The sequence below is a fragment of the Delphinapterus leucas genome, chromosome 5 (genome assembly GCF_059928025.1).
Source record: "Delphinapterus leucas isolate spDelLeu-1000000601 "Yukka" chromosome 5, BTC_Dleu_Yukka2, whole genome shotgun sequence".
NCBI classification, from domain to species: Eukaryota; Metazoa; Chordata; class Mammalia; order Artiodactyla; family Monodontidae; genus Delphinapterus; species Delphinapterus leucas.
The window spans coordinates 66,201,135-67,354,567 of record NC_143133.1 but is presented as its reverse complement, the minus strand read 5'-3'; the positions used below and the strand labels follow the sequence as shown (position 1 = coordinate 67,354,567).

At 38.8% G+C, this 1,153,433-nt stretch overlaps 6 protein-coding genes across 29 annotated transcripts; 2 read left to right on the top strand and 4 right to left on the bottom strand.

Moving 5' to 3' along the window:
- Nucleotides 1-356,246: 356,246 nt before the first annotated feature.
- On the bottom strand, nucleotides 356,247-529,293 carry GRXCR1 (glutaredoxin and cysteine rich domain containing 1). The gene is made up of 4 exons (XM_089911863.1): nucleotides 479,758-529,293; nucleotides 423,411-423,653; nucleotides 374,524-374,589; nucleotides 356,247-363,367 (listed from the first exon to the last, which is right to left on the bottom strand). Exons 1-4 carry the CDS (start codon nucleotides 480,139-480,141, stop codon nucleotides 363,188-363,190), a joined length of 873 nt encoding a protein of 290 aa, XP_089767989.1. The 5' UTR covers nucleotides 480,142-529,293; the 3' UTR covers nucleotides 356,247-363,187.
- Nucleotides 529,294-529,363: 70 nt separating this feature from the next.
- On the bottom strand, nucleotides 529,364-693,786 carry LOC149749144 (uncharacterized). 6 transcript variants are annotated; one of them, XM_089911861.1, is made up of 6 exons: nucleotides 692,617-693,457; nucleotides 690,971-691,041; nucleotides 668,258-690,736; nucleotides 665,608-665,694; nucleotides 596,532-596,685; nucleotides 529,364-529,472 (listed from the first exon to the last, which is right to left on the bottom strand). In XM_089911861.1, exons 1-3 carry the CDS (start codon nucleotides 692,993-692,995, stop codon nucleotides 690,692-690,694), a joined length of 495 nt encoding a protein of 164 aa, XP_089767987.1. In that variant the 5' UTR covers nucleotides 692,996-693,457; the 3' UTR covers nucleotides 529,364-529,472; nucleotides 596,532-596,685; nucleotides 665,608-665,694; nucleotides 668,258-690,691. The 6 variants fall into 6 exon arrangements, with proteins under 6 accessions (XP_089767987.1, XP_089767982.1, XP_089767985.1 ...); XM_089911856.1 differs by having other exon boundaries at nucleotides 668,258-690,177; nucleotides 692,617-693,446; XM_089911859.1 differs by lacking the exon at nucleotides 668,258-690,736 and adding an exon at nucleotides 624,373-624,640 and having other exon boundaries at nucleotides 692,617-693,443.
- ATP8A1 (ATPase phospholipid transporting 8A1) lies at nucleotides 692,524-933,611 on the top strand. Of its 15 annotated transcripts, XR_016393271.1 has the most exons (39): nucleotides 692,524-692,843; nucleotides 729,311-729,425; nucleotides 730,943-731,042; nucleotides 732,040-732,138; nucleotides 739,124-739,169; nucleotides 754,570-754,610; nucleotides 763,737-763,810; nucleotides 766,393-766,462; nucleotides 768,385-768,512; nucleotides 772,354-772,465; nucleotides 773,813-773,978; nucleotides 775,463-775,590; nucleotides 777,799-777,876; nucleotides 778,826-778,914; nucleotides 783,975-784,019; nucleotides 792,019-792,091; nucleotides 794,254-794,359; nucleotides 795,958-796,040; nucleotides 800,316-800,365; nucleotides 804,322-804,391; nucleotides 809,956-810,040; nucleotides 814,846-814,985; nucleotides 829,666-829,804; nucleotides 833,083-833,147; nucleotides 851,242-851,414; nucleotides 875,436-875,619; nucleotides 875,713-875,823; nucleotides 882,089-882,163; nucleotides 882,268-882,390; nucleotides 886,026-886,104; nucleotides 887,026-887,121; nucleotides 891,201-891,262; nucleotides 893,459-893,515; nucleotides 894,447-894,554; nucleotides 915,889-915,977; nucleotides 917,026-917,118; nucleotides 924,475-924,566; nucleotides 932,326-932,442; nucleotides 933,024-933,611. XR_016393271.1 is itself a non-coding variant. In XM_089911849.1 (38 exons), the coding sequence occupies exons 1-38, from the start codon at nucleotides 692,795-692,797 to the stop codon at nucleotides 932,334-932,336; spliced, it is 3,504 nt and encodes a 1,167-aa protein (XP_089767975.1). In that variant the 5' UTR covers nucleotides 692,524-692,794; the 3' UTR covers nucleotides 932,337-932,527. The 15 variants fall into 15 exon arrangements, 14 of the variants coding, with proteins under 14 accessions (XP_089767975.1, XP_089767970.1, XP_089767971.1 ...); XM_089911849.1 differs by lacking the exon at nucleotides 933,024-933,611 and having other exon boundaries at nucleotides 932,326-932,527; XM_089911844.1 differs by lacking the exons at nucleotides 932,326-932,442; nucleotides 933,024-933,611 and adding an exon at nucleotides 925,778-930,372.
- Nucleotides 933,612-933,729: 118 nt separating this feature from the next.
- SHISA3 (shisa family member 3) lies at nucleotides 933,730-938,865 on the bottom strand. The gene is made up of 2 exons (XM_089911862.1): nucleotides 938,459-938,865; nucleotides 933,730-935,886 (listed from the first exon to the last, which is right to left on the bottom strand). Exons 1-2 carry the CDS (start codon nucleotides 938,783-938,785, stop codon nucleotides 935,449-935,451), a joined length of 765 nt encoding a protein of 254 aa, XP_089767988.1. The 5' UTR covers nucleotides 938,786-938,865; the 3' UTR covers nucleotides 933,730-935,448.
- A 79,699-nt stretch (nucleotides 938,866-1,018,564) lies between these two features.
- LOC111170272 (uncharacterized) lies at nucleotides 1,018,565-1,037,607 on the bottom strand. Of its 4 annotated transcripts, XM_089911843.1 has the most exons (5): nucleotides 1,036,701-1,037,607; nucleotides 1,025,948-1,033,033; nucleotides 1,025,279-1,025,526; nucleotides 1,023,827-1,024,002; nucleotides 1,018,570-1,023,354 (listed from the first exon to the last, which is right to left on the bottom strand). In XM_089911843.1, exons 2-5 carry the CDS (start codon nucleotides 1,026,002-1,026,004, stop codon nucleotides 1,023,323-1,023,325), a joined length of 513 nt encoding a protein of 170 aa, XP_089767969.1. In that variant the 5' UTR covers nucleotides 1,026,005-1,033,033; nucleotides 1,036,701-1,037,607; the 3' UTR covers nucleotides 1,018,570-1,023,322. The 4 variants fall into 4 exon arrangements, 1 of the variants encoding a protein (XP_089767969.1); XR_016393268.1 differs by having other exon boundaries at nucleotides 1,018,565-1,021,205; nucleotides 1,023,219-1,033,033; XR_016393269.1 differs by having other exon boundaries at nucleotides 1,018,565-1,026,093; nucleotides 1,027,039-1,033,033.
- A 73,872-nt stretch (nucleotides 1,037,608-1,111,479) lies between these two features.
- BEND4 (BEN domain containing 4) lies at nucleotides 1,111,480-1,144,681 on the top strand. 2 transcript variants are annotated; one of them, XM_022565233.3, is made up of 5 exons: nucleotides 1,111,480-1,112,071; nucleotides 1,119,259-1,119,825; nucleotides 1,129,858-1,129,949; nucleotides 1,134,383-1,134,623; nucleotides 1,138,212-1,144,681. In XM_022565233.3, the coding sequence occupies exons 1-5, from the start codon at nucleotides 1,111,588-1,111,590 to the stop codon at nucleotides 1,138,427-1,138,429; spliced, it is 1,602 nt and encodes a 533-aa protein (XP_022420941.1). In that variant the 5' UTR covers nucleotides 1,111,480-1,111,587; the 3' UTR covers nucleotides 1,138,430-1,144,681. The 2 variants fall into 2 exon arrangements, with proteins under 2 accessions (XP_022420941.1, XP_022420946.1); XM_022565238.3 differs by having other exon boundaries at nucleotides 1,134,383-1,134,552; nucleotides 1,138,212-1,138,315.
- The last annotated feature ends 8,752 nt before the right edge of the window (nucleotides 1,144,682-1,153,433 follow it).

Below are 1,153,433 nucleotides of genomic sequence, written 5' to 3'. Positions count from 1 at the left end.
CCTTGTCAGTTGCTTCATCTGTAAATATTTTCTCCCATTCTGAGGGTGGTCTTTTCATCTTGTTTATGGTTTCCTTTGCTGTGCAAATCTTTTGAGTTTAATTAGGTCCTATTTGTTTATTTTTGTTTTTATTTTTATTACTCTAGGAGGTGGGTCAAAAAAGATCTTGCTGCAATTTATGTCAAAGAGTGTTCTGCCTATGTTTTCCTCTAAGAGTTTTATAGTGTTCAGCCTTACATTTAGGTCTTTAATCCATTTTGAGTTTATTTTTGTGTATGGTTTAGGGAGTGTTCTAGTAAATCTCTTGCATTCCTATATGCTAACAATGAAAGATCAGAAAGAGAAATTAAGGAAACAATCCCATTTACTATTGCAGCGAAAAGAATAAAGTACCTAGGAATAAACCTACCTAAGGTGGCAAAGGATCTGTACTCAGAAAACTATAACATACTGATTAAAGAAATCAAAGACGACACAAACAGATGGAAAGATATAGCATGTTCTCAGATGGGAAGAATCAATATTGTGAAAATGACTATACTGCCCAAAGCAATATACAGATTCAATGCAATCCCTATAAAATTACCAATGGCATTTTTCACAGAATTAGAGCAAAAAATTTTACAATTTGTATGGAAACACAAAAGAACCTGAATAGCCAAAGCAATCTTGAGGAAGAAAAATGGAGCTGGAGGAATCAGGCTCCCTGACTTCAAACTATACTACAAAGCTACAGTAATCAAGGTAGCATGGTACTGGTACAAAGGCAGAATAGATCGATGGAACAAGATAGAAAGCCCAGAGATAAACCCACGCTCCTATGGTCACCTAATCTATGACAAAGAGGCAAGACTATACAATGGAGAAAAGACAGGCTCTTCAATAAGTGGTGCTGGGAAAACGGGATAGCTACAGGCACACTGTTCTTAAGACTTACCCATGTGTCCATGTGTAAACCTAATACCTTGCTCATAATTGCTGCAGACTGTGCCATAGTCTGCTTCCATCATGCTTAATATACCCATTTTCCAGAGGTGACCTGCATTCACTACCTCAATAAAACACCAAATAATTACTCAAGTCCACAATTGCTCTTTTACTTTTTTCTCAGGCTCTGTCTATTATTTTGTATTCTTTATCACCCAAGCCACTTTCTTCAAGCCCAAATTACATCTTTTCTTACCTCTCCTTGGTCCCAGACCCCCTTTTGAAAAGGCTTTGTGGAAAAAATAAAACTCTCAGATAAATTCATCCTTATTTATTATATTCTAGGCCATCCACAGCATGCCTTGGCACTTTGCCTCTAATACTAAAGGAATCAATTAATGTAAAAGTTAGACTTCTCCTAAAATATAAGTTCAGGCAATTGTGGTTTAAAATGGCATTTTTCCCTCTGTATATTTATATAACAAAATTAAAAATAACAAAATTTAACAATATTAGTTCTTCCAATCCAAGAATACAAGATTTCTTCCTATATCATTTTCAAATCCCTTCACCAGTGTTTTATAGTTTTCAGTGTATAGGTCTTTCACCTCTTAGGTTAAGTTTATTTCTGGGTATTTTATTCTTTTTGATGTTAGTGTAAATGGCATTGTGTCCTTAATTTCTCTTTCTGATAGTTCATTATTAGTGTATAGAAAAGCAACAGATTTCTGTATATTATTCTTGCATCCTGTAACTTTACTAAAATCATTTATTAGTTCTAATGGATTTTTGGTGGACTCTTTAGAGTTTTCTATATATAGAATCATGTCATCTGCAAATAGTGATAGAATTTTACTTCTCTTCCAGTTTGGATGAATGAAATTCTGCCTTTTGCAACAACATGGATGGATCTAGAGAGCATTATGCTTAGTGAAATAAGTCAGAGAGAGACTATGTTATCACTTATATGTGGAGTCTAAAAAATAAAACAAACAAATGTATATAACAAAACAGAAACAGACTCACAGATATAGAGAACAAACTAGTGGTTATCAGTGGGAAGAGGGGAGTGGGGAGGGTGAGATAGGGATACGGGATTAAGAGACACAAACCACTATGTATAAAATATAGAAGCAACAAGGATACAGCATAGGTACAGCACAGGGAAACACAGGGAAATATAGCTATTATTTTGTAATAACTTTAAATGGAGTGTAACCTATAAAAATGCTGAATCACTATGCTGTACACCTGAAACTAATTCAATATGGTAAGTTAACTAAATTTCAATAAAAAATTTTAAATCACTGCAAAAATAATAATAAAATTTAATTTAAAAACAAAAATGTTTACAGGCTATACAGCATGATTAAGAATATGCTCTATTTTTATATTTTACGCATTTGTGTTCCACACCCCCACCCCACATGGCTTCTTCCATGAATTCAACTTTAGCTGAATCCCACTGTGAAAAAAAATAGGCAATTTTTGATTCCAGTTTGATGTTTCAATCAAATAAGACAGTGTGATTTTAAGTGGGCATTGCGAATTCCAGGCTTCACCTTCAATTAAAAGAATTCAAGAAGAGGCTCTTTACACTTAACAGTCCAAAGCAGAGGACGCAGGCATTAGGATTTCCTCCTATCCATCACTTGCTATTGCACATTATCTCCCGGCAACAGCTGGTGACACACACACGGTGCCTCTAGGAAAGCTCTCTTTTCCCCCTTCCATCTGTTTTAGTCAATTTACATCAGAAATAAAACACTGTTTTACTGGTCTGCTTACAACATCTTATCCACAATGTAATTTAAATCCCTTTGGCTATGGGAGGCAGATTTTGCATTTTGAGGGTAGTTTTACTTTAAAAACTAGCTGAACTAGGAGGTCTTCACAACCTGTTGGTCAGATAGAAAATTTTTATAGGTAGCATAGAAAAAATATGATGCTTATTCTATCAAAAGAAAGTAAGGATAATATGTAAATATGTTGGAAAATAAAATATACTGATTGTATTTCTGAGTTTGAATTTAAACTTGTGACCAATATTTTATTTTCACTAGAGAACAGCAAGGGTTTGCAATTTTTATAAGGGCTGCAAGATCTATTTCTCCATGCTCCACTGCTCTTGGTTGGGAAATAGCAGTGGACACCAATGAGTGTGGAAGTAGTCATACCTTCCTTTGCTACTTCTTCACACCTTCACACCTGGTCTGAATCTCCAGCCATGAAGATAATAAGATTTTTTTCTTCCTTTTCTTTTCTTCTCTTTTTTAAAAAAAATTTGCAACCTATTCTCTCATGTTTGATGAAAATGCAAGCTCTGGAGTCAAACTGCTGAACTCCAAAGCATGATTACCATTTTATGTGTGACCTTGAGCTAATTATTCAATGTGTCTAAATATCAGTTTCTTCATCTAAAATATGACACACCTAACTCATAGAGTTGTTATAAAGATTAACTGTTCCTACTCCATTGTAAGGATCCAGAGTAAGCTAATATAAGTGTTACAGAAATAATGAGATGTTCTTTTTTCTGGATTATTGTGATTCTCATCTTCAAGAAAGGAGACTTTCCTTTATCCATCTTTTGAATTAATCTCTTTGTTTTTCATTTTAGGAAATGAAAAGAATAAAATCTTATCCTTAACATTGATGTTTTTAGAATTACAGTATTTCCTCCTAAATTCATTATTGCAACAAAGCTAATTTTGTCCAGCAGAGCATAAAATCAATGTTTATATTGATACTTTCTAATGCACTATTGTTTTGTTGTTTTGGATTTAATGGAAATTTTTATTTTTAAACAGTTGTTTTTTCATTTTGTAGTGCATATATTTTCTTGCTTATTCTCAAGTGAACACTTTATGCCTTTGGTGTGGGAAATTAGAAAATGCATGTTAAATTCATTCTATTTTCTGGTTGTTTCTATATTCAGGTATTAATTTTTTCATAAGGCAATTAAACACATGAATAATAAGCTATTTAATACGTATTTATTAATTTTCTACTTTCTAGCAGTAAAGGGATTTTACCCATTGTTTGTCACAGACTGTTACGAGAATTGTTATTCTGCTCGGCTCTGAACTCCAGACTGTCTACTCAAACCACCATGTGGAAGTCTAATATGGATCTCAATATTAATTGCCAAAACGAAACTATTGATTCCACTTCTCCCCACAAAAGCCCCCAATTTCTTCATCCCCAACTCTCAATAATGGCACTGTCAGTCAGTCAGTCGCTTAGGCAAAACAAAAAAAAATACTTTACCTGTTTTCTTCAGACTTCACATCCAATCTGTAAGTAAGTCTTGTAGGGAGTATATTAAAAATATATTAAAATTCAAATTACTTGTCACTATTTCCATCTCCATAAGCCATAATCATCTTTTGAATGGTCTGCTACAGCAGCGTTTTATATTAGTAAGAATTGGCCTGTTTTGTTTTATGTATTTTGGAGGGCAGGAAGTTAATTGACTTTGATTCTCTTAAAAGAAACATAGTACATGAGTTCATTATAATTTTTAGGTTGCTCAGGCAGTACAAAAGTATATTGAGACAATATGGAAGTCACCTTCTCTCACCCTGCCTACCCTTTACCTCTCCAGAGGAACCACAGTTAAATTTTTAACATATATCTTTTAAGACTTTTTGCTTTTTCCTATACAATTATATCTGTGGTTCTAAACTAGGGTGATTCTGTCTCCCAGGGGACTTTTAACAACATCTGAGGACATTTCTGTTTTGTCATAACTACAGACGGTTGTTATCGGCATCTAGTGGGTAGAGGTCAGGGACGCTGCTAAACTACAATGCACAAGACAAACCTCACCACAAATAATTATTTGGAACAAAATGTCAATAGTTAACATTTTGAAAGGCTGTTTTGTGTTGTGGTTGTTGAATTCAATGTTTATATTCACAAAATTGTTCAACCAATCAATTTTAGAGCATTTTTATCTACCCCAAAAGAAATCCCACATCCATTGGCAGTCACTCCCCATCTCCCCTAATCCTCCCTACCCTAGGCAACCACTATAGATTTGATTATTCTGGATATTTCATATAAATGGAATTACACACTTTTGTGACTGGCTTCTATCACTTAGCATAGTGTTTTCAAGATTTATCAATGGTATAGAATGTATATCTAGATTTTATTTCTTTTCATTGCCAAATAATATTTCACTGCACTGATATGCCACATTTTATTTAATCATAAATTGTTTCTATTCTTTGGCTTACTATTAATAATGCTGCTTTGAACATTATGTACAAGTTTTTATGTTGACATAAGTTTTCATTTCTCTTGGATATATACCTAGGAGTGTAATTGCTGAGTCATACAGAAAATTTGTGCTTCACTTTTTGAGAAACTGCCAGCCTCTTTTCCAAAGTGACTAGCACCATTCTTACTAGCAATGTATAGGTTCCATTTTCTCGACAACCTCACCAACACTTGTTATTTCATTATTATACTATATTAATTATAGTCATCAAAGTGGGTGTAAAGTACTATATCATTGTGGTTTTGGTTTTTATTTCCCTAATGACTTTGATCAACTTTTTATGTGTTTATTTGTCATTTGTAAGTTTTGGTTTTTTTTTTTTGAGAAATGTCTATTTAGGTCCTTCATGCATTTTAAAAAATTTGGGTTATCTATCTTTTATTATTGGATTGAAGAGTTTATATATTCTAGATATGATTACTTTATAAGGTATAAAATTGGCACAAATATTTTCCATTCCTTTTTTTTAAATTTTCTTGATGGTGTCTTTTGAAGCACAAAAGTTTTGAATTTTGATGAAGTCCAATTTTCTATTTTAACTTTTGTGACCTAACTCAAGCTCCTGAAGACTTAGAACTTTATAAGTTTTTTAAAGAATATTATAATTTTAGCTATCACATTTAGATCTAGATTTTATTTGAGTTAGTTTTTCTGTATAGTGTGAGGAAGTTTTCCAACTTCATTCTTTTCGTGTATATACCCAATGTCAAGCACCATTTGTTAAAAAGACTATTCTTTCCCCCACTGATTTGTCTTGGCATCCTTGTCAAAAATCAAGTGAATGTGAGAGTTTATTTTTTGTCTCTCAATTCTATTAATTGATCTGCATTTCTAACCTGATGCCAATATCACACTCTCTCAATTAATGTAGATTTATGGTAAATTGTGAAATTTGGATGTGCAAGTTCTCCAAAATTGTTCTTCTTTTGTATGATTGTTTTCTCTACTCTATTATTGAAAATAGGATATTAAAATACCCTTCTACTCATTGAATTGTCTATTTTCCCCTTCAATTCTCTCAGTTTTTGTTTTGTGTATTTTGGGGGTCTATTGTTATGTTCGTATGCGTTTATAACTTTTATCTCTTCCTAATGGATTGAGACTTATTACTATGAAATGTCCCTGTATATCTCTATTTTTTAATTTTTGTTTTAAAGTCTATTTATCTGATATTGATAAAACCACAACAATTTTCTTATGATTGCTGTTTTCCAACCTCTACTTTTAACCTATTTGGATGTTTGATTCCAAAGCGTGTCACGTCTAAATCGTATATAGTTAGATTTTTTTTATCCAGTCTCACAAACTTTGCCTTTTGATCACATTATTTAATCCATCCTCAGTGTTATTATTAATATAGTTGTATTTACATCTTCCATTTTACTTTTTGTTTTTTATATGTCTCATGTGATTTTTATTCCTATATTTCTCATGTATGGCTCTTTTTTGCATTAACGGAATATTTTTTAGTGTAATATTTTAACTCCCTTAATTTTTTTCACTATATATTGTTTTAGTTATTTTCTTAGTAATTGTTCTAGAGCTTACCATATATATATCTCAACTCATCAGAATCTAATTCAGATTTATACTTAGTTAACTTCAATAAGATATAGAAATTTTGCTCCTATATAGCTTTCTTTCCTTGTCCTTTGTGTGCTATTACAGTTATACATATATGTTACTCACCCAACAGTACATTGTTATAATTATTACTTTAATTTTTTGTCTCTTAAAGAAGTGGAGAGAAGAAAGGAGAGTAGGTATGCATTGAGTTTATTTCATCCCCACTTACCTCCTTGATGATATTTTTGTCAAATATATTGCATTTCTTTCTTTTATAGCTCCAACAACACAATTTATAGGTATATAAATATAGACATAGATATATATGCAATTGTTTTTTAAATCAATTAAGAATAGAAAGAAGATGTAATATGTATTTGTAATGGTTTCTATAATTACATAATTATCTTTACCAGTATACTTTGTCTTTTGTTGTATTGCTATTGTTTTTTAGTTACTGTGTAAGATCACTAGATTTCAAACAGAAGAGAATTTAACTGCTAATTTATTGGGGTTCCTTTGTACATGACAAGTCATTTTTCTCTTGCTGCTTTTAAGATTTTCTTTTTCTGGTTTTAACATTTTCACTATGATACATCTGTGTGTAGATTTCTTTGCTTTTGTCCTACTTGCACCTTATTAAGCAACTAGAATGTATAAAACAATCATTGTTTTCTCAAATTTGGGAAGGTTTCAGCCATTATTTCTTTATTTTTCTTCTCCTTTCTTTCACTATGTCTATAACAAATTAAAATTATAAAGGTCAAACAGAAAATATGACAATAAAGGATAATTCATGACTAAACTAAAAACAGAAGCAAAAGCGATTTCATAATTTCTTAAAGGACAAAAAATGGTGAGCAAAGGAGTAACATGCTAACACATTTATACAATAAGCTAGCATGCTAGTAGCAAAGTAAAATAAACCAGTTACTGAATTAATGTAATTTTTAAAGCAAAGAGCATAAGAAATTTATCACAATGCTAATGGTTTTTTGTATGCTAAAGAGATAGCAAAATTGATTATTTTAAATCTATAAGCTGAAAATGGAATACATATCCAGCTACTAGGTTACTACATTACATCCTCCACTAAACCAGCAAAAATTTTCAGAAGATGCAAAATAAAAAGAGAATTGAGAAAAATTCATCAAAATTTAATTGGCAAGAATATGAAAACTGGAAATGTATCAATTTCAAAATGATTGAAGGTACTAAGAAGGCAGACTTCTCATTTTTCCAAGTTTTTAGTATATAATTATAATGAGATGAAGATGATTTATTCTCAATTTCCTGAACAGTGAAATTATAAAGATGAAAAGGTTATATTTAAATATAATGATATGATAGTTCTTTAGTATTTAATATTAGCTTTTTATGTAATTCAGTTGAATAAGCAACTATTGAACTTTTAATGTTTCATTCACTACTGAAGGAATTGAGACAAAGAGAAAGATGATACAGTCCCCTCACTCAGAAAGCTCACAGTTCAAGAATGGATGCAGATAAAAGCATAATTCTGTCACAATAAAATGTTATAAATGTAAAAAAACATCATTCACAAAGTACAATAACATGAGTGTGTTTATTGTTATCATTGAGATTTGGAGACGCTTTGTGAAGGAGTAAGATGTGAGCTATGTTAATAAGAAGAGATACAATTTTTCGAAGGCATAAAGAAAGAAAGACCTTCCCAATGATGTGAAGAAATATGTTCAAACAAACAAAATCATGAAAAAGTTTAATGAAAGCAAAGATTATGGTGTGGCTGAGAAGAGAAAACAAGGCAGGGGATAATATCAGGTCAAATTGAAGATCAGAAGATAGATTATGAATAATCTTCAGTAAGATGTCAATAATATATTAAAATAGGTTTTAATACTGAGGAAAACAAAGAAATATTTATATATACTTCATAGCAAGCTGACATGGTATGAATATCATTTTTTAAAACTTGCTCTGGAAGCAACATGTAGAATTTTAAAGGGTGAAACTGAAAACAGGGATCCAGTTAGAAGGCTAGTACCATAACTGGGAGAATTATTAATGATGATATAGGATAAAGCTTTAGAATTTTTGATCGGGAAAAGTCACAGAATGGAATGGACAAAATTCCCATCAGTAGTAAGTTTCCAGTAAAAATTTCTAACAATACATATATGATTCAATGATACTTAGGAGCATATTTGTGTGATTTCCTCAAGATGAGCTCAGTAGCTCAGTTATAGAAACTAAGAGTTATACAGGTGAGTTTTCCAGATGAACACAAAAGAAGGACAAAGAAGCAATGGAATACTCTCTCTTGTCATACATGTTTTTACTCCCAAGGGATTTACAATTTAGGAGAAAGAATTCAAATCATTGACTTCAACCTGGTATGAAGTAATTTCTACCTAGAAAGCATAGGATTAGGAGTCTTTGGAAAAGAGCAGCAGTGATCTGGGCCCTTAAGAGACAGAGTTTCAAGTATTTGATAAATGGTGAAAGGTAGAATCCCCTGGTGTTGACCAAGTGTGCCTTTAGCTGAGGTCCTTAGTTGATTTGTAGCAGAATGCAGCATCATCAAAATCCTTTAGTACAATAGACATGAAAGGCAAATGAAAGAAGGAAGGTTAGCTTATTTTGAATAATTATTAAGACATGTACCTCGGTTAAGTGGAGATGAGGAAAAGAAAGTTCCCTATACTACAGGTACTCTAGCAGGAATAGGAGGAAGCATCATTGTATCCTCCTGGCCTATTTCGAGTTAGTTGTTCTTTCACCTGTGCTGTGCATTGTTCTGTCAATGGGATTTCATCTTGCCTTAAAACACATACACACACACACACACTCACACACACACACACACACACACTCACACACACACACATACACTTTTGCAAAAATGAATCCCACCTTTTTATTTGCTTTTCCCCTAGCATGTAAAACGTTGTAAATTTTTTTAGCCACACTTTTAACTTCAACTCTTACCAATACACTCAGGACTCGCAAAGCTATAATTCCAGTCCTGAGTTTAAGAATGTTTCTTTATTCTACCTGAGTATCCCTTGTATTTATTCAGAATGTCTCAACTGAATATATATTCTCACATGTGTGACCCTCCTCCTGGTTTCTTCTCTCACTGTCCATTAAAAGACACCACTATCCATTTAGTCCAAACTCAAAGCTAGAAAGTCCTTCTGAATCTCCTCTTTTCTCTCTCAATTTCCAGTTAAGTACTATCCATCTCTTATTTCCATCACAACTTTTATAGCCTCCTTGCCACTGCCTAGAGGCGACAATAATCCTTTCCCAGAGACTCCCATTTCTCCTCCCTTTCATTTATCCCTCATACTTTCACAGAGTGAAATGATTATTCTAAAGTGCAAAACAGATTATGCTATGTGCTCAGAGCTCACAATGCTCAGTTGGGTAAATGTGAAATTCCTTAACATGGTCTTTCATCACCTGCTCCTTGATCAATTTTCAAGATTTTCTACTACATCATGGAACCATTACTAGTGGTTTTGCCTAAAGTGAGAATAAAATAAGGAACAAAATGAAGAAAAATCTCTGCACCCACAGAGTTTACATTCAAATGGGAGGGAAAGAAATATTAATAATAATAACAAAAACAGCAACAACAATAATAATAATTGCTACGGAGAACATAGAGCAAGTTTAGGGGAATTACAGTTGGGTTTTGGAAGAAATTACTATTTTATATATTGTGGTCAGGAGAAGTGTCATTGAGGTGATATTTGTGCAAGGACTTGAAGTACATGTAAATTGTAACTTGCAGAATTCCTCTTACCTTACACTGCTTTTCCACAGTACTTCACACTTTCTTACACACACACACGAATTATTTATTATGACTATCTCACCCACAACTAAATGCTTCATAAAATATACATTTTTGCCTTGTTCACTGACTCCTAGTTCCAGAAATAATACTCAGCACATAGTAGTTGCTCAATAAATATTTGATGACTATATGTATCACTTTGAACTGGACTTCTACCACACTTGGAGAAAGCACCAAGTTAAAACAAATCTAGTTAATATCCAGGCTCATATATCACAAAATAAAAGCTGGACATGGGGCTTCCCTGGTGAAGCAGTGGTTGAGAGTCTGTCTGCCGATGCAGGGGACACGGGTTCGTGCCCCGGTCCGGGAAGATCCCACATGCCGTGGAGCGGCTGGGCCCGTGAGCCATGGCCGCTGAGCCTGCGCGTCCGGAGCCTGTGCTCCGCAACGGGAGAGGACACAACGGTGAGAGGCCCGCGTACCACAAAAAAAAAAAAGTTGGTCATGTAATCCCATTATGAAAAAACTCAAACAGATTCTTGGCTCCATAGATCAGAGTCTCACAAGTTAATGCCAACGTGTAGAGCCTGAAGCAACAGCAGTTGGAACAACATATGTGACTTTACTCCCTGCCATTTCAGGAGAGAAACAATATAGAAACAGAAATGAGAGCAACAAAGATTATACAAATATCCTGGGAGCATAATTCACTTTATTTTATAATGAACACTGTAACGTGGCTATCGTTCTAAATATCAGTGGTCTGAACATTTAATTTTCTAACGTGAAAGTAATTTGTTCTAATGTTACAACAGAATTTCAAGACAGAATATCTGAGCTCCATTTCAGTCCGCTCAGACATATTTCTGAGATGTCTTTCCCTCTTTGAGTAATATTTCAAGCTATTAGTTATTTATTGCTAATTATATGCTGGACATATTTTCACATGCAATCTTCATGACATTTCTACAACATAGATTTTATTGTCTCTATTTTATGGTTGAGAAAAGAAGGAGAAAAGTTAGATAAGTTGCCTCAAAACCACATAGCAAATGGTGTAGTGAAGGTGGGAAGCTGCATCTGCCAGCATTCAAAGCTCAGGCTTTTAACCATTATTTTACCCTGCCTTGATTTGTACCTATGGGGGGACGTGAGCTCAGGGTCTTCCTACTCTGCCATCTTGGCCACGCCTCTCTTCTGCCTTGTAAAAGGAACAGTATCATATCAATATATATACTGTGCAGAATTGTTTCCGACTTAGTTGCTTTTTTTAAAAAAAAAAAGAAAGAAATGTTACTGCAGTTAAAAGAGAAAAATTGACATCTTGCTTTAAATTATATATTTTCAGGAAATTAGGAGCAACCTAACTTCTTCATACTGAATTTGAAGAAACTATAAGCTTAAATGTTTGAGTCTTTAAAATTTCTATTAATTCTTGATTTATTTTCATTTAAAATAAAATGATGCACACTAATTATAAGAACTTTAAATGATAAATTTTTAAATAAAAAAGAAGAACGTAAGATCATCAAGCATGGCCTCACCCAGAGACAACTACTTGTCACTATTTTGTGGGAAATGCCCCCAGTATCTTTATTGTGCATGTATGCAAATATATTAATATAGACGCAGTCATATAAACATCTGTATTTCTGGATTTTGTGAAAGAAAAATTTATTTATTTAATTTCTCTTTCTTTGTTATATACATACAAGTCCACTAGCTAAAAAGGAAAAAATTTAGAAACTAATCTGGAAACTTATCTTGAATCAATTTTCCCTCAAGTTTTTGTTTTCCTCTTGATGAGTGCCAGTCACTCTTCCAAACTTGTTTCTTTTTATATGAAGTAAAATTAGCAAAAAGGCTCATCAGAGAGGGCAGGAATCCCCAGCCTTGGCTAATACTGAACGTAATGAATGCTTGACTCCAACTTGGCATTCTAGAAGCTTGCTCAGGTCATGGATAACATGTTACGTATTTCCTAATATGGTGGTTAATGTAGGGGTCAAAATAGAAAACACAGATTTGATATTTTTAAGGCTGAGAAAAAGCTGAACATTTATGAATATCACTAATCCATATATAGATACTATCCTTGTCTGCCCTCTATTTAGAGACAATTACATCTTGATTGATCTACCATAGCAAGGCTTCTTAAAGGAAAATTCTTACTGCCCTTTCAAGCGAGATGTTTGCTTCTGTGTTTTTACCTAATTTAGAAGACCTATTTTAATGAGTAAATCTGCATGAACATGTCACATGTTTTCACCTTATAATATTTTGGGCCAAGTTCTCTCTTTCCAGCCCTTGTCTAGTTTTCATGGTCATCCTACAAATAGAAAAAAAAATTTTTTTGGTAAAGATTGATATGCTAGTAAATGTTTAACAATTGGTCCTATAGGAGAAAATAGCTCTGGTTTATAGCATTTGCTAGTTGCTTTGGTGGAAATACTTCCCCAGTGGCATATTTCATGCTATAAAATGACATCACTGAATGCAGAAATAGGAAGAGATGTGAAGTAATATGCTTCATATAGTATTTCCTTGAGTAATATACTTACTTGAGTAATTTTAAGTTCATACAAATTAATTTTAAGCTCATACAAATTAACTGTATTCAATAAGTTCTCACACCTTTACTGAAAATTTAACAATTCACTGTTTGAACTGGTTGGGGCTAGTTTCAGTGGACCATTGTATTACAGTTATTTGAAACATCACATGAGATCTTTGTTATGCAACAAATCAATTCAAACCTATTTACTGGATTACTATTGAGGAAAGAAAGACAGGCCAGGCCCAGGGACAGCCTCCTCATATGCAGGCATTAGGCAGAAAGCAAAGTCATCTCCTTGTTTTGCAGCTAATGAGGCCATGACACATGGAGGAATGGCATCTAAAACAGAAACTTAATGTAGCATCTGAACAAGAAACTCTGACCATGAAAACCAACCAACCATGGAGCATGCACAATAAAAAAATGCACGTTACTGATGACCACTGTGTGACCTTCCATGTGTGGTGCTCCACTAGTAGGGGAAAATTCAAGGGAAAACAGCTCTTAGAGCGCATGTACAGTGGCCTCTGGAGACAAATGCACAGGACCGAGAGCTGATGCAATCTGTTGCAAGTCAGGCCACACATCAACCTTTCCGTCAATGAATATCCCACCCCTAATCAAAAAGACCCCCATTCGTTCAAAGTGCTAAAAATAAGATTCAAAGGGGGATCAAAAAACCCTGCAAGGCGCTCCTCATTCACAAGGATGCCGGTACTTTTCTCTGTGTGTCCTTTCCCTTTTACCTCAATAAACTGCTTCTTTGTTCTCTTTACTCTTCGGTCTGTGTGTCTTTTTCTTTTTTTTTTTTTTAGCTTTGTGTTCCTTGCCCAAATTCTTTTTGGGCAAGTTGAACAAGAGCCTGGATTTTTGATAAAGCTTTTCCAGTATCACTATGATATGCTAAAAACTGTGAAATATTGCAACAATTAGGCTGAATGGGAATTTAGGAAAATCAGGAGATGTAAAAGAACAGCTCAGCTGTTTTCTGTTATCCACTGTTCATTGATAACAGCAGTACAGAGTTGTTTAGAAATTTTCTACTAACTACTTCATTTTCTTTATGATCAATTTCCTGATTCCTAGTTTTGAAGAAATAAGAAGTCATCTAAACTCAGCCTTGTCTGTGAAATAAGATTATTAAATACTTTTGTCTTTGTACTGATTTATTATTGCAGAAATCACACATTTTACTAGTGTCCATAATATGTGATATTGTCTTTAAATGGTATTTTCTTATCACATACTTCCTATACATTTATGAAAAAGGGGGGAACGTTTCATGGTTTGTACTGACTTTTCCCTAAAACCCAAAGAATTAATATCAAAATCATGATGAGTAATTAATGAGTAATTAAATTAATAACTAGAAATCATCATGGAAAGGAAAGGAAATGATATTTAGTACTAAACCGTTAGTCATCATAAGTACCAATTATTCAGGAGTCGTTTCATAAAAACTATGTGATACTTTATAAATGTAAATAAAATACAACTTGAATGATCTTCTTTGCTCTCTCTCAACCATAGTTATTTATTTAATTAGTTAGGTAATAAACAACTGCTAGATGTTAGACTCTGGGCTGCCTCTGGGAATCAAAGATGTCCTTTTTCAGAGAAACCATGAGATCCTCACTTGTAGGTTCAACTTAAGGTATATTCTGAAGCCAATGCTGCTCAGTCAACAGAAACAAGGGTTTGTAAGCCAGCAGATCAGGGACTCAGTATGACTCTCCTTTGTTCTCATGTTCGAACTGCAGTACTAGGACTTTTTTTAACCTGATCCAATCCCTGCCATGTATCTCTGTTCCAAAAGTAGTCCCTGTCTTCTCCCCTGAGTCTGAATCTTGTCCTGATTTTCTTTGTGGTACTTTTATTGCTTCAGGCCTGATTTTCTCTCCACCACTAAGGCTTCACTGATATCAACAGTTTGATTACCATAATTTCTTTCTGTCCATTTATTTAATATTTATTTAGTATCTTCATTGCCAGACACTCCACTAAACACTAATTATACAGTGGTGAGTAAAATAAACCATAATATATTCACCCATCTCAAGTCAGGCATATTCCTTTTGCAACCAAGATTGGTTATACCAATAATTATTATTGTAGGTTAACTAACAATTGTAATAGTTCCATGATATAACCACACACGTACACACACACACACACATGCACACATGCACAGATGTACAACAAGCACATATACAATAATTAGGAAACCCCTGCACCACCACTTCCATATTCAGTTAGATATTGCATTACAGTAACCTTGATCAGGTGAGGTTCACCTATACAAGCATGCCAATAGGTTGAAAAATATTAATTACATATTTCCTAAAATTGAATTCAGGCTTTCATTTTATTCAGACCTAATATAGTAATAGAATCATTAGTTTGGTGGTCATTTTGGCAATGGGATTAGCAATAGTATGCATACCAGATTTTTGCCACTGAATGTATTTGGTTACATTAGGACAATAAATTCCTTAAGCAAAAATTTAAGAACCTCTACTAGCCCATGTAAAGAAATTATGTCTATTATAAATCTTCTGTGATAGATGATAGATAGATAGATAGATAGATAGATAGGTAGATAGATAGATCCGTAGACCAGGAATCAGTAGACAGGTCAAACCTGTAGGCCAAATATTACCCTTGGTGTGCTTTAGTATGGCCCTTGAGCTAAAAATCATTTCTATAGTTTTATAAGGTTATAAAAGAATTCAAAAAAGGAAGTGACTATGACCATACCTGGTCTGCAAAACCTAAAATATTTACTATCTGACTCTTTAAAGAAGAAGTGTGCCAACTCCTGATAAGGACTTTGAATCAAGATTCTTACTCAACAATGTAGGTATCTTGTATATCCAAATGCTAATAGGATGTTGTCAAAATCTAAATTAGAAATCTCAGTTTGCATATAGAAGTTTACAAATGCAAATTTATTAGAAATAGTAAAGTGGACAATAATTCCCTTGTCTTCCTTACTGATATTTTTAGTATATAAAAATGCTCACTCTGACATCTGTGCATTTTTTGTATCTAGCCAAACTGAATATGTACTTTATTCACTTTAAGAAAATAATACATCTTCTAAGTTATTGAAGGATTTCAGAACTGTCAGTTTTTCTTGGAAAATTTTAACATAACTCAGTCCAATGAGAGTCTATTTATACTATGTCATTCCTTTCATTTTTGTTCATACAATATTGATAGTTTAAATGTTTTAAGGAATATTTCATCTATTTATTTCTATGGCTCACAGAATGTGGTTAAGGGCCTAGAGAATCATTAATAATAGAAGGAACTCCCTTGCTTTTGTTGAGTGTCCTACCTCAACCTGGCAAAAGCATAATGCAACATATGGGTGTCACCACAGACATTTAAATTCAACATACTCAGTTTTCTGACACAGCCAGAAGTAGTAGGGAACTCCAACACTGTAGAGACCTTGATGGAAAACATATCCTCTTAAGATTACTAAACCAGTAATCTTTACATTTGTTACAAACAGGCCTAATCAAAATCAATTACTGTTCAGCATTCTGAGAGCTGAAAAAAAACAGTGTAGTAAATATTTAAAAATCATTCTTAACTAAAGTTAATAGAAACTGTAGAAATCTCTGGCTCCCAGTATTGGGGCCAAATGTCAATGTATGTGTTTCCTTTATTTCTAAAAAGTAGCCTAACAGTAACTGTCCAATCTGGGTTTATTGTGAAAAACATGTGAGATTTACTTCACTCTGTATGACAGACTCTAGGTCCATCCACGTCTCTATAAATGACCCAATTTTGTTCCTTCTTATGGCTGAGTAACATTCCATTGTATATATGTACCCCATCTTCTTTATCCATTCATCTATCGATGGATATTTAGGTTGCTTCCATGTCCTGGCTATTGTAAATAGTGCTGCAATGAACATTGGGGTATATGTGTCTTTTTGAATTATGGTTTTCTAAGGGTAACGTGCTGTATAGCACAGGGAGCTCAGCTCAGTGCTCTGTGGTGACCTAGGTGGGTGGGATGTGGGGGGAGGGAGAATCAAGAGGGAAGGGATATATGTATACATATAGCTGATTCACTTCATTGTACAGCAGAAACTAACACAACATTGTAAAGCAACTATACCCCAATTAAAAAAAAAGAGATTAACCTCCCAATTTTAATAATTAGACTATGGTTAAATAATGGAAGAAAATTTGTATATGAGAATGTATATAAGAAAGGATATTGTTTTTATGAGTATATAATGAAATGTTTAGAGGTAAGGAGGTATTATGTCTGCAGCTTACTTTCAAGCATTTCAGAAAAAAATATAATTATGCATACATTCACATACACAGGTACATGTGTATACGTATTTGTGTGTGTGTGTATTCACCCACTATTTTGAACCTTAGATGCCATAGTTTCCACCAATTGTCGTGACCCATATACACACATTGACTAACATAGCTTTACAATTCCCCTCACCTTTAGGTAGGTTTCTTCCCAGCTATAGGCTCCTGGCTTCAACTTTCTTAGGGGTTTTACTTTTGAAAACTTGCAATAAAATTCTTATTTGTCCTTTAGAAATGTAAATCTTCTCATGGCCTTTTGCCAATTTTACAACCCATTACTGTCTTAATCAGGACCTAGGAGTCATCCTTTTAAAATATAATCATCAAGAAAGATAATCTCCCTATGCCCCCCATCTCTGTGGAAGGCAGGAGCCTAACTCAGATAAGCACGAATTAGCAAAAATAAATGACCTAATCTCATTGACCAGCTTCCTCTGTAAGGGTCCTCCAGTACTTATCTATTAGACCACCCCAGTGTTTAAAAATACTCCCACCTTTCGTTTCAGAGGAATTGAGTTCAATCTCTCTCCTCTATTCCAATAGTCTTAAATAAGGTCCTCTTTGCCTGTTTAACTCCATCAGTACGATTTTTCATTGACAACACAGACACAGACATGGACACACACATTCCTACTCGCACAAAGTGAAAAGGATGATTAAGCAAATATAATGACATTAACTTTGGGAGAAACTGAGCAAAGGGCAAACAAGAGTTCTTTGTACTATTTTGCAACTTCTCTATACTTTTGGAATTACTTCAAAATAAAAAGTTAAATTATCATGCAAAAATGTACATGACATGTTCTATAATATCTAACAAACAATTTAAATGAAAATCTACATACTCAATTCCAAAAGCACACAGGGTACATGATTTTAATACCCATATCTAAAACAATCCAACAGCCACACCAAGTTGAGGTGTGTCTGTCAACACCATAAATTGCTAAGAAAAGCACTGAGAGATAATTAGAGTGTAGTATTACACATAATAACGCTCAAGAGGCCGGAGGCAAATTTTGTTCTTTTGTACAAATGGAAAATTTCTTTCTACTTGAAGACCAATTAGCAATGTAAACTTATAAAATATTTTGCATGAAATTCAAAGGTAGAGATCAAAGAACTGTGGAGACTTAAAAGTAGAGTTATTCTAATTTTACCAGTTGTGTAGCCCATTCTCATAATCAAACAGTAATTTGTTCCATGATATCCCTAAGGAGTGACCATCTTGTTCTTTCATAATTACTCCTAGGAGCAGGGATCTTGCCCATTCCAATTTTGGGCTTTCATATTAAAAAGAAATCTTGTCTTCTCACAATCTGTACTCATTAGTCTTTGCCTCATCCTCTGAAAAACTTGAAAGTAGTCCATATGTACGTCTTTTAAATATTAAAACAGCTTTCATCCATCTTTTCAAGCTAAATATTCCAACCAGATCTCCTTTAACCACCCGGGCCTCTACCTTTGTGCTATTTTTTTTTAATATAGAATACAGTATTCAAATTAAATGGAAAAGTTGAGAAATGGTCAGACAAGCACCTAATACTGGAGGTGGCCAAATGATGGCCGTCACATCCAGCTTCTAGGGACAATGCTGACAGCAAAGCTAGAGGCATAGTAAGGTGTCCAACATGGGTCATGATAATGGGGCAAGCTATGGTATCTGTGATTCAGAATAGTGATTGTGTTGTTTTCACCAAACTCATTCTCTGGAGAAATCCTCACTTCCACTTAGCTTCCTGTGCTCCTACCCACTTTATAAGTCTCATGTCTTAACATCTTCAGCAAATCTTTCAATCTATCCCTTTGCTGTTTGAATCATCCAGAGACAATTTCATTTGCTTAGTTCTAAGAACCCTGACTGATGCCGATATTTCTTTTTAACTAATCACCTGATTATTGAACATTTTTTTCTATGAATACTATATGATTAGTCAAATGCTTCTGACTTAAAGAAAGAAACTGAACTTCTCTGGACTTTGAAGAGCTTTAATTCTTACCTGTTAAGTGAAATTATTTATGCCACCTCATAGTGGAGTTGAAGATAGTGGATACAATGATGAAAGAATCAATCCTAACACAGAAACTGGAACAGAGTAGGAAGGTAGAAAATAAAGTTATTTACCTTTTGTACCACCCCTCCCCTGCCTTTCTCGCATGTTTTTGCCTCTTGTTCATTTCAAACCCCACCTGCTCTTTTCAGATGTAATTCAGACTTGTTATGGGTCAGGGAGTGAGCGCAGAAGTCATGGTGCTATTTAAAGAATTTCAAGAGAGTTGATATATTTAATCATTTTTGTGAAATAGCAACAAATTTACTAACAAAGTACATGGGTACATATAAGCAAGTTCCTACAACCAAAACTAATACATATAAGATTTTCTCATAATCATATTTCTGACATTTCCATCAATATTATTTGGCTTTTGGTTTTTGTTATTTATTTTACTTCCTGCTAGGTGTGAAAAGTTGAAAAATATTGAGCCTGAAAGCTAAAAATTGAAAAATTTTATTATTAGTTGTTTTCATTTTTTATGTACTGTGAATTGGGAAAACTTGACATTGTTTGACTTTTGCGTAAGTATGCTACTCAATACTCCACAGATACTTAAGATCCAATGGTATGATTCTATAACACCTTGATTTGTCACGAAGTCCTCCTACATTGAAATATTTTCCAATTTCTGAAACATGACTGTGGACTCTAGACCCCACTTTTCAAATTGCAATCCATTTAATGAACAATATACTAGCTAAATGTTAGAAATATTGTTTGACATCCTAGGTTTTTATTTTTTTTCTTCTGTGGCATTTAACTTTCTCATTCCTGAGCAGAAACCCCTGACAGTGTGTAAGCTGGGCTCGACCAGTACCCTGATCCCAAATGCAGCACCTCCAGAGAGATCTGCCATCTTTCTAATTTGCTTTACTATCTCAATACTAAGCAGATCTTCATCTCAAAGGAGAAATACAAAGTTTTTCTTTGTTCTATGAATCTTTTTACAATCATTATCCTTACTTCCAACTGATAATCAAAGGATCTCAATTCTATCTCAATAGGGACTCTTGAATCCAACTGTACTTTTCCCATCCCTATGACCTTAGTTTGAGCTTTACAAACTTTCATATTGACTACTGCAATATCTTCCTATTTCATTTCTTTCCTCAAGATTCCAAATCCAAAAGCGGGGCGGGGGATGGTGGTGGTGGTGGTGGGATGAATTGGGAGATTGGGATCGACATATATACACTAATATGTATGAAATAGATAACTAATAAGAACCTGCTGTATTAAAAAAATAATAAAATTAAAAAAAAAAGATTCCCAATCCACACTCCTTTCTTCAGTGAGTAGACAAAGTAGAAAGTCAAGGATTAGTTCATGGAAGACCTTGTATGGTTCTCTAGACATTATTATTTAAGCAATGGAGAATATTAAAAGAAGCCAGATTATCTATGTCATGTTGTTGTTCCCAGCATAGGTAATATTTCCTTGAGCGTTATTGATTCTATCAACTTTTCTACTATGAAACTGAGAGTGGCTGGACTATTTCCAGGACACTTCATAACATGTCAGTCATATGTGTAAATACATTTGCAAACATACGAAACTTAATAAGCTAAAGGAAAACTGGAAGAAAGAAAATGATATTACTAATCTTTACAGCTAATTTTAAACCTACATCCTTATCTATATCTATTTTGCATAACAACCTTATCAAAGTTCCTCTATACAGTGTCACAGTGAGCATTTTATAGACTTAGCATATATAGTACTATGTATGTTGCTTTTTATTTTAAAAAAGAAATATGCCTAAATCTGTGAATGCTTCAAAAATGTCAAACAACAAATATAACTTAAGGAATTACCCAAAGAAGGATGTCATGAATTCTGAAGAAATGGTTACAAAAATCAGAATTATTCTTAGAAGCCCAAATGAAGTAATTTTACATAAAATATTGTGATAATATGTGTGATGGATAATAAACTGAACTAACTTTTAAAGGTGTCTGAATCAAGGGGGTAAGTGTAGAGAGATGTATAAAATTTAAAAATTATACTGTATTTAGATACACAATTAGAAAAAGACAACGGATGGCATCTAAGAACATAAAAGTCAGTGGTTAATACATGAGCAATAAAACTGGAAAGAAATAGACAAAGTCGCTAGATGCACAGGTGTACATCAGGACAGTATTCAGGACAGGGAGAAATAGAAGGATCAATAAGAAAAGTTTGGTTAATGGCAACCCCAGCTTCATGACTATTAGTTAGCTGTCTTGACATGTAACAGATGATTTAGCTAAAGTTTACTTCATTCAGCAAATCTTGCACAAATGATAACAATCAACAAATAATTAGAATTGATTTTTATGAATCAGTATGAAGATTTTTCATGTAAACATAAAAAAAACTCTGATGGAGAAGTTAAAATTATCCTTCAAAGCAAATTAATTTAAATAAATATTTTTAAAATAATATTAAAATAATGCACAATAAAATAATTTATACACAATATCCGCTAGTGGTCATGATTAGGTAGTATTTTAAAAATGATAACTTAGAAGTGCACATATGAAATATTGAAATCTATTGTGGCATAAAACCAGCAATTCCACTTCTGGGTATATATCTGAAGGAAATGAAACTACAATCTCAAAGAGATATCTGCCCACCCTCCTTTCCCATGTTCATTGCAGCATTATTTACAATATCCAAGACCAAGACATGGAAATAATCTTAAGTGTCCATGACAGCTAAATGGATAAAGAAAATGTATTATATACAATGGACTATTATTCAATGATAATAAAGAAGAAAATCCTGACATTTGTGACAACACGGATGAAGTTTGAGGGCATTATGCTAAGTGAAATAAGTCAAACAGAGAAAGGTAAATTATGATCTCACTTATATGTGGAATTAAAAAAAAAAAACAGGAAACAGATTGGTGGTTATCAGAGGCTGGAGACAGTGGGTGGGGGAAATGAATGAAGGTGGTCAAACGGTACAACTTCCAGTTATAAAATAAATAAGTTCTGGGGATATAATGTGCAGCATGGTGACTATAGTTAACAGTACTGTATTTTGTATTTGAAAGTTGCTGAGAGAAGATCTTAAAAGTTTTCATTGCAAGAAACAAAAAGCATGACTATGTGAAATGATGGATGTTAACGAAACTTATTTGCGGTAATAATTTCACAATACATACATACAAAACAAGGGGGTTAGGGGCACTGACCTCCCATGCAGTCAAAAATCTGCAGACTGCTCGTCTCAAAACAAAAGAATTGATAAACGACTCACCCAAGGACAGGAAGCTGAAGCAGTTTGGTTAGAATTGGGATTCAAACCCTAGTAATTTTCATTCCACGTATCGTGATCTCTAACCAAACATAAACTTTTCCCCACAGTTAGTTCATTTAAAGATCTGTAAAATGAAAATACAGCTACTATATTTATTGAATAAAATTTGCATATAAGTGGACCCATGCAGTTCAAATCTGTGCTGTTCAAGGGTCAAATGTATATCAAATCACTATGTTGTCTACCTTAAGCATATATAATGTTATATGTCAGTGATATCTCAATAAAACTGAACAAAGTAAAGAATAATACCCTCTCCAATAATCAAGATTTAGTCTTTGTTCATATACAAGCTTTTGAGTTAGTTCATTGCACCTGTAAACCACATATGGGAGGACATTCTGCTTTACCTTAATTGAAGCTTGTAGCCAAAATGAAAAACATATTCTAATTTTTTCAAAGCTGGCAACAGAGATGTGTATAATAAAATACATTTAAAACCTTTTCACCTACAATGTTTTCTACACTGTTATGTTTATCTTTTTTTATAGACACTGTTAACAGCTATCCCCCTCTATTTTCTAGCTTAAAATATTTCAGATAGCTTGAGAAATGTGTATTTGTCTAAACTGTTTTTTTTCTAAACAAGAATCTCTCTGCTCTTGTTGGTTTGCAAGTTTCTAAGGGATCATTTTATGTGACAGTGGGAAACACTGTTTACTTATTAAAAAAAAAAAGTTGGCCACGTTTTTAATGCATTGTACTTGTAAGCCAAGAGACATTAGAGCTCTTTATGGACAAAATGTGTTAACACATAGAGTGAAACCTACTTACAGGGAAAATAGAAGGGCCTTGATCTCTGTCCAGTTTTTAGTATCTAGTGTTGACATGCCTACATCTACTGTTGGCTGAAATTGCCTCCGGCTGGCAATTACCATGCCTGCTCTGAAAGTATAAAAAGATCAAATTAGGAATAAAATGAACTTCTGACCCCCAAAAGTTAACAGTAATAGCTGAAGTGCTGTATAAGATTTTGCTAGTCTAAATAATGAGAGTTACCGTTTTATACTTAAATGTACACAAAAATATTTACTTGAGTTGGATTTCTTTCATGTAAAAAGGTGGGTTAACATGTTTTTCTCTATTTAGAAAATAGGAATGATTATCCTCTGGTATCATGCAATAAAGTAGACATTACAGGTTTTGCTGATCTTTTTGTACCAGTGATCTTTTCATAGTTACCTAAGATTCCATCTCAGTTGTCATTTTGTTAACTATTTCCCTTTTGACAGACTATTTTTGCTATCACACACAATGCTACTAATTATATTTTCAACTTACACATTTTTCACATTGAAATTTCGGTAAGGCAGAAATCTAGAAGAGGAATTTTAGGGGGGCAAAGGCTAAGTATATTTCAAAAGAATCACGGTAAACACTGCCTTTGTGCTCCAAGAATCTACATAAATTTATACTTCCACTAAAAGTCGATGGGAGTGCATATTTCTCCATTCTCTTACAGAATACATTAATAATTTATCTATTAGTACCTATGAGATATATGTATTGGTTATTGTTTCAAATTGTATGTATTATTTAGGATGAACATTCTTCTATACACTTATTGAACTTCTCTATGATTTTTTCTGAGATTCTCATGGCATGTGTTTTATCTTTGGCTTCTATTAATATGTTTGCTTTAAAAACATTTCAGAAGCTAATTTTGGTGTTATACTTATCAGTAAATTTTAAAGGATAGAAAATAAGTAATGTCTTCACTGTCATGTTTAAATAGAAATTTCTATAATCATTCATTGCAATTCTAACTGTTTTTGCTTACTAAATATTCAAGCTATTTTCTTAGGTTGCCACTACCAAATGTAAAACCGATGGCTAGTGGAAAGGAGCCACGTAGCACAGGGAGATCAGCTCTTGCTTTGTGACCACCTAGAGGGGTGGGATAGGGAGGGTGGGAGGGAAGGAGCCGCAAGAGGGAAGAGATATGGGGATATATGTATATGCATAGCTGATTCACTTTGTTATAAAGCAAAAACTAACGGACCATTGTAAAGCAATTACACTCCAATAAAGATGTTAAAAATAAAAAAAAAGAATGTTTGACCTTCTTGGTGGAATGTAGCTTTTACATTAGCTGTAACTAAATTTTAAAATAGAATACTTACCTCTCACCACTCCTTTTCATTTTACTGGAAGTAATAACTAATGCAATTACATAAGACAGTACAAGATACGAAGAGAAAAGAAGAGAAGAGAAGGGAAGAGAAGAGAAAAAGAAAAGGTATATAGACTGGAAAGGAAAAAATAAAACTGTCTTTGTTTGTAGATGACATGATTATCTAATGTAGAATATCCAAAAGAATTGACAAATAAACTCCCAGAACTAAGAAGCCATATAGCAAAGTTGCAGGATACAAAGTCAATATATAAAAGTCAATCACTTTCTTATATACCAATTATAAATAGGTGGAATTTCAAATTAAAAACACAGTACCATTTACATAGCACCCAAAAGTGATATACATAGGTATAAATCTAACAAAATCTGTATAAGATCTAAATGAAGAAAACAATAAAATTCTGATGAATGAAATCAAAGAAGTAAATAAATGGAGGGATGGTCCAGGTTAATGGATGGGAAGATTATATTGTCAAGATGTTAGTTCTGTCCAACTATATTGACAGATTCAAAGATATCATGATTGAAATCCCAGAAAGTTATTTTGTGGGCTAGACAAACTGATTCTAAAATGTATATGAAGAAGAAGATCCAGAATAACCAATACAGTATTGAAAAAGAAGAACAATATTGGAGAATTGAACTATCTGACAACTTTACCATATTGAGCAGTAGTTTGGCTTCAGGAAATCCAAGATACATTCAGTGAGCATCTACTATGCATGTAACTAGCACTTCACTTGGCATCATGGTGGTTATAATGAGGCTAAAAAATAAAATAGCTGATATTTCTGTGCATTTCACTTATGCCTGGAATAGCTCTCAGAATTTTATATGTATCATATAAATTATTCCTCCTGACAACACCACTAAAGGGTAAATATTATTATTATGTATATCTTAGAGATGAGAAAATTAAGACTCAGAAAGTTAAGTAACTTGTCTAAACTAACAAAGTGAAAATGGAGCTATATTCAATAGGTTCCTACGGCCTAGGTAGGGTCACACAAATTACAAATGTGAAATATTTCTTAAAAAATTATATTTTGAAGACCTATGAAAACTATAAATCCTATAGCAGTTCAGTGGGCACAAAGTCAGTAGAACTGTGGTGATTAAGAGAGATTTTATAAATGTTTTAAATTTAGGCCTGGAAGCATAAGTAAATTCAGCAGGTTATAAGAAAAGATGAGGATTTTCTAGTACAGAGGTATATGAGCAAAGTGATGGAAGTGGGAATAATAATAAAGGGCTTTTGCAACTGGTGTGGGCTGACCTGGAACGGCAAAGTTCACGTACTGTCCGAGAAAAGGCATTTGCTGGGTTTACTTGACCAGCATCCGTTTCCTCTTCCACAGATAGGAGCACCTCAATTTTCATTCAAGTGTCCACACTTAGTTTCCCAGTTCATACATTTCATAATTTGATTCCACTATGGGAGCTAGGTGTAAGAACTGTGATTCAAGCTTAAATCAGTACTGTCTGCATTGCTTTATTAGATGCTGGACATCTGACCTCTTTTGGTCCTATCATAATTCTTTCAAACACAGTCATTCATATATACATGTAAATAAATAAGTCCAGAACCCATCATGGGTCCATAAGTAGAGTATTCTCCCAAGAATGGAGTCAACAATGAAGAAGGGAAGCTCTGTAATGGACAATAAGAAATGAGAGCCTGGACATCCTGAGTCTTGATACCAGTACAGCTTAGAGACTATACTTTTGTTACAAAGAATACATTTCTTTATTTTTTAAATCCAGTTTGATTAGAGTTTTTCATTATAACTGAAAGTATAATGATGAATACAGATAATAACATGTGAAGCAGGTAGCAGGAAAAGCATAAATGAAAAACAAACACATTGTGTGTCAAATTATGGTTCCCCCATTCTCTAGATGAGTGACAGTTTCAAGATATTTAACTACTCCCTGAGTTTCAGTTGACTCATTGCAAAATAGAAATGACCAAGTTATAGATCATTTAGCACAGGCAGAATTAACAGGGTGGGATTAGATGTTGGTAAGAATGAATGTGCACTTGAGGAACTCAGATTTGATTAAGTCTGTTCCAATGGACTTAAAACTGTTGGTTCAAAAGAATGACTTTGCTAGAGGTTGACGACTGTACAGCTAGTATATTTATTTGAACACCATTTTGCTTAAATAACTTCAGGATAAGAAGCTTCAGGATAAGAAGCTAGAAGCCCTAATAGTAATTAAGTGTGGAGATTAGGGTCTGTGTTAGGGTGTTGAGCACAGAAACAGGAATTAAAAAACTGGCTTTAGAAATATTTCAAAGACCAGAAAAAAATAATTGATTCTCTACTTCAATAGAATGACAAAATATATCACCTTAGTTCTACTTGAAACTGACATTCTAAATTTTATAATAATAGCAGTCCAGTTCATTGTTCAGCAAAAAATTACTACCTGAGTTATACTTAGTTTTGGAGTTTTGTAAATCTGTGCCTTTCCACTTGGTTTGTAGTTCACAGTTCAGTAAAGATCCTGCTTAAACAGATGATGCTTTCCTGTACACCTGAGAGCTACAGAATAGAATAATATATTAACGGGAAATGTTAGACTTGTATTTGGTAGAACTGTACAATAGAAATGTAGGGAAGTTGAGATCAGGCTGAGAGTAAAATAAATTAGCATGCATTTGAAAGAAACACTAACCTAAAAACAGTCATAGGTTTTGCCATATTTATTTGCTGGAAGAAAAAGTAATACATCAGATTGTATAAATTTTTCTCCAGCTAGGAACTATATGTACAAAGCTAAAACTAAAGAGCTGGAAAATAATTAATATATATCATAGAGTGAAACCATGAGTTTCTGGGAAAAATGAGTAGAGAAAATGACTGTATTATCTAGAATGATAATTTCTCTATAATACTGAGTTGGTTATTTTCAGTGGATTCTTGTTCAACTTTCCACTGCTCTAAAAATAGCTCAAATTTGGGGTAGAATGTGGATGGAACATTAAGTGCATCCCTGTTTCAAAGAAATAAAAATTTCTGTCCCTGATATTCCTGCCATGATTGCAAACTGCTTGGTTTCCATGTTGCTTTATTCCCTCTACAAACAAGGGAATAAAAGATAATATTCCTAATGTGACTTACAGATTTGTTTTTTAGCAGCAACTAATAAAACATAGGTTGTAAAGCATTTGGAAGATATAAAAGTTGGGGCTAATGCATAATCATATGAGCCGAAGATACCACACTACAAAGGACAACTTGAATGTTCCAGGTGTTCAAAACTGAAAAAGGATAATGACACCAGAGCAGCTATAATTCACGAAAAAGACAAAGATCTAAGTTTTGCAAAAGCCAGAGAAGAATGCAGTAAACATTGTAGGACTTTATTCATTATTAAAATATGCAAAATTAAATAGCGAGGGCCTCAAGCTAAGAACACTATGGCACTATAAAATGGATTGAAATTTAGTTATTTAGCCTTTGCTAGACTATCAGAAGAATATAGCTATAATTTACACTAAAGGATTTTTTCATTTTAATTTTTCACTAGGACCTGTGAGAGTTAAATACGTAATCCAAGAAGAAACAAGATAACTGTCAGTCTAAATGTGTTCTACCATTTCTGGTCCTTCTGTTTTTAGCTTTTTACACTTGCTTTATTGATACAACTCCCTCAGTGCCTTGTACTGACCCAGTTCTTGAGCCAATTCTGATTATGCCAAGAAATACAGCAGTGCAACCATCACGGAGCCTATAAAATCAAGTCAGTTTCTCCCTTCACGGTCTTATGTCATTGCCATGTTTAATATCTCACACAGTCCCTCCCTTGATGGAGACACCACTTTAGAAAATCTATCTTTACTGAGCACTTATTTCATGTTAAACTCTGTCCTATAACCTTTCTAAACTTCAAATATTAAAAAAAAATTGATTTAATCATATGACTTAGTTCACGGTACTTAATAATCACTGGTCACTGTAAGACTCCTTGTTAATTTATTACTTTTTCCTTCATCCACCATCTCCTTTCTCTACATCATCCCCAACTATTAAAGGGAAAATGGCTACACAATGAAAGTAGGGAGGAGTATATGAAATGCAGGAGTCTTGCTGAGGCACCTCTTTGTATTGTGATGACGATTAATGTTAAACTACGACTCAAATAGGCAGAATTTTTAATGGTACAGATCCTGAAGGAATAAAGTTTGGGATCACCATACCAGTCAAGAAACCATAGTCATCTGAGGTGCTTTCTGAGGCCAAAGGAAATATGAAATTGGTAGTGGAAAATGGAATTTATCTGTACAAGCTACAACAACATGATCATTTGCAGCAGGGAGGACTAGTAGTTATAGCTATTTCTTTCTTGTTTATATCTGTGTATGTATGTATACGAATGAAAGCATTTATACATATGTATATATGCCAATTGTCATTCTTTTCATTTTTCCACTCCTATTCCTGTGTCATTAAGGAGAAGTTGTACTGATGTATTAATAGTGGTTAACTGTATATTTCAATATTTAACTTCGAGGATATCAAAGGGAAAGTGTGACTCAGAAGAATGAACATCACCTCAAGATGACTAGAGTAAGACTCTGAGTATCTTAGGGGAGTGGGCTAGCACGTTTGGGCATTTTATGAGGGACCATTAACTGCATCTTGTTAGACTGAAACTTATTGTGTTTATTTGGAAGTTTAAGATAGCTAAAATGATATGTCTGGATAGCAAATTGACAAAGTGTAGATTGTGGTGGACTTTTTTCTGTGACTTGGTTATGCTGAAAACTAAATTTTTAAGAACCCCCTTTCCTGTATGATTCCAAATTCAAAATGGCCAAAGGTGAAATTCATGGAAGGTTTGGAATGCATAATAGCAGCAGCAGCCATAAGCCTTTGAAGATATTTGTCAAATCCAGATGTGATGACTAACAGATTCAGAGATATGTCACTGAATCACTATGCTCTCACCTTCATGCCTGCCCTTCTTCCTAAATGCTGGCCCTGCTGATCATGACCCTAGGCTCCCCACCACATACTTGGCTGTGAAGCCACAGAGACAGTGTTACACAGAGGCAAAGATTTCTGTGTAACTCTCCATGAAGTCCCCACTTGTTGTCTTGCTTCAGCAGCTAGGTGGGTTGGACTTCTCACATTGACTCGTTGGTGACATTCCGCCAAGACTTCTCTCCATGAACTCCATATTCTTTCTTATATCCAACTGCATGCTAGAGACTTTTGCTTGACATCTGCTATACATCACAAGCTCAAAATGGACAATGTTCAATAAATGCTCAATGATTGACTGTATCACGTAATACATGCCCTCCCCAAATCTTCACTATCTCTCTAAGTGGTAACTTCAGTCCTTCTAATGTATTGGTGTGATCCTTCATTCCCTCCTCTCACAGTCCTAAATTAATTCATCACCACATTTTATTGGTTATCCCCTCAAAATATCTATAGAATTAGACCATATCCACTGAACTCCCTGATTTAAACTAACATCATCTTTCACCTAAATTATTACCAACAACTTCCTAACTAGTCTTTTTACTTCTGCCGTGACACCTAGTGTCTATTTTTAACCCTGTATTAAGAGTAAACATTTTCAAACACATGTCACCTTATAAGACTACTTTGCTTAAAATCTAATAGGTCCCTGTTTCAGAGTAAAAGATAATATCCTTATTTCCTGCAATACGTTACATTAGTGGCTTCCAATGAGAAAGATTCCATACCCTAGACAGCATTAAAAAATATTTAAGAATATTTTGTATTTCACAATGATTCGATGGGCAATTACTGGGAAGGATCCAGTGATACTTGATATCTTGAAATTCATTGGACTGTCTTGTGCCATAAAGTATTGCCCATTATCTGTGAAACTTGAATTCCTATTCAACATTACTCTGGGTTTAAAAATCTGTTTATGATTATCCAAAGCTAGAATCCATTTCAGATGCCATCACAAAGACTTTTGTGTGATTTTAAATATTCCAGTGTTACAGGATGAAACCACCATGTTAGTCAACAGAAGATTATATGCAAGTTTTGCAAAAGATACTTACCTTATTCTGAAAATCACATCATCATTGGCAACAGGGCTTGCAATATTTAAATCATATATGCAGCACAGTTGTGTAATATGCTATTATAGCACTCCATGGTGATCCATAGTAATTCTATTTATAGATCCAAGCATTTAACTTCATCATTATATCTTCATGCATAATTATGTCCAAGCAATTTAATATCAAAATACACATTGTTTTATTATAAATAAATTATATTTTGATTCTCCTTTATATTAAAATTAGTCACTTTATTGATTTTTAAAATTGTATAATATATTAAGTTCATTACTATTTAATAAAAGTAGTAGTATAAAATTGTCGTTACGAGGGGTTATTGAGCCTAATAGAGTTTCCTGATCTACATTAACTGGATTCTATGAAATATCCCTGTGTCCATTTAGTAAATTTTACCTCCTCAGTCTGTCTCAGCTACATTTTTCTTTTTCTTATAGTGTCTTGAATTGGCTTCGGTTACTTGCAACCATAAACCACTAACAAAGGATGTTCATTGCATTTAAAATGCTATTCAATTCAAGAATATCTCAATTTAATTCAAGAGAGTATCTAATGAACAAAATAATGCTATTATTGCCTTCATATTCCCTCTTTGACTGATTTATTCATTTCCACATTCTTATTTTTCCTACTGTCCTGTGATTCTGGAACTTTTAACTGACCTTCCCTCTCCTTCTCCTATCTCTCTAACTGATAAGAAGATGAGAGAAATAAAATCTGAAACTCAAACCATGTGGGTTTAGACTTGCTAAAAGTGCCAGTAAATGAGAGACAATTACATTTAATGACAAAAATGATGCCTAACAAGGCTTCAAGGTAACCTTTTCCTAAGTCTGTGGGGCAAGTAAAGCACAACTTATTTCTTAGCAACATAATCAAAGCTACACTACAGAGAGACTGCACTGGATTTCACATCAAATGACAGATCGCCAACTTCTCTTCAGCAAGGTAATTGGCTCTTTGTTATTCAAACCCTTTTATTCTACAATGATTTCTGAGTGCCTGCCTTGTGCAGATTTCTCATCATTGGAGATAGAAAAGTGAACAAAATAGACAAAAGTCCTTGTATTAACAGAGCCTATTTCTCATGAATGAAGACAGACAGAAAGTAAACAAGCAAGTAAAATGTGCTGTATCTGAGAAGATAACAAACTTAAGAGGTTTAAAAAAAAAGCAAGGAAAGGGCATAGAGTATGGTAGGGTTTTGTTTTAAATAAATTCCAGGAAATATCTCACTTGACTGGGTCTTGTTCAATGATGTAAGGTGATAAAGAGATTAACCATCCACATATATTGGTAAAGATCTTTCTAGGATGAAGGAAAAGCATGTGTGAAGGTTATGAGGGAAAACAAAAGGATGACAGTGTTAAGAAACAGGGAGATTATTGTGGTTGGAATAGAGAAAGTAAGAAGAAAGGAAAATTAATAAGAGATGAGGTAACAGAAGAGGCAGAAGAGAGAAAACTGGTTAAAGACAAAAATTTTAAATGATGGTAAATCATCCCAATGGATTATCACAAAATTGGGGAGGAAAAAAAAAGGGAAGAAAATTGCTATATACCACAATGAGTGATCTTGTTTATAGTACAGCATTAAGTAAATTAATCAGGTTACAAAAAACTATCTATAGAATCGTGCTTTTGATTTAAAAAAAAGAAGTACATATCTGTGTGTATGCATACAATTATATTTTAGAAAATAAAAAACTGTCATACAAATTTAAAAGTTATGAAAGAAGGTTCCTGTTGCGAGAGGAAAGAAGAGACAGAAGACAGAGGTGGAAGTTAGTCTCCTCTGAAAGTACCTTGTTTTGTCAATTTCATCTTAAAGTTATGTAAATATTTATGAAATTATAAAAGATGATTAATTGAAAATATAAAAAGCAATCCCTAAAAATCAAAAGCAACATGAATGTAATGCATTATCTTTCCTTAGTATTCAGTGTTAAAATTATTTAATACATTTATCTCAATTTTATAAATCTTGGGGGAATTAGATGGAATAGAAGATAGAAGAGCATTAGTTTCTTTCATGGAAAAAAAATACCTACATCACCTATGCATGGCAGTCATTATCTGGGAATAATGAGATAAAAGACAGTGTCTTTTTGTCAAAAAACCTGCATTTCAATGGCAAAAATGGACAAAAACACTACAACATGACATACAAATTAAAACAGAAAGAAATGATAAATAGTATTTGTCACCTCTCTGCCCCAAAATACATGTTGCATTTTTCCTACTTCCATTAATTTTCTGTGCTTAATTCTTTATTTCTTTTTATCACCATCCCAATAATTCCCTAGGTGGTTTCCCATCATCTGTATTCTCTACTATATTTTCCAATATCTACTCTGAGGAAGCTAAGGTGAGTAGGGTGGAATAAACTACCTACTGTTGTGCAGAATTTTGGGGTATTTTTGCATAAGAATCCTTAACATATGCAATCAGAATGTGCTTCAAATGTATTCATCAGAGAAAAGAATGATTCCAACACTAGAAATTTCTATTTAGGTAGGAAAAAGCTCTGTTCCAGTCATCTGTTACTCTGTAATAAATCTAAACGTCATCAAGCGCTCTCCTCTGCTGTACAGAGCACCAGTTTTAACTCAAACTAGGCAAGAGGATCCATTTCCAAAATGGTTTACCCAGTGGCTGGCAAATTGCTAGAACTCTCCATGGGACTGCTTAAGCTTCCTCATCGCAGACTGGCTGAATTTCAAGACTGAGTATTCCAAGAGACACAAAGTGAAAGCTGTTAGTTCCTTAAGGACTTGGCCTAGAAACTGGCACATCACTTTCACTATATCCTATTGGTCACGCAGACACAGATCTGACCAAATTCAAAGGGAAGGAACAGAAACTTCACCTCTTTATGGAAGAACTATAGAAGTATTTGCAGTTATTTTTAATCACCACAAACTTACCCAGACATGTGGGAAGATCTTTTACTTGTAAAAATACATAAATAAGTAAACAAATACACACACACACACACACACACACCAAAAAAACAGAAACAAATCTCAGCGTGTTAGCGCACTAAAGTTTATTTCTTGCACATGTCACAGTACAATGCCATTAGTGAGAGTCAGGGGAAGGGCTTTGCTTCAGAATATCAAACATAAACACAGGTTCCTTCTGCCATGTAATTATGACATATTCTTGGGCTTTATCCTCTTCTGCCATCATCCAGTATATGGGGAAAGAGAGAGACTAAGCATGCAGGATGGTGAGAGAAGTTATAAAAAATGCCAGTCTAAAAGTTGACATAAATCACATCTCATTGGCTAAAACTCATGGCTAACTGAAAGGGAGAGTAGGGAGTCTGAACTACCTATACGCTCAAGAAGAAATAAAAATAGGTTCAGTGAGCATCTAGCCAATCCCTGACACACCTTTCAAATTACAATTGCATATTAGATGCCTATATAAACCTGTGAATCTCATGAACCACAAACTCTTTCCTATTAAATAAATACAACAGGAGAGGTAACTTTAAATTCTGCTACTGCAATGGTCTGATTTCTAATTAAGATGTTTCATGAAAAGCCTATGGTTCTAGCCAAATTAAGCATCTAACTCAATTTCTAAACTGGGCTGACACTCTCTGAGAGTTCTGAACCTCTACTTTGTTCAACATCCCAAATCCTGGAAAATTTTGCCTTACTTCATATTTAGTCCTGTTCCTTTAGCTGTTCCTTATCTGCTGGCTTCTGACCTTATTGTCTCTCTCTCATCACACACTGAATATAGTGATGATGATCCTGTGTTAATATTAGCTCATGCCCAGTTGACCTTCTCTCTTTAACTAGACTTGCAGATCTACAAGTGTGGTCCCCAGATAGGCAGCAACAGCATCACCTGGGAATTTGTTAGAAAGGCAATTGCAGGTATCCCATCCCAGACCTACTAAATGAGAAACTCTGGGGATGGAGCCCAGCAACCTGAACTGTAACAACCCCTCCAGGTTACTGATACCATTAGGTTTTAGAACCACTGAATGACATTTCCTCTCCTTCTGTGTTCATAACCAGCCCATCTACCTAGTTCCTAACCTGTGTTCCTATTAGCCTATGTTCCTGCTGTTTGTCCAGAAAGCAGTCACTGTATAAGTATTAATCTATTTGCTTAATTAACATTAGTTTTTTCAAGAAATAAATTTGGAATTTGCTGCAGCCTATTTAATACCCAAAATAGCTAGAATAAATTCTGAGATTAGCCCTTGCTTACATCCTTAATTATATTGTCATGATGACAAAAGCTGTCCAGTTGTTTTTCACATTTTTCCCTGTGGGCCTTAATATCTTGTTCTTTATTACGTGACTAAATAACTAATTTCTTCTCCTCTTAGAAACTTTTCTTGGATGGTTACATAGAGATTTTGCATGCTCTTGATTTGTACGCTTCTTCAGTTATATGTTGGTGAGCATAATATGATAATCAATCATTTGTTTATAAAGATATTTAACATTGTTTATGTCAAAAATCACAGGTATAAGAGGTGAAAGTACAAATAAAAATGTTTTGCCTAGCACTAGTGCGTTCTCAAATTGCTCTTGTAATTTGAGTGTTTTTTCACTTAAAATGTATTTCTTAAAGTAAGTAAATATCGGGATACCAGCACAATATTTGCCATGTAGTGATTAAACACATTGCTCTAACATTTCTCTCACATTTCTTTTTTAATATAAATAAATAAATTTATTTATTTATTTATTTTTGGCTGCATTGGGTCTTCATTGCTGGGCACGGCCTTTCTCTAGTTGTGAACAGGGGTTACTCTTCCTTGGGGTACAAGGGCTTCTCATTGCGGTAGCTTCTCTTGTTGCAGAGCACGGGCTCTAGGCGCACAGGCTCAGTAGTTGCGGCACACGGGCTTAGTTGCTCCGTGGCACGTGGGATCTTCCCGGACCAGGGCTCGAACCTGTGTCCCCTGCATTGGCAGCCGGATTCTTAACCACGGCAACACCAGGGAAGTCCCTCTTACACTTCTTAGAGGGAAATTTAGCAGTGTTATGGAAGATGTATAATGCGCTTTTGCGGCTGCACAATGTTGGTTCCATTTTAAGCTTGAGACCAAGCAGAAAATGGCTCCCTTCATCAAAGAGACACACATAGATATCTTAGAATGGAACAATGGCAACAATGGCAAATGGACAATGGCAAATGATTTAGAAGAGGATCCTGGCTCTACCTGAATAGATCCAGTCTAGTTGTTTAGGGGTTCTCATTAGTGCCTAAGAAAAAGTGTATCTTTAAGTTTTTTAACAGGAAACTTGGTACATTCTTTAATTTGTTATATATAGTATATAAAATCAATATCTACATAATGTTTTATTATCAGAAAATGTGAGTCACTTTTTAGCACAATATTTTGTGGGCTCCTTAAGGATCCAAGGTGTATAACCTCACCAGAAGTTTTTATATGAATTGGGTGGGCTCTATTTTGCTGTTAATGGTTTAATAATTAGCAAGAAGAAACTCTCAGGAATTCTATTTTAGCAAGAATTTTATTTTCATTCAGAAAATACAAAGTAATTGCCTCCTCCCTCCTAGATCAGCTAGATCAGGAGGTAGTCATGTGAACAGAGAGATATAGTTTTGCCCTCATGTATTTTGCACTCTAGTGGGAGAAACACTCAAAAACACTGTACGGCGTATATGTGTGTGTGTGTGTATATATAAATTATAGTAATTAAGGAAAAATAGGAGTCTGAAATAGATCATTATAAGGTTGGAGGAAGAAGGGTCTAAATTTAAAGGCTAATGTTGGAAAGAATTTTTATAAAGAAAAAATTGAGCTAAAATCTGTAATAAATTAAGGATTCAGTTATTGGGAGGTAAAGAATTATTTTAAAAAATAAGATTCTTTTTACAGCGTCATATATTAAGAAATATTATGTTTTAGATGTGAGAGGATTGGAATGATCCTGTAGGAAGACCAGTGTGTCTGATATGTAAGTGAAGATAAAGTGAAAGAGATGAGCTTGAGTAGAGAGGTGACCCTGAGTAGAGACGAATTCGATCCTACAGGCCCTTTTGGGTGGGGTAAGAGTTTGGCTTTTAAGTGGAATAAGAACCCAATAAGGAGTTTTAGACAGGGAAGTTACATGATTCTATTTACATTTCAGCAGATAATTTGGATGATATGTCATTTTGAAAAAGGATGAAACTGGATTATGAATACTGTACCAGTTACAAAGGTTGGGGCAACAATTCAGACAAGAATAGTTTAAACATCAAGTTGTACACCTTAAATATACAAAATTTTTATATATCAAAGATATCTCAATTTAAAAAAAAAAGGTAAAGTCCAAGCATGAACAGTGACAGTGGAAATGAAACTAAGTAGACATTTGAGATTGAACTGACAAGACTTGTTGATGAATTGTGTCTGAAGGATGTGTGAAAATGAGAAAACAAAGACAATTCAAAGATGGGTAACAATGTTAATGACTGTAACAGGGAGAGAGGATAGCTCTAAAATAAGATTGAGTAATAATGAAGACTTACCTTTTTATTTGTTAAGTTGTGATATCTGTGAGACATCTGCTTGAAACTATCTGTTGGGTAGCTCAAAATTTAAATCTGGTGCAAAGGTGAGAGTCTTTGCTTCTCCCTAATGTGGGCAAAGAGTCCACATTAGGAGGTCACTGCTGTATATTACTTAAAGACACGCAATAGGTAAATTTGCCTAGTAAGAGAAATGAAGTGGATCGAAAATGGAATCCTGATGGATATACACCCTCAGTTAGAGATTGAACATGGAAGAGTGTGGAGTAAAGAGGTTTAGAAAAGAGTGATTATTAAGGTAGGATAACAATCAGAAGAGAATGGCATCATGAAAACCAACAAAAGAGAAAATGTCATGAAGAGGGATTATTCAACAATATCACCTTCTATAGAGAATTTTAGTAAGATGAGTACAGAAAAATTACCCTGTGAACTTAGTAACATGCAGAGACTTATTTACTGTGATAGCAATAGTGTTAGTGGGTGAATACAGAAGCCAGAGAGAGGGTTGAATAGGAAATAGGAGTGAAAAAGTGGAGGCAGCATGTATAGATTTCTCAAGGAAGTGAGAAAGAGAAACAATAGACTTGCCTGATAGTATTAAGTACCAGTTTGTGGTCTACTTTGATAAGTATTATTGATATTAACTGAAATTATTTAATTTGGTCATATGACTTTCTTCATCAATGTCTTGCTGGTTTTACATAGACATTGAAAATGCAGCTATTAGGCTCTATTTGTGCTGGAGTTTTGAAAGCAAGTTCAACAAAGGAAGAGAGAGAGAGGCAGAGGAAAGGAAGATATTCAAGGTAAAGGAAATTATTATAATAATGCATCATTAAATCTAGTAAAGGGAAACTAGGTGAGAAAGTGGTGGGATTGAATGTTTGAGGGTTTGGATAAAATCAAAGAAGTGTAGTAAGGGCAGTAATTCAGGAATCAAGCTGGAAGTAAGGAGTCAGTGTTTGAAAAGTGGAATTTTACAGGGCTGATTTTCAGGAATGGTGAAGTTGCTGGAAGTGACAAGGTCCTTCATTGTCATGGATCAGAATGAGGAAAGGAAAAAAAAAAAGCACTGGAGATGAGGAAGTCAATGAACTAGGGATCAAGGTGTAACACGGATCATCGGTTCAAATGATAAGTTACCGAGAATGCTGCTAGAGTGCAGAACGCTGGGGAAGATGATAAGCCAGGAGGAATGACCAGATAGTTCTGAGAATAAAACCATAGGATAGATGTTTATGTTTCATTTTGTTTGTTTTTTGTGTTAAGATTTTATTTTTTAGAGCAGTTTTAGGTTCACAGAAAAATTGAGGGGATGGTACGGAGATTTCTCGTACACTCCCTGCCCACCACATGCCCAGCCTCCCCACCATCAACAACCCCTACCCGTGTGGTGCATTTGCTACAACTGATGAACATTCATTGACACATCATAATCACCCAAAAGCCACAGTATAAATTAGGGTTCCCTCCTGATGTTGTGAATTCTGTGGGTTTGGACAATCGTATAATGACATACCCATCATTATGGTATCATACAGAGTATTTTCACTGTCCTGAAAATGTCTGCCTATTCATCTTTCCTCCTACCCCAACCCCTGACAACCATTGATCTTTTTACTGTCTCTACGGTTTTGTCTTTTCCAGAATGTCATATAGTTGGAATCATACAGTACGTAGTCTTTTCAGATTGGCTTCTTTCACTTACTAATATGCAACTAAGGTTCCTTCATGTCTTTTCATTGTTTGATAGTTCACTTCTTTTTAGCGCTGAATAATATTTCATTGCATAGAAATACCACAGTTTATCCATTCATGGACTGAAAGATATCTTGTTTGCTTCTAAGTTTTGGCAGTTATGAGTAAAGCTGCTATACACATCTATGCAGGTTTTTGTGTGGATATGTTTTCAACTCCTTTGGGTAAATACCAAGGAATGCCTGGATCAAATGATGAGCATATTTAGTTTTACAAGAAAGTGATAAACTGTCTTCCAAAGTGGCAGAGCCATTTTACATTTCCACGAGCAATGAATGAGGGTTCATTGATGTTGCTCAACATCCTACCAGCATTTTGTTATTATCAGTGTTCCAGATTTTGGCCAGTCTAATAGGTATTTAGTGGCTTCATTTTTGATTCCAGCTTAAAAATGTCAGAGGGCACAGTAGAAGGGTTTGTGGGGAAGGAGAAAAGTGAATTTTACAGAGTAGTTTGGAGATGTCCACCTATCCTAGATATCGTGCTAGTGTACACATTTTCCCACCATATCTCATGGTTCAGTTTTGTCCATAAATGGAACCTATTTGATGAGAAGTTTAGTAAATTGTTTATGTTATAATCAATACACTAATTAAAATATACATTCTGAAATATGAGGTTCTTATTACTATAAGGAGAGAGGAAGAATGAATTTGGCGGGGGGATGAGAGTAGCAATTGGTGATCCTTGCTTTAAAGAACCTGCAAAATCTAGGAAATCAAAATAAAGTCAGCATGTTCAATTTAAAGGGTTTTTGCCTTGTTTGTTTTTAGCTGAGGAAAGTGCATGACCATTCTATCACAGATACAGGAAATAATATTCTTCACACATTCTCATGTAACACATGCCTGTGACAGGTAATAGAACTGTTCTTAATCATTACCACATTGATTTTATACCACAAGCTTGTAATGTCCTTCAATAAAAATGAACTGAATAATCCAGTAAAAAAACAATTACTCTGTTAAAAGAATGAAGGGGATAAGGTTTTTAAGTGTTTTCAATGAATGAGTAAATGCAGTATCCCCCCAATACAAAGGTAGAATTGTCCCTGAGCACACAATAGTGATTATGCTGTTCAGTAATGGCCATGGAAGTTTGCAAGAAATAATCTACATTCTATTAAATCACCTTGAAGTTTAATGGAACAGTAGCTTCCCCTTATTGAGAATTTCTTTAATCTCTTTAAGTTTGTAAGACACGTATGCATTTATTCCTATTATAGTTTTATTATGCTCTATAATTGCTACATATGATTCTTAGCATATTTTCAGTTAATGATAATTATTAAACAGTTAATATTTATTATATCATTTCTTGATAAATAGTAATCTATTTAACAATCATTTTAATGCATATGCTTCTGCTCATCCTCTGATAAACCACCTCTAGTTTAATTTAGGATATAAATTGTCTCATTTAAATTTCAATAGCTGGCATATTACATGTGCTCAATAGCTGTTTGTTGATTTTGTAAGCAATTATACAGCACTGTGGTAAAAACTTATGTTATTTGTATTAATTTAGATAATGGTAGTTGGCATAAAAAATACACACCAACTTTCCAGTGGTTTACCAAACTAGAAATGTATTTTTTGGATAGAAATATCCCAAACCACAAGACATCTAACACAGATGTCCTGGGTTGGTTATGAACATCTTTCATCTACGTGGTGATTCAAGGGCCCACATCATTTCCATCTGTGTCTTCACACCTTTCAGCCTTTCACATTGGGAAAGGGGATTCTCCAGACAACTAAGCCCTAATGTCCTAAAGCATCCATTTTATACAATATGTTGACTTCTCTCCTACTCATCTAACATGGAAATAGTTATGTGACTTCTTGGGAGATCTTTGTTTAGTCAATCAAATAAGGAAGCACATACCTGCGTGTGTGTGTGTGTGTGTGTGTGTGTGTGTGTCGTAAGTGTGCAATTATAAAAAATGGAGTAAACCCATGCATATTATTATGGAACTTTCTTATCTCACAAAACAGCATATATTAAACTTTACCATGTCATGACATATATAATTCTATAATGTAGGTATATAAAAGTAAATGTAATAATTTTATTATTAATGGGCATTAAGTAGCTTCTATTTTTCTGTTATGGCAGTGTATGAATTTGTATCCAACAATATATTCTTAAATGTATGCATGCTCCGCATATAATTCTGTATTATGCATATAAGAAAGTTTATGAAATAATTCCCCACTGATGGATAATTAGGTTGTTTCTATTTTTCTATAATGACAATGCTGTAATGAGTATACTTGTAAATATATTTGTGAAATGCACATGCATTTGTGTTTGATTGGATTTTACAAGTGGATTTTCTGAGTCAAGGTACAAGCACAACTTAAACCTGTAGATTTGGTCACATTACCATCTGAAAATTACCCTATCAATCTCTTGCCACCAGCACTTATTCCAGCTCCATGGAATGGAGAGATGCCTCTACTCTGTATATTTTTTATCTTAATTTTAACTAATCTAGTTGGGAAAAATATATATACATTTTAAAATTTGCATTGATTTCATTACTTGTGAGGTTAAATACATATGCATTGGTTATTTAAAATCTATTTTGAAAATTGACTTCATACATTTTGACAATTTTCCATTGGATTGCAGCATACTTATTTTCAGTGTTTGTATAAGTGAATAAATAAATATTTGCCATTTTCAATATGTTGTTAATATTTTTTGTTATCCACACATTCCTTCACTTACTTTATTTTGTAAAATTTAATTTTTTTGTGTTCGTATCTGTCAGTATTTTCTTCTCATGTGTTCTGGGTTCTGTTAAGCTTAAGAAAGCTTTCCACACTTCAAGATTATAAAAAGTGGTGTTCCATATGTCTTCTAGTTCATTTTTTGTTTTAATTCTTGTAACTAGTTCTTAATTTATCTAAAAATTAATTTCTGTATAAGATATAATTTCTGCATATAAAAGATATATCTTTATTTTTATTCAAATGGGCTTTGCTTATCCTAAGTCTATCCCTTCCCTCCTCATTTGAAATGCCATATTCTTAATTATATTTTGTTCATGTATCTATTTGTCTATATCTCTGTCAGGACGATGCTGATATAAAAGGTCTTATGTTATGTTGTCATTAGGCAAGATGTATCCAAGATGTAGTATTATTGGCATTCTTTTTTTAAAAATGACTTAGACATATTCATGCATACATTCATCAAGTACATTTTACAATCAATTTGTGAAATTGTAAAGTGGGGTTTTGCTTGTCATTGCGAGGAGTTTTTAGACTATCTTGATGAGAGTTATCATGTGACTAACATGATATACATCTTTTATTCAGGCTTATTCAAGTTTTCTTTTGTAGCCTGTGGAAAAGTTGCAAAGTTTTATTCATATATGTTTCAAACTTTTCTTATTAAGTAAACGTGTTACAATTTTGTACTACATTTCTCATAGAATAATAATGGTATATAATAAAATAATAAACTTTGGACCATTGATCACATATGTATTTTGTGAATATATGAATTTACATTTACTGAGCTCCTATTATCTATCATATACCATGTCATGTACTTTGCTTGCATTCTCTTATTTCATTCTTAAAAAGAAACCTGTAATGTTATTATTCCTATTTTAGAGAATGGCAAACTGAAGATGAAGTGATTATTGTCTGACAATGAATAGTGAAGGAAGATACAAATGAAACTCAAGTTTCCATAGTCTTAACTCTTAACACTAGGCTGTCATCTAAATTCTAGTAATTTTTCATTTGAGGTTCATAATTTGTAAGTAGACAATTATTTCTTCTGCAAATATTCGTGATTTTGATTTATATTTCTAACACTTCTATTTTTTCTCTTTTCTTTCTGCGTAGGCTGGTATTTGTGGGTTTCTTTTCTACTAGAAGTTTCAATCAACTTTTTCCAATATTCCAATAGTTCAGAAAGGGTGTATTTGTTTGTGAACACTCTCTGAGTTTGTTACAAATAGGGAAGTACTTAGAAATCATCTCAAAATTTCAAGTGTTATGAGAAAAAAATAAAGTTTATTAATAGCATCAGGTTTCAAAGTTTGCAATTTGATTTTGAAACTTTATCTCAAAGAACAAATCCACAATTCCCATTAGAATCTTATTTTTTTTGGCTGACTCCACAAACTTTGACCTAATCCACAAAGGAATAATTATCCTCTTACGAATAATTAAGGTAACAAAGAAAGATTTACCTGCCCTTTAAACTCCCCATTTTTCTTTTATTGGGGGCCGAAGTCCAAGTTGGTATCTTTTAGGCTACTCTTAATGATCTGTCTTTTTCAGCTTTGCCTACACTGAGAAACCTTTGCTAGGAAGAAACTGATATTTTTAATGAGTAGTTTGTATCAGGAATACTGATATGCACTTTATTTTACCTCAGTTACTCTCATTTAACCCTCACAAAAACCTGATGAGGTTGGCATTAGGTATTAGTCAATTATCCTTACATTCCTTGGTAATTTAATTCTCCCCTTTTAAACATTAGAGCTGCTACCTGTTTACTTCTTTCTTTGTTTTCAGGTAGCAAATGTGATTTCATGTATAGAACACAGATTTATTTGTTTGCAAGTATATTTAGATAACGTTGCTGAGTGAGCTTAGGTTGCAGGTTAGCCAAATCTTGTTTCACATACTGACGCTAATGCTTACTAAATACATTAGTGTAAATTGCCTAACTTCACTGTGCCAGAGTCTCTTCAATGGTAAAAAGGAAATAATAATATTTATATCATAGCAGTGTTGGAATGATTACATAAGAGCAGCTGTGATAAGTGCCAGGTTACAATATCTGGAAGAGTACATGTAACTAAGATAATATGTTTTCAATACATCTAGTCATAAAATGAATAGAATTATTTACTGGTGTGTTAGATCTTTTTTTTTTTTTTTTTTTTGGAAATATGTCTCTATTAAAAAGCTGAAAACATTCTGAGGAAAACAATATTTTGCTATGACTATTATTTTACCAGTTCCAGCTTAAAGCAATAGCCAAAATTATAAAACAAGAAGAAAGAGAATTAAAAATCAAGAGTATTCCAAAATCAGAGTTGTGGAATAAAGCAATGGCAAATTATGGGACTTGTGGGGATTTCTACTCAACAATATATTGAAGTTTTATTTTTTATTACCTAGATGTCTAATGCATTTACTATTGCTTAGAAATATCCCAAACCACAAAACTCTAGCAAATGAAATACACAAGCCATCCTTTTTCTTTCAAGGCTTAATGGCTCAGTGTTATTGCATACATATATAGTCCAAATTTCATTTAGTTTTAAATACTTGTCTCAAAAAACCCTCTCTGTCACAGCTATTCATTCATTTGTGCATTCTCTCTACACATATTTCGTGTCATCTAACTAGAAAATTGAGATACATTTTTAGTAAGTTATTCAGATATAATTTGCTGCTGCATCTGAAGCATAAAATGTGATTGATCAGATGCTGACAGAATGTTACATGGGGTATAAAAATTAAATAAATAGAATTTGTAATTAGTGAATCTCATAAAAATTAATTGTGTAGGTAAATTAAATATATTAGATTCTAAAAAATTACCATCTGAAATCAATGTAATTAAATAATTTATTGTCTTATATGTTTGTCAAACTCACAAAATTTTCTAGTCAATATTTTATAAGTGGACTGTATTAAAAAATCCCTTGATGTTTTTTTTTAAAGCTTCAAGATTAATATTTATCAAACTTTCTCATATATGCACTGCATTCCGACATCTGTGTTGGAATAAAGTAGCCATGGAAACATAAATCAGAAAAAAAAAAAAGTAGAAATGTGAAAGACACAGATATGAGCCACTTGATTCCCTTCAAAAATGAAGACTTGCTGTCTAGCTGCAAAGAATGTGGGTCATCTGGAAACATGCAGCTGTCAGTTCTTCAGAGTCCACCTCAGCTTTCAAGGTCACGCTGCTCTTGAGGCAATCCCCAAAGACTGAACACGGTAGTGGTTGAAGGGTCTCATGGTATCCACAGAAGGTGGGGGCTTTTCTACTGAGCAGTCTTTGCTCTATAACTTGGTTGTGCTGAAATCCACTTGTCTGGTTGCATCTTGGTCTGACGGCTCCCTCTGCCCAACCATATCTTTTCTCCTTTTCCATGACAGATAGCACTGCCCTGTAGATCTTCTGCATTGCTAACTAATTCTTAGCTTCTACCTCCCAGAGAATGCAATCAGCTTAGGAAGTGAACCAAAATGTTTTGCCAGCTACCCTACCATATTTGATAAGTGAAGTAATATTTCCTAAAACAATATGCTTACCATAGCACCTAACCTAAAAACTACTTGAGTACCACTTCAATTTTGTCCCCTCAACACCAGTGGAACTTCACCAGCTTTGGTCATTTGCATGCTTAATTTATATCTTCATGTATTACTGATCACCAATCATTTCCCACTACTGATCTTGCATTACTTACATGCTGAACACAGTAATACTGGGGTCTCCAGAATATACATCTGATCCAACTTGAACAATCAGAGTGACCTGTCAAATTTTCACATTAACATTCCTGTGCAGTGAAAGTCATGGCTTGTTCCTCAGCTGTTCATCACTCTTCTCAACATTCTTTGTGTTTTCTGTCTCCTCAGTTCCCTCAGTAGGGTGTACACTGGAGGAAAGAGAGCCAATTCCTTTTATTTGATGGGTTTTGGTTCTCCCAGTTTGGAGAGCATCCTCATTCTACAGATAGCCACCTCCTTTCTTTCTTTGCAATAGAAGCTTGGTATTTGCACAGGAAAAACCTGATATTTGCATTCAGAGTAGTTGGAATATAAATCTTGGTAACAGTCACAAAAACAGAAAGGTTTCAGGAACAGAATGTGGTGGTCAGGAGGACATGCATTTCATTGCACATCCCTTGAGATGGAGGGAACCTCTGTCTACCACTTGAGTTACAGTAAAACTAAATACTCCAGACTAGGTCTGGTTCAGTAATGGTTCCATAATGGTGACATGGTCCTGACAAAGACCTGGGTGTCATTGAAAATGAAATTGATATAAACCTGAAAGCATGTCTTCTTTTACTTTTCCTGAATATAGGCATGCATTTATCTATATATAAAGTATTTCTGTATGCTTATTATATGGAGCAGTTATTGTTGACCGCGAACCCTTCTAGAAGGTTTTAAAAATACAACTCAGTGTAAATCAAGTTGGAGTTCGAGGCAAACAGCCGTATAGTAATAAAAGAAACACAGTTTAAACACAGTTCCTTCCTTCACGGTATGGTGGAGATTTCAAGCAAGTAAAAGGATAAGTACCTATAGTGAGGTCAGTGCTGTTGAACAGAAAGCACAGGATGCTGGGGGAACATATATGACATATGCCCTAATGCAGCTAAGGGGAATCTGAGCCATGGATGGTTTGTTATAGGAAATAACCATCAAATTGAGAACTGAAGGATATGAATGCAGGAGAGGCATAGGTGTATTGTGTAGGGAAAGGAGTAAACCACCCCAAGCAGAGAAGTAGCATATATGAAAGCCTATTGGTCAGAAAGAATTTGTTCCTCTCCCCTCTTTTTCCTGTATTGGAGATTTCTCTAAACGTCTTGTGGGATAAAAGGAAAGAAAAGTTATGCACAGATAGTAAACAGTCCATCCCTTTGCTGAACTGGCCCTTATTGTGCATTGCTCTGTAGAATGATCACGTAGTCTTCTGCACCTCCTTTGCGGGAAAATGCTTCCTCAGCCTTGAAGCTGTGACTCCCGTCACCTCCTCTATGAAGACTTTCCTGAAGTCCCCCCTCAAGTTTAATCATTTCCTCCACTGTATTTGGAAGGATAACATTGCAGCATGAAATGACTAAACAGTTACATCCATGACCTCTTGCTAAAGTGCAGTTCTTAATGCTGATGCATTGGGTTACACAAAGGGTAGATCCAGTGTCATCTCAGGCTCTCAGCAGAAAGTGATTCTTTCATCAAAGGGGGCTTAAAACCAACACTGGAGTGAGTGAAAGACCACTGGTCCCTCAGAACCAGACAGAGAATGCTCAAGTTGGAGAGGCAGAAGCTGCAGCAGCAGCTAAATGCAATTTACATGAGCCAATTAAAGCAGCTGGCAACATCAAGCAGCACTTACTGAAGGAAAATATATCCATTCTTAAAAGTTATTACACGAGGATTATTGTTTGCATAAACAAGAACAAAGTTTTTCTGTGATTTGTCAAATTGGTTCCAGAAACAGAAGGTAGTATCAATGCATGCATCTTGATATCCATAAACAAAAGCATGCAAAACCTTGGTATTACAAATGAAATATATTTTGGGTGAGGACATTTTTTATCCACACTTGTTAAGAATTCATAACTGTTCAACAAATGGGCAACTAGTGATTTCATAGCATGTTATTTATTATTTGTTCTATGTAAAATAATTTGTATATACATATATATTTTTTCTAATTAGAGAGTGTGCATCTAGCACAAGTGTATTCAGAGCAAATGTTCTCCTTTTCTCTTTCCTCAAAAGTCCTTAGCCAGAGAATACAAATTAGCATTGTTCATGTCATTCTATAGTATCCTTTCAGACCCAAAATTCTGTTCCTTAATTTGGGTAAAATCTAATAAATAGTCCCTGTATAAAATTCTAAGTTAAGTAGGCCTAATTCTGTCTCAGTTTCCTCAATATATATACATAATATTGTTTTTTGTTCATAGTGTCATCCCAGCATTTTTTGTTATGTGTCTATATACATACACCTATACACACATAAACATTCACACATACATATGTGTATATATGTGTGTGTATATATTGTGTACATACACAATGAAAGTACTATATATATATGTATCTTTTATCCCTCATTGGACTGTGAGATTGTGAGATTCTCAATACAAGGGACCTCATTTTACATGATTTCATAGATCTAGTATAGTGTCTCTTATACTATACTTGTAGGCGAATGAATAATTGAATGGATGGACTCATGGCCAGAAATTATATAACATAGTAATGCAGTTGGGTTTTAAAATACAGTCTTAAAATAGTATCATGAAATTGTATTTGGAGATATTTAAGTTGAATTAAAGGAAGCTAAATTTTCAGAGGTAATCAGTGAGAAATCAAGCTTTGCAGATGAACCCAGGGGAATCCCTGACAGTTATGCAGAATGGCAGCTGACAGAGTGTATCGTGTCAGTAGCCCTCTCACATGAGAGTGTATAAAAGTCTGCTTTGCCTTGCCATAATTCTATCCCTGAAGTGTGTTATATGGTGTTTTTTTGGCAGTAAAAACAGGAAGCAGAGACTAAAGCAGTCCTATAAAGAAGATTTTAGTAAAGGTCCCAGAGTAATTCAAAAATACATTCTTTATCCAATAACTATATCTCTGAAATATTTGTAAATATGTTTTTCAACGGAATATTTTCATAATTGGATAATTTAATAAAGTTATTAAGGAACTTGTAAGATGATTAACTTCCTTCTGTGAATTCCTTGGAAAGTGAATAATCAACTCAATTTACTACATGTGTATTGAGTTTTCTTAAGAGAAGAAAATCATGTACATCCAAATGTCTTCCATGGCACATATTACACATATCTACAGAGAGAAAATATATACCAAAATTAAAATATTGGGTGAAAGCCAGTCTCAGATTGTTTGACAGTGAGGAAATAATTCTGCCTGTATTAAAAAAAAATCTCATAAAAGCATGTTAAATGGAGTGGTTATATGCATAAACAACAAAAAAGTAATAATTTGTATAACTTTCCTCTAAAGAGATCAAACTGGTCTCTAGTGCATTATCTCATTTAACCATAACTTCCTCCCTACTCAGAAAGCAACTGAATTTATTGCCCATAAAATATTATGAATTCCCAGTTCCCTCTATACATCCTGACATAGAAAAGCTTAAATTAGACAAAAACTTTACAAGCTTGCTTAAAAGTTGAATTTAGGGTACGGACGTTATTATCATCACAAGGTCTAAAATCACTTATTTTAAGACAAAAGCTCCTACAACCTAAGTGTAGTCTATTTAGGATTACACACAGTTGAAGGAAACCATGAATATGTTAATTAAGACAGCACAGCTTTTAACCAGGCTACAAGAAAGAAGTTAAAACCAGTGGTGGTGATTCAACAGGCTACACATTAATAGAGGTTTACAAGATAATGGATCTTTTGTTGCTAATCTCTTAGTGCAAGGCATTAGTCTTATTCTCCTGAATTATTGCCCTTCCCTCCTAGTGGTCCACCAATTTCTGTTTTGATTTCCACAGCCTCCACCCAGCAGCCAGTCATCCAGGTCCACCAGGGCAGGGATTGCATTTTGATATTTGTTTTTCCAAATTGCTCCATAAATATTTTTTTCAGTCTTTGACATTCTACTTATTTATATTCCATTAAGGCCTTTTAAAATTTTATCCATACAGAACATCATCATATATGCCAAATAAATGTTTTCCAAAAATATTACATCTGCTCTGCAATACTTAATTAAATGAGTCATTTGACAAATACATGATGCTACACTATTTTGCTCAGCTTGTTTGTTGGAGCACATGTATATGCATGTCTTCTAATTTTAAAAAATCTTTACATAAGATTTTTAAAAATTTTCAGATATTGTATTTGCATTTCTAAAATTTGTTTGTGTATTAATCTATTTATTTATTATTTTGTATTTGCATCCATTATTCTTCACTAAGCCTAAAGAAAAGGGGACTTTTCCTGTCCATGTTTTTCTGGTTGTTAGCACACTAGCAAAGGCCTTTCATATACTTCTGTATCTCAGCTAGAAGTGTTAGTATGCAACTAATTATGCCTGAGAAATCATAATGAGGGCTAACTGCGTCCAGAAAATTCCAAATAAATAAATGAACTAAATAAATTAAATTCAGTAATTTTCTTAATGGTACAGTAAATAGTAAAATAACTGAACTTGAACAAAATCCATATTTTGAAGTAGTTTTTCTAAATTTTAGCCTAAGTGTATATAAAGCTTTTCTGACTAGATTTTAAAAACTTCATGAGCAACTTCTTAAATGATTATACATACATATATATTTGATAAATGTTTATTATTTCACTGACCTTCTAATGTCAATTCCATTATTATTCAGAAATATTATCTCAGTGCTTGCCAACATTAAAATTAAACTAGTTTCCATAAAATTTTAAATATATATATTAAGCACATTATTTTAAAATAATGATAAACAAATACAAATGATGTACTTCCAATGACCCTTGTCACTCATAGCACACTCAGTGCTTTTGACCGGGAAACATCATGTAGTCTCTAACTTGGATCCTGTAGAAAGAAAAACTCCTCTTAGCTGATATGCTACTATCTGGCTTACAGGGCCCACAGTCCTGTGCTGACCATTCTTCTTATTATAAAAAGCCCTACTCTCCTAGTCACACAAGTGGTAAATGTTCCAAACTAGGCCAATCAGCTTCCCTTTCACCTCTGATTACTGGGCTGGAAGTATTTGAGCAGAAGGCATTGAGACAGTCCGTTTGTATTAGTAGAGAATGAAGCCAACACAGAGAGAAACAGAAACACACGCAATCCTAATAACATTTAGCTTCTTTTTTTCTTAGTCTTCCCTAAAACCAGCAGCTATATATCTGTCCTGACCAAGATCTGTAAATACGAGCAATAAATGTCCCATTTGATTATACCAGGATAGAGAACTTAAGCTTCTCTGAATAACACAAGAATGAAGTCCAACAGCACCTCCTATTATGACTCTCCAGCCCATTCCTAAGATTGCTCCCCAATTCCCTGACCCCCCATCTCAGCTCTTTCCTCCTAGTGGACAGAATAACGATTTCAAATCCCTATTGATTCTAAATCAGGTCTCTTTTAGTGATGATTTATGACCATTCACCCATCTCTCTCCTTCAATGACAAATTCCTTTAGGTGCAAGAGATATATAGAAACGTATTTATAGAATTTTGTGTAGTTCAAAAACCCCAACTTTTTCTTATATTCTCATAAAAAATAAAATCCCTGCAAGGTAAATTTTTGGATATGTGCCAGTGTTAGTCTTTGGTCATTAACAGAACAATAATCTCTCAGATTGTTCATTTCTTCTTGTTCTTACCTAAAACTTGTCATACAACAATTTGGATCATTTTCGTTAAGTCGCATAAATCAATAAACACTTTATATCTCTTTGCTAGAGGAAGAGGTCAAAAATTACCACCCTAGGGCTTCCCTGGTGGTGCAGTGGTTGAGAGTCCGCCTGCCGATGCAGGGGACACGGGGTCGTGCCCTGGTCCGGGAGGATCCCACATGCCGAGGAGAGGCTGGGCCCGTGAGCCACGGCCGCAACAGTGAGAGGGCCGCGTACCGCAAAAAAAAAAAAAAATTACCACCCTACTTTTTATTAACTGAAAAAGGAAGACCCAGTAGAACAACAACAAAAGAGGTCCCTCATAAGAAAGAGTGGAGAAAGTACTTTTCTGTGCTTTTAAAAGAATGGTTTACTATGCATTAACCTTTTAAGTAAGTGGGGTTTTACAAATGATTTGTTTTCATGCATGATCTTAATTTTTGCTTATTCTTAAAGATAATGCTCCTAATAATATATAAGGATAGTTTCTTCCTTTTAAATTGTCAAACTATTCAAAACAGCTCACGTGTCCCTCTCTTCCATGGCAGGATTAAAGCCATGAAGCTTTCTCCATAGTGGCATCAAAACCCACTGGTATATTAAGATTAGTTAAAACTAGTTTGTGATACATCAAAACATAAACATTTCACCATAATTAATTTATTTTGAATGAGTTAGAGGAATTTGATATTATCCCCATAATGACTATCTGTCATTTGCATTGCTATTTCTTTATTCCTGTGTGAGTGAAAAGGATGTGGAACAATGGACAGTGTCCTTGGAAATGAACACACTCTGTATCTGTTCAGCCTCAGCCCACACAGAGGAACTCTTTTCAGGACTTGATGGTTGTGCTGAATATAAATTATGGAGGAGCTTTACTTCCTTAAAAAATAATTTTGGTTTCATCAAAATATAAATGCTTCCAGAGTACTGTCATGCATATAAATGTTATCCACTATGGGTGACTTTTCCTTAAGGAAAAAGGAGGTAGAGAATCAACTGACTAGAATGTCACTTTTATTTACTCAATAAATCTTTACTGGGTTCCTGATAGATGAAACTCACTAAAAATCTGTTAACTCTATTTCTGATTTCTTCTAATTAGTAGAAGAAATATTAATCATAAATGATACATTTATTACCAACATCAGAATAGGAATTATTGTTGAGTTTATTTCCTAGTACTTAGATCTATTTCATTACTAGACAAATAGTTTTAAAAGACTGCCAGATCGCTTGCTTCCAAAGATAGGTGTCCAAGCACTTGCATTAAGGAGAAAAATATGATCTTAACAAAAATAGTAATATATGTAAAGCAACTATACTCCAATAAAAATTTTTTAAAAAGGAAAAAAAATAGTAATATAATGACATTTTGAGAGACACCACATGATTTGGGAGTATACCATCAATTTTGAGCCTATGAGATTAAACAAGGTTTATTTTAGCTTCATTTATTTAGGCTCTTTATGCCAGTCAGTTGTAAAATTCAATCTGATTAATGTTAAGCCCACATATGCCCAAAAGCAAAGAGAAGTGACTGTGGACCTTCTATTAGGGATTTTTAAAGCACAATGGCTCAGAAAAAATTATATCCCTAATTTCAAAGTCTATAATACTATTTTGCTTTTAGTTACTATACATATATGCATACATGTGCATGTATGCATATATGTATATATTCTTTAATATATATATTAATGATATAGATATTACATATATTCTTTAAGAGCAAATTTGCATTTTCTTTATCTCTTCATATGAATTCATTTCAAAGGCAATCTTATAAGAATCTTTGGTTAAAAAATGTCAATAGGTTAAAATGATTGTCAGTTTGTTTATCTCATAGGCAAAATCTTTTTGAAAATACACCTCTGATTTTTCATGGTAAAATTTCCCATCTGGGGATGTAGAGCAATATTAAATATCTTTCTTTAAATGAGTTTTTAATATTTTAATGAAAATCTATCCTAATTATTAAAGAGGCCTTCTCAACTACCAAAATTGAAAATAGATATTCTTATATAATGGAAAAACAATATACAAATATTGCTAGCATATGAAACTATACAGTAATTTAAAAAGAGACTCTTTTTTCAGAATGAAATAAAACTTTTTGTTTCCCTAGGAACAGAATGACTACAGGAAAGTTAAAAATGTCAAACAGCTACAATTTGTATAATCAACGAAATTCAAAAAGTCATTATATTCTAACACAGGAAGAATCTAAGGTCTCAAATATTGCTTTCAAATGGAAAACTTAGTTGCCAAAATGTGTACTTCAATTAATACAACAAAAAAGTTTAGATACGCCAAAAATTGATCAATTATCTTTTAAAACACCTTAAATTACTTTCCCTGATCTAGGACAAAAAAATATTGCTTAACAAAAAAGAAAAGAGGTAAAAAAAGAAAAAATCTAGAAGTTGGAAAATTTTCTCGATTTTTATGGATAAGTTAAAGCTCTGGAGTGTGTGTGTGTGTGTGTGTGTGTGTGTGTGTATGAAGACTATATACAGAGATTTATGTAGAAAAATAAAATCAAATTTTCATTAAACATTTCTGAACCACAAAATGTAAGAGAATAATGAAATATGTGTGCTGAATTCCAAACACAAATACTTTGGACCTCAAATTTTATGGCAAAATAAGATTTGTTATGAATTAGAAAAAATTAAAAAACAAATTCTCTGATGTTCAATAACTCAGAAAGTATATACAATTCTCAAAAATAGGATGCTCAGAGAATTATTTCAAAATACCAGGCAAGATTACTTGTTTCATTAGTTATTACTAGTTTCACTATTCCAATAAAAGAAAAAAAAAATCTTTATTTCCTCAAATTTTTCCTATCATGGTAGAATCTATTTTCCCTGGAGAAATATCTCAAATGATTAAAAAAAAAGGGAGGGGAAGGGAAGATAATTAAACACACATACACTGCTATAGAAAGCTATTCTACCTAATAGTGCCTGTACCACCTGCCTGTTGCTTTTCTGAACCCAGCAACAAATGAATGGTCCTCTCAAGTGGGGCTCTACCAATGGGAAGAAAAGCAGTCTTTCGAATCCCAGGTCACTGAGGAAAGCCCTCACCCCCGCACCCCAGACCTGCCTCAGCACGTCCCAAATCAAGATTCACTCCCTAACATTTCAGTTTGAAGCCTTGGACATGCTGAGTAATGTTACTCACCCCAGCCCTGATTTTTCCCATATTGCTTTTTGCCTCAGAAGGCCTGGCACGACCATGACAGGAATTGTTGAAGACTCCAAAGTGTGAAGCAAGATTTTACCCTTGGAGTGAAAGGAAAGAATAATCTAAAATATATCTTTGAGTATCAAAGGAATGGGAGAAATTAACCATCTTTGTCCACACTGGCAATGCGCTCATACGGAGCTGGTCAGGCTGCCTACATCACAGCTAGGGTAGTTGCCTTGGTCCAAAATCTACTGGGGATAAAAGAAAACAGAGAGGAAATAGCACCTTGGGGCAAAAAGACACTGGTATTCTTACCATCCAGCTGCATGAATTCAAAGAGAAGGAAAAAAGGTTAATAGACAAGTCCGGTATCTTCTTACCACACAACAGCAAGAAGCTCAAAAGAGGGCCCAGGGCATGACATCTCAACTTTAGCATAAAGGATTTCACCTTGTGTGGCCTACTTAATCCTGGTATGACTCCCTGAATGTCAGGGCCCCAGTTGATTCAGATGCCTCGAGTTAAATTTTGTAAGACAATTTTGAAACTAAAACATACTCTCTTCTAAATAAATTTTAATTGAAAAGGAAATAAGAATTTCCTTCACAGACTATTTAAAGAATAAGTGTAAGTAATAAGAACTTTATATTTTTAAAGGGATGTGACCAATTTATAGGAAAATTAAAGGGACTGCTTACATTAAACAAAAAAAGAATAAAGTAAATGTGCTATGTCTACAAGACATTTAGCACTGCAGAGACCAACTTTCCAATAAATAATGGTCATTAACGTTATTTTAAAGCAGTCATAATGACTTCTAAATAGTAATAATGAGCCTAGGAGAAAGAAATCAGCAAAAAGGAATGTATAAAGACAGGAATAAAAAACAAGAAAAATGTAAAAAAGATATAACATATAAAAGATTTTTTTTCTTTGAAAACCCCGAGAAAATAAATAAAGCTCAGGAAACTCTAACCAAGAAAAAAGGCAAGAAAGCCAAAGCAAATATAAAAAAAAAAATTTTAATGTAACCAGAGATATGATGTTGTAAAGTACAACTTTCTACACTTTAGCAAAAGATCAATGAAATATAGAGTTTTTAATTAAAATACATCTTTGGATATTTTCATTGTGAGTTTCTGCAGCACTCCATAGAGCAAGCCAGGATCTATTCTCAGTCTTCCCCCCAGCTCTCCTGTAACAGCTCAGGTACCGGAAGATGAAACTGACCACAGTGGGTGCACATGCAATAGCTGGTCCAACCTCCAATTCCTGCTTCACCCTCACATGTACCTCAATACCTGAGCTTCACTTCCTTTCATGTCCTGAATGGTTAGAAGATGACTTTCAATAAATTGAGAAGAAATCAGAATCCTTTTTTTTTTTAATGTTACAGACTTTTTTGTTAAAATTATTCGAAAATAATCTGATTCTTCAACTTTATTTTGTATGTATTTTTTAAAGTGAAAATTGCTGTAGTTTAGAATTTTACTATGTTAAGAATTAATCAAAATGTACAGATATTGATATAGTTATATAATATTTACATAGTAATTTATATTCTTCAAACTGTTTTCAAAAGTGTTATCCTTATGGTAATTGACGGAGGTGTGATAACTACTGTCACTATTTACATAGCGCTGTGGACACTGAGCCGCCCAAGTTATCCCTTTAAGGAAGGACTTGTTGCCCCAGCTAGTAGGCGTGCTGTTGGCAGATGCCTATTAGAGCTCAGCCCCCTTCGGGAGTTGCCTCAACTGCAGAGAACCACTCTCACCAAGGGCAAGATCTTTTCTTGTTTAGCCCACATCTAGTTTTGGCCCAATGCCAGACAGCTCTGACCGGCCATTTTAGCTCCAAAGCTCCCTGTAGGGTTGGCTAAGACTTGTCAGGCCTGTATCACAGTTCAAGATCTACCTCTGCCCTATCCTGCTTCCTTCCTCTGCTCTCCACAGATGTCGACCTCATAACCTGCTTGTGGAAGAATCTCACCAACAACATCCAGTAAAAGAGAGTAGGATTTAGAGATTACATAAATTTGTCAACATTGCAACACAAGTCCACGTTTGAGCCAGACATCAAATTAGGTCTTTTGACTAGTTTTCATAGAATGATGTCTGAATAATCTCAGAAAAAAAAATAAAAAACTTGAGAACTGACTGTGACACAACTCAAAGCTAAATGTAATTTCTCAAGAAAATTAATCCATTTCTAGAAACCGAGTAGCCTGTAGTGAATACTTAAACATTTTAGATTAATAAAAATGAGAAGCAGTGTATTTATGTATCAGACTTTCACTTAAAAAGAGAAAAACAATGGCTTTATTTATAAACATGATTTCACTTTTGGTTAATTTGAAATCACTTTATAAAACTTCCAGTTGATCTTAATACATCTGTGTCTTCAGTCCCTGCTACAAGATACAAAGATGCAAGAATCTGCATCCTTTACATCACCATTCCATAACTACAAAACACACACACACACACACACACACAACGCAACTTTCAAGAGGAGTTGAGTGACTTTTAAAAAATCTAGTCAGCTAAGGACAAATGCTAAAAGAAGAGGAATTATATGATGTTGAAAAAAAATGACAGGATAAGAAGTTTGTTAAGGAAAAGAAAGAACTAGTGACAATTCCGTGTCAGAATGGACTAATTATTTTGATTATGTTGCTATTTTAAGTTATATGGCTCTGTAGCTAGATATCAGTTTTAACTCACAAATAACATTATCTACTCTAGCCAATTTGAGCATAAAATAACTTCCCAGTGGATCACATAGTTAAGCTCGTACATAAAATAGCCAAAACAAAGCCCAATCCATACCTTCAGGTTGCTCTAGTGAGACTTAACTCCTATGCCTGGGCACAGACGCTGCAACTTCCAACCCTGAGGCAGGACACATGCCAGAGCCTCACTTCTCCTTCTCCAGAAAGACAGACACTTCTGTGAGAAAATAGATGCCATGTAGTTCTTGTATTTTCAGTTTGGTAGTTGAAGGCTAAATCACATGACGAGGAAGGACTGGGATAGTGAGTTTCTGGCTTCTAAGTTGAGAAGGCAAAGTTCACACTATAGGAAATTCCATGGGCATTGGATGTTTATTCCAAAATTGGCCATCATGGCAAATATCCATACTGACTACCCCAATTTTTCCTTCCGGTTGATGTCTGGGGGAAAAAAAAAAAAAGCCTGCTTAAATAAGATTAAACTATTTGCTTAAACCTACTAGGTCCTTAACATGTACTTAATCATACAGTGTGAAGCGTGTGGGAGGATTGGCTTTTCACACCAGAGGTGGTGTGCTCGGGTTTTGGGACGGTCAGCCACGCTTCACTAAGGAGGTGCAATACGGACTAAGTTGGAAAATGGGTAGGTTTGGGGCAAATTGGAAAAGTAGCATGGTGTGTGTGTGTTCTTATATGTATGACATGAGGTTGTTGAGAAATGGGAACAAAGAGCAGAAAAAGAATCTGTTGAGAGTAAAAAGTAGTGCTTGGTAATGGGAAGTTAGTGTGTGTGAAAACGGGAAATATGATCCAATCAGATGGAGAAAGCCTGAGTTTCTGATCAAAAGTTAAAGCAGTTATTGTAACAGATTGTTTCTCCAGGGTGTAACTCTTTCCATCTGAGGTTTTCAGGATTAATGAAAATTATACTGACTTTTATACTAACTTGATATACTATAGTAAAAGCTTTGATTTTCCTTTACAGAAAGTCAGGTCTGACTACTTAGCTTCATAATCACTTTACCACTTAGCTATGCCCCAATGTCATTTACTCCCAAGGATGGTTATACAGGAGTCTCAGGAAGAGTCTAAAGAGAGCAGAGAATGCCAACTGGTAAGGACAATTCCTCTCTGTTGAGGTAAGTAGTAAGGGAGGGGGCATGGAAACTTTGAAGAATGAAAAGATTGTGACAGAGAGAGCAGTAAATAAGAAACTGCTGTTTGAAGAGAAGGACTACATAGAAACTTTGAGGAAGAGAATGAGGCACAATCATTGGTGAGCAATTCAGACTCTAAATTGAGTGAAACTACTAGGTTAATAACTTCTGCATGCTCTGGGTATTTACAGTTAGTTTCAGAGACTTTCAGGAAAATGGATTTCTTTTTCTCCCAGAGTTGGAATAAAAGTCCCTACTTCCAAGAACTAAGACATTGTCCTAAGATTAGACACAAGTTAGTGACCAAAATCATCAAATTCTAGGAGAAATAGTAACAATGGAAAAAAATAGTTTAACCTTTAAGAAGAAATGGACACCTTTGGAAGTGAATATAAAGATATCTTGTAAGAAAGAAGAGCCAGGTTAGAGATTTGAGGGTTCCACATACAAAATCGGAAAACAGGATAGAAAAAGCAGGGCATAATGAAAGTTATTTCTGTCCAAGTTAAACAGAGCACTCAAGATGACAATATTATAGGAATAGTGCTAATAATATTAAAAAATTAAATATACAAGAAACACTTCAGATTTGAAGATAATAGACTGAGACTCCAAATTCTATTTATAAGCTTCCAAATGCAAATATACTTCATTCTTGTTATCTAGTATTTAGAACAGAAAGTACTATTATTGAAATTGCACTATAATTTTAGGATCTTTGCCACTTTTTTGTCCTTATAGAACCACGTTCTAAAGTGTGTAGTCAGAATGATAATTTTATCTGACCTACATATAACTGTCAATGGTAAAAACCTTAAAAGAAGTTCCAGGACAAACTCTCCTTATATGGAATTTTATATGATGATGAGTCTCAATACTTAACAATATAACTTGTTTTGGGATTTAATCAGTCCCAAACTGTCCTAAGGTGATTATTTTAAGTTTCTATGAGAATAAGTTTAATTTCCTTATTGCCAGATGTTTATATTTTAATTTGAACTAATAATGAAACATCTATTATTTGGTACAATAGTAATTTATAGGGCAGGATAAGGTAGTGTGTCCTTCAAGCTCTTTATCCCTCTCTGCAGTACATGGGAGCAGAGAGAGCCATCATTCAACACTTGTACATGAACTATTTATTGAATACTTATTATGTGTCAGATGCTGTGTTAAATGCTGGGTAATAGTACTTTAAAGTTTATGCTGTGAAATGTGATCAGTATTTACAAGAGAGACACTTGTTTGCCTTATACCTTCTTTCATGGCTAGGGGAAAAAAATGTGAAAATCCAGGACAAATAGGACTTGGTAAAAAGAAATGAGAGAGCAGAAATGATAAATAGAAGCATAGCCAACCAGACCCTGGGGGAAGGATAACAAAGGAAAGACAAGAAGAGAAAGGAAACTTTCAAGTAATTATGAAAAGGAGATTCGGCACAAACTAAAACTGTAGAAAATTTAAATGTGTACATGTGCCTGTGCATATGTGTGGATAGAAAATACTGATGTTTCTTCTTTCTCTTGGGTTCTCATTGGTTATAACATAGATGGTATATTTCCTGGTGATGGCCTTAGCTTATATACATCCACAGCAATTGAGCACATAAACACACAAAAAGATACTACTCATTGAGAAGCAGAAACTGGAAAAGTACGGAAAGAATGATGTAAAATCTTTAGCACCTAAAATCTTTATGATTCCTTTCTCTTAGCACTTACCCATGTCCTAAGCCAATCTTAGCTCCTCTCCTTAAAAACCTAGGAATGTATAGCTGTTTTGCTTCTCTTTCTGAGAGTAACCAACAACCTCAGTCCTTAGAAATATCAGGGCATAGAACATACCCTCCTTGCTCCAGGTCTGAGAAGGCAATGACAGGCACGTTGGCAACTGACTTAGACAAACCCTTCTCCAAGAAGCAGGCACACAACTTCCTTGGCTGCACTCTCTAGGGAGGGGGGGTGTTAAACACCTGGATTGTGCCAGCTTTTTCCAGGGCACCTACAAGCACCTACAGAGAGCAGGGAGGTTCTTTGGATTCCTTCACCACCTGGCTGGAACCTGGGGTGTAGGTAAAATCAGGCCATTTTCTCTCATCCTATTTTCCTCTAGTGCTTATTTAGTAGCATGTAAATTTGGGCAAGTCTTTTACTCTCTCTTTGCTTTAGTTTGTTCCTACAAAAATAGGGATAGTATTTGCTCACAGGGGTTTTAAAGAAGTAAATAGATAATAGAAGTAAACCATTCAAAAATGTGCCTGGTACTATTAAGCACTCAATAAATGTTAGATATCACCACCATCACCATCATTATCATCTTGTTTACTGATTTATTATTGCCCCAAAGACTTCTGAGTCCACTCCTTAGCGCTACCGCTAGAGCAGCAATCTCACCTTATACCCCTGCAGGTTCTAACGTTACTCCCCAATGCATAAAGTGACCTGAATATCCTAGGACTCTTTTGCAAAACACGATCTTAATTTATTCATTCTTTCCTTCACTTAGCTATTCAACAGCACCTAGTAAACAGCATACTGTGAGTTCAACACTAAGGTTAAAGCTGAATGTGGAAGACAGAAAGAAAAACTCTGTTCCCACATTCCTGAATAGCTGCTAACTTTCTATTAACTCCTTTTTTAGTGTGCAGCTTTACTTACCAAAGGCTATTTTGCTACAGGATGGTCACTCTATCCAAATCAGTTTTCCACGTGCTATGACCTCTAAATCAATTATAAGAACTGAGGGCAGCTGCGGGCGCAAGGCGGTCCTCAGGCTGAAGGTGTGGTGTACCTGAGCTTGATTAACCCATGGAAGAGAAGCTGGAAGAGACGCTTCTCCCTGACTGCACTGCTCTGGTAACTCGCCTAGTAACACCTAGTAACGCAGAAGGACGCTCTGGTAACCCGCGCCTTTTGGGCCTCCCGCCTTTCTCCTCAGGTGACGTCAGACACCCCACCACGCGGCCATTGGCTGAAAGGGCCGCCCGGCTGGTGCCACTACTTCCGGTTCCGCCCCCAGCCCCTCTGCCTACCACCTTTTAATCCGCGGCGCTGGTTTAGCTCCCGCGCGACTCACCCCTGAGCGTGGCGGCCTCTTCTCACTCTGTCCCGGCTCCCATTTGCCTGCTTACCGGGCTGCTGGCATTATGTGAGGTGCCCTGACCCAGCTGATGTCCTGCTGGAACCCAGGCCTGGAACCAGGTTGGGCTCAGTAAATTTTGAAAACAAACAAATAAATGTACCTAGGCCCTGAAAAAAACTCAATTATAAGAGGTTCCTATAATTCAAAATAAATGTTAAAATGCCAAGTGGTTTTAGTACTTAATGGATTAATTGCAACCTTTTATTGAAACTTACTCTGTCCCAGTTACTTTTTTTCCCTAAAATCTTCATGTATGTTACCTCATTAAAGCTTTATCATAACTTTGTGAAGTAGATTGTCATCTCTGTTTATAGATAAAGTTTAGGGAAGTTCATTAATTTGCCCAAGCTTACACAGATGCTAAGTAGCAAAGTTTGAAACTCATCTGATTCTAAAGCCCAGGGTTGTGATCTGCCTCTCATGGCCTCAATAATATATATGAGTCAAATTCACTTTACCATAATAATTTATTCATGCATCATCTTATATTCTTAATACCCTCATCTAGACTTTCTAATTTTCCCTCACAATAAATCTCTAAAGTATAATAAACAAGATATTCCTTTACAGAAAAAGAAATTCAGACTATGGGATTTAGATGAGATGGTGCCAAGTCTTCTAGTTAGCAAGGGGCAGAGCCAAGACACAAGCTTCTGACCCTGAATCTCATTCAGGAATTAAGAGCCTGTAGATGTAAGGCTGTAAGCGGTGATAAAACATGGTCTACCAGAAATGAGAAGTTGTGTAAGGGTAGTTTTTTTCTGTTTTAAAGTAAGCTCCCTAATAGGGGCATAAATTGAGGCTAAAACATCTACTCTTGGGAAAAAGTAAAAAGCTCAAGTCTACTACAGAATGAGTCCACCCAGAGCACAAAACAAAATTATCATCTAAGCTTATGATCAGTCAAATGAGAAGAGAGTTAGCTTTCATCTTCCAGGTTATAAGAGAAACATGCTTAGGCTACCTCAGTCAATCAACGTTTAATGTAATAATCTAGAGAAGAAGAAAAATGTAAGTCTGATCCCTGGTTTTATATCTGTCAAGGATTCCAATAAAGACCAGAATCCTTAATGTAGTTTAGAAACCTCCCAGTATATAAGCTATGACTTTATAACCTCATTTCTAGCCATTCCTGCTGTGCATCTAAACTTATTTCAGCTCTTTAGAGGGGCCATGATCTCTTGTCTCTAAGCCCTTAAAACATGTTGCATGTTTTGAATTCAAAGAGAAAGTGGGAGGATCTGATGGTCTAGCTGTCACCAGCCAATACTGTGCAGAAGCTCTGCTCATAGACACTAAGAAAGCAGGTGGACTTTCATCCAGGTGCCCTTCTTTTCACTGTGACCCCAGGTGATCAGTGTTTCCAGAAGTACCTGCAGTCAGTCACTTCCTTCAAAATGAGTTCATGGGAGTGGAATGCCCAGCCCAAGATGAAAAATCACAGCAGAAGATCTGGCCAGAATGTAGAATAGACAAGCAAACTCATTAGTTAGCACCTCAAGGATACAGTCACTCTTCATCATGTAATGCCTTAAGACTGAGTCAATGAATTGCTAATTATTTTATATAGGTTAGTAGGTATGAAGATGCTAAACAATGAACTTGGCTTAATGCCCTAAACAAGCACACCATTAGCAAAGTCATTAATTAGGGTTATCATCAACTCTAATTATCTGTTTGAACTAAGATGTTGTTATCACCAGGCAACATGGCAGGCAGTAAAGGAAAATATGCTTACATCTCTCAAGTATGGATTGCAGAATTTTGCCAAGCTGAGCTCTAGTCTGACCTACTATTTTAATAACAAGGTTGCTAAGAAAAGGTTTTTTCTTTACAGCAGAAGTGGGAACCTCATTAGTGACTTTGCTAATTAGTCTGCCTTTAATAGATAGACACACTGAAGTGGGAAGACAGACTAATCAGTTTTGCTAAAGGAGCCTGGTTACTTTCCATTTCAAAAACCCTTGGGCTTTTAATGAGATATATTATTTTTAGTGAATAATCTTTGGAAAGTGAATAATAATATTACTGCTACATTTTAAATTTTCACATTACTGTAACCACACTAAAACCTGACCACTGGATTGATGATCACAACAGATATTACTATAGTCTCTTTCAAAATTATGGATGTATATTGAAAGCTACATTTGCAAATAGTAATATTTTAATCGTCCTAAATACAACTGACAACTATCACTAAACCAGTTTGTGTTATGGCTTAGGACACTCCAAATAGACCATAAAATATTTCACAGTTTGGGGTGAACAAATCAGACTTGTCAATTCCGCAACTAATTAAAATAGTTGTATACACTTTTTAATTTTTTTACATTGCATAAACTGATATATTTAATAGATTTTACCACTTGTACTATTGTATTATTTTGCTTTCTCATTTCATAAATGCATAAGCCAAGGTACCATCAGGAAACACAAATATTTCAATGAGCAGACGTATAAAGAACTCCACTTACAGAGGAATGAGCAGGGTAAGGAAGTAAGTAAGGAATGGTGAGACACCAATAGCATCAATGCAAAGCCATTAACATTCCTAGGGTTGAAAAGACAAGAAGTGCATTATCAGAGCTCACTGAGAAGCAGGGCTTTGGAGGAGTGGTCAGATGGCATACAGGTACTGCCAGAAACCCTATAAAGAAGAAAGAAAGGAGCATGGAAGAAACACTGTGGTCTTTTATTCCATTCCAGTACAATCTGACAGTGACTCCCGTTGGCTTGACCCAACCAGAAGACAGTCATCAAAGGAAATTTAAAGCCTTGGCCTCCTAGGGCAGAATATGGCAGAGAAGGGCAGAAAGTGGATTGGAATGAGGCAAACACAAAACTTACACAATTAGTAATATAAAGGTATATAAATGGCACTGTGTGAAAATAAGTTTTTCTAAGAAAGCTTTTTATTATAAAAATTTTATTTTGTATTATAAAATAATTCAAGTACACGTAATAATTCAAGTCTAGAGAATGTTCTACTAAGTACCACTGTGTAACAACCTGTTTTTTTCTACTCTTAAAAATTGGCCATATTTGCTTCATTTATTAAAATGTGTGTATATATATATATATATATATATATATACACACACACATATATATTATATATATAATATATATATAGTTGAAGCCCTCTATATAATTCTAAACCTGTTCTCCTCTGTTCATTTCTAGGGAATTTTATAATTGATAATTCCACAAGTGTATTTAGAATTTTACTTCATGTATATAAATAACATATAAATATATATAATTATATAAAATATATACATATATAATAAATGTGTACAGTGTTGTTTAATATGGCTTAGTCTTCAAATAAGTTGTGTTAAACAGTATATATTTTTACGGACTCACTTGTCTCATAACTTTTTAATTTAAAGCATTCAGGTAGATACAAAAAATTCTAGTTCATGCATTTAAGCTTTATCATATTCCATTGTCTTCAATAAGAAAATTTCCTTATATAAGAAGTTGTCGATTTTTAACAATTGGAAACTATGCTATAATTGACATAATTGTGACACTGTCTTTGTGGCTTCAGGATCTACTCAGCATGGCCAAGTATATACAATTTCACTTGATGAAACTGTGCTGCTAGCCTCCTTGACCTATGACTCAGTGCCTCAGGTCACATCATCACCTAGTTTTCCATAATCCAGCATTGAGATTCTATCAGGGTGCTGGCAGTGTGAGAACTATATCTTAAGAGAAATATTTTTATTTTCTAAAGAGCATGTGATCTAGAAACAAAATCCAGTCACTCAGTTCTGGCTATTGGTAATGGCTGACTAAAAATGAGGAGAATAACTGGAGAGAATATAATGTATATTTATTAGAAAGCATCAGAAAATTGCCAAAGTAGTAAAGAATTATAAGAGAAAGATTTAGAAGAAAATTAAGAGAGGTGAGGCTAGTGTCTGTAGTTGCTTTTCATCTTTTGAATTCATCAAAATTCTGGAGAAGACTCAGAGGCTGGGTAACTGAGCAGTGCTTTTCACAGACAGATGGGAAAGACAAAGACTGGAGTTTAAACTCACAAGTAGAGGACGCCTGGCAAATACCCTGAGAATCTTCAAGAGGTCTGAGGCCCAGATTACCATGGTCTCAATCCTTTATTTGACTAAATTAATTCAGGTTGGCTAGTGATTTTCTCTAGCCACCAGCCAGTAGCAAATGCACATCTTCTCTGAAGGAATAAAATAGAATAGAAAGATAGCACTTCAGTTTATCTCTATAGATCTCGTGTGCACTGTTTGGTACTCAATCAAAAATAACCAGGCATGCTAGTTGGTAAAAACAGAAGTGATCACAAACCCAAAATAATTAAACAATAAGAAAGCCAGATCATGCAGTGCTTTACTTTATTCATCAAACATTCTTATAGCACTTCATATGTGCTAACCCATACCCTGAAGTGCTAAAAATAATACAAAAAATAAAAAACTAAACTCATTTAATCCTTATATCAACCCTAGGAAGTAGATATCATACGCCCTCATTTTACAGACAAGGGGCTGTTGTAGACATAATGCCCCAGAAGATGTTTACATTTTAATGCCTGAAATCTGTAAATATATTGCCTCACATGGCAAAAGGGACTTTACAGTTCTGATTAAGTTAAGGATCTTGAGATGGGGAGATTATCCTGAATGATGCAGGTGTGACTGACCACAAGGGTCCTTGAAAGAGGAAAGCAGGAGGGTAAAAGACTCAGAAAAATAGATGTGATGAACAAAGCAGAGGTTGGAGCGATAAGAAGGGGTCGTATGCAAGAAATGCAGGAGGCTTCTGAAAGCTGGAAACAAGCAAGGAAATGGATTACACCTTAGCCTCCAGAAGGGACACAGCCCTGTCAACACAGTGATTTTAGGACTTCTGACCTCCAGAACTGTACAGCAATATATGTGTGCTGTTTTATGCCACTTCGTTTGTGATGATTTGTTGCAGCCCCTCTCCTCCTCTCTCTCTCTCTCTCCAAAGACCCAAATGGTGAAAAACTGAAGCCTCCTGCCAAAAGAATGGTGAATGAGCTTACTGCACAGTCAGTTCTTCAGAGACTGCAGTCCCGGCCAACAGGCCAACAGTTTGCAGACTTGTAAGGGGCCCTGAGGGAGACAAACAAGCTAATAATTGTTGTTTTAAGTTGCTATATTTGGGGATAATTTGTGATGTAGTATGTATGATCAGGCCACCCAAGATGGCTATTCTCTTGCACTCTGTATATCCCCTGCTGGACCAGTGCCTGCTTCACCTGCACCCTACCCACCTGACCGACCTTCCTACATAGTTGCCCCCACCCCAGCTAGTGATTGTTCTTATCGAAGGGGTGGTGAGGGGTGTGCCCCTCTGCTGGATTCCCTCACAGCCAATGAGCCAACCTGATGTCAATTCCCCCTATAACTGCTAACCTCCCCCTATCCCCAGGAGCAAAGACTGCCGCCATGTCCTGCCCACCATCTGTCACACACGATGGGGTGTCATTCCAAGACCTTGCTTCAGATGTGTAAGCTCCCCCTGTCCATTAAACCATTGATGTCTCTGTTGCTGACTTTGGGCTCTTTCTTCGGTCTTGAAGCTGGGCAAGTACAGGCCTTGCAGGCCTGCAGGGTTCGGCCCAACACAGTAATAAATATCTAATGCAATCTTCTATTGGAATAATGATTTTAGACGTGTGTTATATTTTTTTCAATGTACCCTACATGTCACTTTTCATTTTTTGTATTTTTCATCTCCTCATCTGTTTGGTTAATTTCTTCAGATTTGTTTTCCTGTTTACTCTTCAACTTTGTCTACCCACCCATTAAGTCTTTTTTTTTTATTTCAAAAAGGATGTATTTTAAAATATTAATATTTGATATATTTTCTAATTATTTTTGTCTTTTAAAAATAATTGTATTATCTAAATTTCAGATTTTTTTCATGTCATATACATATATACATACATATTTAATTAATGTCTTGTATTTGATTTTAAAATATATGAAATAAGTGGGCATTGTATCTAGTGGTTATTACTGTTGTCTCTCAAACATGTCTATTTATTTCCTTGCATGTTAGGGATCTTTGCCTGCCATCTCATATTTTCTTTACCATAGTCTCAGGAATTTTAAAAGCCTGAGTTGAGGATCTTTTACTCCAGGAAAGGTTTTTGCTTGTGATGGAAATCAATGGTAGTTCCTATCTGGGATCAGTTTAGCCTCCTTTGAAAACTGTAGACCTAATGTTAAGATTTACTTCTGCCAAGTGGCAGATGGTCCTGCTGCCTTTTGAGATGCTGCCATATAGTTTATGTTTAGGTGTGAATGAGGATGGGTGATTTTTATAGATTTCCCATACTTCTTTGAAGTTCATAAATCAATGAAAAGGAATGGTTCATTGAAAATCTAGTTGTTTTATAGTGGAAGGACCTCACAGTATACAGCCCACCAAATTGCTGAAAGCAGATGTTTTCGTGTGTACCTATTTCATATTATTCCATCATGTAATTTTGCTTATTTAATTTATAGAACAATACCCCATAGCTCAACACAAGTTGTTTCTTTTCTTTTTCGCTTGTATGATAACACTGTGATACACATTTTTCTTTTTTGCATAACTTAAAATTGATCTCTGATTATTTCCTTGGGATAGAGCTCTACAAAATGTAATTACTGGATCAAAATTTACATAATATTTAAAGGTTTGAAAATATATTGCCAGATATATATATTCCAGAAAGTATCTACCAATTTGTACCATCACCAGCAGTGTATAACAGTTCGTGTATTTAATTTCAGTGTGATTAATTTATCCAAATTATTTTCTTTTGGCATGTGAGCACTGCTACACATATTAATTAATTAATTACATTGGTGAATATGGCAGAGAGAAGTTAGGAGGCGGTCCTGAACTACTTTACGCCCTTCAAGGATGCCCTTTGATTGACAGCTGGAGAGGATTGCGGAGGGCCTGACAAAAAGTTTATAAAAGAATTTGAGGAAATAGGAACCATACCTATTTTGAAGATTTGCTGAGAACTCATCCAGTTTATAGGATAAGAAGTCTTAATTACTTAAACATCCTCTAAATCACACACTTCCTTCTTAAAAAAGTAATTTCCCCAAGGGGGAATAAAAAAAACCTCTGAACAGGAGTTTATTTCTAATAACTAAGGTAAAAGGGAGAAAAAATGGAGGTATTAAGAAAACCACTTTTACTTGCATTGCTGCTGACAAGGTCAAAACCAGCAAAACAAATATGCTAGATTTCAGCTGGCTAAATGATTAACCTGGCAAAAGTACAAGTTGCTGACACACTAATAAGAAAAGATTTATTTGCAAAAGATCTGTCATTGCCTCTGCAGAAGATTATGTAACTGCATGCTATTTTTTTTTCTAAAAAATAACTGTTAACTCTGAAATATCTCCAGAAGATTGGAAACTCTTAAAAAAACTGAGGGTTATGCAAGGCAAATATGTAAGACAATATTTTTAACTTCTTTCCAATTGCTTTTCTATAAAATACTAAAATGAGATGGTATTCACTTGAAAATGTTTATGAATGTAAAAATGGTGTGCTCTTCATTTCAAATTGGTTTTGACCCATGGGTAGGTATAAAATGTGGTAAACAAATACTCAGTATTCTAGAGTGTGTTTCTGATTCCCCTAACTTGTTCATGTGATGAGAGCCTTCCATATTTTTATGCTTTTACAATCTTCGAATTTCAAAGAACTATACTATCACGAAACGTCATAAAGTCATGGGTGCCTAGTCTAGAATTCTGAAGTTTGCTTTATCCTCTTCCTTTATGATTGTATCCTAGGATTAAGTGCCTCTGGAAGCAAAGTAAGGTAGATAAAAGGTTGATCCATACTTGTGAAAATGTCACATATTCCGGCCTTGAAGAAGAATTTTGTGTCCTAGAGACTCATATTTCCCCAACTGCTTCAGCCACTAAAATTGGTCCTCCTCAATTGTTATTTGAACACATGGCCAAGACACATTTTAATTTTCTCTCCTTTGTAGCATTTATAAAGTACTTTAAAAATATTTTATTATTTTGAAATAATGAAACTAAGAAAGTTGAGGGATCTTAAGCAACAAAAACAATTCTTACGTTACAAATTATGTGAATTATATATGACATTATATTAAAAATATGAATCTTTATTAATCTGGGATATTAAAGGTGACTAAAGGCATTCTACATTAAGGGAAGAAGAAGAAAAAACACAGTAAAATATAGTTGTAAACCTATTGTGCTGACAAATAAAGCACTTGTTCACAATGCTCCTACTACTTATTTATTTTAAAATATGGAAAACTCATTGATTTCCTCTAAAGAATATCCTTTGTCACTAACTGGAGTTTTAAATTAAATCACAGTGTGTTGAAATTAGTTTTAAATTGAAAGCTAGAGTACAAGCCATAATGGAAAGAATCTTATATATATTTTAAACATACAGTGGCTTGAAAGATTTTATTAGTACTGTTTAAAAATATTTGTCCCTCGAATGAAGAAAAGGATCTTTAAATATAAATTAATTTTGATATTTTAAATAATACACTCATTTTAGAATGGTCTAACCAAGAGTTCCTTTAGTCATATAATTGACTACCAGTGTTTGGAAAAATCAGTTTTTATTGTATCTCAGTATGGGATAGATAAAACAACAGAAGCATTTGTGATTAAAACATCACAGAAGTAGTAGTATCTCTTCATTATGCCTCTTGGATATATTCCCAGTCTCTCTTCAGGCTTGAAAATGTAGCTTCATATCTCTACCATGGGTCTTAATTGAAATGCCTCATTTTGGTGTGTTTATTAACCAAGAATCATAAAGAACTATTTTCCATGAGATTCCATCATTGACATCAGGTCCTAACTTGTGCACTTTTTTTTTCAATGGATCATCTTGTCCAACTACATTAGAACAAATATCCTGAGAGTTTACCCCAACAATGATGGTATATTGCACAGTTTTTTAAAAAATACTTAAACCCTAACAAAGACTTTTTTTAACTTAAGCACTACTGTATAAATACACAGGGTCTATCAGAGATATGAGTCACTGTTCAATTATTAGATATATGGAATGAAGAGAAACATTTGGGTTTTTTCTTCACAATTGCTGTATTTTCTACAAAGGTCAAACAATTATTGGGAAATAATATAACTACTGATACACTATGACATTAAATTAGATGTAATTAGTCTAACTTTAGCAAGAAAAAAAGTTCATATTTACCATATAAAAAAGAAATTTCTCTTTGAAGTTCTTTAAGTAAGTGTTATTATGTGATTAAAATTTTTCAAGCTTCACGGAATATCCATTATATCTATTGGATGTGATCTTATGAACAAGTCTACTCTCCACCTTCTACCCTTAATAACAATGTAGATTCTAATCATTTTCTTTCTCTTTACCTTCGAAGATTGATAGGTACCAATCCTTTATATTATGCTCATAATGCAGTCTTCCTGTTTCCAAATTACTTTGATTACTTTAGTTACCCTTATCCGTGGTTTCTCAAGCTCCTCAAATCATCCTTTGAATTATGTAAAATTTTCTGTTTGTAAACATACAATGATCTTGTGCAAAAATCACATGATGATTACTTTTTTCCCCTGAACTGCACTTTTCCTTTGATAACCCAAATTATTCTTTCTGCACAGAAGCACAAAGCATTAACAGCCTAAGAGAGTGGTCAAAAATTCTCTTCCATGTATTTCTTTGAATATTAATCATGTAGATTCCAGCATCCTCTAAGTGTATTTTGGATTATTTTCTCCTAAGTATTAATCTTCACTTTTACATATTGAAGCCTTCTGCTGTCTCATGATCATAAACAAAATAATATATTTCTTATTTTTGTTCACGGTGGCACACAGACCTAGCCTACCTCTCCTGATACAAGGCACCCCCCCACACACATTCCTAGGTAACTATTGTCTTACATGGGGAAAGACAGTGAAAATTGTGAAGTTGACTGAGAAAGACTAGAGGACAGGATTTTGCAACGTTTCTTTAAGAGCAGCTTTACATGTCACTTTGCACATTTTCCCCATGGTACTTTGACTTCAGAAGATGCAAGTTCCACATTACCAAAAGTCTGACTGTATTAGTCAACTAGAGCTGCCACAACAAAATATCACAGATTGGGTGGTGTAAACGATGGAAGTTTATATTCTCACAGTTCTGGAGGCTGGAAGTCCAAAATCAGGGTGTGGGCAGGTTTGGTTACTCTTGAGGCCTTTCTCTTTGCCTTGAAAATGGACACCTTCTTGCTGTGTCCTCACATGGCCTTTTCTCTATGCTCATGCATCCAAGTTCTGTTAGATTGGTAATATTAGATTATTAATATTAGATTATCTATTAGGTAATCTATTAATTACCTCCTTAAAGGCCTTATCTCCAAATACAGTTGCATTAGGGGTTAGGGCCTCAACGTATGAATCTGAGAGGTACACTATTCAGTCGATAACAATAGGCTTTATCTTCATTTTGAAAAAGAAAAAGAAAATAATCCCAAAGGTCATGTTTCTGAAAAATTTTTGACATCAACAGCAAGGGTGAGACTGCCTCATGCTCCTAAGGTATATCATTATGTATACAACAGATTTATTTCTGTTACATCCCTTTAGAGGACAATTTCCTCATTTTAAATACACCAGAAATTAATGTAGAAGAGAAGGAAACACTTGGTATTAGTCTTCTGGAACAACTTATTTTTGTCTTTACTATTTCATACTTTATTAGAGCCAGACTGCAGAAGAGGTGTCTGCACATTTACCAGGGCATGCATTACACAATTGCTTTGCTAAGTCACCCATGTTAATGGATACCAAAAAACAGAAACAAACAAACAGAAAGACAATATTATATCCATAAACCCAGGGTTAATATTTCTCCTTAAATACCTTATATGTTTCCGTCTTAAGCGTCACTCAATATACAGTTTCCATCAGTACCCATGGGGACTGGTTCCAGGACCCCCAACAGATACCAAAATCTGCTGATACTCAAGTTCCTTAAATAAAATGGCATAGTGTTTGCACATAACATATGCACACCTTTATGTATACTTTAAACCATCTCTGGGTTACTTACAATACCTAATACAGTGTAAATGCTATGTAAATAGTTGTCAGCATGGCAAATTTTGCTTTCTAGAACGCTATGGAATTTTTAAAAAAATAACCAAATATCCACATTTGTTTGACTCTGCAGATGTGGAACCCACAGACTCAGAGGGCTGACTGTGTAAGGAAAAGAAACCCATCCTAAAACTTATTGCAATTGATATTGGCCTATCTAAGGAAAAGGTCACTGAATCTCAATTTAAAATACATTTTTTAAAATATTTATATCTGGATTTGGTGTAGTAAGGCCCTATATCTTCAGGAACAGGCAAAGCAGATGAATCACAGCATAGCTTTATAACATGATTTTCTCAGGTACCTGGCCTCCTATAGCATTTCATATTTCATACACAGTATAGCAATATGCGAAGCTTCACAGGGAAATGCAAGTATATGCAGAAGAAATGTGTCATTCCAAGTTTACTATGGGTTATCAGGGATATAAAGAGAACAGGCAGATTCTGTGTGTGTGTGGTTGACTTATACTGGTTTCAGGTTTTGTTAGTCAATAAATGATTGGGGGAGGAATAAACGAGGCTCTTCCTGTAATATAAACTCATTTTTCCAATCATTCATTGTTTCAGAGCAGCAAAAACTCTCTTCCAGCCTACCAAATTGTTCCCCTCTCATCCTCCTTCTCCTCTTCCTCTTCTCTCTCCTCTTTCATCTGGCCTTGTTTTTATGTGTATATATTAGCTGTTAGCAACATAACTAAAATGATCAGTTGGAGAGAAAACAAAGTGAACAAATTTTCACCACGGAAAAGAAGTTTGCTGTGTCAGCAAAGCATAAGGGATGGGCTTCCCTGGTGGCGCAGTGGTTGAGAGTCCGCCTGCCGATGCAGGAGACACGGGTTCGTGCCCCGGTCCGGGAAGATCCCACATGTCGCGGAGCGGCTAGGCCCATGAGTCACGGCCGCTGAGCCTGAGCGTCCGGAGCCGGTGCTCCGCAATGGGAGAGGCCACAACAGTGAGAAGCCCGTGTACTGAAAAAAAAAAAGCATAAGGGACATGTCTGCACTATGTGAATTAGAAAAGAGTGAACAGTTCATCTTCAAAATGAAAAAGAAAATAAGAAATGTGGGGCTCCAAATGATTTTCTTAAAGGAAGTTAATTCAAGACCCTAACATATGAGCTTTTAATAATAAGGGGAAAAAAATTCTTCTTAATAAAAGTGTTGTCTGTTAGACTATAAATAATCAAGTAATCAATATTTGCTGTGCAGTGGCAAATAATATAGTTGAATCAGGGATAAAAGAAAAAGTATTATATTCAAAACATATTTTAAATATTTCAACAGGAGAAAGTTCAAATTCCTTTCAGAAATACCTTCAGTAAGAAAGATTTAAAGCTGATGATGAAAGCAAGCAGGGAAAAAAGTGAAACAGGGCTCTGTAGCCTCCTTTTAATAGTGATACATTAGTGTTTTTCCTTAGAGTGAAGATGGTTCTTCTGTTGAGTCATGGGAAGAAAACAAAGCAAGAAGCCATTCACCCTTGAGAAAGATGAGATAGAAATAAAGCATCTACATGCCATCACAGAAGCTAAAAAGATTCATGTTTCACTAAGTCTGGATTCTTGACAGGTATTTAAAATGGGAATGGCTTAGTTAATTCTGTGAAAGGGAAGTGACTAGGAAGAATCCACAGGCTCACTTTGAAAAGACAAGCAACTTCTTGGCTGTCTCAGGGTTTTCTAAGGATTAGTGGTTTTCTTGAGGAGTTGATAAAAAAAAGTAGAAGTGAGTTAAAAGAGGTGAATTCCAGTCAGTATGAACAAAATATCACACAATTTCTGGTGCTGAACTGAGTTTAGATCATGCATATAATGGCACATTTATGCCTATAATTTTCTCATGAAGTAAAAGTAATCCACATTACTCTACATTTTGTTAATTGTATAATTTTTAAGTACTTATTAAATGGTTGATCACAACCAAAAATATCTGGGAGGAAAATACTCTTTTCACAATTCACCAGATCAAAGATGCTAATGCCTCAGTTGTATATATAGTATGGAGTCATTCTCCATAACATGGCATTCCAGTATTTCTATCACATATCCTTAATCTTGTTCTTAAAATATTATTTCCTGGGATTATATTCTCAGTCCTTGAGTGTTATGGGCTCAATTGTGTCCCCCAAATTGATATGCTGAAGTCTTTAAAGAGGTGATTAAGTTAAAATGGAGTCCTTAAGGTGCATCCTAATCCAATACGATTAGTGTCCTTAAAAGAGCAGGAAATTAGGACACAAAAAACATAGACAAAAGGAAGACCATGTGAGGACACAGTGGGAAGTCTGCCATCCACAAGCAAAGGAGAGAAGCCTCAGAAGAAACCATCCCTGCAGACACCTTGATCTTGGAACTCTAGCCTCCAGAATTGTGAAAAAATAAATAAATTTCTGTTGTTTAAACCACCCGGTCTATGACATTTTGTTATGGAAGCCCTAGCAAGTAATATACCCAATCTTAGTTAAAGTTGATAAAAAATTTTCCCCCAAAATCTATTCTTTATTGAATATTTATTGAACATTTCCTAAGTGTCAAACATATGTATTATTTTAGTTAGAAAAAACCCTGAAAGTGTTTTTCACACATAAAAACAAAACCAGATAAAAGAGGAGAGAGAGGAGGAAGGGAGAAGGAGGATGAGAAGGTAACAATTCGGCAGCCTGGAAGAGAGATTTTGCTGCTCTGAAACAATGAATGATTGGAAAAATGAATTTATATTAAAGGAAGAGGCTCATTAAAGGAAGAGGCTCTTTTTTAATATCTCATTTTAAAGATGTTATGACTTTGCCCCAAATTATGTTGTTTGTTAACACTAGTTGCACCGTTTGAATTTTGCTCTTACACATCATAATATTCTATCTTCCCAGTATGAATTCTTTATAACCCTACCCACTCTAGCTTAACTTCTTTTCTTTCCTGGAGCCCTCATTGTTGGACTTCTGATTCAGGATTTTGTTCACTATACCAAATAGTCTATATCTAACATCCCCAATGTTAAAATTGCATTAAATTTAACAGCAAGTTTACTATAGTGGAAAGAGAACAGACTTGGATATGAATCTTGAAACTAACAGTCAATCCTTGTATGACATGAAACTCCCTAACCTCTGTGGACCTTAGGCCTTCATCTGAGGAATGGAGTTACATCTAATATAAGGGCTCTTCTGTAGTTTGATGTAAAGTCTGTACACAGTGCCTCGTTTACAACAGATCCTTATGCATTAATCATAAATAGCCTTTAACATAAAATTTTTAGCCCTAAGACTTCACATTTGTGTGATTCTGTCTAACTAGAATTTCAAGGCCCTTTAAAAAAAATCTAATATTACTAAATCTTGACAATTAAAAACTTGTTATTTGCATAACATCAACTACAGCAAAACAAATATTCTTTGAATCAGTATTCTCAGCTAAGAATTGCTTTTTCATTAGGTGCTGCTAAACAGATAATCAACTGTGAAATTACTGACAACAAGAGTAGTTGCTAACTTGAGTTGACAAGCAACATAAGCCAAACTAAAGAATTATTAAGAAAAAAATTACTCTTCATTATTATTTCACTTGTTGATTCATTCACTCAATAAATAGCTAATGAATGCCTAATGCTTGCAAAGCACTGAAATGATGCAGAATTTACAAGGATAAATCAAGAAGGACAGTGTTAATAAAAATACATAAATATGATGAACACAGGATAAAATGTGAAAAATTTCATACTATCAATAGAATTGCATAGAAAAATCTCAATAGAGTCTCTAGGTTGAAGAGATTTTTTTGTAAACGACTTGATTAAGGCCAACAATATAGAAGGCATACTATTTAAACTGTATTGTGAAAGATGAGAAATATTTAGTCCTTAAAAAAACAGGAGTGTGGATGGAACAAAATATGTTTTTAATGGAGGTGAGGAAGTGCTACACATATATACAATAACTCAGTAGTTCCATTTAGCTATAATGTAGATTTTCTGCTAGAAAACAGTCGAAAATAAGCTTAGAAATCATGAGTGTCTTGAATGCCAAAATTAAGGAGTTTGATTTATTCTGACTAAAATAGAAATTAATTGCAAGGGGGCATTACTCAATGAAAGCAGCGACATTATTATTATTATTTTTTTTTTTTTTTTTTTTTTTTTTTGCGGTACGCGGGCCTCTCACTGTTGTGGCCTCTCCCGTTGCGGAGCACAGACTCCGGACGCGCAGGCTCAGCGGCCATGGCTTACGGGCCCAGCCACTCCGGGACATGTGGGATCCTCCCGGACCAGGGCACGAACCCGCGTCTCCTGCATCGGCAGGCGGACTCTCAACCACTGTGCCACCAGGGAAGCCCCGCAGTGACATTTCTTTAAGTACCCCTCACTCTCCAGTCCAGGCCAACGAGGTGCAGGACTAGCCTCACATCTGAGTTACAAATCATATCTCTGATCTTGTACCCAATTTTGGTAAAAGTAGACTCTTTAAAATTCCTCTGGATCAAGAGCTTTAATCTTTTATCTATGAATGGTGATTAGGAATTCCCTGAACAGGGCATAGCCCAGAAAACACATCACATACAATCACACACGCATGCGTGCACACACACACACACACACACACACACACCCCAATTTCTTTGATTTATCTTTCTGTCATGTTGAGAAATGAAGAAAATGTTACATCAATGTTTTTATGTCCTTGCTTTAAATGGCCTAAAATGCCACTGTGCATACATATGTGACTATAGTCATTACTCACAACATATTTCATTTAGAATAGTTTCTGGTTGATGTAAATTAATTAAAACACATCTTTTTGCCATTGTTTATATTGGGTATAACTTAAGTTGGAAACCATCAAAGTAAAGAAGGTTAAATAAAATTGAAATTACTTTTGATTTTCATTTCACTGAAGAACGTGATTGGCCATAAAACCACAGTATTTAAAAAAAAAATTTTTTTTGCCAATGGTCACCTAAAGTGCTTAAGGCTGCAAAAGCTGCTCAGCTGTGTAGAACCTGAGAATATGTCGCAGTATTTGTATTTCTCGTGAGAAGATGGCTTCGTTTAAAGAGCATGGGAATTCAAGCTATCCTAATCAAACCCTTCCTACAAAGCATCCTACAATATCATATACTCTATTTCCAATTGTCAAACAGAGCCGCTCACAGTTGGAGAGACCTTGATACAACCATATTTCCTGGCAATGAGTAAGCTGGTTTGTAGCTTATTCAGGAAAAAAAGTGAAGCAGTATCTGTGATAAACGATACCACCCACTCTAGAAACGCTTGTTTTCTAATGTTAGAGAAGGTCATGAAGCATTAGGGATGCCGTCTTTTCTCATTAGCATGCAGCTATATGAAACTACTAAAATCTCTTTGTGCAGTCAACTCCTAGATTTCAGCTTATATGTACTTGGATGACATCAAAAAAGAATTCCTATTTGGAGAGCACCATTTAGAATCTTCAAAATCCCCCGAATTTTCTCTGCTATTAAAATCTTTAACTGAAAATAAACGCTTGATCCTCTCTTCAGAAATGTAATATCTGCAATTGTTGGTAATACTGTTTTTGCTGTTTGGGCAAAGAAAAATATGTAAACAAATCATGATTCATAAAAGTCGTCAAATTGCAGCCAAAGGTTCTGGAAGAAAGCTTGTATTTTTACTGTGAGACATTAACTTCAATGGAGCTACTGATCTCCACTCTTAAATGTTTTGGACAAGAATTGAAAGCAGAAGATCGAGGTTGCATTTTTTTTTTAACATCTTTATTGGAGTATAATTGCTTTACAATGGTGTGTTAGTTTCTGCTTTATAACAAAGTGAATCAGTTATACATATACATATGTCCCCATATCTCTTCCCTCTTGCGTCTCCCTCTCTCCCAACCTCCCAATCCCACCCCTCTAGGTGGTCACAAAGTACTGAGCTGATCTCCCTGTGCTATGTGGCTGCTTCCCACTAGCTATCTATTTTACGTTTGGTAGTGTATATATGTCCATGACACTCTCTCACTTTGTCACAGCTAACCCTTCCCCCTCCCCATATCCTTAAGTCCCTTCTCTAGTAGGTCTGTGTCTTTATTCCCATCTTGCCCCTAGGTTCTTCATAACCTTTTTTTTTTTTCTTAGATTCCATATATATGTGTTACCATACGGTATTTGTTTTTCTCTTTCTGACTTACTTCACTGTGTATGACAGACTCTAGGTCCATCCACCTCAATACAAATAACTCAATTTCGTTTCTTTTTGGGGCTGAGTAATATTCCATTGTATATTTGTGCCACATCTTCTTTATCCATTCATCTGTTGATGGACACTTAGGTTGCTTCCATGTCCTGGCTATTGTAAATAGACCTGCAATGAACATTTTGGTACATGACTATTTTTGAATTATGGTTTTCTCAGGGTATATGCCCAGGAGTGGGATTGCTGGGTCATATGGTAGTTCTATTTGTAGGTTTTTAAAGAACCTACATACTGTTCTCCATAGTGGCTGTATCAATTTACATTCCCACCAACAGTGCAAGAGCGTTCCCTTTTCTCCACATCCTCTCCAGCATATATTGTTTCTAGGTTATTTGATGATGGCCATTCTGACTGGTGTAAGATGATATCTCATTGTAGTTTTGATTTGCATTTCTCTAATGATTAAAGATGTTGAACATTCTTTCATGTGTTTGTTGGCAATCTGTATATCTTCTTTGGAGAAATGTCTATTTAGATCTTCTGCCCATTTTTGGATTGGGTTGTTCGTTTTTTTGATATTGAGCTTCATGAGCTGCTTGTAAATTTTAGAGATTAATCCTTTGTCAGTTGCTTCATTTGCAAATATTTTCTCCCATTCTAAGGGTTGTCTTTTTGTCTTGTTTATGGTTTCCTTTGCTGTTCAAAAGCTTTGAAGTTTCATTAGGTCCCATTTGTTTATTTTTGTTTTTATTGCCATTTCTCTAGGAGGTGGGTCAAAAAGGATCTTACTGTGACTTATGTCATAGAGTGTTCTGTCTATATTTTCCTCTAAGAGTTTGATAGTGTCTGGCCTTACATTTAGGTCTTTAATCCATTTTGAGTTTATTTTTGTTTATGGTATTAGGGAGTGTTCTAATTTCATACTTATACATGTACCTGTCCAGTTTTCCCAGCACCACTTATTGAAGAGGCTGTCCTTTCTCCACTGTACATTCCTGCCTCCTTTATCAAAGATAAGGTGACCATATGTGCGTGGGTTTATCTCTGGGCTTTCTATCCTGTTCCATTGATCTATATTTCTGTTTTTGTGCCAGTACCATACTGTCTTGATTACTGTAGCTTGGTAGTAGTGTCTGAAGTCAGGGAGCCTGATTCCTCCAGCTCCATTTTTCTCAAGATTGCTTTGGCTATTCGGGGTCTTTTGTGTTTCCATACAAATTGTGAAATTTTTGTTCTAGTTCTGTGGAAAATGCCAAAGGTAGTTTGATGGGGATTGCATTAAATCTGTAGATTGCTTTGGGTAGTATAGTCATTTTCACAATGTTGATTCTTCCAATCCAAGAACATGATATATCTCTCCATCTATTTGTATCATCTTTAATTTCTTTCATCAGTGTCTTATAACTTTCTGGACACAGGTCTTTTGTCTCTTTAGGTAGGTTTATTCCTAGATATTTTATTCTTTATGTTGCAATGGTAAATGGGAGTGTTAATTTCACTTTCAGATTTTTCATCATTAGTGTATAGGAATGCAAGGGATTTCTGCACATTAATTTTGTATCCTGCTACTTTACCAAATTCAATGATTAGCTCTAATAGTTGTCTGGTAGCATCTTTAGGATTCTCTACATATAGTATCATGTCATCTGTGAACAGTGACAGCTTTACTTCTTCTTTTCCAGTTTGGATTCCTTTTATTTCTTTCTCCTCTCTGATTGCTATGGCTAAAACTTTCAAAACTATGTTGAATAATAGTGGTGAGAGTGGGCAACCTTGTCTTTTTCCTGATCTTAGTGGAAATGGTTTCAGTTTTTCACCATTGAGGACAATGTTGGCTGTGGATTTGTCATATGTAGCCTTTATTATGTTGGGGAAAGTTCCCTCTATGCCTACTTTCTGGAGGGTTTTTATCATAAATGGATGTTGAATATTGTCCAAAGCTTTTTCTTCATCTATTGAGATTATCACATGGATTTTATCCTTCAATCTGTTAATATGGCATATCACATTGATTGATTTGCCTATATTCAAGAATCCTTGCATTCCTGGGATAAACCCCACTTGATCATGGTGTATGATCCTTTTAATGTGCTCTTGGATCCTTTTTCCTAGTATTTTGTTGAGAATTTTGCATCTATGTTTATCAGTGATATTGGCCTGTAGTTTTCTTTTTTGTGTGAAACCTTTGTCTGGTTTTGGTATCAGAGTGATGGTGGCCTTGTAGAATGAGTTTGGAAGTGTTCCTCTCTCTGCTATAGCTTGGAAGAGTTTGAGAAGGATAGGTGTTAGCTCTTCTCTAAATGTTTGATAGAATTAGCCTGTGAAGCCATCTGGACCTGGGCTTTTGTTTGTTGGAAGAATTTTAATCACAGTTTCAATTTCAGTGCTTGTGATTGGTCTGTTCATATTTTCTATTTCTTCCTGGTTCAGTCTCGGCAGGTTGTGCATTTCTAAGAATTTGTCCGTTTCTTCCAGGTTGTCCATTTTTTTGGCATATACTTGCTTGTAGTAATCTCTCATGATCCTTTATATTTCTGCAGTGTCAATTGTTACTTCTCCTTTTTCATTTCTAATTCTATTGATTTAAGTCTTCTCCCTTTTTTTCTTGATGAGTCTGTCTAATGGTTTATCAATTTTGTTTATCTTCTCAAAGAACCAGCTTTTAGTTTTATTGATCTTTGCTATCGTCTCCTTCATTTCTTTTTCATTTATTTCTGATCTGATCTTTATGATTTCTATCCTTCTGCTAACTTCGGGGGTTTTTTGTCCTTCTTTCTCTAATTGCTTTTGCTGCAAGGTTAGGTTGTTTATTTGAGATGTTTCCTATTTCTTAAGGTAGGATTGTATTGCTATAAACTTCCCTCTTAGAACTGCTGTTGCTGCAACCCATAGGTTTTGAGTCATCGTGTCTCCATTGTCACTTGTTTCTAGGTATTTTTTTTATTTCCTCTTTGATTTCTTCAGTGATCATTTGGTAATTAAGTGGTGTATTGTTTAGCCTGTGTTTGTATTTTTTACAGATCTTTTCCTGTAATTGATATCTAGTCTCATAGCGTTGTGGCCAGAAAAGATACTTGATACGATTTAAATTTTCTTAAATTTGCCAAGGTTTGATTTATGACCCAAGATATGATCTATCCTGGAGAATGTTCCATGAGCACTTGAGAAAAATGTGTATTCTGTTGTTTTTGGATGGAATGCCCTATAAATATCAATTAAGTCCATCTTGTTTAATGTATCATTTAAAGCTTGTGTTTCCTTAATTATTTTCATTTTGGATGATCTGTCCATTGGTGAAAGTGGGGTGTTAATGTTCCCTACTATGATTGTGTTACTGTTGATTTCCCCTTTTATGGCTGTTAGTACTTGCCTTATGTATTGCGGTGCTCCTGTGTTCGGTGCATAAATATTTAAAATTGTTATATCTTCTGGGATCGATCCCTTGATCATTATGTAGTGTCCTTCTTTGTCTGTTCTAATAGTCTTTATTTTAAAGTCTATTTTGTCTGATATGAGAATTGCTACTTCAGCTTTCTTTTGATTTCCATTTGCATGGAATATCTTTTTCCATCCCCTCACTTTCAGTCTGTATATGTCCCTAGGTCTGAAGTGGGTCTCTTGTAGACAGCATATACATGGGTCTTGTTTTTGTATCCATTCAGCCAGTCTGTGTCTTTTGGTGGGAGCATTTAATCCATTTACATTTAAGGTAATTATCGATATGTTCCTATTCCCATTTTCTTAATTGTTTTGGGTTTGTTTATTGTAGGTCTTTTTCTTCTCTTGTGTTTCCTGCCTAGAGAAGTTCCTTTAGCATTTGTTGTAAAGCTGGTTTGGTGGCATTGAACTCTCTCAGCTTTTGCTTGCCTGTAAAGGTTTTAATTTCTTCATGAAATCGGAATGAGATCCTTGCTGGGTAGAGTAACCTTGGTTGTAGGTTTTTTCCTTCATCACTTTAAATATGTTCTGCCACTCCCTTCTGGCTTGCAGAGTTTCTGCTGAAAGATCAGCTGTTAACCTTATGGGGATTCCCTTGTGTGTTATTTGTTGTTTTTCCCTTGCTGCTTTTAATATGTTTTCTTTGTATTTAATTTTTGATAGTTTGATTAATATGTGTCTTGCTGTGTTTCTCCTTGGATTTATCCTGTATGGCACTCTCTGCACTTCCTGGACTTGATTAACTATTTCCTTTCCCATATTAGGGAAGTTTTCAACTATAATCTCTTCAAATATTTTCTCAGTCCCATTCTTTTTCTCTTCTTCTTCTGGGACCCCTATAGTTCTGAGACTGTCCTCAGTTCTTTTCATTCTTTTTTCTTTATTCTGCTCTGCAGTAGTAATTTCCACTATTTTATCTTCCAGGTCACTTATCTATTCTTCTGCCTCAGTTATTCTGCTATTGATCCCTTCTAGAGAATTTTTAATTTCATTTATTGTGTTGTTCATCATTGTTTGCTTGCTCTTTAGTTCTTCTAGGTCCTTGTTAAACGTTTCTTGTATTTTCTCTATTCTATTTCCAAGATTTTGGCTCATCTTTACTATCATTATTCTGAATTCTTTTTCAGGTAGACTGCCTATTTCTTCTTCATTTGTTAGGTCTCATGGGTTTTTAACTTGCTCCTTCATCTGCTGTGTGTTTTTGTGTCTTCTCGTTTTGCTTATCTTATTGTGTTTGGGGTCTCCTTTTCACAGGCTGCAGGTTCATAGTTCCCCTTGTTTTTGGTGTCTGTCCCCAGTGGCTAAGGTTGGTTCAGTGGGTTGTGTAGGCTTCCTGGTGGAGGGGACTAGTGCCTGTGTTCTGGTGGATGAGGCTGGATCTTGTCTTTCTGGTGGGAAGGTCTACGTCTGGTGGTGTGTTTTGGGATGTCTGTGGCCTTGTTATGATTTTAGGCAGCCTCTCTGTGTTCCTGTCTTGCTAGTTGTTTGGCATAGGGTATCCAGCACTGTAGCTTGCTGGTCATTGAGTGTAGCTGGGTCTTGGTGCTGAGATGGAGATCTCTGGGAGATTTTCGCCGTTTGATATTACGTGGTGCTGGGAGGTCTCTGGTGGACTAGTGTCCTGAAGTTGGCTCTCCCACCTCAGAGGCACAGCACTGACTCCTGGCTGGAGCACCAAAAGCCTTTCATCCACACAGCTCAGAATAAGAAAGAAAGAAAGAGGATAAAATAAAATAAAATAAAATAAAGTAAAATTAAATTAAAAGTTATTAAAATAAAAAATAATTATTAAGAAGAAAAATTTTTAAAGTAAGAAAAACAAACAACAGACAGAGAGAACCCTAGGACAAATGGTGAAAGCAAAGCTATACAGACAAAATCACACACAGACACATACACATATACACTCAGAAAAAGAGAAAAAGGGGAAAAAATAATATATCTTTGCTCCCAAAGTCCACCCCCTCAATTTGGGATGATTCGTCGTCTATTCATTTATTCCACAGATGCAGGGTACATCCAGTTGATTGTGGAGCTTTAATCTGCTGCTCCTGAGGCTGCTGGGAGAAATTCCCCTTTCTCTTCTTTGTTGGCACAGCTCCCGGTGTTCAGCTTTGGATTTGGACCCGTCTCTGCGTGTAGGTCGCCAGAGGGCGTCTGTTCTTCACTCAGACAGGACGGGGTTAAAGAAGCAGCTGCTGCAGGGGCTCTGGCTCACTCAGGCCGGGGTGAGGGAGGGGTATGGAGTGCAGGGCAAGCCTGCGGCAGCAGAGGCCAGCATGACGTTGCACAAGCCTGAAGCGCACCGTGCGTTCTCCCGGCGAAGTTGTCCCTGGATCACAGGACCCTGGCAGTGGCGGGCTGCACAGGCTCCTGGGAGGGGAGGTGTGGAGAGTGACCTGTGCTCGCCCACAGGCTTCTTGGTGGCGGCAGCAGCAGCCTTAGTGTCTCATGCCCGTCTCTGGGGTCTGTGCTGATAGCCGCGGCTCGCGCCCGTTTCTGGAGCTCCTTTAAGCGGCGCCCTTAATCCCCTCTCCTCACGCACCAGGAAACAAAGAGGCAAGAAAAAGTCTCTTGCCTCTTCGGCAGCTCCAGACTTTTTCCCCCCGGCTAGCCGTGGTGCACTAACCGCTTAAGGCTGTGTTCACACTGCCAACCCGTCCTCTCTGACGGAAGCCTGAGCCTCCTCCCAGCCCCACCCGCCCCAGTGGGTGAGCAGACAATCCTCTCGGGCTGGTGAGTGCCGGTCGGCGGCGATCCTCCGTGTGGGATCTCTCCACTTTGCCCTCCACACACCTGTTGCTGCGCTCTCCTCCACGGCTCCGAAGCTTCCCCCCCTCCGCCACCCCCAGTCTCCACCAGTGAAGGGGCTTCCTAGTGTGTGGAAACCTTTCCTCCTTCACAGCTCCCTCCCACTGGTGCAGGTCATGTCCCTATTCTTTGTCTCTGTTTTTTTCTTTTGCCCTACCCAGGTACGTGGGGAGTTTCTTGCCTTTTGGGAGGTCTGAGATCTTCTGCCAGCATTCAGTAGGTGTTCTGTAGGAGTTGTTCAATGTGTAGATGTAGTTCTGATGTATCTGTGGGGAGGAAGGTGATCTCCACGTCTTACCCTTCCGCCATCTTGAAGCTCCTCCAAGGTTGCATTCTTGTGGCAGAATTTTTCACCTTTCAATAAATGATTCCTAAATATTTGAATGAACTTCAGGCAGATGTTTAACTATTTTTTGAAGAAACAAGAGAGCCTACCACAAAATAATTAGACAGGAAGCTAATTCAAGGCTTCCTTTATTTGTTGAAAGTTTTTAATATTCAATCAAGTCTATTTTTGACTGCTTTATCACAATGTTTCTGAGAGAAGTATGTTAAAATTTCCAGTTACAATTCCTGATTTACATTTACCCTGTGGTTCCGTCAAAAGTTATTAATATATACTTGAAGTAGTCTATACTTCATGTTTATGATGAATATAACTTCTTCATCTATTGTACCTTTTATAAGATCTCTTTTCTTTGACCCATTTTCTTTTTCACATTAAATTCTATTTTGACAATTATTAAGGTTATTACCTCCATTTTTATGATGATTCCTATTTGCGTGGTATCCTTTTTTAACACTTTTATTTTTAACCTTTAGTATACTTTTAAGAAAAAGATCTTGAAAAAAATTGCTGGGCCTTATTTTTAATTCAATCTAAAAGTCTCTTTCTAATTGATAAATTAAGCCAATAAACACTTCTTTGAAAGTACTGTTATGTTAGAACTCATGTGTGCTTTTCATTAATTATACTTTCTGCTCATTATTTTTTCTCCATTTATGAGTCCATTGGGTGGATTGACTTGTCTTCTGGTTGTTTCAAAGTTATACATGTGTCCCACACTTTTCAGAAACACTGTTTATTGTCCTTCATTCTTTTTTCTTTCTGCCCTTTAAATTAAATAATCTATTCACCTCTTTACCGCCTTTGTTGATTTTCCTTTTGAGAGCAGCTAAAATTTACTGTTGAGTGCCTCTAGTGAATCTTTAATTATCAGTTGTTCTTTTCAACTCCAGAATTTCTATTTTTAATGGTCTCTGTCCCTTTACTGATATTATTTATTTGATGACACATTTTCATCATATCTTCCTTGGATTCTTTAAGCTTGATTTCTCAGCCCTAGACTGGGATCTAGTGGGAAAAGCAGCCCAGTATTCTTGACTGCACTTGCCCAGAGAAGAGCACTGGGTTAAAGTTCCCATAACAGGGAGCTGTAGGAAAGGATGTAAGGGAACAATTCACAGTTTGAATGTCAAAGACTCATGTTCTTACCAAGATTTAGCAGCTGTTCTTGAATTAATATTTTTCTATTTCCTGTGTTTCCTATATCTTGTATTTCTATATCATGTATCCATTCCGGCCATTAGGACAATTTCCAGAGGCTTTAAATAATTTATTTTTATAATTTTCACCAGTTAAATTGTTATTTTGCTAGGAAAATGTTCCATCCAGCTTTTTACTCTGCCATTCTGCTTTTGAATAAATATTTGAATTTGCATAACATGCTCAGGAGACAGGACAATGTTGAGCATTTTGCGGTGGCTTGTATGTAGGCAGCACTAGGAGATGAAGCTAAAAGATATGTTAGTGCTACATACCAAGGATTTGGACTTAGTCTCATGAATAAGAGAAAGCCATCCAAAAAGTTTAAATAAAATAGTGACATAATCAAATGTGTGTGATGTTGGGGAAATACAATTAAAAACAAAATCCCCTGTCAACCCCAAACCTCTCCAAAAAAGAAAGAAAATATTTTTATTATTGAATAAACATTAAAGCAAAATGTGATGGGTTTCTTAGGCAATCTGCCAAAGGGATTCCAAAGACCGAAAAAACAATAACCTCACCCTTTTATATAGCCAAGCAGATACAGCCTGCTAGATTGATATTCTTGAGATAAACAATAACTAGTCCTCAATAAAAGGACTTGACAGCACTGTTTGTCCACACAGTTCATCCTAACACCTGGTCATTGGGGTGGCCTTCTAAAGCTAATTGACTTTATCCAAAGGAAAAATAAATTTCTCATACCTTTTTGACAAGGGGTTTGTATCATGTAGCCAAGCACTAGCTAAATTTATGCTCCTACCTCCCCACAGAAACTGGGAAATAGGGGGCTACGAGGCTATCTTCCTTGATGATTATATTTCAGAGATGACTCCCAGATCTTTGAGAAAGGCTTTAAAACTGGCAAAAAGTCTTATTTAGCTTTTAAAAACATTTACGTACATCTCAAAGAGAAATAAATGACAAGTTTTCTAAAGAAAAATGCTCTAAGAAAAGGGAGGGGAAAAAAAGATCTCTTTCCCTATTTATACCAGGGAAAATTCTCTTTAAAAATCTTTTCCGTGTGTATTTGCTTTCACAGTTACAACATCATTTAGTTCAAAATGTAAAGGTTTGTGACATTTGCTTACGATTCATTGATCTTGGAAAAATCAACTATACGAATCTTTCTGCATAAAGAATAACTGAAACAAAATGATACTGCACTTGTCTAACAGCTTGTTGTATTTGCGTTATTGCTGACCTAATCTTACCAAAGGCTCAGCAGGACATATGGGAGAATTGAATATGTGAAGCAAATCTGTTTCTTCCATATTTTATGGAAGAACAGTCACTATCTCCCACAAAACTGTGTCTTTTATTCATATTGAAGGGGAGCAGAATTTTCCATTCCCAGATATGTCTCTTTGGCATAAGGATTATTTTAAGCTGGTTATTTTTAAGACATTGCAGACCCAGGAGAAGCTCTGAAAATCTAGTAAAAGTTACCCTTCTGTAAGAAACATTTACATTTTTAAGGAAGAAATTTGTAAGGGTGCCTTCCTCTCTATACCAGGAAGTGGAGGATGAGAAAAAATCTCTAGAAACTTATCAATGGTGAAGGCAACAATTTAAATCTATATAATTACCATAACTTTATATACTGTGCTTTTTCCTGGTAACCTTTATACTGACCTTTCCTACCCAACATTTTTTTTTTTCTTTAGCTGGAGATAGTATTTAAGGTGGTGCCTTGAGCCATTTTGGGGAGTCATTCACTTTTTCTGGGTCTCTTCCTTGTATACAGAAAGAATACATGTATTTAAAATTCTGTTTCTTTTTCTCCTAATTAATCTGTCCTTTAATACGAGGTGGAGTGAGGGTCTCAGCCAAGAACTTAAAATGATGATTTATGAACTCTCTTTTTTTTTTTTCCATAAGCCAAGATTAACACCTTGTTTTCTCTCTTTTCTTTAGGGCATGCTACCTCACTGAATCTATGGTAGTTATCACTTAACCAAGAATGAAGACATCTCTTCTCTCAACATGAAGTCACGAGCCTAAGCAATGAGTCTGAACTTGAAAGGTATTTAGAAGACTTAAAAAGTCCCACGTGCCCCAAAAGTTTACTCACGTAAAGGTGTCATGTCCCTCTTCCCCGTTCCTATGTTAATGGAACACTCCCATCCAACCCAGATACACACCACCACTTCTGTAAGAGAATGGCTCCTAAATTCAGTGACAGTAGGTACTTTTAAACTTCAATGTTCCCCAGCCATTTTGAACCGACTGTCATTTTGACATTATCACTTTAACCCCACTTTTGGTCTTTGCCCCATCAAAGTTGACTAGAGTTAAATAGATTGTGTCAACAATGTAAATAATCACAGAAAAGACCATTCTGAACTGATAAAAAATAGCTTACAGATTAGGTAACAAAATAAATCAAAGTCTTTTATCCAGTTACTAATGAATTAATAAACTCAAATTTGAGTGGTCCCGTTTTTCACATGTAGTAGGTATTCAGTAAATCTTAGTTATTTTTCTTCTTAATGAAGGTACCACTTAAATTGCTAATGTCAACATTATAAAATTAGGACTTTATTAAAAGAAATAGGCATTCCTGTCAAGGTTGTAAGAGTATCAGACACAGGGTAGAGAAAATCAAAAATTCCCTCCAAAGAGGTAGTAGACGATTGAGGAATTGCCCAATAAAACAAGTAAGAAGAAGTTAAATACCAGAGTAAGTCAATTATAGACCAGAGGCTACAAGTAGAAAACACTTAGATCCTAATAAAATATTTTCTCCTATTTATTACAAAGGTTTTCTTCAATTTTTATATTACAATTTGTGTGGAAACTTAAGAAGATAATAGAGCCCAAAATTATATTGGAGGCTCCATTCTATCACCTAAATTTATTTAACAAACAAAGAAACTCCATTAGAAAAACTATCATGGAGAGAAAAATTCCACTAGGAGCAAACTTGTTTCAATGAGTTATTATCCTTATCCAAATAAGATTCATCTGAAAGTTAGGGAATCAAGAATGCTGATGAGTTGATGATGAATATATGATATAGAATATCAATAAGATGATAATATGATAGAATCCACCTAATTGGCACACCCTGGTAGAAACAAAAATATGCTAATTTAACAAGCATTCCTATCTTCAGAGGCTCTTAGGAATACCTTGTGTTGCAAAATATGCCCTTTTAAGTAATATTGTTTGCAAAAATATCTGGAGATATAATTTTTAAAATGCAAAAGTTAAGATTTCCCAAGCATGTACAGCACATATTATAAAGAAATTGTCTACTAAGTAACTGATATACATTCTTTCTAGGAGTATGCCTCAATAACTTTCTTGCAAGGAACATATTTATAAAAATAAATTCATGAGTAAAATCATGTCCTGCAATGTAATGTTGCCTGTTGTGTGCAGCTGATACAAGCCAAACTATTCAAAAACCAATCAAAAACCAATCAGTTCATATCTAGATAATGTATTAATACAACTAGACACTGATAATCTTAAATTCAACCTGAATTGGACATTATATCACCACTCAACTAACAGGTTAACTACTAAAGAATATGTGACATGGAGTTTTACTCTCTTTTCTGTCCTATTTCTGTGCCATTTTTGTTGCCAAAATAATTCGATTCAGTGTCCAGCTCTCTCTACCCACTCTGCAATTAGGGTTTCTCAGATGCTGATTAAAATATGATTGAAGACAACTCAAGTAGACACCTCTCATAGCAGTTGATTGATTCTACAGTATAATTTTCATTCTTTTACATGTATATTCTATAAGATACAGAAAGGACTTGATGAAGAACAGATATAAACTTATTTCAGGGCTTAAATAATGTCAGCTTGGGGGAGGAAAATACTTAGTGAATATAGTAAATAGAAAATCTTGTGAATACCAATGATTGGGCTTACCAGCCAATGGATGGTTTTAATAGCTCCATTTAATAGCTCAATGGATGAGCTATGTCAGTACACTGTGGAATCTGACTACACCCAACCACATTGTCTTGTATAAAGTTATTAACAGCTCTAAGTTTAAATTTTCTTATCCATAAAATAGAGATAATAATATTTTCAATCTCATATGACAAGTGGGAATTAGCAATGAAATCATCTATGTAAAGTACTTGGTGGGAGTATTATTCAATAATGTTAGTAATTCCTGGCTTTTGATTTATCTATATTCTTTTACTAATAGTGTGAAGAATGGATATGGTAAAAAGTATGAAGGGATTATTTCCTTCTTCAGCTCCTTTCAGGAGTCAGCTTTGTTTTCTGTCTTGTTACCTCAGTTAGAGCAATTGTTATTCTCCCAACACAGTTTACAATTAATGAATACTGGAAAGGAAGACATTCGACCTACTTAACCAAAAATATTAGTTTAACAAAGGACTTCCAGTGGTAAAAACAGCATCCATAAAATATTTTTCATAAAAATTTTATTTTATTGAGATAGAACTGACATATGACATGGTGTAACTTTCAGGTGTACAATGTATTGATTTATATATTTATGTAGTGCAATAGGATTGCCACCGTAGCATTAGATAACACCTCTATCACATCACATAATTATCATTTCTTTTTTGTGAAGAAATTTCATTTCTTAAGCAGTTTTGAAGTTATAATACAGTGTTGTCTGTAATTACTACATTGTGCATTAGATCTCCAGAACTTATTTATCTACTAGTTACAAGTTTGTACCCTTAAACAACATCTTCACAGTTCCCCCCACACCCCAGCCTCTGGTAACCATCATTCTACTCTGTTTTTATGAGTTTGGCTTTTTAAGATCCACATATAAATGAGAGCATACAGTGCTTGTCTTTCTCTGTCTGATTTATCTTACTTAGCATAATGCCCTCAAAGTTCATCCATATTGTCTCGAATTTCCTTCTTTCTCATAGATATAACATATGAGAAATAATATATATACCACATCTTCTTTATCCAGTCATTCGCTGACAGACACTTAGGTTATTTCTATATCTTGGCTATTGTGAATAATGTTGCAGTAAACATGGGAGTGCAGCTATCTTTTCAAGATCCTGTTTTCATATCCTTTGGGTATATATATCCAGAAGTGGAATTTCTGGATCATATGGTAGCTCTATTTTTAATTTTTTGAGGAACTTCTACACTGTTTTCCATAGTGGCTGAATCAATTTATATTCCCAGGAAGAGTGTACAAGAGTTCATTTTTCCCCACGTCAGTATTTCAATGGAAATATTTTTGTTCCCCAAGGATTTTTTAGAATATTGCCAGGCTTAACAAGACTTTCCTGGTTATTTCTGGAAGAGTACATTGTAAAGTATGAAATAAAATGAGGCACAGAACCACTGACACTTAACATTGAAAGACACATCCAGAATCCTTTGTCAATGTTTCTAATTCAAATACTAACAGTGGGCAGGCAGGTTATGCAAATGAGTACATCAGGTAACAGGGAAGATGAAAGCTAAGGCAAATGAGAAAAATCACAACCACTCTAAAAGAGGCAGCTTTTATCAGCTTCATCCAATTATTGCCATGCGATAAATTAGACCCAGTGTTGTCATATGTTCGTATTTTTCAAGGTAAATGGTTATATATTTATGTATATTTATATATTTATGTATAGTCTCATATTTTTAATAATGTCAACTCATATAGAAAGTTTTGGAGTATATCTTTGACTAGTAATATACTACAGATAGCTAGTGTGTAAATTCCGAGCTATGCAGCTAGCCTTTCTCTTCACAGATGAGAAAGCTGATTCTAAGAGTAGTCACTGCACAAAAAATTTCAATATGTATACCCAAAAATGTACGTGTAGTGATAAGTTTAATTTAATAGTTGAGAGAGAGGTAAAGTTTTTATTCTATATTAAAATAGGAACATGATTTTCTTATACTCTTCCTCTACAAAAATCAACCTTACATCAAACCTACCTTTGCCAGCCTTCTTTATTCACCTTATCAGACATTCTGATCTACAATGCCCTTTTTCATACTGTTCCCTTTGGTTCACCTGGAATCTGCTACTCGTATCTCTGCATTTTACAATACTAGTTGTTCTTCATGGTCACACACAATGTAAGTTTTCTGAGGGCAAAGACCAAAGATCTCTTATTCACCTCTTTATCCTTGCATTTTTCACAGTGCCTGAGGCATTAAATGTGTTCAATAAATATTTATGGAATGAATGAGTATATGAGTAAATGAATGAATGAGTGAATGATCACCCCAGTAAGAACAGATGGTTCCATTCTCTACAATCCCATAGAATTTCCTACATTTGTAATGGCGCTTGTTATAACCTGCCTGGTTACACTCCCTTTTAGTACATTCTGGAAAAGATGTCATGGTTCCAAATGTTGTCAGCTTTAAAGAAAGCAAGTCTCTTTTAAATGTAGGGTACTTAGGGCCACTCTCCTTAGAAGTTTGGGCCTCAGGAGTGAATTGTGAGGCATCAGGAAAAATATCAGTGAAACATATATATGTGTTTCTTCCTTTGCAAGTGGCCACTATGTTTTACCTTGTCTTCTCACTCTCAAATGTAAGCCAATGACGTCCACATAGTAATCCCTGCATAAAGTGAAGTGAATCAAACTTGAATAGGACACGTTTTACTTTAAATTCACATTTCCCATGATTTTTCAGTGGCATTGTTAATTTTCATCCCATTCTTCATCTATATCCAAAAAATCAAGAGGAAGTAGAGTATCCTTGCAAAATTTTAAATGTCTAATTTTTAGTTCAATTAAATTTAGATCTGAGTTGTTGTCTGACCTAGCCGCTGAGGGTACAAAGACAAATGCATACAAATAAACAAAAGGAAGCACAGCTCAGCAATGCACTCAATAGCAGGAGGATGTTCCAGGGACAGTGGGAGGGAAGAAAAGTGATTCATCTATCTGACATGATGCATGAAGTTCTATTTTACTAAAGAGTTTTGTTGTTATGTATCCCCTACACTAAAAATAAAATAATATACAATAAAATAATAAAACAGAATATAATTAAATTAAATTAAAAATTTAAGTAAAATAATATATAAATTAAAATAAAATCTCTCCTGACCTGTTGAGCATCTTCATTGTCTCCTTACCTGGGACACAGATATTAATAGAGATATGTATGACAAACCTTTTCTTTTGTTTTTTAGAATCTTTATTGGAGTATAATTGCTTTACATAGGGGTGTTAGTTTCTGCTGTATAACAAAGTGAATCAGCTATACGTACACATATATCCCCATATCCCCTCCCTCTTGCATTTCCCTCCCACCCTCCCTATCCCACCCTTTTAGGTGGTCACAAAGCACCAAGCTAATCTCCCTGTGCTATGTGGCTGTTTCCCACTAGCTATCTATTTTACATTTGGTAGTTTATATATGTCCATGCCACTGTCTCACTTCATCCCAGCTTACATTTCCCTGTACCCGTGTCTTCAAGTCCATTCTCTACATCTGCATCTTTCTTCCTGTCCTACTCCTAGGTTCATCAGTACCATTTTTTTTTTTAGATTCCACATATATGTGTTAACATATGGCATTTGTTTTTCTCTTTCTGACTTACTTCACTCTGTATGACAGACTCTAGGTCCAAACCTCACTACAACTAACTCAATTTCATTTCTTTTTATGGCTGACTAATATTCCATTGTATATATGTGCCACATCTTCTTTATCCATTCATCTGTCAATGGGCACTTAGGTTGCTTCCATGTCCTGGCTATTGTAAATAGTGCTACAATGAACATTGTGGTACATGACTCTTTTTGAATTATGGTTTTCTCAGGGTATATGCCCAGTAATGGGATTACTGGGTCATATGGTAGTTCTAGTTTCAGTTTTTAAGGAACCTCCATACTGTTCTCCATAGTGACTCTATCAATTTACATTCCCACCAACAGTGCAAGAGAGTTCCCTTTTCTCCACACCCTTCTCCAGCATTTCTTGTTTATAGATATTTTGATGATGGCCATTCTGACCTATGTGAGGTGTACCTCATTGTAGTTTTGATTTGCATTTCTCTAATGATTAGTGATGTTGAGCATCCTTTCATGTGTTTGTTGGCAATCTGTATATCTTCTTCTTTTTCTTTTTTTTGCGGTACGCGGGCCTCTCACTGTTGTGGCCTCTCCCGTTGCGGAGCACAGACTCTGGACGCGCAGGCTTAGTGGCCATGGCTCACGGGCCTAGCCGCTCTGCAGCATGTGGGATATTCCTGGACTGCGGCACAAACCCGTGTCCCCTGCATCGGCAGGTGGACTCTCAACCACTGCGCCACCAGGGAAGCCCTGTATATCTTCTTTGGAGAAATGTCTATTTAGGTCTTCTGCCCATTTTTGGATTGGGTTGTTTGTTTCATTGATAATGAGTTGCATGAGCTGCTTGTAAATTTTGGAAGTTAATCCTTTGTCAGTTGCTTCTTTTGCAAATATTTTCTCCCATTCTGAGGGTTGTCTTTTCGTCTTGTTTATGGTTCCTTTGCTGTGCAAAAGCTTTTAAGTTTCATTAGGTCTCATTTGTTTATTTTTCTTTTTATTTCCATTTCTCTAGGAGGTGGGTCAAAAAGGATCTTGCTGTGATTTATGTCGTAGAGCATTCTGCCTATGTTTTCCTCTAAGGGTTTGATAGTGTCTCACCTTACATTTAGGTCTTTAATCCATTTTGAAATTATTTTTGTGTATGGTGTTAGGTTGTTCTAATTTCATTCTTTAACATACAGCTGTCCAGTTTGCACAGCACCACTTATTGAAGAAGCTATCTTTTCTCCATTGTATATTCTTGCCTCCTTTATCAATCATAAGGTGACCATATATGTGTGGGTTTATCTCTGGGCTTTCTATCCTGTTCCATTGATCTATATTTCTGTTTTTGTGCCAGTACCATACTGTCTTGATTACTGTAGCTTTGTAGTATAGCCTGAAGTCAGGGAGCCTGAATCTCCAGCTCCATTTTTCTTTCTCAAGACTGCTTTTGCTGTTTAGGGTCTTTTGTGTTTCCATACAAATTGTGAAATTTTTTGTTCTAGTTCTGTGAAGAATGCCATTGGTAGTTTGATAGGGATTGAATTGAATCTGTAGATTGCTTTGTGTAGCATAGTCATTTTCACAATGTTGATTCTTCCAATCCAAGAACAGGGTATATATCTCCATCTGTTTGTATCATTTTAATTTCTTTCATCAGCATATTATAGTTTTCTGCATACAGGTCTTTTGTCTCTTTAGGTAGGTTTATTCCTAGGTATTTTATTCTTTTTGTTGCAATGGTGAGTGGGAGTGTTTCCTTAATTTCCCTTTCAGATTTTTCATCATTAGTGTATAGGAATGCAAGAGATTTCTGTGCATTAATTTTGTATCCTGCTACTTTACCAAATTCATTGATTAGCTCTAGTAGTTTTCTGGTAGCATCTTTAGGATTCTTTATATATAGTATCATGTCATCAGCAAACAATGACAGCTTTACTTCTTTTCCAGTTTGGATTCCATTTATTTCTTTCTCCTCTCTGATTGCTGTGGCTAAAATTTCCAAAACTATGTTGAATAATAGTGGTGAGAGTGGGTATTCTTTTCTTGTTCCTGATCTTAGAGGAAATGTTTCAGTTTTTCAAAATTAAGAATGATGCTGGCTGTGGGTTTGTCATATATGGTCTAGATAATGTTGAGTTAAGTTCCCCCTATGCCTACTTACTGGATATTTTTTTATTATAAATCGGTGTTGAATTTTGTCAAAAGCTTTTTCTGCATCCATTGAGATGATCATATGATTTTTATTCTTCAATTTGTTAATGTGGTATATCACATTGATTGATTTGCATATATTGAAGAATCCTTGCATTCCTGGGGTAAACTGCATTTGACCATGGTGAATGATCCTTTTAATGTGCTGTTGGATTCTGTTTGCTAGTGCTTTGTTGAGGATTTTTGCATCTGTGTTCATCAGTGATATTGGCTTGTAGTTTTCTTTTTTTGTGACATCTTTGTCTGATTTTGGTATCAGGTGATGGTAGCCTCATAGAATGAGTTTGGGAGTGTTTCTTCCTCTGCTATATTTTGGAAGAGTTTGAGAAGGATAGGTGTTAACTCTCCTCTAAATGTTTGATAGAATTTGCCTGTGAAGCCATCTGGTCCTGGGCTTTTGTTTGTTGGAAGGTTTCTAATCACAGTTTCAATCTTACTGCTTGTGATTGGTCAGTTTATATTTTCTATTTCTTCCTGGTTCAGAAGCTTGTGTTTTTCTAAGATTTTGTCCTTTTCTTCCAGGTTGTCCATTTTATTGGCATATAGTTCCTTGTAGTAATCTCTCATGATCCCATGTATTTCTTCAGTGTCAGTTGTGATTTCTCCTTTTTCATTTCTAATTCTGTGGATTTGAGTCTTCTCCCTTTTTTTCTTGATGAGTCTGGCTAATGGTTTATCAATTCTATTTATCTTACCAAAGAACCAGCTTTTAGTTTTATCGATTTTCGCTACTGTTTTCTTCATTTCTTTTTCATTTATTTGTCAGCTGATCTTTATGATTTTTTTCCATCTGCTAAATTTGGGGTATTTTTGTTATTTCTCTAATTGCTTTAGGGGTAAGATTAGGTTGTTTATTTGAGATGTTTCTTGTTCCTTGAGGTAGGATTGTACTGCTATAAACTTCCCTCTTAGAACTGCTTTTGCTGCATCCCATAGGTTTTGGGTCATCGTGTTTTCATTGTCATTTGTTTCTAGGTATTTTTTAATTACCTCTTTGATTTCTTCAGTGATCTCTTGGTTATTTAGTAGCACATTAATTAGCCTCCATGTGTTTGTATTTTTTCCTGTAATTGATATCTAGTCTCATAGCATTGTGGTCAGAAAAGATACTTGATATGATTTCAATTTTTTTTAATTTACCAAGGCTTGATCTGTGACCCAAGATATGATCTATCCTGGAGACTGTTCCATGAACACTTGAGAAGAAAGGGTATTCTGTTGTTTTGAATGGAATGTCCTATAAATATCAATTAAGTCCATCTTGTCTAATGTGTCATTTAAAGGTTGTGTTTTCTTATTTATTTTCATTTTGGATGATCTGTCCATTGGTGAAAATGGGGTGTTAATGTCCCCTACTATGATTGTGTTACTGTTGATTTCCCGTTTTTGGCTGTTAGCATTTGCCTTATGTATTGAGATGCTCCTATGTTGGGTGCATAAATATTTACAATTGTTATATTTTCTTCTTGGATCGATCCCTTGATTGTTATGTAGTGTCCTTCTTTGTCTTTTGTAACAGTCTTTATTTTAAAGTCTATTTTGTCTGATATGAGAATTGCTACTCCAGCTTTCTTTTGATTTCCATTTGCATGGAATATCTTTTTCCATTTCCTCACTTTCAGTCTGTATGTGTCCCTAGGTCTGAAGTGGGTCTCTTGTAGACAGCATATTTACAGGTCTTGTTTTTCTATCCATTCAGCCAGTCTATGTCTTTTGGATGGAGCGTTTAATCCATTTACATTTAAGGTAATTATCGATATGTGTGTTCCTATTACCATTTTCTTAATTGTTTTGTGTTTGTTATAGTAGGTCTTTTCCTTCTCTCGTGTTTCCTGCCTAGAGAAGTTCCTTTAGCATTTGTTGTAAAGCTGGTTTTGTGGTGTTGAATTCTTAGCTTTTGATTGTCTGTGTAGGTTGTAATTTCTCTGTTGAATCTGAATGAGGTCCTTGCTTGGTAGAATAATCTTTGTTGTAGGTTTTCCCCTTTCATCACTTTTGATATGTCTTGCCACTCCCTTCTGGCTTGCAGAGTTTCTGCTGAAAGTTCAACTGTTAACCTTATGGGGATTCCCTTGTATGTTACTTGTTGCTTTTCCCTTGCTGCTTTTAATATTTTTTCTTTTTATTTGATTTTTGATAGTTTGATTAATATGTGTCTTGGTGTGTTTCTCCTTGCATTTATCCTGTATGAGACTCTCTGCACTTCCTGGACTTGATTGACTATTTCCTTTCCCATATTAGGGAAGTTTTCAACTATAATCTCTTCAATATTTTCTCAGTCCCTTTCTTTTTCTCTTCTTATTCTGAGACCCATATAATGCAAATGTTGGTGTGTTTAATGTTGTCCCAGAGGTCTCTGAGACTGTCCTCAATTCTTTTCATAATTTTTTCTTTATTCTGCTCTGCAGTAGTTATTTCCACTATTTTGTCTTCCAGGTCACTTATCCGTTCTTCTGCCTCAGTTACTCTGCTATTGATTCCTTCTAGAGAACTTTTAATTTCATTTATTGTGTTTCTCATCATTGTTTGTTTGCTCTTTAATTCTTCTAGGTCCTTGTTAAACGTTTCTTATATTTTCTCCATTCTATTTCCAAGATTTTGGATCATCTTTACTATGATTACTCTGAATTATTTTTCAGGTAGGCTGCATATTTCCTCTTCATTTGTTTGGTCTGGTGGGTTTTTATCTTGCTCCTTCATCTGCTGTGTATTTCTCTGTCTTCTCATTTTTTTTTTAACTTACTGTGTTTGTGGTCTCCATATCGTAGGCTGCAGGTTCGTAGTTCCCATTAATTTTGGTGTCTGCCCCCAGTGGGTAAGGTTGGTTCAGTGGGTTGTGTAGGCATCCTGGTGGAGGGGACTGGTGCCTGTGTTCTGCTGGATGAGTCTGGGTCTTTTCTTTTGGTGAGCAGGACCTCATCCAGTGGTGTGTTTTAGGGGTCTGTGAGCTTAGTATGAGTTTAAGCAAACTCTCTGCTAATGGGTGGGGTTGTGTTCCTGTCTTGCTAGTTTTTTGGCATGTGGTGTCCAGCACTGGAGCTTGCTGGTCATTGAGTGGAGCTGGGTCTTAGCATTGAGATGGAGATCTCTGGGAGAGCTCTTGCCGATTGATATTACATGGGGCTGGGAGGTCTCTCGTGGTCTAATGTCCTGAACTCAGCTCTCCCACCTCAAAGGCTCAGGCCTGACACCCAGCCAGAGCACCAAAACCCTGTCAGCCACACGGCTCAGAAGAAAAGGGAGAAAAAAAAGAAAAAAAAAGATAAAGTTATTAAAATAAGAAATTTAAGAAAAAGTTATTAAAATATAAAAAGTATTTTTAAAAAAAGAAGAGAGCAACAAAACCAGTAAACAAATCCACCAATGATAACAAGCGTTAAAAACTGAACTAGGATAAACATATAAATCAGGAACTATTCAGTCACATAAAGCAAACCCCAAGTCTACAGTTGCTCCCAAATTCCACTACCTCAATTTTGGATGATTCGTTGTGTATTCAAGTATTCCACCGTTGCAGCGTACATCAAGTTGATTGTGGAGATTTAATCTTCTGCTCCTGAGGCTGCACGGAGAAATTTCCCTTTCTCTTCTTTGTTTGCACATATCCTGGGGTTCAGCTTTGGATTTGGCCCCGCCTCTGTGTGTCGGTCTCCCGCTGCCATCTGTTCTTTGCCCAGAGAGGAGGGGGTTAAAGGAGCGGCTGATTATGGGGTTCTGGCTCACTCAGGCTGGGGGAAGGAAGGGGTATGGAATGCGGGGCCAGCCTGTGGCAGCAGAGGCCAGCATGACATTGCAACAGCCTGAGGCATGCCCTGTGTTCTCCCGAGGAAATTGTCCCTGGATCACGGGAACTTGGCAGGGGCGGGCTGCACAGGATCCCAGGAGGGGTAGTGTGAATAGTGACCTGTGCTTGCATACAGGATTCTTGGTGGCTGCAACAGCAACATTAGCATTTCATGCCCGTCTCTGCTGTCTGCGCTAATAGCAGCAGCTCACTCCTGTCTCTGAAGCTCATTTAGGCGGTGCGCTGAATCCCCTCTCTTCGTGTACCCTGAAACAATGGTCCCTTGACTCTTATGCAATTCCAGGCTTTCAACCCAACTCCCTCCTGGGTAGCTGTGTCACACTAGTCCCCTTCAGGCTCTGTTCACGCAGCCAACTCCAGTCCTCTCCCTGGGATCTGACCTCCGAAGCCGGAGCCTTAGCTCCCAGCCCCCACCCACCCTTGTGGGTGAGCAGACAAGCCTCTCAGCCTGGTGAGTGCTGGTCGGCACCGATCCTCTGTGCGGGAATCTCTCCGCTTTGCCCTCTGCACCCCTGTTGCTGCGCTCTCCTCCGTGGCTCCGAAGCTCCCCCACCCCCACCCCCATTTTCCACCAGTGAAGGAGCTTCCTAGTGTGTGGAAGCTTTTCCTCCTTCACAGCTCCCTCCCAGAGGTGCAGGTCCTGTCCCTATTCTTTTGTCTCTGTTTGTTCTTTTTTCTTTTGCCCTACCCAGGTACGTGGGGATATTCTTGCCTTTTGGGAGGGCTGAGGTCTTCTGCCAGCGTTCAGTAGGTGTTGTGTAGGAGCTGTTCCACATGTAGATGTAGTTTTGATGTATTTGTGGGGAGGAAGGTGATCTCCACATCTTACTCCTCTGTCATCCTGAAGCTCCCTCTGTATGACAAACTTTTAAAAGTCAGTTCCTTCCAGATTTTCACTGTTGAATTCCCTATATTTGTTCACATTCATTGGGAAGGCAGGTCAATATTAATCATCAGATTCTAAACTTTGATTTCATACTTAGATATAAAGTAAGAGTGACAGGAGATTACTGGTCACTCTTCCTATCACATGCGCTTTCTTGCTTTCTGGGGTGTCTGCACTCCAGGTAGGAGGGTCCTTGTATTAGTTATTTATTGCTCTGTAACAAATCTCCTCATATTTGGCGGCTTAAGACAACGAACAGTCAGGAATCTTGGAGTGGCTTTGCCCTATGGTTCTGACTTGGTCTCTGATCAGCTGGTCGGGCTGTTGGTTGGTTTCACTGGAGCTGACAAACCTGCTTCCAAGCTCATTTGTGTGGCTGTTGACAGGTTTTTACTCCTTGCTGGCCACTTGCTTGAGGCTTCAGTCCCTCATTGTTTGGACTTTCCCACTGGGCACTTCACAACATGGCAGCTTCCTTCCTCCAAGGCAAAAGGTCCAAAAGAGGGCTTCCCTGGTGGCACAGTGGTTGAGGGTCCACCTGCCAATGCATGGGACGCGGGTTCGTGCCCCGGTCCGGGAAGATCCCACATGCCGCGGAGCGGCTGGGCCCGTGAGCCATGGCCACTGAGCCTGTGCGTCTGGAGCCTGTGCTCCGCAACGGGAGAGGCCACAACAGTGAGAGGCCTGCGTACCGCAAAAAGAAAAAAAAGCTCCAAAAGAAAGGCAAGCAACATGGGCACTGGAAATGAGTTCAAAGTTTTTGAGGCTGATCAAGGAAAAATCAAGATCACGAGATGGTGATATTTCACAACAAGCTTCATAGTGTGGCACCTGGATGGATTGCATGGGATGGGACGTCCCTCACAGCAGGAGACTTTCTGGAAATAGCAGAAGGCCACCACTCAGAAGAAGAAGAAAGCAAGGGAACTCTTGGGAGAGAGTTTGTGGGGGGTGGCGCGGTTTACCTATCTGGGTGGTGTCATTCAGCCAACGTGGGAGTCTCTGGATCAGTGAACTCTAAAATGCAGCAGCAATTTGAGGTTTCTTATAGCTATAGGGTTTGCCTTATCTATGTCTAGTTGAGTACATTTTCATGGGGTATGCAAGGCAGACAGTCTCAAAACAGCTAAAAATATTCTTTTTTTATATATATTTAAAGCAATTGCATGTGCAAGAATTTGAGCTTGGCATCAGTGGGGTTTGAGCTAATGATCTTGTCCTGCTGTGAAGAAAAAAAATAACATAGGGGGCAACATGCAGGGACACCTTTGGCCCATTATATGACAGCATCCAAGATGGAAGTTATGATCTTTTATAACCTAATCTCATAATTGATATTTCACTGCTTCTGCAATAAAAAAATGGTTATATACAGACAAACCCTGGTACAAAGAAAAAGAAGACTTCACAAAAATGAGAAATCCAGGAGGTAGAAATCACTGAAACCATTCTTGGAGACTGGCTTCTACATCTATAAGGAATCATAGCCTAAGAAGAGAGGTGCGAGCTGCGTTTAATACCAACTTTCCTTCTTGCTTCTGGTTCCAGAGCCTTGCCATGAGTTAATCTCAGACTGTCCAAATATTTAATTCCTGATATTTGGCTCCCTAATCTCTTAACCTAGATTTCTTATCTTTGTCTTAGCTAATTTCCTAGATTCAACTCTTTGCTTCTCTGAACCTAAAGTAACTCCTGGCTCTTGTTTTCTTTAGCTAATCTTCTGGATTTCAACTGTATAAGCCCTGACTCACTGTACCTTTCCATCTCTAATGTAAAACTCAACTTCTTTCTTAGTTCCCACAAACTTTCATTGGTCTGTTATCACAAAACTCCAACATGGGGCCAAACCCTTGAACACGGGTTACTACAAAAACCCTCCACCAACTTCATATGAAGACAATTAATTAATGCCATATTGCCATATACAATAACAGCAAACACAATCTTCTCTTAGGGATTAGTATTCAGTGACTTCTATCCTGCCCCCTCCAGAAAACCTCTGCAATAAATGAACGGGTATCTGGTAAACCATCTATAATTCCTACTTTAGTAAACCAGAGTCCTGACTGCGGGCAAGGTATATTTGTCACTCCCTCACCTGTATGGACCTGCTGCCCTTGACTTTATTCATAACAGAAACTCACATTCGGATGGTTCTCTGGAGAGAAAGGAAAGCATGTGACATCCAACTCTTAGTATTCACATTGTTCTAGAAAAGTTATGATTTGGCTGACCTTGAGCAATGGAGAATCTAAGACAAGAATTCTATTTGAATATGAGTTTAAAAAGTAAGTTTTGATACTTACATCCCACGATGTTATAAAATGCCTCATATTTCCTCCTCTTTTTCTGTGACCTCTCACCCTTTTTTAAAGAGTAAATTCCTTCTTTATGCCTGTCAAATGAGTCAGTTAGTTATGAAAGTAAATTTATTTGAGGAGGTGTGTGTCATGAAAGTAATTTATATAAAAAGTAAATTTGGAAAATAAGAAATTAGTGTTTCAAATAAAACAGAAATACCTAAACCCAGATTTCCTGAAAGGATTTGCTTCCCCCCTCTTTTTTGCATATGTCACAAATATATGGACCATATTGTGTCCTGTTTTACATTGATACAGAAAGTTTATTTAAGTTGTACTTAGTGGTTTCCTTATCTGATATCCAGATATATTGTAATTTTTAATGTTACTAAACATACAGTGTATGAATTGCACAAGTAATATGTCCTTGAGAAATATATTCTTGCACCCTCGAATATTTGGAACAATGAGAATCAGACAAATTCTTCTAATGATGAAAGGTGTGTGGGTGTGTGGGTGTGTTTGTGACAATACTGGAGAACTGAGGGAATATTCCTGTCAGTAGGCGTATCACAAATTCTCCTTATTTATTTATACCATAACCTTAAGAAAATGAAGTTTCCTGAGATAGTAGCATTGCTGGGAAACTAGACATTCAGGTGCTTGTTCCCAGGAGGATCACCCACATGGCATCTGTTAGTAGCTGTATCTGTCCTTAACGAGATCACTGCAACTGGGAAACTATCACTCCTTGGAACTACAGGAGGCAATTTGGTGATTGGGTAATTGTCACTCTTTCTTTCTTTGTTGATAACATATTTTTAAGCACCTGATATTAAAAGAAAACCTCACTTTTATCAGTCTACTTGGTTAAGTTAGGGAAGATTGGAGTAAATTATTCCATCCTGTCCTTCATTCCTCTTATTCTGTGATCAGACATGCAGAACAATCCTTGTCTAGACAGAGCTGATGCTTTTTATTATCATTCAAGGGTGATCTTTGAGTCATAGCTTCCTGGAGGTGAAAGAGATAAACAAATGTTTTGATTGAGATTAAAGATGCCTCTTTATTGGTTACCTCAGTGTCACACTTAACAGGGTTAGTTATGGTTCAGATCCGTTTCTGCATAAGAAAAATACATTTGTATTTATTCAGTGCTTATAATTAAGTATCAGTCCTCATGATAAAATGGAGAGTAAACAAACAAACCAAAATATATGGCCTACCAGGTAGCTTAAGTCCAACTGAAGAAAAAGGCACAACAAAATAAACATGCAATAGTATAATTGTGATAGGTCCTGTGATAAATACAGAACTCTGTGGAAGCATATGGCAGATTCTGACCTTGTCTGGAGGGTCAGGAGCAGTTTTGTTTGTTCATTTGTCTTTTTTAATTTAGGAACTCACTTTTGAGCTTAGTAAAGGGCTTAACTTTTTAGTTAAGAGGAAAGATGATGAGAAAGGGATATGAAGAAAGATAGCTAGTAATAGAGGGATTATGTCATAGTCATAAAATGAAAGGTAAATAAAAAGTAAGTGTATAGAGAATGGACTTGAGGATATGGGGAGGGGGAAGGGTAAGCTGGGACAAAGTGAGAGAGTAGCATGGACATATATACACTACCAAATGTAAAATAGATAGCTAGTGGGAAGCAGCCGCATAGCACAGGGAGATTAGCTCAGCGCTTTGTGACCACCTAGAGGGGTGGGATAGGGAGGGTTGAGAGGGAGATGCAAGAGGGAGGGGATATGGGGATACATGTATAGCTGATTCACTTTGTTATGCAGCAGAAAGTAACACACCATTGTAAAGCAATTATACTCCAATAAAGATGTTTAAAAAAAAAAAGTAAGTGTAGATGAAGCACAGAGAGAGGGGGAGAGGGTAGCATAAGATGAGAATGGAGATGTGGTTACACACCACATAATTCAGTTCCCTATGAATATGGTGATCATAAAACTATTACACTTCTGAGATTAAAGTGTGGCGCTATTATTTTTCCAGGACACCAGGCACAAATCTGGACTTTCCAAGGCAAACAAAATGTAATATTTCTGCATGTAGGCCATGTTAAGGATTTTGGTCTTTATCATAAGAGCAATGGGAACTAATTGTAAAGTAATAAGCACAGAAGAGATGTCATCATATTGGTTCTTTAGAAAATCTCTCCCAAGTTGACATAAAAATGGAAGATGAGCGGACTGTTAAAGGGCTATAGAGTTGTTTAAGTAAGAGATACTATTAACTTAGAAAAAGATGGTTGCAGTGAAAATAAAATGATTCAGTCATAGATTAGAAATGAAAGAACCGGGTTGAAGGTAAATTATATAGACTTCTAACATGCTCAAACTAAATAAATGGCAGTAGGTCAGGTCTGGGGTTGATCATGCTGAGGGCATTTTTTTTTTTTTTTTATCATCTATACCTTGCAGCCATAGATCACCAAGAGCACACTTGTAGTTGAATAAAGTTGGGTTTGTTGACTTATTGCAGTGAGGGGGAGAATACGTACCGTGGAGAACTATACCCCATCTCAGTAAGAGCATGTGAGAAAGGACCTATTAAAAAATTTGGGGGGCTTCCCTGGTGGCGCAGTGGTTGGGAGTCCACCTGCCGATGCAGGGGTTGTTGCCCTGGTCCGGGAAGATCCCATATGCCGCGGAGCGGCTGGGCCCGTGAGCCATGGCCCCTGAGCCTGCACGTCCAGAGCCTGTGCTCCACAACGGGAGAGGCCACAGCAGTGAGAGGCCCGCGTACCGAAAAAAAAAAAAAAAAAAAATTGGACATGTGTTAAGCGATTTGGGGACGATGAAAGGAAGCAGAGATTTGCTCTGAGTTGGATGCTGTTCATCAGAAGGAGCAGTTCTATGAAGAAAACTGAGGCATTGGGAGCCTGAGAAACATTCCCAAGGTCACAAAGTGACAAGGCTGATATTTTCACAAAAGCAGCTTGACTCCAGATTCACTCTTAATTGCGACTCCATGGTATGACTTTTATATGTGACATAAATTATATACTTATGATATATATATATGACATTTGTCATTAAAAAAAAGAGCTTCAAGATAAAAAAGAAGTGAGTCCTATCTCTTACACTTACCATTTACATAAACCTGAAGATATCACCTAACTTATACGGATTTCATTTATTTCCCCTACAACATAGGACAACATAACTTAAAAGACTGTGGGTATTAAAATGCCAACTGTATGGAAGCATTGTCAATCTAGCATTATCTAATATCTAATAGGTACACTGTATATGGTAATCAAATTTAGATTAAAATTTTTGGCACGTTTTGGTGCAAGATTTGTCCTAAAGTTAAAATTACATCAATTTTTTAAGTTAAAAATGGAATACACAAGGCTAAAAGAAATATGTCTGAAAAGAGTTCCATTTTCAATGTCTTATAAAGGCTACATAATCTGTTTGAGACAAAAATGTCAAGGGCTTGAGAACAATACAGGTAAATAAATATTGGGTCATTATAAAACAATGATCACAGCTATGAAAAGTTAGTAGAACTAACATTTAATCCATCTTCTAAAATAACTCTGAAGAAAGCAAAGACAAATGGGATACTGATATGTACTTATATGACCACAATTTCTACACGTCTTCTGAGTTTGTTGGATGAATAAAGTTATCTTTTCAAAATATTGTGAACTGCCAAAACATAAAATTCATGTGGTTGTTATGGCATTTTTTTCTTTTGTCTTTTATGGCAAGTACACTTTAAAACGTGACTAAGTTCCCATGTTTCAGGAGATTCATGGTGGCTTGTGATTTGGCATTTATAAAATAAATATCTGCCTGGGCACTTAATAAAATAACATGTTGGGGAGAAATATGTGGGTAGAATAAGATATTTGTTGGATCTTATTTTCTATTTGGAATCTGCTATCAGTTAAGGTAGTGGCTTTCAGTGATGTCTTCAGCTAACTGACAGAGAAATAGACAACTTTCAAGAGCTGATAAATGTGTCTTTCATTGGTTGTCAGGACCATTCCCACAAGTATCATCAGCTAAATTGCTTCGAAGGGATTGTCCAGAACCTATCATGCTAATGTTTCAGCAAACTCACTCAACACTCAGAAAATATTATACCTTGAAGCCATTAAAATATTTAAATCATTGAATTATCAAGATGAAATTGAAAAAGGTAAGGCTGTTTTGTAAAAGACCATATCTTTTATTTAACCCAGACCTGTTTGAAAAACTCGAGGCAATGTCCTATAACCCTACTTGATGTGTGATGGAGTGTGTATCAATTCTTTGCATTCAAGTCATTTTTTATGTCACCTTTTCATTAATATGGAGAAAGCCAAGCACATCTCTGCTCATCTCCAGGAACCATAATGTTGTCAGCCATTTTTCTGAGGTTATTCTTCCTTATGAAAAAAATAAAGAAGCAAAGGATGTATCTAAAAGTTGTATAGGAAGATACCAAGTTGACCTAGTTGTTTACATACAAACCACATTATCTCTAATATTCTAGAAATTATGTTTAAATGTAAAAATCATTATGAAGATATCTGTTAGAAATTTCCTGTTGGGTTTGAGGTAAATAAGTTCAGATTGCTTGGACAAATTAGCCTGTGATTAACCATGTAGCATTTATAATATCTGATTTATAACATCTCTTGTAATTTTATGTTTTGCAACTTATCCTCAATGTATACTGTAAGTTTTTTGAGCACAAAAAATTGTTTTATACTTGAAAAATTTCCACAGAGATCCAGAATAGGTTTTTGCAGTATGCTATGTAGGAAAGAATAGAAACACAGTGATAAAAACAGTCTTAGTTTGTAATCCCAGTTTTGCTACTATATGGTCTTGGGTAGTTGGGTTGGGTTGGGTATGTAGCTCATTTAAACTAACCGAACTTAGTTTTCTCACTTGCAAAATAGATACCTGCCTTTCAGGGCTGCTGTGAGAATCACCATGGGTGCTCAAAAAAGTATAACCACTTTCACAATTTGCTTCATATGTATCAGTTGCTCTTATTGGACATTGTCTTAGAATATAATACCTCTCTAAAGTATCCAGATTTTAGAAAAAGCTTTCTAAGGCAGAAACAGACTCTAACTTTTTTTTAATGATTGCTTTGATTTTCTGCTTGAATTCCAAGGCTCAGAATATATATCATTCTCATATAGCATTTTTAAAGAAGACTCCACAATTCTAATCTCTTTGTAATGATATATTTTCTTTTTTTCATATTTTGGGGTAAACAAAACTCCAACATCAATGTTCAGAAATTGAGTCCTCACTGCCAACAGTAAATGAGAATTCTTCAAAAATACAGGCAAATCCCCTCCTGCCCCCCAAGGATCGGCTGACTCACTTGTGTTTTGTAAAAGGGGCGAATTCAACATGTTTTTACCTGTATTGGTGAATCAAGTACCATAAAGGATTGGTCCCTGACTTCTGGGTAAAAGCAGCTACTGTGTAAAGCATGCAGCTGGATAAAGTCTTCCAATCAGTGGAAGGTACCATTCAGATACCAAGACTTTATCTTTCTCTCATGTAGAGAAACTTTAAAGATAAGCAAACCCACTCTCCAGTGTCACATTCAGTGAAGAGGCCTCTTTTTCAAATTGACTGAGGTGGAGATATCTTGAAGCTAGTGAAACTTATGCTTTTGTGCTTTGCTTGGAATAAGTCTATTCAAAGACCATGGGAGAGCTCCCAGACATGTATTCACATGGGCAGGTGCTTTATTAATATGCAAAGTAAGACATTTTAACCACACACAGTTTAGACTGCTGTCTCTTTCCTCTGCTGTCCCGTGAGCTGCATTTCCCCTCATGTCATGTGGCATTGGAATGAATTATCATTTCAGCTGGGGATTCTGGTGAGGAGAAGTTGAATTAGGAATACAATTGGCTGGATTATATTTCCTTGGTTTGTTGTTAGTTCTGAGTATAGTTAAGTTGGTGCTAGCTTCCAGGAGTATCCCTCTTAACTACACGTTACCATGACATGAAGATGCAAAGCCAGAAGTTCTTGAACATAAGAATATGCCCTAGAGGGTCTAGCAAGGAAAGTAGATGAAGAAAAGAAACAGGTTCTGGAGACCAAAGCTGGTCTGCAGGAAGTGTGTCCAATCATCATATATAAAATTTTAAGCAGAAGATTTGGTTCTAATCAATGCCCAGTCAAAATGGAAATTTTTTCCAATCATAAATATACCTAATAAAATAGCACGTGTAATCATAAATGTGCCATAATTTTTTCCCTTTTTGATGAAATCATGCTAAATAGAATTTATAGGGAGCAAATTTGGAGCCAGGGCTACACATACTAATCACTCCTAAGTCTCATGTTTAATTCATTCCAGCATATAGAGTCATTTGAGCACATCTAATGTAGCTGGTCCTGATGAAGTGGGACAAATGCAGAGGAAACTATATGCTGCTCACAATAAAAGCAGTAAGGGAACGAGAGGACTATTAAACCAAAGTAATAAATAGTATCCTAGATTATTTGATAATCCAGTTAATGAAGATGACTGTATCATATGAACACTTCTGGAAAATATCAAATTGGTTGCTGACTTGACAAGAAACACTAAAATCAATAAAGAAAATAAAATTAATATGTTCCTGTGGCAGGCACAATAACGGCCACCAGAGATGTCTACATCCTAATCCCCAGAACCTGTTGATATGTTACCTTACTTGACAAAAGGAACTTTGCAGATGCTATTAAGTTAAAGAACTAGAGGTGGTGAGGCTATTCTAGATTATCCTGTATTTTCCCTTTGGGCCCAATTTAATTCCATGTTTCCATAAAAGTAGGTAAATTTTCCCAGTCCTGTTCAGAGGGAGATGTGACTAAGGAAGAAGGGTCAGAGAGATGCAACACTGCTGACTTTGAAGATGGAAGGAAGGAGTCATGAGCTGTGGTATGTGGGTGGCTTCTAGAAGCTAATAAAGATGAGGAATTAGATTCTTCTCTAGAGCTTCCAGAAAGGAATGCAGCCTTGCTGACACTCCTTAATTTAGCTCAGTGAGATCTGTGTCAGGCTTGTGACATACAGAACTGCAAGATAATAAATTTGTGATTTTTGCCACCGAGTTTGTGGTAATTTGCTATAGCAGCAATAGAAACTAATGCAGTGCCACTACAATCATATTAATGAGTACGGTGAATTAGAAGAATATTTGATTAGCTAGAAAATTTAGGTCCGTAGATTCTAGAAGTCAGATACCAAAGTAATTTAATGTGGCCATATGTCAAAGCTGTTCAAGCTATTCCTGTCTACACCTGTAGTTTCAATTTAATTAGCAGTAACACTCTTTTTATTCTCAAAGGTTTGGTTAATAAACTATATTGTCAGGCTTTCCAAATTTAACAGTTTTCAAACTTACATGAATATTACAAATAAGGAGTTCTGAAGCTAAAAGAAAATTTTCTAAACCAGGAGTCAGCCAACTATATCCATGGATCAAATCTGGCCCACCGCCTTTGTTTGTATTACTGTCCATGAGCTAAGAATGTGTTTTACATTTTACACAGATACATTTTAAATGATTATACAAGCACCTACACAATATTGTCAATTTTTCCTATTGGCACACAAAGGCTAAAATCTCTAGTACTTGGCCTTTTAAGAGAAAGTTTGCCTACCACTGTTCTAAACTGTCAATAATAAAAACACATTTTGAGTAATCATCTTAGAGGAAGAATGGAATTCTTTATTCTCTCTATAGAAAATGATTATACAAAAATTGTTTCCTGTGTGGAGATGATTAAAGAATATACAATCACCCCCATGATACTAGCAGCATTATTTACAATAGCCAATACATGGAAACAACCCAAGTGTCCACTGATGGATGAATGGATAAAAAGTTGTAGTATATATATATATATATATATATATATATATATATATATATATACAATGGAATATTATTCAGCCATAAAAAGAGTGCAAAGAAATCCTACCACTTGTGATAACATGGATGAACCTTAAAGGCATTATGTTAAGGGAAATAAGTCAGAGAAAGACGAACACCATGATCTCATTTATATGTGGAATCTAAAAAACCAAAAGCCCAAACCCAAAAAACACTAAACTAATTGAAAAAGAGATCAGATTTGTGGTTATCAGAGGAGGGGGCTAGGGGAGGGAGAATAAAGAAAGAAAAAAAGGAAAAGAAAAAGTGTATACAACCAGAAAATGTAGGGGGAAAGTATTACAAATGTGTAAAGAAATCACTTCATTTTAAAAAATGTTATTTGTTTCAAATGTCATAATGTTCATGTATCTGTAAGCATTCATAATTCATTGTGTTTTATTTTCTCACTTAAAGTAAACATTCACTTTCAAACTTAATTTCAAGTCTGTAATTGTTTATTCCTTTTCTTATGGAAGACCCTCTTAACCTAGATATGCCTCTGCAAATTCATCAAGCAGCTCAAAGCCAATGTCTCTGCCATGGGTCCTGAGGCACCCCAGGTAGTCGGGTCAGTGTAGGCTCTTATGTGCACTGCCTTCATAGGCAGGGAAACTTCTGGCCTCGGAGAAAACGTCCTCTGGGACTAAACTACTTCATGTGTGCAGCACAGCTCAGGGACCCAGTTGCTGCTGAGCTACCCCTGGTGGTAAGCTGAGCCTACAAGGTGGAGCCGACAGCCTGTGAGACCAAGCTGCTCAGAGGTGATATCAGGGAGTCTAAGCTGTCTTTGAAGGTAAAGTTGCCTTTTTCTGCAGTTCCCCAACTGACCCCAGAGAACCTCTTCCAAATGCATTTATATTGAAAGAGGGAAAACACTCCAGCTTCCGTGGAGCTGAAAGAATCCAAGCAGGTTGGAGACCCACATCTGCACATTCTAGTTCCCAGGCTGAGATCTTTGAGGGGGGTCGGGTCTGAATCACCCACTTCTCAACACGGTGTCCCAACAAGCTCAATGCCCTGTTTCACTGTACTCCCATGTAAAATTATTTCAGGGACCCTCACAAAGACCCCTTCACAGCAAGGTGTTCTGCTGTTCTCCCAACATACAGTGCACTCCCTGCTGCTCTCCCAACATGCCATATTCTCCCTGCTGCTCTCCCAACATGTCATGTGCTCCCTGCTGCTCTCCCAGCATAGTATGAGCTCCCTGCTCCACATGATACTTGCTTTCTCTCCTTCTCTCCTCCTGAGGCTCCCTTTGCCTTGCCCAAGTGCCACCTCCTCAGAGAGGCTTTTCCTGACAACCCCGTCTAAAAGAGTAGCCACCATCACTCTTTACAACCTTAATCCAGTGCATTATTCTTCATGGCACTTCACACAACCTGATATTTTCATCAAATATCTAGATGATTTTTTTCTCTTTCTCCTTTGTAAATTATACCATTGTAATGACTTTGTCTATTGTGACCCCTGTTGTATTCCCAATGCCTGAAACAGTGTCTGTCACATGGAATGACTCAAAAATTACTTACTAAATGAATGATTGAATGATCTACACTTTTTTCTGCTGGTTAGGGAGCCAGCATCTAACACATTTATATAATTTGAGATACCCTCCTAAAAATTGCTTCAAGGTGATCTTGAGTCTGTACAAGAGAGCATTTGACAGTTTCTTTCACTGGAGAAGAAAACATCAATAATACAACTGACTTTGACAGGCTACTCAACCAACTTTTATCTTGAATAGAGTTATTCACTTTATGTGTTTTCCTAAAGAAAGCAGAATATTGGAAGATGTATATTTGGATATTATATTTGTATGACATTAATGATGCTTATTAAATGAAGAGAAAAATTACTATATCTTTTGCCTAAAATTGGAATGATAATACCAAAGTAAAAAAAAAATAAGGTGGTTTTTGGTTTGTTTTCTTGCTTGCTTCTTTTGTGTTTTATTGTGTAGTCCAATGATTAAATTCTCAACCAATAATGTATTCATGGAAATAAAAAAGGAAAGTACAAAGTTTTGACGGATATGGAAATTTTATGAATGCTGCAAAAGAAATGCAGCCCATGATTTATTTTTCCCATCATTTTCAGGAGTCTCCAATCTTTTGGCAACTAAAATTGGATAGTGGAATAGAAGTGATGATAAGAGATGGAATTATTTGTCATTTTGACTGTTTCTATGCAGGTACAAAAAGCTGTTACTTTACAGAAACTCAGCTGAGTAACATCTACAACAAAGGTCAGTGGGTCAATATGGTACTTGATAGCACCAGCATTCTTGATAAAATGTAATAACATTTAACAACCCCTCATCACAAATGCCGTGTGACATCAGGTAAAGGGCAGCTAGATTCACATTCCAGGAAGATACAGGACTTACCAGTCAAATGCATCGGAAGCTCTACATAGACTCTGAGTTTCTAGATAAATAAAGTAGACCTAAGAGATCTGGGTACAGCCTCACTATTTTCACTGTTCATAACCCCTCATGTGATCCTCATATACCCTGTTTTGAAAAGCCCTGAGATGTACATTAAAGACAAATGAATCAATCAACAAATATTCTTCAGTACTTATTATTTATAAAGAGTCTGCTGGGCACGATAGGGGAGATGAAGGAGTCTAAGAGAGAGTTCCTACCTCTTCATCTTCAAGAAGCTGAAAATTGACTTAGAAGACACAGACAAAAAACATATACACAGCATGATTTAAGTGATGAATGCATGGTGCTGAAGATTAAAGATATAGATTCCCCACTATAAGTCAGGGCAATCAGGAAAGATTGGCTTTGAAGAATAGTGAGTCTTTTGATAAAGAGGAAAGAGGAAGAGGAGGCGTTGCTGGCAGGACTAAAGATCACTCAGTGAAGAGGAACTCAACCAATTTGGCAGAAGCAGAGGATGCATGTTGAGAAGCTGTAGAGTGTAAGACAGAAGAGGAAATTTTGGAGGGCCTGAGAAGACAAGTAAAAAATTTGTCTCTATTTATTTGAGCAGATTCTCACCAGTGTTAGATAGAGAACTCTATTTTTACGGTAAATATTTTGTGATGACAAATTTATTAATATCCTGAAATAAATTAGAAACTTTTAAAAAATATAAATACAATGTCTTAACTGTAATATAAAGGAAAATATATATTGAAAGTAATTTATAATGAAATAATATATATTTTTGGTCTGCAGATGCTTTGACATGACTACAGTAGAACACATAACAAATTTCAATGGCATCTATATTCAGAATCACCATGAATGAATGTTTTAAGAGAGTAACAAAGTTAGTGTTGATTATTTGTGTCTGAAAAACCACAAATACAATGGGTGTTAGCGATGTAATTTTCAGAAATAACAAGTAACTTTTTATCAAGTTATAAAAATGTCTTCTTTCAATACAAATGATAGTGGCATCTTGGAAAATTCATTTTATATTAAAATGTACAAAATATTTTATATTTTTATAAAAATAGGGTTAGTTTCTAGATTCATTTAATTTTAAGTAGATTTTTGACCACATGATAGAAATCATGCAAGATGCCAGGGAACTCTTTTTGTATGAAGTTACCCCACATTTGCAATCTAGCAAGCCTGCGTCCAGCACCCTCGTTTATGCTGTAGGATCCCCTCAGTTACGGTGAAAAAACCAATCCTTGCCTATGAAATTCCAAAACTCTCCCTAAGGTTCAGTATCACCCCCCAATGAAAAACATTGGCATAGAAAATAAAGAATTGTGAAAACGTTAGAAAAGGAAAGAAGCTACTAAACCTGGTGGTGCTGAATTAAAAGCACGTGTTCCTGGTAGTAGGAAAAGAAGATATCAGTTTATTGCAATAGTCATGTTGAAATAGAGCATAGATTTGAACTATGAAAATGACGGTAGGAACATGAAAGAGAAGACAAAAGTACAAGAAAACATAAAGGGAAATTGATGGTTGATTGGATGTGAAGAATGAAGAAGAGAGAAAGAGAAGTTTTATATATTTTTGTTTCATTTTGTCTCTCTTTATTTTTATTTTTTGGAAGTAACAAATCACCATTGCCTTATTTTGATGGCTGCCAATTTTAGAGTAACAACTACATTTTTAGGTATTTTTTTCATTTATTATTGGGTTTCTCACCTTTGAATATTGGGCCTTTAATTAAAGTAATGGAGTGAACATAGGAGATGGAGGGGATTAGCTAATGTCATGTTGGGTGATACTTAATAAAAGCTAATGGATACTGACTCCCCACACTCCTGCCACCCTAATAGTCAAACCGTGCCATTTTAGTGATGGACAGCCATTGCATACCATCTGCTACACCTGAGATACCACAGCATGGTGTATGAATAAATGTGCCCTAAAGGCATCCCGCAGACCAGAGCAATTTTCTGCTTAAGCATGACCACAACCAATTCCTTTCCTTTATGATTAGCATTCAGCATTTGCGGTGGGTATCATGCTGAAGAGTAAGTAATCAAAACACAGCAAAAAATGTCATGTAACTTTTGGGAAATAATCAAATTATTGATTGAAACAGAAAAGTTATAGTGGGATGGGTAACTGGTATTGGGTGTTAAAGGGAGTGATTGATATCATAAATATTGGTTTTAAGGTGATGATTTATTTTAAAACAACTTTATAAATAAAAGCATAAACTCTTCTTTCAAACTTTGTGTCTCAGGGAACTGATGAAACCCTATGTACATAGAAGGGATTTTTTGTTACGTTAACTGAAAAAAATTTTTCTATATTTAGTAAATACATTAGTTTGTGGTATTTCTATAGAAAGGCATGCTGCCCCTGGGAGAGAGGAGCCACATCGTATGATACTTTTGTAATTCAATGTAATATATGTAGTTAGTAACTTGGATGGAGTCTGTAGTTATCACTAATACTCTTTGTCCATTATTTTTGGTTCTTATCTCTTCCGAGCATCTAGTAGAATTACATTAGGCTGCCGTCTAATTGACTCAGGACACGTAAACTAGTTCTAGCCAATAAACCGTAAATGAAAGTGGCAGATAGCTCTTCTAGACTGAACCTAAACTGTCAGTGTGAAACATCCCAAAGCTCGTATTTCATGACTCACGTATCAATCCAGAAATATTTGATATCAAGGCTGCTCCTTCAGCCTGAAATCCTAAATGAAGATAATAAGCAGAACCTCTTTCCAGTGCATTGTGGACAAATTGAGTGTGTAGGAATACGAGTTGGTTGTTTTAGGTCAACGCAACTAGATGGTGGTTTATTACTACAGTATAATCTGGCCTGGTTTGCCTCATATAAAGTTGATGGGTGGACATTCAGGAAGTTCTTGGTATTATATGTAAAAATTGTGCATGAAATGGTATACCCATCATCTTCAAAGGCTTTGGACATAAGCTATTTTTATTTGTATCCTAACCTCAAAACTTAATAGCTGCATGGCCTCAGACAATTCACATAAGATCTCTGTGTTTTCTTTTTCTGTATAATATGGACAAAATAATAGACCCTTTATGTAGTATCATTAACGCTGGTGCTCTCTTCTTCCTGGCAGGTTCGGATTCCACCTCCCACTTGAAGTGGGGAGAGCCCATGTGACATGATCTGGCTGAAGAAAGGTGAGTAGAAGCAACATGTATCATTCTTGGGCAGAAGTTATAAGTGCCACTGCTTGCTTCACCTCTTTCTTTCTATCTACCATGATAATGAGTAATTTTAAATAATTGTCTGCTCCCTTATCCCAGACCTTGGATTGAAAATGAAGTAGTACAGAACCCCCAGTCAACTCTGAATGGACATGTAGTAAAATATTATGCCTGGAGTGCTTACGTCAGCATAGCCTAATCAACACTGACTTAGGCTATCAGAATAAAGGGTGGGTTCTTTCTGGAGGCTCTGAGAGAGTATCTCTTCCATGCCTGTCCCCCAGCCTTTGGTGGTTGCCAGAAATTCTTGGTATTCTTGCAATTGTATCTGCATCACTTCAATCTCTGTTTCCATCTTCACATGTGCTTCCCCACTGTGTGTGTCTCTGTGTGTTCTCTCCTCTCATAAGGACATCAGTCATTGGACTTAGGGCTCATTCTAATTCCATATTATCTCATCTTTACTTGATTACATCTGAAAAGACCCTAATTCCAAATAAAGTCACATTCACAGGTACTGGAGGTTAGAACTCAATCATATCTTTTGGGGAAACAAAATCCAATCCACTATATTTCATGTAACGCTAATACTGTTTGATGAAAATTATATGAATGGAAATTAGAAAAAAACGACTATCTCATATTCTCAATCATCTAAAAAAGATTTGATTACATTTATTTTTCTTCATTTAAAAATAAGAGAAAAGCAGATTACTGCCTTTAGCACTGCATATCAAAACAATTAGGTTCTAGTTCCAGTATTGGCTTACTAGGTGAGTTTCAGTAAGTAATTAGGATACTGCAGAAGTAGAAATTATAGAGAATACATATCTCAGACAATATGCAATAGTAACTGAAAATATTTTTAAAATGAGTTTGTGATAAAGCTTACCTTCAGAGGAAAGTAGTCTGAGTATTAGAAACGGAAAATGCAGAACCTCAGTCTCCACTCCAGAGCTATTAATTCAGAACCTGCATTGTAATAAGATCTCTAGGTGGCTTATATGCCATACACCCCTTAAAGGTGAAAAGCACTGATCCAAAATAAAACATCATTATTTAGGGCAATATAGTACCCTTACTGTACTGCAAAAATAGAAGGAAAGCCAGCAGAGCTTTCTATAGGCCTCTCAACATTGATTTAGTAAGGTTTTATGCCATCTAAAATTGTAATGTTAATGATTGACTGTTTGATTATAATGTAATAGTTCAGTTATTATTGTATAAGCTTTAATATAAGAAATTGCATTACTCCATTTTAACACTATATTGAGTACAAATTCCTAAAAAAAATCCCTTTGTGGACTTTTCTCTTTGAAATAAAATTTGAAATTAACATCACTGGATAAGTTTAACTCTCCCTTTAGAAATTTCATATTCCTGTAATTAAATATTAGAAAATAGATTCTTCAAAGCTGAGAAACAGAGTTAGTGAGTTAACCTGTGAAACATTTGGTGAATGAGGATCTAGTCTACTGTATCATACAATATTTAATTTGTACAAGCTTAGTCTAAGAAATTTGTTAGAGCAGTGCGTTAATTCTCCTGACTCAGCCCTACAAGATTCTGCAATTTTAAAAAATGAAAAATGACTCCTGATAAAAATAGTTTGAGAACTGTATCAGTTATGTTCTGCTGGGTAACAAACAATATCAAAATCTCAGTGGCTTACAGCAAACATATTCTCATGCTCCCAGGCATGCAGTGCGGCTGCAGGGCCACTGATCTAAGCTGGGCATGGCTGGGTCAGGCAAGACTTCAGCCTTCTTCTCGGGGCCAGGTCTCCTCGTCTATCTTCATTCTGGAACCCAGGCTGAAACAGCTATTGCTGAATGCTCTTCTATTCATGGATCGCAGGAGCACAGGAGTTTATATGGAAGCTCGGGATACTGCCTTCTTAAGACTTCTGAGGGCAACTTGCATGCTATCTCCATCCACATCCCATTGACCAAAGCAAGTCATTTCACCCATCCCAAAATCAAAGGAGCAGGAATATATGCCCCACCCATAGTAAAAGGCACTGTGAAATTACATGGCAGATAGTGTGGATGCCTAATTCCAACACACAGAAGAAGAGTATTATCCAATCAATAGTAGAATAATTAGTTTCAAATTTTATTATTTTTGATATGGCTTATGTGTCCTATGTCTACTCTAAACTTTTGAAATCAAGATCATCGTAAGCATTCAGTTCCAACCTTCTCTAACCCTCTCAAAAAGTAGGGGTTAAACCTGTTTTGTTGAATGCATCTGAGAAACAAATTTAAAAGAAAACTAAATGGATTGGTGAATTCTTAAAACAACCGAGAATGGAACATTAGGTTAAAGCTTCCAAGTTTAATCTTCAGGCTAAGTAATTATCTACTGAACAAAGTGGTCCCAGGTTTTGGTTGTTTGTTTTTTCTCATTTCAATGTTCTCCAATAACCGTTTCTATGCCTGTAAAGTGTTTTTTCCTTAATTATATTTGTTATTATTTTGAGAATGTGTATCAGTTTACCCACTTATATAAAATGGGCAAATTGAAACTACAACCTCTTTACATCCCATAGAGATGTTGGTAGAATTAAACAAGATTATGTAAGTAAAGAATTTGGTAGAGTGCCAGTACATAAGGAGCACTCAAAAACTGGCAATCTCCCCCCTTTTCCAAAGTTTACATTTTGTTTTTATTTAACAATAGCTTCCGTTTGAACTTAATGTTTTCCAATTGAATTTAACAACATTTTCCATTGGAAACAATATTGCCAATATTTGTTCACTAGAATTCTGGTACCATTTCTGCCTACTTTGTATATTGCCTTTATATTTTCAAACTGGAGGAGATTTACCTAATTTAAATATCTCATTTTACAGATTAAGAAATTTATACCAGAAAATGTCAGGGTATTGTTTAAAATCATTCAGAAGATAAACATCAACATTTGAAGCAAAGCTTCAGCACTCTGCCAGTTCAGTGTTTGTTTGTTTTACTAGGCTGTGTGGGCAGTAAATATATGTTGCCACCACCTCTCCCCAAGCTCATACCCAAATTGCCAAAGGAATGCACCTAATTATCTGTTGTTTTCATTTCCTATCTCCCAAATGTACACCCAATACAAACGTAACCACTTAAGACCCTATAGTTTGGGAGTCCACTCTTTATAGCTCTACTCTAGATTTCTTAGAGGTCAGTGAGTGAATCTGAATTTTTACTAAGGTCTGGATGTGTGCTAATGGCCACTCCTTATCAATCCACAAGTACAGGCTAATGAGAGGAATTGTAGAACCAAGCTGTTTCCTCTGTGAATGTGATGTGTCAGGCCCCAGCAGAACATGGACGTGCCGGACAGTGCACCGCCTAGCTTATCCTATTTTGCTTAATCATTGAGACAAACTGTGGAAAATTTTACTTGTTGGCAGCACTACGAGGAATCGGAATTTTTTGGTAAATCCCCCTTTATCTTTGTTTAAATAAGTGGAAATAAATAGACTTTAGTGCTATCTAAAACATCTGTTTGGCATATCTTCTCAAAGCCATTTCTCTTAAGTATTAATTCAACTTAAGCATTCATTTGCCCCCAAGGGTTTTATAAGTATAAAATATCCATCTACAACTTAATACTTTAAAATTACAGGCACTACCTAATTTTCCTGAAGTTCATTTCATTTCTTCTTTTAGCTCATCCATACTACTGAACACTTGTTCATTTCCAAAGAATGACTATTTAGAAATGGAACATTGCATACATGACAGTGATTTAACTCAAAGAAATATCAGGGTAAAATCCGTTTAATCTTATATTGGTGTTGGTTAATGAAAATAGATTTTTAAATACTTAAAATTTTAAATCCTTAGGAGATTGCCTGTAGTTATTTGCAGGAATCAGTGCATTGAGGCAAATTCAATAACAGAATGTTGTCTTTATATAGAGTTTGTAAAATCACAACCTTTTGTACAGCATAAGTTACAACAGTGTTTTTTTTAACATGACAGAAACATTCAAAAGCTCCCCTAACAGACGGTCTAAACTGAAGATGTTCTGTACTTCACCATCTCACTGCTTTGGCAATGATTTTAATAAAGCAGTTGGTACAGAAAAGTTAGGAAGTCTGAGTTTTGCAGTAGATATTTTTACTTTATTTTATGAATTATATAGTTTAGGAAGAAGCCTTGCTTTCACCTTTTCTCTGTAAGCTATAGTTAATGCTTAATCAAATCTATAATAAAGGTGGCCCATTGTTTTCTTGTGCAGAGATTTTATGGGGCGAGATGATACATTTATCAGCTCTATCTTGATTTTAATTTTAACTTCCTACCTGAGATGGAATGTGACATTCACCACTACTTTGGACTTGCCACATACAAAGAGAATCGCTATTGTGTCACAAAGGGCAATGCACTGTACTATTGATGGGACTCAAAAGTGGTAGCCCTGCATGCATGTATAACATCTCGCTTTGCTATCAAGGAGGGAGTGTGCAAAGAGATGGATTAACTAAAGCAGAGCACAAGACATGAGCGTGTGAGCGTGTGTGCATGTAAGTGTCTGTGCATGTGCGTGTGGGTGTGTGCGTGGTGTGGTAGACAAGAAAATTTTTTTTAACTACCAAAAGAAAAAGGGATACAAAGCAACAGAGTTATGTAAATGATGTTGCTGGCTACATGCTTTCCTGTGGGAAAGAGAAGAAATCAAGAATGAAGAAACATTTTGATATGCTTGCCTGTACTGACTTAGGCCATCAGAATAAAGCTAAACTTCCTTCCTTCCAAGACTCAAAAATACACTTAACTCTCTGTTCCTACCCAGCTCTAATTTCCATGACCCATGGTGCCTCTGGCTTCCCTTTTTGGATGTTAGCACATTTTAATCTCTGCAGGTAAAATGAATGTTGGGTGTGATAACCACGTAAGTCTGTTTTTGTGGGATTAATCTTTTAATACCATGCAGGCTGCCTTGATTCTACCCCCGATGAGTCCTGGGTCTCAATATACCACCCATTCTCTTTGTCTCACAAGAGACCAAATCACACTCAGAAAATTTGCAAGATTAGCTACAGTGTACACACACACACACACACACACACACATACACACACACACACACACATACACACACACACACGCACAGGGATCGCATTCCCACACAGCCCTCCACCTATTTTTTGGGCTCCATCTCACATGACCACTAGTTTCTCTGGCTCAGTGCTATAAGCTCTGTTTTCTCCTAAGCCATGCACTAGTCACAGGAAAACCTCCATATTCCTTGGGAAGTCACCTAGTCACCTTTCCAGTTTGCCTTCCCCAGCTATCCTAGAATTTTATGCATAACGTTCTTTTTCTCATATTACAGCTTCTCCCAGCATAAAGTTCTGCCTTTCTTTACCCAAGAATCCCATCAGATGTGTGTCTTATGAGCCCTAAGCAAGTTGTGTTCTCTCGCTTTCCTCTGTTCCAGTTATATTTCTTCTGAAGGAAGAAAAGAAGAAATCTCTGGCTTCTCACCTCAGGACACAGACACAGACACAGAAACACACACACACACACACACACACACACACCTGCTGTTCTCTATCAGGCAAAATCCTATTCAAGCTACAAAACATGGTACAAATTTTGCCTTCTAATTGAATCATCCACTCCTGTGCTACCCCAGCACATCCCATGAGAATTTTCCTTCTTTCCCTATGTTTTTCCAGTGTTATGTCCCTGCTATTAATATGATGCTTATTAAATACTTATCCATCTCTGTATTTATAGATACTGTATTATAAAGAATTTGATAAACACTGTTAAAATGATCGATTTACCTTCTCCATAACCTGTAGTTCAGCAGATTTTGAACTTCAACCCCTATTTCTACGTGTAAATAGTTTTTACATTTTTAATGTAGGATTTAGACCAAATTTTAAAGTTAAGAAAGCCTGAATTGTGATTCTATAGTCTAATTAATATTAGCTCCTATTACTCTGAGTCTTTCTCTTCTTTAGAACTTCAAAGAAAAAAGTACATGGACTCTTATCTACTTGCTTTCTAATAGTTTTGAAATCCTAGCAGCTGTATGTGTCTCTCCAGAGTTCCAGGTAAAGTCCTAACGGTAATGACTTACCTTCCCTTACCTAAGTGGCATAACGACTATTTCACTCTTTTTCTCTCTCTTGGCTATCAATAAGAATACTGGGGCAATCGAGGGAAGAGAAAGATAAATAATTTTTTAATTTTCTTTTATTAATTATTATATTTTTAACCCTGGATTTTCCATTATGTATTGTCATTTTTGTGTCTGCTTGTTTTATTCTGAATTAATCCAGTATGAGCCATCCCTTTCCTGCAGGAATTTTTGCTCAATTTTTACCACCTTAGATCTAAAACTTTACAGTTCAATTATTCTTGATATTCTTTTCTATCCACTGTACATTCTCCAATTTGGGGACACATTTTGCTGTTTTGAAATGCATATATGTCCTTACCTATCTATCTATCATCTATCTATCTATTATACCAGCTACCTGTTTGATATCTTGATATTAATTAACCCTTTTACCATAGTTCAATGTATTGTAAATTGCCTAAGTCTGCTTTGGCTCCATGGGGTATCTTCCTTTGACAGTGTTCTTCCATGAGCAATATTCTTATCCAATTCCTAATCTCCCAGTTCATCAGAATAAGTTACTTCTCTAAGATTTCTTCTGCATGAACAAAACAAAACAAAAAAAATAAGCAAATTATGCTATAGTGCTCCACTCATCAAAGAGAGTTTGGAACGTCTCCTTTCTCCATTTTCCTTGCATGACACAAATCAAAAGGGGATCGCTTTCCAACTGACTTTAATTTTTACCTCACTTTCCTAACTTGAAGCTACTTATCTCCAATTATAAATCCATGAACCCCTGATCTAGAGCACATTACTTCTGCTTTTGCATAAAATATTTATCTTACAAAATTTTTGTGACCAACAGGAAGATATAAATTGGACAGAGCCTTTACAAAGAACTAACTTTGGGACAAAATTCAGCTCAAAATTTAGCAGGTTTTATCAGAAGGTCACAGATTTTTAAAAATTCCATGTACCTATAACTCCAAACTCTGACTTCTATGTGAAAACATCAACACATTCTGAATGCATTTCAATTGATTTAGGAAGCTATTACGAAGGGCAGCTTTAAAATGAATATAAGGACTTCCTTTGTGGCGCAGTGGTTAAGAATCCTCCTACCAATGCAGCCGACACGGGTTCGAGCCCTGGTCCGGGGAAGATCCCACATGCTGCGGAGCAACTAAGCCTGTGCGCCACAACTACTGAAGCCCGTGCGCCTAGAGCCTGTGCTCCACAACAAGAGAAGCCACCGGAATGAGAAGCCCATGCACCGCAACGAGGGGTGGCCCCTGCTCGCTGCAACTAGAGAAAGCCCACATGCAGCAATGAAGACCCAACATGGCCCAAAATTTAATTAATTAATTAATTTTAAAAATGAATATACAAATCACATCTAAGAAATCCTCTTCTAACAGGAAAGATGACACCAAGCTGACATCATTCCCTGGGGTGCTCTTAGGATGTCAATTACAGCACAGTGGGCCAGGTGTCAGCTGAGGTGCTTTTGCCATCCAGTGAAGTACTGCCTCTATGCCACTCCCATGCACAGCTTCCCCAGGGTACTGTATCTATCAGAAAATGCTTTTCTCTTTTCTTACGTGAATTCCTCCTCTGACACTCAAACTCAAACATAATGCAATGTTGCTGCAATGTTGTCTCAGTAACATGAGCATGTTCTGAACTTGACAAGTTTGTTCCTCTGAGATCCGTGGCCATTATGACATTGCAATGTGGCCTGAACGTACTGAACTAGTTTCCCTGAAGTCTTAGAAATGACATACAACAACAGGAACAATGGGTGGTGAACTAATCTTGTAGGTTTTTTTCTGACACTGGTCCAGATTTTTCCTCTGCCTCATTTACCAGACACACATATTTCTGAGCCTGCAGTTATTAGGGCACCTTGCCGTTTGGAGGACATTTAGCTTCTGTGTTTTAATACCTGAGCAAATGTTCAATGTGAACCAACACTTTTATTTCCCTTAGGGAAGTTCTATCCTTTAAAGTGTTTCCAGTTTCCATTTTAGAATATTAAAACAATTTTCATTATATGATTCTGCTTGAAAATGAACAAAATAATGTATGTATGGTAAAGTTTAAACCTAGATTTACCCTTGAAGTTCCATAAAAGCAATAAATTACATTTCTACTATGACAAAGAAGGAAATAATAACTTCCTTTCACCAGGATAGAGGGAAACTACATACTTATTTTCTGCTGTATTAGTGTAAAGTGATGTTTTTAGAAATATACCTGTTCTTCTTGGACAAAATTATTCTAGGTCAATTCTGGGAAGAGTATTCTAGAGCCAAGTTTACAATTCATATAAAACCTAACAAAAATTAAAATGGTTCAGGTCTGCATTAACTTTTATAATTTTGCGTATCTAACCAATGTTAAATACACATTCCAAGAACACAACAGAGCACAATTTTGGAAGCAAATAGATAACAGGTTTGATATTTACTCAAATTTTAATTAAGTCAAAGTTCTTTAATGAATTTGTAGAGTTCTCCATTTTTGTTTTATTTAGCTTGCAGACAGATTCAATGAATAATTCTTTTCTTAGAGTCAGTCTGTGATTAGCCAACTTCTCTTTTCACACTAAAATCTCACCTTGCTAACAAAATGATTTATTAAAGAGGTTTGCATAAGAATACATTGTTTACTATCCTTATTCTAAAATTCACTTCACATATCCTACTTAATTTTGCCTCAGAATAACAGAGCTTGAGGTTAAAGATAATTTTTTTGTGTATTGGTAGTGTACAATCAATCACCATATTCTAGCCCATCTCATTCAAAAGAGATAAAGAAGCATCATGTGAGTTCTTTTAGAATTAAAGTGTATGAGATAACACACAATTAAGCTTTTTCATCACTGTTATATGGAGACATAGATCACAAGAGACAAAATGGTGTAATTTTTAAAAACATATGTGAGAGAGTAACGTGGACTTATATATACTACAAAATGTAAAATAGATAGCTAGTGGGAAGCAGCCGCATAGCACAGGGAGACGAGCTCGATGCTTTGTGACCACTTAGAGGGGTGGGATAGGGAGGGTGGGAGGAAGATGCAAGAGGGAGGAGATATGGGGATAAATGTATACGTATAGCTGATTCACTTTGTTATAAAGCAGAAACTAACACACCATTGTAAAGCAATTATACTCCAATAAAGATGTTAAAGATTTTTTCAATAAATTAAAAAAATAAAAACATATGTGCATTGGAGCCAGAATCTCTAAACTATAATAATCCCAGCTCCATAGTTTATAGCTTTGTAATCTTAGCTAAATCACTTAACCATTCTGTATCACCATTCTCTTATCTGTAAAATGGGAATGTTAATAAGGCTACCTGGCCCATAGTAAGTACTCAACAATGTTGCTATCCTTTATTATCATCAATATCATAATTCAAGCAATGTTTTCACAACCAAGGTAGAAAAAATGCTTTATGAGTCAGAAGAAAAGATGCAAACGTAATTTGAAATGTTTATTGAGAATAAAGCTATGTGAAAAATGTAATTACATGGAACGTTTGAGAGTATAATTTGGGCAAAATAGGTTATTGTAAAAAATAAAATGATTTATCACCCAGAGAATGTCCTTGAGCTCTCTTAGTAAAATATAATAACTCAAAAGGTAAATAAAGATTAATTAAAGTCTAAGGTAAATTCTACTCTATTGTATTTCATTGAACCGGGTCTGGTGGATATCGCCAATCATGTAAGCATCTTCATAAGACAGAGAATACAGATATTTCAAATTTTTCAGGGAAAAACTCAAGGCTCTTAGTATGTTTGGTATATCAAATATTACAGTTTTGGGGGGAAAGGTAGGAGATTCTAAGGTGTTTATAAGTCAAGCCAATATGTTTTCTTTATATTACTTTTTAACTAATCACTGAAGCAAAATAGTTGGCTTTTAGTACATATTCCCACTACCATTAGCAATGAAATGCTTCAAAATTTGAAATTATGCTAGGAGAGCAGCATTTGGAAAAGTAATGTTATTTGCAAACGATATATGCACTAAGGCACATGCAACGACTGGTTTACAGATATTAAATTTCAGACTGACCTATGGTAACAGTAACCAACATGGTTACTGAAGTTTATTGAATGCACTGTAACTGAATTACTTTATTTAATACCGATACAGTCCTACAAGGTGGATGTTGGGATCTCTGAAAAGGCCCAATAACTTACATCCAGTTTCCCACATTCTGAACATACTGAGACATAAAAAGAAGGAATGAAAGTTGAAAAACTAAAGTATCACCTTGAAAAGAAATCAGCCTGGACTATGTGGATTGAGGCCTGATAAGCCAGTGTGCTTATGGAACACTGGCATCAACTGGAAATATCCTCATAGCTCCAAGCAGGGCTGAACTTGGGCAGGACCTTCTCCACATCAGGACCAGTGTTTCCAAGAGGAAGAAGGGAAGAGTGATGTTCACCATGACATTTTATTTTCCCCAACTCTTATCAATCTAATAATTCACTTTTGTTCTCACTGGAGACAATGACTATAGGAAAGAAAGCCCATGTGTTTTGCAATAATGAGTTCAAACCACAGAAAGGGAATCTTAAAGGTAAGGAGTAAGCATTCCCCCCAGAAGTAAACCATATATTATTATCCCCATCTAAAAATGAAGAAATCCTGTCTTAAAGATATTTAGCAGTATGTTTGGGTCATGAAATGGAGAGATAAGACTCAAATCAAGGTTTTTGTTTGCTTGTTTTTTTTTGTTTTCTGACCCAAGTAAAAACATTGTTAAGTGCTATGCTATATTGCCCTCCTAGACACAATTTTTAAAGGCCATCTATTAGCAATAAAATTTGCTGGATAACGTGAATGCTGTAAGATGCATCAATTATGGGTTGTTTTTTTTTTCCCTGCGGTATGCGGGCCGCTCACTGTTGTGGCCTCTCCCACTGCGGAGCACAGGCTCCGGACGCGCAGGCTCAGCGGCCATGGCTCACGGGCCCAGCCGCTCTGCGGCATGTGGGATCTTCCCAGACCGGGGCACGAACCCGTGTCCCCTGCATCAGCAGGCGGACTCTCAACCACTGCGCCACCAGGGAAGCCCCAGCTATAGATTTTTGATCCAGAAACTTGCAGCCACATAAAAGTTGAAGGACTAGAAAAAGTACATTGGGTTTTTGCAGCTATGAATTTGTAAAGAATAATAGTTAGATGGTAGAATTGCCTATGCTCCAAACCTCCATTAGATTTCTACCCCTCAGCTTCCTAACTAGGAACCCCAACCTTAGTGTTAACTTCCTTTTGACTCGAATAAGGCTCAGATAATAGGTGCTGGTTTCTGTTTTGTTTTGGTTTTTTGTAGAGACATTTTTCATGGTCCTTTAGTTCATTTTGGTATAGTTGGAATAGTGATACATAGCAGGTGGTTTATTCCTGAAATAAGAACAGCATATATAAATTTGATTCAAACACAAAAACGATAACAGAAACAAAAAATGAAAAAAAATATTTTATGAGTATCCACCTGTGCAGGAGTGCTTGTCAACTTGGCATTATCACCACCTGTCTCTTCTAAGATCAGGAACTTTGTTTCCCGGCATCTCCTTCCTTGTTTATGTTTGAGGTAGAGTTTGTCACTGCAAAGAACTTTCATGAGAATAGGAAGCTCAGCAAAGCAGAAGCCATTATCATCAAGCTCAGCAAAGCAGGGACCAAGGTGAACAGACTCAGCAAGCTTCCAGATGCCTCACTAGCTCCCACTCTGCAGTCAAAGTGGTTCACAGAGTTTTACAGCATCATGATGGTACAGGCATTTCTTACAATCCTCAGCTTTCCCATTCTGCTTCAGAGCTGCTTATGGGCGAGTGTCAGGGGGACTCTTTCTCCAATTGTACAGGCAGATTTTCAGGTATTAACTCCTGTAGCTCTTCCCTTTGGTAAAAATATAGCACTGAAATTCCTATATTAAGCATCATATTCACTGACGACTTGGAGACACCCTATTTTCCTGACCAGAGACTATATACAATCCAAATAAATTAACTGTGGAATGAACAAAATAAATCTTGAGACAAAAAGAAAAAGTCACTAAGACTGCAGCATGGTACTCATCCAATATACCAATTGATAGCATATATTTCAATGTATTTATTTTGTAAGTCTATATGGCTTAATCAGTGTATATACATTAATGTGTATTTCATATATTCTCAGCAATAAATTAAATTCACTGTTTTCAACTGTCGAAATGATACATGCGTGATAATAACTTTTGTTAGTATCCATTTTTACATGTGAAATAATTCCCTTTTTATGTAAGCATATGAGAAACTTCAATTTAGACACACTAGTAACACTCCTTAAATGATGTAGATATTTTCCAAGGGAAAACAACCATTTACTTCAAGTAAATGTTAACTTAATATGTAAAAAAGCCTATCCATAAAGCAATCAATTTTCTCCTGAATTGATCATGATTTTAAAGCACAAAACTTAGTTTTAAGACACCATTCTTTGCCTGTGGATGTACCCAGTATGCATTAAGTGACTGCGTTTTCATGAACAGAGATTATTATACTTTTATTCATAAGTTTATAAAATTAATTATTTTTATTTTCTTTTACAGTTTCATCATACCCTTTCAAACATGAGTACAAATATCCTTTAGACTACTCTACAATATTCATGGTCCAACTCAGAACTCTATTCCACTACCTAAACTTCCTCCGGTCCAATTAATATACAGTTTCAGTTCTTGCTTAAATCCCAATGTTTACAAGTTATTATTAGGCATCACAACTATATATTTATTTATTTGGAAGCCAAAAGGTACTTACTGATTTTTATGACCACTTATTCCATCATAAATTACTCATAAATGCCACCTGTTAGTAAGCACGTGAACTTTTCAGAACACAGGTGTTAACAGGTGGGTAATCTGTCTCACTTTATTCTGAAGATCTAAATGGCTAATAAGTCTCTTTACTTTGTTTTACTTAACGTTAACGAACAGACGTCGTATCTAACAGTTGTTAGGCTTTTTTCTCAAGTGCTCTTTTGGAAGTGATAATTTGAGTAACTGTGATAGAACCCAGCATGCAGAGGTGCACATAAAACAGTGAACTCACGGCTTTAATTTATGAAGTTGATGCCTGTTTTGCTTCAGTTACCCTTAGATACTTCGTTTGATTATCTTTAGCGGTGCCGCCAAAACCATACTGATACATCAAGAAATGTACTTAGAAGCAAACTTTGTCTGTTCAGTGAGTCCAAGAAAGCCAAGCCAAAAAGCCCTCAAATACATAACTGGCTGTCCACACACTTCATTTTCGATCAAATTCTATTTAGCATGAAAGCAATTTCAAGCACATCCCGGCAAAACTCACTTATTAAAATATACCCTTTTTAACAACGTCCAGCTTGATGGAGTTTTCTTTCTGTTACTTCCAATAAAGCTTGGTCCCTCTTTTTCACCCCGATTTGTTTATACTGGGACATGATAAACAGATTGATCCTGACCAAAAAGTCAGGGCAGGAAATTGTATCCAGTAGTCTCTCTGAGTTTTCTTAGGACTGACAGCTATAATATGAGTAGAGGAGACAGAAAGATGTTTAAATTACATTTATAAACATTATTAAAAATTCAATTGAAGGTTTTCTTTAGAGACCTAAATAAATATTATATTTCTTAGTTTTCATTTCATTAAATGTATTTACAAAAATGGTACATTATATAAGAACGTGGAATAGGTGTGCCTAGCTTTCATCTACTTTCATCTGTAAGCCAATGGACTTAATAGCTCTGAACTTTGATGTGTATAGAGCTGCATTTTAAAGCTGTGACTAGATAAAAAGGTCAGTCTCTCCATTAGATCTTTCTATTTCATGGGAAGGAGTTAGTAGACATATACAGTGGGGAAAGATTTTAAAATCAGAATTTAAGCAAATTTGTAGTATAAAAAGGCTAATTATCACTTTTTGAACAAGAATTTCGATATCATATTCTAAAAATCCTATGTATTTTTGTAGTTTACAAAATGCTTTAACATATTTTGCCTCATGTCAACCTCATAACAACTCTATGACAAAAGTAATAGAGCACTGTTAAGCCACATTCTGTGGATAAGAAAAATGTCTATGAAATTAGCAAGTCACTCAAGATCACTCCCGTCAATTTGCAAACTGAGTTACCATACTGTTCTGCAAAAGTACAGACAAATGCACATGTACTGATGGATTCTGCTATGCACATAATTATATAAGTTGCAAGGAACATCAAAAACCTTTTTATAAATAAAGAAATCTTTTTAATTGCACACAAGGAAGTCATTACATGAGTTTAAAGTAAATTTCAATTAGAGCTTTATTATAAAGTGAGAATTTTCATTTGCTTCTTCTCTTGCATATATAATTACTGGTGTATGGAAATCATGATCTACAATATAAAATGAACTTCTCATCTTGCCTCTATTACCATGAAGCCTTTCTTAAACTGAAGCCTCCACTGGTTCTAAAAAGAGCTCCAAATCTAAAAAAAAAGATACAAATTACTTATATACAAAACAGAAATAGACCCACAGACATAGAAAACAAATTTATGGTGACCAAAGGGAAAAAGAGGGGTGGGAGGGATAAATTAGGAATTTGGGATTAATATATACACACTACTGTGTATAAAATAGATAACCAACAAGGACTTTCTGTATAGCACAGCAAACTATACTCAATATTTTGTAATAACCTATAAGGGAAAAGAATCTGAAAAAGAATGAATGTATGTATATGTATAACTGAATGACTTTGCTGTACACCTGAAACTAACACAACATTGTAAATCAACTATACTTCATAAAAAATTTTTTTACTATAATAGAAAAGAACTCCAAGTATGAGGGTTTAAATCAACTTCAGAAGCTTCAGAATACATGGAGTTCTGGTTCTTCAGGTTTAAAAATCCAATATAGAGTTGTTTTAATGCATTTCATTTGGATTTAAATACTCAGGTAATGATCTTTCTTTTCTTTTCTTTTTTTTTTTTTTTTTAACATCACAGAGGTAACAACTAAGATCTACAGGCATTTGTTTTTTCCTGGAATCTGAGTGAGTAAATGTGTTGAATGTATGTATATATAAAATGTTTACCCAAAATAAGGCAACTTGCTCAAGAAGTTTATAAATCACCCTAAGTGTGCTTTTACAAACATCACTTAATGCTTTATGTCCAGTCAGTGTCTGCTTTCATAAACAGGAGAGAAACATGAAAGAAAAAAAAACTCCTCTCTTCTTCACCTTGAAAAGCACACAAAGGAAAATGTCAGGATGATGCTTTTTCTGTCATCATTGACTAATTCAACATGGAAACACAAATTCCAATTCTAACTAACTTTCTAATAAAATCCTCAGAGAGAACCTAATTAGCTACCTTTTTAAAATGCAAAGGAAACCAGCACTGAGTGAGTGAAGAATGTTATTTGGTCTATCTGTACATAAAATTATCATGCTAAAACTAGTTGCTCCAATTGGTCCTGGAGGCTTACCAAAGCTGTGATTTTATGTTATCTTCTGCACAATCCCCTTCTTCTGAACTCAAGAAATAAATATATATGCACACATGTGTGCACTTGCACACACACATCATAAATATTTTAGCACATCCTAGAATCTCTTCACCACATAAAGAGCTAAGTTATGTCACCTTTCTTTTCCTGAGGTCTCTCCAGGTGTCTCTAACAAGGTCATAGCAACCATTATTCATAGCAACCATTACTCGTTACTCATTGGTAATGCTTAGTTATTACCAAAAGCTAAACAAATGACAACAATCCTTTGTTAAGATGACAACAGATAATCCTGTATGTTCCATGGGAGTATCCTTCCATATGTACCTTCTCAGAGAATGTCTGTGTCCACTTGAACTTTACTTGTGTGGCTTACCTGTCAATTGATCTAGATCATACATGTTGCCTGCATTAGTTCAACCCCTCTTACATGTCATACAAAGGGCTTCACAGATTATCTCCAAGTGATTCTACCAGCTTCATCTTCATCTCTGGCTACCACCCAAATATGTTCTTTACATCCATGGAGAGCACCTCCTATTTTCCAACCACACCAGACTCTTCTCTTGTCTGTGTTTTTACAGAGTCTGGTCCTCTATTCACAATGCTGAATCTGGGTATTTCTACATTCCACCTCCTGGGTAAAACTTATTCCAACTCTGAAAGCCTCTGTGCTTGTTTTCTATGCTGCTCCCATAAAGTCTGGAACAAATCTCTGTTATAGTATGAATCACATTGAATTGGAACAAACTGCTAGTTTGTCTCTTTCATTGGACCAAAGGATTTTGAGAGTAAAGATCACTTGGGTTTATATGCCTAGTGTCCAGCATACTGCTTGGCACATAGTAGGCCCTCATTAATGCCTATAGAACCAAGAAATAAATGGATTGAGAAGGAAACGCCATGTGTTTATAATTGAAATCTGGAAAGCTTCCTCAACTTCACTGTGCTGACTTGGTTAATGCTAAAATCCTACCTGTTGGTTTCTGGGTGTCTGCCCTGTGCCAGCCAGTACTGTGCACAAGGCCAAGTCAACCTCAATATAAACTTCCCTTTAACTCAAAAGGCATGAATCACACCCTTCCTTCACTGCAGTCAGAAAGTTTGGTTGGAGTTAAAATAGCTTCATCCATTCATTCATGTATTCATTTATTCAACACGCACTTCACTTCCTACTAAGCTCATTTAAGACAGGAGCAGCTGTCTCAGTGGCACTTTCTATTCCAGTTGCACTTTGTTGCTCCACACACATAGCTTTAGAAAGCCACTGACTGGGCAATTCCAGACAAGCCAGTTTGAATCTTGATCATTTTTTTCAATAGTTGTTTCTTTGCACATTTAGTAGTGTCGTGTAACAACAACCTAAAAAGAGATTGCATTTTTTCCTATGCACTACATTTACTCAACTATCCCAAGTTCATCGCTTAGATTTATTTTTGATAACATCAGAGGAACAAATTACTAAACGGTAGAGTGTTAACTAAATAGGTAACAGCTTGCAAGGTTACGATAAACAAGAGTAAATATTTGCTAATTCTTATTTTAAGATAAAATCATTAATCAAGTTCCCTTGAGGATTCTGATGGAATTACAGGATTTTCTATTCCAGGGAGCACATCTCCATGCATTTTTAAATAACCAGGTATGTTGCAGATACGGTGTTTTTCTTTCTAATATGTCACTGGAACTGAATAGAGAAAATCCAGGTCATAATTCCCTCATTCCAGGGAACTGAAAAAGTTCAAAGGAAATAGTAGAACAAGCCAGAAAGGATTCATAACATGAAGAAATTAACAGCCAGAGTCAATTTTCTGGCAGAAACTAGAATTAAAAAAAAGAAAATCAGTGGACATATGGCTTGGAGACATATGGCACATCATTTTGACTAGACAACCTAGATAAGGGGAAGAATAATTGTTTCAACTCTCAGGTATCAGGACAGCGTCCCTTTAATTTCAGTGAAATATACACATATGGGAGTAAGAGAACTAAATTATTTATCTTTTTAACTGCTTATGGTGAAAATAGTTTTGCATGACAGATTTTGATCAGTCTTTCCTCAAACTCTATTTCAGAATTTTATACTGAACCTAGCAAATAAAAGAGTAATCTGGACTTTCTCCTTGAGTAACAGACTACAAGCCACCTGCTTCTTTGAGACCCAGTTTCAAGGTCTTCTGATAAGTAGGGGAGATCCATCTTTACAGGTTATTAATCGTTCTGCCTTACCATCTAAAATTATCCAAAAATAATGTATTTTATCAGGTGTAAAGTAGCAATTTTTCCTTTTGATAAGAAATCTCAGAGTATATTCAGACTTGAGTCTAGCTTAGAAATGAATTTAATCACATTCTCATTGTAGAAACTGCTTCCCAAAGATCCACATGTAATAAATAAGGTAAACCAAACTATCTTCACCATGGTAGCAGGAATTATCACCAAACAAAAATAGCTCTGATCCTCTGATCAGACTCTCCAAACTGTTAGGACTCTTTGTCTTTTTGTATCCAGAAATTCAGCCTGGTAGAGTCACTGAGAAGAAACTCATAATGAGCTTGTTGAGAGTAGAAATTTTATCGCAGTCAACCCCTCAAGGAATTGAAATAGAATTTTCTCTCATTGTCGCTCTCCCAAAAAATCACATTGGATACACCCTTGATTTTCTACCTTCCCTCCTCCAGAATGCCTTCTTCTCACCAATGTCCACCTGGACTTCAAAGCATAAGAACAGTTCCATCCTTGCAGTGAAACTATAACCTTTCTGAGAGATGGTTCTATTTCCAAACACTTAGGGACACTTATTCTCCCTTAAATTATTCGTGGTTTTTACAGACCTCTTCTTTCCCTAAATATATATTAAACTCAATCTTATTCTACTTCATATGCACAGTACTCAGAACAGAGTCCTACACACAGTAGATGATTATGAACAATATTTTTTCAACAATTCCACTTTGAGACAGTGTTGTATGATGGTTAACAGCAGAGCTCTGAAATTCTATTGCTTAATTTTGAAATCTGGCACCACTATTAACTCACTGTATGACTTTGGATAAATTACTTAATTGCCATGCAACTAGATTTCCTCATCTATAAAAGGGATGTGATAATCATAGAGTCCTCTGAAGGTTGTTATGGGAATAAAATGAGTTGATATATACATGGTGTCTAGCACAAAGTAAATGTTCTATAAGTGTTAGAAATTACTAAACAAAGTAACAGTTTCTATATGAAGCTCTGATATGTGCCAGACACTGTACTGTTTTACAAGTGTTACTTGATATAATTTCCAGAAAAGTATGATGACATATAATTACAAATATTCTAAAGATAAAGAAGTTGATAATCAGAAGACACATAAAATAAGGGAGTATGTAGTAGAATTAGGATTGAGTCCAGATGTTTGATCACAAAACAGATCCCTTTGTTTATATACACTGATGCCTAAGAATGTATATTGGGAACTCAGAACTTTTACATATATTATTTCATGTGATCTTTATAATGATCCTTTTGTAGTCAGAGGTATTATTATTCTTGTTTTACTGATGAGAATATTACTGCTTATAAGAACTAGTTTATGTAAGTTCAAAAGTCATGTTACATTTATTAGAGACAAAACTGTGAACCACGTCTCTCAACTCCCAAGCCAGTGCTCTTTCTGCCACATGAATGCTACTCTACTGCTTATTTAGTGAGAGTGGGTGCCTTACGTTCCCTTGAGAACCTGAACGTATCTTATCTGAACAGTGCAGTGTTCCCAGTGATGACTGATTTTCTCCCCTTAGATCACACGGAGCCAAACAATCACCACTGCATTTTGTTTTGCATGTTCCAGAGTTCCTTACTTAACTCCCCTGGCAGCCATACTGTGACTGGCCTCAGCAGTCCCCAGCTGAAAATCTTGTCACAGGCTTTCCTGAATCACAGAAGACCGTTTCAGGTTTCAATTCGTGCAAGAATGATCATCTATTTCTTTGTACTTGCTCACACTGCTGGGTTTGTGTCCAGACCGCATTGTCAGAAGCTAACTGTATCAAGCATGCTTATGCCCTATTTATATGAGTTTTAGATAAGAAACAAGCAGAATTAAATCTTTAAAATCTGTAAGCTATAAACAAAAGGCATATGAAGAAATTCTTGTATTATTTAGAAATTTTTAACAGCAGAAAAAGAAAAAAAATTTCTATTGATAACTGAAAATTATTTTAAGTAATAATTGATAATGGTTGTTAGGAATAAAGTAATTTACAGAAATAATCCTGTAATATTACATTCATGCATTTTTCTTCTGACAAAAATTACTCTGAGAAAGTACTATTTGTTTAGGTTATTAACAGTATCTCTCTTGTTCTTATTATCTTGACTACTAATAATCTTCATTATACAGGTAGTTATTCATATTTCTGCCATATTTTACATGGTAATTCACCCAAACTCATTTTAATCAGCTGACTAGTGGTCAGTAACTCATAGAAATGATACCAAATATTACCTTATTACCCATAGAGATATCGCACAAATATACATATATATATACTTCATATATACAATATAAAAATAATTGCTTGGGTAATGCAAAAAAACTATATTTTCTCTTATTACTATTATAATAGTTATATTTGGTGGCATGAAAAAGAATAACACAAACTGGAAACATGCTGTGAATGTTGATCAATATGTTAATGACTGAATTTTTTTCGCTTAAATAACTCTTCGTTTTGAAGTCCTTTCAGAAATATTTACCAGCCAGTGTAACAATTCCATTAGCATTTGTTGCATCTTTAATTTTTGTATAATCCCTGTTTATGATTTTTCATTGCTTCTCTTTTTACATGTACCCAAACCAAAATAATATATAGTGAACTAATTTAAGTAGAAGGTCTCCAGGTACAGTAATAATTCTTCACATTTATATGCAGCTATAATGCCCTTCAAAAATATCCCCTTGATACTGCAGGTATTATTTATTAAGAGATCTTGAACTTTCTAATATTTCTCATCCCAGACCATTGTCACTCAATTTACTGTCTCATCACTCATGAAAGTATGAATACTTTTGAGTTAAAATAATGAAAGAGAATAAATACCAAACTCTGCTTATACAATGTATGTGGCATTTCAAATTGGGCTAAAAATACTTTCTGTAGTCTATACCAGTAGAGTTAGCTAATCGAACACCAAATATTTAAAAATCTATCTACCTGAGACTTGGCTAGGATTCCAGTATGTCTAGCTCTCCTCTTTCACAGCTGGGATCATGGAAACCACATGATTTGCTTGGCACTGCTTTTATGCCTGGGATTACTCTGAACCAAAGGCAGAAAATTTGAAGTAGCTCTAGCCCCATGAGTCTGTTGATCTGGAATCTGCCAATTGTAACTACTGTCAAAGAAAACGGCCTTATATTAGTGATAAGAAAACTTTGCTTTGGTAATTTTAGTTCCCCTTTGAGGGAGTGCTATCCTATCATGAAACCTCAGGGATCATGTTACTTATTAACAAAAATTTGTTCCATATGTCTCCATAGATTGGTTCCCCCAGAGGTAGGCCTCAAGATAAGATGTGAGTAAAAGTGGTTTATTGAGCCTGTGATCCTGGAAACACCAGTAGGGCAGTGGGGAAGTGGAGGGAAGGGAAGAAAAAGAGTGAAGAGTGCTTTATCAAACAGGATGCCATGTGGGTGCTGGAGCTCAGTCCTAACGGGGACAAGGAGGTTTACCCACTAACTCTGATAAGTCATTGGTTGAGGACTGTTCTAGTGGATGGTTAGTTCTTCCATGTCCGTGAATATAATGGGCTGCAGTAGTCAAAGAAAACCTTGAGACTAAGACTCACTTCTGCTCTGAGTAGGAAGCCATCAGTTTTAGGAAAATATTGAGTGCCCAGGGTTATATGATGGGGCACTGACAGAGTCTATATTTATGAAACTTTGCTTTCCTTTTATATACTTCGCCCTGAGATCCACTTGTTTATAGTGGGAACTCAGTATTTTCTCGTGGGCATTTAATGGCAACTGTCAACCTTGTCTTTAATAGCCTATTTTGGCTCTACATTTGTATTAAGATAAGTTTATCGAGATATATTTTATACACAGAAAAATTCACTTTTATTTTAATACATGCAATTACTACAAATTTTGGCAACCCTAAATAATCATGTAACCACTATGAAATTAAGATTAGAATATTTCCATCATTCCAAAATGCATGATTCTTTATACTCGATTTCCTACTCTCACATCTAGGCCCTAGAAACCATTGATCTGATTTCTGTTTTTTCCAGAATTTAATATAAAGGGATCATACAGTATGCAGTCTTTTGAGTCTTTCTTCTTGCACATAACATAATGCTTTCAAGATTCATTTGTGTTTTTGCAAGTACCAGTAGTCTGATTCTTTTTATTGCTGAAAATTATTCCATCATTTGATGTACTACAATGTGTTTAGCCATTCAGCAGTTGATGGATATATGGGGTTGTTTACATTTTATAGGAGACTACTATTGCTTCTAATTAATGGAGTATGGAAAGGGAAGAATATTAACTTTATAGATGCCACTTTAAATGAGTGATCAAAGCTAACATCTTTAATAACGTTATAGTGTTATCACACACACCCCCCAATACTATGTGATGGAAAGGGCATTTCACATCTGTGGTCTTCTTCACAAAAGTTCATACCCCTAGGCTAATCATGAAAAAATACCAGACAAACCCAAATTTAGGGACATTCTACAAAATATCTGACCAGTACCTTTCAAAACTTTCAGAGTCATGAAACATAAGGAAAGATTCAAAAGTTGTTACAGACTGAGAAGATTAAGCAAACATGATGATTAAATGCTATGTGTTAGATCCTGAAGTAGAAAAAGGACACATTGGGAAAATTGGTGAGATGAAGTTTGTATTTTAGTTAATTGAATTGTACTAATGTTAATTTCTTAGTTTGATTAATGTTGCATGATTATGTAAAATATTAACATTAAGGCAAGTTGGAAAGGATAGATCAGAGCTCTCTATACTTTCTTTGCAACACTTTTGTAAATCTAAAATTCTTTTAAAATAAAATGTTTTTGTAATGAAAATAAAATCATATCCTTAATTGTTTTTACTTTTAAAGCAATCTCTCAAAAAAATTAAAAATAAAAGAGCAATAATTAAAACTAAGACAATCAGAAGAAAGAAGTGAATAAAACAAAAAGCAGAAATGGATGAATTAGAAGAGAATGGCATAACTTATCAAGCTAGCTTTATCCCTTTGGAAAAAAATAAAACAAATACACCTCTGGAATATTTAATCCTCTATAAACAGAAACTATTGGTTCTGTTTCTCTGGAGAACCCTTACTAGTACAGATTTTGGTAGTGAGAGTGGTTATAAAGGGACAGAATTTTATATATGTAAAGAGATTTATTATGAGAACTTGGCTTATGTGATTATGGAGTCTGAGAAGTCCCACGATCTGCCATCTGCAAGATGGAGACCTAGAAAAGCCAGTGGTGTAATTCAGTTCAAGACTGAAGGCTTGGGCTTCCCTGGTGGCGCAGTGGTTGAGAGTCTGCCTGCCGATGCAGGAGACACGGGTTCGTGCCCCAGTCTGGGAAGATCCCACATGCCGCGGAGCGGCTGGGCCCGTGAGCTATGGCCGCTGAGCCTGCGCGTCCGGAGCCTGTGCTCCGCAATGGGATGAGGCCACAACAGTGAGAGGCCCGCGTACCGCAAAAAACAAACAAACAAACAAAAAGACTGAAGGCCTGAGAACCAGGAGAATTGATGGTGTAAATCCCAATCCAAGGTCCACAAAAGATAAGATGAAATGTCCCAGTTCAACTATGAGGCAGGAAAAAGAGAACAAGTTCCTCCCTCTGCTTTTTGCTCTCTTCAAGCCCTCAAAGGATTGGATGTCCACCCACATTGGGAAGGGCAATCTACTTTACTGAGTCCATCATTTCAAGTGCTAATCTCATCCAGAAACACCCTCACAGACATACTCAGAAATAATGTTTAATCTGGGCACATTATGATCTGTCAATTTGACACATGAGATTAACCATCACACATCCAAAGACCCCAAATGCATAGAGATTTCCAGAAATTCTCAAGAAAAAAACTTCAATAAAAACATGTGTAATCTAGGGATTTCACTGCCCCTTCAGAGCAACTTTAAATTGATCCAACCCTTGTTATTTGCCACAAAGAAGAAAAAAAATCATCTATCAAAATTTCCCTAACTTCACAGGGAGCCAGAATTTATGACCTCTGATTTATCTTTGTAATGTCTTTGATTCTACCAGATACGGAATTAGCTCCCATTTTTAAACATTAATTTATATTTGATCAGCCACTTACTTATAAATTCCATATGTGCATGTGGAAGACTTTGGTATTAAAAGTGATGAAAAATTGTAGAAATTTACATTGCAACAACTCAGGCAATTACAAATCCTGTGGCAGTGATTCCAGTTACTAAAAGCCCCTATGACATCCTCAATTCAATTCCCTGTGTCAACGAAAAATCAATCAGTTGATCTAAGAAAGAAACGGAAAATTTTATTTGAGCAGAATTTGAGGATTTTAATCGAGGAACAGCATCTCAGAAAACTCTGAGAACTGTCCTGCCCATTAAGAAGACAAAGCACGGTTTTATAAGTTTTTTTAGACAGAGGGCTGTACATCAAATGATGTATTATTGACAGTTTACACAATCCAGAATGACCATGTGCCATTTGCCATGTGACCCCTTATGATATAAGAAAGAATGTTATCTTTTAAGGAGTTGTCTTGCTGATGCTAGGAGAATGTTGCTCTTTATGGTGGAGCAGGTATTTCTCCCAATGGGGGAGGTTTAGTGGATGCATAATGCAGATACACAATGCACGGTAGGGGGAGAGAGGCGGCCAAAGGGCAGAGAAGAATTTTTATGTTTAAATTTTTCTTGTATTATCATAAGATATGAATTTTATTTCACCCCTGCCTCCTGTCTTGTCTGACAATAGGCCATCCTTCTCCTCTCTCCCATCCTCTCATTTCTGTTTCCCTCACCCCTACTGGCACCCCAGATTTCCCTCAGATTTCCATTCATGCCTGAGGGATGAGCTTAGCCACTTCTCTCATTTTCCCAGGTCCCTGATGACTCCGTGATCCCATGACCTTATCTTCCTTCCCATAGTGGCTACCTTCCTCTTGGCAGATGATCAAAGACAGGTCCCTTGCTAAGGGAAATGATTAATGTCAATAAATACTTTTATTGATAGATGTCAATAAATACTTTCTTCCCCACTAACAATGAGTCTGGAAGCCAAATATCAAAAAATGGCATGCATTTTGGAGCATTAAAGACATCAGGAATAAAAGTTGGTGAGGGGTTGGAAGATAAACTGAAACGAACAAAAAAAGTAGGAAAGATTCAATATCAAGTGAAATGGCTAAACTGTTGGTTTTGGTTTGATTGTAAAAGTACAGGAAAATTTAAGCAGAAAGAAAGAAAAACAAAGGAAGGAAGAAAGAAGGAAACGGGGGAGGGAGGGAGGGAGGGAGGAAGGAAGGAAGAAAGAAGAGGAGAGAATGCATGGTAAGAATTCATTGTGACAGCAATATTGTTATAAAGAAATAAGGGTACAGCAGACACATAACGTGTGTGTCCACGCTGGGACCCGAGGTCCAGAGAATTCTTAGCTTTCTCTTTGTTACAGAAGCCTAATCTGTTTGACCTTTGTCTTAGAAACAACTTGACTTCTGGACAGTCCTTCAGATAGGAACATTTCAAGTTCCTGGAGCTGGACTAGACTTGTTCCAGTGACTGATGTCCTCTGCACCTGTAACTCACACTGTGTGTTATGGTAGTCACTCCAACTAGTTAAACAGCACCTTAACCAAGAATAAGTACATTGAAATTATTGTGACATGTAACCTTTGATCACCAAAATAAAAATTTAACACTGTCCAATATTCACTGAAGTAACAGGAATTTTAACTCATGATAACAATTCATTTGAATTAATTTGGGTGTCTTTCTTAAACCAGCTTGAAAGTTACATTTTGTTTCACTTGTCTCTGTGAGAATTCTTTTCAAAACTAATAGAAAAAGAAATATTTTGAAATCTTATTTTTTTGTCTTCTAAAAAGTTAAAATATTATGTTAACTTGCAATGTCTATTCCATCTTAAGCCTTCTGTCAACAGCATACACAAGTCTGTCTCATGAAATAACATGTTAAATATTTATTAGATTTTTCCTTGAAGCATGAGATTTACATTTGTCTCCAAGAATTTTTTAAATTACTTGGCTTGTTTTGATGAAAAAGCTTCACTCTGTTTACCCCCCCCCTTTTTTTTTTGCAATACACTTGAATTTCCAACACATGCATTTTAGAAAAAGTCAATTTATTTCATCTCAGTCAGTTGGACACAACATGTCATCAGTTCTCCTAGAGTGGGATTTTTTTGGTCACCAGGTTAATCCTTTGAGACCTGAAGTGCCAGGCTGAACATGAGGCTCTCATCTCAACACTATATTCAACCAAAACAGTAAAAGCAAAATGTTTCAATAAGCAGGTATTGAAACTCACCACATCCATAAATGTCCATCTAAAATACAATTTATTGCTGAATGCATAGTCTCCCACCCACTATTTCTGATTCAACACATAGTCTCATTCATGTGCAATCTCAGAAGTCATGTCTTAATATAAAGAATTGTGCTTATCTATAACATTCCTACTTGTAAACATACATATGTTTTAGCTATCAAGTCATTTGGATGGATTTATAATATCTTTAGAAATCATTCATTATGAATTAAGCTACCACTCATATTTTAAAATACATAGTAGGCACACTTTTTGAACATATGAAACATACTTTCATGGTAACACTGTTCATCTTAAAAGACTTTCAACTAAACTGAATGACTTGAGATTGGGTTCAAATTCCTTATTTAACTTTCAACACTTTTTACACTCTGTCTCCAACATAACTTTTCAGGCTTATTTCCTATAATTCTCATTAATTTACAATCAATTCTATTTAAACTGCTTATGTTCCCCTGAAATATCTTGCCGTTGCCCGTCACCTGCTTTTTATCCAGGCTCTCCTTCCATCTGAGTAATTTACTTTCCTCCTTTCTGTTTTACACATATTTCAAGACCAAAGTCTATTTCCACAGTTTTGGGTTGTCCTTTTTTTATTATCCAAAGTGAGGTTATCTCAACTTTTTCTGAAACCATCTAAATATTATATAAATAAATAAAACATTGTATTTGTTTGTTACTATGTTATTCAAAATGAAATGGAAAGATTGTCACCAAATTTAGGTGTTTTGTCTATGATGGGCCGCTTGTAATAAGGCTACATATCCTACACAAAGTTTAGGACTTCATGGAAACCTTCCCAAAGAAATAGGCTGTCATGCTCCAGAGCAGCTGAAACTGGAGTATTGATTTGCACCAGTACTGGAGAGTATGTGAAATTTGGTCTAGTTTCCAGGCTATGTGACATACACAAGTTAACTATGGGGAAAAGAAAAAGGTAGGGGTGAAACAGAGCAGCACTCTATGGTCCTTCCCCCCCATTTCCTCTGCCTGCCTCTTGTCTGTAGAAAAACTCTGGCCAAAGTATAGGTTTAATTAGAGAAGCGAGAAAATGCAGAAACAAAGATAAGTGCTCAAACAAGACAAAATAATGAGTTTAGTCATTAAGCAAAGTCAAGGACCTTTAGTTCCTCCTCAAAGGCTATAGATGATATTCTGAGCCGTATCCTGTGAGCTGGCCTGTAGATACTGAAACTCCCACCAGGTGGAAGAAGTTAACTGCATGATGACCAGACTGTAGCCATGACATAAGCTGCCACAATTCCGAGAACTGACCTCAAAGAAATGGGAACAAACCGACCCTGGAAGTGAAGATTAACTGTACTTACAACAATCAAGATGATGCTGATCAGACCACCGCAGGACCAATCTCAAGAAGACTGCCAGAGCTGACTGTGCTGTCTCTGCCTGTAGCCCCTCCCTCTGCCTATAAAAGCTCTTGCCCACCTTTGGACGTGAGCCCCACCACCACTCCCCACCCTGCCCCCCGCCAGTTGCCGGCCTCTGAAATAAAGCAAACTTTTCTTTCCACCAACCTTGCCTCTTTATTGGCTTTAGAGCAGTGAACAGCTGGACCCCACTTTTGGTAACAGGGGTACTTTAAAGAGCTATGCAGATGTGCAGTCACTCCCCTGGACAGTTAGAATGGAAGTATAAAACGTTCTTATCTATAGGGATGTCATTGCTGTTAAGATACCATGGACAGAGAAAATATATAATGGTTGCAAAAATGGTTGAAAATTTTCAGATCATAAGTCACAAATATAGATGTTCTGAATTACAGGAAGAGAGTAGTAATTGAGCTGTTCCTCACATAGAAAGCACTATCTGGCACTCTCCAGTGTGAGAAACAGAGGGAATTATTTACTTGATTTTGGTTGAAACTGAGGAGGTCAATAGCAATTTATATATTTTCCAATTACACAGGTACTATAGTAAAATATTGCTTCTATTTTATTGAATAATTAATGTATACTCATTGAATTTCTGATGGCTCTCTATTTTGCTTTTCAAATATATTATACTTTATTGAGGAGTTAAATCTGGTATTCCCTCAGAAAGCAGTGATATGAACAGAATAGGTGTGTAGAATCACTGACTAGTTAAAATATTTCCATTAGGAAAAACCCTAGTTCAAGAAAGAATTCAATATGTATTGGTTTGGGAAGAAAACATTAAAAAATCCATTTATTCATTTATTTATTCATTCATTCTGCAAACACATTAAAGGCTTATCATATGCCAGGCACTACTAAGAACTGAGATAAAAATTAGTGTTTAACGGTGTATCCCAACTCGGTCTCCTCATTTATAAAATGCAGATGGTTTTTACCTCTCCATTAGTTTTCTATTGTGGCCTTAACAAATCACCACAAATTTAACAGCTTAAAAAAACACACATTTATCTTATAGTTCCACAGGTCAGAAGTTTAACATGGGTCTCTCCACAGACTACAACCAAGGTGTCAGCTAGAATGTATTCCTTTCTGGAGGCTCTGGGGAGAATCTGCTTCCTTGTTCTCTCAGGTTTCCTGGAAGAATTCAGTTCCTTGCAATATAGGACTGAGGTCTCAGTTTCCTAGGTGACTGCCAGCTAAGGGTTATTCCCAGCTTCTAAAAGTAGTTGCATTCCTTGCAGCTCATGGCCTTCTTCCTCCATCTTCAAAGTCAGCAATGCAGGTTGAGTCTCTCCTGCTTCTTCTCCTGTAGTCACATCTCTGTGATCCACTTTTCCACTTCTAAAACCCATCCAGATAATCCAGGCTAACTGCCTATTGTAAGATCCTTTTCCCTACCTCCACCTGCAAAGTCCCTTCTGCCATTTAGTGTCATAGTTCACTGGTTGCAGTGATTAAGGGATGTAGACACCTTTGGGAATCCATCATTTAGCCTTCTTCATCCTCCTATGTTTATTATAAGTGTGATGTGTGATTATTCATATCAAGCACTAAGAGTGCTGTGTGGCAGACATGGAGAGTACAACAGCTCTTAGTTCTCTACTGCAGTTGTTGCTACCATTACTATGGTAACTTCCTCCAGGAGTTCAAATACGGGCATGAAAAAAATATAATGAAATAGCAAAAGGAATCAACATCTATGAAAAATAATCCAACTATGTATTTCAGGGCTAGATGTATTTTAAACTAATCTATTCTACAATTACCCACTTAAGATACCCAGCCAAATGTTTTATTAGTGTTTAACCATAATATGTGAACTGGTTTTTCTCTCTGCTCCCCCTTGCCCCCTCCCTGCCAGTCTTTAGGAGGAAACATACCACAGGCGGGAATTGAGAATGGGTATTTCCTGATAAAAAGTTATAACCTTACTCTTCTTATTAGATTGTTAATGTGAGCAAGAAAAGTAACAGGTCAGCAAGCATGATAAAATCCCTCATATAGCCACTAGACATTCTCAGTATCAGACTCTGAATACAAACAAGGAGCACGAATCTGACTTAAGGTTGATAATCACTCTTAGTGTAAAGATGACATGGTTTTCCCCAAAACCAAACGCTATCCATAAAAATGCAATGGAAGTTAAATAAAAATATTTTACCCTTAGTTTTGTGGAAAATATAGGGTCACTCATAAAGTTATAAATTTTAACACATAGATTAGCTTTTGTGGAACCTGGGATATGGTCATGACTACTTTTAGCCCCATTTTACAGAAAAAAAAAATAAATGAATAAAACACTAGAAGTTTCTAAGATTAACACTAAATCAAGGCTACCACAAAGAATGAGTGGAACAATAGATATTTCTATCTCTTACCAGCTGCCTAACTTGGACAATCACATCCACTCATCCACTCAGCAAGAGGCCATTAGCCTCCGCCCAAACTTGCCCATATTTATAGATTGACTGAAAAGACAAGGTGGCAATTCAGTCAATAACCTTTGACACAAATTCAGACAAACCGTGTGCTGACAAATTACTCTAGAAAATTAACTGTCGAAAGTGCAGCAGTATGATGAAGATTGATTATTTTATTCTTGCAAGTCTGCTTTGAGTTAGAGTAGCAGCCTCCTTGGGACACAGATGATGCCTACAGGGAAGGACAGAGTGAGTCTCCACCTCAGCTGAAAAGAAGAAGATGAATTTTCACAGGATACAAGGGTGATGATTCTTTTTCCCAGAGAAGGAGCTTACGTTTTGTGAGTGCCTCTTTAAAATTATCTTTTACAGTCTCAGCAAAGAGGAAGATCATATTTTTAAACATTCTGCCACCACTTATGAATAACTACCTAAAGGCCATTTTAGCTCCTTGCTACAACTTTTCTAAAAAGTGGAGTTTGAGAAACTTTCCTTCAACTTTTATATCTCTTATGATGCAATAATTATGTTTTAAAATTACACATAGCATATTCATAAAAGACATAAAAAGGTAGATTTTAGACTTTTTCCTTCAGAGATTATAAATAATAGCCTATAGGCTAAATCCTATGAGGAACTTAAATCTCTGCTTGAAATTCAGGTACGTATATTGGAAGGGATATTAACCATTTCAAGCAAAGAGATCTGTAAAACTGCTCTTTTAGAGTTTTCACAGTCTATTATTTATTTGATTTCACATCAGTACCTCCCACTGCCAAGCACCTTATAATAAGATATTCTTTTATGGAGGAAATATTTAAAATTATATTGCATCTTCCCAAAAATTAACTGGAAGCACATTAAAGCGTCACAAAATAAAGCAGGTTTAAAGTTTTTCCTCTAAGGGAATAGTTCCCAAAGTGTATTTGCCCCATTATAAGACCTACAGAAAATAGGAGAATAGAAAAAAAATGGACCCATATTATCACAGAGATGAGAAGTCTAAAAAAAAGTCTTGTATAATGGGGGATTGGCTGTAAGGAAGATCTGAAGTTGGGAAAAGGGCAGGGGGACATGGGTAAACAACAGCTCCAGCATATACCTGCAGGAACACTGCAGAACCGGATATGATGGGGAAGAGCTGTCAAGAATGTGAGGCAGGGACTTCCCTGGTGGTGCAGTGCTTGAGAGTCCGCCTGCCGATGCAGGAGACACGGGTTCGTGCCCCGGTCCGGGAGGATCCCACATGCCGTGGAGCGGCTGGGCCCGTGAGCCATGGCCGCTGAGCCTGCGCGTCCGGAGCCTGTGCTCTGCAACGGGAGAGGTCACAACAGTGAGAGGCCCGGGTACCGCAAAAAAAAAAAAAAAAAAAAAAGAATGTGAGACAGGATGTGTGCCCCAATTAACAAGAAGCAAACCCTTCAAATAAACAGAACACTGTTGCCCTGTGCATCTTAACTAATTAATCAAAGGAGTTAGGTCTCCTCAATTTCAATCTTCCAAAGAGAAGAAGAAATGAGGCAGTCATCATCAGGATGCATGACCATGTAGTTAAAGTATCTGGATGCCTGACTACCTTTGACGGAGCTGTTTTGGCGAAATGTGGTATTGGCAGATGCTATGGATATTACAACGTGCAGCTATTAGAGAACTAATATGATGTGATGACTGCTAACTATACTAGAAGTAATCATGAAAGACTCAGCAATTTCTCCATAACTTTATATGATCATTTCTTACCACATCAAGTGAGGCAATAGAGTAGTACAATATTTCCCCAAGCTAGAGTGGTCGAATAAAAACATCTGCTAGTTTTACAAATGAGGATCTCAGGCTTATTCCCTGGAGATGCTGATTCAGTAAGATTGAATCAGGGGTCCAGTGTTTTCAATAGATGACTAAGTAAGTCTTATAATTTGGCATGTCTGGTAATCACTGGAATAGAGCATGGGTTCAAGAGTCAGACAGATGTGTTGCTTTTAAATAACAGTTTCACTACCTGGGGAAAAATAATTGCCTCTAATTTGTACCTCAATTACCTGATTTAAAAATGGACATAACCATAGTGCTTGTCTACGTGTCTTAAAGTCGGTAATTCATGGAAGGTGCTTGGCCCATTACTTGGAATAGCGTAACCTCTTAATAAGATGCCGAGACTGTTATCATCATCATTTAGTTCTGTTGTTACACTGCTCATATTATTGGTGACCTGGCATTATGCCTTTGAATTTCTCTGTAGAGGCATTCAATCTACCATCTTCAAGGCAAAAGCACAATGAGAGATTGGAGGATTTTAATGCTCTCTTCTTTCTTTCACCATTCTAATTTACCCCTTCATGGTGAATATTTTAGAAGAGAGTTAGTGATATAACACATCAATACAAATATGTTCAATACGAATACCGAAAATCTCAATATACACTACTGGTAAATTTGAATGTCATTAGAGCTGTAACAAATAATCATTTGCTTTACAAAATAATTCATCAACAGAGTCCTTTGAGTAACAACTACCTCAAGCTTTTAAAAAGTGTGTTGCTTTACAAAAAGTAGATTTATATAGATCTTTTCTGGAACACGGATATTGTGTAAATTGTCAGTCCAGAAGGTAATTGAGACAGAGAATTCATCATGACCAACTTAGCTGGTGGCCCATATTATCTACTTTTGATAAAATTCTCATTATCATAGTTAACTGCAAGGTCAGGCAAAATTTGTACAGCAACCCATCCAGAAAACAGAGTGGTAGACACTTATAATATTTGAAGGCATGCTACATTTGCTCTGGAGTTAACAAACTTGAGTTTCAGTCCCAAGCCTTGTTACTTTCTAGTTGAGTGACTTTGGTAAATTTACATAACTTCTTTAGCTTCAGTTTCCTCATCTGTAAAACAGAGTTAATAGTAGTATATCAAAGGATTATCAATACTAAACAAGATACAGATATTAAATGAGATTATAATCAGATAATAAGTATAAAATAGATAGCACAGACCCCAACACATACTAAACATGCAGTGGTTCCTCAATAAATGTTTGTTGGTAAATAAGAGATATTTTGTAAAAGAAAGAGCAGAGACGTCCAATTAAAGTGGCAGATTGAGAATACATATTTAGCTATTCTTTCCCTCTTAGCCTCACTTAAATGAAAATTAATAGTAAGTCTTTCTTAGAAAAGAAAAAAAAATAGAGGTACAAATTTCCAAAGGCAAAAAAGTAGAATAGAAAATAATTTAGAATTTTTATTTACATATTTATATATTTTAGAAGATGGAAAGGAAATGGATGTATGATAACTGACTTAGCAGATCAAAGAAGGCTGAATCATTAGCTGGCAGTGATAAATCCAAGAAACATTCAAATCTGCATCACAGAACCACAAAGGCTTTTGAATTATACATCTGAAAAGGGGCATTAAGTTGGTCTAAAAACAGGAAGGTTTGTTGAAAAAAACCTTAAAGGTACAATTAGAACTTATGATGTTTCTATAATATAGGCAAAAATTCTTTGAAAATCGTCCATCAGGAGGTGAGCTGTGTGAGTCCTCCCCTTGAATTGGGGCAGGCTTGGGACTGCTTCCACCAATAGAGTTCAGCAAGGGCAACACCATGTAAATTCTGGAATTAGGTTATAGAAAGCCCTGCAGCTTCAGCCTTGTTCATCAGAACATATATTCTTAGAGCCATGTAAGAGGGTCAACAACCCTGAGACTGCCGTGGTGGAAAGACCACAGTAGGCATTGTCAATGACAGTTTCAGCTAAGCCACACTTCAGGTAATCCACTGGGGCCTTGATTGAAGAAAGTAGTTTGGATGTGGATTGTCCAGCCACAGCTCTTCTGTCTTCCAATCACTTGTCATTTATGTCATCCCAACTGAAGGTCTAAGTATCATGGAGGAAGAAGAGCCATCCATGTTGTGCCCTTTCTTAATTTCCACAAAATCTGTGAGCATAGTAAAGTAGTTATATATTGCTAAGCTTTGAGGAAAGAATGGGATAGTTAGGCAACAATAGATAACTGGGATACAGTTCCACATTAGGCAGAGATTTCTTTTTTGTGCTGATGCCTGGGGAGCTTCCTTTCCCAAACCCCAGCAGTTTACTGGAAGGTAAAACAGAGTTTCCTGAATATCAGAGATGATATCAGATATAGTTGCACACAAAAATATTACACTAAAAATAGAGAATGCATGAAAATGTACATCATAAATCTTAAGATTTCCAACATTCTAACTTCACTCGACACACTCACATATCTGACAGCTAAGGTGCACCTTCCAAGGCTCTATCTTAGAAGTGTCTCATCTTGGAAATCTGATTAAACCAAGAGAAAAGACTTAAACATACTAACATCAGGTGGTTCCAGAGGATATGGTACAATGAAGACTCAATCAACAAAACTTACTGACAAGCACAAAGTCTCCAAACATTTTTTGTTACATCTCTGTTACATGAGAAGTTAGCCAGTGATTATCTGAGCAAAGCAAAACAAATAATCAGGGGGAAAATAAGTTAACAAAATAGTAACTATCTAGGGAGATAAAACTTAGTAAATAAATAAAAACCTCATAACCATTAATATCCAGAAATAAGAGAAGATGATGCATTCATGAAATAGACAGAATGCTGTAAAAATAACATTATGAAAATGTTTAAACTCGGAAATATGATAGCAGAAATAAACAATTCAATAGAAGGGTTTGAAAATAAGGTTTAGGAAATCTCTCACAAGAATAGGCAAAAGAATATCAGTGGAAAGTTAGAGGGAGAAAAAAACATTTTTTAATAATATTGTTGGTCCACAATAAAAAGATTATAAAGTTCTAGAAATGAATGAGAAAAAATTAAAACAGAATCAATCCAAGAAAACTACCCAAACTGAATACATGTTATAAAAAAGAACATTGCAAAGAATAGTCAGCCCAATAGACACAAACAGATCCATCTAAGGCTCGTCACTATGAAAATTAAGATCACTGGAAATAAAAAAATGATTTTTTTTAAATTTTGGGACCAAGATAGAGAAATACAGAGCAAGATAAACAAAACACAGATTTATATAAAAGATTCAGATCAAAATAGCAGTGAACTTCTCAATGGGAACACTGTGTATTAGCTAGCTATTGCTGCATAACAAATCATACTCAAGTTAACAGCTTAAAATGACAAACATTTATTATGTCACAATTTCTATGAGTCAGGAGTCTGGGAGTGAATTAGCTGGGTGCTTCTGGCGCAATCAAATTGTGGCTGGGGCTGGAGTCATCTCAAGACTCAATTAGAGGAGGATCTGCTTCCACATTCACTCATATGATTGTTGGCTGGCCTCAGGTTCTTGTTGGCTGTTGACTACACACACTAGTTCCTTGCCAAGTGGGCCTCACCATAGAGCCATTTAAAACATGGAAGCTTGCTTCCCTCTGCAAGAGAGCAAAAAAGTGAGAGAATGAAAGAATGAATGCTCCAAGCAGAAGCCAGTCTTTTTATTCAGTGTCAATGACACCCACAACTTCTGCCATACTCTATTCATTATAAGTGAATCTATAGTCAAGAGAACTACCTACACTCAAAAGGAGTGGACTACAAAATTATGTAAATACCAGGAGGCAGGGACCACTTGGTGCCATTTTAGAGGCTGCCTGACACCCACTGGGAGTTAGAATATAATTGAACTAAGCTTTAAAATTCAGAGGAGATAAATTCCTTCAAGCTAGCAGTCTATGCCCAAACTAATAATTATGCATGAACATAGACTAAAGGCATTTTCGGACTTTGAAGGTCTCAAATTTTACCTTGCACACATCTTTTCCCTGGGTAGTGGATGGTGTGGAATCCCACTGACATCCTCCACACAGATGGAGGCACTGACTTCCTAACTGCTGGGAATACTGACTGCTAACCATTCACAGCTAAGTCCTTCTTCTGGAATTGCTCTTGACTGAAGGATGCATTCTTACCTAAAGTTATATCTGTTTTACCACAACAGACTGCATCCAATGACAGGCCAGTGGGGGGAGGGTATAAATGCTAAGCCATTTATCCTCAGTCTGCAATAACTCTGAAGAGCTATCTCAGCTCCAGAGCTCCCTTTTGGATCTTTTGAGAACTATGTTGTGTCTTGTAGTTCAACTTTAATTCTGCCCAACTCTCTCACTCCTTCACAAGTGTTCTTGAGATCATCCCTGAATAAACATCTTGAATACAAATTTCCTTCTTGAGACTATTTCCTGAGGAACCCAACTAAAACAATTCTTATCAGAAGTGGTTGAGGAAGCAGAGTCTAAAAATGAGAGTTTGGAGTTAGATCATCACCAGCTGGCTGGCAATAAGAAGGGCATCATGGGTGGTAATTGGAGTGATGATAGCAACTGGCATATTATAGCAGTGAAATTTTTAAAATGTACGTTGATTGTGAAGTGGGATGGGAAACAATTAAAGAAAATGTAACAGCAGGTGCACTATCTCAGGCACTTGATAGGTTCTGAAGAGGTTGTTATTATAAGGACAATGGGCTAGGATAGAAGTTTCTCATGCTATTGATGCATTGATGAAAGAAAATGAGGTTTACATCTGCTGATGCCAGAAGCCAAAAAAGCTAAATATCATATCTAGGACTTAATTATAAGCAAAGTAGGGTTCCAAAGAAGGTCGATTTGTCAACTCTAGCAATTGTGCTATGCAAAAATCCGCGCTCCGATGAGGAAGGGGTGGGACTGCAAAACTGCTGAAGACACCTGTATGAAGCAGTCAAGAACCCTGAGAGCTGAGCTTACCCAAATCTCTAGGCCTTCAAAAGTGGCCCACTCCTCCCCATTAAAGACCAGAACCCTCCCATTTTTTAAGATGATGCAGAGGCCTTTGCCCTTTAGGACAACACACATGACTCAGAATCTAGAACACTGATCCTCCTAGTAAACAGGCAAAAAATTAGGGCCAAATCACAATATAATCCAGAGATATGCTGACCCATTAAAAAAGGGAAAGTACTTGAAAAAATTAGCTGTAGAATAGAGCCAACATATATTAGTAAGACCCACAATAATATGTATGGTTGTAGAACCTGAAGAGCTGGATCAAGGTGGATAAAGTATAACATGGATACAGAGAACTTACTGATATAGGGACACTCTCCCCCTTATGAAAAACTGTGTTAGGAGGAGAAAGACCAAGCTTGGTTTATAAATGGGTCACTTCATTACACATATACAAGCGGAACTATATATTGCTGATACAGAACAGTCCCACTCAGGATGGCCCTGAAAACTGCAGTGAGGGAAATCATTCTAGTGGGAAAAGCTTTTGGCACTGCATCTGCTGTTCCATGTCATTTAGAAAGAGACGTTGTCCAAGGCAAAATATACATGAATTCATGATACCAATTACTTGATTTCTTGTTCAGAGGCCTGAAAAGATAAAGATTGGTAGATAAGAGACAAGAAGTTCTAGGAGAAGCATATGAGTGGACCTATCTGAGTGGTTGTGAAGTGTAAGGGTCTTTGCATCACATGCCAATGGCTATCAGAGATAACCCACTATGGGAGAGGCACTAAACAACCAAGTAGACAGAATGCCTTAGCCAGTTGACGTAAGCCAGCCTCTGTCTTTGGACATTCCTATCTTGTAACAATGGATTCTTGACCAAAGTACTCAAGATGGCAGCACTGAAGCCTATTCATGAGCCTAATAGCACAAGGTCTCACCCGCCAACACTGATTTACCTACTGCTGAAACAAAGACCAATTCTGAGTCACAGTATGGAAACATCTCTTCAACCATATACTCGGTGGCAACCATATACTCGGTGGCAAGTTGATTCTTAGGACCTTCCACTCTGAAAGGGGCAGCTATTCATCTCGACTGGAATCAACACATACTCTAGATATGTATATGCTCTTCTTTCTTTTGGAGCATCAGCCAGCCTCCAGGGAACCTGAACTAGGACACTCATGACGTTGTTAAATGTGTTCCACAAAACAAAAAATTAAACCAAGAAAGAGAAACTGATAGGGTTGAGTGATCACAGGTTCCAACAAAAGAGATAAAAGAAGTGAATCCCCAGAACTGATAGTTAAGAAAAACCCAAAATGACCATTGTGCACCCATCCTAAAGAGATGTCATTCCAGAATCTTCCAGAAGAAGCTTCTTACTAAAACATTATGGGAAAAATCTATTGTGTGTGCCGGGGTGGGGGGGTATGTATGTATTACATATACTATAAAAATGAATGGAACCACGTCTATTAGGAAAATCTTGGCAAGAAATATATCAAAACAATTCTCTACATGTTTTTTCTAATTATTTTGTGAATTTATGCTTTGTATTGTCCTTAAGAGAATTTGGTAAACTCAACTCACTATAAAATCTTTTATGTATAATTTCCAATTTTTACTCCAACTCAGCAAGATAGGAATTAATTTTATTTTTGCTTGTTTCAGAGTATAATCAGTATCTCTGGGAGGTTAAATAACTTGTTCAAAATAACACAAGAGTATTAGCCATACTCCAAACCAGAAAAGTAGTTTGATTTTTTTTTACCTCTATTTTACAAACTTTCTGAACTATGGTTATGCTGATGTTATAGTGAAAATAAGTTCGTAAATAAGAAAAAAAAATGAACTCAGTAGTTGTTCAATACATTTTCACTGAGTTTTCAAGTGAAACAGCAATACAGAACAATTGTCATTCAAGATCCTCTGTTTCCACTTTAAAGAGACTTGGTTAAATTTCATGCCAGGAAATGGTGTTCTCTGCCTAAATCGTCCATACAATTTCAAGCAAGTATGTCATTTTCACTCCTTAATCTAATAACTCTGAATCATTGTGTTTAACAACTTAGCTATCCACATTTTAGAGCTGACTGAAGAGATTTTTATTTAAATAGTATTATAGATTTTACGTAACAGAGTTTTCGATAATAGTTGAAACAATCTTTTCAAGTAAGAGAGGGAGATAGTATCATAATAAAAAATGTCATATTTATCAGTTCCATTGCTAACTTTTGAGTCTTCTCTTTTCACTTTTTATAATGTGTCTAAGTATACTTTATATACAAAAAAGGAAAATAAAATGGGTGGTTTTGCAGTCTCTGGATAGAGGGCCTCCTTCATAAAAATAACTCATTATGTTCACTGAGGAGATGAAAAATACAAGAGCTAGGATGAATTTAGAAAATATACTGAGCTATAAGCCTGAGTAATACTTCGCCTGTCATCATCTCCCCTTCAAAATTATACATGGATTTGACGAAAAAGAGGTATTTTTCTAAAGAATCTTCTATGTATCACAATCGGACTACCTTGAGAAGTTAAACTGTACCTGCTTGAAGTTTAATGAAATAACTTTCCTCATTTTAGCCACTCTGGATAAGGACAACAGATATATACTCAACAACCTAAATTAAACTTGTTTTTGTCACCATAAATTATTTTGGAAATCATTATTTTAGAGAGTGAGTAGGTCAAATATCTCTTAGATAACTTCATGTACAAAGAAGTGTGTTGGGGTGTAAGTGGACCTAATAATTATTACCCTTTTTCTCCAAGTCAAGTTCAGAACTAAGAGAGAGGTGTGGGCTAGGCATATGAAGGGGAAAATATAACTTTTATTACTGATAATACCAGTACTGGAAAATATGAGTCAGAGTAAGTGCTAACAAAGCAAATTAGTGCTTTCTCCCTAATTAGAGGAGTGAGTAAGGGGGAAGAGAAAAACTATGCGTTGCTCAAATGGAAGACTGAGTCACATGGAAACATGAAGAAAGGCAAAAATGGTCCCTTTCAAACATATTGTCCTGGGCCCTTATGCATGATCAAAAACCTATAAGATTTAACCACTCTATGAGATCTAGGTAGTGATTCAAGTGAAGAAGATCAAATCATACTCCATTGATTGACTAGAATGCTTGTTTCCTCCCCACACTGAAGATTCTTTCATGGCAGAGATTGACATATACATCCTCAAATTCTAAGCATATTTTAGAAAATAATGAGTAAAATAAAATGAGAAGGCAAGGACAACAAACGGTTTGGAGAAGTTAGAGGTCACTGCTTGGTTGATGTTCAGGGCCAGTGTCCCAGAGGATGGAGGGCTTATTCGGAGTTTGAAAAAAGAGTGGTATGTGAAGAGTGAAGAAAGAAGGATTAAGGTTTTTCACATAGGGAAAGTGGTATGAGTAAAACCACAGGGTGTATTAAAAATAATCAGTGTATTTTGAGAAAATGGGTAGACCTTACAGGCTGGAGGGAAAAGGTCTCATTGGGATGAAAATGCAATAGACAGAATGAAAGTCTAGAACTGGACTATTGAAGAAATTAATGGTTTGGGGTTAGGGGGAGGAGTTAATTTGCTTTATATCATTGTACAGACAGAGAGAGCTATTGAAAGTTTTTAAGGAAAGTTGTAATATAAAAATAGTATTTTAGAAGAAAAAATAAACTGGCAGCAAACTACCAAATGAATCAGAAGAATATCAAGCTTGGGATAGATAGTGAGAGAGGAAAGAACAATGGTTCTCTTAGTCCTTCTTCTCACTTGTTTTTCCCAGTCTTAGACATCTAGACCCACCATGATAATCAGAGTAAAGGTACATACGTGTGTGTGTGTGTGTGTGTGTGTGTGTGTGTGTGTGTGTATACTGCAGTTAAATTATTTTCAGTTTTAAAACTTTACATCAAAAATTATTTTCCGGGGCTTCCCTGGTGGTGCAGTGGTTGAGAGTCCGCCTGCCGATGCAGGAGACACGGGTTCATGCCCCGGTCCGGGAAGATCCCACATGCCGTGGAGTGGCTGGGCCCGTGAGCCATGGCCGCTGAGCCTGTGCGTCTGGAGTCTGTGCTCCGCAACGGGAGAGGCCACAACCGTGAGAGGCCCGCGTACCGCCAAAAAAAAAAAAAAATTATTTTCCTTTATCACGTAAGCTTGTTTTAGTTGACATAGTTATGGTCAGCCTCTAAAATTAACTCTAAAACGTATAGAAAGGCCAAAGAAATTCAGATGAAAAGGCCCTTCTTTGACTACTTTGCTTTTTCATTTTGCTCCTCTTCTCATTCAATTTATTTTTTAAAGTTTTTGAAAACTCATTTATTGGAAAATGTGTAGAAAATTGGATTTCATATGTGTGACTTGGCCTTGTTCTCTACCATATTGAGAGAGTCCATCCTCTTCCATATTCCCTCATCCAGTTAATCAACATCTTTCCCTTCTTATATTCTACACATTTACCTTATGTGTTGTGATCACCCTACAGAAGCGGGCTGGACCCCTACTGCTTGGTTCAGATGTCAAAACTAGTGACTCCACACATATACCAAGAGGGCATGAAAAGTATTATTACTTACATAATAAAGTTTTCTGGGGATTTAAGGACAGGCTTTTCAAGAAAATGGCTTGAGACAGAAAGGAAAGAAGACTGGTTGGGGTTTTCTATTGTGGTTAGGATCTAAGGCCAGAATGAGGATTCCAGTGTGTGTTCAGGGGCTTGTGTGGTATGCATTAGCCACCGGAGCTAAAAAAGACAGTACCAGACTTTCTTAACAGCTTTCCCAAACAGGAGGCATTAGGGAGAAGTAAGGTTTAAAAGTTATCATCAATCAAACACAAAAACTGGAGTCAAACTCCTTATTCCATTATGAAATACAATCATCATCTCTCATTTACACTGTTGTCATAGCCTTCCAAATAGACCCCCTACCTCTAATCTATACCATCTGCCAATCCATCTTTCACCATCATGCCAACCTTGTACACTTGCAAATCTGGTGATGCCATGATGCTGTTCAAAATTCCTCGATGGTTCTGCATCTCTAAGCAGTAATTCTTAAATGTTTTCATTAAGAATTAGGGGATGGAATGCTGGGGACAGAAGAATATTCAAAGTGGTTCACTAGAAGACAAATATTTTTGAAAGCTACTGTTTTATTTTAAATATCATATAGATTTTTTCTTCTACTACAAATAGGTGAGTTTTAATACATAAAAATAATCTCCCACATACCACTTTAAAATAGACTAAAAATTTTTAGTACCCTTACAACTTCCTGGAGGAGTCACCACATTGATCCTACACCTTTTAGAGCTTAACCAAGCATACCCTTAGGGCATGTATACTTGAGTTTGAGAAGCATAACCTTACACAGTAGAATATAAAGGCTCCTATTTAATGTAAGAGACCCTTCAGTATCTTGAATCAAATCCACCCTTAGGTCCTGTCATCTCAGTCTGCCTCCCCAAACCATACACAACGATCACTCCATGTTTTTGTGACACATGACCCTTATGTTGCACTCCTCTATGGCTTTGCATGGTGTCTCTGTCTGAAGTGCCCTGCTCCCACCCCTCCCTAGATACAACTGCTCTTGTTGGCCTTGGTATACTTGTTTCTTCAAATTAAGAAGTTTTAAGTCCCTAGTCCCCTAGGTTTTCTCTGAACATTATACATTACAGCAAGGATCATTTTGTTTTGTAATTTTGGCGTATCTAACTTCCCCCAATTTTTGTGGACAGGGACAGCATCTTTTCAACTACATGGGTTGGCATGAGCCTGCTGCACAGTGGGTACTCAATACACCTTCGCTGAGTGAATGAAGAAACAGTTTTAAAGGGACATTTATGATAATAATTGTTGCAGCCCTTCCATTTAAATACTGTGAAAGAAACATCTCTAGTAATAATATGGTTGAAATTCTTAATTTACCTCATATGAAGGGTGATTTAAATATAGTTAAAATTATAAGTTACCTTCATTTTAAAGAGTATTATAAGAATGACCTAAAGAGAAAAAAAGAAAGAAAAAGAACCAACAAGAGCACAGCCAAAAAAGAAGTAAAATAAAGAAGCCTAGAGAAAAAGAAAAGTGTGAGCCTGAAAATAAATAAATAAATAAGTAAATAAGTAAATAAGATAAAACTTCTCTGTGAAAGCTCCCAAGAGTGAAAGGCAGGGACAAGGAAATTCACACAATCTCTCAAGGCTGAGTGGTGTGAGAGGCAAAAGAGAATTTACACAAATCATGAGGGAATGCACTGGGGCAAGAGAGAGGCAACAAAAATGTAAATGTGAAGCAAGCCCATGAAAATATAATTATATTTGCTGATAAGGGAACAGTGGGCTTCAGGTGGGCAGTGAGATAAGCTGAATGCATTATTATGTGTGTGTGTGATGGGAATATGTAAGTGAAAGATGAACTTTTTACACTGGTTATAAGTTATGAGTAGCTAAATTTTTATCGAAGTTGATTTGTGCAATGTGCTTCTATCCTCAGACCATTGGAATTGTGGATCTTGGGATATTTTTTTTCTATAAGTCCTTTCACTCACAGAGTGACAGTAACAAGAACAAGGATAATGAAAATAAAATGGTAATCACAATAATAACATAACACATGTTATAGTCCACAAACTCATTTGTGTTAAAAATATTTTTTTCTCTGCCATAAGGTAATTTCTGTTTTGAGCCCCATAACACTCAGCTGGAAGAAAATAATCTTAGTCCTCTTTAGATCTCCTTTCCAATCCAACTCCCCAGGATCCAGGATCTAATTGGAGTAAAAAGAGAGAAAGAGAAAGATCTAGACCTCAGTAATCAGTTCCCAAGTTGGCCTTTGAGATATCCACCACCTTGCACTTAAGGCAGTTCCCCGTCTGGCAGCTCTCAGGAACTTCTGCTCTTAGACATACATCTCTTTGCTCTTATCTTTCCTTCCTAGAGCTCACAGTAATTTACTTCTAGATTCAGAGGAAATCCCTCTCACTTCAAATTATAGGTCAAGATATATTGCCTCTACTCCAAATCCTCCCTTCTCTCTGGAAGAAAACAAACAAAAAGCCAAGAGAATTGATGACTTCTTCTGTCAGCCCTTAAGTAAATAGCATTGTGTTAGATGGAGAGGGATCAATAAACCATAAGGAAGAGAAAGATTATCTTCTCATAAACATTATCCTGCCTTGGAGGTTACTATTTATTGCATGTTTACTACATGCCAGGCATTGAGATAATCACTTCATGCTGGTTAGTGTGTTGGGTGACACTGCTCATAAAAGGCATCTCTTGTATTGAAGAAAATTCTCAGAAGTAGTTACTAGAGATAGGGAGTTAAATTCATTGAATTCAGAAGCAAGGACACAGAGGTCAGTGACACACTGGGGAGAGGCAGAGAGAGCAAGAAAAAAGAGGCAGAAAGTCTGCAGGAGTGTAGTAAGTTAAGGGCTTCGATGGAGTTTTACCAAGTAGAGCTGAGGGCTCAGCAAAGATTGAACTAAGAATGAATCGTACTCAGTCAGTAGTCCTTGGCAACAGACCTCTCTCCTACCACAAATGATGTTATAGTGGGAAAAGTCATATGTTAATTAAATCAAGAGTAACTAGCAAGAGAGTACGTATTTCACAAAAAGATGCTGCTCAGATAGTTTTAATGTGGGAGAGAGTCTGGGAAGAATTTTTTAAAGAATTTTGTGAATCCATCCAAGAATGATATAAGGAAGGAAAGAATCTGAGTTATATACAAAGAAATTAAATTGGATCTGTGCACTGGGGGACATCTTCCATTCCAGAGACCTATTTTGCCTGCTGATGGCCCTTTTCATAGGTCACGTAAATAAACTAGGTATATCCTAGGTCCATATCTCTTCAATTGTCCTTTATGATATTATTACTGCGTAGAAGAAAGCCCTTAAGGGCAAAGGGAGTTAGCTTAACACTTGAAAGGTAGCAGAATATGCCACCCCTAAATATGCCACTTTGGCACAAGGATTATTTTGAACTAAAGTTACTTGAAAAACTGCAGGTGCCAAAATGATCTCTCTGACCATTCCATTTTCTTGCTGAATACAGGAGATAAAACCCCCATATGGAAGATGCTCTCTCTATACCAGAAGGAAGGTTGCATTCATATCATCAGAGACAGGGAATCTCACACCCGTTAGAACGACTATCATTAAAAAATACAAGAGATAACAAATGATGGTGAATATATGAAGAAAAAGGAACCCTTGAACATTGTTGGTATGGAATTCAAATTGGTGTAGCCACCATAGAAAATAATATGGAGATCCCTCAAAAAATTAAAAATAGAACTACCATATGATCCAGCTAACCCACTGATGGTTATATATCCAAATAAAATGAAAACAGAGTCTTGAAAAGATATTTGCACCCTCATGCTCATTTTAACATAATTCATAATAGCCAAAATATGGAAAAAACCTGAGTATCCATCAATGGATGAATAAATAAAGAAAATGTGGCATAAATATACAATAGAATATTATTCAGCCAGTAGAGAGAAGGAAATTCTGCCATTTGCAACAACGCGGATGAATGTTGAGGGCATTATGCTAAGTGAAATAAGCCAGACAAAGAAGGACAAATACTGTGTGATCCCACTTATATGTGGAATCTTTAAAAAAAAAACAAAAAAAGTAAATCTCATAGACTTAGAGAGCAGAGTGGTGTTCACCACAGGCTGGGAGGTAAGGGAAATGGAGAGATATTGGTCAAAGTGTATAAAATTCCAGCTAAGTTGTATGATGAATAAGTTCTGGGACTCTAATGTACAGCATGGTGATTATAATAAATAATACTGTATTTTATACTTGAAAGTTGTTAAGAAAGAAGATCTTAAATGTTCTTATCATGAAAAAAGAAATGGTATACATGTGATAGGGTGGAGGTGTTAACTACTACTATGGTGGTAATCATTTCACAATAAGTGTATGAAATCAACCTGCTGTATACCTTAAATTGCACAATGTTTCACGTCAACTATATCTAAATAAAGCTGGGGGTAAAAGGAAGCAGAGAAGAAAAAAGCATGGAAGGAAAAAAAGAAGATTAAGTTAGTTCATAAATGAAAACAAACATGTCAATCAAAATGTGAAGGATATTTTGATAGAAATATCAAAAGGATAGAAAACAACTAATAAAAACATGTTTCTAAAAGAGCATAGTCTATAAGAAAATAGAGTTTTTGAAGTAAGAAAACAAAAAAATGAAAAAATAATGTAAACACCAGTGTTGTTTCAATTGGAAAGTTTTATATTAGTTACCATGAACATGGTTTCAGAGGGAACCCATATATTTTAGAAGGTCACAGAATGATGGCAATTATTTTTTGAATCCACACATGAAATGTTTAAAGCACGTAAAGTAGAAGTCAATATTGAAGGGCTGCTTCAATATTGAAATTTTAAAATCAGATATTTAAAGTTTTAAGATCAGATGTTTACTATATATATATATATTTTGTATATTATAACATTTTGGCAAAAATCCATTTTATTGAAGTAGTAAATAGTAGCTTGCATTATAGATGCAATAGTTAATCTTAAAATTCTTTATATTTTTTAATAAAAATTCAGATGAAACACAAAGAACCAGAAGCTAAAAACCTTGATTCAATTTTGTTGTCTCTATCTCCTAACTGGTAGTGGTGAGTGAGGGGTATGAACTGTGTTTGTGGTGAAATGACATTTTAAGATACCAGAAAAGAGTGAACTGCAGGATGCAAAGTGAAAATGAAGCTGAAAAATGTCAAAAAGACAAAGATACTAAACCTTGCTTGCTTCAGCTCGTCAAACTCAATTTCATCCACTACATGTAAAAAATCTTTTGGAAAATAATTAAGTTCAAGAGACTGCAAGGTCTAAAATGATTCCCGAGGTTACTAGAATTCTCAATAAAAATTTCAAGGAGTGTAGATGTATCTGGATGTGTCACAAAGCTCATGTTTTATATGTGGATTAAGAAAGAACTCTAGACATAGCCAGAGGGGCCTCTAATAACATCCACTAACAGTGCCAAAAGGCTATCGAAACTCTGAACGTTTTCGGACGGGGAGAGGGCAAGGATTGGTCAGAAGTAAGATTTAAAGCCAACATTTCTCTACTTGTAATTTTACTAAGAAATCAATTCTAAGAAACATGTCATTCAAGAAAGAAGACTACTTTGTTTTCTTTTTTTTGTTTTAATTTCAGCTTTATTCAGGTATAATTGATATATAAAATAGTAAGATATTTAAAGTGTACATCATAGTGATTTGATATACATATGCATTGTGAAAGATTCCCCTCATTTAGATAATCAACACATCAATCATCTCAAACATTTATCTTGTCTTTTCTTTCTTTTTTCGGTTTTTTGGTGAGAACATTCAAGTTCTACCCTCTTAGCAAATTTCAATTACACAATACAGTGTTCTTAACTGTAGTCACCATGTTTTACATTTGATCCTCTGAACTTATTCATGTTATAGCTGAAGTTTGTACCCTTTCACCACTCTCTCCCTATTTCTCCTACTCCTTAACCCCTGGAAAACACTTATCTATTCTCTGTTTCTGTTTTTTCATAATCTGCAAAACAACCCAAGTTGATGGTGATTTTGATGAAGATTTTAGGAATCATTTTTATAAAACAAAGTTTCTGCTGCAAAACACATGGTGATAAAGGAAAAGATTACAGAAAGAAAAAGTCGCTTACATCATCAAAATATCTATGAACAATAAACGCTGGGGAGGGCGTGGAGAAAAGGGAACCCTCTTGCACTGTTGGGGGGAATATAAATTGATACAGCCTCTATGGAGAACAGTATGGGGGTTCCTTAAAAAACTACAAATAGAACCACCATATGACCCAGCAGTCCCACTACTGGGCATATACCTGAGAAAACCATAATTCAAACAGTCACATGTACCCCATGTTCATTGCAGCACTATTCACAATAGCCAGGACATGGAAACAACCTAAATGTCCATCAACAGATGAATGGATAAAGAAGGTGTGGTACATATATATAATGGAATATTACTCAGCCATAAAAAGGGACAAAATTGGGTCATTTGTAAAGATGTGGATGAACCTAGAGTCTGTCATACAGAGTGAAGTAAGTCAGAAAGAGAAAAACAAATATAGTATATTAACGCATGTATGTGGAATCTAGAAAAATGGTACAGATGAACCTATTTGCAGGGCAGGAATAGAGATGCAGATATAGAGAATGGACATGTGGACACAGAGGGGGAAGGGGAGGGTGGGATGAACTGGGAGATTAGGTTTGACCTAAATAACACTATCATGTGTAAAATAGCTAGTGGGAACCTGCTGTAGAACACAGGGAACTCAGCTCGGTGATCTGTGATGACCTAGATGGGTGGGATGGGGGGGGAGGTCCAAAAGGGAGGGGGTATATGTACACATAGAGCTGATCCACTTAATTGTACAGCAGAAACTAACACAATATTGTAAAGAAGTTATACTCCAATTAAAAAAAAAATTTTAATTAAAAAAAAGGGAACCTGTAAGGAATGATGAAGTACACTGGACTGGAAGGAACAAGGAGCTGCTACCACACCTAAACCCAGGAGGGTAAGTGAGGGGACAGTGTTACCAAAAGCGAGGAAAATCCAGAGCCAACAATCAAACTCAGACTGTGGCTGGCACAGAGGGATCAGGAGAATAAATACCTACAACTGAATTTTCCCAGCTCCTCAATCTTCAATCAGTTCTAAACACAAATGGAAGCCAAAAGGCAAAAAGACAAGTGATATAGTCCATGGGGGTCATTTTTCAGGGCCCCATACTTGGGCAGAAAAGAGCAGAGAATGAATTTGTAGGGGAAAACAGAGCGGTGTGCTTATTATTTATTTGTCTGTTTGCCCTCGGACCCATGACTTGTCCTTTCCTTGACCTGACATTGGCACAGGGAACTGCATTTCCCAGACTGTCTCGTTTCTAACCATATCTGGTCATTGGAAGGTGGTGGGAAGAGATTGGAGGAATGAAAGAAATCAAAAGTCACACTATCTTTCCCCATCTCTCTCTACCTTAGACATTATCTCCAAAGTGTTTGTGTATCCTTTATGATCCAGCTACCATTGGAGAGCCATTGTCACCATAGTCCCAACTCTTACAGGGTAAGACAAGTCCAGGCTTTTGGACTGAGGTAATACTACCTCCTATGTCCTTTCAGCCAGGGGATGGTTGCCTCTTTGTGCTGCTTATACTGTTTCATGTTTCTCTGTATAAATTCTCAGGTCTTCCATCACCCACATATCCAATTACCAGTTTTAAATTTCCTCTATGTTCAATACGAAGAGTCATTTCTGTTTCTGACAGAACTCAGATAAAATCCTGGGTTAATTTGTAATTGAAAGACATTTTCACAGACTTAGACTTTTACTTCCAAAGTTATTTAATAAATTGAAAGTGTGATTTGACATCAAAAAAAAGAATATGGCAAATAACAGTATTGTATTACTTTATCTCAAGCTAATGAGAAAAGAATAGAAACAGAATTTAATAAATGAGTCAAACATTTATGTCACATACAAATGAAGTCATAGCATATTATATGAAGAAAACTTTAACAGGCTTGTATAGATAAAATGGTGGGGAAATTGAGTCATTCCTTGGCATGAATGATAGTCGAGGCATAAAGTACAGTGAAAGAATCTGTGATTTAGCAGTCAGTTTCACATTTGAACAGATATATTATTTAGAGCTCACTTTTGTCATGCAAGATGTCCATTGTTTATTAAAAGTAAGGATAGTGATAAAAGATCAGTGATGGAAAACTCTGGGCAGCAAAGAGAACTGATGACACATTACTAGGTTAATAATGCAGTTTTATTGTCCTTCAGTTTCTCATACTGGAATTTTTTTTTTTTTTTGCGGTACGGGGGCCTCTCACTGTCGTGGCCTCCCCCACTGCTGAGTGCAGGCTCCGGACGCGCAGGCCCAGCGGCCATGGCCCACGGGCCCAGTCGCTCCGTGGCACGTGGGATCCTCCTGGACCGGGGCACGAACCCGCGTCCCCCGCATCGGCAGGCGGACTCTCAACCACCGCGCCACCAGGGAAGCCCCTCATACTGGTATTTTTAAAAACAAATTCCAATATTGAATTTTACTGATCTATAAAATGCAGAGAAACCGGAATGGGAGTTAGAAATCTAGATAGAAAGATAAATGGATAGATAGATAGATAGACAGATTGATACTATCCAATATCTATTCATGAAAAGATCCACTATATTTTAGGGTACAACTATGCCTATCAAAAATAAATCTACATTCCCAAATACACTTGAAGACAAGGGTGCCTGCTGATATATAAACAGAAATCATTGGATGGGACTTCAAATAAAGTTTTTATGGGGGCTTACTCACTAGGCTTTCCCCTCTCCTTCTCATTCTTTCCTGAATTGTAGATGTGACGCTGGTTTTGTAGATAACGATGGCTACTTTTGCAGCCACAATTTTTCAAGCATGAGGCAATTTTAAGAGGGAAGGTGCTTCCTAAGAATAGCAATGCAAATGGAAAGTAGAAGCCTGGAACATTGATTATGCCATAAAGCCCAATGGTAGTGCTGGACAACCAAAACCCAGACTTATTTACAAGTAATAAAACAAACCTCTATCTTATTTAAACTAATGATATTCAGGCTCTTATTACATGTCAAACAAATATAATTACTAACTGATAATAGCCACTTTTATCTGAAGATATTCATCACAAAAATATGATTTGAAACTATTATGTTTGATGTGAAAATTATGTCTGAAACTATTCAGAAAGGCAGAAAATAATTAAATAAATAAGAAAATATGCTATTTTTCTTAATGAAAGTGAACTGATGACTGTAAAACTTTCCATTATTCCCCCAAATAATTTATAAATGAAGCAAAATCTCAGTCAAAATAGAAAATATCTTTAACTTGAGAAATTATTTCTAAACTTAATCTAAAACATTAGTAAAATGAAATAGCTAAAAAAATTAAGAAGGAAATTTTCCTTCCAGTTTTATTGAGATATGATTGACATACAGAACTGTGTAAGTTTAAGGTGCACAGCATAGGATTTGACTTTCATTTATCATGAAATAATTACCACAATAAGTTTAGTGAACATCCATCATCTCATATGGATACAAAAGAAAAGAAAAAGATATTTTTTCTTTGTTATGAGAACTCTTAGGATTTCATCTCTTACCAACTTTCATATATGACATACAGCAGTGTTCATTATCTTTATCATGTTACATCCCTAGTACTTATTTATCTTATAACCGGAAGTTTGTACATTTCAATTACCTTCATCCAGTTCCCTGTCCCCCTCATGCCCTGCCTCTGGTAACGACAAATCTGATCTCTTTTTCTATGAGTTTGCTTGTTTGTTTTTGTTTTCACAAACATTTTATTTTTTAAAGTTAAAAAAAATTAAAGTCTAGAAGAGTCAAACTCTTGTTGGTATCCACACTGAGAACTCAGAAATCTAAAAAAGAGTGGATATATGTACATGTATAACTGTTTCACTTTGCTATACAGCAGAAACTAACACGACATTTTAAAGCAACCAAAATCAATTAATAATAAATAAATTAAAATATATGAAAAAATAATAATAACAGGAAAGTGAGACTAGATCAGCACTAATTCATTGTCTTCATCAGAAAATGTTCTAAAACTCCCACCCAAGTCGGTTGAGTCAAGAGTATTGCATTAGGAGAAGACATAATGGATACTAAGTTGATACTGTCTTCAGCATGCCTTGTTTCTCAGGTCTTGGGAAAGAAAAATATTGGCCAGTAAGAGACAGCATTTTATTTAACAGTATCTTGCTTTTATCATCAGACCCACGGCCTTCAGGGGTAGAACACAGGCTCAAAATTTGAGGTGAATTTAGGTTAAAGTCATAAAATCTCAGTAAGTTCATGTTTGTTTGTTTGTGAAGTATAATTGACCTACATCACTGTGTTAATTCCTGGCACACAACATAGTGATTCTTTATTTCTATACATTTCAAAATGCTCACCATGATAATTCTAGTTATCATTTGTTACCATGTAAATATATGACATTATTATTGGCTATATTCCCCACACTGTACATTTCACACTCCTGACTCATTTATTTTGTAACTGAAAGTTTTTACCTCTTAATCTCCCTTACCTATTTCTCTCATCTCCCCAACCCCCTCCCCAATGGCAACCACGTGTTCTCTGTATCTATTACTTTGTTTCTGCTTTGTTATGTTTGTTTGTTTTGTTTTTTAGCTTCCACATATAAGCAAATTCACAGTATTTGTCTTTCTTTGTCTGACTTATTTCACTTAGCATCATATCTGGTAGATCCAACTATGTTGTCACAAATGGCAAGATTTCATTCTTTTTATGGCTGAATAATATTCCTGTGTGTGTGTGTGTGTGTGTGTGTGTGTGTGTGTGTGTGCATATGTATGTGTGTGTGTGTGTATGTACCACATCTTATTTATTGATGGGCACTTAAGTTGCTTCCATATCTTGGCTATTGTAAATAATGCTGCAATGAACATAGGGGTACATATATCTTTTCGAATTAATGTTTTCATTTTCTTTGGATAAATACCCAGGAGTGGAAGTGCTGGATCATACGGTAGTTCTATTTTTAGCTTTTTGAGGAACCTTCATACTGTTTTGGTTCTTATCCTATTTTAAATTATATAGTAACTGACATGTAATACAAAATAATAATAATTCAAACAGGGTAATACTGGTAAATAGACATATCATTGGAAAAGATAGTCTTAAAACAGACTCAAGGATATTGACTTTAATTGATCAAAAGCATCTTGTCCATGGAAATAGAGTAAAAATAAAAAATTTTTAATCTCTTCTTATGTCCTTAAAATTTTCCATAACTATTTTCCTGAGTTTGTTTCCCCAAGAGAGACCATTTAAAAGGAAATAGGGATGGTTTAGCTTGGTTGGTCTTGCCAGCACTCATTCTACTCATTCCAAGCAAAATGCCAGTAATCTACCCTTGGTGCTTCCATATTTTTTAATTAAAAACATTGACAGAGATGTTGAAACCAAGTCACAGTCCTAGAGAATAAAGTCTGTTCCTGTTGACTTCCTATGGATATGGAACATCTCTTTGAACAAGTACTCCTAGGAAATCTCTTTACTCAAAACTGGGTCAAGGAGAACTGCTTTCATTAGAGGCTGTTTGGAATATCACTTTCCAAGGAGACATAATTTGGTTTTTTTGTTTTTTGGGCCATACCACATGGCATGCAGGATCTTAGTTTCCCAACCAGGGATCGAACCCGAGCCCCCTGCAGTGGAAGTGCAGAGTCTTAACCCCTGGACCACCAGGGAAGTCCCAAGGAAACATAATTTGAAACATCAACCATGTTAGGTACTAAACTGCCATGATACAAATCCATTACAAAATCTACAACTTTGAGGCCAATCCATCAGCTGTGGGTTAAGAATGCGCTGCATGCACCCAGAAAAGTTCAATGCTAAGGGTCATCCCTTGCCTGAGTAAATTCTCACAATTATCAACAAGAATGAACATATCAGCCTTGACTTACAGCAGAGTGCTACACTTTGTGAATGAAAAACTTCAGTTAAACTATTTTTGCAGAAACTATAAAGTCCAAATATCAGGGAAAATGTTCAAAACTGCAATCTCACTGTGAAAAAAAGAACAAGGACTGTGAATAGAATTAAACAGAGGCAATTACTGATGATATTATTTGTACAGATTCAAATGCTTCACAAAGGGACACAAAAGACCTCCTAATTGTTTCTCCTCTGCAAAACAAGTATATGTAAGCAAAGGTAATTTATTTTATACAATTAATTTTCAGAAATTAGTATTGCTCTTTATAAGTGAATTATTTAGAATTTATACTGCCTTAAAAGAAAAGGCTTGCCTTTATCTCTAGAGCAATTTTTACAAGCTAAAATGCCTGTTACAGGCACACAGATGAGTATCTAAATACCTGAGTGTCGATGCAATGGATGTCTTTACAAAACTCCATTGGTCTAGAACTCTCATTATTCTACTATTTTGTCACTATAAGTTTATTGGTGCTGATTTGTGGAAACTTTCCTCTTGAGATTTTTGTGGTTATAAACTGAGGAAAATGAATTATACTAGCATGAAATTCAGAGGAAGGAAAAGAACACCATTTAAATGCTTGCATACAAATTGTATTAGTTTATTAGTACCATAATCAAGTACCATAATAATAAATACCCAAATAATAAAAAACCCAAAACTGGGTGGCTTAAAAAATAGAAATTTATTGTCCCACAGTCTGGAAGCTAGTAGTGAGAAATCAGGTTATCATCAGGGCCATGGTCTCTGATGGCTCTAGAAGAGAATCCCTCATTAACTCTTGCAGGGTCTGGTGTTTGCTGGCAATCTTTGGAATTTGTTGGCTTATAGGTACATCACTCCAGTCACATGGCCATCTTCTCCCTGTGTCTTCATTTTCCCCTGTGCCTGTCTGTCTCTGTGTCCAAATTTTCCCTTTTTATAAAGACACCAGTCATTTTGGACGACGGTCTTCCCTAATGACCTCATTTTAATTGAATTATCTCTGTAAAGACCCTATTTTCAAGCAAGATAGCATTCTGAGATACTGGGAGTTAGGACTTCAATGTATCATTTTTGGAGGGACAAAATTCAACACAACACAAATTGCCTACAAAGAGCATATTTATTTTTAACTGAAAGCAAAAGATAATAAAAGAATGATAAATACTCCATACATTTGAATGTGCCAAATGGAAATGCTTGATTCTTTTAGCGAATTAATAGGTATGTCTTCAGTGTTAGTATATAGGGTGTTTACCTCACCTCTGTGAGCCTTATTCCGAAATTAGCACTTTAAATCTTGGAAAATGAGTTAAAATCAACAAAGCGAATTTAACAGAATTAAGTGAAAATTACACATGCATAAAGCAAAAATTAACTACAGAAAGGTGTGAGCTGAGTCACACAACTCAGTAGTAGTTCATTTGAAAAGAACTAAGAATTTAAGCAGTAAGTTCAAGGTAAGACAAAAAGGTCTGCTAAATATAATGTATTTAACCTAATTAATTACCATTGGGGTATTAATGCTGGAGTTGAGTTTTGAGATCTACATATTACATTTAAAAAATGAGTATCACCTCTATGGCAAAATCTTTGCTACATACTACAGAGAATGCAAAGCAAGGAAAAACTTATATTCCCTTGAGGAAATAATAATCATTGTGGTGGGGTATAGGGAAGTTGAGTGAAGTGTCAAGTACACTAATAGTAAAAATATGAAGTAGATTTAGAAGTGAGAAAAAACAAAATGTCATATTCATTTAAAGGAAAGTGTAGATAAGCCAACTTGAAATATATCAACAAATTATATGTAGGAAATATGATACATAGAGAGACTTTGCTTAGAACTCACTTCTTGTTTGAATAGATAGCAGAAGGAAGGCTAGATAGCAAAACAATATTTAAAAAAGGAAAACAAAAGGGAACGGATAGATTGGAAGAAAATGAATAAAATTACTGAATATTTTGACTCCTGGAATATTAGGAAAACAGAAGGGTCAAGGAGATTTTCCAAAAGAAAAATATATTGGTAGATAAAGTTAAGGGAGAGAACTACACACTCGTGCACACGCACACACACACACAAAATCCAGCCAAGGGCATACTCTTAGGTAATGACCACATATAGGGGAAGAAGGAATAGAATAAAAGGAACACACAGAGGAGAATTTATAGAGATGAGAAGGGAACCAAAATAATTCAGTATTACAAAAGGAGAGCACAAGAAGGTGTATTTTTAGGGGTGGAGTTAACTGTGGAAGTTATTTGGGCTTTTCACAAATGTTTGGTTCTCTCCTGGTCACATAAGACTGTTCTTCTTGCCCATGCCTCACTCCTCCCCACTTAATTCAGGGATGGTCAAGTGACTTACTTGGCCAATAAAATATGAACAGAAGTAACCTGTGTCACTTCCAGGTGGAACCTTTAAATGACAGAGCACCTATAGTCACCAGCAACATTCCAGAAAGTTCTGCTCTACCACTTAGGACTCCAGGAGTGAAGATAACACAGATCAGATCTTCCAGCTGACCTCACTGGACATGTAGTGTGACAATCATCTCTTTGTTTTTGTAAGCAAGTGAGAATTTGTGTTGTTTATTATGCAACATAAGCTAACCTATCCTAGTTGTAAAAAAATGAAAAATGCAAGCAAGGGATCAAGGAGGATAGGAGCAAAAATAAAGAACCCGAGAATTTGAAATCTATGCCAACATTTTTTTTTTTTTTTCAGTACGCGGGCCTCTCACTGCTGTGGCCTCTCCCGTTGCGGAGCACAGGCTCCGGACGCACAGGCTCAGCGGCCATGGCTCACGGGCCCAGCCGCTCCGCGGCATGTGGGATCTTCCCGGACCGGGGCATGAACCCGCGTCCCCTGCATCGGCAGGTGGACTCTCAACCACTGCGCCACCAGGGAAGCCCATATGCCAACATTTTTTAATGGCTTCCCATAGTTATCAAAATTAGGACAAAGATTTATATCAAGGTCCATGTGGTTCTTAGCTTTCTTTGGGATTTATAACCTTCATTGCATTATATTACTTCTTTAAGGTTGGGTAGGCTCAGATTAGATTGTAAAACACTTTCAATTATTGCTGAAAGATTTCATCTTTTTAACTCCTTAACATATTGTGGTTGCTGCAGTTTATCGTGGATGAAAATGAAGTATGTGAAGACACAAGAAAGAACTTTCTCAATTTGTAAACTGCCCTATAAATGGAAGTATATTACAAAAGAATGAGTAGCATAGTGCTAAATCTGTTCAAGCTGAAGTTTGATGACCTTTTATGAGGAGAAATACTATCATTGGTTGAACACCAATTATGTGCTAGGTAATATACTGGGTGTTTTACTGGTGCCATTTTATTGATGTTCACTGCAATTTTCATGAGCAGATATAATTAATTCCACTGCTATGAAAGGTTATATAAATTGTCCAATCTCAAATAACTAGTAAGGGGCTAAGCCTGGATTCAACCCCAATATGGATGACACCAGAACATGTGCTCTCATTTCAGAAAGAGGAAGTTTGGGTTGAATGTCTATTTTAGTCATTAACATCAATATGACTCCCTGTTTCTTTGACCACATTCATGTTACTGTACAAGACCATTCTTTGTTCTTATGGTTAGGCATCCTATATTGCATCTAAAACAAAAGACCAAGACCCAAAATTTCCTACATAAATAAGATTTATTTTGTGTGGTTTGTATTTTAAAGACTTTTCTTAGGAAAAAAAAAAAAGGAAATTAACAAGACTTTTTATATTTGTACAAGGTACAATAATAATTTTCTTTTATAACCTGAATGAGAAAACAGGTAACAAAAATTCTACTGCTCCCTGTGAATTTGAGTGATTTGAAATTTCATCACCAGTGTCTCTAGAATGAGATTAACTACTTGCAGATAATAATGAAGGCACTGTTGAAATCATTTAAATGATTGAATGAAGTATTTGAAAGAGGAAGTCATTGTGAGGCATACAATTTTCTTTTTCTCTCCTATGGTGCATGGATTTAATTCTTTAAATACATGGAGAGAAAAAAGTGTAGTACCTTGAAATATCCCATGTGAAATCTAGTGCCGTTGCAATGACAAAGACACTTAGCCTGCAGCAAATATTTTCCTTACATAGCATCCTTCTTGTCATGTTATTTTTGTTGAAAAATGACTTATTAGAAAGTCTCTACATTTGATTATGATAGGTCCTAATATCCAACCTGAATAAATCATGTTGGCTGGATATTAAGGACCTATAATAATCAAAATATAGAGGTAAATTTATTAACGTTTCAGTCTGTGTTAAGTCATCATCTGAACTTCAGCTGAACTCACTGGTTCTGCGCTAACATCAGCAGCAATTGGGAATCTGCTAGAAATGCAAAAATCTTGGGCACCCATCCACACCAGCAGAAACCCTTGGGAACAGGGCCCTACAATCTGTGTTTTAACAAGACCTCCAGCAAATGCTGGCACTACTCAAGTTTGACAAACAATGGCCTAATCCATGGTTAGTGTTAAATAAATATATATTCTATCCCCAGCCTTTATCTTTAAAAGTGGCTCTTAATCTGGCTGAATATTAGAATAATTTGCCAGTCCTTTTAAACAATACTGATGCTCAGACCTGTGCCAGACATAGTGAGCCAACATCTCCCAGGTGGATGTGATAACCAGAGAGAATTGAGAACCACTCATCAACAGCAGCATAATTTGTGGTGGGAAGAATTTTGAGTGTAATGTCGGCAAATCTGGATGAGAGTCCTGATCTGAATTTTTATTCACAGTGTAAGGGCAAATCATAAAAGTTGCAGATTACTCTACCACAAAAGTTTACAAGTATCCAATGAGTTGAATTATTATGGTAATGACTGTAAATTCTAAAGTCTTGCCACACATGAGTCATCCAAGACAGGCAGCATCATGTCTTGTTTAGAACTATAAAGGCATCTGCATTTTAATAAAGTGATCTGTCATTCTTATACACATTCATGTTTGAGAAACACTGTTCTAAACCATGAGGCTAACATCAAGCATCTTCATAACGTGTGAAAAAGAAAACACATTTGTGTACATTTTTTTACGTAGGATTTCCCACAACTCAAATTATGCTTAGCTTTAAATGAGTGTGGGGTGAAAAGGGGGGGAGAAATTGAGAATAAGCATTTCAGCTTCACATTTTCACTGTGAGCTTGTACTTTGAAACTGAAAATGAAGACTTCATGAGTCTGTTTGTCCAGCAAGATATAAATGAATACAGGTCCCCTCAGGGCTTGCTGGGTTACTAAGAACTTAGGAGCAACTGAAGTTTGAACAATAATTCTCTTTTGTGGCTGTTGTTCAAAGGTTGGCAAAGAGCAGTGTAATGGAAGGGTAAGCTGATGAGCAACTGGGAAAAGCAAAAGTCTGCAGGAAAATACTTGTCAATAAATACACATTATTATTATTATTACTATTATTACTATGGACTGTCATAAATAAACAAGTTTAAACAACATGTTATAGGTAAATGTCATAATAACATATCAAAAAAAAGTTAAGAGAAAGTACCAGAAAACAGTGCCTCACAGGGTGGTTGAACATATTGAATTTGATTTCATTCAGCAGGTACACCTTGCTGTTTATACAAGTACAGTTATTAAGACATCAGACATGATTTTCCTTGTAATAAAGTTTCTATATTCCTCTGCTCTTTGGAGAAAGTGATAAACTGCTGGGTGAACAGCAAGTCCAATAAATACCCCCATACACTTCAGCTCATCACTTGTGTAAATTTTATCGATTTACCAGGATCATGTTACCTGGATTTATTGTCTGTAAGGATGAAACACTGTAATAAAGGTGGATAAATGGATCCCACTGGCCCATAAATAACCGTTCCACCAAAAGAGCTGTGGAAGAGCAACTTTGTTTTCCACCATCTGGTGCATCGGGGAATCTTATCAAAGCAGCAGTAGGTGGTGGTGGGAAAACATCCGTTTCATTTCCATCCTTGAGAAAACAGTAGCATTTGGAAAACACATGCATCCTCTTTCCTGGGCCAACTACCTAAATACCATACAGTATAAAAGGATATACTTTTCTAATATTTTTCCGCTTTAGCGAGTCCCATCATGTTACAGATGGGAGATGTGTTAGACTGTGAGAACTGACACCTAAAATGTCCTATTTTCCTGCATAACAGAAAGAGCACCATCATGAATAATGCAGAACTCTAAAGCTAGGGAAAACTGGTAGAAAGTTTCTGCGTAAAGCATGAGTAGGAGCCATCAAATTCTCAGAAGATGGAGAGAGGTCACACCTCAAAGCTTAAACTACGTTACCCTCCACATTAGTTAAAACAACGTACATGAAGTCCTAAATATTAAGCATTAATCCACTCTTTTTTTCTTTCATAATCTAGTCACCCCAAACATTTAAATTTAGCACTTCTAAGCCTCAGGCATTTTGAAATCTCATCTTATTTATGATAACTTTTTTCCTTGCCAGATAAATCCATCTCCTTCATCAGATTCTGTTCTCTATAAACGTTGTCCCTTGTATTTTCACAGGCATACAGAATCAGGTATGCAAAAAGTTGCAATTTAATTTTTTAAGTAGTTCTACTTTATGTACATTTAGGCTCCATTCTAATGGAGGTAAAAACTTAGCAAAGTCATTTTTAGATCAAAGCCTAAATGGAAGTCAAGATGGAGAAGAAAAGAATATACTAGTTCATATTCACATTAATATCTTGCCACACTTACATTTAGAAAGTGTCACATTTAATTCTTCCAAATCTTTCTTACATTCCTCTATCAATGCTTATGGTTACCAGCATCTTAGATAACAGAGATTTCTTTGAATGAAAAATTGGTCTAAAGACAGAGGTTCTAGTACAAGATCTGGTGTTAACTACATAATCTTGGGTAAAATTTGTCACTTTGCTAAGTTTCAGTTTCCAAATATACAAAATATTTGATTAGATCTGATAAAACATATAACTTTTTCAAGCTCTAAAGCTCTATGATTATATAATTTCCAAATCTTCTAAAAGTTCATGTGCATGTTCATTAATTAAAATTACCTCTAGGAAAGAGAAGAAAAACATACTGCTGAAAGCCTTATATGTGGCTATACTACTAACAACTTACATTAATTGAGAATTTACTAGGAGTCAAGCACTGTTCTGAGCACTTTTTATGTTTTACTTTGCTTTATAATCATAAAACTCTACCTCTATTTTACATATGGGAAAATTGAGGTTCAAAGAAGTTAATTAACTTGTCTATTGTCTCACAGTTGATGAAAGGTGATGCCGGGTTTGAACCCATACAATAGAGCTTGCACTATTATTAACATTTTATTATGTTATTAGTATGTCATCTAAAAGTTTTTTTACTTCCATATATTTGTCTGTGTTATAATATTTTTGATGTATATTTCCATCATTTTTATTGTATAATCTAGAGAGCAATGTAAGGGCCTACAAAAAAAATATGATTGCTCCAATAGGCTAGTTTATAAAGGAACATTTCAAATACTAGCTAACCTAGAGTCCAACAGTATGTGATATTTTCAGAGAGTAGCTTTTCATCTTAGAAAATAATCCATATGATCAGTTAACACAAGTATAGTAATTCAAAATGTAGTCGCCTTGAGGCCCACAATTTATTTTGTGTCCTACATCGGAGCACATTTCAATTCTATTTCATAAGCGTATAGCTAAGAAATATATACTGGTATGTATTATTTATGGATTATATCTCTTTATGGATATCTACTCCCACTGTTCTGTGGTAATCATCTATTGTCTGAGAAGGGGAGTCAACCAGTTTCCAGTGAAGAATGTGGGATCAGTGGCAATCCTCATACATCATTTACTGACAGAATCCAAGCGAGCCTAGAGTACCTCATTTGAAGACTAGAATAAAGTAAAGAGAATATTTTGAAGATGCAGAGGAAGAGCAAACTGAAATTTAGCTAATATCTTCATAGGAAAATGACCCTGCAGCAAAAATAACAAAAAGTGCTCTGAGGAGTTCAGTTCCTAAAATGAATTGAATAAACTATACTAGAAGAAGCAAAATTACGTGAACAGATAAATCAAGAAATTAGAGCAAATATAATGAATAGCTTCAAAGGAGTAAGAGAGACTATTTTTGATACAAAGAAATAAACAGGTTTTTTTTTATAACTTTCAAGTATGCTCTTTTTTAATTGAAGTATAGTTTATTTACAATGTTGTATTAGTTTCAGGTGTATAGCACAGTGATTCGTGTACACTCTTTTCTCAGATTCTTTTCCCTTATAAGTTATTATAAAATATTGAATGTCGTTCCCTGTGCTATACAGTAGGTCCTTGTTGGTTAACTATTTTATACATAGTAGTGTGTATATGTTAATCCCAACCTCCTAGTTATTCCTTCCCCCCAGCACTTTCCGCTTTGGTAACCATAAGAGAATAAAGAGTTTGAAAGAAGAACTAGGTAGAAATATTAAATGTGAAAAAATATTGTTGTTGAATTAAGAATTCAGTGTGTGTGATAAGCAACCAAATAGATTCAGAGAACAAATTAGTGACCCGAAGATCTCTCCAGAAAGAATCAGAAATGAATATAGAGAGGAAAAACACAGAATAAAGATAAAAGAAGGTGAAGGTCTGAAATAGAAATGTCATCATCCATATATTTGAAATCCAGCTAAAGAGAATATTACAAAGCTGGAAAAGATATTTGGAATTATCAGAAAGAAAAGACATATGACCTTAAAAGGAATAAAATTTAGCCTGACAATGATTTCTCAATAATAATAATGAAAGCCAGAATTCAATAGAATCATATTATCTAAATAGCGAAAACAACTGCTATTTTGGAATTTTATATATGACTGGATTAGCATTCAAAAACTAGGTTGAAGCAATTGTGTTTGTTAACAAAAGCAATAAAAACTAAGAGAATTTACTACCAACAGACCTCACCGTAAGATTTCTAAAGGATGAACTTCAGAATGAAAGCAGGAGATCAGGTGCTCTAATGCCTCAAAATTTTTTTTAATTTAAAATTTAAATTTAAGGTCTTCCCTGGTGGCGCAGTGGTTGAGAGTCTGCCTGCCAATGCAGGGGACGCGGGTTCGTGCCCCGGTCTGGGAAGATCCCACATGCCGCGGAGCGGCTGGGCCCGTGAGCCATGGCCGCTGAGCCTGTGCGTCCGGAGCCTGTGCTCCTCAACGGGAGAGGCCACAACAGTGAGAGGCCCGCGTACCGAAAAATAAATAAATAAATAAAAATAAATTTATAAACCTTTTTCTATCCATTGATCCTTCCAAGAACTTTACACTTGCCATATTGACACACTACGAAATGCTATTTCATATGTACCGTTTTTGCAAATTCCATCTTTTCCCCCTGTTCTCATATATCACATACCTGGTACACTCCTAACAAATGTTACAGCCTCAGTCAAAGTTTTTCCCCTATTGGCTGAGTTTCCAAACAATCCTGAGAATAAACCTTGTGCGTGCCTCTGTTACAGCCTGTGTTGCATCCATTGTTTATTTAATAAATAATTACTAAGCAACTATTTTGTTTCTGGCATTCTTTAGGCACTAAGAATACAATCACAAACATATGGAGTCTCTGCTCTCATTAAGTTTTTGTTAGTAAACAATCACAAATTGTGTTGCTGCCATGGATAGTTACAGAATCTTTTCTATTAGTTGTGTGATCAAAAGATTTGAAAGGTGGGCTAGGGCCAAAGATGAGTAGAGCACGGGGGTGACTGGTTTGAGGTTAGTGACAAGACGAAGGGCCTCCTGCAGAGAGCTCTTTTCTGCCAAAAGCTGCTTACAAATCCCCACTTGTCAGAACATCATTTCATTTCTATGGGATCATGGGCAAAGGTCCATCTTCTTCAGGCTGACATGGGGCACTGTGTTCGTAGAGTGGAAGATGTCGACACGGGTCTGTAGCATCTCTGCTGACAGTTGTAGTTGCCCATTTACATAAACAAGCAGAACAAGCTACAATTATTTTGATGCCCACAAAGATATAGATTATTATGGACAATAGTGTTAATCCCATTCTCTTAAGGCCAGATCTTGGAATTGTGCTAGCCACAGATTCAGTACTGCTCAAGATAGAGCAGTTTATGTCATGGCTGTGGTCTGGTCTTCACGCAGTCAGACTTTTCCCTCTGGTGGCAGTTACAGCATCTGTAACACAACTCAGGAATGCGCATCAGACACTAAGTCTGTGACTCTATTGTCCTAACCTTTAGCTGCTTGAGCCTGCTCTTTTGTGACTCAGGGAGGCCTGGGAGACTGCAGCTTTTCTACACACAGGAGGCAGCAGACATGGATGAGCCTTCGTTCTTGAGACGGGGGAGGGGGAGGGGTGCAGGGTTCTGCTCAGTTCCATCATGTTTTCCAATCGATACTCAGTCCACCACGATCTGCTACATTCAGATGGACACATGTGGCGTCTGAAGTGCCTAGGAAGAGCCACTTAATTATGTTTATTAGTAGAATAAATCATGGTCATTATTAGACAAGAATCACTATCTTATATCTAAGGGCAGTAGCTCATCATTTATTTATTTGAGGTATAGCCATTTCTGAGCTACAGCCCACACTTAACACTATATAAGTAGAAGAATCATTCACTAGATATCTGCTTCCAAGTATCACATTCTATTTTCAACATGCAAATAAAAGCACTGCATACTAAGACTTTAAGGCAAAAAGAAAAAGATTGTATCGCTCAGAATTAGTTTATTATTTAGTGTTATTTAAGGTTAGGGAAAAATACTGTGTTGTCTGCCATGTGTGTGCTTTGGGGGAATTCACTTAGGCTTTGTTCTCATAATTTGTAAAAACTGTTACCAATAATTCCTGCCCAATTATCCTTTAAGGAAATTTAAATAGATGGAAAGAAACAGTGGGAAAGCTTTTCAAATCTCAAAAGGACAAGGCAAACAAGAGATTCTACTGAAAAGTATGCTCCAAAAAGGCAAAGATTGTTATCTGTTTTGCTCATTTCTAAATCTACAGTATCAGACCAGACTTGGCACTGAATAAATATTTATGGAATATCTTAATCATATATTACCGGTGTCAATATACCTATGACAGAGGTAAAGTTAAAAGAAAAATTAAAACCCAATAATTTCTTCTTCCCAATTGCAGATCTCCAAACTAAATTAACCCTAAAATGTGTGAAGTTTGAAGACTTTCTTAATTTGAAATCTGTAAGAGATTTATTTTGCCAGAATAATCAATGAGTAATTGTACTACTGCATCTATAGAGTCAAAATGAAAGTTTCCCTCTATAATGTTGAAAATGAGTTGCAGTAGAGATTAATTAAGAAAAAAAAAGGCAGTGTTTTGATGGTGTCTAATCATTGTGTGTGGGAGTTGGGGAGCTTTGGAGAACATCCCTGTATCTGTTTAATTTAGTAGCTCAAAGTAGGTTCTCTTAAATATCATCTTAATGCAGTCTATTATATCTAATACAATTATCAGATATTCAAAACAGTGCAGTGCAATCTAGGTCACTAAATTCCTTTGGCCTCTGTTCTGTTTCTACAAATACTCATTTAGTCTACTCCTTCCAAAATGTGTCAGGTCACCCTGTAAGCCTATGCCCTAATTCTAGGGATAGAATCACCTCCCTCTCTGATTTCCTAAAACGACTGTTATCATAAGAAAATCCTGAACTACCATGTCAGTTCTCACTGTGGGTTTCCAGGTATTTGTACCACTATTAAAAATTTTTCATGGTATAATGTTTTAAGCAAGAAATTCATAACAGAATACTTCTTAAATGACTTAACTGTAGCTATCTATCTAAATTGGGGGAAAAAATAATTTTTACAGAAATATTCAGCCTGGTTGTGTTGATCCAAGTGTATTAAGAGCAACAATTATTAAGATTTCAGTGAATGGAATAGTGTCAGTGTCTCATAGAAAAACCCTGAATAATATGACACATCATGTGAATTATTTATCATTCACAAGGTAATATATGTTAGCATCTACTGCCAAGAATAAGTGGTCAGGTAGAAAATGTTACTCAAGAAATAGCACATTTATTCCTTCAACAACCATAGCCCGGGAAGTGTCCTTATTACAAGTCAACTATTGAACCAAGGGGGGAGGCTGGAAGCTTGGGTCCCAAAAGTTGAGTATTTTATATTCTAATTTGTTCTCTTCATCTGTCCAGAGAAAGCAGTGCTGCTCCCACTGGAACAGATCATGGTCTGAACTCTATAAGCATCTGACCACGTAGAATGGATTTCAGGGAACAGCCTGTCTTACTGCTTTAAATAACAACACTCATCGCCCCTACTGCCACCTTCTGGCTGCTAATAGCTTCAGCCAATAACTAAGAAGTACCTTTCCTGGGGATTTGCCTTTACTGAAACTAACTTGTTAGTTATGGTATGCTGGGAGACCCTCTACTAGACTGCCTTTAAATACTTATTAACTCTTTTTTCTTCGTTAACATCTTTTATTGGAGTATAATTGCTTTACAATTGTGTGTTAGTTTCTGCCATATAACAAAGTGAATCAGCTGTATGTATACATGTATCCCCATATCCCCTCCCTCTTGCACCTCCCTCTCAACCCTCCCTATCCCACCCCTCTAGGTGGTCACAAAGCACCGAGCTGATCTCCCTGTGCTATGCAGCTGCTTCCCACTAGCTATCTATTTTACATTTGGTAGTGTATATATGTCCATGCCACTCTCTCACTTCGTCCCACCTTACCCTTCCCCCTCCCCGTGTCCTCAAGTCCATTCTCTACGTCTGCCATCATCAAAAAATCTTGTTAAATCTTTGTGACCCTTACCAATAAAACCCTCAAACATTCACTGACTTGGTGTATAGATAAGCATACTTACCTAAGTGAAGAGATTCCCTACTACAGCAGTCCAATGGTAGTTCATGAAATAAATAACTAGACTTATATAATGAAAACAGGGCAGAAAAAAATAGAACTGGAATTTAATTCTGATATAGTCACTAAGGTACTTGATTTTGGGTAACGTCACTTCTTTGTGTTTATTTCCTACTTTAGGGAATAAAAGAAGACTGAATAAATAGACAGTTTTAAAAAAAAACAAACTAAAGATCCAACAGACTGGAGTTATTTGTGGAAGGTATAAGCAACTTCTATACTTTGCCTCTTAAGCACTCACACAGTGCTTAACACCATGTGCACTGGGCGGTGTGGGTAAAGATGACCCTGAATAGGTCAGATATGACTAAGTTATATTCAGGATGTACTCAGTGAGAAGTAATGCCTTTAAGAAACAGATCTCCTTAAAATGATTTTCTTTTGTTTGTGTTAATTTGATCCCCTGTAGAGCAGATTTCACTTCTCTGCAAAATGCCCTGGTATGGAATTCCTCATATCCTGATATTCTTGAAGCTGAGCGTTCTTCCAGAGTAGAGCCTGGGACTTAGGCTTCTTTGTGTCTCATAGCACCCAGCAAGTTACTCGTAAGCAGAAGATAGGTAGTGTTTGCATGCATGGATTAAAACCCTGGGTTTATAATTAATTGTTATAATTAATCAACTATTATTATATAACTTTATATAAATTATATATAAGTATATATTATATAAAAGTAAACACATTGTATACAAATTTATATCATCCATAATATATAAATACATTATTACAATTATATTATATTATATTATTAATTCTTGGAATGCAAAGTTATGTTATTCTGGACCAATGGAGGGGTGTGGGAAATGAGTTCTGTTTTTAGTTTGAACTCACATGATATATAGTCTGTATAAGGACAAAGAATTCTATACTACCATCAGGGTAAATGGTCATTAAGTGAATCTGCTGCTTTAAAATTAATGTGCTAACGGGTCCAAAAAGTAAACTTTTCTATAAATTGCTTGCCTGAATAGAGGTAAGCATGGATTAGCAGACATTTGTATAAAATGATTAAATAATAATAATAATAAAGTACAAATATTAATCTGTATTCTTTCTTCAAAGATCTCAACAGCCTTTCTTTTTTTCCTGTGAAATTATTTTTTTCTTTTCTCCCCCATTTCACTATTATCTGTGAATTCAGGGACTGTTTTTCTTTCCTCACCAATAAATCTCAGTGCCTAGCAGGGTAAGTGGATGTTATTTTCTTATGTTTCATTTGTAACCAAAATAAGGAAATAACTTAAATGATATCCTGATAAGAAATACTAAACCTCTAAGTTCTAAGCAATTGTTTCGAATTCCAATAATATTCAGACTTGCACAGTGAAAACACAACATAAAAGAAAAGACAGAATGAGAATTCTTTTCCTAGCTTTGTCACTACCTAGCTTTACAATTTTGGCGAGATGGTCAATTTCTCGGTGCTGATTTCTCACTCGTTAAATAAGTAAACACTGCCTGACATCATCCATAATGGGGAAAGAAGTAGCGGAACTCAGATGACAGAATCTGGGAAAGACATCCAACCTCTCTAGTTTAAAGCTTTGTCTGTGAGACTAATTATGTCCTTTTAGCTCTCAGCCCTTTAATGAAACTGCTTTCTCAAGGATACTTGTATAATATTTCCAGAGGAACTAAAACTGTATCAACCTTGTTTCTTGCTGTATCTACGGATGTCTGTCACAAGGTCTGAAACAAAACAGATGCTCAAAAATATTTGTTAATGGAATTAGGATAAATAATTGCTGAGTTCAGTGTGCCCTTATTCATCTTCCTCATTCTCTTTGATATCCTTGTAACCTTGCTGCTTCTGCTGATTCATCCTGCTTGAAGTGCTCCTCGTTAATAGCACCTGTGATACTACACCACATTTGTTTTATTCTCACCTCTTCATCCTTTCCTTCTTGGTGTCCTCTTTTTTCTATGTCCTCACATATAGGTGTTACCCAAGTTCAGCTCATGATTTTCTCCTCTGTATTCTCCAAAGGCTCTTTTAGGCAACTGACACCAATGGTTTCCATTATATGCACTCTTCATATAATTTCTGGATGTATGTTTCTGGTGCTGATTTCTCTACCTGCCAATGCCCAGTCTCACATTTCCGATAGATTTCTAGATATTTTCAAATTGAGGCCTTCAAGTTCCTTCAAGTCAAATGGCCAAAAGTGAGCTCATCATTTTCCTTCGCTACCAAACCAGTCTTCCTGCATTCTCTGCATCCTTAACATCGTTATTGTTCCCACTACCTTTTCCCTAAACCATCATAGAGAATCCACTATAAAATCCCGTCAAGGGGACTTCCCTAGCAGTCCAGTGGTTAAGACTTCCTGCTCCCAATGCAGGAGGGATGAGTTCGATCCCTGGTCGGGGAACTAAGATCCCGCATACCGCAAGGCGCAGCAAAAAAATAAAATAATAAAAAATCCTGTCAAATCAATTCTGTTTTATCTTTCTTACCTATTGCTTTTCCTGTCTCCATTGTCACATCCTAGTTCAGCCTTAATTTTTGTCACTTGATCTACTGTGGTAGCATCTTCATTGGTGTTCATCTGGAGGTTCTCATTCTGGGTACTATTACCATGGAGGCAAGGGAAAAGGAAACTAGCATAATGTGTATTAGCAATTGTAATAGTTGATGAGAATAGAAATATGAATGTCTGTCTTTAAGAATTTTAGCCTTTAGTAGGAAACACACATAAGCAAAAGAATGCAATAAAATGTGGTGAGTCTAAGACCAAATGTGCATAATGTGCTATGAGGGAATCACCTACAATAAAGACAGACTCCTTTCTCTACATGGAGCCAGGCTGTTTTCTCCCCAAGTCATATTTTCTGCTACCAGGTAGACAGAATAGCACTGGGATGGGTCAGACCAAGGAAATAATTCAGCCACAGTGTTTTTGGCCAGAACAGTCATAAGGAGGGCATTGGTGACCTTTGCTAGAGCTGTTTGGCGGAGTGAGGGTTAGGAAAGTCCGAGAGCCGTGGGGTGATTTCTGAGCTAGAATGAAAGTAGTGGAGACAGTGACGGTGGTGCATGCCATGATACGAATCCCATCAGAAATAACATCAGAGGTATTGTCCTCCCAGGTGCTAGGATTCCTGCCAGGAGATGTGTCTTAGCTGTCAGCCCTCTTTCAGAATTGCCTCAGCTGAAGAAAATTATTTTTCCCAAGGTTTTGTTTCCTTCCTGGGGCTGTGCTTATTTAATGATTGATCAATGCAGGGGTAAAAAGGCCTAGTTCCATCACCCCAACATGGGCCTTCCCAGCTTGAGAGCTCGGGAGTTTCCCATAAGATCACCGGAAGCCTCTGTTGGGGATACATCACAACTCAGCTTCTCTTTCTGTCTAGTCTTGCTTCCCACCTTTTAGCCCCCAGCTCAGAGAGTGCCCCCAAGAACCTAACCTGTGACAGCTGGAAGCAGGGGCGGTCCAAGAAATAAAATGGGATTTTGGAGCTGAGTACCTTATAAATGGTGGTAGGTAGAGCATAAAATGCCCTTGGAGCATGGTAGCAGGACAATTGTTAAAACCTTCTTTGGTGATGAACTGAGATGATACAACAGTGGAAGATAACACGTTAACTGATACAGTGTATTAGGTAGGCATTTGAGGACTATTGGGGGAAATAGTAACTCTAAAGAAAATGGAATCCCGGGGCTATCACTAAGCTAGATTCATGCTCTGGAAAGAAGATAATTTAAAAGCTGATTGTTATTGCTGGGCTATTAACCTAAAGTGTGAAAGTCAACAAGATTCTTATCTCCTGCAGAGGGTTGTCAGAGAATGTTGATGAAATGCAGAAATTAATGGTAAGAGTAGGCATGCAGTAGGGAAAACTGAAATTCCAACCAAGGCAGGTCTGTTATATCAAAGTCAAGGTGATAACTGGGAAAGAATGGAGCCCTGACACATGGGATAGGGACATCTGGGTTTTTTCAGCTAAAAATGTTGAAACTTTAGATTCCTATGAACCCCACATGAGCTTGCAAAAGCAGCCCACTCCTCCTTATTAAGGGCTACCACATTCCTTTCCTCTCTCTCTCCCTCCATTGACTGAAGACAATTCAGGGACCTCTTCCCTACAAGACAAAATGTATCACCCCCTACTCAGGATCTGCTCCCCTCCACCTCTGCTCTTGGCCACTAAGCCAGTCATTTATGTTAAGTCAAAAGATAACCCAGCTGGAGAAACTGGGCCTGCAAATAAAGGAAAGAGACTACATCCAGAGGGAACTATAGAGTTATCCAACATGTTTCATAAAAGATACAAAAATACACATGGACTGGATTCTCAGGGTGCTGGACCAAGGAATATTGGGAATAAAAGTACACTGATTTGGGAGCACTGTCTCATGATATAAGTTAAAAACCCTGTAAAGTATTTTGGAGATGGTATAGGCGTGCTGAAAGATGGTTCTTGGAAGTGTGGAAAAAGCCCTGGGCCACACTAAGTGAAGCAGTAATCTAAATTGTCATGGCTAATAGTGGAATAAAGAAATAAAAGGCTCAGAAATGTGGGATGTTAAAGTGGGTAAGCATCTAAGACCAGAGGACGATATTTAATGGTAGGGCCCAGAGGATATATAATTTGCAAAAGCAGTAAGGGATGTGCTGGTGAGAGGGTCACTGTTTCTAAGTTCAATGATATCACCCCTGTAGGCCAGGTCTCATGGTAAACGATGCCATTACTTAACCAGACTACTAGGAACAATGGATATAAAAGGACCCCCAAACAGTACAGGGCAGGTAGCAGTGCTTACTTGTCAGAAGTAAGATGAGCTCAATTATCAAAATGAGTAGCAAGATGGTAAAAATCATCAAGGGGGCTTGACCCACTGAGAATTATGGAGATAGTTCACAGAGCAAAATTTTCATCAGAGTGAAATAAACAGGGAGCCATTATTGGAACTGCTGAATCTATGCAAATTATAAGCAATCAAGGAGGAAATATTAGGAGTCAGGGAGAAGTTGCCCCCAAAGAATGTCATAATATTTTCTCTGGTTCCAGACCTGAGCCAGATTTTGGTCCTAATACACAAATACTGAACTCACCAGGCCTCAGGGAGGAAGGACACTGCAATCATACAGCAAAAGAATATTGTAATAATTTCCTCAGTCTTTTCTTAAAAGATTTGTAATGGTAATTACACATTTGGAAATGCAGAATAATACCCAGATAATTCAAGGACTTATTGGACATGGGGTCTGAATTGACATCGATATCCATTCAAGTTGTACTACTCTGATGCATGATCTTAGCTCCAGACATCCAGTGAAATTAGCTGAGACCTTGGTTGTGATATCATTGAGTTCTTCTCTTTCTCCTGCCCAATTTTATTTCCCACTAATCACACAGATTTTGGTCCCAAGAGCCTCCCCAAGATACTTCCTGCCTGCATATATCTATCTCGAATCTTTTTCCAAGAGATCCTTACTCATTGCTGACGACTGTCGCCCTTCAGTTTGGGCTCCAGAACAAACACAAATGGAGTGGAGCTGAATCCAGCCAGCAACCAAAGTAGAGCTGCTTCATGAAGCCCACGCTGGATCAGATGATATACAGTCCATTTACATATTGTGAGCATGAGAACAAATACTCATGATTGTAAGCTACCAGGTTTGGGGTGGTTTGTTACTTAGCATTATTGTGGCAAGGGGTGACTAATACAAGGCATTTTATTCTACATTTTACAGATGAGGAAACCAAGACTGACCCAAAAACACTGAGTAATTGGATCAGTATTGTACAACTGTTAGGTGTTAGAGAAAGGCTTCAAACCAATTCTGACCAGGTTAAACTACAACTTCTTGTCAACTTTCTGTGCCTTTGCATTGCTTACTGAAAAAGACTTAAAACTCTTGCCATGGCATCAAAGACCCCTGGAGTATGATCTCAACTTATCTATCCAGAATAGTTTTGTAATATACTTTTTCACAGTAGGAACACTTTTGTCAGATTGTACTCGGAGCTTCTTAAATATGTTCTCTGCTTTCAAACCCCTGATAATTGACTCATGCCATCCCCTCTCATGGAGTGTCATTTGCCCACTAGCTTGCAGTCAGAAAAAAAAAGCCATCTCTTCCATGAAAACCACTGGTGATTTAAGAACATAGAGCAATTATTTGAATCACCTTTGAATTATTGTATCACTTATACCTCTCCTATGACATATTGCCATACTTCCATGAGTATCAATACCATATGGTAAGCTCCCAGGAGCAGAAGGTCGTTTTCTATCCTCTGCACATAGTATAGAGGCTACCAGTAGTAAATTCCAAAAAAAATATGTTTTAAATAAATGACTGGTGGGTAATACAGAATTGTGGGAAAATATAAAAAGTATATACCAATGTAATTATTATTTCCTATGTCTTAAATTCTAAAGATTTTATTAAATAAATAAAATGAACTCTCAACTGAGACAGACTTGAATTTAAACAATGTTTTATTAGTTTGGCAAGATTTTTAATCCCTCAGAACAATAATTCTATCATTTATTAATTGAGAAAAATATCTACCCTATAGAATTATCATGAGTCCTGAATAAAATGCACATATAAAATTATTGGTCCAGAAGTTGCTGAAATAAATGCTAACTGCCTTCTTGTATTCTTCCTCTATTTTTTTTTTTTTTTTTGCGGTATGCGGGCCTCTCACTGTTGTGGCCTCTCCCGTTGCGGAGCACAGGCTCCGGACGCGCAGGCCCAGCGACCATGGCTCACGGGCCCAGACGCTCCGCGGCATGTGGGATCCTCCCTGACCGGGGCACGAAGCCGTGTCCCCTGCATCGGCAGGCGGACTCTCAACCACTGCGCCACCAGGGAAGCCCTCTTCCTCTATTTTAATCCTTTAACTTCTTTTTCCCCATAAGAACCATTATAATTGGAAATATTTGTTTGATGATTTTTTATTAATAAAAAAGAAAACTCATACATCACAATCTGGTATACTGACTGGTATACATTTAAATACACAAATGATCATGATTTATCCATAACTGCTCAAATCATCTAATTTCTTTAACATCTTTTTTTTAAGTTTGTGTGGTGAACAGTCTACACTAGATAATGTCTAAGGTCCCTTAATAAATTCTATAATTCAATCACAAAGCCAAGGTGGGTGGGACATGTATGTGTGTGTGTGTTTGGTTATATGTGGGATTGCAGATCATCACCTATATTTCTGGTATTAACATTTTCATATTGATTCATGAAGAGTCATATCAAAGATATGAGTAGAGGGCTTCCCTGGTGGCGCAGTGGTTGAGAGTCCGCCTGCCGATGCGGGGGACGCGGGTTTGTGCCCCGGTCCTGGAGGGTCCCACGTGCTGCGGAGCGGCTGGGCCCGTGAGCCGTGGCCGCTGAGCCTGTGCATCCGGAGCCTGTGCTCCGCAACGGGAGAGGCCACAACAGTGAGAGGCCCGCGTACCGCAAAAAAAAAAGATGAGTAGAAATACACAGAAATGCAAAAAGAAAAAACATCATGTTATCAGCTAAAATAGAGTATCTCTAGGCCAGAAATGAGCAAATAACCATAATAATGTCAGCAACTTATCCATTTCCCTTTGAACTTATCTGTTCGAGATGAAAACTCCAAATCATCACACTATAAGTGTTCTGCTCTAGCATGCCATGGAGTTCTACACAGCCAATGTTCATATTGCTACCAGGCTGGACAAGATGAAAAAACGTTCACTATTCCATGAGCCAGAGACTCTATCCTTAGAATGTTTCATCTTCCACTGTTATTCCTTCCTTCCTCCCTCCCTTCCTTCCTACCTTTTTTTTTCTCTCTCATTCCTCATTAATAACCAACATGATTTCTTTGAAGTGCCTTCATATTTCATTGCTTGGGAATGAACAGCTGAAAAAAACTGATGTTATATCTCTCATTAGATAGTTATCACTTTGATAACCTCTGGATTTGAAGAATGACTACTCGAAGATGAGGTGGCAGAATTAGATACCAGTCCTAAGTGAAATTAATATCAAAAGGTAATAATAAGAAAAAGAAAAATAGTGAATATCCTCCTATCTTAATGGATTGATTAGGTCAGATCCAATAAACATTTAAGAATAGGCATTATAAATGGATCTCCTAAAATAAGAGGAACAAAGACTCTGTCTAGTCATTTGAAATAATTCATTACCTGAAAAAAAGTCACCTTTAAAAATACAATGAGAAATTACACTCTGAAGTTTTATGCTTATCCATTAATACTCTAATCTGTGAAAATATGAAAGAGGCAAAACAGGTTTTACGAGAAATGAGGGCTTAATAAAATCGAATATGAATTTTATTTTAAAACTTTTCAGTTCATAAAAACCAAACAGCAGGAAGGAACAAACACTGAACAAGCAAACTTTAAACTAACGATTCTTCTTGGCAGTGAGTGACAGCCAAACCGGGGAGGTGAAGTGGAAAGGTTGAAATTATACATGAAAACATCACAGAACATTAACAATTTATGTGAAAGCACAACTCTTTCTAAGGAAAATGGACTCTTTTGATTCATGTTAGTTCTCCTTAGTACTATCTTTGAAACTGGGGTTTAAATGGTTTCGTCATGTTTCATAGTTAGGAAATATAAAGACTATGATAAGTAGCACCCTGAACGCTTCCCTTCTATCTCATGCCCATTCCCTGCTCCCTCATCAACTGTGTCACAAATTGTAAAATATTCAGAATGTGGAAAGTGAGCTGGTCATGTGCTCAGACGAGATTAATGTCTCCATCTGCAAAAGTGAATAAAGGCAGCAAGATTCCCAAAGGCTCTGGTTATACAAAATGCTAGAATACAGTGAAAACACGGCATGGTGTTTCCTTTTTGGACCTTGGACTCAAGACGAAAAATGGGCGGCAGTTTGTAGTTCAAAGTTAACTTTAGGCAAATTAGATCTAATTGTTGCCCTATTTCCAACTCAAATGTTACCATAAAGTTCTCAGTGAATTTATAATGCAGCGAACAAAACAAATACAAATAATACTCACAGGAACATAAACATAAAAATGTATATTATTCAAAATTTACCATTTCGTGTGAGCCTACAACAAAAGTTCAAAGGATTAAACAAGTTAATGTATGAAATATGCATCACGGAGAGAGAGACACATGTGAAGTACACAAATGTTAATCATTCCAAAATATATGGGCCAAACTCATAGAATAAAAATGTTTAACCTATCTGTTAATTTAAAAATTAGAATTAAAATAAGTATAGGTCTTATTTCTCAAACTTACAATAGCCAAAAATTAAACCATAATAGTTTTTGAGGAGCGCTTGAAGGCAGGCCTGAGGCGGAGGGGTCAGCGGTCAGTAGAAGTAGCTCTAGTGACAGGGAAAAAGCAGGATAAAGGAGCTTGTGCACAAGAGAAGCAAAGATGGCTGCACGCAGAAAACTGCACCAGATACCAAAAGTGAGATCGCATTGCCAAATAAATGGAAGAGAGAAGAGGCCTTTCAGATGCATTCCTTTAAAAAATATCAAGTATCCTAACAACTTTTCCTAAATCAATTTGAGATTTTAATCTATAAATCTGTAACAAAATTGAAATCTATAAGGAAGGGAGTGTACTGGAGAAATATGCCATTGCTGAAGACATTCTATGTGACCCAACAGTTTTGTGAGGTGCTTTCTTGTGGGGAAGACAGTCGGCTATCATCCTGAACCATTAGAGGCAATAACTATGAAAGAAGGGGGGCACAATATGACCTATACCTCTTCTTAGAAGAAAACAAAAACAAAAATAAAAACTGTTGATTTCTAGTGGAAAATACTTAAAATTGAAAATCTAATATTTAGTCTTGACAAATCACATTACATTTCAGTAACATTCGTGAGAACATGATATGAATCATGGTATTTTCTTGTTACATATGAACTTATGTGTTATATCAATCAGTAACTGAAAGTATATATTATTTAAACATAAAGCTTCAAATCTACTTTCTTTGGGAATCCCAAAAGGCTAATCCATATTTTAAGTAACTGAAAATCAGGAATCTTTGGTAATAACTTTGACTTTATCATAGTTTGATATTTTCTTTAATACATGTGTTCGCTCATTCATTAAAGTTCGTCTGTTGAGTGGATTACTTATCAAGCCATTGTTAAAGCCAGGGCCATCACTGATGTCCAGTCCGTACATATATTTTGAGTAATTCTTATGATGTCATTAGCAACTGTGACTAATTTGGAAATATCCCAGGCTCTGTGGGAGAGATTTGGAATCTTTAAATCTAGTCTTCAATAATCTTCCATTTCCATAGGTAAACACAAGGAGAGAGGGGTTACCATCGATGTCAAACTCTGAGATCATGTCTTTGAAGAGAATCAGGAGCTCTTGGAACTCACGAAGAATAAGAACACTTTGCTTGCCTTTAGCTAAAAAGAAACAGAGTTTAGGGGGTGAGTAAAAAATGTGTCTTAGTGTCACACCAATCATCCTCCCCAGGAATTTGTGAGAATCTAGACACATTTGACAGAGACAGCTGTAGAACTTTATAGCTCACAATTAAGAAGTGCTGAGGCACACTGGTGTGAAACTACAGCATTTAGGATCTGAAGCTGCAAAAGCAGCTGTCTCAATCCCACAGCTCAGCACTTTCCCTCCCAGACACTCCCAAGCCATGAGCATAAGCCCAGGGCAGGAGCTGGCAAGGGTGAAGCAGCGGATCTGGCTTTCATTCAAAAGACAAAGGCCATAACAAAAAAACAAACAACCCAATCCAAAAATGGGCAGAAGACCTAAATAGACATTTCTCCAAAGAAGATATACAGACTGGCAACAAACACATGAAAGAATGCTCAACATCATTAATCATTAGAGAAATGCAAATCAAAACTACAATGAGATATCATCTCACACCAGTCAGAATGGCCATCATCAAAAAATCTAGAAACAATAAATGCTGGAGAGGGTGTGGAGAAAAGGGAACACTCTTGCACTGCTGGTGGGAATGTGAATTGGTACAGCCACTATGGAGAACAGTACGGAGGTTCCTTAAAAAGCTACAAATAGAACTACCATATGACCCAGCAATCCCACTACTGGGCATATACCCTGAGAAAACCATAATTCAAAAAGAGTCATGTACCAAAATGTTCATTGCAGCTCTATTTACAATAGCCTGGAGATGGAAACAACCTAAGTGCCCATGATTGGATGAATGGATAAAGAAGATGTGGCACATATATACAATGGAATATTACTCAGCCATAAAAAGAAATGAAATTGAGCTATTTGTAATGAGGTGGATAGACCTAGAGTCTGTCATACAGAGTGAAGTAAGTCAGAAAGAGAAAGACAAATACCATATGCTAACACATATATATGGAATTTAAGAAAAAAAAAATGTCATGAAGAACCTAGGGGTAAGACAGGAATAAAGACACAGACCTACTAGAGAACGGACTTGAGGATATGGGGAGGGGGAAGGGTAAGCTGTGACAAAGCGAGAGAGAGGCATGGACATATATACACTACCAAACGTAAGGTAGATAGCTAGTGGGAAGCAGCCGCATAGCACAGGGAGATCAGCTCTGTGCTTTGTGACCGCCTGGAGGGGTGGGGTGGGGGGGGTGTGAGGGAGGGAGATGCAAGAGGGAAGAGACATGGGAACATATGTATATGTATAACTGATTCACTTTGTTATAAAGCAGAAACTAACACACCATTGTAAAGCAATTATACCCCAATAAAGATGTTAAAGAAAAAAAAAGTTATCAAGGAAAAGACTGACAGATTTAACCATTTAAAAATTTAAAACTCCTCTTTTCATTTATATATTTATTCTCTCAGCAGATTTTTATTGAGCATTACCACGTGCAGGTATTGTTCTAGTTTCTGAATATAGTGTGAACAAAATGCATATGGTTCCTATTGTCATGCATATTATAGTCTAGTGGCAAATATAGAAAATAAGTAAACAAATTAAAAATATAAGTACTAAAAAAAAAAAAAAAAAGACAAAGGCCACCAAAAAATGGCATCAACTCCTTTGGAGAAAGTCTTTGCACATACATGGGGAGACCAGTGACCATGTTTTCTCGATAGATTATGCATTATTATGTATGAGGACAATAAAAAAACTATCCCTCCTAGTGAGTACTGAAGTTAAAAGAATTTCGAATCACTTAACTTGAATTAAAATTCTGGTCCAGCCAGAATTTTACATACTAACTGCATCAGTGTGGGCCACTGACTTTGCCTCTTTCAGAATGTCAATCATGTAGCATAGGAGTCAGTAAACTTTTTCTCTCAAGAGCTAGTAGTAAATGTTTTAGGGTTTGTGGACCAAGAGGAAAACCTGAGGATATTATGTAAACAATTATTGCAAAAAAGAGAGAGAGAAAAAAATCACAAGTATTTTATTCATAAAACTCAAACTAATTATGGATACCAAAATCTAAATATTAGTCACAAAATATTATTGTTCTTTAGATTTTTTTTTCAGCAATTTGAAAACCATTCTTATCTCATGGGATGTACAAACACAGCTGGTGGGCTGGATTTGGCACCTGTGCTATAGTTGGCCAACTTTTCACTTAGAGCATATCCTGACTCATGAAAAATTACCAGCAAATGTTACTAATTATCACTATTTAATAATTCATTATTTTAAACTGGTTAATAAAAGATTGTTATTACACTTGTATATTCTCCTGATCTGTCAAGTCATGGGGAACAGCACACATATTCATTTGGACACTATCACCAAAACTCTGAACCAAACATACAAAACGCGTAAGGAATGATGCATTTTAGTATAAGTATTTAAAACAACTTGACACTTATTTCTTCTACAATCACTCATTAAATCCAAGTATGCGTTAAGCATCATATACTGGGGATAACATTAATAAGTTCATGTCTTTGGTCTTGAAATTGATTACAGACCAGGAGTGGAGTTGATATATAAAGACACAGGATAACTAGATGTGACAGTGACAACTGCCCAACTGGAGGTTTAAAAAGGAGCATTGTGGACACGTAAGCCACAAAGAATTTCTTCTCCTAGACAAATATATGAATTTTCAGATCAAAACCTGAAATTAGGACCAATCAAACTCCATTAATAGGATTTTAGGGAATTCCCTGGTGGTTTAGTGGTTAGGACTCCGTGCTTTCACTGCCGAGGGCCCAGGTTCAATCCCTGGTCAGAGAACTAAGATCCCACAAGCTGTGCAGCCAAAAAAAAAAAAAAAAAATAGAATTTTTGATTTGAGACAGATATTTGAAAAGCAGGATTTAAAAAACATTTCTTCTAATTCTCAAATCACATTAGAGCAATAAGAGAGTCCAGGCCGAGGATTAGCCATGGAGACGAGGATGGACAATCTTCCTCACTCACAAAAAGGAAAGAGAGAAGATAGGTAAAGAAAGAGAACTACTTTTAAGGCTGCAAATTGGGAAGTCAAGGTTATTGTGGTTGGACCATTCTCAGGAGAGAGAAATAGGTGAGATAAAAATGGTTAGGTTAGACCCCTGTGGTGTATATGCTAGCCAAGAAAGACACATCTCATCACTGACAGCAATGCATTGGCTAGAGATACACAAGTCATTGAAACAATGTTAAGAATTGAGTAACTTTATCCATAGAAGATGATAGAGATGGGGTACTGGCAAGTGAGAAGAGCACCAGAGAACATCAAAGAAAGAAGGGGCTCAAGGTCTGAAGGACTGTTGATGTCAACATGGCTAATAAGGTTCTCCTATCTGTGTAGGGAGGCAAGTGAAAGCAAGACACACCGATGAACTGGAACAGGGATAAAGACTTGAATGCCTTCTGGGTCGGAGAGATGAAATAAATGAGCAGTTAGGAATGAATATGGAACAGGAGCAGACAGGGCCAATGACAACTAGAGGGAGTAGGCTCTGGCTAAATGAGGAAGGCAAGGAAGAAAGGAGGAAAGAAATAAAGAAGGGAGAGAGGGAGGGATTGAGGGAGGGAGGAAGGAAGGAAGGAAGGAAGGGAGGAAGGATGGAAGGGAGGAAGGAAGGGAGGGAGGGAGGGAGGGACGGAAGAAAAATAGAGCTTGTCTACTAAACAAAACACCTAGATTTGGTCTGACTTAGAATTTTTGATCTATGGACTGGAAAAATAGGCAGACATTGAGGGATTGGATGTTATCCAGAAAGTAAGCAGTATGTTTATTCAAAAGATGTAGACTGAAAGCTTGGAAGGACAAGGTATATTCAGAAAAGTAAATAAACAAATACATAAATACATGTATACATGTATTTTATATATATATACACATATTTTGTTGTTTATCTGAAATGCAGATTTCACTGGGTGTTCTGTATTTTATCTGGCAACTCTAGTTATATAGCAAAGCTAAAAGGAATTTGCAAATATAATTAAGGTTTCTAATCAGCTGACTTTGAGTTAATCAAAGGGAGATTACCCTGAGTGAGCCTCACTTAATCAGGAGGGACCTATAAAGAAGGTGCAGTAGAAGATTCTCCAGGGAGAAGCAAACACCCGTGCTGTCAACATCGTATGGTAGGGCCAGCCTCTAGTACCTGAGGAGTTCAGTCATACTTTGGCAAGGAACTGATTTCTACCAACAACCACATGAACTTGAAAGAGAACTTAAGCTTCACATGAGACTATAGGCCTGACCGACATCTTGATTTTAGCCTTGTGAGACCTGGAGCGGAGGAATCAACTAAGTGGTACCCAGACTCCTAACCCCTGGAAATTGTGAGATATTAAATATATATTGTTTTAAGCCACTAAGCTGGTAGTGATTTGTGCTGTGACAATAGAAAACTAATAGAGTGTTAGCTCAGATTTCTTAGTGAATTTAGAAATCAAGAACTTGGGTTTTGAATCTGAGATTGACTCTGCCATTTTCTAGGTTAATAGGGTTAAAAGGACACTCTTATTCTACAAGATTGGGATAGGTCTAACCTCAGTCCAAGTTCTTCTGTTTCTTGAGGGTGAGAACCTCATGCCACAAATCCTAAAGATAGTGTAGAATAAAGCAAATACCACCATTCTTTAGCTGCTCTGACGACTGGCTGCACCGGAAATTCCTCCTTGCCCCTGTACCTTCCCGGTTTCCTTTAGAGAAGGAAGATTATTCCTGTCAACAAAACTTGACTACACAAGAAGTAAGAAGCTTACTAAATTCTTAGCAAGTCCTCAGAACAACTCTGCAAGGCTGGGATTATCATCCACATTTTACTAATTAGAAAACAGGACTCGGAGGGATTAAATGACTTGCTTAAGATCACAGGATAGGTCCCATTTGTTTATTTTTGTTTTTATTTCCATTACTCTAGGAGGTGGGTCAGAAATGGGACCTAATGAAACTTCAAAGCTTTTGCACAGCAAAGGAAACCATAATCAAGACCAAAACACAACCCTCAGAATGGGAGAAAATATTTGCAAATGAAGCAACTGACAAAGGATTAATCTCCAAAATTTACAAGCAGCTCATGCAGCTCAATAACAAAAAAACAAACAACCCAATCCAAAAATGGGCAGAAGACCTAAATAGACATTTCTCTGAAGAAGATATACAGACTGCCAACAAACACATGAAAGAATGCTCAACATCATTAATCATTAGAGAAATGCAAATCAAAACTACAATGAGATATCATCTCACACCAGTCAGAATGGCCATCATCAAAAAATCTAGAAACAATAAATGCTGGAGAGGGTGTGGAGAAAAGGGAACACTCTTGCACTGCTGGTGGGAATGTGAATTGGTTCAGCCACTATGGAGAACAGTATGCAGGTTCCTTAAAAAACTACATATAGAATTACCATATGACCCAGCAATCCCACTACTGGGCATATACCCTGAGAAAACCAAAATTCATAAAGAGTCATGTACCAAAATGTTCATTGCAGCTCTATTTACAATAGCCCAGAGATGGAAACAACCTAAGCGCCCATCATCGGATGAATGGATAAAGAAGATGTGGCACATATATACAATGGAATATTACTCAGCCTTAAAAAGAAATGAAATTGAGCTATTTGTAATGAGATGGATAGAGCTAGAGTCTGTCATACAGAGTGAGGTAAGTCAGAAAGAAAAAGACAAATACCATATGCTAACACATATATATGGAATTTAAGGGAAAAAAAATGTCATGAAGAACCTAGGGATAAGACAGGAATAAAGACGCAGACCTACTGGAGAACGGACTTGAGGATATGGGGAGGGGGAAGGGTGAGCTTTGACAGGGCGAGAGAGAGTCATGGACATATACACACTAACAAACGTAGTAAGGTAGATAGCTAGGGGGAAGCAGCCGCAAGGCACAGGGATATTAGCTCGGTGCTTTGTGACAGCCTGGAGGGGTGGGATAGGGAGGGTGGGAGGGAGGGAGACGCAAGAGGGAAGACATATGGGAACATATGTATATGTATAAGTGATTCACTTTGTTATAAAGCAGAAACTAACACACCATTGTAAAGCAATTATACTCCAATAAAGATGTTAAAAAAAAAAGAAAAAAAAAAGATCACAGGATAGTAAATCGTAGAGTTGGGATGAGAAGCTAGTATGGTCTTTCAACAAAATCTATGTTCGCACTACTGGGAAACAAGCCTTCTCCTTAAAACATAGTCCTCTCCATCTCAAGCCCCCATCTGTGATCCACCCACACACCATTCAGTGATTTATAACTGGACCCAGTATTAACATTAATCCTGTAATCTAGGCTACCAATGAATTTTACCCATGAAATAGATTTTTTGCAAGTAGCCTGTGTATCCACCACAGGTACTTGATACAATAAACATGTGGAAGGCCAGAGAGTGGCAAATTTCTCTACCTAAAAATAGGTTTCTGCTGAGTATCTCAGTGCTCACCTAATTCCATGAAGCTTTAACTTTCCGGATATAAAGACAAATTGTATGGGCTTTGCAAAAAAAAATTACAAACGGCTTCTGCAGCCAAGGATAACTGCTAACACATGCCCAGGGCTTAATTACCCTCAGCATATAATGACTGTATTCATAATTCTAAAAAAAAGATTCTTTTTTAATATCCTATATTTTCTATTTCTAGATTTATAATTCTCTGGGAAAAATGAACAGTGTTTCACAACATTTGCTCTGGTAGGCAAAGAGCTTACAACAATTTATGAGAAAACAGGATTTGAATGTGTAAATCATTGAGAAAGATTGCATTACACTTTATCAGATGCCAGAAGCAGGGATGGTATTGATTTTTTCAATCTTTCACTAAGTACATCACAGCTCTTAAATAAATATTAACTAGCAACAGAAACATGTTTAATAGGGTGTAAATATTCTAATAATACTTTTTATTCTACAGGGTGCTTTTTATTATAAAATAGGTATTTTTCAAGGGTTTATATAATGATTAAAAGGCTACTGTAGCCTTAAAGTGAATAATAAGCATATAGACATACATATATGATAATTAATGTACTCACATCTTTACATACACACATTTGTGTGTGTTATGTGCGTATGTGTGTGGGGGTGTGTGTGTGCTGTTAAATTCCCATGATTTCCCCAAATACTGACTGGACTGGTGTGACTGTCAAGTGCCCTTTTGCTCATCTAAAGGGCATTTGATGACGGGTAAAAGTTTGCCTTGTCTTATTCTCCATCTTGGTCCGATTTAAGACAAAGCAAAAGAATGCAAGCTCCATTGGAAAAAGATTTTTGTCTATTTTATCTGATCAGAAGTGTTGGAGTAATGCCTGGGACACAGTAAACATATGCAGAATAAATGTAATAAAGAAATGGCCTAAATTTTGACTGTTTCTCCATATATGCAAACTGAGAATAGGAAGAAAATATGTTAGGTGTTAGCAACACATCTTGCTTTGAAATGAAAAAGCATTTAAATTTGTGATCTTTTTCCTCCTTCTAGATAAAGGTTTAACCGGCTTATTTTATTTCATCTGGAAAGATTATGAGGTAGGTTGATAGCAGAGTGCATCTCTCTTAATGGTGAAATGGAGTCATTTTCAGTATCATTAGAATCATTTTAATAAGAGCAGCTTGAGAATGGATGAGTAATTGACATCCTTTTTCATTTTTCTCATTATGCTTTAAATTTTGTTTTAAAAATCAAGGCTGCCATTCCATATGAGTTTTTCTGCATATAATATATACTTACAGCATCATATAATAAAACCTTACATTTTTAAAATGAGGGCAATTACATCCTTGTAAGCATGTACAACACTAGTTTCTATCTTAAAGTGGAAGCCACATTGGTATAATTAAGCAAGCATAGCACTTAACTAAAAAAGATTGAAAAAATAAGAAGATATTCATCTTCCCTTAAGGGACACACTTCCTTCTCTCTAACTCCAGAAAAATATTGACAACAATTCCATTATGAATCTTTTATTAATGTATCAAATGTGGTGCTAAAACCTACTTAGCTCGTATGTGCTACTGCAGAAACAATAGCATTTAATTATACCTTTAAACTTAAAATCAGAAGTATCACACCAAAAGTTTCCATAATGCCTTACTATTCAGTGTTGCAGATTATTTTGTAGAATTCTTTTCAAATATATTTGTGGTGAATTCGTTAAAGCAGAGTAGTTCATTGGTGAGATCACAAGAGACTCATTTCAAAAATCAGAAATTTCATCTAGCACTAATTGGAAAGTTAACCCCATAAAATTGTTTCAGTGGTCAATATCCTGCTATTCTGCCGAACTTACCCAAAGGGAACATTGTGGGGCTGATGAGACAGAGGAATGAGTCAGACCCGTGAGGCTGTATGTGGCGATAGAATCCTGCAAACAATTATTTCATTTCTAGACACCACTTAGATAAATAATGCATAACATTGTAACCCAGCATGAGACTCAATATTTTGACTGAGGAACAGCTTTGTCCTTTCTCACAGGACAATTAATATCTGGTTAGATGCCACTGTGAATGATAACTTGCTTCTTAAAATGTTGTATGATTTCTTTTCACATTTTCACTTTGGTGCTTTGTTGCACAGAATTTTTTTATGAGCACTTGAGTGCCTGGATAGCAGTACGAGTGCATTCAAGCGCCGTGGAAATGGCCTTGAGACATAAGCTTAACATCAGACATTTTCTGCATCACAGAATCAAATCAGATCTCTTGCAAAAGAGGAGAAATCAAAAGAGCCAGCTTTCCAGGTTAACACTAAGATTCACCGGGAGGTATTTTATTGAGGACATTCCTTGAATATGGGAAAATTTTCTTCACCCAGTTTCTACTGACTTTCCTGTAGTTTGTGTGGCGCTTTTACATATGCCCTTACTGTTGCTGAGGCTTCAAGTTCATGTGTCTACAGACCCATATGAAAAATGTATTATCTGCCAATGCATGAGCTGGGGGGAAAATGTGCTGGCAAAACTATCTTATGCTATAAAAAGAAACACAGTGGCTTGAGCTCCTAGGCAGTTCCCCGTAAATCATAGACACTTAGCTCAGACCTCCACAAACTTCTTTCTACTGATAAGGCAGGTTGAACTCTCACTCTCTATTGTCACTCTCCAGTTGCTCAGATGAAGACTATACAAACTCCAACAAGTGGCATTTGCCTTGAGCAGTTCAACATAAAGGGCCAGCAAAATCCACAGGTGTGACAATCCCAGGATCAGCAGTAAATATCCACAGAATTTGTTAATTAAAGGGAAGAGATTACAGATTTTTATAAAGAACTCTTTACCAATGGGCTGCTTAAACACATAAACAAAAAGTTATTCAGTATTTAGCCTTCTGAATAACTTGCTGTGAATAACATACATCTCAAATAAACACAAAATCTGATTTCTACTGTTTGGCTTTTTCCAAAAGTGTTAGTTCAGTTATTAACATTAAAACAAGATAGTTTGATCTCTTTGGGTAACTTCCTTAGCATTGGCCCCAGTGTTGAAATCCTAAAACCAAAAGGCAATTCAGGAAAACAGGAAATAAGCTATTTACGGTTGACTGAAAGTGAATCGAAAAGGCATCATGGATCACAGGGCAATGCCACACACTTCACAAGACAAAGCCTTGGGAGTGGGATTGGGTTCAGCAGTAAAAGGAATCACTTTTTCTTATGTTTTCCTTCATTTCCTTTTGTCTTCATTTGTTCAGGCTGCTATAACGGAATACCATAGGCTGGGTGGCTTATAAATAACATTTATTTCTCACACTTTTAGTCCGGGGAAGTCCAAAATCAAAGAGCCAGCAAATTCAATATCTTCTGAGGACCTTTCTCCATGGTTCTTGCTGTGTCCTCATAAGGCAGAAGACACAGCGGAGCTCTGTGGGGTCTCTTTCATAAAGAGCACTAATCCCATTCATGAGGACTCCACCTTTATGACCTAATAACCTCTGAGAGCCCCAACCTCCAAATAATATTACATTAAGAGTTAGAATTTCAACATATGAACTGGGGGGAGGGGCACGGTGTGCACATTTAATCCCATGCACCATTGAAAAACAGAGAGCAGCTAGAGACCAAAGGAAGAAAAACCTTATGTAAGGAGAAATCAAGAGAAAGAATCCAAGTAGAGTTGTCAGGAAACCATAAGTTCTTGACTTTTAGTCCATGATTTTTTTCACTGTTTTATTTCAGGTCTAAATATTGTATCAGGAACAAACTATTGTTCAGTCATTCATATGCTCACTTACTCTTCCTCTCTCTCTTTATATTGAATTTGAAAGTCTTTTAAAGATTTGAAAATAAGATTTTAAAGATTTGAAAATAATTCTTCAAAATGATTTTATATAAACATGTGTTTTTCCAGAGAGATAAGTAAATAGGTAAATACGAAGCACACACACAGATATTGCTTATTTTCCTGAAGAAGAACTGGTCCTGTAGTTTCCTGCCCCCAAACAGACAGATATCAATACGTACATCTATCCGTTTACTAAAGCACTGGCAAGAACATTAATTCCAGAAAGAATCCTTACTGAAAATGGATGTGCTACTGCAAAGAAAGGGAAGCCATAGCCTATTCCAGAAACACTCTTACTTGAGAAATAATTTATTCTGAAAGTTGCTGAATCTTTCCTGCTGGCATAACTTATTACTGCACTTAATGGCTTTCCTGCAGTTGCTGTTTTATCCTATATGTGAACCTGTAATGAAAAGGTTAATCAGAACTCACCAGGGTCTATTATAGTTGGAGGCTATTATTGGTTTGAATGGAGTACAGGTACTTCAAACCCTCCAGCATAATGAGGAAACCAGTTTTTAAATGGGGTCATGCCCTACATCCTAAGGAGTGCATGACGATTTCCACTCTAAGCAAATCTGGATTTAAAAGCACATGGGAAAGTTAATGGGCTCTTCTAACACCTCCTTACTGCTCGTCGCATGTCAAACTTAACATTGTATAAACTAGCTGTTTTCTTTAATTGACCTGACAATTTCCAGTTAAGTATTAAGAGTACCAGTTCTGGAGTCAGAATGCCTGAATAAGAAACTAGGTTTTACAAATTTTTACCTGTATGATCCTGGGCCAATTATTTCACCTTAACATACCTCAGTTCAGTTTCTTTATCCATGAAATGAGGATAATCAAAGTTCTTAATCTTTAGGGTTGCTGTTAACCTGAACTATAGGAGTCCATGGAAAGGGCTAAGCGTGGTGCCTACCATATAGTAAACATTCAGAGAGTGTCAACAACTATCATTATGCTAATATTATCATTATTTCTGTTACTCTCCCAGTAGGATGAAAATAAAATGGAATAACTTAAAAGGAATCTGAAACCAAACAGAAATTTTTAAAAATAATGACACATGTACCAAACTCCATTTATGAATTTCTCAGTACTGAAATACACCAACATCCTCATTCATCTCAAGAATTCTAAAGAAAATGTGCTGTCCCTTGTCTATAAATTTTACACTGCTGGTTCAATTGTCCTCCAGTCTGACTAAGCTTTCTGTCATGGTTATGGTCATTCACTGAGATGTGTACAACTTTTATCATGGTAACTAATGGTGTGCATTTTTCCAAATAGTGACCGTGTACATGATAGGTCATAATAGTTGAATGGCAAACATAATAGTAAACTTCTCAATAAAACCATGATACTGTAGCTTCCTTATAATATACGTTTTCACATGTTTTTATTAGAATGGAGCCAGTACATTTTGCATGCTGATATCATCATAAAATATTAACTATCATTAGCAAGGCACTTTCAAAGCAAGAGTATTTAACTTTTTGTGGTCTGAATTTTTGTCTTCTCAATTATACATAAGTACAGTCTTACTGCAAAACTAGACCATACATGCTGTGTAATTTTCTTCAATGCTAGGGAATCCTGTCATTTAATGGTGCTCCTTCCTGTGTTGCTTAGGCCAGCAGCTTAAGATAACAGATGAGGGCATTTGCCACCAGAGAACTGACAGCATCAATTGTCCATAAATAGGCCAGTGACAGTTCTTGTCTGGGACATAATATTTGTTTTTCCTCAGTGCAGGTCACTAAGTGAAAACCCCAAATTTATTTTATATGCTTGTGATGGGAACTGCTGTAAACTTTTACTTTAGTTATTTGCAGGGGGTATATTAAAGATAGTCAATCTGGGCTTCCCTAGTGGTGCAGTGGTTGAGAGTCCACCTGCCGATGCAGTGGACACAGGTTCGTGCCCCGGTCCGGGAAGATCCCACATGCTGCGGAGCAGCTGGGCCCATGAGCCATGGCCGCTGAGCCTGCGCGTCCGGAGCCTGTGCTCCGCAGCGGGAGAGGCCACAACAGTGAGAGGCCCGCGTACCGCAAAAAAAAAAAAAAAAAAAAAAAAAGATAGTCAATCCACTAATACTCTTGTAGACAGCACTTTCTAGGGCCAGACCTTGATGAACAGATTCCCCCTTCCCTTCTCTCATTTGCAGATTGAAAGCTTATCATCTCCTCCCCTAACCCATCTCAAAACAGTGCTCTCTAAAATTAACACTAGGTGAAAATGAATGGTAGACCATTCTACCTGAGGCACAGAAGGAAAGGTGAGGCAGCTCCTTGCAGGGAGGTGCAGAGGGAAAGGTGATGAGGGAAAGGAGAGGAGATTGCAAAGGGCTAGGGAATTGCTGAAGTGGAGTGGAAATATGAAAAGCTAGAATGTAGGACAGACCTGAAGAAAGTATCAATATGGGGTAGTCTGGGCTGGAATGAACACCTCCCAACCAAGGATGAGCTAAATAGAGAGAGGACAATCCACTAAAATATTATCACTTTCACTCTATCTAATGTATAATTAGGACTCAGTCCAAAGTAAAAGATCATTTTGTACATTTTTTGTGTCCCTCCAAAATTTAAATGTTGAAGCCCTAGCCTCCAGTACCTCCAAATGTAACTGTATTTGAAGATAAGTCTTTAAAGGGGTAATTAAGTTAAATGAGGTCTCTAGGGTGGGCCCTAATTCAATGACTGGAGATTTGGACACAGGCACACGCGCACACAGAGGAAAGGCCATATGAAGACAGAGGAGAGGAGGGAGAGCCATCTACAAGCCAAGGGGAGAGCCTTCAGAGGAAAACTACTCTGCCGACATCTTGATCTTGGACTTCTTGCCTCCAGAACTCTGAGAAAACAAATTTGTTTAAGCCATCCAGATGCTGGTACTCTGTTACAGCCAACCTAGGAAAGAAATATATTTGGTCTCTGTATGTTTTTGTCTAAGTTAATACCATTTATTGATGAATGTTACCACCCAATTGTTCAGCTTTTAATTCCTGAGCCTGGAATTTAACAAATATAAAGCAATTCAAAGTTTCAGGCATTGTGACAGGTGCAAAGTTTGCAAGGATGTCGGTGATGTTGCCTGTGCTCTCATGCTGTCTACATTCTCACTGGGGAGACATAGATGTAAAACATAAATTTAGGTGGAAACTGGTCAGGGCTCTATGAACAGAGTGTGTGGGAGAACCAAAGAGGGATGACTGCCCAGCCTTTGTAGCTGGGGAAAACCATATGACACAGCCTGATAGAGAAACTCTCTGGTTAAAGTGTCCTCAAAAGGTAGATTGAAAAGCATGGATTAAAACATCATTTTTCAGGTGTCATATGTAAAGATTTTATATACAATAAAATTGTTAAAGCCTAGGGATTTTAAAGCTCTAATATTACTCAAGCTGGATACCCCTTAACGAAGCAATTCTTTAATGTTTAGAATATCAATAACATGCTATTTGCACATCTCTTATGGCAATTATTAACTCCTGTGTATTAAGAAAGATTCTTGTTAGCAAACAGAAGACACACAACTCACACTTTTTTAAGAAATATGAGAACATATTGACCCATGCACGTTAAAAATCCCAGACACATGCTTACTGAAAACACAGCTGCGTCCAGGAACATAACTGATTTCATGAGGACTCTCTCTCTCTCTTTCTCTCTCTCTCTTTCTCTCTCTCTCTCTCTCTCTCTCTCTCTCTCTCTCTCTCTTTTTCCATACCTTGGCACTATTTTCTTCTGGTTTACTTCCTTCTCTTTTAAACTCTGTCTCTATCGTCGTTCCTGGCACCTCTAGACTTACATCATAATTAAAAGTAGGGTTACCTACAGACTTAGAGCTTCTCCAGTAAAATAGATCAGCAACATTTTTAGTGTTTTATCTCATTAGAAATACATTATTTCACATGTTCCTCCTGAATGAAATGCAATGGCTAGTGGAATAGAATATACTTACCAGTCATAACTGGAGAAGTGCTCACCTTAGGAACTGAGGGTATAGATTGGGCAAAAGACTAAACTCTACTTGGGCCACGTGGACTGTGCTAAAATTGAGGTGGTGTTTAGATAAAGGGTAATAGATGAAGCACAGAAGAAGACCAGTAGTTATATACATCCTATTTAATACAGAATTATTTCTATTTCACATTTGTACATGTGTTAACTCTCCTACTTTGACTGCTAAATAAACATTTCTTCAATTTGTTCTATATTAAAAAGAGCAAAGATGCATATAGTATGTAATGTGTGTCAAGCACTGTTCTTTACACATATTAACTCATTTAATAAATAAAGTAAATGTATAAGGTACCTTTATTATCCCTATTTTACAGCTAAGGAACCTAAGCCATCCAGGGGTTAAGTGACTTTCTCAAGGCCACACAGCAATAGGGGCAGAGCCAGAATTCAAACACAGTTGGGCTCCAGAGTTCATCATCTTTTCTATTGTGTTATTGCTTCCAGTAGGTGCTGTTCAGTTAGAGTGTACTGAATGATTAAATGTGTACAGGTATGATAGATACAGCTTCAGCATCAGAGCAAGGAACTGAATCCAGAATTCTTGATTACTATTATAAGAGTTTATTCATAAGATTGTATTGTTTTAGGAATTATTCACTTTGGTGTTCTTCTGACTTAATTTTGAATCAACTTTGGTTTTATCTACAGAATAATTTATTATAGACTGAAACTGATTCATTTTAGTCTTAGAACTATGCATTAATGGATGTTGATTCTGTACACACACACACACGCGCGTGCACACACACACACACACACACACACACACACTTAACTTCTACCCTATAGCCACCCCCACTGGTGCTGCTGTCACATGCCAACTCCTTGCTTAATCGGCTCAGAGGAATCAAAAGCTCAGAAGAGATGGCACTTAAAGGTCTTGTGAGTTAAGACCAAAGTCTGATCCAAAGGCTTAAGTAGAAGCAATTCAAAGTCTCCCTTTCAATCAAGAGATTCTCCATGTAGTAAGACCAAGCTTAGAGCTCCCTAAAGCCATGTTTCTGCTTTCCAGAAGCCAAGAGACAGACAGGTTGGTCTTTCCCAATCCACAACAGGGTGACAGATGCCCAAGCTCTGTTCAATAAGTTAAACACATGATCAGAGAATTCTTGGCTATGGATTTCTTTATTTCTATTTTTAACAAATTTAGTAATTCACCAGAAAACAGCCAATGCATAACTAAAAGATGAATGATAATGGGTGCATTTAACAAGTTATCCTGAGTTTTATTTTGTAAGGAAAAGTGGTAAATTTAATTTTAAGTTTAAAATTTTTTTAATTTGCCTAAAGTCTTTAGGATCGACCCAAACTCAATAAATCTTACTAAATTGCAATAATCATAATAACAACAATATAAATATGGAAAAGAAAACACTGTGATTCTATTTGAAATCACAGAAGAAATATAATCTGTAGGGGGAGCATATACCCTCAATTCACATCTTGAATACGCTGTTGTGGCAAAAGAGGCCACAACAGTCAGAGGCCCACATACCGCAAAAAAAAAAAAAAAAAAAAAAAAGATATAAAAAATAGAAATTTCAATAGAATGGACAAAAGAGGATGGGAAAAGCTAACTATTTTTTTGATATTTATACATAAGATAGAAGAGAAGAGATAATTAGAGGAGCAATCCATGAGGTTCACCAGCCCAGTTTCAGAAAGAAAAAACAGAAAATACTTGTGGAGAAGAAATAAAGACCATTTCTCCAATCTAGATGGATATGACTCTCCAGAATGCAACCCACCGAATCAAAAAGCTTCATACTGAGGCACATCATTATGAAATCTTAAAACATCAAAGACAAAGAAAACATTATAAAAAATTTCAGAGTAAATAAACAGGTCACATACAAGAATGGGATATCAGCACTGGAATAGACTTCTTAAAGGCAACTCTTGAAGCAAGAAAACAAAAAAGAAATTCTTTCAGGAAATAATCTTCCTTATAAAGTTTTATACAAACATACATCATTAATCAAAGTTGTGGGTAGAATTATGGCATCTTCAAAGTTTCAGTCTCTTAAAAATGTGCTTCCCATATACGTTTTCTTAAGCAGTTGCCAAAGGATATTTTCCAGCAAAAATGAGGTAAGTAAACTAAAATAGGAAAGACTCTTCAAAGCAAAGTGTTAGAGGGAATCCCCTAGCAAAGTATTCTATAGAGTAAAACACTTCAGAATGAATAGGAAGTTGGAGGGTTCCCAGAAAGATTATTTTTTCAGAAATAAGCATAAATTATGTGACAGATCTGACCATATGGGAAATTGTAAGGCCTGATGTTTTATAGACTCAGTAGGGAGCATGGTAAGTCTTAGATGCAAACATCCCGACATTAATCAATCCTAACCTAAACAGTTAATTGACATATTAGTAATTGTCAGTTGCATATTGAAAATCAAGTTCTTCCTCTTCTTTCTTAAATAAGCTCATCAGCATAGAATGTGAGGTGGAAAACATCACTTCTCCCCATTAATTATCATTATGAAAGACAGCTTCTTTCTATGGAAAGCAACATTTATGAAGTTGTACAATGGGATGCGTGAAAAAGTTCTATTTAAGTATTTTATATAAAGAAGAAAATTTTTTTCTAACTGAACAGCATGCATTCAGACACTTCTTCATTTCAAACTCACATTTGTCACTTTCCATAAATGCTGGCAGAAACCAAACTGCTTAGGGCTCTTTCAGGAAACAGCTTGTGATTTTTTTTCGAAGTGTTTTTTAAACCATTTCCATGAGCCTGGTTATCTCGTGGTAAATTTGTTTTGAGCTCTCAGAAGCCTGTCGCTATCTGGGTCACTGCTCTACTCTGGACACCATACTTCTTGACCATATGCTTTGAGAGTACCTCCTACAAGCTCTGCACAGGAGGAAACACTCTTGAGTTGGCTAGTGCAGTTGCACTGATTGCACAGATCAAGAAAATCATACAGGGTCCCCAAGCAATGCATTTTTTTTTTTTTTTTGCGGTACGTGGGCCTCTCACTGTTGTGGCCTCTCCCGTTGCGGAGTAGAGGCTCCGGACGCACAGGCTCAGCGGCCATGGCTCACAGGCCCAGCCGCTCCGCGGCATGTGGGATCTTCCCGGACCAGGGCACGAACCCATGTCCTCTGCATCGGCAGGCGGACACTCAACCACTGTGCCACCAGGGAAGCCCAAGCAATGCATTTTTATTCAAGTTACCCCCTTCAGCAATTGCACGGGAATTTATTCCCATAAAGATATTGGAATGTGGTCTTCATTACAATCCAAAGAAGTTGAAATTCATCTTAGTAATTGCTTTCCAGGGTCTACTTCTATGTTATAGCCTACATCGTCATTTTCCTTTAAATAATTAAATAAGTCATTGGGGATTTCTTAAATGAGACTGATTTTAAACATGGAAATCAAAGATGTGAATTGAAAAGTGAAGATAAGGTGTCGTTGTCTTAAACACTTTTTAAAAAAATAGATTTATTTATTTACTTATTTATATTTGGCTGCATTGGGTCTTTGTTGCTGCGCGCGGGCTTTCTCTAGTTGTGACAAGCAGGGGCTACTCTTCGTTGGGGAGCGCAGGATCTAGACACACGGGCTTCAGTAGTTGTGGTACACAGGCTCCGTAGTTGTGGCTCACGGGCTTCGTTGCTCTGCAGCATGTGGGGTCTTCCTGGACCAGGGCTTGAACCCGTGTCCCCTGCATTGGCAGGCAGATTCTTAACCACTGCACCACCAGGGAAGTCCCTTAAACACTTTTTGAAGACACTTCCAAATGGGTTATTATACCTTCTCCAAGAAGACCTCTGAGGTCATCTGACTTAATACCAAATGGTCCTCATGCCTAGGATGGATGACATTTAAGCCATATTTAAGTCACTTTGTAGGCTGGGCTGAAATTTGACTTCAAAAATGCAAAATTCTTATGGTTCATATTTGGGCCTCACAAAAATAGTACAAGAAAAAAGTTGAGATTTTACTTCTACTTTAAGAAATGTGTCAAGAAATCTGCAGAAAGAAACCAAGGGAAAATTAGAACTTGCTACATTTATGCAACTTGGTATTTGTTGAGCATTTCCTGATATTAGACATTTTTCTCTTATGCATATTCCTAGTTTAGGGAGAAGCAGACTAAAGACAGTACGTAAGAGGAATCACTAGGCAGCCCAACAAGAGCCAGCAGAATCTAATATAAACTACCTGCCATTGGTGAGATGCCCAAGGTTGTAATAAGTATATTCTGGAGCACACTTTGGAGAATTTAGGAAACTCAACAGTTGCACAACTTACCTCATTCAAGCGAAGTCCTGAAACCAAAGTTAACTTTAGGCAGTGTCAGTTAAGTGTCTCCATTTATTTCTAAACATGAATGAAAATCTACAATATTTCCCCTGAAGACAGACAAAAGTCTTAATGGTTGTTAACGGTTTTTGAATTCCTTTCAGATACATTTTTAAAGCCTCAAGTCTCTTACAATGAACATTTCCATCTCATGGAATAAATTCTTCCACTTCTTTATAATTTTTCTGCCCTAGGCATAAGCTGACATTTAGCAAGTGCCCCTGAAGAAAAATAAGATCTCCTTATTATCTTAAGGATCATTCTTCACATCAAAATAGGTACTGTTGGGCTTCCCTGGTGGCGCAGTGGTTGAGAGTCCGCCTGCCGATGCAGGAGACGCGGGTTTGTGCCCCGGTCCGGGAAGATCCCACATGCCGCAGAACGGCTGCCCCCGTGGGCCATGGCCGCTGAGCCTGCGTGTCCGGAGCCTGTTGCTCCGCAGCAGGAGAGGCCACAACAGTGAGAGGCCCGCGTACCGCAAAAATAAAAAAAAAAACCCCACGTACTGCTGGGGGTGGGAGGACAGTAAAGCAATCCCTTCATATAGAAAGGTTTGTCGTTTTGTGGAAACTTGGAGTTTCCAATTATATTTCTCATGGCAGATGGGTGAAGCAATATTGTTGGACCCTCGAAATTTATTTTTGTCTACTTTCTGTTCATGTCCACTAAGAGTTAAGATAACTTTTGAACCCTGGGATTAACCTTAAAATATTTGTCTATTACAAAGGCTTTTCTGCGGACAGACTGCATTATTCACAAAAGGTCTAGTTTGACATATGGTTCTTTGCATGAGTTCAGCTGCTGGCTGACTCCCAATCTGTGAGCTTACTGCCAGCTAGAATCAATATCATTTTGTAATAGGGACACAGCCATTATTCTTTTTGTAGAAGCAGACATTTGTCTCCTGCTTCCGAAGTCATCCATGGTCCGTACCACACATTTAGATACTTAATCAAAAAACAGTATCTTATATTCTGTTGCATGTTTGTATATTTGGTCTTGCAAAGGAATTCACTGTCAGGAACTATCTTTTACATATTTTTGAATGTTTCATAGTTTTAAAACAGTATTAGATACATTGGTAAGTGCTTACTAACTGTTGAATTGAGAACTTTATATAGATACTAACTACTAAATGTGTTTTACATTTGGTTTCTATAATTTAATGGGAAACCCATTATAGAATATGAATATTTATGGATTGCACAACCTTAACCTTCTTCAGGGTATTAAGTCTTTGGGAAGCCTAAGTAGAAAGTAATAACAGCTTATCCACGTTACAAGTTAAAGTGAGTATATCCCAGAGAAAGGTGGATGTAAGATGTTGTCAGTGCTGCCACAGGGTCTGGGAGGTAGGAGATGATAAATATAGAAACTTCCAGGCCATCTCTCTCTCTCTCTCTCTCTCTCTCTCTCTCTCTCTCTCTTTTGTTTAATAGGAGACATGTAAACTGAGGTCCCCTATAAGGAAATTGAATTCGACAGCTAAGAGAATAGAATGTAAATAACTCACTGCCCTAATGAAGCAGAGAAAACCATGGCAGAATTGATTACTTAAGATGTAGTCTATGCAGTTCTCAGAGCAGAAAAAATAAATAAGTAAATAAATAAATAGGGCAAGAGAGAAAAGTTATTCTTGACTAAGAATAAGTTATGTTTTCACAACTGTATACAGTTATGTTTAACTATATTGTAAATAGAAGAGTTCTCATGTAGAAGTGTAAAATTTGTGATTTTTTGGAGAATTTTTGTAAAGTTCCAATGAAAAATTATCCTCTAGATATTTGTAGACAGATCACAGGACTAAGTAGACACTTTTGACCATTGCAGTCAAGATTCTGTTGCCAGGGTGGGGAAAAGATGGGCCATGCATTAAGAGTGACTACTGGGAATTCTGTTCACCACCAGCCTGGGAATTCCTTTCATCTCTCCCCTAATCCTATCCCCATCTTAGTTTTCACCTCTGTTTTACTGGAGAGTACACTCTTGTTGCTTCCTGAGAAAAGAAAACATTTCAATGTATTTTTTTCTTTGGAGGAGCTTTTAAAATTTCCTCCTTATCCAATACTCTCTGAAATTTCACAATAATCTTCCTTTTTGTATGTGTTTGGTCCCCATTGCACTCAGCAATCAGTGGGTCTTTTCAACCTGAATTTTCATAGCTCCTTTCAACCCTGAGGAATTTTCTTGAATTATTTCTTTGATAGTTTTCTCCCTTTCAGTTTAACTCTTCCTTCTTTCTGGAACTTCTCTTACTTTGCTCTGGGAACTCCTTTCTCTCTTCTTTTCCTTTTCTTTTTTATCTTTCTTCCAGGTGATTTTCTCAACTTAATTTTTGCAGCCCTCTATTAAATTCTCATTTCTGAAATCATAAGGACTTTTAAACTTCCAAAATCTTTTTCTTGCTTTCTGAGTCTTTATTACACTCTGCTTTTCTGGTTTCACTTTTGTAATATCTTATTTTATTTTTCTAAGGATATTAATTATGGTTTTCTTTTCTTCTTCCTTTAGTTTTCTCTGTCTTTCCCCTGCATTGTCTCTACTTCCTCTTATTCACTCTGGTCTTTGTCTTTCATGACAGAGATTTTCTTGGATGATCTGTGAATTTCTGTTCTCATTTAAGAGTAAACCAGGAAATTGCTCACTGGACGTTTGTGCACATAGAGAGGGGAAATCAGAGAGCTAAATGCTGGGCTTTGTTAAAAATCATACCTCAGTGCTATTATCTGTATGCCAGTCTTTTCTCTTGGCCTGCCCATTTTTTCCAGGGAGAAATCTCACAATCTCATCCCAGGACTGATGCCAGAATTCTCTGAACCAAATAGGTAAAGGGGCAGAGCTCTTCCCTTTCAGTATTCAGACTTTCACATAATCCTGCTGTCTTCACTATGGCAACTCACAGCTGCTTTCAACTCTTCTCAGTACCTGGAACCCAGAGATGACCAGGATTTACTCTTTAGAGACTAACATTCCCCTCTCCTTCAGGGTAAGGAGGAGAACTCTCTTGGACAGACATGTGGACGTCTCACGGCTCTTGTACAATTGACGTTACACAAGCAAAACCCATGACAGAATCAAAGCATTTTGCATTTACTGGTTACTCTGTTTAGTTACTTCCCTTTTTACTTATTTACTTAGTTATTTGATCTCTCGCTGCCACTTTAAATTTTATTCAGTGTTACTTCCCCCGCCCTGAGATGATAATTTCCAGTTGACCTGAATACACACTGGGATTACTTTCTAGCTCACAGTCCCCTTTTACTCATAAACACAGACTCAGATTGTAATTAGTATGCTTGATCCTAAGCAGTCTTCAAGCCCCATACTTAATTTAGCAGAAAATCTTCTCCTCTCCCCCCAACCTGGGATCTTCAGCAAACAGAAACTTCTAATCCAGGAATAGGTATGCAGTCAGATTTCCTTTTATCCATGCCTACCTTTTCATTCTCTCTCCAGCTTGCTTAGGTAAGTTTCTATCCTCTCATGTTAAAGATTGAGGAAAAGACACATTTTCATAAAGGATGTCTTTACTGTCTGAATTGGGGTGCTCTAGATTACAGATGTTTAAGACTCACCCTCTCCGGGACACCTCTGTGGGATTCTGGGAAATTCTCACGTGTTGGGAACTTCCAGTGCAGCTCCTTAATGTGGGAAATGTGTGTTTTCCTTTAAATGGCCTAGGCACTAGCCCTCAAACTCTGGTTTCCCAGAGTTTCTACCCCACAGGGGCATTACACTTGAGATCCACTTGCCCTTAAGAAGAAGACCCCTTGGGGTAGAATTAAACAGCACCCAGCTAGCTCTCTCACTTTGCCCTTACAAATCCACAAAGTGCCCAGTAATCTCTATTCTGCTGCCTTGAGTCATTTTATCTTCCTCAAGCAAGAATCAGACATCAGCCATTTTTGTTCCCCAGATAGAGGGAACACACTTGAGTATCTTTAAGTGGTCCAGAAGCCCTCTTCACTAAGCTTGAAAGAAAGAAGAAGAAGAACGGCATGCAAAAGCTCTCTCCAAAGAAACTGGTTGAGAAAACTTTTATTCCCCACTCTCCAAACAACTGTGTGTGCTACAAATAAGTGAGGAGATCAAGGGACAAAGTCCTCCCCATTGCTTTTATAAATAATGTCCTTTGTGATCTTGGACCTAACTATGAAATTTCACATTTACCATATCATTGTGTCTCATTAGAAACTTAGATGTAAAAACTTTGATACACAAACTCTTCACACCCCATCAGCAGAGGTGTTTGATGCCTCTATTTCTACTTATCACCTTCTTCTGTTGAGTCCTCTCTTAGTCTGGTGGACAGTTAAAGAATGGAAAAAATTAATAAGTGGATGGATGAAAGGATGGTTGAATGGATTAGAATGGATAATATATGATAAAAGTCACTACTGGAAATCTGTTGACACCTTAAAAATCTAGTCCCTTCACCTAGTCCCCTCATATCACATGAATTGAGCTGGATCTACCCTTTCTGTACCCTAATAAATCCTAGGGACAATCTTCCCTTCTCCACTCAAACTTTATATTTCTCAGCCCTCAACTGGTCAAATAACAGAACAAAACCCCCAGTAATATGCTTACTGATACAATATTTTTAAGGCCATTAAAAACAAAATATTGAACGCTGAAAATTTCAGGCACTGGATCAAATATGGGAAAAGAAAGATATTTGGCCAGAGGCTTTGGGGCACTCCAAGGTCCTCCCACTTCCTCTTTCTTTCTGGTTCCACTAGAGCCAAGATTAATGAGGAGGCTTCACATCTGAGCACTCAAGTGACCTGAGTTTTCCAAGTATCATTCTCAGTTCTGGAAAAAGTATATTTTATAGATCATCTTGAAGGATCATTTATTAAATATTTATCATGTGAGAGACATTGACCTAAACTCTCAGGATACAAAGATGAGAGACACCAAAAAACATAGGAAATGCCTGAATAATGGCATGGAAAGAGTGGGGTAGGACCACCAGAAACAAACAAACCAATAAATAACTCTCTCTCTCTCTCTCCCTAAAAGAAATAGGGCAAAATATGGCAGACTTCATAGAGGAAGTGACATTTTATGTAAAATTTAGAAGAACAGGAATTCGAACAGGGGTTTGGAGAAAGCAAAATAAAAAAGGAGGAAGAGCATTACAGGCAAGAAAATGACATGAGCACAACCATGGACATGTGAAATAAAAGCTGGGAACTTTTGAAAAATGATACAGCTAAAGAAGAAAGTATATCGGGGATAGCCGTGCTAAATTAGGTTATAAGGTAGTTTGGGGTAAGATTGTGAAAGTTCTTTTATGTTGTTTTAAGGCATTTGCATGTCCTCTGTAAGTGGTCCAGAGACAATAGAAGTTTAAAGGCAGAAAACAATAAGATCAAAAATGTCATTCTGAAAATTAACTCTGAAAACAATGGGAAGAGTGTACCGAAGATCAGGAGTAACGATGTCTAGAACAAGTTATTCAATCATAAAATGCTTATTCATAAAATTTATTCATAAAATAGCTATTGAGTACCATTACGAGCCAGGCCCCAGGCTAGGAGTTAGAGATAAAGGGAGAAAGGAGACCTCATGAATGCTCTGTGGGAGATAAACAGGGTGATGTAATAAAGATAACTCCAGCAGGGGTGGGTAGAAGGAGGTGCTCCTTTAGATTAGGTAATCAAGGAAAGTGTTTCTCAGGATATGATCCCTGAACCACCGGCATCAGAATCACCTGGGAACCTCATTACAATGCAAATCTCTGGGTACATAAACAACAAACACTTCCAGGGTTGTCTTTCCAAGGACATCTTTCATAACCATAGCAAAAAATATGTGTACGATCAACATAAGGCTATATGTTCAGACCCTCTGTGGTTTAGAATATAAAAACTGAATGTTGAGATTAATGAAGACTCTGCTAGGGGCCTGTGTTGATCATAAGTTTTTCTTCAACGTTTGCAATTACATTAATTCCCAGAAGAACTCAAAGTTTTAGTATAAAAAATTACCCATGCTGTTAGAGTAGCATTCAGACTGAAGCCCTTTTCCCCTAGAATTAAACTGTCTGCCTGCTCTGTCATCTGGGTGCTTCTGCATTATGCTTCACTCTCATCACAGTCATTTGTGTCAACCTAAAATATCTTTTTCTCCACCCGTCAGGGAGCCTAAACTTTTACATTTGCAGATTTATTCCTCAGGAATCTTCAGTTAGAATGTAAAAATTTTTTTTTCAAATGAGGGAGAGTAATATATCAAGGACCTATAAATTGTAAAAACCTGGGTGTGAATTTGTTCATTATGTACATTAAATTATTTGGCAATCGACTATGTATCATAGGGTCAATAGCTGGACCATTTTGCCCTCTTCTAGATCCTACACCCTAAGTATCTTTAAAATCTCTCTACATCTTTCCATCCTTTTTGCTCATATGTTCTTTCTCCTAGGCAATATTTCTCTAACGAGGCTCCTAAACTGGAGTCTAGTGCTTTCAAACTTTAGCATAGTTAAGACTAATCTTGAGGTACTTGCTAAAATATGCAGGATCCTAGATTCCATTTCCAGAAATTCTGATTCATTGAGCATGGGCCTGGAGTCCAGCAGTGAGAGGCCCGCGTACCGCAAAAAAAAAAAAAAAAAAGAGTATTCTCTCTGACTGGGCAGCTTATGTGCCCAGTCCTCAAGACTATATATGTTGAGATGATGCTATGTAAAGTAGAGTGTGATGATACTGCATTCTTTTATAGCACTTTAAGGTTTATAGAGCTATTTCATACACATGATCTTAATGAATTTTCATAAGTCCATTGAGAGGTTTATTATGCCATGTTAGGCATAAGAAGACTGAGGCTCAGAAGGTTTACTAACTAGCCCAAGAACACACACCAAGGTAGTAACGGGGCCCAAACACCAAACCACTCATTTTGGCAAAATGTACAGTGATCTTTCTTTGAGAAGTCCCTTATTTTAGGTTACCTTAAAGAGATGAGCTTTGCCTTGGGATCCCTTTCCCCTTTGTGTTAGCTTATTCTCTCATCTCTCCTGTCCCTCTATCCTCTCCCTCTCTCCCTCCATCTCCTTCCTGGGAAGTACACTTTCCCAGGTGCCCAGTAGGCCAGTGCCGCAGGTTATCCTGAATGCTCTCAGTGAGAAACTGTTCAGATCTCCCTTCTTTGGTGATATTCTGGACTCTGAACCTCTTTCTTGGCTTTCAAAGTTTAATTGTTCTGTTGACTCATTCCTGGAAGTCTCAGTTCTCAGCAGGCTGAAGTAGCACTGGTCAGTGACCTGAACGATTCACCCACCAAGACGCCATTGTCTGATGTTAGCTCAGATTTTTCTAAACTTTAATTTCAGATAAGGCTTCAGAGAGGCTCAGCCTTGGCCATGAATTGACCATGAATGTAGCACCCTGCCTGGCAGCTTCTCTTGCCCCTACCTTTTCCCTCTCCACTCACCCTCATCTTTTTTTTTTTTTTTTTTTTTTGCGGTACGCGGGCCTCTCACTGCTGTGGCCTCTCCCGTTGCGGAGCACAGGCTCCGGACGCGCAGGCTCAGCGGCCATGGCTCACGGGCCCAGCCGCTCCGCGGCACGTGGGATCCTCCCGGACCGGGGCACGAACCCGTGTTCCCTGCATCGGCAGGCGGACTCTCAACCACTGCGCCACCGGGGAAGCCCAACTCACTCTCATCTTAATCAGAGATTCCTAATAGGACGTCAAGGATTAAATTCTGCATCAGCCTCCACTCCTCCTCCTAAGATGGACCAGATTAGTCATTGTTGCATTACAGTGCCTTGCCCATCGCCAAGCATGTGATATGTATGAAACAAGTATTTGGTGAATGAAGGAGGGAAGGAAGCAATAATGGGGTGGGAAAATAATTACGATTTTCCAGAGTGTCTATGAACCAGCCAACATCTCTGAGCTTTTGGCTTCCTATTTCCTACCACTCTGCACATTTAATTTCCTCACTTTTTGCCTGTGCAGAGATTCTAAATGAAAGTGTCAGGGGAAATATTCACAAAGGGATAACTGTGACTTTTGTAATTATTACTAACTGAGGGTTTTTGTGACAGAAGTCTCAGCGCCCCTCCTGCAGCTGAAGCCTGAAAACACTTAATTCTCAGTAACGTCTGTCTAATAAATCGGGCTTCAACAAAGTTAATTAACTGGAAAGCACATGACTTGGAAAACCCCATTAAACCTCTCCTAGAGTAAATGCTGATGAGAGGCTGGACCAATACCCATGTTAACTCTCCGATTTTGCTGTCAGTCTTGTGGAATGGGACAAATTGGCCACTGGCGGAACGACCTGGTTACAGTGATAAAAAATATGTTAAAGCAACTTCTCAGACAAATGGGTTATGAACACACATCAGAGTTTTATTCCAAACATGCCTTAAGGGAAAAGGCTCTTAGAAAGACTGTCTCAGTGATTTCTCTTTAGTAGAAATATTTTATAGTAGAGTGGATATAAAAAAGGCTGGGGGAGGTATCTGATTAAAAATAATTAGGAAAGAGATGAAAGTCTGTCTTAGTCAGCTTGGACTGCTATAACAAAGTACTGTTGATGAACAATTAGTTAGTTGGTCTAAAAAAGAAATGGAAAATTTTATTCGAGCCAAATTTGAGGATTATAACCCAGGAAGAGCATATCAGAAAGCTCTGAGAACTGTTCCACCAGTTAGAAATCAAGGCACAATTACAAAAGTTTTTTTGAGACAGAGGGCTTTACATCAAATGACAGTTTACACAATGCAGATCTAAGCGTCATTCTGGTGGCTCATGTGACCCCTTAGAAGATCAAGAAGGAATACTGTCTTTGAAGGAGTTGTCTTTTTGCTGCTAGGAGAACGTTGCCGTTTATTGTTGAGCAGGCATTCCTGCCGATGGGGGAGGTTTGGTGGATGCATCATGCAGATACACCATGCACAGTGTGGGCGAGAGAGGAGGCCAAAGGGCAGAGAAGAATTTTTATGTTTAAATTTTTGTCTTGCCACAAAATATGAATTTTATTTCATAGTACCATAAGACTGGGTAACTTATATAAGCAACAGAAATTTATGTCTCACTGTCTGGAGGTTGAGAAGTTAAAGATCAAGTGACCAGCATATTTAATATTTAGTGAAGGCCTGCTTCTGGGTTCAGAAATGGCATCTTCTCCCTATGCCCTCACACAGATGAGAGAGGAGAGAGAGAAAGTTTTCATATCTCTTACTAATTCCATTCATGAGGGCTACACACTCATGACCTAATTACCTCCTGAAGGCCTCACCCTCTAATACTACCACCTTGAGGGTTAAGATGTCAACATGAATTGAGGAAGACACAAACATTCAGTCTGTAACGTTCCACCCTGGCCCCCCCCAAATCCATGCCTTTATCACTGATAAAACATATCCATTCTATCCCAACAACTCCAAAAGCCTTTACTCATTCCATCATCAACTTTAAAGTCTAAAACCCAAAGTCCCATCAAAATATCACCTAAATCAGACACACGCTGAGACTTGAGAGACAATTCACCCTGAGGTTAAATTCATCTCCAGCTGTGAACCAGTGAAACCAAACCATGGTATTTCTTCAAAATACAATGGTGCGACAAGCATAAGATACATATTCCCATTCCAAAAGGAAGAAATAAAAAGGAATGATGGTAGCCCCAAGCAAGTCCAAAATCTAATAATGCAAACTGTGAAGGTAGGTCTACCTTCTTCCCCACTGGGGCAGCAGTCCTGCCCCTCAGCTCGGCCTGGCAGGGCTCATGCCCCCAGGGCTCTGGGAAGCCTTGCTTACTCGTCTGTGGATAGAGACAACCTGAACTGTTGAAAGCAGTGTGATGGCTTCCCCACCTTCTGAAACCCTAATAATCCCTGAATCACCTTTAGAGTCATTCTTCCATGTCTTGAAGAATAGCTCCTGGCTTCTGTTGAGATGGCTGATTAAATCTGTGGCTCATATCCATCCTAATCTCCTTATCAAATGGTAGCTTGGACACACCCTTCGTGTCCTCTTCCAACCACAATTTCTCTCTCTCTCTCTTTCCTTTTTTTTCTTTTTTTCTTTTTTTTGCAATATGGATAGGCTGAAATTTTTCCAAATCTTTAAGTTCTGATTCCTTGTTGTCTAACAATTCCTTCTTCAATTCATTTCTCTCTTCTCGCATTTTGCTATCAGCCGTCGGGAGGAACCGAGCCACTTCTTCAACACTTTGCTTAGAAATCTCCTCAGCTAAGTGTCCATTTCATAGCTTACAAGTTCTACCTTCCACAGAACACTAGAACATGAACACAATTCAGCCACATTCTTTGCCACCTTATAACAAGGATCACCTTCCCTCCAGTTTCCAAATACATGTTTCTTATTTTCATCTGAGACCGCAACATAATGGCCTTTACTGTCCCTATGTATTTCTATCAACATTGTGTTCATGATTAGGCATACTCTCTAAGAACACAGAGGCTTTCTCTACAGCTCCCCTCTTTCCTTTCTGAATTCTCACCAGAATTGCTTTTAAAAGTTCCTTCACATCAATCTTGGTTTCTACCGTACACCTCAAAACTCTTCTAGCCTTTACCTATTACCCAGTTCCAAAGCTGCTTCACATTTTTAGGTATTTGTAATAGCAGCACCTCATTTCTCCGCACCAATTTCTAACTTAGTTTGGGTTGCTATAACAAAAGTACATTTTCCTATCTTCTACCCATCTTCCCCCCAGAGAACAGCAGCAATTATTGCCAGGAAAAACCAAGAGGGGCGCAGGGTCCTGGATATTTATTGTCCTGTCTCCCTGAGCCTCTCAATGCCTTTCTTTCCTTTCAAGTATGCAAGTATTTTGTAAGATAGATTCCATGGGAAATACAGAGAAACCTGGCACAGACAGATTTAAAACTTTGCCCAGATTTAAAACTTTACCCCTAAATACAAGGCCATTTAAGGGTAAATCTAGTTTTGGACTCCAGGTGTTCATCCTTTTCCCACACACTACAATTTTATTAAACAGGAAAACTATGACAGATGATCCAGGGCATAGAGAATGCAGAGTGCAGGAGAGAACTGGAACAGGAAATAATCAATTTTCTGAAAAGCACAGATGTGTTGATCAATTTCACTGTCACAGTCACTTTATAGAATAAGACCAAAGCTGTATCAAGTATTTAATAGGGGCCAGGCACTGTGCTAAATGCTTCACCTGGATTATTTCTTTCAATTCTCTAACTCTACTGAGAGAAACGGTAAATTCCTCCATTGTACACATGATGAACAGAAGCTAAGCTTGGCTGCAGGTTGGAATCACCTGGGGGAAAAGGGGTTAAAAATACTGACCTCTGGGCTTCCCTGGTGGCGCAGTGGTTGAGAGTCCGCCTGCCGATGCAGGGGACACAGGTTCGTGCCCCGATCCGGGAGGATCCCACATGCCGCGGAGCGACTAGGCCCGTGAGCCATGGCTGCTGAGCCTGCGCGTCCGGAGCCTGTGCTCCGCAACTGGAGAGGCCACAACAGTGAGAGGCCCACGTACCGCAAAAAAAAAAAAAAAAAATACTGACCTCTGAGTCTTACCCACAGGACTATTTTTTAATTTAACTGATATGGGGTGGGGCTTAGGCAGCAGGAATTTTTTAACCTTCCCAGGTGATTCTAATATACAACACAGTTTGAGAGCCACTAGGTTCAATTACTAGCCCAAGGCCAATCACTTAGCACCAAATAGGTCAAATTCATGAACCCAGGCAGCATGACTAGGGTGCCCACATGTTAACATTCCACTATTCTGCTTCTACTTGTGTGTATATTATGGCATTTTATACTTACAAAGACCAGTAAAATAGGCAGATTTATCCCTATTTTACAGATGAAGCACCTGAGGTAGAAAGTTGACTAACTTATCAAGAGAGATTGCAAATCAGAGGCAGAGGTTGGATTTGCACCCAAGACTTTCTGGTGTCAAAGCCACGGGCAGTTGTCCTTTGTCACTTATCTGTGAACACCTAGAGTATAATGTCCCCAGACTAGCCTCTTCACTGTGCACAGTAGAGAGGTAGAAACAACAGAGAATGAATAACTTGCTCATGCTGAGAAGCTGGTACTTTTCTCTCTCTCTATTGCGATACAGAAAGAAATAAGTTCCTGTTGTTGCAATGTATTTTCTCAGACACACATGCAGAGGAGTGAATAATATTGATATAGAGTTAAAAGAATACTCTCCTTATAAAACTTCAGGAACATAATACTTAATTTAATTTCTGCAGACTGGCCTGATGATCTGGGTATCATTTACAACATTATTTCTATGGGAAAATAACAAACCCACAAATGAACTTCTGGGTGACAACTGCAAGGTTGGGGATTGTCTGTACTATATAAACACCAGATGTTAATACTATAACTGCTAATTTATGTGTGGAGAGAGAGATGTAAAATGTAAATATAAACTGAATTCATCTATTTAGATATATCAGATGACTCTGTCCATTTTTTATCTTCAGAGGCCGACAGAATGACTTTTAAATCTGCACTATAGCATTAAAAGTTGTTTCTTTGAGTTATGTTTCCCTACTCCAAGCAGCTAGCATCTGTCTCGGGAGCCACATAAGGTGGCTTGGTTAGTGAAGTGCTAAAGAATTATAGCAGGAAGCAACCGCCTGAATCAATTACTCATCAATCCTTTAAAATGCACCAGGTTTTGTTTTGACTGCTAGGGCCTCTGCATTAACTAGATAAACAACAGATGTTCCCTGTTTAGGCTCACAAAATAAAAATCGCCCTTGATCTTTTCTCTCAACTGCATACTCTCTCCCCTTCTTGCAAGACTGCTCAGTCACCTCAGTTTACTCACATCTTCCAGAAGCCATTTTTTCCTTTTGTGCCTGTAAAGCCCTCCTGCCCTATCCCATATCCTATATGTATCTTCCCTTTCTTTGAGTGGAGGACCAGCTTAAGCATCCGGTCTTCCCAGAAGCCTTCCCAAAGGCTGCCATGAGATATTTCACATTCAAATCACCTGCATCCCTTTAACTCGGCAGACTATGGCTATGTTATCCTGGTCACCAGAGGCCACCTTGCAGTCCTTCCGTAAATGCAGGAATGCCAGCTCTCTGCTAAGATCTCAGCAGGCACTAGGCATATAGAGGGGTAACCCTAGATGCTCCTGGTCGGGCAAGAGATACAAATACATAAAGAAATTTATTATAATAGGGTTGAATCAGAATTTTTTAAATATTTTATGTATTTAAAAATAGATCATATATTTATATGTTGCAAAAGTTACAAAAATGTAAGACAGTGAAACTTCTGCCTTCTACCTTTCTTCCTAGTTATTCAGCTCCCCTCTCCAGAGGTAAACAATGCTAACAGTTGTTATATACCCTCCCAGGGATATTCCATGAGTATTTAAACAAGTATGTATATATATATATATATATATATATATATATATATATATATATAATTTTTTTAAATTTACGACAGTATTGTAAAAATAAAACAAAATATTGCAGCTTGTTTTTTTCACTTAATTCTGACACTTTGTATATCACTTGATCATAATGAACTTTCTCATTTGCCTTGAAATTTGGATATGTACTATTCTATCATACAGTTATACCATAATTTATATATATAAAGCTCTGTTGAAGCGTACCTCAGTAAATAAGTTCTCTTTTGAGTTTGTCTTGTAGAAATTGGGGGGCTTCTAAAACTAAATTTATCAATTTCAGAATGGGTGAGAACATTCAGATTGTGACACAAAACACAGAAACCTTAATTAAACTTCTGAAAGTATACCTGGCTTTCCAGTTAGAGGAGAGGAGAGAAATGACGACTTGTTTTTTGTTTGTTTCATGTCTATAGTCACATGACATATAACACAGGGATATATGCTGAGACTAATCAGGCTACTTTAAGAAGCAGCCAGCTAAGACTTGTTGTTCCAGTTACTAAGGCTGCAAAACAAATTATCCCCAAACTCAATGCACAAAACAACCATTTATTATGATCTTGGCTTCCGTGAATCAGGAATTCAGACAGGACATAGCAGGAAGGGATTATCTCTGCTCTAGGATATCTGAGGCCTGCTGCAGTCTCAAAGCTGGATACCGAAATCGTATTACAAAAGCTCAGTCAAACACATTAGCTGGGGTTGTTGCCTGAAAATCTCTTTATACTGAACACTCATGTTGCTTGGGCTTCTTCACAATGTGAGGTCTGGGTCCCAAGAGTAAGTGTCACAGAAAAGGCGAGCCAGACTAAAGCTGTATCATAAGACATGAAGCATCACTTCTGCTGTACTCTGTTGGTCAGAGCAGTCACATGCCTGCCCAGGTTCAAAGGGAGAGAAAATAGACTCAACCTCTTGATAGGGCACAACAAGGTTCTGGAAGAGCATGTGTGACTGAAATATTGCTTTGACCTTTCTGAAAAACACAGTCTGTCATACTTGTTCAGGAATCTGTCCTGCAGATCTTCAGTCCAAAGAAGACATGGGTCTCAGTCTACAGGCTGGACCCACCTGTAGGACCCTTTGGATCAGAGGATCATGTCTGGCTTTCCTGTTGCAACAGCTAAAGAATTATCCCTGCATGAAGCTCTAGGGTATGTTCCTACACCACTTCCAGTGAGTGAGTCTGGTTAATGAAGTTACCGTCTCCTTCATCAACCACCTCAGGGTAATTCTGGTAGAAACAAGAAATGTTCAATTCTTACTTATCTAGGGACATTTCTTTCCTTTCCCCCACCTTCTGCTGGTGAATTTTGTATTTATTATTCTTTTTATCAAATAATGGGGAAGACAAAATGAAAATATCCTATCAGCTCACTTGATTATGTATTAGTCACTCTGGCATGGTTGGTGCTCAGTTAAACAAAAAAGAAAAAGAAAAAGATGCTTTTTACCAAAGGCAGAGTATGTGGATTATCTCTGGGTTTCAATTTTAAAAAGAATTTTGTATAAAGACTCAATTATTACATATGGACTGTGTCCTGCTCAGTTAAGCTAATTAATAAATGCAACATTTCCTTTGGCTGAAACCTACAGGGATAGTATAATTAGAAAACAAACAAAAACAAATCTGCTGATTTACCCCTATGGCTTTTCGCTCAACAGCAATAAGAAGCACATTAAATGTGAAAACAGAAGTCGCACATGTCCTAAATTGAGTAGCTATGGTCTATTTGGTATTTGAGTGGACCAAGTTGGGATGTGGAGTGAAGACAAAGAACTACCAAGGGCAACTGTCTTGATTCCAAAAAGGGTCATCTAGATAGAGTAAGTACCCAAGGGACACCAACAGTCTATTGATTTGTTTTAGAAATTGACAGAAGTAGTAAGCTGCTGGGATAGGGAAGCAAGGAATTCAGATCATAGAATTGTGACAGTCATTGTAGATAATATCAGTAATGCAGCAGGCACCAAAATACTAAACCGTAAAGGCAAGACCTCATGTCTCAAAGGGTGACCAGCAACTGTCAGCCAGGTGTACGTGGGTCTCCATAAAAAATACTGGGTATATTTTATCATTTAGTAAAGGTGGTACATTTGTGTTAGGAGAAGCAACTAGCCTAAAATATCAAGCACCTAGGAAAAAGTCAGATTCTACTAATTGAGGAAGTGGGCAGTGGCAGTCAGACATTGAATTTATGAAATCCTGGGTCAAACACACAAAGCAGGAGATTCAGGGTAGCCCAGTAACCCAAGAGCAAGTATTGGGCCATAGGCTTCTAGAGCTGAGCATATGATTTAAAGTCCTCATCTATTATTTAGAAAAGATTATTTTTACAGTGATTTGCACCTTGCTCCTTTGAAAATTGGTTTAAAAACCTGGAAAGATCTGAACCTGTCCAAATTGCAGAAAGGATTCAAGAGACGCTATGAAAAGACAGATTCCAAGCAAAGGAGGCAGCGGCAGATAGCATGGTTTAAAGAAAGTTGTAACACAAAGAATAGTCCTGACATCTAATGCACCCATTGTCTCTTTCCAATACATCATCACATCAAGTCTTCCCAAAAGATTCAACTCTTCTTGATTTCTTTCAATATTTCAGTGACCACTGGAAGGGTAAGTAGGCTATGACTGACAGGACTGTCACTTTGGACTTTGCAAGCAGCCACCATGTAAAGTTTCACTGCAGTCTCCTAGTAATGGATAAGGATAATTGGATACCATCCTCCGAGCACCATGACATCTGATTTTACATTCTGTGCCCTTTTCATAACAAAAGAGACCATTACAAAATCCCTCATGGTGCCCTGGACATGTTTTAAATATGTTGGAAAACTTAACTTAATTGCAGCTTTTTACACTGATTTTGTGCCCTACGTGATCTAAATCAATCCATGTTTCAGTTTTATTTTAAGGTTTATACTTGGCTCTGATCTTCAGAATTATTTCACCTCTCATCTCCAAGTATTTCTTCCCAGCTGCAAAAACATACCGATAATTTCAAATTGTCTTCTTATATAAATGAACACATGGGGAAAATATATATATATTCATATATTATTTGAACAGCAAATAGTGCTTTGCTGGGCCCAATAGCATTCTAGTCTTCATGTTACATTTTATAGAGCCGAGACACATGTAAAATAATAATGATAGTGCATACCTATTGAGGATTTATTACACACCAGTCACTGTTTAAGATTTTTATATGTAATATATTTAAGCATCTCATTTTTATATATAATATTTCATGTATATGTATAAAATATTACTGATTTATGTGTAATATCACATTTAAGTCTTATAACAGCCTCACAACACTTAAGTCTCACAGTAAGTACTATTCAAAAAAATCCCCATTTTACAGATGAAGACATGGAGGTTCAAAAAGATAAAGTCACCTGGTCAAGGTCACACAGTTGGCAAATTGTGGAGCTTTTCATCCTAATTATTGAGATGAACTACTTACAAAGGAGAGAAGGCATGAAGAGCTACTCCCCAGGGACAGACTGGACCTAATTGAGGGACTGGTGGTCCATGCCCGCTGGATCTCAGAATTGCTGTGGATGCATGTCTGCTGGCCGTGTGTTCCAAGCAGAAGAGTGGAAAGAGCTGCCTCTATTGGGAGGAGTATTTATCACTGACACTGTATCCACACACCTACACATGGTGACACTCTGGGATTTAGGCAGGTATATTTTAGTTTTTAAATTCTTACAGACAACCCAATCCCTTATTACCCACACTGGGTAGACAGCCTCATCACCCTCCCTGTCTGTGCCACAGCCCTCCTGCTTCACACCTCTTGCTTCCACCCTCACTCCTACAAGGTGGAGTTTATTGTGCTTATCTGTCCCTCTCAGTCGTTGTATGTCGGGTAAGTGTGAGGAAGAGAACTGTCCCATCAATTCCCTAGTGTTCATCTTCAGAAGACCTGGCCTCGAGGAGCTGTGCCTCAGCAAACGTACTCCAGGGGCCTCATCTGTGCTGTGACCTGATCTAAAGACCTGGATATGGGACTTGAGACTGAGTCAGGTGCCATAAAGGGATGAGGCCCCTGGGAGGTCTGCAAGGGAGGAGTGTAACTTCAGTGAGAGAGAAATGTGGCTTTTTAGTAGCAAAAAAATGGCATACGGTAGTCCACTCTGTTAGTGGCTCTGGTGTTCCCTCTCTTTCTTATTCCACTCTGCTCACATCTTGGCAGGGCCCTCTCTTCATTCATTCAAATGTGCTGGAAGCGACACTCTGCCAGTTCCATCCCTTTGTTTTAAGAAAGCCAGGGAGATTGTTTTGTATTCTTGGGATCCCTGAGTTGCCAGGTAAGAAATCCAGCTATCGGGCTTCCCTGGTGGCGCAGTGGTTGAGAGTCCGCCTGCCGATGCAGGAGACACGGGTTCGTGCCCCGGTCCGGGAAGATCCCACATGCCGCGGAGTGGCTGGGCCCGTGAGCCATGGCGGCTGGGCCTGCGCGTCCGGAGCCTGTGCTCTGCAACGGGAGAGGCCACAGCAGTGAGAGGCCCGCGTAGCGCAAAAAAAAAAAAAGGAAAAAAAAAAAAGAAATCCAGCTATCATAATAGAGAAGTTAGTTCAGAGGAAGGAGGAAGAGGTCCTAAGATTACAGTGAGTGGGAGGGAGAGAGACAGAGACAGAGAGACAGAGAGAAGAGAGAGGCTTTTCAGGGGGGGCCCGTCTCTAGCTGGTCCACCAACTAAATGCAACACAGGTAAGCCCAGTTTACAGATGGGTAAGCACATAAAATGGTTATTGTTTAAAGCCAATAACTTTTGGGTAGTTTTTACACAGCAACTAGATAACCAAAACACCAGTAAATATTATACGTTTAATAAATATTTGTTGGTACACCTGACAGAAATGATAATGCCAGGATACTGATCCTCAAGGCACTTCAACTCCAGGATAAGAGGTGGACTAATAAACTCACAGTTAAACTAGAAGAACAGGAGTGCCACGAAAGAGTTGTTAACACAGCACAACTGAAGTACGAATGGACACCTTAGCCCAAGTCACATAGTGAGATCAGGAAGACTTCCAGAAGAGATGATAACTGAACAAAATACTGGAAGGGAAGTAGGAGTTTGTCAGAAAAAAAAAAAAAATTAAGAGCCTTTCTCTGTATCTCTGGCACATCTAGACCAGTTCCTTGTTCATAAATGGAGAATGGAGAAATGAATGAATGAAAAAATTTGAAAGTCATCAGCATAAACATAGAATGTAAGTGATTAAGACTGTGAAAAGGAAAGAAGCTAAGAGTACCTCCTCTTGAACATATTGGGCTCCAGCCCTCAACTGTATAAGATCTTTAGCCCAATCAATGTTTCCTTTTTTGTAAGCAGAGAAGAATTCCCTCCACTCTAACAGAGTGTAGATTGTAGTCATTCTCTATTCACTAACTGCACTACTGAACACTGCTATGTCCTCTTTTGCGGTGTTAGAATCTCTGTAGAAGGAATCACAGACATATCACTGCTGACCTTCAACAGCTTATTATCTGAAAAGATTTTAAAATCAGAATCATGAATCACAGGTACACCCTGGACCTTTGTATTTCATGTTAGTACTGGATCATTAGATAAAATTTTACCACTCTAAGGCTACATCTGCTCTCACTTGGTATGGCTGTTCTTTCACTTGTATATTTTACCTTTATATTTCACCCTAATCCATATCAATATAAATGTACAAATATACTATCCTCCACTTACAAAATGAGAAGAAAAGAGTTAATTGATTTCAAACTATATAAAAAGCACTTGTTGGGCTTCCCTGGTGGCGCAGTGGTTGAGAGTCCGCCTGCCGATGCAGGGGACACGGGTTCGTGCCCCGGTCCAGGAGGATCCCACATGCCGCGGAGCGGCTGGTGCCGTGAGCCATGGCCGCTGAGGCTGCGCGAACGGAGCCTGTGCTCCACAACAGGAGAGGCCACAGCAGTGAGAGGCCCGCGTACCGCAAAAAAAAAAAAAAAAAAAAAGCACTTGTTGCTTGAACTATGGCAAACTGAATATTATCTGCTATTTTCCAGTTGTATCATTTGTTCATACCTAGAAGTTTGAGGCTTTTTAAAAAAAGGTATAGTTAAGGGTGAGATAAAATAAAGAAATCTGTTATCCTGGTAATAAATTCATTCCTCCCTAAGTTTATGGGACAGAATACAGTATCAGAGGGGCACTGGTTCCAGGGACCCACATCACCACTTCCTAAACCCTGAGGATACCAAAATCTATGGATATGCAAGTCCTTTACATTAAATGGCATAGTATTTGCATATAACCTATGCAAGCACATCCTCTCATATACTTTAAATCAATCATTTCTAGATTACTTATAATACCTAACACAATGTAATGTAATTACACTGTATTAATACAATGTAATGTAGTATAAATACTATGTAAATAGTTTCCAGTGTCCAGCTAATTAAAGTTTTGCTTCTGGGAACTTTCTGGAATTTTCTTAATATTTTTGATACTTAGTTGAATCTGCAAATGTGGAACCATGGATACAGAGGGACAACTTGTACATAGCTTCTGTAAAGTACTGACTATTAGAGGAAGGCCTGTTGAGAAGGTACTCAATGTTTGTTGAGTGAATAAATGAAAACAAGAGAGGTAATTGTATGCAAAGACCAGGAGAGAGAGAAGGCATTCACTGAGAGGTGGGAATTAGAGAAGTTGTGAGTGATGTGTCAGCCATACTGAGGCAAGGCAGAATGGACAAGGAGATGACTTAAAAGAAGGAATAACAAGAGATCAACAGTATGGGCATTGGAATGAGTGGTTGTGAGTGATGGTAGTCTTAACAGCACTAGACCAAAACAGAAAACGAAAACATGAGGGCTTGAGAAGGTAGCAGCAGCCTTCCTGAAGCTTGTTTTTAATTTATGGATGATAGAGTCAGAGAATAAGGAACGCTCCCTGCAAACAGCTTGCTCCCAAGAAGAGAAACATATCCCTAACATCTTTAAAAACTCATTGTTGAGGTTAAGTCTTTCCTCCCCTGAGGAAGACTGAATGATGGTTTCCATGTAACCAAAAGTTATTCTAAAGGAGACCTTTTGGGATTTCCCTAGTGGCGCAGTGGTTAAGAATCCGCCTGCCAGTGCAGGGGACATGGGTTCGAGCCCTGATCTGGGCACATCCCACATGCCGCAGAGCAACTAAGCCCGTGCGCCACAACTACTGATCCTATGCTCTAGAGCCCACGTGCCACACTATGAAGCTCACGTGCTTCGAACCCGTGCTCCGCAACAAGAGGAAGCCACTGCAATGAGAAGCCCACTCACCGCAATGAAGAGTAGCCCCTGCTTGCCGCAACTAGAGAAAGCCCATGTGCAGCAACAAAGACCCAATGCAGCCAAAAATAAATAAATAAATAATAAAATAAAAATTAAAAAAAAAATAATAGAGACCTTTCCTGTATAGAAGGAAACACCAGGCATGGAATAGGTGTTTTCCCACTAATATTCCCTAGTTTGTTTGCTCCAGCAATGCCGCTGAGTCTTAGATCAAGCAGAACAGCTACCCTCTTGAGGAAGGAAAACAGTTGTCTATTAGACAGCAGTCTTCTCCCTCACTTTCTAAGGCAGCTCCCCAATACCACATCTGATATTTAGAGTCTTAATGTAAGACAGAAGGGATAAAGTCCCCCCAAAAAGTCGAAACTGAGTTAGATCACTGTGAGAATTCAATTCCAAGTTCTTGCTATACTGGCGGTTTCAAGTTGACTTCCAATTCTAATTACCTTCTCTTTTAGCTTGAGTTGTCCCAGAGCAGTGACCAAACTAAGTATTTGGAAGAAAGTGCTTTACAAAGAGGTTTGCTCCAAAGAAACCAGTCATGAAGTAGGAGAAGCAGGAGAGAAAATGGTGCGATTTCAGGAGTTTAAGCCCCAAGACTGATCCCACAGGGTTGTTCAGCATTTTATGTTCCATAAACATAAAAATGCATGTAAATTTTAACAGTCTCAGCTTAAATTTCAACTGATTGACTAAAGCAGCCCTTTTAAAAGCCTAATTATGAATTATGTATGTACAACAACTAGTATCAAGTACATTTCTGTGCCATGGACTTCTTAAGTAAGAACATTGTTTTTATAATGATGTTGTACCACACCTTTATGTTTATTATATATATTTATTACATATATATTTACATTGTCATTGCAAAGACAAAAAATTTTAATATTTTTAAACGATTTTAAGCTTACATAGAATTGTAAAACAGTACATTTTTTCCCCTGAATTATTTGAGATTAAGTTGCTAACATAATGCTCAACACTTCCTAGTACTTTAGTTTGTACTTCTAAAAAAGGATATTCTTCTACATGACCATAACACAATCATCTAAATCAGGACATTAATATTGATACATTCCTACCATCTAGTCCTCAGAGCCTTTCAAATATGACCAATACCCCAATCATGTCCTTTATAGAAAAACACACTTGTTTAGGATCACATGTTACATTTATTTGTCATGTCTCTTTAGTTTCCTTTAGTCTGGGCCCACCCTCAGTATTTCCTTGAATTTTATGACTTTGACCCTTTAAACAAGCCTGTTAACTTTTGTAGATAGACCTCCTTACTGTTTCTTAAACTATACTCCTCTTCTCCAAATCCATAACCAACAACTTGTTCTTTTTCACCTTACTTGCCTGAATACTGCAGAAGTTTTTAACTGTTTTTTCTGGATCCATTCTGACTTTGCCAATTCTCTAGACCACTGTCTGAATTAATGCTCTAAAATGTCTGTCCTTCCCCAGATTAAAAGCTTTTAATATTCCACCATCCTCCTAAAAATTCAAAAACAACTTAGAGCAATCAAAAGTTTGAGTTTTACCAAGTAACCCAAACTCGCAAAATGGTGTGTGACCAGAAATGGATCCAGACACTTTTTTTTTAACATCTTTATTGGAGTATAATTGCTTTACAGTGCTGTGTTAGTATCTGCTGTACAACAAAGTGAATCAGCTATACATATACATATATCCCCATATCCCCTCCCTCTTGTGTCTCCCTCCCACACTCCCTATCCCACCCCTCTAAGTGGTCACACAGCACCAAGCTGATCTCCCTGTGCTATGCAGCTGCTTCCCACTAGCTATCTATTTTACATTTGATAATGTATATATGTCAATGCCACTCTCTCACTTCGTCCCAGCTTACATTTCCCCCTCCCCATGTCCTTAAGTATATTCTCTACGTCTGCGTCTTTATTCCTGTCCTGGTCCTAGGTTCTTCAGAACCATTTTCTTTTTTAGATTCCATATATATGTGTTAGCATATGGTATTTATTTTTCTCCTTCTGACTTACTTCGCTCTGTATGACAGACTCTAGGCCCATCCACTTCACTCCAAATAACTCAATTTTGTTTCTTTTTATGGCTGAGTAATATTCCATCATATACAAGTGACACATCTTCTTTATCCATTCATCTGTCGATGGACACTTAGGTTGCTTTCATGTCCTGGCTAATGTAAATACTGCTGCAATGAACATTGTGGTACATGACTCTTTTTGAATTATGGTTTTCTTGGGGTACATGTCCAGTAGTGGGATTGCTGGGTCATATGGTAGTTCTAATTTTAGTTTTTTAAGGAACCTCCATACTGTTCTCCATAGTGGCTGTATCAATTTATATTCCCACCAACAGTGCAAGAGGGTTCCTTTTCTCCACACCCTCTTCAGCATTTATTTGTAGATTTTTGGATGTTGGCCATTCTGACCAGTGTGAGGTGATACCTCATTGTAATTTTGATTTGCATTTCTCTAATGATTAGTGATGTTGAGCATCCTTTCCTGTGTTTGTTGGCAATCTGGATATCTTCTTTGGTGAAATGTCTGCTTAGGTCTTCTGCCCATTTTTGGATTGGGTCGTTTGTTTTTTTGATATTGAGCTGAATGAGCTGCTTGTATATTTTAGAGATTAATCCTTTGTCAGTTGCTTCATTTGCAAATATTTTCTTCCATTTTGAGGGTTGTCTTTTCATCTTGTTTATGATTTCCTTTGCTGTGCAAAAGCATTTGTTTCATTAGATCACATTTGTTTATTTTTGTTTTTTTCCATTTCTCTAGGAGATGGGTCAAAAGACCAATAAAACTAAAAGCTGGTTCTTTGAGAAGACAAACAAAATAGATAAACCATTAGCCAGATTTATCAAGAAAAAAAGGGAGAAGACTCAAATCAACAGAATTAGAAATGAAAAAGGAGAAGTAACAACTGACACTGCAGAAATACAAAGGATCATGAGAGATTACTACAAGCAACTATAGGCCAATAAAATGGACATTCTGGCAAAAATGGACAAATTCTTAGAAAAGCACAACCTTCTGAGACTGAACCAGGAAGAAATAGAAAATATAAACAGACAAATTACAAGCACTGAAATTGAAACTGTGATTAAAAATCTTCCAACAAACAAAAGGCCGGGACCAGATGGCTTCACAGGCGAATTCTATCAAACATTTAGAGAAGAGCTAACACCTATCCTTCTCAAACTCTTCTAAAATATAGCAGAGAGAGGAACACTCCCAAACTCATTCTACAAGGCCACCATCACTCTGATACCAAAACCAGACAAAGGTGTCACAAAAAAAGAAAACTACAGGCCAATATCACTGATAAACATAGATGCAAAAATCCTCAACAAAATATTAGGAGAAAGAATCCAACAGCACATTAAAAGGATCATACACCATGATCAAGTGGGGTTTATCCCAGGAATGCAAGGATTCTTCAATATATGCAAATCAATGAATGTGATACACCATATTAACAAACTGAAGGATAAAATCCATGTGATAATCTCAATAGATGAAGAAAAAGCTTTGGACAATATTCAACATCCATTTACAATAAAAACCCTCTAGAAAGTAGGCATAGAGGGAACTTACCTCAACATAATAAAGGCCATGTTTGACAAACCCACAGCCAACATCGTTCTCAATGGTGAAAAACTGAAACCATTTCCACTAAGATCAGGAAAAAGACAAGGTTGTCCACTCTCACCACTATTATTCAACGTAGTTTTGGAACTTTTAGCCACAGCAATCAGAGAAGAAAAAGAAATAGAAGGAATCCATATCAGAAAAGAAGTAAAACTGTCACTGTTTGCAGATGACATGATACTATACATAGAAAATCCTAAAGATGCTACCAGAAAACAACTAAAGCTAATCAATGAATTTGGTAAAGTAGCAGGACACAAAATACACTATACACTAATGATGAAAAATCTGCAAGAGAAATTAAGGAAACATTCCCGTTTACCAATGCAACAAAAAGAATAAAATACCTAGGAATAAACCTACCTAAGGAGACAAGAGACCTGTATGCAGAAAACTATAAGACACTGATGAAAGAAATTAAAGATGATACAAACAGATGGAGAAATATGCCGTGTTCTTAGATTCGAAGAATCAACATTGTGAAAATGACTGTACCATCCAAAGCAATCTACAGATTCAATGCAATCCCTATCAAACTACCAATGACATTTTTCACAGAACTAGAAAAAATAATTTCACAATTTGTGTGGAAACATAAAAGACCCTGAGTAGTGAAAGCAATGTTGAGAAAGAAAAATGGAGCTAGAGGAATCAGGCTCCCTGGCTTCAGACTATACTACAAAGCTACAGTAATCAAAACAGTATGGTACTGGCACAAAAACAGAAATATAGATCAATGGAACAGGATAGAAAGCCCAGAGATAAACCCACGTACATATGGTCACCTTATCTTTGATAAAGGAGGCAAGAATATACAGTGAAGAAAAGACAGCCTCTTCTGTAAGTGGTGCTGGGAAAACTGGACAGGTACGTGTAAAAGAATGAAATTAGAACACTCCCTAACACCATACACAAAAATAGGCTCAAAGTGGATTAAAGACCTAAATGTAAGGCCAGACAATATAAAACTCTTAGAGGAAAACAAAGGCAAAACACTCTATGACATAAATCACAGCAAGATCCTTTTTGATCCAGACACTTTTATACAACAATGTTTAAACATTTTAGGTGAGGATGTCTTACCCTAAACAACTACTATCAGTTCCTTATATTTTCCCAGACTACTCAGTACCTGAACATGAGTATCTCATGCAAAAAAAAAAAAAAAGACAATGTAACCTGTATTTAGAATGTTAATCTTATCCATTCTGAGATTCTGGTTTCAAAGCCTGAAATACTATCATAAAATAACACAATAGATCCTAATGTCAGCAATTTTTAACAGCCTTCCATTACACAATGTTCACTTTGTCATCTAAAAAGAGGAGAATCAATTCTGCCCCAGCCACAGGAGCAGAATCAGCAAAACCATCCAAGACGAGTGGCATTATTGATATAAGGTTTTGTTTTGTTGTTTGAAATATACTTTTTGAATGTTTCGACCCAAAATATCTCTTAGGTACAGTTAGTTCTTCTAGTGCAGTGGTTTACTGTAGTTAGTGTTTGGGTTTGTATTTCTCTTGGTTTTACTAAGAGATTTAAAACTATCCTGAAAAACCATCCTTCTGTTGATTTTGTTTGGCAAAATTAATGCTTCAATAAAATTGTTCTCTGAGATAAAATAGATATGTCTACCCTATGTAGATGAAACTAAAAGTCTAAATATTTATGATTAATTTTAGGAGATTGGCACACCCTCATCTATAACTTCATAATGTTTTGAAAGATAAGTTCAGATTTTCAGTTTTTATTTTACACATCAGAAAATGCAAGTGTCTTGAATCATAATAAGTCGTAAATTTTATTCAAAACATTTTTCAAAATGATCAAGCATTTAATGGGTCACATATTTTTGCATACTATAATTTATCATGTAAATTTACCATATGTCAGTGAATGAAAAAATAAATGATTAAATATAAACTCATTTTTCATTGTGTTTGGCCTGAAAGAGCTACAGAACAGAGAGTTTAAAATTATGGTATTGTTATAGATTTTAATGATCTATTGATATTTCCTCTTTTTAATAGAATCATCCTGTCTACTTGACTTACTTAATCAGATCATTCTAAAAGTGATCATCATGTAAAAAACCAAATAGGCATATAGGCTTACATTTCAATTTTTTTTATAGTTTATATACTAATTAAATTGAATATAAGAATTATCTCACTCTGATTCATTTCCAACATGGTATTTGCACGTTGAGGGCATATACTTTCTGACAAAATGACTCTTTTCTTTTTTAAAGCCAACCACAAGATATTTTCTCAAAAATTTTAAGATATGATGAGCCCTACAACAGTTTACAATTCAGGAAAGTTTCCAACAACACTCCATTTTTCAGTTTTTGACATAATGAAATATACAATATATGCAAGCAAATCTTTATTCATTCATTCAAGTATTTATTGATGAATTTCTACATGGCCGATTAACTATTAGATTTATGTGTCCTTTATGTTTGTATTTTAAAGGTAAATTATGGCATCAAAATCATTATTCAAAGATAAAAGAAGGGATGAAATGATTGTGAAATAACAATTTGAAGTGAAAGGATTAGACTAGAAAAATTGATTAAAACAATCCAATAACTCATCTGAGAGTTTTGCTCCACCCATTTAAATACTAGTCACAAGTGACCAGAGGGAGACACAGATAAATGCTGCTCAGTTTCCCCTTTAGAGAAGGAGTCAGTGGACAGTTTCCACCTCTCGGCTCCTTCAAGGTCTACCTCAGCTGCAGAGACCCACCTCACCGCAAACCATGCCATCCTGGGGCAGCCCCACATTCAGTCACTTCACATAAGGGGGATCCAAAGCTTGAGCCATTTGGAAAGAGAAAAGGACAACTCTGATGAATACTTCATGTTCCAGATGTCCACAATGAGTTAGCTGAGGCTTCAGACCTCCAGACCTGGGTCATAGTTTGATTTCTTCGTCTTCAATCCTGCTTCTTCACCCGTTTTCAGAGGCATTGATCTTTACAAAATACCTTGTATTGCAAACACCATCTCAGCACCTGCTTCTAGAGAGCTAGAGCTGTGACATCTCCTTTAATGAATAAGGGGGAAAAAAGCAGAACCGAGTCAAATCTGGTATATCAGAGATGGTATTGTAAAAACATGGCAAAGAGAACACTGGATTGGAAATGGAAATGGAAATCAGGCAGGCTGATAATCTCACGGCCCCGCTTCCAGAGCCGCCACACTATAAACTAACCCAGTAGTTCCCAAGTGCCTTTCTGTGATCTCAGGACATCCATTATAGCTTTCAGCAACCTGTGGAAAAATGAGAAAGATAGGGTAAAGTAGTGAATTTTTCAAAGAGTTAAATGTACTCGATTTGGTTTTGGGGGGTTTTTTTGCGGTACGCGGGCCTCTCACTGTTGTGGCCTCTCCTGTTGCGGGGCACAGGCTGTAGACGTGCAGGCTCAGCGGCCATGGCTCACGTGCCCAGCCGCTTCGCGGCACGTGGATCTTCCCAGACCGGGCACGAACCCGTGTCCCCTGCATCGGCAGGCGGACTCTCAACCACTGCGCCACCAGGGAAGCCCCTGTTTTACTTTTGAATCAGTTCCTTTCTGCTCTTAAATTTTTGGCTTTAAAATATCCTTTTTTTTTTTGGAAATCGTGAGGTCATTAGGTAATGGTTCCTTTTTGTTTGTTTTTGTTTTGTTTGTAATGTTTTACAGGCAGTTGGTGGCAGCTACCCAGGCCATCTTTGCACTAGTACTTCAAAATTCCACTGAATGGCAACACTCATTGTGAATCACTGATCTCAACATTTCACCACAAAATATGCATTTAATTGATACAGATACTGATTGATTTAATTCATACTGATACACAAAAACCAATTAGGAAGAACAGGAGGCATGGATTCATGTTCAATGAGCTATGTTTTATGTAAATTTACATATAGTTCTGGTCAGCTTTTGAATTCTGAAGAAGATGGCACTTCAACATGTACTCCCATTACTGAATCTCTCCTCTTAATAACTGCCACCATTTTTTTCAAAAGTCTGGGTTTATCTACTTTAAGGGAAAAGAAAAAAAAAATCTGGAATAAATGGTCCCAAGATTTCCATTTCTCAGCTGTTTGAGTTGACCTCTCCAAAATTACTAAAAGCATAGACAAAGGATCCTTTTTCCAGTCCTCCTTCATTTGTCTCAAAAATATCTTGTCAGCAGCAACCGTTCATCTACCCAAATCTAACACATTCCTCCTTCCTCATAGGCAATTTAACATAGTGTAACAACAACATCAGTGGACTGGGAGTCAAGATTTATGAGAGTGCCAAGTAATATTGTGAATAAGATTGAGAGAAGGCTCTAACAAACCAGCACGTTCATAGTGTAAGTCAACCCTCAAACGCTAAGTATTCTCCTGCCTCAACGACCAGTATTATTACCACTTCCTTTCCCTGTCAACTGGTGACTTCCTCCTGCCCATTCTTTTCCTTTTCCACGAAAGCAAGTCTTGCTCCTTGACCGTTCTCTTGGCTTCCTGCAGTTTCCTGAGGTGTGCCTCCCCTGCTCTCCATTTCACAGCTCCCTTCTCTCCTGGATTCAGCTGTTAGGCTTTGCTCTTCCTCAAGAACAGCATCAATGCCACTGCTGGTTTTCCACATTCCCCTGCCTTTCAAACTGCCTTCCCCTCAGGTGCGATCTTCCCTGCTTTCACCCCCCAAAGTCTTATAAGTGTATCACTAAATGAATCTTCACTCTCATTTTCCTGCTGTGTTGCCTCGCCTTGGAAAAGTTTAGCTTGAGGCTTTCACTGATGAACGATTAAGGACCAAACCTATTGTTTCCGGTCCTACGTTCCAACTGCTGCAGAAACTGACAAGGTCTTTGGCCTACACTGTCACTCAGGATTTCCCTGAAACGATGGTAGGCTTTTTTTCTTTGAAAGGGTCAATGACTGTGTACATCACTGAAAACATCACTCTCTGGAGCTTCAACGTGGTGAATGTTCGTGTAAATTTCTCTTATCTCCATAAAGACTCTCTCTGGCCATTTTCTTCATCTAAAGCAGATACTGAACAAATAAATTTTTGCATTTATTTAAACAAGGTTCATAAGTAGGTATAGTACTCTATTTACTTCTGACCTATTTAAGTATGTTTTCTCTACATTGGTGAGATGTCACCATAATGAGACCAATAAATTTACCTCTTACCCCAACCCTATGTCAGAGTTAGGAACCAGAGGCTTATCTAGAGGTTTTGGAGGTTTTGGAACAGTAATACCAAAGCATGCCATGACCCAGCCATTGAGTTCAGGCTTCTTTCCAAACTATATCTTTATAGGTGAGATGACCATATCAATTATAGCCACACATTTTTGTGTGGTGCTATTTGTGTTGCAGGAGCTGGGGAGAAAGGTGGGGTATAATATAGTCTTCTTGGCATTTTAGGAGATTAATTTTTCAGTTCCTGAAGAATAACCTAAGACAATACAAAGTGCCCATCTTTTAAACGAAGTACTATATCAGAAGCCTAGATAACCACACAATTGTAAAGACCATAAATGAAGCAAATAAATATATTTTGTAACTTTTAAACACTAAAGACAATAAAAGGTAATGAAAGGGAAGAGTAGAATTTAATTTGAGTCTAAACTTCAATATAATAAAGTGTGTGTGCTAAAGAGAGTAGTAATTATTCTGGCTTTTTTTCTTACTTCACAAAATAGAAACCAGTAAGATTTCTGATGTCTCCAATATTTATTAACCACTCATTTTATTAGTGTTTATTTCAAAACTACCTCCAAAAAGATTTAAAGAGCTATTGAACAAAATGGTGAGAAAAAACTTTTAAATGATTATAAAACCAAAAAGATTTACGAGAGGTATGCAATCCTAAGATGAAATCACTACTGTCATGCTTGAAAATTTACTCTTAATATCTTAAAATTTAGGATTGGCATATAAGAGGACGAGATAGGTGTTGAGGAAATATAAGTGTAAGAAAAATAGTATTCTGTCTTCCAGGAGCTTAATCCAGTGAGGAAAAAATATACAAAGAAACAGTAAAATTATACCATAAAACTGAGGGCAGAGGTAAGAGCTTGTTTCTGGAAAGGGGCAAGGAGACATCTTTCTGTAAACTCAAGGGAAAGATGATTGGTAAAGCTCCAGACACATTTTAAGGGTCAGAGAACAGAGTGGAGATAGTGCATTTCAGAAGACTTTTACAAATGCTGTAAATGAAGTTATCTGTGGCTTTGGAAGTGGTCTTATTGTTTCAGGGTCCATAGAAAAAGGGTGCAGTTGCCATTGGGGAGAACACAATAAGAAACAGATTTTTCATTATACCTGTCACTACTAGTAGTCTGTCAATAAATAAAAGATATAGACAGCTGATTTTTCTTTCAAAATATTACAGAAACATTCTCCAATGGCCTTCTTTTAGGTCAGAGAATATTTGGTAGACCAAGAAATCTCTATTAGCAATTCTGTGTAGACAGTTTTAATTATTAAATATACATTAGAGGAAATGATATTTCTCCCTTTAGAGCCTAGACTTAAAGCGCTGTAGACTGATTTCTTTAAATATATGAAAACTAGCTATGTTAATTTTATGACTGAGAGAATCTCATAACTCTCAAGGCCCATATCCAATTCCTATCTCTAAAATGCTTTTTTTTATAAATTAGAATAAACATATAATCTCTTTTCTGCAAACCATAGGCTATTTATCCAGACCAAACAAAGATATCTGAACATGTTAATTTCAGTGCGGTTTTAAAATACAGGACTGGGCTATGCACATAGAACCTGCCTTGGACACCATACTCCATTTGAACACCTCCAGTTCACTTGCTTCTTTCAATATATTTTTGAGGAATATTATCATTAGCAATCAGACTGAAAATCAATAGATATATCATCTTCCCCTTATAGATCCAAAAGTAAAGAGTCTGGAGGTTATCTGGGGCTTGGAAGGAGGTGCCATGGTTAAAGGACTCAGAACTTCCTTGGATTCGATCTCTGTAGAAAATGAAGTTGTAGTGAATGGGAGAGGTATACACATTCCATGCAGATTACTTTTACTGAGTTATAATTGTTCGGATAGATCATTTTTCTTAAGTGTACAGAATATTTAATTAAAGACAAAAATTGGAATGAGCCTAAATGCCTCATTTTTTAATAGTTAAATGTTATAGAACTGTATATGCGTGCAACCAGTAAAAATGTGAAAGGTCTGTATATATTGAAATGGAAATGATCACAAAATATTAAGTTTAAAAAACAAGTTGCAGAACAGGACACAGAATAAAATCTTGTTTTCATAACCCAACAATAGTTGAATATATGCATACATATTTAAAGAGGGGACAAAAATACTTTGGAGTGTACACAACAAATAAACTCAACAGTGGTTACTTCTGGAAGTAGAATGGGGATGTTAAAAAACTCACTTTTTATTAGATAGATATTATATTTATTATATATATTATCATATAAATATTTTATTGCATAGATATCTACATTGTTTGAAGTTTTTGCAGAAATAATTAATTGGATTTGTTATTAAACAAAAGCAATACAAATTTTTAATAAAAAGAAAATTTACTGAATACAAAATAATCTATTTTTATACTTTGGTGATTTCCATATAAAAACAGTAAATATATATTTTGTTATAATTATTGACTAAATTATAATTCTCCTCTATGTTATTGTCATTTATGTGTCCAATATGTAACATTTATAAGTCCTTGAATTTGCCACTTCAAATGTACTACTTAGAAGGATTTAAGAGTAGACAATCTGGTTGTATCTAGGTCTTGCAGATAATGGTTTTGCCAAGGAGCAGCAGCAACTGAGAATTTGATAGAAATGCAAAATCTCATGCCCCACCCCAGATCAACTGAATCAGAATCTGCATTTTAACAAAATTCCCAAGGAATTCACATTCACATTAAAGATTAAAAAGCACTGCTCCAGAGGACTCATCTGTAGTCTATGATTCTGTAACAAGTATTTTATTTTTATTCTGATCATATATTTATGGAAAGCCTAGAAAGGTGGAGGCAGAGAAGACTTAATAAGGATTAGAAGGGCTAAAGCATTTGATTCATCTCCATATTACCTTTCTAGGGGTCATGGCTTCAATCATTTCCTTTATTTGAAATCACCTCAGAGCAGGTAAGGTCAAGGGAGATCACAAATCTGAGTATATATCTCTATTCATAGTCAGATAGAAAATAGCATGATCCTCTATGGGTTTTGACCCTTGAATTGAAAGTGGCTGTTAAAAGATATACCACACATGAAGTATGTTGTTTGTATAAACATTTATTTATTCACATTTAAATGAAAAGTCAGGAAGTAAAAGGCAGGGTGAAATGAAATGTGGTCAGAGTGAAATAAGGATTATTGGGCTATGAAATGGAAAAAAAATTCACATACCAAGAGTGCTATTTTCTGAGTGTATTCAAAGTATAAAATACATTGGAATAAAATATAAAACAAGGTTGCCTCAGCAATAGTGATGGACACTGTCATTTCACTTATTTATTTTTTTCTATTGATTAATGCACCACCATATTTTAAAAATGTAAAATAACATTGCCTGTCAAATTGTAGACAGTAAAAGCTTTTGAAATAAATGCAAATGTCTTTTGAGTATGGAAACTTCCATTTCCTGTAATATTACAGATTAGGTATTCTGAAAACCCTTCTCCACAAAGCAAATAGAAATGCTGAGTAAAATATAACATATGTTCTTTTGAATTCAAAGCTGTACTAGCAAATTTTAAATGAAATCCCCAAGATGCTAAAGCAAAGAGGTCATTGAAAACCAGAGTGGTGAGTACAAGAGCTGACACTCAGCAGCCTTGGGGAAATTGTTTGTATTGATAACCTCGAGTGTTGGGTTTTAATGCATCTAGGATAGTGACACCCGTGCAAAATGAAGTTTTGAACTGATATCTCACCCAAAGTCAGGACATGCAAAAGACTACATCCTCAGTGAAAGGATCAACTTAAAAAATACACACACCAACATAAGGAGGAAATGATGAAGTTCATACTTGGGCACCTGGGCTCTGAGTAGAAAAATTAGTCTCCTGTAAGAATTTATGTCACGTGCTATCAGAGTTCAGTTTCAACCACCTATGTCTTCGGAGAGATTAGAAATTAAATACAATGTTCTTAGGGTAATGATGCCCCTAGAGTTTCTGGCCAAAGCAAACTAATATCCTCTCTCGATAAATTATCCCTCAACACAGGCCATACAAAACTCCCACAAATAAAGCCCTCTGATGACACTAGCGTCAGCAAACACAAAAGCAGAAACACCAGATACAGATGATAAAACAAGTATGTTTAAAATGATGAGAGACAAATATAAAAGGAAAATAAGTCACAATGAAAAAGAATAACTAGGTAAGAAAAAGAACCAAATAGAGTATCTAAAAATTAAAAATACAGTTTTTGAAATATAGGAGAAGCTTCACTGGATGAGTTTAAAAATTAGATTAGTCACAGCCAGCGAGAGAATTAATGACCTGGAAAAGAGTATTCAGAATGTACCACCACAATATAAAATGAGAGAAAATAAGAAAGGAATTAAGGAGTCTCACATAAACCTAATAGGTACTTCAAAGGACAAAAACAGAGAGAATGGAGAAAAGACAATGTTCTTAGAAATAATGCCTGAGAAATTTCTAGAATTGATGAAAGACATTTTTCTTATTCTCAATTCTCAAAAAGGGAGTAAATAAAAATAAATCCACACCTCTACACATTGTAAAATAACTACAGAATTTAAAAGTATGGAAAAGATTTTAAAAGCAAGAATTCAGATTATTATAAAAGGGCAATAATAAAACAGCAGATTTTAAAAATGGAACAGTACCTGAAAGAAAAGAGCAGCAAACTATTAACTCTAAAATATAATCAGGAGTGAGGACAAAATAAATTCACAGGGTCAAACACTGAGTTTACCGCTAACAGCTTCTTGTTTACAAAGGGTGTAAATTTGGGGGAAGAAGAAATATTAACCTGGAAGAAGGAAGTAAATTGTGGTACTAAATTACCAAACAACCAAGCATATAAGATGGAAGATAGTAACCCGTGTTAAGCATTCTAAAGTCTTTGTATCGTTCTACAGCAGAGTAAAGATACTGATCATCTCTAGATTGTTTAAACTGTTTCAATCAAACATGCCCTATTAAAACGTTAGAGTAAATCAGTTAAACAGTATAGGGAGAATTATGAGAGCCAAATCAGCAGAAGGGAAAAATCAGAATAAGGAAAACTTGAATAATAGAAAAGGCATAAGGAAATAGAGGGGAAAAAATACGCAAACAAAAAGAGAAATTAGAAAAACTCAGCTTGAGGGGAAAAATAATCCTTAATTCTGGATATATAAGTTTTTTGAGGGTATAAATTTTAACAACAATCCATCCCTACCCACATATACATGTCTCAGACAGAATTTGGGATAGAAGGCGGCACCTTACCTAACATTTCATCCAGTTCTGTCTTAGAGTTGTTTGATTGCAAACAATATTTGCTGCCTCTCAGTAATTTAAAGAAAATCACATTTTATTGGAACAGTATGGTGCAACTTACAGATAAAAAATATAAGAGCTAAAATATCTGCTATCAGGAAAGATAGGAACCAGGCTGAGAACAAAGAGCCAGTTTCTTTAGGGCCATACAACCAGAATGAATGATTCTCCATCTTCTCTCAGGCTTCAAATGACCAGTCTGATTGTTCAAGGTTGGGGTGGGGTGGGGTGGGGAGGCAGACCATCTGATGAACAGATGCACTAAGAAGACAAGGAATTGGGCAAAGCAGGAGCAGTGGGTAGGGCTCCCCAAAGGACAATCAAGGTGCCATGACTAAAGGAAGGAAAAAGAAATCCTAAATTGGAAAAAAAAAAAATTGCTAGAGGTAATCTGCTGAATCTTTGTCCAAGTATAGCAACAACTATTATATGATATTTGACTTGAGGTGGTATACATTTCTTGAACAGTTATTAAGTTCTTTCTCTTTCCCCTTAAGCATTCAGGTCAATGATCACAAATCAAAAGACTGCTCGGGGCTTCCCTGGTGGCGCAGTGGTTGAGAGTCCGCCTGCCGACGCAGAGGACGAGGGCTCGTGCCCGGGTCCGGGAAGAGGATCCCACATGCCGCGGAGCGGCTGGGCCCGTGAGCCATGGCCGCTGAGCCTGCGCGTCCGGAGCCTGTGCTCTGCAACGGGAGAGGCCACAACAGTGAGAGGCCCGCGTACCGAAAAAAAAAAAAAAAAGACTGCTGGCATCAGACAACTCAAGGAAACTCAAGGAAACAAGTCAAGCAGCACTGGAATATGATGATAAATGGCAACTGACTTTAGTATCAGGGTAAAATCAGAAATGGTGAAGGTGAAGGAAAACTGGAGAGCTCCTGACTCAGCTCAAGGGAGCAGTGGTTACTCAGCTCAAGCTGACTGCTGCCGTGCAGAAATGCAGGCCAACTGAAGTCGGATCTTTTTCAAGCAAAATCGAGTCAGGAATTTATGCAAAATAACCAGATTTTTAAATATTGGCAACTGACTCAATTTTTTAAATGCTGTGTGAACCAACACCAGGCAGATCAATCAAACAGAAGTTGAACCAATTCTGCTTATTCACCATCCATGGATTGTGGCTTGTGGATCGGGACTAGTGGATGGATTGTCCGTGCAAGTTAATGGGAGGGAGTTGGGAGAGTTTTTGCATCCACTTCCTTCCTCTCAACTGTTGGGCTGTCATCAGCTATGCATTTTATTTTTATATGGATTAAAAACCTTACATATATTGGACATATATATGCTACTGTGTTTGCTTTAACCAATTACTTAGCTTTTAGAGAACTTAAAAATAAAAAGTATATCTATGTACGTTTATTTTTACTATTTATGGAGCTCCAAATTTCCTTTTTTTAACTATGTTTTTTAGATCAGTTTTCGGTTCACAGTAAAATCAAGCAGAAATTACAGAGTTCCCATAAACCCTCCTCCCCCCTCAACACACACACACAGACTTCCACACTATCAACATCCTCCACCAGAATGGTACATTTGTTAAAACTGATGAGCCTACATTGACAAACATTATCACCCAAAGTCCTTGGTTCACATTAGGGTTTACTCTTGGTGGTACACATTCTATGAGTTTGGGCAAACACCTAAAGACACGTAGGCACCTAAAGACACGTAGGCACCATTATAGTATCATACAGAATAGTTTCACTGCCCTAAAAGTCCTGTGCTCTGCCTGCTCATCTCTCCTTTCCCCCTAACCCCAAGCAACTACTGATATTTTTACTGTCTCCATAGTTTTGCCTTATTCCAGAAAGTCATATAGTTGAAACCATATGGTATCTAGGCTTCTTAGATTGGCTTCTTTTACTTAGTAATACGCGTCTTAGTTTTCTCCATGTCTTTTAGCCCATTTCTTTTTAGTTCTGAAAAATATTCCATTTTCTGTATATACCACAGTTTATTTATCCATTCACCTGCTAAAGGACACCTTGGTTGCTTTCAAATTTTGGCAATTATGAATAAAGCTGCTATAAACATCCACGTACAAGATTTAGTGTAAATAAAACCATTCAACTCTTTGGGTAAATACCAAAGAGCAGGATTGCTGGTTAGAGTTGGTGAGAGTATGTTTAGTTTTGTAACAAACTGTCAAACTCTCTTCCCAGGTGGCTCTACCATTTTGCATTCCCATCAGCAAAGAATAAGAGTTCTTTTTGCAGCACATCTTGAATGTGGTGTTGTCTGTGTTTCGGATTTTCGCCATTCTTATAAGAATGTGGTGGTATCTCATTGGTGTTTTGCAATTCCGTAATGACATATGATGTTGAGAATCTTTTCATATGCTTATTTGCCATCTGTATGTCTTCTCTGATAAGATATCTGTTCAGATCTTTTGTCCATTTTTCAATTGGGTTGTTTGTTTTCTTATTTTTGAGTTTTAAGAGTTATTTATTTTGGATAACTGTCCTTTATCAGATATTTATTTTACAAATATTTTTCTCCCAGTCTGTGGTTTCTCTTCTGTTTCTCTTGATCGTCACTTCTTTTCGAAGATCTATGTTTCTATCTGTTGATCAAAATGGTCAGATATCTAATCATCACCTCAAAATTTGACATTCTGATCTATTTATCAGATATAAAGTAAAGATTGTGGTATTTCCTTATATTGTCAAAATACTTACCACAATTCTTCTTACTTAATGGATTACTGTAGAACCATTATAATATTTTTTGAATAATGATACTAATCTAGGTTATCAGTCTTAGACATGTTTTAAGCAAATATTAAAATTACTCTTAAAAGTCTTCAAACCATAAAATAAGCAGTTATTCCTGGCCTCAGTTTTAACTTATAATCTACAATGAATGCAAAGCCGATAGCTACCTGAGGAAAATGTATTTAAAAATAAAATAAAATCAAAGGGGAAAAGAGGAAAGTAGGGATGTTCCAGCACCGTTTTTTTTTCACTTGACTCAAAAATAAAAACTATGTATGAATAGCATTTAAGTCTAAAAAGAATGAGAACTGATTTTCACACTGTCAAACCAAAAGTTTCAATTGTTGTTTGGAAATTCTGTATAGTGTTTATTCCACTCCAGAGGATCACTGGGAAATTTCAAGCTTCATTATCTTTTGTGAAAGTATAAATATGTGTGTGATGACCCCTCCACTGACCTTGATTTCAGGAATACACTTGATGAAAGTTTGTTTGTTTTTAATCCTTATTATTTTATCTTGTACCATTTATTATGGTTTTGCCTTTCTCACAACATAAACAAAGATTTGCTCACTCCTCTGGGTAGATTTTTATTCTAGGGCAAGAACTATCCCAGATTTCCTTTTAACTAAGCAGATAGCTGTGGCTCTGACCTAAGCTAAAACTCTACTCAGTACTCTGTAATGACCTATATGGGAAAAGAATCCAAAAAAGAGTGGATGTATGTATATGTATAACTGATTCACTTTGCTGTACACCTGAAACTAACACAACTTTGTAAATCAACTACACTCCAATAAAAATTATTTTAAAAAAAAAGAAAAGAAAAAGTGACCCACTGCAGGCCTGAGGAAAAGGGAGATGGATCTGAAAGTCCCAAGGAAAAAAAGGAAAGCAAAGGCAGAGCATGAATTAATTAGCCATTCCAAAGAAGATGGGCAAAGGGCACTAGGTATGAAGCAAATGAAAATAAACAGCTTGGGATAAATAAACAAGAAAAACCCTTTCAGGAGTGATAGACCAAAAAAAGTTATATTATAGGAATTTGTAGCCTGTTCTTTGGTCAGGGAGAAAGTTACTAGTGAAGAGTTCAGTGAAAGACCTGAAAATACAACCAAATGTCAACAATTATTTCATCAACTATATGCCTATGTCCTCACTCAAAAGATAGTATTTGAAATTGTTTTTCTCTTCTTCTGACTCTGTAAATTTCTTAAAGGCAAATGGAGGAAAAAAAGAAATACTTAGGACTTACTATAATCCTCACTTTAATTTTTTCCCTAGGAAACTGGCCCTAATTATTAACATATCCTGTAGGGAAAAATGTTCTTCAAACATTTAAATAGGTCGTTATTACAACTTTTCAGCTGTATTTTTATTATTTGCTTCTTCTTGGAAATTGGCCCTCCTTTGGACCTATCTTATTCAGACATGACATAGTGTCATTTTGAAAAATTTTATGCCGTGGTTGAAATTTAATGAGCCAATGAAATTTCAAGCAAGGGAAAATAATTTAACTCAATTTGTTTGCCTTAAAAGCAAATGGAAATGGAATTACACTTGAAACAACAAGAACTATAACACACACAGAAATAGAAACCCATCCTGGAACTGCTGCACAAAAAAATATTAGCATGAGGAATAACCCAATTTCTTACCATGCAATTTAAATGCACTGTAATTAAAATTAATGCAATTGAAACTGTCTCTGCACCACGGTTCAATTAGGTCATTTAAACGGGCTGCCCTAGAAAAATCTAAAATTATTTTTAAGAAAGAGAATATAATCACTATATTTCATCTAATTCAGGTACCATCTAAGATCCTAACAGGGTAAGAGAGAGAGAGTCTGTGAGGCACACTGCCGTCTGCTGCAGACTCTTCCTGTTTCAGAAAGTAGCATAAGGACCACTTCTGGTAGAAGTTTTCCTAACCTCCACCGCATCCCACATGTTTATGTGCCTTGACACAAGTTTCTTGGGTCAGATGTACACGTGAATAAATGGCTGCAGCTCTTAGCCTTTTTTTGATCAATGAAGCGCTTTGTTATTAATATTTTTCTTTGTATGTAAAGGAGAAACCTTAACTCTGTGTAACTGTACAAAAGAAGACTCAGTCAGCATTCCCATAATTTTCACTATTTTGTCAAAGCAAAAAGTAAATACATTAGGACTATTAAATATATAAATAAATGGTTAATCAAGTTGAAAAAAATGTGCTTTTAATGTGATTTGTACTGTTCCTTTGTAGTATTTTTATGACCATGAGTAACTATTTGTGTAAGTATTCATGTAATGTTCATCTCACTTATCAGGGCAGGAGTCATTACTGTCATTTCAGTACCCACTTGGCATAAGATGGATATCAAGAAAATACTAAAAATAGATTAGTATGGCGACTGGAGTAGGTAGACAGGAGGCAAATAGATGGATAGAGAAATTCTTCAAATTAAAGAGAAATAAAAAAAATTGTGTTCTTAGTATCAGATTATTATTATAAAATGAAATGAAATGAAACACAGTTACCGAGCATCTGAGCATATAATGCTTGAAAAGGACCACATACTAGTTTGTGTTCCTGCAGGCAGTCCAAGAGGAAAAAACATGAGTCCAACAGCATTTGTTGCAGAGTGCTGGCAGGAACATATATAGTGTTGGAAGATCCCTGTAGTTGTAGAAAATGGCAGGGTTCATACTATTTAGTTTCCACAGAAAAGATAGAATAATATGACTGAACACCAACCTTGACTCACGTGGCTCCTTTGATACCAGAAATTTCAGGAAACTATTTTCCTAAAAGTATTAAAATGTCACTTAAGAGAGGATTCTTTGGAATTAGAGTAGACATTTGCAGGGGCTAATTATATTAATATCTATCTAATTAGAAGATTGTAGTGGGAATTCCAACTTGAACTTCAAGTGTGTTTACCCTCGGATTGAGAGCTATCTAGAAAAGACTGGAGGGATTGGGTCACCAGGGCTCTATTTGTATAAATAACTCTCTCTGCTTCTGGGGCAGCATTCATCCAGGAGAAAGGAGTCAGGATACATAATAATGTTTTGTCCTTAGTACAGTCAAATGTCTGTCAATCAGATTATCTGCTGGTCCAGCTTTCATAGATGTTCTTCTGAACCCTAGTCAAAGCAGTGTACAGAAAAGGAGAGGGTAAAACTGAAAAGAACTAATACCGTAAACTCCCAAATGGACACTGACTGCAGAAAAAGGTAGAAATGTCCAGTTTGGTTCCAATGGCACCAGTTACTTCAGACAATGGCAACTTTGGCAGTGACAGGAGTCAGCATGGGTGAATTTGCAGTGGATTCACACCTAGATCAGCACACATAACCTTGAGTGTCCCTAGCTGCTTTGCTAGTCATTAGAAGAATGACCTACCTCACATAAAAATTGCTCCCAGAGGGCTTCCCTGGTGGCGCAGTGGTTGGGAGTCCGCCTGCCGATGCAGGGGACGTGGGTTCGTGCCCCGGTCCGGGAAGATCCCACATGCCGCGGAGCGGCTGGGCCCGTGAGCCATGGCCGCTGGGCCTGTGGGTCTGGAGCCTGTGCTCCGCAGCGGGAGAGGCCCCAACGGTGAGAGGCCCGCATACCGCAAAAAAAAAAAAAAATTGCTCCCAGAAATGGGAAAAGCAGAGGAAGACATCAAATCTCACTAGGTAAAGTAGAATCATACTTAGGTCAAGCCTTAGGAAATTATACAACGGTGTGGAGGTATATTTGAGAACACTTTTAGTGCAGTTCACACAATTTGAGGAGAGGGAAAGCAAAATAACTTTTCCTTCAACTGTTCTATGACCCTCGGTGTGGCGTGGAGAAATCCAGTTTGCAATTAGAATTTACAGGAGCCTTTCTGGTATTTGCAGACACTTTAAAGTATGGTAAGATTAGAGTCAGGAATCACTCACAGGTGCATTGGAAACATAATTCAAATTAATAATTAAAAAAACCAACCAGCCCATAACTTTTTTTTAAGAGCCTACCTCAGGTAATGGGAGTTACACATAATGCCACGGGTAATTCTAACCCACAAACCACACTAGAATCTTTAGAGCCCTTGGAATATAAATTATTTTATGAACCATACATCCAGAAACAGGTGAGTTTGGTTTTGTTGGCTCTGCTCTCTTCTTTTGTTCCACATTGACTCTGAGCATTTTGTTGTTATACTTTTTATTCCTTTTGTATCATTTTGATTATAAATATAATCAAGGAAGGAGTTTTGGTGAAGATCTCTATTTAGGATATAATTCCAGCATTCAGAAAGTTTTTAATAAGTAGAATATTCATATTAGTCATTAGAAAATACAAAACAAACTATTCTTGATGGCTATGACAAGGAAAATATTGCTTTGTGTAGTGAAGTTTTCCTTAGAAAATACCAATGTTTTTGGTAGAGGCTATATCAATTCACTTCTTAAGCACAGTAGAGACCATGGAGAGGGTTCAGAGGATCAAGAGATCCTTAAAGAATTGGAAATTAACAACAATGCAGAAAGGCTTAGAAAACTGGAATTTCATTTGGACAAGAGACAAATATAAGGGGAATTAGTTTTTCAAAATAAGAAGGGCTGTTATGAGCAGAATGATAACCAGTTGTTTTCCATCTCCACTCAGAGCAAGATATAAGGAAAAGGCTCAAGGGAGAGCATAGGGAAGTTAGGCTAGCTGTTAGAAAAGATTTACTGTTAACAAGAGATGGTAACCCTGGAACACATTGCTGACAGACACTGTCCAACATATGCCTGTATGTATTTGATGTAAATAATGGGCAGCAAAATTTTAAATTCAAAAAGTTGTCTAGAGGTTTCTCAAAGTCCTTATGTTTATCTTCCAACAGGGAAAACGAAAATTGGTATTTCTACTTCATCATGCCTTTGGCTTAATAGTATGTCACTATTACCAAGTTGTTATTAACTGGTTCTTTGTCACATGAATTTGTTTTATTGAATTCAACTTTGCCATAATCTTATAGTTTCTCAATGTGCCTGTTAGATATAGGAAGAAAATGCCTGTTGAATATAGCAAGTGGGAGATAAATAAGGTTAGTGGGTTTTAACACATTTTGGGGAGCAGGACCTTTGCTTCCAATACAACATTTTGTGATTGGCCAAGATAGATATGCTCTGGTTACCTGGGAGTGAGAGAAGAGGAAGGTGCAGAGGGTGAGGCAGATTCCTATTGATCACACACACACACACACACACACACACACACACTGCCGACTGCCTTTCCAACAACCCTCCAGACACACTGAAGGAACGCCTATGGCTTTTTGAATGTAGTTTTAAAATTACAGATCTAGATAAGAGTGACATATTGCACTTTTGGAGTGCTTTATAGCTCACAAAATGATTTAAAGCATATCATCTGTGCCTTTCCTGCTTCAGCATTCAGTTATATTTAAGAAAATCCTTCAAAAGCATCTAGGAGTGACTTTTTAAGGGTGAGCATAAGTCTAGTTATATTAAATATAACAAGGAAAGAAAAAGTAATTTAGAATAGGTTTTTTCTTTACAAAAATTGTGGGAAGGATTTCTAATTCCATCATTCTTAGACAACATGTGAGAGGCAAAGGGTTTATATTGAATAAAAGGACAATAGGAAATACTACTGTAATCGAGTTTGATATTGGACTAGGGCTAGCTTCTCCATTAGGCAAAAAAGACAGTGGTCAGGCCTCACATTACTTTTGGAGGGCCATGAAAATGTTTTATTCTTTTTAAAATCAGAATTTAGAAGATGAACTAGGTCAGAGAAATGGTTTAATATATATTAACATGTTGTCTGGATCGTCTTCCTAGTCATCACATTGGTAAGGGAGGGATTCCTGACCTGGGATTATGGCTATGGCCAGATAGATGGACAGCAGTTTATCAGTCACGTACACTGCAAGCCTAGGTGAGGAGAATGCTGCCCGTGCAGGGCCACTCAGAGGTGGCACTCAGAACAGAGTGAACCCCCAGCAGCTGTGGGAAGCCAATTCCATAGAAATAAAAGGATGAAGTGTCCCCTGGTTCCCACAGGAGGATGTGATTGGCTGGCTTGAATAATTCCACAGACTGGCTGGGAACTGAAATCCACTGTTCAGGGATGAGCAGGAATTGTGCCTGGTCCCTCCGATAAAGAGGATTGTTTGGCTAGCAGACCTTAACTGTGGGAGCGGAGTGGGGAGGAGAACTTATGGTAAGCCATTCAAGGTCCTCTGGGTTCCACAGATGTCAAAGCAACACACAATATTGAACTTTTTAGGTCTTAACAGCATATATATTCACTTTATTATTTCTGAATATTCTCTATAGATTTGCCTGGCATTAGTAGGCACTTAAAAGTTATTAAATAAATGAATGGGTAGGTCAATAAATGAACTTACATATACACAAGGCATCCTTGTCTTTGCTCACACGGTTTTCCTTATGTAAAATGTCCTCCCCCACCCTTCTTCGCTTAGCTAAGTTCTGCCCTTCTATAGAAGATCAACTTTCATTTCATTAAGTGATTTTTTAACAATCTAGTTCTCTTTGATATTTTCTCTGAATTTTTAGAGAATTTATTCTCTATGGCACTCATTTTGAACTGAACTTACAATACCTTGCTAATTAATTAATTCTTTAGATTATTCCCTAGCTCCCTAGACTGTAGAATATTAAATGTTATGGGATAAGTCTTATACTTTATTGTTTTTCAGCCCTGGTATCATTTCCTGCTCACAGTAGGAACTTAGTCAAAGATAAACAGCAGTCTTTTCCTTTTCACTCTTGCTTCTCCGTCTGTTGATAGCATTCTCATCCCTCCAGCCATTTAGACTTAAAACTTCAGGATTTCCAAAGATAAACACAAATTCTTGAGGACTCTAGAGTGAGTATTATCCCTGTCTGTCTGAAGGTTTGATTGTCAGAGAGTGCAGATTTAGAAGTGGGGAAGGAGAGTACGCCTGCCTAGAACACCAAATCCACCACATCCTCCCAGATGACCCGGGGTTTGTATTTCCTCAAACCCTTTCACCCTCCCACACGGTCCCTCAACCATTTACACTGTTCTGTCTTTGAAATGTTTCCTGTATGTGTCCCACTGGCATATTCTCTTGCACTGCTAAGTCAGGCTTTCATCAATTCCCTTCTGAATTATTGAAATAACCTCCAAATGGGACTCTCTGACTCCAGGTTATATCTCCTTTAATTTATCCTATCTCTTGCCACCTGAATTATCTTCATAAAATAGTTATTTTTTTACTCAGAAATATAATCTCTTGATCTAAATATTCAATTGCATATTCAATATCCAACTGCTGAGAGTATGAAGCCCAGGCCCAAATTCTTTTGCCTGGAATTGCAGATCCCCTACAATATTTCAATAACTATTTTTCCAGTCTTAATCATGTACCATATCACATCCCTTAAATGTTATGTCAGCTGGATTTACAGCTCTTTGAAAAACAAGCAGTATTCCCTGTCTCTCTGGCCACCTTCAAGCTCTTTTTACTCAAAATGTTTGTCAGTGGATGACAGTTGTATCTCCATCATTCTAAATACAGTTCAAATCTCAAATCTGTTAAGCTTTCCTGTAGCCCCTTCCAGGAAGTCTGTATCTCCTGTTCCCTATGCTTTCCAGACTTCTAAACATTTTTCCATTCCTCATTCTTGCATTATCATAATTTATCTTAGAGTAATAAATGTGTGCGTGTGTGTGTGATTTTCTGCTAGATGGTGAAATTCCGTTTGACAAAAATTAATGTCGGATTCTTTTCCATCCTTAACAGTGCTTGGAACTATGCCTTGCCCAAAGCGAGTAATCAGTAAATGCTAATGAATTGAGTGTTTCTTGAACAGAAAGAAGAAAAGTCTTTAGGACTTTAGTGTCAGAACTAATTAGTTATGTCCACCTAAAATGGAACTAAAAGTCAATAAATGTTGTTCTATGCATTACCTCATTAGTCACCTTAATTTCTTCCTTCAAATTTGAGTGTAGACATTGCCTACCTTCAAACAAGGAATTTTGTGATTATTAGAAGAATCAACAAGTAATAAACTAATTTTTCCTTATAGCAACATTTTTCAGATATACTCTAAGAGATATTTCACAAAGAATTCCATGAATATAGGAGTTTTTGAAACACCGAGTTAAACAAGGTTGAACCAATCTCTTTGCCACAGGATTTCAACACATTTTTAATGCACTGTGAATATCAAACAGAGAGATACAGTAAATAGAATTCCCTAAAGCATGTTGTTGCACAAAAACCTTTTATCCCAAAGCATAGTGCATATTTGATGGTGGTGTTTAGTGGAGTATTTTTGGAAACACTATTCATGAGTGTAAATCTATTAACATGAGTATAAATCTACTGTAGAGACTGCATCATTTTTGCAAGAAAAGATAGAAAACTTAATTACTAACAAACCTAAATATGTAAGCATATTGAAATATATCTTTGAAACTTAAGGATCCAATCAAAATAGTATTGATATTTACCAATGTAAGCCATGCTAACAATTCATTATAATATTAATGAAGTTGTATCTATATGGGTCAAAATCATTAAATGTTTTACTAAAATAACACACATACATTTATTCAGTACAAAACAACAACTAAACAATTTTCATAAACTTACGGGTTTTGTGCATGCCATTTTGACTTCATGGAACCTAGCACTTAGGGACTGAGAAAGTTGTTGAACAATGTGAAGTCATTTAATTTTTAAGCATTTAACTTTATCCAGTAAACATCCTTTGCTTTACATAGACATCAAGTCTATTTTTATACATTTGTGTTGATGAAGTTTTCATATTTTTATTTTTTACGACTCAGCTATATCCTAAAGTCAGTCACGTGGTAAACATTAGATTCTTGACCAAGGATTAGGGATTAAGAGACGGTTAATCATCACTAATTTAAATATTTATGGGAAAAAACTAAAATTGTTTGATTTGATGATAATAATGATTTAAACATTGTCTTACTATTGTTTTACTACAAACTGATGTGATCTTATGAATATGTAATGCATAGTGCACACTGGGGGAAAGTTATATTAGTCTGGAATACTTTAAAAAGTTCTGCTAATTGGAGACACTGGAACATTGGCTATGGTTATAATTTACTATTCTCTCAATACTCAAATTCATCTCTAAAAGTATGCACTTATTTGGTTTATTGCTTAGGCATCATAAAGACAACAAAATAATTAATTGAGACTAAAACAAGCTTATGGAATAAAAATGACACGTAATAAATATTTTTACTGTATCTTCCTAGCCCATGAGCCATCACTAGTAGTATTCAGAGTTGAGTCAAGTTTTTAAGCTGATTCAACCGTAAGATATGTGATCCAAGCTGAGCTAGTCATACTCTTTTTATATGGGACAGGGACAGAACACTGAAAGATAGCCATTAAGTACCCATTAGTGACTATGTAGCTTGTAAACCCTGGAATCAGCTTGTGTGTACAACTGAAGTGTAACACGTACTCTTAGCAGCTGAAGGAAGCCATACTATTCCAGAGAAAGCTATTCTGCAGGGAAAAGGAAACAGTGAGGTGAGGTAAAATATATACTAAACAAGAAATAGAGAAAAAAATAGAGAGCGAATAAAACTTCCTATGTTTCTGATGCCTTTATACTACGTGAAGTAAGTCAGACAGAGAAAGACAAATATCATGTGATATCACTTATGTGTGGAATCTAAAAAAAAAATGATACAAATGAACTTATTTACAAAACAGAAACAGACTCACAGACTTAGAGAAAGAATTTATGGTTACCAAGGGGAAAGGGTGGGAGGAAGGGATAGATTGGGAGTTTGGGATTGACATGTACACACTGCTATACAAGAACATACTATATAGCACAGGGAACGCTGCTCAATATTCTGTAATAACCTAAATGGGAAAAGAATTTGAAAAAAAAATAGATACATGTATACATAAAACTGAATCACTTTGCTGTACACCTGAAGCTAACACAACATTGTTAATCAAATATGCTCCAATGTAAAATAAAATTTTTTTTAAAAACTCTCTTTCCAGGTATTTCTCAAGCCCATCTACATTTCAATTTTTGCATATTTTGAGCCACTCTTGTATTCTAATTTAAAAAAATTTTTTTTCAGTTTGTTTAAGCCAGTTCAAGTGAGTTTATGTTACTTGCCATAGCAAAGTTTTAAATGATGCCTTCCTAAAATTAGCTTCAGAATAATCATCTCTACAGCAAGCTATTGCCAATGCCCTCCAGTCAAAGATTTCTAGGAAGGAACACACCTGTGGTTGAATAAGTTCCATTTAATTGCACATGGCAGCAAAGGAGAACACTCACCAGGGAACTATGGGGCAGTAGAGGGTGTTAGAACAGACTCACGGATCTGGACTTACAATTTGAGGGGAGGCTTTAAGGAAGTTGGGTGGTGCTCTGGATTTGTCTGCTGTCAGGAAGTGTGAGTAATTCCTTGATTGGGTAACTTATTACACCTTACTTAGAAGGAGAGAAGATTGATTGAGCCTAAAGATGTAATTAATTGGTAGAGAAGCAGCAGTCACTCCTTTTAGCCAGTTTGGGTCACGTCATTGTGGTGTGGACGATGTTCATGTTTTTTACAGGTTCAAACATGGTTATTGAGTGATCTTGTTTTCATTTTGATCCGTGGTGATCATAGAGTGGCCTCGTCTGATAGTGATATTCTATAACTTACATTCAACAAGAAAACACCAAGACCCAGCTCATAATATCAAGTGATGCTTTTCTCTTTCTCATTATAAGAAAAAAAGTGATCTGACCCTATCCTCAATCCCTACTCATTATTGGATCAGTGACACTTTATCTGCTCTAGTTCACCCTGGTTTATCTTGTGTTGTCATCTGGACTCTGTGTGTTTACAGCTGATGTTCTCTGTAACCCACACTTACCTTGTCCTACACCATCAGTGCAATGGTGGGCATTTTTCTGTGTCAAAGAATGTAATTCTAGTAACAAAAATGTCAGTCCCTAAACTGTGCTAAAGTTCAAACATCAAGTGCAGCATCTTCTTCCACTATATTTCTAAATCTCTAAAGCTTGTTCTTATTTGCACAGCTCTTTGCAATGTTGCAATACCCCAAATTTCTTCTACCATAATTGCCAGCTCTAGCCTATCTATCCACTCATTTCTCTCTCTTTCTCTCTGTGTTCAGTGCAACATCTAACCGAGCTTCTCCATGGTGGGGGAAAATGGGCTTTATATCCCCTAATTTTTTCTAGGAAAAAATGTGCCTTCCAGTTTGAAAACAACTTCCAAGATTCAGAATATACCAGGGATAGTGTCCCTAATGGAATGGCTGTGATTATGATTCCATGATATTTTCTTTGCAACTCTATCAAATATCAACCTTGGCTGAAGTAATTTGAGGCTTTCTTGATTAATCGATTAAAATTATTTTATTTTATTTTACTCTTATGAAGATGCTTTAAGCACAGCTTGAATATCTAAGGGAAAACTAATGAGTAGGGATCACTTATCTGGCAGTCAACTAAGCACACCACTCAAGGACCCAAACTAGCACTATTACAGAGAACATATATCTGTGGATTCTAGCATCATTGTTACAAACAGGTGTTCTCAAGTTGAGCTAACTGAATTAAAACATCAAGTCTCCCACTTACAAGTTTTGTGACTGGTTGGGTTACTTAATCACTCACTTAATCACTAACAATAAAGATAGTTGCTTTATCTATAAAATGGAGAGAAGAACAGCATTTTCTCATAGGGTTACTGTAAAGGTTAGAGGAGAAAATGTGCATAAGGAATTTATCAGGGGCATAATAAGAACTCAATAACATGCACACAAAACACAAACACGCACACAAACAAAACACACACACTCTTCTAACATAAAACAAACTGCCTAATAAAGAATTTGATCACCTTTAGTGAAAATATAAAAACAATAAAAGAATGAGCTCATCCTATGGAACAAATACGAATAGTCACAAATTTCCCTCAATTTACAAACACAGATATTCTCTCATCTGTTCATTTCCTAAACTCGTAATCTGTGTTAGATTCTGGAATACAAAGATAAAAGCCCATATCTTTGATATTAGATAGTTATTTTACCGAAGAATAGGTATTCACAGGCTTAGTTTTTCTACGTAGGTTTACACTGCTGCTTAAGCATTTGAAATGGAAGATTCTAAAGAAAATTAATATCACAGTCAGCCTAGGGTCATTCAAGAAGTAGACATATTTTCTATAAATGCCACATTTTCTGCCCTAGTGTAAAAATGGGTCTTTTGTGATTAAGAATGAATATATACTACTCTAGGTCCCAGGAACAGTGAAAAAGTAGACTTGTCTCAAATAGAGGCTATAATCACTCAATCAGTGTTTTTTCTTCCAGAAAGTTGCTTCCACAACATAGGAAAAAACAAGTTGCCAAAATAAATCATCCAGATAAAATATTGAGATACATTAAATTCTAAAAGAGAGTAATAGTAGATATTGCACTTTCTAAAATATATTACCACTTCTATATTTATGTTGGTTTTTAAAAGATTTTTCTTTTGTTATTCAAAGTACCATGAGTATTGGTTTGCCTTCAGCAGAAATAATAAACACCAGGCAGATATGTGAAAATAGGAATAAAGATCAAAAAGGAAGGATACTCTTAATTATGACTCTGCATGCGGTTTGAAATAAAAAGTTTATTTAAAAAATGCTAGGATTAGTTTGGCTTTTTTTCTTTTAAAAAGTACTCCTCAAAAAGCAAATTATACTCCTCAAAAAGCAAATAGTTAATGGAAAAAAATGCAAAGTCCTGTAGATACTATTACCTAATAGATCAGTTGTTAACATTTTAAATATGGGTACTATTTTTAAAAGTCTCTTTTATCGTTTACATCTGGCGATGCATATTGAAAATGCCTCTTAATTACATTTAGATGGTAAAATTGAATTATAAGATCTGAATAGTACCCTAATAAATTTTTCAAGAAGCCTCAATATAGCTAGTGACATCTTTTCTGACGAACTTGAGTCTCTTATAGCAAGTATTTATTAAGTACTTGTCATGTGTCAGGTACTATGCTAAGTGCTTATATACATCATATAATTTTTACTGAAGAAAAAGCACTGTGAAATATATGATAGCCACCATTTCACAATTGAGAATGCAAGTCTCAGAGAGCCAATTGACTCATGCAAGATCACATGACTAGTAGGTGGTAGATCTAATCGCTAAGCTATCTTGCCTCCTGGGCAGCTTTCTGTTGAGTACTCAGCACGTGCTAAGCCCTCCATTATCTTATTTGCCTGTACATGCAGGGATAGGTATCTACCCATTTTAAAGATGATAAAACAGAGCTCAGGGTCACAATGTTAGTAAGTTAAGTGTGTTAATTGCAAAACCAGGATCTAAATTTAGGTTTGTCTAAATCCAGAGCCATGCTTGTCATCCGCAGGTCATCCTGTTGAATTGTCATACCTGCCTGAAAAAAAAAAATCATTGTTTTATTCTACATATATCCTCATTCAGACTAACATTGCCCTAATAATTGGTAACATATTTTGGAGAGCTGTAGGTATAATTATTACTACCATTGTTATATTTTTTTCCATTCCACCTGAGAAAGAATCTTTTGCAAGTGCTCAGAGAATTCTTTGAAAAAGTGTCAAGGATGTTAAACTATATCTTCAGAAACAGGTTTGAATATTTGAATTCAGGCTTAATAAATGCAGTTAGAAAATGAAATGGGAAAAGTAAAAGTAGAAGAATTAAGGTTACATATTTCTGACCCCAGTGTGGATACTTTATCACATTCCTAGATCAAGTGAAAAAGTGATGCAGGAAAAATACTACCATCTCTAACAATCTACATTGTCTCTGAATTTAGCTGTTAATAGTGGGAATGCATTAAAACTTCTTTAAAAGAAAAACTGAAAGATTATTAACTTAATGGAATGCTAGTATGTTGATTGTTGCTTACACTTTAATTGTGAACTTATAGAATCACAAGCATTCCCACTAAGCTACCTATGATTTTAGACTTACAGGACAAAAGTATCTCTAAATTGTATTTAACAAGCACAATTTAAGGTAAATTTTGTGACAATAGGAAAACACATGAATTAGGAGAAATGTCACCCCTGCATACCTTTTTCATGTGTCCTTGTCTTACATTCTGTTTTGTTTCCTTGTCTACAGGAGGTGGGGAAGGAAGTACGCAGTTAGATACCAGGAATAGTATGTACCAGCAAGGAAGGGGAAGGTGTTATGTCCGCCTTATCTCAGGTCAATAAAAATGTAGCATCCAGAGTACGAATGATGCTGAAATAAGGAGCATTTAGAAGGAGAGCAACTCTAAAGATATAGACTACTAGGAGGACATAAGGAAGAGGATATGAAAGCCATTTAAGCTCTGAAGCCTTAAGTCTCCAGAGAAGAAAGGTGCAAGGATATTAACTTAATGGAATGCTAACATGTTTATTGTTGCTCTTACTGTATTTGCTTTCCATTTATATAGTCACAGGTGCTCCCACTAAGCTGTTATTTTAACTTTGTAAAACAAAATGCCCCTGCAGAGGATTTAATTTAATAGGCATACTTTATTTGTAAGCTTTTGTCTTTAAATGTTACAGATGTAGCATTTAGGAATAGACTGAATTCTCTCTCCCCCCATCCCAATTCCAGATCACCAAAATGAGACCCTAATTGCCCCAGACTGAAAGTTTAAGTGCTCACTCCTGAACTAATTAGAAGTGGCCATGGGTCTAGGGCTACAGTACAAATTCTCAGCAGCCTTTTCTACAGCAATTTGAATGGGGAGTTAATTCTCACAGAAAAACATCTAAGAAAATGTAATGGATGTCCTTCACACATGCTCAGAGCAAGGTTTCAGTCCAACTCTTTTTCCAGGGTACAGTCTGAGAAGTAAGGTGTGTTAGACTCCTCTTAAAGGCATCCTCCCAGATTTTATCTTTTCCTCATTTTATGATAGGGAGTAACAAATCTGACTCTATATTAGATCTATTTCTTTTATCACTTTAACCTCTGTATTTTATTGCTTTTGCTTCAAGTTAAGAATGTTGCCTATAGCCTGAAATATGCCAGATAGGCCATTCTCAAGACTCTGACCTTTGAGGGTATAACACTTTTCCATTCACATAGAGATAAAAAGTTGCAGAACAGCGAATATCATTTGTCTTGTTGGAGGTTTACAGGAACATCAAGACCTGACCTGGGTGGACAGCTGCAAGATCAAAGGATTCCGACACAAAGAAGTGTGCAACAACCAATCATACCCCCTCCCGTTTTAGTGTAAAAGAAGCCTGAATTCTGACTTGGGTAAGATGGTTCTCTAGGACGTTAGTCCGCCATCTTCTCGGTCTGTGGGCTTTCTAAATAAAGTCGTTATTCCTTGTGCCAGCACCTCAGCTCCCCATTTATTGGCCTGCTGTGCAGCAAGCAGAATGAGTTTGGACTCAGTAACAATTTGAGCTGTCCCTTCAGTCAGGAGCTCTGTGTGAGCTGCAGTCCACTTCAAGCAGGTATAACCTGACCATACCTTTCTTCTTGCCAGTGCTGTGTGCTCCTTGTGTCCTGTCCTGGTGCTCCCCTGTTGAGGGTGTAGAATGCTTCTGAACACCTATCAATGAACAGAAAAGGGGGAATTTAACATCCCATAAAGTATACATTTGTGGAGGAGAAGTTAAGAGTTAGTGAATAAATTCTTGCCCCTTTTACCCTCCCAGTGGACTGTTCTGAGACACCAGTATATGGCTTCTTATTAAATAATCCAACAGCACAGGCTCACACAGTGGGAGTCAACTCAATAGCACGTCCTCAAATTGATTCTCTCTCCAAATCATTTCCACTGCTTACCAATACCACTTTGGTATGAAGAACTTGACTTTCTAACCACTGGAAAACTACCACAGTTTCCACCATGAAAGACACCTCTATTGCCTTCAGTGACAACAAAAAGAGAATCACCACTCCAAGCCTTGGTGAGCTTATTGAGAGTGTGTCAGATTTGTCGGTCTTGGTCATCTATCTGCTTCCTAACATAAAGGAACCTGGGATTTTGAGTTATAATGTTTATGTTGGACAGGTGAAACTCATTATGTAGAGATTCCCATAAATGCAGAGAGGCAGCCATAATAGGACAGATGCCATTAGAAGAGTATATGAAGGCTTTGGGGAAGTTATTTCAGCAAGTTACTGCTTAAAGAACTAGAAAAATGTTATACTAGGATCTAGTTAGAGATATAATAGGTCTATGCTAAAGAGATGCTATATCTGGATCAGAGAGGTTAAAAGTGACACGGGATGATGTTGCCAGCTACACAGGACCACATCATGCAGGACATCACCATGTGTTGTCCTTTAAACGTCATCACTGTCTAGCTACCCTCTATTCTGACTGTCAGTATGGAGATAATTTGGAGTCTATGTTAACCACAACTTTGAACTTGAAAAGTCATTTTCTCTGCATTGTAAAGAGTTCAGGGCTTTCCTGGTGGCGTGGTGGTTAAGAATCCGCCTGCCAATGCAGGGGCCACAGGTTTGAGCCCAGGTCCTGGAAGATCCCACATACCGTGGAGCAACTAAGTCTGTGCGCCACAACTACTGAGCCTGTGCTCTAGAGCTTGCGAGCCACAACTACTGAAGCCCGTGTGCCTAGAGCCCATGCTCCGCAACAAGAAGCCACCACAATGAGAAGCACACACGCTGCAATTAGCCCCCACTAGCCGCAACTAGAGACAGCCCAGTTTCAGCAACGAAGACCAAACACAGCCAAAAATAAATAAATGAAATAAAATTTTAAATCAATAAATAAACTGATAACAAAAAGAAAAAAAAGAGTTCAGGTACCCAATAAATACTCATGTGGAATGAATGGATGGTACCAAGAATGAATTTTTATATAAAGGTTTTGGTCTTAAAATTGACTATTTTAATAAGACCCGAATATGTTCATTTAGATGCTAATATTCTGAAAATTGTGAATATATGACTAATAACCAAGTTTCTCCAGGTATTTAGGATATTTTGAAAAACAGAACTACAGAAAATTTTACTGCATTCTCTTCCTAGGTAGACTGTAATCATAGGCATATTTTCCTAAATCACAATTTAATCCACAAATAATTATTATGGAACTGATAAACCTGTTGCCAAGTCTCTGTATGCATTTATTTTTATATCACTAGGAATTATATTTTAAACACTCCCTTTAGAAACACAACCTTGGGCACTATTTAAGGACAAATAGTATGTCACCTTAAAGCTTTGAAGGTATTAATACATATTGTGTGAAAAAGCTTTACGATGTCACACATAGAGCTATTTCACACAACATGTATTAATACCTCCAATCTTTTATTCTCTCTGAAATGACACATGGTATAGAAGCATGTAAAGATTTTACGTTGGCGAGATCTGTGCTTTTATTTTATTTTTTTTTTGTAACAAAGAATAAACTTAGTTTGAGATATATGGCTACCCTCTACATATTTTCTGAGTTTGCAGTCAGAGGTTACTTACTATAATAACTAATGGCTACTATTTGCTGAGAAATATCATATACCTGTATGGTCACATGAAGTATCATATTTACTCCTCACCTGAGTAAAGTGGTTATTATTCCCATTTTACAAATAGAGGAATGATGGTTTACTGACCTTCCGAATATTGCCAAACTAACATAACAAAGAATGTCAGACAGCTGCATGGAATACATGAGCTTGGGGATGCCACCCCAGCTCCTTAATCAATGAGTCTGATAGTTTGTTACATATATATGGCTACTTTATATTATAACTATTCATAGCAATAAGCCTACTCTGAATAGTAGTTTCATCAAATCTAAATGGAGACCTCTTTTCCATTTTTCTTCACATCCCATGGGGAAATAGCTACACAGAGGAAAGGAAATGATTCTCACTCATGTCCTTTCCTAAGTGAAAAGGACACTTGATATGCTTTATTATGCTATGGGTTCCAGTATATTTCACAGTGTTTCCTTTCCAGCATAATGAGACAAGCACAACCCCAAAAGTATACTCCTCACTACACACAGATTCTTCAAATAGAAGCAAGGAAAATGTTAAGAGAAAAGACTAGTATTTACTGAGTAATGTCATATGCCAGCATGGTCACATAAGACATCACATTTATTCCTCACCTTGGATGATATGGCAAAGGCTCCCCTTGTGGGGGAAGACACAGGAGGAGAAATGTTCAGAGAAGTTGTGCATAAAGAGAACATCATCATTTGTTGAATGGATATAGTAAGTCCAGCTAACTACAGCTAACAATAATCTGGTTCCAGTGGCTCTCTACATTTCTTTGGAATCTAAATTTCATCTATGTTGGGACTTAGTTCTGGAAGCAACCAGAAGGTATCGCATGTGCATTCACGGATATATCTTTCTGCAGCTGTTAAAATAGCAATGAGTTTTTTTGTAGCTCTTAATGTGCTGAAACCACAAAGGTGTTCTCTGCCAATAAACAGCACTTGAGACAATCTGTTTTTATCAAGTAGTAACCTCTTGAGAATTTCTCAAGGATACATTGTAACAATTGAGAAGTAAGCATCTGGATTCACATATGAATTAGGAGAAGTTACATTTTCTCATTGTCTTTTATTTCTATTTCATTATCAGAACATCCTAGCTTCCTGGTACTTTAAATTTGTATTACCTTTCCTTGAGTGATGTATAAAGGTACTACCCACACATTTCTTCCAGATATCACCGAGGGAAGCTATTCCAAGCTGATTCTCTATTTTGCAGATCTGCAAATCTGATTTAGTTAGTTCACTCAGAGGAAAGATTCATGCCAACAAAATTTTAGAATACTGATTTCTAAATCAGATGCCAACTTATTAATTTATAGGAAGAATATTTATTAACTAGGAACATAAATATTCATGTTTGTAAGTGGATTATGATTGGAAATTTTCAGTCATTTTGATTTATGATTATGAATTTATCAATATCTCTATTTTCCCAGTAATATGAGTGTCAGAAAAGTTGGCTCGCCCTACTTTATTAGAAAGAAGAGTTATAACACAAAATATGCCTACCAAAGACATTTAAGTCATATATACAATAGAAAAGTGCCAATAACTATTTGAAGCTTGGTCTATAGATGCCAACTTTTCAGATGTTTCCATCTCATTGAAATGATGGACATGGGCTAGAAAACATTGGGTAGAGACATAAATCATTTTTCTCAGTTGTGATCTTCTAGCAATTATATTACAGAATCAATTCAGATGCTCAGGCAACTGAACTGCATCTGTCATTCAGAAGTCCTCAAATGAGAAGTTGATATAACTTCTACCTTGACTAGCATTCAAAATGAATTATTAATATTATTTTTACTAAACTCGGGTCATACTTTGAATAAAGGAGGAAAAAAGGGAAAAAGTTAAAAAGAGAGTGGATTTTTTTGTGATTTTAAAATTTCAACCTTTGTACCCCTAAACTACTTCCAAAAAATTATTTCCTCTTTCACCCCATCATACAATTATTACTGATGTCATTTCACAGATTTAATCACAATATTAATGTCCTTAAAAGGGTAAAATGTCATGAAAGTAAAGCATAATATCATGCCTTATACTCACCTCATGATGTTATGTCTATGGTCTCCACCAAGGCATTAATAATCAAAAACAAAGATGAGAATCATTCAAAATAGAAGGGGCCTACTATATCAGTTTTATATATAACTTCTACAGTTTTTGTTCTCTATTATCTGTTACAGGGGATTAGTTTTTAAGGTACATTTTATTCTCTACTCATTAGCTGAATAGTTAATCAAAGATAGACATTGAAACAAAATAGTAGTTATAAGATAGATCAATTTTTATAACATACACATGAATGATAGAGACTTGAATATAACAGAGATTTGGATATAACTAATGGAAAAATAAACCAAATATTCAATAAAAAATATCTGAGATAAACACAAACAATTTGTACCATTATCTCATAATAGCTCATTATAAGCAGTTCTTTTATCCTTTAAATATTGTTTTCATTGGTAAATCTTGTCTTCTTCTGCAAATGGTTTCAAACGTAGTCGTAATTATTTCTTTTTCTATTTTAAGAAATATACCTACTATGGTTGACAACTAACTGCTGAACAATCATTGACAGGAAGACATTGGAACTCACCAAAAAAGATACCCCACATCCAAAGACAAAGGAAAAGCCACAATGAGATGGTAGGTGGGGCACAATCACAATAAAATCAAATCCCATAACTGCTGGGTGGGTGACTCACAAACTGGACAACACTTATACCACAGAAGTCCACCCACTGGAGTGAAGGTTCTGAGCCCCACATCAGGCTTCCAAACCTGGGGGTCCGGCAATGGGAGGAGGAATTCCTAGAGAATCAGACATTGAAGGCTAGCGGGATTTGATTACAGGACATTGACAGGACTGGGGGAAACAGAGACTCCACTCTTGGAGGGCACACACAAAGTAGTGTGTGAATCAGGACACAGGGGAAGGAGCAGTGACCCCATAGGAGACCGAACCAGACCTATCTGCTAGTGTTGGAGGATCTCCTGCAGAGGTGGGGGCGGCTGTGTCTCACCACGGGGACAAGGACAATGGCAGCAGAAGTTCTTGGAAGTACTAATTGGCATGAGCCCTCCTGGAGTCCACCTTTAGCCCCACAAAAGAGCCTGTAACCTCCAGTGTTGGGTCATCTCAGGCCAAAAACCAACAGGGAGGAAACCCAGCCCCACCCATAAGCTGACAAGTGGATTAAAGTTTTACTGAGCTCTGCCCACAGCGCATCACCTAGTTCTACCCACCACCATTCCCTCCCAACAGCAAGTTTGCACAAGCCTCTCAGATAGTCTCATCCACCAGAGGGCAGACAGCAAAAGCAAGAAGAACTACAATCTTGCAGCCTGTTGAACGAAAACCACATTCACAGAAAGACAGACAAAATGAAAAGGCAGAGGACTATGTACCAGATGAAGGAGCAAGATAAACCCCAGGAAAACAATTAAATGAAGTGGAAATAGGCAACCTTCCAGAAAAAGAATTCAGAATAATGATAGTGAAGATGATCCAGGATCTCAGAGAAAGAATGGAGGCAAAGATCCAGAAGATGCAAGAAATGTTTAACAAAGACGCAGAAGAATTAAGGAACAAACACCTAGAAGAATTAAAGAACAAGCAAACAGAGATGAACAATGCAATAACTGACATGGAAAATACACTAGAAGGAATCAATAGCAGAATAACTGAGGCAGAAAAACGGATAAGTGACCCAAAAGACAGAATGGTGGAATTCACTGCCACAGGACAGAATGAAGATAAAAGAGTGAAAAGAAATGAAGACAGCCTAAGAGACCTCTGGGACAATATTAAATGCACCAACATTCGCATTATAGGGGTCCAAGAAGGAGAAAACAAAGAGAAAAATCCTGAGAAAATATTTGAAGATGTTATAGTTGAAAATTTCCCTAACATTGGAAAGGAAATAGGCACCCAAGTTCAGGAAGCACAGAGAGTCCCAGGTAGGATAAACCCAAGGAGAAACACACCGAGACACATAGTAATCAAATTGACAAGAATTAAAGACAAAGAAAAATGACTAAAAGCAACAAGGGGGAAATGACAAATAATATACAAGGGAACTCCCATAAGGTTAACAGCCAATTTTCTCAGCAGAAACTCTACAAGCCAGAAAGGAGTGGCACGATATATTTAAAGTGATGAAAAGGAAGAATCTACCACCAAGATTCATCTACCCAGCAAGGATCTCATTCAGGTTCAACAGAGAAATCAAAAGCTATACAGGCAACAAAAGCTAAGAGAATTCAGCACCACCAAACCAGCTCTACAACAAATGCTAAAGGAACTTATCTACGTGGGAAACACAAGAGAAGAAAAAGACCTACAAAAACAAACCCAAAACAATTAAGAAAATGGTAATAGGAACATACATATTGATAATTACCTTAAGTGTAAAAGGATTAAATGCTCCAACCAAAAGACATAGATTGGCTGAATGGATACAAAAACGAGACCCGTATATATGCTGTCTACAAGAGACCCACTTCAGACATAGGGACACATACAGACTGAAAGTGAGGGGATGGAAAAAGATATTCCATGCAAACGGAAATCAAAAGTAAGCTGGAGTAACAATTCTCATATCACACAAAATAGACTTTAACACAAAGACTATTACAAGAGACAAAGAAGAACACTACATAATGATCAAGGGATCAATCCAAGGAAAAGATATAACAATTGTAAATATTTCTGCACCCAACATAGGAGCACCTCAATACATAAGGCAAATACTAACAGCCATAAAAGGAGAAATCGTCCCCACAATCATAGTAGGGGACTTTAGCACCCCATTTTCACCAATGGACAGATCATCCAAAATGAAAATAAATAAGGAAACACAAGATTCCAATCATACATTAAACAAGATGGACTTAATTGGTATTTATAGGACATTCCATCCAAAAGCAACAGAACACACTTTCTTCTCAAGTGCTCATGGAACATTCTCCAGGATAGATCATATCTTGGGTCACAAATCAAGCCTTGGTAAATTTAAGAAAATTGAAATCATATCAAGTATCTTTTCTGACCACAGTGCTATGAGACTAGATATCAATTACAGGAAAAAATTTGTAAAAAATACAAACACATGGAAGGTAAACAATACACTACTTAATAACCAAGACATCACTGCAGAAATCAAAGAGGAAATCAAAGAATACCTAGAAACAAATGACAATGAAAACACAACGATCCAAAACATATGGGATGCAGCAAAGCAGTTCGAAGAGGGAACTTTATAGCAATACAATCCTACCTTAAGAAACAAGAAAGATCTCAAATAAACAACCTAAACTTACACCTAAAGCAATTAGAGTAAGAAGAACAAAAATCCCCAAAGTTAACAGAAGGAAAGAAATCATAGAGATCAGATCAGAAATAAATGAAAAAGGAATGAAGGAAATGATAGCAAAGATCTGTAAAACTAAAAGCTTGTTCTTTGAGAAGATAAACAAAATTGATAAAAAATTAGCCAGACTCATCAAGAAAAAAATGGAGAAGACTCAAATCAATAGAATTAGAAATGAAAAGAGAGAAGTAACAATGGACACTGCAGAAATACAAAGGATCATGAGAGATTACTACAAGCAACTATATGCCAATAAAATGGACAACCTGGAAGAAATGGACAAATTCTTAGAAATGCACAACCTTCTGAGACTGAACCAAGAAGAAATAGAAAATATGAACAGACCAATCACAAGCACTAAAATTGAAACTGTGATTTAAAATCTTCCAACAAACAAAAGCCCAGGACCAGATGGCTTCACAGGCGAATTCTATCAAACATTTAGAGAAGAGCTAACACCTATCTTTCTCAAACTCTTCCAAATGTAGCAGAGAGAGGAACACTCCCAAACTCATTCTACAAGGCCACCATCACTCTGATACCAAAACCAGACAAAGGTGTCACAAAAAAAGAAAACTATAGGCCAATATCACTGATGAACATAGATGCAAAAATCCTCAACAAAATACTAGCAAACAGAATCCAAGAGCACATTAAAAGGATCATACACCATGATCAAGTGGAGTTTATCCCAGGAATGCAAGGATTCTTCAATATAGGCAAATCAGTCCATGTGATACACCATATTAAAAAATTGAAGGAGAAAAACCATATGATCATCTCAATAGATGCAGAGAAAACTTTCAAAAAAATTCAACACCCATTTATGATAAAAACCCTCTAGAAAGTAAGCATAGAGGGAACTTCCCTAAACATAATAAAGGCCATATATGACTAACCCACAGCTAACATTGTCCTCAATGGTGAAAAACTGAAACCATTTCTACTAAGATCAGGGAAAAGACAAGGTTGCCCACTCTCACCACTATTATTCAACATAGTTTTGGAAGTTTTAGCCAGAGCAATCAGGGAAGAAAAAGAAATAAAAGGAATCCAAATCGGAAAAGAAGAAGTAAAGTTGTCACTGTTCGCAGATGACATGATACTATACATAGAGAATCCTAAATATGCTACCAGAAAACTACTAGAGTTAATCAATGAAATTGGTAAAGTTGCAGGATACAAAATCAATGCACAGAAATCTCTTGCATTCCTATATACTAATCATGAAAAATCTGAAACTGAAATTAAGAAAACACTCTCATTTACCATTGCAACAAAAAGAATAAAATATCTAGAAATGAACCTACTTAAGGAGACAAAAGACCTGTATACAGAAAATTACAAGACACTGATGAAAGAAATTAAAGATGATACAAACAGATGGAGAGATCTACCATGTTCTTGGATTGGAAGAATCAACATTGTGAAAATGACTGTACTACCCAAAGCAATCTACAGATTCAATAAAATCCCTATCAAATTATCACTGGAATTTTTCACAGAACTAGAACAAAACACCTTAAAATTTGTTAATTAACAGATAATTTAACAGATAATTAAGGTTAAGTGAGGTTATAAGGGTGGGACCCTGATTCTATGGAACTGGTGTTATGTTCTTAATAAGAGACACCAGAGAGCTCACTCTCACTCTCTGACTGCCATGCAAGGACACAGCCAAAGACCGTGCTCCACAAGCCGAGAAGAGCATCCTCACCAGAAACTGACTCTGCCAGACCTTTGTCTAGGACTTCTCACCTCCAGAACTTTGAGAAAGTAAGTTTCTGTTGTTTAAGCCATCAGTCTGTGTTATTTTGTTATACCAGCCCTAACTAATATGATGCGGGAAGTATTTGACTTGATTTTTATCCCAAAAGTTCAGTGGGAGCAACTGGAGAAAAAAATCATGAGGGTTAAAACAAATAATAGAGCAATCTATCCTAATGAGATAAGTAATTTAGTGAACACACAGTCTAGAACTCATCAGTTAACAAGTTTATTATCAAAAGGCCTAACCCCTGCACCACTTGTTATGGAATATTCAAAGCATCCTGTTTCTTGGTTTCAGAGAGTCTGCTTTTTCTTTGGCTAGATGTAAGAGAGTGAAAGTAAATTCCCCCTTGTCTAATTAAAGGTATAGTTAATTTATCCCCCTTTTTGCAACACAAATAACAAAGTTCTGATTAATCAGCTTTAGAGAAAAAGAACTTAATTAAAAATTAAATTTCTCTGGAGGGTTGATTACAGCAGGGAGTCAGGATATGCCTCTACTAAATATGCGTTGCTTGCAGGACAATGTCAGAGACAGACCTTGGGGACTTGTGCATCAGTATAAACAAGAATACACTCAGACATTCAATTAGGTATCTCCACATTTTCTTTCTCAACAAGGAATGGGTATAAAGACAGAGGCCAAGGGGAATTTCAAGAATTTTTTTTTTTGGTGGTGCCTCACGGCATGTGGGATCTTAGTTCCCTGACCAGGGATTGAACACGAGCCCCCTGCATTGGAAGTGTGGAGTCTTAACCACTGGACCACCAGGGAAGTCCCTCAAGAATTTTAAAATTAAGGCCTAGGTTTCCAGTAAAAGTTATTATCCAGAGAACAACTATTCAGGTAATCCCCACTAAAAGAAAAACCAGCTAAGTTATTATATACATAAAAATAGCATGGCCATCATGCATATTCCAATTTAAATAAGTAAAGGTAGCATCCTGACTTGCTAAAAGTATAATAAGCCAGACATTATGAAATTATCTTAACATCCCTGCATCTTACTACATATAACCATTCCATCAGGAGCAATATTTCATTTTCCAGTCCCATGTCCATGGGACTCTTCACTATTTCTGAAGAAGGGACATGATCTCAGGTTAGGGACCACTGAAGATATAATCTTGAAGGCGGAAATCAAAATCTTTAACTGGGTACAAGGTCCAGGAAGATAATATATAGGAGAGAACAGGCTTGATATAAAAAATTGAGGCGTATGGAAACAGATAGGCAGGAGGACATCAGTCCTCTAGCTGGTGATGGGTGAGGGGATTCGACAGCTTCTCAGTGTTAAGCTATTATCATCACACATGTGGGAAGGAATGCCTGTCCAGTATAGCCTGACTTTTCAAAGGAAAGTGGCTATCTTCATTTTTAATGTAAAATATTCTGCCTTTTACATGTTTAAGGATTGTAAAACTATGTTTAAACAAAGCACTTCTACACATCTTATTCCGCCAGGGTATCATCCACTCCCCCCTCTTTGTGATCTCTGCTTGAAAGGACTAAAATTGAAAAATTCTTCCCTCCTTTATAAAGGCAGGAAGGAACTCTAGAGACTCCAGTTCCTGTGTTGGCACTGTCCCTGATTAGTAAATTACCTGCTAGATCCTAGACATAGGACCGTGAACCGTAGGGCCTCTATCTAAACACTTGGTAGATTCAATGACATGTATTCTAAGCTTCCTTTCAAAAGCTTCAATATTTAAGCAAGATCAGGAAGAAAAATTAAAGATCACATTATTCAACTTCTCATCCAAAATAATTTTTGAAATTTGCGTATGGGGCAAGCCTTATGATCATGCAACCCGTGCAGTCACACAGGGCCCCTTTCTGACAAGGCCCTCATGCTTGGTTTAATGTTCTGTTGCTATTGATTTGAAATTTGTAATGATTTACCAATAGGCTCCACATATTCACTTTATACTGGGCTCCACATATTATGTAGTCAGTCCTGATCTCTATTCTATGGCATAGTCTGTGATCATTATTCTATTCTACTTGTATCTTTATTCTATAAGTGGAGCATTGTTTTACTGGTTCTTTAATTCTATCAACATTTGTTCTACTTATTCACAGCAAAACATTTATTTTTCCAAACTCTAATATGGATATAATAATAACATCAAACTAAAAATTTGTGAGACTCCAATGAGCTATGGAAAATTAAATGCTTAACACATTTCTTGGCACATAGTAGGTATTGAAAAAACTTTCTTCTAGCTCTCTTTCCTTCTCCCAAATTAACAACTTTTTTATATAACATCAGGAGGCATGATCTTCTGAGTTAAATTATGTGAAGTTTGATGGAAATATTGCTTCTAGTTTTTATTACATTTACCAAAATGGTATAAGAAGCTGAACTTATGAAAAAGTCAAGGAATAAATATCTAACAATTTGAGCTAAGGAGTTTACTTGCTTATATCTAGTTAAGATAAATGAAAGTTCTTTATATATATATTCCCTAAAATAATGAATGAACTTCATGAAAGCATGCATGTAATTGGAACCACAATTTGTCATTTTATTAGAAGTAATTTTTGTCCTGGAAAATTATTAACTATCATGTATAACTTCAAAAACATCACTGTGTTGCAAGAATATATAAAATCTCTCATTCCTCAGACCCACTAGAATGTACTAAAACAGCAATAATCTGAATTCTCATTTATGGAAAATTTACCTTTCAATATTTTTATGCTATGATAGTTTGCTTCCTAACAGAGCATAACCAAGGTCACTGGTTATGAATGAAGCCAATTCCTGTAGATATTGTGACATAAGGATTCTTCTTGATAGTCAAAGACATAATGGTCATTCTACTAAACTCTAATACCTTACGCTTACAAAGCATTTTTCAGTTTGCAAAGTGATTTCATGCATTAAGTTGGATCCTCAGTACTGTGTTAGGAGATATTTACAGCATTAATTATTATGTTCATAATGCAGATAAAGAAAGATGGGCTCAGAAAGTCTTTGGTACCATCTAGACAGTGCTACTCACTCTCTAGAGAAACTTTCTGCCATGATCAAAATGTTTCATGATCTGAACTATCCAATATGGTAGCCTCTAAAGACATATATGGCTGTTGAACATTTGAAATGTGGCTAGAGAGACTGAGGAGCTAATTTTTATATTATTTAATTTTAATTGATTTATATTTAAATTGTCATATGTGATTGGTGGCTCCCCTATCAGACAATGAAGATCTAGAAGTTATATATTCATTTTTAAATTAATTTTTCTTTTCTTTGTGTATCAGTCTTCTAGCTTTGTCCATACTTTGCTTGAAATACCATCTATATCTCTCCTTTACTTACCATTCAAATTTCTAATAACTGATTCAGATCACTGGACACATGAACACTGCCACAGCCTCCAACACAATCTCCATCACTCATGTCCATTCCCAACTCATTATAAACTTCTTAAAGAAAGAAATCTTACTCCTAAAATTTAGCTATGGTCACAATAATGCTGCATAAAAATATCATAATATATTCACAGATTTAAAATGTAGGCATTTATCTAGCACACAAGTCTGAAAACCTTCTGAAGATCTGGCTGACCTAAACTGGGTTGAGATGGGTTTTACTGGTCTCAGATGGACTCATGCATGAATTTATGGCCAGCTGCGAGATTGCTGATCTGGGCTTGGCTCAACTGGGGCTGGCTCTGTTCCACTTGTATTTCATCTTCCTCTTGGAACCAGTGAGTTTGCAAAGGCATGTTCTTCCAATGGTGATGGCAAAAGTGAAAGAAAACAAATAGAAGCATAAAGATCTTTTGGTGCCTAGGGTTAGAACTGGCTCACTAACACGTCCACCTCATTCTATCGGTAAAAAGAAATCACATACCCAAAGACAAAATCAGGAAGCAGAGAAATAAACACTGCCTACAGTGTGAAGGCACTGGGCCAGTCCATAATAAAGGGGGTAGGTTCAAGGTGGCACAAAAAATGAGACTAATAATGCCATCACTACAATAATTTTTATGTCTGTGTTTTCCTTATAGTCCCTATTCCTCATTGTAGAGTTTCAAATTAAAAATAACATCACCTGGAGATATCAAATCAGTATTCACAGTCATAATAATACCATTTATGTCCATTTTTCATGATTAACATAAGGAGTTATAAAACAAACCTCGAGAGTTCAGAGTTCATTAACCCATCTTCACAGAGTATAGTAACATCTGTGTCATTCTGCCACCTGAAAAACTGGTCCCTTTATAAAGCTTGCTTTAGTGCAACATCAATCTATTTTTTAGGAATATGAACTCCCACATTCTTTGAATATAAACAGTGTTCAACTTAATTTTATCCTGTTTTTCTCTGTCTCTAAAATATTACTAAACAGCTATATCATATATCACTTAGAGATCAATTTCTTTGGGGGCAATTTTTAAACTCTTGAAAATGTAAATTAGAATAATAAACTATATGAACAGTCAAACAAAGTTAAAGTCTGTTTCTATTCCTTTTTCTCTTAGAGTTAGAATTTTCAAGCTAAAGTTCTTCCTTGAATATTTTCTCTGTTCTTATGAGTCTTATTGAACCATGTGTTTATATATTGTCCTTCACATTTTGGCATATTCTCTGAGTGTGAAGGAAAACTTTATTCAACTATATCAACAAGCAGCTCTTAAAATAAATCTGAGGAATGTTTTCTTTTGTTTGTTTTTTTTGTTTGTTTTTTGCGGTACGCGGGCCTCTCACTGTTGTGGCCTCTCCCGTTGCGGAGCACAGGCTCCGGACGCGCAGGCTCAGCGGCCATGGCTCACGGGCCCAGCTGCTCCGCGGCATGTGGGATCTTCCTGGACCGGGGCACGAACCCGTGTCCACTGCATCGACAGGCGGCCTCTCAACCACTGCACCACCAGGGAAGCCCCCTGAGGAATGTTTTAAAATTAGTTGCCTACTTAATCATAATTAAACATATTTTGTACATATTAAAAATTATTACCATCCTTAAAAAGCATCTTAAGTTGTATCTTTATGACAGTTTAGTGAAAATTCAAAGGGTACAGAGCTGTCACTACATAGAAATAAGGGAGAAAGATAGATGAGAAAATTCCACAAAGACTTATTCAGTAAGAGGCATTTGGAAATGGGGTATTTTATAAAGACTATTTTCTGGTTAATTATGTTTCTAGTAGAAAACTTTGTTTAATCCTTGTTGAAAATGTTGGAAAATGGTATTTGTCTGAGCTCTATAAAATAAGTATGAAATAATTATTCTCTGGTTTAGTAATCAGGATCCCCTTTGTACATTCATTATTGTAGAATAGAATAAAATAGAAGATAAATTTATGCTGAAACACTACTGACACCAGGACATCTTTGGAAAATGCTTACTTTTAAAATAAACCATTGCAAAGAGACTGCTTTGCTGTCTTCTTCATCAATTTCTCAAAAGGGAAGCAAAAATAATGTATTAACAAACTGGCTTCTTTCCACTGAAATCTTACACAGATGTGGTTGAACATAAACCAGTTATTTTAACCTGAATGAATAGAAAAAAATGACAATATGGGTTTATTTTATAATTTATTTCAGAAGACTCCCATAGAACACAATGATTAGCTTCTAGTTTAAAAGACATGTGAAGTATATCAGAGATTCCAACTTCAGAGTTTATACCGTTTTCCACATGTAATTCAGACAGAATTGAACATATCTGGAAAAACAATGAGAAGGGTATACCCCAATTCTGTTTTTGTGTATGAGTCTTTAGGGGGAAAAAAATGAAGGCTGGATGAAATGGGTGTAGTAGAACAGATTGAATCATGAATTTAAGTTGAACTTCCATAGGATTTGGTGCCCATTTGACTTAATAAAAAAGATGCGTTTGCTTTTTTATTCTTTTCTGTTTGATTTTTATAAATGACATTTATTTTCATTTATATGGTTTAATTAATGAGGAAAGCATAGCAATGTAATAGGAATAAAAAAGCAGAAATTCTTTATTGGCTGTACCAACCCCGTCATTGATTGTAGAAACATGTTCAGGTTCTTTAAACTCCTTAAAGCTCTGTCTCTTTATCCATAATCTACATTGAGAGGATTACATGTAACATATTAATTACCTCAGACAATACCTAACAAATGGAAGATGCTAAATAAATACTGATTTCAATTTTGTAATCACATTTTCCAAGGGACAAGTTCATTCTGCATTATTGTTTCTGATATAAGAAATTACTCACATCTTAGCCTCTGAAATGAGGAATCATGGATTTTGACTTCCTGAACATTTAGCCAGGGATATCATTGTATTATATGGCAGAATTGTTGAAGCAGGAAGTGATTCATGATAAAATTGAGCACAAAAGTGTAAGATCTTACACAGTAAGTTGAAAAAGTATCAACAGCATGAAATGATTTAAAATCAGACTAGATAAAACCCTAGGTAGATTTCTGCTGTGTCATGTAATAAGTAAAGACATTCAAAAATTTATACCCCTTGTATAAAGCCAATATGTGTCTTACAAATGGTACTATGAAATTGATTTTCATGAGATGCCTTCTTTGAGTGACCATAAATTGCCTTGTTCAAAACTACTATAACAATAAACTGTTTAAAACATGCATCCAGGGGCTTCCCTGGTGGCGCAGTGGCTGAGAATCTGCCTGCCAATGCAGGGGACACGGGTTCGAGCCCTGGTCCGGGAAGATCCCACATTCCATGGAGCGGCTGGGCCCGTGAGCCACAACTACTGAGCCTGCGCGTCTGGAGCCTGTGCTCCGCAACGAGAGGCCGCGACAGTGAGAGTCCCGCGCACCGTGATGAAGGATGGCCCCCAATTGCCACAAGTAGAGAAAGCCCTCGCACAGAAACGAAGCCCCAACACAGCCAAAAAATAAATTAATTAATTAATAAAAAACCAAAAAGGTTAAAATGACCCTAACTTACACTATTTGATGCGATTAAAAAAAAAACAAAACATGCATCCAACCTAGGAGACAGAGAAAATATACCATATATGACATTTTAAATGAAAGATTTCCAAGTTAAGAATATATATGGTCTAACTATGGAAAACACCCAAAAGAGTACTAAAAAATTAAGAGGAAAAAAACAAATGTCCAGTCAGGCAAACACAATCCCTGAAAAGGTTGCCGCTCTTATGAATCTGGTAGACTTTTCTAACCAGTCTCTTATCATATAATTATTAAAATATAATTATTCTATATGTATATTTTCTTTTTTCCTTCTTTTGTTCTTTCCCTTTTGCCTTCCTTACTTCTTTTCCTCTCCTCCACTTATTCTTCCTTCTCTTTTAATTTCTTTCTCTTCCACTAATTGGCAATAGAGAATTTTTCTAATTAAAATATATTTTTGTACCTACATCTTAAAATCAGAGACCACATCTGTCTCAGACCTGCATGAAATCATGTTATCAAGTCCAAGCTCGTACCATTCTCTGCATACAGGACAATAAATCAGGACGAGGCACTGGGGAAAAGAATAGTGACTTTATTAGGAAAGCCAGCAGATCGAGAAAATAGTGGAGTAATGTCCCAGAGAACCATCTTACCCAAGTTAGAATTCAGCCTTCTTTTATACTAAAAGGGGGATGAAGGAGTGGAGTGTGGAGTGGCTGGTTGTTGCAAACTTCTTGGTGTCAGCCAGACCCAGGAGGGATGTGATTATCCTTTGTTCTTGTAGCTGTCCCCATGGATCTGGTCAGGATGTTACTGCAAACCTCTAGCAAGACAAATGTTATTCTCTGTTCTGCAACTTTTTATCTCTATATGAATGAAAACTATTATACCTTTAAAGGTCAGACCTGGGATGCAGAGCCTTGGGAATGGGCTGTCATGTATATTTCAGGCTATAGGCAACATTCTTTTACAAAGATGCAGAGCCAGCATGACTAAGCACAGGCAACAGAGCACAAAGTTTAGAGCTAAAGGAATAGATCCAATGCAGAGTCAAGTTTGTTACAATCACACTTGGAGAAGGTAATTTCAGCCAAATGGTAATCATAAAGGAAATCAAATCTTTCTTTCATGTCTTGAAGAACATTCCAACCAAGTTTCTTGGAAGACCTACCATTCACTAAGTCTGCTGTCTTGAGCCACTCTCACGTTAAACCTACAGTTTTGTAAAACTCCAGCCCCCATTGCTTTCTCTTATCCTACAACTTGTCACTTGTTTGTTTCAAATTAGTCACCCCACCTAAATTATCCCTTTTTTCCCTCACTCATATATTATCATATTGTGAAAAAAGAAAGAAAGAAAGAAAGAAAGAAAGAAAGGAAGGAAGGAAGGAAGGAAGGAGGAAGGAAGGAAGGAAGGAAGGAAGGAAGGAAGGAAGGAAGGAAGGAAAGAAAGAAGGAAGGAAGGAACGAAAGAAGGAAAGAAAGAAGGAAGGAGGGAAGGAAGGAAGGGAGGAGGGAGGGAAGGTTGAAAGAAAGAAAGAGGAAAAATAAAATCTGAGAACTGGGCTTGCAAACTCTCATCCCAAGAAGGAGTAGTGGAAAGCTAAGGTGGGGTACCCTGTCATGATTATAATATGCATTTTTCTATTGTATGAAAAATGATTTGTAGGCATATTTTAGTGAACAGGCAATATTAACATAGCATAATTTCCTGAATTTGTTTCTTATTATTGAACATTAAGAGTGTTGCCAATGTTTCATTATTATAAATAACAATACAATCATATTTTGGTGCACATTCTTGCCAGCATTTTTAATCTGTAGTCTTTTTGACAATAGCTGTTCTGACAGGTGTGAGGTGATACTTCATTGTGGTTTTGATTTGCATGGGGAGAGGGGCAAGATAGGAGTAGAGGATTAAGAGGTACAAACTACTATGTGTGAAATAAATAAGATCCAAGGATATATTATACAGTAGAGGGAATATAGACAATATTTTATAATAACATTAAATATAGTCTACAAAAATATTGAATCACTATGTTGTACACATGAAACATACGATACTGTAAATCAACTACACTTTAAGAGAAAAAAGAAAGAAAAATAAAACTATAAGATTCACAATAGCATCAAAACAATACATACTTAGGAATAAATTTAACCAAGGAAGTGAAAGGTTTGTACAATGAAAACTATAAGACTTTGATCCAAAAAAAACATGGACTATTTTTACTGTACTAAAGGTAAAACACAAGGGTATTTTAACACTGATGACAGTACATGGCCACTGTCTAATATCTACCTGTAGGTAAAGGAAAGGAAAAAAAAGAAAAATCAATCAGCATTTGTGTTGTGCCTATCATATGTCAACATGGAGCTACTTAAAATCATCGCTCACCTATGCATATTTTGGCATATATTTCGCTTATCACCATTAAAATCCATTCTATAAACTGACTTCAAAGCAAATCTTTCTAAAACAAAACTGGTCAAGCTACTTCTCTGTTGAAAACAGTCACTGGTTTCCTGTTACCTATAAGATGTAGTCCCAACTTAGCAAATAGAAGCATTTATGAGGTAGTATTTGACCATCTCTCTAGTTTCATGACTTCTATATTCCATGCCCCAAAATACCAATTCTCTTGTGATTACATGTGCCTTTACTCTTTCTGCCCATTCTGTTCAGGCTGCCTTTCAAACTTGTATCTGTATGGGAAACACCTACTAATACAAAATAGATGTCACCCCTTCTCTGAGAGCTGTGCACTTCTATTTAGTACTTCTGTATCAGGTATTATGATATTAACACTCTTTGTGGTCTAGTGATTGTGGTTATTAGTTTATATTTCTGTTCCTTTTACTTACTTCATAAAACAGTAGTACATAGCTCAAGGTAGAGCACATAACGATGTTCAAAAAATGTCTTTGAACTGTAGCTCAACAGTGAAATCTCATCAGTTCTTGCAAATATGAAGCAGAAGATGTATCTTTATGGTGCTATAAAGTCTGGTTGTCCATCAAATCAATGAAAGTTATAATTCAAGTTAATTAAGGGCATGAAGAATGAAAGCAATCCGTTCATGCCTAGTATCTTTATTCAATTGGTTTGTCATGATAAAATCGCAATTTCACTTTAGTTGAAAAAAGGTGTGATTTCAGGGAAGAAAATTCACATTCTCTTGATTGTTTGATATTTTCTAGTTATCTTGGTGTAGTTTAAATAGACCTTGAATGGCGTGGTTTACCCTACTTTCTTTTCCATGCAGCAAAGAAACACTGAATAACCAGCATACCTTATCATCTAATGTTTCAAGGTAATTATTTAAGACTTGTAGCTGTCACTGTAATATTGAACTTCCTTTGTTTACCCAGAAGAAGCACAATGACATTTATCATCATGTTGCAAGGTAATGTTAGCTTGAAATTGTCATGTTTAAACTTTTAAATATGTAGGATTTAATTTACCTTAGTTTGCTTTAGAAACATTTTATACTTAATCCTTTGTCTTCAACTTAGACAACTAATTGCTTTTGAAAATTTATACCAATCAATTTCACATTGCACTATATGGTAAATGCTGATAAATAACTCTCATTTATCAAAGATATACAGCTATACATGAATTATTTTTAATATTTTGGGTAACAATTGCCTTTGTTGATGCTCAAAATAGGTATAGAATGTAAAAATGTATAGTGAGCTAGAGTAAAAGTACAAAAATGGAGAATTCAAGGAGAATAAGAAAATAATATAGCTAACATATCACATAAAATTGCCATTAATCTTTACATGGAAATAAACATTTCACATGTAAATAAAATGAGTGTGACCTTTACTTGAATGGCTAAAATGTACCAGTCTTTTTCTTTAATAGTTACCTAATGATTATATTGATAGTTTACTTCTTTGTAAGCTAATACTCGACTTTCAATGTTCATTATTTTTAAATGCAGTCTAACTCTCTGAACAGATTTTTAACCTGTGTGAGAAATGAAAGAGAAATGAGGCTGACATAAAGAGAACAATTATAAAGAGATTTTTTTGGAAACCTTACCTGATGGTGTGTTAAGTGCAATCTTAAGCCACATAACAGCCAGACCGCTTTTGTTAAGGCTTAGCTCATCTCATCCCTGGACCATTAATATACACTTCGCTAATTTCTTAACGCTAGTCTTCCAAAGCCAGCTCAGAATTGGATATCACTATAGTAGGGATCTAAAAATCAAACTTTATCACATCCTTCTTCTTTAAAAATCCTTGATGACTTTCTATTACCAAGAGAACAAAACTGAAATCCCTTACCATGGATCTAAGGGTCTTCAGATACACCTCCAGTTTACCTTTCAAACCTAATCCCTATTCCACTTTACTGCCTAATAGCTAAGGCTCCTACATATTAAATTTTCTTAGCCTTTTTCAATTATAGTATATTCTTATAAAGGTTATTTATTTAGCCTTCATCTCCTTCTCCTCTTCTTTCCTCAAGACACATCTCAAATAGTGGCTCCTTTGTGAAGCATTTGGTAACATTTCCTGGCAGATCAGTAGCACTTTCTTATGTTCCCACAATTCTTTCATCAACTATTAGAGCACTATCTTCTTATGCTTGAATTACTTGTTGTTTTTTCTTATCTTTAGATTATGTGCTCCTCAAAGGCAGAGATAATACTTCCTTCTGCACTTCTAGCAGCAAACACATGGAAGATACTCAGAAAGCATTTTTTGATTAAATACATGAATGAATGAATGGATGAATGACTGGATTATTCGTATTTGTGTGCGTGTGTGTGTGTGTGTGTGTGCGTTTTCCAGGAGGAAATGCAGTTCATGCAAAACACAATAACCCCACAGGAGTTTATTAACAAAGGGAACATTTACCAAGATGCCATTGTGGAACAACCACAGGGCATACTGAAATAATCCTAGACAGCAACCAAGTTCTAACCAACGCTAGACTCAACAGACAAGGAGTGGGGATAGTTACTGGAAACAAGAAGAACAGAGAGACATGTGGAGTTAAATGCCTTGAGAGAAACAGTGACTTTCAATCAAGGGATATAGACTGTTGGAGACCACATCAAGGAAGTTAATTATGGAATAAAAACCTGGATCTATCCTATTTCTTCCCTCGAGTTTCTGTCAGTAGTCCTTATTGGTAGACATCACCTGGAAGCCTAGAGGCCTTGGAGCCTCTTGATGCAATCACAGATATTAGTGCTCCAATGATGATCCACATGGAGAAGGTTGGGGAGTGGCTCTAAGGAGCAAAGGGAGACATCCAACATTACATATGTGTTAACATTATATGTTATGCATAATATTATCTTGAAGGACAGCCCAAAAAGTAACTATATGATCCTTCCTCTCTGCCCAGGTTATGAGTAAACTGAGAAATAGAATTTACATTTTAGTAAGAAAATTGGGAAATCAAACTATTGATGTCGAAAGCTTGGCCTCTGTGCACTGGTGCCGAATGGAAATCTCAGAGACAGAGTTTTGGGTGAAGTAGAAAAGAATAGCCTTATTGCTTTGCCAGGCAAAGGGAGGCACAGCAGGCTCCTGCCCTCAAAAACTATGTGTCCCAACCCAGGGGAGTTTGGTGAGGAGTTTTATGACAGCAGTTCAAGGGTGGCGTTGCTGATAAAATTAGGGTGTGTGCAGGGCCTGCAATCCTCTAATCTGGTCTCCTGTAATCTTCTTGATGAGTTTCTCTTTTTCCTTTAATGTAGCCTCAGGTGGTTTCTTGGCTGCTTCTTCCTTGATTAGCAACTGTTAGAATCTGCCCTTTGGAACTCAGGGAAGGTCACGGAGGCTGGGGTCTGCTCCCTACAAACAAGAAAAGGGGAGACAGAAAGGCTTCCATGCCCAGGAGCCCCACAGGGTCCTGCTCGGTTACACTATCCCTTTTCTTGCTGAGAGAGGCTAGATTGAGGAATGTGATTTTAAGTCTATGTTCCTAGTTGGTTTGCAAATAGTGAGTCTTAAAACTGAGACTTACTCATATATTCGTGGCAATCTCAACTGGGACAGTCCTGTGTGGTGCACACACTCTTGCTGCTTCAGGCAAATTGACCTCAAGAGAAAAAAAGACAGCACTAAGCAAGAACGAGTTATTCTTCTCCAATTTATGAATCAGATGTAGTAAGTGTTGCCGCCATACACACTCTATAGTCATGTGAATTCATGTGTAACATGTACTGTGATTGTCTTTTCTCCTGATTCCAGACTCCCAATTACCAAGTGGGAATACATAATACTCCCAAACCTCAGGAGAAAGGAGGTCATAGAGGAAGAGGTTTGAGACAAGTCAGTGAAATGGTAGCTAATCCCATTTTAGGAAGTTGGGAGGTGGGTGGTACATCCTCTGCTAACACCATTCATTCTCCTGACCAAATCTGCCTGTGTCAGAGTGCTGAAATTAGCACCAACAAACCAGAAGATTTTTGGAATTGCTGCCTCTGTTTAATAGTCCCTGCCAATCTTAGGTTCCAGAATGATCTTCATCAATATTTAACTTTGATCAATAAAAATCTACAAGGTTGTGTCAAACGTAGTCAAAATTTGGATTAACTTGAAACGTGAAATCAGATCTTCAGAAATCCATCCAGCCCACCCTGATCATTCATTAATCTCACAACAACATGACCTCACATTTAACATAACTAAAATTTTAGACCTTGATTATGGTATTATGGAGATGTAGTAAGTAAAGGAGAAAAGAGAGGCACTTAGAGAAAAGCTCCTTTCATTGAATCAAGAGCAGAAAAAAAATGTATATTGCCTCTAATGATATACTTATCTAGATAATAACAGGGTATTATTTTTTGTTATATTAAATATTTAGAGGGATATAATCTAATTTATAAACGCTGAATAGTTGTAGTGCTGATATTTTAAAATTAATTTTTGCTTAACTCTTTTTCGATTCAATTTACGTTGAAAATGTATTATGTGTGTATTGGGGGGATCTGGTTCCAGTTCCAATGTGTGGAGAGAGGGGGTTTCCCCAACATCACCAACCAAACAATGCTCCAGACAACAGCAGGGTGTCCTACAGTTCAATTCAATTCTGTCACTATCTCCCTGGAGATAGCATCCCATCTCACAGGCTACAGATAAGGAAAGAGTTTATTTGTGGTCTTAAGAATTGCAGTTCTGGAGACACAGAACCCCGAAAGAGTGTTCTGAGAAAGAGAAAGAGCCCGGGGCTTATAAAGACAAAAAGCCACAAGGTTGTTAAAAGTTGCCTGGTGAGAATTGTGATCGACTCTGATGCAAGTCAGAAAATATTTGTCCTTAAGGAGTCACAAGTTGTTTTAGCCTAGTGGTCTGAAAAATAGATAGACTGTCATGAGTTATTTTAGGGTAAGTGTCCTATAAGTATCCTGAGTTACTGGCAGGTGTTCTGGATCACTTCACTGCGTGAAAAGGTCAGATTCCATCCCAGCTGAGATATGCATAAATCATACTTCCTTAAAGGCATCCTGGTGCCATTTTAGAAAACTCTCTGAGCAATATCAACTCCATTTTGAGTTTCCTTTCACAAGCCTCAGAATATTACTTTTTCCTGGAAAAACCTTCCCATCAGTCTGTTTAGTTAAACACCAAACAAAGTCTCTTTCCAGAAATGGAGCAACCTGAGACAATTTCATTCCAGCACTGTCATGCTCTGTAATGGGTAGCCAGATCTGATTGTCTGTTGATCACTTCCTTTATAGCTTCTTTGTTTGAGTTCTCTATGCCTGCCTATTAGTGCATGTTCTTGCAGAATTCCATATTGTCTGTTTAAAGTTGCTTGAGGTACATGGAGGAAAGAGATGGGGAAGGTGCCACGGGGAAGTGTATATCTTTCCTTCGCTTTCACTGTGGGAGAGACTGTGCTGACCATGGACCTGAGCCTGGCACAGCATGACCAAATCTGGACTTCCAATGGCCCTCCCATGCTATATTGAGAGAGAATGCATTACCCAGATGTTAAGAATAATATTACATTTAGTCTAAAGTTTATGGGAGTGCCAAAGAACAAAACCAGATAACAGCAGATTGAGTGAGGTTTCCCTAGGGAAAAGAGTGTCCTGATGCTTTCTCAGGGTATCAACATACAGTGGTATACACTGTAAATTTTACATCATTTCTATGATACTGAACACTTAGTGAGGTCAAGTTAAAAGTTAGTGCTTAGACTTTGCGTTTCTGGGTAGAATTATAATCCATCTCTCCCAGGTTTCTGATGAGTCACCACAAAGGGAAAGCTGGGTCCCTTTCTTAAGGTTATAATGGTAGTGACAAGAGCAGTCATCAGTGAAGGACCGCTGTGCCCAGAGAGTGGTGATACCAAAACAGCCATCATGGGCAGAGCCAGCATCGTGGCAGCATGTCTGGGGGCTGAAGCAGAATAATCGGGAGACTTATTTCTGGGCACCCATGTGACAGCTATCTGTGGAACTCTTCAAAATAGCTAGAGGACATGTTGAGAGATGCTAATTTCTGTCATTCAACAACATAGGGATGATGCCTTGGAAACTCGTATATTTAGAGTTACTTATGATGATGTGGGATGGTCATAAGTGGTCAAACCAGAGAACATTTGGGTTACATAAGCCTCATTTATTATGCAACACAAGCTATATGATCTTTTTTCATTTTTATAACCCAATATAGAGAGATGAAAATTCTATTTTAGCAATTTTTTCCCCCTAAGGGGGTGTCTCTCTTTTGGAAGAGGCTTTTGAAACTGTTATTTAACAAGAATATCTTTTTTTCTCAAAAAAGTTAATTTGTTCCCTAAATAAATTAGTTTAACATGTATATAGCCAATTCTTGTTTTACAAACAGAGTCTCAGTTGATGGGTGAGTCAGTTCAATAAAAGTAATCAACTCAAGACACAAAATAAAAGAAGAAATTTTCAGTCTATTCGGTCAGAAAGTAAATTAATGTTTCTTCTTAAAAGTCCATGGGGAATAAGATAGCTGGATTACATCAACAAGGCTACTGCTGATTTTGCAACAAGAAAATAAGATACCTTGATTCCATGTATTCTATTATTTCACTGGATGTTGTTGTCACCCAAAGATCACAAAGCTCTTTATTGAGTGGGGGTGAGGGCAGAGTAGGGAGAAGGAATCAGAAGGAAAAGGTAATAAGTTGGTGATATATATATTCATCAGAAAGTCTGTGTGATAGAAGGGAAGGTTAAATAAAATCATGGCACTTGCTATAGTGGATACCAAGTCACCAAGATGTCTTGGACATTATCATCATGTATGTTTTCCTCTTAGTAGTCTCTCAATGAAAGTAAGATTTTTTTTTCAATAAGCAAAAAAAAAAAAAAAAAAAATCAAGGTGGCGTGAATACCCACAATATTCATAAGCTCAAATATGCACCATCTCTTTCTTCAGTATCTGCTCAGAGATGTAGCCTGAGTCAAATTCACCATTAAAAAAGGGAATCAAAGTCACATAGGATGTGAAGCCATGTTCTCCTTTGCCCTGCAGAAAATATGACCATATTCTCAGTAGTGTTAGGAAGAAATAACAAGCCCAAAATGGCAACATTTTCCCCCACAAGAGCAAACCAAGACTTGATTTCAGGTTCAACCCCTCCCAGAAATGTGACCCTTAAAACAGCCAATCTGAAGTTTTCTAATTAACTCCAGGGAGGCAATCTGCATGACAAAGACCCTCTGTTCTCTTTTCCCAAAGAAGATAGCATGGCCTGAATTAATCCTTTCTTTTTTCTTGTTAGTAACTCCCTTGCTCCACCCTCCTTCCTATAAAAACCTTCCATTTTGTACAACTCCTTAGCACCTTTCTAGTTGCTAGATGGGACACTGCCAAACCATGAATCATTGAATAAAGGCAATTAGATCTCCAGATTTACTTGAATTTTTTTTTTAACAGGAGAAAACATTGTTCAACATATTGTTTAAATAGAGATAGAGGAAGGTCTTTAATGTTGTGAAGCACCTCAAAAATGTTCATTAATATATTGTTAGAAATAAATAAAGGAAGAAGGGAGGGAGGGAGGGAGGGAGGAGGAAAAGAAGGGGAAGAAGGAGGAAAAGGAAGAGAACAGGGAAGGATGGGAGTTAGAAAATCAAGCCTGACTGGAGCTCCCTTCCCAAGGCTGCACTTACCTCCTCTGTACTGGGGAAGCCTGGGGCCACATGGTCCCTTGCTTCATATCAACTCAAAACAGCACAAATTTGTTTCGAGGTGAGATTCCAGCTGTCACTTCTGCTGAGTTAGTTCTACATGGAGCAGAGCTGCACAGCCTTTATTATCACCTCATAAATTCCCCCCATTCCCCCCCCAACTGTGTCCCCTGGGATCTCAGCTCCTTTAGAAACTCATGCCCCCCACAGTTTTAGGTCTTTGAAGATACTCCAACCACTTTCTTATCCCCAAAGAAACTTTTTCCTTCCCTAAGACCCCACTTCCTTGAAACTCTTAAACGGGGCACTTTCTCTCACTCCTTGCAAGGCACAGATTTGGGAGGCACTGTCAGAATGTTCGATTCCCGATTCCACTTCAGAGCCACAACATTTCCGACAGAGGAATGGATAAAGAAGATGTGGTACATATACACGATAGAATACTATTCGGCCACAAAAAGAAGGAAATAATGCCATTTGCAGCAACATGGGTGGACCTAGAGATTATCATACTGTGAAGTAAGTCAGACAGAGAAAGACAAACATCATATGATATCACTCATGTGTGGAATCTAATTTTTTAAAAATGATACAAAAGAACTTATTTACAAAACAGAAAGAGACTCACAGGTTTCAAAATAAATTGTGATTACCAAAGGGAAATGCAGGGGTGGGGCAGATAAACTGGGAGCTTGGGATTGACATTCACACACTACTATATATAAAATAGATAACCAACAAAGACCTACTGTGTAGCACAGGGAAGTCTACTCAGTATTCTGTATGTAACCTACATGGGAAAAGAATCTGAAAAAGAATGAATATATGTATAAATGAATCACTCTGCTGTACATCCGAAACTAACACAACATTGTAAATTAACTGTACTCCAATAACGTTTTTTTTTAAAAAGCCACAACATTTTCATCCTCAGGCAAAATTCCATCTTTTAAGTTTAGATCACCGGCCTCCTCACAGCAAATCCCTTCCATCTTCTACCTTCTCCTCTCTCCTCCAACATTTCTTCACCAGTTATCAATGTTTCCTCTCCCACTGGCTCCAGTCTCATACACTATATACAGGCTCAATCCTCCCCACGCTTGAAAAATTCTCCCTTGACCTTTTTACCCCATTGGCTCTTCTCATTCTCATTTTCTCAACCAAGCTTTTCTTAAACAAGTTGAGTATAGTGGCTCTACTTTTGTTTGTTCCTTATCTACTACAGCCTGATGTCTGCCCCCCACCATGTTGGCAGTGTCTCCACCCACCTGCCAGTCTCCAAATGCAAACACCCCCCATAGTGCTTGTGTTACTTAGCTTTTCTGTAGTGTTGGACACTCTTAACTCTGATGCTCTCTACTTCTTGACTTCCGTAACACCTGCTTTCATGCTTTTTCCTCTCTCTCATCACTCCATCTCAGCCTCTTTCGCTTGACACTAGGTCTTTAGTGTTTTTCAGGGTTAATTATGTATCTCTTTTCCTTTCACCATGCTCAGTCTCTCTAGTCAGGCATATCCACTCTTAAACAGTTAAATTTTATCTGTAACTATACCAGAGACATTTTCTTAAGTGTGGAAATCTACCTACTACATTCATTTATTATGAGGACTAAATAGAAATAAGCACATAAAATGTTTAATACCATGCTTGGCATATAGGAAAGACTGCACAAATTGTGGTCATTATTTCATTATTTCATCTCAGAGAATTTTCAACTCTTTGTATTGGGTTATTCGGTAGTTGCCAAATAAGGCTCCATCACAAAACTCCTTGATGAATGTTACCTTAAATATATGACTATGCACTGCATCTCTACATCTAATGAAGACACCCAAGACATATTCAAAATTAAATTGTCATTCCCTTTCTCACTTTCTTACCTCCTCTTCCCACACCCCGCCCCCCGCCAAAATGGTCTGTTGCTCTTGCTTGCATATTCCTATTTTTAGTTGAAGGCAACTTGTCTCCCAAATCTGAAACATACATCATTTGAATTCCTTTCTCTCCCGAATCACACCCACTCCGCACTGGCCCCATTTTCTCCACACCCAACTGCGCACCACACTTGACAGAGTCTACCTACTCAGCATGCAGAACCCACTCTCCTCTCTAACTGACCCTATCTAGTTCAGGTTCCCGTCATCTAATCCTGAACTGCAACGACAGCCTTCTATTGGCCATTCAGGCTTCACCTCACAGTCCAGAGTCTACATTGCCAAAAAAAACAAGAAAGTAACATTTAGGCAAAATACAGCATGTGTTTGCCACTACAGGAAATAAATCCTTTATCAGCCTCCAATCACCCTCAGTAAGAGGCTTAGCACAGCGTATAGGGCTTTTTGATTTCTTGTCCCCTGACTACCTTCACAGACTCACCTTCTGCCAATCAATCTCCTGAACTCAGACGCAGCAAATCCAACCTCCTGTTTCAGAAACATGCTATGCCATCTCACGTTCTTGTGAATAGCCTTCTCTTTCAGGTGGATGACGCTTACACTGCTTATCCACCTGAAAACCATCTATCTATCTTTTAATTTCCAAACTATTAGCTCTCCCTCCTATGTAGTCTAATTTCCATCATCCCAGAATATATTAACTGTTAGAGTCAGACACTGTTGGAGTCAAACAGCATGAAAGGGTAAAATTCAAATCTGGGCTTGGCCTCTTTGTAACTATATGATCTCGAGTAAGTCAGTTAGCTTCCCTTTGCCTCATTTTCCCCACCCGTAAAATAGGAACGGTAGTTATATGGCTTAGCAGTTATGAATACTATATAATGATAATGATATATAATGAAAATGATAAATGCTCAATAACCTTTAGTTATATGTACATGTGCAGAATTATGTAGGTCTGATTAAGCAGTAAGTTACCATTTTTATTGTACTAGGCTGTCTTCATTACTGGATTATGAGATCTTTTAGGAAAGATTTTACACTATGATAAATCTCTGTATCTCCAACACTTAATGCTGTGCCTAATATTTAGTAGCTCTTCAATAAATATTTGTTGAACAAATGTATAAAATGATGAATATTTGCTATTGTTATAGGGATACTGGTGAGTGGGAAATAATGCGAACTCAGCAGCTCCTTCACAATCGAGAATCCTTTATTAAAGGCGTTTGGATGATTTCTAGTTACAATAACAGCACATTTGTCAGTCAATATTCTTTATTCTTGGATGCCACAAAGTAATAACTTTCTGAAGGTCAGGCAGTGGGAATTAAGGTAGACAAGAATATTTATAAGTCTGCGATCCAATATTCAAAAATAAGGAAGTTTCCAGTTTTGTACCTCCAGTTTTGTACCTCACATTGGAACACGGGTCTCCATCCACACATAGCAGGCTTGTCTCCAGGGCAAATTACACCATCTCCCATTTCTAGTTCTAGTGTTTTTGATCAGACACATTAGCCAGTACTTTTCTCTTTCTTGGTGATCTGGGCACTATCATCTTCCTGTTTCCTGCTTCTATTGTCAAGTCTAGGACAAGCTACTGCTGAATATATTCTAGTTTCAAGCTTTTACAGATTATTGCTCTCAGTGGCTTCTGATATACACCGGCATTAATGCACTGCTTTTAAGTTTACAGAGCTATTGGCTATTACCTTAGATGAAGAAGAAAATAAGAAATGATAAGAACTAACAAAAATTAGGAACCCATTATGCACCAGTCACTGTGCTGGGCAATTTAGACATTTAATTCTCACAAAACAGGTAACTATTTTATCCCTCACTTACATATGAGGCCACTGATGCCCCTAGAGATTAAATAGCTTGTCACAGAAGTAGTAATTAATAAGATAAATATTAACAAAGGTGATCATTTTGCCTCTTACAGACATTTTCCTTTTTTTAAACTTGAAGTCTAACCATGTACCCAAGGAAGTGCTAAGTTATTATGCATAATTATAATATACATCCTTCAGGTTAGAGTAGAGCTGGGTGATTGGTGAAACTGAACTAATCACTAAGCATAAAGATAGGAAAAATATTTCCCTGTTTCAGTGGAGAGCCCAGTAAAGAATCTAACAGAGCTATATTCAAAGAGTGAGCCCATGAAGTTCTTGTTTTTACATATTTTTATGAAAATACTTGGAGAACACATAAAGGTTTTTTTAGAAGTATATTTTAACCAAGAAGTCATTTGTATCCTTGAGTCTTTTTTGCTACATCCTTCTCCTTATCAGCCCCTCAACGACCCCTACTCCACCAAGGTTCTCACTTTGACAGTGAGGTGAAAACGAAGACTTGATTCATTCTATGCTAACTTTAAAGAAGAAATGTTTGCCCTTAAACCCGATGACTATCAGGTTCAGAGTTGGCTCCTTGGTAGAATAATTAGAGAGCTGTGTTATTTTACATTATCTATGTGCCTCTAAAATCGAGTAGAATCAAGCTAATGTAATGAGAAATTGCACATAATACGCATTTTTTATGTGCACTGACAAGAGTGGATCATAACAATATCATTACACCCTATAATAATTAATAAATATCCTTTTAGTTCTTGGATTATTACCTAGTGTGTGAGACATGTGCCAGACCCTAAGGACCGTTGATTAGACAGAAATGAAACTTATCTTTTTGCTGAGGATAATGAAAATCATCTCTCATTTCTTATAGGGCCCACAGGGCAGATTCTAGAATGTAAATGACCCATGATTACTTACATATGATTGAATCTTTCATATTTCCAGGGAAGAAGAATACAAGTCTAGAGTTGATGTCCTCTGTGGAAATATTTTTGGGAGTCATTCTGCTGTTTTTCCTCTAAAACAAAAGTGGTATAAGTAAGCCTTGCTATTCTAGGAAACAGAATGTTTGATCCAATTCTAGTGAAACTGCTAATGCAGGAAAACGTTTCTCCACTGACAATAACAGCAACTCCAAAAGGGCATTCTTCATTGCACAGCCCTTAGAGTTGAGTTGATTTCATTACCCACAACCAAGTCAGGAACTAAATTTTTGTATATGTTTAGTAACGTTTTACCATAACATCCTTATATGCTAAATTAAATTATGCAAAAACTAAACAATATTTTTGCATAATTCTACAATCTTTAAGTTAGGATATGGAAAACCCACCAAAATAAGTGGAATTGGACAGCTGGAGGAAAGAGAGATAAGAATCTTTTCTTCACAACTTCCCTGCTTTGACACCACATTTCCTGAAGTATCAGTATCCCTCCAGGATTAAAGTTCCTGCCAAGAGACCTTCCTCTAAGGTTCCAAGTTTCACAGAGCTCCATGTTACTATTTCTTCTTCTTCTACCTTCATGCATAAAAGCGATAATGACTTCCTACCATCGCTATCCTCTGTGTGCCTCGACATTCCTTGTTGATTCCATTAACCATGCCCATATCTCTGTAAGGTGCCCCTTTGTTAAAATTTCTTTGCCAGACAAATCTGAGTGGAATTCTATTTTCTGCTGGGACCCTGACTGCTACAGTGAGGTCATATGCAATATATATTAAGCAAATATGTACTTATTAAATGTTTCCATGTCTAACTCGAAAGTCTAGAAGGGAAAGAAAGAAAGAAAGAAAGAAAGAAAGAAAGAAAGAAAGAAAGAAAGAAAGAAAGGAAGGAAGGAAGGAAGAAAGGAAGGAAGGAAGGAAGAAAGGAAGAAAGAAAGAAAGAAAGAAAGAGAGAGAGAAAGAAAGAAAGAAAAAGAAAGGAAGAGAGAAAGAAAGAGGGAGGGAGGGAAGGAAGGAAGGAAGGAAGAAAGGAAGGAAGGAAGGAAGAAGGGGGCAGGGGAGAAAGGAAGACCCATAAAACTTAACCCAGTGATTTCCAACCAGAGAAGTTCCAATTAACAATGAGTTACTCAATTTTTCATTTTTAAAAAAACACTGAAGCTAGTCTTAGATTCAACTCCACAGATTAATCAAAACAGCAAGTTTTGTTTTAGTTTAGTTTAGTTTTGCCTTTGGCTAAAGTGATGACAACTCAGTGTGGTCCTACTAGTTATCTTAAGGTAATCAAAAATCTAATTAATGATTTTATGCAAAAATTCACTTTGGTATAGCATTCTTAAATATTGTACTTACTCTTAATGCCTTTTCTTGGGGAGAAGGACTTCCTTTTCTTTTTTTTTTAACACACATGTTAAAAAGATGTGCTACATATATCTGAGAAAATAGTTACTGAATTTTAAAACCTACTAGGCTGTTTGAAAATACAAATTTACAAAAAGACACCAAGTGAAAAAGCCTGGGTCTTGATGGGGGGAGATATAGGTCCAGGTGTGAGCCTATCACCTGCCTCAGTGACCTCAGCCAGTCCTTCCATCTGTCAGGACCCCGGTTTTCTCATTTGTAAAGCGAGCAGAGTCCTTCTCTGACCACTTTGTCTCTACCTCCAATTCACCATCTGTACCAACAGTCTGCTCCTCCCCTTGATAGCACTGCTCGTATTTATAATTTTCCCAACTTTTGATCACTTCATGGAGCAGTTGAATACTCCTTCCCAAAGCTGAACTCAGCATCCCTGTGCAGCACACACCCAGACCTCACAGTTAAGTTCAAAGATTCTTCGTGGTTTCGATAAAGAGTACTAGATGTTCTGTAATGAGGCCTGGGCTTGAAATCCTTCTCTGCTGCTTATAAACTGTGGGGCTGTGGAAGAAGAACTGAACTAACATTTTAAACCTAATTCCTCATCTGTGGAAGTCAGATGACAACATCTACGTACGTGCTTTATAGAACTGCTGTGAGTCTCAAAGAAGATAGCTCCACTAAAGCATATAGCACATATAAAATTCACTAACTGCACTTGAACTTGAACATTTCGATTCACCTTTAGGAGAATTCATCATTAGGAAAATTCAGCTTGTCATGTTCTTTAAGGTCAATGTGAAAAATGCAAAAGATGGTTACTGCTTTTGTACGAAAAATTACAGAAGTCATTAGTAATGACCATTATCAAAAATGTTAAAAATATTTACAGAATTACCTGAGTGGTAGAGTATTTAATCAGTTAGCATGACTCCATGTTAAGAGAAGATAAAATTCTTACCAAAGATTAAAACAATACCTCCAAGAAAAATACGATTTTTAAAACAAGGCTGAAACAATAAAACTATGTAATAGTTCATTGTTGAAAGTTGAATTCTGGCTATTAATGTGGCCCAGAGTAACAACAACTAAGCATTCGAAAATAAACTAGTATCCATTTCTGCAATCCAGCAATAATAACTGCTAATAACAATAATAGCATTTGCAATAATAGCAGCCAACAGGCACTGATGGCTTACTATGTCAGAACTATGTTTCCATGTATCATGTCTCAATGAATTTCCTCTACAATTCTGTAAAGCTCGGTTCTGCTAATACTCACATTTTATAGATGAGGAAACTGAGGCTTGGAGAAGTTGAGTAACTTGTGCAAACCCAAGTTACTAACCTTGGGAGCTGGAATAAGACCTTAGGCAATGAGATTGCAAAAATCATCACTAAGAAAAGAGCAAACATTATTTGAATGACTGAACAATTGAAGACGACGCTTCTGGATACAATCCTATGGCTGCATCCTGCTTCATTTCACCTGCCAGCCTGAGAAGCCATTTACTGCCACTACTCGCTTGCTAAATATCAAGCATTAATGACAAAGGCAACAAATGCCCCATCAAATAAGACTGCTGTTAGTCACGGTCGCACTGCTAAGACACATATGTAGACAAGCGGCATGTGTCAGGGAAATTTTACTCAGGCAAGCAAGGAACCAGGTATCGAACTAGCAGGAAGACTTAAGGAGCAGAGCCTGTGTCGGTCCAGGCTAGCTCCACCTCCCTGAACCATAGGCACCAACTAAGCTGTCTTTACTGATCTCAATATCCCCATTGGAATATTCACTTACTATGATAATCACATAATTAAATGACTAACATGCTTTCTCGTTTCTTCTTTGGGCCCCACTTAAAATCATAACTATGTAATGAAATTATTTGGAGCTGTTGTTTCTTCATTCTTTTTTATCAGTGAAGTATTTCACCCAATATTTAGATTTGCTGTCAATGCTTTCATTTTAGATAGCTTTCATTATACTCATTCTGTATTTTAATTATCTCTTTGGGTTAAAAGTCCATCCAGAAAATGAAAATCTGAATTAAATAAACTTTTCACATTTAGCCAGTAAGTTTATCTTCACGTGTCAAGCATTGTCTAATATTTTCAGGTCAGCATGCTCAACTTATTGTCTGAATATATACAAAATATAACTGAATATTTTCTTTGGTAGATGATGCAGGATTTTACAGGATTCTGAGATAGTTGCTATAAACAAACAAACAAACCAAAAGAGATATTAGTTTACTTTTCTGTTTGTTTCATCTTTAGGGAATCAAAGTGATGAAATGATCTCACCAAGGTCACACATCTAGTTAAAGGTTACCAGGGCTAGGCACAGGTCTGACGTGGATTCCTCAATAGCCTTGCTATTCAACATGTACTGTGAGGAGCCCCAATGTCAGCAGCACCAGGGAGCTTGCTAGGAATGAAGACTCTCAGGGCCCACCAGATATATTGAATCAAGATCCATAGTTTACAAAATTCTTAGGTGGTGTGCATCACATTATAGTTTGAGGAGCTCTGCTCTCTAGCACACTGCCAATTTCCCTACCTACAAAATATTGTGGCCCTTGGCAGATGAATTAGCCTAGAACTTAAAAGAAATGTAGAAAAATTGACATATGGAAATTTTTTAAAAGTTATGTTGAGTAATTTCAAATGCATGTTTTTATTATTAGGCACTTTTTAAAAGAAATAACTCATGATTATGTTTGTAATTACAAATACAAATTGTTATCTGTATATGTATGTGTTTAATATATATACACTAAAGGAGTTATGTATCTCATCTTTTTACTGGAATTCACATTTCTTCATCCCTAGACATTCTACACAGGAGGGCAGTCCATCTGCCTAGCCCCTTAACCCAGCTTTTACGCATCAGACCTTCGCCTATTAGTAGCACACTATCGCCACCTGCTGACACTGCCATAGAAAAGCTAGCAAAGTGTTTTAACAGTTTTCTTCCAACAAGATAATTTCATTATAATTTTACTGTTTAGCATTCACATTTTTTCTTAATCTCTGATTTCTCTCCAACTCTATCACCACTCCAGCCAGCATATTTTCTCTATGAGGCCCTAATAAAGTAGATAACTTCAGCTCACTACAATCACACAAAAAAGATTTTAAGTCCAACTTCAGCACATACAGAGAGCAGTTTACCTTACTGTCCTCTTTGTGTAGACTCATGATTAACAAGACAAGTGCCCCAATTTATGATTCAAAAAGTGAAATCAATGTACCAGGTACAGACTAGTGACCAAGCAGAAAGTCTCATACCTTAAATGCAGGTATTTAAGAACTATTAGTTGTGAGAAATTCCTCCCTTCATCCTCCCTTGTTCCTTGTCTGTATATGTTTCTATAAAATGGGTGCTTTCTTTCTCCTATATGTAGTCTAAAATAAGTTAATATCACCATACTTGAATATCTTTCTATCTTGCAAAGGTAAATTTTCTTTAACCTCTATTTTATTTCTTTCCTCAGCTTTGATTAATTTATACCCAGAAAAATCTCTGTTCTCCTTCCCACGTTATAAAAAACCTGACCTTAAAAGAAGGTAACTATTTAGACAGTTCTAGAAACATTTTTTTTGCGGTATGTGGGCCTCTCACTGTTGTGGCCTCTCCCGTTGCGGAGCACAGGCTCTGGACATGAAGGCTCAACGGCCATGGCTCACGGGCCCAGCTGCTCCATGGCATGTGGGGTCTTCCCGGACCGGGGCACAAACCCGTGTCCCCTGCATCGGCAGGCGGACTCTCAACCACTGCGCCACCAGGGAAACCCCTAGAAACATTTTAAAACTAGCTTCAAATAATTAGAAGTAAAACTGTCACTGTTTGCAGATGACATGATACTATTTATAGAGAATCCTAAAGATGCCACCAGAAAACTACTAGAGCTAATCAATGAGTTTGGTAAAGTTGCAGGATACAAAATTAATGCACAGAAATCTCTTGCATTCCTATGCACTAATGAAGCAAAATCTGAAAGAGAAATTAAGGAAACACTCCCATTAACCACTGCAACAAAAAGAATAACGTACCTAGGAATAAACCTACCTAGGGAGACAAAAGACCTGTATGCAGAAAACTATAAGACATTGATGAAAGAAATTAAAGATGATACCAACAGATGTAGAGATATACCATGTTCTTAGATTGGAAGAATCAATATTGTGAAAATGACTATACTACCCAAAGCAATCTACAGCTTCAATGTAATCCCTATCAAATTACAGAACTAGAACAAAAAATCTTAAAATTTGTACGGAGACACAAAAGACCCTGAATAGCCAAAGCAGTCTTGAGGGAAAAGAACAGAGTCAGACTCCATGACTACAGACTATACTACAAAGCTACAGTAATCAAGACAATATGGTGCTGGCACAAAAACAGAAACATAGATCAATGGAACAAGATAGAAAGCCCAGAGATAAACCCACGCACCTATGGTCAACTAATCTATGACAAAGGAAGCAAGGGTATACAATGGAGAAAAGACAGCTTCTTCAATAAGTGGTGCTGGGAAAACTGGACAGCTACATGTAAAGAATGAAATTAGAACACTCCATAACACCATACACAAAAGTAAACTCAAAATGGATTAGAGACCTACATGTAAGACCAGACACTATAAAACTCTTAGAGGAAAACACAGGAAGAACACTCTTTGACATAAATCACAGTAAGATCTTTTTTGATCCACCTCCTAGAGTAATGGAAATAAAACCCAAAATAAACAAATGGGACCTAATGAAACTTCAAAGCTTTTGCACAGCAAAGGAAACCGTAAGCAAGATGAAAAGACAACCCTCAGAATGGGAGAAAATATTTGCAAACAAATCAACGGACAAAGGATTAATCTCCAAAATACATATACAGCTCATGTAGCTCAATATTAAAAAAAAAAAACCCAATCCAAAAATGGGCAGAAGACCTAAATAGAAATTTCTTCAAAGAAGACATACAGATGGCCAAGAAGCACATGAAAAGTTGCTCAACGTCACTAATTATTAGAGAAATGCAAATCAAAACTACAGTGAGGTATCACTTCACACCCGTTAGAATGGGCATCATCAGAAAATCTACAAACAACAAATGCTAGAGAGGGTGTTGAGAAAAGGGAACCCTCTTGCACTGTTGGTGGGAATGCAAAATGATACAGCCACTATGGAGAACAGTATGGAGGTTCCTTGAAAAACTAAAAATAGAATTACCATATGATCCAGCAGTCCCACTACTGGGCATATACCCAGAGAAAACCATAATTCAAAAAGACACATGCACCCAAATGTTCATTGCAGCACTATTTACAATAGCCAGGTCATGGAAGCAACCTAAATGCCCAGACAGACGAATGGATAAAGAAGATGTGGTACATATGTACAATGGAATATTACTCAGCCATAAAAAGGAATGAAATTGGGTCATTTGTAGAGACATGGATGGATCTAGAGACTGTCATACAGAGTGAAGTAAGTCAGAAAGAGAAAAACAAATATCGTATATTAACACATATATGTGGAACCTAGAAAAATGGTACAGATGAACCGGTTTGCAGTGCAGAAATTGAGACACAGATGTAGAGAACAAATATATGGACACCAAGGGGGGAAAGTGGTGGGGGATGGGGGTGGTGGGATGAATTGGGAGATTGGGATTGACATGTATACACCTATGTGTAGGAATAAAAATTTTTTTAAAAACTAGCTTTAAATGATTAATCAGAATTAATATAATCAGTGGAAAGAACATTGAGAATCTCAAAATTTTCTCCAAGGAACCTCGGAAATTCCACTGGTTAGTGAAGATAATTTTTATCACAGTTTTTTGTTGTTTTTGATTATGATGATTGATTATGGCATCTTTAAAAGAGATCCCATTAAGGGAACATAATTGCCTACTCCAAATATTTCACCACTGAACAGTGTATGATACCCTATTAAAAGGGAATACAAAATATCCTTCACGTCAGAGTTACATTGAAGAAAATCCCTGCATTTCACTTTTAAACACTGAAGTCTCTATGGAGAGAGAATATTACTTCATTATTAGTAAAATTTAAGGGGATGAATTCAAAGGAGAAGAAAGTTAATTCCTGAAGATGTGTGTACCTTCAAATCTTAAAGTGCCAATTCAGTGTGTTAAGAAATGACTAAACATAAAACTCTCAAAAAGAGTGAGAGCAAAAGGAAATTGACATTTAGGAGCTTCTCAGATAAGAATTTATATGAAATTACTCCCATTTTCTTCTTTATATTTGGTTTGGTTACAATAATAATAATTTTTAAAAGGTATATAAGCTGGGTTTGATTTGTTTTGAGAAAACCAGTTCATATGGTTTGGCATTGTCAAAGAAAATTTGCATCAGACAGAGTTAAACAAGCAAGGAAGATTTTACCCAAGACTATTGCAATAGGGGAGAGAGATTGAACTCAACTTTACCGGAACACAAGGTTGTAGGGTTTTTAAGTGAGCGGTGAGCTGTGACAAACTAGTGGAGGACTTCCAGGTGGAGGTTGGTCAGTGGGATTAGGTCATCTGTATTTGCTAATCAGTGCTTATCTAAGTTAGGTTCCTATCCTCCCACAGGGACTGAACGATAGGGGTGCTATCTTTCTTGATAATTACATTCAAAAGGATGGTTCTCAGGTCTTTGAGAAAGACATTCCTGGGTTGTAAAACTGGCAAGAGGCTGAGAAATTTACATGCTAAAAGGCAAAGAAAGAATATACAATTGCAAGTTTTCTAAAGTAAATTGTTCTAAAGTAAATTGTTCTAAGAAGAGGGAGGTCAGGAGCTTATAGTAAGGAAGAAATCTGCCTAAGGTTTAATCAAGCTAAAGGGGTTAAAGCCATCTAGTTCAGCAACCAATTATATCAGAAGTGTGCTAATGAGCTTTAAAAAAATGTTTTCTGCATTCAGAAGATGTATGAGGTAAATAACCTAGATTTTCTTTACTGATCCATAAACTGGCTCTGAAAGTAATTTGCAAAGAGAAATTCTTAACCTATAGCAGAATTATTAAAATTGAATAGTCTAGCAATAAGAAGGCTCTGAGGGCCATACTAATTTAAACATGTTAGTTTTTGCAAGTTTGTTTAAAAAGTCTGTTCACCTAGTGCTATAGATAATTCTATCCTTTTTCACTGGGTAATTCTCATTTTTTTATCTTAAAGTGCAGAGACTTCATTTTCTTCCTTTATTTAAAAAATCCTCCTTAAAATTGTGTTAGTTAGCTATTACCCGAAAATCACAGCCATGAAATCATTGCAAACAATGACACTTCAGTGACATACAATAACTATTGATTTCTCATGCTTCTGCAGGTTCAGCTGTTCTATGTAGGGCTGGCTGCAGTGATTTAAAATTTGTCTACATCCTTTTCCCAAGATGAGCATGCGAGCCCAAGCATATCCTTCTCGGGAGGATGGTAGAAGCACCAGAGCAAGCAGAAACATGCGAGGTCTCTTAAAGACTAGGTATATCATTACTTCTGCTTAATATTGGCCAAAGAAAGTCACATGGGTGAGGCCAGCATCAGAGAGGAAAAGCACTGCCAAGTTACAAGGCAAAGGGCACAGACACAGGGACCGGTGAAGAATTAGGGAAATTAATGCAATCTATTGGTTTGGCCAAAAAGTTCGTTTGGGTTTGCTCGTAACATCTTACAGAAAAACCCGAACGAACTTTCTGGCCAACGCAATACATATGCATGACAGATGTCATCATTAAATATTCATTGAAAACTTGCTATTTGCACAGAATAATGTTGAAGAAGCCTTCTTTTTTTCTCTCAAAGAAATCTGATAAGATCAAAGGCTAAAAGAAATACAACTAGCATTAAAGAACAAACACCATTTAATTGAGTGGATATGGAGAAAAAGTATTCCCGGAAGAGGAAACATTGTAAACAGAATGCCAGTGGGGAAATGCAGAGCATATTCAGAAAGGATCCAGTTGAAAAGAATAATGAGTACATGAAAAGGAATCATTTGAAATGTTGTTGAGAGAAAATGTTGATTCAGTATCCTTCACTAGATCATCACCCCTGTCCCAGTCTTCAAATATAAATAGCCCTTAGGAGCTGTCTTTCTTTCTTTCTCTATACTCTCCTTGATTGACCCAGTTTCAGCACCTAAATTTAAGTAAATGACTCACAAAGGTGAACTTCCAGTCATCACCATTCTCCTTATATTCAGAGTCTCTATTTCCAACTGTTTTCTAAATATCTGTAACTGAATACCCTAGAAATATTTCAAAGATGATGTTTATAACTAAATTTCCCCCACTCCAACACCTTTTGCCCTTTGTATTCCTCATCTCAGTAATCAGCACTAGCAGGTCCCCTTAGCTAAAATCCTAGGTGACTTCCTAACTTCATCCCTTTTCCTAATTTGGCCATGTCTAACCATTCAAGTCACATCAATTCTGCCCCATAAAAATGCCATAAGTCTGGGCTTCCCTGGTGGCGCAGTGGTTGGGAATCCATCTGCCAACGCAGGGGACAGGGGTTCAAGCCCTGGTCTGGGGAGATCCCACATGCCACGGAGCAACTAAACCCGTGAGCCACAACTACTGAGCCCGCGTGCCACAGCTACTGAAGCCTGTGCACCTAGAGCCCATGCTCTGCAACAAGAGAAGCCACCGCAATGAGAAGCCCATGCACTGCAACGAAGAATAGCCCCCACTCACCACAACTAGAGAAAGCCCACGTGCAGCAGCAAAGACCCAACACAGCTAAAAATAATAAAAATAAAATAAATTTATAAAAATAAATGCCGTAAGTCTACCCGCTTCTTTCCATTTCCACATTGATGTATCATACCTGCAATTTTATAATATTCTCCAAACTTGCCTCACATCTACAATCCTTTCAATGCCAGAATGCCCTATCAAAACTGAATTATTTGATTGGGATGATTCCTCTGCTCAAGAAAACACAAAGGCACAGTCCTATAGTCAGGATTCTCTTATTTGATCATTTGTTTATTCCACAAGTAGAGCTGAGGCTCTCTTTGGTATCAGGCCCTCTCCAGGCAGTAGAGATACAGCAGTGAACAACACAGGCAAGACCTCTGCTCTCACAGAACTGACATTCTAGAGGGGCAAAAATAATAAAATATGTAGACAAAAAAGGTACATACAAAGTGATATATTTTAAGAGAATGACAGGCACTATGAAGAATGTAATGAAGGATAGTGGGTAATGGACAAAGGGTAACCAGGTGTGAAGTGTCTATTTTGGAGTCCAATTAGGAAAATCATGCTGCTAAGAGACGATGGTGACAGATTTAAGCTGGGAACGGTGAAGAGGTGATGAAAGATGTGTTGAGATCCAAGGTACATTTTGAAGTTTTGAGGTAGAACTGACAGGTCTGAATTATGGGTTGGGTGTGAGAGATGAAGGAAAGAAGAATCAAGGATGGTTTCTGTGTGTTTGGACAGAACAGCTGGGTGAACACTGGTGCCATTGGCTGAGATGGGGAATCCCGGGGAAATAGCAGTTGACAATGGCAGAGTCATGATTTCTAATTTTACCATGTTTCATTTGAGCTGCTGATAGTAAACATGAAATAACTGCTTCATAGTGCAGAAATTAGATGAATGAATTAATGAATGAACTATGAAAATGCAATATACATTAAATAAATCCAATGCATAAATTGTAGTGGAAACTTTAGAAAATATATATTAATGCGCTTGCCTCTTTTGCATTTCTATACACATAATCTTGCTATTCAGCAAAAACACTCCTTCTTAATGATGAGGTAAGATAGTGGTGCAGATGAGGGGTAAGAGGGGGGTCTATGTTAGGACCCATCATTACTGAAATGCCCTTCGCCTTTTGACTAATGATGTATGATTTTTTTTTTTTTTTTTTTTTTTTTTGCTGTACGTGGGCCCCTCACTGCTGTGGCCTCTCCCGTTGCGGAGCACAGGCTCCGGACGCGCAGGCTCAGCGGCCATGGCTCACGGGCCCAGCCGCTCCGCGGCATGTGGGATCTTCCCGGACCGGGGCACGAACCCGTGTCCCTTGCATCGGCAGGCGGACTCCCAACCACTGCGCCACCAGGGAAGCCCTATGATTTTTAATTGAAACACTAGTCTGGAGAGCTACTATAATAGTGTTATCTATAACTAAGCATGAGAATCAGATTCTGCCAAGCACTTCAGCATATAGGTGAAATCACCTTTTCACCGATTCAATCACTCAACACATAGGCATCCAGTACCTCCTATGGGCCGGGTCTGTTTAGTTTGGTAAAAGCTAGACTATGAGTTTTGCTGCCCAAAGCTCAAAGTAGAAAGAACGTCATGCAGTGGAAAGAGAAACACTAAGTCCACTTTCTCTATCCCAGAAATTGTGGAAAAGGGGAGATAGAAATGTTCAGACCCCCAGTGCTCTCCTCTTCCCACCCTTCACTCCACATTTCACACTGTCTCTTGAGGATACCGTTTTAACATACAGATGTGTATGAGGCTACCAGCCAAGAAGATCAGAGCTAGAGCCCTGTTTTCTGGGGTGCAGTGAAAGGAGAAATGTTCAGGCCATTAAAAGAACCCCAGCCTTGGCTCAACACCACATCCGATCTGGCATGAGAGTGAATTGGGGAAGTAGCAACAAGAGGCAGATAGAGAAGTGAGTCAGAGCTGGGGGCCCGGCTCTTCACAACATGCTCTTGGAGTGACTGGCAAGAGAATGCTTGGACCAGGAGAGTCTGGTTTAGAGCAGGGACTGCCTCAACTGAGACTTCAAGCTTAGGGTCAAATGCCAGAATCACAGATTCCAAGCGGTGGGCCCAGTACATCAATGCTCTTCAAACTAAGACTTGTGTAACTTTCCAAGGGTTATGTAGGCATAGATGGTTTTAAGTAAATTATTTTCCAGATCCTCAACTTTCATAATTTTTTTTCTAAAAACTGATCTTACTGGGAATAGGCTTGCATTCACAATATCCCTTTTCCAATTCTACAAGAAAAGAACAACACTTACCCATCACAAATCCTAGTAAGGTATACTACCCTGCAGGGTAAAATGTCAAACAAATATATAGTTCAAATTATTCATTTTAGAGATCCCTTTTTTTCTTGCTAAATCAAAATGCCGTAAACACAGAGGACTTCTCATTTTTTTCTTATTTATACATATTTCTGTTAAAATGAGATCACAATGTTGGTAATGGAGTATTTTGGCTTGAATTGCACATTTCTGAGTGCAAATACTGGGTATGGGTAGATGAAGTAATGATATTGTTTTGTTTGACAAACTTGCCTCTTCCATTCCAGACTATTGTTAAAGAAGGCATAGATTTTGAAGCAAAGTCCCATAGAGCAAAGAGCATTGAAAATAAATATTGAATACTAAAGATGGCTTTTTTCAACAATTTGTTTTATGTATTCTCAATACTCATCTCTAGAATTCATCATTGACTAGTTTAAAACAGATTCTAATGTCTAACAAAATTAATAGAATTACTTTCATTTTATTCTTTAATTCTCATTTATTTCCAGACCCAAACAACTGAATTAGATATATGTGCTTATCTTTTAAAGGAGCCTCATACCTGTTATAAGTTGAATTTTGTCTCCCCCAAAAGATTTTGAAATTCTAACCTCCAGTAACTATGAACATGACCTTAGTTGGAAATAGGGTTTAGCCTATTGGTTTAGCGATCAAGTTAAGATGAGGACATTAGGATGGGCCTAATCTGATTATTGTCCTTACAAAAAGGAGAAATTCAGATACAAAGAAACATACAGAGGCAAGATGATATGAAGACGCGGTGAGAATGCATCTACAAGCCACGGGATGCCTGAGGCTACCAGAAGCCAGGAGAGAGACATGGAGTGGATTCTTCCTCAAAGTGCTCAGGAGAATCAACCCCACTGAATCCTTGATTTCAGAACTCTAGCCTCCAGAGCTGGAGACTTAAATTTCCCCTGTCAAGGCCACCCAGCTTGTGGTACCTTATTATGACCATCCCAGGAAACTAATACAATGCCTTTTATCAAATGACATTTCATAAATAACATAATTTCCAGAATACAGTGCATGGCAGCATTACACATAATAAGAAAAAGCATATTGATTGATTTTGAATTACATTATAAAATAGATGAATTAATTATATTTAGGCATTTCAATCTTAATTGGACAGATTTTAATAGTTTATTATGAATTATATCCAAAAATCTTTCTCAGGGTTTGTAAATAACTTTCTCTCAAGCACATATTGATAAATGTATTTTAATTGAAAATGAAATCAGACTTCATCTGACAAAACTGTTTTGATACAACTGGTTTGACCATGAGGATAGCTTTGCCAATTCAGTTTTATGATAAATATTTTTCCATATGTTGGATCAGTTAGTACTGCAGTTCCAAGAATTTGGTGACACACATTATAAGATAAAAGCATTTTGCCAAAAAAAATTGTATTGGAAGATGTGTAATACAGTTAACTATGTATTAATTTTCTCAGCCCTCTCTGACTATATTTGGTCAGAGTTGCCTCTAAGTGAAAGGAGAACAGAGCTAGTTATCATTTTATAATTTGGTAAACATTTTTATATATTAATTGACAAAGTGAAAGACTAATGACCAAGTAACTAATGTTTTTGTAAGTAAGTTTCTAAATTTATCCTCTTAACTACATTGAAGCAACACTTAATTGAATCAGTTATTTTACATAGTTTTGAAGGATAGATCACTGTATGGTTTTTGCTGTATTACTCAAAAAGAAGGCAAAGTAATATGTAGTACTGCTATAACAAACTCCTTTCAATCCTGTCATACATTTCAAAACTACAACAATTTCATCTCTTCCTTGTGCCCATGCTCCAGCCGTGTAAATCTGAGACTCTCCCATCCTCTGACTTTGGGCTTGGCCATGTGACTTGTTCTGGACAAGGGGTGGGGTGGGTAGTTAGCAAATGTAACTCCAGCAAACACTCCAAAATTGCTTGTGCATTGGAGTTTTTTTCCCCACTGCTCTTATAACGCCATTGTTAAGTGAGTAAGCCCAGGCTAGCCTATACTAGAAGATAAAAGACACGTGACCTCCATCACTGTAGCTCATAGTTAGCCAACCACTAGACGTGTTAGTGAGGCCATCTGATATCAGGCAAGAGCCAGCTAACCTGACAATTTCTTGAGTCCAGGCCGGTTGACATCAGATAATCTCAGTTCAGACCAGAATGATGGCCCAGCTGAGCCCAGCTCAAATCATTGATCTGAAGAATCATGAGCTATATAACCTTATTTTTCTTTTTCATTTTCTTCTGGATGTGGTACATGCATATCCCATTCTTAAAAGCAGTTTATACTATCTCTGTACCTGAAATCCTTTTAATGCTAGAATATAAGTTTCATGCGATCAGAAACACTGCCAGTCTCATTCAGAGCTACATCTAGATCACGTACCCTAGATTCTGGGACATAAATGAGGCTCAATAAATATATTTTGAATGAATAAATCTTTTCCACCTTATTTTAATCTTCTCTCTCCTTGAGTTCCAATGCATGCTCCAGCTGTTCCATGAAGACCAGTGGTCTCCCCCCTTTTTTATAGCAGTGATCAGAACTCCTGGCTGGACGGTATAGAATGAGAATTAAGAGCACAGGCTTTGGTGCCAGAACACCTGGGTTCAAGTCCAGCTCTACCACCTACCTGATACAGTCATTTATATTACATGAGACTATGTTTCCTCTTATTTAAAAAGGTATAATAATATCCCTTAACTCTAGGCTTGTTTTGAAATTTAAATTCAAATTTATACGTAAAACACTAAAAACATCACCTGGTGTCTTTCAAACACCATGTATGCATTAACAGTTATCTACCAGTAGTGTTATTATCTACAGTACTAATTTGGCATCTATCAATAGATATCTTCATATGCTCCTGGCTCTACTAACTCCTGAGCTCTGCTACTTTTGTGAGAACAAAGACATTTCTTCACTGTCTCTATAACACTGAAGACCATACTTCACACACTCATATTTCTAAATTGAAAGTTGCCAGTTTAGGGGCTTCCCTGGTGGTGCAGTGGTTAAGAATCTGCCTGCCAGTGCAGGGGACACGGGTTCGAGCCCTGGTCCGGGAAGATGCCGCATGCCACGGAGCAACTAAGCCCATGAGCCACAACTACTGAGCCTGCGTGCCACAACTACTGAAGCCTGTGTGCCTAGAGCCCGTGCTCCACAATAAGAGAAGCCCCCACTCACTGGAACTAGAGAAAGCCCGCGCACAACAATGAAGACCCAATGTAGCCATAAATTAATTAATTAATTAATTTTTTAAAAAAGGAAGTTGTCAGTTTATTCAGTAAGACATGTTTAGTAGTACATGAAATGCTATTATAATTCATTAAATATAATGTATACAATTGATTTTTAACAAGTGAAGTATTTTATTAAATCTGAGCTTAAATTGAGTAATCCTTTTTATAGCAAAATGCCAACAGTGTATATTTTATATATAATTAAAAATTCAACAATCTATGGCTGTGCAACTGTCACTAATTTTGTAATCCATCTCATTGTTGCAGTATTCTCCACAAATCCTGTTTAAAATAATTCACTACTAACCTTATTTCATAAGAGCCACAGATTTCTGCATCCATCCAACCTCCTTATGCATCCTGGCAAAACTAAAAACTTGCTAAAATATGCAACCAGTGAAACATATTTATTAATGTCTTTCTAGAGGACTTTCATCCTCACTTGAAAAAAGTTATGAAGACTTCCTTCCATGAGTCATGGTCCAATGATTTATGAATAAATCTGTTCACCTGCAATGACACCATTTCCAGGAAAACTCAATGAGGCATCCTAAGAAATTCTAAGTCATTGACATCTGCTTCAAGAAACACTAATTCTTCTGTGTTGTCTGAGGTTTGGAGGGAAGTGAAGGCAAATAGATTTGTGGTCAAGGTCCTTGGGCCAAATGAAATAAAAGAAGCACTGAGATTAATTGAGATGAAACCAGAATCAAGAGTAGACCATGGAAAAACAAGATTTGAGGGATTCCCACACATAGCTGACAGAAATATTAATCAGGAACACCAGGAGTAAACCTTGCTGCTTTCTCCTCCTGGAAAAGGAGTGGCCTTGTCAGTGCAAACTTTGATGTAAGAATCTAAAGGGTCTAAAATTGGCAACTATTTTATTTTTCTAAAATGCTTTAAATATTAATGTATTTTATATTAATAGTGCATATAGTAGCATAAATAATATAACATATATAAATAGTATACATAACTGATATATATATCAGTTATCTGAACTGGTTAGGTATGCCTACTGATGGTGGTAAATGTTCAACAACCATCTTTCCAACAAAGGAGACGTGTGGGTATGTGTGTGTTTGTGTATGTGTGTATGTGCATTTGTCTGTGTATAAATATATATATATTTGTTTTTTATAAATTTTACTGATATAAAAGATATGTAGCACACAATTTACAAAACATAATAAAATATACATTATTCTTTATTATAAATTGTTTATAACCAATAGGCAGTCATATAGATTTTTTTATTAATTTTTGTCAGACTCTTATATCTACAGCGAATTTATGGTTGCAACTGACAAACAAGTGCAGTTTTAACATGAATGTTTGTTGATATTTTTGTTTTTGTAGCAAGTAAGATAAAAGTAAACAATGAAGATGAATACTGGAATTTTACTCATCCATCGATAATGTGAGTGACACCTTTCCTAAATCAGACAAAAGTTTTGAATAATGGAAAGATGTCTCCTCAATTTTTTGTGTGTGTATGCCATTCATAATATAACAGGTAACAGAAATGACACCATTTTAAATTTAATTTACTTTATTAACATTTTCTCCATCACTTCTAAAGACACGGCAAATAATCAAAACAATAAACCAAATCCTGAATTGTAGAGTTTGCCAATTTCTGTTGTATAAAATGTCCCACCATATGCTTTCATGTTATAATCACAGTAGCATACTATCATATAGTATTTCCACCACACAGATACAATAGATATAATCTTACACATAGAAACTGATGAGTTTTTAGTACAATTTTTCCCTTTCATCTTTCTGAATATATCATGTGACTCCCTTCTGGCCTGCAAAGTTTCTGCCAAGAAGTCAGCTTACAGTCCAGTGGGAGTTTCCTTGTATGTAGCTTGCTGCTTTTAAGATTCTCCCTTAATCTTTAATTTTTGCCATTTTAATTATTATGTGTCTTAGTGTAGACCTCTTTGATTTTCTCTTGTTTGGGACTCTCTGTGATTCCTGGACCTGGATGTCTGTGTCCTTCCCCCGGTTAGAACTTCTTCAGATAAGTTCTCTGCCCCTTTCTCTCTCTTCGTCTCCTGAGACCCCTGTCATGTGAATGTTAGTACACTTGATGTTGTCCCAAAGGTCTTTTAAACTATCCTCATTTTTTTAAATTCTTGTCTTCTTTTTTCTGGTCAGATTGGGTGATTTTCACCACTCCATCTTCCAGATGTCTGGTCTGTTCCTCTATATCATCTAATCTGTTGATTCCTTCTAGTATGTTTTTATTGCAGTTATTGTATTCTTAAGCTTATTTGGTTCCTCTTTATATTTTATAACTCCTTGTTAAATTTCTCACTGTTTTTATTCATTCTTCTCCCAAATTCAGTAAACATCTTTATGATCATTACCTTGAACTCTTTTGTTTAGTTCTTTTTCTGAGGTTATGTCTTGTCCTTTCATCTGGAACATATTCCTCTGTCTCCTCATTTTGCCCAGTCCTTTGTGTTTATTTCTATGTGTTAGGTAAGTCAGGTATGTTTCCTGATCTTGGAGAAGTGGCCTTATATAGGAGAGGTTCTAGGGGGCCCAGCAGCACACTTCCCTCTGTTCACCAGAGCTCTATGCTCTAAGGGAGCCCCTAGGGGGGTTGACTGCACCCTTCTGTTATAGTGAAGTTGACTACTGTGGTTGCACTTGTAGACTAGGCTGACCTCCAGCCCGGTTAGCTGCAAGGCCATGCCTTGTGCAGTGGCTGCTGGTCTGCTGGAGGGCAGGGCCAGTTCCATACATGGCTGTCTGTGCAGCCCAGGGAGGCTCAGGGCTGGTGCCAGCCCACTGGAGGATGAGACTGGGTCCTGCATGGCTATCTATGTGCCCCTGAAAGTGCTCAGAGTTGGTGCCAACTTGCTGGAGAGCAGGGAACATATGTTTTATTTCATTTTTTTGATACATTGAAATGTCATTTCCAAAAATAAATATACTTACTGTTAAATACAAGGAAGCACTGGCTTTCAAAACAGGCATGGTGTATTAGTCTTCTAGGGCTACCATAACAAGATAACGCAGACTGGGTGGCTTAAACAACAGAATTTCATTTTCTCAAAGTTCTGGATCCGAAAAGTCCATGAACAGATGTTGGCAAATTTGATTTCTGTTGAAGGCTCTCTTCCTGGCTTGTAGACAGTCTCCTTCTCATTGTGTCCTCACATGGCCTTTTCTCTGTGCTTGCAAGGATTGAGAGAGAGAAAAAGATCTGATGTCTCTTCCTCTTCTTATAAAGATACCAATCTTATTGGATTAGGGCCCCACCCTTATAACCTCATTTAACCTTAACCTTCCTAAAGGCCCTATCTCCAAATACAGTCACAGTGGGAATTACTATTTCAAAATATGAATTTGGGGGTGGCACAATTTAGTCCATAGCACGTGACATTTTAAGAACAAATAAAAACAACCACAAACACTTAAACAACACATTATATGCCAAATACTATTCCAATAGCTTAATATTTACCAATATATTTATTCCTCACAACAACTCTTTGGGCTAAATACTATTATTATCACTATTTTACAGATAAATCAGGTAACAGAGCCAGGATTCAAACTTGTACAGCCTCCAGAGACCAGACTGAATGAACCTACTAAAATCACCAGTCATATTAAGGATGGGGCACTGAATTCCTAGCAGTTTCTCAGCTTTATGAAGAGAAGGACAGTCAGTATAAACCACATCATACTGAGGCTCATTGGCTTTTATGAAGAGGCATACTCATTCACCTGTTTGAATTGTAGGAAGAACATTAAGTCTTTCTGAAGAAAACCATCAGCTACAAGGTGCTTTGCTCATGTACATGCAGTGTAGATATATATACCCATTTGAACAACTTACAGTTATTCTCACAAGAGAGGCTTCCACCAGCATTTCATGTGCAGGAACTAATAAGTGGAATAACTGAGAAACTGAGCTATGGAGTATACCGCTTTATTGAGCCAGCTTGGATCTTTGGTGTCTAAATGGCTTGTTAGTGAACTCATCTGAATAATTCACTAAATGTATTATGACCATTATGCAGAGGCATTTGAGAACTGTTATAAATGGTCTATGTTAATATTTTCCAAACCAGATGACAGTAATTCAGGAATGAGGAAAAATTTGCCATTGCACTCATTTATTCTGCAAAACTTGACCTATTCAGAAATTAAACAGATAAGAGTTACTACAGATGGCTTCATCAAAAAACTTTATTTTGGAAAGTCATTCCCACCATTTTCTTTGGAAAATTATTTCCAATATTAGATCTTAAAGAGAGAAGACAGTTAAATATTTTCAATTCTTTCCAATTGTCTGTACCATTGGGTTGCAATTTCATCAAAACTAACACGAATCATTTTTTGCTTTAAAATTTTATCTTCATCTCAGACTAATCAACCTGAATATCCCTTCATTATAAGCCTAACATAAAGAGCCCTCGCTGAAAAATTTTCAAGGGAAAAAATTGGTAAAATCTATCAGACTCAGTATTACTTGTATATCATAGTTACTTTAATTTTTAAAACATTGTTTTTTATTTTATATTTTAACAGCTATATTCTACTTTTTATAACTATAGTTTCCCTCAACAGTAGTGCAATAAAGTTTCTTTTTTAAACAAATATTTTTGAGTAAAAAATAAGTTGATTTTAAAAATTATTATTTAATAAATATTAATAGGGGTACATGCATACAATAGAAACAATGGCATTGCTTTTGAATGACTAAGAACTATGAAACAACACTCTACAATAAGCTTTAAAAATCTAATATTATTTTTATTATTCAACCAAATCAAAAACTACTTGCAGTATTTGAAAATGAAAACCACACACAGTAAAGCTGAAAACCGTATCAACAGGATTAAAAAGTTAAGCAAGCGTACATATTTACCATTTATTGCTATTGGCAGGAAAGGAGATCAAAATCCAGTGTCATATTTTCCATATAATCTTAGACATTTCATTTATCTACCCTTCTCCTTATCACCTGTACAATTTACTGCCTGCACATTAACTTTTATTAATGTGGTTTAATTGTATACTTAATTTTATCTGTATACTTACTTATCTGTTTTATTGGTTTAATTGTATACTTACTTATCTGTTTCATATCCATTTCCCTCTATTAATTGTAAGGTGTTGGAAGCAGGACTTATCTATTGCAGACATTTTGCACCTAGAACTGTGCTATGTATATGGAGTGGTTCAATAGACATTTACCAAATAAATTAGCGGTAGATAATATGGAAAACAACACTCCAGAATGTGAATTTCTTTCAGAGATCCTCAATGCAGGCTAAGGACATAAATTTTAAATGTAACTCAGAGTACTTCCAGTTTTAAACATTGTTGCTTCATCCAAGTGCAAGGGAATGATCGGCAAGTGGGAGAGACTTTTATCTCTTATACCAATTCCATAGACATATTTTCCAGGATTCCTGCAAGGGATATTCACCATTAAGAATGATCACATTCAGAAAAGCCCAAAATAATGGCATTGCCATCAGGTATTTTAATTTATTTATAATTTCTCCAATTCCAAATGAAATTTACCGATAAAGTGTGTTTATACCATAAGAAATGTTGTCTAGTAACGTAGTTGAATTTTCATTTTTATCAGGTTTTCAGAGAAAAAAACTAGGAAGTTAACTGAAGTTCAAATTTTCATACAGAAGGAATAAATGACTTTGTTAACTCTTTACACACAGCCTCTTTATGTTCTAAATTTTTACAATTATCCCTGTCTGATAAAGAGCAAATATCTAAAGATAGTGACTAAAATTGAGGACAGCTCATCTGGGAGTCCACCCCATTTGGTTTGGGAATGGAAAACACTTCTCCTTCTCAGTTAGCAGATTCCACTATTTATACAACTTTTTCTCCATTCCCAGTTGTCCTTCTACCACATTCCTCTTCTTACCCTCACCCCACTTTCCCCCATGGACCCCATTTCATCTACTCTGGAAAGGGAACTTCTGATTTTGCAGGCCCACGGCCAAATATTTCTGTCTTACACTCTGAGTTAGTTTCTGCTTCAGCGCAGGCCAGGTATTCATTTGTTGAACCAACAAGATATCATAGGCTAATGCATACTCCATGCTAGGCACTCTGCCGGGGAGTGGAGATGAAATAGTGAATGAGACCCACGAAGCCCACGCTGTGAGGGACGTATATTCTAGTGTTGTAGACAGATAATAAAAATGCCAAATAAAGAAGCAAGAAAAAATGTCAAATGTGATGATGATATGCAATGAATAAAGATTCGGTGAAATGATGGAGTATCTATAAGCTAACTAATCCTTCCTTTGTGCATTTTACACCATGGTTCATCCAAGGGTGACAAGGTGCCTGGCCCTTAAACTGTTAAATACCTGTTAAGAATGTGTTCAGTTGCACGTCACAGAAAAATCTGACACACAGTGAACTTAAACAATTTGGACTTTATGTTTTTCACAAATCACAAATTTTAAAATATTTATTTATTTATTTAGCCAAGCTATACAGAACGGCGTCCTTATGATTCATTAGGCCTTTCCTCCATGGTCGCAAATGCCTTCTACAGCTTCAGGTGTGGCATTTGTAACTTAAGAACAAAGGGGAAGGAGTCACAACATATATTTTTCAAAACTGCCCACACCTGTCTCCCAAGAAAATTATGCTTGGGTTTTAGTCTCATAAGGGAGTGACATGGCCACCCCAAGCTACAAAGGAAACTGAGAACATTGGGAAAATGATTGTCATTGTTGGTTTACACAAATTGAGACCTGTGACCTAGGGCCTGCTATACTGCTACCTCAAACAAAATCAGAGTACTTTTAGCAAAGAAGTAGTAGGAGATAAACATCTGGTGGGCAACAAACAGTTGAGTTCCAGTCATTGATTTTTCATTAGCCAGGATTTACAATCTATAAGAGGAAGAAATATACTGCTTGTTCCTGCATAAATTCTGAGGAAACTATGATCCTGAATATAATTTCAGTCTTTATTCAGAGCCCTCTGCACCAAATACTTGAATAACACTAGACCGCAAATGGGATGATGTCAGATTTCCCTAATTCATCCACAGACAAAACAATAAGTATCCACATGCTTTATGTTTGTTTAGAAAATCCTCTGCTGTTCACTTTCTAAAACTAATGATGACATATCACTAAAACTCAGTGATACTGAGAAAAAACAATTATTCTGATGTAAGACTAGCATGAGAAGAACATGGTGGAGAAAGATTTAATTTTTCCTCTATGGCCTGAAGGGTATTTCACAATGCAAAAACGATTAGGATAAAAAATTGAAATAGGGGAACAAACCTCAAAAGGATAAGTTGACACATTTGTGGTATTAAAATAAAAATTACCATGGCCTTTTGAAAGTGTGAGATAAGATGGTTAGTCTATTTCCTGATCCACAGGACACTGTTACCTAACTTTGCAGAAAAAATTAAAATGGAAAAGAACTGACAATGAAATTTCACTCCACCAGAAATATCTGGGTGCATCATTAATGAGAACTGTAGTAGACATTTTAGTCCCCTGCCCTACTCCCCTTTTGAGTGTTGGCTGCTGAGTCCGTGAATGCACCCTCCCCTAGAGAATTCTTCTCCGCAGGTGGAAGAAACCTGGCTGGAGAGATTGTGCCTCCTTCCTCTGCTGCTTCCTGCACCAGTGAAGCAGCCAGCAGCTGGTGACACCGGGATGGGAAACACTGCCCCTTGCTTCAGAGCTGGATCAACTCTGTGATTATACTCCAGAGCTCTCCGTGGGGTCAGGCAGGAGCTAGCTTCCTGCTGACACCACATCTTTCCCAGGCTGCGTGTGCTGTCCCTTCCTCGGTCCTTCATTCCTTCCTCAGTCCTTCATTCCTTCCTCAGTAAGATACATACATTTGAATATTGACTCAGTCTCTGTGGCTTGAGAACCCCACGTGCTACAAAAGTGGGGCAACGCTTTTCACCTATGGAAGTGTTATAACCTTGTAGGCTAGTGAGGACCACAGAGGCCACCTTCTATAGAAAAATGTCCATCACAGTTTCCTCATAGTTTGTTGATTGTAGTGCAAGTCGGTAGTAGCAGCTTCTGAGGTCCTAGGTGAGTCCTTTCTCCCTTGGGTCTCACAGGGTCATTGCTGTTCCTGTAAACTGTGGACAAGCAAGCATTGTCTCTCCCAACCTCTGCTCCTCAACTGCTCTCTGCTTTTAGTCCAAACAGTGCTTCAACTACCCTTAGAGTCTTCTAATGCGGCATTGAGCTCTTTCTGGGAATAACTCTTCAGAGGAGAAAAAGTGTGAAGGTTCTGAAACTGGGCAGCAAGAAGCATAAGAGGCGGGAAAAACAGTGTTCTTTAACTCACTCCTAGATATTCATCTCTGAGTAAGACAGTCATGGCACAGATTTCCAAATTGCAACTTGAACAGCATTTCTTCTCACCTGGTCCTGACACAGGCAACTAAATGTTGGCATAAGCCCTAGATTCTTCTTAATATGGCCCAGCAGCAGCAGCACAGGTAGCTGGTTTTTCCTCTCAGATAAGCACACAAACATGTGTGTGTTTGTGTATGTGTGTGTGTGTGTATGCATGTGTGGTTTATATACATATATACACACACATATAGGTGTATATATATATATATATATATATATACACACACACATATATATATACATGCAAATATATATGTTCATTCTATAAGGTTTTTCATATAAATATCAAAGTTCCATTACACTGTTAATTTACTTAAATCCACTCCCAGGCGAAGTAGGATCTATTTCTTTTAATTTTATAGGTAGACAACATGTAAAATATAACTTCAATATTTCCTGCATTATTTTAGAAGGTTAAAAATAAATAAGAGCAAAGCTAGCCCCTTTTATTCGCTTCCTATATCAATAATTTCATTACTTTGTTAACTCTGAAAATCTGCTAGAATTTTATTATTAAATTCAATTCCTTAATGCTACAAAGTAATCCAAGAAAAACACTTTAGGAGAATTACTACAGTTTCTTGTGGTTAAAATCACTGTTTGTGCTGCCTAGTTCATCCCTAAGGTTTCTTAAGAAGCAAAAACGTTTATTGTGATATAAACAATGGAGCCAAGTTCTATATTCCGTCACTGCAGAGTTGACTAAAAGCTTTCATTTTCCCACTTGGAGGTTTCAAGGCAATAACTTTGCATAGTAAGGAAAGTTGCTATAATGTCATTCTCAGGAAAGTCAAACACACACACTGATGAAGCTGTTGATAGACATATAAGTGAATTATGACTTGGCAAAGCATGAAGCCATTAAAGCAAAAATGTCCTCCAATTCATCCCTAAGGATCAGCAGATTTTATACTTGACAGCTTTTCTTTGCTTAATAGAGTTTCAATGGGAATTATAGTAGCACACTTTACATTAGACGATTCCTTATTTAATGTGTTGAAATATGGCTTACTGGAGTAAGCTCCAGAGAGATATGGGGAATAAGGACCATGGAGTCCTGCCTAGAAATGAGAATGAAATATCATTTAAAACCTAACAGTCACACTTGTCATAAGCAATATTTTAGGGAGAAATTCTTCCTTAAATGAGTGATAGATTAGATAGTTCAGTGGGTTCCTCCCGGTTCTAAGTTTTCTGAGGTTTTGTTTTTTTTTTTCAACAGTTTTTCAGTAGACTATGTTAAGTCTATCAACAGAGGTTTAGGGATTCCTAAACCTAATACTGACTTGACTCAATTTGTTGTCATAATTGAGACAAGTTATTTTTTGCTTTATATCCAAGAGACTTACCTGTAGAAATTACATAATACCACTGGCTTCAAAAGGATGAGAATTTCAAAAGACTAGATTATAAAAGGCAACAAGATAATAACATTTACTGTATATCTTGTTTTGGCCATATGCCATATTAAAGGGTTTATTTCACAATGAATCCTTTCAATAGGTCTAAGTGGCAGCAGGTGCTCTTTTTTCTTGGCACTAGAAACAAACTATCTTTTTAAAAATTAGAAGTCCATAAAAGCTGTTATTTTGTGTCCTTGAATGAATATGATGGGTACTTATTATATTCTTCTAGTTTTATTCAGAAATGCATAATTGAATTTATTTCAACACCTTTCCCTCCAGCAATGCAGTTCAGAAAATCTCTGTCGTCGTGGCTGAATTTATTCAATCAAACAGAGAAGAGAAAATGCTGTTTGGGTAGGACCACTGATTGAGCATACATAAAACTTTTACGTGCGCTGGGTTTAATTATGCATAGTTTCACTTAAGAATGTGCTGATGTGTTATTTTGGGGTATAAACACCTCATTAAAGGTCAGCTGGTTGGTGATTCTGCTATGAGCCCCATGGCCATTGTGATGCTTTAGGCCCCCAGTGTCATGTACAATATACAGACCAGGTATATAGAGCATCATTGTCTTTCCGTAGCTATAAGCTATCAAGGAGTAAACATGGACTCTTGGGTAAAATATATCAAACAGTTTGGCTAAATTGACATGGATGAAATCCCTACTTGAGATATGAGAAAAAATAAAATCAACATATCTGGAAAATTGAACATTTGAGAGAGTATAGAGAGATTCAATATTGGCATGAAAAGTAAACTGAAATGTGAATTAGGGAATCTGGTTGTTAGAGGATTAGAGTCCCAATTCTGGCTCTCTCACTACCTGGCTTTGTGTCATTGGGCATTTGCTGGGTCTCAGTTTTACCTCTAAACTGGGGTTGTTGAAGGAGGTATTTTTTTAATTTAGCATCTTTATTGGAGTATAATTGCTTTACAGTGTCATGTTAGTTTCTGCTGTATAACAAAGTGAATCAGCTATACATGCACATATATCCCCAGATCACCTCCCTCTTGCCTCTCCCTCCCACCTTCCCTATCCCACCCCTGTAGGTGGTCACAAAACACCGAGCTGATCTCCCTGTGCAATGCGGCTGCTTCCCACTAGCTATTTTACATTTTGTAGTGCGTATATGTCAATGCTACTCTCTCACTTCATCCCAGCTCACCTACGTCCCCTTCGCCATGTCCTCAAGTCCATTCTCTACATCTGTGCCTTAATTTCTGTCCTGCCCCTAGGTTCATCAGAACTATTTTTGTTTTTTTTAGATTCCATATACATGTGTTAGCATACGGTATTTGTTTTTCTCTTTCTGACTTACTTCACTCTGTATGACAGACTCTAGGTCCACCCACCTCATTACAAATAATTCAATTTCATTTCTTTTTATGGCTGAGTAATATTCCATTGTATATATGTGCCACATCTTCTTTATCCATTCATCTGTCAGTGGACATTTACTTGCTTCCATGTCCTGGCTGTTGCAAATAGTGCTTCAGTGAATATTTTGGTACATGACTCTTTTTGAATTATGGTTTTCTCAGGGTATACGCCCAGTAGTGAGATTGCTGTGTTGTATGGTAGTTCTATTTTTAGTTTTTTAAGGAATCTCCATACTGTTCTCCATAGTGGCTGTATCAATTTACATTCCCACCAACATTGCAGTGTAGACTTTTTGATGATGGCCATTCTGACCGGTGTGAGGTGATACCTCATTGTAGTTTTGATTTGCATTTCTCTAATGATTAGTGATGTTGAGCATCCTTTCATGCGTTTGTTGGCAATCTGTACACCTTCTTTGGAGAAATGTCTATTTAGGTCTTCTACCCATTTTTGGATTGGGTTGTTTGATTTTTTGTTATTGAGCTGCTTGTAAATTTTGGAGATTAATCCTTTGTCAGTTGCTTCATTTGCAAATATTTTCTCCCATTCTGAGGGTTGTCTTTGGCCTTGTTTATGGTTTCCTTTGCTGTGCAAAAGCTTTGAACTTTCATTAGGTCCCATTAGTATATTTTTGTATATTAGTATATTTTTCAGATATGCTGAGTTCCCTCCTCTTAACTTTTTCTTCCCTGCTAACCCCATTACTTTACATAAGAGACAATAAATGTCATATATACCATTAACTGCATTCACTTTCCCTCTTTTAAGTTTGGATTACCTCTTTCAAAATGCATCCACCTGAAGAATAAGAGGAAAATACAAAGCAATATGCAAAGTTGCATTTCTGCCTGATTTGAGTTTACTCTGGGAATAACTATGTGTCTCTGTCCAGCTAATTTTACCTTAAACAACCATTCCAAAGGGCTGCAGAACTCTCTCCCATTTACTTTTCTCTCTTCCAATCCATGGGAAAGTCTCTTAACCCCTGCCCTCCCCACCCTGCCCCAAGACCACACAACGCAGGAGGAAATGCATGGCCAGATGCGGGAAAAGAAAGAAAGAGATGTAGGTAGGGAATTTCCAAACATGGCTTCAAAGCATCCTGATGGCTTCTGCTCCTGAAGACCTGTAGGATGGACCACTGGCCAGGAAGGCCATTTAACCAGAGCAAGTAACCAAGTTGTCATAGATGATAGTATGACTATCCCTGGAGATACCGAAGCCTAAAAACAAAAGGCAAATTGGGAATTTTCAGCTGTGAAGAGAAGGTATATTTATTCTTCAGGAGTGAATGTCAATATTTAAAAGACATACATTCATTTCACTGACTTTTTTCAGTTGGGACAGAAATATCCTACTCTAGACTGATTATTCATGGAAGTCCCTAAACTTCAACGAAGCACAGTCAGGATACTTTTTGACACGCTTGCACTGATCCAAAGCTGTAAGTTCACAAGTCAGAGGAAGAAGGGTTAGCATTTTCTGCTGATACAATGGCCATGCATCTCTTATTTTTGTTGCAGAAGTGTAATGTATAGTCCCACTTTTTCTATCACTTAGATGTAGTAGTGTATTTTTCAACCCACACTTTAACTTTTCTACCATATTCTTTAATTGGCTATCAAATCAAGCACTTTTTAAATTATATATATTGTAATGTTAAGGCAAGAAAGGTCAGGGTTGGAAAAAAGGGGAGGGAATTGAGGGGCAGAGTTAGGGAAAGTATTCTGTGCTTTCACTTCCAGGAAGGATAACAGGCCTTGAGGTTTTTATAATATAAGCTTTTCCTGATAAGCCATTCAACTTTGTGGCTTAAAAAAAAAAAAGTTGGTGGCAGTGCTAGAAAACAGAGAATAAACCAGAAGTTTTCAGGAAATTGAAAGCAAATTATCTAAACCCCTGGCATAAAACTGATCCACTTCCTACACCCTAGGATTGGCAAGGCATCAGTATCTGCTGGTTTCACCAGGTGAATACCTGAATCTACTCCAGGGCCAGTGCCTCTGAGGGGTGAGGATTGAAGGAAAAGTGCAATGGAGGTTCCTGCCAGGACAGACTCTAAAGCTGCAGCCATTAGGGCCAAGGTTGGACACTCCAGAGGGAAAACTGTAACTTATGACATTTCCCTCTTTGGACATGGAGTCCAGGAAAGAGACTTTGTTGCATCCTGAAGCCCCAGTGAGGGACAGACTGGGAATGTCTGATTAGCTGGTCTTGGGGCAGCTAGAATCAAGGACACCCATGGCAGTGACGAATTTGGGAACATGAGGGCTTTTTCCTGATGGAAAGGGAAACCATATGCAACTTCCTTTGGATTATACAGGTCCCTTGAGTTCCTAATCATTCCAGAATGGAGACCCGAAGGGTGTGATACTAGGTTTTTGCCAAGCAAACAAGTAAATACATAGACATGATTTTAGCTTAATGTGAAAATAAACAGGGCCATAACTAGTACCCTGGCTACTGTGGAATACTGTGTCCCTGTTGATATTAATCAATCTCAATGGCCATTAGTAAGCTTTGTCCAGCTTTCACCAGAACAGTACATTAAAACCTCTTTTCATCTATAGTATCATTTGTACTGTCAAATTGCACAGTTATTTGGGAGGGATGGTGAATTTGAATTACCACCCAAGAGACTCTTGCCAAATTACCCCACTTTCTTCTCTGTATAAGGTATCTCAGCTCTTTTTCCACTCCATTTACAAAATTCTGCGTAACTGTTTCAGGTGCACGACCAAATTACCACGCCATATTTGTTTTCATTGTGGCTGTACAATTTGCAGTTATACTTTACTTTGACTCGATTCCTTCCCATCTGATCAGTGTGTGACTGTGTCATCCAGGTGGCTCAGTAGTTCTTCTTGGCGGAACCATAAGAGGTAAAAAGCTGAAAGAGTATGTATAAACCATAATTTTTTGTTTTTACTTTTCTGCTGAGTCTTATGGAGATTTTCAGTTTTTAAATTATGTAACCAATGTAGTGAATAAGCAAGATACTTGGAATCCATTCAGAAAGCAATGCTCCTCTTTGTCCCTAATCGTCCATTTAGACTTGGCACGTTCTTCTTCTGAGTCTGGAGGAAATCTCAGTCAGATTCCGCTAAATTGTTTTAACAGCTTTATTGAGGAATAGTTGACATACAGTAAACGGAATATATTTAAAGTGAACAATTTGATTAGTTGCACTATGGGAAGTGTAGTATGTTCTTTCAAACCCGTTCTCACAATCAAGTTAGTAAATCACTCCCCAAAGTTTCATCACATCCCATTTTATTCCTTCCCACTCTCCCTTTCTACCCTTAATTTTCATCTACAAGCAACTACTGATTTGCTTCTGACTTTAAATTAGTTTGAATTTTCTAGGATATTATATAAATGGACTCATACAGCATGTAATCTTTTAAGTCTTGTGTCTTTCACTCAGCATAATTATTTTGAGATTCATCCATGTTGTAACATGTTTCAGTAGTTCATTCTTTTTTATGGCTGAGTAGTATTCCATGGCATGGATAAAATACATTTGCAGATCCAGTTACATGTTGATGAACATTGCTGTTTTTAGTTTTTCACTGTTACCCATAAAGCTACTATGAACACACATGTACAAGACTTTTTAATGTACATATTTTTTGTAGCTTTGGGTTAGGCAAAGATTTCTCATATACAAAATTAAACACACAATCCATAAAAGAATGAATTTGAAACTTCTGCCGTTGAAAATTACTGTTAAGAGAATGTAAAAAAACAGCCAAACATGAAGAGAAAGTATCTGCAAATCATATTATGATGAAGGACTGATGTAAAGAATATAATATTTTAAATATCAAAACTCAATAATAAAACAAGTAAATTAAAAATTGGGAAAATATTTAGACAGATACTTCACCAAAGATGATATATGGATAGCAAATAAGCACATGAAGAGGTGCTCAACATCATTTGTTATTAAGGAGGATGCTCAAACCACAAAGAGATGCCATTACACATATATTCAAATGACTAAAATTAAAAAGACTGACCATACCAAGTATTGCAGAGATTGTAGGACAATGGAGACTTTCACACACCACTGGAAAAATTGAACATGGTTATAACAACTTTGGAAATATGTTTAGCAGTTTCTTAAAATGTTAAACATATACTTTCCATATGGTACCACAATTCCACTCTTGGTATTCGCTCATGAGCAATGAAAGTATTACCCATAATATCGTTTATCTTTGTAGAATTAACTAGTTGACTCATATTCAAAAAGAAAATTCATAAGGACCTAAAATAGCTAAAAATATATTTGAAAAAGAATAAAGTTGGGGAACTAATACTACAGTATTCAAGATATGTAGCACTGGCATAAATACAGATGAATCATTGGAACAGAACAGAGTACAGAAGTAGATCTATACATATATGGCCAATTGATATTTAAAAACATGCAAAGGCAATTTAGTGAAGAAAAGGTAGTCTTTTCAACAAGAGGTGCTTGAACAATGGTTATCCATACGCAAAAAAAAATTAACTTTATTTCATAGCTTGAATCATATAAAAATTAACTCAAAATGAATCATAAATGCAAACTTAAAACCTAAAATTATAAAACTTCTAGAAGAAAGTGAAAGAAAACCTTTGGGTCTATGCGTCAGGCAAATCTTTCTTAGCTACGAAGCCAAAAGCATAATGTATAAAAGAAAACAATAATAAATTGGATTTCATTAAATTCAAAACTTCTGCTCTTTGAAAGACACTGTTAAGATAATAAAAAGGCAAGTTGAGGAATGGGAGAAAATATTTGCAAATCACATATCTTTAAAAAGACTTAAATCCAGAATGTATCAGTATATAGAACTCTAAAAAGTCAATTATAAGAAAACAACCATATTAAAAATTAAACAAATATTTGGTCAGACACTTCACAAATGAAGATATACAGATGCCAAATAAGAACAAGAAAAGATGCTGAACATCATTAGTCTTTAGGAAAATGCAAATTAGAAACACTAGATAACACTGTACACCTATTAGATTGGCTAAAACAGACATCTTTTCATTAAAAATTATTTTAAATAACTTTTATTGACTTTACCGAATAATGACAAAGATGTAGAGCAACTGGAGCTTTCATACACTATGGGTGAAATGTAAGTGTTGTAATCTCTTTTGAAAACTGGAAGATTCTTAAAAAATTAAATATGCACTTACTCTATGACCCAGCCATTCTACTCCCAGGTGTTTACTCAAGAGAACTGAAAGTTTAAGACCACACAAAGACTTGTATATGAGTGTCCATAGCAGTTTTATTTGCAACAGACAGAAACTGGAAACAAGCCAAATGCCCATCAAGAAGTGAATGGAACACTCTTGTTGGGAATGTAAATTGGTGCAGCCACTATGGAAAACAGTATGGAAGTTCCTCAAGAAAACAAAAATAGAGTTGCCATATGATCTAGCAAGCCCACTCCTGAGCATATATCCAGAAAAAACTGTAATTCAAAAAGATACATGCACCCCTATGTTCACAGAAGCATTATTTACAATAGCCAAGACATGGAAACAACCTACATGTCCATCAACAGATGAATGGATAAAGATGTGGTCTGTATATATATACATATATATATATATATATATATATATATATACACACACAATGGAATATTACTCAGCTGTAAAATATAATGAAACAACGCCATTTGCAGCAACATGGATGAACCTAGACGTTATACTGAGCAAAGTAAGTTAGAAAGAGAAAGACAAATACAATATGATATCACTTATATGTGGAATCTAAAATATGACACAAATGAACATATCTATGAAACAGAAACAGACTCACAGACATAGAGAACAGACTTGTGGTTGCCAAGGGGGTGGGGGGCGGGCAGTGGGAGAGGAAAGGACTGGGAGTTTGGGATTAGCTGATGCAAACTATTATATACAGGATGGATAAACAACAAGGTCCTACTGTACAGCACATGGAACTATATTCAATATCCTGTGATCATTATGGAAAAGAATATGAAAAAGAATATATATATGTACAACTGAATCACTTTGCTGTACAGCAGAAATTAACACAACATATAGTTTTGTTAATATACACAAGTACAGTAAATCAACTATACTTTAATAAAATTTTTAAAAAAGAAGTGAATGGATACTGTGATATATCTATACAAAGAATTATAGATACATGCCACAACCTAGATGTATCTCAAAATTATTATGCTGAGTGAAAAAAGCCAGAGGGAAAAATAGTATATATTATAGGTTTTAATTTACAAAAAGTTCTGAAAATTGAAAACTAATCTATAGTGACAGAAAGTGGATCATTGGTTGCCTGGAGGTAGGGGGAGTGGTGTAGGAGGGGAGAATGGAAGAAATTATCAAGAGACAGAAGGACACAGGGAGTGAAGAACATTTTCCTTATCTTGATTTTGGTGATGGTTTCCTATGTGTCTAAATATGGCAAGAGTTACAAAATTGTATAATTTAAATATTGCAGCTGATTATGTCAATTGTACCTCCATAAAATTGCTAAAAATATTTTTAGGACAAACTTACAGAAAGAATTAAAAACCACCCATTCTAGACTTAGCAACCTGCAGTGTGCATCAGGTGTCAGGGTAGCCCTCTTGACTCATGACTTGATTCAAAGCTCCCAGAGTATGACAAATGCCCTTTTCTGCACTTGCCGCCGAAACCTCCATATACTCCAGTTGTTGAGCACAACAACCTGCCATGAGTAGAAATGCCAGTCAGAGGTGGCTGTTCTGTAGACAGCATGACTTACTTCCTAACCCCTTCTCATCTGGGATGCAGGGTGAGGCAGTGGATCTTTGCTGTTAGATGTGTGTCTGAGTCCTGCAATGACCACTTCCAAACTGTGTAACGCTGTGCTAAACATGTTTGTTCTCAGAACCTCATGCACCTAATCTGTAGAATGGGGGTTATAATACCCCAGAAGGATTGTTAGATGAGGAGTCAGTGAGTGAGGTTTGCAGAATCAATTTTTCGCAAACAACACTATTCGTCTTTGATTACTGTTGCAGTAAGATGCGATGGTCTGAAGAAGCTACTGGTGTTTGTATTGTAATACATCCTTTACATGTCAAAGAGGACAGTCCTGAGAACTAGCGGTGCTCATATCATTTCCATTTCTGACAAAATAATGAAATGAAATACTGTTTAAAGAGAAAAAAGATTAGGTCACTTTTACCTGAGAGTGTACTCTGAGTAGTAAAGCACGTTGCAACATGTAAACTTCAGAGCCATTTTAAGTACAACCAGCAAAATGGGGGAAAAAGAAGGAATGCAGTCACTACACTGCGGGGAAAAAGTGTTCTTGAGCAAAATGTCTACTGCTCTGTCACAGAGATGCAGAGTCTCACTAATTAGAATGAATTAGTATTGGTAGGGCTCCCATGAAATGGATTCAAGACTGGCTGACATGTAATCAACAAAGAGTAATGATAAATGACGGTGTGCTGAGTTGGGCTGATGTGATTAATATAATCTATAGAAGTCCAGGCTGCTTTTTATTTGGCTTAATATTTTACTGAATGGATTCAAGAAGGAGATTTTTTAAAGCACATCAATTTAAATAAATAGGAAATAGTGGAAGTGATAGATGCTTCAAACCCGAGAGAAGTCAAGGAGAGGATAATATCGCTTCCTTATGCTCTTATAGGGTTAACTGTTTACAAAGGGCTCTCACATTCTTTCATTTAACCCTCTTATTGACATAATGAATTAGGCAAATCTGGCATTAACTCCCATTATATAGTTGAAGAAACAAAATTCAGAAAGCTTGGGTCACTTGTCCAAGGTCATATAGCTAGTAAATTTCAGAGCTGAGTCTATAGTGAGCTTCTGCTGTATTTTTGTCTGCTCAGCGTCTGTTAACTATTCTAAAAACAATACCTTGATTTAGTTTGGGGGAAACCACCACTCTCCCTCTCTGATCATGTAGTTTTAAAGTGACTAACACCACTCATATGTGCAGAGTGTGTTTTTTAACTCCTACTAGATTTATCAAGGAAAAGGTGATCTCCTTTTCTTCTGGGTCTGTATAAGATGCTTAGCTGGAAACATAGATCTACCAAAGGTCATCACATGTCATATGGAAAATGTCTGCCTAACAATTAATCCCAATTAAAGGAGAGCAATGCCAAGAAAGAGAGAGAGAGAGAGAGAAAATAAGACAGAGAAGAGGAGATATTTGAGATCATATTCCTGAATGTAGCATCATTCCTGAATGTAACATCATTCCTGAATTCCTGAATGTAGCATCTAACTGTGCCCAAAACCAGATTTATTCTTGAAACTTAAGAGTTTCATAAGCCAGTAAATTCCTTCTTTATTTTGTTTAATCTAGCCTGACTTTTGTACCTGTCATTTTCACATGGCTAATATAGACAAGAATTCAGGTCTTTGGACCCATATTCCAGTGATCTTCACTACACTAGAATTTCCCCCTTGGTAATAATAAATAACTATAAAATTATGATCACTCATATTCATTAAGTACCTTGTATATGCCACCACTCTTTCAAGTGCTTGATGTATATCAACTCTTTTAATCCTTACAACAGCCCTGTGAATTGAAATGTGAAATACTCCACATTTTACTGACGAATAAATCAAGATGCAGAGTGATTAAATAACTTCACCTATTATACATACATAGTTCATGAAGGGGCTAGGATTTGAACCCACTCAGTCTGTCCACAGAGTCAGTGCTTTTATTGCGAGGTTATAATTTTTTTTTCAACCTGAATTATTCTCTGGGCCATATGAGACCAATGATTGGGTAAATGCTAGTTCCTAGTAAGGAGTGAATTAAACACACGGAAGAACAAAGAGCAGCCTCAGTCCACTATCAATCTGTGGGTCAACTTCCGTTAGGTCAAAATCCCAGTTCGAATGAAAAGTATCTCATTGTCTGCTTTGCTTTTTCACTGCATATTCTAACTCACCACTGAGAAATGAGACATAGGAGCTTTGCAAAAGCTGGCAATCCAATTGGAGCAGGTACATTATATTGTAAATTTTAAAAACTTCCTGTTTTCTCGATGTCTCAACATCCCCACAAACAGGCAGTGAGGGTCCTGTCTGGGTAGCCAGGTGCACCCGTGTGATAAGGCTGGTCTTTGTCGCCAGTTCCCTTTCATGCCCTCCCTTGACTGTGACTTCGTGCCATTCAAACACACCAATAAAGTTCCCGCACGCCTTTTGCTTGCCTACTCTACATGACCCCAGGGTGCTCGACCACAGGCCCTCCCTCTCTCTCAGCTCCCCACCTGCTTAGTGAGCCCACCCTCTTGGAGATTCTCCTGTTATGGGCCCCTACGTGGAGTGTTGCCTCTCCTAGGACCTGTGTGTGTAATAAACCTATTCCACTTTCACATGCCTTGCCATGGTGTTATTCCAAGTCTGCACCAGACTGATCATCAAAAAACCCTTTGTTAAAATAACGTAATTATTCCTTACAACACATGTCTATATCTCAAGGTTTATTTTCTGTGCTCCAACCATTCTTATGTAATCACATCTCCCTCTGACCCTCTTCTTCTACATCTTTCTTCCAACTATAAGGATCCTCATGATTATGTTGAGTTCAATGGATAATCCAGGATAATATCTCTATTTTCAGGTCATCTGATCAGCAACTTAATTCCCCTTTACTGTGTAAGGCAACACATTTACAAGTTCCAAGGATTCGGACATGGACTTTTTGGGGACCATTATTCTGCCTAAAATTATTGTTTTAGGAGAGGTACTGAAATGGAGAGATTGATTTTGGCTGTATATGAATTAAGACTTATAAGGCACTCACCCAAATTACTTTGTGTTCTTGTAAAAGTGGGATGGAAGGGGATGGAGATGGCAGTAAAATGTTAGTATTTGTAAGAGAGAAGGGTTAGAAGAGAGCAGATGAAATAGCTGTTTTTATGAAAGCCTTTGTAGATCTCCAGGCACAAGGATTGTTGCTCTGGAACAACTTTGAAAGACAACTCTCTTTGGGTTCTGGCAATCTCACAGGGCATCAGTAAGGCTCTCTCAGGAAACTTCAAGGGCCAAGTGCGTCAATATAGGGGGAGAAAAGATGACTGAAGCACTTATGCTCACTACTTTGTCGGCATAAGGGATGTACTTCTTTGGAGAAATAATTGAGGTCAGTATTCTGGGGGATGTTAAATCCATTGTTCAGGTGATAAGAGCTACAGCTAAAATTTGGTCCCAAACAGCTAATTCCACTTCAAAAACTCCTCAGTCGGGGGCTTCCCTGGTGGCGCAGTGGTTGAGAATCTGCCTGCTAATGCAGGGGACACGGGTTCGAACCCTGGTCTGGGAGGATCCCACATGCCGCGGAGCAACTGGGCCCGTGAGCCACAACTACTGAGCCTGCGCGTCTGGAGCCTGTGCTCCACAACAAGAGAGGCCGCGATAGTGAGAGGCCCGCACACTGCGATGAAGAGTGGCCCCCACTTGCCACAACTAGAGAAAGCCCTCGCACAGAAATGAAGACCCAACACAGCCCAAAATAAATAAGTTAATTAATTAAAAAAAAAAAAAAACTCCTCAGTCAGAAAACTTTAAAGCCTAGATAGTTAGATATAGATAGATATAGCTATATAAAATACAATACTGTTTTAATTCCTGTATGCAATTTAATTTTCTTCTATCACTAATATGATCAAAGCAACTATCAAAGCATTCACTTAACTACTGCTTCTTTTGTTTCCATGTTTCAGGTAGATTTTGGAAGTATTCTTTTGTTCTTGTACATTCTGCTATCTCTTCATTTAAACTGTATTAATCTGTGCTATACATCTTTGCTTAATGGAGATACTGTAGCATCACTGAAAGCAAAAGTTACTTGAAAGAATCTCCTTCCTTGATGCTGTTTACCAAAACCAAACACAGTAAAGAGATTGAGGTATGTCTCCGAGAGAGAGAATAAATCTGACCCAGAGGAGTCCATCTGAGGAACACATAAAGAGAGGGAAGATAGACCTCAAAGGCGCCAGACCTCAAGAAGGAGGCAGATTGCAAAAAGGAATTGGTGCACAGCATGCTTAGGGATTTCAGCCACCACGGGGTCCCCGGGCTCTGCAAAACCTCTCATGCTTTAGGTATGCTTTAGAAGTGGCAGAACCAGTGGGATCCCTGAATGCCTCACTAGTGATTGTGCCACAGTTTACAGATAACAAGGAGGCATCCTCAGGACCTGGACACTAGTCATAAAATTCACAGTGCATTGCACTTCTGTGGAGAAAGCAGGACACAGCAATGATGGAGTTGGATCTCCTGCCCCCCAAGAAAAGGCAAAGAGAGCTTAAAAGTAAGCTGATTCAATCCCACTACTGGGCATATACCCGGAGAAAACTATAACTCAAAAAGAGTCATGTACCACAATGTTCATTGCAGCTCTATTTACAATAGCCAACACATGGAAGCAACCTAAGTGTCCATCAACAGATGAATGGATAAAGAAGATGTGGCACATAGATACAATGGAATATTACTCAGCCATAAAAAGAAACGAAATTGAGTTATTTGTAGTGAGGTGGGTGGACCTAGAGTCTGTCATACAGAGTGAAGTAAATCAGAAAGAGAAAACAAATACCGTATGCTAGCACATTATATATGGAATCTAAAAAAAAAAAAAAAAAGGTTCTGAAGAACCTAAGGGCAGGACAGGAATAAAGACACAGAGACATAGAGAATGGACTTGAGGACACGGGGAGGGGGAAGGGTAAGCTGGGATGAAGTGAGAGAGTGGCATGGACATATATACACTACCAAATGTAAAATAGATAGCTAGTGGGAAGCAGCTGCATAGCACAGGGAGATCAACTCAGTGCTTTGTGACCACCTAGAGGTGTGGGATAGGGAGGGTGGGAGGGAGGGAGACGCAAGAGGGAGGAGATACGGTGATATATGTATATGTATAGCTGATTCACTTTGTTATAAAGCAGAAACTAACACACCATTGTAAAGCAATTATACTCCAATAAAGATGTTAAAAAATATATAAATATATATAAAGTAAACTGATTCAAACAGGCCAAGAGATGTGCTCTTTCATGTTAGTTTATGAGCAAAGAGTCTTACCTGGCTCTAGCCCTCGTCAATCCTTTTCTCCATGACTTCACTGTTAGCAAAATGTCTGCAAACACTCTCTCTTAAGCAGTGTTGTATGTACAGCTCTTAACTCTCTACCCACCCTCCATGAAGGAGTAGATTGTAACTTTGTTTTTTTGTATCTAGCTTTCCTGAACCTGCTTTTTTTTATAAGATCACTAATGATCTTCCTAGATTGTGGGTTCAACCACAACCTCTACAAGATGATAACTGAGAGCTCTGACAGAAGTAATTCACAGACTGCCACTCCACCCCCACCCCCCCACCCCACCCCCGCCCCCGCCAGTGAAAGAATCATGGCGTCATAGGCACTGAGACCCCAGATTGTAGCAAGGAGGGGTAAAATGAATGAGGAAATGCACTTCTCTCTTATGGGTCTGGAGGTGAGAAGCACTTCGTGCTCCAAGGTGGATGAGTTGTCTATTTATTGTTCTATCATTTATTATTCTATCATTAAAGTGTTCATAATGGTAGGATTGGCTTATTTTTAGAAATAATGGCAAGGAAGAGAAAGAAATAGCTAGAGTATTTTTGGACTTGAATTACTCAGATACAAGGGGTCCAATGATTTCTATTTTGTCATCATTGATGCTGAGCTCTGCTTATGGAGAAGAGAGATTTCAGGTCCATTATATTTTAGGGTCAATCTTACTTTGTGATTAATAGTAAACAAAAACTTATTTGCTTTTCAGAGGCTGTTAAGGTTCTTGTAGGTGAATAGGAGGGAAGTATTTGGAAAGAAACATAGAGACGGTATGTAGCAAAGCAGCAATAAAAAAAAATTAATGCTACTATGTGCTAAGTAAGTCTTCTAAGTATTTTATACAGATTATCTCATTTAATTTAACTGATAAAACTGTTAGCACAAAATTATAAGTTAAAAACAAGAAGATTTTAAACTCATCCTTTCTATTTATAGGTAACATCTGCCTACTGAAAAAAAAAGCACAACTTAAAAGTTAAGAATTATGTTTTATTTGTTGACAAAACAGAGGACTTGAGCCTGGGACACAACATCTCAGATAACTCTGCAGGACTGCTCCGAAGAGGAAGGAGGGAAGCCAGTATATACAGGAGTTTTTGCAACAAAGACCAGATAGTCAGAATATCAAAAGATTACTGTTAATTAAAAAAATCAAATATATCAAGTTAAGGAATTTAGCACTTTTCTATGTACGGGAAGATGCAAGAGTCTGGGCTCACTGAAATCATTCCTTTGATATGCACCTCAGCTATCTGGGGCCAGAATCCTGTGCTTTCTCATCCTGAGTCTCCTTAGGGCTCGCCCTCTGGGGGCGGCTGTAATGTGATGGCTTGATGGCTGTCACATCCTTTGTTTACTGATATGGCAGGCAATGTTTTTCATTCAGACATCAAACTATTGTTATTATGCCAACCTTATTATTTTGTAAATATTTACATTGTAAACCAGTAAATATTTTAATAATACTCCACATCAATGAAATTGGTATGAATTTTATTGCACATAAAGCTGTTAACACCAGAATCTCCTCAAATTTTTATTTAAATATTTAGAAACATTAAATAATATAAACAGAGGCATACACAGATAGTGCTCAAAATCCAGAAGAATAAGACCGTTTTTTAAAAAAAATTATCCTGGTGGAAAATATTTAAATACAATACTCTTTTCTGGTTAATTATTCTCAGTGACATTTTGAGATCAGAATTAGCATATAATTATTCTTTTTCTAAAACCCCTGAAATTAAATTTAAGCTGACAAAAGAATATTTAAACCCAAGAACTTTTGAAAAATTACCTCTGAGTCAGTAAGAACTAACTTTATTTTATTAAGATTTAAATTTTTTTTAAATCTTGGATTTCTGAAGGTGAATAAAAGGGCTCTGAAATTGAAAAAAACCCTACAAGATACGACAGGGAAACTCTGTTGCTGAAAAAATGAAAGTAAGCCTTTCTAGAATGTTGAGAATTAAAAAAACTAAGATCCAGCTCCACTGGGCTTATTCCAGTTCCTTAAACACACAAAGATTTTTGCTATTTGTAGAATTCCCATAAGCTGCTTCCTCTTCCTAGAATGCTTACCCTACCCCAGGTCACCCCCAATTCTTTGCCTAATTTCTACTTATTCTTCAAGTCACTTCCTCAGGAAAGCTTTCCAGACCTCTCAAGCAATCTTATGACTCCCTGGTAAATACTGATATAATCGTACACTTACATAGTTTATGATTATATCTTTAGTCATGCAAATTTTTGTTTGTCACCCTTACAAACTTGTAAAATCTATTCCATGAAAGCAAGAGCCGTGTTTCCCTTATTCCCTGCTATATTCCCAACACTCACCATGATGTCTGGAATATATTATATATACCATAAGTACTTGATGAAAAAACCATAGAGATAACAGGAACCTTGTGAGAAAAAAATAAAAAAGATTATCATCAATAATGCAATAATGAAAACTATTTTATTTCCCATAATTTTGTATCAATAAATAATAACTAATTCATTCTTTCTGTTACATAACCAAACTTGGTCTGCTCACCCTCACCAAGTAAAGCTAATCTACTGATGCCGAGTTGTGGTGAAAGAAAGTGAGGCATTTATTGCAGGATGCGAAGTAAGGTGTATAGGCAACTAATGTTCAAAAGACCTTAACTCCCCCATGGATTTCAGGGAAGGGTTTTTAAAGACAAATGAGGGAAAGGGTCGCAGGGTGACTGATCATCTAGTGGGCATTCTTCTGACTGCTTGGTGGTGAGGTAATTAGGAGTCAACATTCTGGTTCCAACTGGTCTGGGGTCTTTGTGCCTGCTGTCAGCATGCAGTTAACTTTCAATAACTGGGGTTCAGGATCTGAAAAACAGCTCAAGGATATGGCTCAGAATATCATCTACAGCCCTTGAGGAGGAATTAAATGTTCTTGACTTTGTTTAATGGCTAAACTATTATTATTTTGTCTTGCTTGATTGTTTTCCTTTGCTTCTGCATTTTCTCACTTCTCTGATTAAGTTTGTTCTTCGGAAATTAGGGAAAGCCTAGAACGATAAAGTTTTTCTACAAATAAAAGACAGGCAGAGGATATTGGTGGTGGGGGTGGGGGGTGGTTCTGTCCTGGGAAGGCCCCATAAAGTGCTGCTCAGTTATAATGCCCTGTTTTCTTTGATACTCTTCAGTCTTGAGGGGAGCAGATGCAGGACAGGAAAGGGAATAAAATTTTGGATAGAGAGGTTAATCATAAAGTCAGCAGAGAAACACAGTTTTAGGGGGGCTCTGTTTCAATTCAACAAATATTTATGGAGCACCTGCTCTATGTTACGGAATGTATTAAATGATGGTGAACCAGACACTGTCTCTGCAGGTGAGGTATTTGCAAGCCCATGGGAGAAATATACAATAAGAAACAATTATGAGATACTATGATAAGTGTTATAGTAGGGTAAGGACAGGGTGCTATGGAAGCATGTATGAGAGGTACTAATTTCAGATGTCTATTTCTATGTTACAAATTATCCCAAAACATAGTGGCTAAAACAATTAGCTGTTTTATATCTCATAATTCAAAATGTCTTGTTATTTTTATATCTCATAATTCCATGGATCAGCAATTTGAGCAGAGCACAGAGAAGATGACTCATCCCTACACCATGATGCCTGGGATCTCAGCTAGAATAATTAAAATTGCTGGGGACTGGAACAGCCAGAGGCTACCCAAACACTTCTCTCTGTCTCTGTCTGTCTGTCTCTATCTCTATCTCCACCCTCTCCATATTGTTAGCTTTGGTTTCCTCACAGTAATAAGACTTCTTATATGGAGGTTCAGTGCTTTAAGAGGGAGTGTTCCAAGACACAAGGAGTGGACACTACCAGTCTCTTAAGACCTACGTCTTGGTCAAAGTAGCACTGAATGAGATGCATATGTTAAATGCCCATCACAAATCCTGAAAGAAAGTGGTGTCAAACATTTTGTGGCCATCTACAATCCAACAGTAGCACCATGCTCGGGGGTGTGAGGTCAACAGAGACTATGTGGAGGGCATGAAATCTCTGCTAAAGCTTAAAAGAAGTGTGATTTTGGGTGAAGAAGTGGAGGGTTGGAGTAGGGGAGAAGTTTCAAATTTCAGAGATCAGGATATGCAAAGTCTCAGGGCGAGACTGCTCAAAGTATGAGCAGAAGGTGGATAGAGATGCAGTGGGGAAAGAAGGGATAGGGCAGTGGTACTGACTACAGAAATAGTGATTCATTCAAAAAAGATTCTGTAGGGGATATTTAAAAGTTTGGATTATAACCTGAGAAAAAATAGTAGTCCTTCAAGGAAAGTGATACATTCAGATTTGTAAATGTTTCAGAAAGATCACTCTGGCTACAGAGTGAACAAAAGGCAATTTTGCAGAAACCTAAGTAAAGGATGATAGTGGCTGGGACAAAGGTAGTGGTAGTATGTATGGGAAGAGGAGGATGGATTGAGGAGTTCAAGGTCAGAAGGACAAGGTGTCAAATCCAGACAGACACTCTAACTGTACAACCTTGGGCAGTTCCCTTGAACCCCCTGCATCACACTTACTACAATTTTAATGAGTCATTTCTTCTCATAATGGTATATCTCATTAACCATTTTTATAGCTAATATTTATTAAGCATGTGAGGCATTGGTTAAACTCTTTATATATATCATTGTACCTACCTAAACGGTAGGTAATTTCATCCCATTTTATAGGAGAGGAAATGGGCATAGATAAGAAGATTCTTTTCCTGGGGTTTCCAAAGTTGCAATGGACCATGAAACCAGGCAGCCTGACCCCAGAAACTATGTCCTTCTTAACCAGTTCTTGATCCTTCCATGAAGATAAAATAAGATGTCCCTTCTAAATGTCTACCTGAGAATCTAGCAACCACTATAGATACTCAATACATGATAACTATTATCTAGTTCTTAATAGCATGTCTTGAAGATTCTTGGGAACTGTCTAATATTACAAACCAATCTGTGTTCATAGCAAAATTTATTACTATGAAAACTCAGAAAGTCACAATCAGCATTGAATGCCAGCTCTGTGCAAGTCTGTTGTCGCTATGATGTGAGATGAACGGATAAAGCAGTTAGAATCTCTGCTCTCAGTTCATTGCAGTATGAATGGGCTATGGCTTCCACCAGAAGGATGCCCTGAGGCAAGGATTTAAACATAAGCAGTTCATTCGGGAAGCAATCCCAGGAAACACCCACAGGGAGTGGGGAACAAAACAGGGAAGTGAAGGGAGCCAGAAAGTTGCATTATCAAGCAATTTACCTTTTGAGAAAGCCTTATTCCACTGGCAAACAGAGAGACAAGAACTTCAGAGGTATTTGTATCAATGGGCAGAGAGACTAGAGTATCCATTCCTGAACTTCCCATCCATCATTGGTTGTAGGCTGCTCTGGGGGCATTAAGTCTCTAGCACACAGCTCACCTTGCTCTGGAGCCAAAACGCTCAGATCAAGAGTCAAAGGTGTTCAGTTAACAACGTTCTGTGTGTGGAAACCAGATTGGGCTTGGGGGGCTATGGAAGAGGCGCTGGCAGTATCTGCAATGATAGATATGTTAAAAATGAAAATAGTATAAATTAGAAAGTGATATTGCAAGGACAAATTAACACTAAAAATTCCCTGTTGAAAATAAGGGAAAAAATTCCCCTCCCCTTCTTTTTCTCAGAGCATTTATTTTAGAAAACTTGTAATTTTATTTTCCCATCATTACATATTTTAAAGCATTTCATAAATTTAAATACTTTTATTTCGATTATCTCCTCTGTATCCCTACATGTAATTCTGTACATGGGAAAACTCGACAGCATGTAATATATATATACTAAGCCTGTCTTTTCCGTATCTGTGCCACAAGCTTGTGTCATCACACGGCATGGTACATCACAAGCCTCCCTTTGAGACACTGGGAATCTTCAGAGAGCCGGAAAATGTCTGTGGTTTCAGTTAAGGAAAAGTATACAGACAAGCACAACTGTGCTGCATCAACTCCACACTGTCAAAGACCTAAACAGACGATTTATAGGTGAAGGATTAAAAGCTGCAAATTGTATTCACACTCGGGAAACTACGAAGAACATTTTACAGGCTTGAGAGATATTTTGTGACAAGAAACTACCAAAATCTCAAAAGGACAGCTAGATCAAGTAAGAGAAAATAAGGATGTAAATAGCAAGACAGAAATTATCTTGGTACTGAAATCTCTCAAACATTTTCTATTTTATTGGGAGGTATTAATGGGAGGGAGGGGGAGTTGGTTTGTAGAAAATATTCTCCAAGTAGAAAATATTCTAGTGCGATCAGCAGTGGAAGCTAATGGCTTATTGTTCAACAATAGCTGCTGGTGAGGGATTAAGCACTTCTGATTTTACAGTGACAGGCATAACAGGTTTATGCGTAGGGCTCATAAGCCATGCTAACAGGAAATCAAGTACTCAACTTCAAGTCTCCATAATCTGTTGTCTGTCTTTGGGAAAATCCACCATAAACTTCCGGTTTCAATGACTTCAGCTCTCACATTTGGGTCATTTCTCACCTAGTCCTATTCAAGGGTATCATAATTACTTCAACTTTCATTTGTCTGTGGAACCAATATTTACTGAACTCTTGGTAGGAGCTAAGCCTGACGCTTAACTATGAGGATTCAGTGTTGAAAAGACAGGGATCTACTTTGAATGAGTCAAATAATCAAAAAGGGTCCTACTGTAGAGCACAAGGAACAATATTCAACATTCTGTGATAAACCATAATGGAAAAGAATATAAAAAAGAATGTATACATATGTATAACTGGATCACTTTGCTGTACAGCAGGAACTAACACAATATTGTAAATCAACTATACTTCAGTAAAAAATTTTTTTAATAAAATAAAATAAGGTACAAGCAAAAAGAAGAATCATCAAATGAGATATTATAAAAACAAAGCAAAACATTTTTTACATTGTAAAATATATAAATAAAATCATTCGGAGAGGGGGAAGGGTAAGCTGGGACAAAGTGAGAGAGTGGCATGGACATGTATACACTACCAAATGTAAAACAGATAGCTAGTGGGAAGCAGCCACATAGAACAGGGAGTTCAGCTCGGTGCTTTGTGACCACTTAGAGGGGTGGGATAGGGAGGGTGGGAGGGAGACGCAAGAGGGAGGAGATATGGGGACATATGTGTATGTATAACTGATTCACTTTGTTATAAAGCAGAACTAACACACCATTGTAAGGCAATTATACTCCAGTAAAGATGTTAAAAATAAATAAATAATAAATAAATAAATAAGTAAAATCTTTATTTCGTTTGTTAAAAAAAAAAGTAAACAAGCCATCCCATTGCAGTGCAGTAAGAACTTCAGTGTGGGGTGATCAGCAAACTTTTATTCAGCACCTTCTTTGTGCCAAGTAATATGTTAGATACTGATAAGGAAACAAAATAAACCAGGTTATAATCTAGTGCCAATATGTGGCCCTGTTTATTCATAATGCAAAGTACGTCCTGGGGTACAGACAGACACCTACAGAGTTAGCTTTTAGATCTGTAGTCACAGATAACTGACAACTGCTCTTCAAAAATAAGGGCACCTAATGAAAGGTGGTGTTTGTGAAGTGCATATCGCGAAGTATTTCTCAACAATAATTACTATCAATGCTTTTCTAAGGCTTGTAAAAACTTGCTCATATCATGACTAAACACAAATTCAATTTGCTTTACTAACATGGTCATCATTCGAAAGAACTGTTGCCACTTACAGCTTATGACTTTTTACCGACTGAAGGCTGCATTAAAGTTTGCTTTCTCTTATTTGTTTCTTTGTTTTTTCAAAAGAGCTTCCGCATTGTTTTACTTCAGAATGTGAAGTGACAGATAGTCTGGCCCCAGCTAGCAAGCTCTATGAAGGAGAAATAAAATGCTTTTTCAATGCATTCTCCAAGTAATTCTTCAGGTCGTTTCTTTAGTTCGTCACACCCTCTTAGTTACCTGTGGCATCCATTTCAGAATTTGGAGGTTAAGCAATTTCCCCTAAAAAAAGATTTCTATTATTTTAACTAACTAGCACAACACACGATTCTGAATCCTGATGTGTCTTGGTACATAAAAGTTTATTATTATTAATGGTGATTTGAAGGGATTCACCCTGGGTATTTTTGCATTGAATGGAAACAAATTACCAGTCAAGTGCTAATGGATATTGTAGACATTATAATCTCTCCTAATGCTTTAAGATCATGTTTTAAGCTTCGAAAAAATCAAGTAAATAGCATAAATATGTAACTATATATTCTTCTTCACTTAGAGTAACTTACTGATCTGCTGTTACTATGACCAAAAAGTACTCATGAGTTGGTGCTCAGGAACTCCTAAACTAATGGTTCACACATGCAAATTAGGTAGAAGAAAATTTAGCTAAGATTCTGACAGCCACATTCTGGGACAGGTGAGCTACAATGACCCATGGGTGACTCCCAACTTCTCAAAGATCCACTACACTTCTGAGATCCAAAAATAAGTCAATGTCTGATCTTCTTGTATGGTCAAATTCAGCAAATTTTAACCATTAAAGATGTAACCAGTTAAGAAAAAAAAATGTTTTAACTGAAAGGGAGAAGTCACAAGACTGAATTACACCCAGGAAAGAAGTTATTCAATTAACAACAATATGCTGGAAACACTGGCTCCAAAAACTGGCATGAGGTGAATTAACAAATAATTCTATTTAGTTTTCCTTAACTTATTCTTAATCTAATGTTTTTCTGATGTTAAATATGGAATTTAAAAAGAAATCACACAAATTTACACTTTAAAATTTCTATCTTTCATAATTTTCGTTAGAACAAAATCACCCAGCTCGATAACTATTCAGGAGTTCACAGGACAAAACCTGCTTTGGGACAATGTGTCAGATTTTCACTTAATGAGAAGACAAATATACCTGATTATTCCTAGACAATAAACCATGTACCTACTAAAGTCCCAAAGAGGAGAAATGTGACATATAAAGTTTAATGTATGAATTTGTCCTTCTCAATGGTCATATTGGAAGAACATGAGAAATGTAGGACTTGACTTTTTTTTCATTTTTGAAATTTCATTCTCTGCTTAGGAAAGGGAAAATTAGAAATATGGTAAAAATCAGGAACTAAGTGACGGCAGATACCAAAGGGAAGAAGTGAAGAAGTAAGCTAAAAGTACACTGTGGGAATGAGGAAAGATCAGGGTGGGGGGGGGATGAGAAAAATCTGCAGCCCAGACACTGGCAGAGGCTTTAGAGAGGTTGGTGAACATGTAGCCTAGTGCTCTGACCCCTTTTTCAATCCCAGGATGCCCATGTTCTTGGTCATGATGTGACCATAAAACCTCAGGCACATTCAAAACTCTCCTGTGTGAGGTACATTGGCCCTTTGTGGCAGTGTAAATGGTAGTTAGCTACAATAGAATCAGAGCTTTACTGGATAATAATTCTTTATGATGACATTTAGTAAAATCCTTTGCTTTTGCCACTAACATCCCTTTAGTTTTCTTCTTATAAAACAATACTCCAAAGTTCCTGTGGAAAGCTACTTTCCACCTACTTTACTGGCACGCCAGGGGATTTGGGAGATTTGGCTTCAGCAGACAGCTCTAATTAGCCACAGTAATTACTCAAGGGATGGACATATGACATGCTGAAAAACAGTGAAACACGATGGAGCTTTTGTTAGGACTCCTGAAGGGAAAAACTCCATCTGTTTCCCCTGCACAGAGCAAGTCTATTGGTGCTATTTTTCCAACAACATTTACTCACTTCGTGTCTCTTTGTCACATTTGGTTGTTCTTGCAATATTTCAAACTCTTTCATTATTATTATATATGTTATACTGATCTGTGATCAGTGATCTTTGACATTACCATTGCAGTTGTTCTGAGGCACCATAAACCGCATTCATATAAGAAAGCGAACTTAATTGATAAATGTTTTGTGTCTTTTGCTTGCTCCATGGACCAGCCATTCCCCATCTCTCCCTCTCCATGGGTCTCCCCAGTCTCTGAGACACAAAGATACTGAAATTAGGGCAGTTAGTAACCCTAGAGTGACCTCTAATGTCCAAGTGAAAGGAATAGTCACACATCTCTCACTTTAAATCACGAGCTAGAATAATTAAGCTTAGCGAGGAAGGCATGTCAAAAGCCAAGACCGGACAAAAGCTATAGGTCTCTTGTACCAAACATCCACATTGTGGATGCAAAGGAAAAGTTCTTGAAGGAAATTAAAAGTACTACTCCTGTGAACACAAAAATGATAAGAAAGCAAAACAGGCTTATTGCTGATATGGAGAAAGTTGTAGTGGTCTGGATAGAAGATCAAACCAGTCATAACATTCCCTTAAGTCAAAGTCTAATCCAGGGCTTCCCTGGTGGTGCAGTGGTTGGGAGCCCGCTTGCCGATGCGGGGGACGCGGGGGTTCGTGCCCCGGTTCGGGAGGATCCCACATGCCGCGGAGCGGCTGGGCCCGTGAGCCATGGCCACTGAGCCTGCGCGTCCGGAGCCTGTGCTCCGCAACGGGAGACACCGCAACAGTGAGAGGCCCGCGTACAGCAAAAAAAAAAAAAAGATGAAGCAGCGAAAATTTAAAAATTAGCCTGGAAAATCTTGTATTGGAAAGAAGAAAGTGCTCAAAGAATGATGGAGACATGTTAAAAGAACAAAAAACTTAGCTGAAAAAGACTATATGGCCATATTTAGAACAGTTTGAATAACAAAATAATGACTGTAGCAGATTAAAAGCCATTTAAAAAATAGGAATCCATGAATCCATACTGATATAAATGAATAAATAAGTGCTGATAAGAGAAAGCATTTTCTTTTGGCATAATTTCAACTAATAAATGTAAAATAAATGATAGAATTAGAAAATCACAATTTGGCATAGTAATATTAATTTACCCAAGAAATATCAGTGGATGCTAACATGAACAGATGAAAGTTTGATGAGCAATGGGAATTTACATAGTCTCAGAGTAACTCTCTACAAAATACTTATTAATCACAAAAGGACACATGAGTAATTTTACATGGAGAAACATAGCAGATGCCACCTTAATCAAATGTTAACATCACCAATAGCCAGATAAATTAAAATTGTGTAACACCTAATCAGATACAATGAAAAGAACACAGCACTCTTTCTCTGATAGTCTTGCCAAAAAAATGCATAACCTGAATCTAATCATGGAAAATCATCAGGTAAAATCCCAACTGAGGAACATTTTACAAGGTAACTGTAAAAAATAATCTTAAAAAATTATTCAGATCAGGAAAGGCAAGGACAGACCGAGGAACTGTTTCTGATTGAAGGGCATTAATGAGATTGTAACATGCAGTCTTGGTTTAAACTCTTGGGAAAACTGGTGAAATTTAAACAGGGTCTATAGATTCAAGGATGATAATATATCAATGTTAATTTTGATGGTTGTGTTGTGATTATGTAGGAGAATGTCCTTGTTCATAGGAAGTATACACCAAAGTATTTGGGGTGATGGAACATCATATCATCAACTACTTCTTAAATGACTAGAGGAAAACTAAATTCTTTGTGTTATTCTAAGTTTGAAATTATTTCAGAATTTAAATTATTTTAATAAATAATTTAATTTAATGTAATATCACAAAAGCCAAAAGCTAGAGACAACCGAAATGTCCGTCCAAAGGTAAATGGATAAACAAGTTGTAATGCATTCATACAACATGATACTGCTAGGTAAGTAAATGCAAAGAAATACTGATGCATGCAATAACAGGGATGAATCTCACAGGCATTATGCTAAGTGAAGTAAGGCAGACACACAAAAATAACTACAGCATGATTTTGTGTATAAGAAATTCTAGAACACACAAAACTGCCCATAATAATAGAATTCAGGTCTACCTGATTTTGGAGGATGGGATATCAGGAGAGAGGGACAGCAAATGGGCACAGAAGAACTTTCTGGAAGGATGGAAATGTGCTTTGTTGATTGGGATGGTAGTTAGGCAGGTGTACACTGCTGTCAAAAATCTAAATTTGAATTTTATTGTATGCAGTTATACCCCATTTTAGTTGATTTTAAAATAAAATAAAATACTGCCAATATAAAAAAGATGGTAACAAAAGAAAAACAAGTAAGATATCAATAAAAGCAATAAATTTTAAAAAGCCAGTTGCAACTGTTCTCTTTGGAAACACTTTTAATAAGCAGTCATGGAAAGGTAAATTACCTATTTACTTAAATTTAATCAGCTAGCAAATGTAATAAGCTTATAAGTATTTAATTTGCTTATCTCTCTTAATTTTAACGTTACATATTTAATAAAATCCCATTAAAGAAACAAAATTTCTAAACCATACCATTTCGATATGTAAATTTATTGAAAGTTTTTCTTATCCTAATAGCTTAACTTTAATTATGTTTGTTAAAACAACGTTGTCGTGTTTTAACACCAAACAATTCAATTCACATAACGATGCAAGCAGATAGCTTGATTGGCTTGGTCAAGGAAAGGAATTCTGTGACTTCATTATCCACATCTCCTATAAAGTATTTGAAATGTTTTGTACCAAAACCTTTTTCATGGCTCTGGTGTACCTGAACACGCCTTATTCTATCCTAAAACTGAAAGTATTTTTAATTGCTACAGGACTAATATCTTTTAAGAGCAATATACCAAACGTTCAAGGGGACTGTGGTCCTTCTTTATAAAAGGAACATATAGTGTGAAATATATATAAAAGGGAAAATGATTTGTGTAAAGTGAGTCATTCAAGAGAAACATAGCAAGGCTTTATACTAGATGGGCCTTAGATTAGGCTATAATCTTCTAGCTCCTTGCAAAACATTCAAAAAAGTGCTGATGAGCTAAGAGCTGGTATTTTGAAAGTCTATCATAACCCATTCCTTTTAAAACAATTCTTTTCAGATTGATTACGCTGGAATAAAAGAGAAAAGACATCTAAGATTTAAATATCAAAAATTATGCATCATAATTTTGCCTCTCAATTCATGGGCGGATTATTCAGTGTCTTTAAGTGCCACACCTAAATTATTTAAAGGAAACTAAGTTATCTAAATTCTGCTGCTGCCTGAATTATTTAGGGCATAAATGTTTCCTGTTGAATGCTTTTGTGGTCACATTTTGTGTCTTGGCCTAAGTGAATAAAATTAGCTTTTAATGCAATAATACAAAAGCAATGGTTAGAAATAATACATGAAGTAACTGTCAATGTTTTTTTCTTATGAAAATGATGAAGTAGATACAGCCAATAATATATATTTCTTACTTTTGTTTTTTCAGTAAAGCCTTGTGCCCAAAAGAAATGCTGCCCCCTCCCTTCCCCCCTCTCTCTGTCTCTCTTTTACCTTATATGAAAGTCAATTGCAATAAATGTTCCTCTGCCAAATTTTTAACTCATTTCTAAATCTGCCATTGCTGATTCAGGTTTCCTATTACCTATTACAATATTTTATGTTAACAATAATATACTTACCAGCATGGCCAATTACCTTGCTAAAGAGAAGTTGGTGATCTGTCATTTGATGTGAAATCCAGTGCATTCTCTGGGGAGTGTAGCTTTGATTATACTGCTAAGAAATAAAGCTGTGCTTTACTTGCCCCACAGGATTAGGAAGAGGTTACCTTGAAGGCTTGTTAGAGCCTCATTTAGGTCATTAAATTTAATTGTCTCTCATTTACTGATAATTTTAGCAAGTCTAAACCACGTGGTTTGAGTTTCAGATTTTATTTCTCTTCTCATCTTCTTATCAGTTAGGGAGATGGGAGAAGGGAGGGGGAGGGTCAGTTAAAAGTTCCAGAATCACAGGACTGTAGGAAAAATAAGAATGTGGAAATGAATAAATGAATCAAAAAGGGAATATGAAGGCAATAGTGGCATTATTTTGTTCATTAGAGACGCTCTTAAATTGAGATATTCCTGAATCGAATAGTACTTTAAATACAATGAACATCCTTTTTAGTGGTTTGTGATCACAAGTAACAGAAACCAACTCAAGACATATTAAGGAAAAACAAAAATATAGCTGAGACAGACTGAGGGGGTAGAATTTACTAGATAGACACAGGGATATTTTGCAGAATCCAGGGGCGGCAACTCCAGGTCTCCAAAAGAGACTGCAAGAAGGAACTGGAAAGTTGTAGAGCTCTCACTTCACCCCTCATCTTGCTGCTCTCAACTTTCTCTTTGTTTCTCTCTCCATAGCTCAGCTTCCCAGTCCACATGGCCTGCAGACCTTGGCTAACCCAATGTCCCAAGGTTAGATCTGGTATGCTCAGGAAAAGCCCAGACTCACCTAAGATTCCCTGGAGGAAGAATCTTATCAGCGTTGTTGAGCCAAATGTCTTCCCATGGTCAAAGCAACTTTTGAACAAGGATTTCATTGTGTGGCTTTGGGAACTAGGGTTGTCCTATGTTTCCTTAGCAAAGGAGAGTTTACTGGTTCATAAGCTGAGCAGATACTTACTATATATTCACCATTGTCTTTTAGGTCATGTTCTTTAAGAACTGGCATTCTTAAAGTAATTTACCAAACAGTAAGAAGTTAGACTTCCGGAATTCTATGTTTTGTCTACACGAGTAGAAGATACTTTATAAGTTGAGAGTTTAATTTTCCCCCCCGCCCTGTGTCTACTTTACTGGTATTTTTCAGGTTTTTTTTTTTTTTTTTTTTTTTTTGTGGTACGCGGGCTTCTCACTGTTGTGGCCCCTCCCGTTGCGGAGCACAGGCTCCGGACGCGCAGGCTCAGTGGCCATGGCTCACGGGCCCAGTCGCTCCGCGGCATGTGGGATCTTCCCAGACCGGGGCACGAACCCGTGTCGCCTGCATCGGCAGGCGGACTCCCAACCACTGCGTCACCAGGGAAGCCCTATTTTTCAGGTTTTATATCTGAAGCACAATTTCCTGTACTTCCCTGAAATTGCCTTCAAAAACTAGGCTGGAGAGCTCACTGTCAGTTTATCATGACTTCTATTCTCTTCTGAGGTCAATTCTAAGACTTCAGGTAAGGACCATAAAGGTAAGGACTATAATTCCCACCATCCTTCTCCTTTGCATGGTTCTGGGTTAGGACTTGCCAATGAGAAGCATATGCATGAGATTTGTATGAAGCCATTATTTTCCAGAAGCAATTGCCGTCAGATGTGTGGACAAACATGAGACCTAGAGTCTTCCTAGGGAGCCCAAGAACCACCAGCCTCACTACTGAAACCTTAGCATGTTGTTGGGAGCTTCCTGGAGATGCTTAAGAATTGCAGCAGATTCCAGATAAGGACTTGACAACCATCTATTTGAGGTTTCAGGCTGAGATCTTCAACAGTGGCTCCCTGGACCCCCAACTCTTCCACCAATTGGGTACCACTTTCATTAATATATTAAATCTTTTATACCTAGAATACATGAGTGGCCTCTGTGTTCTTGATTGCACAGGTCTGACAAAAATATTATTGAAATCTGCTATCAGCTGTGTTTTTCATAGGCTATAAAATGTACAATCCTCCAGAGTCTATGTTCTCAGTTACTCTAAAATTAAATTCGAGGTCCTCAGTTCACCGTGTTCATCTTAAATAATACTTCTGCTTATATGATCCAGAGTCTAATCACTTTCACACAGGGTGACCAAACTTTTCAAAAGTTCTCAAATGCAGAAGTCCCACAAAACATTGCTTGTATTTCTTTTTAGAAGAGTATAATGTCATTTCTTTCAAAAATATCATTTTCCCTGAACGTATCTGAAGGCCTGGGGGAACAAAACTTGGCGAGAGTCATAAATTAGTCTTGAAGACTGATGGTTCAGTTATCATCAAAAAGTTGCCTTCAAAACTTCTACCTTTCTCTTTCATGTACTACTTTGGATGTGACTGCCAACCCAATTGTGTTCCCTAAAAATTTTCAGAGGCCAAGCATCTTTATTTTTGAAACACATTTGGAACTCCTTTGGAACCCTCATTGCTCATTACTCCCTACTGATAGGATCCCTAGCATATAACACATGACTCATCTTTCCATGCTTTTCTGGTATTTGTTTTTATTAAAACTAGTTTTGGCTGCTGTCTTTGCCTTGGATAAAATTTGTATTAAGTTCACATCAGAGCACTGGGAGAAATAAGCACAGTATAAATAAATCAAATCCAATGAATAAAGCATTAGGTAGGCTGTGCAATGGGGCAGAAGTATCTGTACGTTTGCAGGAAATTCAATACAAGATGAATGGTTTGGGAAAACATGTGCACAGCTAGAAAAGGGCTCCAAATGAGCAGGCCAAAGGCAATAAGTCTTTCATTCACACTCCAGTGGCCCATCCAGCTCCAATTGGTATGGTCTTTGAAACCCAGCTGGTGAAACCCACTTTTTCACTTTGAAACAAAAGGCACTGGATTCTACTGTGAAATTCTACAATGAATTTCACACATTAAAATAAACATGTCTATGGATAGTTGATTATTCTCCTGGGCTAGAATTTGTGAAGGTGATGAGATAAAGTTTAGAGTTAATTGGAAGGCGTTGGTGAAGATAGATTCATAATTATCAAAGTTTTTCTGAAAGTCTTTCAGCAGAATTTGACACCCAGCAGTTGGTGGTATTATATTGTTACAGCCCTTGTTAGAGTTTCAAGTGGAAATTTGTTTTTCATATGGCAGTAATTTCCTTAACTTGTTTCCTTATTTCAGAACAATGTCTACATTAAAACGAAACAGACTTCCAGGATGTGGTATGTCAAGCAGTGAAAAGTGGTAGCACATATTTCACCAACATCTGCAACCCTCTTTCAGACCATGAAAACTGTCACTACATTTCACCCAGGTTTGCAATTTTGGCAAGAGTTTGAAAAATGTCTGTAAGACTGAAAAGCAAAAACTGACCATTTTATTTCAATTACATTTAATTTTCATCTGTTGATTAACTTCACTGCGTAGGAAAACAAAGGTACGAACCTAATTACATATTTTGATTTTTAATCAATTTTTCCTATATCTTGGGCAGAGGTACCTCAAATTCTAAAGCATGTTCACCTAGTGAAAATCCAGATTTTGACCTTTTAGAGACTTTACTTTTCAAACGACTAGGGAAATATTTAGTATATTTTCTATATATCATTAAGCAGCACATTTTTAGCAAACATTCTAGTTCATCACTTGGATTTTCTTAAGACAGCAGTTTGAGGAAGAAGAAAATATGAAAGAAAATAAGAGCTTTCTATTCCCACATGCTGAACTAATCTTCAAAGGAGAGGAAAGAGAAGAAAAAAAAGAGCAATGGAGGAAGATGGCAGGAGGCTGTCATCTGCTCGGAGAAAGTTAAATAAAACTTCCTTTAAAGAAGAGTTAGAGTGTCTCCCCCTCAAGCTGTATACGAGCTCTAAATATAAGAGGCAGCAAAAATTTCAGAAGAGAGCCCATGCCTACACTAGATCTCAGAGGACATTTTACTAAAAATTTACCATCAGTTTCCTTGTCCAAAACATTGAATCATGTGAGTTTTTTTCAGGTCTCAGAATGTCAAATCTTCCATTCTATGTTTGAGCTCATAATCTATACTGCCACCCATACAAGTACACACAAAAAAATCTAGAAATACTAGTAGCCTTTGTGTTAGGACTGCCTGGGCAAGGAAGAATTGATAGAATTTTTTGGAACAATACTGTGAAAATGCAGTCAGGGAAATTGTATGGGGGAAAGTCATATTTATACATGTCATGAATTTTTGTTCATATTTGTTCATTGGATCATTAGTTAAGCCCATAAACATCACTGAATAATTCAATTTAAATCCTCTTTTAAAGTCATCAGATGGAATGTCAACACTAATACATTCTGCCAAGTAATACCTAAATCCTGTTACTTTTTTTAAATAAATACAACTAGATATTAAAAGAAGCACAAATTAATGGCATTCCAGTTCTTTATTTTTAAGATTTGTGTCTTCTATGTATTCTAGAGGTAAGATCTCTATTGAGCAGCACCAAAATTTCCAGCACCTGGAGAGAAAAATGGAGGAGCTGGGATATTAGTGAATATGCTTTAGTATAAAGATAGTAACCCAGAGCATCAGAAACTGCTAAATACATAGGTCATAACTGTACTTCTGGTGCTACTTAAAACATATACACCAAGGCTTTGGAGGTAGTTTCTCTTGTTTTGTAATCCAACAGTCTCTAATCCTGTCCTAATTTTTCAATAATCTTCCAAGATGAGTATTCCAATGAGTTTCATCCATTTGCTCCCTTTTAGCATCTTTGTGGCATTTAGGATGCACACTTCATTTTTTCCACACAAGATATCTTTGTTGACAAACAAGAGGGAGAATTAACTCTCTCTGAGGAACAAAAACAGGTTTACTGTAGACTGATGCCCATGCACAGGAAATTCTAACTAGTGTCAGGAAAACTTTAATTTATAATCTGAAATGTGATTTTCCTACCTCTATCTGGAAAAGTAATAATGTTTGCAACCATGAAGGAAAATTTAGGAGTGAATCACCACTTCTACATATATATATATATATATATATATATATATAGAGAGAGAGAGAGAGAGAGAGAGAGAGAGAGAAAGTGATGTCAGCAAGATGGCAGAATAGGAGTTTCAAGTGCTCCTCTATTCACAGAAACATCAATTTGAACAACTATCCATGTACAAAAATACCTTCACAGGAGCGAAGGATTTCAGATGAGATTACAGCCCCTCAGTGGAGCATAAACAGGTGTCCATTGATGGATGAATGGATAAGGAAATGTGGTATATATATATATATAATGAAATATTATTTAGCCTTAAAAAAGAAGGGAATCCTGTCACTTGTGACAACCTGAGTGGACCTAGAGGACATTATGCTCAGTGAAATATCAGGCACAGAAAGACAAATACTGCATGATCTCATTTATATTTAGAATCTAAAAAGTGTACATTTATATTTAGAATACATATAAAAGCAGAGAGTAAAATGGTGGTCTGCTAGGAGAGGAGGGGTAGGGAAGATGTCGGTCAGAGGGTACAAAATTTCAGTTACGTGGAATGATCAAATTCTAGAGATCTAACGTACAGGATGCTGACTATAGTTAATAATATTATATTGTATATTTGAAATTTGCCAGGAGGCTGAATCTTAAATGTTTTTGCCATACACACACACAAAGATAACTATGTGAGGTGATTAAAACCAGTTAATTAGCATGACTGTGGTAATCATTTCACAATGCATACAAATATCAAAACATCACATTGTAAAATGTAGTTGTGTCCAATTTTTATTGTCTGTTATACTTCAGTAAAGCTGGAAAAAAAGAGGCTGGTCGAAATTTACAAAGGTCATAGGTGAAAAGTTCTGGAAACAATGGAAACAACATCAAAGTGTGTATTGTGGTAGGTTTTTTCCTTTTTTTCCCTTTATTTTACAAAAAGCTATAGCAATCATGTATAAATGTAATATTCAGAAGTAAGTTATTGTAGACATCAAAGATCACTCCTACTGCTCAGATACTTGAAGAAAATGTGCTGGCATAAACCTACTGTACATTACTTTGATTTTTCCAACAATTGTCCAGATCAACCTCTTCCTTATTAGCAGGGAGTTAGTAGGGAGTAAATATCTCTCAGGTGAGAGTTTTCTAAGCCCTTGGATTTTCCAAAATTCTGGGGGGACCCTGCTTTCCTGAGCACTAGCTGATCATTTAAGTCTTTAATTCATTTTGATTATCTGATTATTCCAATAGTGGCATGATTTTCACAGTCACAGGTCATTGTCAAAGACACGTCCTACACAGTTTGACAACTGCTGCTTGTCACTTCTTACTGGGATGCACTTACTAGTCCAGATTCCCATCCAGGCCACAGTAAAGGAATCAGATCTATACTTGTTTTTAGTTCACACGCTCATTCCCAGGCGCTGTTCTCCAAAGCACAGTGATAAACTAGCTTAATGTTAAGAAAACAAACACAAACACTATTCTCATCAGCTACATGATACGCTGGAAAAATATCTACCCCACTAACAAGAACCTGTAAGTCTTTGGTTCTAACCCAGATTACCCCTACATATCTGACTGAACTGGAGAAAGAATGAAGCGGACCCAAATATAGAGACAATGACTGACATGGTTGATGAAGTTTTGATATGAATTTAAAGTTAAATATAGACTCACTTATAAAGTTAATTACCAACTCCATACTCTGAAAAATAGTAGGGGAAGATAAGCGGGGAGAAAGTACAGAGGTTAACTGATACACGTAAAGAAACACAGTGGGGAGAGATAATGGGGAAAGTTATAATATGTGGGTCACAACTCTCATCTGTGTTTCTACAGCTGGTCATAAAATATGGTTTGTATTTACAAATTTCTTCCTCTAGGGTGATCCAAATCTTTTTCTCCAGATTACCTCACCTTATGATTGCCCTGCTTCTATTGTGAGACTATTATCCTCCATTAACCTCCGTCACTGGCTGTGGCAGTACTAGGAGATGTCTGAGAAACTGCCTGGTTCTAGATAGCCTCCTGCCTGCACACATTGTGTAGCACCAATATTATTTTCCATTGACAAACAGGATAAATCAGCTGGACTGTAACCTTGTTTTCTGTAGGTCTGATGTCATCAGAAGCTAAAACTGACCTTATAAATGTCACGACTTTCATTTCAATAAACCATTGTTTTGGTTCCCAGTGGAAGCATTCCTGCTTTGAATACTAAGATATCAATAGCCTAACGTCGTGGGAATAAGAAACAAAAATATTTTGAGCCAAAATATAAGAGTAATATTTAGAGGATTCACTTGTCTTGGTTTCCAGATTCATATATTCTGATTATGCAAAAACCAGCCTTATATATATCATTGGTGAAGAGTGCCTACTGCGTTCTAAATGCTTAAGTTTTTACTTCCTGAGTCCCTCTCTTCTTTTTTTTCTCTCTGGATAAGACCCTAGGGATGAAAGTATGGAATCTCTTTTTTTTTTTTAATATTTATTGGTGTGTGGTTGATTTACAATGTTGTGTTAGTTTCAGGTGTACAGCAAAGTGAGTCAGTTATACATATACATATATGTAATGTACCTCACTTCTTTTAATACATAATTACTTCAGGACTTCCCTGGGGCTCCAGTGGTTAGGACTCAGCACTTCCACTGCAGGGTGCACGGGTTCCATCCCTGGTCGGTAAACTAAGGTCCGCGTGATGCTCAGTGCAGCCAAAAATTATATAGATACATATCATTACTTTCATTTACCAAAACAATCATTCATGGAATATATAACTTGACTGAAAAGGCATTCATTGCTCACAGGATGAATACAAAGCCCTGTGCTTTCAAACCTTTTACAATCTAGTCCCAAACTATCTCTAATCCGGTGTGGCAGGTACTGAAGCACACAGGTACTTTAGTGTATTAATTTAATACTCTCAATAACTCTGTAAGTTAGGTATTAGCGTTACTCCCATTTTACAAATAAGAAAATTGACGCACAGAAAGTATAAGAAACTTGCCTAAAGTCACAGAGCTGGCAGAACTGGGATTCAAAACCAAATAATTCAAATCCAGAGCTTGTGCTCCTAATCACAATGACACATTGGAATCATCATCATTTCTGGGATCATTTGGAACCTGCAATGGAAGTTTGCCATCTGCTGGACGTTGTGCTAAGCACCTTGTTTTCCACCTGCCTGAGTTCAGAGCTGGGCGTGACTTTCCATCCATATCTTTGCCTATAGAAATTCTAGATATTATTAAAGGCACTGCTTCAAGCTAAGCCCTCAAAGAAGGCTCCCATGTTCATATATTCTGCCCTTTTGAGCATCTTACGTTATTCAGCGTCTTTACCAGACATGTGAGAACCAATAATCTACATGACAGAGTTTGTGTTATATTTAACTATAACCTGTCTTATCTCTCCAATCATGCTAGGGACAAAGTCCCTAGTCCCAAAGACATTCATCTTTGTAGCCCTCACAATACCTGGTACATTTCTTAACTGAGAATCCCATGCTTAGTTTTGATTCCAGAAACTCAGGGAATTACTACACACAGTTACTTATCACAATAACATTGTTAACAAACATATATTTTATTCAGAGACTTCTACTTTACAAATAGGCTCAAAGAGCTTCCCCAATTCCCATTTCTACAAACATGGAAGGAGAAGAAAATGGGAAGAGGGCACATCTAGTGGGGGTAACACACTACTACAGCTGTTCACATATTTATAACAGCAAAGGATTCATAGCAACTACTGAAAAAATACAGAGTACAATTTTACCTTAGGGAAGAATGTTCTGAGAAACAGAAATATTTCTCTTTCCTAGGATTAAACATGCTATAATATTTCCTAGTCAGAAAAAAAAATGTGACAGAAAATATATTGACAATTCTGTTTCCAGGCAAAATCTACAGCAAACAGGAAACCACTCAAAACAGACCTCCAAAGGTCAAAGCAAATATGTAAACTTCACAGCAATGAGTGGCATCTGGTCTTCCAGGAAACAGCACCTTAGATTTGGTACCCATGCTTCTCCTGGGGGTTTTTCGGGCTTCACAATGCCTTCATCTGTCAAATGCAAAGCAGTATACAAAAATATACAATATGCAAAACATGGACCAAAGCAACTAGCAATTTATAAGAAAAACATTTAAAAGATCACTATTTTCCATTTGTATTAACATTTTTCTTTTATTGTATAAAATAGGGACCACATCTAGCACCATTTTCTAGATGATGCAAATATTTTGCTTTGTAGCTGATCTATCTACCTCTCTTTTGGGTACTCAGATAACATTTATATTGATATTCTTCTAACAAGGGGATGGAAAGAAAAGGGTTAAGATCACAGAAAACAGAGGGAAAAAAAGTAACTACTTAAGAGCAGAGATTGCTAAATGAGCCATGTACAATGCAGAGAATCAATATGGGTTTTCTAGATATGTATTAATATTAAGAGTCGGCTTCAGTTTTGCTACATATAAGCAAAGCTTTTAGGCTATCTTATATTCTTCTATGAAAGTTATATCCTCTTCAAAGTTACCTTGCTACTGAATCATGCATTTTGAGTTTTCCAGTGTGTTCTATGCTAGGTTCAATGAAAAAGTTCAAAAAGTTCCGAATAGGGACAGAACAAAAGTTTCCATCAGAATGGGTCTTCTTTCTTTTCTTAGAGGAATTATGCTTTGAGACATGGATCCTCCCCCATACTTGAAAAAATTTTTTCTCCCATCAAAGAATTTCCAATGGTTCTCTAAAGAGGAGTGCTTCCTGATAAGAATCCCTGTAATGGCTTCCAGTAAGGCAAAAAAGGGTCAGTATGTTCAGTAAGACTACTTTTTTAATTTTTAAATTTTATTTTATTTCTAATATAAATTGTATATATTTGAGAGGTAAAACATGATGATTTATATGTATATACATAGTGAAGTGATTACTACAATTTACACATCTCCTCACCATTACCTTTCCTGTGCATGTGTGTGTGCGTGTGTATGCAAGCGTGTGTGGTGAGGGCACCAGAAATCTACTCACTTAGCAAATCTCCAGTATTCAATACAGCATTAGTAACTCTAGTCATCATGCTGTACATTAGATTTCTAAAACTTATTGATCCAATAGAACTACAACGTTGTACCCATTGACTAATATCTCCCTGTTTGTCTGCTCCCCACCCCTTGTAACCACTATTCTACTCTTTGCTACTATGTATTCAACTTTTTAAATTCCATATATATAAGTGAGATCATGCCTTGGACATTGTGTGAAGTGAAATAAGCCAGACACAGAGAGAAACTGTCTCTTTCTAAGTGAAGCAGGTGTGGAAGTGTTTCACCCTTGCAGAGAACAACATATCTTCCAAAGTAACTGAGTCTCCAGTCAAACACTGCAAGTCAAACAGAGGCTGCATTTTGAAATGCTGGTAGCTAAGCAATACCAGCTGCTGATGAACCTGAAAGGCAGAAGGTGAGGATGAATGACCTTGAGCATATTATTAAATGTCCCTGCTTACTGTTACCGTCACATCAGTTAGCTCAAGTTTTCATAGTCAATTTCCGCTTTGCAGACTTTCAAGGTTGGCAGACGCTCCCCATTCCTTCGGATGTCTCCTGCCTGCTGAATGCTTACAACCAGGAGAAACACTCTCTCCGCCTGCATATTTCTGCTACCAGCAAACAGAATCTATCAAGAGTCAGTTTCGTTTCTTCCCAAATCGTTGCCTTGTAATTGGGTTTACAATTATGTGTATAATTATATAAGTAAATAACATATTCATTTTTATTGAGTATAATAGTTTATTACAACGAAATATTACACAGACTGGTTAAATTCGAGAACAAAGAGAAATATGTTTTATTCTATGGAAACTAAGTTTAGTGCCTTAGAAATAATAACTCTATGAAGTCAAGTAAAAAAACCAAAAAAATTACTGTCAAATTATTATAGGTGAGGAAACTACAAAAGATCAGGAGAAACAATACCCGAAATCTAAAAGGATATTATATGCATATTGCTTGCCAAAAAAGTTTAAAATTTTCACTCTGCTTTGAGGAACTACAGACTAGCTTCTCTGCTATGTGTGAGGTTTGTGCATGAAACACCAGACAAAACTGCAATCAATATACCAATAATTTATCTTTAAAAAAGACCCTGGGACAACAAGAAGATTAAAAAATTACTATATATTTATATTATTAGGTATGCATCATCTCCCGATTTCCTCTTCTTAATCTTTTTAAAAAAATTATCCACGGCCTGATTGCATTACTCTGTGTCCTTTGCCAACAGCCAGCACTTCCTGGCTTTTGAAATCAATGAATACTTCCAGAGAAGAAGTTATAAGATCACAGAAGCACAGGGCAGACCGTTCTCTTCATTTCGACTCTACTGGTTATGTAGGTGTTTATCTTTGAGCAGCTTTGTTGTTTGCTCTCGACTGATTTCCCATTTTATACCAGAGATAAAGGTAGCTCACATGGACGCTTAAGATACAACAAATTAGGATAAATTTCAAGACTTTAGAAAAGTGAATTAACATTCCGAATCTCAGTTTCTTCACAGTGTTGTGAAGAATAAGTGAGAATTCTTCTAAAAAGCCAAGCATACAGAAGTGTCCAATGAATGTGAGTTAATTTCCTTATCTGGTCAGTAAAAGGATATATTGAAGATGCATAATTTTCATGGTGATTAGGAAATTATTCTATGCCTCTGTATAATGCTTTGTGTTTTTAAAGTACTTTCCTATATATTCTAATTAATCCCACACAACAACGGTGCAGAATAAATATATCAGGTTTAATTACTTCGCATTTACATTTTATAAGACTGAAGCAGATAGATGTGAAGCGTCTAAACCAAGTTCTCTCTGAAAGTTAACGCAAATTTATGTTTAAATAAGCCTATTACGAGTTTATTTTCTGAGCCTTTCTCTCATTAACTTCTGCAATTCTACAAGATGTCTAAGATTTTCTTTTAAATTTCATTACTCTTTCATAATGCTCTTCTTTAGAGGCTCACCAATAACTAGCAGAGAACATAACACTTTAATTCCATGCCAGTACATGAAAAACAGAATAAAGATAGAAAGCAAAACAAATTCCTCATGAACACAATTGAAAGTCAGCGAGTTTTGTCCTCTGAACACATAGTCCAACATGGGGCCTGAAAATTAGAACTTCTTGTACTGTTGTATTTCTCCATCCTGAATGTACCCCCAGACAAGAGGACACTGGGACTATGGTTGGATTTGCAGAAACACAGCCAAGGCCTGAGTAGTCAGGAAGGAACTTTTGGATAGGCCTTACTACTTAATTCTAGAATCTCAGGACCTTATTGGAATTGTGATGAGAAACTGTTCACTGATGCAAGAAACTCATTTTTCCTGACAGAGGGGAAATCTACTCTCAACTAGACATAACTCTATCACTGTCTTAGTTCTGTTCATATTTAATTTCCTCCTCCTGTCCCCTCCCCACTGTGAGGCAGCCATTCTATAGATTAATTTTGCCTATTCTTTAGCTTCATATAAATGGAATCACATAGTACATACCCTTTGTATCTGGCTAAGTTTATTCATAAAATGTTTTTGAGATTCATCCATATTATTGCTAGAATCAATAGCTTGTTCCTTTTTACTCCTAGGAAGTGTGTACCTGTATTAATATACTACAGTTTGCTTATCATTTCTCCTGTCCTTGGTATCTGAAATCTTTCTGCTTTTTGGCTATCATGAATAGAGCTTCCATGAAACTCTTATAAAGTATGGACATATGTTTTTATTTCTCTTGAATAAATAAGTAGCAGTAAAATTGCTGAGCATACAATTAGCGTATGTTTACCTTTATTAGAAACCATCAAATGGCTTTCCTAAGTGGTTGTACCATTTAACATTCTCATTAGCAATGTATGAGTTTAAGTTATGCCATATCCACACCAACACTCAAACAAACAACTTTTATCTGACCTTAGAGTCCCCAAATATGCTATTCCTCTACCTGAAGTATTATCCCCCTTGTTCTGTGACTAATTAGTTGACCACTTACCCATGATGTCTCCGTTTAAATATTAGTTGCTCAACAAAGTCTATTCTTACCATTTTCTAACTCATCTAGGTTGGCCCTCCTGCTACACATTCCCAGAGCACACTGTACCATTTGTGTAGTATTTATAAGACTCACCTTGCTTATGATTATTTGTTTAATACTTCCTTCTTTCTTAGAGTGTGAGCTCCATGAAAGCAGAAACCATGCCTTCCACTATGCCTGGATGATTAGAAAGTACTCGGTAAATATTTATAGCTTTTTGCAAAGCCAAGCTGTAAAATGTTTTAATTACCTTATCACAGATATAGTGAAGGTGATTTGTTAAAACCATTCATAAGGGAATCCATCAGAGTACAGACACATGTACAGGTAGGCATCAGCTAATAATTATAGCAGAAATTCCTTTTGTCCACTTCGCTGATATCGTCTACTATGTTTTCAAACTATGTAGTATTTTGTGTCCAGCTCAAGAAAACCATAACAGCATCTTTCTGGAGGGTTTTCAGGGACAATAGCACAAAGCAGATGTTTAAAACAATAAATCCAGATAAGTCTTCTGGCAGCTTTTGTATCATCACTAAGAAATTCATCGGATAACATTAATAATTTATCATTAATATCATCAGCTCCAAGACTACTTTACAGCTTTAAAAATAATTTACTCCTTAAGTATAAGTAAGATCATATTCTTTCCCACTACCCAGAGCTCTCTTCTTCCCTACAGCTGAGGCTCACATAAAATGTATGCATCTGGAGAGCTGAATTGACTCATCCTAAACAATAGGGTGGCATTGCAATAGACACCATTGGATACATTTTTTATTTTCTTTAGAAAATAAAACACATATAAGGAACCAGGCTTTGGATATCTTGGAATTTTATCAGGCCTTCCATTAATTCCAATTAGAAACCAGGGTCTAGCACAGGGCTTGGCACATAGTAGCGGTTGAATAAACATTTATTTAAAACATCAATGAAAGTGGTCACAGCAAAAGCCCCAAACAAAGGAAATTCTAATAAACAAAGTTTATTGATTAATCCAGAAACATAGCCATTTTTTAAAAAAAAGTATAAACCAAATTATTGCTTTCAGTCAATGAAACCAGGCGCCCCATGGGTGGGAGCTCTGTTTAACCAACACAGCTCTTACAGCGCTGAAGGCCATTCTCGTTGCAAGCCGTGCACTTCAGGGCCTTGAAAGAGTCCGTAAAGCAGTTTCGAAACACTGACATTTTGCTCCCGTGGCAGATGGAGCACGGAAGAAAGCCAAAGCCTCCACAGGAGGGACACTCGTGTGGATGCTGCACTCTCTGGATAGGTGGCAGGGGGACAAGAGAGGACAGAACATGTGTTAGCATGACAACTCCATCAGCCCTCCTGTATTTCTGTACTGTGGATGGTCACAAAACAATATCGGCATAATATGGCTGGGGACCTGAAATCACCTACCATTAATATACAATAGACGCAGGGGATACACTAACTGAAGTTTCCTTCATTATCTCATTGACGGCCATCAATAGCATAACCTTGGTGTGTAAGGGCTGGTACCTTTTAGGTTAAAGGGCACACACTTCCAGAAATCCATCATATGAAAGCACATATTTAAAAATCAAACAGTTCAGGAAATGGTCATTTGCATTAAAGGAAAATACTGTAACTTTCCCTTTAGTATCACGTCACAGTTTTATATCTTGGTTTATAGAATAGTAGGACTAATAGTGAGTATGGAAAATCAGAAAACTAAAAGCTGGAGTGGATGAGCCACTGTCAACTGAAGATCCATCACTGCACATGTGAATAATACTTTCTGTTTTTAAAAGCACTTTCAAATGCATCACTATATAGAATCTTCCCTCATCCCACCCTTCACACACACTGACACCTTCTTCTGTAAAGCAGCTAATTCAAGCAACATTATCCTCATTTTATATTTAAAGAAACAGGCATAGAAATCTTAAGACATTTATCCAAGTCTGTAAAATTACCCACAGTAGCTATCAGCCTTTCTACCTCAAGTAAAAATAAAGTACCCATGAAAGTATAATGAAATTAACTAGCAAGGATGTTAAAGATATTTTGAAAATTATCCATACGTATTTCTATTTGCTTTTTTGAGCATGTGACCTTTACTGGAGTCTACTAGCAGCATCCATTTGCTGGGGGGAGATTAGGATCGATTACAGAATGAATACAAAGAGAACGTGAGTTAATACCAAGCTTCTGACTTGCAAAATAGGAATTTGCAGCAATGTTTGAAAGCCCACCTTTGTGACAAGAGTAATTGCTAAAGTAAGCTTGGGAAATGTAGACACAGACACACACACGCACACACACAAGCACACTCAAACATACCTTACATACTTAGACATACATACAGATTTTCCCTGGAAGTTCACAACTGTACTTAAGAAAGTCTCCAAAAAATCCAACTGAAAAGGTAACCGATTAACTAGGTTTAATCTACCATGTCCCTGGCAAGAAACCTTTTCCCAGAAAACAACTATAATTTTCTCATAATCAGTACCCTGTGGAATGTACTTTGGGAAACAAACATTAAGGATATGATTGCTTTAAAATTTATATATTCCCAGACCACTCTTCAGAGATGCATATTCTGTATATAGTAAGATTTGTTTACAGTTACCATTTGACTTTGCTATTATATCAAGATGGCAAAATCCATGGAATATCTTATTTTTAGTAACACAGAATTACTTTGATGGAAAGTAGTGATTGCCAGTCTGAATGACACAAACAAGGAATGTTGTCAAGTTTTTAGATACCCAAAGCTCTTCTAAAAAGTTAGATTGTATGTAGTAACTTAGTTTCTTTGTAACTGGGTTTTTGTCATTTCTTTGTGCAAGGTTGACCAAAAAATGGTGTACCAGACTTACAATTTTGCATGATATAAAAATGTCTTTAGAAAAAAAACTTTCAGTAAAAACAAAAACAGTGAAGAAAGAGTGCAGTCTAAAAGCAAAACATAGAGAATTAGTTAAGTAATGCTATTCTTATCAAATTTTAGAAAGAATATGATACAGTAGATAGGCCATTGACATGCATTAAAGCCATGCCAGAGATTATGTTAAAAATATTTAATGACTTGTACGAAAGAACACCAACTAGTCAGAAAGGACTAATAGGGCCCTGAATCCAGGACTTCACCCATTAGTGCTGGATTGTAAATAGAACTGGATTCCAAGTAGAGTGGGATCATCAGATTTTGCAATTTAAAAAATTGGGATGCCCAGTTAATTTGAATTTCTGACAGATCACAGATAAATTTTTATATAAGTATGTGCCAAATATTTTATGGGACATGTTTAAACTAAAAAAATTATTCATAATTTACTACAGGTTTAAATGTAAGTGGACATCCTATATTGTACCTGGCAATCCTCACAGGGGAGTTGCTGACAGGGAAGAGGAGAGCTGCTTGGGAGTCTTGGGGTAGCAGCTATTTACCAACCAGTATAAATTATTTTAATATCTTAACAACCAGTATAAACATGTTTCAATATTTTCAAATTCTTGAATAGCCTATGGTTGTCCCATAAAATATATTTGCAATGGCAAGCAAAGAACAACAAAGCTAGAATGCATGTGAGCACTAGGAAGCTTCCTAGGTTCATTCACCAGCTGTGTCACTCACTCCAAACACCAGGCTCTAAACACAGAGAACCCAAAATGATAACGCAATGCAACACAATTAAAAAGTATTGAAACTGAGCAGGACCCTGCAGAACCATCCTGGGGACAGACACCTCCCCACCCCATCCCCTGGCTCTTGTTTATAGAAAAGCTTTAGCCTCCTAGGCCTTCCCTGAGTTCCAAAGAGCAAATTTAATCAGAGAAGTGAGAAAACGTGGAAACAAATGAAAACAGTTAGGCAAGACAAAATAATAACAGTCTAGCCATAAAACAAAGTCAAGGACCTTTAGTTCCTCCTCAAGGGCTAAAGATAATATCCTGAGCCATATCCTGGAGTTGTTTTGCAGATACTAAGACCCCCCCCCCACTGCCAACGAGGTGGAAGAAGTTAACTGCATGCTGACCTCCAGTATGTAGGCTCCAGACAGGTTGGAACCAGAAGGTTGATGATGTTAACTCCCAAAATACCACCCTGTTATCTCACCACCAACCAATCAGGAGGATGTTCACGAGCTGATCAGGCACTCTGTGACCCTCTCCCTCACTTTGTCTTTAAAAACCCTTCCCTGAAGGCCACTGGGGAGTTTGGATCTTTTGAGCATGAGCTGCCCATACTCCTTGCTTGGCCCCATGTTGGGCACCTTACGATAAACGTTGTACTTTCCCTTTACCACACCCCAGTATCAGTAGATTGTCTTTACTGCATGGGTGAGTGGACCCAAGTTTGGTTTGGTAACATTATCTTATATCATGGGCCTGGAACATGATTTACAAAAATTACTTTCAAAGGGTCAAAATATCAAATGTTAAATATATAATGAGTCTGCTCTTTCTTAAAGTTTCTCCACAATTCAGAAAAAATAAATTTTCTAAAATGAAGTTAATATATAAATACTAAAAGCCATATTGTTCTTTTTAGAGAGAATCACAAATAGACCAAGGTCATTCTAAAATAACATCATCACTTGCAAACTGGTGGTCACAGAGTTTCTCCCCAGGAATCTCCAGCCATGTGTTTACCAGCACAATGAACATACCAGAAATTGTCAAGCTCTGTTGTCTCAAACTCAGTTTAAATTTGGCTGTCAATTTGAAATTTAGGGACAGAACTTTTCATTAGATTACTCAGTGCTGTAGTCCATACTTTAAACAAACTGGATCTAGTATATCTTTCTTTGCCTTCAAGCTTTCCAAATGGGAAAAGTCCATGGAAGAGTCATTAACCATTACAGATGGTCACTTCAGTTACGATGGTTATTTCTTTGTATTCTAAAACATCTGTTAATTTTATATTTGTAAGATGGTAAAATCAGTTGATTCAACTGATCAAGAACAGGAAGTAATAGAATAATAAGAAAAATAAATAAATAAAATAAAACAATGTCAGAATCTGTGCAATGCCATGATGAGATATGTCTTTTACTTTAAAGATATGTCTTTTACTTTAAAGATATGTCTTTTACTTTAATTCACTCATTAAATTGTCTCAACAATTTAATGAGTTAATTCATGTAAAGTGAATAGAATATTGCCTGGCACATTGTGGCTACTTAACAAGACATGATTAGTTATTATTTCACTAATAAATCCTTATTTGAAGAGATTTTTATTAGCTGCTGCCTCAAGTTAAATTGCTTGTGGTCACATGACACAACCATTTTCTACCATTCATAGAGTCATTTTATTTAAACACTTCTATACTTAGTCTTCTGGTCTAAAGTGTTACCACTGTAAGAAAGGGAGAGTAAATGTGTTTCAGTTCACGTGAAAATTCTGATGTCTTGGAGCACAGTATTGGAAAGATTCTGAGGCCACTTCCACTCAGGAAAAATTAGCTGTTTCAGCCATAAACTTGGGAGAGAAAAGGGATAGCTTACATAAGATGTAGTGTCTATACCCAATTCTCACACGAACCTGACGTAATAGAGACTATCTCATTTCACAAATGATGAAACAAAGTCTCTTAATGAGTTAAAAAAAATGTTCAGGTCACAGTGGAATTTGAAAATTAGAAATTAGAGAACTCTCTTCAAGAACTATATGCATGCCCTTTCCTCTTTAAGAGTAGCTTTCAACCTTTACCTACATCCATTTTTTCCCAATAATATATTACATGGGATTCCCAAAACATAAAACACTTAAAAGGATAAATGCTGCAAATGAAGCAGAAGTGGGGTGGGGGTGGGAGTGGGTCTTGAGGGGACCCACTAAGGCTCCCCCAGTGTTCCACTAGCCTCCAGAAATCTTACTCCTGTTACATCACCCAGTATAAGCTATTCCACTTGTTCTTCTAATAATAGTAAATAATTCAGTCATTCCTAGCCATCTCCTTCAAAGAGCGCTTTTGTTATATTGGAACTCTGGTTCCAACTTAAAAGAGTTCCAACAATGAGAAAGAGCTGGCTTATACTACATGTTCCTGTGTCCTAAGTCCAATACCTCAGTAGACAGCTTTGCCCTCAGTGCAAGATGGAAAAAGAGCTAAAAAATTCCCCAAATTTGAACAGTGTTCCAGGTTGGAGGAAGCAGGAATAACTGAAGTTAACAACAGTCATTATTGGTAGTAACAAAACAGACTTCCACTTTCAATGAAGAGGTTAACAAGAGACACTTTGACCTTCAAGCAATTAAGAAATCTAGGGTAGCTCTTCAGTGTCCTGGAGCCCAGCAAAGCTTGAAACCAGGCAGACTTGGCTGAGAATAGCACCCAGTAAGAGAACTAAATCTACAGAGTGCCCCTTTTCTGAATAGTGGTTTGGGTAGAGGCATGTCCCTTGGGGATGGAATTCAAGAAAAAAGGAGCGCAAAATCATCCTCCCTTTTACCTCTTTCTGTTCATATATTCTTGGCAAGGGAATTTTAAAAAATAAAACTCAGTGGTCTCATTCCACAAATTAGTCCACATTGCCAGGAACTGTGCAAGGTGTAGGGGATATAGCAGTGAACCAGAGACCTCCCTGTTCTCTTAGTAGTAGCTCTCAGCTACAAATAAGGATTTATTAGTGAAATAATGATTAATAATGACTAATCTTATTGAGTGGTTACTACGTACCAGGCAATGTTCTATTCACTTTACATGATTCACTCATTAAATCTTCTCAACAACCCTTTGAGTAAAAGGCAGATCTCATCATAGTGTTGCAGAGATTCTGATGACATTATTTGAGGATGGTCTTGGTCTATTTGTGATTCCATTTAAAAATGATGATGTAGCTTTTTGTATTCATATATTAATTTTATTTTAGGAAATTTATTTGTGGTCTTCGAATACGTCCACTCCATACTGCAGTCATCTGAACTGAAGCCCCCAAGCATTCCCTAGTCTCTAACAAAGGACCAAGGGGAGAAGGGGGGAGTTCATGAATGACTGTCAAATGGGTTTCCTTTGTAGCACAAACTCAAATTTCATAAATATAAAGAGTTTTTGCTGTTATATAACATAGGAACAGGATGCTAAGATCAAGGGTCTTCAGTGTTTTCTTCAAGATCAGGAAATGAATGCACTTCTTATTTCTGAACTCAGATCATCTAACCTTATTTTAGGAGAGCTAGAAAATCTCTTAAGTATTTTACCAAAGAGGAAGCAATTTATCTGAGTCTCCATGACCATAAACCCCATCATCCAGCTTGTCTATGAAGCAGACTCACTCCATGTAACAGATTATCAAAGAGTGAACACTTGGCCTATAATCATCTCGGGATGACTCACCTTTTTCTATGTATTTTGTTTTAAACTATATTCAATAATTTAATTCAGCAAATTCTTGTTAAGTGCCTAATAAATGACTCTCTGTCTGACCTAGCTCTTAATAAACAGAATCGTTCCTGATAATTAGAGTTCCTAGCAGTCTCAATTTGCAGAGCTGGGAAAGAAGCCCCTGAACAAAATGCTGACACAGAGGAAATTAGTTGCTTATATTCCCGAATGCATAAGCCAGATGTATGAGTCTGATTCTTGACCCAATGGGATGTACTGCCACAACCCTACTTAAAAAGATGTTCCAATTCCAGAGAGAGGCAGCCAGAGCACTTGGCCTGATTTCCCAGGTGAGTAGGTGGTACTCTGCTGCTGTAGTCTCTGAACATGCTGCGGCCACCCACCCCACGGAGAAGCAACATCACCCAGAATGGTGCTTCTCCAGGGGGGGTCAGGCCAGTCTTTGATAGCTCCAATGCCTTGTACAGACAGCCTGTGCCATTTCCAGCATCCTCAGTGTATAGCTGGGAATCTTACCTCTGTTCTTCATAAATAACAAATCAGGCTTTACAAGGAAAAATGTACAAAAGTGGACACTATGTTGGCAATCTCACCAGCAATGACAACAAAAGGTTTGCTCATATCTTTAAAAAAAACAGCAAGGCAGAAGCTTACTTAGAGCTTCTCTACCATCTGAGATATTTAATCCAGTACCTGCCATAACAAGGTGATTGCTAATCATCTCAGGGATGCCCTGACTTCCTCTGTGTGGGCAACATCAGGACCAGCTATCCATCTCGGTTATTGTTTGGGGGAAATCCTTAGACATCTCTTTGCTTTTGATCTTTAGCCTGTTTATTAATATGAGTAAATACATAAATATATAAATAAAATTTACCCCCCAAATGGTGTTTTTATTCATCTTTTTCACCCAAGCCTTCTCTTACATAAAATAATTCTTTTTCTCTTCTTTTTCATTGATTAACTGCTTTGCCTTCTCAAAAACAAACAAAAAAACAAAACAGACAAAAAAAAAACCTTGGATGATAGAGGATTCATTCATCTATTCACTCAACAAATAATTATTGGGTGCCCATTATTTTCCAATTCCTGTTCTAGGTGCTAGAGGTAAAGAACAGAACAAAATAGACAAGAATCTGTGTCCACGTGGAGCTCATATGTCACTGGGAAGATCCCCCGCCAACTGTCCCAGGAGCAGAACCCGCACTGGTACAGGTAGCCTTATTAAATCCAAGTCTCATACCAGCTAGTGACATATTTCACTTGCTTCTGCTGTCTTTAGCCAGCTCCTCATGTTTGAGGCCACTGACAAGTCTTCATCAGCGAATCAGGCCCCCTCAGGTTCCCCGAGCAATTTTCACTTAGATGGGAAGTATGCTAGAATTCTTGGGCCAGAAAACTTGAAATTTGATTTGCTGACACCATTTCTGATGACCCAGCTGCAGATGCTAAGCCTCTTTCCTCTTCATTACTGGGGTAACTGCTGAAAACTGGGGCCTGAATTACAAAGACCAGGGTGATGAATTATGCAGCACCCAAGTAACAGCAAGTTAGAACTTAGTAGGAGCTGTCTGGGTTCTCTCCGAAGTTATTGCCAATTTCCCCCTCTTCCACAATGCCACACTAGCATAAGATCCAAGCGTTAAAATTCAGTCTGTTTCCTGGACCTAGTACTCTGCCTACCTCCCAGTAAACTTCTCATCTGGGCCTTGGGTCCTGCCACATTTGATCAGATTTCCCAGATACCTATATGACACTTAATTTGAGAGTGATGGCCGCATAGATTCACAGTTAAGATTATGGAGTCAGGCTCATTAAAATCATGAATCAAACACTATTTGCAAGGTCTGGAGCAAGTGATTTAATCCTCTGTGCCTCCATTCTCTTGTCTGTAAAACAAGGATAATAATAGAACCCACCTTGCAGAGTTATGGTAAGGTTTCAATAACCTAATACGTATAATACCAAGAATATTGCTACTTAGTAAGGACTCCAATGTTTCCTACCTCAGGAATATTAAACTCCTGTTTCATTGCCAAAAGCCAACCAGAAGAATGGAATGGGTTTGGATCTGAATCTTGTCCTTTAACCACTTTTCCTGGTTCTTCCAACTGCTTCTCCAAGGCCAGTCTCTTTGCCTGGGTGAGTTTGCCTTAAACCCCAGGCCCCTCACAGGCAGAGTTCAGGACTTTCTGGATGGCTGCAAATTCTCTACCAGTTTTGTTATATGGACAAAGCAGCCCAACAGAGTTATAACACCTTATAAATCCTATGAACGGTAGAAGCCAGTACCGTACTATTGTATATATTTCAACATTAAGAATAGTTTTAAATGTTTCTGGCTTATTTATGTCATCTGTAGAATTGAGACAGACTTAATGAAGAGCATAAAATCCTCCTTCAAAATTCTTTGAACTGAGAGAAAGAGAGAGGTTATGTTAATATATAGCATGGTGGTGTTAATCAAGTTGCAGAATTAAGAAATTATAGACTCAAAAAAATAAAGTCCATGAATAGCTAAGTCAATCGTCAACCTTTAAAAAGAAGAGTAATGAGGGACATTCACTTCATAAGACTCTAAAAGATGCTTTTAAATCACAGAAATAACAACAGTAGGATATTGATACAATAGGAACAAATAGAGCAATGGAACGGATTAGAAAGCTCAGAAAAAGACCCAGGTACATATGGGGATTTACTGTAATAAAAAATTGGCACGGGGGGCTTCCCTGGTGGCGCAGTGGTTGAGAGTCTGCCTGCCGACGCAGGGGACACAAAACAGAGAGAAGTAGGCTGATAACCGTGGCCATGGCCGCTGAGCCTGTGCGTCCAGAGCCTGTGCTCTGCAACGGGAGAGGCCACAACAGTGAGAGGCCCACGTACCGCAAAAAAAAAAAAAAAAAAAAAAGCTAATATCTAGAATATAGAAGGATCTTCTGAGAATCAACAACAACAACAAAAAAGACAATTCCAACACTTTTCATGGGCAAGGATAAGAATACACAACTTACAGAAGAAGAAACTTAAAAATTTAACAAGCATACAAGGAAATGCCCAAACTCAATGGTTATCAGAAAAACATTAATTAAAATAAGGCAATATCTCTCTATACTTACGACCCTGGCAAAAATTAGAGAACAGAAAATTGGAGAACAATGTAAAACATTGCCAGGAATGTGGGAACATACGAAACCTCTTTCTCCACAGGAGGGAGTGTTGGATGCTGTGAGCATCATGGAGAGCCATCTGGCACCACCTGAAAAACTGCGGGTATGCATAAGCTATTACCCAGCGATTCCTACTCTCAGAGAAATCCACAAGCAAACATGGTCAAGGTTGCTCCTTGCAGCACTGTTTGTTTGAGGGAGAAGTTAGAGGACATCAGTGGAAAAAATGAGTAGATAAAAAATACCGGGTGGGCTCCATGCAGCTGCATTGTCCAAAATAGGAGCCATCAGTCAGATATGGTTAATTATTTTATTTATTTTAAAATTTGTATTTAATTTTACTTGGCTCGAATTTAAACTTAAATCAAGTAAAGTTAAATAAAATTAAAAATTCGGTTCTTTAGTCACACTAGCTACATTCTAAGCACTCAATAGCCACATGCAGCCAGTGACTACTGTTTTGGATAGTACAGATATAAAACAGTTCCATCATCAAAGGAAGTTCTATTCAACAGTGCTGTTGTGGGAAAGTACACAGCAGTTAGAGGAAATGGATTAAAGGTTCGCATAGCAATACAGATGGTTCTTAAAAGCATAGTGCCTAAGAAAATAATTTGAAACACAATTAGGTACATTACATGACATCATTTGTAAGAGTAAAAATGTGCAGAGAAAATAATAATACATATTAACCAAGTTAAATCACTTAAATAAAACATACATATAAACCCAAATTGATGGTTTCATGGAGTTGGAGTAGAGTACAGGGACAAAAGGAAAGAAATGAACCCACCCATACAGATTTTAGAGCTGAGAGGAATTTTAGATTATCAAGTACACACCCTCATTGTGTTTGTCTTTCTCGGTAAAATTACTATATGAATAAAACATGATTCCTAACGCCAAGTAGTATATAGTTCATTTGGGACATGAATTAAATGCCCAAAGACAAGTAATACAAAAATTAAAAGACTTTGATAAGCACCTAAGAAAAAGAGGGATACAGGAATGCAAAGGTGTGAGAGATCAGGAATGATGTGGGGAAGAGGTGATACTGCAGATGGGCCTTGAAGATGGTGAAAGGGAATGAGGAAATGGAACAATAGCAGGCTTGCACAAAAGAATGGTGGTAAAAAACCACGAAGTGGAAGGAATGGTAGAGAATCAGAAATGAGGTCAGCAAAGGAGACTGGACCAAAAAGAGCTGGTGTGGCACAATAGATACCATGTAACCATATTGCATAGTTCCACTGGGAAAGTCTGGGTTCAGGTTCACTGCCGCAGAATAATTATTAATGCACCCTTTTCACTCTTAAGGTGTCCCAGTTTAGACTATAATATATATATATATATATATATATATATATATATATATATATATTATCCTACATACAGAGAGAAGTAGGCTGATAAAATACTGGAGCAGAGAGGTATTAACGGCTTCCTGGTTGCATATTCATTTGATACATCATATATTTGAATAAGTATTTCTCAGATGTTGTCATTATAAATATAGGAACAAAATTAAAAGGTGCACTTTTGCAGAAATAACTTTTTCTCTAATCTTTAGAAATGATGAGCTGGTCTGTAGGAAAAATAAAATAATTTAAATAAAAAATTTTATATGTGCTTCAAGATAATGGCCTGACATGAAACACCTCATCAACATCTCTATAACAGAGAATTAGGCTCTAATAAAGCCGACTGGAATTTTCACCTAATACTACGAGGTTGTTAGACACTAACACTAAAGTCACTCTAGCTGGAGGAAACCTCACCGTAGGTGGTAGCAAATTAAAACCGCCACATGTATCCTGTTACATATTTGTAAGAACACAGAGAAAAATTCAATTAGGAAAACTCAATTACAATCAGAGTGTGTTGAATGTTTTGATTACTAAAAATAAGTTGCTAAAAGCACAATTACCTCAATTTTGGTTAAGAGATCTTGCAGTTCTCCTGATTCATTCATTGACAAAATTTTCTCAGCACCCTATTAACAAGAGAGGGTAGGGGAGAAAGAAAATCCATTTTGTTAGTATTTGAGAAAACAAAGTTCTAGCCAGGAAAGTTTAACTCACAAAATACTGAACAGGGTTTTTCCCTTCAGATCTAAGTAAACTCAGAACCAGAAGGCCAAAGAGGAGAGGAAATTTCTCTCTCCTTTCACATACTCTCCCATCTAGTAAGGCTAATTGTGGGCAAAAGGAGGACTGCCAGCAGAAGGTGAGTACTGGGAAGTCCATCCATGCCTGTCAGACGAAGTCCAGAGATGGAAGGTTCCAGCACACCTTTCAGAGCTGTTCAGGGAGCCTAAGCCAGCCACCTGGGAAAGGAAGCCTCTGAGCAAATCCCCAGCCTGGGCTGCCTCTGCCCTATTCCAGGCAGTCCTGGACATGCCCCACTCAGAATCCTTAGAATCTATGTCCTTAAGGACATGCCCTCCTTAATGCTATTAAGATAACAGCAGCTAATAATAATGATAATAATAATAAAATTAATAACCACCCACAGTAATTAAGCACATATTAGGAGCCAGGCATCCAACATCATCTAATCTGATGTGCTAGGCTCACTTAATGGTAGAAATTGAGCCTCTGTGAGATTAAATAACAATTGCAAGGTCACCCAGAGAGAAAGCAGAGTGGGAATTTGAACACAGGGGAATTACTCGAGTCAATGGAGTAAAACTCTGCTTAAAAATGAGAACCTGGGCTTCCCTGGTGGCGCAGTGGTTGAGAGTCCCCCTGCCGATGCAGGGGACGCGGGTTCGTGCCCCGGTCTGGGAAGATCCCACATGCCGCGGAGCGGCTGGGCCCGTGAGCCATGGCCGCTGAGCCTGCGCGTCCGGAGCCTGTGCTCCGCAACGGGAGAGGCCACAGCAGTGAGAGGCCCGCGTACCGAAAAAAAAAAAAAAAAGATAACTTTACCTAAAAACGCAAAAGGGAGGAGATATGGGGATATATGTATATGCATAGCTGATTCACTTTGTTATAAAGCAGAAACTAACACACCATTCTAATGCAATTATACTTCAATAAAGATGTTTAAAAAAAAAACTTGTCTGTGAAAATGAGAACTGGGATGATATACGCACTTTCCAACAAACTAATCATGTTTCTTTGAACTACCCCATTTTCCTTTCCTTTCCAGCCTCTTCTTAACCTTCTCCCACTCTACTTCTCAACATGCAGCCATAGAGGCCATAGAAGGAAGAAGTTATTCTTCCTTTTTTTAAATTATTTTTAAAGAAAACAGAAAAATTTTCACAGTTCTAGAGGCGGGAAGGCCAAGATTAGGGTGCCAGCATGGTCTGGTTCTTTTTTTTTTTTGTCTATAACATCTTTATTGAGGTATAATTGCTTTACAGTGGTATGTAGGTTTCTACTCTATAACAAAGTGAATCAGCTATACATATACATATATCCCCACATCTCCTCCCTCTTGCGTCTCCCTCCCACCCACCCTATCTCACCCCTCTAGGTGGTCACAAAGCACCGAGCTAATCTCTCTGTGTTATGCAGCTGCTTCCTACTAGCTATCTATTTTACATTTGGTAGTGTATATATGTCCATGCCACTCTCTCACTTTGTCCCAGCTTACCCTTCCCCCTCCCCGAGTGCTCAACTCCATTCTCTACGTCTGCTTCTTTACTCCTGTCCTGCCCCTAGGTTCTTCAGAAACTTTTTTTTTTTTAGATGCCATATATATGTGTGGCAGTATTTGTTTTCCTCTTTCTGACTTAATTCACTCTGTATGACAGACTCTAGGTCCAACCACCTCACTACAAATAAATCAATTCCGTTTCTTTTTATGGCTGAGTAATATTCCATTGTATATATGTGCCACTTCTTCTTTATCCATTCATCTGTCGATGGACACTTAGGTTGCTTCCATGTGCTGGCTATTGTAAATAGAGCTGCAATGAACATTGTGGTACATGACTCTTTTTGAATTATGGTTTTCTCAGGGTATATGCCCACCAGTGCGAATGCTGGGTCGTATGGTAGTTCTATTTTCAGTTTTTTAAGGAACCTCCATACTGTTCTCCATAGTGGCTGTATCAATTTACATTCCAACCAACAGTGCAGGAGGGTTCCCTTTTCTCCACACCCTCTCCAGCATTTATTGTTTGTAGATTTTTTGATGATGGCCATTCTGACTGGTGTGAGGTGATACCTCATTGTAGTTTTGATTTGCATTTCTCTAATGATTAGTGATGTTGAGCATCCTTTCATGTGATTGTTAGCAATCTGTATATCTTCTTTGGAGAAATGTCTATTTAGGTCTTCTGCTCATTTTTGGATTGGATTGTTTGTTTTTCTGATATTGAGTGGCATAAGCTGCTTGTATATTTTGGAGATTAATCCTTTGTCAGTTGCTCTGTTTGCAAATATTTTCTCCCATTCTGAGGGTTGTCGTTTCATCTTGTTTGTGCTTTCCTTTGCTGTGCAAACTTTTAAGTTTCATTAGGCCCCGTTTGTTTATTTTTGTTTGTATTTGCATCACTCTAGGAGGTGGGTCAAAAAGGATCTTGCTGTGATTTATGTCATAGAGTGTTCTTCCTAAGTTTTCCTCTAAGAGTTTTATAGTGTCTGGCCTTACATTTAGGTCTTTAATCCATTTTGAGTTTATTTTTGTGTATGGTGTTAGGGAGTGTTCTAATTTCATTCTTTTACATGTAGCTGTCCAGTTTTCCCAGCACCACTTATTGAAGAGGGTGTCGTTTCTCCATTGTACGTTCTTGCCTCCTTTGTTGTAAATTAGGTGGACTATAGGTGCATGGGTTTATCTCTGGGCTTTCTATCCTGTTCCATTGATCTATATTTCTGTTTCTGTGCCAGTACCATACTGTCTTGATTACTGTAGCTTGGTAGTATAGTCTGAAGTCTGGGAGCCTGATTACTCCAGCTCTGTTTTTCTTTCTCAATAATTGCTTTGGCTATTCAGGGTCTTTTATGTTTCCATATAAATTGTGAAATTTTTTGTTCTCGTTCTGTGAAAAATGCCACTGGTAGTCTGATAGGGATTGCATTGAATCTGTAGATTGCTTTGGGTAGTATAGTCATTTTCACAATGTTGCTTCTTCCAATCCAAGAACATGGCACATCTCTCCATCAGTTGTATCATCTTTAATTTCTTTCATCAGTGTCTCATAATTTTCTGCATACAGGATTTTTGTCTCCTTAGGTAGGTTTATTCCTAGGTATTTTATTCTTTTTGTTGCAATGGTAAATGGGAGTGTTTCCTTAATTTCTCTTTCATATTTTTCATCATTAGTGTATAGGAATGCAAGAGATTTCTCTGCATTAATTATGTATCCTGCTACTTTACTAAATTCATTGATTAGCTCTAGTAGTTTTCTGGTAGCATCTTTAGGATTCTCTATGTATAGTATCATGTCATCTGCAAACAGTGACAGTTTTACTTCTTCTTTTCTGATATGGATTCCTTCTATTTCTTTTTCTTCTCTGATTGCTGTGGCTAAAACTTCCAAAACTACGTTGAATAATAGTGGTGAAAGTGGACAACCTTGTCTTTTTCCTGATCTTAGTGGAAATGGTTTCAGTTTTTCACCATTGAGAACGATGTTGGCTGTGGGTTTGTCATATATGGCCTTTATTACATTGAGGTAAGTTCCCTCTATGCCTACTTTCTGGAGGGTTTTTATTATAAATGGGTGTTGAATTTTGTTGAAAGCTTTTTCTGTATCTATTGAGATGATCATATGGTTTTTCTCCTTCAATTTGTTAATATGGTTTATCACATTGATTGATTTGGGTATATTGAAGAATCCTTGCATTCCTGGGATAAACCTCACTTAATCATGGTGTATGATGCTTTTAATGTGCTGTGGGAATCTGTTTCCTAGTATTCTGTTGAGGAGTTTTGCATCTATGTTCATCAGTGACACTGGGCTCTAGTATTCTTTCTTTCTGACATCTTTGTTTGGTTTTGGTATCAGGGTGATGGTGGCCACGTAGAATGAATTTGGGAGTGTTCCTCCCTCTACTATATTTTGAAAGAGTTTGAGAAGGATAGGTGTTAGATCTTCTCTAAATGTTTGATAGAATTTTTCTGTGAGGCCATCTGGTCCAGGGCTTTTGTTTGTTGGAAGATTTTAAATCACAGTTTCTATTTTAGTGCTTGTGATTGGTCTGTTTATATTTTCTATTTCTTCCTGGTTCAGCCTTGGAAGGCTGTGCTTGTCTAAGAATTTTTCCATTTCTTCCAGATTGTCCATTTTATTAGCATATAGTTGCTTGTAGTAATCTCTCATGATCCTTTGTATTTCTGCAGTGTCACTTGGTACTTTTTCTTTTCCATTCCTAATTCTATTGATTTGAGTCTTCTCATTTATTTTCTTGATGAGTCTGGCTAATGGTTTATCAATTTTGTTTATCTTCTCAAAGAACCAGCTTTTAGTTTTATTGATCTTTGCTATCGTTTCCTTCATTTCTTTTTCATTTATTTGCGATCTGATCTTTATGATTTCTTTCTTTCTGCTAACTTAGGGTTTTTTTATTCTTCTTTCTCTAATTGCTTTAGGTTTAAAGTTAGGTGACTTATTTGAGATTTTTCTTGTTTCTTGATGTAGGATTGTATTGCTATGAACTTCCCTCTTAGAACTGTTTTTGCTGCATCCCATAGGTTTTGGGTCATCGTGTTTTCATTGTCATTTGTTTCCAGGTATTTTTTCATTTCCCCTTTGATTTCTTCAGTGACCTCTTTGTTCTTTAGTAGTGTATTGTTTAGCCTCCATGTGTTTCTATTCTTTACAGATTTTTTTTCCTGTAATTGATATCTAGTCTTATAGTATTGTGGACAGAAAAGATACTGGATACGATTTCAATTTTCTTAAATATACTAAGGCTTGATTTGTGCCCCAGATATGATCTATCCTGGAGAATGTTCCATGAGCACTTGAGAAGAAAGTGTATTCTGTTGTTTTTGGATGGAATGTCCTATAAATATTAAGTTCATCTTGTTTAATGTGTCATTTAAACCTTGTGTTTCCTTATTTATTTTCATTTTGGATGATCTGTCCAGTGGTGAAAGTGGGATGTTAAAGTCCCCTACTATTACTGAGTTACTGTCAATTTCCCTTTTTATGGCTGTTAGCATTTGCCTTATGTATTGAGGTGCTCCTATGTTGGGTGCATAAATATTTACAATTGTTATATCTTCTTCTTGGATTGATCCCTTGATCTTTATGTAGTGTCCTTCTTTGTCTCTTGTATTAGTCTTTATTTTAAAGTCTATTTTGTCTGATATGAGAATTGCTACTCCAGCTTACTTTTGAATTCCATTCACATGGAATATCCTTTTTCATTCCCTCACTTTCAGTCTGTATGTGTCCCTGGGTCTGATGTGAGTCTCTTGTAGACAACATATATATGGGTCTTGTTTTTGTATCCATTCAGCCAGTCTCTGTCGTTTGATTGGAGCATTTATTCCATTTACATTTAAGGTAATTATTGATATGTATGTTCCTATTACCATTTTCTTAATTGTTTTGGGTTCGTTACTATAGGTCTTTTCCTTCTCTATGTTTCCTGCCTAGAGAAGTTCCTTCAGCATTTGTTGTAAACCTGGTTTGGTGGTGCTGAATTCTCTTAGCTTCTGCTTGTTTGTAAAGGTTTCAATTTCTCCATCGAATCTCAATGAGATCTTTGCTGGGTAATCTTGCTTGTAGGTTTTTGCCTTTCATCACTTTAAATATGTCCTGTCACTCCCTTTAGGCTTGCGAAGTTTCTGCTGAAAGATCAGCTGTTAACCTTATGGGGGTTCCCTTGTATGTTATTTGTTGCTTTTCCCTTGCTGCTTTTAATATTTTTTCTTTGTATTTAATTTTTGACAGTTTGATTAATATGTGTCTTGGCATGTTTCTCCTTGGATTTATCCTGTATGGGACTCTCTGCACTTCCTGGATTTGATTGACTATTTCCTTTCCCATATTAGGGAAGTTTTCAACTATAATCTCTTCAAATATTTTCTCAGTCCCTTTGTTTTTCTATTTTTCTTCTGGGACCCCTATAATTCGAATGTTGGTGTGTTTAATGTTATCCCAAAGGTCTCTGAGACTGTCCTCAATTCTTTTCATTTTTTGTTTTTATTCTGCTCTGTGGTAGTTATTTCCACTCTTTTATCTTCCAGGTCACTTATCCTTTCCTTTCTTCTGCCTCAGTTATTCTGCTATTGACTCCTTCTAGAGAATTTTAAATTTCATTTATTGTGTTTGTCGTCATTGTTTGTTTGCTCTTTAGTTCTTCTAGGTCCTTGTTTAACGTTTCTTGTATTTTCTCCATTCTATTTCCAAGATTTTGGATCCTCTTTACTATTGTTACTCTGAATTCTTTTTCAGGCAGACTGCCTATTTTCTCTTCATTTGTTTGGTCTGGTGCATTTTTACCTTGCTGCTTCATCTGCTGTATATTTCTCTGTTTTCTCATTTTGCTTGCCTTACTGTGTTTGGGGTCTCCTTTTCACAGGCTGCAGGTTTGTAGTTCCCGTTGTTTTTGGTGTCTGCCCCCAGTGGGTAGGTTGATTCAGTGGGTTTTGTAGGCTTCCTGGTGAGAGGACGAGTGCCTGTCTTCTGGTGGATGAGGCTGGACCTTGTCTTTCTGGTGGGCAGGACTGCGTCTGGCGGTGTGTTTTGGGGTGTCTGTGAACTTAATATGATTTTAGGCAGCCTCTCTGCTAATGGATGGGGTTGTGTTCCTGTCTTGCTAGTTCTTTGGCATAGGGTGTCCAGCACTGTAGCTTGCTGGTCGTTCAGTGGAGCTGGGTCTTAGCATTGAGATGGAGATCTCTGGGTGAGCTTTCGCCATTTGATATTGCATGGGGCTGGGAGGTCTCTGGTGGGCCAATGTCCTAAACCCGGCTCTCCCACCTCAGAGACTCAGGCTTGACATCTGGCCGAAGCACCAAGACCCTGTCAGCCACACGGCTTAGGCTTATAAAAATGCATCAAGCATCCACTGCATAGAAGTCTGATTTTCTCCTGTTGTAATTCACTTTTCAGTCCTTGCAGATTAGCTGTATTAGGTCACTCCTCTGACGCTCAGCAAGGCTGCTCACCACTCCAGTCAGCAGCTCATTTCCCCAAAGTTATTATTTCTAATCAAAGGCAGAGACCACATCTGCCTTTTTCACATCATATCCCTGGCAAATAGGTGTGGAATCCATTTTTGATCAATCAACAAGACAAATAGAAATACCATCACATAAAAAATACTTCTTGGATTTCTCTTTGTGCTGGGTAGGGTGGAAAACACAAAGACTAATTTAAAAAATAAAAAGGCCCTAGTGTTAGGAGATTACAATTTTTTTATGTAAACACACAACCAAGTAACCCACAATGTAGAATGGGAAATAACTGCCAAATGTTAATGATGCAGAAAAGATGAGCCAGGAGATCACAGCAGGGAGGAAAAAAGATCTGCTTATGGAAAAGACTTTCTGATGTTGGTAGCATTTGATCTGGACCTTGAAGATTAAGTGAGGTTTCTAAGGGTAGGCAAGTCAGGCAGAGATGTACAGGAGCCTTCAGTTCTGGGTTTCATTTACTTCAGTTTATTTTACATAACTCAGATCATCTTAATCACCATCAGGAATGTCAACTTGATAAATTAACAAAGTACAATGAATGAATACACAGGGTTACAGAGAACACATGTAGCCCTATGAGGCAAGTTATATTCTTTCATTTGTCGGTGGTTTTGCCAGTAATACAGACATGAGAACAACGTAAGGAAAGCACCAAAACAAAACATTAAAGCCTAAAGCGCAATAACTGGTAATATTTTACTTTTGCTACATTCTATTTCTTTTATGAGTTAGCTAAGCTAAAATGGGAGAAGCCTCAGGGAATTTGGTACGTGAAGTAAGCAGTAAGGAGAACATGTGGCTCATTTTTCTTCAAAGAAAATGTACCCCAGTGACTCCAAAGAATATGAATGTACCAGCGCAGCTATCATACATCTGCTTCCCAGATCTTTTCTTACCTTAGCAGGGTGCCTTAGTTCACTGTTTAGAATACCATGCACAGACCAGGAAAGGACTATCACACTACCCCTAGATATATGAAATTTGCTCTCCTCAGCCAAATCATTCCAGCACCATCAGTACATTGGGAGCAGATTCCATGTTTCAGGAGAAACTCAGGCTCTGCTCACATCAAGCAATGTAACTAAAGGCCTGAGAGCTGATGCTCTTGGAGACACCTGGGTGCCGAGTGCACAGGTGGTAGACCAAGTGCTTAAGATGGGAAAAAACTCTGCTCTCTAACAAAGAACTGGGAGCTGAGTATCTCCATCCCTCTCACTGTGGCTACTCAATGTGGCTTCCACCCACAGGTCCACGTGGCCGGCCCTCAGCTGGTTTCCTGGGGAGGAGACCTCTGGTTCCTGTGCTACGGACTGAGCAGATACAATAGCCAAAATCCCTTGCTTCTCCATGGGGTTCCACATCCCCACCCTCCACCTGATCTTGTCCTTGCTGAACCTAAGTGTGAGATCCTACAGGGAGGACAAGGAAATCAGATGGTGTCCTCTCTGCTCTTGGGGAGCAGCAGCAGGATGGGGATCTCAGCCTAGTCAGCAAGTTTTAGGGAAAACTTAGATTCCTCCCATCCTGAGACTTGAGACATTTACCAGGGTAACTCCCAACCTGACCTGTCTGCACTGCATTTACATATTCCAAAGATCTTATTCCCTGCAGTTTTCTATCAAAAGCTTTCCAATTATTACTTGGCCTATAATGAAACTCTTGTGTCCACAAAAGGGAGTATATTTCCTTAAGTATCAACATTCTTAGGAAATAGTATTTTCCTGGCTGGTATTTGGCTAAGAATGTCACATATGAGTTTGTTACTTTTAAAACATAACTCCACATCCAATTCCATGCAAGTGGAAATTAATTAATCATTCTATTACTTGGCACAGTTTACCAAGACTGACAAGATATCTATGGAAATATTTCTAGTATATTTTTCAATTAATTTAGAATCATTTTTTCTGAAAATTAATACCTTCCTGAAAATAATAATAGTGATGTGTTAAGTGGTTTACAGACATTGGCTCTTTTATTCATCAGTGAGAATTAAGTATTATAATTACAATTTTTGAAATAAAAAAATACATTTCTCCAAAGAAGACATACAGATGGCCAACAAACACATGAAAAGATGTTGAACATCACTAATTATTAAAGAAATGCAAATCAAAACTACAACGAGGTATCACCTCAAACTGGTCAGAATGGCCAATATCAAAAAATCTACAAACAATAAATGCTGAAGAGGGTGTGGAGAAAAGGGAACCCCCATGCACTGCTGGTGGGAATGTAAATTGATACAGCCACTATGGAGAACTGTATGGAGATTCCATAAAAAACTAAAAATAGGGCTTCCCTGGTGGCGCAGTGGTTGAGAGTCTGCCTGCCGATGCAGGGGACACGGGTTCGTGCCCTGGTCCGGGAAGATCCCACATGCCGCGGAGTGGCTGGGTCCGTGAGCCATGTCTGCTGAGCCTGCGCGTCCGGAGCCTGTGCTCCGCAACAGGAGAGGCCACAACAGTGAGAGGCTTGCGTAGCGCAAAAAAAAAAAGCTAAAAATAAAACTGCCATATGACCCAGAAATCCCACTACTGGGCATATACCCAGAGAAAACCATAAATCAAAAAGACACATGCACCCCAGTGTTCATTGCAGCACTATTTACAATAGCCAGGTCATGGAAGCAACCCTAAATGTCCATCAAGAGGGAATGGGTAAAGAAGATGTGGTATATATATATATATATATATATATATGATGTGGAATACATATATTCTATATATACAATGGAATATTACTTGGACATAAAAAGGAACGAAACTGGGTCACTTGTAGAGACATGGATGGACCTAGAGACTGTCAAACAGAGTGAAGTAAATCAGAAAGAGAAAAACAAATATCGTATATTAACGCATATATGTGGAATCTGAAAAAAATTGGTACAGAGGATCTTGTTTACAAAGCAGAAATAGAGACACCGATGTAGAAAATAAACATATGGATACCAAGGGGGAAGGTGGGGGGGGTGGGATGAATTGGGAGATTGGGATTGACATATATACTATTGATACTATGTATAAAATAGATAACTAATGAGAACCTACTGTATAGCACAGGGAACTCTACTCAGTGCTCTGTGGTGACCTAAATGAGAAGGAAATCCAAAAAAGAGGGGATATATGTATATGTATAGCTGATTCCCTTTGCTGTCAGTATAAACTAACACAATATTGTAAAGCAACTATATCCAATAAAAATTAAAAAAAAAAAAAAGAAAAAACTAAAATTTGAAGAGAATAAGGAAGGTAACCCAGGCCTTTCAGTTAATCAATACAAGGCCTGGACAGATCTTGAATTCAGGTCACACTGACTCCAAAACCCACACTCTTTCCATTGTGCCAGCATACTGCCTGCTCACTGGTACAACATAATTGTATTAATGGGAAAATGATAACTTCTCGTCTAGGGAACATGACAATCTGTGGGTACACCTCCCTGCTGACTAAGTGCCCAAGAAGGTCAAGCGACTGAGAGATTTCACAGCAATGACTCGAAACAGAAAGAGAAGCTACAGCACATCCCAGTTTTTTTTTTTTTATCTCAGCACCACGCATTATTCAGTTATTTCAATATGCCGAGAAAGGACCTATTTCATTAACCTTCAATACATGAAATTAGCTCTATTCTCAGTCACCACTTCCCACCTTAAAATTCTGAGCAGTGAGCTATGACATGTGAACAAGCCACTTTATTTTACGTGTGACAAGCTTCTCGAAGATAAGACTGTTTATATAACCCTTCCTCATATATGTACTACCAAAGAAGAGACTCACAGCTTTGGAGGAGATGGTATTACACAAAAGATCACACAAATAAATGTAACTTTATCTGTCATAAATACTACAAAAGAGACATTGACACAAGATGCTCTGAAAGCATATAATAAGGTGATTTTAACCTACTCAAGAAGGTTAGGGAAAGTTCTCTCCATAAAGTAATGATTAAGTTGTTGTCTTTAATGGTAGTTAACTGAGCACAAAGATAGAAAGGAGGAAGGATATTAATTTCCAGGGCAATAAGGTTACCAAACATTATACATACATGTCCCTTTGGGGTCACCATTTTCTCTAGTTCGAGATAAGAAAAGCTATATTCAATGAAACTTTCTATGAGAATCTGTACTGTATCTTGATTTGGTGCCCTGGAGGAAACATAGGTAAGATACCAGGCCACAGCATAAGCAATATATTTTACAAGCTGAAGAAAACAACAGATTGGCATAAACCATCTTGGATTTAGCACACTCTTCTAGATCTCTGGAAAGAATTGCTAGGTCAAGAGTTTCCAAACACCATTATCAAAAAACCAAAATAAACAAATACAAACATCTAAGTATTTTTCTCTCAAATACAAAATTATGTAAAATTGCACATACAGATATTAGCTATCTCCATGCTGATATCCAGGCTTTAGAATTTTACATGGAAACCAGTATTTGAAATCAGGGCCTTATTTCTGAGGGGCCCGGAAGAACAACAACAACAAAAATGTTCTCATTAACCAAAACCAAGCACAGATGTGTATATACATTATATATATGGGGTGTGTGTGTGTGTATACATATATAGTATCTATATTTTTATCTTTTATTTTTATTTACATTTAATCATATACCACTTCACCATACTGAAAAATCAGTTTGCAATAAAAGATCCAATCTACAATATAATAAATACTGAATAGGAATTCACAACATAGGAAATGTCCTATGTAAATCTCAAAATGATAGCTATGATTGAGACTTAGGTTTGATTCTGAGCCAGCTCCTCCACTAAAACAAAGTCTTTCTTAGCACAGTAGTCTAAATAATGCAATGCCTTACATAAGATTTTAGATGAATTGGCTGATATAATAAATAATCCTTGCCTTTTTATTAACTATAAAAATATGGGGATTATGCATATGTATAGCTGATTCACTTTGTTATAAAGCAGAAACTAGCATACCACTGTAAACCAATTATATTCCAATAAAGATGTTAAAAAAAATTTTTTTATATATATATATAATCTTCAGGTAAATGCCATCACAGAAATGGCTCTTGAACCAAACAGTACAGGTTTTCATCTCTCCTGCTGGCTTAAACCAGGCTCCTTTTCCCTCTCACTTAAACGCCTCCCTGCATTTATTTATCTCTCTATGTTTTATTATATCTTTGAGTGACTGGGATGAAACCTAAACTCCTTAGCACCTTCCTTATCTTTTTGGACCAACCTTTCCAGCCCTGTCCTGCAATACCATATGCTGGTACTCTGAATTTCTCCCTTTCTCCTGGACACAGCAGGTCCTTGTATGAGACAATATGCCTTTGCACATGCTCCATCCTTTTACCCAAAGCTTCTATCCTCCCACCCTCTCTTGGAAAACTATACATCCTTCCAAACTGAACTGAACTGAAATGTTACCTTCTCAATGAAATTTCTTTGATTTTCTAAGACAAAAATCAGTCCTTCCCTCCTCTGTGCTCTTAGACCACACTTTGCCCCACTGCACAGCGAGCCCAGTGGTGATTACAGGTACAACTTCTTCAAGGACCAGCACTTTGTGGGGTGCACTATACACACTCAATAAATATTTGCTGTATTTATGTCTTCCACCTTTTTGTAGTAAATGCAGTATTAAATTCCAAAATGGCCGTTTCTTATAATTGCCATTTAAAAAGGAAAATAAGCAAGGTCATCAATCAAAATGCACCTTGGTGGAGGTAATCATGCAAGGGACCGAGATAGAATGCCAGATACCTGGAGGAGTGAGAGCGATGAAGACAGTGTAAATGATTTCCCCTAATCATCAATTCTCTCAGCTGATGGAAAGTAAAGAACAAACCACTGGAGGTTGAACTCTGATGAAGACCAGGAGGCTATGACTGTCTAGTGCTGGCTTCTAAAGGATCCTTCTGCTATGTAATCAGGAGAGCAGATGGCAGAGCTGGTGTTTAAGGAGCCCAACCATTACGAAGCAGGATGCCTGCCAAAGGATATGTTCAATAAACATGTATTGCTGTGGGTGCCATGCACCCCAGAATGGAAGGTTACATCAACCCTGGAGATGGGTCACCTGAGCCCAGCTGACAAAGGCAGGATTGACTTCAGGAATTAGCTCTGGATCTTCTCCAGCACATGAACAAACTCCATTGAGACCCTGGAATTCTACACCAAACCCTTAGGCCTGGAAACTGTTCAAAGGAACTGTAGCAATATCCCACCAGTGTCTTAAAAAACACAATAAAGGCTCCCGTGGATAATCTTATTCTAAAAAGCAGTTTTCCTCTGTCCCTGGCAGGAAGAATTAAGTGTAAAATTAACTAAGCTAGCTGATGTGTTTTGTGCAATTATATAATACAGACATTTGGTGTTAGAAAATGCCTGGTAAAGACAGTGATTTTAGTTTTATGTAATTAAATTTTTCAGTGTAGTTATAAAGAACAACTTCCCATGGAGGCTAATCTTGATTTTATTTTAATAATAAAGCCATATCATCAAAATAGATGATCATGACAATATGTATTATTTTCTTTCCTGTGACAGAAGGCCATCTCTCCTTTTCCTTTAAAATTAATATCATATCATATAAAAATGATATCAAGTCACCAGGCTAAAAAAAAAAAGATAGTATTGAGGGTAGAGCAGAGTAAGCCAGAAGACTATGTTATTTAATAGATTTAAGGTTGCTGTCTACTGTGTCACAAAATGTTCTCTGCATAAATTGATTTTTAGAATGCAGTGATTAAGCTCACCAAGGTTTTTTTTTAACTGAGATATAATTGACATATAACATTTTACTAGTTTCAAGTGTACAGCATTATGATTTGATATTTGTATATATTGTGAAATGATCACCACAGAAGTCTAGTTAACATCCATCACCATACATAGTTACAATTTTTTTCTTGTGATGAGAACTTTTAAGATCTACTCTCTCAGCAACTTTCAAATATGCAATACAGTACTACTAACGACAGTTACCATGCCATACATTATATCCTGTGACTTATTTATAACTGGAAATTTGTACCTTTTGACCCCCTTCACCCATTTTACTCCCCCCTGCACCGCCCCTGCACCTTTGGCAATCATCGATATTCTCTGTATCTATGAGTTTGGGGGATTTTTTTTTTGGTTTTGTTTCATGGGTTTTTTTTTTTTAGATTGTACATATAAGTGAGATCATATTGTATTTGTCTTTCTCTGTCTGACTTATTTCACTTAACATAATGCCATAAAGGACCATCCATGGTCCTTTTTTTCTTTTATATTGTTGAAAAAAATATATATATATATACACACATATAGGTATAAATATATCACATTTTCTTTAACCATTCACCCACTGATGGACACTTAGGTTGTTCTATATCTTGGCTATTGTAAATATTGCTGAAATGAACATTGGGGGTGCATATATCTTTTTGGATTAGTGTTTTTTGTTTTCTTCAGATAAACACCCAGGAGTGGAACTGCTGGATCATATGGTAGTTCTATTTTTCAGTTTTGAGGAACCTCCATACTATTTTCCATAGTGGCTGCACCAATTTACATTCCCACCAACAGTGCACAAGTGTTCCCTTATCTTCACATCCTTGCCAACACTTGTTATCTCTTGTCTTTTTGATGACAGCCATTCTAACAGGTGATATCTCGTGATTTTGATTTGCATTTCCCTGATGATTACTAATGTTGAGTACCTTTTCATGTACCTATTGGCCATTTCTAAGTCTTCTTTGGAAAAATGTCCATTCAGATCCTCTGCCCATTTTTAATTGGACTATTTGTCTTTTCACTATTGAATCTGTAAGTTCTTTATATTTTGGATATTAACCCCTTATTAGATGTATGATTTGCAAATATTTCCTCCCATTCTGTAGGTTGACTTTTCATTTTGTTGATGGTTTCCTTTGCTGTGCAGAAGCTTTTTAGTCTGACGTAGTCCCACTTGCCTATTTTTGCAACCAAAGGTTTTTTGAATAAGACTCCAGATTAAATCCTAGTGCCTCCCTTACAAATTAATTTAACTTGGACAAAAACTCTTTAAGACTCAGTTTCCTTATTTGTAAACTGGGTATAAAAATGTGTACAGCACTGTTAGAAAGATGACACGAGATGATATGAGTCTAGAACATTGTATGATACATGATAGGAGTTCAATAAATAGTAGTTGTTTATTTATTATTATTATTATTATTCAACTCCCTGAGAACATTTATAACTTAGAATCAACTTCAAGCTCTCAAAATTTGGTCCACAAACATTTTCCATCTAGAGTTGATAAATAATAAAAGGTAAATGCAAATCAACAAGAGTCTTACATTGTTTTGGGGTAATGTCACCATAAAGTGAAAGAGAATGTAATAAAAGGGGGGGGCTCGTGTAAAACATTGGGATGAAAGACTGAATTGTGTAACTTACTAAAAAGAAAAGGTGATACAACATTTGAGGACTTTCCAGACCATAGAAGTTCCCAGTTAAGTTGTAGAATGGCTAAAGTATTCTTTATTATGGGGGATTTAACTAACTTTTGACTAGGACTCTAAAGAGTCAAAAAGGAAGGAGAGTTAGTGAAAAACACTGCCGAAGAAAACTGAGTTGATTATTCTCCTGGGCCAACATGGATATTTAATCACTCAGCAGGAAAAACGTTTGAGGAAGATTCATATGGTGAGAGTTATTGAGAAACATAATTAGTTGATCAAAATGTCAATTAAAATTTCATAAATAGGAGGGAGCTCCTACTTGAATGGGACATAATCCCAGATGGGATCCAAGGATGTTTAGACACAGATAGGTTACTAAAGACTCATCACTGAAGCTTATACATTCAATACAAATTACTTTATTTTAAATATTACTATCTCAGTAAAATTATCAAAAGATTGAGGCACCACCCCTACCTAGTTGCTACCTATAAAGACTTCTCTGTAGTGAAGTTCATGTTCATGAAGTAAAGTAGATATTCCATTTTTATAAAGTTCTACAATGCAAAGAGTCATGGGGTTGTCTAATAATTTTGTTTGTTTAATTCATAAGAATAACCCAATGCATCTTTCAGGATCCCAGAAGGAAACTGGGGTGTCCAAAGAGTTTAACTGAAGGGCATTTAATGAAGGGCTCAACTACAGAAGCATGGGCAGCATTAAGTAAACCAACAGGTTTGATGAAGCACCCAGGTGCTGGCAAAAACAGGAAGCTGTTACTACACCGGAGTCTAATGTTCATGAGGAAGGTGTTGTTATTACAGAACCCAACAAAAGATGTAGCCATGGGAAAGAAGCCAAGAGGAACTCAGGGTCTGCTCAAACTTCACCTCAGAATGAAGGGACCAAAGAAAATAAATACCTCTGTATCCTGCCTCACTCAGATATCCTGCTCTAGCCTCCCTCTGACTGATGTCAGAGGACAAAGGCATTTGAGTGGTGCAGTCTGTAACGTTTTCCCAGAGCAGGCTAGAGAAGGGGAGAGAATGAATCTGGAAAAGAAAACCGAAAGTAATGAACCCATCCAGCAATGAATCAGGTGATTCCTTTCATTCTGCTGGGGTTGATCCCTATTAGAGTCCATTTGTTATGTGTCTTCAGAACAAGAGAATAAGGATGATGATCATCTTCCTTTAATTCTAAGGGGAAGGAAATCATATGGGTAACAGAATATGTTGAGAAGGCTGTAGCTTTGGGGTTAAAATAGTGGGCTCGGGCTTCCCTGGTGGCGCAGTGGTTGAGAGTCCGGGGTTCGTGCCCCAGTCCGGGAAGATCCCACATGCCGCGGAGCCTGCGCGTCCGGAGCCTGTGCTCCGTAACGCGAGAGGCTACGACAGTGAGAGGCCCACATATAGCAAAAACAAACAAACAAACAAAAAAAAAACAGTGGGCTCAGCCACTGATTAAAATCTGTCTGTGCTACTTATTTGGTGTGTGAGTTTGGGCAGTTAACCCCTCCAAACCTCAGCTTTCTCAGCTATACAATGAAGAGAAAAATCTCTCTATCATGTAGGTTGTAAGAAATAAATGAGATAATGCCTGTTACGTGCTTAGCATTGTGCCAGGCCTTGGAAATGAGAATATTTGTTTCTTCTTGTTGTTGTTTTCAGCACACTAGTAGAAGAAATGTATTTTCCATTTAGTTTAATTCCAAAGATGTGTTTGGAAAGACTCATTGTCAATTGCTTTCTTTTTTGAAAAGAACTGCAGTGACCTTCTCATAGGGGGACTATCCTTCTTCTATATTAATAGTGTAGATAGAATACTGATTACCTCTGCTCCACTATCACCATCCATGCTCCATTCTCCTTTTTAGTTAGAAAATCCCCTGAGAATTCTTTGGGCAGAGCATATAGTGAAATCCTATTTTTCTCAGCCTCTGTGTGGTTAGGTGCAGCCAAATGACTGAGTCCTTGCCAGTGAGATGTGAGCAGAAGTAATGCATTCAGCTTCCAAGCCATACTCCTAAAAGCAGGTAGATCATCCTATACTTGCATTTTTTACCTTTTAATAAACTGGAAAAAAATGTGATGGAATTGAGCTTTTCTGAACCATGAAGTGAGGACTCACCCTGAAGGGAGGTGCAATAAGTTAGAAGAATCACTCTTGGAGAAGAGACAATCTGTACCCCTGCACCACCTCCAACTCAGACTTCTTTGAGAGACAAATAAATATCTACCTTGTTTAAGCCAATAACCTATGCATGATTCACATAGAGGATAGAAAAATAGATAAACAGACTTATACAGATGTATAGGTATGTATGTATAAATATATATATGTATAGGTATATATGTGCATAGATATACATATATACATATATATACATATATATACACATATATATATATATAGAGAGAGAGAGAGAGAGAGAGAGAGATTTATGTGGAGATGAGACAGAGGTAGAGATGAAGAGACAGGATGAGGATGACATCAGAGAGAGTGAGTTGGAGGCCAACCCAAACTCTTGGGTACTGCCCAAAATTTAAGATTTTTTTTTAGCTACAAGATTTAGGAAAAAAGTAAAACAGAGTGACAATAATAACCTGGTCCAGAGAGATTTCCTTTAGCTATTTTTGGACTCTTTCCTCCATTTCTCCAGGGACTGTCCTTGACAGAACTATCTCCTGTTCCAGAAAAGTAAATCAAGGCACTAATTTTGTAGGCAGGTTCAAGAAGGATGAATAAACTCAGGTCTCTAAATCCAGATTGAAAATAAAGCTTGGTACTCCTTTATCATCTCCTTTTGTCCTGGCATCTGTGGCCTCCAAAGAAAGTGAGCTTGGCATTTTCTCAGAGTACAAGGCTTCTGTGATTCCTCTCTTGGCTGCTTCAGTGGGTAGGACAATACCAGGAGGACAGTTCTTAAGGGTTGTGGAGGAAGGAGTGAGAGCAGTGACACAGTAGTAGACCCCAGGAGAAGCCTCTTCTCTATGGAGAAGCTTAATGAGCACCTACCATTAACCACATGCTCTGCAAGCAGCACTGTTTTTCTTTTTTAATTTATTTATATTTATTTTTGGCTGTGTTGTTGGGTCTTCATTTCTGTGCAAGGGCTTTCTCCAGTTGCGGCAAGAGGGTGCCACTCTTCATTGCGGTGCGCAGGCCTCTCACTATCGCGGCCTCTCTTGTTGCAGAGCACAGGCTCCAGACGCGCAGGCTCAGTAGTTGTGGCTCACGGGCCCAGTTGCTCCCCAGCATGTGGGATCTTCCCAGACCAGGGCTTGAACCCATGTCCCCTGCATTGGCAGGCAGATTCTCAACCACTGCGCCACCAGGGAAGCCCAAGCATCACTCTTTTACTCTTCACTGCTTCCCTGCAAGTTGTCTTGTAAAATCCTTAGTTTTAAAAATAGGGAAACTAAGACTCAAAGAAATTGTAAAAGTATTTTAAGAGTACTTGTTCAAGATCACCCCACAGCTAACAGCTGGCAAGGTCAAGATTGCAATCTAAGTCTACCTGGCTCTAAAGTCTATGCTTTTCTTCACCGAACTTCACTTTTTGTCACTTATAAACATATGTATGTTTTTAAAGTAATATCTACTTTTAAGGGACACTATGAGAATATAGCATGATATTAACACACGTTAAGTCACTGTTATATATAGAACATAGAAAGTGCATAATAATAGTATCAGTTAATATTAATGATATACTTACCATTACTATTATTATTATACGAAAACACTATGATAGTAATATACATTTTGTCTAATGTTAAGTGATGGTAGATAATAAAGAACATAGATTTTAGACCTTGTCATTTCTTATGCCTCACAGAGTGTTTTGGCATTTCATTTATGCCCTCAGGGTAGGCAAACTTATGCTGTAAAGTTCTGACTTGTGTATCTCTATTTTCCTTCCTGTGCAGAACAAAAGCAAATAGATGGAAATAGAGGTCGTTTGTTAAAGGACATAGGCAGGTCTGTTTCAGGGACTCCAGAGAATAAATATATAGTCTCTTGTTTAAAGGGTGGGCTAATCAATGAAATGACCATTTATCTTCGATCCACTTAATAAGGTAAAGTACAGTCACAGATAAAAGGTAATATACTAAATACTAAAAAGATTTTAAAAACTAAGAAATGAAAGCATACCTAAAGCAGTAAAAGGTAAAATATAAAAGTAGATTCCAAGAATAAGTTTAATATAACCAATGAAAGCTAGATAAAACTTAGCAAATAAAAACTAGGGAAAAAATACTAGTGCAATAAAATATTATAACCAAAGTCACAGCAGGCTAAGAAAATTAAGATAAAGAGAGCCCAGGAACATTCTAGAAATAAAACAAAAACGATTTGAAAATATAAAATTGACCAGTTAAGGCATTATAAAGTGTGAAAATAAAAGCCAAGGAATTTTACTAGAATGTATAAATGTGGCTGTCTCTAAGACCTAACGTGTAAACCCTCATATGGAAACTCTCCAGGCTTATAAGGCCAGTTATTTGGATAGATTACTTCCCTGGCTTTAGTCCTACTCACTGCCAATCTCTACTCCATGCAGAGATCACAATAATCTTTTACAAAGTCAAAATGGTCACCTCGTTTGCCATTCCCCTCGTTAAAAACGTTGAACACTTTTGCCTTCCATTTATACCAGAAGCCAGACCTCTTTCCATGATCTATAGGATCCTGTGCAGCATGGCCCCGTCTAACTCTCTAACCTACTTCACAGCCTCACCTCTGTCTCAAGCTCATGATCTTCCCATTGGGCTTTCTTTCCATTTTCTTACAGCTCCTAGAACATGCCAGCTCTTTCCTGCCTTAGAGCATCAGCACCTGCTTGAATGTACAGAAGCTCTACAGTCAGAATTCACAGCTCCCAGGGTCCCTTTATGGTGACCTCATTGTAATGTCCCAAGTCTTAGCTTCAAGTCTCAGATCCTAAAACAGACCTTCTCTGATCACCCATATCAATTAACCTCTTTTCCTAATTACTCTAGATCTCAGATCCTGTTAACTTCATAGCAATCTTCAGTCTGTAATTTAGTACCTGTTTATTTACCTGTTCCTCTCCTCCAATAGAATGTAAGCTCCATGAGAGCAGAGACAACAGTTATTTAATTCAACGCTGTATATAATTGGCACCTAGCATGGAGCCAGACTCATCAGTGTCTCACAAATATTTGCTGAATGAAAGACCATGCCGTGGGCTTCTTTTTCAAAGCTTTGGCCTCCCTAATAGATAAAAATCCTCCAGATCAGAACCAAGGAACAGAAAGCTGAATGATTGGTCTCCATGCCCTTCGCCCATGTCCGGCATCTCACGCCCCATATGTACTGCCTCCCGCAGATATTAGTGTTAGGATAACTCAGTACAGAAAGAGGAGATGCTGCAGCCTGGCTCCTTGATGCCTATAATTTGCAATCTGGTCACAGTCTCCCTTCCTGCAGTGGCTCTTTGTTCTTGAACAACATAACGTTGAACAGCATGGCATTGCCATCAGTGCAATTATTATGTGAACTTATTATGATTCAACATAATAAATACACATCGGTCCACAAAATAAAAGGGAGCGTAGAATTAAAGCTAAAGAATGTGCTACAAATAATAAAATGTACCCAATCAGCCTCTCAAAGGCTGCTGTAACACACAGGTATATTTTTAAATGAAATATTTTAATTAAATTAAGATTAAATTTTAAAACTTAAGTGAATTAAAGAAAAAAACCTCAGAAACTAAACTCTCACTCAATACAGGTCTCGTCTTTATCAGACCATAAGTATCAGTACCTCCTTTTCCTGTGAGACCAAAATAAACTATCATCTCTTTGCTCCCAGTATTTGCAAGCAGGATAAAAGAGGACAGGAAGCAGGGAAAAGGCACAGCGTTGGTTCCTGTAGCCCTGCGTTTAGGGACGAAATCAGCTAAAATATAAGGAGGATGTCCAACACAAGCCCAAACAATTACCAGCAAACCATTCAGAAGCTTTCAGTGAGGTGCATATACTGCTGAGAACCTACATTTTGAAGAGTACAAATAAATAGATTTCTCCTCCAGAAAAACTCCACATAAATCCAGACACCTTTCCTTACAGTGCAGAATAAGTAACTGTCACTGATTCCTGACTTCAGTGTTTTAAATTGGATACCTTCCAAGAGTCAAAAACTCAATTAAGAGAATAAGCTGGACCCTTCACAACGTCTAGCATCAAGCCCCATGCCAAACTATCGGCCACTAAATCATGATGGGCCTGGGCCCTTGCTCAAGGTGAATTCAAAAACTAAATAAATAAATGAGACAATTGTATTTGGGGAAAACAAAAGAAACAAAGTAGAGGCTCACTGCAAACACAGTTGATTGATGACCAACGAAGGAAAATTTGATGTTAATGCAAAGGCATCCAATAATCTTTGAGAAAGATGTAAGAGTTGAATTGAAGGAGGAAAATAATGCCTACCACTGTACACATTGTCCCTAGTATATGGCTGAAAAGAATATGAATTGGTTTATAGTCCACTTCCCCTGATATGTTTTGGTAATAACACAATCAGCATAGGCTGACATATCACAACAGGTAACAAAATGTTCATTAAGTAGAAGTTAATCTCCAGCAACCATCTGATATCAAACCATCTTAGGAATTTAGTGGGCTTATTGTTTGCTAACCGATGCCTACAAACTAAGGAGCCAACCATATACTTTGGATGAGTTTAAGAGCTTGTCTACTTCTTAGGAGTTAGTGAATTAAAGCTGTTTTCTTGATTCTGTGTATGATGAGTTTTATACATGTTCTTAAAAATTTCTAAGAGTTGCTCCAAGCAAGATACCTTTTAAGGGTTAAAGCTGTTTTGGGGACAAGTCCTGATTTGCAGGTATCTTGAGGGAAAAAGTGGGCCTAAGGGTGGGACAGGGATAGCAGCTCAGAAAGAGCAAAGGAGAATGGCCTCAGTGTTCTGCAGGAGACACAGAATCTCTTTGCTTTCAAAGAAAGGGGAGAGGGCAGAAGAGAGGGCAAGGAGGGGAGGGTGTGCAGTGATAAGTTGGGGTGATCTAAGGCCCTGTGGTGAAGAAACCTGAAGGGGTCGTGCAGCCAAAAGGACTGTGAAGAAGTTCCTGCTTAATCGGAAGCTGCTTTGTCAAAACAAGTTTGTTCAGTGCAAAGCAAGTTCCTCCTCTCTGCTCAGCACTCCTCTGAGTCTCCAGTAAATTCTGCTCCCACGTGCTCTGTAGGCATCATGTACAGAGAAACCAGAAAAGGCCTGAATTTCACATCAAGGCTGACTCTGGTGCAGGAAAGAACCTACACAAAGAAGAAATACGTAATGTTTAGAACAAATGATTTCCTGTGGGGAAATGCCATAAATGTGGGAGTAAGGGTTGCCTGCTCTAATGCAGAACCTGTTGTATTTGCTTCTTAAGAGCATGGACAGATTCTTCTTGTCCTTATAAAACCTGGCTACTCTGATGACTTTTTATTCAGTCATTTATATTTTTACAATTTATCATTAACTTGTAGTTCTGTAATATTGTCTTCAGAAATTGTGATTTTTTGAGATATGTTGAAATAGTCTTTGTGCTTTACTTAGTCACATGTACATGGAGCACATTGATTATGTAAATAAAAGTATGGAGTTCTCTGTTGATGAGGTTGAAGTTTCAGTATACATTCCTTTCAAGTTTATTTCTATGTTAAGAAAAGAAAGGGGGCTTCCCTGGTGGCACAGTGGTTAAGAATCTGCCTGCCAGTGCAGGGGACACAGGTCCGAGCCCTAGTCCGGGAGGATCCCACATGCCGCGGAGCCACTAAGCCCATGCACCATAACTACTGAAGCCCACGTGCCTAGAGCCTGTGTTCCGCAACAAGAGAAGCCACCACAATGAGAAGCCCACGCACCACAACGAAGAGTAGCCCCCACTCGCCACAACTAGAGAAAGCCCACGTGCAGCAACGAAGACCCAACGCAGCCAAAAATCAATCAATCAATAAATAAATAATTTTTTTAAAAAAGGAAAAGAAAATAAAGGAATCCATGAATCAATAAAAGTATGAATAGAAAGGGAGGGGAGGAATTTGGTAATTTTTTAGACAAAGTACAGTCAAGTGAAAGGAAGCATAATCCGAGGTTGGTGGCTGAGAATACAGATCCTGTATTCAGACAGCCCTGCTCTAGACTGTGTGCTACCACTTCCATGTGGAACTTTGGGTAGGTTTCTTAATCTCTCACAACCTCAGTCCTTTTATTTTTAAAAGGAGGGTAATAATAGCATCTACCTCATAAAGCTTGCAGGATGTAGTGAGATCCTGCATGTAAAGCATTTACCTGTCACAAAGGACTCAATAAAAGATTTTTTAAAAGTATTAAACTCTTTCCTATTTTAAAATATGTTTTATATTCATATATGGTGAGACTAACCGATCAGGAGATGACTGCCCTTGGAAAATAGCTGTTAATAGCTGTTAACATTCACAGTTCCCACAAAGAAGGGGCACACCACACCATGCATGGGCCAAACAGGGAACACAGGCTTTGGCCAAAGAATGTGGGCAAGAGACTGTCTTGTGGTTTCCACAGGAAATGGAAGGCAGGATGAGCAAGTTTAGAACTGGCTAATTTGAATAATTTTAGGGGGCTTTGGGGTAAAGGGACTGTCTCTAGTGGCTGGGTACCCAGCCCTAGGATGACTAGGAAAGAGGGATAGTGGCCCTGAGTGTGATAGAGAAGATAGATGAGGGTGTGGCTCTGGATCGGTTGGTTTGCATATCAAAGAATCACTCCAGGGCAAAGTGTTTGCCATCTCTAGGAATTAGTTATCCCTGGGAAGAGCCTGTGTTCCGCAACAAGAGAAGCCAAGCACCACACTCCCTCCAGTCACGCACTCCCTCCAGTGTCAGCTACACACGTTTATGATTCTCTTCTGCCACAAATTTTAGTAGGAGTTTGAACATTTGACAGGTTATGGCCTGTGTAAACAGACACACGATGTTTCTGCTCATTAAAATGGCAATTTCCAGATCTACTCTGTGATCAATAATAACCATTATCATAAAATTATCAAGACAGTATGTTGTACCTCTTAAATTTACACAATGTTATACATCAAATATATTTCAATTTTTTAAATTAAAAAATAAATAACCCATATAGTCGATTCACCTTGTTATACAGCAGAAACTAACACAACATTGTAAAGCAATTATACTCCAATAAAGATGTTTAAAAAATATAAATAAATAAATAACCACCAAATATCTGAGGTATCATACCTATGGGTAATAATCTCCTACTAATATAGAATATGTCTACATATATCAATTAAAATATCCAGAGACATACAGAGAAGTTTGTATGTCATTCATTTGCTCAACAAATTGTCAAAATGGCTACAGACTAAGCATGATAAGAGACTGAACTAACGTAGTGGGAATTAAGCAAAAGAAACAGAAGTAAATAATATTCAGGAAGAAGAACCAAGACTACTTGGTGGCCAAGAGACTGTAACCAGGGGTGACCATCCCATTGCGAGGAAAGAGATAAAGAGGGGATATACATGCATATTGTAAGATATTTATATTTTATTAATATGTCTGTTTTATTAATATAAAATATTAATTTATAAAATTTATAATATTTATTGGAGTTTATTGTTTATACAGTCAGTATGTTATTTTACCATCTTTTATAATTTCAGTTTTGAGGGTATATTACAGAGTCATCCTCAAAACACTAATAATTAAAGACGACAGCTCTCCACAGTAAATCTAAATGTGTAGGATTTATGGTTTTGCTGTCTAAATTCACAACAAAGAGAATACTTGACAATTTTTAAAGAAAAAAAGCTTGGTCACAGGCAAATCTGTTATTTTACTAGGGTTATAAAAATACATTTTCTAAATACATAGATTATTAGTCAAGATTTCTTCATTGTGCAAACCAAAGGGGCCACATATCAAAAAGTACAAGTTGGAAAAACTAAGACGATTTATTCTCCAAGTAACTTTACGTCAAAGTTAAAGATGACTTATTAGGGTTATAAAACAGCACTGGATGTAGTAAATTTATGTCTTTGCTTTGTTCCCTGTCATTTTGTAACCAAAGCTATTTCTACTCTGCCATAATGTGTATTTTTAATCAGACAGTATTAGCCACAGCAGAGCAAACCACAAGTCACAAGGACAGATGACTATAACTCTTATTTATGTTAGAGATAGAGTCCTGTGACATTGCATATAAAGCAGGATTTATAAATCAAATTAAATTTCTACTTCACTTCCATAATAATTTTGCTTCTAATGAAATTATTTTGACCCTAAATTTCAAATTTAAGAACATTTAAAAAATACATACATTTTTCTGCAGGTTTCTAAAGTAATATCAATAGTCTAAAAAAATAACATACACTCTTTATTGATTAAATGCTGCCTATGATAAAGCAGAATGGTGAAGAAATCTGAAAGCTTCAGGATGTTTATATCTGAGGAGTTCTCTGGTACGATTAAACAGTGGCAGGCAAAGCCTGGTATTGTCTGACATCTGCCCTGAGCAAGTATATCATAGTTTTGCTTTAAACAACTTCTAAGCTCTCAGACTAAAGAAGACCTTATCCTGAGCTGAGTGGACCCTCCAATTTTTCAAAGACAAAACTGTTTACTCGGCACATCACCTTAGAAGAGAGCCACTAAAAATTTAAAATAGCATTCCCTAATTTACCAATTCATTTTATTGATCTAAAGTGTGGCATGCATATACTTCATGTTCTTTTTTTTTTTTTTTTCTTTATAGTGTGCTCGGGGCACACTATCACCTATTCTGCCTTTTATTAATTTTATTTATTTATTTTTGCTGTGTTGGGTCTTCGTTTCTGTGCGAGGGCTTTCTCTAGTTGTGGCAAGCGGGGGCCACTCTTCATCGCGGTGCGCGGGCCTCTCACTATCGTGGCCTCTCTTGTTGCGGAGCACAGGCTCCAGGCGCGCAGGCTCAGTAGTTGTGGCTCACGGGTCTAGTTGCTCCGCGGCATGTGGGATCCTCCCAGACCAGGGCTCGAACCCATGTCCCCTGCATTAGCAGGCAGATTGTCAACCATTGCGCCACCAGGGAAGCCCCTTCATGTTCTTTTTAAGGCAGTAAATGTGCTGGCATTTTAGTAAGATTAGCACCATACGTGGCTTTCCTCAATGCCACTCAATTCAGTTGCGTACCTAGGATTGTACGTATACTCTTTACAATGAGGATGTGGTAAACTAGTGACTCCTAGTGGTGGTACATAACTGTGCAAATATGTATTTCCAGCAAAGTCAAAAAGAATGGAAAAAATCAAAAATCTTTCTCTTCCAAAATAAAAAGATTATTGCCATCAGAAATATTTTTAAGTGGATCATTTCTGCACATGCTAACAAAATACATTTATAAATAAACATTTTTTAAATTCCTTATAATAAAAAGCACATGGCAAAGTATGCAAAGAAGGAAAACTAAAATTTATTGATGGATATTGCTAAACTGTAACAATAACTCAATACTCCCATCTCTGGAATTTTGTCTTAAAAATATATTTCAACAGGAACAAAGGTCTATATCCAACATAATCTATAAAACAAACCCCCAAACTGGAAACCTTAATTTCCAACAAGAGGTAAATGTTTTAACAAATTCAAATATGTCACCACTATGACTTATAATAAAATCATTCTCAAGTTTAATTATAAGTACTAGGGGAAAAAATGAAAAATGTTCTTGATAAAATATTATGCTTAACAAATACTGTAAAAACGGTCCATTTATTGTGAATGCCACCATAGAAGTACATATATGCATGTATATACAAACTGGAAGGCAATATAAAAAAATGAACATGATTGTATTAAGGCAGTAATTTTATATGTTTCTTTTATTAAAGGCAATTTTTCTAGAGCAGTTTTAGTTTCACAACAAAATTGAAAGTACAGAGATTTCCCATATACTCCCTACACCTTTACATGCATAGCCTACCCTGTTATCAACATCCTCCACCAGAGTGGTACATTTGTTACAATTGATGAACTTACACTGATGCATCATTATCACCCAAAGTCCATAGTTTACATGAGGGTTTACTTTTGGTGTTGTATATTCTATGAGTTTAGATAAATGTATAATGATATGTATCTATCATAGTATCATACAGAGTATTGTCCCTAAAAATCTTCACTGTTATTAGGTATTTTAATGTTTAAAAATCATTCATCTTCCCAATAAAAAATGTTAAAGATAATGTCTATATTGCAAATTTATTTCAGAGTAACATGTAAGGATGAGCTATAATGTACTTTTCAAAACTCACATCTAACCAGGTCTTTCCAACTTCTACTCATCTCCTCCTCCCTAAGCCGCTAGATTGGGTAAAGGTATCTCATTAGGCGTTCTCAAAGACCCTATTCCTTTTCCTCAGAACAAAGCTCTCACTCTGTGATTATACACTCATTAGGGTGATGGCTAGTTTGTGTCCTCCACTAGATTATGAGAGAAAGACTGTATATATAGGACACACACAAGAAAATTTATGGAACATATTGAATAGCAGCACATACTCAACAAGATATTTAACTTGTACAACTTCCTGTTCCCACTGCAGTAGGAGCTGGACCACAGCAAGGTGTAGCTGTGGTCCTTCATTCATTTTGGCAATTTTCACCAATACACATAAGAATTTTGATGATCTTAGAATTACCTAGTACTCTGTGGTTCATAGGAATCTCTGTCTTTTCATTTCCTCTTGTTTATCAACCCCTCAGATTATCATGAATAAGAGACATTGAAGGAATGAGGATTTTGCCCTTGGGCCTCCTTTGTCCTTGTCTCCTGCAGCTGATTCTGCCCATACTCTCTTGCACAGGACTCCAGCCCCTAACTAGTTCTCTCCATCCTTCTTGATACAATCCAAATTGACCAACACTTGTTGCTAATCTACAAGAACAATCCTCCTCTTTAAAGAACAATCCTTGGCCAGTTATTCCTTGGACTTGGTGAACTTCTACTGACCTACTCTTGCTACAGCCCTGTAAAACATTTTGTCCTCCTTTCCCAAGTAAGAGGACTCCTTCCAAGCCTTCTCGTGGTCAGCATTACCAAATAAAGACTTATGCTCACAGAGCTCTGGTTGATTTCCTCCTGCACTTGCTTCTTTATGAAAGAGATAAACAAGAGACAACATGTCTGTTCTACTCTTCAGAATATACACAGCATTCATCACAATCACTGATACTTACTTGGATCTTAATAATGTTTCTCAGTTGAAAATAAGTCACTGAAAACTAGAACTTATGGTTCAGAAGTTGACGCCATAGGCTAAGGTAAAAGTCTATACCCTCACTATATTTTCCCACTTTTTCAGCTCAAGCAGAGATGCATCAAGGAATTAACAACCCAGAGTCCAGAAAAAGCAAGAAGGAGACAGAAGAAGACAAAGGGAGTGTTTCTGAGATGTTATGGAAGTGAATTGCTCCTATCTGGCCAGGAGCACATTTTCAGCTGTTCCTTGAATTTCATGTATGTTTTGCCTGTGAAAGGAAAATCACTCTTTAGTTCGAAGGAAGGAAGGAAGGAAGGAAGGGAGGGAGGAAGGAAGGGAGGGAGGGAGGGAGGGGAAATCCCACCATTGATTAAAGCAGCATTTGCCATTTTTAAAGCTGAAATAAAGTGTAGTATGTGTAATGTTTGCTCAGAAAGGAAAGGATTAAAAAAAACAAATTTTAAGAGCAAATACATTTTTCTTATTTTTCTCTCCAAATTGGGAGTATAATGAAGAAATGTAAGACATTTTTTAAACAGATAAAAAGAACGACAAAAATCTTAACATCTTTATAAAAATGTTTTAAAATCTTTTTAAGAAACCCATTTTAATTATATTTCATTAATTTAATTTAAGTACTTATACTAAAACATGTGAATTTTACCCCCACCCACAATCACCTCACTTCAATATCCTGATTGTACTGACAGCTATAAATGATGCAAAGTCATTTTCTCAGCACGTTATTTGCCTGAATCAAGCTACCAAACATTATGAGCTTCTGAATCCCAACAGAAAAACAAAAACAAGGGCTTTGAGGTTACTGAAGCAATAGCACGATCCACTACGAATGGACTGAAAATAATGTAAACAAATCTGATTTTCAACTCTTTTCCACACTAATAGTGGAATCTAAGCAGGGAAATGGTGACAAGAGAAAAAAAAAAGAAAATTATGAATCTAGATAATAAAGTGTTGACAAATTTCAAGGTAGAAAAAATGGCATTCAGCATAATACAGCTTACATTATAACATGTGAAGCACAAAATCACCTTGTTAGTCATCTGTGTTGTAATCAATTTGAAGAGTGACTTGTGATGTGCAGAGAAATTGACATTCCAATAAAATGATTATCCCAGCCTTGACTTATAGCACTCCCCTTTCTCCTGACTATTAATTATCAATCATAATAAATTATTTAGCTCTCTGAAGAAGGACATTTGTTCAGTTTCATTTTAATACCAAGCTTATGGTTGTATTCCAGAATTTTGTTAGGAAACAGCGAAATGGATTTCTGGGTAAACTGGTGACATAAGCCCATGAGTCTAACTCCTCTATCCTCCACTACCAAATTCCCCCTGAAAAGAAAAAGGAATATAAGAGCTGGGGTGGGGGAGGCATTTTGTTTGGTGCTTAAAAACTAGAACAAGGTAAGATCCACGTGTCAGGTGCTTAAAGAAAATGCTGCAAAAGGGAGGGCAGACAGGACTGAATGTTCCACGGACTCTGCCATAAAGAGGAATCATCTACCTGGGGGGAAAGAGGGAAATAACTTCAAACAAATGACCAACACTTGCCCATTCACAGGTGAGTGGCAGACAGGGGAACTCCCTGTACCACATGTATTCTCAGTAAGCACAGTATTATCTCAGAGTGGGTGAAAATTGATTCTTAAGGGTGAGAAAGAGTAACAAAAACTTACTCTTTTTGTATATAAATCACAGATGTACATATAGTACTCAAGCAGATAGGGGTCAATAACGAAAAATTAAAAGACTGAGAAACACTGTTGTACAGTATCAGCTACACAGCGAAGGGCTTCTGACACAAACACTGAGCAGGGATGGTGGCATGCACACTTGGCTCACAAGCTATAAGTGTGAGCTGCCTCACAATTAAGTCTAGTAGCTGCCTCATTAAAGAGGCAATGTATTGCTGCAAATAGCTCACATGCAATCTCCCTCTTTGTTTTCCTTAGACTGAAAAGAAAGCACAGTACATTTTTAAAAGATGGAGGTTTTTTAAAAAAACAAAACCAAAATACACAAAACATAAAATGATAACACTAAGGAAAAACAAATCTAGTAAGCACAATAAATTTAAGTAGGTTAAATTCTCTTACTGAAACATAAAGATTCACAGATTATGTCAAATAAATCCCATTATGTTTTTGTTTACAAAAGAGATACCTAAAGCAAAATTACAAGCAAAGAAATATAGGCAAACTAAAAGAAAATACATAAATGAAACATGGGAGATATGGAGTGGGTTGTATAAATAGTAATATAAAACAAAGAAGAATTCAAGCCAAAAAGCATTAATTTGTCAAAGATGATTATTAGAAAAGTTATGAATATATCTCTATATATTTAAATATATGAATCCAAATTAATAAAAACTAAAATATAATAGTTCACCATAAGTATTAGATGATGAAAGGAGATTGTGAGAAATAATAACTTATTGTTTTACATCACTAAATATTGGGATGACTTGTTACAAAGAATTTGATAACTAAAGCACGGTTGATACCCTAGTTACTGTAAGCTACTCAGAGATGGCTATCCCTGCAAGTTTGCACATTCTACTTTTTGTCCTTGCTACTGCCTCTGCCCACTTTATAAACTTCTAATCAAGCAAGATTTCCTCTTCTGTACAACCTACCCTGAGTATCTCATTTCCTCTTCTGTGAAACCTAAGCATTTCCTCTTCTGTGAAACCTACCCTGAGTATCTCAGGCACAGTCACTCTTGAGGTCCTCTTATATCGTAATGCACTGACTTAGTACATACTTCTTTACTGTGCTTTCATCCTGTGAGACACATATTCATTTCCATGTCTACCTTCACACTAACTGTGGGTTCCTTGTGGGCAGAAATTGTGATGGTATTATTTTTATATTTCCATTGTTTAAAAGAATACCTAAAAAACAATCCTGTGAAGAAGATACAATTGTTCCCCTGGAAAGAGTGCTAAATCAATAGGCTCAAGGTCACTCTATCAGAAAGCTGAGTTAGATCTATAGAAAGGTGGATCTACAAAAGAATGGAATTCTATGAGCACAAAAAGTCTTTCCAGATAACTCCACCTTTCATTAACATTTTCCTCCTCTGATGTCCTACAGGATTTATAATCTGAAAGAAAAAAAAATATGTATACGCTCTCTCTCGCTATCTATATATACTCTTGTCTTCATAGTCTTACTACAAGTTTCTGGTTTGCAAACATTACAGCTTACATTGCTACTAAATCCCCCAAAAGGTCCAGCACAGAACATAACAGGTTCTCACTCATTTATTAATTGGTCACTTCAAATGTATTAAACTAGTCAATGATGGGAAATTCAGGAAAATGTATCAAGTCTTTTTCTACAAAATAAAAATATAACTGAACATTCACTTATATTTTCAATCCTAATATTATAATAATTTATTATACTATGAATTGTAATGCATTTTAAATATATGTTTTTGAACCTAGGAAAAAAGTGACGTTGAAAGAATATTTATTGTGAATAACCTGAGTTCTGCACTACCCAAAGTGAAAGAGTAGACTGGATTAACAGTCTTCAAGAAAAAAACATACTGTTATTTTTATTGTATCATTTGTCCAAGGAAGGACTACGATTTGGTGTCATTCTGCATCAGTGCTCTCAGTCAATGACAGAGTGGAATTGATTTATTTCTCCTTTTTACTTGTAAAAAATCTGAGAATGTAGTTCTTAACCTTTTTACCCCAGGGACAAAACACAATAGACAGAGTGGAGCCAGGATTCTCAGCAAACATCCCCATTGCAGAGACGGCATTCTCCTACACCCAGGTCCTTCAAACCACCTTCCCACACACTTGGCTACATGTTTAAACTCTTTTGACTGACTCAAGGGAAAGCTAAAAGACTTCAGTCAGCTCAGACGAAGGTCTTTCAAGCTCCAGAGCACAGCACACTCCGAAAAATGTGTGACATCTGAGGCCCCCAATAAGAACAAGGAAGAACTCTCCTGCCTTTGGTGGACTCCATTGCCTTTGGGGTTTTCTATCTGGCAACCTCAAAGAAAGACAGATCACAAGGAAACTGGATGCAATCAGTATGGAGCTAAGCTATATGTCAGAGAAGGCTCATAACTTTTTCCTCAGGTACTAACATTTTACAGAGACCTAAGTTGATCTGTTATTTCTTCAAGGAAACCTCAGTGAGTCCCTAGAATTCTTTTGCCCTGCCTTTCATCACCTACATCTTTCCCAGAACTCAGTTAAATCACAGCTTATTAGAAGGAATCAAAGATGTTCACAAGTTAGGCATAGCACTAGATTTCTCTCTAGAAATCTCTTATGCTAGGCACACATGTGGCATTGAATTAGGAGCACATTGTCGCCACTTCTTATTGAAATCCTACTCACTTTGCAAAGCACAGCACAAATGCTGCCTCCTTCTTAGAACCTTCCCTTATTGCCCTGATGGAAATGTGTCTCTCTTCTCCTCCTTCTAAATAAATATTGTTTTACCATTAACTTAGCACTTAGCACAATTAGCTTAGAGTGATATGTGTCCATACTCCCCCCCCCCAACACATGCCCCTTAAATTTTGAGCCTAGAAGGCAGAGGCTGCGTATGTAAAATCTCTGAATCCTAAATATTGCACCATGCTTTGAACCCAGAGGGTGCTCAATGTTTGCTTCATGACTCTTCCCCTTGTTCCTTCCAGGCTTTTCAGGGTGATGACTTTCACTATAGACTGGAGGCTGGGTAAAGAGACATATCCAAACCTGCCCCACCTGATTGTAGATCACCACTTCCACCCTGTATTTTAGCAATATGGCCCCAAGTTCCAGAGAAATTGAAATATTATAAAACTACTGAAAAAAACTTGAGACATTTGTTTCTTTGCTTTCCCAAGTCCTTCAGCTAAACTTTTTGTTTATTCAAATCTTTCAAGGGAAACCGTAAGTGGAATACAGTAACATGTGTGCATCTGAGGGTTTAGCTTAGCGTTTGGAAGAGAGCTTGAAATCCCTCCCACTCACACCACCCATCAGGTGTCCCCTAAGAAAAGGTCAAAGGAACCTCTAGGGAACCACAGAGACCAATCTGATAACCACTAATTCTGGTTCAGTTTCCTCAGCCCCTCAGACAGGCCACATGAATCTAAGAGAGGTGCAAAAATTCGCAACAAATGGATGAGCACCGGCCCCTGGGGCCACTGAACCTTGCTGGTTTCCTGCAAGGCTGACCTTGATTACAATCCAGAGAGGAAGCCTGTGATGAGCCCCTCGCTTCAGTATTTCAGGGCTCATTGCTGGACAAGCGGTTTGCTTCACTTGATTCACTCTATTCATTCTTTGAATCTAATCCAGAGAATAAACACCATCAGAACCAAACATATGGTCAGATCTTTAGCTTAATTTTTGTTTTGGGAGATAGAGGCATCTTGGGCTGAGCTCGACCAAACTGGGAGTCCAAGGAGTGATTAAAAACAAAATAAAACCACAACACAGTGTATCATAATCCTACCTGAGCCTAAGGAAGCCTGCCACTTGGCACAGGAGCTATTTTCCTTGTCGAATCCCTTGTGAGATGTTTGCTCAGCTGTAATCATATATGATATCAAGGTCACAAACTAGATGTTTACAGAAAAATAGGCCCTAAAGGCCAGAAACTCTCAGAGAAAATATATGCACTTTCCTTTTTTTCCAGTGAAAACATAAATGAATGGTATAAACGTCTGATTCAGGATTTAGGCCCCCAAATAGTAAAATAGTTATTATGTTTGTTTTAAGTTTTTGAATTGTCAAGTTTAAACTGTTCCTCCTAATTTCGTTCTTTTCCTGACAGGAAATCTGGATTAGAAATATTGTACCTAATCCATATATTTACGATATTTAACTTTAACTGAACACTAAAAAAAAAAAAAAGGTATATCAAAAATGACTTCTATTTTCATTTATTTTCTTATATATTTAATATATTTTCTTATATCGTGAGAGCCCTCTAGTGGTTGAGAAGATACTAAGTCTCCAAGTGCATAAGAGTAGAAATAGAGTTCATTATCAACTGAAGTCTTCCTTACTGAGATACTGATTTCAAGTTCTATTAGAAATGGTTACTTATTACAGTTTCTATTAACTTTCAGCTACTCATAGAATGGTACATTAACTTATTTTTATGCATTTTCTAGAATTAAAAAAAAAATCTTAAATGTTTATATTATATCTTTAAATCCAAATAAGAAAACACTGATTATGCACAAATACATTTTCTTTTCAATCAGATTGAGAATAGTTAGCAATTTATATCTAAATTGAGATGTAGGTAAATTGACTCCTGGAGCCCTTTCATGGCATGTTCTGTGCCCTCTTTTAACTTGTGGCCAAGTTGAAAATAGACACAACTATTTTGTACTTTTATACTGCCACAGTCCGAAGGACCAAATTTAAGACTCAGCATCTGACATATGCAAATAATTAAATGATGAACCTACCAGACACTTTATAAGTATCCTGCCACACAGAGAATTACAGCAGGAAAAACTAGAAGTGGCAAAGTCTTAGACAAATGTGACAATGGATTTAAATTTGTAAAATGATAAAGCTGTAACTGAGCAGGATGCTATGGAGCTTTCACGGGACAGACCCTACCATGTCCTCCGCCTGCCTCTCATTTGTAGAAAAACTTCCTCAGTTAGGCCTTCCCTGAGTTCCAAAGGGCAAATTTAATCAGAGAAGTATGAAAATGAAGAAACAAAGGCAAACAGTCAAGCAAGACAAATAATAGTTGTTTAGCCATAATACAAAGTCAAGGATCTTTAGTTCCTCCTCCAGGACTATAGATTTATATTCTGAGCCATATCTTTGAGTTGTTTTGCAGATACTGAAACCTGCACCAGGCAGGAAGAAGTCAACTGCCTGTTGGCCACAAGCATGTAGATCGGCTGTAACCAGAAGACTGGTGATGTTGACTCTTGAAATACCACCTGGTTACCTCACCACCAACCAAAAGAAGGATGTCCACAAGCTGATCAGGCATCCTATGACCTTCTCCCTCACTTTGTCTTTAAAAACGTTTCCCTGAAAGCCATCAGGGAGGCAAGGTCTTCTGAGAATTAGCTGCCCATACTCCTTGCTTGGCCTTGCAATAAAAGCTGCACTTTCCTTCACCACAACAGTGTCAATAGATTGACTTTACTGAACACAGATGAGTGGACCCAAGTTTGGTTGAGTATCAAAGCCAGGATACATATTTAGAAAAGACTGTATGGATGAAGCTGTTGGGCCTATAATTTAGGAATACTTAGTGCCAGTATGCCTCAAAAGTTCCCTCTCTTTAATTGATTCTAAGTGTTGCAGTGAAAGTTGAATTGTGCATAAACATATTTCAAAGTACTTACTACTATATGACTTTTCATGTCATTGAATTAATTTCAGCACTAAAATATGAGATGAAGAAATTATAATCATAGCACTTCTGCATTTCTTCCGTGAGAATAAGTGACAGACAAATCAGTGAGGCGAAAGGCAAAGATTTGGTCAATGGACCAAGGATATCACAAGATGTTACTGGTGAGGCTACAGGATTATTAAAGGAACAAGATGATGGTGTGTGACTCTAGAAATTTGAAGGGGATTTGGTATGTTGATTTAGTTCCACACAGCTGTGAGTGAATGCCAAACTGCTCTACAAATATTTTGTGGGCACACGGAGTGCTAAAGCATAATTAACTAGCTTTAGGATATCAAAAGTATGCAATACTCCAACATGAAAATATCAGTGAGCACACATGACTTAGGCAAAAAGCCAGGGTTAGATGATGTTGAAGTTCTGCACTTTGGTAGATTGCTGAGGTAACTGTCACCAGTTTGTTCATGCCTCATTCTATGCATACCCTTTACAATGTGATGTGGGTGGTCCTCCCATCAATAGGTGGAGTCTGTTCTCACAGTCTTAAATCTGAACCTGACCATGTCACCTGTGCTAGTCAACAGGACAAAAGCAAACATGATTCAAGCCAAGGCTTGAAATGTGCTTGAGCATTAGGGCTTGCCTTCTTTCATTGCTAGAAACCCAACTGCCACCATTTAACATTCCCCAGCTAGTCTTCTAGAAAAGAGGAAATCTGAGAAGCCAGATATGTAACAGAAGTCATCCTAGATCACCCAGTTCTAGCCAAGCCACCAGAAGACCACAAAAGACAGCCAAGCCCAGCCAACACTGCAGTCTACAAAACAGTTCTTTAAAGCCACTAAGTTTGGGGGTGGTTCCTCACATAGCAAAAGCTAACTGATACAATTACTTCCATCATAGTGCCCAAACTTTCGCTATGGTTTGTTCCAGTCCCATGACCATGTTTCTCTGGAGATGGAAGTTTGAGATATCTGGTAACTTCATTGCTTCCTGATCTAAGGAATGGTACTAGCACCAGAATGAATTGCTTACAGAAAGAGAGTGACAGTCATTAAAAATCATATGCTATTCCTTAAAAAACTAAAAATAGAACTACCATACAATCCCACTACTGGGCATATACCCTTAGAAAACCATAATTCAAAAGGAGTCATGTACCAAAATGTTAATTGCAGCTCTATTTACAATAACCAGGACATGGAAGCATCCTAAGTGTCCATCAACAGATGAATGGATAAAGAAGATGTGGCACATATATAGAATGGAATATTACTCAGCCATAAAAAGAAATGAAGTTGAGTCATTTGTAGTGAGATGGATGGACCTAGAGTCTGTCATACAGAGTGAATTAAGTCAGAAAAAGAAAAACAAATAACATATGCTAACACATATATATGGAATCTAAGAAAAAAAAATGTCATGAAGAACCTAGGGGCAAGATGGGAATAAAGACACAGACCCTCTAGAGAATGGACTTGAGGATATGGGAGGGGGAAGGCTAAGCTGTGACAAAGTGAGAGAGTGGCATGGACATATATACACTACCAAATGTAAAACAGATAGCTAGTGGGAAGCAGCCGCATAGCACAGGGAGATCAGCTCAGTGCTTTGTGACCACCTAGAGGGGTGGGATAGGGAGGGTGGGAGGGAGGGAGACACAAGAGGGAAGAGATATGGGAACATATGTATATGTATAACTATTCACTTTGTTATAAAGCAGAAACTAACACACCACTGTAAAGCAATTATATGCCAATAAAGATGTTAAAAAAAAAAAAAAAGACACATGCACCCCAGTGTTCATTGCAGCACTATTTACAATAGCCAGGTCATGGAAGCAACCTAAATGCCCATCAACAGATGAATGGATAAAGAAGATGTGGTACATATATATAATGGAATATTACTCAGCCATAAAAAGGAATGAAATTGGGTCATTTGTAGAGACGTGGATGGACCTAGAGACTGTCATACAGAGTGAAGTAAGTCAGAAAGAGAAAAACAAATATCGTATATTAACGCATATATGTGGAATCTAGAAAAATGGTACAGATGATTCGGTTTTCAAGGCAGAAATAGAGACACAGATGTAGAGGATAAACGTATGGACACCAAGGGGAGAAAGCAGACGGAGGGGGCGGCGGTGGTGGTGGGATGGATTGGGAGAGTGGGATTGATATATATATACTAATATGTATAAAATAGATAACTAATAGGAAACTGCTGTATAAAAAATAAAATAAAATAATCATAGGCTATGAAAAAAATGTTATTTCTTGTGATATTAATTATTGCCTAGTAACCACACATCCATGGAAAAGAGGTCTTGGGACCTAGTAAAATGCAAGCAAAAACCAAGGGTATTAGGAGTTTACTTGAGAAATAGTTCACATGAAAGTTACACGAATCTTTTAACTGGCCTCAGACTCAGTATAATTAATTGTATGATACAGATGCTTAAAGTAAATCTAGGCTCCATTAATAGAGGGATAGAGATCCTATTTGGGGAGATAATCATCTAGAAGATTGCTTCCAGTTTTGGGTGCTGCACTTGAAGACTAGAATATGTCTTAAGGAGAATAATGATGATGTCGAAGCTCAGATAATCATGTGACAAGAGTAAGTTTTAAAGAACCCATGGAGAAAACTTGCCAACATTTTTGCACCTGAAGTTTTAGTTAAGAGGATGAGGGAATAGTTTCCATTCGAATTACTCTAGGTAGAAGAACTAAGACTAATGGGTGAAGGAAGTTAGATGCAGGTTTGTTCTCAACATGAGAAAGAATTTTCTAATATTTACAGGAGTACTACAATATGATAGGTTGGCTTGAACTCTCATGAGGTTGTTGTCTCTGGGTGTGTTCAAAGATTGTTCATCTTTGCCCAGGGATATGGTAGAAAGAATTTTACACTGAGAGGAGGAATATTACACAAGATGACATTTAAGGTTCCTTCCAAATCCAAGATTCTATGCTTCTGTATGAAACTTCTGTGTGCATCTATCTATCCCATTTGTCTTTACAAAGCCTAATAATTAAGTAGATCTTCTGCAACTTCATCTTAATAGTTGTCCCACCAGTTTCCCAACTTGGTCTTAATCTGAGAGAATATGAGAGGGGAGGTGCTAACAGAAGAATGTAAAGCATTAACTCTTTTACCCCCTCTACTTCTTAGTTGGGCACACATGCTAAATTTATTAGTTTTGTTCTAGGTAAAGAGCAAATCAGATGTCACCTATTCATGTTTTAATATAATGAAATTCACTGTGAGTTGAATAAAGGTAAAATTAGATTTACTATTAAAAAGAGGGGGGAAAAAATCAAAGTTTCATATTGTAAGGAAAATCTGATGACAGTATAGTGTCTTACGATGACGGTATAGTGTCTTATATGTAAGTCTTCTGTTTCATTTTAAGAGGAAATAAGTATGTTGTTAATAATTTTTAAATCTCATATGTTATAAACTATTATTAATATATTTTAAATAGCATTGTTAATTACCTGGTATTAAAACTGAAAAATATAACACTATTTCAACAATTATGTTTAATATTTATAGAAAAGTATCATGAATGGTGATGGAATATCTCTAATAGCCTACGTAACAGCTCACATGAAGCTAGTATCTGAAACATGACCTTGATGCTTGTTTCATATTAAAAACATTACCGCTATCCAGAAGTTCAAATGCTGTGCGGCATCCTGCCACCACAAATCAGACTACTTGGACAATTAAAATGTGAGGGTGGACTCAATAAGACTCTGTACCTTTTCTCCTTTCATGACTTATTGATCCAATCCTATCTTAATTCTCTTTATTCTCTCCATCTCTTTCCACCTCTAGACCTTAAATGTAAGCTTTCTTTAAAGCTCTTGCCATGTGTGCCATGTTCCAGGCACTGTTTTTATGCTTCATCTCATTTAATTCTCAAAATACCCAGTCATCAGTATTTTATTATTTTCATCTTAGAGAGATTAAACAACTTGACCAACATCCATACCAGTAAGACAAAGAGCTTACTCTTACATCCAGATGTCTGCTTCTACTTTGCTTTGTCACTACTTTCTAGGAAGAGCTCCCAAAATGTGAAAATTGAGATCCCATAGGATACAATGTAAATCTTGGCAAGTGAAAGAGAGAGATGTGGAGTCAAAGAAAACTGAGATGTGGAGTCTGAGTGACTGGGAGAATTGTGGGGTCATTTATCAAAACCAGAGAATTGGAATAAGAAATTAATACTGAAGAAGTTTTCTGTGTTTTTTTTTAATGTTGAAGTAAAATATCTGCTTAAAAAAACCAACATACCCTATAAGATTGTAGCTATAAATAGACTTGAAGACTGGAAAAAGTGAAAGATAATAACGGATGTGAAAAAGAGGGAACAGGAGATGGCAGTGAGGCTTCTGTTTGGGGGAAATTAGAAAACATTTAAAGCAGTTGGTTATGTGGACCACAACAGAAAGCCAAAAAGATATTACCAGACATATTAGATAATGGGCCTAGATAATGCTGATGATACAACTTGGTTGTAGACTTCTTCACTATAATTTTGAGATTTTCTCCAATAATGCCCTTGACGTGCTGGAATGAGAGAAGAAAAACAGAGGGAGTTGCATAGGACTAGGAACTGACAAATGTGGAAAGTTAAGAGAGCTGGTCCGCCAAGTCTTAACAGACTGGATATTATTATATTCCTGAATACAGAATGGTAGGGAAACAAGTGAAACCAAAAGTGTGCTTATAAGCTCAGAGGAATGGAAAGGGAGAAAGTAAAAACAATACCAATGATGACGGAGCAAGTTCAATAGAGACAAAGGGGAGAGATTGAAGGACAGAAAATTATGGTCAGAGCAAGACATTTCTAAGTTCAAGATCTTGAATGTGGAGTGTTTTTAAGTGATGAAGTAATTCAGGATGTAAATATGCTGCTAAAGAATGGAGTTGAAAGCTATTGGAGATAAGGGTTAAGGAACTTTATGACTCATATTTAAAGAGTTTGAGCTCTAGAGTTGGACACTCCTAAATTTGAATCCTGCCCTATGATCTGAAGGTATTTAAAGATTTTCTTAACCTCTCTAAGTTTCTTAATTTCTCTAACAAAATTTGGGGTGAGAGAGATGAGAGGGGTGTTATTGACATTTTTATTTTAATATATTATTCAAAGAAATAATACATTAAGAAAGCTTAGCAGAGTGTATCATTCAAGTTAGCTTTTACTATCATTGTCATTGTTGTTGCTATTAAAAACTATCCTCAGATATTCAGGAAAAAAGGACAAGAAAGCAATCACATGACAGAGTAGTACTGCTTCATTTAAATTCCAAGAACCTGACTTAAAGCTTAGATTCCAAACTTCCCCATCCCATACTTTCTGAAGTAGAGTGAACAGGCCAGAAACAAATATTTCATGACCCTGAATAAGGAGGCTTGAAGATTGAATATGTGCTGTGTCTATTACCAAATAAGATCCAAGAAAAAGGGGTAAATTTGAAAGCTCAGGGGATTCTTCTCTCATCCAGATCTCTGTTGAAATTGTTAATGATCAAGGAAATGACCAAAAATATGACTTGCAAAGAACAAGGAAGAGAAGATAAAGATCTAAAATTCACCTATTCCACAACTAAATACTAAAAAATCAAAATTAGATATGATGGTAATTACTTGTAGTGAAGTGGGTCACTTACTAGATAAAATACTCAAAGGCAACCAGGAAGTGGGTACACTTCAGTAGGCACCATCTCCAAAGTACTCCTTTTAATGAAAAGTTAATTATTTAGGGATACATTCTCAGAAAGCCCTGATATTTAAAGAAGATTGTGTCTATGTACACTGAGAAGTTCTATACCTTTCAACAGATTTTCAAAGAAGCATATGACTCCAACACTTAAAAACCACTTCTCACAAGTATATGGTAAATATTTTCAAGAGGTTTAAGACAGAATACTTTCAAGACCTAGCAAAACACTTAACTTTATGTTGATGGTTTATGACAATAGTTATAATTTCATATAACACATTCCCATAAAGAAACACCAAATTTACCAAAGATTCCCTCCCACTAGTCCTCCCACCCTCTCTGCAGCCCTCATTAACAGAGTGAATACTACGGAGTTGTCTGGTGCAAGGAAACAATTAGTGTAAAACACACAGCATGAAGGAGCTTATTCTAGTCAACTACTCAAAAAGAGTTTTGTTCAGCATGGCAGACACTAACTTCCTACCCAATATCCATGATCCCTCTTTTATTCTAAGAAAAACCTGGGTTTTTTTCAATATATCATTGTGTCCCTCTGGAAGAGCACAATTCCCAGTCTATTTTGCAACAAAATGTGAACAATAAAATGCAAAGTTGGGTAAGATTTCTGGAAGAACTCTTTACAAGGGCACTCCTTTAGCTAGGATGCCCTTCTCTTTTTTCTTTTCTTTCTCATTCCCATCCTGCCTAGAATGCAGGCATGATGTCAATACTTTCAGCAACTATTAGGACCATAAGGTCCACCAGGAGGCCTTTGAGGTAGAAGACATGTGCTAAGTACTATAAAATAGAAAGTGATCCTAGGTGACATCATGGAACTTTATACCCTCCCAGGAGCAACTTCCTGTACATTTTTTATGTGAGAAAAGATAAAACCCTTAATTTTTAAGGCTTCAAGGTTTGTTGTGGTTTGTTTAGGGATTTTTTTTTTTTTTAGAAATAAATCATTGTTGTTCAGAAAAAAATGTAATTCACAAATGCTGTACACACCCAGCCTGAAAAATTTCACTTTACTTTGTTATACTGCCTAAAAGTGGACCACTTGATGATTCACTTTGATAAACAGTAATGATTTTTAATGGATAGTCTACATGATAGTGAACATTAGACAACAAAGAACTGTGACCTCTGAGAGGAAGGAAGCAAATGAGGTAAGTTCTACAGTTTCCCAGGCTTACTATCATGATAGCTTTTCCAAGCTATATACAGGAAAGGGGAATTTAAAGCAGAACCTGGTAGATTCCCTGAGTTAAGGAAATAGACCTGAGAGCCTAGGAAACTAAGATAGCTAGAGTTCACAGGACAGAAAGTAAACAGCTTTACAGAGAATTCTGGAGATAGACAGAGGGCCCAGCTTGTGTTCAATAGAGTAATGATCATTACATGCATGTGAGGAAACTACTCAAGGCCAGCAAAAGAACCACCTGAAAGGATGAAAAGGGACAGTGTCTGGGGCACTGTTGGGAATACTGCCTGTTCCCATCAGCCAGACTGGAAAACCTTAAAATTCATGGGGCATTGAGTAAAGTTATCAAAAGATCATGTCCCCATTCTGAGGAATATTTAGCTTTGGACTAAACACTATTCTGGCCCTGCCTAGAAAATCTTAATAACAAACCCAAAATAGCAAATGATTTCCAAGTAACTTGACTGCATCTCAGCAAAAAGCCCAAGAATATTTATATGAATACAAAAATATCCCAATAAAAAATACTTTTATCCAACCAGATATGTGGAATTCAATCAAAATTACCAGGAAGGCAAAGAAGTGGAAAATAGTACTCAGAATTTCAATTAATTGAAGCCAACCCAGAACTGACACAGATAATGAAAGTGTCACGCAAGGAGATTAAAAGTTATTATATGATCAAAAAGCTAGAAGAAATATTGAACATATTAAGTGAGACATGGAAAATACATTTTTTAAAGAAATCAAATGTCTAAAGATAAAAATTACAATACCTGAGATAAAAAATACAGAGATGGGATTAACAGAAGATTAGATATTATATAAGAAAAGATTAGGGGTCCAGGAGACACAGCAATAGAAACTATCCCAAATGAAATAAAGTGAGCTATGGAATTATTTCAAACAGCCTGATATGCAGGTAATTAAAGCCTCTGAAAAGGAGAGAAAGAAAGGAAGATATAAATAATATTTTAAAAGTAAAGGCTGAAAGTTTTTTGAATTTGATAAAAAGCTATATACCTACTGAACCAAGAATCTCAATGAACCCTTAGCAAAAGAAACATGAAGAAAAGTATGCCAAGGCATATCATAATTGAAGTTCTCAAATCTGGTGCTAAAGAGAAAATCTTAAAAGTAGTGGGGTTGGGGGTGGCAGAGAAGACATGTCACAAACAGAGAAACAAAGATAAGGGAGGGGTCATATTTTTTTATCAGAAGTAATGTGAATGAGAAGATAGAGGAGCAACATCTCTAAAGTACTGAAAGAAAAAAAAACTTTCAACCTAGAATTCTATACCCAGCAAAAATATCTTTTAAAAATAAAAATGAAAGAAAAACTTTTCAGACGTGAAAGAATTCATCCACAGCAGACTCACACTACAATAGTAGTATGTAAGAAGTCCTTCACATAAAAGAAAACTGATGTCAAATGGATATGATGCTCTACACCAAGGATTAAACAGAACCAGACCTTAAAACTGCAGAGGGTAGAGTACTTCCAAACTCACTTGATGAGGTCATCACTACCCTAATACCCAAACCAGACAAAGACATTAGAAGAACAGAAAACTATATTGACAGAAAGATCAATGTTTGCCAGGGGACTGGGGTTGGAGGAAGGGATTAACTGCTAAATGACATGAGGAATATTTGGGGGCTTATGGAAATGCTCTATATTTTGTGTATTGGTAGATTCATGGGTGTACACATCTGTCAAAACTCATCAAATTGTATAATTTAAACATGTAGTTTATTATATGTAAATTATACCCCAATACAGCTGGTTAAAACAAAACAAAATAAGTGAAAACAGCATATCTGGCAGACACTGTGGTTTGTCTCACTCAGTAATCTATCCAGACTCTTTCTAGAATGTCTTCCTGTGCTATAGAGTGTATAGCAGTGTATAGAGGCTAGAAACCTAAAAAGCATATTTCCCATTTTCCCTCACTGCTTTCACATGTGACTTATTTAGTAACCACAAACAGATATACTCACTCAAAACTTTATTAGGAAGAAAATTTTGTAGAAAGAAGGGCAGAGAACAAGTCATCCATTTTGCTGGTGTGGACCATGGCAAAGACAACAAGTTACTGGAGCTGACCACCTCCAGATTGTGGCAGAGGCTTCCTTGGTGGCCCATTTCTGGGAAAATTGGAAGTAATTGGAAAATTGGAGAAATTTCGGAAGTAGTCTCTAGAAACATGCCTAGAGTCTGTATTTCTAGTGTGCCTACTATCTATGCTCAATAATAATTCCTTCATTCTTAAATTGAATAAAACAGTACTTTAAATAGATATAGAATTATCAAGCAGTCACAACCCAATATCAGCTAATTTAAGAGACCCCTCTAGATCACCAGCCTTTCCATTCCTCTCTCTGTTACTGAAGTCCACACTTGGATTCATTCTACACGTTTCATAGCTCAGTTCCAACGTGGATTTTGTGAACTCTTACTGTAGAGTTTTATGGTTGGCCCATAATCAAGATACTATTTCTAATTCATTTCCTACGGGTATTTCTAAGATTATTTATGTCCAAACTGTTGGAACACAATCTTTTTGTGTAAAGCTTTTCTGATGCCAAAACAATAGGGCACTTGCCCCAAGTAAGTTCCAAGCTGAACTTGCTCCTCCCCCCATCTCTCTCCCTCCACCACTGAGCATCCCAGGGCAGTGTAGATTTGTTTTCTAAAGTAATTTCTTTCCCTTGACTATTCCATTGCTTCCATCTTGAGTTTTTAGTTTGGCTGGGGAAGACAGTCATCAGGCAAAAAGAGCATCCTTGTCAATTCTTCCATTCTTGCCCATAGAAGGAGTCCTATTACCTTCCGTTCAGTGAAAATAACTGAATTCCCTTGGCACCACCCACCCTGGGTCTGATGGCAGTGATGGTAGTAAAATTAGGGAGCTGTGAAATGTCCTCATCCTCTCTCCATCCCATCTCACTGTCTCCCGCACTCTGCCTCCATATGCCTCTGTTTGTGTCTCTGTCTGTTTCGTTCTCTGGCTCTGTCTGTCTATTTCTTTCTCTCCATCCTTAAAGACAGTTGTATTTGTGCAGATGATTCACACATCCTGATTTTTCTCATTTATTTAAATTTAAACTAAATCAAATGTTTTCATGTAACTGTTTAAAACATCACAGATGTTAAGGAACATCAGTTCCTTTTCCTCCACCAAAATTATGCTTCACCACATGCCAAAACCCAGCAGAGGGCATCCTTCCATTTCAGATGTGCAAACACTGCAGGGAAAAGGCTCTACAATTCTGGCAATGTACTCCATTTGCAACTGTGCACTGGAATCTAAATAAAGGGGTTACTGTAGTAGTAGGGAAATTTGTTACATAAGTTGTTCTGGAGTGTTTATCTCCATTTTGAATTATAAATTTAGAAGTAATTCCCCTTTCATAAGAAAAAAAAAAAGGAAAAAAATCTCGTCTCTGGCCTCTCTCCAGATTTGGGGAATTAGCTTCAAATTTCAGAAGCAGCAGGTAGCACCCCTGTGATCCCTCTGCCTCTAGGCATGTGTGTAAATAAAGTGATCACAGAGGCAAAGCAATCGAGAAAGAACCCTGCACCCTACCTCCTCTTTTGCACTCTCCCTCTATCCCTGAAACCGAAAGACAAATAGCAAGAGAGGCATTTTGCCTGTTACACTGAAAAGCAGGAAGAAGCTGAGCCTGGTCAAGAGCAGAGTAGCAGGTGGGGCCCACCTTGTACCTGTGTAAGTAAGCAGTCGCCCACTAAGATTAATTGTGTAGCTTCACAGAACTTAAAATTCCACAATGAAAAATATCTTACATTGTCAGAAGAATTTCCCTCAGGTTACAATGCAAATACCCACAACCCTTATCAGTGATTTTCTCCACAGTGTGGATGAGTTTATGAGATTTTCTTTCCTTGTGGAAGAATGTCTCAGGAGAGAAGGAGAGAATATGAGGAGACAATATAGCATCATTCCTACATCCATTCAGCATACGTTTTTGAGCACTTTATGCCAAACCCTGTTCTAGGTGCTAAGAACCCACCAGGAAACAAACTAGCAAAGATCACTTTCCTTGAGGTGATGTGTCAGAGTGCAAGGGTCTGGGGAATCGGACAGACCTAACTTTGAGTCCTGGTCCTGCCAATTACCCAGCTATGTGTATATATATATATATATATATATATATATATATATATATATGTACACACATACACATACATATATATATACACACACACACTATATACAGTGTATATATCAGTAAAATCCTCAAAATTAGCCTAAGAAAAGTTCTATTATCATTATCATTTTCATTTTACAAATGAGGAAATCAGGCAGAGTGATTTATAAATTTCCCAGAATCAGAAGTAGCAGAGCAGGAATTTGAAACAATGCTGCCCGACTTCAAAGCTGTCTTGCCTCTTAACCAGTGCGCCAGAGAGTTGATTTCTAGGGCCTGAGGACTAGATGAGATGACACATATAAGCTGAGAGTATAGTATAGTACTTTTTAAATTTTATTTATTTATTTATTTATTCATTCATTCATTCTGTCATTATTATCACTGCCATTGTTATGGGTTTCTGGGACCTCAGGGTATATGTTGAAGTATAAGATAAGAGGCTCAATACTTGAATCAAAATACTTCTAGTTCAGAATCTATCTGTGTCCAGCTCTGGTTAAAAGTAAGATTGCATAACATCATAGCTACTGAATCATGGCTTCTCTGCATTAATCTTTCCGTAAGATGACAGGCGGCCTCTAACAGCCGTGGCTCTAGACAGGATATCAGGACACAAGCTCCCTGTAACAAACAGGAGCATTTCCTGCTCTGGCTTTTTCTAACCTTCCCTGGAAGCTGAAGGTTAAGACCAGATTTGAAATGAAACCAAGATGCAAGGATCCATCTCTGGTTGACAGCCGCTTTCTGTTCTCTGATCAGTGACCTTGTAGTCAGTCCCAACCCCCTCAACTGCTGGTGTCCCTTTGCTCTCTCTCTTTCCAAACTGCACTCTCCAAAGCCCCCTTTCTTGGGCTTCGTACTGATGAAGCTTGTTCATAGATCAGTGGGGGTTAAAGATGCTAACAGTGCTATTCAAAGAGCAAGGAAGCAGTCATGTTTTGTTGCTGCTCTGGGAGTTCTCTGCTCGCCCGTAAGCCTGCATTTGTGTCTCACGTTCTCGCATTACCAAAATCAAGAATCATTTTAAACAGATTAAAATTCTGGCTCCGGGCCCTATTTCTTATTGATTTCATTTCACGACTGTCATCTTAGTTTCATTAAGTAGGAAACTGTGTGTTTGATAATGGGGTATAGGAGAATTCACAAATGGATATCTCATATATCCCATTTTTCTTGCCTGCACTAAAAAAAAAGTTTTTATCCCACATGTCAAGCTTCACAATGCAAAACTCAAGTCAACTAAACATTTAAAAACTGTATTTCTATTCAAAAAGGCAATTTCATGCTGATTGCATCTCACCATGACCCTGCAGGGGTGAACACTGTAGCAACACATCATTTAGGATAGAAATAAGTGCTTCAAACCCTTTGGATTGAACTTAAAAAAAATAGCTAGTATGCTGGTAGCTATGTTGCAAGTTGCCTTGTCATAGCCTTATAGCTTCCTATCAACACTGGTTGGGTTCAATAAAAAAGAAGATTTTCCTTAGCAGATACTCACCCCAAGGTAATGGCCATCGATGAACACGACAGGAAGCGAAGGAGCTTCAGAAACCCGTCGGCATCGTTCATCTAATTCTTTTCCATAGTCACCATTCAGAGCTATGTTTTTCTCTTCAAATTTTACCCGATGGTTTTGGAAGATCTTTCTTACCAGTTCACACCTTTCAAAGGTTGTCCGTACCACACGAAGGCAAGTCGTATAAATCACTACGCGGTCAAATTCTAGGTCAGTTGATGGTTGCTGTAGGAAAATATTATAGTGTAAATATTTTGGCATTTGCTTTCTTACATCTCTTTATTTTAAGACAATTAACATTTCAGCCAACGTCTTACACATTAAAGGCCTGCAATAAAAGTTGAATAAGCACCATATTTGTCAATTCTAAGACATGTCTTTATACTTTAGAACATCTGTAATTGCAATAAGGATGACAGTCAACATAATTTAAATGACATAATTTAATTGACAGTGTTTTTTCTGTTCCCAATGGCATATCAGATAATGGCATATCTTTTTTTTTTTAACATCTTTATTGGGGTATAACTGCTTTACAATGGTGTGTTAGCTGCTGCTGTGTAACAAAGTGAATCAGCTATACGTATACATATATCCCCATAACCCCTCCGTCTTGTGTCTCCCTCCCACCCTCCCTATCCCACCCCTCTAGGTGGTCACAGAGCACCGAGCTGATCTCCCTGTGCTATGCGGCTGCTTCCCACTAGCTATCTATTTTACATTTGGTAGTGTATATGTGTCCATGCCACTCTCACTTTGTCCCAGCTTACCCTTCTCCCTCCCTGTGCCCTCAAGTCCATTCTCTACGTCTGCATCTTTATTCCTGTCCTGCCCCTAGGTTCTTCAGAACCATTTTCTTTTTTTAGAGTCCATATATACGTGTTAGCATAGGGTATTTGTTTTTCTCTTTCTGACTTGCTTCACTCTGTATGACAGACTCTAGGTCCATCCACCTCACAACAAATAACTCAATTTCATTTCTTTTTATGGCTGAGTAATATTCCATTGTAATTGGCATATCTTAAAATTGATGATGCCTCACATGGCATGCCATGTGGTGAAATAAGGAATGGTTGAATTATTTTTCTCATGTTTTGTAGACATCATTCAACTACAATAGCTGCCTCTTATACCCAAAGCAAAACATGGAACAGAATAGACAAGGTTAGCATTTAACCATTTGAAAATTCTTCTACTCATCAACTTACCAAATTTTACAGCTTTTTTGAGCCAAAATTTACTGGGAATAACAAGATCTATATCATAGGATTGTTCTGAGATTTAAGAGGCATAAAATGTGTGCATGAGCTCTGTTGAATGACAGGCTCCCGTGTGCAGTGAGAAGGTTCTGCCGTGAGGAACAGAAGATATAGTGGCTCAGAGAAAGTGCATAGAAACCAGTATCAGGTGGGCAGCAGGTCAAAGCCAGGCATAAAAAGGAAACAAGGAAACAGTACACTGCAATGGAGTGTAAGCAATTGGAGGCTTACACTCTCAAAATGGAGGCAAGCAACTCTCAAAACCAAGGTGAAGACTCCTAAAGAGAGAATCTCTTTTTGTCTATGTTTCCTGCTGCATCAGAATCAGTGACTGCATTCAAACCCTGCCAGCACTGCGAGGGCCTTATCAGCTAGGTCCTGACATCACCAGGGTGACATCACCCTCTTCCTCTTTATTATAGCCTTATTTGAAGGAGACTGAACAGAACCCAACTATATACCATGAGATCAAGGGATACGTGAGTCTCCACAGTGCTACAGTTGTTGAAAGACAACCACACAACTTATAAACTCCTGTGAAATCAAAACTTTGATTTGAAACCACTCCAGATGGCTAAATACTAGAACCAGAAGGTAAGATACTAAGCTTCACCACTTTGTACTCAAAGAAATCAGACCACTCCGCCAGATGGAAACACAGATAGTTCTAGAAAGATATGAAGTGATGGAAATGGCTATGCAGTGGTCTCCACTTCACCGAGAGACCGGACATTTTTTTTTTTTCCTAATGGTAAAATGTATTAAAGACGTAAGAATCTTTCCTTTCCTCAATAGAGTTTAGAAGCTAAGATGAAAACCAGAGGCCTGGAGGGGCCAAGCAGGTGTCATAAATGCTGGAGCAGACCAGGAGTAAATGAGATATTAGTGAGAAGCAGGGAGAGTGTCATTTGAAAGGGAAAAACATAACTCAGCTTCAGGCAAGTTTCAGGAATGTCACTCAGTGTTGTCAGATATGATTATTGTAAATATAAACTTGAAATCTGGATTTTTATAGGAAATTTTCTGCATTCTAAATAGTGGCACCCCATTAAAAAATGTATTGAGACCCCTGGACAAAATATCTGAAGGCTGAATTTGGCCTATATACTGCTAATTTATAACATTGGAAAGGAGAGAGCCCCAGGGAGGTATATCAGATATACCTGGACTCCGTCTCTGGCCATCTCTGTCTTTGGGAAGCTAATGAGCTGTTTAGCCTCAGTTTTCTCATCTGTAAAATGTGATAATAGTGGTGGTAGCTACCTAATAGGTTTGCTGAGAAGATTAAGAAAACAACTAGTGTAGGGCTTAAAACATGGTACTGTGTGCTGAGTTATACACTGCAAAGATATTACACTCCACACTGTGGAATTTTTAAGATTAAAACCACAGGCAAAAATAAATCAATGGAAAACATCAATGTAATTAATGACAAGAAAAGAGGATTATTACTAGGCTTTAGATTAAGAAGCATTGATCTTCAAAAAGAGTAACCAAATGCCCAAGAGCCTCTGGTTCCTCTTCATATTCACAATTATGAACAAGCTGGGAATCAAGGAACTCACTGTAAATGCTGCAGCTTTTGGAAGAGCACCAAACTTCTCTTTTTCCTGATATTATCTGAGTAATTATGCATTGTTCCTCTGGCTGCAAAGACTGCTATAACTGCATTTGTTTCTACCAAAATGTTCCACTTTTTTCAATAGTACACTTACTTTTGAAATATTTTATAAGAAATACATTTCCCCATGTGAAGAAGTGGGAAAATTTAAGATTGGACCATTCTGTTCTCACACAGGATTCTCTCTGCTCGTACAACATACGCTTGGTACCACTTTTCTGTGTATCTCTAAGCGATAGACATTTAAAAAATAGTAATAACATGAACCCTTATCAAGTGGCCATGTTAGATGCTGTTCAGTGCAAAGGGTAACAAAAAATATCCCTTTGCCTACTGTTGAGGATGAGCTTTGCCTGGCATCAGTGATTCTCCAAGAGTATTGGATATGAGAATAAACTAGGGAGCTTTAAAAATCCTGAAAGCCCAGGCCAAGCACATACCAGTTGTATCAGAATCACCAGAGTGATTTTTTTTGAAATCTCCTCTGGCAATTCCAGTGTGCAACCAAGTTCCAGAGCTAGTTGGATACCAGTTGGAAATGCAGAATCATGAGCTTCACCCCAGATCTACTGAATCCGAATCTGCACTTTAACAAGTTCTCTGGGAAATCTGGGTGCACATTATATTTTTGAGGAGCCCCGGTGAAGTCACATATAGGCAGCTTGACTTGTCAGAGAAACTGGGTTTATGTCCCTTTAAAATAACTGCTAGTCATTTATACAGTCATTAGAATAATTTGCCAAACATATGCTAGGCACTATATATATAATGGGGAGCAAAAATTATAATTCCTAACGACTTGGAGCTCATTACTTGGAGTTCGAAGTAATAAAAAAACTAAAATGTCACATAAATCAATATATGATTACAAACTGTTCAGTGATGCAAAGGAAATGCACAAGTTGTTAGAAGAGGCTATGGCAGAAAGGCCTTTTCTGTTTTAGAGGTCGAAAAAGCATTTTCTGATATTTGAGCTCTGATTTAAAGGATAAGAAAGAGTTACAGGCATTAACTAGGCAGAGCGCGTGGGGAAAAAGTCACAGATAAGTGCAAAGATGTTGAGATGGAGGAAGATGGCATGTTTGAGACTCTGAAAGAAGGTATTTGCTGAAACACAAAGGAGAATTATAATAATACTGAATGATTCTGGACACGCATGTAGGATCAGTATCATGTTGTATTTTATAGCCACTCTATGGCCTTTAACCTAAGAGCAATGAGAAATTCCTGAAGGCTTTTAAGGAGGATGGGAGGGGTTTACATATTTTAAAAATAACTGAAGCAGGGCTTCCCTGGTGGCGCAGTGGTTGAGAGTCCGCCTGCCGATGCAGGGGACACGGGTTCGTGCCCCGGTCCGGGAAGATCCCACATGCCGCGGAGCGGCTGGGCCCGTGAGCCATGGCCGCTGAGCCTGCACGTCCGGAGCCTGTGCTCCACAGCGGGAGAGGCCACAACAGTGAGAGGCCCGCGTACCGCAAAAAAAATAAATAAATAAAAATAAGTGAAGCAGGGCCAGTGCAGATAGTTGCACAGGATGTGCACTGCACAAACCTAGAGACTGTCATGATTAGCAAAGAATAAAGGAAGGATGCCCCCAGGGTTGTGTGATTCCACAACTTGAGCAATCGTACTCAGTCTCATTCCCAACTCCCTTGGTCTGAAAACTGAGATTGAATCCAGGGTAAATTCAAGGTAGGAAATATAGTTTATCTAGTAGAATAGGCTATTAAGTAAAATTTTCTAAAAATAATCTTACCGAACAATTTTTTGATATGATTTGAAAGTGGATCTTTCTAGAGGTAGAAGTGGGTTAAATGATTCCTCAAGGTTGTTTCCAGTTTCATAATATCAGTTTTAAATGATATTGTCTTTGGATAAAGAAATCCTCTTCTACACTTGCCTCATTTTCTTTCCCTCAACAGATTTGTCAGAGCATTTGGCTAGAAATCTAAAAATATCCCCTTAGTGGTTAGCTGTCCCTCTTCTCCCTTCCTGAGAGTTACCATGGGAATAGCGTAATGAAGGATGGAGGCATCTGAGACAGCGCTAAGAAGCCACTGGGATTTGCAGCCCGCTTGTTCTGAGAAAGCCGACCTAGATGTTGATAAAGGCAAGCTGTTTCTTCCTTTCCATTGATTAAAAAAGATGATTCTTTGGGGTGCCCCGAAGCCTCACAACACCTGCAGCAAACGTAGATGTGTTGGTAAGGGACAGAAATTGCTGTGAACAAGACTAAGGAGGGAGGAGATATGGGGATATATGGATATGTATAGCTGATTCACTTTGTTGTAAAGCAGAAACTAACACACCATTGTAAAGCAATTATACTCCAATAAAGATGTTAAAAAAAAAAAAGACTAAGGGGTTACTTTGTAGCCAACGTATGTCCTCAGCTTGCACCTGGTCCGGCAATAGCCACTGTCAAACAGTAAGTTCTGTAGTCACCTAGGCATCCAGGGACACTTCTGGAGGCCTCACATCCACTGGAACTGTCACTGATTCAGGCCAAGGATTAGTCCCTACGGCTCCCCGACAGAGGATCAGCTCTGCGCAGACCCAGCTCCCCGGGCTGGAGCAGATCCAGATCCAGTGGGCTATTTCCACTTGACCCCTTTGACTGTGTACAGCCTGGTGCCGGTTTGACAAGGCCTCCTGAAATCTGGGCCTCCAGGCAATTCCAGGAACTCAGGTCTTAAACAAAACTTAAAAATATAATAAAAAGTGACATTTTTAAATGGCGATGGCAGACATAATGCTAATAACTTTACATTCACTTAATCCTCCCAATAACTTACATGCTGTAACGGTCTTTATTTATAGATCTAGAAACCTAGGCTCAGACGGGATAAGTGTCCTAGACAAGGTGACAGAGTTAAAGTTACAGCAAAGTTAGAAAATTGGAGCCCAGATACACACCCTTCAAAGTCTGTGGGTTTCTACTGAGTCAAGCAGAACCCTTGAACCACACTGTTGTTTTGCTACCGCTGCCCCAGGATCAAGGTTATTGCCAAAACAGACTGATGTAGACCTAATTCAGTGCCCATGAGATAATATTGGCGATTTAAAGAGGTTTGCCTCTTTACTAAATTATGCGCCCACATTTAACAGTAAGTAACATCACAGGAGGGGACACTGTAAATGTTTTTCTGTCTAAAAGGATACCTTTGAAATGGACGAAGTATAGAGAGCTCTTCTCTGCTGTCTGAAGGCAAAGAGGTGAAGTGATTAGCTCAGAGCCATGCAGCATATCAGAAGGCAAACCGGGACTAGACCTATTTCTTGATTATCAGGCATTGGGCCAACCCATTGGCTCCAGGGACCACCATTTTAAATAGAAGACACACGCCTTTGGAAGCAGCGCCGTGGGGCTTTGTAAAGGACGGGAATTTTTTCTCTCTCTCCCTCTCCGTGCTACTCTGTAAACTTCTGTAGCCGTATGCATATTCTGGGATGCTTCTTAATATTAAATTTAAATAAATAAATAACCCCCCGCCCACCCTTGCTTTCAAATCGCCTTTTGAATTCTCATTCTTGCGCTTAACTACCGTGATGTGAAAACCCACTTTATCCACACCAGGCTCCTCTCTTAGCTTATTTCCTGGATCTAATTCCATTCTGACCACACTCCCTATTCAGTTCTGAGGGTACATGGTGATTTTCTAGGCCAGCAGTCCCCAAGCTTTTTGGCACCAAGGACCGGTTTCGCGGAAGACAATTTTTCTACGGACGGGGGGCGGGGGCGTGATGGTTCAGGCGGTGATGCGAGCGATGGGGAGCGGCAGATGCAGCTTTGCTCGCTGGGCTGCCGCTCACCTCCGGCTGTGCGGCCTGGTTCCTAACAGGCCACGGACAGGTACCGGTCGGTGGTCCGGAGGTTGGGGACCTCTGTTCTATGCCATATTCCCTCCCACACAATGACCACAAAACACCACGGGGAACTTCTCCATGTCCCGCTGTAAGACACAGGTTATAAAAATAATTACAATAACTACTATTTGTTGCATGATTCCTGCATATACATATGTAGTTCCGGGGCTGCAAAGGGGAACTTTATGTGTGCAATGTTCACTTATCATAAGAGATAAGGATTATTATCCAAATTTTATAGATGAGGAAACTAAAGCTTGAAGATAAACTTAAGGTGTCTAAATACCTCAGAGGAAAAAGGAGCAGGACCAGAATTTTAACCTGGGTCTGCCTCCTATGTCCTTGCTCGTGCCTTAGGAAGATACTACATAACCCTCTTAAACACAACAAACCGATGGGTCATACCATTCCAGACCTGAGTAGTGAATTGTATACCACAGAGGGACTGTCAAAAGGACTGTCCTAGAAATTCCCATAGCTCATCCTTCCACTTTATTCTAATGTCTCTGGTTACACGTCACCCCTCAGACAGACCTTCCCTCATCACCCCATGTAAAACAGACCCTCTATCCTCCAACCCGGTTCTTTTCTTTAGGATACCTAGTACTGCTGGACGTTATTGTGTACGTTGATTGGTTTACTGTCTATCTCCAAAAATAAAATATAACCTAAATAAAGCAGGAATTCGTTTTGTACACAAGAACCTAGAATATTACCTGATACATAGTAGATGCTCAGGAAATACCTCCTGACCTCTTCTCCATACATTTAATTAAAACTTGGTTTGAATCTGCCTCTTAATAACAGAGTAATCTTGGACCAGTTACTTAACCTCTTGAAGTTGCAATTTTCTAATTTGTAAAATAGACGTCAATGCCTATTTCATGGGAATTTGTGAGGATTAAATAATTTAATGAATAGAAAAACCCTTAACATGAAGCCTGATGCATAATAAACACTCAACAAATGCCATTTCTTTATTATTAATATCATTAGTACAAAATGTTTTGGACACACACCAGCAGCACTATCACCACTATGATTATAACCAACAAGTCCAAATTCACACCTCAGAAGTCTGAATGTGGCAAAGTTTAACTTCAGAATTACACGATGATGAAAAAATAAATCTCTTTAATGACTTAACTTACCACTTACATTTGTTTGGATGTGCCATCAATTCTGAGAGTAAAAACAATAGAGGAGACCATGCATATAAGATGTAATAAAAATCCCTCTTTGTCTAAGTTCAGCTGCCCTCTGGGTGGCATGAAAGAAACACGTGAGTAACAATCTCTGCATGCAAAGATTTCCGTAGACAGTATTCTGTTTTCATAATGCTCCAAGATTATGGATTTCATTTTATATCATTCATTATATTTCATTTCCTTTCATGCTTCAGAAATTATCTATTTGTCCAAATCAATTACTGAGTTGGCCTAGACATTAATTGAAAAGTCAATGAACCTAATGAATCCTCTAGACCAAAGAAATACATTTTTCCAGAAAGTTAAACTGAAACAATACTGACTTTACAGCACATCAGACTTAATTGGAAATGAAGGTGTTCCCCACCTCATGAAGACCTTAGAAAGGGGTCGCAGTTCTCTCAATTCTGCATTATTCAAGCACAGGGAGGTTTCACTTGAACATCGAAATTTTTGTCTTCTCTTTAAAAAGCAGAAAACTTGACAACACTAGTTTTATTGCATTCCTCTGCAAAAGTAATACCGGGAGCTTGACAGCAACAACTCCCTTTAGATGACACATGTCTCCTGTTGCCACATTTAATATCATTCCTTTATATCTAGGCAACATCTCTCATTAACATTGTCTTCATTGCCCCTTTAGATCTGAGTTAGTGACGTCATATCTAGTCCATATGCACACTTTATATGGGAAGAAATTGAGACTCACAGTTTCAGTATTTGAATCAAACTCTTTTAGGAAGCAACATGTTGCAGTGGAAAGAAAATCCATCTGGAGCCATGACTTTGGCACTTAGGAGTTGCATAAATTTGGAAAAATCAGTTTACTTTTCTGGGACTACTTTTTCTCTCTCTCTTATGAGTGTAGCTATAATCTAGCCCATAAGGGAGTTGTAGGATCACAGGTAAAATGCACCTGAAGACATTGTAAATTATAAAACTTTACAAACACACCAGCCATCATTATCCCCCAAAGTCACACAGCTGGGAGAAGAGGAACTAGGATCTCATGGAAACCACCTTCCTCCCAAACAAAAGCATCTCTCTTCCAATATGAATAATTTGGTTTCTATAGAAATTGTCACAAACACGATTTATTGGCATTTGCAATTCTACTCATCTCTGCAGATAACACTAACATTGAGGTGAACAACAAAATCATCATTTCAGGAGCATCCAATCCCAAAGTGATGTGCTTGCCACAGCGAAAAACCAGGCAGCAAATGAATCAGAAACATCCTACAAATGGAGGCATTGAAAAAACATATTTTCCCTCTCATCCTATGAAAGATTCAAGTTGCAAAACCAGAAGAAACTGGACTAAGATGTTGAACAACAGCATCAGAATAATAAGTGCTTAGTTCTGCCTTGATCATTTTCATAACACCTTTCATCTTTTTACTTTATACAAACCCTTGTGCTTTCTTAAAGGGAAAGGTACCCTTTATCTTCCACTCTCCCAAATATATACATATGATGAATAAAAATCAAACAATAAAAGATTAAAATCTTTCCAGATTTTCTACATCAAAGAAAATGCCTGAATAATTAGCTAAATGTAGTCAATCCCGTTTAGTGGGTTAGGAAGTGATAAGAGTCTACTTTGGATTTTGAAATACCCGCATCTCGTCTCAGCTTGATGCTTTCACAAATTCCGGTGTTATGAAGAGAAGTGATCTCAGTCTCTGTGGAACTCCCAGAGTAGACTGAGAGTCTATTTCAAAGGCAGAGGACACTCAGAGGTTGAGAAAAGTGGACCCAGCCTCAGGCAAATCCCTCATTCCTGCCTCCTCCTCAGGTTTCCAGGTTTAAGCCTTGATGTCCCTCTGACTCTTCTGAATGTCAGTCTCAACCTCCGCTAAATATGCTCCACTCCAGATTCTAAACACTGTATTTAGGGGAAGAAACTGCTGGACAGCACTGATGGGTAGCTTGGAAGTTGGCACATGAAGCTGATACATGTATTTTATGAGCATCAAGTCCTTTAATTCTGAAGGAAATAGGTACTATCATTATCTTAGCTTTTCAGATGAGGAAACAGAGAAGTAGGTGACAAGCCTATAGAGAGACAGAGAGATACATAGATAGATAGACAGACAAATAGAGATAGATTAATTTTAACGTCATGGATCACAGGTTTAGGAGCTAAAGGACTTCAGGTTACACAATCTTAAAACAGACAAGAAACTTGGAGATCATCTAGCCCAACTTGAACAAATGTATGACAGTGTCAAGAGTACACTCAAACCGCTTATTGACTTCCTATAAACACACAATGAGGGTAAGGCAGGCATGAAACACATTGTTCTTTCAAGACCTCGGTACAGTCACTTGTGAGCAGCACTCTTCTCCAAGTTGCTGCTGAAGAAATGGAAAGAGTATAAAAAGTGTGTCTAGTGTGTCTCCTCTCTCTTTTCTACTCCTTCCTACCACTTACCTTGCAATATGCCTTGCCTCCAAATGTCAAACAAGCCTAAGAAATTGCTCTGAAAACCAGACACGAAGCATGATCAAATGAGGGAGGTACTTTGTGTTACATGAAAAGGAAAACAGAAATGAAAATCTTGAAATTTCTGCATAAAGCCAGAGGTTGAATTTGTCTGTGTGCTCCACAAAGGAATCTAGCTAAGTCTTTCAGTTCCACTTCAAAGCGCACAAACGAAGAACGGTAAGATTTCAAAAGCAAGAAAACGCTGCCTTCCCATCTCTCCTCAGATTTCCCCAGATTAGGTTGCTTTAACAAAAGGAACTAAATTGTGAGGCACATGAAACCTACAGAAGCAGATGTGAAGAATAATACTCAAAACCTTAAAAAACGTATTTTTTCAAGTACCTACTGTACTCTTTGGGATGATCAATGTAAATTTGTAAAGGAAGTTTAACACTTCATATTGATTGCATATTCAAATACGAAATAAATGCAGGTGTTTTGTTTTGTTTTGTTTTGTTTTGCGGTACGCGGGCCTCTCACTGTTGTGGCCTCTCCCGTTGCGGAGCACAGGCTCCGGACGCGCAGGCTCAGCGGCCATGGCTCACGGGCCTAGCCACTTCGCGGCATGTGGGATCTTCCTGGACCGGGGCACAAACCCGTGTCCCCTGCATCGGCAGGCGGACTCTCAACCACTGCGCCACCAGGGAAGCCCAATGCAGGTGTTTTTAAACAAGATTGATCACAGTATTATCAGAAGGAAGAAAACAAAAATATTTCTGGAAATGTTCTTCACCCGACACTGCTGGCTTTGACACCAGAACTCCTTACTGGAGCCGATTACTAGATTTTGGAGATTCAGTCATTAGGAAAGAGATCTGCTTAAATTACTGAAGGAAATAATAAGTCTCATTAGGTGGAAGATTTTATTATCAACAATTTTATTCATAATTCAATCAACACTGGAAGCAGAAAAAATATTCATTGATGATTTCCATGCTACAGGCTTTATAGCAGATGAATGCATTTATTATCGCTGTAAAATCCTCACCATGTGCAACGCAATAGATATCATTATTCCATTTTCACTGACAAAGTAAATGAGTCACAGGGAGATTGCACACTTGTTCAAAGCACAAAATCACAAAAATCTTTTCCCACTGACATATATAACATCCTTCTCTCCTAGACTTCCTCTTCTATGTCTGGTTATTCCTTCTCCATGTTCAGCTAGGGTCTCTCTTTTCCTAAGAATTCTGGTTCTCATGGGCTCTAAGCTTGGTCTACCTCCTTCTCTCTGGATGAACTCATCCAAAATTTCAATAGTTAACTGAAGGCTGTGAACTCCCAAGGGTATATCCTCAGCTCAGATTGCACTCCAGCATTCCAGACTGAAGGTCCGGTTATCAATGTAACATCTCCACCCGGAGAAACACACCCTCTCTACCTTGCATTGAGGATGCCTGAAGCTAACTTCATCATTGCCACTAAACCTATTCAACCAGCTGCTGAAAATCTGGGGAGGTCCTGATTTCTCCAGCGCTTTCCCTCACCACCCCCCGTGTTCTATAAATCAAGTATCAGTTCTTTCTTTTTATGTTTCAAGCCTGTCTCCTTCCCTCTGTCCCCACTCCTCCAGTTTTAACTCAGGACCCCACTATTCTCGTCTGGATTACAACAGCCTCTTAACTTGTCTCCATGCCTCTAAAGTAGGCCCTTTCTATCCATGCTCCAGAATGCATAGAAGAATCTGATCATGTCATTTCTTGACATAAAATAATAATAAACGACTGCTTCCCATAGCTTTCAGGATAAGGTCAAAAAACTCACCTATAAAGCCCTCTGTGATGTGGCTCTTATCTTCCCCCTAGCATTCTTTCCCATGGCACACCTTGCCCTGTACTGATTATCTGACTAATATTTATAAGTTTCAACTATGTGCCAAATTCTCCAACACACCAAAACACGCCATGTTCTTTAGTACCCCTGACGTTCGTTCTCTTATGTAGTCCTCGGGCCTGGAACACTTTCCTCCATTGTTTCCCCTTCCTTCTCAACCAACACAAGTCAGATCAAGCCGCATCTCTCTAGGGAGCCTCTCCCACTCCTCCCTCCAATGGGCTGGGTGCTGCCCAACTTCTGCATCCCATCATGCACTCTGCACCACCCCTTCCTCCTTTACCACGAGACTATGAACTTGCTGGGATCAGTGTTCGTGTTATTTTACATCCTTTACACTTAATAGAGTGTCTATTAAGAGGCACTAAGCACATGTTTGTTGAATGAAGAACAAACCAAAATTTGAACTTAAGGCCGTCAGATCTTAAAGCTTATGCACTTCCTACTATAATAACACAATACAGCATAATACAGGGGAAAATTAAGGAAAAAAATGGATGCTTTTCATCTAAAATAGGCAAATCAATAAAACCTCACTAGAATATCATCAAACTGATTGCAACTTAGGGGAACACTTACAGTGTGTATTTTTTCTATCTCACTAACAAATTTTTGACATAATAATGACTAATTTGTTCTTAGCAAAATGCCCAAAGCGAAAATGCAGGTTGTTGCTGTTGCTTGGCCATTCAGTAGGTGTAGATAAGTCTGGCTAGAATGATTTAATAATGGTTGTCTCTGATTAAATTGAAACTACGTTGCCAGGCCAAGAGCTGCAAGCTGAGAGTTGCACAGCAGCCAACAGGATGCATTCAAAGAAATCACCAAAGGCCTCTTTCGCTTGTCCTCATTTTATTGTTTTTAACGACATATGGAAGAGAAAAAGACCAAAAGACTAGCACTTACAATTAAAATGAAATAATGTAGTTTTATTCAAGTTAATGATGATTCTGTGAAGTGGTACTCCAAAACATATATTTGTGAAGCAAGAGGTAGGATAAAAACCGATAACTATCTTTAAAATAAAATAGAGAGCATCATTATTCTCCAGTAAGATGTGGTTAAACACCTGTGCAGATGTTAGCCGTGCCTGAGGAAAGCCTAGCCTGTTGGTCTTTCATCAACATCCACGTCTACCTGGTAGCACTTACTGAAATGGTAATCTAAGAAACAACCACCCTTTGAAGAGACCAATTTACAATCCCCAACCTGCATTCCACTGTCACATCCTCAGCCAGCCCTGGGAGAGAGAAAGCATCTTTCTCTCTGGTTCCCAAGCTCTAAGAATCTAAGTGTAGAAGGTGACAAACATGGTTCCCATTGCCCCCAAACGTGGAGAAGAAAGGAAGAAAGAAGCAGAGCTTAAAGAAAGATTCTTGACAGTATTTCCACTTTTCTTTCCATCTCCATTCCTGAAATGGCTATGGTTTATTACATGAGTCAACAAATAAATTCCTCTTTCTGAGTTTTTTCTTTGAGTTGGTCATGTTTCTGCTGTGATCAAAGATACTGTTGTAGCACCCCAGATTTCAGCAGATTCCATAAACTTTAGTGATTACATTCTTGCTCTCCAGAAATAAAAGCCTTTCCAGAAACAATCTTTTGTACAGAAAATCAGCCTTTTTATCAGTTTCCACATGCATGGGACATAGCCCATTTCTACACTCATATATCACCTAGGCTTGAACAGAATGAGGGACTGAAGACCTCAGGAATGCTTGGCCGATCTCCTTCCTCTTGACTTCATGGTTTCAAGAATTCCGAATTTGGAGATACAACACCTAAGTTGTGACTCCCATCTGTGCTAGTCTGTAGTAAAATGACCTATAACAGATTGAGTCCCACATCTGTAAAACAGGTAAAACCCTCCTGCATCTACGTCACCCAGCTCGTGTGAGGATCAAAAAAAAATGCACAGCATTACTATACTTTTTACAACTATACATAAGTAACTGCTCTTAATTACTGATATTTCCCAAGGCTAAGTCTTGAAACTTTGATATCTTTTCTACAAACTCCTTCCCTTGAAGGACTAACCTATTTGACTGCCTTCACTACCACCTTCCTGCTCCTGGCTCCCAAGTCAATACTTTTTTTCCTTTCTACTCATCTGAGGTAGACTAATGAACATTTCCTTTTTAAAATCCTGACATAACCTTAAGCTCAGCAAGTCTAAAATCTGACTTTTCCCCAAATCCATGCTCTCTCTGATCTTCCCTCTCTGGCTTTTGTCTGTCCATCTTCTAATGGGTCCTGAAGTCTCCATCCTTCCTTTCTATTGATCAGATCCAAACATAAACCAGTTTCTGTTGGGCCATTTACCAAGTGTGTACCTTTTCCATTTATTGCAGCAAATTCAACTTCTGATAGACTGAAGTACCAGAATGCTTTTAATGCCCAGCCTGCAAGCCTCTTCAGGACTATTTTTGTTTACAAGCTCCAAGAATAGGAGACCCGCCTATATCCCCACAGTGTTCGGGTCCACGGACCCTACAACACACACCTGTGACTCTCTAACTGCTAGTTTTCTTTTGGCTGGAAGTTCTAAGGCATTTACCATCACCTGGGTGCAGCTCTCAGCCAGTGATTAATGGGAGTTGGAGGATGAATATCCCAGATTCCCTGCCCCTCTGAAGTGTGTTCAGTATTGTAGGACTGAGCTCTAGTTGTCTATAGCAGTAACTCCTCAATATCACCCTGTATTTTCTTCCTGCCATCTCTGTCTCTCCTACTGGGGCTTCCGGAGATCATTTCCCAAATACATTACATACATTCAAATCCTTGCCTGGGGAACCCAATCTAAAACAAATACTTATCCTTGATGGGAAAATTCCCCTCTCCCCAAACGCATTTTTATTCTATTTTCATCTCCTAGATTTCAAAGCAATGTTATCTTAGGTCTCCAAGCTTTCCAAAGGTCTTAGTAAAATCGTTCTTTTTCTGTTTACTTGCAGCCCTTTCTTCTACCCTGAATCCAGGCATTTAAACCATCTTTTGCTATTACTATCGTTTCACCTATATTTATCTGTCACTCCCAAGTAACAGGTAAAGAATCTGAGGGAAGGAATTGAATATTAAACATCTTCTGTTTCCCCCCAAATACCTATATATATAGGGATCAGTTTTGCATGCAGAAATGAGAGCTGTACTGCAAAACATAGTAGATGCTCAATAAGCATGAGTTGAATTAATTAATGAATGGAGAATAACTCCAGGAGAAATGGAGAGAAGAAAATCATTGAAAACAAATATGTTATTTGGAGATTGGTTTTTCTGATGGAAAATTTAAAATAGACCTCAAAATAATGAAGATCACATATGACAAATCCACAGCTAACACCACACTCAATGATGAAAAGCTTTCAGCTTACATCAGGAAAAAGACAAGGATGCCCAGTCTCACAACTTCTATTCAAGATAGTACTGGAAGTCCTAGCCAGAGCAATTTGGCCTCCCCTCCCCCCCCAAAAAATATCAAGGCATTTGAATCCAAAAGGAAATAGCAAAATTGTCTCCGTTTGCAGATGACATGATTTTACATATAGAAAGCCCAAAGACTCCATCAGAATTGTTAGAACTGATAAATAAATTCAGTAAAGCTGCAGGATACAAAATAAACATACAAAAATCAGCTGTGTTTCTATACAGTAACAACTATCCACAAAAGAAATTAAGAAAAAAAATCCCATTTATAATAGCATCAAAAAGAATAAAATAAATAACTTTAACCAAGGAGGGGAACAATCTGTACACTAAAAATTATAAAACATAGATGAAAGAAATTTTAAAAGACACAAATAAATGGAAAGATATCCCATGTTCATGGATTGGAAGAATTAATATTGTTAAAATATCCATACTACCCTTATCTTACACAATGCACAAAAATCAACTCAAAATTGATTAAATATTTAATTGGAAGACTGGAAATCATAAAACTTCTAGAAGAAACCATAAGGGAAAAGTTCCTTAACATTGGTCTTGGCAGTCATTTTTTGGATCTGACACCAAAAGTACAAGCAACAAAAGCAAAAATAAATAAGTAGGACTACATCAAACCAAAAAGAATCTGCAGAGCAAAGGAAACAGTCAACAAATCAAAAGGCAACCTATAGAATGGGGGAAAATATTTGCAAACCATATGTCCAATAAAGGGTTAATATCCAAAATACTTAAGGAAATCTTATAACTCAATAACAAAAAACAAATAATCCAACTTTAAAATGGGCAGAGAACCTGAATAGATATTTTTCCTAACATTAGCCAACAAGTATATGAAAAGATGCTCAACGTCACTAATCATCAAGAAATACAAATCAAAACCACAATAAGGTATCACCTCACATCTGTTAGGTATCAATGACCAAAGAGATAAGGGATAACAAGTATTGGCATGCATGTAGAGAAAAAGGAACCCTTGTACAACCTTGCACACTGTTGGTGGGAATGTAATTGGTACAGCCACTATGGAAAACAGTATGGAGGTTCCTCCAAAAAACAAAATATAATACTACCGTATGATCCAGCAATCCCAATTCTGGCTATAAATCCAAAAGAAGTGAAGTCACTATCTCAAAGAGATATATGCAGTTCCATGTTCACTGCAGCATTATTCAAAATAGCTAAGTTATGGAAACCATCAAGTGTCATTGACAAACAGATGGATAAAGATAATGCGATTATATATATATATGATATATATATATAATTCACACAGTGAAAAAGAAGGAAACTATGCCAATTGTGACAATATGGATGAAAATGAAGGGTATTATGCTAAGTGAAAGTCAGACAGAGAAAGACAAATACTGTATGGTATCACTTACACGTGGAATCTAAAAAAAATGTCAAACTCATAGAAACAGAAAATCACATGGTGGTTGACAGGGGCTGGGGGGGGTGGAGAAAATGGGGAGATATTTATCAAAAGGTACAAACTTTCATTTATAAGATGAATAAGTTCTGAGGCTCTAATGCACAGCTTGGTGGCTATAGTTAATAATATTGCATTGTATGCTTGAAATTTGCTAAGAGAGTGGGTCTTAAGCATTCTTAACAACAGCAACAACAACAAAGTAACTATGTGAGGTGATGGATGTGCTAATTAACTTGATTGTGGTAATGATTTCACAATGTATACAAATATCAAATCGTCACATTTTACACTTCAAATACATACAACTTCATTTCTTAATTATAGTTCAGTAAAGCTGGAAAAAAAGTTTTAGCTATAACCCCAATTAAAGAACAATTGGCTAGAAGTTTCAGCGCCAAAAATGATCTTCAACTAACAGAGCATCAGAAATAATATGCAATTTTACAAAACAATACAAATGAACTATGTCTAACATTGATTTTGAATACTAAAATTGCCCAGCACAATACACTGAAGCATTAGGATGTAACAGAAAAATTTATATTATCTCTTAGTCAAGCGACTGTTCCCCAAAAGTTAAACAAAAACAAAAACAAAGCAGAATCACAAAATCTGGGAATGGTGACTTTCAAAACCATAAGTTGGGTGATACCAGCTCAATTGTCCATTTATTTAAAAGTATTTAAAGTGCATCTGCTATATGCCAAGCACTGTTCTGGGAACTGGTGATGCAGTGCTGAATAAAACAGACCAAAAAATAATTTCTGTCCCCAGGGAGATAACATTCTAGTGGACACTTTGAGCATTTTAACCCATTATTACCCAAAGTTGGGCTCAAAAAAACTCAGAACGAGGGGAACATCAAAATAAGTTTAGCTCCCTACTAGAACTAATTGCACTTTTTTTGAACTTATGAAAACCTAGAATAGAGTGCTGCCATGCTGAATTGCTCTTTCCTCAGGAGCAGCAGTACGGCAGCTAGAAGAATTAAAAAATATCAAGAATGTATCTTCAAGAAGATGTGGTACATATATACAATGGAATACTACTCAGCCATAAAAAGGAAGGAAATAATGCCATTTGCAGCAACATGGATGCAACTGGAGATTATCATACTAAGTGAAGTAAGTCAGAAAGAGAAAGACAAATTCCACATGATATTACTTATATGTGTAATCTAAAATATGACACAAATGAACCTATCTAGGAAGCAGAAACAGACTCACAGGCATAGAGAACAGACTTGTGGTTGCCAAGGGGGAGGGAGTTGGGGGAGGGATGGAGTGGGAGTTTGGGATTAGCAGGTGCAAACTATTATATGGAAAATGGATAAACAACAAGGTCCTATTGTATAGCACAGGGAACTATATTCAATACCCTGTGATAAACCGTAACAGAAAAGAATATGAAAAATTACATATATACATATATATATGTATAACTGAATCACTTTGCTGTACAGCAGAAATTAACACAACATTGTAAATCAACTATACTTCAATAAAATAAATTAATTAAATGTTAAAAAAGTGTATCTTCAGGTGGAAAGAGAGAAAGTTGGAACCCATTTAAAAGAAAGCTTTTCTCTCAAGGAGAGTTGAAATGTTAGATGAAAGCAGTTTATCCTATGGCAGTATTGAATGAAGAAATTAATGAGTCAGAGTGAGCTGAACTCCCACCCAGAGGTATTCTATATAGAAGTTCTTGCTTGTCTACTTTCAGAAGTGTGTAACTCAGCTTCAGCGTCTGATCTTTGGAGGTGATGAAAATGAGGGGATCAAATGAATCAGCTGTCTCTTAGTACAACCCTTCCTCCTTCACTTTTTGCCTCTATCAAAGCAAGTGCTTTCTCTTCTCTCCATCTTGCCCTTCTTCTCCACCTCATTAAACCCCCTTCAAAGATGGTGGAAGGGCACAAGTCCAGATGATTCCATTTCATTTATAACTGTGAAGAAGGAAATTGACTGTAAATTTTTTACGTGAATGGATTCAGCATATTTTCTTGCAGACAGTTATATCTGAGAGTGCCATCCTGAGAATGTTATTATGGAAATTGCTGAAATAAATTACAACAATAAGCAAATTGCTGGAAAAAAATAATAGGGGATTGAAACTGGCAAAATTTGGTTAATTGGTCTGCTGAGATTCTTTTTTTTTAACATCTTTATTGGAGTATAATTGCTTTACAAGGGTGTGTTAGTTTCTGCTTTATAACAAAGTGAATCAGCTATACATATTCATATATTCCCATATCTCCTCCCTCTTGCGTCTCCCTCCCACCCTCCCCATCCCACCCTTCCAGGTGGTCACAAAGCACTGAGCTGATCTCGCCATGCTGATCTCCCTGTGCAGCTGCTTCCCACTAGCTATCTACTTTACACTTGGTAGTGTATATATGTCCATGCCACTCTCTCACTTTGTCCCAGCTTAACTTTCCCCCTCCCCATGTCCTCAAGTCCATTCTCTACGTCTGCATCTCTACTCTGGTTCTGCCCCTACGTTCTTCAGAACCACTTTTTTTTTTTTTTAGATTCCATATATATGTGTTAGCATACGGTATCTGTTTTTCTCTTTCTGACTCATCTCACTCTGTATGACAGACTCTAGGTCCATCCACCTCACTACAAATAACTCAATTTCGTTTCTTTTTATGGCTGAGTAATATTCCATTGTATATATGTGCCACATATTTTTTATCCATTCATCTGTCATTGGACACTTAGGTTGTTTCCATGTCCTGGCTATTGTAAATAGAGCTGCAATGAACATTGTGGTACATGACTCTTTTTAAATTATGGTTTTCTCAGGGTATATGCCCAGTAGTGGGATTGCTGGGTCATATGGTAGTTCTATTTTTAGTTTTTTAAGGAACCTCCATATTGTTCTCCATAGTGGTTGCTATCAATTTACATTCCCACCAACAATGCAAGAGGGTTCCCTTTTCTCCTCACCCTCTCCAGCATTTATTGCTTGTAGATTTTTTGATGATGGCCATTGTGATTGGTGTGAGGTGATACCTCTTTGTAGTTCTGATCTGCATTTCTCTAATGGTTAGTGATGTTGAGCATCCTTTAATGTGTTTGTTGGCAATCTGTATATCTTCTTTGGAGAAATGTCTATTTAGGTCTTTTGCCCATTTTTGGATTGGGTTGTTTTTTTCATATTGAGCTGCATGAGCTGCTTGTAAATTTTGAAAATTAATCCTTTGTCAGTTGCTTCATTTGCAAATATTTTCTCCCCTTCTGAGGGTTGTCTTTTCATCTTGTTTATGGTTTCCTTTGCTGTGCAAAAGCGTTGAAGTTTCATTAGGTCCCATTTGTTTATTTTTGTTTTTATTTCCATTTCTCTAGGAGGTGGGTCAAAAAGGATCTTGCTGTGATTTATGTCATAGAGTGTTCTGCCTGTTTTCCTCTAAGAGTTTTATAGTGTCTGGAGATTTATCCTTAAAATGAACCTCTAATTAGGGTGCTGATAAACTTTGTAAAATGACTTTTTATTTGCTTCTAGGATTGAATTATTCCAAGGTTTTTCCATTCTTTGAGTAAAACAAAAGTGAGGCTTCATTTATGGATCTATAGTTTTCACATTCTGCTTCCATTAGCAATTTGCCCTTACTAACGCCCTCCCAAATTCCTCACTCACCCTTTCATATTCGTCTAATTTTCTTCCTCCTTCCAAAACATGTAATATTGGTCCTAGTTAAAGGGGCATCCAACCTAAATACAGGATCTCTATCTGCTTGCCATATAAAAACTTAGTGTTTGTAAATATACTCAGACATCTTAACTTGCTTTTAGAAAGAGCTCACAAAGTTTTCTCTTTCACTGGGGATATTCAGAGCAAATGCATCCAATACTACATAAGAAACCATAAACTACAAACAAATTGTAGAAAGCACCAAAGGGTTTCTGCTAACAAATGCATATTTTTTACAGGGCCACAGTGGAACTTAGATCCTTCAATAAAACAGGCAGTATCTTGTGAAGCATGTCAATTGTTAGACTTTCCTGACCTCCATACCTGACAAAGCACCCTGCCTCTGCTCCCACCTGTTACCCCATCCCTCGTTCTCAATCTCCTCACCTTCTGGAGATTTCTTTTTATAGCATTTGTCACTACCTGAAGGTGCATTGTGTATTTATATAGTTATTTATTTGCTTGATTATAACCTGCCTTTCCAAGTAGATTGTAAGTTCCAGGAAGGCAGGAATTTGTATTGTCCCTGCTGTATACCCAGCTCCTAGAAACATACCTGGCACATATCAGGTGCTCCATTTATTTCTGTTAAGTAAAAGAAAGAAGTAAAAATCAAAAGGACGGAAGGAAATAGTGGTTAGGAACATTGGTCTTGGAGTCAGAAGGTCCTGAATTGCAACACAGCTTCATTGCTTCTTTTGTTGCTGTTTTTGTTGTATTGCTTGTCTTTTTATTCCAGCTTTATTAAGGTATAATTGACGAAAAACAAAACTGTAAGATATCTAAGGTGTACAACATGATGATTTGATCTGTGTATACACTGTGAAAGAATGTCCCTCATTGAGTTAATTAACACATTCCATCACCTCACATATTTACCTTTTTTTTAGTGAGAACATTTAAGTTTATGTATCCGTTCATCCATGGATGGACACTTAGATTGTTTCTATACCATGGCTATTGAAAATAATGCTGCATTGAACATGGGAGTACAGATATCTCTTTGAGATACTGATTTTGTTTCCTTTGGATATGTTCTCAGAAGTGGAATTGCTGTATCATATGGTAGTTCTATTTTTAAATTCTTGGGGAAAATATTCTGTTCTCCATGGTGCCTGTACCAGTTCATTGATTCTTACATGTATGAACTTGGGCAGGTTATGTAAGTTCTCTGAGCATCTGTTTCCTTATATATAAAATGGAATTGACTTTACCTCTCCCACAGAATTGTTTTAAGGATTAAATGTGATAATATAGGTAAAATCATCAATCCATCAATTATTATTCCTGGTTCATTACATGTGTGTCTGCACACACACACACATACACGCACACATGTTTAATATACAACTCTTACCTTCACATAAATATTTCTAAAAGCATGGCAACTATGTAGAAGCACGTCAGTATCTAATGAGTGCTTGATGAATCTGAAAGTGAGTTATAGGACCTGGTCCATGTATCTAAGGCCTTCCATAAATTAGGGTCCCTCTCAGGTATCAGATCCTCTCTCTTTGTTATAACATCCTGCTCTCTATTGCTTTTTGTATTTTCGATCATCTAGGGAATTGCTTGTCAACTTTAGTATCACAGTCAGTTGTGCAATTTGTGGCAGGTAATTTATTACTGATAATAGCTATGTTATTTATAAGTGATTTACCTTTTAATATAGAGTAGAGTGAGTTCAAGGTTATCTCATAATAACTTCATGCTCACATACTAGCATTCTGAAATGTTCTCCTTAGTGAGAGAGGATGTGTGAGTGAATAAAGGTACCATATCAGAGGCTGTACATCACCTTCCCTGTTGCACATGGAACAATGCTTGGTAAGTGAGCAATATCTATTATTTATGTCTCAGAAGAAAAAAAAAATGTTGGAGCACCTTTGGAGATTTTGATGGAATTGGTATTTGTGGGAATACTGTGTATGTGCATTGCCTAGCCTCGTGACAGGTGGAGGCGTAGAAGCGTGGGGAGAAGCTAGAAAGAGAAGGTATTAAATTGGTAATTTGCATGTTGCCCAAACACATTTTTAAGCCAAATCACAAGTATGCTATTTGTATAGCTGTGAGTAAAAGAAAATTTCTATACACAAAAAGCGAAGATCAAGGTAAATATTTGGCTAAATAGTCCTCTTTCTTTTTAATTGACAAAGTTACCTACTCTAATAGGAGAGATATTTTGTTTGCATGTATATTAGGATATTGAGAGGATTGAGCCAATTCTTATTGCCTCTGGAATGGGCTACTCAGATTGTAAGCTGAGAACATAGAGCATAAATTACCTAATAATGGGGGATCGAAAGTTCTTCATGGGCTTATTAAGAAACAAATAAACTCTGCTATCCTCCAACTACCTCCACACCCCACTTTCACCCCCCTACCTTATATCAGCAGAAGATAAAAGGGAGCAGAGAATCATTGGAGGAGGTAGCTGTTAGCCTGCTATCTAGAGGACCCCATGCTCGCCCTCCTACAGCCATGCCCATCTCTGCAAGGTGAGGTGCAAAGGGACCTGCCTGTCTGAAGCCTGAACCCTCTTCTAGATCATGCTCCGAGTAATCTAGAATTCTTTCTCCAAATGGTCCTAAGCCTGTTTACAGATCTTACACAGACTTCTTTCCTGGGCCCATTCTCCTGAGGAACAAAACCCCTATGCCCAAGAAGTAGCCATGGGGTGGCTGTTTGCAGCAGGTGACAGGAGGTAAAACAGAGCTTGAATTTGTTGACTGCAGTGACTACACACAGGTGTACAAGGCCACTATCAGTGTGAGATCCAGGAAAGATAAGGAGAGTATGCCTTGGGCCATGGGTGGGGAGGAGGGCAAGGACGGTTGATCCGACACCACCATGTTAACATACAAAATTACAAGGAGTTCAAGGACTCTAAATTCCAACCTGGCCTTGAAGGTCATTATGAAATATATCTATCAAGGTAAGTACATGGAGTAGTATATTTATTCAATACTCTGTTAGCTTGATATATAACTTCTTAATATTTAGACATAGGATGTCTGGGCTTCCATCCATACTCATGCCCCAGGCCCCAAAAATATTAGGGGTACCTGGCAACAGAGCACTACTTGGGGCAGCCAACCAGTGTCAACCACGAGATAAACGAGAAACACTTGTCACCTTCAATCACTTTTCTCCTTCCTGCAAAATAGGCATGAGGACCTAGGAAAGGAAGTGGGGCAAAGGAAAGGAAGGCAGGTGGTATGTTTTACAAGCAGACCATACCTCTCATCTATCCAAGTCTTTCCAGCCCTAAGTCACAACAGCAATGGGGGAAAGAAAATCCTAGAATGGAGTAAGAGAAAGAATGCTTTAAGAATAGAAAAACCTGGAATCATTATGGGATTTGTCTGACATGTTGATGAAATAAAAACGAGATTGGATGAAACATGTTTAAGACAGTGATTTGAAAAAAGCAGAACAATTTATTGTTTGAATCTCATCAAATTCAGACTATTCAATGGACTGTTTGGAGATGACTGAGTGTGTATATGTGTGTACAGCTACAGGATTCTCTGGGCACCACACGCCCTGCCCCAAATGCTCAGAAGAAATTTACCCACGACCCTCCATCACAGTGTTTCCTGTGTGGGTCTTCAGTAACCAGAAGCATGATGCGGTTCTGAATTTCCAAATTAAAAACATCTTTAGAAAAAAATCTAGAAATGGATAAAAGTAGGGATGTGCATACAAATGAGCTTTGTGTTGAAAGCATTCATTTTCTGGGATAGAGATTTAAAAGGAAATTATTACAACCCCATAGTGAATGATAAGCCCATAGTGAAGTGAAATAGGAATAATTTATTGGCCTCTGCTTACTAAGGAAGACTCAAGGAGAAAAACCAGAGAGAAAAACTATTAAGGGCACCAAAATAAGCATTTCATCAGGATTAGTGCAACAGCTCAGTGTGGGAAATGAGGGAAGAGTGAAAAGTATTTGTTTTTCTGAAAATGTTTTAAAGAAATGTTTAAGAAATAAAAAAGTAAAAAAAGAAGAAGGAAGGGAGAGAAGGAAGGAGGGAAGAGGGAAGAAAGGGAGTCTTAAACCCTGCAGGATTTATCCAGTTTGACAGAGGGGAACGCCCTCCCACACACTGCACAGAGCTGGGATCTGAAGCAGAACCTCTGTGCCCTATTAATGGGTGCTCTGCACATACCATGTTGACACATGCTCTAGGTTTCCAGCTCCTCTCAGTGTGTTTCCCACACATTACACTGCTATTTGCTATTTCTACATGACGCCCTGTCCCAACATATATTTCATAATTTCATAATTGGCTTTGAAAGCCATCGTTCTTGACGTGTGCATTAATTGCAGACGGGGTAGCAAATTAGGTCAGAAACTAATTCGTCATAAGCTATGAAGTAAAAGCCTTCTTGGCCGAATGCGCAAGTATATGATTAGACATGTTAAAGAGTTCTCTTTAGTTGAGATGTTCAGTGCTTTTGCCCCATCCTCCCCCTTCACAGTTCCAATATTGCTGACTCCACAAAAGGCAGCTAGTTCTAGAAGTAGTTTGCCAGTGTGTCCATTGTCCTACGATAAACTCTCTCTGCCAGTGATGCAGAAGGAGCACACTGTGGAAAAGCTCTGCTACTGGATGGTCAGCAATGCAAACTCCCGGCCTGCGCCTCAGACACGAGCCAGACTTGTTACTTACCTCTCTGAGGTCTGTGCCACAGACACAGACTGCCAGGTCTGGCACATTCCCTTGTGCCACAAAGACCACCGTTCCTTGCACAGAGCAGGCCCTCCGCAGGCAGGCTGGAGATATACATAATTCTACACATTCCCACATCTTTTACAGCAAACCACATAGTAGGATGCATCAGACTCCTTGACAGATATAGAAGTCAGCTGATAGATTTCCAAATCAATAACATAAATGGAGAGGAACTCTGATAGAAATTTACATCAGCAGAAATTAAAATTTTAAGCTCCAGATAGAAAACAAGGAATGAGTTCTGGAAATTTTTTTTTTTTTTTACCCAGTATGTGACATGTTCTTGGAAATGGCCTTATGCCCACTGCTGCAGTGTATTCTAAAGGGTCCAGTGAAAACAACCAGAAAACATGGCTGAGTTTCTTTATCATCCAAATATATTCTTTTCACATTCTGCTGAGCTCTCAATTCTGAAGGCACTGATCTGAGAGGTCCAAATCTTTCTATGTTTGGAATCACAGATTTATGTTCTATGTTTGGAATCCAGATTTACCCTGAAAAGGTATGAAAATTTTACAGTGCACCTTTATAAAATGGAAAACAAAAGGAAATGGCACACTTTAAAAATACCATGTTTAAGAAAGTAGACTAAGAAACTGGCTCATGGTCCCAAATCCAAATGCCCACAGGAGATAAGCAGGTAACGTAAACATGAGGGACTTGGGCCAGGCATGAGAAAACAACAGAGTAGATAAGAGGATAAATACCAAGGACCCCTGGACTTGGAGTTAGGGAGATAATAAAAAGGATTAAAGACAGCGGCATATTGGAAGATGTAACCCTGTCTGACAGTCCAGCTACTACACAGCTCTAGCTGATATCACAAGAGGAAATGTAGACTCAGGTTTGTCAAGAGATGCCCCTGATACAGATTTATGCAAAATCTCCTGATTTTAAAATATTAGAAGCTAATATAGGCTCTCTTTAACTCAGAGTATTATTAAATCCTTATGCTAGCTATTTTTATTATTATTATTTTTTTTGCGGTACGCGGGCCTCTCACTGCTGTGGCCTCTCCCGTTGCGGAGCACAGGCTCCAGGAGCGCAGGCTCAGCGGCCATGGCTCACGGGCGCAGCCGCTCCGCGGCATGTGGGATCTTCCCAGACCAGGGCACGAACCCGTGTCCCCTGCATCGGCAGGCGGACTCTCAACCACTGCGCCACCAGGGAAGCCCGCTAACTATTATTAAAATAATGACCGGTGGAGCTCCCAGCTTGAACCTAAGATGGAGTCACCCTAGGATTTAGTATGTAGACCAAAGGGGAGAGTCCTCTAGCACTTTATTCACGTGAGTAAACTGAGGCACCTATTGGAAAAGAACTCATGTATCAGAAGAGGGATGGTCAAAGCACAAGAACTTGTTACAAAATCAATGCGAGGCCGCAGAGATGGGAACAAGCGAGCATCCTTTGGGTTGTCACCCACTCCCTCAAAGCACAGAGCGCATCAGCACAGACCCCATGGGCACCTGCAGGGGCAGAGGCAGGGGGTGTTCAGGAGCCTCAACAACAGTGGGAGGCAGAAAATGGAGCTGGAATGTAGAGGAGAACGGAGGGACACCATAAGGTCAATGGCGAGGTCTAGTCCTCACCAGCATGGCTTCTCAAACTGTAATTTGCAAAGGAATCACCTGGGCATCTTGTTAAGATGCAATTCCGATTCAGTAGGTCTGGGTTGGGGCCCAAGTCCTCTGTTTCTAACAAACTTCCAGGTGATGCTGATGCTGCTGTTTCTTAGATGGCATGTTGAGAAGCAAGGAGGCTTCTGACTCCTTCTGGGAATTTTAGTGCCCCAGGGGAAAAAAAGAAAACTTTGTTAGAAATAGAGCTGCTCAAGAAATACATGATTGTGATTCTAGGTTCACCCCTTCATGAAAGTGAGGCTGGTGTGGCAAGGGAGACACCCACCAGAGGAGTTTTGAGAAATATTTTATGCATAGAAAACTGATTTCAAACCACTGCACACTCAGATATAAGTAAGTGCTGGCTGTGCTGGAGTGTTAAAATGCCTATTCACCTGTTAGGTTCCATATTAGATCTCAGAATATTGACAAACTAAAGATTAAGGTGAATATTTCATGGGTTTCCTTTCTTCCTATCATTATGTCTAATTCTCATTTTGTTTCCCTATTAGAGGACTATGGTTTATGCTTCATAATCCCAGCTGATCCTGTTCTACCCAGAAATACTAAGGTAGCTTTTCTGCTCAGGACAGCTTCTTTCACTGTGAGATTCATTCACCCTAAGAAGCTCTTATCTAAGAAGCCCTCTGTACCTCCTTCATCCTGACTGGCCACCTGTCTCAGAGACTGTTCAATTAAAGCAAGTGTCAGTGGCTCCATTTGTCACTCCCTATGTAAGTGAGAGGAATCAGAAAGTCATGAGTCTCTGCCAGTGAAGTCCTCGCTGGTGAGTCCCAGCTGAGCTGCAGACACACAGCATTTTCATTGGCAAGTTGTTCCAACCCTTCATCTGGGATTAATTACTCTGCAGGAGCAGTCTGCCTAGGACGACAAAACAATTTTCATTCATCAGCTGTGAGCATGAGATTAATGAAAGCCACAAGCTCATTGGAATGAAACACTAAGCTCTCATTTGTGCTATCAATACTGAAGGAAATAGGATACTTTTTTTCTTCTCCATATATTTCTGCTTTCAGCAATAAAATCAGATTAGACTTTTATAAATGCCAAGGGTTACACTTTTGGCTATACATATATGTATCTATGATATATACAACATGGCTATATATATTATATGTGATATATATAATATGTAAGAAAAATTGGCAAATGTATCAACAGCTTCTGAAGGCAAGGCATAAAAGCAAATTACAAAAGCCATCCTCCTATCAGTGTTCATTTTAAGGGAGTATTCTTGGCTTGATTTCCTCTCAAGCTGCCTTCTTTGACCCTAAAGCAACCACACACTATTAAAGTGAAAGATCGTAGGGAGATAGAGCAGAAATTTCTATTCTCCCAGTTTTCATCAGCACATACATCAGTTCATTGAAAATCTTTACTTTAATTTTAATTACCATGGAGACTGAGAATGCCCTGGATATGCGAAACACCAGAAGATCTTGGATCTCAAAGGTCCTTGTCAGCGCTCAGATAATGGTGGTTTCCTGAATCCAAATCACTCTACACATCCTCCCCACCAAAATAAGATCAACAAAAAGCAAAAATAAAACCACACATGTCCCACGTCTTGAGCATTACTAGGAGGGAGAGAATAGCGTGAGCTTAAAATAAATGCAAATTACAACATTTCTCCCTCCCTCTACCACTATCATCAGCTTTGTCCACTGAAAGGACCAACATGCCGGCAGCGGTGAGCAAACCCGCCACCCAGATTTTGGTTTCCTAGTACCATTCTGTGCCAAAAGGTACCAAAGCTCTTTGGAGAAATGGTTGATTCCTGGGATGTGCAGGAAAACTGTATGATGATCCTGGAACATCTTATGCCACAAAGTAAGGAAATGTTCAGAAAATTGATGGAGATATGTCAAAAGACACCAGCACCAGCTGTAAGGGGCTCCCACTGGCCCAAACTGGAATATTTAAAATTTTAAAATAAATAAAAACAGTGATGGATTATAACTCAGCGATAAGAATCCATGAGTCTACATACTGATATAAATAGATGGATAAATAAATTCATGAACAAAAGAGAAACAAAGAATCTTCCTTACAGGAAAATGTTGACTAATTGCTATAGGGAAAAAAATGATCATTTTGCAAACATAATTCTAAAAACTAATGCAGGCAAATGTCATCAATGGGTGCTTAATCTTGGGTGTGGAAGTTTGATGAGGAACATGATAATCACAGCCTCAAGTATCTCCCAACAAATTATTTATTAATTAAAGTGGGGAAAATGACTAAATAGTGGAGAAATTAGAAAACACCATAATAAAGTGATCAAAATTAATATCACTAATAGGGAGCAAATGAATACCAAGTACCTTCAGCTATGGTACCCCCAGAATGATACATTATCACAGCCAAAGATGCATAACTTGGTTCTAATCCTGAGGAAACATCAAAGAAACCCAGATTAAGGGGTATTCTATTAAGTAACTGGCCAATATTTTTCAAAATGTCAGTGGCACGAAAGACCAAAAAAGGCTGGAGGAACTATCATATCAAAAATGACACATTTTTTGCTACATATTTGTATCACGACTATTTTTCAGCTTCTGTGGTTTTCCCTGGTGTTCACAGTTTACTTTCTTTTCTCTGGATTAATATACCTGTGTATCTCAGGTAGCCCTCTTTAAGCAGGAGGACTTTCCTCTTACTATCATTTACTCTGTTAATCCAATCTGGACCAATCGCTTTCCAGGTCTGCTAAAAAGACTTTTATCCTGGAATCTTCCTTTACTGCTCTCTTAAGTTGGATCCAGTGTTTCCTAAATTCCAAATCTCTTGGTTTGTACCTTTCTTTTTTACAAAAGTACATGCTTAAGCAATTTTATTCTTCTGAAATGATGCGAGCAAGGTAAACTCTCTTGAAACTTTACACATAAGGAAACATTTTTGTTCTACACTTATACTTGATTAGTTCTACAATTACACTTGATTTGGCTGGGAGTAGAATTATGTGCTCAAAATCATTTTTTTCCAAGAGATGTCCAGTCAAGATGGCATTGTAACTTTAGGTTTAGATGTGCCCCAACTCAATGTTCCTAGGAGTATGGGGATTAAAACAAAAAAGAGTAGATTTTTTAAAAAAAATCGAAACAAGATATTCATGTCGAGGAACAGAAATAGAACAGAAACAAAGTAGTAGGCAGGGATGAAGTCATAGACCTCCCACAGCAATAGACTGAAGCCAGACTCACTGCTTGAAATGAGGCTAGGCTACGGCTCCCATCTTATGACACGTACATGGAAAATAATAATAATAACCTCTTTGCCTGGAAATACAGCTTATAGGAAACATGGCAAGAAACAAACAAGCCTCGCAAACAATACCCGAGCCAAACTACCCCCTTGGCTTTGAAATTGGATCTAAGATATACCCAGTATCACCGGAGAACAGGTTGTAAGACACCATTTAAGAGGTGGTTTTAGACTGAGTGACAGCACAAAAAACTATTAAACAGAGAAGAGGAGAAAATAAAAGAAAAAAATATGCTTCCATTCAAGATGATCCTGCATACCCTAATTCCCAATGTGTGAAAAAAATTAACTCTAAGAAGAATAGTACAGGTGAAATGAAATTGATAATGCAATCTGAAAAAGACTTTGCCTCAGACACCTCCCACATACCACTTCAGATCCTAGTGGCCTCACATCTCTCATACCCCATTCCCTGCTGGGATACCAGCTTGCATGAATTCTAACCAACTTCAAGAGGGTGCAGTCTAACAGCGTTCACCAAAGGCCTTCCCCACACCTCTTACCCCTGCCCAGGGAGTGGACTTAGGCCCACTTAACACTAGATTGAGATGCTTTTATGAGCACAATTAATGGTTTCAAATTTTGCTTTATTAAAGTGATGAGATCTATGTTTCATTATCACTAGTATCAGTACTTTTGTTTCCCAATTTCCCAGTTACATTTATTAGATAACAAGGGCAAAATGCAGAAGGACTCACTGCACGAACACTGCTGTATAATGGTGTCATTGCTGTTCAAATTAAACTATTGACTAATGTATGCAACTCCAAATCTAGCATATGAAAATAGTTCAGGGCTGTTATTTCAAAATGAAGTAAAGGACATCCTAAACACATGTATGTATGTAGTTTATTTGCAATGAATTTTGACTTTCCCCATTTTTTTGGTATTTTGTTTATTTTTGTTTTTGTTAAAAAGATTTCAGTTTTACATGCTTCTTTGAACATTTCCAAATACACTGAAAGCTAATCGCAATGTGCCAATATAAAAAGTAAAGAATGAAGTCTACCAGATTATCTCCAGGTCCCTTTCAGTACTGAGTTTTATAATTTATGGAAACTAATATGATTTTATATAAACACACCATGGGTGGCCACCAACCTATAAAACTGCTTTTCTCCAGTGCATTTTACACATTTATGTCAGATAATCTCCAGAAATCCCCATGATCCTTGTCGAAATATCATTTTGGGGTATCTTTAATCCAAACAAGACACTTTTGAGAGTGAAAGGTGATCTTATAATTATTTCAAGACGATACTTAAACCACAGTTATCCAGGAGAAACCAAAACATACAATCATCTTATCTTTCTTTGTTCTCATTACTGGCTATAGCTGACTTTTTGGGTCCTCAGTAGGAATTCAAAACAGTTTTCCAGTTTTATGTCCCAACATTTCCCACATAAATACTCTGCTACAAGTAAACTAGTGCTTTCTCTGGTTCCCAAATGTATCTTATGTTTCTGCTAAGAACTAACCTCCTCATTTTTTTAAGGGAAGTATATCATATGTAACAGAAGAGTTATATGCCAAGCACTGTTCTAATCTCTATATGTGTATTAAGTATTCTTTAATCCTACCAATAACCACATTAATTACTGATTTATAGATGAACCAACAAAATTTGCCCACAGTTACACAGGAATAGGTATATGTGACTTAGGAGTTTGAGCCTAGGAGTTCTTTTCCAGAGTCACTGCTATAAACCACTATACATACTGCCTAATTCAAATCTTATCTGCTGCCTAGAAACCCCCTTGTCTTTCTATCCCTAGAAGATGTCAGAATCCTCTGATATCATAGCAATATATTTTCTACTAGTTATTTACCCCATTCACCCATAATCTTATAATATTTCATATCTCAGTGTGTCGTTTTCCCCTTTATTATTATTATTACGTTCATTATGTGTTTATTATTATTCATTATGTGCTCATGTCTTACCTATCTAATTCTTGAGAGCAGGAGCCACATGGTCATTATTATTGATATATTGCTTGATTTCCTTACATTTCATTGTTACTGCTTTGTTGATTAAATATGTACATATATATGTGTATGTATATACACACACAAATATATATATAATCAGAGACCTATTTGGATACCTAGCACACTTCTTTCAAAATATATTCATGTTTCAATTTCTGTGGAATGGGCTCAGATTAGATTTTCTTTTTTGGTAAAAGCAAGCCATTGCAAAATCAAAATGCACTCATTCTTTTCATCCCCAAGTATTTACAGAACATTTTTTTATACAGCCAAGTACTATGCTAGGTACTCAGGATATAGAAATCTAAAATATAGCCCCTTATAAACCTATGTGGAGGATCTGTGTGTTAGAAGTAAACAGATTTGTGTGTTAGAACTAGTATGTGTTGTAATAAGGGCTATAATAAGGGTGTTTCAAGAGCTATAGGGGCATTTAACACTAACTAGGGGGAACCGTGGAAGCTTCCAGGAAAGAGTCACATCTGAGATTAGTGCAAAAGATTGAGTTAACTGAGAGAAAAAAGTGGCAGCATTTCAAGAAGAGAAATGCTCCTTCCCTCTTCCACATTCCTCCCTCTTTTCCTCGTGCCCTGAGGTTACCTCCCCAGTAAACTACCTGCACACAGATCCTTATTTTACACTCTGATTTTGAGAGAAACTCAGGCTTATATACCAGACTAAGAAGTGTGATTTTATATGTATATGCTACAGAGAACAACCGGCTTGCTTTTAGCAGGGGAGTAACATGATAAGATTTTCAGCTGTATGAGGAAAGGATCGGCCAAAGGCAAGCCTGGAGGCTGGAAAACGAACTAGGAAGAGTTTCTTCACGTCTACTGCAGCATAAGCTCACTAAGCAATCCCCAGAAGCAAATGAGTTTTTTAATGAGAAAATAACAGTAATGACCTTAAAAAAAATGGCTAACTAGGTGGCACTTTCTGACTGCATTTTAGGAAAAGGAAACTGTGCACGGACTAGCTCTGGCTCCAGGAAAAAATATTAATTAGTTAGAGTTTGATTTTCGGGGCTCTCATGCTCTTCACCTTCTCCTGTTTTGCTATTTTTTTCAAAAAACTTTTCAGTAGCCATGATCTGCTTGTAAACTACTTTCAGGGGAGAGAAAAAAAGCTCTAATGTGTAGTATTTGTGGATCTCCGTGCTAGGAACACTCCCACCATGGCCAATTTCGAACTGCCAAGATTTGACAACTGACTTGCAGATTTTATGAATACTAACAATCCTCTCCCCATCACACCACTGCCACTTCCCACAGCAAAAGGTCCCTGGCCACTCAGAGCTCTCGCAACAAATCTCCTTTCTATCAAAACGGGACTGCTTTTCAATGCAATGCTTTAGTGAGAGATCCCAGTATCCTGAATTTTGATCCCTTCCCCACTCAGCACCATTCCTCCCTTATCTCCAGATAACATCACTGTATGTTTCCAGGGTGTAGTGGATGCTGTGGTGTGTGTCCCCACCCCTCCCTTCCCTTCACCAGGTTGGTACATTATCTCCGTTGTCATGGGTGGTGGCTGCTAACCATTCTCAGCTGCCTCTTCATCCAGACTTCATCCAGAAGTGAATTACTCCCTTCATCCAGGAGACTGGAGGGAGGAAGGGCAATTATGGACATTACCCAGAACCACATAGTGGTCCACCAGTATTAATAACTCATCTTAGTAAGACCTGATGAGCAAGGAATACTAAATGCCTGGAGGTAAGACATATCTGCTCCAGAGTGTGGGAGAAAAACCCCACAAAGACCCAAGAATTTGCAACTCCTGGTGAATTATTTATGAGTCTGGTGGTCTGGGGCATGCTGGAACTTCCCCTCAAAGGGAAATGACAAATTATTCTATTTTGCACCTTCTATCTCTAAGTAAAAAGCACAGTGCTGGATGGACCCGTTCAGGTGTTAGAGGACACACATCCATGTATCAAGTGGCACAGAAGGTTGCCAGTCTTAGAGTAGGGCTCACAAAAAGAAGGGCTTTGCAACAGCTGCAGGCCGAGGTACAAGCAGCCCTGAAGTGTGATTCATGCAACCCAGCAGATCCCATGTTACTAGAGTTACCTGTAGTGGAGAAGCGCACTATGTCAAATCTCTGGCCAGCCTCAGTAGGAAAGACATAGAAGCAACCCCTAGGGTTCGGGCTCAAGACCATGCTGTATGCAGGAGAAACTACAATATTTGAAAAGCAGCTTCTGGCATGGCCAGGGCCCCGGTAGAGACTGAGTATTCACCCTTGCAGGCCATCAGAACTACTCTGGATGTATAGTTTGTAAATATATACTGTCATATCCACAAAGTCATAAGGTCAAGTATATCTAGCAATAATTCATCTTAAAATGAAAGTGATTTACCTAAGATCAGGCTCACGTGGCTTCAGAGGGCTCAAGTAAGCTACTTGAATAAGAAGGAGCACTGGCCCTACCGTGTCCCCCACCGTCCAGGACCTGCCACCTGACACAGCTGTAGAGCAGCAGCTTGAAGGCAGAGATGATGAATCAGTTTGCTGACGGCACCTTGTGGGAAAGGGTGTCATTCTTCGGGATGCCAATTATACCTTTACCCAATAGTCATCATACGGTGCTATACTGCCAATATCTAGAATTCATGGGTCCAGGAACCAATGGGGAGATGCAAGAATGATCCCATTCACCATCACTCCCAGTGACCCACCTGGGGAATTGGGTTTTCCATTCCTGCAATTTGAGGCATCATTAATCTAATTCTTGTGTTCCCAGAAGGGAATACTTCCACTAAGCAACACAGGAAGAGGCCCACTAAAAATTAAAGCTATAGTTGACATATGGTCCCCTTGGGTTCGTCATGACAGTGATCCAAGTGGCATAAAAAGGAGCTACCACACTGGCAGGGGTAACTAACACGGATTGTCTCAAGGAGGTAAACTTCCACTATATATTAGGGGCAGATAAAAATATGTCTGGTATTAAGAGGCCGCTCTTGGTACTTACTTGATTTTAAATGTAAATGGGCAAGTATAGCAATCACTGCCTGATAAGCGCATCGTGACCAGAGGCTCAGAATCCACAGGGACTGAGAATATGGGTCACCCAACCATGCAAGACACCTCGACAAGCAGAAGGGTTAGCTAGGAGGAGGAGGTCTACAATGGAAAGTAAGAGACAGATAAAACAAAAATCACTTTGAGACCAACTGCAGTGTGCGGGCTATAATTTATCCCACTAACTCTCCCACTAACTGGGGCATGGCTGTGCCTGGATGAAATAAACTCTATGGGAGAAGCAAGTAAACCTGAACAGTGCAAGAGGTAGACTGTTGTGTATGCTCCACACTCCCTCCACAATGTTGGTTCACCCACCCCCCAGCCATTGTGAATATTGGCTGCTAAAATCTCACAGCTTCCCCCTTCTCTGGATAAATGTCTCAGCAGAATGGATGATACCTTGTTACACACAGACATAAACACACACACATAGACTGCCAATGGCCAAAGACAGACTAACACAGGCAGCCCCTTCCTGCAAGATGGGAACAAATCCATGGTACAATTTGTACTCCGAGTATCCAGGCTGAAGCTGGTCTCTAGCCAAGGTCACTTCTTTGCTTAGCTTTCTTGCCATCCTAACATGTTTCCTGCAGCCCTTTTCTGCTGAGAGTACTCCCTCAATAAATCACTTGTCACAAGAATCCAATCTCAGGTTCTCCTTCTAGGGAACTTGACTTAAGACAAAAGAGCTCTTTATCCATTCATTTGTTAATGGACATTTGTTTCCACGTCTTGGCTGATGTGAATAGTGGTACTATGAACATAGGGGTGTATGTTTCTTTTTTAAAAAAAAATTTTATTGGAGTATAGTTGCTTTACAATGTTGTGTTAGTTTCTGCTGTACAGCAAAATGAATCAGCTATATGTACACATATATCCCCTCTTTTTTGGATTTCCTTCCCATTTAGGTCACCACAGAGCACTGAGTAGAGTTCCCTGTGCTATACAGTAGGTTCTCATTAGTTATCCATTTTATACACAGTATCAATAGTGTATACATATCAATCCCAATCTCCCAATTCATCCCACCCCTCCCTTTCCCCCTTGGTATCCATATGTTTGTTCTCTACGTCTGTATCTCTGTTAGAGAATGTGGTACATATATACAATGGAATACTACTCAACCATAAAAAAGAATGAAATAATGTCATTTGCAGCAACATGGATAGACCTAGAGATTATCACATTAAATGAAGTAAGTCAGAAAGAGAAGGACAAATATCAATACCGTATGATATCACTTTTATGTGGAATCTAAAATATGACACAAATGAACCTATCTATGAAACAGAAACAGACTCATGGACATAGAGAACAGACTTGTGGTTGCCAAGGGGGAGAGGGTTGTGGGAGGGATGAAGTGGGAGCCTGGGGTGAGCAGATGTAAGCTATTCTATATAGAATGGATGAACCACAGGGTCCTACTGTATAGCACAGAGAACTACACTCAGTACCCTATGATAAACCATAATGGAAAAGGATATGAAAAACAAGAATCTATACATATGTATAACTGAATCACTTTACTGTATGGCAGAAATTAACACCACATTGTAAATTAACTATACTTCAATAAAAAAAAACAATACCCCTTATAATGACTCCAAAGGACATGAAGTACTTATAAATCTAACAAAACATATACAGGACTTATATTTTGAAAACTACAGTTTGCTGATGAGAGAAATTTTAAGAGATCTAAATAAATGGAAAGACAGAATGTTTAAAAGAAAAAAGGACAAAGGAGCTCTCTGGAGAAAGAAAAATAATGGAAAAAAATTTCAGATGGCAGATCAAAATGAAGGTCAAAATATTGGGGGACAAATGTTTTTTCATTGTTCTTTCATCGAACTGGGATGTTGTCAGTTTATATCATATAAAATAAATTAATATCCGCCTTGCAAATTTGCTGTGAGGATCGAAGAAACAGTATTTATAAGCAAGGTACCTAAGTTAATTTCTGTCAGTGTAGGCATTCAAAAAGCGTTGCTCTTATTCCTAATGCTATTCCTTTAAATAATTTTTTAAACCTTGTTTATGACTAGCAGAATCAGGAAAGCTGGAACAGCATTGCTAAGAGGCTTGCTGAGAGAGGGTCTGCCCTGCTCTGCACGCAGAGAGCTGCTTTATCATCGTTCTCCTCAAATGGAAAATGAGTTCCACCTCACTACCTGCGGAGCCCAGAGGGGACAGCTTCCGAGGCAGGTGTGGAGGAAGAAGCTGTGGGAAGGAGCCCTGTGACTCCGTAGTCACTGTGTTTTGTATTTTATTTTGTTTTTGATTTAATGTAGGCAAGCAGGAGGGAAAAAAATAAAGCAATATACACTGTTTGGGGGAAGTTCTTTTCTGTTTTAGATGGCTCAGCCTAGGTCAAGTGTGGCACGCACCTTTTTAAAATTACACAATTAGACCCTACTCTAGATATAATAGATAACTAATATAATTACACGTTTACTGCTATTAGTTAATAATAAATTGTTTACCATCCCTCATTTCATTTGAGGTTTCTGAAGTTCTAGTGTTAGAATAATGAAAGCCATCCGGTAAAAAGCTCTAGGCCTGAGAAAACAAGGATGGCATCCAGAAATCCAAAGGAATGAATACTGAAAAAAAAAAAATTAGAAAGAAGTAAACCTGGAAAGACAGGAAAAAACAAGACAGGCCAAAAAAAAAAAATGTACACAGATTATACTATAAGATCACTATTGAAATGCTTTTGTATGGTTCAATGTGAGTCAAATTGCATAAAATAAAAATTAAGTCACATCAAAGCTCTTGGATAATGGTGTGGCAGGCACAGTGGCTTGCTTACCCAGCAGCTGTTTCCAACCCCAGGCTCCAAGCTCTCCTCTGCCACAGAGGCAATGCCATGACCTCACATTCCCAGTCTTCTATTAAGCAAACAGTGGCCATAAGACCCTATTCTGGCCATTAAATGTCAGAGAATGCTTCTGAGACGTTTCTGGAATTCTCTTTTCTTTTCTGATGGGAGAGGCAAACCTACAAAGAACGTTCTCTTTTGCCACCCCTCCCTTTCCGTTTTTGGCTCTGGCCTGGCAGCCATCTTGGATCCATGAGGGAACTTCACAAATAAGCCAAGGATGACAGAGCAGCACAACAGGAACTGGGATGTTTATCACCCTACCAACCAACCAACAACCTCAGCAACAAACAGCCTTTTCTAAACTTCCTCTGAACTGATAATAATAAACGTCTGTATTTTAAGCCATGTCTAGTAGTCTACTCTGTGGTTTATAGATGAGTGCATCCCATAAAAATACAAATAATTCCCTGGATTAGTGTTGAAAGGCATGACAAGTCAATCCAGGCTACTACTAAGGAAGAGATGGAGTCCACCTCTACCCGGAAGGAGCAGGCCAAGCTTTCAGGATGACAGGTGTTGTAGAGGAATGCTCAGACACAAGGCATGTGGGCGGCTGGCTGAGCTCACAGGTATGCAGCCAGGCTGGTAACCATGTGGCCTAGCAGCCACGGGAGGTTAAAACTAGAGAGTCAAAGACAAAAGGCCCAGGTAGGCGCCAGAGCCAGGACAGGAGCTGCAACAGAGGCACTGGCCTCAGGAAAACAGGTTTATGTAGCAGAGGCTAAGCCAAGTTTAGAGGCAGCAGTTGAGATTCTCTGAAGGGAAGTGAGTGCAGCCAATAAAGCCTGCAGTACCACGACGTCTTTTCAGGAGTGGCCCAGGAAGTCCTATGCGTCTTTTAAAAGATATTATGTGAGGGGAACAGGATCGCTATGAGACTTACAGAATCGGGTCAGATGCCCTGCCTCTATCCCTTTGTAAGCTCCTGAGCACTCACCATATTTTACAGTAACTGAGTTTGTCTTCCTCATGAGAAGGAATTTAGTTCCTCTGAGGATAGAAATCATGCTTTATTCATATCTGTGCCCTCATTGCCAAGCAGAGTACTTAACAACGATTGACGCACAGTTTGTTGGATGGATAATAAAAATAGTAACAGCTTTATTGAACTCTTACAATGTGCCAGGCATTGTATAAGATGCTTTATACACAACAGTTCATTTATTTCACAAGAACTAGTCACTATCATTACCCCCACTTAACTGATGAGGGAACTAGGGTTTACAAAAATTAAGTAAATTTCCCTAGAATACCCGCCTAGGATATTCAGACTTTGCATCAGGAACCAGGCCATCTCCCTCCAGAGAATAGTACTCTTACCCATTAATGGAGGGATCAAACCCACACGCCCTGCATTAGAAGGCACAGTCTTAATCACTGGACCACCAGGGAACTCTCAGATTTCCTAATACTTTTTTACAGGTAAAAGCACCAGGCACTCAGAGAAGCAAACTCCAGCCTGCAGGCCCCTACTGCTGCATCTGAACTGTGCTTGAAGCTTCAGGACTCTAGAAGCCCAGTACTGCTGAGTATTAATTCAATTGATTCAAACATGCAAGGTTGTGCCATGACTACAAGCTGTCTCCTTCCCAGAGATCATAGTTACTGCCCTCAGATTGTAGGAATTAGGATGCAGGACCTCTTCAGGACACATGACTCCCCTACTGATAAAAAGTTTCTGGCACTATACGAGTTACATACAAGGATCATTTTTACAGAACGTAATAAGAGGAAACCCATGGAGTCCTCTAAGGCTGACATAGTCTATGTCACAAACACTTATACATCATTTGTCTCTCTCTTCTTTTCATATTAGATTGACTACTAGTTTAATGTTATTGGTTCCTAATACTTACTAAAATACACTTGCCACTTCATTAAGGATTCTTAATGTTCTTTAAATTTATTTCTTCACCCACTTGATATTACTCCATGCTGATAATGTGCCATGCTCAAAACTGTGTTCTGCTGACTCAGTAAGGTACTGAAGTATGGGGGGGTGGTATAACACCAGAGTCCAAAAGGGTTTCAACAGCCTGGACTAACACAATAAAATTATATTCTGTTGAATGTAGAGTCTTGTACATATATACAGAAAGGACACTAACAAAACAGTATCACATTAAATCAAAAATACATGTTTTATGGGACCGAAAGCTTAAACTTCATGAATCTTTTCATTGAGAAGAGATGATTAAGTGAGTCAAAAAGATACGGTCTTCTTGGCAGAAATATTATAGAGAAAATTCAGGCATCTGATTAAAGGCTGGACGCTAGCTGCTCAGTGGATAAGAGCTCAATCTCTGGAGTCAAACGTTCTGGTAGTTATAACACTTACCATCCTGTGACTTTGACGAAGGTACTCAATATCCGTGAGCTTGGACCAGTTTGCTTCTGCAGCTTAAAAGACCACCCCAAACTGAGTGGAATACAACCACAAGCACTTATTGCTTGCTCATGAGTCTGAGTGGGGACTAACAATCTAGGATCGAGGCTAAGCTCTGCAGGGCTTGGCTTCAAGCTCTTGTTGGGTCCAGGTCTGTTCTTTGTGTCTCTCACTCTTCTAGGACCAGCCAGACTTCTGTAGCATGTCCTTCTTTTGGTGATGCTGCCATCACCAATGCAAGGGGCAAACCCCAAAATGCAAGCATATTTCAAGCCTCTGCATGTGCTACATCTGTTACCATCCCATTGTCCAATGGGAGTCATGTGGCCAGACTAAAGTCACTCCTGTCCTCAGGTAGCCATGGCAGAAGTGTGTCAGTGTACTACAGGGAAAGGGAAAAAACAGCCAATAATTTAATCTTTGATTAATTTAATCAAAGCCCTAGTTTTCTCATAGACAAAATAAACTTACCACACCTACGAAGTGTGCTAGGCAGACTAATAGCCACCCCAAAATGGACATGCCCTAATCCCCACAATCTGTGAATACATTACCTTAAATGGCAAAAGAGATTTTGCAGAGTGACTATGTTAAGGATCTTAAGATAAAAAGATTAGCCTGGATTACTCAGGAGAGCACAATGTAATCATAAATATCTTTATAAGAGAAAAAGGGAAGTGGAAGAGCTAGAAAAGAGATGTAACAGTGGAAGCAGACATCACACGAGCCAAGGAATGTGAGCCTCCAGAAGCTGGAAAAGGTAAGGAATGGATTCTCCCCTAAAGCCTCCAGAAGGAACATAGCCCAGCTGAAACCTTGATTTTAGCTCCCTAAGACTCATTTCAGACTTCTGACCTCTAGAACTGCAAAGCAATAAACTTGTGTTGTTTTAAACCACTAAGTTTGTAGCAATTTGTTTCAACAGCAACAGGAAACTAATACACTAGGTAATTATCATTGTTCAGTCCTTCCTAAATATCGATACTGCAGGCTTTATTTTTCACATAACCAGCATGACTAATCTGGATGCCAAAAGCCCTGCTTTTCATTTCAGAGGAAAAGTATGAGTCCTGTATTATTGAAAAGGGGAGTATTTACTTGGGACCGTTTGGTGCAGGGGACTGCACCCAGAATCTTGGGACATGAGAGGACATCACTTTTGCCAGATGCTCCATAAGCAATGTGCTGATAGCTGTCAAAGGAAGGTGCTTAGGAGGCAGCCATAAGGGGACATGTGAACCTGGCTCTACACCAAAGGCACCATGCAGGTGAGGAGAGCTGCTCTGCCAGCATGGGCTGCTTCTAGGGCCCCCGTAAGCAGGCTTGCCTGCAGCTTCTCCATGCTGACCCAGTTCGAATCCATGAAGCCCCATCCCCCAACCTCTAGACCCACTGACTTCCTCTAAGGTCATAGCGCATCCACCTCTTCTCCCCTTCCTAAGATGACCCTCATTTAGTCTCCACTGGTTTGGGACTGTGACTTCTCCCTATTCTGTTTCTACGGACCTGTTAGAGCATAATTCCCCAGCGCCTACTCTTCTAACACAGACTGTCTCTTGCAAATCAATACCTTGGCTTTTGTTCCTCTATCCACCTGTGGACTAGTCAAGCTTTCAGAGTTTTCATATAATAAAGATATTTAATTTCCATATCATTAGTTACATAAAAGATACATAAAGGAGCAACTTAATTCTTTCATGGCCTAATTTTGTTGTTTAAGAATCAATAAAATAAGGAATACTTCTCTAATTTGGTCTATTAACTATAGGGGAGAGTTACATGGACAAAGATTACATCTACTTCTTCCCTCCTAATGAAAGGTTCTAAGACATAAATAATTTGTCAGGGGGAACCTTCAAGATGGCAGAGGAGTAAGACGTGGAGATCACCTTCCTCCCCACAAATACATCAAAAATACATCTACATGTGGAAAAACTCCTATAGAACACCTACTAAAGGCTGGCAGAAGACCTCAGACTTCCCAAGGGCAAGAAACTCCCCACGTACCTGGATAGGGCACACACAAAAAAAGAAAAAACAAAGACAAAAGAATAGGGACAGGACCTGCACCTCTGGGAGGGAGCTGTGAAGGAGGAGAAGTTTCCACACACTAGGAAGCCCCTTCGCGGGCAGAGACTGCAGGTGGCAGAGAGGGGAAGCTTCGGAGCCACGGAGGAGAGCGCAGCAACAGGGGTGTAGAGGGCAAAGTGGAGAGACTCCCGCACAGAGGATCGGTGCCGACCAGCACTCACCAGCCCAAGAGGCTTGTCTGCTCACCCGCTGGGGCGGGTGGGGGCTGGTAGCTGAGGCTCGGGCTTCCATCGAATCCCAGGGAGAGGACTGGGGTTGGCTACGTGAACACAGCCTGAAGGAAGCTGGTGCACCACAGCTAGCTGGGAGGGAGTACAGAAAAAACTCTGGACCTGCCTAAGAGGAAAGAGACCATTGTTTTGGGGTACGCAAGGAGAGGGGATTCAGAGCACTGCCTAACCGAGTTCCAGAGATGCGCGTGAGCTGTGGCAATCAGAGCAGACGCCAGAGACAGGCAGGAGACGCTAAGGTTGCTGCTGCAGCCACCAGAAGCCTGTGTGCAAGCACAGGTCACTACCCACACCTCCCTTCCCGGGAGACTGTGCAGCCCGCCACTGCCAGGGTCCTGTGATCCAGGGCCAACTTCCTGGGAGGACAAATGGCGCATCTCAGGCTGTAGCAACGTCACGACGGCCTCTGCCGCAGCAGGCTCGCCCCCGCATTCCATACGCGTCCCTCTCCCCAGCATGAGTGAGGCAGAGCCCCCTAATCAGCTGCTACTTTAACTCCATCCTGTTTGAGGAGAGAACAGATGCCCTCAGGCGACCTACATGCAGAGGTGGGTCCAAATCCAAAGCTGAACCCCAGGAGCTGTGAGAAGAGAAAGGGAAATCTCTCCAAGCAGCCTCAGAAGCAGCGGATTAAATCTCCACAATCAATTTAATGTACCCTGCATCTCTGGAATACCTGAATAGACAACGAAAAATCCCAAAATTGAGGTGGTGGACTTTGGAAGCAACTGTAGATTTAGGGTTTGCTTTCTGCATCTAATTTGTTTCTGGTTTTATGTTTAGCTTAGTTTAGTATTTAGAGCTTATTATCACTGGTAGATTTGTTTATTGATCTGGCTGCTCTCTTCTTTTTAAAATTATATATATATATATATATAATTTTCTTTCCATTTTCTCTTTTAGTGAGTGTGTATGTGTATGCTTCTTTGTGTGATTTTGTCTTTGACATTATCATTTGTCCTAGGGTTCTGTCTGTCCATTCTTTCTCTGTTTGTTTGTTTGGGGGTTTTTTCTTGGTTTTTTTGTATAGTTTTTAGTGCTTTTTATCATTGGTGGATTTGTTTTTTGGTTTGGTTGCTCTCTTCGTGCTTTTTCTTATTACTTTTTTATTTTTAATAATTTTTTTTCATTTTAATAACTTTATTTTACTATTTTCTTTCTTTCCTTTTTTTTTCTTCCTTTTCTTCTGAGCCATGTGGCTGACAGGGTCTTGGTGCACTGGCTGGGTGTCAGGCCTGAGTCTCTGAGGTGGGAGAGCTGAGTTCAGGACATTGGTCCGCCAGAGACCTCCCAGCCCCATGTAATATCAAATGGCAAATGGTCTCCCAGAGATCTCCATCTCAATGCTAAGACCCAGCTCCACTCAACGACCAGCAAGCTACAGTGCTGGACACCCTATGCCAAACAGCTAGCAACACAGGAACACAACCCCACCCATTAGCAGAGAGGCTGTTTAAAATCATAATAAGTTCACAGACACCCCAAAACACACCACCGGACATAGTCCTGCTCACCAGAAAGACAAGATCCAGCCTCATCCACCAGAACACAGGCAACAGTCCCCTGCACCAGGAAGCCTACACAACCCACTGAGCCAACCTTAGCCACTGGGGACAGACACCAAAAACACTGGGAACTACAAACCTGCAGCCTGCGAAAAGGAGACCCCAAACACAGTAAGTTAAGCAAAATGAGAAGACAGAGAAATACACAGTAGATAAAGGAAGAAGGTAAAAACCCACTAGACCAAACAAATGAAGAGGTAATACACAGTCTACCTGAAAAAGAATTCAGAGTACTGATAGTAAACATGATCCAAAATCTTGGAAATAGAATGGAGAAAATACAAGAAACGTTTAACAAGGACCTAGAGGAACTAAAGAGCAAACAAACAATGATGAACAACACAATAAATGAAATTTAAAACTCTCTAGAAGGAATAAATAGCAGAATAACTGAGGCAGAAGAACGGATAAGTGACCTGGAAGATAAAATAGTGGAAATAACTACTGCAGAGCAGAATAAAGAAAAAAGAATGAAAAGAACTGAGGACAGTCTCAGAGACCTCTGGGACACATTAAGCACACCAACATTCGAATTCTAAGGGTCTCAGAAAAGAAGAGAAAAAAAGGGACTGAAAAAATATTTGAAGAGATTATAATTGAAAACTTCCCTAATATGGGAAAGGAAATAGTCAACTACAGGAAGCACAGAGAGTCCCATCCAAGGAGAAACATGCCAAAACACATATTAATCAAACTATCAAAAATTAAATACAAAGAACAAATATTAAAAGCAGCAAGGGAAAAGCAACAAATAACATACAAGGGAATCCCCATAAGGTTAACAGCTGATCTTTCAGCAGAAACTCTGCAAGCCAGAAGGGAGTGGCAGGACATATTTAACATGATGAAAGGCAAAAACCTACAACCAAGATTACTCTACCCAGCAAGGATCTCATTCAGATTCAACAGAGAAATTAAAATTTTTACAGACAAGCAACACCTAAGAGAATCCAGCACCACCAAACCAGCATTACAACAAATGCTTAAGGAACTTCTCCAGGCAGGAAACACAAGAGAAGGAAAAGACCTACAATAACAAACCCAAAACAACAAAGAAAATGGTAATAGGAACATACATATCGATAACTACCTTAAATGTAAATGGATTAAATGCTCCAAACAAAAGACAGACTGGCTGAATGACACAAAAACAAGACCCGTATATATGCTGTCTACAAGAGACACAATTCAGACCTAGGGACACATACAGAGTGAAAGTGAGGGGATGGAAAAAGATATTCCATGCAAATGGAAATCAAAAGAAAGCTGGAGTAGCAATTCTCATATCAGACAAAATAGACTTTAAAATAAAGACTATTACAGGAGACAAAGAAGGACAGTATATAATGATTAAGGGATTAATCCAACAAGAAGATATAACAATTGTAAATATTTATGCACCTAACATAGGAGCACCTCAATACACAGGCAAATGCTAACAGCCATAAAAGAGGAAATTGACAGTAACACAATCATAGTAGAGGACTTTAACACCCCACTCTCACCAATGGACAGACATCCCAAATGAAAATAAATAAGGAAACACAAGCTTTAAATGATGCATTAAACGAGATGGACTTAATTGATATTATTGGACACTCCACCCGAAAACAACAGAATGCACATTCTTCTCAAGTGCTCATGGAACATTCTCCAGGATAGATCATATCTTGGGTCACAAATCAAGCCTTGGTAAATTTAAGAAAATTGAAACCATATCAAGTATCTTTTCTGACCACAACGCTATGAGACTAGATATCAATTACAGGAAAAAAAATCTGTAAAAAATACAAACGCATTGAAGCTAAACATTTTGCTATTAAATAACCAAGAGATCACTGAAGAAATCAAAGAGGAAATCAAAAAATACCTAGAAACAAATGGCAATGAAAACACAATGACCCAAAACCTATGGGATGCAGCAAAAGCAATTCTAAGAGGTAATTTCATAGCAATACAATCTTACCTCAAGAAACAAGAAACATCTCAAATAAACAACCTAACCTTACACTTAAAGCAATCAGAGAAAGAAGAATAAGAAAACCTCAAAGTTAGGAAAAGGAAAGAAATCATAAAGATCAGATCAGAAATAAATGAAAAACAAAAGAAGGAAATGATAGCAAAGATCAATAAAATTAAAACCTGGTTCTTTGAGAAGATAAACAAAATTGATAAACCACTGGCCACACTCATCAAGAAAAAAAGTAAGAAGACTCAAATCAATAGAATTAGAAATGAAAAAGGAGAAGTAACAACTGACACTGCAGAAATACAAAGAATCATGAGAGATTACTACAAGCAACTATATGCCAATAAAATGGACAACCTGGAAGAAATGGACAAATTCTTAGAAAAGCACATCCTTCCATGACTGAACCAGGAAGGAATAGAAAATATAAACAGACAAGTCACAAGCACTGAAATTGAAACTGTGATTAAAAATCTTCCAAAAAACAAAAGCCCAGGACCAGATGGCTTCACAGGCAAATTCTATCAAACATTTAGAGAAGAGTTAACATCTATCCTTCTCAAACTCTTCCAAAATATAGCAGAGGGAGGAACACTCCCAAACTCATCCTACGAGGCCACCATCACCCTGATACCAAAACCAGACATGTCACAAAGAAAGAACCCTACAGCCCAATATCACTGATGAACATAGATGCAAAAATCCTCAACAAAATACTAGCAAATAGAATCCAACAGCACATTAACGGGATCATACACCATGATCAAGTGGGGTTTATCCCAGGAATGCAAGGATTCTTCAATACATGCAAATCAATCAATGTGATACACCATATTAACAAACTGAAGGAGAAAAACTATATGATCACCTAAATAGATGCAGAAAAAGCTTTCAACAAAATTCAACACCATTTATGATAAAAGCCCTCCAGAAAGTAGGCATAGAGGGAACTTACCTCAACATAATAAAGGCCATATATGACAAACCCACAGCCAACATCATTCTCAATGGTGAAAAACTGAAACCATTTCCACTAAGATCAGGAACAAGACAAGGTTGCCCAATCTCACCACTGTTATTCATCATAGTTTTGGAAGTGTTAGCCACAGCAATCAGAGATGAAAAATAAATAAAAGGAATACAAATTGGAAAAGAAGAAGTAAAGCTGTCGTTGCTTGCAGATGACATTACCCTATACATAGAGAATCCTAAAGACACTATCAGAAAACTATTAGAGCTAATCAATGAATTTGGCAAAGTAGCAGGATACAAAATCAATGCACAGAAAACTCTTGCATTCCTATACACTAATGATGAAAAATCTGATAGAGAAGTTAAGGAAACACTCCCATTTACTACTGCAAGAAAAAGAATAAAATACCTAGGAATAAACCTACCTAAGGAGATAAAAGGCCTGTATGCAGAATACGATAACACACTATTGAAAGAAATTAAAGATGACACAAACAGCAGGACAGATATACCATGTTCTTCGATTGGAAGAATCAATATTGTGAAAATGACTATACTACCCAAAGCAATCTACAGATTCAATGCAATCTCTATCAAACTACCAATGGCATTTTTCACAGAACTAGAACAAAAAATTTCACAATTTGTATGGAAACACAAAAGACCCTGAATAGCCAAAGCAATCTTCAGAAAGAAAAACGGAGCTGGAGGAATCAGGCTCCCAGTCTTCAGACTGTACTACAAAGCTACAGTAATCAAGACAGTATGTTACTGGCACAAAAACAGAAATACAGACCAATGGAACAGGATAGAAAGTGCAGAGATAAACCCACACACATATGGTCACCTTATCTTTGATAAAGGAGGCAAAAGTATACAACGGAGAAAAGATAGCGTCTTCAGTAAGTGGTGCTGGGAGAACTGGACAGCTACATGGAAAAGAATGAAATTAGAACACTCTCTAACACCATACACAAAAATAAACTCAAAATGGATTAAAGACCTAAATGTAAGGCCAGACACTATAAAACTCTTAGAGGAAAACAGGCAGAACACTCTATGACATAAATCACAGCAAGATCCCTTTTGACCCACCTCCTAGAGAAATGGAAATAAAAACAAAAATAAACAAATGGGACCCAATGAAACTTAAAAGCTTTTGCACAGCAAAGGAAAACATAAACAAGACGAAAAGACAAGCCTCAGAATGGGAGAATATATTTGCAAACGAAGCAACTGACAAAGGATTAATCTCTAAAATATACAAGCAGCTCATGCAGCTCAATATCCAAAAAACAAACAACCCAATCCAAAAATGGGCAGAAGACCTAAATAGACATTTCTCCAAAGAAAATATACAGGTTGCCAAGAAACACACAAAAGGATGCTCAACATCACTAATCATTAGAGAAATGTAAATCAAAACTACAATGATGTGCCACCTCACACCAGTCAGAATGGCCATCATCAAAAAGTCTACAAACAATAAATGCTGGAGAGGGTGTGGAGGAAAGGAACCCTCTTGCACTGTTGGTGGGAATGTAAATTGATACAGCCACTATGAAGAACAATATGGAGGTTCCTTAAAAAACTAAAAATAGAACTACCATACGACCCAGCAATCCCACTACTGGGCATATACCCTGAGAAAACCATAATTCAAAAAGAGTCATCTACCACAATGTTCACTGAAACACTATTTATAATAGTCAGGACATGGAAGCAACCTAAGTGTCCATCAACAGATGAATGGATAAAGAAGAAGTGGCACATATATACAATGGAATATTACTCAGCCATAAAAAGAAGCGAAATTGAATTATTTGTAATGAGGTGGATGGACCTAGAGACTGTCATACAGTGTGAAGTAAGTCAGAAAGAGAAAAACAAAGACCATATACTAACCCATAGATGTGGAATCTAAAAAAAAAAAAAAAGGTTCTGAAGAACCTAGGGTCAGGACAGGAATAATGATGCAGACGTAGAGAATGGACTTGAGGACATGGGGAGGGGAAGTGTAAGCTGGGATGAAGTGAGAGAGTGGCATGGACATATATACACTACCAAATGTAAAATAGATAGCTAGTGGGAAGCAACTGCATAGCACGGGGAGATCAGCTCTGTGCTTTGTGACCACGTAGAGGGGTGAGATAGAGAGGGTGGGAGGGAGACGCAAGAGGGAGGAGATATGGGGATATATATGTATACATATACCTGATTCACTTTGTTATACAGCAGCAACTAACACAACATTTTAAAGCAATTATACTCCCATAAAGATGTTAAAAAAAAATTTGTCAGCAGTTAGGTGAGATAATGAATTATTAGAAAAATAAAATTAAGCAAAGAGATCCAAATTCTTAGTTGAATAGATTTGTACACATAAATAAAATTTCCTTAACCAAAAATTTTTGGATGGTATTTTATTCTGTGTATCATTTTGAAAATTCCTTCCAGGCAATAATGATTGAGGGATTGATATATTTTTTATAGTGTGTCAATTTATAGACTATTAAATGTTTATATTGCTTTATACAATATTCAGAATACTGGATTTAGGAGAATGATCAGAAATCTACAAGCATGAATAGGCCGGCCAGAGGATATTTGTCTAGTCCTACTCTTATACTGTTTTCACGAAGTTTGGAAACTTTGGGTGCTAATTCCCTAATTATGTGGTAATCATGGTCTGCCAGTAGAGTTCATTAAGTTGTTTCAAGTCATCTTGTGGAATCTGTGGGTTTGCTCAGCATGTTGTTCTAAAGTCAGAATTAAGATAGATTCATGGGATTTATCTTCAAGCAATTAAAACAAAGCTTCCACAAATTTAAATGTCATGATGATACAAGGATTCTGATAAGTTGACGAAAATGAGATATATTCCAATTTAGATATTTCTTGCACTAAGGAGAGAAAATTTTAATAAGATTCACAAGACTTGGATAAGTGAGTGCTAATGGTCAGAGTCACCATTCCTGACTTTAGGGGACTTGTAGGTAATCTTGGGAACAGATTACCTTTCAGTTCTTGGGCCCAGATCAGAACAACATTAGAAAGAAAGCAAGAGAGGCTGAAGAAAGGAATCTAACATAATGATGGTCTAACAAGAGAAAGACTAAAACCGAGAAAAATACAAGCATTGGAGAAGTGAAAAATGGGTGGCAGAGGCTATGATAGGCCAACAAGAAAACAGAGGAGGGGAATTCTCTAGAGATGGGAAACAAAGTCAAGTGTGGTATCTGAATTCTTCCAGGAATCACTTTACACAACCATTCATTATACACTACTGAATATTCCATGAAGGCTGGAATTGGGTTTTATTCCTCACCTTATCTAGCATAGTGCCTGCTCCATAATAGATATGCAGTAAATGGTTATTAAATAAATGATTGAATGAATATTAAAGATAACTCACATCAGAAATAATTGATTGGAACAAGCTACCAATACTTCACCATGCAAACTCTATTCCTATTCAATACAGGAAATCTCCAAAGATAAAGAGATGGAAAAGAAGGAAATAACCACTAAGAGAATGTCACTGAATTCATTAACTCAAAGTAAGAATATTTATTGAGGTCCTAATTAGTATCAATGTCAAATGCTGTGATAAAGAGTAGCAAAGTGATGGTATGTGGAAGGTGGTCACAGTACTCTGTAGTTTACAACAATTCTTTAATTGTACACAAATAATACAGCAGTAGTACCAACTTATTTTTTGGTGCTTTTTTTCTGCTTCTTGGATGACGTCACCTAATTTCTTAATGTAGCTTTCTGCATTGTTTGAAATTGTATCAAAAAATCCTAGAATTTCTTGCCTACTAAGCTAAGAAGGCAATATTCCATTAGTAGATGCTTGCTTTGATAGACTATTGCATAAGAATTTCCCTGGATAAATGTGATTTTAAATCCTACAACTTAATGTTTCATATACAGAAAAGAGCTCAAATTGTAATTAACTGATTAATAATGATACTACCTTATAGAGTTGCTATGAGGAATAAATATGTCAATGCACATAAATAATGAGAACAGTGCCTGGCATTCAGGAAGTGCTTAAGCAGTGTTTACTATCATTCTTGCTGTCGTTTTTCCAGAGTGGTCCACATAAACCACTGGGACTAAAGAGTCAAGAGTATCGCTTCCTTTTTTCTGGAATATTATCTTATTACCAAAGCTAGATTCAGTGAACCAGAGATGGATAAGAAGTATGACCTGAAACTTCTGTTAATACAGATTAATGGCTGCATGCTAAGGTCAGTGAGCAAAGCTGAGCAGCTGTCTTCCTTGAGTGAACCTAGCCATCCCCCTGCAGTCTCAACTCCTCCAATCTCATGACAATTCAATCAAATGATGTTATAGAAATGATGTTTTGATAAATTTTAAAAGTGTAATTTAAAACTGGATAGAAGCTATTTAACTGCAGAAAAACCTCCCCTAGGTGAAGACTGAACATTCAATAAATGACAGATTTCGAAATCTGCTAACCAAATGTTGAAGTTTCAAAAGACCAGATAATACCATAATATGATATATTTAGTCTTGTAAATCTTCATGTTTGTTATTATTATAACATTTCAAAAGGGAAAGTTGGGAATTTTATAGAGCACAGAGCATTATACTTTTAAAAACGAACAAAGCCAAAACAGCAAAAGGCAGAATTCTAGCTTTGGGCCAAACAATTAATTTCCCTGATATTCAGTTATTTTAAAACAGACATCATCATCATAATAATATCCTGTTTATTTCACAAAATTTGGGGTACAATTAAGTAAAATAATGTCTGTAAAACCATTTGCATAATGTAAATTGTTCTGCAAGTGCATTATTATTTTTATTTTATTTGTCTTGAAATGTTAGAATGTTCATAAATATGAGCACATGGCCAGAGGTGTGCATGTACATACACAGATGGAGGTTAATGTCTAATTCGAGTTCTTAGAAAGGAGCCAGCAAATTATGGTATGTGCTGTAATTACCTTCCTTCTTTGCATCTATTTTTCTCTAATACAGTAATGTTAAATTTGTAGAAAGAGAGGGAACTAAAATTATGGAAATTATAGTACGTGATTCTAACAGAGTATGCTTACAAAGTTTGAGGATAAGGTCAAGAAAAGATTACCATCTGAAATGTAATCTCGTAAAAATAAATTAGAAAAAATTAATGACCTTAATTGTCTGTATCATTGACCCACCCTAAGAGACTTTGGAAATAATGTTGCAGCTAAGAGCAAGGTGTATCTCAAATTCAATCATGTGAACTGGGTGGAGAGCTATGAGCTATGCAGTCGTTTTGCAACTTGTCTTGCATGAGATAAAAAGGAATAATTTTTTAAAATAAAAAAATCTCTAAAATTTTCAAATAATGGGTAAAATTATTATCAGATAGAAACATCATTACAGCACAATTTCTTAAAGAGAACTAAAAAAGAACACCTATATCAGAGAATAATGGTAAGATTTCTGGGCCTGTTTCTAAACAAACTAGTGATGGGTAAATTAGGATACCAATAGGAAACATGCCTATCAGTATACCTGTATTTATCTTTGGCTCAGGAAATACCCTCCTGGTGATCTACCCTGATCAGAAAAAAAAATCATAGATCAATACATATCTCCTTCATTTTCCTCATTAAACATTGAACACTAAGGAATATTTTTTATTAAAATTTCCTTTTACATCTAGGTCAATAATTCTCTTTACTGTATGTAAGAACAACCTAAACAGCTTCTAATACATGCCCATTTCCAGGCCATGACTAGAGTCTAGGTTTTCAGATTTCCAAATTGGCCTCTCTTAAGCATTACATTCTTGTCATCTCTGAGAAAAATGAAAAAATCAGGCATCTGAAAAGCCATAACTAAGACCAGCTCCACGCTCTTGAGTGATTCACCAACGAACCACAGTCTATAAGGGCCACCTGATCATCCAGGTGACCTTTTCTCTCCTGGCCCATCAGTACCCTTCAAAACCTTGATTAATACTGTACATTCTCAATTACCCAGAATTCTATAGGGTAAATTAACTGACAAACGAAATGAAAATTTGTTCTAATGTCCCTTTTACAGACAACTTTCTAAATAAGTGCTGCTAAGAAGTGTAAACGTTTGGAGCAAATAATTTCAATAATTATTCTCTGCACAGTTGAAATTTTTGCAAAGCACATGCCAATGTTTTATGAGACAGCAATAACATAATGGAAAACTAATAGAGAGGAAGCAAAGTGATTTACAGGGCCTTTGAAAGATATTATTTGTATTTAGGGCTCCCTCTCAAGTTTCAGATTGAGTGCTTTAAGATTGTATAACCTAAAAAGGGAAGAAAAACTTGACTGTTTCTTCAATCACAGTTCCTTTCTTCAATAAGATGGGCTGTGCATTGGAACCTTAATCAAATATCCAAGATATGACTCCTGACTCCTCACTTCTCCTCACTTCTCCTCACTGAGAGAAATTGCTACATTACAGTTACATCTAGTTAAGTTTGCTGCTTACTTTCCAAGGAATTCGGAAAATATACAGAGATCCAGGGAAGGGTCACATCTGGCCCCTATATCACACTTAGGGGAGTAATTGAATGGTAACTTCTGCTTTTACCCCCCTGGGGATTCTCTGCTACTGTACTGTGAGATGCCTGTTGGTGTGACCTACTCAGTCATCCTAAGACATATGCCTAAGATATTTGCCATCCGTTATGACATACACATCTCGTAGCAAGCAGCAAGTATCCAAGTCAGCTCTCAGCATAACGCTGTGTAGATTGCACTGCACAACTCCAAGCGGCGCTGCTCACACAGTGATGTGAATGGAGCCCCTTAGAATAGTGTAGCTGGCAGCCTGATTCAAGGTAGGAGCTCCTTTAACATTTTATCCTGGAGAGATGGGAGAGTATTCCCATGACAATGATGGCAATGATAATGATGATGAACACTAACGACGATGGCCCAAATCTGTGAATACCTACAATGTGCTGATTACTGTATAATTATTTTAAAAAAAAGAATGACCAAAAGAAACTGATTAAATATCAGACTTTGAGGGACCTCTGCTAGGAACCATTATTGTTTTCTTAAAGCATGGGGTAAATGGAATGAGGTTAAATTACTAGAAAATGACAGATTTTTTTCTCCAAAAAAGGGTGGGATGGAATTATGCATAAAAATATAAGTAAATATTGTAACCTAATCTAGTACTAAACTTGGACTTTGGAAGTTCTTCTATTTCCTCCTTGTGAATTTATAGCACTATCAGGATAAAGCCATAGGGTGGAAAAGTTCTTCTCTCATAGGTTTTGAAGATTTAAGATATTTACTCATAAATGATAGGTTTCTTGAGAGATTTGAACAACAAGTTCAAATCTAAGTACTAAAATTGGTACAGCAGTTTTGTAAATAATCCTCCAAATCATACAGCAATTGAAATCATGACAAGCTAAATTAATCGCAAGAATGCAAACATTTTTAAACAATTGTTACAGAGTCTTGGTCTACACTTTAGCAATAACAATTTCTGCACTGGGTGAAACACAGAGGCCACTAAGATGAACTCAACCTAATGACTAGAAACCCACACAGGATTGCTTCCAACCTAGTAAAACTTAGTCATCAGTTTCTGATTTTTGGTTCTCAACCCTCTCCCCTAATCTGTGAAATCCTTCACGGGTAAATTCTATAAATGAAAAAAACCTTTGCTTTTAACTGTTTTTATCCTTTGATTTCTTTTCTAAATCCTCATGATGTGACTTTTCCAAATACTTCCTTTAAATGAAAAATAAGTGTCTTTGGTTAAAATCCCCACTACTCCCGTGTTGTTATATAATGTCAAGGCATTGAATAATTCATCACAAGAGATCATTTTATTTAAATATTGAGAATAATATAAAATGGTATTACAATGAAAAATACTGGCTTGCTATCTTAATGGTAGTGATTATGAATTCCATTCCTGAAATAATGATGCCTGTTTTTAACAGAAAATCATTTCACCAATGCTTCCAGGCAATTTCAAAAACTTAACATAAGATCACTGTCAAAGGCCCAGGACCTGAATAATACATTCCTACATTATTGCGCAGAATCTATCATATCTTAAGGGCTAATTTTTTACTATAAAATCTGGATCTCAATCTGTACATTTATAGAATAACTTTTTCAAGTGCTGCTCTAGAGTTCTTAAGCAAATTAATGGAGAAATGCACCTCAGATGAAATCTGCAACCTCCCCAGGAATGGGAGGAAGCCTTTATATCTACGTAACATTCCAGCTGAATCCAACTCCACTGAATGCAGTACTCAGCCTTTTCTGGTTTAAATATCTATACAAGTGATGATAAATGCTAAACTGGTATCTTAAGGATGATTAACCAGAAATTAACTCCTAAGCTTTGCTCAAATGCTTTGAAGACTACAGTTTGTCTTCTTCCCTTCCTTGGCTAAGAAACAGATATATTGTTTTAGTCATTACGCCCTAGAAGACGACTACTTAAATGTTAGGAATTTGGCTTTGAGAGGTCAATCTAGTTTGCTAAGCATATGACCTTATTTTTAATCAACGGCTGTTGAGACAATATCCTAGATGTAGAAGTGACTCATGAAGTATGTAGGAATCACGAATAAGAGAGGTTTGCTTTAAACTGGAGAACAGAGAGGTGTTGAGATGGTGAATCAGAAACAAAGATCAGGAAGGACAAAGTACAGTGACTTACCTCTAATACTTTGGTCAAATTGTTAAATAGAGCTTGTCCAGCACTGACTTTATATTTAACACCTCTGACTGTGCCATTTTTGCTTAAAATGTTGACTCTTCTTGTACCAAACCCCTTCTCGCTGGCAGCCCTTGCTAACACCAGCAAGTTATCCTGGTCATTCTCCTGCTCGTCCCCTTCCGATCCTATGTGGCCATTCTGCTGTCCATCAGACTCACTGAGTCCATCTATGCCACAGATACTGGCACATTCAGAATCCAGAGAGCCTGCCGGTCGCCCATCTTCATATACCTCCTTCAGAACTCGCCCACTGTGAGATGACGCGATCCGAAACCGGACTTTCCGTGACCTGTCATTTTCTGGCTTCATCTCCCTTTTTAGCATGGTCCCATCCACATAATAAGCTGTTCACATAATTCTGGTTCCCTGGTTACTGCATTAGTCCACTTTCCATATAGCAATACCAGAGCTTAATTCTAGTGACAGCAGCACTCATATGAAACTAACATCAAAACGAAAGAAGATTCCCAAGAACTTACAGTGCATCTCTGCTATTAATAATGAATGTGTGTGTGTGTGCTATGGTTACCTTTAAACTAAAACCTGCAAAGTGATCCCAGCCTTTAAATATTAAATAGCCATGGTGGAGGCTTTAGCAAGACAAGTGCAAGAAAGTAGCATGCAATGAAACAGAAAATAAGTATGGGGCAAGGAAATGAAAGACTTGGACTTTGAAGCCAGTGGTGAGTGTTGAAAAGGATCTTAGCAGCAGAAATACCTCTAACAGCTCAGAATGGAGACCAGGGATAAAATATGGAATCAAATGTGTAGGATGGGAGGTGTCATAGTCTTCTCACAGTGCTTATTCCTTCTGTCTTTCATGCTCTTTAAAAAGGGCAGTGAACATATTACATGTCTGCATAGAGCTATCAATATTAGCTCTTATTAAATCATCAGTTAGCCTTCATCCATATTGTATACGATGAATTTTCAATCTACACCTTCATCTTCGTGCACAAGTAGTTTTACTGAAGAATAGCTTTTTAACAGGTTATAACAAGGAATATCTTTTCTTTTGTTGCTTTCCCACTTTTGCTAGTAGAAAACACTCCTCTCTTTGACAAAGGGAAAGGTTTTGGAAAGGAAACATGGAACAGCGAGGGAAGAATGGAAAATCCTCCAAGCCAGCCAGATCAGCCAAAGTAATCCAGGTGATCACATTGATAAATATCATATCCAAATCACCCATGCATAGAGAAGGGTCCTCCTTACGCTGTGCTCAGTGGATTTTCTGTCACTTTGGCAAGCACCTGAAGAAGCTCCTAAGATACAAGGACATATTGGAACTTATACCATAGTAAGTGCCCCAACCTGTCTGAAACTCCAGAGGGAGGATACTCAGCTGGCTCTCATGCTGAGTTTCAAGCTTTTTTTATCTTTATAAGTCTTCACCTGATTATAAACTCAATTTATACTTACTTCAGAAAATACTTAACAGCTTAAAGTTGAAAATAAAAGTCACAACTAACGTCACTAGAGATGTTAGTAACTTTGTGAAATGTCTTCCAGTGTGTATGAAGGTGAGATGCTCTGATGCACACATAACTACATTGCTCAGCCTCTTGCATTTAAGGGAGAGGAAGCAAATGCTTAGCTTTTGCCGAGGGGATGTGAGCAAAAGTGACGTGTCATTTGTGGGCCAAGGCAGTTGAGAGACAGTGTCCTGTCCATGCTATCTCTCTTCCCACCTGCTACCTGGACGGCGCCAGCAATCTTGTCATATGCTGAGCTTGTCAGAATCACAGAGAAACTCACAGCCACGACCACTGCATTGGGCTACAAGTAAAAGGAAGTATATGCTAGTGTAAGAAGATATGTGCCCTGATGTATAATATGCCCTAGATATTTATAATTCACACGCCTGTCTTAAGCTAAAATAAAAAATTAAGCTTTTCTTTTCAGTGGATAAATCTTTGTAATTCATTTTTCATTCAGGCAATGAGTATCCCACGATCATCTATTGAGTGCCACCCAAGAGTAAGACACAGCTGGCGGCTATAGCAAATATAAAGATATATAAAATTATGTCCCATACCTTCCATTGGTAACATAATGCTTAGACAAAATAGCTATAGTTCAACACAGTGTATTTTAAGCACATACAGAATCCCTCTTTCTTGAAATAACAAAATTTCTAGTCGTCGCCAGTAAAACATTACCAACGCTGTTCTCAACACCCTCCACTCTCATTTTGTTTACAATTTGTTCCCAGCTGCTCAATGTGAATGTAGCACTTTCCAACTACTCCACTTGCCACCTTTTCCCGGTAGCAGTTTATTATTCCCTACATTGTAATTGCTTTGCCAGTCTAGCATCGCCCCCTTGAGCAAGCATTTCCTTCTTTTCCTTCAGAGGTATTCTTACCATCATTTATTCATTTAACAATATTTATTGGGCACCTACTATATGTCAAAAAGTTGCTGGATCTATGCAGGTGAATGTAATAGGCATGATCCCTGCCTTGAGAGTTAGATAACATTCAATCAACAAATAATGAAAACTGTAACAAGCATGACCAAGTGAAAAAAAGTGGATATAATCAGAAATGATATAAGGGAGCCTACTTTAGAAAAGTCACAGTAAGCCTCTCTGAAGAGAAGACATTAAACTAGGGTCTAGCAAAATTAGAAGAGATTGATTGAGGTGGGAAGGAGTAGCTGGAGATAGTTCCTAAACTTCAGTGGCAAGTGAAAAGGCCCTGAGGCAGAAAACAATAGGTTCGTTGAAAGAACTGAAAAAAGACAGAGTGGCCAAAGACAAGTATAACTCCCATTCTACAAAGCTCTTCTCAAAAGAGGGCAAGACTAGCGAGACCTTTCCTTCCTAACCTAACCCTTGATTTATGCAACCCCTCAAAACATGAACAAAACCCCCATTAACATGATAAGCCATATTACCAATACAGAAATATTTCAAGTTTTTTACCAATGGGCATCTATTTATTTAAAATAGAAAGTTAAAAATTCCAGAAGCCATAGAGCGTCAAATGTTTCATTAACCAAACTAGAACTACTTTGGAAATTACCATTAATGATGTATTCAAAGAAAAAAATACTCCTTGTTCAATTCCCAGTAGAAACAATAACCTAGCAGCTATGCCTAGGCCTGGATATTTCTTGTTGGCATTAGTTTTTTAATCAGAATATCTAATTATTTCCTTATTTGCAGAGAAAGTATGACATAAAAATATAATTATTCTTTTACTTATCTTGTCTCCAAATATTGCCCCACATACTATTCTGTGTGTGATTATCACTGCATGGAGAGAAGTAATTTTAACCATATTTCTAGCATTTGGAGCATAAGTTTTTAATCCCTTGGATCACAGTAAATATGTGCAAAATGTCTCCATTTGCTGCTACTTTACAGCTATCATATTCACTACTTTATTTTTTGGTCTTGCAGAAATATTGCCAGTCGTTGGCAAGGTAATGGTCTTTTCTCCAGCAACACTTGTCCCTAGAGAAGCAATAAACCATGACTCACTCCCCAAGTGCTGTTCTCAGAACTTCCGTTTGGATGGAAAGAACCAATCAATTTTTATTTTCTAACTACATTGGTGATTAGAGGGGAAAAAAAAGATTTACTAACCATCAGTAAAATAGGAAAAACAAGCTACCCCTGAAACTTTTCAGCGTATAGAATATTGAACTTTTCTTAACACACATGAATTTGCAAATCAAAATTCACAGCTCAATTATTCATTTGAAGGGCAGAGAACTTCTAATCAGAAAAGAAACTCAGTGCATTAAAGAAAATATTCTTTGAAAACAGGACTATTATTTTATTATATAACAAGAAAGATGGATGATTTCTTAGTTTATAGATAAGTGGTTAAGAACGGGGGCTGTGGGTGTACACAATGCTGGGTTTAAACCTTGGATATGCCACCCCTAAGTGACCTTGAGCCTCAGTTTCCTCATCAGTCAAACAGTAGTTTTTATTGCATAGAATGTTTGGCAAGATTGACTAGAATGATATATATGAAGTGCTTCGAATGCTGATCAACAGAGGGTAGCTATAAATCCCAAGTTACTTAAAATAGCTAAACATACATATAGTCATCCCTAGGTATCCTGGGGGATTGGTTCCGGGTTACTAAAATCCATGGATGCTCAAGTCCCTTATTAAATGGCATGGGGGGATGGCTTCCCTGGTGGCGCAGTGGTTAAGAGTCCGCCTGCCGATGCAGGGGACACAGGTTCGTGCCCCGGTCCGGGAGGATCCCACATGCCGCGGAGCGGCTGGGCCCGTGAGCCATGGCCGCTGAGCCTGCTCGTCCGGAGCCTGTGCTCCGCAACGGGAGAGGCCACAACAGGGAGAGGCCCGCGTACCGCAAAAAAAAAAAAAAAAAAAAAGGCATGGGGGGAGGAGTCAAGATGGCGGTGTGGGAAGATGCAGAGTTCGCATCTCCCCATAACTAGGGTGCCTGCTGGACACTGGTGGGGGACCCCAATGCCCAAGGAGACGGGAAGAACCCCCAAGCGAACCAGTAGAGCGTGGGGGGACTGAAGGGGGAGGAGAAGTGGAGGCTGGACAGGACCGATGCCTGAAGGGTGGCTGAGAGCGGGGGAGGGGTTCCCATACCAGGGGGGACCCTCAGGGGCTTGGATCAGGGGGGAGCAGGCCCAGCATTTCCCCTGCCCAATCCACTGGGGAAGTCGGCCGGCTCTCAGGCCGGGTCCTACGCCCTCAGAGGTCCCCTCCGGGCTGGATTAGTCCTGGGGGCATAGAAGGGAATCCAGGAGAACAAGAGAGGCAGGCAGGAGGGGCCCTCCAGGACCGGAGGAGTGGGAGAAGAGTGGAGGGCGTTTGCTCCACCCACTGGGGCCCTAAGCTTCCAGGTCGATCTCCCACTCTCCAAAGCTCACTCCAGGCTGCGTGGGCCCTGGGGGCATAGGAGGGAGGCCAGGGAGATCAGGAGAGGCAAGTAGGTGGGACACTCCAGGATGGAAGGAGCAGGAGAGGAGCGGAGAGCGTTTGCCCCACCCACTAAGGCCCAGGGAGCCTGCTAAGCTCCCAAGCAGATCCCCACCCTCCGAAGCCCACTACAGGCTGAGTGGGTCCTGGGGACATAGGAGGGAGGCCAGGAGGCTTGCAGGAGGGGCTCTCCAGGACAGGAGGAGCAGGAGATGAGTGGAGGGCGTTTGCCCCGCCCACTCGAGCCCAGGAAGCCTGCTGGGCTCCCAGGTGGGGTTGCCCACCCTCTGAGGCCAGAGGCCACTTCTGGTCTGGGCATGGGTCACTTCTGTTCTGTTGAGCCTAAGCCCCACACCCCCACCCCCCACCTTTTCCAGCCCTGTGAGTACTAAGCATAGGCCCTGCCCACCACCCAAACCTCACCCATGCATAGGCCATGCCCTCCACTGCCAAGGCCTTATCCACCTTTTTTTTTTTGCCGCCCCGTGTGTTTTGCAGGATCTTGGTTCACAAGCCAGGAGTAGGACCAAAGCTCCTGCAGTGGGAGCACCAAGTCCAAACCACTGGACTAACAGATAACCTCAGACCCCAGGGAATATACATCAGAGTGAGGTCTCCTGGAGGTCCTCACTTCAGCACCAAGACCCAGCTCTACCCAATAGCCTACAAACTGCAGTGCTGGAAGCCTTAGGCCAAACAACCTAAGACAGGAACACAATGCCACTCAAAAAAACAGAAAAAAAAATGAGATGGCAAAAAAATATGTCACAGATGAAGGAGCAAGGTAAAAACCTAAAAGAGCAAATAAATGAAGAGGAAATAGGCAATCTACCTGAAAAAGAATTCAGAGTCATGATAGTAAAGATGATCCAGAATCTCAGAAATAGAATGGAGGCACAGATTGAGAAAATACCAGAAATGTTTAAAAAAGAACTACAAGAGCTAAAGAACAAACAAACAGAGATGAACAACACAATAAATGAAATAAAAACTACACTAGAAGGAATCAACAAGTGAATAACTGAGGCAAAAGAATGAATAAGTGAGCTGGAAGACAAAATGGTGGAAATATCTGCCAAGGAGCAGAATAAAGAAAAAAGAATGAAAAGAATTGAAGACAATCTCAGAGACCTCTGGGACAACACTAAATGCACCAATATTCAAATTATAGGGGTCCCAGAAGAAGAAGAGAAAAAGAAAGGGTCTGAGAAAATACTTGAAGAGATTATAGTCGAAAACTTCCCTAACATGGGAAAGGAAATAGTCACCCATGTCCAGGAAGCGCAGAGAGTCCCATACAGGATAAACTCTAGGAGAAACACACCAAGACACATATTAATCTAACTAACAAAAATTAACTTCAAAGAAAAAATATTAAAAGCAGCAAGGGAAAAACAAAAAATAACATACAAAGGAATCCCCATAAGGTTATCAGCTGATTTTTCAGCAGAAACTCTGCAGGCCAGAAGGTAGTGTCAGAATACACATAAAGTAAAGAAAGTAAACCAAGATTACTCTACCTGGCAAGGATCTCATTCAGATGATGGAGAAATCAAAAGCATTTCAGACCAGCAAGAGCTAAGACAATTCAGCACCAAACCAGCTTTACAACAAATGCTAAAGAAACTTCTCTAGGCGGGAAACACAGTAGAAGAAAAAGACCCACAAAAACAAACCCAAAACAATTAAGAAAATGGTAACAGGGACATACATATTGATAATTATCTTGAATGTAAATGGATGAAATGTGCCAACCAAAAGACACAGACTGGCTGAATGGATACAAAAACAAGACCCATATATATGCTGTCTACAAGAGACCCACTTCAGACCCAGGGACACATAAAGACTGAAAGTGAAGGGATGGAAAAAGGTATTCTATGCAAATGGAAATCAAAAGAAAGCTGGAATAGCAATACTCATATCAGATAAAATAGACTTTGAAATAAAGACTGTTATAACACATAAGAAAGGACACTACATAATGATCAAGGGATCAATCCAAGAAGAGGATATAACAATTATAAATGTTTATGCACCCAACATAGGAGTACCTCAATACATAAGGCAAATGCTAACAACCATGAAAGGGGAAATCTACAGTAACACAATAGTAGTAGGGGACATTACCACCCCACTTACACCAATGGACAGAACATCCAAACAGAAAATAAATAAGGAAACACAAGCTTTAAATGACACAACAGACCAGATAGATTTAATTGATATTTATAGAATATTCCACCCGAAAGTGGCAGAATACACTTTCTTCTCAAGTGCACATGGAACATTCTCCAGGATAGATCACATCTTGGGTCACAAATCAAGCCTCAATAAAGTTAAGAAAATTTAAATTGTATCAAGGACCTTTTCTGACCACAACGCTATGAGATTGGAAATCAATTACAGGAAAAAACTGTAAAAACCATAAATACATGGAGGCTAAACAGTGCGCTACTAAATAACCATGAGATCACTGAAGAAATCAAAGAAGAAATAAAAAATACATAGAAACAAATGACAATGAAAACACAATGACCCAAAAGCTATTCGACACAGCAAAAGCAGTTCTAAGAGGGAAGTTTATATCAATTCAATCTCACCTCAAGAAACAAGAAAAATCTCAAATAAACAATCTAACCCTACACCTGAAGCAACTAGAGAAAGAAGAACAAAGAAAACCCGAAGTCAGTAGAAGGAAAGAAATCATAAAGATCAGAGCAGAAATAAATGAAATAGAAATGAAGAAAATACTAGCAAAGATCAATAAAACTAAAACCTGGTTCTTTGAGAAGATAAACAAAATTGATAAACCCTTAGCCAGACTCATCAAGAAAAAAAGGGAGAGGATGCAGATCAATAAAATTAGAAATGAAAATGGAGAAATCACAACTGACACCGCAGAAATACAAAGGATTATAAGAGACTACTACAAACAACTATATGTCAATAAAATGGACACCACGAAGAAATGGACAAATTCTTGGAAAGGTATCTTTTCCAAGACTGAACCAGGAGGAATTAGAAAATATAAACAGACCTATCACAAGTGAAATTGAAACTGTAATTAAAAATCTTCCAACAAACAAAAGTCCAAGACCAGATGGCATCACAGGTGAATTCTATCAAACATTTAAAGAATAGCTAACACAGATCCTTCTCCAACTCTTCCAAAAAATTGCAGAGGGAGAAACACTTCCAAATTCATTCTACGAAGCCACCATCACCCTGACACCAAAACCAGAAAAAGATATCACAAGAAAATTATAGAACAATATCACTGATGAATATAGATGCAAAAATCCTGAACAAAATGCTAGGAAACAGAAGCCAACAACATATTAAAAGGATCAGACACCCTGATCAAGGGGGATTTATCCCAGGGATGCAAGGATTCTACAATATATGCAAATCTATGCAAATCAATCAATTGTATACACCATATCAACAAATTAAGGAATAAAAACCATATGATCATCTCAATAGATGGAGAAAAAGCTTTTGACAAAATTCAACACTGATTTATGATAAAAACTCTCCAGAAAATGGGCATAGAGGGAACCTATTTCAACAGAATAAAGGCCACATATGACAAACCCACAGAAAACATCATACTCAATGGTGAAAAACTGAAAGCATTTCCACTAAGATCAGGAACAAGACAAGGATGTCCACTCTTGCTACTCTTATTCAACATAGTTTTGGAAGTCCTAGACACAGCAGTCAGAGAAGGAAAAGAAATAAAAGGAATACAAATTGGAAAAGAAGAAGTAAAACTGTCACTGTTTGCAGATGAGATGATACTATACATAGAAAATCCTAAAGATGCCACCAGAAAACTACTAGAACTAATCAATGAATTTGGTAAGGTTGCAGGATACAAAATTAATGCACAGAAATCTCTGGCATTCCTATACACTAACAACAAAAAATCAGAAAGAGAAATTAAGGAAACAATCCCATTTACCATCACAGCAAAAAGAATAAAATACCTAGGAATAAACCTACCTAAGGAGGTGAAAGACTTGTACTCAGAAAACTATAAAACATTGATGAAAGATATCAAAGATGACATAAACAGATGGAGGAATATACCATGTTTTTGGATTGGAAGAATCAACATTGTAAAAATGAGTATACTACCGAAAGCAATCTACAGATTCAATGTAATCCCTATCAAACTACCAATGGCATTCTTCACAGAATTAGAAACAAAAATTTTACAATTCGTATGGAAACACAAAAGACCCCAAATAGCCAAAGCAATCTTGAGAAAGAAAAACGGAGCTGGAGGAATCAGGCTCCCTGACTTCAAAGTATACTACAAAGCTACAGTAATCAAGATACTATGGTACTGGCACAAAAACAGAAATATAGATCAATGGTACAGGATAGAAAGCCCAGAGATAAACCCACGCACATATGGTCACCTAATTTACGACAAAGGAGGCAAGAACATACAATGGAGAAAAGACAGCCTCTTCAATAAGTGTTGCTGGGAAAACTGGACAGCTACATGTAAAAGAATGAAATTAGAACACTCCCTAACAGCATGCACAAAAATAAACTCAAAATGGATTAAGGACCTAAATGTAAGACCAGACACTATAAAACTCTTAGAGGAAAACATGGGAAAAACACTCTGACATAAACCACAGCAAGATCTTTTTTGACCCACCTCCAAGAGTAATGGAAATAAAAACAAAAATAAACAAATAGGACCTAATTAAACTTCAAAGCTTTTGCACAGCAAAGGAAACCATAAACAGGATGAGAAGATAACCCTCAGGATGGGAGAAAATATTTGCAAATGAAACAATGGACAAAGGATTAATCTCCAAAATATACAAACAGCTCATGGAGCTCAATATCAAAAAACAAACAATTCAATTAAAAAATGGGTAGAAGACCTAAACAGACATTTCACCAAAGAAGACATACAGTTGGCCAAGAGGCACATGAAAAGATGCTCAACATCACTAATTATTAGAGAAATGCAAATCAAAACTACGAGATATGGTCTCACCCCAGTCAGAATGGCCATTATCAAAAAATCTAGAAACAATAAATACTGAAAAGGGTGTGCTGAAAAAGGAACCCTCCTGCACTGTTGGTGGGAATGTAAATTGATACAGCCACTATGGAGAACAGTATGGAGGTTCCTTAAAAAACTAAAATTAGAACTACCATATGACCCAGCAATCCCACTACTGGGCATATACCCTGAGAAAACCATAATTCAAAGAGTCATGTACCACAATGTTCATTGCAGCTCTATTTACAGTAGCCAGGACATGGAAGCAATCTAAATGTCCATCGACAGATGAATCGATAAAGAAGATGTGGCACATATATACAATGGAATATTACTCAGCCATAAAAAGAAACGAAATTGAGTTATTTGCAGTGAGGTGGATGGACCTAGAGTCTTAATACAGAGTGAATTAAGTCAGAAAGAGAAAAACGAATACTATATGCTAACACATTTATATGGAATCTAAAAAAAAAAAATATGAAAGACGCAGACCTACTGGAGAACGGACTTGAGGATATGGGGAGGGGGAAGGGTGAGCTTTGACAGGGCGAGAGAGAGTCATGGACATATACACACTAACAAACGTAGTAAGGTAGATAGCTAGGGGGAAGCAGCCGCAAGGCACAGGGATATTAGCTCGGTGCTTTGTGACAGCCTGGAGGGGTGGGATAGGGAGAGTGGGAGGGAGGGAGACGCAAGAGGGAAGACATATGGGAACATATGTATATGTATAACTGATTCACTTTGTTATAAAGCAGAAACTAACACACCATTGTAAAGCAATTATACCCCAATAAAGATGTTTAAAAAAAAAAAAAATATGGTACTGATGAACCTAGCGGCAGGGCAGGAATAAAGACGTAGACGTAGAGAATGGACCTGAGGACACAGTGGGGGAAGGGGAAGCTGGGGCGAAGTGAGAGTAGCATCAACACATATACACTAATGAATGTAAAATAGTTCGCTAGTGGGAAGCAGCAGCATAGCACAGGGAGATCAGCTCGGTGCTTTGCAATGACCTAGAGACATGGGATAGGGAGGGTGGGAGGGAGGCCCAAGAGGGAGAGTATATGGGGATATATGTTTGCATATGACTGATTCAATTTGTTGTACAACAGAAACTAACACAGTATTGTGAAGCAATTATACTCCAATAAAGATCTATTAAAGAAAGAAATAAAGTAAAATGTCATAGTATTTGCATATAAGGTACACACATCCTCCCATATACTTCAAATCACCTCTAGAGTCTTATAATACCTAACACAATGTAAATGCTATTAAATTGTTGCCAGTGTGTGCCAAATTTAAGTTTTGTTCTTTGGAACTTTACAGAATTTTTTCAAATATTTCCATCCATGGTTGTTTGAAACCATGGATGTGGAACCTCATGGATATGGAGTGCCGACTGTACCGTTTGGAGGACAGTGAGAAGAATGGAGCCAGGTGAGCATAAATAAGTGACAGAGAATCAAGGCAATTTGTTTGTGGTCTGATTCGAGGGCTTGGAGGCTGAATCAGTCTGTCATCACTTAGATCCTAGGAGAAGGGCTCCAGTTTGCACAAGCTTGTCTGCTCTATACCATTATGGACTGTTGACTATATACTAAGTGCTGTACTAGGAGCAGGGGGTTTCAGCGCTGGCTTATACCTGTCACCTTGGATCCTGAGAGGGCATGGTTGTCTCAGAGTCCCGGGGGTGCTCAACTGTGGACTCAACATGCACCCAGCATTTCCATTACATAATTACCTCAACTATAAAATTAACATAGCCACCAATGAAGGAGGACCAATAAAGAGGTCCCAGAGGAGCAGCTTCCCAAAATAGACTTTCACAGTTCAATTCTCATCTTTGATTTCACTAGTATTTTGTAGAGTGTTTTGCATATAAATGGCACCCAGAGAAATGTTTGCTGATTTAAAATTAGCTAAATTAGATTTTAATGTCAGAACAAACTGATCTCACATTTAGGAGACAGGTAAATTACAACTAACGTGATTGCTTTCATCTCTTTCTATCCTGCTTCCAGTCTATATGCAAGGTGGGATATAATGTCTATTTACTTTCCAGGCAAAAATCTAAGTCATATAATGCTATTGGTGTCATTAAAGGCAACATCTACACTACATTAGAAATTGTTGAATGCTACGGAGTAAATGGTATACTCTACCTGTAGAATCCAAGTCCCAGAAGAAATCAAAGAGCAATGAATCAAGTCTACCTATTTAGGTGTTGAAACCTTGACTTGGCTGTCTTCAACTTATAAAAGCCAAGAGATTCAAACGTCCAGTCCACTTAGCAGCAAGTAGCTAAAGCTCAAGCTTCATTCTCGAGCATGAAACAAGGATTTTGCTATTTTCTCTTGAATAAGGAGTTTCTTGTGTATTTTGTAGTAAGTTTCTTCAAATTGGAAGGAAGAAAGTTCACTTTTATGTCCTTGTTCATTCAGACTGTCACTATGTAGAATATTTATAAATATGTCTTATAGTATCAATACAAAGGTTTTGAACTACCTTCATTATTACTTCAGGATATTGGCGTATGGATCTGACATCTCTTAATTACCAATAAAGAGAAAAATGAATGAATAAAATTAAGCATACATTTATCCTACACATGGGACATATACTTTTCAAAATTCTGCATGGAACCATAACAAAAACAAATCCAACTGCCCCAGGATGGAGAAAAAGTCAGATAGGATGAATGAATATGGCACTCAAGAATAAATATTAATGAATAAAGCATCAAAAATACTGAACTGGGGGAGAGTGGCCAAGATGGCAGAGTAGAAAGACCCTGAGCTCATCTCCTCTCATGAGGACACCAAAATCACAATGACCTGCAGAACAACCATCAACAAAAAAGACTGGAACCTATCAGAAAAGCTCTTCAACAACTAAAGACATAAAGAAGGAACCACAACAAGATGGGTAGGAGGGGCAGACTCACAATATAATCAAATCTCATACCCCATGGGTGCACAACCCATAAACTGAGGAATAATTATATTGCAGAGGTTCTCCCACAGGAGTGAGAGTTCTAAGCCCCACGTCAGGCTCCAGCCCAGGGGTCTGGCACCAGGAAGATGAGCCCCCAGAGCATTTGGCTTTAAAGGCCAGCTGAGCTTAATGGCAGGAGCCCCACAGGACTTGGGGGAAGAGAGACTTCACTCTTAAAGGGCAGACACAAAATTCCACATGCACCAGGACCCAGGGAAAAAGCAGTAATTTGATATGATCCTGGGCCAGACCTCCCTCCTGGTCTTGGAGAGTCTCATGGAGAGTTGGGAGGAGGCTGAGGCTCACCCTAGGGACATAGACACTGGTGGCAGAAATACTGTAGACCAGTCAAACACGTGAACGCTGCTGCTGGCAACTGCCATCTTGGCTCATTAGCGCCAACACCCAACAATCTATAGGCACCAGTGCTGGAATGCCTCAGGTCAAAAAACTAAGTGTTCAGGGACCCAGCCCCACCCAACAGCAGACAGGCTGCTGAAAGACTTCCTGAGCCCACAGCCACCTCTAGACATGCTCCCAGACATGGCCCTACCTACCAGAAGGCCAAGACCCAGCTGTACCCACCACTGGAAAGACATTGGCTCTTCCCAACAGGAAGCCTGCATTAGGCTCTAGACCAGCTTCACCCACCAGGGGGCAGACACTAGAAGCAAGAAAACTATGATCCTGCAGCCTGTGGACTAAGCCCACCAACAGCAAGCCAGACCCTACCCTGGGACCAGGTGGGCCTCAGTGCTGCCCACTAGCAGATCACAATAACCTTCAGGACACACTGGGCCCCATAACCAACTGTGTCAGGAACTGCCCCCTTCCATTAATGATCTGAAATGAGCTCTGGGATCCCTGGGCCCTGCAGGCAGACTCCAGGAACCAGCTCTGCCTGACAGTAACTGGCACTAACTCCAGGATCTGGCTTCACCTGCCAGTGGGTGGGCAACATCCCTAGAGTATTTGGGACCATGACTCCACCCACCAGTGAGCCAGCACTAGACCCAGGGCCCCGGGACCCACTGGTTCTGCAACCGGCTGCCTCATAATCAGGCCACACTAAAAGGCAGCAGGCAACATCCTCATAAGGCAGAGCCTGGCAGCCAACCGGACCAGGGACCAACCAAGTCTCCCAGACTGCCCATATGATAGCCTGCCACAACAGAGGAACCCAAGAAACCCATTTAGGGGGAACCACTAGAGCATATAGTTTGGGTGACAAGAGGGGAGTTCACGGCTGGGATGCATAGGACATCTGTTACACAGGGCCACTTCTCCAAGGTCGAAAAACATAACTAACCTACCACATACATAAAAATACAAATATCAGCTTAGACAAAACGAAGCAGCAGAGAAATATGTTTCAGATGAAAGAACAAGATAAAACGCCGGAAGAACTAAGTGAAATGGAGATAGGCAACCTACCCAATTAAAGAGTTCAGAGTAATGATCATAAAGATGATCAAAGAATTTGGGAGAATGGATGCACAGAGTGAGAAGTTAGAAGATTTTAACAGAGAGTTAGAAAATATAAAGAACAACCAAAGAGAGATAAAGAATACAATAACTAAAATGAAAAATACACTAGAAGTAATCAATAGTAGACTAAATGATACAGAAGAACGGATCAATGGGCTAGAATACAGAGTAGTGGAAATCACTGCCACTGAACAGAAAAAGGAAAAGAAATGAGGACAGTTTAAGAGACCTCTGGGACAACATCAAGGGCACTAATATTTACATTATAGGGGTCCCAGAATCCCAGAAGGAGAAGAGAGAGGAAAAGGGCCTGAGAAAATATTTGAAGAGATAATAGCTGAAAACTTCCTTAATCTGGAAAGGAAACAGTCACCCAAGTCCAGTAATCACAGAGAGTCCCATATAGGATTAACCCAAAAAAGGAACACACCGAGACACATTGTAATAAAAATGACAAAAATTAAAGATAAAGAGAGAATATTAAAAGCAACAAGGGAAAAGCAACAAATAACATACAAAGGAACTCCCACAAAAACTATCAGCTGATTTTTCACACAAAGCTATAGGGAGGTTAAAAGACAAAAGTAGTAAAATCATTTGTATAGAGTTAAGGGATACAGAATACAGTTAGATGTAAAATATGATATCAAAAATAGTAATCATGAGGGGAGGAGAGTACAAATGCAGGGTTTTTAAAATGCATTTGAATTTAAGAGACCAGCAACTTAAAACAATCATGAGTTTATATATACTGCTATACAAAAATCTCACTGTGACCACAAGCCAAAAATCTGTAATAGATATGCACACAAAAAGAAAAAGGAGGGCTTCCCTGGTGGCACAGTAGTTGAGAGTCCGCCTGCCGATGCAGGGGATGCGGGTTCGTGCCCCAGTCCGGGAAGAGCCCACATGCCACGGAGTGGCTGGGCCCGTGAGCCATGGCCACTGAGCTGGCACGTCCGGAGCCTGTGCTCTGCAACGGGAGAGGCCACAACAGTGAGAGGCCCGAGTACCACAAAAAAAAAAAAAAAGAGAAAAAGGAATCCAAACATAACACTAAAGATAGTCATCAAATCACAAGAGAAGAGAACAAAAGAAGAAAGAGAAGAAAAAGATCTACAAAAAACAAATCCAAAATATTTAACAAAATTGCAATGAGAAAAAACATATCAATAATTACCTTAAATGTAAATGGATTAAATGATCCAAGCAAAAGATATAGAGTAGCTGAATGGATACAAAAAAAGAACCTGTATATATGCTGCCTACAAGAGATTCATTTCATATCTAGAGACACATTCAGAGCTACGTGAAGTGATGGCAAAAGGTATTCCATGCAAATGGAAATCTAAAGAAAGCTAAAGTAGGAATACTCATATCAGACAAAATAGACTCTAAAATAGAGACTCTTACAAGAGACAATGAAAGACACTACATAATGATCAAGGGATCAATCCAAGAAGAAAATATAACAATTTTAAATATATATGCACCCAACACAGAAGCACCTCAATATATAAGGCAAATATTAACAGACATAAAAGGAGAAATCAACAGTAACACAATAATAGTAGGGAATTTTAACTCCCCACTTACATCAATGGACAGATCATCCAGACAGAAAGTCAGTAAGGAAACACAGGCCTTAAGTAACACATTGGACCAAATGGACTTAATTGACATATATAGAGCATTCAATCTGAAGGCAGCAGAATACATATCCTTTTCAACTGCTCATGGGACATTTTCCAGGATAGATCACAGGCTAGGTCACAAACTAAGCCTCAGTAAATTTAAGAAAACTGAAATCATATAGATCATCTTTTCTGACCATAATGCTATGAGATTAGAAATCAACTGAAGAAAAAAACTTCAAAAAACACAAACACATGAAGGCTAAACAATATGCTACTAAACACCAATGGATCACTGAAGAAATCAAAGAAGGAATCAAAAATTACATAGAGACAAACGAAAATGAAAACATGACAATCCAAAACCTATGGGACACAGCAAAACCAGTTCTAAGAGAGAAGTTTATAGCAATACAAGCTTTCCTTAAGAAACAAGAAAAATCTCAACTAAACAACTTAACCTTACACCTAAAGGAACTAGAGAAAGAAGAACAAACAAAACCCAAAGTTGGTAGAAGGAAAGAAATAAACATCAGAACAGAAATAAATGAAATAGAGACAAAAAAAATATTAAAAAGATCAATGACACTGAAAGCTGGTTCTTTGAAAATGTAAACAAAATTGATAAACCTTTAGTCAGACTCATCAAGAAAGAAAAGGTCACAGAAAGATAAAATCAGAAATGAAAAAGAAGTTACAATTGACACCGCAGAGATACAAAGGATCATAAGAGCCTACTATGAGCAACTATATGCCAATAAAATGGACAACCTAGAAGAAATGGACAAATCCTTAGAAAGGTACAATCCCAAGACTGAACCAGGAAGAAACAGAAAATATGAACAGATCAATTACCAGTACTGAAATTGAATTAGTAATTTAAAAACTCCCAACAAGCAAAAGTCCAGGATCAGATGGCTTCATAGGTGAAATCAACCAAACTTTTAGAGAAGAGTTAACATTTATCCTTCTGAAAATATTCCAAAAATTGCAGAGGAAGGGACACTTCCAAACTCATTCTGTGAGGCCACCATCACCCTGATACCAAAAGCAGACAAAGATACAACAAAAAAAGAAAATTACAGGTCAATATCACTGATGAACATAGATGCAAAAATCCTCAACAAAATACTAGCAAACTGACACTAACAATACATTAAAAGGATCATAACCATAATCAAGTGGGATTCATCCCAGGGATGCAAGGATTTTTCAATGTCCACAAATCAATCAATGTGATATACCACATTAACAAATTGAAAAATAAAAACCATATGGGATGCAGAAAAAGGTTTTGATAAAATCAACATCCATTTATGATAATCACTCTCCAGAAAGTTGGCATAGAGGGAACTTACCTCAACATAATAAACATATATAACGAACCTACAGCTAACTTCATATTCAATGCTGAAAAGCTGAAAGCATTCCCTCTAAGATCAGGAACAAGACAAGGTTGCCTACTCTCACCACTTTTATTCCACATTGTTTTGGAAGTCCTAGCCACAGCTATCAGACAAGTAAAAGAAATCCAAATTGGAAAGGAAGAAGCAAAACCGTCATTGTTTGCAGATGACATGATACTATACATAGAAAATTCTAAAGATGCTACCAGAAAACTATTAAAGAGCTCATCCATGAATTTTGTACATTTGCAAAATACAAAATTAATATACAGAAATCTGTTGCATTTATATACACTAACAATGAAATATCAGAAAGAGAAATTAAGAAAACAACCCCATTTACCATTGCATCTAAAAGAATAAAATACCTAGGAATAAACCTACCTAAGGAGGCAAAAGCCCTGCACTCTGAAAACTATAAGACACTGATGAAAGAAACTGAAGATGCCACAAACAAATGGAAAGATATATCGTGTTCTTGGACTGGAAGACTCAGTATTGTTAAAATGACCATACTGCCCAAGGCAATCTGCAGATTCAATGCAATCCCTATTAAGTTACCAATGGCATTTTTCACAGAACTAGAACAAAGAATTTAAAAATTTGTATGTAAACTTAAAAGACCCTAAATAGCCAAAACAATCTTGAGAAAGAAGAACAGAGCTGGAGGAATCAGGCCCCCTGACTTCAGACTATACTACAAAGCTCCAGTCATCAAAACATTATGGTAGTGGCACAAAAACAGACATATAAATCAAAAGAAAAGGATAGAAAGCCCAGAAATAAACCCACATACTTATAGTCAATTAATCTATGACAAAGGAGGCAAGAATATACAATGGAGAAAAGACAGTCTCTTCCATAAGTGATGCTGAGAAAACTGGACAGCCACTTGTAAAAGAATGAAAGTAGAACCTTCTCTAACACCATATACAAAAATAAACTCAAAATGGATTAAAGACCTAAATGTAAGACCAGATACTATTAAAATTCCTAGAGGAAAACATAGGCAGAACACTCTTTGGCCTAAATCGTAGCAATATTTTTCTGGTTCTGTCTCCTAGAGTAATGAAAATAAAAGCAAAAATAAACAAATGGGACCTAATTAAACTTAAAAACTTTTGTGCAGCAAAGGAAACCATAAACAAAACGAAAAGATGACCTACAGAATGGGAGAAAGTATTTGCAAATGATGCAACTGACAAGGGATTAATTTCCAAAATATACAAACAGCTCACACAGCTCAATATCAAAAAAGCAAACAATCCAAACAAAAAATGCGCAGAAGACATAAATAGACATCTCTCCAAAGAGGACATACAGATGGCCAACAGGCACGTGAAAAGCTCAACATCATTAATTACTAGAGAAATGCAAATCAAAATCGCAATGAGGTACCACCTCACACCAGTCAGAATGGTCATCGTCAAAAAGTCTGCAAATAATAAATGTTAGAGAGGGTGTGGAGAAAAAGGAACCCTCCTACACGTTGGTGGGAATGTAAATTGGTGCAGCCACAATGGAGAACAGTATGGAGGTTCCTTAAAAAATTGAAAATAGATTTATCATATGATCCAGCAATCCCACTCCTGGGCATATATTTGAAAAAGACGAAAACTCTAATTCAAAAAGATACATGCACCCCAATGCTCACAGCAGCATTGTTTACAATAACCAAGACATGGAAGCAACCTAAATGCCCATGGACAGATGAATGGGTAGAGAAATTTTGGTATATACATACAAAGGAATATTACTCAGCTATAAAAAAAAGAATGAAATAATGTTATTTGCAGCAACATGAATGGACCTAGAGATTATCATGCTAAGTGAAGTAAATCAGAGAATGACAAATATATGACATCACTTATACGTAGAATCTTACAAAAGTAATACAAATTAACTTATTTACAAAACAGAAATAGACTCACAGATGTAGAAAACAAACTTATGGCTACCAAAGGGGAAAGGAGGGGAGGAAGGGATAAATTAGGAGTTTTGAGAAGTTTGGGATTAATAGATACATGCTATTACATATAAAATAGATTAACAACAAGAACCTACTCTATAGCACAGGGAACTATATTCAATATTGTGTAATAACCTCTAACGGAAAAGAATCTGAAAAATAATATATATAATGTATTGTTCTGAATCACTCTGCTCTACATCTGAAACTAACACAACATTGTAAATCAACTATATATCAGTATAAAAAAATACTGAATCAGACCCAGAAATACTCAAGGTATTCTTGGTATCATAAAGACCAACGTTTATGCTTGAGATTTTCCAGAATCAGGATAGAAACAGGAGAACAGGGAAGTAGAGTCACAGTATTAGAAACATCAGCAAAAGCTACTTTTCCAAATCAGCAGCGTATTTCAACAGAATATCAGTGCTGAATGTGGTAGCTTTGTAGTGTAAATCCCCAGAGTGTCAATTTATTTTTCTATAGTGAGAATGTGCTTGTAGGAAGTATAAAGAGCCTAAAGAATTTTCAAATCTATTCAGATAAAATAGCAACTCTCTCAAAGTCTACCCTGCTGATAAATTTTTCTTGGTCATTATTTTTAAATTGATGAAAAAGTAGAATCGCCAAAAGAAACATGCAAGACTGACTGAAAAAAGTATATAAAAATATCCTTATCCTGAGACAGACTGCCTGTCTTATTCTTGTGGTTGAATTGTTTTTAAATCACTGAAATTTCAACATACATTATCTTTCATCAATACATGGCATGTACTTAAAATGCACGGACACTGCCACTTTGAAGTACCACAAATTATATTTCATAATTGTGTTGTCTTTTTCTTCCAAGAGCATGATGCTAGAATGAAGCACTGGGACATTCTAATTCTATTATCCTATCATCGTTGCCAAGGTAACAGGTGCCTGTTGATTCTACTGTCTGAGATGAAGGTTAAAACTGACAGGGAGAGGAAAAACAAGGAGCCAGCAAGACAGAACAAAAAACTGTGTTCATATAGAGATCTAGAGATGTTTCTGTGTTTCTGGTGAGACTGTAATTTTGAGTCCAAAAGTAAACTAATAGAAAGTTTTTAAGAGCACTCAGTGGTGCCCGGGAAAGACCAAGAAAGTTTCCCTGAAAAGAAGGCATGATGGGATATGGATTGTGAGGTCTGTGGTTGAAAAATCACATCACCCCAGAAAGCACAGAGTTCAGTCAACTCTCCCAAAGTACCAATTACGCATTGAAGAGACGGCATTTGCAGACATATATTTGCAGCATCTTTTGTAAAATGAGTTAATGCAGTTTCCAAAGCTTTTGAGTTTTGCATATATAAACTTGAAACTCTAAGATAATCTAGCTAACTTGGGCTTTGTTCTGCTTGGTTTGCAAATAGAATCTTTTTCCAGTATGAATATATGTCATATTAGAAACAGAAAATAAATAATTAATCATTTCTATTTACTGCCCACCACTAGAAGATATTCGCAAAGGAAATTTGAGATAATCCTTGCTCTCAAGGAGTTTATCATCTTCTTGAGAGGAACGAACTATGATTAAAATTAAATTCATTACAAAGAAGGGAATATGTGTGCAAACAGAGTAAAACATCATTCCTCCTGGGCTAAAACTAGTGTGATAGAATACGGATCATCATACCTCCACTGTCTCTTCATTTTGCACAAGTGTGCAATGCACAATTGCAAATAACTCCTGATTTGTGGCTAAAAGAAGTATGGGTGGGTGATAATTATTTGCTGTATTTTGTCTTGGCAGGGAAGCCAACAGAGAGTATAGGTGAGGGATACGAGGGAATAATGGAAATGATATCTTGGTATCTGTCTCCCTCTTGGAATCTTGGAATGGTTTGAAGCCCTGATATTGCAAGGATGACAACCAGAAGCTGGGAGTCTCTTGGAAGACTCAATGGACTCTAGGGATAAGCCTTGCTCCTTTGGCACCCAGGGGATAAAATGAGACGAGGACCACTATGCATGAAAACTACATCTCTGACATCCTGGAGATAAAAATCACTGGGAGCATTAGAAGACAATACCCTTGGGCACAGACATTGTGGCTTCACAAAGGGCAGGGCAGCAGCTGACATCTGTAAGGCATATTTAGGCAGCTTCAGGTGTGGTGGGTATTGATCAGCAGGAGACAAAGGTAGAAAACATGCCACACAGGGCTGGGCTCACAGTCAGTTGTGTAGTTTTTCATGTGAGACTCACTGAACCCCCTTCTCTGAAATAATTCTGGGGGCTGTGGAGTTGGGGACCTCAACGTCCATCCATCCATCCGTTGAACCCTAGAGCCACTGTAACATGTGGAAGCTGCAACACATGTTCGCCAGTGCACTAAATGTGAAAGGCTCAACCTCCAGGTAGTTATAGAGGGATCTGAGGGTCCTAGGACATTAGAGTATTTCATTCATTCTAAGACATGCACTTTTCACATGTGTTAACATCTCTGAAATTGTTGGGCATCTGACCATCGGATCACTCCCTGACAGTCATGACATAGCCGGCATTGCCTGCATATTAAACTTGCTGAGTGGTGTCACCAGCTTGGAAGAAAATCCAAGACAATAGCAAAGCACACTTTTAAAAAACACTGCATCATCGGTGCTCTTGACTCCAGGAAGGACGAACTGCCCTGTGTGAAAAAGCACACATATCAACGGCTCTGAATGGAAAGGTGATTCATGAGAATTAAACTCTGCGTATGAACGCATTTAGGAACACCCAAATCAATTTATTTTGTATTTATTTGCCTTTATATGTATACTCAAGAGTGATATATATGAGCAATCTATGGGTAAATACATCTTAAAAAGCTTTTCCCACGTTTAAACTAAAAATTTCAAGTGAGAAAATATTGTGCCGTTGTTAAATTAGCAGGTCTTTTTTTTTCCTTTCCCAGTGGCTCATAAAATAAAGATGCATCTTCCAGCTGGTATCATCTTAGAGTCAATGAAATATGAGCATATGCCACAATATTCATATACATATAACTTTTATTTAACATCCAGAGGAACAGGCAACAAAGAACTTCATTATCAGAAAATATGTATTTTTACTAGAGGTCTGTCAGGAACACACTGGGATCCAGAAAATGGGCCATAAATTTATTTGCTATCTCCATAGGGTCACCTTTCTAACCAATAAAGTCAGCCTCAGAGGAGCATCTGAGACTTCTTTCTCCCCATTCCCATCTCCTCCCTTCCCTCTTCCTCCTCCGCCTCTCTGCTCTCCTCCCAGGATCCCACCTCCATTTGATTGTTGCTCTGTGTGGTCAAAGCCACTGACTCGGGCTTCCCTGGTGGCGCAGTGGTTAAGTATCCGCCTGCCGATGCAGGGGATGAAGCTTCGAGCCCTGGTCCGGGAAGATCCCACATGCTGCGGAGCGGCTGGGCCCGTGAGCCATGGCTGCTGAGCCTGCGCATCCGGAGTCTGTGCTCCGCAATGGGAGAGGCCACAACAGTGAGAGGCCCGCATACCGCAAAAAAAAAAAAAAAAAAAAAAAAGCCACCGACTCTGGCCCCTCTTACTCCTCTAAGGGGACAGCCTCGGGTCTTTAAGATATTTCAGAATAGAGCATCTCTGAAACCACCAAGATTTCTCTTGCCCATACTGATCGCATCTTATGGCATAAATGTAACTTGTTATTGCTGGTGGGGAAGTTCCTGCCAGCAGGGTGAGGATGGGGAGAAATGAACTGGGTTAAATAGACAGAGAACACTGCCTGTTACCTTATTTAATCTCATAACATTCCTGAGAACAGGGGATTATGAAATATCCATTTTATGGATGGGACTAAATAGTAAGTCAGGCACTAACTCTAACATGGGCCTATAGATTCTGGAGCTAGAGCAGCCCATTAGCAGTGACTGACATTGGGGGAAAATAATCTTACATTTTACTTAGAAGAGTGATAAGCAGAGTGTGTGTGTTAAAAATGATCCTTCATATATGCTTACAAATGCTTGTTTATGAAGAAAGTTTGAATCCTTCCTTAGGGGGCCTCTAACTTGATTTTAAACAAAAGACCTATCATCACTTCAACTTATGTCTACCCAATTCTTATAGAGACTAAAAGAAGCCTCCAGAAATGCATACAATATAGCAACATAGAATAAATTTAAAATAACTCCGAAAAGGGAAGCATAGGAAAAATAAAGATTGGAGGAAAATATTAATATATCCACTTTCCAGACTGAAGAAAAGTGAGGCACAAGATGAAATTATTCCTAGTTCATTGTTTATCCCACAGTTGTGTGTCCTGTGTAAATGAAACATGTGAATTGAAGTTGAATGCCAGTAACCCTTCAGAAAGTCAATCTCCATCTTTACATTTTCACTTTTTTCCCTTACAAATCCAATTGCTTTATTTCCCAACTCATTAATTTATTCATCAAATACTTTTTAGCATGTTTCATGTACCCAGCATTGGCTTTGGCCCTGCCCATGGAAATATGAACAAGGCTAATCCTCACTCATACAGAAAGTGACTTGCTTTACTTCTTCCTCTTCAAGTTGTCATCCAGTTCAAATACCAACACAGAGCAATTTGAATATGAATAGTTTAACCTCCAAAAGTTCCCAAGGTACCTGCAATTATTTGTGTTTAAAATGGTAGTATTCTAAAAATAGTGTTCTTCATAGAAAATAGTTCTCTTTGCTCCAAGTAAGTACCAAGAAAAAAAGTGAGGAATTTCCTAGTATAAAGTCTGCTTTGAGCTCTCTTAGTATGGATATATTTACCCTTCATAAATAAGTAACTTAAATTATGCTGTCCTGATATAAAGCACAGTGCATAGTAAATAACATCCTATCATCAAAAAAGGGCATTTTCATGCAAGGTTACTTCATTTTTTTCAGCAGTTTTCCTCACCCCCTACATAAAAGTCTAACTAAATGTCAGACAGATGCAGAATTTTACATTTTAGAAAAGAATTACAATCAGCACTCATCTTTCTTTTTCTTACACTAAGGATTCTGAAATTCCTTTTACATATATCATGTTGTACACTCTATGCCTAAAAATCCTTGGTCGAAAAGGTTGACGATTCTCTTTCAAAGAAGACTTCTTTTTTTTTCTTTTTTTTGCAGTACGTGGGCCTCTCACTGTTGTGGCCTCTCCCGTTGCGGAGCACAGGCTCTGGACGCGCAGGCTCAGCGGCCCCGGCTCACAGGCCCAGCTGCTCCGCGGCATGTGGGATCTTCCTGGACCGGGGCACAAACCCGTGTCCCCTGCATCGGCAGGCAGACTCTCAACCACTGTGCCACAAGGGAAGCCCTCAAAGAACACTTCTTAATCAAAGGCTGTGGATCTACTTAATTTTTGTGTGCCGAAATAAATCCCTTCTATTCTTAGATATCTTGCTTGACATATCAATATTGAATTCTCCAGAACCAGTTTATGGCAAATCATTGATGATCTGAAAGCATCATAGTATCATCCTAACATTCAATACACACTTGAAGATTTGTATCAGAGATGGTAGGTGTCGGGGTGGTGGAGGAATAATCAATACGTACATCAAACACCCGAAATATTGCATCACTGAAGAACGCAACATAAATGTTGGCTTAATTTTACTCAACTTCATAAGGAAACTTGCATATGAAAAGTCAGTATATGTTAAAACTGGGGAATTTTATTATTTTTAATTACATTCTATCCTAAGGTAATTCTCACCAATGAGTTTAGGCACTTAGATTTGGTATCCCTCTACATAAGGGATATGGTATACCTCATAGTTGTTTTTTTATTTCCATTAACTAACTGCATGCACAGCAACCTGATTGTCAAGAGTGTATGACGGGTAGTATTGCTCTGGAAGTCAGGTTTTCATCTCTTTTCAGTTTATCCTTTTACTTATTGAATTACTTCTCTTAATACCTTCGAAATTTCATTAGTTTCCTCTAAACAAAATGTTACATTTAGCAAAACTCCAAGATTGATAAGAAGTAGGTCCCTACCCATGTCCAAAGATCAGTGATTCAATTTATTAATTTGATAATCATGTTTCCTCAACTGTAGACTTGTTTATGTCCTATCTTGGAAGCATATTTTTCCTGAATATCACAAAATAGGGTATCAGTTAAACAAATGATGACAGTCCAATAATTAAGGCCTACCTCTGAATATAACATTAGAATATTATTTTAAATCTGAAAAAACAATGTCCACCGTAGAACACTTTTAAAAGTAAATTATGGGCTTCCCTGGTGGCGCAGTGGTTGGGAGTCTGCCTGCCGATGCAGGGGACACTGGTTCGTGCCCCGGTCGGGGAGGATCCTGCATGCCGCGGAGTCTGGGCCCGTGAGCCATGGCCGCTGAGCTTGCGCGTCCGGAGCCTGTGCTCCGCAATGGGAGAGGCCACGACAGTGAGAGGCCCGCGTACCGCAAAAAAAAGTAAATTATATGACAAAAAAATTTCATTTTCAAAAAATATATTCAGAAATCTAATTAAATACATAAATGCTGGAGGATGTGTGGAAAAAATAACTAAAATAACTAGTGGGTGAATACACTGATACAAACATTCTGGATCCCATGATCCAGCAAACCTACTCACAGGTATATAACCTAGAGACGTGACCTCACAGATCCATGAGGGGACGTGTCTAAGGAGGTTTATTTCAATATTGTGTGGGGTTGTGGGACACTGGAAACAATAGCCCTGTAAATGCTCTGTAGAAATTGGGATCAATGAGCTAAATTTACACATCATCCCGATATATTTTTAATACATAAGTATTGAGTAAAATAATTCAGAAACAGAATGGGTTCTACAGACAATAACATATCATGTAAATAGAATAAAAACAAATGTATGCGCAAACAACACTGCATACTTTATAAGGGTGATATAAAATGAGGTATATTCTGTAAGTGCACACAAGATAGAGGAACGAAATGGGAGAAGGGGATGAAGGGGGAAGGAGAGGCTTTGCATGGGCCAGTGGTGATAGAGGCACCCTGAATGGCAGAATATGATTAATTCACCCCACTGTCACCAGAAGATAGATATGTGATCATCTCATGGTTGAAATATTATGGCTAGTGTTTGTGTGTGCGTGTGTGTGTGTGTGTTTGCTTTTCTATATTTTCAGATGAGCATGTGTTACCTTCTTAGTTAATAAATAAAGCATAGCTATTCCTCAGATTTTTTCAAGTTATATTTATACAGATTTAATTTACATACAATAAATTTCACCCTTTTAATGCCACAGATTGAGGAATTTTAACAAACATGTACAGGGCTCCTTGTATTTTTAATTGACTTGCTTGAATCAGACCCTCTGACCCAAATCCAGTGCTCTTTCCACTACATTAAAATACTTTTAAAAATTACCCTTAAACTTTCACTCATTTCTGTTTGCACTTTATAATGCATCATACCATTTTTTTGCCTTGAAAAATTAATTACTATAATAAACGCCTCCATAGAACTGCATGTGGGAGGACATCATCAGGCAGGCCCTTTGTTATGTGAAACAGTGGAATTGAGAGAAAATAATTTTGGGTAGTGAGGAAGCAGAGACCACACAGGAAATCAAGACACCATGAACCTGACATCTGCTTTAGTGAATTTTAATGATTAACCTTTTTTTCTGGATAACGTTTGACCCATCTTAAAAGTATAGAAAGCCAAAACTTCATACATTTAAAATAATGCCATTTTAGGAGTGATAACTTCCAACTCACTCCTGGTTTCCTTCTGTCCACCTGCCATGGATCATTTTGGGGCTCTAAGGGAGTTCTGGGAGAAATGAGAAGCAGAGACGAGCAGCTAGACAGGCACGCACAGTAAGAGTAACATTGAAGCGTAAGAAAAACGAGCTGCTGGCGTCCAGCTGACACAGCATGGTGAGTCTGGACCCAGGAAGATGGATATGGTATGAGATCAGCCACCCAGATGAAGGATGATATTCCTATAGCTGTGAGGACATTGTCCCCAGCTAGACGGGCAACAGCTTGTCGTCTGGCTTAGAAATCAGATCTCCTTCAACTCAAATAAATTAATTAACACCCACCCCTCTGAATTAAATAGCCCTGTCTGCCTGCCCAGTTTCTGTCAGCGTTCTTTCTTCCTTAATGCTTGTGTCTTCTCTGAGCTTTCCAACTGCCATCAGAGCTGCCAAGCAGCTAGTTCCTGTTCTTACAATTCAGTTTTATCATGTCAAGAGATTGCAATCAAGCCTTAAAAACACTCTGCAGCCTTTGAGACATTAGCCATCCCTAAAGCCCAGCTAACTTTTTGTTACAGGCATCTGCTTAAGATAGACCAAAGTCTGCCCAGGCTCGGCCAGCACTGCACACACACTCCAAAGGAGTATCAATTAGGGGGCACAGAAAATGCACTAGCACTTCTACGTTTATTCCTGCCTCAGGTTTCTTATTCCTATCAGAAATATGCAAAGATCCTCAAGTGATGATCTATAATCTAAAAGATGACCAAGGACACCTTGAGAAGCATTTCTACTAAGCTGACACCTTGAGAAGCATTTCTACTAAGCTGGCACTCAACCCATCATAAAATCTATGAGAATAAGATTTTGCATTCGTTTAGTGCCTTAGTTTCCAATGGCTCTCACATGCTGTGTCTTACACATCAGATCAAAGAAATAGCATCTGAAGAAGCTGATTTTGCAAAATGATCACCCACATAGCTTCTTAGTGAGAGAGAATTTTAATGTTGGCAGCCAAAGAGGTCAGCTACTCCATCAGTAATTATTTGCAAATTCAGACATCTATTACCGGAAGCACAGCAAGTTCTATATGCATAGTACATCCAATTAGAGCTTTAAAAATACACAAGTTTAAAATCGAACGCCTGAAAGGTATATTTGTGATGCAGGAAAATGTATAAAGACATCAGTTTCTCTTTTGTTGTCACTGCTTTGGGAAACTGTAAGCAAAGCCCACCTCTCCATTTTCCAATCACCAAATGAGTCCTCACAATTCTTATATAATTCAAGAGGGGCATACCCCAAAATAAGAGTCCAACTGAAGTTTTGTCTACCCCAAACTGGGGGTTCTGAGCAATAGATTTTATGATTTAGAAACTTTCTAGTCAATGGATCGTCCTCAAAGCATTAGTATCACATGGCTTGAGAACTTGTTAGAAATGCAGTCCCTCAGACCCCACCCAGAGCTACTGACTCAGAATCTGCCTTTTAACAAGATCCCCAGGGGATTCCAAAGCACATCCAAGTTTGAGAAGTGCTGCTTTGGAACAAGTAAAACAGAATATTTTTTATATTTATATAGAATATTTCTTACACCCATACCTTATGGAATAAATCCACATCTGTCAAATTTGGATGCTTCTTGAACCTTAGCTCAAGGAAATACACAATTTTTTAGCTAGTATAGATAAACAGTGTGGATTAACCCAATCACTTTATGAGGAGGAGAAGAAATACAGGCTTCTTCACCCTTAACTACTCTAGAAAGGTAAAAAAGGCATTCATTGGACTTCTAGGGTGGCAAATAGTCCCAGTGTGCCTGGAAGAAAGAGGGGTTCCCTGGGGCCAGGGACTTTCAGTGCTAAAACAGGTACAGTCCTAGACTAAAAGGGATGGCTGACTTGATGATATCTCTCCAAATGTTTGTTTTCTTACCAATCTTAAGGGATTATTCTTTAAATTTATATGCCCATACCTTAAAAAAAATTACAGATTATAACCACTCCTTCTCACATTACCTAAGATCAGAACAGATCTTATACTTGAACCAATACCCCCATTTGTTGGACTTATTTTTCTGCTGGAAATTTTCAAAGGAACTCCAGGGGAGCATGGAAACAGGCCAACACAGCCTCCTATGGCATGGAAGCTTGGGACCAGGGAAGGCAGACTACAACATTGGGGTAAGCTGTGAAGATTCGGAAGTGAGTACAGACACACCAGAAGAGAAAAAAAAAAGCATAAAAACAAACTTCTAGCTAGCTTCCCAAATTGGCTTAATACCAGCTATAACAAGCCTGTCAATTTGCCTATTGTACCAGGTCTCCTCCTTAGAGAGTGTGCACTGAACCTACCCCTGGCCTCAGAGGACCTCTGACCCAAGCCTGATAGATAGGCATATCTCTCTGGGGAACTTCTAACTAGCATGCGGCGCTTTTCACCAGTGTTTGTAGCCACTGGAATTTAGCGGCATTCTTGGGGTGGTCATTTTTCACCATATGCATGAAGAAACTCAGAGAGCTGTTAATAAAGACAGGGAAAGAGTAAATATAGATACGCAGAGGAAAACAAAATCAGAGTTTTGGGGTCGGGGTGGTGGCACGACAGAGACAGATAAATTAGCTTTGCTTCCTGGTCTCACTCCTACTACTGCTTCTGGCTCAGTTGCAGGAGAAAACAGTTTCCCAGCCTATTTGCCTCCGGATACCTCTTGGTGGGCTTGGTAGAACCCCACTGGGAAACAGCGCTGGCTTCTGCCTTTCGGCTTCCGGAAGCCTCCTGTTTCACATTCAGACCATAGCAATGTCCTAGCAGGTCCTCCCATCCAGACGCCCTCTGAGTTGACAATTTTGCCCACTTCCCTTTTCAACTTCTAACCTCACAGTGCCATCTTAGTATTCATGAGTTTGGGAACTGGGGTCTCACTCTCAGGTTCAAACATCCCAGCACTGGGTCAGTGCTCTGCAGGATTAGGGGATTCTGGAGGCTCTACAAATCCCTCCGCAGCTGTATGTTCTAGCCTAAAAGCTCTCCGAAGAAAGAACCAGTTAGTGTACCTTTTACAAGATCCAGCAGTCAGGCAGGCACAGTGCAAGTACCAATGACCCAGAAGCCAACTGCCTAGTGTTACAATGCTAGCTCTGAATCAGGGTGTGTGACTTTGGTAACATTTTATAACTTCCCTGAGCTTCCCTTTCTTTGCCTGTAAAACCTTAGGTCTAACCAGGTGAAACTGTCATTTCTGTAGGACAAAATGGTAGAGTATAAATAACTTCATATGGATAAACTTAACAGTATTATACCTGTCTCACAGTTGAGTAAAGATTTGAGTTTTGGGGGGTTTTTTGGGTTGTTTTTTTTTTTGGCTGCATTGGGTCTTTGTTGCTGTCCGCGGGCTTTCTCTAGTTGTGGCGAGCGGGGGCTACTCTTCGTTGCAATGCGCGGACTTCTCATTACGGTGGCTTCTCTTATTGCAGAGCACGTGCTCTAGGCGCACGGCCTTCAGTAGTTGTGGCTCACGGGCTCTAGAGCGCAGGTTCAGTAGTTGTGGCACACGGGCTTAGTTGCTCCGCGGCATGTGGGATCTTCCCGGACCAGGGCTCGAACCCGTGTCGCCTGCATTGGCAGGCGGATTCTTAACCACTGTGCCACCAGGGAAGCCCCAAGATTTGAAGTTTTAGAACAATTTTTTTAAGTATCTGGCCTCAATGAGTAACAGCTATTAATCTCAATGTGCTGTCGCTGCCGTTATCTAGCACAGTATCTTTGTTTCCATAGGTACTTTATGAAGAGGAGAAGGAAAAGCTAATACAGCATAAGTGGTCCAACCTCCCCAAGCTGCTAGGCTCCCTGGCTTACTAACCCCAGAGTGTAGTTTTTTGACAGAATATGACCTTACTGAGCTGAGCAGGGCGCATGGAAAACAGGTGGCAATAAGGAGACAGCTGCAGGGTGCTCAAGGAACTGAACTGTGACAGCCCACAGAAGCAGGGTGAGCGCCCAAGCTCTATGAGGACACCTAGAAGCAGAGGCCCCTGTGTGAGGCAAAGAGTGCACCCAGAAAAGAGAGGCAGTGGTTTATCCTATAACAGCCATCTGGCTTCGGTTGCACCAAGTCTCCAGACAGAAAGGACTTCTCAAAATAGAGCCACAAATTGAGCCCAGCCTTCTACAAATCAGCCTCACCATAACACCATCTTCCTGTGACCATAGTGTGGAAAGGGCTCCCAACACAAAGCAATGCTTCTGCTCTGACACTGACAGTCACCTGTATCAGGGGTCAGGCTCCGACGGGACAGGTCAGCCAGTCCTCACACTGCTTGTCTTTGAGGTGTCATTCCTAGAGTAGGCAATGCCATGGTGCACTCCTCTCCTAGTTTTAAAAATTCTGAAATTATAAATGCCCATGACCCAAGTCTTCAGAATGGTCAAGCATTCCCTCTTCCTGAACCACCCTCCACATACTCAGTGAAGGACTTGGCCAATGGTATTTAGCAGGCATATTTTCAAATTGTTTGCCGTGGCCATGCCCCTATACAGAGTGTCTGTTCCAGCAGCTCTACCAAGTGGGCAGAAGGTCATACGACCCTGTCCGTTGGCTGGCCCAGTCACATTACCTGGAATTAGAACACAACAGTTCTAGGAGCTTCCAGCAGAGAAGGTGGAGGAAGCAGCCCCCTGGATTCCTGGGGTTTCCAGCTCTTGCCTCCTCAAGAGGCCTGGCATAATGTCCTGCCATGTATACCTTTAGTTAAGCCACCTGTTTACTTCATGTTGCTTATAACCAACAACCCCGAGTCACTGGGGGAATTCACCAAAATTGTCTCTTCTCATTACTACAAAATACCATCCAGGCCAAAACTCCCAGGTGCTCACTTCTCTGGAACCCAAAATTCCAAACATCTTTAACTCTCTGGAGCTGATGTGTATACAGTTGGGCCTTAGGAAAATGGAGCATTTGAATGAAAATATATTGATGCTTCAAAGCCACTTGATGACTTTTCTTTATTTCCAAATGCGCGCTAGGCATTTTCAATAAAATGTGATTCTGTTACTTAAGTGTAAAACATCTAAAATAGAACTTCATTATTCCTATCCTCCTCTTTCTAATCATCTCCACTTCTGACGATAGCACTCCTCTTTTTAAAAGATTCCTTTTAAAAGGAATTCCTTCCTTTGTCTCTCTCTACATAGTCTCCAAATCCATAAGTACTGCTTGTGCTCCCTTCGAAACATACCCTAGGTCTGCCCTTTCTCCTCATTCTCAAGAGTCTTCACTTAAGCCCAAGTTCTAGTGTGAAAAGAAAACTGCACTCAGAATTGGCAGGTCTGGGTTTTTTCCAAACTTCTCTACTAACTGCCTTTGGAGCCTGTGTTTTTAAATGTAAAAAATATAAGCCAAAGAATTTGAATGGATGAGCCCAAGCACCCACCCCAACTAAAACAGTTAGGTGGATGAATGATCATTTCTTATCCAATAAATTCACTGTTTAATAAAATTCTATGTGCACTTTACCCCATCAACGTGTTTCCATACAGCTACTTTTTCTTTCCTTTCTACCTTTTCGTTTACTTTCTTTTCATTTACCTCTTTCCCTATTCTCATCTCCTACTTCTATTTTTAAAATATCTTGTTTCAGCTTTCTCCACTTTTGATTTTTATGTGCTGGCACCTGGTGAGCACATGAATAAGTTCCAATTTTAGAAGGCACAGCTGTGCTTTTATGGAAAATGGAAACGGACAAAACCCCTTTTTAACAACCTGGAGAGCGCATCTGGCTTTTTTGACTGTTGCTTTATGTTTCATTTTTCACAGGAGTACATAACATTCTCATATCAACAAAGCACCAGTGGTCCTGAGTGCAATCCCTTGTTGTAAAAGCAGGTAAAGATAAATAACCTGGCTTGTACATTTCAATATTTTATGAATGGACTCTAGCCTCAGGGAACTATTTCAGAATCAAGTCTAGGCCATAACTCAGTCAGTGATTCACTGCATATGGTTATTTAGAAGTCTGAGTTTCTTCAACTCCATCAATGATCCCTAACTGCATCACACCCCAAATCTCCTTTTGCACCTAATATTTTAATACCCCTTTTATTGTCCTGGAATAAAATACACAGTCACTATAATCCATCTATACAGAAATAATGCATTCATTCCACAGTTGCTTCTCCATAACTCTAAAGACCAACAAGTTCTGAAATTTGAAAACTTTTACCAAATTTTGGCACCTAACCTCATATGCCTGCATCCCCTGACCTGAACTAATGAGAGTAAATTTCTATTTATCCCGCCTATTATGAATATTTGCTACAGCAAAATCAATGTGTTTGGTTACAGGCGGATATCCACCAAGAGTGTCATATGCTATCAGGTGTATGTACTTCATTGGCTTCCTAAAATCTGAAAAAGACTGAAAACACTTCTGGCTAAGAGATTCAGAAAATGACTTTTGGAACTATATGTAACCTACCTTCACACAAAAACCCAATATAACACTCTAACTCTAGCATGAAGAAGAAATAAAATGATGTTAACTGATAAGAAACCACACATGCTTCATTATGTAAGCCCTTAGACCTGACATAGTGGAAGATGTGTTGAAGTGGTCTGGTGCCTGCACCAGCACATAGAAGCATCCATCACTGGTATGACAGACACACATGCAAACTGGCAGGGGGTCCTGTCAACCACTCAAACGCACAACCAACACAGTTTCATAATTTTCTGAAACAATGAATAACTTTTGAGAAATTTCCAAACAAAGCAAAATACCCTACTCTTCTCAATTTACACATCAGTTGCACTTCCTGGAAGATAAACTGCATATTAAAACTGCATAAAAAGCACCTGTGTTCACATGTCAGCTGGAGTTCATTTCCAGGCTAAGGTAATTTGAAATGTGCACAGGATATGTACACATTTGTTGCGGCAGGGCTCTCCCACACATGGCAAGGCAACTAGAATCCCTGGATCCAACTTTATTAAATGACGGTAGAGAGCCATCCCCAAATATTTAACAACCCCAAAACACTCCTTCACAATTTCCAGAATGCCTCCCATGGGGGAGTACTTCCTTTCCTAAGAACCACTGAACTAATTCATCTTCAGTTTCTCCCAAACCACACTAGTATTATGGGGATTTGGAAAATCGATGGAATAGGGACTGAATCCTAATCCAGGCCCTTCTAATACTCTAGAATTCTCAGATACCTCCCTTCCCAGCTAGTCCCATCTAAATAGGAATCCTGATCTCATGGATGTTAATTCTGTCTGTGGGCCTGCATATTACCCCGCTCCTTCCCCGAGACACTTGTACCGTTAATTTTTCAACTGTTCATTCAACCCATGTGATTGAGCAAATGTCATGTCAAACAGCAGGGATTCAAAGTTTCTAAACTCCTGCCCTCAAAGAATTTCCAGTACAGTCTGATAAGCAGTACAACAGAGATAAATGAAGTACAGAGGAATACGGAGAGAAAGGATGCTTAGTCTCCAATGTAGAAGGTCAGAGGGAGGTTCTGCAAAAAAAATTAGTAATAGTTACTGCTGTTACAATTCCCAAGAATGCTGAAGAAAAACCTTTATGCAGTAAAGTCAAATAGAAATAGAAATAATTGCTTGCACATTTAAAGAAAAAAAATTTACTCCTTTTGTTAGTTTCATCCTCAGTGGAAAGAAAAATGGATAGAGTCCCTTCATTTAAAAACATGGTTTTTTAGAACACCTGTAAATACAGGTTTATTGAATACCTATAAAATATCATATAATTCTAAAGTCATTATTTTTATTATTTTTTTCCCAAACTAGGCTTTAGATTAGAAAATCTACACAAATATTTCCTTTTCAAGAGTTCTTAACAATCCACAGATGCTTCCTGGGTTTTCCTCACTTTCTTTATAAAAAGGATATATATATATATATATATATATATACATATATACATATATATATGTAGAATAGCTACAGTTCAGAGCATGGGTATCCAAAAGCACTACCTGGGTGCTTCCCTGGTGGCACAGTGGTTAAGAATCCACCTGCCAATGCAGGGAACACGGGTTCAAGCCCTGGTCCGGGAAGATCTCACATGCCGCAGAGCAACTAAGCCCACGTGCCACACAACTACTGAAGCCCTCGTGCCTAGAGCCCATGCTCTTCAACAAGAGAAGCCACTGCAATGAGAAGCCCGCGCACAGCAACGAAGAGTAGTCCCCACTTGTTGCAACCAGAGAAAAGCCTGCACGCAGCAACGAAGACCCAACGCAGCCAAAAATAAATAAATTAATTAATTAAATAAAATAAATTTATAAAAAAATTTTTTTTCAGAAACACTATTTATCTGAAGGCATGATTTCACCACTTCTTTTGACTGTCTACTCAGTTTTAAAACAAAGTGAGAGGGCAAACAAAAAGCTCAGTGGTGGTAACTTGCTGTTCAAAAACTAGAATTCTTTAAATAGAAATGTTTCTGCAAATTCTTTTGCTATTTTGCAAATAATATCATAACTGTAACATGAAACTGAGAAGTTGCTTTTCATACTTGGAAAGTACAAAAGCATATTCCATTGTCACGGTCAATCTAGTTGGTTTAGATTGTTTACTGCCTTGAATGCCAAAATATCCTTGCTTTTACATCTGTGAACTACATTTTTCTTAATTTCTCAGAAACCAAATTTTGTCATTTTAAATTGTGAAGTCTAACTGAAAATAAGAATTCAGATACTCAGAAAGTGTAATTTGGAGTGAGAAACTCATTTTAGCTTATATTGGTGTACTTCCTACTGGATAGTCTCCATTTTGGATGTTTCATAAATAATAGATAACAATGATAAAAGTAACATTTACTAAGTATTTCCTATGTGCCAAAAAATGCTCCATACGTTACCTCTTTTAGTCTTTAAAATAAGCATATGAAATATGTAATATTGTCCCCATTTTCCTGAGAAAACTGAGGTTTGGAGACACTAAATACCTTACTCATTAAGGCAGAGCTGGGATTCAAATGCAAATCTGGTTGAACCTTGCATTCCATATTATAGACATCATGGTATCAGAACGGAAAGACCAACTCACTGATGTTCCTTTCATTCACACTTCTGGCTGAAATTGGGCTCCTGCTTCCATGTCCAGAAAATGCAAAAGCCTCCTTACCCTTAAAGTTTCATCATTCCATGACTGTAATCCCCACAGGCTCTGCACAGTAGAGAGGTTTCACTCAAATATCTCTTAAGAACCTTTTAGAAGCAACAAGTGGGAGGAAAAAAAAAAAAAGGTCCCCAGAGGGTAGTATAAACTCATGTAACCAGTGATAGATCTTTCATGAGCTGGATGTCAAAATGTCATAAAACCAAAAATTAAATACTGCACAACAATGACTCATGTTTTACAATTGTCGTAGCTGGTTTTATATGCCATCATCTCCCAACAACTATAATTTTTTTTCTGTTTCTGGGACATGGGTAACTATTTAAAGAACCTGAAAGCAGCATTTGGCTGAACCCATAATGTATAGACTCAACTGTGAGAATGGGCCGTGGGCCATGCTCACAGACTGTCAGAACTAAGAAAGAAACTTGGAGATAAAGTTGAGTTTCATCAATTTCATCAGTTTTCAAAGGAGAGAATCAGGGTGGTCACATGGATAGTTAGGGACTTCACCCAAATGAAGACTGGCTTCCAGTGGAGACAATGTTCCATTACCACTGTTCCATGCTACCAAGTCTCAATAATGCCTAAGAGATCATATTCACAATCTCGGGTTGAGTTTTAAGTTCACTTTCTTTATTGTTATGCTCTGTACATTGTTAAACATACAGCCACCTGAGGCTATAAGTATTGTTTTGGATCCTCCTTCCTATGAGTTTCTCCTGATAAGTGCTGATCACCTGCTTCTCCATTATTTTCCCTGCTATTCCACACCTGTTGGGCTCCACAGCCTCTGGCTTTACAAATTTACTTTGGCATTTATCTTCTTCCCCTCTCAAATTTCAACGTGAAGCCTTTTATGCGCTTTTATTTGGAATGACAAGAAGGAAAGTGAAGGCTGATAGAGGCCAGGGGAAAGGTTAAGACCAAAGAACAGTGTCATAATTCAGGCAGGCTCAAACAAGGGACAAGAAAACAGAGCAAGAGGAGTAATCCATAGCCAGAAGAGTATGGCAAACTCACCTTCCATTCGGATGAGTGCCTGAATTCATTGGGTGGTAGGGAAGTTGGGGCATGGCGGCAGCAGAGTCCAGGTAGGGGTCACTTTCGGTGCAAGGCTAAGGAGAGGTGGGTGAGGGGACTGGGTCAGGGCTGAGTTATCATTCTCTGGGGACAGGCGCCATCACCTGCCCAAGTAAACATGAGACAGTTTTCAGCCAGGGATGGTAAAGAGAGAGCTAGCAAAAGAGCTAGGTCAGAACTGGGCAGGTTGTCAGAGAACCATCAGAGTATGTAAGGGTTCAGGACTAAGGGCCAGTGCCAGCAGGACCTGATGCAACAAGACAGCGACAGGTAGAAACCCAGCCATGTGGAGGGGACCAACAATGCAGATCCTAAGGAAAGGCTGCAGCTCAGTGCCTCATGCGGCTAGCATTGGTTTCGTGGCTTTTGGCAGCAAAACTTGTCTTCTCTTCTACTGCTTGACAGATTGGAGTCTCCTACTTTAGTCTCTACTGTGTCAGAAAATGAGTGAGACCTCAGTTCCCAAAGCTGAGCTAGAGAAAACTGAAGCTGACCCAGGCCATGTGTAGCAAGCAGAATGACGTCAGAGGAGACAAAGAAATTGATGGTAAAGGGAAACATGAGAGCAGAACTAATATTGCAGTACTAACTACGGAAGCAGACTTGCTGTCCATTAAAAAACATCTTTGAAACTGTGGCAAAGCCTGCTCTGGGAAGTTTCCTTCTCCATGAAACAGGCACCGAAGACTAGCTTCCTGGACTCTGACCAGCTCAGGACCCACACACTCCAAGGCTGTAAAATGTAACTCCCTGTGATTCACTTTGGAATTACTCCCTGGAGTATCCAGCAGAGCCTGACACCCTGAGAGGAATATTCCCATGAAGTTTTGGAGTTACCGCCACCATCTACATAAATCTAAGTCCCTAGTCTTAAGCACCCTACAATGCTTGGGGAGCAGCAGGCTTCTTACTACATGTGCTGCGGTTCACAAGCAAAGCCAGCTTTTAAGTAGTGAAAGCCATTTTATGCCAGGATCATCTTCACTATACTTCCTCATATTACAAAGAAAGATTATAACTTTCCTAAGGAAAAGACATTAAAATAAAAATAAAATTAAAGGTGTGTTTTTAAAGCTCTCTCCCTTTTTGTTGGTAGGCACAAAAATAAAAGGCAATTTGCTGTAGTGAAGGAAAAAGATACCACTAAGAATCACATTTTTTTTTTTAGAACTTTAACAAATTCTGAAATTCTTATCTTGTACTTATTCAAATATAGGGCAGGTTTCTACACATGCTCAGAAGGTTACATTTATAGTTTCTGAGAGAACAGAAACATTTTAGGATGCTGGTTTTACAAACCAGTTGATAATAAACATCATAAGCCTTGTAACTAAAAAAGATCAACATGTGATCTGGATTTATTTTTTTTTCAATCTTTCCTGGCTGTTTTGTGCAGGCCCTGCCTGGGAGGGTTATAAGTAAGGTTCTTGTGAGGAGAATGGAAACAATTCTAGGTTTTTCAAAGGGAGGAAATTTAATTGAGGGAATTGGATACACAGATGATAGATGAGGTAAGAGAGAAAACCAGGGGTGATGAGGTAACTCAGAAATGAGTAACTGAGTATTCCATTTCTCTGTTTTTGCATATCAAAGTACCTCAAACTTCAGTAGCTCAAAACAATCTTTTTTTTTTAATCATTATCTTTCACAGTTCTAGGATCTGGGGGCGGGGGGCACTCGGTTAGGTGGCTCTCACTTGGATTCCTTCATGCAGTTATAGTCAGATGGTGGTGGAGGTTAGAGGCATCTTGAAATCTTACTTGCTCATACATGTGATAGTTGGTGCTGGCTGTTGGCTGGGACCTCAGCAAGGGCTGTTGGCTAGAACACCCACATAGAGCTTCTCCATGTGGCCTGGCCTTCCTTACAACATAACAGTCTCAGACTTCTTACTGATGGCTCAGACTTCAATGGCAAGTAATCCAAGAGAAAGGTTAGAAAATCCATCCCCTTACGACTGACACTCAAACATCACTTAGTGTCACTTCTGCCATATTCTGTTGTGATTAGTCAGTAAGTTTGGTCTAGGTATAAGGGAAGAAGACATAGGCCCCATCTCTTAGTGGGAGGAATGTCAGAGAACCTGTGAACATGTTTAAAAACCACCAGACAGAGGAAGGAGCTACCATCCCTCTGTCGGGGAGAACAGAAAGAGTTAATATTACAAGGATCAAGGACTGTGGAGTCAGAGCCATAAAGACCAGTGCTGGAGGTATGTGCTGGAATCACAAAGAGAGATGAAAGGGGAATCTAGGTCTTGCCATTCCAGGCCCAGTGACCCCACAGAAACAGTCCTAATTATTCCATCATACATATTGGCTCTTGTTGCCTGCATCTTATATAACTATGGCTGATTTGACAAAGTACTGACTGGTACACTAGTACATTGATGAGTAGATTACTGATTTTTGTTATGACAGTATTTTTCCATAAACAGCTCTAAGAAAACAGGCTATCTGCTTTGTAGAAACAAAATCTTTAGGAGTTTGATATACGGCAGCCTCTTTGATAAGTCAGGATCATTAGAAAAAGCAATTGTGCCAAATTAAAATAAACTAAGAGACATAATAACCAAATGCAATGTGTGGTCTTGACTTAGATAAATCAACTGTAAAGGACATTTTTTAGCCAATTGTGGAAATTTGAATATGATCTGGGTATTAGATGAGATAAAAATTTACTGAACAGGAAAGATGAGGATCATTGACTAAGAAAAGCAGCTTATGAAACAGGATGTACAATATTAATATGTACTAAGGTATTAATGGTGATGATCCGTAAGGGAGTGGGAATGTAATGTTTGTTTTTATTTTATTTTGCTCGTTTTGTGTTCTAATTTTCTATAATGCATCTGCATTATTTCTGTAACTATAAAAAAGTTATTCTATTAAAAACCTTTAAAAAAATTATGACATACTGGCAGGCTCACAATCACATAGAAACTGTCTCTCAGATTTACAATTTCAGAAATGCAAAGTCAGACTGAGAAACAAATTTATTTTCATGGACCCTGAATCCAGACAGAAGCCAGAGATAGAGATATGACCCCTTATGGGAATCAACATACTTTCTCTTGGATTTAAAAAGATATTAGTGATTCTGAACAAAGCACTAAGGAAAAGGAAATTAAAGAGTCTCCTTCTAAATTAATTTCCTTTCTCTTATCTCAGCACATGAAAATACCCAAGTCTCTCCATCTTAAACCAAACATGATGCTCCCCATGGTTCTATCCATGATATTCTTCTTTTTATTTTTATTTTATATATTTCTACAAAGCAGACCATCATCTATAGTGATGACTCCCAAATACATTTCTTCATTCCTGATTGCTCCCCTAAGAATAGATAAATATTTCCATTGGAATTCCCATGGGACCCTAGAATTCAACATATCTATCATTAAATTTAATCATTTTTCTTCTTGCAAAACATATTATTAATTCTACATTTCTAATCCTTATTAATGACAGTGATATCAAACATGATGGTCATCCCAAATTTCCTCCATAATCCTACCAGCCATACATATGACTAGTCATTCACAGATGCCCTGATAATCTATCTATGCAGAAAATCTATGTAGCTACTAAGGCTAACAAGTGAGTTTTCAAGGTTTCAGGATAAAACATCAATGTCTGAAAATCAACTGTATTTCTATAGCAACCATTGGAAATTGCAATTAATATATTTTTATAATAGGGTAAAAATATGAACTACTTAAGGATAAATCTGTTAAAATATGGACACTGAAAACTACAAAATATTGAAAAGAGAAATTAAGAAGATCTAACTAGATGGGGAAAAACATCATGTCTGTGGATCAGAAGACTTAATTAAGGGGGCATCATTCTAAAATGGATGTATAGATTCAAATAATTGCTATTAAAACCCCAGAAGTTCTTTTGTAGAAGTTGACAATTATAAAATTTACTTGGAAATGCAAAGGAACTAAAATAGCCAAAATAACTTTGAAAAAGAACAAATTTCTTCTGCCTTACTTAAAAATTTAGCATAAAACTATAGTAATCTAGATACAAATATTGGCTCCAAAACAGGTAGATTGATCTATGGAACAGAATAGATAGTACAGAAATATACCAATAGATATATAGTTAACTGATTTTCCACAAAGCTTCAAACACAATTCAGTGGACAGTCTTTTTAACAAACAGATATTCATATACATATATACATATACATATATATATACTTCAATTGAATTTTGCACCATATACAAATATTAACTCAGAAATGGATTACAGATATAAATGTAAAATATAATGCTATAAAATTTATAAAGCAAAGCATAAGAAAAAACTTCTGTGCTTTATGTTAGGTCAAGATTTCTTAGATAAGATATCAAAAGCACAATACATAAAATAAATATTAATAATTTGGGCTTCAACAAAATGAAAAACTTCTGTTCTCCAAAAGACACCATTAAAAGAAAAAAAAGGCCAAACCACAGACTGGGAGAAAATATTTGAAAATCTCATATCTGATAAAGGACTTTTATCCAAATACAAAGAGAACTATTAGAACATAACAGGTAAAAAACAATTAAAAATAGTAAACGGGGCTTCCCTGGTGGTGCAGTGGTTGAGAGTCCGCCTGCCGATGCAGGGGACACGAGTTCGTGCCCCGGTCTGGGAAGATCCCACATGCCGCGGAGCGGCTGGGCCCATGAGTCGTGGCGCTGAGCCTGCTCGTCCGGAACCTGTGCTCCGCAACGGGAGAGGCCACAACAGTGAGAGGCCCGCGTACCACAAAAAAAAAAAAGAGTAAATGATTTGAACATTTTGCCAAAAAAGGTTTACTAATGTCAGATAAGCACATGAACGATGCTCAGCATTATCCATCATTAAGGAAATGCAAACAAAAACCATAATGTGATACTACCACACCCACTAGAATGGCTAAACTAAAAAGACTGGTCATACCAAGCACTGGGGGGCTATGAGAATACATGCCACTGATGGGAATGTAAACTGACACTATTCTGAAAAGCCATTTGATAGTTTCTTAAGTTAAACATACACTTACTAGATAACCCAGCCATTCCAATCCTGGGTATTTACCCAAAAGAAATAAAAGTATATGTACATAAAAATACTTATAGATGGATGTTTACAGCAGCTTTATTTGTAATAGCCAAAAACTGGAAATAATCCAAATGTCCATCACTGGGTCCATGGATATAAAAACTGTGGTTCATCTATCTAGACAATGGAAAACCACTCGGCAGTAGCAAAAGAATGAACTACCGAGACATCAACAACTTGGAATGAATTTCAAAATGATTATGCTGCCACCTCTTTTTTTTTTAGTAAACATGTATATAAACCTAACGGAATAAATAATGATTTAATATTCTTATAATCTGCACACATTTATGCATTGTGATTATCTACTTGTCATCTTGTTGGAGGAGGTCATCAAGAGAACATGACTGTCAGCTGACCCATGAGCTAGACCCAGGCAACTGGAGGCTCCTCACTCCCTCCCCTGCTGGAGTCATTTCAAATACAGCCTTGAGACAGTAATATGTTGTTGAGACCATCTGGATGGTATACTTGACTGAACCCAGTTAAAACCTCTATATAAATCTTTAAGATTCTGGTGGGTGTGTATGGAGATCTACTCAACTTGGGGCTGCCCAGACAAGTTTCATATGTAAGTTCCCTTGCTTATTAAAACTGCCACCTGCCTTGGAGAAATGTCTATGTAGGTCTTCTGCCCATTTTTTGATTAGGTTTTTGGGTTTTTTGATATTAAGCTATATGAGCTGCTTGTATATTTTGAAAATTAATCCCTTGTCTGTAGCATTGTTTGCAAATATTTTCTCCCAGTCCGTAGGTTGTCTTTTCACTTTATGATTTTCTTTGCTGTACAGAAGCTTTTAAGTTTAATTAGGTCCCATTTGTTTATTTTTGCTTTTATTTCCATTGCTCTAGGAAATGGATCCAAAAATATATTGCTGTAATTTATGTCAGAGACTGTTCTATGTTTTCCTCTATAGCTAGTCTTACATTTAGGTCTTACATTTAGGTCTTTAATCCATTTTGAGCTTATTTTTGTATATGGTGTTAGAGAATGTTCTAATTTCATTCTTTTGCATGTAGCTGTTCAGTTTTCCCAGCACCACTCATTAAAGAGACTGCCTTTCTCCACTGTATATTCTTGCCTCCTTTGTTGTAGATTAATTGCCCATAAGTATGTGGGTTTACTTCTGGGCTTTCTATTTTGTTCCATTGATCTATGTGTCTGTTTTTGTGCCAGTGCCATATTGGGTTTTTTTTAGAGCAAAATGATATATCATTTTATTCTCATTAGATTGGCAAAAATTAAGAAGTCCATATTTTTTTGATTACTGTAGCTTTGTAGTATAGTCTGAAGTCAGGGAGCCTGATTCCTCCAGCTCCACTTTTCTTTCTCAAGACTGTTTTGGCTATTCAGGGTCTTTTGTGTTTCCATACAAATTAAAAAAAAATTTTTTTCTAGGCATGGAAGCAACGACAGATGAATGAATAAAGAAGACATGGTATATATACACAATGGAGTATTACTCAGCCATAAAAAAACTAAATAATGCCATTAGCAGCAACATGGATGGACCTAGATGGATGGATCATACTAGGTGAAGTAAGTCACACAGAGAAAGACAAATAGCATATGATATCACTTATATGTGGAATCTAAAAAAATATGATACCAATGAACTTATTTACAAAATAGAAATAGACCCATAGACATAGAAAACAAAATTTTTGTTACCAAAGGGGACAGCAAGGGCAGGGAGAGAGATAAATTAGGAGTTTGGGACTAACATATACATACTACTATATATAAAATAGGTAAACAACAAGGACCTACTGTATAGCACAGGGAACTATACTCAATATCTTATAATATAATGGAAAAGAATCTGAAAAAGAATATGCGTGTGTGTGTGTGTAACTGAATCACTTTGCTATACACCTGAAACCAACACAACACTGTAAGTTAACTAAACTTCAATTTAAAAAATAAATATATATGCTAATTAAAAACAAAAGCAAAAAATTGCCACCTGCCAGTCTGGAGTAGCCTGCCCCTTTCTTCAGTCTCTCCTTGCCCTCCGGGGCTGCGGGTGGAGGCAGTTTCACATTTCACCAGGGAAGCTCCTGTGGTTTTGAAACACCGCATCTAAATTTAAGTCCTAAATTTAACTGAACAGGGGACCCCACCTGCCCCAATTTCAGTAATAACTAAGCTAAACGTTTTTACATTCCAAAGCAGAACATTGCAATTCTCATTGTTTGCCATTATGAATTAATTTTAATAGATAAAACCCTTTTAGGGTTTCTTTATAATAAATAGTATTTATTGGTGAGTTAGGACATTCAAATACGTGAGCACAGCCTGTGATATGTGTTTTGGTGAACAGCAGACTCTAGCCCTGGGTTTGAGCTTCACCCAGCTCAGCAACTTTCAAGTTTCCAAAGTTTTTCACATACAGAATTTTGGTCCTCACAAAAATCCTGTATGTATGAAGGTGAATGAGGCATTAATACAGTGCTTGGCACATGGTAAACATTCCACAAATAATAGCTACTAGTAGCTATTTTCATACAAATACTTAACTTTTCAAAAGATTTTTGAGTCCTAGTTCAAATTAACACCAAGAGTTCTTGGTTTCTTTCTTGGCCTTATAGCAAAATCATCCTCATATTGTCCTGTAGATAATAATTTCCTACTTAGACATAAACCTTTATTGACTGCACTGAAGTGGTCATTTTCAGCAGTATGTAAACCCTCCCAAGGGGTTGAGATATAATCTTGATTTTCCTGTGTGATAGGGAAAGTTAAAATGCCTTCTCATTTCTGAAATTGCCAGATTCTTACTAAGTATGAACACTAGTACACACAGAAAATATTCAGAAATGTGCGGACTCCAGAAGGACAAAATTTTAAAAAAAACAACCCTTTTTAGTTATAACTGTTAGAGGTTTACACATTAATAAAAATGCTTTCCCCTGTATTTAGACTTGCTACAAAACACTATAGGCTTGGGGTATAAGACTTGGTTATGGATAGAAAGAGAGAAGACTGAACGTGTGTTCTCCTGGAGGAGGAATTAGTGATATGGCTACTTTATACCTTCTCTAGGGCAGACACCACTGAATTATATGCACCAGTAGATCTATTTACAAGCCTATTTTTTATATCAACTTGGAAGCAGGCCCCATTTCACATGAAAATCTAAATGTCAAAAGTCTAGGTAATTTTCATTCTCGACACTCCTCTAAAGTTGATTATCTTTTTTATTATAATACCACAGAGGACACTTTAGGTCAGAAATGAAGCAATATACCCACATACAGTTTATGAAATGACACTAACCTTCTATTTCTGATTCACCTTCCTTTACTGCCTCATGTTTTTTTGGTAAAGAATGCTTCCAAAGGTTCCATTTCTAATCAAAATTTTTCATATCACTACTAAGAGGCTAAATATCTTTTTTTAATTCATTGATTTATAACAGCATAGAATTTTCTTATAGCTGGTTCAGTCATGCTGAGATTTGTGGCCAAAGTTTCCGCCATCTGGAAAGGTGTTGATCGGGCCCTGAGTGTATGCAACAGTTTACATAATGTCATTATGTTCAATTTTCTTAATTTTTACTTTATCAATTCAATATTCTTTATATGTTTTTTAAAATTCTTATAATTTGTATTTGTTTGCTAAGGCTGCCATAACAACCGAAGTACTACAACCTGTGTGGCACAAACAACAGATAGTTTTTGTAGGCTTTTTTTTGTTGTTTTTGGCCATGCCGCGTGGCTTGTGGGATCTTAGTTCCCTGACTAGGGATCGAACCCATGGCCCCTGCAGTGGAAGCACGGAGTCCTAACAACTGGACCACCAGGGAATTCCCACAACAGATAGTTTCTGTCTCATAGTTCTGGAGGCTAGAAGTCTGAGATCAAGGTGTCAGCAGAGTTTATTCTTTCTAGGGGCTGTCAAGGAGCATCTGTTCCATGCCTCTCCTCTAGCTTCTGGTGGTTTGCAGTAATTTTTGGCATTCCTTGACTTGTATAAGCAGCACCCCAATCTTTGCCTTCATTGTCACATGATGTTCTCCCTGTGGGGGTATCTGTGCCCATACTTCCCCTTTTTATAAGGATACCAGTCACATTAGATTAGGGCCCACCCTAATGACTTCATCTTATCTAATTACATCTGTAATGACCTATTTCCAAATAAGGTCACATTCTCAGCTACTGGGGTCAGGACATATGAATTTTGGGGAGACACAATTAAACCCCTAGCAGACATATATATATACCTTGCTACATACGAAAGTTTTTAGCATTTCATTAGTATACTTACATTTGCTTTCTTCATGTCTGTTTTCATAAGATGAAAACAAGTTTCTTAAGACCATCAACAATATGGAACAATATAATAGTTAGATAGAAATACTAAGGTTAAATCACTTCAACCAATGGTTCAATTACAGACCCTCTAGTTTATGCTCAGCCACCCTTACCTAGCATCTTTTGGTTTTTGGTTGCTGTTTTCTAACAGTAGACATACATAGATAGACACTGCCTCCTGATAAATTTTATAAAAATGAAATAACATGTACAGCCTCTAGCTCTGTGTACAGCTCGCTGGTTTTGGTTATCAAGTTTAAACAATAACAGCTCTGTGATATGCAGCAAGTGGGACTACTTAAGCCTGTTTCACAAGTATTGACAAGCAGGGTAGCAAATAGGTTTCATTTCTCTCTTAGTGCCAGCTCTAGTCAATTGGTAAATTGAATTACTAACCAGCTTAATTGAAGATTCTAATGCCCAGGAAATAGCAGGTTACGGTAGATTCTTAATGTTTGCTATTAGCTGGGATATAAGAGGTAGTTTAGTCATCACATGACCCATCACCCTGGCTCTAAGTCACGATAAAGCACCCAAGATAATCCAAGTCCCCCAAAGACAACTGTAACCTAGATTGAGGTGTTACAATTATTCTGTCCCTCAGATCCTGCTTCCCCCTGATTTCTTGTTTATGAATTATCTTCCTGCCCCCATACTATCTAATGTCCTACTAATACTAACAATCTCTGTCCCCACTTGGTTGGCTCTTGAAAATCAGCATTGTTTGAAAATCATTCTTTGGTTTGTCTCTCTCGACTTTTGCGCCAACTATCTTCCAGGTGCTACAGTCTGGAAGTAAATTAGGTTCTGTGAGTCAAAGGCCTTTTCTTAAGATTCCAAAGGCAGAAATACAGTGAGCTCCATATTCCTGAAACTCTCAGCTGTAGCCGCTGTCAAGAAAAGTCATGGAAATATAAGATCGTTCTTCCTACACCAGCATTCCAGTGTCCATTCTTTGGTTCCATGAATTGAGAGGCGGGTTTGGTGAGAGCGGGGGTTCTTGCTTCCAGCAAGGCTGCATTAGAGGCCTCAGACTCAGTGGCTTGCCTAGTGGGACAGTGATGCAGTCTTCCTAAAGATGTTTCTGGAAACCCAACCTAGCACACTTCCTTAAGCCTAATTATATTTAAAGCACCAATTTTGGGGAAGTAAACTTCTTTCTGCCTCAGACACATAGAGGGTTATTCATAATTAACAGTAGATTTAAATGAATATGAGGGATGGGGCAGAGTCATGAAAAGTTTATGGCAATTTCAAACTGAGCATTAGGCATTAGACTTTGGACATCTTTATTATTTTCTTTGGATTAATTCCTTGTGGGATTTTTCATTGGATACTTTACACCAGGTAAAATCCCAGCCACATGCAATCTCACCCCTCCTTTCTAGATTGTTTCTGACTTTCCAAATTCTCCCTAATTGCAGAGAAACTCACTCTCCTCATTTCCCAACCCAAACCTAGTTCTCAGGCCCATTTGGTATATCCAAACCGACCAGCATGCACAGCAACTCAAAATAATTTCTGTAACAGGAACCACTCTCTTATATGGCAGTGGTGCTTATACACAACTTTTTCATTCATTAGATAACAGTAGTTGATATGGAAGCCAACGGAACAAGAGCTGATATGTCACATGAGAAGTTTAAGGTGTGACCATATGGTGTTATCAGAGAATATCAAAGTTCCTCCATCACATGACATAACAATAGCATTATGTTCTTCCCAAAGCGGTACCACTGGGAGCAGAATGAAAAGCCAAGTCAGTATCCAACAGCCTGTTTGCTCTCTCTCCCTCTCATCTCCAGCCCTCAGCTATGGAAATCGATCCTGCCTGGGCACTTCCAATATGAATATACAAGTCTTTTTTTCAATCCAATGTTGTTTTTCCCAGTGGTTATTTCAACGGTTATGTTTCTTTCTATCTGTTCCTTTTTCGCCATTCTAGAATCTCTATTCTCCATATTTCAGAACTCCTGATGCTGCCTCCAAATCTTGCAGCTTCTTCCCCGTGATTTCATTCTCTTTGTATTTTTGCTGTTTTACAATGTGTCTTCTACTTGACCCTCCAGGGTGGTCTCTATAGTGACTAATCTTTCCTCAATTCATACACTCAGTTTTTTGGGGGTTTTTTTGCGGTATGCGGGCCTCTCACTGCTGTGGCCTCTCCCGTTGCGGAGCACAGGCTCCGGACGCGCAGGCTCAGCGGCCATGGCTCACGGGCCCAGCTGCTCCGCGGCATGTGGGATATTCCCGGACCAGGGCACGAACCCGTGTCCCCTGCATCGGCAGGCGGACTCTCAACCACTGCCTCACCAGGGAAGCCCCATACACTCAGTTTTTAAATTTAAAAATTATCAGATTTTTAAGTTTCAGAAAGTCTTATAAAGCTATAATAGAATCTCTTCGAGCCTTCTTTTAAAACCTTTTGTTGTGGTTATTCTAACCATCATCTGTCTCCTCTAACAGTTTTATTACTATACTAGAAGCTTTCCTATTCTTTTTATCCATTATGTTTCTCTTTCTCTCTCTCTCTCTACCTCTCTCTCTCTCTCTCACTGTCTCTCTCTCTCTCTCCTTGTTCTATCTCAAAGACACTGCTGCTGGGTCCCCTTAGATTGTGATGATTTCCTTAGCATACCCATGAGTTTATTTACATAACAAGCTACTAGGGTACCTGGGAGTGATGGAAACCCACAAGTGGTAGGAAGTACTGCTCTTCACAGACAGGGACATGAAACTGGAAACTCTTCAGTTCTTTCTGCAAACACAGGAAAAAGCTTGATTGCTGATCTCTGACATAAGGAGGATCAAGGCCTCTCCAAAGATTTGACAATGAGCAGGTCTTCCTATAATGACAATGAATGGAATGACAGGGATCTTCCTCTGAGGGATCCACAGAACTCAGAGGTACAATCTTTCTTCAGGAACAAAAGAATTCAGAATTTCCTCCCAGGCCAACTGCCAGGCCCAGAATCAAGAACCATCCTAAACATCCAGCCCCTGGAAAGGTCAGAGTGTTCCCACACACCCTGCAGTCTAAGCACCTGTTTCTCTATAGAGACAGAGTTGATAGTTGGATTAGAGTTGAGAGTGGATGTGTCAGGCCACCATATCATCAGAATTCTGATCACTCTGAGGCAGATGGAAGAGATGAAAACAAAGGAGACAGGTAAGATAGATGGAAACAGGGCTTCCCTCGTGGCGCAGTGGTTGAGAGTCCGCCTGCCGATGCAGGGGACACGGGTTCGTGCCCCGGGTCTGGGAAGATCCCACATGCCGCGGAGCGGCTGGGCCCGTGAGCCATGGCCACTGAGCCTGCGTGTCCGGAGCCTGTGCTTCACAACGGGAGAGGCCACAGCAGTGAGAGGTCCGCGTACCGCAAAAAAAAAAAAAAAAAAAAAAAGATAGATGGAAACAGCCAATATTATTTGATTTATGCCTTATCACTCTCCACAAAAGATTTAATATGACTTAATGGCAGAGTATGAAATAAAACAGCAAAATGTAAATAGAGATTAAAAATAAGAACCAAGCAAAACATAACTTAGAAGAGGAGATCTAGACAAGGAAAAACAAAATAAGTAACTCTGACCTTGAGCTGGATTAATGGACAGATAAGCCAGGAGGTTGCTTGGGACACTGATGTCTAATGAATAATAAAACATCACTGGGAAAAAGTCACACAACGTAAATTGGTCCCACTCCCATTAAAGTAGACAGAATGGAATTAAAATTCAAAACACCCCTTACTGTGCTACTTTATCTCTTTTTTTCCTTCCAGTTTTACTGAGATATAATTGACATACAGCACTGTAAGGTATACAGCATAATAATTTGACTTACATACATCATGAAATTATTCCACAATAAGTTTAGCAAACATCCATCATCTCATATAGATACAAAATGAAAGAAAAAGAAAACAAATTTTTTCTTGTGATGAGAACTCTTGGGATTTACTCTCTTAACAACTTTCATGTATAACACACAGCAATGTTAGTTATATTTATCATGCTATACGTTACATCCCTAGTACTTATTTATCTTAAAGCTGGAAGTTCATACCTTTTGACTGCTTATATCCAATTTCCCTTCCTCCAACCCCTCACCTCTGGTAACCACAAATATGATCTCTTTACTACTTTATCTTTTGAATATTTTCCCCCTACCCATATATAATTTTAGTGAGTTAGATGTCAGCAAAGTGAGCTAAGGTTCTAAAAACAACTAAAGCCAGACATAGGTCTGCTTATGAGGGTGAGTAGTTCAGTTTACTAAAGTAAAAAACTGTACTTCTAAGAAGTTGTCTTGGAACTCTATAGCATCTACAAGTTAAAAATATTATAACAGGAAAATGCAAAGATAAGAACTAGATAAATAGAAAATAGTTTGACAAATATTTTAGATAGTATTAATGCCTACCTCCTATATTGTGCTTTGAAGATACTGTATGTTTTACAAATTGAAGGTTTATGGCAACTCTGCACAGTCACAGATGATGGTTAGCATCTTTCAGCGATAAAGTATTTTTTAATTAAGGTATGTAATTGTTTTTTAGTCATAATGCTACTGTACACTTAGGAGGCTGCTGTATAGTGTTAACATAACTTTTATATTCACCAGGAAATGAAAAAACTCATCTGACTGGCTTTATTGCAATATTCACTTCATTGCGGTGGTCTGGAACTGAACCTGCAATATTTCCATGGGATGTCTGTATATGATTCTGCCCGTCATAACTTCTTAGAAAAAAGTTTCTCCTCACCTCCACTGTATAAAAGTTTAAAATATATTTTTAAAATTTCTGTCTGAAAAAGATCAAGTTTTTAACTGCCTATCAAATTCTACATCTCAGTGTGGCCTTACATGTAGCCCATTCACTAATAAACCTTTTTTTTTTTTTGCATTACGTGGGCCTCTCATTGCTGCAGCCTCTCCCGTTGCGGAGCACAGGCTCCGGACGCGCAGGCTCAGCAGCCATGGCTCACGGGCCTAGCCACTCCACAGCATGTGCGATCTTCCCGGACAGGGGCACGAACCCGTGTCCCCTGCATCGGCAGGCAGACTCCCAACCACTGCGCCACCAGGGAAGCCCCACTAATAAACCTTTTTAAAGCAGTTCTTCTAACCCAGTTTTACCTTTTTCCAGAAAAGAGAATCTTGACTATAATAATAATGTATGATCTACCTCATTCAAGTACCTATCTATAAAAATACCTAGATTTTTAAATTCATATCATTTGAAGGAAAAAATGGCTTAATTGAGAACTACTAATCATGTTCTTCGAAATGAAGAAACTGTACTTATTAAAATACAGTTAACTTGAACTTTCTCTAAATAATTCTACAATTTTACCCTGAATTGACATATACAACTTTCTCTAAATAAATCTACAATTTTATCCTGATATTAACGAAAAGTTCCTTCTCAATAAGAAATTAATCTCCCTTACCCAGCCTGGCCAGGAGAACAGACTCTGTGTTGGTCTCGTCTGGATTTATCATCTTCCAAATTCTACTAGTAACCTTGTAATTTAAGCCTGTAATACATTTAACATATTATTCTGAGACTCTGCAAAAGCACAAGGTTCACTGAAATGAACAAAACTTTAATAACTGCTTTTGGTGGATGACAACTTTCTCTAATATGCTTTGTATTAATGGTCATTTCTTTCTGCAAACTTAGCTCTAAGCTCTTTGTTTCTTTTTACCATCATGATTATCCTTCTGTGTTTCTGTTCTCTACTCTGGGTGGAGCCAAGAGCTCCTATGGTAAAAAGAGACATATCTCTATTGGGGTCCAAGCAGAAAACAACTAACCCAGAGGGCACAGAAAACCTGCAGTGTCACTACTTTTGAAACACATTTGAGGAGCTCCATTTGCTGCAATATCTCAAAGCTGTTATTGTTGAATAATTTAATACCCCAAATCGCATGGGCTGCATACAGAGCTGCACACCACAAGCACTGTTTCATGTTTATAGAATAATATTTAAAGTCCTTTCTCACAGCCTCCCTCATTTGATGGCTGACACAACCCTGGGAAACAGGTAAATAAGACATAATTATTACAATTTTATAACTGAGGAATATGAGAGTCTTAAATCTGTAAGTGATGGCAAAAATCATAGCCCCTAAAGTCAGATTCTAATTCCAGTGCATTCACTTGGTGTGAGCTCTTCATCCATTCATCTTAGTTTCCTCCAATCTCTTAAACCAGTTGTGAGGATTAAATGGGATCAGGGATGAAAAGCACTGGTATGCTAATGGCATTTTACTACTCGATGTCCAATAAATAGCATGAATCTCCCTTTTTCCCTTCCTCAGAGATCTGGGTCTGACCACTCAGCCAATAAATGGCAAAATTCAGAAGAGAATCCAACTTTCTGACTCCTGAGCAAGTAGAAAAATATCAGCTCAGGGCCCACAAGTCCCTTGGAAAATTATGCTTTATGACTTGTCCATAATGTGAAAATTTCTCTCCAGATCCAAGTTTTGTGCAGCCTGTCACTTAATTTGGAAGCTCTTTAAGAATACAAAACTGAGAATATCAGATTAGGGTATAAAAGTGGTATTTATTTAGAAGGAGAAAAGAAGTCACAACAAATTATAAGTTTTAAAAAGCCTAAATTTCTCTTTCTGATTTTTGTTGTTAGTGTATAGGAATGCCAGAGATTTCTGTGCATTAATTTTGTATCCTGCAACCTTACCAAATTCATTGATTAGTTCTAGTAGTTTTCTGGTGGCATCTTTAGGATTTTCTATGTTTAGTATCATGTCATCTGCAAACAGTGACCGTTTTACTTCTTCTTTTCCAATTTTTTATTTCTTTTTCTTCTGTGATTGCCATGGCTAGGACTTCCAAAACTATGTTGAATACAAGTGGCAAGAGTGGACATACTTGTCTTGTTACTGATCTTAGTGGAAATGCTTTCAGTTTCTCACCACTAAGTATGATGTTTGCTGTGGGTTTGTCATATATGGCCTTTATTATGTTGAGGGAGGTTCCCTTTATGCCTATTTTCCGCATCTGTTGAGATGATCATATGGTTTTTATTCCTTAATTTGTTAATATGGTGTATCACATTGATTGATTTGCATATATTGAAGAACCCTTGCATCCCTGGGATAAATCCCCCAATACCATTTACCACTGCAACAAAAAGAATAAAATATCTAGGAATAAACCTACCTAAGGAGGCAAAAGACTTGTATTCAGAAAACTATAAAACACTGATAAAAGAAATCAAAGACGACATAAACAGATGGAGAAATATAACATGTTCTTGGATTGGAAGAATCAATATTGTTTAAATGACTATACTGCCCAAAGCAATCTACAGATTCAATGCAATCCCTATCAAACTACCAATGGCATTTTTCACAGAATTAGAACCAAAAATTTTACAAGTAATATGGAAATGCAAAAGATCCCGAGTAGCCAAAGCAATCTTGAGAAAAAAAAAAAAAAAACGGAGCTGGAGGAATCAGGCTCCCTGACTTCAAACTATACTGCAAAGCTACACAGTAAGTAAGACAGTATGGTTGGTACTGGCACAGTAACAGAAATATAGATCAACAGTACAGGATAGAAAGCCCAGAGATAAACCCACACACATATGGTCACCTAATTTATGACAAAGGAGGCTAGAACATACAATGGAGAAAAGATAGCCTCTTCATTAAGTGGTGCTGGAAAACTGGACAGCTACATGTAAAAGAATGAAATTAGAACATTCCCTAACACCATACACAAAAATAAACTTAAAATGGATTAAAGACCTAAATGTAAGACCAGACACTATAAAACTCTTAGAGGAAAACACAGGAAAAACACTCTTTGACATAAACCACAGCAAGATCTTTTTTGACCCACCTCCAAGAGTAATGGAAATAAAAACAAAAATAAACAAATGGGACCTAATGAAACTTCAAAGCTTTTGCACATCAAAGGAAACCATAAACAAGACAAAAAGACAACCCTCAGAATGGGAGAAAATATTTGCAAATGAAACAATGGACAAAGGATTAATCTCCAAAATATACAAACAGCTCATGGAGCTCAATATCAAAAAAACAAACAATTCAATTAAAAAATGGGCAGAAGACCTAAATAGATATTTCACCAAAGAAGACATACAGATGGCCAAGAGGCACGTGAAAAGATGCTCAACATTGCTATTGTTAGAGAAATGCAAATCAAAACTACGCTATCACCTCACACTGGTCAGAATGGCCATTATCAAAAAAATCTAGAAACAATAAATGCTGGAAAGGGTGTGCTGAAACAGGAACCCTCCTGTGCTGTTGGTGGGAATGTAGATTGATACAACCAACATGAAGAACAGTATAGAGTTTACTTAAAAACCTGAAAACAGAGCTACCATATGACCCAGCATTCCCACTACTAGGCATATACCCTGAGAAAACCATAATTCAAAAAGAGACATGTACCACAATGTTCATTGCAGCACTATTTCCAATAGCCAGGACATGGAACCAACCTAAATGTCCATCAACAGGTGAATGGATAAAGAAGATGTGGCACATACATACAATGGAATATTACTCAGCCATAAAAAGAAATGAAACTGGGTTATTTGTAGTGAAGTGGATGGATCTACAGTCTGTCATACAGAGTGAAGTAAGTCAGAAAGAGAAAAACAATTACTCAGCCATAAAAAGAAACGAAACTGAGTTATTTGTAGTGAAGTGGATGGACCTACAGTCTGTCATACAGAGTGAAGTAAGTCAGAAAGATAAAAACAAATACCGCATTTTAACATATATATATGGAATCTAAAAAAAGAATAAAATGGTACTGATAAACATAGTGGCAGGGCAGGAATGAAGATGTAGACATAGAGAATGGACTTGAGGACACAGCTGGGGAAGGGGAAGCTGGGGAGAAGTGAGAATAGCATCGACATATATACACTACTGAATGTAGAATAGTTAGCTAGTGGGAAGCAGCCGCATAGCACAGGGAGATCAGCTCGGTGCTTTGTGACCACCTAGAGGGGTGGGATAGGGAGGGTGGGAGGGAGGCTCAAGAGGGAGGGGATCTGGGGATGTATGTATGCATATGGCTGATTCACTTTGTTGTACAACAGAAACTAACACAGTATTGTGAAGCAATTATACTCCAATAAAGATCTATTTTTTAAAAAAAGCCTAAAAATGAAAACATTACAAAACCAAAAAGATAACATATCTATCAACTAACAAAAACACCTCTATAATACCTTTTTCCTCCATTTTTTGCATACTCTGACCACTTCTTCCTATAATCATTTTGACACATTTTCCAATACAGAGTCTAGCAGAATATGTCATTGTTTTCTTCTAGCACAGTTGATTGCTTCATTTTATTGCAGACAATTTTACCTGCAGTTTGGTCTGAAACTGCCAACTTAGGCAAGATATATCAGATATTCTAAGGTGCCATCTGATGTGCTGGAGTACATAAAATATGCAACTTCAGTTGGCCCTACTGCTATAGATTTGTGTCCTATAAACACAGTAATTCTGATCAATTCTATTTCATGTATATCCCACACACACAAAAAAAAGATGGAGTGTTACTGACTAGAAAGAACTTCTGCTTTAATTAGGTATCAATACGAACTGAATCCTCCATTTACAATTTTACATGTCTGATAGTTGAGAGAATTTTCCATGGACTAGTTTCTGGCTCCATACATTCCAAGCTTTGTTTCACCCCTTTTCCTACCAACGTACTTCTGGAGCTAGTTTATATCATGATACTGTGGCTTTAGGTGAGGATGCCAGATGAGCATATAGATAGGGAGCAGAGGTGTGTCCCTGTAAACTATGTGAACACTAGAACACCTATCAATAACTTAGGTATATACTAAAGTGACTGCAAACTACACAACTTATCTCATAAATCCCTTAGCCAGATCCCCAAAATGCATACAGTCCCTCCAAGGCCACGTACCATGAGAGAAAGCATGTCAGAGGAAAATTTGGAGTAGAGAAAATAGTCTTAACCGATTGCTATTAAAATATTACATATTTTTTCAAATTTACAAAACATATGACCATTAGAACCCACTGCTAGGGCCCCTCCTTGCAGGGCTTGAGATGGGGCTAGTGCAAGTGAGGGGCCCTGGGGCTTCAGCTTCAAAGGAAATCCAACTCTGCACAGATCCGTCCCCAAAGCAATGCCAGAGAGCCAACTTAATCAGATGGCTCCATTTTTGTTCATAAGAGGCAAAATACTTCTAGGATTCTCAAGCAGCTTAAAAAGATAAGTTAACTCCTTACAAAGGCTACCTTTATGCCCCTTCTATTTTATTCTCTTGGACCAGTCTTGCTGCTTTGAAAAACCTGAGGAACATCTAGGCAAAGAAAAGCAAAGGATTCATAGCCGGAAAGAAAACATGTCTATGTATTGGTTGTTCACCCTATGACATTTTGACACCTGAGAACATTTTAGAACATTTTAGCTCTAACCCTAACTTTGATTTGCCCATGTTGTATTACCAACTCAGATTCACTTTAACCCTGAAAACACCAAGCTGAAAAGATTCTGTAGCACCTAGCCACAGATTGTTTCTATTCTGACTTGTTTTCATTTCACCATGGATCTCTGAGCAGTCACTGAGCTAATCCAATTTTCAGGCCCATTAATCTGGAATTTGAACTCAAAGGAGAGACGATGCAGCTCCCTGATGGGTTGGCAGGGCAGAAGCAACTGTGACAGCAACATCTTAAAACTTCTCCTGCTGCCTACAGATCAGTGTGCGTGCTATTTCCCCCGACCTACTTGTGGAGGTCTCCTTAAATGCCCCGGGGAAGGCAGGGGAGGCTACAGCTTGCCTTTTCCCCGTTGTTTGTCGTTAATCCTAGCAAGCCTAACCTTCAAGCATTGTGAAATGGACAATGCAGGTTTTTGGAATCCCCAGGTCTTCCACTCCAGTCTCTCCAGTTTGACCGTCAATTTCCTTTAGAATCCAGTTTTCTTTACTGTCCTTCTCCCTTCTAGTAACCTGTTTTTGAGGAAGATATGATTGAAAAGAAAACAAGAACAAAATGCCCACACTAGGGTGCAAATGAGTACATTTTAGTGTTTCACTAACGGTGTTTATGGACACTGGCTGCATATTAAAATTACCAGGGACTTTTAAAAACAATTCCAATACCTGGGCCCTAATCCAGACTAATAAAATCAGGCACTCTGGGGGTCAGGTCCAAGCATGGGGAATTTTCTATTATCTCCCCAGGTGAATCTGTTTTGTCATTTTATTTTCATGGAGAAAGGAAACAGAAGGGAAAATCTGGAGCACCATTTGCAGAATTTCAGGCAACAGAAAGCAAGGGAGATATTTTAGGGAGCAGATGGCAGAGGGTTTTTTCAGCAGCCTTAAAATCCCTGAAGTAGTCAATTTACTTCTCCCATTCATAGACAGAGACTGCTCTAAAATTGCTTTCACCTATAGCAACCACATTAGAATTAAACAGACCAATCGAAGTGCCATTATTTTGTAATAATTCAGTACCAGGACATCTGTGAAAAGCTGCTTTCATACTTCGATTATGGATTTCATCCATTGTATTTTGTGCATGTCACAAACAGTGACAGCAGATGTCATTATAGGACAGAAGTTTTTTATTTCTCTGCTATTGTTGTTTATTAACAAGCACTGTGTGAGCACCCATTGTGGAGACCTGTCCTGGGAGCCATTAGTAAATAATGGCAGAGATAATCCCTCCTTAGCTATAAAATCCTATGATTCTGAGGCAAATCTCTTCTATGAATGCTGAACACTTTAGAAAGACCTCTTAGGAGACAAAATTTTGGAGGCATCAAAGAGCAAATTATTCCGCCAAATTGTTTCCTTTCTGATCTGCCTGAAATTCCTATCTCTTCTAGATGCATCAATGTAAGTTTCACGAACTTACTTTGGAAAAGGTGACGTTACACTGTAGCACCTACTACCCCCTTGGCATATACTGGTCACCAGATCACCTAGAACAAATTCCTCATGGTTTAGAGCCCTGAGCAGGAAAAGTCTACACTAGAAAAAGGGACCAGAACAGTACAAGCTGCTCTGAGATGGCATGAACCCTGCAGGCTGGGAAAGGACATGGATGCCCAAAAGAAGAGCTGCAAGAGGATGGTCCCAGAAAGGGCAGGCGACAGGGTCAGAAGAACATGGATATCACTATCTCTGCCTACTTCCCAAGTGTTGCCTTGGCACGTTCAGGCTTTGTGTTTTCAGGACAACCTGTTGCTGGTTTGAACCTTTTTGGCTCTATGGCCTTCATGTTACTGACCATTCTCCACCGGTTTTCACCTGGCTTCTTGCAACCTGGCTCCCCCTGCTGCCTGCTCCTAGTTTCTAACTCTACCTTTCACTAGCTGCCGCCACCACTGCCTGACCCCAAATACAGGATAGGATGATGTCCCTTTAAAATGAAGTTGAAGAGTGAACCGCGGGTCATTGGGAAGCAGAAGAGAAGTAAGATACGTGGTGGTAATAGTAATAGCAATTGTATTACTAAGACACTGCATGTTTATTAGTGAATAGGTGTGTCAGCAGTGATCAGGGAATGCTCCCATTTCTAGGAATGTGTTCCTCCCTTTCTGCCTTCCTCTCAATGGGGGTATTCTTATACTATTCTCTGTCTAGAAAGAGAGTGTTCGGAGCACATGTGAAAAACTCACATAAACTCCAGTCTGAATGGAAAGATCTGGGTATGAGTGCTCTGCTAAATAGTGAGTGAGACCTGAGTCTAAATGAACACTATTAGTATTTTTATGTGGAAATTCTAAGGTTAACATAATCTGTAGAATTATGGGATACACACATATCTAAGGTATTTTTATGATGTTGCTTTTACATGCTACCTCCATTAAGAAAAATTAGCATTTGTTAGACCAACTGTCTTTATATCTTAAGACATCATTATAATCACATATTAAGAAAACATATTTATGTTCTGAAATATTCTCTACCCCAAAAGCATTAAATCATACTTGCTTTTCATTCACTACATGTAACCTGTATAAAATAAAGTTACTTGGAATGCACTGCAAAGTAGGCCAGGATTAGTGAAACAAGTCAAATTCAGAAGTTCCCAGTCAATGGTAAATGATGTTGAGAGAGTTATTTTAAATGAAAAATTGAACAATATGCCCCAGATAGTACGAAGGCTTTATCAATGAAAAAAACTTAGTCAACAGTCAATCTAAGAAAGAAATAGAGAATTTTATTCGGGCTAACCTGAGGATTATAAAGCAGGACACAGTCTTTCAGGAACTACCGAGGACTATTTCCCCACTAGAAGTCAAAGCACAGTTATGTAAGTTTTTGAGACAAAGGGTTATACATCAAAGTAACATAATGACAGTTTGCACAGTCCAACAAGGTGAGTAGTAGGTCATCATGACCCCTTACAGGATTGAGGAGGAATGTTATCTCCTAAGTAGTTATCTTGCTGGCACCAGGAGTTAATTGCTTTTTTTGGTGAGCAGGCATTCCTGTGTTTTCTAAGGGGATCTAGTTAAGGTACAATGTAGATGCACAATGCACACTAAAGAGGAGGAGACAGTGGCTCAAACAGCAGAGAAAATTTTATGTTAAATATTTCTTGTCCTGCCTTAAATATAATTTCATTTTGTCAGCTTAAATAAATATATCTCAAATCAGTCAGACTCAAAGTACTGGCTCTAATGTTCAAACTTAATTATAAATACAAATGATTTTGTGACAATCCAATTGAGATTATAAGGTTGCTGTAGCTTTAAAAAAACGTTACACTATAAAAAATCTTAGCTTTGTTTGCAGCAATACCTTGCTAAAATACAACAATAGCAATTAAACTAAAAAGAGTAAACTTTCAAGGGGAAAAATGGTATGAACTTTCTTTTTCAATGGTTATTTGAATTAGCCATGGATGGCATTGAAACAATAATTTATAAGCAGACAGAAAAGATCATTTGAACTGAAAAATAATTCCTAGCATGTCATCCAAGTAAATACAGAACAGCAAAACCAAGTCCTGGATGTTTTAGTGGGTAGTCTACTTACATGGACTTACCCTAAGTACGTTTAGATCATTAAGACCAATAAAGAGTCTCTATTGTGCCCCGTACAATGGGATTTGGCAAAAAAAATTTTTTTTAATAAACAGGATTAAGATGAGTTAGTGAAGGTGGCTTTTAATCAGGCATCAGATTTAGTTAAGAAGCAAGAGTTGAAGAAACAGCAACAACAGTGATGGGCCTATCTCATTCATTTATTTATTCAATGAATGTTTTTTGAGTACTTATTATGGGTCCAGCACTATGATAAGTTCAGAGGATTTAGTGGTGTCCAAGATAGCTCTTATAGAGCTTACCCTTTAGAGAGCAGTCTTCGGCCTAGTGTATCATAGCCCTGAGAATGCAGGATCACTTTTCAATGGGTACCTGGGCATGGGTGGTTTTAAGAATATTAATTTCTAAATGTGGTATATACATATGGTATTTGAGAACGTTCTAATTTCATTCTTTTACATGTAGCTGTCTAGTTTTCCTATCACCACTTATTGAAGAGACTGTCTTTTTTCCATTGTATATTCTTGTCTCTCCTGTCATAGATTAACTGACCATAAGTGCAGGGGGTTACCACTGGGCTCTCTATTCTGTTCTGTTGATCTGTGTGCCTGTTTTTGTGCCAGTACCATACTTTTTGATGACTATAGCTGTGTAGTATAGTCTGAAGTCAGGAAGCATAACTCTTCCAGCTCTGTTCCTCTTCCTCAGGATTGTTTTGGCTATTCGGGGTCTTTTAAGTTTCTCTACAGATTTTAAAATTATTTGTTCTAGTTCAGTGAAAAATGTCATTGGTATTTTGATAGGGATTACACTGAATCTGTAGATTGCCTTGGGTAGTATGGTCATTTTAACAATGTTAATTCTTCCAATCCAAGAACATAGTATATCTTTCCATCTGTATGTGTCATCTTCGATTTCTTTCATCAGCGTCTTGCAGTATTTGGAGTACAGGTCTTTTACCTCTTAGGTAGGTTTTTTCCTAGGTACTTTATTCTTTTTGATGTGATGGTAAATGGGATTGTTTCCATTCTGATATTTCGTTGTTCATGTATAGAGATGCAACAGAATTCTATATATTAATTTTGTATCCTGCAACTTCACCAAATTCATTGATGAGCTCTAGTAGTTTTTTGGTGGCATCTTTAGGATTTTACATGTATAGTATCATGTCATCTGAAAATAGTGACAGTTTTACCTCTTCCTTCCAATTTGGATTCCTTTTATTTCTTTTTCTTGTCTGATTGTTGTGGTTAGGACTTCCAAAACTATGTTGAATAAAAGTGATGAGAGTGGGCATCCTTGTCTTGTTCCTGATCTTAGAGGAAATGCTTTCAGCTTTTCACCACTGCGTATGAAGTTAGCTGTGGGTTTGTCATATATGGCCTTTATTATGTTGAGGTAAGGTCCCTCTATGCTCAATTTCTGGAGAGTGTTTACCATAAATGGATGTTGAATTTTGTCAAAAGCTTTTTCTGCATCTTTTAAGATGATCATAAGATTTTTATTCTTCAATTTGTTAATGTGACGTTATCACACTGATTGATTTGTGGATATTGAAAAATTCTTGCATCCCTGGGATAAATCCCACTTGATTATGGTGTATAATCTTTTTTAATGTATTGTTGGATTCTGTTTGCTAATATTTTGTTGGGGGTTTTTGCATCTATGTTCATCAGTGATATTGACCTGTAATATTCTTTTTTGGGGATATGTTTGTCTGGTTTTAGTATCAGGGTGATGCTGGCATCATATAACATTCTCTAACACCATATACAGAAAAAGAAACTCAAAATGGATTAAAGACTTAAATGTAAGACCAGAAACTATAAAACCCTAGAGGAAAACAGGCAGAACAATTCTGACATAAATCACAGCAATATTTTTTTTGGATCTGTCTCCTAAAGCAAAGGAAATAAAAGCAAAAACAAACTAATGGGAGCTAATTAAACTTAAAAGCTTTTGCACAGCAAAGGAAACCACTGATAAAACAAAAAGCCTACTGAATGGGATAAAATATTTACAAATTATCTGATCAAAGGGGTTAATATTCAAAATATATAGACAGCTCATACAACTCAACATCAAAAAACCTAATAGCCCAATTAAAAAATGGGCAGAAGATCTGAATAGATATTTTTCTAGAGAGGAAATGCAAATGGCCAACAGGCAAATGAAAACATACTCAACATCGTTAATCATCAGGGAAATGCAAATCAAAACCACAATGAGATATCACCTCACACCTGTCAGAATGGCTATCATCAAAAAGACCGCAAATAACAAATGTTGGCAAGGATGTGGAGAAAAGGGGACCTTTGCACACTGTTGGTAGGAATGTACCTTGGTGCAGCCACCGTGAAAAACAATATGGAGATTTCTCAAAAAACTAAAAATAGAACTACCCTAGGACCAGCAATTCCATTCCTGGGTATTTATCCAGAAAAAACAAAAACACTAACTCAAAAAGATACATGCACCCCAGTGTTCATAGCAGCATTATTTACAATTGCCAAGATATGGCAGTAAACTAAGTGTCCCTCGACAGATAAACGGATAAAAGAAAGTGGTATATACATACAAAGTGATACTACTTAGCCATAAAAAAGAAGGAAATTTTGCCATTTGCAACAGTATGGATAGACTTGGAGGGTATTATGTTAAGTGAAATAAGTCAGACAAAGAAAGACAAATACTTATGACATCATTTACATGTAGAATCTAAAAAATACAACGAACTAGTGAATATAACAAAAAAGAAACAGACTCACAGATATAGAGAACAAACTAGTGGTTACTAGGTGGGTGAGGGAAGGGGGGAGGGGCAAGATGGAGTAGGAGCAAGCTGGAGTAGGGGATTAAAAGGTACAAACTATTACGTATAAAATAAGGTAAAAGATATGTTGTACAACACAGGATATAGCCAATATTTTATTATAACTCTAAATGGAGTATAACCTTTAAAAATTGTGAATTGCTATATTGTACACCTGTAATCATATAATTGTGCATCAAATATAACTCAATAAAAATTATATTAAAAAAGTTAAAAATTAATAAATGTGGTATATACATACAATGAAATACTATTCAGCTTTTAAAAAAGAAGAAAATTCTGCAATATGCAACATGTCAAATGATTAAATAAGATAATATAGGTAATACAAACGAACTTTATTTAACACTTCTTGAAGCAGGCAGGCTCCACCATCAAGAGTGCCGAGAACAGCAAAGTAAGGGAAAAGGGCTGCAAGCCTTTATAGAAAAAGGCAAGCAGGAAACAAGAAGTATTGGGCTTAAGTTGATTGGCTGTGGTTGCACATATGACCTTATTTAGAATGATCAAGGAACAAGGAAGTAAGTATAGAGCCAAGAGTTGGCTTGGTGTTTGGGGACTGGCTGACAGGATATACTATGCTTCCAGTCAAGTGGAACATTTACAGATACACAGACGTTATCTAAGTTTTGGTTTGCTAACATGGCACCCTGAACAGGAGTGCCTCCATCTTGGGCCTAGAAATTTATTTTAACATTCAACATGGATGAACCTTGAGGACATGACGCTAAGTGAAAGAAAGCTAGGCACAGAAATAAACACACATTATATAATTCCACTTATAAGAGGTATCTAAAATAGTCAAATTCATAAAATCTAAGACCAGACTGGTAGTTACCAGTGACTGCAGAGAAGGTGGAAATGTGGAGTTGATCATCAGATATAAAGTTTCAGTTAAGTAAGATGAATAAACTCTAGAGATCTGTTGTACAACAGTGCACCTACAATCAACAATAATGTATCCAAAGTTTGTTGGGAGGACAGATTTCATGTTATTTTCTTATCACAATAAAACGTTTAAACAACAATACAAAATATCAATTTCTAGATTCTCCACTTCCATATTCATTCTACCAAAATTGTGCTGAGAACATGACTGTGGTCCAGTTATCATGATGGATCTTTTCCCACTTCCTATTTCATAATCATCTTTCTCCCACCATACAAAAAAAGGCATAAATTCCTCCCATCTCAAAGTTTACTATGTGCCTATGTAGGAGGATTGCTGAGAGTATTGTGGGATAAATATGATTGTGTACAAATTCATTCACATCTTTATTTTTTCCAGGAAACATTTAGGAGCTGCTTCTTATGTTCCAGGCACTGTGGTGGTTTGTATTTTTTTTTAAGTTTTTTTTTTTTGATGCAGACCATTTTTAAAGTCGTTATTGAACTTGTTACAATATTGCTTCTGCTTTATGTGTTGGTTTTGTTGGCCAGGAGGCATGTGGGATCTTAACTCCCTGACCAGGGATTGAACCTGCACCCCCTGCATTGGAAGGTGAAGTCTTAACCGCTGGACCGCCAGGGAAGTCCCAAAGGCACCGTGTTAAGCACTAGGAAAGTACAAATCAAAGTCTGTGTTCACTCCCCTTGAAGAAAAGGCAATCTGTTAAGAGAGACCGCTGTGTTAAAGTTGTTAAAATAAAATAAATGTAGCAAAAACAAGGGTAGAAATATTACTCAAATTAACTCATAAAAAAAGGTATGGAAATAACTGTTAATTGCTTGTTTTATTTTCAGATACTAAATTATAGCCTAAATTGCAACGCTTATGTATCATTGCTAGTGGATTTCAGGGTTTTTTCCTGAAGATTTATTTTTTATTTTCTTTTTATTTATTTTTTTAACATCTTTATTGGAGTATAATTGCTTTACAATGTTCTGTTACTTTCTGCTTTATAACAAAGTGAATCAGCTACACATATACATATATCCCCATATCTCCTCCCTCTTGCATCTCCCTCCCACCCTCCCCATCCCACCCTTCCAGGTGGTCACAAAGCACTGAGCTGATCTCTCTATGCTGATCTCCCTGTGCAGCTGCTTCCCACTAGCTATCTACTTTACACTTGGTAGTGTATATATGTCCATGCCACTCTCTCACTTCGTCACGGCTTTCTCTTCCCCCTCCCTGTGTCCTCAAGTCCATTCTCTATGTCTGTGTCTTTATTCCTGTCTTGCCCCTAGGTTCTTCAGAACTAATTTTTTTTTTTGTGGAGATTCCATATATATGCATTAGCATACACTATTTGTTTTTCTCTTTCTGACTTAACTTCACTCTGTATGACAGACTCTAGGTCCATCCACCTCACTACAAATAATTTCGTTTCCTTTCACAGCTGAGTAATATTCCATTGTATATATGTGACACGTCTTCTTTATCCATTCATCAGTCAGTGGACACTTAGGTTGCTTCCATGTCCTGGCTATTGTAAATAGTGCTGCAATGAATGTTGTGGTACATAACTTTTTTTGAATTGTGGTTTTCTCAGGGTATATGCCCAGTAGTGGAATTGCTGGGTCATATGGTAGTTATATTTTTACTTTTTACGGAACCTCCATACTGTTCTCATAGGAGCTGTATCAATTTACATTCCCACCAACAGTGCAAGAGGGCTCCCTTTTCTCCACACACTCTCCAGCACTTATTGTTTGTAGAATTTTTGATGATGGCCATTATGACTGGTGTGAGGTGATGCCTCGCTGTAGTTTTGATTTGCATTTCTCTAATGATTAGTGATGTTGAGCATCTTTTCATGTGTTTGTTGGCAATCTGTATATCTTCTTTGGAGATATGTCTATGTCTAGGTATTCTGCCCATTTTTGGAATGGGTTGTTTCTTTTTTTGGTATTGAGCTGCATGAGCTGCTTGTAAATTTTGGAGATTAATCCTTTGTCAGTTGCTTCATTTGCAAATATTTTCTCCCATTCTGAGGGCTGTCTTTTTGTCTTGTTTATGGTTTCCTTCCATGTGCAAAACCTTTGAAGTTTCATTGAGTGCCATTTGTTTATTTTTGTTTTTATTTCCATTTCTCTAGGTGGTGGGTCAAAAAGGATCTTGCTGTGATTTATGTCATAGAGTGTTCTTCCTATGTTTTCCTCTAAGAGTTTGATAGTTTCTGGCCTTACATTTAGGTCTTTAATCCATTTTGAGTTTATTTTTGTGTATGGTGTTAGGGAGTGTTTTACTTTCATTCTTTTACATGTAGCTGTCCAGTTTTCCAGCACACCTTATTGAAGAGACTGTCTTTTCTCCATTGTATATTCTTGCCTCCTTTATCAAAAATAAGGTGACCATATGTGCGTGGGTTTATCTCTGGGCTTTCTATCCTGTTCCATTGATCTATATTTCTGTTTTTGTGCCAGTACCATACTGTCTTGATTACTGTAGCTTTGTAGTATAGTCTGAAGTCAGGGAGCCTGATTCCTCCAGCTCCGTTTTTCTTTCTCAACATTGCTTCAGCTATTCGGGGTCTTTTGTATTTCCATACAAATTGTGAAATTTTTTGTTCTAGTTCTGTGAAAAATGACACTGGTAGTTTGACAGGGATTGCATTGAATCTGTAGATTGCTTTGGGTAGTAGAGTCATTTTCACAATGTTGATTCTTCCAATCCAAGAACATGGTATATCTCTCCATCTGTTTGCATCATCTTTAATTTCTTTCATCAGTGTCTTATAATTTTCTGCAAACAGGTCTTTTGTCTCCTTAGGTAGGTTTATTCCTAGGTATTTTATTCTTTTTGTTGCAATGGTAAATGGGAGTGTTTCCTTAATTTCTCTTTCAGATTTTTCATCATTAGTATATAGGAATGCAAGAGATTTCTGTGCATTAATTTTGTATCCTGCTACTTTACCAAATTCATTGATTACCTCTCATAATTTTCTGGTAGCATTTTTAGGATTCTCTAGGTATAGTATCATGTCATCTGCAGTGACAGCTTTATTTCTTCTTTTCCAACTTGGATTCCTTTTATTTCTTTTTCTTGTCTGATTGCTGTGGCTAAAACTTCCAAAACTAGGTTGAATAATAGTGGTGAGAGTGGACAACCTTGTCTTGTTCCTGATCTTGGAGGAAATGGTTTCAGTTTTTCACCATTGAGAACAATGTTGGCTGTGGGTTTGTCATATATGGCCTTTATTACATTGAGGTAAGTTCCCTCTATGCCTTCTTTCTGGAGGGTTTTTTTTTATCATAAATAGGTGTTGAATTTTGTCAAAAACTTTAACTGCATCTATTGAGGTGATCATATGGTTTTTATCCTTCAATTTGTTAATGTGGTGTATGACACTGATTGTGGTTTATTACATTTGAGTATAATTGAAGAATCCTTGCATTCCTGGGATAAACCCCACTTGATCATGATGTCTGATCCTTTTAATCTGCTGTTGGATTCTGTTTGGTACTTTTTGTTGAGGATTTTTGCATCTATGTTCATCAGTGATATTGGCCTGTAGTTTTCTTCCTTTGTGACATCTTTGTCTGGTTTTGGTATCAGGGTGATGGTGGCCTCGCAGAATGAGCTGGGAGTGTTACTCTCTCTGCTATATTTTGGAAGAGTTTGAGAAGGATAGGTATTAGATCTTCTCTAAATGTTTGACAGAATTTGCCTGTGAAGCCATCTGGTCCTGGGCTTTTGTTTGTTGGAAGATTTTTAATCACAGTCTCAATTTCAGTCCTTGTGATTGGTCTGTTTATATTTTCTGTTTCTTCCTGGTTCAGTCATGGAAGGATGTGCTTTTCTAAGAATTTGTCCATTTCTTCCAGGTTGTCCATTTTATTGGCATATAGTTGCTTGTAGTAATCTGTCGTGATCCTTTGTATTTCTGCAGTGTCAGTTGTTACTTCTACTTTTTCATTTCTAATTCTATTGTTTTGAGTCTTCTCCCTTTTTTTCTTGATGAGTCTGGCTAATGGCTTATCAATTTTGTTTATCTTCTCAAAGAACCAGCTTTTAGTTTTATTCATCTTTGCTATCATTTCCTTCATTTCTTTTTCATTTATTTGCGATCTGATCTTTATGATTTCTTTCTTTCTGCTACCTTTGAGGTTTTTTGTTCTTCTTTCTCTAATTGCTTTAGGTGTAAGGTTAGGTCGTTTATTTGAGATGTTCTTGTTTCTTGAGGTAGGATTGTATTGCTATAAACTTCCCTCTGAGAACTGCTTTTGCTGCATGCCATAGGTTTTGGGTCATCATGTTTTCATTGTCATTTGTTTCTAGGTATTTTTTAATTTCCTCTTTGATTTCTTCAGTGGTCTCTTGGTTATTTAATAGTGTATTGTTTAGCCTCCATGTGCTTGTGTTTTTTACAGATTTTTCCCTGTAATTGATATCTAGTATCATAACACTGTGGTCGGAAAAGATACTTGATACGATTTCAATTTTCTTAAATTTACCAAGGCTTGATTTGTGACCCAAGACATGATCTATCCTGGAAAATGTTCCATGAACACTTGAGAAGAAAATGTAATATCCTGTTTTTGGATGGAATGTCCTATAAATATCAATTAAGTCTATCTTGTTTAATGTATCAGTTAAAGCTGTGTGTCCTTAATTTATTTTCATTTTGGATAATCTGTCCATTGGTGAAAGTGGGGTGTTAAAGTCCCCTACTATGAATGTGTTAGTCAACTTCCCCTTTTATGGCTGTTAGCATTTGCCTTATGTATTGAGGTGCTCCTATATTGGGTGCATAAATATTTACAATTGTTTTATCTTCTTCTTGGATTTATCCCTTGATCATTATGTAGTGTCCTTCTTTGTCTCTTCTAATAGTCTTTATTTTAAAGTCTATTTTGTCTGATATGAGAACTGCTACTCCAGCTCTCTTTTGATTTCCATTTGCATGCAATATCTTTTTCCATCCCTTCACTTTCAGTCTGTATGTGTCCCTAGGTCTGAAGTGGATCTCTTGTAGACAGCATATATATGGGTCTTGCTTTTGTATCCATTCAGCCAGTCTATGTCTTTTGGTTGGAGCATTTAATCCATTTACATTTAAGGTAGTTATAGATATGTATGTTCCTATTACCATTTTCTTAATTGTTTTGGGTTTGTTATTGTACGTCTTTTCCTTTTCTTGTGTTTCCTGCCTAGAGAAGTTCCTTTTGCATTTGTTATAAAGCTGGTTTGGTGATGCTGAATTCTCTTAGCTTTTGCTTGTCTGTAAAGGTTTTCATTTCTCCGTCGAATCTGAATGAGATCCTTGCTGGGTAGAGTAATCTTGGTTGTAGTTTTTCCCCTTTCATCACTTTAAATGTGTCCTGCCACTCCCTTCTGCCCTGCAGAGTTTCTGCTGAAATATCAGCTGTTAACCTTCTGGGCATTCCCTTCTATGTTATTTGTTGTTTTTCCCTTGCTGCTTTTAATATTTTTTCTTTGTATTTCATTTTTGATAGTTTGATTAATATATGTGTCTTGGCATGTTTGTCCTTGGATTTATCCTGTATGGGACTCTCTGTGCTTCCTGGACTTGATTGACTTTCCTTTCCCATATTAGGGAAGTTTTCAACTATAATCTCTTCAAATATTTTCTCAGTCCCTTTGTTTTTCTCTACTTCTTCTGGAACCCCTATAATTCAAATGTTGGTGAGTTTAATCTTGTCCCAGACGTCTCTGAGACTGTCCTCAATTATTTTCATTCTTTTTTCGTTATTCTGCTCTGCAGTAGTTATTTCCACTATTTTATCTTTCAGGTCACTTATCCTTTCTTCTGCCTCAGTTATTCTGCTATTGATTCCTTCTAGAGAATTTTTTATTTCATTTATTTTGTTGTTCATCATTGTTTGTTTGCTCTTTAGTTCTTCTAGGTCCTTGTTAAATGTTTCTTGTATTTTCTCCATTCTATTTCAAAGACTTTGGATCATCTTTACTATCAGTACTCTGAATTCTTTTTCAGGTAGACTGCCTATTTCCTCTTCATTTGTTTGGTCTGGTGGATTTTCACCTTGCTCCTTCATCTGCTGTGTGTTTCTCTGTGTTCTCATTTTGCTTAACTTACTGTGTTTGGGGTCTCCTTTTCATAGGCTGCAGGTTCGTAGTTCCCGTTGTTTTTGGTGTCTGCCTGCAGTGGCTAAGGCTGGTTCAGTGGGTTGTGTAGGCTTCCTGGTGCAGCGGACTGGTGCCTGTGTTCTGGTGGATGAGACTGGATCTTGTCTTTCTGATGGGCAGGACCACATCCAGTGGTGTGTTTTGGGGTGTCTGTGACCTTTTTATGATTTTAGGCAGGGTCTCTACTAATGGGTGGGGTTGTGTTCCTGTCTTGCTAGTTGTTTATCATAGGGTGTCCAGCACTGTAGCTTGCTGGTCGTTGAGTGGAGGTGGGTGTTAGCATTGAGATGGAGATCTCTGGGAGAACTTTCGCCCTTTTTTTTTTTTTTTAACATCTTTATTGGAGTATAATTGCTTTACAATGGTTTGTTAGTTTCTGCCTTAAAACAAAGTGAATCAGCTATATATATACATATATCCCCATTTGCTGTTTGATATTAAATGGAGCTGGGTGGTCTCTGGTGGACCAATGTCCTGAACTTGGCTCTCCCACCTCAGAGGCTCAGGCCTGACACCCGGATGAGCACCAAGACCCTGTCAGCCACACGGCTCAGAAGAAAAGGGAGAACAAAAGAAAGAACGAAAAAATAAATAAATAAAACAAAACAGTTACTAAAATTAAAAATTATTAAAAATAATTTAAAAGTAATTTTAAAAAAAAGAAAGAAGAGAGCAACCAAACCAAAAAACAAATCCACCAATGATAACAAACGCTAAAAACTATAATAAAACAAACAAACAAAAAAAAAAACGGACAGTCAGAATGCTAGGACAAATGGTAAAAGCAAAGCTATATGGACAAAATCACACAAAGAAACATACACATACACAGTCACAAAAAGAGAAAAAGGAAAAATATATATATTTTTTTAAAAAAAGGAAGACAGTAACGAAATCAATAAACAAAACTACCAATGATAAATAAACTCTAAATACTAAACTAAGATAAACATAAGACTAGAAACAAATTAGATGCAGAAAGCAAACCCCAAGTCTACAGTTGCTCCCAAAGTCCACTGCCTCAATTTTGGGATGATTTGTTGTCTATTCAGGTATTCCAGAGATGCAGGGTACATCAAGTAGGTTGTGGAGATTTAATCCACTGCTCCTGAGGCTGCTGGGAGAGACTTCCCTTTTTCTTCTTTGTTTGCACAGCTCCCGCGGTTCAGCTTCGGATTTGGCCCTGCCTCTGTGCGCACGTCGCCTGAGGTTGTCTGTTCTTTGCTCAGACAGGACGGGGTTAAAGGAGCAGCTGCTTCGGGGACTCTGGCTCACTCAGGCCAGGGGGAGGGAGGGGTATGGATGCGGGGCGAGCCTGCGGTAGCAGAGGTCACTGTGACGTTGCACCAGCCTGAGGCGTGTCGTGTGTTCTCCCGGGGAAGTTGTCCTTGCATCACGGTGCTCTGGCAGTGGTGGGCTGCACAGGCTCCCAGGAGGGGAGGTGTGGATAGTGACCTGTGCTTGCACACAGGCTTCTTGGTGGCTGTAGCAGCAGCCTTAGCATCTCATGCCCGTCTCTTGTGTCCGCGCTGATAGCCGCGGCTCACGCCCGTTTCTGGAGCTCATTTAGACGGCGCTTTGAATCCCCTCTCCTCGCTCACCCCAAAGCAATTGTCTCTTGCCTCTTAGGCAGTTTTAGACCTTTTCCCGGACTCCCTCCTGGCTAGCTGTGGTGCACTAGCCCCCTTCAGGCTGTGTTCACGCAGCCAACCTCAGCCCTCTCCCTGGGATCTGACCTCCGAAGCCCGAGCCTCAGCTCTCAGCCCCCACCCACCCTGGTGGGTGAGCACACAAGCCTCTCGGGCTTGTGAGTGCTGGTCGGCACCGATCCTCTGTGCGGGAATCTCTCCGCTTTGCCCTCTGCACCCTTGCTGCTGCTCTCTCCATGGCTCCAAAGCTTCCTACCAGCTACCCCTCATCTCTGCCAGTGAAGGGGCTTCCTAGTGTGTGGAAACTTTTCCTCCTTCACAGTTCCCTCCCAGAGGTGCAGGTCCCGTCCCTATTCTTTTGTCTCTGTTTTTTCTTTTGCCCTACCCAGGTACGTGAGGAGTTTCTTGCCTTTAGGGAAGTCTGAGGTCTTCTGCCAGTGTTAGGTAGGTGTTCTGTAGGAGTTGTTCCACAGCAGATGTATTTCTGATGTATTTGTGGGGAGGAAGGTGATCTCCACGTCTTACTCCTCCGCCACCTTGAAGGTCTCTCGGATTTCAGTTTTAAGAAAGTAATCGAGACATTTGGACAGAGGCGTCTTCATTGCTTTCTGTCATTTCACTTACACAACTGGATTCTCTACCTAAGTGGAAGGTATCCTCAAATCAGATAATGTCTATAATGAATGTCTCCTCCTTCTTATATGCCACTTTTTGGAGTGACATATAAGAAGACTTCATTCAGGAACTAATAAATATCAGAGCCCTCTTTAGAGTTTCCTGTTGAATGCTGGCTCTACTCAGACTGAATTTGGGAGACACTGTAAACAGAATAAAAGATAAAGAAGAGGAGGGGAGAATGTGTCTACTGTCCTTAATACAGCCATCTTTATGGGTGCCTAGATGCCTGAAGCCCTCAAGAGATGACCCTTTATTCACTCACTCATTAAACAAATATATATTAAATGCTTACTATGTGTCAGGCACTATTCTTGGCACTGAAGATACAAGATGTAAGAAAAAAACACCAGTCAGCCTGGCTGTGTGCTCTTCTCCCACAGGATCCAGGTCTCCTGGTAAAGACAGAGTGGAGGCAGAGTTGGATTTAACCAGGGCTGCAGTTTAGCCAATGAACACAAGGAAGCCAAAACAAGAGAGACAAGGAACTGGAAGTGGGTGCAAGAGAGTGATTTTAATAATTACCTAGAATTAGGCTTGATATGGAGAGACTAAGGACATGAGGTGGGGTGAGAAACAGCGAAAAGTGCCCATGTAGATGGCAAGCTTGACCATGACTCTGCTGCGCTATAGTGACTACAGTGACCATCTCCAAAGCCAGGAACCTTAGGCCCCTGAGCATTTTAAATTTTATTTTGTTTTGAAATAATTATTGACTCCCAGGAAGTTGCAAAAACACCCCTGTGTACACTTTACCTCACTTCTGCCAATGGTGACATCTTTTATAACTGTAATAAAATACTCATGAACATTCTCAGGGTATTGGGTGCCTCGCGATAAGACTAAATTCAGTGAAATAGAGGAGGATGACATAGAAAGAGGCAGCACACACTCAGTGGTATTCATAAACTTGTCCACTCCTTCATTTGTATCCAGTGCACACACTTTGAACTCATGAGGGACTTTGGGCCAGACACACTCAGATTCAAAACCAAGCTGCACTTTTCATTGGCTTTGCCATCTTGAGCAGATTATAATGTAGTTTAAGGCCAAAAATGAATGCTCAATATCACATGCTGCTTTTTTACGTACGTAGCTGATAAAACCAGGAGGATCTCCAATGGCCCAACAGCAAGTCTTCCTTTCCAGTCTGTTTCTGTGAGTAAGGTTGCCTACCCAGACAACACTTTTCATCAAAGGACCTAGGCAGAGGATACTTATCCCTGAGTATCGAGTTTCAGTTCCAAGTCCTAAGAAATAGTCAAGCCAAGTCACATCCTCTCCTGGAAACCAGGGGTCACTCCACCCTCCTGATTCTATAAAGCCTGCCCCCCACAGCCTCTGGTTGTTCATTCTGTTCCTGAGCACAAACCTGCGTGACCCTGCATAACCACATACAATGTCTTCCTCCCCTCACTGTGGATATATGCAACTATTGAACTGCTATCAATCTCATCTGTCCACTGTCAAGAGACTTGTATTCAGCCATCCCCAACCCCATAACCCCAGTGCAGGAATCCCTCCCTCACCAACAGGGTGAATAGGAGGTGACCAAAACATATGCATCACCTCTCATCTTTTAATCTATGCAACGTGAATTAAAATCAGATCAATTATCTTGCACAGTCTCTGGAACAAATATTCCCTTACTCTTCCTGAAGATGGGGGCCTCAGATTTCAAGAACCACTTTCTTCACAGTGACTTACCTGTCCTTTCTTTAAACACTTACAGCAATTATAGCATTTATTACTCTAACAAAATGTACATTATCTTTTCATGAGTATTCATCCTTACTGCCACTCCCAAAATTGTAAGAGAAAAAAGTATATCTTACTTCTTTCCTATGCCTCAAAACACTTTATGTGTGTTTGTGACCATAGTAGATGCTCAAGAAATAAAAATAGCATTCACTGAGTGCTTACCAGAGGTCAGGCCCTAAGCTAAGAGTCTTGCTACATCCTTCACGATGAATGAGATAAGTGTTTTACTTACCTATTGCTGCATAGCAAACTACCCCAAACATAGTGGGTTAAAGCAACGACAATTTTATTATGTTTCATGATTTTGTGCGTAAGAAATTTAGTCATGACTTGGAGAGGTGAAATTTCTACATCATGCCGATGACAGTCACTTGGTGTTATTTGGCTGCCAGATGGACTGATCTAGAGGACCCAAGATGACCTTGCTTTCATGTCTAGTGCCTCAGTGGAGATGGCTAGGAGGCTGGGCTCATCTGAGACTGTCAACTGCAGTGCTTGGTGCACTCTGGGTAATAAGGTTCCAAGAGCAAGTGTTCCCTGAGCAAGATGGCAGCTGCAGGACCTTTATGACCTAGGCTTGGAAGTCACATGGCATCACCTCAGTGTACTCTATTGGTGAAGCAGTCACAAGCCCACCCATTTCAAGGAGATGGGACACAGACCCAACCTGTTGATGGGAGGTATGTCATAGAATTTTGGGCCAGTTTTAAAGCCACTACAGATATTATCCCAACTCTAAAAAGGAGTAAACTTAGACTAACAGAGGGATTGAAAACTTGCCATACAGCAAGCAGCAGGGCAACTGTAGTGACACCTGGACAGGGTATCTGTCAATCACAGTCCAAGGCAGGAGCCCTGAAGGCACCTGTATTACTTATTTAATTAAGATACTCTATGTTGAAATCTTTTAATGTTCTTCAAAGAACTTCCAGTATATAAAGAGAGAGCTGCTTCCTATAGCCCATGTATTCCTTAGACAGATACTCCAACAAGTCAGAGAAGATAGTTTACAGTAGAGGGGAGATTTATCACTTTGCCAGAGCTAGGATATGGTTATGACACATTTATAGGAGTGACTGAAATGATTTGGGATGATGTGTCTAAGTCGTGTCACATTACCAAAGATTATGAAGCATCCTAAAAGAAGACTGATTTAGAGGCAATACAGCTAATGCGGTTGCTGCTGAAACTTGCTTTGAATTTGCACTACGTGTGCCTTGAAAAGCAAAAAGCTACTATAATCTGACTTTTCCAGAAAATGTTTAATTATCATGTTGAATATTAGTTCATTTAATATATGCCCCTATGGCTAAAGTGTGTGTGTGTGTGTGTGTGTGTGTGTGTGCATGTGCATGCGTGTTTCTCATGGGAGGTGAGACTATTAGAGACAGTATTAGCACATTACTTTGAACACATTACTTTGTACAGAAATGATCCTATCTGTGGGAGATTCTGACAAGGGAAGTAACTTAGAGGGAAAGTGACAAGATGGTAGCGGCAAAAAATGCAAAAGGTGGTGGCACAGGGACTTATGTTCCTGATGAGAAATTCGTCGAAGAATCAAGAGGCATAGTAATGAGGCAGGGTGATGTCGTGAGGAAGCAACAGAACATCCTAAAGGCCAAGGCTGGCATCCCAGACCAGACACTTCACAGCTGGCTGAAATCTGAACTGAACCGACTGCCAAATGTATCTGAGCCCCTTTCCTTATATGTAAAGTGGAAGTGATAACACCAAAGTAAAGTACTGCTGCAAAAACGACAGAGACTCTGCACTTTCTAGGCACTTAATAAATGCTGTTTGATGATGATAATTAGTAATTCTCAGTGTCCTCTGATCAACTGCAAGTTCCATGAATGGAAGAAACAGGCATGGATTTCCCTGCTGTATCCAGAGCATCTAGCACAGGGCAGGGCGCCTATTAAGAATCTCATTGCTATTTGATATATAATGCATGAAGGAACAAAAAATTGGGACAGAAGTAGACAACAGCAAAAACTAATGGGGTTAGGGAAGAGGTACTGTGGCAGCACCTCCAGGTGAATAAGAACATGGGCTTTGGAAAGAGACCTGGCTTTGAATATCAGCGATGCCTCTTAACAGCTACAGGCTTTTGTGGGGATCATAATCCCTCCCTGATGGGTTGTGGTGATGAAATGAAGAGCTGTATGCGAAGGGCCCTGCACTGGGCACGCACAGAGTATACACTTCAACACTGACTGTTGCTGTTAATGTCGTTAATAATCTGGGTTAGTACACCCTTTCCCATTCCTTGGCTTTCCTGCTCACTGGGAGTCCAGTGGACTTGTGCCAACTAGAACAAGAATTTGGTGAGCCTGCTAGCTTTCATGAGCATTCTGCAGCCCTACAGATCTGTGCTCTTTTTTTTTCTGCTTTAAATGTTCTGGCTCTAGGTTCATGCTAATTCTGTTGATTGCTTTAATGTCACAGCTAATGTTACTTAACTCAGTGAGGGCGCTTAGCACCGCAGGAGAATGGATATAAAGCCCCACACTACAATTATCAAAGCATGCTATTCTAATCCAAAATACAATGATTCACACTTTACTCCGCCTCCCCCCAGCAGTTGACACGTATGCTTATTTGATTTAATTTTATTTTTTTGCTCTCTGTAATGGCTTGTCTCCATTAATTACACACGAAGCCCATTTCTCCCCACACGAGCTGCAACATTTCAGTATTCTCATCACAAAATGTCAAACTCAAAATGTATTCTGTAATGCAGAGATATGAATTATTGCATGGTCCTCTGAGCTCTGTAATGAAATGTGTTTGTAGCGTTTCTTATTACACCGAAACTTGGCTTTTTCCATTATCTTCCTTTTTACTGATAAATTACAAAAGCAATACATGCTCTGGTCTACACATCGATTGCTGAAGCCAAAGAAGGTGTTCTCTCCCACTATTGTTTTTCTTAAATGCACTCTATAGATTTTAAGAGTTTCATTCAAATGTTAAGTCTGATTCAATCAATACTCTGTCTCTTTTCCTTCCTTAATAAAGACAAAATACTGCGATACTATCTTAAAGGAATATTGTAGGGAATCCTTTTTCTATGAGCTTTCTGAAAATAAGTACGTGAATAGGATATTTGCAAAAGAAAAACACAAGTGGCTGAGAAACACAAGAAACAACGTTCACCTTTACTGTGGTAGGGAAGGAAAGATTCCTTTTCTTACTAGCCTCTTAGGTTCTCCAGCTGGGGCTCTATAACTGGCCGGACAAAGACAGATTAATAGGAGAAAAGCATAAAAGTTTATTTAATATAAATTTTACCTGACATGGGAACCTTCATAAGGAAATGAAAATCCAAAGGAATGGTTAAACCTGAGCGTTTTAATACGAGGTCTGATGAAGGAAGTCATGGAAAGATATGATAGGACAAAGGGTGATGAGCTAAGGTAATAAACTGGGAGAAACTTAGCAAGGCTGTGTGTTCACATTCCTATTGGTGTCCCTCATCTTTGGAGATATGGGTATTCGTTTCCTCCAGTATAGGGAGGGCACCACTCACAAGAGGGTTTTATGACCTGCTCAGGGGAGAAGGGGAAGGTCAGAGTCCTTCCAGGACATGCAGTTTTCTTATATTCTTTCAAGTTAAAATATTAAGTATGCCATATTTTGGGGCAGTATGTTCTGAACCCCATCACTACCAAATAAATACTAATATAACCAGCATCTATCTATTGCTTCCTGTACACAAGGTCTGTTCTAGGAGCCTTGCGTGTATTGATTTTTTTTTTTTTTTTGCGGTACGCGGGCCTCACTGTTGTGGCCTCTCCCGTTGCGGAGCACAGGCTCCGGACGCGCAGGCTCAGCGGCCATGGCTCACGGGCCCAGCCTCTCTGCGGCATGTGGGATCTTCCCGGACCGGGGCACAAACCCGTGTCCCCTGCATCGGCAGGCAGACTCTCAACCACTGCGCCACCAGGGAAGCCCATGTATTGATTCTTAATTCTCACAACCATCCTATAAAGAGATACCCCTGGGATTCAAGCACAGATAAACTGGAGCCCATGCTACTATGCACAAAAACATGCAAATAAAGCAACATGAAATATTAAATTTCACCTATCAGATTGACCAAAGATTTTTGCTCACATTTCTCAACGTTGATAAAAACGTAGTAAAACAAGCTTCCCCATAAAGCGATGTGAAAATACAGATTGGTGCATCCTTCGTATAAAGTAATTAAGAGCCTGAATAAGTTCATACCCTTTAGTCCATTCGTTATACTTCTAGACGTCTACCCTTAAGAAAATAGTAAGAAATAAAATGAAAATCTCATGGTGATTATGGAGATCTTGGTGTCAGACTTCTTGGACTGGATTTGATCCCTACCAGTTGCCAGTGTGTGGTCTTGGAAACTAGCTTCCCCACGTCTCAGTTTCCTCAACTATAAAATGAATGTCATAATAGTACCCAACTCTAAGGCCTGTTGGAAGGATTCATATCCTTAGTACATATAAAGTGGTTAGAAAGGTACCTGGCACTCAGTTGGTGCTACACAAATGCCAGATTATGAACCAAGGTATACGCTGCAGTACTATTTATAACAGAAAAAAAATCTGTGAACACCTAAATGCCCTAAAATTTATAAATAGTTAAATACATTGGCTATTTAAAAATATTTCCGAATATCTATTGATAAAATAAGAAAATGTTTATAAAGTAGCATTTACATGCAGGGAAAAGAAAACAAAATTTTATAGAGAGTAAATTCCTCAATTACATACATAGATATATTTGTGTGCTTATATGAATAAAATATTTTTGAAAGAAAATGTACCAACAATTTTAAGTACTGAAGATTTTGTTGTTGGTTTAATATAGATATATGCCTATTTCTTTTGTCTTCTACAGGTTCAGCAATACTTCTGACACTGTAAAACTAGTGCACATAATCAAGAGTTCATTTCTCTACCTTCAAGTTGTAAAGTGAACTTACGTAAGTATTTGAGCTAAACTCGGAGACATTCCCCTACTCACAGCATCATACTACTGTCTCTGTAGGATAATGTGCAGGCATTTCCCTTCTTCCCTGAGGGGACGAAGAACGAGGTCATCACCTTTGAGTGAGGCAGGCCAATCAGGCACTTTAGACAGAGCTAACTTTTCGAGTTCTCTGTTAACCATTTCACCTTGAAAATGATTTAGGCCTAAAATCTGGGAGAGGAAGAGAAAGGATAGCGCTCTTCCTCATGTGATTCAGAAAGCCACTGTGGTCTGTACTACAAACTGAAAGATGGGGGAAGAAGACAGTGCAACGACCAAAACTGGCAATGTTTTGATGAAGGAAAACAGGCGATGTGTTACTGGAGCTCGAATTTAACTGTAAAAACATCTATGCGCTTAAGGATTTAACACAACAGAGTAAATCTGAAGGATAGGTGGCAGTGAAGGACAGTGTCATTCATTAAATATCCACTTTATAACTCAAATTTCAGGACATATCATGAAATTTTAATGTCTTCTTATAACACCATCACTTGAATTTGACGGTATTTCGGTTCTTATCACAAGAACGGTTGTCATTTCCTGGCTGAAATACTTAATAAGTTATAAAATTTTCTCCTCAATCTTTGGCAGAGTTATTTCAATTCTAACCTGGCCACCTGTATTTTACAATATTACTAACAGCATTCTGTAAATATCGCTCAAAGTTTTATATTTAGGTGGCAGAATGCAAATTCTAAAAAGCATATAAACTTGCAAAACATAACTAAGCCGTCAAGAAAAAAAAATTGTTGGCAACATATACAGGAAACTCATTTTGCAATCAACCTGGGTCTTATCAAGGTTCTGTTTGTTCCACATATATTGATGAAGGAGGAATCTCAGAGGTGATCAGGGTTATTTACTAAGTAATCACCCACTGTCCTGTGGTTGAGTACGTGGCTTTAGCTAGAGTTAATAGAAAAGGAACCCCAGCGACTCAATAAGTAAGCCTCTTTTATCTACAGATGATGCGAAAAGAAAATGCGAAAAGAAAAGTGCCAATCAATCCAACACAAAATAAATACTTGGGCAACTGGTTTCTGTTTGTCTTTAGAACATGAAAACTCCGATTATTCAGTCTTGCCCAGAGAGATGGAAAGAAGACATCTGTGGTTTATAGAAAGAAGGCTGCAAGAGTTTGGTGAACAAAAAGAGGACTGATGTCTCTTCCCTTAGCACTACAGTGAAAGTTACAATGAAAGACAAAAAGAAAGTGACAACTGCCCAATTGGCCTGGTGGTTGGTAGCAAAGCGGTCCTACATTACCTTGGGAAATCCATCTCTGTCCAGCACCTGGTGACCAGATCTGTAAACTAAAAATCCTGACTTTTTAAAAACAGCACATACAAGTTTTTCTTTTAACAACAGTGATCTATCAAAGAGAATAAAAATTAACTGTAATTCCCAACAGCAAAAAAAACTATTGCTGATCTGATCTACCTCCTCCCAGGCTTTTTCTACGCACAAACCCTTTTAGAGACAACATGCTACCTCGGTGTACTAGGTAGCCTGCACATTCATGCCACAATTTTAGTTAAAATTTAATGTATTCATTGGATTGTTAAGAGCATGGCCTTTGGAATGAGACAAACCTGGATTAAAATCCAGTAGTTTGGAACAACATACATTAAAACTTTCCACGGTTTACTTTCCTCAATCATAAAAATGCAGAAAATCATATTTTCTTGGAGCTCAAGATTCAGTGAAGATTTGGTGAAACAATGTACTTAGAGCACTGAATATAAGATAGATCATATATTAGGCCCTCAATTAATAATAGTTTTTTGAAATTTTATATGTGTTTTAAAATGAACAATGTGAACAGCTAGACTGCCAATCTGCACCAAACTTGGATTCTGGTACCTCTAGTCAAGCACATTGTCACCCAATGTATACATGGACCACGGACTGCTGATACACATTTCCTCAGCATTTCCAGGCTCATTCGTTGACAAAAGGAGAAACTCAGTCTCAAACCAGTTGGCACTATTAGAAAATACATTTTAAAACAACCCATCATTTTAAAAACAGATACCAAATAAATACACCTTTATTTAGATGCCCTACTTACTTACTGTGACCTATAGAGATACGGCATTCACACGGTAGGTAGGGAACCTAGGTTTGAATCCCCCAGGCCAATCACTTAACTTCATTTGATCTCAATTTACTCATCTGTTAAATATTAAGTAAAGCTTAGACCGTCTGGCACTAGGTAATTTATAAGTAAAATCAGCATCGTACAGAGCTTTGTGGGATTCATATCCTGAGAAGCACTGACTTAAAGAGTGCCTTACTACCCCCACGAGACTGAGCACTAGGTCTACAAAGATGGCCTCCCCTACCTCCACGCTGCCATCCACAGCCTGTCTCTCTCAGTTGCTATGCAGATGGCTGCAACAATTCCAGATATCCCCAACAGACGTAATTCAGTGAAGAACAGGGGCATTTCTTCCCATGAATATCCTTTTATTAGCAAAGAACACCTTTTCCAGAAGCCCTCACCAGACTTCTCTCAGATCGCACTGGCTGGGATTGAGTTGCATTCCTGTGCTGAAACTGGTCACTGACAAGAGCAAAGAGACCACCAAGAGTGACCCAGACTAATAATGGCTCATCCTTAGGCATATGGGAGAGTGGGAAACTTGAACAAATTGAGGTGGGGGGTGTCTGCCAGAAAAATGAAGTAGGGGATGGGAGAAGGAGGCAAGGAGAATGGCTGCTATAAGCAACCCACAAAATCTGCCACCAAATTATAATTTCTCAGTAATACCTACCATATGTTAAGCACACACTGTGTACCAGACACTTGCTTTGTGTTGATTATAATTCTCATAACAATCCACTCCAGTCTGGCTTTTGTCCCTATCACTCCAATGCAAGTGCACTTGTTTTGAGTCGCTGTGAACAAACCTAAAGGCCACGTCTCTATCCTCATTTACCTCTCAGCAGCAATAGATACAAATAACCCCTTCCTAGACATAAAACATTGTCTTGTGTTTTTCTGTCTGCAAGCTACTCCTTTTCAAACTCTTCTGCTGATTCTTTCTTTTGAATATGACATCTAAATGTTGGAGTGCCCCAGGTCTCCTAATCTCTGTTCATTCTTTCTCCCTGAGTCCTCTTCCGGGCCTATGGCTTTAAATATCAACAAAGCTAATGATTCCCAAATTTGTATATCCAGCCCAGAGCTTTGCCCTGAGCTCTAGTTTGCATATTGTACTTCTTATTCTTAGATATCTCTTTGATATCCCTACTTGGAGCCTAAAATACAACTTAAACTTAACATATGCAAAACGGAACTCTCAGTTTCTTTGCCCAAACCAGTTTCTTCCCAAGTCTTACACCATTTGATTGGTTCTTCCCATCAAACCAAAAACCTAAGACTTATCCCAGACTTCTCTCTTAAACCCGTCAAATTCAATCCATCAGCAAGTTTTGACATTTCTTCCTCTACAATACATCCCCAATCCATCACTTCCATTTCCATTGTTACTTCACTAGTCCTGGCCACCATCATCTCGTACCTAGAATAGCTTCCTAACTGTTCTTCCTGTTACCATTCTTAACATCTATCCCATAGTCCTTTTTTTTTTGGCTGTGCCGCTTGTAGGATCTTAGTTCCCCAACCAGGGATTGAACCCGGGCCCTCGGCAGTGAAAGTGCCAAGTACTAACCACTGGACCACCAGGGAATTCCCCTATAGTCCATTGTCTACACAGCAGTCAACTTTTTGAAATACAAATCAAACCATGTCATTACATTTCTTAAAAGTTTCCAATGACTTACAATGCCCTTAGAGACAATCCAAATCCTTACTATGGTTGAAATGCATTACGTCGTGATCCAGCCCCTGCCTCCCTCTAGACCCATCTTCTGTCTGTACTTAAAACACTCCACATTCTCACCTGCTTTAAGTCCTTTGTACTTCTACTCCCTGTCCATAGAATGCACTTGCCCTGACCCCTCACAAGGCTAGTGCCATTCTGTCATTCAGGTCATCCTCAGTCTCACATCCTCAGAGGCACCTTCCCCGATCACCTGGTGTGATGCTGGGCTGCCCCATCAGCCAAGGCATTCTTACCACATTATCCTAATGTGTATCCTACATAACACTTAAGACTATCAGAGCTGTTTAATTACATACTGTTTGTCTTCCCCAGCTAGAAGGCAAGCTTCATGAGGACAGGGACTTTGAGTATCTTATTCAGCATTGTATCCCAACATTTAGAATAGTGCCTAGCACAGAGTAGCTGCTCAGCAAATTTCTGGAGTGAATAAATGATGCAGTAGAAGGTTAATATTTTTATCCCCAGAGCACAGATGTTGAAATTGAGAATCAAAGAGGTTTAAAAACATTTGTCCGAGGTCCTCTAGCTTGTTGCAGGAAAATCCACATTTTAACACTTAATGTCATCAAACTTAGCCAGTGTTCCTTCCACTACTTCACTGAGAATTTAAGTAACTTGTTTAGAACCAACATTAACATACTTTTCTGACTACGCTATCATTTTCTTAACGTGATAAAAGTTTGAATGTTGCTAAATCGGTAATAGCAACAACTGATTATAGGAACTGTTAAGTGTTAGGACCTGCAACACTGAGGTTAATAAACCTGTTGAGACAAGAATTCCAGGACTTCAATCAAATGTTATCATTGAGCAAACAGAGGTCAAATGGAATGGTATTGTGTGCTGAGGATCATGTGAAATTTTACAAAAACACTATCAAAGCACTATGAAATTTAAGACTTTTTTAACTGGAAGTCCCAACTTGAGCCCAAATTATTGGAATGTTTTTCTTGTTTATAAATCATATTTTGATTTTATAAAGCATATTCTTTATCTCCTTACATCTATAAAGTTTCCTTTTATTCCTTCCAAGACAGGGGGGAGGGGAGGGGGGCTGGTTACAAAAGTCTAGTCCATCAAAGCGCATATTTACTGCCCACATTTGCCACAGCTGAGGGCCATGACTGCTCTGAGGCCAAAAAGCCTGTTGTAACTTATGATCCTTTCAAGTCTTAAAAAGAAATATCAGTTGAATTCAGTGCAAATATGAGAGTCCAGAAGCACATCCATTGTTGCCTTCAAGATGAGAAAGAACCTTGGGGAAAACTGAAATTCACTGGCAACGCTGACATATCAGAAGGAAGCTAATAATGTCGGGATGCCCTGCTAGTCAACAGTCCTCTGGGTTTCCTTAAGTTGTTCCAAAACATATTACTGTCCGTCACTCAGCTGGGCATTAGAGAGCCACATGATCGAACTGGCTCTGCTCCCAGTGATTGACTCAAATGTGGATTTCATGGATAGCAAAATGCTCAGCATGGTGCGAAGCTCTGGTTCCCAATGAAAGGAAGGTCGACATTGGATTTGCCACAGTGCTTCACTCTTTGCCTCCTTGGGTGTCTCCAAACATTTGATGTGGCAGCGCTGAGTCTTCCAAACATTCAGCTTTATAAACATCGTGCATCTCCTTTTGTGTGTCATCAGGTGTTTTTTTTTTTAAATTTTTATTGGAATATAGTTGCTTTACAGTGTTGTGTTAGTTTCTGCTGTGCAGTAAATTGAATCAGTTATATGTATACATATCCCCTTTTTTGGATTTCCTTCCCAGATCATTGAGTATAGCTCCCTGTGCTATACAGTAGGTTCTCATTAGTTATCTATTTTATACATAGTGTTGTATATATCTAAATTTTTTTAACATCTTTATTGGAGTATAATTGCTTTACAATGGTGTGTTAGTTTTAGTTTCTGCTTTATAACAAAGTGAATCAGTTACACATATACATATGTTCCCATATCTCTTCCCTCTTGCATCTCCCACCCTCCCTATCCCACCCCTCTAGGTGGTCACAAAGCACGGAGCTGATCTCCCTGTGCCATGCGGCTGCTTCCCACTAGCTATCTATTTTACGTTTGGTAGTGTATATGTGTCCATGCCACTCTCTCACTTTGTCACAGCTTACCCTTCCCCCTCCCCATATTCTCAAGTCCATGCTCTAGTAGGTCTGTGTCTTTATTCCCGTCTTACCCCTAGGTTCTTCATGACCTTTGTCATCAGGTTTTAATACCAAACGAGAAATGCTTTCTCCTGGGGACTCGGAGCCGTCATGCTCTGAATGGCTGGGGTGCAGTATGCAGGGTTGTGGCTGCAGTACTCAGAAAATGCCACGTGGCGGACAAGCGGCTCTGTCACCTGGGCCCTGTGACAGCTTCTGAAAGCAAAGCCCTCTGATCAGATCAATCCCCTTCAGTATTAAGAAACAGATCTGTAAATGGAACCACAGAGTCTCAGGGGTGTGTGTATCTAGACATATACACATATATACGTATACATATAAATATGCATTTATACATAGAAGCCTTTTAGCTAAGAAGACTTGAGAAACTCCCAATTCCACCTACCCCATAACCTCCAAATACTTCTCTCACGTTGCTTGTTCTCTCTTCTGATCTAGTAATTGGAGTTTCTCGCAGGGAGCTCAAAACAAAGGAAAGGTCTCATCTCTGGAAGCCCACAGCTGCATTTACACATGAACAGAGTCTGGGATATCTCAAAAGTTCAGATCCTTCAGGAGATTAGGTCAGAAAAGGTATTAGTGTAAAGTACTTCTGTGTACTTAACATTTGAGCCACACAATTGTTGTTTTTTCACGTGCATGTTGAAGCAATGTTTTTTTCTTTTTCTTAGTCTTTCCTTTTTGTTGCTGTTAACATGAAAAGGGAAGTGACAAGCATGTCCAGATAAACTGTACAGTTCGCTCCCATCTCTCCACTCTCTCTGGGTCCCAGCCTACCTCTTTATTCACCTTGACCTGAGAACCTTTATTCTTGCTGAAAGAGGCAGCTGTGGTAGAAATGCTAATTTATCTGTGTGTCATCACTCTGAAAACTAAAAAAGGAACCAAATTATCCAGAACGTTATAACATAAAAAGGAACCACTATAAATTTACTTGTCCAGATAAAACTTTGCACTACTTTTTTTCACTCTTTACGTCTTTTCACCCATCTTCAAAAAATGGCCAAGGGTTACAGTTTGTGATAACAGGTCTTGGACGTCAGGAAGGCACCCTTAAACTATGATCACAACCATATATATTTACACACACACACACACACACACACACACACACACAGGTCATTCATTCAAATCTTAAGAAGAAAACCAGATAAGCAACGAGGATTTATTGTATAACACAGGGAACAATATTCAATATCTTGTAATAACCTATAATGGAAAATAATCTGAATATGTATGTATATATATAAGTGAATCACTTTGCTGTACACCTGAAACTAACACAGTATTGTAAATCAATTATACTTCAATAATAAAAAAGAAAAAGAAAACCAAAAGTCAAGATAAATCAGGCCCTGATTGGTACCATGTTCAAATATCAATGTCATGGGCTTGTTAGGACAGAATCGTCAAAACAAAAAGAGCGGGGTTAAGCAAGCCAATGGCATTTTCTTCTATACCAACCAATCACAGGGATGCTGTGAACAGTCTCTGTATGGCTATAACGAGCACTCACAGCTGGTCTGGCAAGCACAGCCTAGAGCCCAGAGCAGGAAACACATTTGCTCTTGGTCCAAAAAAGGATGCTTGAGGAAAGAAGCCAGTTCAAGAACTTCGTAGCTCTTTCCACTCCAAGGTCAGTCTTCCCTGTCTGAGCCAAGACCAGCACCCGTATTAGTCTATGAGATTTCCTTAAAAATATATAAATAAATTTAATAAATAAATAAAAATAAAAGACGAAACAAAAACACCGCTTCAGGATAGGGTCAAGTGTAGGGAGCCATGGAGTATTTCATTATGAGAGGTAATCTGCATTCAAGTCAAGGTGGGTCTGAAACTTTATGGTAATAGCCAAGAGCTCACTGATTTAAATAATTCTTTGGTAGGTTAATTGGTTTGATTCCTTTTTCTGCTTCTGTTAGGGGCTTAGGCTCTGGAGTAAGTATTTTAACGTGAGTTCTAGAGTGAGTTCTCTTACATTCGAAGTTCTACCACTTGAACATATTACTTAACCTGTCTAATCCTGTTTTCTTATGTCTCAAGTGGGAATACTAACAGGACTTACTTCGCATGTTTGCTGGAAGAATTCATAAAATAATCCATGTGAGAAGTCTGGCACACAATAAGCCCTCGATAAATGTCAGCCATCATCCTTCACCATCATCATCATCAATAATATTCTCATTCTCTCCATTCCAATGAAGAAACTAACTTTCTCCCTGGTAAAGGCCAGTAGTGGCCTGCATACCAGAGGACTTTGGTGAGTCTGTCAGTATCGATAACTTTCTCCCCTTTACCTTCCACCTCTCTCCTTCTTTAATGGATTTTCGAGCAGCATTTAATCATGTTTACTATTGTGCCTTCTTTTACAAAGGCCCACCTGATTTCACATCTTCTAGTTAACTGCTTTTCCCTCCGTGCTTGAAAACAATCGTGAAAGTTATCTGCACATGTGGTCCAACTTCCAACTTCCATTCTCATTGCAACCCACTCGATTATGGCTTTAGCCCCTACAAGTACCTTCTGTTTTTTTGTTTGTTTGGTTTTTTTTGCGGTACGCGGGCCTCTCACTGTTGTGGCCTCTCCCGTTGCGGAGCACAGGCTCCGGACGCGCAGGTTCAGCGGCCATGGCCCATGGGCCCAGCTGCTCTGCGGCAGGCGGGATCCTCCCGGACCGGGGCACGAACCCGCGTCCCCTGCATCGGCAGGCGGACTCCCAACCACTGCGCCACCAGGGAAGCCCTGTACCTTCAGTTTTGACAACACCAATGGACACTTTTCAAACCTGATATAACTAGAACTATTAACCTCGTATAACTAGAACTATTCAATATAGTTTACTACCCACTTCTCGAAACATGCTGAGGTTTTTTCCCCTTCTGTAACATGGTCCCCTATTCTTTGTAAGTATTAGATTTCCTCTCTGTTCAGAACCCAGCCTCTTTGGTTCTCATTTGCATTCTCCCCATCAGTGATCACATCCAACCCCATTCATTGGTATTCATATCTCCAGCCAAAATCTCTCCCCTTGACTTCCCTTGAAGTCTTCCAAGCACCTAGATTTACCATATGCCTAAAATGAACTCCTGACATTTATATACACACCCCAAATATTCTCCTCCTCAAGTCATTGCAGTTCCGTAAGCTACACATCCATCTACTTGCTCGTTCAAAAGAATGTCATTCGTGAACTTCTCATCCCTTATCTAATCCATTATCCTTTCCTATGAATTGTCCCTCTAAAATACTGGTTCTCAATCAGGGAGATTTTGCCCTCCAAGGGATATCTGGCAAAGGGATACCTGCTTTGTCTATAGACATTTTTGGTTTTCACAATGGGGGTGGAGGGAGGGTGGGGATCAGAGAGTGCTACTGGCAGGTGAATAGGCCAGGGATACTGCTAAATATCCTACAGTGAACAAGAAGCTCCAACAAAGAATCACGTAGCTCAAAACGTCAATAGGGTTAAGGTTTAAAACTCTGCCCTTAATTATGTCATGAGTGTGTCCAATTCTCTCAGTCTCTATTGCCAGTACCTTGGTCCAATGCATGACCCTCTCTGGCTTTCTTCCTTCCGTGATCTCCTAAGTAGTTTCTCACCTCCTTCACTCTGGCCCCCTACCCCCTCAATCTTTTCTCGGAAAAGACTACTTTTCAGACTAATCTTTATAAAATATAAATCTGAACCTGTCAGAACCCTCCCACCACCATAACACCCTTTAATGGTTTCTCCGCTGCACCTAGAATAACAGCCCAACTTCTAATCAAGTCCTGGGTCCTTGCTCACCTTTCCAACTTCACCAAGCACATCACTCTCCCATCACTCAATCTGCCTAAAGCAAACCATGCTTCTTTCTCTTCCTTAACACACCAGGCCCTCTGCTTCTTCAGGACCTTTGCCTACAGTTTTCTTCCTCTCACTCTTTGCCTGTCCAAGCCCTACTCAATGTTCTCATGGTCATATAAACATCACTTCACATTAAGCCTCTCCTCTAAAGCTCCATGGTTCTCTGATGGCATGCCTTCTTTCCATTCATGATGCTTGGAACAACTTATATTTTTTTGCATAACTTTTTATCTTATATTGGAGTATAGCCAATTAACAATATTATGATAGTTTCAGGTGTACAGCAATGTGACTCAGCCATACATATACATGTATCCATTCTCCCCCAAACTCCCCTCCTATCCAGACTGCTATAATTATATTTTTGTGTGTTTATTGTTTAGTGTCTGTCTCCCTGTATAGACTATAAGTTCTTTAAGGTCAAGGAACAAAAGAATGAGAGGAACTGTAAAAACTCTGGGATCCTGGGATATGTGATTTGAGCAGTTTAGACACAAGGATAGAGGGATTAAAGCAATCTTCGTTTTCTTCCTTCACACTTCTGTTTAGGTCTCATGCTATTTTCAGTGAGTTCGTAAGCTTTATCATGGGAGAAAAGCACACCTCCCAGTGACCTCCGACAGTGGAGGTTCATATGGAATGTATCTAACCTCACCCACATCTTTCCATCTCTAATTGAAGTATCCTCAACTCCTCTCTCCTACCACAGTGATGGGCATCTTTAAAGCAGTAGCGTGATGGCTTATACAAACACTCAAAAACTATTTCTCCCCCTCCTCATTCTCAGCTTGTCCCATATTTCATTGAGAACGAAGAAACGACCACAATGAAATTCCATTCGTTTTCCAACAAATCTACCTGCCTCTCTACCTACCCTGCCTTCTCCATTGTTACAGTGAACAAACCCTTCCTGCCAATGCCAAGGCCAGCTCTTCTGAATCCCATTCCTGACTGCCTTCTCAAAGACCCTGGTAACCATGACCTCTTTCTGCTGGATCATTCTCAAACATGCTCTGCTATTCCCTTCCTTTAAAAGGAAAACACACACGCGCGCGCGCAAGCACACACAAGAAACCCTCACTTAAATGTATGTTCCATTTGCAGCAAACTCACGAGATTTCTCTACAGTTGCTAACACCTCTTTCTCACCTTTCATTCTCTCCTCCACTTACTATTATCAAAATCAGTGACATTCTCCATCTTACCAAACCTAATGGACTTCTGGGTCATCACTTGTATGAATTCTCAGGAGTATTTGGCATAGTTGCCTATTCTCTTATTCTTAAATCACTTTCCTCTCTTAGGGTCTGGATCATAACATTCTTCTTGTTCTCTTTTACCTCACTGGATGCTCCTTTTCAGTTTATTCTGCAAGATTCTCTTTTTCTGCTCAACTTTTAAATATTGGAGTTCCCAAGGGAGGGTTTGGTATCCAGGCTGTCCTCTCCAGCCTATCTGCAGTCTCTCCATAGGTTATATCATTATTCAGATGGCTTTAAATACCACATATATGCTCTCAACTCAGTGGAGTCCAGACTTGTATATCCAACTGCTTTCTTGACAACACCATCAGAATGTTTAATTTGTATCTCAGAACAAAACTCTTTTACAGATGTAGAAAATAAACTTACAGTTACGGGGGGGGGGGGATAAACTGGAATATTGGGACTGACATATACACACTACTATATATAAAATAGATAACTAATAAGGACCTACTGTATAGCACAGGGAACTCTACTCAATACTCTGTAATGACTTATATGGGGAAAAAAATCTGAAAAAGAGTGGATATATGTATATGTATAACTGCTTCACTTTGCTGTACACCCGAAATTAACACATTGTAAATCAACTATACCCCAATAAAAAATTTTTTAAAAAACCCAAAACTCTGGCTCTCTCCACCCCAAATGTGTTCTTCCTCCAATCTTCCCACCTCAGTAAATTGTTCCACCATTCACCTAACCGCTCATTCCAAAACCTAGAAGCTATCTTTTATTCCTTTCTTTCACTCATGTCCCATATCCAATCCAACAGCAGCCCTGTCAAACTACCCCTTCAAAATCTACCCCAAATGTGTCCATTTTTTACCATCTTCATTGCTGCCACCTTAGTCCAAGCCAATATTATCTCCCATCTGGACCATAAAATAATTTCCTCTCCACAATCCATTCTGTACCATTCTGTAAACAGCAGAGTTCTGTTTGTTTTTTTACTTGAATTTGATCCTGCCATTTTCCTGATTAAAATAAGTGAGTGTTGGTGTAATGGTGAGCAGTGGTCACATTCTGAATACATTTTAAAGGCATAGATGGCAGGACTGCTATTGGATGGGAAGTGCTTCCCATTACCCTTAGAATAATATCCAAGCTCTTGGTCAGGGTTCAAAATCCCTGAATGAACTGGCTTCTATCCACCTCTTCAATCTTATTCCATACTGCTCTCTCCCTCCATCACCCAGTTCAATCCACACTGACCCTAGTTCTCTTCATGAAAATGCAAGCCTCTGAGCCTCTGTATTTGCTCTTCTTTCCGCCTGGGAAGCTCTGTCTCCAAATCTTTGCATACCACTCTGGCGTTGGCTCAGATGTCATTTTGCACAAGCCTTTCCTTTACCACCCAAGCAGAAGTAGGTCCCCAGTCAGTGACATCTCACACTGTTAGTATGTTTATAGAACTTATTTTTGCTTCATACTTTGTTAATTTTTGTCTCCTTGTTAATAATGGGGGAAGAACTTGACTTAACTTGTTCCCTGCAGTATCTTCCTTGAGTGTAGAAAAGTGCCTGACACCTAGAAGATGCTCAATAAACATGTGTTGTGCTATTAAGTTAGTAAGTTTAAGAGAATATTTTAACGTCATCTTTGTTGAGGATCCAGGTTAGCTGTTCTTCTTGTCATCTGCTGAGGGTATTCACTGGTGCGAAAAAGTCACTTAATGATTGAATTTCACATTTAACAATTGCAGGCAGAAGTGATGTCCATTTGCAGCTGGGACTTTGCTAAACTTAATCTCAACTGCCTCAGACGGACAGATTCCCCTGTGCAGCGATGAACAGAACCATAAGGCACCCAAAATAGGAAATGGAGTCCTTGATGTCAAAAGTAATGGTGATTATATGAGAGATAAAACTCTAATATCTATACTTGAGAGAGAATAGGCCGATGTGAAATGCAGCCGCATTGTACTACTTGCTTTACACTTCCATACATACCCCAACACAAGGTCTAAGACCCTCTGTGAAATAATGTATTGTTTTCATTTGATAACTGCTAGTGGCGACGATGACCAATATTTTACATATACCCATCAGGTCTAAACCAAATATAACAGAATGAAAGAAATTCAGAAGGATGTTTTAATTTAATTTAGTGACTGATTAGAGCCTACTTACATAACTAATATAATTAATGGTAGCTTCGTGGCTACATTTCAGCTGAGTGAAGAATTTAGTAAGCTCTTCTCTAGGATTGGCAATAAATTTAAAATGTCAGCTTTTCTTTTGCTGAAATGCGTTGAGGGAGCCATGAACAATCCAAAGTACTTTGTGTTCTCTGTCAAGTGAAAGGACAAGCATGTACTGCTTCCTGTAGCACAATTTCTCAAATGCCAATGTGAAAAATATCCTTTTTTTAAAATTTCATTTGAAGTTAGTTAATAACAAGGCCCCCAGTCAAAGTCCAGCAGAGCAATCAACTGAGACTGTGTCCTTTGTCACAGCATTGAGAATGTGCCAAAGATGAAAAGTTCTTCTCTGAGTCTCAATGCTTCCTGGGCATGTCAGGACTACTAAGTCAAATCAGCACATTACCAAAGTGAAAGTACAATCATGGTGTCCTAGTCCAGAACAGATGGCAAAGAGCATGGGCTATTGGGTTCCTCTACACAGTCTGAGAGCAATATAGAAGTATGAGTTACAGGAACTAATGCACAAACAAAATGCATAGGCTCATGAAACCCTGGGGACAAAATGCTTTTTCTTACTGGGTGGGTGTGAGAGGTAGAAAACTGCAGCCTGGGGCCAATGAGAGCCAAAACCACTCGTAAGAGAAGAAACCCTTCCAGGCCAGTTCTCGCATCTCTCCACATTAGTCTGGGATGATCAACGCCTGGCCTTCCACTATAGGAATCAGCAACGTGAGTTCCAGTCGCCCTGGTGAAAGCATTGCAAAATCTCTGCTGGGTGAAGAATAGATGAAAATATGTGAGCTACCTGGACGAACTGGAAAATCTACTCCTCCAACCCCTCTTCCCTCAAACTCCTAGACTGCTAGCTTCCAACCTAAAAAGATACCATGTTTTTCCAAAGCTAGTTCTTCTCTTTGTTGTTTTTTAATAATTTTTATTGTATTTATTTTATTTTTTTAGATCTAATATTTTTATTGAAATATATTTGACATACAAGATTGTGTAAATTTAAGGTGTACAGCACAATAATTTGACACATTTATATATTGTAATTTAACTGCCACTGTAGCAATAATTAGCTACACTACAACATGACACTTCTATAACATAACATTATCATTTCCTTTTAGTGGCTGGAATACTTAAGATCTAGTCTCTTAGTAAGTTTGATGATTATAATATAACAGTGTTGGTTATATTCACTGTACTGGGCATTAGATCTCTAGATTTACTACTCACAGGTCTGTACCCTGTTTAAGGGTTGTTTATGTTGTTTAAACATCTGTCCTATCCCATTTATTATTGTCTCTAATAAATGAAATAGAGACTAAGAAAACAATAGGAAAGATCAATGAAATTAAAGCCTGGTTCTTTGAAAAGATAAAATTGATAAATCTTTAGCTAGACTCATCAAGAAAAAAGGGAAGGGCCCAAATCAATAAAATCAGAAATGAAAAAGGAGAAGTTACAACTGACACTACAGAAATACAAGGAACATAAGAGACTACTACGAGGGGGAAACCTTGAAGATGGCGGAAGAGTACGACGCGGAGATCACCTTCCTCCCCACGGATACACCAGAAATACATCTACACGTGGAACAACTCCTACAGAACACCTACTGAACGCTGGCAGAAGACCTCAGACCTCCCAAAAGGCAAGAAACTCCCCACATACCTGGGTAGGGCAAAAGAAAAAAAGAAAAAAACAGAGACAAAAGAATAGGGACGGCACCTGCACCAGTGGGAGGGAGCTGTGAAGGAGGAAAGGTTTCCACACACTAGGAAGCCCCTTCGCGGGCAGAGACTGCGGGAGGCGGATGGGGGAGCTTCGGGGCCGCGGAGGAGAGTACAGCAACGGGTGCGGAGGGCAAAGCGGGGAGATTCCCACACAGAGGATCGGTGCCGGCACTCACCAGCCCGAGAGGCTTGTCTGCTCACCCGCCGGGGCGGGAGGGGCTGCGAGCTGAGGCTCGGGTTTCCGTTTCGGACGGAGCGCAGGGAGAGGACTGGGGTTGGCGGCTTGAACATAGCCTGAAGGGGTTAGTGCACCACGGCTAGCCGGGAGGGAGTCCAGGGAAAAGTTTGCACCTGCCGAAGCGGCAAGAGACTTTTTCTTCCCTCTTTGTTTCCTGGTGCGCGAGGAGAGGGGTTTAAGAGCGCTGCTTAAAGGAACTCCAGAGACGGGCACGAGCCGCGGCTAAAAGCGCGAACCCCCAGAGACGGGCGCGAGCCGCGGCTATCAGCGCGGACCCCAGAGACGGGCGGGAGACGCTAAGGCTGCTGCTGCCGCCACCAAGGGGCCTGTGTGCGAGCACAGGTCACTCTCCACACCCCTCTTCCGCGGAGCCTGTGCAGCCCGCCACTGCCAGGTTCCCGGGATCCAGGGACAACTTCCCCGGGAGAACGCACGGCGGGCCTCAGGCTGGTGCAAAGTCACGCTGGCCTCTGCCGCCGCAGGCCCGCCCCGCACGCAGTGCCCCTCCCTCCCCCCCGGCCGGAGTGCGCCAGAGCCCCCAAATCAGCGGCTCCTTTAACCCCGTCCTGTCTGAGCAAAAAACAGACGCTCTCCAGCGACCTACACGCAGAGGCAGGGCCAAATCCAAAGCTGAGCCCCTGCGAGCTGTGAGAACAAAGAAGAGAAAAGGAAATCTCTCCCAGCAGCCTCAGAAGCAGCGGATTAAAGCTCCACAATCAACTTGATGTACCCTGCATCTGTGGAATACCTGAATAGACAACCAATCATCCCAAATTAAGGAGGTGGACTTTAGGAGCAAGATGTATGATTTTTTTCCCTTTTCCTCTTTTTGTGAATGTGTATGTGTATGCTTCTGTGTGAGATCTTGTCTGTATAGTCTTGCTCCCACCATTTGTCCTAGGGTTCTATCCGTCCATGGTTTTTTTTTTTAATTTTTTTCTTAATAATTAATTTTACTTTTAATAACTTTATTATACTTTACCTTCGTTCTTTCTTTCTTTCCTTCCTTCCTTCCCTCCTTTAGACAACGAATCATCCCAAATTGAGGAGGTGGTCTCTGAGAGCAAGATTTATGATTTTTCCCCCTTTACCTCTTTTTGTGAGGGTGTATGTGTATGCTTCTGTGTAAGATTTTGTCTGTATAGCTTTGCTTCCAACATTTGTCCTAAGGTTCTACCCGTCCCTTTTTTTTTTCCTAAATATTTTTTAATTCAATAACTTTATTATACTTTATTTTATTTTTACTGTATCTTCTTTCTTTCTGTCTTTTTTCCTTCTTTCCCTCCTTCCTTCCTTCCTTCCTCCCTCCCTCCCTCCCTCCCTCCTTTCTGTCCTTCTTGCCTTCTTTCCTTCTTTGCTTCTTTCTTTCTTTCTTTCTTCCTTCCTTCCTTCCTTTCCTTCTTTCTTTCCTCATACTTCTACTAATTCTCTCTACTTTTTCTCCCTTTTATTCTGAGCCGTGTGGATGAAAGGCTCTTGGTGCTCCAGCCAGGAGTCAGGGCTCTACCTCTGAGGTAGGAGAGCCAACTTCAGGACACTGGTCAACAAGAGACCTCCCAGCTCCACATAACATCAAACGGTGAAAATCTCCCAGAGATCTCCATCTCAACACCAGCACCCAGCTTCACTCAACGACCAGCAAGCCACAGTGCTGGACAACCCATGCCAAACAACTAGCAAAACAGGAACACAACCCCACCCATTAGCAGAGAGGCTGCCTAAAATCATAATAAGGCCACAGACACCCCAAAACACACCACCAAATGTGAACCTGCCCACTACAGAGACAAGATCCAGCCTCATCCACCAGAACACAGGCACTAGTCCCCTCCACCAGGAAGCCTACACAACCCACTGAACCAACCTTAGCCACTGGAGACAGACATCAAAAACAGCGGGAACTACGAACCTGCAGCCTGCAAAAAGGAGACCCCAAACACAGTAAGATAAGCAAAATGAGAAGACATAAAAACACACAGCAGATAAAGGAGCAAGATAAAAATGCACCAGACCTAACAAATGAAGAGGAAATAGGCAGTCTACCTGAAAAAGAATTCAGAATAATGATAGTAAGGATGATCCGAAATCTTGGAAATAGAATGGACAAAATGCAAGAAACAGTTAACAAGGACCTAGAAGAAATAAAGATGAAACAAGCAACGATGAACAACACAATAAATGAAATTAAAAGTACTCTAGATGGGATCAATAGCAGAATAACTGAGGCAGAAGAACGGATAAGTGACCTGGAAGATAAAATAGTAGAAATAACTACTGCAGAGCAGAATAAAGAAAAAAGAATGAAAAGAACTGAGGACAGTCTCAGAGGCCTCTGGGACAACATTAAACGCACCAACATTCGAATTATAGGGGTTCCAGAAGAAGAAGAGAAAAAGAAAGGGACTGAGAAAATATTTGAAGAGATTATAGTTGAAAACTTCCCTAATATGGGAAAGGAAATAGTTAATCAAGTCTAGGAAGCACAGAGAGTCCCATACAGGATAAATCCAAGGAGAAATATGCCAAGACACATATTAATCAAACTGTCAAAAATTAAATACAAAGAAAGCATATTAAAAGCAGCAAGGGAGAAACAACAAATAACACACAAGGGAATCCCTATAAGGTTAACAGCTGATCTCTCAGCAGAAACCCTACAAGCCAGAAGGGAGTGGCAGGACATACTGAAAGTGATGAAGGAGAAAGACCTGCAGCCTAGACTACTCTACCCAGCAAGAATCTCATTCAGATTTGATGGAGAAATTAAAACCTTTACAGACAAGCAAAAGCTGAGAGTTCAGCACCACAAAACCAGCTTTACAACAAATGCTAAAGGAACTTCTCTAGACAAGGAACACAAGAGAAGGAAAAGACCTATAATAACGAACCCAAAACAATTTAGAAAATGGGAATAGGAACGTACATATCGATAATTACCTTAAATGTAAATGGACTAAATGCTCCCACCAAAAGACACAGATTGGCTGAATGGATACAAAAACAAGACCCTTATATATGCTGTCTACAAGAGACCCACTTCAGACCTAGAGACACATACAGACTGAAAGTAAGGGGATGGAAAAAGATATTCCATGCAAATGGAAACCAAAACAAAGCTGGAGTAGCAATTCTCATATCAGAGAAAATAGACTTTAAAATAAGGACTATTAAAAGAGACAAAGAAGGACACTACATAATGATCAAGGGATCGATCCAAAAAGAAGATATAACAATTGTAAATATTTATGCACCCAACATAGGAGCACCTCAATACATAAGGCAAATACTAACAGCCATAAAAGGGGAAATCGACAGTAACACATTCGTAGTAGGGGACTTTAACACTCCACTTTCACCCATGGACAGATCATCCAAAATGAAAATAAATAAGGAAACACAAGCCTTAAATGATACATTAAACAAGATGGACTTAATTGATATTTATAGGACACTCCATCCAAAAACAACAGAATACACATTTTTCTCAAGTGCTCATGGAACATTCTCCAGGATAGATCATATCTTGGGTCACAAATCAAGCCTTGGTAAATTTAAGAAAATTGAAATTGTATCAAGTATCTTTTCTGACCACAATGCCATGAGACTAGATATCAACTACAGGAAAAGATTTGTAAAAAATACAAACACATGGAGGCTAAACAATACACCACTTAATAATGAAGTGATCACTGAAGAAATCAAAGAAGAAATAAAAAAATACCTAGAAACAAATGACAGTGGAGACACAACGACCCAAAACCTATGGGATGCAGCAAAAGCAGTTCTAAGGGGGAAGTTTATAGCAATACAAGCCCACCTTAAGAAGCAGGAAACATCTCGAATAAACAACCTAACCTTGCACCTCAAGCAATTAGAGAAAGAAGAACAAAAAAACCCCAAAGCTAGCAGAAGGAAAGAAATCATAAAAATCAGATCAGAAATAAATGAAAAAGAAATGAAGGAAACGATAGCAAAGATCAATAAAACTAAAAGCTGGTTCTCTGAGAAGATAAACAAAATAGATAAACCACTAGCCAGACTCATCAAGAAAAAAAGGGAGAAGACTCAAATCAATAGAATTAGAGATGAAAAAGGACAAATAACAACTGACACTGCAGAAATAAAAAAGATCATGAGAGATTACTACAAGCAACTCTATGCCAATAAAATGGACAATCTGGAAGAAATGGACAAATTCTTAGAAATGCACAACCTGCCAAGACTGAATCAGGAAGAAATAGAAAATATGAACAGACCAATCACAAGCACTGAAATTGAAACTGTGATTAAAAATCTTCCAACAAACAAAAGCCCAGGACCAGATGGCTTCACAGGCGAATTCTATCAAACATTTAAAGAGCTAACACCTGTCCTTCTCAAACTCTTCCAAAATACAGCAGAGGAAGGAACACTCCCAAATTCCTTCTACGAGGCCACCATCACCTTGATACCAAAACCAGACAAGGATGTCACAAAGAAAGAAAACTACAGGCCAATATCACTGATGAACATAGACGCAAAAATCCTCAACAAAATACTAGCAAACAGAATCCAACAGCACATTAAAAGGATCATACACCATGATCAAGTGGGGTTTATTCCAGGAATGCAAGGATTCTTCAATATACGCAAATCTATCAATGTGATAAACCATATTAACAAATGAAGGAGAAAAACCATATGATCATCTCAATAGATGCAGAGAAAGCTTTCGACAAAATTCAACACCCATTTATGATAAAAACCCTGCAGAAAGTAGGCATAGAGGGAACTTTCCTCAACATAATAAAGGCCATATATGACAAGCCCACAGCAAACATCATACTCAATGGTGAAAAACTGAAAGCATTTCCACTAAGATCAGGAACAAGACAAGGTTGCCCACTCTCACCACTCTTATTCAACATAGTTTTGGAAGTTTTAGCCACAGCAATCAGAGAAGAAAAGGAAATAAAAGGAATCCAAATGGGAAAGAAGAAGTAAAGCTGTCACTGTTTGCAGATGACATGATACTATACATAGAGAATCCTAAAGATGCTACCAGAAAACTACTAGAGCTAATCAATGAATTTGGTAAAGTAGCAGGATACAAAATTAATGCACAGAAATCTCTGGCATTCCTATATAATAATGATGAAAAATCTGAAAGAGAAATCAAGACAACACTCCCATTTACCATTGCAACAAAAAGAATAAAATAACTAGGAATAAACCTACCTAAGGAGACAAACGCCCTGTATGCAGAAAATTATAAGACACTGATGAAAGAAATTAAAGATGATACAAATAGATGGAGAGATATACCATGTTCTTGGATTGGAAGAATCAACATTGTGAAAATGACTCTACTACCCAAAGCAATCTATAGATTCAATGCAATCCCTATCAAACTACCACTGGCATTTTTCACAGAACTAGAACAAAAAATTTCGCAATTTGTATGGAAACACAAAAGACTCCGAATAGCCAAAGCAATCTTAAGAACGAAAAAAGGATCTGGAGGAATCAGGCTCCCTGACTTCAGACTATACTACAAAGCTACAGTAATCAAGACAGTATGGTACTGGCACAAAAACAGAAAGATAGATCAATGGAACAGTATAGAAAGCCCAGAGATAAACCCACGCACATATGGACACCTTATCTTTGATAAAGGTGGCAGGAATGTACAGTGGAGAAAGGACAGCCTCTTCAATAAGTGGTGCTGGGAAAACTGGACAGGTACATGTAAAAGTATGAGATTAGATCACTCCCTAACACCATACACAAAAATAAGCTCAAAATGGGTTAAAGGGCTTCCCTGGTGGCGCAGTGATTGGGAGTCCGCCTGCTGATGCAGGGGATGCGGGTTCGTGCCCCGGTCTGGGAAGATCCCACATGCCGTGGAGCGGCTGGGCCCGTGAGCCATGGCCGCTGAGCCTGCGCTTCCGGAGCCTGTGCTCCACGACGGGAGAGGCCATAACAGTGAGAGGCCTGCATACCACAAAAAAAAAAAAAAAAAAAAAAATGGATTAAAGACCTAAATGTAAGGCCAGAAACTATAAAACTCTTAGAGGAAAACATAGGCAGAACACTCTATGACATAAATCACAGCAAGATCCTTTCTGACCCACCTCCTAGAGAAATGGAAATAAAAACAAAAATAAACAAATGGGGCCTAATGAAACTTCAAAGCTTTTGCACAGCAAAGGAAACCATAAACAAGACCAAAAGACAACCTCAGAATGGGAGAAAATATTTGCAAATGAAGCAACTGAGAAAGGATTAATCTCCAAAATTTACAAGCAGCTCATGCAGCTCAATAACAAAAAAACAAACAACCCAATCCAAAAATGGGCAGAAGACCTAAATAGACATTTCTCCAAAGAAGATACACAGACTGCCAACAAACACATGAAAGAATGCTCAACATCATTAATCATTAGAGAAATGCAAATCAAAACTACAATGAGATATCATCTCACACCAGTCAGAATGGCCATCATCAAAAAATCTAGAAACAATAAATGCTGGAGAGGGTGTGGAGAAAAGGGAACACTCTTGCACTGCTGGTGGTAATGTGAATTGGTTCAGCCACTATGGAGAACAGTATGGAGGTTCCTTAATAAACTACAAATAGAACTACCATATGACCCAGCAATCCCACTACTGGGCATATACCCTGAGAAAACCAAAATTCAAAAAGAGTCATGTACCAAATTGTTCATTGCAGCTCTGTTTACAATAGCCCGGAGATGGAAACAACCTAAGTGTCCATCATCGGATGAATGGATAAAGAAGATGTGGCACATATATACAATGGAATATTACTCAGCCATAAAAAGAAACGAAATTGAGCTATTTGTAATGAGGTGGATAGACCTAGAGTCTGTCATACAGAGTGAAGTAAGTCAGAAAGAAAAAGACAAATACCGTATGCTAACACATATATATGGAATTTAAGGAAAAAAAATGTCATGAAGAACCTAGGGGTAAGACAGGAATAAAGACGCAGACCTACTGGGTAACGGACTTGAGGTTATGGGGAGGGGGAAGGGTGAGCTGTGACAGGGTGAGAGAGAGTCATGGACATATACACACTAACAAACGTAGTAAGGTAGATAGCTAGTGGGAAGCTGCCACATGGCACAGGGATATTGGCTCGGTGCTTTGTGACAGCCTGGAGGGGTGGGATAGGGAGGGTGGGAGGGAGGGAGACGCAAGAGGGAAGACATATGGGAACATATGTATATGTATAACTGATTCACTTTGTTATAAAGCAGAAACTAACACACCATTGTAAAGCAATTATACCCCAATAAAGATGTTAAAAAAAAAAAAAAGAGAGACTACTACGAGCAACTATATGCCAATAAAATGGACAACCTAGAAGAAATGGACAAATTCTTAGAAAGGTACAATTTCCCTAGACTGAACCAGGAAGAAATAGAAAATATGAACATACCAATTACCAGGACTGAAATTGAATCAGTAATTTAAAAACACTCAACCAGCAAAAGGCCAGGATCAGATGACTTCACAGGTGAATTCTACCAAACATTTAGAGAAGGGTTAACACCTATCCCTCTGAAACTATTCCAAAAAATTGCAGAGGAAGGGACACTTCCAAACTCATTCTATGAGGCCAACATCACCCTGATACCAAAACCAGACAAAGATACTACAAAAAAAGAAAATTACAGACCAATATCACTCATGAATATAGATGCAAAAATCCTCAACAAAATGCTAACAAACTGACTCCAACAGTACATTAAAAGGATCATACACCATGATCAAGTAGGATTTATCCCAGGAATGCAAGGATTTTTCAATATACGCAAATCAATCGGTGTAATATACCACATTAACAAACTGAAGAATAAAAACCATAATTATCATCTCAATAGATGCAGAAAAAGCTTTTGATAAAATTCAACATCCATTTATGGTAAAAACTCTTCAGAAAGTAGGCACAGAGGAAACACACATCAACATAATAAAGGCCATACATGACAAACCCACAGCTAACATCATATTCAAGAGTCATTATTGTCTTTTTGAATAAGAGGGGCGAAAAAAACCCTCTGAAACCAGGAGGCTAAGTAAGTACTATTTAAATGTGCTTGCTTTGGATACCAAGGGGGGAAAAGGGGGGTGGGATGAATTGGGAGATCGGGATGAACATATATACACTACTATGTATAAAGCGATAATTAATGAGAACCTACTGTATAGCACAAGGAACTCTACTCAATGCTCTGTAGTGACCTAAATGGGAAGAAAATCCAAAAAAGAGGGGATATATGTATACATATAGCTGATTCACTTTGCTATACAGCAGAAACTAACACAACATTATAAAGCAACTATAATCCTATAAAAATTAATTAAAAGAAAAAGTCCAAAGGTGCCCAACTCATTTGGGGGTTAGTATCATTTTGCTACCAAAATCTCAGATAGTACAGAAGAAAAGAAAATTAGAAGCTCATTGAACTGATCGCAAAAAAAATTGACATTATAAGCATTTACATAGGTTTTATTATGTCAGGAACTTGCCTAAGCCCTGAACATATGTAATTCAAAGACAACTCTTTGACTATTATCTCCACGCTACTGATAAGGAATTTAGGCATAGAAGGGTCATATGGCTTCCCCAAGGTCATACCGCCAGCTAACTGAATCCAACAGGTCGTTTGAAAAAAAAAAAAAACCCAAAATTGACATCATGCTCAAATGAGGTTAATCCCAGAAGCGCAAAATTAGTTACACTCCATGAAACTCATCAATGCCATTTATCTTATTAGTAGAGTGGAAAAAAGTTATATCATTATTTAAATGAGGCAAAGAGATTTTAATAAAGCTCAGGAACTATTTATCTTTTTCAAAAATCTTAGCAAACTAAGACTAGAAGAGAACTCCCTCTCACTGGTAAACCTTATATACCAAAATCTTATAGCAAACACTACAGTTAGTGGAAAAACACAGATAGCATACCCTCCAAATTATAGAACCATACCCAATAAATGACAACTGACTGATACAGTACTAGAAGTCCTACCAATACTAAAAGTAAAGAAAAATAATTAAGAAAAAGAGAAAAATGATCACTATTTGCACTAGATGTTACCATCTCCTAATAAAACCACAGAATTATCACCAAATGAAGCAATTAGAAATAAGAAAGTTCAGAAGTTTACCTGAATATAACAACTTAAAAAATCAATAGCACTAACTTACCCCAGCAATAACCAACTAGAAAACATAACAATAGCAGAAAAAAGAAAAGGAAAAAAGCTATAAAGTATCTAGTAATGAATTTAACCAAGGACACACAACATGAACACATAAGAACACATGCTATGGAGAAAACGTAAAATCCCTAATAAAGGGCATACTAGTTGATTTACAAAATTAAATAGACATTTTATTCTCTTAGATAAGATGACTTAACATTACAAAGATATTCACTATTCCTAACTATTCTATAAATTCAATGTAATACCAATCACATTTCCAGTTGGATTTTTAAAGAATTAAATAAATTAATTTTATTATTTAATAGGAAGCCAAACTTTAAAAAGATGAAAAAAAGAAGGGCAAGCTGCCAGATATAAATACATACTTTTAACTCATAATAATAACCAAAAGATATTGTCATAAGAACAATCAAATGGACCAGAAAAACACAATAGAAAGCTCAGGGATAAACCATGTAGAGGGGACACTTTTATATAAGATAAGGATAGCATCACAAATTCATGGGGAAACAATGAATTATTTAGTAAAATGGTTTGCAAAAAGTGAATCCCAGCTTAACCCTACACACCAAAGGAAACTATGAAGGAGTAAATATCTAAAGGTGAAGAATGTAACTAGAAAGCTGATAGAATAAAATGTGGAATAGCTACAGATCTGAGGCGAAGGAAGGATTGTTTAAACAAAACTTTGAAAGCACAAACAAAGAAAAAGGAGTAATTAAGTTGTTTACGTCAAAGTGAAGAATTTCTGGTCAATAAAAGATACTATGGATAAAGTTAATATATAGCTGACAGAATGGAAGAAGATATTTGCAAAGTGTAAAACCAACCAGGGATTAACGTTTAGAATATACAAGAAACACCTACTAATGTGTAGTGAAAGACAACAACCCAAATAGAAAAATGAGTCGGAAATATGAATATCCAATATAGAAGAAACTCAAGATGCTGACAAACATGACAAATCAAAACAACTGGCAATTACAGAAATACAAGTTAAGTGATTGTAGGCTGGCAAAAATTGGAAAGCTGAATAATGCTAACTATTGGCAGAGATATTGTTAAATATGAATCTTTGTCCACTGCTGGTGAAAATACAGACCAGTGCAAACTTCCTGGAGAGCAACTGGGCACTAGTCAAAATAAATGCATGTCCCATATGACCCAGAAATATTGTACCTGGGTGTATGCCCAAAAGACATTCTCACAAAGTCCCTGAAGACACGGACAGAGTTGTTCATGACAACCCTAGAAATGATGCCAGAGTTTCCCACAGGCCGTAACAGAGAAGGCAGCTGGGCTTGAGCTATCTTGGCAGGACCCCACTCAAGAGCTCAGTTCACCTGTGATCAGAATCCCACCAATAAGAGGCTAAAAGATGGCTTCTTTTGTCCAGAGTCAAGGGGGAGTGCAAGGAGAAGGGCCAGACTGGAGTTTACAGTGCAGGGAAATGTGCAGTGTCATCCTCCAAAGCCTCCCCCCAAACCTATATGTGTGTCCCATGAGGAGTCAGTGTTTGGTCACCCACCATGGAAAGGACATTGATTTGTAAATTACTGTTAGTCAGAAAAGCAGCAAAAGAAGGACATCACTGCTGACCAATTAAGGTAACTTACCTCCTCTCCCTCTTCCTCCTCCTCCTTTAATGAAATGGAGAAACTGAACTTTAAGGAGAGTTTGGAGAGGAGGTATCTCAGAGCTACATCATACCCACCATCCTTGAAGCAACCAGAGCCAAGATAAAGTCCCCCTTAGGGAGGGGAGAAAATGAGGCAGTTGAAAGAGAGTCTTTATAATGCTTTTCAGCTTTACAGTGTCCTTTCTCTACAGACCCTATGGTCTGAACACTGTTTCTCACCGCCCCCCAAAAATTAATATGTTGAAATCCGAACACCACAGGCAATGGTATTAAGAGGTGGGATCTTTGGGAGGTGATTAGGTCATGAGGGCAGAGCCCTCATAAATAGGTCACAAGAGCAGAGCCCTCATAAATAGGTTTAGTGCCTTTAGAAAAGAGTCCCCAGAGAGCTTGCCTGTCCCTTCCACCACGTGAGGTTACAAGAAGTCTGGCCTTCACCCAACCATGTGGGCACCCTGATCCCAGACTTCCAGCCTCCAGAATTACCAGGAAAAAATTTCTGTTGTTTATAAGTTACCACCTAATCTGTAGTGTTTTGTTATAGCAGCCCAAACAGACTAAGACAGACCCTAAAAGAAAAGGGAAGTCAGGGCCAAAATATAGCTGAAGCTGCCTCAACAAGATGCTAGAAATAGGAATTAGTTTAATTTTTCTTTATTTATATCCTACATAATTACAAAAATCATTTAAGCAGAACCGAAACTATTTAACGTTGTTCTGCTGCCCAACATTTCAAATGACATCCCCCATCCTGCAACCGGAGAATCAGCATCATTGTATAGAGGGTACACTCAGGCCAACGACCTGAGCTGGCCCATCCAATAACGTGTTCAATCACAGTGGCTCCCAAAAGATGAGAATGAAAGCATTTTATCAGACCACAGCACACAAGTTTGCCTCCTATCGTGGCTGGACCTCGGCTCTCTAAAAGGACTAGGATGAAGAGGAGAATGACAAGCAAGACTGTAAGTTCCTCAAATGCCTTCCACTTGCAGGTCCTAGAGGACACAATTATTGATCTCAGAGCTTGAAATGGAAATCGATGGTTTTTAAATGCTAGAGAAAATAAGGGAGTTAAAATAAGGGAAAAAATCTTGTAAAAAGTATAAGCCATTAAATAATGGAAAATGTTCATTTTCATCATCTATACCTGTGTGCTCAAAGACAAAATGAGTTGCAACCAAAAAGAGTCGGTCTTATTTCTTCAGAATAGGCTTCATGTTTCACAAAAGCCATGAGTTACTGTTTTCAAGTCTCAAAAAATCCCTTTAACAACTAGACTGCAACAAAATTGAGCATGTGTTTTCGAACCCTAATTAGTTCTTGGTTATATATACCCAGCTATGGGTTGTCAAACTGCTTGATTTGCGACCTGATATCAAAATATCACTTCCTATTACCTTGATTGTGTGCCAGATGTTCCAGCTTTAGATGCCCTTGGGAGTTGGTTATTAATGTGGTTGTTATTACTGAATGCAAAAGAATATCCTAATATCTTTAAATACTAAGCTTTGCCCTGAAATAAGATAAGCATATGCAAGTATGATGATTTGGGGCTGAGAAATTAAACAAAGTAATAGAGAAGTAAAGGAAAGAGTCCCTGATACAGTCAATTGTTAATAAACCCATGGATGGCATAGTTGCTTCTCCTATGAACAAGTAAGATTTCACAACATAACAATAAATATCAGGTCAGTTCACTAATTTTGCTTTCATTAGAATCCCCACATCATGGAGGAAAATTTTCTTGTTAATGCTAGCTAAAGTTCTCAAAAGCAGGACTGGGTATAAAATCTCTTCCACTTCTTAGTATTACTAATGAAGTTGGTTGTCATTTTATTTATTATACTCGTTCAGTTTTATATTAGAAAGAGAAAATGACATTTAAGAGATTAATTGAGTTCAGGGCAAAAGATATCTTATATCTGGTGTTTTTGAAGGTCTAAATAGAAATAAAAATGTCTGTCAAACCATGTTTCTGAATTTTTATAAGACTATAATTATACACATAGTTAATAACCCCATTAGGCAGGATGCGTCAGAAAACATTGAAGACTTAGATTATTATGATTAGCATAATAATTAGGTCGTTCATCAGGAAAAACTATGAATAATTCATTTTAATTAAGTAACTGATATAACAGCAAATCAAGCATCAGTGCCAGAGCCTAGTAAGTCACCAGTAAAACTAACTTCTGGGTACAAGATAATAAATTAAAAACTTGTTCCATTACTAAAAAAAAAAATCACCAAAAATTTTTCCTGGACTTTGCATGTTTGCCAGTTAGTAGGTATTCCCCAGGTATGTGAAACACTTTGCTGCTGCAGAATTTGAAAACTAGAAAGAAGTATTAGATATTAAAGATATGAGAGGAAAATGTGCCTCTCTTCCAGATAATAAATGTTACCATTGTGTTGCTTTCCTTCTGGCTGTGCCAGGTGACTAACCTTTGGAATTAAGTGTAGAAATATATATTATACAGGGAAGAAACAGTCCACGGAGAAAACAGGTGGCTGAAACCAACTATTCCAGTCCATAAATGCTGGTATAAATTATTCTGAAAAAGAACAAAAGATTCTGTCTCCCCATCCAGTTTATAAAGCCTGTTAAGACCCTGGGATTCAGAACAATCTATTATTAAATATTCTGCTTCTTCTGGTTTACCCAGAAGGAAAACAGCCCAAGAGTTACAATCATTTTTCGGATGAGAGATAAAGATCAATTTAAAGATTTTAATAAATGATCAATATTAAGATGCAGGGATACATAACACATGAAGGCCTATCTAACTTATGAAAGTTTTAATTTTAGGATGCAATACCCTTTAAATCAAAGTGTGTTTCAATTTTTTTTTCTTATAATCTATAAGATTATAGATCGTCAAGTAGACTCCAGAATTTGGAAAGACCAAATAAAGCCTTATTTTAGTGTAAGAGTAACTAAAAGCCTTAGGGAATATGATGAAGTTCATTGGAACATGGGAACTTGGGGACTGTTTTCTGTGCTGAGCAGAGGACAGGTCAGATGAATAACCATTTTGCTCCAATACAAACTGCCTGACCCATCCCCTAATTAACCCTCTGGCCATAGCCCTGACCTCAGAAATGCCACTGCTGTAATACTGAATGGGGTTTAGAGCGGCAATGACCACTGACAAGTAATCCAGTAGTTTGCACATCAGCCAAGAAACACTGCAGTTGAACATCTGCATCCCACCGATCTTCAAGACCGTCAGGACACAAACCTGGGAGCCATCTTTGACTCCTTCCTCTAAACTTCCTGTCCAACTGGCCTGCCTGTACTATGTATTCGATCTACAAACATCTTTCCATGCTCTCCACAGTCATGGCTGTCATCGGCACTACTTTCATTCATGCACTAATCATCTCTTAGTTGTAATAAAATAGTCTCCTGTTGGCTTTTGTGCCCTCCTATGTGCCCCGCTCCAACACAAGTCTGATCACAGCAATCTATTACTTAAAGTATTTCAGTTATTCCTAATTTCTTTGCTTACATTTGGTGACTACTAACTTTTCCAGCACTTGCCTTACCAACCCTATAGTTGACTCAATTCTTGCAGAGCTTAGAACATGTCATGCTCTCATCTCTGAATCTATACGCATATATCCTGGGTTCAGTCAAATTGAATATTTCTTCCCTGTAGCTACTACTTCAAGGCTAGATAGCATTTGATTGTAATTCATACTTAAACAGAAGTCCCGAGATACTATGGTACCAGGGCTGGTCTTGTTTACCCCATCTCCTAATTTCCTGTTATCTACAGTGCTAGCTATTCACAACAATGAATTTTGTTCCTCTGAATAAAGGTAAGGGAGATTCAGCCACCCAGATCAGCCCAGAACCCAAGCTAGTATAAGATGAGATGACTTAGCACTAAGAGCAAACCAGATAGGGATTTTCTGAAATCAGCAGCTAGGCCTCCCTAAAAATAAATGGACCATTGTCCTAAAGGAAATGCCCAATACTTTCTATTACTTCACTCAGGAACAAAATTAAGATCCCATAGTGACTTTCATTTCCTACATTTTTATAACTCCTTGGGGCAATTAAGGACAGATTTTTCCCTAGCCTATTACTCATAAATACCCGTAAAAGAGGAAGCTAGCATAATTTTCCCCAAGAAAAGGAATTTTTAACAAATGACCTCAAATACTGAATAACTCACTTTCTGCACTAGAGTGACTTAAGTGATCAATTTCCCAGAAGGAACCCACTGGCCTAGCTTGTGCAAAAGGAAGCATCAATATTAAGAACTCATGTTAATTTGTGTGTGTGTGATAAAAGTATTATATTATTAATCAGAAAGAGTTTTTATGCATTAAAGATAACTACAGTGTTTACAGATGAAATTATATATGCCTGGGGTTTGCTTTAAAATAATGCAATGGGGGAGGGGGTAAACATAAACAAAATAAGATTGGCCATGAGCTTGATTATTTTTAAGCTAAGTGATTAATACATGACAGTTAATTATACTAGTCTCTTCTTCTGCATAAGTTTTTTAAAATTATAACAAAAATCTTTCTAAAAAATGAATTTTTATAGCCAGTTGATCCTACTTGTTCCTATAAAAGGAGAAAACGATTACAAGGAGTGCCAAGAGTGGTTCAGGGCTCCTTTGGGAGATTTTTCTGAGGTTTCCTTTAACATGACTCCACTCTCTCTACTTGAAATCATCACCTCTCTCTCCCTGCCCCAACCACCTTCCCTAACTCCTTTTTATTCCTCAAGGCTTAGTTTAGGCATGGCCCTCTTGGAAAGCCTGATCTTATGTTTTCCTCCTTCCCAAGTCAGGGTAAAGTGTCCGTAATACATGCTTTCATAGCATCCCATGTTTCTTTTATTGGGGCTCTTATTACACTAAATTGTACCTATTTGCTTACTTGTCTGTCTCCTCCACCAGAATCTACAACAGAATCCAAACTTTCTGAAGATAGGAAACATCTAATTTATCTTAGGAAAGGATCTTAAAACACACACTATTTGCTTTATTTTTATACCATTTTTCTCCCACTGTTCTCTGGATTTAATCACTTGCCTGACGATCTTTCTTACTTTGAGAATCTATCATCATGTGGAGAGACCAGGAATGAAAAATTTTATTTCGAATCCAGCAAGTCCTTAATCTTTTATGTTTCCTCTAAATTATGCTTGAAAAATGAACTGTTTCTTTTTTTAAATCATCTCCCTCTATTTGTATTTTATGAAAGGCAATGAGATGACAGAAGTTGGCATTGTCACAGTTCTGCCTGGAAATCTTAGCTAGATCACGGGGTTCATCAGTTATGTTTGCTATTTTCCATATTACTGCAGGGTACAGTGCTAATAAACTTTCTTCTATTATATGACAAGTGTCTCTTTTCTTACAACTTCCAATAATATTTTCTCTCTCCTCTAATCTCTCACCAACAGGCTATTTGAGGCCCTTTTAGCTACTGCTAACGTGGTCCTCATGGCTCTTAAGATTTTATTAACATGTCCCCAAGTTTACCCACCATCAAGTCCACGTTTCACTGTTTTTTATGGCAGTGTCCCATTTCCAAATACCCAAATGTGTTCTTGTTACCTATCATTTCGTAACAACTCACCCTAAAACAGTAGACCTTCTTTGATGAGAGCTGATGAAAGTTAAATCACATGCTCAGTTCATAGCATATCATCATCATTTGTCCTAGTGAGGCTTCCTCTTATTTATATTACTTACTAATTTATTTACTTATTTATTTTTATCCCCCTTTTAGTACTCTACCTGTGCTCCCAAGCAACTATTACAATGTGCTTATACTAACACAATGAGGTGAATCATCAATCAGGCTCACAAAACCCATGTCTTACCAAGCACCAAGTTTACTAATGTTTAGTCAAGTTTACACAAAGGAGCCGCATCATACCAGGACATATCTTCCTAAATCCCTTTTTCACATTAGGATGCATTTTGGGTTCAGAGCAAGAAGCACAATGGTCAATACAAAATGGCACAAGGAAGCCCTTTACTTCTGTGCTTCTCTCAACCTTTATACTTTCTGGTTATGTAGTAAGAAGGTCTATGTGATTAACTTCCATTATCCAGCCCAGCTATGGCTCATAAAGCCATAAATTGAAGACTAATTTATAATAAATAATCCAGACAGACCAGGTACATCCTGCTATAAAAATTCCTTAGGTAAGAAATCAGAACATGGCACCTCCTGGAAGATTTTCAGTTACCTTCCAATTAGTAAATTCCATCAATTTGCTAACAAAGGGGTCTGGCTAAGGTCAGAACTACCTCAGGCAAGGAGAAAGGAACCAAGTTTTAGACCTGTTTATTAATCCTTTACTGGTGTTTACAGTTTATCTCTTATTTTGATGCATTTTCGCAGCACGTGTATTGTTTTGTGAGCACGTACAAACATGTATACGTTTGTATTCAATATTTATTTGTGTTGCATATTTACATCAAAATTCTGTTTCTTACTGGTTTCTTTTAGTCCTGTGTCTTAGGATCCATCCACATTGCTATGTGAACACCTAATCCACTGCTTCTAACTGCTGCATACTATTCCATTTGGTTTATCCCCTCTCCTAATGATGGACAGCCAGCTTGTGTCACTTCCTTAGTGGCAGAAATAATGCTGCAGTCAATATTTTTAGATATGAGAACCTCATTAGGATATTTAATCCAGCGCATTACTCTTGGGCCATGTGGAACAAATATACTTAGTTTATTAAATACCGCCACCTCCAAACTAAATACACTCAGACTATACTCCCACCAGGACATGAAGATCCCTATATCCCCACATTCCTGCCAACATATGCCATTATCCAACTGACTGGGGGTAATAATTACAACAGAGATGACGCATTTTGTTTGGGATCCTCTAATTACCAGCTATGATGAGTATTTTGACATACACTGTTACCTTGACCATACTTGTTACCTTTTGGAATTTCCTCTTCTCTAAATTGCGTATTCATACCCCTTACGCATCTTGCAAATTGTAGTTAAAATGGCACATTCCCAACTCATTTCCTCTGAACTGGATTCAAACTGTCCATGGACAGACGCTCGAATATGACACAAAAGGGAAGTGTAATGAGGGGGCAGTCAGAGTGGCAAGAGCTAGTGGTCCTCACTAATTGCAATAAAAATAACTTAGTCTTGCAAATTTCACTAAAACATACAACAGTGTGAATATCTTGGGAGGGCCCCTCCCAAAGCAAGTAAGGAGCCCTGAAGCCTAAGCTTTGCTTGCTTCACAATAAATCCACCTGGGGTCCCATGTATACATGGGTCCAATCTGAGCCCTCTATTTGGTTCTACTGATTTACTGGTCTGTTCTTGCACCACACTAGGGCAACACTAGGTTTATAACTATGTCTTTGTTTGCTTGAATTTTATTAATAAGCATGTATTAATTTATTTTATGTTTTTAAAATATCACTGAAAATTTCTTAGAATCCCAGATAACATTTCCATATTTTATTTTTTATTCAAATTGTATCTACCCCCATCACCCACCACCTACCCCCTCACTGCCTAATGGAATCCTCTGACCAACAGGAGTTCCCACCTTTAGAATATGTCACTCATCTCCATGTTCCTAGGGATATTATTCCCTGTAGTTTTCATTATTTTTTATCAGTGGTAGTATCTAGCTAATAAGACATTGCTCAGAAACACTCAGTCCATCCCCTTTCAGATTAATGAATTAACTCATGCATCCATTTATTCAGTAAATAGTTCTTAAGTGTCTACAATATGTTTAAATGTTATGAATTCAACAACAACAAAAAGCATACGTTAACCCTCATGGAGTTTAATTCTTACCATAAATCATTTCCTTTACCAAGAAGAAAATAGAGAGTATATGGGGGATACATAAGTAGTTTCTTCCTTCCTCTTACAGTGTATTCAATAAAGTTATTAATAATAATATGCCTCTTTCTGATATCCACGACTGTAAATTTCTAGACACTGCAATGCATCAGCGGTGGTTTCTGCAAAAACAAAGACTTTGTTCCCTTTTCCATAGGTCAGCTCACTGCTCTATACCACTACAGCTGTGTATACCAAAGTCATGCAAAATGTTGAGTGTTCTTTTTAATGCCCTCAATAAATGCAGTGCTGACTTAGATACTATCTTATTGGACTACAGTTCTTTCCCACTGTTCATGCCTGTTTCCCTCAGGACACTGGGAAGAGACATAATTTCATAAGCCATTCTCCTACTGAGGAAGATCAGTGTACCCTAAGGAAAAAAGAGCATACTTTCACAGTAAGCTTGAAAATGAGTGCATTTTTCTATTGAACCAGTGGTGGTGGCGGTGGGAGTGGTTGTCTTCCTAATGTAGAATTCATGACATCACTTATTTACAGATAAATTCAAGCATGTCAAGTTTGGCAGATTCTTTCCAGAGACTAGCTTATCTCTCTAGCCTCATTGTCTGCCTCTCCTGCACTGTAATTTGCACTTGGCAAAGTCCCCAAAATAGAACATGCTGTTTCATACATCAGCATTTTTAGTTTCACTGTGACTTCTACCTGGAATGTGTTTCCAGCAATTATCTCTTCACCTGCCTCCACCCCTCATGCAAAACACAGTCCCAGGAGAAGTGTCTCTTCTCCAATCACATAATGCTCCTCTCTCCTGAGACCCGCATACCCTGAGTATCCCAGTATCATAACACTTAAATTAGTCTTTCGAAATGATCTATTTACATGCCTGTCCAGCCTACCAGCCTACAAGTTTCTCAAGAGCACAGGACTGTGTCATTCTCCCCTTTATAGACCCAGCTACTACCCCAGTCCTTGCCATACAGCATGCAGTCCACAAATACTGAACAGAGCCCAACTTAACTAAAATATCAATAACTTTTTGGAACAGCGCTTTGAGCTTATGCAATCATAACTACCCCCAGAATGAACCCTGTGGGTAAACAAAATAGCCAGCTTCCAACATAAAAAACTTGAAGAGCAGGGAAGGCAAATAATCACTGGTGAACTTTGGTTAAATTGCCTCCTTATCCTTTTAATTAAAAACTTTTAAATGCCAATTAGTATACTGAGCATGGAGCACATTAGTAACTATTAACCCACTCCTTGATAATACAATGTTATAATGCATGGCTTAGCAAAGTGGTTTTTAACTTGGCTCTTTGAGTTGGGGTGGGGATCATTTTGTGCTTATTTTTTGGTGCATATTTTAAGTTGTGATTTTTTTTCCTCCAAATAAAGCATGAGCATAAAAATCGATAAATGAAACAGATAAAAGTGAGTGAGCTAGCTGAGGATGGATGGAGGGATGAGGGAAACTGAGACAGAGCCTTAGGATCCCTACTGCTCCTTGGAGCTCGCGGTGACAACCATGTGTAGGCAGCAAGCAGTCTTTGAGTGAAACACAAAAGAACTAAGCTTGCTGTGCACTGCCTCTCTTCCTTCATCCCTCCTCACTGCATGATCACTTATTTTAATTCTTTTTTTTTTTTTTTTTTGAGTTGGGCAAGTAGATTCGCAACTACCAACTTCATCTGTATTCAGAAGGATCAAGTTTCCATTGCTTCTAGGATTCTGGGGTGACTCGAGAATGTTAAAGAGGTGGAAAGAAAAAAAATGGCAGTGGAGGGCGTTCTATCAGTGATATATAATTACCTCCCTCACATGCTTTATTATGCTTCATTATCTTTATTATTATTTAACATATATTGTATGAAAAGTGCTACAGAGCAGCATTGCTCAATTTTTAATGTGCATGGGAAGCACCTGGGATCTTGTTAAAACAAAGGTTCCGACTCAGTAAGTCAGGAACAAAATAGGAGATTCTAACAAGCTCCCAGGTGATGCCAATTCTGCTGGTCCACAGATTGCGCTTTGAGAGGCACTAAAGGATGCCAAAAAATGGATGAGAAATAGTCTCTAATTCTCACGGAGTTCACAGTCTCGTAGGAGGTACAGACCGTAACTATAAGAACTCAAATAAGCAGCAAAGGGTGAGTACTGAAAAGGATGCTGAACACCAGGCAGCCTTGAGGTTTTAGCAGAACACATGCAACATGGGCTGTTCTCATGTCAAGTGCTTTAAGAAAGTAACATAAAAGAAATAAGGACCCAGTCGGGAGGTCCCAAGAGAAATTAAATATGTTCTCCCTTTTCTGATCCCTTTCTTGCTAGTTTTCTTAGTGAAGTGGGAGAATGCTGACTTCGTTTACTACCAACATACATCTGCTTTCTTGTTGCAGAGAGCAGTAAAGGAAGATGGACCCCAGACAATGCTTGCTTCCTCATGGTTTCCAAAAACAGCCTCCTAGACTAAGTAAGTATTTATCCCAGCAGAGATGTCACCTTGCAGAGACAAAAACTGAGCCTGTTATCAAACAGACTAGCCCACTCTTAAGTGTAGGTGTCCAGGTGTCAAGCTGAAAGGAAGACAAATGCAGCTTTGCCCCCCACACGCAGCCAAGAACTGCTTTGGAAAATTCTGTGGTGTGTGACACGTTGCTTTTCTGTACTGTCACATTTTAACAGGTTAACAGTATCAAAGCTAAACTTTCAAAACTCAGTTTTACAGGCTTGGGTATCTTTGCAATGAAATCACAAGATCACAGGGTTGAACTGCAATGTGGATCCCATCCTGTGAGTGTGTATCAGGGTTCCACTCTCAGAACATCGACTTCTAGGAAACACACAGTAGCCCAACCAACCTGTAGCCAAGCAGCGAACAAACAATCCTCTTGCTAAGGAGTCTGCTCCGAATTTCATCGAGATCCGACTATTTCTCAGAAAGAACATTCTGTCTCAGTGTTGTTCACTCGTCTTTTGTCCCAAACCGATGATAGTGTGGTAACGGGCTGCGCTCTGTAGAACGAAACACACGCGGTTTGGAAGAACATCAGGCTTTAGGCTTTAGTCAGTGTCCCTAAGTTCAGGGTTCTCATCCATAAAACAAGGCTAATAAAATCTACTAGTTACCTAACAGCATATTGTGAGAATTTAAGGAAGCAAATGTATGTGAAAGAACTGTAGAAACTACAAAATAATAATGTAATAGCATCATAGCTCAAAATCAATTGTCTTAATAAGTAGTAAAATAGTTGATTTCCATTATAAAAGTTGAAGGCCCAGATCCTTCTTTCCACTAGGCTGGAACTGCAAGGGGGAAAAAATTTAGCCAAACACTCTTTCCTGGGACTTCTACCCTTGAAGAATTGGTGCAAGGCTTTAAAAAATGGTGAGGTCCCATTCATTTAGAAGCAGCGTTCTCATCTGATTGTTCCTGTCTTGAGAAACTTCCTTTAGTTCTTGTTTCCTTGCTCCACCCGAAACCACTGATTTCCTCCTATTTCAAGATGTGGTTCTCCAATCTTTCAGTTTGCCAGTAAATTTCCTTTTTTGCCTAAGCTGACCAATGTTTGTTTCTTTGCAATCAAAAAAAAAAACCGTAGCTAACTGATATACCAAGCCAGGATCTCAACCCAGGGCAGCCCAAAATCCAAAGCCCATGCACTAAACCAATAAATTATACTGTCTCTTAAAAAGTCACATTAAGTATCAAAATGTACAGTGCTTCTCTTATCCAACCTGCAGCTGTATTAATCTATGATCCACCCATTAGTTCATATGGTAACTTCTGCCTTCTAAAAACAAATGTGAAAATTATTTCTTATGTGATAATTCAGAAATTATCTTAAGTGCCATGGATTTAAGGGGAATCATTGAGTCATTTGAGAAATTGAACTGTAGAGCTGATAGGAACCTATGAGATCATTTTCACCTAACTTTGTATAAACAGAAGTATCATAACAATTTCATGAAAACAGCATCTGGCAGACTTAAACATTCTTCTTTCAATTGGTATAGAAGCAACTACGCCACTGCTTAGATGCAATGTATTACAGACAAGTCTCACCAAGTACAAACTGTAAACACAGACTACAAAGACAAAATTTATCTTTCTCAGCTTTGTTTCAAATTTAAGAAATACCCAGGCTCTGCTAAGTAAGCAAGCCTATTACTCCAGTGGCCCCTTGAGTAGTCTAAGCAATCATCCTGGACATCAAACAGCAAGAAGCTTTTGGAAAGAAAAAAGGAAAAAAGGTTCAGCCACAGTTTAACTTCCTCTCTAATTCCAAAGGAATATATTCACTGAGCTCCTTGGGAAAGGAACTTTCTCCCACTCTCTCAACACTTTTCTGTTTGTACTAGATGAAAAAGAGACACAACAAATTGACGTGGGCCCTTAGATTCACAATTTTCTGAAGAAGGGCTTGCAGGAATGGGCATGTGCTGCGTGTGAGAGGACTGGAGGGAACCAGAGCAATGGGTTCCTGCATGTGTCTGGACCTGTTAGCACTCACCCCAACGTATGGCCAGTTTTCCATGAAAGAGAAAAAAGGCATGTCGACTGAAAAAAACGCACAACCCGAAAGTTGAGAATCATGTTTTATTCGGTGGACTTGCTGAGGACATAAGCCTGGAAGACAGCCTCTCAGCTTGCTCTGAGGGACTGCTCCTAAGAAGTATGAGAGGAGCCAGGATATATATAGGAGTTTTTGCAACAAAAACCAGGCAGTCGGAACATCAGAAGATTACTGCTAAAGAAAACCAGACATCTCAAGTTAATGAATTTAGCGCTTTTCTATATATAGGAAGATGCAAGAGTCTGGCCTCATTGAAATCAATCCTTTGATATGATATATCTGGCCTTGATATCAAAGGCAAGTATCCTGTTTTTCTCCATCCTGAATCCCCTCAAGGTGCACAGTCGTGGGCGGCTACAGTGGCTGATGGCTTGATGACTGCAATATCCTTTGTTTACTGATATGGCAGGTGACATTTCCACATGCAAAACAAATAAATCACATTGGATTGTATATTTAGGATAAATGATATTTTCAAAATTCCCTGCAACATGCAAAAACCACTCACATTTATTAAAAATCATTCTCCCCACTCCAGGGTTGAAAGATTCTTTCATTTAGCAGGTACCTTTTTTTAGCACTTTGAGAAACTATGTTCAGCAGGTATTGAGCTCAAATCAATACCTCACTTACTGTGAAGTTCCAAGATGCAGGATCATCACATAAAACACAATAGGGTCCTTCTAGTAATGCTGATAACCCAATCTTGTTGAATGTGCACAAGTGGAAACCACAGAATTTCATCAAATGTAAGATGCTATCAGCATGCAGGTTTTATAAATTTAAGTTTTAGCAAAGTAAATAAAGACAAATTGATCACATAATTTGATGACTAATTTTTATTGAATATGTGACTGTTTGGAATCATATAAATATTATAAATGACATGGTCTAATGTAATGAATTCTGTCTAATTAGAAGTTTTAAAAAAACCTATCCTAAAAAATTAGAAGAATGAAAAATACTGGCATAGAATCTCCTCAGAAATCTCAAATGGAATTATCTGATGGATCTGGAACACCATTAGAGAAATTTCTATTCACTTCTTTGAAGATCTTTAGGGAAGAGTTTAGATGTCTTGGTATAATGGAACAGGAGCCTTCTATGAAAACACTGAAAGAAGAAATATCAATAATGACGTGGCCCAAGAATATCACCTTTACCCTGAGTTGCTACTTTTAATATTTTCATTTACAACTTATTTCAAAAGTTGGTCTAATATTTTTTACTGCATGAACAAACTTTCATCAAAACGGCCTTTCTACAGAATACATTTCTCTTCAGTTTGCAAAGACGATATTCTATTCTTAAGCAAGCAATTCTGGTTTTATATTTGTAGCACCATTAAATAGAACTGGAGTGGTAACTTTTTTTGTACGTTTTTGTTGTAAATTTTACTACTTCAAACTTTTTTTGTGGCTGCCAAAGGGAAAAGAATAAGAAACAAAAATCAATGTTTGTATTTAAACTCGGAAGTATGATGAGAAGATACGGTGTGTGTATGTGTGCGTGTGTGTTGTTCTTTTGTTTTGCCTACTTTCTAGAATGTAAGCTTATGATACATATACTTACAGATAGCTCCTTCTCCTCCTATTACAGAGATTAACAATCCCTTTCTCTCAATAAACACAGAAGCTATCATTTATTGAGTAGTTATTATGTGCTCAGTGCCATACTAAGCTCTTTAGACTCATATAAGAACTCTATGACAAAGTCATATTAAAATGGTGAAAACCTTTACAATATTCATTTAAGAAGTATTTATTGAACAACTACTGTGAGACATTATTCTGGGCTTTGATGATATCAGAGTAAACAAAAAAAACACAAAGCCACTGTTCTCAAAAAACTAACAAAAATAGAGAGAAAAAGCATCCATAGATGAAAGAGTATCTTTAAAGTATGACAATTTGATTGAAAACAAATCAGCAGTTACAATGGAAGACAGAAAATTCTGAGAAAATGTATTCAAAAAATACATTCGAAAATCAATCTAGAAATGTATGTCCAACAAAATTATCATCCAATAATGCGGGCAAAACATGTAAATCATTAGATGAAAACAAACTGTTTCTTCTATTAATAGATTCTAAATAAAAGCACTTAAAATATACTTCTAGAAGAGGACAAATTAGCCATAAAGGGAGGTCAGAAAAGCATACAAGAAGGATGAACAAAGCAGATTCCACAAAATACCAATAACAATGGTGCTGGTCATATTATTATTTGTGTATGGATATGACCTTACACACCTTAAAAATAATATCTACAAACATACATCAATATTTTATTATTATGTTATATATTATATATATATTATGTATATATTATTATGAGGAAATTTTCCTCTCAAAAATTAACCTGAAAAAATAAAAAAATTAACCTGAATGTAGAACCATTTATATGAAGAGAAAATAAATTTCCATTTTCTTTTAAGCATAATTATGAATAATGGCTTCTTCTAGGCTCTGCTGTTTTAATCAATTGTGATTTTTATTACCTTTTTTTAATGCTCAAATTGTCACAAATTAGCCAGTGGGAACTCTTTTTTTTTTTTTTTTTTTGCGGTACGCGGGCCTCTCACTGCTGTGGCCTCTCCCGTTGCAGAGCACAGGCTCCGGACGCGCAGACTCAGCGGCCATGGCTCACAGGCCCAGCCGCTCCGCAGCATGTGGGACCCTCCTGGACCGGGGCACGAACCAGTGCCCCCTGCATCAGCAGGTGGACTCTCAACCACTGCGCCACCAAGGAAGCCCAGTGGGAACTCTTTTTAAGCTAGCTTCTGAGTCCTGTCAACACCACATCAGAACATTTCAAAGCACACTTGCCTGCTGGAAACAAATATTTCTAGCCTAATCTTGAAAACTCTCTTCCCCAAGGCATAGAATTAGCTCCTCCTAGAAGCACTGATATTTTTAGTTGATTTTTACCATTTCTCTGTGATATCCCTACTTGAAATTTTAACTCCTCACAAAACTGTAACTAAACCTCCTTACTTTTATAATGTGATGAACTAAATAATCTTTACCATTTTTATTAAAATTTATATAATCACTTGATTTTTTAAACTCTGTCAATAAAAACTGTCTAAAAGACAGTGCTAGCACTTTCAGTGATTTTCAATATTTTTATTCTGCTATGATTTTATGTACTCAAACCCCATTTCAGCCCAATATTTCTTTTTTTTTTTTTTTTTTCTGTGGTACGCGGGTCTCTCACTGGTGTGGCCTCTCCCGTTGCGCAGCAGAGGCTCCGGACGCGCAGGCTCAGCGGCCATGGCTCACAGGCCCAGCCGCTCCGCGGCACGTGGGATCCTCCCCGAGCGGGGCACGAACCCACGTCCCCTGCATCGGCAGGCGCACTCTCAACCACTGCACCACCAGGGAAGCTCTCAGCCCAATATTTCTAATTATTTCCAGGAAGTTTCATAACTTTTCTAATTTTTATAGAGCAGTGTATTTCTAAAGCTGTCATTGTCTTTAGTAAGTTGTAATTACTTTTAATATGAGACAAAAATTTTAAATCAACTAACAAATGCCAAGATATATACTTTATCCATCCATACACGAGACAAAAAATGAAAATCTTTGGTTGTTCACTATTTTAATTAAAATAAGAAAAGCATTATATCTGTAAACAATAAGGCAAATTAAAATTGGAAAAAATTTCAGTTTTCACTTGGAGAGAAACTGAGATTCTGGTGCATGCTGAAAGACATAATTCATCATGGAAGTTCAATATCTAAGCCCTCACAGAAAAAGCATCTTCAGATCTTTTTGATGATACTTATGTGGGCAAATGGTACCCTCTGGTGCAAGACTGATTGAAACTGACACTTTCAACTTCATGCTCAAATTGGAAAAAGGTCCCCTAAGGATAGAGGAGCAATACTCAATTAAAGATGTCTGATTGTTAGAGAAAATGATACTGACTACCTTGCCGCTGAACCTCAAATTAATTATGCAAGATAATTCTCTACAATTTAAGACTGCCTCTATTATGTGATTTATTAGGACTACCTTGAACCTCTCTGGCCACTTAACATATGGCTTTTCAAAAGTAATTGAGAATATTCCATTGTATCTAGATGGGTGGGATGGGGGAAGGTGGGAGGGAGGTCAAAGAGGGAGGGGATATAGGTATACATATAGCTGATTCACTCCATTGTACAGCAGAAATTAACACAACATTGTAAAGCAATTTTACTCCAATAAAAAAAATGTAAAAAAAAAAAGTAATTGAGAAATGTGTTTCTTTTTCTAGCTGGAATTTATTTAAAAGTTTTGGACAATAACTTGAGATATATCATCTAGACACATTAATATTTATAATCTAGGTTTAGCTTTGCCAAAACAAAGCTGCAATTAGAATCCAAGTTTTCACCAAATCATTCAGATTTTTACAGTTTAAAAACCCAAAGTAATTTTTGCTGAATCTGAAATGATAAATAATTTGTCCCAAACCATTGCCTTAAGGTCATATAGTAAGTACAATGGGAAAGCAAAGTGAAGAGATTGAATCTATATTAAAAGGTAGGCTTTCCTAAGGTTGTTTCTATGCTAGTATCATCAGTCAATACATAATTAAATATTTTGATAGAGTACAAAATGTGATTTTTTTTTCCTGAGACAAAACAGAAATACCAAATAGGTTGTGTTGCATGCACCAATTCCAATTATCTGATACTGAGTAACTCCAGGACCGTGTTGAGGATTCTGAGAAAGAATCTGTAGCTCAGAGTCCAATATTAGCCAGGAGTGGAGGACTGGATACATATTTTTGGCCATCCTGACTCCAAAAGAACTGAAAAGAATTCCTTAGGACATTACCTCTACCTTTCAAAATATTAACGAATATTCTTTTCTACTTTGAATTAAGACATCTAACACATTTTGATTTCTATAAATACCTCTGAAACTAAATTTTTATTATCCAACCACATGTAATTTAATAGGAAAAAAAATTTCACTGAGTGCCCACCAAAAGCCCTTATGCCTGGAACTGGGAATAAAACAGTGTACAAAATAGACACAATTTTGCCCTCTCTGGGCTCTCAAATTAATAGGAAAGTAATAATTTTGATAATAATTGTCTATATAGGCAAAAATCCTCAACAAAATATTAGCAAACCAAATCCAACAATATATAAAGAGGATCATACACCATGATCAAGTTGGATTCATTCCAGGGTCATAAGGATGATTTAACATACACAAATCAATCAGTGTGATACAACACATCAACACAAGGAAAGATAAAAACCACATAATCATCTCAGTAGATGCAGAAAAAGCATTTGACAAAATTCAACATCCATTCAGAATAAAAAGTCTCATCAGAGGGAACATATCTCAACATAATAAAGGCCATTTATGACGAACCCACAGCCAACATAATACCCAATGGTGAAAAGCTGAAAGCCTTCCCACTAAATTCAGGAGGAAGACAAGGACACCCACTCTCGTCACTTCTATATAACACAGTATTAGAAGTCCTAGCCACAGCAATCAGATAAGAAAAAGAAATAAAAGTATCCAAATTGGAAGAGAAGAGGTAAAACCATCACTACTTGAAGATGACATGATACTCTATATAGAGAACACTAAGTCTCCACACAAAAACTATTAGAATTAATAAATGATTTCAGCAAGGTAGGAGGATACAAGATTAAGATATAGAAATCCATTGCATTTCTACACACTAATAATGAAATATCAGAGACAGTAAAAAAAAAAAAATCCCATTTAAAATCATATAAAAAATATACCTAGGAATAAACTTAACCAAGGAGGTGAAAGATCTATACGCTGAAAACTATAAAACATTGATAAGGAAATTGAAGATGATTCAAAGAAATGGAAAGATATCCCATGTCCTTGGACTGAGAGAATTAATATTGTTAAAATGGCCATACTACTCAAAGTAATCTACAGATTTAATGCAATCCCTATCAACATGCCCATGACATTTTTCACAGAACTAGAACAACTAACTCTAAAATTTATATGGAACCATAAAAGACCCAGAATTGCCAAAACAATCCTGAGGGGGGAAAAAAAAAAAAGCTGGAAGTATAATCCTTCCAGACTTCAGACTATACTACAAAGCTACAGTAATCAAAACAGCATGATATTGGCATGAAAACAGACACATAGATCAATGGAATAGGACAGAGAGCCCAGAAATAAACCCATGCATTTACAGTCAATTAATCTATGATAAAAGAGGCAAGAATATATAATGGAGAAAAGACAGTCTCTTCAATAAGTGGTGTTGGGAAAGCTGGACAGCTACATATAAAACAATGAAATTAGAACATCCCCTTACACCATATACAAAAATAAACTCAAAATGGTTTAAAGACCTAGATGTAAGACATGACACCATAAAGCTCCTAGAAGAGAACATAGGCAAACCATTCTTTGACATAAATCATAGCAATATTATCTTAGATCAGTCTCCCAAAGCAAAAGAAGTAAAAGCAAAAATAAACAAATGAGACCTAATCAAATTTAAAAGCTTTTGCACAGCAAAGGAAACCATCAACAAAACAAAAAGACAACCTATGGAATGGGAGAAAATATTTGCAAATGATGCAACTGACAAGTGGTTAATATCCAAAATATACAAATAGCTCATACAACTCAATATTTAAAAAAAAGACAACCCAATTAAAAAATGGGCAGAAGACCTAAATAGACATTTTTCCAAAGAAGACATACAGATGGCCAACTGGAACATGAAAAGATGCTCAGCATTGCTAATTATTGGAGAAATGTGAATCAAAACCACAATGAGATATCACCTCACACAGGTCAGAATGGCTATCATCATAAAGTGTACAAATAATAAATGCTGGAGAGGATGTGGAGAAAAGGGAACCCTTGTACACTGTTGGTGGGAATGTAAATTGGTGCAGACACTATGCAAAAACAGTATGAAGGCTCCTTAGAAAACTAAAAATAGAACTAACATATAATCCAGCAATTCCACTCCTGTATATATACCTGGAAAAAAAAAGAAAATATTAATTTGAAAAGATACATGCACCCCCAACATTCATAGCAGCACTATTTACAATAGCCAAGACAAGGAAGCAACCCAAGTGCCCATCAACAGACGATTGGATAAAGAAGATGTGGCTTATATCTACAATGGAATATTACTCAGCCAAAAAAAGAATTAAATACTGCCATCTGTAGCAACATGGATGGACCTAGAGAATATTATGATTAGTGAAATAAATCAGACAAAGACAAATACTATATGCTACCACTTATATGTGGAATCTAAAAAATAATACAAATGAACCTATATACAAAACAGAAAAAGACTCACAGACAGAAAACAAACTTATGGTTACCAAAGGTGAAAGGGAAGGGGGAGAGACAAATTAGAATACAGGATTAACAGATAAAAACTACTATACTTAAAATAGAGAAGCAACAATTCCCTATAGCACAGGGAATTATACCCAATATTTTGTAATAATCTAAAATAGACTATAATCTTCAAAAAAACCCCACGAATCACTGTGCTGTACACCTGAAACTAACACAAGACTGTAATTCAATTATACTTCAATAAAAAATAAAAAATAATAATCTAAATGAATGGTTGTATCATGCTTTGCAATGTATTTTTAAACATTAACCTTCCTTGAATTCTTTGGAAAAGCCAATTCGTTCATGATGTACTTTTTCAACACATTGTGAGATTTGGTTTGCTAATATTTTGTTCAGGAATTTTGCATCTATTTTCACAAGGAAGAATGACTTTTAATCATCCATTATCAATAAAATCCTTATTTGATTTTGGCATCATGATAATTTAGCCTCATTAAGTTATTTGTAAGATGTCACCTGTTTTATTTTGTTCTATTTTCTGGAAGGATTATATGGTTTTGGAATTAATTGTTTCTTGATGATGTGTCATAACTTGCCTTTTAATTGATCTAGATCTGTTGTTTGTTCTGTTTGGGTTTTCATTTTGGCTTTTTATATAGAAGAGGAAAAGATTTTTAAACACTGATCTAGTTTCTTTAAAGGTTACAGGTCTACTAAGATTTTCTTTTATTTCTACTTGATTCAGTATTGCTAAGTAATTTTCTGTGTGAAATTGTCCATTACAATGTAAATTTTTTACATAAGACTGTATACTGTTCATGTATGTGCAATTTTATTTTGTATGTTAGATGTTTTTTCTCTCCCTGTCCCTTGATAAATTTCACCAGGGTATATCAATTAACACTGAATTACCTTTTTTTTAACAATTAAAATCAATTTGGCCAATTATTTCAGCTTCATACCAAAAGGCAAAAAATTGCCAAGAAGTGGTAAGCCTTTTCTTGGTAATCCATTCTTTTAATATTAAGCTTCTCTGTTATTAAAGTATATTTGTAATTATCCTATGTTCAGCACCCATGAAAAGCACCCATTCTTTCATTTTGATGAAATAAATTTTCATCTCTTTTTCACTGCCAATAATAAATGATGTTTCCTTTCTAGAGCCTTTCTTCTTAAATCTTTATTCACAAGTCCTATATTTCTCTTTGATTCATTCCTTTGAACTCTGTCTAGGGTCTCTCCGTATCTTTTAAATTTTGAAACAGAGAACTTAATATTAAACTCTAGAACTACCTGACCAATGGTATATAAAATAAAAAAATGATCTTAGGAACCCAAACACTCAATATGTTGTCTTCGTTAATACTGCTTGAGAAGCCTTGAATAAGGGGATTATGCAAAGTGGGAGAGTGGAGGCCTCCTGCAGAGAGGAAATCTTGACCACAGACACACTTCCTCATCCTCTTTTATTAAGACCTCAGAGACTGTGCCCTCTGTTTTCTTGTGTGCTACCACGTACTTCTTCCAAACAGAGTTTTCCATGACCCTAAATAACTCAGAGCTTTCTCACAGTTTTTGCAGGTTTCCTAGGGGTTTGCATTGCAAAAACAAGGAAACTGACTAAGATAACCTTAACTAATCATAAGGATTTTATATTTTCAATAAGTCACTGAGCAAAATGACACCAACACCTCTAAGACCTGGGAAGAAAACCTCTATGACCTGGGAAGAAAAGCCTCCAACCCTTTGGCTCTCTCTCTTCATTTGGCTCTCTCTCTTTGGTTCTGCAGAGAACATGAAATAAATATATTTTATCTCAGCAGGCATGAGATAAATATATTTTGTTTCTAGGACTGGTGATTCTGATGATAAAAGTTAATTATATCTTAATTACCCACTTATCCCTTTGCGGGGGCGGGGGCAATAGAGGAGACCATAGTTCTTTGCACAGAGAAGTCTCTCAATAAACATCTGTTGAATGAATGAACTAATGACAAACAAGTTAAAGATGGCATTGGACCCTTGGAATCATAAGGTCCAAGTAAGTTTCCTCTACATTTTAAGAAATACAGAGTTTTATCCGTTTCTGTTTTTGCTTCTAATTTATGAAAGTAAATTATAATGATCTTAGTCATCATTCTCAGAAAAGGGATGACTATTTTTCTGTCAAGAATAATTAGCTCAAAAAAAATTAAAGTTCACAGAGGCAACCTAAGATATTAGGAAAGTAGCTGGGTTTTTTTAAAAGAAATTTACAAACCATGGCAATACAAATCCTTTTTGGAATAAGGCAGCATTATAAATCTATAAATTAAAATATTTTACTCATCCATTTTTAATTATAATAGGAAACAGAAAAAATATATTCAGTCAATATACGTATAATCTTTGTCTAGGTTAGGAATACAATGAAAGGGATATAGGTGGAAATATAGATGAAAGCAACAGAGATCAAGAAGGTGGAGGGAGAGGGAAAACGGAGGAAAAAGAAAGATAGAAACATAGAAAGCAGCAAGAATTGAAAGAGAGAAGTGTTCCCTATTAAAAGCTTTTTAAACAATTACTGCTATAGGCTGTTAAAGTTGGGCTATGGTGTTCCCCCAATAGGATTAAACAGTAATGTCAAATTTTGAATTTTCCTAAAGAATCAAAGGACAATAAGCTATGAGCTGGAAGTTTTCCATAATTTAAAGACTGCAATAAAAATTTAATATTCATTTAGGGAGAGAAATATGTATTTCCTACTCTATCAGTTATAAATAAGTTTAGCTGCAAGTAAAGAAACCATGATTAAGAGTAGCTTAGGGCTTCCCTGGTGGCGCAGTGGTTGAGAGTCCACCTGCCGATTCAGGGGGCACGGGTTCGTGCCCCGGTCCGGGAAGATCCCACATGCCGCGGGGCGGCTGGGCCCGTGAGCCATGGCCACTGAGCCTGCACGTCCGGAGCCTGTGCTCCGCGGCGGGAGCGGCCACAACAGTGAGAGGCCCGCGTACCGCAAAAAAAAAAAAAAGTTTCTTTTTTTCCTCACAGAACAATAAGTTCAGGGCAAGGCAGTAGCTGGTGTTCACTGACTGCTCAATGACGTTGCTGAGGATTCAGGAACTTTTTTCTCTTTGTTCCAGTGCCCTGGCCACAATAAAAGACCTTCCTCTCAACACTGTGGCCTCCAGATCTCTAGATAGCTCCTGAACCAGCAGGCCTGATGTCAAGGAAAGAAGAGTGCGACTGGAGAAAAATAATAAAGAACAAGACCAAAGGGGCCTTCCTGCGTGCCTGTCCCTCCTTATCAGAGAAGCCATGGCATCTGGGACACCTCGCTCAGCCCGCTTGTGCTTACATCTCATAGGCCAGTACCACGTTCCCTAGGGAGAAGGGCTTGTGTATGGGGATGGAGTGGTAAACCACCATGTTCACCACAGTCACATTTTCAAGAGATCTATTTACTTTGCCTGGGGTCACACTTTAATGAAGAGGACAACAGCTATTTTTCCCTTGGCAGTCATATTCCAGTGGTCTGGCAGCAAGCAGAAGAAAGATTTTCCTATACAAGAAATTTTGTTCAGGAGCAAATATATTTAGTCTTGCTATTGTACTCATTCATTCAAAGATACATTCCAATTTACATGAAGTGGATATCATAATCGAATGCAGAGCAGGCCCTTGAAATTCCAAAATGCAAGCACAACACACGAAAATTTTCCAATTCTGCCAGGTCCTTACAGTTTAAAATGTAAAATACTAAGCTGTTTGCTGCGAGCAAACTTGACTCTTCATAAATTTAATTTGTCATCTAAGCCTCGCAACAGAAATATTTGCCCCTGTGTATACTCAGTGAATACAACTGAAGATGAATATCCTCATTTTCTCTTATGAAGACTCAGGAAAACACAGGTTTGTTAGGCAAATTATGCACTCTTTCCAGGCTCTCTGGACAATAAATATAATTCAAATTTAGTATCCCTGATGATTGGCATACACACACACACACACATATATATATATTAGTGTATATATATATTTTATATATATAAACTATATATATTATCATATATGTAAACTAGTATACATATGATTAGTATATATATTTGTATATATAAATATAAGTATATATATATACTAATACATTATGATGATTAGTATAGTCTTTTTCTAACATCTTTATTGGAGTATAATTGCTTTACAATGGTGTGTTAGTTTCTGCTTTATAACAAAGTGAATCAGTTATACATATACATATGTTCCCATCTCTCTTCCCTCTTGCGTCTCCCTCCCTCCCACCCTCCCTATCCCACCCCTCTAGGTGGTCACAAACCACCTAGCTGATCTTCCTGTGCTGTGTGGCTGCTTCCCACTAGCTATCTATTTTATGTTTGGTAGTGTATATGTGTCCATGCCACTCTCTCACTTTGTCACAGCTTACCCTTCCCCTTCCCCATATCCTCAAGCCCATGCTCTAGTAGGTCTGTGTCTTTATTCCTGTCTTACCCCTAGGTACTTCATGGCTTTTTTTTTTTTTCTTAGATTCCATATATATGTGTTAGCATACGGTATTTGTTTTTCTCTTTCTGACTTACTTCACTCTGTATGATAGACTCTAGGTCCACCCACCTCACTACAAATAACTCAATTTCGGTTCTTTTTATGGCTGAGTAATATTCCATTGTATGTATGTGCCACATCTTCCTTATCCATTCATCTGTTGATGGACACTTAGGTTGCTTCCATGTCCTGGCTATTGTAAATAGAGCTGCAATGAACATTTGGTACATGACTCTTTTTTTTTTTTTTTTTTTTTTTTGCAGTACGCAGGCCTCTCACTGTTGTGGCCTCTCCTGTTGCGGAGCACAGGCTCCGGACGCACAGCCTCAGCGGCCATGGCTCATGGGCTCAGTCGCTGTGCGGCATGTGGGATCTTCCCAGACCGGGGCACGAACCCGTGTCCCCTGCATCTGCAGGCAGATGCTCAACCACTGCGCCACCAGGGAAGCCCCGCATGACTCTTTTTGAATTATGGTTTTCTCAGGGTATATGCCCAGTAGTGGGACTGCTGGGTCATATGGTAGTTCTATTTGTAGTTTTTTAAGGAACCTCCATACTGTTCTCCATAGTGGCTGTATCAATTTACATTCCCACCAACAGTGCAAGAGTGTTCCCTTTTCTCCACACCTTCTCCAGCATTTATTGTTTCTAGATTTTTTGATGATGGCCATTCTGACTGGTGTGAGATGATATCTCATTGTAGTTTTGATTTGCATTTCTCTAATGATTAATGATGTTGAGCATTCTTTCACGTGCTGGTTGGCAATCTGTATATCTTCTTTGGAGAAATGTCTATTTAGGTCTTCTGCCCATTTTTGGATTGGGTTGTTTGTTTTTTTGTTATTGAGCTGCATGACCTGCTTGTAAATTTTGGAGATTAATCCTTTGTCAGTTGCTTCATTTGCAAATATTTTCTCCCATTCTGAGGTTGTCTTTTGGTCTTGTTTATGGTTTCCTTTGCTATGCAAAAGCTCTGAAGTTTCATTAGGTCCCATTTGTTTATTTTTGTTTTTATTTCCATTTCTCTAGGAGGTGGGTCAAAAAGGATCTTGCTTTATGTCATAGAGTGTTCTGCCTATGTTTTCTTCTAAGAGTTGTATAGTCTCTGGTCTTACATTTAGGTCTCTAATCCATTTTGAGTTTATTTTTGTGTATGGTGTTAGGGAGTGTTCTAATTTCATTCTTTTACATGTAGCTGTCCAGTTTTCCCAGCACCACTTATTGAAGAGGCTGTCTTTTCTCCACTGTATATTCTATTACTATATATAAAAATATATATTAGTTTATATACACTAAACTATATAAACTAATATATATGATGATTTATATATATAAATAAATGAGTATACTAGTTTATAAGCGATATAAATAAGTATATATGGATATAAAGTAGTATATATAAACTAGTATATATATTAGTATATATAGTTATATATATAAACTATCATAGATAAAGGTTTCTGGGAGATAGTTTCATAAATTCATAGCACAGTGTGTGTTTTAGTAGCATTTATCATGTATTTTAATAATTACATATAGAGAGTATATATAGTATCCATGTATTCTCAGGGGGTGTAAAATATTAGACTATAAGGATATCTACCAAATTTACCAAGCTATTAACAGTAGTGCTCTTTTCTGGATGGTGGGATAAAGGCATTTTGTGTTTGGGGCATGTGCAGCATGCACACTGGCACTTTACTATGGCTATATGATTATTATTAACAAAATTCTTATTACGTTATATTAGAAATGTTTGCATGTCAGTCTCTCCCATTAGCTGTAATCTCTATAAGGATTCAAGGGTCTTGTCACTTATTTCTATATCCATACTTTCTAGAATAGTACCTGGAAATTAGTAGGTGCTTGTTATCCTCAGAATAAATTAATGAAAGAATGAGTTTGATTTTGGACTTTCTCATTCAGGTCAGTGTCCGTCCATTCGTTCAAGTACTCTAACCAGGATTTGATGATCCACGTTCCTGTGATTGTGCTAATATGTTAGAGGTGCTTCCAACTAAAAATTGTCACTCGCCATCTGGTTCTACAAGCATGAAGTCACTAGCCACTGTAGTCACTGACCTTCAACATACCCTGAAAGGAGTTCAAGGGGAAGATCAGGAATGAGGCTCTCCGTGCTCTGGGAAAAACTGGCAGAACAGGCCGTCAGATAGATATTTTCAGGAGAAGATTTTATGAGCCCAATTTCTTGCATCTTCTCATACCTAGAAAAGCACTAAAATCATTAATGGAGACATCTGGCTCCTCATGACTAGCAGCAACCTTTTGCCAAAATGTGTGCCTGACCGCATGTATCCACCTTCACTAAAATCACGTATATACTGACCTTCCCCACACCTCTTCGGAGCAGTTCCTCGGAGCTATCTGAATGGCTGTCTCTGGGCTATAGTCCTCATTTGACCCCAAAGAAAACTTAACTCACAACTGTCATGTTGTGCTTTTTTTTTTTTAAGTGCTAACATTTTTAAAAGAAAACAAATAATGAATCACTTAATATCCTTCAGATGTCCCTGAGAATAACATGACTTCACATTCCTAACATTGTCTTAGGTCTCATGATCATATAGAAGTTGATACCAAATGCTGACCTATCACTATTGAGAATCCCATCTAAAACTGCCTTCAAGTACTGTTGCCAGATGCCAATATTGACCTGGACCATTCACTGTTTTATTTTCCTATTCAGAAAAAAAGCAGTATTTTTATCAACATTTCTTAAAATTACTTGGAAGTAAAAGAACTACTTTAAAACATAAAATGGTCAGTTCTAAGATTTGATTTGATTTACAAGCTAATAAATTAGTCTGTTGTTCTTTCCTGGATGCTGGTAGAAGAGACAAAACTCCTGAGTCAGAGAAAAAGGGTTTTGTTACTCATGGCGCAGCAAACAGCTGGAGCATCAGTACATTTACAATGGTTCTTCTTGCCCCCAGATCTCACAAGGAGATGGGGAGGAGGCCAGATGGATGCTATACATGCAGAGTATGTGCATCCCAGCTGAGAAACAATGAGATTGGGGAATCCACCACATTTATAGAAAGGAGTGAACTAGCTTACTCTTTGTGTGGGTGTAGAAGGAGATATCACCTCATCTCTCAAGATTACCAACTGCATAAACAGTCCTGAAAAATGGCCCCAGTAAACAGCAGTTAGGGCCTTACAATCTTAGCACACTCAGCAAGACATAAAGGACAGCCAAGTAGCCTACAAAGGACTCTCTCTCCCACAAAACTATTATTATATGAGCACAAATAAATCATCGACCAAAATTTGCAAATTTTTATTTATTCTGCAGAGCACACAGAGCAAGCCTATTTCGATGTAGTTCAATGCTTGGGCTCCGCTTGGCTTTTATCCCCACCTACTATGACTAGAGCAAAGAGGTGGTGAACGAAATACAAGAAATGAGGCTGCGGCAGAAGTCAGGGTCAGAGGATGAAGGGTTTTATATACCATGATAAAGACACTGGACTTATCCAAAGAAAACAGGAGCTATTTGAGGGTTCAAAGTGAGAGAGATTCGATTTGCATTTTATATAAATGGCATGGAACAGGCAAATATAGAGGCAGGAAGGCTAATTTGGAGGCAGTTGAATGATTGCGGCCTGACCCAAAAAGTAGGAGTTAGGATACAGATAAGAATAGACTTGAGAAATGTTTAAAAGGTAGAATTGTCTCAATTTAGAGTTTAATTGTATACAAGAGGTGAGGAAGAAGAATTTAAGAAAATTGTCTGTTTCTGCCTTGAGCAACCATGTCACGGTGGCACTCTTCCCTAACATAGAAAGCACAGAGCATGCAGCAAATGAGACAGTGAAAGCATTTTGTTCTTTTGATACTATAGGGGGTCTGAGATGTACTGGGACATCTGAGATGTTCAACAGAAGTTGGATAGGCAGATCTGGTGCTTTGGAGATAAAGCTAGGCTTGTGCCATGGAACTAAATGGTAACTGAAGTCATGAAAGAGAACAAGATCATGTCAGAGTATATGAAGAACAAGAAGAAAAAAAAAAGGTTCAGCTGAGAACCCTTGAAGCACAACCACTCAAAGAGAGTCAAAAGACTTAGAATTACAACCAGAAAGAAGAAAATCAAGAATGCAGGATACCATGGGAGCTAAAAGAATATTTCAAGAAAAGAGACATCATCGTCAAGTGCTATGGTGAACTCGAATAACTTCAGAACTTAAAGTGTTTATTCGATTGAATAAGGAGGCCTTTATTTACATTGATATGAGCAGTTTCATTAGAATCGGAGGAAGAAATCATGTCAATAGAAAGAGAAGTCGAAGTGAGTTGAAGAAATGACAAATGTGTGTGTACATAGGCAACTGTTTCAAGAAGTGTAAAGTATAAATGCAAACAGAGGAAACTTCCAGGGTTTGTTTTGTTTTTTAACGAAAGGAGAGATTTGAATATGCTTTAAATGAACATAGGAAAGAACCAATAGGTAAGGGCAGATTGAAGATGTGGGGATAAGACAGGAGAGATAGTCCAAAGAGATGCTGAAGTAGAATTTTCAAAAAGATAAAATCAGGACTCTCATGCAAATATAAAATGAACATGTATCAAAGATGGCCTTCACTAAACAAAGAGGTAACTCATAAGATATTAAGACCAAAAGTGATTTGAATAGCTGATTTATTTATAAGTAATTTAATATGGAAATGTAAGGATAAGATTGCTCAGTAAGTGCAAAATGATTAATATCCTGGAAAGCAAAAAACTGAAGCCTTTGGAGTTATCTTTTTACAGAAGAGAAAATGTGGACAGACCTTATTTATATCACTATAGGGCAAAATGCATAAGTTAACTATGCATGTAACTTCACTAAGTCATAATAAATTGTGAGCTGAACAAAGTACATTTCCTTAGATAATCCTTCGTGGACCTGTAAAACAATGACCCCATATGATGATAAAAGGACATTCTGTTCACCTTTTGGCGTTATTTACAAGTTCTGAACAATTTTTCTCAAGAGAGAGTAGTTGCTAAGGAAACAGGAAAGGAAGTTTATCTTCAAGGTCTTGGCAAGTATCAGAAACACTCAAAAAAAAAAAAGTGAGTGAAGTGAGTTAATGAACAATCCATTTATGAAAGTATGGACAGAATCAAGAAAGAGAAACCAAAAATGGTGAAGGGACCCTGGGATCAGCAACAGTAGCTCCACTAGGTCTGATAACGGAGCAAATGGTTACCATGACCCTTTGAGACCTAAAGCTGTAGACGCCAACTGTGGACTTTGATAGAGGAACACATCCAGTGGCAATCCCTCAGCCTGAGGAAGATAATAAAGGAAAGAATATCCCTCATCATTTTCCTGCTCTCCAATCTCTGGTGACTTTCATTGGCGAAATCCAATCTGATGCCAGAGGGCAAAGGAGCCTTTATGTAGGTCCTATAGCTCACTCTCCTGGGACATAAAGCAATGACTGATTAATTGGTACTATACCAAAAGGAACCTCTTGATAGATTCTAATATTCATGGATGTAGTGTCTCATCACATTCTGATTACAAATTAATACATTCTTTTATTGCTTCTCAGGAAAGGAAACAGATGGCAAATGGTTATGATTGGAATGAATCCATTTGTAAGCTATGATGTCCAAGATTATTTCAGGTCAATGTGAAATCAATAAACTTTGTATTCATATATATAATTTTTTCATAAATTAACCAAATTAGCAAAACTTTCTCAGTGTATCAAATGTTGTCATGAGTTCTGAGAAGAGGAAATATGGTAACCAGCAACATTCCATGACACTAACTACTGGGAGTATTCGTAAATACTGACTGGATTATAATACCTAATGAGTTAACAAAATGAATTTCCTTTATTATGTTACAATTTTAGATGTTACATCCTTTATAAGGCTTTTTATCAGAAATCCAGAATGATGTAAAAGAAAAGGCCAACGGTTATTTCAAAAAGATGTTGAAATGCAGGGTATATTCAAACAAACTGGATAGCACTATAGGGTGATTTGTTTTGTGCCAAAGTATAGTCACATGGCTGCATAAGGCACAAGTTTTGAGCTTCTGTAACTTGCTTCTAACACCACTTCCAGATCTCTTTGGCAATTATTATACACTGTTGTAACATATACAACAACAGTATCTTTCAACAGCAAGTACCTCCTCCTTGAACACTTTCCATTTTCTATATATACGTAAGTCTTTCCTAGATAATTTCAACGAAGAGTTTCATTTCAACAACAAAGAATTTGTTGAAATATCATGGTAGGCAAAGAATTGTACTCGGAACCCACTGAGGCTATATCTGAGTCTCAATAAATGTCATTTTCATTTTCACCATGTATTTTATGGATGTGCATACATGTCCTCTCTTCTCTACCAGAATATAAATTCCTTATGTGTAAGTTCTCTCTTATCCACCACTATGTATCTTGTGGAAATAGAACATTATGGGCACTCATAAGCATTTGATAAATATTTGATGAATAAGTGGATGGATGGCTAAATGAATACAAAAGAAAATTAAATGGTCTGTTAATTAACAAATATTTGAAGAACTCTCATCTATTTATCAACTGAAAGGGGGAAGTAGTATATGCTATTGCTAATTGTTTTACTAGGAGTAACAGCTGCATCTATGTTGTATCTATGTTCTATTCTTCAATACCTATGTCATAAATCAATTAGAAACCTAAAATGAAGATTTCTTCAAATGTGGAAACATAAAGCATAAACTCTTAGTTTTGCTTTACAGATAAGGTCATAGAAAGATTAAGTGGTTTACAAAAGCTTTTATACAAATGCTAATAGCAGCATTATTCATAATAGCTAAAAAGACAGAAAAGCTCAAATATTTACCAACTACTAAATGGATGAATAAAATGTGGTATATCCACATAATGGAATCTTATTTGGCAATAAAAAGGAATGAAGTACTGATACATGCTGTTCCAGGGATGAACCTTGAAAACATTACATTAAATGAAATTTATATGAAATGTCCAGAATAGGCAAATCTATAGAGACAGAAAGTAGCTTAGTGGTTGCCAGGTTTGGGGGCAGAGTGAATAAACAGTGACTGCTAATGGGTATTAGGTTTCTTTGGGGATAATGAAATGTTCTCAAGTTAGATTGTGACAACTGTATAATTCTGTGAATATACTATAAAGCATTGAATTGTATACTTTAAATGAGTGAATGGTATGAAATGTAAATGATGTGGTTTTTTGTTTGTTTTTGCGGCACGCGGGCCTCTCACTGTTGTGGCCTCTCCCGTTGTGGAGAACAGGCCCCTGACGCGCAGGCTCAGCGGCCATGGCTCATGGGCCCAGCCGCTCCACGGCATGTGGGATCTTCCCAGACCAGGGCACGAACCCGTGTCCCCTGCGTTGGCAGGCGGACTCTCAACCACTGCGCCACCAGGGAAACCCATAAATGATGTTTTAATAAACCTATTTTTAAAAAGTAAAAATTAAGTGTCTTGTTCAAAATTGCAGGAATAATTAGTGAAGTCAGAACTGTAATCCACACTTTCCCAACCAGTACAATTCTTTTTTCTTACCTTGCTGTTGTCTTGTGTGTAACACAGTTACTTTTTACTCCCTTATTTTCTGAAAATCTTCATTGCTTTTTTGCCATTTTTGTATTTTTATTTAGTTCTTTCTTTCCTCCCATTTCTTAACTTCCTCAAGAGCTCTCACACTGTCCTTCCCAGCTGTTAAATGACCTACATTTTAATGATCACGACTCAGTTTTATTTCTTATGGCTGCACATCAGGGTGACTTCTGATAATATTAATCTAATTCTTCCACAAAAGAGACATTTGGGACTAAGCATATGAAACTTGATGGGCAAGACTTTCGAGAAGAAGATGACTTTAGCAGGATGTGAGCCGCAGGTGGGAAACCACTGAACAAAAGAATGATTCTGTTGCTGGAATCTTATTACATTCATAGAAATGAGAGACTTGCAAAGGTAGTTTAATTTGATACTCTTACCCGGGAGATTGACTTACAGCTGGTGTGTGAGAAATGCCATTTTCCAGATGACTTCCTCTCCTGTTACAAAGTCTGGCTATGGCCCCTGCAAAGTGCAGGATCTGCTCCATGTTTGGGTGTTTGAGACACTTGTCTTTCCCCTCTGTGCTGGCTTTTTCCACTCATCTTTTTTAAAGTGTTCTACTGTAGGAAGATTAATTCTTCTCCATTGAGTTCCATGTCTTTTTGAATATATGTGCAGCCATTGTGATAATTCCAACTGGGTCAGAGAGAAGGCATAAGGTAAATGGTAGTTTACACTATTAAAGAAAGCCACAAGGTAATACATTTTCTCTCTGCAGTACATGACTCGATAGATTCCTCAAATTTAAGAAATAAAAATGGACATTTCCTCATCCATTATTTTCAATCTCTAGAAATGTCATTAAACATGATTAACAGGTGATTTTTTCTTTTTTTCCAAATGAAAATGTCCAATGTGAATCTTTCACTGGTTTAAATTGTAAATTACATTTTTTTCCCCATTTTTAAAAACATTCTCTGGCGGCTTTAAGCAGCTTTTATTCACTTACTGTCCATGGTTATTCATTTTCCATTAATCCTGAATTATTTGGGGGAATCGCTCAACTTTCTTGGGAAAAATGTTAACATTGTTAAGTTCGTGTCTTTTAACCTAACACATAGCAGTAAATATATAGTACAACTTGTTATAGGTTGTGGAGTGAAGAGGAAAGAAAGGAGAAGACAGAAGATTGCTCTGGTTACAGACATAGTAGAAGTAACACCCCAAAGTGAAGCCTTTGTGACACTGTCATATTTCACAAAGTTAAAAGGGAAGGAGTAGGAAGTAGACAATGTTAGTTGCCTACCCATCTTCTCCCTTCTTTCTTGCTAACAGAAGCCCACTGTGTTTGGGTTGACAGTGTGCCCAGCCCCAAGGACTGAATCACGGGTTAGTCTTACCAATAATTACTTTAATGTCTCCTTTTGATTCCTTCCTATTTGGGATAATGGTATGTCATAATGATGCTTAGAACTTCAGCAGCCATCTTGCCACCATGATGCAATAAAGGAGGAAAAAAATTAAATGTGCTTAATAACAGAAAGGGTCGAAGAAATTGGGTCTTTGATGACATCACTGCACTGATGAACTAGATGTCCTGCCTCCTCCAGACTCTTTTTAATATAAGAGAAGAAAAATGTCTCAAATGATCGTTGGGTGTTTATTAATTGCAGACCTACGCATCCAAACTGAAACAGTATCAGAGCATTTTCATACCATCAAGAACATATATTATGCTCAAGATTATAAAGAAAGTTAAGCTTCTGATCAGGCTTAAATAATAGAAGCATTTCATCAAGCTCAACTGCCCTCTCCAAGTGGGTGAGGGAGTTTATTTTCTCTGATATGCCCTTCTGGATAGCATGACTGAGGTGAAAGGCATAGTTATGGATAAGCAATGGATACCGCTCTGGGTTCTTTCTGAATTTCGAGTTGTAATTCACAACAAGGATCATCATTTAAGAAAATAATGGATGACTCTTCAGATTTTAGGAATTTTCCTCAAGAAGACAAGCTGTTTGATGAGATGATCTTACTTGATAATCTTTTTTTTAAATTTATACTTCTGGGGCTTCCCTGGTGGCGCAGTGGTTGAGAGTCCGCCTGCTGATGCAGGGTACACGGGTTCGTGCCCCGGTCCGGGAGGATCCCACATGCCACGGAGCGGCTGGGCCCGTGAGCCGTGGCCGCTGGGCCTGCGCGTCCGGAGCCTGTGCACCGCAATGGGAGATGCCACAACAGTGAGAGGTCCGCGTACCGCAAAAAAAAAAAAAAAAATTTATACTTCTGGTTATCACTACACACAGCATAGAAGACATACCTAAGTACCTAAAAGGAGAGGGCACATTTCATATTTACAAACAAATCCTGGTTGCAGAGCAGAGAAGGAGCCTAGGAATGTGTAGCCATGCTAAATAATATGCATCCTATTCCCTCTGCCCATCTCCCACTCATACCTCAGCCACACACTTTTATTCAATAATGAAAATAAATAGTATAAAAAAAGTGCCAACACATTAAACACAGTTTTTATACATCTGTCTTGATTTCCTGAGTAGGGAGTTTATAATAGAAATACAATGACTATGGCCTTCTATCATTTTTCTCTTAACACTTTAATCTGCAGAGTTCCTAGGAACAGAAAGATGGTCTATCAGAATCATTAACTGGATGATGTTAAGCTTATAGTCATGCAGCCAGTAGTTGTTGAGCACCTATAACGTATCAGGGTTTGTACTAAGTCCTGAGGTGGAAGGCGTGATTACCACCATCAGTTTCTCACAGATGGGAATAAAACCGAGTTATGTACCCCCAAAATTGCATCCCACTGTGGTAGAGTGCTGTAACAAAGATTTGGGGACAAAGAAAAGAGCTGCAAGACTCAGATGGGGGTGGTTGGGAAGGCTTAGGATGGTAGAAACTCACACCGAATCTTGAAGGACAAAGTGGAACTTTCTAGATGAGGAGAGAAGGATATTTACCAGCAGTTGGAACTGGATGTTCAAAGATTGCAAGGCAACAGAGAAGCAAGCAGCTAATTATGGCAGGCTCACTGAGGGATCCATGTGAGGGAGAAGGAGCAGATGGGAAGGGAGGGAATTTTTGGCTATATGAAAGTTTAACCCCAAAGGAGACAGGAAGACCTTGGGGGATTTTAGGCAAGGAAGTAAAAGATCATTCTGGCGGCTCAGGATAGAATGAATTAAAATGAAGAGAGTCTGGAGGTAGAAAGAAAATAATTCCAACAAGAAATTACAACAGCGGCATTGGGTATGAATCAAGAAATTTCAAGAGAGAGTCTAAAGGATTTGGTGATCAACTGAATGTAAGGGTAACAGCTCCACGGGGGGTTTGAGGATAACTCACATATTCTGACAACCAACTGGGATGGACAGTTATGACGTACTTTATGATACATAATAAAAATGAGTTTTGTGTTTAGGGGAAGAAGGAAGCAACAAATATACTTTTCACAGTGTCGAGTCTGAGGAGCTTATGGTTTATTCAAGTAAAACTGTCCAACAGATCAGAGGTTCCTAAGCTTCCAGATTTCACATACCAGCAAAATTTCCAAATAAACATGAGGGACCAATTTAAGACTGCAAATTTTTAATTTTGCTAAGTCAGGATACATTTTTAAAAAAATCTATCCACTGATATCAATATTTCATTTTTATAAAAGGATATTTCAACACCAAAAACTGAGTGAATCTTAATATAAAAGGCAATTTATTAAATTAAGTAAACTTGACTTCATTTTAAAACTGCACTGAAATGTCCTTCTTTTAAATTGATTAATTTATTTGGCTGAGACGGGTCTTAGCTGCGGCACACGGGATCTTCATTGTGGCACACGGGCTTCTCTAGTTGTGGTGCATAGGCTTCTCTGGTTGCAGCACGCAGGCTTCTCTCTAGTCGTTGCGCACAGGCTCCAGAGTGCACAGGCTCAGTAGTTGTGGCGCGCAGGCTTAGTTGTCCTGTGGCATGTGGGATCTTTCCTGACCAGGGATAGAACTGCATCCCCTGCACTGGAAGGTGGATTCTTAACCACTGGACCACCAAGGAAGTCCCAAAATGTCCTTACTTTTTTCAGTTCCTCTTTTTCCAACATAATCCTCATCACTGACTTACCACAGACCACGAATTGGCACTAAAACCACTGAAATAGTTTGTACATATAGAGATTTGGGGTTCAATAGAGAAGCGTTAGTTGAAGATCTAGAATCATAAGCATATTATTTGAAATTGACAAAATAGATAATCATAAGTACTATTTATTCACCATCTTCTATGAGTCAAGCACTAATATAAGGGCTTTACATAATTTCTCATTTCAAAATCTCAACAATTCTGAAAGGTAAGAGAGGGTAGTTCATTTTTACAGATGAAGAAATTGAGACTGAAGATATTAAGTTGCCCAAGATCACAAAGCAGAAAGTGGCAGAGCTAATAGCCAAGATTTCTCTAACTTGAAGTTCTCTATTTTTAAGTGTGATGTTAAACTGCTACCCTGGAAAGAATATATAGAATGAGACAGAGCATCAAGGATGGAACTCTAAGGAATATTGACACTTAAGATGATGCTCCAAAAGAAAAGAGCCTAGAAAAGGAAAATAAATAGGGTCATGTGAAACAAAGGAGAGGAAAATTTACAAAAGAAATGTGTTGTCAAAAATTCCAAATATCGGGCTTCCCTGGTGGTGCAGTGGTTAAGAGTCCGCCTGCCGATGCAGGGGACACGGGTTCGTGCCCCAGTCCAGAAAGATCCCACATGCCGCGGAGCGGCTAGGCCCGTGAGCCATGGCCGCTGAGCCTGCGCTCCGCAACGGGAGAGGCCATAACAGTGAGAGGCCCACGTACCGCAAAAAAAAAAAAATTCCAAATATCATGGAGAAGGTAAATATAAATTAAATATGCATAAAAATCTATATTTATACAAATTGAAGTGAAAAAATTATACACTGCATTTTCTTTTAATACCCTGTTAGTAATACTCATCAGTCCTGCTGACCCTTTCACATGCTTAGCAGTCACTCAGTTACTAGAATTAGGAACTTACTCTACAACCATGTATCTAACCAATTTTACAAGTCGGAAACCAACCTGGACATCTTTTTGGTACTGGCCCATTGTAAGAGTCTTAATCTGGATTACCTGAGCAGTTGGATTAGCTAGCATTTGAACTCCTGACCCTGGTACTTAAATAAATCTTTCAGGATCAAATCAAACCACATTCAAATTTATATAATATCTCGTATGCAGGATAAGTTCATCTAACTAGAAAGTTTTTTTAAAGTGTAATTTGTAATTTAGGAACTATGGATGTAGAGAAATGTTTGCTACAATCTCATAGCCTGTTCTAAAATTTCGATTATAAAAGCTGCTTCTAATAGGCACAAAGATTTGAAATGCAATTTCAATATGCTATCACCAGGAGGCACTGATACATTGATATCAGGGGTTTGAATAATTAAGCCAATACATTGTATAAGTTTAAGACAATCACTTTTATCAAGACCTAACAGAGATTTCCAATCATGAATTCTTTACCCCTTATATGCCTGTCATAAATTATTGCCTCTCAGGTCCAAATTCTTTCTATTTCCCTGCTCTGTGAAAATGGGCCCTTTAAATAGTTTCCACTGTCAACTGTACCATGTCACACTTTATCAGTAGAGATTGCTGGAGGGACATTACAGGGGGAAAGGGTTTTGCCTCCTGCTTCTCATGTGCTCACTTCTGCGCAGACTTCTGCAGCACATGCCTAGTGCCCAGGTCCTACAGCTCAGGCAGCTTCCAGCACCAGGTTCCTATGGTGTGCCCAGCTTCTCCAGAGCCAGGTTCCTGCAGAGTGGTCAGGAGAAGAGTGATACCACCTTTGGGCAGTTTTGTAGCATTGCTTCAGGTGAGATACCTCCTCACGAACAACTTTCCCTGGAGCACTAGAGAAAGGCAGCTTCCTGAGAGCAGATTTCCAACAAACTCCCCCAGGGTAGCATCACAGGGACTTTTCTGACATCCAGTGAGGACTGTGCCTTCTGCAGTAGGTTCCAGATCTCAATCCTGGAGTGTAGAGAGGGGCGGAGGAGTGGGAACTCTTCCTTGGGTGATCTTCTCAGCCCTATGGGTAAGGACGGCTCCTTATACCCGTTATACTGTATTCTTTAGAGTTCTCTTTACTTCTCACCAGTGAAAGAGGCATTGCTCCAATCTCTTATTAGAGTTAGTGATTCTTTACATTAAATTTTCCCTGTTCAAGTTACTTCATGATTTTTCTCTCCTGATAATATGCATACTGATAAAATCCAGTTACACTTACCTTTATTAAAATAACCAAAGAAATTAAAATAATAGTAACTCTATAAATTTCAAAGATAATTTAACATCACAACTTTTAAAGAAATAAGTAATTCAAATAATACCTTTCCCATGAAATATTAACTTTGCCAGTTCACCATGTTTCCCAAGAGGCAGTCAAACACCTTTTCTGGTGGTCTTTCCTTAACCTTAAATTTCCTCAATATTAAAGGAGGAAAGAGGAAGACAACTGAAAGAATCTTACTAAGAAGCCTACAGGTCTATACATCTCGTCTGTCTTAATCCCACAATGACCCAAAGAGTAAGTGTTACTATTTCAATTTTAGTCAAGGAACTAAGACCAAGAGAGGTTAAATAACTCACCAAGATCATGCACCTAGTAAATGGCAGAGAGGATTCAAAGGCAGATGTGGCTGATTCCAAACTCCTTATGCTTCCCCACATATGATTTTTTGTGTAACTGGCTTCCCCCTTATGATTTTTTGTGTAACTGGCTCTCTTCTCTCTGACTCAGATACAGAAGGCGGCTCACTGGGACTGAATTTTTAATTTATGTTTTCATCTTCTTTGCTCTCAGAACAGATGCTTCTTCTTTCTGCATGCTTCATAAGAAAAAGAAAGAAGCAACTACCTAGAAAGCAGGCAAAAAAAAAAAAAAGAAAAGCTTTCATGTGTATTTTCCCTCAGTCAAAAAGAAATATTTCTAATAATATAACAAGAGTGAAATTATACCCTCCCTTTTCTTTTTCCAATCAAAACAGGCTATTTAGGTGGCAATCATATAATTAAACTTTAGCCCTAGAAATCTTGGTTTATATTATATTAAATTTAGCATATTTTTCAAGTGTTGAAAGAAAAAAAACTGTCAGCCCTAAATTCTATACTTCACAAAAATATCCTTCAGGTATGAAGGGAAAAAAAGACATTCTCAGATGAAGGAAAACTAAGAGAATCTGTTCCCAGTAGACTTACCCTTAAAGAATGCCTTAAAGAAATCCTTCAAACAGAAAGAAAATGACTTCAGAAAGGTAGAAATAACAATGCAGTAGGTTAAAAAAAAAAAAAGCAGGGAGGGGGTAAACATAATAGACTATCCTTCTGCTCATGGATTTTTAATCATGTCTGGTGGTTGAAGCAGCAACTATAACACCACCCCAGGGGGTGCTTGATGTGTGTAAAGGAAATAAATTTTTAAATGGGGAGAGTTAAGGGATTTAAATGGAAATAAGGTTCCTATACTCCACTTGAAGTAGTATTTTTTCAGTAGATTGTTATTGCAGTTACACACGTTCCTTGTGATACCTAAAGCAACCACTAAGAAAACAGTACATCTAAAAAACTGTTCAAGGAAGACAAAGGAGGACCTTTGTATCACATGTTAATGTCTACTAGGAGAACAGACTTCAGAAGAGGCATCCAGCACTCAAGTGGACAGGATGACTCAGTCGCCCAGCCTCGGTCTTTAGCTTCTCTGGCAATTGAATAGTATAGCTATGAACTAGAATGGCCATGGTGGAAGAAATGGACCTTCACATGGGCCTGGAATCCTTCTCACCAATGCTAGTCTAGCTATTGCCACTGCTGAACGTCTAACTTGCCAGTAGCAGAGAACTACAGTGTGCCCCCAATATGGAATAATCTTTCAGTGAGACAAACCAAGACTTTTACACTCTGGAAAGGGCTACCCATGCTACCCATGCTTGACCCTGTATTCCAGATAGCACTTTGCCTTTCCTTTCCTGGCCACACTTCCCATCCAGCATCACCAAGGACTCACTCTGGATAGCCAGGTGACTTTCATTCCCAGTCGTTACTGTAAATGGGAAAGTATAGCAACCATGACCTGATAAAGACAGAGTGACCAAGAGGCTCACAACTCACAAATTAAGGATGGAGCCTGGGTCACCCCCACCAGGCAAACCACACGTTGGCAGAAATGCTCATCAATGGGGAGAGGAATTTAGAACTGGTAGTGGAGGCAGGAGGTAATGAATATTACACATGGCCTCAGGACAAACTGCGGCAGCAGCAGCTGGATTTTATCCCAGTAACCTTCTTGTAAGGCTTTCCAATCAGAATTCTCGAGAGGCTGTGCCTGAATGTAAGTGTATCTGAGTTCGAAGGGTAAACTGTAAAGGATGTTGTTGGTACCCATCCACGTCATGTAAACAGGGGCGTCCCCCTTTTCCCCAGCTACTGTGAGCATTGGTTGATAACAGCTCACAGCTGCTCCCATTTCTAGTGACTTGCCCTCACACAAACAGGAGCAGCCTCACCTAGAAGGCTATGACCGCCCACCCCTCCCAAGGGAAGAAGACCACTGCCCTGACTCTCATCAGGAGGAAATGACTTGGTTGTACAGTTTGTCCTCCACAGTTTCCTGTAGAATCAGATCCATATTCTGGCTCAGGTTTTTGTTTTTGTTTTTTTTCCTGTCCTATCCTATTTTCCTCAATTTCCTTCACCTGAAAGTGCTTTCCTAAAAAAACAAACAAAAAAACCACTGGAACAAGAATTCCTATCCCATACTCTCCTTGTAGAAACCCCAGCTAAGACACTTGTGAATCATAAAACTGTGCTCTGCTAGACATGCCTTGTAAAACTTGATAGATTCCATCAAATCTGAAACTTGAAACCAAATGATTAAATTTAAATCTGTAGATAACACAAAGTCTGTATGCATTTCATATTACTTGAGTTAGGAAACTAGAGTTTATGATAAATATAATAAAATATTGTTAATTCAAAAGAGGCAACAAGCTTTCTATTTCTGCTTTGATGATGTCTTTCCAAAATCTTCATTACTCTAAAGGCAGGAAGCATGCAATCACAGAGAGCCTATCTTTCACATTAGTTGTTTTGTATGGGCCAAGAAAACTGAAACGGAGGCCACCTACAAGAAGAAATGACTTTTGAAATAATTTTCACATGCCATAAAATTTATTCTGCTTATAATAAATTATCATTCAGGTGATTTTCCACAAAAGTCCAATTTAAAAAAACATATTGCAAAACAAAGTCACAAATCAGCATTGTACTGTAGAGGGAAATATTTCTAGAAATAATATATAATATTATGGATTCAAAAAACACTAAATTGAGGTAAAAACAAAATAAAAAAGACCACAGAGAATTTAAATCTTAATTGTAATCATAACACTAGGAAACTTGGTGGGTTCAATCCTTCTCTAGAGGACACAGAACAAGTGTATTCTTTTAACTCTGGTTCTCCTAGGCCTTCAAGACTAAAAATTTATAATCTAGGTTATAAAATTAAATTATTTTAAAAAGAGCTCCTATCACCATTAAAAAAGAATATGTCATCAAAATCCATTGTTCAACTTCCATAGATCTAATGTTTTCAAAACTCATCTTCCATCAAAGGGAGCTTCCAATATTTTGACAAACCATGGTGACAAGCACTTAAATTAACACTAAATCTTTTTTTTATATATATAAATTTATTTATTTATTTATTTTTGGCTGCATTGGGTCTTTGTTGCTGAGCACGGGCTTTCTCTAGTTTTGACGAGCAGGGGCTACTCTTCGATGCGGTGCACGTGCTTCTCATTGTGGTGGCTTCTCTTGTTGCGGAGCATGGGCTCTAGCCACGCGGGCTTCAGTAGTTGTGGCACACAGGCTCAGTAGTTGTGGCTTGCAGGCTCTAGAGCACAGGCTCAGTAATGGTGGCGCATGGGCTTAGTTGCTCTGCAACATGTGGGATCTTCCCAGACCAGGGCTCGAACTGGTGCCCCCTGCATTGGCGGACGGATTCTTAACCACTGCACCACCAGGAGAGTCCAAATTAGCACTAAATCTTAAAACAAATTTTGGTACAGAACATTATGGTGCCCTACATATTGAAATAATGATTTCCTTTAAAGTTCCTTAGCCTATTTCCAAGGCCTCCAAGCTTTGACCCTAACCTGCCTTTCTAAGTTTATCTCTGACTATCCCTACATGCCCCTAGAGACCAACAAAACTGGGCAGTTACTCTTCCCTGACAAATCCCTTATTTTTTCACATTTATTTCTTTACAGAATAACTTCATCATTAGGCTGTGGAAGAAGCTGCTTGGGTTCAAGTTTCTCAGCATTATTTTGAAGCAAACCTCAAACATCAGTATCAATTTATACATAATTACTTCATTTTATACCTTTAAATATAAGGGCCGTTTTTATTTTTTCAAACACAGCCATGGTGTCATTCACTACCACATCTAAAATATGAACCAAAATTCCTTAATAATCGTCAAATAAGCAGTTGGTATTCAAATGTCCATGACTGTCTTGTACATTTTAAAGTGTTTAGTTTAAATCAGGACTCAAATAAGAATCACATATTGCATTTGACCGTGTTTCTTAAATTTCTTAAGATTTTTCCATGCCCACATTTCCCCCTTTGAAATTTATTTATTTAAAAAAAATAAGATCACTTATCCAATAAAGCTTTCCACACTCCGGATTTTAATGACTGCTTCCCCATGGTGTCTTTTAACATGTTTGTCTGTCCCCTGTAATTCCTGTAAGCTGCTAGTTAAGTCTACAGGCTTGATCTGTTTCAAGGAAAAATTTTGGCAAGAATGCTTTAGAGATGGTGATATATACTTCTATCAAGAAGCGTATAATGTCTAGTAGTTTCTCTTTTTGTGGGGGTAACAGCTGTAAATGATCATTTCCTAGATCAACTATATCACTGAGGGTTCACAAAAAGGTGATATTTGCATCCTATTATTCCTTCTTTGTCGATTGGCTATGATAATTTTATAGAGAGAAACACCCTCATGAACTGTTTGACTGCCCTGAGGTGTAGTTCATATAGGAGAGGGTGATTAAATGCTTGATTCTTTCAATGGGAAGAAAATGCTTGAAGATGATTTCTCAGGTAAGAACTGTTAATAAATTGCCCCTAACGGAGAGGTTTGCTGTGCTCATTCTCACCTGAAAGCTAGCTAGAGGACCTTCACGGGTACTACTGAGAGAGCGTAGTATGGGAAACCCAGCAGACCGGAGTCTGACTCCCACCTGACAAACATAAAGAGCTAAAGGTAAGGTGATTAGCTGTTGATGAATGAATCCAAGGACTGTGGGGTCTGCCTCCACTGTACAGCTTATCAAGTCCAAGGGTACATCAAGGATTCCAGTGCACCAGATATGGGTCGTGACAAAAGAGAGACCTTGTGGAGGTTTATATTATGTCCTATCCAACAGAACCCACTTTGCATATATGGCCTGCTAGACTGCTAGCAACTGAGGAGAGAGTAAGAGGAGAGTGCGTCACTTACCACAAGAGAACTACAAGGAAGAAGCTCCTAAACATGTGATGGGGGGCTCTGAAAACCTCATGAGAGAAAAATTCTTCTTTAAACACCTGCTGAACTCAGAAAGTTCAAAGCCATATTAAGTCATGTTAAGTCTTTGGTTAACAAAACAGGCTGGTGGGCCATTATAGTTATGGATTATTTTTTTCTCTTCCACGGTATATATACTTGGCCGTAGACCAAAGTGTTAACTGTGCTTGTGGCTGAGAAGTAGGATCTTTTTCCTACTGAAATAGTTTTATCTTTTCTCCAGAAGTTCCACTATTTTTATAAGAGCAAAAGTTAAGTTATAGGGATTTACTGTTTAGGGGATGAATGAGTAAACTTGTCCAGGCAACTAATGGTCTATGTCTTGGCTTATAAACATTTTCGTATTGATTTTCCTAGTGCTCATTCCACTCTGCCCTAGGCTATTTGACAAGCTGCAGCTAAAACTCATCCCCTGCTTTGACTATTTTCTGCCCAGTCATTTTATACTTCAGCAAAATTCTTGCTGTCCTCTTTAACGGCCTTCTGGGGATGGAAGAGCAACTTCAATAAAAGTACAGTGAATTAAGTGATGGGACCAAGTCATTAACAAAACTCTAAGCTTGTCCTAGATCCTAGAATATATAGTTCTAGTATAGCCCCTCTAGCTTTTAACATATTTCTTTGCATATTATTTAATTTATCTAACAAGTAGGTGTTTACATTTATCAAATACTTTTTCTGCATCAATTTAAAAAGTCATATTATTTTCTTTTTCTTTATTGTCTGTTATTATGGTAAATTCTCTGGTTATATTTTCTTATGTTGAGATCTGGGATTACTGGGATAAACCTGATCTGAATAATGAATTATTGTTTAATAATCAAATGTTCGATTGGCTAATATTTAATTTATAATATTGAAACATGCGTTAACAACTGAAATTGGTTTATAATTTTCTTTTATTGCCATTATCTGATATTGGAATCAAGATTGCACCAATCTCATCAAATAAGCTGATAGTGCTTCTTTTCTGGAATAAAATTTCTAAGAGTTTTTCCTTGAAAATTTAGTAGAAATTCCCTTCAAACAGACGGGGGCTACAAAGTTTTGGTGGGAGGGAGGTCCTTTGCCACCATTTTAACGTCTCTACTGCTTATCGACCTATTCAATTCTTCTAATTTGGACACTTTATATTTTTCCAAATAGTTAATGACTTCTTATAAGTTATCAGGTAAATTCTTATATAGTTGTTCATAACATTGCTTTTGATTTAAAATATGTTACATTTGTAGTTATTATTTTTTTTTTTTTTTTTTTTTTTGCGGTACACGGGCCTCTCACTGTTGTGGCCTCTCCCGTTGTGGAACACAGGCTCCGGATGCGCAGGCTCAGCGGCCATGGCTCACGGGCCTAGCCGCTCCGCGGCATGCGGGATCTTCCCGGACCAGGGCACGAACCCGCGTCCCCTGCATCGGCAGGCGGACTCCCAACCACTGCGCCACCAGGGAAGCCCTATTATTCTTTTTCATTGCATGTTTCTGTTTTCATTTTGTTTTTTCTTTTCCTTGCTCAGACTTCTAGTTTTGTTGATATTTTTATTGTTTTTAATTCTTCATTTTATTAATTTCTCTTTTATTGTTATTAATTCCTCCTTCCTTGTTTCTTTCCGTTTATTTTTTTGGATTGTCTCTGTTACATTTTCAACTTCCTGAATTGAATGTTTAGCTTAATCATTTTCAAACTCTCTGTGTCCTGTTAAATTTACTTGAAACTATACATTTCTATCAAAGGACTGTGTTAACCATACCTTAGCAAATATGACATATGAGGCTTTATTGTTGTTTGAGCTGTAAAACTTCATAATTCCCTTCATGATCTCCTTTTTAGCCCCATGACTGTTTATTAATATAAAACCTGACATTTAATATTATGTAAACCACACTTATTTCCTTTGTTAAAACTTCTAACGTCAATCAATTATGGTCAGTGAATGTAGCCCACATGATATTGATTCCCTGGAATTTACTGAGGCTTCCTTTATGGTCTAGTAAATTTTCCATGAGAGAACATTTTGTAAATAATCTGTGTGATCATTTGTATTCTCAGTTGCTTCAGTGTTGAGCTGTGTTCTGTGCTTATGTGTGTCTGTGTATGTGTGTATCTTTTGGGAGACACAATTCAACCCAGTACATATGGCAAAAGGGGCTTTGCAGATGTGATTAACTTAAAAATCTTGACATGGGGATATTGCCCTGGATTATCCAGGTGCCCAGTATAATCACACAGACACACATAGACACAAACACACACATAAATACATACATACATCTATGTATATAAAATAGTTCAAGCTTTTTTATTACATTACTCAGTTCTTCTATGTCTCTAGTTTGTGTTTGTCTGATTTATTTGTCAATTTATGAGGGGGGCATGTTAAAATCTCTTGCAACATATGTTGATATATCTATTTATCCCCACCATTATGCCATTGTTACTTGGTATATTTTGAGGCTATATTGTTAAAGCATCTATATAAATGCTCACTATACCTCCTTGCTGTATTATTTTCTTTAACATGCTCCCCTCATAAATTGACCCTAAGTGGCAACTGATCAGGGAGGGGGCAGCCATTACTGGCTATGGCACAGGTAGCACATCAGAGGCAGTCTGGATCTCTAACAGCAGCCAGTCCAACACAGTTCACATGCTGACCTTCACCAAACACCCCGCCAGCCCCTCTTGCTCCAGCACTGCTCCCCTCTGTGGCAAGGGTGCTGATGCTGGGAGGGGAAAGAGCACACACTTAAAGGGAACTGAGCCAGCTGAGGCCAACCCTCAGGGCTTCTGCTCCGGCAACATGGGACCTGCCCCTGCCTCTATAGAGTGGTGACAGCCACTAACCAAGGGGAAGACCCACCTCACACCTGGATCTGGCCCTAGCCACTCCTTCTCCAGCCCCAGCTCCTACCAAGGTGATAGCTGCCAGCACATCCTGAGGAAAAATGTGACTTGTGTTCACACCAAATCCAGCTCTCCCACCAAAGACCCTGGGCACACACACACTGTATAAGGATGTTCTCACCTAAGGACACCCCTTTAAGACCGGCATAGGTAACTGTTGCACCTAATTTCACTGAGAGAGAGAAAGTTAAGCAAAATGAGAAGATGGAGGAATTTGCCTCAATTGAAAGAGCAAGAGAAAACCCGTGAAAAAAAACAACTAATGAAACAGAAGCAAACAATTTACCAGGTAAAGAATTCAAATCATTAGTAATAAGAATGCTAACTGAACTAGGGAAAAAACAGATGAACACAGTGAAAATTTTAACTAGGAGCTAGAAAATAAAAAAGAACCTGTCAGAACTGAAGAATACAAAAACTGAAATGAAAAACACACTACAGAAAACTAAACAGTAGACTAGGTGATACAGAAGAGCACATAAGAGATCTGGAAGATAGAGTAATGGAAACCACCCAATCAGAAGAGCAAAAAGAAAAACAAATTTAAAAAATGAGAATAGGGCTTCCCTGGTGGCGCAGTGGTTGAGAGACCGCCTGCCGACGCAGGGGACGCGGGTTCGTGCCCCTGTCCGGGAGGATCCCACGTGCCGCAGAGCGGCTGGACCCGTGAGCTATCACCGCTGAGCCTGCGCGTCTGGAGCCTGTGCTCCGCAACGGGAGAGGCCACGACAGTGAGAGGCCCACATACCGCAAAAAAAAAAAAAAAAATGAGAATAGCTTAAGGGATGTTTAGGCTAACATCAAGCGTACCGACGTTCACATTATAGGGGTCCCAAGAGGAGAAGAGAGAAAAAAGGAGATTGAAAATGTAATTAATGAAATTAAGCTACATGTAGCACTTGTTACTTAAAAACACCTTTTCTTTTGACTCTCTTGTTTGTATTCTGTGAGTACTACTATATCCAAATCACTTTAGGGATTCAACCTACCCGTAAGGAGGAGTAAAAATGAAAAATTCCTCATAAAAGAAGAGCTCTGAGAGGAAAAGCAATTTGAATTGATGTCTACCAAGCTTTTCTTCAGACAGTTTAACCTAGTGAATGCTTCTTATACAATTAAAGAGGAATTGAAGGGAATCTTTTTTTCTTTAAACAAATTACTTCCAGTTTGGTAGAGTGTTTATTACTCCAGCTCTACAAAATTAAAAAGTGTAATTACACACACACTCATTCAGAAGCCTAAATAATGAGACCCCCAAGAATTACTAAAGAAAGACAATGAGCCAAACAATACATATGCATGAATTAGAACTACTGGAACCACTGGGTCCAGAATATAAAAGAAAAACAATATCCTCAAAGAGATAAAGCAGGAAGTTTGGGATTGACAAAAACAAAAACAAAAACTGTAAATCACTATATTGTACACCTGTAACTTATTATATGATATTGTACATCCACTATACATCAATAAAAAGAAAGTGAAAAAAAAGGAGAAAAATATATTTTTTATATATATATATATATATATATATAAATTATCTAAGATTTCCTTCATGTCCTCCTTCCTTTATCTCTCACCACCAAACATAATTTGTGCTATAAGTATTTGTAGTACACATGCTGGCTCAATATACTTTTTCTAAACCACTTCATTGAAATATTATGGCACATTACAAAAAGCTATATATATTTAATGTATATAATTCTAGGTATTTAGAAATATATACATCCATGAAACCATCACCATAATCAATGCCATAAGCATATCCATCACCTCCATAAGTTTCCTCCCACCTTATTCATTTATCTATCTATCTATCAAGATCCTAACATAAGATCTACCCTCTTAGAAAAATTTTAAGTATACCATATATCATTTTTTTACAAAGTTACAATAATCAAAATAGTATGGTACTGGCATCAAAACAGACATAGACCAAAGGAACAGAATAGAGAGCCCAGAAATAAACCCATACATATAAAGCAAACCGATCTGTAACAAAAGTGCTAAGAATACTCAACGGGGAAAGGATAGTCTCTTCAGTAAACAGTGCTGAGAAAACTGGATATCCACGTGCAAAAGAATAAACCTGGACCCTTTTCTTACACTGCACACAAAAAACAACCCAAAATGGATTAAAGACTTAAATGTAAGACCTGAATGCACAAAACTCCTAGGAGAAAACATAGGGAATAAACTTCTTGACATTGACTTTGGCAATGATTTCTTGGACCTGACAACAAAAGGACAGACAACAAAAACAAAAATAGGCAAATGGGATTACATCAAACTATAAAGCTTCTGCACAGCAAAGGAAACAACAAAGTCAAAAAGGCAACCTGTGGAATGAGAGAAAATATCTTCAAACCATATATCTGATGAAAGCTTAATATCCAAAATACATTTTAAAACTCCTTCCTATAATTCAATACTAGCAAAAACAAACAAACAAACAACAACAGCCTTATTTAAAAATGGGCAAAATACCTTAACAGAACTTTCTCCAAAGAAGACATACAAATGGCCAACATGTATTTGAAAAGGTACTCAACATCACTAATTGGGGAAATATAAATCAAAACTACAATGAGAGATCAACTTAATATTCTTATTTTAGAGAGGGGCCATAGTTTTATTACCTGTGCATATGATAGATAACCAGATCCAATTCTCTCCTGATAGCCAAGTTCACAAAAGAAAAGGATGTTATTCCCTAACAGGAGGGCAGCAGAAAGGAAGGCAGCTAGGGACTCTGGGATCAGCCTGTCTTGTATTCTTTAGGCTTTCTCAAGATACACATTCTATCTTCTTGTGTGCTGAATGATGAGCAAAGTTGAGTACACTCTGCACACTCTGAGCATTTTATAACCATGGAATTATTTCTTCCTTTCCAAATGGAACTTTATGGTCTCTGTGCCTCACGAGTGAGCCAGCTTTGAATGAGCATGGACTAGGAACCAGGAGACCAGGTTCTAAATATTCCAGCTGCCACTGAACTTTAGACAAGTGATTTAACTTCTCTGTAAAATGAGGATAGTGATACTTCACCACAAACACTTCTCATGATTATTTTAAGGATCAACTGAGATCACATAAACACTCAAAAAGCCTAAGGTGTATCAAGGAACCTTGTGTAGCTCCAGAAATATAACACTTGGTATAAAATGGAAAGTGTAATATTCCAGCTGTTAAATGATGAAGAAATGTTAGTCATAATTTTTTTTCAAACCCCTAAATAATGAGTCTAGGCAATGCTCATCAATGATTACTAAGATCACACACACAAAAAGAGAAACAAACAGACATTATTCATGTATTCCTGAAAAAAAGACCTAAATCAGGTCAAACCATCAAGCCAAACCTCTAGATAAAATTGCCTGTATTCAGGATATACAGGCGGCAACAATACATGTTAAATGACATCACAAAGAAGCAATCATCAAAATCCAAAATTCAAGAAACTCTACGAGAAACCGCTTTGTTTTTTTAACAATCTGCTAAGGGAAAAAAGATTGGGGGAGTTTACAGATTAAAAGAAACTTAAGAGACATGTGAGAACCAAGTGAATGTGTGAACATTGTTTGGAAATTGATTCAAACAAACCAAGATTAAAAAACCATTTTGGAGACAATCAGGGAAATCTGAACACTGGATATTTGTTGATATTAAGGAACTGTTGTCAGTTCTTTAGGTGTGAAAGTGGTATTGCGGTTATGTTTTTAAGCAATTCGTTATCTTTTAAAGAGACAAACAAATATTCATGGATGAAATGATGTAATATCTGGGAGTCTCCTCAAATAACCAGAAGGTGCGGGGCAAATAGAAGTGGGTGGGGACAGACATGAACCTCCTAGTGAACATACCCAGACGACAAATTAAAATAAGGAGATTATAAGTATAGTATATAAGGTATACAGTAAAAATCTGTTTTTAGGAAATCTTGAACATGCCATGCTCCCCGGGGAGTAAATTAATACTCCGCTATCACAGTCATAATTTACACTATCACAAGTTCTAACAAGTGCTTAGGAGTCGAAAACCATAAAACATGGAAACATTATTACTTTTAACACTAAATTTTGAGGTTTTAAATATGCATCAATGAGAGGAGTGTCTGTTTATCTCCACTGTAGACTAAACAGTTTCAGGGATACCAAAGCCTTTTAATTTGTGCTTTCTTCCATTTTTTTCAAAATATAACTGGAAAGATGGGCTTTATCTTTTCAATCGTGAAGGAAATCTTGGGAGTTCTTGTGAGATTTATGCTCACTAGACATAACCCTCAAAAAACAAAGTGTTCTCAGGATATTTTTTAAAAGCTGGTTTGTGGTGCTCTATTTGTTCCTCAGGTTCCCAGACCCTTGACCATGCATGATACGCACACATTGCAGCTGCAAATTATTTGCACTGTTAGAGTCCAAAAAATATTCATGCTGCTAAAAAATTTGAAATGCTAGATTTCCAGGAAGAAAAATGAAGGCAAATTACCAGCCAATATTTCTACTTTTAGCAGATTAAATAATCATAATATAATTACTAAGACTTCAAAGCATCCAGCCCTTACACACATTTCCTAAAAGTATATATATAATACTAGAAATTTTTGGAACAACCTTTTACATGGAAAATAAACACTCAGCTTCTGAAGTCCTCAATAACACACAGTCCTCCTAAGTAAACAAACACCTTTGGCTTCAATTCTTAAAGCCCACAGCAGTTTAAAAGTAATTCTGTAATCAATGATCCAGACAAAATGATAAGAAAATCCCAGAGTCATTCCATCTCAGCCACATGACTCTAGCCTCCTTTCATTAAAGGATGGGAATCATGTTAGTTTGCTAGAGCTGCAGAAACAAAGTACCATAAACTCAGTGACCTAAACAAAAGAAATGTGTTGCCACACAGCTCTGGAGGCTCAATGCCCAACATCACGGTGTCGGCAGGGTTGTTTCTTTCTGTTGGCTGGAAGAAGAAACTGTCCCATGCCTCTCCCCCAGCTTCTGGTGGTTTGCTAGCAATCTATAGCATTCATTGGCTTGTAGAAGCATCACCTTGATCTCTGCCTTTGTCTTCACATGGCATTCTCCTTGTGTACATGGCTGTGTCCAAATTTCCCCTTTTTATAAGGACACCAGTCATACTGGTTCAGGGCCCTCCCTACTTCAATATGACCTCCTTCTAACTAATTACATCTGCAACAGCCCTATTCTAAATAAGGTCACATTCCGTGGTGTGAGAGGTTAGGACTTCAACATATGAATTTTAGGGATAAACAGCTCAACATATAACAGGAATTAAGATAATTTATTTGCTCAGATGGTATACAAACTCAATTATCCAGGACATACAAAAAGAAGAAAAAAAAACATTCAAATTAGAGAGGACCTCTACATATCAAAGTTGTACAGATCTATTTCAATAATGCATTTATGCACACATTCAAGAAAACTTGTTGAATAATACTAATGATGTAAAGACACAATCAGGGATAAAGGAGCTCACATGCTATTAGGGACAACCTGACACAGATGCCCTGCACAGACAAATAATATTTTAAATGTTTATTCAATACTTATTTAGTGGCAGTGGAAAGAAACATATCCTATTAATAAAATTATATATTTTCTTTATTCCAAAATCATTCATTAAAACTATAATTAACATTTGCTTTTGGGACTTCCCTGGTGGTCCAGTGGTAAAGAATCCTCCTTCCAATGCAGGGGACATGGGTTCAATCCCTGATCAGGGAACTAAGATTCCCACATGCCGCGGGGCAACCAAGCCCGTGCGCTACAACTATCAAGCTCATGCGCCTCACCTAGAGAGCCCACATGCCGCAAACTACAGAGCCCATGCACTCTGGAGCCCACACGCCACAACTAGGTAGAAGCCCACACGCCGCAACAAAAGATCCCACATGCCGCAACGAAGATCCTGTGTGCAGCAACTAAGACCCAATGCAGCCAAAAAATTAAAAATTTGCTTTTATTTGGAAAATTCTTCCTGTTCAGTTTTCCATCATTCACAATTAAATACTGTGAATAAGTCATACTCGTTAAGGATCAAGGTAGATCACAAGACTCTAGTTACAGCTAATTGTTCAACAAATATTTATTTGAAAGATCTTTTTCCTCTGGCTATCATGTTGGCAAAATAGTTCCTCCTTTCTTGTAGTTCCTGATCTCTTTTCAGTTTTCTTTTGCAAGTTTCAAAGTAGATGAAGTTTTGGGAGGCATACTCAAAGATTCAAACTTTAGATAACGCAAAAAAGCACTTATTCTCATCAAATAGCACTGCCCAATTCCAGAATTTTAGATGTCTATGTGTGCCAACTTCAGGGAACTGTCACTGGCCGGTTTCAGAGTGGGCGGCACAACCCAGTGTACCTGTGTATCCCAAAGATATTACATGGGAATAAAGAGCACCTGGGAGGAACCTGTTTAAAATTTCCAGTTGTTGGCCCCGTGAAGTTAGAGGTAGAGAGCAGCAACAGTATGCATTTTTCTGGTTGTGTAAGAAATTATTTATGGAACTGTTACATGATGAACACCATACTTCCCATTCATTCCGGTGAGATTTTAGTATTTCCTTTTGAATTGGAGCCCCAGGAAGTTTTTGATATGCACCTTAATTAGTTTTGCAAACTAGTAGAGGACATGACCACATAAATCAGGGAATCTCAAGACTGGACACACCTTGTAGGTGAAGGAAAAATCCAGAACATCCCTGGGGTCTGTCTTTCCCCAGGTTTATGCAGTTGGAGAATCAACTGTCGAGTGGTGCACAGACTCTGGAATAGATGTCTGAGCACAAATCCCAATTCTCGCATTAACTATGTGTGACCTTGGTCAAATCACTTGACCTTTTGGTATCTCTTTTGCCTCTTGTACAAAATGGTAATAACATCAGTGCCTGCTTTGTGGAGTCTTGTACAGATCAAATATATTAACACCTGTAGACTGTTTAGAACAATGCCCGGCACATACCAAGCACAAATGCTAGCTATTATTAGAAGTTTGTAATTGAACAGTGAACTATTTTGTTGTGATGTTACATGTTGATTTGAACTTCAAACAAGCGTATTTCTTAGTGGGCATGGAGTGGGCAGTGAAGCAGCTGGGCATACATTCTACTCAATAAGCTTCCTAAAAGGCAAACACTGCTCTCTCTCTCCAGGGTAGCTCCACCCACCAGGAAGATGCTCTCTGACCATGCTGATCCTGTCCAACAGGTTTCAAAAAGCACCTTGCTAAACAGAAGAGAACCACCCAGCGTCCTGGAGCACACTCAGCTTACTGAGCCAGGCTTTTACTTCTTCTCAGTTATTCTACCAGACATCTATTAGGGATCTTCCCTCTAACCCCTGCTGATGGAGGGAAGATAAGGATCAGTTTCATCGTTGTGTTGTTGCTGTTTAACCTGAAAGCATGTGTGTATGGGTTTCTTGACATTAGACACAACCAAACGTTACAAGAACCTGAGACACATTTGCAACCAGGTCTGAAACCTCAGAGCCCTCAGCCACCCTAAGACAGACCTGGTCTGATCACTCAACAAATGCTTATATCAGGAGCTGTAAAACAGGAAAATAACTTTGGGAAACCATAATAAAGAGGCATAAGTTATAAATTCCATAAAATGAACCGAAGTTCATGCAAGGGTAGAAGAGGGAAATTACCATGTAATTACTAGAGGGAGTAAACAAGGGAGAGGAAAGGGACTAAGGTTTAGAAAGATTCTACAGAGGAAGCATTTGACCTGGGTCTTGAAGAATGTGCAACAATGATTTGCAGCTTCTTATCTGCCCTAAGAGAGGTGAGGAATAGACCCATTTCCAACATTAAAAAGAGCTGTCACTGTAACGGTGACTACAATAGAACCAGGTTTACTAGGAAGAGAGTGGCATTAATGGCTTGAAAACAAATTCATCCACTCACTCACTCACTAATCCCTACACACTCATCATATACAGAGTCACTAATGCAAGGAAAACAGACTATCGAAAAGGCACACATACATGAGCACAGAATTACAAGCTGCGTGGCTAGGAATAAAAGATGAAAATTTATATTGTGAAAATATTCAAATGTAGGATAGCCTAAGCTTTCAAAACAAAGTGTTGTTCATTTTTCTCAGGTGCAGGAAATGTCTAGTCCTGTAGAATTCCTGGGTCTTGCAGAAAAGGTAGGGGGATGGAGCAGGAAGGAAACTTTTTTTTTTTTTTTTTGCGGTACGCAGGCCTCTCACTGTTGTGGCCTCTCCCATTGCGGAGCACAGGCTCCGGACGCGCAAGCTCAGCGGCCATGGCCCACGGGCCCAGCCGCTCCGCGGCACGTGGGATCTTCCCGGACCCGGGCACGAACCCGTGTCTCCTGCATCGGCAGGTAGACTCTCAACCACTGCGCCACCAGGGAAACCGGGAAACTTTTTTTTCTCTTCTCATTTTCAAGTTCCTTACAGCATATGTCATAGGAACTACTCTCTCAAGACAGGATCCAGCCACACATCTAATGCCATCCCAAGGCAAATGTACATGGCTTTCAGTTAATTTGATATTTGGTATTGTCTGTGTTCCCTTCCACAAGACCAGGGAAGTTTCCCTAAAATGAAACCAAATGAAAGCAAACAAAATTCTCCATATTCTTAGAAGGTATCAACAACTCTTTCTTGACTACAGGAAGAGTCCCAAATTCCTGAGCTTGGCTCTTAAACCCATCCAATAATCTGATCAGACCCTTATCTTTATCTCCTAATTTGTAGAGACAACTCTCCTGACCGCTCCTCAATTGTATTCTCTCCTCTCCATCCGCATATTTATTTTTTTCTTTTTTACCTAAATAATACCCATTCTTTAAGTTCCAACCCATGCCCCTCCTCCTGTGACAAGGTCAGCTACTGTCCTGAACCTTACATAGAAAGAGAGGGTAAAGCCTAGGGAGGGTTGGTTCCCGGAAGAGTGAAATGCTTCTTGAGAAGAGCTTTCACTTCATGAACAGCAGAGGTCTGGGCCCTCTTCCCATGTCTCACCAGTGTCCCAGGTTATGGCAGGGCCTCTCAGAGGTGGGTGTGCATAGGTACCTCGCATACTGAGCAAAAGGCCCGATGGAATAGAGCAAGAAAAGACTTCGGGACTGTGGGTAATGGATCCCCTGACCTTCAAGGGGCCACAGAGCAAGTCAGCGATGACCATGAAAAACTAAGACCAGAAGTCGTCTTCAGAGTTCCTGCACTTCTTCAAATAGAGAGGGCTCCTTAAAATGATTGAAGATGGTTTTCCCCACACATTCTGTTGGGTAGGGGCTAAACCTATTAAAGCTGATTTTAAAAAATTAAGAAATACGAGATTTGTCACACCTGAGGGCAACAGAGCACATTCATAACTTTGTTCTATTTGGTTTCTCTTATTCTTTTAAAGTAGATTCCTCTCTTCATCTTGAATACAAAATGTTTCCCATTTCTATGGTACAGTCTGTGATATGTAAATCGCCACACAGCCAAATCAGATAGCAAGGCAAAGGTTACTGGGTGTGTCATTATGCTGAGGACGCTATTACTCAAAGATAAATGAAAAGCACCGGTAGGCTCAGTAGAAGGAAAGCGGCAGGAATGAAACTGGTATGAATCTCTCAGTTCCTTCCTCTGATGTCATCCTGTACATCTTTATGGTTCGTCAGTCCCCTGTCTGACTGTCTTCAGTCAATTCTGCTGTACAGCAATGGCCAAGTTCTTTAGTATATATCAGAAGATTTTGATAGTAAGTGGCAGGTGGGAGATACCTTAATTACTACGACTTAATTATAAAGTGCCATGTGACTATGAAAGCAAGACTTAACCCAACTCTCTTGAATGTTTAAACAGTTAGTTAGCAAACACCAAAACACTTTTTGTATTTCCAACGAGAGTGCCACTCTCTGCCCCCAGCCACACTGACTCTCACCTTGCATGAAAACTTCAGTGTACCCCACACACATTCTGAAAGCAGAATTGATCAGCCTTGAAGTTAGGTGGCCATACTCCTCCAGGAACGAGGGATGCAGAGTGGGTGAGGGGCCGGGATCTAGCCTCCGTTACTGAAGGTGTTGTATCAGACAGCTGAGTTAGTGCAAGAGTAACGGGGCCTATGCAAACTTGTAACCAGCCATGTATGTTGAATGCCGCTCATCCATCAAGGGAAAATTATTTCAACCAAACTCTCTGCTATAAATATTTTCCCAGATTTATTGAGGAATAACTGACAAATAAAATTGTATATATTAAAAGTATACAACATGGTGATTTGATATACTTTGTGAAATGATTATCACAATCAAGTTATTTAATATATCCATCACTTCACATGGTTAACTCGTGTGTGTGTGTGTGTGTGTGTGTGTGTGTGTGTGATGGAAATGCTTAGGATCTAATCTGAGCAAATTTCAAGTATATACTAGTCACCATGCTGTACCTTAGCTCCTCAGAACTTATAACTGAAAGTTTGTACCCTTTGACCTATATCGCCTCATTTCTCCTCATTTCTCCTACCTCCTAGACCCTGGCAATCACCATTCTACTCTGTGTTTCTGTGAGATTGATGCTTTTTTCTTTACTTTTTTTTTTTAGATTCCACATATACATGATACCACACAGTATTTGTCTTTCTCTAACTGGCTCATTTCCCTTAGCATAATGACCTCCAGGTTCATCTATGTTGTCACAAATGTCAGTATTTCCTTCTTTTTAGGGGCTTCATAATATTCCATTTTGTGTGTGTGTGTATATACATATATACATACATCTATATACACACACACACTAGATTTTCTTTATCCATTCATCTGTCAAAAGACATAGGTTGTTTCCATATCTTGGCTATTGTGAATAATGCTGCCATGAACATGGAAATGAAGATATCCTGTTTTCATTTCTTTTGGATATATACCCAGAAATGGGATTGCTGGATCATAGGGTAGTTCTATTTTTAATTTTTTGAGGAACCACTACACTGTTTTCCACAATGACTGTATCATTCTGAGATTTTGAGAATGATATTTAAGCTAAGTGCTATAGACTAAATGATTGTGTGTCCCTCCCACCCCAAATTATGTGTGGAAGCCTTAATCCCCAATGTGATGGTATTTGGAGGTGGGGGCCTTTGGGAGATAATTAGGTTTAGATGAGGTTATAGAGTCTCCACGATGGGATTAATGCCCTTATAAAAAGGGGAAGAGACCAGAGCCCTCCTTCCTTTTGCTAGGTGAGAACACATCAAGAAAGCAAGCCTCTGCAAACAAAGGCTCTCACCAGACAGCAAATCTGTTGGCACCTTGATCTTCAACTTTACAGCCTCCAGAGCGCTGAGAAATAAATGTTTCTTGTTTAATCCACCCAGGCTATGCATTTTACTATAACAGCCCAAGCTGAATAAGATACTAGGTAACTCCCTCTGGATGGCTGTTGTTTCTTCCTAGGGTCTTTCAGATGCCATCCCTAAGGTACAGAGGTTACTTATACATGCACTCAGATAACACTGTTTATACTGAAATAATTTTAAATTACAGACTATAAAATATTAGGGTGTTGTTTTCTGTGTACTCTTTGCCAATAATTGTTAATATACACAAAACTGATAAGTTATAACTAGGATAAATATCTATTTTAAAGATGAGAAAACTGAAGCACAGAAATCTATTTACTAATTTTGTGACAATTCTAAGCCTTAGATTTTTCATTTGTATAATATGGTCATTGTGATAAATACAAATGATAAGAGATGCAAACTTCTTTTCTCAGTGCCAGGCATTCAGGAAGCATTCAATGAATTATAATTTCAACATTCTAAATGAAATATAAATGAATTTTTGAGCCCTCACTTTAATATCTGAGAGTATTGCCTCTAGGCAGTAATAGAATTTTACTCTTATACAAAAGTTTAGAAATCATTTAAGACCAATTCCTCCAAGAAAGAAGCTTAAAGAAGTTTTTTACTTTCCTGAGATAGCACAGAAAATCTTACTATAGCTAAAGCCTGACAAGGGTCTAATATTGGCTGATAAAACAGGACTAGCACATTTATGAATTATATCCTCTTTATGTTTTATCTAGCATAACTATACTCCATGTACGACATCCCAAGAATGTTCTATCCCCCATACCTGTGTTTCTTAGAAGCCATCCAAAGCATCTTACTATAGCAGCTTGTTCATTTCTCTCTGGCTATTTTCATTATCCTCCTTTTGGTGTTATGTCAGGAGATACAGGACGTCATTCTAGAGGGTTGCCTTGTGGCTCTATCTCTGGCTTTAGTCCACAACTTTCAGTCCTGGCCCAATGCCAGGTTACTTCTATACTGATGCACCAGCTGGCAGGAAACCAAAGTGTTTCTAGCCCTGGGGACTACAAGAGACAAAATGAAATGGGGATGGCAGTATAGAAACCCAAAGTCAAAGGCTCCCTTCCAACTCTTAGCCCAAGATTCAATTTAGAAGGAATATGTGCAATCATGCCAGTAGACACTGGGAATTTTACAGAGTATGCTGAGTAATTTCTGGCCTTTCCATAATTTCTGGCATGAACAATGCATTAAAAGAATACTAAATTGGGCTTCCCTGGTGGCGCAGTGGTTGGGAGTCCGCCTGCCGATGCAGGGGACACGGGTTCGTGCCCCGGTCCGGGAAGATCCCACATGCCGCGGAGTGGCTGGGCCCGTGAGCCATGGCCACTGAGCCTGCGCGTCCGGAGCCTGTGCTCCGCAACGGGAGAGGCCACAACAGTGAGAGGCCCGCACACCGCAAAAAAAAAAAAAAAGAATACTAAATCATCAATGATTATTTTCCCATTTCTAAAACTCTAAAATCCAAACTATTTTTCCTTATAGTCTTAGATTTGAAATGGATATTAGAGGTTTTAATACAGTCTCCCAAACAACATCAACTTTTTATAACACTCCCCTCAGGTGGCAGCCAGCTACATTGTTTGACAGATCCAGTTATTAAAAAGTCCTTACTTTCATTCAATAAAATCTGCCTCTCTATAACTTTCAGGTGCTGGTCAGAAAACCAATCCTAAGACCACAGCATTCCAAAGTCGGCAAGCGGGAATTCCCTGGCAGTCCAATGGTTAGCACTCCGCGCTTTCACTGCCGTGGGCCCAGTTTCAATACCTGGTCAGGGAACTAAGATTCTGCAAGCTGCACAGTGAGGCCAAAATTAAAAAAAAAGAAAAAAAAGAAAAAAAAAACACGTTGGCAAGAATCTCAAGACTGTTCTGCTCTCTAGAATGTCCACAATCAAATTAAATCTCCTTATCACATTACAACCCATATTAGTCAGCTTTTTCTGGATAACCAATCATCTCCAACATCCTGAACAACAAATATTTATTATCTCTCAACTGAGTAATTCTTCCACTGGCTGGCTCAGATGTGGCTGGATGGTCTAGAGTGGCCTGATTCACACGTCTGGCAGTTGTCAGGCTGTTGGTCCTAGAGGTGACCTCAGCTGGGACAGTTTGTCTTTGCTCCACATGGTATTTCATCCTCTAGTAGCCACTCTGGGCTTCTTCACATCATTATTTCAGGGTTCCAAAGAACAATACTTTTTCAGCCTCTGATGCACGATGTTTGCTAATATCCTTTTGGCCAAAGCAAATCACATGAGTGTACTGGGCTAGAGAACTAAGTTCATGTCCTTCCCAGAACCTCTTATTCGGAAACAGGATTACTGCAGTTGTAATTAAGTTAAAGTGAGGTCACACTGGAATAGGGTGGAGCTTTGACCAACAGGACTTGTATCTTCATAAGAAGAAAAGAAGAAACATAGAAACACACAGGGAGAATGCTGTGTGATGACCGAAGGGGACCAAGGATTACCATCAACATCAGAAGCTAAGAGAAAGGTATGGAACAGATTCTCCCCTGGAGCCTTCAGAGAGAGCATGGCCCTGCCAACACCTTGATTTCAGACTTCTAGCCTCCAAAACCATGAGAGAAAAAGTTTCTGTTATTTTAAGCCACCCAGTTTGTGGTAGTTTGTTATGGCAGCCCTAGGAAATGAATACACATGGCCAAGCGGAGATTCAAGGGACAGAGAAAAAAACATCACCACTACTTCTACTAAAAAGAAGAAGAGAAACGTCACTTTGCAAGGTGACACGCACAGGGATGGGAAGAATCTGCAGCCACATCTTCAATTTACCAGAAAGCCCTTCAAGGATACGACACTTATATCCCCTTCTTTGACATCCTTTCCAGGATAATTCCACCCAGTTCCTACAACAAGGTCTCAAAACTCCTTCCATGTAGGCTCCTTTCCTGTTGTATTACAAATTTGTCCATATCCCTCTTAAAAGGTAGGGTGATGATTTTACTGTACACTCCGGATGTTTTCTTTTGAGCAGCACTACTGAGTTCCGTATTAGTTAGGCTGTGTCTGGCTGCAAGTAATAGAAAAATGTGACTAACAGGGGCTTGAAATATAATACTCCTCACTGTTTGGCTTAACAAGAAGTCTGGAGACAGCTGGTGCCAAGTTTGGTAAATCCAGAACGTCAGGGGTTATGTCAAAATCTCTGAAATTCTCTTAATCTCCCCTGAATGGCTGCAAGAGGTCTGCCTTAGCTCTGAATATCATATTTCCATGTGGCCATGTCCCAAGTGGGGCAAAGGAGTGGACAGAGGAATGAGAGAGAAGTTTCCTGACTTGTCTTTGTCATGTCGCCAGGAATGAAATATTTCTCAGAAGTCTCTCAGAAAATTTTCCCAGTCTCTCTGGCTAGAACTGAGCCATATAGCTAGTCCTTGCTCCATAGAGGGTTTGAGAGCAAGTTCCTGCTTTGTCAGCTCTACTGGGGGCACCAGTAAGGGAGAAAGCCATTGGGAATGGCTGTTGGGTATAGTTCTTGGGCAGCCAACCAAGAGTGTCAGACACACCTCCTCAGAAACACATGACATTTTGAAGCAGGCATATGAATGTGGTCACTTTTATGTAAGGGATTTTTAGAGATCACAAAAATTTCCACCAACTCTTTAAATTAGCAAGTAATGTACTCATCATATAGGATAGGGATTAGAGAACAGGAATTAAGCATGAGGGCTCTAAAGTCAGACTATCTGGGCTCAAACCCCAGCTTTTAATTTACCAGGTAAGTGACCATGGGTAAATGACTTAACTTCTCTATGTCTTAGGTTCTGCATCTTAAAAATAAAAATAGAACCTACTCTTAGGGTCGCAAAGATTAAATGTATTACACTTGTTACAATGTCTGGCACGTAGTAAATATTCAACAAATATTAGTCATTACTATTATCCCTATGTCCACTCCAACTGTAGGATAAGGTAAGGACCAGATATGAAACAAAGAACAATGATGTTAGTGTACATATATTTACATTAAAAACCTACAAGAACACACAAGAAACTACTAAAAGTCATTACCTTTGGTAGGGAGACAGAGACTTTTTAGTGAATACTTTTATATATTCCAATTATGAGAATATATATTATCTACTCAAAAAATATTTCAAGTCCCCATTATGTATTTAAATCAATTAAGTCATGATTTCACGAAATCATAAGATGAAACATTTTCCCAGATGTTAACAGTAGTTACCTTTGGTGACGTGAGTTAAGGATTTTATTTACATATCTTTACATTTCTGGAACTCTTCTGTGGAAGGTAGCATAATGCCCCCTGCCCCCCAACTGAAAGATGTCTGTGTCTGAAATGCTGGAATCCATGAATATGTTAGGTTACATGACAAAAAAAGAATTAAGGTTGCAGATGGAATTAAGGTGGCTAGTATTTGACATTAAGTAAGGAGATTCTCCTGAATTATCAGTGGACTCCTTAAATGTGGAAGGGGGAAGCTGAAGACTCAGAGCCAATGTGATGTTGATAGGGACAGAGTAAAGGGACCAAGTAGGTCATTAAATAGTTAATCCCACTAAGGGATCATAAGTAAAGAAAAAAGTATGGGAGACCCCTGTAAGTTAATGATCACTCAAGAAAGCAGGCCTGCCTACCAACAAAACCATGCAACAGAAGCATGAGACATGCCCCAAAATAATAAAACAGTGGTGAAATGGGACCCACATCCTGACCAGTGAGGTCAGTAAGTTAATGATCCCTAGGACATGCTCTTCTGTGCACACTAAAAATAAAAATATAAGGAAAAGGTGACATTACACTGAAACCTGAGATGATTTACCATTTTTAGCATATGTTACCACCTTTTTGCTCATTTCCATTGCGCTATGACAGTCCCAGTTTGACCATGTAGGGACAAGAAAACTCCCCTACCCAACAAGGAGGAGGAACTGATGATGGAAGCTTGACATCTGCTCAAGAATAAGGAAGCAGGTGATCTTCTCCTCCTCCCCACTTTGCCTTTGATTATAAAACTGTAGCTCACCAAGTTCACAGGGCAGCACCCTCCTGCCCACCCTCTTGTAAACCTCACAAGCATCCTATTCTAGTAAATCACTTCTTTTCTATCACTTTGCCTCTCACTGAATTCTTTCTGCACTTAGACATAAAGAACCAGGGCTCCTGGGAGCCCCCTGAGACACATTTCTGTGGTTTCGATGCCATTTGAGAAAGACTCAACTGGCCATTGCTGGTGGGGAAAATGGCAGGGGACAATGAACAAAGGAGTACAGGCAGCCTACAGAAACCAGGAAAGGCAAGAAAATGGATTCTGCCCAAGAACCTCCAGAAAGGAATGCAGCCCTTCCATTTCCTGGATTTTAGCCCGGTGAGGCCCATTTTGGACCTCAAATCTCCAGAATTTAAGGTAGTAAGTTTGTACTAAGCCACTAAGTTTACGGTAATTTGTTACAGCAGCAATAGGAAACTAGCATATATGTCTCCAGTGTTTAAATGAGAATGTATCATTTTAAAAATCAGAAATAAATAAAATTTAAAGATTTTATATATACAAACTGGAAAGGGGACCAGAGGACTAAATAACATTTCCTTAATGTATACATGGGATGACACACACCATTAGCTTGTAATTGCTCAGAGACATGGCCCTAAGGCACCCACGCAATCCTCAAAAGGCACAAAGAGGCCAAGAGTGTGCTCTCACATGCCCGGTATTGATAGCTTTCACTCTACCCATTCCCTACTCCTTCATAGACTGCTCCACAGCCAGCAGGCATGCTGTATCTACCTAGTCTTCAACAGAAGTGCAGATTTTACAAAAAATAGGAAAATCAAACTGTAAAAAGGAAAGACACATTGAAAAGACTGCTGATACAACATCATTGTTTGAACAATAGGAAATGTTCTAAGACACCAGATAGAAATCTGTTTTTAATGTGATATACTTAGTTTTCCAGAGAACAGAAAATTGCCCGTTATAGATGCATTGTCATGATGACAACTGGAAAAAGAACAAAATTGCAGCAAATTCCTTTGTTTTCATTGTACCTTTCAAACCTAGAGACCTAAAAAAGCTTTACACTGTAGTAGCTTGATGTTTTCTTTTTCCTTTTTTAAAATTTACTTTATTGAAGCATAGTTGATTTATAATGTTATGTTAATTTCTGCTGAACAGCAAAGTGATTCAGTTACACATATCATACATTCTTCTTCATATTCTTTTCCATTATGGTTTATCACAGGATATTGAATGTAGTTCCTTTCCTGTGCTATACAGTATGATTTTTTTTAAAGGTGGAAAGTAAAAGCAGTTGGAAAATCTTCTTTAGAGAACAGAGGGAAGCAGCTCTTATAAGTGTTAAACTTTTTCTTAAACTGTTTATTTCCTTCCTGATTATGAAAATAATATACACTTATGGTAGAAAATTTATAGAATACAGAAAAATACATAGGAGAAAATACTAATCATTCATATTCAAAGGAAATCATTGCTAAAATCTTTCTCATATTTTCTCCAATTTTATAGCATTTTTCATAGTAAAGCTATAATAACAGAGTATACACAATTTTGATTTTTTGTTAACATTATAACAATAGCCTTTAATACTGAATACAAAATTGTAGTATCACCATTTTTATATTGCATAATTTTCATATTTGCAGATGTACCAAAATATATTTACACCTCCCCTAAAGTTGAATAATTAGGTTGATTATAACTGTACATACTGACAAATAATGCTGTAACCAACAGCTTTATATGTAGATTTTTCTACATTAAGAATTGTTTCTTTAGGATCAACAGAAGTGGAATAAAATAGCTTAGGATTGGAATAGCTAAGTTGAAATGTAAGAATATTTTTGAAAATTTAATACGAATTGCTAAAATTCTTCCTAAAGATGTATATGTTGATCTTCAAGCAGTACTTGAGACTGTATCACCAACTCTCACCAGCTGAGTATTACTTTTAAATCTTTGTAACTTTGATAAACAGAAGATAATATTTCCCTATATTTATTTTAAGTTATTTTTTAGTTAGGTTAAACACTTTCCTCACTTTTTATTTGTATGTCTTCTTTTGTAAATTTTCTAGTCACGTCATTCGTCAATTAGTTTTTTAGGGTTAATTTATTTAGAAGAGTTTACAGCAGTGGGCCAGAGATACTGAGCAAATGACAAAATCAAATAGTTTATTATGGGGTTAGTTTCAGATCAGATACACCCAGGGAGCATCCTCTCTGACAGCAAGAAATGGTAACCACATAAATGCTGTCACAACCCTGTTCTCTGCCTCCAGGGATGCCCTTCCAAACATCACCCCAACACTGGATGTCTGTACTCATAAAAAATGCCTAGTGAATGGCAAGCCATAAATTACCTGTCTGAACTTTCCTAAAAATTCTTACTTTCAGGAGCAAGTTGGTGGTTCCAAGGAAGTCCAGACATACCTTATCTAAGAGATCTCTAATAGAAGGAAAAGGAGGTACGCAGAGCAGGGCCAAGAACACCCTATAGGAACGAGAAGGCTCCCCAATCTATTGCATGGCCATGAGGATGACTCCCTTTAAAAAAGACGGGGGGGGGGCGGTCCCTAAGAGCTACCACCATGGGAGGAAGAGTCAATCAATGAGTTTCATCAGTTATTTGTTGTCAAGAATATGAATCACAAATGGATTTGCCCTAATGATATTTTTAGAGTGGCTTCATATAATTTTCATGAATACTTTGTATATTGACTCTTCACCCTGTTAACAGCTTTGTTTGGTTTAAGAACAATGTAACAAGCACCTGGGTTTGAGGGAGTTTTGGTTTGTTTATTTTGGGGTTGTTTTTTTTTTTGTTTGGTTGTTGTGGTTTTGATTTTGGTGGTTTTTTTGCTTGGGAATAGCTAAATAAATAAAATAAAGTAGATGGCTTCATAAAAATAGAACTCAACATGGAATTACAGCTTCAGGGAGGCAGGGATGGGGGAGGGGTGTGGAGAGTTCTGGGTGGATTTTCAGGTCAAAATCTCATCCACTTGAGAATTAAAAGAAAAAAAAATGTATATCATGAAAAAGGAGAGAGGGTCCCTTATTGAGCAAGATCCCCTATTGGTAGTTTTACATGGTATCTACTCCCTGAGGCCTCCACTTGGCAACTTAGAATGATATATGTGCAGCGAAACACTACTTTTTTTAGAACGCTTTAAAAATGTAAAAATTTGTGTCAGATAGAGACCATGTATATTATTTTAGGTTACTTTGGTTTCATCTAAAACAGAACGCCACTAAAAATGGCTTAAACAATAAGGGTATTCTTTTTGTTTGTTTGTTTGTTTTTTGTTTTGCGATACGCGGGCCTCTCACTGCTGTGGCCTCTCCCGTCGCGGAGCACAGGCTCCGGACGTGCAGGCTCAGCGGCCATGGCTCACGGGCCCAGCCGCTCCGCGGCACGTGGGATCCTCCCGGACTGGGACACAAACCCGTGTCCCCTGCATCGGCAGGCGGCCCCTCAACCACTGCGCCACCACGGAAGCCCCAATAAGGGTATTCTTATCTCAAATAAAGTAGAAAATTAGGTTGGTCCAGGGTGATTAATTCAGTGGGTCAACAATGACTGGACTCCAGTTGGAATTTCTGTGATTTTTGGAGCTGTTTTCTTAGGGTTTTCAGATAACTGCCATGACCCCAAATATCATGTCTTCAAACAAAAATGTCCAATAAGACATTTGACCAGGGAAGGAAATATTTCCCAGAAGCCTGCAGCAGAATTTACCTTAAAATGGATTGGTCAGAATTGGTCACAAACCCCAACCTCAACCATTAGCAAAGGGGAACAGGATTAGTAAAATTGTCTTAAACCAACCATGATTTGCCCCGGACTGGATTTATAATCCCCAACACCTAGACAAAATCTGGGCTCTGTAGGCAAGGAAGTGGTGGCAGAATGGTTCACGTGTTAGCAACCAAGAGTCTGCCACAGCCCATCTTATTCAATCTATGTTTCCCCAGGATCTAGTGAAATACAAAGCAAATATTTGTAGCTAAAGCAAATATTTGTAGCTAAGTTAATAAATGCAAGTAAATTGGAATACCTTTATAAAATATCACAAGAACATTACCTGTACCAAGATGACTCAAGAATTATGAAATATCCTGTTTTAGTAGAATACTAAAAGGTAACACTCAACAAAATTAATGTATAGTTATTTCCTTGAATGAAGAAATACCTTAAATTTGACATCAGAATACTTTGAAATTAAAATGAATAAATAAACACTAGTAAATTGTACTGGTTTGACAAATTGGAGGAGATTAAGTTGGAGGAAACGTTTATAAGGAAATACTCAAAATTGTGCCACACGATCTTTACCGATTACCTTTAAAATGGCACCAGTAATGGATGCTGCTTTTCTATTTTCATAAAATTAAGCTACCTAAATAGCATCTAGTTAACGAAGAAAAGATGACTAGGTTCACTACCTATTCAGCTGATTCCCATCTCTATGCTCCCATGATCATAACTGTTTCACATTACACCATAATTTATCCTATAAATCAGCCTCCTTCCCTCCTTTCTTAGGGCAGAGACAGGTCCTATTCAGTTCTGTACTCCCAGGAGCGTGGAGTAGATACCCTGTAAAGTATTTGCCCAAGACCCAGTCACCAATATCTACTAAGTGGCTTGTTCTGTGTTTCACAATATTTCTGTCCCAGTTATGAAGTAACTCTCTCTGGGCTCCAAACCTTCCCTTTCTTATACCCTGCTCTGCCACCTGGACTGGGCCCCGCCAAGAGGGAAACCAGAGGGAGGCAGCAAGGCTGGAGGAGGAAGAAGAGGCTCGCTCTTTCCTACCTGCTTCCTATTCCTATGAGCATCACCCCAGTGTTTCTTCACCCTGAGGGCAGTTCTTTCTTGAAGTAGCAGCTGAGCCCAGTTGGCATTTTTTTCCCAACACTTGAAGGGCCAGCTTGATCAAATCCCACCCCGTCCCGAGACTCTCACCCCATCCCTGAGACTCTTCAGCCAGGCAGCACCGCTTCCTCAGGCCCCCCTCCAAGCTCAGAAATATCAGAACTAGCTTAGCAGCAACGCTTCCTCAGAGGTCTGAGTTTCAGCTCTCCAGGTTGTGTCTTCAGACACTCTGAATTTTAGTAACTCCAGCCTCTGTCCTTTGTCCCATCAGCCTTAGCTGCTTCCTGCAATTGCTACCTCCCGAACACCTCAGAATTCTCTTGTGGCCCTTTCTGTTACCTAGTTAACAACTTTTATACCTTGTTAGCAATTCTTTATATGGACCCCGTTCAAAGCCCTTGGTCCTTGACTGATTTACACGTTCCCCCACTGAAATAATCCATGGCGTTACACACATACACCAAATGAACTAATATATCGGTGCCCCATTCTGGGAAACTATTGTTTGATACCATTTTTTGAGGAATTCTGGAGCTTAGTGGCGCTGGGGGGAGGAGAGGAGAAAGACCATCTAGGGGCCCTCTCAGTCTTTTCACTGCTGCTCTAAACTGGCCCAAAGTTGCGTCAGCAAAGTGAAATCCCTGCAGTTAACCTGGGCCTCTTCCTGAGAAGGTGACTGAGCAGCTACCTATCAGTATGTAAACATACCCCTTGGGGTTTTCCCACTCTTCTAACTCAAGGGCCTTATTCAGGCACCCCTTCCATTAAAATGCCATAGCCCCACAAAAGGAACTCCATCTTCGCACTTCTCTCTCTCTCCCTCTTGCTACAATTACCGTGATGTTTTACCATCCCTTAGGGTTTGATGCCCTAGGCAGCTGCTCAGTTTCTCTGCTCCCTGATGCAGTTCTGCAGTTAGGCATATGAGCTATATTGTTCTCCAGAAAGTAGGACCTCAACCTTTTATATTTCTGAGAATTTTACCTAAAAACGAACTTCAAAAAACAACAGGCATACTGAATCATAATAACTAACACTGAGCCCTAGGCAGTGAGGCAAGTAATAAGCATGCGTAATCTCATAGAATACAATAATGAGGAAGGTACTGTTTTTAGCCCCACTTTCCACATAAGAAATCAAGGCATATAGTGGTCCTGTCATTTGCTCATCTTTTTTACATCAGGATCTAATCCCGGGCCTTCTGGCTCTTAACCTCTCTACTATAGACTGATTCTCATACCAGACCTTGACAGTGGACAGCTCTGTTCCAGAGTCCTCACAATTCTCTGGAGAGTAAATGCAATCCAAGGCTTCCATTTCTTTCATTGTTTTGGTTCAAAATCTTCAGAAATGGCCTATGAGTACTAAATAGTCTGAAAATGAACTGCTTTCAAGAAAACTTTATTCAGCACCAGCATAATGATGGACTTTTAAACTAGATGCACACAATTTGTTTGGCTTTAAGCAGCTAGCTCCATGGGGAGTCCATGACAGGCTTTTATGACAAGCCAGTTCTTAAGGAGAATGATACAGAGGTTACGACAAATAAACACATAATTGCACAAGGCAAATACCGAAAATAAGTGTAATAGGTTCAGCAATGCCTCTCCATGAGGGCCACAGTGCATGCAGACTTCATGGAGGCAGCAAGGCTGGACGGTGCCCATTAGCTGACGCAGAGGAGGTGAAGAGGTGAAGCGCTGGCGTTGTTCCACTTGTATCAAGTCAGACTCCGAGTACAGTATAGAATATTATCTGAGCCTATTTTTAAAAGGACCACAAACAATAAAGAATTTAGGCAATAATCTGACATTATTAGGGAGTAGTCGGGAAGTGCATCACCTACGAATATTGCAGAGGATGTTCACCAGAATTTTGAGAATTTAGGGCCAAATGGCATATTGATTTTCAGCTTTCTTCAATTGACTTCCATAGACAGTGTTTTTAAGTAATGTCAAAAAATCATACCTTCTGAATGAGTATTTTGATCTACACAGTCCAAAGAGTCCAAAAGCAAAGTAGCACGAAATAGAAGGGGTATGCGTGTGTGTGTGCATGCGCGCACATGCCAGTCCCCGTTTGCCCCCAGATCTATTCCGTCTCTTCCCCTCTCTGCTCTATATAGCAGTGGGGCTCACCGCTGCAGGCTGTGTTTCCCAGGTGCTGGAGACGGATGGGAGGCTGGGGAAGGAGAGACAAGGGTATTTCTCCCACTGTCTCTCCACCTCAGGCAGTACCTCTGTGGCTCCAGCTCCTCCTGGACAGACCCACCAGGGTTCCACCTTCTTTGGGGGTAACTCCAGCCCCTGGTCTCTGGCAACAGCATCTCCTCCCTTTGGTGAAGGTAGGCAATGTCTTCCTGCTGCTACAAATTCCTGAGTTATCTCACCATCCCCAACTGAGTCTCTCAACCCCTTTGTGGCCTGAATAACCAAATTAAATGTGCTCTATTAAAAACACCAGAAGTAAAAAAAATTTTTTAAAAACTCCAGAAGTAGTTTCTGTGTTACTGGTTGAACATTGATATAGAGGGGAAGGAGCTCCAGTTATGGAATAATCCTGGCTTCTCTCTGCCATGTGACCATGGAGCCACTGACAAAAGAGTAAAATCATTTGACTGATGAGTTGTGGAAGTAGAAGTCAGGCACCCAGTCTCTTCCCTTCCCCTTTCCTCTGGAAGTCAGCATACCCCCAGGCAGTGTGTGCTCTGCTCTGCCCTCAGCCACATGGTGAAAGGGTCTGGCCCCAAAGAGGATGCTTGCAGAGTTCTAGGGCTGCCAATGGCTGGGCAAGTCTGCCTAATTTTAAGTTTCTGGATTAGGAAGCCCACTCTTTTACAGATGCAAGTACAGTGTGCTTTGTCAGCATTATCAGTAATAAGGGTAATTCCATGGATTCCTCCATGTTTATCACTTTTGTTTCCTATACCTCAATTAGTTCAGAACTCAAACAGGGAAGAGGGTCCTTACTGGGACCCCTCAGAAACCCAGCATACATAATATTCATATATCTTATACTCTAATTAATCATATTCCTAAGTCCCTAGACCAATTGTAAATAATAGCTAATCCTATAATTTACAGTGTGCCAGGAATTATTCTAAGTGCTTTACGTATAACTCATTTAATCCTCAAAGCAATACAACGTCTATTATTAAAATTCCTGTTTTAGAGCCAAGAGAACCAAAACTCAGAGGTATTATATAACTTGCCCAAAGTCACACAGATAATAAGTGGTAGAATCTATAATCAAACTCCAAAAGTTAGGCTATAAAATCTGTACTCTGAAGCACCATGCTATGCTGCTTACATTTTAGATTTTAACAAATGATTCTGTACTTCAGCTAATGTGATTTAACTTTCAGTCTTAGATACATCATTTTCAAATATCTCTTGTAACCCAGAAAGCAGTCTCAGTTTTTGCCCCACTTCAACTTTGATATAGAACTCTATATTACTTCCCTCTCCAAGAAGAATCCATTCCCAAGAAAGACATTACTAAGCAATGTAGATTTTACCAAGCATTTCATATAAGAAATGGAAAAGGGGACTTCCATCAAATACCCCATGGCAAACTACAGTGTGTTCTGCAATAGACACATTCCTGAAGACTTCAATCATTCTACTCTGACAACTTGAAAGATAATTATCACAGAAATAAATGTAAACCTTTCCTCTGATCCCCCATAATTCTAGCACCTACCCACGCCATACACAAAAGCTTCCATCCTTTATTACACTCTGCAATTTACTTCTGCTTCTTCCTCCAGACCTGTTTACCTAACCCCCCACCACGAAGTTCAACAAAGATCTCCCAGCCACAGGGGCCTACCCTTCTTAGAAAAAGGAAGAAGTGGATAGAAATAGATTAATACAGTATTGTGTTGGGGCCACTTTATACCAGCTTGCAAGAGCCAGTCGCTATATTTTCAGGAATTCTGCAAGCAGTTCTTAAACAGAGCCTTGTGAAAAAACTAAATTATATGAACTTACAGTAAACAAATGGCATTTTAAATGAAGATAATCTAACACAACACTGTAAATCAACTATACTCCAATAAAAATTTTAAAAAATAAAACAAAAGAATGAATAAAATATATTATCAAAATTTGTAAATCTGAAAAAAACCAAATATAATAAATACTCAGAACTGACTACTTCCTACTTCTTTTACTATATTTTGCATTTATCTATGCTTTTGAAGTTATTTACATTTGTTGTAACTGTATGGTAAAAATACTATACAAAGATTTCTGTGTATCACTTCCCAGCTCTGTATTCAACGATGTCATATTGATAGCTTAAAATGAGCCATGGTGGGAGTATTTATGCCATGGAAATGTGCAAATGTTACAAACTAGGGCTTTCTTTTTTCCTGGAGAGTCTATTTACCAGCTTATTTACTAACACACCAGTAAATAGTTAACAGATGATTGATAGATAAATAGATAGATGTAAATGTACATACTTACATATATACATAGATAATGTAGATAGATCAACATTACTTTCCTTACAAAATACCTCTGTATTTTCTTTAACAAAACTTCTTGTAAATTTCAGATACAGGACTACACCCTATGTGTATTTCCCATTAGAATATAGAGCACATGGTTTCATACAGGGCATGAAAATTAAAGCTCAAGCAATTCACTGACCCTCCTTTCACATAAACAGACAACAGTAATAGGGAAACGGAACTAACAATAGAAACCATGTGGATCTGGTACAAAAGTCTCTTTGAAGAGTTGAGGGCTGAGCCAGCACAAGTCCCTGGGAGCACAGCTACATATTCTAAATTATAGGATGTCAGCATAAACATTCTCCAGTAGTAGGGTGCACTTAGAAACCTCTTCTCTAAACAAGAAAAATGATATTTTAAACTGCAATGGACGGTAACCAATTTCTATATAAGAGAGCAAGGCCAAGCAAATTTGCAAAACTTGGCAACTAGAGAACTGCGAACTGCTTTTGTAGGGCAATCTTCTCCAGTGCCAACCTAAGTAGACAAAATAGTTTTTTTTAATGTAATGATACTCTATCTCTCGGGGTTTTATATTAATGCTAATGACATTATGCTGCAGTAGTTAACTGAATTTACTACAGTAGTAACTGCAGCTTGAGGTCCCAAAGAGCACAGGCAGCGCTCCCAGGCAGCCCATACCTTCTACGGGAATATTTACAAATGCAAAATATTTTTGACAAAAAACTTTAAAACGTTACTTGTTTCATGACTGTCGTTATAAATATTAAAATAAACATAGGGCAGAAGCAATTCAATTCAAATATTTACAATGTTCAAATCACGGTTCTCATCAGCAGGGAGATATAAAGATTATTCCACAAGGGCCCCACTTTGCAGATATGTACAGGGTGGTCGAGGAGACACAACCAAGTGTAACCTGGATAACCTGCCTAACCAGCTTGCAGTACAAATATGGTCACACTTTTAATAATCCAGTTGCCCCATGCCTGAATTATCTAAGCTCTTTCTCCAGCAGAAATCTGGGGGCAGAGTTGCTTATTCAGTTCAAAGAGGACCATTTGAAATCCACAAGACAAAATTAGAGAGTTTGATCAGGGCACTGTGAGCCTCAGTTTACAATTTTCATCACTTCTGTTGCTACCATCTGGTGTCACTATTGAATATGGGTCCTTGCCTTTGGCTGCTAAGTCATCCTTGCTGGGTCAGATCTCTGCAGAGGCTGCAGTGATACTTTGTGCTTTGGCTTTCAAAATTTCATCTCCTTTAGTTTGCAGTCACAAGCCCATCACGCCAAACTAAGAAAATCTGCTACATATTCTGTGTCTACAAAGACAGATGGCCACTTTGGTCCCCTTAAAATGTATAGAGTCTCACCAGATATACTGCATATTAAACAATTTAGAAAATAATCTGGACTATGATAAATGTGTACACAAATTCAATAGGAACACAGAGTACAGTGCAATTAAGTTTGACTGAATAAAGAGAGCTTTCCAGAGCCAATGATATTTGATCTGAGACTTAGAGTGTGGATTGTGAAAACAAAGTGAGAAAGGCAGTTACGGGCAAAACAGCCCATGCTGAAATATTTGAAAGTAAAAGGTGACAGAAACACAGGGTTCATGGGTGGCCAGGAATGAAGAGAGTTGAAAAAGGAAAGTAGGATGAAGATCCACCTTTTGTTAGGCTTTGAACATCATGTTAATGAGTTTGAAGTCTATTCTCAAGACAGTGTGAAGCCACTCAAGGATTAAGAGCAAGGAAGTAATGTGCTTGGATCTGTAATTTAGAGAGCTAACTGGTACCTATGCTGAAGGTGGACAGGCTGGAGGCGAGAACCTGAAGCTGTCCAGCAGAGATGGCACAGCTCTGAGAGCAGAGGCAGTGATAACCAAAGGGAAAGAACTGATTCCAGTAGTATTTCAGGATAGAGTTAGAAAATACTAGGGAATAGCTCTATGTAGGGTGAAATGCAGAGGGAAAAGTCAGAAATGATGCTGAGGTTTGTGGCTAGGGAGACTGGATGAAAGCTATGCCATTAGCCACACTAGGAAACATTAGAAGAGGAGAGTTGTAATGGGACCACAAATAATGGCATTCTTTTGGACACAGTGAGTTTGATGTGCCCACAGGACATTCATGTGGAAAAGCACTTTCTAAATTCACATTATAAAAAAAAAAAAGGAAATGCTTTTATTTGTCTCTGGGCTCAAAATGGTAATAACTGTGCTGTAAGGACATAAAAAACACTCCCTACAACAAAATTTCTCATCACATACCAATATTCTGCTACAAAAACATTTCTGGCACCTATAAGACCGAATAGACAGGTTGAAAATACATATTATTTTTTGTTGGTGTATTTATAGAATGATACACTACCAATTGATGCAAATGAAAAAGATTACCTAATAAATAGCAAGGATTCACAGTTGGCTATTTGGAAAAAATATATGGATTAGAGACTTACCTCATATCATAAACCAAGTTAAATTACAAAAAAATTAAAATAGAAGATAATGAAGGTATATATTTCTGCAATCTCTGGATCTCAGGATGAGAAATATCTTGTATACTTAAAAACAATGGAAAAAGTCACATCATTTATACTTCATAACTCTGACTTTGTGAGCACTTTATATTTCTCTCCTTCAATGAGAAACATTAGCTAAATTAAAAGGACATAATATATGGAAATTTATAAGTAACAAATATAAGAGAAGAAAAATTAGTATTATTTATATATAAATATCTAATAAGATTCCTTAATAAGAAAGGAAGAGAGAAAAAGTTACAGATAGACAATAAATATTCACCTCACTTAGAATGAAGAAACTTTATATATTTTTAAAAACTGTATGAGAAGACAAAACACTAGTAAGTTTGCAATAAACAGACCCTCTCAAATATAGCTGATGAGAATGCTGTTTTAATTTTTTAAAAAGAAAACTGGCAATATTTATCAAATTTGTGCTTGTCCCAATTCTGATACCATTCAAAATGCAGACAATAATTTATATTGTTAAACATTTAAATGCTTATCTTTAAACACATTTAAAGATTTACATATTTCAAAATGTATATACTGATGTTTATAATCATGAAAAAATAGCAAATAATGTAAAAGTCTAAGGGACTGATTTAGATATAATCATCTTAGATGTAATCAGTATAAAAGTGTGAGTGTAAGAGATGGTTCAATAAAAAGAAAAAAGATCCACACGCATAATATGTGCAAATTCTAGACACTGCCCGGAAAGGGAAGGAGTGTGTTCCTCTCTTCCTCTCCTCCCATTCCTACTTTCTGGAATTTGAGAGTAACGGTGGAAGATGGAAGCCCTATGTTGATGATAGCCAATCCCCAGATAGAGCCTGGATCCCCAACAAAGACCCCCTCATAATGCCCTTGACTCATCTAATGCAGGTATACCTGCCATATACATGCTGTATACATTCAGTGTTCTAAGTGACAACACTGTATAACTATATGCACAATCAGCTACAGAAATTAATGTTTTGCTCATTGATCAGAATTTGGCAACAGACCTGTGGAGGTTTGGGTACATCTGTGTGTCAGAGCAGATGGATGAGAAATAGCACATAGATCCATGTGCCCCCTGCCATTCTCCTTTACCATTTAAGAGATCAGAGTCTCCTTTTCTTATGCTTTAAAATAATGTCATTGAACTACTGAAAAATGCATTGAACTATTCCAGAAAACAGATAAAGTTCTCAAGGAGAATTTGTCAACTGTTAAAAAAGTGGACAAGTTGACAATTACCCCTGGAAAATATTGACAAATAAAGCCCAAATTATTACAAGGTTATGGCAGAGATTGCTAATTTGCCCCAATATGCATCTTCCCCTACTTCTTTAGTAACATAACCACCCATTTTTAGCTCAGAATAGGGTTGCCCAGAATAAAATTTACATTTCACAGTCTCTCTTATAGCTAGACATGGGCCATGTGACTAGATTCTGGCCAATAAGGTATAAGCAGAAGAGGAGTGTGCGAACTCCAGGAAGCATTCTTCTTTAAAGGGAGGGGTGCACCCTTCCTCTTTCATTCTGGTTGAGAGCACATATGAGCTTTTTATCTGGAGCAGCCATATTGGACCTTCCATTGGAAGCTATGTGTTAAGATAGCAGAGGGACAACATTTCTAACTATAAGAGAAATGCAAATCAAAAGTACAATGAGGTATCACCTAACACCAGTCAGAATGGCCAACATCAAAAAGTCTACAAATAATAAACGCTGGTGAGGGTATGGAGAAAAAGGATCACTTCTACACTGTTGGTGGAAACTAACGCAACATTGTAAATCAACTATATTTCAATAAAAAATTTTTTTAAATAGGAATACCCACACACAAAAAAAAAAAGATAGCAGAGGGACCTGATAGAAGGGGTCTGAGTCCCTCATGACTGTGGAGTCTCCTTATTAGTAATAGATTGCCTACTTCTTTTTCCTGTTTATGAGAAAGAGAAATAGATCCCTACCTTCTTTAAGCCACTCTTACTTTGGGCCTCCTGTCAAGCTTAAATGTTACAAACATCAAAACCATAACATTGTTCTATGTTCCCAAAAGTATCAGAAGGGAATGACTATTTTCAATGAATCATCACCATCATTTCTCAGATTCCTCCATAAGTGATATAAAGACAATTAACTTCAGTGCAATATTAAATTGCTATACATATCAACAATCACTCAAGCAGAACAATAATCGCAATATAAATTTATATTAAAATTGCTTAATTATTAAGACATTAAAGTCTGATAACAAAAGAGACTAGTTTACTGGTGTCTTGCCTTGCTTCCTTCCAAAGGGAACAGTTTTCAAAAACTCTCAGGAAAAAATTATGAAGTAACAGTGAGAATCAGCCACATTAAGAAGAGTTAACAATAGAATGAGAAAAAAATAGCAATTAATGCCTCTTTTAAGGTCTATGAAAGAGAAACAGACTCACAAACATAGAGAACAGACTTGTGGTTGCCAAGGGGGAGGAGGGTGGGGGAGGGATGAAGTGGGAGATTGGGGTTAGCATATGCCAACTATTATATATAGAATGGATGAAAAACAAGGTCCTACTGACAGGGAACTATATTCATTTTCATATTCATTTATATACATGTGAATATGTCATATTCACATGTATATAAAATACTTCTAGAAGACTACTGAACTCACAGAGATGTAAAAATCCACCATAGATCAAGTCTACGACCCAAATTCAAAGCAGATTTCTCTTAAAAGTAGAGTATAATTACAGGAATGTGAAAAAAATCAAATCTACAAGATTCTTTCTGGCCATCCCTCCTCCATTCTGCCCAAAATACATTGAAGAAGTCCTAATGAGTAATAAAACCTAGAAGAGTAATAAAACCTAGAAGAAGTCCTAATGAGTAATAAAACCTAGAAGAGTAAAGGGCTGAACCCTCCCATTTGAAAAGACTGATACATCTAATCTTTTATCTGTTTTTTCTACCTAGGTATAAGTCCAGTGACCATATAGTTAGCATCATTCATCAAAAATTATGATGCATTTCTCTTCAAAAGATAATAATGATTTATTAACCTGAAACATGAAATTAAATGACATTCTTAAGAAAATGTAATCAAAGTAAATAGTGATAACAGATGCATACATATATATGTAATACCTAGTACATAAAAAAATAAGAGAGGAAAAGGGGAAAATGATGGAGGACGGGGTTCTTCCTTCTAGAAAAATGCCAGAAAATAAATGTAGAAGTAATAGAATTCAAAAAATCACCATTTTGCAACCCTGTGTGATATCTGATTCAGACAAGGATCCAAAGGGATGTTAATACCATTCAGTGAAAAGTTGTTAAAAAGCAGAATAATACATCCTATGATCTCGAAGTATCATCCCACATACCACTTTTGATTTACAAGAGGAAGGGGTACCTTATGTTGCAGAGCTATAGCAGACATCACCTAACTAAATAACCAAGCTGTTCATCAAGAATGGCACAAACAGACATCATGTGCTACCTAATGGGATGCAACAGGAAGTACACAAGTGGGAAGTGGGACGTTTTTCTAAATAACTAACCCACACTCCAGAAATGTCAATGGCATGAAAGCAAACAAAAAGACAGAGGGGTGGCTCTAGATAAACAAGATGAAAAAGACATGGGATTGGGATTGACTTATATACACTAATATGTATAAAATGGATAACTAATAAGAACCTGCTGTATAAAAAATAAAATAAAATTCAAAAAAAATAAATACTTGAATAAAAATATCTCAGATGTTATGCAAACATCTAGATCAATAATCGCAATATAATATATATATATTATATATATAGTATATATATATATAGTTGTAGGAAGCCCTTAATTTTAATGTAAATTCTTTTGCAATAAACTACAATTTATTTTTTCACTTCAGAAAAAAAAAATAAATTAAATAAAAATAAATAAATAAATAAAAGATGACAGCAAAATGCATTGCATGATTTATGTTGCATTTTGAATTTAAAAAAACATATGCGATATTTCTTTAGTAATTGGAGAAATCTGAATATGGACCAAATATTTGATTATATTACTGAACAAATGTTAAACTTATTTGCTGTCTAGTAGTATTGCAGTTATATAAGAGAAAGTTCCTGTCCTTGGAGATACACGTTAAATTATTTAAAGGTGAACTGTTATAACATCGGCAACTTATTTCTAATAATTCAGGGAAACGTGTGTTTGATACACATGATTATATACACACAGAAAAAGAAAGAGAAAGCATACGTGGCAAGATGTTAACTGGTAATTCTAAATAAAGAATATAGTGTTGCTTATTGGACTATTCTCAACTTTCATAGCATTGAAATTCAAAATAAATTGTGGAAAAAAAAGAGCTAAAGGGAAAAGGAGGGAAAGGTGGTTAATATGGAAGCTCTTCAAGATAATTCCATGTAGAAGGTGGCTCCTATTATATCATTTAAATGCTATGTTAGAGGCAAGATATATAGTATAATATATATGATATATGGCATGATATATGACATGTCATGATATGACATATGATATACATGATATGGTAATCACCTCTGAAGAAAATATCCAAACACATTAACTAAAAGATTAAATTCAGTTAAGTTAAAAATATCTGGAAGCATACATAACTACAGCCATATAACAGTGAAGTTTAATCTCAATTTTACTATCTACTAGTTGTGTAATCTTGGGCATGATACTTAACATTAACTTGACATTTCTTGGATTTCCCTTCTGCAAAACAAAGATGACAATACATAACTCATATGGTTGCTTTGATAAATAAATGCTGTAATGCTGCAGGTCAGTGGGTCTCAGACTTCAGTTGCATCCCAGTCACCTGGAAGGTTTGTCGCCACCCTCAGAGTGTCTAATTAATTAGGCTTGGGGTGGAGCCTGAGAGTGTGCATTTCCAATAAGTTCCCATGTGATTCTGGTGCTGTTGGTCTGGGGACCACACTTTGAGAATTACCGCTATAGATATTCAAATTGAAAAATGTGCACCCCTTACCAGCAGCAATAGAGAGAGAAATCTGTCCCTCTGCCTCCCAGGGTGACATCTATTACCTTGAGTAGGCTCCTTCACCATCCCATGGTCACTTGCATTTTTTTCTTTAGCTGGAGATCCTCACCATTCCCATTTGTGTCTTGAGCCTGAACACACATAAGTGTCTCATTAGCCAAGAACTGAGCATAACACGTAAGCTGCACTTAGTTCCACTACAGTTTCTTTTTTGGAAACAGGTGTCATATGTAAAAACTACACATATTTCTTCTGGAATTAGTCTGCTACATCAATGCCTGTGTGTCGGGTGTTCAGAGTGAACTGTGTCCCCGTGGTACCTTCATGAGCATCTGGCATAAATCTCAGAGCCATTCTACCCAGCTGGATGTCTACCCTGATTCCTAATTTTCATCTATGTTTCCTGCTAGAAAAACAGTATAGCTGTGACCTTCAGCCTGATCATGTTGGATCCTTCTCACACCCCCACTCCCAGCATGACCTCAAAGATAGACAGAGAAAACAAATTTCTAGTATTGGACTGTGTGAACTAGAAAGCTCACTGCCATAGACCTCATGTGTCCCAACTTAGACCTCCTTTTCATGCCACTGTCCATATCAAGTTCAAGATTACTCTGCAATCTGACTTGGGTTTTTGAACCTCAACCCCTCACGGATGCTTATAAGAGGGATAGTGTAATAGACTGTAAAGAGCATGGGTTCTGGAGACCCAAAGACTTAAGTTAGAATCCTAGCTTGATTACCAGCTAGGAAGCCCTTGACCAAATTACTTAAGGTCACTTGAGCCTCGGTTTGCTTATTTGTACGATGGGAATAACAATTTGATTCATAAGATTAAATGAGATAATGCATATGAAAACACCGAATTCAGTGTCTGACTATAGTAAGTATGAGATATGTTAGATTTTTTAAAAAAAATCATAGTGATGTTGAAGAGGATGATGACAACTGACAGAGGGAGGACAAGAAAGAAAAACATTCCTATTGGTGAAGTTAAATCTTTGGCTATTTTCTGGCCAGCTTCTGCCCCACATTTATCCCTCCACCTTAAACTCCCACCATGCCTTATATTGCATAGGACTTTAAAAATAAATTTAAAAATCTTTCCAATGGCTGTCCTAAATCCTAAGATCCAGGAATGGTCATTCTGTTCTTCCCAAGATAGACAGGACTTAAAGAGTTAATAGGGACAATTACTCTGCTTCGCGGAATTTCTTAACGGTGGAGAGGTTCCCAGGAGCCCTCTCTTTACGTAGGGCTGTGAGTCTGGAGGTTGGAAACGTTGCCCCTAAGAAAGCCGGACCACACAGTGCTCTATTCTGCAATCTCATGAAATGGGCTCCTTAGTGAGAGACACATGCAATAGATGAAAAAGCAATGGACGAGAAGTTAGAACAGCTGGATTTCAGTTGCAATCTCTCACCAATAACTAGTTGTATGGCCCTGGACACTGTTTCGGAGTATTTTCTCTCTTCCCTTGTGTGTAACATATATACTCACTCTGTAGGATCTCTTCTACCTTTCAAAAATTATGGTTATCTCTGTTTTAATTTTGGCCCTGGATTAGTCTTCCATACTGGAAGAATCATAATTGACATATAGGTTTGTCAATTTCACAGTTCATTTCATGAAAGTCCTTACAGTCACCCAGTAGCTAGCATCAATAACTACATCATAGGAACTTCCCTGGTGGTCCAGTGGTTACGACTTCACCTTCCAATGCATGGGGTGCGGGTTCTAAGATCCCACATGCCTCACGGCCAAAAAACCAAACCATAAAAAAACAGAAGCAATATTGTTAACAAATTCAATGAAGACTTTAAAAAATGGTCCACATCAAAAAAAAAGAAAATCTTTAGAAAAAAAAAAGAACTACATCATAATTGTGATGCACCACCTTGAATAAAAAACAGAAGAAAATAACACTGCATTCAAGTAAGATTTATGGAAAGGTAGTCCAAAATCTCATGGATATACACTTATTGTATCGACATTTCTGTAGCTCCATTTATGCCCTAAAGTACAAAAATAAATGCCTTTAACCTTTAAAAAAGCTACAATCAGGTAACAAAACAGCTTCCACAACATGATTTGATTTTTAAAGAACATACATAGAGTTATGCACACCAAGGTAATGGTGGTGTTTATCACTCAACGATAGTTACAGATTTTGTAAATTGTTTTTTCTTATTATCAGTATTTTCTAATCTTCTACCATGTGCATGTATTTCTTTTGTAATAAAAAACAAAATGCAACATTCTGAATCCTGCTTCTCTATTTCACAGTGTTTTATAGTTTCTCTGCCTGAAAAGTAATTCAGAGTACTACACTTCTAATCTTTTTATGGATGAAAAGGAGAAAAAACCATTCATAGTTCCCTAGCATGTTTTCCAAGCAGAACATTTTTTTCCATTAAACTCTATCCCATCTTTAAGAACTCTCTTATTGAGGTGTCCTTAAACTACTGCCCTTAATTATGACTGTTTCTCATAAAGAAGCAAAAAGTGCTCAGCCTGACACACACACACACACACACACACACACACACACACACACACACACACACACACACACACAAAGGGTTGCAGGTTTCAGAGCTCAGATTCACCTGCTCTTCCCAAAACCAGTTATAGAGGTTTTCACGCTGGGACACCTTAACAAACTGAAGGAGGCACAAAAGCAGAGTTGCCTACCTGGATCTGAATCCTACTCTAGGTTGAGTCATGACTCTGCTATCCTCAAGTTGTGTGACCTTGAGTCCTTTACTTCCCCTCTCACAGCCTCAGTTTTCCCATCTGCAAAATGAGTACACAACGTTGTCAGGACTGCGTGAGATCCTACTCGTAAAAAGGCACAGTCCAGTGCATGGAAAATAGTAATTACTTATTGGAGCATCGAATGGCTCAATAAATTTAACTATAATTAATTCTAAAATAAAACTTAAGCCTCCTCCCAAATAACTTCAGAAACTTAGCTTTTTTGGTCCAGTACAAAATCCCACCCCATCCTCATCAGTTTTCTCCTATTTGAGAGGAAAAAATATACTTAAAGTATATTTTAGGTAATTTTTCTGCTTCGATTTTATTATATCAAAACTCTACCTACACAATTTCTCAATTTTAAAATCTTTTAATGCTCAAATGAGCAATTTCTATTTCTTAATAAAAAGATTATTATTTCTCAGAAGTAGAATTAATATCTAATCCATCTAACTACACAAACAGAATTTTTTGAGGTGGAAGGAAATTCAGAAGTAGCAGTATCTTTTCTATTCAGACAGATGCCCATTAATACAAACTTATGTTTATATAAGTTTAAAAAATATTTTGAATATTCACATATTCACACTCACTAGCTTTTAAGTTCCTAGCACTAAAACAAAAAGAAACTCTGTTAAATGTTATATTCAAAAGGGATGGTACAGTGTCTGTTAGTACATAAACTTAATCTTTCTTAAATTAATTATCAAACTTTTTTGGTAGCAACTCAGTGGGGCAGTCTACTATAAAATGAAAGCAGAGGGATGTTGAAAGGACCATCCCCATTACCTTTCATGTTTCACTGATTTACTTATTAATCTGTTGTTCTTGTAAAGGCCTCTAATGGTTAATCTTGCTATTGCAATGTACTAGCTCTGCCATGTGAGTAGGGAAGGTACTTGGCCCATCTTTAAGTGTGGTTTATAATAATACCTGCTTCATAGAGACATTGTGAGGATTAGATGAGACAAATGTATAAATCATTAGCAGAATCTGAATATAAGTGCTTATTAAATTTTATGCAATATTATTATCATTATTTTTTATTACTGAGAAAATATGAGCATTGGAGAAGTTAACTTCTTAAGGTTTCTTTAAAGAAGACTATTTGAAAGAGATTAAGTTCCCATGAGAATAGCAATATGTCCTGGTCTATTTTCAAAGTTCATTCCTTGATAAATTAATTCCTCTTGTTACTCCCTTGGGCCAGCTTAGGAGAAAACCTCTTCAATTCCCTACTTCATGGGGTGATCTTACCCCATGAAGTTGACATTCACCTGGTTGAACTCAGCCCTTCACAACCAGTAATTAGGACTTTTTTTTTCCTTAACTATAAAACCATTTAAAAATATGAGTACAAAATACAATGTGACAGATACCTGTAAGTGTAACAATGCTAAAATACCAAGATTAAGCATACACTAATATTTTGCTTTCTTTACTTCAATTCTCTCACTTTCTTTTCTAAAAAATGAAATGTTATACCTACATCTCTACCCTCAATCTGCCATCTTCCTCCCCAGCAGTAACCACTATCCTAATGCTGATGTGTATTAGATTCATGACATTCTTCTACTTCATTACATATGTAGCATCCATAAATAGTACTATTTTTAAATTCTACATAAATGAATTATACTTAAAGTATAATCTGCAACTTACTCTTTTTTATTCAGCATTGCATTTTTGAAATAAACCATACTTACTCTTGTAGATCTGGAACATTCATTACAAATCTTTGCATAGTAATTGTTTGAATAAACAATGGTTTATACATTTATTCACTGTTAAACGGATTATTTCCCTTGTTACAAACCTGCTCAAAGATTCTCCCTGTGCACAAATGCCTGGGGTTTTCTAGGGTAAAGAAGTAATAAAATAGTAGGATGGACACCAGGTGCAAATTCACCTCTACAAAGTACTCACAAATTGCTCTCCAAAGTCAGCAAACCAATTTACACTCCAACCAACATGTATGTGGTTTCATCTTCCCCCACATCCTCATGAATGCTTGGTACTGTTATATGTACTGAATTTTTCTTATTTGTCATTGATATTATTTTCACATCTGCCTGAATTATTTGCCAATCCAATCATCTACCAGGAATCTTGTAATGTCATTTTCTGAAAAAAGTCTTTGTAATATCAGGAGACAGAGCAAATGGATGCATGAGTCTAACAATTCATTCATTCATGAAGGATATTTTCTTAAATAAAAAGATAAAATCAGTGAAGGGGATGAGTCAACATCTGAAAATATAAATATGAACCAAAAATCATGTTCTTCTTATAAGGCAGCTGGAGGTAAGCCAACAAAAGAAATCCTAAAGTTCAATCCTAAAGTTAGGGTCATTTAGATTGTATTCATTCCTTAAGAAACCACAGAAGCTGCGATTTCCTCTTTGTATCTTTCAGAAGCAGGGCAGAAATAAAGTCCTCATAGAAATTAATAAATATTGCTGTGAGATCTCATATTCCACTTAGCTGGCAGATCAAGACTGGTTCAATAATTTATATATCAGTTGAGGATAAACTAATGAGCTCTGTGTATGAGGTTGCGTTTATGTAAACGGAATTGTATCCAACTCGTTCATGTTACAAATGTGCTTGCTACTGGGTCTTCAGAAAAATAAAAACCACAGTGGTCCTATGAACACGAATGCCAATATTTTTATACAAAGTAATATTAAACACAATAATCTACTACACATTCCTACCTACCAATATTGTACCCATTTCCAGATAAAATTATGAAGAATAATCCTCGCCTTGATAAATGTAATTTTTAAGATTTAAAAAAAATTTTAGTTGTTGCTTCTGTCATTTTTGTTTCCTTTTGTTATTCTATTCCCATTTATACTGCCTACCATTGAAAGATGATAATACTCAGCTATGTAAACTGTCTTTCATTATGGTCTAATCATTGGGATGTATTCTAAGTAATCTTACATAAGAAAACATTCAAACACCTAGAAATAATATCTATACAGATCCAAATGAAAATAAAGCTGATGCTTGGTACTGGCACATTACATTCTAAGGCAGCCATAAAGGTGCTTTGATCTGGATCTCAACAAGACTCTCTGTAAAATATTTAAAATAATTTCCTAGTGTTAATGTTAATTTTATATTAGATAAAAATATATTGCATGCCCTTTCATTTTCATGACTTATTTCTAAGAGGGAGTAGGAGAAAGACTGCTTTGATATAAAGACCTTTTGAAATTGACAATGCTTGATCACTGGATATTCAATAGAGGCAATGATTCAACTAAATTTATATTTGTAAGTGTAATCATTTACTAAGAAATGATTTTTAACAAGCCAAAATATGCATATTATTAATAAAACAATGCAGCGACTTTAGATTTTAGATATCTAAAGAAAACTGTATCCAACGGAGATACAAAAGGAGAAGTTACAACAGACACCACAGAAATACAAAGCATACTAAGAGACTACTACAAGCAACTCTATGCCAATAAAATGGACAACCTGGAAGAAATGGACAAATTCACAGAAAGGTATAACCTTCCAAGACAGAACGAGGAAGAAATAGAAAATATGAACAGATCAATCACAAGTAATGAAATTGAAACTATGATTAAAAATCTTCCAACAAACAAAAAGTCCAGGACCAGACGGCTTCACAGGTGAATTGTATCAAACATTTAGAGAAGAGCTAACACCCATCCTTCTCAAACTCTTCCAAAAAATTGCAGAAGAAGGAACACTCCCAAACTCATTCTATGAGGCCACCATCACCCTGATACCAAAACCAGACAAAGGTACTACAAAAAAAGAAAACTACAGACCAATGTCACTCATGAATATAGATGCAAAAATCCTCAACAAAATACTAGCAAACAGAATCCAACAACACATTAAAAGGATCATACACCATGATCAAGTGAGGTTTATCCCAGGAATGCAAGGATTCTTCAATATACGCAAATCAATCAGTGTGATTCATCATATTAAAAGACTGAAGAAAAACCATATGATCATCTCAATAGAGGCAGAAAAAGCTTTTGAAAAAATTCAACACCCATTTATGATAAAAACTCTCCAGAAAGTGGGCATAGAGGGAAACTACCTCAAAATAATAAAGGCCATATATGACAAACCCACAGCCAACATCATTCTCAATGGTGAAAGCATTCCGCTAAGATCAGGAACGAGACAAGGATGTCCACTCTCACCACTATTATTCAACATAGTTTTGGAAGTCCTAGCCATGGCAATCAGAGAACAAAAAGAAATAAAAGGAATCCAAATCGGAAAAGAAGAAGTAAAACTGTCACTGTTTGTAGATGACATGATACTATACATAGAGAATCCTAAAGATGCCACCAGAAAACTACCAGAGCTAATCAACGAATTTGGTAAAGCTGCAGGGTACAAAATTAATGCAGAGAAATCTCTTTCATTCCTATACACTAATGATGAAAAATCTGAAAGAGAAATTAAGGAAACACTCCCATTTGCCACTGCAACAAAAAGAATAAAATATCTAGGAATAAACCTACCTAGGGAGACAAAAGAACTGTATGCAGAAAACTATAAGACACTGATGAAAGAAATTAAAGATGATAACAACAGATGGAGAGATATACCATGTTCCTGGAATGGAAGAATCAATATTGTAAAAATTATTATACTACCCAAAGCAATCTACAGATTCAATGCAATCCCTATCAAATTATCAATGGCATTTTTTACAGAACTAGAACAAAAAATCTTAAAATTTGTACGGAGATACAAAATCCCCGAATAGCCAAAGCAGTCTTGAGGGAAAAAATCGGAGCTGGAGTAATCAGACTCCCTGACTTCAGGCTATACTACAAAGCTACAGTAATCAAGATAGTATGGTACTGGCACAAAAACAGAGATATAGATCAATGGAACTGGATAGAAAGCCCAGAGATAAACCCACGCACCTAGGGTCAACTAATCTATGACAAAGGAGGCAAGGATATACAATGGAGAAAAGACAGTCTCTTCAATAAGTGGTGCTGGGAGAACTGGACAGCTACATGTAGAAAAATGAAATTAGAACACTCCCTAACACCATACACAAAAATAAACTCAAAATGGATTAGAGACCTAAATATAAGACTGGACACTATAAAACTCTTAGAGGAAAACATAGGAAGAACACTCTTTAACATAAATCACAGCAAGATCTTTTTTGACCCTCCTCCTAGAGTAATGGAAATGAAAACAAAAATAAGCAAATGGGACTTAATGAAACTTAAAAGCTTTTACAAAGCAAAGGAAACTGCAAACAAGATGAAAAGACAACCCTCAGGATTGGAGAAAATATTTGGAAACGAATCAACAGACAAAGAATTAATCTCCAAAATATATAAACAGCTCATGCAGCTCAATATTAAAAAGACAAACAACCCAATCCAAAAATGGGCAGAAGACGTAAGTAGACATTTCTCCAAAGAAGACATACAGATGGCCACGAAGCACATGAAAAGCTGCTCAACATCACTAATTATTAGAGAAATGCAAATCAAAACTACAATGAGTTATCACCTCACACCAGTTAGAATGGGCATCATCAGAAAATCCACAAACAACAAATGCTGCAGAGGGTGTGGAGAAAAGGGGACCCTCTTGCACTGTTGGTGGGAATGTAAATTGATACAGCCACTATGGAGAACAATATGGAGGTTCCTTAAAAAACTAAACACAGGGCTTCCCTGGTGGCACAGTGGTTGAGAGTCCGCCTGCCGATGCAGGGGACACGGGTTCGTGCCCCGGTCCAAGAAGATCCCACATGTCGCAGAGCGGCTGGGCCCGTGCACCACAACTACTGAGCCTGTGCTCTAGAGCCCGTCAGCCACAATGACTGAGCCCGTGTGCTGCAAGTATCGAAGCCTGCGCGCCTAGAGCCCATGCTCTGCAACAAGAGAAGACACCGCAATGAGAAGCCCATGCACTACAATGAAGAGTAGCCCCCGCTCGCCGCAACTAGAGAAAGCCCATGCACAGCAACGAAGACCCAGCACAGCCAAAAAAAAAAAAAAGAGAGAGAGAGAGAGACCCAACATAGACATTAATATGAGCATATGTGATGTCTGGCACTGTTGCAGTCATCAAGCAACCATGAGGTAATCCGCTGTAGCACAGAGAATGGAAAAATAGAAAGAGGGCAAGAATCCCAGTTTCTGATGACTTTGTTGAGCCACTAATCCTAGAATAGTTCTACTTTACAGAATTCTGATAATATAGGAGTATCAGCTAAGGAATGTATTCAGTTAAAAGTAATAGAAACCCCAATACAGGGGTTTAAACTAATAAATTTTTATTTTTCTCTTTCAACATTAAGTCCAGAGGTAGGTACAGAGTAGGGATAGAAGATGAGTGACATACAGTAATACAGAAAGGATGTATGTTTAAAGTATTGAGCAATACAGAAATAAAAGTATGGGTTTATAACAGGAAACCGGGAGGGAATATGAATTAGCCAGACCACAAAGTTTGGTCTAGAATGATGACTTGAGCTATGTTTAAGGTTATGTTTACTTCAATCTACCACGAACAGCCAAAAAAGCAATGCAAAAGATAAATATGAGATCAAGGGAACAAGTGAGCCAGCATGCCCTGGTTCCTCACAGAAGTACACCCAAAGTTATCTATGCTTTAATAGAGTGAGGAATCACCTTGGAGGAAGCCACAATTGTGAGCTTTCTGTCTCTTATACTGTTAAGCTATAGAGGAACAGCTCAGGAATCAAGAATCTACATATTCTGTTATTGTAAGAGGAAAAAAACCATTCTACCAAGAAAAAAATCTTGCTAGACCTAATTCTGTGATGATTCCATGGCTGACACAGGATTTTAGAACTATATTGATAAAAGACAGGACTAGATATGGAGAAACAGATGCAAAACACCAGATTCTTGGAATGAGATTCCTGTGTTAAGGAGTCTAAAAAGCCAAGCCAGGGTGTGTTAGATTTTGCTATGCTCTATTATAGAATCATCTCTGATGCTGTGAAGCCCTCAACATCGAAAACGAGAGCAAGTGGCATGTGATGGAGATTTTAAATCCATTAAGCTCAGTCACTCAAAACTTTTCCTTCATTAAAACATAAAGAAGCAACATGCAAGGAAGTAAGTCAAGCTCCTAGCAGAGTTAAAGAACCAAGTGCACCAGGGAACTGAGCAGCAAGTGAAAGAAACTTCCAAAGGGCAGCTGCTGCTCGTAAAATCCACAAATTCAGTACCATAAGATGTGAGTCACAGAGGATTTTAAAACAGGTGAATGTGTGTGTGATGGAATTTGAAAGCAAAAGAACACATTGATAGCTTCAAGGGGCAACTGATGGTAAAAAGACAGCTTTTTAAAGAATGGTATTGAAAATAGCCTGGGGTGATTTACTGTAGGCTAGCAGTTCCCAAAGTACGAATGATTTCTGTACCAGCAGCATCAACGTCACCTAGCAACTTAATACACCAATTCTCAGCCTCTGAGGTGGAAGCCGGCAGTCTAGCCAGTGTCAGGGTGATTCTAACACACACCCAAGTTTAAGAAACACTGGTGTGAGGACAAGAAGTCCTAGCCGCCAGTCGGTGTGGTGAGGTGACCAAGAGCACCAGCTCTGGAGTCACACAGCCCTGAGTCTGGATCTCAAATCGTCTGCTTCTAGATGCATGAAGTTCGGCAAGTACTTAAATCCTCCAAACCTATTTACAAATATACCTATCTTAGAGGTTCATTGTAGGAATTACCGGTAACATTCACGAAACCTGCTCAGTAAACAATATTAACTATTATTTCATCATCAACATCTTCACAGCACTGTCTGAAGGCATGACTATACTACTTCTCTGTGTGCAAAGGCACTGAGGTACTCAATGTTCAATATATTCTGTAAAACAATGAGTACCATTTTGTAGCAATATTTGTATACAAATAGTTGAATTACTAATAATAGTAACAACTCTTCTATGATTTAACATATTTGGCATTGTTCTAAGGGCTTTACATACATTAACCCACTGTTTAATCCTCACAAAAACTCTATAAGATAGAGCCTATTATTATCCCCACTTTACAGATAAGGAAACTGAGGCAAGAGGGGTTAAGTACAGTGCCCAAAGTTACAAAGCTAGAAAGTGGCAGAGTCAGCATTTAAATACAGACAATCTGTCTCAGAGTCTTAGAGTCTTTGTGCTTAACCACTACGCTATACCACTTCCCTAAGTTAAAAACAAATTTTGATGTTTAGGGCAGAAGTTTCAGCTGTCTAGAAAAATACACTTACATGAAATATCTCATTCTCCAAGGGATTGGAAAAATGAAACTTCCTATTCTTAGTTCTGCTACCTGCTCTGTAAGCATCTCTTCTGTACGCATTAAATGCACTCAACCGATTCCACAGACAAGCTGGTGGCCTAAAAAGTGGGATGGCTGTTCCCTCTAAAATGGTAGGAAGAAATAAGAGGCGTAGGAAGAAATAAGAGGCAGGAAGAGCTAGTGAGAAATGCACTTAGTGGGAAAATTCATTGAGTTCCCCAGCCTCTAATGTTCTCAGTGCAAGGGCATTCCAGGAAAACAGAACAAACTATTACCCTCTGGCAGCAACAGTATCTCCGCTATGTCTGAGTCAGATGCTCAGATGGCTGAATGTACTCCGAGGAAATAAGAGAACAGAGCTCAAGGGGAACAGGCTGCTTTGCTCTGAGTTGCTCTCTGTATGCCTGAGCAAGGTGCCTGGATACCTGTGTACGCGTGGAAGGAAGCAGTTTCCTCAACCTTGCTTGATAGAGTTTTATGGATATATGTCAGGGCTTTCAAAACTTCTCAGTGTTCTAAACAAGACAATTCAGACTCCAAAGCTGCAATAGAAGGAGGCAATCCTTTGGACAGAAAGCTGCAAGACAGGTCAATTTTACCCTTAACTCGTTCAATCTCTGGCTTTTGAATGCCTGCCAAATTCTTTAGGCTTCTTCAAGGTGACCAATCCAAATAATTCACTCACTGTTTCAACATTCTCAGTTGTCAGTTGTTCCGAGTCTTACTGCATTGTGATAAGAAAAAAACAGAAACAAAAGCAAAAGTCCCTATTTCGTTCCCAATGCCAGAAAACAAACTGCGATGAAATTGAGAGAATGTGAGATGAGCTTTCCCCCTTAATATTTAGGGTGAAACATGCAACCAGGTTTTTGGCAGAATGGAAATTTCAGTAAGTGTGCTACTCCTGTTTTCTCTTGCTGAAAGTGGCATCTCATTGCCAACACACACATCCCCTAAACATCTGTTATGGAAGCAGACATTGAAAAAGAAATACCTATGGTTTACTCTATAAATGTTTCCACTATCTAATCTACAAAGAAATACTAGAAGCAGTAAGATTTCTTATATGTTGAGTAAAATGTTTCCTTTCACTATGACTGTTCATTTGTTCTAACAGCGAGAGTTTTTCTATAATGAGAATATTTCCCCTCATCTTCCATTCAACTTATCTGCAAAGAATTCCTAAAAGTTAAAGAATTTTCAGCTTTTGCTAGATGTGTAATAATATTAAGAAATAAATATTAATTTATAGGTGTGATAATGGTATTTTTTTAAGTTTAGTGACTTTGATCTCCTTCAGGAACTAAGCTTCCCACATAACAGAAGGGAAGGACTCCGTAAGGTCTATGGAACAAATTGCCTCAATGTCTTTCGTAAGAAAGGCATTAGGTCAATTACTTAGCATAAAAGTCTTTAAGTGCCATAAATTTAAAAAGAAACATCCTCTTATTTTCCATTTTATATAATCCCTTTCAGTAACTCCAAAACTCTCAACAAAGTACTTTTCACGTAGTTTTGACAGCTGTGTTCTGGGGATTGAAGAGATGGGGGAGTAATTGGATTGAGGGCTCCACCTTATCTCTGAGGTCTTTACTCATGTTTCCTTTTCTAAGAATCCATCACCAACCCTAACATCTACTCTCTATGCTCCCTTCAGGACAACTCTCCATTTCTCCATTTGTTTGTTTCTATTCAATTCACCATCATCATTCAGGGTACCTAGACCTTAAAACTAAAAGTAACCAATTAGAAAAAGCCTTGGAAAATAAACAAAATCCAATCCAATGTCGTTGAAAGAACTGTACACATTAATGTTAACAGACAGGAAAAAATATGAAGAGAATGTAAAATAGAGTAACACAGTAATGGATTAGTTGAAATGAATCAAATGGACCAAATATGGACTTCTGTACATGGAGAGAAGTATTTGGATTACTTGAATCTAGAGAATGAGTCCTGTTGACAGACACAGATGCTAGAAAAATTTCAAGGGTATTTGTAGTTCTAGAGCTCAGATGTCCTAAATGACATCTCTGGTTAATATTCAACCTCAGCCAACTGAGAGTGTAATCTCCAAAAGTGCTTGGAATGCTAACCCTAAAATTGTGTGGATGACATAATTGTTTTCAAGACAATTATTAGCTTTAAACCTGGAGAATGACACATTCATATGGTTAAGTAAATCAAACTTACAGTACTAATATTTTTTAGTAAAGTTTAGAAATAATCAATGTATTTAAGAGAATTTTACCTTTTACAAAAATATTTCATCCTTGTGATTCCAAACTAAACTGACAGGACTGAATAATTGATTTAGTCAAAGAAATTATGTTGAGATCCACCAGTATTAGAAAATTTAAGAAAGCCTAAGACTTATTTTTATAAGTTAAATTTATCCTATTTTAATGGTTACTTAAGTACTTGGAAGGCTCTTTCAGGCGAGTAAAGAACTTAAAAAGAAAACAAAATGTACCGACTTAATAAGTATAGTTTAAAACATTTAAGGGAGTTTTTGTTTATGAAAAGAATCAAACATTAACACCTCCTTAAAGTAATTCTTAAAATTTGCTACATTTTTAAGTAGAATAAAATGATTAAGTTGAATTTCAAAGCTTAAGAAAGAACTATATTTTTAATATATAAATTTAATACATTTAATATTAAATTTTAAAAATAAAGTTTGCTTTGGATAACTTTTTCGGGATCCAAAAGCCGTCCTCAAGAATACGGAAAACTAACATCGACAAGACGGCCACAGCAGCTTCGTAATATGGTATGCCACCCTTCCCTCACAGTACAGTCTGTACACAACTCAAAGACTGATGCTTCCATAATGCTATTAAGTACCATCTCTCTTCAGAGACTCTAATTCTTTAATTTTTCCCTTTTCTGATTTTAAAGAGAGACAAAATGGAAATAGAAGACCTTTCTGTTTATTTCATCCATTGCTTTTGTGAGTCTTGTTTTCACCCCTAAGATTTTTTCTTTTTTTATTAAATTTCTTTAAATTTAAAAAAAAAGTTCACCCATTTTTCCCACCCCCCAACAACCCTTGTCTCTTGCAGCCACCAATCTGATCTCTGTATCTATGAGCGTATTGTGTTTTTATTTTTTGTTCATTTGTTTATTTTTAGATTCCACATATAAGAGAGATCAAATGATATTTGTCTTTCTCTGACTTATTTCACTTAGCATAATGCCCTGGAAGTCCATTTGTGTTGTCACACATGGCAAGATTTCATTATTTTTATGGCTAAATAATATTCCATTACGTCTCTCTCTATATATATATGCAATTTCTTTACGCATTCATCCATTGATGGACACTTAAGATTGTTTCCATATCTTAGCTATTGCTAATAATGTTACAATGACCATAGGAGTGCATATATATCTTCAAATTAGTGTTTTTGTTTTCTTCAGATAAATACCCAGAAGCAGAATTGCTGGATCATATGGCAGTTCTATTTTTAATTTTTTGAGGAACCTCCATATTGTTTCCCATAGTGGTTGTACCAATTTACATTCTCACCAACAGTGTATGAGGGTTCCTCTTTCTCCACATCCTCGCAAAACTTATTTCTTGTCTTTTTTTATAATAGCCATCCTAACAGTTGTGAGGTTGTTATCTCATTGTGGTTTTGACTTGCATTTCCCTGATTTTTAATGATGTTGAGCATCTTTTCATGTACCTGTTGTATTTTTTTGGAAAAATGTCTATTCAGATCCTCTGCCTATTTTTAACTGGGTTGTTTGTTTTCTTGCTATTGAATTGTATGAATTCTTTTTATATTTTGGATATCAGCCCCTTATCAGATATATGACTTGCAATTATTTTCTCCCATTCAATAGGTTGCCTTTTCATTTTGTTGATGGTTTCCTTTGCTGTACAGAAGCTCTGTAGTTTGATATAGTCTTACTTGTTTATTTTTGCTTTTATTTCTTTTGCTTTTGGTGTCAGATTCAAAAAATCAGCGCCAAGACCTATGTCAAGGAGCTTACTGCCTATGTTTTCTTCTACGAGTTTTATGGTTTCAGGTCTTATGCTCACATCTTTAATTCATCTTGAGTTAATTTTTGTGGATGATGTAAGATAGTAATTTGGTTTCATTCTTTCACAAGTGGCTATCCAATTTTCCCAACATCATTTATTGAAGACACTGTCCTTTCCCCATTGTATATTCTTGGCTCATTTGTCATAAATTAATTGACCATATATGTGTGGGTTTATTTCTGGATTCTCTATCTTGTTCTATTGATCTACGTGTCTGTTTTTATGCCAGTACCATACTGTTTTAATTAGTGTAGTTTAGTTTGAAATCAGGGAATGTGATGCCTCCAGCTTTGCTCTTCTTTCTCAAGATTGCTTTGGCTATGTAGGCTCTTTTGTGGTCCCATACAATTGTTAGGATCATTTGTTCTATTTCTGTGAAAAATGGAATTGGAATTTTGATAGAGACTGCAGTAAAATCCGTATTTTACTTTGGGTAGTATGGACAATTTAACAATATTAATTCTTCCAATCCATGAGCATGCAATGTCTTTCCATTTATTTGTGTCTTCTTTGATTTCTTTCATTAATATCCTGTAGTTTTCAATACACAGGTCATTTACCTCCTTGGTGAAATTTATTCTAGGTATTTTATTCTCTTTGGTGCAATTGTAAATGGAATTATTTTCTTAATTTCTCTTCCTAATACATTGTTATTAGTGTAAAATGCAATCGATTTTTGTGTATTTACTTTGCATCCCACAACTATTGAATTCATTTACTAGTTCTAACACTTTTTGATGGAGTCTTCATGGTTTTCTATATATAATATCATGTCACCTGCAAATGTTGACAGTTTTACTTCTTCCTTTCCATCTGGATGCCTTTTATTTCTTTTTCTTGTCTAATTGTTCTGGCTAAGACTTCCAATACTATCTTGAATAAAAGTGGTAAGAGTGGACAGCATTGTCTTGTTCCAGATCTTAAGGGAAAAGGTTTCAGCTTTTCACTGTTGAGTATGACGTTAGCTGTGGGATTGTCATACATGGTCTTTATTATGTTGAGGTATGTTCCCTCTATACCCAGTTTGTTTAAAGTTTTTATCATAAATGGATGTTAAATTCTGTCAAATGTTTTTTCTGCACCTATGAGATGATCATATGATTTTTATCCTTCATTTTGTTAATATGGTGTATCACACTGATTGATTTGCAGACGCTGAACCATTTAAATGAATGGAATAAATCCCATTTTATCATGATGTATGATCCTTCTAATGTATTGTTGAATTCTGTGTGCTAATATTTTGTTGAGGATTTCTGCATCGATGTTCATCAAGGATATTGGCCTATTATTTTCCTTTTTGTGGTATCCTTGTCTGGTTTTGGTATCAGGGTAAATTTGGCCTCATAAAGTGTGTGTGTAAGAGTTCCCCCTCTTCTATTTTTTGGAAGAGTTTGAGAAGAATTAGTAACAATTCTTCATTGAATGTTCGGTAGAACTTACCATGAAGTTGTTTGGTCCCGGACTTTTGTTGGTTGAGAGGTTTTTGATTACTGATTCAATCTCCTTGCTAGTAATCTGTCTGTTCAGATTTTCTATTTCATCATGATTCAGTAAGTTGTATGTTTCTAGGAATTTATCCATTTCTTCTAGGTTGTCCAATTTGTTGGTGTATAAATGTTTAAATTTTATTTGTCTTTAAAACAGGAAGTCACCTTAATAACTAATAACTTATCAACAATTTATCCATTTTCTACTGTACTCAATTCAATATTATATTCAATTAGCATTTAATAAATTATTTGCTAAACTCCATCAATTTAAAACCTACTTCATCAAGACTGTTTCTAAAATAAAGCAAACTCTTTTCCTTTTTTCTTATAAATATTTAAAAACACAATTTGAACAAAACATAGCTTCATTATTATGTCCATGAAGAACTCCAGGATTTTAATAATGCAACCTTGAGAATGATTTCTGAGATTTATGAGGAAGCCAGAGAATGCTGGCTGCCTACCCTCAAAGGCATCCTCTCCTTCCTCATTGGTATCAGAACCTCAAATTTTATCTAGGTACACTGCCAGCTGAATAAGAAACTAAATTTACCAGCCTCCCTTTCAGCTAGGTGTGGCCATGAGACTAAGTTCTGGCTAATAAGATTTAAGCATAATTTCTTTGGAGACTTCAGGAATGGATGCTTAAAGAGATCTATCTAAGCCTGCTGGGATCTCTTTTTATCTTTATTCCTTTTCCCATCTTCCAATGCAGATGTTATAGCTGGCATACCAGAAGACAGCTAGGACCATGAGGTGACCTTGAGGATGGAAGCCATATGTTAGCATGCAGAGCAGAAAGGGAAGACCCTGATTCTTTGATGCCAGTGTGGAGTCTATCTTCAGACTTCTTTTATATGACAGAGAAATAAACTCCCGCTTCATATAGATCACCGTTATTTTGGGTTTTCTATTATATACAGTTGAATCTTATTCTGAATGACATAAGAAGACGTATTTGTTTTAACATTTTAATAAATATTACTAATCAGCATTCTTGCAGCAAGTCTCTTGAAACCCATAAATAGAATCCTGCATTAAAATTACATGTTCAACATTCCTGCCATCTGTCATACAAATGACAGATTAAGTAAACGTATGGTATTTGACTATACAAAGAAAGGCAATATTGAGGGAAATACCTCCAGTACCTAAAATCATTTAATTTTACATCACTCAGAGTATAAAAACAGTTTGGATGCACCAGATGATAATAGCTAAAATTTGTACAGTCCATTATAATAAATTATCTCATGTACTTCTCACAACATTCTGATAAAATAGGTATTATAATTAGTCCCCGTTTATGTATGAAGAAACTGAGGCACAGAGAAGTTAGGTAACTTGGCCAAAGTCATACTACTGGTAAGTGGTAGAACCTGTATATGAATCTAGCTGTTTGACTGTAAAGCCTGTATGTTAACCCACTAGCCAATCTGAGGTTCTGAAAGGTTTTTTAATGATATTCTCAAAATCCAACCACTAGAAAGAACCAGAACTGAGGTGCAAGCCAGGTCTTCTGATTCCAGTTCTTTTCATTAAGCCAGGATTGATACCAATGAGGTTTTTAGATTAATCATACATTTTTTTCAGACTACTGAAAGCTATGGTAACATTAAAAGATAAACAAAACACTTCTGTTAATTAAGCATATGCTAAAATATAACATACACTTAGCACCTTTCAAAGAAAGTAATGAAGGTAATCTCCCCTCCGTGAATGCCAGAATTTCTGGTTCAATAAAAAATCGACCCAACATGTAAAAAGTTCAAACATAATCATATCTATATCTATACTTATATCTGTAACTACACAGAGAAGATTATCTTTTCTTTTAGGATAAACAGACTATTGTCCTTTACTCTCCATAGTCCCATAAGTATTATGAAAAATGCCTCATGTTACATTCAAGCTTAATTTTTAAAAAATCATCACTTCCTCTGTTAATTGGACAGATCTTTGACGTCTCCATCTTGATCTCTTTACTTCTACTGTAATTCATGCTCCTTATTGTTACCACCACAAAAATCTTTTTAAAACACAATTTTATCCTGTGCTACCTAGGGCTTACTGTAACTCCCTTTCACCTTGTGCATTCATTCTAACACCTCTGTTGATTTGCATGGTCCTCCATAATTTGGTTCCCATGTACTTATTCAAATCTTCTCAGTATTTCTCAACCTACAGGTCTCCCTTTTCCTCCTTCACTGTCATTTTAGATCAAGAGCAAGTCAGGAGACTCACAGACACAGAGAACAGATTAGTGGTTGCCAAGGGGGAGGGTGTTGGGGGAGGGATGGAGTTAGAGGTCGGGGTTAGTAGATGTAAGCTATTACATATAGAATGGATAAATAACAAGGTCCTACTGTATAGCACAGAGAACTATATTCAATATCCTGTGATAAACCATAATGGAAAAGAATATTTAAAAAAACATATATATGTATGTGAATCACTTTGCTGTACAACAGAAATTAACACAGACACACACACACACACACACACGCACACACACACACAAAAGAGGAAGTCAGAAGAAGCCAGTGGGGCCAACACTAGGCACAGGATCAAACCAAGGGGCACTGGAAACCTTGAGGAGCTATGCAGGCAACAGACTGCAGCCACTTCAATTAGAGGCTATATGGCTGCTGAAAGCCTGGGAGGCAAGCTGGAATCAGAATAGCATGGATTCAGGAACAGGAGGAAAGAGGTTCCAATTTAACAGGCAAAGGTCAGCTTTTAAGAGGTTAGACTAAATGAAAAACAGACAAGGGAACACAGGCAGGGAAGAGGAGCTGACATTTCAGGCCTAGGTCCAGAAGCAGATCTATCCAAGAGGTCCAAGCCTCTGCTCCCGTCCTTGGCACTAGCTCACTTCACTCTTGCCTCCGGAATATCCAGCTTCCACAAGCCCTGAATCTATAGCTGGTTTACCTTCTTTACGCCTTTTCTTTATAGTATTTTCCCCCTGGCTTCTTTCTTTAGAGTGAATACTAAAATGTAATCCTGAGTTAAGTATTGATTCTCTTTCTCCATTTGGTAGATTTCCTCAGAGTTCAAAGTTGGAAAGAATCTACAGTGATAAATGATTCCTCTTTCCAGCAAATGTTGTTCCTGAGAATTTCTGGGGTCAGAGGGAAAAAAACAACAACATTGTGATTTTCCAATATATCCGCTAAACACTGCAGTGAGTTATGAACCTGAGCAGTGGATATATCATCCAAGAGGCCCAAAAGCAATCGGCAAATATTTCACATTTGATAGCTATGGCTTATTTCAATTCATCAGGAAACCATCTTAAGTCTGGCATTCTTTCCAAATTAAAAGTGATGGAACTACAAAATTGTATTTCATAATCATATTTATGTCATTTACCGCTATATTCAATTTTTAATAAACATTCCCTTCTTTCAATACTTTTACCTCATTATTATCACCTCTCCTCCTTTGAAATAACACCTAATATGACATGGCAAGAAAAAGAAGTGAAATTTTCTTAGGAGTTTTTTCATTTCCAATATTGGCTTTCTGGTAAACATCAAAGAAATAAATTATAATAAAATTTCTTGTCTTCACTGGTTATCCTTTTCATATAAGAAACATGACACCATTTTCAAGATAAATGCCATAACATCCAGTAGAAATAAAATGTTAATGTCTATTTTCAGATATATTATAAAGGTACATATACACATTTTTGAAGAGTTCCAGATATAAGTGTGAAACCCCAGAAATACTTCAAAGTACAATCAATATATACAGGTGTAGACTACCTTTCCATTAGAATATGATATATAGTTGTGATTTTATATTTATTTATTTACATAATCATTTGATCATAATTTTTCATTGGTCCAGAACCTATTGGTTTAGCTGACCATTCAATCTTAAATACTCAGCTCAGTATCCAGAACGTGGTGGGCACTCAATAAATTGCACTGAATGCATGAAGAAAAAGCATCTCTAGTTATACATAACAACCATACCAAGGGGCAAGAGGAAATTTCTGGAAATGATGGATATGTTTATTATCTTGAATGTGGTGATGGCTTCGTAGGTGTTTATATGTATGTCCAAACTTATTAAATTCTACACTTGAAACATATTAAGTTTATTGTGTGTCAATTATGCCTCGATAAAGCTGCTTTTTAAAATATCAGAATTCATGAAAATACTACAGGAAGTGTATTATCCATGAAGTATATTTTACAATAATATTTTACAGAGACTCAGCATTACTGGAATATTGTTTTGTTAAGTTTTGGAAAAGAAACAGCACTTCTAAATTAAGAATTAATTTTCACTTCCTGGCTCTGGTAGAATGGAAATTTTTAAAGTAAAAATCATGCCATTTAATTAGTCTCTTATCAGTTTGAAATGATAAGTCTGAATTCAAGATCTCAATACCAGGATTATTTTGCCTTGAACGTTCATTTACTTTTTGAGTAAAAAATTCAGTAAATGTTTTTGCTGAAAACTTGTGTGTGAATCAAACACTATTTTAAATGTACTGGAGTATATTTTAAAATTTTTTTCTATTGAGTCTTTTCATATAAAACAAATCAACATTTTAAATCTCATTTCATTTAAACAGGAGCAAAATATTTTCAATTATAGTGAAGAAAAAAATCATTGAACTATTTTTTGTTGGAAATTCCCACTATATGAAGAAGATAATAATGTTTAAAGACATTATAACTTTGACTTAAAACTTTGCTAACATGTTTGGAAAGAGAATGGTAAACTCATGAGAAATGAATCACAGGCATGAGATAAAAGTATTGATTTTAACATTTTGAGGAAGAATAAGTGACTGGATTATTCAGTGACAGTGGATTTAGAGCTTTTGGTTGAAATCAGTTTTTCTTTTGTTTTGTTTTTTCATCTGGCATTTCTTATTCTGATTAAATTCTCTTGAATATTCTGATGGTTTCTGAGTGCACTTTTAAAAACACGAGTGCTTTAAAGACATGACACTTATTACTACACACAAAAAAAAGCAAAATCCAAATAACCCCTATTGACACTTAAAAAAAAAAATCTTATAGTTAGAAAATGCAAACAATGCAGAAAAGTATAAAATAGGAAAAATAGGAACCTCACTACCCCAGTCCTTCTACCCAAAGGTAAATTATTGTTTTATGCTTTTCTATAAAATTATATATATAATTCATTTATTTACCAAAGTGAATCATATTATACACCCTGTTTTATTACAGGCATTTTTTTACTTGATATATTTTGATACTCTTTCCATATCAGCACATGGCGAGGACTACATTCTTTTTGCCCCTACACAATGCTTCAGTGAATATCTTTGCACACACATCTCTGTGTTATATGGGTTTTGTTACAGTGAGTCCAGCAAGAACAAGCTACTCCAATCAGTCTATTGTTTTAAAAATTCGATCATTTGATTTTAACAAAAGCCAATATGGTATTCAGAAGCTTCTTCTGGTATCAAGTACTTCATAGCAAATATGTTCTATTATTTCATGACAAAGTAATATATTCCAGTATACATGCTTATGAAGGGTAAAACTTATTATCTATTCAAATAAAATACTATCTATTCTTTGACTTATTTCCAGTCTCCAATCTTAAGGAACCAGATCATTCACAGTACACTCATTTTTCAGTTCATTCATTCATTCAACAAATATTTATTGATCCTGTGCCATTTGACACACACTGTTCTTAACGTTAGACAAATTGTAATAAGTAAGACAACAGAGCAAGACCTATTTATCATAAACAGGTAAACCAACAAACAAGAAAACTTCAGAGATAAGTGCTATGAGAAAAACAGACTAAGGCAATGTGGTGGTGGCTAGCATTGGGGAAGTGGGGCAATATCAGCTGGGGTGGGCTGGGATAATCTGAGCCCAATGACCAAATAAGGAGTAAAAGGAGATGAGCCCGAGAGGCAGGCAAGGGCAAGATCAGAAAGGGTTTGGGCTTCAATCCAGGTGCCGCCGGAAGCCACTGAAGTCCTAAGAAATGACATAAACTCATTTGTGTTTTAAAGAAATTAAAATTCATTTGTTTTTTAAAATAATAATATTGACATTGACTCATCCTAAAATAATAAACTCATTTGTGTTTTTAAATAATAATAACTATGAATGGGCAACAAAAGTAAAAGCAGGGAGATCAGTTAGGAGGCTACTGCAGGTGAACGATGATGGGGGCCTGTACAAGGCAGAGGTGGAGATGAAATGTGGATAGAAGTAAGACATATTTTTAAAACTGAGCCTAAAGAACTTGCTGGTGCACCGGAGCGGTGTGCATGTAAACGATGGTGACAGAAAAAGAGCAATCAAGATGGGAAGACTTGGGGAAAATGCCTTACAAGCCCAACAGCATAATAATATCTTAACCATACCATAATGATGTCATAATAATCTCTTAACCATAACAGTATCTTCACCATCCATTGAATCAATATACCAACCACACACCAAAGGTAATAAGCATCTTTTCTTACAATAACCAGGTAGCTTTGCGACTAGATAGAATTTATGTTATATCTTAACCTCAATTTTAAACTAAAAGATATAATTATCTAAACTTTAAGATTAATTTACCCCATTATTTTGTGCTTTTGCAAAAGAATTTAGAATGTAGTTGCCAGCATTATCCAGCATCTGTATTCTATAGTCGTATAGTATTCAACTTTGCATTCCTCCTTCTCAATCAGAAGCAGGGTTCTCAAGTACATCTCCAACTACCTTCAGGATGTAAGTTCCCAAAGCACTCCTGGGTATATCATAAATTACTAAATTAGTGAGCATGCCTCTGTCACCTAGTTAACTATGAGTTCCTCCCAAGAAGGACCAATTCTTAATTCTCGGTGTCCCCAACAACAACAACAAACTCAAGGCAACATCACATAATTAGTAAGTGAAAACCCACCAAGACAGGAATATGCTCAACATCTCTTTGACTTGCTGGACTTGATAATTTTTGTGGCTCACACCTCTAGAGACAACTTTTTAAACAGCTTTATTAAGATATAATTCACATAACATACAATTCCCACATTTTAAGTGTACAGATGAACATATCTATGAAACGTACTCACAGATATAGAGAACAGACAGAGGTGTGGTTGCCAAGGGGGAGGGGGTCGGGGGGAGAGATGGATTGGGAGTTTAGGGTTAGCAGATGTAAGCTATTATATATAGAATGGATAAACAGCAGGGTCCTACTGTATAGCACAGGGAACTATATTCAATGCCCTGTGATAAACCATAATGGAAAAGAATATGAAAAATATATATATATGCATAACTGAGTCACTTTGTTGTACAGCAGAAATTAACACAACATTGTAAATCAAATATACTTCAATAAAATTAGAAAAAATAAAAATAAAGTGCACAGATTCTCAGTGAGATCCCTGCAGTCCAATTGGTCTCTTGGTTCTCCCCAACCATATATAGTCTTCTATCATTCCATTTCCTTAACCATTCATTAAAAAATCATAATTGAGCACTTAACTATATGCCAAGCATTCCTACCTGGAATGATGTTTCCTTTTCACTTCTACCAACCTAACCCCTACTTCAAAACCTAGCTCAAGTATGTTGATCACTCAGCTCTTGGAATCTCCCCTTCTCTCAATGCTTCTAGTGTTGCTGCTGGCCTATTTGGCATTAAGTGTCAGCCATCTTGTTACACTGCTGGTTACTTTAACAAATGCATTGTCTCTGTAACTTAGCGTTCTGGCTGGGCACTTCACACATGTTATGCATTCAATGGATACTTTGTGGAGGATAAAACCTGGCCCTTGGAAAAGTTATTCTTGAATAACCCGCTTCCTTCTAAGTCCATCAACAGTTCAGTCGCAGGACCTGAATGTTTTTAAACGATCTTGCTGACATCTGAGTTGTATTACAGGTTCTGTGACAAGGTCGTGTTGCTGGCACCAGAGTTCCCTGCCAGGGGCTAGCACACTGTGCAATGGAAGATGAGGAGATCTGAGAGGACTTTGAAATCAAGCACATGCAGATTAGTACAACATTCAACTCCAATCAGGGTTCTGAACCAATAAAAACGTGTGCGTTCTAACAATCAGAAATGAATGGTTTTTCAGAAATGAGTTGGGGGGGGTGAGATAGGGAGGGTGGGAGGGAGATGCAAGAGGGAGGGATTATGGGGATATATGTATACGTATAGCTGATTCACTTTGTTATACAGCAGAAACTAACACAACATTGTAAAGCAATTATACTCCAATAAAGATGTTAAAAAACAAAACTGGGGAAAACAAAACAAACAAGACAGAAACGAGTTAGGTAGGATACTCTTGCCATTATGGATAAAGTGATAGCATAACTTGGAAAAGGACATACAGTGAGCTATGGACTATATCATGAAATGTTCATCTCTGTATGAAAGACTCTTGTCATTTTCTGTATGAATGATGTATGTTGTCAACTTTGCCGATGGGTTGTTAATGGGAAACACACAGACACACAGACATATATAAAATAGATTGATCTATAGAAAACAGAGGTAATCTCTGGAACTCCGGTTAATTACTATCTGTAAATAAGCAGAATTGAACTTCATTTCAGGGTCCATAGGAATTACAAAGGTGATTGCTTATTAATCAAACACTGGTATGCTGCTGTGCACTGATTCTGAATAAAAGCTGGTTCTGGCTTTATATAAAATTCTATCTAAAACGTTAATCACAAAAGCACTGCATTTTTCTCTGGTTTCTGTTCACTAACTTTTAGAGCTGATTTTTTAAAACTATTTCCTTGTTGTACTTACCCTTTTAATTTTTTTCAGATGCATGTTCATCAAGCCAGAGGGAGTCTGCTTTATACAAGGAGATCCTGGACCTGGAAAGGAATAAAAAGGGCCAGTGATGACTGTCCTGAAAAGGCTGTGTGTTCATTTCTTACTTTTAGAATACCATACTTGTAAATCAAGACCATCACTGAAATAAACACCTTTGAGTCCTGCTCTACCCTGCAATGTTTCATGAATGCTGGAAATACATTTTCTTTGTTCTAATCCCAGCCTCCGAATCAGAGCCAAGTAGAGTGGGTTCTTCATAAATATGTACTGAGCACCAGACTCAGAATTAATGTAGGGCAGGGCTCTGATTAGCAAACGCTACCTGCAGGAGACAGAGGAAACACCACAAATGGAGATAAGATGCTATCAGCAGGTTTTATTTTTTCATGAGGCTTGGGAATAATCACTTATCTCTCTGTTCAAACCTTTCCAGATCTCTCCCTTCAGGACCTGAAAGAAGTTCACAATAAACGCCTCCACGTAAAGCCCTCTTCCACCGAGTGCTGGAGGAAGAGCACAAGATGAGAGAAGCAGCAAATTGTTTCCAACTCAATTTATTCCTTTCTCGCCATTTCAGCGGCTCGCCACGATCTATTCAATATATAAAACCTTACAGCCTAACTTAAAGATGAAATCAACGATAAATAAAAACTACCGTACTTGTTCTGATAACTTGTTAGCATAGATTTCCTTATACAAAATAAAAGGTAACGAAGTTACCCTTATTTGTAGGATATGGGGCAAACTAAAATTTAATGTATTTACGGACTTTATACTAGGCTCCCTCTCCCCTTTTCAGGTAAAACTACTGCTCCCAACTTCCTGCATGTTTGACTAAAAGCAAAATTTGAAGCACCTGGCCCAATAGTTGACTTTACTGCAAGTCCAGAGCTTTGTCAGTCTGCAGAACGCGCACTAGCTGAATGCACCCGGCCACTCGCAGGCCGGCCCCAGACGCACATGAGCACCAAGGGCAGGAGGAGCCACCAGCGCCCGAGGACCCCGGCCTCAGAACCTGTTGCTCGTGGACCAGGCGCGACTCAGGTCGCGAGGGCTGTTGGCGGTGCATGGAGGCTAGAATTGCATCTGGAGGTGGCCAACACGCAGTGCCTTTCCGCAGCTCCAAGCACTTGACGCCCCAGGCCCTTTCGCCGCTCTCCAGCCCACTTAGACCCAACCCCACTTCCGCACCACGGGCGACTCCATTGTTATTAAAACTAGAGGGTGGCGGGAGAGGATTTGCAAGGATGCAGGAGCCACAGTACCCCTTCCTCTCTGGCCAAGCCTTGGAAGAAGCAGAAAAGCATTGAGAAAAGACAGGAAGAGCCGAAGCCACGATGAGGGACGAGGGCGCCTGTGGTGGAAGAGGCCGGCATCTGCCTCTCCCCACTCAGGGATGGTACGGTCCAAAGCAGGGCGGGGCGCAGGAGGCTCTCCGGAGTCTCTCCCCGCCCCTCTCCCGCCTTCCCCGCAGCGCTGCAGTTGTGCGAGTGAGTGGGCGTCCTGAGGATCCCTGCCCGGACGCAGACGCCGAAGCTCCGCCCCTTGCCTCGCCGCTCCCTCCGTGGCTGCAGGCAGAGCTCGCTCAGCTCTGCGGACGCCGCCGCCTTCATTACCTCCTCCTTCTCCCGCCGGTGTGCGAGGGCCTCGCCCGGCAGCGGCACTGCCCTGGGTGGGCGGCTGGGCCCGCGCGGCTGCTGAGCGCTCGGCGCGGGGAAGCCAGATCCTCCGCCCGCGCGGCGCCGTGACAGGTGCAGAGTCTGGTCTGAAGAGCCACCTGCGGCGGCCGCCGCGATGTCCACCATGCGGAGGACCGTGTCGGAGATCCGCTCCCGCGCGGAGGGTGAGTAGCTGCCGCAGCACGAAGCTGGGTGCGGAGCGCGCGCGGGGGCGGCTCGGGGCCAGCCGAGGGTCAGGCGGTGTGAGAGAGAGAGAGAGAGGGAGAGAGAGACAATGTGTGTGTGTATTTGCGAACCCTTCTCCCTGCGCCGCCATCAGTGCAGACCCCTTTGCAGCTGCAGAGCCCCGAAATTGGTGTCCTCGGAGGGATCCCCAAGGCTCGCTTTACACGGCAGCGTGACTGTTGGGTCTCTGCGCTCACGCCCTGCCCACCTCCCTCCCCACTAGTGCACAAACCACTGTCTCCAGTCTGCTTCTCCATTCTAGGGAGCACGGCTCCAGCCAGCCGCCCACCTTTTTGCAGCACCCATATCACGGCTCCCCGGGAACTGAATCTGCCTTTCCCAGGTTGCAGGATCCTTTGATCCACAGCCCCTCGCCTCTCTGAGCGGGAGGAGCCTTAATTGGGCTTGGGCGCTCAGCCGGTGCTGTGCATTACAGTCTCTGCAGTTCCGCCTCCTGCAGCGGAGTCTCACCCAGCTCCCGTCTGAGGTTTTGTTTTTCCCTTTACCTGATACCTGCCTTTTGGCCAGCTGAGCGGACTTTTTAGCAAGGTGGAAGCTGTTTTCTTTGCTCCACCCAGGGCCAGATGTTGATTGGCTACACTTGTGAGCAATGAGCAACAGATGCCCGAGGGTAAAGGCCAGTAAGCTTTTGGACGGCCTAGGCTGTCTTCATCCTCTGATGAGCCCTCAGCATCCGGCCTAGCATGTGGCAGTCAGTTGGTAAATATGTTTTCATTTTGTTCATAGCGAAGCCAAAACAGTGCATATCTGGAGCTTTATTTTTCTGCCACATAAACCCATACTTGAATCCTATAAAGGGTGGCTCATGTTCTCACAACATCACTGATGTCCATCCTTCACCCCCGCCCCCTCCCCCCTTTAATGTTTGGCAAGTGGTAAAGTGATTTTAGGAAAAAAGATACAGATTTTAGGAGAATTGGATTATAGGGGTTTGAGACAGGCCATTTTATTATTTTTCCTCTTAAGAGCCCCCATGTTAAAAAATGGGGGCTCTGAGCTCTAGTAGCTATGATTTTCGGATTACAGCACTTAGGAAGTACTCAGTGAAACTGCTCTGGGGAGAAGGCCACACAAGAGTCAAAACTAACCTGTGTCCTACTTAGGGATTTAGTACATTCTTATTGTCATTTGTAATATAATGAAAAAATATACAGGGCACCTTATAGATGCACATTGAATAAATGATAGTGCTGTCTTTAAATGTACACAGTAAAAATGTGTACATTCGTTTTTTACACTTCTGAGTGAAGTGCATTTTCTTTCTTTTCTTATTTATTTCTTCCAGTTTTATGGAGCTATATTTGACATATGGCACTGTATAATTTTAAGGTGTACAGCATAATGATTTGACTTACATACATCATGAAATGATTACCACAATGAATTTAGTGAACATTCATCAACTCATATAGATACAAAACTAAAGAAACAGAAAAAAATTTCCTTGTGATGAGAACTCTTGGGATTTACTTTCTTAACAAATTTTATATATAACATACAACTTTCATATATAAACAATTATATTTGTCACGTTGTACATTACATCCCTAGTACTTATTTATCTTATAACTGGAAGTTTGTACCTTTTGACTGCCTTCATCTGATTTCCCCTCCCCCCATACCCCACCTCTGATAACCCCCAATCTGATCTTTTTTTCTATGAGTTGGTTGGTTGGTTTGTTTTTGAAGTATAATTGACCTACAATAGTATGTTAATTTCTGTTACACAACATAGTGATTCGATATTTCTGTGCATTTCAAAATGATCACCACAATGTCTGGTTACCATCTGTCACCATGCAAAGATATTGCATAATTATTGACTATATTCCCCACACTGTACATTTCATACGCATGACTCATATTTTGCACCTGAAAGTTTGTACCTTTTAATCTTCCTCACCTGTGTCTCTACCCCCCACTCCAATTCCCACTGGCAACCACCTGTTTGTTCTGTGTATTTATGATGCTGTTTCTGTTATGTTTGTTCGCTTGTTTTATAGATTCCACATAGAAATGAAATCATTCAGCATTTGTCTTTTTCTGACTTATTTCACTTGGCATAATACCGTCTAGGTCCATCCATGTTGTCGCAAATGGCAAGATTTCATTCTCTTTTATGGCTGAGTAATATTCCATTATATGTATACATACACACACACACTGCATCTTCTTTATTCATTAATCTACTGATGGCACTTAGGTTGCTTCCTAATCTTGGCTATTATAAATAATGCTGCAATGAACATAGTGATACATATATTTTTCTAATTAGTGTTTTTTTTTTTCTTTGGATAAATACCCAGGAGTGAAATTGCTGGATCATATGATAGCTCTATATTTAATTTTTTGAGGAACCTCCACACTGTTTACCATAGTGGCTGCACCAGTTTACATTTCCACCAACAATTCATGAGGGTTCCCTTTTCTCTGCATCCTCACTAGCACTTGTTGTTTGTTGTCTTTTTGACAATAGTGAATGAATTTTCTTAATCATCATTTGAGTGAGCCATTCAGGTAATGAAAATATAGTGGTAATACCGGGATTGTTCTTTCAAATAGTAGCAGTTGATGGATTCTATATCATGGGAGATGGGAAAAGAGAAAGGACCAGAAAATAATGTAAAACCTATGCCATATGAGAGGATTTCATTAAGTACTGAGAGGCTACAGTATTGTTTTTGATTGGCATGTATATTTTTCAAAGCATTTTTACAAAGATTACCTTATAGGACCTTACAGTGCTCCTGGAGATTGGTGAAGATGGTCCCATCTGATAGTTGAGGAAACTGTGGCCCAAGTGGTTGAGGTGCGTGTCATAGGTCAAGTAGCTAGTTCAGTGACACGTTTGAATTAACAGCTTTGGAAAACAGCGACTGGTTCTTATTTAATCTTTGTATTCCCTGTGCATCCAGGACAGTGTCAGGGGCATAGTGGCACTTAGTGAATGACCCTTACCCCCCGTGTTGGTTGGTTCAGTTTATTATGTGCTCAGCATTTTGCTCTGGACTGTGGTGAGGACAGAATCAATAATGACCCTGTGGGCTGGCGATGTGGCTCATTGCCTGCCCTGCCCACACTTTTCTTTCCTAAGGAATAGTCTCTTTTGACAGCTCCTGCTGCCTAAAGGCCTTGTTCTGAACAGCAGCGTCCTTGGCTTCAGTTGGTTGGACCACGGCAGGCTCCTGACCCAAGAGCAGAGAATCCATAGGTGGCTCAAACACTTGTAAGCTTGTGTTTTGGCTCAGAAAGATGCTTTGTGGTGATCACCTCTCCCATGGGAAGAGTTAAGCTTAGACGCTTAGAGTGAAGGTTGAAGCAGAAAGGGGCAGAGGAGAATAGGCTGGTAGAGGAGAGAATGGCTGGCTGTAATAGGTTGTGCGAATGCTGCTAGTATGAGGAAACAAACTGCGTGAAGAGAGGAAAATAGGAGAGAAAATGAACTGGATGGAGAGAATGAGGCAGAGAGACACATGCTGAGAGAGGGTGGCCAGTCCCTGGAGCACCTCCCTCCTGACTCTTTTAGTCCCAGTTCCCAAGTAGTCTTAGAACAGGCTCTTTTTTTCCTTGAAGTGACTTGAATGGGCTTCTGTTCCCTGCATTCAGATTGGCCAGATGCATGGCTGTTCTGTGTGCAAGCTATTTATAACCAAATTGAGGGGAAAGAACTTCCATGAAATAAGAAATAAACAGTCTGGGACTTCCCTGGTGGCGCAGTGATTAAGAATCCGCCTGCCAATGCAGGGGACATGGGTTTGAGCCCTGGTCCAGGAAGATCCCACATGCTGTGGAGCAACTAAGCCCGTGCACCACAACTACTGAGCCTGTGCGCCACAACTACTGAGCCTGCACTGTAGAGCCCGTGCTCCGCAATGAGAGAAGCCACTGCAATAAGAAGCCCGTGCACCACAACTACTGAGCCTGTGCGCCACAACTACTGAGCCTGCACTGTAGAGCCCGTGCTCCGCAATGAGAGAAGCCACTGCAATAAGAAGCCCGCGCACCACAATGAAGAGTAGCCCCCACTCACCACAACTAGAGAAAGCCCGTGCACAGCAGCGAAGACCCAATGCAGCCAAAAATAAATAAATAAATACATTTATTTTTTTTAAAAAAAGAAATAAATAGTCTAACAGGGGATGTTATTAATTAAACAGCATGCCTGCTGTGGGTACAAAGAGCTGTGGCAGATCAGACATAAGAACACGAGGTCTGCCAAGCAAACATTCCATTGAGAAATGATTTGAAATGAGTGCTCATGCAGTGCTTTTCAAACTTTAAGATGCCCACAAATCACCTGGGGATCTTGTTAGATGCAGCTTCTAAATGGGTAGGGCTGGAGTTGCATTTCTGACAAGCTCACGGGTAACGCTGGGTGATGCTGGCCTGCAGGTCACAGTCTGAGTACCAAGCTTCCAAGATAATGCCATCTATTTCAGTAGTCAGGAGGGCATTGAGGGTAGAGAGTAACCAATTGAAAAAGCAGTGAACATGACCGTGGCTTATTTGAGAGTTCTTAAAGAAACTGGCCAGGAACAAAGGGAAACTTGGAAGGAATAGGATGTAAATTTGGATAAGTAAATACTTCTAGATTACAGAGCATTTTAAATGCCAAGATGAGGCATTCAGATTTTGAATCAAATATCTGAAAAGGATCTTAGAGTTCATCTAATTCAATTCTCATGCAAGCATGAAGCCAATGTATAATACTTCTAACAGGGCCAGTTAGGAGCCAAATCATTATAGGGGAGTGACATCCCCAAACAGTGTCTTAGAGAGATAAGCCTGGAAGTATGTTGGATGGTTTGGAGGAAATGACACTGTAAATACACTCTGTTGTTTTTTTAAAAAAGTCTAAAAATGACAAAGGCCAGGATTAGTATTGGAGTGGAGCAGTGACACTGGGAAGGGAGGAATTAGAGATATTTCTCAGTAGATCATTAACATGTTCAACAGATATCTGTTGAACTCCTGCAAGTACCGTTCCAGGTACTTGAGATACATCAGTGAACAAACAATAGAAAAAGCCCTGCCCTGGAAGTGCTATCATTCTAGTGAGGCAAGAGACAAAGCAAACACAAAAAATTAGCAAATTGTAGACTTTGTTATGTGGGAAAAATAAAGAAAAGGTAAGATACGTAAGGTTGGTGGATGAATTGCAAGTTTAAATAGGTTGGTTAAGCTAGCCTTCATTGAAAAGTTGAGGTGGAGGAGGTGAAAGAAGCCTGGTGGGAATCTGGGGAAAGAATGTTCCAGACAGGCCCCAAGGCAGGAGAGAGGAGTGTTAAAGGAACAGGGAGGGGGAGAAGAGTAAGAAATGAGGTGACAAAGGTCACATCATAGGACATAGTGATATAGTGAATATACCGCAGGAGATTCTGAAGCAGTAATTTCAAATTTTAATGTTTACAAGATCCCAGGTATCCCATTAAAACTGCGGTTTCTTGGGCTGCCTTATGACGATTCTGTTGAGTAGATCTGCCATGGGACTGCATTCTTAATGAGCTGCCCAGAATATTCTGATGCAGGTGAAACATTTTCAGGAACTCTGCTTTATCGTCTTGAACCTGATTGATTGGGAAGATCTATTAAAAGATAAGGAAATTGAGAAAGAGGGTCAGTACAGTACGAGAAGATATAGATTCAAATTTTGAAGTGATTGGGGGACATCCAACTGGACATGTTTTGAGAATACTTTGAAATTCGGAGGTTAGATATGGGTAAAATCAAATGGGAATCTCAAGTTCAGAGATAATAGTTGAAACCCTGATAGTAGATAAATTTGCCAGAACGCAAGACTAGATAAAGCAGAAGGCTAAGAATTAAGAATAAGGTCTCTTCACTTTCTACTCCAGCTAAAAATAAGTCTCTGAATTCAACATTAGGAATCCTAGAAACAGGGACTGAAATAACAGTTTACACAAAATAGAATTTTTCTCAGTCTTGTAAAACTAACATGAAGGCAGTCCAGGTGAGCTATGTCTACTACATAAAGTCATAAGGGACATGGGCTCCTTACGTCTTTCTGCCTCATCATCCTGAGTATATAACTTCCATAAAGTCATAACCTGGTTACTGGGTTCCAGCCATTGTGTAGGAGTCCCAGGTAGGAAGAAAAAGGAAGGGTGTGAGACCAAAGGGTTTTCTTCAAAGTACCGCACAAAGGCTAATGCTTATTTTGCATTGGCTCCCTTCTGCAAGGGAAGCTGGGAAATGGAGTTTTCTATCTGGCACGTTACTCAGTGTTTTATTCCTAGAAGAATAAGGGAAAATGTTTATTGAGTTGGCAACTGACAGGTACCGTCACCATCAGATTGTCAAAGGCTCTTGCTTGAATAAAAGAAGTGTTCTAGAGCTCATAATTTACAAAATAAGGACCATTATTTGAAAATAAGGAAATGCACACAAAAAAACCACATACCTATCCAATGGTTTGCATTTTCTTCTGTTGAATATTATGCTAAAATGTAAGACATTCATTTGATTATGTAAAACATGTGCTAAGTGATAAATCTAGGAATCGTCCTACGGACTGTTTTCCTAGCCTGGTCTGTGTAAATGGCACCTTTAAAATGTTTGTAATTATAAAGAATACTACATTTCCTTTACTTAAAAGATAACAAAAGGAGCATGGAGATGATTTCTGCAAGAATTGTTAAAAGGAAACCTTTAGAAGGCTGTTTCATTTGTCCAAGTAAAAGATGACTAAGATCCTTTGTTCCTTTAGCAAGCATGTATTATGCATCTGCTGTGTGCCAGCTAATTGAATGGTGGGACAAAAAGGTGTGGTGATTGAAGGTTGCCCCAAAGTAACCATGGAAATGAGTTAAAAGATTTACAACTGACATGACACTCTTTCACAGAGATGCTTCATGTGATCAATATTTGAGAATTCCCGATACATGTAATTTTGTTTAGTGTAATCCTGGAGATAATAAGTGTGGCAGAACTAAATTATTTTAGGTTTTCTAGTTTATAGTGCATCATTCTTTTTTTTTTCATTATATCATTTCAAAGACAATGAGAACTGAATCATTTGCGTACCTTACAGCCATAGGAAAGTTTGCAGAGATCAGAGTGTACTTTTGAAGTTCATGAAATATTTGCCACCTGGGTCTCTATTCACATAGTTTCACTAGAATGTGAGTAAAGGCAACAGTTTCGTTCTTTTTTTGTGTGTGTGTGGTACGCGGGCCTCTCACTGTTGTGGCCTCTCCTGTTGCGGAGCACAGGCTCCAGGCGTGCAGGCTCAGCGGCCATGGCTCACGAGCCCAGCCGCTCTGCGGCATGTGGGATCTTCCCGGACCGGGGCACGAACCAGCATCCCCTGCATCGCCAGGCGGACTCTCAACCACTGCGCCACCAGGGAAGCCCAACAGTTTCATTCTTTACTCCTCACTGGAACCCACATCTTTCAGTTCTCTTATCCTCTGGGTAGTAAGCTCCCTAAAGGCAGAGATTTTTGTCTGTTTTGTTTACTGATACACTGAGGACATTGCCTGGGGCATAGTAGGAGCTCAGATATTGGTTGACTTAAATGAATTTTATGACCTAGAGATGAGATGTCCTACAGATGCGTTATAATCAGACCTACTTGTTATCTTCCTACCGGAACCTGAGTACCACAAAGGGAGCGATTTTTTTGTGATCTGTTCACTGCTGTATTCTCTGCACTTAAAGCTTTGCCTGCCATATAGTCGCCCTCCATGTTTGTCAGATGAACAGGTAACTGTTTGTTTTTAATAGAAGAGCTTAAATTTGTTCTCTTGATTGTAGAAGTAACACCTGATCATTGAAGAAAACTCACGTGGCGAAAAGGTGTCAAGAGGACAGTAAAAATCACCCCAAACTATGCCATCCAAAATACAATCATTTAATATACATGTTAACATTTAATCCATTCCAACTATTTTCCAGGAGAGGAGAAATATATTTATTTGTTAAGAAAAATCAGATCAAACTCCACATTACATTTAAACTTTTTTTCCCACTTAGTATTTCATGGACATCCTTGCCTGTCAAATATAGTTTATGTAAACTCCACAAAGGATGGGATTTTTAATTTTATTTTTTCTAATTTTATTGAGATATAATTGATACATAATCATATTAGTTTAAGGTGTACAACATGATTTGATATTTGTATATACAGTATTTCAAAATGATTACCACAATAAGATTAGTTAATATTCATCACCTCACATAGTTACAGCTGTCTTTCCTAGTGATAAGAGCTTTTAAAATCTACTCTCTTAGCAACTTCAAATATACAATACAGTCTTGTTAACCGTAGTCACCATGCTGTGCATTACATCTTCAGAACTTATTTATCTTATAACTGGAAGTTTGTATTGTACTTTTGACCACCTTCTCCCATGGGAAGGAATTTTTTTGTCTACCGTCACTACTCATATCCTCAGTGCCTAGAGCACTGCCTGGCACTTAGTAGGGCCTCAGTAGTTATTTGTTGAATGCATGGATCATGAATTTTATGGCAGATTAGCATTATACATGTTATTGTATAATAATTTACTAAGGAATCCTCTGTGGGTGGGTATTTAGGTCCTTTAAAGTTGTTTAAAAAAAAAAACCACTCTTGAATAAGCACCTTTATACATTGTTGTACACTTTTCTGATTATTTCTTTGTGAAAATCTTTGAGAAAAGGGATTTCTGAGACAAAAGTATGTACCTTTTTTTTTATAATGAGGGCAAAAAAAATGCAAGAAAGATTATTCAAGTTTACAGCCTCACTGAAAATGAACAAGAGTGCCTATTCCTTTACCCCTTCACCACCGGATAGTCTTCTTTATCCTTATGAATATGCGATGCAAAAAAAAAAAAAAAACTCTTTAAGTTTACATTGCTGTACTTATAAGGTTGAATGCATTTTGATTAGTTTAATAATTATTTCTATTTTCTGAATTGTTTATTCATTGTACATTCCTTTATGAAGATTATCTTGTATTGAATTTTAAGAGCTTATATGTTAAAGACATTAACTCTTTTCTCTGTTCATAGTTTATCTTTTAACTTTTTTTGGTATTTTCTCATGTATATAGTTACTTTTTTTTTTTTTTTTTTTTTTTTTTGTGGTACGCGGACCTCTCACTGTTGTGGCCTCTCCCGTTGCGGAGCACAGGCTCCGGACGCGCAGGCTCAGCGGCCATGGCTCATGGGCCCAGCCGCTCCGAGGCATATGGGATCTTCCCAGACAGGGGCACGAACCCATCCATGTCCCCTGCATCGGCAGGCGGACTCTCAACCACTGCACCACCAGGGAAGCCCCATAGTTACTTTTCATAAAGTATAGTCTTTCAGTTTCTTTCTTAAAATTTCTGGTTTAGTGTCATATTTCTCGTGTCAAGATAATGATAATTTTTCACTTATATTTTCTTCTTCTAGTACTTTTAGGTTTCACTTTAAACAGTTACATATGTAATTCCTGTGGGATTTATCTTGTTATGGATGTGAGGTAGGGGTCTAATTTTATTTTTTCTCAATTATCTGACATGATAATCATATATTTTATAATCTATTTGCCCCTCACTGGTTTGAGGTGTTTCTTTTATGTGCTAAATTTACATATATAGTTGAGTCAGTCTCTGGACTGGAGTCAGTATCTCCCTCCCCTTTTCTCTACCTTTCCTCTCTATTTTGGTCTGCTTTGGCCCCTAGTATCAAATTCCTTTATTGCAATTAATAAAAATTGTCCTCATAACTGTCCTATCACTGCTCTTTCCTCTAATTTGGGGGGGCTATTTTCATGCTTATTTTTCCATTTAAACCAATGAGTGCATCATTGAATAAAGTAAATGTGTTGGGATATTTATTGGTATCACATTAATTTTATAAATTTATATTGAGAGAATTGACATCTTTCGTATACTAACTTGTTTAAGCTTAGTTTTTTTCTCCATTTATTGGTTTTTCTTTTACGTGCTGGGGAGAGTTTTTTTAAATAAATCCTGTGGATTTTAATGATTTATTCCTAGATGATTTATATTTTATGAATATATTGTGAATGGCGTCCTTTCTAAAATTATATGTTCTTGCGACTGTTAGCACATGTAAGGTGGAAGCTGTTGATTTTGAAACTGACCATCAGTCTGAATTCTTTTATTTTAAATAGTTTTTCAGTTAATTTTCATCTCTGTAGGTTTTAAAATTATATATCATAAAGCAAAGTATGTTTAAACAAGGTTTTCAATTAATTAGACTTACCAGGTATATTTTGGTTACACTACTTTTTTCAGTGAGGTTTGTTTATTTTTATGTGCTGAAGTTTTGTGGACTCGGGTTCCAACTTACTACCTCTGAGGTTTCACGTAGCCCTTACATAATAGCCAAGATATTGCTCTTTTTTATCCTTTTTGCTAGGGCTAGGGGTCAGAATTTAGACCAGCTGGGATTTAATGAATTGTTCTGTAAAATCTACTTATTATCAAATTGGCATTCATGCCTTAGATCAGCACTGAGAGAAATAAAATGTGAGCCATAAGCACTAGACACATATAAATATTCTCTAGCTACATTGTAAAAATAGGTGAAATTAATTTTAATAACATATTTTCTTTAACTTAATATATCCAGAATACAATTTAATCATGTTACTGGTACAAAAATTAATAATGCAGTAGTTTGCATTCTTCTCTTTTTGTACTGTTTTCTAAATCTGCTGTATATTTTATATTTACAATACATCTCACTTTACACTAGTCCCATTTCACATGCTCACTTAACACATGTGGCTAGCAGCTGCTTACTGGACAGCACAGCTGTAGATTATACCTCTAGCTTGGGCTTACATGTAAGGATTTACTAGAGTTTTTTAGAATATAACATTTTATAATGGAAATGAGGCTCAAAGTAAGCTTATTAAAAGTACATGTGTAGATATACTTCTCTCTTAAGTAGAGATTTAAGCCTTTAACTTACTTCTTTCCAACAGAAGACCTTCTCCAGTGTCCTCATAATACCTCACAAAATGTGTTAGTGCTTAGATAATACTGCTTTTGACCCAGCCCTCATGGCAATTTAGAGGTTTTATGTAAGTTCATTGTGGCATCTTTTGAAGCCTGTTGTTTTGGTCCAATTCGTTTTAAATAGATTTGATAAAACCATTCTGCCCTACCTTCCTATTAGTTTTCATTTAAATGTTAACATAAAATGTGTATACATAGGATAGTAACCGGGTACTATGCTTTTATATACATCGTTGCCATCAATTTTGTTATTCTAAGAGGACTGAAGAACTTGGCTTCATGGGTCATTGACACATTCAATGGGCAAAGGGAAGTAGTTGTTTTGAATTGAGCCTCTGTTGTTTTGCTTAAGCCATCTTTGAAGGTGACTTATCTTGATCCATTTGGGGTTGTACTTCATGGGACTGGGTTAGTCAGGTGACAATTTAGGCAGAGACTGTTGCTAAGAAAGCCAAAGGCAATCTAGGCTCTGGACCAGGAAACCAGTTCAGTGGGCCAGACCTAATTATAATACAAGATTGGCCTTCATGAGTAAAGCAAGCAAACTGGTTTGCAGGGGTGAATCAGAAAGATCGTTTGTTCTGACACCAGTTTAGAATAGTTGAGCTTCTGTAATTGGTTTAGGTCACTGTGGCTAACTCTGGTCTTAAAGTAAAGCCAACTTGGTTTAGAAGAAATCTCCCTCTAGCATCTGCAGCCCATCTTTTCCCCTTTTCCCTCCCTCATCCCCATGTAGAGTTAGCCCTGCCCCAGCCCTGAAAACCTTAGCAGTAGGAGACTCTTAAGGAGCTATGACTTAGCAGTTTAAGGATTGTGACTTGAACCACGCTGTCACCGTTTCCGTGACTCTGAGTGCTTGTTACAGCAACTTAGAGCTCCGGAACTGGGGGCCCTGCCTTGCTCTGAGAGAAGAGACCCTGGTCCCTGATGCTAGCTTGGACTCCAGGGCTCTGCACTTGTGAGGAGTTTCAGTGCCAAACCAGGCTGCCAAGGGCTCTGAGTATCATTTGCTTTCACTTTCCCCGTTGTTGCCCTTGGCCAGCTCCTCTGGACATGCTCGTTGCCCCATGTTGGAGTTCTTTGGTTCTGAGTGCACCATTTTGGTTCTGAGTCCATGACCATTTTTCCTGGATCCCTTGCTCTGCTGCCGTATTGTCATCCTGATGGCTGTGACTCGTTGACCCTTTCAAGCCCCTTCTCGTCTGTCTCACTCTACTTTTAAAATCAGACCATGTCCTATCCCTGACCAAAGAAATGAAACAGATCTCTCTCTATAGATTTTACCCAAATTTGATGTGCCGTTTTATACCTTAAGCTTAAGTTAGATTCAGTCCACCATTAATGCCAGAATGGTGTGATGAATGTTCTCACGTGGACTCACTTGACTTTCATAACTTTTTTTTCCCCCACATTTGTGAGTCAGGGTTAGAGAAATGACGTGAGGAAAAATGACTCTGCCATCTTTAATGCAGAGTGTGTCCACTGTGGTCAGGGCAGTGGAAGGCTTGTGTGATGTGGATAGTTTTATAGTCATGTGTACATCAGTGGTGTTCAACCCTGGCTACACAGTGAATCAAATGAGAATTGTCTAAACAGTACTGATGCCTGGACCCATCCCAGACCAATGGAATCAGTCAGTCTGGTCCATTGGGCATATGGACCAAGCATTGATATTGTATCTTCCAGGTAATTCTGATGTGCAGTAGTGTGGAAAAACACTGGTGTAGATCCTTGAATTTCCTTGTTTGCAGAGAGGAGAAGGAATAGATTGTATAAAGTCATGTGGATTGCCAGCCAAGAAACCAAGAGCGTATGGATATTTTTTTGGTAGATTTTTTGTCTATTGCCCAGTTACTTAATGGGTCTAATTACACTTCTCTAAATTTCCCCTCAGAAATGATAAAGTTCATACGTTGATACTCAGTTATTCAGTTTTGAAGACTTTAAAATTCTGAATTAAACATTCAGTTCAGTACAACCAAATGAAGAGTAAACACATTCAGTTTGTTTTTAGCTGGTGCTATATCTACTCTGGGAGTTTGATGAATATGAGCCTCTCTGCAGCGTCTTTTCTAGTTTTTGCTAACCTACCTACTTTTGTAATCTCTTTACACATCCTATATTTGTAGCCTACGTATGTATAGTTATTTGCACCTGGAAGAAATACCTTAACAACTTGGTAAAAGTCTCTGAAACTTCTGTGGCTACGTTATTTTCAAGGGGTTTATTTTCTTTAGTTTACAATTATTAATTTATCTCATCATGATGTTGATAGGTCTTTTACAGGTTAATGTACAGAAAACAAAAACTTACCATGAGCCCCAAATTAGCCAGTGTGATTTCTCTGTGTCCTCATGGATAGGTGCTGGGTCTGCCTTAGGTTGTGATGACTATTTCAAACTTTGAGGAGTAGAAAACAAGGTCCACGGTCCTTTAGATCAAGTGTGTTGTGTCCAAACTTCGTGGGATTATTTCTTTATTTTATATTCTTTTCTATCTTTATCATTTCTGCATTTAGACTTTACTTTTTTAGGTGATAATGTTACTTGTACTCTACAGATGGACATCTTTTTTAGAAAGCCAGGATTTGATTGGGGGAGGGCGTTGGAGTTCTGAATCACTGGCTTAGTTTAGCCCCAGATGGCGGCTTATTCGTGTTTTTGTTAAAAAGTTCAGTGAAACAATCATTACATGAGTTGGCCTTTTGTTGACTTCCAAGTGAATATAATTAGCAAAGAAGGAAGAAGGCCCTCTTAATTTCCCCAGGTACCCAGCTGAATCCCCCTTGATCTTATTAAGTGACTTTCTCTGTGGAATTTATCCTTATGGTTGGTGAGTGAACTATTTTTCTATGGTTTAATTTTAACTAAGTCTGAATATGTATCAAGGTCTTCAGTCTGAATTAATAGTTTTCTTTGTAAGATTTCAGACATTCTTCCATATACTCAGCTGGAATTGTCTTTCTTTTTAAATTCTACTGACACAAGCTAATAGAATCACCATCTTTACTGTTTATACTTCATGTGTCTTTAGTCTATTTGGTACCAGACTATATGATATAGTAGCCACTTAAAGAGTAGGGTACATTTGTAGTGTGACACAGTAACAAAACTTGAGACTATAACTCACTTAATGCTGTCCCACTTTCCTCAGTATCTTAAGCTACTGCCCTGTAAATAATTGACCAGAGAGAAAATGAAATAAGGCACTTGGGACTACCAATAGGCCTGGAGTGATATCTGACTTTTGGGTCTTCTGAGCTGTGTGGCCTTCGGCAAGTCACATAACCTCTCTGAGACTCCTGTTTTCCTTTTCCAAAATAGTAATAATATCTACCCATAAATCATCTGCCTGTTGTCTAGAGAGTAGACCAAGCCTGGAATCTTCTGAGGGGCTTTAAACTAGCTGATCCTTGGGTTCCGCCCCTAGAGATTCTGATTTCATCTTGGGGGTAGAAGTTGAAACAAAGAAAGATGATAGTGACTTGGACTACTGGGTATCAATGGAGGTGATTAGATGTGGTCAGATTCAGGATATATCAGTAGTTTGAAGGTAGATCTAATAGATTTACTGATGGATAGGATGTGGAGTGTTAAAGAAGTGGAGAATGACTAAAGTTTTGGGCCCTGAGCCCAAAACGATGGCACCATTTACTAAGATGGGAAACACTGGGACAAAGGACTGAAAACCTCCTTGCATCTTAGAAAAGAGTGAGCAGATCCATATGTGCCAAAATATGTAGGTTTACGTACACTTTTTTTATTCTTTTGGAAAGAGTATTAGGAATTTATCCTAAATTCCATCTACTTCTTCCATCTTCTTTTCTCTTAGTATTCTTTAGAAATTCAGTAAACATAACTATTAGTGTCTTAACCTGTTCCTCATTTCTATGGATTTTAGACAGCTAAGAACTGTATGGATTAATGTTTGGGATTGATCATTCTATTGCTGGGGCTTTTCACTCCATAATCAGAGTTGATGATAACAGTCTTTATGTCATCATTGTGTTCTTTTGACTCTTGAGGTGCTCCACACTGCAGGGACATCTTTCAGAGGGGAAAATTAAAGCACTTGCTATAAAGTAGATGCTAAGAAAATGTTACTTGAATTTGCATCTGGTGTGTGACTGGGAATAAGATCAAGCTGTTCAGATTTTGGAAGCTGAGCTTTTAACATGCTGGCGTGGTCTTGAAATCTCTGGAGTTTTCTTATTATCATGTCCAGGCCCATTGCACGTTGCTCAGCAGTGGCCACAGATACCCCAGCAGATCTGAGGGTCTGATTTCATGTTTGTGGTTAGTGGTGGTAGCATGTGGTGGCACAAGCACTGCATTACGAGACTCTTTCTGCACTGGGTGGTTTTTATTTATGGTGTCAGAAGGTTCTTGAAGCAGCTGTGCAATCCGTCCTCTCATCGTTCTTGTTCTACCTGTGAATTGGGTAGGGCTGATGGCAGTTGCACGCATGTGTAGGTGTCATTGCTTTAATGTCAACCAGCGCTGTGCTGGGTCTTTGAAGTCTTTGCAGCCCACCCGCTGTCATTCACACACCCTGGTATAATCTGCTGAGTGGAGGCTTCGGTTTCCTTTTTGAGCCACATCCTGACAAACTGAAGGTAGCTGTGCCTTCCTTGCTTTTGTGCCGGTGACTCCTGTTTCTCTGAGCCTGTCTTGCCTAACCAGTCTTGGTGGGTTCTTTAATACTGCCCCACGGTGCTTATGACACACGAGCCATCCCAGAGCCACGCCTGCTCTCAGGGTCATGTTGGGGCGTGGTGGAGTTCTCCAGTGCTCCTTTAGGGGTGTCCTATTTTTCTAGCCGGGTTCCTGGACTTGTTGGATACTTCACATGCCAGATTGTGACACTGCTTGTCATCAGTAGGCAGAGGAAAGTGTCACCTCTTTCCTGATCCTGGGTAGTGTCTGGTTCTATAGAGTAAAAAGCTGTTCTTGCTGGCTCGTGAGTGATTCATGTTGCTGTGTGTGCTGCACTGGCTTCTCCAAAACCACAAACTAGCAGGTAGGCTTTAGCTTCTTCACTGAGTGTTTTTGACACTTGAGACAATGTTTTTAAAAAGGTGAATTTTTTTTTCTCTCTTGCAACATCACAATGGAGATAAGCATGTGGCCCATCAAACTCCACTGACTCATTCTGAGAACAATACAGCAGCAAAATGATTTTACTTGGATGCTTCTGCTTCTTTTGATAAAAGGAGGACTAGTCTTGGAACCAGTCATTTTTATGTTATAAAATGCATCAATAGCTCTAAAAATAAAAGTTGTAATAATTCACGTAACTGCACAGTTGTTTATTATTATTTTTTCCAGTATGTTTCAAGAGCTGGCTTATTCAGAACTATAATTCAGTTATATCTTCCTATGAATGCGTTGCTAGTGAAGTTAGTGGAGTTACTACCCTGCAAGCATTTTTATCCACTAATTCAATAATTCTTTTTTTTCCATATACAAAGTGACTAAAGCTGCTTGTGCCTTGGCACTATATTAGTGGTTCTCTGATGACCTCATAACTGTCTTTAAAAAAATATCTTTTTAGGAAGATGGCATCATGGAACTCTAGACTTGGAGGGAACTGTGTACGCAGTCCCTGGTACAGCCCTCTCCAACTGGTTATCCAGCTCCTGATCGAGATCTGAGACGGGAATCACGCCCCCTTGTAAAACAGCCCTTTCCATTCTCACACAGATCTAATTCTTAGCAAGTTCTTTCTTGCTAAGAAAGCAATAAAAGTGGGGGCTTCCCTGGTGGCGCAGTGGTTGAGAGTCCGCCTGCTGATGCAGGGGACACGGGTTTGTGTCCCGGTCCGGGAAGATCCCACATGCCGCAGAGCGGCTGGGCCCGTGAGCCATGGCTGCTGAGCCTGCGCGTCCAGAGCCTGTGCTCCGCAACGGGAGACCCGCATACCGCAAAAAAAAAAAGAAAGAAAGAAAGAAAGCAATAAAGGTGACAAAACCATTTGTTTTCTACACATCTTGCTGGGCCAAATGTCCCCATATTATATTTGCACAGTTGATTTTTATAGGCCTTAGTATAGGATCTTCAATTTATTGAACCTCTCAAAACCTTCCTGAATTGATTCGTTTATGTCATCTGCACATTTATTAATCGTGCCATGTATGTCCTTATCTTATTCTATCATTGGGACCCAGGCAGTCTGGCTCCAGATCGCTCAGGAAGTTATGCATCTACTTTCACTATCCAGGGATCCCTTGGATCATAACAGAGCCTCATGAGACTCAGTCTTTGGGGTCTCTCACTCTGCCTGGTATTACCCTGGTTTGTTCTCTGTATATCTACTCCATTCTCTTCATACCTTCACCATACACGTGGCTTCATTGTGGGGTGCCGCGACCTGCCTCCAGCCTAACTCTCCAGGCTCAGTCTGGTCCCTGCTCAGTGCCGAGTCTGCCTGCTTGCGTCTCTGGACCACAAGTCCACTTTCTCAGAAAGAAGTCCAGTTGGCACTGCTGGTCAGGTGCACCTGTTGATCATGACTCCCAGGGCCAGGGAACTAGGCCAGGAGAGGGGAGGAGGGGCAGGAGCCAGGGGTGACCCAGACTAGACTGCTTCAGAAGGGCTTGTGGGAAGGGGGAACCAAAGGAAAGCTCCAGTATGCGTCCCCTTGTGGATGTTTGTCAACCAGTTGTGAATCCACATTGTTACCTAATCATGGGATCCAGTGTCTCCGTTTTTTAAGAACAGGGTGAGTCTAACCTTGTTGAAGTTCAGAATGCTAAGGATTTGGCCAATAACGTTGTTCAGGTTTAGGTTAATGTAAAGGACCTTTTTTATAGGGGAAAAATTCCTTTTACTCTCTTGGGTATGAGAAACACCACTTTAAAAACAACGAACCCCTACTCAATGTTAACTGAATTCTCAACACAAAAGGGAAATGTTCCTTTTAACTTTTGAATTATTTTCAGAAATTAACCTTAAATCCTTTAGAAGCTGTGGATCTCATTATATAAATATGTGAACTCTGAAAGCATGTCTCTAGACTGCCCTTTTCATGAACAGTAGTTTATAATGTACAGGATCCATCTACTTTCCTTTTTAGAGCATTGGGACCTTTCTCATTCACCATGGTTCTTCTGTGGTTAGTGACAGTTCACTTAATTCTTCTGCAAGTTCTCATGGTTCTGTAGATTTTTAAATGCTATACATGTGTGTATACACACACACGCTACAAGATATGAATCTATTTAGAACATCTAGGTGCTACCTTGTCTTTTTTCTTTTTAAAATAATTCCCTACCTTCTCTTTTGCTTTAGTTCCTCCAGCTATTTGTTCCAACCTTCCTAGTTTTAGGATGATTATCCTTGATGGAGGATGAAGTGAAGCCAGAGAAGTAGGGGTTGAGGAGTTCTGCTTTTTATTGTCCGTTAACATTACACCATCTATTGCAGGCAGCAGACTTATCCCATCAATTCCTTGTATTCCAAATGGAAGGAAGAAAACACCTCTGTAATCTCTAACATTTTTTAAAACACCTTTCCTCCATTTTCAGATGTCTGTACATCTGTTATTATTGGCTATTAAACATGTAAGCCTATTTCCAACCTTTCCCATGATCTTTTTATCTGCTTTTCCTTGTTCAAGGACTTCTTGTGCTGCAACAATGGTCTCTTTGACCACACTTCCGTTTTCCCCCTAGACAGGACCTTTCACAGTTAGTCACCATGTTACTTCAGACAGCCTTCCGGACTTCTTTCCGCCCCTTTTGGTGCTAACTTGAAATACATCCTCTTGAAATCTAGAACACATGTCTGGCTTAGCCTGGTATTTCCCTCTTTGACTGCCCAAAGCTCTTTGGTACAGTTATGTTTTCTACTAGCTTTATCACTTCTGCGTTGATTAGAATCCAGTCCATAGTTAGCAATTCCTCATCTTGTTTCCTGTACCTTCTCAAGAGATGAATTTGCTGCCAAGACAAGTAAATGATGCTTTTAGCTAATTGAGCCTTCTAGGCGATGCCTGATGGACGTCTGGTGGTCGAAACCCCTCACTTGCTAGTGCAGTCTGTTTCTATGCCAGTGTTTTATCTATATTGGGAACATATCACTTACTTCTGCTGACTGACCAAAGAATCTATGGGTTATCCCCAAGGGGATATCATTATATTCCTTTTATCTTTCATTGTTCTGCTTCCTTTTCCTGTTAAGCATGACTTGGCATTCATAAGTGTTTTCTTTATTATTTGCAGTAACTCAGCATGCCCGAGATGATTATTTTTCTAGGTTAGTATCCAAAGCTGGGAGCAGAAGAAATTGAGTGCTTACTGTGTGTGAGGCCCAACAGTAGGCATGCATAGGTTTCCATGTAATACCGCTTAAGGCTAGCCTTTCCTCTGAATGTCAGGAATACTTTTTTCAGTGTCTACCACTTAGAATTTGTAGTGCTACTTTTGGAGCTTGTTGCAGTTCAGCACGAGTGCAGGAAGTGTTAAGCCATTATTTTTTTTCCTCTTTTAGACAAGCAATAATGGTGATATGTTTTTACACTTGTTTATTTTTAGATCGGTTCCCACAAAGACACAGAAAAATATCACTTACCATGTATGGTAATGACAGGTCCTGATAGGAAGATATATTAGTGGGTATCAGGATAGGGACAAGATTATAAAGTTCTAGGAATTTTTGGATACCTTATATTAAAATAGAAAATTTAGTAAACATTTATTGCATTCAAGGGACTTCCCTGAAGTGTTATTTATGTTACTTCTCCATATTAGAGTAGTACCTGATAGATACACACATGTGCCCTTATGCCTGTCCTGTTCTCTGTGCATAAGTCAGTTGCTATATACCTAAGTATATAGATCAAAAGATTAATATTGGAGTGTTCAAAAGACCACTGTATATTCAAAACTTTTGTAGATGACACCTCAAGAATGAATGGTCAGGGAGACTGCTTAGACATGTAATAGCATCTACACTGCCATGAAGTAGGGGAAAGTCGTGGCTGGAAAAACTGTGTTGAGGTGGAATAGGGCCAGTAGAGGAGAAATGGGGTCAGAGGGAGAGGCCAGGTCAAGCTTAGCTGTTGAATGAATAAATGCATCCAGTAGTGTTAAAGCTTTAGAACTGAGTTGGACTTTATCGATTTCCAAATATTATCCTGGCGCTGGTACTCACTGGCCCTTTGACCATCAGCAATTCTCCACACGAGAAGCAAGTTTCCTCATCTTCATCATTTTGAGAAGAATTCCTGGGGGTGGGGTGGAGTGAACTCTTTTGTAAGATGAAGAACAATTTTTTTAAAGCAGATAACCATGTTTTACATCATCAGGGTAAGTGGATATTTTTTATTATAACTTAAATGGGCTTGAGGGTAATGAGCTAGTGTCACAGTTGCATGAACAAGAAGGTAAAGGAGAGGAAGCTGGGAATGTGGGAAGCGTTTTGGCTGTTGTACAAGTTCCTTAGGATGGAAACCCCTAGATATCCCAGAACATGCTGGACTCAGGGCTTGGATAAGGCAGCTGTTAACATCAGAGGAGATCTTAGCAAGTAGGGCCTGTTGGGGAGGGTTCCAGGCAGCCTCATGATATTTTTGGGGGGCAGGGTAATTGCATTCCAGGTGGTTCCAGGTCATTGTTCCATGCAGAGCAGAAAAGCCAGCTAGTGACTGGGGGACAGAGAACAGGATTCGGCTCCTTGAAGAAGAAGAAAGGCCCGGTCCGGGTCCAGTGTCAATGCCTACCTACGTTAATTAGATGCGCGGTGGGACAGGACTTGGCTTTCAGCAGAGGACTGAAATGCCTCTGCTTAAATTCCACACTATGGAAGCTGAGCATAATCTTTATGAGTAGGTAGAGTAGTGTCCAGAATCAAATGAAAAGCTTTTACAGGAAGGTCAAGGAGCATGCAAGGCAGCTGGACTAATGGACAGTTACTTTCGGATGCCACAGAATCTGTCTTATCTATGCTTATTAGCCTTTTCATATGTCTAGGCTGTAAGTTGTCTGTGATTAGCTTAGCATGGCTCATGTGCCCACCTTTAAGTCAAAAAGGGGAATGGGGGCTTCCCTGGTGGTGCGGTGGTTGAGAGTCCGCCTGCCGATGCAGGGGAGACGGGTTCGTGCCCCGGTCCGGGAAGATCCCACGTGCCGCGGAGCGGCTGGGCCCGTGAACCGTGGCCGCTGAGCCTGCGCGTCCGGAGCCTGTGCTCCGCAACGGGAGAGGCCACAACAGTGAGGGGCCCGCGTACCGCAAAAAAAAAAGGGGGGAATGGTATTTTTATGGACCAGTCCCTCAAGACTGCCTACAGTTGGGGGAGGGGAGTTCTCCAAGGGAAACCAAAGACTCTTTTCAGGAGAGGCAGACGCTGAGCTGGAATGAACAACAGATGTTCACTGCGTAGAGCCTGAATCAATATTCGGTACAGGGAAGGTGTATTGATGCATTTGAAAACTTCATTTCCCCTCTGGCTATTGCAGTCATGGTCTAGAAATTTGAGATGCATTGCTGAATAGTTTCTATTTAATTTCCGTGCTTTTAAAGGTGTTTATTTCTTCAGTGCCATATTTGAAACTGTAGTATGTAAGTCTTAACCTTTAAAGGACCGAGTTCATTGTTTCCAGAGTGGTGGTTCCTTCCTTTTGTTCCCTCTCTGTCTGAACAGCTGCTGTCAGGCTCACAATTGAACGTTTGAAATGACCGTTCTGCTCCAGCAATGCAGAACATGGGATTTCAAATCTCTTTTGTAGCTCTAGTAACTGCTTCTGTATTTCTAATTAAATAAACAATATATATGGTAACCACTAAAAGCAAAATAAATAAAATACAAATGTCTAAATTATTCAGCCAAAGATTGTTTTGCTCCAGAAACTTGAACCAAAAAATATATATATATAAATTGACGACTTTTAATTTATTATTATTTTTCGCAGGGAACAAAATTAAAACCTGTTAAACCTTGGAAAAGATCATGGGTAATGCTCATAATTTCCTACTAACTAGCACCTAACTTTAATCACACCTAAGTTCTGCAGTTGTGCCCCTGAAGTCTCTGGCTAGTTTTCCAGTTAATATTCTTTTATTAGACTGTTGTCTAAAGACTTCATTCTAGCTCAAGAAATGCGAGCAATTAATATGGTCTCTTTAGTGTCTAATATTAGAAGCCGTTGAGTAAAAGGATATATAGTTGGATTCTCCTGAATATGTTTAGGATATAATGTAGATATTATGATTCCAATTACAGCCTTACTTATAATCATGATAAAGTCGAGTCTGCAAAAGCATAATGGTTCAAAACCATATTACCATGCAACAGAATGATTTTGTGTCTTGTTCTCTTCTCCCTCCTACCTACCCACCCCTGCTTCTGTTACATAACCCCATACAGATGACAATTTTAGGAAAACATGTACTTGCTAAATATTAATTTATAAAATTGTAGGGTAAAATTTATTTTACTGTCTAGATTTATTCACTGGTCACAACTTTAAATATTATGCAAATTTTTTTTAAATGTTAGTACCTACCTCAGTATGTCCCTAAGACTTTTGTTTTACCCATCTAAAGTGTTTTGAAGGAAAGATTAACTTTATATAATCTCTGGATAGAGGATAGGGTGACAGGAACCGTTTGAGTGATAGTATTGTACTACATTGCTAACGTAATCATTTAATCCTCCTATGAACCCTATTTTACGTGAAGAAGCTGAGGCTCAGACATAAAACAATTTGCCCAGTGTTATGTAGAAGTGACATAATCTGAATTTGAACACAGATCTGACTACAAAACATGTTCCTTCTCCCCACAGTCTACCTCTTTGATTTCAGCAATAAAAATAGTAGCTAGAATGTTTGTGTGTGCATGAAGAGCCAGGCAGTGTCCTGAGTGCTTTTTACACATGCTCTATCTCATTTAGTCTGTACACAGTCCTGTGAAAGAAGGTAGGCAGCCAGAGTTAAGTAATCTGTCTAAGGTAACCATACCTCACAACTAAGGGACCTAAACTGTCTCTCTCTCACTCCATGGTCTGTACCACCAGTCACGGTTCTGTAGTGCCTTCCTTGATTAGACCCTGTGTTTTCAATATTATTGATTACCATGTTATAATGAGAAAAAGCTGTGTGATATCTAAGGCTAGGGTTGTTTGGTTGTAAAGAGAATTCTGTGAAGTCATTAATCATTTGTTATATTTAAAGGCCTAGATTTCTTTCAAGTCTTGGGCTTTGGTTGGAGTAGCATCAGACAGTGGGTATATGTGGCATCATACAGGATGAAATGATGAGAGACATGGAGAGGCTATGAGGGTCAGACCAGCTCCACCTCCAAAAAAATATCCTGTATCATCTACTTCATCTCTGTAGCCACTCTCTCACCCAGGCCCCGTTGTCTTTTACCTGAATTGTCACAGTAGCCTCAAAATGATCTTCCTGCCTAAAAGTTTTCCGTGGATTCCTACCACATGAAGGATATAAATTCAGGTTTCTTTTTGTTTCTCCCAATCTGGCCGTGCCCCTTCTTGTTTGATGGCGCCCCCTGTTCACTGTCACGGGTCTTCATGTTCCTGGAAATGCCAAGCTCATTCCTGCCACCTTGGCTTTGCTCCTGCTGTTCCCCGGTTGTGTTTACACTGTCCTTTATCTTTTCTCATTGAGGGCTCAGCTCAGCTTCTCAGTACCTCTCTTACCACTCAATAGAAAGCTACAATAGCAGTAATGATAACAGCAACAACAATGAGGACAGCTGACGTTTACTGAGCTCTTACTGAATGCCAGGCATTGCTCTCTACATGTATTAACTACCAGGTCTTTCACAAGCCCCCTTTGAGGTAGATATTATTATCAACTCCATTATATACATGCTGAAACTGAGGCACAGAGAATTCTGCCAATCATTTTATCAATCACCTGTTTTACGTCATCATACTCACCATGACCTGTAATTATCTTGCTTTCTTCTGGAAAATAAGTTCCTGAGAGAAGGGAACCTTATCTTATTTTAAGCTGTTTCTGCAGCTTTAAAAAAAAAAAAAAAGCCTGGCACATAGTAGGCACTTAAATATGTTGAATGAATGAATGAGCAAATGAATGAGCTAATGAACAACAGGTCTTACTGATTGGGTCGTGATAAATTATGACAAGAAATGGAAAATTTCTGAGATGATGCTTCTGCTATAATTGTAGGAGAGGGCGCAAAGCCTTTCGCCTTAACTATTGAGCATTTTTCTTCTCTACTGCATTATACTGTGTGCATTTAAGCACGTGACTGTGAACCTGGACAGAGGAAGAAAGGAAAACTAGGTGTCAACATACTCGGTAACCCAGTAGACACTGGTCAGTGGGTGGGTGCCAGGTGGTTGCTGGCAACAGATTATAGTCACTACTTATCTTTTCACATATGGAGATTCAGCCATGAGCACAAAGCACCATTTGACTTTTTGCCTGTGTTCTGGCTGCTGATTATGTAAAGCAGCTGTTACTCTGAAACATCTGGCTCAAGTAAGGAAATTTTTTTTTTAATTTCCCTGTTCTTCTGAGCAAATAAGGTATTGACTGTTTTCTTCCAGGTGCCCAGCGGATACTAATTTCACAGGATTTTAAAGCTGAAAGAGAATTTCAGATTACGTATTCGCCTACCTTTCCCATTTTACAAGGGAAGGGAATGACTCCCAGGGATTATGTGCACAGCATCACATAAGTAATTAGTGGAAGAACCAGAGCTCGCCTCACAACCACTAAGTGGGTTTAATAATCAGATGGTATGAGGGGAGGATGAACCAAGTGTTCACTTCAGGGCCATGACTGAGGTGCTGTCCCATCAGCATCTTATGCTTTCTTGATAGTGAAAATTATTGTTGTAAGTTGAAATGGACAGCAGGAGGATGGTGCTTCTATATCCTTATTTAGTAATACAAAGTAATATCTTGTAGTACATTCAGTAGCTAAAAGCGATGTGTGACTCTTTATCTCCCTATACTGAAATCACTGATCCTTCAGAAGTCTAGAAGTAGCATTTGGTCATTTTATAACCAAGAATGCAGAATTTGTTCTGGTAAAATCCCCAGGTTGGTGTGTGCTTAGGAAATACTAAGTAATTTCATCATTAATTAAAATAAACCACAATTCAGAAAACAGCTGCTTTTCTGCTGGGGGAAATAATAATCAAGTGGGATATTACAAACACAAGATACAGAATTTTCAGTATACCTGCAATTCTGAATTACAGAATCATTGTCTATACTATTTGGCCTTTTCCTTATTTATTTCAATAAAAGCTAGTCCAGAGTAGTTTATTTTGGGAGACTGGTTTGATTCTGGCTGGTCTTAAATGGGAAAAGAATTTGAAAAAGAATAGATACATGTATATGTATAATGAATCATTTTGCTGTACAGCTGAAACTAACAACATTCTTAATCAACTATGCTCCAATATAAAATAAAATTTTTAAAAAATGGTAAAAAGAAACAGGTAAAACTAAAAAAAAAAAAAAAAAAAAGACCTTATAGGGACTTCCCTGGTGGTGCAGTGGTTGAGAGTCCGCCTGCCAATGCAGGCGACATAGGTTCGATTCCTGGTCTGGGAAGATCCCACATGCCGCGGAGCAACTAAGCCCCACGGAGCAACTAAGCCCGTGCGCCACAACTACCAAGCCTGCGCTCTAGAGCCTGCAAGCCACAACTACTGTAGTCCACATGCCACAACTACTGAAGCCCGTGCTCCGCAACGAGAAACCACCTCAATGAGAAGCCCGCGCACCGCAACAAGGAGTAGCCCCTGCTCACTGCAACTAGAGAAAGCCCGTGCACAGCAGCAAAGACCCAATGCAGCCAAAAATAAATAAATTAAATAAATAAATTTATTTTAAAAAAGACATTATAGAACTTGGAGAGTATAACATCAAAAGAAGCTAAGGTATTTCAGAAGGCACTGTTGAGCCCTTGCTCATTTCTACTCCTTACAGGAATGGGTGTGTGAAGGTGGCTGCAGAGGTTTCCTCTGTAGAACTGTTAGTGTCAGAAGAGTAATGATTCTTTAGTGGATGTCAAATACGTGACTGAGCACTGAGGACACTGGGGTGAATGCCTGAGTGATTCTCCTGGAGAATCCAAACCGTGGGGAAGGACTGTGTATCTGGTAGCATGATCATCATGAGCTTTTGTGTCTGTACTTGGGGGCAATGTTGAGATGCCCCCAAGAACTTGGAAAGGGGGAAAATGAGTTTACCTTTTTACTTCTGTGTAAGGTCAACACATGATAGGACCAGAGCCACCTGCATGAGGGGCAAATTTGTTCCTAGGCCTGCAGGTTTTGATTGTAATCCCACTGGCAGATAAAATGTCAGTTTGAATTTCGAGATGGAAATGTTCTGGAAAAGGGTGAGCCCGGGAGGTCAACATTGGCAGCACTCTTCTCAGCTCTGTGGAGGGGAAGAGAAGTGTTGGTGGACAGATCTGGTATCATGGCCCCATTGCCAGGGTATTCCAACAGACTTTGGATTTTTGGGTCTGACAGTGCCTCAACCCCTGTTGTGGAATTGGGCTGTGCTGGCCCGATGCCGTTAGACTCATATCATCTAACGACCAGTGGGTTACCTCAGTGCTCACCAGACACCGTCACTTGGTCTCTGGACTTTCTACATAGGCCACCAGGGGAGAATTCAATTAATTATGGGACCTCAGTTACTCTAGTTCCTGTGGCAGTTATTTCTCTAGTAATAAACTTACTATCTGTCATTTTGGATTTATGCGTCAGTCTTACAGGCTTGGATAACCTGTGTCTACTTCTAAGAGAAGGATCTGTTCTTGATATATTGTTAAATATGTTTTCGCTCATTTGTTCATTCATTAGACACTGAGTGCTTACTGTGAGCCAGAGGTGTGCTATTCAGATAACTCTCAGGGTAACAGGGGGAGCAGATGAATTAACAATTACAAGGTAGGGAATGACCACCCTGGACATTACTTTGGAGGCAGCGTGCCAGCCTCCCATTTCTATAAGCTTCCACATACTAATTTATCATTATTTACTTCTATTAACTATTTAGGTATAATAGATTGTTATGTACCGAACAAATATTAGTCATTTTGTTAAGTACTTTGCATAAATTCTTCCATTTAATAGCAACTCTTCCATATAAAATTTCTATAAAATTTTATAGACTGGGAAACTGAAGCCTAATGAGAGTAAGTAACTACTTAAAGTCACGTTTTATTCTTGGCTTTGCTCTTTGCCAGATGCTGTCCGTTTGACTATACTTGATAAGGGGTTTGAACGTGTTCCAAGATGGGCATCAGAGTTCACTCTGGACCATCTCAGTACTAACCCAGGGAGGATGGGTCCCTGAGGGGATCCCAGAAGCAGTCACCCAGACCCCTTGAAGTCCATTTCCATTAAATGTGGGAGTATCCTGTGCCTTCTTTGTGCATCTCTTGTGCTAAGAAAAGCTGCGAGAGATGGTCAAGAGCCTGATTAAGATCTGTTTCTTTCTGTTGGCACTCTTCACCTTTTGCATGACTTCAGGACAAAGAAGGCTCACCTGACCTTCAGGGAATACTCCATGAGAACTGTTAATGGATACATGGTCTCACTGTCCTCCACTGCGTTCCGTGAGGGGATGACACATGAGCTGGCTTGGTTCTCAGTAGACCTTAGAAGGCAGGACAAGTGGATTAAAAGCTACTAGTGAATTTTAATGACTTACGTAACCAAGGCCTCTAAATTACTAAACAAATCCCGAGGGACACAGCCTCCCTCCTTAAAACAAAGGGCAGACCACGTATGGGAAGGAATAACAAGGGTACCATCTAAGTTTTACCCGCTTTGGGGCAGAGTCGGTGGGGGGGATCCTTCCTTTGGTTACCTTCGCCACCACTGTACATCAATCTCTCACTGAAGGCATTGCCCAGGTGTGAACACAGAGGTCTTCATCTGGTCATCATAACTGTCGAAGGGGGCAGTTTGCAGAGAACATTTTTTTTGGGGGGGGGGATTTTATTTATTTATTTATTTTTGAATTTTATTTTATTTTTTTATACAGCAGGTTCTTATTAGTTACCCATTTTATACATATTGCTGTATATATGTCAATCCCAATCTCCCAATTCATCACACCACCACCCCTCCCCCTGCCACTTTCCCCCCTTGGTGTCCATACATTTGTTCTCTACATCTGTGTCTCAATTTCTGCACTGCAAACCAGTTCAGCCATACCATTTTTCTAGGCTCCATATATATGCGTTAATATACAATATTTGTTTTTCTCTTTCTGACTTCAGTCTCTATGACAGTCTCTAGATACATCCACGCCTCTACAAATGACCCAATTTCGTTCCTTTTTATGGCTGAGTAATATTCCATTGTATATATGTACCACATCTTCTTATTCCATTCGTCTGTCGATGGGCATTTGGGTTGCTTCCATGACCTGGCTATTGTAAATAGTGCTGCAATGAACATTGGGGTGCATGTGTCTTTTTGAATTATGGTTTTCTCTGGGTATATGCCCAGTAGTGGGATTGCTGGGTCATATGGTAATTCTATTGTTAGTTTTTTAAGGAACCTCCATACTGTTCTCCATAGTGGCTGTATCAATTTACATTCCCACCAACAGTGCAAGAGGGTTCCCTTTTCTCCACACCCTCTCCAGCATTTGTTATTTGTAGATTTTCTGATGATGTCCATTCTAACTGGTGTGAGGTGATACGTCATTGTAGTTTTGATTTGCATTTCTCTAATAATTAGTGATGTTGAGCAGATTTCATGTGCTTCTTGGCCATCTGTATGTCTTCTTTGGAGAAATGTCTATTTAGGTCTTCTGCTCATTTTTGAATAGGGTTGTTTGTTTTTTTAATATTGAGCTTCATGAGCTGTTTATATATTTTGGAGATTAATCCTTTGTCCGTTGATTCGTTTGCAAATATTTTCTCCAATCCTGAGGGTTGTCTGTTCCTCTTATTGTAGTTTTCTTTGCTTTCTAAAAGCTTTTAAGTTTCATTAGGTCCCATTTGCTTATTTTTGTTTTCACTTCCATTACTCTAGGAGGTGGGTCAAAAAATATCTTGCTGTGATTTATGTCAAACAGTGTTCTTCCTATGTTTTCCTCTAAGAGCTTTATAGTGTCCAGTCTTATATTTAGGTCTCTAATCCATTTTGAGTTTATTTTTGTGTATGGTGTTAAGGAGTGTTCTAATTTCATTCTTTTACATGTAGCTGTCCAGTTCTCCCAGCACCACTTACTGAATAGACTGTCTTTTCTCCATTGTATATCCTTGCCTCCTTTGTCATAGATTAGTTGACCATAGGTGCGTGGGTTTATTTCTGGGCTTTCTATCCTGTTCCATTGATCTATATCTCTGTTTTTGTGCCAGTACCATATTGCCTTGATTACTGTAGCTCTGTAGTATAGTCTGAAGTCAGGGAGTCTGATTCCTCCAGCTCCGTTTTTTCCCCTCAAGACTGCTTTGGCTCTTCGGGGTCTTTTGTATCTCCATACAAATTTCAAGATTTTTTGTTGTAGATCTGTAAAAAATACCATTGGTAATTTGTTAGGGATTGCATTGAATTTGTAGATTGCCTTGAGTAGTATAGTCATTTTCACAATCTTGATTCTTCCAATCCAAGAACATGGTACATCTCTCCATCTATTTGTATCATCTTTAATTTCTTTCATCAGTGTCATAGTTTTTGGCATACAGGTCTTTTGTCTCCTTAGGTAGGTTTATTCCTAGGTATTTTATTCTTTTTGTTGCAATGGTAAATGGGAGTGTTTCCTTAATTTCACTTTCAGATTTTTCATCATTAGTATATAGGAATGAAAGAGATTTCTCTGCATTAATTTTGTATACTGCAACTTTACCAAATTCATTGATTAGCTCTAGTAGTTTTCTGGTGGCATCTTTAGGATTCTCTAGGTGTAGTATCACATCATCTGCTAACAGTGACAGTTTTACTTCTTCTTTTCCAACTTGTATTCCTTTTATTTCGTTTTGTTCTCTGATTGCCATGACTAGGACTTCCAAAACTATGTTGAATAATAGTGGTGAGAGTGGACATCCTTGTCTTGTTCCTAATCTTAGAGGAAATGCTTTCAGTTTTTCACCATTGAGAATGATGTTTGCTGTGGGTTTGTCATATATGGCCTTTATTATTTTGAGGTAGGTTCCCTCTATGCCCACTTTCTGGAGAGTTTTTATCATAAATGGGTGTTGAATTTTGTCAAAAGCTTTTTCTGCATCTATTGAGATGATCATATGGTTTTTCTTCTTCAGTTTTTTAATATGGTGAATCACATTGATTGATTTGCATATATTGAAGAATCCTTGCATTCCTGAGATAAATCCCACTCGATCATGGTGTATGATCCTTTTAATGTGTTGTTGGATTCTGTTTGCTAGTATTTTGTTGAGGATTTTTGCATCTATATTCATGAGTGATATTGGTCTGTAATTTTCTTTTTTTGTAGTATCTTTGTCTGGTTTTGGTATCAGGGTGATGGTGGCCTCATAGAATGAGTTTGGGAGTGTTCCTTCCTCTGCAATTTTTGGAAGAATTTGAGAAGGATGGGTTTTAGCTCTTCTCTAAATGTTTGAGAGAATTCACCTGTGAAGCCCTCTGGTCCTGGACTTTTTGTTTGTTGGAAGATTTTTAATCCCAGTTTCAATTTCATTACTTGTGATTGGTCTGTTCATATTTTCTATTTCTTCCTGGTTCAGTCTTGGAAGGTTATACCTTTCTAAGAATTCGTCCATTTCTTCCTGGTTGTCCATTTTATTGCCATAGAGTTGCTTTTAGTAGTTTCTTAGGATGCTTTGTATTGCTGCGGTGTCTGTTGTAACTTCCCCTTTTTCATTTCTAATTTTAATGATTTGAGTCCTCTCTTTTTCCTGATGAGTCTCATTAATGGTTTATCAATTTTGTTTATCTTCTCAAAGAACCAGCTTTTAGTTTTATTGATCTTTGCTATTGTTTTCTTTGTTTCTGTTTCACTTATTTCTGCTCTGATCCTTATGATTTCTTTTCTTCTACTAACTTTGGGTTTTGTTTGCTCTTCTTTCTCTAGTTCTTTTAGGTGTAAGATTAGGTTGTTTATTTGAGATGTTGTTTCTTGAGGTAGGATTGTATTGCTGCAAACTTCCCCCTTAGAACTGCTTTTGCTGCATCCCTTAGGTTTTGGATCATCATGTTTTCATTATCATTTGTCTCTAGGTATTTTTTGATTTCCTCTTTGATTTCTTCAGTGATCTCTTGGTTATTTAGTAATGTATTCTTTAGCCTCCATGTGTTTGCGTTTTTACGTTTTTTTCCCTGTAACTGATTTCTAATCTCATAGCGTTGTGATCAGAAAAGATGCTTGATATGATTTAAATTTGCTGAGGCTTGATTTGTGACCCAAGGTGTGATCAATCCTGGAGAATGTTCCATGCACACTTGAGAAGAAAGTGTAATCTGCTGTTTTTGGATGGAATGTCCTATAAATATCAATTAAATCTATCTGGTCTGTTGTCTCGTTTAAAGCTTCTGTTTCCTTATGTATTTTCGTTTTGGATGATCTGTCCATTGGTGTAAGTGAGGTGTTAAAGTCCCCCACTATTATTGTGTTCCTGTCAGTTTCCTCTTTTATAGCTGTTAGCAATTGCCTTTTGTATTGAGGTGCTCCTATGTTGGGTGCACATATATTTATAATTGTTATATCTTCTTCTTGGATTGATCCCTTGATCATTATGTAGTGTCCTTCCTTGTCTCTTGTAACATTCTTTATTTTAAAGTCTATTTTATCTGATATAAGTATTGCTCCTCCAGCTTTCTTTTGATTTCCATTTGCATGGAATATCTTTTTCCATACCATCACTTTCAGTCTGTATGTGTCCCTAGGTCTGAAGTGGGTCTCTTGTAGACAGCATATATATGGGTCTTGTTTTTATCCATTCAGCGAGCCTGTGTCTTTTGTTTGGAGCATTTAGTCCATTCACGTCTAAGGTAATTATCGATATGTATGTTCCTGTTACTATTTTCTTGATTGTTTTAGGTTTGTTTTTGTAGGTCCTTCACTTCTCTTGTGTGTCCCACTTAGAGAAGTTCCTTTAGCATTTGTTGTAGAGCTGGTTTGGTGGTGCTGAATTCTCTTAGCTTTTGCTTGTCTGTAAACCTTTTCATTTCTCCTTCAAATCTGAATGAGATCCTTGCCGGGTAGAGTACTCTTGGTTGTAGGTTCTTCCCTTTCATCACTTTAAATATGTCATGCCACTCCTTTCTGGCTTGTAGAATTTCTGCTGAGAAATCAGCTGTTAACCTTATGGGAGTTCCTTTGTATGATATTTGTCTTTTTTCCCTTGTTGCTTTCAATAATTTTTCTTTGTCTTTATTTTTTGCCAATTTGATTACTGTGTGTCTCAGCATGTTTCTCCTTGGGTTTATCCTGTATGGGACTCTCTGCGCTTCCTGGACTTGGGTAGCTATTTCCTTTCCCATGTTAGGGAAGTTTTCGACTATAATCTCTTGAAATATTTTCTCTGGTCCTTTCTCTCTCTCTTCTCCTTCTGGGACCCCTATAATGTGAATGTTGTTGCGTTTAATGTTGTCCCAGAGGTCTCTTAGGCTGTCTTCATTTCTTTTCATTCTTTTTCTTTATTCTGTTCCACAGCAGTGAACTCCACCATTCTGTCTTCCAGGTCACTTATCCGTTCTTCTGCCTCAGTTATTCTGCTATTGATTCCTTGTAGTGTATTTTTCATTTCAGCTATTGTATTGTTCATCTCTGTTTGTTTGTTCTTTAATTTTTCTAGGTCTTTATAAACTTTTCTTGCATCTTCTCCATCTTTGCCTCCATTCTTTTTCTGAGGTCTTGGATAATCTTCACTATTGTTATTCTGATTTCCTTTTCTGGAAGGTTGCCTATCTCCACTTCATTTAGTTGTTTTTCTGGGGTTTTATCTTGTTCCTTCATCTGGTACATAGCCCTCTGAGGCCTTTTCATTTTGTCTCTCTTTCTGTGAATGTGGTTTTTGTTCTACAGACTGTAGGAGTGTAGTTCTCCTTGCTTCTGCTGTCTGCCCTCTGGTGGATGAGGCTATCTAAGAGGCTTGTGCAAGTTTCCTGTTGGGAGGGACTAGTGGTGGTTAGAGCTGGCTGTTGCTCTGGTCGGCAGAGTTCAGTAGAACTTTAATCTGCTTGTCTGCTGATGGGTGGGGCTGAGTTCCCTCCCTGTTGGTTATTTGGCCTGAGGCGACCCAACACTGTAGCCTACCCGGGCCCTTTGGTGGGGCTCATGGCGAACTCTGGGAGGGCTCACGCCAAGGAGTACTTCCCAGAACTTCTGCTGCCAGTGTCCTTGTCCCAAGGTGAGACACAGCCACCCCCCGCCTCTGCAGGAGACCCTCCAACACTAGCAGGTAGGTCTGGATCAGTCTCCTGTGGGGTCACTGCTCCTTACCCTGGGTCCCCGTGCGCACACTACTTTGTGTGTGCCCTCCCGGAGTGGAGTCTGTGTTTCCCCCAGTCCTGTCGAAGTCCTGTAATCAAATCCCGCTAGCCTTCAAAGTCTGATTCTCTAGGAATTCCTCTTCCCATTGCCGGACCCCAGGTTGGGAAGCCTGACGTGGGGCTCAGAACCTTCACTCCAGTGGGTGGACTTGTGTGGTATTAAGTGTTCTCCAGTTTGTGAGTCACCCACCCAGCAGTTATGCGATTTGATTTTATTGTGATTGCGCCCCTCCTCCCATCTCATTGTGGCTTCTCCTTTGTCTTTGGATGTGGGGTATCTTTTTTGGTGAGTTCCAGCGTCTTCCTGTCAATCATTGTTCAGCAGTTAGTTGTGATTCTGGTGCTCTCGCAAGGGGGAGCGAGAGCACGTCCTTCTACTCCACCACCTTGAACCAATCTCCTGCAGAGAACATTTTTAAAAGAAAAAAAAAGCATAAAAACAGAGTTGTCTGGTGCATATTGATCGTTTATAGGGGATGTGCTCACCTCTAACCCATAAGTGTGAGACCAAAATTTAAGGAAAGAGGCGATTCCAATCCCTTTTTCCTAGGAGGGTCCTTTGCCCCAAGAAATTCTTGAATACAGATTCATACGTGATGGGGAGAGGTGATGTCCAAGTTTACCTGGCAGCATTTGAAACCGCAGTATAAATGGATGTGTCAGGTAAGGAGTGATACCTAACACCTCAGCTGAGAACATCCAGTTACGTAAAGTAAGTACAACTTGAGGATATCAGTTCAAAGCAGAGTGGAGAGCTGGTTTTCTTGAGGCACTTTGTCCAGTTAAGGTACTGTAAACAGTACACTACGGTCTTTGTGCTGTCATCAAGGAAAATCTAATAAAAGATTTCTAAGAATTTTAATATTGCTGTGCCTCTGATAATCCATGACTTGGTCTGTTCAGGCTGCTTTAATAAAATACTATAGACTGGCTGGTTTATGAATAACAAATTTACTTCTCACAATTCTGGAGCCTGGGAAGTCCAAGATCAAGGCCCTGGCAGATTAGGTGTCTGGTGAGGGCCTGCCTTCTGGTTCATAGAGGACCATCTTCTTGCTGTGTCCTCACATGGTGGGGGGGAGGGGGGGAGGGATCTCTCTGGGACCTCTTTTAAAAGGGGCACTAATCCCTCTTATGAGGATTCCACCATCATGACCTAACCACCTTGAAAAAATTTCTCCTCCTAATACCATCACATCCAGGGTTAGGATTTCAACACATGGATTTTGGAGGAGACATAAACATTCAGTCTTTAGCAATCCCTATATGGAATTTTGATTGTGTACAGTAGGGAGGAAAGTTTGTGTTGCGTCTAAAACATGGTGTAGTGACAGATAATTATTAACCATGTGACCATGGGCAAAGCTGCTAACGTGTCTAAGACTGCAAAATGAGTGTGACAGTACCTAGTTTGGATCCATGTGACCTCCGAAGTGATGAGCATAAAATGTGGCTCCCACTCTGTGCCTCTCTCCTTGGCGAGCTTTCATTGGCTCACTACCAGCGAGAGGATGTGATCCAGACTTCTTCACAAGCATGAGAGGTCCTTTTAAACCCGGCCTGTGTGCTTTTTCAGCACTGTATCTCACCTGTCTTTACCTTGCCTTTTGTGTATTCTTCAGCAGTGTTGTCCCGTTTGCACTGCCCTGCACACAGTTACACTGTTTCTCACCTTCCGGGTCCCTATGCTCATGTTCCCCACCTTTGTAGGAAGCTCCTATGATTTTCTGGTTTCATAGGGTAACGGAACCCCACAGGCAAGCTTTTATTGTACAGTTTGTTACCAGCACATGGCTGTCATCAGTTTCTTTATCAGTGGGTGGAGAATCATTTGCTTGCTCTCAAAGAAATGGGCACATAACAAGTCCTTTGTCATTTAGTTTTTATTTATTTGGCAAACATTTCTTGAGTACCTGCTGTTTGTTAGTACTGGTATTGGAAGATAAGTAGCACCCCAGCTATGGCCCCAGGGAGTTCCATTCTGGTAGGGGACAGACTCAAGGGACAGGGGAGGTACAGAGGCCTGTGGGAACATAGTGAAGGTGCACTGACTTTAGCACCAGAGAATACTTCAGAAGAGACCGCTGTTGGCAGGTCTTTTGGGAAGAGTTGGCACTGACTAGGCAGAAAAGAGAAGAAAAATGGGTATTTGAGATAAAGTACTGTTGGTGACTCGAGGAAAGGGGTAAGGGACTGATTTAATTCAGTCTCATTTAATTCTCACTGGAAAGTAAAATAAGCAGTTTAAAATTTTTTCTGTTCTTCTAGAAGCTGCATGTATTTTTTAAAGTGTTGTCAACATTGCAGCAAGGTGTTACCCAGCAGAAATTGCCCGTTATCTATTTACATTGTTTCAGTGATGGTGAGGTGACTTGATCTTAAGAAACTTAAGATCATTCATAAACATAAATTCTAATTACTGGAAAGATTAAGATGATCATAGTGAGTTAGATCATTGTGGTGGTTGCCTATTTAAACCTTAATGTTTATCTTTTTCTCTGTTTTTATTCACAAAGAAAGAGCAAAACCAGAAAAGCATTAAATGTGTATGCTTAAAATTTCAGAATGTATTGTCATTACCTCTGTCTTGTTAGTCTTATCTAAAAGTATAAACCATTTTAGAATTTTGTGTTACTTTTGGACATATTTTTATGTAATGAAAGGAAATAAGTTGAACATTTCTGGGGAAAAGATGGATACAAATTAAAATTTGATGTTACTCTTTTTGAAATGTGTCAGCTTTTACATGACTGTTAAGTACTGCCTTTCAAATTTAGTAGAAACGTTAAATGTGGGGATTTTTCCTTTTATTAGAATAGAAGCAACACCAATAACAGGGAAGTAGATAGCTTTTAACAGGTTTTAGGCTCTAGGATAGTTATGAAATGTGTTTTTGGTCTGGATAATAAAATGAAACATTTCTTATCAAATAAGACTCTCTCTCTTTAAGGTTATGAGAAGACTGATGATGTTTCAGAGAAGACTTCACTGGCTGACCAGGAGGAAATAAGGACTATATTCATCAACCAGCCCCAGCTGACAAAATTCTGCAATAACCATGTCAGGTAAGAACTACCAAAGAATGCTTGGGACTAGCTATTAACAGCAGAACTTGGGAGGACATCTCCCCTGCCGGACCAAAATGAAAATGCTTGCAAGGAGCTTTCAGTTAAATCAGTTTAATATTTAAGAGCTTACTGGAGGCAGTGTGTATCAGCTGTTTCTCCATCTTCTAGCCAAGAAGGAGATGTTAATAAGAATCTAGAGGGCTTCCCTGGTGGCGCACTGGTTGAGAGCCTGCCTGCCGATGCAGGGGACATGGGTTCGTGCCCCGGTCCGGGAAGATCCCACATGCCGCAGAGCGGCTGGACCCGTGAGCCATGGCCGCTGAGCCTGCGCGTCCAGAGCCTGTGCTCCGCAACGGGAGAGGCCACAACAGTGAGAGGCCACAACAGTGAGAGGCCCGCGTACCGCAAAAAAACAAACAAACAAAAGAATCTAGAAACGGGAAGGAGAAGGGCTAAGCAGCCATATGTATGCTACCAATTCTAGTTACAGTATCTGAATAATGAAAACTGTTCATGCGTATGTGCCTTTGTCTTAAACCTGTTAATAGATGCACGAACTGTTGTTTTTGATTAACAAGTTTTCACCTTTTAAAAGAAGTCTTTGCAATTCTTCACTTAGAACTCCTTTTTGTTAAATAGTCTTTAAATATTGGCTTTTGATACTTGCAAAATTTCATATGGTGTCGAGGAATGGAAGGTGTGAGAATTACTTCACTGTTCTATTTTCATTCCAACAATAATGTAAAACTATTGCTGTTATAAGCACTATTCACTAAGTGGCCTCCGGAACCAAGTAAACACCAGCCCCCTTCCCGCCACACGTCAGCCCAGTAGTTTTCTGGTGACAAAACTCCTAGATTTGTGAAATGACCGTCTAAAATTAATATTTACACCTTCAAATTATACAGTAACTTTTCTGAGCTTAAGGAGTGTGGCATGTGTCCCTTTAATCTCCTTTCTATTTAATTAATAAGAGGAAGGTTGGATATTTCTGAGACCTAAATGGTGATATCTTCCTGATTGTGGACATATCTGATGTTTGGTGTGGAGTCCTAGCCAAGTTTCTAGAGGAGCCATGAAGAAAATTCAGACAGAACCCCCCAAAACTCCCCATTTGTCTGACGTTATCCAGGGAAGTCCCTCTATTTGATGTTTCTGGTCTTGCTCAAATTGCTGATTTTTCTTTTTGCAAGATTTTATTTTCTATTAACATATTATAGACTATCTTAACTAAAGGTGCTCTTCTTTGTAAGCTGTTGCTAGTAATGATAACAGGATGATCGGCCAAAGATAACAAAAGATATTGTGCAGAAAATTAAACTCTTACTATTTAGACAGTTCCTTTCACTCCTTTTCTTTGAGGTTAATGACCATTTGCAGTATTCTCCCGATTTAAAACAGAGGGCATTTGTTCATCATTTAATTTTTTATATGGCGATAATAGAATTTTGTAAACATGGGTGCTAATTGTGGAGTAATTGACTTTTATGCTGCTTTTCATTTTTGTTTTCTAGCACTGCAAAATATAACGTAATCACATTCCTTCCAAGATTTCTCTACTCTCAGTTCAGAAGAGCCGCTAATTCATTTTTTCTCTTTATTGCACTGCTTCAGGTAAAGTCATGTTTTAAAACCTTAGCTCAAAATCATGTGTTCAGATATTAATAAATGTTTTTCTTAAGCCCATGACCAATCTTCTGAAGCTTATCTAAGCACAGAGATAAGCTGGTTTGGTGGGCATTTCCAGCTCCTGCTGCAAGCCGAGTTAGAATACTGCTGCTACCTTATGAAGCCTTTTGATTCATTTTTTTTTTGATTCATTTTTATCGACTTATTTTAAACATTCTGTAAATTTAATGTGGCAGGGACTGTTCATTTTGGGTGGTAAAGGGGGATGGGACTTTTTCTTAAACTAGTAAGTTATTTTAGTAACAGTAACATTGTCAATTCTGAACCTTAGAATGTAAGTTACCATTTAAAAATTCTTTCATTTTATATTTGGGTTATTTGTAATTAGGAAAAAAGGTTTCATTTTATTAAAAAGTAGTCTACGTTCATGCAAAAAGAATAAGAAAACACAACAAAGGAAAAAATTTTATAACTCTTACTATTCTACCACCACCAAGAGGCAATTACTGTCTTAAAATTTGGGTGTTTATCCTTCTGGTCTATTTTTTTTTTTTTTTTCATCCCAAGCATGGTTAATTGACTTACTTTACAAAACGAGGATCTTAGAGTATATATGTCTTATCATTTGCTTTATCCATATTATAATGTGTGGATATTTTCCCATGTGATTCATTGTGTTTCTAAAATAACATCCTTAATGGTTGTGTGAAATTTTAGTATATGGACATGCTGTAATTTAGTTAGCCACTCCCCCTTTGTAGGTGTTAGTCCTACACACAACTGCTTGCTGTGAAGCTAATTAACCCTCTCTCCCAGCTACATACTAGATACAAGCAAATTACCTCACGTAGTGTTAGTCTACCAAGATGGTAAAATCAATGAAGCATATTTTAAGAAGCTCCAAGCCTTTGTTGTTTTTAAATCTATTATAAACCTTCTAGTTCTTACTGAATTTCTCATCCTTTTTTTCTTTTTTTGATAGCAAATACCTGATGTATCACCAACAGGTCGCTACACAACACTGGTTCCTCTCTTATTTATTTTAGCTGTGGCAGCTGTCAAAGAGATAATAGAAGATATTGTAAGTATTTGTTTTTTTCATAAATAAATGTAACTCTGTTATTTTTATATACATATTTTAAAAAATTAGTTTCTTCCTAAGTTGTTTAATTCTTGACACAGACTGTTTAAAATCCCCATTCAACTTAAAAGTCTTTAAAATATGCTCCCAATGGCGTGTTAGTTTCTGCTTTATAACAAAGTGAATCAGTTATACATATACATATGTTCCCATATCTCTTCCCTCCCACCCTCCCTATCCCACCCCTCTAGGTGGTCACAAACCACCTAGCTGATTTCCCTGTGCTATGTGGCTGCTTCCCACTAGCTATCTGTTTTACTTTTGGTAGTGAATATATGTCCATGCCACTCTCTCACTTTGTCACAGCTTACCCTTCCCCCCCCGTATCCTCAAGTCCCTTCTCTAGTAGGTCTGTGTCTTTATTCCTGTCTTATCCCTAGGTTCTTCATTACGTTTTCTTTTTCTTTTTTCTTAGATTCCATGTATATGTGTTAGAACACACCACTGTAAAGCAATTATACTCCAATAAAGATGTTAAATAAAAAAAAAGAATAGATATATATGTATAACTGAATCACTTTGCTGTACACCTGAGACTAACACATTGTAAATTAACTATACTTCAATAAAAATTTAAACATAAAATATGCTCCCGGGCTTCCCTGGTGGCGCAGTGGTTGAGAGTCCGCCTGCCGATGCAGGGAACACGGGTTCGTGCCCCGGTCTGGGAAGATCCCACATGCCGTGGAGCGGCTGGGCCTGTGAGCCATGGCCGCTGAGCCTGCGAGTCCGGAGCCTGTGCTCCGCAACGGGAGAAGCCACAACAGTGAGAGGCCCGCGTACTGCCAAAAAAAAAAAAGAACCATACATTTACCCTCCAATCACGACTTACCAAATGCAGTCAAAAGCCTGATCCAGATAAGCATTCCCCCCGTTGCCCTCCTTTAAAAAAAAAAAAATGCTCCCATCCCTAGAGGTAATTCCTCTTGATTGCTATAGGATTAATATTACAGAATGCTTATTACATGACCCCTTAGGTTTGTACCTTTGTAATGAAATAAATTAATTTGAATGTAGTAATTGGCTTGGAGAGAAAACTATATTTGCACACTGTTTTCAAGTATGCTCAATTTTCAATGTGAACATTATTTCAGGTTAAACATGGTAACCTCCAAATTCTCTAAATGTAGAGTTTTTTGTATTTTTTTATTTTTTCATTTATATGCCCCAGTTTTCACCTTATTAAATACCTTTGATTCCTTTTCATTTTATTTTAGTAGTTCTGTTTTATTAAAAGAAAGTAACAGCAGATTTGCTATTTTTATTATTCCGTAGTAGTAGAGAAAAGGGGAAATCAGTTTCCCCTTTATAAAATAAGTTGCCCAAAATAAAGTCAGACTTTCCTTTTTCCTATTTCACCCTTATTTTAACTACTTTAATTGAGGAAGCTAATATTTTGTTTTCTGTGCCCTTTAAATACATTGCCTGTCTGAAATGATCATCTGTCAAGCCTTAGGCAAGTCAGATGGTAAGACAGGAAAGGCTGAGACATTCTTTAGAAAGCTCTGATTTAAAGTTGTACAAACATTGATATTATTTTTGTAAAGAATCAAATTGGGATCTCATGAAGAACACATGAGCTGTAACATCACTAGGCATATTAGAAATGGGTCAACTGACCATTTAGATCATGAGCCTCAAAAACATCCAGTCTAGGGGTACAAACAGAGGGTGTGTGTGTGTGTGTGTGTGTGTGTGTGTGTGTGTGTAAAACATCATAGTCCTCTAGCTGGAAATGGCATACTTGCCGGGGACCACTAGCTGAAAATTTAAGGGACTCTCTTCTCACCTGTATCACTCCACACAAAGTTACCATCCTTTAAATTGTACTTGCACTTGGCAGTCCTTAAGGATTGGTCTTTACTACAGTTTTGTCTCTTTCTTTGCCTTATGTATATTCCCCTTTCTTTCTTTGTTTAACCTAATTTTCATTGAACATCTCTTATTTGCTAGACATTGTGCTGTCATTTTTGCAAATTTTTAAAAATTTAATTCATTCAGTAACTTTGCAAGTTAGATTTTTAGCCTCATTTTAAAGGTAAGAAAGCTGAGGCTTAGAGAGGTTGTGTAACTTGTGCAAGAAATCAGTGGAATCAGAATTCCATCCCATCCAGTGTTCTTCCTCTGTATTATTGTAGCGAGTCACCAATGATAATATTAATAACATTTATTAAGCTTCTGGGTTCCATGTACTTGCTCTATGTCCTTTTAATTTATTAAATCTTATAACAACTTTAAAGATTATTGATATTATCCCCATTTTAAAGATAAGGGAGAGGAGGCATAGAGGGGTAAGTTAACTTGCCCAAGGTCACAGAGCTAATAACTGGGGCTGTCAGAATTCAAATAAGGCTGTTTGGTTCCAGAGCCCCTGCCTTATAATCACTGCTCTAAACTGCCTTTCCTTTTTTTTCCCTTTTCCTTAGCAAAACTATAAACTCTCTAGCTATGGTTTCTAGTATCTCTCTCTATGAAAATACATGGTAAATAAAATAGCATCCAAGAAGTTTGCTTGTTTTTAACAGAACTCTTATTGGCATATGTAATAACTGGATACTATTGGAAAGCAGCTAATCAGGCAGTTCCTGAAGGATGTAATAATAGTACTGTGGGTAATAAGATATCATGTGAAGTAGTTTTCCAATGAAGAAAAACAGTGTTAAGAAATTGACTAAAAATGTTCTGTAAGAATGGTTTAATAAGTTTATGTCAATGTGTAAGGTGATAGAAAGTTTGAAATGTTACTCCCTAGAAAAGGAAAAACAATCAGATAATCGTTTAGATAGTTGGACAGAGAGTATCTTTATCAGTAATTATAATTAGTACATATAATTTTTCATTCATTCAATAAAGATATGTGAAGCATTACTTAGGTGCCCAGCATTCATTAGGGTATGTTTTAGGATGTGTTAAACTTTTGCTGCAGTAATCAAGTCCCAAATGTCAGGGTCTTAAACATAAGTTGATTTTTCATGTACTCAGAGACACTGCAGGTTTTTGTCCAGGAAGAAGGGAGGGCAGGAGGCACCATTGTTCATGTAGTCATTCAGGGATACAGCTGAATCAGGGCTCTGCTGTGTGGGATGTCAGTGGTCACCAGAACAGAGGAAGGGAGAGAATGGAGGTACATAGAAATGGTGCATATCACATCTGCTTACAGCCCAATATTAGAACTAGTGACATGACAAAAGGGAGCTATAATCTCAGTGTCCATAGCAATAGAGGAGAATTAGATATTGGTGAATACAGTAATGTCTACCACTCATACATCAGTGAATGAAACAAAGCTTACATTCTAGTAAGCTTTCCTTTATGTTCTGTTAAACAACCTTTTAAAAAAAAATTTTACAATAAAACAGTAAGAATTACCTAAGAATCAACTAACGCAGTGCATTTTAACTCTCAGTGCTTTGGACACCTTAACATAATATGATTTCCTATTTTTGTGTGTAAGTAACAAATTACATATACACTTACTTGAAAATAAAGAATCATTGGAGAACTCTTAGTTTAAAAAAAAGCTGCATAATGTCAAATGTTAATTCTTATGGTAAGAGTCAAGGTTGTTTGTTAAATTGATAATATTCACCTTTAAAAACATGCCTTCTTTGCTATACACTTGTTCACTTAAACACTGATAAACTTTATTCATTATAAAACAAATACTTATTTAAAGTCTACAGCGTTCAGAGACCAAATCCTGGGAATATGCCAGTGAGTGAAAGTAGTTATGATCTAGCTTGCAGTCTAGTACAGGGGACAGACGTTACTCGGGTAACCACACCAGCTATTATGAGAATTAAATGATGCACTAAAGTCCTTAGAGTGGTGCTTAGTATATAATTAGTGCTGAATAAATGTTAACTGTGTGGTCATCATTCAAAGATCTTTTTGACTAAAATATAGAAAATGTATTGCAAGGAAAGAAGAGAGGATTTTGGTAATAGTTGGTATGAAAACATAAAGATGTCTTAAACTAAGTGGTATTGTAAATATAAAGAAATATGGAAAAATGAATTCAATATATATTTAGGAGTAAAATTGACAAGACTTATCACCATCTGAAATGCTGTATATCCTACTCATTTTATTAATGTTTTATCTCTAACAACTAGAATGTAAGTTCCATGAGAGGAAGAGTTTTTGTCTGTTGTTCATTGCTGTATCAGCAGTAGTAACAGGGCCTGACACAGTGTTTTGTTAACATTTATTGAATGAAGAAATACACTGGATGGGAGTGAAAGGGAAAGAAGGTACTTACGACTCTCAAGTTGCTGGTTTGTGCAAGTGGATGGTATATGGTTCCATTCTGAGACAAGTACCTAGTCTTGGGGGTTAAAATCAGAGATTGCCTTTTGAACATACTGTAAGATGCCTTTGAGACTGCCAGAGGGAGCTGTCAGGGAGGCAACTGGATATAATAGTCTGGAGCTCAGATGAGAGTCTTGGCTGGTATATATTAAGATAATAGTTATTGAAATTACAGTTATGAATGAACTAAGAGAGTGGAGAGTGAGAAGTGGAGAGGGCAGGGAGTAAGCCTTGAGGAAATCCATCTCAGAGAGCTAAAGAAGGGGCCATGGTGCAGGTAGAACACCTGGGTAATGATGTCTTAAGATATGTCTAGGGAGGGAAGGGTTTCCAGAAGGAAGGGGTGGTCAGTACCACATGCTTAAGAACCATAAAGTTCATGGCACTGTTTATACAGTAGAGTTTATTGGACCGCTGTCAATCAAATATTGATAATATTAAATAATTCACTAGCTCTCAGTGATATTAAGTGAACTCTGATTACACGACAGTAGAAGTGTTTGACCTCAGAGAATAGCTATATTAATTTCTTCTGAACTATTAGTTTTAGAAGAAATAGGATCTCTTTCAGATACAATGTAATGATAAGATTAGAATGTACCTATCTGGGTTGGATCCTTATGTATATTCAAAACAATTGTTTCTTGACAAGTAACCTAATTTATTCTGTGGTGGGAAGGTTGAGGAAGGAGAGGCTCCCTATGTAAGAATTTTCTGCAGATGGAAAGAAATGTTCAGGATCTCCTTAAGTTTCACTAAGATTAAATTTCCAGTTTAAGTGGAGTGTTTCATTAATTAGCTTTTATTTGTCTCCTTCAGTTGGAAGTCCAACCATTGTCTGTCATACATGTGCATTGTTTTGGAAATATTTGCACTGCCTTCAGATATCTAAATTTGCCTTGGACCAAATTTATTTTGGACCAAAATTTATTTTGGGTTACTTCCTAATTTTCTTAAGATCTTAATTCACAACAAAGAAAGAGTAAGTATTTTAGAGTTTGATCAATCATAAAATATTCTCCACTGATGCTACAAATTTAACAGAACTTTAAAAATTTACTTAAGAACATTTGCTGGCAAATCGTGTGCTTACTTTTGGAAGCAATAATTTGACTATTAAAAGTCTGCATTGTTACATTTTTATTAGTGAGTGTTTTATTGAGAAAGAATTGTGGTGTGTTCCTGCCTATGGGTGTGGCAGGAATCATTTTCAACAAGCCTTCCACAGAGGCTTTCTGAATGCCTTATTTGCATTTTGTGCAGTTCAGTGGCTGATTGTTTGGATGAACTGAGCTCCCAGTGCCAGCTATTATGCCACTGCTCGTCCGTGCTGCTGTGTCTTAGAGTGCTCATCTACAAGCCCAGGCTTTTCTCTGGAAAAGTGTTTTCATTGGTGCCTGTGATTCTAAAAACCATGTTTTCTCAAACGGGGAACTTAGGAACTCATTTTACTACACTCATGCCAACCCGCCTTGTGGTCAGGTATGCACAGCTAAACCTGACCCTGGGCTTTATATGATAGAATCTTTGAGCTCAGAGTCAGTTGCACTCAACACGTTTCTTCAGCGTCAGCAGAGGCTGATGTGTTATGCTCGATGCTGTAAGTTTAGACAGAAGCTGTGGAAAACCTCTAGTTGAACCGTAGAGAAGATAGCCTCCCCTGGCCACTCAAATTCTCACCTTTCCTCTGACCTTCCCTTTCTCTTTCTTACTGCTATAAAATCTTGGCTTCTGTAGCTTTTCAAACTCACCCACCTAGACTTAAACTAACTCATTTGTTTACCGTTTAATTTTTTCTTGCTTTGGGAGGAGGGAAAATGAGACTCAGTGACTTGTGGTAGTGGGAGAGGGGGCTGTAGGGGAACAGTGGGGAGAAGCAGCTTTGTGCAAACGGTGGACATATTTGGTTCCCGTCATTGACAGACATCGGCACGTCATTAAATTATAGAGGATGTACTCAGCTAATTAGATAATGAATTTCATAAGAAACTGAAAATATTTCAGTACCATTATTAAATGGTAGTTATTATAGGTAATTCTCATGGGCGATCTTCTTTTTTAAGTAAGTTATTTAAACAAAAGTCTAAATCAGCCTTTCAGCTCCATCTTTTCTAGTACATTAAAATTTTAATCGTACCTGTATAATAATGTAAGATCCCTCCGAGGACCACACCCCTGTACTCCCAGAACAGGAGTAACATATAAAGATGCTATGGATTGCACTTTCAATTTTAAAATTCCTGCATACCCTGATTATTCCCATTATCACACCCTGGGCGTACTTATAAAATTGATATGGGTAGGGGCTTCCCTGGTGGCGCAGTGGTTGAGGGTCCGCCTGCCGATGCAGGGGACGCGGGTTCGTGCCCTGGTCCGGGAGGGTCCCACATGCCGCAGAGTGGCCCGTCTGGAGCCTGTGCTCTGCGATGGGAGAGGCCACAGCGGTGAGAGGCCCGCATGCCACACACACACACACAAAATTGATATGGGTGTGAAAGGACAGAAGCTTTGAGAAACATAAGTTTTAAAAATCTCTCTTTTGTAATAGGTGCTATCTTGTTTTGTTAATCTCATCCACTTTTTCACAGTTTTTGTTTTTACTTTTAAATTTTAGAAACGACATAAAGCTGATAATGCAGTGAACAAGAAACAGACCCAAGGTAAGAATTATACATTTTGTTTCTCGCATCTGTCAAATACACTCATAGTAATATATACAAATCACTTCAATTAAATATAATTCAACTGAGAATACTGTGTATCTCTTAAGTTTTTGTTCCAGGATAGATTCTTCCTTTGTAACATTTATTAGCATGACACTTAAATTCACATTAGAGTGATTTACAGGGGTAATATTGATAGTTTTGAAAAGTAACATTTTTAATACATTTTAAGTGCCTCATAGCAATGTACTCACAAGTCCTGTCCATAAAATCTGCAGTTGTTTTGACAGTGTTAAGTGCTACAAAATGTCTTTGGGTGTGTGTGTATGATCTATAGATGTATTCTAGGTATGATTTATAGAAAATAATCAGATGTGATGTTACTTGAGTAAAAGGCATATTGGAAGCACTTTGAATTATCCTGTACTTGCAGAAGCTATATACTCCATAAATAAATAAAACAGTTAAAACCAGGCCAGCTTCTGGAAAGCACATGGCATGTTGATGTGGCTCTTTTGTTGTGGGTCTCATTTTGATGGAGTTGAAACCCAAATGACCTTCAACACAAGCAAATAGACTGTTGTGCTCTCAATTTAAAAAAGAAGTACCCAGGAACACGTGAAACAGACATCTTACCCCATCCGTGAGCTTTCCCAGTCTGAGAATCTCATCTCTCTGAAGTTCCCTGATGTGATGAGGCTCAGCCATGTCTGCCAAAATTAGCTGGTAATTAAAAACAGTATTTTTTAATTAAAGGCTCTGACTTTTATGGGACTCTGTCAAAATGCCCTAGGGCTTCTCTTCTTACCACCTTCTACCAAAGGGATTATCTGCTGATCTTTGATGCATTTGAAAAAGGTACATTTATTAAAGTATCACCTAATAAATTAAATATTTACTGAGATTATACTTATTACGGGGCATATGAAAAAGTATAAGATGGGAACTCTATAAAGGTGAAAAATGATCTTGTGTGGAAAATGAAGGATTTGGATTACGTGATCTCAGTGTCTCTAGATTTTTGTGGCAAATGCTGGTTCCTGCGGCAAATGCTTTACGAATTCAAAAGCAGGAGAGAGAATTGTGGCGTAACTTGAGCTAGATCTTGAATTTCGGGAAAAGTTTGGATGAGCAGAGGCACCTGGGCAAGACATTGCCTGTGTGCCAAGTGAGGAAGGGTGAAGAGAGCTTTTCCTGAGCAGAGATGAAGACGGCTGTTGGATTGCTTTGTGGAACCACGAGAGTGCCAGATGGGGAAAGGAGATTCCTGGCAAAGGGAAGCAAAGACATGATCAGAAGGGTAGGCCAGGGTCAAATTTTACAGGGCCTTGAATGCCAAGCCAGGAGATTCCAACTTTTCTTACGTATGCTGAGTAGCTGTTGAAGGTTTACAAGCCAAAAAGAGATAAGGTAAATATGCAGATTAAAGTCGGAGAGCAGAGTGACACAGAATAGGGGGCTCTTAGAAGCTTGAGGACTAAGCTACTCTAGGGGTTTAGGTGGGAAGGGACAGCCATAGGTATTGAAAGGGGAAAAAAAAAAAAAGCAAAAATGTTTCAGGTACTGGCATTTTTGGCAAGTGGTGCAGTTTTTGCATTTGTTGCCATGTTGCTCAGAATGTTCAGTAACAGCTTTTGAACCAAAAATATGTAACTGTTTTTTCCAATACATAATGTGTCTTCTGGCAGAGGGCTCCTATCCTCAGGGACTAGCAGTTACTTATTTTCAAGCCTTGGCACAAGAAGTCAACATTGTACAGTTGAAGAGTAGCCGTCATAGCCGTGTTGATTTAAGCTACCACACCCTGTATGGGTGGGTTCTCTGATTTTCCAGGTACTTGCCTACTTCCAAAAATACTCCCTTTTTGCCCACTATTCAGAGAAAAGGTTCTTTCTTGGTTATCATTCTTGGTTCACCAATTCATTCTGGAATAACAGGATTAGCTCTGTGGTTAAAAAGTGAGAGGAAAGTCTTCTATAGTATAGAAAACTCATGTCAGAAATAAAATATTAAGGCTTACATATAAAAATCATTTTAAGTCAGAATAGTTGGAAAGCCCATGTTCAAGAAATTATGGTCTTTAGTTTGCTACTTGATTGTTTTCTAAGAGAATCGAATCGTCCTTTTTTTTTTCTTTGCCTAGTTTGAGTATTTGGTCGTCTTTTTGATTTTGCAGTTGATAGGTGATAACAAATGTTTGAGTAGGATACTGTTTGCTGTCAGATAACTCAAATTACTGATACTTTAAATGAAAGCCATCTGTCCATAGGCCAGACTGAAATTCAATTTGCTTTCCTGAGTTGAGGCAGGAAGTGGTGTAGGAGTGGGAAAGGGGTTGTTATTTTTGACAGGCAATTAATCATGACAGATATTTTTAGTATTTTACTTAAATTTCATTTTCTAAATGTTTATCAAGACCATGTAATATATGAGGATGTCTTTCCCTCAGATTCAAATATTAATCCTTCTATATTCTTAGAAAAATGAATATTTTCTCTCCTTATTTTGCATTGAGGCACTAAAGAGTGACTTTTTTCTCTGTCATTCCCTAGTGACTTCAGAAATACAAATTCATGATTTCACTTACAACATTTTCAGTGAACTGGTACCTGTCTGATGCCTCATTTTCACCAATTAATGAACTTGATCAGGGGTTAAATTCTGGATTCTGCAGAGGGCAAGTCTTCCTCATCTTTGTGTCCTCACAGCTCTAGCCCAGGGGCCCATCCTCAGCAGGTGCTCTATGTGAGTGAATGAACCACTCTCTGTATAGATACTTCAGTATAGATAGGAAGCAGGAAGAGACTAGAAATGAAAGGAGCCTCCTTGAAAATTCATTATCTAGGGTGTGAGCAAGATGAAAAGCAGTATTTCCAAAACACTGTGTCCCAGACTGTTTCGCAGGCGCTGATAAGATAAAACAAAACCAAAAAAAAAACTAACATGGTAGAAGTTCTTGCCTGCTCTTTACTGTCTCTGTTGAAGTCATCATATCATCATTTTACTCTGCTCTGCATCCTATGAACACAGCACTGTGTCCACTTATCACTTCCACTGCCCGAAAGCCCAGAGCACTGCCGTATTCAGGACCCCCAGGTTTTCCTGGCATCTAAATTTACCTTATTTTCTCTGATTTCTTCCTCAATATTTGAGCTCACAATATCTGACATACCCTCCCTCCACGTGTCTACATACACACAGGAGGCAGTCTCTCACTCTGTCCTAAATTGGGTTTTCTTGGCCAGACTTAGCTCTGCAGAAATTTGTTAATTATGCATTTGTAATTATCACTATAATATGTATATTGAAGCCAATCCCCATAAGAATTTGTTGTGATTGAGCTAGTTCTCTTTTTAAATTGTCAACTTATGCTTTTAGTTTTTGTGGAAAACTGCTATGGCTAGTATTTCAAGTGGAATGATAGTTTCACATAAAGTCACAATATGGAGGCCTGGGAAAGGATGGGGTTCAGGTGCAGACTAAGAAAGATATTTTGGATCTAAAAATTTTTAATTAAAGATGCCTCTTAATGAAGTAGATTTGCTGTTTTAAAATCCCAGGTTCGGATATATTCCCTGAAGGATGGTGTACATACATTCTGCAGGTGAGAATGTCTGGGAGACACCTGTGACATCTGGCAGCCCATCAGTCACCTGACATTAGATTGTTTCATACCTTGTTTTGTTAGTAGGTATTAGATTAGAATAAGTCTTTAATAAAGCAGTAGAATAAGTCTTTAATAAAGCAGTTTTGCTCTGTTTTAATTTAATTTAGAAAAAGATAACATGAACTTCTTTTTAACTAGGCACATAGCTAAAAATAATAGATCTCATCTCCACCTGATTCGTCTTTTCCCAGAGCTACATCAGCCATTTCAGAAGTGGAGTTGAGTTGGTGGCCACTGATAACCCCTAACAAGGCTACTTCCCTACAGGGCACATAGTTGCTTATCTCTGACTGCAAGCTATTTCACCTTTAAAGTCCTTTATGAAAAAGATGTTGAGTTGGTGTGGGTTGAATTTGTTTTAGGTTGTTAAGCCTGAAATGACCTACTAACAAGGCTGAATCCATCTGGTTGAGTTCATTTCATGCTAAGGGACTTAAAATAGCACCACTTTCGTGGCTTACTGAAAAAGCCAGTGTGCAGCTTTTTTGTTTCCCTGTCGGTATCTGGCACATCTGATCCATCCATAAGCCTGGACCTGTACTCTGCCACGTGTACATCAGTTACCTATAAATAGTTCTTAGAAAGTATTGTTTCCATGAGCAATTGAAAATTGAGCACATATGTGCTAAAGAATGTTTTCAGACACCTCTAAGATTGTTAATATCTTCAAATTAAAATTTTAAAATCGTACAGTTTTATGAACTGAACTGGTTAGATATTTTTAGCAACAGCTCTGGATGAAGAGGAAGTATTTATTTGTGGGGAAGTACAACTGCAGATGATCTTTCATTTGCCCCATAAATAAAAGCACACCAAGAAACAAAATCCACTGAGGAAATTGAGGGCCATAGATAAAGTGAAAGGAGAAAAACAGGTGTGACTCCAAGTTAGAACGTTTATTGTTTCACTTCAGTAAGTCTTGCTGAACATCTACCTTGTGTAAGACCCAATGCAGAAAATGCAGAAAGAAACCAGGCTTCATGCTTGCCCTGTAGGAAATTAGAATCTGGTAGGGAAGATAACATGCTCACTGATACTATGATACAAGAAAGATAGAAAGACTAATAAAGACCAAATGAGAGGGGTGGGGATTCAGAGATGTCACATGCGAGGATCACAAAAACGAGTGGACTTTGAGTAAGCAGAGCTGTCGGGGTGGGTGCAGGGATGATCCAGGAGGAAATGGGAAGGCGTGAGGTATATTCTGGGAAGAGCAAATACAGATGTCCCTTGGTATCCATGGGGAATCGGTTCCAGGACCCCCACCGATACCAAAATCTGATTCCTTTACACAAAATGGCATATGAGTGGTGGATGCAGAGCCCGTGGATACAGAGGGCTGAATGCAGTCCGTTTTGGCTACAGCACAGGGTACGTGGCAGAGAGCAGTGGGGACAGGGACGGGAAGGCAAGTTAGGGTCATAATTTGGAGGCTTTGAAAACCAAGGTGAAGAACTTGGAGAGAATTACTGAAGGGTGTGGCTAGGTTCCCAGTCATACTTTTTAACAAGGAATGTGACAGCTGTATGGGGAGGGGTGGGGTGAGGCACAAAGGGAGACTGACTTTTGATTAATTAGGGAAGGGGAATAGGGTGGCAGCAATGAGAAGGCAAAGGAAAATACACAGTGGACAGATCCAACTGGACTTGGCAAAGGAGGGGAAAACCCGTCAAACACCAAATGCTGAATTAATAGAGGACCAAGGCTGTGATACCCACTAAATCCAGCATTTAAGAAGTCATAAAATAGATAAACAACAAGAATTTAGCGTATAGCACAGGGAATTATAGTCAGTATCTTGTAATAATCTGTAATGGAATAAAATCTGCAAAAAATCTGAATCACTATGCTGTACACCTGAAACCAATGCAATATTGTAAATCACATCTTCAATTAAAAAAAAAAGTCACAGTTCTTAACTGGAGTTCCAGTTCTAAACTGGAGAGCGGATGTGGGGCTGGAAGAACTGAAGCCTAGCTGCAAGGAAGGGTGGAATGACTGGTGAGGCGATGCAAGGAGATTTTTCTTTCAAGGATTTCTCAGTTACATAAAGGAAAAAGCAAATGATTCATGACTCTGTGCAGCATTGGGGGGGAAAACATTCTGAGCGAAGGAGGTTCCTGCCCCTTGTGCACTGATCACATCATCTCACCCATATTTTTTTAAGATAAGTCACTGGTTCTCAAACAGCTTGCTGAAACTCACCCCTAGAGTTTCTGTAGGCCTCACAGGGGACCCCAGAATTTCATTCTAAAGAAATTCTCAGTGATGCTGATGCTGCTAGTGAGGACCCTTGTTAAAAGTTTTAAAGTAAGCTGGAAGAAGTGGTATCAGTTCATCGAAAAATCTCTATACACAATACGGACGAGAGTGGAACTCAGGAGGTTCCCTTTGTCTTTTGTGTCAGAGGATCCCAAGAAGATTGTTGCTAAATTTGACCTTTATAGGCAAGTTCACGAAGGAGACTTTTGTGCAGTGTCAGTTTGTGCTACAAGAGGTTTTTTGCCTTCGTTGTCTTTGTAAGGGTCTACGTGGTGAATGAATTGATGCTTTAATATGGGTATGCTGGTTTTCCTTCTCTGCCCGGTTCAAAACTAGTCTCAGCGGTTCTCTTAGCCTTCTCAATGCACTAAATCTCCTCTGCAATGCTTCCTGCCACTTAGGGATTGCAGCATGCTGCCTTTGCTGCGGTTTCTCTATGTCCTGTGACAAGGGTAGTGCCCATTATCCTTTTGGATAATTTGCCTTTTGTTAACCTATTTCAAGAAGTGGCTTGGGGCTTCCCTGGTGGCGCAGTGGTTGAGAGTCTGCCTGCCGATGCAGGGGACACGGGTCCGCGCCTCGGTCCGGGAAGATCCCACATGCCGCGGAGCGGCTGCGCCCATGAGCCATGGCTGCTGAGCTTGCGCGTCCGGAGCCTGTGCTCCGCAACGGGAGAAGCCACAACAGTGAGAGACCCGCGTACCACAAAAAAAAAAAAAAAAAGAAGTGGCTTGATTGCCCAGGAACGACACCCCACACACTCCAATGACTCTTTGTAACGTCCTTAATGGTAGACCAGTTAGATCGCCGTGGTGATGGCTTCTCTCAAAGAAGCCAGTGCGAGACCCTCAGCCAGCACCTGTACGTGTGCGACATTTGATTGAGTCCTGAGAGACTGACAGTTTCTCCAGAGCCTTTGATTAGGGAATTCCCAAGGGACTCTAACAGAATGTTTTTATTTCAACAGAAAATCCATTACCCAAAAGCTGTTAAGTAGCATCCTGCTCAGTAAGAACAGGTGACATTTGAGGTATTTGTTTAAACTATGAGCTCTCCCATGCATACTAATTAGCCAGTGTGGAAATTATAGCAGGTGTGTTTGGAGAACTGCTGAGAGGTGGAGGAGATTTGCATTTAAAAGGAAGAGCTGTTAAAGCATCATAAGACAAGCCATTGACATAATTCTTTCCTAGCTTGTTCTCAGTTCCCTTCACCAGGCATCACTGATCATCTCCTCCATGGCTCACCTTCTCTAGAGTTGTGAAGTAAGTGTACTTTGGGCCCAAGAAAGCTAAAAGCTCAGCAAAGGACCCAGCATCATTTCTTGTTTCCTCTAAACCTGGTTAGAGCTGGGTTAGAGGAGGTCAGTGATTAAAAATAACTAGGTTTCTATGTCAGTCACCAGCATGATACATGTGATATGGTTTATTTTAATTGTTCTGTGGTTGGATATTTAGGAACCAGTTCAGAAGTAAAGACAACAATGAATTGTGACTGACTTTTATCCAAGCCTTGATTTGTGCAGAAACCTTTTTTTTTTTTTTGCATTGGGTCTTAATTGCTGCGCGCAGGCTTTCTCTTGTTGCAGCGAGCGGGGGCTACTCTTCGTTGCGGTGCATGAGCTTGTCACTGCAGTGGCTTCTCTTGTTGCGGCGCACGGGCTCTAGGCACGTGGGCCTCAATAGTTGTGGCACGTGGGCTTCAGTCGTTGTGGCTCCTGGGCTCTAGAGCGCAGGCTCAGTCGTTGTGGCTCACAGGCTTAGTTGCTCCGCAGCATGTGGAATCTTCCCGGACCAGGGATCGAACCCGTGTCCCCTGCAATGGCAGACGGATTCTTAACCACTGCACCAAGGGGGAAGTCCCCAGAAACCTTTTATATGTCATGAGCTGATTTTTAACTTCACCAGAATTCTGTATTGTTCTCTATATCCTAAGATGGGTCTAGCCTCAAGTTTGAAGAAGCTATGCACTTCTAGCTTTTATTTCTGTGTTACGGTTTTGTAGATCAAAAACAAACGAAATTGGGGGTGGAAGGTAGAAGGGATAGAAACATCCTCAGTTCTAAGAAGCTTCCAGGTGATGCTGATGCTGCAGGTCTCTGGACCACCTGTTGAGTGGCAAGGTTCTGTACTACATCCAAAAGTATGTTACTCTTAGTTAGAATTCTAATTCAGTGTGGGACATAAAGGTAATTTACACTTGGATTAATCTAGGCCACTGTAGCTTTCAGAATAAGTACCAAGTACCCATCAGATTGACAAAATTCAAGTGACTGGTAACAGTTCGTGCTTGTCTAAGTTTATAGTCAGTGGAACTTTATATATTGCTAGTGACAGTGTAGATTGCCATATGGAAGTAATCTGTATCTGATAAAAGTACAAACACAAATACCCTACAGCCAGCAATGCTCCTTTGGGACTCCTCTCCTATAGAGTACAATTACATAAATATATTTCAGTGTTGTTTGAGGTGGTAGAAAAAAGTAGAAGTCACAATTTCCACTGAGAGGAGGATAGTTGAATACATTATGATACAACTGTTGTGTAAATCAGAGTTGTTTCACAGCTGGACTGGAATACCTCTGTGCTGATCCCAGAGACACCTGGAACTGTGATGCTGAACCTTGGCCAAGAGAAGGACGAGGGCTTCCCTGGTGGCGCAGTGGTTGAGAGTCCACCTGCCGATGCAGGGGACACAGGTTCGTGCCCCAGTCCGGGAAGATCCCGCATGCCGCGGAGCGGCTGGGCCCATGAGCCATGGCCGCTGAGCCTGCGCGTCCGGAGCCTGTGCTCCGCTACGGGAGAGGCCACGGCAGTGAGAGGCCTGTGTACCGCAAAAAAAAAAAAGAAGGACGAGATGGACTAGCTGTTGAATTAATGCTCTCTGCAGGGTTTGAAACCCCCCTGAAGCACCCAAAATTTCCTCTGCTTAGTTTAAGGATGTATATAGATTGATGGCTTACCTGGTTTAATTTGTAACATAATCTGGCTTGTCTAATTGACTGGGAGGTATAAAAGATCCCCTGGAAACATTTTCCCAGGCTTTCCTGAAATTAAGATTTATCATACATATCATGGAGGTTCAAAATCCATGTCCGAGGTGAACGAGAAGGGACCCTTGAGGGCTGTGCCTAGGAGTTTCTCAGGCCCCTGATGCTTGCCTGGGCTTTCATTTTCCCTCTGTACCATATCCTCTAGCTTGATTAAAACTTTTCTTGAATACACCCTGTGGAGTCTTGTGAGTCTGTTCAGTTATCTGACCCATTTGTAATGGATACATCCATACAAGGGATTATTTCTCAAAAAATGGGTTGTCTCTGTGCTTTGTCCTGAAAGTACATGTTAAGTGGAAAACCAAGTTGCAGAGAAATAAATTTTTAAAAAGAAAGAGAACAAACATGCATATGTGGATGCTTGTCTAGAGAAAAGTATGTGAGGATGCATCAGCATTCCTTACCTTGAGAAAGTGGCATGAGAGGAGGAAAGAATCTCAGCTCTTCCTTTATATAACTCCAGTTGACTTGGCCAATAATACATTGATTCTGCAGTTTGTTAGAAAACATTGTTGGCTGAAAATGTATTTAAAAGTTTCTTAGACATATCAATTTTTGCAGTAAGCCGTAGTTTCCAGTGTGTGTCTTCAGGGATGAATGGAGGAAACCTTTGGATGGAGCGTAGGGGAGAAGAGAGTAGGAGGATGTACTGTTTGGGTGGAGACAGGCATCCCCTAAGAGATGGTAGGAGGACAGGCTAGTTTACAGAAGGGGGGTGGTGCAGAAGGGTCAGGTAGGGGAGGGACGTAGGTAGGTTCGAATGTGCATGGTGAAACCATCCGAGTGAGGGGGATGAGCAGGTGGGGAGGATGGACAAGTGAAGCAGATTCAGATGGTTTTCCAGGTTTCAGTGAAAGTGGCCAGGCTTCCAACCTCCCTGGTGGAGCAGACTCCCTGGTATGGTCTGGTCAGCTGAGTTTGGGAAGCCTGCTGTGACACTTCCATCCTGTAAGGGGAACCCAGTAGAGTGGTTCAGGGCTATTTTCAGATGTGAACTGACCAGTCTCTTCCAAGTGGCAGCATTTCAAGGAGGGCTAGTTTGGATTACAGAGCTGGAAGGGGTGGCCCAGAGTTGACATCAGAGGACATTCATGTCCCAAACACACAGGAACATTAGTGTATCTAATGGTTGTGTAACCATTTCCAGCTGCTCACATTGGAAACATTTCAGGAACTTATGAAACTGAGAAGGCTATTTTAAGCAAATGTTTAGATAGTTCATTGGCATCATTTTATGTAGCTGGTTTTTTTTTTTTTTTGGAGTTATAATTCACAAACCATAAAACTCATTATTTTCAAGTATACTGTTCAGTGTTTTTTAGGATATTCACAGCGTTATGCACCCAACACAACTATCTGATTCTAGAATCCTTTCATCACCCCCACAAGAAACCCCAGACGTATAAGCAGTCAATCCCCATTGCCCTCTTTCATGAGCCCCTGATGACCACTAATCTACATTCTATTTCTATGGATTTGTCCTGGGCATTTTATATAAAGGAGATCATACAACATGTAGCCTTTTGTGACTGGCTTATCTTCAAGAGTCATCCATGTTGTCACATGTATCAGCATTTCATTCCTTTTTTATGACTGAGTAATATTTCTTTGTATGGCTTTACCCCTATTGTTTAACCATTCATTGGTGGATGGACATTTGGGTTGTTTCCACTTTCTGCCTATTATGAACAATGATACAGTGAACATTTGTGCACAGGTTTTTGTGTGAACATTATGTTTTCAGTTCCCTTGGATATATACTTAGGTGTGGAATTTCTGTATCATGATAGCTCTGTGCTTAACTTTTTGAGGAAATGCCAGAGTGTTTTCCTGTGTAGCTATTTTTTAAACATTGTGTATATATTGTTTTTAACATGAGATCTATTAAGGAACAGGGTTGTATCTTTAGTAAATCTATGTAACTACTACTATGGCTTCATATGGGCCCAAACACATAGGAACATCAGTGGATCCACTTTCCATCCAGCAAGTATTGACTGAGCATCTTTGTGTTGCTGCACTGGGAATACAGCGGAGAACAGAATAGAGAATATTCCTGTGGTCAAAGATTTTGGAGTCTGGGGAAGGAGAAAGCCTTACATAAATCCTCTCTCAACTAAGTATGTAGTAAAACTGTCATAAGTGCTCTGAAGGAGAAGTGCAGGAAGCTGATTTAGACTTGAGGGTAGTGGTAAAGGTGTAGGTGTCAAAAAAATGTCCCCTGAGAAAGTAGTGTTAAAGCTGAGATCTAGGTGAGGATGGAGGGAAAGTGTGTTGCAGTCATGGAAACATGTGCAAAGGGTTTGAGGCAGGAAAAAGAGTGTTGCTTTCAGCACGATGGGCCTGGAGAAGGGGCAGAGGGAGTGGTCAGAAGTGGTGATGGAGATTAGGCAGGTGCTGCTTCATCAGAGGGCTTCGAGGTGTTTGGACTTATTTTATGAGCCAAGGGGAGCCAGCCGAAGAGTTTTAAGCAAGGAGTCACTTAATGTTGTATATGTATGTATGTGTATAAGGATATATGAATTGATACATAGTAATCCATAATTGTATGTAAAATCATTGTACTTTGTCATTATAGCTATACTGTAGAAACTAAATTTGAAAGAGATCAAGAGTGAATGTAGGAAGCTAGTGGTGAGGCTAATTCAGACCTCCAGTTGGGAGATGACAGTTGCTTGAAGTAGGAATGCCAGTGTTGGTCATGGTGGAGGAGATAAAACAAGGTGTAATTTGATATGCCTAGAGCACAAAATCAACAGGATATTTTTAGTAGTAAAAATTATTCATGATTTCCAAAGATTTCTCTTTTTTTTTGCAGAAGAGCTTAAAAATAGAGAGGTGAACAGAGAGGCATATGAGCATAATAAAACTGCCAAAAACCGTAATACAGCATTGTTAACAAGCCAAAATTGTTTCTTAGAAAGTATTGCTACCCCCCCCCAAAAAAAACCCTACTGGAACTACTAAGTGAATTTTACAAAATTACATGATGACAAGGTCAGTGTATGAAAGTTTAACGCCTTTCTATATACTACCGGTGACTAATTGGAAAATGGAGTAAAAAATACAACTTATAAGAAAAAAGTCATCAAATGTCAAGAAATAAATCTAATGAAAGACCCATACACTGTAAACTCCAAAACCTATTGGAGAAAATTTATGAAGACATAAATAAATGGAAAGGTGTAGCTTGTCCATAAATTGAAACACTTGAGCCCCAAATCAAAGTCCCAGGAGGGTTTGGAGTATTTTTAGAATTGACAAGTCAATTCTAAAATTTATATGGAAATGCAAAGAATTCAAAATAGCCCAAACAGTACTGAAAGAGAACAATGTGGGAAGACTTCCTAAGTTCAAGACTTACCACAAAGTTAAAATGATCAAGGTGGTATGTATTGGTGTGAAAATGTGTAAATTGATCAGTGGACTAAATACAGAGTCCAGAAATCAATCCACCATAGTACCATGTCAGTTTAACCGGGGAAAGAAAGATTTTTTTAAACCGAATCTCAGATATGTTGATTGAAACCTTAATACAAAAATACTATATGATTCAATGCATATGACATGCAAAACTAACTTACGGTAAATGATTTATATCTGGGGATGGGATAATGGACTGTAAAATGGTATGAGGAGTCTTTTTGGAGTTCTGCATCTTGTCCTGAGTGGTGAATTCACAGGTGTTTACAGTTTTTAAAAAACTCATTGAACGGAATACGTAAGGTCTATACACTTTGTTGTAAGTTATACTTCAATTAACGAAGGAAAACCTCTTCAGTGTGAGCCCGGCAGGTGTCCTAAATACAGGACAGGGAAGTAGGCTGCCTATAAAGCAGGAGGAAACCACAAACAAGCATGGTGATGGAGTGGTGAGCCCCATCGAAAGAGGTGGCCACTGCTGTCAATGCCGCACGTCACAGTGCAGTAACTGACTGAGCTCCCCTGATAAGCCTGAAGTCTTCGTTTTCATGTCAAACCTCTTGATTTTACAAATATTGGAAACTGATTTTTAAAAACCCAAGTATTGCAATGTGGGAATGTTTACTTGTATGAGGTGGAATTAGAAGAAAATAAACGGCAATAAAGAGCTCCAGGTACTATTGAACAGGATTTTTTTTCTAATTTAAATTTATGCAGATTTTAGCCCCAGTCAGTCAGTTATGCAGATTTGAACAGCACTTTGCCAACACTCTTTGTTGAGTACTTAATATTGCAGTCACTGGGTTAAGTGATTAAAGGGCGAAGTGCTCTCATTTGTTCTTTTTTTTTTTAAATTTTGGCCGAATTGGGTCTTTGTTGCTGCACGCGGGCTTTCTCTAGTTGCAGCGAGCGGGGGCTACTCTTCATTGTGGTGCACGGGTTTCTCATTGCAGTGGCTTTTCTTGTTGCGGAGCATGGGCTCTAGGCATGTGGGCCTCAGTAGTTGTGGCACGCAGGCTTCCATAGTTGTGGCATGCGGGCTTCAGTAGTTGTGGCACACGGGCTCAGTAGTTGTGGTGCACGGGCTTAATTGCCCTGGGGCATGTGAGATCTTCCTGCACCAAGGCTCAAACCTGTGTCCCCAGCATCCGCAAGCATATTCTTTAAATTTATTTATTGATTTATTTATTTTTGGCTGTGTTGGGTCTTCGTTTCTGTGTGAGGCCTTTCTCCAGTTGCGGCAAGCGAGGTCCACTCTTCATCGCTGTGTGCGGGCCTCTCACTATCGCGGCCTCTCGTTGTAGAGCACAGGTTCCAGGCGCACAGGCTCAGTAGTTGTGGCTCACGGGCCCAGTTGCTCCGCGGCATGTGGGATCCTCCCAGACCAGGGCTCGAACCTGTGTCCCCTGCATCGGCAGGCAGGCTCTCAACCACTGCGCCACCAGGGAAGCCCCGGCGAGTGTATTCTTAACCATTGTGCCACCAGGGAAGTCACTTCCCCAAGGGCTTTTTTACTCTTAAGTGTCACGCTCTGAACCCCTTGTACTCCCGGAGCAACATCCAGGAGCAGTTTTACTCCTGGCATCAGTTTGGGTGAACTCTACAGGCATTAGAGTTTTGTGTATTAGAATATAGGGATCAGTTTTAGATGCCTGGTGCTCAGATCCTTCACCCCTAACTGTATGAATACTGTCAAAATTGGAATTTTAACTTAATCATATAGTTACTGGAAATACTTTAGTGTTAGCTCTTCGTCTTGGAATTATTATTTAAATTAATGAGGTTGATTCACCAAAATTCACTGCAAGATATTCCTTATTGCATTTATTCATCTGTTTAACTAGTGCTGGAGTGTCTTATGGGCCAGGAGTGCTGTGAAGTGCTAAAGATAAAGAAATGAATAAGACACAGCCCCTGGCTTCAGGGAATTTTGGAACACAAAGAGATTATATTTAGATGAAAATAATTTATATTGTAACACTGGTTTCCAGACCTGTTGGTATGTAATTAGTGTTAGATTTGCTATTGCACATTTTGGGGATTATCATCATCGTGATTTACTTAAGAGGGTTCAGCCTTCATCTCTTCTAACATCAAAAGAAACTGAATCTAATGTTTTTGTGCCTGTAAATTATTCATCTTGCAAATATTACCCAATAGCTACTTTGTGCCAGGTACTCTACTGTTTCCAGAGAATATTGTGTTAAACAAAGTAAATATTAGCTTGCCCTCATGGAATTTACTGTGAGGATAATTTGTTGACTGACCTTGACTTAATCCTTTTAAGTACTTCACATTTCTTTTTTGTTTTGTTTTATCTGCTAGTGTCTATTGGCATATTCAGTATTATGCCACAGACACACTGCAGGAATAAAAAAAAGGTATACTGAGTAACTTTACTGTTGCAAAGCAGTAATAAAACACTGAGAAATATCAACCCCTCAATCATAATTTAATTGTAGCCTCTTCTTTTATTTCTTCTCAGTAAACCAAATATAGAAACATTTGCTATTTTGCATTATTTTAAAGCTAAAGGTACAGATTTTTTTAATCTACTGGTTTATGTGTTAAATTTTTACTACCGAGTTTGAAATCCATTCCTGCTATGCTTGTAAATCTTTTTTTTTTTTTCTTTTTTAACATTGCTACTGTTATGGCTTCTGAAATTTTTTTAAGCTTGTCGCTCCCTTTGCCAAGCATTTTTACGGCTTTCTCTTCCAGCCAACCCCTGTAATTCCTTTGTGTGCTGATGAAAGCCCTTGGCAATGCCAGTGAGATAGAATAGTATTTTATTTTGAGATCTAAAATGTTCATTGGTTGTTTCTTTGTGTAATTTTATGTATCTTTGCTGTCATAATTGGTTTTTAAACCTATAAAAATTGTTACCGGTTAATTTATTTGAAGCTATTCATTTAAAATGATCATTTCATCAGAGATTGGCTTTTGATAAGTAGTAAAAATATTCTTAAAACTGTCACCTTTTCTCTTTCCAGTTTTGAGAAGTGGTGCTTGGGAAATTGTGCACTGGGAAAAGGTATGCATTGATTTTTATTTTGTTACAGGAGAAGAAGTGCATAGAGGTAACTCTAGTAGATGTCATTTTTGTATATAATATAAGCAAATGTCAAGGATTCCACTGATACGAAAGCTATTTAGTAATTAATGTTGTAAACATACATGGAATCTTCAGTTAGTCACTTCCATTTAATAATTTGCAATATATTAGAAGGACTATATTACCTTAAAGTAATATTTAGAACTTTTTGTTCCTTTCATAGTATATTTTGAGTACTGTTTTCATAGATTTCACTTATCCATGGACTGTTTTGTGTTGTAATTTTTTGCTTTAATCATCTACTGTCCAAGTAAAACAAAAATTAGATTCTGATAGTTCACATTTGTATACTTTACTTCACATTCATATATCATGACTAATCGCATTTACACACTGCTAATTCATTTTTTTTTAATGTCTTACTAATTAAATATCATCTTCTAATGAGCTGGAAATCAGTTCCATCAAGAAGTTAATTTGCTCATAGGAGCTCTAACATGGTAGTTAGTGAGTTGAGTCATAATTTAGCAAGTGTTATCCAAGCATTCGTACGCTTTTCAGACCTCAATTTCAAAAGGTAAGCAATGATTGTTAGTTCTCCCTTAGTTCTGGAAGACCATTTAATCGCCAGTCATCCACAAGTGAATAACCTTAGTAACTTGGTGAGAGACTTTCGGAGGCGAGGCCATTCTACCCAGGGGACTTTATTTTCTGAGATTGCTAGTACAATGGAGGTGTAACCCACACTCAGTTTATTTGCACTCCAGTATTTCCCAGGTAAAGGCCATGCCCTGATTCTACCTTGTGATGTTCATAGTCACCTTGTATTCCCACAGGGAACAGGATTCATCCTGAATTAATTACATCTTTGTTTATTTTAAATCAGTAGCCAGAATAGAGATTGACATCTCCTTTGCTGGATATTTGAAAACTCACTAGTCTCTCTCTCTGGTCTTTGACATGAAAGTAACATAGAGGAAAATACTTTGTGCTTTCCTTATTTCTGTGATAGTCACCTCTTTTTCAGAGCAAGATAAAAAAAACAAAAAAGCTCAATTGACTGTTTCAAAAGAAGTTTCTTTTATGCTCTTGTATAGTACTTGTGGATTTAAACACTTTAGAGCCAAGACAAGTAGGGTATAATCAAGTATGATAAATTGAATTTTATTATAAATGTGTTTCATTTACTAGGTTTGTCGGGGTAATTAACATAAATGCATATCCTAATAAATTGATATCAGTTTCTTCTTACCTAGAGTGCTTGCTTAGAAAATAAACAGTTGTAAAAAATAAAAAAAAATTAAAAAAAAAAAGAAAATAAACAGTTGTAAAGTCAGGAGATAACCATCTACTAGTTCACCCTAAAATTAACCTGTTAAAATGTTTTATTTTCCTAATAGACTGTCATTATTCCAAGATTGATTGGCTTATTTTAACTTACTTTTTCAATTTTCCACAGAGAAAAAAATTAAATCACCAGCGCATGATTTTCCATAGAGGTAGCATTCTCAGTTGTGTTGGAGATGAGTGCCACATTTTCCCTGAGCATCCCACTTCGAAATACAGAGGGGTAGAATTTAAGGTGTTGCCAAAAATCATCCAGCCAAAATGAGCTGATGTTACTTAATAACTAGAGGTAGATACTTAATTAATTAGAATTAATAAAAGTTGGTTCAGTGATGAATTCAAGACAAATATTCAGAAATTGACATCACTCTTTTCAGCAATAGCAATTTAGAAAAATACAGTGAAAAAGAGATCTCATTCCTGGTGGCACGTGGGATGCTTACCAGTAAACTTGAAATATATATATGACCATTGCAAAGAAAACATAAAAACTTTAGGTGTTAAAGTTTCACAAAAAGACAAATATGTAATATTCCTAGAAAAACACCACTTGTTCAAAAGTAATGGTGTAGTATAATCAGGAAAATTATCTTTTCTTTTCCTCAAGAGTTGACTAAATTATTCATTGTAATTTCAAAAATAAACAGTTGAGAAAATAGAAGAATATTTTGGAAAATTAACAGTGTGCAAGGATTAAATATAAGTAAAATGGTAAGCAAAAGTTATTAAAATAGCGTGAATCTGTTGCAAAAATATACATTGATGAAAAGCATAAAATAAAATAGGATGCCCTGAAATAAAGCCTATTTAATATTTGATAAAGGAGGCAAAAATCATGGATTAAAGGATTATTTAGTAAATCATGTTGGGACCACAGATTAGCAGTTTCAGGAATAATACAGTTTTATATCTAAGACACAGCCTGTGCTAAAATAAATTTCAACTGGCTAGAAGAAAATGTTGAAACATTGTTTTTGAAAAACATACAAATAGAATAAAGACCTTAATAAATATTTGGAGGAGAACAAGATCAAAATCTCAAGGATCTATGGAATTTGATTATATAAAATTTAAAACTAGTACACATCACGCAAATAAGCAGAGAGAATATAGAACTATTTGCACCAAATATGACAAAAGATTGAAATCGTTATCTAGATAGGAAATATAAGCTGGCAAAAAGTAAGAAGAAATATAATAAGCAACCAGACTCAGTATAATATTCAACCTAATAATAAAAGTTGCAAATTTAAACGTTATTGAGGCCTTGTTTGCTATCTAGTCAAGGAAAAAAACTTGTATTTCAGAATTTTTATGAAGTATTTTATTCACATACTATTGTGGATTAGCAATTTAGGTCTTCATATTGACAACCACAAAAAAAAAAAAAAAGAAAGAAGATTCTGGGAATTTATCCCAAGAAAATAATCATAAAGTAGGGAGATACCTGTACATGTATAATAATTATCAATTAACATTATTTGTAACAGTGAAAAGTTAGAATATGAGGATATCCAACAATAGAAAGAGCATTTATAAATAATGACATTCTACATTCTAGTATATTTTGTGACAAGTAAAAGCTGTCATTTCAAATACTGTAGCAACACAGAAAAATTTTATACCATCATTCAACAAATACTTATTGAGTGTAGGTGCCAAGCAGTGAGCTCACAATAGCAAGCAGGACACATGAGGATTCCTGTGTCATAGAATAATCAGAGGTGAAAAGAACGGGACGGTGTACACTAAGATGCTGGCTATGTAGAAGTGGTTTATTGAACACTGTGTGGACAGGTGTGAAAGCAGGCTGGCTTGTTGTGTTAGCCAGATTATAAGGCAAGTCTTTTCTTTAGCTTATGTAATATTTTGTGCATTTAAAAATAAAATCAATAAACCAAAACCAACAGTCTGATTCACATGCCAATGTAATATGGTAAACCTTAGTGCAAATGGGCTTTAGTTCAGGATTCTTTCTTTCTTGGTCTTTCTGAGTGTGTGGCTACTGAGGTTGCTTTTTAATGTTTCTCAGAGGACCTACAAATTTGCAGTGTTCATCCAGCCATTCACAGATGGGCAGACTTCAGCTCCCAGACACTAACAGTTCATCCCTCCAGTTACTGATCTGTTGCACGAGATTAAGTTGCCAGTATCTGGTTTTCTAAGAAAGTGTTAGAATTACAAAGCCCTGTATATAAAATAGATAACTAAGAAGGACCTACTGTATAGCACAGGAAACTCTACTTAATACTCTGTAATGGCCTATATGGGAAAAGAATCTAAGAAAGAGTGGATATATGGATATGGATAACTGATTCACTTTGCTGTACACCTGAAACTAACAACATTGTAAATCAACTCTACTCCAATAAAAATGAAAAAAAAGGCCCTATACAAGGCATTGCATCCCCACTCTTGAAAGTAAACAGCTGTCTTCATTACCACAAAGATCAGTTCTTAAGATTGAGATGCAGCTGAGACTGTTCATATGTTTTTGAGATAGTTGCTTAGGATAGAATTTAGGTGAAGAATCTTAGAATTGACACATTTTTCTGGTTTTGTAGAAAAACATGGAGTGGTGGGCTTCCTGCATGTGTAAAAGTCACTCTGTATAGTTGCTTTAATGCATGAAGTTTCCACCATGAAATATATTTCTCTGGATTAAGAATTCACATCTACAAAAATTCCTCAGTAAAAATATAAATAAATATGCTGGGGCCTGCAATTGGACAAATCAGATTTTCAGTCAGTCTGTTACAGTTTAATAAGCTTATTACCCTTTTTCATAATCCTCAATTGTAATTACTAATGTCAATGACTTCAGAAGGCTCAAGGTAGTGACCTGAAGCCCTAAATATTTTTTTAACTTCAGTATTTTGGGGACTAAAACTGCTTTGTCATGACGTTCCTCCAACTAGAACACGTGGTCAAAGAATTTTTGCCATCTTGACTTTCTCTTTTCTGTTCCCATGCACACACCGGGCTGGAAACGGGAATGAATGCCACATTAGGAGCTCAGAACCCAAAAAGAAAGAGGTGTTTGAGAAAGTGAGCTAAAACATAGGCATCAGAAGGAGGGGGTAAGTTCCCTGCTCTCCTCACAGTGCCGTGAGAACTACTTTAGCATTCAGTGAGCCCTTGGTTTTCCGAAGCCACTGGGGGAACCCGTTAGACCATATAAGAGGCTAATATTTTCTTTTAGTCTTCAGTTTAATAACCATAAGGCTTTCTTTTGTCTTACAGTGAATAAAATGTTGGAAAACTGTACAATTAGACTCTAACAGACTTATGAAAATTCCTAACAGTGTAATATAGACAAATATGATCCTGATTTTATAAAGCATACAGTCTGATTGGAGAGCAGACCTTAATACACAGAAGGTGATTAAGGAGCAATTAAATGATAACCTGGGTAGCATTCTCTCTAAGTGCTCTGGCTGCAGAGAACTTTGTTCTTTTTATCTTGCTTTCAGTGGGTGCTATCAGAATACTATCACAACACATTATTTTAAGGGCTAGTTTATACCTATACTCGCTGGTTTTTTATTTTCCCAGTTTGCCCTTTTTTGAGGAAGGGGGTGTTCGATTCCAAGATCCCTGACAATTTGTCAATTTGAGATAATCCAGATTTCATCTGAAATAAACCTCTTTTAAATCAAGGCATTCAGAGTTTCCCTACCTGGATAACCAGCATACATACCGTAGATGAGACAGTCCCCTCCAACCTTGCCTAACCTGTTCCTCCCCCAGTATATAAGTAAACCACAGGGGGCTGTCTCATATTGTGATTCGCACTGAAGACATCATTCTCTCCCACCCCTCCCCCCAAGTAAAGTGTTATTTGGGGGTTCAAGGAAAATTAGGGAGGGGAGAGAACAAAAAGTCTTTAAGCTTCCCCCCCCAAAGAAAGGGCTTTTCTTTTCCTGATTAATTATTAAAACGTGCTTTTAGGATCATTTGGCTACTAAAAGTGAGGGCAGCTTTCATAATATAATGGGAGTGTGGCCATCAGTGTAACTTGCTGAATTTGGTCAGCAAGCCAACTTGTTAATTAGTTTGCCAAAAGCTCTGTGACAAACCTATCCCTTAAATTACTTCTAAGTTTCTGGACATAGTTTATCTTTAATTTGTCTTCAGACCATGCTCACAAAAATGCTAACAGGTAGTAAAATGAGAAAGAGACTAAGCTGTTTGTTTTTTTTTTTAATTTAAAATACAGTGATTGTTTCATTATATTTGCTTATGCAAAATCAGGCTTTGCAGACAGTCAGATGTGGGTTTGAGTCTAAGCTCTTCCTCTGTGATCTTGGGAAATAACTTAGAATCGAAGACTCATTTTCTTCCTCTCTAAATTATGAATTATAACTAAGGTCATCTGAGGAGTAGTATCATGTATATACATATGATAGTCTTTCCAGTAGTTTTGAGATTTCCTTAAACAGAGTGAAGATTTCATTTGGTAAATTCCTCCTTTTTATTTTTATGTCATAGGGAGAGAATAATGAGAAGATGAGATGCCAATTAAGTGGACAGAATGGATAAAATTTCTTTTTATTAAGCTAGGTTATATAGCCGGTACAATAAAGATACAATGTTTGTTTTTTAAAGGATTGCCCCATCCTTGGCCTCACTCCTAAATAATTTTATGCCATTTTGTGAAGATAAGTGGTTCTTGTTTACCAATAACCATTTTTACTGTATTCTATGCTTAAATACAATGGGTTGTATATTTGTAACTATTTTCAATGCAGATAATTAACCGATTCCCAGTTTTCTTTCAGGTAAATGTTGGAGATATAGTTATAATAAAAGGCAAAGAGTATATACCTGCTGACACTGTACTTCTCTCATCAAGGTAGAGATACCTACTGATGCTCAAACAGTGTAGAGGATGGTTTCTCTACCCTGCATTGACCTTGTGATTTATCCAAGGAAATAAGGAATAAACGAAGAATTTTAAACCTCTCTAATGATTTTGAATTAAATGTTAAAAATTGATTGGATTTAAAGGACTCTTTCATGTTTGCCATATAGAATAAGTGATAGGTACTATACTTTATAATTCAGAAATTATAATTACAGTTAAGAGTCTACTCTCCCTATGGATGTGTCCATATCTGTTTGTGTAGACTACTAACTCTTGTAAGATTTCCTATCATTTATTTTATATAATACATGGATTGGGTTCTGTTGATTTTATCTTGTAATCCTTGTTCATGATAAATTCCTTTATGATGCATTCGTGTATCCCTCCACATTTCTCAATCTTTATGGTGCATTGGTACAAGAAAATGGATAAATGATTTCTTTTTTATCATCATATCTTTTGAAATATTATACTCTTCCAACCAAAACATTAAAGCACTTTGCTCTTTCTTTTAAGTCCTTTCCATTACTGAATTTAGATAATTTTTGTTTTGCTGATATTTAAGACAGTCGTGAATTAGTATTCAGAACATATGACACTGTTACACTTTAAAGAATGTGACTTTCAAATGGTTTTAGGTTTAAAAACTGTAAAACTCGTCCTAATATAAATTAAGAAAAATGTTTTTACTATTTTAGAGGTTGTTTATCACCATTTCCTTGGACAGTTTTATTTGTAAAATCCACATATAAATATGAACGTGTCCTTTTTTCAAAATCTGTTTAATCAGGTCATTATTTAAACTGATTGAATTTATGACAAGTTAGTGAAACTTAATTGAGCAAGTAAGAGTTCGCCAGATGTTTATAGAAGTAAGTCTACAGGTAGTTGAAGTAACTCCCTGATTCTCCTTTCTGTTTAAATTGATAATCTTTCATTTAAGTTTTAAGAATGGCTAGCCAACAGAACGATGTACACTTGGTGATACTAAGTAAAAGTTTGATAAATTTAATGGATGATGGACCATCTGAATGTCATATAACAAAGTTCAAAAGGATAGTAAAGCATTCCAGCAATTTCAGAAACTATTGATATTTTTCTGATTAAACTTTTCATAGAGACATAACTTACCATAAAGACCATCATATGCTGAAACATTAATTATAATTTTCATTTTTTATGCTCAAAAATATGAAGATAATTGACTATACTGCCTTGACTTGATATTTAATTCTAAGTTGAAAGTTTTCAAAATATTTTTTATCTGCCTCTATCCAATCCAGACTCCCAATAAGCTCTGTGCTTGTATTTCTTAAACTCTAAAACATTTTTACAGGATTTATTTTCTCAGCATTAAAAACATTTACTGGTGACTATCAATAATGGTAGATGAGAATAGTTTCTGTATCTTAATATAGCATCCACCGTGATTAACTTCTACGAAGATGATTCAAATAATCATTTAAAAATTAAAAATATTATCTGATTCATTGTTTTTTGTTATAATAGAATCAAAGTAAAGTATGAAGCTTGTGCTGTTAAATATTTCTATCCAAGTGGCAAAAATACCACCTTTCAGGGGTTCTTTTGTTGGTTTTTAAAAATTTTTTTTTTCTCAAAAGGCTTTTGCATTACTTGGCTCTTTTGAACTTACATTAGCCTTCAGAAGTAGGTAGAAGCTTTTGCCATCATTTAACAGAAAGAGGAATTTTGACTTTTAAGTCTTATTTTCAGTCATTTCACTTTAGCCAGTGACTAGGTCAGGGTTGGAATACCTAACTTCCAACTAATTGGAATTCCAACTAGATACTAATTCCAACTAGATACTAATCTAGTATCTTCAATATACTACACTGTCCACTATCAAAATAAGGACATGGTGATTTTCACCAGCAAGTGAGCACCATGCTAAATGCAAAAAGCATAAACAACAGTTTATGATATTTTAATTTCTGATTTTTAAAAAATTATTAATTGCTAATATTGCATGTTCTTTGAAGTAGTTTGAAATTAAAGCATGAACATGGTTGAAAGTTACTGTGGTTCATTGATTTTCATTTTGAAATGAAGAAACTGAAATTTTACCATATAACAAAAAATACATATATGGGTTTAGAAAGTATAAAATATAGTAAAATAACTCAAGCTACTAATTCAATTCCAAACAGGTTCCTGGCATGTCTGTTTCATACCTTCTCTGAAAATTTTCTACTGGATTCAAAGGCTTACCCTCCCAAGACAATTCATTGCCAAGGCTTTATTTATTATTAACTAATTCAAAAGGCTGCAGTTATGACTTCTAACTTCCCAAGATCCATGCCTTTGCAGCTTTACATTAAATTTATTAAGATACTTATGCAGTTAGCTTTGAAAATGTTTTGGAATCAGGAAACTTTAACAAAGTTTTTTTTTAGAGTGGGTGTAGGGGGAGAAATAATATAGTATACTTTGTTTCTCAAAAGCCTAAGAATAGTTCCCACCATTATTTCTTTTCTTCTTGGGTAGGAGTGGACACGTAAGAGATGGCAAGAGAGTGAGGAATTGGAGAAAGGAAAATCTATAAGATAAAGTAGCTCTCTGTAGAAAAATATGTTTTTATTTAATTTGCTAAGATATGCTTGTGAGTAAAATTTTAGAACTCAAAAGCTTCTGCATTAAAAATTGAAAATTGGGCTTAAAAGCAAATAAATGATCCTTAAATATTCTGTTTTCTTGTGCCTTTAGACCTGATCAAAATGAGTTTTGAAAAAATTGGCATTAGACGTTGTTATTAACATGTATTATTTTCTATAATAATTTCAAACCTTCTGTCTCTTTTGTCCATTTGTTTGTCTGTTTTTCTCTGTTATTCATTTTTTTCCGTTTTAATTATTTTGAACTGGGACCTGTAGGTGGCAGTAGGGGAAATAGTGAAAGTGACCAATGGGGAACATCTCCCAGCAGATCTCATCAGCTTGTCCTCAAGGTTAGAACCACTGAGTTGTACAGGATGTGTGTATGTGGATCCTCACCCTACACCAGAAAACAGTTTGCACCCAGAGGTGGTTGAGCTCTGTATCTCTTCCGTTAAAACACAAACATTTTATACTTCTTGGTGATGGATGTTTCACAGGTGTTTCAAAGGCCTTTTTTGAATACATTGTTGATTGACGTTCTTCCCTCAAGTGGGCAAATTCAGCTCCTGTTGTTATCAATAGGAGTCAGAGTCCTTGAGGCATGCCAGTAAAGGTAGATTGTAATTGCCTATGCATCATTACGATATATTCATATTTAACAAGTTGGCTAAATGCCAAGGCCTAATTTATTACCTCTCCAGGATATTGTTTTGACAATGTTAAGATTTACATGAAAGACAGTTATCGAGAAATTTTTACAATTTTAAACATGTCTTAAATTTAAAATTTTCTATAAGTTCAATAGAATCCCTTCAGCAGTTATGCTATAATTTGGGCTTGTATAGGGTTTACAGAGGACCCCCTGCACAAAGCTGGATGTTGTACATTTGGTACCGCATGCTTTGGGATCAGTTTTTATCCCACTTGTAACTAGTGACAAAATGCACGTTACTCTGATATATTTCAGCTGTCTACTAGTGTCTGTATTGTGATATGCATCTTGTTTCGTTTTTCCACTTACTAATCAAAAAGCCTGCTTTGCCCTTCTCTAGTTTGTGTTTTGAATGTTATCATAATTTGCTGAAATAATTATTATCTAGCATGATTCCTCGTCTGAGACTTCTTGCTGCCTTTTCACAGTATTGTCAAGAACTTATTCAGTAACAGTTGTCTTAAGAGATTAAGAAAGTTCTGAATTTGGATGTATATTTTATTTGCACCACTTCAAATAGAAGCCAGCTATTTAACTTTCTAACTTCCTAGCCATTTAAGGTCCTAGAAAAGGACCTTATTTTGTGGGGGAAAAAAAGATAGAATTAGAACATTAGTCTTATTTTGATATGAGAATGGCCTTGGTTATATTGAGCAGTAGAAATTTAATGCATTTCACTGTCAAAATATGGAATTGGCATTGTTCATTTAACATTTGTTTGTCATCATGCTTCTGTATTATCAGATGTGTTTTATAATGGTTTTATAAACCATTTTTATTTCAAATGTATATGTAAGTAAATTACTAATTGGGAGCAATTGCCAAAGCCAAATTACTATCATGACAATAATAAAAAATTAAACCTTATTTAATTGATAGAGTGAAGATATAAATATTGAAAAACTTGTTTTCCCAAAACTTGGTTGGGAAAAAGTATCAGCCTTTATAGAAGAAAAAAAAAAGCCCATAGAAAAAAATTAAAGAACTTGCAAAGTTACTTTAAAATGAATCTGTAAAATATTTGATTAATGACCATGTGTTTCAGTACTTTTCACAAGTCTTCAAGCCATAAAACTAAGCTGTGTGCTCATTTCTGAAACTCAGAATCGTCTGCTTTACACATGTACAAATTGGAAGTTGATTAGAAAATTCCAGGTGTTAGTGACTTAGAAATCTCTAACTGTGAGTACCCATGCTTATCAGAAATTACATTCATAATTACTTATAGGATGTTAATTAATTGGACTTTTTATATAAGCAAGTGCTAATAAGGTTAATTTAACTTCAAAATGCTTTTCCTTATAGCTGAGGATCAGTTATACAGTTGGGCTGCAAACTCACCTTTCTGTAATTGCTGAGCAAGCAAAGTCAGCACGTGAAGGGTCAGGTTATATGACAGTCACGGGTGTGTACCTGTGATAAAACTGGAGAGCATGGGCCCCTTATACCAGTCATTGTATACCAAACTTGACTAAAACACTCTGGTGGGGACCCATAGAATGTATCTCCTAGTTTCAGGTCAAGGAGCAACATAGCCAAGTTGGCTAATTTTAGTTTTAGCTTTTGCTGCCATGCAAATCTCTGAAGCAACTTTAAGAAATAAAACAGAAAAAATAGGGGGAAGAAAGTGTATATCCACTTTCATTGTAAAATCTGTTCATACAGTTTTTTTAAAGTAGCCTTGAAATGTAAATATTATGGTTCATATGATCCTATTCATCTTTTCTAAAGATGTAGTACAATACAATCTGAACATGTAAATGCAAGTTTATAGAAGCAATAATCTGGAATTTTCTAATCCACTGCTTAATCAATTTACATGTGGGCTATGAGCATGAAATCTCACTTGATATTTTTGAGCTAAAGATACATATGGACACAAAACTGCTTTACATTTCAGATACAGTCTGTGTTGTGTCTATATGATGAACAATTTAAGTAAAATGTGACAAATCTAATTATTTACATTATCTTAAAGATCAGTACTAACTGTCAGGAAGTTGCTTTGGGGTCCTGCTGGCTGCACATCTGATCCATGAGTTTTCATGCATGGGGTCTGCCTCACAGCATTTTGTGGTTAGAATGAAAGACATCAAGAAACTAGGCGACTAAACCTTTGTTTAGAACGAAAGGCTTCAGTGAGTCTGAGCATTTAAATAAGTTATTAGTATGCTTTCTTTCCCCCACTAAATGTTTGTGCTTTTCAATTTTAAAAAACAGTGAGCCGCAGGCCATGTGCTACATTGAAACATCCAACTTAGATGGTGAAACAAACTTGAAAATTAGACAGGTAAGATCTAATATAGGTTTATATAATTATTGCTGTTCTCTTACATGGAATTGGGAGCTTTGCTGGGGAGGAAGAAAACTTCACTCTACCCTTCTACATTCTTCTGGCTGGTCTAAGAATTAAATTGACATGAGACATATTAACAGGAGAAAATCAAATTTAATTTCATACGTATAGGAACCCCACATGCATGAGAGGCTCAGAAACAGAAAGGTAGAATGAGGTATACATGCCATTCTGAGGTAAGGAATGGGATAAGGGTCCTGGGGCTTCCAAGGACAGGAGGGTCATTCATAGGATGATAAGAAGAGCAGATGTTTGGTAATTAGGTGTTTGCCCTGCCAGATGGATGGGTCCACTTAAATAAAATTTATCTCTGGTAATAACTTTTCTCTGGGAAAAATCCCCAATTTAAATTCTTCTAGGTAGTTAAGGGAAGGACAGTAGTCTCTCTTGAACCCTCAGGATCTCCATTGCCTGTAGCTCAAAATAATCCTCATGCAAAAGTGACACTTTTTTTTTTTTTTAAGATGTTGGGGGTAGGAGTTTATTAATGTATTAATTTATTTTTGGCTGTGTTGGGTCTTCGTTTCTGTGTGAGGCCTTTCTCCAGTTGTGGCAAGCGGGGGCCACTCTTCATCGTGGTGTGCGGGCCTCTCACTGTCGCGGCCTCTCTTGTTGCGGAGCACAGGCTCCAGGCGCGCAGGCTCAGTAGTTGTGGCTCACGGGCCTAGTTGCTCTGCAGCATGTGGGATCCTCCCAGACCAGGGCTCGAACCCGTGTCCCCTGCATTAGCAGGCAGATTCTCAACCACTGCGCCAGCAGGGAAGCTCCAAAAGTGACACATTTTGAGGAGGCTCCTTCTGAACCCCTATAGCTTTATTTCTTAGTATTATTGTCTTGAGTTGAGGCAGTTCTGTCTACTTGCAAATATTTCCTCATTGAGCCGCAATGAAGTGGCTTTATAAACTGAAATAGTTAAATATTATGGAAAATTCAGTTTTACTTGCCTAATTAAATGTGGTCCATCATATAGATACTATTCTGTAATATTTTTAACATTTTCTGTTATAGCCAACACACTGATGATAGCATTAGTAGCTCTAAGTGCTTTCATGTGTGTTAGCTTATTTATTTTTCTGTTCTCCTGGCCCATATTATTTGGCTTTGCCATATGGAAAAGACACAGTTTCCATTGCTGTTCTAAAATTCTCACTAATCTCAGGGAATCGGTTAGATTTCTCTATTTATTTCTCATACCACTCCTAATAGAAAGTCACTGTAAGGTTTTTAAAGCTTTAAAAGGGACACTAAAAAAATGTATTCTCTTGGGTTCTAGACAAATAGTGAAAATGACACGTGGGAAGGTTGGGTTGTGGTAGAAGCAGGTCGTCCTCATAGCACCTGAACTCAACCTGCCACAGGAAGTGAGGGCTGCTCAGTTCCAGCCAGTTGTAGGTGGCCAGAGGGAGGAACTGTTTTGGAGTTTTCCTTCTCAGTGAACTAAAAGAACAAAAACATAACTACTGTCTTTGGGTATAGATTCTAGTTATTTTGCATTCCCTTTTTGAGATTCAGCAGACAGATTTAGACTGTATAATGCTAAATATTAGTTTTATTTTTGGAAGCAAACAGTTCTTTGAGGACTTATTTCAAAATATCTTTGGAGGCTAGCTAGTTAATCTCTTTAAGGTATTTTAGAGTTTTCACAAAAGCTGCCCTGTTCTGCTAAAAACATATATGTTCAAGTAGAGAGGAAGGTATCCCCTAATTTTGATTTGACAAAGGTGGGGGGGGATAACTGCTTATAAAACCGTGGGATCTCTTAGATCTTAAGGTGTGGATGAATTCAGAATTCCCTGCTCCCTCCCACATACAACTTATTTAATATTTTCTTTGCTTATTTAAAAATTTCTAAACAGGGCTTACCAGCAACATCAGATATAAAAGACATTGACAGTTTGATGAGAATTTCTGGCAGAATTGAGTGTGAAAGTCCAAACAGACATCTCTACGATTTTGTTGGAAACATAAGGCTTGATGGACACAGGTATGTAAAATCGGTTTTCATAAAAACACAGAAGTCACTGTGTTACAGGGTATTGACCTAGGTACACATTTTCTTGTACTCTAAGTTTGATAACCCAAACCCTTTTTCTTAAGCATTTCTGTATTCTACCCAGAGTTCTTTTGTGAAAATGCTCTTAACCCTGTACACATGGTATAGCTGAAGACTTCCCCAGGGTTCCTGCCAGCCTAGGAGTTGGATATTTTCACGGATATGCCAAGCTTCTGGCGCGTTGTTTAGTGGTTTCTTCTTTGGCCAGAATACTTACCTTATAGGCTTAACTGTCGGTCTCCATGGCCCAGGTGCTTTCTTGTAATCTCTAGATGCCTCAAGGAGTTCAGACTCTACCCACAGGGGTTAATTTGCTGGATAATTTCTTGTCTTCTCTGTGTAATTGCATATGCTCTTTTCTAGGCCATGTTATCTGTAGTCATCTTTTATACCTGCTTCCTACCCCTCTCCCTTCCCTCCCCTCCCCTCCCCTCCCCTCCTGTTTCCTGCCTCTTCCGTCATCCATTCAACCTGTACCCAGCAGGCCAGGCCAGTTGCAGACGTTAAGGAGACAGCAATGGCCAAAGCAGACAAATTTGCCTGACCTTGAGAGCTAACTTTCTTGCAGTAAGGGAAGGGCAAACAGACAGACAATAAAATGACAAATAAAAAATTTTATACCATGTTAGAAAGTGATTAAATGCTTTGGAAAAAATGGCCCAGGATAAAAGAGATTGGGAATTCTTGGGAGGGAGTCACTTTTAGTTAGTGAGGTTGCAGAAGGTAAATGTTGCTTCATTGAGAAGGTAATATTTGAGCAAAGGTGAGTAGGAGATGAGGAAGTCAGCCATTTGAATATCTGGAGGGAGAAGATTCTAGACAGAAGGAATAGACAGTGCAAATTATTAGCTGTATGGTTACATCATCTGAAAGTGGGAAAGTGCCTGGAGCATTTATGGAACAGCAGAGATGCCAGTGTGTGTGGAGTGGAATGACCAAGGAATAGGGTAGTAGAAGAAGGGCTAAGAGAGAATAGTGGGCCAGACCATGCAAGGCTTTGTAGGCCATTGTAAGGGTGTTATTCTGAGTGAAATGGGGATCCACTGAAGTGTTTCAAGGGGCAATGTCAGCAGTTCAGTTTGGGACTTAATAAGTTGTGATGTCCAAACAGAGACGTCAGGAGGCAGTTAAACATATAAGCCTGGAATTTGTGATAGAGGTCCGGGTTCATGAGATAAATTTGGAAGTAGTTGGTATAGATATTTAAAGCCATCACCAAGGGTGAAAGGGTATAGTTAGAAAAGTGGAAAGGGCTGTCCTAAGACTCGCCAGCATTAAGGTTGGGAAAAGAGGAGTTACCAGCAAAACAGACTGAGATCAAGTTGGTAGCATGGAAACCGAGAGTGAAGAAACCGTACCAAGGCAGAGGGAGTGACTAAAGTGGGTCACATGTTGCTTATGGTCAAGTACCATGAAGTCAAATACAGTGAGTCTGAGAATTAACAGTTGGATCTAGCAAGTGGAGATCCTTGAACTCTATTAGGACAGGCAGAGCCTCATGAGAGTGGGTTTGAGATAACGGAAGAAGAGTTGAAAAATAGACAACTTTTTCAAGGAGTTCTGTTACAAAGGGGAGCAAAGAAATGGGGCAGAACTTGGCAGGAAGGGTGGGGTCTCCTCTGCTTCCCTTCTCCTTTCCTACTAGGCATTTGTAGTGGCCAACTAAATGCAGCTAAGCGCACTAGCTCACACCACCAGCTTGAGAGATTATCGGTGCTTTCAGTATTTTGTATTCCATTATTACAGTATTTGAATTCTAAAGGACACTTGAGTACCCTGAACTGTCATCCTCATTCAGATCCACCAAAAGTTTTCCTGTAATTTTTGAAGTAATTGTATATTGTTCTAAATTTTTCACAGCGTGATCTTTCCATGAACATAGACTAATGATAGATTTGGACATTTATACAAGTAATGTGTTTCTGTAGCCTGACGTTCCTAACTGGCCAGCTTCCATTTCTTATCAGTTCCCCAGCAAATCGATGCCAAGCAAATCCACACAGTGAAGGAGAAACTTTGTATGATGGTGCCAAGATTTGGGGTACAGATAGCATTTATATAATAGGCTTCAATTTACATGAAAGGTGGAAACAGATTTTCAGTATCTTTGTGCCTGTAGCACATTTGACTTCTACGGTGATTACCCAGCGCTCTTAGAGCCGCTTAGTTTAGAATTAATGTAGTCTGATGCCATTAAGGATGAGGGTCATTGTCTAATGCCAGAGACTTTGGAATTCCAGCTCTGATGAAAAACTAATAACTAATTCTTGTTGAGTCCTTGTAATTGAAAAGCATTTTTTTCTTTTGAAGAGTTTGTAGCTAATTCCGATCAATGCACACCACAAGTGCTGAGGTGCCAGTTGCCATGTTATACCCCATCGGATATGTGAGAAACAGTTGGCATATATGTGCCCCAGAGCATAATCCAGCAGCTTCCCAAGAACTTCTTGGAAACCTGCTTTAGGCCTGAGGACTCCCACCCCTGAAGTGCACCCCAGATCTTAAGATGGGTCTGAAAGGCATGTTGTTGTACATGAAGAATGAGAGGTATAGTTGCTGTGTTCTTTGACTAAATTGGAATACACTAAATCCTAAGAATTTACTTACTTAAGTAGAAGGCTTCAGGTGCTGTCATTACCCATCTATCTAGATTGATTTCATCTGAGCCAGTGACATTTGTGTAGTTCCTAAAAGAAGGTCCCAGGCCCAAGCTACTACTAGCCTTAGACACCTACTGGATTATAAAAATCCACCAGAAATGAAAGCTTCAGTCTCTATTTGTGTCCTCTGACAAATAAATTCTGTGTTTCTGGAGACTTTTCTTGGGGGAATTGCCTCTTCCTTTTTCTGGAATTTTTATTTTATGAATTTTTATTTATATTTGACTTTTTTTTTGCTTTTTTTAATCAGTAAAATGAAGCAGTAGTGATAGGAATCTTTGAGCCATTAAATTTTATGTAGTACGTTTCCATTAAGAGTCCCACTATATTTGCGATAGCTTGTAGCCTTCTGATAGCTCTATGAGAGGGTGTATCAACCCACAGCCTACCATAGTGGGTAGCCTTGCAAAAAACCCACAAAAGACCCCGCTTGACCCTTACTCATGAAAGATGTAGTTTAAATCATATGGAATGGAGAGCCTCAATTTGCTGTCATTTCAGAGGAGTGTTTAAAACTTTTAGATGTTTACGATTTTATTCACAGTTCTTGGAAGACTGATCTTCCAATACAATAAATGAATGTCCTAGAGATTTTAATACAGAGACTTAATCTCTGGAGGGCAGGGATGGCAGTACAAGTATATGATGAGATCTGTGTATTTATCTTACCTTGTGTATTTTTTTGAACCTTTATTGTGCACAAAGCTATTTTTAATTTAAAGGAAGGTGGAGGAGGGGGAACAGATCCCCTAATCTCACTACTTTCAAATATCTCAGAAACCTAAGTGGACTTGCTAAATCAGGAAAAGTCTTCAAGAGGTTTGAGAATGAGCCTCTGAATTCCATACTGTTGCCTACTGTCTTGGATAATGAAGTTGTAGGTAGTGGCTGCTTTGGTGGTAAGAAGAAGCAACTGAAATGCTTCCCTCCAGCTGTCCTTGTGTAAGAAGATTATTCTTATTGGTAGGAAAATTACTTCTTTTCTAGAAATAAAGTAAAATGTAAGAAGGGTTATTTTCATAACAGGACCTTTCTTGGAGCTATATAGTGGCTGTAGAATTCTTAAGCATTTTGGAAAATGTCGTTTCTAATGTCAACATAATCTGTCATAGCACTGTTCCCCTGGGAGCAGATCAGATTCTTCTTCGAGGCGCTCAACTGAGAAATACACAGTGGGTTCATGGAATAGTTGTCTACACTGGACATGACACCAAGCTGATGCAGGTGGGATTTTTATCTATGAAAACCTTTTGGAGCCAAGTCTTTTGAAAATATGCTATTTGTAGGTCTCGGTGCTGTAGTCCTAAACCTAGCAGATCATCTGTCATAGATACCTGAGCCCCACACTCTATATCCAGATCTCATTCTTCAGTGAGTGGGGCTGTGAAATGACTCACTCCATGCAGGAACACTAGAACGTTCCACCAGAGATCACCAAGGCATGAACACCCAATGATTTTGCATACCAGTCCATTGGCAGCATTTACTGACTTGCAATGATTGACAAAAGTTGTCTTTGTGACGATGAGTGCTCTGCATTATTTATCTTATAATTTTATTTTATTACAAGGATCGCATTCTAGAACTTATTTTTACTTTTTATAAAATTGAAAGAAAAATTTGTAACTGTTTGTTAATAGTAAACTATTATGTTGACTGTTTTTCACAGCATTTTTATGTTAAGCCATTTTTAATCAGCTTTAATCCTAGCACTTGTAACATTTACACATGCCTGTGGCTGCTCCTTCTCTACATTATAATATCATGAGTGTTCAGTGGTGAGGTAGGTGTGGAAAACTCAGTTTTAAGGTACTAAATGAAAATCTGCTTTGAGGGCTGATAACTTTGTACATTGTAAAGGCACAAAGGTGTTATCATCAGGCAAGCAGGACTGCTATTAATGATTCCACCCCTAACTATTCTATAAATTCTATAAATCATCATTTTATGTTGATTTTTGACATTTAAGTTTCTGTCACGTGGATGCCATGGTTAGCACAGATCATTTTTTATCATTAAATACAGCTCAGGAAACTTGCCTCTGTTATTCATGATAGCACTACTTAGATTGCTGCTGTGTTTAGTAAAACAATTACTAAATGCCACCAAAAAATCTGGAAACCAGAGATCCTTTAAATGTTGTCTTCATAGTCTGGAATTTCCAGGTCTCTGGCTATGGGTACATAGGTTACCTTCTCTGCCTCTCTTCAGGAGCTGAGATGCTATATGCCTTAGTCTACCCTGTTTGCTTAGGTAGTCAGGTAATGCATTGTTCATCTCACCTGCCACAATGCAAAAGCCATGTCTACAAAAGGAATGTTATTTCCTTCTTTCTTCCTGCTTTACATTGTAGAAAAAGGATTGGATAAAAAGGATACAGTGAAGGAAAAGAGGTGGTTAACCTTTGACAGCTTATTACATCTGATTGTTTTCCATATAATTCTCATGTGTTGAACCATGTGTAGATTTTGAATTGTGACTGACTCTATCATCCTCACCAAAATACTAGATACACATTACTAGATCATTTGTACACATTTCTTATTACTCATCTTTTGTTTCTTTTTACAGAATTCAACAAGTCCACCACTTAAACTCTCAAATGTAGAACGGATTACAAATGTACAAATTTTGATTTTATTTTGTATCTTGATTGCCATGTCTCTTGTCTGTTCTGTGGGCTCAGCCATTTGGAATCGAAGGCATTCTGGAAAGGACTGGTATCTCAATCTAAACTGTGAGCATTAAAGTACTTATTGTACTTATTTTTTCTTTCATTAAAACATGTATTTGTTTCACAACTGATCTTGGAATTTCCAATTTCTAAAAAGAAAACCTTGTTGCCAAGATAACTGGGCATTTAATCTTTATTTTTCAATGCAATTTCCAGTAAAAGTAAGTAAAATGTTACAATCTCTAAAATTTCAGAATCCTTAAAAATATAGTGAGTACTCTAAAATAGTATAAAATGTTATTTTATTAATGTTATTTTAATTTTATTAATTTATTCTTTTAAATATTTTAACACAAGTGGTTACATAGCTATCTGGTAAAGAAAGCAGATTGAGTATATTTAAAGCACCAAAAAATATTTTACATGTTTTTAAAGTGTTTAAATTGAATGTACTTTCATTTCAACTCATGATTGCAGTGAATTCTGTTTCAATAGTCATCTTTTCTGAGGGAAAGTACTATTAAGTAATTTCCTTTTTGGATCATTTATCTTTTTACTGAGTATTTCTGGGAAGTAAGTTTACATTTCCTTTTGATGAGCACTTAGCCAATAAATACTTAATTTCCAAGTGTGTGAAAACAAATTCTAGTAAAATTTTATATCACAACTGATTTTCTCAGTTGTTTCTTATTATATTGATTTAGCTTTGTAGCTATTCCAAGGTTCTTATTTTTTAACAGTTGTTGGTTTGCTATTTCAACATTAGAATTGTTAAGACTACCATCATTTTGTTTCTTCATATACTTTACAGATTATCTGGGATAACTGTTCTACTTACATTATTGAAGAGGAAGAATATAATTTACCTAGAGCTGAACTTACCTAGGGTTCAGCCCTACATTGTTTTAGCTACCTGGGTTGGTTTTGCTGCAGTTGTTTGTTTGCTTTTAAGACATCCTTCAAACTGGAAATGCCTTTTAAAAATTCACGTGAGGGCTTCCCTGGTGGCGCAGTGGTTGAGAGACCGCCTGCCGATGCAGGGGACATGGGTTCGTGCCCTGGTCCAGGAGGATCCCACATGCCGCGGAGCGCCTGGGCCCGTGAGCCATGGCCGCTGAGCCTGCGCGTCCGGAGCCTGTGCTCCGCAACGGGAGAGGCCACGGCAGTGAGAGGCCCGCGTACCGCAAAAAAAAAAAAAAAAAAAAAATTCATGTGAAAGTGATTCCACCTGGTTGAGATTCTACCTCAGTCCTATCCCTAATATCTCTAAACTTCATGTTTGGAATGGGTTTGAAATACGTGGTAGTATTTTCTCTTTTTAGTACCATTATGCAGTTCTTAAAAGGGTTCACAACATCTTGAACACAAGTAATGCCATTCTATCTTGAAGACTGTGTTTGAGAATAAGAACATGTTATCAGCACAGTGTTCCTCCCACACTTTTAGATATACTATATAATACAGAAAATTCTTGTTATGCTAAAATACTGGTTAATGCAAATAAAATATAAAACTGTAAATGACTTTTTTCCTATCTCCCCCAACAGATGGTGGTGCTAATAATTTTGGACTGAATTTCTTGACCTTCATCATCCTTTTCAATAATCTCATTCCTATCAGCTTGTTGGTTACATTAGAAGTGGTGAAATTTACCCAGGCATACTTCATAAATTGGGTAAATATGAATTATTATTGTTTTTTATTACATGAAACATACATTTTGTCCTTTTTCCTGATAGGGTCTTTTGCTCTTTCAGGAAAAAATCTTAATTATACCTTACTTTTTATTGACTACAAGACAACATTTCAAAATATTTTTGAGCCTAATATAATATAATAATAATAAATTCATTTGACATGTGAAAATCGTAACAAAGTCTTTCATCTCAGAATCACACAAGTTTACAGACCAGACATGCTGGGGAAAATAGGTCTGTAGTTGAGGAAACCTATTTTTTGGTTATATAGTGATCTTGGGGAAAACGAGAATCATAGGGTTTAGAGTTAAAATAATGGATTTTAGTTCTAATTCTATAATTTACTAGCTGTGTGAACTTTGCCAAGCCACTTGACTTTTTTGAGACTTATTTTCTTGGCCAATCACATGGGAATAAATAAAACATGCTTTACCTGCATCTCACAGTGGTTATATAGATCAAAGGACGCTTGCGACATAGCAAACAACTTCATAAACAGTTGAGCACTATAGAAATAATACCGTATTCGCTACTTGTAGCAACCAGGCTTTCTATCATGTTTTGTAAATCTTTGTAGTTTATTTTTCCACACTGTAAACAATTTCAACTGGGCTTGAATTTTTATTTTTAATTTTTATTCTCAATTTTTTTTAATCTTAGAAAAGTGTACTGGACATCTGTTTCCTAAATGTTTTGTTTATAAAATTTTACTCTTCTTCAATTAAATTTCAGTAATTTTTACCAAAGTTAAAAGTAATGAATTTATGTAAATTAAGTCTTTAAACCTAATCTGCCAGAAAGTTAATTTTCTCTTTTATTTTGATTTTTATATTAGCTTTTGATTTTTTAAAATCACTTGAAAGTCTTTCAATATGAACAATATTAGGGTTTTTAAAAATATGCTACTTTCGCAACTGTTCATTATCTTTCCATAGTAAGTGATCCACTTCAACCCTTAATCTCTAAATTCATTGCTGAAAGATCAGTATAATTTAGAAATCTGAAATGAGTTGCAGGCATAGCTAATTTCATGCAGGAGATTTGTTGCTTAAAATATGTTGTAATAAAATTTGTATAAGTACAATTAAAACTTATTGAAGGTTTTCCACTTACAGAAATAATAAGGTAGCTCATTATGAAAATCAAATAACTAGTCAATCACTTTATTTTTTATTTGGATTTTCAAAAGTAATATTTGCTTCAAATAATTATATAATTTTAGTATTGGATGAACCCAGCAGGCTTATGCTTTTCAACTGCCTTTCTAATATGCAGAGATTTTCCAACATTCCTGACAGGTCTTCCCTTACCAGGCAGTTTCTTCCTTGTGTGGAAATGAGATTAGTAACTGCCTTCCTTTTCTTCTAGTTCTTCCCAGTAGATCTTTTATGAACATGTCTAATCTTGTTTCCAAATGACAGCCTTGCAAAATACTTGAACTTGGCTATCATGCCTATTCTTCTGTCATCCCCACCCCCTGACTAAGTATCCTCCATCTCCTTCCATTCTTCATTTGACATGATTTCCAGCTTAATCCCTATTGCAGTTACTACTGTCTAAATATTGCCCATTTGTTTACTATCCCTCTTAAAACAAGGTACCTGTTCCAGAACCGATGTTGATCAGTATGAAATACAGATGTAGGAGAGATCAGATCGGGCCTTTTCATTTGACATGTGAAAATCAGTAAACCCTGCCTTGTCAATAAAATGTTCTTTACTTTCAAGTATATACAGTGTAAGAAAGTTGACCAAGAAGTACAAGATGGAATCCCTTAAGTAATTTTTCCAGGGATTTAAAGTCTAAATTATTTGAGCAATGTTTCTTTGCTGTTATTTTAGCTCACGTAAAGCATTGTGCCAGACACAGTAGGAAGCACTTCACATGCATTATCTTATTTAATCCTTATATTGTAGTAGGTCACATACCTAGGAAATGGTGGAATGATAGTAAACCAGGATTGCCTGATTCCAGAGACATGTTCTACCTATACCATATTGTTCTGCCCTTACTGTGAAATATGGTATTCTGTATTGAGTATTTTTTAGGAAATCAACTGAAATGGTTAGTGATGACAAGAGATGAGAGTGTTACATACATTGCTCACCAGTTAAATAAAATTGTACTAAATCTCTTATTATGAGTTGTATTCAAGGATTTCTTTCTTTCTTTTTTTTTTTTAAAAGGATCTTGACATGCACTATGAACCCACAGACACTGCTGCTATGGCTCGAACATCTAATCTGAATGAGGAACTTGGCCAGGTAAACTAAATTTCTTATTGATATGTTGAATTGGAAGTCAGATTTGGTGTAATTTCTGCCATATGCGGCAACTTCAGATGAATTGACAGCTCCCAATTTTCCATTTTTTGAATGATTGGCATAAATACATAGTTAGTACCTAACTTTCAATTTTCATTTTTAGTGAAAGAACATTATTTAATGCATATTCTGTTCTCAGGATAAGATATTACACAGAAAGATGTCCTTCAGTATATAATCTGATTAGTATGTAAAGTATTGAGTGCTTTTGAGTTATAAACTCCCAGTGTTAAGATTGTGTATAGTTTTTGACCAGAAAGGAAGGAAAAGTTAGTTTATCAGTGAAGTTGTATAAGTCAAGCAGGAATTTGAGATTTATAGTTCATACTATATTCACATATATGTGTATATTTGTAATTCATTTATACGTATTAGTTAAGAAAGGATTCTTCTTTTTTTGTACCATTGCCATTTGCTAACTCCTACTCTTCAAATAGCATTTAAGCCAGAATTATCCTTTTTCTTACCAATTCAGATGTTGTATGAAGTTAATTTTAATTGCAACCCATCGCCAATCCCATAATTGTTTGTTATGTTGAGAAATGCCGATGTTTTAGTGCTCTATACATGTTAAGTAGCTATAGAGGCACTTACTAGTGGAAATTCAGACCATATTAAGCATAGTAAGACAGATTTCTATATGACTGTAGTTTTTCTGCTAGCTTGAGAGACTAGCTTTCATATATGATTCATTGCTAAAATACGAAAAGAAATAGTTGAAAATATTCCTTAATGATGTGCAGAAAGTAGTCAGTTAATAGCATTCATTGTGCCCCTACAGTGTAACAAAATTGATAGAAAGAATAATGTAAGGCTTTTTCCCTTCATTAAAAACTGGCTTAAAAAGACCTCTGAAATTTTAATGAGAATTTTTAAACTTTTTTTTTAGGTAAAATACATATTTTCTGACAAAACTGGTACTTTGACATGCAATGTAATGCAGTTTAAGAAGTGCACCATAGCTGGAGTTGCTTATGGGTGAGTTTTTTCCCTTTAATTAGAGTATGATATACAGATTTAATTAATGCTAACATTTTGGTATAATTTGGGGAGTTCTCATTAGGGGAGTTTTTTTAATCTAGAAGGCAGCTATTTTAATTTTAGCATACATGTACATTTTGTGTTTTATAGTTTGGTATTGTTTTTCATTTGGAATTACCTATGAGGCAGGGGCTCTGCCCAATAATATTTCAGTGTTTAGAGCTGCCGAAGGTCTCTATCCGGCTCTGGTAATAAGGTACAAATACACTTCCCTCTCCAATGTCGTGAAGTCAGAGTACAGCCTGCATGTGTTAAAACATGCAATCTGTCCTTGGGCAGTTTTCAAGTTAAAATATTGTTGTTTCTCTGATAGTTAGCCCTTTGATTTCTTTTTATCATCTCTCCTCTTTGCAGTCACAGAGCAATCTAAATTTCTCATGATGGGAAGAAGGTAGGGACACAAAACTCTTAAATCTGGGAGATAATAAATATCATCAAATACTCTTATCAGGCTCCTTTCGAATGTGCTTGTTGAGCACCCATTTTTTTCTTACTTCCAGGTATTCTTGCCTAAACTGCTCAAAAGCCTTTTTGAAACACTTTATAGGGTAATGTGAGAAAATTAATTTCTACATTTCCTAAAAAGGCATGCTCAAAAGATGAAATATCATCCTGGCTGACTGACCTTGGCCTACTATCAGATTTTCCAACTATCTTTATCTACAAGTAAGACTGGTAAAATGTTGGTATCTTAACCATGCAAGCAAGGGCACTTGCTTTTGGGTTTTCTGGTTTGTGCCCACCCCTTCCCCACTCATGCTCTGTCTCTAAGCAGTAAGCCACTATAAAAATAGGGTATTGAATTATGAAAATGCCTTTGTTTAAAACCAAATAAACGACCACTTGGTAAAAAATTCTAAAAGCATGTGATTACTCCCATATGCAGGGTCTACAAAGAGAAATAGATGGAGGCAGATGTTCTTTGGGTTAGTAGAGAGTATGACTAAAATTGACTTCAAACTATGTGGGTAAATGAAGCTAAAAAGGCATTTGACGTAATGGCTTTTTTACGCTGTAAGGGTAGGCTGCTAACTTAAGAAGCCTATTTACTATTTCCAGGGCTGAATGCCATTTTGCATCTTCCCTTTTTTATCTGAAGATCTCCCAGTTCCCTTAGACAAAAGAGGCCTTCTTCTCTCCTCCCCCCAGTTGCTACAGGCCTCTTCGTTTTGCTGCCAGGGCAGGAGAGGTTCAACCGTAATCTTTGACATTTTGCATTTATATGTTCGACCCGCAGTTATCCCAGCTGAGAGAAGGAAAGGCCTACTGTGATTCTAGAGTTTGTTGTATTATACTTGCTAACAGATTTATGGTGATGTTTGTTTTTACACAAATTCTGCATTCATTCATAAATATTACTTTTAGAGGGTTCTGTTTGGTAATTGACATCCTTTTTTAATTTGTCCAATGTCCAGTTGAATAAGCAAGTTCTTCAAATTAGTAATTATTGATTGTGAACTTATCAGAACAGAAAACTAGGATGATATCTAGGTGTTCTTTTCTTTTGCATTTTATAAGATTTTTTCTTACTCTTGGAACAAGTCCTTAAACACTTTCAAGCAGTAGTTGTAAAGAATAACTACCGTAAAAGAATATTGTTCTTCCTGTATCTATTGGTGATATGGTCATTAACAATTATGTATTATGTATTATGATAGGGTGGGTTTGAGACTGGCAAATGTTAAAGTAGTATCCAGAGTTGAATATTGTCATCATTTAGATTAAGTTTGCACCAAAACAAATTTCCTCCTGGGAAAATCACATCTCTTAACACTGATGTGCAGTTGTAAGACATGAGTCGTAGTCCTAGCTTTGTCATTAATTCACCATGTGACCCTAGACAATTCTTTTCAAATATTCCAAACACTTTAAAATGAGGGTGGTGAGACCAGATGATCTCCAAGATTCTTTCTCAGGTATAAAATTCTAACATGTTTAGAAATTTAAAAATAGGAATTCCTTTATTTGCAATTTTTAACTGTGAAAACAGAAATACGTTTCTTCTTTGGATAATGTGTCATGTTTTCAAGAATACCAAGAGCCTTGTTGAGTGAAGCCAGTTGTTAAACTACTTCCAGTAAGTTGTGTATGTGCTCTTAGGATCCTTAACCCCGACCGAGTTTTTATCAACATGCCCTCCCCTAAACATTCCCGATGGACAACTGGAATGTCAGCATTGTAGAGAGTTGTTGATATATGAAAGCTTTGGAGAAACGGTGAGACATCAGACTACTCAGGTGGCTACAGTAGGAGAGACATGTGGCTGTTACTTAATTCTGCCAAACTCCACAGGAAAGAGTGATTACTGAAAACTTAACTTTCTGTTGGCATTTCCTCTGGGCACTCTTTGGTTATAGGAACCATAACATGGTTATACTGTGCAGCCTGCCCTGTAGGAGTGTTTAACACTTGTTTAACATGGGGAGATATTACATGCGTACACTTCCAGCTCCAGCAGAAGAAAGTATGGTGGTTATCTCCTCAGGGTACAGCAAAACAAAGGAAAATAACAGAAACTTTCATGTATTAACAAATGCCTTTGGGGTAATGATTTCAGAGCTGATGCTTCTTAAGCATTTTTTAAGAAAATAAAGCCTCCTTTTACCCTAGATAGAGTCAAAGATGATTTCTGTTGGCTTTTAGCAGTCTGAAGGGCAAGACTTGAAGTCTCTTGACAGTACAGTCTTTGCCTAGTTCAGTGTATTCCATAGGCTTGTAGGAAGAAAATATTTAACACGTAAAACAATGCTCCAAAATTTAGTCTTAGTAAGTTTTCTCTCATTTCATATAACCTTGGCCCTAAATTGGATTCATGATGGGCAATAACATAAGATTTGTACATATCTAGCAATGATGATTATTTTGTAGAGATCAACTTTGTCAGAAATGCCACCATGCTTAAACTTATTAGAATGTTTCATTAGATTTTTTTTTAGTTAAATGTAAATAGTGATGTCATATTTGTAATTTAACTTATTACAAACTAGAAATTCTGCTGTTAACATTTATTAAGGCATCATTTCAGCAAATTGCCTCCTATAGGGAATAATTCCGTTTTATCACAGTTACTTGAATGCCAGAAAAGGTAAGGAGGCTTTTATGTTTAGTGGCTAGAATTTGCAATACAGTGACTGTTCTAGACTACAATCCTAAGTACTATCTTTGTTGGTGATTTAGATCTTACTATTAGAATGAGCTGATGAACTGAGTACAATCTCTAAGGTTAAAAAAAAAGATTCTGTGAAACAAACTAAACAATATTTTTTGTATGGGCAAGTCATTTTAATCAGTATTAAAAACATTTCATTGACATTTTCCCTTTAAGTAAAAACCAAATGTTCCTAAAAGCAATCTTTATTTATATATGAAAACAGTATGTGAGTAGTTTCATTTCACAATATTTTGTTTAGCAATGTTTACTGAAAGAATCAGCAACTTCTTTAACACCGAGAAGAGGTTCACCATGAGAAACCTCACAATTATCAAAATAGTTAGTCCCAAGGTCTATATTATAACCAATAAATGTATCTTACTGCTCACCATGACTGGTGGGTAAAGTTGGGTAAACACCATTTGTTCATTCACATGCCTCAACAAAGTGCTTTAGATGTATGTAGCACTTTGTTAGCTGATGGAGATTTAATGGCGAGCAAAAGTTGACATGGCTTCTGTCCTCCTAAAGTTTATAGTCTAATTGGAGGTTAATGGATATAGTTAAGAAATCATACAGACAAATATAAAATCATAGCACAGTACAAAGGTCTGTGTAAGCCTGTGATTGGGAGTGAGGGAGGATGGTGATCTAATCAGGGAGATCAGGGACTGTGATGCTTAAGGCTGAGATCAAGAATGAGTTGGCTTAATTAAAGAACTTACCAAGCAGATATAACAGCACTGACCCACAAAGGCGGATATAACAGCACTGACCCACAAAGGCAAATAACCAAACAGAACATACACACCAGAGCCACTGGAGCGATGATCTTGGGGAAACTCATGCAGACAGAATAAGTAACAGGTAATGTGAGTCGCCTGCTGCTCACCTCATCACATTCTGAATAGCTCTCGGCATCTGCCAGGGCTGGACCACACCCAGGGAGAGCGACCCTAAGCCTTGAGCTCTGAGGCTTTTCAAAAGCTGCCTGAGTTGAGAAGTACAAGCCCCTCTCCAGGTATGAGATCCAGGGCTGCTGTACAACAGCAGTGCGACTTGGCAGAACCTTGACACAGTGTTTTTGCTTGGTCCCCTTTAGTTATACCAATGCAGTTGATTTTTACTTTAATATAACTCTTTAAAGAACCATCCCCTCGGGCTTCCCTGGTGGCGCAGTGGTTGAGAGTTCGCCTGCGGGTGCAGGGGACGTGGGTTCGTGCCCCGGTCCGGGAAGATCCCACGTGCCGCGGAGCGGCTGGGCCCGTGAGCCATGGCCGCTGGGCCTGCGCGTCTGGAGCCTGTGCTCCGCAGCGGGAGAGACCACAACAGTGAGAGGCCCGCGTACCGCAAAAAAAAAAAAAAAAAAAAAAAAAAGAACCATCCCCTCATGGTAGTCAGCTTTACTTCTGAAATGTTTTCAATACTTGGCAGATTTTATCAGTGTGATAGTTTGTGTTCTTAGGTATTAACATGTTTGTTTCATTAAACCATTTATTCTGATTATGCAGTATGTGATTAATTTTCCATTGGCTTTAGCATATATTTAAACTATTAAGTTCCATATTTCCTACTGAATACTGAATTCTCTGCATAAAATCAAGAAACTTCACGGTGAAGGAGCAAGTTGACTATCCAGTTAAAGAATAACTTTGTAAATCTGCTTAGTTACCATAAATCATACTTACTGTACTAACTGCCATTCTTTCAAAATTAACTAAAAGTTTATTTTCTTAAGTTTTTCAAGATCTGTCTCTCAGTACTTCCCTTATTCATGCTTTTATGTTTCCAGCCTTTCTGTGATTATTTTGTCCTTTCTTTCTGTCCCTCCTCTTGCTTTCTGAAGCCATGTCCCTGAACCTGAGGATTATGGCTGCTCTCCCGATGAATGGTAAGCTGCATGGACCCTTCTGTCTCATAGATCCCCTTAAAAGGTTTGCATTTTATTGTTTTGTTGGACACATTTCACTACTTTTGAAAAAATTACTGACCAGGCAGGGTGACAACATTGTAAAGTATTCCTTAAAATCTGTTGAATATCCCTGATTTCCTATCAAATAACCTTTAGTCATTTTATAAACATTTTTTCAAAGTTTAGGCTTGCTAGAGTTTTATAGAGCTATGTACCTGTAATAAAATATGTAATGATCAACTCAGAGTCCCTGGGCTGTGGACTACCTAAGATTCAGCTACAGCTCGAGAAATTTTCTTTTTCTTTTTAGCTCAGCACTGCCACCTTCTGCCACTATTTACATACTCTACAGAGCTACAAAAAGCTGCTACTGAAACACACCCACAGAGTGGAAAATTTCCTTTACATTTATTTTTGTTAATTTACTAAATCTGTTTAGAGGCTGGAAAATAAACATTTTTTAAAATTAAATGTCTGGAACAAATGTTGGAAAACCATGCTGCCAAGGACTAGAGTTAACTGGAATAGAATTACTTTTAGAATTGTTAAATACAGCATTTTATAGGGTTAATTTCAGTATGTATTGGGTTTTTTTGTCTTACCTTAAAATCCCCCCATGGATTTACATTTTTATTTAGAATGGTATAAGTTTATTTTGATAATTTATCATGATTTGGTGGCAAGTGAAATTTCAGAAAACAGGTTCCTTTAATGCTGGTAACTCTAGAAAACATGGCTTTATATGTGGTTACATTTCTATTTTCAGATTACACATGTACTTTATGATTAAGCCATATTTTTCAACTTGGATTTTATTTCAGTAAAGTGGAAATTTAGTAACAATTTGCAGTAAACCTCATACTACCTAGGGTTAATGACAGAGGCAGCTGTTCATGTGATAACTGATGAATCATTATATTTAAGCTCATTGCTTGGAGTATCATACATTTTGACACCTACCCACAACCAAATAATTTTTAGTATTTTTTAAATGTGCCAAAGCATCTTCCTGTTGGTGGGTAACTCAAGTTTAATGATGTAGATATTCCCTTTTATTTAATCTTTTGAGAACGTAGTTAAAATTTTGACTATACCTTGTTGCTTTTCTGTAGAATTAACATAATTCTATTAATTTTAAACACTGTTCATGAGTGTAGGATTAATATATATTTTTCTAAGGTAACTCACATATTAAGAGAAGGAAATTACCTTCATATTTTTCTTAAGATTGGATGGAAATGTTAAAAATTGTTTATTCAGGTCATTTAAAATATCGTACTTTCAATAGAGGTTTCATGATTTTATCACTATTGGAAAGAGAAGATGTTATTTTATCTGTTTAACAAGTTCTTTTTGTAAAACACCCTTTTGGGAAATTTGATATTCTAAACTAGGTAACTCCAAATTAAAAAACGCCAGCTTTTTCATAAATTTTTGTACCATTCCACTTGCAGTTACATATAAACTTAGATATTAATGATACTTTTTTAAAATAAAAGGGAAGGCTTTTGCCAACTTTCTAATAAAGTAAGCTTTATTTTAAATATATACTTGGATTCCCGATCTATCCAGTAGTTACCTGTAGGCAGCAAAGATGAAGGAACAGATACTACTTGAACTTTAGTTGTGTCCTTGGTCCTATACAGTTGTCAAGGATACAGACTTCGGGTTTTGACTACCGAAGTTCACATCCTGATCCTACTGGTGCCCTTGAACCAATTACCAAACCTCTATGCCTGTGATTCCTCATCTGGTAGAATGTAGACATCATAGGGAGGTCGTGAAGATTAAGTGAATTATGTTTTTAAAGTGCTTAGAATAGTGTCTGGACATAGTAAGCCCGCAGAAAGTTTAGCTCTGGTGTTTCTCGCTCAATCTTCAAGACATATTTGAGGAGTTAAAATTGACATGACCATTCTAAAGTTGGTGAAATTTAGGCAAAGAAGCTAATAAGTAACTTGCCCCAAAGTATACAACCAGTAAACATGGGAGAAAGAGTTAAAACCTCTCTCAGCCTGGTTATGAAGTAGGTGCTGGTTATATTACATCCGACAGGCTTCAAAAATATCTGCTTTTAGAGCAAAAGATATCCTTACTATTTGTTATTTTATTTTTTCTTTCTTTCTTGTTTTGTTAAGGTAGAAAGAGCAAGTAAAGTTTGACTGACTTGAGAAAAGTTAGCACGGGGGGACACAACTTAGCACAATCCTAAATCTGGCATCTACCTAATCTGATACACTTGGTTTCATGTTGCCAGTGAAACCAAGATTGAAAGTGTTATCCTGTTTGAATCCTACTCTCCAGGTACCTGGCCATATCTTCATGCTGCTCGTCTTCAGGGATAAACTGGAGAGTGTAGCTGACTATATTAATCCAAAATCTGAAAGTTTATTCTTGTCTGACAGTCAGCAGCTTCCCCTTTCAATGTGAAGTTCATTGATTCCACATATAAAACCTGTGGCCTGTAATATATATTTTACTATCCTACGTGAACCATATTTGCCACAAAAATACCAAGTTAAAAAACACATAACAGGGCTTCCCTGGTGGCGCAGTGGTTGAGAGTCCGCCTGCCAATGCAGGGGACACAGGTTCATGCCCCGGTCCGGGAGGATCCCACATGCCGCAGAGCGGCTGGGCCCGTGAGCCATGGCCGCTGAGCCTGCACGTCCGGAGCCTGTGCTCCGCAGCGGGAGAGGCCACAACAGTGAGAGGCCCGAGTACCGCAAAACAAAAAAAAAACAAAAAAAAAAACAAAAAAAACACATAACAGTTAACACTTAAGTGTGTGTAGATTATTTAACATATTTACATTTAGTCAAATTTGAAGGCAAATGTTTCAAAAACACTTTCTTGACATTAAAAATAATTGGATGATGGCTGTAGCTCTACTCACTTAAATCTATTAGTATAAATAGTTTTACAGAGATGAAATCATTTCCCAGCCAGTAGCCACTTACTCCAGAATTGGTATGGGTTTCTAATTATTGCCAAGTACCATCAGCTAACATATGACCTTATAGATTAGTTCATTTCTATTAAAAAACTACCATTCTCTAGACAGATAGTATCAATATTTAGAGGAATGCACAAAAACATCTGCTTATTATCAACATCCACGCAGCCCTAAGATGTGCTTATTTTCCAAAACTGTATATTTCATTACATTTTTTTCTTTTTCTAATTTTTTGGTGGAAAATATCAAGCATAAACAGAAGGAGACAGATGTACTCATTCACTCACTTCCATAATACGTACTCAAATCCAATTTCAATTCGTCTATATTTCCCCTCACTATTACTTTGAGGCAAATCCCAAATAACATATTATTTCACTTTCTCTTAACTATTTGGTATGGTTTCTCATTATTCTTTCTGATAATTGTTGTTTTTCCTTAAGTAAGCGCTAGCGAGGGTGATTCTGCAGGAGGATTACCTTAAAGTGTTCTGTGCTTAGTCATTTCACTGTGGTTTTTAGTATTATCACGGTCTCAGTGGATAGTACCATTTTCTGGTCTTATTTTCTCATTTCATTTTGGTCTGTAATTATGTATGGAATGAGTGGTATTTATTTATTCTGCTGCAATCGTTAGGCTCACTAAAACATTCTTCCAGGTGTGACTGTATAATAATGAGATCTAACACATCCAAATTAGTGTTGGTCTTCAAAGTAGTCACTTTGACAGGTAATTTATTTATTCCAATGAAGCAACCATTTCACAAAACGTTTTTGGAACTCCTCTTTTATAATTCCCTTCAGAAATACTTTGAACCACACAGAAAAGCAGATCTCATTACTTTGGTCAAAACCAGTGTCTAACAAAAATATTATAATTGAATTCAATCGCTTGTTCATATTCTTGGACTTGACTGGACCTGATACTGAATAACAAATTCATTTCTGAAAATCTCCCTTTAAGGAATTTTGACTTGGAACAGTAGCACCATTCAAAAGCAGAAGGTATAGATCCTTTCAAAAAACAGTGCTTTGCAGTCAGACTGCCTTTGTCTTCCCATGTGTGCATGTGTGTAGCGTGTATATGTATATAAGGTATACATTTAGTTTGTATGTAGGATGTGTATATATTTCAGCTGACAGGATTGGATTTTGTTCTGACATGGATTTTGTTGTGGTTTTTTATTTTTAATTTAAATTTGATTTATTTTTTAAGTTCATAATGCATTAACATGTTACAAGTTCAAAGGATATAAAGAGGGAAAGGTTTCCCTCCCTTACCTGTCTTCTAACCTCCATTTCCCCCCCTGAAGGCAGCCAATGTAACCAATTTCAGGTGTATCCTTCCACATCTACTCTACCCATATACATGCATGTATTTTTTTCTCTCATATTTTTATAGAAAGTGAAGCATACTATACATACTGTTTTGTACCAGCTTTTCCTTTGATAGTGCATCTTTGAGATTTGTCCATAGTCCATGGAGAGCCTCCCATTTTTTGTATAGCGTTCTGTTATGTGGATGTACCACAGTGTTTTTAAGCAACAATCCTAATAAACTTTGGGTTAGTTCTAATCTTTTGCTATTAAAAATGCGCTGCAAAGAATGAATTTGGTCGTACAGCATTTTGCACCAGGTAGTGTAAATTCTTAGAACTGGAATTTCTGGATCAAAGGATTACATGCATTTTAAATTTTGATAGAAATTGCCAATATCCCTTTTTAGAAATTGCACCAATTTTCATTCTCACCAATGATAGATGGTTTAACTGTTTTCCCATAATCATAGCAGCAGAGCTGTCAAACTTTATTTCTGCCAAATTCATAAATTTAAATCTCATTTCTCTCATTATGAGGTAAAATTGAATGTATTTAAAGCCACTTGGATTTCCTTCTTTGTGAACTGTGTGTTTATATCCTCTGCTCATTGTTCTACTGCATTGTTGATTGTTTTATTATTGGTTTCTATGAGTCCTTTTTATTTTAAGTGAAATAACCTTCATTATATGTGTTGGAAATATTTTTTTTTCCCAGTTTGTCATTTGACTTTTGACTTAGCTTGCAATAGTTTTTGCTGTGCAGAAATGTTTTAGCTTTATACAGTCAGATCTTTTAATTTGTTTTGTTTTCTGAATCATGTATAATACAGGCCTTTTCTACTCCTAAGTTATTTTTTAACTTAGTTAAAAATAATTGTTTTTCACTTTAGTACTTTTATTAAGTCATTCACCCATTGGTTTAAGGTAAAAGGTATGGCTTGAGCTTTTTTCCTTTTTTTCTGATGACTCTCTTGTTGACATGATTTCATAGTCCACACTGTCATGTGTGAAATTAACTAATACTGGACTTCCCTGGCGGTCCAGTGGTTAAGACTCCGCACTTCCAATGCAGTGGGCAAGGGTTCAATCCCTGGTCAGGCAACTAAGATCCCACATGCCCCTCAGCACGGCCAAGGGAAAAAAAAAAAAAAGGAATTAACTAATACTCATTAGGCCATATTTATTCTAATTTATATTTATTCATAAAATTCTGAATCTTCTCAATTTTTATTGCTATAAAAATAGATTCTTCATATTAGGATGGTCAGGAAATAATTATTTACAATGTATCATAGCTTTTAAATCAGCCTACAAGAAGCTGCAAATTATATGACATTGTGGGTTAACTGCTCAGTTTTCTCTTTACCTTAATGTTACAACTCCTGCCTTATTACTTTTTGCAAAACACCATAATTTCTTTGTCTCCTTTTGAGGCAAAGTGTCACTTGAAAACTTCTATGGAAAATTTTAACAAAATGTAGGTGTTGGCTTGCACTTTTATTTGTGAGCAGTTTCCAGATTCATATGGCTTTGTCAACTAACAGTTAAAACTATTTTACATTTAACGCAGTTGGTCCTTATTTTGCAATGACTCGAGCTTCCTAATTTTATCTGTTTACTTTTACTAAAAGTGAACATTTTGTGAGATTTTGGAGAGGGGTAGTGAGAGCTCCATGCCTGAGTTATCCAACCCAGGCTATGTGATTAGCAGATGAATTGCTGGTGGTTTTTATGATCCTGGAAAGGAAGCTGCTTCCTGGAAGAAGAGTTATTTAGCATTATCCTTGTCAGAAGGCTTCACTGATGAATAGAGGGCAGGATGTGTCCATGTATTAATAAATATTTCAACTGCATATCTAGTGTTATTTGTTATAAATACATTTGCAAGTTTTATCAATTGTGTTGTGATTTATGAAATGAAAGAATTACTGGTGAGATTAATAAGACATATCTTCAGATTTATAAAGGCTTTTAGCCTGGAATTCTTTAGAGGGAAAATAGATCTCCACATGAAAGATGTTACTGTGAATATTCCTTGACATTTCAATAATTATTATCTAATAATAAGTGAGAAAGTATAACTAAGAACTATTAATAATACATTTTATAAATAATAGGGAAATTTTATAGAGACTTGAATAATTAACTATTTTTAAGAAATGATAATTACTTGGAGGAGAAATGTATGTTAATTTTTTTCTGTCCACCCACTGATAAGTTGTTTAAAAGTTCTTGGATTTTTTTCCTTTCATCTTTAAAACTAGAGGAGGAGAAATAATAGTAGTAGTAATAATAATAAAACATAATGTGTTTATTCTACCTCCCACTGATGTTTTTGAAAATTCTGATCTACTACATGCTAGTAAAGCTGAATTATATTACAATTTTGAGAATTAATAGACCAGACTATTACATGTAAATAAAGACATATTTTACTATAAACACTCTAACTTCCTTCTTTGGTTTATGGGTAAAATACATATATTGACAATATGGTTTATGTTCAGTTATTTCACATTCTTTTTTTTTTTTTAATGATTTCTCCTTCCTTTCAAGCAGCTGGCTTTAAAATATGAAACTCTTGATATTTGGGACACTGACACTGATAATACTCTTTGTAACCTGTAAAAACTGTGATTAAAAGCTTTCTGGATTACAATTATTTAGTATTGAACATGTTATTTTTTTCCTCAGTGATTTCTGATATTTCCATCTGTGCACAAAAGCTTTAGATCTATATATTTTCACTGAACATTGAAAAGTATACTTTGGGGTTTGACACTTCCACGTAAATGTTTCTTGTCCTTCCTTCGAATCTCAGCATTTTGATATTAAATCGCATGGCTATGAGACTAGTAATAGCTAGGTTATAGAGGCAATTCTGATTTGATTTGTTTCATGTGGAGTACATGTTTGCTGATCTGAAGACAACCACAACACAAAACCCCATGCACTTTTATGGTTTGTTCTCCTTATATACAGAGTAAATGTGATATGTACATAAATATATCAGGTATTTGTTAGTGATAGATAGATATTGATGAAATATGTAAACAGTTTATTCATATTTTAGTTTCATATGATAATCATGTGGTATTAGTCACTTCAAATAATTTCTCATGGCTAAAGTAAAAGGATATTATTTTTTATAATACCTCCATTAATTCTCAAAAATTTTTAAACTTGGAAAAATTTTGGAAGTAGAAAATTTCAATTCCAGGTATTTCAGCAGTTTTGTTACTTTTTTTAAATTAATTTTTTTGAATTTCATGTGACTACAACATAATTTTACCCCAGGAAAATGAACTGTAAAAGACTCATTACACTGCAAAAGACTTTCACATTTTAAAATGTTTGAAAATATTTTATGATTCAGTCATGAAATCTGTGATGTCTTATTTAGAAGTGCAGACTAAATTATATTTAATCTATTAAGAGTTTGCAGGCATAATGATTTATTTTAAAAGTAACTTACATGGACACCAAGCGGGGAAAGTGGCTGGTGGGGGTGGGGGTGGAATGAATTGGGAGATTGGGATTGACATGTATACACTGATGTGTATAAAATGGATGACTAATAAGAACCTGCTGTATAAAAAAATAAATAAAATAAAATTCAAAAATTTAAAAAAATAGTAACTTACAAACAGATCAGTGGGCTTGTATAAATGAACCAAGTTTGCTCCAATTTTTTTCCCCTTTAGGCAGAGCTCACAGTTTGGAGATGAAAAAACATTTAGTGATTCATCATTGCTGGAAAACCTCCAAAATAATCATGTAAGCAACATAATACTATTATCTTTTCATTAATAAATGAAAACTAATGAGTGTTTCTCTGAATTATCTTCCATGTTTAAATATTCCTTTTTTTAGTTTCATGATCATTTCTAATAATTAGCAAAATCTATTATCTCTAAATTCTTTTTACTTGGCCAACATGAATTCATGGTTGTTAGAAATTTAGTTTTAACAATTGTCATTAATCAACATTCTGTTTTTTAAAAATATTATATATTAATTCTAGAGCTCTATTTGTATGAAACAACTCATTATTAACAATTTCAAAACATCTGTAGAAATGAATTTCCTGCTCAGAATTACTGGCCAGTGCTAAATCTATACAATAAGAACTTCGGACATCTGCCACCCAATGTGAACATTCCACTTATGAAAGTTACTGATACTTAACTAAAATTCCATCCGATCAAATGATATGGTCTCCTAAGTTTAAACCCCCAATTTTTTCTCACAATCGCTTCAAGCTCAATGTGTCAGAACTTGAACTCATGCTCATCACCCCAAAACCTAGTCCCTTCCTAGCACTGATGGACTTACCACCTCTGCCCCTGGGCAGGGCCCTAGCAATGTGTTCATGTGGTTATTTTTGCCTTCAACAAAGCATGAGCTTCCAGATGCACAAAATCTAGACCTAGGCCCACCTCTTCCCTCTTGTGTTCTCAGGTTCAATAAATTGCACCATCAACTAACTGTCTTATTACTCATTCTAGGAACTTAGGGTTGCTTTTGATACCTCCCTCCCCTCCATCTCCAGATCTGTAATGAGTCACTAAGCCCTTGTCAGTATGACTTTCTGTAATATATCCTAAATGTCTTCTTCACTTCATTCTCACTTTCTATACCTCAGTCCAGACTACTGGTATCCTCCAGGTGGGTTACAGCAGCCTCCTAACCATTCTCCTTGTTTCCGTTTTTACCCCCTCCAGTTCTTGTTGCACGTGGCAGCTGGAATGATGCAAATGTAAATCAAGTCCCATTACTCTCCTGTTTAAAACCATGCCAGAGGGCTTCCCTCTCAACTTACAAAGTTACATGGTCCAGCCCCTGCCTAAGTCTTCGGCCTCACGTGGAGCTACCCTTCCTTTCTTTCTCCTCAGGCTACACTGGCTTTCTTTTATTTTCTCAAACACACTTCATTCTTTCTTCCTTTAGGACCTTTTCAGTCATGTGTGATTCCTGCTTGTTGGAAAACTGTGCTTAGTTCTTCATGAGGCTAAAACTTCAGCAGCTTAAAAATCACATTGTCATGAGAACAACCACAGACTGGCCTATATCATATTATATGACATTTGCACATTTATCCTTTGAAGCTCTTTTCACACTATAAATAAATAATGCTTGCGTACTATTTATGTTCTGTTTTCCCCACTAGTCAAAGCTTCACATATCAGGGACCTTGTCTGTTTTGTCTGCTCTTTGAGGCTTAACACAGTTTTTTTTCAAGAGTAATGTTCTGATTTACCTTTCCAGTCATTTCACTTTTTTGGTCCAAGAGCATAGAGGAATATTTTTCCTTTATTAATTCGAATGACATTTTTCTTCATCAGGAACCAGACAAGAAGATGTTTAATTTTAAAAATCTGACTGCTTTCTTGCAGAAAGGATCTTGTCTTCCTCAGGCCATGAGAGTCCATTGTACAAAGGACTTCTCAATGAATCCTTTTTTATTTAGTAAAACGTGTATCAGGTTACGGTTGCCATTTTTGCAAAAAGAGAAGACAAACCTTACAGAGGAATCCCCTCCACCGTCACCTCAGCCCAAAGTAGTGGAACCACAGTAAGAGTAGATGCCTAAAATATAGATCTGATCAGGAATTAGAACCAGGTAAATGAACATTTTAGAATTTCTTTCCCGTCCTTAATAACAAGATTCAACCATATCTGCCTTTTTCGCTGTACAGTTTCTATTTAACAAGACAAAGTGGTCTTATATAAATGTTTAGAAAAGGAATGAGAGGGTGCAAGAATGAATGATTTTAGTTAAAAATATTTTTTCTTCATAATAGTTGTTGGCTTCTTGACTTCCACACCTTCAATATTTAACAGCTGCACTCTTAGTAAATATGCATGAAGTAGTATTACTATCATTAGTGTCAAATGTTTAAACGAAAGTGGCTAAATTATGTGTTTATTTCTTACAGCCAACTGCACCTATAATATGTGAATTTCTTACAATGATGGCGGTTTGTCACACAGCAGTACCAGAGCGGGAAGGTGATAAGATTATTTACCAGGCAGCATCTCCAGGTACAAATGAAGCAATTGTGATGTATTTCTTGCTGGAAAATTGTTCTGAAATTTGAGATTGTTCAGAAAAATTTAATTTGAGGAAGTAAAATAAACAAGTTATGTTTTTCAGATTACAAATTTTATTTACTAATTAGATAAACCTTGGCTTTCAAAATTAAATATATGTATTTTAAAATATATAACTTTGTGTAATATTTGTTATATGACATAAATTACATGTAAATTTGAATAACAAAATTCACACAAGTAAAAAAAACTGGTACTTTATATATACACATAGTAAATTCTCCCTTCTTTATAAATAACTAAGAATAAACTGTTAGTCATAAACTGTTTTTGCACATAAGCAGGCAGGAAAAGGAAGATCTGTTTGCTTAAATAGTGCGCATTTTAGAATACCAATTTTGCTGTCTTCTCTTGGAGATGATAATCAAGGAGTTCGTTTATTATGTATTTATTTGGATGAGAAAAGTTTTACACATTTGAAGGGATTCCATAAAATATGTATTAGCACAGTTATCATTATTTAATACTTAGGCTTATTTTCAATGAAAAATTGGGTAAATAGTCAATTTGATGATTGTAAGATTTCAGGAAAGAATGAACACACTTTGGGGAACTTTTTTAATAAGTGTTTTAAACTGTATTATCAACCAGCACCTGCTCCCTTGTAGAATGTACCAAATTCCTAAAATCCATAAGATACATCTCATATCATTAAGATAGAAACTATGTGAATGTTTTATCCCACACCCTTCCCTAAGAAACAAGAAGGTCTGATGTAACAGGGTGATGTAAGTAAATAATATATAATACAACAAAGCATCAGTTCATTTATATCCATTTAAACTGACCCCTCAACATTAATAGTATTAGTTTCTCTACATTAAACATTTTAGGAAGAAAAGGATAAAACTTAAGGCAATTTCATGCCATTCATTTTTTCCAGTTTTATTAAGAAATAATTTACATATATCACTGTATCTCTAGGACTTATTTATCTTATAACTGGAAATTTGTACCTTTCTATCACCTTTCTCCAATTGCCCCTTCTCCCACCCTCCACCTCTGCTAACCACATCTGATCTCTTTTTCTATGAGTTTGGGGTTTGTTTTCTTTTTTTTCCCTTTAGATCTCACAAATAAGTGAGATCATACAGTATTTTTCTCTGTCTGGCTTGCTTCACTTAGCATGATGCCTTCATGTCTATCCATGTTGTTGGCAAATGTAGGATTTCCTCATTTTTTTATGCATCATTCATTTTGAGAAAAGTTTTCCAGAGAATATGCTGGACCAAGGGGTTTATTTAATTATCCTTCTTAGGTATGTTTGGCTAACAGTGAGACTTAATCTTCAGAAATATGACTCTGGGGTCTATATGTGTCTCAGATTCTTAAGATCATTCTACGCATTCCTTTGGCATTGTCATACAATTTTAAAAGAAGTGGATTTCAGTAAAAGGAGCCAGAATAAAAAGAATTTTAATTCTTTTTAAAATTAAGCAGAAAATTAGATTGCAATAGTGTCTTTCTCTGGTATTTGGGGTAATTTTTTTTTCACTGTATATTTGCTTTGTCCTATTTTCCTAAAACAGATGAAGGAGCCTTGGTCAGAGCAGCCAAGCAACTGAATTTTGTTTTCACTGGAAGAACACCTGACTCAGTGATTATAGATTCAGTAAGTTATTTATTTTTAAGTCTGTTTTTTTATCAAAGTAATACATATGCTTAGCTTCAAAGATAAAATAATACCAAAGAAGCTCAAAATAGAATAGAGGTTCCCAACTCTAGTTCTCCTCCCCAGAAGCAAAAACTTTCTATTCTTTTAGCTATTTCTTCAGACATTTACACATCTTATATATATTTTTTAATGTTTGATGAATGATATATGTATTGATTCTTCAATTTTAGACATATCTACTGACTTTCTATTCAGTTATATTAAATGAGGAGTTATTTCTCTTGACTCACCATCCCTTCCCAATAGTACTATAATTATATTACAGTATTTGGTTAAGCTAGTATTTGGACCCAGATTTTTAAATGGGCAAAAGACTTGAACAAACATTTCACGAAAGAAGATATACAGATGGCCAAGCACGTGAGAACACATCATCAGTCATCAGGGAAATGCAAATTAAAGTCTCAATGAGATACTACTGCATACCCACACAAAAGGTAAAATTAAAAACATTGGCAGCACCGAATGTGAACGAAAACGCAGAGCAAGTAGATCACCTGTTTTTGCTAGTAGACGTGTAAGATGGTACAATCCCTTTGGAAATCCTTTTAGAGTTTTCCAACACAGGTAAACATGTACCCAGCCCAGCAGTTTTACTCATACTTAACCAGGAGAAGTGAAAGCATGTGTCCACAGAGAGATGTGTCATGGAATGTTCATAGCAGCTGAATTCAGAGTAGCCAAAAACTAGAAACAAATCAAATATCCATTACTAGGCGAATGGATGAACAAATTGTAATATACAATGGAATAGCTAAACAATAGAAAAGAGTAAAATATCGATTCATCAAGAGCCTTAATAAGTCTCAGAAACATTATACTGGGAAAAAAAAATCAGACACAGAGGAATGCATACTCTTTTTTTTTTTTTTTTTTTAATTTTTGGCTGCATTGGGTCTTCGTTGCTGCGTGCAGGCTTTCTCTAGTTGCGGCGAGCAGGGGCTACTCTTCGTTGTGGTGCACGGGCTTCCCATTGCGGTGACTTCTCTTGTGGAGCACGGGCTCTAGGCACCTGGGCTTCAGTAGTTGTGGCACATGGGCTCAGTAGTTGTGGCTCGTGGGCTCTAGAGCGCAGGCTCAGTAGTTGTGGTGCACGGACTTAGTTGCTCCGTGGCATGTGGGATCTTCCTGAACCAGGGCTCAAACCCGTGTCCCCTGCGTTGGCAGGCAGATTCTTAACCACTGCACCACCAGGGAAGTCCCTATTTTCTTTTTTTTAATATTGTCTGTCCAGATACAAAATTATCTCCTGAAAATAAATTTTTTTTCTTTATTTTCTAAACATGAATCTCTTGTCTTTTTTCCAATTGCTTGACTTTCTACCTACTACTAATTGTTCCATACCTTCTTAGTGCACTTTTATTGGTACAATTATACCAGATAATCTGCCAGTGGGTAGTTGTTTCCCTGAGACATCCCTCCAGAAGTCCTCCATTCTCCTTGGTCTGGGCCAGTTTTGCCTGCTTCTCTGGCACTTGGAATTCCTTTTGATTGTCTCCTGTTTTGGACTTTCTATTTCCTGTAAGTCAAAACTTCTTTCTTAGTAAACTCGCTGGTGTTGATAGAACACATTTTCTGTCAATTTCATCCTATTGAAAAGGTGTTATTAGAGAATCGGAAGTCACAGTAGTGACAGCCTTAAGTAAACTTAGCTCCTGACTCAGGGCTCCAAGCTGCCCTGGTGGACAGTTCAGTCTTACTCGTGGTTGTCAGGAGGAATCGCTTTCCTGTCTCCCTGGGGACTTTCTTTACCTCTCTTCTGTGTTAGATTTTCTGTTTCCTGGATCCCATATTTTCTTTGTTCTTGGCTTACTCTTGTTATCGTGGAACACATTCTTTATTGGCTTCTTGAGAAAAGGTGCATGGAAGGTTATTTGGTTTTTTGTTTTGTTTTATTTAGTCCTTTCAAGTCTAAACATTTTTTATCCTATCTTTCTACTTAATTGGTAGTCTGGCTGAATGTAGAACTCCAGGGTGGAAATCAGTTTCCTGAAGAATTTTGACTGTTCCTCTGTCTCCTGGCTTCCAGTACACCTAATTGAGAAGTCAGAAGCCACTGTGACTCCAGTCTTTGTGACTTGCCCACCCCTCTCTCTCTGGAAGGTTGTGGGATGTTCCTTGTCCCAAAAGTTCTGAAATTTCATGACAGTGTCCTTAGTGAGATATTTTAACCCATTGTACTGGGCACTGAGTGGACACTTTTCCATTTGGAAATCAATATCCTTCCATTATGGAAAATTTTCTTGAATGATTCTATTCATTTTCCTTCCCTCTTTTTCCTCTGCTCTCTCTTTTTAGAATTCTTGAACGCATCTTTTAACTTTTCTGTCCTGCTCTTCATGTCTTTGCCTTTTTGTTCTACTTTTTGGAAGTTTTCCTCCGTGTTATCTTCTCAGACTTCTGTTGATTTTCTTTTCATTTCTGCTATCATGTTTTGAGTTTCTAGAAGCTTTTATTGTTTTTTCAATAGTACCCTGTTCTTGTTTCACAGGTGTTGTACTTATGTTTCTTCTCTGGGAGGAATAATGATAGTTTTTTGACGTTTTCTTTTTTAAACAATTACAAGCATTTAACAGTTTAAATAAGCATATGGTTTTTACTGGAATATAAAGTGGTCTTAAGCTGTCATTATAGTTGTTTTGATTATTGCAATGGGAAAATGATACTTCACCAAAAATTAAATATCAACTTTCAATGTTCTTTTCCAGAGTTTCCCATTCTCCGCTAAGGAGAAAAGAACAGCATTTAATTACTGCAACACTTGCATATGGGATGTATAATAGACTGTGCCAGATCTTTGACAAGAGCTTCAAAATGCAGAATCATAAGGCCAGTCTCCTCCTATGCCACCAAAGAGCAGTATACAGGACCTAAATAATAATCACAAAAACATAACAATTGTACAAGCCATCTTTTTGTTTCAAACATTTTCTTCCTTTGCTTCATGAATGCCATTAAAAAGCATATACCGGAGAGTACAGCAATATTTCCAAAGGTATAAAACACTGCAAAAAGTTTTATGCCACCAGGAAGCCACAGTAATCCAGTTCCAATGAGACAACAGAAAATGCCCATAGAAAGCATATGACAAACCACTTCATTCTGGTGTTGAAATGGAGGGAAGAGGCATCCAGGACCTGTCCACCAGCCCCTCATTTCCATCAAGAAACCCAGAGCCTGACACTCCACAGGCCGACATGGATGTTTTCTTTTTGAATTCTCTTTCCTCCAAATTGCTCTTATCTGTTTGTTTTGGGTATCTATGATCCATGTTAATAGCTGTCCTTGAATATCTATTAATCTTTGGTTTTCTCATGGTTAAGAGTGAAGAACTTGAAAGCTGGTATGGCAGTTCTGAGCATGAGGGTATTTGTCAACATTGGGCTTCACTGTGGGGTGGTCTGGTGGGATTCCTTTGGGAAGTCGTGGTTGTCTGTACCTTTAGGGCTTCTCTTGGTCTTGTGAATTCCCCAGAGATTCATTTTCTGATTTCCACCTGGAAAGGTCTGACTGCCAGAAGGTAGGGGGCCAAGTGGGTTGGGGTCATTGTGGCCTAGCCTCTAGTACAAATGTGATAACAGTGCTGTATCTTCAAGTGTGCCAGTCGACTTCTAGATGAAAGAGCCTCTGTTTTACCCTCTATAGAGCAAAGCCTCGGTCTTCTGCCAGTATGCAGGAAGAGCCAGTGCCCAGAGCTGCTTTTCTAGTAGCTCTTTCCCAGTCCTCCCATTTTAGGCCCCTCTCTTTCCTCCCAGTTCTAGAGCTACCTGCTATTCCACTTCCTTAAGCCTCTTAGGGATTATGTGGTACAAATCGGGTTGGTTCTCAGCTTTTCCCATGGCTACTGCAGGCTTTGAAACTTCTTGTATCTGCTAAGGATGTGTTTCTCACTGATCTCTTTTCTGGTTTCCACATTTTTCGTGCAATTTTCTCTTCTCTTATTTTCCTGCCATTGCAAGTTTCTTTCTGAAGTGTTTTTTTTTTTTTTTCTGTAGTTTTGATGGGGCTTTGGGAAGGATGAAAATTAAATGTGTATGTTCAGTCTTCCGTCTTAACTTGAAAAGTTAGTAAGTTCAATTAAAGATGATGTATTTCAGAAGGGACAATTTGTTTGTGTTGACATTTTTTACATTAAAATTTCATGACTAGCGTTTATTTCCAAGAAGCCAAAGATGCCAACTCTATGTAATCAAGTTTTCCTTTTCTTCATAGCTGGGACAGGAAGAAAGATACGAATTGCTCAATGTCTTGGAGTTCACCAGGTAAAACATCTGCTCTGTGGTTTGTATGTATGACATAAATTTCCTTCCATTTATTTAACTAAATTTATTTATACCAAATATTAAAATCTTCAATGAAATTTTTAATTGTCATATCTGTAAGTAAATCATAAACAGCACTCTTCAGAGTCTTGTAAGGCATTACTCCTAGAGGCAATATAAAAATATTTTTGAACATAACTGTCTGCATTACAACTGTAGGGGGTATAGGACCAAGACAGTGATCTGGAAATATCGTTATACTTAGAGGTGCCAAGATTTATTTAGCATGAAAATGAATCAGAGTCAGGAACCCACCATTCTAATTAAGTGTTCATTATAACATCTAATTGTCTTGGGATACCCATCTCTCTGTTAGGTATAAAACCAGTTCCCATGTAGTAGGCAAGGGCAGAAAGCAAAAGGATTATTTTACTTACTTTATTTCCTAAGGTCAAATAAGAGAGGCCTTCCATTATGGTCAGTGATATCTCTATGAGTTTTGGGCTCTTTATTCCCATGTGACTATGTAGTTTCCCAACTAACCTACATTCTTGGGGCAAAATGACCTCAGCTACAGACAAGAGGGTGTTTATAAAGATTGTGTCATCATTCAGGGGACACTTAAAAATATCTTCAAGGCCATAACCAGGACGTAATGCTGCTGTTCAAGGAAATAAGTGTCCACTTTTTTTCTTGAACTTTTTCCTACATAAGGCAAGTCTGTACACTAACTAAAAGAGGCATTTTCTTTTCTGTGCCAACATTTGTTGCTGTCTTGGTTAGGAGTGACCACATGCCAGTGGTTAATATCAAAAGTAATGGGATCTAATTTATTATTTAAACATTGTGGTTTTTTTCACTTGTATGCACTGAAAGGCTCAAAGGAAAATGCATAAGAAGAAGTTGGATGATTAACTGTCATAGAATATTCTCAAAGTGTATCCCCCATCTTTTTTTTTCCACATCAAAGTGACTGTTTTTCCTAAGCCTACTTGTATTATGTCTGTAATATATTATAAATAGTGTATCAGTTAGCATTTGGATATGTTTGTTTACGAACACACACTTAGAAACACTATGTAAGTGGTAAGTGTGTGAAGGAAAATAAAGCAAAGTTAGCAGCTCTTTCAGGATGCTGTGATGGGGGAGGCTTAAGGACAAAAGTAAGAGAAGTAAATGTGTGGGTATTAAAATAATCTCTGAAAGACATGAGTGGTTTACACTAGGATGATGGTAGAGAAAATAAAGTGAAGTTGATAGAATGCAGATACCCTTTGCAGGGATGTCAGGGGGCCATTGGTATGAATTGGATGCGGCAGGAGAAAAGAGGGGGAGGGGCTAGGGTTCCTGGCATGAGTGACTGGGTAGATGGAGGTACTGTTTACACAAATGGTGGATACAGGATAGATGCTGAGGCTGAGATGTTTGAATCATTAAGTTTTAGATGCCAGTGAGATATATATACATAGAGATGTCAGGTAGGCAACTGGTTATAGAGTCCTGACACATAGAAGCCTATGGCTGAAATATAAATTTGATAGTCATTGGCCTGTAAATGGTATTTAAAAGCCATGGACGTGAGTTGGATCTCCTGGATATAAAATAATAATAGAGTAAGGGAAACAAAAAAGGCTGAAGATTGAACTACGAGTAACTCTAAGGGTTGATTAGCAAAGAGGAATTAGCAAAAGAAACTGCTCTGTGATTAGAGAAAGAGAGTGTAAGAGCATAAAGCCAAGGGAAGAGGATAATTTCCAGGAGGGAGTGGTCATCTGTGTCAGAGACTGCTGCAAGGTTAGGTAAGACAAAGCTGGAAGTAGTTGTTGGACTTAGAGATTCAACAGCTGGTGAAAAGAGAAGCAAGATGGGAGTGACTGGGGAATGAGTGGGAACTGTGGATGGCAACTGTTTTGAGAAGTTGAGCTGTGAAGGGGAGTAGAGCGTTGAAAAGGGATGCGTGTGGCTTAGCGGGGAGGGTGGTTTGGGGTGAGTTTCTCAGGAGAGAGACTAGAACTGTTTCAGTGCTGATGAGAAGGATCCATTCCAGGAGGAGAAGATGCAAGTTCAGGGGAGAGCAGCACAGCTTTAGGAGTGAGATGACCAGGAACGCAGGGTGAGAGAAGATTCACAGCGCATGTGGAAGGAAGGTCTCTGATACGAAAGGAAGTGTTCCTTCCATGGTAACAAGAAACAAGACAGAGGATGGTCCACAGTGGATAAATATGCAGGTTTTAATGACAGAAAGAATAGGGATTTCTTGTTGGAGGCTTCCGTCAAGGTGACTGCAAAAATTCTGAGGGTCAGGAATGACAAGGGCACATTGGAGACTTGAGGAATGGAGAGGTGCTTATAGTCCTGTGGGGAGACAGAGAGCAAGCTTATTAGAGAAATGTAGATGACGAGGCAGCATGGAGCACCCAGTGACGTTGGGACCATGTGTTTACTAATCTCTGGCTGGGTGACTTTTCTCCAACAATGTCCACTTACCCTGATGGACCACAGAAAGGGTTCCTGTTCACCCAAGATTTGGGAGTTTTGCCAGGAGAAGAAAAGAGCAAGAAAGTTGATGAGTTTGGGACCATGCCATCAAAGCTGCATTAAGAGAGACATGAATCATGAAGGGCTGAGATAGAATACCTGTATGTGATTACAAAAAGGGGCCCAATTAAATGTAGTCCTAAAGCACAGGAATGAAGATCAGAGATATTAATACAGTGGGGATTAGAGATGGAGAAAGAGAGAACTAAATACTCCTAGACATTTCTGGAGGAAACTCCAGCTGTATGCTATGACACCAAATCTAACTGCTATATTGCACTCATCTCAGTTTTTTAGCCACAGAACGTCATAAGGTAACACAAATAGACGCAGACACTTGAGAAGTCTTTTTTACCCCTGGTTTCTGGAGAGAATATGCTTATACACAATTAGTTCCAAGTGAGGCTTATCGTGTGCAATGCCATACCTGTTTACTCTGTTCACTGTTACTTGCAATCTCTTTGCTAATGCATTAAAAGATGTATGTTTGACTAACAATTTTTATCTGTCTGTATTGCCAACATAATGTTAAATTGTTTGTGCTCATTAACTAGAGTTTGCAAGATAAATTAGGTTTTTTACATGATGCCAGTGGTTTGCTAGTAATAATTGAAAAATGATAGTCATGAAGGCTTAAGTGGGTTTTTAAAGTTCTAGTGTTTGCCTTTATGTGTGATTGGATGTGTACTTAAAACTGACTTTCTGTTTGAATAAAAAAAAAAAAAATCCCACAAGGACTCAGAGGCAAAAAATACACAAATCAATTTTCATTGCAAAGTAAAGGAGCTGTTACAATGGACGATTCCTGGACTGAATGTCAATATTATGACATAGTATGAGAGTGTTTCGTGTTTGGTAATTGCAATCATTGTTGCTTTTGTTGTGGTCATCCACTTATAATGCTTGTTGTCAGTTTATTTATCTCCTGTAAAAATAAAATACAGTGTGTGTGTGAAAAAAAAAAGTTATAAAAATTCACATAGACAAAAAAAGATAATTTCTTTGAAGTACGGTAAATCAGCCATGTTTGAATATCAAAAAAAATTGATTATCATTTCCCTTTTTAATAATTCATCGAAAAAGATACTGGCTTAAATATTTTTTAAATCTGAAAACATTGAACTAGAACTCTCCTTTATCCTGGTGGATACTAACTCTTGCAGGTTTCTAGGGAGCTATTTTGTAAATTATTCCTCTAGGGAAGCAGATGGTACCCTGGTGCCTTAAAAAACATAATGTAACTTTCAAAGGACTCAACTATACACCCAGGGGATGGTTTGTGTATGTGGAAGGATCAGCCTCATCATTTGGTCAAATTTATTTTTTCACTGGGAGTATTAAAATATGTGAGACGTGACAAACAAATAGGTGTATCTTCTCACTACGCTGACACATTGTGGAAAACCTCTTTCTTTCAGTGCTAGAAAAAGAATGTCAGTGATTGTTCGCACTCCATCCGGGAAGTTACGACTTTACTGCAAAGGAGCCGTAAGTTTTTATTTTTGTCTTTTACAGTTTTGATTTACGATGGTTTATAATGGATACGTTAAGCATTCTGCTACGGAAATGTAACACAGATGTTTAGCCTGAAGCTGCTGACGTCCACTTTGGGTAGTGTTTTATAGTAATAGTGTTCAGCCTCTTCTGGTGAAATATGGAATTCCTTCTGGGTAAGTTTGGTGCTTTGAAAAAGTTTGGCCTGGGTTATTTATATAATTCAATGTTTGGTACATAATATTTGAGGTTTGTTGTTTAGAAATATGTTAGAAGCCAGTTAAATACGGAAAATATTTTAAAATTGAATAAGAAATGTAGTGACCTATACCAGTTTGAATTTAATTTTTTAAAGGCCGTAGAAATGGGGGAAAAAATGGATCACAATTACTGCTATAATTTCTTCATGTGGAGACTACTATTTGTATTGTATTTGCATTGGTTATTATTAATTATAACAGAATTTCTAACTATTGGTTGGCTATGGTATATTGGCAGGTTATATTGACAAAACAGTCATTCTGACTGAATTTTTCTAGTTGAAATATGTCTACACTCATGGAAATATAAGAAATCTACTGCCCAGGGCCTTTTCTTTCTAATTCTTAAAATTAGTTAATATTTCCCTTTTGAATTATCCTTTCCAGGTACCTAGTATAGTTGGAGTAGTCAGGTAACTTACCAACTTGGAACTTTCCAATTTCAACTATAATCACCAATCTTGCTTTATTACATAGAACTTGGAAACTGAACTTACCAAGAAGCCCAAGCTTATTATTTGAATTCCTGTTGAGAATGTTTTTCAATGCCTTGGTTTTAAAGCATTGAAATGTAATTTTTGAATGCCTTGGTTTTGAAGAATTTTGGTAGAATTATTTCATGATGTCTCATGAATGTAGTTTTAGAATTCCTTTGGTTGTTGATTCAAACATCTAACATTTGTTTGCTGTGTGCATTTTATCTACTAGACTTTCAACTGGATTTGGGGGTTAGGAAGATAAGACTCAAAACTTGTCAGGAGCTTAAGACTACTCAGGGAAATATATATAAAGAGAAGATTAGGATACAATATTAAAATATATTGTAAAGATCTTTCACCTCCCAGTGGTAGCATTAAGTGATAAAGTAATAAGGAGAGCCCTTAAGACCTCCCACTTTAAACGGTTTGTATGTGTCCAGTTTAACTACACCCAGTCCACATCCTCTTTCCTTAGTTTTGAGTAATCCAGCTAGAAACTTTGTTTGGGGCATTAAAGCACTGAATAAAAAATAAAAACATTGGACTTCTTTTTTGAATAATCATGGAGATAGTTTGCATACATTAACTTGCTTATTGCCACTCCCAAATTAGCTATGGTATGTGGTTGAATACTAAAAAAGCATAAACATGTAAAACAGCAAGGTGCATTTGAGAACTATGTGCAGTTTGGCAGGGAATAGCAGAATGTGAGGTTAGAAAGGTGAGCATGGGTTAAGTCATGGGTTTTTCATGCTCGAGAACTTGTTCTTTCTTTCTGGATCATTCTGATGCCATTTAGAAGGTGATTTAAAGCAGAAAAGAGATGTATAGAGAGTTAGCAGTTGAAGCTGTTGACTACAGTCCAAGAAAAAGTTGATAAGGATCAAAACCTTATAACAGACAATTGCAGAGAGGATTAAGAGGACAGAGATTTAGGACTTAGTAATTGATTACATGTGGGTGATGAGGGAAGAGATGATCTAGGATTCTCAGATTTCTGTTTAGCTAACTAAATAGACTAAGTGATACCACTTACTAAGATAAAGAGTTGGGAGCTACATCTGGGCCATAAGAGCAAAGATACCTGCATTTCACAGGGGAAGATATATGGTGTGCTGATATAGGAGTTAAAAGTGTAGCTGGAAACTAAAAGCAGGGGATTGATGAGATCTCATATGGAGAAAATAATGCATGAAAAGAGAGGAGGGCTAAATGTGAAAAGTAGAGGACCCAGGAAGGACACTGAAATTTGGAGGAAAGCCTGAGGAGTCCGTTGATTCCTTGGCAGAGCGAATAATCAACAGTGACAAGTGTAACAGAATACCTTAGTAATGAAAGGCAATTAAGAAGTCTTCAACGGCTTCCCTGGTGGCGCAGTGGTTGAGAATCTGCCTGCCAATGCAGGGGACACGGGTTCGAGCCCTGGTCTGGGAAGATCCCACATGCCGCGGAGCAACTAGGCCCGCGAGCCACAACTACTGAGCCTGCGCGTCTGGAGCTTGTGCTCCACGACAAGAAAGGCCGCGACAGTGAGAGGCCCGCGCACCACGATGAAGCGTGGCCCCCGCTCGCCGCAACTAGAGAAAGCCCTAGCACAGAAATGAAGACCCAACACAGCCAAAAATAAATATAAATAAATAAAAATTTTTTAAAAAGTCTTCAAGAATATTTTCCAGTCAACATCTGTTCATAGTGTGATGCACCTCCTTTATTCCAAAATCATAGCAGTGATGGATATAGTATAAAGAGAAAACAGAGGTAGACCAAAATAGGTATAGAAAATCAAGGTGGTACACTGAACTGAAGTCTTGAGCTGAGATGGGTAGGAGTCCCAGGCCCTGGGTTGGGAATCAGGGAGCAATGTCTAGAGTTTGGTTTCTATGGGACAGTGGGCACAAATGGTACTTTCTGTAAAATGCAGATAGGAGCCAGCCTCCCCTCTTTAAAACCTAAGATAGTGGTAAACTTCCTAACCAGGAGAAGAGCTGAGGAAAGCTCATTCAAGCCCCTACTGGAGAGTACAGAAAACCACTAGATTGAAATGCATGTGAAGAAGGAAAGAACAAGAGCAAAACTTGGAGACACATGAGGAAATCTCATGTCGAAGAGAGAACAAACATGTAAACAACTGGAGCATAAACTCACCCCAGATGAAATCATTTGTGTAAACTGTTCTGACAGAGGATGTTTAGAGCTCAACATGATAAAGAAATTACAGTTATTTTTAATCAAAAAGAAATTTGGGGGAGAGGGGAGAATAGGTTACATGTAAGATAAATTAGAAATCATAAATAAATTTAAGAAAAAAACATCAACAAATGAAATAAGCTCTAGATAGAGTTGGAGAGGTGAGGATGGAGTTAGTGAATTGGAAGATAGTATTTGAAGAGTTCATTTAAAATATCACACAAAGAAATGGGGTGTGTGTGTGTGTGTGTGTGTGTGTGTGTGTGTGTATGACTTATTTTTCTTGCTTTTTTCCAGATTTTCAGTAATTGGGTTGTCTTGCTTTGTTAATTTTTAAGTGAAAAAGAAGGAAAAGTACACAATACACAAGTTGTGTCTGCAGTAGTAGCCAATTTAGGGAAAGTTACATTTACACAAATAAAAATTTAATTTATTCAAGAAAATAATCCTACTCCAATATTTATATTCAAGAGAGAAATTAGAAACTTGAGTAATACACTTAATGCTTTAGGGACCTTATAGTGACTGAAAATTTTCAAATTAAGTGCCCCCTAAATAAAATTCTGTGCCATATGCAAAAAAGACCACATCTGAAATTAGTTATTTCTAGCCATTCACCGCCACGGCAGAGGCAAAGTGCAGATAATTCTGAATGGCACACATAAGCACAGTAAATGTTTGTCTGTATTTAAATATAGATGTGTATAATGTCTTAGGAAATATTCCAGCCCCAGCTTCATGCAGCAGATCAATCTCAACTTGGTGTTTAGCTGGACAACAAGGGCAGATTCCTTGATGATTAGTAACTGGCTAATTTATAGCAAGATTACCTGCATGACGTCAGTATAAATTACAGTGCTTAGCTAAGTAATTATATAAGACCTTTTTTTTCCTACTTGACACTTTATTATTACTGATTCTTGAATTTCATTGTGTAGTTCTTCTTTATTTGGCTTTACTGTATGATGTGGTATTCCATATAACTGAAATTTGGGGATAACTAAGAATTACGTCAGTGCTTTATTCATTTCACACATATTTTTTGAATACTTGCCATGTGCAAGGCACTGTAGGTGAGGGACAGAGCAGCACTGGAACTTCAGACTAAAAGATGAACAGGAAAACGATGCTTTGTATGAAAATTTACCAAAGACAGATTCTTAGCCGTGAAGCCTAGGCTCTTCACATAAGTGACTGTAATCTGACAGTGCATGCCACTCCAGCAGCATCACCCCACCATGATTTTCCACTTTTACCTTGCCAAGGGCTAAGACACCAGATACGTAAATCCATTTAGGGTGATCATCAGTTTCTCCCACTAGAATGCTTAACTACATTGCAGAATTTAATCTCCCTAGCTTTATTACGTATCACTTTTGTTTTCATGACTTTAATTTTTTTTAAGATTTTCTTAATTTTAAAATGGCCTATTTTAATTTCATGGAAAATTTCATTAGCCTTTCAAAAAAAATAGTTTGTAAGTTATACCTTTCGTTCTCAGAAAGGAGCCATGAGGGGAAATTATCATTTCCTTTTGCTTTGCCCCTCTTCCCATTCCACCACTGAAAAATGAAGAGAAATTCATAATTGGAGCCTGGAATATTCCATCTGTTCTGAGGTCACTAAGTTCTGTTTCTCTCAAGGGTTCTAAATCATACTCCATTAGTCTGCTTCCAAATCTCAGCCCTGAGACTGGAGACCCCAAAATGAGTAATGCCACTGAGAAAGTAATTGCAGGTAAATGATTTATTTTTTCCTGGTCTAATAAAACCATGAAGGCCAAATACTAAAATTCCTAAAACATTAAATCCAAGCTGAAGAACAACTAAAGGAACAATAGGCAATTTATAAAGGGACAAAAATTAGAGAAGCGTACTGATGTTTAAAGTTAAAGCTGAAAGGGACTTTAAAGATAATCCGGTAATTTAATTTTACAGACTAAATAAATTGAGCCGTAAAGCTAAAGTAACACAATCAGAAATATTCATCTGTAAGGCAATGCTAGGCTTGTCCAAGATCCTCCCTGCTCTACCCACCAGCCCACTCCATGAATTTAGACCTGTGTTTCTCAGAGTTTGTTCTTTTGTGAGCACCAATCCCATGAAGATGCCCTAACCGCTAAGAGGTTCAGTAGTAAGTTTGGGGCATATACCATACCGCCCCCTTGGAACCACCATGCGCATTAGCGTTTTAAAGGCTCTAAGAAGTATTGCAGCAGGGCAAGCTCTTTCGCTTTGTTTAGTCCAGCATTTCCCAAACTCTTTGAGTCCTGGACCATTCTTCCTTATAGCACCTATGAACACTGCATTGTTCTGCAAAATCTTCAGGGGTTGGGGGAGATACTGCAGCACATCACAGGTGGGCGAAGTATTGATAGAATATGAGGTTTTGAACATTACAGTAACTATGGATTTATTCAGAAAGGAGAAAGATGAAAATATAGGACCAGAACCTTATTTCTTAGTGTCATAAGGGAAACAGTGTTATTAGGGAAAAATATTTTGTGCTTCAACACTAATGCTAAAAGTGATTTTTTTAATACTCATTTGCTGCTAATAATGTTGCCAACATCAACTTTATTAAACTCAGAATTCTTAGTTTAAGTGTGTTATACCTTCTGTTCGTTTTCCAGGACACTGTAATTTATGACCGACTAGCAGAGACTTCAAAATACAAAGAAATTACCCTAAAACATTTAGAGCAGTTTGCTACAGAAGGTGAGTGTATGGCAATAAAGCATGATTAAAATAAAATGAAATCATATACTACTAACATCTTACAGTATCATTCTTATTTTACTTAGAGATTCCTAAAGTAAGATAAAAATAAATGTTGATAATTTAGATTATACTCTGTGCTGTTCCCACCCATTATTTTTATTTCGCTCTCCTGTATTTATTAAAATTTTGAGAGACTTTGTCCCCACGTTTTAGGGCCTATAAATCTGTTTGCTTTTTAGAATAGATACTGTTTACAGTGGGTTTTTTTCCCCAGCATTTCAGACTTTCTTCAAACACACAAATGGTAACAAAGGGCACCCACAAGTGACAGGCATGGTCCCTAAGGCCTGGCTCAAAGGCCATGCTGGAGGATGTGAGGGACTTCTCAGCCCTACTCCCTCAGCAGCTCTGTCCCTTCCTACTCTACACCTCACAGGCACCTCTGAGATCAGTTAAAAGTGCGCAGAGGGCTTCCCTGGTGGCACAGTGGTTGAGAGTCTGCCTGCCGATGCGGGGACACGGGTTTGTGCCCCGGTCCGGGAAGATCCCACATGCCGTGGAGCGGCTGGGCCCGTGAGCCATGGCCGCTGAGCCTGCGCGTCCGGAGCCTGTGCTCCGCAATGGGAGAGGCCACAACAGTGAGAGGCCTGCGTACCGCAAAAAAAAAAAAAAAAAAAAAGTGCGCAGAAACTAAGTTACTGTAGAGGAAGTTGGGCCCTGCCTCGCTGGCAAGAAAGAGGAGCAAGTTCTGAGGAAAAGATGGAAGCGGGCTACTGGGTCACCACTCAGGAGATGCCAGGCTGCTCCCTGGTCTGGCCTGCGTCACCCACAGCCTTGGACCTGGGCAGAGAAGGAAGCAAGGAGACACTCCCAACATGGCAGCCCTGGGCAGCTGGAGAGTGTGGGTCACTGGTCATGTGATACCCCAAAGCCAATGACCAGACCTCTCTCTGTTTACAGTTTAAATGCTTTATAGCTCAAGCAGTGCAGAAGGAAAGAAACAAGAGTCGAAGAACTGGGTATTCTAATCTAAGAAAGAGGAGAAGAAATAAATAAATCTCTGTAACTATTAAAATAGTTATTCAACTTAGTGTCAACTCAGAACTTTTTATTAAGCCCCTACCACCTGCCAGGCTCTGTGTGAGACCTGAGAATCCGTGGCAAACATGCTTAGTTCTGTCTCTGTTCTACTGAAATGTAGTCTAGGGAGATGATCTAGATGAGATGAAAGGAAGTGAGAGCTGTTACACATTAGGGCCAGTTCCTACAGGAATTTATAGAATCTTATCTCTAAACTTAACAAAAGTGGCCAGCGCCGTATCTGAATCTCCCATCCAAGTTTTCACTTTTGTCTGCGTCTGCTGGAACTGTTGCCAGTGGCACCAAGCCTGACCTCTGATCCAGTCCTTTTCCTCTTAATCCAAGCTACAGAAAGATAGGAATGTTTTTAAAAGCACTAGGCTTTGAAAAGCAGGAACATGAAGAACCTTCTCCCATTTCTCCTCCAAAAATGGAAGAGCATGAAGACCCACACATCTGTAGAGTTCAGATTTCATGAGGCGCAACTTGAGAGGGGCTTGGCAGGTACAACCTACCCAGCACACAGCACAGGTTCCTTTTTTGAGGAGGGTTAGGGGAGCATCTTTCTGCTCTCTGGTTGTGATGTTAAAGATATTCCAGCTCCTAGACACATTCCAATTGGCTTGGCCTCCGCCTCCACCCCTTTCTCTCTGGCCCTAGGTGAGCAGCACTTGTGCACCATGGCTACCCCAGAGTAAGTTTCCAGCCAGGTTTCCAGAAGAGAAAAACATGTCCTAATATGGCCTAAAGATTTAAGTTCTACTCTAAGAGATCTGGCAGTGGACAACCCTACTCCTTTCTTGGAAGATGGAGTCCTCTGGCCACTTTATGTCCTATCTTCTTTGCTTTTTTTTTTTTTTTTGCTCTGTTGGGTCTTCACTGCTATGTGCAGCCCTCTCTAGTTGTGGTGAGCGGGGGCCACCCTTCACTGCGGTGAGCAGGCTTCTCATTGCAGTGGCTTCTCTTGTTGCGGAGCACGGGCTCTAGGCACGCGGGCTTCAGTAGTTGTGGCACACGGGCTCTAGAGCACAAGCTCAGTAGTTGTGGCACATGGGCCCAGCTGCTCCACAGCATGTGGGATCCTCCCAGACCAGGGCTCGAACCCGTGTCCCCTGCATTGGCAGGTGGATTTTTTTTTTTTAACAACTTTTATTGGAGTATAATTGCTTTACAATGGTGTGTTAGCTTCTGTTTCATAACAAAGTGAATCAGCTATACATATACAGATATCCCCATATCTCCTCCCTCTTGCATCTCCCTCCCACCGTCCGTATCCCACCCCTCTAGGTGGTCACAAAGCACCGAGCTGATCTCCCTGTGCTTATGCAGCTGCTTCCCTCTAGCTATCTACCTTACATTTGGTATATATGTCCATGCCACTCTCTGACTTCGTCCCAGCTTACCCTTCCCCCTCCTCATATCCTCAAGTCCATTCTCTTTGTCTGCGTCTTTATTCCTGTCCTGCCCCTAGGTTCTTCAGAACCTTTTTTTTTTTAGATTCCATATATATGTGTTAGCATATGGTATTTGTTTTTCTCTTTCTGACTTACTTCACTTGTATGACAGACTCTAGTTCCATCCACCTCAGTACAAATAACTCAATTTCATTTCTTTTTATGGCTGAGTAATATTCCATTGTATATATGTGCCACATCTTCTTTATCCATTCATCTGTCGATGGACACTTAGGTTACTTCCATGTCCTGGCTATTGTAAATAGAGCTGCAATGAACATTGTGGTACATGACTCTTTTTGATGGCATGCAGATTCTCAACCACTGCACCACCAGGGAAGCCCCTCTTCTTTGCTTCTTTTTCTGACATGGTCCCAGCCATATTTTAGTTGACTTGAGATCACTAGCACCTAATTGTCTGAGAGCTAAATGACCTTGAGCAAGGACATTGTCTTCTTGGGAACCTAGTTAACTGCATTTATCATGGCTGGCAAATGCTCCCCCCTCTTCCTTGTTCCAGCTCATTAACTTTTTTCTGGCTGAGGGTAGCCTCCAAGTGAATTATAAAATTGACAGGCATTGAGCACTAGAAGTAGGTCACTTCAAACATCAGCTGTGGGGCTTCCCTGGTGGCGCAGTGGTTGAGAGCCCGCCTGCCGATGCAGGGGACACAGGTTCGTGCCCCGGCCCGGGAAGATCCCACATGCCACGGAGCAGCTGGGCCCGTGAGCCATGGCCGCTGAGCCTGCGCGTCCAGAGCCTGTGCTCCGCAACGGGAGAGGCCACAACAGTGAGAGGCCCGCGTACCGCAAAAAAAAAAAAAAAAGAGAGAGGGAAAAAAAAAAAATCAGCTGTGATTGTTTTCCCAGGGTATTCCTTTTTTGTCACTGTCCCTCAGTTTTTTAGACTCTTTATACTACAGATTCACAGTGGTAAAAGAGCAGTAGTAAATACAACCATATATCCCAGTTAGAGGAAGGTGGCTCTCCCAGTAGACCCCATTGGGGTCCCTCTCTTCCTTACTTCATAAGCGTCTGTGAAGCCACTGTGTTCAGCACTGGAGTTACAGGTATGAGGAACTCCGGGACCCTGCCCTTCAGGAGCTTCAAGCTAATGTAGGAGATCACAAGAAAAACAATATGAAACATTGTCATTCATACCACAGGAGTGTTGGGGATTTCTGCCTTTGGGGTCTGGGTGAGAGGAGGATGCTTCAAAGAGATGGTTTTAAGAACTGAGTCTTAAAGTAGATGCAAGGCAGGCAGCAGAGGGGGTTGAGAGAGGGGGGAATGGAGAAAAAAATGACCAGTTTGTGCAAAGACCCTACCATGGGAAGTGAATGGCAGAGAATGAGGTGGAAGGCAATTGATATGTGGTGACTGAGCCAGACTCTGAGGTTTGGACTTCATGCTGGGGAACGATTAAAAGACTTCAAGCAAAGGAATAACCTGATGAGATTCATTCAGATTTTAGAAAAGTTACTCGAGGCATGGAGGGTGGATTGAAAGAGCTGGGGAATTGGACACTAAGGTTCCATTGAACTTGAATCAGATTTCAACATATTGTTTGAACTGAATCAGTGTTTTCGAAATGAGACTTCGTTAAATAAAAACGGAAGTGTCAATCCAAATTTAAACCACTTCTTTCACCCCAAAATGAAACTTCGTGCTGTTTGCAGGCACCCCTTACCCACACTTCAACCCCCCAGGAAAATTAACCTACTATTTGTCACTATAAATTTACCTTTTCTGGACTTTTCTTTTAATGCAATTCTACAACATGTGATCTTCTGTGTCTGGCTTCTTCCACTTAACATAATGGTTTTGGAGGTCATCTATGCTGCAGTATGCATCACTACTCCATTCCTTTTCATTGTTCAAGAGTATTCTGTTGTATGGATACACCAGTTTTTGTTTATCTCTTCACCAGTTGATGGACATTTGGACTGTTTCCTTTTGGGGGCTGGTGTGAATGGTGCTGCTAATGAACATTTACCTACAAGTCCTTGTGTGGTTGTATGATTTCATTTCTCTTAGGTAGATGGCTGGGAGTGAAATTGCTGGGTCATATATTTATGTTTAACATTTCTAGACAGTACCAAACTGGTTTGCAGAGTGGCTGCAGCATCATTCTACCTAACTGTAAATTTCCTGAGCACCAGATAAATATCACTGTGCTATGGGGAAAAAAAAAATAAGGAAGTGTCAGACTTCTGAACAAAATCTTATTTGATGTTGTGGTTGGGGGTGTATGCTCCCTTTTTTTCAGGGTTAAGAACTTTGTGTTTTGCCGTGGCTGAGATTTCAGAGAGCGACTTTCAGGAGTGGCGAACGGTCTATCACCGGGCGTCCACGTCCGTGCAGAACAGGCTGCTCAAACTGGAAGAGAGCTACGAGTTAATTGAAAAGGTACGTGGAAGACTGTTTTGCCCGTAAGGCAAGTTTGGTTTCCAGAAAACTTGTCTTAATTCAAGGGGCCAATAAAATTAAAATCAAAATATCTTGACACACCGCTAAACTGTTGAATCTCCTCCGGCCTAAGCACTGACAGCTCTTAAAGTTTTTGCTGAAAAGTCTCTGGAATTGCTTTATATAGATCTGGGCTCTTTTCACGATTTTGGATCAAATTTAGTCTCATCTAGCAATACCTTTGCCAAAATCTTCCATTGCATCAGCATTGCTGAAGGTGTGCATGCCTCCTGCCCACACACAGACATGCACACAAGCTGCACTCACATGCATGTGTGTATACAGTTAATGAAGGCATATAATGTGTAATACAAAGTAATATAATAAATATACAGCTTGTGTGACTCCATAGCCAATCATATAGAATGTATAAGTGAACAACCCAGTGCTTATACCTGGCCTGTCATTGTTCACTTAGATACATCCATCATTTCTGCCACAACTATAAATATCCTCGTTTTACCGACAAAGAAACCAAGGCTATTCAGCCAAAAAAGTGATGGATACACTATGATTGATGCTGTATAAATAGCAAGAAACCTTGCTTCCTAAATTAAAAATAGCAGACATTTTTATGTTGTACTTACCGTGTGCCACGTGCTATTTGTAGCACTTGAATCTATTAACCCAGCGGTCCCCAACCTTTTTGGCACCGGGGACCAGTTTCATGGAAGACAATTTTTCCACAGACCAGGGAGGGAGGATGGTTTCGGGATGATTCAAGCACATTACATTTATTGTACATTTTATTTCTATTATTATTACATTGTGATATATAATGAAATAATTATACGACTCACCATAATGCTGACAGGAGGCAGAGCTCAGGCGGTAATGCGATTGATGGGGAGCGGCTGTAAATACAGATGAAGCTTCACTCGCTCTCCCGCTGCTCACCTCTTGCTGTGGACCAGGTTCCTAACAGGCCACGGACCTATAGCGGTCCATGGCCCGGGGGTTGGGGACCCCTGTATTAAATTATTTAATCTTCATAGCATCCCTTTGAGGTAGGTAGTGTTAATTATCCCAACTGTGCAGATGAAGAAATCAGGGTACCAGAGAGGTTAAGTAATTTTACAGATTACTCGGCTCATAGAGGGTGAACCAGAATTCTCACTCTGGCTCCAGAGTTCATACTCTTAGCCACTCGAGTATCTTCATTCTGACTTCCTAATTACATAATTCCTTCAACTATACTCATGTTTATAAAGCATAGACTCAAGCTTGCTTCAAGTTGATCTTGCCTTCAGATGAGTGACGACTGACATGTTTTTTCTTCGTCTCTCTCAATGTACTTCCTGTCTTGGATGGTAGCCAGCACCATGCATGTCTCCCTGGACCCTTCCCTCCTTCCTCTCCCCGCATGCCGCCCACTCTGTGTAATACCGGCAGTGGCGTGGTACAGCTGGAGGTGGTTTTCTCTGGTATGCAGTTGCCACTTGTGACTGTAGATACTGTCCCCCCGTCTTCTCAGTGGATTGAGATCACTTTAGAAGCTAGTTTGTGTCTCATCTCTCCCTTATATTTGAACCTATTTTGTATCCTCCTTATTTCTCAGAAGACTTGTGATAGCATGTATGGAACCCTCTAACTCGATAAATCCCACCACCGCCACCAATTTTAGATGTGCACACACAGCAGGAGACTTGTTATTAATCAATTTATTGAATTTCTCTCTCCCTTTTTTTTCTAATATCCTTATATATGGTTATGTCTTTGGAATATTAGTGAAATAAAGTAATTTTTTATTTATGAGACCATGACTATAATCTCTTTCAATATCTCCAACCAAAGTCCCATATTGTCTTAAAGTACTAATGGTATTGATTCTTAATCTTTGGCTTTTCTTACTCTTTTGAGAAGTTAAAAAAAAAAAAAACTGTTTGGAAATGATTCTTTTTCTCCTGTCTCCTTTCCTACACAGCCTGAATATAATGTAGCCTTTTCCCCTGTGGCAATGGTAGAATTAATATATAATAACTGAATAAAAATATTTTAAGTGGATTCTAACCATTAAATTTTGTTTCTACTTGAAGTGCACTGTAGCAGATTCTGGAGTTCAATGTTTAATGTGCCTAACATTTTTACTGTGAATGTCCTAGAGTTTATAGATTCGATTTTATAGGTTTAACAGTTGTGTGTGTGTGTGTGTGTGTGATGTCATTAAATTTTGACTTCGCTCTTTTAACTAAAACAGATGTTCAACCTTTCTTCCAGCAGATGGCGATCGCGAGTCACATTGAAATTTAAGTTGCCTGGGGAACTCCATTACATGTATTTATATATTTTTAGTTTACAGATACAGAAGCCTCCCTTATGACTGTCTCTTACCTAAAATAAATGAAAAAGGGAATTTATAGCTAATTCCTCTTTACTTCATGATAAGCCATGCTCTGTTTTATTGAAAAATCAGAAAGGTGAAGAGATTGGTTCCCATGGTCAGCCAGCTTGTTCCATATAAGGACTGATTTTCTATATCCCCTGAAACCATCGTTTCTTTCAGTAATTAACTTAAGTAACTTTCATTAAGCGGTTAATAGATGCTAGGTATCAGGGATGCACAACCAAATAAGGAACACTCAGTGTGGCCCTCTGAGTGTCATGGTCTGAACCAGTTCCTCTAGGAAATCCAGAGGAATGACCCACGAACTTGGGCCATAGCAAGCTTTCAGAGAGGTGGTAACTTTTGAAATGAGCCTCAAAAGATTATTTTACCAGTTAAAGGAGAGCAGAGGTCTTCTTAAAAGAAAAAGAATAGGCACAATGATACAGAGGGGTCCCTGCAACTAAAAGCTGCTTTTCTGAAAAATGATTCTCCCCCCTGATCGTTTGGGGAGTGTGGGGTGTTAGCGGGTCTCCCTTGGTCTGAGCTTCCATTCTTTGTTAAAATCAGCTGGAATTGGTATTCAGGAGGAGTTGTGGGGGACTGTTACCACACATCGTAGTGAGGCAGGTTTCAGTGTGTCAGCGCAGGTTCTGCTGGTGTGTCACTCTAACTTAAATTTAGCTGTCATAGTCCTAGGCTCATCCATTTTGGCTTCTTCCTTGGCTACTTTAAATGAGACTCGTTTTTTGTAATCTATTTTTCATATGGTTGGGATCTGTTTTTTATATAGACCATAATATTGGACTTGTAAGATAATGACTTTTAAACTGTGAGAGTGGTTTTCAAATCTCTCTTTTTTTCTAAGAGCAGAACCCATTTTCCAAACTAAGTATTGCCTGAATATATTTATATATTTTCAGTGTATATGTAATATACAGAAGCAGAGCTTCTCTGATTAACAAGTGGAGAGGTGGGGAGAAGCCCCTAACTGTCTCTCCCTTCAGACCCTTGCCCTCATCATGGTCCACGAGTGGCTTTTCAGGACTCTGGGGCTCCACGGAGCACAGTTTGGAAACCAGATAATATTCCGTATGTGTGTGAAATTTTTAGGAAATGTGCTTCTCAAAATTTCTATAGATATTTTCCCTCGCTTTTCAACAAAAGATCAGAACATCCTTGTGGTCATACACAAGACGTTTCTGGCCAGTTTTGAATTAATGATGCAAAATGCCATTGACACATTAATGGTAGCGTTATATTAAAGGCATTTAAAATGTGGAAGATTTGTAGAGCTTTTCCTGAAATCAAGAATGTATTTTTAATAAGTTACAAAATAAGTGGAAATATTATAATATGGTTACGGTTGTACTTTTAAACCCTGCTATCTGTCTTATCCCTCCAGTGTTTGTTCAAACAAGTAATTCAGTTTTCAAAATTTAGTTAAAAGCCTTATTCCCTTGGGAGCTATAACTCCTAGCATAATTCCAAAAACATGTATCAAAATAAGCCAAGAAGATAATGCCATGTGTCCCCTGGTGCAATGCTTTGTTACTTTTCTACCCAGCTCATCTGAGCACTAGAATGCCCCCCTTCACCTCCAGGGCACAGTAAGGGAGAGAGGATGTGAAAGGTTTGAAAAAGTTCTCTGGATAGGGTTTTCCCTAGTGACAGTCATTTTTAGAGGATTTAGGACTTTTACATCCATCTATAAAATATCATCAACATCTCTGCTACACAGTTGTACAGCTTGGTCTCCAACACTTGCGTTCAGATGGTAGACTTTTCAGGATTAAAAAGAAATCATTTCTCTGATGCTATGAGTTGTTTCAGGATGTTCCTGAAACATCTTATTTCTTTTACGAAATAAAGGTCAGGAAGGTGACATTTATTACTAGGAAACCCAAGACATTCAGGAGCAAGAAGGCTCACATAGTTAAAATGCCAAAGAGATTATGAGAATCACATCAGATACTTGAGGTGTCTTTACCCAATTTGAGGAGAATTGTAGCATCACTTGGGTTTTGTGGACAGAAAACACCTTTTCGTCTCTGTTCATCACCACTTGAAAGAATTTACAGTTGTCTCATTCTTTCAGACAGCACACTTGACCTGTTTTACCTTCTTTAGCCTATTTCTTTTGAAAGACAATGTATTTGGACTTGTAATTTAGATTATGAAACCACTTATAGTGTTGGTCTATGTTTTTAAATATTAGATTTTTTTTTTTTTTGGCGGTACGCGGGCCTCTCACTGTTGTGGCCTCTCCCGTTGCGGAGCACAGGCTCCGGACGCGCAGGCTCAGCGGCCATGGCTCACGGGCCCAGCCGCTCCGCGGCATGTGGGATCTTCCCGGACCGGGGCACGAACCCGTGTCCCCTGCATCGGCAGGCAGACTCTCAACTGCTGCGCCACCAGGGAAGCCCTAGATTATTTTTTAAATTAAGAATTTATTTGTTATTTGGTCGGGAAAAAATTGCAAATAAGTAACAGAATAATTATCAAGTCTTATACTTCATTAGCAGTGGTTTCTCTGTAATTTCTCACCTTCCTCTTTGGTCTGCTACTTTATATTTATTTCTAAGACACAAATTTATTTGCCTCATACTTACAGTATGCTGCTGGATTCCTTTGAAAATTAGTGGTACAGAGGGCTTTGATCTTACTTATTGGGGAATATTTTATAATTAAACCATTGGTTGAAATATGAAGGTATTCCTTCATGGTAAATAGAGTTTTTGAAAAATTTTTTATATTTATTTGCTTCAATAGGGAAATGCAATTGCATAAATTACCTTCTAATCACTTCTGATGTTTGAGAAAGCAAATTATTTATCTTGAGCATTACAGAAAACAGTGAGATATAATACTTGTCTAGTATTTCCCTGGTGATAAAATTGTTCCTGTCGTCTTCTCTTATTATGAGGCATAAATTACAAAATATGCTTTTTGAAAAATCTAAACTTACCCCATACTTTTATCTGTTAACGTCTTTTAGATTAATTATGGGTCAGAGAGGATCATTTTTGAGCTTAAGAGTAATCGAAAAGCTACAATTTTGGCAGCATTTAGCACCCCTTTGAATCAGATAGCTGTGTTGTGTCTTATATGCACAAATTTTTATAATTCATAGTTAATATATATCTTCCACTAGATTGAAGCTTCATGAGAGCAGGGATCGTTTTTATCGAACTCATCTCTGTGTCTCCAAGAACTGCCTGTCTGGCCTGTATTAATCACTGAATAAGTATTTTATGAATAAATGAATGAGTCAATTAAATAATTAATTCAAAGGCTAAATTTACTTAGTAAGTGCTTGCTTAACGAAAGCCTGCCTTCTGTTACCCACATAGTTCATGCTTTCTGCACATTTGAGGATGTTGGTTTCAAATGCGTTGTCACTAAGGATACTTTAGGGATGTGTTAGAAAAGGTAGCTAAGGATTTTAAAGGATGCATTCGTTAGAAATTTAGACTCAGTCATTTTTTTAAAAACCTGTCTTCCTACTTATTTAACATACGAATGTGGGACACACTTGGTCGCAAAGATTCAACAACAAATGCCTCAGCACTTGTCAGGCTCTGCTGTGGGCTCAGGGGGCACAGGAGGGGGAAAGGATGGAAAAATCCCTGTCTTCATTTCAGTGCAGGGAGATAGGCAGTAAAATTAAACACTGGAAAATGTCATTGCAGACAGGGCTTAGCACCCTGGGCTCCGCGATAGGCCCCGAGATAGGACAGTGAGGTAGTTAGTGATCTTTTTTTTTATATTATCTCCTTGGTTCCTCCCCAGAATATGGTTGACATTTCTGGGATTTTTTAGAAGACTGCCTTGATGTGGCATAATACAGATTGACCACTACACTCGGGGGTAACTAAGAGCAGTCCAGCACCCTTCCCAACATATGGTGGGGAGTGGTGTAGAGGATTCCTAGAGAAATAGAAAACTTAATGAAAAACAGAACTTTTCCTGAACATTTATGACTGCCAAATTCACAGTAATGAACATTTATGACTGCCAAATTCACAGTAATTTCTGTATTCGAACTGAATACTTTTTCAGATAAAACCACCCGTTTCTATTCTTAGTAGCTGCCTATATCACTTTCATTTGTACTAAAAACTGAAACGTACTAGATGAAAATTTACATGATGTACTGGTGATTGTGTGGTTTCAAATTCCAGTAGTTTCCTGTTTTACTGTTTGCTTAAGAACATTTGCAGTCTGTCAGCTTATCTACTAAGAAGACCTGCCAGTTTTTGAGCCTCTACTAAGCTTCAAGTCCTCTGCTCCTTAACTTGATTAGTTAGTTCCAGGGGCCTCTAACGTGGGGTACACAAAATGAACCATTGGGGTAAGCAAGAAAATGTTATAACTTCTGTTTCTATTTATGTTTTACTCATCTTTTTTTTTTTTTTTACAATTTGTTGTTGCATCTTGCAATATATATAATTTATTAACATTAACAAAGCAAATCGGTTATGCAAAAGATATAGACATACCTAGTCTTAGGTAAGTACTCAACATCTTTTCCTACCTGTACTCAAAAAAAAAAAAAAAAGTTAAGATAAACAATCTATTTTCATCCTCAAAACAACTCTAGTACAGCCATATTATTAGCCTTATCTTGCTGATGTAGAAATTCTTAAGTTATTTGCTGAAGGACACATATCCAGTAGTTGGCAGAGCAGGGATTCAAATCCCAGTTCTGTCTTAATTCCAGATCTCATGTTCCTAATCCGTATGTTATTCTGCCAGCATGGTTTAAAAGAAAGCAAGAATGTATGTAAAATGTTGGCGACTTGAAAAGTAAAATGTAACCACGTGTGTAGTTGAGTCATCATGAGATCAGCCCTTGGGGTTGGGAGGCATGGTATTCAGGACCCGTCTGCATAGGAAATGAGGCAGGCTGTGTGCACTCTGTGTAATGTAATGTACTCTATCCTCCTTAGAAATGAAGGTGGGGGGCTTCCCTGGTGGTGCAGTGGTTGGGAGTCCGCCTGCCGATGCAGGGGACGCGGGTTCGTGCCCCGGTCTGGGAAGATCCCACATGCCGCCGAGCGGCTGGGCCCGTGAGCCATGGCCGCTGAGTCTGCGCGTCCGGAGCCTGTGCTCCGCAGCGGGAGAGGCCACAACAGTGTGAGGCCCGCGTACCCCAAAAAAAAAAAAAAAAAAAATGAAGGTGGGAATATGTTTTTCATGATTTTCCCTCAACTCGTCTTTAGAGTTTTCTTAGTGAAAGTACTTAATATTCCCTTAGATCTCTAATCTCACGCTTCTCCTTTCTGGCTGATCGATCCCTAATTATGAACGCTTTGAGGTAGACTTTCCACACTGGGTTTTGCTCTCTTCTCACTCAGATAAGATGGATGTGTTGTTTTTGCAGGCTACACCCAGTCGCCTCTCAAATCCTGATTCTTTTCAGCTGGGTGTGTGAATTCTGACCTTAGTTGGCAAGCCCTTGGCTCTGTGACAATTCAAATATGATTTCTGTGGTTCAAAAAGCACCAAGTTAAAACCTCCTTCTTGGCCTTGGTTGCCTAATTTCTCCAGAAGCAGGCTAATGAGCCATGCCAATGATTTAACGCTGTTAGTCTTAGTGTACTCTAGCTCAGCTTAAACTGAAAGGACAGAGGTATGAGAGTCTCTTCTGTTAAATAAAACCCCTTTGTTGTGTGCAAAGAGATGTTGAGAAGAGAAGCACAAGAGTGAATGATGCCCAGTGGAATGCAGACCAGAGAGAAGCTGGTGATCTTTGAGAGCCAGCGTTGTAGAATGGTTCTGAGAATCCCATGGCCACCAGGGCCTCTGTATTCCAGAGCTACCGTACCTTAAAGCTAAAGAGTTTGATGACTGCCACAGTCTTCCAACTGGTCTGGCAACCTCCATTCTTCCCCATCCATCCCCAGTTGGCCACTGGTGAACCCTGTGAGTGTAAATCTGATCCTGTCCCTCCCCTTCTGCAATTCTTCCCCAGATGCCCTTTGCCTTTGGAATCCCAAACATAAAAAATAGCCCCTTTGATTTCCATTCCCTGCCGGTTTTTCAGGCTTATCGTTTTCCTAACTTAGTACTCAGAGTTTGAGATGACTGATCCAATTTCATCCTCAGAACAACCCTATTAAATTAGCATTATTTAAATCACCACACACCTCGCTTCATTTATCGGTTCCATATTGACTAAATGGCAGCTTCTCAAACACAATGTGCATTTGCATACCTCTGTCTTTGCAACATGTGATTTCTTCTGTTTGGGATTTCTTCCTGCACCCCTCCCCACCTCTCCCAAGTGCCTGGCTAATTCTTAATTCTTCGTTTAGGATTTTAGGTCAAATGTTAACTCGTGTTGGATGGTTTTTTGGAGCCACCCAAACTAAGAAAATACTTATTTCCTGTTTTTATCTTTTGTGCTCACAGAAAATTTTGTGTTTACTTCTAAGGTAGTATATAGCATATAATAAAGTGATTATTTAGGGAGAGTACTGTTTTTCTCTGATGGTAATCGTATATTACAGTTGAGAGGCTCTGTCTATAGTTTGGGATTGCAAGGAGAGGTGAGAGAACTGGGACCAGAGGACCTAAGGCCAGGCTAAGAAAAAAGGGTCAGAGCTGACCCAGGAAGTATCAAGAGCAATCAGTCAGGATGGAGGCCGGTGCAGAGATGCACTGCTCACCAGTATTATGCATCAAGGGTCTGCGAACTCCAGCGCAAGAACCACATTCACCCACTGCCTATTTTTGTAAATAAAGTTTTATTGGAACACAGCTCCATCCATTTGTTTACAAATTGTCTTTGGCCATTTTCACACTACAGTGACAGCATTGAGTCATTGCAGCACAGAATGTACGACTCTCAAACCCTAAAATATTTACCATCTGTCTCTTTACAGAAAAAGTTTGTCAGCCTTGCTGGAGACAAGCAATTAGGTCCTCAAACCAGCAGCATTGTCACCAATGTACATTTCCAGGCCTCATCTCAGACCTACTCAGTGAGAAATTCTGCGGGTAGGGCCCACTGATCTGTGTGTAATAAGCCCCTCAGGTAAATCTGAAGACCGCTGCTCTCCATTTTTGCTCCTGTGGCTAATTACTTGGGGCTTGATGACAGCCAGGCAGCAGGGTCTAGGAGAAACAGGTACCAACGCAAGGCAAGGGGGTACAGTCAGAAAACAAGGAAGGGAGGATCCAAAGAATGGATTCTGAAGTACAAATTCGAGGGAGGAAGGGACTATGGTTGTGTCCCACCATCTTGCCCAGAACTACCTGCTCGGTGTGTGTGTGAGGGAAGGAATGCAGACACACATGTGTGTGTGGAAGGAAACCAGTCCCAAAATGTGAGTCTGGGGCCTGCAGGTGGAAACAGGAAACAGGTACCCCTGGCAGGAACGCCTCAGGACTGAGGCTGAAACCCATTCACAGAAACAGAGTATTACCAAGAACTGAACAACAGAGACAAATGTTTAAAAACCTGATGATTTACATAAAATTCTAACTTTCATTTAATCTCAGTTTTACTTTCCATTCGCTGCCTTGGGGTGTGTATTGATTCTTGGTGTCTTGTTTCTACCATCCTAGCTCAGCTGTACCCCAGTTTGACCTGACATAATTTATTCAGCCTCCCCAAAGCTATTAACTGAATGAATCAGTGTAAAGCACGTAGTCGTATCTGGTATTTCTGTGCTAAGGAAATGTTTCTTCATCTGCCTAGTCACAATCTTATTTTATGTTGTAACAAAGGTTCCCAAATGTTACTACTATTTATTCATATTTACTCCAGTGATAAAACTTTATTTACCAGTATTATTCCTTTTATTTGTCTTCAAAGAAACTTCTGCCCGATAGTCCATGTTATCGTCTGAAGCCCAAGTTGATATGAGTTTGATAACTATGCTTTTCCTCATTTAGGAACATATCATAAACTTTTAAAAAATACGAAATAATCTAAGCCCTGACACAATATTTGCTTATATGGAAATAGGTCATTTTAAGGTTCTGTTATTTCCCAATATATGTAATATAAATGTATTGGGGAAAAAACACAATTTCCAAATCTGTCATAATACATTTTACCATAGTTTTTAAATACTCTACATGACGTTTGTATCTTCACTAGGGTAGAAATTTTATACTTATATCCCTTTTTAAAAGCATTACATTATGAACATCTAAAAGAGAAAATAAGATTATTGATGACTTTTCTAGGTAAATAAATATTATTTCATGATTTTTCACTGATAATTAAATCTATATTATATCAAAGAGGCATCAACTGAAACCTTTATAACTTTTGGCACAGTGACATTTTGAAAGTAAAATTTGTCTTTGGAGGGTTTTTTTTTTAATTCCATAAATGCCATGGGAATTTTATCACATTTCAACACTTGCTGAATATGTAATTCCCATTGTGACCATTAGTGGCCATCTGTGTAAGGTAATACATGTTTGGGATGAAATTGATTATGGCCTAAACGCTCTTGTGTTATGATCAGGAAAAGCACGCAAAGTTCAAATCTTTTTTCCTAATGATCATTGTGTAGCTAAAGATATTCATTTCCAGAGGCTGAACAGCCTATCACTCAAGATCTAATCTCACAATAAATGACACCAGGGCCAAAGGAAAGGAGCCTGCAGAGCCTTCCACTAAAATTAGTAAGTGCTGTACCTGAGGATAAAGGGAAAATTAACAGGCTTTCAAATGTAGTTTTTCTTTCGTAGGCATCAAAGTAGACCCACTGCAATTTTGCTAAATATTCAGAAATGTTTCATTAGAAATTCCTGTTACCATAGCCACCAACATGCTCCAAGTTAACCTACTTGTAACATTTCTCAGCATATTCATTGCTGGCCCTACCTTTTTGGTGCTTTATATTATCTTTGCCTGGTTTGGAAAATGTTTCCTTTTTACCTGTGCAAAACCAGCTGCTTTCCTTCTTTCAGATATGCTTTCAGTGTGATCTCCCCCATGCAGTCATTTTATTTTTATTAGGTTTGTGCAGAGTAGTGTATACCCATGTACTTCCTGAGCTCATATATCCCCTTAAAGTAGAACTAGAAAATAGGCAAATAAACTTGTTTATATATTTCTAATTAGTGTATTCACATCTTGGCTCTCACATTACCTAGTTACCCCAGGGTTTTGTGAAACATACTACAAAAAACATACTTTTTTGGTTTAAAATTTTTGAGAGCTTATATTACTGAACTATCTTCATGATCGTTTAAAATCTTATCATGCTTTCTGTGGAATATCTAACATTTGAACACAACTATATCCTGATCTTCCCTGGCACATGGGCCAGAATGATTTAGCTACTGATTTCCTAAAAGTAGCCGAAAGAACTGATGAAATCATTGTCTCAGTGTTGAAATTACGGCAGTTGTGCTGCTGGCATAGTTGATGCTGAACTGGTCTTCCTTTTCATTCTTGAACTTCTTGATGATGATGATTCATCAGGTTTTGATAGATTTCAAATCTGCTTCCCATTAAAGATAATAAAATAATGCTATCTTTTTAAAGAAGGAAATTTGCTTTCCTGTCTTATATATTATATACTAGGAAGTCATGCATCAAGTGAATCTAATAGCTGCATAAGTTATTTGGAATATATTGAAGAGAAAATAGTCTAGATTGCAACAATACTTTAGAACATTTGGATTGGGGTTTTTTTTGGTTTTGTTTTTTGTTTGTTTGTTTTGTCATCCACTCACTCTGCAAATATACCAAATGCTGACTATCAGTTTTCTGGAGATACAGTATAAAGGTGAACAGAACCTGGTCCCTACTTTTCCTTTTTTCAACTTAAAATTGCACTTTTTATAGGTAGCCAGGGACCAAAGACTCCCCAGTGCTCTTCTTCAGCATCTCCTCGGAATCTGATGTGGTATGTCTGGGCTCACAGGGTTTCCTTTGAGTCATCACTTAGTGCTCAGGCCAGCATTGTTATGAGGAATATGCCCAAGTTAAGGACCCTTCACTCCCTCATGCCGAATAGGGACATCAGCCTACAACCAGAGGAGGAGCTGCATTTGTTCCTCTACCTAATATTACTTAAGTAGAAACGAACTTTAAGAAGTCAATGCTAACCCCTCACAGACTGATGCCTACTTAATTTACTTCAGCCAACATTTATGGGGCAGAGACTGGGAGTTGACCACTATCTTGGGTACCATCCTAGACACAAAGGGACAAGAACACGATGGGCAATACAGAGGATATTGGTTCAAGTCCTGCCCTTCCGTAATCTATCAAGTTATGTCACTGTGACAAATCATTGCCCCCCTCTGGGCTCCTGTCTCCTCATTTGTGAAGAAACAAGGAGCTTGAAGGCATGATCCCTAATTTTGAACAAAACTACCAGAGTCATACGTTTAAACAGGTAATCTTAATATGATAAATTAAGTATGTATAGATGAGCAAAGTTCTATCAGAGCACAGCAGAGGGGAAAACTTGTTTTAAGAAATAAAGGAAAACTTCTTTTGGACTTCCAGGATGAGCCACGTTTCACCAGGCAGAGCCGTGGTGGATGTGTGTGTGTCTGTACACATAGCTACACACGTAAACACATGCATGTGTATATATACTAACACTGATGCATAGGCTCGCGCATCTATATTTAAGCCCTGTGGCAGAGACTGCAGGCCAGCTAATTTAACACCTATTCCTACTGCCCTTCTGCCTTGCCCCTCCACTGAGGCTGGAAAAGCCAAATACTAACAGTTCAGGATGGCCATGTAGCACCATCGGGCCAGTTGCTGTATTTGGAAATAGACTGAGGACTTTTAGAAACCCTTTTGCTTTTCAAATAAGGTGCTTTTAGCACCTTTTCCTTGTCTTCAGTGTGGCTGTTATAATTATAGCTGCGACAGCCACCTTGAGACACTGAGAGAGATCTGGAGAATGCGTGGAAATATAGTCAAGCCAACGATCTTATACCCATAGCTACCCACTTCAGTACTAGTGATGTTAGAAGTCTTTATTTAAGCCACTTTCAGTCAGATTTTTTTCTATTATTTATAGCCAAAAACATTCCTAAGCAATATACTCATCAACTACACACACTCACTCTTATGTGTTTGTATATATATTTAACTTTATTTTCCATGCCTACCAAGACTTGGGGTTATTTTTAGACTTGAATTGTGATGAAAAGTAAATAGGACTTAATGTTAAAGGGAAAAATAGAAAGTGGAATGCTTTCTTTATTATTATCAACCCAGACACTATCCTTTGCCATAATCTCCCTTATATCTAGTCTGTCCTTGTCTGATATTGTAAATTAAAAAATGAAGTCAAGAAGGGAGAAAATAGTTGAGAAGAAAGATAAATGCTGAAGTAGTTCATTCTGGAGGTTAGGTTATGGGGAAAATGGGTAAGACTGAGAATCGGTTGTGGCTTGCAGAACACCGTTGGGAAGGGTACCCAACTAGTGACAATGCCTGGTCCCATGATGCAAAGAAAGATTTAAATCTTAATCCATTATTGCCCATTCCTATGTATTTAGGACCGAGAACACCATTATCCGTTTCCATTTGGCAGGCCAGGTTTCCCTAACAGCCAGGAGATTGTTCTCACTTTTCCCTCCATTTAGGAAGATGAGAGAAGCAACCATTCTTCTTCTTTGTCAGAGATGAGAACAGCTTCCCACAGTGTTTTGGTTGTGTTCAGTCTTGTATGAAAGATACCATCTAAGGAGCAAGAGATCTTTAATGGTCTCTGACCTTCCACTATGCAAACATGGAACCATGTGAAAAACACTCAGCCCTGTTCTTTCTTTCAGAGACTAATGCTATCACTTTGTTTATTGCTCCTTTCTTCATCCTTTCTCATTGTATTTTGTGTCTACATTTCCTGACACTGCATCAAATTACAATTTAATAGTGTTAGCCTGTAACCTTACTCTTTTTCAAACAGATCAGTTGGATTACTTCTTCACTGTGGTGATCTTCCATAGTTTTTGTTTTTATTTTTTTCTTAATAGCTGCCTGCTCCTTTTTAACTGTTTTTGATTCCCCCCTTCTACATTTCTGTGTGTGTTTTTAGAATCAGTTCCTTACCTTAGGGAGGAGTAAGATAAGACAGGTAGCTTCAGGGAGCCTAAGTCTCCTGCCAAAAGTACTGGATGAAAGTTAGGGATCCTTGAGAGAGAAAACTCAATGGGGTATTTGGAATTTACAACAAATTCATGAATTATCGTTTAGTCTCTGATTTTAAAACATATATACACTTCAATTTTTCATTCTTAAAGAATCTAAACTTTTTTTTAATCTTAAAAAATGTTACCACTCTCTTTCTCCAGAATCTTCAGCTACTTGGAGCCACAGCCATCGAGGATAAATTACAAGATCAAGTGCCTGAAACCATAGAAACTCTAATGAAAGCAGACATCAAAATCTGGATCCTTACAGGAGACAAGCAGGAAACTGCCATTAACATTGGTAATTCACCTAATTTAAACTTTAAGTCATGGTGCTTTTTAACATGTTTTGATATATTTTAGAAGATAGATTTGAGATATTTCAAGATTTGAAAGATTTGGTATTTTCAGATTTCCATATTTGTTAATATCATTGGGCTTGTCTATTTACTTATGGCCCCAGTGCCCCTTTAAATTTGCAATGATTGTATGTACAGCCAAACTTCAGCTCTTGCAACTATGTAACACCCTCTCTTAACTTTGCATCCCTGCCTAGCCCCACCTCCCATCCATAATTGGCACATGTAGGTAACCATTCTGCAGCTGTCTGCCAAAGTCTGGAGGTGGGGATTATGGCAGGCTTGTATACCGACACTTGTTTCTGTGACCAAAGATTATTTCTGAGATAGGAAGCAAGGTTCTTGCTAGTTTTCACTCATCCTACAGTTAATTCCAATTTTGCAGAAGGAGGTTGTATTAGGCAGCTCAGGCTGCCATAACAGAATACCACAGGTTAGATGACTTAAGCAACAGAAGGTTATCTTCTCACGATCATGGAGGCTGGAAGTCCAAATCAAAATGTCAGCAGGTCGGTTTCTCCTGATCCCTCTCCTCCTGGCTTGCAGATGGCCGCCTTCTCTCTGTGTCCTCGCCTGACCTTTCCTCTCTGGATTCTCACAGAGCATCTGGTGTTTCTTCCTCTTCTTATAAGGACACTAGTCCTGTTGGATTAGGGATCACCCTTATGACCTTAGTTAACTGTAGGTAGCTCCTTAAAGACCCTACCTCCAAATGCATTCACAGTGGCAGTTAGGGTTTCAGCATATGAATGGGGAGGTGGGGACAAAATTCAGTCTGTAACAGAGGAGAAAGCTAATATTCGCTGTTAGAGGCCTATAGTACCAATAATATGCAAGAAAAATATTGCTTTTTTCCCCCAATTCAGTAATAGTTTGTTGCCTGAACACTGTGAACCCTGACAGTAACCTCTGGATGATATTGATTTTATGAATTACATGTAAAACTCTCCCAAAACTAAAGAAAGCATTTCAGCGGTATTCACAAGATGAAACCACTTTTAGAAAGTCATCAAGTATCATGTATCTAAAAACATATAACTAATACTCCTTTTAGAAGTGTAATGACAGTATTCTGTGATAAATACTGTATTTATAAATATAGTATTTATATTAAATAGTATAAATGCTATAAATTTATAGTAAATTGATGTTGTTAATAGAGGAAACTTAACTTTTAAAAGAAAACTAAGCAGTAGAAGTTTAAACCTACAGGCCAAACAAGTTGTTAATTTTGATTATAAAAATTATCACTGGTGTTAGAGACAAAACGGAAAGAAGATGTATGAGAATACAGAATGCTTTAGAATCAGGAGACCTGGAACACACAGATATGATAAAGCAACATGACTACAGATAGAGGAAAAATGCATGGTGGGTAAAGAGTAATATGTGGGCAAAATAAGCAATCCTCAAGATGGTTCCAGATTTGTAGCCATTATGAAAGTTCCTCTGGAAAGGAGAGTATGGTGGTGGTTTCTAGCAACATTTAACCTTTAGAATCTTAGGCCATACTTGTTCCTAGAAAAGGGAAGGTAAGATTCATTCATTCAGCAAATGATGATGGTGCCTATGGTGCCAGGCATCAGTTAAGAACAGGGAACAAAACGTATCAGAGTCTCTGCCCTCAGAGCTCAAATCCTAGTCAGGGAAACAGACAATAAAGTCAATGAGGACACATAGTATATTTGATGGCAATAATTGCTCTAAAGAAAAATAAAACAAGGAAGGGAGAATAGGGCATTGCACAGAGGGATTCAGTTTTAAATCAGGAAGTCAAGAAGAACTCTTGAGAAGGCGACATCTCAGGAATGACCTAAGAGAGGAAAAGATGTCACTTGGATGATTCGGGAGAGCTGTCTTCTGTTCTAGAGAAAGAACAAATGCAAAGTGTGAGAGGAGGAGAAGAGGTCAGCAGTGTAGCAGAGCCCGGGTTGGATGGGCCTCCCAGACCGTTGTCCAGACTTGGCTTTTATACTGAGTGAGATGGGAAACCATTGGATGGTACTGAACTGAGCAGAGGAAACACTTGATCTGACTTTCCTGTAAAAAAAAAAAAACTATATATATATATATATAATCTCTGTCTGGCTGCTAGACAGAGTAGACTCAAAGGAAAGCAAGTGTTGAAGCAGGAAGGCCAGAGGCTATTGAATTAATCCAGATGAGATATGGTGGTGGCTTGGACCACCAAGTAATAACAGTAGAGGTGGTGAGAAATGGTTGGGTTCTGGATGGATTTTGAAGGTAGAGCCAACAGGATTGATTGATAGATTAGATGTAGGGTATGGAAGAAAGAAAGGAATCGGGTAAATTCAAGGTCTTTTAGCTGCAGCAGCTGAAGGATGGAGTTGCCATTAATCAAATGAGGAAGACTAAAGGAGAAACGGGTTTTCTGGGGGGAGGTTAAGAGCCTGGTTTTTGGATATGTTCAGTTTGAGATGCCTATTTTACACCTAAATGTCTGCTATTAAGTAGGCACTGGCATGTGAGAGTCTAGAGTTCAGGAAAGAGGTCTGAATGGGATTTATGAGTTCTAGAGTGGTCAACATTTAGATGGTGTTTAAAACCTTGGGAAGGAGTGAGATCACAAAGGGAGTGAGTGTAGATGGTATTGTTTTAAATGTGAGGCCCGCCAGCAAGGTTGCCTGTTTTTCTCCAGCCACGTTCAGCTGTAGGCAGACAGGTGCAGAGTGAGCTTAATCAGCAGGTGATTTTGCCCTGCAGCAAGTATAGCAAAGCAAGAGAGGGCAGGAGAGTAGAGGATGTGATGCAATCCAAGGGCAGGAAGATTGTGATGGGATCAATGGTCCAAGAGAGAGCCAGACAACCCTCCTGAACCCTTCTCCCAAAACAACCACTGGCCCACCTTCTGCTCTTCGTGTTGGTCATCGTGAAGGATATTTCATACACATTTATCAGTTTTCAGGACGTTGAGAATCCTTACTGTAATCTCTTCCATATGTGTTTATCAAGACAGCCTTAACACTCCAGGTAATGTCCTTGTATCTTATCCCTCTTACAGCAAGCAAGAGCATTTCTTTTTTAAACTTCCTGCAAACCTAGAAAACAGCCATCACTTCTATTAAAATAGATAAAATTTGAATTTTATCAAATAAAATAGATAAAATTTAGAATTTTGTAGTATTATCGTGTTAACGTCCTCACCTCTTCTCTCTAGAGAAATTAATTATATCAATCTGTTTACTCTGTTTGGACATAGGACACTCCTGCAAACTTTTGAGGAAGAACATGGGAATGATTGTTATAAATGAAGGCTCTCTTGATGTAAGTAAGATTATCTTTTTAAAAAAAAAAAACCTTTAATAACTTAATTATCTTGTAGCATTTTATTTTATATTCAGCTAGCTGTGGAAATATTTTATTTTCCTGAGGTTAAAAGATACCTTACTACTATTGTTCTGCTAGAACAAACGTACACTGTTTTGAACCATTGATGTAAAAAGATGCTAGCTTTGTATCTATGACAGCTAAAAGAAATTGCTAAATGATTTGCTTAATGTTGTGAGACAAGAAAGCTGCTTTACAAAAGCATTATGTCAGGAGGTTGCTGAGTGACTGCAACTTATTTGTATCTGCCTGGGTATTTTGTATATTAAGCATTTAATGTCTGCTTTAGCTTCCAGTGTTGATATTTTGCTTCTTTTAAAAAAATGTGAAAGCTGTTGAACACCAAATAACCAATAGTCAAGTTGTTTTTTATCATTTATTTTTTTGGCTGCGTTGGGTCTTCATTGCTGCACGAGGGCTTTCTCTAGTTGCGGCGAGCGGGGGCTACTCTTCATCGCAGTGTGCAGGCTTCTCATTGCAGTGGTTTCTCTTGTTGCAGAGCACGGGCTCTAGGCGCGGGTTTCAATAGTTGTGGCGCACGGGTTTCAGTAGTTGTGGCGCTCGGGCTTAGTAGTTGTGACTCACGGGCTCTAGAGCACAGGCTCAGTAGTTGTGGCGCACGGGCTTAGTTGCTCTGTGGCATGTGGGATCTTCCCAGACCACAGCTGGAACCCATGTCCCCTGCATTGGCAGACGGATTCTTAACCACTGTGCCACCAGGGAAGCCCCTCAAGTTTTTTTTTTAATGCCCTAACTTCTGGGCTGAAATATGAATTCCTAGGATGTCTTTCTTCATGGCTGTGTTCACATGAAGTTATATTTGGAAAAGAGGGAAAGATTTTTTAGGAATATAGTGTAAAATAAAAGTTAACAACAAAAAAAAAGAAAGTAGGTCAAATGACCTGTAAATACTTTAAAGGAAAGGTGAGTGCAATTTAAGATAGAAGACAGAACGGGAGAGGTGATTATACAACCGCTTGAAACAGTCATTGTGACACAAAGAGCAGAGCAGAGCAAACCTGATAATTAGGGATGTTGGAGAAGCCGAGACCAGCTTTGTAGAAGGGATGATGAAGACGCAGATGTTTTGAAGTTGGATATGAAACAAATTACATGTAAGAAGTATTTAGCTTCTGATTTTTAAACTGAAATGGTGACCTCTTTATTATTTGTCCTTAAAACAATCCTTGTGATACTCTTCCCTTTCTTGTGAAATCTTTAAGCACCTTGTAGCCTGAAGAATAATATGTGATTTTGCAATTATGAGAGTTGTTTATGCCTTTCATTATTGGGGAAGTGCTTTTTGTGAATGAAGCTTTAATCCTAAACACACACACACACACACACACGCAAAAAAAAAAGCCAGCCCTCCAGAAGCTTATAAATAATAAGGGAAGTAAAGTGCATTCAAGTAACAGATATGTAAATAAGGTAGATAGCTTGCTGTGAAAATATCACGATGTTTAAGGAACTATTTACAAAGTAAGTGGCATTTAGTTACATAGAAGTGAGTACCTGAGTAAGGGGGACAAAAGCAGAAAGAGCTGAAAGTTACTGGAAGTAAGTTCAAGGCATATTTGGGGCATGAAAGAGGAACATTAAACTTGAGCACAAGGTTATAATTTTTTAAGTATGTTTTGTTTGAATAAATATAGGCACAGAATGTAAAATTTAAAAGTTACAAAAAGGGAAAGTATAGGTGGCAAAAAATGAATCTCCCACCTTTACACCCAGCCTACTCGTTTACCTCCCTAGGGACGGTCACTAGTTCCAGTCTTGTGTGTTTGTCCAGAGATGTTCTGACTTACCTAAGGGATATATGTGCATGTCTGTGGACGCATCCTTTGTTGTTAAACACAAATTGCAGCATGCTGTCCACACTGCTTGATACTGCACTTTGCTTTTCTCACTTAATATATCTGAACAATTATTTTATAATGGTCTGTGTGAAGCTACCTAATTCATTTTAATGGTGGCACAGTATTTATAAGACAGCCATAAAGAAATGACAGAGGGGGGTTAAAACTGGAGAGCTAGTCTCGGGTCAGCTGTGGAAAGCTGGGCCAGGTTTGAGAATTTGCCTTCATAGGCGAGGGAAGCAATTACATCAGCCTCTTAAAAGAGGTGTGATGTGTAGAAGCAGTTCTACATAGGCAAGTTGGAAGATTGGGAGGCATGGGGTGCAGGTAAGGGACCAGGATAAGAGTTAGGGAGGAGGAAATAGGGGCACCAATGCCAGCAATGTGGTGTGAAATTCAAGGAAACTTATCCCATGGGGTCCCTGAGAAGGAGCCATCGAAGGTGGTTCCAGAACTGGGTTGCAGTTGTTCACAACATTACAAGACCCTCAGTGTAAACATCCCCATAATCCCTGTAGACCATTAGGCCTTTGTCAGCATCATGGGTTACACGTGGTACCCAGGTTTTCTGACACTTGAAGGAAGTCAGAAGTGGGACCTGTGAGGTCAAAGCAAAAGCATGACCATGCTTGATTTGACATCCTTCTTGTCTGGATTTAGGCTTTCATTTTATGTAGAGTGTGCTAGCATTGCTTCTTTTGTTTTCATCTGTTTCGTCATTTTTCTCCAACTCTTAGACAAACACAGTCTTGGAGTGTTTTAAGTATCAAGTGATGTAAATAGCAATCTCAAGAAAAAAAAGAGAAAACTGAAATACCAAAAATATTCAATGTACTGAATCATGTATTGTTAAGACAGGTTTATTTATTTCCATTTTGAAGTTTCCAAGATGGCAACTGAAAAGTAATAAACACCTCATTGGGACTTCTCTGGTGGTCCAGTGGCTAACAATCCGCCTTCCAATGCAGGAGATGCAGGTTCAATCCCTGGTCAGGGAACTAAGATCCCGTGTGCCATGGGGCAACTAAGCCCATGCGCCACAACTATTGAGCCTGCGCACTCTGGAGCCCATGTGCCACAACTAGAGAGCCTGAGTGCCGCAGCTACTGAGCCTGCATGCCTCAACGAAGACCTGATGGGGCCAAATAAATAAATAATTTTTTTTTTAAAAGAAAAGTTATAAACACCTCAAAGGCACTTGCACTACCTATTGCTGCAGGACCAAACGTAGAGCCTCAGGGGAGTACTCTATTTCAGTGAGAGCAGGCACACCCGTCTGTCTGTTTTGGTTTGCCATTCTCTCTCACTCCCCAGCAAGTTGCCTAGCCCATAGTTCGTACTCCGTAAATATTTGAGAAGTGAGTCACTGAATAAGGTTTAATTAAGGGCTTCCTTTAAAAACAGAAAAAGGTTGTGTATCAGTTTTAAGTTTGGTAGTAATCGATCATATCTGATACTTAAAGAGCAAGTGTTTAGAAATGTCCTTAGCAATTCAAATGCCAGTTAGGTGTGGAAGATCACAGGCAAACACTATGGCTGAATGAACTGACAGACTCATCCAGCTCCAGACTACCTTGGGTTCTCGCACTGCTGTCCGGAGAAGGTTTTTCTCCCCGGGAGTTAAGTGGTGACTTTACAAATCTGGCTGTCTGGGGTGAGACCTGCTGTGGCAAACTCATTTGCTTCTCAGCAGGAAAGGAAACAGCACTTTGCATCATAGCTCCTTCAGATCTTGTGTCATACAACCCATGGCTGAGATTTCAGGCAGGCCATTAGAATGAGTCTAGGTAAATCATTATTTATTTTTCATTGCCATGGAAAAGAAAAGCATCCTATGTGTTCAAATTGTACTGATAATAGTAAGAGATAGGGTTACCACTCCATCAGCACAAAGAATAATTAACATTTAGGTGATAAACTTAGGAACATGCCATCTTAGGAAATAATATTAATATAATAGGAAATAAATTGTGGGTGTTCAGGGTTTTGTCAAGTGACAGTTTCAATGTACTCAAATCATTCTGTGCAGTAGCACAGCGGTTAAGGTACAGTTCTGCCCCAACTGAGTGGGGCACCCTGGGCAAAGTGAAATTAGATAACTTCTCTGAGCCACTTGTGCTGCCTGTCAGGTGAGGATAATGTTACCCTTGGATCGGTATGGTTAGCACAAGGCATGGCACGTATAAAAAGGATATGTTACAAAATTGTGTAGAAAAATAGTCTATGTTGAAGGCTTGCTCTACGGCTTGCTCTATGGAAATCTGATGGGCTTTTCTGCCTCTGCACATTCCCGGTTCCTTTCACAGCAAAAGCAGCACACCCTGCTAGTATGACACCTGAGAGCAAAGCTAGGTGTTCTCACCCAGTTACCTGACAGTGTCAGCAAAAGAGTTTCTTAAAAAGCTTGATCATACTTGTTTTAATTTAGAAAGTAAGAATTTCATGGAGGAGCATCTTTAATAATCTAAAGTAGATCAGAATCTATTAGACATTTGTTAGGTAACAGAACTTCTATCATGTGACTTTGAACCACTTTGTTTTGGGTTCTGATTATGATCTTGGTATGAGACATTTTCTTAAGGGTCTGCAAAAGCACAAATTTTAAATTACTGGCTTGAAGGATATTTTGTACTTCTTCCCTAACTCTACAGAAATGCCCAGGAAGTATCCCATTAAATTCACAGAAACCCCTTCCACTTAATGACCTAGATCCTGTCTGTTAAAACTGGAAACATCTGAAAATGTGAGCTAAGAACTAGGGAGCCTCCTATGTGACCTGTCTTTAGCTCCCAGTGTCTGATTACAGCATCTTTCAAAATGTAGTAAAACAATTCTGGAAGGACTGAGTTGATGTTCTATTAAGGGGTGTGATTATTATAGTATTCATATCCCCCATAGCATACCAACTCTGTGAATCTCTGGAAATACTTTCAGGTGACCCAGAATATCTTTTTTGATGGATATGATCTAACTTTTTCTAAAAGGTAGAAAGAAATTGAAGACTGATTCATTGAGATAGCTCAGGATTTCACTACCCTCATTTGTCAAGTCTGGGTAGGTGGGAGGAACCATAATTTCTTAAGCCATTAACTCTGTAGGTACCCAAATCATCTTTCTTGAGTCTCACATGATATACCTGTAACCTTGGCCTCTCCTCCTTTTACCATCTTTTTTATGTGGAGAGTTGTGGGATCTGTCCTTAGAGGTAGGGCTGGATCTTAAATTTGTTGTTGTTTTTTCTCCTCTCTTCTACTGTCTGGCTTCCCTAGGAAACAAAAAGGGGCAGAGAGGAAAATTACTTACTATATATTTATTGAATCAACAGAAATGATGATTAAATATGTATGTGAGGAACTTGGAGAAATAAATTTCTTCCACTCAGAGTCAAAAGGCTTCCAGTTTTCCCAAGTTGAACTCCTGAGAAGCCCTGCCCACCTCTCCTGCTGATCATCTGGGCACAGTTTTTTCAGTTTCTGCTTCTGTTGACGTTTACATTTAGCCTGATTAGGAGTCAGCACCCAATATAAGGAAGCAGAGTACGGATCCCAAAGGAAAATGCAGCTTTTTGACTGTGTGAAAAGGGAACTGCTTACCCCTGCAGGGTTCTATGCGTGGCTATTACAGTCATAAGAAAAACACTAGCTTATGTTTATAAGTGCTTATTTTTTGTACTAAGTACCGGACTAAGGATTTTACAAGGACAATCACATTTACACCTGAAAACATTAGTAGGCAGATACTATTATGCCCAACCTTGAAAGGTTAACTTGCCCTCTAGTGCTAAGCAGCCCTGGAGGATGTATCTAAGTCACTGGATTCCAGAGTCTAAGAAAATAAGAGTTTTCTGGGCCTCAGCTGCCAGTGACTCTTATAAAATAATAATAATAATATCCATCTCTAGGATGTTGTTGTGAGGATTAAACAAAACAGTACGTTTTAAGTACAAGGTCTGGCATTTAGTAAGCACTTAAGAAGTATGGACCATTATCATGATCATTATCATTTCTTTTAGCATCATTATTCCTGGGGGTAGGGGCAGTTTCATTTTGCCAGCTGCTGTAAGAGGTGATTTTAAACAGCTGCCCTCCTCACTACTTAAATTTCTCTACTTAATTTGCAGATATGAACTTAAGCCAGCCTAGGTTTGATTATGGATACCAGTCTTTTCCCTCCCTCATATATTTTACAGAAAATGAATTGTTAACCACATTTCATATTAACAAGGATAAGAATATATATTTTTCAACACCACGGGAAAAGAAAGCCCTTTATGGGATTGCACATTTTTTTTCCTAGCTGAATTTGATTTTCTAACACCATGTAAGCTTCAAATGTAACTTACAGGCATTCATGACATAAATGGTGAAGTTGTCATCTGCACCCTTTTAAGCTCGACTTATATGTATTATGCAGACAAACCTTACTGCTTGGGGAACCAGTCACTGTTGAACGGCTTCTGAAAGAAGTCCAGAATAAGCAAGTTATTGACTTGACTCCGGAAAAGGAGGGGAAAAAAGAGAATTGAGGCTACTTCAAGTTTTGTCTTGATATGTCCCATGAGTCTAATGCAATACGTTTTGTATTGCTTTGAAAAATAGTTCAGGCAGGTTTTAAACCACACTGAGTTTTCCTCCACTGCCAGCTCGGGAACTTTAGTATTGTGAATTCTCTCTTGCCATTAGCAAAGCTGTTTCAGCTTTTTTGGCCTGAAAATGTTTAAGATCTCAGTTTAACTTTTAAGGTGTTAATGTATCCCTATCAAAAGCAAAGATATGTTTTTATAATGTCCCATTGCAAGATGATTGTTCAAATACTGTCTGGCACACGGCTTACTTCAAGTAGCTCTCAGTGAAGAAAGCCAACTTTGTTCCGTTTGAGAGAAACGGGTTAGTAAAAACTATATATAAACATTACAAAAAAAGAAAATAACATAAGAACAAATAATCTGTTCTCTGTTCCTCTGATTTAAGACGGTGTCTGCCACAAGCCAAAGACTGTGGTTGAAAAAGTTCCATCCAACCCATTGTTTGGTCTCATAGAAACAAAATGTGTCCCCTTTGCTCAAACAAAATTCTGTAATCTTGGGTTGTGTTCAGATCCCTAAGTGAAGTTGTTCACAGATTCATAGTGTTGCTGTTCTGAGAAATTCTTCCTCCCCCTAAGCCTGAATATTCGTTATCTTTTTTTTTTTGGCTAAACATCTGAGCTCTTCTAAGACTCTCTGAGACCTAGAATTACGGTTAAATGCCTTCTAATCAGTCTGCCCTCTTGCCATCTCCCAACAGCTTGATGGCATTTTTGAGGTGAGCAGACCATGCCTTGTGACCTTTTTTGCATCTCTTCTTTTTGTATCTTTTGATGAATCAGCATAGCCATAAAATTGACAGTTTACAGGAAACCTATGTGTCAGGTAAATCTGCATGCGTTAGCCTCTGCTCCTATACGGATGACGGTGTCTGTCTCAAATACAGATGGAGACTTTGAGTTCACAAAGCCAACGCCTGTGGGATCCTGAATCTTGACCTAGATTGCTCTAAGTCCAAAACTGTTTTTCTTTTTGTTCTTAAATAACCCTTCCTTCTCCAGAGGTAAAGGGGACTCAGTCTCAGAAAAAAGCATTCTGGAAGGCACACCCCACGTTTGCCAGCTTGTCCCTACCTCCTCTCCCGCTCACCACCAGGACTGCAGAGCAGCTGAAAGAGGAATGCTCTTCTGGGAGATGGTGGCGTTTGGGCATCTTGTATTTACGAAATTCAGGAACGACCCTATATTTCGTTTTACTGTGACAGTTGTACATAGATTTATTTGAATGGATGTGGGAAATAATGGAAATGGTGTGCATTTGGAATGTGCAGTGAGAAAACACAGCAAATAATGATTCTTCGGTATGCCTACATTAATTAATTCAGATCATTAGGGAAATGGGCCCAACGTCAGCTTTCTTTGTGGTTCTGGGTAAGAATTTCTCACAGACCCCAGTTGTTACTTTCTCCAAACCGTTGATTTGGTAATTTGCTTATTTTCAAAAAGCCGGTTGTATATTCTGTGCAGCCTCTTCTGGCTGAATGGAAGGCCATACGAGAGACTGGATGTCTGCCCATCCAGTTCCTCCAGGACACTTCCTCCTGCCCTTGAGTCACCGCCGCCGCTGGAGAATATTTAATGCCAAGCTCAAAATAAGTGTTTAGGAGACTTTCAGTGGTGGTTTCAAATAATTACTATGAGAGCTTTGGTAAAAGCCTTTATCCACAAAACTATTTAAATTATATAATTATATCCCCTACCTCACTCTTCCTTCCTTTCCCGGGATTTGTCTGTCTTTGCTCTATGCCGCCGTCCCAACGCTGAAAGATAGACTTACACCCAGATTGGACACTTTCTGCCTTTCTCTCTAGGGTACCCAAAACGAGAATAGAAAGATGCCTCACAACGAATTATTTGCCTGATGGAACCTATCATAACCCCAAATCCCAAACCTCTGCCCAGGGGCCAAGAGCAATTTACCCAGCGCTGCAACTTCCTTTTCTTAGCTTCTTCCATTCTTTGACCTGTTTCAGATGGCATGACCCTACTGGGAGATTGGGCCGTTTCCTCAATTACAGTGTTTTATATCTACGCCTGCCCTGGAAAGCTCATATCTGTGTATCAGCAAAGCATGAAAAAATTTTTTTTCTCTGTTTCCCTCTTCATTATATTTAGCAATATGTATTGATTAAGTGCATTTGTTTGGCTGCCTTCCACTAAGCTGTTTTAGAAGACCTCTTTGGCCATATGTTTTTAATGATTTCACCTTCTGTCTGCCTTTACCCATTTTAGAAAAATGACTTTATGTTGGTTTGGTTCTATACAAGTATGTTTTTAAAGGTTATGTTCTAATATAGCCTAGGAGTTTAGAAACACCGGTTTTTCTGGTCAGAAACTGTCCAAGAGAGAGTGATCCTGACGGGGATGAATACTAAATGGACCAATTGTATATAAATGTAATTTCTCTTTACTCTCAGGTATATGTTCTTTACCACTTACTACTGCCTGCAGTAGCTAAAGAAGTAGTTGATATATGTGTTGCATAGGGTTATATGGAATGGCCAGTGTTCCACTGAATCAATAATACAGTGTCAAAAGATAATACCCAATGGTTTACCGACGTTGCTGTCATGGAAATCATAACTCAGTCTTTAAGAACGTGCTAACATTGTCCATACTTGATATGGTCAGAATGTATTATTAAGAATGTCATTGGAATGTTCCATTGATTTGTAATTTTAGGGTATGAACATTTGGAGAGTGCAAAAATAGAGAAAGAATGAAACATTATTTGGCCATAAGTTTGTAAATACCTCATGTTTTAAATGATGATGAGGTGGGGCCACAAACCACCAAAACAGCTAATAAAATAGGTGTTAGTTTAAGATTTTTATATATATTCTCTTATTTGACATTTTAAGTTAACTGATAGTAGGTTTTAAAACCAAGTAGGTAAACTAAGGTTTTTTCTCACACACACACACACACACACACAGTAAGTATTTATTTATCTGCTTTTAAAAATCATCAATACCTAAGAAGTTAAGTTGATGGTGTTAGAGCTGAAGAACATGACAGCGAAATAAGTCCTCTGTGTTTTGTTTATCATTAGTTATTTTCAACCTACTATTTGTGAAGCTCTCATTTGCATATAATGCTATTCTATGTAACTGCATATATATATATATATCGATATATCTTTATGGGAGCTTAAAGTCTAACATATATTGATGTGGTCATCTGCAAAAAACATAGTATGAGAGAAATGCCAAATCACTTTGTAACTTTCAAGTTATTTTCTGCTCAAGAGTTGTATCAGGGCCTCCCTGGTGGCGCAGTGGTTAAGAATCCACCTGCCAATGCAGGGGACATGGGTTCAAGCCCTGGTCCAGGAAGATCCCACATGCCGCGGAGCAACTAAGCCCGTGCGCCACAACTGCGTGAGCCTGCACTCGAGAGCCCGCAAGCCACAGCTACTGAAGCCCACGCGCCTAGAGCCCGAGCTCCACAACAAGAGGAGCCACCGCAGTGAGAAGCCCGCGCACCGCAATGAAGAGCAGCCCCCGCTCGCCGCAACTAGAGCAGCGGCGAACACCCAGTGCAGCCGAAAATAAATAAATAAATAAATAAATTTAGTTTTTTAAAGAAGAGTTGTATCAGGTTAGAGACAGAAATTAAGAGAGAAAGAAAAACAGTCTAGGTTAACTTTATAAATATTTGTCCTCCTACCATCTAGCAAGAGCTACATGCCATATGAGAAGAGATAATGCCATCTTTTCTGTAATTGAGGGAAGACAGGTTTCCAGATAGTTTTTATGCAGAAGAAGTAGTAGGTAGTAGAGTTGGGTGTTAGCGATGAAAAAGTAGATTGAAATAAAATTGCCATTAGGAGATTTCAAAAGGAAACTGAAAATCATCTCAGTAATATACCGCTTGGATTGCACTGATGTTGTGCAGTGATTGACAGGTTGCAGAACATTCATTCTTCTTCGGGTGTTGACATCTCTCTTAGACCTGATGTCAGAGGAAGGAAAAGAAGTAGTCTTTCCTGGAAATCACCTCTGAGCCAAGCACTGGGCAGGACACCTGAGTTAGCACATCTTGTCACCACAATAACCCTACAAAAGAGATATTAACCCAATCTTATGAATGAGAAAAATTTGATTGAGAGAAATTAAGTAACCTGCCTGAAGAAAGACAGCCATAAAGTGGGAGAACAACGGTTCAAACCAAGTCATTCTGATACCATATTACTGCTAATTAGTCAAGTGAAAAAATAAATAAGGACGAGGTAGATTGGAATACATATGTACTCCTGGTGAAGAAGTTTATCGATAGGCCATGAAATAAACTTACCTGTGACACCTATGATGTGGGATATAATCCTTTGTAGAACGCTGAGCCTAGGTAGCCACCTGATCCAAAAGTATTTTGGAGTTCTTGGTGTCTTAAGTTAGTGGTTGAAGCCATTCCTTATTTCTCATTTAGTTTTTTCATAAGGAATTTTTTTTCAAAATAAAACACCTAATAATTTCCTTTCCAAGAAAGGTGAAAACTGCTTGATTAGCTTGTTTTCACCTTATATTCTACAACCACCTAAAGGTGAGGAAAGCCTTGTGTTCTGAGCCATGGGGTATGTTTCAGCTTCTGGAACTTAAGTCCTTTACAATGTGGCTTCATTGTTTTGCTTCAGATGTTATTGGTGCCCAGAAGCATCATGTGAACTCTCATGGCCATCCTTGGCTTTCTAACTAAAAAAGCCCCACTTTTTTATGGTTACATATTTGTTACATGTTGATGGCTGCCTTCTCTACACTGATTGGTAACTTGTGCACATCAGCTGACGAGTTCTGAAGAGTTATTTTACAGTGACCCAACCTCCAGCAAGTTGTCTTATTTCATCAGTCGCCATCTTTGTTCCACAAGATGTTCTCCTGTAACATTATGTTGCATTTTGTCCTTTTGGTGGAAAGTAAGTGAAAACAAAAACCCACGGTGCTGCTACTAAAGTGAGAAGCACAGGCTTCATAAACTTAAGTCCATTCTGACAAGGGTGAAAGTTGTGTGTCTTCCAAAAGTGATTCAGCATTAGCCAAAATTCTATGCTTATTTCACTTAACTGGTGGTGAACTCATGATAAACTTATGATAAACATAAATTTATCATTTGACCTGCACACATTTAACAGATTCCCAGGAATAAATACAGGTGCTGAAGGCTTATTTGTATTCTGACCCAAATACCAACATATAGTTTGAACTAAATAAGTATTATATGTATACTTTTTTCCTTTAACCTTTGCTCTTTGGCTTAGTCTTGCTGATGACTCCTTCTGGGATAAAATGAGTGATCACACATTTTCTTCCGTCACTATAAGTAACTGTGGCCCTGGAGCAGGGTGTGGGTGTTACGACACCCACACCACGACATTTAGGTGTTACATTTTACACTGTCTGTAATCTTCACATCATTTCTGCTGGTTAGACTGGAATAGACTAGTCTTCTAGTCAAAGGCAAGAGGCTTTTATTTACCTCTCCTTAGGGATATTTCCACATTCTCTACTGGGGTGTTTCCCGGATATGTTCCTAAGTAAGACTCTCTGTTCTGTAAACCCCTGAAAGGAATCAGGAAGAAAAACCAAAGGCCAGAGGCTGAAAAGGGCCATTTTTATGCAAGTGCTTTCTGCAACATTACATTTGGGGCCATCAAAATCATAGTTCTTAGGTGGCCTAACATGTTCTTTGCACATCTGGCCTCCGGGTTCTTTAGAGTGTTCCAAGCAGAGTTTTTGCCAAAATGCAAACGACATCTTGCACGCTATGATACTTTCCAGACAAATCAGGGCTTTCGATTTATTTCACTATAAAATTGTGTTCATTGTCTAGGGTGCCCTCTGTGATTTTTATCAAAGATTTCCTTGGCAAAGGTCATGTAAAAGTAATTTTAAAAGATTATCATAGGGCTTCCCTGGTGGCGCAGTGGTTGAAAGTCTGCCTGCCGATGCAGGGGACACAGGTTCGTGCCCCGGTCCGGGAGGATCTGCATGCCGCAGAGCGGCTGGGCCCGTGAGCCATGGCCGCTGAGCCTGCGTGTCCGGAGCCTGTGCTCCGCAACGTAAGAGGCCACAACAGTGAGAGGCCCACGTACCGCCAAAAAAAAAAAAAAAAGATTATCATAAAGCTGCCAGTCTTTGATTTCTTAAAAATTGTTGTTATTTTATTTTATTGGAGGGTATGGTGGGGGTCAGGGCAGGCCACCCTAAAATATGCCAGACTGGCATATTGAATATTTTGAATTAAAGTTACTTAAGAAACAGCCAATCCAAGAAGAACATTCTGACCCTCCTTTGTCTTTAGAAAGCAAGAAATAAATCTCCCAATTGAAAAGTACCTGCCCTGCACCAGGAGGTAGATAGACATCCTTATCACTAGAGATAGGAAATTCCAGGCCAAGAAGGCTGTTTAAACAAAACTTGTTACTTCCTCACTAATTTACTACCCCAAGCTTAAACGTCTCTGTCTTGTCAATTCTTTACAAATTTGTTGTTTCTTTGTCTAAAAATTATAAAAACTGCCTGCTTTGGTCACTTCTTAGGTCCCATTTCTATGAGACCTCCATGTGTACTAATTAAATTTGGGGGTTTTTCCCTCCTGTTAATCTGTCTTGTGCCAATTTAATTATTAGGCCAGCCAAAAAAACTCAAGAAGCAGAGGGTGGGAAATTTCCCCCTCCCCGACAGGTATTGTATGAACATGTTATCTGTTTTGCCAGGCAATACAAAGATCCAAATAGAACTTTATTAAGGCCCTTTGGTCCGAGTTAATCTTTGTGAGGAATTGTGCTTGACCTAATTATCTGCCAAGCATCTTTCTTTCTTTTTTCTTTTCCAAGCATATGTCTTATAAACCAAATACACATTGTTTTCTTCTCATAAATCCACTATTATATAACCTGCTTGATCACTAAGTAGCTAGTCTAGGTGTTGATTCCATTATATTCATTAGACAATTTCTGTTATATGAGATAGAAGGAGATGTTAGATCGTAACCACCACTTTGTTCTCCATTTCCTCTACAATAAAATAAGCACACTAACATTTTATTTATTGCTCTAATTAAAAGTGTCCAAGATTACAGGAGTTTTGCAGGCAGCAAAAAACAATGCTCAAAATGGTCACACAACAAAATCATTGTAACTTCCCACAAGGTATTCTCCAATCATTAATAATTTGGTTATTCTTTTATTACCAAGTTTGTATTGATTTTATTTCATCTCTTTATCAAGGGCCTCAGTCCTGCAGGGAAGTAGAGATATAAACAGATAAGCAATTATACATCACGCTACATTGTGTAAGTATAAACACATATTTGGAGAATCCAGAAGGTGGAGGTATTCATGTCACCTGGAGGACTCAGGAAAAATAGAGTTGGGGACGTTTCTTGGTTTATTTATTGTTCATTGCTTTCCGTATGTAGTCTTAAAGGAAAGAAAGAGTGACAGTGGGGGAGAATAAAGATGCAGGGGAGAAGAGGGAGGAACAGAGGTGAGAAAAGAAGGCAGGTCTTCCTCCCAGCTCAGGAATTAGGGAGGATCAGGTAAAGGGAAGTTTTGAGATTAAGAGAGGAAAGTTGAGAGAATAATTTACGAATGTTCTCAGTAAAGCAGGGAGATGTTTGCTGCACTAACAGGAGCCAAATTTGGAGTCTGAAGAAGGGAAGAAAAGGACTGGAGTAACCTCTGGGAACAGTGGAATCGGCTAGGCCTGGGTGGAAGTATAGATCAGCAGTAATGAGCACCCATATAAGAGAGGAGAGCTGGAGTAGAGCCTGTCCTCAGGGGGAGGTGATTTTATTCCCTTCCTAGTCCCTGTTGTGTCAGGACTAAGAACAGAGGAGTGTGGGCTGTAGACTGAATTGTGACTTGGCAAAGCAGGAAAGCTTGGAGGCGCTCATAAGGGCCCCTGATGAGCACTTGGCTAGGTGCAGCCCACGGACAGGGAGAGGAGAGCTGAATGCTCAACTGTCGTGTCCACATGGGATGCAGGCTGTGAGAGGTGCAGGCAAATTCCGCTTTCCCTGCAGCTCCTTCCCATACCTGGGTCCCCGCCTGGTGAGACGCCTGAATGCCTGTCTGTCTCCCCAAACTGCCTTTACTTCTGACTCTCCCTGATTATAGCAACAAATGCTCCTTTTCTTTCAGCCCACAAATAAGACTTTGTAGCATAAGGAGATACAGAGCTTTTATGTTGTTGTACTCTGTGGTCTTTTATCCTTTTTCTGAGTTAGCTTCTCATTTATATATTTACACTTTCACATGTCACTAAGTTTAAACGTTTAAACATTTTCCCCCTTTGGTAACCAAAAAGAAAACAAAGCAACAGCTAATGTAGTAATAAATTTATTTCTAGCTACAGGAGATAAGCTTCAATGCAATATGGCCATAAAGTATGGCTCCCAGGCTTACAGGAGAAGCAATAAACTTTCATAAATAAAAGAATTTTAAAATACTCCTGGCAGTATAAATAAGGGTGAAATATAACATGTAACTGGCAGCACACAGCCAACAACAGAGCTGCTTACAAAATAAAACTGTAAACGAAAATAAAGTGTTTGCAGCTTTTCTGTTGCCGTTACCTTGCGCCCTAGGTAGGCTGACTGGAGAATTCACTGTGCGAAGATTTTGACTCACCTTCTGAAATGTGATCTCTGTTACATCTCCTGACACTGTTTGATTTGCTGCAGGTCTGTGATAATCACCCAGGAAACCCAGGGATGCTGACGCCACAAATAAGTTCTCAGTACATTTTAAGATGTTAGGGAACGCCCTCAGAAGAAGGGAGAGTGGGGCACACAGGACTGTGTCGAACAGGCTGGATCATGAGGGGCTTGCACAGCCAGGGGTTTACTTGACTTTGAGTCTTGCTTTGCAGCTGATCTATAAAGAAATTTGAAGTCTTCTTGAGGTACATCTCAGGTTTCATTTAGGTTTTCAGATCAGGAGTGGCTTGGGCAAAACTTAAAAAAACAGAGTAGCGGATGGATGGATGGGTGGATAGATGGATGGGTAGGTAAGTAGATAGGTAGATAGGCAGGCAAGCAAATAAATACACAGGTACACACACATTCATTTCAGTGGACAGTGCCTTGGTTTGAAAGACTTTTGAAGTAATAATCCCTATTATTCTCTAGAAAATTAAAGAGCATGAAGGAGAAGACTGTCTCTCTCTCTCTCAAATCAGAAGTGATAATAGAGGGGAAATGGAGTGCTTCCAGTGGGGTGAAATCAAAATTTATCAGTGCTCTCATTGCATAAATATGTCTTTCCCGAGCATCTGTAATTACAGGCACTGTTTGTGGCTGGGAACCACATTAAACATTGTCTCTCCCCTCAAGGAACTGAGGGTCTTGCTAGCATAGAGTGAATTACACATGATAGCATGGAGTGAGCCTGGGAGGGCTTGGGAGGACAGCTTGGTTTCAAAGATAGTGGAATATCTCAGGAGGAAAGGGTGGTCCAGAGAGAGGGAATAAAGGAGTCAAGGTTGTGAAGAGAAAAGCGAACGAAAGTTAGCTGGACTTGGATTTTAGACTTTATCATGCAAGCAGTAGAAGCCATTGAAGAATTTTAGAGCAAGAAGAGACTCATTTGTGTTTCAAGTTTGTTTTGTAAAGAGAAGGCTCTGTTGGTGGTAAAGACAAGATGAGAGACAGGTGATGAGGGCTCTAGGGAAACAACAGGGGAAATGGTATGGGGATTTCACTTACGATTTGCTATGCCTGGTACTGTTGGTTTTGGTTTTGCTGGATAATGTAGAGAATGACTAGCTAGGACAGAAATTTAATTCTGAGTTTGGGTTCTCTACTTAGTAGCCATGTGTTTTGGGGCGAGGAAATTAAACTCTAAGCCTCATGCTTATCATCTGCAGAATGGGGACAATAGCTGTGCCTCCTGCACAGGGTTGTAGTAAGTGTTAACTGAAGTACTGTATCTGCGTGTGTAGCCCTGAGAACCGTGACTGGTGTGCGGTATATGCTAAATATTGTTTTATTTTATTTTCATTTTTTATCTGTGTATTAATCTGCTTGTTTGTTCATTTCATCTATGGGAATTTGCTTTTAAGACAATCCAGGGGAATCTGCTATGGATAGTCATTGATAAATTTGCTTGCAGAATCTTGCTGACACTTTTTACCTCCTTTTCTTAAAATTCTCTTGGGCCAAAAATTTCCAGTAGGAAAGAGGAGTGTGAGGCCTGTAAATTAAAACATCTCTTTCCCCCCGATGTAAAGTGTGAACAGAAAATTTTGCAAAGAATGCTGCTGTATGGCGGTCCTTCATGTCACTGTGTGTAACAAGGAACAGGGGAAGTGTTAAATGAAGTGCCAGCGTTCGGAGGGTTGGGCATGCTTACTTTACGGTACAACATTGTTCTGTTATTTCGATAAACAGATCCTGAAATTCCAGAACATAGTGTGAACCACATTTGAAATACTAATGTAGAAACACCTTCAAAAATCCCCAATATAAAATTTTAATTACCTCTGTCTTTGCTTCCCTCTTTGTGAAGATAACTCAAATAACTGTACCACAGTCTTAAATTGGAACAATAATTATATCTCCTTTGAATATAACAAAAACTATTATGTATTATTTTTTACTATAGGTATATTTTATTATATAAACATAGATTTGTTAAATTTATTGTATAAATAACTGCGGGCTCAGATACTAGCACTCAGAACAAAACTCTAATAGGAAAATGATTGTTCCTTACATTTCCTTGCGCAGAGCCCGTGTTCTGTGTCTTCATAATGTTAGGGCTCCGTTGAAATAAGAAGCTGTCCCTATCAGGTTATAGGAAAAGTCTACAGGATCTAGGGAGAAAAATTAAGTATCTTGAAATTTTTTCCCTTTGAAGAGCTGGGAAAGCAATAGTTCTTAACAGAGGGAAACAAATACAACCTCTCTATATAGCTGAGGTGAACAAAGCCTTCCTTGACACTAAAGGTTTTTATTGTGCCTGAAAATGAACTCTTCATTGATGGAAGGGGTTCTTTTATTCAATCCGTCAAGATTACTAGGCCACATGTCACCATCCCCAGCTGAAATACAGCATCATGAAATCACGATTAAAGTTATAGACGCCAATTCATGAAGTGGCAAGAGATTACAGATACTACATTTCCTCCTCTTGAGAATTAAGTTTCAGTCGCATTGACAGCTTCTGAAAGAATACCCATAAATTATTTAAATTATATTCCCCAACTTTTCCCCTTGATTCATAGCTAAGCAATTTTGACTAGTTCAACGTTGTTATGCTTTAACAAGATAATGTACTGAAAGTATTTTAAGAAGATTGTGACCGTGTGGTTGGAATAATGAGCAAAGATGGCAGGGGAATGGGTGATGTGTAGTCAAGTCCCAACCGTGCTAGGAACAGGGTATGGCTTTAAGGGAGTCACTCACTTTTTCTGACAATGTTTGTCCAGTCTTCTCTGAGGGGCTTTCGTGAGAATCAGATGCGTAGAGGTATGTGAAAGCAATTTGAAACATAAAAAGCACTAAAAATAACTAAAAGTAGTTGCTGAACAACCTTGGTAGAACAAATGGGAGTAAATGTTGAGGGCATCTTTCGTTTAATTTTACAGGGAACAAGGGAAACTCTCAGTCGTCACTGCACTACCCTTGGTGATGCTCTTCGGAAGGAGAATGACTTTGCTCTTATAATTGATGGGAAAACTCTCAAGTATGCCTTAACTTTTGGAGTACGGCAGTATTTTCTGGACTTAGCTTTGTCGTGCAAAGCTGTTATTTGCTGCAGGTAAGTTCTCCATGGTATTGTCAGATTTCAGTAATGAGCAACTGGATCCTAAGTTCTTGATTTTTAAAGTTCCTTGAAGTTATTTTATCCAGAATCCATAAATGTCAGGTTATTTATTTATTAATTCATTCACTCAGGGTTCACAAACTGGGATAGCATTTATTAGCAGAGTTTTGAAAGTGAGTCCTGACAATCATTAATGATTATTGTTCATAATTTCAGTTGGCAGGTTTCTTGCCATTCTGTGTTTATCTACCTGCATTTCCATCCAGGGTTGCTTCTCTAAAGGTTCTGTTTTCTACACTTAAATCTTTTATTCTGTTGCTTGGACTTATTTGGGGGAATGCATGATGGGAGACACTAACTGAATCATTTTCCAAATAGCTGAGCATTTTTCTGAAGGCTGTTTATTGACCATATAATCTTCTGCCCTCTAATTTATAATATTGCCTATATCCTAAATTAAAATCTGTTTTGAGGTATCAAGGCCTACTCCATAGAATTGTATTTTTGTGAACTATTTAGCTCCAATCCTTCCTGAACTTCTTGTCAAAGAATCTTCCTCATGTCTTTGACTAAATTGTTTTAACAAAGTCTTCCTAAAATTTAAAGTATATTTATGACTATGCCCAGTCTCTTCCCCTCTGGTCACCATGAAATGCAAGGATTTTCCTCTTTGCCACCCACTTACTGAATCTTACCAGCTGGTCAGACTAGGCGTTGGGTAGCAGTTTCTCAAATTGCTTTCTCTTCATGCGAGATGAAATACTAGCAGGGCTTCTGGAGAATTTCTCAGAATCTGTGCTTTTAACATTATCTTTAAAACTGTACTATTGGCAAACTTTATTTGTTTTACAAACTTTATTTGTAAAACTTTATTTTTTCTCTTAAAATATATTTATGAATAAAAGAATCATCTGCTTTTTAAAACTTTCTTTCGTCCAGGCTTTATTTACTTAAATATCCTGTATATGATACTGTCTCCAAACTTATAAGCCGTGCCTTATAGGTATTTCCTAAATTTCAGTGTGGTTTTTTTTGTGAAATATAGTTTAAACCATACTTAATAAATATCCTTGATAAATGTCATTTCAGCCTATAAAATTATATTATACTCAGAGCATTAAGAGAGTTGCTTATTATTCCTAGGAATCTAATTATTTCATTTAATTTTTCTTCTCTGTGGCATGTATTAATAAATACTGTTACTATAAAGCTTTTAGGCAATACAGTGTACAGATATCTAGTATTAGTAATAATCAGACTCTGCTTAACCATGAAGAAAAAATTGGAAATTATTTTCTTGACTGTCTTATTTAAAAAGCATAAGAAGAGGGAGGGGATATGGGGATATACGTACGCATATAGCTGATTCACTTTGTTCTACAGTAGAAACTAACACAACATTGTAAAGCAATTATACTCCAACAAAGATGTTAAAAATAAATAAATAAAAATTAAAAGCATGAGGATACTCATGATTTTTTAATATCTGCTTTTCCAGTGATGTTTCTTCGTTCCTTTGTAAATCTTTTGACCAGGTCTTAGTAATGTTCAACTCTGATGCTCTCCCATCAGGATAATTTTGTGCCAGACTTGGTTGTTTAATCACTTTCATTAACGGAGGCACAAGGATCAACAAAAGATTGCTCAAAAGCACATTAAGTGATACGGCTGTTGGCTCCTATTCAGAAACAGAACGGACCACAGAGCTGTTTAGATAAAATGACGGGTTCCCTTGAGCCTGCATCCGTTCTGTGCCGACTGTGTGCTGGGGAGAGATGCTGCACATACAAGGATGAACAGGACGTCCTGCCTGCTCTCCTTCGTATTTGTGTCTGCCTTGTGTTTTAAGCAGACTCACAGTTGGTTTGAAAGACGTGGGAGGCCGATTTCATCGCCGCTGAGCCTCATTCCTAGAGCATTGCTTAACACGGTACCTCCCACCATCCTTCAGAAAGTCGAACCACAAAATTAAACAATAGCAGAGGGAGAGAAAAACTAGAAAGCAGAGTCCAGGGAGGAAAAAAATATGTTCTGTGCTTGTGAAATTCCCTCCTGAGATCCTCGTTCTGGATGCTCACAAGTCACACGGACCTCAGCACCCCTCCAGGTCCCAGGCCCCTGGGAGGGACACACACTGCCGTGCACGTGCAGCTCTGCTCTGACACTGAGCTTATAAAGATGTGGGTGGCCCCTTCCTCCCTCCATCCTGTTTTATGCATGTTTGAGGACCATGAAGGTCCCTCTGCAGACATTGAGTTTTATTTAGAGTTTTAGGGTTTTTTTTAAAAGTAAAAAACTTTCCTCTGCTTTTTTCCTCTAATTACCTTCATATTCTCTCTTTTCCCCAAAGACTGTGGTTCAGCTTCCGGTCTGGCTTTGAGAATTCGTCTAAGCCCATAATTACATCAGTGCCACTGCCCGATTTATATCTGTGCACCTTCTTGGCCCGGTGCCGCTTGACATTTAAACCATTGGCACAGACCATCTTCTTGTCATTTAGCTTACTGACCTTGAAGCATAATTTCCATGATGATTCCTCACTGTGAGGAATAGGTGGGCAGTTCTGCATATCCTTCTTTGCAGTTAAATGCACGCATTCTTACTCCTTGTTTCTCAGATGATTGTAATCTCCTAGCCTCAGGAAATTCTCTATTTTACTCCATTATAAGAAACCCTCTGGATAAATACTGAATATTATTTCAAAATACAGTAGGGCACTGTTTCTCAAATTAGTTTATGTTCATGCTGGCTTTCTAGGTTTTTCCCTCAAAACGACAGTTTATTTCTTGTCAGTCCACACATGAAGATAATTCAGCATCTTGCTCTTCCTTTGCTAGAGTGGAAGTAGGGGGAAAGCCTCCCTTAATGGATAATGAGGCTCTGGACATTAGCTCCATCTTCAGGATTACATCAGCCACTTGTCTTCCCTGACATTATCAGCATGAAGGGCAGGAGGCAGTTTTTAGTGTTTGCCTAATTGACAGAGTTATAAAGATGAGCGTTTTCCCTGAAGAGTCTACAGTTGAATTGAAAGAAACAGTTGTTCTCTGTCAGTTGTCATGACATCTCTTACTCACCATCAGTTTCTAAAGGGAATACTCAGAGACAGAAATAATCCCCTGGCCCCCAAATTATTCAGGGCTTTGGCGTGCTGGTTTTGGTTTACAGAGTGAAGGTTGCATGTTATACATCAAATAATTTTTTCAATTATGTAAAATCCAAGAAGTAAAATAAAATCTGTTTTTATCAGTCTACCCAGTACTGTATTTTCATAGGTACTGTGCAGTTTTTGTACCACTGTGCGAATTTACCTGTATAACCTGAGTAGTTTAATAGTAAACATGCATGTCATGTTAAAGGACTTTCTGGTAAGTTTTCCTAGTCCCTTCTTCAGGTACACTGATTTTTACCATTTGGTGTGATCACAGATACTTTTGAAGAACAAATGAAAGCTATGGACGAATTTTACACAGACATGTTAAATTGAATGTACCACTTCAGGGATTTCACAGACTCCCTGGAACTCCTTGGACAGGTAGAGGGGGAAAAGGCTTGCTCCAGGACTCATGGAGATTTGTGTACACAGCTAAGATCAAGAGCTATTCTACAGACTAACTGTACCAGATAAATACTTTCTCACCTCAGCTGCCAGTATTTTATGCCCTAAGGTCTTACAGGTTGTATAATTGATAGAAGGGCACCTTAGCTGGGGATTTATGAAATGCTTGTTCTAGCTTTGCTGCTCTAGCACTTTGGATACCTAATGGAATCACTCTGGCCTTGGTTTTGTGACCTGTAAAATGAAGAGCTTAGCATATAGCAGTGATTCAAATATTCCAGGGAGAATGGATGTCTACAGCAGTTAAGATTGGAGCTTCTCTGGCATAGAAAGGTGGGAAACCCATGCACACAGGCACCCTTCCTGGGTTAGCTTCTTCCAGCTTGAGAGCTACTAGGCCAGGGGACCTCTCCTAGCCCTTTCAGTTTTTGGATGAACCCTACTTCTTTTGGCCACTCTGTGCTGGGAAGAGTCTGTCTACTGCTTGGATCTGCTTAATTCAGGGAAGCATCTGTTCTACCTCTTTTAATATTCCCTCCAGAAGAGAGTGGGAACGTTGCAGTGGAGTATCGCTGTGTGTTGAATAGCATGTGGTTTCAGAGATCCTCGTCAGTTCACATAAGCCAGCCTTTCAAAGAACCTTACATTTTTTCTGTAGTTGTCAGTTTAGCTTAAACATATTTTGAAACTTATGTTCTGTGACAGTTGGTTGAAAATTGGCCTAGAGCCTCCAAGCTTTTAGACTGTCTAGTAATCACCGTTCTCCTACATAATTTATGTACTCATGTCTTCTGAAAAGCAGAAGTGAAATTGAAGTAAGCATTTTTCCCTACTTGCAACATCTCTAATCAAAGTTTAACCCCCTTTTAGGCCCTTTTCCCCATAGTGCATAAGAAAACACTTGACTTCAGTGAGTGTCCTCACTCGGGAGTGGCATTCCAGGCAAAACCTTTCACCTGAATCCGATCGAGGGGCCCTCCAATAAGGTGTCTAAAGGGACACCTTGAATACTTTCTGTCTTAGCCTGAGAATGTTAAGTAAAGGGTCAAGACAGATCCGCTTCTTGAATCTTTTGGGATTGTCTTAAACTTTAAGGATTTGTCTAAATAAATGTTCTACTTAAAGGGTAGTCATAAAGCACAAATGAAGCTAATAAATGCTCAACAGACATTCCTTTAAAGAAAGAAGTTTGTGAACACGTTGGATGCCAAGCAGATGTTTGGCTTTGAGAAGACTTACAAACGCTTAATGAATGTCAACCGTATATTTGCTTCCAAGAAAATATGAATAAATGTTGGCAATGTTGAGAGAATATTTCTTTCATACATGTATGGCTAAAAGAGGACACACTGAATAAATCTTACAACTTCATAAAATGCCCATATTCTGTGTTAACATAATAATAAGTTGCTCAGCCCTGTTCATCTCATTTGCTTTTCTACCTCCACTGAGTAATGTTAAAGGAAATACATGGCCATATTATAGGCTGGTAGCCAATTTTGATGATGTACATCATCAGGGAAGTCCGTATTGGACAGTAAAATATCTAAAAACTTACAAGAAATCTAAATGCTATAGAATCCCACTGTAATTCGTTATATAGTTTTAGATGTGACTCAATTTACATAAACCACCATCACTAACACACAAACACACACTAATTAGAACCACAGATTGTATAATTCTGATAAAACAGAGTTCGACTGTACTGGAAAGTACATCAAGCATAAGTGTAAAGCTCAGTGAATTTTTACAAAGTGAACACACTCCCGTATCAATCACCCAAACATGACCAGCACCCCAGATGCCCCCTCATGCTTCCTGTATTTTATTATCTTCCCAAGGATAACTGCTAACTTGATTTCCATCACCATCTTTCTTAAGTTATATCTTGTTCATTTCAGTCTTTTTCTGTTTTGTATCTTGCTCATTTGGAGTAAACATGTGTCTTCCATAGCGACATTCAAATTCTTTATGATTCTTTTCTGTTCAGCAGTTTTAAGTACAGAGCTCACACTAAAGGCCTCCCTAAAGCTTTACATCAATCAGTAAATCGGTACTACTCTAATATGTTCTTCAGTCAAATACAGATCCACCTAAGAGATAACTTACACTTCTTCAGTTCTACAGTGATAGAATGAAAGGACTTAATTTTCCAATTTGCTAAAGACATGGTATATAGAATCCACGGCTTTATCTGATCTGTCAAACTAGTGATCGCACCATGTGGGAAAGGGAAGCAGAGTTAGTTTGGTATAACTGGTTCTCCTTGAACCCTTCATAGTTTCTAGTGATTATCTTCTTGTTAATAAACCTATCTGAGCGATCCCCACTTAGGTAAAATTAAAGGCTTAGTGTCTTGATCCAGACTAGAGTTCCAGCAGTTGAGATCATGTAGAATAGTAAGTCATGGCTGTCTAGAAGCTGTGCGACATGGAGTGGAGAAAAGAGAGACAAAATCCTAGCAGAAAGATGATCCTTGGAAAACAAAAGGCATATTGCCAAGAGAGCAGTGAGAGAAACAACAAATGCATGTAATATGATGGGCTTTATTTTTTTTAATGTAATTTTTTTAACATCTTTATTAGAGTATAATTGCTTTACAATGGTGTGTCAGTTTCTGCTTTATAACAAGGTGAATCAGTTATACATATACATATCTCTTCCCTCTTGCATCTCTCTCCCTCCCACCCTCCCTATCCCACCCCTCTGGTGGTCACAAAGCACTGAGCTGATCTCCCTGTGCTATGCGGCTGCTTCCCACTAGCTATCTATTTTACGTTTGGTAGTGTATATATGTCCATGCCACTCTCGCACTTTGTCCCAGCTTACCCTTCCCTCTCCCTGTATCCTCAAGTCCATTCTCTAGTAGGTCTGCGTCTTTATTCCCGTCTTGCCCCTAGGTTCTTCTGACCATTTTCTCTCTTTTTTTTATTTTACATTCCATATATATGTGTTAGCATATGGTATTTGTTTTTCTCTTTCTGACTTACTTCACTGTATGACAGTCTCTAGGTCCATCCACCTCACTACAAATAACTCAGTTTCATTCCTTTTTATGACTGAGTAATATTCCATTGTATATATGTGCCATATCATCTTTATCCATTCATCTGTTGATAGACACTTAGGTTGCTTCCATGTCCTGGCTATTGTAAACAGAGCTGCAATGAACATTTTGGTACATGACTCTTTTTGAATTATTGGTAGTGTATATATGTCCAGGTTTTCTCAGGGTATATGCCCAGTAGTGGGATTGCTGTGTCCTATGGTAATTCTATTTTTAGTTTTTTAAGGAACCTCCATACTGTTCTCCATAATGGCTGTATCAATTTACATTCCCACCAACACTGCAAGAGAGTTCCCTTTTCTCCACACCCTCTTTAGCATTTATTGTTTGTAGATTTTTTGATGATGGCCATTCTGACCGGTGTGAGATGGTATCTCATTGTAGTTTTGATTTGCATTTCTCTAATGATTAATGATGTTGAGCATTCTTTCATGTGTTTGTTGGGAATCTGTATATCTTCTTTGGAGAAATGTCTGTTTAGGCCTTCTGCCCATTTTTGGATTGGGTTGTTTGTTTTTTTGATATTGAGCTGCATGAGTTGCTTGTATGTTTTGGAGATTAATCCTTTGTCAGTTGCTTCATTTGCAAATATTTTCTCCCATTCTGAGGGTTGTCTTTTCATCTTGTTTATGGTTTCCTTTGCTGTGCAAAAGCTTTTAAGTTTCATTAGGTCCCACTTGTTTATTTTTGTTTTTATTTCCATTTGTCTAGGACATGGGTCAAAAAGGATCTTGCTGTGATTTATGTCATAGAGTGTCCTGCCTATGTTTTCCTCTAAGAGTTTGACGGTGTCTGGCCTTACATTTAGGTCTTTAATCCATTTTGAGTTTATTTTTGTGTATGGTGTTAGGGAGTGTTCTAATTTCATTCTTTTACATAGAGCTGTCCAGTGTTCCCAGCACCACTTATTGAAGAGGCTGTCTTTTCTCCACTGTATATTCTTGCCTCCTTTATCAAAGATAAGGTGACCATATGTGTGTGGGTTTATCTCTGGGCTTTCTATCCTGTTCCATTGATCTATATTTCTGTTTTTGTGCCAGTACCATACTGTCTTGATTACTGTAGCTTTGTAGTATAGTCTGAAGTCAGGGAGCCTGATTCCTGCAGCTCCGTTTTTCTTTCTCAAGATTGCTTTGGCTATTCGGGGTCTTTTGTGTTTCCATACAAATTGTGAAATTTTTTGTTCTAGTTCTGTGAAAAATGACACTGGTAGTTTAATAGGGATTGCATTGAATCTGTAGATTGCCTTGGGTAGTAGAGTCATTTTCACAATGCTGATTCTTCCCATCCAAGAACATGGTATATCTCTCCATCTATTTGTATCATCTTTAATTTCTTTCATCAGTGTCTTATAATTATCTGCATACAGGTCTTTTGTCTCCTTAGGTAGGTTTATTCCTAGATATTTTCTTCTTTCTGTTGCAGTGGTAAATGGGAGTGTTTTCTTAATTTCACTTTCAGATTTTTCATCATTACTGTATAGGAATGCAAGAGATTTCTGTGCATTAATTTTGCATCCTACTACTTTACCAAATTCATTGATTAGCTCTAGTAGTTTTCTGGTAGCAATCTTTAGGATTCTCTATGTATAGTATCATGTCATCTGCAAACAGTGACAGCTTTACTTCTTCTTTTCCGATTTGGATTCCTTTTATTTCTTTTTCTTCTCTGATTGCTGTGGCTAAAACTTCCAAAACTATGTTGAATACTAGTGGTGAGAGTGGGCAATCTTGTCTTTTTCCTGATCTTAGTGGAAATGGTTTCAGTTTTTCACCATTGAGGATGATGTTGGCTGTGGGTTTGTCATATATGGCCTTTATTATGTTGAGGTAAGTTCCCTCTATGCCTACTTTCTGCAGGGTTTTTATCATGAATGGGTGTTGAATGCATTCTATTCTATTTTTCTGCATCTATCGAGATGATCCTATGGTTTTTCTCCTTCGATTTGTTAATATGGTTTATCACATTGACTGATTTGCGTATACTGAAGAATCCTTGCATTCCTGGGAAAAACCCCACTTGATCATAGTGTATGATCCTTTTAATGTGCTGTTGGATTCTGTTTGCCAGTATTTTGTTGAGGATTTTTGCATCTCTGTTCATCAGTGATATTGGCCTGTAGTTTTCTCTCTTTGTGACATCTTTGTTTCGGTGTCAGAGTGATGGTGGCCTCGCAGAATGAGTTTGGGAGTGTTCCTCCCTCTGCTATATTTTGGAAGAGTTTGAGGATAGGTGTTAGCTCTTCTCTAAATGTTTGATAGAATTCGCCTGTGAAGCCATCTGGTCCTGGGCTTTTGTTGGAAGATTTTTAATCACAGTTTCAATTTCAGTGCTTGTGATTAATCTGTTCATATTTTCTATTTCTTTCTGGTTCAGTCTCGGAAGGTTATGCATTTCTAAGAATTTGTCCATTTTTTCCTGGATGCCCATTTTATTGGCATATAGTTGCTTGTAGTAATCTGTCATGATCCTTTGTATTTCTGCAGTGTCAGTTGTTGCTTCTCCTTTTTCATTTCTAATTCTATTGATTTGAGTCTTCTCCCTTTTTTTCTTGATGAGTCTGGCTAATGGTTTATCAATTTTATCTTCTCAAAGAACCAGCTTTTAGTTTTATTGATCTTTGCTATCATTTCCTTCATTTAATTTCTGACCTGTTCTCTATTTCCTTCTGCTAACTTTGGGGTTTTTTGTTCTTCTTTCTCTCATTGCTTTAGGTGTTAGGTTAGGTTGTTTATTTGAGATGTTTCCTGTTTCTTGAGGTAGGCTTGTATAGCTATGAATTTCCCTCTTAGAACTGCTTTTGCTGCATACCATAGGTTTTGGGTCGTTGTGTTTTCATTGTCATTTGTTTATAGGTATTTTTTGATTTCCTCTTTGATTTCTTCAGTGATCTCTTTGCTATTAAGTAGTGTATTGTTTAGCCTCCATGTGTTTGTACTTCTTACAGATTTCTCCTATAATTGATATCTAGTCTCATAGCATTTTGGTCAGAAAAGATACTTGATACGATTTCAACTTTCTTAAATTTACCAAGGCTTGATTTGTGACCCACGATATGATCTATCCTGGAGAATGTTCCATGAGCACTTGAGAAAAATGTGTATTCTGTTGTTTTTGGATGGAATGTCCTATAAATATCAATTAAGTCTATCTTGTTTAATGTAACATTTAAAGTTTGTGTTTCCTTATTTATTTTTATTTTTGATGATCTGTCTATTGGTGAAAGTGGGGTGTTAAAGTCCCCTAGTATGATTGTGTTACTGTCGATTTCCCCTTTTATGGCTATTAGTATTTGCCTTATTTATTGAGGTGCTCCAATGTCGTTTGCATAAATATTTGCAATTGTTATATCTTCTTCTTGGATTGATCCCTTGATCATTATGTAGTATCCTTCTTTGTCTCTTGTAATAGTCTTTGTTTTAAAGTCTATTTTGTCTATTATGAGAATTGCTACTCTAGCTTTCTTTTGATTTCCATTTGCATGGAATATCTTTTTCCATCCCCTCACTTTCAGTCTGTATGTGTCCCTACGTCTGAAATGAGTCTCTTGTAGACAGCATATATATGGATCTTGTTTTTGTATCCATTCAGCCAGTCTGTCTCTTTTGGTTGGAGCATTTAATCCATTTACTTTTAAGGTAATTATCGAATTGTGTGTTCCTGTTGCCATTTTCTTAATTGTTTTGGGTTTATTATTGTAGGTCTTTTCCTTCTCTTGTGTTTCCTGCCTAGAGAAGTTCCTTTAGCATTTGTTGTAGAGCTGGCTTGGTGGTGCTGAATTCTCTTACTTTTGCTTGTCTGTAAAGCTTTTAATTTCTCCGTCAAATCTGAATGAGATCCTTGCTGGGTAGAGTGATCTTGGTTGTAGGTTTTTGTCTTTCATCACTTTAAATATGTCCTGCCACTCCCTTCTGGCTTGCAGAGTTTCTGCTGAAAGATCAGCTGTTAACCTTATGGGGATTCCCTTATGTTACTTGTTTTTCCCTTGCTGCTTTTAATATTTGTACTTCATTTTTGATAGTTTGATTAATGTGTGTCTTGGCGTGTTTCTCCTTGGATTTTTCCTGTATGGGACTCTCTGTGCTTCCTGGACTTGATTAACTATTTCCTTTCCCATATTAGGGAAGTTTTCAACTATAATCTCTTCAAATTTTTTCCCAGTCCCTTTCTTTATCTCTCCTTCTGGGATTCCTATAATTAGAATGTTGGTGCATTTAATGTTGTCCCAGAGGTCTCTGAGACTGTCCTCAATTCTTTTCATTCTTTTTTCTTTATTCTGCTCTGCAGTACTTATTTCCACTATTTTATCTTCCAGGTCACTTATCTGTTCTTCTGCCTCCATCATTCTGCTATTGATCCCTTCTAGAGAATTTTTAATTTCATTTATTGTGTTGTTCATCTCTGTTTGTTTGCTCTTTAGTTCTTCTAGGTCCTTGTTAAACGTTTCTTGTATTTTCTCCATCCTGTTTCCAAGATTTTGGATCATCTTTACTATCATTATTCTGAATTCTTTTTCAGGTAGACTGCCTATTTCCTCTTCATTTGTTAGGTCTGGTGGGTTTTTGCCTTGCTCCTTCATCTGTTGTGTGTTTCTCTGTCTTCTCATTTTGCTTAACTTACTGTTTGGGGTCCTGTTTTTGCAGGCTGCAGGTTCATAGTTTCCGTTGTTTTTGGTGTCTGTCCCCAGTGGCTAAGGTTGGTTCAGTGGGTTGTGTAGGCTTCCTGGTTAAAGGGACTAGTGCCTGTGTTCTGGTGTATGAGGCTGGATCTTGTCTTTCTGGTGGGTAGGTCCATGTCTGGTGGTTTGTTTTGAGGTGACTGTGGCCTTATTATGATTTTAGGCAGCCTCTATGCTAATGGATGGGGTTGTGTTCCTGTCTTGCTAGTTGTTTGGCATAGGGTGTCCAGCACTGTAGCTTGCTGGTCGTTGAGTGGAGCTGGGTCTTGGTGTTGAGATGGAGATCTTTGGGAGATTTTCACCGTTTGGTATTACGTGGAGCTGCGAGGTCTCTTGTGGACCAGTGTCCTGAAGTTGGCTCTCCCACATCAGTGGCACAGCCGTGACACCTGTCTGGAGCACCAGGAGCCTGTCCTCCATATGGCTTAGAATAAAAGGGAGAAAAAAAGACAGGAAGGAAGGAGGGAGGGAGGGAGGGAGGAAAGGACACAAAATAAAGTAAAATAAAAATCAATTTATTAAAATAAAAAATAAGTATTAAAAAAATTTTTATGTAATAAAAAGAATTAAAATGTACAGACAGAACCCTAGGACAAATGGTGAAAGCAAAGCTATACAGAGAAAATCACACACAGAAGCATACACATACATACTCACAAAAAGAGAAAAAGGGAAAAAATATATATATATAATTGCTCCCAAAGTCCATCTCCTCAATTTGGGATGATTCTTTGTCTCTTCAGGTATTCCATAGATGCAGGGTACATCAAGTTGATTGAGGAGATTTAATCTGCTGCTCCTGAGGCTGCTGGGAGATTTTTCCCTTTCCCTTCTTTGTTCGCACAGCTCCCGGGGTTCAGCTTTGGATTTGGACCCGCCTCTGCGTGTAGGTCACCGGAGGGCGTCTGTTCTTCGCTCAGACAGGATGGGGTTAAAGGAGCAGCTGATTTGGGGGCTCTGGCTCACTCAGGCCGGGGGGAGGGAAGGGTCCGGATGCGGGGCGAGCCTGTGGCGGCAAGAGGCCAGCATGACATTGCACCAGCCTGAGAGGCACGCCATGCGTTCTCCCGGGGAGGTTGTCCCTGGATCCTGGGACCCTGGCAGTGGTGGGCTGCACAGGCTCCCCAGAAGGAAGGGAGGTGTGGAGAGTGACCTGTGCTCGCACACAGGCTTCTTGGTGGCGGCAGCAGCAGCCTTAGCGTCTCATACCCGTCTCTGGGGTCCGCGCTGATAGCCGCGGCTTGCGCCCGTTTCTGGAGCTCCTTTAAGCAGCGCTCTTAATCCCCTCTCCTCGCGCACCGGGAAACAGAGGCAAGAAAAAGTCTCTTGTCTCTTCGGCAGCACCAGATTTTTTCCCGGACTCCCTCCCGGCTAGCCGTGGCGCACTAACCCCTTCAGGCTATGTTCACGCTGCCAACCCCAGTCCTCTCCCTGGGATCCGACCGAAGCCCGAGCCTCAGCTCCCAGCCGAGCAGACAAGGCTCTCGGGCTGGTGAGTGCTGGTCGGCACCGATCCTCTGTGCGGGAATCTCTCCGCTTTGCCCTCCGCACCCCTGTTGCTGCGCTCTCGGCCGCGGCTCCGAAGCTTTCCCTCTCCGCAACCCACAGCCTCCGCCCGCGAAGGGACTTCCTAGTGTGGGGAAACCTTGCCTCCTTCACAGCTCCCTCCCACTGGTGCAGGTCCCATCCCTATTCTTTTGTCTCTGTTTGTTCTTTTTTCTTTTGCCCTACCCAGGTACGTGGGGATTTTCTTGCCTTTTGGGAGGGCTGAGGTCTTCTGCCAGCGTTCAGTAGGTGTTCTGTAGGAGTTGTTCCACATGTAGATGTATTTCTGATGTATTTGTGGGGAGGAAGGCGAACTCCGCGTCTTACTCTTCCGCCATCTTGAAGCTCCTCCTGATGGGCTTTATATTGAGGCACGAAAGAAGAGATGATTCCACGTAGCATTTTCCAAGAGGGAACATTAAAATGGAGCAAGGGTGGGCAAACTTTTTCTGTAAAGAGCCAGATAGTAAGTATTTCAGGCTTTGCAAGCCATACAGTCTCTGTCACAACTACTTAACTCTGACAGTGTGGTTTGAAAGCAGCTCTACACAGTATGTAAGTGAATGGGTGTGGCTATGATCTCATAAGACTTTATGTAAAAATAGGATGCTGCCTGGATTTGACCCTCGGGCCATAGTTAGCCAACCCATCATGGAATGTCGATTGCTCATGAATGAACAGTAAAGGGAGTCGATTTTGACACATCTTTTCTGTAATATTGATGGAGTTCACCCCAGACTCCCTAGTCTTTAATTTATAGGCTCTTTCTTTTATTTTCTTGAAAACTGAGACATTTGCCCATCTCTCCTCACCTGGCATGTTTCCCTTCCTCCATGATTCCTCATGATTCCTCAAAAATGACTGATATTCTTTCTGTGGTGACAGCTGCACAGTCTGGCATCTCCATTCAATCTTTCTGTGCCCTTGGATTCAAGAAAATTCCTTAAAATGTGGATATTTCCTGAAGTCAATTTGTTTTAAAATGAAGTGTCAATAGCAAGAGATATATGAGGAACCCAGGACCACAAACATGGATCCTGCTCTGTCACCCCAGTGCCTTCCCTCTAGGGGGAGGTGCCAGCAAGGTGCTAGAAGACAAGAGCAGCCAAGGAATCAAGGTGGAAGATATGCCAGCTCACCTTCTCCCTAAGCTGGAAGCATCGTGGAATCTTGAACGAAAGGAAATTCTTCTTGGATTTTTATATATTATTTTAGTGTTTACCCTTCATCACCAGTCACTTTTCACTCCTCTTTAGACAAACAGTCCCAAGTATTTAATATGTTCCCATCCATCTGCAATACTTTATATCTGTGTAGCTATGAAAAATATATAATATTGTTATATGTGATTCGATTTGAGGAATAAACACGTATTTATAATGACATTCCATCATAAATTTTTTGCCTTGTTTATTATTATACATGTTTCTGAGACCTTTTCATGTTACCATATGTAGGACAAGTTCATTTCTTCTCACCACCGCTTACTATTTTCCTGATGAATATACACCATTTTATTTATCTCTTATAGTGATAGCCACATGGGTTGACCCTAAATCTTTACTACCACAGAAAGTGCTGAAATGAATATCCAATGTATGCACCCACACAAGTGTTCTTCTAGGATGTATACTTAGGAATGGGAATGCTTGGCTGTGGGAGATAGATATATTTTTTTTTTTTTCATTTCAATCAGAATTGTCTCATTGCTCCAAAACAGCTGCAGCAGTGTGTACTCCCATATCCATGTAGGAAGGTTGCTGTTTCCCTAAACACCAGCACTTGGCATTCCTTATTTTATAACTTTGCCAGTTTGATGTTTGAAAAGTAGCACCTTGTTTTGATTTTTGTTTCTGTGATTACTAGGGAGATTGAGTAGTTCTTTATTTAACAATTTACCTCTCTGGATATCTGCTTTTGAAGTCCTTTCTTTCTTTCTTTCTTTCTCTTTCTTTCTTTCTTTCTTTCTTTCTTTCTTTCTTTCTTTCTTTCTTTCTTTCTTTCTTTCTTCCTTCCTTCCTTCCTTCCTCCCTCCCTCCCTCCCTCCCTCCCTCCTCCCCCCTTCCTCCCTCCTTCCCTCCCTCCCTCCCTCCCTTCCTTCCTTAGTTTTTCAAGAACCCATTATGTGCCAGGCACCTTTATATGTGCTATAAATAGAGCAGTGAACAATAGAAAAAAATACTCCCTGCCTTCACATTGTAGCTATTATTCAATAAGATAAATACACATAGGCATATTCAAAAGGCAGTAAGTGCTGTGTGTCTGTGGGATAGTAACAATTTATTATATATTTTACAGACATATAAAGTCAGTGGTAACACTTGCTATGAAGAAAAGTAGCACATTGAAAAAGGATAGGGATACAGAGCTTTCTCTTGTGTTTCCTGTATTTCTTTCTGCCTATGTACTAGAATTCTTTGTGTGTTTTGGATATCGATTCTTTGTTGAGTATAGACATGGCAGATATCTTCTCATCTGATTCCCTTCTTAATTCTGCCTGTGGTATTCTTCCTTGAACAGAAGTCATTGACCTTGAGATAGTCAAATTCCATTAATTTTTCCCTTATGGTTTGTGCTTTGGAGATAGTAAGAACTTCTCACTCACAAAGGTATTCTCCAACATTTCCTTCTGTTAACTTTACGGCTTTTTTGTTTTTTGGATAGGTCTTTAAGCTTATTTTTTTATATCTGTGTTGTGAATGAGAAGGGATCCAGTGTTATTCGTTTTTACATAGTGAGCAAATTCTTCCAACACTGTTTACTAAACAGTCCACCCTTTTCTTCTGTTTCTAATGCCAGATGATGCAGAACTCAAGCTCCAGAGCCAGACTTTCCAGAGTCTAAGTCCAGGCTCCACCTCTTACTAGCTGAGTAGCACATTGCTTAACTTCTCCAGCTTCAGTTTTCTTCATCTTTGAAATAGAGATAAAAATAATTGTTCTCCTGGAATTGTGAGGAATAAATGGATTAATATATGTACTCAGTGCATTATTTAAATTATGCTTCTCTTAGAAATGCTATCAAATTTTCTTTTATATAGCTAATTGAACATTTCTGATGAGAGGAATACTATAAAGATTTGTCTTTGACCACTGTGGCCTTTTCTGTGACCTAAATTCTATTTTGTCTGGTATTAAAATTGCTAACCTGGCTTTCCTTTGTTTCGTATGGGCCTTGTCTTTTTTTTCCCCCACTAAACCCTTATGTTCAATCCTTCTGTATAATGTAGCCTCTAAGAATGCTGTCCTGTCCCTAAATCCACACTGCTTAGTGTTGAATTCTGTCTTCACCACTTACTTGCTGTTTTACCTTAAGTTATGTAATTTTTCTGTACCTCAGTGTCCTCATTTGTAAAATGACAATACTAGTAATCTATCTCATATAGGGCTCTTCTGAGAATTGAACGAATTAAAACAAGTAAAGTGCTCAGAACATAGTGAACAAATAAGTGTTATATTAGCTGTTATTGTGAAGTGTGTCTCTTTTAGACACCATATTGCTGGATCTTTTTGTTTCAGTAATGCGAGAATCTGTGTCTTTTAATCAATGAATTTAACCCATTTATATTTATTATTATTGCCATGTTTGGCCTCATGTCTTCAATCTTATTTTGTGTTTTTCATTTATTATGCTTTTTGTTTCTTTTTTCTCCCCTTCCTTCCATTGTCTGAATCAGATTTTCTTCAGCTGGTTTGAAAGCTTTACAATCTATAACTATGCTGTGTCTGATTATTTCTAATTTTTGATAAACATATTTGTGCTTATTGTCTATATGTATTAGTATGTCTTCCCTTCCCTCCCCCTCCCCTATAAAGAGACAGGTACTGAAAGTATTAAAGTATTAAAGTAACTTTGTGCATGCATCCAGGAGCAGTCAGGTTACTTTCTTTGTAAGTGATCTACTTTTTCTCTCTAGAAGCTTTCAGAAATGTTTCTTAATCTTCGTTTAACCATAATGTTTCTAGTGGTAGATACCTCTTTCTTACATTTCTTTTTGGTGCTGTATTAATACAGCCCTTTCAATCTAAGGATATATTTCTTTAATTCTGGAAAATTATTAACTATTCTTTTTCATTTTATTCTTTTTTATTCTCTTCTTGGACTCCCATTATATATATGTGTAGTCACCTTTATTCCTTCATTTCATCTTTCTCATAATCTGTCCTTTAATCTCCTCATTTCTTTTGGGAAAATTTTTTGTTTGCACTATCAGTTTCTATCATTTTTACTACTCAGTTTACTATTGGCTTCTTTATTTTAGCAGTTATATTTTTATATAACTTATTTTTGATTGGTTCTTCATTATAACTGCTTGTTCTGGTTTCATGTTTCCAGTATCTTTCCATATCTTTCCAGGGGTTTTTTTCCCATACTTGTTTTAAATTCTTGTTATATCTGGTTTTACAAGTTCTCCTTTCTTATAAGTTACTGTATTTCTTTTGTGTTCATGATCTTCTGTCTTATAAATATTCCCTGTGAGACTGTTTTTCCCCATTTGCTCTAGTGGTCAGTAATGTTCCTTTTAGGGGAAAGGTGAAAGCTGGGTCCTAACTTGAGGCAAATTTGGAGACAGGGTTCAGTTTGAGCTTAGTGAATCCCTGTTTTCCCCCAGTTCCTTTACCCAAGCACTGCTCTTGCTAGAGGCAGCCACATTGTGATGGAATTGCCTGAGTGAGGTAACATTCAAGGGTTCCCAGCACACCCATATTATTGGCACCTGTCCCCGCCTGGCTTCATGCCCTGAGGTGTACCAGAAAGCTCTGACTTTCCTCTTCCAAGGCATGAGGTGAGAATTTTCCTGAGGTTTTAAGCTTTAGAACATTGAAGATAATCCTGGAATTGGTGTGTTTTGTTTTTCAAGCACATTATTTTGTGGACTTTGAGTTTCAACAGGTTCCAGGCCTAAGCCAAAGTTCACAGTTGCAATGAGAGAGGAGCCCCTTAGCTCCATCCAGCCTGGTCTCAACCCCCTCACACTGGTCAGCCTGGGCTTGCACAGGGTACCATGGAGAGCGAAAAGTACAGCTGGAAAGCTTCTCCCACCTGATTGTTCATCTATGGGCTCTGGCACACCACTCATTCTCTCTATGCCATTTACCTTCTAATAGTCATCCATCTTTTCCTGTTTCCCCAAAGGTTTATCACAGATTTTGTGTTAACTGATAATTGTGACCCTGAAATCTAGTGAACTCCTTTTTTAACTCATGGCATCTTCAGGGTTTTATTCCAATTTCTGTCAATAGTCTGCTGCCACTTTTTCCATCTTCTACTAGGTATTTCTGAGAGAAGGTTCCTTGGAGAAACCTATCCACGTAGGAGACAATTCAAAAAAAAAGGCAAGTGGGGGATGGAGGATGGAAGGAAAGAAGGGCAAGTTGATTTTATTTAAGCCTAAAGAAGCTCCAGCCTTTCGTTACCTACCCAGAGTCATGGGAAAGGGGAAGAAAATCAGTGCCCATATGGTCCCCGAACAGATATGGTGAATGGGAAGAGATGGTGGCCATAGGTTTTACCACTCTGAAAGCCATGTCACCATAGGGCAGAGCTTAAAGGGAGAAGCACTCAGCCTTCTTGAGTGGATGTGCTTCCTAGTTGGAAGCCCACCAGTCCTATCAAGTGAGGCTCCCTAGACAAAAAGAGGTGGCTGGGCCTTGTCCCATGTTGGAGAAACTTCTGTCTCTCTCTACCACTCCTGTCTTCTTAAAGCGAGAGTCCATAGAGAAACCCCTGTTATATAGGCTCTTAATATTTAACTTTTGAGACAGTAGCTCAATAAAAGTCCTTAAGTGATAACTCTTAGGGGCAGAAGGAGGGTTCTGAGATCTTCTACTCTCTTTTCCTTTCTTCTCCTTATATTCTTCCATAGAAATTTCATCACATAGTAAAGGAATTGAATAAATGGAAATTTTGCAAGAAAGAGAAATTCATCTAATTATCCATGATGCTAAGATTACAACTCTTATTCATGTTTGACAGTTCACTGTTAGAAGGCAGTCTGCTGTGTACCTACAGTATAGAGGAACTATGTAAAGGATTATTGGATTCTTCAGGCTTTCTCAAATTGAAGGTTTGTGACAACCCTGTGTTGTCAAATGATGGTTAGCATTTTTTAGCAATAAAGTATTTTTAATTGAGGTATGTATATATCTTTTGAACAGTCCAAATTAATATTTTTAAGGCACTGCTACTATATTCTTTTTTAGTTCCTATTGCTTAGAGTAGTCTGCTATGTGTTGAGTATAGTGCTAGGTCCCAGATAATTAGATGGATGGATAGATGGGTAGATTGATTTTTTTTTTTTTAATGAACAGTACCACTGTGGCAAACTGTTTTATGGTGTGAATACTATAATAAAGATTTCTTCTAGGAGTTTTCTTTTTAGTGCCTTAAACACACTAAAGGTCTGTTTGCCAATTAATAGTTCAGGATGCCTATGCACACACACATACATGCATATTCCAACATACACTGTCAATGTGATCAGTCATTATTTAAAATATTATCTAAACCATTGAAACGGAAGTTTACCTATAACAACATAAATTCCACAAAAGAGAAGTTTTGCATCTAAAATGCACTGCAAAAGGAAATCTTTTTTAAAGATACTTTCTTTTTTTTGCCCTGTGGCAAGGCTATCTTTATTTTGTTTCTGTAGACTCAGTTTCCCTGTATTATAAATTCCCCTTGATGCCTCTGACTTCACAGTATGTCAACAGATGTTGCTTTTGGAGACCAGGAAAGCACTCACTCATCAGTCATTTGAATAACACAACTCTCTTACCTAGAAGTGGGTGAATGTTTCATTATGCACCCTATGCTAAGAATCATTTTTAGCATTTGCTATTTAAGTGGCTGTTTTCATTCCAGTAGTAAATTGATGGTGAGTTTCTGGAAGTGTTACAATAGTTGTATAAATTTTGGTGCATGTAACACAGATTTTTTGCCATATTTAACTCCTCCTCAATTCAAAGCTTTATAAATGAGCCTACAGATTTTAGTTCAAAGAAGAGTTAAGTAAGATCTCATAAATTTTTCTCTTAGGTTTTTCTCTCTTTTTGTAACTTCTTTATTAGTCAGCAGAATATGACTCAATGGGGAATAGACTGATATTCACAAAGAGAAAACTTGGGAAGTTTGTTGTAAAGGAAAGTAAAGCAGATGCCCCACTAATGATCCTGACCTCTAAATAGTTAGCAGGAGCAGTCCTCAAGCTTCGTAAATACAGGGGCTCTGTAAATACAGGGTCATTATACAAAGCACTTCAGGATAATTAAGAAATACTGTATTCTTCTATGTTGTTAATTTTTTTTTCTAGATTTACTTTCCAAAAGCAACTTTATGGTAACTTTTAAGTTTGCAATATGTTTTTAAGTTAACATATTATCAGCCTACTTTTTAATATATGTGTGAGATTTTTCTAGGTTATTAACCTAAAAACACAATACAGTAAGATAAATTATTGTACTTCTTTTAGCTACCTATAAAAAGTCCCTTAAAATATTCTTTATTATGTGACTGTGTATATACATGCACATATAATCCTTATCCATATTCCATTCAAAAAGGTGATTCATTTAGCTAATCCCATTAAAAGGGTGCAAAATGAGGCTCATATAAGATGGGCCACCCTATATACTTTCCAGCTTAAATGGTAAAAATTTCCAGTACTCCAACCTAATATTCACAGGGTAGTGAGAGTTACTACATAGCAAATAAGAAAAATAATGAATAACACGTGCAGAAACTGCAGCCAAGATAATATCTGAAAAGCATATTGCACTCAGCGTACTGCTAGGTTGTATCACAAAGGACCACCCTCTGTTTGTGGAGCCACAGGGAAGAAAACGACTTTATAGCAAATGCTGGATGTTTAGTCCTTTTCCGCAGAGGCTCTGACTTCTTCCAAAGAAGAAAGAGCAACAGTGGAAGAGAAGAGAACCGTGAATAATTTAAGTCCTGATGCAGACCCATGGGTGGTTAAAAAATAATAATAATCTAGGGTAGAAAACAGAGCACTTTTATGATGTCCCTGAGTTATGCGTTGGATCACTATTGATATTTGTAACAATTTAGGTTTTAGATACTCTCAATCATGGATATGTGGTTCTTGATAGGCATTTGAAAGAATTAACTTGTGTGGTAAGGTTGTTCTAGACTATTCTGGAAATTGTACAAATATAGAAGCAAGTTTACAAAAGTCAAGAAAGTAAACTGGGCTGGAAGGACATTCTTTAGTGTATGCCTGCACTTTTGCTTCAATGAGTCGACTTGGTGCTTACTGGGAATCTGGGGGTGTTTGTTCCTTAATCTGTTTATTCCTGTTGTACTTCTTAAAGTAGTCATCACTGAATTAAATGTTTCATAAGCCACCAAAAAATAATCTAACCAAAATTGTTGCTAGGAGAACCAGATATAATGCTATAGAAAGACTTCTTGAGTTGCTGAAAAAAATTGCTGTTGAATCTAGGGATAAGATAGCTGTAAACTGGGTGGAGGGTATCATTATATTGTAGTTTCCACTAAATGAAACAAACCACGGATTGTGCCTCATGAGTGAGGCTTCTGTAAGAAAAATATGCAGAATTTCAAACACAAACCCCTTTGCAACGTATGGTTCTTTGCCCTACATCACAAGCTTATACATTTATATTTTGAGTTAAATGTTTTAAGTACGTATATTTTATGAATTCTCACTTAAATCTGACATCTTTGTTTAGCAACCAACTACTATTTCAAACCCATCAGATACCAAGGCTTCTACTGTTTCTTGAATCTTCTTCCAACCCAGTTGTCTACTTGTATCTTGATAATGGAAGCAGATACCCTTGCTCGTGGCAGTTGCAATGTAATTTTGGGAAGTTTCTCACTACATCATCGTCTTTTAAAAAAAAAAAAAGCAAGCATTGTTCTCGCCTAGAGAATTCATGCTCTGCTTTTAACACCTGAGTTAGCCACATCCATAGAGTTGGTAAAAATCCTCAGCCAGTTTTAATTTGGGGGCATTGAAAATTGCAATGTCAAGCAGAGAAAGCAGTAGTTGGTTGTAATAGCCATGAAAAAAGAAAACAAAATTTAATCCAGCTTTTTTCTGATGCTTCTTTAAATCATTAATATTAGCTCACCGTGCAGAGATTTTATCCTTTATTACACATTCAGCTTATGAAAAAAAACCAAAATAAATACCAGTGTTTCCCATGATCCCATGGTTTGACTTCACAGTGTACTTACATTGTGAGCCTGTTAAGTTGTAAAGGGAATTGGATAAATGTTTTCAAATGCTTCTCTCTTTTCATGCCCATTTCCCATTTGCTTTTTAGATCATTTCTTGGTGAGAATTCTTTTTTGACATTTACTAAATGTCAGCTATAGTCCATGTTTAAAACATTGGCCTAGAGCCAGTGGGCTAACCAATTTATATTAGCCTGTTAAGAAAAATTAAATAAAATGTGAAAATGAAATGAAAATTGCTTTGAAGAAAAATGAGGGCTGACAGTGAAAAAGCCCATTAATGGCCTGATACTCATCCATTCTTTTGCTGTATTCACAGTTGGGTCATTTTGGGCTGTTGTCATTTTGTGCTGTTGCTGTTCTTCCAAGGGAAGAATTAAAGATGATTCTTTCATATAGTAGCCATTTATTGAGTACCTGCTCTGGATCAGCGCTAAGAATACAAAGATGAGGAGCCTGGTTCAGTCTGCAAGCAACTCACAGTCTAACACAATGATTCTGAAACTCAGAGCAGATCTGTTCTTGGCTGAAGGCTTTGAGAAGGGCAGCTGGACCTCCTGAAGGCACATATTTGTGCAGAACATCCACTGCTAGGAATTTTCCCTAAGGAGATAATCAGGGAAATGTGCAAAGATGGATTGAGTCTTTCAGAGTCATGATCTTCATTTCTAAGTTGAATAATAAATGATTTACCAGATGTTCCAGCGGATACTTACTGTACTTAACCTTGATAAAGGATTTAGCTCTGGGTTATTGCTCTTGTCCACTAACATTGTGTCTATTAGTTGTTTCTCAGTAGTTCATTACTATCTTAATAGTTTACTGAGCCAGGTCACTGTTCAGTTTTTCTTTCTTTCTCTCTAATCGCCAAGATAGCATGGATACTAGATTAAGTTAATCACGCCGATGCCTATTCTGTCATTGAACTCTTCTGTGAGTGTCATGGTGACTATTTCTCAAATTGCGTTTAAAAGTCTGTGATAAGTTGCTCCAAAGTTAATACCAAATAGGATTTTGGTATGGATGCTGGTGTGTTCTCTGTTCCTGGTCCACCTTTGTGTAAAAGGTTACTTGATTCTACTTGGCCGTTGTTAGTAGCTTCGGAAGAAAATTGAGGCACATGAGCTCTGTAATCAAGCGCTTGGTATTTACTTTGGTTGATTCACCAGGGTGGCTGAGAACAAGTTGAGAAGTTAGCTAATCCCCTACTGTTAATTTAAGTTGTTTTAAATGTATAGTATATCATCTAAGATCAGCTTCTGGAGGCTCAAAACTTTTATTTTCAAGGTATAGGAGAACAGTTAGTGTTTGGGCTACCATTCAACAGCCTTTCTGGCTTTCTTTTTCATTCAAAAGTGAAGAATTAGAAGTTCTGATATTATTTGTTAGGAAGCAATGGAATTTCTGAACTCAAATGTCATTTTTTAAAACAAATTTATGCACACATTCTGGTAAACTAGTACTTAACAAGGCATTGTAGCTTCTATCTGTCACCTAGAGGTTTGCCTCCAAGCCTTTATTTTTTCCCTTAAAGTGGCAAACCAGGCTAACAGAGAACTAAACATTTGTAAACCTAAGACTCTTCCGTGATGATTTTTTTTTTTTTTTTTTTTTTTTTGCGATACGCGGGCCTCTCACTGTTGTGGCCTCTCCCGTTGAGGAGCACAGGCTCCGGACACGCAGGCCCAGCGGCCATGGCTCACGGGCCCAGCCGCTCCGCGGCATGTGGGATCCTCCCGGACCGGGGCACGAACCTGTGTCCCCTGCATCGGCAGGCGGACTCTCCACCACTGCGCCACCAGGGAGGCCCCCGTGATGATTTTTTAGAGACCTATTCATTTGTCTCTTCTGCTGCTTTTATGCTTCAAGACAATGACACCTTAAAATTCCTTTTTTCAAAAAACAAAATTGATTAATAATTTGTTCTAATTTAAGGGTTTCTCCTCTTCAAAAATCTGAAGTTGTTGAGATGGTTAAGAAACAAGTTAAAGTCATAACACTTGCCATTGGTGATGGAGCAAATGACGTCAGCATGATACAGACGGCACATGTTGGAGTTGGAATAAGTGGCAATGAAGGCCTTCAGGCAGCTAATTCTTCTGACTACTCCATAGCTCAGGTAAAGCATCATTTCTGTAAAACACACTGTCTGTCTCTGTCAACTGACACTATGAAGAGGAAAATACTAATTTTTTTTCCATTCTTATTTTAGTTCAAATATTTGAAGAATTTGTTGATGGTTCATGGTGCCTGGAACTATAACAGAGTCTCCAAGTGCATTTTGTACTGCTTCTACAAGAATATAGTCCTCTATATTATTGAGGTAATCCCAAGTTCAGTTCTAAAATCCTTGTCATTTGCATATATATTTGAAACTTTTTTGTGTGAAGACATTTCCTTATCATTTTAATTAATCCTTCATTTGCCCACTTTTTATAACTTCTAAATATGTTAAAAAGTTCGTCAGCCATGGAGAATAATGTTGAAATTGTGGCTAAAAACATATTGCTTTGGTAAGAAATGATGAATTACAATTGCTAATGAAGTAATGTGTTCGGCTTTTAAAAGACTACAAACTATGTAGCATTTTTTTTTATAAAGTTCAAAAACATACGAGAGAAGACAGTACACTGTTTAGGGATGTACACAAGCAAAACTGTGTTTAAAAAGAAAAGGAAGGGAATAGTGGACATAAAACTGAGGCTATCAGTTCTACTAAGGGGTCTAATCAGGAAAAATACACAGGTAGTTTTGCTAATATTGGTCATCTTGTAGTTCTTATTATGTTTCAGACTTACATAATTATATACAAGTATTATTGCTGTTCGGGCCTGTCTTGGTTTCTGAGTTTGGTAGGTAACAAGAATCTAGATAATGAGGAATTTGTCTAAAAATTATCAGAATAATTCAGTTCCTGTGTCAAAGGAATTTCTATATTCCTTTTCATGTACACACATAACATCATTTTTTAACATGAAAAGTTAACCTGGTTCAGGAATATCACTTTTAAAAGGATGCATTTTGTTCTGCAAACACGTTTGCAGTACCTACTGGATGCCAGGCACCAGGCTTAGTTCACCAAGTACGAAGTAAATCAAGCAAGGTTCCTATCCTCCAGAAGCTTGCCAATAGAAATGTAAAACAAGCCACACGTGTAATTTTACATTTTCTGGGAACCACATTAACCACAAGTAAAAATTAAAGCCCAAATTAATTTTAAATTATATTTCATTTAACTCGATATACTCCATAGTATTATTTCAACATGGAATCACTATAAAAAAATTATTACTGCAATATTTCACATTCTTTTCTTCATACTAAGTGTTCACAATCTGTTGTGTATTTTACACATGCAGCATATCTCAGTTTGGACTAATCACATTTCCAGTGTTCAAGAGCCGCATGGCCAGTGGCTACCCCCCTGGATAGCACAGCACCAGTAGATGAATAAGTAAACTGAACACTCAGGATGTGATAAATAAGTTATTTGTCTTTTTTTTTTTTTAACATATGACCATTTTATCATCAGAAGCTATATTTGTAATACTTAAACTCTAGGTGTTACCAGTTTCTTTCTCCTCTTGCAGCTTCACAAAGCATGACAATGAGCTCTCCATAGCTTGTTAAGAAAACCCTCCATCTTCCAGTCCTGTCAGAGGAACTGCCTACACCCTCATAAATCTGCCCTGGGGTCCCTTACAGATGTTTGTTTATGCCACCTTGCCCTCTACTCTGTTGACTGTTTCTACACATCTATCAGAAGAGACACAACCTAACCATATGCCATGTGGAAATAATATCCCATACTTCACACCACAGAAGTAACACCATAAACAAAACAATCAGTAGACTCCACATTTCCCCTATTGATACATTAGTTGGGAACTGCTGTATATTTGCTTCAGCTGTTCTTTATGCCTCTGAATGTTTATCTCCTTAGCAAGATGTTGATTGAGCATAGTTCTTACTATGAGTCAGACTAATAAAAATAAAACTTAGTTTTGAAGTGTACAGGCAGTTTTATTGATTGGTCACTAAAAATCTATAATTAGGTTGCAACCCATTAGATAAACACTTTAAATACTTGGAAACATAAATAAGATAATCTATGAATTTACTTATTGTTCATTACTGCTGAATTTGGTCTGGAATGGTCTGTGTTTTGAAGCAAACTGCACTTCCAAAATAGCTTATGAGATCATACAAAATATTCTTTTTGTTTATATAAATTTGTGATTATTTTCTAGTATAATTACTTGTAATTCCCAGTCCTAACTTTTCTAGTTGTATTTTCTTCTCATCCCAAAACATTGACCTTCAAAAGAATATCAATTTATACAGTTTATTTACATATACTCCTGAAGGTACAAGGAGTTTAAAGCCACTGGCAGCAACAAATCTGCTTACAAAATATTAATTTTGTAAAAAGAAATAAGAGTACCCAACTTGCCACTTCTTAAATCTATTTGACAATCAACAATGAAGTGGTCAAAATTATGTCTAATGGGAGGAATAAAATATATTAAACTCAAATGAAAAACTAAATCTGCATGCTCTGTTTCAAATCCAGAGTTATGTGATTTGTGGTTGATTAGCCCTAAATTTTACTAGGCTTTGAATTTAGAGCCTCTTTGAGAGATATTTAACACTGATCAGATTCTATACATGTTGAAAGGGAAGTAAGTCCTAAACTTTACTGGAAATCTCATTCTTAAGTTATTTTTCTTTTAACAGTTTATGGAAATGTATTTTGAATATAATTCAACTATCTTGGAAATGAATTGACCTCTTAAATCAATTCCCAGATACCCAACTTTTGCCAGCTAAAACAAGTTCTGCAGATGTTAATGGCTCACGTCAATACTGTGAATGAATAGACAGAAAACACATCATTGAATGTCTCTAGTGAGGACAACTGCCAGTCTCGAATCTCCCCTTTCAGTTTTTTGTGCTGTTCAGGCGTGGGAGCAGAATACTCACTGACTATTTGTAAGCTGCTGTTTAATATGCAGAAATGCTCCATCGGGGAAATGTCTGTGAAGTTTTAACTGCCACGCCTCTACTAGGACATGGAAGTTAGAAAATAATACCAGGACAGGAAGGTCTGAAGTTTCCTTGCTAATAAAGGAATGGTATGGAATGCTATGGGTTTTATAGATTATCTGCAAAAACTGCTTTTGCCATTGCCATACTGCCAGGAATGTCACTATCTAGCTACTCCATTGCCATAAATTACAGTCAAGCAAATAAATACAGATTTGGCAGGTGGCAGTATAAAGCACTTGCTTATGGTGGCTGCCCCGCAGCAACCCTAGGTGTTCATTGAAATTACTGACATTTTCTAAAGAGATTTTTTTTTTCAATTTCTCTGAAACATCTGACTCCTTCCTAGCAAAATAAGACCTTTTCTTTCAAATAATCAGTCACATCCAGGTTTTCCAGGAAGATCCCAAAGCAGTGTAGCGTTTCTAATTTCCAGAAGCTTTGATTAAAGTCAATGAGGTGATACTTTCCCAGCAAGTTGTGCTGGGATATGGATTTCCTGTGACTTTAAATAATTTAGATACCTCCCCAGAGGGGCTGATGTTTTCTTTCTGCATCCATGATTTTGTTGAGTCAAAGGAGGGACTTTTATGTGTTTATAGTAATTTAGGTGTTGTTTTATTAAGTATGGGATGCATTTCTAATATATCTTTTAACTACAAATCTCAGACTAACTTGAAATCAGCCTTCTGGTAGACTTCTTCACTGTTAAAAAACCTCTTTTCCTTTAAGATATGTAAACTTCAATGCCAAAATATTTGTATGAAGATGTGTACTATATTGGAAGGATCAATTCCTATCTAGTCATTTCTCCTTTTTCAAAAAAAGAAATGAGAATATTAACTTTCTAAAGTGCAGGAAGAGTATTTCTAGAAACATGTTCACATACCTTTCAGTAGGAAAAATGAAATGGTAAAAATGTGTTGATAGCTTTCCACTTAACAATGTGTGCATTTCTCTCATAAAACCTTCAAGTGGTGCATTTTAAAATAAACTTGGACTGCGAGCATGCTGGTTTATTTGCAAGTTATTTTGAACTGGAAATGTTATGTAAATATCCATTGATTTGAGGGAGATTCCTGAATTTCAAGCTCATAGTGGTGTTTTAATCAACGCCAAAAGTTATGTACAAAGAGGCCAGGAGACCATTCACATTTACATGTTTATTAACACACACATTTATTAACATAAATTTCTCCTATTATGCAGTATTGATGATTACAAATGCATTTATAACTGTAAGCTTTGAGTCAAATCATGCCCATTAGAGGAATTTGGTATGCATGCAGCTTTGGCTTTCTTCAGACCAATGAAGATTAGACTGTATCTTAGACTACTAAGGCCATAACTGAAAGTTTGTGTTTAAAAATTCTTTATATTACCATCATACCCTAAGAAATCTGAATACCACAATAGATCACAGTCGCCTTCAGGGAGAACATTACCATCACCCAGAGCATCACAAATATGTATTTACATAATCCACATCTCAAAAAGGCCAAGTGTGAAAACACAGTAGATAGTGTTGAAGTCTGTCTTGTCAATTTGTGTCTACTTAATGCTTTAAAAAAAAAAAAAAAAAGTTTAAAGTCAGCAGCACCCCAAGGAATAAATTTAACTTCATGAGAGGATGCTAAGTTCTTTTAAAGTTTGCATGTAGCAGTGAATGATCTGGCTCCTAGCAGAGGGCACATGTTCAAATGTTTTCTGTAAATATATGTAGCAAAGCAAGTAAGAATTTCAGATTTACCTCTGATTTCTATGCTTCTGTTCTTTTTGTTGTTAATGTGTGTTACAAGCCTAACACAATTTGAACTTATTTTTCATGTGCTATTGCTACTTTGTTCTCTTTTCCATCTCATGAAGCCCACATTGGTTTTTATATACGCTCAGTCATTCCTTTCCGCTATAAAAAGGAAAAAGATCAATGTGGGTACAGAAACTGTTCATAGGGAGGCCAGCCTGGGTACATATTGATAAATGGTGAATTTGTAGCAATTCATGCTTCCATAATGAGGTTAAATGAAACGTGAAGTGTAGCAAAGTCCCTGCAACTCCAATTCAAAAATTCACTTGACCGGCATGTCCAGACTGCTGTCCCCTAACTGGTTTTCAGTTGTTGTTGTTATGTTTTGGCTTTGTGTTTGTGTTTATATAATCTCATTGTTGGACCAGACGTTTTACTCTTCCAGATTAATGTGATTTTTAATTACATTTTATGTCTGCTTTTTAAAAAAATAATTCAGGGATTATTGATTTACTGATATTCACTTTAATTTTCCATTTGTCTTAAACATGCTGGAGAAAGTTTCCCTATATTGCCCCTTAATTTTGTAGCCAAAGTTAAGCTTTCTGTTTTTAAGAGAACTGCAAAATGTATAAGAACGTGTTGCTCTATTAAAGATTTGTTTTTAATCAAAGCATAAATTTAAGCTACAAAATATTTTTATATAAAGAAGCACATATATTATATTAAAAAATATATTTTTAATGTATAAATTCAAATTTTGCATTCTGATGGCTATAATTATCAAGAACCATAAAAAAAAAAAGTTATGTTCTTTGACCCATTAATTCTACTTCTAAGAATTCATCCTAAAAGGAAAAAGAAAAAATGACATGAGGAAATTTTAGAGGTAATAGATATGTCTGTTACCTTGACTAGGTGATGGTTGCATGCATGCATGCATATGTCCAAACTCACCAAATTGTATACATTAAATGTGTGTCCTTTTTGTATGTCAATTATGCCTCAATAAAGCTATTTTTATTAAAAAATAATTCATCCTAAGAAATAGAGATGTTTAGGATTTCTGTACAAGAATATTCAGTTCAGAATTATGTATAATAGCAAAAACCGGAAGCAAGCTAAATATCCAGAAATAGTTATAGCCACACTGTAGGGGATATATGTCCATTAACGTCATTTTAAAGGACATGTAACAACTTAAGAAAAATGTGTATTATATAATGTTAAGGAGAGGAGCAGGACATGACACTACATACAGCTGCCCAGTAAGATAAATCTATGAATATATATAAATGAGCTACTACATGAATACAACCAAAGTGGAAGAAAATAAATGGTGATGATATTATTATAGGAAACTATTTTATTTTCTACATAAACAAATTTTTGATTATAATGAAAACAACAATAATCTTTAAATAGCTATCAGAAGGTAGATATTTTAAAAGGGAATTAAAGCTCTAAAATTTTAATTGCATAACATATATTCTTGAAAGTGCCTTTTAGGAAACAAGGTTATATCTAATTTTTTTTATAGTCTGTGACTGCCCATTGATATAGTTCTTTTTTGATTCCACAAGTGGAACCAGTTCTGACTTAAATAGCAAAGACCTTACGAAAGAATCCCTTCGAATTAAAAAGCAAACCAAAATAATGCCATTTTCAAGAGAGTCGTGAAAATACTATGTCAGTGAGGCTTTTATGCAGTGGTTGAGTTTACAGCAGATTCTAAGCAACGAATTTATGGTTTTTGTGTTCTAATTTGGGGGGTTTGGGATTGTTTTCTTCCTAGATCTGGTTTGCCTTTGTTAATGGCTTTTCTGGACAGATCCTCTTTGAGAGATGGTGCATAGGTCTTTATAACGTGGTAAGTTTAGGACTTTTTATTATTCCTGTTCTCTTGACTACTTTGAGATAGACGTTCCCCCTGCGTTTGGCTGCCTGGTATAATGACGAGTTTGTGCACTTTAGATGTTTACAGCAATGCCGCCTTTAACTCTGGGAATATTTGAGAGATCATGCAGAAAAGAGAATATGTTGAAGTATCCTGAATTATACAAAACGTCTCAGAATGCCCTGGACTTCAACACCAAGGTAGGAACCAGTGCCCTGGTGGGACTTGCTTTACTGCTCCAATTGCTTGGGGCATTGGATCTTCTAAAGCCAAGGAAACAACTCCAGGGTCCTGACCATGGCAGGTCAGATTTGCTTAGGGTTCTGATATGGACTAAGAAGTTGTTTTGTTTTGTTTTGTTTTGCTATAAATTTAAACTGTAGCCACAATTCACTGGTGTTTGCCAGGCAGCAGTAAACTGGGTGTAGCAGGCAGAAGAGGTGCCCCTTTGGCCCTCTGACTTTCTGTCTTTGCAGTGTTCTGGGGCAGTGGTCACTCCTCACAGGGGTCAGTACTGCAGGACTGACAAGGACTGTCCTTACACATATAAAGTGGTGAGAGGTAATATATCATTCTTTTCTAATTTTCTGTTTTGTGGAATAACCTTGTCCTTATTGGAATATTAGGTTGTTTGTATTGGGCATTGAAAATATAGTCTCTGGTAGATAACTCAGCCATAATACTCAGCATTTCCAAGACATAAAATTTAATAGAAGATTAAATATCCAACACTTTATCTAAAATCATATTCCGGGTTTATGTCCTACATAACAAGCCATGGGCTCCTGTCATCTTTGTGATCCATGGTATTTCTTCATCTCAGCAACAAAAATATCTAATTTCCTGAAGAGTTTACTTTCCTGCAATTAGTTATTCTAAAATGTTTCCACTAGTATGTTAGTAATTCGTGTTTCTATCCAGTGTGAGGGAGGAAAAAAATTTTTTTAATTTTATAACAGTCAAGGTGGATGCCGTTTTGAAACGATAATAAAAGTATCAAATACACCTTCACAGAATTTTTTCCCAGTCAATATAGTGCATGTTTATTATGTTATGCATGTTATGTTACTAATAATTACATGTAACCTAAATTCAGTATTTTGAATTTAGGAAATTAATGTAGGCTATTTTAAATATTATTTCATAAAATTCTCAAATGAACATTTGTTCTCAGTATATCAAGGGACTAGAGTGAAACAGGTGTGTCAGTGCCTCTAACCTCATACAGTAAATGATGATGTTAAGTTTACCACCAGGATGTTATTCGTCTTCTGAGATGAGGTCTTCAAGAATGCACTGTGCACAGTGTGTCCGGGTGTGCAGATGCGTACAATTTGAGGGCATGGTTTTAAAGAACTGAATTTGGTTAAATTAAAAAAAAGAAAAAAACTAAAGCATTCTTTGACTTACACCATTGATTCTAAAAAGTATTTTTAGTGGTCTTTTAAAACCCTTGCTATTTATAATATGCAATGTCTATGCTCTTATTTTTAAATGTTTTATTTTTTGATTCTTTCAAATTTAATTTTCATGTCCAGTTTGTATTAAATTCCACTGCCTTGCTGTAATGTTTTTCATTACTTACGGTGAATATTTTCAAGTGACGGAAAGCCATATCAGGGCAGATACAATGGACCATGAGCTCTTGTTTGAAAATGTAATCTGAGAGCTAGGAAGGTTCCAGGCCTACTGGCATGCTAACAGTAATCCTCACCGACCCAGGCAGTTACATCTACCTCAGTCACACTTCCACATCTCCCGTAGCTCAGGCTTCACGGTGCTCTCTCGAGAGTTAACTTCCCAGCCACTACCTTGGCCATGGTACTGTTGCTTATAAACATAAACTGATCCTCACAGGATTACCCAAAACCACCCCTAGAGGGACTTCCCTGGTAGCACAGTGGTTAAGAATCCACCTGCCAATGCAGGGGACGCGGGTTCGAGCCCTGGTCTGGGAAGATCCCACATGCCACGGAGCAACTAAGCCCTGTGCGCCACAACTACTGAGCCTGTGCTCTAGAGCCTGCGAGCCACATCTACTGAGTCCACATGCTGCAACTGCTGAAGCCTGTGTGCCTAGAGCCCGTGCTCTGCAACAAGAGAAGCCACCACAATGAGAAGCCCGCGCACCGCAACAAAGAGTAGCCCCTGCTCACCACAACTAGAGAAAGCCCGCGTGCAGCAATGAAGACCCAATGCAGCCAAAAATAAATAAATAAATTCAGTAAAAAAAAAAAAAAAACTCTGCTAGAAAGTCACATCCTTTCATGCCCTTTGCATATGGCGACTTGGAAACAGCCTGTGGCCAGTGAAAAAGTGTAGCAGGTCATATATAGTTTTAATGTGTGAGCATCCTTCCTTGTACTTTTTGCTATTCTTTTGTTGTATACAAAGTACTTCACTGTCTGCAAAGCCCATGCATTTAGAAAAGTCACCAGATCAACCCAAATAGATTCTACAACTCCAGTATCCATTTAAATATTTATAGATGCCAACAATTTTTATAGGGTTTATGGTTTTTTCTAATGATTTCAGTGAAAATTATTTGAATAAATCCCATATGAACATTTTTAAATTCAGGGACACATGGTTACAAAATGCATATGTGTATACACAGCAAGTGCTGCGGGTCCCCAATGTAGAAGCATTGTTGCCCTGAATGATGATGATTACGTTTGTTATGGTAAAAAGGGTCGGAGGTTCTGAGGTCATGACAGGGGTTAAAGGATTAACATGTGACAATAAGTATCAGTCAGGAAAATGGAAAAGTAGAACTAATTTTTCTTGCACCCACCTGTGCTTTCTGTCAAATAAAAACTTGCAGTAATGACATAGTGAGGAGAAGAGACAAAGGTTAATGAGTAACACAAGTTCAAATGTGTAATGTATTGGAGCGTAAATTGGATCATACAACCCGGTGTGGCTGGGTGAACTAACAAAGGAGGTTGAGATCACAGTGGAAAATTTTGGGAGGCAGGCAACTTAATTTCTGTTGTTTGAACAGCTTAAAACTGTTAATGCATGCCAATTTTATTTAGCATAAGTTTTGTTTGCAAGAAGCAATTTTGAATGACAAAACTGCAACCATTCAAAGGGCCGTAAGAGTTCTAAACAGTTTTTCTATAACTTAATCTTTCACATCCATGTTACAAAGAAAAGATCAGTGATACTTGCTTTCTTGTTCTTAAAATACAATAGATGAGAAAGCAATAACAGTTAAACTACGTTATAATTGTATGAAGTTTGATGTTGACAGGTGTTTAAAAATTATGAAAGTCTTTTATTACTTACGTCCTAGTGAAAATGCTTTGCTTTAAGGAATTATACAATTTAAGTGTTATACTTGCTATATTTAGTGTGTGTGTGTGTGTGTGTGGAGGGGGAGAGAGAGAATGCACTATATCCTTACCATTAAAAAGTTTACACTTTAATTGCACATGGAAAAGAGAAAGTAGGGATTTCACTAAATTACAATCTTTTCAAAAGTCTATTCTAGTGGAATTATGAAAATAGTCCCACTTAAAGAATTTCAAGGTCTGCAGTTATATGAAATTTTATTTTCTTTTTCAGGCAGAAATTTAAACTTTTAATACTTGGTTTTTAAGAAGTAGAAAAAATTTCAGTGAAGCTGAAAAAACATTTTGAGAAACATAAAAATAAATAAATGACCCATGAAGGTCTAAGAGGCAGAAAGTGTCTGTCAGTTCTATTAATTCACAGTGGTGGCCCGAGAGAAACACGTTTTGTGAATCTAGCTCACAGATAAAAAGAAAGGTCAGAGTTCACAGAGCTAGTTTATCGCAAATGGTTCTCATGGATTTTTGTTTTCCCTCAGGTTTTCTGGGTTCATTGTTTAAATGGCCTCTTCCACTCAGTTATTCTGTTTTGGTTTCCACTAAAAGCCCTTCAGTATGGTAAGTAGAAAGGATATGCATGCTAAGAGATGACTTTTTACTTGTTTAGAAAAATAATTCATTGTCAATATACGTTAAAAATTATAGCAGTGTTTCGTGTTATGGTATTTTTCCTTAACCTAAAATACATGCATCTAAATGTTGCACACACTTTAAAGATCTTTACTGTTCCTTTGGGAGCAAAGTGATTTAATATATGCAAAGCCTTTCTTCTCTACTTCTCGTGTTTTCCAATCTTGCAGAGAGTTAAATTTTAGGGCTCTTTTTTTCCCTCTGTTGATGTACAGTTTGAAGACAATAGTGCTAATATTTTATGTGATCTATTTATTATACCTGTGAGGCTTGTATCAACTCTTTATACTGAACCTAATCAGACATGCTAGTACTTTCAAGTACTTGAGCCGGAGCTTTAAATGAGATTTTTAATATGTTTTTAAGTTCATCTTGGAGTGTAAACTTTTCTCTGCTTGCTTTGAGGGGGTGATGTTATTTTGTCAGTTTTGAGAGATAGGCTTATGGTGAATTTCCTCTACACATAAAAATGATTAAGTAGCCACTTTAGAAAAGAGGTCTCTGGGATGCTTAAGCTGGTGCTACTGTGTCCGGAGCAGAACTTGCCCTGAGATCCTGAGGAAGATGGCTGACCATTCAGCTCTCAAACTACAGTACTTCAAACATGACACCTCCACCCAAGGATCTGTGCGTCCTTTAGAGGTACTGGCTGTCCTCTCAGCCTGTGAGTTAACGCTGGCCCATGAAATGCAGTGCCAGATGTTCTATCCCACCTACAGAGGGATCCTTGTGAAACGTAAATCAGACCAGGTGCCTCCCTCCGCAAAACCCCACAGGCTCTATCACATTTAGAAAGAAATCCACAGCCCCAGCCTTGGCTAACCACACCCGACTCTCCTTCTTCCCCAGCCTGCTCTCCCCGTCCCCGTGCTCCAGACCGCAGGCCGTTGTGTTCTTCCTCATCTTCACCAGATGTTCCAGCTGCTCTCTCCCTCCCGCCCTCAGGTCTGTGCTCGGAGAGGCCCTCCCGGATCGCCCTGCCTCAGAGACCCACCAACCCCACCCCTGCTGCCCCCCTCTCCCCATCCTCCTGTATCCTCTTCATGGTGCTTGCCTATCGGGTGTGATATATTTGCTTTTTTTTTTTTTTAATAACTATCATTCTCCTCTGTTAGAATCAAAGCTCCAGAAGGGCAAGGAACTGTCCATTTAGTTCACTGTTGTTTTCGTAGTGCCTAGAACAGTGCCAGGCTCACCGTCGGCACCCAGTCCATTGTGGAGAAGTTCATGAGAGCATGAGTGGGAGGGTGTGAGTGTCACAGAGAAGGCAGTACTTAAATGTCCTAGTCGGAGATTTTCATCTCATTCCTTTATTAACTACTCTGACAGTCCAACAGTGAATACTTCTCATGTTCTAGGCCATAGAAATAAGTGTGGTAAGAAAATCTAATTAAATATAAAATATTGACCCAGTGGGCCAGGAGAATCACAGTGGCATTTTTTTTTAGATAAAATTTACATACCATAAAATTCACCCTTTTAAATTGTACAGTTCAGTGGTTTCTAGTATGTTCACAGAATTGTGCCAATGTCCCCACTTTCTGATGCCAGAACATTTTCATCACCCCATTCCCCTGAGCAGTCGCTCCTTATTTCCCCTCCCCCTCCCCCAGCCCCTGGCAACCACTGATTTTTGTCTCTGTGGTTTGCCTATTCCGGACATTGCACATAAATGGAATCATAGCTTGTGACCTTAGTTCATCATTGTTGCAGCGTGAATCAGTACTTCATTCCTTTTTATGGGTGAATAATATTTCATTGTATGTATAGACCACATTTTGTTTATCCATTCATCAGTTGATGGACATTTGGATTGCTTTCACTTAGGGGAGCCATAAGGTGTTGAAATCTAGGGTACGATAAAGGACTTTAGACAAGTTCTCCAGGTAGTTTATTTTCATAACACAAAATCAATGTAGGTATGAAAAACTAGGAATGTCCATCTATGAAACTGCTATTTTAGTGTTCTAAATCAGAAAAAAAAGAAACAATATCAAAAGTAGCTCAAACCAAGCCACATCCACATCACCTTACCAATCCAAAACACTCAAGCAATGACAGGGTTTGAAAGGAATTCCTAAGTAATTCCAGCTCCAGAAGACCAGCCCCAGAAGAGTCTCCCTTTGCATTTGTCTGGGGAACTGCCAAAGCCAGCCAGCCTCAGCAGAACCAGTTCACAAGGGGTGCTGTCTGAGGAACCCAAATCCAGCCAAGTCCAGAGAACATGTGCTTTCTCTTCTTAAGAGATAATAACATATAGCATAAATTGTGTTTTAACATTCTGCTTTTTTTGTCTTGTTTTTATTTTTACATAAGGAGTTTTTGTTTTCTTTAGCGTTTGAAAGGATGGGGTACAGAAGAAATAGAAATAACTATGTAATGTATGGCTAAATATTCATTCATTGACTTGCTTCAGCGTTTCTCAAAATATGGTCACCTGAGAATACTCAAGACCTTTTCAGGTCCATGAATGAGGTCAAAATTTAATAGTTTCAAACTTTTTATATTATCAAGACATTATTTGTCTTTTTCATTGCTGACGCAAGAGGAATAGTGGGTAAAATTGCTGGTACCTTGACACAAACAGGGGTACAATTGTATTAGTAGTCATTCTTCACTGCCATGCACCCACGTTAAAAAAACAACCCCGAAAAGCTATTTCACTTAAGAATGCCCTTGAAGAAGCTGTAAACCTAATAGTTTTATTAAATCCTGAAACTCGATACACATCTTATGAATATTCTGTGTGACAAAATGGGAAGTATGCGTAAAGCACTTCGGCTGCATACCAACCATGCAGCAGCTTTATCAAGGTGCAGAGTGTCTTGGGGCTTGTTTGAGTTGTGAGCTGAGCCAGCTACTTCCATGAGGTTACAGAATCGTGCATAAGTAAAAGATCCATTCAAAATGCAAAATGGACCAATGGATTTTTTTTAAGGTTAGGTGTATTTTTTTTTATTGTAACATGGGTTTATAGCATTATGTAAGTTTTGTGTGCACAACAGTATATCTCTACTTCAGTATGCACGACAGCATGCTTCCCATCAAAACAGTTTCAGATTCTACACTGCTACTAACCTTTAGGAAACTATCTCCGCCACTGTAAGAAACTTCTTGAGTTTTAAAGTAGTATCAAGGAATAACCCCAATTATTAGAAAAGATTACTAAAATACTTCTCTCCTTTATAACTCCATCTCTCTGTGAATTTGAATTTGCCTCATATATGGCAACCAAAACAATATGAGAATCCAGCTCTATTAACCCAGACATTAAAGAGATTGTAAAAATGTAAAACAGTGCCAATTTTCTCACCAATTTTTTTGTTTGGGGGAATAGTTATGTTTCATAAAATCTGTTTTTATGTTACATATATAGGGTATATCACTGTTAGGTAAATCAATACAAATTTTTTAAATTTCTGTCTTAATTTCTAATTTGGTAAATATTGGTAGATATAAACCACATAAACAAAAGCTTTGAGGGATTCTTAATAATTTTTAAGAGTGTAAAGGGGTCCAGAGACCGGAAAGTTTTAGCACGAATAATTTACCTAAATCATCCAAATGCCAAACCTGATAAACGCAACAACAGGCTTTTAACTTTTTTCCTCGATTCAATTTTGAAATGAATCTCCAGCTTATGACAAACCAGTGATGACTAGAAGGTTTAGTTGGACCCAACTACGATTATTTTTGATAACTTGCTTATATTGATTAAGGGATCTAACCAATGTGCCACATAGCAGAAGTATGGAAGTCCAGAAGTAATCACAAGATGCTTTCAGTTATTTTGTAGATTTGAGTTTGTTAATTTGGTTCTATGAAAGTTCACAGATTAATTACAGGCATTTATGTCTGTCCACCACATACCCACAAGACATGTTAGCATGTCAGATCCTGTGTCCTTCATCGTGGGATACTCCATAGAGAAAGGTGGTCTCCTAGGTTTCGGGGCTGCCCCTTAAGCAGCGCTTCGTGGCTACTTTTATCTGAAAACCTTAGAGGGGAGGCAGGGTCACACTGTGGAGCATGGCTGGGTGCTTTATATATTTAACTTATTGTAATCTCAAAGCTCCTCCAAAGTAGGGAGTTTCACTCAATCTTTTAAGTGAAGAAACTGAATTCAGTGGAGATCGATTATAAATAAACCAAGATGACACAACTAGTAACAGAACCTCGCCTGGTCTGTATGTCCAAAGCTCACCTGGCTCTCCTTGTTTCTTCATACCAGCGCCATGCTCCGTGTCTCCTCTCAGTTTACTCTAACATATTTTGTACTTCCATATTAGGCTTTGAATAGCTATTGTCAAATATGTGCATAAGTAAACTACTGTATGACACATACCATGGGTTTTACATTTTTCAATGGTACCAATGATTAAATTATTGTTATTTTTTTAATTTTTTATTTGATTTTTTTAATCAGTAATAGTGATTTTGGTTTGTCAGTACCACTCCCTTCATCTAAAGCCACGTTTGTTAGTCATTGCTAGAAAAACAGAATACCTTTAGATGTACCCCTGAATTCAGCCAGATCCTCAAAGAGCCATGTGCCTGGAGTTATATGGGTGCTCCCCAGCCCTCTGTAAGTTGCTCTTTTGGTCCAATGCCAACAACTGTGAGAGATAGTAAGAAGGCTCCCCAAAGCCCTCATCTATACTGTTAACAAAGTTCTTTTCTAAGGGTTCAGAATGCCTTCTGTCTTAACTGCCCATAGCATTAAGCTCCACTTGAATGATTTTTTTTTTTTTTTAATCTCACGAACCCTGAGAATTGGTTAACAAGTCCAGTTTCCTTCTTCATATTGACTGTTGGAAATTTGATTTTCATTGGTGACCCATGTTAAGCAACTTTATGAGACTTCATACAGTGTTTTGTTAAATTAGCCTCGTTTCTGGCTCCATTGTATGGCTCTTGGTTCCCCTTCTTTTGTTCAGCACTCCTAAATTGACTTGTCTTTGAAAGGATTCTGAAAGGACCTCAATTATTTTCAGTTCTAGCAAGTCTCTCTTCTTTTCATGCAGGTACTGTATTTGGAAATGGGAAGACCTCTGATTACCTGCTGTTGGGAAACTTCGTTTACACTGTGAGTGTGGAACGTTTGTCTCGTTTGCATATAAAATTGAATTTTCATACGAGCTCATTTTTAAATTTAAATGTGTGCATTTCTGGATTTAGGGGTTGTTTACACTTCCTCTTAAAAATGAAATGAGATGTTTCGACTAGTAAGAGATTATTTTATATTAGGGTATAAAAATGTCATTTAGGTTCACTGACTTTATAGGCCTTTGGTTGCTCTTATTTTCAATATTCCTTCTTTACACTTATTGCCTCACTTTCCCTTTTTCTCTTCCTTGTCCCTTCTTCCTCAGTTTTATTTTACTGCCCTTGTTCATATTTTTTTTGCTTTCCTAAATTTATGGCAAATAGTAGCATTCTACTTGGGTGTTTAACCAATAATTATCCTAGAACTTAATGAAAATAAAGTTGGGAGAGAAATCTCCACTCTTTGGCAACGTTTAACCCACGCAAGGCATGGACCTCGCTGTGTTAAGTCACTATGTCAGACACTTATGGAGGATGCACAGTTGAGTGTGAGCTGCACCCTGCCATTAAAGAACCAAAAAAGGTTTTAAAACCATTTTTCCCTCTAAGGTCAAAAGCTCCACTTGGATGCAAATGCTCAAGGTCACACAGTTAGTCTCTAATAAAAGTTTACTCCAACCTTGAACTCTGAACTCTCCAGCCAGTGTCCTTTCCCCTCCGTGGCCCCCAAGTGGGGGCAGTGTGCTGTCCTAAATACTAAGTGGCCATTGGTACGGCTGAGTCAGTGGAAAAACTATAATACAATGTTTAAATAACTGAATAATAGGAAGTTAAGACCAGTAAGTAACAGAGGGATTAAGGTTTTGGCAAATCGAGGCTCTCCTTTCCATTGACCTCAATGAAGTAGTAAAAAAAAAAAGGGAAAACACATTTCGGGGGCTAGTGGTTTGTTCTCGTACAACATGAGTGCAAAACAGAAATAATACTTGATGGACTAAGTTTAGAAATAAAGTAGATGTCATAGATGTCTCTGAGGGACTTTAAAGTATCCAAGGCTTAAGAGAGAGTGTTTCTTTAACTTTGTGTCAAAATCTCTCTCTTGTTTTAGAATTTTTTATATAGCTTAAATTAAACACTTAAATTTTAACAAGAGTTTTATTTCTACAGATATTTATCCTAAATTGCTATTAGATATCCCGCTGAGAAAGCTCAAATGCTTCACTTTGTCCTGACTTTATGACGCCACTGGAAAGCATCTAATACTGTGTACAAACCCTTAACAGTGCCCAAAAGTAGGACTGCGCCCTTGAAGCTCTCACCACCGATCACCAGTGCTAGGCAAGCGTCACTCTTCCATCCCGGCAAACTACTGAAAGTGCCCCAAATTCCTTTGGCTACTAACAGTATTTAATATTTTTGATTATAAATAGATAATAATACATAATGCAGTGCTAAGCACTGTTCTTGGTGTTTCACCTATAGAGTAGGTAAGCTTTATCAGTCCCAGTTTATAGATGAAGGAGCTGAGACACAGAGAGGTCAAGTAATTTGCCTTGTGCCTTATCAGAACAGTTAATAAATGATGGAGTCTTGAGCACAAATAGTCTGAATCCAGGGCAATATAGTCTGACTCCATTTAGCCATTATACTATCCTATGGAAAACACAGCACAGTTCATTAAACCCGGGTCCCCCTACTTTAGAATTAGTAGCATGGGCACCAGTGACAGTGGGTGTGTACAGCATGGAGATGTAACAGGCTCTTACATTCTACTCTGCAGGGTTTCAGGTAAGTAAAGTTACAGAGTAAGTGTTCAGATTTCTAAATATCCAGTTACATTACTTTTACAATTTATCTTTAAAATTTAGAAAATGGAGGCTTTAAGTAGTACAGTTGATAAAAAATAAAATTAAAGCAGGCTTGGAAACCCAAGATTACTATAGATGATTCTCCATCACTATTCATGAATTGTACACGAAGTAGCCAGACCCGTGCTCAGAAGCTCATGGCTGGACTGTCAGCCAGTGAGGGTGAGGGGAAGGCAGGGAAGGGAGTCGGGAATGTGATGCTGTAAATGGCAGTTCCAGCCGGTCGTGATCATGATGTTCAGCCACCCAGCTAACTCACTTGTTTCTTTGCTTGTTGGATGTACAAGTCAAGCTGTGAATAATCTACCAGTCCAATTTGATGAACTATCATATTTATGAAATAAAATAACATTTCCCTTCTGTTTTAGTTTGTGGTGATAACTGTGTGTTTGAAAGCTGGATTGGAGACATCATATTGGACCTGGGTAAGAGAATCTTTAGTCACAACCAAGGAATATCACATTTACTTATGTGTCATCACTAATTTTTGTTGTTGTTTTTCGTTCTAACTGCTTGTGTCCCTTTACCCTAGTTCCACAGGTTGTTAATTATAGTGGGGGGGGAGCAGTCAGGAATGGACTGGGGGGGAACTGGAGACTCTAGTGTGAGTAAAACTCTAGTGAGTAAAACTTAAATAAGTTTATTTACCACAAGACTTCTCAAGAGCCCTTAATATATTGTTGTACATTGTAAATATCCCTGGACGGGAGGAAGCCTTCAAACTTATTGACTAGGAATCTTTTCTTAGTAGAGTGTGTCACAAGACTGGCAGAAAACTCATTGGAAAATGATTCTGAAGACCAAAAATATCAGAGAAAGATTTGTCCTCAGACATTTGTAGATATCCAGTCTGAATAAAACAAGTTCCATTTTAGATATGTTAGTACTGAAGTATATTCACATCCAGGTAGAGAGACCCAATAAATAAAAAGAAAGTTAGATGCTCAAGGGAAAGATGGTCACAAGAAATTTGGATTTGACAGTCATCAACACAGAGATTAATATTCATACAAGTGTCTTAGCATCTTTCAGTGAGAGCATTTGGAAAAAAAACTAAGGAGGCTTAATGATGGTAGCGGATAAAAAAAGGTAAGAGTGAAAGGTGAGACCCGCCAAAGGGGTAGAGAAGGAACGGTTCTACATGCCAGTACCACCAGCATTATAACCGATGTGGAAGAGATGAGTGTTTAATGAAAGATCCAATTAAAACATGCAATTATTTAGTTAATAATTGCCATAGGTAATATCTTATGGATGTAGTAAAAAAATTAATAAGGAAATTTGTGAAAGCTTCATCAGTGTGGGAGTCCTCCATCTACCTGATAGTCCTTTAACTCAGATTCTCTTCCTTCACAGTTCAGCCACATAGCGATCTGGGGCAGCATCGCACTCTGGGTGGTGTTTTTTGGAATCTACTCATCTCTGTGGCCTGCTGTCCCCATGGCCCCTGATATGTCAGGAGAGGTAATGTATCCTAATCACTCATGATCTAACAAACCCTAAAAATTGGTATTCATTAATGAGCCATAATTACTTGGCTTGGGTTTATACTAAAATAGTATTCGTCAATTTTAAAAGCTATTTTTAAACTCCACAGCTGTGAGAATAAAAATTGAGAGAATATTTTAAACTTGGACGTTTTACTTAAATCTGACTTACCCTTTCGTAAGCATAGCTGGGTTAATAAAATGTGGTTGTCGGGAGCTTGAATCATGTTAAGAATATCCATATAGGGCTTCCCTGGTGGCACAGTGGTTGGGAGTCCACTGCCGATGTAGGGGATATGGGTTCGTGCCCCGGTCTGGGAAGATCCCACATGCCGCAGAGCGGCTAGGCCTGTGAGCCATGGCCGCTGAGCCTGCGCGTCCGGAGCCTGTGCTCCGCAACAGGAGAGGCCACAACAGTGAGAGGCCCGCGTACCGCAAAAAAAGGAATATCCATATAGAGGATGCCATTTTAAAATTAGACCATCAATCCATGCATACTTTTTGAACAAGAGATTTGGAGAAATGGTGAGCTTATGTCTTGGGACAGTCTGTCTTTTTTTTTTGTTATCTCTTATTCTAAAGAAAAGGCTACTGTCACTAGATTAAATGCACTTTTAGAGTTGTCTTAATGACATCAGTTCGGTTTTCATTTTGAAAGAGTTAGGATATCTGACATTTCAGCCTTATCATGGTCCACTTTCAATTCCATCTGTCACTTTCTTGTTACACTGGTAGGAACTGAGTTATTAGGTGTTCGTGGGGGAGTGTCACAAGATCTCCTTTCGTTCAGAAGAGATTCCAGCAGTAGGAGGGTGTATGATTTCAATTGCAGGAAATTTGACATAAAATGTATAAAAGAAAATGTGGAAAACATTTCAGGATTTCCTGTGACCTCACAGTAACTTGCAAATCAAGGTAATGTGAGCTCCGTTACAGTACATTGTTTTCCTGCAGTCACAGGAAACCTTTCCAGGGGTTTCCATTATTTGTTTCCCTAAGTACTGCCTGAGTACCTTTCACTTTTGACAGTCTGGTTTATAGATCATGTTCATGAAATTTTATCTGACAGCATCCTGCTTTTTATAAATTAGCAGAATGCAGGCACATTAAAAAAACAATTTTGTGGTTAAATTTATTAGAGAGAGGCATTACATACTGTTACAGCAAAACCAGACATATCAAGGAGCATGTACTCCCTTCCACCCAAAGGGAAGGCTTCTTCTGAAACATGTACTGTGAACTTGAGAAAATTTACAGCATGTATTTTGAGGAGAACAGAGAGAAAGCTGTGAATGCATCACCTCCTTCCCTTGGTTTGAGTCCTTTTTTCCTGAAGAAATAAAATCAAAGACTGTGTATGTCTGCGGATGCCACTTGGAAATTCCAATTCTATTCTTCGTTTTTATTTGATGTGCACTGTCCGATTCGACCTGCTTTTCCCCCAAGGTCAATTCTAACTTAATATCTTTTTCATTAGACCTCATTTTACCTCATGTCCGAATATTTTATTTTCAAAATGAGTGACACAAAAGATTTTGAAATCGAGATAGTTTGAGCAGCTGTAGCCAATCGCTTTGAAGACAAGAACAGAGTTTTTGACCACCTACTTCTAGGACAAGTGTGAATTTGACTGGCTTTTAGCCAACCAAATATAATTCTACCCTTGCCTGTAGAATTCCTGGTATTACCCAAACACAAAACTTAATATCATCTCTTGAGATTTGCGGTGATGCTGTGTTTAATTCAAAGTGAAATGGATGTCAGTACCCCATCACATTTCTGTTCACTTCATATACAGTGCGAAGTGCTAACAGGGCTTCTTTTTCTTGTTGTTTTATTGCTACTGATACTTAGAATATAATGTTTAAATAGCTGGTACTCCATAGAAAGTAGGAAGAATGGATTAATTCAGCTGTAGGCTTGACTGGTTGTCCAAAATGTAAATCTGTTTAATGTATTTAAAGAAAAGAATAATAATTTAAATTTATTTAGTACTTACTGTTTGCAAAGCATCTTGGTATGCATGTGTGTGTAAATGAGCCTCACAACAACTGCAAAAAAGGAAGATAACAAGAACGCCACTCACATTCCCAAGGAGTGATAGCCTACGTTTACTGTTTCCTAGGCACCAGGGTTTTAGGACCCAAAAATGTTGTGGCAGTACTCAATTTTTGAACATTTTTATTGTGCATAGTCACTAGTTCTATTACAATCCAGTTAATTTCAGAAAGAAGTAACTACCCTTAGATTTACATTTTTTAATCTTAAAATTCTATGTTTCAGTCAAGAATGTAGTCAAATACATATATGTGAAACATTCATTTATGTGCCAATAATTATATCTGTATGTGTGTGTATATATATATATATGTATGTATGTATATAATTGGCCAACCATCCTGAATAAAACTTACCTGTTCATCTGTTAACTTTCATAGCAATATACTATTATAATATATTTTACATATATATTATTATATATTACATGTAGTAATATAGTGTTGTAAATAACACCAGGATAAGTACAAATATTAGCATTTCCGGACCTGACATGTTTTATGTAGTCCGTGTAATGAAACAGCACAAGGTATCCCCCAGAACGTAACGCTATTGCAAAGCATTCCTGGTGTGGTGAAGGCAACTTTCTGTCACCACCACCAGGGCCATGAGTGTCTAATCCAAGGACCATACCCCTAGGATTCCAGTTTTTCCCTCTATTGGTTTGGCAGCAGTTCCTTCCAAAACTAAATAATTAAATATGTCCGTATGTTTGGGTTGTCTGAAGGCGTAATAAGGGCGCCCAGCTTAGTACAGCGTTAATAGAGATGAGTAGGCAGGACCGAAAATAGCAGCCCCATTCCCCCCATCCTGGTTCAGGTGATATTTTGGAGGATGAGGTACTGTGTGGTTTTAAAAAGCATTCACACAATAGAGAAGTTCTTCAGAAAGACAACCAAGATCTGGGAAAAAGTAACACCAAAAATACCTAAGGTATATTGAACAGTTTAAGTACTTGATGTGCACTCATTCAATCGATTTAACAATTATTTGTTGAGATTCTTCTGTGGGTCAGGCACTGTGGATTCATTAGTGAATAAATAAACAAAAATCCATGACCTTCTCAACTTTCTACTGAAAGGAGACAGGCAAATAAAAATAAGTGAAATATATAGACCGATGTAAGTGCCGTACAGAACACAGCAGGCGGGAGAAACCGAGAACCATGATTTCCACTGCTTCCCATAGCGCCTTGTGGCTTTTACTCACAGTCAAATAAAGAGCCATTGGAGGGGCTTGAGAGAGGCGTGTCATGATCTGACTTATGTTCTCAGAGCAGGACTATGACTGCTGTGTTATGAACTACTTAGGAGATCATTGCAGTAACCCAGGCCAGAGGTAATGGTGGCTTGGGCCAGGAGGGTGGCAGTGGTGAAAGTGGTCAGAGTCTGAATCTAGTTTGAAGGTAGCGTTAATAGGATTTGCTGACAGATTGGATGTGAGGAGTGAGAGGAAAAGAAGTCAAGGTGGATGCCGTCGTGTTGGCCGTGACCTTCAGCACGTGCTTGTCCTCAGCTCACTGGATCCTCCCAGCAAACTTGTTACCATACCTGTTTTACAGGTGAGAAAACAGAGGCATAGAGAAGTTAAGTACCTCATCTGATACCCCACTGGTACTAAATGACAGAGGCGCGCTTTGACTTAGCTGTGTGGTCCCAGGGTCAGCTACCTTATACACTGCCTGGTGCTGCTTCTCTGATCATAGTTATTCAAAGGATTCTGCGGTGTATAATCTGGAAATTAGAAGTCTGAAGGGACTGCCCCTCGTGGCAGGTATTTCAAGGACTTGCGTGGACGAGGGAATCTCTGTTTTCTTTTTCCTGACAGCACTGGTTCCCCCACGCCTCTTCCCCCTGTGGACATGTCGGTGGTCCTGGTCTTCCTCCCTCCATCCTCTACACCCTAGCCGCTGTGCCAGAATGATCACCCTCCTCCTCACGTGTCCACTGCCCCTTCGTGTCTTTACTGGTTGCTCTGACATAATGGCCTCAGGCTCCTAGTGCCCCATAAATGTTTAGTAAAGGATCGTGAAGTAAGTTTGTTTTCCTTGCTTGCTGTTGGTGGTTTTTTTTTTTTTAACATCTTTATTGGAGTATAATTGCTTTACAGTGGTGTGTCAGTTTCTGCTGTATAACAAAGTGAATCAGCTATAGATATACATATATCCCCATATCTCTTCCCGCTTGCGTCTCCTCCCTCCCACCCTCCCTATCCCACCCCTCTAGGTGGTCACAAAGCACCGAGCTGATCTCCCTGTGTTATGCGGCTGCTTCCCACTAGCTATGGATTTTACATGTGGTAGTGTATATGTGTCCATGCCACTCTCTCACTTCATCCCAGCTTCCCCTTCCCCTTCCCCGTGTCCTCAAGTCCATTCTCTACGTCTGCGTCTTGTTTTGCACAAACATGTGAGAAATGATAGAGTAGAGGTGACATAGAGGCAGAGTTCAGCTCAGATAAGAACATCTTGCTAACATCCAGCGAGTTCCCCAACGTGGCGCTTTCCAGCAGCAGAACAGAATGCTGGTCTCATGTAACCAGCCCCGGTATCGGGCAGTAGTGCTACTCAGCAGAGCCTTGCTCATCTGCACCTGCAAAGTTGCTTCCAACTCCCAGGATTCAGATTTTCTGTGGACTTGTCTTCACTGTGTTCTCTCCAGAGGAGTATCTTAAATGTTGAAGGGCACAGGCTATTCTGCTCTAGTTAATGTCAACTGGAACTCAGGGTGCAAATTATACACAAGTGAGGCAACTTACAGGTACGGATCTCGTGCTTCTATATTCAGCTTGGACGCATATTCATACGTAGATCAGGATTTTACAGTCATTTCCAATTTATGTCCTTGATTTGTCTTTGTAGCCCCCATCTGAAGACAGAGCCATTTCTCTCAATATGTTGAAAGAAAATCCTTGCTCACCACGAGGGGGAGGGAAGGGAACCAATATTTATTGCGCACCAGGCATTCTTTGTTTCTTTTAAATCCATATCACAAACCTTTGTGATAAGCAGAGCAATAGCAGGTGACCCAGAGAATTCATCCCAGGTTTTCTCCGCAAATCCCATTGGTTACTCTCAGATCTTGAGTAACTACCTTCTCTTCAGGGCCCATTCCTATTCCTTTCTCTCAGATGGGAATGCTTTCTTTTCTCCTTGCAGCCATTTTCCTTGCATTCCATTGATTTCCCTGATTTATCTGCTATTTCCCAGGATACCCAGGGCCGTGATCAATTTCCCTCAACCAGATATAAAAGGATTCCCGTCTCTTTTTAAAAGTGCCAAGATTTTTAATTCTCTCTTCTCAACACCCACCTAACTCCCTCAACACACTTATAGAAATTCTGCCTCACTTTGTATCCTGTCCTCTCTTGTCCTCTTAATAACAATATCAGCATATGTAATACCCAGCTCATTTTTTTAAAAAAAGGTGTGTGTGTGTATATATATATATATATATATATATATATATATATATATATATATATATATATATATATATTTGGAAACCCGGAAGGCACAAGCCGAGTGGCTGGCCGTAAGATCCCGGCTTAAACGGGAGTACCTGCTTCAGTACAATGACCCCAGCTGTCATGGGGTCATGGAAGATCCTGCCTTGACTCGTTGGACCTATGCAAGATCAGCAAATATCTATCCCAATTTCAGACCCACTCCCAAGAGCTCCTCACTTTTAGGAGCTCTGTTTGGAATTGGGCCCGTCCTCTTCTGGTATTATGTTTTCAAAACCGACAGAGATAGGAAAGAAAAACTTATCCGGGAAGGAAAATTGGATTGAACAATTAACATCTCATATTAAATCTGGCGATGATGACTATATATATACATATATATATGAAATTGAAAACCACATCATCAGAGAATGTACAGTTGCCACTCAGATGATAGCAGGGCCTCATTTACTGAGGGTCAGTCACTGTCATGAGTTCTTTTCATGTCTTCAGTCATTTAACACTGAGCATTTAACACAACACTGTGAGGCAGTTCCTATTACGCATTTCACTGACACAGAGTGGTTAAATAATTTTCCCAAGGTCACACAGCTTGTAAGTAGCTGAGCTGCTCTTGGAACCCAGCCAGTCTTTTCCCTTAACCACCATACACGCTGTTCTCTGTCGCTTTTACATTTCTTCTCTCACCTTTTCATTCCTCTGCATTTTTCTCCCAGCCTTATCAACTTCGAAGGTATAAATTCCTTTCAGTGTCAGTGCCCCAATCTAAGTACTTACTTCCATCTGGTTGGTAAACTAAGCCATCCGTTATCTGCATGTAATATTTCCATCTTCAGCTGTGCTCAGCTGCCTGTATCACTGATCGGGCATCGTTTCTTTCCCCCTTCCTTCAGCACATTCTGCATGCCTGAAGTTACCAGAAATCCATCCCCCAGATACCTGAGCGTTTAGGGCAGACTGCAGTCTCTCCAGACGCAGCCGGGGAGGGCTGTTCTCAGTTGGTGGGCAGGGTGTTGCCACTTGGGAAACATTCCTTCCTATAGTGTTGTTTCCACTACAGTAATTCTACATCTCTGCCCCTAATAATGATTCAAATGATAATGATTAACAAGTATCCCAGTACCACAAATGACTGAACTATTTAACAATTAAAAAAGAATTATGACATCAGGGCAGGGGGAGAGTGGATTCTACAAAGGTGGAAAATGCGACAATAAGAAATTATTTAGGAAAGGAAAATAAAAAGAAAATAGCGTGACAAGCTTGACTGCAACTTTAAATTTGTCTCTGTCTTCCTTTCCTCTCACAAATATGGTTGTGATTTAAGAGGAGGCCTTTTTTTTTTCCTTCAGACCTGACTTGTATTTTTTCACACCAGTACCACAATTTATGGGGCAAGGTAGGCCCTGGGGAGAAGTGCTATGTTATATAAACATATGCTGGCCTGCTTTTTCAACTTGTCTAGATGATGTTACTGGGTATTTTTTGAATTTCCAGAAGAAAATATTTTAGGCACTGTGACTAGTATACAAGATTACAAAGTAAAAAGCACGCTACATCAAGGATCATTTCATATCACGATTTATACCAGAAGCTTAGTATCGGCAGAGCTTTTCAATGTATCGCGGCATTGCAGACACACACTGTAAAGTCTTCCCAAGCGCATCTGGTTCTGCTCTCCCTGGCCTGAGGGATCTATAAAACTACTGAAGGAAATTGAAGTTAGGGAACGAGCATGTGTTTTACAGAATTTCAGATCTCTTGATTGAGGTTAGTAAAGTCTCTCTGAAAAACAATAAAAATCTTTGTTGAACCCTTTTAGTGTCACCCCTGTAGGAAAGGTATTAATAAACCACATTAGTGGTACGATTTTCCTAAGTTGTGCTGTTGCCCATTTTACCAGCATAATGAATTACTTTGCATATGAGGAATTTCCTGGTTTAAAATAGTCCTTATTCATCTCTCAGCTTTTAATTACCTAGATAGCATGTAATAATTTATTGGTCACAAGACCAGGCCTTGCGGATAGGGTGGAGCAGTGTTACGATATGAAGGAGTTTCATGCAAGATTACTGGGTTTAGCCAAGTAGCCTGGAGGGAACAAGAACCCTGAACTCTGTCAGATGCTCTTCAATGAGCCAACAGTTGGGATCCCATCCAGTAAAACATGCCATTGGTCAGGGCCCTGACAGTGAATGAGACAGGCACACCATCACGGGTCTTAAAGAAGCTGGCTGCGTGGCCACTTCCAAGCCCATTTTGTAAAGAGAAGCCTTGTAGAAACACTGAGAAGCAAAGAGAGACATGGATGTGACAAATGTAATGGCCAATCAGGACACTGGCACACATTTTAAAGTTAAAGCTCTCTTTAGAGTCACTGTGAGAGCTGGCATTGCTTTTTGTAGACACAGCACCCTTTCCTACCATACAGAGCAAATATATATTGAGTCTCTAGTGTATGTGTGTTACGGGCTCTTTGTTAGGCAGTGGAGGATGCAGAGGGCGAACAGAATTGGTCACTTCCCTTAAGGATCTCATTTTTTTATTGATGAGCTGTTGACGTCATAAATGTGAGGGATGATGTTGTGCACCCCGAGTGCCATGGCAGTGAACAAGGCATGGAAAGCTGAGCAAAGCTGCTCTTAGTACGGCAGAACTTTGGCTGTTCTCTAGAGTCAGTGCATTCTCGCGTTCGTTCATTCCGTAATTATTTATCGAGTGCTTAATCGGCTCTAGGCACTGTGTCAAGGTAATGGGTTAATTAGACAAGATACCCATTAGCATTCAGGTTGAGAGAAGCAAGGAGAGGGAGAAACAGTCACTAAAGTCTGTTAACAAATGACTAAATGGTGAACGACTAAAGATAATTTCACAAAGTGATAGGAAGAAAACAGGATGATATAGTAAGGGACAGGAATGTAATGGCTGCTCCAGGAAGGTGTTTTCGGAGAACAGATGATGAAGTGGAAACTCCAGTGATGTGGAGATACCTCCATGTGAAGAAGAACATTTTAGGGCTGAAGGAACAGCCCGTGCCCAAGCTCGGAGGCAGGAATGAGCCTGGTAGATTCAAAGACTAAAATGTCAGTGTAGCTGGAGCAGAGAGAGTGGGAAAGAGTGCTATGAGATGGAGCCGGTGAGATGGACAAAAAGCATATCACCCCTATAAGCGCAGTACTCTGGCTCATAAGACCAGTACAGCTTGTTTTTGAGTTGCGTGCCAGGGAGCAATCAAAAATGCTCATAAAAGAAACCATGAATGTCACTGTGCCATCTACTTCAATAAAGCTCACAATTGGACACGATTCTTGCATTCCATGAGATGGTAAGGAAGAGAGATCATCAATGAGGTCAAAAGCTGCTTGGTTCCAAGTTATCACTAAGGCTCCCTAGCATGTATCATGCAAAGCAAGTTATTTTATGGCATATTTTTTTACGTTAAAAAAAGAAGTAACTGTGGATTAAACAAGATAGAAACATTTCTCTCTCATGTGAAAAAAAGTCCAGTGGTGTCAGGTAGTTCCAGACTGGTATGGCAGCTGCACAGTCATCCAGGACCAGATTTCTTCTATCTTGCTGCACTGTCAACTTTCGTGTCCTTCTTCGTAGTCCAGAATGGCTGCTTAAGCTCTAGCCATTTTATCAACATTCCAGCCAACAAGAAAGGAAAGAAGGATTAACCCTTTCTCTTTGACATTCTTTCCTAGACATTGCCCACCACATTTCCTCTTAGCTCTCATTAGCCAAAAGCTAGTCACATGGCCATACCTAGCTGCAATAATAGAGCCAGAGGAACATAGTCTGAGCTAGAGGAGAAGGTGTTCAGCCAAGATTCAAGTGGTTGCATCTAAGAAGGGGAGAGGAGATATATTGGGAGGCAGCTAGAAGTCTCTGCCATGAAAGTCAATAAATTTTCTACATAAGCCATATGTTAGGGTTTTTTTTTTAACATCTTTATTGGAGCATAATTCCTTTACAATGTTGTGTTAGTTTCTGCCGTACAACGAAGTGAATCAGCTATATGTGGCACATATATACAATGGACTATTACTCAGCCATATATTAGCTTTTATATGTCTTTCCATAGGTAAATGGATTTTGAAGTTTTGAGTTTTTAAAATATAATTTCCTAAAACAGATGGTAATTAGATGACGGAATGGAGGTGTTAGTTAATATTACGGTGGTAATCATTTTGCAATATATAAATATATCAAATCAACACATTGCACACCTTAAACTTACGTAATGTTATACGTCAATTATATCTCAATAAAGCAGGAAAATAAATTTTTTAAAGAAAAAAACTTCCTACAATCTGAAATATAGGTCATTATGTTTCACAGGTTGAATTACTAGTAATCAAAGAATTGATGCTTTATGAGATGGTTTTTAAGAAGATAAAATACAGAGCCATCACAAAATTATAAAAACTTGTAAGAATGATATAACAAGTAAACATATTGAGATAAGGTGCCCTATCTTATACAACTTCTCCAGTAACATCAGAACATTTTAAAATTATAATTCTCATAATAAAAAAGAATATTTTGTTACTAATTTTGTCCTCATTTTTCTGGTACTTTTAAGTTTTTTAAATAGCACAATAAAGAAGATTAAAATAAAACAAAGCAAAACAAATTCTGTTCTTAATTACTTTCACTATTCTGGGAACTATATCCCTAGAAAATAAGTTTCAGAGCCATACATTTTCTAGTGCTCTTGATTCCTTTTTAGAAGGACTATTTTGCATGTTCAATTCTCAGTATATATTGATACACAGTCAAATTTTACTTTAAAAAAAAAAGTTAGCTTCTGATTGATCTAGGTCCCAACTAGCTCTTCCTCCTTTTCCTCTGAACATCTCTTTTAATCATTTATTTCCAGAGGGTGGAGATGCAAAGGTTGTTTTTTGCATCATTCAACTAGATTGAATATTGGCTCTTAGTCCCGCAGGGTGATCACGCCTCCTTCATTTCCTCACCACCACCCAGGAATGTCCGAGGGGAAAAAAAGCACATAAACGCTGCGAACTGGCATCTGATTTGCATATTTTCTAGGATTTTCTTTGTTTGGAACAATTTGCATATTTTCTAAGACTTTTGTTTGTTTGTTTGGGATAATCCAAGCCAAGGGTTTTCTTTGTCTCTGAGTAATCAAGAGCTTCTGGTATAATTGCAAACATATTGGGGTTTATCCAAAACACCCTTCTCCTTAGTTATTTTCTGGGTGTTCTGCTCTATCTACTTTTATGGAGAAAGTAATAATTCATCCCATATAAGAGTCCAATTTAGCTCAATTCAACTGAGATTTATGGAGTGCCTTGTGTCAGGACCTATACTGGGTGTCAGTGGATCAAAAGTTGAAAAAAGAGAGTCCTTCTGAGGAGCTTGAGTCGTGAGTAAACCAACAGATCAACAGATCATTAGAATGTAAGACGCTAGTTATTTTGATCAGGACTCGCAGAGGGTAGCAGAGGAGAGGGCACTCAACCCCCAGGCTACAGTTCGGAGAGTTTAGAAAGGTTTCTTGGTACTGCTATCCCCCACACTGTGCAGGAAGCCAAGAGAAAGAAGGGCCTTCCAGCTAGAGAGCAGCCCAAGCAAAGAGGGAAGTTGGGGTTCGTGAGGGAGCTGGAACTGAAAAGTGTAGCCAAGACCAGGTCACAGAAAGTTACCCGAGTGTATTTACATCATTACATTAAGCTGTGGCAGATTGCAATTCCTTATGAAATACATAGTATTCCAGAAGGTACCTGAGGCCATAGAATACAGATTCAGGTCAGAGGACATGATATATAAATGCTAGTAATAAGCTAGTGAGTGATGAAGAACACTTTTTATATTTTGGCATGAATATGTATCACATAATATAATTGAAAATTTGCAAGAATTCTGTTGAGCTAAAATAAGACATCAAAGACCTTTCTCAGTGATAAGCTCCAGACCATAGGACTTGGCATAGGTATTCCTCTGTCTTTGGGTTTTATCTGAGGGACGTTTTGAGCCTCACTACCCAAGATGTGTAGCCACTGAAGACTTTCAGTGGAAGTTCACCTCTTCAAGCCAAAGTTCGCATGAGCTTGAAATTTCTCTCTGGTTAAAGTGCGAAGTTCACCGCTTAGTGTTGACCCAGTTATGCTTATGTACCTCTGAGTTCAACTCCATGCCCAGGTACCATAACGAATTCAGACAGAAAGGGTTAAATTTCTGAGAAAAGCTCCCACAACTTGGAAATCTCTGTCACGCCATGGTGTTTCCCAGGCTTTGGTCACAAAGACACTTTAAGAAACCTTTGCAAGTTTACATTCAAATAACATAATAATATTATCTGAAAGCAGAGTTGATTTTGATTATCTGATGTCGTTTCCATACATCAGTGGCAGTGTTGCCAGGAGAAGGCACAATTTCGATGCAGTTAAAAGCATTCTGTGTGTATAACGTTGATATTTTGCCATTAAAATATAGATGTTAACCTTGTGGATTTCAGCTTTCAGGGTACTAAAGAGTATCACTGTATCTCAGGCTCAGTGAGTCAGCCTCCCCAGTCCCCTGAGAAAGGGAGCTGGAGGAGGAGATACCATGTGGGTAACTGCGGTGGGATGAGATGGGACTGAAAGTGAAATACAGCAAGAGAGTCTACCTTTTCCAAAGAAACATTCAGCTGATACAGCAGAGACAAAGCATTGAGGAGCAGTAGGGAGGGAAGAGCCACAACTTGGTGGGAAAGATCCAGAAAGTTTATATGAAAAGAAACAATACCTGCATACCTGAAGTTGAGCACTGATTTGTTTTTCTTTTGATGAAAATGATTTCATGAAGAAGATGCTTCCAGAGGAGACCAGAAGGGTTAACTGAAACATAGGAGGAAGCAAGAGAAGTTAAATGATCTCATAACTTGGTAGATGGCTCTGAAACAAAAGAAAAGTGGGAGTTGTGGGTTCTGAGGGTCACAAAACCACATCACAGTACAGATCATCTCTGAAGAGTTGCTCTACCAGGATGTTTCAAAGAAGCCAGAGCCAGAAAGAACGATTAAACTCAGATTTAATTAAACTCTTGGACACCACACCCAACCAAATCCTAAGAAGCACATAACAGTATATACAAGCTATATGTAATATAAGCTTTTGGAGTTTTCTCCAAAACTTGCTAACTCCCTTGGAAAAGCCCTAAATCTCAAAGATAAATAGCCCTCCTACCCAGAAAATTTGAAAGGTCTCATTCACAACAGCAAGGAGAGACTTTAGTCAGATGTGTGTATGGTTAATGGGAAAAAAAACTGGAAAATTTGACCAAAATGAGAGAATATTTTTTAAATGAGTTGAATAAATAAACATACCATGTCTCTGAATAAGAGGATCAGTATTAAATCATCACTTCTTTGCATTAGAGAACTGTTTGGGGGAAAAGAAAAAAAAATACATCTTCTCCTTGTGATTGAGATCTAACCTAGGAAAATAATTCTAAGTGCAGAAAAAGGTTAGAGTGTGACTGAAAAGGGCAGCTTTATTATAACTTGTTTAGTTGTACCGTTTAGACAGATACCATTGAGTATATGTCCCCTCAGATGCCTCCCAACTCTGCAACGTCCATGGTGACAAACATGTGTCCACACACAGTATTTCCCTAAATTCTTATTCTTCACTTTCTGATGAGCTGGTGAACTGGAAGTAGGAAACAGGTCATAGACAATGCACCCTCCCTCACCTGGCTAGCTGAAGCTTTGGCCTCTTCCTCTGAATACCTCCCATATCAGTAAGAATTGATGTTTTTGCTTTTTTTTTTTTTTTTTTTTTTTTTTGCGGTACGCAGGCCTCTCACTGCTGTGGCCTCTCCCGCTGCACAGGCTCCAGACGCACAGGCTCAGCGGCCATGGCTCACGGGCCTAGCCGCTCCGCGGCATGTGGGATCCTCCCGGACCGGGGCACAAACCCGTGTCCCCTGCATCGGCAGGCGGACTCCCAACCACTGCGCCACCAGGGAAGACCCGATGTTTTTGCTTTTTAAATAAAATTCATAATAAAAAGTTTTCAATTATATGATTAACTTACAGTCATTAAATAAACTTCTGCAAAAAGAAGGAAAAAAACAACAGCTTCACAACCCAAAGGTAATCCCTGTAAACATATGAGTCCAGTCTTTTTCTATCCTTAATTTGTGTACTTATCTTTGATTAGATAATTTATTCTTTTGACAAATATATATCAAAGGACTAGTCTAGGTTCTGGAGATAGAGCAGTGAACAAAAGAGAAAAGGCCCACCCTCGGGAGCGTATATTCTTGAGAATAAAGAGAGAAAAACAAAAGTATATTCTAGAGCGTGCGGATGGTAAGTGCTGTGGAGCACTGTAGTGCAGGAAAAAGGCTAGAAAGTACTGCCATGGTGGTGTGGTGCTGCTTTAGGTGCAGTGGCCGTGGGAGATCACTGCAAAGATGACCTTGGAGCAGAGACCGGAAGTGGGGTGAGGAAGCCCTGAGGCCGCCTGCAGAAAGAGAATTGCAGGCAGGAGAGATGGCCAAGTGCTGAGACACCGAGGAGGCCAGAGTGCGGAAGCAGAACGAGGGCGGGAGGGAGCGAGTAGTAAAAGAGCTAGAGGGATGGGGCAGAGCATCCCTGGCCAAGAGACAATTGTAAAGATGCGCTTAGACTCCTGAGTCCCTGGAGGGTTGAGCGAGTCCCTGGAGGGTTGAGCGCAGTCACAGTCTGGCTGTTTAAATGATTGCTGTGGGTGCTGTGTTGAGGATAGATTGCTATGGGAACAGAAGGAAAGGCACACATGAAAAGGCCGTGGGGGGGAATCCAGACGAGAGAGGTGGCAGAGCATGAGGCACGGGGGAGGGGCTGTGAAGTGGGTAGACTCTGGATTTAAGGAGAAGGGGGTTTTGCCCTTAGAATCTCTTTAATTTTTTTTTTGCATTTTTTGCGGTACGCGGGCCTCTCACTGTTGTCGCCTCTCCCGTTGCGGAGCACAGGCTCCGGACGCGCAGGCTCAGCGACCATGGCTCACGGGCCCAGCCGCTCCACGGCATGTGGGATCCTCCCGAACCGGGGCACTAACCCGTGTCCCCTGCATCTGCAGGCAGACTCTCAACCACTGCGCCACCAGGGAAGCCCCAGAATCTCTTTAATTTTTAAATTTATTTGATACAATATATATGACTTACTATTTATCATTTTAACCATTTTTAAGCGTGCTGTTCAGTGGTATTAAGCTCATTCACAGTGCTGTGCAACCATCACCACCATCCACGTCCAGAACTTTTTCATCTTCCCCACCTGATACTCTAGACCCATCAAACAATAACTCCCCGTTACTGCTTCCCCCCAACCCCTGGCAGCCACTATTCTACTTTCTGTCTCTGAACTTGATTACTCTAGGTACCCCTTGTAAGTGGAATCATGTAATATTTGTCCTTTAGTATCTGGCTTATTTCACTTAGCGTAATGTCTTCAGGGTTCATCTACTTGTAGCATGCGCCTGAATCTCATTCCTTTTTAAGGCTGAATGATAGCACATGATATGTATAAGCCACATTTTGTTTATCCATTCATCTGTTGATGTTTCCACCTTTTGGTTATCATGAATAATACTGCTATAAACATTGATATGTGGATTTTTTTTTTTAAATAGAGCAGATCAGATTTACCAATGGATTGGAAGTGTGGTCTGAGAGAAAAGGAGGAAAAGCAAGTTTTTTTGGCCAGAGCAGCTGGAAGGATAAAGTTTATATTTGCCGAGACAGAGAAGACTGGGGTTTTATATTCTTTTTATTTAACGTAGCAAAATAGTCACGTTGTGTAGTTAAGAAAAGTCTTTATTAATGCCGGTATGAGACCTTCCTTCTCTTCCTGCCCATTCTACATCCCTTCCTTGCCCCCCCCACAAAAAAAAATTGTTACTTTTAGTTATCATACTTTCCCTGGATTTGCCAAAATATTTCTGTTGATTCAAAAGGGGGATGGGGAAGGTAATTTAACATACTTAGCTTTTAACGCATGTCACTCAGCCTTTGTAACAGATAAAATGACCTCTATTGGAAAAGGATGGTTAGGGAGCTGAATCAAGCCCTTCTCCTCTCTCCCCAAATCACATAAATATCTAGTTATAACTGCTCCCAGAATAACTCCATGCCAGAGCACAAGAAAGCCAAACAACATCTCAGGAATATAGTCCCAAGGCTCTGGTGTTTTTTGACCTTTAATCGCTCTAAACACTAAGTTGTAAGAACTTATTTATTCAACAATTATTTATTGAACACCTGGCTGGTGGTTAAGCACTTGGGCTGTAAGAATTCATCAAGATATATTTCTTCCTCTTACAGGGATTATAGTCTGTAACTAGAAAATGGGTAATAGTTACCACCAAAGTGGAAGCACAAAGTAGGGTCAGCTAACCCAAGTCTAAGGAAAGAAGTGACATCTGATGTGAAAACTAAAGAGCAAACAGGAGTCACAGATACAGGGTCCAAGGACGAGAGTAAGCTTGGGCAGATTCCAAAATCTGAAACACTTTGTGAAGCTAGAGATGGGGGCTGGCTTGAGAGATGATGTAGGGGACGTAATCAGAAGTCAGGTAGGAAAGGTCATGAAATCATATTATGGATTTTTGTACTCCATCCTGAGGGTGGTATAAAGCCACTGAAAGGGTTTAATCCAAGAACTGCTCAAAGCTAATTTGCACTGTGGCTCTGGCTGTAGTGGGGGGACTGGCTAGAAGCAGAGCAGGACGGGAGTCAGCAAGTCCACGCATGAGGCTATTAGGAGGACAGGCAAGTTTTGGACTGCAGTAATGGCAGCAGGGTGAGCGAGAAGTAGATAGGTCTGAAGATACTAAAGCACAACAGAACCTGGTGATAAAGCAGATATAGTATCAAGAGGCAGTTCAAGAATAGAGCCCAGCTTCTGTCTCAGGCAGGTGGTGATGAAACTGTTCCCTGAAGAGATTGCACGAAGAAAGAGCAGGTCTGGGAGGAAGACAGTGTGTGTTCAGTTGGGGAATGTATTAAGTTTGAATTGCCTCTTTGACATTCAAGTTCAGAGCCGGCTGGTCTGTGTTTGAAGCACAGGCAAGAGATCTAAGCCACAGGGAGAGACCATGACTGATCCCCATGTAGATGATAGAAACCTCCAACCTTCCCAGGGAGTGTGTGTATATGATAACAGAAGGCTCCTGAGAGAATGCCAGGATAGTCTACCTTTCCCTTTATTCAGGACTTGTCCAAACAATCAGTTTCCTAACAATTACACTCTTTGAACAGCATCTTTAATAGCTTGGACAGTATTATCTCATATAGACGCACCTTTACTTAACCAGCCACGTAGTTTTTCCTGTTAGTTTTCACTGATGTTTTACTATTTTTAAAACACGCACGGTGAATATTTGCATTCCGCAAAATTAGTCCCTTGGGATGTTAGAAAGCAGTATATAGGAAAAAGTGTTCCATGGTCGATAAATGTATTTTGGAAACCTTGATTTTAAAAACTATTCAGTAGGTTCTTTACTGTGATTTCTCAGAGCCTTAAACACTCTGCCCTGTGACTCTCCAGGAGGGGTATGCTGTGCTTTGTTTATACCTTTACTAAGCCTTGGGCCATGACAGGCTTTTGGAGGGAGCGCTTTCAGGACTAGTGACCACAGAACAGTTTCATAGGATATTAACCTATATGTAAAAGCTGTACCAGACTTCAACACATAGTCCCAGAAGTTGAATTATCAAATTAACAGGAATGCATGTTTGTGTTCTTGATGCACATGTCAATTACCTTTCCCAAAGGCAAGTACATTGCTGATGGGAATGTAAATTACTCCACGTACCTGTTTCACCATACCTCCCCACTCCCCCAAGTGTGATCATGAATTGTTTAAATCTGATCTAATTTGGTAATGTTTCTGTGACTACAGAGAGGCCCAGCATTTTTCCATGTTGTTGATTACTTGCTGCTGCTTTTGTGAATACCTTCTCAGGTCTTTTGCCTATCTATTGGAATCTTAGCTATTCTTATGAAGACAAGTGGTCTATTTTTATAATCAGGTTTCAGTGCAGAATTTCATATACTTATGGCAGCCATTTTCCCAAGTTCTTATGTATCATTTATTTTTTAGTTAAGTTCTTTTTGAACACGTGGAACTTCTCCATTTTCATGGGTCAGTTCTTTAAAGCATTTCTTTTTATAGTTTTTTTCCCACTGTTTTTAAGCTTAGAAAGTCCTTTTATAAAGTTCTATCTAGACACCTAATAATCACTGCTTGTTTTTTTGTTGTTGTTATTAACATTAACTCGTAACTCCTCTGGTATTTATATTATTTATATTAATTTATCTTGCTGCCCTTCCCCCCCCCACAGAAGAAACTAACCAAGTTTCACGGCACTGTTTTCTGAATTTTCCCTTCCAAATTAATATATTGTGCCCATGCAATCTTTAATAATTTTTATGAAAACAATTTTATCTCCATTTCCTACATTAGCGAATTGAGATGAATGGCAATTTATTAGGGTTCAGTTACTCGGCCAGTTTCAGTCTTGAGATGAGTATATACTGTGATGTTAATGTGATGAAAACCATGACATTTATAAACTTACACTTAATTTGATGTTGTGATAAAAATTTCCTTCCTTGAAGCTCATGGGAGAGATTACTGAAAAGAACACAAGACTAGAGTGTTTAAAGGAATTTGAAAAGTAAAATGAAGAAAGGAACGTTTGCTAATAATCAGTGGTAGTAATAAAAGCAGCCACTTTATAAACATTATTGGTTTAATTCTTACAATCCACTTTACAGCTGAGGAAGCAGAGACCCCGAAGTTACCCCCTCCATCTCTGAGAGCTGGGACAGGCAGAGCCACCACCACTTCCAGGGCTGTTTATCACCAGCCCTGCTCTAGTTGGGGTCCGCGGATATGGTTTTAGTACTCCCCAAGGAGCCTTCTTATTTAGATAGTGTCTGTACTCAAGCGAAGAATCAGCATCCTAGTTCCCCACTTGGACATTTATAGGGTAAAAGGAGGGACAGACTTAAAAAGTGCATTGCTGAAAGTTTGTAGGCAGGTAGCACATCGAAATTCTCTCCTCCAAGACTGAACATGGGAGACACTGCAGGTGAAAAAGTAAGTGTTCCTCTCTGTGTGGGAACGTGGGTACCAAGGGGTCACCTCACTGTGGGTCAGAAGGTAAGCCCTCTTATCTGCTCAAGCCCCTCGGCTTAGCTAACTGCACGTGAGCTAGGATTTTCTCAAACGTTCTTTCTCTGCAAGTTCACAGGGAAATTTCAAAACAATTCCTCATTCCTCTGCCGCAGCTTGCGTTTTCAGGCAGTGATGGTTCATTTCTTAAGCCCGCGTGGCCCGATGCTGAGACAGCATCGCTCTGCAGACAAGCAATTGTTTGTTCCCGGAGCAGGACCTGTGCCCTCAACTGTACTGGCTTTGCAGCTCCCTGGGCTGATCCTTTCTCAAGTCCCCCGGGAGGCACTTTTGTGGCAGATTCCATTTGGTTTCAAAGGGCCTCGAGGAGGGGCGTCGGGGCTGCTTGGCGTGGCCCCCCAATCTCCCATGTTAGGAGCGACTTGCCAGCCGCTGGCGGAGGGAGCGCAAGCCCGGCCCCGGACAGGCTGCTCCTGACCCCCCACCCCCATTGTCTGCGGGATTGGGCGTCTTTTCCCAGCCGACCTGCCTGCGAGTGGAGAGATGTGAAAAGTTAGAGACAAAAATGGTCTCTACAGAGTGAGGGGGAGCTTTCTTGTACAGAAAGGAAGGAAATACCTCTGTGGGATTTTATTTCCCCCCGCTCTTCATCCAAAAAATACAAAGAGGCTCTCTGTCTTTAATGCGAATGTCGGCTTTAAATCTTTTAGGTTTGGATTAACTCTGCAAAAGAAAAAAAAATCTGACAGGCTTTCAGATATGACGCAGAAAAACTTCTTTCCCTTCAATTCATGGCGTTCATTTGCAAAGCCAAAGGCTGGTGGACTGAATAGTGGGCGCCAGTCTCCCCGTCATAGTTAACATTACAATGGTCAGAATTAGCGGCCTCCTTCACTACCAGTGGACATTTAATACAGGGTGGCAAAGGCAAGAATAAATCTTTCTTCTCTTGCCCCCAAATTAAAAGAGATTATAAAATTAAGCCAAGTAAAAGAGGTATTTTCAGTTACATGACTTAGAATCTCATCTTACCTTTTTCCCGTAGAAGGAAAAAGAAATGTGCCATTTTGCAGTCATTACCTAACTCAAAAGCTTCCTTCCAACTAAACAAAACCCACTGACTTGATGGACATTTCCTATTACACAGTTATTGTTGGTTTTCACTATTGAGGATGTCAGCAAGCATGTCGAAAATCATGTTTTGCTTATAAAATAAAATGACTTTTATGTGAATATCTTTCGTCTTGGTGGTATCTACAATGTGGGTGCTATTCCATTGAATCCACGTGGCAACATTTACTTTCTGAAATTTTGGGTAATAGCATGTTCTTATTTTAACGTGTTCAGAGCTGTGTCAGCCTAGATGGAGGGAAACCTGAGTATCCTTGTACCAAGAGTCCGTATCAATAAGCTTGTGTTAATGTAGAAAAAATTTTAAACAGCAGCTCCTGGTGTCCAGTTGAGAGTCAAAATGAATAGGTAATCTGAAACACAACTTAAAATTAGTAATCTTTGTATTTGATAAGGATTGATTGATTAGGACTGTTTATGTGTAATTGTGAACCTGCCTATGCGAATTAAACTCTAAATCATTTTTAATTCCTGACCTGGTTAAAAATAAAAATTTCTTGCGTGAGTTTTAATGGGATGTAAATGTGTGTGCGTTGGTTGGCTACTTCAGAATGGAGTTATAACAATACATTTATGGATTTAAATAGGTACTGCAAATTTATTCTTGATAAACAAATAGACTCGAAGTGAAGCAAAATATCCCTTTTGGTTTTATTATATGACACTGTCCCTTTTAAGCTCTAGTAATCTAATTACATTATAAAGGGATTTTTTTATTATAATCGCAAATAACTAATAGAATTTGTTGATTTTTATTATAGAATCATTTTCTTTGCAACCCCAAAGGCTCTGATACAGCAATTTGGGATTTAATAGAAAGGAATGCTTAAAGTTATTTTAATACACTTTTATTTGGGTTTTACATACTAAACATTTGGCTTGACTTTAGCAATAACAGGATGCACCGAAACAAGTTATGTAAATCTTTGAACAAAAATTAATATTATTCCTATCTAATATCAAATTGTTATTTTTCATAGATTCCTTAATTAATTTGTTTATACTGTATTCGTGATTTATCTGGATGATCTTTTAGTATTGTGCAATATTTTAGAAAAGCAAATTTTTATGTGCCAGAAATAGTAAATGTAGCTTTTAATTAGGATTGATTTTACATGTTGTATTATAAGAGAATTTAATCCAGTGTATGTTTGAAGTTTGCTCAAAAAGATAAATTTTTATATTCTAAGTTATAAAAGAAGGTCAACGTTTATTACTCCATTATTTTGATCACAGTAATAAAAATTTCACATAAAAATATGAAAAGATTTGGCACATGATAAAACTTTGTTGTATTAGCTACTTGAAGGAAAAAAAGAAATGTAGTAAATGCATGTTTTAATACATTTGGCTTTTAATTCCAAATATTTCACAAGTGTGAATTCAGAGTTATTGTATACTCTCTTGCAGGATGAGATTCTTAAAATTATTTTACTTGAAATCATATAAAAACTAAACATGAATGATGTATTTCTTGGTTTTTAAAGTAATACTGTTTCTGATGCTTTTACTCAGGCAGCCATGTTGTTCAGTTCCGGAGTCTTTTGGACAGGCCTGTTATTTATCCCTGTGGCATCTCTGCTTCTTGACGTGGTATACAAAGTGTAAGTATAATGCTCAGTTATGTCATTAACAACACAGATGCATATTAATCCTCAGATTTCTCTAGTTGTAACATTAATTCTAGTGTAGAGTTTACAGAATAGGAATTAGTAATATTAATTCTACACAAAGAAGAAAGGAGTGATTGAAGAATTAAAAAACTAAATTAGTTTAAAAGAGCGAACAGAAGTAAAGCAGGTAGCTTCAATTAACATTTTTGTTAATCAGCCTGAAAAACCCATTCAAGGTAGAAGAAAAAATTCTTTTACCTCCAAATACATATATATATAAATTTTTAGTAGTTGTGAAAGGGAATTTTTGCTTGCCTGATTCTAAACATGTATAAAACAGAATAGAAGAAACTACAACTTTACTAATCTTTCTCAAGGATTATAAGTTTTAAAGTGTCCTCTCTTCCCACAAAAAAGATATCATTAAAGTTAGTTAATGTGATGCTTATTTAATAACTGAGAGTTTTAATATTGTAAACGTAAACCATTTATTTTATGACTATTGCTTCTGTAATTATATTAATGCCCAGAATTACTGTAGTCTTTTTTTTTTTTTTAATAAATTTATTTATTTATTTTTGGCTGTGTTGGGTCTTTGTGGCTGCGCGCGGGCTTTCTCTAGTTGCAGCGAGCGGGGGCTACTCTTCGTTGCAGTGCGCAGGCTTCTCGTTGCATTGGCTTCTCTTATTGTGGAGCACAGGCTTTAGGTTCGTGGGCTTCAGTAGTTGTGGCACACGGGCTCAGTAGTTGTGGCTCACGGGCTCTAGTGTGCAGGCTCAGTAGTTGTGGCACACGGGCTTAGTTGCTCCGCGGCAAGTGGGATCTTCCCAGACCAGGGTTCGAACCCATGTCCCCTGCATTGGCAGGCAGATTCTTAACCACTGTGCCACCAGGGAAGTCCCTACTGTAGTTTTTTAGATTCTATGGAAAAATTGCTTGTACACTGGTTACTGTTGTACTTAGCAGCAGCATGATCAAAACTAGTTTCATAAAGTCTTAAATCTTCACACGAATACTTCTACCCTTTTTTTCTCTGCAGTATCAAGAGGACTGCTTTTAAAACATTAGTGGATGAAGTTCAGGAGCTGGAGGCAAAATCTCAAGACCCAGGAGCAGTTGTGCTTGGAAAAAGGTAAAATATGCCCTGAATATGTTCTTTTCCAAGTGAACTTTAAATGTCTTTTGCTAGTGGTTGGAAATAAGCAGTTAAACGTGTTTATCTGTTAACATGGAGCTAGCAGTGTCACTGACAAATTTTGCAGTCAGAGAGATGCAGATTCAGATCACATCTTTCTTCGCTAAGCTGCAGGTGACCTTAGCCAAGTTGCTTAGTGCTGCTGAGCCTCAATTTTCTCATCTGTACAATGGGAGTGATAATGCCTCCCTCATGGCCAGTTGCGAGAATTGGATAAAATACTGTGGATAAAGCAGGTGGCTTGCCATCTGGTGCTTAATGAGCACTCAATAAATGGTAGGTACAAATAGTGTTTATTATTAAACTGAAAAAGGAAATAAATAACACAGTAGAATATAGTCAAAATCAGAGCTTGACATGAAGTCAGCTCTCCCACAGTTACCTTTGTGGTTCAGTACATTGTTAGGAACTGACCTGGGCATATGTCTGTTATATATGAAGTCTGTTATGTCTTCCAAGTCCTCCTTACCGCCCCCCGCCCTGCAAAAAAGCAAGGTTAGAAAGCTAATTGAATTGACTAAATTTCACAAAACATTATAGAAAAGAATTTAAACTTATATGAAAGCACTCTGTGATACACCACAATTATGAAGAAAATACGAGGAATTTATTCTTTCTGTCTTTCATCACACTAAAGTGAGCTAAAGTTTTGTCTCAACCATAGGAAACGTTTTGCCCTGGTCTGTGTCACCTTCATCATGGTTCAATGTCGTTACTCAGTTTGACACGGTGGAGTGTCAGACTGGGACCTCAGGCTGAGACCTTGGCTTCCAGCCCTCTCGTGCTCTCATTAGGCCGAAGGAGCACCTCACACGCCAGTCTGTGCCTCTCTTAAAAATAACAGCACTGGCATCTGTGGGGCGTGCACCACGTGCCGGGTGCTGCACTCCTCACTTCACAGGTACTATTGCATTACACTCCTGCAACGACCCTGTACAAATCCATCATCCCCAGTTTTTCCAGATGAGGAAACCGAGGCTTAGACAGACCAGGTTCTCAAGGTCAGAAGTGACCACGCTGGGCCTTGAGCCCATGTCAGTTGATTCTAGAAACCCTGTTGCTAACCATGCACTATTCTGCCTCCTGCTGCTGCTTTTCAAGAACGTAGGATGGCAGCAAAACTAGCCTGCCACTAACATGACAGTTCGTAGCCTCTCCCAGTCGGTGTCCCTGTGTACCTGATGGGCTGCTACCTTTGGGGTTACAGGTGTAGCTACTCCTCCCTCCAGCTTTGCCTCATCTCTTCCCTTCACCTCCAAGTCAACATCTATTCTCTTGCCTTTCATAAATAGTTCCTCAGTAAATGTTTTTTCCCTCTTTCACTCTAGCTGTAAAAAGGATGTGGTAAGAGTTCTAGCTCACAAAATTGTGAACAAAAATATTTATTCACAATTATTAGGGAAAGTCTACTGATAGCACTGTTACTACCCTTAGTAAATTTCTCCTATTTTTGTGTTAATAAAACCTATGTTATGTTAAGCCCCTCCATGTGATACTGGTTCTCCATCGTTTATAGTATATCGCTGACTTCAACAATTCATAAGTCAGGCTGAGGGTTCCATGTGATGACCTCTGACCTCTGGGTCCTAAAGACCTGAGTCTGTGACGTGTGTAGTCCCTTACATTAAATAAGTCAGAGGACCTAGAAGGAAAGAAGTGAATTCCGCCGTAAATGACAACCAGCTTCTCCAAGAAAATGCATCTGATAAATTTCCTGCTGCTGCTCAGCTCATTTGCCTAAAACAGCTGTTCAGCTTTTCTTAAGGACTCAGGACTAAGTTAGATGTTAGCTGAATACCCCAGACAAAAACCCCTAGTACAGTAGGGACCCTGTGTTGCCATTGCTGCCAATCAGTGAAGAGAAGGATGGCGATGGTCAGTGCGGCATGGTGTCTCCCTGCTAAACGGTAGCTAGAGGAAGGGGGAGAAAAAGATCTGTGAAAGGGGAAAAGTAGCAACTGGTTGGAAAAGTCTTCACACCAGACTACATTCTAAGGCAGTTTAGAAATTGTCAGATAGATTTTATTGATAGAACTCTTTCAGAAAACTTGGAGAATAAGACTCATGTCAAATTTCAAAAAACTAGCTAATTTCATCTGCATTTTTCAAAGAGGAAGAAATAGTGATTTCTGTGTATTCTAGTGATACCAGGCTTCCCTGAGTGCCAAAACTCCACATTATTTTACGCCTCCCGGTCTCCACACGTGCTGTTCCTTGTCTAGAGCTGGTACCCTCTTACAGACTGGGTAATCCAATTCCTAGCTTTCAAAACCCAGTCCAAATGCAATTCCCTCAGCTTTTCACAGATAAAATCAATTCTTGTTCTGCTATCTCTGTATCTTGTTTGTTCTTCTGTTTTTACGTTTATTGCATTATGATATAGTGTATTTGTTCGCCCTATGCTTGTTCGTCTTCCCAACTAGACGGAGCTCCTTGTAGGAGAGGCCTCTGTCCTAGCCTTAACTGCAACCCAGAACCGGCCACAGAGCCAGGAACATAGTAGCACTCAGTCAATATTTGTTGAGTGGATGAATGTATGGCCAAGAGAGTTAACTAAGGAATGAATGAACGAACGAATGAAAGGGTGGGTGAAAGGATAGTTGAGTAGCGGGGTTGACCTGTGGGTAATTAAATTAAAATGTGATAACAAGAACATAGAAGTATATAGGTTACACTTCCCAAACTAGTAACGCCTAGCGTTGATTGTTTACTTTTTTTGTCATAGAATGATGCAATTCTTAAGAAAAATCTTGTGGGTTGATCATCCCAATTTTTTTAATCTTCACTAAGCACTACTATGAAGTCAAGCTAGATGTAAAATGAAAGAGTGTCAGAGAAACTATAACTTACTTGTAAGCACCGTATCCAGATTAATATTTATAAGAATTTATTTCTCATCTCTACTCATTTTCAAAAATTGAAACACCTTGGTTAAAAGAATTAGTCCTTTTTATAGAAATAGTATGCCACTTATCATAATTTCCAGCAAATTAGATATATTTTAATTTTATATCGAAATTTTGAGGAAAAAGGTATGTTTCATCGTTTAAGTATATTGCTTTTGAGCCATGGGTTATGGTAGAAATCAGTTTAAGTCTAAAAAATTGGGAGAATAAAGCCAAACCTTATTCCTAATACTGTGTAGCCATGGCTTATTTTTGTGTGTTAAGAAAATAACTTTAAGCTGTGAAATCCTGTTCTTTGCTTTTACTTTATGTGGACGTGCTCCAACACTAGGGAGCCGAAGCATCTTCATTCCCAAAGTCCAGAAAGCTTTGAAATTCAGTTTTTTCCATAGGCTTATAGCAAAGTTTGCTGGAAGAACCAAAACAATTTGTACTATAAATACGTTGATCATGTTTATTTTTCTACAATGTAATATTCCTGTATTTTATAGCAGGAATATTACTTTTTGGAATATGGGCCTCTAAGATGCCACTTGGGAATATTACATCTACACATTGTGTGTAACGTATTACTTTCTCTAAAACAAAACAAAACAAAATGTGAATTCAAAAATCCCAAAGATTTAAAATAAGGGTTTGTGGACAATGGGCTCATTAGAGACAGGGCAGTTATTACTGGATACCTTTCACGTGTGTGTGAAGCAATGCATCTTATAGTAAGGCAGTATGAATAATGAGCCTCATAATTTTTTGTATCTAACTGTAGACATTAGCCAGCATATCATCGTCAGCCGTTACTAAATAGAATTTTAGCCCAGGATCTTCAGGTCAGTCCTTATTAATTTGTCCATCACCACTGTGTGACCCACAGCCTTAGCTTTAAAAAAGACAGTAGGGAAGTATGGATGTCAGATCATTTGGTCATGGGGGTGGTGATGGTGTTCTCTCCCAGCTTTTCTCTGTGTTGTTTATCTTAATGAAAAGCAATTTTAACATTGCCCCAGAACTAATAGAAAAGAAACTATATTTTTCAATTTTCACCTGGGTTTTATATCAGGATTACATAGATTTCTTTGAGGCTGGGGCGGAGGCGCGGGGTGTGGGGAGAGGTGATTAGGATAGGAGGACATATCAAATGTTTTCCCCCAGCCTACTCTCATCCCTGTGATAAGGGTTCCATCCAGCATTTGTAAAGAAACGTGACAGAACGATGAAATACCTCCTCCAGAGCAGAGATTACTTAGGCTTCTCATATTCATCGTTCATCTCCCCACCACCACTGCCTACTACAGGACAGCTGTCGTATGCTATGCAGTAACACATTTCATGAATGAATGAAAACAGCTTGGCAGCCCAATAAAACAACAAATGCAAATTGACCGCTCTTCAAAGATAACTGAAAATACCTTAAGACAACATGTTCCAGGACAGTAAATGAGTTTTTACTTTTTTTTTTTTTTTAGTATTTCTAAATGAAATTTTATTTTAAAACGTGGTATATTTCCACCTCACCTCACCAAATATCTAAGTTGCAGCATTTTAACAGGCTTGGAAATAACGTAAGTGGTAATTGTGTGATTGCATTAAATAAATAGAAAATTTACATAGCTTGGTATGTACATGAAAGACCCTACAAATTGAGTAAAACTACTGAACGAGAGTTGTGAATAAGATGTGGTTTTAGTTAGAAGGCATCCTAGAGTCTTTTTTTCTTCTCACACTGTGTTAAACTGTTCAACAAAAACTAAACTTTTAACATGTCTATTAATGTTAACATGTTACCAGTATATTTTATAATGTGGCTTGATAGTGATATCAGTACCCATAAACATCGATGGCACAGAAACTGCATAACTTTGAAATGATGAGTAGTTCTCCAAAAGTGGGATAGGACTAGAGAAATACAAGTCATCATCAGTTATTATTTATTAAGCACCCTCCCACGAACGGCATTTATATTCTGAGGAGGGAGTTTTTGTTCTATCAAGAGGTCCAGTGTAGCTAAGGCAAAAAGCAAAACACACACAAAAAAAACCTAGTAGTTTTCCTAAGGAAGTGGAGTGAGGGGCATTATAAGTTAAAACTCATGTTCAGCAATAGACTTCTCCTGTTGAGGTAATGTTGAATATAAACCAAGGCATCAGAAATGATCCTCACAGAGTATCTTTTGTTTCGTGATGATCTCTGTTCTAGGTGGGGTTTTTTCAATAATAAATTCCTTGGGATCTGGGGGATGGTAAGGGTGGGAAGAACTAGTGCTTCTAAGTGTTGAGTGGTTCCTGAGTACCCGTAACTGTGGTTGAAGCTGTACAACTCCCTGAATCCTCCGTCAGCCTGAGGTTAGGAATTGTCCTGTTCTCCATGAGATGTCCAAGAAAGGTTGCCTAAGGTGACCCAGCTAATAAGTAACAGACTCAGAATTAAACCAAAGTAAGACTGCAAAGCCCAGGCTCTTTCCACAGTAGTGTGCTTCTTTCCCCAGAAAGAGACTTTCTGCTTTTTTTTTTTTAACACTAGACATTAACTTGATGTAACAGCTGAGTGATAAACTAGCCTTATATGAACCGTTACAGAACAAAATTACATTATCTCATATATTTAGGTTGCCATAATATGAAAGGGGCAATTCTCACATCTGCCTTCTTATCGCTTCCATAATTGTAATATTAAAGTATCATGTTGTAGTATTAAAGTATCATGCATTCAGGAAGGCCAGCCCGAAACCTGGAAAACGTATTTTGGGAAGAAGAAGCTCTATCATGATACATTGCCGTCCTCTAGTCTTCTGTAGTCATTTCAGTTTTAAACACCAGAGACTTGCCAAGCACCCCATCCACGATGCTCTGCTAACAACATCAGACCACCTGCTGCTGAAGCTGCCGACTTCCTCAAAGCGGTTACATATTTTAGTGTCCCTGTGAGTCCCCCGGTGTGTAACGGTAGATCATTTTAAGAGCAGAGTAAGAAAAGTCACTCTGTAAAAATGGCTCCTTCTCATTCCCCATATCTGTTTATTTCACTAGCAAAAACAAGTTTTACAAATTTTTGCAAAACCACTGGAGCTTTAAGATTAATTAGCTTTCTTGCCTTAATTCCCAGTGACAATAAAATATGTCTAATAAATAGCAGTTAACACCCCTAGACTTTTAAAAATGTGTGTAAGACTACTACAAATGTCAACATTTCTAAATATTTTATTTCAGCAAAAGCCTAAATGTTTGTGTAATTACAATGAGTTCATTTTGCACATGATCCTTTTTTTTGCATATGATAAACATTGTTCCCTTTCGGGGTCTAAAAAAATTGGCAAAATACAGAACTAACATAACTTACAGCAGTTTAACTAAAGCTTTAAAGTGGGGAAACTAAAAGATGGAAATTTGTCCACTGAGTCAATTCCAGTGATTAAAACAAAATTGCATAAACATTTGCTGCAACACATGTGGATTATTTATTAGCTCTTCATGCTTGTTATGTGTTTGATATCAAAGCAAAGTTTTATAAATCAACCAATGAAGAAACGGCATGATTGGGAGGATTGATGATGTTTAAAAGTGCACTTTGGAATTATCACTCAAATTCATCTATCCGACAAGTATTTGACTCCCTACTGGGTGAAACGCTGTTCTGTGTGCAGGGGAGAAAAACAGATGCATTATTTCTTACATTCTGCTTTTGGAAGTTACATAATTACATGGGTTTGTTTCTGCAGAGAAGATTCTTCTAAACGTTTATTGAAAAATGTGTTTTTTCTTGTCACTTTACCTGGTAAAGTATTTTCTGAAAACAGCTTTTTTATTTTAAAATGAAATTAAGGAACACATTTCATACCATATTAGAGTGGTAATGGAATTTTTCTAATTAAAAAGTCTGTGAAATTTCTTCTTTGCATAATTTTTCAGATTTTTCTGTATAACAAAAAAAAATTATTTTACACCAGAATATGTGCAAAGTAGGAAAAAGGTATAGTGATGGTTAATTTTTTTAATTCTAAAATGCCATGCTTGCTATATGTAGTAAGTCTAAATTCCAAGATTTTAGAAGCCACTAACACAACTGGTAGAGTTTGTATTTTTTATTAATTATATTGTGCAGGTTCTGTGTCTGTATTTGACTTAAATATAACTGGGGGTGGGGAAATCTTTTGACTGGACTACTGGGGACAAAACTCTCCTTAGCTGTCAGGGGGGAAGAAAATGGCCTCAAAAGTATCCAGTACTTGAAACCTCATTTGCTGTCTGAGAAAATGGGGTTGAAATAATCACTAGACTCCGGATTTCTCAAGCAATCTTTTGTGTCAGTCTGACTCTCTCTGGTGGTCCTGTGGGCTCTCTGGGTTCTCCACCGAGTTGATAATTCATTTCACACGTTTGCACCTGTTCTGCAGCCTCACGGAGAGGGCGCAACTGCTCAAGAATGTCTTTAAGAAGAACCACGTGAACTTGTACCCATCAGAATCATTGCAACAAAACCTGCTCCGTAAGTATTTGAGTTCTGTTTTTCAAACACATCCTCTTCCATTACCTCATAGGATCTGAGAGCAGTATTTTAACTTTAGAGATATTTAACTATTTACGGTTAACACCTAAAACAAGTTTTGCACATTTGCAACATGTTACGTAAATGACAAATGTTTAAAGAATCCTTTGACCACGGCCATCTCACTTTCAGCAAAAGAGATAGAGCATTTGAAAATCTTGCTGCTTCCACTTCAAGAAAAATATTCCTGCATGCCCCTTGTTTCCTTAAGTCTTAAAAAGAACCAGTGAAATAAATCTTAACTCTTAAAAGCTCACTCTGTATTGTTATCTTTCCTACTTGAATAACTTTGCAAGAGCCTTTTCAGCTTTCATACACAATGACATGTATGTGAAACATCGCACAATTGAAACATGTATTTTCCCCTTCAAAAATATTTATGAATATTTACAGTTGTAAGAAATTATTAGGTATCACACCCTCTTAACATTTCAAGGATCTAAAAAAGAATATAATATATAAAGCCCTGTGGTAAATGTATGTGTGTTAGTAATATATCATTTGTTTCATGTTATTTCCACATATAATTTATTTTCATTTATATATACTCATGTTTAATGCTTTTGCTCTTTATACTTCAAGAGGCCTTTTCTAAAGATGTGATTCCCTTGGAGGTCATTTCTTATCCCCAAGCCCCCTTGGACCAGGCTGGGGCATGAGTGAGTTTATTTGTAGATGCTGAGAGCCCAGAATAATGTCTTCTGAGGGAAGGAGAGCGCACTTCCACTATTCGAAGTTGTGTGTGTTTATCTCCTCCTCTCCCTTGCTTTTATTCTTCCTTCCCTCTCATCCGCCTGATCTATATGGAATACACGCACCCACTTGACTGCACTCCCCACCCCTCTGCTAGTCAGGAAGCAGACATTAGAGGGGCTGGACTTGAGATGCTGAAGGGAGAATTGAGGGGGGCCGAGAGCATCTGTTCGTCTAGGGAACACAGCTCCTAGGATCTAAGCTACCATCATCTCACTCTTCATTTTGCAGTTGAGTCTATACCGTTTACAGACATTAAAAACTAGTGTCTTCATGCTTTTAAAGGTGGGAGGGATGCATTAGTTCCCCAAGTTAGGAAATGAGCGCTCAACACTCAGAATAACAGAGATTTCCAACGACTTCAAGGTGACCATTTCTATTTTATCTTTAACTTACAGACGGGTATGCTTTCTCTCAAGATGAAAATGGAATCGTCTCACAGTCTGAAGTGATTAGAGCGTATGATACCACAAAGCAGAGACCCGATGAGTGGTGACGGGGGGAGGGATGAGAGGCCAGCTCTGACACATCTCGAAGGGGAGCTCCCAGGTCTTCACCAGAATCTGCTGACCAATTCCAGCCTGGTCCAAGGAGGGGAAATGGATCTGAACTCATCTCATTGACTGACATTCAGATTCATGTATATTATAGACATAAGCACTGTGCAACCACACTGTAACACCATCTCTTTCAGATTTTCTAAAGTATTTACTAAGTCTTTGAAAACAGAAATGGAAAATGACCTTGTATCTTGCCAGAGTGTTTTCTTACACTGAGAATAGGTCAGCATTCTTATGCTGTTACTCTGGGGCTGCCACTATCAGTGTCTTGGATATGCCACAAAGCGACCGACCTTTACAAACCTCTAAAATGGTAGTAAGTTAAAGGGACTCCTTGATACCCATTTTAGATTTCAGAATATGCTGAGAAAAACCAGCCTTCTTAAGGAAGCGACTCACTGAGCAAAATTTCTAAACAAGACATTAATAATAATAAGGGTTTGTGTCAAAAATTGTCACTATAAATGTTTGCCAAAGAAGTTTAATAAATGTATTTGTCATTCAGTAGTCATTTGCCCAGAAATTTAAGAGAAGGTTTACCTCTAGTTCTGCTGTAAGATCTGCATGCCTGACTTTACAAATCTAAGAGTGATTTGCAAAAACGAGTATTTCAAGGCATTTGCTACTAAAATCTGTGATGTTGCACCTTTAGCCTTACGAATGCTTCTTTCTCGTTCATCTTGTCTATTTGTTCAAGTTGCAGTGCACACGTGGTATGTGACTGTCTTTATGATACTGATTTTTAAAACTGTATTTATGTCTCCATCCTTTCTAATGAGGTTTCATCGTCATTTAGATTTTTCTAACAACCTGGCTTCTGCTGTAGACTGATGTCATTTTGTCTTCGAGTTTTCTCTTTTAAGAAAAATATGCTTACATATTTATGTGAGATTCCCAATGCTTCTGTCCAGGTGTTTGGAATACCATGTTGGATAAATGCATGGGCCTTTGTAATGTCCGTAGACTCAGCTTGTGTCCTGTGTTTTGGTTTTCCCTATTAGTGCCCACTCGAGATGCCTGCTGTCCTCAATGGCACGCCCAGTGTTATGGTGACTGCCCCGTACATAAGACTGAGAATGACTTCACAGTTCACTAGTCAAGCAGCTCCCAAAATTAGTCACACACTGCTAATTGGGACAAATAAGTAGTACCTTTTACCCATTTTAAAAACATCTATTGTACTCATGTCTATAACTTTACAAAGAAAAGTAGATTTTTGTTAATATGCTTTAAAATGTGTGTTCAGCTTAATTATTTTCAGCATTTCCAAGACATCTGAAAAGGCCTATTTTGCCACCAACAATCAATGGTGAAGGGGCTGTTTAAAAACCACAACCAGTTTTCTACACTATTTTTAACATAATGCTTTCATGTGGAAATAAAAAGAATTCTAGCTTTCAGATACACCTCAGAGATTGAAGCAAACTTTTTGCCTTGTATTCAAAAGCCTGTTTGCCTTTAAGTGGACTTACCAGTAAAATTGGTACAACTTCCTCTTAAAAAAAATAAGTCGACTACAAGTGAGAAGACAGGAGATTTTCAGATCACTCCTTGAGTTTAATAATTCCCATCTTTTTCATCCTTTTTCTCAATCTAGGTTTAAAATTCAGCTATATATTATTTCCTTCTCTGTGTTTTTAGCTATTTAGTTACCTGTATGCCTCCCACATTTTCTACACATAAGAGAGGTTATAACATACATAATTTGAACTTAAAGGGGACAAGGAGTTGACATACTTCACTCCCCAGACCCTTCCCATTTGGGGATCAGATTAAGAAAATCATAAATTCAAACATCTAACAAGACCACAGGCGTAAGGGCCTAAGATCATGTTCGAAATTCAGATTTCACAGTCCTTGTCTACTGAATGACTATTCAGAGCAGCTTTTCTGGGCCTCCATGATGAGAGTTGAGGTCAAACCACAAAAAATGAAAAACAAAAATCAAGTACAACGAATAAGGATTTTTTAAAAAGAAGAAGAACGAGGTACATCCCCCTGGAGGAACACTTCATAGCAGTTCCAGAAAAGGGCTGCTTCCATTTCCCCTCACCTCATAGGTGACATCCTTCCCCAAAACTTTAATATCAAAATGTGATGAGTGTAATAGAACTGAATTTTATGACTTAAACGAAACGCTTTGTTTTTATCCTGAAACATGGATCGTTTCTGTGGAGCCCTTCAACATGAGTGGAAGACTCATGGTTAATCATGTGGAAGATCGTGATCTGAAACATGACTAATTTATGCCTTTTGGTCCCATGGACCTGTTTTTGAATTATCAACATTAAGTCAGTCTCTTAGCTTCTTGGGTGGGAGTTGGGAGTAGGCAGCAAGGAGTGACCACCTTGGTAAAACTTAAAAGATAACATTGCAATTGCAGTGACTTTGTAGTGTTAATTAGAGAAAAACCCTCTGATTCTTTAACCTTGGGTGGGGGGATGGGGCAAGTAACAGAGTTTTACCAGGATTAAAATAAACAGTTGAGGTGACTTTTAACGTGTATTTTCTGAAATAAGGGACACTCTTCGATTAAAAAGTCCCTTGTAGGAACTCCGGCAAATGCTAACACCGTTGCTTTACAGTGTTTACAATTCGGAAAATACTACTTACTGCAGAAAATCCTCATTCATTTCACCCTGAAAAGCTGGAGGTTGCTTCTTTAGTGTTAACTAGTACACAGTGATATTGAGCATGAACTTTCTAAATGTTTTACATACCCATAAAAAAATATATTGGTGTCTCCCACCCAGAAAGATGCTATATGGTAGAAATTATTAGCAGGAAAATGGTGTTTCTCAGGAATGTAGTAAATTTTAAATGACATGTGCTGCCTCCCCTCCCACACACCACTCTGTCTGACGTGAGCCTGCTTCAGCAACGTGGCAAAGTTAATTGAAAGCTTTTTCTAATGAAGTCAGGTGAACGTGTATTCTATTCAGTATTAGCCATTTACATGAATTGTATAGTCATTGAATGGACTCAGCGATTCCTCTTAATTTCCAGGGGAAAAAAATGAATTCAAGAAATCAACACTTATCCTGGTCATAACATTTTATATTTTAATTTTGCAATTCTGCATTCTAAATATCCAGTATGAAAGTCACGTGATAGTTCTGCATTTTGTGCACGGTACAGCACTTGTAATCTGTCATTTAAATATTCTTTCAGGAAACGAATGCCATTCTGAAAGTACTAGATTGCATATTCACAATTTTTTATTTCTAAAAATGTCATCGTTATTACAAAGCTAAATAATCATTGGTGTTTATTTTTGTGCAGTTTGCCCTTTGATGTTTCCTGGTTCTAAAACTTATATTACCAAATAAATCTATAATTATGTACAAAATTCATTGAGAAAATTCCCACCCTATTCACATCATATGAACCAGACCTATGGAATTCTTTTTTGTAAATTATTTAATGTAACACCATGCAGTTCGGTGCCTAATAAATGCTTTTTAATGATCAGCATTTCTATAATGCCTCTTAAAGAGACCATAGTCTGATTTTTCTCACGTTAAAATAATTGAAGTCACTTGTGAAACTGTTATACTTTGCTGCATTTTAATTAGCCTTCAACAGCTACTAAAATGGAATGTAAGTTAAATTTTGAAGGAAGGGAAATAAATGTTTTCCATTTTTTGTCTTGATTTATTTTCTATATGAGAGCAGCTGTGTTTTTGATAGGTTTATGGTTTGCATGAATTAATATGTAAAGTGGCCTAGGCCAGTGCATGGCTACTGCTGTAAATCTTGATGTTTATTTCTGCCTTATAAAAGTCTCTCATGGCCTACCTGGAATTTCATATTCAGTGGACAAATTAATTGGTCCTCCACACAACTTTTTTTTTATAAGTAAATTATTTTACAAACAAATTTGAACTAATTTAATTGAAACTTTTGTTTAGCTTGCCTCTAAGAACTTTTCTTAATAAAGCTCACAAAACTTCTCAGCAAATAAATCTCCCTTAAGTAGGGAAAAAAAAAAGCTAGATTTCATACTTGCTTACTTTGAATTAACAGCAACTTTCCATAGGTAAATCTCTTGCAAAGATGTGAGCAGAATATTTAAAAATATATATTTTTATGTTTCATGATTCTAGACTAGAAGCCATAAATGCAGTAAATACTGTTTGTTGTTTGTTTTACTACTTCAAGCTTCATTTTTCATATTTTCAAGTTTATTAGGTTAAAAAAAAGCAGCCTTGGAAGGCAGCTACTATGGAAAATTGCAGTTTGCATTAAAGATAAAATAGTATTTTCAACTCCATGAAAAACCATTCCTGCTGAAACTGCTGTAGAAATTGTGAAGCTGCATGAGTGGAGAGTATTGAATCTGTGATTATAGTAGTTTTCTCAGGTGTGTTTATCTCGATGTTCAATGCACTGTTTTATAAATAGTTATTAAAGTCGAGTAATATTCAATTCTATGCAGTGTTATGTGTCATTGGCCTTTTGTGAATGTGCATGTTTTAAACGGCAAATTTTAAACATTTTGTTCTCTGATTGTTGTTAAAAATGAAATAAACTTTACCATTACATAAAGAAAATTGTTCAAGATTTAATTGCTAGTTTTAGAAACTATATTGCTTTATAAAACCCTCAAATCTGCTCTAACTATAGTCTGAGAAGGTGTATCTGTTTAATAACAATATTAACATTTTGTTTACAACCCCAGTGATATACAAAATATTCCTGCATTGTAATCCCATTCAACCCAACATAAAGTGGGGTATATTAACTCTAGTTTTGTATGAGCTGGTAGTTTTGATAATTAAGTATCAAAAAAACAATTTTTAAAATAAAATTACCATGTTTTGATTCTTCAGTCAGAAAAGCCTCCCAGGATTGTCCTCATTACAGATTTAAATCGGCCTCTAAGTCAACAGCTAATTCACGGCTCCTTCCTTTCACATAGCATGAATGTCTTAAGTTTTCTAAACCCACCGAAATTTTTTAAGTATATGAGAAAGTGGCCGCATTTAGCTAATAAAATTTGAAGGAAGTAACCAGAAGATACTAAAATTGCCACGTGAGACAAAAATACAGGAAACATTGGAAATGTGGACAAGAGCTTAATCAAAAATAACCATTGTTTGGTAAAAGGAACTGAAATGCAATTTGGAAAACTGCTAGAACAGGATTAGTTCACAGGCAAGCGCTGGGCAAGCAACGTGAGCAGCCTCTGGTTTCATAAGAGCGAGGGGCAGTGTGTGCTTTGCTGTCTGGGGCCCGACTTCCTTTCCCACCGCCTTTCCAAGGGCAACGATTGAGAGTGGGTCCCCCCCCATGCAAAACCACAGCAAAACAGTGTTCAGAAAAGTTACCTGTGAATTATGTCAAATATTTTCACATTCAACTCCATCCCCCTTAAAATAAGCACTGTCATCTAATACCACCATAAGGAAACAGCAAACTTGAAATACATTCCCATAAATTCAATGCGTCATCCCCATTTAAAGTTTGTTTTTATGTGCTTATGGCATCTCAGACCTAAACCTTCCATTTCAGTAATACAGAGCCACTCATTTTAGTGAAGAAAGATCTTCCTAACCTGGATCATTTCACTAAAAAGCTAATAAAAATTGTTGGAAAATGAAATATTTTTTACCATTCAGTCTTTATTTCAAGTACAAACTATATAACCAGCAATTCAAATAAAAAATTCTCTGTCAGAATAATTTCATTAATAACTGTTTAACTGCAATTTTGAAAGTGTTATACATAAAAATATGGGACAGTTTGTTCCCTTAATAGTTAAGTAAGTAAATCCTTATTTTTCCTGAACATATACTAAATAAGCTTTTTAGGTTATGCACAGGTAACCTGATCTGGACCCAGTGAAATGTATCATACTCCTAATTGTGATTGTATATATTTTCAGGAAACGTTTTGGTTATCTGGTTTTAGAGAGAAAATTTCCTACAGATTTAAGTCAATCTGGCAAATTCTCCACCATGAGGAATAGCTAAGAATAACATCAATGAAAAAGAAACAGGTGGGAAAATAAGAGGGAACACCTATGCATTTGGACAGCCAAAAATACAGTGTGTTGGGTTTGGAGTGAATAACCATTTTAAAGCAAATTTATTAAATACATTTTTCTAAAGCAGATGATAAAATACATCCACAAGCCATGAGTGCAGGGTGGGAGGGTGCTCTGTCGCAGTTGATAAGGAGAAGTTGGCCAGGTATCGAAGGAGGCCATGGATTACCAGGGACTAACTCTGTCAAACCGTCGGGCCATTTTCTCTGTCCCCTGCACTCCAATCAGCGTTGGATCTGCCCTCCCACAGAACTCAGTCCTGCATTTATATGCTGGGATATTTCATCTGCTTTCTATTGTGTATTGTGGACTTACTACACAGCTCCCTCCCCTCTAGATTGCAAGTGATTTGAGAGTGCTTCTGACTTCTGATTCGTCAAGACAACCCTCAGCAATAGGGTACCATCAACATCTTCATTTTACAAATGAGAAGACTGAGACACAGTGATGTAAAGTAAGTTGCCCAAAGTCACTCAGCTTATGGGTAACAGACCCAGGAAACTAACCCAGACACTCTGACTCCAAAATCCATCTAAATCACCCTCTGCTCTCTCAAGTGTCTCAGGTATAAAGGGAGAAATGTTTGTCCTCTAGTGTTTCTACTTGTGCTCTGTATTAGTCTATGTTCTCATAATGTAGCACCAATCCTATTGATGGTTACAATCCCCTCTATCTGCAGGGTATGTACCATATTACAGTCAATCACTCCTCCCCAAATAGATTTTCTGAAAAGTAGGTTGGATAATTTTTTCCTGAGAAAATTAGGCCTTCTAGGTACATGCCATAAAGTTAACGTAGAGTTTCAAAGCAGACTGCCTGGGTTCAGATCCTGGCTCTATTATTGTTGACCTTGGGCACAGTGTCCAACCTTTCGGCTTTGCTTTCTTTAGCTGCAAAATAGGTGTGATAATAGTCCCGACTTATGGTTTGTGAAGATTAAGTGATACACGTCATACAGCACACACATGGTTCTTAATAAATGTTACCCATTATTTGCATAACTACTTTTCAAAATATGGAACTTCTGTTTTTCAGAGATCCTACAATGCACGGGACAGTGCACCCAACAAAGATTTGATGTCCAGGGGCATGACTTTGAAATGTCCCTCCATTCCTTTCGGTGGAAAAACCTAATCCCATCGTACTGAAGAAGTGTTTTCCCCACTGCCTTAATATACACTGAATTTTCCAGATATGAAACAACTGTGCAAATCAAAAGAAGATCAAACTTTGCTTCATTTGGAAAAAACATCACATTAACAGCAGAGCGCCTCTGGGGTGTGAGTTGCCAGTGTAGCAAACCTGTTCCCTTGCTGTTTGAATATGGTTATGCTTACAGCTCCAGGACTGACTAGCTGTGGGACCTTGGGCTAGTTACTACACTCCTGCATGCCTCGGTTTCCAAATCTATAAAAATAGGAATTATAATACCTCCCTGTTGCATTGCTTACAGATAAAATGAGTTAGCACATGTAAATATTTAGAATAGTGTTTGGGTCATAAAAGCCCAGTAAAGATTAACTTTAAAATATCAAAGGAGCAGAATGTAACAAACATAAATAAAGCCAGCCTAATAACACAGGAGTGAGTTCCAGAACTTCTCACAAATGTTTATCCTTTCACATTCAGCCTTTACTCCCTCCCTCCCTCCCTCCCTCCCTCCTTCCCTCCTTCCTCCCTCCCTCCTTCCCTCTCTCCCTTCCTGCCTTCCCTTTATTCCTGAATTATTGGGGCTATCCTGGGACACCTGGAAGTCAGGCCACTGTTAATTGAAAGCAGGGGACTAGAAGTCAGAGCTCCTCTGCCATCAGAGTGGGCAAAGGCATAGTATCTTCCAACTTGTTTCCTCAACTAGAAAGCAAAGGGCAAGGCCAGATGACTTTCCCTAGGTCAGAATTCCACCTCTAAGTAGCTGTATTTGACAAGAGCTGTTGAGGATGTCATATGATAGTATGAATTCATATAAACCTGGGTTTTCAAAGGACATCCGTAAGGGACAGGAGGCAACAAAACTGAAGGAGATGAGCCAGGTCGGGGAGACCGGGCAGGAGGCTGGCAAAAGGCAACTGTCCTCTCCGAAAAGGACCTCCTGACCCCCTGGCAGAGCAGGACCCTTGGTGCCACATCCTTTTCCTGCCACGAGAAGCCAAAAATCAGATTCTTATGAGAAATGTCCCAATTTTTAGATCTATGCAAATAACACATCTGAGGGCTGAAGCCCACAGGCTGATATCTCCATAAAAATTCACTTCCTTGGCTGCTTTCAGGAGCCCCGCTGCAGAAAATGGCTTTCTAACGTAATTCAAAATCAGTGTAGGATTTTTTTCATTTCAAATTATGAAGTGTTAGGCAAAGACATTTCCTATTATTGAATAGCAAAGAGTATCATTAAGACGAGAAAATGAAGCACTTTGATCTAAACTTTCAAAGAGATTTCACGAAAACATAAAAGATTTTATTTATTCTAATCCAGCAGGATATATGCCCAAATATTTAGTCATCAGACGTGGAATTCAGTGGCACTTAAGACATAATATCAGACAATTATAGCCGAAGCTGGACTTTGAACTCCGCACTTATTATTAACATAAAAAATGACAGTGCGACCGCTAATTAGTACCGTCAAGGTGGTAAATACATTAAATTACAAATCTTTACATTTGTACATAAGTCATTTTACAAATAAATGTTTTAAGAACCAACTGTCCAACTTTCATTTAAACACTAAATGTTGCTGAACAAAAAGTCTGCAATAAATACTCCCTCGGGTGGGTGGGGGAAATGCTTTTACGTAAGATCTCTGTTACAATGAATATCTAAGTAAATATGTAAAATGTTAAACTTCTCATGTGGTTATTGAAATCTTGTATTCTCAAGACGCTCTTATATTTTAAACAAAATTTAGCTATTAATTTAAAAAGTAACTGTTCCCATGATGCTAATATTATTCACAGTTAAGTTGCTCCCCAAATTATAAATAGGTTGTTCACTGTCCCCTCAGTTTACTTAGCAATTAATTTTTAAGTGAACCTTCAATAATTACAATCGGGTATATTTCTTGGTTTATTTTTATATATATTTGTATTATCACTCACTAAACAACTTATAATGAAAAAAGAACAACGTAGGCCTTTTCTAAGCAGGATAGCTGAGTTGTCCAATAAAACATCTTCAGCCAATTTGTAACTTTAAAGTCGGACTGCTGCCTATTTTGAATAAAAGTAACATAAATTGAAATGTAATAGTCACCATGTTTTCAAAGACAGAAAGCAATTCTCTAACAGCCATTCTGCGACTGGAGCCAGGAACCTCAAGATTAGAAGGTGCTGTATTTTCCTTGCGCTTTTCTCCATGACATTGCTGGGTTCAAGGGAAATTTCCTCAGAAATCCTGGTGGCCGTGGCAGCAGCGTCCGTGGGTCTGCCATTGCACTACGCGGTGGATCTGTAGCCATGGCCTGTCAACTGGAACTGAAGTCTGGACAGCTCTTCCCAGGCAGTGGTGGCTCCTGCTGGAGTGGGTAAGCAAAGTACTGGGGTGACACCAGGAAACCGGACGGTTGGGTCAGGTGGATTGGGTGGCCTGTGGTATAAGGCGGGGGTGGTGAGGGCACCAGGCAGCCTGGCTCTGCTCTGGCAAAGGAGAACCTTCGGATGGAGCCCCCTGTGGAGCTGGAGCTGGTGGCCGTGCTGGACTGCCTGGAAGGTGCCCTGAGGTTCGTGGAGGTCAGGATCATGGGAAGGGTCTCCGTCTGATAGGTGCGGAGCGAGAAGCGGATTGGCTGCTGCGAGGGCTCCTTGGGTCTCAAGCAGGTGCAGCAATAAACAGCCACTAAAGAGCCCAGGATGATGAAGGCGATGAAGATGGAGCCAACGATCAGGAAGGGAACGTACACAGGCTCTAAAAGGCAAAAACAGGCACAGATGCTGGGACTAGAGTCTCCCAAACTCTGGGCTGCTTAGGGGTGGGGGGTGGGAGGTCCACATCACCACCCTTGTCAGCCCAGCTTCTCAGAGCCTGTTACTGGCAAGCTCTGAAGTGCAAACTGTGATGATGGAATATTCTTGTTCCTAGCAGGGAGGAAGCAAACTGATACTGTAGACTGTTAGCAATTAGCCATCACACTGCACATCTGGAAGTCGGAACAGACTCTATCCTCCTGTTCACGCACTGGAGAGAGGGAAAGGATGAGTTTGGGGGGTTACTATAACACTGGTTTTCAATCTGGGTTTTAGTAGTTTTATCACGGTGGGGCTCTTAAGGGCTCTAAGGCTGAAAATCCATCTCCTATCCAAGAATCTCCAATCTAAGCAAAGAGAGCTGGTCCTGTTAAATGAAACCCCCGGGAATTTACAAGACTACAGAAAGAACAGGATAAAGAAATCCATAGAGGGCCCCAATTAACTGTGTCTCCTACTGCATCACAAGTTGTCACCTCTGGATACTTCTTTCCAGAAACAATTTGGGATGCCTCCTCCAGCTGCCATGCTTCTGCCTCCCAATTCCCACCCAAATTCTGGAAAGGTCAGGCTGAACTTTGGATAGATCGTGATGCAGTTCTTGGTGTTAGTGGCCCAGACTTTCCGGGAGAGCACCCGTCAGAGTTAACCCCAGTTTCCTTCTCTATATAAGGCAGACATAAAATTTCCTACCCCAGAGGCACCCCCGGGGCAATCCTCCAGGTGTGTCCCCTGCCTGATAGAGCCACACTTGGATGCAAACCTCTGGCTTAGAGGTAGATGAAAGCAAGCCTGCACTGACAGGCCCTACTGTGTGCCTGGCTCTTTCGTATTTATTGTCAGATTCATGGAGACCCGGTGAGGTGGGCGTGATACTCTGTTTTCCAGATGTGGAAGCACATTGGAGAGTTGTTGACTTTCCCAAAGACACCCAGGCAGTGAGCGACAGATAACTATCCACCCCAAGATCCGTGGGCTCCTGGGTGTAAGCTCACCCATTCTGCCCCATTTACCAGCGCCCCGTGGAAGGCAAGTCTAAAGTGACGAACTACGTACTCGGCACCTTGCTAAGCATTCATGCACTCCTTTAATGCACAGCCTAACTCCTCTGAGCGCTATATGCCCATTTTAGAGTTGAGAAGAGGCCCAGAGAAGTTAAGTAACTTGCCCAAGGTTACAAGCTGGCGAGCGAGAGAGCCACGGGTCCTGAGGCTTCCTCAGATCCCACCCAGCCTTGGTGAGAGAGGAGACTGCCTCACCTGCTGCAGAGCTCGCCCGAGGAGGCCGGGATAGAGGCCCTGCTGGAGGCCGGGCACTCACGACTGCTCTGCAGAGAGCAACCGGGCGCCCCAGGGTGAGTGGAGTAAAGCCACGGAAAGAGTTTGTATTTTCCTAACAGGCCAGGCCGGCCTAGAGTTCTCTCCTTTCCACTGAACATCTTTTTCCCAGAAGCCTCTTCCCCAATCCTGCAGATTGGTATTTTGCCCTCCAAAGTTAAATTCCTTGGAAGTCTAATGGGGTTCTAAGGAAGGGCTGGCCCCCCTTTCCTCTGGGTTGTCAGTCTCAGGGGGACGAGGGCTCCAGCGCCATCAATTATCTCTCCAGCTTCTCCCCGTCTTTCCCAGGGACCGTCTTTTGCCGGCCTCAGACCTACGCTCCGGAGTTCTGGGGTGTCGCGGCCCTTAGCTCCGCCCGCTCCTCCGGTTTCCCGGCCATAAAACTATCGCCTGTAGCTCTAAAGTGTTGCCCTGAAGTTCCGATTCAGGTGGAAAGCTTTTTTCTTTTTTTTTTTTTAAGGTGTAAAATCTCTCTGCTGGGATCGTGATTTATTCCGCTCTGAAGTTAGTGGAAATTTGACCCGCGTTTTCCGATGTGAGAATAGGGGGCGGGGAAACCCCTGCGACCCCGGTTTCTAAATCTCCAGCTAGAGGACCTGGGTATTTCTGAAAAGCGTGACAATAGGGGGTGGGCCGGAGAGGGTAATTCGATGCAGAGAAATGAAAGGAAGTCGGGAGAATTGGGCAGCGGCTTAGAAACGCTACCAAAAGGCCACCAAAAAAAAAAAAAAAGTGTCTGAAGTTCCTTACGCCCGTGAGGCTACAGATAAGCGCGCCCCAACAGTTGCGTTCCCTGCGCCATGGGCACTTCTCAAAGCTCCCGGAGCGCCCAGGGCGCGCGCTGGGGCACCCTCACCGTCATTTAAAACCCAAGTCCAGCCTTGCGCTGCCCCTACAGCCCTTGTCTGCAATGTCGCGAGCGCCCGAGGCTCCCGCTCTCTTCCCCGGGGTCACCGGATGCAAGCTCCGCGGTCCTCACTGTCCCTTGAAATTTTTCTCTTGGGCAGACCCGCGGAAACCGCTTGTGGCGGGAATCGGGACTGCAAAGGAATAGGGCCCGACCTGAAACGCGACCACCCACTCCTCCCTTGATCCTCCCACCTCTAGCCTCCCCTTTGCTCAGACCCGGGAAAGCCTGGCGCGCCTGTCCGCGCGCACACCGGCCGGCACACACGGCAGCCCCGGCGGCCGGGAGGGGTCTGCCCCCCGTGGGCCCGCACTCACGCGCCGTGATGCCGGGGTGCTCCAGTTCGCCGCGGTCATTGGTGCAGCCGCCCTGCTCCAGCCTGGCGTCGGCCGCGGCGCAGCAGTAGCGCAGCGCGCACGATCCGCAGCAGATGGTGGCGTCCAGCGTGTCGAAGTCCTCCGGGCACTGGAAGCCCTCGTGGTAGTTGCCCTGCACGTCCACCCAGCCGTGGCAGTACTCTCCGGACTGCTGGGCGTCCGCCGGACCCCCGCGCATCCAGCCCAAGAGGAGGCAGAGCGCCAGCAGCGCCCCCATCGCCGCTGACGCGCTGGGCGGCCGAGAGGGGCACGCGGCTGGAGAGCGAAGGGCTGAGCCGGGGCTCCGGGCGCCCCGCGGTTCCGCCTCCCCCCGGGGCGCGGCCTGGGCAGCTGCCCCGGCGGCCAAGGCCACTCCCGCGAGGTTTAGCGGGGGCCAGAGAGAAGGAAGGGGCTGCGCGGCGGGCTCCACAGGCCGGGGGTCGGCATGGTGCGCGGGGGCGAGTGGGCAAGGGCCGGCGGAAGGCGCCGACCGAGGCTGAGGCTGGGGCTGCTGCAGCGGCCCTTTGCCCGGCTCATAACGCTCCCGGCGCGAGGGGCGCGCCCAGCCCTCGGCCACCTACCGCCCCACTCCTCACGGGAGCCATCGCGCCCGGGTCTGGCAACTCCCGGGTCTGGCAACTCCCGGGCCGCGCAGTACCCCGACTTGCGTCCGTTACCGAGTCCAGAGCGGAGCCCGAAGGCAGGAGGATGGGAGATGCCCTCGTGCGGAGCCCCGGGACAGGCGGCCCCCCTGCCCCCCGCCCCTGTCTGTCACGGGAGCTGGAGTCCGCCTTGCCGCGGCCAAGTACAAACGGCCTCCCGGTTGCTGACAGCTCTGCCTCCACGGCGTCCTTTAAAAAGGAAGAGGGAGGGGGAGAGAGCGAGGGTTAAGAAAGAGTCCGCCTCCGGGGCGCGCCGCCGGGGCTAATCACAGCGGGCGCGGCGCGACCGCCGGTCCTGTGCGCCCTCTGGTTCGCGCGCCCCCCTCCGCCTTTCCGGGCCACCCCCGCCCAGCACGCTCCCCCAGGACTCTACCCTAAACCTGGGGCATCAGGCCCTCTCCACGCACACCTTCCAGCTCTCGCACAGCCCAGCAAACTCCGCAGAGGGCCAGGGCCGCCGGGTCTCTGCATCTATCCACGCGCGTTAGCGCGCGGGTGGAGACCAGGGCCTTGCTTTTTAGGGATGTAATCAAAAACGAACTCGGTAACTGGGGTTTGTAGAATCTTCTGTCGTCTGTTGCACAGATCTGGCCTCGTTCCTGGGACACCTGTTCTGAGGGTTCTGGGCGGATAGCCTACTTTCTAGGGCCCGCCCACATCTACGCTGAGTTTTCCACCTAAGTTTCCACTTTTTCCAGAAGGGACGGCACATTTTCACAAATGTACACACACTCGCACTCTCCCCCGCCCCCCTAACCCGAACGCCACCGGGCGAAGAATCGCCGGTCACCTCCGCCTGCCGAGGGCAGCTCGCAAAACCTCAAAGAGCACGACTTCTCCATTCGCGCCCGCAAAAGAAATAAAAGAACAAAATTAATGATAATTGAGCAGATCTGAACTTCTGTTCGGGCAAAGAAACACATTTATTTAAATGATGTGTCCCCCGTGTGCTATTTTCAGGGGCACTGCTCCTTTGGCGGCGTAAGTGCCTTATGAAACTGGCGTTATGTGAAACCTGGGCTCAACTCAAGAATTTATTCTTACGGCATCCTGAACTTCCTGTCATCGTTTATTCGTACGTGTGAATATGTCCCGCGTATCTCCACCTATTTGTCAAACACGCTGAATGCCCGTGTCACTGATTTAGCTGTTGGCAAGTTGAGTGAAAGAAGACAAAGTTTGCCGCGCACCAGCCATAAAAGTGTGCGGTCAAAAGCGTTCACCAAGCCCGCGGCTTCCCGAGGATCCGAGTTCGTTCACAGAAGCATATTTCTTTTTTTTTTTTTTTTAACTCTGAATGAAACGGTTTCTGTTTTAAAATGTATGCTCAAGGATATTCCAAGTAAATAATCACTTCTGATTTCTGATTTTAAATATTGGGATTAGCATTTATTTATGAGAATGTAAAAATAATGCCCAACATTTCAGATGTTAAATAGAACTGTGTAAATATTTTATTGCTTCCTTAGATATTTCTTGGGACAATAATATGTTATTAAGTAAAACCAAATTAAGTTCAGACTTTTATCCACAATGAGACAGTTTTTCTTGACTTAAAGAACTTAAGCATATGGGAAATTGTTTTTGCAGAAATTTCTTAGGTACTCTGTTTTTACGTACAAAAAAAAAATCCTTGCCAGCCCTAAAGGTTGTTTTTCTTTTTTAACATCTTTATTGGAGTATAATTGCTTTACAATGGTGTGTTAGTTTCTGCTTTATAACAAAGTGAATCAACTATACATATACATATATCCCTATATCTCCTTCCTCTTGCATCTCCCTCCCACCCTCCCTATCCCACCCCTCTAGGTGGTCACAAAGCACCGTAAAGGGGTTATTTTGTGTTGTTGGTGGTTGTTTTTTTTTAGGAGTGCTGTTTGGATTGTATAAACCCTGAGCAATTAAGGAGGAAAGTCATGTAGAACCACAGAAACAATGAGATATAGTGATCGTAATAAGATGATAAAACTACAAAAACATGTTTACTGCTAATAACTTTCCCAGAACCACACCTCTTAATATTATTTTTGTTAAATTTAGAGGAATTCCATGACATCACAACTACCCAAAGTTCTACAGCAACCTCTGCTAGTCCCCCAAGGGTCAAGTTTCTCTCATTATCCAGCTGTTCTTTGATAGCATTAATATTTTAGGGAATGATTTGTTGGCACTTACCTCCCATTAATTACATTCTCTATGCCACAGTGGGATTCTTTTCCTTAGGACACGAGCTATAATTAATTCCCTCATTCAAAGTCCTGTCTGTTTGACTTATTTAGAAGACATTTTACTCAAATTTAGTTGGATATTTACTAATGGAAAATAACCAAACCTCCAAAGTACTTCATACCCCTTAGATCTGATGTGTGTGAACCTTAAAGCAACTGTACGCCATGCTTTCTCATCTAGGTCCTGATCTGAAGCAACTTTATACCATCACAACAATCAGCTCTGGGGGCTTGCATGGGGTTGGGGCGGGGAGTGTGTTTGGTTCCTTGTCATAGAAGATCTCCTCAAGTTCTACAATGACAGATTTATACTGCAAAAGTGATGCTCTCAGAATGCTGTTTGCAAACAGGAAGAGAACATACCCTTCTTTTTAGGTTTATAAACATCCAAGGTTGCTGTTATTGTGTTACTACTTTCATAGTAAAGGAAGATTAAAAAGTTCTTATAGGCCCCCCTCAAAGACTCTAGGGAGAGGACATGGAGATGGAAAATAAAATCTGCACCATCTGGGGTATTATGCCGAGGTTTTAAGAAATTCTATATCTTCCCTTATCTCAGTAACACAAATTCCATATTTTGGTGAAGAACGCAATCATAAGAGATCATTTCCTCAGCTTACATTCTCTTGTGGCCCTCAGGGCCTCCGGGAAATGCTATAGGAAATGAGTTAAATGATATGATGTCTGGGATTTGCTTTAATAAACACCAGAAAAAGAGAGAGAGTGGGGGGAGGGGAGAGAGGGAGAGAAAGAAGGAGGGGGAAGGAGGATATGGAGAAGAAAAGAGAGAGAAGGAGAGTGGAGGGAGGAAGAAAGAGAGGGAGGGAGGGAGGGGAGAAATGGAGATGTGAAGATAGGATAGAGAAGCTGAAGCACAACTGACAATATGTTGATAATTGTCACTGGGTGAAGGGTACTGGCAAAATCGAAATGCAATTCTTTCTGTTTTTATACATGAATAAAAATTACATTTTTAAAAAAATTTTTAGTAGATGGGAATCGGTAGCGGGATAAAACTGGCACCGGACCATATTTCTCAACCTTGTCCCATTCACTTCTCTTTGTTTTATGTTGTTTGGAGCAGAGTGAAAGACTTAAGAAAAGCAAATGCAGAGAAGTGAAGAAAAACAGGACCAAATGGATGCATCAGAAAGGGTGGGGAACTAAAATGCCCTAAGGAAAGGGGGAGAAAAGGCCAATGGAATGCAGTAGGGAATAAATAAGTAAAAAAAGGACAATTAACTTTGGCTATGGAAATCTCCTCCAGCTTATGTGCGCTGGATCCAGAAATAAAATAGAAAACAAAAGTTTCTCAGCCCTCCCTCCAGTTTCTTCCTGGAGTGATGTATTATCACTAACCTTCCTTTAATTACTTCGCCTGTGACTTAATGGAATCCTCTTGCTTGGATCACTCACTATAAATCTCTTAATCCAGGAACCTGTCAATCGGAGTTACTGAAAAGGTATTTTTTCTCAAATTTGCTTTGGCACTTATTCACCACTAGAGAATACAAGGTGCCCAGATGTGTACTCTCAGACCCCAGCAGCCCAGCCCCAAGCTGTGCCCCTCCCTCTGCCCTGTTCCTTAGCCTCAGACTCTTCGTTTGTGAAGAGGGGATTAGACAGAGGGCCCTTAGAGCAGTGTTTCTCAAACCACAAGTGCACAGGAATCACCTGGCATGTTAAGATGCAGATTTTTATTCCCAGCGTCTGGGGAGGGGCCTGAGATTCTGTATTTCCAACATGTTTCCAGGTGATGCAGAGGCTGCTGGTCTGAGGCCCACCCTCTGTACCCCTCTGGGCATTCTCTGCCCTTGCCCTTACCCACAGGGGGATGAATGAATACAGCCAAGGGGACTGGCCCACCCAAAGCCCGTTTCCTCCCTTTCTTTACCACTCTCTGGGCCTTAAGACCCCAGCACTCCCTACCCAAACAGACCCAAGCTGGCTTCTAGGGTTCGCAAAAGCTTGTTCCAGGTCATAAGTGGTTCTAGGGGGAGATGGTTAAAAACTTGTAAAGGCAGGCTAGGATGTCCAAACATGGACATGAGAGGCCCCTGCAGTGCAAGATGGAGTCTGGGATGGGATGAAGGAGGGGGTGGGCAGATTCAGGCTGGTGGCCTCCACCAGAGCCCTGGCTCACGCATGAGAGAGTGGACCTGTTGCCTGGCACATCCCAGGGACTCAGAAAATAAATAGTCATAAAGGGAATAGTGAATGGTTGCATAAATGATGAAATGACTAATTTCCTTCAGTAATTCTAAGCACTTACCATACGTCATGGTAATTCTGTGATAGGGCATCTATCTTCTTCTCCATTGGTTTCTCCTTCTCCTTTTTCATTATTGTATCCTGGGACCTAGCAGAACACCTGATACATGGTGAGTGCTCAGTAAATGTTGAGTGTAACTGACTGTAAACAATAGACAACTGGCTGAGGACTTGTGACAATCGAGACACCCGCCTCACTACCATATAAAGCTGTAGCAAGTTGAATATCTCGGAGCCGGGTCAGTGCCGAGCAAGGTGAATTTCCAGGGCAGGGGATATTTGTAGTGAACTCCTGGTGATTTAACTGTAAACGTAGCTCATCAAGAATGGTCCAGAGTATCAGCACTGCCTAGAATAGGGCAGTCACCAGCCAGTGCCTCATGGAGACATTGGTGACACTTGTCCAAGAGACTAGAACTGTGATGTAGAGAAAATCAGCCAGCACAGTAGAAGGAACATTCCAGTTTTGAGTCAGACAAGTCTGGGCTTGCGTGTGCCTCTTTTTGATCACGTGACATTCAGCAGGGTCATTTCCACTGCTGAAACCTCAGCTTCCCTGTCTCTAAAATGAGGGGAGTGGGAGGGAGTAACCCCTACCTCGCAGGATTTTTGTAAGGATTCAAAATAAAACATATAGCAAGTCTGGCTCAGAGTAAGGGCTTCAGAACCAGTAGATATTACCTACTACCAGCTGGTTTGAATCTATAGTGAAATAATCATGGCACGTTTCCTGCTAACGAGTATAGGCCTATGCCCTGATTAATTTGAGTGGGTTATTTACAGTTCTCCATCATCCATTCCCTTATTCATTCAATGTGCCCATTCATAACCACCGGCAATTGAATATTGATTATTCATTTTTGGAGTCGTTCTCCTGAGACATGCACTAAAGCTAGGAGAAGAGGGAATAAGGGTGGTGTCAGATGATCACAGGGTAGGGACAGGCCCTGCTGGACAGACCTTATTGCAGCTAGATTTCTACAGGGTGTAGCCCCAAGCACAGGTGGGCATTTAATAAGTCTCCGATTAGTCTGTGATTCTATATTATGTCAGTAGAGATGTAATTTATTAACCTGGGCTCCTGGCATCCTTTCAGTGCATGTATAATAGAATGATATTTTTCATGCAGAAATATAAATTAAATTAATTGGCATCTGTATTTAACTGAAACTTACTTGACAGTAAATGGATTCCTCCCCCCACCAACGCGACCCCTTTCTCAGCAAGGGGCATTTCCTTCCCAGTGCTTGCAGACCGAAGAGAGGCTAGCCCCAATTCCTGGGGCTCCCCAAGGAGCTGGCTTTCAGCAGGGTTTAGAGCAGCACGGAAGGCGAACTGATCCTGGAAAAAATGGTAAGTTGCTGCTTGGCGGCCATGTGTTCTTTTGGTGGGGGGAAGGTTTACAGAGGAGAAACAAAACACAGAGGGTGCTTGTCTTATTTTCTTATGCCTCTTCTTATCCTTACCAGCCACACAGAATGTTTTGAAAAATTTTGTCACCCTTAAAGTTTGTAAATCATATGGAATTCTTTTGAGAGCTGCTATACAATGGCTGTCAAAGGTACCTTTTAAGTTTTCTCCTTTATTTAAATAGCCTGTAGTTTGTTAGCTCTGTGGGTAACATAAGGGTCAATGAGGCAAAGGTCCTAATTTCCACCCCTGCGGGTCAACTAAGTTTCCACTGTCTCAGGAATACAGAATGCACACTTGACCTTGGCTGGCAAACACCTGCTGTGAGTTGTTTGAGGGCACCAGCCAAAGAAATTGGACGTAACAGACACAATCCATATGCAGCATGGAAAATGAACTCAGTGTTACACACTCCTACAGCAAATGGATCAACAGTGTCATCTTTGTAATGTGCCCTTCATCTTATCCTCAGAGCTGTGCTTTGGAATTCTTTCTGCTTTGTCTGTTCCACCATCTGATTTTATGCAACCATTCATTCTGTACAATCACTCCACTTTATATTTCTTTAACATATTTTTTGTAATCAAGGACAAGAAGAAAACTCAACCTTGGCATCTTTTTTTGGCTTCTCCACATGAACTGGGCTTGAAGTAGAGATGACGTTTGTAGCAGTCTGCATGGTTATTCCAGTTTAGTATTTAAAAAGCTAAGGTTCAGTATTTCTTTAGTTTATGTGCCATTCTGCGTCTTCTATCTAGAACTTAGCTATTTGGCAACCTCAGCCCTCTTGAAGACAGGGGAAATCCAGGAAATAATCTTCACTGCTCCCACCCTGTAACACAGCAGTCTTGTCTTCCTAAGAAGACAAAGATTTACAGGGCTTCCCTGGTGGCGCAGTGGTTGACAGTCTGCCTGCCAATGCAGGGGACGTGGGTTCGTGCCCCGGTCTGGGAAGATCCCACATGCCGCGGGGCGGCAGCCATGGCCGCTGAGCCTGCGTGTCCGGAGCCTGTGCTCCGCAACGGAAGAGGCCACAACAGTGAGAGGCCCGCGTACCGCAAAAAAAAAATTTACAAAGTCTGGTACCAAATTTAGCTTATTTTGTTGATGAGAGTGGTTTACACCCTCACACAGGGCCTATCTTCCTATATGTACTCTATCTATCCTCTTGATTTTTCACTTTGCCTGAGTAGAATTCCTCCCCCTAGTCTAATAACGTAACCCACTTTCCCCCATTCCATGTGAGCCTGGAAGAACTGTCAATCATGGCACTCCACTCCTGGCTAAGGGTTGGGCATGAGCCCTTAGTGAAGCAGTAAGAACTCCTGTCTTCCTGGACTTTGTGATTGGTTCAGGGGTGTGCCCTTGACTCAAGCATGGCCAATCAGAATCGTTCCATGAGATTTTCAGAGGGCTTCCCTTATTTGTAGAGTGTGAACACTGGAGATGTTTGCTTGGGGCAGTCGAAGACATGATCCTTATCTTGTAGCGAAGGCCTAACTGAGAATAAGGCCAACTCACAGAGGCAAGAGAAGAGTCAAAGGGAGAGACCTAAAATGTTTGAGTCCCGGATCCAGCTGTGCTTGAAACTTGCCATATCCTGATCTTCTCTGTTAACATGAGACAATACATTCACTTTTGGCTTAAGCCAGTTTGGGTTGGGTTTTGATCATATATAATTGAAAGCATATTGACCACTACAATAAATATTATGGAGACAGCTTTAATAAATGACTGCTGCCGGCAATTAGGGGGGCGGTAAAATTATCAAAATAGAATGACATGAAAGCACAGCATCTGTGGCTATATCGTGAAGGGACAAATATTTTATTTACCTCATTAGGCCTTTAGGACTGTACATTCCAAGCTGTCGGTCACAACATATTGAATGGATCATGAACTTAATCTACAGGGACATAAATGGCATTTGTTAAAAGATAGAATAGAGGGCTTCCCTGGTGGCGCAGTGGTTGAGAGTCTGTCTGCCGATGCAGGGGACACGGGTTCATGCCCCGGTCCGGGAAGATCCCACATGCCGCGGAGCAGCTAGGCCCGTGAGCCATGGACGCTAGACTAGGCCACAACAGTGAGAGGCCCGCGTACCACAAATAAATAAATAAATAAATAAATAAAAGACAGAATAGAATACAAAATAGAGAGTATGTCACCATAGTAAAGGTAAGTTTGATTTCCCACCATTTTATTTCAGGCATCTGTGTAAGTATATATGTTCTAGACAGGGATATAATTTTTTTTTTTCACAGAGGGGTATGATCAAAACATTTGAAAGTCACCACTTAGAACAAAACTTCATCACAACGCTGAATAAAACAGAAGAATCAAAATATTTAGCACATTCTTATTCCTGTGTTCTAAGTAAAGGTGGCTGCCCATTTTCCATAACTGCTCCTTCAGTCCTGACCTTGCTAGGTATGCATGCAGGGGGAGGATGGGTAGGAGTCATGCATGGATTTAAAGCAGTTAAGTAAAGGTATCAGGCTCTTCTAGTTTAAGACTGCTTCCTCTGAGTTATTTATTCAGTTGCAGTTCATCTCTTTCTCAGGGTTGTTTTGGCCCCTGGTCCTCCCCCTTACTGTAAGGGGTGGAGGAGAGAAGCAGCTTGCCTCAGCTCTCCAGGACAGGAGAGAGAGTCTGGAATGCACACAGTTCTCCAGATCTTCACTGTTACCTTTCACCGGGGTGCTGGTCCACTGAAGAAGTGTGTAGTTGGCAAGCACAGGAGGTATTCTCCCTTTCCTGGCCTTGGCTCTCACTGGGGCTATGACTATCCCCACCCTGCCCCCACCCCTGCTACCCCCTGCCTCAGGTCTAGCTTGTCTTGGGCCGTGGTGGGCCCCTGGCCCTTGGCTACAGGGTAAATCACCCTCAACACAGAAAGCCCACCAGCCAGCATCATCAACTGTTTTCCATGTTGCTCCATTCAGTATGAGGGACCTTTTAGATCCCTCCACAGCACACGGGCACCCAGGGGAGTTTCCGGGATGCTGGCTCAATCTGTCCCGTTGCCTGTTCACACTCACTACCATTTTAACCGGCTTCCTCACATTGGAGCAAAAGCACACATCATGGCTGTCTCTCCCAAGAGTCCCAAACAGAGAAAGGGGCAGAGCCTACTCTGCTCTTGACTTTACTCTGAATTTTCTGACACCTTCCCACCTCTCGGTTTTCTCTGGGACTTGGGTTTGGAAAGGAGCAACCAGACTACACCTGTCTCACCAGTTGCTTCTTAAACGTGTACCCTGCTCTTACCCATACTCCACTGGGGCCCGATGGGGGATGCTTTCCCTTTTTCCCATGGGTCGAGGTCTTTCCTTACATGATTTACTGAGTTATTTCTACCAATGACTTACCATAAGCCTGAAGTCACACAGACATAGCTCTTAATGAGTAAAGGAGGGCTTAAGGAATTTTAAAAATCCTCAGGATTCTCAAGACCATTGTCTCTCTATGGACTTAAAAAGAAAAATGCCATATTGGTAGTCTAAACCAGGACATTGACCTTTGCTTTCTCTTTTTTTCCTGTTTTAACAAACTCTGAATACCCTGAGGAAAATGGATGCCCTTGGCTGGCTAGGGGAAAGGCTACAAAAATTGAGATATGTTGTTTAAATTACTGACATAATTTAATAAATATTATCCTTTTACAAGAACAATTTATGTTCATAATTATCATCACATGTGGTGGTCAGCTTGAAATACACTTAGGTATTTTAAATACTTAGTTTCTGTACACATAAACACACATATACATTCTTGGTATTTCCCCCCTGAGATTTTGGGATAATTCTTCATCATTATTTATAAGAGTGGGTGGGCTTTTATGAGTATGGAAATAGCCCTACTTCTCTGTCCAATAAAAGAAATTTCTAGGCAGAAGACAAAGAAAATGTATTCTTCTAGACCAGTGGTCAGCAAACTTTTTCTGTAAAAAATGCCTGATAGTAAATATTTTAGGCTTTGTGGGCCATATGGTCTCTGTCGTAACGATTCAACTCTGATGTTGTAGCACAAAAACAGCCATAGATGAACGTAAATGAGTGGACATGGCTGTGTTCCAATAAAACTTTATTTATGGACACTGGAATTTGAATTTCATGCAATTTTCAATTGTTATAAAATATTCTTCTTTTGACTTTTTTTCAACCATGAAAAACATAAAAATCATTCTTTAATTGTGGGTTATATGCAGCAGGTAGCAGGCTGGATTTGGCCTCCAAGCCATAGTTTGCCAGCCCCTGCCTTAGATCCCCTTTTTAAATTTAGATTTTTTCATTTTGTCTCTCCTCCCATTTAGGATGCAAGTTAATGCAGCAATGGCAACAACCAAGGCCAGTTTTACTAACTTTACCACCCCCTCCTTACCTTTTGGCATGTAGAGGGGAAATGCTGTCACACACCTTCACTAACAATGAGTTTGTGACCTGGACATTTTGAGGGACATCCTTCTGGATTTGCAAACTACAGTCAACTGACCCACAGAAACTGCTAAAGACAAGGGCCATGGTTCTCAATGCCCCCTCACGGGTCCCCTGAGTTCCTTTCCTGGTTGCACACTGAATGACAGAGGCCAGATCACAGAGGACTCTGCAAAAATGCAAGAGGTGAAGGTGGTACAAGATTAGTCTGCTGAGACCTTCATCTTTGCTGATCTGGAGAGTATCCCTGCCAAAAACAATGTCCCTGTGGCTGGTCATTGGAATTTTTACAAAATTAATTAATTAATTTATTTATTTATTTTTGGCTGCATTGGGTCTTCGTTACTGCATGGGCTTTTCTCTAGTTGCGGGAGCGGGGGCTATTCTCTGTTGCGGTGTGCGGGTTTCTCATAGCAGTGGCTTCTCTTGTTGTGGAGCAGGGGCTCTAGGCACGCGGGCTTCAGTAGTTGTGGCACACAGGCTCAGTAGTTGTGTCATGCAGGCTCTAGAGCACAGGCTCAGTAGTTGTGGCGCACGGGCTTAGTTGCTCCACGGCATGTGGGATCTTCCCGGACCTGGGCTTGAACCCACGTCCCCTGCCTTAGCAGGCAGATTCTTAACCACTGCACCACTAGGGAAGTCCCTGGAATTATTATATCTTGTGCTTTTGGCCAATTCATAAGAAGAAAAGTGAATCCAGGAGTAACGTGGAAGGAATCATTCAAATGCCAAGATCTGGATCTGATTCCTTAACATCCACATCACAATGTGTCATGAAGAAAAGTTTGCATCATAATCCTTATGCAACCTGTTTAAGAAAAAAAATAAGTGTATGACACAATTAAAAAATGTTCCAATCCAAATAGTTGAAATGTTCACATCCAAATAGTTGAAATGTTCACTGCTTTGTTATTTTAAATCAGCTGTCTGGAATATTCAGCTGTCCAAAAGAAGTCATTCTGAGCAGGTCTGGGATAGCCCTACTTTACTGTAAGATTGCCTTCTGGGAGACTTGTCACTGTCTCTCAGAGTGTAGGATTTGCCAGAGTCATTTATGGCAGTGTGTGTGAAGTTAGATACAACTAATTTTTATATAACACTATTTTTATTACCCAAAGAAAATTCTAACTAAATAAACCAATGCGTGAAACATAATTCCTCACCAGAATTACACTGGCCATCAGCCTCCTGGCCATCATTCATTTTCACATTACATAATTTAATTGAATGAAAATATTCGAACATCTGGATGGCATAGCTAGACCTCAGAGGCTTCATTATAAGAAGGAAAAATAAGAAAAGGAATAAGAAAAGAAATAAGGAAAAATATTCACACAAGAAACACTCTGTTTAGGAGAATATTATATAAAATTGATGATAACTAGTGAATTTGGGGTTTTTGATTCACTCAGGGTAACTTTGTGATCACCTTTTTGTCAATGAAACATTAACTTATTTGCATTAAGCTTTTGCTGTAGATTTTTAAAAATTCCCTTGAATATAGAGGTCACAAAGTGACAGTTAATTTTATAATACACTCTTTGGTGTGGAGGGTCTTTCTGAATAATGCTTAAGTTCCTATTTTGTGTTAGGTACTGTGGTACCTGTTTGCCATGTGTTACCTTGTTTAATCGTCACATCAACCCTATGAGAAGATTCAGAATTTAAGTAAGTTGCCCAATGTGCCATGTTCTCACCTACTCCAGAGTCTAAATTCATCCTCTGGGTGGTCTACTCACTACGAGTCTGCTGCAATGAGAAAAGGGAATAATTTAATTATTCAATTGGCTGTTCTGTTTATGGGATACAAAAATTCAAGTTGATTGCTTTCTTCCAATAAATAGAATATCTCTTTTGTTTTTACTCAATTCACCCAACATAGTTTGAGAGTTAATATACTGATTAGCTTCTACTTGGGGAGCCCAGGCCCCCACATAGTTCTTAAGTCACAGGGCAAATTTGCAGAAAGCTAAGAAATTAGACTTGTCAAACAGCCCTTTCACACTGAACATTATGCATACCTTAGGTTGGCTGACAGTCTAAAACGTATTAGTGTTGGAGGAGGTGTCTTTCCATAGTTTTATTTTTTAATTAAAAAGCTCAGATTTCAAGGATCAGAAATGAATTAAGTTTTCGTCCTTGGATATTTCTTTCTGCAGTTAAAAACAATTTTTTTTTCAGTGATAGATTGGTTATATAGTATATTAAAGTTGACTTTGGGAATTTCTTCTTTCATTCACACTTGTGTAATACTCAACTCTCACTAAATGTTGTGGGTTGAAAAATGATTGGCCTCTAGAGGAGAGTTGTTATGTAGGAAAAAGAAGAAATAGACTTCCAAATAAAAGGATCTGATAACTTATGTCTAGCTAGAGATGATTTTTCCCCAAAAGAGGGCAGAGAACATTCTGTGGAAAGGCCATGAGCTTGGTCATGGAGGAGCAAGGGGTAAAGGGGCATTTGAGAAGCTGGAGAGAGAGATGGAGACAGGTGTACAAGGATAAGGAATTTTCATTTTATTCAGAACACGCTGGGAAGCCATTAAATGATGTTTATCAGGGAAAAGGCGTCTATGAGATTCACATTTTTAACAGGTCACTCTAGGCACTAAATCTAGTGATTCTGTAGGGGCTACAGTAGAAGGTATGGAGTTGGAGAAACAGAGACTGGGTGGGAGGTTCTGAGTAATCCAAGAGAAATTACTCAGGCCAGACCTGGAAAAACTGAGGGAGATATGTTTGAAAGTATATTTAGGGTAATAGCCAGGTCTATTTTAGTGGCATTTCCACTAAAAAGTAAATACAAGTCTATGTCTAGATGTTCTGCCAGGTCTCCACTATAATTGGTGTGCTAGATGCTCTGCCAGGTCCTACACTATAAACCAAGAAGATCACGCATAAAACATAATTTTCAATGCATTACTGGGATCTCAAGATGAGGGAAAATTTTTGAGAGAAAAAAAGAAAGAAAACTGTAGCAGGAGCACATGCATAACTTGCCATCAAGTCCTGTCTTGGTGAGTCCAAGCCTTGGACTAGTAGCAAAGATAGAGAGCTGAACTGCAAGCCCTCACATTAGGTTGGGAAAAACTAGACGGAGGCTAAAATTGCCACAGGTATTTTAGATCCCCTGGCAAATGAATATCCTCTCAGAAAAAAAAATGTATCTTCAAGCAAATATGACCTCACCATAAAGACAAACAAACACACTTAGGAGGGAAAATGCCGTAAGTGAGAGTCAACAGATACAACAAGATATAGATTTAGACCCCCTAATACTTCAGAACTTGGAATTATCTGATAGAGAATATTTTTAAAATGTATATGTTGGATTTTAAAAAAGAAAGGTGGAATTAAAAATAAGCAGTCAAGAAGAGACAAGCATATTAAAATTAACAGGTAAACTTAAATAACCAAATATAATTTTTTCAAAGTAAAAATTATTATAATATAAAACATAATAGATGGGTGAAACAATAGATTAGACACAGGTAAAGAGAGAGAGAACTGGTAAACTGGAAGATATATTTTAAAACATTTTCCAGAATGCAGCAGAAGAGGGATATGAAATGATAATATGAACAAAGGATTAAGAGATATTAAAAATAGAACAAGAGGTCTCACATGCACCTATTTTGAGTTCTGGAATTTAAAAAAAAACCTAGAAATAATGAAGGAGAGGCAATATTTAAAGATATAAAGGCTGAGAATTTTCCAGAAAGATGATGAAAGACGCAAGTCCACATATATCGAAAGCACAACCTGTACCAAGCAGAATAATAAAAAGAAATTCACACCTACTCACATAGTAATAGTGCTGCAGAACACCAAAGAAAAAGAGAAGAGCTTAAAAGCAGGCAGTGAGAAAAGACAAATTACCTACAAAGATATGACAATTAGACTTATAGCCAACATCTCACAGCAATAATGGAAGCCAAAAGACAGTAACATAAAATCTCAAAGACACTGAGAGAAATGACTATCAGTCTAAAGTTGTATAGCCAACAAACTATATTTCAAGAACTGAGGAAAATAACATCTCCAGAAAAAGAAAAATTGAGTGACTGAAATTAAAATGTTCTAAAGTAATTTTTTGTTCAGGAGGTGGGTCCAAGACATGAACTTACTTACTTATTCATACTTTTAAAATATGAATAATGATGTTTCAAATGTACTGATGGAAGAATAGGAATAGCATCCATACATTCAATCCAGTAGGTGGAAGAAAGGAAATAAGAAACAATGATAAACACAAACACAATCAACTTTTAAAAGAAAAGGAGAAAAAAATTAATGATAAAAATGAGTTCATATATGTCAATAATCACAATAAATGTAAATTAACTAAAACAACTGAAGATTTTTTTGACTGGAAGAAAAGACAACTAATTATAGTCTCTTTACAAGAGACGCACTTAAAACATAAGGACTTACAAATGTTGAAAGTAAAAAGATTTTTTTTAAAGGCGAGGCAAATATTAACTTTATAAATCTGGTAAGGTTATAGTAATAGCAGACAAAGTAAACTTAGAGATGAAGGCATTAATAGGGAATGGGATGGTCACTCTATTTTGATAAATTCACCAAGGATATAGAACAATTCTAAACTTGTATGCACTCAATAATGAAACCTTCATGTACCTAGAAAAAAAATCAATAGGACCACAGAAGAATATTGACATATAACATATTAGGAGATTTCAACACATCTATCTCAATTATTCAGAAGTCAAAAATATAATAAATCTTTGTGAAAATTTGGAAAGTGACAACTTGAAAAATATACAATCAGTTTGATTTACTAGGCAGTTAAAAAAAACCTATCTTTAACAGTTAAAGAAAACACAATATTAAAAAAAAATTACACCATCTTCCTCAATACATATAAAATATTTCAAAACTCGACCACATACTAATTCAAAACTCATCTCTGAACATTACATATTTCAAAGACTGAATATTATATAGACTATAGTCTATAAAAATTTTTTCATGAAATTCAATAAATGTTACTGGGACAACTGATTATCCATATAGGAAAAGAATTACATTGGATTTTTTACGTCACACCATACGTATTAATCAAAGACACCAGGAAATAAATGGTTATGCAGCAGGTCTGTAATTCAGTCTCTCCAGTTGGGGAATGAGGAGAAATGACTCCAGGAAAAAAGGAACAGGTCTAAATCTCCTTGTAAACATACTCATGACAGACACCTTGGCAAACGAATTAATGGAATTTGTGAATGGAAAGGTCCTTATCCTGCTTTTTAGCAGGATATATCTGTTGTCTAGAATTGATCATGGTAAAGAAACTTGAGATCTGTGGATTGGTGGGGCATAGATGGAGGCATTTTTTTTTTTTCTTTTTTTTTTTTTTTGCGGTACGCGGGCCTCTCACTGCTGTGGCCTCTCCCATTGCGGAGCACAGGCTCCGGACGCGCAGGCTCAGCGGCCATGGCTCACGGGCCCAGCCGCTCCGCGGCATGTGGGATCTTCCCAGACCGGGGCACGAACCCGCATCCCCTGCATCGGCAGGCGGACTCTCAACCACTGCGCCACCAGGGAAGCCCAGATGGAGGCATTTTATTTTCAAAATGACCTCCCCCTGTATAAGTGATGTGAATCTCACACACTGCTTAGAGACTTCTTATATTAGTCTGGGCCCAGGGTGCATCCAATGTGGTAAGAAAGGATGTGAAGAACGATGTTAATGGTCTCAGACCTCCCGCTGCTTCACCTATGCTTCAAAGTTACCTGTATCCTTTAAATTATCAGTAAAGCTTAACAGTGGATGAGATTTCGGATTCATATGAGTCTGATTTGAGAGTCTGATCCTTTGTGTTATCTCAGACACCATATAGAAGGGAGAGAGAGAAAGATTTGAATGTTACCCTGCTGGCTTTGCAGATGCAAGAAGGGGCAATGAGACGAGGAATGAAGGCAGCCTCTGGAAGCTGGAAAAGGCAAGGGAACAGCTTTTCCCCTAGAGCCCCCAGAAGGAATGCAGCCCTGCTGATCCATTTTACACTTCTGATCTTCACAACAGCAAGACTTTTTAAAAGTTGTTTTGAGCTACTAAATTTGTGGTAATTTGTTATGGCAGCAATAGGAAATGAATACACTATAAGAAGGAGTCAAGAAGTTGGGACCGTGAAGTCCTACACAGATGCAACAATATGGGTTAATGTGTTAATTCCTAAGTTAAGCTTCATGAATATGTATTTTATAATTATGCTTCATAACTTACATAACTCATGTTCTTTTTTTTTTTTTTTTTGCGGTAAGCGGGCCTCTCACTGCTGTGGCCTCTCCCGTTGCGGAGCACAGGCTCCAGACGTGCAGGCTCAGCGGCCATGGCTCACGGGCCCAGCCGCTCCGCGGCATGTGGGATCTTCCCAGACCGGGGCACGAACCCGTGTTCCCTGCATCGGCAGGCAGACTCTCAACCACTGCGCCACCAGGGAAGCCCAACGCATGTTCTTTTTTAAAGTATCAAGTATTATACTGAAAAACTGAGACATACACAGAGGTGAATGCAGAAGGGCAGTAGGTTTAGGAAGAGAATAATGAGGTTTTTTTGTTTCCCTACATGTTGTCTTTGAGATACTGAGGGAACATTCAAGAAGAGAGGTTCAGCAGGTGGACAGAGGAATTAGGAGCTTGGGAGAGATCTGGAATCCTCATCCTCTGGGTGGTAATTGAGTCAGAGAGTGAGTTACAAAGCCCTGGGATGAGCCTCCATTTAAGGACAGAAGAAATCCACAAAGGCAACTGAGGAGCATGCTCAGATGGAAGAAAACACAAGGAGAATAATTGATATGTCATTTAAATATTTAGTAATTCATGTGCATATATTTTTAAGTTCACTGTGGTGCTATTATCGAGAAACACATTGATAACCCTCCTGGCAAAGTATTGGCCATTTTAGACATACCAGCACCTGGGTGGTTCTTACTGATATTCCAGGGAGGCCCAGACTAGCCCTGCTTGGCCCTTCCTGAAACCTCAGCCAGCAGGCTCCCGGGGGAGAGGGGGCTGGCGGTGCTGGGCATTGCGGGCATCTGCTGTCCTGCTCCACTTACAGCAGAACCCAGTCACTATGAAAGTACCCACTTTCTTACCTTTGACCCATCGCATTTATCTGCAAGGATGTATGCACATCTGAGATAGAGATTTCTTGACGAAAAAGTAATTGTGGAAGTAGTCACTCTTCTCAAATTTTAAGCAAGTGACTTAACACTGTGAGATCATCCATGCTGTGCTGCTGTCCCATCTGTCTTGTGTGTGAGCAGGACTCCAAGCTTCCAGGCTTGGCTTTTCACAACACTATTGTCTTAGGACACATCCATTCACTTCTCAGATCTGCAGGCGAAGTAATAGGCATAGGGAATTATGAACATTACAAGCAATTCTACAGAAAATCAAAATAATTGTGGGTCATGGTGGGAGCGCTGTTTACATATGGCACTCAGATGAATATTTTACGCTTTGGATGTGCAGACCGTATGGGGTTAGGAGTTGTTTCATTTTGTTTTGTTTTTAAAGCACACCGTGTGTTTAGTCCTTGTCACTTTCAGTCTGAACACACTGGGACTGCAAAATGCAACATCTGCTCTCTAAAGCATCATGCCAGTGCTCCAAAAGTCTACAAAACATCCTGGGTTTCACTGCCATTGAAGGATATTCATCTCTGAGGGGGAATAAATTAGCAGCTTGACTTCTTAGCATTCACAAACATTTTAATAGTGATAACCTGTGGATGTTTTCTTTCGCTTATCTACAAATCAATCTCATTTCCTTTTCTTTCAAGGTCTGACCTAAGGAAAGTGTCTAAGTTAGAGTAGGAACATAGACATTTGTAATAAATAAATACATATGAACATGTTTTAATAATTCAATTATAAAATTTGAAAGAGCAAAATACATTCCCCAGGGACTTCATTTTTCCCCCTTAACCAGCACTTGAGATTAAGAATTGAATGTCGTATTAACACTGTCTCTACATAAACTCATATAGGAAACAGCATGGTGCCATCTGTTGGTGAATTCTTGGGTATTGCTGGTCCCTTTAATATTTCAGGATATTGAGATTATCTTTACTCATTCATTCAGTTATACTAACACTTACTATGAGCCAGAACCTACACTAAGTACTATGGAAATTAAGATAAGACATGATGACCAAAATTTAATACAAGTTCGGCATTTGTGTTCTATTCCAACGTTAGAGAATTCCACACACTTCTACTGCAACACAAATGATGTCACATATTATATTTTAGGGAACTGTGTACAGTCCACTATGTTAGTCATTTTAGTAACCCTAAACACAGATTTTGGTAACCCCTAGACCTTTTTGTTCACAATGATTCTGTGGGCTGAGCAAAACACGGGTACTCATTTAAAATTTTTAGCATTCCTCAACTCTGATTAAATAAAATTAGAATTATCCTGCTAGCTAATAGATATTTACAAGATGATTTATTTAGGTCAAAAGCTCAATAGAGAATAAAAAACAAATAGCTGTTATAAAAATATATTTCCCATTAAATTAAAAAATCCTTCCTTGAGCCCCCATTCCCCAACATCTCAATTATTTTGCTTCTCTGCAAATCAAAATTTCTTGAAGGAGTAGTCTATAGTTGATTTTTTAATAATCTACTCCAGTCAGCCTTTTGTGCCCCCCACACCCACCCACCCACACACACACACACACACACACACACACACACACAGAAACCATCAAGTTCACTAACAGTCTCCATGTTGCTAAATCCAACTGCCAATTCTCAGTCTACATTGTACCTAACAACCTCTCAGCAGCCTCTCATACAGTCGCTTGCTCTCTCTTTCCTAACACATTTTTTTTCACTTGGTTTGTAGAACACTTCACTCTCCTGGTTGGTCTCCCTTTGAGGCTACTTCTTTTTGAGGCTTTTTCAAAGGATTATCCCTCTCTCCAAAACCTCTAAGTCATAAACTATTTCCAAGGGTTCAATCCCCGGACACTTCTTTTTTATTATACTCTCTCTTAGTCAATAGAAAGCAAATGCAAGGCACATATGTAATTTTTAATTTTCTAGTAGCCACATTGTTAAAAAAGCAAAAAGAAACAGGTGAAATTAATTTTCATGACATTTATTATGTCAGTATATCAAAGTATTATCATTGCAGCATGTAATCAATATTAAAACTGTTCAGTTATTTTATATTTTTGTACCAAGTCTTTGAAATATGGCATGTATTTTACATTTATAGTACATCTTAATTCAGATGCTACACTTTCATAAAAAATGTCTGGTCTCCACTTCATAGGAAATGCCCGATTTTATAAAATTTACAGTTAAAAATTATTGCTAAGTTTTTCTGAACATACTTAAAAGTTTTCCAATAACTGAATCAAGTGTTTATTTTTACATTTACATTTAAATTAATTAATACTAAATAAGATCCAGTTCCTTGGGCTTCCCTGGTGGTGCAGTGGTTGAGAGTCCGCCTACCAATGCAGGGGACACGGGATCGTGCCCCGGTCCGGGAAGATCCCACATGCCGCGGAGCGGCTGGGCCCGTGAGCCATGGCCGCTGAGCCGGCGCGTCTGGAGCCTGTGCCCCGCAACGGGAGAGGCCACAACAGTGAGAGGCCTGCGTACTGCCAAAACAAAAAATCAGTTCCTTTGTTCCCTAGCTACATTCTAAGTGCTCAATTGCCACTGTGGCTACTAGTAGCTAGCATACTGGAAAGCACAGCTCTAGATACGATGTTTGTTTTATGGATTTAAATCACATCTATGTGCCCCAAATTAGATCTCCAGCATGGAACTCTCCCCTGTCCAAATGCTTATTCAACATTTTACTTAGATATCTAACAGGCAAACCAAATTTAATATTTGATTTTGTTTTGGCATCCCTCCCCACTTGTACCTACCCCTGACAGGGGAAATCTTTGATTTCTCTTTTTCTCTCACACTGCCACAGTCAGTTCATCAATTCTACTTTTAAATTATATTCAGAATCTGACCATTTTTCACTCCTTCCATTGGGCCCCAGTCAAGCCATGTCATCTCTCTCCTAGACCAGTGCAGTCGTTCCTAATGTCTCCCAGCTTCTACCACCCTTGTCCTCCTACAAGCCATCCTCCACATGGCACTATAATGAAGGTATAAAATGAAAATCAAATAATCTCTTCCTGATTCAAAATCCATCACTGTCTCCCTGTCACTCTTTTAACAATATATTCAGGTCCTGCGTGATCTAGCTCCTGAATCCGTCTCCAATCTCACATCTGGCCCTCTGCCCCTAGCCCATCACTTTCCAGTCCCACTGGCTTTCTTGATCACGTCAAGCTCATGAGGTTCCAACAGCCTGGAACTCTCTGCCTCTGCTGTTTGTGTGGCTTACTCCTTCATTCCAGGCTCTGCTCACCTGTACCCTGGCCACCCTACCCAAGTAGCCACCCTCCTGCATCCCTCACCCCCAGCCCACTTGGTCCTCTTCCTGCCACTTTATTTTTCTTCCCAATAGCCATCACTACCTGAGAGCCTAGCCTAGGTTTGGTTATTATCTGGGCTTCCCTCAAGCTCCTTGAGGGCAGAGCCTGAAATGTTTCCTTCGTTGCTCTGGAGATTTCTGGTTCCACATGTAAGGAGCTTAGAAGTTGCCATTGTGTCATAACAACAAGTAAAAAGCTGAACAGACTAAAAATAAGCAACTCCTCTTGGGCCCATAAGAGAGGGGAGCACCCAGGGTAAAACACTGTCCCCAAGACTGGGAAGACCAACAGGTAAATACAGGGAGTCACAGCTTAGTGGAACAGAGACCCAGGAGTGGAAACCACCATGGAAACCAGGGCCAAGGTAGGAAAACTGGGACTGCAATTGATGAATTGCTGGCAGCTATATGCAGAGAACTCTACCAACTACCAACTCGGTGAGGGGCAGTAAGCGGCAGTCCCTGGGGAGGAGGGGCACAACAGACTGGATGGACAATGTCAAAATGCTTAGAGCAATCATTTCTTGTTGATACTTAAAACTCTTTTTTAAGTATTTTTAAAAATTGGCGTGGCATACATGATTTCTAAATCAGGGAGAAATATGATCAATAAATATATTATTCTTTTTAAAAGGGACATCCTATTACAATGGCTCTCAACTGGGACAATGTTTTTCCCTCACCCCACCCTAGGACTCTGGGAAATGTGGGTGGGGATTGTCACATTGACTGGGATCCATATTGGCATTAGGGCCAGGATATTAAAGTCCTTCGGAACAAAGAATTATCCCACCCAAAATGCCAAGGCATTCCTATTGACAAAATTGCATCTAACTCATCTATTTTTACAATCAAGCATGTTGAGGCCCAAAGAAGTGAGGTGCCCAAGGTAACACAGCAAGTTAGTTCTAAGTCAAAATTAGAGTCTAGCTCTTCTGGTTCCCAGTTCAGAGCTTTTTCCACTTTCCTACTTCATGGAAAAGGTGGGATTTGAGATGAGTTAGAAGAATGGGTAGTGCAGTAGGCAGGATAATGGCCACCCAAAGATATCAGGTCCTAATCCCTGGAACCTGTAAACGTTATAAGCGTGAAACTGAATAAAGGAAACCTCATTTAAAATGGAGTTGGGGACTTCCCTGGTGGCGCAGTGGTTGGGAGTCCGCCTGCCGATGCAGGGAACGCGGGTTCGTGCCCCGGTCCGCGAGGATTCCACGTGCCGCGGAGCGGCTGGGCCCGTGAGCCATGGCCGCTGAGCCTGCGCGTCCGGAGCCTGTGCTCCGCGGCGGGAGAAGCCACAACAGTGAGAGGCCCGCGTACCGCAAAAAATATAAATAAATAAAATAAAATGGAGTTGGGAGGCCAGAAGGGGGAGCGCTCACAGACTACCTCTCAATGTCCGTTACAGACCCCAACAGGAAGAGAAGTACCTGTCATTCCCAGCAGGAAGGTTCCTACTTTACTACGTGAGCAGGAGGAAGGAAGATGCTTTGCTCACCCAGCAACAGCCCAACCAATGAGAGACTGTCACAACTCAGCCAATGGAAAGCCACTATGCTTTGAACTCCCAGTTTTTTCCAACGGACTTTGTTTATAACAGCCCCGCCCAATGGTTGCTCTCCTTTATTCCTCCAGACTTGCCTATAGTCTTTGCTATAGCATGCTTGTCCGGAACTGCAATTCTCTGTTAGTCCCAAATAAACCCATTTTGCTGGTCAAATAACTTGTAATAAAACTGGCTATTTTATTTTTAAGGTCAACCTGAGGAAAAAGGCCCGAATCCATTCACAAGCGTCCTTATAAGAGAGAGGCAGAAGGAGATGAAACACACAGAAGAGAGGCAATATGACCATGGGGCAGAGGTGGGACTGACATGGCCACAAGTCGAGAATGGCCAGCAGGGGAGAGATAAATTGGGAGATTGGGATTGACATATACACACAACTATAGATAACTAATAAGGACCTACTGTGTAGCACAGGGAACTCTTCTCAGTACTCTGTAATGACCTATATGGGAAAAGAATCTAAAAAAGAGTGGCTATGTGTGTATGTATAACTGATTGGTTTTGCTGTACAGCAGAAATTAACACAACATTGTAAATCAACTATACTCCAATAAAAAGTTTTTTAAAAAAGCGACTAGCAGCTCCCAGAAGCTGAAAACGCAAGGAATGAATTCTCCCCTAGAGTCTCCCAAGGGAGCATAGCCGTGCTGACATCTTGATTCAGCCTAAAGAAACTGATTCCAGATTTCTAGCCTCCAGAACTTCGAGAGAATAAATTTCTGTCGTTTTTAGCCACCATGTTTGTAGTAATTTGTCACAGCAGCTTCAGGACACTAATATGGGTTAGATTTGACAAGACCCCAGAAAGCACATGGTGAGATGGAAATAGGTTCTGAAGAGATATCATGAGCAAAGAAATAATGGTTGGAATGACTGCTGTCAGGGAACGGTGAAAAGACCAGTTAACAGCTGAAACTGCTGTCCATGGGGTACAGTGAAGACACAGTCTTCCTGTAGTGTCTCATAATTCCTCGGCATTTGTAAAGGTTAACAAATGCAGGGCACTAAAACTATCAGAAAGCTTGATGCAATATGCTGGTTTCTATTGCTTTCTTATATTTGCTTTCTGTGAAATATAAACTACACACACTAAATATGTAAAACATAACAAGTTGAAATCTTATGTATACATTTCTTCTCCACTGAAAGGCAATTTACATAAAATGCAAACATAAACATCTGTGTATATCTCCAGTAATATATTAAGTGACACTGATGTTCTCTTTAACCAAAAATGTACTTATGTATTCAAAATTACCATTTACATAGAATTTGGGGCAAAACACACATTTTTCCCATGGAAATTACCCTAATATGTCTTAAAATGTGTAAACATAACCTAGATATATCAGAGTGATATTTCTGAAATATCACACATGTTCAGTGCTTACCCAAGTCATTATGTCTTACAGCTTTTAAAATGGCATATATCTCTGAACACACACACACACACACACACACACACACACACACGTCAGAGGTCAGATTTGAATATAATGTTTTTCTGGTTCCTTCTTTGGATAATTAAGGCACTGAGAATTTTAATCAACTTTTCCAAGCATAAAACTTGCATCTTTTGGTGGTAGAAAAGCGGTACAGGTTTTATCACATATCATTTGAATCCCAGGGACTAAATAGCTTACTCTTTCGGGTTCCTGTGACCCTTCTACAAGGATATAGAGAAGCAGTGTGCTCAGAGTCAGCAGCGCTACCATTCACAAAGCCACCTTCACGCAATAAAACCCCACAATTATAGATGGTATCAAAACTCGAGGGTGGGGCTTCCCTGGTGGCGCAGTGGTTGAGAGTCCGCCTGCCAATGCAGGGAACACGGGTTCGTGCCCTGGTCCGGGAAGATCCCACATGCCGCGGAGCGGCTGGGCCCGTGAGCCATGGCCGCTGAGCCTGCGCGTCCGGAGCCTGTGCTCCGCAACGGGAGAGGCCGCAACAGTGAGAGGCCTGCGTATCGCAAAACAAAACAAAACAAAACAAAAAACTTGAGGGTATTTTCCTTACCTTTACTTTCTCCTCTTACTTAAAATTAATTTTCTCCATTCTCTTCCATCTCCTCCTCTCCTACCAAGTCCTGTGAATCACCAACAGTATGAATTGTCCAAAGGCTGTCTTGGTAGAGTCAGGGTGATGTAATGGTTAAGCACGTGGGCTCTGAGGCCACATGGACCTATGCTTAGTTACTGACCTCCACACTTATTAGCAGTGTGACCCTTGGCAGATTATTCACCGTGTTTGTTTGAGCCTCGGTTTCCTCATCTATGAAATGCGGAGGATACTCTAGTGCCAAATGTACTGCGTTGTTATGAGGCATGAATAAGTCCTGAGCACATAGTGTGAGGGAAGGATCCAACTGTAGCCCGTCACCTCCCCCGTGTTTCCAAGAAGAACCTGTGCTCTATACAGGACGACCTAGCAAGCTCAAAAATCTCACTGCATGCAAAGATCTCAGGGCACAGTTGGAACACCCCTGTTCTCTCTATATTACACTCAGGCAAACTTTTCTCTGGACTGCTTAGCTCTGCGTGCATCCATGGCTCTCAGATATGCCCCCAGCTTTCCGTATTTCAGACCTCACAGGACAAGGGTTGGGGTTCTCTTTTGCAGCACCAAATGGTGTTTGTGTAGCCATATCACCCATCTGGACTACATCATATCTAAATGGCATCAATTGTAAGAAATGCCACTGTTTTGGTACCAATGAGAAAGTAAAAACACCTCCAATTAAATCGTGACATGTCATGATTGTAAGATACACACTGACTTCAGAGATATTAAGTATAAAAATAATGTGCAGCCTAGAATCCATGAAATACGAAACTATTAGAAGGAAAATGGATGTGTGCATAAGAAGGTCCTTGTGCCTTCTCTGATTAGATAGAGAAATGCTTTTTTATAGATGCCAAAATGAATTTAAATGTCAGTATGCATGAGCTGATAAATGACATCCAATTCTTAAATCCCCTCTAAATTACCACTACAAAGTCACTTCCCACCGTCACATTCTGTCATTTTTACATATTTCCATTTGGTATCTGACTTTTGGTGCCATCAGTGGTTAATTTCCTTTTGGACACTTTTTATTTAAATAACCATTATTGCTCCCTTGCTCTCCTACCTGTACCTTCCTCCTATTTCAATGGTATTCAAAGACCAGAATCTCATTTTTTTAAAAAATCCTTGCAGTAAAGATGAGTTATCAAATGCTCAGTTTGCTTTTTAATGCTGGAATTCGCTATACATGATTATTAATTCCAGGGCTTCAGCCTTAGTTTGAGCTCCTAAGCAGAGTGGACAATATCCCCTATCTTTTCTTCCCTTTCCCTAGGGGGGGGGTCCCTGCCAGCTTCTCTTGGGGCTGCTTCTTCTCAAAGGCGGCCCTTCATTAATAGGGGCTTTTCTGGACAGTGGATTTGCCTGTGATTAATCATCATGAACCAAGCTGGACCTTTGGCTTTCTGGCTCTTAGCTGAGTAGCCAAGACATTTCTGTAGACTGAGATAGTTGGCTTCAGTTCTAATTAATGATCAGTTGTTATCAGCTTAGTTTAGACTTTTTGCTCTCTGACTTTTTGGCTGGGTAGCCTAAACACTTCCCAGATCCAAAGAGCTGGCTGAAATTTATGTTCCTTTTTTTGGCACTGTCTTGATCATTCTGATGCTTTCCCGGATCTGGAAAGAGATTTTAATTGTTTACAGTCTTGATTAATGGGTTTGCTGTTGCTGAGATAGTCCATCACTTACAACGATAAGAAACCAAAAAACAAATGAGCATGTTATATTGCTCTTCTGGGATATTTTGGTCAATCCTTTTTAAGGAGTTACTGTTTTCTTTCCTTCTCTATTACTATTAACTTACTAATAATTTCATTATAATTGATCTTTAAACTATCATTATTTCTAACTCCTTTTTCCCTACGGTATTTATTAGGCTGTAAGATTTCTTACTGTTGTTTCAACAGAGTAGTTTTTCAGAGCCTCCTGGCAGTCTATCTGAAGTTAACTGCTCACAAGAAAGTTTGGTATCAGTTTGCCTGCAGGCATTGGACATCCTTATGCTTCTTTAGCATCTATCACAAAGCTCAGTGAAATTGGCTTCTTACTCTCTACCCAATAAACGGATCCCTTAGACCCCATAATCACTCTTTGGTTAATTACTACATTTAACCAAGTAAGTAATCCCCATTTAAAGTGGAACCCCAAGTTCATTTTCACTAACAAGCTTCACACTGCACTCTCAGCTTTTCTTCTCAGTTCTAGTTCATGGCAGGGGCCCGTTGACATCCAGCTATTATTTATGAAGCCTGTTGCTGTCGTGAATTAATACATTGTTAACGGAGCCTAGCTGTCCTCTGCTTTCCAAATACTTGGCTTAGATGAAAATATATGTTTTCTCTGCAGGAATTCTCTGTAGCTGCTTTCTTTGTTTCCAAGGGAAAAAGAATGAAAAAAAATACAGTGTATTTGAGGGAGGTGACGGTGTCTGATTTTCTATTTTTAAAATGATTTTTGTGCATCTAGTTTCATACGACATTTTCTTGATAATGACCCTAGAAGCCAAAGTTGCTCTCAGTTATGTTTGGTGCCTTAAATCAATAGACCTCTGCCTCTACAGTTTATTGATATCTCTATGATTTCAGCTATCTTTATATCTTTTCTGTTGGACGTTAATAGAAATTTCACACATGATAGAAAGCATCTCTCTCTAAGTTGACCAATGACTGCCTTGGTCAGTCATTGGTCAGAGAAATTCTACGTTTCTTCCCCAGTCTCATTCTTTTTGACCTCTCTCCTGGGATAGATATTATTGACCCTTGAAACACTTCCCTCCTTTGGTGTGAGTGACCCCACAAGGCCCTCACCCTCCTCCACCCTCTTTAATCATTCTTTCTCTGTCTTCATCACAGACCCCCACTAAGCACCCCCCATCCTCTAATACTGGACCCCCAGGAACTTGTCATTATCTGTTTGCTTCTCTGTCCCTACACTTCTTCCTCGGGATTGCGCAGCCTCTTACAGCTTAACTATCACCTCTGCATTAATTGATTCGTTATATTAAATTCAGTCCTCTCAGCTGAGTTCTGATTCACGTTTCTGTTTAGAGAATTTCCTCTTGGATATCCTGTTATCATCCCACTTTTCACTTATTCCTTTGTTTAACCAACATATGTCATGTGTCTGTGATGTGCCAGGTACGATGCTAGGCCCTGAAGCACAGTGACGATCAAAATGCCACTTCTGTTCTCCAAGACATGATCGTTCAGTAGAACTTCAGGTAAGGACACTATCAATTACTTATAAATCAAATCAAAACACAACAAAAATCATGCTGCTCTTCTTGTCACCCAGATCTGCTCTGCTTCTCTTTTCCAAGTCTCTATTTACAATCAGCCCCTCATTCTCCCAGTCATTCAAGCTGTAATTCTCTGCCCTACCCTTTGAACATTAGTCAGATCTCTTCTGTAATAATCTATGTAAGAAACATCCTCAAATTTCAGCAGCTTACAAGCATTTATTTCATAATTAGAGGTCTGCCAATGAGTTGCAGCTCAGCTGATCTCCCCTGGGCTTAGCTGGACTGGGCTGGACTTTGGGCTGAGGTCTGCTCTTCACTCTTTGACGGGACTAAAGTAGTAACGGCTACCTGGGGCATGCTCTCTACTGGTGGCAGGGGATGGACGTTTCAGGATGGTGGGTGGAAACTTGCCAAACCTCTTTTCCCCCCACCTATATTGAGATATAACTGACATATAAACTGTGTAAGTTTTAGGTGTACAACATGTTGATTTGGTACAATTATATATTGTGAAATGATTACCACCACAGTATTAGCTAGCACCTCCATCCCCTCACATAATTCCCATTTCTTTTTTGGGGTGAGAACATTTAAGATCTACTTGCTTAGCAACTTTGAAGTATGTAATACAGTCTTGTTAACTATAATTACCATGCTGTACAGTGCTGTTTTCCTCACTGGTCAGTGAACTTTGGTAGCTATTGTTGCTGGATTACCCAAAGAATGCCAAACAGAACGCTTTCCTGGGACTGTAAAATGGACATTAAAAGAGTAACGTTTCCTCCCACTGGAGTTGCTGAGCTAAAAGGACCAAATGAAGGAGGAGAGAAGAAGGCCAACACATAGAAGGAAGCGATGAATTGGCCTGACAATAGACCACTCGCCCGGCTCTAGGAGTTGGCATGTGACCTGGTGTCACCCTAATGGCTGTAAGGCTGGGAAGATCTAGTCCATTAGCAGACAGTAGATCTTACTGTGAGATACTCAGGCTAAACACAAAATCCAGAAGATGGTGGAAGAGTTCTCAACTCTTCCCCTTGAGTCTAACCTTGTGTCTCCTCTCTGGTTTCCCTCTGTCCTCCCTTCTCCATAGTCCCTTGGGATTTGGGGGCTCTCCTCCTGCATCCCTGGCCTTGCTGTTATGGCTGCTGCTTCAGTTCTTACTTTGGCTTCAATTCTGGTTTCCCTGAGGGAGCTGGAGCAGGGAGCTACATAGCCTGTGCTTCTGAGAAAAGACTGGAGGGAAAAGCCCTCTCCTGGCCAGGCTTCAGAGTGAACCATCTACAGAGAAATCTAGAGACAAAAATAAATTTCACTCAGCAGCACATTACTTTAATAGATCAAATTAAATCTGACTCCCACACCACATGCTCTAAGGTGGTGAGAAATTTAATTAGAACACTTTAATTAAAACAGTGGAGGACAATAAAGTCTAAGTTGGCAGCTTCTTGAGAATTTGGCTTGATTCAAGGGCATTTGGAAATTGTCAAGGTGGTCTTCAAATGTACTGGGTGACTGGACTCTGATGGCAAGACAGACTCCAGTTTGTTGCTGGTGAAAAAGGTACATAAAACAGGACTTGGGGAAGCCCTGATTCTCACCCTGATCACACTGCTCCTTCCTGAGCCCCACCATCTAATGTCTGCAACCACAGTGGAAACTGACTGTGGGAGGGGACAACTGGTAATTTCTTTCCTATATATGCATCTGGTTGATGAATAGCTGGTAGAGGATTACTGGAGAAGAAAGCCCTATTCTCCTTTCCTCCTGGCCATTGGTGAAATCCTCCCCTCCCCTGCTCAGGCCTCCCATCTGCTCTGGCAATCTGAGCTTACCTCATTACAATCTCCAATGAAGACCCTGCTGTTTGTTTACAGAGTCAACATACCACATGATTGACATCTTGCCCAGGTCAGAGTAAAGAGATACCCTTTTCCTGATAGCTTTTCTTTTCTTCTATTGTTGTATTTAACTTGAAAACTCCTCTCTACACTTATGCCCATGTGAATAATCAGACTGCCCCATACACAATCTTCTCAGGACTCTGTCTGAGGGGACATTATATGAAAAGACCCCCTCCCAGCCTCCCTTCCATGGAAAACAATTTTGTTGCTCGGATTTCAATGGAAGTTGACATGAAACGTAGTTCTATGTGTGGAGGGAGGAAAAACAAGACAAAACAAAACAATAGATTAAGAGCTCATGATTGTGATTTACTTTGGATTTTTAATATGAATATTTTAATTGCTTAATTTTCTTAGCTTTAAGAAAATAAAATAAGATAAAGATTTGTAACTTTGAGTCTCCTTCAAAGGGCTGTGCTTTGTGATTTATTCTAAGAAGCTATATTCCTGTTTCCAACCATTCTTTCCCGCCTTCTCTCCTCACCTCCAATTTTCTGTTCATCCTTTATCTTCCTCTTTTTAAATTAAAAATCATTAAAGGACCCCAACTTGCATCTATCTGCTTATCCCAAATAAACCCATCTCTGCTGGAGAAGTTTCTGTCAGGTGATTTGTTTCAAGGCAACAGCTGACATATATAAAGTCCAGAGGATGGTGAGAAATAATCCTTTTACTTATGAAGTCAACTTCCAGTCCATGAAGAGCCCCTGTTGGGTGGGCATCTGAGAATGACCGTTTCACTGGTCTTACCTTCCTTTATCCCCTCACTGTCCTTTCCATCTTCTCTCCTCATCCCTTCCTTCAGGTCCGTGCCTCACCCTAGAGAATAACATCTCATCTTCACCATGTGTTGCTGGAGAAGGCTTTTAGCTCTTAATATTTTTCAGGGGAGTACTACCAAAGCAATTCAAAATACAGCTGATCCTTGAACACAGGTTTGAATTGCATGAGTCCGCGTACATGCGGATGTCTTTCAATAAATAGGTATTACAGTACTACATGGTCTGAGGTTGTTTGAACGTGTGGATGAGGAAACCCAGAGAAGGAGGGAAAACTGTAAAATTAAATGCGGATTTTTGATTACTGAGCGTCAGTACCCCTAAACCTCTGCATTGTTCAAAGGTCAACCGTAATACAGAATGTATCAGAATTGGATTCAACTGCATACAGCAGAAAACCACATGCCTTAAACAAGACAGAGATTTCTCTCTCTCTCTTCTAAAGACGTTGAAGGAAGGCAGTTCAGGCTGATACGGTAGCATCTCGTCATCAGGGGCCAGCGCTCCTTCAATCTCTCTTCTCCACTTCCCTTAGTTTGTCACTTCCATCTTCAAAGTCACCTCATCGTCCAAGACAGGGGCTGGACTTCTAGTTCCGGGCAGAAAGTAGAAGGAAGGGAGCAAAAAACAGCGAGGCTATTTCTGCCCATGGAGGCAGCCCCCTTTAATGAGGTTTCCAAGAAGCCTCATCTAAGGACTTCTGCTTACATTACATGGAGCGACCTTATCAGCAAGGATGATAAGGAATGTTACCTTTTAGCTGAACACACCTGCTGCCCTGATTGTTCTATTATTATGGGGGAAAAAAGAAGAGAATGGATATTGTCTAACCCAGTGGCTCAGAGCAAGTGTCGGAATCATCTGGACGGCTTATTAAAATACAGACCATTGTATCCCCGGAGTTTCTGATTTAGAAGGCCTGAGGAGGATCCTGAGAATTTGCATTTCTAATAAGCTCCCAGGTGATGCTAAAGCTGCTGGTTTGGGGAACACACTTGGGGAACTTGAAGAACTACTAACATTTTCTTCTAAGCAAGACAAATGTTTTTTTTCCCTCCAAATATTGAGCATCTATTTATTTTAACCTCAAGACATTATTTTACTAACAATGTCCCAGACTCTTTACCAAAGAGAGCCTTCTCATCCGAGATAGGTAAGGGGAAAAGGAAGTCAAGTCTTGCCATAGGATCATGGCTGGAAATCTGCTCTTTCCCACCTTTTGCAAACCAGAACATCTAAACTGTTGTGTGGAACTGAGAAAAAACTGAAAGGGATGGGATTTTAATGGCATCAATTATGAATGCTCAGCCAATGAAACAAGAGCTATAAATAGAAGCTAAAAAATAATTTGGTGCGAGGTCCCTGAGGCCTAGGGAGCTTCCTAAAGGTCATATGACTGGTCTTACTGCGCTATTGATGGTTCAGGTTTATTAAGCGGATTCATTTTAAGCAGGGAGATGGCAGTGTAGAACAGCGGCTGACGGGAGTAGGGAGAAAAGGATCATGGGCCTATGGCCTCGCCAGCAGTGCCTGCCAGCTTGGGGTAGGGATTTAACCCCCCTGGGATCAGAGACCTATACACTGCATTCTCAGCCCAGTGGTACTTCCTTCCTCTGCCCTCCCTTCTCTCTCTTGATTTCTCTTAGCTCTTTTCTTAATTTGCTGAGTGAAGGAAGGAAAAAAGAATTTTTGTCTGTGCCTCTGCCTAAAGAAATAAAGATCTACAAATCCTTGGAGACTGGTAGGAAGAGTGGAGGAAAAAGTTAAAGAAACCCAAGGGTGAAGTGAAAAGTTGGGCCAAGAAAGTCAGAGGCCACTTGTACAGAAGTACAACAGCCCCTTCTGGGGCTGTTTACCACACAGGCTCTTTTTTCTTATCATTTGGGGAATTTTGTGTTTTGTTTTATTTTATGGTGTAATTCCCACACAAACCATTCTCCTAGTGAGGTCTGATTTGAACATGATGCTCTATGGTTCCAAGCTGACTGTGTGTGTGTGCATTTCTTTAAAATTGTTCATTGTCAAAAGGATGGTGATGTAGGTTCCTATGCCTTCATCTCCTCTTAGGAATTTAGGCCCCCAGAAGGCTGTGACTAGCACTTCTAAATTCTACATATTTGGAAAAGTTCTCCATGGAAAACAGAAACTCAAAATTCATGTTAAGTTCATTTTAATTGAATTGCAGTGTAATTTAGACCTTGAACTTCCTCAGCCAGCCACGTAACTAAGGAGGCACTTCAAAAAGAGGAATCCTGCAGAACTCACCAAGAGATTTAGGGAGGTAAAATGTTCACCATTGAGCAGACCTTTGCTAGATCAACACTTTCCGGGATAAAGAAGCTGAGGTTTGAAGCAGGGAAGTGAGTTGGCTGAAGGTCACCAGCAGTGACTTTCCAACATATGCACTTAGCTATTCCCAAATTTGTAGCCATCCTTTTTCTATTCACACTTCACTAACCAGTGTTTTATGAGTCTTCACAAAGTTCTGAAACTTCATAAATATTTTGGTAGCTGGAGTTGTCAGTTTTAATTAATTAAAATAGTTCCGACTTTGTGTCAGACATTGAGCCAGAGGTTAGGTTAGAGGGACAATAAATACAAACACCACTTTCCCTGTCCACAGGGAGCTCTTAGTCTAGCATGAGAGAGAAAACATACCCACTAACCAGCATACAGTGTAGATAGAGCCTGTGCCATAAGAGATGCAGAGAGAAATAGATGGGGGATTTAGAGAATTGCTTCCTAGTGGGAGGAAGTGTTCATGGAGGAGGTGGCTTTTGGGCTACCATGGGGAGTGACCGGAGATGTGACCGTGAAGTGGAGTGATGCAAGGAAGAGCCCACCACGTGGAGGAACAGAAGAGAGACCTGCTGTGACAAGGTACATGAAGGGCAACAGAGAATACAATGTGTGAAGGCAATTAATATGAGAGAAACACTCTTCCAGTGTCATTGAAAAGCAAATTTCTTAAAATATAGACCCATGTATTCATTTGTTGCTGCCATAACAAAATACTACAGACTGGGTGGCTTAAACAACAGAAATTCCTTTTCTCACAATTCTGGAGGCTGGAAGTCCAAGATCAAGGTGTGGGCAGACTTGGTTTCTCCTGAGGCTTCTCTCTTTGCCTTGCAGTTGGCCACCTTCTTGCTGTGCCCTCATGTAGTCTTTTCTCTGTGTGCGGGCACCCCTGGTGTCTTTTCCTCTTCTTATAAGGACGCCAATCATATTCGATTAGGGCCTAGGGCCACACTCTTATGACCTCATTAAACATTAATCACCTCTTTAAAGGCCCTATATCCATATACAGTCACATTCTGAAGTATTGGGGGTTAGGACTTCAACACATGTATTTTGGGAAGACACAATTCAGTCCATAAAAACCACTACTCTGTATAATTACATTACTTCAAGACAAATTACCAGATATTAAGAAAGCTTATTAAAACAAGTTACCCATTTACTCTCCCACACATTTTCTATGAATCTTTTATTCAGATATAAAGGTTAAAAGTAGAGATTCAAGTACTATATAAAAACTAAAGAAAACAACCCTGCATTTCTACTCCCAGGAATTTACCCAAAAGAAATAAAAAATATATGTCTACATGGAGACTTGTACATGAATGCTCATAGCAACATTGCTCATAATAGCTAAAATGTGGAAACAACCCAAATATCCATCAGCAGATGAACAGAGAAACAAAATGTGGTAAACCCATACAATGGAATATTATTTGGCCCTAAAAAGGAATGAAGTACTGATACATAATGCAACGTAGATGAACCTGGGAAACATTATGGTAAGTTAAACAAGCCATACGGAAAATACTACATACTATATGATTCTATTTACAGGAAATGTCCAGAAAAGGCAAATTTATAGAGACAGAAAGCAGTGGTTGCTTGGGGCTGCAGTGGAGAGTGGAGACTGAAGCAGGTGGGCACAAAGGAATTTTTTAAGGTGAAGGAGAAGTTCTAAACCTGGATTGTGATGGTTGCAGAACGCTATAAATTTACTAAAAAGCAATGAATTATACACGCAACGGGTGAATTTTATGGTATGCAAAGTAAACTTCAGTAAAGCTGGAAAATGTTAATAGAAGAAGACATAGGAGAAATAGAAAAAATTACAAGAAAATAAACTAAACTTAAAAAACTTCCTGTATTTAGGCAGGAAATCCATCTGTAGTCTGCAGAAGGAAAAATTCTCCCCCCTATCCCAAGTGAGTCCTCGGTTCTCCACTGTGTGGGGTAGAAGGAGGAGGAGAATTTTGCATCTCAGGGGGCTTGTATACTGTTTCTCATCCACTGACTAATTCCTGGTGAATTCTGGCGAGTGATAAAATCCTGGAACATTCACCCTGGGAGGGCCCTCAAGGACCATCTTGTGCAAACCTCTCTTAATTAAAGCTGGAGTGGAGGCTCAGAGACCTTTGTATAACTGACTAACTCAAGACACCACATGTGGTAAATGGACAGATGGGAATCTATCCCAGGTGCCCTAATTCCTTATCCAGAGTCCTCCTCCACTGGCTCTCCCCACATCTCTTAGCTTTCCTCAGCCCCAGTTATCTCACCTGCAGATGACAGTAATATCTGCCCCTGCCTGTTTCACAGGGCTGTGTGGAGAGCAAATGAGGTCAATGATGTGAAATACATGCTTTCAAAAAGCAGAAAGCAAAGTGCTGCTGTAGTGGTATTAGCACGTCAACTGTGGGTCAATCTAGCTCAAAATCCAGACCCATGATCTCCAAGAATATGCTTCTAGGAAAGGCATTCGTCTGTCCTGATGTGAACATGAATTTCTGGTTAAGGCTGCTCCCCAGCATCACGAGGGGGTGGAGGTGGGGCAGTTTGGGCATCATTCCTTTAATTTTCCAGAACATTCTCACATTCCAAAGCATCATTATCTTTTTCTTGTCCATTCATGACACTTTAATGTATTAGATGACAATGAGATTTAGTCTGTGCGCATTCAACTATGATTCCTCAAGTAACAAGGATGAAAATGAAGACCAGGTTTAGATATCAATAACCTAAACTTATTTATTTTACCCCCCTCCTTTGAAAATGAATCCATTCCTGTTGGGATAGCATAAAGGATCCTCTGTGTCTATAACACCTGAAAATCCCCAAGATGGTACACTAAGTGTATTTTGGGATGTATTAAATCTCTGATAAAGAATACCCTCAATCCACTCCCTTCCCTGAGCCTCTTCCCACCCCACACAGGAGCAGATCTCACTAGGAACCCTCAGCGAAATGAGAGCCCAGCAAACCAGTCATCGCTGCTGGCCCATGGAAAACACCAGGTGCAAAGTCCAGCACAGAATGTGATCTGGGAAAACACTTATAAATCAAAGAGGTCCCAGGGAGTGAAAGTACAAGTTAGCAAAAAATAACAACAAAGTGGACATGAAATGTTAAATCAGACCAACCCAATAGCAAGCTAAGTTCTGTGGCCTCTGTAGAAAACCCAGGGTGAAGACGGAAGGATAAGCCAGGGAAAAGCCTGAGAAGCATCCTCACCTCCCACATCCAGTTACTTTTCATGTTTTAGGAAGATTGGCTCCTTAACTGTGATATATGTTTCAAATGTTTTCTCCCAGTTGTCTTAGGACTTTGTCATGATTTTTTTTATTTCCCATGCAAATATATTTTATTTTTAAGGAGTTCTAATTATCAGTCCTTTTTGTTGTTACATCTGGATTTTGAGTTGTATTTACAAAGCATCTCCTCACACCTACGTTATAGAGAAAGTTACCCACATTTTCCCCTAACACTGGTGGTATTAATTCTTGATCCATCTGGAGTTTATTCTTGTATATGGCTATCCAGTGGCCCTCCCAACAATTATTAAAAAGTTCAAGGTACCATCTTTATAATGTACTAAATTTCCACATATATTTGGGTCTATTTCTTGACTTTCTCTCCTACTCCATTGGTATGACTGTCTATCCAAGTGCCAACATCACACTGGTTTAATCATAGAGGCGTTGTAGTGTATGATTATATCTGGTAGATAGCTCTTCCCCTGTGTTTTTCGCAATTATTCCTGCATACCTTGTTTTGTTTTTCTTTATGGACTTTAGTATCAACTTGCCTAGTTCCAGAAAAAAAGCTTATTGGTGTTTTTGTTGGGAATCACATTAACTTAAGAAGAGTTTATACCTCTGTGATACTTATCATACTGAACCATCCTATCCAAGAACAGGGATTTCTTCCCATTTGTCCAAGTCTACTTTTATGTCTTTCAAGAGTGCTTTAAAGGTTTTTTCCATATAAAATCTGCACATTTATTTTTAGTTTATTCCTAAGTGTTGTATCTTTTTTGTTGCTACATCCCATTATTTTTTGAAGCCAAGCTGATCCAGGCACTTGATCTTGGGTTCTAAATAAGGATAATATATTCTTTTCCACCCCCATTTTGTTTTCCATTTCCCTAGTCTCATGACTTGAGGGTCTCTCTATCGACCATGTTGGGAGAATAAGAAACAATAGTAGGTCTAAGGTTTAAGACAAGACGACATAAGACAGTGGTGAATAAGGTCTTCAGGTCTTAGCAAGAAAGAATTCACATCTGTCTGGGGGCAAAGATAAGAAGTTTCAGGACTCTCACATATTTAAAAATCTTAAATTGGATTTAACTGGTCTGTTTTACTCAGTCAGGTAAACTCTATCAATCTTTGTGACGTCTTAGACAGTCTTCTAAATCCTCTTTCCTCTTCTTGGTCTGATATAATACAGTATACTTATGAGTAATAGTATTGAGTAGATAAATCCTTACTATAAATTCTCCTTTCTTAATATTTCCCTAATACTTTCATAATCCAAACTCCATGTGGCCAGAGGAATCTCTGATAGATCGTTGTCTCCAGGGCTATCTGTAAAAGTAGGTCAGAGTTAGGCCCCATGAATCGTGGTACGCATCTCAGACAGGACGTTTTTGTCAGATTTCAGACTCAGGGGTCTCTAGCTGTTTTCTCAAGTAGTTGGTACATGCTCCTGCTGAGACCGAGATCAGTGGTTGGATTTTACAATTTTACTCTAGGCCAGCTAGTTCTCCTCTCTCCCAGTGCCTCTCTTCCAAAGGTACTTTAATCCCTTAGACCCAAAGAGAACTAAGTGAGAAATCTAGACAGGTCATAGGAAGTGCAATGTTGAAAAAGCAACTGGAGAATCTAAGCCTTGGCAGGAATGAGAAGAAAGACCCCTGCTGGGCCCTTTGCTGTAACACCTCTTTCTCCATCAGTTTAAATGTTGAACTCCTAAACACCTTTCAAGGTCAAGCTTAACCATCACCTTTGGTACATAATTTTTCATGACACCCCTCCACCTCTCAAAGATGTAATTGCTCCCTCATTTGTTTCCCCAATAAATTTTAAACATGCTTTTATTATCATTTTAATCACATTTTACTACAATTCTTTCATTATTTATTTATACTCCTGTCTACCAACTAGGCTTTAGATTCCTGGAGGACAGAACTGTGTTTCATTCATCTCAGTATCCCCAAGATCTAACAATTGAATTGAATTAAATTGACCAGAGGAAGAGATTTTAACTGATTTTTTCTGTTCACTGTTTGAGATCTATTAGTTACAGTCTCAGCAGGAAACAGTGCTATGAGTATTACCCAGCTGTCATTTGTACCATGAGACCCAAGAGAGAGCTCTTTGTTGAATATATGCAATGTACTCCAAAGCCTGGCTCACTTTCAGCCTACTGGTGAATTTTTAGTTGGCAAAATGTGAATTGTTATGAGGATTAAGTAAGACAATAGATCTACGATACTTATTAGTGAAATATTAATTAAAATATTAGTAATTTTTATACTGCAGACTGATGAGAAAAATCAGAGGACAAAGAATAGAGCTGCTAAGTCAAAGGAATTCCCATAATAAATGGCTATGTGACCCAAGAATAGTCCGCCTCCCCATTTTTTCTACCACTACACATAAGCTGAGTGATATCACATGTGGGACATATTCCCAGGGTCATTCCTGTGGACTGGCATGCAGTTAAGGATACATGCAGATTACAGGCCATTTCAGATACATTTGCTGGAACTCTCTATCTCCCTTCCCTATGTCTCGAAAAAGCATACTGGAATGTTATGAATAAAATGGCATAATGATGAAAATAATGCATCCACTCATTAATTTTTAATGCACAAAACTCAGTTATTCATTATTACTAACACATTACTCCAGGATACATCTGTTTTGGCGCACCAGAATTTTGTGAAACCCAGCTGCTAAGGGCCATTATTATAGGTCCTGAGGGCTTAAGGCTGACCACTGTCACAGTGTGAGATGTTTGCAAACTCTTCTACAAATCATAGTAATTATGAAAAGTGGGCTCTGTCCAGTGTGCCATCAGAATATTCTCATGTATAGTCATGACACAGAATGAAGTTGCTCTGTCCCCTAAGATGTTTTTTGTTTTTTGTTTGTTTGTTTGTTTTTGTTTTTGTTTTGGCGGTACGCGGGCCTCTCACTGTTGTGGCCTCTCCCGTTGCGGAGCACAGGCTCCGGACGCGCAGGCTCAGCGGCCACGGCTCACGGGCCCAGCCGCTCCGCGGCATGTGGGATCTTCCCAGACCGGGGCACGAACCTGTGTCCCTTGCATCGGCAGGCGGACTCTCAACCACTGCGCCACCCGGGAAGCCCCCCTAAGATGTTTTAAAGCTCAGGGTCCTGGCAGGAAAGAGATGGCAAATTCAAAAAGGGAGATTTAAAAGAATTTGATGGAGGCACTGTTTAAAAGGCTTGGGCAGGTTTAAGGGAAACCAGCAAAGATGTTACCACACCCAGACGCTAGCACCAGCAGGAAGTTGATACTACCTACTTCTTGAAGGAGTGAGCAATCAGCCACTGGAACCCAGAGAGAGCTGTAGCTGTTGGAATAAGCTGTCCCAGGGGTAGGGAAGGGGAAGGTGGGGGGCGGGGGATGCAGCTGCTGCCCCAGGGGAGCAAGTTCTTTAAGACCTTTGTCCTTCTCTTGCCTCTGACTCCCATTGGCCAAACCTAGGTGGAATTCAGAGGGTGCGGATCATCGATGCAGTCCTTCATGGTAGTCCTCTCAGACAGGGAGTGTGCTGAGAGATGCGAAGAATGTCTGGAGGGACACATGGAAGACATCCAGCACAGAAGCCAACAACCAGCTTTTCTCTTCTTGATTGTGCATTGTGATTTGGAGCCTATTTTTCAGATGTACTAGACAAGTTTGAGTCATTTTCTTCTTCGTCTAAAGGAGAAAGCCTCTTTTTCAATCCACAAAACTAGAAACAACTGGACTCACAAGTGTGCCACTATACCCTAGAAACACACAACCTCATCTCAAACCTAAATGAAATCTCAGTCATACCTTTCCCAGGCCACTTTAATTAACCTTGTCAGGAAAATTCCAAACGTCTCAGTTCCTTTATTTCCATTTTCAGATTATCTGTTGAGCAGAATGTAACAATAAAACTTCACAGAATTTATACTGAAGGGAAAGGAAAAACCCAGGAAAATGACAGAAATATTACCAGGGGATTTTTTTCACCCTCTTCCTCTTTAATTCTTGTCGTACTTACTCAATAGGATTTTGATGGTTGGCAGAACTAAAAGGCCCGTGTGTTCCCTTTGATGACACATCTCCTGCTCCTGGAATCCTTCTCAGGAAGAGCAGAGGTCAGGCTGACCCTCCTTGTTGGGCAGGTGGAGGCTCCACTGTCAGCTCAAGCTGTCTCAGCTGTAAGTTTTGAGAGGATACCAAATATTTATTCTTTTTAATACTACATTTTTATTTATTGTTAAAATATTAATATATATTACTTACTTATATTTTGGAAAGTACAAAAATATTTTTAAAAGAAAATAGAAGCCAAAAAAATAAAAATTAAAAAAAGAAAAAAAAGAAAAAGAAAATAGAAGCCTTGTATATCCTTACCTAACAGGGGTAACTATTGTTAGCATTTTCTTTTATTGTCTTTCACTTTTTTTCTATACATAGATTTCCCAGATAGGCATTACACACTGGGTGCAGTTTTGCATCCTCCTTTATTATAATTAACATTATAGAACAATATTCCCCACATCATTAAGCAAATTTCAAAATAATAAAATTTAAAATATTTTCAAAATAATAAAATAACACGTTATATATGGATGGTGTTTTAGTTCATTTGGGCTGCTGTAATAGAATACCACAGACTGAATGACTGAAACAACAAACTTATTTCTCACAGTTCTGGAGGCTGGAAGTCCAAGGTCAGGATATATGTCCCCCCTCTCTCAGAAAGTAGACCATTCCTATGAAAACTTTTCATAAGCCAAAATGGCATAAAGTGAAGAAGCAATCACCTTTTTTCATATTTTTCATAAAAGTGAAAAGCCTGTTAGGATTTCTTTTGGTTAGCAAAAAACAGGTACTAATGTAGGTCTTTTGTAAAAGTGAAGTGGCCTAAAGTGAACTTTTGAGAAGCAGAGGATACCTATACAGGTATGGTTGGGTTCTGGTGAAGTCCTTCCTGGTTCACAGATTGCTGTCTTCTCCTGCATCCTCACATGGTGGAAAAGCAAGAGCTAACCCTCTTCCTCTCCTTGTAAGGGCACTAATATCATGGAGGCTCCACTCTCATGACCTAATTACTTCCCAAAGGCCCCACCTCCCAATACCATCCTACTGGGGGTTAGGGTTTCAACACAAGAATGGAGAGACACGAACATGCAGGTCATAGCAGATGTCTATACCCCAGCATATGTAACTGTTCTCCTATTATTGAACATTCAGGTTTTTCCAGTTTTCCTCATTATGAATAAGATTGCAGTGAACTCCTTTATTCATAATTTTTAAGAAATCTATGATAAATTCCTTAGAACAAAGTTCTTGAAGCAGAATTGTGAAGTTAAAGTTTCACTTTAGATCTTTCAAAGTTATAATCCAAAGAGATTGTACTAATTTACATTCCCAACCATAGGGTACCAGTGCCCGTTTTTTATAGAACCTGGCTGACACTGGCTACTGGAAATTGTGTTTATCTCTGTCAATGGCATTTTTGTTGCTTTAACGGGCATTTCTTTCTTCAGTGAAGTTGAACTTTTTTTTCACATGCTGTAGGCCATTTAACTCCCTTCTTTGTGAATTGTCTGTTCCTGAAGTTTGGCAGCTAAACTTACTTCCAAATTTTTGTTCCTCTCTGGAGGATCACAAAACTTTGTACATCTTTATTCCAATTCATTGAATGTTTTCAGATGGTTGGTTGCTTTTAACAGAGTGAGTTGATTCCAGATATGTCATTTCAGTTTGGTTTTTGACAGAGAAAGGCTATATGTTCCATTGAATGCTGCCCGGGCTGTTTTCCAAAATCATAACTAAAGTTATCTTAATTGTCTCTCTGAATATATTAAAATACACAGTAGCTACAGTTTTCAGTTCATAAATCCAAAGCTCTCGGAAACATGTTTCTTTTGTGGGCCTCTCTAGACCTAATTAGGACTATATGATCCTTTTTAGGTACTGGAAAAGAGTGAGAAAAAACAGTTTTGTCAAGCATAGTTCTTTGAAGTGAGTTCTCACCTTGATAGGAAGCCCAGAAAAGTTACTACAAATGTGTTCTTGAGAGCCTGGGTGCTTCCCTACCATTTCTACGGTAGGTGATGATAAGATAATGTCTATGCTTGGGCACACCTGTCAGTGGCTACTAGAAGATAGTGATCCTAAAGGAGGGACCTAGAAAGCCCGTGGCAGTTAAGTGCATAGAATCATATTCCATTGCAAGTTGACCAGGAGTAGCAGGTAGTATTTGCTCACTGCTTTCTGTTTTACACGGCACTTTCTCATACACAATCTCATTTGATACTCACAACCACCACATGGGGTGTTTGATACCATCATCCTCATTTTGCAGCGATAAATAACTTGCTCAAAGTCACACAGCTAACAAGCGGTAGTCTGTGCTCAAACTCCTGGCTTCTGCCTGTGGACGTGATTCCAACTATAATCTCCTCCTGCTACTTTGTTTCCTGAGAATTCTATAGAAATGGAACAGGATCATCAAACAAGAAAAGGAAAATGAAAAAAAAAAAAAAACCCCACACACGAGATACAGCTGTGGTCACCATCTTATTCAATGGTCTGGAGGGAAGAAATAAGAGAGAGTTGTGTAATCTTTTCAATGAGCAGTTACATTCTTGGTCTTTGCACGTGCCTCTCGTTACATGATTATCACGAGAGTAATTATCTACCCTGTGTCCTGTTGAAGACCTTGACATTTCTTTCTTTGCTCTGTCAATCCAGCTTGAGCTTTTACAATGTTATGGTCATTATCAACTCTAAAAAATGCTGTAGGATTTGCTTAAGCCAGAGCATGTGGGTATACAGCTAGATTAGAAAACTGCAGTAACCACATTGCAGTGAAATATGCCATTTCTCCTGAAAGAGTCTAATTTCCCTCCTCCTCAGCATCACTCTTGCCAAATGTGAAGAATTTCTGAGGCAGAAAACAAATGTAAGAGGATAATTTTGCTGGACTTTAGGCCAATGGTGGCCCCAATGGTGGATTTGGGAATCACCTCTCACAACTTTACCCTTTTCGCTGGGAACTTAGATGTTTGATGGTGAATGAGGATGAGTGACGTTATTTTTTAATGTATGTGTACGTGCCTACACAGATTTCCTAAGTGTGGTTGAACTTCCTGGAGAAAAGGAATTTTAAATCTGAATCCCTGTCCTTGTTACCAGGAAGATGCAAAGCAATAGACTGGTCTCAGCCCTACTGAGACCAGACCATTGGAAGATACCATGTGGTTTCTATTCAGAAAGCCTCACTCAGAATGTCAGAGTTCCCACCAAAGCCTAGGTGAGTGGAGGCCTCTGAATAGCCTATACTGAAATCCACAACAGCCACCCAGGCATGGGCATTTGCCCTGGAGTGATTACCCGTGGGTGTGTAATTTTTGAAAGACTGCTCGGACTTTCGACAATGGCAGCTTTCCTCCGGTTACCCATTGGCTGAGTGTAATACAGGAGTGAGAGAGTCTTGTTACTACTACTCTTAACAGGACTGCCGAATCACCTCAGTGCCGTGATGATCAAGCAAGCACAAGCAGAGATGAGATGGAACTTTGGGCAGCTCTGCTGTGGATGCGGAATTGCATGATTCCCTCTTGCACCTCCTCCTATGCTTTCTGCCCTGGTGAATGGCATCACCATCCTTCTAGAAAAGCCTCCAAGGTGATGGAAGAATGGAGATTAGAACCAAGACTGTTGTGTTTCCTGGCTCCCATTCCTGCACTTCTTCCATGTCATGCTACTGTCTCCCACTAACTAGTAAAGTTTTTATCAACCCTGAGCAAAATATTTGCAAAATGGAGTCTTTAGAATGTGGCTTTTTTTAAAGTTCCATGATTCTAAAAAAAGAAAATATCTTTACTTGAGAAAGGCATTTCTTGCCCCCTCACACAGCAAGATCTACCTATTAACTCACGCCTCCCCATTTTTCGATCTACAGCATGGAAGTTAGGTCTTGCCCCAGCAGGTAGGAACATGAGTATAAAACTCATATCACATTAATGGGACATTAAAGGTAAGACAGAGAAGAGGCATTCTCCTAAAAGCTGGACACTTTCAGGCACATGAGGAAGGTCAAGTACTATCTGGGGATATACTGGATATTTTATTTGGAAGTGCTAGAGTTATTCAGTTAACTTGATACCCATTTCCCATTCTTCCTAACATTTAAAGATAAAATAACACTTACCATCAAAGTTAAATTTTTTCAAAATTAAAAATGCCTCTCTAGGCATTCAAAAGCAACCAACATATTTATGGTAATAAAAAAAATTACATGAAATTGACAGTCTATCTTTAAGCTGCCACTCTTCCACTGACACTGGGTGGTTTCAAACTCATAAAATCCGAAGATAATGTACAGAGAACTATGAAATTTAGGTTTACATTCACACCACGTTTTTATTAGCAACAGGTGAGACTGGTTATTTAGGAGGTTCATACGTCTGTCTTTATTAAGTAACAGAGATTACACTAGAATTTTCAATTAGGTAACTTGATTACTCCCACTTCCTTCCTCCCCATGCACATTTTTTTAACTTAGTTTGACTTGAACTTCTTAGACTTGCACACCATTAAGATCTGATTAATACAGTATCTCCCAAAATGTGCTGACCAAGAAAATTAGCAAATCATTTCTTAACTATCTATCAGGCATCTTTTTTTTTTTTTTTTTTGCGGTACGCGGGCCTCTCACTGTTGTGGCCTCTCCCGTTGCGGAGCGCAGGCTCCGGACGCGCAGGCTCAGCGGCCATGGCTCACGGGCCCCGCTGCTCCGCGGCATGTGGGCTCTTCCCGGACCGGGGCACGAACCCGCGTCCCCTGCATCGGCAGGCGGACTCTCAACCACTGCGCCACCAGGGAAGCCCTATTAGGTATCTTTTATAACTAATCAATGTATATACCAACTTTACGATTAAATTTTTCTTAGGTGATTCTAATTATGGGGTTTCTTAAGTTTTTAGAAAAAATTCTGTACATTAATTAATGATGATTATACTTCTTATTCTGTATAAAATGTTTATGGGGAGAAAAGGGAGTGAAGAGGGCCATCTTCACCAATCCAAAAAGTGTGGTTATTTGATTTCGTGGGAACAGTCTTTCTTGCCGCTCCTATTTTTAATTTGTAAATGTCAGTGCTGTATGAACTAAAACCTTGCACCCTTCAATTTGATTCCCATCCTGCTAATCTGTAATCAAATAATCCCATTATCACTTTGCTTCATCCAGTAGGGAGAAAAAATCTATTTTAAATCTTCTGCCATTATTTAGCAAAAAAATAGAGCATATGTTTGCATATCTTTCAAAATTCTGAATAATTGTTATAGGTAATGCAACATTTCAACTTAGTCAGGCAACCTATTAAAAAACCACAATGAACTAATGAACATGTTTTAAAGACTCATTAGTTATATGAAACTCAGAATATACTTTCCCAAACATCTGATCTTATTTTTGGTGGATAGATTCTTGGGCCAACCCCCTAAGACTCCTTTACCATACGGAATATGACAAATGGCTCTCAATCCTTCAGAGGTCCAGAAGCCAAGGTCCTGGCCCCCTTAGTATGATAGTTAAAACTCAAGTCCCATCACTAATCAGACGGGTGATCTCAGTTCACTATCTTGCAAAATGGATATATTGTTATCTACCTTTTCAGGAATAAATGAAATAATAGAAGTAAAGCACTCAATGCAGAGCTTGGCACAGAGTAAATAGTGATAACGACTATGATGACAGGGATGACAAAGACTTCTGAGTTCTAGGACCCTCTGAACCTAAGGTAAAGGCAGGTCTAAGAAGTTTCTTGTCCCAAGTATGTGTTTACATCATATTTATTGAGAAAATGCTTGGTAAGTGTGTTAGTTTCCTAGGACTGCCGTAACACAGTACTGGGTGGCTTAAACAACAGCAATTTATTGTTTCAGAGTTCTGGAGGCTGCAAGTCCAAAGTTAAGGTGTCAGCAGGGTTGATTCTTCTGAGGGCTGTGAGGGAGAATCTGTTTCATGCCTCTTTCTTAGCTTCTGGTAGCCTCAGGTGTTCCTTGGCTTGTAGATGGCTTGGCGTGTAGACTCCCTGTAACTTCACATTGTCATCCCTCTATGCGTGGCTGTCCCTCTGCCCAAATTTCCCCTTTTTATAAAGACATTGGATTAGGGCCTAACTTAATGACGTCATCTTTTTTTTTTTTTTTTTTTTTTTTGCGGTACGCGGGCCTCTCAGTGTTGTGGCCCCTCCCATTGCGGAGCACAGGCTCCGGACACGCAGGCTCAGCGGCCATGGTTAACGGGCCCAGCCGCTCCGCGGCATGTGGGATCTTCCCGGACCGGGGCACGAACCCGTGTTCCCTGCATCGGCAGGCGGACTCTCAACCATTGCGCCACCAGGGAAGCCCATGACGTCATCTTAACTTGATCATTTGCAAAGATCCAATTTCCAAATAAGGTCACGTTCACAGGTAATGGGGCTTAGAAATTCAATATCTTTTTTAAGGGGCACAGTTCAACCCACAACAGTGAGTAAGTGAAAAAATTCACTGAGCCTCTCCCAGGAAATCTTGTGATTGGCTTCACGAAGGAGTGGGAGAAGTCTCAGCATCTCTAGGTCCATGGAAGGGGAAATGCGGGCCCCAGTGTCACCATTGTCTTCAGCTGTGAACAGCAGCTCTGGGAATTATCCATGTGTAGTGTTGATAAACCCAGGAACTGTCTGTACTTCTCAAAGGTAAGGCAAATCACCCACCGCTTTACCCAAATATTTTATCCAAATGTAAGCCTCAGATTTCTTTTTGCTTCAGTTTCCCTTATTTCAGATAATTAGATTGCCTCCCTTCCTGAGATACATAAGCATCTTAGGAAACTAGTTATTCTTTCTGGCTTTTAAGGTCCCGAATGAATCATTGCATTATTCAGTTCTTAGAAATGGTTTTGCAACAATTGGGGTTTCATCAGTTTCTCAAAAATCCTCAAAGTGAAGTGAATTTTATATCCAGTTAAATATTTAAAACAAGCACAAGCCTCAGAGCACTTTCAGAGCATGAGGTAACCGTGAACTCTAACAAATGACATTAGGACGTCCCAGATCTCCGCAAGTTGGGAATCTCCGTACTAAACAGCAAGCCTGACCTCTGGAAGGAAAACCAACTCCCCCTGGTGACTAGTTTACAACCAGGAAGTAATCTCTCCACTGGGAGCCTGTGGATCAACAAAGTTCGTTCTTGGTGTTCTCCCTGGGCTGCTGTGAACTAGGCAGGGGGTGACCTAGGTGCACCCTTCCTGGGGCAGAGCACCCCCCAGCCTCCAGCAGGGGGTCTGCAGAAGGGGATTCTTCTCTAAAACTGCTCAGTTACTCAGGATAATGCTTTGAATCTCCAAATATCACAACTAGCAAGTTTCAAGCAATATTTTAAGTGAGACAAAAATTCAGGTTTCCAATAATCCAGTGGACAAAGAAGCCATGAGTGATCACTGTCTAGGAATCCTAAGATGAGGAAAGGGTCCCTTACTGGCTGACTTCTCCCCTCTGGCTCAACTGGCCCCTTCTCATCCTTCAGGGTGAGCTGAGATGTCTTGTGACAGAGAAACTTTCCTTGACATTCCCCATCTTCACTATTCCTTATTACATCACCCTAGTTGGTTCCTCCCTAGTTCTACTACCTATCCATAATTGTTTGGTTTACTTGGTCCATCCTCTCCATACAAATACAAGACCAAGAGCCTGCCCACCCTTGTCTCTGCCTTAGCACAGGGTCTGATACTGTGCCTGGCACAGAGTAGATGTTCAATAAATACGTGTTGAATGACTAATGTTCTAAAAGACAGGCAGACAAACCTATACTCTCAGAGCCCCTGTTGACTGGTGTTCAAGGTGTAGTACATATTGTAGGCTGGATTGAACAATAAAATATTGACCTGCAAAATATTACTTCCCTGAATATTCACTCTGGCCTAAATAAACAGAAGGAGTCCTGAGGAATTACCCTGCAAGGCTGATTTAGTAGCATCATTGGCGCTTGTGTAAAATTTTGGAGAATAATGTCCTAAGCACAGATGCTATTTTAAAGAACTTAACACCAGGCGAAACCTTCTGGGGCTAACTCTGTGGGAATGAGGCCCTTTTTATGTCATGGGTGATGTATGAACTGATGGCTCATGAAAGGTGAAGCTCTGACTAAGTTATCGGACTTTTTCCTTCTGAGTTACAGCTCAGCAAGCACACTTGACCGATGACAGTCACTGACAAAAGCTGAGCAGTCTTTGGGCTTGTTTACATTACCAAAGAAAAGTGACAATATGGCCCAATGTAGTGCCTACAACCCAGCATAACTAAACAACTTCTCTTTCCAGTCCACGTTGAGGTTCACCTAAGCTGGGCTGGATTTATGGGAAACAAATGCCAAAGAGAGCCAATCAGTCTGCAGTGCTTGTTCGGGGCCCAACTGCTTTAAAAAGCCACAAATTAGGACCCTTTGGAAGCTGAATAAGATGAAATCTCTTTAAATGACGCAACTAGATTTCTGGCATCTGGAGCTCACGCGTGTTGGGCAAGGCTGTTTGTGGTAGTACGAGAAGTTCACAGAGTCACCCAGAGCCACCTAACCAGTAACCATCTGACAGAGGCAGAGAGACTCAATAACTCAGAGTCCAAGAGGGATTCTGCTCGGCTGTGGACTTTTTTTTTTTTTTTGCGGTACGCGGGCCTCTCACCGTTGTGGCCTCTCCCGCTGCGGAGCACAGGCTCCGGACGCGCAGGCTCAGCGGCCATGGCTCACGGGCCCAGCCGCTCCACGGCACGTGGGATCCTCCCGGACCGGGGCACAAACCCGCGTCCCCTGCATCGGCAGGCGGACCCTCAACCACTGCGCCACCAGGGAAGCCCTTGGCTGTGGACTTTTAATGACAACATTCATCACTGAGTTAAGGGTTACAAGGACAAAGATCTCCTAGAAAAGGCAAGTTTACCTGGCCTGTGGGCCGGTCCTGAGATGGGGGTACTCTGGGCCAGAGACACAGGACTTCCTCCCCTGAGGGCAAAAATAAATACTAGGGGGGAAAGAAACTGCACAAAATATTTAGATCTTTTTTACTGCTACAACTTCTGTGTTAAAGGGAGTGGGAAATGTTCCAGTGAAATCTGCCTCCCATCCTTTTGCAGAAATAAATTGTGTTTAGGTCCCAAATAGGGTAGCATTTCTGCATCCATCTTCCTTCAGAACAGTGTTTTTAGCCTTTGTCAGGGAAGGGGTGTCATGGAGCCTCATGAATGCTGTGGATCCTCTAACTAGAGAAATGTAAACCAGTTTCAGGGGTCCATGCACCCCGTTTCAAACCCATTCATGGACCCACTAGAGATTCTTGTATTATTGGAACAGAAGTGCCCCACTTTGTTGTCAAGAAGTGATTTTATAGAGGAAAAGATAGGAGAGAAGGAAAGAGAGACATGCCTGGCTCTGTCCTCCCCAAAACCTGGGTCTCCCAGTTCTTATACAAAGGTTAAGCATATTCCATCAACACATAGGAATGACTTTGACAAGATGGAAACTGGAAAAATTCCCCCGATGTTTGGTTGCTAGAGTGGCCTCTGATGAGGTCTAGTCACTGTGTGTGATGCCCCTCCCTCCTTCTGCAATTATAAGGGTTCAACAAGGTTTATGGCTAAAAATAATAGCCACGATAGGTACAATGAACACTGGGATAGGTGCTTTTCTGCTCTAAACATTCAGAGATGATATTATTACTGTTATTTTACATGAAGCTATAGACTATAGGGTCTGAGAAAATTAGCATTTTTAACACCCTGTACATTCATTATTTCATAAAAGTTGACAGCCCTGAGAGGTGTGTGTTAACATGCCAATTTTATTAATGAGAAAACTGAATTTAGAAATTTTTCCAAGGTCACACAGTTAGCAAGTGGCAGAGAGCTAGGAGTTGAACCCAGAAGTGGCTGGCTCCCAAGTCTCTCCTCTCTCATTCAACTGCACCACCCAGCCAGCGAACTCAGCTTCTGCTCTTAAGGGAATGTTCCCGTCCCAGAGTGCATCTCCAGATTCCCAGTCTTCTTATTGTACATCCTCTGGGAACATTACCTCTCCCAGTTGGCTGTCGCAGATCTGTTGGCAGATCAGCCATATATTACCTCATTCAGTCTGTTCAGATACACCTACTGACTCCATTCTGTGACAAGAAAACTAGGCTTACCGAGATAGGGTGACTTACTCAAGGCCACACAGCTGGGCCTCTATCTCCAAACTTTATTCTTCTTATCACATCATTCGGCTCCTGCAAGAAACTGAAGTCTCCCTTTAGCAGTCAGTCTCTCTAATGAGCATTAACCAGGTATTTGCCACCTGGGGGTTGAGTGTCAGGCTTGTGCTAGCCTCTGCACCATTCAACCCCATACTGTCCTCCATCTCCAAGATGCTTGGCTGTTTTCTCCACCAGAGGCTGACCAAAGCAGAATGTGCTGGCTCCGTTTTTCTCAGAAGGAGGACTTGAGTGTGTCGAGCCTCAGAAAAGTAAGCCTTCAGTGCTGAAGCTGTGGTTGCTTTTGTAAAGCCCAGTGGACGTGTCAGAGGGAACCAAATGTTGCAGCTCTTAAACACAGAGCCACAGAAGGACTTCTGCCAGACTTTCCAAGTCTTCCTCCCCCCGTATTATAGCTGGTTGTCCAAAGGGAAGGGCAGTAGAGCACGGTGGCTAGGAGAATAAATTTGACATCCCGTTTACCTGGCAACACTTCTTACAAGCTGGGTCACCTTCAACAAGTTACTTAACCTCTCTGTGCCTCAGCTTCCTCACCTGTAAAATGGGACAGATCCCTCATAAGGTTGTTAGGAGGATTATAAAAGTTAACATTCATAAAGCACTTGGGGAGTGCTAGGGAAGTGCTGGTTAAATAATATATGCGTGAACCCGGGGCAAGCCACTGCAGCAGTGTATCTTTTCCTCCCAGAGTCTGTTAATCTATTGTCAAGAATTCTCTTTGGTCCTAGAGAGTCCTAAAGGGAAAGTCTAGAACTTGGCGCCCACAGAAGCAGAGGCTGTACGCCGACTTTCTCAGGCCTCCTGAAATGCAGCCCAGGTGAAGCCCACCTTCGCTGTGGACCAAGCAGTTGATGCAAGTCTCAGCCCTGCTGGCCTCTTCCAAGGGGTCAGTTCACCCCAAGCACCCGCTCATGCTAAGCCCCACAAAACCCATCTTATCTTGAGGGAAAATTGAGGAGACTCAAAGCCTGGCAGCCTTTGAAGCCCTGGTTTCAGGGCCCACCTGAGAGATGCAGTAGGTTCTGGGCCCCCGCGTGCAGCCCCTAGGAAGGCTGAGTGAGGGTCCAGCCTTCTCCAGGAGCCTGGCCTCCTTCCTCAGCACATCTGCTGTTTTCTCGCTGACAGACCTTCTCCAGAGCAGGGTCCTGACGACCTGGGGGAGAGCTCTGCTTCCACGTTTGGGTAGAAAATGAGCATTTCCACACTCGCGCAGGGAAAGGTCACTGCCTCGGATTAACAGCTTCTCATCCCCCCACCCCAGCCCTCTTGACTCCACTGTGGAACCTGGCGTCTGCAGGTCCTGTACTGGTTCCACGTGCACTGAGATTCAGACGGAAGAGAGAACCATTCCTGCTTGTGGATGAGCCTAGGCCCCGAGGCCGAGTTTGACACCAAGCACACCAACCACGAGGGCACTAACTGAATCTTCTCAGGTGTGACCCCAGGCTCATCCCTGCCCTCTGAGCAGCCCTCTGAGCACAGGGAAAGAGGAGGGTAGACTAACCCGTAACCCCTAGGTCTAAAGGGACATCTCCCAGGGCTCTCCTTTTCTTTCCGGTTGTTGTTAAATGTGGCAAAATACACATAGCACATAATGTAGCATTGTAACCATTTTTATGTGGACAGCTCTGTGGCATTAAGTACCTTCACATTGTTGTACAGCCACCACTTCCATCTCCAGAGCTCTTTTCATCTTCTGCAGCTGAAATTCTGGGCATTAAATAATAACCCTCTATATTTCCCCTCCTCCCAGCCCCTGGCAACCTCTAGCCTACTTTCAGTCTCCACGAGTTTAACTGCTCTAAGTACCTCCTATAATCGGAAGCGTACGATGTTTGTCTTTTGGTCACTGGCTTATTTCACTTAGCATAATATCCTCAGGGTTCATCCATGTTGTAGCATGTGTCCGAATTTCATTTTTTTAGGCTGAATAATATTCCATTGTATGTACATAACATATCATGTTTACCCACTCAGTGGCTGATAGATATGTGGGTTGTTTCTGCCTTTTGGCTGTTGTGAATAATGCTGCTATGAACATGAGTGTACAAATATCTGTTAGAATCCCTGCTTTCCATTCTTCTGGGTGTATATCCAGAAGTGGAATTGCTGGATCATATGGCAATTCTTCTTTTTTTTAATGTAGATTTTTATATTGCAGCTCTCTATTTTTATTTATTTATTTATTTACTTACTTAATTTATTATTTTTTTGGTCACACCGCAGGGCATGTGGGATCTTAGTTCCCAGAACGGGGATTGAACCTGCACCCGCTGCATTGGAATCGCAGAGTCTTAACCCCTGGACCGCCGGGGAAGTCCCCATATGGCAATTCTACGTTTAATTTTGGAGGAACCACTGCACTGGTCTCCACAGCGCTTGCACAATTTCACATCCCCACCAACAGCACACTCAAGGGCTTCTTTTCATTTTTATTTATTTTTTATTTATTTATTAATTTATTTATTTTGGGCTGCATTGGGTCTTCGTTGCTGCGCACAGGCTTTCTCTAGTTGCGGCGAGCGGGGGCTACTCTTCGTTGCGGTGCAGTGGCTTCTCTTGTTGGAGAGCACGGGCTCTAGGCACTCAGGCTTCAGTAGTTGCAGCACATGGGCTTCAGTAGTTGTGGCTCATGGGCTCAGTAGTTGTGGCTCACGGGCTTAGTTGCTCCGCAGCATGTGGGATCTTCCCAGACCAGGGCTCAAACCGGTGTCCCCTACATTGGCAGGTGGATTCTTAACCATTGCGCCACCAGGGAAGTCTCCGAAGATGGCAACTTCTGCCTGAGGAGTCTGAGGAAGGAGAAGGCAGAGCCCTGGAACGAGTCCCTTTTTTAAAAAGTTGCTCACTGAGCACGTTCTGTGCTAAATATTATGTGATATCTAACGCCCACAACAATCCTCTGCTTTTCTCATCCGCAAGTGAAAAAAATGGAGCTCAGAGAGGTTAAATAACTCTCCTCAAGTAACACAGCTGGTAAACAGCAGAGCTGGCATCTGAATCCACGCCAGGACCATCCCTTCACCTGTGCTCTGTGTGATGTTTCCCCACGTGAAGGCTGGAGGTGAGTTCTGTTGAACGTCGGAGGAAAGGCCAGGCACAGCAGGAGCAAAATCATGACACTTAACCAAAGGAAAGGGCTTGTATTGAAAAGCAGAGAAGGCTTAAGACTGTCCAGCTAGCGGGAGTCATCTGATTTGCATGGATCTTAGAGTCAAGTGGAATTTAAATACTCCTCTCTCCTTTCAGCCCCAAGCACTGCAATATGTTTGTAACAATACAATTCTGAAAGAGAAGAACAGACAAGAGTGGGTTACGAAGGGGAGAAATATTGCCGCTGTTATTGGCGGTGACAACCAAGCTGTGAGCGCAGAGGGAAGGGTGGTGTGGACAGGTTTGGCAGACATCACACTGTCCCACGTGGCCCACCGACGCTGTTACACAGTTTGCCAACAAGATTTCACAGGGAGGTTTTACTACACCACTATCCCCCTCCCCGATGGATTCTTGGCTCAGGTTACAAAACACAAGCAGTGACAGGCTGGGCACCCCTAAGACAGCTACTTAGAACTCCCTCACTCATCCTTTTTGAAAGAAAACGTTTGAGAAAAAGGGAGAAAGTAGCATGAAAATCCACACAGGTATTTCATCAGCTCTTCCCTTTCAACAATTTCTCTTTGGTTCCATTTTTTTTTCTTTTATTACTCTTTTTCAGTTTATGGTGTCTTCCAAAGGCTAAGCATCACTTTGCTCCTATGAAGTCCAAATGCAAAGGTAAGCTTTTATTTTCCTAAGAAGACATACCAATGAAAATCTCGAAGGTTCAAATTAACTGTCTAGACAATGTTCCAAATCAGGACTTAATTCCTAGTGTCTATAGCTCTAACTTGGCAAGCCGCCCTTTAAGAAAGCACTCATTCCTGTATCTAGCCATTTGCTTGGTCCATAAATATTTATTGAGCATCTACTGTGTGCCGGCACTGTCTGGGCTCTGGAGGCACAATGGTGACGTGACCCTGGCTCTTCTGAAATTCAGTCTAATTGGTGAGAGAAAGAAACAGAAAACAATGACAAATGCTCTGGGAGGAAAATTTTAAGAGTTTTGCCAGCACATAGGAGAGATTCCTATTTTTATGCTGGAAGCGATGCCAGATGGAAGTATTGTCCTTAATTCTTTACCCCTCCCTGTATCCAGACTCCTGTCATGGTTTCATCATGGTGTCCCTTGGCTTCAGGCTTGACCGTGTGACTTGCTTTGGTCAGCAGCAGGTGGGCAGAAGTGATGATGTGCTAGTTCTGAGCCTAGGACTTAAGAAGTGTCGCATATTCCCACTTGCCTTCTTGCACATCTACCATTTTGATGAAAAGAACGGGGACCAGGTGTCAATGGTCCAAGGAAGATGTAAGACACGTGGAGCCGAGCCTATCAGCTGAAGCCCAGTCAACCCACGGACATGTGAGCAATAATAAATATTATTGTTTTAGCACTAAGTTTGGAGTGGTTTGGTATGCAGTAATATCAAACCCTTGCAGACATTGGTGCCTCAATAAAATCCTAAAATACATGGTATTAGCTTTGGGCTTAGAAGACAGACAGAGGCTGAAAAAAATAGCAAGGAAACAGTTATAAAGGCTAGAAAAATGTCACCTATATTATGCAATGACAAAACATCTGGTAAAACTGTCACCTAAGTTAACTTAGAAATTGTATCTAATGAACTTGAGACTTGAGCAAGGAGACTGACAGGCAGAAGATTACAACCAGTAGTTGGTTGCTTTCAGCTGTATATGACACGGTACTGCTCAGAGAAGAACTGGTGAGATTGCAAGCAGAAGTTAGAGGGCTTGTCGAGAGCTCAGAATTACCTGGGTGGAAAATAAAACTGTTTTTCGTTGCCAGACTTTCCAGCCAGTTAAAGATTCTCAAGTACCATGCAGCCTGGAAACAAAGATCAAGTCGAGGATATGGTCGTCAACACAGATGTAGAGAACAAACGTATGGACACTAAGGGGGGAAAGCGGCAGGGGGTGGTGGTGAGTGGTGTGATGAATTGGGCGATTGGGATTGACATGTATACACTGATGTGTATAACATGGATGACTAATAAGAACCTGTTGTATAAAAAAAGAAATAAAATTAAATTAAAAAAAAAAGGATATGGTCATCAAGATACATCTTGGAAACACAAACCAATCCTGGGCACTGCCAGTTAAGCCACATCCTCAGGGTAATGACCAAACTCTAAAAGAAAGAAGGTGGCATCCTTATATGGCAGAGTGCTCACAAACTTCAGCAGGCTCCAGAGTCACCTAGAAGGCCTGTTAACATGAACACCTGGGCACCACCCCTGGAGACTCTGAATCAGTAGATCTGGGGAGGAGCTTAAGAACTTGTATTCTGGGGCTTCCCTGGTGGCGCAGTGGTTGAGAGTCTGCCTGCCGATGCAGGGGACGCGGGTTTGTTCCCTGGTCCGGGAAGATCCCACATGCCGCGGAGCGGCTGGGCCCGTGAGCTGTGGCCGCTGAGCCTGCGCATCCGGAGACTGTGCTCCGCAGCGGGAGAGGCCACAGCGGTGAGAGGCCCAAGTAATCAAGTTCCTAAAAAACTTAAGGGCACGGTCCCACACGCAGCCTGATATGTCCAAATTAACAGCAACTATGGAGAGAGACAGACAGATACAGAGAAGATGTCCCAAATGAATTTTGACACATGGGTGGACTAGAATAAAATACATTTTAAAAAGTTCATAAAGTTTTTTCTCAATTTTATTCATTTTATTTTCTTCTTTGTTTATAACAGATATATGTGCTGAGAAATGGTGCCCAGAAATGTACATTAATGTGAATGGAAGGAATTTGGTTAGAGCCATGTCATTCAATTCTTTGAACTTCTTCTGAAGTAAATGCTAATGGCTTACAGAGTAAGCCACTATCAAAGCTAAACTTAAAAGTTCTACCAATTGAAAACCCAATTAAACTCTATTATAATTTTCTTAAATGCAAAGAATTACAAACCATCAGATTTGCATAAAGATTGTACCCAAACATTAGTCATTCACTTTCTCAGTGGTTATGACGTACTCTAAAAAGACTTTCTTAGGACTTACATGTTAACCACTAATTATACAAATTATACTAAACGTACAAATGCTTTCAATGAAGGACACCTTGTTTAATCTGACACACTTAGAAAGATTTGGGGAAATTAACATATCCATTTCAATACACTGCCACCAAGATATTTGCTATAAACTGTTTTATTAAATATATACTTTGGTCCAAATCTTGAATTGCTTAAATCCCTAAAACTATGCATGGGGAAATACGTACAGAATAAAATCTTAGTTGGTCTCCTGACCATATCTTCAACAGTCTTCTTTCATTTAGTCAATCAAGAAAATTCCTTCCTGTATCTCATCTTTCTATGACAAAAATTGCTTTCCTTGCCACTTCTTTGTTTTCTGTTTGTTCGTGTTTATCTGTAAAACTCAGAAAAAAATTTTGAGCGAATCACTGGCAAAAGCATTCCTAGTCTTGATTTTGTGCTCAAGGAGGGTGACCCTGAAAACTGCATCTCAGGGGCTCCCTCAGCACAGGGTTGCAGTTGGGTTTGGCCAGTAGGAGGTGCCAAGAGGAGACAGGAGAAGAGGAAGAGAAAAGGGTGGGTGTATCTACGGCCTCCCCGGGTCCGGTGCCGCATCACCTCAGCTATTCCACTCCTCAACCACAGCAGCTTCCTCGGGGCTCTCCCCGGGCTTTGGGAACACAGCGTCCTCCCATGGCCCCTTGGCCTAAGAGTGGTAATGGCATCCAACATTCCTGCTCCCCGTTACCTCTCTCCCTCGTTTGTGTCCTTAGCCCTGACCACACACCCAGAGATGGCCTCCCCATTAAAGTCTTTATTCAGACCATATGAGGTGAGCTTATTTTCCTATCAAACCCAATTGATACTGTTGCCTTAACTTAGGTAGTAGTGGTAGGAATAGACTGAAGGAAATCCCTGGAGAGATGTTTAGGGGATGAACCTGACAAGAGAACTTGGACACAGCAGGGACAGGGAGGGAAGTGCAGGCAGGAGAAAGTTGTGGGCAATGGCTAGATTTTTAGCCTAGACCCCTGGGTGGGTGATGATGCCATTTTCTATCATTATCTTTGTGCTGCTTCTTGATGCTGTTGGATTTAGGACAAACCACAGTTAGAGTGACCATAACTTGAACAATTAGTAAAAATTGCTTTTTGCTGGCATGTTACAGTCTTAAAACATACAGTTCAATGATTCACTTCACTTAAGAGTCGGTAACTCTCCAGGCCTATTTAAAAGGTTTCTGAAAACATCTGTCCTCGATTAAATAACAGATACCACTTACAGACCATGTCTGTTTTCAAGGGTTTCAGAGCAGTAATTAATCAGACAAATGAAAAAGCACAGACCTCATCTTTTTATCCAATTAGAGAAACCTCTGTAAGTCTAGGGCACCAAACTGTTTAGTTTTGTTGAAATGCATTGTGATGAGTGACTGGTTTTATATCTTAGAAAATATCAATATTTACTTTAAACTTACAGCTAAATTAAAGAAAAACAGAATTTATTAGGTAACTGTCACAGGATATATGGAGACTGCCATTGGGTGGCTACCACAGGGCACCATGAATGAGAAGATGGACCTCCAAGCCCTTGGGCTTCCCTCCAGCTAGCGACATTTCAGGCTTCCTCCCTGGGGTTTTGCCTTTCTGTCTCCCATCCTTCATCCACACGTGATGGGCTTGATGCCACCACTACACTTTTACCCACAAGTCCTAGGCTGTCCTCCCTCGTCCATATCCATCCATGTCCCTCACGACCTTAAAAATATCACTTCAAATACCAATTCCAGGAAACCCTGCCAGAGGGCCACCACCGGAGTTTACTTCCTTTACTCAGCAGTAAGAAGAGCTACTCTCATACTTAATTTGAACCACCAAATTCCCAGGTAATTAAATCGCTATAAGCTAACAAAGTCCACTGTAGGCTAATGGTTGCCCTATTTCCCCACTGACTCCCATAAGGCACCAAAGATTCACTGAAGCTTAGTCCTGGAAAGAGTAGTAGACTACTTGTACACAAGGAGGCTGAGGCCTCAGTGTTTGGTGGCATCAGAACTTGAACTCACCCTTGAGATTCTCAGTCCAAAGCTCTTTCCATTCAACTCTCAGATGAGAAGCTGGCTGGGTCTGTACTTTTGGTCATTAATCTACCTCCATCCCAGCTGGACAAATCTGCCGTGGAGGAATTCTCCCAGGAGTAAAATGAAGTACAAACAAAAACATCATACCTACTCGAAATAAAAGTTGTCAGTACCATACTGAAGGAGATAACTGATCTCAAAATTTTTAAATTTAAAATTTAAAAAAACACCCACACATACAAACCAATTTCTCTTCCTTTCATATTACAAGAGCAGAACATGCTTACTGAGAATAGAAAAGAAAATTAAAATAACCCATAATCGCATCACCCACAGACTTGTTAGCACTTTACTATTATTTTCTCCAAGTTTTTTTTTAATCCATGCATGACAGAAAAAATTTTAACGTTTTAATTTTGATAATCCCAAACATATTAAAAATAATACTGTATACACTCAAAAAGTTATAAAATAGAGTAACGGAAAAGAGAGAGAGCAACTCAGTGTCAGGAACATGGGTTAAATGGTTTTCTGTGAAGGAAGGAATACAAGGTACTTGCTAATTTGTGGTTATTCATACGGGATTCTGTAAAACTGTCCTTTAAGGCTCAGGATGGTGGTTCTGGGGCTCCATGCACATGGGCGGTATCTGGTCATTGCTTTACATGTTCCCAGGGCCTTGGGATCTTCTGGAAGGCAGCCAGAGACCCCAGCTGATAGGCAGTCAACGGCCTTCTCTGATGGCCTGATGCCAGGGGACAATTACTCCCTGGTCTCCTTCCAGTGCCCTGTGGAGCTCAAACCAGGTCATAGGAGAGGACAGGCTCAACGAGAGGCCACAGAGGGCACTGGTTTAGTTAAGAGGGTTTCCATGTTCTCACCAATCATCCATAACACTGAAAAGAGACCCCTCTCCTGAGTTGTAAGTGTGGGCCAGGTCCCAGGCAAATGTACAGTAAATCCAAAAACACAGAGGGTCCCTAGGCTGAGGGAAGAGATGGGGTCACCTTAACACAGATGCCCAGATTTCAGCGATTTTCCTGATCACCGGCTCATGCAGGAATTTACCTCCTCCCCACTCCAGGGCTCCCCAAGGGTAGGGGGTGGGACCCTCACCAGGGCTCAGGAACTGAGCCAGTTTCCCTGATGAGGAGGCAATCTGGGGTAAGAGCTAAGAGCAGTGGCTCTGGCATCTGACGGCCTGGATTCAGATACAGGTTTCCCCTGCTCTCCGAAAGCAGAGCATTCCTATGAATTCTTTCTTAAGCTGAAATGGTGTAAAGCGAAGAAGCAACTACCTTAGGACACGTCTTGCTAATGGATGCACGGAATCAGTCAAGATAAAGCACAGATGCTCACAGACACAGTCCAAAGCTATGGTGGTTTGATGCTGAGATGCTGAGCGTAGTCCCCCGGAGAAGGAGGCTGGCGGCTGATGGTGCTGGGGGTGCGTGCTGTCTCTGTAACTGCTCAGTGCAAAATAAAAACTGGATGCTATTTTCACTGTTTGCCTTTTTTCTTATAAACGAAAATCCTCTTCAGATTTCTTTCGGTTAGTGAAAACGGGTACTAATGTAGGTTTTTGGTGAAAGCAAAGTGGTGTAAAGCAGCGGTCCCCAACGTGTCTGGCACCAGGGACTGGTTTTGTGGAAGACAATTTTTCCACGGACCAGGGAGGGGGCGGGGGGCGGGGAGGATGGCTCAGGCAGTGATGCGAGCGATGGGGAGCGGTGGGGAGCAATGGGGAGCAGTGGGGAGGGATGGGGAGAGGGGGAGCGGTGGGGAGCAATGGGGAGCAGTGGGGAGGGATGGGGAGAGATGGGGAGCGATGGGGAGCAGCAGATGCAGCTTTGCTCGCTCTCCCCGTCGCTCGCCTCCCGCTGTGCCGCCCCATTCCTAAAAGGCTGCAGCCCACCAACTGTCTGTGGCCCGGGGCTTGGGGACCCCTGGCTGAAAGCACACTTTCAAAAAGCGGGGGAGTTCTGTACTGGCCCCGCCAGTTACTCTCTGTGGCACTGGAGGAAGTTATTTCATCCCTCTTTGCTTCTGTTTCCCACCTGCAAAACACGGATGATAAAAGTGCCAGTGGTTGTTGTCACAGGCTTTCTGTGACCACTAAACGTGAGCATGTGTGTAAAGTGTTGGCAGAGTGAGGGGCCTGTGATGTCCAGCTGTTACAGTAGCTGAACGCACGGCCTCCACCCCACAACACTCACTCACTCCATGTCCTGCCCCACAACACACACACAACCAGGTCTTGGAACTTCCTGAGAATGCTGATCTCCAGGCACAGCCCTCTTCCATCGGAGACCCTGGGATCCAGGGCAGAATGCCACAGCAGAAGGGGGGTGGGACGGGCGCCTTAAAACAGCCCCCCTTGTGCCTAGAGTTGCATGATCTTTCACTTACTCAGGTCCTTCAGCCATTTGCTGTCTCTTGCTACTGGATCTCAAGCCGGTGGGCACGAGGCCCTCTCTCATATGGCTCCCCTGAGCAGCTGTCAGGGCCCCTCTGTGTGAATTAGACAAGACACCCCTCCCCAAAACTGCCACAGCCCTGCGTCGGGGCGTGGATTTCCACCCCACCTGCCCCTTTAGCCAGCCCTGCTTTACAGAGAACACCTGTGCCTTGTGGCCCGAATGGGAAGATGGTGTCCATGCCACCAACCTCTTCATTCTTCTCCTCTCCCTTCTTCCCCTCACCAGCACCCTACCCTAAACTACCCCTCCCCTCTCTCTGAGCCCCCTCATTGAGCAACATGAACAACAAAAGCTTCAATGCATATCAGCTCACGCCAATAGACATTTGGACGGGAGTAGGGAATGTCACTTACACACTGGAATTATCCAGAATGCCAGGGCCCAGCCAGTTTACCCTATTAATATATATTATCTTATTTAATCCACTTATGAGTAAATTTTATTATTATCTCCACTTCACAGATGAGGTCAGAGAGGTTAAGTGACTTACCAAATGTCACACAGTGGTAGGTAGCAGGGAATAGCACACCCAGGCATGTTTTACTGCAAAATGTATGCTCATAACCACTAGTCAGATATATCATAGCTAATATGATCCAACTTCCCAATGGTTAAAACAAGAGCTACTCAAAGCAATCACATATTAAGATGTAATCAGATATTATCAAAGCATGGCTATACAAAAAATTCTGTGAAGTAAATAAAATACGAATCAATATATTTATCAAAAGTGATCGAAGTGTAATTAGGATGGGTAATCAAATCAATTACATATTAATGTGCATTAGTATTTTGAACATCTAATCATAGAGCACATAATCAAAATATAATGGCAACAGGAGTAATAAGTCACTCTTCAAAGTTTTTCACCTAAAAATCCAACATTCTTATCCAACTAGAGCCAGCTCCAAACTCTAATAAATCCAATGGGTACTGCTTGGGATCCTGCCCTGATCCCATAAAGATCCCTCTAATTAGGGCGCCCTATAATTTATACTTTAAGTTTGAGAGTGAGAGACGACTTTATTAATATTTACAAGATATCAATAGGTTCTAGGCAAAATGAATATATGGACACCCTCCCTATAATCAGCGCTGGTCCTTTCTATTTAATTCAACTCATCCTAAAGTTTAAAAATAATTATTAAGTCCATTTTTTTGCAGAATGATGCTAGATATTAGAAATATAATAGCAGAGTGGCATGGACATATATATATACACTACCAAATGTAAAATCGATAGCTAGTGGGAAGCAGTCGCATAGCACAGGGAGATCAGCTTGGTGCTCTGTGACCACCTAGAGGGGTGGGATAGGGAGGGTGGGAGGGAGATGCTAGAGGGAGGAGATATGGGGATATATGTATATGTACAGCTGATTCACTTTGTTATAAAGCAGAAACTAACACGCACTGTAAAGGAATTATACTCCAATAAGGATGTTAAAATAAGTAAATAAAATTTATAGTTTAAAAAAAAGAAATATAATAGCAAAACATCATTTCTGGCCTCATGTTTTCTACTAGGAAAGACAGATAGGTAGCTACTGGGAAATTAAGCTACAGTACGGTAAGCTCCACAGCGGGGATAAGATAGAAGGCTGTGGAAGCATAGAGAGAGAGAATTGTTGCAGCTATCTACTGCTACGTAACAAACCACCCCTTAAACATAGTGCATTAAAACAACCACTGTTTTATTATAGCTCATGGTTTTGTGGTCACAAATGCACTCAGTTGCGTGATTCTGTTAATCATGGCGTCAGTGGAGGCCACTCACTGGTATACATTTGGTGGGTGGGCTCCTCTGGAGGGTACAAGACAGTCCAGTCACATGCCTGGCCCCTTGGCAAAGATGGCCAGAAGGCTGGGTCCAGCTGAAACTGTCCACTGAAGCACTCACATGTTACCTCTCCAGCATGGTGGCCTTGGATACTTGGATTTCTCACATGGCAGCTCAGGGCTCCAAAAGTGAGTGTTTCAAGCAAATAAGGCGGAAGTTACATCACCTTTTATGACCTAGCTTTAGAAGTCACTTGCACCCTATTCTATTGGCTGAATCAGTCACCAGCGCACCCAGACTCAAGGGGAGGTGACATCGTCTCATCCCTTCTATGGAGCAAGTATCAAAGAATTTGTAGCCTTCTTTTAAAATTGCTTCAAGAACCAAAGCCAGTCTTTGAGGACAGAGGCAGGACTCTTTCCCTCAAAGAGAGAGGAGAGAGGGATGAGTGAAGTTTGGCAAAGACCCCTAAGAAGAAAGACTGTGGATTGTTCAGGGAAGTGAAAATAGTGAAGAAGGAAGAGTAAGGAGAGAATGGAGACGGAATTTGCACTGAAAGAGATGTGCACGTGAGGGTGATAGTGAGTTCAGAATCTGGCACATAAAAGGTGTTTAATAAACGGGAATGAATTAACAAGTAAATAAAAGAAAAAACAAACTTATCACCGAGTGGGAAGAGCGGTAGGATGGTCCAGTGCAGTGTTTTCAGACTTCTTCAAACAGACACCTCAGGAAGAAACATATGTGATATCACAACCTAGTACACATAAGCATATAGGGGTGTGTGTGTGTGTGTGTGTGTGTGTGTGTGTACACAACTGAAATGAGTTTCAAGAAACAATATCTACCCCTATTACACGTAATAAACTCTGAAATCTTCTAATCTATTCTCTTCCATCCTATTTCATTATTTTTCCGATGTGGGTCATAACCCACTGAATGGGTTTAAGGCTTACCAATGCCTTGAGACCCACAGCTTGAAAGACACTGGCCCAAAGCAAAGAGAAGAGTTTAGAGACAGAAGGTCAAATAAAGACCTGATTCCAGTACATAAGATTTGATCAAGAAATACTTATCAACTTCTGTAATATGTACTCTACAAAGTTGTTGTGAGATAAACAAAAGGTGCAAAAAAATCACTGAGCTCTGTAAGGCGGAAAATATAAAGGTGTCCACTATTTCCTTTCTTCCTTTTTCCCCCCTAATCCTGCAAATCTGACTCCTGCAGAGCATCATGATTTTCAAGCTGTGGGTGAGGCTGGGAGTCTCTAAGAACCAGTCAGGCCGGGGGATGCCAGCTATTCTCTCTGCCATCAGATCCATTCCCCACCCCGCTCTTCCCCTCACCATCTCTGGGCCCCGGGAGGTTGACCTGTATGGATGTGTCACCCAGCCTCCCCGGTCTCTGGCTTCCGGTTGGGTTTGCCCAAAGGATGGGAAGAAAAAGCAATAGAATGATCTAGCCCTCTGCTTCCTCTCTGCCCAGCCAGAGTTTTGGCAGTGGCTGCATTCCATTATGGCCACAGTTCCTGTATCATGGGCTCAGTAACATCATCCCACCCCAGCTTCTTCAAGCCTGGGGACGGTAATGGGTCCCACCATTGCCAGTTCTGGGGAGCGTCACCATCCATGTGGGTTCCCTTAAGTAACCTCAGTAAGTAGCCCCTTCACTAAACCCTCCTTAACTAGACCTTCTGAGTGTGCCATGTGTCCCCTGTTGATCCTGACTAATACAAGAGGTTTGTGAAAATGGGTTTAGGACCCCCTGCATTTGTGGACATGGAAACCAAGGGAGAGGATCAGAGGGCTGTGTGACACCGTAGCTGGGCATCCTAGACCTACCAAAGTGCATTTACCCCGTCGTCATCTTACATGAGCTATGATTTCAAAGCCAAGGGTGAGGCCCGCTCCTAAAACCCACACTCTCTCTCACCTCTGAGCTATTACCCGAAGTTACTTTCACCAAAGAGAGAGTGTTCGATGAGGTGATCAGACATTAAAAACTTAAAAACAGAGGAAACCTGTTGAAATGATCACAGTTTGGTTTCGGGTGGGGTCAGAATCGGAGGGTCAGCTCCCTTACACCCTGAGACGTTGAGAAGGAGGGGTGTGTGTGTCGGGGGGCGGTTAGGGGAGGAGAGGAAACAGCATCACCTCTGAGGATGAAAGAGACAGCAAAGCAGAGCTGCACGAGGGGAAGACAAGCACAATTCTGCCCCCTGCCCTGGGTAACCTTCTCACCTGTGAGGAATGCAACTCCACCTCTTCCTGGCCACCTGGGACCCCCTAAACCCCCAGGACTCTGAGCCCTTCTCACTAGCCCTGAGCCTAGCCGTGGGGACCCAAAGCTCCTCCAGGCCATGAGGCCCCCCGCTAGCCCTTGTTCTCTCCCATCCTGTTCCTCCTTCTCTCTTTCCCCCTCTCCTTCCTTCTTTCCAAGTTCTTATACTGACTGTTACCTTTCAGGCGCACATATCCTGAATATGCAGTACTAAACGAACTAAAATCAAGTCAATTTTCCAACAGCTGTTTGGCAGGGGCAGCGCTGAGCTGGATCTCAAATATCAGTCATTTGCACACCATTTTTACAATTTTTCCTATGTCTGAATCATCAGTATTTTTTTTCTTTAAATCAATTAATTCTTTAACTTCAACTTTGTTTCAGCCTCATTCTAAACAGACACATCAGTGAAATCACAGATTTGGAGTGCCTGTGGTATTTTTTTTCTTCTTAGACATTAAAATAAAAATATTTGTAAAACATTATACCATAAAATAAATATATTAAAAGAAAAATATTAGCATCCTCCTTAAACTCGCTGCACTTACCACCGATGGGACATACAGCATACTTGGAGACATGCTGCTAAAAGAGAGGTTTCTTTAGGAGTACAAGGCACAGCCTTCACAGTCACAAAGCTTTCCATCTGGTGAGAGATAAAAGGAGAGGAAGATTTCACAGGAAGCGGATAGATGGTGAACAAGGCAGACTGTAATTAAATCCCAAAGCATGTGGTCAAGGCAGGGAAGAAATGGAGAGGTCAGAGAAACAGAGAAGCCGGTGGGAGAGAGGGGCTGACTGGCGAGGAAGCATTAAGCCACACTGAATATATTGACTTGGGGGTGATATTTAAAATCCTCCAAAGGCCCCCAAAGCTGCAGGACAAATGCCAAACTCCTCAGCACACCCACCCCTTCGTGAGCAGCCTCTGTCCATCCTGTGGTCTAGTGTCCCAGAATTCTCCCAACTGTTTGTTGTTCCTCCAATACACCGTCTTCTCTCCATCCCCACTACATCTGCACTCACTGCTCCCTCTGCCTGGAAAAGTCTCCTGCACATCTGTCGTCTGGCCAATTTCTATCCAATCTTTTTTTTCAAGGTAAATTTTCTTTATTGGAATATAGTTGATTTACAATGTTGTGTTAGTTTCAGGTGTACAGCAAAGTGAAACAGTTATACATATATCTACTCTTTTTCAGATTCTTTTCCCATATAGGTCATTACAGAATACTGAGTAGAGCTCCCTGCTCTATACACTAGGTCCTTATTAGTTATCTATTTTATATATAGTAGTGTGTATATGTCAATCCCAATCTCCCACTTTATCCCTCCCCCCACTTCCCCCTTGGTAACCATAAGTTTGTTTTCTACATCTGTGACTCTATTCAATCTTTTAAACTCAGTTCAAACGTCCTTTCTTCTCTCAGAATTGCGTGGAAATCATGATTGTGCAAATTGGAAAGGTGTTACTTCCTCTGGGTGTATGCAGCACCTTGTTTGCATAAAAATACAACCCTTAGGGATTCCCTGGTGGCGCAGTGGTTGAGAGTCCGCCTGCCAATGCAGGGGACACGGCACGGGTTCGTGCCCCGGTCCGAGAAGATCCCACACCCCGCGGAGCGGCTGGGCCCGTGAGCCATGGCCGCTGAACCTGCGCGTCTGGAGCCTGTGCTCCGCAACAGGAGAGGCCACAACAGTGAGAGGCCCGCGAACCGGAAAAATAAATAAATAAAAATAAAAATAAAATAAAACTCTCTGTTCAGATCACCAGTTCGAATGCATCCCCTTTTCTACTCTTGATATGTAAAGGAAGCTTTTGTAATTGACAAGTCCGTTTTTTCTCTCAACAAAGCCTACCTTTCAAGACTATTGTTTGATTATGGAATTCAAGATCTTGTTTTAAACTCAAAGCTGAACACTGATTCCTTCTTTATATGTAGATTCTGCTAGGGTGCTTCTGGCCGAATACAGGGGAAGGCCCGTTCAAGGGCGTGAAGAGGAAACAAGACATTCATATATTCTAACAAGTAGAATCCCTGTTACGTCAGCAAATTTGACTATTCAAGTCATAAAACCTTCACACTCTGCAACCATTGCTGGGAGGGTAAAGGTCAGGTGACCCTAAACCCCTGAAAGATATGATTGGACCAAATCCCTTTCCAGCCAGCTTCTACTGGCTGGTCACTGACTAATCAAAGTTTCTCATGAATATGAACCAAAGACATGGAGATGAGAGCCAGACCACAGTAGATACCGGTCCCCAGACGTCGGGTAGAGTCAGGTCCAATGTCAGCATCCTAGCAAGATACAACTTCAGGCACTTGCCCCAGAACCACAGGAAGTGGAGAAGGAATGGAACACATGCCGCAAGAAAAGCAAAGCCCAAAGACCACGTGCTCCTGGTGGGTGACACGTGGCCGGCACGGCTCTTTCGTAACTTTCCAGGTCCATGAAGGCTGGCTGTCCTTGGTTTGCAAGAGGTTCCCCTACCCCATACTTTCCATAAAGCTATGTGGATGAGTTCTTGCCCCTTACTAAGATCTCTAACTGGAACATTTAAAAAATTACAGGTATAGTAAGCTAGTGAGTAAGTAGAGAATTGAGTAAGTAGAGAACAAGCTTCTGAAGGTGACAGAGACCATGCACCCTTGGCTTTACCAGGTTATTATTTCCTGAGCCATCCCTTGGGAGCTCTAGGTTCAGAACTCAAATGCCCAAATCCAGTCAAACTGCTTTTCAGAAGCTCAATAGGGCTCGTTATCCTTTCTTAAGGGGTAAGCGCCCAACCCTCCCGATTACAGAGGTTTGCCCAAAGCTGGCTCCCCAGACATCACGAACACAATCTGTCAATAAGACAAAGCTGAGTTTGTCACCTCCACACGAAGGGAGAATGTCATCTTGCGACCGTTTGACAGTATTTCTGAGGGAGGAAGGCGCGGTAATCATTTATTGAGAAGTAGAACTTGGAGGCGGGTCTCCCAAAGCCGGGAGCTTGTTAGGATTGGATAAGGATCACGACACAACAGTCCAGAATTGGTGGAAATAGCAAGGCAAGAATTTTGAGGCAAGGGATTCAAAGACTCTCAGGGTACTACCTGTCTGTTGATGTTTTCCACTGAAGTGTTGGAAGACCTTTTGGGGAAGTTCCTGTGGTGAACAATCAATATATTTGCCTGGACAGGAGACTCCTGGAAAAATAAAGTCATGCTAAGAAAGGCAGAGAAGTAGTACAAAGTCATGTTCATGGAGATAGGAAAGAGTGGCTCCAGTTCTCAGAGTCCAGGCTGAGTGCAGGGGTAGAGAGTTTTGGTTCGGAGGTAGCTAAGAAGACTGTCTGAACTTTGCTCTGGATAGGTTTGAATATTCAGAGAGCATTACGAGGCATCCTCTCAGAAGCCCTTTCAGCTTCTGAGAGCAAACCCTATATCCACAGGGTTAAGGATAGAACAGAACGCAAAGATAACAAAGGAAGGGGTATCCAACCCAGTCTTTGAGAGTCAGTAATGTTAGGGAACCGTTGACCAAAACTGCCCGCCTTGGCCAGACACAACGATAGCCACTTGCATGAGTTGTCTCACAACAGGAGGTCCCGATAAGGAAGATGGTGCTGCTACTGAAAACTAACCGGGAGAATTCGGGAGGGACCAAAAGGAGAAAGGACATGCCATCCCATAATATGTCCTGCCAACCTCCCAGAATGCTTCATGCTGAAATCCATCTTGGCTGAGAGATGTGCGTGCCACCGGACCCTGAGTCAGACCAAATACGGGCCAAGCAAGATGACTGGCCAGAGACAATCCAGAAACTAACCCTATTACCATAAAACCTGAGACTGCGAGCCTCGAGGCAGAGCAGGTCTCCTGGGTTCCCTTACCCTGCTGTTCTCTGCCCGGGTACCCCTTCCCAATAAAGTCTCTTGCTTTGTCAGTACGTGTGTCTCCTTGGACAATTCGTTTCTGCGTGTTAGATAAGAGCCCACTCTTGGGCCCTGGAAGGGGTCCCCCTTCCTGCAACAGTAAGTCTTCTTAGAGGAAGAAGCACCCAAGCTGAGACCTAAAGCATGGAAAACATCGGCCAAGCTAAGGAGCGTGTATGTTGGGGGGTGTGTGTGGGGCGGGAGGGTTAAGTTCCAGGTGGAAGGGACAGCACGGACCCGGAAGAGAGAGAACAGTGCACTGGAGAGCTGCCCGTCATTCGAGAGGAAGGGCTGAGGTTGCAGATCATGAAGAGTCTTGTCAGTTGTGTGTGCTAGGGAGTTTGGGCTTTTTCATGAAGGCAGTATGGAGCCACTGAAGAATTTTAGGCAGAAAAGAAAAGCACGATCCATATACATTTTTAAAGGATCATCCTGGTTGCTGGAGAATGGTTTTGGGAGGGGCATGACTAGAGGCTAGGAAAACAGTCATACCATTTATAATGTAGAAGTCACACTGACGCATTTGTTTGTTTTCCTCAGTTCAGAGTCTGCAAATTCATGGAGTCATAGACCTTAAGGGTTGAAAAGAACCCTTCAAAACCATCCAGACCAAAACTTCCCTTGCAAATTATACTGCAAACCCACAGTGACTCACCCCTCTCCCTGACCCTGAAGGGCAGGGGGCAGAGGGGATGGAGGGGCTGAGCAGGCACCCTGTCCCTGGGGAAGCTGAGAGGCAGAGCAGGTCTCGGGAAACAACATTCTTGTCCATCCACCCGCCCAAGCAGTGACTGACTCTCCTCGACACTGATCTGATCCAAGGAAAATACACGCCTTTCAAAACACGGAGAAATGTGCACCCAGAATGTGCTTCAACAACTCAAAAGCCAATTACGGTCCATCTAATCTAACCAAAGCTGATTTCCTCAGGTGGCCGAGAGGTCAAAGGGCAATTCCTGAGGATTTCCACAGAGCTCTGCCAAAACTTGAAGTTCCCCGCGTGTCCCCAGGGCTGACAGCTCAACTGCTGAAGAGTTAAGCAGTTGAATCTTTCAATTTCCCTCCCTCTCCTGATAATTATAAATATGACACAGCAGTGAACTACAGCAAACTCCCTTAGAGGTGAGGATTCGGTATTCTGTCACAAAGGAAACCAAAAGAAATTGTCCGTATTTTGCATTCCCACACGTGCATGATTTTCACTGATGCCGATCTGAAAAAGACAAAGAGGTATTATTTGCTAATCAAAAAAAAAATCTAAAAACCACATTCATCTGTTTATATGAATCTCGTTTTGCAGTCTGTGCCCGTTCTGTAAAACTGCGATTTCGAGAGCTCTCGATTCATGGAGAAGCTGTGAGTGCCCTCTAGAGGAAGTTTGTCTCCATTTCAGCTACACACAGGAGAACTGGGTACATTAGAGCCGCTCTTGTCCGGGCTAAATTCCGGACAGCATCAATTTCTCAGGATATGTGTGCAAAGTTTAGGTCCATTTTCGGCTTCTTTTTTTTTTTTTGTAATTCAAAGCTGAAGCCAGTACAGCTGATCATAGTAAGACCTGGTCTGTATGAAGTTTAATGAGCATTAATAACCATTGTGAAGATGCTTCTCTCTCCTGGGACGACCCCAGAGCAGAGGACAGCTCAGCCCCTGCGGAGGAATTCAACCAGGAAAAAGCCTTGCAAACCCACGATGTGGCTGGTCCTCACTTCCGTGTTGGTAAGAACCATTATTGCCCAATAGGTGAATCTCTGTAACCCCCACAAGACCACCTCACTCCCCTTACTCCAAGGTTGCACAAACCATGGCAGAGGACAAATCAATGCCATTTAGGATCAATGCCACCAGCAACCCGCAGGACCCTGGGCAAGTCAGGTAACTTTTTAAAATGAAGGCTGAGGATATCCTGGAAATGTTGCACCAGCAGCTTGGGGGTTGGGGGCATAAGCCAATAAAATCCTGTTATGAATGTCTTTTGAACTCTTCCTTGTGCTTGAATATGATGCTGAATTTTGAGAACAATTGAATGACACTAAAGTGTGAAAATTCACTTCAAATAGATGAATCATTCTTATGTGAGAAGCCCTGATGTATGGTGTGATTGGAAACTATGTGTTATCTTGAAGTTATTCATGTCTTCATGGGAAAAAAAATATTTTTTACTCATAGAGAGTACCTCTTTTTGTATAACACACTAAAAATATTTTAAGAGAGATTCCTGGTGATTTGCCTCTATAAAATACTGAGTAAAATCTCATTAAGTTGAATGGAAATGTGGACTTCCCTGGCAGTCCAGTGGTTAAGACTCTGAGCTTCCATTGCCAGGGACGTGGGTTCAATCCCTGGTCGGGGAAATAAAATCCCACATGCCCCACGGAGTGGTCAAAAATTAATAAATAAATAAACAAAAATTAAGTTGAATGGAAATGATGTGGGGAAAATGAACCTTGGATTGACTTAGTTTGAACTGTGGAATATTTTAAAAATAATATTAGGCATCTAGATAATTCAGAGATAGCAGTTGATTCTGATTATGTCAAATCCTGGATCTGTCAATGCTGCTTCCTGCTTGAAATGACCCGTTCTCGGAGCCAGAAAACCCTGGGTTCGATGCTGCTTGAGGGTACAGATCCCAGTCCACAAACAGGAAACGAACTTTTTAGTTGCTCTAATTTAGCTTAATTTCTGTAATGAGCTCCTGTTCCACCAGGGGGCAGAAACGTGATCTGAGTAAATTACAGCTCCTCCACGTTGGCACCTGATGGGGACGGAAAGAGGATTGTGTGGTGTCACAGCATGGCAAGCTGGTGGCTGGTCTTGATCGTTACCTCTGCCCTCTGGCACATCCACTGAGCCTTCCCCTTCCCGTCCAGTGTTCAGTTGCGTCACTACACAGTCACTGCTGAACATCCTCTCTGTTCTCGGAGACTCCTTCCGGTCTGGTCCTCCCCTGCAGGACCCGTGCCTCTCCTGAGCCCGGGAGGTCACTGCGCTGAGGAATCCAGCAAGGCTGCCCCAGGCCCAGCTGCCAAGGCACACCACAGCCATGCTCCTGGGGGTCTCACCCCTATCTGGAAAGAGGATCACAGATCGCTCTGCACTTGGACCCCGCCCCTCTGATTGGGCTAAGGGATGCCCAGAAAGCTAGTGAAGCATTATTTCTGGGTGTGTCTGCGAGTGTCTCCTAAAGAGACTAGCATTTGAATCAGTAGACTGAGTAAAGAAGATCAGCCTCACCAGGATGGGTGGGCACCACCCAATCCCTAGCTATCTATCTGTCTATCATCTATCTATCCTCTATCTATCTATCCTGTTTCTCTGGACAACCTTGGCTAATATACCCAGAGAATCTCTACCTAGCCTGAGAGGACTGGCGCAAGGGTTTCACCTTGCTCTGAGTCATCAACTTTTTCTGTGCTCTGAGACCCTGTCCAATTCCTGTAAAACCCTTTCCCGAGATCATGAATGTTCATGATGCCAGGGAATCTAGGTGCCGCAGGAATTGGTGTAAGGATCAAGAAATATTGAGAGGAAAAAAAACATGTTACAGCTTCAAAACTTACTGTGGACCATAGGCAAGCTCCTTATTCTCTCCGAGCCTCAGTTTCATCAGTCAAAAGGGAAAATGGGATCTATCACATAGGGTTGTGAGAAGGGTGGACGTGAAACTCCTAGCTCAGCACCAGACACACTAACTCCCCCATCCTCTGCTCATTCTATTAGCACTTTTGGACAGCAAAGAGAATAGAGGTCCGAGTGTCCAGAGCAACTGCTCTCCAGTAAAGAGAAAAGGCTGGAGGGAAACTACATAGATATGCCCAGGGGACCACATGGCCGGCAGAGGAATCTTGGGAAACGGAACAGTGGGAGAAAGAGGACGTGGCTCACATTTGGGAAGAGGCAAGAACAAAGGTGCGGAATGACCAGGCCCGATAAGAGCTGTTCCAGCCTGACACATGACATTCATTATCTTAGGAAGATGGCTCCAGAGGCTTGCTCAGCCAGACCCCACCGTCTGGATAATGCATCTGCAGCCACAGGAACAAGGTTCAGAAGACAGATCCTGGCCCAGCAGCACACATACCTGGTCCTGAAGTCTCACTTCTGCCACCTGCTGGGCAAAGTCCTAAGATGGGGATTCTCTGATATTCTACTCTGGTCCAATTGACCACCTTCACGAAACTCTGCCATACATTTCACAGTTTCCCTACCCAAGCTTGTTTCATTTTTAAATGAGAGCTCTTTGATTTCATGTACCTTTAGCCACACTATCTCATCCAGCCAATTAGATGCTAATTAAAGAATTTCCCAAAACTCTGGTTCCTTGATGTCAGAAAGCCATTGGTTTTTCTCTGATGCCTCTGTTAGCCTATTATTTCCGTTTAGCTTATTTGTACACAGTATTCTACTTCTCCGGACTCTCAAATTACTGATTTTTATGTTTTTTCCTTAGCACTTAATGCAGTTCATAAATTTTAAAGTTTAGGCATAAATCATGCCAAAAGCCCAAGTTGCTGAAGAAAAGTAGCAGCAAATCAAGCTTGGAATATCAAGCTACCAGCATCAGTTATCAATTCTATATTCACACACCTCAAATTAAAGGTTGTTTCCCTGTTGTTTAAATATAATTTAAAGTTTTCTTAAAACTTTCCCTGACTTTATATCAAGCCCCAAACTTTAAAAAAAAAAAAAAAGGAAACTCAAAATATTCACTTGTTTTTTGTTGTTGTTCTTTTTGCTGTTATCCAATACTGGACTTTCTGAGGTATATGCATAAAAATCACCTCAGAATAGAGATAAATGAAAAAATGAATTAGAACACTGGTTCTCAACCAGTGTACTGTAGTAACCTAGGGAGGTTTAAAAAATACTGATGCCTGAGTTCCACCCCAGAGATTCTTATCTAATTGGTTTTGGGGTTTGGTGAGAATTTAAAGAATAAGCAACCAAGATGAGAACTGCATTAGAAGTTAAATATAGTAGAAGTATATAACCTTAAAGTGCTAATTAATTAATGGTCCATAGAAATAATGTTATCTTTGAGAGGTAAAAAATTTTAAAACTCAAGTTTGCAATTTCTGTTTTCACCATCTTAGTATTTGTAAATAGTCACCTCTACATCTAACTAAACTATTACATGATAGCTCTTAAACATAAAGTAAATAAAAATAAAATGTAATAAAATTTTTAAAAAGAAAAGAAAAAAGATGTCCCTGAGAAACCACTATTCACTCCTGGCCAAGGTGAAAGGTTGTAGTTCAAAGTGTTCTGGAAGGGAGAAAAATTATATATACGTCTCTGAGACCCTATATATGATTTAGGTTGATGTCAGTAGCATTTGAGGTGGCAGGTAGCTGACAAAAGGCAAAGAATCAGTGCCTCTGGATAAGATGGCAAACCCCTTGCTGACAACAGCTTGGACGTTGACCTTAACCAAGTCGCCCCAATTACATTCCACAATGGCAATTTGATCACGTCTTTTGAAAACAGATGAACAAGCTTCAGGGAGCTATTCTATGTGGAGATATTTTTCTCTATTGATAAATAAATATTCCACATGTGAGATGCAGAGCATTCAAATGAAACGTCAGTGACCATTCTGCAGCTCCCTTTAAAAGGCAGAGAATTTCTCTTAGACAACATAATAATAATAATAATCGGCACTTTTCATCCTCAAAGCAATTTTTGCGCATTAACTAATCAATCTGTCCAACATTTGTTTGAGATGGATGAATAAGGATCATTATTTCCATCAGGGAGAGAGAAATGAGGAAAAAAGTTGAGTGGGGGAGGACCACCTGAGGTCAGGAAAATCCTGGGCTGAAAATCAGGGGACCCCACTTCAAGACCAGTCTGGCTTTGGGAGTGTAAGGGAATAGAGTCTGTAGGATATTGCAATATTCCACTGAGACTTCTGCTCTCCCATGTGACGGGAATGGTGGTAGAAATTAAAAAGAGAAGCCAGAATGCTATGGGAGACCATCAGACCTTACCAAGAAAGCAGACTTTCATTTATTAACTCACTCACTGATTCATTATTTGACTCATCCTCTCAGTACCTTGCTGAGGATGTGTTGGTTAAACAATGGAATTTATCCATTTACCATGTATTGGGTATCCGCCAGGAACTGTGTTAGGTTTGGGAGATACTTAATGTAAAAGACACAACCCCCTGATCTTAATTTCTTAATCTATGACACTGAGATAAAAAGAGCTGTCCTCTCCATCACAGAGATCACTAATTCCTATCAACCCCGCCTCTCTGGCCTCCTCAGAGGTCCACCCCATCCTCTTTATCATCGTCTCTGCAATGACCCTTGCTCAGATCCTTGTCATCTCTAGCTACAGGTCTCGGTCCTCAGATTCTGTTTCTGTTTTGTTTCTAGAGTATTTTTCTAAATTTCAAAAGTGATGCCAACACTCTCTTGCTTAAAGGCCTTCAGTTATGGTCCGTGTCTTCCAGAATAAAGTCCGAACAAAGCCCTTTTCATTCAGATTGATGCCACTTTTTCCAGTCTCATTTTCCTTTTACCTTACCCTTCAGCAATATGGAAATATTTTCAGTTCCCTGGACACAGTATGATGGGTTTGGGGTTTGGTTTTTAAATTTTTTATCCTTTCTGACTTTGTTCATGTCTTTCTCTCTGTCGAAAATGCCTTGCACTGGACCTCTCCACCTGGCCTGTGTGCTGAACAGCCATCCTGCAGCTCTTCCTTGGCCCTGCTTCCCTTTGGAGCAGCCCTCCCTGACCCTCCCAGGCAGAGCCCATCACTCTCCTCTATGTGACCATATACTCACCCCTCTTGAAATTACAGGTATCCCTTGTTATCTGAGGACTCATCATATGAACATTTGCTGTAATGACTTGCAAAAATGTTCACCCATCGGTCTCTACCCAAATCAGAAACCCATCACAATAAATCTGCATATTTAGCTTGCATGGAAATACAGGCAAAAGGGAACACAGTGCCCTGTGGTCATATGTCAACTGTTCTCCCAAAACAACCTTATCACGACCTTCCATTGCTCTGTACTATGCATTGTTGTTCTCAGGTATCCCCCAATCTTAAGTGAAAATGTCACCAAAGATGTATCAGAGAGAGTAGATAAATGTAAGATACCTGGAAAAGTCCATACATTAGAAGTGACAAAGAACATTGAGAGAGGTAAACACACAAAGGACCCAGGTTTGGCCGTGAATACACCCCCATCTACTGTGCATACTATTTTTTCTATGCATGAAAAGTACAGAAAAAAATTTTCCCTTTTATTTTTTTATTGAAGTATACTTGATATGCAATGATACCATACAAAGATATTACAATATTACTGACTATATTCCCTATACTGTACATTACATCCCCGTGGTGACTTATTTATTCTATAGCTGGAATTTTTTACATCTTCATCCCATCACCTATTTCATCCAATCCCCCCACCCTTCTCCCCTCTGGCAACTACCTGCTTGTATGTATTTATGAGTCTGTTTCTGTTTTGTTTGCTCAGATTTCGTTTGTTTTTAGTTTTCTTGTTTGTTTGCTTGGGTTTTTTTTTTGTTTTTAGATTCCACATATGACAGAAACCATATGGTATTTGTGTTTTTCTCTTATTTCACTTAGCATAATACCCTCTTGGTCCATCTATGTTGTTGCAAATGTCAAGATGTCTTTCTTTTATGGCTGAGTAATATTCCTTTGTCTACGTATACAACATCTTCTTTATCCATTTATCTATAGATGAAAATGTAGATTGCTTCCATGTGTTAGCTATTGTAAGTAATGTTGCGGTGAACATAGCAGTGCATATATCTTTTCCAATTAGTGTTTTCATTTTCTTCAGACACATACCCAGAGGTGGAATTGCTGGATCTTATGGCAATTCTATTTTTTATTTTCTTAGGAACCTCTATACTATTTTCTATAGTAACTGCACTAATTTACATTTTCATCAGCAGTGCACAAATGTCCCCTTTATTCCACATCCTCACTAGCACTTGTTATTTGTTGTTTTTTTGACAATAGCCATTCGGACAGGTGTGAGGTGATATCTCACTGTGGTTTTGATTTGCATTTCCCTGATGATGAGTGATGTTGAGCATCTTTTCACGTGTCTGTAGGCCATCTGTATGTCTTCTTTGGAAAAATGTCTATTCATGTCCTCTGCCCATTTTTTAATCAGATTCTTTTTATATTGACTTGTGTGAGTTCTTTTTTGTTATTGTTGGTTCTTTATATATATTGGATATTAAACGCTTATTGCACATATTATTTGCAAATATCTTCTCCCATTTGGTAGGAGGCCTTTTCATTTTGTTGATGGTTTCCTTTACTGTGCCAAAGCTTTTATCTTTATGTTGTCCCATTTGTTTATTTTTGTTTTTTTTTCCCCTGGCCTGAGGAGACAGATCCCACCAAAATATTCCTAAGACCAGTGTCAAAGAGCATACTGCCTATGTTTTCTTCTAGAAGTTTTATAGTTTCAGGTCTTACATTTAAGTCTTTAATCTATTTTGAGTTTGTTTTTGTATATGGTGTAAGAAAGTGGTCCAGTTTCATTCTTTTGCATGTAGTTGTCCAGTTTTCCCAACACAATTTATTGAAGAGACTTTTTTCCACTGTATACTTTTGGCTCCTTTGTCATAAATTAATTGAACATATAAGCATGGGTTTATTTCTGTGCTCTCTATTCTGTTCCACTGATCTATGTGTCTGTATTTGTGCCAGTACCATACAGTTTTGATTACAATAGCTTTGTAGTATAGTTTAAAATAAGTGTGCATACCACCTCCAGGTTTGTTCCTCTTTCTTAAGATTTGCTTAAGCTTTGGCTATATGGGGTCTTTTGTGGTTCCACACAAATTTTAAGATTATTTGTTCCAGTTCTGTGAAAAGTGCCATTGTTATTTTGATAAGGATTGCACTGAATCTGTAGATTACTTTGGGTAGTATGGACATTTAAACAATATTAATTTTTCCAATCCACGGTCACAGCCTATCTTTCCATTTATTTGTGTAGTCTTCAATTTCTTTCATCAATATCTGATAGTTTTCAGAGCATAGGTCTTTTCCTTACTTGGTTAAATTTATTCCTAGTTACTTTATTCCTGTTGATACAACTGTAAATGAGATTGTTTTCTTAACTTCTCTTTCTGGTAGTTTGTTATTAGCGTACAGAAATGCCAAAGATTTCTGTATGTTGATTTTGTATCCTGTAACTTTACTGAATTCATTTATTAGTTCTAATAGTTTTTTGGTGGAGTCTTTAGGGGTAGCATGATCCTACAGCCTCTATTCCCTTATAGTCCCAAAGCCAGACTGGTCTTGAAGTGGGGTCCCCTGATTTTCAGCCCAGGATTTTCCTGACCTCAGCTGGTCCTCTACCTTTACTATATATTTGCCTTTACAAAGTGAGAATGTTTTCTTTCATAATTTTCTTGTTTCTAGTGATGGCTTCTTCTTTTCCATTTAAAGAAGTCCCTTTAACATTTCTTGTAAGGCCAGTTTAGTGATGATGAACTCCTTTAACTTTTGCTCATCTATTAAACTCTTTCTCTCTCCTTCAATTCTGAATGTTAACCTTGCCAGGTAGAATATTCTTGGCTGTAAGTTCTTCTCTTTCAGCAGTTTGAATATATCATGCCAGTCCCTTCCAGTCTGTAAAGTTTCTGCTGAAAAATAAGCTGATAGTCATATGGGGATTCCCTTGTCATAAATAGTTGTTTTTCTCTTACTGCTTTTAAGGTTTTCTCTTTAACTTTTGACACTTTAATTACAATGTGTGTTGGTGTGGGTCTCTTTGGGCTCATCTTGTTTGGGACTCTCTGTGCTTCCTGGACTTGAATATCTGTTTCCTTGGTCAAAGTTAGGGAAGTTTTCAGCCATTATTTCTTCAAATAGGTTTTCCGTCCCTTTCTCTTTCTCTTCTCCTTCTGGGACCCCTATAACATGAATATTAGAGCACTTGATGTTGTCTCAGAGGTCCCTTAAACTATCCTCATTTTTTAAAATTCTTCTTTCTTTTTGTTGTTCCAGTTAGGTGATTTCTACTACCCTGACTTCCAGATCACTGATCCATTCTTCTGCATCCTCTAATCTGCTGTTGATTCCCTCTAGTGTATTTTTCATTTCAGTTATTGTTTCTTCACTTCTGGTTGGTTCTTTTGTATGTTTTCTGTCTTTTTGTTGAAGTTCTCACTGAGTTCATCCATTCTTCTCCCAAGTTCAGTTAGCATCTTTATGACTATTACTTTGAACTCTTTATCTGGTAAATTACTTATCTCTATTTCATTTACTTTTCTTCCTGAGGTTTTGTCTGGTTGTTTTGTTTGGGAAGTATTCCTTTGTCTCCTCATTTCGCCCCTCTGTGTTTGTTTCTATGTATTAGGTATATCAGTGATGTCTTTGGTTTGAAAAACTGGTCTTATGTAGAGGCATCATGTGGGGCTCAAGGGTACAATCCCCCTGGTCACCAGAGCCAGGTGCTCTGGGGGCTATGTGTGGGCTATGTGTACCCTCCTGTTGTGGTTGGGCTGCAATTGCTGCAGGTGTGTGGATGTGCAGGACTGGCCCTCAACATGACTAATTACAAGGCCCAGCTGCAACTGTTGTGGGTGTGCTCATATGTGGGGCTAGGCCCCTAGAATGCCCACTTTGGAGGGGCACCATTGTCAGCCAGGGCAGCCCACCATGTGGAGTAGGGCAGGAGTATTTGTAGGGGCCAGCTAGGGTGGGCAGGTTGGAGAGGGTGGGTCCTCAGGGGAACACTGGGATGGGGCACACAGCGTTATCTAGGTTGATGGAGAGTGTTAGAAATGGCATTCACCAGCACCAGGACAAGTAGGTGGAAGGAGAGTGAAAAGAAAATGGTGACTGCCAGCACTTCTATCCCTGGAGAAAGTTCCACCAGATCCCTGCCCCTCCAGCACATGCACTAAAATTAACTAATGAATTTCCTTTTTGTACGACCCAGGTACTTTTCAAGCAACTGGCTCTGTGATGGGACTTGGAGTGAGTGAGTTTGTGCATGAGTCCTTCAAGAGCGGAATCTCAGTTTCCCACAGCCCTCGGCTCTCCCAGATATAAGCCCTACTGGTTTTATAAAGCCAGACATAATGGGGGTTCATCTTCCCAATGCAGGTCCTCCAGGATGGGGACCCCAACGTGGGGCTCAGACAACTCACACCTCAGGGGGCACCTCCAAGGTTGTGATAGCCCTCCTGCTTATGGGTCACTGCACTGGGAATGTGGGTTCTGATGAGACTGAGTCTCAGCCCCTCCTACCCATCTCAGTGTGGCCTTTTCTTTATATCCTTAGTTGTAGAAGATCTGTTCTGCTAGTCTTCAGGTTGTTCTCACAGATAGTTGTTCTGTACGTAGTTGTAGTTTTGGTGTGTCCATGCGAAGAGGGGAGCTCAGAATCTTTCTACTCCACCATCATAATCCCGACCAGTGCAGAAAAATTTTGCAAGTGTTTTTGTTTCTGGAATGCTTCACTGGACATGGCAAGATTCTTTTAAATCTAGAGAAAGACCACATACAATGGACTGATGGTCACAATCTGAATGGGATGCACTGAGGATCTGTCCTTTGCAATAGAAGTAAAACATGATTCATATCCAGTGCTCTTCCATGTCACTGTATACTACACAAAACCATAAGGAGTTCATTAAGTACTAAAACATTAGATGATTGGTGTTTAGATGTTTTATATTAAATCAGAAATCTTTAGTGGATAGTTTTATAGGTGTTTGTAAGTGTTTTAAAAGATTTTTGGAGAAATTAATTGGGTTTTTTTGTTTGTTTGTTTTGTTTTTTGCGGTATGAGGGCCTCTCACTGTTGTGGCCTCTCCCGTTGCGGAGCACAGGCTCTGGACGCGCAGGCTCAGCGGCCATGGCTCACGGGCCCAGCCGCTCCACGGCATGTGGGATCTTCCTGGACCGGGGCACGAACCCGTGTCCCCTGCATCGGCAGGTGGACTCTCAACCACCGCGCCACCAGGGAAGCCCTAATTGGGGTTTTTGAATGGGATGGGGACACGTCATTTTTCCAATTTAAAACAATAGAGTATATTGAAATATACCTTACCTGAAAATATGCAATCCAACACTTTTTTTAAAAATTATATTTGGATAAGGAGGATGTCTACATTTGCTTGCACAGTTGTCTTCCCTTCTTCCCTACGAGAGTGTGAGCTCCCAAGCCAGGGATTTGTGTTTTGTTTATCTATGTATCTCCAGATATAAACACAATGTCTGGTAAATGTATAATGGATGCATAGATGGATGAATGGATGGATGGACGGGCAGATAAATGGATGTTCCAACTGCAATATTACTAACTGTCCATTCCCTTGAAATCCACCGATGGACTCTCAGCCTCATTCTGCTCTCTTACATAGCCAAGAATATGATTTTTCTGTCTGCCTCATGGCATGATGGTGATGGAAAAAAAGAAGGAAGATCTTGGAAGGCTATTTTGAGAGTGCCACACATTAAATAAATGCAAGTGACTTAACAATTGTGTGTGATTGAGTAGAAAGAGAAGCAGAATCCCAGATATATCACATTCACTCTTGATCCTGGTTTTTGCACTTGATCCAGTTTAGAGTGAGGTAGATTCCTCCAGGAAGAATCCCCCTCCTTCAGGAAGAAAAAATCAACAGGCTTCCTTTCCAATAGGCACTCCCATTAGGAGAATTCCTTTCTGCGTTATCAATTTCCCAAAAGGGAATCATGTTTGCCCTCTGCTCAGGATTGCCTCTGTAGCCACCTATCGGTTTTGAGGCTCTGTTAATTAGGCCTGTAAATCAATAACCACAAAGCCACAGGCCACGCTGCATTCTCCATCAATTGAGTATTTATAAACAAAAATAAAAAGATCCCCCAAGGGTTTATTGGGTTTAGAAAAAAGTATTCTGTAGCCTTAATTATAAGTGACCCTTCCCACCTATTATATGAGCTAAGAATCCAAGCTACCAGGAATCAATAAGTACTCAAATCGGTCCATCAATATGCACGATCATTTATTCCCTTCAAGGTTATCTCAGCTCCTTCAGGGCAGATGCTCATGTTCTCCATTATAGCCATGCCTTTTAGGTTGGGTGACACAAATGGAAGGAGGAAGCCTCTGGTACAAGGACATCAGCTTGGGTACTTGCAGCCCTGGGAATCAGACAGATTTCACCTGTAAGAGTAGTGGGGGCACATGGCCAGTATCTCCATTGTCTTCCTAAACAGAGCGTCTCTGGGATCTCCCCAGATAGACATCAAGGTCACCAACCACACAGGTAAGGTAAGAGCATAACCATCTTAACCTGTTTTGTATCAGAGCTTGGCACTTATGCACATAATAAATGTTCATTGCGTGAAAAAGGCATGCTATGCGGAGAGACAGTCTGGGTTCAAAATGAACCTGTGCTGCTTACTAAATTCATGTTATTTAATTTCCTGCAGAAGTTTCTGTTTGTGGGTTCCTGCTCTGGTAAGTTGTGATTCTCCGCATCTGCCTATCTCTCCAATTTTGGGGACTGTGGCTTGCCCTGTGACCTCACTTCTCTGACAGCCCTAAGAAGAGTTGTTAATTTCCAGTTTGTTTAGTTTTTTACTTGTTAGGATGGAGTGGTAACTTCTAAGCTCCTCCATGCCAAGCAGGAAACTGGAAGTTGGAGGCATAATTTTTACTTCATAAATTTGCACAGGCAAGAAACATCCCCCAAATATATAGCCATATATTTAATGCTTACTACATGCAGGACACTGTTTTAAGTGCCTTACAATCATAAACTCATTTTCTTTTCAAAAGAACCCCAAACAACCTTCAAAGGCAGGTTTTTTTATTCATCCTCGTTTTATAGGTGGAAAAGCTGAGGTTGAAAAAATTAACCAAGAGGACACAGGATTCTGGCTCCAGACACTACTCAGGCAGCCCTTTTTAACTCAATCTAATTTGATCTAAGCCCTCATCCTGCTAAGCTGGAGGTTCCTGTTCCTCCTGCTTGAGGTGTGGGGAGTCATATTCTGAGCAGACGTGGAAAGGGGGTGAGGGGAGGGAGGCCACCAGCACGTCCCTGAAGACGAGCTTCCTGTCTAACTCGTCCTGGGGACGAGCATCTCTGCTCGTGTGTGTCCCTGCGTGGGCCTGGAGTTTGTTAAGGACTCTTAGTAGTGGGATAAACATGAATCCATTTCATTTCTTCCCATCATTACTCCAGCTGTGCTATGTCAAATCACCTTCCTTTTTCTTCTGCCAGTGACGTCCTGGGCAGATTTTTATAACTTGCAATCCTTTTTGATTATAAAAGCCCAGCTCAGTTTCGGGCTTATCTGAAAGGTGCTTTAAATCCCACTTCTTGCCCTTTCTTCCAGCGCTGACAGGGGGAGAGCGTCAGGGTGCTGGCCTGGTGTCATTCTGAAACATTTCCAGCCTCCTCTCCCTCAAAGCTGTCCTCTCTGGTGGGAGAGTGGTACCACTGTAGGGCGGCTCTCAGACCTCATTCTGATTTGGTTTGATTTTATACGGTGGTTTCCTTATAGACGATGGAAGTAGATTTTTTGGGGTGCTGCTCAGTTTCACTCCAGCTCCTCTGTCCCCAGGACTATCTCAAAGAGGCAGTCATGACCTGGCCCAACCAGGAATCCGCGCCTTCAGCCAGTTCTCTGAGTAAAGGCACTGCCTGGCTGGCCCCAGAAGCCACCGGGGCCCCTCCTCTACTTCCCGCCCCTTCCTGGGGGCCGTGGGCAATAGCGTGGTCCTGTTTCATCTCCTCCAAACCCTCTAGAGGCCCCTGGGAATGCGAGTGGGCTTGCATTCATCCTTTCCCTCCCAGGTTTACTCGCAACTCTTCCTACTTCGTGAAGAGAGTGGCACTAATTTCCACGTTTGAATACATCCCTCACCTTCAGGTTCCCCTGAGGACTCCTCCAAACACCCCATTCTGCCCCAGTAGTAGCTCCAGGGCAGGCAATGACAGCTAAGCTGGGCAGCGAGATGCCTTCCTACCTGTGGTGCAGACACCCCCAATCTAAACAAGAGTTTCTCAAAGCCCCCTGCCCTCCAATTAGGCTTAGGGGTGGGCGAAGGCCCCCTCTTCCTTCTTCCACAGAGAAGAGAGGAAATCTTCTTGTCGCCAACACCACCCTCTACAGACTGAAGAATCCGGCCACTCTTTCTCTCACCCCCAACCAGTGCTGTCTTCGGCTGACTGTGTCGGGGCTGGTGCTGGTGTCACCTGTAACCCTGGGGAAGGCGTGGCAGGCACCTGGATCATTGGGAACTTGCTTTAGCACAGGCTGTACTTAGTTCGTCTAGAAACTAGAAGAAGAAAGAGAACAGGAATTGAGAGTTTTCTACCACCACTTCGACCTGCGTTTCCACCTGTACTCTTCCCAATAATTCTATGCACACTAGATACAAGTGAAGCAACTGAAGCCAGTAACTTGCCCCTGTTTTCAAACACCAGCTTGCGTCTGAAACCCCTGTCTCTCCAGCACAGCCTGGCTTGCTGTGAGGGTGAACCCCGAAAGCCAGGGAGAGCCAGGAGGGATGGGACTTAATCGTAGGATGTTTGTTATGTTATCAGTTCCTGTCGCTATTAAACTTCAGTGTTGATGTTAAACATGTTACATCTGTGTATTTTATCTCCCAAGCTAAACTGGAATTTTTCTGAAATCAGCAACACATTGATCTCCCCTGTCCCTACCACCACGGCATTTACAGCAGTGCCCGGTGAACTCGTGTGAGAGTGTGACAATGTTTGTGGAATTGAGAAATGAAGGATTCAAACCCAAAAAATATTGTATACAAATATCCAGTCTCCGTGATCTTATCGCAGCAATGGCGCAGTGTGAGTAGCAAGCATTCAGTACACTTTGTGGAACTGAGTAAGTCGCAGAGCGTCTTCTCTGTGCGGCAGGTTTATGTCCATGACGAGAGTCTCCAAGGACACGGGTGTAGATTTCACTGAGAAACAGAATGTGAAAGTTAGGGCATAGGAATAAACCAGGTAAAGTTATGACAGAAATGAAATTAAATCCTATTTGAAAATCTTTGCCAGCCTGATTCTTCCCAACAATTGTAATTGAAACTATTAAGTTTTATACTAAGCAAAGTTATGATTCTTGAAGCATGTGTTCAAATCTGAGTGCAACTCAATCATTTCAAATCTTCTTAGTCACTTACAAAGGGTGGTTATAAAATAATGAGACCGACATTTATGTGTGGCTTGTGGAATCAGTTTTGTTGTTTTACAGCTGCATATCATATTTTCAAAAGACCTTTCCTTAAAATATGAAGCGATGGCAAGGGATCGATATTCAATCAGTTTCTGCAGAATATGCTGGATTTGAGATCACTAGGGTCTGGAATGGTTTGATGCCCCCCAAAGTCAATAAATCTCATTCATTCATTCAACAAACACCTACTGCATATTTACTGGACACTAGGCATCGAAATATAAAGATAAAAGATGTAATTCCTCTTTTCAAGATGTCGCAGTTATTGGGAACTCAGATGGGTGGCCAGTCAGCCTAGAAAGGCAGTGGGTTGAGCGTCACGGCAGAGGCAGGCAGGGCTGTCAGAGGAGCATGCAGGCTGGGACCAAATCCAGACTTCAGGGGTGTCAGAAGAGGCTTTCTTGAAGAGGTGATAGACAGGGAGTATTTTGAAGGATGAAGAATTAGCTAGATGAAGAAGGGGACAAAGCGTACCCCAGGCAGAGGAGAAAGACACAGGAGAGAAAGCTAGTATGCAGTATGAGGACGCGCTTTTCCCCCTGGAATCCAGGCAGAGTGATAGGGAAAGTCTCAAGTGAGTGGCACCTGCTGCTCATTGTCAGGAGAAGAAGCGAGGATCCGAAAGAATCACACTGCTTCTCGGCACTTTTTATTAAACAGTGTGTAACTATAATAGGTATATTAAAAAGTCCGGTTTCGGGCTTCCCTGGTGGCGCAGTGGTTGAGAGTCCGCCTGCCGATGCAGGGGACACGGGTTCATGCCCCGGTCTGGGAAGACCCCACGTGCCGCGGAGCGGCTAGGCCTGTGAGCCATGGCCGCTGAGCCTGCGCGTCCGGAGCCTGTGCTCCGCAACGGGAGAGGCCACAGCAGTGAGAGGCCCGCGTACCACAAAAAAGTCCGGTTTCGAACTATAAGACAGGTGCACACACTACGTGTAATCACAGGAACCACGAAAACAGGAGTGCTGGATATCCGCAGAGTTTTTTGTTTCCGTCCCTCCTACCTGAACCACTTGGGGACCAGGAAAGTGCCATCACCACCATCACGGCTCACCAGCTCCCAGGGGGCATCACCCATGGCTCCTGGCCCATGCCCATCCTCAGCCCTCGGCACCCTGGGCAGGTGGCTCCTCCCCGGCCTCGGTCCTCCTGTGTCCGCGTACGTGCCTGTTCTTGTCCACGTAGACCTCAGGAAGGTAAAGCCTGGGTCTAGGTGGTCTTGCGTCAAGTTTCTCAGTGCGCAGCCCCCGGGCTGTGGGTGAGGAGAGCAGTTAGGGAATCCGCCAGGAAGCCCACGACAACCCACTCATTCTCGACATCAGGGATCCCGCGACCTCAACAGTGCCCGGTGAGGAAGAGAAGGGCAGTGCCCGAGTTAGGAGGCAAGCTCAGTCGTAGGTCTGCTTTCTATAGGGAGGCAAAAGGTACCACTTGATCTTCGTGCCCGAGGGGGCAGAGACCTCGGGCTCCATCTGTTCTGGAAGGATCTGCAGGTTAGGGTGAGCTAAAAGAGTTGCTGCCCAAGAGGGTGATTGTTTTCTAAAGTCCAGGCTGTGCATTCAGGAGGGAACAGGACCCCAGTCAGGGACTGGAAAATGCATAGTAGGATCCAGCCCTGACAGGGAGAGAATTGGCAGGTCTGGGCCAAAGGGTTCAGGGCATAACAGTAGTACCAGGGGTGGGAGGTGATTCAGCATGAGAGCCCTCCTGACAGCTTCCCTCTCTTGCATGAGTCTGCGTCAAGGTCCCAGGCACAATCCCTGTTGACAGGCTGTCTCCATCAAGTTGCCACAAGCTCTGATTCCCCTTTATTGATAAGCTACAAAGAAAAGGGACTTGAAGGATGCCTTTTATTGCACCATTGTGCAAATAGGTGTCAACATTAGGTGCCAACCCATTGGTAAAGTTCTCTTGGCCAGTGAGCAGGTCTGGGGAAGGGAGCTAGTCTTAACAGCAGTTGGTACCATTCACAAGCAGCCAGCTGAATGCTATGAAACCCAAACATTGGTACTTGGTCCCAAGTCTGGAAACAAATGGATAAAGAGGTCCATCTAAAATTAGAAGGCCACTTGACCCTTTTCCAACTCCACCTGCACTGTGCTGGCTCACTTAGTGTCAGACACAAAGTCCAGGTTCAGGGGTAGAATTTTAAGAGAAACCTGTCCGGGACTTCCCTGGTGGCACAGTGGTTAAGACTCCGTGCTCCAGTGCAGGGGGCCCAGGTTCGATCCCTGGTCAGGGAACTAGGTCCCACATGCATGCCGCAATGAAGAGTTCGCATGCCACAGCTAAGGAGCCTGTGAGCCCCAACTAAGGAGCCCGCCTGTGGCAACTAAGATCCAGCACAGCCAAATAAATAAATAAATATTAGAAAAAGAGAGAGAGAGAAAAACCTGTCCTAGAGCATCCAGACCTGGTAGATTGTGGCTAGTGCAGGAAAAACAAGATTTAAAATATAGCTAGTCTGTGGAAAAGCTTTCTAATTGTCAGACATGTCTAACTTAAGCAGGGCATTCAGTTCTCAACAGTGCCTAGTCAAAATGGGAGTCCCATTCTGTTAGACATATGCTCAATAATGCAGTATATGCAATTATAAACACAACACACATAGTTCTATCTTTTGATGGGATCTCATTAAACAGAAGTTAATAGAATTCCCGTGTTCGTAGGGTACAAGCTTATAGGGGTACGATAAGCAGTGAGTACACCTGTGTGTGAAGTCACATGTTGTACGTACCCCAGTGTCTACCGGATCAGATCTTACCATATCTGATACATCTTGTCCCCATGAGGTCTGGCAGCTCCATATGAAGTGGCACACAAATCTGCCTCTAGCACAGCAAAACGGCAGAACAAGTGTTCCAGTGACAAAATTCTTAAATTACTACATGTAATAGGAATAATTTGGTCACACAATTATGTAGCTCAAAACAACATAGCAGGGCTTCCCTGGTGGCGCAGTGGTTGAGAGTCCGCCTGCCGATGCAGGGGACACGGGTTCGTGCCCCGGTCCGGGAAGATCCCACATGCCGTGGAGCGGCTAGGCCCGTGAGCCATGGCCGCTGAGCCTGCGCATCCGGAGCCTGTGCTCCGCAACGGGAGAGGCCACAACAATGAGAGGCCCGTGTACCGCAAAAAAAAAACAAAACAAAACATAGCAGCCTTCTAAAAAATGCATTTGTGTTCCGGTTTTGTGTGCCTTCATTTCAGATTCATTTTTTATATTTTGTAGATTATTGATAAATATGATGAAATGAAACATTCTGGTGGGAGCCAAAAACATATTTTAGAAATTCATTGTCATTGTCTATCATTTTAAATATTATAATTTGTAGTAATTTATTTTCTTATTCTAAATAGACATTCACTCTCATGGCTAATTTTATATGTATGATTTTGTATTCTTTCTTTTAAAGAGGGACCCCCTAATTGGATAAGCTTCAGATTCCATAAAACTGGATCTGACCACTACTTAATTATTGTGATGCTAACTTGTCATACCCAATTTGCTTGCTCTTGTCTATAAGTATTAAATGAGTTCTTATTATATGCCAAGCACTGTGTGAAATACTTGGAAATTTTTATTTGCTTTTCAGGACTAGTCTATAGAAAACTATCAGAATATTTTCCTGGTACATGTGAGAAATAATGCAAACATCTTAAATTTAGTACATTAGAAATATTTTTCAAATGTGTGGATTCCTTGGAAACGCTTTTAACTATAGGAAAGTATGAAGTGGAGCTGTATGGAGTTTGTGTTTTCTTCAAAGTTGGAATTTTCCTAGGTCATATATGCTAAATCTGCTTTTTTGCAGATCAGTTTTAATTTGGTTGATCATGTATAACAGCCTACAATTCTCTTGAAAACCTAGATGAACAGAATTCTGGGATTGTGTGATAGTTAAATATTACATTTTTTAAGAGAAGCACGTGCAATTCCGTGGCATAACCTGTATTAGTCAAATATAACTTCCATGAAAAAGAAATTTTAATTAGAAGTTTGACTGTATTTACATGACATCCAGTAGTACTTAATAGTGGCAATACAAAGGGTAAATAAAGTCTGTGTTGCTTTTTTACAAAGTCAATCCAGCTTTCACACAACGATATTTTTATCTCACTCTCTGTGGCTTTGCTGGACCCTTAGCCCTATGATTCATCTTTTTCACTAGTGTATTTCTCATGCCTGGAATGGTGCCTGGCACATACACACACTCAATAAATATTTGTTGGACAAATGAATGAACCATTTCATAACTTTCTATTCAGGAAATAGGAGTGTTTTCCACCGCCCCGGCCAGAAACCTTTGCTTGTTCCAAAACACTAACTACCAGATCTTTTAGACTATTTGCTTCTTTTCTTCATGCCTAATGTCAGATTTATAAGCGTTATCCCAACACGGGGGGCCTAGATAATGTATGTACATTATGATGTTTTTTTACTCTCTGTCGATATTCAATTCGGAAATGTCAGCCTTACAGTTTTGTAAACATCCAGCCAATTTGTCCTTCCAAATTTGTGAAGTTCAGCAGGCCTCATTATGCAGTATGATACGTTCTGATTGTGAAGTTCCAGCCGTACAAACAATGATGGAAGTGATCAATTGCTTTAACAATGCCTAATAGCTCTTTCCTAGTGCTCAGCAGTTTCTAGCTGAAGTACATAGAGTTTGATTATAGTAAGTGATTATTACCTTATCAAGAATCGTCTTACGTCTGCAATGGTTTTCTTCTGGACAGAAAAAAAGGCCACATTAATCTTCAAATCGCCCACACTTCATTTTTCTTTCATTTCCATTCACTGTGACTCCTTCTTGGCTTCATTCTTTCTGGTCCAGAACACTCATATGGTGACCATATTTACAACAAGCCCCAAGTTTGAATTCATGTTCTGACAAATCATGCTTTTTATTTGTGAATTTATTTTTAGAAAGTCTCAAAAATTAGAAAAATTAAATTTTGTAAGTTATATATTTAACCAGTCACCTTTTACTGACAAGAGTAAATGTACATGAGAATGAATACAAAATTCTGCCAAAAATTACAGTTGGGTTAATACAGTTTTTCTCATTTTCATCATCCCTGTTGAAGCTGATTGACAGGGTTTTCCATTTTTACGCTCATTTGTAGAATTCAACTTGTGAAGTTAGAATTTATTCTTTACCTTTTCAAACACCTCTTGGAAAGTCTGAGTAATTCACTTGGATTATCAAGAGAGATTTTATATCAATTACTTTAGCAATTCCCAAAAGTTGTTAGCAAAAATGATCTGATGAACTGGAGTCATACCAGGTAGTGTGAAATCTTGAAGTATTAATATGTTTTTCCATGAAAATATTTCTGAGGAATTTTGTTTTCTTCTGCTTCTACTCAGCAAACAAATATTCAAGCAATAATTTAAGATAAGGATCTCATTTTGAAAAGTCTTCATAATAATAGAAAATAAAATATTCTAGAAATTATTCCGTGCTTTCTTCAGATCATTCTTTTTACAAGTTTTTGTTGTTTTCTCCAAATAATACAAAATTGTTAAAGGCTTTTCAATATATCTCCTCTAAAGGTAGGTAATTTAATTCCTATTCCCTTATCAGTCTCACTAAATCCACATCACGATGATTATTTAACATTACTAGTAATTTTCTTATAAAATTCTTTTATTTTTAGAATTAAACCATTCACTTTTTATCTTTCTCTTCAGTTCTGATTAAAATGCAAAAATTCACATGGAGAAATATTCTGCCTCTTCATTTTGAAAAAAGTGTCACGGAAAATTGCAATGGCATTGTTTTGATTTAGGGTCTTTGGAAAATGTCTTGACAATGAAACTCTTTCAACTGATAAAAACTAAGCCTCTGGTAGTTGAAACATTATTAGTATTCTTCTGAGAACAGGCATCTCTATCAGAAATCTTATGTTTGAATAGAACCAAATTTGTCTTTGATAAAATCACATGGTTATTTCAGTATCTTCACTCGTATTATAGAAATGTAACAAATTTTGAATAATTTTACAATAAAAACTTCTACATCAATTGAAAAAATCTGATGAATTATTAATACAATTGTGGCAAATGTGTGCCATGCAACTGATCCTTACTGAGATTCTGATATTGGCATTATTGGAAAAGAATCTCAAAGCTGGCAGAAATATTGGATGACATGCTGACAAGCTAATCAACAAGCCTGCTGAAGCTTAGACAAGAGGGAAGATGGTCATTTAATTGGCCACTTCAGTCACCTGGCAGGATGTCACCTTCAAGAACTTTCACACTAATTTCAGTATTTTCATTAAAATATTAATTATTTGTATGCCATGAATTACATCAGCATATTCCAGAAACATTTTAAAATTATTATTATATGCTGGAGAAGTAGCATAGGATAGTAGTTGAGAGAACAGACTCTGGAATGAAATTGCTGGGGTTCAAATCCCAGGGCAGCCACTTACTAAGCAGGAGATATTGGTCAAGTTGCTACTTAACTGTGCTCTGTGCCTCTCTTTCCTTATCAAGGATAATGACAATAATAATACTGTCTTCAAAGGGTTAGTGTGAGGGTTAAATAAAGTAATATTTGTACCATGCTTAGCACAGTGCCTGGCACACAGTAAGCACCATATAAACATTTGATAAGTACATTTGTGGTTACACCAGGATATCATGATTCTAAGATGTAATGTTTCACACAGTACTATTATAGTTTTCTTGAGCTTCTGCAGCAAGAATGTTTTTCACATCCTTAATCTTTTGGTTTGTGCAGATGAAAATTTAGATTTGAACAATATGAAAATTAGCCTAGATGTACAACCCAACTATCTGAAACTGTAATTGTGCCTTGTGATGCGAAAAGCAAATGATTGTTTCCTATGCCATAAATTCCATTTCAGCAGAATTACATTTTCAGTAACACTAAAAAGCATGCTGCTCTTTGATTGACTGTGTGAAGCTGTAGTAGCCCCACAGAGGATTCGATCGGGCACTTGAACAGAAAAATGCAAAGAAGCTATAGTTTGCATGGATAAGCACAAAGGAGACACCTTCATAAAGCAACTGGGCGATATGGGGCTTCGGGGTGTTTGGTAGCCCAGCTTCTCAGGTTTCCCCATGTCCTCATATGGGATGTGCACTTAGGGCAGTGGCTCTGGTCTTTGGTCTGTTCAGGCGTAGATCTTTCCAAGTCACAGGAAGAACAACCTCTGAGAGAAGGGATCTAGCATTTTATAACCCAGCAGGTCACCCTTAAACTCCAGCATTGCTCCCACACATTGCAAAGCCATACCCTCTAGATCCAGCATCTGGTTCTAGAAACCATTTCTTAACCAAGCTACCAGGGCTGTCTTACTCCATTTTACAGATTAATATCAGAGGATGGCCAACTATAGCCCACAGGCCAAATCCAGCCAGCTACCTGTTTCTTGGCTTTTATTTTTTCTAGCCCACAAAAATGGTTTTTACTGTTTTTAAGGGTCGAAAAAAATAATCAAAAAATATTATTTTTGTGACAGAATATCAGAAATATTATGTTCTGATATTCACATTTCAGTGTCCATAGGCTGTTTTACATTATTTTTGTTTGTTTGTTTGTTTGTTTGCAGTACACGGGCCTCTCACTGCTGTAGCCTCTCCCGCCGCGGAGCACAGGCTCCTGACGCGCAGGCTCTGCGGCCATGGCTCACGGGCCCAGCCGCTCCGCGGCACGTGGGATCCTCTCGGACCGGGGCATGAACCCGCGTCCCCTGCATTGGCAGGTGGACTCCCAACCACTGCGCCACCAGGGAAGCCCCCATAGGCTGTTTTATTTGACCACAGATGTGGTAGACAGAATTCTAGGATGGCTCCCAATATTCCCAACCCCCTATCATATACATGCCTTGTGGAAATCTCTCCTCCCCTCAAGTGCGGGTGGGACCTGTGGATACGATGAGGTATCATGCCTACGATTATATTACTTTAGATAGCAAAGGTAAAAGGATTTTGCAGATGTAACTGAGGCCTTTAATCAGCTGATTTCAAGGTAACCAAGGAAAGACCACTCTGGGTGGGCCTGTCCTAATCAGGTGAACACTTAAAAGATGGTATAGGCCTTTCCTAAGCCTCCTGCTGAGATGAGATAGATAGCTTGTCTATCATTAGTAAGCTGCCATGAATTAGACAGCTGCAAGTAAATGAATTCTGCCAACAAACACTTGAACTGGGAAGAGGATCCCAAGCCTCAGATGGGACTGCAGTCCTTACCAACACCTTGATTGTAACCTTGTGAGACCCTGAGCACAGGACCAAGCTAAGCTGAATCCTGACCTACGGAAACTGTAAGATAATAAATGTCTACCGCTTTAAGCCACTAAGCTTGTGGTAATTTATTACACAGCAGTAAAAGCAATACAACAGCCATGCTCATTTTTTAAGTATTGTCCATGGCTGCTTTGGGGCTACGGCAGTGGAGTTGAGTAGTTACGACAGAGACTGTATAGCCCACAAAACATTAAGTATTTATAAATAAAATTTGCAAATCCCTGGGTTATATAATTATGCCCCAGCCTCACACATCCCAACCACCCTGCAACTAGATAAAAGGGGTGGGGCTGTGGAGGCACACTGCTGGATGAAAGCTGAAGAAATAACAGATGTGTTGCTATAAGCAGTTTATCTTTACCAATGTAGGTACAAAAACTTACATGTGGATTCTGATGCTTCCTCAGGGAGTTATATTCTTTCGAATAGTCTCATGAAACAGCTCCTTTTTTCTAGTCCCTGTACTCTTCTGTAAACAAACCAGAATTTTTAATTAAGTAATCTTGAACCTCAAACAACTTTAAACTACAGACAAAATAACTATGCTTGATTATACAAGAAATGCTCAATATTGTTATCACCTTATACTGCAATCAACTTTGCCCAGCAGCTACAATTACATGGGCTTTTACACGTTAACGCTGTTTGGGTGAGTTCTATCTACATCGAGAGACACAGAGCACCCACACAGCTCCCACACGGCCATGGCCAGACACAATCAGAGCCCACCTGGGCACAGTTTCCCGAGTCACCACAGTGCTCCTTCTACCTGTGCCCTCTCCTGCCGTCTTATGGTCTGACTGATGCTTCTGTTCAGAAAACATTATGGAATGTTCGCTCTCTGCCAGATGAGGGTTCCACAGGAAATAGGACAGAGGGGCCGCTGCTACATGCTTACAGTCTAGTGAGGAAGATATGCATTAAGTTAGAAATTAAAAGTGAAAGAAGCTCCTAATTTATCCCTCACTCTCATGCTTCCCCTTTGGTAACCATAAGTTTGTTTTCAAAATCTGTGAGTCTGTTTCTGTTTTGTAAATAAGTTCATTTATATCTTTTTTTTTTTTTTTTTTTTTTTTTTGCGGTACGCGGGCTTCTCACTGTTGTGGCCTCTCCGTTGCGGAGCACAGGCTCCGGACGCGCAGGCTCAGCGGCCATGGTTCATGGGCCCAACCACTCCGCAGCATGTGGGATCTTCCCGGACCGGGTCACGAGCGCCTGTCCCTTGCATCGGCAGGCGGACTCTCAACCACTGCGCCACCAGGGAAGCCCTGGACATTCTTAACGTATGTGAACATTTAGTTGTCCTCCTTCCTGGGCACATAGAAGACAACATCTTACAGCCCTCTTTGCAGTTAGGGAAAGTCATGTGACTATCTCTGCACAATGGACTGTGAACACACGTGAATGCTACTTCCGGGCTGAGGCAGTGAACGCCTGCTCTCTCTGCCCCTGCAATCTAGAAATCACCTGGAAATCTGGAAGTCATGGGGAGACCACAGAGCGGCTTTCTTTCAGTGCTTGTTGGGGAGTCGCTCTAGCAAGCTGCCAAATGCACAGCAGACATGGTGTGAGCACGAACTAAAACTTTGCTGAGGTGCGCCGCTGAGAATTTTGTGACTAATTTATTATCGGAGAATAACTTAGCTCATCCGGAATGGAAGTCATCTGATCTCTCTTCCTCCTCCCATTTCCAACCTGCTCCTCTTTCTAGCGTTCTCTCTCCACTCAACTGATAAGGCTGGAAACTCAGTGTTAGCAATGAGTAGATATGCTCATCTATTTCTCACGTTTTCTTAGAGAGGAGGAGTCATGCACTGTGCACTCCAGGAGGGAGCAGTGCGGGAGAATTCTTCAACTCGGTTTCTCCACCATCTCCTAGAAGGTGAGTGAGAAGCATGAGTTACCTACCTTATTCGTGAGATTCACTGAACCACCATTACTGTCACTTATTTTACATGTCCTGACACTGTACTTTAATCCTAATCTAGTTCTCAGGTCTGGGCTCAGTTGACATAGGACTGAGAGGGAAGGAAGAAAGAACTGATGGCATCCCTAAATCTATATAATACAGAGACCACAGCTGCCTTGTTTTCCTCTGTATTCTCAGCACATAGAATATGGAAGACAAATACTTGTTGATTCATCGACTAACTTCAATTAATTGCTATTTGCTGAGATAATAGAATTTCCATGATACTTCAACTATTTGTAAGAAAACAGTACGGGACCATCGCATAAAAGCTGGCTCCCAGGCCTCCTTTACCACCAATGCTTCTCCATGCTCAACTCATACTTAATTTTTCAGGCACATGAGAAGTAGAACGTGGCTCACAATATTCCTTCCTGTTCCTCATCTCCTTTTTTCACTTTTTTAAGCTGGTTTTCCATGCTTGGGGTGGTTAAGGGCACAATCCATGCTTGTCTTTGTCTCATGTCAGTCTAAATGTTGTTATTTCCATATTTGTGAAATTTTCTGAATCTTATTACATGGGGAGTTACTCTAGTCTAGAATTCCTCTGCTCTTATCCTTTAAGAATTTAGTGGAGAAAAGGGAACGCTCTTGCACTGTTGGTGGGAATGTAAATTGATACAGCCACTATGGAGAACAGTATGGAGGTTCCTTAAAAAACTAAAAATAGACTACCATACGACCCAGCAATCCCACTACTGGGCATATACCCTGAGAAAACCATAATTCAAAAAGAGTCATGTACCACAATGTTCATTGCAGCTCTATTTACAGTAGCCAGGACATGGAAGCAATCTAGGTGTCCATCAACAGATGAATGGATAAAGAAGATGTGGCACATATATACAATGGAATATTACTCAGCCATAAAAAGGAACAAAACTGAGTTATTTGTAGTGAGGTGGATGGACCTGGAGACTGTCATACAGAGTGAAGTAAGTCAGAAAGAGAAAAACAAATACCGCATGCTAACACGTATATATGGAATCTAAAAAAAAAAAAAAGTGGTTCTGAAGAACCTAGGGGCAGGGCAGGAATAAAGACACAGACGTAGAGAATGGACTTGAGGACACGGGGAGGGGGAAGGGTAAGCTGGGATGAAGTGAGAGAGTGGCATGGACATAAATACACTACCAAATGTAAAATAGATAGCCAGTGGGAAGCAGCCGCATAGCACAGGGAGATCAGCTCGGTGCTTTGTGTCCACTTAGAGGGGTGGGATAGGGAGGGTGGGAGGGAGATGCAAGAGGGAGGATATATGGGGATATATGTATATGTATAACTGATTCACTTTGTTATAAAGCAGAAACTAACACACTATTGTAAAGCAATTATACTCCAATAAAGACGTTAGAAAAAAAGAATTTAAATTAAACTAAAAGCTGGCCTTGTGGCACTTTCTTCCTGGTTTTAAATTCCCTTCATTCTGATTTTTTAGGGTCTCGTAGAGCAATAACTGCATATTTACTTACTTCAGTCATTTATTAAAAAATATTTCATGACGGTCAGCAAGGTGCTAGGCATTGGGCTAGGTATAGGGGACAAAATGGTGAACAAAAACAAATGCAGTGTCTGCCCTGAAAGAATTTAAAGTCTAGTTGGGACAGTAGACAGGTTAATTAATTTATTGCACTATGAAAGCAAAATTACAGAGATAAGAGCTTTGGAAAAAAAAAAAAAGCAACATGATTCTATGACGGCATTTTAACAAACTCATCTGACAGAGACTGGAAGCCACCAGAAAAAGCTTCCTGAGGAAGATATAAAGAGGGAGGAAGTACAAACAGGGATGCCAGAGGAAGTACCAATGGGAGTTCCGGAGGGAAGGGCTCAGCAAGTATCTGGCCAGTCCAAGGAACAGAACAAAGGTTAGTGGCTGAAGCACAGAGAGGCAGGAATACGGTACAGGGAAGGCTCAGGGGTAATGGAGCGAGGAAATGATCAGATACATATTTTGAAAGGATTTCTTGGTCTTCAGTATGAAGAATAGACGGCCGAGGGCTGTGGCTAGTGAATATGGGGAGGCCAAGTTAGGAAGCTCATCCATCTTTTTTGGCAAAGATGACGATAAGTTGGTCTAAGGCATGTCAGTGGAGAAGGAGAGAAGTGAGTGACTCGAAAAATATTTGGAAGGTAAAATAATCAGTAACCTTTGAGTAACACTTACTATGTGCCTGGCACTGTTCTAAGTGCTCTGCAGCTGCACTGCCCCTTCCGAGAGCCACTGGTCACGCATGGGCATTAAGCACGTGGAATGAGGCTGGTCCAAACTGAACGTGCTACAGGTGTAAAATATACACCAGATTCCAAAGACTCTGAACAAAAAATAACAAATGTAAAATATCTCATTAATAATTTTAATTACACATTGAAATGATAACGTTTGGGACATATCAGGTTAAGTAAAATATATTATTCCAATTAACTTCACCTGTTCCTTCTCCCCCCTTTTTAATGAGGCTACTAAAAAATTTAAAATTAAATAGATGGCTCACATGCTATTCTATTTGACAGTGCTGCTGTAGACATACCAACTCTCTTAACTCTGCCAGTAACCTTTCAGGCTAAATACCACTTACTGGAAACTGAGACACAGGGACCCCAGCTGTAAATGGCCACCCAGCTAGTAAAAAGGACAGCCAAGATTTGAACTTATATAATCTGGTTCTAGAATCTGTGTGCTTAACCACTACACTTGTGCTGCTCTTGGGAGGATATGATGCTAAACACCTTAAATTTCTAGATTTTGCGACAGTGCCCTAAAAACTGTTTTTGTAATTGGCACACATAGAACGCTAATTACAAAAATCAGCTCAGTATCTTTTATTAAGTTAATTAATTTATTTATTTGGTTGCACCAGGTCTTAGTTGCGGCCCACGGGCTCATTAGTTGTGGCTCACCAGCTCCTTAGTTGTGGCATGCAAAGTCTTAGTTGAGGCATGCATGTGGGATCTAGTTCCGTGACCAGGGATCAAACCTGGGCCCCCTGCATTGGGAGTGTGATGTCTTAACCACTGCACCACCAGGGAAGTCCCCAGCTCAATATCTTTTTAATACACTTGCTGCTGGTGCACTCACTTGTGTCCAAGTACAGATCATCTCTCCGTGCCTCCATTTTCTTATCTATAAAATGCTAATAATAAAAGAACTTATAGCATTGTTGCAAGGGTTAAATGAGGTGATACATGTCAATTTAGAACAGTGCTTGACACATAGTAAGCCATTATTATTATTATTATTATTATTTTAAAAAGTTATAGGGCTTCCCTGGTGGCGCAGTGGTTGAGAGTCTGCCTGCCGATGCAGGGGACACAGGTTCGTGCCCCGGTCCGGGAAGATCCTACATACCGCGGAGCGGCTAGGCCCGTGAGCCATGGCCTCTGAGCCTGCGCGTCTGGAGCCTGTGCTCCGCAACGGGAGAGGCCACAACAGTGAGAGGCCCGTGTACCGCAAAAAAAAAAAAGTTATATTTGTACTAAACAGTTTGCTTTATACTTTGAATTTGTTTCATTTTATTTATTTACCTTTTGCCTCTTATTTTAGTTCTTAGCTTGTACTCTTTGTTAAGTTTAAAGGTAAGTGTAGTTTGGCTGTAAATAAAGAGTTAGAATGCTCATCTGAAGCCTATGCAAAAATACACTAGAACTTTTCTTGGGCTTCCCTGGTGGCACAGAGGTAAAGAATCTGCCTGCCAATGCAAGGGACATGGGTTCAAGCCCTGGTCCGGGAATATCCCACATGCCGCAGAGCAACTAAGCCCGTGCACCACAACTACTGAGCCTGCACTCTAGAGCCCGCAAGACACAACTACTGAGCCCACGTGCCACAACTACAGAAGCCCGCGCACCTAGAGCCCGTGCTCCACGGCAAGAGAAGCCACCTCAATGAGAAGCCCGTGCACCGCAACAAAAACCCAACACAGCCAAAAATTAATTAATTAACTAATTTTTAAAAATTCACTAGAACTTTTCTTAACTGTCCTAGAACTGGAGCTAAGGCCCAATACACCACATTGTCCATATGCTGTTATTTAGGGATGGTCTCCTCTCTTCAGGGCTTACAAGAATCGCCAAGAAGTATCTTTGGACTGTCTCCACCCCCGACTGCCTCCCTTCACATCACCCTAGTCCATACAAAGGGGGAATTTTAAGAGTGAGGAGGTGGCACTAGGGAGAGGGATGTATTTGACACTGTTCCCCCATTCGTCCTAACAGGGGCCTCAAGAGACTCACTGGCCGAGAAAAGGGCTCCTGAAGGAAGCGGAGACCAAGTTTTCATTTCTTAGTTAGATGACTGCTTAGCTAGGGGACTTGTGATTTGACCCCAGTGCTTGTGACCATGAGAAAGAGAATTATGGAAATGCGACATGGCAGGGAGGGAGAGGCAGGCATGAGACTGCCAGGAGAGAGGAAGCCAGGACCACCCCCTTGAGACCCTGGAGGAGAAAGGTACAGAGGGTAGAACTTGCACTGCTAAGGAGCTCTAGCTCTGGTAGCAGAGCCTGGGGACTGTCACAGCATGAAGGATAATGAGGTGCATACATCGGGGAAATGCAATGGAATGCCACAAGCCAGGGGTCTGCTGTAAGATGCAGCTGTGTCTTGAAAGGATTTGCTAATTCTTAGGGAACGGCTTGGGAGTGAGCCCGTGGTCAGTAGAGGATGAAACTTGCCCAGGATGGCAGGAAGATGTTTGGCCTTTTCCTTCCCTTGACCCCAGCACCTTGGAGAAGTGAGTTCTTGGATGAAGAGATGTCCAAGCCTTTACACACTCACACACTTATACAAACTTACACAAGTTTACACAGTCGTGCACACGTCCACCCTTACCTATACTCCAAGTCACTAGCCAGAGCTCTAGGCTATGCTGGAGAGAGGGGAGGGCATAAGATCTGAATCACATGCAAGTCTGACTTTTTTAAACGAAGAGCCCTGAGTCTTGAATAAAACAATAGGAACTATTCTAGTAACCAAACGTGGCTCATAAGTTATGGAATCAGGCCGAGAAGTCCTATGGGAGACATTACTGAACAGGAAAAGGAGGTTCCAAATACAGAGTTGAGAGCATCCAATGAGCCAGGTTTAGAGTGAACTGAATAATTGAACTGCTATCACTGATTCCATGGGCACCACAGCTGTGTGGGAACAGTGACGCCCATCCTTTGGTGACATTAGGAGCCAACAGTTCAATCATCCAACAGATGTTTGTGAAGCACCTACTACTGTAGTACTCGATTCGCTGTAGATGCAGAAAAGATTAGGACCTGGTTCCTGTCTTCAAGGAGCCCAAACGAGACGGTTAAAGCTCTTGGCAGGGACTTAAGTGACTCCCCGGACCTCACCTGAAGTGAATGGTCCAGCGTGAACCCTCACTCTCCAACTGTCTAATCACTTGAATCTTTCTAGAATTCTAAGATCATTTCCTGCTCTAAATTACTTAATGCCACACAGATTTCAGTAACGACAGAGAGTCTTTCCAACTATATTCTGTGCATTGTGACTTACAGCTTCTTTGCAGCCCCGCAAGGTTTTTAAGAACAAACTGGCTCCCTTTCTTTTCCTCCGTCTTTGTTTCTCTTCCTGCTATTTGTCCGGTAGAGACAAACAGGGCAGGCATCAGGATGGGAGAAAATAAGAGAAGAATGTATCTAGACATACATTTTAAGTTCCACTTAAAGAAAAAAAAACTGGATTGAGGTCTCCACATTACCTGCTGGTGGTTTGAAATTATTCATGTAAACATGCTAATGATTTTCTAGTGGAATTGGCTCAAGGGAACCTGAGAGAATCCAAGAAAAGGCCTATTTTCAGTAAGCCAATGACTTTTCATGCTATCAAATTTCAACCATTTTGGGACTTCCCTGGTGGCACAGTGGTTACGAATCTGCCTGCCAATGCAGGGCGACATGGGTTTGATCCCTGGCCTGGGAAGATCCCACGTGCCGCGGAGCAACTAAGCCCGTGTGTCACAACTACTGAAGCCCGCGTGCCTAGAGCCCGTGCTCCTCAACAAGAGAAGCCACTGCAATGAGAAGCCCGCGCACCACAACGAAGAGTAGCCCCTGCTCGCCGCAACTAGAGAAAGCCCACGTGCAGCAACGAAGACCCAATGCAGCCTAAAATAAATAAAATTAAAGAAAAAACATTTCAACCATTTTAACCTTGCACAGTCAAAAGGCATCCATAACCCACCTATGAAATCCCTTAAGGCAATTCCATGATCCTCACTAGAATCTTAATAAATTAGCAACTCTATTCTGAGATTCAGCTCCTCTGTGACTAGCGATTTTTAATGATATGTCCCATAGTCAGCGCATGTCAGTATAGGCATAACAGTTTTGCCTTGAGGAGAATGCATAGTAAAACTATAAAAGTACCCAGTGCTTTTCTAGCTATAAAACCCCAAAACCCAGAGTCTGCTCACTGAAGCAACAAAGTTGGTTGACAAGAATCTAAAATGCTAATAAGAAAGGATATGGAACTACATGCTGGTTTAAATGGCAATATGTCACCTAAAGAAGGAAGAGAATTAACATCTATACCGCTTCTATGTATTAACTTAAATAAAAGAGATGCCTGGCATCAAGTAAAAGTTTATTGATGATAGAGGTTACCAATTTGTTTTTGTCTTGTTATGATTTTTTCTAAACCAAATAATGGAAAACAGAGGGAAATGTTATCCACTGTTTTAAACCAAAGCCCTTTGGGACGAGCTGTAAATGTGACATTTTCAGTAGGTCGCATTATCCGAAGGTTACATGTGAGACTGAAGTTTTCAAAGGAAGAGAACAGACAACTAAAATAGTTTATTTTAATTCTCTATGGAGACTGTTTAATAACCACTGGGGGTGGGTCTTATCTGCTGCAACAGGATTCAGGTCAGCACACGGGAGGGGTGCACTGCAGTGAGGGACAGTTCACTTGACCTGAGTTCAAAACCAACCTTAACTCCCCGCTTATGCAGCTTGAGAAAGTCCAAGCCTCAGTGCTCCTGTCTGCAAAATGGACAATCCAGCCGTTGAGAGGATTAAGTGAGGTAATAAAAACAAAAATTTAGAAAAATGATGCTTCATGCAAACTTAGGTGCTCAATAAATGTTAACTTACTATTATTATAAAGGTTATTGAACAAATGATCCCCAAAGGCTACCTGCTCCCCTGCTCCTTTCTCTACTGATGAAACATTGTTGCAGCCATCCATTTTTCTAAATCAAATGGAAATCAGAGAATTCTAATCTTCTAAAAACAAAGTTGTTTGCACTATAAACCCCTTCATGATGAATAATAAGTCCTCAAGAAGCAGGTTGTCATCCAAAGGAGGCTTGCAGATCTCCCGGAGGCTACTCTGGAAGCCACTCTGTGACACAGATACTCTGTGGCACACAGTGGGGGGGGGGGCACAGTCAAGCCTACAGGTAGTGGATGTAAGTGGAAAATGCAGCCGAGGTCAGGGATTTCATAGGTGGGTTATGGATGCCTTTTGACCTCGGCCTGCAGCCGAGGCCCCAGAACCCAGACACCAGGCCTGGGAGACGAGCTTGCTGACTGGCAGAATTACAGCCTTAGGAGGTAGCATAAATTGTTTCTGGGCATAAAAGACAACGGGTTATTCTGAGTGACCTGGGGTTGTCTTCCTCCACATGGCTGCCAAGGCCACCAAACTGAAGTAGTGCTCTATGAGAAAGACAAGGGTGGCAGAGAGAAGCCATTTCCTCCCACTTATACCCTGGCCAAGAGTAAAGCCTTTAGACTGCTTTTTATTTTTTTATTCTTTTTGCGGTACGCGGGCTTCTCACTGTTGCGGCCTCTCCCGCTGCGGAGCACAGGCTCCGGACGCGCAGGTAGACTGCTTTTTAATACCTTTGGTTAAAGGTCATAATAAAAGCAACGTTGAACTACATCCAAGCTGTCCTTTTTAGCCATCCTCACACCTGGTCATGCCTGGCCCATATATGTGCCACCCCACCTCCTCCCTCTCCAGTGGCAGACATTGCTAATGGATCATAGCACGCTTTCCAGCCATGCACCCCCATCATTCTTCTCAACACTGTACTTCAGGCAGCTACTGCCATCCAACCAGAGCTAGCAAGTAAGTTGGACCCAACTCGCCAACTCTGACCAAGACTGCATTTTATTCAGAAGACAGGAATTCTAAATAACTCCAAGTTAAAGAAATTAGGAAACCAAAATCAGTTTGTGCTGCGAGTATTTTTCAAACCAGAGAGGGCATACAATAAAGAATATTGCTATGAATAGGCAATCTTGCTTTAGATTTTTATTGCTTTCATGGCTTTCCAATCTCACACCTATTTTAAAGTTTCCTCTCCATTTCCAAGGTATTTCTGACTCATTCCATTCTCATCTCTTCTTAAATGTGGTAGCCATTCAGTGGCTAGATCTGGCCTCTCCATCTAAGAAGCACTTCTCCATTTTAGACCTTTCAGCACTTAATACCCTCTCAGTGTCACTATCAATAGAGCTATGAGTGAGCTCAACCTTTCACTGGAAGTGGTGATTTAATGTGTGAATTATATGGTTATTAGGATGGGTGTCAGGGAAACAGTGTAATATATGTAATGTGGAGGCTGATGGGGCTGGAGGAGCTGAAACGGTCTGGATGATTTCTGGCGCTTCTTCTAATGCTATGTCAATTATTCTTATGACCAATCATTCAAAGCTGTCTATTACCTTCCAATAATAATAATATTTTTCACTTAACATTGCACCTTTCACCAGAGGATTTCAAAGAGCTTTGCAAACATTCATTAGCACTTGATGAAGTGGGCAGGTAATATATAAATACCAAGTCACATGTCCCTGAAGAGCAGTCATTAATAGTTCCCTTGACACCACATTCAGGTTAGGGCAGAAACAAAAAGAGAAAATGAATGAAAATCATTTATATATGAAAAGCCGGGTGTCATCATTATCAGCATTTTCTGGGCGTCCATAGAATCGTAGCAGAGATGAGCCTCATTTTCTTGTCTCTCAGCGTGGCAGGAAAGGTGGTCTGTTTCCCTGCTCTTGCCATCTCTCCTCACACACACAAACACCTCTTCCTGAGACACAGTACAGACCAACGTACAGACTATCCAGATACTGGATTCTTTCAGCCTCAGAACTCTTAGAATCCCTGCTAAGAGGTGACATCCTGATGGGAAAATTCTGACTGTGCTAAAGATGATCCTGGGCTTCCCTGGTGGTGCAGTGGTTAAGAATCCACCTGCCAATGCAGGGGACACGGTCCGTGAAGATCCCACATGCCGTGGAGCAACTAAGCCCCTGCACCACAACTACTAAGCCTGTGCTCTAGACCCATGAGCCACAACTACTGAGCCCACGAGCCACAACTACTGATCCCGCGTGCCACAACTCCTGAAGCCTGTGCACCTATAGCCCGTGCTCCTCAACAAGAGAAGGCACTGCAATGAGAAGCCCGCACACCACAACGAAGAGTAGCCCCCTCTCCACAACTAGAGAAAGCCCGTGCACAGCAACAAAGACCCAATGCAGCCAAAAATAAATAATAAATAAATAAATTTATTTAAAAAAAGATGATTCTTACACAAGAATCCTAAGTACCTTCTGTTTTATCCTCAGGACAAAATGGAATGACTGAAATGCACACCAGAGGCGAGAAGGAGAAGCTGCCAGACCTTGGGTGAGGGGAGTTAGAACAAAGAGTTTGGGTGCAAGCAATGATCACCTGAGAAGTAAGCACAGGAAGTGGCCCTAAGAGCTGAGGTTACAGGTACCCCAGCTGAGTAGTGGATGGCAAAAGGCAGAGGAGAGGATTCACACCTGAAACCCCATCATCTGTGCAATTTGTCTGAATTAGAAGATATAATTAGACACAGAACCAATGGTGTATTTTATTCTTCTTGACTTCTGTGTGTGTGTATGTTAGTCAGGATAGGCTAGGTTGGGCTGTGGTAACAAGCATCACCCCAAATCTCCAGGCATTAACACAACAAAAGTCTACTTTCGGTTCACACTAAATGCACTGCAGACCCAGGTGTCTCTTCAGCACATTTGTCCTCCACGTAGTGGCTCACCCTTTCAGACTTCAATCTTGGGCACCTCCATCTCCACATGATGCTTCCTGGTTCACCATGCTAGGAGAAGGAAGATGGAAAAAACACGCCAGGGTTTAATGCTTTTCCCAGAAGGGACAAACGTCATTTTTATTCCTAGCCTATTGGCTAGAACTAGTCACACCGTTCCACCCGGCTTACGGAGGGGCAGGGAAACATAGTCTTCCCTATGTCCAAGGAGGGGAGGAAACTGGAAATATCGGTAGGCATTAGTGAAGTCTACTAGTAAGTATAGTGCTGTTTTAGTTTGTTACCAGGGCAGTGGAATCTTCTCTAAACCTCAAAGACCTCAAAGTGTGATTGAGCATGGGACAAGAGTGTTATTATACATGGGCTAGCTTGTCTGGCCCCATGTCCTGTCAGTCTGAAGGTTAAACATCTTCAGCATGATATGGTCCAGATAGAGGTAGAGGTGGCTTCGTGTTTCTTCCTGAACAAACTTTTCTGTCAACAATTATTCCTCTCATGCTCTCTTTCCTATTTTTACCCAGTAATAAAGAAAGATCTTAGGTTAGCATAGTCCTCTCCTGCCCCAACCCCAAATTTCCTTTACACAGAGGGTATTCTCTGTGTAAAAACAGCATGCAGTAGGGAGAACCCTTTGAGCCAATATTCCCATGTTTTCTAAGAAAGTACTCTCTCCTTGAAATTCCAGAAATGATGATCAGGGCTTCCCTGGTGGCACAGCGGTTAAGAATCTGCCTGCCAATGCAGGGGACACGGGTTCAAGCCCTGGTCCGGGAAGATCCCACATGCCACAGAGTAACTAAGCCCGCGAGCCACAACTACTGAGCCCATGTGCCACAGCTACTGAAGCCCGCACGCCTAGAGCCCGTGCTCCACGACAAGAGAAGCCACCACAATGAGAAGCCCGCACACCGCAACAAAGAGTAGCCCCCGCTCACTGCAACTAGAGAAAGCCTGCGTTCAGCAACGAAGACCCAACGCAGCCAAAAATAAATAAATAAAAATAAATTTATTAAAAAAAAAGAAATGATGATCATTACACTGACTTGTGCAATATTCACTCTTGATTACCCACCAGTGCATTATCCATATTGCTTTCTAATCATTGTTGACATTATTAGGTTAGGAAGATATTTTTCACACAAACTCACTCTCTCTTATTTCCTAAGGAAGATTTTTTTCTTAAACCAAGACAGATTTTGTGTTCACCATATGAGAGTGTGAAACACAAATGAACCAACTCCTTTCCTCCCACCCCTTTTGGGCTCAGTGGCCCCATCAATCCTTCCTTCTCACCAGGTAGCTCATTCAGAACAGAGTCTTCTGTGTCAGAGAAACGCCAAGACAAATGGGAAGAAAAGGAGAACTCCTCCATGTCACAAGTGAGTTCCCAGCAACCTTCCATTCTAATTCTCTCTAGCAGTAGAAAGAACAGACTTGGGAGGTACAAGACTAAAGGCAGGGGACTGTTTCCACAACTGCCCAGCTATGTGACTTTGGAGATTTACTTATTCTCTTGGTCAATCTGTTTATCTCTCTATAGAAAAGAAGCAATCATACTGCTGACATCATAAGATTGTCATTAGGAATAAATAAGATCATATACGTGAAATGTCACAAAGAAGACATTAAAATGTATCTCCCCTTCTTAAAAAGGCTGTCCCACAACAGAGGGGATAGAGCCGATATTGTATAACAACTCTAACCCTTAAAAATTATGAGTCACTATATTGTACACCTGTAACTTACATAATATTGTACATCAAGTATACTCCAATAAAAAAATAGGCTGTTAACATCTACCACTGCCTCTCCTTTTCCCAATCTCCCCCTCTCTCTCTCCCTCTCTCTCTCTTTCTCCCTCTCCCTCTCTCTCTTTCTCCCTCTCCCTCTCTCTCTTTCTCCCTCTCTCCCTCTCCCTCCCTCTCTCTCTCTCCCTCTCTCCCCCTCTCTCTCCCCCTCTCTCCCTTTCTCCCTCTCTCTCTTTCTCCCTCTCCCTCTCTCTCTTTCTCCCTCTCCCTCTTTCTCCCTCTCCCTCTCTCCCCCTCTCTCTCCCCCCCCCTTTCTCCCTCTCTCCCTCTCTCTCTCTCTCTCCCTCTCCCTCTCTCCCCCTCTCTCTCCCCCTCTCTCTCTCTTTCTCCCTCTCTCTCTCTCCCTCTCTCCCTCTCTCTTTCTCCCTCTCCCTCTCTCCCCCTCTCTCTCTCCCTTTCTCCCTCTCTCTCTTTCTCCCTCTCCCTCTCTCTCTCTCTCTCTCCCTCTGCCTCTCTCTCTCTTTCTCCCTCTCTCCCTCTCTCTCTCTCCCTCTCTCCCTCTCTCTCTTTCTCCCTCTCCCTCTGTCTCTCTCTCTCTTCCTCCCACCCCCCAACCTCTCCTGATACAAAAACTGAGAGGCCCACAGGGAACCGTTCTTTCCCCAAGGACTAATCCCATTAGGCTTCTGCCCATGACAAAGCTTGGCCACGTAAAATCCCATTAGATCTTAAACAAAGGAATAAGTCTTTCACTAATGATATTAAGAGGCATCAAGAGAGGAGAATTCCTAATAACAAATCCACTTATGTCATTTATTCTTCCTTAATACAAGCGCATACACCGTGATCCTTGTCATCTCTTCTTAAGAAAAAGAGTTTTCATGTTGATACTCTCTCTTCTGACTTGAAGCAAGAAGGGTTGCACAAAAGGCAGCTAAGGGGTTTCAGGTGCCACCTCCAGAGGATAATATGATGAGTTAAGTCCTTCCCGGGACCCGCACCCTCAGGTTTGCACATTCCTGTTAAAGTACCCACCTTCCTGGAGACCCCAGCCTCTCCTCTCAGAGACTGGCCTCAGTCCCCAATCAATCCCCTCCCACACCCGATCGAGGTGTATCTCCAAGTCGAGGAGGTAAGTGCACGGCAGCACCTCGACCAGGGCTTCAGCAGGAGGGTTGGAAGAGGCAGGCTCCCAGCTGCCCAGCACTGCCCAGCACGCAGAGGGCACAGACCTGCCAAAGGGAGTCCAGTCATGACCTCCTGCCCCATCAGTGTGAACTGAGGCACATCTCATCATTCTCTCCTCTGTTACTGACTCCTCAGAACGCTCATGGGCCACACTGTCCAGGAGCCGGGGCCATTCCCGGGAGTGAGGCTAGCCTTGGCCTACCCTTCTCACTTGCGCTCGGCCTCTCAGACCTGCACGTGCTCAGCAAGATGGGCAGCTCCTTCCTCTCCCAACTAGTCGGCGGACACATTGAGCCTAGCCAGGTCTCAACCTTTCCAATATGAGCTGAGTATGAATAGGTCAGGGCTGGGATAGTATCAAAGACTCTGCTTTGGAGAGGGAGGTATCCTCCAGCTTTACTAGTAAAAAAGCTGATCAGCATTTTACTCCTTGTGTTAAGGACCTGTAGGAGGGGCAGGGGGATTAATTAGCACCCTCAGACTTCCAGCACAATGAAATTCTCCTGATAACAAGGCATCTTGGCGAAGTCCTTAAGATATTTAAGCATTCAAACGCTTCAGCATTATTTCTAGTGATAAAGACCAGAAGGATGAATCTACAACCATTTTTCCAAGAAACGGTGGCAAGTCTTATGGCTCTAATGTTTCACGTATTAAGATTTTCAAGGAGATTTTTCCAACTAAGAAATACTCCGGAGTCTTCATTTGAACGAATAAGAAGTAAAACTATTAAAAATATTTTTTAATGCCAATGAAAATTTTCAAACTGACACTGCATAGCCCCTGTGATGAGGCACTGATAAGGACACAGCCTCCCTTCAGGGGTATTCCTGACAAAAATGAAACAGATCATATAGAAACAATCAGACGGGGACTTCCCTGGTGCACCAGTGGTTAAGGCTCTGCGCTCCCTATGCAAGGGGCCCGGCTTCGATCCCTGGTCAGGGAACTAGATCCCACATGCCTGCCACAACTAAGAGTTTGCATGCCACAACTAAGGAGCCGGTGAGCCGCAACGAAGGAGCCCACGAGCCACAACTAAGGAGTCCGCCTGCCGCAACTAAGACCCGGCGCAACCAAATAAATAAATAAATATTTTTTAAAAAAAGAAGCAATCAGACAGACCCACATTGGGGGACATTTTACAAAATGAGGAGCCAGTACACTTCAAAAAATGTCCATGAAAAAGAAAAAAATGTCCATGTCAGGAAATAAAAAAGGAAGTCCAAGGAAAGTTGCACATTAACAGAGGCTAAAAAAACATGATGCCTAAATGCAATGTGTGACCCTGGAGCAGAAAAACAGTTGCTAGAAAGGACACTTTTAGGACAAGTAGAAAAATGTGAATATGGACAGTGTAATAGATAATAGCCTTGGATCAATGTGAAATCCCCTAGATGATGGGTTCATAATACTGATGCACTTAATGTTCTTAGGAAACACTCGCTGCCACCATCATGACCTCTGCAAATTACTCTCGAAGGGTTCAGCAAGAGACAAATATATAAAATAAATTATGTATCATATATCATAGAGATATGCTTAGACAGAGCAAATGTGGGACAATAATAACAACAGGTTGACCCAGGTGAAGACATGTGGCAGTTCACTGCATCACTCCCGAACTTTGCAGTAGATGAAACTTTGCAAATTAAAAGGTGAAAATTTTTTACAAAGATATTCCCAACAAGATATCATAATTCTTATGTATTCCTCAAACTTTGAGAGGGGGTTAAGTAAATCTTGAGGATTCCATAAGAGATAGAAGATAATTTTGTAACAAATTCCCCGGGTCTCAGTGTACGGAAGCTATAATTCAGATCACCTCACAAGGGGATCTAACCACCAGAGCCACTGTTCTCCGACCTGCCTGTCAAAACCAGACCTATCTGACTGCAGGGTAGAAAGGGGTGCCCCATAAATATTGAGGCTTGCTCTGACTGGTTCCATTCGGGGGCCATTTGTCAGCCCTCCTCACCTTTCGTCCCTCCCTGGGCTTGATCCACCCCATCTCCATCCCTATTTCAGTCTTTCACTATATCAAAAACACAGCTGCACCTTCATAAGGGCTTTGAAAAAAATCACAAAATTATGTTATGCAACACTCAGATTCAGCTATATCATAGATTGTGTTTTTTTGTTTTTTGTTTTCCTTTTCCTTTCCTTTGCGGTATGCGGGCCTCTCACTGTTGTGGCCTCTCCCGTTGCGGAGCACAGGCTCCGGACGCGCAGGCTCAGCGGCCATGGCTCACGGGCCCAGCCGCTACGCGGCATGTGGGATCTTCCCGGACCGGGGCACGAACCCGTGTCCCCTGCATCGGCAGGCGGACTCTCAACCACCGCGCCACCAGGGAAGCCCCCAGATTGTGTTTTTAAAATATATTCACACTGCCCTCAGGCCTTTGCCACGGAAATAGACATGCATAAATCCACTGCATGACAGGCCTTTTTGTTATACCAGTTTTTAAAAATTTCCTTAAAAAGGGTCCAAGGCAGACATGCCTTATGTCAAACAGTGTTAAGGTGAGGTTTCAGTGTATAATTATGACCATTTCATATAATTCATTTCTGTCATAAATACCAGGTAATTTGCAAATTCTAGTTTGGTTACACAATACCTTCATCTCCTATCCATGAGCACATCTGCAAGGCAGTGCAGTATTTACAGACCCTCACTATGTGTCAGGCACTATGCTCTACAAACCTTACCTTATTGGATAATCTCGTTATTAGGAATATGGTATTATCTCTATTTCACAGGCAAGAAAATTGAGGCTCAAATGGTCATTTGCCCAAGAACACACAGCTTGTTAATAGCAGAGCCAGCACCAGATCTACCTGACAGCAAGGTCCGGATCTTAGCACTACTACAAACCCATCTCCCATGGTCTGCAAGGCACCATCTTGGCTTACCTCAGACCAACATGAGCCCATGCGGAGACTCCAGAATATTGAGAAAACTCAAGGAGACACCAGATAGGAAAACAAGGACATCTCCTACCACAGGAAGAGTGAAAGACTTCTATTAAGTCTCGTTTTTTTTTTTGCCTGAATCTAAACTTCACACTCATAGGGGGAAAAAAAGCCAATATATTTTATTGCCATTTGTTCTCTTCCTGAGATTTTCCTGGACGATTTAGGATGGCCTTTTGAACGTGAATCAAGTTCTTCTGCCACCCATCCACAACTTCAAAATGCCTAATTTGTACAGGCTGCACCAAAAGCTCAGGATATAACTCATAGTACTGTACATTTCACATACAATACTGAATATGGAAATCTGAAATACACTCTGCATAAGTAACGGCAGTAAAAAGCCAATGATAATTTAAAGATATTTTAAAGATTTAGTATTTATCACTGTAACACAACTTTTATGTTTGATGTTGTACGAAGTTATGAGCTCACTTCTGAATCAATGCTGTTTTATTGCTTGCTGTTATATTTATGGAATATTACTGTGAGCAAAGCAGAGCAGGCCAAGTCTATTCCCAACATAACCTATAAATAATGTAAGTAAATGAACTAAGCAAATCTTCATGAAGCAATGCATTATTTACTATTCCTTCTTGCTGAAATACGAGTTTAAATTTTGGTTACATATGAACGTAAGACCTTAGCCATTTCTAGGTCTCCCTAGGGAGTCAAATCCTGAAGTTAACTCAGAGTTCACCTTGCATGCCTTCCCAACTCGGTAACTAAAAGCCATACTCTTCTCCAAAGTCAGAAGCAACCTCTCCAATAATCTACAATTTATCCCAAGAAATTCTACAACAGCATCATAGTGTAACTAACCCAAGTGAGTGTTCTACAGTCTTTGGCCAGTTGGATATTGCAGGACAAAATCACTGACATCTCACTGATCGAGGCTATTTAAATTTTCATATATTATACTCAGAGTGAGAGTAACTCAAACTTTCTTCATGTTTTAGAGTGTTTTTAGTGATTCATCTATTCATTCCAAAATGTTAGTTAAGTCCTACCTGTTCACATTAGAAAATCACAGTGAACAAGAAAGGTAAGTATCTCTTTACAGAGATCACAGTCGTGGGGAAGTAGAGAATTAGACAGCAAACAAGTAAACAAATGAACAAGATAATTTTGGTAGTAACAAAGAAAACAAAAGAGAGTAATATAATAGAAAATGATGGCGTCACTTTAGAAAGGGAGGTTAGAGAATGTTTCAATAAGAAAGTAACATTTGAACTAAAGCACCCTCAAGACAGAGTAGCACCCTTTATCAGTTTCTCCTTCTTCTTCTCACCCCCTCCTCCTTCTCCTTTTTGTCTGTTTAGTGCCAGCTAAGGGTCATTGATAGATGAGGAAGGGACAGTACAAGTCCCAGTGAAGAAACATTCCAAGGTAAGCTGGGGTGGAGTCCTCTTGGAGAAAAGAGGTGAGCATAAGTGAGGCAAGTCAAGTGCTAAGTGGATGGCCATCCCTCACAGACAGGAGCCACTCAAAATGATGCCTGGGACACAATTCAGTGGTGAGAGATGGATTCGTGCAGAATGAGTACCAGGAGATCTCAACAGAAGTAGAGGTTAAATAAGATATGCAAACAAACCAAAGGTGAGTGTGGTCATGGCAGCTTGGGTGGACTCAGGAGGAAAGGGCTCGGGTAGGCGCTGAAGCGACGCTATGAGCTGAAGGCAAGATGTCCTGACCTAGCAGCCAACCAGATTTCATCACCGCCTTCATTCACTCCTATGTGGTTCCTGCCTGGGACCACCCACAGCAGAAGCGGTCCACTCATGGCCCTGGGATACTGGAGGTCTTACTTTTATGAGAGGGTTATCCTCACCTCCTGACCTTGCTTGAAAGATTCTACAGCTTTACCATTCATGATTATTGCCCCTGATAGACTAATTATCTGAAAGAAAAAGCAGAAAAGGGGCTTCCCTGGTGGCGCAGTGGTTGAGAAGCTGCCTGCTAATGCAGGGGACAGGGGTTCGAGCCCTGGTCTGGGAAGATCCCACATGCCGCAGAGCAAGTGAGCCCGTGTGCCACAACTACTGAGCCTGCGCGTCTGGAGCCTGTGCTCCGCAACAAGAGAGGCCGCGATGAGGCCCGCGCACCGCGATGAAGAGTGGCCCCCGCTTGCCACAACTAGAGAAAGCCCTCGCACAGAAACGAAGACCCAACACTGCAAAAATAAATAAATTAATAAACTCCTACCCCCAACATCTAAAAAAAAAAAAATTATATAAAAAAAAAAAAAAAAAAAAAAAAGCAGAAAAGATCTTCAGAGGGTTCCCAGTCAATGCCATGCCTCTACAGAGAATAAATGAACAAACTACCCAGAGCAAAGATTAAGAGCTTCGTTAGGTGACCAGGCCCTAGGCAATTTGTGAACAGGATGAAAGCTGCCTTTCTATCTACAATTCCAGCACCCTTCACTGTGTGAAGCTAATGGGTCTTATTTTCCTCATGCCTAACATTTATTTCAAGCTGTCTGCACCTGTTCTCTCTATTATTAGGCTGCCCCCTCAGTAAAATATAAGGTGGAAAAGATTGTAATAAATGAACTCATTCTTAGTCAACGACTCAAAACAGTTTATAAGTCATCCCTCGGTATCCGCAGGGGATTGGTTCCAAGACTCCTACGGATACCAAAAGCCAAGGATGCTCAAGTCCTGGTACATAAAATGGTGTAGAATTTGCATAGAACCTGTGCACATCCCGAACACTTTATTTTTTTAATTAATTAATTACTTTTATTTTTTGGCTGTGTTGGGTCTTCGTTGCTGCATGCAGGCTTTCTCTAGTTGCGGTGAGCAGAGGCTACTCTTCCTTGCGGTGCGCGGTCTTCTCATTGAAGTGGCTTCTCTTGTTGCGGAGCACAGGCTCTAGGTGAGCGGGCTTCAGTAGTTGTGGCACGGGGGCTCAGTAGCTGTAGCTCACGGGCTCTAGAGTGCAGGCTCAGTAGTTGTGGCGCACAGGCTTAGCCGCTCTGCGGCATGTGGGATCTTCCCGGACCAGGGATGGAACCCGTGTCCCCTGCATTGGCAGGTGGATTCTTAACCACTGCGCCACCAGGGAAGTCCCCCCGAACCCCGAATACTTTAAATTATCTCTAGATTACTTATAATACCTACTGCAATGTAAATGCTATGTAAATAATAGTTGCTGGTATGGGGCAAATTCAAGTTTTGCTTTTTGGAACTTCCTGGAATTTTTTTCCCAAATGTATTTACTCCGACATTGGTTGACGCCTCGGATGCAGAGGATACAGAAGGTCGACCATAATACTAGTCAATCGTAGCCCTTATTAAAGATTTACCCATAGGATGGGAGCGTCATGGGGAAAGAAGAACAGTTGCCATCTACCGAGGACGCTAAGCAGGCCGGCCATAATACTAGTCAATCGTAGCCCTTATTAAAGATTTACCCATAGGATGGGAGCGTCATGGGGAAAGAAGAACAGTTGTCATCTACCGAGGACGCTAAGCAGGCCGGCCATAATACTAGTCAATCGTAACCCTTATTAAAGATTTATCCATAGGATGGGAGCGTCATGGGGAAAGAAGAACAGTTGCCATCTACCAAGGACGCTAAGCAGGCCAACTAAAGGAAGGGCAGGTAAGAAAGGCACATGAGATTGATTTTTCTTTTTACTCTTTATTGACATACATATAAGAAAAATATACTCATCAGAAGTATACAGGTCGATGAAATTTTCAGAAACTGAACACACTCCTATCGAGAAACTGGGACCAGCACGCCCCTCACGCCCCTTCCTGTCATTCCTGCCCCCAGGGACAGTCACATTCCTGACTTCCAACACCACTGATGAGTTTTGCCTGTTTTTGAATTTTATTTAAATGGAATCATAGAGTGTACTCGTTTGTGTCTGGCTTCTTGTGGCTGACATTATGTTTGTGCGATTTGTTCGTAATATTGCATGTAGCTGGGGCGAGGGCAGGGGGCTCCTGGAACCAATCCCCCGTGGATACAGAGGGATGACTGTACTTACAGTTATTCATTCCCAATGCTGTATAATACAAGAAGTCATCTTGTAAATGCCAATATTTGACCCTCAGGACTGAATTCCAAGCCTGCTTAAAGAGGAGAAATAGAAACTCATCCCCAGAATAAAATTAACTCCCTTGGCCAAGGGAGTTTTTCTATTTTGTTCATTGAGCACTGAGCTCATAAGGCATTCTCTCAGACTTTCTTATTTAATTTGAAATTTACATCTGAGCTACTCTTAACATCAGGATACAGGCAGATGAGTTTGAGTCAGAACCCCTTCCCACCGCTAAAGGAACGAAGTCAAGCTGTTCTCTTGATCCAATTTTATTTCTTTTCACACAAGTAACTATGCTTGAAGGTACACCAAGAACAGCTGCCAGTGGCCCATCCTCTGGGACACTCATCTAGCCCAGCCAGTCAGTCAATTGTTGGCATCTGTCCACAGGTTGCAAACATCAGGAAGTGCTTGTAATCATTATCGAGGCAATTCTAAGCCTTGCAAACACACACACACACACACACACACACAAGCCTGGGCTGCCGTGCTCTCTAATTCTCGGGCATGTGTTTCATCCATTCCACCAGCTTGCCTCTCCTAGCTAACTTGGCCCACGTCAGAAACCTAGGGAATTGTGGTGTTGGACCAAGAGGCTCCCGCTTCTCACCAGGTTGCAAACCGTCTCTAACCTTCCCTGGGTCGGCAGTAAAATGAACAAGACAGGCAGAAGTGGGCATCGATTTGACTGTAGCTGTCATGCCAGGTCTGGAAGGAAATGTCCAGCCTGTGAAAATTTCTATTTACTCAGTGTCTCAAAAACCAAAGAGTTCAAAAAAGCTGACCATTCTCAGAGCTGTGTGATACTTATGGTTCAAAGGTCTTCTAAAATTGGTGGGAGATAAAAACATTTCCATTTGGAATAGGTTTGGTGCCCTTTGTGCAGACTGAGAGGCAGCGTGGAGCTGTGGAAAGAACACCATATTCTAAGTCAGGCGTGAGGGGGGCCAGCATTACGGCCTGGGACACCAGCGTCCTTTCAGAACTCCGCAGGCCCTAGGACTCATCCCTTTGGAGACTGACCCCACATCATTTTCCAACCAAAGGGCTTTTAAACCTTTTATAAATTGTTCTTATTGTCCAGTGTACTTTTTTTTTAACATTAGTAATTTGAGTCTGAAGGGAAGTAATCGGGATTTGAGGATCTGAGATTTTAGGACTCTTTGGGAAGTCTTACTTCATAGAGTGTGTTTGGAAAAATATAACCTAATTAGAGGAGAATTGGCCCATTCTCAATAGGTTGATTTTCTATTCTTGGGGGAAAAAAATTAGGCAGAGGCAAGAAATAATGCCAGTCAGACAGGGCACTTTGCATCCACTATCTCATTTGGTCATTTAAATACTTTAAATCAGTTTTTAAATTTTGAAATGAACATGTGCTCATTGTAACAAATGATACAATCTAACAATGTATAAAGAAAAAATTATGCATCTCTTTACATTCTCCTCCATTCTCACTCTCTTCCTAGAGAAAACCAATATTAACAGCCAGCTATACACTTTTAAACCTTTTTGTATGTATATAATATATATACAAAAATTGAATCATACCCTTCACATAATTTTGCAGTTTGCTTTTCTCCTTTAATTACATTGTAGACATCCCTCCAAGCCAACAGTTAGAAGTGAAACTCATTCTTTTAAATGACTGTGTCAAAATCCAATGTATGGATTTTCTTATTCAATAGTTCTGTTGATGGAAAGTGAGGTTGTTTCCAGTTTTTCGTTTGTTTGCCAATAAAAGCACTGCTATAATAAATATTAGTACACATGTCCTTACATACTGGTGCTTTAATTCTATTGGCTAGAATCCCACTCACTCTGCAAGGTCAGAGCTTAGGTACATTACTCATTTTAATGGATATTGACTTATTACTTTCTTTAATCTATCTGGATTTTACGTTTTGTATGAGGAGGTAGGGATTACAAATTCTGCTTTCTGCCACATGTTTAGCCAATTTTGCCAGCATCATTTATTAAACAAACCACCCTTTTCATAGGTTGCAATGCCACTTTTGACATATGGGAAGTTCTCATAAACACCTGGATCTTTTTCTGGAATTTCTACTCTGTTTCACTAATCAATTTATCTGATTTGATGCCAATAACAAGCCATTTTGATTACAACGGCTCTAAAGTTAGTTTGAATATCTAGTGAGGTAAGTATGTCTTATTATTCTTTTGCATTTTGTACTTTAAGATACCTATTCTTCCATTGAAGTTAAATTATTTTATTCAAAAAAACCCATTAAAGGTCTGAATGGAATTGCAAATATATGTTTATTGAATTTGAAAGAACAGAAAATTGTACAGCGTTAAGTATTCCATATGGATGATTGTACATCTCTCCATTTATTTAAATAGTTGTTTTAGGTTTTTTTAATGGGGGGTCCAAATCTTATAAAATTACCCATATGTATTTTAAATTTTGTTGCTCTTATAAATGGGTTTTTTTTCAAAGTCTGTTTCTAGCTGACTGACACTAGTAAAAAGAAAAATTACAGATTTTGTATATTTATCAAATATCCAAACACCTTATCAAAAGCTCTTATCAAATCTAGTATTTTTTTAGTCTCCTGGGTTTGTTAACCAATCATATCACCCCCAAATACAACAATTTTATCTCTCCTAATATTTGTATCCATTATTTACTTTTCTCATCTTATTACATTAGCTAGTACCTCCAAATCGATGTCAATAATTGTGTTCATAGAGGGGAGCCCTATTTTGTTCCTGATTTGAAACAAAATAACTGCAACATTGGACTGCTTATTATATTTGCTAAAATGATTTGATAGTCTTTTCATGTTTAAGAGCCTTATATTCCCATTTTGCTTATAGTTTTGTCAAGAATAATTATTTAATTTTATAAAATTATATTATAGTATCTAATGATGTAATCCTATGATTTTTTTCCTCTTTTAATTTGTTGATTTAAAGAACTTTCATGTAGATTTTCTGATACTAAAACACCTTTACATTACAGAAATAAACCCTACTTAGTCATGGTGTGTGTTATTCATTTTATACAGGGCTAGATTTGGTAAACCAATGTTTTAGTTAGACTTTTTGCATCCATATTTATAAGTGAAATCAATATATAATTATCAGATTACATTAGTTTATAAAATGAATTCAGGAACTGCCCATTTTTTTTCCTATGGCCTGAAATTATTTAAATACCATACGGATTTTCATTTTACTTCATAATTTTACTTTATAAACTAAGAAAGGTATTGTTAGATATTATGATAGAGGGTATTTTTTGTTTGTTTGCTTTTTGGAGGGAGGGTATTATTGTTATACAACTTTTAAACATAGTAAGGAGTAGATGTTCAGAAAAGTATACAGGTTGACTAAAGTCAAGTAACTATTATGGTACGAAGCTGGGAATGGAAGACCAGTCTTCTGATTCCAGGCCTGGACATTGGTCTACCATGTACCACATCATCTCTCGAGGGATGAGCCTGAAATCCTGACCTAAACAAAAGAGAGCAGAAATCCTACAGCAGGACCAACAAAAGAAAGTCACCCTTTGGGGAACACCCAATGGAACAGTCACAAGCCTTACAAACAAGAGCTATGAATTGCTGGGAAGCCACAACCACAGAATGATCTCCTTGGTGTTTGGTCCTTTGAAATGGGATCATCCAGATGGAGCAAATGGACCACGTGAACAGTGATTCAAGATGGCAGATCCATGAGGGGTAACTGTGTAGGGTTGTATATAACTATGTAAAGTAATGATAATTCATGTACACATCTTCTTTAATAATTTACAAAGAGTAAGTTTAAAGAGGTTAATCATTTGTCAGAGATTATGCTCTATATCTTAAAGGTGATGGAACACCCCATACTCCTTAAATCACGCTCTTTGTATGTTTCCTTCATAGCATTTATCACTCTTATTGCAATTATTTTATTTATTTGTGCTACTAGTTCTTTCCCTACCCACTGCCTTACCCAATTACAATGGAGGTAACATAAGCGAAGAGGCCATATTGTATTATTGCTTTATCCACAGGCCTGAACACAGTGAAAAGACATTCAAAATATGTTTGTTATGTGATTGAAAAAATAAATTCCATACACCATTTATACCCGGAGTGATCCCTGCTTGGATCCTACATAGAAAGGACACCAGCTTTCCCTCCAGAAATGGTGGACCCACTGCACACACAGTTAGGAAGAATACTGTTTGCTGCTGCCTTTCTAAATATAAAATGTGCTACACATCCAAGTCAGAGCTCTCCATATCAATCTTATACAATCACCTTATTTGACAGTGACATTCTTTTAAAGGCAAATCAGTGTGAACTCGCAATATCCCAAATTAGATCAAGCACCCAGGTTCAGATGAGTTGGCCATTAATTACTCTCCACCACTGGCCTAAGTTTGAGACCACCAGATCTCATTTTTCATTGGGCTGACATCCTGAAAGGCACCATTTGTCAGGAGACCTCCCTTGTATTTTTTTCTTTTCCTTCCATTGTTTCACTGAATTAACCAAAGCAATATTAAATAAGTTGCTAAATACAGATATTAGCTCATTTGTAGCTAATATTATAGGTAAATGGTGCAGTAAATGAAGCACCCTTCACCCTCCCCTGGCCTTTCTTTTCTTTTTTTTTTTTTTTGAAGCTTTTGTGATGTTCTCCAGGTAAATCCCATGCATAATGTAAGAGTGGCAATGTTGTTTGCATAATAAGCTATTTTCTACCACAGAAGCAGAAACATTTTATCGCTATAGAGAAAGCTCAAATTATGAATACATTTTCATATAAGTTGATTTATGTGAAAATTACAAATAAATGCAGAGCTGAGCTGCAAGTGAATTGTTTGTTCCCAGTTCAAGGAGTGGTGTTATTTGAAATTAAAAAAGAAAACAACCCACCACATCCTGCTAAGAGAAATATTTTTAATGTTATTCAGACTGAAGCACATATCATATGACCTAAGAAGAAAAGCATGACCTGGTCCGGAAGTAGGACCTGAGGTTGCAAAAGCTAAGATACATTTGTCTGCTGATTTCTGAAGCCATCTTATCATGGATAACATAAATGTAATATATATATATATTATTCATGATATATGTATTTTTACTTGCACTTGGGCTGCAAAGATTCTCAGCAAACTCTATAACTACTTCTTTCAATAGTCAAAGGAAGTTGAAAGAATAAATGGAAGCCCACTATCACTTCTGCACAAGTAAGAGCTAAACGTGTGTGTTAAAGACATGAAGACGGTTTTGTTTTTGTTTTTTGCGGTACGCAGGCCTCTCACTGCTGTGGCCTCTCCCGTTGCGGAGCACAGGCTCCGGACGCGCAGGCTCAGCGGCCATGGCTCACGGGCCCAGCCGCTCCGCGGCACGTGGGATCTTCCCGGACCAGGGCACGAACCCGCGTCCCCTGCATCGACAGGCGAACTCTCAGCCACTGCGCCACCAGGGAAGCCCATGAGGATGGTTTTGTGTAAGACCCAAAGCTTCTCAGACAACTTCAGGGCTCGCAAAGTGGGATGCACATTTATAATTCCAGGCAGAATCGTGGCAGGTAGAGAACCTATCTTGCTAGAACACCCCTCCCCCATTAAACTAATACACTGTTTGGCGTCCGGGTGGTTGATCCATAACAGGGGTGTGAGGCTGGCCACAAAACCGTGGCTAAGATTTCAGATGTGGAGGAGGCAGGTTTCAGGGAAAGGACACGGTGACGTGGCACCTTGGACAATAATCAAATAAATAACAAGTAAAATAAACGCAACGTGTTTAGCAATTTGGGCACTATACGCCTGTACTTTTCCTAGCCCTTTACACTGGCCTGGATTACCCTCATCATGGGCCATGGTCACAGGAATCACCCCACCCTCGATGTTGCCCCAGACCTCAGCTCACTTGTGCTTTAACTGTTGCTTATAAACCCTCACCTTTCAAGTTCTTGCTTCCGACAATGATCTCTGACCCCCTTCGCATTTTGCAACCCTTCAGACCTCCTAAACCGGCTTACTGGACTTTGGTATCTTACTCAGCTCTTTGTTCCATGTGTCCCCGAGAATCTCATGATGTTCAAGGCCGCAGAGGAGACTCCTGTTTCCAGCCCCAGCCCACGGAGCACTGAGACCACCAACCACTCCCTCTCCCCCACTCCTCCCAGCACCACAGAAAGGGCAATTTGAGTAATACAGACAGCTAACCTAAACATGGGTCTCAATTCACTGTCCTGTCAAGAGATGTTGCCTGTGTAGATCTGACCTTCGGCAAACCCTTTCTACCATCTCCAAACCGTCAAGATTTTTTCGGTAAGTATATTCCAGTCAAAGCATAAACTGGTATGGTGTAACTTGCCCGGCCTTGTTCGAGCAAAGAGACTAGAGCCCATACCTTCACTGTCCCCCAGATTCAGGTATTAAACAACCGCCCAAGGATCTCTGCCACACTCATTCTGTCATTATTTCTTATTTGCATTTCTTAGGCTAACTCTGTGCTCTCCCTACTATGCTGGGCGTCTGAGTAAGATGTGAAAATAAGCAGCGTAGGGGAAACACTTTTAATTACACTGCCTTGGATTTTCACATTCAGTAGGTTGACATTCAGGGAGGAAATGCTTGGTCTCTTCCTGCACCACTTGAATTTTAGTCCAGCAACAAACCTTATGCCTGAGGTTTCAAAGCCAGGAGCCTGAAGAAGGCTCTTCCTCTCTATTATTCTCTGACTCTAGCAATATAAGCAGGCCAAGAGGAAGCATATTTCTCTTTAAATTAGATGGAAAAAGACTCACTCCCACAAACACCGCCACGTAGTTTGTGTCCCTTTTGCTAACTCAGGATGATAAAAGTAAAAAGGTCTTCAAAGGACAAATACTGGAAGAGTCCACTTGTATGAGGTACCTAGAGTACCTTGTATTCCTCGAGGCAAAAAGTACCATGGTGGATGCCAGGAGCTGGGAGGAGGAGAAAATGAGGAGTTACTGTTTAATAGGTACAGAGATTCAGTTTTGCAAGATAGGAGTTCTGTGGATGGATTTTGTGTGGTAGGACAAGACTGTGAATGTACTTAATGCCACTGATCTGTACGCTTAAAATGGTTAAGATGGTATATTTTATGGTAGGTGTATTTTACCACAAAAAATAATAAAAGATACTTATTGAGCCACATTTTTTAAAGTAAAAAGAACTTTTAAAAATATCATATTTCAAAATTCTAATAGAACAACGATTGAGTCATTGATGTAACGCCTACTCTAGGCTTTGTACTCTGCTAGGTCCTGGGGATACGGTATTTACTGTGAGAGACACATGCTCCGTGCCCACGGAGTGGGGAGCGATGAATATTTTTAAAAATGACAACTTGATGAGGACTTTGAAGGAAAACTGAAAAGCTGTGCAGGACCATTTGGCGGACACCATCCCCCTGACCTGGACTGCAGGGACAGAAAAGCCTTTCCTGACTGAGGAAGAGATGTTTAGTGAAACTTGAGGAATGAAGGAGAGTTCATAGGAGAAAAACAGCTGAGGGATGCTTGATCCCACATTTCTCAGTGTACCATCTCCCCACTAAGGACCCTTGGGCTCTGGATTTCTGTAATACTTGTCACCCAGCATTTTTCTGGAGACCAGATTCACACCGAAAACAAGTATCTTTCTCTTAGTTCAGTGTCAAATACCAAAAGAGAGTGGGACCTAGAGACTAGGCCAAGGTCAGTGATGACAGAGATGGCATTTTAATCTCCTCTTTCACCTTTCCTTTCCAAAGCTCTCATCGACATACACTGAATAACAGAATTCTTTAAGGGCCCAATCAGGTTCTTTACAAGGTTGGAATAAATTCTAAAAAGGCAAAACGTTTGGCTAAAAGTTTATCATTAATAGCTCAATAGTATGTTACATATCTTAATATACGTTTCCATACTCTCATGTCTTCTGGTCATCCAGCTGACCTTAGATTTAGAGCAAGTTTCCAACATCTTTGATATCCGCATTATCCCAATGGTACAAGTTTGTAAGCAATGTCCCCATACTCTCCCCACTTCAAAAAACACATACACACACACACACACACACACACTTTCCCACCCCTGCTATAAACCTCACAAAGGCAGGTCTCAGGTCTATTTTATTCCCTAATGAATAGTCTCTGTAGTTCCTAAAACGTCATACGTGCTCAATAAAAATTTCTTAACTGAATCCCCTTCTTGGTCCCAGCTTCTGAAATTCCTTTCACATATTGTATTAGAGCCCTCGTCACATCTAGATATGAAATAGCTCGGGGAGTCACACAGAACCTAGGTTTAAATCCCGGCTCTGCCACGTACTAAAACTATGAATTTAGGCCAACTACATTAACATTCCAAACATTAATGTCCCCATCTGTGAAATGGGAATAGCAATATATTTCTCAAATTAGGAGCATGTGCGGCACATAAAAATGCTATATGAGGAGGGAGCGGTTGTCAGTCCCTCTGACAGGGTGGCCCACTAGGCTGAAATAACTTCCCTGAGGGTGCAACTTCGTCAGCTTCATATGCTTGATCGTAAGGAAATTAAAAGGGGCAAATAGTGGAATTACTGAGACTTGGGCTTAATCCTGGTTAAGGGGACAACCTAATGTCTTGTACCTCTGAGAAGGGTCTAAAAATCAAGTCATAGATGTAGTATAATATGAAATAAACCCAGCAGCGCTTCTCAAACCTTAACGTGCATACGAATCACGTGAGGATTTTGTTAAAATGCAGGTTCAGATTCACTGGGGTGGAGACTGAGATTCTACATTTCTCACAAGCTCCCAGATGCTCCCCAGGCTCCTGTTGTCTGCACACCACACTTTGAGTAGCAAGGTTTTGAAGCACTACGCAAAATATTGGGTATTATCACTGCAAGGGCCATACCATTATAATGATGACATAGAACCATCTCATTTCTGTGCTTCACACAAAGGTTTCCCCGAAGTATTGTGATTTTCTCTTGTTGTCTTTTAAATGCCATAAAATCATACTTTGACCCTGACAATGATCATGATAAACACATCTGCATAAAGGCCCCCAAGCTCCTGCTAGGCAGTATCTTTAAGCTTAGTGCTATATTGCTTGTAGTTGCCTTAGCTCTCCTCCTCTTTAATCTGCCATCAAGTCAGAGAACCAGACTCACATCAAAGTCAGTTTGAATTCATTTTGTACAGTTTCAACAGATACTATTTCAAAGGGCTCTGCTAACTTCAAAAATAATATTCATTACCTGGTCGTTGAAGGAAACTGCTCTCAGGATATTGCACACTGCCATCCCCTAATTTGGCAATTCCATCAGGAAAAGCAATTAAATTTGTCTGACATGACTTGTTTTTATAAATCCATGATGTTTACTGCTCTTAATTTAATTCTCCTCTTACCACTTATAATTTCATTCTCATCTGACAGTTCATATTTTCTCTCTGAGTGATTTTTTTTCGCCCTTCATATTACTAATCACAGAAAACTCAGGGAATAACATCACCTTTTGGGTAGGAAAGAGACTGGAAAATGATGGGCAATGTGCAGGCTCCCCTCAGGGAGGGCAGGAATTTTGTTCCTTATGATACCCCCAGCCCCTAGAGCAGTGCTTGGCATACAGATGGTGTTCAATAAATACCCGCTATCAGGTGCCATGCCAGGCACTGCAAAGGCAGAGAAGACTCTGGCCCAGGCCTTTCCCCATATTTCACGTTAGTCAGGAGGCAGACATTTAAAAAGATAATTATAAAGCAATCTGGAAAAAAAATGGTACTGTGACAGACTTGCTGGTAAGGACTGGACCTTACAATTTTATGTTATTTTCAATGCTGGAAAAACGGCCATCTAAAATGCTGTCAGCAGGTACTGTCTTATTGATTGGAGACCTGAATTGCCTGTGATAATGTGCAAGTTACAGTAGCACAAATGAGGGGATGATCAGCCATTCTGGAATAACTGAGGTCAGGGAAGGCAACAGGTAGAAGTCACCTGGTGAGTCTCAAAGGATGGACTGTGGTCATAGGACAAGGGGTAAGGACACGTTTTATATATAGGGAGGAGTGTGTGCAAAGCCACAGACTCATGCACCTGGGTGGTATGTTCAGAGGAACAAAGGCATTTGCTCTGGGCTTCCCTGGTGGCGCGGTGGTTGAGAGTCCGCCTGCCGATGCAGGGGACGTGGGTTTGTGCCCCGGTCCGGGAAGATCCCACATGCCGCGGAGCGGCTGGGCCCGTGAGCCATGGCCGCTGAGCCTGTGCATCCCGAGCCTGTGCTCTGCAACGGGGAAAGGCCACGACAGTGAGAGGCCCGCGTACCGCAAAAAAAAAAAAAAAAAATGGTGGGTGTGGGAGAAAGATGATGCAGATGAAAAGAGCACCAAAGCAGAAATGGAAAACACCATTTGTAATGGATGGACAAAGGATGAGGAAAGAATGAGACTCAGAAAGTATGTTGGAGAGGTAGGATGAGAACCAGGGAGAATGGTGTCAGGACAGCCAAAGGAGAAGAAAGGTTTAAAAAGGACAAAGTGATCAGGACTTCCCTGGTGGTCCAGTGGTTAAGAATCCGCCTTCCAATGCAGGGGATTTGATCTCTGGTCAGGGAACTAAGATCCCACGTGCCGTGGGACAACTAAGCCCGCGCGCTCTAGAGCCCTCACGCCACAACTAGAGGGAAGTCCACGCGCCACAACTAAGATCCCACGTGCTGCAACTAAGATCCTGTGTGCTGCAACTGAGACCCTATGCAGCCAAATAAATAAATATTTAAAAAAAAAAAAAAAGAACAAAGTGGTCAACATTGTCAAGGGCTGCTCGAGGTATACTCCTTAAATTGCTTTTGAGAAGGCATCCTGAGTTCATTCAACACGTGGGGTCTACTTTCACACTGTAATCCCTACCAAAAGCTTTCTTGCTCATCAGACTATGGCAACATGATGGAAGAAAAAGCACCCTCTGAAACTGAAGGTAGAAAAGATCAACATCTAGCATTTGAGATTGGACATCTATCACACGTAGCTCACAGGTAACAAGTCCAGAAATGCGCCGATTAGCAAGATATGGACGTATCATGAAAATATAAAGGAAATTACTGGTGTATTATATTATGACTTGCCTAGTATGAATTTATGAAATGTTAGAGTGGAGTGGGAGCATGTGCTTTTCATAAATAATAAAAAAATGGGTGTTAGAGAACAAATGGCTAAAAAGCATATGAAATGATGCTCAATGTCACCAACAATTAGGGAAACTGAAATCAAAACCACAGTGAGATACCACTTCACACCCATTAGGATGACTGTTATTTAAAAACAATCACAACAACAACAACACACAAAAAAACCCCAGAAACTAAAAAGTGTTGACAATGGTGTGGAGAAATTGGTAATCCTTGTGCATTACTGGTGGGAATATAAAAGGGTGTGGCCACTGTGAAAAACAGTATGTGGTTCCTCAAAAAAATTAAACACAGGATTAACATATGATTCAAGAATTCCACTTCTGGGTATATACCAAAAGAACTGAAAGCAAGGACTCGAACAGATATTTTTACACTCATGTTCTTAGCAAGCATTATTCACAACAGCTAAAAGGTGGGAGCAACCCATTGACGGATGAATGGGTACACGCAACGTAGTATATACATACAATGGAATATTATTCAACCTTAAAAAGGAAGAAAATTCTGACACATGCTACCACGTGAACAGATTTTGAAAGCATCATGCTAATAAGTCAGTCACAAAAGGACAAATATGGTATGATTTCAATTACATAAGATACCTACAGTAGTCAAATTCATAACAACAGAAAGCAGAATGGTGGTTGCCAGGAACAGGAGCAAAGAGGACTGGGGAGTTATTGTCTAATAGGTACAGAGTTCCTGTTTGGGAAGATGAAAAATGTTCTGGAGATGGATGGTGGTGATAGTTCCATAACAGTGTGAATGTATATAGTGCCAGTGAACTGTAGACTTTAAAATGATTAAAATGGTAAATTTTATGTTTTGTACATTTTACTATAATAAAAAAAAGTACGTATTGGAGAAAAAGGAGTCTGTTTTCTCTCAAGACTGCCCAAAAGAGAAAAAGTTCTGATTGTAGAGGGCTAGAGATGAATGGTTTTTCAAAAAAGAAATATATCTAAAGAGAGAAGATACTTCATGGTGCCACAGCTAATACTACCACTAGTAGTACTACTACTATTACTACCAGTTATTGAGTCTTTATTATTTTTCCACGCTAAGTATTTTATATAGGTTTTGTAACATCTTTATTGGAGTATAATTACTTTACAATGGTGTGTTAGTTTCTCCTGTATAACAAAGTGAATCGGCTATACATATACATATATCCCCATATCTCTTCCCTCTTGCATCTCCCTCCCTCCCACCCTCCCTATCTGGTGGTCACAGAGCACCGAGCTGATCTCCCTGTGCTCTACATTTTTTCACTTTCAAAATGTTGTAAAAGTAAAAATGACTATCCCTAATTTACAGAGAAGAAAACCAGGGCTCAGAGATGTTATGTAACTTGTTAAAGTTGCAAGAAATAAGATGCAGAGCAAGTCTCCAAATCCATGGCCTCTGGCTCCAGAACCCATGCTCTCAACCTCTCCACCGTGGGTTAGGATTCTGCACCCAACTACTATGCAAGCCTTCCATTAGGAATATGTGTGGACTTACCCAGAGAACTATTTACATAGGAAATTTTCCTTAACAGGACACAAGGTGGGAGTAATCCCCACTGAAAATAACCAACAGGTATTTCTTTCCCTGCTGAATTTCTCAGCAGAAACAGTGTAAAGCAATGGTTATAAAACAAGCTCTGCAACCAGGCTGCCGGGGTTCCTATCCTGGTTTTGCCCTTCTAGTTGGTTAACTTTAGGTAAGTTACTTAACCTGTTGGAGACTTAATTTCCTCACCTGAAAATGGAAATGATAACATCTTACAAGATTGTTATTAGGATTAGATGAATTACTAAATGTAAAAACGTAGAATTGCCTGGCCAATAGAAAATTAAATTAGCATTAGCTATGTGGTTTTTTGTTTGTTTTGTTTTTTGCGGTACGCGGGCCTCTCACTGTTGTGGCCTCTCCCGTTGCGGAGCACAGGCTCTGGACGCGCAGGCTCAGCGGCCACGGCTCACGGGCCCAGCCGCTCCGTGGCATGTGGGATCTTCCCGGACCGAGGCACGAACCCGTGTCCCCTGCATTAGCAGGCGGACTTTCAACCACTGCGCCACCAGGGAAGCCCAGCTCTGTGGTTTTTATTAGTTTAACTCATTTTGTGCTTCTGGATGCTGATACTATCCTTCAACTGGATCGTCAACACTGAGCAACCAATTTGGAATATCTGGAGTTGCTCTAAAAGTTTTAATATATTGTCAGGGTCAATCATATATTATATGATTCCATTTATAAAATCTAGAAGAGGCAAAACTAATCCATGCATTAGAAGTCAGGAGAGTGGTTTACCTCTGGACAGGAAGAAGGAGGAAGTGATTGGGAAAAGGAAGTAAGAAATCTAGGGCTTCCCTGGTGGCGCAGTGGTTGGGAGTCTGCCTGCCGATGCAGGGGACACGGGTTCGCCCGGTCCGGGAAGATCCCACATGCCGCGGAGCGGCTGGGCCCGTGAGCCATGGCCGCTGAGCCTGCGCGTCCGGAGCCTGTGCTCCACAACGGGAGAGGCCACAGCAGTGAGAGGCCCACGTACCGCAAAAAAAAAAAAAAAAAGAAATCTTCTAGATTCCTGGTAATGGTCTATTTATTGACTTGTATGTTCATTTTGTAATAATTCATTGAGGTGTACATTTATTATCGGTGCACTTTTATTTATACATACTCCAAATATAAATGGCTCATTGAGAAAGAAGAGAATCTGCAAGAAAGAATCTTAACCCAAAGCGAAATAAAAGTGCACAACTGGATTGCATTGCTTGCCTTCTCAAACACTTGTAATGGTCCCCATTGCCCATAGAATCAAGTTTAAGCTCCTTAGCATGGAATATCAGAAGGTCCTTTAAGTTTGCAAGGAGTAACATGCCTTCTCTCCATCTAACTAGCATTCGTACTCAGTGCCCTCCCTCAAGGTAAGGAGACAGATGCTACCATCCATGTGGCAGAATTTTGTCACCTCAGAAACAGCTGCTCTCCCTGTATTCAACCATGGTTTCTGCCTTTGACTCACACAATAATCACTGGCCCAGTCGTCTGTAGCCAGGGGAGCAGGCTTTGTTTGAAACAAGTTAAGCCACTTAAAGGCTAAAATAAGCTTAGGTTTCATTTAAAGGCTACAAGAAGCTTCATAGAAGTCAATGGCATGATGAAGACACCAGATGTGTTGTCTTAACAGTATCTGTCTAGAGAGGTGAAGGTTCCTGGGGGTCTCCTTTGTGGATTGGACTGTACCTGGAGTTCAGGTCTGGGCATCATGCTGTGAAAAGGATGGAAATCAGCCTGACATAACCATCAGAGAGAGGCCATGATGATGAAAGAACTTGAATCTACATCATGGAAGCAATGGCTGAAAGCCTATCTTCCCAATCCATGTGCCTTGGCATCCCAGTGTGCTCCGAATCATTTAAAGCTGTACTTGGACACGAATCACTCAGCCCTTGAGCAGGACTTGGGACAGCAAAAAACCCCATGCCGGCCAGCTGTGGTCAAGACAGCCCTGGTAAGGGCTCTGTATCGTTCAAGCACAGTGGGCCTGAGGATGCCTTTCACGGTCCCCCAGGGGAGAGCACAAAAAGTGACTCTTGGCACTGGCTCTCAGCCTGGATATACTGAGCATAGACAAGAAGGTGCTGTACCACCTGAGACATCTACTTTGTCAGACAGAGGCAGAGCACATTATTGCCCATCCTGAAAGAGGGACCGAGGACCTCCTGCTGAAGTAGTTCATTCCAGATGCCCAAAGAGCACAGTGTGTGACCCTAGGGGCTGCCAGCTGGAGGTGGGGAAGGGAGGCTGGCAGGGGCCCTGTGGATGTGGTTCTGGTGCTGTTCAGAGCCTTTCTTCCCATACAACAACTTCTTCCCTCCCTGGGTAGCTTAAGTACCCCTGAAGGAGACATCCGTTCCACTGGCTGGGCGCTCTAACAATGCGCCTGCATTCTGCAAAGTAGAGCTTCAGCATATTTTGAAATACTTAAAAAGTTCAATTAGATTAGAAGTCCTTTCTCACCAGCATTAGAAACTTCAACATTATATTTGTCAATGAAAGTAAAGGAAAAGCTATGAGAGTCTTTAACTATAACTTCAACTATTACACATTTTTGAAGGTTGTAAAAAGGGTATTAAATTTTAAATCACAGCTTCTTGTCCATCACGGCTACCAAAAATTTGAAGAAACCGTCATTAAAAAGTCTTGATCAGGAATTACCTGTAGCCATTTCAAACGTAAAACATGATATTGAAGGTTACATTCATGGAATTAAGCTAAGTTTTGCTGTCAAACCTTCAAAAAGATTTTATTTGGAAGCTAAGTACAAATTCAATATTTAACATCCTCCCTAATATTTTATATTTTATTTTCGTATCATAATTATGTACTGCTATAAAGAAAATGTAATGAATTTTTCATTAATCCCCAGACAGACATCCCTAATTTGCTTCGGGTTCACCCCAGGGTGTCATACAAATATCATTTTCGACATCTGCCTTGGAATTCAAAAGCCTAGGAAACATTGGTAGAAAAACGTCGCTCATATAGGAGACACATCACGGATACACCAGGTCAGAAGAGCAGCCCTGGGGGCCAAAAATTCAGTTGTTCTGAGTGTCCCCAGTGGGGTAGACTTGTACCTCAAGTGAAGGCTCCAGGCAGATGAATTTCAGTCAGATCTTAAGAGTCAGCTCTGCCCAAAGAGAGAGGCCATGAATGCTCCAACAGAATCTGGCTCACCAGTTGGCAGAAAGTCATAGATGGAGATTCAAACTTCATAGCATGACTGGCCTGAGGAACACGTAAAGCCTCTTCTGACCTTTAGATTCTATGATTCTGTACCAGCCAGTTCAGGAAGCCTTCCAGCCTCTGCTTCCTTGACATTTCTTAAGTTCTCTGTATGGAAAGACAGGCAGTCATCAAGGAGCGTAAATAAAAATCCATCGTCATGCCATACCTGGCAGAAAGATGTTGAAATAAGATTGACATGATGCACACAGAAGCATCTCTACGTCTACTGTCTTTACCCTTGAGAAAGACATGTGGGGAGACAGACAGTGATCATGGCTCAGGGTTCTAGACTTTACTAAACCACCCCCTAACTACTAGATACTGGGAAAGTCAACTCCCTTTTAATTTAATTTTCTTATCAATACAAACAGTGGAGATGAGATTGGGAGGCTTGGTTCATTTCTAAGGGTTTTCCCAGCTGTAAATTTTTATCTAAGATTGTTGATATAACTTCTCTTGGTTTAATTGTCCCTCATATGTACAATGAATATGGAAGGGCCTCTCTCTCACAGGGTAGTAGTTGCATTCATTTCAACATTTACTAAATAAACATATATTGTATGTCAGGCCCTGTGCTGGGCACAAATACATCAAACTTTAGTAGAAAGGACGGACTACAAAAAGCAGGTTAAAGGATGGTGTTAAGACCTTGAAGGACTTACAGGCACTGAAATAACTCTCAAGCTATATGGGAAAATGATGTGGAAGGACGCAGCGAAGATGGTGACCATCAGGGAAATGAAATAAATTCTCCCACCCAATCCTGTCCCCCATAGCAACACAGCAACCACTATGTGTTCCTCGAACAAAAAGTATGCTGGACAGGCAATAGCTACTTCATGACCCAGGGCTTCCCTAGAGGGACAGGATATAAAACACTGGATGATGGGCAACAAATAGGCATGGGTAGCACCAACAGGAGAGGTCCCATCTGGTTCACCTGAGACAAAACTGAGAAGAATTCCTGAAAACTTACTGATGGAGTTCTAGGACACCAGGAGGTTGAATAGAGATGCACACATGTTCACCAAGACCTTGCTAGCGTACTTGAGAAAGGGAATACAGTGACAGTTGCTGTGGATGAGTTTTGCAGACTGAGGTCATCCAGGAATTCCGTGTGCAAATTCAATCCACCCGTGTTAATGTGACATGGTATTTTCTGCTCATTTATCAACTTAATTTAATCATATGACATAATTTTGTCATAACAGTATTTGTTCTATATGCCAGGTAATCCCAAAAATTCTGGGAAAGAGAGATTTTCCACCTGGCCGTGTTCTTTGAAACAAATTACCTATACGTGAAAAATTAAACGGAAAGAGGAGGATTTTCATAAAATGAATAAGACCCAGTTCCTGCAGTCGTGGAATTCAAACGCTAACTGGGTGCACAGACGTGGATTCAACTATCAATGTGAAAATATCGTGAGGATTAAACAGGATGACAAATATCAAGGGTGCACTAAACACTAAATCACAATACATATCACATATAAGGTGTATAGGTAGTAGTAGTAGCAATAGTGGTATTATCACAGAGAGGTTCCTGTTTAGACTAACTTCTCTACAAGGAAGGGGCATAATCTTTCTCCCTGATCATTTGAGTAGCATCTAAACAGGGTCTGTTTCTAAAAATCATTATTCTAGGCAAGGCTATGTTTGTCATTCAGCTGTGCTCTGTTCTTTTAACCAAGATTTCTAACACCACTTCAGTCCCTTATATAATCCCCAGTTTTCCCCCATTTTGAAGGTCTCTTTGTTGTTGATGGCTCTGCTTTCACACAAGACTTGTCTGAAAGGTCTGGGTGCTTTCACTTGGGCCCTATCAGAGATCATGGTTAGTGGAACTCTCGGTATTTTATAGTTTTCATCTCATTAATGCCAGCACTAATTTGTGGTCTAATCCAATACCACCCCCATAAGATCTGCATGAATACACACTGGATTTCAATCTGCCATTCAACAAGCATGAAGTCCTTTATGTTCATTATTAGCCAATCAAACAGCCCCAGTTTCTTTTCTCTGCATTTTTCCATAGTGAAATCATTTTGTTATTATCCCAAAGCAGTGGCTTGGTAGGAAATATTAGAAAAAACAATCACAAGAACAGCCCTGCCTCCTCTTCCTTTTCTCCAGCGAATGCAACTGTTTTAACCTGGAAACTCCAGTTCAGACTGAGTCGCCAGTTTGTCTGTGAAAATGCTCCTTCCCTAAGATAGCTCTTACCCTGAGGTATCTGGCAGTATATTATAAAATGGGCCTGTGTTTTATCCTCAAAGGAGCAGAAGGACTGTTGAGATAAAAACTAACTCATGCTCTGGCAGAGAATAAACCAGGTTGCCAAATGCACATGGACTAATGGACCCAAAACGCCACATGTGCCAGGGTGACCTTATTCTGATGCCTACCATTTTCTTTTCCTGAAAACTGAGGCCTGGAATCATTATCATGGAATTCTCCTTTGTTCAATTTCCATGGTTAAATGATTTCCCTTTCACATCATTTCAACCCCATGCATCATCACCAAAAGTATTCCAGTCTGCTATTATGTTCTGTGTTTCCTGTTCCAACTAATGCCTTGTCCTTTAAGTTCCTCTCGTAATTCTCCGTTCTGCAAAAATTTCAGTGGTGAAATTGGTTCAAGTTGGCTTGGCTATTTGTATTTTGAGTTAAATTAAAACTAGAGTGAATGTTCATAAATAAAAAGAGACAACAAACGGCAGTGTCTATTTCAACCAAAAGACCTGGTAAATTTCAAGAGGGGTCATTTTTTTTTCTTTCGCTTTTAATGAACAAAGACAGGAAGTCTCAGAAGTGGGTATTTTCTCATACAATAAGGACCTTTCACCAACCCCACAGGAAATGTAGAGCAGAATGGACCTTCAGAGCTGTCCCCAGTCAGGGGAAGGGGACGGGGCTTTTATATCAGCATCACGGGATGCAGGCTGCCCCCAAAGCGGGAGTGGGGCTCTCTCCCCACCTGATGGCAATTCCCAGAGAGATACATTAGCCAACAATCTTCCCAGTAGCTAAGGAACTAAGCCCTTCCGTCCTGAAGAGGGGATCTGGGTGATGCAGCACACCATCCAAAGCACAAGGTAACCCCATATAACATGAAATATCTGATTATCCACCTTAAGCTGAAACAGGTTCCATGAGACGTTTTGCCAAAGCTCTTCAAATCCTATTTTGACTGTGGGCACCAACAGCTGCCAAGCATTTTACTCTTTATGGGTTCAAAAATAGATATTCACCCCTATTTTCACAAAGTGCAAGAAGAAAGTGAAGAACCGGGTTTTATGTCTCAGGTCAGCTACATCTGTGCCTTAAAGTGACACAAACATTCTAAGACTCTGCTGCTTCACCAATAAAACGAGGATAACCCCATTGACTGTATCTTCCTTATCAGATTACTAAAAGAGGCAATGGATGTGAAAGCGCTTGATAAATAATAAAATGCTATATAGACAGAGCTTCTAATATTTGGCACAGAGCAAGTGCTCAAAAATATATATGTTGAATGGGTAAAGGAGTATGATTCTAATTCTCCCACATCCCACCAAGAGCCTGGCTTCCTCCCAGCACATGGCAGGTCTGGTCCCTCAGTCTAGCAGCTTGTGTAAGGAACAGGGAGGACTTGGTGTGAAGTGGAAGGACACCCTCCACCCTCTGACAAACAGCACAGCATGGAGACAAGCATCCTCTCTACCCTGAGGGCACAGCTTTCATCTGGCAAACCAGGAGCAGTCTCCAGAAGCAACTCATATCGGTGCTGAGCCCTAAAAAATAGCTCTTTATCAATTATGCCTAAACAAAAATTATTTTTATGATAGACATGCTCCAGTGTTCAAGTGGAAAATATTAAACAAGCTCACCCAGCAAGCCAACTTGTTTTGGGGGAATCTTGAAAACATTATCGTGTGATGTGGGTCTGCAATTCCTTAGCCACAATTCCAAAATCTAAAGAGCTCTGAAAACCAAGTTTTTCCTGAACTCATACGGTGGCAAAAACTGACCTGAACTAATAGGTTGTGGTCTTTATTTACTCCTCTTAGTGGATTTCACTGCAGAAATATGAGTGAATTTGATTATGAGGGGCCACCCAGCCCCTGCTGGTGGTGTTATGGAACACACAGTATACATTCTGTAGGCTTCAGATATGGGACTACAGTGGACCTGTAATAATTGCCAAAACTTATTAAGAAGTTGCTACGTATCAGAACCTGTTATAAATGCTTTGCATCTATTATCTCAGTTAATCCTCACAGAACCTTACAAGGTACATCCAAGCATCTGTCCTATTTTACAGATGAGAAAATTGAGGCACAGGGAGAGTGCAGAAGCTGTCAAGTCACACAGCAAGTAAGTGGTAGGTCTGGGGACTGAAACCTGCCTGAAGTGGTCTGAATCCAGAGCCTGCCTGTTCCCTTTGCAGCAAACTCATCTTGGCAAATCCTACAGGAGTCAGCAACAGGCAAAATTAGTTGCCCCTTAGGAGATACATTGAAAATCTGTGGTGACTGAAGTGTTCAGTAATTGCTACTTGAATTAGGGTGTGTGTGTGTGTGTGTGTGTGTGTGTGTGTGTACCCATATATATGGGGAATTTTAAGAAATTGGCTTAAGCAATAGTGGGGACTGGCAAACCCAAAACTGTGAAATCTGTAGGACAGGACAGCAGGCTGGAGACATAGGCGATGGCTGATGTTGCAGCTTGAGTCTGAAGACTGTCTGGAGGCAGAGTCCCCTCTTTCCCATGGGACCTCAGTCTTTTTTCTCTTAAGGCCTTCAACTGATTAGATAAGGCCCACCCACATCAAGGAGGAGGATTTGCTTTACTCAAAGCCTACTGATTTAAATGTTAATCACATTTCTAAAATACCTTCAAAGAGACATCAAGACTGATACTTCACCAAATATTGGGCTATCATGGCCTAAGCAAGTTGACACATAAAATTAACAGTCAAGCTACTCTTAAAATGATCCAGTCTAAACTGGGTCTGTTAAAGCTTAACATTATAGTTTTATGTGATTGCAAACTGACTATTTAAGCAAACAACCCAATGTTGCCCCTGGAGAAAGAGATGCTCCTGGTCATAGGCTCCCTATGACCCACCTCTGAGCAGAAAAGTGTAGAGAGCTGATAAGATACAAGTTGGGTCTCTCATTGTTGACCAGAAGGCTGCCTCCTGCATCTATGGCACTCCATGTGTTAGTAGAGTTTGGCTCACAAGTGACAGAAATCCAACTTGAATCAGATTAAGCAAATAGGGGGTATATTATCAGGGTGCTGGAACCAATGAAGATGGACAGACTTTCCGCCTTCAATCCTTAAAGTCAAACAATTAGCAGAAATTTCACCGATATCAACCAAACAAGGGGAGGGCAGCTAATGAATGAAGCAGAAGTTTCTGACCTAGCATAGCTCCCAAATATGACCTTTGTCCCCCAACCCCTCCAGCCATAACATCACCCACCCCTGGCCCACCAGATGCAGTAACAGGGAATCAAAAAAATCGTAAACTGCAACTCCTTTATTCTCAATCAGGAGAGAAGTGAATTGAGGGTACACCTTCATATTTTCCCTCTTCTTATCGGGAGGGAATAGAAATGTCTCCCAATAGAAATGGGAGAGAATAGAAAATAGATGGATGAATGAAATAGGAAGAGACACCCAGGGGCCATTTTCTCTGCCAGAAATGAAGGCTTTAGGACCACTCAGTGGATCTAGGACCTGTGCGGGTGGAATAATCTGGAGCTCAGGGACCACAGCACATGAGAATGTGATCTACCCCAACTAGTTGGGGTGAATTCTCATAAAGTACACTTGACAAAATTAGAATACAAAACAAAGCATGGGTTTTCTGGTGGAGATTTCCCACATCTTCAGCCCCATCTGCCCTCTTTTTTTTTTGTCCACTCCCAAGGCTTAAAAAAAAAAAAAAAAAGGTGGAAAGAAAACAAAACACCCAGCCTTCAAACAACACAGAATGGGAAATGATAAGGTTTCGGACACAGTAGAAGGGAAGGGTCCAGGGGAATTCATCCACATGACACAAGAGCAGATACCGGTTGGAAAAGCTTCTCAGATTAATCATAAGTAAAATGAAAAGAGATGACAAGAAAGCTTCGACGCACGTTACAGCAAAGGAGGAGGGAGAAGTGCGAGGGACGAAGGGAGAAAAGGAGGAAGGAAGAGGGAAGAAAGAAGGAAGGGAGGCATGGTCCAGTGAGGGAGGGGGTTCTGCGGTGCATCCTAACCTGATGCTCACATGGCAGGACCTCAGCCGAGTTTGCTCACTGCTCGGCCTCCCTTAGTTCCTGCCCAGCTCTGAGCAGGATTCCCCAGCCTTCCCACCTGTGAGTCACCCAACATCCTTCTGATCAATTCCTTTTCTGCTTAAATTAACAAAAGTTGGTCTTTGTTGTTTGAAACCAAGAATGTAAATTGATACAGATGGTGAGCAGTTAATCCATTTAAATAGAAAGCTAAGATTAAGTTACTGAGGGAATTCGAGATACAAAGCAGGTGTAAATGTTACAAACTTTGCCAATATATAATAAAATAATATAACTAACAAAAACGGGAGGTGGTCCACTAAGATCAGGAACAAGACAAGGTTGCCCACTCTCACCACTCTTATTCAACATAGTTTTGGAAGTTTTAGCCACAGCAATCAGAGAAGAAAAGGAAATAAAAGGAATCCAAATCGGAAAAGAAGAAGTAAAGCTGTCACTGTTTGCAGATGACATGATACTATACATAGAGAATCCTAAAGATGCTACCAGAAAACTACTAGAGCTAATCAATGAATTTGGTAAAGTAGCAGGATACAAAATTAATGCACAGAAATCTCTGGCATTCCTATATACTAATGATGAAAAATCTGAAAGTGAAATCAAGAAAACACTCCCATTTACCATTGCAACAAAAAGAATAAAATATCTAGGAATAAACCTACCTAAGGAGACGAAAGACCTGTATGCAGAAAATTATAAGACACTGATGAAAGAAATTAAAGATGATACAAATAGATGGAGAGATATACCGTGTTCTTGGATTGGAAGAATCAACATTGTGAAAATGACTCTACTACCCAAAGCAATCTATAGATTCAATGCAATCCTTATCAAACTACCACTGGCATTTTTCACAGAACTAGAACAAAAAATTTCACAATTTGTATGGAAACACAAAAGACCCCGAATAGCCAAAGCAATCTTAAGAACGGAAAATGGAGCTGGAGGAATCAGGCTCCCTGACTTCAGACTATACTACAAAGCTACAGTAATCAAGACAGTATGGTACTGGCACAAAAACAGAAAGATAGATCAATGGAACAGGATAGAGAGCCCAGAGATAAACTCACGCACATATGGACACCTTATCTTTGATAAAGGTGGCAGGAATGTACAGTGGAGAAAGGACAGCCTCTTCAATAAATGGTGCTGGGAAAACTGGACAGGTACATGTAAAAGTATGAGATTAGATCACTCCCTAACACCATACACAAAAATAAGCTCAAAATGGATTAAAGACCTAAATGTAAGGCCAGAAACTATCAAACTCTTAGAGGAAAACACAGGCAGAACACTCTATGACATAAATCACAGCAAGATCCTTTCTGACACACCTCCTAGAGTAATGGAAATCAAAACAAAAATAAACAAATGGGACCTAATGAAACTTCAAAGCTTTTGCACAGCAAAGGAAACCATAATCAAGACCAAAAGACAACCCTCAGAATGGGAGAAAATATTTGCAAATGAAGCAACTGACAAAGGATTAATCTCCAAAATTTACAAGCAGCTCATGCAGCTCAATAACAAAAAAAGAAACAACCCAATCCAAAAATGGGCAGAAGACCTAAATAGACATTTCTCCAAAGAAGATATACAGAATGCCAACAAACACATGAAAGAATGCTCAACATCATTAATCATTAGAGAAATGCAAATCAAAACTACAATGAGATATCATCTCACACCAGTCAGAATGGCCATCATCAAAAAATCTAGAAACAATAAATGCTGGAGAGGGTGTGGAGAAAAGGAACACTCTTGCACTGCTGGTGGGAACGTGAATTGGTTCAGCCACTATGGAGAACAGTATGGAGGTTCCTTAAAAAACTGCAAATAGAATTACCATATGACCCAGCAATCCCACTACTGGGCATATACCCTGAGAAAACCAAAATTCAAAAAGAGTCATGTACCAAAATGTTCACTGCAGCTCTATTTACAATAGCCCGGAGATGGAAACAACCTAAGCGCCCATCATCGGATAAATGGATAAAGAAGATGTGGCACATATATACAATGGAATATTACTCAGCCTTAAAAAGAAATGAAATTGAGCTATTTGTAATGAGATGGATAGACCTAGAGTCTGTCATACAGAGTGAAGTAAGTCAGAAAGAAAAAGACAAATACCATATGCTAACACATATATATGGAATTTAAGGGAAAAAAAATGTCATGAAGAACCTAGGGGTAAGACAGGAATAAAGACTCAGACCTACTGGAGAACGGACTTGAGGATATGGGGAGGGGGAAGGGTGAGCTTTGACAGGGCGAGAGAGAGTCATGGACATATACACACTAACAAACGTAGTAAGGTAGATAGCTAGGGGGAAGCAGCCACAAGGCACAGGGATATTAGCTCGGTGCTTTGTGACAGCCTGGAGGGGTGGGATAGGGAGAGTGGGAGGGAGGGAGACGCAAGAGGGAAGATATATGGGAACATATGTATATGTATAACTGATTCACTTTGTTATAAAGCAGAAACTAACACACCATTGTAAAGCAATTATACCCCAATAAAGATGTTTAAAAAAAAAAGAAAAAAAAAACGGGAGGTGGGTGAGGAAAGTGGAAAGAAGTGGGAGTGCTAATTTCCTCACCTTTCCTAGCAGGGAATTAATAGGTACTAATTAAAATGGAAACATGTCGTTTTAAAAACATAATGACTCATAAAGTTTCTCATAATCGTTTTATAAATCTTAGGGTGATACTTTAGGGAATGCAGGTGAAGAAGCTTAAGTTCAGAACTGATAACTGACTTAACCAAAATCTAACAGCTGATTCATTCAAAACTTCAACAAATGTGTCTCCTAGGTGCTAAGCATTATGCTAAGTGTTGGGCTCACTATGGAGGACGACCCAACACGGTTCCTGCCTTCACAGGGCTGACAGTCTAGTGGGAGAGCCAGACATAAACAAGAACAAAGATGTAAATATGAAATCACCATTGTGATCAATGCTGTGAAGGCAAAGAAGAACTCGCTGTGAGAGAGAGTAAGAGAGGTGGAGGCACGCTTGACAAAGAGCGGGCAAGACCTTCTTGCCCACCAGCGGGTGGACATTTACGAAGAGACTTTGAAGTTGGGAAGGCATCAGCCTAACAAAGATTGAAGGGAAGATAATTCCAGACGGAGGAACAGCATGTATCAAAGCCCCAAGGAAGGTGTCTTAGTCCGTTCCGCCTGTTATTACAGAATACCATATCTGGGTAGCTTATAAACAACAGAAATTTATTTCTCACAGTTCTGGAGACCGAAGTCCAGGAGCAAGGTGCTGACAGATTTGGTGTCTAGTGAGAGCCTGCTTCCTGGCTCACAGATGACTGTCTTCTCCCTGTGTCCTCGCATGGCAGAAAGGGTGAGGGAGCTCTCCAGGGTCCGTTTTAATCTCATTACCTCATCACCTCCCAAAGGCCCCATCTCCTAGTACCATCACAGTGAGGGGTTAGAGTTTCAACACATGAACTTGGAGGGACACAAATATTCAGACTATAGCAGTTCACCTCTGGGCCCCCCAAAATTCTTGTTCTTCTCAGATGAAAATACATTCATTGCATCTCAACAGCCCCCAAAGTCTTAACTCGTTCCAGCAACACCTCTAAAGTCTAAAGTTCAAAGTCTCAATCTAAATATCATCTAAGTCAGATATGGGTGAGATTGGAGGTATGACTCATCCTGAGGCAGATTACTCTTCATGTGCCAACCTGTGAAACCAAGCAAGTTGTGTGCTTCCACCATATAATGGTGGGACAGGCATAGGACAGACATTTTCATTCCAAAAGGGTGAAATAGGAAAGAAGAAAGGGTTAATGAGTCCCAAATACGTCCAAACTACAAGGCAAACTCCATGAGATCTTAGAGCTCAAGAATAATCCTCTTTAGCTCAGTTCTCTGTGCTCCAGGCCCACTGGCACAGAAGTGCCGCCTTTCAAGCCCACTGGGGCAGGAGTCCCACTTCCTGGACCCACTGGAGTAGTGATCCTGTCCCTGAAACTTTGTCAGGCAGGGGTTGGGCCTCCCAGGTTCACGATGGCCCTGCCCCCATAGCTTTGGGAAGAGGTCACCTGGCCTGTTGAAAGCAAGGCGATGGTCCCCCCTTTTGAAACCAAGGAAGCAGTCCTAATGATCTCTGAGTCGCCTTTGGGGTCATTTCCCCCTCGTCTTGAAGAATAACACCTGGCTTCTATCGAGAAGGCTGATTAGGTCCGTGGTTCAAACACTTACTAATCCAGTGGTCACTTGGCCACACAGTGTTCTTTCCTGAACACGCTTTCTCACTTTTTGTGATATGGAGAGGCTGAGAATTTTCCAAATCTGTAAGTCTAGTTCATTTTTGCTTAACAATTCCATCTTCCACGCATTTCTCTCTTCTGGCATTTACTATCAGCAGTCAGGAGGGGTCGAGCCACACCTTCAACACGTTGCTTAGAAACTGCTTCAGCTAAATATCCAATTTCATCACTTTCAAGTTCAGCCTTCCACAAAACACTAGAACAGGAACACAATTCTGCCAAGTTCTTTGCCACTTTACAACAAGGATTGCCTTTCCTCCAGTTTCCAATAACTTGTTCCTCATTTCCATCTGAGGCCTCATCAAAAAGGCCTTTATTGTCCATATTTCTATCAACATTCTGTTCATGACTACTTAGGTATTCTCTAGGAGGACTGATGCTTTCTCTACAGCTCTCCTCTTTTCTTTCTGAATCCGCATCAGAATCAGATGTATTTCTAGCGTGCATCTCCACACTCTTCCAGCCTCTTTCCATTACCCACTTCCAAAGCTTCTTCCACACTTTTAGGCCTCTGTTACAACAGCAACCTCTCTCTCAGCACCAATTTCTGTCTTAGTCTGTTTGGGTTGCTGTAACAGAATGCCATCATGGTTTATAAACAACAGAAACATATAAACACAGTGGCTCATAAACAACAGAAATTTCTCTCTCACAGTTCTGGAGGCTGGGGAGTCTAAGATCAAAGCACTGGCAGATTCAGTGTCTGCAGGTGAAAGCCTGCTTCCTGGTTCAGAAAGAAAGGACGCATGTTGAAGAAAAGTGAAAGGTGATGTGAGTGAGTGAGGGGAAAGGGGGCATGAAGTGAGGGTGATAAATATGGCAGGAGCTAAACCATGCAGGGAAGGCTTGTGTGGACATGGAATGGCATTCAGCTTTTATTCCAAAAGCAACAGAAAGTCTCTAAATAGTCTTCATCAGAGAAATGGAAGGATGAAATTCTCATTGTATAACATCCACTGTGGCTGCTGGGTGGGAAGTGGTTTGGAGAGCTGCAAGAATATAATTGGGAAGATAGGGTAAGAGCAGTGGTCCAGGTGCAGCTAAGTGGTTGCACTTAGCTGATGGTAGTGGAAATGGAGAGATGTTGACTAACTGGAAAGATACTTTGGAGATAAAGCCCAAAATCTTAGTGATGGATTAGATATGGAAGGTAAGGGAGACAGAAAAATCAAGAATGACTCCCAGGTTTCTGGGCTGGTAGCTGCAATGGAATGGAGATGAAAGTCACTGGCTCAGGTGTTGGATGGATCAACTCTTAGAAGTGGAAGTCATCAGTGCTGACAAGCATAGGGGTGACTAGAAAGACCGTTGGACAAAAGTCTTCAAGGAGTGAGTAGGAATGGTGGAACTAAGCTGAAAGGGCAGACTCTTTAGCACCTGTCCAGCATCAGTTCCTTTTCACCAATTGCTTCCTTGCTTAGCGACTGCTCCCTAGAGCTCACCTGCTTTTTCCTGCTAAGGGGCTCCTTTTTGATTTCCTCAAGTTTCACACTCACAGATTGGCTTGAGGAGATGAGGAGGCAGTGGGATAAAGAGAAACATAGGGTAGAAATATCAACCCTGACTCTGGGTATGTGTGGAGGCAGGAAAACTCAAGTGACATTTGCTCCCAATGGAGACTCCTCGTTAGGGGGTCGTACAACCCCATTCAGGATGACAACTACTCAGGTAAGGCTGCAAGATCTGCAGATGCCTGGGAGGAAGAAAGGAAGACCGAGACAGGAGACAGAGGGAAGAAGAGGAAATATGCGTTAAATCAGCACCTATGTGCCAGCCTTGTGGGAGGTTCCCCAAGTTGCACTCTGCACAAAGGCACCACATTCAAAGTGTAGATACCATAGATTTGCATATTTATTCTGACAATTTTCTGCTAGACCATAGTGTTATGGCATGAACTGTGTCCCCTGCAAATGCATATATTGAAGACCTAACCCCCCCGATGTAACTGTATTTGGAGATAGGGCCTTTAGCAAGGTAATTAAAGTTAAATAAAGTCATAAGGATGGAACCCTAATCCAATAGGACCGGTGTCCTTATAAGAGGAGGAAGAGACAGCAATGATGTGAGCACACAGAGAGGCCATGTGAGGACAGAGTGAGAAGGCAGCAGTCTGCAAGCCAAGGAGAGAGGTCTCAGGAGAAACCAACCCTGTCGGCACCTTGATCGTGACCTTCCAGGCTCCAGAACTGTGAGAAATAAACCTCTGTTGTTTAAGTCACCCTGCTTGTGGTATTCTGCTACGGCTCTAGAAAATTACTGTAAGCCGTAAAGTGTTTTGTTCTAATTATCAGTATATTAGGAAGACTTTCTAATAGGCAGAAGTCAAATCACTTGGGGAAGGGGTTGATTTTTGCAGTTCACATAAAGATGTCATACAGGCCAGCAGTGACCCTGAGAGTCACTATGCCAAATGCTTTCTTTTATGTTGTCTCATTTAATCAATACACAACTTTACAAAATAAGAGTGGTAAGATGAAGAAAAAGAGACTCAGAGAAGTTCGGTAACTTGATAACAGTCAACCACACACTAGTAAGAAGCTGAGCTAAAATTTGTATCTAGATCAGCCTATTCCAAAACTCACCTGTTTCCCACAATACCACACTGTCTCCCATTACAGATCCTGGTATAAAAGAGATGCTACTAACATTAACTGCACTTCTATTCTGCCTCAGACACTCTAGACGTTTCCCATACAATAGTGAAGTAGGTCTGATTAACTCTGTGTTAGAGATAAGGAAACCGAGGCCCAGAGAAGTGAAGTGACTTGCCCAAGGCCACAAAGCTTAGCAAGTTGTACCGTGTCTGTTTACTGCTCCTTTCTCCCCCTCTTCACCTCATACTCCAGCATGGAACATGCCCTCTTCTCAGACGCAGCTTTTCCTGGGCAATCCATAAACATGAAACAGCCTTTCTCCTGCTCAACATAGTATTCATATCCTTTTAGGACAAACAACATTATCAAAAGTCATTTACAAAGTAAATAAGGTAGCAAATGTCTGATAATGCATTTTTTCCCCAAAAGTAAATAAATGAAGATCAAGTTAGAGTTGAGAAAGAGCTGCATTTCATTGAATACATTTCTAGCTCTTTTTCTTGATGTATGTAATTTTTATTTGGTTGAATTATGAATTTTACCCTAAAGATTAATTTGGCCCTCTATAAAGAGCATAAGAATTAATATTCAGCCAAGATATGAATCTTTTTTCATTTTGATTTTAGTGGAAATCAATTTGTTAAAATTTGAGTGCAATTTGTTACTTATTCACTCCCACTTTTCTGCTCAAGTTGAGGTATTTGGAAATATCTACATAAACGCTTTTTGTCAATACTACCAAGATTTATACTGCCAAGTTCCTGTAACTATTATCTCTAAGAGCACTATGAATTATGCTTTGTGATGCTAGATTTTATTGAACTTATATAACAGAGAAATGATCAATTAGAAAAAAAACTCACGAGGATTTGTGTCTCCAGCAGCAGTGTGTAGAAATGACTTCTAGGTCATTTGACTGAAGAGATACAACCAAAACACCGGATGTAGCCCTCTTCATGTCGCTTAGGTGGTTCCGAGGCATTTCCATGTATTCTTTGACATATTTCCTATGGTGGTCCCTAAGCAGAATGCTGCTCTGACAATACCACCCAGCCAGAGCATTCGAGTTAGGATTTATTTAGGTCTCCTCTCCTCTTCCCTCCCCTCTCCTCCTCTTTTCTCTCTCTCTTTCCCAGGGCTTCCAAAACAAAGTACCATGAACAGATTAGTTGAAACAACAGAAATGTATGGTCTCACAGATTTGGAGGCTAGAAGCTGGAAATCAGATTGTTGCCAGGGCCATGGTCCCACTGAAAGTGCTAGAGAAAGACTTGTTCCAGGCCCCTCCCCTCACTTCTGGTGGTTTGCTGACAATCATTGGTGGTCCTAGGCCTGTAGACACATCACCCCAATCTCTGCCTTTGTGTTCACATGGAGTTCTCCCTGTTTGCAGACCTGTGTCCGAGTTTTCCTTTCATATAAGGACACCGGTCATATTGGATTAGGGGCCCATCCTACACCAGTATAACCTCATATGAACTAATTATATCTTCAAAGACCCTTTACCCAAATAAGTCACATTCTAAGGTACTAGAGGTTAGGACTTCAACATATGAATTTCAGGCAAAACAACTCAACCCATAACGTTCTCCTACTCCCTCAGTATATAAGCATGCTCTACTATCTCCTTTCTTATAAATAAAGCTTAAGAACAATAATAACCCTACTATGACCTGAATTCTTTCTTCCCTTTCACAGCCAGCTTCTCAAAAGAGTCATCTTTCTATTTCTCTATCCGTATATTCCTAAGCCCACTTTAATCTAGCCTGGCACCAAATGTTTTGAGCGAGGTCGCCAACAACTGCCTAACCTTTAAATGTCTTACTTTTCAATCCTTATCTTGCTAAACCTCTTTGTGGCTTTTAAACCTGTGAATCACATCCTCCTTTGGGAACTGTATCCCTTCTCAGTGTCAACATCACTAGCCTGAGCTTTTCCTCTTTCCTGCCCCCAGGTGCCCTCCACCAAATCCTCTGGAAGCATTCTGGGAACTCTGTTCTTATGTCACCTCGCTTCTCACTGCTCTCCCAGTCACTCACCCATGCTCGTGTCATCATCCACCCCCTGTTCCTTGGTGTCTCAAGCCCATGAATCTAGCACACCTCTCCCCTCTGAGTTCTAGGACATCCCAACGACTGTACTTCCCACCTCTTTCTTGTGTCCCAAGTCACCTAAAATTCAACATATCCAAATAGAAATCTTCCTCCTTCATGACCTCTACATTGAAGAGTGGCACCACCACAGAGCCAGGTGTCCTGGTCAGAAGTCTGGGAGTCGCCCTGCCTTTTGTGAACCACTCCCACCCCCAATCAGAAATTCACATAGAGTCTAGCACGCCTTCCCATTAACGGCCTTGAAAATGTCATGCACAATTCACTACAGGGCTTAGAAAGCATTCCCTGGGAGCCTGAAATTTGGATTCTTCTCACAAAGACAACAAATAAATTGGAAATGCTCAAGGCCACTCAGTGGAGTAGAATGTGCCTTTTAGAATCCTCTGTGCGCCCCTCCCCACCCCTGGCTCCTGCACCCCTGAGCCTCACACCGGGGCCCAGGGCCGACTCCTCTATTAAAGCCCAGTTAGCACAGTACTTAGGGCCATGATGCTTTCAGGAGCCCACAAAATTGTTTTAATTTCTTTTCAAATCAGAAGAAAAAAATGAATATAATCTACCCTGGATTATATTCCCCTACATATCAACCCAATTCTAAAATACAATTTTTAATTTTTTTTATGGAAGAAGGGGTCCATAAAAGCAAAAGCACTTAGGGGATAAAGCAGCCTGCCTAAGTCTGCCTCCCCTCTCTGACTACTTTGTCAAGGACCCTTCTCTTAGCTACAAAGGAAAAGATACCTAAATTAATTCACACTGCAACACGAAAGACTGATAATTTAACTGGTAGCCATCCAAGGAGGATGTGCTCAAAATCTGTCTGAAGCCAAAGAGAAGGAACTCCTTTTTTTAACATTTAATCTCTTCTCCTTTAAGTGTGGAGAAAATACATGAGTATTGTAGACATGTCAGAGAACTCACAAAAGTTTAAAGATAGAAACAAAAGTCACCTAAAATGCCAGAGATAATCACTATTAACAATTCGATATATTTTCTTCCAGTATCCCTGTGGAGAAAATTAATCAAATTGAGATCATCTTTTTTTACATATAATTTTGTCATGAGCAATTTCTTATAGCATTCAATATTTATGATCTTTAATGCCATAATAAATATTTTGTACAAATTTTTGTCCACATTTCTAATTATTTCCTTAGGATAAATACTTTGAGTGAAATTAATGGGTTGAAAGCTATAAACATTTTAAAAGTTTTTGATGCACGCTGCCAAATTTTTCACCAGAAATATTATATAATGCTCTTATCCATGGTGTCAATTTTCCTATACCCCAGAAAAGACTAAATATTATGCTTTGTAATCTCTGAGAGTCTGATAAGCAAAAAAAAAAAAAAAAAAATCTTCAACATGCATCTATTTGATTACTTGTGACATTAAAAGTATTTTCTTAAGCACTTACTAAACAGTTGTTTTTTCAGAGTAATTTCTGTTCATCATTCTGTTAAACTATGATATTGGGGTAATGATCTTTTCTACTTATAAGGCCTCCCTATATAATAATGATACTAACTTTTATACAATTGCATATTTTGGTCCAAGTTTACATGTCTTTCAATTGGGTATTATATTTTTAATCATATACAAGTTCTTAATTAAAATTTAATAAAATCGATCAACCTGTTCCTGTTTCTACTTCAGAGTTATGCTTTAAAAGCCCTTTACCAGCTTAGGATATTTATTTTCTTTCTAATATTTTATGGAGTTTTGTTTTCACATTAAAATCTCCTCCAAATGGAATTTATTTTGATGTAAGCAATGAGAAAATACTTTGTCACTTTTTTTTCCTAAGGAATTAGAAAATGATAGAAAAAATTATTTTTTGAAAAATCCATCCAGTCACTTCCTGATTGATTCTGATTCCCTTTACCCACCTGGAAGTAAATCTGATTCTTGACCTTCTAGTTTGATGTGTTATCTGCTGCCTAATTCCTGGCCAAGCACTGTTTTATTATTTGTAACCTTATAATATGTTTTCAAATTACTGGGCTAAATCCCCACTTTTTATCCTACTTCTTGTAATTTTGTTGGTTACCCTAGTACCCTTTTTCTTTAAGATGAAGGGAAAGCCACAGAGAGAGAAAGAGACAGAGACAGAGAGACAGCAGAGACAGAGAAGGCAGAGAGCGGACACTGAAGACAACTGACCCTGGGGCTATGTTAGTCCCTTCTCAGACTGATTCCTCCATCTGAAGAACGTCAGCTTCCATCAACATTTAATGAACACATTGTGGCCTAAGTGCATTCATACAATTATGTCTGTTCCTTCCCCTTTAGTGTTAATATCTAACTTTTAATCTATTTCCATTTTTATTACACATTAAAATCCAAAGACTATAGACTAGGCATTTATGTTTGCAGGAACATGGAATAACTTTATTAGAGCAATGAACATCCTAAGGACAGATATTCCTAGATGGCTTGATTCCTTGAGGAGAAGGATTTTGACAAACGTATCTCAATATCGGATTCACATCCAGTGACACACTTTGCTGGCAAGAACCATTAACATTATTTTATGGATATCAAAGTTCTGAGGTTTTATTATGTACTTAAAAAAATCTATTTCAAATTTCATTTTCCATCCCCAAAAGAACCCCAAAATGTTGATATGTTAAGGTTCCATAACCCAGGGCATTAGAAACAGCATTTATGTGGTCACTGGACCATGGGCTCAAGTAAAGATACGTTTTCGCAAAGGCACGGAGGACGTGAAATTTCTCTGCCACCTAGATCTAGACCCCATCTAGAGTATTCCAGACAAACCACCTTTCCCTTCCTGGGAGAATGGTTCCCTGCAGCAGCAGAAGGGCCGGCCGTGAGGCTGATAGATCCACCCCCCAAGCTCAGCTGTACCACCCCTTTGCTTCATGACTCGGGGTCAATCGCTTTACTTTCTGTGATTCAGTTTCCTTATCTGTGGAGTGGGTAAAATAATGCCCGGTTCTGGGTGGTTATCGGGATTAAAACATTTAATGCATGCAAAATGTTCAACACAGAGGCTAGCAGAGAGCAGGCTTCCTTTAAATAATGATGTACTTTTACTGAGGTTTTGAGTTTTAAAGAATTTATGTCTTTTTAAATCAATCACGTTAAAAACACTGACCCTATCATATTGTTGTCACTCAATAAATGTCAGGCAACAACTTAATAACACCTCTCTAAGATAATGAATTTTAAAATTCATGAAAATAAATATCAATTTAAAATATCAATTCTTAAAAATTCAAACATTAGATTTTTTCCATTCATCAGTGTAATACAAAGGGAAAGAAGCAAAAATGACAAGTTCTATTTAAAATGTTGTAAATATACAGCATGTGTTTTTTGTTGTTGGTTTGTTTGTTTGTTGTGGTACGCGGGCCTCTCACTGTTGTGGCCTCTCCCGTTGCGGAGCACAGGCTCCGGGACGCAGGGTCAGCGGCCATGGCTCACGGGCCCAGCCGCTCCGCGGCATGTGGGATCTTCCCGGACTGGGGCACGAACCCATGTCCCCTGCATCGGCAGGCGGACTCTCAACCACTGCGCCACCAGGGAAGCCCAACAGCACGTGTTTTTAAACTTCAGTTTTGCACTGCACAGGGAATACCTGTCTTAACTACACATGTGTTCTTAAAGATGGATGTGAAGAAGCCACTCGTTTTGAACAGACTTCTATTCCCACCCTACTAAAAAGTATTATAAATACCCTATATAATCCTCACTTTTAATTTTGCTCTCTTCCTTTGTAGTTAACACAAAGGAACAATTCAACTGCTTTAAATGTAGATGGTCCAGCTGAGGTTCAGATTGACCACCCCTGTCTTCATAGTAGGTTCCATCTTTGTCTTCTCAACAGAGTAAAATTTATGAGATACTCATTTCCTACTACTTTAATTTTTCTACTTGCCACCCATTTTTATAAATATCACCGGCAATATAAAATAATAATTTTTGGAAGTTTTTGAAACAATGAGAACCTTTCTTCAAAAAAAAAAAAAAATCTACCCAGAAGCCAAATATGTGAAATAGATCAAAGCGAGGTTGCCCTGGTTTAGAGAGAGGTGGGAGACCTGGAGCCCTTCTAGGAACAACCACTCCCAGCCCGACAGCAAAAGTCTCTGCCACCCCCAGGATCCCTTGAATAGAACCTAAGTGGGATCATGTCAGACCCTGCTCAAGACCCTCCAACGGCTGCCCATCACACAGAGGTTAAAACCTGAAGTCCATACCTCACCCGACTTATTCTGGCCTCTGACTACCTCTCAGACTTTTATGTCCTAACACATCTTCCCTCCCACCCACCACCGGCTTGGTGCCCCATTCCACTCCCACTACTGTGCTTACTATTCCTTGAACAAGTGAAACATACTCGTTCCTCAGCTCCTTTGCATTTGCTGTTCCCTCTGTGCAAAATGCTCTTCCCCCACAAAACCACGTGGTTTCTTCCCTTCTTTCTTTCAGGTCTCTGCTAAAATGCTATCGTCTCAGAGAGATCTTCTTGGCTGCCCTGTACCAAGTAGTACATCTCTGCCCCTGTCACTCTCTATCCCCTATCATTTTTTCTTCTTAGCACTTATATTATTGACATATTTCTCTATTTATGTATATATTTATTCAATGACTGCACCTCTCAATTAAATGTGAGCTCATTAGGATAAAAAATTTGTTTTGTTCACCACCAGCACATAAAACAGCACCTGACACATAGGAGGTGCTCAATAAACATATGCTGATTAAATGAATGAATGAGGCACCTATGCATGGTTCATGAGGTAGTTTTAAACTGGGATGTGTAAGTCAATACTATTCTATAGACAAATATGGGAACTTTGTCAAAACTGGCATAAAAAAGCGACACTGAAGGTATCACTTACATAACACCCAAGAGTACAAGTTGCTTAGACATCCATATTTTGTGTCTTAGGCTTAGATTCAGAAGAAACAGAGATGGGTTTGTGAATGGTGGAAGTGAATCTCATGAATGCAGATTATTTTTTTTTACTCACAAGCCTCAGGAACTATCAAAAAGCAAAGGCTGGGACTTCCCTGGTGACGCAGTGGTTAAGAATCTGCCTGCCAATGCAGGGGACAAGGGTTCGAGCCCTGGTCTGGGAAGATCCCACATGCCACGGACCAAGTAAGCCCATGTGCCACTACTACTGAGCCTGCGCTCTAGAGCCCATGTGCCACAACTACAGAAGCCTGCGTACCTAGAGCCCGTGCTCTGCAACAAGAGAAGCCACCGCAATGAGAAGCCCACGCACCGCAACGAAGAGTAGCCCCCGCTCACCGCAACTAGAGAAAGCTGCGCGCAGCAGCGAAGACCCAATGCAGCCAAAAATAAAAAATAAAATAAAATAAAGAAAAATAAATTTTAAAAAGCAAAGGCTACTGCTGAATGTTTCTTCCTGGCATCCACCAAGGTTGTGGTCCATGATTCATGAAAGGTCCAAAGGCTCCACACAAAGGGGGGATCCCTGGCTTCTTGCTTCTACCTCACCCTCTTCCAAAAAGGCCATGTCAGTTACCAGAAACAGTTTATACCTGTGTACAGAGCATTAAATGTGCTTATCATCAAGCCGCATCACCGTGGTCTGATATCCAAGGTGTCCATACTGAAATTCTTGCTGCACCTTCCTTATGCAACATCTTTTTTTTCTTCATTTGTGTGTCAGATCCAGAGATTCCCTTATATGTACATTTAGGGACTTTCCATGGGCTGGTCCAGCCAACCAAAGCACAAAGTTGATGACCACTTTAAGAAACATACCACAAAATTCCATGGCTTAAGCAAAGGACTAGATTCTGGAAATGATTTTCTCTGGGGGGTTGGGGAATGTGTGCAGCACAGCTTGTGGGATTTTAGTTCCCCGACCAGGGATTGAACTCGGGCCCTCGGCAGTGAGAGTCCTAACCACTGGACTGCCAGGGAATTCCCTGGAAATGATTTAAATAAACAAAACTAGACCAAAAAGTTGCTCAACCAAAGAGTCCTGGAATTCTCATTAATATTTACTTAACACAGGTTTTGTCAGAGAAGGAAGCAGGTGCAAAGAAAATGTGTCCCGAGTCACTGGGAATAATATGGGTTATTTTGGACATTACTACAACCCATGTTTAAATTGAAGCTAATATGCTGCAGTCAGCCACTTTGCTAGTGATGATTTAATGTTTTACATATTTTATAGATTCCTGAAAACTTGATCTTAAGAAATTTTTTGTTTGTTTGTTTGTTTTCTCAGCCTGGAAAATTGTTCTCCTCTTTACTCCTATGTAACTCTGACCCATGTTTCAGGTCTCAGATTCCCTCTCTGTCAGTCCTCGGGGGGCTGTCCCAGAACCCCTTTCCCACAACCCAGGAGGCTGTCCCACTAACCCCTCCCCATACAATCTCAATTAACCTGGGCTTTTCCTTTAATGGTCTTAACTCATCTGTAATCAATGTGCACTTACCTGTGTACTATCTATCTGCCTCCCTTACTGGACCACAGGTGAGCTCCAGTTGGGCAGGAGCCATGTTTGTATCACTCACTGTTGTCTCCCCAACATCTAGCATGGAGTAAGTGCTCAGTGGATCTGGTGAATAAAGGAATGAATGGAACACAATGTGAGCTATGTGCTGACACTACCATGGATATTTGCAACAGTCAGCTTCATTGGGGTAACATGTTTTGCTACACAAGAAAAAAGTAGCAATCCTTAGAGCAAGATGGGCATCATTTTCTCAAGGCTCTCATTCCCAAAACCTCCCCAATGGGATAGTTCAAATCCTTGCAAGCACCTACAGCATCAAGAAGCCCGTGGAATCTTGGGCTTGAGTTCTGATTAAAAGTTGACCTTAAGATTTTTGAAACATTTGTAGGAATGGTAGAAGTCAAGTCAACCATCGCTCCAAAGCTTCAAGCAGACAATAAACAAACAGCAACCAAAAAGAAAAACCCAAGCAGTGCTTTTCAATGCCCAGAGGACCAAATGCAGCGATATCTTTGGCACCAGGTCGTTCCTCCACTTCTCAGCGGTGAGAACTCTAGAGGCCTGGCAGCCTTGGGAGCATCAGGAAGCAGCAGCCCCCAGTGGACACCACCTGCACTGATGATAATGCTGAGAGTCCTCCAAGAGATGTCTTTGACATTGCATATCAACTCAGAAGAGCCAAAGCAAGAGAAAAAGAATATGGTGGACACCAAATGGTGTCTATAGCTGACATTCAAGTTGTGGGGCTCCCCTTTGAGGACTCCAAGAAATATCGGTTAGGTGAGGTGGTTTCTGCAGTGCAAGTGAAGGTAAGAACAGGGAATCTAAACTGGTGCTGCTGTTCATTTGTAACCGTGAGATGGAATGCTTGATAACCTTGGACAATACCGTTATACATTAGGCTTTAGGAGAAGGAAACGAAAGGAAAGCTCAGAACATTGTCTGATACGGAGTGAGGAGAGCCTAGCATTTAAAAAAAAAAAAAAAAAACCCTCCTTGGAGAGAGAGAGGCAGCATTAATTAGAATTGCCACTATGGGCTGCAAGTGGAAGGAACGGATTGGTGAATGCCAAAGCAGCAAGTAAACACAGCATGACAATGATGCCCAGAATGTCATAGGCTTGGAAGCTTTCCTAATCCTTGTTTAATCTCCAGGGAGATTTTTTTTCAGAGAAGTGCATCTTTAATTTCATAACGAAAATCAAGAGGCAAACAGATTTGATTTCATAGCCAACTTACAAAAAGATATCTATTCCATTAATGAGTGGACATCTGTATTTAGTTTTAAAAGTGGGGAAAGGGTTTCTAGGTGATGATCATTTAGGCTCTGAGGAAACTGCCTTCAATTCATTCATTCAAACCAATATTTATCGAGCCAGGCAGTGTTCTAGGTGCTGGAGATACCGCAATGAACAACACTCTCTGTCTCCATAGAGTTTCCTTTCTAGTGAGGGGAGGTACACCACAAACGAAGGTAGCAAGCAGAAAAAAGTAGGTATAAAGTCTGGAGAGGAAGCAGGCAGAAGGTCAGCGAGTGCGCGGGCAGGGTGGGGATGGTCTCAGTGAGAAGTGAGGTTTTGTTCTCACTCGGGGCCCGCTTACTCACATGGAGAATTTTTTTTTTTTTTTTTTTTTTTTGCGGTACGCGGGCCTCTCACTGTTGTGGCCTCTCCCGTTGCGGAGCACAGGCTCCGGATGCGCAGGCTCAGTGGCCATGGCTCACGGGCGCAGCCGCTCCACGGCATCACATGGAGAATTTGATCAAAGACTTTAAAAGGCTGAAGAAGCAAGCTGTGTGGATGTGCGGGGAAGAGAATGCTGGCAGAGGGAACAGCCAACGCTGAACTGGGGCAGCTCCTCAAGTGCCCCAGAAACAGCAAGGCTGGTGTGGATGGAGTGTGGTGAGCACAGGAGGGTGGGGACAGAGAGGGGGAACAAGAGGCACAAGAGGGGTAGATAATAAGGGCCTTGGCAGGCATGGTGTGGGCTTTGGCCTGAGTGAGAGGGGAAACCGCTCTGGATCTGAGCAGAGCGGTGACGTGACCCGACTTCCCTTTAGAAAACATCCCTCTGGCGGCAGCAGTACAGGCACTGGGTATATTTGACCTAAAGTTCCCAAAAAAGATGAAGATAAACTTCCAGAGGTCCGACCTGTCCACCAATTCAACTTCAACATTTCCACTGAGATGTTCGAAACTGGGTTGAGAGGCCATTTTGCAAAGATGCAGAAAACAGCCATTCTGTCTTTTTAAACATACTACAGAGAAGCACAGGGTAGTAGGGGAAGGAGTATAGAGTTGCCTCTCCACAGGAAGTCAGGTTCTACATGTGTCTGAGTCTACAGCCTCTGGCCTATACTCAGAACTCAGTTTTGGTCCAGGCAAGTGTTTGGGGGTACAGTGACCAAGGGGAACCTGAGGGGAGAAGAAAGGAAAAAAAACAAAAAGACTGCACCTGACCCAAATCCTAAAATTCAGTCTTGATGAAAGAACCAGGGATTACGGCCCCAGACTGAAGTATGCCCTATCTACCAGGACCTAAGCACTTACTCTGATGTTCGAGCGTTACCTTTGGTCCTAGAAATTCCAGGACAGTCATGGTTCCACATATTGTATCCCACTGGCTCCACAAATCATTCAAATGTTCCTGAAGAGCTTCCCACAAAGCTGCAAACAGAAAGCATCAAGGGTCTCTGTCACAGAGAGAAGAAAGAGAAGGGACGGCTGGAGGAAAAGAGATTCTTCCAAGGGAACTAACCCTCAGGAGTGATGAGGAAAAGGGGACAGAAGGAGGTCCAGGCAGGGCACAGCGGTTGAGTCCTGGGCTGGGACCACTATACATTCCTATGTTGCTGGGTTCACAGTCCTGATTAAATGAGATAATGTGCCTATACACAGGCACTTAAAAAAACCAATTCTCTTCCCTCTCTCCTGAGTCATCCTATCACCTTTTAGCAAAGCAGGAGGAGGAAAGCAGGCTTTTAGCCAAGTTGTCTGACATGCTTCCATTTTTGCTAAGCATACACACAAGCACGATGCACGTACTAACAAAGACCATCTGGGAGAATGTAAGTCAAGTGTTTACAGTCGCTCTCCGGATAGTGGTATTACAGGTGATACTTCTGTTGTTCATCTGTATTTTTTCCTTTTTCACAATGAATACAGATTGCTCGTATTTTTTTTTAAGAGGCAGAGAAGTATGTTTTATATTGTAGAAAGGTTCCAATACAAATGGCTCACGTGAAAAAGGAAGTACCTGAAAAGCTAATGTTTTGTCATCCAAATCCTGAATCGCAGGCCAGGAAGCTCGGTTTGGGTTTTGGAATACACGACCAGCCCATCACCCAACCCATAAACAGAGCGGTTTGAGGATGGCATGGATGTTGGGGATCAGAGTATGTTTTCGGCATCTCCCTGAGCTAATGTACCATACCCATCCTATTGTTTGACTATAAGCTTGCCAGTAAAACCACTTCAGTTCAAGTGACCAGATCTTTGGAGAGGCTTCGCTGCTAGGGAAAGGACTGCTTGCTATCCTTGTCAATCTAGCAGGATATGGAAAAGGCTAAGGACCAGTGATTGCTGCATTTTGCTCTCCATTTTCCCCTTTTTTCTAACCAGGAGTTCTAACTGCATTTATCTTCTTTTACCTCCACGGTTATCTGCTGGATATTTGGAGATGGTTAGTCACAGGCGGCCAGACCATAAAGAGCCACGCTTGAACTTGACCTAGAGGAAAAGGCATTGCCCAGAAATGCTACCCTTGGAGGTAGATGTAATAACTGGGTGTGACAATAGGTTGTTTCTCTCAGGAGAGTATGTGAGTGTGCTTTGGTTGAACATGGGTACAGTTATGATAAATGAATACATTCTCGTGATTGTAAGATATGCATGTCAGACAGCCAATGGATGGACTGTCCTGGACTCCAACAACAGCTACTGCATCCCTCTTCTCCTGGGAACTCACCCTCTGCCCTGGCTACAGTAGTAAGCATCAGACCCAGGTCAACCAATCATAATATCCATCCACAGAGATTGGCTGGTCTAGGGGTGGGCCTATGTCCCAAAGTAGAGGGAATCTGCTCTCTTGCCTGGGATTTACATACAAGCACTAGATGAAAGGAGCTCCCTTTGCCTGCGTACTAAGCTGAGGCTGAGGGTGGCTGTGTGCTCTGACATGTGGACAGGATAGATCTTCAATAGGAGAGAGTAAGGGCGACTCACAAAGAAGCCAAGACAAGCAGGGCTGAGGAGTGGATGAGGAGGGAGGAGTTCTGCCAGCACCGACACTTTGGTGCCAGTGACTACAGCCCTGACTGCTGCATTGAATCTGTTACCCCTGCAACCTTACCAGCTATGTCAGTTGATACAGCCCTTCGCTCCTTCAGCTGGCCTGAGTTGAATTTATTGATGCCACTTCAACCCAAGGACTCAGCTACAATAACTATTATCAAAGAGGCACTGGGGGCTTCCCTGGGGGCTCAGTGGTTGGGGGTCCGCCTGCCGATGCAGGGGACACGGGTTCGTGCCCCAGTCCGGGAGGATCCCACATGCTGTGGAGCGACTGGGCCCGTGAGCCATGGCCGCTGAGCCTGTGCATCCGGAGCCTGTGCTCCGCAGCGGGAGAGGCCACAGCGGTGAGAGGCCCGCGTACCGCAAAAAAAAAAAAAAAAAAAAAAAAAAAGAGGCACTGGATCCAAACCCACGTTTCTTTGTCATGAAAGAAACCTAACTAGTTTATTTTTCATTCAAATCCATGCTGATGTTCCATAGTTTCCTGTTCTTAGGCTACCTTCAATTGGTATTAAAAGGCCTCAGGATTACAATGAGATATCAAATAAAGAACATAAACATGTTGTCTTCCGGACACCCATTTCAACATTTCTCACAGCAACAATGTGGTTAAGATAGACTTATGTTTCCTCTGTGGAATTCCCTGGCAACTGAGCATAAATAAAGAAATCAGCCATGGGAAGGGGGCCCTGGATCACAGGGGAACCAGGGTGGGGAGGGATAGAATTCAAGGCTCAGATAAGAACAGTGTTTCCTGCACTACCTCAAAGACCCATCACCTTGCAGGAGTGCAACCTTGACAAATACGCAGAGAGTTGCCTCTCACCATAGGAATTACCAAAGAAGCTAAAAACAGAAACATGCACTGCATAATCTCTAACCTCAGGGGACAACAAAAACAGAGAATTGCTGTGTCAATCTCATTTCCTTGTTAGGCATATTATCCTAAGTGCAGGCCTTTCGTTCTGAACGCCACACTTCACTAACATTTACCCGGCTCTAGCTTCTGAAATATTGAATTCCATAGTAATTTTATTTTTTGCTTTTGATCTTTGCTGTTTTGCTCATTTATCCATAAACATGAGCTACTGAACTGAGTTGGAATTAAATAGCTGAGGTTGAAACCTGAGGCCGTCCAGATAGGACCAAACGAGTAGTCCAAGAAGGACCTCACCGTTGAAGTGAATAATGATAATAAATTTAACGTGTCTATCTTTGGATGCCTCCACTAAGATTACTTGACGATGATCCATGTCTTGATTTCCTGTGATGCTCTGGTTAGGGAAGGGAAGAGATTTCTACAACACGAAGTTTCCCGGGTGTGGACGGTCAGAGGCGTGCTCATAAAGTGAATTTTGTAAAGCCTCCCCTTTTGTCAAAACACTCTCTAATAGGATGGTTCTGTGAAGGGAAACTGCTAGAACCACTCTGCAAAGCGATACTTCGTATCACTTGACTAATTTTAAAAGTAGCTCATTCAACCAATTTTGGCAACTGAACTATTTTCTGAAATCCGGAATAGCAAAATCTTGAGAGCAAGACAGAGACAAAACGGGAGACTGTTAAAAACAAGTCACAGTGCATTGTAGGTGGCTTCCGTTTACTGAAACATTACCGGTGGGGAGAAGAGGAGAGAACGGATGCATCTGAGCCGCTGGCCACTCACCACTGCTGACCTCAGGCCTGGGGCAGCTGGCAAACACCATCTCCCTGACCTGCCCACCCAGCAGAGCAGTGAGTGTAGTGTGACCGTCCTGGTTTCACAACCCAGGACAATGGGACCCACAGGCATGCCAAATCTGCCCGCAGTCACACAACTTACCCATGTCTCAGAGCCAGTAAGTGGTGGAGCCTAAGTTTGGGTTCGGGGCTGCTGGTTCCAAGGTCTGTGCTCTTCACGGGGCTTGGGGAGAGGCCAGCAGAGGAGCGTAAGCTTCACAGCTCCCTCTCCGGGGCAGTTGTTCCTTTGGGATTAAGATACACCCAAAAGACTTCACTTGACTATATCCAGTGATGATACAGACAATGATAAGAGCTAATGTTTACCGAGTGTTTTCTGTGTGCCAGGCTCTGTTTATGTGCCACGTATTAATTCCTTTCATCCTCAGAACAATGCTGCCAAGCGGGCACTATTATTATCCCCATTTTATAGATGGACAAACCAAGGCACTGAGGGTTAAGTAACTGGTGCAAGAACACACAGCTGGTAAGTGGAAGAGCCAACATAAAACCCAAGGCACTGGCTCCAGAGTTCATCATACCCCAACTTCCATTCTATGCTCTCTACTTCTCAGACACACAGATAATAGATGGTTAGCACAGCCCACAACTTTGAAATTCTGCATTGTACCACCCAAACTTTTACTCAGAACAACACTCATGCTACCCTTCTACTAGCAAAAATGAGACACCTGGGGCATGGAGAAGCTTACAAGTTTCTAGAAAAAAAAATAGGATCTCTTTCAATGTTACTCCATAGAAAAACAAATCTATATACTTGAAACCATATCGGTGTTCTTGGAAATCTGAAACACCTATGATAGTTTCAATAGGCTGAAAACACATGGCCCCCAGGTTCAAGATGGAGATGGGGGTCACACCCATGGGTCTGTTTCTTATCTTCCAAATTCATGGATGACCTTTCTTGGGAAGCCTGGGGTCCCAATGGGGGAGAAAAGCAAAACAAAACCACTAGGTTCTTTCTTTAAAGAGAAAGTAACCTAAGTAACAGCTGTTGTCATGCATGTTACAGAAAATGCATTACCTCCTTTGCAGAGCAGAGTGTGCCGACAGCAAGCCAAGTCATTGTTTGCACAGGTGTATCTGTCCGTGAACAAACAAGTCCAGATCAATCCTCCTAAATTTCACTAACTAGAAAAGAGAGACAGCTAGGCATAAAACCATTTGACTCTCACTTTTGACATTCATGATTTTCGTCCCTTGTCATTTCATTTTTCCCTTGGATTTCCAAAGAAGGCTCTTTCCTTGATTTAGGGAGCATTCTTATCCCACAGAAATGGCTTTTATGAAAGGTTGAAAGAGGAGCTATTAATTCACTCTCAAAGATGCAGTAGAGAGCAGTTGCTTTTGTCTACCTGCATCCCTTCCTCAGGGAACCACTTCCCCACGTGCAGTACCCAAGCCTAGCCCATACTGGAACCCTCTCTCCCAAACAATGAAGACTGGTCCAAGGATGGCATGTGCCAGTTGTCTTTCTGTTGTGGATTTTAAGCTGAGAAGATGACGACACTCTGTGTCTGCTGGAGGCCACCTATCACGCAACATGGAGAGATAAGAGTTAGATGGAGAGAGAGAAAATTCGAGAATCAGTGAGCCCCTTTTTCTAATCTCAAAGACTCTAATTCCTGCAGTCCTTTTCACCTTTCCTGTAAGATATTTTAGCATGCTTCTGAGTTGAATGAGCCAGCAAACTTCCCTTTGTGCTTAATCTGATTTGAGTTGGATTTCTGTCTCTTGCAACCAAAAGAGTCACAATATAAAAGACTAAAAGTTTAAATAGCCGCCTTGACCTCTCACAGAAGGTGCCTGTCTGAGCTGAATGTATTTTCCCCTCTTACAAAGGACTGAGTTTCTTTCATACCCAATAAACCTGTTGTCTTGCTAATCTCAATCCTCTTCTGCATTCAATCCATTTCTTCCCTTTTTTTTTAATTTATTTTATTTACTTTTGGCTGCATTGGGTCCCCGCCGCTGCGCGGGCCCTCTCCAGTTGCAGCGAGGGGGGGCTACCCTTCGCCGCCGTGCGCAGGCCTCTCACCGCGGTGGCCTCCCCCGCTGCGGAGCACGGGCTCCAGGCGCGCGGGCCCCAGCAGCTGTGGCACATGGGCTCGGCAGTTGTGGCTCGCGGGCTCTAGAGTGCAGGCTCAGTAGTTGTGGTGCACGGGCTCAGCCGCTCCGCGGCACATGGGATCCTCCAGAACCAGGGCTCAAACCCGTGTCCCCTGCACTGGCAGGCGGACTCCCAACCACCAAGCCACCAGGGAAGCCCTCTTCCCTTTTTTAATCCCTGCTTAGCCCGAACTCCAGGCCAATGGGATTGCTCTCTAACTGTAGCCACTTACCTATGCTGGGGGAGACAGGGAGATACCCTGTTTTCTCATTAACAGCAAAATGCTCAAGCATCCCAATGGTCTTCCACATGGCTTCCTTGATACCATGATGTGTTTATTCTAGGGACACTGCCATTGCTTCAGTCAGTGGGTCTCAGGATAGCTGTATATTCAAATCATCCAAAGAGATTCTCAAACCACCAAGGCCAAGGTTCTGTTTTATTTGGTCTGGGGAAGGATCTGGGCAACAGTATTATCTGAAAATTCTCCCAGCAAAGTTTAGTCAGCCAACATTAAGACCGGCTGACTAAAAATATATTTATACATGCTTTTAATAATTTTTATGTTTAATTAAACTTGTTTTCTGACCATACTTTTGGGGGTTGGGTTGGAGAAGGCATGGAGGCATTAGCCCTGTGTAACTCTCCTTCAGCATTTCCGGGATTGTGCTTGAATTCATTAAATTCAAAGAGCATGATAGGAATGATCAAAGGTCCCTGCTCTGAACGTCACTTACACATTGGCCCTGTGATTTGTAACCTCATGGGAAGCCACTGTTTGTGCCCAAGTGTGCATATCTATTGTGTGCCAATCAGTCTTCTATCAATGTATATTAAATCATACAAGTTCTGGTAGACTTGTTTTTAAAAAAATCAAACATTTGACCTTTCTGCCATAATTCATTTTTGTTACTAGAGACTATCATATAATCTACCTATGTGGTATATGTATTAGTTTGCTAGGGTTGAGGTAAGAAAGTACCACAAACAGAAATTTGAACACAGAGACAGGCACACAGGGAGAATGCCATGGGAAGAGGGAGGCAGAGATGGAGGTGATGTTTCTACAAGCCAAGGAACACCAGAGATTGCCAGCAAGCCAACTACCAGAAGTTAGGTGAGAGTATGGACCAGATTCTTCCTCACTGCCCTCAGAAGGAAACCAATCTGGCTTGATCTCAGACTTCTCCAAAATTGTGAGACAATGAATTTCTGTGGTTAAAGCCACTTAATTTGTGCTACTTTGTTACGACAGCCCTAGGAAACTAAAATAGTCCCTTACAGAAAAGCAAAGTCTATAATTCTGTAGTCATTCACCTTTGAAGCTGTTGGGGAGAGGGGAGACCTAGAAGTCTGACTAACCTGAAAACAATAAGTTAAAGGGTTATTGTTGATCTTCATACAACACATAATGTTTATTACCAGCTGCTTTTTGAAGACAAAAGAAGAGGGGGGAAAAATTAAACTTTCCTGTTTCCTAGCCTAGAAAACAGATACAAAAAGCCCAGGCTTCCCTGGTGGTGCAGTGGTTGAGAGTCCGCCTGCCGATGCAGGGGACACGGGTTCGTGCCCCGGTCCGGGAAGATCCCACATGCCGCGGAGCGGCTGGGCCCGTGAGCCATGGCCGCTGAGCCTGCGCGTCCGGAGCCTGTGCTCCACAACAGGAGAGGCCACGACAGTGAGAGGCCCATGTACCGCAAAAAGCCCAGGTGCCTGCACATTACAGAAGTCAGCTAGAAAATGATCACAGTTTCTGCAGCAAAAACATATTTCTACTGGTTTTCAAAAATGAGTGCTTAAATAAGCTTTGCTAAGGGCTTAATTTCCAAAATATACAAACAGCTCATACAACTCAATAAGAGAAAAAAACAAACAACTCCATCAGAAAATGGGCAGAAGACTTAAGTATCAATTTCTCCAAAGAAGACATACAGATGACAAACAGGCACATGAAAAGATGCTCAACATCGCTAATTATTAGAGAAATGCAAATAAAAACTACAATGAGGTACCAACTCACAATGGTCAGAATGGCCATCATCAAAAAGTCTACAAATAACAAATGCTGGAGAGGGTGTGGAGAAAAGGGAACCCTCCTACACTGTTGGTAGGAATGTGAACTGGTGCAGCCACTATGAAAAACAGTATGGAGTTTCCTCAAAAAAACTAAAAATAGAATTACTATATGATCCAGCAGTCCCACTCCTGGGCATATATCCACACAAAACTCTAATTCAAAAAAGATACATGCACCCCTATGTTCATAGCAGCACTATTTACAATAGCCAAGACATGGAAGTAACCTAAATTGTCCATCAACACACGAATGGATAAAGAAGATGTGGTACATATATACAATGGAGTACTACTCAGCCATAACAAAGAATGAAATAATGCCACTTGCAGCAACATGGATGGAACTAGAGATTATCATATTAAGTGAAGTAAGTCAGAACGAGAAAGACAAATACCCTATGATATCACTTATGTGTGGAATCTAAAATATGACACAAATGAACTTATCTACAAAACAGAAACAGACTCACAGACATAGAGAACAGACCTGTGGCTGCCAAGGGGTAGGAGGGTGAGGGAGGGATGGATTAGAAGTTTGGGATTAGCAAATGCACACTCTTATATATATGTACAACTGAATCAGTTTGCTGTACACCAGAAACTAACACAACTTTGTAAATCAGCTGTACTTCAATAAAATTTTAAAAATAAATAAAGAAGCTCTGTTAGCAAACCATGAAATACTCCAAGCAACCAGGACGGCAGACAAATCCAGTCGCTCTCTTGGTTGGGGACATATGGTATGGATTAATTTGTAAAAATTCCAGTAAAGCGTATAATGTGTGATGTTACAAAACCTCAACATAAGAACTGCCAGTTCTTAAGACTGTATTTCACTGGCTCATTTCAGAACCTTCTCCGTGGAAGTTGGTCCTCCTGTGGTACTATGGAGTAAAATTCTGGCTTAAATACTAATTAACATTAGGAACTGATCGTGTCCTGTTGCAATACCATACTCACATAAAGAAATGAAGAGAGGGTAGAAAGGAAATTGATGTTGCTGGTGGAGACTGCAAACTCTTTTTAGAAACGGAATCACCCACAGTTCAACTTGCTGTTACTACATCTCCCCAACTTTCTCTTAATGACTTACTCTTCCTTTTTCCCTCCCAGCTTTAATATCCAGCTTGATTCTCCTATATTTCTCAAGCTCATACTTCTGTCCAGGGTGATTTTAGCTCTTTGGGAGGAATGTTCTTTCAGAAATTGGAGGGAAGTGAGGAATAGAGAATAAAAGATTAAATTTACTAAGCTTGACAAGTTATATGTGCTACTTCGATTAAACAGAAAAATCTTGACTTGTGTTAAATTCTTCAATGACTTGCTTTGTGACTTTGGGGAAATTCCTTCAATTCCTTGTTCTCTAGTTCTCTTCACCTTAAGAGAAACAGCCTCAACATCACAATATTGGAAGGGTCAACAAACAAACAAACTAATCCATTATCAAGACACAATTAAACAATGATAGTTAATTCTGTTATTTTCCTGGTGCTGATGGGAAAGAGGTGCCCTCTTTTCACACAAGTGACAACTGCTGGTGGCCAGATGAACACCACAAAGGAAGAACCTGCCAGAAAATGGATCAACAGAAGGAAAACTGCAGGTGAGAAATGGAGGGAGGTAGATTCCTAATAATACCATATGAGCATCCATGCCTGCTCTACACCAGCCCTACCTCTAGTCTTCAGGGATATGTCAGCTATAAGCTCTTTATGCTTAATCCATTTGTGTTGGGTTTCTGTCACTCGCTACTGAAAGAGTCCTAATGAACACAGAATCTTATTAGTGAGAAAAACAGTAATTAGAGCAAAGATGACTGTCCTATTCTTCCGTTTAAAAGGATGGAGCCATTTCAAAAAGGTCCTAGAAACCGTCATAGGAAGGAAAGAAAAAATGTTGTAGATTTCACTCTAAAGCCAGGTTAAGGAGAGGATTAACTTCTTCTGAATAGCCCCAAGGGCCAACAGTTGGAAGAAGCAAAGAAGCAAATTTGGGCTTGACATAAGCATAAACTTTCTGCTGTTCGAAGCTGTATAAAATGGAGCAGACTGCCTCTTGAATATATTCTGCATGTATCTACTTCCTTCCATTGGAACTACCACTGCACTGGTCCAAGCAGTCTTAGCTCTGATATGGACTACTGCCAGGGCCTCCTAAAGTCACCCATTCATCCACCAAATGTTTCCTGAGCCTCTACTCTGTGCTAGGTGCTATTCTAGAAGCTGCAGACTCAAGGAACAGAACAGACAAAAAAATCCCTGCCCTCAAGGAGTTTGCATTCTACTCCCCAGAAGCAAACAGTAAATAAGTGAGTCATTTCTCAGCATTGGTTCCAGGATGCCCTGCAGAGACCAAGCTCCTCGGACTCTCAAGTCCCTTACGCAAAATGGTTGCTCAAGTCCCTACATAAAATGGCTGCTCAGGTCCCTATATAAAATGGCTGCTCAAGTCTCTACACAAAATGGCTGCTCAAGTCCCCTACACAAAATGGCTTCTCAATACCCTATATAAAATGGCTGCTCAAGTCCCTACACAAAATGGCTGGTCAAGTCCTCACATAAAATGGCTGTTAAAGACCCTATGTAAAATGGCTGCTCAAGTCCCTACACAAAATGGCTGCTCAAGACCCTATATAAAATGGCTGCTCAAGTCCCTACACAAAATGGCTGCTCAAGACCCTACATAAAATGGCTACTCAAGTCCTTACATAAAATGGCTGCTCAAGTCCCCTACATAAAATGGCAGTGGTACAGTCAGCCCTAGGTATCAGCAGGTCGAATTTTGAAATTCAATCCATGGTTGGTTGAAACCACAGATGCACAACCCAAGGATATGCAGGGCTGACTGTACAATGTACAAGATATTGTATAGCATGTAGTCTGTATAGCATGACAGATGGTGATAGGTGCTGGATAGGGAGATGGGGAGTATGGGGGAGGGGAAGCTGGGTTGCAATTGTGGATACAGTGATTAGTGAAGGGCTCACTGAGAAAGACACTACAGCAAAGACTGGAAGGAGATAAGGTAGGAAGTTACGCAGACATCTGGGGAAAGAACATTTTAAGCAGAAGGAACATTAAGAGTAAGAATCCTGGGCTTCCCTGGTGGCGCAGTGGTTGAGAGTCCGCCTGCCGATGCAGTGGACACGGGTTCGTGCCCCGGCCTGGGAGGAGCCCACATGCCGCGGAGCAGCTGGGCCCGTGAGCCATGGCCGCTGAGCCTGTACGTCCGGGGCCTGTGCTCTGCAACGGGAGAGGCCACAACAGTGAGAGGCCCGTGTACCGCAAAAAAAAAAAAAAAAAAAAAAAAAAATTGTAAGAATCCTGAGACAAGACATTTGGAGCCTGTTCAAGACCATCGAGGCTGGAATGGAGTGAGTGAGGGAGGCGACCGAAGGAATGGGGCCTGAGAGGCAAGGGATGGTTGTAGATCCTGAGGGGCCTTCAGTAGGCAATTGCATGTCTTTGGATTTTACTCTACAGAGGAGGAAGATAATGGAGGGCGATGGAGAAACATGATTATATTTTGAAAAGTTTACTCAGTCACTTTTTAGAAAATAGTTACCCAGCTGCCAGACTGATCCTCTACAGTCCATTGTCCACAAAGCAGAATGAACCTTTTAAAATACTGTAGAAAGACCAGCAATCCACTCCTGGACATTTACTCCCAGAGAAATAAAACTTACATCCACACAAAAACCTGTACCTGATTATTCAGAGCAGCTTTATTTGCAATAGTCCCGAACTGAAAGCAACGAAAATATCCTACAACAGGTGAATGGTTAAACAAAATGTGGGATAACCACTGTAGAATACCACTCAGCAATGAAAAGGATCAAGCTATTGATAAAACAATGTGGATGGATCTCAAGGGCACTAAAGTAGGTGGAAACTCTCAAAAGATCATGCATTGCCTTATTCCACTTACATAACTAAAGGTACATAAAATGTACCCATTGGGGGAAATGGATGAAGGGTACCTGGCACCTCTCTGCACTATCTTTGCAACTTCCTGTGAGTCTGTAATTATTTCAAAATAATAAGTTTAGAATCTGTAATTATGTCAAAATTAAAAGGTTTTATTTTTTAAAGCGCTGTAGTAAAGAAATTGTGTTTCATCGGAAAACTGCATTGTCTACATACAGCACACCGTCCCCAGTTACCTGATTCTACTCTTTCATTGCCTTTGAACTATTTTTACAACTTTGAAAGGTTAGATAACTGAGAGACGTGCAAACCGTCCTGCCTGGTAGAGGTTCCCTTGCAGCCCTCACCCACATTCCTCATGGGAAAACCAGTTTACACACGATAAAACCATTTATACGTTCAATTCAACCTTCCTTTATTCCACATCAAATTGTCCTTTGAATACTATGAGGGCATTGAGCAAGTTAAATAAAATCTTTAACATCTGTTCATTTTTATGTATGGGAGTCGTGATTTTACCTTTTCTGAAAACTCTCTCTCAAGAACATAAATCTGGTGACGTCACTCCCCAGCTTAACTGCTTCCTAGCTTCCCACTGCATTTAGAATGAATCCCAAACATTTCCCCAGATGGACAAGGCCCTGCCCAGCCAGGACCCAGCCTGCCTCTCAGGCCTCATCTCCTCACTCTGCCCCTTGCCAGGACACTCCGACTACTGGCCCTTCTTTCAGCTCCCTGAGAACATCAAGTCTGTTCCCACCTTATGGCTCGTACACCCGTTGTCCCTCGGCCTGGACTGCTCTTCTCATGGATGGCTCTTTTTAAGAGTAAACTGTCAGCTCAGTTGTTCCACCCTCAGAGAGATCTTCTCAAGCACTCTCTCAAAAGTAACATACCCATCCTATTTTTTTATCATAATTATTTCTATCTGATATAATAATGTGTCATTATGCATTATATATTATTTAACATATTTTAAATATTATTACATAAGCATAATGTATTTATTATATATTTTATAAATTTTTTTTTTTTTTTTTTTTTTTTACGGTACGCGGGCCTCTCACTGTTGTGGCCTCTCCCGTTGCAGAGCACAGGCTCCGGACGCGCAGGCTCAGCGGCCATGGCTCACGGGCCCAGCTGCTCCGCGGCATGTGGGATCCTCCCGGACCGGGGCACGAACCCGTGTCCCCTGCATCAGCAGGCGGACTCTCAACCACTGCGCCACCAGGGAAGCGCTTTTTTTTTTTATTTTTAATGTTCATGGGAGTATAGTTCATTTACAATGTTGTGTTAGTTTCAGGTGTACAGCAAAGTGAATCAGTTATACATATACATATATCCACTCTTTTTTTAGATTCTTTTCCCATATAGGCCATTACAGAGTATTGAGTAGAATACCCTGTGTTATACAGTAGGTCCTTATTAGTTGCCTATTTTATATATAGTAGTGTGTATATGTCAATCCCAAGCTCCCAATATATTTATTATATAAATATATTAATACTGTTCAGTAAGCTACTAGTTTATTTATCTGCCCACCCCAATTCTATAATAGTAGGATCTTGAAATTTGGCTCTGCTGTATCCTCAGTGCTTAGAAAGGTCCCTAGCAAACATAGTAGGCACTCAATATATATTTGTTGAAGAAATCCCTGGGTGAATGATGCTCGCAGAAGTAGTGAAGTTCCCACCACTGGAGGTATTTAAGCATGGTTTGTACAACCACTTGACAGGGTCATAGAAAAGCCATGGGCATATGCTCAGTCACAAGAATAAAAGACCATTTTGGTCCTTTCTAGGACTATGAGCTTATGATTCCGTGGCCACCATGCCCTTTCTGCTATGCAAATGGAAAAAGCAAAGGAGTATTCCTCAGTCATTTTCCACCAAATGATAGTATGCACACCCCTGTTCCTGCTGCAGTATCATCTCAGCATTAAAATGTTGAAGCTAATCAGACATTTAATTTCAAAGTGGAAGGTCATTATCTTGTCACAAAATTTTATTCCAATTACTTTTTTTTTCTATTATACGAAATGAATTAAAAGTAGCACAAAACATTGGGAGATCAAACAGTCAATCAGAAGCTCATTAAATATCATTGAAATTGGTGCAATAAAAAGCATTTCCCATGGCTGACTTATTATTTAAAAGCTATATTCTGGATGGCTTCAAGGAATTGACATGCTGCCAATCAAAAAATCACCCTATCCATAAATAGCCACTTGGCTTTTAAAAGTTCACTATCTTTTTTTTTTGAAATAAGGGTAAATACCTAAAAAGATTTAAAGCACGGGTGTAATTACGATCCTGTCAGCCCCTATGAGACCCTAAAGAGGAGATATCATCTGGTAATTTGGAGTATAATTTACAGCAAGATGCTTACGAAGTGCTGCCAATGATTTTATAAACACTTCAATACATTACATTCATGTACGATACTCAACTAAGTACAACCCCAGCCAGGGTATAGTGGTCAGTTACAATTTTAAAATTGAGTCCAATTCCACACTTGGAGTAAATGCCCATTTTATTTTCTAAAGAGTGAATATTAAGCACTTCATTTTGCTATGGACCCAGACATAGGTGACTGCTAGCGTGAGGATCTAAAAGCTGGTCATTTTAAAAATTCTAATATTTTTCCTCTAGGACCTCTTTTTATTTTTTTTAGCCAAATCACTAATTTTACCATTCTGTTTTATAGAAACATCCATTTTTGACATACAGGATGGCCAGGTCCTTTTCATTGGTAAAATATAACAACAGAAGTACTGTTCCCAGTCTCTTAAGGTGCTTAAGTGGTGAGGATGATACAAATGAAAAATACATAAGCAGAAGAGAAAGCTCCCAGGTATAGGAAATTACTTCTTCAGTAGAAGGACTGAAGAATTTCTCCCCTCTAACCCCTTCCCCCTCACCACACACACACACTGCCACCACCTAATTTCTTTTCAAAAGCCAGGACTTATTGACAAATTATCTGGGAGTAAAGTGGGAGGGAAACATTTCAATGCAAAATTCAGAACTGCTTTATAGAAAGAAAAGCGTGGGGAGGTTTGTTATCATTTGTTTCTTCCAGTATATCATTCAATTTCAGCTGTCTCACATCTCAGAAGAAGCTTCCCCATTTCTCACTCATGTGCCTAAGAAACATCTCCCTGGCATCTCATTCTTTCTCCCTGTCTCTCACCAGCATTTCATTATTTCTTAACTGTCCCTCCCATGCTTGTCTCCCTTTTTCTTAGTGATCCACGTGTCCTCATTTAGCAGTTTTCAGAAGCCAGGGAGAAACGTTGCAAATAATGTTAAATATGATTAATATCTTGAATTCCTTGAAATATGACATGCATGAGTTACAATGAAACCTCTTTTATTTCCCCATGAAATGTTTTTGCATAATGAGAAAGAAAATGTCCTCTATGCCCTAATCAGCCCTGACAGTTCCTGGACTCCCAAATACTTTTATTTATGGCATTATTTATTTCATCTCTAATAAATGGAGGGGGGGCAGAAACCACAGCATGATCTGAGGAGGCTGCAGAGAGGGAGACTATCTAGGGTGGAGAAACACAGAAGCTGATCCTGCAAAGAGAGAGATGGCTTCCAAAGGAAGGGAGGTCTGGCAAATGAGAGGCCAAGGTCCTGAACCCTCAGAAGAAGAAAATAGGTCACCTTCCCAAGTCTAAAAGGAAAGCTCTGAAAAGGAACCTAACTTCAGAGTGGAGAGATGACGGTCACACATCCAGGAGAAGATGTACCCAGAATTCTAACCTGGAGAGTGAAGATTGAAGGCTGAAAAGCAAACCAGGGAAGGGAGTATGCTGGTATTGGAGCTGACCTAGGGGAGGGGTGATTTGCTCCCAAAAGTGGCTGGGAGAAGCGACGACAGTCCTCTAGATCTGAAGACATCTCTAGCTCATGGGATCCTCCTCCAAACCACAGAGGCTCTTCCCTCATTCAAACAACTACTGAAATTGTGTGTCCTCCAGAAACCCTGGCCGTGTGACCCCAGGTGCAGTGAGGAGCTGCCTGGGCAACGCAGGGAGCAAGAGTTTTCGGCCCATCTTGATGCTACAAGCACTTACAAATATATATATACCAAATGATATTGTTGAGAGTATCTAGTCACCGTCCCAAAAGGAGGTATCAGGTCATATTTTTTTCCCTCAATTGCACAGAGTCTATGTAATACGAGAAATGTGAATTTGAATATCTGAGTACATCTGTGCAACTCAGCCACACACTCTTGAGTGTCTGACTTTGGGTAATTTCCTCCAGGAGCCTCGGTTTTCTCATCTGTGGAATGGGGACACCGATTCTGTTACGCCCTCTCAGGGGCCCTGTAGGGAACTAACTGAAATAACGTGAAAGCCCGATGCTTTGTGTGCTCTTAGGACAGCATAAGCTCGAAGGCCAGGAGCTGGGTATAGGCAGAAACCCCCGGGCGCGCAAACAACTCGCAGCGACCTAGGTCAAGACCTACTGAAGATGTTCCTTTCAGAAGGCTGGGGGAGCAATTCCCCATCAGCAGAAGAACGGGTTGTAATATCTTCCCAAGGCGCACACGCACTCTAGCTACCGCCCCACCACTACTACTACCAGACCCTCAGGGCAACCCCGAGAGTTCGAGGTCAAGCAGGCGGCGCCAAGAGCTCTTTCCTAAAACTGAACCCCGCCCACAGCAGCAGGAGCCTCAAGTGCAAGTCTGGGGCTCCGAAGTCTCGTCCCGGCCGGAACCTCGCGCTGTTACCGGGGGGACCTCCTGGTCCCGGCTCATTCCTTCCCTTCCCCCGTCGGAGGCGCACACCCGGCTGGGCGACCACGCGGGCGGCAGCGGCGGCGCCAGGCCCCGCCCCCGCCCCCATTATCATTAGCAGATATAACCCTAAACACTTGCTCTTTACCTCCTTTCTCCCTCCAGGCATTGGTGAGGCAGCCTGTCAATCAGCGCTCGGGCGGCAGCCCCCCGCGCAGGGGCTCGGCGATGCCAGCCTTCGCGACAGGCGGCAGTGGTGGCGGCGGCGGCGACGACGGCGGCCGCGGCACAGACAGCCACCCTTCCACGCGCGCGCACTCGGGCAGAGCCGGCGGGCGGGCGGCAGAGGCACCCTCGGAGCCCGGCGCCGGGCGCGGAGGGGGCGTGCGACCCGGGACCTGCCCAGAGGCGCAGAATGGAGGAGGAGATGCAGCCGGCGGAAGAGGGGCCCAGCGTCCCCAAAATCTACAAGCAGCGCAGCCCCTACAGCGTCCTCAAGACATTCCCCAGCAAGAGACCGGCGCTGGCCAAGCGCTACGAGCGACCCACCCTGGTGGAGCTGCCGCACGTGCGGCCGCCCCCGCCGGCCTTTGCGCCGCAAGCCGCGGTCTCCATCAGCAGCAGCGAGCCGCCGCCGCCACCGCAGCAGTTCCAGGCGCAGAGCTCTTACCCACCCGGGCCCGGCCGGGCCGCCGCCGCCGCCTCGTCGTCGTCTCCGTCCTGCACGCCCGTCACGTCCCAGGGCCACCTGAGGACCCCAGCGCCGCCGCCCGCGGCCCCCGCCGCGTCGTCGTCCTCATCTTTCGCCGCCGTCGTCAGGTACGGCTCGGGCCCGGCGGCAGCCGCCGCGGGCAGCAGCAGCGCGGGCGGCAACGGCGCCAGCCTGGAGCTCAGCGCAGGTACCAACTCTCGGGAGCAACTTTCCGTCCCGCCACGGGTTGGGGGAGGGGTGGGACCCGGGAAGGAGAAAGCGGGGACCGAGGACAGCCTCCCGCGCGCCCTGCCCAGCGGGGTGGGTGGGGGGTGGGAGGGGAGAGCGGGAGGCTCCCAGAGCCGGCTGAGGGAGTGTCGGGGCGTCCGAGCGCACCCCCAAGGCCTCTACGCACCGGCAGCAACTTCTGGAGGTTCACCGCCGCCGCGTCCGGGGCTTCCGATGGCGCGCGCGCCTCTTAACAGGTGGCTCCGCCGCTAGCGTCCCGCTCGGCGCCCGGGGAGCGCGGCAGGGGCGATCGGCGGGGCGGGGGCGGCGCGCAGGCGGGGAGTGGGGGCGGGACACCGTGGGGTGACAGCGGCGGCGGCGCGGGGAGAAGCGGTCGCTACTCTGGCGGTTCTCGGGGACGCCCTCCCTTTCTCCTCCGCTGCTTCACTTTCTCCTTCTGCTTCTTCCCTTTATCTGCCTTTCTCCTCCATTTGTTCTTCCTTCTCTGGTTCTCTTTTTCTCGCTCACTCTGTCGCGGTCACGCGGCTGGCCCTAGGGCTGCTTTCCTGCTTTTTCCCGGCGAGCGCGCGCTGTCTCTGCCTCTCCCTGGTCCCCTTTCCCCGGCCACCCCAGAGTCCCCGCCGGTGTGTGCAGGACGCGGGGCTCCTCTGCATCAGCCGCGCGGGTGGAACTGGCGCTCGCCCCGGCGGCCGCGACTTAAGGGACGGAGACCTCCCGCCCCTCCCCCCAGCCCCGGGAACCCCGGGCGCTCTGGGCCCCGCCGGGTGGGCGCTGCTGCACCGCGGGGTCCCGGGCCCCTTAGAAATGACTGCCTTTCGGGGAGCATCCACCCCAGGGTACGCGACTCCTGAGAAAAGCCGGCTCTCCAGCCCAGCGGCGGGGAGGGCGACGGGCTGGTGGAGAGGTCACAGCCTGGGGCCTGCGCCCAAGTGTGCTCTCTGCTCCTCTTGGACTCGCAGCCGCGTGTATCCCGCCGCTCAGAACGAAAAGTTCTTGCTCAGGCCTTTTACGGCACTTTGGAGCCCCCCAAATCCTGCATATCAGTGAATCCACGGCTTCCTTTATTCCTAATGAAAATAGGAGCATTGTCTTGAAATGCGTTATAGATGCCTAAGCTCATGTTCTGTTGTTTGTCAGTATTTTGACACAAGAAGGATTGGTTTTGAGAAAGAAAACCTAATTACAGGTTATAGTGAAGACTTGCTCTGTCACATCCCTCACTGGCTGGGAGATGTTGGCGAGGTTTTTATGTGGATGTCCTTATTGTTTGTGAGGTGTGGTTTTTTTTCCTGTATTTTAATTCCGCTGTGCTTTTATGTTCACTGTGAGGCTAGTCTACTTTCACTTTCCTCATTTTTCTTCTGTTTTTCCCCCCTTCTTAGTGAGGTTTGTGTGCTCTCTGGGCTTGGGGTCTGGTTTTCTTATATACTACTTCTTGTTCACTCTTTGTTTATTTCCCGGCTCTGCTTTATCTTCCTTTATCTTTACATTGTTCAGAAGTTTGGGTCCTTTTTCCACATTCTATATTTTGCTTACTCCTTTGCACAGCCTCAGTGTCACCGTGTTCATTGGGGTTTTCCCCCCTCTTTATCTGCCCAGTTCAGTCTTTAATCTCATCCTGCTTTCTCCTTTCAGTCTTTGCGGACTGTCTTTCGTTCTGTCTTCTGCTTTTTTCCATACAGTATAAATCTGCCCCTTCTCATTTCCATTTTCATCCGTAGTTTTAACCTTGCCTTTCCCTGCTATTTTTCCTATATTTCTTTCTTCTGCACCAGTCACTTGCTGTCCTTTCCATGGTGCCTTCTGCTCTGGCAGTTACCCCACTCTTTTATCCATAAGGAGTTTTTGCTGTTGTTGTTTCCTTCTTACCTTGTTCTGAATGCCCTCTTTTTCAGTGTTTCTTCTAACGTCCTGTTTAGTTTGTCTCTGTCCGCAGGTGGAAATCATATCACTGAATCTAAAGGAGTGGAAAGGGGCTTTTTGATGTCCCTCCAACTCCCTGTGTTTATTATTTCCTTTTATTTTCATTGCTGCTGCTGCCTTTTTTTTTTTTTTTTTAAGAGAGGTCATAGAGAGGTAGGCTAGATAGCCCCAAGACAGGATGCCATGTGCTTGTTGGAAAGATGGGAATTGAATGGTAGTTTTCTGCCATGCAGTGAGGAAAATGGTCAGGGGCAAAAAAAAAAAAAAAAAGGCCATAGTACTAGACATCATGAATTGTGGCCATACTATTAATCATTGGGGGACAAAGCCATCTCTTAACAGGCACAGTGATGTGAGTGGCCATCAGAGGGACAGTCACCTGAAGAGCTGATTGGCTCTTTGAGGAACTAGTGGTTCCACTTTGAACCAATAAGCATGTGTGTACAGACAGCCATCCTAGCACACTGGGTGGGGTAGGGGTAGGGGTGGTGATTTGCTTGTTGTACCCTCACAACAGTGGTACTGCAGGGTCTCAGGCTACCTCGTAAACTGAAAATAGTCAAAATGTCGATGAGATGAAATGAGTCAAGGATGGAAGAGACATAACTGAGTGTCCAGAGAAAATGCAGTGAAAAGATGAAAGGGTTGAAGTGAACCTTATTTGCCATTAAGGGCCATAAACCATTGAGAGGAGAAATACATGATTAAAATAGATTTTTCAACATTCTTGTAAAATCTCCTGAAGAGTATAATTTTCCTTAAAAGCGGTAATATGCCATGGTTCTAAAAGCATATTTTTCCTCTGTGGGAGGCTTAGAGTTAAAACCCACGTAGATCTTGATATGCAGCCTAAATTTGGCATCAGGAAATGGGAAATTGCATCTTTAAGCAGAGTACAATCAAAAATGAATTACAATAAATCCTATATAATTGCATAGGTCATTCTCTTTAATGAGATTTTATTAACCTGACTGTCAGGCTTTTGAGTCAGGCAGATATTTTATCTTCTTCAACTGATAAAAGTGTCAGCTATAAACCACCACATAAATATTCATAAATCTACACATCTGCGGCAGCCTATCAGCATCATTCTTTTGGACATTAAAAGCATTCTAATTACTTTCTGTCTAGCAGAGCTGAAATGCTGCCTGTTATAGTATGTGCTTGGCAGGCATGATTGCTTTTGTTTGCCATCACAAATAGCAGCATCTTATTTTATATACCGATGGTCCAGAAAATATTCAGGGATTGACTGAGCAGGATGAATATTAGGAAGCACCATCTGGTTTTGATAGCACTGAGTATATTAACTCATCTGTTAATTTTTGACACATCATTGATTTATTTATTTAGAAAAATTGCCTCCTGTTTTGCTGTGTTGATATTTGCCATTAGGAAAAAAAAAATTGGATGGCATTTTTTTGAAAGACATACAGTAGTTCATTGATTTAAGACAGGGCTGATGCTTCCAAAGATGCTTTCATTTTCTAACTTCTATTTTCTATGCCACGAAGTCCTCTCATAAAAAGAAGTTATATTAATGTTTTAAGGAAATTATCTATTTTGAACTAGTTGCAAATCCTTTGATAGATGTAATATATGGATACATGGTAGTATAGGTCACAAAAATTTTTTTTCTGCCTCTGCATTTTTAGTATTAATATATTTCACCCTTTGTGGGCTAAAATCGAAAGATTACCACTAATTGACTACTGTGATCTCCTTCATAGAAACAGAATACTCTTGGGGGTCTGCTGTGATGGGCAAATTCCATTCAAGGCTTTACTTACAAAGAAGGATGTTAAAGTAGGGAGCCTGTGTTTCATTGCTGAATTCCCATCCCTCTTCTTCACTTATCAGATTTAGGATGGATTAAACCACTTAAATTCTGAAGAAATTCTAGAAATGAAGTTTTTAATTACAAAAATAACACGGGTTCGGATTCTGGAATCAGACTGGGCACAGTTTGCAACATGATATTAGATCCCGATAGATTGCACAATAAAGCAAAATAAATTAGAGAGATGTGGTCATTTTAGAGTGCTTTGTGATTGTGATTTATTAACATTTTACGGTGTTTAATTTTAAAGAAGTTAGGGATAAACTAGGTTGTTTTAAAGCCTCTCTATAAACTGTTGACTTTGTACTTCCTTGCCATCACTTGACTGGAACATTCTGTGCCTAACGGGGGGAAAGAGTTTAAAAATTTCAAAATACATGTTCACACTTTGCTCAGTTAAGAATCGTGGATCAGTGGCCATTCAATCATGTTCATATGAAAACAGAACTTTTCTCCATTTCTTAGCAATAATGGGCATTGCACTGTACTCGTGTTCTAATTATATTCTGTATGGAAAGCTGAAGCACTGCTGGCTGCGATGTGTGTTAAGTGTAAAGATTTGCCATTTCCCACCAAGTATAATAGTAATATTTTTCATCATACTCTTCAGTGTATTGACATAAAATACTATTCAAATATAAGGTAGTGAAAAGAAGAGAATACAGCTTTAGGGCTACAGCTGGCATTTTTACATATATTAGTTCTGAGAACAAATTCAGAATGAAGCATTTGAAAAAACTGCAGGCAAGAACCGTTTTATGATTGTAACTATTCTCTGATATTCTGAGTGCACTTTAATACATTATCTTCATAATGTAGTATATTACATAATGATTTTTTTCTCAGCATATTACGAGTTTATCCTTCAGTTAAGAAAACAAATCATGCTTGTCTCTACATCAGATTTTTTTTCCCTTAAAATCTATACCCTAACGTGATTTATCAACATGATTAAAACAACTGAGCTCCTTAGGACACTGGACAGATACATTCGAGCAGTTCTTTCTAGGCAGTTCTGTTTTAGCCTTTCCTTTCATATTTTGTGCCTTTCATCAAGGTTATGTTATAGGTGTATAGGCTGTAAATCACTTGGGACTATTCTGATTAAAATGCAAACAGTAAATACAACTTTAGATCTAGAATATGGGATTATAGGATTAAATGAATGAAAACTGCTGGTGTGCTAGAATTGAGAATCGCCAATCAATATTGTCCTTTGATTTTACTAATAAAAGAACAAAAAGCCAGGAGTAAAGAAATGAGAACGCAGCATCTTAAACCTCCCCACTTGTATGGTTCAACTGTTTACTTTCTTGTTTATTCGGTTTTGGTCATTGTAAGATATAACACCCAACTCTTTGAAGTCTTTCTCCATTAAGTTTTGGTTCAAATCATGAGCTCAGTTATTCCTTTCCACCTGGCTGGGGGCAGAGTCATCATCACTTCCAGTGTTCGGTGTGCGAAATATCCTTCCCATATCCACATTCCTTTTTCTCCAAGGCAGCAAGCCGACTTTATCTTGGCTGCTACTTCAGCCAAGTTCCCAGCCCATCAATCAGCTCTAGCCTAAAACTATACCTGGCATCTAGTTCTTTCTTTAGTACTCAAAATAATCGTGTAAAAAATAGGCCTGTGCCTAATATTTGTGAGATTCAGGGTAAGGGTACAAATGCTGTAAACTAAGATACTCTGTGTATTTATAAGAGTCCCCACATGTATTCAGTAAATATTTCTAGAGATTCTGTGCTGGCTCTCAAACCCCAGTCCACTCATGGAATATACAGTCTATAAATCTCTCCTGAACTGAAAAGAACTGGCCTCTGTGTTCTGACTTGTCATTTTTCCTGAGAGATTTAGGAATGGGAGCATTTTATAGATTTGGGAGATGTGAGAGGTGCTTCCTATATGCTCTGGGCTTTATGTATATTCTTATTAAATAAGTGAAATAGGAGACTTGTACCCCCTTCCCCTGATATCTTAGTTACTTCAGGAAGAATAGTAAGAAAAAACAAAGCAGAGGCTGAAGTACCACCTGGGGGTTTCTGAAGGTTGGTTTGCTGGTCATCATCCTGGGTTTTCTAGAGAAATCAATTTCTTAATCACAGCTATTTAGCTTGTTGTCCCCATAGAAGCCCTCAAGCATCTCACCACTTTTCACTTTTCAAGGTTTTTTTTTTTTCCCTCAGAAAAAAATACAGCTAGTCAGCATTTCCAGAGACAGCAAGTGACTAGTTACATTTCTGTCATAAACAACGGATATCGTCACTTAGAACCTACAATATTTTGTTTGTTGCCATTATTCCGCGTAGGGTGGGAGAGGAAATGAGAGGTACCCTGATAGCTCTATATAAGCCCTAAAAAAGCTATCTGTCTCTCTGTGGGTATTTATTGATATAAATAGCGCGTTCTGGTTGGTGGTCCAGAAAGAAGACAGTGTTCTTGTGACGTTTACATTTAGGGTGAATTTTCAAGCCCCTTAGACTGACAACATTAAATCACATTTTCACCACATTGGGTTTTCTCTTTCCTTCTTTTTGGAGTGAACTGATTGTTTTCTCTTTGCTTTTTGCTTTCCACTGATTGACAGTTAATATGCTTTAGAATACACTTGTGGAAACTAACTGGCACCCTCAGCACATACCATTTAAGAGATTTGGTGGGAGAAGCCCTGAGAAGAGGCGCTATTGCTTTTCAGATGGTGCTGCTATAGATCAAGCTAAACGTTGGCCTTGACAAGAAATCTAAGTTAGCAGATAAAGTAAAAGAATGGTGAACACAGATGTTGGATGACACGGTCTTGCTTCGGGGCTCCTCATTATTTGCCTTGCAGGCCCACTCTTTATTTTACCTTAGACGTTTAGTGAGCTCTTCCAAAAGACTTATCGTTCTTCTCCATTTTGCATCTGGGAGCAACGTACTCTCAGCAGGGATTGTATCAGCTGATTAATAGCAAGGGCATGAGGGCACTCCAGAAATAGACGCAAGGATTGCTGTAAGCCCTCCTGTCAATGGGGAGTTGAGTCTGCAGGGCTGGCTCGATTCATTAGAGTGAGGATATTAACGAAGCCAAAGGTGTGAGTTCAGACCTGTGCAGGCCGGTTAATAACCACGGAGAGGGAGTCTCTATCCGGTGCCCCCATCTCGCAGTCCAGCCGTCTCCCAGAGTCAAGTTAGGGGGTGGCTCATCAGGCACCCCACCAAGTCACAGAGCAGCCGGAAGCTATGCATCCTATTAGAAGTGGATGCACCATGTCACCTGTGTGTGTAGCAGAGAGTAGGAGTCCATGTTTTTGACATTTTTTAATGTTAAACTCTAGATCGAGGACCCTACTTGTCCCTTGTCTTGGCTGGCAGTCTCTGACGTGTCTTCTCTTGTATTTCAGAGAGTCGTATGATCTTGGACGCCTTTGCTCAACAATGCAGCCGAGTCCTTAGCCTCTTAAATTGTGGAGGAAAGCTTCTGGACTCCGGCCGTTCTCAATCCATGATTTCTTGCGTAAAGCAGGAAGGCTCAAGTTACACTGAAAGACAGGAGCAGTGCCCTGTTGGCAAAGGGGTCCACAGTCAGACCTCAGACGGTGTAGACATAGAGATGCAATATATGCAAAGGAAACAACAGACTTCTGCCTTCTTGAGGGTTTTCACTGACTCCCTACAAAATTACCTGCTCTCCGGGAGCTTTCCGACTGCAAACACCTCCTCGGTCAGTGAGTATGGCCACCTGGCGGACGTGGATCCTCTAGCAACGTCCCCCGTGCACACACTAGGTGGCTGGACCTCCCCAGCGACATCCGAATCCCACGGTCACCCATCCTCTTCTACGCTGCCTGAGGAAGAAGAGGAGGAGGAAGAGGAGGGCTACTGTCCTCGATGCCAAGAGCTGGAGCAGGAGGTGGTTTCACTGCAACAAGAAAACGAAGAGCTCAGAAGAAAGTTAGAGAGCATCCCAGGTACCCTGCCCTGTTCCTTGCAAGCCACCTGCAACTCATTCCTTTCCAGTGTCCCATCTGCGTGTATGTATGCACGCGTGCATGTATGTGTGGCTTTTTGTTGCTGTTTGGGCCGGCGATGTAGAAGAGTTAGAAAAACAGGCATGCACAGTTGTAGCCTACCAGTGCCAAACAGAAATTTCAAGATGAGCCACTAGCCTTGTCCTGTATTTAAGCCACAGTCTTCGGGGGTGTAGGCCTGAAAACTATGGTCCAATTAAAAGATGTCTCCACTGATACGAAAGTGATTCCTAGATGTAGCGCAATGAGATTGAAATAGGCCAGGTTCTGTGAGCTTGACTCTTCTTCAAAAAGTGACCCTGTTCCTTTAAAATGGCTTTTGTATCTTTAAAGACTTTGATATATGTGTTTTATTAGTCCATGATAGAAATTAAAATGAAATGATACCTACAGAGGCAGGGCTCAGAGGACAAATGGTCTCTTCCATTCCACTAACTTCTCCCCTTTCTTGTTAAGTTTCAATAGGCATGGTCTCTTTTTAGCGTGCAACCTCCCCCTTAAAGTTAATATGCAACTGTAAACTAAAAGGAATAGCTCAAAGGCAGACCGGTTATTAAGCTGGTCACAAACTAGCTGTGCTCCTGGCTAAACGTGAGGCACTTTGCCGCCTCGCAGAGACGCTAGACCTGCAGAGTAGTGAAGTCACCTTTATGGCAAGATCTTCTCTGGGTTGCAAAGCCATTTTTTTTCCCTATTTGGAAAGCTCCTGATTTTGCCTATATCTTTGAGGTCATTCCTGCATGTCTGTGGCTTATAAAAGACATTAAGACCTTTTTAATCATGCAGCCCATTGATAAAAATTTTTGAGCATGTATCTACCAATGTACACATTCATTGGTTATTTACATACATATATCTGCATACTAATATGTTCAAAATAAAGCATACATGACATATTTAAAATTTCTAAGGCTGATCCATAAATAGAAATAGAAATTATGTTCTTCTCCTAACTCGGTGTCTTTGCACCACCCAATTTGGCAGCTGATGTAAAAAGAAGGAAGTGTTGAAGAAAGTTACCCATTTGCTTATTAGAATTGCCAGATCAGAAATTTATTTTCCTTCTGTCCTTTCATTTAAGAGAATTGCCCAAATAGAGCTGAGGTCTGGCTCAGAGTGTTTTGGAATTACATTGAGTGCCGTTGTGGGAGAGAAGCAAGAGGTGAAGCAAATCCATTCTCTGTTGTTACATTTGAGCCCTGGGGTTAGATGCAGAGTCTTGGCATTGTCCCTGCCAGGCCGGATCTGACTGCAGCAGAGAGACTGGCAGGACCCAGAAGAATGCAGTGGAACCAGAGCGCTACTGGTTTCTCCAGGTCAAAGAGATATGGGTGCAGCTGACACACTGGGATTTTACAACTTGCACAGTTTCATAAATTATGTGAACTATTGGTTTTACTGCCAAAAGGGTATGTTGCATCTTACTCCCCACTCCTCTTTCATTAGGGGAGAAGATAGTGTCCTGGAGATCAGCCAACTGCAGATCCTTGCATCAGCCATTCAGAGCTGTGGGGAAGAGTTTCAGAGTGCAAGGACAGGTGACACAAATGTCCAGAGTATTATTGCCTAATTCCTAATCGTAAATATTTGGTGAGCCGTCTGTCCTTGGTAAACTTACCAAGCAAATTTGGGGTTCACTCCGCCTCTTGTTTCCTAAATCCGTACAGATGAAATGTCTGTGTCAGGGATAACTCATTGCTGGCCTGCCACTAATCATTGTCCTTCTCTGCTTCCCAGAAAGACGAAAATGCTGCAATTTCTTGAGTCCTCTTGATGGTCAGACATTGAATGACAGTTGTTGAAATTAGGCTAATGATCACCACTGTTACTGTAAACATTCCACCACTGTTACTGTAAAGAGTCCCCTCCATGAACTTGAACCAATTCTATGCGGAGAGCCATGATAGCTTTAAATAATCCATACTGAAATTCAGCTATATAGAGGAAACTCAGTTTGTCAATTATGAATAGAAAAAAAATAGTGTGAAATGCAGGAAAGATTAGCCATTTGTGATTACTTAACTCCTGGATTCATTACCTAGGGATACCTTAGTATTGGGCGTCAGGTTGAAAGTGCCCCTCGAGATGAAAGACTTGAATCAAAGAGAGACATAACTGCCCTCTTGCCCTCCTCACCTCCCAACCTCCATCTTTGGCTAAACAACAAACCAGCCTGTGGGTGATCACCCAGGAATCCACTTTGGCATTCTACGAGCTGTGCCTTTGGTGTGGGCAGGGCCGAGGGGGAATCTGTTACTTTTATCCATATGAAGAAAAGTACAGCAATAATACTCTGGTTTTGTACGTGACAAGAATATTTTGCAAGCAGTAACTTTCCTGTGAGATTTAGGATCGATTTTCCCTAAGCAGTATCCGTGCTTCCCAATGATCCCAGTAGGCCTCTGTTATCCTAGAGGCCATACATTTCCATGGAAGGACCTGGGGCTTTCTTCCTGTAGAATCTGCCCGTGTGTTGTACGATCACTCTTCTTACAGCCGAGCAGCGTGGATGAGTACAAAGGGGAGAGGAACGTGCAGCAGTTAGCAGAGGAAATAAGGTGAACAAGATGATGGGGGCACCTGCAGTGGGTCAGTTCGGGGGCAGTGTTCCTCAGGCACTTCCCTCTCTCTCCAGAGTCAGGCTGTTGAGCAACTCGGAGATTCCAGTTTCTTTCTTTTTTTTTCCCCCCCTTAAATAAAGCATTTATATCTGGGAGCAGTTCTTGAACTGAGAGTTCAAAAGAAATGAGCCTATTAGTCTACAGGAAAAAATGCTTTCACTTGGGTAGCTGTAAAAGGGGGAAAGGAAGGTGACAGCCCTCACCGAAAGGAGGGACCGGGGAGGGGTATTCTTTCTGGCACCACCCGAGAGGGCCTTTGTTTATTGTATTATTTGTGAAACATTCAACAAAGTCTTATTGATTATCAACTACAGGCAAACAAGGGGCTTCTAGAAAGTGCTGTCTAACTTACTTTCCAGAGTTATCTGCAGATATAGGCAATTAAATATTTTATCCCAGGAAATAGCATTAGCACATTTTCTTTTGCATTAGATTATCACACTAGAAAATAGAAAGTCTGTTTAAAAGTTTAAATTTTTTAAAAGAAAGTGAAAATAGGTTAAAAGAAGAAAAAGTCACAAAAGGAAGACATTTGGATCAGGAATACAAAGAGCTGAGAGGTTATTAAAAGAAGAATGGTAGGGCTTCCCTGGTGGCGCAGTGGTTGAGAGTCCGCCTGCCGATGCAGGGGACATGGGTTTGTGCCCCGGTCCGGGAAGATCCCACATGCCGCGGAGCGGCTGGGCCCGTGAGCCATGGCCGCTGAGCCTGCGCGTCCGGAGCCTGTGATCCGCAACGGGAGAGGCCACAACAGTGAGAGGCCCGCGTACCATAAAAAAAAAAAAGAAGAAGAAGAATGGTGATGGGCATACTTCTCTATGGAGAAGATGTCAGGTTAGAGTAGTCACATTTATTCAGAAAGCTTACAGTCAGCGCTGGGTGAAGAGAACTCATAAGGGAGGGTGGGTATAAAATACCATATTTCATCTAATTTAAGCCCCCATTGAATGTAAGACACACCAATACTTTATGTTCCACTAAGGAAGAAGAAAAAACACTGCAAATCGTAATTGCACATTATAATTATCTTTGAACACCAAGTTCAGAGATTTAAAAATATGATAAAATGTGGGTGTTAGAAATATAAAATACTGTATGGTAATTAAAAAATCACTTCCAGGGCTCCCCTGGTGGCGCAGTGGTTGAGAGTCCGCCTGCCGATGCAGGGAACACGGGTTCGTGCCCCGGTCCGGGAAGATCCCACATGCCGCAGAGCGGCAGGGCCCGTGAGCCCATGGCCGCTAAGCCTGCGCGTCCGGAGCCTGTGCTCCGCAACGGGAGAGACCACAACAGTGAGAGGCCCGCGTATCGCAAAAAAAAAAAAAAAAATTCCTTGAAGTTTTCTAAGTGCCAAATGTAGAGAAGATACATTTATTGTTGATATTAGTAAAGAACTTTCTACTTTCTAAAAAGTACATCTATGATCATCTCAATTTATCTTCATAACTCCAAACAAAAATTAATATTCCCATTTTACAGACAAAGAGGGTGCAACCTGGACAGGTAAAGTCTGTGGCAGACCTCAGATTAGAATCGAAGCCTCTTGACTCCAGAGCTAGTTTATTACCCTCTTCCACCCTCAAAATGTAGGCGATTCTCATTATTCACAGTCGTTCTATTCTGTAAGCTGTGAGCACTGAATCAGCAAGGCATTACTCTGAGGGGAAATACAGACCTCGGTTCCCGAGAGCCTCTGGTTGCAACATTTTCGTCAGCCAATCACAAAACGTCGTTTTAAGTATGTTTTTGTTTAACGAGCCCTTATTTAATATATAGTATTAGTTGGTTAACACTGAATTCACGGCCAGCAACGCTGTGACTCAAGCCTGAACAAAGCTTATCTAACACGCATTTTCCCCTTGAAGCACATCACAGCCTTGCGCTCAGGAACACTTAGACACCACTTCAACTCTCCGTTTGGGGCTCCTTTTAAACAGCGAAATCACCGAGCAGAAAAGGCACAAAAATGCAAAAACCATGGCACTAAACAGAACATGAAAAGAACCCTTGTTATCGTATGAGGGCTGAAACGAGCAGGCCAAGTGTTACCTTGTTCAACCTCAGCTGGGGGTGTGTGATTCCAGAAATTCAGATTTCTCAGTGACCAGCCAAAGTCCGCAGTGACCACAAGAGCACCCCAAATACAGATTTGACCGTTACAAATACATTTTAGCGAGTAGACAAATTTGCAGGTCCAGAACCTGCAAATAATGAGGATCAACTGTACTAACTCAGGAGGCTACAAACTAGAGAATTAACCTTGGATTACGTACAAAGTGCTGGTCCTAGGTAAGGATATTCTACGTACGAAGATTTTAAAAAGATAAATCGGTGTCTGTTTTTGGATAACTAGTTTTGTAAGAACAAAAAGCCCTTGGAGTAAGTGGTGTCGCAGTGCCAGTGCTCTCCCGTGCTCGTGCCACCCTCCAGCCCACGTGCCCAGAAGTGCCTGTGGGAGAAGGCTCAGGTCGACTTCTGGTCCCAAGAAACACATTGATCGTGCTTAACGTGCGCGTTCTAAGGAGAATAAATGTTCTGAGTAAAAAACTAGAGCGAGTGATAGGAACAGAGAGCAATAAAGGATTGAGTTCTTTTACTCAGAATTTGGTAGAAGCCAGCACGACTATTAGCGGTAGCTGTGAGACTGAGGGACACAGAACAGCGTGGGCTGAAGAAAATGGCCCTGGAGTCAAACCTGGGTTTGGATTTCTGCTCCTGCCACTTGCTATCTGTGGTTTTAGACAACTTACTTAACCATTCTGAGCCTCGGTTTCCCCTTTCTGTAAGGTGAGGTTAATAATACTGGAATGCTGGAAGTATTAAGTTCATTAAGTAGCAACCAAGTGCCTGCTAGGTGGGTGTTCCAGGAAGCACTCAACAAAGAGCAACCTTAAGAAACAGAGAGGCGGGGGCTTCCCTGGTGGCGCAGTGGTTGAGAGTCCGCCTGCCGATGCAGGGGACACGGGTTCGTGCCCCGGTCCGGGAAGATCCCACATGCCACGGAGCGGCTGGGCCCGTGAGCCATGGCCACTGAGCCTGCGTGTCCGGAGCCTGCGATCCGCGACGGGAGAGGCCACAACAGTGAGAGGCCCGCGTACGCAAAAAAAAAAAAGAAACAGGAACATGGTCCTGTGGCTGATCGTACAGAAATCTTAAGTGGTTTTCTCAGATTGTTGCTGGTAGTCTTACCTTGTAAAAAGGTCAGCATTCAGTTAGTTACCCAGGTTGGGAGCCGCAGTTCCATCCATAACCATCTCTCTCCCTCCTTGATGTCAGCCTCCTCTCCTCTGGATTCCACCTCGTACATACCCACCGGTATGGGGTCCTCCCCCCTCTCCCCATTGCTTTCATCCAGGCCTGTTTCACCATATGGACTCATGCAATAGCCACTCAACTCCCCCAGACGCCAGGCTCTGCCAACAGAAAAGGCCCACGTCACCCACTGCTGAAAAGCCTCTATTGGCCCATGGAGTAAATTCCAGCCCCCTCAGTGTGGCATGTGACATCCTTCACTGCCTGAGTCTTCCTGTTCATTTTTGGAGACTCGCCCCTTAGTTCCCACCATACACCGAGTGTTCCAACCGCTCTGGACAATTTGTGATTCCTGAGCCGCCGTGCACTTGCTTCTGGTCTTCCCTTAACTCCTGCTGTCCTTCCAACATATCCTCCTTTTCCCCACTCGAGAAACTCCTACTCAGCCATCAGTACCCAGGTCAGGTGACACCCCTCCATAACAAGCCCCTCCCCCAGTTTCCCGGCAGAATTAACCACTTGCTGTAGTACATCATGCTTGCTTCTGTTGAAGTCTGCATCAGGGCCAGTTTTTACTCTCTGTGTGTCTGTCTCTTCTGGGGTCTTGATACGAGGAGAGGCAGGCTGTGTAAGGTCCTTGAGGATAGAGACTAAGTCACAGTCATCCTCATAACCCCGATTCCCAGCCCAGTGTCAAGCACGTTCTGTTGTAGCAGCTACACACGTCAATTAAATTAAACAGAGACGGGACATTGTGATAATCAAGAGAATTACCATGCGTCTGTAGGCTGAGTAACACTTAAAGCTCATTGTTTATTTCTAGACATTTACAATTGAGGAACTTATACTTTACGGAGACGATATGAATAGGACTCTTGAAATAAGCACACAGATGGCATGGTCGTCAGAGGACAGTAAACAATTTCAATCTCCCTCTAAAATTGTATGTGGTATACTTTGAGGTAAATGTTTTGAGTCTTTAAAAAACAATTATAGGGCTTCTCTGGTGGCGCAGTGGCTGAGAATCTGCCTGCTAATGCAGGGGACACGGGTTCGAGCCCTGGTCTGGGAGGATCCCACATGCCGCGGAGCAACTAGGCCCGTGAGCCACAACTACTGAGCCTGCACGTCTGGAGCCTGTGCCCCGCAACAAGAGACGGCGCGATAGTGAGAGGCCCGCGCACCGCGATGAAGAGTGGCCCCCGCATGCCACAACTAGAGAAAGCCCTCTCACAGAAACGAAGACCCAACACAGCCAAAAATAAATACATTAATTAATAAACTCCTACCCCCAACATCTTCTTAAAAAAAAAAACAATTATATAGCAAAGTAGATTAAATAATGCTTGAGGAACAAGAAGAGAAACTGATCAAGGTGTTAATGCAATGATCTGCCAGGAAAATTAGGTACTCGAGACCCAAGCACCCTTAATATAGGCAAAAACAGAATCAGAGCAGTTCTCCTTGGAAGGCACTTACTTAAGAGTCTCCCAGACAGTACAGCCTCCAGCTGCGCAGAGTCAATTCAGTAGCTAAGTCTAACTGGCCTTCGGCCTTATGCCCAGATACCACCCACAGGACCCACTTCCCTTCAGGAGAGCCTTACAGCCGGTAAAGTCACATGAAATTCCACTTTCTTCCAGCGCATGCGCATCGGCTGGCCTCGCTCAGGGCTTAGCACTGCTGCCTAAATACTGGGGGTGTAGAGATGGGAGAGTCGTCCTCCAAGCCCTTCCAGGGCTACACAGGCAACACTGAAGGTCGTATATAGCAAAGGAAGGGGAGATCACAGTCATGTAGACATTCTTCAAACAACTTCTAAGTAGTTATAATCCATGCCCACTTTAGAAATTTTTTTAAACTGGTTTTTACAAGGATGATAAAGGATAAAGGTAATAATAACTGCCCTAATTCTGTTACCAAAATATAATCATTTTAAATTATTAACACTTTGGTTTATTTCTTTCCAATCTCTTCTCTGTGCACATAATTATTTTTAACATGGTTGAGGTCACACTGAATATTCAGTTTTGTAAGCGTTTTTGTGCTTCACTTAAGCACTTTTTCCCTAAACATATGTAAAGTATGGATAAAGTATCAGAAGAAGTCTCATTCAAATCTTAGTCAGTGAGTATTTACAAATTTTACTAAAACTTCCAAACTAAATTCAGAGTAATACCTCTCACATGTCACTTGGAAAAGCAGTGACATATACACAGTTGCATTGCTGCTACCGAGATCCTTCTTTTCAGCAATGTGTAGAAGGGACTCAGGCACAGAAGTTAAATGGAGTCCCAAAGGCCACACAGTTAATGAAAAGCCAGAACTCAACAGCAAACTTGTTTCCTGTCTCCGTTAGCTTCTCAAGGCTTCTGCTTTTTTCCTGTAATCCGTGCCCATTGCCAGAAGATACATTCTCACTCGCTGTGGCATCAGCAAAGTGGGTTAGACTGTTTGTTTGTGGAACTCTAGTAATGTGGGAAATTATTGTTTGTCATTCAGTTAACTTGCTCAAACTTTTTTGGTGAACACTGCATACCCTAGCAGAAATGGTGTGGTTTAGAAAGTGGATTTTCTAGCTCTCAGTGACTCAGAGTCTCTACTCAGCCATACCCAGGGTGAAAGTGTCTGTCAGAACATAGAACTGTTGGCCAGTAAGTGCACCCCTTAAAAGGAACTTGGGCAAGGTCTGGCAGAATTATAAATAAAACACAGGGTTTAGCTACATCAGGGTGGGCTCTAAAGTGGGTTAGTCTTTTAATAGGATGATGAAATTAGAGGTACTTGACAGGTTTTATTAAACTTTGGTTTAATAAAAGTCCTACTTCAAACTGATAACACACGTGCCTTCTTTTCATTGAAGGCACAATCTTGTGGTTGTCCCGAAAATGCTTCTTTAATTTGAAGAATATATTCAAATGACTATACAAGAGTGACCTATGACACAGGTCTGTAAGACACAAGTCTATAAGGATGTTATTTAAGAAAATATTTTTTGGCAAGAAGAAAAATTTCCTAACCTACTTCTACTTCTTATCATTCAAATTCTTCAAAAGGATGGTTATGTAGTTTTTGATTTATGTTGCAATGTGATGTCACCTGAAAAACCCAGAGCTGTTAGCAGGAGATAAAGATAATTTCAGTTTGCTCTCAAAAAAGTGCTGAGAAAAATGAAGTGAAGAAGGCTCAGTGGTGATACTTTAAAATTAGGGTTTAGGTTAAATATTTATTATTTTCTTCAATGTGACAAAAACATCTTAAGAAAACACACAGCCAAGACAGATGATGGCAATAATTCGTATCCGTTAGGTTATTTACTAAGTTACCAAGACCTTTAAAAGCAATCAGTTAATACTCTGGAAAGGGCTCTAATATAAATCTTAAAATATAAGAATTATTTATGCAATGGTACAAAAAAAAATGTCAGGCTCTATGTTGGGTTAACATCTGTTCAGTTTTATTGTGATTATTCAGTGATTCTGTAAGACTGTGCCTCACAAAATATAGTGCAACAGTTAATGAAATACATAATAACCGAATCTGAATTGGACCAGATCAGGTGAGTTTCTGGAGAGGGGAGGAGTGAGACACTTACCAGAAAAACTACGTGTGTCTGTGTCAGGAAGCAGGCCTAAAGTGCATGGCTTACTGCTTTACTGAAGAACTAGCAATGAATGGCACTACAAATGAACATTATATCATTGATCCAAAACCAGTGAAACATTAGTTTTCAGTACTTTAATTTTAAAAAGTACCGTCGGGTGCTAATGTTACAACTTGAGTCAAAGAAGACATGTCTCTTCTGTGAGTTCAGTGTGATATCATTATTATTAACCCAAATTCATCTTAGAGTAGGTTTGACTTAAAAGTTTTCAGTGAGCTGTGCTGAGCCTAAAAATTCTCCCCGAACCATAGCATCTGTTCTATATTTACAAACTGAAATAACTACAGATGTCAAATGAGAGAAGATTCTACTTCCTTTAGAAAATGAGTCTTTTTTTTTAGAAGTTTGCATCAAAAATCTTTTTAAACCTTAAAGCTTTTTATTTTCCCAGTACAAAATAGCTAATGTGCAATTGTTGCGACTTCTTCTACCCAGTGCCCTGCCAGACGGTTTTAGACTACCTGAAGACGTTGCTTCAGCACTACAACCAGCTTGTGATCCCACAGCCAGCCGACCAGCCGGCCGAGGTAGGTCTCATTCCATTTGGAATTTCCTTAAGATGAAGCATCCTGGTAGTTTACCCATGTATATATATACCAAAACAGATTGGCTAGCAAAATACATGTTTGACTCTGAGGTTTATGGGTGGGTATATATCCTGTGGAGAAAGATCATGCATCGTGAAGATTCAGCTCTGTACTCTGAGGGGGAGAAAAAGAAATAGCTTAAACCCTGCGGGCAAGTCTCCCCCCATTCTTTTGGCACAGAGAACCCACCTGTCGTTCCCTCAGGCAGAGCCAGTGTTTGTTCCAAGTCTTCCCACCCTGAAAATCAGCCCTCCTTTGATTCTCCCTCCATCCCTCAGTGATTATCTTTTCTTTCTCCTTCCATCACCCGAAGCATCCTATCGGCACCTTCATCCTACACCACGACACATCCCGCTCCTTGAAGGCTGGGCCCAGGTCTCATCCCCATTGGCATCCCCAGTGCGTGTCATCGAAGGCATTTGCTGAATGGGGACCTCATCCTTCTCTGTGATTAAACACTTGAAAGACTGGTGTATATTCATTGCTCCACTCTCAGTCCTCCTTTGCCCTCCCCTGCCTCCGTAATCCGGCTCCACCTCCACGACACAGCGAATGGTCTGCAAGAGCCCCCCCAGCCTGCTACTCTCCCAGTTGTCCAGTCCAGGGGCCCATTTTCCAGCCCTCGTCATCCACAGGGCCTCACCCCTCCTCCAGCTGCTCCCTTTCTCTGGGCCTTTGTGTCAGGACTCTCTTGTGGTTCCCCGTCTCTTTCTTATTAAGCTTTAAGGAGTTTTCCAACCACCGTTCTCTGGACTTTGGCCTTTCATCTCTCCACTGCCTTTCTCTGCTCAGTTACGCTCTCTCTGAACATCAACCATGTGTGGATTTACGAGTCCCAAATTTAGATCTAGACCCCAGTCCCCAGGACTCGACTCCAGACCATTGTGTCCTACTGCCTGACCAGTGGAACTCACGATGCCTCCTCTGAATACCCATCATTACTCCTGTTTCCTCTTCAATAAAAGCAGCACCAACCCTGGGCAGAAACTTTCGAGGCATCACGGACTCTTCCTCTTCCTCATTCCTGACAGTCACGTTGAACAGCCTCTTGTCTGTAGTTCATTCTCAGTCACATGTCACCTGGGCTGTCACAGTAGATTCTTTCTTCTCCGTGCTCCACACTGGAAAGTTATTTTTCTAAAATACAGATCCAAAATAAATGTCACATGCTTAAAATCCTTTGCTCCCTAAAATAGGGTCCACATTTTATTTTTTTTTAACCGACCCCTCTTTTAAACCCAAAGTCTTTCCAATCATTTTCTTTCCTTTTTTTTTTTTTTATTTATTTATTTTATTTGGTTGTGCTGGGTCTTAGCTGCAGCAGGTGGGCTCCTTAGTTGTAGCTTGTGGGCTCCTTAGCTGCAGCATGCATGTGGGATCTAGTTCCCTGACCAGGGATCGAACCCAGGCCCCCTGCATTGGGAGCTTGGAGTCCTACCCACTGCGCCACCAGGGAAGTCCTGGGTCCACATTTTTTAACTTGACATTTCTGTTATACAAAAAGCACATCTGAAAAGCCCACTTCTTCCAGAAGCTCTTCCTGATTGCCACACCCCTCTGTGCTCAGAGAGCACATTGTTCGTGAGACTAAATCAGAACTTACTTATAAGTTAATATACACCTCCGTCTTCCATCTGGATATGACTCTATGAAGACATTAAATAAGTGCTGTTCAAATTGGTTTGTTCAAAGTGACTTGACAATAGGTCAGAGTTGGTATAGGTCACCAATACCCTTTTGGCGGCTAATATGAAGAGAATTCTATAAAAATATACAAATAAGGGAAATATCTACATTTCCTCCAGATAGGACTATTTAAAACTTTATTACCCATCATCATCATTATTACTATATAATTTTTATTGTCATTTCAGGCAAATGAGCATCTTCTCAGTAGTATTATTTAATCATATTTGATTTCTATTAGCTGTGCTGAAACAGCATGGGTAACCTCATCCACAACACAGAGCGGTCTGAGTTGTTTGGGGCTATAAATGAGTTTCTCTCTTTCTCCTTCTTCCTTCCTTCCTTCCTCTCTCCCTCTTTCCCTTTCTTTATTTCTTGAAAATGGCCTCCAAATGGTATTTCTACATTTTGGAAGAGCTGTTGAGCCCTTCTATAGGAGTAGATGCTTTCAAGCTTGGAGAGGGCACCTTCCCTGGATTGCCAGCTCTCTCATCTCAAGTACCTCCCATCTTGAAATAGCCTCAGCTCTTGCTTTAGGGGCAACTCTGAATTTGGGGACAGGGTTCCCAGCTGTGCCTTTTGACTTGTGAGACTTTGGGAGAGGATTTAACCTTCTTGGCCAAACAGCCATGGGCATCCTGGCTTGCCAGATGAGCTCACACACCCGAGGGAAAGCTGTTTTTAAAACATACAGTGGGGCTTCCCTGGTGGCGCAGTGGTTGAGAGTCCACCTGCCGATGCAGGGGACGCGGGTTCGTGCCCCGGTCCGGGAAGATCCCACATGCCGCAGAGCGGCTGGGCCCGTGAGCCATGGCCGCTGAGCCTGTGCGTCCGGAGCCTGTGCTCCGCAACGGGAGAGGCCACAGCAGTGAGAGGCCCGCGTACCACAAAAAAAAAAAAAAAAAGAAAAGTAAGAACTCTTCATTGAAGCCGCCGGTATTGAGTGTCTGCTCCGTGCCAGCCGCGGTAGTATTTACTGCATCAGTCACCCACCCGATGGATGTTCGTTGCACCTAGTATATGTCAGGCACTGTTCTTCCTTGCTATCTGCCTCCTCCTCCCCCCAGCCATAACCTTCTGTTCCTTATCTTTGTGGAGGACACCCCCGTTGCACCTGGGAATCATCTTCACTCCTCAGTCCCCCGTACCCTGGCTCAGTGGATTGGTTGCCTGACCACCTTGGTTTTACATCTCTCATCCTCACTTCTCCATCGGCACTGCCCATCACTCCAGTCGTCCCTCCATCTTTCCCCTCCTGCCGTGAAACAGCAGCCTGGGCTGAAGGACCCTTCGGAACCTCTGGGCTGCTGCCCATCTTTTGATCATACATAGTACACAGAGCCAAGGGTTGGTTTATGCTCCCGAGTACTCGTATTTTAAACCCATGATATAATTTAGTTCTTCCCGTGTTATAGATGGGGAAACTCTCGTCCAACAAGTTAAAGTAATTTGCTCAAGAAACAACAAATAAAACCCAGAACCAAGATTTAGTTCAAACCCAGGCTGACTCTAAATTCAAACCACAAACCACCTCCCTCAGCTGCTTCCCTTAAAAAGGACACAAAGTCACACTCCTGCTATTTCAAGGGAGTTTGAATGCTGCGGTGATGAGTTTCCATGGGTATAATTCAGTCACAGTTTCATAGCCATACCTGCTGCCTCTTTCTTTCCTGTTGGCTCCTTTACCATTTGCCCTTCTCAGAGCTTAACTGAACAGAGCACTTTTTTAAATTAAAACCTATCAGTTCCAAATAGTGCCAAATTTATAACCTGTAGTAAATTTGCAGAGTTGTAAAACTGAGTGAGTTTCCCTTCTTTATTTTGTACACCTTAATTACTGGGGAAGAAGTACATTAAAGCTGAGATCATGGGTTAATTAATTTGTCCTGGACTGTAGAATTTTATGGACAACCAGAACTAAAATAATGGTCGTGTAGGTGCAATTGACTAAACATGGCTCATAAATGTTACAGAAATTCCTGTAATTAGTCCCAGTGCAACTATTTAGCCTGGGAATTTTATAGCAGACATAAATTATGAAGGTGAAAAGTAAGAAAAATTTTGAGTTGACATAGTGACATTTGCAGAAGCTATAATTTGAGGAAACTTGTTTTGCATTATTATTAGTGATTATTTTTTTTTTGTTTCCACAATTCCCCCTCTTTAAAATTCACTTTTTAATGTTTCCACTGAAATACAATGGCTATCAGATATTAGGTGCATGAAACACAAAAAAATACCTTATGGAAGTAGCCCACCAGCATCATTTCTAAAAGTACTTAACCGCCAACCAAAGGATGAAGAGACCTGTTTGATCACACTCTTCAAAGTCATTTTTGCATATTTTAATAGATTGAAAAGGAAAGTTACAGGTTATATTTAAATAGTGTTCCCTGTCATTGGATCTTGACACATTTTAACCTACCTGTTAAAAAGCGAGTTATAAATAGCTCCTCTTTCAAAGGTGTTCATTATACCTCATTGGCTCTTGTTATAGAAAATGCAAATGTAATTTGAAAAGTGCCCCGTTCTGAGTGTGAGCAATTACTTGTGCTCTTCAGTACCTGGTTCATTGTCAGTATAGCCACTTGGTTAAAAAGCATGTTTGCCTTTGAAATGGAGATCGCCTGGGCTGCTGGCTGGCTGGCCGGCCAAGTAGGTAATGAGAAAATATTTCGCTTTTCCAGGGAAGCAAGCAGCTGTTGAACAACTATCCTGTCTACATAACGAGCAAACAGTGGGACGAGGCTGTAAATTCTTCAAAGAAAGACGGGAGGCGGCTCCTTCGATACCTCATCAGATTTGTTTTCACAACCGATGAGCTTAAGTACTCATGCGGCCTTGGGAAAAGGAAAAGGTCAGTGCAGTCAGGAGAGACAGGTCCTGAAAGACGCCCTCTGGATCCAGTTAAAGTAACATGCCTCCGAGGTACTGCATCCTTCCACTCAGTGTCCATCTGTGATCTCATTTCACCGCATTGGCTGTGGCTCCCCCGTGCAAGTGTTCAGCCTTTACTGTATTTTGGTTTCTTTCCGCTGAGACGTTATAGGCTTCATGTGGCCCATCTCCTTGGCATCAAGAAGTCCTTTAAAAATTCTTCGTTTGCTTTAGCACTTAATGGCACATAGCACTGCATAGCACCTCATGTTTCACGCTTTAAGTTCAGATTTTCTTTGCTGCCCGGGAAGGCGACCTCCAGCAAAGCTGGAGCGCTGGGGAAAGCACAGAGGAAAAGAAGCCGAGGAGCCTCAAAAATTACCCCAATTTCATTTGCAGCCTATGACACCCTCCCCCAATCTAGCTACCTTCTCAAGAATACTTGGCCCAACTCCTTAAATTTATTTAGAATCAATTTTCCTTAGGCCTAAAGTATTTCTCGCCCACTCAGATTTTATTCTGTTCGGTTTTTTTTAAAGTTTCTGTATTAAAAAATACTACTCAGACAATACCATTTCCTCAGCCTTAACAGCCGATTACTTTGTAGCTGATCCACACTACGGATAGGCCAGGCAGAGGGGAAGGAGGTGTATACGGTTGATTCAGTGGGTGCAAATAAATAAACACAGACAAGTGGAAACATTGTAGTGCCAACAAAAGCTCATTCACACCTGAAAAATCCATATCAAATAGCTCAAATGTTAACCTGCACAGTTCAAGAGTGATTTTATTGGTTGGAAAGACAATAATGATTTACTCTGGACAGGGATCAAAATGTTTCCTGGTGAAGAAATCACACTGAAAAACCTTATCACTGATAAGGCCTTAGTCATCAGAAGGGACACTCACTCCTCCACCCCTCTGGGCCTGCCCACAGTGACGGTCAGCGTGCCTAAGGTGCCTGTGTAGTGTTTGTTAGTAGCGGAGATCCCCAGACCCACCCTGAACTTCTGATTCAGCGGGTCTGGTGTGAAGACGGGGGAGGCACGCATTACTGCACCTCACGACCACCCCAGGTGATTGATGCTGGTGGCCTAGACTTGAGAAAACCACCTAGAATGGAAACACCGGCATTAACTCAGCACAGGTGTGCTGGAGCACCCCCTGTTGGCCAGTCTGAAAATTCTACTTACTCAGAGTGACTGGGTGATCGGACATTTCCAGGGGCTGTCTTAGCAAACTAGCCATAGTTTCCTTTATTCCCCAGCATCATCAGAGCAGACGGAGGCAGCAGAGGCAGTGGTGAGCTTGGGGGCTGTCCTGAGAGCCCGCTCCGCGAGTACTCTGGAAGTTGCCCTGAGACTTACAAGGGAATCAGGATAAGGGGCCCCAGTAGGGTATCCCTTTCCAGAAATCCTTGTTAAACAATTTATATTTTAACAAGCAAGTCAGTGAAACTGAGGGATTAATATACGTCTCAAAGCACTAGTGTCAATGCTGCGGGACCCACTGTGACACCGATGCAGCCCAGGCTGCCTGACCAGAATGTGCACTCTCCAGCAGGGAGAGCTGGGCAGGACCCACAGGCTTCCACCCGCCCATGGGTGGAGAATGCATAGGCAAGAACTGCTGATTGTGTCAGGGGCAGCTGGTTAGAGCATTTATGTCTGTCCCAAAGGCTGAAATCCTGGGACCTTCCTGTGACCTAAATGGGATTCCCTTCCTGCAGATTTATGCTTGCTGACTCCCAGGGTGGACATCCTTGTGGTCAGCAAGATTAGAATGGCCAAGGAAGCCTCAGACAGTTGGACACTTGAGGGATGGAAAGCAGGGTGCTTCGGGGAATGAAATCAGATTCTAGGCTGGCCTGTCCCCAGGGTGGTTTGACCCCGGAAGGAAGGGGGGGTCAGTGATGTGAGGATGCTTCCTATCCGTGTAACAGAATGAGCTCTACTTTTAGCCTGTAGTAGTCTGGCACAACGTTAGGGGAAGTCCTGTTGCAGCAGCGGGCACTGAGGAGGGGGAGGGGGTGGGAGGTGTCACGGAGCAGCACGTTCTTAGAGGGGCGGGGCTGCAGCACCCTCAGCAGTTAGCCTTGACTTCCTCTCGTGGATACTTGGAGTCTTTCATTTCTTTGTGTTCATATGAGAGTGGGGAATCTGGATAGACAGAAACTACTTAAACAGTTATTGAATACTTCCTGAACACATGAGGTAGGGAACCTGAGGAAGACAGAGGAAGAGAAAACAGAATGCCTGAATTCTGGAGTTGATAGCCTGGCTGGAGATGATTTGAGGACATAATGAATAGACGTGAATGCAAAGAAAATAACAGGGAGAGGACTAGATATTTGAGCACTCGTGGTCCCAGAATGCCTCCTTTCTCTCTGCTCAGCATTATAATGACCATGACCTAGGTTTGGAAAGCATCCTTCGGTGTTTCCTAGGCCTGTAGCCCAGCATAGGCCATCTGGTTCCTGACAGTTTTGCAGGGCGAGGAGCTGAATAAACACAGTTGTGTCCCCCAGGAGGGCCACTAGGGCTGGGACTTAGGCGAGGTGAAGGAGTCTCTCACCTCAGGCATGGAGTTGAAGGGGATGCCCCTGCGTCTCTGCTAAGATGGGCACAGTTCAGTTCATGGGATTTTTCGGGTCCAGGTACTTAAAAGCATCAGCTTCCACGGGCAGATAGGGTCGGGATTTCACAAGTAAATTTCAGACAAATCCAGTCCTACAACCAGAACCATTGTCTTGTAGAGGGAGCAGTGCTGGCGAAGAAATGGTGTGTAAATGGCAGTCACCTTGAGCTTTCAGTCAGCTGTGAAAAAAAGCACAGTTTGACTTAGAACTTTTTCCATTTCAGTTTACAGATGTCCATATTAAAATAGCTGTGTAGGAACTATACATGTCCCCTGACTCCCTGAGAAAATAGAGGAAGGGTTAATGTGAGCTCAACCCAAGGGAGGCCAAGTTTGTTTCATTGGAGTCTGAGCTACTTTTTGTATATTCTTTCTTCCAGGCATGCTAATTGCTTTCTGGTGATATTAAATATTTAGAGGAAAAGTCATCTAAAAATATTTGTCAGTACACTTATAGATATCACAATTAGAGAAATAAATATAGCCTGTAGTAACATTTTAAGAATGTGAAAACCTGAACCAAAACTTAGGCAGTTTCTTACTCATTGAGATTTTATGTTTTTGCACTTAATCTACAAATCAGTAGCTGGTTAAAGAATACCATCTAATGATTCTGGAGGTAGTTAACATTCTAAAAATGTGAGCATGTTAACAACAGCGTTTTGAAATGTACTCTTAACTTTTTTTTTACCAAGCATGGTGCATACCACGCCTCGCAAATCAAATTTACCTTTCATAGCAATCGTGCCTTAGAGGGATCACTCTCACTTATGTAATTTTTACTTTTGCACCTGAGTAGAAAATGTGTATGGCGTAAGTTGGGTCTAATAAGTGATATCATCATGGCATTACATCGGATGTCCCATAAAGCTTTTCTTATAGAGCTTCTGTTAAAGTTTAAGCAGCCTTCCTACCATTCGCTGCAAAAACCAGCTGTTTTTCTCTCTCTCTCTTTTTTTTTTTTTTTTTTTTTTTTTTTTACTGTTGTGTGTATTCCCACAGAATTCATTAGGATGCACTGTACCTCCAACCCCGACTGGTGGATGCCCTCGGAGGAGCAGATAAACAAAGTGTTCAGTGACGCTGTGGGTCACGCTCGGCAGGGGCGGGCAGTGGGGACTTTCCTGCACAACGGAGGCTCATTTTATGAAGGGATCGATCACCAGGCTTCCCAGGATGAAGTCTTCAGTAAAAATTCCCAGGATGGGTCTGGTGATTAGTGGACAGAATCTTTCCACACTAGCAGCCGGTCCTCTCAAGAGTTCCAGTTGTGAATGTTCTGTTACCATCACTTTAGAATCCAGAGCATGTCACTCTGTCACATCCTAACGGAGTTAAAGGTTTACACATCCTAAACCTTAACTCTTGACCTACTGCCACAGTTCCTAGTACAAACCCATTTTAGGGTTGTCTGGGAAGTCTATGGAGCCTACAGAGATTTTCAGAATATTACATTATACAAAGAAAAAAATGACAATTGATTTTAAATGATGACTAGTTAGACGGTGAGGGTGAAAAAAGAGAGGTGAGCTCCTGGTCACCTGTCCGAAATCTTCAAGTAAGCTCTGTTTCCTGAGCAGAGCTGGTCCCCACAGAGATTGGGTTAGTGTCCCTGCCCATGGGAGAAGGTAGAGACATGGCGTTATCCTAAGGGACAAGGAACAAGCATTCTCTTTATTTAATTCAAATAAGTTGTCTTTATGTTTTCCAAAGACTTGAATTTATACTTCTCAGCAAAGACATAGGATAGGTGACATTGCATGCTGTGTCTAACATTGACAGAGCCTGTTACTAAAAAGAAACCAGAGATCAGAAGTCACCTGGAGACAATGATTAATTGGAAGTCAGCTGTTATTTTTACCACACAAAAAAATTTCTACTGTGTTGATCAGGAAGGCACTATATGATCTCTGAAGTTAACAGACAGTAATAGTTTTCACCGTATCAGTCAAGAAACATCCAAAGATTCAAAACCATTTTCAGATGCTCGATTTTGTAAGTTCACAGATCCACAGTTTCCATAGCCTTAAATCGGGCTTCGTTGACACAGTGCCAAAGTGATGGGTTGAGCAATGAGCATTTCAGTCCGCTAGTTGTTTGGTGAACTGAGGACCAAACAAGTGATGTGACTGATGGGATTCACTGAGTTGACCAGATGTTCTGGAATTGTATACACACAGCTTCAAGGCCATTCTGACAACTATGCAATGGGCTTGTCTGTAATTTCTCAGAAATTTGAGGGTCTTTTTGTGCTGAGTTGATCTTTAGAATTTGCATAAATCTTGTTTCTTGTCACCGATGGAAATGCTTCATCCCAACTGTTGTGTGCCTCCTTCCCGCCAGTATTCCCCTGAACTACTGGCTCTGGCTGAGTTGGCAGTGACCACTCCCACCCACTTTCCCTGGTTTAATATGTTGAGCATCATCTGTGAAGTTAGTAGTAATGTCTTTGGAACCACTTCTTATCCGCAGATGCTCTAGAGATGCTAGAATCTTTCTGAGTGCTTCAGGTGTGGGTGGGAGGGGAGGCTTCCTTTATCACCCTAATCCAGATGTCTGCATTCTTTCTAGAGTTGAGGGCTAAATGGGCAGCTGTTAGTGAAGGCTGCTAATGTCATCTACAAACACGACTAAGGGTTTTGAAAATGGGTTGGAAATTCATTTCAAGTTTATGAGCATCCATGCATAAAGAGGGTTTTTTGCCACCTTTTGACAAAGTAAAATAATAAATCACCCTTTATCTTCCATAATTAGCATCAACTCTGTGCATGACCCTAGCAATAGGTCCTTGTTTAGCTTTTGTTACGATTATTAGTTTCGCCCACTGAGAAGTTTGTTTATGGAGATGGTCATTTGTCAGATCTGTTAAATGGTATGGGGAGAACTAATATTTCAATCCTGTTTTGGAGCAACTTAGCTAAAATTTGCAGGTAAAGGAAAAGATAAGGGCAAATGCGGTGCTTCTGGGAACGATGAGAATAGTATCTTTGGCTATCCGAGGAAGAAAGATACTCCCTGAGGCGTTTTCAAGGTCTAGAAGTCAATATCTTATAAGAATCTTCGGTGACATGAAATCTTTGCCAGGAGAAAAACACCACCATAATCTCGCCTGTCTTTCCATCTTTCTTTTCCTTTCTTTGCATTGGACTTTAGTTATCCTTACTGCTGAATTCACTGTCCTTTTTTGTTCTATAGCAGCAATATTTGACCACTGCCTTAAAAAAAAAAACAAAAGAACTTCCAATTCTTATCGTTTCCCTGAAAGCTTGCAAATTCCACACATGTTCACATCTACGCGTCATCATGGAGTCGCGTGTTGGGCTGATCTTCACGGAAGGTGGTGATGGAGCATTTCTGCATTCACTCTCCATAGCCTTACAGGTTGGCATCCTTACGACAAGTGCTTGCTCCACTCCTGTTATCATCCCCTGAGAAGGCTCCTGGGGTCAGGAGGCTCTGCCCCTCAAGGCCCCTGGTTGCACCAGCCTTTGCTCGAAGGTACACCTGGTCTCTTCCTCCCACCCCTATTTTCAGGTGAATTATCTCTCTATCAGCTGTTTTCCAATACTTCACAAATTCTAAAATGTTAAGAGCTGCACACTGGTCATCTCTTATGCACATGAGCGATCCAGGCCCAGAAAGATGACTGACTTAGCATCACACGGCCAGTTCTAACGCCTCTCCTGGGTCTAGGACCTACGATCCCCTGTCCCCAGTCAGACGTTCCATTCCAGTCTTCACCGTTGATGTAGTTGCTGTGTTCCTTTAGCCGAACCCCCCGCCTGACCCAGGCACCAATGGCCCTTGGGCTGTGACACAGTATCTGCCTGGCTGTTCTGCTTTATCCTCTCCTTAGTCCGTGTCACATGCTGCTACTTGCACTTCCCCTCTAAGGCTGGAAACCTGGCTTGTGGTGGTTGCCTGCATGGTCACCTGATTTTCAAATCAGGGTTTGCAAGGATCGTTCACTTATTTTTTTGGTAAGGCCATCGCAGCCTCTGTAGCAAGGTTAAAAGCTCACCAGTGAGAAGATTGGATGCTCTCACTGCTCTGTCAGCCTTTCCGTTGATCTCTTTGGAGACCTGGAGACCTGTATATTTTCTTGATTTGATCTTCTACATCTTTGTCTGGCAGTTGGACAAATTGCTCTCTTGAGGAGACATTCATACTCACGTCAGCTTTTAGCAGCTTCCCTGAGTCATTTTAGCATTGGAATAACATAGATTGAATTAAAACAGCTCAGGATGCAGCTTTGCTCCACCTCATTGGTGAGAGAAAAGGTCATAGGTCTGGCCTGACACCACAGACCAAATTTGGTATTTTGTCAGTGACTGGGCATGGTTCATAATCCCATCTATCAAGGGAACCATACCTACTCTCAGTGACAGTGTCTTGATGTGTCCTGAGTTTTCCCAAATTAAAGTCACATCACAAAGAGCATGCCTGCTTTCCCAGTGAATGGAACGCCAAGTGCAGTTCCGCTTGGCCCAGCGTAACCCTTCAGTGATCTGTTTGGGGGATGTAGGCCAGGAACCGGGAGATGGGGTGGGGAGATGCGTCATATTCTGCGAGCAGTTACTACGCTCCCATTTCTCACGGTCTCTTTTGAAGGTCCGCCATTCACAATCTCATGGTTTAACCTCAGTATTAAATGCTTTGGAGAAAAACTGTCAATTGAAAATACTCAGCCCTGAACCCAGGCTCCACTCTCTTGGTTGAGAATTTCCACCAGAGCACTGAGACTACTGTCACCATTTTTGTTTCATAAGGCTTCACTAGGAACGGAGAGGATAGTATTAGAGCATTTGCTGGAAATAGTCATCATCTCCTTTGGTAGGGGAATTGGGAGATATGTTATACATGTGGCTACTTCATAGCTGTAGGGCAAGTGGGTCATTTTATATTCTGGATCTTTCTTAGCCCTTCATCAGTCATAAACACATTGACCTGAGAGAATTGTTCACCAGGATTATAAGGCGATATAAATTACTCAATATCTTATTTGATCCAGCTTCTCCATGTGTCAGATATCGATAGAATGGTTAAGTCCAGGGTATTCTTGTAATATCAGATGTTTTCCAAAAATCTAGACAATAATACAAACTTGGGAATCTCCAAGTTCGTGATGTCTACATTTTCCTGCCACCTTTAATGGCTTGACCTCCTGTTGCTGCCAGAAAACGGATGGAGCATCAAGTAGGATGAAGCATGCACTGTTTTCCGGAAAGCAAGCATACGTTGCCCTCATTTGAATTCTGTCATTCAGCGTGTACTCTAGAACCTAAACCCAGTACCCACTGACTACCTCTTTAGTTTTTCTTAGATTTCTGTCATTTTTAAAAGTCTCATTCTTGGACAACTTCGTTTTAAAAAAGATTAAACTTTTCTCATTTCACAGTACAGATGTTTGTAATTTTTGACAGCTCTTATATACCAGTTTTTAGAAATGTAATAGAAAGTGATTTTGCACATATGGTGCAAGCCTTGCTGGTACGTGTTTAATGTGGTGACACTTGCCAAAACTGCTTGGCAAAACATGTCAAATAGGATGCTTGAGTCAGAACTCTAGTGTAAATGTGTCTAAACAGCAGTATGTATCATTATGATATATTTTTGTAAACATAGTGATGGCTTCTTTCAGTCGTGTAAGTACTGGATAAAAATAACCACTTCACTTGAATAATGTAGAAAAATGTCACCCAGTTGATGGCCCTCCGCAGTTACTTACATTTTATCAGCCAGTGGCATCACTTCTTCCATTTGTGTTATTATTTAGAGGAGAGTGAAGAATTGATACCAGACAGCATGGAGTGCAAAAATAATAACTCACCAATACTTGCCTCCTAATTAAAATTCAGAACTATAACGGATATGTTTACACGCTAGAGACCACTTTCACCCTCCTCAGCGTATTCAATTGCAAGAAACATTGAGAGGTCTGGGCTTCACTCATCTAATGACCAGCTCGGTAAGCTTGGCTCTTGAAAGCACTAAATTACCAGATCTTTGTGGTAAAAATAACCAGATTAAATTTCCTCATGACCATCCATAGCTGGCTAATATATAGGCTAGGTTTTCACTGAATCACAATTCCCCAAATTACAGTGAAAATTCATCTGCTAAGCTGACTTATTCAAAAGCCTGTTCATTCTCAGAATAATTGCCCCACTACAAGTAGCCAGATGGGTCTTATGCACATTGGAAACCTGTTTAGGCCCATTCAAAACCACCAACAATAACAATAGCTATAGCTTATATACATCGAGCCCTTGTGCACCAGGTACTTTGGTAAGCACTTTAATGCATCCTCTCATTTTAATCCTCACAACCACCCTCTAGGGTGTTATTGTTACCACCCCATTTTATTGATAAGGACACTGCCTAAGGTACTCAGCTAATAAGAGGAAATCTTTGGGTTTAGTAAGCAGAATGACTAGTTCAGTTTTCCCTAGTAGTTAAGGTTCTCAAACCCCTTAAACACTCTGGAATGGATTTGTTGTTTAATTGAAGTAGTGAATAAATTAAAATCTGTTCACATTTCTGTCATAGATTCCCAGTACAAAAACGCAGGGATATAAAAGCAAAACTTTGAACTCAGTGACGTGATGGTCTTTGGGAACGGCGAGATGGTAGAAATGGCCCTGGACATCAGTTAGCCAATGTCCATTCACTTTTCACATTTGTTGTATTCATAGCCTTAGAATTGATGAGTCTGGTTTGGAAGGGAGGGTTTCAATCTATGATGTCACTGTGAGAACTGTTGTGAAGTTTTTGTAGGAAAATACAGTAATCCGTTCTTTCCCGTAGTTGTGGCTTTAACATCTCTGGCTGTGTTTAAGTTCAAGAGCTTGCCATGGCCACCAGGGCCTGGCTTTGTTTCTAAAGAATAGGGCATGCCAGTCCATGAGAGGGGTCCTGGAACCTTCAAGGTCACTGGTCTAGTCCGACCCTGCCCCATTTAAGCATTGCCCTTGTGTGTCTCTCCTCTCTGGAACTTCATGTAGCAGCCTAACACTGGGGCCAACTTGCCTTTACTCTATTTTCTATGATGAACACTTGTGGAGAAACTGTGACAAATCCATTGATCCTAATATTTTTATTGTTGAAGTCTTGTTGATGCTCTATGAATAATTTCTATTTGATTGTACTGTGTAGAGTTAAAACCCACCAGAGGTATGTTAATAAAACTATAAATGCGTAGTGTAATATAGAATAGCAAGATTTTTTGTGAACAATTTATATAGAAGAGTAAGTTGTTTTTTAAGTGTTAGGCACTTTCCTTTTAGGAACTTAAAATGTTATAAGAGTTTTCTAAACATTCAATATTTTTAATTATAAGAAACATTTGTTACTAGAGCCAGTTATTTCAGGTGTTCTAACTGGAGTATTGATTTTATTACCTCATATACCTCTAGAATGCCATATGTTCTGTTGGAGATGAAATTGCACAATAAACGTCAAGTCTCTGTTAAGTGTTTTAACTTGCTTTTTGCATCTTTCTCCAATTCAACCAGACGCTTTTCTGGTTTGTTTGTTTGTTTTTAAACAGAAAAGATGGTTATGTCAGGGAACCGACCAGAACTCATCCAAAAATTCACTTGATCTAGTGAATGAATGGGACAACCAGTGATGATCCAGGGACATGTAATCCAAGATTTCTGTACAGTATTTTGTACATTCACATTTTAAACATACATGCTTCTGTAGTTCCATTCTATCAGGGAGAGGAGGAACCCCACAGCTGCTACTCTTGACCTTTAGCAGTAAACAGACGCTGCTTGTTTATGGTTTTTGAACAGTGACCTGACTACAAAAGCAAAGTAGCTATGGCTAAATAAGGTGGCATAGTGGTGGCTTCCCACTTTCAGTTATTACGTAAAATATAAATCTGATGTATCAACCATCACTGAACAGCGAAACTGAATAAGTGTCATTCATAAGTAAAAACTAAGACAAAACACATTTTTCATTTTAGGGAAAAGAGATGTTTTATTTTTGCCCTACAAGATGCAATGTTCTGAACAGTAGTTTTGGATGAAAAAATAATAATTTAGTCCAAATAATTTGAGTTTGAATTGGGATATCAATTAAAATGAAATTTAAATTATTTTATTGTTCTAAAGCATTAAAAGAGGATTATTAAGTAACTTCGGTTTTTTAATATTTTGTAGCAGGTCACACAGAGTAAAAGCTACAGATCAAAAAAGTATTAGGAACAAATTCAGCAAGGTTACAGAATACAAGATCGATATACGAAAATCAACTGTATTTCTATACACTAACAATAAACACTCTGAAAATGAAACTTAAAAAACAATTTTATTTTCAATAACATCAGAAAGAACAAAATACTTAGGAATAAATTTTAAAAAGCAAATGCCAGACTTGTACACTGCAAACTACAACACATTATTGGAAGAAATTTTAAAAGATCTAAATAGCGGGAAGATATCCCACGATAATGGAGTGGAAGAATCGATATTGTTAAGATGGCAATACTCCCCAAATTGATCTACTGGTCCATTGCAATTTCTATCCAAATCTCAGGTGACTTCTCTGCAGAAATTGACAAGCTTATCCTAAAGTTCTGATGGAAATGCAAGGAATCCAGATAGCCAACAAAAATCCTTACGTTTGCGGTCAGTTGATTTTTAACAAGGGTGCCAAGATAATTCAATGGGGAAAGAATAGTCATTTCAACAAATGATCCTGAGACAACAGGGTATCCACATCCAAAAGAATGAAGTTGGACCCCTACTTTTATACCATGTGCAAAAAATAATTGAAAATAGATCATAGACCTAAATGGAAGAGCTAAAATTATAAAACTCTTAGAAGAAAACACAGGCGTGAATCTTCTTGGGTTAAGCCATGTTTTTTTCAATATGACACCGGAAAGCATAAGTGACAACAAAAAGAAAAGATAAATTGTACTTCAAAATGAAAAACTTTTGTGCTTCCAAGAACAACATGAAGAACAAAAAGATAACCCACAGAATGGGAGAAAATATTTGCAGATTATATATCTGATAAGAAACTTGTAGCCAGAATATATAGATCTCTTACAATTCAACAATAAACACAAATAACCTAATTAAAAGTGGGCGAGGGTTCTGAATATACATTCTCCAAGGAAGATACAAATGGCCAATAGGCACATGAAAAGATGCTCAACATCACCAGTTATTAGGGAAATGCAAATTAAACCACAGTGAAATACCAATGAAAAAGATACACAGTAACAAATACTAGCTAGGATATGGACAGATTGAAACCTTCATACATTGCTGGTAGGAAGTAAAATGGTGCAAGTCACTTTGAAAAACAGTTTGGCAACTCCTTAAAAAGTTAAATATAGGTTATCCTTTGACCCAGCGATTCCACTCATGGGTATATACCCCAGAGAATTGGAGACATGTCTACACAAAAACTTGTACACAAATGTTCACAGGAGCCCTATGATACCAAAAAGTGGAATCAATCCAAATGTCCATTAATTGATGAATGGACAAACAAAATGTGGTATATCCACACAATGGAGTGTTGTTCAGTCACAAAAAAGGAATGAAATACTAATACATACTACAACATGGATGAACCCTTTAAAGTTGATTACACATTCATGCAATATATTTACTGAGAGCCTGATGTGCTTGGCCCTGTGTCAGGTACCGTGTCCCAAGAACCAAATAAATACAGCCAGCGGCTGAATAACTAGTTGGAGAAAAATGACCAAGACCTATTATGAATTATGAGAAAATCCCAAGTTCCAGTAGGCAACTTGTTCCCCCAATAAAGCTGTATTTACAAAGCTGAATCAGGCATAGAATGAGAGAAAATAAAGATCACTGAGTCTGTCTCTATCGTACCAAAATAGTTCAATTTGACCATATCAGCCAAAGTACATGCCAATTCAGGGAAAGAATTATTCATACATAATTTGGTGTGCTCCCAAATCCTGGTTGAATCATTCTATTTTCTCTTTTCCTTTTTCCCCCCTCCCCTTAAAGCTGTTGCTCAGGCCTCACATAGACACCATCCTAGTGATACATACCTGATGTTTCAACCGGTGTGTCAGGAAACAGATGGCACGGTTGATTTGAGAAGAGCTGGATAAAAACACTTAGTCCAAAGGTGTGAGCAGGGTAGCCTGAAACTACAATGGGGAGTGTAGTGTCCAGACCTTGCACTGGCAGGGCACTGTCATCGGCCTGAAGAGGTGAGGTGAGCCTGTGGGTGTACTGGAATGAGGGCTCCCTGCTAGGAAATGTGATCTCCACGTGAGGAAACATGGTTAGACTCGGCAGAGCCTGCAGGGAGGGAGCCAGGAGAATCAGTACCCTTACTTCTCAACTCACTTCTGTCTCCTCACGATGCTCCCCTCTAGCTGCGAGCAACTGGAAACCGGAGGGCAGGAGAGCACCTTGATGTCCACACAAGTCAGCCCCCTGGGACGTAGAGCAAGGCGGAGGCACAGTAAAGGGAAGAAGTTAATCACAATTGATCGTGGGGATGAGTTAAGATAGTTCAAAGATCTCTTTGGTTCCCCTTCACTGAAATCTTGAGCGTCGACATCTTTACATAAATGACCTTTTAATTTTTAATAATTTGAATAGTTAACATTTTTTAAGTCAGTAGTTGAATGCTTTACTATCGTTATCGCAGTGAACCTTCTTACAGCCTACGAGGTAAACGCTAATATTATCCCCACTCTACAGATGAGTAAACTGATGCTTAGAGACATGTGCCCAAGGTCACAGAGCTAGTGGTGGTGAAGCGCTAAAGGCCAGGTGCTGATCCAGGCGGCCCATTCCAGGTGAGAAGCCCGTGTTTCACTGACTCCAATAAAACTGATCTTTGAAGATGTGCAAGGCTGAGGGAAAAAGTTGCAACAATGAGGCTGATAAAACAGTAACTACTTCTTAAGTCTACCCAGCTTTGGCTGATCCAACTATAATTCATTTCTCAACGTGGCCCGAGAAGACTGATGCTCAAAATCCTGGAAAAATTCCCAGATGAATATTGGTGCAGTTTCTGTGTCCCAGGTGAGTCTTGGTTCTGATTCAGTCCTAAAGATCCGTAGAGACACAGTCTCAATGCCTCTGTCAGTAGTCCTCTGTATTCATTGATCCTGATGTTTAAGAAATATGCTTGCCTCTATGAATGAATGGAGAGATAGATAGATAGATGATAGGTAGATAAGGTGGGATGAGTTACATCAAAATAGCATATCTTGTGGACCTTGTACTTATGCATTGTCAAATTTTAATAAATGAGGTTAAAACATGGTTTTGAAATACAGCTTTAAGATGTGTATCTTTATTCTCATCTAACAAAAATATTACAGACTACAGTGGTTAGAATTCCAGACTTTCACTCTCGGGGGCCCGGGTTCAATCCCTGGTCGGGGAACTAAGATCCCACATGCTGCAACTAAGAGTTCGCATGCCGCAACTAAGACCCAGCGCAGCCAAATAAATAATATTTTTTTAAAAATCATTCTTTTCGCAACTTGGAAAGAAAAGGATGAATAACTTTCAAAATAATTGCCGGTGACAGCCCTTCATACTCAAGAGACTCTGTTAGAAATATATCACGTGGCTCCAAGCATGCTAAAGTTGAAAGAATTGTTTTATTAGTAACTTACCTTACTTATAGTCAACTTCTAGCTTGGTGGCTTTGTAATAGTTTCAAAGTCTTCAATATGTTTGTATAAGAAGAAAATGACTGTAAAGCAATTATACTCCAATAAAGATGTTAAAAAAAAAAAGAAAATGACTTTTTCCATTGAGGACCTGCAAATAGGTCATCCCGTTAAACTATCATGGTATCCTGCTGCTCTCATAGCACTTATGAAAGTATTATATATATTTGTATGATTCTTTGTATAAAGTTTGTATGCCTCATGAGACTTTTAACTCTATGATATCAGGGGACATATTAATTCTTTCACCTTTTTATATCTTTTGCCTACCACAGAACCTGGCATATTGTATGGAGTGTCAAAATATTTTAACGCGTTTGTGTACTGTGCTCGTGTATGTGTATATACATAGATAATGAACACAGCAAGAAGCTTTTAAAAGATTTGAAGAGGTTTGTGGGAAATGACTTAGGTTGTCCTCACTGTGGCAGCGCCGGCACCATTTCATCCCACTCCCTCAACTGCGGAGAATCTACGCACATCCTGACCTGTGATGGAGAGTGAAGACAGATGGGAAAACCCTCAAGAAATAATTCAATATAGCTTCACTGTAATTCGAAAAGCAAGAATTTATTTTAGTTATACAGGCATGCGGAAATGTAAATGTCAATCATATTCACAGCTCTTAGAAGACATAGGGGTTTAGTTCTCCAAATTATTCTACACACAGGTAGCTAGAATGCATACACACACACACTACTACAGTACCTTGGCATTAGATAGAGCACAGAGACCTTGGAAGACGGGGGACCTGAATTGAAATCCCAGCCCCAATACATAAATTACTTAAATCTCTCCAGGTCTCAGTTTCCTTATCTGTAAAATATCTACCTCTTTGAGTTAACGTAAGAATTGAAGCTAACATCTTGCTATTTGTTTTCTATTTGACTCATCTTTTCTTTGTTCCTTGACTTGTTTTGGATTTATTATTTATTATGTTTCCATTTTATCTCCACTGTTGGCTTATTAGCTATACCTCTTTGTGTGTGTGTGTGTGTGTGTGTTTGCGCGCACATGCGCCCGCGTGTGTTTTAGCGGTTGCTCCATGACTTAACAATATACATCTTTAACATCGCGGGCTGCCTTGAAATAAAGACATACCACTTCATTAACAGTGTAAGAATCTTACAACAATGCACTTCCCTTGCGCTATTGCTGTCATATATTTTAATTCTACATTTTATGGGTTTTTAAACTCAATTCCATTTTGGTCAAAGAACATACTTTGTATGATTTAAATCCTTTTAACTTTATTGACACATGTTTTATGGCGAAGCACATGGCCTTTATTGGTAAATATTCCAAGTGACCTTCAAAAGAATGTTCATTTCTGTTTTGGGATGGAATGTACTATAAATATCAAATAGGTCAAGTTAGTTGATAGTGTCCTTCACATCTTCTGTATGCTTACTGATTTTTCAGTCTACTTTGATTATTGTGAGAGGGGCGTTGTGTGGATTTATCTATTTCTCTTTCAGTTCTATCAGTTTTGCCTCACATATTTTGAAACTCTGATAATGAGACTGATTTCTTTAACCAAGAAACCAGAATTTATATGCTCAGATAAGTATTACTCTTCAAATTAGTAATTGCCTTGAAAGGACATGAACTCATTAAAACAATATTCATGTTGTTTCTAGGGCTCCTCCTACAGAATGAAATGATAAACTGCAAACACAAAATAGATTTCATTACAGTGTTCCTTATTTTTAACCCAAAATAATAACCAGCATATACCCATCCACCATGTTCATCAGTCTTGGATCCAGCTAGCTTTGACTGCTTCCCAAAACATTCCATTTATCCTCAAAAGATGAAGATATCCATCACTTCATCAGGCCTATTTTTGCAAATGAGTTACAAATATTATAGTTAACTCTCAAGCAGGTGTTCCAAACATATCCTAAAGATGGCAGCATTGTTAGACTAAGGCAATAGCTTACACAAGGGATCAGTTTTAAAGGAACACATAGTTGAGCTTTAATGTTTATTAAAAATACTGTTGACATTATTTTATGATCATACTTTGGATACAATTCAGGATTTACTCCCAATAATTAATTATGTAAGAATGCATTCTTTATGAGAATTCATAGTGATCTCTCTTTAAAAAGTGTTTCAATTTTACAACCACAGTAACTATCAAATGTCTTTAGAGATACGTTTATTGTAAAAGATGAGATATTACTGTGCCAGCAGCCTTAATATACAACATCTGAAAATAATCTTAGCCTTTGATAGTCAAAGTGTGGTCCATGGGCCAGCAGCTTTACCATTAATTACTTTAGAATTAATTGATACCTACTGAATCAAAAAATCTGCGTTTTAACAAGATTCCCAGCTGATTTGTATACAGGTTAAAATTTGAGAAACACAGCTCTAGCTGATCCTATGAAGAGACAACAAAGTTTACAATGCCAATGAAAATAACTAATGAAGATAAGGAAGCTCTTTTCTGATAGAATAGTCAGTGATGACTCTCTTTATTAAGGAGAAAATTAATTCTACAGTTAAGTTTTAGGAAAGTAAATCTTCAAGAGGAGTTGAGCTGAATGTAGTGGACCACAGACGAATTTCAAAAAATTAAGTAAGAAACCATAAATCTCCTAGAAGAAAACGTAGGCGGTAAGCTCCTTGACTTCAGTCTTGGCAATGATTGTTTTGGATTTGACACCAAAAGCAAAGACAACAAAAGCAAAAATAAACAAGTGAGACTACATCGAACTAAAAGGCTTCTGCATAACAAAGGAAACCATGAACAAAATGGAAAGGCAACCTACCAAATGGGAGAAATATTTGCAAATCACGTGTCTGATAAGGGGTTAATATCCAGAATATATATAAAGAACACATACAATTCAGTAGCAAAAGAAAAAAATCTTGATAAAAAATGAGCAGAGGATCTAAATAGACATTTTTCCAAAGAAGACATACAAATGGTCAACAGGGAACATGAAAAAGTGCTCAACATCACTAATCATCAGGGAAATGCAACTCAAAACCATGAGATGCCACCTCACACCTGTTAGAATGGGTATTGTCAAAAAGGTAAGAAATAATAGGCATTGGTGCGAGTGTGGAGAAGAAGGAACCCTTGTGCACTGCTGGTGGGAATGTAAATTGGTGCAGCCACTGTGGAAAACAGTATGGAGTTTCCTCAAAAATCAGAAGTAGACCTATCATATGATCCTGCAATTCCACTTCTGGGTATTTATTTGAAGAAAACAAAAACACTAATGATGCTCATTGCATCATTATTTACGATAGCCCAGATATAGAAACAACCTAAGCATTCATCAGTGGATAAAGGGATAAAGAAAATGTGGTATACAAACCGAACAAAAACAAACACGTAGATGCAGAGAACAGAGTAGTGGCTACCAGAGAAGAAGGGTGTGGAGGATGAAATCGGTAAAGGGGATCAACTGTATGGTGACAGATGGAAAATAAATTTTTGGTGGTGAGCGTGTTGTAGAAATGTACACATGAAACTTACATAATAATGTTACCTCAATAAGAAAAAAAAAATGTGTATATATAATATATATGTATGCATATACACACACAATGGAATGTTATTCTGTCATAAAGAAGGAAATCTTGCCATTTGCAGCAACATGGATGGACCTGGAGGGTGTTATGTGCAGTGAAATAAGAGAAAGACAAATATGATATATGATATCATTTATATGTGCAATCTAAAAAACAAAACAAACAAAACCCAAACTTACAGGGCTTCCCTGGTGGCTCAGTGGTTAAGAATCCGCCTGCCAATGCAGGAGACACGGGTTCGAACCCTGGTCCGGGAAGATCCCACATGCCACTGAGTAATGAAGCCCGTGCGCCACAACTACTGAGCCCGCGCGCCTAGAGCCCGTGCTCTTTAACAAGAGAAGCCACCGCAATGAGAAGTCCGCGCACCACAACGAAGAATAGCCTCCGCTCGCCGCAACTAGAGAAAGCCTGCGCGCAGCAACAAAGACCCAACAGAGCCAAAAATTAAAAAAAAATTTTAAAAGACAAGTTCATCATAGGAAATCTCTAAATGACACACACACAAAAAGAATCATGTATGAGCATTGTTACTATTTAGTGTGTGTATTTCCTTTTAGGCCTTTTTCTATGTACATAAAATTGAAATTTTCCTTAATATACTAGGGTCCTATTTATTTTTCCACTAAAAAATTAGTCAAGCATTTCTAAAGTTGGCAAAACTAATTCTTGATCATAAAATATTTTTGTATGAATAATGAAATAATGAAAAGTAAAGGACGTCTCCCACCCCAGTCCCAACCTTTAACAGTGACAACTTAAAGTGATAGGTGCGTATTCTTAGGTTTTTCTCTATCATAAGCATTTTGTCATCTTATTAAGTATTCTGCCAAAAATGATTCCAAAGACTGCATTATAGTCTGTCTATCTTACAAATACGCCATACTTTGTTTAACTATTTACCTAATTATTTTCAAATTTTTTTATACTAGAGCAATGCCATTTCCTTAGATTGCATTCCTACAAGT

What these genes read in the sequence shown, in the direction of transcription:
- SHISA3 (XM_089911862.1), bottom strand. Translation starts at nt 938,785, where the DNA reads ATGGGGGCGCTGCTGGCGCTCTGCCTCCTCTTGGGCTGGATGCGCGGG. An exon ending in TCCCGGCCGCCGGGGCTGCC is followed by an intron (nt 935,887 to 938,458) that starts GTGTGTGCCGGC and finishes TGCCTTTTAGAG; the next exon opens with CCTGTGTACGTTCCCTTCCT.
- LOC111170272 (XM_089911843.1), bottom strand. Translation starts at nt 1,026,004, where the DNA reads ATGCAAGAGAGGGAAGCTGTCAGGAGGGCTCTCATGCTGAATCACCTC. An exon ending in TGAATCACCTCCCACCCCTG is followed by an intron (nt 1,025,527 to 1,025,947) that starts GTACTACTGTTA and finishes CCTCACCCACAG; the next exon opens with CCCGGGGGCTGCGCACTGAG. An exon ending in TTGTATACAATATTTTTTGG is followed by an intron (nt 1,023,355 to 1,023,826) that starts GTTTGAATCCTT and finishes TTCTTCTTCTAG; the next exon opens with TTTCTAGACGAACTAAGTAC.
- BEND4 (XM_022565233.3), top strand. Translation starts at nt 1,111,588, where the DNA reads ATGGAGGAGGAGATGCAGCCGGCGGAAGAGGGGCCCAGCGTCCCCAAA. An exon ending in CAGCCGACCAGCCGGCCGAG is followed by an intron (nt 1,129,950 to 1,134,382) that starts GTAGGTCTCATT and finishes TCGCTTTTCCAG; the next exon opens with GGAAGCAAGCAGCTGTTGAA. An exon ending in TAAAGTAACATGCCTCCGAG is followed by an intron (nt 1,134,624 to 1,138,211) that starts GTACTGCATCCT and finishes GTATTCCCACAG; the next exon opens with AATTCATTAGGATGCACTGT.
- ATP8A1 (XM_089911844.1), top strand. Translation starts at nt 692,795, where the DNA reads ATGTCCACCATGCGGAGGACCGTGTCGGAGATCCGCTCCCGCGCGGAG. An exon ending in GACTTTACTGCAAAGGAGCC is followed by an intron (nt 804,392 to 809,955) that starts GTAAGTTTTTAT and finishes TTCGTTTTCCAG; the next exon opens with GACACTGTAATTTATGACCG. An exon ending in GGAAACTGCCATTAACATTG is followed by an intron (nt 829,805 to 833,082) that starts GTAATTCACCTA and finishes GTTTGGACATAG; the next exon opens with GACACTCCTGCAAACTTTTG.
- LOC149749144 (XM_089911855.1), bottom strand. Translation starts at nt 692,995, where the DNA reads ATGGCGGCGCAGGGAGAAGGGTTCGCAAATACACACACACATTGTCTC.
- GRXCR1 (XM_089911863.1), bottom strand. Translation starts at nt 480,141, where the DNA reads ATGCTAAAAAGGGAGATGAAGCCAGAAAATGACAGGTCACGGAAAGTC. An exon ending in TCGATGGCCATTACCTTGGG is followed by an intron (nt 374,590 to 423,410) that starts GTGAGTATCTGC and finishes TCTTGTTAATAG; the next exon opens with GGTGCTGAGAAAATTTTGTC. An exon ending in ATCTCTTAACCAAAATTGAG is followed by an intron (nt 363,368 to 374,523) that starts GTAATTGTGCTT and finishes CCACCTATCCAG; the next exon opens with AGAGTGCAGCATCCACACGA.